At 39.1% G+C, this 1,144,981-nt stretch overlaps 2 protein-coding genes and 1 non-coding gene across 6 annotated transcripts; all 3 read left to right on the top strand.

Moving 5' to 3' along the window:
* The first annotated feature begins 219,522 nt into the window (after nt 1–219,522).
* Nucleotides 219,523–219,693, top strand: LOC149309713 (U1 spliceosomal RNA). The gene has a single exon (XR_016282008.1). It is a non-coding gene; the product is annotated as a U1 spliceosomal RNA (small nuclear RNA).
* Nucleotides 219,694–262,109: 42,416 nt separating this feature from the next.
* On the top strand, nt 262,110–837,198 carry LOC149309712 (RNA-binding motif, single-stranded-interacting protein 3). Of its 2 annotated transcripts, XM_089531314.1 has the most exons (14): nt 262,110–262,545; nt 413,314–413,486; nt 470,369–470,427; nt 544,595–544,686; nt 668,667–668,824; nt 686,791–686,870; nt 732,830–732,936; nt 742,014–742,060; nt 751,308–751,404; nt 763,377–763,427; nt 797,539–797,649; nt 833,561–833,641; nt 836,000–836,127; nt 837,032–837,198. In XM_089531314.1, exons 1-14 carry the CDS (start codon nt 262,471–262,473, stop codon nt 837,036–837,038), a joined length of 1,266 nt encoding a protein of 421 aa, XP_089387440.1. In that variant the 5' UTR covers nt 262,110–262,470; the 3' UTR covers nt 837,039–837,198. The 2 variants fall into 2 exon arrangements, with proteins under 2 accessions (XP_089387440.1, XP_089387442.1); XM_089531316.1 differs by lacking the exon at nt 837,032–837,198 and having other exon boundaries at nt 836,000–836,131.
* A 240,095-nt stretch (nt 837,199–1,077,293) lies between these two features.
* On the top strand, nt 1,077,294–1,143,504 carry TGFBR2 (transforming growth factor beta receptor 2). Of its 3 annotated transcripts, none has more exons than XM_089532893.1 (7): nt 1,077,294–1,077,600; nt 1,105,857–1,106,022; nt 1,108,485–1,108,675; nt 1,127,618–1,128,414; nt 1,129,354–1,129,495; nt 1,137,183–1,137,310; nt 1,139,923–1,143,504. In XM_089532893.1, the coding sequence occupies exons 1-7, from the start codon at nt 1,077,522–1,077,524 to the stop codon at nt 1,140,100–1,140,102; spliced, it is 1,683 nt and encodes a 560-aa protein (XP_089389019.1). In that variant the 5' UTR covers nt 1,077,294–1,077,521; the 3' UTR covers nt 1,140,103–1,143,504. The 3 variants fall into 3 exon arrangements, with proteins under 3 accessions (XP_089389019.1, XP_089389022.1, XP_089389021.1); XM_089532896.1 differs by lacking the exon at nt 1,077,294–1,077,600 and adding an exon at nt 1,100,282–1,100,349; XM_089532895.1 differs by lacking the exon at nt 1,077,294–1,077,600 and adding an exon at nt 1,105,706–1,105,755.
* Nucleotides 1,143,505–1,144,981: the final 1,477 nt, after the last annotated feature.

The following is a 1,144,981-nucleotide window of genomic DNA, read 5'->3' as shown; positions in this document are numbered from 1 at the left end:
CTCTGTTGCTCCACTTTTCCGGCATTCCAAATGTCCCAGTTTCCCTCTCTTCCTCCCTTACTCTTCAACTTATTTCAGTTACTGCAAATTGAACTCACTTAGCTCACCCGGAGGGAGAGAAGAGGAGAGGGATGAATCTTTTCATTCCTTATAGATTCTAACAAAAGCATCCTCTCCTAGCTTGCCTGTCTTTCCTCATTAACAACTTTAGCCATCTGTACCATAGACTGATGTTGATTGAACACATGTATTCCAGTTTTCACCTGTGAAAAGTTAAGTGGCATGAGGGCTGCACATGTGCATGGAATTTTTTGAAGGGAGGGAGGGTATTGTTAAATTAGGATGATATGGATTTTTCCTTCTTCTGCAGCTGCTTGTGCATTTGTGTATACGTCTGAAATTTTTTCATATTTTTCTTAGACTCACATTTACAAGTTTTTTTTTAATTTAAAATGTCCTTATTATGTTTAAATTTTCAAGCATTTTGAATTCAAGCATCCACCCATTTTTGAATGAGAGGACTACTATTTAGGGGTAGCCTTTACATGAAGTAAGGGGAAGTGTGTATGTATGTATGTGTTAAAGGAGCCTCTTTCAAAAGAACCCATTGCTCCAGCTAAGCCAGGCCTCCAGTTATTATTTCTTTTATTTATGTATATATTTACTTATTTTATTTAGATCCCACTTTTCTCCCAGTGCAGAATCCACATACATTGAAACAGATTATAACTAAATTAAATGATAACAGTAAGTAACAATTTGAAAAGACACTGGTATTAAAAACAGAATGAAGAATAGCATAAAGCCATTAAAAATTGTTTTAAATGTCTCCTTCCAATAACACTGTTTTTTTTTTTTAGATTGAGGAATTTAATCACTAGCAACGACAACAACAATAAAGCAACCTTTTGTGATATACATATTTGTTGTGTATGAAGATTAAGTTCTGTTAAGAATTGATGGGACTTTATTTCTGATTAAAGATGAGTCTGAGTAAATATGCACAAGATTTCACTGTTAATACCCAATGGTTCATATCTCTGAAGTACTGAGCTTCATTAAGCTTCTCCTAAACAAGTCCAGCAGCCTTAATAAAAATGCATTTTGATTGACCCCCCCCAACAGTGTGTAAACAAGTTGTTTACATATTGATAGAAGGAGCTTGGATTAAGTTTAAAAATTCCAGAATACTGTTGCAAATGAACAGAGGGTCTCACTGTAGGTGTGCTTGCTCATAAAGATAACAATGACTGAAGTTGGCTGTCTTCCTTTCTGCCACAATTGCCATTTCCCAATCACAATTTCATTGCATCCGATATACTTTTTAAAAGTTCACACATTAACATGTCTCCTAATATGTATTTTTGTGTACAATTTTGCTAAATGCATGCATTTTTCAAAGCAACTGTTCCTAATATAATGCATTCTTGTACATTATGTTCACAAATACTGCCATTTTTGTGTTCACTTTCCCCAACAATACATATTTTTGGACACATTTTCATAGAATATGCCACCAAAAAAATAATAAAATAAAATAGAGTAGTGTAAATACCGACAGATAATTGTGGTTAGTGCATTTATTTGTTTGGGAAGTGACTTATTTCGGATGAGCCAGTGGGGTTTCATGGTTTCATTGTTGTACTGAAACACCATGCTTTGGATCCCTGCTCAGCCATGGGAAGCCACTGAGTGACCTTGGGCAAACCAGACCAAGGCAATGGAAAATCTTGCCCAAAGGGCCATGCTATAGGTTCACCTTACTTGAATGCACACAAAAAATACAATGGTATTAGAAAACAAGTTAAAGAAATCCTCCCGCCCCCTGCTACTTAAAGATCATTGAAATTTGGTCAGATCTTTTTCTCTGATATGATGACATGTACTGGATTAATGCTATATGTTTTGTTTCTTAGTATTTTTGCATAAACTTTTTAGTCAAAGGATGAGATGGAAGGTATTTTGAAGACATGTAATTTGCTCAGACCTCATACTCGAACAAATTCTATCATAAATCAATTGTGATAATTCCTTCTCCTGGTTCTGTCTCATGGTGATTTTTCAACAGATTGAAAGTAAGCTAATGAACATTCCTGTCAAAGCTAAAGTGTGCCTTTCCCCATCCCCCATACTGGGCCTTGTTGAAAAGGAGATGATGATTTATGTATGGAAATGGAAGGGAATGTGCTATACTTGCCTACTTTCCTCCCAAATGCTGAAGTAAAGCTATTCTCATTTATGGTACTTGGTATATCCTCTAGTATAAGTAACTGGCTATGATCTCTCACTTTCTGCTGCTTGACACTAAGTAAGTGATAATGGTGACAAGAAACATTGTACTTGCTTTGTAAGTCAGCAATGTAACCTGCACTGTATACCTTTCTCTTTTAGAAATCATATTTAGAGAGGTCAAACCTATATAGTCTTAACTCAACGGTCAGTTAAATAACCCACACCAGCTAACATACCTAAGGAAGTGAAATGACACCTGAAATAGGAGAGAACCATTGGCACTGGTTGTTATTATCTGAGTTTGGAAATACAGATTGGTTCTCCCTTATTCAAATTTCCAAAATTCTCCAAAAATCAAAACTTTTTTCATAGGTGGTTGAGATAGTGACACCTTTGCTTTCTGATGGTTCAGTGTACACAAAATTTGTTTTCTGTATAAAATTATTAAAAATATCTTATAAAATTACCTTGAGTCTATGTGTATAGGTTATATGAAACATAAATGAGTTGTGTGTTCAGAAAGGTCCCATCACCAAGATCAGGGGTAGGCAACCTTTTTGAGCCGGGGGCTGGGTTGCTGTCTCTCAGACAACTGGGGGACCAAAGCCAAAAAATAAATAATTAAATATTTTTTTTAAAATTTAAATAAATAAATAAACCAGGAAAAATGTAGGGCAACATTTTCAAATGGTGGACACTTTTTTAAAAAAAGTGGAGGACACGCAAAAAAATTTGCTGATTAAAATTTTTTTTAATATAAATGCATGTTTCTGAGGTGTCTATAGACAATTGCCCCCCTTGCCCCTGCGCGCGAGAGGCCAAAGGCCCCGGTGGCAATCGGCGGCAGGGCCGGGCTGGGGCTGGTCCCAAGGCCTTGTCGGGCCACATCCGGCCCGCGGGCCACAGGTTGCCTACCCCTGACCAAGATCTCTCATTATGTATGTATATGCAAATATAAGTATTCTAAAATCAATCAATCCAAAATCCAAAACACCTCTGGTCCAAAGCATTTCAGATAAGAGAGACTCAACTGGTATTACCTTTTGAACTGCAGATCCCAGAACCCTGCAGCTGGCATGGCCAGCCAACCCCTATTTCACATACTGGCTACTGGCCATGCTGCCCAAGGGATTCTGAAAGTTGAAATCTAAAAAGTAGCAATTCTAAATTCTGCTTTTACGAACCATTGGTTCTTTTAACCCATTATTTCTACATAGTATAGTCTACACAGAATGACAGGTTTGTAATATATATAAACTGTGAAACAGGTTATATGCAGTGGTGTCACAAGGGGTGTGTGGTGGTGCACACTGCCCCGGGTGACACCCAGTTGGGCTCGCCCCTGCACCGTTCCTGCTTGCGCTGTCCCAGCACCTCCCGTGTGCAATCTCACCCCCTTCACCATCCCTGTGCTCCCCACATGTGCTCATCCTCATGCAGCCCCAGGCTTCCCCCGTGTGTTCCCACTGCCACACACAATCCCCCTATGCCATTTCTGCACCCCCCCCCCCCCGTGGTCTACCATCCTGTCTTTTTCCTCATCAGGAAAAGAACGGGGCAGCATGGGGGGAAGGAGCTTGTGTTGCCCCAGAAGTCCTGTCCCAGAGAAGCTTTGGCCCCCATACCAGATAACACCTGGTGCAGGGATGCCATTGCCTATATGAGTACATTTAAGGGGCACCAGTCACGTGCATTGGCTCCATTCTAGTGAAGCAGTCTCATGCACCTACACCTCACATACACTGGCAGGTAGTTTTGAAGGAGGCTTGAACTGATATGAGTGTACGTAGAGACAGTATTTTTGTTGTGATATGATATGTAACTGATATGAATTATCATTGCGATATGATATGTAACTGATTTGAATGTGAGTAGAGTATGAGAGCCATCGTGGCATAGTGGTTTGAGTGTTGGACTGTGACTCTGGAGACCAGGTTTCGATTCCCAGATCAGCCATGGAAATCCACTATGTGACCTTGGGCAAGTCACACTCTCTCAGCCTCAGGGGAAGGCAATGGCAAAGCTCCTCTGATCGACTCCTGCCAAGAAAACCCCATGATAGGTTTGCCTTAGGGCTGCCATAAATTGGAATCAATTTGAAGGCATATAACAAATAAAACAACAGAGGCAGTATGGTGTAGTAGTTTGAATGTTGGACTAGGAATCCATAAGACCAGGGTTTTAATCCATAAAAACCCACTGGGTGATCTTGGGCAAGCCACACTCTTTCAGTTTTAGAGGCTGGCAGTGGCAAACTGCCTCTGAATTAATCTTGCCAGGAAAGCATTATCAAAAGTGACCATAAGTCAGGGTTGATTTGAAGGCATGTCTCAACAAGAATCCTCAAGGATCTGTAGCTAAACAGGGTTCATAACTGTAAAACACAGGTTTTAAAATAATTACCCAAATGCAGCTGTATCATGAGTTCAACTATACTTTTGAAGTAAGATAAGAACAAAACACAATGAGACACTGTTCTCTATCATGTTTCCATTCCCTTAATCTCCTGAAGCAATTTTCTTCCATTACAGCAAAATGACAGTATGTAATTTTTAGCAATTTTTAACTTGAGTGACACCTTTCAACACTTAAGGAAATAAAAGGGTGGAGCCAGTTAGCCTCAAAATAATGTACATGTTCATTATCTTTCATGTGAAGGCTTTGAAAACTTTCAGTAGTAGAAAGGGAAACATTTCAACCCCCAACTTTTGTCTTAAAACTGTTTTGTGATATTTAACGTGAGGGTTTTAAAATGTCTCCAACCATTGCTCAGTGGCTCCTTAGGAAGTCATAAACCCAAGGCTGTAAAATTTGGAATCAGATGGCAGTGTCACTAAATCCTGTCCTGTACTTGTCAGGATCTTAGGCACCAGCAATCAAGGCTGACAAACTGGACTTTATTATTTCTTAATGTTGGAACCAGGTCGCTTTAAAGATGCAGTTTGTATCTAGCTGTCAACACCTTGAAAGCCTGTATTGGCCACAGGAGAAAAATACAGTAAAGTACTAGCTGCAATAAACAGTTTCACTATAGCTACAGGTATAACTCCATGAATGCATGGAATGAATGGGCTCAACTGTTAAATTAAAATGTTGATTTAAATTATAGCCTTTCCTAGTAGAAAGTGAAAAAGTCAGTGCTGTAAGTGACCTATGCACAACTTTGTATCCAGGCAACAAATGGGTCAAAAGATGTTAATTGAAATTTATAGATATAGAACTGCAAACAAGACTTTGCCCAGTTGACACAAGAAAAGTATGGATGCCTAAACACATATATTGTGTGTCAGTATTCATGGAGGATATGATCATGCATATATGTTAGTCATGACAGCTATACAGTGGGGTCCTTGGTATCCACTAAGGTCTGGTTCCAGGACTCTCTGTGGATATCAAAATCAGTGGATGCTTAAGTCCCATTAGATACAATGGCACAGAAAAATGGTGTTTGCTACATAAAATGGCAAAATCAAAATTTGCTTTTTGGAAGTTACATATTTTTAAATATTTTCAAGCCATGGATGGTTAAATCTGTGGATACGGAGGGCTGACTGTATATTACTTCCAATATTAGAAGCAGGCTATGAAAAACATATTTAGGACAGCACTATTACCCTCACATCCTGCTGGTGAAGTTTCCATGGACATTAGTTTGGCAATAGTGGTAAGAGAATGTTGGGCTCCATAGGTTTTTGGTCTAATGCAGCATAGCTTTTTTATGTTCTTACATTTTAATGGAAAAAAAGATGAAAACAGGTGTAATTCAGGTCTAAGGTAAAGAACTGCTGATGAGAATTTGTATGATATAGTGGGTGCAGTGCAAGATGACAACTAGGGTCTAATCCTCATTCAACTATAATTGTAGAGCATGATCTTTCACTCTCTCTGCCTAATTCATAAAAGGAACCAGCATGGTGTAGTGGTTTGAATGTTGGACTATGACTCTGGAGACCAGCTTGGCCATGTAAACTCACTTGGGCAAGTCACACTCCCTTAGCCTCAGAAGATGGCAATGGTTAATCCCCTCTGAAGAAACTTGACAAGAAAACGCTATGATAGATTCACCTTAGGGTCACCATAAGTTGGAAATTACTTGAAGACACACAACTATAACAACAACAAACAATAACAGCCTAACCTATGCCTCATTGCTGTGGAGAGTGCTTCATATACTACACTGAACTCCTCTGAGGAATGACAGTAAAATGAAGTATGCAAGTAAACACCCATTGCACTAAAAAGGCCAGGCCTAGTTATATGGTGTGTTAGCATGGCAATGATTAATGGCCCAGTTATTTTATCAATAGCACATATCATATCTGTTTGGGGCCTTTTTTGTTTTTGATTTTGATGTTGTTTTTTAGATCAATAACTTGCTGAGCAACTCAGTCATATACTGTATGGACATATATTGGGGGAATTAATGGCAATGTAATATACTATCCAAGCATGGAGCTGAGGCTGGGACAGTCACAATTTGATTTTCTAAACCAAGACTACTGCATTTGTTTCTGTGTATATAGCAAGAAGCAATAGCAAAATATTTCTATACCACTTATCAGTGCACTTCAGCACCCCCTAAGTGGTTTACCATGTGTAAGCTAATTGCCCCCGACAACTTGGGTACTCATTTTAGCGACCTCAGAAGTATGCCAGGCTGAGTCGACCCTTTTAATAAGAGTTAAGATACAGTACTTACCCATGGATAGGTCGACTCGGGTTTTTTGGGTCAATTTTTTGACCTAAATTTCTAGACTTATACATGAGTATATACAGTATGCTTTTTTGAAGTGTTTGGTGCTGCACTAATGGCATTAGGCAATGACAATGGTGGTGATAGTGGTCTCTAGTAGATGTTTTCTGTCTCTTTCACACTATACAAATATAGCTCTTTGATACCTCTTTACCTTCCATGGCTGTATCTGTGGAATTCTGAGATTTGTAGTATGGGGAGATATCAGAGCTATCTGGAAGAGATTTCTAAATCCCTTATGTGGTATCCAGCTGCTATGTTGTGTAGTGATTGTAGCCTCTCTGAGAGCAGGTTTATCCAATCTAGTAGCCTCTTGGATTACATGTCTCATCAGATCCAGCCAGTATGGTCATTTGCATGGACAGCACATCTGGAAGACACTAAGATGATGAGGGCCTTAGACATCTGTATAGAAAAAGAAAGCCAAATGGGCCTTAAGCAGCACTCACAGCTGACTCAGCTTCTCCTTCCTTTTTTCCAGAGGAAAGGCAACTTATAAAAACGTGTCATCAGAGCACATACTAAGTTTTGCACATTGATTTTTGATGGCACATAAGCAGCATCCACATTCTTATTCCCAGATTGGGATCCATGATTACAAGGGAGATTCCTTTAGAGGAGCATGCAGGGAGATACCCACTGTGCTCTGGTTCATTCCCAGGAAATAACAATAAGGATTATTTTCCCTGCTACCCACAAAGTGATGATTGTGGAAAGGGGAGATTCTGACATGGAAGACCTTGTAGGCTGGATTCAGTACCACCATGAATGCCTTTAGGCCTAGGACCCCTAGGTTTTGTAATCGTAGTTAGGTGATGCATCAGTGTGTAGTAACTCTCCTTGTCTATTTATTATATTTTGGTTTATGCTGGTTCCCCTGTACAAATAAAAAGTAATAATTATCTGGTGGGGTAAAAGAATCTTTAAAAAAAACCCGAAACCAAATTATATCACTGCCACAGAAATGAATATAAATAATGTGATATGCCTACAGCTAATTGGGGGACTTTTGAAATGTGTCAGCAGTCTGTTAATTAGTTAAACAAACACTAGAGCATCCTAGCTGTCCATTTGTCAGCCTTCTAGATTTTCCTTCTCATTAATAAAGTCATTTTCTGCCAGAATTGGAGCGATCTTACATGCTCTTGATCATTTATATATTTTAGGATTATTCAATAATCTCAGCAAGTTGAGGGAAGAAGCACAAGCTCAGTTTTTCAATAGGAATATAAGAATATTTTCAATTTTTCTCTTCCTCACCAAGAAAAGGTGTGCCAACACATTGTGTGTGACATGCTGGGCCTTTTCACATGACACAATTATAGTACTTCTAACTGCAATTATATTTCACTTCATCTACCATGAGAGCAACCATGAAATCCTGGGATTTGTAGTTGTGTGCAGCATTAGAGCCTCTGACTGAGAATTCTAAATAGTCCTTCCTAAACTACAAATTGAGAGCCAGCATAGTGCAGTGGTTTGAGCATTGGACTATGAATCCAATTTGGTTTATTATGGTTTGATTCCTCACTTAGTCATGGAAACCCACTGGGCGACTTTGGATGTGTCATATACTCTCAGCCCCAGAAAACCCTGTGATAGGTTTGCCTTTGAGTTGCCATAAGTCAGAAATGACTTGAAGGCACACAACAACAATAACAACAAACTACAAATCCCAGGATTTCATCAGATGTTGCCATGGTAGGTAAGGTGGAATGTAGCACTATAATCATGTGAAATAGCCTCTTTTCAACTGCCACAAGATATTTTGCCTTAAATGAGAACAAAAAGACCATCTTTTAAAAAAAGTCTTCAACAGAAATACCATTTTTGAGCTTTTACACTGGTCTTTTTGGCTCCTGTCACATGTCCTACCAATAATAATAGGCCAGGTTTTCTTACTGCCACTTCCAGTTTGCAAATGAGTAAGTGGATTTATTCAACACTTGTTCAAAAATATTTATTTAGGTATGAGTTTACTAGTTGTTATGAAGCTGTTCTTGGTAAGCATCCATTGTTAGCATACTATCCGCTAAGTTCAAATGAGGTACCCTTGTTTATATCAACTGTTTGAGCTGGAGCAACTTTACTTGGGTGAAGAAAGTGTGGATACATATTAGAACTAATGTATCTATAAAAAGTCACTTGGTTTGGTACATTTTACTTACTTTACTTAATTTTGGTAGTTGTATTGATATACTTTCTTTGCACCAATAGCCTCCACGTACCATATGCTGGGGGCTTCCAGTCTGTAGATGCGGTGTATCTTCTCTGATTTGTAGCCTGAACTATCCAAGGTTAGGAATCCTATCCAAAATAGTTTCATCACTTTGGATAGTTCAGATAAAGCAGATAGATTACCCCAGTGAAGGGAAGCCACCAGCCACCTCTGGTACATGGCCTTCTTCCTTCTCAACCTGTTGTTGTTATGTGCCTTTAACACATAATTGTAGATGTTTCATGGCAAGATTTATTCAGAGGAGGTTTGTCACTGCCTTCCTTTAACACTGAGAGGATCTGATGTGCCCAAGATCCCCGAGTGGGTTTCTGTGACTGGGTGTGGATTCAGATCCTATGCATGCTCTATGCTATCACTGTCATCCCACTTTACTTGCTATGGTTCATCCTATGGCTCATCCTATGGAATTCTGGGGGTTGTAGTTTGGTGAGGCAGTGGAGTGGTCTGGCTGAGAATTCAAAATATCCCCTAAAACAACAAATCCCATGACTCTATAGGACAGAACCATGGCAGTTAAAGTGGAAGAATAGCACTATAATTCTGTAGTGTGAATGGACCCCAAAAATGGGCTCTACTTCATTCAGCCATTTAAACCACCACATCACACTGACTCTATCCTTCCTGTTATCCTTCAGAATAAGTCAGGCTGAAAGATAGTAGCTGGCTGATGATAAACTAGTCATTTACATGTAGATGACTACATGTGGAGCCTTGAACATCAATCTCCCAAATCTTAGTCCAGTGCTCTAACCATTACATCACACTGGCATAATAATTACAGAAAGTATCCAGCTTTTCAGGACAAGACACATCTATGATATAGAGTGGAAGCAGCAGAGATATATTTTTGTTTCTCAGAAGCTTATTTTGCAAGTACTATATCATTTTAACAAGCAAATTGCAGGAACAGGTCTTGAGATTTAAACTATGCAGACCTTAAGTAATGACTTCTCTCTATTTTGTTACACCATGCATCTTAAAATGTTAAACACTTTCCTTTTTTCTTTTCACAACAATTTAATTTACTCTATTGATGGTACTATAAAAATCCCCCCACTTTAAGAGCGTAAACAATACAATTGTAGATTTCAGGCAAATGTGAAAGTGAAGTATAGAAACAATAATTCAAATGTCTGCAATAATTGTTTGGAAAAGCGCAATTAGAATGCCATTTACTCATCCACTCTATCACTCCAGTTTTGCATGAATTCCCTACAAATAGGGTTTATTAGGTGATTAGTGAGACGTTACTGTGAAGAACAGTGTAAGACATAGCTTTCTTGGGCTGGATAGATTTGCTGGAAACCATTAGAAGAGATTATTTGTGGTTATTAGAAGGGAAATAAGGGGCAAAACAGACAGTCAAAAAGAGCCAGCTTCCCGGTGAACTGGGGGCATGGTGTTCAGAGAGCAACACACCCCCAGCCCATCAGGAAGCTGCATATCCAACCACATGTGTGGCAGATCCACAGCGTTTCGGCAGTGCAGTGTCTCCACATGCTGCGCCAAAGGAACACTGAAAAAATGCTGCAGTGGGGCAAAGGTGCCCTTTTCCCAGTGCAAAAAGGAGCTGCTCCTTTTTGTGTCAGCAAAAGGCCGGGTGGGGTGTGTGACGTGCATTTGCTGCAGCCCCAACCTGGTAAGCAAAGGGACAGTGGCAAGCTGCTCCTTACCCACTGTCTCTTTTGCCTCTCAGTTTGATTTTAAAAAAAGTATCTATGCTAATTTTGGGATTTTCAGCCTTTCATATAAATAAAAGGTGGTCTAGTTTTTATTCAGAGTGTGTATTCATTTTGTAGGGTTAAGCAGAAGGTAAGAGCTCCTCTACTGTCAATACGGAGAAAGGGAGAGTGTGTGCGCACAGCACTAGTCAAACCCATGGATATACATGCAAGCAGTAGAAAAGCAAAAGAAAGCGGTGTGGGAGGAAAGAGATGTTAGGACTACTTGGCAGACCTATTGCAATAAATAGAATCTCAGTTCACTACAACCAACTTTGGCTCTGTTGAGCTGTGGGTCCACTTTGAATAAATTTAGATCCAGTTCCTTGCATTGTATCTTATTTGTAGGGACTGTAGATTTAAGCATGCATCTCAGCATTTGAAAGCTTGCACAAACACTATAAGAATGAGATGTGCCAGCAAATTATTCCCATCTATGAAAAATATTCTTCTGGGCAGGGGATTTTAATGACATCAACAAAAATTAGAGGAGGAGATTTCAAGGTTAAATGTGTATTCCCCACAATTCCCCTTCTCACTTTTGCATAACTGCTTGGTAACTGGCATGCAACTTGGCTTGGATTCTATTTTACTCTGTGTGTGTGTGTGGGGGGGGGGGGGAGTGCTGCCGCCAAGTGCCTTTGGCTGATTTTTTAAAAAGCTGTTGAACACGCACACCTCCCTGTTGCTTCCCTGGGTTCTGAAGAGAGATGCTGGGTGGCAGAAAAATCAGTGAACTGAGCTTCTTTAAAGTTCTTGGTAGCCTGGGAAATAAGAGCATCTGGCTTAACCTGCTCAGTGTGTGATGGTACCTGCTCTGAATTGTCCACTGGGGATGGAATGATAACATGATCTGTCTTGCTTTCTTGGGACTGTCTTTTAGCTAAGGTTGTTTTTCACTGAGCAGCTTTGTGCTTGGATAATATCTTTGGGTGCATATGGGTGGATGTAATTTGAGCAGGGAAGCCACCGTGGAAGTACAGCATTTTGGTTAGATGTACAATTTTATCTCCAGGATTGCACTCTGGGGAAGGCAATATAGTATGTTTATAGCAGAAACTGGAACAGTGGTGATTGGTGGAAAAGTAATGTCACCGCTTACCAGTTTTGCTCCCTTTTCTTCTGAAGCAGTTCCGTTCCCTGAGCAATATTTTAAAATTTCATTTGCAAAAAAACCCAACAACACACGGGAGGCAAGAACATGCGTATAACTGAATAAATGTACATGAAACTGTGGGCATGCTATTTATTTAAGATTTTAAAATTGCCTGATAGCTTGAGTTCTGTGGTCACTGTATAAATTAAATACATAAAATACAATGGAAAAACAAAACAATAAAAACAAGACAGAGAAAAGCCAGGTAAAATGAGCAGCAGCATATAATAAACCCAGAGGTAAACCCAGCAATGTTGTACTGGGGAAGAGTTCTATATGGATACTGTGGACTGCTAATGAGACAAATAGATGGGTCCTATTGCAAATCAAACCTGAACTTCTCCTAGAAGACATGGGCCTGTCACAGACTGCCAAAATAAAGCTGCTTCGGGTCTCTTTGGAGGTATGCTGTTTAAATGATGCATGCACCCTAAGAATCTGGAAGCTACACCAAAGCTGCACTCCAGTGTTTAGGAATGGAGTGTGGCTTTGGCGCAACCTCTGGACTCTTAGTACCCATGCATCATTTAAATAGCATACCTCCAAAGAGCCCCGAAGCAGCTTTATTTTGGCAGTCTGTAACAGGCCATGGTGACTAAAATGAGGCTGTTGTACTTTTGCTGTACTTTTCACATATCAGAAGACATGATTCACAAGAAAAGACAATAATGCTTGGCAAGGCTGAAGGCAATAGGAAAAGAGGAAGGCAGCATTCCATATGGATAAGAGTCAGTCAAGGAAGTCATGGCTCTTAGTCTGCAAGACCTGATCCGTGGGGTCGCTGTAAGTTGAAGTCAACTTGATGGCAGTTAATAACAACAAAACCAGCAACATGGGCACAACAATGTGAAGATCCCCAAAAAAGGGTTAGAAACATTTGGCACTCCACAAGGTACTGGGGCTGCAATTCCTATCATTGTCCATGTTGGCTGGAGCTAACAGGAGTTAGAATCTAACAGCATCTGGAAGACTACAGGTTCTTTTCCTGGTGTCCAAAAGATCACAGTTCAGGTGCCAGGTGAATTTCGTGTGTGTGTGTGTGTGTGTGTAGTGTATCCACAACTGAGGCCACCACTGAAAAGGCCCTTTCTCTGCTTCAGTTTATTGGCAGGGGTACCAAGAAAAGCCTACTGAGAAGGGCGTCAGATTATGACCTTAGTGTCCATATAGGTACAAATTAGAATGAATGCTTTTCCAGGTAACACGGGGATTTAAAGGTTTGAATTAGTCTAGAAAATGGACTGGCAGCCAGTGCAAAGTACTAGTGACATAATAGGATAGTATTGGCTAATCTTCATCTAGCTGCCCTGAAACATGAAGCAATTTAGATGAGCCCTTGTTTTGCAGATTAGAACATTTGTCAAGTACATTACAAAAGTGTAGAGAGCTAGGATCAAAAGGCAGGAGAATGAGGAGGAAGAAGAGGAGGGGAAAGGAAAGTGGGCCCCAATTTGCATGTACATTCACAAATCTGTTGTATCAAGAGTGGACAAAATGCAGTTCTCCATATGGACTGCAACTTCCATTAGCCCTTCCAGTGGGGCGGAATGCTGAGAGCTGCAGTACAACAACATTGGAGCTGCACCTTCCACACCTTACATTAGACACTTAGATTTACTGGAAGATACTAAATAGTGAGAGTGGTCTGACAACCCAGGAGGAGAACTGTCCACTCAGAAAACTACCATGCTCATATTTTGTTTCTATCACTGTTGCACTCCCTTTCCCAGAATCAACTCTGGGCTGCAGCTTAGCATAGCCCTACTCCTGAATTTAGGAGGCAGTGGCAAACAAAATGATATTTCTTTGGAAGATAATGTGTGACTATTGTTTAAAAGCAGAATTACACTTCTAGGAGGTAACAAGGAATATAACTATACTTTAAAACAGGGTGACCCATCCAGATTTGGTTGGACTGCAGCTTCCAGCACAACATGGGATATAGACTCAAGTTGTGGAACTCTCTCCCATGGGAAGCTCAGCTGGCTTCCTCTCTGCTCTCTTTCCAATATCAGGCAAATATCTTATTTAGAGACCTTTGGCTCTTAATTTGCTGGGGCAGAAGGGCCTTTTATGCTCCCCCCCTTTTTTTTTACAATGTTTTCATATGTTCATAAACTGTTTTAATTTAGTATTTAACAGAATTGTTTGTTTAGGATTCATAAAAACAACTTTTGTTTCAAATTTATTTTACTTTATCTTAATTTGTTGCCATGGGTCCTGTCCTTGAAGAAAGGCAGGATATAAAATATATACATACACACATACACACTGTACATACCTTTGCTATCTGGGTCCAATGGAGGTTGCAGTCCAATAACTGCTTGAGGGCCACACTTTCCCTATACCTGCTTTTTGAAAAAGGCACATATTCTCTTCATGCTTTACTTTCAAAGAAAACTGTAGGTTTTAATTGATTGATTTAATTGCTTCTATTGCACTGCCACAGTCTAGCAGATGGGAAAAGGACCTAAACTAGGGCCTTCTGCGTCATTGAGATGGTGATTCTGTTTTGGGTTTTTCTCTAGAGTTAGAAGGACCTATTCAAGGTAGAGAACCTATTTTGGAGATACCATTTTGCTCCTTGGATATCTCTTTAAAAGTTCAAGTTAAAGCCTAAAGTAGATTCACTGCTCCCACAGATGGGGAGGCCACACTTCACAGACAGTACTGAAAGAATGGATATGCCATGGAAAGTAACTTTGTTACTAAGATTTGTTAAGTAAGATTTGCTGTTCAAACTGCTGCCTGTAAATTGCTTGAAAAATACATCCAGCCCCATTTTGAAGGACTGAATGGCACTGCTAGATTATAGTGCTTAAACTGGTCTAGTTCAATTGATGTAAATTATGTAGTTAGCTACATTTATGTCAATTATGTCAACAAGAAATGTGTTTGCAAACCAAGCCTGGAAAGACTTTCCACTGGCAAGATGTCCATGCCAGCTTCTGCTGTGAGGTAGAAAACACCAATACATTCTTTGGGTACTATTTTGATTTCTTTAGAGGCCTTCTGAGAGAGGACAAATGAATTATTAATTACAGTTATAGTTTTTTGTGGGTTTAAAGTATGGATGCCGCCCATGAAAGCCTTTGCTTTCATTATGTTAAAAAGGCATTTGGTAAAATAGGATAGGATATCTTTGACTGCTGTACTTTAAACATTAAAAAAAAAATACTTCAGCACTTTATAATTTTATGCTAACAGTTCTTTCACTGGGCAGAAAGCCACTTATTTGAGACACAACTGTCTCATACTGTGAGGATTTTAAAGCATGCCTTTTCCCAATTACCTTTATGATTTTTAAATTTTATATGGATAATTGATAATTAATAATTGGTCCTGAACACATATGATATACTCTCCCAAACCTCAGTTTCTCTCCCCTCCCCCAAATACACCCAGTTGAAAGTAATGGAACTGACTCCCAAGATGGATAGGAGTAAAAACATCTGAACTGATCTACATCTCTGATATGTGAAAAGGTAGTTTATTAGCGGTTGAAGTGAGTAGAAGGATAGCAACTGGGCAAGGTCAGATTGTTTTGAATAAGTTTTCTCATCTGGGGTGCATAGCGTGCAGAATAAAATTAAATTCCTTGGACATAGAAATGTACACAGAAAGCTAAGGTTATGCTTCCTTGATATGGAAGTGCTTGTCTTCTACATGCAGATTTTTACAGAATGGGGAAATAAGCCAAACATCCTCACTGTCTGAAATGGTACAGTCCTGCCAAAACTTTGCTATGTAATTTGATTGATTATGTGCCTCCATTCTTTCAGCCCCAGGTGATGTAATCATGCTGACATCAGCATGTTTGCAATCCACTGAATGGTCCAAGATAATAAGAATTTCCTTCGTAAAATATGCAGGAATGGTAATATTAGGCCAATGACCCAGAGATAACCTCTGAATTTTGCTTGTGTATACACCCACGGAACCAAATCAGTGGAATTACAGCTGTATACTTCAGGGGTATCTGAAGCAACCCAGCTGTATCTGAACAGTATATGTATACAACAAAGAGTCTTGTGGCACCTGAAAGACTAACACATTTTATTTGACGTAAGCTTTTTTAGACTGCAGCCAGCTTTGAGATGCATCGAGTGTTGACAGCTTATTAAACTCTTTGTCATTGGCGGGATACAGACAGGCAAAAAGGGGTGTGTTCATGACGTCATGAAGGTATAGCCTTCAGACGGCCCTTACCTGAATGCCGCCATGAACACGCCGCCTGCACGCCCCAAGTGGGAAGAAGCGGCATTAAAAAGGTGCTGCTTTTCCCCGCTTCTTTTCTATATACTGCGCAGCTGCGCATCTCCGTCTGTAAGCTGCTGCACCGGTATGCCAGAATTGTTACGCCGCTAATTTAAGTTGCCCATTTAAAAGCTCCGAGTCAGCTGCGTCGCATAATGAGTCGGGGTCCTGGAACATGCACAGTTTGCACCGAGGCTCTAATTAGAGCGTCAGATGCCATGCAGATGTGGAAGCTGCAGCACAGCTGCACTCTATTTTAATGCTTGTAACCCTAACTCTAACCCTAACCCTAACCCTAGAGCAACATGTACGCATGCGCTGCTAGAATTGGGGAAAGTTTGGAATTTAAAGTGAACCCCTACACACATTACTGTGTCATTTTCACCTAACAATAAAAAACCCCTAAAACTTTAAATATTTACATATGTACAAGGGAGGTGATGGAGGATGGCAGGGGGACAGCGGTGGCAGCGGTGGCAGCTGTGGCTGTGCATTGCAGATTCAGCAAGAGCGTGGGGACCAAAGGAGAGGAGGCATCCATGATGCTGGTGACACTACCAACGTGCAAGCGGACAAGGATGCCAACACCAGCTGATCACCAGCTGGCAGGAGACCACCATTGTTCTTGGGCAGGGCGAGGGAAAAAGTTTAAAGGGGCCTGGGCCCTTTAAATGTGCACATAGGCTTTCTGCCGCCGGTGCTGAGCGCCGCAGCTGCGCAGCTGTGCATCCGCCAGCCGGCAAAAGAAAAAAAAAGCCCCGTTTTTGGCCGCCCGTGCAGAAGCTGCCTCTCTCTTTGCAGCGTCCTGCGAGGCGGTGGTATGGAAACTGCGGGTCAGAAACGGCCCCAGGTGAGGCATCTTCACTGCCCCCCATGTGGAAGCCCCATACACCTTAGCCACGCCCCCGGGGCGGGCGGTCTGGAGGCTCCGTATTCAGCAGAATACACCTCCAAGACGTCTTCCCCTGCCCGTCTGTAACCCGCCTTTGTTTTCACATATTGACACAGCTGCTCACTTGGACTATATATTATACAGACATAATGTTTTTCATTTATACATAGGTGTGAAGACTTAGTTGTTTTCCAAAATAACTGGTAATTTTGTTGTTGTGTGACTTCAAGTCATTTCTGACTTACAGTGACCCTATGGGGGAATATCACAGGGTTTTCTTGGCAAGATTTCTTCATAGGGTTGGTGGGGGCTTTCCTCTGAGAGAGTGCGATTTGTCTAAAGTCACCCAGTGGGTTTCTATGGCTGAACAGGGATTTGTACCTGGTGCCCAGACTTTTAGTCCAAACCCCAAACCATGCAGGCTCTTGGAACATTTTTCCTTTATTCATACGCATGTAATACATTTACAACAATTCAGTTTTAACCTAAACAGAAAAAGAGAGAATAATCTTCTTGCCTGATAATATCCCAAAACTATAGGGAAAAGGTGGGAATCATGCAGCTCTCCAGATATTCCTGTACTGCAACTCCCAACTTACCATTTGCTAGGGCTGCTGGAACTTGCGGTTTAAAATACCTGGAGAGCTATATGTTTCCCTCCTTTGCTATTCGGGCAAGAAGGAGATTCCTAATAATAATAAAATTATTTATATCCCGCCTCTCCAATTGGATCGAGGTGGCTTATGACTTAAACTGTATCTGAACTGCAGAAATAATCCAGCTTGACACCACTTTGACTGCCATGGCTCAGTGCTATGGAATTCTGGGAACTGTGGTTTTGTGAGATGTTTAGCTTTCTCTGACAGAGCACTCTGGTGCCACAACAAACTACAAATCCCAGAATCTCAGGCAGTTAAAATGGTGTCAAACTGGAGTATCTGCAGTGTCAATGCAGCACCAGAATGGCTCTTGTTGCTGCACTGCACCTCCCAGCAGACCTTGCCATCATAGTCAATGGGGAGGAATTTCAGTCAACAAGACCTGGAGGGCAGCACAGTTCTTACCCATGCTCTGAGTCTACACAGTGGGAGGATTCTATCATGATGCTGCTTAGAAGACACTTTTAGCAAAGAAGAGTTTGATCTTCTTAAACCTGGGAGTAATAAAGAGATAATTGTCCCCATAGACACAGATAAATGAAGATGTGGAGCAGAACTGAGGTGATAATATTTCAGATTTAGAGGAGGTGTCAAGGTACGCAGGGGCTTGGTTGACTGCCTGCTAGGAAAAAAGCTCAGCTCCAGAGATCTCTTTGGAGGTAGAAACACCTGAACTCTGGGTGTGGCTTAGAAACCCAGTCATAAGAGCCTCACAAACGGCTCATCTAAATTAAGGAGCACAACGGTTGTGTTTTGGATTATAGTGGGCAGGAGTTTTGACCTGGAATGGTTAGGTCCTGGGCTGTGATCTGACACTTAGGCTTCCCTGAGCCTCAGGCAAGACATTGTTTTGACTTTAGTCCATTTCATTGACTCTGATCCCTGCTTTTTGGTGACTTTCAGTCTTGAACCTGGATTATTATATCCTGCTACCATGTTGAATCTGGCCTGAAAACTGGATGTGTTTTTTTAACCTGGAAACAGGCTTTCATTGAATAAGGCTATTTGTCCATATAGTACTAGAGGGCTGGAGACTGACAATGGGAAAAGGCTCCTGTACTTTTAATGGTGGTATGCAACCAGGTAGCAAGCAACACCTGTTAAAATTTCCTCTTCACCATGACAAGTGAGAGGGTTGTGTCATTTGCAAATTTTATAAGTATGCCCTCTATTTCTTCATTCCAGTAATTGATAAAGACGTTGAATAGCACTGGGCCGAGGACACAACCCTGTAGTACCCCAGAAGTCATTTCTCTCCAACATAAAGAGGAGTCATTGCTGGGCATCCTTTGGGTTTGGCCATTTAGTCAGTTACAAATGAATCTAACAGCTGCATTATCTAGCCCACATTTTACTACCTTGTTTGCCAGAATATTGTAGGAGACATTTTTGAAGCCCTAACTATAATATTTGTTGAGGCACTAGAGTTCCCTGGCTCATGCTGCTGACACACTGCAGAATTAATGCAGTTTGAAAGCACTTTAACTGCCATGGATCCATCCTATGCAATCCTGGGATTTGTAGTTTGTTGATGCATCAGAGCTCTCTGACAGAGAAGGCTAAATATCTCAAAAAACTACAAATCCTATAATTTCATTGCATTGAGCCATGTCAGCCAAAGTGGTGTCAAACTGCATTAATTTTGCAGTGTAGATACATCCTCAGTTCTTAACATCCACTCTCCCAATTTCAAGCCCCAGGATTCCACAGTATGTTGCCAGGTTCAACAGAATCATAACAGTATTACTGCATGCTGTGAAAAGGCTCCAAATTTGAACAGCATGTAAACAAGTGGATGACCGTATCTCTCCATATTTCCATATGAAGGTACACCAAAGCATGTGGTAGATCTTTGTAGTTTATTAATTCTTTAGATTCTGGGAATGCTTTAGACTTGATGAATGCACAAGAGGCAAGGTAACAATTCACCCTGCATATAGTTTCTTTTTCCTTACATGTCTGGTTAATGTAGAAGTAAGCTTGGTAAAGAGTAACAGGCTCACAAACACTTTAAAATAATTGCTGATAGTCTCTGGAATCCACCTAATTGGCATCCTGATCGATGCTGTTCTGGCTTAATTGGGGTGATGGACAGTGAACCACTCTGTGCAATGCATCTCAATTGCAATATAGATCACACACTGTGTTCAAGGAGTTTTTATATTTAAATAGAGTGCCTGATATTGCTTGTCACAACCTATTCTTAAGAGCCGACAGGTGAGAACTGTAGTGTGTGGCATTCATTGCATCTTTGTTCTTCATCCTTTTTGTTTGCAAATAACGAAGGCTTATGCCCATGCTTTGCCCGTTCAATCTTGTTATGTTTGCTGGGAGAGCAATTGCAAGTAAGATCACACCAGAAAAGCACATCTAATGGTTGATTTGCTCTCAGTTTTGCAGTAGTTAGGCCATGTGCTAGCAGAGGTCACTCCGAGGTGCAGAGCTAATTAACAGGGCTAGATGCAGGCATAGAGAGATGTTGTCCAGCAACTACATAAGACCTAGAAGCTGCTCTCCAACTTCTAACTTTAAAGAAAGACTTAAAGTCTCTGTTCCATCAGATCTGTGTAGCAACAACTCTGTGTTTAATGTGTAATCATTACCCTAGGGATAGGCTTTCTAGCCAAGAACTCACATGTAGCTGCTGAATTTGTATTTTTTTTAAAGAAGTAACCACCTTTCATCTGACAACCTGCTAAAGATATTTTCAAGATAATGAAGTCCCTCCTCCCTTCCTTGCACAAATATTGTTAGTGACAAGGCATCGTTTTGCTAAGTTCTTACAATAACCAGGGTTCCCTTGATATATCTGAAGAGGAATGAGGAATTGGTTGGAAATGTAAAAGGAATAAAGAGCTTAGGTTTAGGAGCAGGAGGATATGTATGCAAAGGGAGGAAATAGGAGTGATGGATGCATTTTTCTTTCTTTCTCATCCAAATTGTAAATTAGCAACTGCACTTGAAATCTGAGAATCCAGAACTCATTTTTTTTTGGGGGGGGGAGGGGTTCTTTGTGGGAGACTATTGCAGAGGAAATGGCAGAGCATTGAATTAACACAGTGCAAGTAATACTGCACATATAATAACCACGAACATAGGGCTTTTTTGAAGTAATAGTGCAAGAGGATGATGGTCCATTGAAAGAAAATAGTGTACTAACAAAACCAGTGGGGTATTATTATTATTATTATTTTGATGTAACAAATAAAATGTTTACTTGTTAGTTTAGTTGGTGGGGTCATTTTAGGGAATTTGGGGCAATTTTTGTATCTTAAGTGATTTTTTTCTTTTAAAATAACTAATATTGCCGATTATTTGTAAGTAATGTATAACAAGCAATAGACTTCTGTTTCTAAAAACAAAGCAGAACATTACCTTTTGCAATAATACTTTAAAATACTGGGAAACAGCAGGATTGGCTGTACCATTAATGAGAAAGTTAGCTGCCTTGGGTGGCAGATGCCTGCTACATACCTTATTCAGGACTCCCATGTCAGTGGAATGGTGAATCCTCTCCACTTTTAAGCCAGGCTTTATTAAAGAAGGTCTCCAAGGTGCTGATCTCTATTCTTAAACGAGAGACAAACACACCAGATAGTTCCTATAAAGTCAGCCAAAATATGGCATGGCTACCAGCCATCACTGTAGCATCCTCTGGCCTGTTGTATTAGAAGTCTCACCTAGTTGTCTTCCTAACATAGAACACAGGATGTACATGTATGTGGGAGCCATTTGCTTCAGTCAGCAAAATTTCTTGGGTCATCTTTATTGTTCATTTATCACATCCTTTGAACAGTAACTTATATTTTCTATTTGGAACCATCAGTTTATGATTCAGAAACTAAAGCTAAGAACAGACATAAAATAGCACTGTCATTCCTGAAATGAAAGGACAGGGAAAGGAATGTTTTTAAGGGGCTTTTTTTTTTTTTGGGGGGGGGGGAGCAAAGATAAACGTTTCTAAGCAAATACAAATAACAGGCAATTTGCTAACAAATAGGTAATTGAAGTCTCAGTTGAAATTGTTTTGCTTTCATAATATACATTGCTCAACATTTTGATTGATTTTGTTATTAATGTGACCAGATGAGTCACATTGCAAAAGTTTATATGTGTCCTACATAAATTTTTGAAGTTCCACAATGCAGACATTATAGACATGAAGAAGTGAACAGGCTAAAAGAATATATGAAATCAGTGAGTGAGAAATTCATCAGTTGAATTAATGTCCCTCCTATTCTTATTAATTTATAATCATAATACAACAGATAAATCAGAGTTCTGAAAAAATAAGTGATGAAAAATATTCTACATACTTTGGAGTATAATATGTCTGGCACTATTTAGATCAGAGTGTTGAAGTACCTTGTAAATGTCTTGCATCCTGTAACTAGTTCTGCGAAGTACTTTTTTGGCAACTTCGGTATGCCTATGTTACTGTAACTGTAGTTACCTCTATAGTTATGTAGATGTGGTCTCACCCAAATGGTTGTGGAGGAGAATCTTTTGGCTCAAGTATCGGCTTGTGCTGTGCCTCATTATGTTGAATTTCTTAAGCGGGCTTACTAGTGGAGTTGCAATTTATAAGATGTACTTTTCAGACTTTCAAATTATAACTACAGCTGTTCCTTTTAAATACAAGGATATCCGTCTTGACCATTACGCAGATTCTAAAGTCCCAATTCTGCTATTAGAGCAACTACAGGGACAAAGACTAGCATGAAATTAACTTCATCTGACATGGATATTGTGGCAATCTGTAATTTCTGATAACCTAACAGTAGTTTGGTGTGACATTCCAACTGACAGGCCAACAGCAAACAATCTGGAAAGTACTGTTTGAACATTAGTAAAAGCATTGTTGATGTTTACTTTGGTTTACTGCTGTATCCAAATTGTCAGATTTTATCCAGAATTTATCTGTTGGCATATTCTTGTCTGGAATATCCTCCTGAGGTTCTGATCTCTATTCATCAGTGTCAGCCAGGCCACCAGCCTTAGACCAAGATGAATCAACTGATTAATCAATAGCTGCCCTTGTTCCCTATTAAATTAATTTCACTAGGATGTGCATTTGAAACTCAATCATCTTCCTTATCTTCCCACATCTCCTTCGAACTATGCAGGCCTAGACCTAGATCAGAGTGAAAGTCTCACTGCATAGCAGTGCCCATAACTGAAACTGCTAACAGAGTATGTACTGAAAGACTGAGAAGGTAAGATTTGTTGCCTTACCCATGGAAAGGGAAAGTGCTTTTTGTCCATTCTGTTTCAGAATTAAGTTAGTGCGCCATTTCCCTCCAGTGACATTGTCATGTATTGAGATCCCACTGCTATATAGCACCTGGGATCATCCACAGAAGGAACACTTTGATGAAACACACACATACCACTGAAGCAGCTGAAGGTCAACGAAACAACATTTTGTGTGTTTAATAATAAAAAGGATTCTTCCTTGTGAATGTTTTCACTTCTTTTCCAGTGGTTTTCACGTTGGCTTTTAATGTCCATGCAGCATGGTCCAGTGTGTAGTTGTGTTTTTTAGGGCAGAGGCAGGACTCATATGGTTCTCCAGATGTTGTTGGACTGCATCTCCCAGCAGCCCTAGGCAGTCTGGCCCATGGTGAGGAATGCTGGATGTTGTAATCCAACAAGATATGGAGGGCTTAATGATTCCTTCCACGGTTCAAAGAGAAAACATTAATGGTATAGTGAATGCTGTACCTAAAACATGAGTAGTAGTGATTTATTTGGAAGGAGAGGGAAAAGAAGGGAGACATGGCACTTCATAGGTCTTTTGGGAGGAAATTCTAGATAGCCTGGGGAGTTCTGGGGGTTGCAATCCACAGCAGTAGTTCTTCAGAAATGTGGAGTTCTAGTTTGATGAATCATGACTTGCCGGTAATGAAACCCCAAACTGAAGCCCTTGATCAACTTCCACAGTTACTGCATGCACGATAGTGAAACCACTTGTTACAAAATATGCTCCAGCAAAGAAAAAGAAAGGGACATGGGTAACAGATGTTGTGTTTCCAAGGCATTTGAACTGTCAATTTCTCTTTCCTCTTTTGATCTGTATTGTGTGGTGTCCCCTGTCATCAACCAGTTCACAAGGCAGGGAAATTACGAGCAAGTCAGTTGAGATTTTTTTAAACGATGTTCTAGTGCTTATTGCCTCTGCTGTTACACTTTCAAGAACTGTAATCTAAATCCCCTACAAAACTAATAGCCCTGGGAAAGAAGACTGTAACGGTGGAGCCAGTATCACATTATATAGCCATCTGCCACTGGGCCAGGACTAGGCAATCATGAATAATAATTTAAGGTGATTAAGGACACAATAATGACATCTGGCCCCTTGCTTGTCTGGCATCCATAATCTTGAGAAAGACTGAGCCTGCCATCTTCTTGAATATTCTTTAGAAGTCTGGTGTCACCAGTGCTAATTACTGCATTTGTTTCTTGCCATTCCTCCCAGTTGCCAGAGTGGCACACATGCGATAGCTTGCATGCTTTTATTCACAGCAATCACTGTGGACATATTTAAAGCTTCTGTGGGTGGGTGTGTCTGTCTCTCTAGAGACAGCTATGTATGTATATGAGGTCCTTTCAGCACTATTACTAATAGGATATTAATTGTGTACTATGCAGATGCCTATACTCTCCAAAATTTTGAGGACGAAACCCTAGATGGTCAAGCAACATCTGAGTGTGGCCAAAATGGCAAAAGTGATTAATGAGGAAGAACACATAAGCCAAGAGAGGCTGCAACTGTTTGCTTTTGCCCAAGTCTACTGGAAAGGGCAGAATTTTCTCCCTCCTATCCTCTCCCTTTCTGCTAGGTTAATGGAGTTGGAACTACTTTCGCACTTTGAACTCAGTTTGCACTACATGAAGTAAGCTGAGAGAAGCTGGAGGTGGAGAGAAAAACGGGGACAGTTTAAGAGCTTAAAAATGGGACAGCAAAGGATGAATCAGGATTGTCCCTGCCAAATTGTAACAGCTGGAGGATATGGATGCCTACTACTACTACTACTACTACTATGTGTGTACCTTCAAGTTGCCTGTGGACTAATGGCAACCCCTTTAATTTCATAGGATTTTCTTAGGCAATGGCTATATAAGAGGCTTTGTGAAATATAGCCTATTGCACATGGTATTCATTGCTGGTCTCCCACCCAAGTACTAACCATCACTGACCCTGCTTAGCTTCCAAGGTCAGGGCAGTATCTGGTACCTTAGGGTATTTATATACTGGGACTGAATAATTGCTTGAAAACAGAGATTAATCCTCCATATGAGTAATGACAGGGAAAGAAACATATTGTGAATATATCACAGACAGAGTTGCAACTGCATGAACAGCTGAGGTGATTAACATGAAACCAGTCCATAGCAATCTTTTGGATATTGTAATCTTCATGCTCTTTGAAAGCTTTTTGCTGATTACCACAATGTAATTTCATTTGATTTTATTAATTACAGCTTTCTTCTTTCTCTGTCAGGTTAATCTATAAATATTTCCATTGTATCAGATCTTTAACCTTTCTTCCTCAGATCTGTAGCAGATAATCAGCACAATTTGATTAAAATGGGATTCAAGCTTTTGATTCATGTTTTCTTTCAAAGATTAGGAGGGAGGGAGTCCTGTCCACCTCTCAATTGCTTAAAACATTAATTAGGATGCCATGCTGCTATTGTGATGGTAGGATATTCACTACCCTGCTGTACTTGTTTTGAACATTAAAGCATGCCTACAGTACTGAGAATCACTACATGTTAAAACCAATGTATTTTAAGTTTGACCATCATGCTCTTTAGATCCTCAAAACTACATTTGCCCAAGAGAAGGAAAGGAGTCACTAACCTAACTAGATTGGAAACTCTTCCTAGGAAATCCTAGACAATATAATACCAACACCCTTTTCTTAGCAGGATGTGAAAGATTCAGCTCAATAATTATGTGGATATGTCAACAGTGGATAAACAAGAAGCAGTTATAATATAGTTGGAGACTTTCAAAAGTGATTGGCAAAGTACAGTATCTCATGAAAGGAAATACTGCACAGGTGATTAAGAACCAGTTGGAGGAATATGAATCATAGTGAAAGAAACACACCATAACCTTCCATTTGGATGGATGGACTGACTAACATTTTATAAATTAATCTTTCAATTTATGAGTGCAAGTTTGCAGTTGGAAGTTATTTTAGACAGACATGGTTACTCTTTGGGAAATTTCTCCAAGAGAACAATGAAGAATGAGTAGCAATAGAAGTCACAAGAGCCCATGTGGTATAGTGGGGTGGAATATGCCACTGGAATATGTTTGGAGCCTTTTGAGGGCAAGGATTGTCTTTTCAGAATGTCCAGTGAGGTGTGAGTTTTCCTCCATGGTCTACTTAAGACTAATATCTTTGCTTACCCTCCAACAATCGCCTGCCCCTGACATAAAAAGACACAGGATGACTTTGGCCAGTCACACACTATGCCTGATGTACTTCACAAAGTTGTTGTGCGTTGTGAATCCATGAATGATGCTTGAAACTCACTGGATGAAAGATAAGATATCTGATATAAATGTTGCTGCTACTACTAGTATAATGTTGCTGTTGTTTATTATAGTTTGGGTAAAGTTGGAGAACAAAGGCCCCATAATGTTACAAGGAGCTGACACTGCAAGCTGAAACCTAGCTGGGAACAAAATTGCCTGAATTTATTTTGGGAATAACAGGACCAGATACCTCAATGTGAATAATTCACAAGTAGCCGTGCAGTGAGTTAATACCTTGTTCTTGGACTGTTTACACAGGAAAGAGTTGCTGTGCCTTTGGTTAATGCATTAAGTCCCATCCAAGAGCTCAGGAAGCACCCATATATCACCCTGAGAGTACCATTCCACCTGATTTGTGGTCTCATTCTAATCTAAAAGTATCTGCCAAAGATGTAAGAATTTTTTGGAAAGTTCGACATTAAAAAAAACAAAAAAACCCAGCAGCTTCTATAAGAGAAATTGATAGCATACTGATATTTGTGATTACTCAGAAGTACTGTAAGTCTTGTTCAATTCAATCATTAGGTTTACTACTTCCACATAAGTATACAGTTGAAGCTTAAGGGAGTAATTTTATATTCCCTGAAGGGCAGCTGAGTGACTGTAGAATGTACTGGGAGGGCTACTCAGTCAGTTACAAGGTAGTATGTTTACCACGCTTGCTCTTCTCCATGTCTGTGCAGCCTGACATTCAGCCACTGCTGTTGTACTTACTACCAGTGGTGGAAAACGATGAATATTGGGGGAAAAATTATGGGATGCCATATAGCTATATGATCTTTTGTTCTTGGGATGTGTCACCCATTGTCCCCTAAAACTATGTTAGCTTGGGGCTAGTACAATTAGTTTGCTCTTATTATAGCCAGTTAGGGTGGCATGGGGAAGGGATAAAATGGGAAATTTCAAAACAGGATAAGCATACATGTGCTAATGATTTTGCCGTTGGTTCTTCCTACTGTGGTATGATCATTTTGTCTTATTCTTCCCATTTTGCCATTTTAGTGTATGACAAAGAAGTAGTAAATGTGGGAAGAGACCATTGCTCAAGGGTAGAATGTGTGCTTGTGTGGCCAAGTTCACAAGGTTCATCCTCAGTGTCTTCAGTGACATACCATATCTCTGTCTAAGTTTTAGAGAACCATTATTAGAATAGAGGATACTGGTCCACATAGACAAAATGTTTGACCTAGTATTTAGGGCTAGCCCCACCAGTAGGTGAAAATGGGATCACAGGATCATAGAACTGAAAGAAACTATAAGGACCATCCAGTCCCAATGATGGCCTAAAGTGATAGGTGATAGTGTAAGTTTACAGTGGGGGCCGGCTCTCTTCTGAACTTTGTGCCTGTCTCACTTGGAGAATCCAAGATCTAGCTGAATGGGGAAGGGAAACCATCATGTCCTTTCCCCAAAGCAGCAAATTGTCTTGGGCTGACCCCACCAGCAGTAGTCTGCTTCCAAAGTTCCTTGTCCAATTCCAATTATGGCTACCTTCCATTTTTAATTGAAAGACATGGAGAGTCCTAAAACTTTATGGAACCAACAACACCTTGCCTAGCCTACTGTTCTAATTTGTGACATCAGCCGTCTCCCTGTAAAATCTGGCTGCAGCAACCTGGTACGTGCAAAACAGAAAACCAAAATCAGCCAGATGGGAGCCTGCCATAAATTAAGTGGTTCTGTTTCTCATTTTAGCTTGCTGGGTGGGAGGTTGCAGACAGTGTGCTTATGCCAGACCCAGCAGCCGTGTAACTCTCTCCTCCATTTGAAGAATTTACAAATTGAGGGATGTACTGCCACTGCTGCAGTTTGCCCAAGGTCCTGATTTCAGTCACAGTGGATTAATTTGGGACACCCTAAAACCACAAACTTGCTTAGACCTCTTCTTGTAATGTTTTTTAAAAGTGTAATTTGTGAATCGAAGCATTAAGGCTGCTTAAGAAGTTATGTCATGGCTTTGCTTTTAACAGTGGATGTTTATCTGACAAGGTGAGCTTAAAAGTGTGGCAATTTGCACTGATACAAAACAAGACCTGTGAACATCAACCTGTGGCAGCAAGAGTCTGGATTGTCAAGCATAATTGAACCACACATTGCCAGACAACAAACAGCTTTTGGACTCCAACTCTCAGGATTCCCTGGCCTGCCTAGTCAGTACAGTATTGGCTGAGGGATGCTGGCAATTGTAGTCTCAAACCATTAACTTTTCTGAGCTCTGTTGTGAAGTACTGGTTCACCAGATCGTTGCCACATGGATGCAAGACAAATTATGTAAATCTTTCCATGGAATAAAACCTGTTAGGAACCAGGAAATTACAGTTGGCCCTCCGTATCCATGGATTCTTTATTCATGGACTCAAGCATCATGGCTTGAATATACAAAAGAAAAAGAAAAGAAAAAGAAAAATAATAATACAGAAACCTTGATTTTGACATTTTATATAAGGGACTCCATTTTACTATTCGTTATATTTAATGGGACTTGAACATCCACAGATTTTGGCATCTGTGGGAGGTGGGTGGATCCTAGAACCAAATCCCAGCAGATACTAAGGGCTCACTATAATGGCAGTAGTTGGAAAAACCTCTAAAAACATAGTAAATAAGCCATGTGAGGAAATATTCTGTTCTTAAATACTATCCAATTACACCTTTTAATATAGTACCTAGTTTCTGTGGTGTACTACATTTATATCTAACACTTGCCACCTGTCACTACTTCTTAAGACAGAATATAATTTTATTTTTGCTTTTATTACATCTGACAATTTCACTAGCATCCCTTCTGAACTTCTGATTTACACATCAGACTGAAGGAGAAAAGATTATTGCATGATTTGAATGAAATGTATTCAGTAGCTACAGATTTGATGGTGATGGTTACAATTTCCCGTCCTTCTTTTCAGTAAGTAGAGGGTGGCAGTGAACCTTGATGTGAGTAGATATGTATAGGATTACATTGCTAACATGTGAATACATTTAGCATTTTTTGTTCTTTAAATTGCAGTTCTGTGATGAAGCTAACTGATCAAGAACCACAATGCACAGATGACGGAAGGAATATCAGTATGCAAAGGATGTAGGACCTTTGACACTGTGCGAAAGAAGTCATAGAATAAGCTTTTGTAGTTGGGGGGAGGCTTAACTTTTTGCCCTCCTCACAATAATTCCAAGTCTTTCCCCCTTCCCAAAGTTACAGTGTCCGCTAGAAATGAAGCTGCCATTGGTATGTTCCTCCAAAGAAATAAGAGCATTGCAGGTGACTTTTCCTTAGAGTGATGCTCAGAGTGTCTACGTCAATTAGTTACAAATTACTTCTAAACTGTTTTTGCTATAATCATGATTGCAGCTTGGTTACAATCATATGCTTTCTGTAACCATGGTTGTAACTTAAGGAAAGATAATTTCACTTCTTTTGCTGTGTAACTTGTTTTAGTTCCTTTTATCATTACAAGGTGTGTAGCTTCAGTACTTGTGTGCCACTGTGCCACCAGGAACATCCAGTTTCATCTGATTTTTAAGTCAAGCCTGGCTGGTACTTGGGAATACCAGGAAGAATTCTTGCAGAAACAATAATTCTTCCTGAAACTCTGGAGAAGACACTCTCAATCAGTGTTCACAATACTAAGTTAGATGGCCAATTGTCTGACTCAATTTAAGACATTTTCCTACATTCTGATATATTTTGATATATTTTGCATCACCCATCAGTGGCTGGTGCCTTTCTAGTTTTTAAAGAGAAGAAACAAAAAAGGCCAAAATGGTATAGTGGTTTGAGCATTGGACTCTGGAGACCAGGGTTAGAATCTATGTTTGACCATGGAGACCCACTGGGTGACCTTGAGCAAATAACTATCTTTCAATCTCATAGGAGGCCAGAAGAAAAATTCTGCCAAGAAAACCCCATGACAGGTTCCCCTTAAGGTTATCATAATTTGGAAATGACTTGAAGGCTCACAACAACAATGAATGAATATTGATCCACTCTATTGAATGCTGGTTTCTCTAACTTAGTACTATCTACCCTGAGAGGTGGTACTATTTCAGGCCAGAGATTTTTTTTTCATTTAGTCCTTCCCATTCAGTGCTGAAAATAAAAACAGGGACTGAGAAGCACATGCTATACCACTGAACTATACCTGTTCTGAGTGTAATTTTTTTATTACAATTGTACCAAAATGGTACCAAAGAAGGTGACCTTTTAGCAAGACTACTCCAAAATATTTTGTTGCCTGAAGTGAAAGACAACATGGTGCTCAACCCATTTCCTACACAAAAGCTGATGGGGCTAGCAGCTGAATCTTGATTTCAGTATTTATGGTGGTACTACATCTCCTCCACTTCACCTGAAGGTAGGAGGCTTGTAGAGAGCACAGATAAGTCTGTGTGGCACAACACAGGTCTGTCTAGTCCTCAAGATTTTAAATAGATGCTGACACATGGAAGCATTAGCCAAGTTATTTCACTCTCTTCTTTGTGACAGAAAGATTAAATGAGAAATGTGTAGAGTGGAAAGGTTTCTCCACCTGTGGTCCACTTCATGTGTTGCCTGAATATTGTGAAAGCTTTCCATAATGAGGAGAAACGTAATGTGATTGCTTCCTGAGCTTTGGCACACTATGGTCTGTGGCCAATCTATTAAACTCTAGTCTTAAATGAGGAAGAGAAGAATGTGACAGCATTCACTAATTAAAAGGAAACACAAATTAGAAGTTTAGGTAGTCTGGGCAACTTGAATGTGCATTACGCTGCACCCAAACAAAAGCGTTTGTAAATATAAATTGGGAATTTTAAAATCAATGTATTCTGGGCAATCAAAGGTTCCCTTATTACTACCCCCCTCTCTCAGTGACCTGCTAAAAAGAAAATTGAAGTGTTCTGACATTCGGATAGCTCTGTCATTCCGTTCACACACCCAGAGTGGTGATCACCTTTAAATTTAAGCACTTAATTTTAGAGCTTCAGTAATTTGAAATTGCTGTGTGCCACTCAGAGTGACAGACGGTGACTTGAGTGCTTCAGTAGTTTCAAAACACTTCAGTGCACACTTGAGAGGTATTTTTCTACAGAGATTTATGGAAAACTAGTTCAGATTTTTGTGATTAACACTGAAAAGTGAGAAATTGAACCATAACACACTTGTCAAAATACAAGAAAGCTCATCTCGCTGACTGCCTCAGCTCCTCTGGTTTGGAGAACGAATTTCTTGTTATAACTGATTGCCAACTTTTTTTTCCCAGGTAAGTGTTCTGTGCCTTCAGGGGCTCCATGATGAGCAAAATTCCAGTATATGAAAATTTTCTCCACTGTGTGATTTGCTTAACCCCACCCTTGACCTGTTAACTACTTCCATTTCAACTTTTAATGACAAGGAACATGGAGGCGAGAAGCATGGGGGAAGAGGGAGGATTGTCAATTATCACCATTGATGTCTACATATTTGAGATCCAATAGACCTCTACAGATATTATGCCTGAATAGGATACACGAGGAACAGAGCTGTGCACACCAGCCTTGACCCACAATTCACCAGTTTCACTCATAAGGGACATCAGCAAACCTATCATGGGGGTTTCTCGGCAAGATTTGTTCAGAGGCAGCTTGCCTATTGTCTACATTTGAGGCTGAGAGAGAGTGACGTGCCCAAGGTCATCCCATGGGTTTCCAACACGTGAGCCACTTCACCAGGGTTTTTCTTTTTCTTTTCTTATAATAATAAATTTTTCAGAGTGAGACAAGACAAAGACTAGGAGCAACAGCTGCAGCAGTCCTTGTTTATTCTCTTCTTTCACGTAGTCCATTCTTGAAAAGAAGTTAAATCAATGAGTTTTGCAGTGATGGTGAGGCTCAGTAGAGTTATCTTGTCCAAGTATAGTTTAAATGTAGAGACAGTACCACTGTCAGGAATATGTACTTTGAGAAGGAATTCGATTTCACAAAGATAATCCACAGAACTAATGCTAGTAGAGCATTTGCGTGCACAAACTGAAGTGGATTTATAAGAGGCAAGAGGACTTGTCTGTTGCCTATATTTCAGACTGAGAGAGTGTGACTTGAACATAGCTTCTTACCATAAGCCTCTCAGTACCACCACATAGGAAGTTTTGCTAGGAGATGAATTACTTCTAAAATAGGGGTTAGAATAATGCAACTCTTCAGATGTTGTTGGACTAGAACTCCTGGGGTTGCTTGTTAGTTATATTGGCTGGAGCTGCTGGGAGTTGCAGTCTGCCAACATGGAAGGCCATGTGATTTGCATTTTTGCTGTAGAGTAACCATTCTAGCCAGCATAGCCAATGTGAGGAATTCTAGGAGTTGGCAATCCAAAAACATCTGGAGGGCTTTATTTTCCATATCCATTTGAAATGTTATTATAGGTGTGGGGAGGCTATGGTCTTTCTGATACTGTTGGACTAAAATTCCCATTATCCCTCACTATTGACCACGCTACCCATTGCTGATGGAAGCTGAAGATCATCACTGCCAGGTTTCCTAGCCATGTTTTTTAAGTACAGTATCTTTCAAATTAACCAAAGTATATTTAAGACAACTGAGTTTTCCATGGATCTCATGTCATGATGATTATAAAAACATACTACATTGTGGGTAACTAGAATTAATCATCCAGCTTTTTGTTGTCAGATTCTAGTCAGGGATGATATTTTCAAGACAATCTGGGACTTTTAGTTTTCCATGCATGACAACATTTATGTGTCACTTTTATTCTACTTGTTTTCTTCTTGGGTAATAAATAAATGTCTTGTTCAGTCTGAGTTGAATCCTGTACACTGTTATGGTTCAGTTAGATTCACAATATCCCAAGGAACTGCTGGGGTTATAGGGCAGTTCCTGTATATTCATCTTTTTATCTAGAATTCATTTGCAAGCAGTGGCAGTGAACTCCTTTTACTTAAAAACTAAACTCCACAATTTTCTGTCCTAATGTCCTTTTGAGTGTTTGTGAGTTGCTTCTCTGCTGCCTCTTGAAGGAAGGTGCTTTGTTATCCAAATTGTTGAACATTGCAAAGAAGTCAAATTAATAAAGGGAAAACATTTAAATTCTAGCCAGTGGTCTAGCCCAATTATTATAATTTCTCTTAAAGTGGCAAGCAAAAAGGTCCTATAAGAGGAAGATGTTGCTTACTGAACTGCAGTGGATACTTCAGGACTAATCTGTCATAAGGCAAATTTCTTCTTCCCAGGTGCTGACAGCTAATGTGTCTTTTTGTCTGGAAATTTAATTTTCTAATAATTTATTTGTCCTTTCTGTGGCTGCATCTGCACTGCAGGAATGATTCAGGTTGACACCCCTTTAATTGTCTTGACTCGATGCTATGGAATTCTGGGAATTGTAGTTTTATGAGGCATTTAACCTTCTCTGTAAGAGAATTCTGGTGTTACAAGAAACTACAATTTCCAGAATCCCATAACATTGAACCATGGCAGTTAAAACGGTGTCAATCTGGTTTATTTCTGCAGTGCGGGTGCAGCCTAAAATAGCTATAATGGAGAGATTGGCAATCAGTCTTGTAGGTCCTTGACTAGAACCTGGGAAAGTTACTGTTGGGACTCCAGCTCCCAGGAGACTTTAAGCTAGCCAAGCTGACAGAAGAATTCATGCAACAGTAATGCAAATAACTTCTCCAAGCTCTGTTTTTCCCTGAAAATCAGATAGGACATGCATGCCCTACAACTGTCCTGATCTGGCAGGGACAGTCCATTTAATCCTCTGTTGTCCCACTTTTCATAGCTGCTCTTCAGCTGTCCCAGTTTCTTTCCTCCCACTTTTCCCCTGCTGCAAAGAGATTTCAAGGTACAAAAGTAGTTTCCACTCCATTAATGCAGCAGTGGGGAAAATATTGCCCTTCCCAGTAGAATCATGCAAAAGCAAACTTCTGCAGCCTCTCTTGTCCTGTGTACTCTTCCTCAGTAATAACTATTGCTATCTTGACCACATTCCAGTGTTGGATATATATGTTCTAATTTTCATCTATGAAATGCTGGATTGCATGAGGATGTTGATCCCAAAGGTAAAGGGCTTGACATCTTAAACTTCCTTTTATTTTTGCCAAACAAATCAAAATCAGAAAACGTTTACATATATTTTCATAAGCCTTGCCAGGTGGTTCTGTTTGAAATTATGCTTGCTACAACCCCCCTATCACCTTGTACCCCTCTTCTTAACAGAATGGCAATCTAGGGACCATACTATCTTTGAGACTGTGCACCCTGAACATTTGTCCTACTTTCTTTTCACACATGCATTTAAATTCATTTTGAAATATCTTCCACCTGAAATATATGTGCATAGAAGAGAAAAACGTGGTGGATTGAAGCCAAAATTGCATTAGAGGAAGTTAGTTAGCACAGTGAGATGTTCTCCTCCCACACAGCCCTCTTATCACACCCAGAAATCTTCCCTGGAAGATTTTGCAGCTGTCTAGAGCAGATGTTGAGGTTATAGGTGGATTTGAAGCAACCTCTGAATCAGAGTTTGAAGAGAGGTTAAATGCACATCTCCTCAGTTCTGAGGAAAGAAGTTGTTTCACTAGAATGATTCTATTCAGTCTGTACGGAACATTCATGTATATAATTATATGCACAGGTATCAAGAGTTGCTATATTCTGTGGAAGTGTTAAAGTGTTAGTAAAATACCTTAAGGTCTATCTTTATCCATCCAGGTTAGACACAGGGCATGGAAATCCTCCTTCAGAGCCATGGCCCTGTTGCTTTCCATTAAACTACTGCATATCACAAGCTATTCAATACTGCCTTGAAGATCCTGAGTGAAAGGTGGTGAAGCAACAATGTATTCTGTGTTCCAAGGCATTCTTGTGTTTTTATGCTCTTTATTGTTACTTTCCCTTTTTGTTTTGTTACCTTTTCATTTGTTCTTCCTTCTGACTTGCTTCGTGTTGACTTTGCTTTCTGTTGCTTTCTTTGGTCTGATCTACTCTTCAGTCCCAACTACTGTCTTTGTCACATAGTTCTTGATTTCCAACTCTGATTCACTTCAGACTGAGGCTCATGGACCAAGGCTGCCAAGGCTTTTCTGGTGACATGCACATTATAGTCTTAAGCTCTTTCAGAAATTATGCTGAAAATATGAAAGGACTTTTATAGGTCAGTGGGTGCAAAGAAGACTCCCTTACATGTGTTCCTTGTGTATTGTCATTTGCTGTTGTTGTGTGCCTTCAAATCATTTCTGACTTATAGCGACCCTAAGGAGAACCTATCATGCAGTTTTCTTGGCAAGATTTGTTCAGAGGGGGTTTGTCATTACCTTCACCTGAAGCTGAGAGCATTTGACTTGCCCAAGGTCAACCAGTGAGTTTCATGGCCAAGCAGGGAATCGAACCCTACTCTCCAGAGTCATAGTCCAACACTTAAACCCCTACACCACACTGGTTCTGATATATGCTACTTTATTGGCTGTAACAGAGGCATCAGTGGAGACCAGAATCTGAATCTCCACCAGTCCATGAAGCTTGGTGGCTATATCATCTTAGAATGATATAGCAGCTGGCCTCTTTTAACTCAGTGTTCTCCAGATAAACTGGGTGGGGGAAAATCCATGTATGCTCATTTGAAACCCTTAAAGAAATGATGGAGCAAAATTGTAGCAGTTCAACTGTTTATACATTTTTTTTTGGGGGGGGGGTATACTTTTCTTGCATTCCTGAAGACTGAAGTAATAAATAATATTTATTTATTAATATATAAATAAAAAGACAAAGTGAATTGAATGTGTTTTCAAAATGTTAATCAAAGCTTACCCGCTCCAATTCCCAAATGATTTAAACAGTTCCCTTTTCACCTAGTCAGTGTCAGCAGTGAACACCTGGTAGGTGGTTGTTATGACAAAATGGCACCTCCATGTGTGTGCCACACTTCTGTTCTATGAAGGAAGTGACTTCTCTTTAATACAACATGTCTTTTTCTCATGCATAGTATCCAAGTTATCAAGGATATCAGATCTGTTATTAAATTTCCTTATGGAAAAGGAAAAATCCAAAACATGTGCAGGGGGGGGGGGAACTTAACTTGTGACCTCTAGTTTCCTCTCCCTAGATGAATCTATAATTCTAGATAAAACATAACACAATGACATTATATAACAAGAGCACTTTCATAATTTAACTTTATGTGAAACCCTAAGCGTAGCAGCATGAGCACCCTTCTGTTTCTCTACAGGAAGAAATTGCCATACTCAGGGATGCTGATTGTGAAGAGCTGAAATGTCAGTATTTATTTAATCTCTTTGTTTTGGAGTGCAAACTGATTAAGTGAAACAATAGTATTACAGATAAAGGACTACATTTTAATTGTTATGAAACCATCACAGCAAATTTCAGTTTTGTGCCACAAAACCAACAAGAAAACATCTTGGCAAAAACATGATAGTAAGGATGGATAGTTGGGGTTACTGGCAAATATGATCGAATATGTACTTTTTGTTTTCTTTACTGTGCTTGATCTAGCTATAAAATATCTGTTGCTCTGAATTACACTTGTAAATAAAGGACTGAGCACCTCTAATACCTTCCTTCATAAACAAGCTCTGATGTTTTTCACCGAAGAGCAATGGTTGGCTATGTACAAATCCAACTTAGTCAATGAAGCAGATGTGTTCCTGGGCATTGCTTTAACCAAAAATTTTGTACCAGAGGAAAGAATACGGATAGGTTCCTGTATCACACAAAAGAAGAACAGTTCAACATGTTTGAGCAAATGTTTCTCACCATGCTAACAAATATGCACATGTGAAATAAAACAACTAGGTCAGGTAACTCTTGCCTATATGAACAAATACATGTGGAAACCCTAGAGACAATGTGAAGGCTTCTTCTCAAATTTATCCGGGGATAACTTTCTCTTTCACCAGCCTCCACTTTTTAAATAATTTCCATTTTGATGGCCAGATCTACAGTATTTTTAAAACTTACTGTGTGAAGAAAATCTATGTGCCTCTCTGTTTTGTTGTTCACATATACCCAGTAAGGGATTCTGGAGACAGCTGCTGTTTTCTTTGCCTGTTGTGCTCAGGCAGACACAGTTACACTAGGATCAGGTAGAGTACAATCCTATTATACCCCAGTTCAAAATTTATTGATTGTTTACTGCAGCTATGCCAATGCAACCCAAAACCAAAAGTTTCACCAGCCCTCCTTCACTATCCTTCCATTGTCAACACTGCTAAAAACTTCCAGCTAGACAGAGGACAAGAAAGAAAAGTGGATGTAAGGCAGATGTAAAAGGATTTTGCAGAAAGGAGCTTCTTTGCCTGAGAGTTTGCTGATTGAGGCATAGCTTCTGACTGAATGATGCGTTACAGACCGCCCATTTGGGGTGGCCTGTATCCGACCCTTTCCCTGCCGGATCGGGGCCTCAGCTGCCACAGCGGCAGCCTCTGAGGCCCCGATCTGCCACTTTCCGTGGCCTGGAAAGGGGTGTCCTTGGGGCTTCAAGCCCCAAGGATACCCGGCGGCGGTGGGGACGCAGAGAAAGGGGCTGCTTGGCCCCTTTCTCATTTGCGTCGCTGGCGCAGCCATGTAGAGGCTGCACCAGTGACGCAAATCATGGAAGGAGCTCCAAAATGGAGCTCCTTTCGGGGGCTGCCGAAAGTGTGCCCCAGGCACCCTCTCGCGGTGTGAGGACGTCACTTCCTCACTGCCCCTTTTGGAGGCGGCGCGGTGGTGACGTAGCCATGGCGGCCCCAGTGTGGAACGGGCGCCGCCATTTTGTACGGACCCAGTCCGTACTAGGGTTAGGGGTGTCAGGAAGTGACGCCCCTTTCTAACCCTAGTACGTCCTGGGGACGTACTATAGGCGCGTGTGTCACGCGCCACAGTATAGCGGCTTCATCTATTATGTTGCTTGGGTTTTTAAGCCTTGATGGAATGTAATTGTTCATCGTGTATCTCAATGAAAACTGCCCTCTTCACACATTCAGGATCCTGACTTTTTATGAAGGTCAGGGTGGTTCTAATAGAGAGATTGAGTGTGGTATAGTGTTTTGAGTGTTGGACTAGGACTCTGAATCCCAGCTTGGCTATGGGCAAATCACACTCAGCCTTGGAGGAAGGCAAATCTGCTCTGAAAAATGCCTTGCCAAGAAAACCCCAGGATAGGTGCCATAAATCAGAAATGAGTTAAAGGCACACAACAACAAAAGGCTAATGATGAATTTTAAGTTTAAGAGGGTTAGAGGGGGAGACATCAATAATCTTCAGTTCTAAAGAGACCTTTTCAATAATATTATTCAGCACTGAGTAACAGAAAGCATTACTACTCCGTAAGATTAGACTGAAAAATATGGCTTTGCTGACGGAGAGATTATGGGAGCTGTAGCCTTCTGAAAGTAACTATTTCAAGCTCTGCTTTTTATTCTTGAGTGTCCAGAAGCAGAGGCTGATGACATTCTTACCATGGAAGCAAATAACATGCATGTAGCATTTGAAAAATTATCCTTGGGGATGACATTCCTCACAATCTCTCACCCAGGAGTTCAAAACAATACAATATATATAATGTAAAAAACCCCACACATACTGTCTGGTAAAATTAGTCCGTGTTGAGTACTGGACATCTCAAGCTGCCCTTAAGAAGTCAGAGTTTAGAAAAACCTGGGCCATATGGTTGCTGGTCAAGCTAAGTTCTTACTATCAGTCTCCATGATAAGTGATTTTCTAGAGGCAGTCATTAGTGTTTTATAGACAGGAATTTACCTGGCATTAGTGTCCTTGGACGTTTTCTACAACCTTAGTACCTTAGCACAACCCTTTGCCAGCAATTGTCCATTTTTATCCCTTTCTCCAGACATGGGATCCAAGGTGGCTTGCAACAAGGTTAAGACAAGCTTGACTTGAAGCGCAATTAAACAAGCTGCGTATTAAAATACCATTAATTTTAAAAGTATAAAATCATTTAAAAACAATAAAAATGCAGCATATTTTCAGTTTTAATTGCCTACTGTGACCTTCTCGTGTGCCATTGCATTGAGGAATTATGCTAAAATGAAAGTATTGGGTGAGTCCTAGCTAGCTAATGTAAGCTTCCACCAGCCCAGTGAACTCAGTATGTGTGTTGTGTGTTGTTTGTCGTGTGAGGTATGTGTGCTAGGAATCTCAGATCTGGAGCCAGCCATGCCAGTGGCTGTGGAAGAAATAGGAAGCATTTAGTCAATTATTGAATTTGTTCTAATTATTGTAGCAATTTAATTCTATTTTATTATACTATTTTTGTATGCTTTTAATTGTATGGTGTTTTTTAATGTTGTAAGCTGCTCTGAGTCCCAGCCTTGGGAGAAGGGCGGGATAAAAATAAATATAATACTTATTGGGACAGGTATTAGTTCCTTGTTCAAGTGCAAGTGTAACTATATGGAGAATAGGTTTTTGGGTTTTTTTATTAATGGTTTTTTATATACTTGAGACAGGTCAATCATGTTTACCTGCACGCTTATTTCAAGCAGAGGTTTTTCACCTGGGCTCCATGGAGCCCCAAACTGCCTGTGGATAGATTTCAAGGGCTCTGTGAACTTGGATGGGGGAAAATGTTTATGCATCTTCACTTTCACTAATTTCTCAAATGGAAATTTAGCATTTCTCTGTATTATGAATGTAGGCAACAAAGCACAGTAGTGTTTGCAGCACCTGTGCCTTTGTCACTGATAGATACTGACATATCACATGACAGCTGTTACAGATATCCTACACTCCTCACTATTGCTCATCACTACTTTAAAATTACTGTAGTTATTTGAGAAGGGGTGAAGCCTATGAATCTGTCACTATTTTGAGAAGAGTCCATAGACTTCCTCAAACTGCCAAAAGGTGGCCCAAAAAAGGTTGAGAGCCTTTAGTTTAAATAGTTTACTGCCAGATAGGATAGCTCTATGTCTTAATTTTCAGGGGGCAGCTTTCCCTTTGAGGGTATTTGGTACTTGGAGAACAGTCCAATCCAAGTCCTGTTGAAAGATAACCTTTAGAAGTGAGAATCTGCACCTTGAGGTTGCCTATCATTATTTAACACAGGAAATCTTCTCCCTTAGGGATCCATTTGGTCCTTGAGGTGATCTGGTAGTGCCACATGTTTGTGACAGAGAAGGCTAAATGTCTCACAAAACTACAGTTCCCAGAATTCCATAGCATAGAGCCATAGCAGTGAAAGTGAGGTCAACCTGGACTATTTCTGCAGTGCAGATGCAGCCTTTGATGTGTTTATTGTATTTTAAAAAAAATATTGTGCAGTGCTTTGATTTATGCAGATCTAAGCAGCCTATAAATGTTCATAAATTGATATTAAACAAAGGATCTTCTCCTTGGGTGCATAACTGTCATGATGAAAACTACACTTCAGAATTTATCACTACTGGATCATGGTATAAATATTTCAAGGAAGTACACAAAATTTGGGATATGAAGCTGAGTCAAAAAGCAGCCCAAATAAGGAGATACTAAACAACTGGTTAAAAAAAAAGATTGAGTCAAGAATCAATATTCTTTCTAATCTTCCTTCTTTCATACTTGAGATCCCAAACTTATTTCCATCCAAGTGTCAATTTATCAGAAAGAATCTAAAAGTGTGGTTGTGGATGACATGGCTTCCTTTATTTGATTAATTGTTTCAATTATTTTTGGTACAGTTTAAGGCAAGCTAGATAGGGGATGTATACTTGATAGGCAGGGATGCTTGCTGTCACAGATTCTAATCAGATATACAGAATTGATTTCAGAGCAGCATACAGGGAAAGGAATATCTGTTTACCATCCCACTTTCTAACCTGAGAAGCAAGGCATGGAAAAAGTCATTTTGCTGGACTACTACTCCTAGAATCCTCTATGCAACATGGCCAACTCGGGGAGTTGTAGTCCAGGGAAGTAAACCATGCTGAAAAGTCCTGTGTCCCAACATAGAAATGATTACAGTTACCTTTTGATAATAGAACCAGTTCAGACAGAAAATAAAACATATCTTTAAAAGTAGGATATGCCACAAAATAATGGAATATAAAGTTCTCCTATTGAGGATAGTCCATTATATTTCCAGTTCTTTGCAGTCTTCTGTTCCTAACAGCAACCTGAAATGCATTTAATATTATTTTGCAGCTAGGTACAGTCAATCCTCATTTGAGCTGCTGAGATGTTTCTGTTTTCCCTTAGAGATTTTCCTCCCAGACAGACTGATATACTTATTTCTCATGAATGGATAGTACCATTTTGGCTGTATGGAATCGTACTCAGAGAACTGACTTCACTGTTAGTATCTATGATGACTAATGGTATTTTTACTTAAGTGTTTCATTTTAAAAAAAATATAAGTTCTGGACTTGAAATTTTATTTCCCCCTAAATAAACATGCCTTTAATGAATTTATATATCCTGAACACCATAACAGGGAATACAAAGACAAATCCCAGTATTGACTTTGGTGGTTTTAACTTTAATTTCATGATGGTTTTATGCATGTTTATATCTAGAAAGCACCTTACCACCACATTTTTTTGTCTTTGGTTTTCTTTTCCTTGGGTTGGTTTTCATGAGCCTTTCCTCCTTTCCTAACAACAACATTTATATGATCAACACAGCTGGATGCAGAGAGTAGAGAGAAATAGACAAGGGGAAAAAATAACCACATCAAAGTACTTTAAAATGCTATGGGCAAAGTTTTGAAGGAGGGCAGACACTATAATAACCTTCCTCAAACTAGTTCCCTATGGATGTATTGATCAATAAACCCCATCATCTGCAGCCAACATGGTCTATGTATTACTGTTCATTTTTTTACATGAGTTTAATTGCTGAAAAGGTACTGGTTAAAAACAAAATGCAATCTAGGGTTCTGTCTGTATTATTAGATATACAAGCACCTAAACAGTTTAAATATACATATGTCACCTACAAAAAAGGCAATGAAAACACAGCTGTAGACATATTATTTTGTGCTATATGCAAATCTGTTTTTGTTGGAATGAATGGAGCAGTGTTTGCCTATTGCAGAGCATAAAGGACTAGATGCTATTGAATGTTGTCTTTTAAAGAATATAGACCTAGTTAAACAGCATATGGTAAACAGTTGTAGCTCGTAGCTCCCATGTTCACGGAGCAGTGAAACCACTCTGGTATTTAATCTGAATTTTAAAGGGGCCATCCAAGGTGTTGATCCGGTTTCAGGGATAGGCTTCAGCACCTTGGATAACTCTTTTAAACTTTGGACTGAAACCTGTGGTGGATCTACTGCATCGATGATATGAAAGTCACAATCTGTCAGGGAAACTTATTATCAGTATAATACAGCAATATTTTTTTAAAATAGAAATCACAATGAACGTAACAATTGCTTCAGTAGTTTCCAGAGGAAAACATAATGCCTGTTAACAAAAGAAAATTACTGTGCTTATTCTACCCTGAAATCTATCATGATTTTTTTAAAACGTTGAGGCTTCATTCTACAAAAACATTTCTAGTAAAATACTATCCAGCCTATTCTGTTTTAATTAAGCTTCCATTTTCTATCACTGTTATGTGAAATGAAAGGTTACAATAAGCTTGTTAAGATGTGTTTGACATTAAAATATGTCCATTATTAGCACGACAATGTGCTACCAAATTTACTTTGCACAGAAATCTGTATTTAACATGGTTTCAACCACTAGATAAGTTGTGATAAATGGATGTTGGCAATCGATGATGATATAATGTGCCTAATAATATAATTGCCATATCAGATATTTTTTAAAAATGAAATAACTGTTTGTTTTTTAAAAACCTCAGAATGACAATTTGGTTTCAAAGAAATGAACTGATCGTACTTGTTATAAATTAAAATGTGATAAGAGCCAACTAATAAAAATCTTCATGATTGTTTGGAACACTTAGATGTATGACAGTTTTAAGTAAACTGAGACAACTCAATTAATTATAGTTCTGAACTCCACTGTATGGTTATAATAAAATAAAACAATAAAACTTTTATTTATATCCTGCTTTTCTGCTACAGGAGCAATCAAAGCAGCTTACATGATTAAAAGACAGTCAATATACACTACATACAATCTGTACAATACTATACCTACCCCCCCCCCCCCCGCTTAAAAAAGGATGAAATACATTACAATTTAAAAACAATTGTTAAAATACTGATAATAACAACAATCTACTGGGAAATAGTCGAATGATACTTAAGGTGGGGAGAAATCATTAGCCAATTGTTCTATTCAGGGAAGGCTTGATATATGTCCTATTGATACCCATGTTGAATGTTTAGAAGGAATGTAATCTAAGAGGCATCCTTCAATGAGTAATTACTAATTATTAATTATTAATACTGGTTAACATTTCCAGATTGCTTTCCCATGTTCAAAATAATTCCTAGGGATTATCTACTTGCATATATTACATGAAAAGTAATTCAATGAGGCTAAATCATGGTTGGCATTTATGTTGCATTCCAAATGTTGCTAAACTACAATTGCCAACATTCTTCATCATTGACCAATATCACTGTGATGGCTGCATGATTTCTATCCCAGGATTAAATTAAATCCAGTTGTTGGTCCCAATCACAGCAGACCCACTGAATCAGTAGAATTTACCAAGTTCTCATGAACTCAGTGGGTTTATTCTAGTTGTGATGAGCAATAAAATCTAGGCCACTATCTCCATTTTTCAGGTAGGGATAGCTGGGAAGCAGAGACTGGCTACCTTCAGTATTTAAGAAAGTGAAGTGGAATTTGCACTCAGGTCACTTGGGAGAAATAAATAATGAGGAAGAGATGGCATATCAATAGAGTTGCTTCAGTCTACAGAGACAAAATCTGCTCTACTTCTATGTACAATCTGTCAACAAATATGGAAAACAAAACACAGTTTGGAAATACACATTTCAATCCTCAAGAAAAGGGTCACCAGGGATTGAAGAAACCATAGGACCGTTCCTGTGCAGGAAAGTGATGCTCAAAATTCTACAACAAACACTTTTTCCATATATTGAGCAAGAAACACCAGATGTCCAAGCTGGATTAGAAAGAAAAGAGGGACTGGGGCTCATATTACAAACATACATTGGGTAATGGAGCTCATCAAAGAATTTCAAAAGAAAATTAGCCTGTTGTTTATAGCAACATTTTTGCTTGTGTAGATCATGAAAATCTATGGATCACTCTTAAAGAAATGGGTCTGTCACAACATTTGATTGCCATGATTGTCCTGTACTCAAGACAAGAGGTTACCCTCAGGACAGAGTATGGAGAAACAATGGTTTCCAAATGTCAAGGGGGGTCAGGCAAGGCTGCATCTTATCACCCTATCTATCTAACTTGTATATAGAACATGTCATACATAAAGCAGGATTAGATTTGGAGGAAAGAAATGTGAAAATTGGAGGAAGGAACATCAACAATTTAAGATATGCAGATGACACCATACTAATAGAAGAAAATAGCAAAGATTTGGAATGATTCTTGAAGAAAGTCAAGAAAGAAAGTGCAAAGGTAGGATGAGCAATAAGATAACAAAAATAATGACCACAGATTATTTATATTAACTTTAAATATAACTTTACTAATATAACTTTAAAATAGATAAAACAGATGAAAACTAACTAAATAGTTGGTTTTTCCATATCTTGGTTCAATCATGAATCAAAATGGAGACTGCAGTTAAGAATTTGGAAGTAGACTAGGACTTGGAAGAGCAGCTATGAAGGAATTAGACAAGATATTGAAGTCTAAAGATATATCATTGAATACTAAAGTTAGGATTGTCTATGCCATCGTATTTCGAATTTCTTTGTGGTAGTGAAACTGGACAGTGAAGAAAGCTGAAAGGAATAAAATCAGCTCATTTGAAATGTGGTTCTGGGTAAGAATTCTATAGATACCTTGGAGTTCTAAAAAGACAAATAAATGGGTCCTAGAGCAAATCAAGCCTGAACTCACTGTAGAAATCAAGATTACTAAACTGAGATCCTTGTACTTTTGGCCAAATCATGAGGAGACACGACTTTCAAGAAAAGGCAATAATGCTTGGTAAGGTGGAATGCATAGAAAAAGAGAAAGATGGTGTTTCACATGGATAGACTCAATCAAGGAAGCCATTGCTGCCCTGAGTCTGCAAGACCTGATGACAGGGATGTCTTGGAGGTCTCTCATTCATGGGGTCATGAATGGACGTTAACAACCATAATGTGCTCTTGGATGCATAAGTTAGGTAAATATGTCCAGAGGCATATTGAAATTTTTGGTTGAAGTAGATGTAAGTGTCGCTCTGGTAACACTGGGATTACAAACAGTGAGTATGAAATACAATATTTTCATAGTAATGCTTCTCCAACTCACAAAATGAATTTCAGCAGGGAGAAATGTAAGGTGCTACACTTAGGCAGAAAAAACAAAATGCAGAGATATAGAATGGGGGACACTTGGCTTGACAACAGTACATGTGAAAGGGATCTAGGAGTCCTAGTGGATGACACGTTAAACATTGTGATGTGGCAGCTAAAAAAGCCAATGTGATTCTAGGCTGCATCAATAGAAGTATAGTGTCTAGAACAAGGGAAGTAATAGTGCCACTCTATTCTGCTCTGGTCAGGCCTCACCTGGAATACTGTGTCTAGTTCTGGGCACCACAGTTAAAAAAGGATGTTGACAAGCTGGAGAGTGCCCAGAGGAGGGTGACCAAAATGGTGAAGGGTCTGGAAATTGCCTGTGAGTGTTGATTTAGGGAACTGGGTATGTTTAGCCAGAAGAAGAGAAGGTTAAGAAATGATGTGATAGCACTGTTCAAATATTGAAAGGATATCATGCCGAAAATGGAACAAGTTTATTTTCTCCAGTTCCAGCACATAGGGCCTGGAGCAATTGATTCAAACTAAAGTAAAAGAAATTCCATTTCAACATTAAGAATTTCCTGACAATAAGAGCTATTCAAGATGGAACACACTTCCTCAGAGTGTGGTGGAGTCTCTTTCTTTGAAGGTTTTTAAAAAAAGGTTGGATGGTCATCTGTCTGGAGAGCTTTGATTGTGTATTCCTGCATTGCAGGGATTTGAACATGATGGCCCTAGAGGTTTCTCCAAGCTCTATGATTCTATGAAATGTTTGTCAAGTGACACTTAGAGCCTTTTGGCAGCTTTCTTCTCAATTTCTGGCTGAAGAGGGCAGCCTTTCCTCATATACTTCCAGTGACAGTAATTTGAAATGGTTGCTGTGCATTTCTTTGCACTACATCATTCTTGCAGACTCTTTTTAAAATTACTGGTCACAAATATTGATAGAATTTCTGTACCCATGACTTTTGAATCTAAAAGACAATGGCAATATGAAACATTGCTGTTTTAACGTGAATGCATTTAGAACAGGAAACAGGGTCTCTGCTGCTGCAAATCCTCCTTATGTTTCATATCCCTTTAACCCCTAAACAGTTCCATCTCTTTTTCAAAATATTCATCTGGTCCAATACTGCTTCTGTTTTGAGTTGCATGCTATAATTTGCCTGGATTATTATTTTTTTACCCCCTCCCATCTCAAAGTTTTGAAAGCACAAAATATATCTGTTTTATGATACTTCTAGGACAAGAGAAATGGCTGATCAACTTTTTGCAATTAGCACAATAGATTTAAAGGGCTCTTAGTAGAATTTATTGCTCAGATGCATTTCTGTCATGCTGCAGGGAGGGGCTTTCAAAGTAGTAAGAATGATAGATTTTCACACTTATTGCTGCTGCAGTCTCTACATTGCATCTCTCCTCCTGCAGTGACAGACAAATTTGAATGCCTGTCTAACCTTTCTCCATGTCATGATTTAGATACTTTGATGGGCTTAGGAGAGAATAAGAATGAGCTTGAGAGGGAGTGAATGTATCAGGAAAGAAATCATGAGCGCAGAGCATCCACTGAGATACTTCCATTCATTTGAATGGAACCTGTGTTAAATCTGGAATTAGAGGTCAGTACTTTATGCCCAGTATCTCTGGCAGTGACCTGAAGCCTTTATTAATGAAATTAATAACCCTTCCCTTCCACAGGTTGCTGAGGTGGTTTACAAAATGTTAAAACTGCAATAAAAGCAATTAGATCTGTTGAGTATTCAAGTGTAACCACAAGCAGTATTTTCATTTTGACTTGAGGTGGCTGTGTCTAGTCTGTAAATGAGAACATTATGCTAGTAAGTATTATGCAGATTAGTAGGATGCCTGTGAAACAAAGTTTATTGTATTATGTATAATGCCTTAAGCTGTTCAGTGAAACTGGAGAGCTCAGGTATCTGGAAAAAGAGTCCCTTGGATTGTTGAGCACTATGTTGCTGTCTTGTTTTACACAAGCCTCTGCCAGTCTTTGCCATTTACCAAGGCAGGTGGGGAGAGCTGTAGCCACATAAGCATGTACTGCAGTTGAGAAGTTCTTTGGCATAATCAGCAAAACTAAGGAGTAAATTAAGCCCCCTAAAATCAAAAGGACTTAAGTTACTTGCAACAGATGATGCAAACCTATATATGTTTACTCAGAAGGATGTCATATTGAATTCAGGTAGGCTCACTTCCAAGTAAGTGGATAGAACAGCTGTCCATGATTTGCTGGCCTCCAGATAAATTGGTTTTTCTATCCCACTATCTCCAGGAAGCGTGACAAGTGGCCATGTAATCCAAGGTCCAAAACACACTGCAGAAATAATCCAGTTTGAGACCGCTTTAACTGCCCTGGCTCAATGTTAGGGAATTGTGGAAACTGTAGTTTTGAGAGACATTTAGTCTTCTCTGTCAGAGAGCTCTGATGGCTCAATAATCTACAATCCCCAGGATCCCCTAGCATTGAGCCAGGGCACTTAAAGTGGTCTCAAACTGGATTATTTCTGCAGTGTGTTTTGGATTCAAGAGATCTGGACAGTAAGGAAAGCTGATGTTTAATGCTGAAGCTTAAGACTTGAATTCTATTGGTGGTTGCAACTATATACTGAATATATGGAACTTACATATATGTTAGCTCACCATTCAACAGTTTATTAAGTGGGTTTGCTCTAGTATAGGATTCAGGCCCATATCTCCTTTCATTGCTTTCAGTGGGCCTTTTTCTAGATAATGTTGCCTTGGTTTTCATCTAGGCTTTTTGTAAGAATTTGACTTGGGTCCTAAGCAGATGGAAAGGATAGCACAGTCAGTCCCTGGGCTGGCAAGGTAACAGTTATGTGCTTATATGGCTTGCTGCCATGCCATAGAATACTATTGCCACTCACCCCATACCTGGTTCCACCATTGCATCTTCATTGAAGATTCCCATCATGGCCCATAAGGGCATAAACGGGACACCTGGCTACACGCATGTGGCCAGGTGCCCCCATCTAACGTCACAGGCCATGATGGGAGCCTTCAGTGAAGACATGACAGTGGAAGCAGGCACCGGGCGTGTGGAACACTGGGCATATGTTGCCACAGTGTTTCCATGCAAGTCTGTTTGACTTGTGCTAAGACCTCTTTGGGCCAGGAATCATCTGGAACTACCAGATCAGCATCCAGGCAGGATGTTGATGCAAGGCATGGGCCTTTGGGCCTGTGCATACAGGCCTTGAATTGTAGCCAGTGGTTTTCTTAAGTCTATTTTTCTGAAGAGAGACTAAAAACACTGCAACAAATATTGCTGATTCATGGAGAAAAAAATTAGGTTGTAATACTAAACACATTTACCTAGAAGTAAGCCCCATTGAATACAACTTAACATACTTCTGAATAATTATGCACACCATTTCTAGTCTGGAAATATATTTCAGAAGTTCATTCTTTAACTCTATGTTTTTCTCACTGCTTCTCCTGCTTATCTAGAAAAAGATATGTGACTGATGATAGCAATCTTACTTGAAGATTATCAGTTCCACTTTATAAATCAATGTTATCATTGACCACTAAATATTCTGGTTTTATATTCATAGGACTATGGAAAGCTGTTAGACAGTCTGGTTAGGTAATTAGACAAGTGGTTCTAAACCTTTCATTCTCCAGATGTTTGAAATTTCAGCTTTCAGAATTTCTGAGCATTGGCCATAATGGAACTTGTACACACTGAAGTCTAAAATACTCTGGAAGACTAAAGTTTGAGAGTCACTGGTCTGCACTGTCTACTCTAGAAGATGTGCTTCAGGGGAGGGAGTCTGGGTGGCACAGTGGTTAAATGTCAGCACTGCAGCCACAACGTTGTGACTTTGATCCTGCAGGGCTCCAAGTTGACTTAGCCTTCCATGCTTTCATGAGTCAGTAAGTTGAGTACCCAGATTGTTGGAACAATTGGCTAACACATTGTAAACCACTTAGAAAGTGCTTACACTAGTTCATTATGAAACTGTATAGAAATGTAAAGTGCTTCAAGCTTTAGATGGGGACCTTTTTCTCCCCACCTGAAAATTTCAGGGATTGAAACTGGATGTTTTAATTTACAAAGCATGTACAATGCCCCTTTCATCTTCATGCTAACAGCATTATTTTCCTTCATGAAATATGACCACCTTCTCAATGCTCTGGTCTTAGGTTCATTTTTACTCAAATATGTACCTGAATAAAATTAGTGGGCAAACACTTTTGTAGCTTCAAATAAAATGAAAGTGGATACAAACCATCTTACTTTCAAATAATTTAGAATTCCTCAAAAAACATTTTGGAATGAGTTTAGATTGTTTTAATTACAGCATTATATTCATTGTGGGTTGCTGAATTTTTGTTCTGACCGGTTTTGTATCTTACCAGCAGTGCATGAGAAGGTTTCTTGCTGGTGGAAAAAAATGGAAGAAGTTACAGAAAGTATTGGTTGCTATTCACTGCCAGTGTATGTCTGTATTAAAATGAAAATCCATTCATTATACTTATTCCATCAAAAACCACCCTCTCCTGAGTTCATAGAGATTCTGAAAGGATGTGTTTTGATGGAATAAAAACAGTGATATTCTGTTTATTGCCTATAACCCTTATCTTACCTTATACTTCATCCACATCTGATTTTGTAGGATTTGGGTTTATGTCACACATTTTGATTGCTATCACAGATTTATGTCTCTGAGAACTTTTGTTATGGGCTGGTATACCAATGTCATAAGAAAATTGGAAAAAAACTTGATTTCATGCCTCTCACAAACCTTGGCCTAATTGTCTCCTGATCTTAAGCAGTCAATCTCCCCAAAATTGGTCAAATGGCTTAAGTTGCAACATTCTCCCTTGTCTTCTGTGTATGGATAAATTGATGAAATGGAACAAGGGACTTCAGGGTGACACATTGCCCACAATGTGTATGAAAAGTACCAAGTCTTCAACAAAAGGGGTTTGAACTCTTATTTTCCTGGCTGGTGAGAATTGTAAGCTTCTTTCCCTTGACAAGTCTCAATGCCTTTCCTGGGAGGTCTGCTTCACTCTTTGAAACCCGTTGCATGCTCCTTGCCCCAGACAGCATCTGAAATAAGTATGAAATGTTATGTTGGTGTGTGGGGATCATGAAATTGAGGATCTAGCACACATTTTGTTTAGATGTAATTTGTACCAAGTAGAAAGGGATCAATATCTTCATCCCTATATTAAACGAACAATATTCTGGGATACCCACATCAGAACATCATACTTTATGAGTGGACAAGATTCAAAAATCTCTATTGCCACAGCTCGGTTCCTTCATAAAGCATCGCTGTTGAGATCTAGATATGTGGGAATGATTGGTGTTAATTGTAAGGGGGATGAACAGATTTGACGTATGTCAACGGTTATTTTATGTTACTTCTGCCTCCCATTTCAATTCCAATTTTAATTCTGTTTTACTTTCTATGGTAACTATCTTACAGATTACTGTTTAATTGTTAACTATTTTATTTTATCTGTTTATTAGTATATCTTTTAGCACATACTGTATATCTTTTAGATATATATAAGCTGTATACAAGTAGAGCATGTTCTGGTCCTGGTGCACGCTTAGGTTATGCATATGTATTTATATTGTATGGAGATTTATTGCACCTAGTGCACTACATTTACATTTTATATATAGCTGTGTGATACTGTTTTTTTATTATGTTACTAGCATTTTGAAACGGCCCTTGGGCTACTCAATTAACTGTTGTTGTTGTTGTTGTTGTTATGTTGGTGTGAATGTACTCCACAAGTAATTCTGGCAGTTGTGATTGGTTTGGGGATACATAACAAGACTGTGAATAGTTTGCTTATGTATGGAAAAGGATGATTCAGAAATCTGTAATGGTATAATGAAGAAATTGGGGTGAATTTATTGAGCTTCATGACAATGACCAGACTGAATATTTGAGTCAACTATGAATGTCACCATGTGAGGTGATTAATTCAGTTTAAATCCAAGTGCTTTGGCTTTAAAGGTCAGTAAACTGGGCCTTTGATTTCCCGCAGAGTTGTTCACAATAACAGTGATGCTTCTAACAGCACAGATGAGATAATATTTTAATTCATTTGCTAGAATTGTTGTGAGAAGTACTTCAGGATAATATACACCTCCAGATGTGTCGAACTGCACTCACACCAGCCTTAGCCAGCATACCAGTGATGAAGGATGATAAAGGACACATGATCTGATGATATCTAGATGGACACAAGATAGGGTTGCCAAGAGAAATAAGGGTCAGGGTTCCTGTCCCTTTAATGGTTGTGTAAAAGAGTGTTGAGAGAGCCAGTGTGGCATAGTGGTTTGAGTGTTGAACTATGACTCCAGAAACCAAGGTTCAATTCACAGCATACCCACTGGGTGACCATGGGCAAGTCGTGTGCAAAAATCGGATTCTTTCTGCATAACATATGATATGGAAAGGAGGAAGACTTGGGAGAAGCAGATATGAAAAGTGGAGGAAGGAGCATCAACAATTTAAAATTTGCAAATACCACCATAATTTACATACCTGTAAAGTGGGTAAGGAAGGTACTGAAACAGTTATATTTCCTATACCTTGGTTCAGAAAAAGTCAGAAGAAGAATAAGAAATTGGAAAGCCATCCACAACGGATCTAGATAAGTTTAAAGACATTATTAAATTTGAAAATCAATTTTTTTTTAAAGACAGTAGTATGGTTTCTATGTGTGGCTGTGAAAATTCGACAGTGAAGAAAGCTCTCAAGAAGAAAATCAGCTCATTAGAAATGTGGTACTGGAAAAGAGTTATAGGCATACTGTGGACTACCAAAAAGACAAATGGATGAGAGCAAATCAAGGCTGAATTTTCATCAAATGTGAAGATGACTACGCTAAGGCAGTCATATTTTTGAGAGATCACAATACAGTGTGACTCAGTGGAAAAGATAACAATACCTAGTAAAGTGGAAAGCAGTAGGAAAAGTAAGAAAGAAGACTTTACTACATGTGGATTGATTCAATCAAGGAAGTGACTGCTCAGGTATGCAGGACCTGAGCAGAGCAGTTGTAGAACAGGTGCTTCTTTTAGGTGTTCTTGGAGCAGATTAAGTTCTTGCCTTTCACCATTTTACTTAGAGAAGGAATGGTTTCTTTTTTGATGCGAGTTACAATACTTCCCCTGACTTATGGTTGAGCCAACCCAGGGTTTTGGGGTCAATTTTTTTGACTACAATATCTAACTTATACATAATTAAAAGTAATAACTGAATTTAGGACATAGTAGTAGACGCTGTAATTTCTTACAATTTTTTGCATGCATCTAAACTTTTAACTTTTCAGTTAAAGTTTTTGTGCACACTGCAGTATTTTGTTAAAACAATCTGTGAAGAGATCTACTTTTTCCCAACCCATCCAGCTCACTCTTTAAAATGCCTATTGTATTCTGATGGTTTTATTAGTAAGGAGCTGTCTTGAGCTTTTTAAAATTTTATCTTTTTAATTAAAACAATTTGGATTAAAGGGAGACAGTTGCCATATTAATAATTCTGTAATGCAGCAGTATTTTATCCTAACAGTCTCTTCAATGACTTTTGTGCTTTTAAAAGACTGTACATAATGGAACTGCAATATAAAGTGGAATGGAGTATATGGGCTCCATTTTACATATCTTTTTTTAAAAAACAGAGGGTGAGCTCTCCTTTCTAAGGAGAAAAAAACATAAAACAGGTAATTGTGGACTGATGTGCTCATTTACTTTACTGTGATGTATAGTAGTCATAGTACTGCTTGCTAGGATGCCACTTAGAGGTATGATTTCTCCCACCCCATCATGTGCATTTCAAACCAAGTGTAATGAGTTGGCTGCATCTGGAACACTGGTTCTAACCACCAGATCAGTAAAGCATTCAGTTTTAACCACTGCCTTCTGAAATATGTACTCCAGTAAGCAAGTTAAAAGACAATGTTGTGTACTGTTTTGAGTGTTGGATTAGGACTCTGGAAGACTGGGATTCAAATCCCCATTCACCCGTGATAACTCACTTGGGTGATTTTGTGCAAATCTCATTCATTCAGCTTAAGAGGAAGGAAATGCTACCCTCTTCTGAATAAATTTTGCTAAGAAAACCCTAGGAGAGGGTCACCATAAGTTGGAGTTGATGTGGGAGCACTTGAGAACAACAGCAGCAGCAGCAGCAACAACAAAAACTACAGCAATAACAAATCAAGTTCTCTGTCTTGCTTCCTGGTCTGATGTTGGTAGTTTTCACTATTTTTTTTTACTTTTAGGAATACATTTTCTCACAGCTTAATTTTCCCATTCTTCAGAGTGTCTTTCCTTTTCACATCATACTGTAGCCAGATGCCTCTGACTGTAGTGGCATTGGATAGTTTAGAATAGAAGACACAGATAGACAGAAAATTAAAAAAAAGGACAACATAAATTCCCTTCAAATAAAGATGCTGAATGCTGCATATAATGACACTATTCACAGCTATCATTTCAAAGCGGGGCAAAATTATGTTTTCTGTGTGTCCTAGGCTAATTCCGACTGTTAAAACATTCATATTGCCACTAGAGGCCATGATATTTGTGGCTTCTTGTTGTAGGAAGATGTGAAGCGCCTATACTTAGTCTTCCTATTTCCTGTTCTGCCTTCTCCCAATACATCAACTATCCTATCTCTACTCTACTATGATTGGGTGCATATATATGGAGCCCCCCTAAAAAATTCCCTGATATTTGGAGATGTTATTTTTGGATATTTGAGTTTAGTGCACATCACATGTGCTGTTTCCATCTTTTGGAGGGCTACACAAGCAGCTGGTGTAGGAATTCCTCAGACAAGACTCCCTTGACCTAATGGTGTGACTTGGTTCAACATTTACTGGCCTACAACAAAGGTGTCTTTCTTTGGAACAGAAACTAATTATATATATATGCATATATACAGTATTACATTTTGTATAGTAAAAGCTGGATGATAGTAATTGTAGCTTGCTTTATTTGATTTTTTAGAAGCCCACAACAAACAAGACTTTAGCTGCTCCTTCATACAGCAGATGGTCCAGTTCACAGCCCCATCAGGTAATAATTCTGTATGTTACCTTATGGCATACGTAAAGATAATGAAAAGAAACATGTATGTTGTATATTATACATGATTTGTTATTTTGTGCATGCTTTCTATCTCACTGACCAAGGTAAATCAAATATTGGTGCTGCCTGAGGACCAAAGAGCATGCATGAGCTCCTAGTTAGCGGTTGCTTAAATGATGAGGAATTTATGACCAGTGATTTGCCAAAGGGCCTGAATCCTTTTCTTTCTGCCTTCACAAACCTCCATACCAATTTAGTCTGAAAATATGATAATGCACTTTCAACAGTGGTTGAAAACAATGGTTCCCAAATTTGCTTCCTCAGATCTTGTTGCAGTACAACTCCCCAAATCCTTTGCTTTTGTGCACTGAAATCCTATGACACCTGGGGCAGTGGTGTCACTAGGGTTAGTGTCACCCCGTGGAGGAACTCATGGTGTCACCTCCCCCTGACCTTTTTCATTACATCATACAAAATCCTTAGTACTAATGTTACTCATAAATTGTAATTCCCATATATCCCAGAATGTAAGGGCAATTGTTGCGACATAAACAACTAGCAAAATTAAAATAATACCTTAAAATTACAATATCATATACACAGCCTAAATGTATTTCCGTATATATTGTTTCGTGTGGTTTAATTGAAAATTTGGTAAGATGTGATGTTTTTAAAGAAAATTTTAAAGAATTAAAAATACTTTTTTTAAAAAATGTAAATAATAATATTTTTTTTAAAAAATGCAATTTCATTTTTTAAAAAAAAACAACCCAACAACCTGGAGCCTCTCATTTCTCTTCCCACTGAGCCTCGTCCCACTCACACCATCTCATCAGAGTTTTAAAGGGCTGCAAGTGAATGATGCAGCCCATTTCTACCCAAAGGCAGATGCTTGGTGAGAAGTAGTGTCACCTCCACTTAGGGTATCCCCTGGTGTGGCCTGAATCCCCTGCACCCTCCTAGTGACACCCATGTCATGGGGACAAAACTTTGGAGAATTCTGCCATAGCAGAAGGGTCAAGCTGGATCTGGAGTTCTGGCTGGACTTGGCTTGTTTTTATTGACACAAAATGAGTGACACAAAGTAAAGAACTAAAATGCTTTAGAAATGCTACTCTTTGATATAAAGGAGTAAAACTAATTTTTGCAGGGCTTGGAAAAGGTACTTTCTTGTACTTCAACTACCCAGCCACCAAAGTGTAATATCTCCAGGTGCTGCTTTTATAGAGAATGAGAACAATGTTCTTTGTGCTGTATACCCAGCATAGTTATTTCTGTGGATCTATGTATTGTAATTCTTAGGGATGCAATTCTTAGGAGTTCCTGTTGGCTATGGTTTACATGTCTTGTTTCGAATTATTCTTACTTGTGTTTGGTGATAGATGGTGACCCCCACCCCATTAAATTTAGTTATGAATATTTCAAGCAGCAGAACAAGTTTGTTGCTAGAAATGTAAATCCTGTTCATTTCAACCACTGAAATTATCTGGAACAAGGTCATTGTCATTGCAGTCCTTGCATGCAATCACAGTGACCTTGTGATTCTCTCTGCAAGGGAGGAGCAGGACCCATTCCCCATAATATTCTGTCCCAGTAGAGTTAGACTGAACCTTGATCTATTTTATGTGGTTTTTCAGCATATTTTGTGAGGACTTCCAAAAACACCTTATAACAGGCATCCTATTGCATTAAATGACTATGATCACAACATTTCATAACAAGGCTTCATTCTGCTTTCTAATCAGAATTAGGTTGAGTGCTTAAATTGTCACTAGATTCCTACTGATATGCTTAGGGCATGGATGTAATTGAGTATTGTTCCTTCAGCCCATATATATGCAGCACATTCTCTCCAGTTAATAGCAGACACACACTCAAATTAAAATAATGCACCTTTAACACACCCAGTGGAATTCACTTTAGTGTCTATTGTTCAGACTTGGTTTCTTTTCCTGGGAGAAAAAGATAAGCGCATATTCAAGATTATTGTTTTGGTGTATTAGAATCCTGTTAGTGGTTGAATGGGGTTGAAAGATTAACTAGTAGGAACGTTGTTTGAAAATAAATCTGAAGACATTCTGCACCTGTTGGAAAAGCTTTGTCCTTTTATATTAAAACATGCCTGTGGTATTGCATCTTCACTTTCAATATTATACCTCCTGCATTGTAATCTTTTCCCTTCTTTATGCCATTTGCTTTATAATCTCTTTCCCTTTTTATCTTGTTATTGTGTATTTTTATCTTTGGTATCTTGCTTCTAATAAACATATAGACTTCCCTGGTGGATATTAAAATGCCAGTTCTACCAACAGAGTGGGTGTGGAGGGGAGGAGAATATTACAGCTTTATTCAGGAATCTCAGAACACTCTTTTCCTTTTTATACTCAGGGCTCAGCAAAACATTTATATTAGATCATAGATTCTGTTCCATGTGGTGTCCTGCAAGGGTCTGTGTTGTTTATTTACACATTTAGAAATTAGTTTTCCAAGAACAAACAAGATTATAGTGCCAATTTATATTGTCTGTATTTTCTTTGTCTCTTGCAAGGAACTTGGTGATGCCTTTTCTGTGTACATCTTTAAAATAATCCATAGACTAGAATGGAGCTACACACGTGTGACATTTGGTGCATCTAAAGACTATTAAAAGTTAAATTAACTTCCTCTTACTTTCTGCTAACTTTTATTTTATATATTCTAAATATACTTCATACTTGAGGTTCTTAGGCCTCTGTGGGCCAGGAGAAACACCTATTTGTTTTTCAGTAGTTCATAAGTAGTTCATTTTTTCCTTTGCTTACAGCTCACAGAATTCGGGGAGTTGGGGATCTGCAAATGGTAGTCCAAATTTCACACAGAGTGACTGCAATTAATATGGTACCATTCTATAAAACTGCATATAGATACAGCAAAGGGTATTTAATTACACACATTTGTCTTAATTAGCAAGCAGCAATGCACATGTGGCACCCATCCATATTCTGATAAGACTTTAGTATGGATCATGTCATTGCAAATGGGAAATAAGAGCATAGCCTCTTTCAAGACGTCTGGAGCATTTGCTTCTGATAGTACAGTGGAGGCTTGCTATCTGCTAGCGTTTGGTTCCAGGACCACTCCTACCTCCAGCCCCAGATACCAAAATCTGTGGATCCTCAATTTCCATTATGTACAATGGAGTAGTAAAATTGTGTCCCTTGTATAAAATGGCAAAGTCCAGGTTTGCTTTTTGGAATTATTTTTTAGGGAATATTTTCAAGCCACGGATCGTAGGGGCCATGGATGGAGAATATGTGGATACAGAGGGCTGACTGTAGTGATAAGACGAAGTTGCTGCTGCTGTTGTTGTTGTTTTATTTACTTATCTCCCATCTTTCTCCCAATATAGTGACTCAAGGCTGCTAACAGCAAATTTAAAACAGTACAGTTTTAAACAATACAAAAGCATTAAAAAGTATAAAGTTTTTTTTAAAAAAACGATTAAACAATTTAAAAATTAAAACAATTGCTCATTAATTTTGTTGTTTTTAATTGGACTCAAATCGACCTTGACTCATGAGGAACCTGCGGATGAGACATCTCCAAGACTGCCTCTATTCAACCTCTCTGCTCAGGGCCTGCAGGCACAGGCTTGTGTCCTCCTTGATTGAGTCTAACCATGTGGTCTTCCTCTCTTTCTACTGCTTTCTACCTACCTAGAATCATTGCTTTTTCTAATGATTCATTTTTTCCTCATGATGTGGCCAAAGTACAACAGCCTCAATTTAGTCATTTTGCTTTCCAGAGAGAATTCAGAACCCATTTTGTTTGTCTTTTTGGCTATCCATGATTTTGTGAGTACTTTTCCTCAGCACCATATCAAAAATGAGTTGATTTTCTTCCTACTGGCTTTTTTTTTCACTGTCCAGCTCTCACATCCATTCTTGGTGACAGGCAATACAATGGCCTGGACAATCCTCACTTTAGTGTTCAGAGTTATGCCTTTAAATTTTATGATCTTGTCTAGTGCTTTCACAGCAGCCCTTCCCACTCCAAGTCTTCTTCTGATTTCTCTTAAGAACTTGGGTTCAGTTCAGTCTTCCCATCTCTTGCTCTTTAACTGTGAAACATTCAAAATTTGAAAAAAAAATGAAAATTGAGGTTTTCTGTTGGGATTTTTGGGCAAGTAGAAACCTGCCCCATTGAAGAAAAGGGTGGACGTTAGATGCTAGATCTTCAGTTGTCTGAAAGCCATATATTTCAATGCTTTTGTTCTGAAAAATATTCCTGAGTGTCTCCTCTTCTAGCTTCTATTTCTTCAAATAGAGCAAATTTAATCTTTGATCCTAACAACTTTTTTCTTTATTAGTTAACTGGTTTCCGCATCCAGCATGCACTTCCTCAGATCCACTTGTTGGATATACTTTTGTCCTCCGAACCCACAAAATGTTCCCGATCTAGTATTCTAACAACATTAAATCTCCACCAAACTTTGCCCTCTATTCGTTGCACATTCTTGACTCTCCCATCTCCCCTATTTTTATTGTCTAGCACAGAAAGTTCACTGGGTAGTGATGGAGAAAGGCCAGAGGTTGCCCATAAGGCCAAAGGAAAATAGAATAAAGGTAAAGACAAGGTATCTTGAACCAGATACATTTTTTAGAAGGTGCAGAGTTATTAAGCTGTTAGGACTGTGAAGGAAAATCGGATTAAGTATTTCCAAAGTGTTTTGACCCATCTACTAGCTGACACTTTTTATTACAAGTAACAACAACCTAAGATATAAGGAAAGGGTTCAACATGAATAGATTTTACTTAGTACTTTCTCAGCAATTTTCTATTACGTACATCTTAAAGACTGCTATTTAATGTGTGGCTGAAAATATTTAATATACTCCTGTGATTTGCTATATGTTAAATGCTGTTCCCAAGGAGGTTTCCCAACGTTCGTATAAATGATAAGATACAGTATATATAGTGGCCCTTCGGATCTGTGGGGCTTTCATTCTGGCCTCCTGTGGATAGGAAAAATGTGGATGATTGTGCCCCATATTATTAAATGACAGCAAGAACTGAAGTGTGATTTAATAACATTGGCCTTATGGATTGCTGAGAGTCAACCTGAGCCAAGGAACTTATTTAACCTTAAGGATAATGTTATCTGCCCTTGAGTTCTTGGAGTTGTGAAACTTGTCATTTGCTCCGGTGAACTAGATGGTGCTGTTAGGCCAAGTGATAGGTTCCCCTTAGGGCCACCATAAATTAGAAATGACTAGAAGGTACACAATAACAACAATTTACATACAACAGTTTTAATCAGAGTTGGGTCTTGTTTCTGAGTATATTCTATATAGGATTGCATTGTTGTTCTGACACGAGGACATAGTTTATGTTTATTTGGAACTCAGTTCAGGGAGAGACTTCTTCATGAGTCACAAAACAAGGATTTCACCAACTCAGGTTATTAAGCAATGCCCTATATTGGCTCTGGGTTTCAGGCCCTTGGGAGATTTGTTGGACAGGCAAATTATAATGCCAAATTCAACAAATGAAAAGATGAATGGCATTACAAGTGAAATGGGCTTGAGATACCAAAGCAAATATATCTGCAAAAAGAAAAGGCAGACAATTCTGTGAGCTGTGTAGAGGGACAAAACAGAAAGGAGGAGAGATGCAGCGACTGCAAAGAAAAGAGTTTTATGTTCCATGGCATCAATTTTATTGGTGAAAGGAAAATAGAGGTCTGTGGTGAAGCAAATTATCCTGTCAGGAAGGGACTGTGGTGAAGGTGTAGAACTAAAATTAGGACTCTGCAAGCCATTTCTAATGTCAGCCACATTTAAGTCCCATTTTTCTCTGCCCTTCCATGCTGGGTTGGTTTTGCTACATGGCTACCAGTCCTAACCACACAGAGGTGATAGGTGATTTTGTCCAAGCAAATCATGCCAACAAATTTACTCAGGATTCTTTTTTTCATGCCAGAAATATATTAATATGGCTGTGCAAAAATTCATAAAATTGTACTGTAAAGCAGTTTCATTCCAGGATGGGCTGCATCTAAAAAGGTAAAGGTAGTGGTAAATGAATGTCAAGTCGTAACTGACTGTAGGGGGTGGTGCTCATCTCTTTTTCTAAGCCGAAGAGCCAGCGTTGTCTGAAGACTGCTCTGGTGGTCATGTGGCCAGCATAACTGCATCATATGCTGTTACCTTCCTGCTGAGAAGTAGTACCTACTTATCTACTTGCATTTGCATGCTTTTGAACTGGTAGGTAGGCATAAGCTGGGACTAGTGACAGGAGTTCCATCATGCAACACCTGGGCCTCGAACTGTCAACCTGCCGATCTTGCAATCACCAGAGTCAGCGTCTTAATCACTTGAGCCACTGCATCTCTGTATGTACACTGCAGAATTAATGCAGGTTGACACTGCTTTAATGGCCGTGGCTCAGTGCTATAGAATTCTGGGAGATACTTTGCTTTCTCTGTCAGAAAACTCTGGTACCACTATAAATTCCAGGATTCTATAGGATGGAGCCATGACAGTTAAAGCAATGTCAAACTGTATTAATTCTGCAGTGTGTCAGCAGCCATGGTGTAGTATGCTGGCATGAACAGCTGATGGAACCTGAGCCCACCAGATAAAGGCTCAGTGAAACAAGCTTCATTTAGATATAAAAGATGTGAAAATGCTGAACAGCATCTTTTTTATTATAAAATAAATTCTGTGTAAAAGAACCTTCTTTTGTTCCTTTCAGCTGGTGGACAACACTCTTGAGCTGAGGGGCCTGTGTTGGCACTCTGTGCATGCACCAAGGACAGTTAGCTAAGCCTGGCAATTGCACTAATGGTACTAGTTTCTTAAAAAACCCAAGGACACCTTAATCCTCATGTTATTTCTTTTCCTTTGGGTGTGACCATCTACCATCACTACATCCACCGTAGAACAATATTTAAATTATGCCCTGAATAGATGCAATTATTTCAGCATGAAATAAGGTACCAGACTTTATTTGGAGTATATGAATTATTTTTGGTGCACCTGCTGAGGTCTCTTCCTCCTCCTTTATCTTTGCATTGGCCTCCTCCCTTTTCTTCCTTTCCTGGTAGAATTGAAAAGCAGAATGGAAGCAGTATAGCTGTACCTGATTAGAAGCCACAGCCACATTGAGCAATGCTTCTAACTAAAGCCATCGCAAGACATTTCTGTATTTGAATAAACATGAGGAAGGCATTACCACAAACAACTTGCAACATCCACCATAAGTCCTACAGGAAAGAACCAAAGACTAGACAGATTACTAGTCACAGTGGAAATGAATGTGGGTCTGTTTACTGTAAAAATCACACAATGTGATGTGGGTGAAGGATAATAATCAGGTCTCTTCATGGGACTGAGAAGGATGTTCATTCATCCAGTCAACCTTGTATTTTACTTCATCAAAATGCAGATGTAAGAGAGAAGGATTTGTTGCTATGCACACCCCTTCCAAGTTGACAGGGAGAAATTTTAGGTTGAGTTGCACACATACGATGCATTTGATTCATTTGTCTCTTCTTTTCAGGAACAATTACTTTCTTCTATTCTTCCTTGCCTTCTGCAGCTGTGATGCATTATCTAAACTGAATTACATCTGCTCATTTAAGGCTATAAAGAAAATGAATGAAAATAGATTACACGCTATAGACAAAGGGCAGAGTTTCTGCACAGCAAAACAGCTCTGCTCATTCTTATTGCAAATGGTTTCTTAACAGAACAAAATATTGTGGTATGTAAAGAAGCTTATAATCAGTCAAGACATATTACATATCTGATCCAATAGTGTTTCTTCAGCCTCCTTATTATTTGTTGCATTGTCCTGCAAAAGGATCAAATTATATGAAAAACAAGAATGGCTGGACATCCAATGGCCACTTACTCTCTAATGTGAAAACAGCCCATTCTAGGCATAGGTTAGAAACAGTTTACCACCACTTCTTAGGTCAAAGTATATTCTCACTATAGTATCAGAAAGTGGTGGGGGGAGAGGGAAGTAATTGTGGGAAGGAGTAGTACCTTTCTAGAACATCTAGATATGCAAATTCCTTGACAGGGCAAAGGATTCTGTGCATTGTTTCACAAAAATGATAGCTGTTGTACTTCTGTATCAAATCTTGTGGTTATTCCAGGAAAGGAGGTAGCAAGCACCCTGTCATCTGCAACTGGGATTGTACTGCTGTAGTCTAAGCATTTGGGGGGATTCCCCTAATTCTGTGAGCACAGGTTTATTTCCATTTCATAGAACATGTGTGGTATAGTGGTTTGAGTATCAAACTAGGACTCTGGGAAACCAGGGTTCAAATCCCTACTCAGCCACAGAAACCCACTAGGTGACCTTGGACAAGTGACATTCTAAGATGAAGGCAATGGCAAACCCTGAATAAATCTTGCAAAGAAAAACCTATAAGGTCACCATAAGGCAGAGTTGGTGTGAATGTATGTAGTAACAACAGCTCTCTAGTTCATGGATCTCAGACAGGGTAGGACTGGAAAAGACCTTTAAGACCCTAGAGAAGAATTAGTACAGTTGACCTTCCATATCCATGGATTCTTTATCCATGGATTCAACCACTCAAAGCTTGAAAATATTCAAATAATATATAAATTCCAAAAAGCAAATCTTGATTTTGCCATTTTATATAAGGGTCAAATTTTTACTATGCCATTGCATTTAATTCCTTTTTAATGTTTTTAGTTGTACTGTTTTTAATGCTGTGAAGCTGCTCTGAGTCCCAGTTTTGGGGAAAGAGTGGGATACAAATAAATATAGTAAATATAGTAAGTAAGTAAGTAAATAAATAAATAGATAGATAGACTTGATCATCCATGGATTTTGATATCCAAGAGTGGTCCTGGAACCAAAACCCAGTGAATAGCAAAGGCCTACAATACAAATTTATTTTTTCAGACCACATCTCCCAAGAATTCCCCCAAACAGCATGCTGACTGGGAAATTCTGGGAGATGTGATATAGAAAAGTAACTTCTCCCAGATGTGCTCTGGAGACTCACTGACAGAGTCAACAATATCAGGCTAGATAAATGGTCTGACTCAATATAAAACAGCTCTGAATGCCTGCTTGATGCTTACGATAACCAGGTTTCCCTTGTAATTTAAAAAATAAATAAACTGTACCTGCATTAAAAACATAATACAAAATAGCTTCAGCAGAAATAAATCTAAAAATCCAATGCTAGAGAAGCATATAGGCTTTAGTTTTAGCAGGTATTGCATGCTGTGAGCCATATGGTGGATGTAGGAAGAACTCATTCTGTTTCATTGTAACCAATATCTACTCCCTCAACTATATGCGGCCTTTGTGGTGTGGCACATACGTAGCCTTTGGGGTATATGTGGCCCTAATCACTTTCTCTATCCCCCTCACTTAAAAAAAATACTGTAATGTAGAAATTCTCCCTCAAAGAATCAGTTATACTCCAGTCTTCCCAACCAAGAGAGAAGGCCCCTCCCAAATCTGGAAATGGAAACTGGATTTTTGTTAGATTTTCCCACTGATTTTGTGGCACTGGATCCCAAAAGAGGTCGATGGGGTGTGTATCCCCTGATCCACAGCATTGCAGTAATAAAAAAAGAAAGTCCACTAAACCCACTTTACTTGTTATTCTCTAGATTTTGCAATGTATATTGGGAGAACACATACATGAAGATGCATGCCGTGATGGAAATAATGCAGAATGTTAGAATAAATTGCATAGGTATACTTTTGTACATATAAGGACAAATGTGCCCAGACATGGATATGAGACTTTTTCTTCTTCTTTTTTAAATGTAAACATATACAGAAACAGGATGAAATAAATATGAGAAATAGAAAATTGAAAACTAGAGGAGGAAAGAAACCCACCAAATTGACAGGTTTGTGCAGTCTTCCACCCTAAACCCATGAGGACTATTGAACAGTGTTGTCATCTGCATCATATAATGTGTCTTTCAGCAAATTTAATCTACCTTCTTGGACAGCAAAGTGATCACTGAAAACAATGTTGCTTCTAAAACGCGGCAACAACTCTGTGCACAGCTGCCTTGTAATGTGTGTGACAGCAACAGATAATGGGAAGGGAAATTCAAAGTGAAGGCTGATATTTTGTCTTTAATTCAGCTTAGTTTGCTTAGGTTTTAGAGCACATATGGTGGAAAGGTCATTTAGTTATGTGAGAGCAATGAAAGAGTCTGCCCGCTTGGCATAATAGGAACTGTTAAGGACACTGTGTCATTCTTAATGTCAGATATCCTGGCTATTCTCATTTGTGTCTGAGCTTGAGCTTGGTTTTTTTTTTTTTTACTGAAGAAGTAGATTTGTATTCTTGTCAGCCTCAGCTTTTAGAGTCAGCATGTACTTGGTGAAGTCTTGCTGGTTTGTTTGTTTATATTAAAAATGTATATACCACCTCCCAGAGGTAAAAAAAAAAAACCCTATTAAGGCTGTTTAATGAAAAGTAGTGATAGCTCATAAGGAAATTATCCTGAACCCTTATGAGGAAGAGCAAGGCAAAGCATCACCATACAGGATTGTGTCATTGTTGATGTCTTTATCATAAAAATGTGGTAAAGCGACCAACAATCTTTAAAAGAGCAGGTTAAAAGTGTTATATCTTTTTTGTTGTTGTTTGAGGTCAGGAAGAAATTGACAACAAAGACTCTTCCTGCAGGTCCCAGCCCTGCAGCTCCTGGCCCATTACAGCTACTGTTGTGTAGAAACAGAGTGGTTTCCAATTGACAAAGAGGCCAGACAAGATTGTATTCTGTCACCCTACTTGTTCAACTTTTATGCAGAACATCATCATATACAGAGCAGGTTTATACTCAGAGGAAGGTGGAGTGAAGATTGGCAGAAGGATTATCAACAATTTAAGATATGCAGATGAGACCATACTACTAGAAGAAAACAACAAAGACTTGGAACGATTACTAAAGAAAGTTAAAGATGAAAGTACTAAGGCAGCCTTAATGTTGACCATTTTTAAAAAAAAATTATAATGACTATGGAAAATTTACATAAATTCAATTTAGATTATGAAGAAATAGAAACTGTAAAAGTGTTATCCTACCTTGGATAAATCATTAATAAGAATGCAGTCAAGAAATCAGAAGAAGCCTGGGACTGGGAAGGACAGCTATGAAGGAACTATACAAGATCCTTGAAGGCAGTTAACAACAACCACAACTATAGCCAAATCAGTTTTACTTATGGTGACCCTATAAAAGAGATTTCTAAGGGGCTTTACAGACCACCTGCAGCTGCCCCTTTTTGCACCGGATTGAGGCAGTGGCAACCGCATGCTGTGGCCCTGATCTGGCCTTTCTAGGGCGTGAAAAGTAGGCCTGTTACAGACTGCCAAAATAAAGCTGCTTCGGGTCTCTTTGGAGGTATGCTGTTTAAATGATGCATACATCCTAAGAATCCGGAAGCTGCACCAAAGCTTCACTCCAGTGCTTAGGAATGGAGTGTGGCTTTGGCGCGACCTCTGGACTCTTAGGACCCATCCATCATTTAAATAGCATACCTCCAAAGAGACCCGAAGCAGCTTTATTTTGGCAGTCTGTAACAGGCCGTAGCTGCAAAAAGTGGCTCTTTTTTGTGCCTTGGAAAGGGTGCCATAGCCATGTTGCTGTGGCTTGGCGGCGCTCCTTCAGCACTGCATTGTATGGACGCAGTGCTGAAGAAGCACTATAATGCCATGTGGAGCAGCGCATGGTGTCATGGTGCCCTGGGGCAGAGTTGGGGCCGGCCTCATCTGGACGCGACACCCTGACGCCGCCCCCTGGCTGGCCTTAATGGCCGCTCTGAAGAGGATCTTCAAGCCCTGCTCATCACCTACCCTGCTTAGGTCTTGCAGACTCAGGGCCTCGGCATTCTTGATTGAATCAGTCTACCTGTAATACTGTCTCCTTCTTTTCCTACTTCCCTCTATTCTACTGAGCATTATCATCTTTTAAAGTGAGTCACTTCATCACATTATACAGTGGACCCTTGTTATATGCTGAGGTTTGGTTCCAAGATCCCCTGTAGATAACAGAATCTATGTATGCTCAAGTCCCATTAAATACAATGACATAGTAAAATGGTGTCCCTTATAAAAAATGGAAAATCATGGTTTGATATTTGACAGTTATACTTTTTTGGAACATCTTCAAACCTTGAATCCGTTTATAAAAAATCTGTGTATAAGAAGGGCCGACTGTATGTTCAAAATATGACAGCCTCAGTTTAATCATATTGAAAGTTTAGACTTGATTTGCTCTAGGATCCATTCGTTTGCTTTTTATAAATCTGTGGTATCTGCAAAACTGTCCTACAGCACCACATTTCAAATAAGTTGATTTCATGTATATCCTTAGATGTCATTTCTTTAAATATTGTATCAGACATATTATATCTTAACATATCCAAACAATTAGTGAGAACAGGAAGACATAAAGCTCTGAATTTGAGACTGACAAGGCATCAAGTGAGACAAACAATGGGGAAAGAATTTTATACATGGAGCATAACTACAGATAAGTGATCTCCCAATATGCCACCTTCCTCAGTCAAGAGTATGGGGTTACTCAGTGAAGGGCAGATGGATATGAAACTTGATGGTCCTGTAGGTTTGCAGGAATCATTCCTCCTTGGCTCATTCATACATAATCAAGTGTTGCACTTTAAAAGGAAAAGTGAAAAACCGGTGTATTTGATTTGAAATTAACAGTTGCAAATCTCTGAAAAAATATTGGCTGGAATTTTGTATTGGAGTTACAGATGCATAACTTAGAGCTATGGATTCCTAACTGCTCCATATTCTGTAAGGCTACATAGTCTTACTGTAAGACTACATAAATCTCTGCCTGCCTGCCTTATAAAGGATGTCTGTTTAGCTGTCAATTGGGCACAAGAAGAATGTTCTTAGCTCATTCTCACCAGTGAGTAAGGCTGTCAAAGCAGAACCCCCCTATTGCAGTTCTTTATCTCAGCCTCACTCACAGCTGGGAGCAGGCTGGAAATGCCATCTTTTCACTCCTTTATTGATGAATGCTGGGTAGGGTTGGGCATATGAATATGTAACTAAGTAGATGATGTAGAATATCAGCAATTGTCTGAATGTATGGATCTGATCCCATTAACATTTAAGCCAGTTTACCTCTTCCAACATGAATTCAGGATCTGGGATGCCCCTGGATGTTATCATACCTAAATTGCCACCTGTCTAGTTGGGATGCCGATGCCTGGATGCATCCTAGGTCGAAGCCTCACTCAGCTGACCAATTTTTGAAGTTGGAAGCTCCCCAGATCCTGAATTCAAGCCAGAAGAGACAAGCTGTCTTATTTGTTAATGGGATAAGCTCCATAATTTGTATGTAGGTGACACTTAAGATATTTATTGCTGAATATGACAGCCTCTTTCAGTGGTAGTAAATCTGAGAAGGCACAGATCTGAATGAGAAGAGTGTTACAGTGTAGCCAAGTATCACACGGTCAAAGCTCCAGGTCTGTATGAATAACACAGATGAGAGTATTATTTGCCATGTACCCCAAGGATTTCCCGACCCCCGCCAAGCTTAGCTGCAGTAGCCTCAAAATACATAGGGGAAGTTGGATTTTCCTTAATAAAGCCTATCTCACTATAATTTGAGGTGGCTAGGAAAGTAATAGCAAAGCCCCTCTGAAGAAACTTCCCAAGAAAACCCCTTGATAGGTTTGCCTGAGGGTTGAACAACAACAAAGGTCTTGAATAGGAAATTATGACCTATTAGTTTTACAAAGCACATGTTCCTGGTGGAAATGAACAAAATTAAGTTGATGTGAATCAGAGCATCTGTCTGGTTTTTTAAGTCTCCTTGAAGGTGTGGCTATGGGGACCCTGGATGTGCAGCTGTATTTTATCTTTATATTTTAGTGGCTTTGAGGAGAACTAATACAGAACCAGAATACTATAACCAGTTGTAGCGATTTGTTTACCTTATGTACTATACACACAGCATGTGTGTATGCTGACAGTTTGACTTATTGCTATGAATTGAGCCCTTGTACATGATTTGATAGTTTAGGCTCTAATTGAGCTGGTGGCATGATGCTGCTGATAAAATGAGTTTTTAATGTTTTCCAAATCTGTTTAGTCATAATTATGCACCTCAGTGGCTTGCTTACTAATAGTTCTGTATGGGAGATTTTCCCCACCCCAGCCCTGGGAGTAGCATGGGAGGATCTGTATTTGGGCAGAGCTAATGCACTTTCACCAGGAAAAGTCGATGAAACCAAGTTCTAACATAAAATATGCATTATTGATACAGGAAGGCAATGGATTTTTATTGCCTCTTTAGTCACCTTAATCCATGTGTGAATATTAGTTGATAGTTTGCAGCAGTAATTCACATACCTAAGGCTGAAATTTGCTTTTTAGTTCTCTCTCTCTTCCTCCTTTTGTATATAAATCAACTAGAGGCATGGAAGGAAGCAATGAGACAGTCTAGCACTGCAAGCTATTTTATTATTGTTACTGTCATTATTGTAATGATTTAAATGCAAAAGCCTGCTGTGGATCGTGTACTCAATTCTAAATCCATCACAATTTCAAGAACTACCCTGCACAAACTGGAACAACCTGGTGTCCATTGGGTTTGGTATTGGGGCAAAATTCCCTTCTCCCCTCTAATATTTTAATATTTATAATATAGTTTTGTTCCATGATATTTACTTTAAACTAATCCCCCGCCCTCTGTGTGCAACTGCTTTTTCTTCTGAAGTTCCTGAAAGCCATTTCTGTAAAGAAGAAATTGCCTTCCTGGGTTTTTCCTTACCACATTTCTTTTCCTTTGGTGGTGCCTGTGGAGAGTGTTTAAACCTTTTGTGAAAATGTCCATTGTGAGCAATTCATGAACAGCTGAAGTTTTGCAAGCCCCTGATGGATCTTGTTAGGGATTAGAGGCATAACCCACAAGCAATGATGTGAAGAAAACAGCAATACATCTGTCAGCAAAACAGTTGATGAAATCTGCACTATGTGTGTTTTGGCTGGAATGAAAGGAAGCATGTTCCCACCCCAACCCACCTCTCCTCCCTAGTGGTTCTCCCTCCCCACCCCTCTATGTAACCTCTGGTATAAAGACTAGTCGTGTTGGTTGTCAGTTGGTTCTTTTAGCACTGGATTTCCTCTTAATAAAATAAATGGCAAGGACATCAGTGTGTTCAGTTACAACATGCAGAGAAACTGGCAGGTCAGGAATGGGATGAAATGACATCTCCACTGTCTTCTTTGAATTAAGCTTGTTTTACTAGCACACAGGTTTCCAAGAAATAGACCTGCTGAATGGAATATTATTTCATAGTGCAGACAGACAGAAACTCAGAACTACATGAAAGCGAGCAAAATGAAGCTGATTTTGTGTAGCAAGAACTGGCAAAGGATTAAAGGAAATTGCCAGCAACTGGAGGAAGATGAGAAAACATAAATGTCAAACAATGCAGCACAAGTTGGATAATCAAAATAGATGATACCTCATTCCTAAATAAAGACGGCACAGACCAGACAGTAATATATTTCGCTAACTATATAAAACAAGGGTGGAAATTATTTGGTGAACTGGTAACTTCCATCACCTGTTGTGGGGGTGGGGGGATGCTGGGAATTAAAATCTTAAAACATCTGGATTGTATATTGCAACCCCAATATAGAATCAAACTGGATCAAAGGCCACATAGTCCAGCCCTTTGTCCAAACACAAGGGTGTCCACCTATCAGTCTTAAACTGGTCAGTTTAAAGCTGGTTCGGTTTTCTCCCCAGCGTGCAATTGCTGGTGTCCAGACGTTTCACAGAAAAAATAGACATATGTAGAATAGACCAATTAGAATGAATAATAACCACTTTGAAAGGGATCTAATATCAAAGTAGTGGCTATGCTAGCTCAGGGATTCTGGGAGTTGTAGTCTACAGAAGTTTTACCAATCTTGGAGATACTAGGGCCTGTTACAGACTGCCAAAATAAAGCTGCTTCGGGTCTCTTTGGAGTTATGCTATTTAAATGATACATGGGTCCTAAGAGTCCGGAGATCGCGCCAAAGCCATACTCCATTCCTAAGCACTGCAGGGCAGCTTTGGTGCAGCTTCCGGATTCTTAGGACGCATGCATCATTTAAACAGCATACCTCCAAAGAGACCCCAAGCAGCTTTGTTTTGGCAGTCTGTAACAGGCCAAGATTAGTAAATGGAGGATCTCTACATTACTGTGGCCTGGAACTGAGTTGCCCACATGTCCAAAGCACTGCAGATGTAGCCACATCACTCCTAAAAGAAATCACCATACTTTCATGGGTATAAACTCACTTCAATTGCAGTACAGAGTTCTGATGAAGTACAGATGCACTCTGTACCTGCATCTGAAGAAGTTGGTTTATATCCATGAAAGCTCATGCTAAAATAAAAACCAGTTAGTCTTAAAGGTGTTTGCTACATCCCTTATATCCCTCTCATCCTTCCTTCCTCCTTTTTATTCTGCAAGAGACTAACACAGCTGCTTCTTTGAAAACTACCTAAATATCCAAGCACTGTTAGTATATAAGCAGTAATGCCACAAGATCCAGCTTCGGGGGCCAAAGCCCAGTGCCTTGCTAACCAGAACTAAAATAATGAACAGAGTAATGTGTGATCTGTCACACCATCAACCCTGGGATCTAAAATTACTTCATTATTTCACTACATTCTTGGATATAAGGATCAAAATATCTTTCACATTCTTGTGAAATATATCTTTAGCATTCTTGTGAAATATATCTGTGTGGAGGTTTTGTTTTGTTTTTAAAAACACCTCTTTTTTCCCTAGTGGAGAACATCACAGAGTCCACCAACTTCCTATTTATGCCTTAAATAAATTTGGGGTTTAATTAGTTTTCAATATTTTATTTTTATCCAGTATATTACAATTCCTTTATCAGACCTTTAAAACATCTGCATGCCAATTCTTCAGTACATTTTGGGACAGCAATGTATCCTAAGCACTCGACTAATCAGTAGATTACAGTCAGAATTTATATGTAGATATCTGTACTTGTTATCACTGGGTTTCTATACTGAAGGGATTAATGTTACAATGAAATTAGAATTTTTCAAGAATATGGTGTTAGAAATCATGAAAATGTTTTTCATTCTGCTCATGATATTCTAACATCTGTGGTGATTTTTTTGTTCATTTTTGGGGTGGAAAATGATCCTGTACTCATCCATCAAGCGTGAAATCTACAGCGGATGATGGGCATTTCCTCTGTCGAAAGAGAACGAAGTCATTGAAAGTTCTTCTGGCAGGAAATGAGTCTGAAATAAGTTGTGATTTGTAGCTTTGAAATATGAGAAAGAATCAGCCTGTTTTGACAGGCGTAATGTACTTTACAAAATGTTGTCAATAATGTCTAGACAGGTGACTTCATTTATGTGTGTTTATTAAATTACTAGGTTATGTGTGTGTGTTTTTAAAAGAAAAAACCAAATATTAGACAATTTATTCAGATTGGCTTAGTTCTTAGTTCGTAATTATTTGGCACCAGATTGGCTTAGTTCTTAGGCACCTAAGACCTATTTTTTTAGAACTTAAAAATCCTTTCTTGCCTTTTCCTTCATCACCACTAACTAGATTATGAAAATGGAATTGCAAAATATTGTGCTATTTTACATTTTATACAAAGTTCTTTTAAAATTCTCGCTTTTAATTAAAAGTTGCTGTCATTTTAAATATGATAGACTATGCTCATTAAGGTAACCGTGGAAAATATCTCAATTAGATACTCAAAATGGGATTATTTACTCCTGATTTGGTGTTACAGTGTTTTGCTGGATGTATAGCTCTCTAGTTAAGGTTACAGAAAAAAGTCCACAGTAAGGAATGCTCTTTGTCTTCAGGTCAGGTCATTTTGAATCTGATCTTGTCAAGTGTTAACCCTAAAATCTGGCTGGACAACCCTTACATTTATTTATTGACAAGTACACAGATTTTTGCAAGATTCCCAATTCCTAAACCTGTTAAGCTGTGTAAGCAAGTGGGTACTAAAGGAATATCTATTTTAGGTCTGTCAGTAGATAGTTCAGTGTGTATTTCCTAATGAAAGGATCTGCCTCAACTAGCTCAAGGATCTTGATGCTTCCTTGCCTTCCTACTTGCCTGTTTGTTTACATAAATGATCATATTCTGTATTGTGGAAGCTTTCTTCATGATTTAGAACTTCTGCTTTCCATGATTAAGAATGCTTGAATAGGACTTTCTTGTTCTGCCTCTGAAATCCATGCACAATGATCATTTATTTGTAGTGTTACCTTGTGGTGGAGCCTGCTAGTATCACTTCAGTGGTTTGCTGCCACCAAAGAGTAGCACCTTCCTCAAGGTTTCATGGTCCCACCAGAGGACTCCTCCAGTGAGGAGGGATTTGAGTCCTCAGAAGCAGTGACTGGTAAGGAGCTGACTGGCTCTAGAAATTTGGGGCCCTATTATTATTATTATTATTATTATTATTATTATTATTATTAACCTTTATTTATGAAGCGCTGTAAATTTACACAGCGCTGTACATGCAATCTTTTTAGTTAGACGGATCCCTGCCCTCGGGCTTACAATCTAAAAAGACATGACACAGAAGGAGAAGGGAATGGTGGAGGGAAAGGGTAAGAGGTCCAGCAGTTCCTCTCTACCTCCGAGGCCTGGACCAAGGCAGATGGACTGGAGGGAGGGCTTGGTTTCATAATGGATGGTTAATCTTCCAGGGAAAATACATACTTTCAAGTAGGATAATGCATATACAGTACATAGCAATACAGGCAATGGTTTGATAAACAGGCACCCTGACATCTGAAGTCATGAGCTCAGATAGCGGACATGCTTGGTCACAAGGAAAGACTTGTTGAGACTAGGAACTTCACTGTTGTGAGGTTTGAAACCTTACAATTTCAGCAGCTGAGCTCTGGATGTTTCCCCAGTAGCTCAGCAATATAAGCCGCACTCTTAGGGCAGTAAAGCTATTGAAAAACACAAACTTCAGTTGTTTCCTTGAGTTCTTGCCCCTGCCTGCTAGCTTTTGTGACTCGATACCTTATTTTGATTTATCTGCCAGTGTCTCACCTTGGATGGTGTTTGACTTTACCTGCTGGAATGTCCCTGATTGTATATTGATTAGACCTTGGAGCATTGTTTGGTTTTGTCTTCAGATTCTTCTCAGCTGTATTATATTTTTGGTTGGACTGTTTTAAAAGAAAACCAAAACCTGGTGCAGCTTTTGACTCTCCTTCTGCATGCTCCTTGCCTGCCTTGTCTACTTATGTTACCTGGCCTTAATTTGTGAGCCTTGTTGCTGGATCCTGTCTGCCCTGGCATATGACATAAATCAGTCCAGGAACAAAATAGTGAACAACCTCAAAGTGAAAGTCAGTTTTGGACATAAAATTTAGATGCAGCTTTTGATTGGAACTTGGGAATCATTTCTTAACCAGTTCAGAGTACTAGCAGCAGGAGAACTTCCTTATGCAAAAGTGTACCAGGAGGAAATCTATTGATGAGAATAAGCACTGAACAAAATCAATACTATTGTGATTTACTGCAGTCTTACAGAAACCCACCTTTGGGTCATTAATGATTTTATAAGGTGCTCCTCAGATATTACTGTCTTGTCTTGATGTGGCCTCTGTATGTGTGTGTGTTAGGATTATTTCCCTGATGTGTTTCTTATCACTCAGTGGCATTGAAGTTGACTGTATTTTGAGAAATACCTCAGTAAGTAATTGTTTTTGTTAGGTACATTTCTAAATAAATACATATATTTGATTCCGTTTTCTTAGAAAATATGCATTTCTAAATGTAACTCTCTAATGAAACATTTATTAATAAATGTTATCCATATACAGGTATTTATTTTGGTGTGTTTGAGAACCAAGGAGGGCAGTACAATATTCAGAAGTGCCAAAGCTGAATGTTAACTTTATTACAACCTGTTTATTCATCTGGAAAATGCAATTCAGGTTGGATCATTTTAGATGGAGAACAAGCTTCCCCCCTGGCACCACTATATGAAATAGAAGTGGATTTTCCAAAAACAGTTTGTAGAATACAAAAATTAGCCAAAAAGTTATTGAAAGAGGGTGAGTAGTTTGGACAAACGAAACAACTGACTGACTGAAAAACAAGGCAGGATTATGTACAAAAGGAGTATAAACATATTTTGTTACCTGCAATCCCAGTCAGAAGTGATTGCAGGATTTTAGTGGAAGAATCAACTGTGGCTTGTTGTTTTCTCATTTCAAGAGATGTTTATCGAGAAAAGGCCTACAGTCCCCTTTATTTAATTTCATCTTGATGTTTTCCTCAAAGGTCATTTCTGCCAATCACCATCTTTCATCAGGTAATCAGTACTGTAGCCAAAAACAAAACAAACAAAACAAGACAAAAAAAATGAGAAAAGAAGAGATGAATGAAACCAAGATGTTTGTCCTAAGCATCTTATTGTGAACAGTGCTATGCTATTAACAGTCATTCCTATAAATTTGTTAGTTTTCCTCTTTAGTCCATAAACTTAAAGTGCTGTATGTAAATACAAAATGAAAAATGCTAGTGAAGATGCTGCAGAGGGGCAGTTTGTCCATATAATTTACTGAAAGCGTGTAAACAAGGATGAATGGAAGGGATTGACTGCACGTCTGGGGACCAAGGAGAGAGCAATGTCAGAAATATACACCAGATGAAGCTGTGAAAACTTAATATAGCATCATCCAACAAGGTCTATTTCAGAGCAATGGGTGAAGCCAATTACTGTGGTGTAGCCAGAAGTCTACAATAAATTCAGCCACCTGTCAGCCAGATTCCCTTCTCTGGGATAGTAGAAAGAATTTTCAAGTAGTTAGGAAGTGGGAATTGTTTATTTATTTATTTATTTGAAAATAGTTATCAAATCAGAGGCTAACTGGTGCTGCATTTTGTTATGCTGCAATACTATTTTCCCCCTCAGGCTTTTTAAATCTGGCAAAACTGAGTTCCAAACATCCACAGAAGAAGTGCCACAAATAATCACTGTCCACTCACTAGAACTGTATTTGTAGGAGAGTTTCACAGGCTGCATTTCTAAAGCAGAGGCACAGCCATGTATATTAGCGAACATGTCAGTAAACACTAGCATGCAATAAAGGGCCACAGTTTCAACTAGTGTGCAGTAGGCATTTGGCAAAGCCTGTGCTAGGCTCGTACCCAAATCAGTTTCTAGAAATGCAGAAGTGGCAAGATCAGTTCTTTTCCTATCTTCATTTATGTACTGTGCACAATTTTCCATTTAGTGTTGTCAGATTTTCCAAATAGCAATAAGGGTCAGATGAAATTCATGGCATGCAGGATTGGCAATCAGCAAATAGCTATTCACCTACTAAAAAACCAAGTAAAAGTATTGGTTTCAATGAAACTAGCCATGTGTTTCTCTGTAAATTATATTCATAAATTATATTATGCACACATTTTTGTCTTTATCAATTATATTATGCACACATTTTTGTCTTTATGAAGGACCCTCACCCAAAATATGAGATTTTTTTGGCATCTCATTCTATCTGTATAAAATGAAACGTTTCCAGCCCTCAAAAATAAGGGATGCTTCACAACCCTACTTCCATTGCAACTATTTGTCATAATTCTAGCTAATGTTGTCCCTGTGCAAGAAGCTACTGAATTTGGCTTCTTGGACTTTTGACTCAGATCATATGTGTGTGAATTTGGAAATATCACCCAAGGTTATAGTTACTGTTTGATTTCCCCATTATAATCAATCCAGAGGCTTCCCACATCTGAGGCAGAGATGGTATTGCCAAAAGCAGCCTTCCCTGTGAAGCAGTAGCATCACTGTGTGTGTGTGTGGGGCTGCGGGCTGCATCGGGTGACACCCTAGAAGGGGGGCTGACACTTGGTCAGCCCCTGCATGCTCCTCACTTTGTCCACTGTGTGTCCCGCTCTGTCCCCTAGACGCGCATGTGCCTCTCTCTGTATTTGCCAGTGATTCCCTCCAGGAGTGCCTCTCTGTCCACACAATACTCCATTCCCAGACATGCACTCTGTCCCCCAAGCACCGTCCCATCCTTTTCTTCAACAGGAAAAGGATGGTCCGGCACGGGGACAGAGAGCACATGCTTTCCCCAGAGGCTCCCCAAACCCAACTGAAAGTCTCATCTTCAGAAGTTCCACTCCTTGTCCTGGGTGACACCTGGTGTGGGAACAGCACTGATGTAAAGCACTTCATGGCATCTCATGGCTGTAATGCTGGAATTGAAGTGAAGAGGCTTATCAAAGGTTTGGGGGGGTTCCAAGCAGTGCAGTTATGGGAAAGAAGAGAAAGGTGATAGCTAATGTTTTCAAAGTGGTATGTTCCTGTTTCCTTTCATAACATGACTGAAAAGAGAGATGAAGCTGGTAGTGTGATGATGTCCTCAAATCAGGAAGGATCAGGATGCTTGATCAGTGACAAAGGTGGGCTTCTGGCATTGGCAGACTAAAAGGAAAGAAACATGATGAAAGCAAAAAAAACCACACATATAACAGAGAGAGACAACAGCTGGGGGAGAGGGGCAGAATAAGAGATAGAAGGCCAACACATGCAATATATTATTTGCAGGGTTATGAGCCAGTGTAAAGTAGTGGTCTGAGTATTGGGTTAGGGTCCTGGAGATCAGGTTTGAATCCCTGCTCTGTCATGGAGGCCCACTGGATAACTTGGACAAGTCCTGCTCTCTATGCCTTAGAAGAAGGCAATGTCAAGCTCCCTCTGAATAAGTCTTGCCAAGGAACCCCTAGGATAGGTTTGCTGTAAGTCAGAGTCAACTTGAAGGCATGTAACAATGACAATACTCCTAAAAATAATTTGAGACAAGACAATGTTATGTCCCTGTGTAATCTCTCTCTCTCTCTTTCTCTGAAGAAATGCATTGGTGCAGTGCATAACTTTAACAGGCAGAAAGCTATTCTCAGTTGCTGTTTCCTATGGAGATTAAGCAGAACATCTACTTAGTCAGCAAAGCTGCCATGTTGCTGTAAAAAGGAAAATGTGATCCTTGTATCTGCTTGGTTGGAGGAATAGTGCTCTTCAGCAGCCTGATTGAGGGTTCCTTTTATTGCTGTTACTGTAAAGCAGCAGAGCATACTTGACACATATACCACTGTTTAATTTCTAAAAAGAAAGATACCGGAGTTCAAACCAGGCTGTTAGAGGAGTTAGATTGAGCTGTTAGTACTGAACTTGTATGTGTAGCAGGAGCATATACCAGGCCTCATGCAGAAAACAGGGCCCACGTGTGAGCTAAAAGGATCCAGAAATGATGTTGAACTGACATGAAGCCCTATGGGATGTCATTGAGGTTTTTCTATTCTTTTTAATTAAACCATGGAAATATTATGGAACTCTCAGTTGCAGAGCTTGGAACTAACACATTAATTTCAGAGATACCAAGGACCCAACGATATTCCTGTTGTAAACAAAACATCGTGACAACATTATAACTTTTTTCCATCAAATTAATACTAGTCGCTTTTCACTTCTGCTCACTACTTTTTGAGGAGGGCACAATAACACTTATTTTTCTTAGTGCACTTTGAAGAGATCCCTTCCCCTCCAGTTTTAACCAATGATATATGCAAGAAACTTTTGGTTATAGTTTTCCTTATGTGGGGTTTCCCATTCTTGCTTTTTCTGGTTGTTCATGTTCTTTGCAGTTTAACTTCAGTGTTTTTAAATATTAATATTGTAGGCTGGCTTCCATTCTTTTGGTTTACCTTTTTAATCAAATGAGCCTTTCTTACAGGTAAAATAAGTGTGTGTGTGTGTGTGTGTGTGTGTGTGAGAGAGAGAGAGAGAGAGAGAGAGAGACTCAAAACAGAGGTCATCTCTCTCTCTCTCTGTGTCTTTCTCTCCCTCTGCCCTTGGATGAAAGTTATTTCTGAGGGACTTTAGGTTGATAGAAGATTGTATTGTTGGTAATGTTAGAAGAAGTTTTCATGGTCCAGTAAGTTGAGCTGGTATGTTTTTAATAATTCTGCCTTGAATTCTGTTATCTTTTAATTCCCTTCCCTGTTTTTCAGTGGGGAAAAAATAAGAGTTTTATTGTATCTTATATCTTGTGTGATTAATATTAGCTTGTGTTATGGCTGGCTGGTGTTTTAGGGTATGTTCTATGCATAATAAGGATTTTTTTCTTTACTGTGGATTGTTTTGTTATAATTAATGCCTATGTTTATAACTCTTTGTATAACTTATGAGTGTTCTTTTGATGTGCCTCAAAAATAAAATTTTGGATGTTTCATTGTGCTATAGGTTATTTTCCTGCTTGATAACCTTTTAAAGGACCATTCTGAGTTTTTCTTCTTGTTTTGTTACATTTCCAGGAAGCTAGCCATCTCCTTTTCAGGGAAATGCCACTTCTTCATCCTTAGTTTCTGTGTGTCATGCCATGCTCTGCCTGGTCAGTTGATATTCTCCATTTATTGAATGAGGCTATCCTTCTTGGGCTTTTCCCCAAAGTTCTTCCTCAAGGTTATTTCTAAAAATGGTTGAACTTCCTCTGATAGTGGGAATTGTTTCCCAAAACTGCTGCTACACTCATGTTGTGTTGTGTTGTGTTCTGATGGTGCTAGTTTTTGACACATACTCATATTTGAAGAATGAGAAGTTTGCTCTTCATCTACAGCAGTGGTTCCCAACCTTCCTAATGCTGTGACCCTTTAATACAGTTCCTCATGTTGTGGTGACCCAAACCCATGAAATTATTTTCATTGCTACTTCATAACTGTAATTAAATAGATGTTTTCCAATGGTCTTAGGCGACCCCCATGAAAGGGTCATTCGACCCCCAAAGGGTCCCGACCCACAGGTTGGGAACCACTGATCTACAGGATGCTCCTTGAGGATGGCAATTGAGATGTCTTTGGTCTTCATGCACAACTTCTGAAACAACTCTTGTTTTTACTTACTTTGTAGCCCTCCTGAGTCCCTCTGCTTTTCCCTTCACTTGGAGCACAGAGATGTGTATGCTTCACAGCATGTCCTGTATGTCCTAAAGCTAGCTCATGGTAGGGTGGGATTTCAATCCATCTCCTCCCTGGTCCTAATCTGATATCCTAACCAATCGCACTAGATTGTACTAAAGACTTTGACAAATCTGGGAGTCATGTTTAAATCCACCTTCTTCACCTTCATTATGAAATAGCATAGTCCAGGAAGACTATGCATGAGCTTATTTTGAACATGTGCATTGGTCTAACATTGAGCTCAAATTTAACATTGAGATTGTGAGTACAGGTCTTTCCAGGAGAGTCATCTGTCTCAAATTAAAGATGGTACTTAAAATCATGTGCTAAGATGTTCCAGCCATCAGATATTTCAGAAGCCTTTCATATGTAAACTGAGGATATCATTTATCAACCCATAAGTAGCAAGCTGCATTGGACAGACGACACAGAAATGGCCTTGTCATCTGTCAGCAGGCTGTCCTGCTCTTTCTACTTAACCATTTCCTCAGTTGTGGACAGATAAATGGAAGCTGCGAGCTTTCAGAGCACACTGTATCATTAAGAACAAAACATAACTGATTACTCTAAAAGATTTACAATAAGCAGGTATTCTGAAGAAGGCATGGGTACCTTAAATTTTCCTCTCCACAAAATTAAGGTTGCGAATGCAGTTCACTGGCAATCTATATTACAGCTACACTGTACACTGAGCCCAAAAGTTTGAGTCTTAGCTGTCTAATAACACTGAAAACAGCATGTCACTTGGAAGTGCCCTATGGCATTAATGTATTGACACCTTCCATGTATGTGTCTGTATATGCATGTGCACACACACACACATACCACATGGGCTCAGAATGATTGAGGGCTTTAAAGTGACTTTGGCTACAAGCTCACTTTCATTTTAAGCAAATGAACGTGTAGACCCAATAATGTTTTGCTTATGAATTGAATTATTAAGTTTTGCTTTTTAAAATCATGTGTGTGTGTGTGTGTGTGTGAGTAACAAGTTTGTTCTGGAGATATATGTACGGTACTATTTGTTTGTTTTTAAATCACACATATTTATATCCTACCTGTTTTCCAAAACCAGAACTCATATTAAAACAAATGCAATATAATCAAAAATACAAAAAACTTACCCTTAAAATAGAATTAAATTGCAAACAACAGTAAAACAATAAAACTTAAAACAGTTTAAACAGTTAAAAAGTTTAAAATACTACAATTAAAATACTCTAGTATACTCTTAAAAGCCCTTCTTGTAAAAGCCTTCAGTTCTCAAATGCCTGTCAGAATAAGTCTTTGCCTGCTGACAGAAGGACAGCCCAGAGGGAGCTATTCTAGCTTCCCTAGGGAAGATATTTGCAAAATACTTGCCCATGTCAAGAGAATAAACCCTTCCAGAATACTGATGATGGTGGAAAATTCATTTTAGCACTGTTGGAACTCTTTCTTTCTGTGATTCTGTCAGAGTTGGCCCAGGAAAGCATAAGGAACGTAGGAACAGAAGAAGAATCATGTTGGATCAGACCATAGGTTTATCAAGTCTAACATTGCATTCTCATAGTGGCCAAACAGGTTCTCACAGAAAGCCTGCCAGAAAGACATGACTCCAGCTCCATTCTCTGTCTCATTTCCCCAACAGTCTAGGCTGCAAGCATCCTCATAAATTACTCATCAGGAAACAACAGAGTTTATGGGCCCATTCCCACTTGCATTTATACCACTTTACAAGTGGTATAAAGGCCAATGAGTAGTTCTCACTATGGAAGTGTATTATTTCATTATTCCATAAATTTGTGTCTTTTTTTTTACATAATTGTCAGTCCCACTTGATTTGTGCTCCTGTCAATCATATTTCATCATTGGTGGAGAGGAGGAGGTCTACATGACACAGAGTGCATGGGTGCGTCTGAGGGGCAATGCTGCCCCTCTCCTACTCCTTGGCAGCAGGGGCAGTAATGAGGCCAAAGTATCCCACAAGAAGAGCAGCCTCAGTTCCAACCTAGGCATGATTCCTCAGGAGAAGTGGAGGTGAAGAGAGGGTGAGTCTCCCAGTTTCCTTCCTGCCTCGAACCCTCCTCAGCCTGGATTTTCCCTAGCAGAAGCTTTCCAACACACATACTTTCTTTCCCCTGCCTTCTTTCTCTTTCTCTCCTGGTGGAGAAGGGTCTGGCTGGCTGCCACTATAGGAGAGGTGAACCTTTCTTTACAGGAATTGCCTCCAGATATCGGGAGAAGGGGGCTCCAGGGGAACCTGAAAGAGAAAGAGAGGGAGGGCAGGGCACTAACAGGAAGGAAGCTGGCCATGTCTTTCTCCTGTCCTTCCCATGCAGAGGGGTTCAGTGTGAGCTCCTAGAAAGCCCACTTCCTGAGGGGGTAATGCTGCCCCTCTCCTCCTCCTTGGCAATGGGAGCAGGTACAGTGGCGACAGGAGCAGCAGCTGAAGACCTTTGTCCTCCTCCTCCTCCGTCTTCACTGCCACCACCTAGCCACTCTTAGGAAGAAGAAGACCGAGACATGTTGAGAGAAGAGGGAGCCCTCAGTGCTGCCTGCCCTGGGAGATGCTCTGGGTGACTAAGGTGGTGGCGGTAGTGGTCCTCCTTGCCCAGAGCCATCCCATGTGGGCGATGGAGGGAAAGATGGCTCCCTAGGTGGGCAGCACTGAGGGCTCCCACTTCTCTGGACATGCCTCGGTCTTCTTGTGGCTGAGATTGTTTGGGTGGTGGCAGCAGCGGTGAAGACAACATAAACATCAGCAGAACCACAGAACATATAGTACACAACCACACCAAGGCAAGGCCCTCTGTCCTCTTGATAGAGAAGGCTCAGCATTGAAAAATGGCAGATTTCCAAAAACCAGGGACAAGATGGGATACACCCTGTGCCAACCCTCTGCCATTAGCCCTTCTCTCCAGTGTAATGTGATTCAAATCTGTTGTTCCCAATTGCTGAGACAGCTTTTTTTGCATTTGTCTCACTTCAAAGCGAGTCTGAACGATTGCAGTCGCATCTGAAACCATTTCCAGTGTGAATGAGGCACATATAAAGTGATCAGCAAATCTCTTCAAATCATAGTGGGAACGGGCCTTTGGTGTTTTAGGAAAGGAATGTTTCCTTGGGGGGAAAAAGCCTCTCTCACACACAAAGCAATAGATTAACTATTTAAAGCTGTCCACAGAAGAGAGCAGTAAAGGAAAATGAAAAGAAAGAGTGGCACCACAAAGGGTCCAAGTAGTTGGGTGTATGGGAAAAGAAATGGGTGGGTTGAAGCAGAGGAAGCTGGTTAGGCAACAACAGAGAAATAGGTATAATACTTGTCCTTCTTCATCAGTCTGAGAACACAGGAAAGGGAAGTAATTGTTTCCCCAAGTGTGAGATGAAGGTCACAAAACAGCCAGCTTCTCTCAGCCATCACAAGACACTATTAGGCAATAATTGCTGAATAGAGGAATATAGAGACTGCACACAGGGATGTGAAAAATACTCAGTTTTGTTATGTTTCTTTCCATCTCACTAATATTCCCATCCCATCATTTCTTCATATCAGGTGGTGAGACTTTGTGTTTTCTAGCTGCATGGAAGTTTGTCTGAATTTTTCATATGGCTTTTGTTTATTGCATGTGTTTATACGCTGCATTTTACACAAACAAACAACTATTCACTTATATCTGATCTCTCACCCAAAAGTGAGCCTCAAGGAAACTTACAAAAATTAAAACAAGTATAGATATAAACACATACGTAAAGGCATATACAAAATGAAAATGTAATTAAAGTATCTAAAATTAAAATATTTTAAAACGAATTAAAAAGGCAAGAATAAAAATTGCAAGATAAACTTATTTGAATGTATTTTATTTTCTGAAAAGTACTGTAAGCCTTGCTGTGGTATAAATTTCTGAGGTAACATGCACTTAATCTTACATTGAATTTTAGAAGATGCAAAAATGAATCATTTCTATGCCAACTCTGAAATCACACACAGATACAAAAATTCCAATGGTCTGGAGCCTTTTTGAACTACACAATTATAGCATTTTAACTGCCATCGCTCTAACTAATGGAATCCTGGGGCTGATGGCTTGTTTGATTTAGAGTATTTATACCCTGTCCTTCAGCCAAAAAGATTTCCAGCATGACTTTGTTGTTGTTGTTAACTGCCTTGAACTGACCTAAACTCATGGTGACTCTGTGGATGGGACTTCTCCAAGACTCCTTATCCTCAGCAATTCTGCTTAGGTCCTGCAGGCCCTGGCCCCTGACCTTCCTTAATGAGTTTATCCATCTAGCATGCAGTCTTCCACTATTTTTCCTGCCCTCCACCATACATAGCATCATTAACTTTTGTAATTATTCATTTTGCCTCATAATGGGGCCACAATATGAAAGCCTCAATGTAGTCATCTTGGCTTCCAGAAAGATTTCAGGCTTGATCTGTCCTAGAACCCATTTGTTTGTCTTCCTTTCCATGATCTCCTCAGCACTCATCTCCAGCGCCACATCTCAAATGAATTGATTTTCTTCCTATCATTTTTTTACCATCCTGCTCTCACATCCAGATATGGTTATAGGAAATACAGTGGGCTTGGATGATCCTCACAATGTCCAGAGTAATGTCTTTACATTATATGATCTTTTCCAGTTTTTCTATAGCAGCTCTTTCCAATCGTAGTCTTCTGATTTCTTGACTGCAGGCTCAGTTCTGATCAATATTTCAATCAAAGTATGGGAGCTCTTTGAGTATTTGAATTGTGTGAATTTTTGAAGATCTGTGGTCATTTTTAAAACTGTTCAGCATTAATCCAACCTTAGCACTTTTTTCCTTTACCTTCCTCAATAATTGCTCCAGGTCTTTGTTTCTGCTATTAGTATTATGTCATCTGCATATGTTAACTGTTTAATATTTCTTCTTCAATCTTCACTTCTCTTGCCTCTGAATCCAAGCCTGCTCTGCGTACAATATTTTCTGCATATAGATTGAATAAATAGATAGTATGCAGCCTTGCCTGACCCCATGGCTGGCTCTATTTCTCCATATTCTGTTCTGATGGCAGCCTCTTGTCTTAAGTATAGATTACACATAAAAAAACAACACCCAGATGTTGTGGCACTCTCATTCCTCTAAGTGCAAGCCATAGCTTTGCTGTAGTCAATAAAGCACATGCTGAGTGGCATACAAATAATTAATTTGACAGTTCCCTGCCCTCAGGCTTATAGTCTACATAAGACGCAAAACATAAAAAGGGAATTGTAGTGAGAGAGGGGATTACCTCCAGCAGATTTTAGCTGTTCTTCTCTCCCTCAGATGCCAAAGCAATAGCAGTTTGAATATGGAGAGAGGCCTCTCACCAGTTCCTGGGCCAAGGCACAATGCAGCTTTATCTGGCTGCTCACTCAGAGGCCTGAATGACAGATGTTAGAACATGGAGAGGGCCCTTCACCAGCTGCTGGGCCAAGACACTATGGAGCTATGCCTTGCTGCTTTTCTTCCCCTCAAAGGCCAGAGCAATGGCAGTGTAGGGAGGTGTAGATAGAATTCTTAGAGAGCTCTAGTGCCTCACCAAATCCTAGGGTTCCATAGGATGACGTCAGGGCTGTTAAAGTGGAATTGTTCTGCTATAATTGTCTAGTGTGAAAGAGTTCCTGATCTTTCATGTTCATAATTCTGCAATCTTTTCTCCCACTGTAAAATTGCAAAAGGAGTCCAAGTTTTGTCTGAACATGGTAGGAGATCACTGAGTCCCGGTGGTTTGAGCCATAAAAAACTCCTTCCGTTTCTGTTCTGAGTTTCATTTTTTTCTAGGTTTTTAAAACAGGAATAAAGGACAGTCAAAATTCGTGAGGCATGGGATTGACAATTAAAAAGTGCCTATCAACAAGTTTGTTTTCTACATAACTACCAAATACAAGTATTGATTTCAGTTAATTTTAGTTGATTTCAGTTAATTCCAGTTGGCTATGCAATTCTTTGTAAAATTAGAATATTTTTCACATTCGCCAAATAGAAGTTGCATGATGCACAAATCTCCTTCTTTATGAAAATTATTTTTTGGTTTCTTTTTTAAGCATACATCGAAAGTTTTGAATTTGACTCTGAGATGCTCTAAGCACCAACAGTTACACTCAAATCCACACTCAGTGTAACAGTCCAACTCGACCTCAGAGAGCTTTTGTGTGATTAAAGAAGCCCCACACACTTTAGTTTTTTCTTATAAATAAATTATTTCAATTCTATGGTAATTTTTGTTCACCTTTTCTACAACTTTTCTAGCTCTACCATAACCTATTTGAGTTGGATGGAACAAATCCACATTTGGATGGAACAAATCTAAGGAAAGGCTGGAACAAATCCACAAAATGTGGATTCTTGTGTTGTTTGGGAATTGGATGGACCTAGGGATCATTTCCAACTCTACAATTCTAGGATTCTATAAATTCTCATGATGCACTTAATCTTATCAGGTTAAAATTCCAGTTTTCTCATAAAGGCCATGTGGTTACTATGAGCTATTTGAAACTTCTCAGCTTAGTCTATTTCACAAGACCATTGTTAGGAGAAAAGTGAGGGCGGACAAAAACAACGTTCAACACTTCCAACTCAAAATGGAATGAAATTAATTTTTAAAAACCCATATAATTGTATTTATGATATCAAAAATAGGACCATTGGAAAGAGATGTTTCCAACAGCCTTTTAGTATGTCTCACTTAAGTGGCAATCTCATACACATTTTTCTGGAAGTAATTCCCTTTGAAGTCATCAGGGCTTATTTCTGGGTACATATATGAATTTAAACAGAATATTGCTATCTGAAGGCAGACTGTTATCTCATATATACATTTCTTCTTTCCTCGCTATCCATACACATAAAGCACACACTTCTTAAAAATCTAAGATATTCACCTCCTCACAAGTGGGTGGAGAAAGTATGACTTACTTGCCGCTTTGTCCTCAACTCTCTCTCTCTCTCTCTCTCTTTTCAGCTGCTCTCAGCTCTGTCCGGAATGTGCTGTATTTTGCCAAGAGCTACAGGAAAGAGTGAAGTAGTCTCTATGCTCTTGCCAAAGAGAAACTCTCTTCCCCCTCTTCCATTTTGATTGGTTGCTGGGATACTCAGGGGGAAATATTCATTAGCTTTAAGTGGTGGTGATGGTGGAGGGGAGGGTTGGTTAAGTCTGTATTGGCAGCTGCAACTTGGCTTCATCTTTTAAAGGACTCATGCATGGAAATATGGGATTTCTAGGTATTATTTTCTGTCTACATAAAAGACAAGCTTTTCAACCCTCTACCCGTACAATAAGAGATGTCTGTGTCCATCACTAACCACACTTCCCAGGGGCCTGAACTAATCTATAAATCAAGTAGCTCAAAAATCAGCAGGAGATGAAGAGCATCAGAAATATTAAAGCACTATGATCTCACCTAGTTGCCAAACCTTGACCAGGAGTCCCATATATCGCTGTCCTTTGAACCATCGAAAGCATACTGCATTGTAAGATCAGTCGTTTCTTGCAAGGTTGGTGTTTTCTGATGACATATAAATATGCAAGTGATGCCTGGACTGTGTTTTAAGTATTCTAATTGAGGAAGCAATTACAAAGGATCCTGGAAAAGATGAGGAGAAGAATCCAATAAATAATAAAATACTACATTTTTCCTTTGCCCCCTCTTTCATATTTGATGCATATCTTATGAGACCTTTAATTTATAATAAAGATCAAATGTATCATTAAAAAAACCCTTTCAGTTATAATACAAGTCTCCAGAGGAGATTCTAGAATGTTTATTTTCCTAGGAAATCTACAAGACCATATTCTCTTTTATCATGGTCTTGGGGGCTTCTTTTTTTATCATGCTCTTGGGACTCTAGTCCAACTATGGATCCCATGATACTAACATCTGGCCAGATCCCTTGGTTTTTATCATCTATGTTGATTCTGTTTCTCCTTCTATCCCACATTCTGTAATATGTGGCCTTATAAATAGCACAGGTGAAGGGTCAAAACAGCACCAGCTTATGTTATTTAAGTGATCCAATAAAGGTATTGCCCAGCCCTGATTTTTTAGTATGCATGTTGACCCATGGCTGCTATTCTTTTTAAAATATATTTATTCCAGTATATGATGCAATTGGTGCATTGGAAAATTGGCAGAGTTTGGGACAGTCACTAGGTGATTATTACTTCCGTAATCCCCTAGTCAGTGACCATGCTTGGTTGGGAGATTCTGGAGGTTATAGTCCAAAATAACTTCTAATTTCTGTCTCCTAAGGAATCTTTTTCAAAAGAAGTCTCTGGCTCAACCTGACCTCCAGGTTCTTAAACAGGAATTACATCCCACAAAACAGAAGTCTACTTGGCTTGTCTCCCAATCTAGGAAACATGGAAGATGACTCTAGTTGCTTCAAATCATTAAGAAATAAAGGGGAGCTCTACTTACATAACAATAAGAATTTAATGGTATTGTTATGTAAGTAGAGCTCCCCTTTATTGGTATCTGCTGGGGTTTGATTCCAGGACCACTCGTGGATACCAAAATCCATGGATGTTCAAGTCCCATTAAATACAATGGCATAGTAAAATGCTGTCCCTTATATAAAATGGCAAAAACAAGGTTTGCTTTTGGAATTTATATATTTTAAAAAATATTTTCAAGCTGTGGATGCTTGAATCCATGGATCAAAAACCTGCGGATACCAAGGACTAACTGTTCTATTGGTTTGGGGACTTACAAAGATTGCATTTTTTGTTTATAACCAATGTGAAACCATGGACACAAGCCTTGAAAGTGCTTGTCCTTCCTGAATGGCTTCGATCATGGTGATGCAAGATGAAGTACTAACTTATACAAGTGGATTCCCTACTTGTGTTTCACATGGTGGAAGCGTTTGACTACCACACATGAAAAATGCTCACATTACCATGTCGTCTCTTTTTTGCCTTGAAGCATTCTTAATTCCATTCGTTTCCACTTTTTTGCAGATGTTTGTTAAGCTAGGGTGATGCAGCAGTGAATCAAATGAGTGGGAAATGTTATAATGCCTAATTATACAACTCACTGAATGTCTGTAAGATGAACAATGGAAAGTACAAGGTCTGCTTTACCCATTTAACTTCATTTAAATGGTTCTTGGCATCTATGTTGCATTAATGTGATAACTTTTGTGTAGCAATTAACAAACGGGAGTATTTGGAAGTGTTCAGGCAGCTCATCAGGAAAAGGCTGTGAAGTGGATAGTTAGTCTTTGTTCATGTACTGGCTGCTTGGGACTTAAAGCCCCATTCTCTGCTTTCTTTAAGGACTAAAAAAACTGAGCTAATATTCCTAATAACAGACGCAGAGGAGCCACATGTCATTTAAGTCTTGGAATAGTTCTTGATAGCTCTGCAAATGTGGGCAGAGGTGTATTTCCTCCTCCCCACCCCCAAATTCTAGTAATTAGAAGTTAATTTAATTTGTAACAAAATGCCTAGCTAGCTGGTTTGTGATGTCTGGGAACTGGCTATTTCCTACTTGTCTCATTTGTTCAATCGTTTCTGGAAAAAGATATGTTTCTGAAAAAAACCCAGTCAAGATGGCACACTTGACATGAGAAGCCTCAAGCCTCATTCCATCCACAAATGTTCCTGTCGTTCCCTTGGCATTGACTGCCTTCCTAGTTTTCTTATATATATTGGCAATGTCTGTAAAAGATAAGACTGTTGTAAATGGGATGGTATTTGGCAGAAGGAACTAGCCAAAGAAGGAGATGAACACTGGCAAAATGTGAAGTGAAAGTGTAAAGTAGCTTTGTATGCTTTCAGTCATAGCTCAATCTTTCCTTTTTTCTCTAGATTTGTTCCTAGTTTATCATGGACCCACGCCATTAAAACAACCTGATATCCCTTTAGTGACTCTCTCTTTCAGATTTTTTATAAAGAGGCACATGTCCAAAATTGCACATAACGTATTCTAAATGTAGCTGTGCAACAGGAACGTATCAACATTAATTTTTAAAACCCATTTCCTAATAGTTCCTTCCCAGTCTTCTATTAGCTTCTGTCACCCTGTGCTGATGAATTCAGGCAGCTTTTCTGTTCATTTTTGTTTGTAGTTTGGATTCTTTTCTTTTCTATTTTTGGTATCCTAATCTGCATCTCTTGATTTCACACTTAGGTCATCTTATTATATGCTTACAATATTTGGACAGAACCTTCTGAGTTCTTTGCAATATAATTTGGATTTTGTACTTTTCTGTGTGATTAGTCACCAAATAGTTCTGCATCCAGATTATGAACATAATAAAGGAAACATCACAAAACACTTGTATGTAGTTATCTATGTCTGGTATAAAAACTGCACATGTGTTTCAATCCTTTCTTGCCTACAGATTTTATCTCATGGTCTCATTCTGCTGGCAGAAAGCTTCTGTTGGTAGTGGATCTCTTGTATGCCTTGTCTTTGCTAGTAGATCTCTTACATATCCATGAAACTAAGGTTGGATACATTCCTATATGTAATAATCTCGCCATAATTTGGTCTGATATGAATGCAGCGATGATTTATCTGTTTTCTGGTGAAGATCCTATAAGTTAATATTTATCTTTTTAAAAACTCCAACATCTTTGCCTATTGTTTTGTTCTGTATTATTTTTATGCGTAGCGGTGTATTGTAGGTTCTACATTGTTGCTTTAAGACTATGCTCCTTTCTTCTGGTATATTATGCTGTCAAGAAAAGCTGCGTATCGGTACCTTTTTCTATTACACTGGCATAATAGATTCGAACATATTAATGTCAAAGCACAAATTATGTCTTTGCTGTGATTAAAGTTAAACTGGCAATTGTCAAGAAATACTGTGTAACATTGTTCCTTTGTTTCCCCTTACTCTTCTTTTGTTTGATCTGGCTTAGACAAATCGTGACATGTTTTGGGATAGTTGGACATCCTCCTACATTTTCCTCCCTCCCTCTTTCTTTTTTTATTTTTTTGCTGTTTTAATTTTAAAAAAATTGAAAAAAGAAAAAGATATTGTCAAACCTAGATACTTTTTATAAAGCCGATCTGCAAGGAAATGCATAATATATCAAAGTGGGAATCTCTAGTTGTTAGACAGCAGCTTCCATCAGCTTGAGCCAGCATAGACGATGGTTAGGGATGACAGAAGTTACAGTCCAATATCATCTTGTGAGCCACAGGATTCTCACCCCTTTGATTAATAAATGGAAATGTTGTGCTATGGAATCATTGTAAAGAAAACTTGTGCAGTGCTCAGGCTAACACTACTACAGGAACACAGTCCTTCAGTAGGCTCAGAAAAGCTTTATTTGGGAAGCAGAGTAGATCACATAGTACATAGTTATTGTCAGGAGTGAAAAATTACTTTCAGTTACATTCTATACTTAAAAGTTCAACCAGTTCACCCATTACAAAAGCCTTCATTCTGTTTGTCAGCAACTGAAAACATACTGTCTTTCCAGGTCTTACTGCTCCTTCTTTTTTCCCATGTGAAGCTACAGTATTTCCACAAGAACAATCCCAGTAATTCCTCACCACACATCTGTTTATTATCCCAGGTTGTGACTAGTATACAATCTTTTCTTTTTCCAGTATCACTACTAGGATAACATACTGTAACCCATCAATTCCATATTAACAGACACATGTCCAATACAGCAGCTAAGCATGGCAGCAGTTAAGTATGGCACAATCATGTCTGGACCATGGTCCTGACAACCTATGATTAAAATTGACCATGTTGCCTTGGGAGGATGCTGGACAACAGCAGTTACAGAACACTGCTTTGTACCAGAGCGCAGCCTCCTTGATAATTCTGTATCCCACCCCTGTGAATTCTTCCTTCATAGATGTTCAGGAATAAATGACAGATATGGTAGCTTTTCTGTGTATAGGTATCTGTGCTGGGTGAGTTCTCAAATGAAATCTAACACTAGGAAGGGAAGTACCCCTTTATGTGCATATGCTGTATGGTGTGTTTAATCATTCATGGCTGAAAATGAGCTGCATGCCATTATTCACCAAGTTATATTAATAACAGCACATTTCACTCTCCTGCAGCAGAAATATTGGAACAAAGGCATGTTCAGGGATAATGTAGTCTGTTGGATAAATATATATTTCAAAGAGGACACACATCATTAGCAAATAGTAAAATCTTATCAGATGAACCTATTTGCTGAGTTGAAATCAGTTTCCTCATTTCCAAATAATGTGATATAGTAGGACTAATGGTCAGGCTGTGGCTGGTGCAAAGGTATTTGCGTAAGGAAATCACATTCCCCTGTCTCTTTGTTCTCACTGTGTGTGCATACACACATTCATTCTGCCTGTTTCTCTTTTTCACCCAGTTTGGCTTACTGTGATACTGAAGGACTATACAAAAAAGAAAAGACTGCTGGGAATTACATGCAGTCTATATCCCCTTTACCTGTAGGAACAAAAGTCATAACTAGGGTTCCTGGTGGCACAGTGGTTAAATGCTGGTACTGCAGCTACTCACAGCCAAAAGGTCATGAGTTCAATTCTAGGCAGGGCTCCAGGGTCAACTCAGCCTTGCATCCTTCCGTAAGTTGCTAAAATGTGTACCCAGCTTGTACAATTAGCTTACACATTGTAAACCGCTTAGGGGGTGCTTAAGTGCACTGATAAGCAGTATAGAAATGTACTTGCTGTTGCTATTGCTATAACTATCCGTGGTGCTGAACCTTATGCCAAAATAGATTCAACACCTTGGAGATCAATATAAGTTCAGCGTAAAACCAAAATAGATCCACCAGCTGCCAAGGCTACTTGGAGAAATGACAGATGTAGACAACACTTCTGTGATGAAGAAGATTCAGCTTACAGCTTATGATCATGATGTATCATGTGCTCTTCTGTACTGTTTTTCTGATGCTATATTTTTCTGTGGCAAATTTTACGCAACTCAAAGAGTGGATGAGTGAAGCTTGAGGTACTGCAATTATATGGTAAAGAAAGTTGAACTGTTGATATATCTAATACCTCAGTCTTTCAGCATTTTGTTCTAAAAATAGTGTGTGTTCAAATTTAGTCATTTTTAAAATTAAACATAATGGAAGTAAATTGCTATTTTCATTATATTGTTACAAATATTCCAGTAAAAATCATTTCACACAAATCTTTGAATATCTTCAAGCATAATATTAAGAACAAATCTGCTAAACTGGATGACATTATTTAGAGCACTGGAAAAATTTCTGGAAAACCCACAACACTGATTTCAGTTTTTTGTTTTGTTTTGTTTTGTTGCTGGAACATCAGAAATGTGGGCAAGATGCTGAGCTGTTTCAAGAGATAACCAACCATGCCCCCAACCTTGAAATGAATCTTTATATAGGTTTTTGTTTGTTGTTCAGGACAATAGGAATGGGAAGGTTGCTGGTTTTGAAAAAGGTTTTCAAAATGGTTTGTTAGGTTTCCATCTTTGCTTATTTTAACCCCTACTGCAGAGTATGTTTTGGCTTGATTTATGAGTCAACTTGATATATTTGCTATACAAAGGTCCTTTTTCCAGTTCATTTACTTTGTTTTGTCCTCCAGATTACAGGATTGCCCATGGACAGTCTTGTGAATAGAGAGATGGAAACAGATGGGGAGGGGAGAGAAATGAGAACTTTGTCCCCACCGTAAGAATTCTGCCTCCCTTGAAATTTGCTTGCATTTCCCAAATGTTTAGCATTGCAGAGGACAAGACACTGAAAATTATTCATACCTAGATTTTTGATATTATTTATTTATTTTATTTGTATGCCACCTTTCTTCCAGAAAGGGACCCAAGATGGTTCACAGTTAAATATTTGCTGTGTTTGCATTTCCCCTTTTCGTTGGATGCCTAAATTGTATTTCTAAATGCTTAACTGAAGTTTTAAATGCTTAACTAAAGTACTAGAAATTTATTTGGGGCTTCCATATTCTTATGGGAGGAAGAGCAATACCTGGGCATTTCTTGATGATGGTAGGCAACTGGACAACTAAGACCTTTGGTACTTACAGGACTATGGTTCTGTATATTACCAGTTTTCCACTGGAGAATGAAGGTGACGATTGAGGCAGTAGACATTTTGATGGAAAGCTGCTTGTTCTGTGCCTATAACCTGCACACATTCAGGGATACTTGGAGATGACCATAAACATTTTCATGACACAACATTCCATGGGAAGGCTGACAACATTTGCAATTCATTTATTTCATGGCCCAAATTGTGTAGAGAATTCCCATTTGTGAAAAGGCATCACAACTCAGCTTGATTAGGACCATTCACATAGTAAGTGATTACAAACCATGCATTTCCTTCCTAAAGCACTGCTAGGTTATGTAATACTTAGATTCATCTTTTTGTTGTTGTTTAACTTTCATTTTATGAGAGCTAGAAGTACTGTATTATGAGTTTAGGCTGTAATCAGTAAAGTGTTTGCTCCCCTACTGGTCTGAATGCTATTGTACATTTGGAGGCAATGTTCAGTTTCTTCTCATGATGATCGTCTCCACAAGACTCATCATTAATATGTTACCATAGAACCTCAAATCTAAAACACAACTATAGGAAAGAGATTGAGGAATGACAGGAAAAAAATGATAGCGAGCCAACACTATTGGGAAAGCAGTTGGGAAAAAGTTGTTTCAATTAGCATTAGAAATGTGACATCTCATGGTATCAATTGAATTTCTTGGCCTTTTGGACCTCACACTTGACAATTTGATCTTCTCTGCCCATGTGAGACAACTGTATCCCCAGAAGGATATTCACAAGAGCACATGAATACAACAATACCATCATGTTGTTCTCCATTAACTGGAATTGCCCAATACCACTTCTGATCCTGAATATAAAATATGGCCATCATGGATGGTAGCTTTTCCTTCATGAATATGTCTAATTACCTTTCAGTCATTGCTACATCATTTGGAAACAATTCTATTAAATATTCACGTGAACGTAGCTAGCTATTCTTTCTCAAATTTAGCTTTTTAACATAAATTAATCCAGGTCCAGAAAGTTCATTAAGCCTCAAACACACCTGTCAAATTATAAAAATGGCTGCAACCTTAAAATGTGTGTATTGTCAACAAATGATAAGCAGTCATTGGACTACACATCTTGTTTCATTCCTTACTGCACCCTTTTCTTCTAAGGAAGCATTGTCTTTTTCCTGCAGCCTCCTGACATGGAGACCAAATCCATATTATTTATGGATAGGCTTTGAAATTAGATAGACACCAGCAAACAATTGTTTATTGCTTCCAGGTTTTCATGCTTTGTGGTATCCTACTGGGAGCTTGAAAACATGTTTTTATTTCCTTATTTTGCCCTTTTCTCCTTGAGAAAACATTGATTCTCATTCTCCTCTAGAGTGGAACACAAGACAACATAAAAGACCTTTCTTTTCCTTGCTTGCCTCTACATCCACATTATTAATATCAGTGGATGGTTGGTTAACCTGGCCCTACTTATATCTGTGTTAAAGTTGTTGTGACACAGATGCCAAAGCCTGCTTACTGCACACAAATGCTGATCCCAACAGAGTCAACTGCAGTTGCAGTGGAATTACATGGCCTCAGCTTCTAGCTTGAAGCTAGAAATGAACATCTCATTAGACAGGGTAGAAAGGGGAAGCGGAAAGAACCCTTCTACTCTTTCCCTGCCTTTATCAGTGCTCCAATGAGTGAAATACAAGAAGGATATTCCTCTGGAACCCCCTGGGGCCCATTTTATCATGAAATGGAAGCACACATGATAGGCTTGCTAGCATACAAGGGAGTTAATTCTTATTATCATCAACTAAAGCCCATCTTCTGCAGGAATGTAAATGCTTTCTTGTGTTTATTTGTGTGAATGAGAAAGCATTTCTTGCAAACCAGCCTGTTGAAGGAAAGGTCAAATACCATGTTTTTCACATTTTGCAAAAATATTATTTGCAAAAGACATTGGTTTTGTATAAAAATAAAAAATGTTGGTACAGTTTTTGCAAAGATCCTGAAACGCAACGAAGAGGAGGTTGAGGAAGACGGTGAAAGGGAAAAGCACACAAACTTTTATAATCTCAGCCCACAGAGAGAAAACTTTTGCAATTCTTCATTCTTGAATGCAAAAATAACAATAGTTTTCAGTCTAAAGTAAGTTTAGTAAAGGAAACCAAATAGCTGGAAGAAAGAAAAGATAGGATGTGCTAATTATAGCAACATGAATAAAGAGACAGGAGAAGATATGTGTGTGTGTGTGTGGGGGGGGTAGGACTGGCCTGAAAATATCAGGCTGTACATAAAAAAATGCATTGCAGTCAATACAGAGAAGACTGAAGAGGCACTCATTGGAGATTATCACACCAGGCCAATTCCATTATAATCCTCCTATTATCCCACTATGATGCAGTCATTGGCTAATAATGGTGCAATTGCAATTTGACCACTGAACTTTTCATCCAGTAGTGCAATAACAAAGTGCTAATGATTTGAAAATGGAGAAATTGTCATTGTCACTTCCACACCTTGGTAGGCTGAAGTGTTAGCCTTCCGTGATTGCGATTGCTCACCCACACACAGATGGAATACGTATATTTATATATATAAACTATATATCTCCATCTATCTATCTATCTATCTATCTATCTATCTATCTATCTATCTATCATCATCTATCTATCTATCATGTTTATTATATATAAATTTATATTCATATACATATAAATATAAATACACGTGCACACACATGCATATATATATATATATATATATATACACACACACACACATATTTACTATATATATACATTTACATACATATATATTTATACATACACACATATACATTTACATGTGTATATACATATATATATTACATACATGTAGAAATGATACATAGAGAGCTCAAATATTCCTCGTAAACACTCCTGGAACAGGAAATTGATGCATAGAGGCAGGAGAGTCAAAGGTAGGGCCCTGCCTCTTTGGATCCCCAACAGGCACTTCTTCCATTGAAAATGTGAGAAATTTCCAGTGACTTGGACAGAACAAAGAAATAATCCTTTTTTTCCCTTTCTTTTTTTGAACAACAGCTCTCAGAATTCCCAGCCAGTTTGACTAAGGCTATGGTGGTTAAGTTGTAATCCAGAAAATAATTTATCTAAGTTCTGTTCTTCAATTAATGGCAAAGCCTCAACAACTGGCTGACCGTACCTGCTTGGTTCCAGCCATGCCCTCTGTCTCCTTTATGGGACTGGACAAGTAAGTCTGTTTTTTCTGTCAGTTTAGTTCTTGCTGAACAGAGCTGATTGAACACAGCATATCCCCTACTGGATGTAATAGAGTTACACTGATTTATGCTATCAAAAGATCTGGTCTTGGTTGTTTCATTTTAAATTCTGAGTGACTCACTGAGTGCTAGTGATAGAGAAGATAATACATGATATGTGAAATAGCAGTAGTACTGTTCTTTTCTTTTTCCTTATAAAAATATTATGTTAAGAGTCTGCTTCTTAATTCAGTGCTCCAGTTACCTTGGTATTTACTGCCTTGTTTATATCTTATGTTTTTAAAATACCTTTTGCTTTGAGCATGATTTAAGGTTTCTGCACAGAAGATATGTACATTTCTGATATTACATTTACCAAAAGTTCCCCCCAAAGTGTGGGCCTAGTGTCATGCAAGTGTGACAACTGTGTGCATGTGTGTTTTCCTCACACATCTCTGCCTCCTTCTTAAATAATGAATAATGGCCTTTGTATTTTTAAATGGCATTTCAGTGACTGCTAGACTGAGCTATATTTCTTCTCCACAAGTATATTCTCATGGTGATAAACTACTTACAGAGTTTGCCTTGGGGGGTCTCTTTAATATAATGTACTTTCATGCAGAAGAGCCACTGAAATTTGTCAGCCCTCCTTCAGAGCAGTTGTACCTTGCCTTTTTGTAATATTTTCATTTATTCATGCAAAGCATTAACTATATGGCAAATGAATGAAGCACATATTACTCCTGAGGGGCTCATTCATTTAGATCTCTCAAATCTGGTAGGTTAGGGACCAATATCAGTCCCCTCTCATGGAGTCGTTCCAAAATTGCCATCATGACATAGGAGCCACTGCAGTAGATGGTCTTTGCTGTTCCTGTAACAAGGATGATTTAAGCCTCAACCCACCTGCATCACCTCATCTGGGAACTGGAGATGCTGTCAAGGCTTTTCCTATACAGCTAAAAATTCAGTCATTATTAGGGTCATATAGAAGAGGAAAGATCTCATCTGATCTTGAAAGCTAAGCAGGCCAAGTTTAGTTAGTACTTGGATGGGAGGCCACCAATGAATAACAGGTGCTGTAGGCTATATTTCAGAGGAAGGAACTGGCCAAAGCACAAAACCCTATAAAATCTATGAAGTTACATACAATGACAGTGATTTGAAGGCACATATACATATACAGAAGAGGAACCTGTCACAGTGGCGGGGTGGAAAATGCTCGTTTTGCTTTCTTCTCTTCCACATTTCAGTGTTTAAAACCACAACTTTTTTTCAGCCTGCATTTTTAAAAAACGATAATGTTAAAATCATGTAAAAATGAATGACAACACCTTTCCCTACCTCCATTACCTCCAGGCTAGTGGAAAGCATAGGGTGCAAATGTGTACATTTTGTTCCCAGAGGCAAGCCATTTTCTCAACACTGAAAGAAAGAGTTGAAAACCGTACAGTTTTTGAAGACTATGCACAGTTCAGAACTCATTTTGTCCCCTCCCCCAAAAAAAGCTTGTGGGTATTTTATGGGGGGGGGGGGGGAACAGCATTTTTCTGTGTAAAAAACAAGTTGCCTGTGCAGAAAACAGAAGTTTCTAGAAAGAAAACAATGTTTCTGCATAGAAAAACAGTAATTTGTGTAGAAATATTATTTTCTGCACAGAAAATTCACTCCACAGACTGCTCATTGCCAGACAAAATGATGATCTGCCACTAGTTTGTTTGAAATTCTCAAATGCTCAGTGACTACATATTACAGTGCCTAGAAAACCCTTGATAGGTTCACTTTAGAGTTGCCATAAGCAGGGAAACTGCGTGAAGGCACACATCAACAATAATCATAGTGAATTTGAACCATAGCTTAGGGTTCACATGCATCCCTAAACTGCAGTTAATAAAAAAAATGATGTGAAACCTATTGATCCCTTACCCATGGGGGCAGAGAAGAGCATGAAAAATGAGAATGGGCACATGGGGTTTAGGATTCTGAGTCTCTCTGCAGTTCATGCCCATCAAAATTGCCCCTCCAGATATTTCCATTTTTAACTCCCATCAGTCTCATCCAGCATTGTTATCCAGCAAGGGCTGTGGGAGCAATAGTCCAAAACATCTAGAGGGTTCCTTCTGGTCTCACATGTCTAAACCAACTCATTGGTCTGAGTATGGGATTGTGTGTTAACAAGAAGTGGCAAAACAGGAAGGGAAAGAATTGTGTTTCGGAGTTAACATTTAAAAGGTGAAATGCATCCTATCGTAGGGTAGATAAATGGCCATCCCACTCTAAGTCACAATGGAAAATGTTAATACAACTGATTTCTGCCTTGCCATTTTCACCACCAGAAAACAAAGATTTTCAGGTCTTCCTCAGTCTTGAATATTACGTTCAGTTGCATTATAGTTTAATATGGATAACTGGTTGTGTAGCACTATGCAGATAGAATAAGCAGCATTTGGAAGTGCCTCTTTTTTTGTATACTGATAATGGTTCTCATATAGTTACTGGCTCTTAAACATCAAATGAAGCACTTCTTTTAACTGAATTGTATTTCTTCTTTTTAAAACTAAAAAGTTTGATTTTTGATTGATGTTTAGAACCATGCCACCAATAGAGGAAGTAAGATACAAATCTGAATGAGCAGATTATTTCTTACAGGTATTATTTACATAATATAATATGTTAAGCTAATTAAATGTCAGGCCATTTGTAAGACAAAACTCCGATGAATCAAACAGGTCAAAGAAAGCAGCAATTAGTTATGCATGTATAATTCAGTTAAATTCATATTTAGAATATGGAGATGTCACACCAGGTCAACATTTTATTGCTAATTACTTTTTCATACTAATTTGTCATACAAAATTGCTAAGAGTGAACCCATACATCTTACTACAAGTTTCCCTTATTATTTTTTGAAGGTTTATGTTGTAGGAGTTTCTTTGAATAAATCTGAATGCCAGTGAAGGAGATGTGTTCAATGGAAGGGCACAGATCATCTGAGGATCTGGTGGCCATTTTTGCGCCTTTGGGGTTGTTGGTGAGTCAAATGTCACTCACCTACTATTCTGGGGGGTGGGATTGCATACATAATGGTAAATGACAATGCAGATGGAGTTGGTTTTCCATTTAAATGTACATCTGACTCTCTGTTCCTCTTCTAGGTAACAGTTTTATTAATAATTTGGTGATGATATAATGTTGGAGAGCTTTGTAGGAAGTGATAGGGTTCTGGAGGAGATGCATTGTATGTATAATGTTTCACATATCTCTATGTCTGTAGCCCTTGTCTGATATTCCTAAATTGTGTAGTCTGTACCCAGAGATACTGAACACTGAAGCAGGGACTTTTGCATGCAAAACTACATCACTCAGCTCTTCTTTTTCTACATTGTAAAGTTGTATAGTTGTAAAGATAAGAGGGCATGCAAGAGGTACTCTCTCAGCTGAACTGTTTCAGATCCCTGAAATCTAGCCAATACCTTTCACCTGAGAGACACTATCCACCCATCTTTATAATTATGTAAAAAGAGGAGTGCCATAGTGTAATAGTAGACATTTTGACAGAGGGATTCTGGAAGCTGCAATACAAAAAAATAATGTTTTCAAGCTGTAGTGGTAGAGTACTTTGCATGCAGAAAGTTTCACAACAAAATCTCAGGGGCTGAATGCTGCCCAATGTTCCTGTGGACCACATTAAACAGGATGGCACAATGGTGTCTTGTGATATAAACCGATGATGATGTTCTGTATGTTCACTTAAAATTAATTATGGCATTCACTTAAAATTAATTATTGCACAACCCAGATGGCTATTAATTTTATATCCAACCAAGTAAACTCAGCAAGTAAGCGACTTAGGCTTCCCTAGGTGCTAGTCAGCTTTAAGGTTACTCCAAGGAGAATAGTATGAAGAAGCACACACAACAGTTGACTTACTATTTTTGAGAAATTAAATTCTTTCTCCAGTCTTTAGGGAATCAAACAGCTTCCTTGTTAGGTAAAAAAGAGAAACAGGTTGTTCTGATAGTGGCAAAGCTGGAGACTGATTTTTAGGTGGTGAATGTGATCAAATCAGAAGTAGTATTGCTTACTGTTTGGAGGGAATGCACTCTTCAGAAGCCTCCTTGGAAAACTGTATAATGATTGAGTAAAAATGAATGAGTTCTGCTTACAGACTATTAGAAAAAAAGCTCAGACCATAAGGAAGGCAGGAGATAGCCACAAGGAAAGACAGATGAAAATGGTGAGGTAGAAAGAAGAGGTCAAAAACTCTGGAGAAGAGACATTTTCAGATGCTGTTCAAACACTGCTATAAGAGAGGGGTGTTTGCTGGAGTGTTCCACATAAAGGAGACAGCAAGAAAGAGAACAAACAGGAAATAGAGAAACTAGCCTAAGGTTTAGATATACTGTCAGGACAAAGATGACAAACAAAAAAGAACCAAGAAAAGAGGTGGAGATTAGTGCTTCTATGTCACACTAAAGCCTAGCTTGCTTGCCCTCTAGTTGTGTCAGGAAGGATATGGCTGAGCAAGAAATACTTCTTTGTCTCTCTCCTTCCTACACACTCTGAGATACCTGAGAAGTATCCCAAAATTGCTGGATCAAGAGATTTAGCAGCTAACCTTGCCCACTCTTGCATCCACCAAAGGAAAAGGCATTTGAGTAAAATTCTTTAAGGTTCAAGGTGATCTCAGAGGGAATGGTGCTGACCTTTAGCTGTCCTTCTTCTTACGGTTTCATGTAATTCTTCCCTGTTTTGCATTTTTCCATCCACTTGGTGGAATGATAAAGTTGCAAGAGTGAGAGATCAAAGGGAGTGAAATAGACGAGGAGAAACAACCTCATCAGAGTGTCTAAACTTTTCTCCATGTCTGGTATGCATACCAAAAACCGGATATCCTTGCGTGTGGACAAGCAAAACCCACCACGACTACTGCTTGGGTATACAAATGAAGGTAGTACTGGAATGCTTGAGGAAGAAGAAAGACATTCACCAAACACCTCTCAAAGCCCAACCCATACACACGCAAAAGGAAGAGAAACAAGTTACACTATCTTTTCTGAACCATATGCCTGAACTCTCAGTACATTTAAGAGGAAGCATTGACAGTAAGGCATGCAAAGAGACTTATCTATGCTGTTTTAGGCCACTAGCAAAACTATTGGCAAGCACCAATAAGAGCTTCTGTCCATGTGATGCCATCAAACAATAATGTCCCTAATGTGCCAGAGTGAAAATGACAGGTGCTAGATATGAGGGTGCCACCACATGCTACTCCCCGTGTTTGGCAGCCTGGCTCTGGACAATGCAAAGCTCCTGGGTAATGGTTGAAATATAGCAACACTCTAAGCTAGTTTTATTCCTGGCTGTTTCTTTAGAATTATGGGAAGCACATCTCGATCTCAGAAAAGTGTTTGTATTTTTATTGTGAACTAAGGGGTCATGTAGCATCAGTCTGAGTGAAAAGTTGTTCTTGTCTTCCTCTTGGCAAGTCACTTTGCTTCTAATCACCTGCTTCTCAGTGTAAATTGAGAAATTTGGTACTTTACTAGCCAGGCTTGAAATAAACTTGGTGATAGACAGATAGACAGACAGACAGTCTCAAAGGTGCTGCAAGATCCGTTTGCAGACAGACAAAAAGACAGTCAGTTTTTTCTCTCATAACATAGACTGTGACTTGAAATCAATCCTGAAAATTTGATCTGGATTACTTATTGTTAGTTTTTTGGGAGTTCTTTGCTTCAGGCCACAGAAATATCTTGGGCTGCTTTGCCTACAGGGGAAGGCTTGCATTGCCATATATAATGTCCATGCACCCACAATCAGTGCTTTTGACTAGGGGTGTGTATGTGTGTGTGTGTGTATGTGTGCACACACATGTATGGATGCACAGATGAAAATGCATCAGATTACAATGTCTTCTGAATTAGGATTAATATTTTTCGGGTAATAACTACAATTTACTACACAAATCACAAATCCTTCTTTACGGATTAGAGGTTGCCCAGAATTGGAAACATGCTGAATATTTTTCAGTATCCAAATGGATACTGCTCTGTCATCTATAGATCTTTTAGACAGATTAACAGGCCAAGTGTATCACTCCGGTTTTGAGGTCCCTCCACTGGCTGCCTATTGGTTTCCGGGCCCAGTACAAGGTGTTGGTTATTACCTTTAAAGCCCTAAATGGCTTGGGTCCAAGCTATCTCAGAGACCGCCTCTTCCCATACAATCCTCCCCACGCTCTCCGGTCCTCTGGGAGGAACTTGTTGCAGCCTCAAAAATCGAGGCTTGCGACGACCTCCCGGAGGGCTTTCTCTGTTGTCGCCCCTAGGCTCTGGAACGGCCTGCCGGATGAGATCCGTCAATTAACATCTTTGGACAGCTTCAAAAAGGCTGTCAAGACGGATCTCTTCAGGCAGGCCTTCCCAGACTGAAATATCCCGGCCTCAGGATCTCAGGATTTCCCCCTCCTCAGTAATGTCTCCAAAGCCCCCTTTTCTTTAGAACTGAAGTTGTAGTGGTTTATTGGTTGGTATTATTTTGTTTAATTTATTGTTATTTTAACTAGTTATTGTGGTTTTAAATTAGATATGTTGTTTAATTACTTTTTAAGGGGGGAGGGAAATAAACTGTTTTTATGCTGTATGTTATTTTAATGTTGTAAACCGCCCGGATTGGTTCGCCACAGGGCGGTATATAAATAAAAATTTATTTATTTATATTATATTTATGTATGAGTTGAGAAAAGTAATTTCAAACAGATTTCTTTGATGCCTGTTTTTCTTATATTTCCCTAGTTAATACTAACAGATAAGACCATTCCCATCCTATGACATGTTTGGGGTTATGAAAATATCTAGCATAAAGGAAAACCTACTCTATTCAGTGTGGTACATGGGAACATTTGATGAGTCTTTGGATTGCAGTTTTCTTTTTCCTTGTTTTGAAAGATCCATTGTGAAATGTGTGTGGTTCTGTGTGGGTTTCTTTAAATATATATATATAATTCCTCTTCCCTCAAAACCAATGAAGATATGTCTCTGTCATGGGCTGAGCAAATTCTACCTCCATGTCTATGGATCCACTGACTCCATATCCAGGCTTCAGAGGGGCTCAGTTGGATCTGATACTTCATAGGTGGTAGCCAAAGCAAACATGGAAATGGCATACTGCTTAGCTCACTCTACAGCATATGGCCACCATGTTTTCCCCCCTTTATGATGCTGTATTTGAATATGATTGTAAAATGGTCATCATTTCTTTTAACAACAACAACGAAAACAATAAATTTCTTAACCGCCTCTCACATGAATTGAGGCAGGAAACAGCAACAGACCAACAAATATGTGTCAGTTAAAACTCAACTTCAATTAAAACATATATCAGTTAAAAATAACACACATATGTATTAAAATAATGTATGCTTAAAATTCATAATTCAAAATTTACAGTTTTAGAAATCACCTGAATAAACCTGCCAGAAAAGATCAGTCTCTAATGCTGTTTTAAATTCAGACAATGTATTCAGCTATTTGCAGGATCTAAATGATCCTCTTAAGCCTATAGCAATACTCACAAGTGAGTGTGTAACATGTGACCCTTTGGGTGATATTGGCCTCCAATGGCCATTCACTATTTGTCATGCTGGCAAAAGGTGATGGGAATCACTGTCCAAAAACTTCTGGGACTTTATCACATGGGAGGCAAGCGTCCTTCTCCCATCATTAAATGGACATTAAATCCTGTCAATATCCTGCTATAAAATTCCTGTGAATAAAAGGTGGCATGATTTTGTACTTTATTCAAGGGATAATGGCCTGATAATTGCAGCATCACGAAACGTCATGTGAAAATCATCCTGTCATTGTGGGATATTGATGGGATTTAATGTCCATTTAATGACGGGAGGAGGATGCTTGCCTCCTGTGTGATAAAGTCCCTGGATTTGCTGTTGCATACTCCTGTTTTAAATGAATAAGTAGTAGTAAATAAAAGTGATCTTCTCTTCTGCAATGGCTTTGATTTCCATTTATTCCTACATTTTGATAGGTTATTTTCCTATGCTCCAGTCAACAAATGCACCAGGAAGCATGGTTGGACTGCAAGAGCTGTTGGGTAATTAATCACAGGTTATCCAAACAAGATCAGGAAGAAACAAGAAGGTGGTTGCCAGCCAGTGCAGAAGTTGTTATAGCAGTGGTACTGAAACTTTTTACCTTTGTGATCCCCTTTACATCTAGATGCAGATGTTGCCCTCCTTCAGTGTAGTATATGAATAAAAATATTTTGTTTGTTTAGAGTGCATATTTTTGTTTGTAAATTCATGTATATTCACATCCGAATATAACAGTTTAATTTAAATAAATCCAATATTTAACACATGTGTAAATTTTACACATACAGTATCTCACACACAGCCACACTCACATAAACAAGTGTACACAGGTATATACACACTCATTCTCTTTAATTCTTTCTTCCACTCACACAGTACTCATTTACCCTCTCACACAAGTCACACAGAAACATTTATTTTCTTGAGTATATACAAGTATACACAAGTGCATATGTGAATATATTAGAAAGAGATGAAGAATATGAGTGTGTGAGAGAGTGGGAGAGAGAAAGGATTTGTGCAAGAAACTGTGTGAATGAATGTATCCTGAGGGAGAGACTTAGAAAAAGAGCATTACTGATTGTGTGTGGGAATTCATTTGTGACAGAAAGTCACTCACGGATGGAAAGAGTTACTGAAGATGTGTGAGAGAATGTGTTGAGGCTTCAGCAACATCTCAGCCAGAGGACTGGGGCACTGATGGGATGGATGGGAGAAGAAGAAGCTGGGCTCCCCCAGAAGCCACGCTCTAGTGAGCTTCCACACTCTCATCCTCCCTCTGGCAGAAGTGGCCACTCCAAATATGTTCCTTTTTCTTCCCCTCCAGGACAGAAAAGGTTTGGGAAGAGGAGGGGGGAAATCAGGGCCTCCAAGTCTCGCGTTCTCCCCAAGCAATTCTAGTGCCCCCCCGTTCGCATTCCACTGTTTGAGAACTACTGTATTATAGCAAGTCAGTAGTCCAGAAAAATGAACAAGGGGTAAGACAGCTGTCATCTGTAGCAAGTCCATGATCAAGAAAAATGAACACCAAATTATACTACCAGTCACCATGTTAGCTACAAGGGTACCTGGCAGCTCTGGTAGATATATAGGCAGCTGTCTCAAAACACCAGGCCCTTAATTAGTCACTGTCTCCTATTTAACAGCTGTTGGAATTGGCATAATCTTTCCCTATCCTTTCAACCACCTACAAAGGATGGCAGTGTGTCCTGTCACCTCCTTCTGGGGAGAAGGGTCCTCCACTGCTTCAATCCCCAGAAGTTCAGATTCCGTCCACTGTAAATTCTTGCTATAAATTCTGAGTCTGAAATCATCTGACTCCAGAGGTTGAGTTATGACAGATATGTCCAGATGCACCTGTAACACCAAATGGAATGATGCGTATGTGTGCATATGGACACAATCTATCAAGAGTGCAAGAAGCTGATCTCATTTTCCAAGTCTTCTTTGTGTTTGAGGTACAAAGTGAGGTTACAGAACTGAGAGCATAAGCAAAATCTAATTAATCCCTTTCCAATAATTATGCTGACTTTTGCAATAGATCAGTTTAATTAAATAAACCGTTTATGCTGTGTGTGCATGCTTCCATGTGTCTCTTCTTTCTTTCTCCTTGCCAGCATACAGCAAACATGCAAAGTAAAAGAACAAACTTACTCAGTTCAGGACATGCCCTCCCCTCCCCACACTATATTTATTAATAAAACCATAATTCCATAGAGATTACTAGTCATTATCCTGGCCTGTTTTTAGTTTCAAGAGAGGTTGCTACTGGGTCAACACTTTTACAGCTGAGTATACAACTTGCTGTTTCTAACACAATCTGATTTAGGAGCTAGCCTACATTTTAAATAGTCTTCACATTCTCTCAGTGTTTTTACTCCATTTCTTTTCAATTGTCTTCATTTGGCAGGAATAGCCCCAGTTAATCCTTAAACATTAAATATTAATAAAAATGTTCTGCTGCTTTTAAAATGTCTAGTTTTTCTTTTGTCCTCCCACCTGTTCCCTTATTCCTTTGCTCAGTACAGTTTTTGCAGACTGAGCTCAAAATGAAGAAATAGTCTACACTCTTTTAACTCAACTGGAGGGAGAGAAGGGCAGGGTCTTCAGTTCGCTAAATCAGAACATAAATTTAAAAGTGTCACAGCTTAAATAGTAGTTTTGTATGTCTTCACTTTGCCCTCTTATTGATTGGTCACATCCCTTTGACCACGGAAGGGTGATTTAAAATAGAGACCTCTAATGCTTCACTAAACTACAAATGGCAGGATTCCATAGGATGTGGCTGTGGCAGTTAAGGTGGAATCATGTTTATATAAACGTGTAGAGTGCAAGGGCCCATGCTTGAGAAGGGGAGAATTAAAGCCCTATATTTTGATCCAGGATGGTGTAGTGGTTTGAGTGCTGGACTATGAGACCAGTGTTTGAATCCTGGCTTGGCCATGTAAACCCACTGAGTTCCCTTGGGAAAGTCACTCTCTCTCAGCCTCAGCAGATGGCAGTGGAATACCCCCTTTGAAGAAACGTGCCAAGAAAATCTCATGATAGTTTTGCCTTACAGTTGCCATTAGTCAGAAATGACTTGAAGGCAAACAACAACATTTGTAGCTCTAGAAGGAAGGAATCAGCTATGTGCAGAAAACATATGAGGATGACATTTAAGTGTATGATACCCTCTAACTGTCCCAATTTAGTAGGGACAGTCCAATTAATCCTCTGACATCCCACTTTTTGAGCTGTTTTTAATGTGTCTCTTTCTTCCTTCATCCTAGGCTTACTTAAAGTGCTACAAACTGGGTTCAAAGTGCAAAAGTAGTTAGGGAGAGAGAGGGGGGAAAATAGGAGGGAATAGAATCATGTCCTTCTCAGTAGGCTCAGGCAAAAGCAAACTTGGTTAGCCTCTCCAGGTTGTATGTTCTTCCTCATTAATGGCTTTTACCATCTTGACCCACTCTAATGTTGCTTAGCCACACATGTTTGGTTGCCATCTGTGAAACGTTGGAAGGTATGCACTATGGAATTGCAATTTAATAGCTTGCATCCACATCAGAGGATGTGGGAGAGGAAGCTTTGGCTTTTCTCCTGTTTTGTACTACAACTGGAGAAGAGAAGGTTAAGAGGTGATATGATAGCCCTGTTTAAATATTTGAAAGGATGTCATATTGAGGAGGGAGCAAGCTTGTTTTCTGCTGCTCCAGAGAACAGGACCCGGAACAATGGATGCAAGCTCCAGGAAAAGAGATTCCACCTCAACATTAGGAAGAACTTCCTGACAGTAAGGGCTGTTTGACAGTGGAACACACTCCCCCGGAGTGTTGTGGAGTCTCCTACCTTAGAGGTCTTTAAGCAGAGGCTAGATGGCCATCTGTCGGTAATGCTTTGATTTGGATTTCCTGCATGGCAGGGGGTTGGACTGGATGGCCCGTGCGGTCTCTTCCAACTCTATGATTCTATGATTCTATGAACTCTTAATGGCCAATGGTAAGGGATGGAGGGGAGGGATGCATTCCAAAACTTTGGAAGGGGAGGAGGTGTTCTGCAGTATGAGAAAACTACTGTTCTTCTTCTCCCCAAAACAATTATTTTGTTTATAGATATGACAACTTATCATATGAACCTGCCTCTCAGTACAGGAAACTAACAAGAGTTCCTGTGGAACAGCCTATGTATTTTCAGGGTCTTTACCTTCTTGCAAAGTAGGTATGCTCCTTTAGGAAGACTATCATGACCTTTCGTATGAAAGACTCTGTTTTCTGAAGTTAAGTGGTGGCTCTGTTCAAAGTTGGTTGAATGTGTGTTCATTAGCATGCATGAAAATTCTGCAAATTAAGTTAAATAAAACTGGTAATTGCACTATTTGACTGCGTGATTCTGAAGCTGTGTGCTTTCATCAGTGGCCGTCGGGGAAACAGAGTGCAAATTTACTTGGCAGATTTGAGATGCAAAGTTCGGCCTGTTCTCCACGTTTAAGCATGCATTTGGAGCACAAAGTCACTCTTGTGTTTCCATAATTGCTAATGGAGACCCTGGCATGAATTAATGCATGTTTGTGTGAGAGTGTGGTCCAATGTAGCTTTTAGATGTATTGACGAACAGGAAAATATGGACTTTCTTATTATCAGAAGAATGCCAGGCCATAGAAATGGGAGATTTAAACAAAGAAAACAGCTTTCACAGTTGAATGAATTGCGGGAGACATCTTGTCCCCAGCCTTTTTTTAAACTGTGAAAGAAAAGAAAAAAAATGAAGCCTTTTACTGTTGAACATGGATGGGGAACCAGCACCCCTTGGTTGATGATGGACTACCATTCCCATCAGTCCCAATCTATACAAGTCAGTGGTCTATAGTACCTTCTGGAGGACCATATATTTCCTATCCCTGTTCTAGGATATTTCCACTCTTTTTTCCTGCTACTTAACTCTCTTTTACTTGAAGGTTTTTTGGGTCAATTTTTGACTAACATTTTTTAGACTTATACATGAGTATATACAGTACCTCCAAGAAAAAATGAGGAAGATTATATGGTGAAGGGAGGTCTGTGTCTTTTGTAACATCAGAAAATGTAATGGTATTAGCCCTGTAAGTATTAAAAAAAACCTCACAACATACTAAAGTATACTACAGTTAAAAGAAGAACAATAAATATCACATCTTTAATAAAGAATTATAACTTCCTCTAAGAACAAGTAAATTCGTGGAATGATCCACTAGTGAGAACTGTCACAGATTCTGGCAAGTCCTTAACAAATGGCTTGATGATTTTGATTTAAATTCAACCTTCTGCTGCTCAGTAATTTTGGAAAACTTTCTCAAAAGGATGAAAGAAGTGGAAGATTTTAAGTACTGAAGATATAATGGCGATGCTAACAGTCAGAAAGTGGAGTACTCTTTGTATCTTCAGACAGATAATTGTTCATGCGTACAACTCATATACTTGCCTTATTTGCAGTCCCTTGGTAACTTTGCCTGCCCCCTTTTCTATATAATTGTCTTTTTAAATGTTGAACTGAACTTTAAAGTTACTGCTTTGCTAGAAATTTGGGAACTGAGGGTTAGCAGAATTCTCATGGGGAGCAGTGCCCTCATTTTCCTGCTCTGTAGCTACACTTTGGCTTTACTTTTGAGTAAACATGGTTATGGTTGCAGAGGCAATATCATTACTAGAGGAAGATGAAGAGCTCATTCATTTCCACACAGGAAGCCTGTTATTTGTCTACTCATCAGAATTCTTTTTACAAACTGCTGCATCCAGAGGGACTTAGATAATCCTATGCAATTCCAAAAGAGAGGCAAGCTCTATGCTTAGTTGTCATCATACAAAAATAATTCTCCAACCATAACCTCAATCTTCTGCTCTCCTCTGAAGCCAGTTCACACATACAGTCAGGATTTACTGCCGCTAAAGTATTTCATTCCACCTGCTGATTTGTGTGTTCCTTCTGAATGAATAGAGAATCTAGGTGTTTCCTGTTTGGGGCTCCTTATTGCTAGATCGGTGCTTAAGAGGCAAATCCATATGGATCAGCAAGACTGAAGCTGAGGCACTAGTCCCAGTGGAAATGCAGTTTTCAGGAGAGCTCAGGCAGCTTTCGAAGCAATTCTCTTGCTCTGGAAACAGTAAAGTGTCCATTATTTCATAGATCCCATCTGTTAACAGCACATTAAAATAGAAAAGGCATAAAGGAAGAGACGCTAGTTTTCACTGGAGGATAAACTATTGAGTTGGCTTCCTGGCATGCTTCACAAATCTATAGGCAGGGTGGGGAAGGTGAAGGGAAACAGAAATATATCAGGATCTACTCCAGGATTGACATCTCTCCCCGCCCCCGCAAGTATTCTATGATTTTGATAGCTTCAAAAAAAATTGAACAAGTAACAATCTTTTCACCAGGGAGATAAAGGATTAAGGGCTAGGATGGGGTGTCTGCATGGGAATATCTCATGCTAAATTTTGGTAACGTGCAGCTGCACTAAGCATAGATGCTCTATCAAGCAACTCTGCAAGTTGGTACTGTTAGAAGGTGTACTCTGTATGAGCAGTTGGATGGAAGCATGTTGTGTGAAAAGAATATATATATATATATTTTCAGAAACAAAACTGTATCTGCTGGACATTAATTGTAGTGGTGGGTGAGCCTCCAATGCACCATGAGTGTTTTTCTACCAATTTGTTCAGAAATAATTGCTGGACGTTGATTGGGAATAGTACTGTCCATTTTATATTTTAGAGGTGTAAACAATACTCACAAATATTCCCATCCTTGAGGGGACACTTTTTTGGGGGGGAGAGGGGTAACCACAGTGAAACAAACTTTGTTTTATGCATTCTTTTGTGAATAAAAGAGCACCAAGTGAACTGCTTTCTATGCCAAGCCTTCTCCACAAGAGGAGCAAGCAAGGAGAATAAACTGATTGCTGTAAACATTTTCTCTACTTAGAAGACTCTTGGCTGAAATAGATATTATCTGGAAATCCATTGCATTGTATATGTTTGTGTATCTATATCTATATTTTTATCTATATTGAATGCATTATTCTATTCATATAATCCCTCTTTTTTGATTGTGACATCTCTAGTGCTTTTTTTAATTGTGACATCTTCATTTCAATCATATAGATAGCAAGAAATTATTTAGTGAGAATGGGCAAAGTTGTATGTGTTCCCGCCAACCAGATTTTTTTGCTCTTCTTTTTACTGTTTTAGAAGTAAAAATTTCAGGAAAATGTGGCGTCTTATGCTCATTTCCCATGAAACAATTATATTTTGCTGTAACACCACCACTAACAACAACATGTTCAGAAGTAAGCACCATGACATACTCTCCAACTTTCCTGATATGTCAGAGATGGTCTCAATTAATATTCAGTTGTTCTACTCTTTCAGCTGCTTTAAAAATATCCCAGTTTCTCTCTCCTCCTCCCAGTTTTCCCCTTCATCCTTGGCTTATTTAAATTCTGCAAACTGAGTTCAAAGGACAAAATAGTTTGCCTTCAGTTAACTCAGCAGATGGGAGAGGGAAGAGTCCTGTTCTTCCCAGTAGCCTCAGGCAAAATCAAACTACTTCAGCCTTGCCAGGTCTCCCTACCTAGAGGAAGGGGGGGAGGCTGTTTTATTTGGCCTGTTTACACAAAACTCTAGATTGTGCGTTCTTTCTCATTAATAACTTTTGCCTTCTTGACCACACTCTGATGTTGCTTGGCCACATGTGGAGGATATGCTACCAGAGTTTATGTCATCTCAGAAGAAGAATTAGCAGTGGACAAAAGAGACTGATAAGGATTAAGCATGGTTTAACAGGATCAGATGGTAGTGGAATAGAAACAGAAGCCTAAATCCTACTGCTAATCCCAAATGTGGAGTTTATCTCATTAACAAATAAGATGGTTTACCTCTTCTGGCTTGAATTCAGGATCCAGGATTCCCGTGGATGTTATCGTACCTAAATCGCTGCCTGTCTAGCCAGGATGCCGCTGCCTGGATGCATTCTAGATCGAAGCCTCGCTCAGCCAGCATTTTTTTGAAGTCGGGAAGCTTCCGACTTCAAAAATTGGCCGGCTGAGAGAGGCTTTGACCTGGGATGCATGTGGGCGGCAGCATCCCATCTAGATAAGCAGTGATTTAGGTATGATAACATCCAGGGGCATTCCGGATCCTGAATTCAACATGGAAGAGTTAAGACAGCTTATTTGTTAATGCACTTAGCTCCTAAGGTTACATGCACTGAATAAATTTCTGAATGGTAAATCAACATTTATGTAAACCCCATTCATTCTGTGAGTTTGCTGTAGTAGTGACTGTCAACTGGATTTATATTAGAGTTTTGTAAAGGAGAGTATGTCTGGCTGGAACAGTGGAAAAGAATGCTTCATACACCAGTATTATGCATTTATGCTTTCTATTACTAATGGGAATACACATGAAAAATTTTCATTTAATGGATTTGCAATCCAGTCTTGTGCAGAGCTTGACACATCTAAGCCCACTGAAATCATATTGCACATGTTACTGTTTGTCACATTCCAGCATGGAGCAATCCGCTTTTCTTAGAATTTACAGCAATATACTGAAGGATACATGAGGTATTTTCCTTGTAAAGTAAAACAGTTAACATGCTGTAAGCTACAAAGCACTTATGAAATATTTATGTTTTGTCACATGCTCCTGGCAGATATAAGCTCAATACATGGAATGTGACAAAGGTTCAATTTTTTTATTATAATAATAATAATAAACTTCATATATAGGCAAAGGGACTAAATTTGTTTGTGATTAGCAACATATGGAATTTGTGTCCTTTGTCTCTCCTTGTGTACCAGCTGTAATTCATGTGGCTCTCTAGATGTTTTTGGACTATATTGCTCAGCATTCTTCAACATTGCTGCCTGGGGTGGGACTGCAGTTCCACAGCATCGGGAGAGCTACATGATTCCTATCTGTGCTGTATATATATTCTTACTTGGCAATATGTCCACTGAACTTAATGGGTCCTATATGTTTTTATATAGATTCACTGCCATAATTTTGCAATGATATGGAGAATGTTGCATTGACTTGGTAGAGATAACTGTCACATGAAACGATGTAGTAATGTTACAGATCCCATTTGATCTTGGAAACTAACAAAGGTCAGGTCTAGTTAGTACTTTGATGTGGGACTTAAGGAATACCCAGTGATGTTGGCTACATTTCAGAGGAAGGCAATGGGAATTACTTCTGACTGTTCTTCCCTAAGAAAATCCTAAAGAATTCATGGTGATGCTTTAAGCCGTCAGGTGATATGAAGGCACACCTCTCCCCCCCCCCCCCCACATACACATACACTCATAGTAGGTACTATTTTGAAAACTGCACCATTGCTTTCCTAGGACACTTTGAAAAAGAATATCTAAAATAAATAATTGTAAAGGAACAGTTAGAAATGATGGCAACATTATAGCAGCAGGACAACAGAGAAGGAAAAAAACCTCTACAACTAATATGAGAACTGAAAGCTGCTGTTTTATTTTACGACTGGGAGAAAGTTTTCAGCTGGAAAGGCAAGGCTAAATGAGCTAGTTAAGAGACAACCTTCCCCAAGGATAGTATAATAACAGGAGAGGCACTACCATGGAGAGAGGGAGACCTCTTCATGTCCGGTAATATGTTGCACTTTCTCAATCAAGATCAATTCTTTTTTTTAAATGTTTTTGAGAGCCATCGAAACATACATGTTTGATACACATTCCTACCCTTCTTGTCTCTTACTTCTCTTAGTCCCTATCTAAATGGAGGCAGCCAAATAATTTTTCTCCCGATATGGGAAGAGATAATATGGCACTCTACACTACAGGAATAGATGTCAACTGAATGGACAAATGAATCTTATTGCAACATTAGTGGCCAGATAGTGTCCTACGCTATACCGGACAATTGTATTTAACTCAGCAAGGAGAAGAGAAGAGGGCAGAAAATTGCCCTTCCTAGTATGCTTAGGCAATTCCTTTCCTAGATTCTGTCTGCACTGGTGTGGGGCAGCCTGGAGTATTCTTGCTCTGGAGGTGCCCTGGACCTCCCTCATTGCAAAGACCCTCCATTCTGACACTGGAAGGATGATCACACCTGCATCCTGCTCACTGTCTGGTTGCTTTACCTTGAGGTCATAACAAAGCATCCAGGCTTAATCATATGGCTGGACACCTTGTTCTGAACTCAGAACTAGTGACTGGTGGCAGGGGTGGATGTGTTGGATGGCTGAACAGGATACTTTTTAAACAGCCACGCTGCATTAGAATGGAGAGCTCCAAATCTCCCAGGAAGATCTAGAGTAACTAGTGGATTATTTTAATTTATGTGAAAGGTGTTAGACCTCAGTTCTGGTGCTGAATGGGCCAGCTCTTGCCTGTTCTGTTTGTTCCCAAAACATTTTTGGGGTTGTTTTTTTTTTTTTTTTTGCCACAAAGGGAGCCCATTTTATTTGGCTTGTGCACATAGGTCCCTAGATTGTGTATTCTTCTTCATTAATAGTTTTGCTATCTTGACCATGCTCTGATGTTTCATGACTGCATGTTTCCAAGTTTTCACCTGTGAAATGTTGGAGAGGATGGTGTGCATGGTTTTTTTTTTTTTTGGGGGGGGGGGGCTCACATTTCCCATCCTTGGTTCAAGGATACATAGCAATTCATGTGACACAAACAGCACAGAATGGCTGTGGGTTGCACTTCTCCCTCCACTTCTTTCCCATGCCCCCACATCAGACACTTAAAGTTTTTGCTTGCTTCTGCCTAATAGAATGACTGACCCCTGTCTCTTAGCTTCATATGAAAGTAGCTTTTCACATTCCTGTATTTTTTGCATTTGAGTTTAAGCAAAGTAGCTTTTCACATCCTTGTATTTTTTGCATTTGACTTTAAGCAAACTTAGAACAATCTAGTCCAAGGTGACAACCAACCTCAATGTAAGACAGGCCTGTATTTTGGCTTTAAATTGTCTTAGACCAAAACTGATGCATAAGACATCTGATTGATATATTGCTTTTGGAAATATTGATGTGATGTGAGGCAAAGAGACTATGCTCCAGGCAGTTTGCCCTGTTTCTACCTTTCTTTTGCCTGTTGCTGTTTTTATATCAGGACTGTTTTTGTGACAGCAGCTGGTATTCTTTCCCCTGCCTGAGAGCCTGAGATAATGCAAGAGGTTAACAAGACATTAGGTTTGCAGTGGATTTGCTTCGGTCTGTGTAGTCCTATGGTGATCTCCAAAAATCCAGTGCAAATGAAACATATACAGAAAAAAATCTGTCCTCAAACAGAGGTGGTAAATGGAGGATCTCTTGGCTTCTTTCACCTTTTAATGATCCTCATCCTGGCATCTAAACTGCTTCTTCTGGGATTGGAGATTAGGACTATTGGAGATAAGGGGCTATTTAAAGCCTGGTAAATTGTTAACATAAAACTGAGCTCAGTTTGCAGGCCAGGAAACTTGCATTGAGGCAACAATGTTTTCCTGTAGGCATGTCTAGAAATAAACTGGGGTTTACATGCCTAAATTTATTAGCACTGAAGCTTACTCAGAGTAGATTTGCATAATTTGAGCTGGTTTGTTTTGTTTTGGTCCCACCCCATATCCTTGGCCCAGCCCTTTCTGGAATGCACCCACCCCAGAATATAGCCTGTGGCCTGCCCAGTGGCATATCTATAAGGTTGCCATATTCCACTTCTTAAAATCCGGGCACCTAATTTACATATGAAAATATTCTAATTATGCAAATCAGTCTAGTTTACATTCTATTTATGAAAATTCAGCTCGTTCATGTTTGCATTTTTTCTTCCACTGTGTTTAACCTTTGTACCATTTTAAAAGTTAAAACTGATCTGACAGAAAAACTGTACAGACCAATGTTTAAAATGCTGGATTTGGAACAGAGGAATCCAAATCCCTATGATAGCCGAACCTATCATTGAGTTTTCTTGGCAAGCTTTGGGCAGGGTGTCATTGCTATTTTCTGAGGCTAGTCCTCACAAACCAAATGAATTTTGCTTCTGAGTAGGCCTATTTAGGATTATGGTGTATTTATTAATTTGTCATTCTGGAGGAAGACAGACAGTATGAAAAGCCAGATGACAGACCAGACCCTGAAGCATCCCCCCTATTATTTAAAGCAATTTGCTGATTGGATTATATGTGTCTCGTTCACACTTGAAACAGTTTCAGAACCGACTGCGCTCAGTTTGAACCGCTGTTAAGTGAGGCAAAAGCAGAAAAATCACTTTTTTTAAAAGACGGATCAAAAAGTGGTTCTTTTGAAAAGAATTGACTAGCAAGCGTGTTCAGGAAGTGGGAACGACAGACCTGAATTGCATTGCATTGGGAGGGACTAATGGCAGAGGGTGTAACCCATCTAGCCCCTGATTTTTGGTAAATCCGCTATTCCCCCCCCCCCCCTTCCCCAGGACCAGTCCTTCAATCCAACCTTCTGTCTAGGAGGAATTCCAAAATGTCACTTCATGCTGCTTAGTTCTGCTCCAAATGGATGACCCTTTGTAATTCCTCCTGGACAGAAGGTGCAAATGGAAGATGACCTCTGGTCACCCTGACCTGGAGTCATTTCCCCAATCTTTCTGATTAAACTATGGTTGTGAGGAGGTGGGGGGAAACACTGACACGTGTGTGGAGGGGATGGAGCCCCAAACTTGGGTCCAATCCTGTAACCAGGGTGACCCAATGGCCTTACTGCCAAGGAGGACAAAGCCCCGCCTCTTCTCTGCCTCACTCTTCCTCTTGTTGAGAGTGGCTGGGCAGTGACAGCAGCAGTGAAGATGAAGGTGGAGGAAGAGGAGAAGACCTGTCGCCACTGCACCTGCTCCCGCTGCCTGCCATGGAGAGGAGAGGAACAGCATTGCCCCCTCAGAGGCACTGATGAGTGCCGCGGAAACCTCCTCCTCCCCACCAATGATGCAATTTGATTGACAGCAGCACAAATCAAGTGGGAATGACCACCATGTCAAAAAAGACACAAATTCCTGGAATAATGAAATAATACACTTCCATAGTGGGAACTATACATCGGCTTGAATTGATTCAGAGACCCAGTGTCAAGGTGACTTGCAAAGCAATTTAAATGCAAGTGGGAATGCCCCTAAGATTTAAAGCCATGACTACTGATGGTTATCCCTACGCGTTCCCTGGCTCTCTTTGCCTCTCTGATTTTAATAGGGCCATCATCACCTGCCTTTGATTTTAATTGTTTTGATCTGTTCAGAGAAGAATAAGAAGAGAGGGGAGTTTGAGTCTCTGACAAAATGCATCCTGGAACAAAGCATGAATCTGGGATTTGTGGCTTCAATCATGCCCAGCTGGCTGAGACATTTTTTAGACACTGCAATCCATGATTGTTCTGATTTCCCAGCACATATGGCAAGCCTAGATACCTAGTATATTTGATACCCAGTGCACATTATCTTTTAATACCACTCCTCTCTTCAACAGCCTTTTCAGGGTCTGGTGGGGCTGCTGGCTGGGTGGAGAGACTCTCTTTCCCACCTAGCCAGCAGAACTACCAGATCTTGAAATTTGGCACCCCTTCCCACTAGTGCACAGGTGACACCTTCCTCTATGGTGTCTCCTGGTGAGGTCCACATTCCCTGCACATGCACAACCCCAGTGATGCCCCTGGGGCTGACAAAGGTTGCTGACCTATGTACCTTTCTCTAGTGTGGCTAGAGTTTCACATATAGCAATAAGGGACAGTTGAAATTTATGACATGCCGAGTTAACACTCAAGATACAGCTATTAACAAGTTTGTCTTCTACCTATATACCAGAATAAATCAGTATTGATTTCAGTTCACCTAGCCATGTGTTTCTCGGTAAAATTAACATATTGTTCACATTCATAAATTATATGAAGCATACGTTTCTGTCTTTATGACAGAATACAGGATAGATGTCTTTGTGACAAATTAGATAATATTTTTTGGCATCTTGTTCAGTCTATATAAAAAGAACGGCTTCCAGCTCTCAAATAAAGAACATCCCTTCTGCTCCATCACCAAATATGCCATTTATTATCCAACACTTCACAGAGGGTATAAAGGGACATTATTGTGCCCTTCCATTGTAAGGTCCATCCATTCTGACACCTCTGTTTAAATGCCATGCTGAGTCCCCCAAATTCCTCCAACTTTTGTGTTTTTTGGGTCTCCTCCCATATTTTGGTTACAATTTGCAGAGGTGGGAAAAATTACCAAGTGAAGCAGTGGGAGCATGGGGGTTACCTTTGAAAGCAGCAGCTGGAGCTGTCTCCCTTTCTGGTCCTTTAAAAAACCCTAGTTATATTGTACCATCATTGAAAGAGATGCATCTGTGGGTGTAACCCATTGACTGGAATACCTTCCTGGTATCAGTAGCAAAGCTGGGTTAGAAACAGGAAGACCAAGAGGGAACCAAACCCCCCACGTTCCAAGGTAATTCTATCCCCCATCTCCCAATATTTTCCCCCACTGCTGAAGTTATGTGGCTTCTCCTTTCTGATTGTCACTGGAAAACATTATGCCAGAACTTTCAGGTCATATCCAGGCATGCCTACAACATTTATGGCACATTGACCAGAAGTGGTGGGGGTGGTATGTGTGTGAGAGAGAGCACTGCAACAAGTATCCATGAAGATGCAAGAGATCTGGTTAGCCCTGGGGCAGAGCTACAACAGGACACAGTGCACAAAACAGGGGTCCCCTGCTTTTCAGAGTCCTGGGTGACATGTTCCAAAATGCTCTATGCTTAGCCTGCCTTGTTCAGCTGCAGTATGGATGTTTGGCCACAAACCTTGCAGAAGATACCTCTCTAGTCTATTCTATATTCTGTTCTTGTTAAGTGTTTGCAGATCAGCTCTGGCTTATGGCAACCTTACTATAGGCCTTTCTTGCAAGATTTATTTGGAGGATGCTTGCCTTTGCCTTGCTCTTAAGCTGAGAGAGTGTGACTTGTCCAAGGTCACCCAGTGGTTTTTCTTGGCTGAGTAGTGATTGTAACCCTGATCTCCCAGAGCCCAGCACTCAAACCATACTGGCTCCTACTATATTCATTTAATAAACACTTTTAAAATACCGTATATGTGCACAGACTTGTGCAGCACACACTACTCTATCCTTCGAGAGAGAAATAACTGCAGAGCTGCTATCACTGCTTCCTGTACAAATGTTTAATCACAGTGGCTCTTGGTGTGTTTCTTGAATAAGACTGAAATTTGAATGTGTTTATGAATAAGCATAAATATCAGGGCAGCAGAAAGGAGGAAGTTTATTCCAGTGCACAAATGTATGCATTAAAAAAAAACCCAGCTTCCCCTCCAAAGGGAAATGAAAAAACAATGATCTAACAGACAGGGACCAGATTTTTGAGACTGTCCCAGTTAAATTTGGACTGAAGGCATGCCAGGGCAGCAGACTCTTTTCCCTGGTCCATAACAGGCCATTTCAGGTTACATGAAGGGGGGGGGGGGGGGTAGTGGTAACACAGTGGGAGTGTGCAGGCTTTGCATTCAGAAGGTGGGGAATTTAATATTTGGCATTCCTTTAAAGGCTAGAAACTATCTTTGTCTGATAATGCAAGAGTGCAACTTCCAGGCAATGTAGACAAAGCCTTGTCTAACCTCTTGATCTTCACATGTGTTGTCTGCGGATGTCTTGGTGGAGAGATTTTAGCACAATTTATCTGAAAGGCAAGAGGTTGGACTGATTGGTGTAGACCAGAGCAATAAGTTCCTGCTGAGAGTGTCTTCAAAAACTGCAGTTTTCAGAGACTATGCACAGTTCAGGACTTATTGTGGGTAAAATTCTCATATAGTGGTTTTGTGCAGAAATTTCTGTTTTCTCAGCAAAAATGAACGCCACACATTGAATTTTGCACAGAATAAATTCCAAATGGTGAAGATGGTCAGACCAAGCTTCTTCTTGCTGGGTTGTCTGACACCTGAGAAACACATTTTTTGGCTATATTTGAAATAGTTTGAAATAGCTTTCCCATATCTAGCTATGCCCTACTTCATATATCCTGGTGTCCTCATGTGTTGTGGAGGATGCCATCTCATTGCAAATGCTGGAGTAAAGTTCAGCTCCTTGTCCAGTGAGCTTATGTATGTGGACTGGAGAATTCTTTACCAACAAACTCTGTCTTGACAGACAGGTTGAACAATTGGGAGAGTGAGTGTGTAAGGTCTTCACAATTTTTCTCATTAAAATTACCTACAAAGCCAGATCCGGCCCTACTGAAGAAAAAATATAGGCATTCCAGGCTGCGTTTTCATTTGGGTTAATGGTATAAGGGAGCACGTCCTCCCTTAATATCATTTTCCCTTGGCAAGTGTCCCCTCCCAACAGTTGCTTTTAAATTTTCATACTCTCGGATGATTCAGTGAGATGACTGAAATAACAATAAAATTGATGTTACTGGTACAGATATTTAGTTACTCTATTTAGTTATTTAATTATCTAGATGTTATTTAGATATTTAGTTAGCCAGTTACTGTTATATTTAGTTCAAAACAATATTTTCAGAATTTGAACACAGAAAAAATTCTTACATGATTTCTCCCTCCATCTTGCCCATGGTTTTCTAAGCAGCCTTGAAATAGATATTAATTTTCACACACACACACACACACACACAAGCTAGGAGGGCCTCCATGTGACCCAATATGATGACAAATCAAGAGTTCAGTGCCTGGAAAGGTTTGACATATAGCAGAGGTCCACCTTTTCTAAGAGTGACAACAAGACAGTTGGAGCTAGCCTCTTTTTTATGTTGTTGCATCCTAGTTATCTCTATTTTAAACATCTGAATAGGGCTTAAAATTCCAGAAACAACCCCCCCCCCAAAAAAAAAAATTAAACACAAGTGTGTCTGGGAAAACTGCCTTGATGATTTAAGTCCACCTTTACTCATTTGCAATCTTGTTAGTTTATGAGAACCAATATATGCAAAAATTACACTGGTCCATAAGGAGCTTACACATTGTGTTATCATCATCCAAAAATTAATTTGTGAAGACAGTTACTTCATAAACAAAGGTTGCATAGAGTGCAGCCTTTGAGACTTCAGTGAGGTGTCTTGAAGCAGCTGAAGGTCCTTAAGGATCCATTTTAGGGCTTAGTTCACTCAATAGCTTCATTAGAGATGCTGAAAGTAGGAATGTATTGATGAAAAATGCTGGCAACTTTAATGCGGGAGCCTTACCTAATATCGAAAAAAAGGATCAGGAAGTTATGCAGAATTAATCAGATGACTTCATGAAAGGAAGTAACAGAAGTGTAATGAAATTCGGTAGGCAAAGTATATGATCATAATTCTGAGACTTAATAAGCAATTTTTGATTATACATGGGGATTTATCAGCAGGAAATGGCAGAGGAGGAGAGCAATCTGGGGATGCTGATCAATGTGGAGATAATATTCCTCTAAGTATTGAAGCTCACTGGGAGTTCCAAATATGAATACACAAGTCAGCTAGCTGTGGAGGTCATTTGGGGTCACAGTGATAAGAGAAACACAGAGTGCCCTGAATTTTAATCACATTTGATCTTTAAACAAAACCATTGTTTATGAAGTATCTGTCTTCACAAATTAATTCTTGGTTGATGATAATGCAATGTTTAAATTCCTTATAGACCACCAATACTGCATAGTTTCAGAAAGGACAAATACTGTACAATTCTTGGGCAATTCTTCAATAATGTGGAGAGCTAAATATTGAAAAATCCATCTAAACATGCTTTAACCAATGAAGAAAAGCATTAAAATGGATTTTGTAACACAGCAATCTACCTTACACTAAATTAGATCATGAGCTAATTTAGCCCATGATTTCCTAACTTTACCTGGAGATCTCTGATTTTCTCTGTTGGTTTCCCATTCAAGTACTAACAAGGCTCACCTTGCTTAGCTTTCAGAATGAAAGATGAGATCAACTGTGTGGCATGTTGTTCAATTATGTGTCAAAATTGTTAAAAACAGTTATACAAATATGTATTTGAGTGAATGCATACCAAAATATGCATTGATTCATGTGTGGGGATTTGGGAAAGGTCTTTCAACCCAATATGGTATTGGGACAGGACAAGAATGTTAATGGCATTTTGAGAAACAGAGCAAAACCTAAACTGACTGATTTTCACATCCCTAATATGGACTGTGCTGCAAAGTTTATGAAAGCTAACTTTATCAATCTCTGTGTTGTTGTAAACCAAACCTGTTGCTGGCCACAAAGCACAAAGCATGGTTGCCATGTTTAGAGTTCGACCAAATGTATGCCTTTGTTTACATGGCTGACTGTGTCTGAGTCTGACTCTCTTTTTTGTGCTAATGAATACAAATGTGCTCCTGAAGCTCCCCATCTGGTTTTGTGCATTAAATGTGCAAGCACAGATGTTTAAATCAAATATTGATAAATACCACATGGAATACAAAGCCTTCTCTTGTAAGCAAAACTTGTGTAGGTGCATAGCTTGTGATACATCCTTCAGTGTTCTGGCTTTTTCATCTGGTTGCCTCACCACTTGGATATCAGTAGGTTGTGGGATATAAACTCTTAGCTTAAATTGAACCAGAAATTAATTTTGCATCTTGCTTTCAGTGGACTACATTAAAGGCCATGAATATATTTCTTATGGTGCCTCTTTCCAGGAAATACTGTAGATTGATATAAAATATTACCTTTCTTTTTTTACAGATTTGTAGCCATCCAACAGGCACCTTACTGCTTTGGCACCTGGGACACCACACACAAACCACAACATGCTCAGGCAGCAAGCCAGTTGATAAAACCTTAGTTAAAATAATTCCACTTGCCTCTGTACTACCACACCTTCCTCTGCTTTTGGCCTCACCACTGCTTCTCTATTGCTGCTCTTTCAGACAACATCTACATATGCAAGGTAGCTTGCCCAAGCCATCCAGTATATTTCTGAGTTGTGACCAGATTGTCCTATGGAACAGGGCTCACATCAGCAATGATCAGTAAATCAGAAATCAGTAATAAAATAGCTAGAGCTGCCTTTTTATATACTTTCAGTTTGCCTAGACTTGCAGTGATGCTCAAACTCTAGTCCTCCAGGTGTTTTGGACTTCACCTCCCAGAAGCCCCAGCCAACCTGGCCAACAGTCAGGAAATCTGGGAGCTGAAGACCAGAATCTCAGGAGGACCAAGGTTTGGGAATCACTGGCCTAGAGATATGTGCCTGTGAGTCACAGATGGGCAAAAAGTGGCCCTCAACACCTTTAGCCTTCTTGGACCACTCTATTTCTACATCCTCCCCAAGGAAACGAACCAACTTTTCTACAAACCCTAGAAATGGCAATATGTTAAATAGGTTGCAGAGACTCACCACAGTTACTCAGTCCTGGCCAGATTCCATGTATGTAGGATTAGGAAACAGAGTTTATGATTCAGAAAGTCATAGTTTGTACACAAGGAGTGAGTAACCAAGGCCCTCCAGATGACATGGTTCTTGAACTCCCACAGTCTCTTATTATTCGATATGCTTGATAGGGCTGATGAGAGTTGTTGGCTAAAACACCTGGAAGGCCACAGTTGTTCACTCCCATTGTAGGCAAACTTGAGCCACAACCAAATTACATGATGTGCTTAAAGCTAGCTAAGACTTAATGCTTGGTAATTGCTCTTGAGCAATTAAACAACCTTGTTTTGTATTTGATATTGGAACTGATAGAGGGGCATTCTGTGACCCAGCATTTGGCTTCAATATGAATGATCAGCAGCTTTGTATGTACATGATCGTCATGGCATTGATAATATTGTTGTTTCAATAGTTACTGTAACATTACTGTAGTTATTACTGTAATAAAGTACATGAGGCAGTCACAAATTTCTATCAGGACTGGGCAACTATTCTCCTCTAGATTTGTTTACCTGCAGCTCACATCAGCCCTAGGTAAAACAAGGCTGTCTATGACTTCCCAGAGGACCTTTTCAGCTATTGCCCCCAGATTGTGGAATGGCCTGCTGGATGAGATCTGTCATATTACCACCCTAAATAGGTTTAAAAAAGCTACAAAGATGGATCTCTTTCGGCAGGCCTTTCCTGAATAATCCCCTGGCCATCACAGTTTATTGAACTGTTTTTAAAGTATGTTTTGTGTTTTAAATTCCACACTGCTTAATTGTATTTTAAGGGTGGGTGGGTGGGTTCGGGCTTTGTACTGTATATTTTAACCTTGTAAGCTGCCCCGATTGCATTTTGTAGAGATTGCATTTTGTAGAGGCAGGATATTTATTATTATTATTATTATTATTATTATTATTATGCAACATAGTCAATGGTGTGGCTGGAAAAGAGTCCAGGAACATGTGGAGAGACAGACTGAACCTATCCTGCTCTATTGAACTTAACTCTCAATTCTTTACCCCGACTGAAGTACCCTCAATGAATCACTATAGGCTTGGTAAGTCAAAATTTATGTGAGTTTGTTGATTCAACAGGCCTATTCAAGTTGGGTGTAAAGAATGAATGTAGGTATATAAACCTTTGTTTTAGACCAATGAATTCTCATTTTGGTACTTCTCTTGTTCTGTGGTTGCCATTCCAACCAGGTTCTTAGCCTGAGTCTTGGTAAACATAAGGTACAATATTATGTATATTATGCATTGTAAGAAAAATTCTCTGTGCAGCTTAAAATAATAAGCTTTTAAACCATTTAAATACAAAATAAAACATAAAGTCTATCAAGAGCAACCTAATGTGTTACAATATAACTTAAGTCTCTGCACTTGAAAATTGAACACATACATGTAACAAAGATGTTAAAACTGCTTTATCTAGGCTACATTCATTATTTTATGGGTCTGAATGAACAGAACTGTTGTCACCTAGCAATGAAAAGACCACAGAAGTGGTGTCAATAAAAGATTATTTGGGGAGGGCGACACTAATAATGCAAGGACCTAATCCTTCTATATGAAATGCTGTTCATTTTCATCTATCTTCTATGTTTGCAGTGTACATGGAGGTGGGAATCATGTGTTCCTCCAGATGATGTTGGACTGAATGTTCTAGCAGCCTGAACCAACATATCCAGTGGATACTGAGCATTGTAGTTCAGCAACATCAGGACATTTGACCTACATGATCTTGCATGTTCATAGATGGATTTTATGTAGAACAAATAATATTCAAAGGTAGTATTTGAACAGATAGAACTGCAACTAGTTTTGCTAAGAAAACATTTTACTGTTGCAATCTTCTATTGCCAATTTTGTCTGTCTTTCTGAAACCTTCATCTCACAGGCTCAGAAAAACAGAATTCTTTCCCTCACTCCTCCCATTTGAGCCTGTGTAGTGTTTGTTTGTAATAAGCTGGAGAAGCTCATGAACTGCTTGGGGCAAGAAGATGAAATTTGACATGGGTTTAGCCTTTATTTGGGCAGTCTTTCTGTGAAAATTGGTTAGGACTTAACTGATGGATTGAAAACAGCAGTCAGTGGAAGTGAGAAACAAAAGTTTTCTGCCCCAACAGTTGCTAAATTATTTTAATAAAATTACCTACCAGGAGATGTGTGTATGTTTGTATATGCATGTTTTGGGTGATAGTGAGTGGAGATCACTTATTTTCTTGGCTTGCTGATATATTCCCAAAATGAATGTCTTCAGTCACAATACTGTGCATACATATTTACTCAATACACTGATAAATCCAACTAACTATATGTACAAACTTGCATACTCAGACTTCTCCTAAAGTTTTTTTTTTTTAAAAGATTCAGTTCTCTATTTTGAAGCTAACTGTAGTGGCTCAAATTGTATTTGTCTTAGTTTTTGATAAGGTGTGAAGTTTCCTCACCCCACCTAATACTGTTGGCATTTTTTCTCCATACTGTGGACATGGTTCTAGTTGTTGGGATTCCAACTATGTCTCATGCCAGTCCTACACCTACCTGTGAGCCTTGGTTGAAACCCTAATGGTGCAGACCGCCATCCTAACAGCACCTATAAGCCTTTGTATGCAAGTGTGTCAGCTGTCTGGCCACAGATATAACTTTGCCAGTTGAGACAAATTTCTTGAAGGGGTAGAGTGCACCAAAATGCCAAATGTAGTTGGCCAGACAAAGGTAGAACACCATCATCTTAACATTTATACCTGTCTATTACAGATATGTTCTTCTTTACTTATGTTTCTGGTTGGACAATCAACAGCACCCTATTTCCTGAGATTTCAGGGCCAAAATCTGAAACCAGAAGATGAGTTTTTGTGATATCATGTCCTTCTGATGTCTCAGAAGTGAGGCAGGCAAGGATTGAGAGGAGGCAAAATTGTTTTGAAGCAGGTGATTGTAGAGCCAGAAGAATCTGGATAAATGGGCTGACTATGTGGGAAATCCTGAATAACTAAGTAATATGGGAATCCAGACATGGGGTAAAGACTCCATTTTGGTGACCCTCCAGGGGGGGAAATAAGCTGAGCAGCTGCAGTGTTTGCTGCAACTCACACTAGATCTTATATTCCACACAGCCTTACTGACAGCACACACAGAGAGATTTTCCAGGAGCCCATTCAGGCCACACAGTTATTGCAGTAGAGCTGAATGAGTGAGAATTCTAAGTGCTTCTCCCTAAATGACAATCCCAGGTTTCCCTAGGAAGGAACCCCAGGAAGGAATGACAGGTGAGAACGAAATATATATTTGAAATGCTAGGCATATCTAGGCGGAATTAAGTTAGATATGTATTGTTTTTGTTATTAAAATTAATAACACTAGTGAGTAATATAATAGGACTTATCCTTATATTATTGTTATGGTACACGTCTCTTCAAATGCACTGTCATTTTTATACTGTTACCTTTGGACAGCAGAGCCGAAGTGAATGGTACTCTGGTTTCTACTATCAGTTAGAAAACGTATTATCATGTGGAAGCTATATTACATCCCTCCCAGAAAATAGGTCACAGCAAGAGGGAGAGTGGCCAGATCCATCAGCCTGAGAAAGAGCTGCTGTTCCAAAGCTGCCTTGGGTCCCATACAAGGAGAAAGGTGGAAAATAAAATAAAATAAATGCCTGCTTTCCTTTCTCCTCACAATTATTTTTTGTTATCATTATAGTTATTAGATCATGAGCCTACAGAATGGAATTGTTCTATCTTAAAACACACACACACAAAACTATTGTTCTAAGCAGCTTTTGTACCGAGTTTAGGCTATTTTTGGCACACTACAAATATTAAAGTACTTTAAAATATTACTTAATATACTTTAGATGGGATATGAACATTCCATTCTGGACCTCAAAGCATCTTTTAAAATGTACTAGTTTTCCTATTGATTATATACACAACTAGAGGCCATTATTTCTGTATTCTGCAGCAATGCAATGAATAACAGATGTAATTATACATTTTAGAATCTGCAGCTCTAAGGGACAAGGGACTCATTGCAGGAACCCTGCTAAACTGGCTGAACCAGAGTATAGAGCCGTTACCCTTTTTGAGTACAGCTCCCTGAATCTCCCAGTCGATGTGACTACTTTCAGGAATCCAGGAGTTGTGGTTAAAAAAAAATATCCACCAGATAATATTTCCAAATGAGCCAATGTGGCATACTGGTTTGAGAGTTGGATATGACTTTCCACTCGGCCATGGACACCTCTCAGCCTTAGGAAACCCAACCCCATGATAGGATCACTTTAGTGTTACAATAAATAGAAAGTCATTTTCTATTTATGTTGTATGTTGTATGAAGGCATACAACAGCCACAACAACAATTATTTCCATGTTCTGGGCAGAACAGCAGCTAGCCCAATTCCATGACAGCTCTGCTAGTGGAAGACCCTAAGTACCCCAACATAACACAGTAGTGGCAAAGCTGTTCTCATCATAAAGATAGCCCAGGGCAACAGCCAAGATGGGGTGGAATTCTCTGTGAACATGGGAATAAAATCTACCTAATGCTTTTCTTTGGAAAATTTCCATTGTTGGCGTTTTATTAGCATTATTATGGTAAAAGAAGTTTTGGAGATCTAATATTTTATGCATTAAATGGCACTTCCTCTAACACTAGCTAATATGACATTTGGAATAGACAACCAAATGCTAGAAACAATATCAATATCTTGAATTCTCTGTGGCACATATTTTATATTTGCATGGAAAGACAACTGGAAAAGTATCAGTGAAATATATGCATAGACTGCAAAAAAGTAACATTATAAAACATCAGGCTTTAAACTGCTTGCAGCAAGTCCTCTATGGGATTACATTTCCTTCATAAAAATGCTGCAAGCATAAAGAGACTAATTCCAGCTTTAAATTAAGTGAGAGGGGGAGCATGTTCCAGTATTAAATGGCAAGAGCATGTGAGTCATGCCTAGGAAACTTTCCCTCGAAATGAAAAAATAGAATTATGTTGAGTGCACAAATTTAAAGTATAGAAGGATGTACGCTAGTGTCCCATAGTATGGATGAATGAAAAGTAGCCATTGTGAACACTATTTTATTTGTACAATAAAAGAATGGGAAGAGAGGAAAGTTGCTTTATTTTCTGAGCTTTGGTATGTTAATATTTTATCAGTTTTTTTCTTTCCATCTAGCAGTGGTATTACAGATTAATCATTGTTGTTGTTGTTGTTAACTGCCCTCAAGTTTTCTCTGATGTATGATGACCCTGTGGATGAGACATCTCATCCACTTTGTACTTTGTAGAAGCAGATTTTGAATTTTAAACTTTGCCAGCATTTATTGGCATGTACATTTTTTTGGATGAAAATGGGAACTACTAATGTTTAATTTTCTGTGATAAGGCCATACCTTATCACCTGACACTGGTCTGCAGTTCATCCATTGCTAAACCTGTCAGTGTTTACCAATCACACTGCTTTTCCATCACAGATGCACATGATAAGTTCCTTTCAAAGTGGTTCCGATATGCATTCTGTCGTGTGATATGGGTAGATGTGTGATAATGACTGTTTCCAACTCAATACATTTATGTTTCCTAGACTGTTGCAATTGTGGCACCTGATGAATTTGGTGTGATAAAGTCCTTAGTGGCTGCAATGGGTTGATTGTTTAGCACTAATCACTCTCTCTCTCTCTCTCTCTCTCACACACACATCTTTCTACCCATCATATTCCACCAGATCATTAAACAGTAATATAAAACTATTAAAGCATAGCTCAACAGTTAAAAAAACCCCCATAAACAAGAGTATTAATGCAGTATGCAAAGTTGCAATATAGTAATGCATTAACAGGTATCCCCTGTACCTCTTGAAACTAAATTCTTTTAATTTGACATCAAAACTTCAGGAATTAAAATCCAAATGAATCCTCTTAACTATTTCAGTCAAGATATTACCATCAGCAATACTTTTTGTTCTATTGCACAGAGACAACTCAGAGAGAGAAGGGCATCTTTGTGAGGTGAAAGGTAGCCTTTGGGATGGGTTTATGGGTTTTGTTTTACTTAAGAAATGGTTTTGTTACACCATCATCTAGTTTAAACTAGTTTAAACATTGTCTGATTGTCACCTGTTCATTCAAGTATTGCGAGATTTGAAATTTCCCAGAGGATGTAGAGATTTCTGTAAGTTATAAAGAACGCCATCATCACAGAACTACAACCAGGGTTGACTTGGTGAGAAGCCATACTACCAGTTAATGTTTATTATGCAGATGTGACAGAGGTCAACCAACTCTCCCTCTATGGAGATGCTTTCTGCCTTTGTTCTGATCATTATCACCTTTCCTGAAATTATCTTGGTAATTAAGGTTATTGTAACAGCTGAGCTTGCTAGATCAAAGTAAATCTCTGTGCAGCTCATGAGTAAATTATTAATTTGAAAAGCCATTTCCTAATTAGCTTTTTGGTTATCAGAACTGTCGGATAGGGGGAAGGCATCTAAAAGTGCGTGGAGCAATGTATCAAGCTCACCTCTTGGTCTTAGAGAACTTGAGCTGCTGGATGAAAGGAAAGCTCTTTATGAGGTCTCATCTGATGTGGGAAAAGATGTCATAAAACCATGATTTGGGTCAGAGCTTGAAGAATCCACCAGTACCTTTGCAACTACCGCTGAACAGGGAAGTGAGTACGGATGTGAAGAAATCTTTCTAATTTACTTGTCCTTGACAAGACAGACTGTCTTGACACGTTGAGACAGCCTGTCAAGAATTTGTTATCCTCCAAAAGGTTTCTTGCCTCCAGCTCAAGAATAAAACAATAAGCCCTTTTTTGTTGAGGTTTCTGCGCTTTGTGCATAATGTCTCTGAGCAAACCCATGAAATAAAGCCCCCATCCAGAGCAAATGCAGCCAGATTGTCTAATTGATAAAGCAACAAGCACTCTTCCAATTCGTTTCAATTGTCCATTTTATTTTATTTAGATACTGCTTTCGATCAATATGGGACCCAAGGTGTTTGACAATATGAGGAAAAACAAAATACAGTGAAAAGAAAGGATGATACAAAAATAAAAGAAATATTAAACAAACAACTGTATTAAAACATTCATTTAAAACAGTTTTACAAGACTGTTAAAATGATTAAAAAATCACAACACAGTCCAATTAAAAGACCTTCTTCTGCAACAGACATTTAACACGCAGAGGGTTGAGTAAACAGAAAGGTCTTTGCCTGCTGGTAGAAAGAGAAGAGAGAGGAGAGGTCAACCTAGCTTCCCATGGCAGGGAATTCCTCAGAGTAACAGTTGTTGTACTTTAACTACAAAAATTAAATCATTTCCAAAAAAAAAAAAAAAAAAAAAATGTTCTTGCAAATGTGAAAATCCACTTGAGACCAGCAGAAATTACATTATCATTTCTCAAGTAGGGAGCAAAAATGCACATGAGAATGAAACAAAGGGGGATTTATTTTCCTAGTTGAGGAAACCACAGATTTCACTATTCATTTTTATCCTTACTATGCCAGATCCTCTTGATTAATTGTTGTACATAGTTCTCTTAAGTGCATAGTCTGAGTGGCAAGAAACATATGATGGAAGAGTGTAATAAGAAGTGGATTTAAACTTGCCTCATCTACTCTAAGGTATAATGCAGCCAAGGTGGAATGTGTGGCCGATGATAGGACAAGCGTGGAAACAGGAGAATTTCAAGTTGTCTCTACTGTTGATTCAGAGCTATCTCTCGGATTCATAACACTTTCCTGAAAATTATGATCTGATGAAACATAAAATCTCATTTTCTATGCACCTGTTTGCAAAGCCATCTTCTGAAACCATCAGGGAATCATTAAATTCAGTACCTTTAATCCCCAAATGTGCACAGACCATTTGGTATAACTTTTCATTTTAAATAAGATGATTTATTTTGATACTCCTAGTGCAACATTAGATTTTATCATTCCTGGGTAAAAGCCCAACCTGTTTTGTAGAACTATCTGGGGACAGGTGAATAATCAGTCTTGATGCATTCCCTCTACACAATGCTCTGGGTTAATAGATGATTTTTTTCCCCAAATGAAAAGGAGTAAAATTTTATTTTTGCTCATACCAAATTGTAAAATGAATTGGGAAAGACTATTATTTTGGTTTCCATTCAAATGCAATTTGGCTAGGCTGCATTTGTATTAATCAGTTTGCTCTGGGAAATAAACACCTACATTTATGGTGTCATTGTAACTCTACTGACAACATTTGCACAGGAAAATAGATATTATGCAATATGATGCCAGTTAACTGGGTGTTCATGAGCTGTGATGGATTACTTTTAATGGCTGGTATTTACCTACTTCATTAAATGCTCCTTGATAGACTGCTATATTGGAAGGCGGAGAGAGAAAAGCTTCACTGTTTCTCATCCAAATAAGTAAAATACCGTGTGCTTGTGCCTGTCTTAGGTTTAGGCTATCTAAACCTAAAGATTTTTCTAAAGCCCCAGACTCTTTACCATTATAGTTCTGTCACTATCTCACTGGCCAAGTGCCACTTTTATGCCCGTCTCCATGGCAACATCTTTAAGGATAAAATAATAGAAATGTGAGGAAGCTGTTTGCCCGCAAAAAGGCTGCCACAGTCTTGGTGCCAGAATCCTGACTAGACAAAATCCTGGCATACTTTGCATTCCAAAAGAGCTAGGCAGGTTACTCCTAAAGGGTCCAAGTCTCCCTATGCTATAGCATATCTAGGGGAAAGGATTGCATCTTTTTGCCCCCCCCCCCCCTATTTAGCATAGTATCTCATTAAAGTCAATATACAGTACTTATCCCCCCCCCCCCCAAGTTCCCCAGTGGTTGCCTTATTGGGTTTTCCAGGTAGCTTTTTTAATGACTTCTCTGTTTAGACATGAAATGCCATAAAGAATTAACCAAAAATAATGTCTGAAAAGAACAAAATCACTTGCAGTGGTAGAAATTTCCCTTGAGCATCCCCAGATCTACAGGAGGACAACTTAAACATCATCTCCTTCTCGCCTTCCAAAAAGGAGAAAGGATACATAGATTTACACAACATTTAGGTATATTTATAATGTATAGCTATAATTTAAACAGAAAAAGATATTACATTTTGAGCCAGTGTCATGTATTGGTTTGAAGGCTCAACTAGGACTCTGGGAGATCAGGATTCAAATCTCAGCTCCTAAGAGGAAGGTAATAGCAGCCTTCCTCTGGACAAATCATGTCAAGAAAAATTCATCATATATGTGCCTTAGGATCATGATAAGTCAGAAATGACTTGAAGTCACACAACAATAACAACATTACATTTCTTCACAGTAAAGGCACTTGACCATGTCTCATCTCACAAACAAAGCAGGGTCAGGCCTGGTTAGTATTTGGAAGGAAAACCACAAAGGCACATAACTACAGCAACAGAGGAGAAACAATGGCTTTGTGACTTGTGTCCTTCCTCAATCTGCCACTGGATGTTCTGCTGATGATCAACAGTTCAGGTCCTCTGCTTTTCTTTCTTATAGTTCTTAATCTTTATGTAGCTGTGCCTGGTGGCCTCCAATTCAGTGTGGCAGATTTAGTCTGCTAAACTCCTGTAAACTCTGGCTAAAATCTGAAGTGAATTCATGGCCCCCATTGGCATGGAAACCATCAGATGCACTGGAGGAAATAATCCAATGCCAGAGAGGACAAAATCCAGGGTATGTCTGTCCTTTGTAAAGAAGTATGAATCACTGTCTTATGGTCTAACAAAAGTGTTCAAAGCTGCTTCATCTTTCAATTGCAAATTGCTTTAAATATCTGGCTACTACCCAAGGCTTCTGGGTGCTGACTGGTGGGCCTGACTTCTCTTGTGGTGCAGTTTGATCCATTACAAAGCTCTATCAACCCTTGAATGGAGTTTATAAGACAAGGGAATTTGGAAGTATAATCCAATGGCAATCTGAATGCAATCATGGGGTTTAACGTTATTGCGTGATAGACCACCACATGCAATTTTGGGCAATGGCAAGCTATTTTCGGGCAATGGGAAGTCAGTTCAAACGCAATTCTAATTCACATAAATTCGCTGAACTAGCAAATTCACGTGAATGTGTTCTGGCCCCACTTTCTTTTCATTCGAAATTAAGAGAAATTCTTCCCGTGTGATAAACTGCAATGTGACACTGGACTTACTTATTTGTTGGAGAGGGGGTTGTTTTAACTGCCCCTCCGTTTGTTTAAAGCATTTCTCTCCTGCCTTTCTTCAAAAAGAATTTGAGGCTGCTAATATTATCCCATTCATAAATTTACAGAACAGTACCATGAAGATGTAAAAGCTAAAGATAAAACATTAATATAAAATCATTAACATCAAGCCTTTTTAAAGGCTATTTTCTTACTTTAAAAAATACCTAAAAGAATTTTCAAATTAACACAAAAGCAAGAAGTAACATAACAAGTAAAATAATTGTTTTCCCTTGTGATAGTAATGGGAATGAACTGCTTTTGTGGAAGTGGGCTTTATAACAACCCCCATAACATAATTTTTCAAGGAACTTTTCTAGCTCTAGTCACTGGGGAGTAAACCTATTGAAACAGCTTCTAACAGCTTTAACACAGCTGTTGCAGGTAATGGCTTCCATGTCAGTGAGGAATTGTCAGTGGTGGACTGAATCCAGATTTTATATTTTTAAGTAGGGCTTAACACCCTAGATAGCACTTTTGAAGTTTGGATTAAAACCTGGAGCAGATTCACCACCACACTGATATGGCAGCTACCATCTTCCAGAAATTTAAAGCATTCCTAAAAGTGAAGATCTTCTCAGTGTTATGAAAGGCAGCGTTGTCGAGCTTCCTGTTAGGTCTTGTTCTAAAACTGGAAAATAGTTTGAAAAAATGTGCCCTCTGATTCCATTTCAGTTGTAATTTGAACATGCAGAAGGGCCACTATATGAGCATTATGCAGCCTCATATAGCAGAAGAGAATCTTTAAGATATCCAGGTTCTAAAACCTAATAGCTAGCTAGCTAGCTGTATATCATCCTAGCAATGTTTGTCACTCCATTCTTTAGCTAGAGCTCTGACTTGTTTCCCTTTTAGCCTTGTATAGGTGATTTCTCCTATTTTCAAAGGTTGTATTCGCCAAATATAGTAGACTTTCCCTGAGGCATTTTGGACTGCACAACAAGAGCATCTTCCATTTTAACTCCAGGCAAGTCAAAGACTTTCATTAAACAAACACAGGGGGCATGAATCTATGGCCCCCTACAGATAGGCCAAAATAAAGCTGCTTTGGGTCACTTTGGAGGTATGCTGTTTAAATGATGCATGCATACTAAAAGTCTGGAAGCCATGGCAAAGCCACAATCCAGGCCTAAGGACTGGAGCGCAGCTTTCATGCAACTTCCAGACTCTTAGTATGCATGCATCATTAAAACAGCATACCTCCAAAGTGACTCGAAGCAGCTTTATTTTGGCTTGTCTGTATGGTGCCTATGTTTGCTTATTTAGGAATAAGATTCTTTGATTTCAATGAGACACAGGAGATTATCGTATTGCATTTAATGTGTGATACAGTCATATTTATTTTAAAACTGGATGTTATCACACACAGCCATGGCCAGACGAGTATAAAACATATGCAGCCTGGATCCCAGCGGCGCTTATCCAGTGGCTTTTAAAAAACTGCAGCACGCCAATAAGCTAGACTGCATATGGGTTGCACTCGCCCGGCCGTGGCTGCATGTGATAACACCTGGTTTTAACATTAAACACAACTGTATCCCATTGGGGATAAGTCCCTTTAAATACAATGCGATAATCTCCTTATTTTTTCATAGCACTTAAATCAGTTTAAAGTACAGTAGAAACATCTTGATCTACAAGAGAATTGGAAAGAATACTGGAATGTTTCCTTGTCCATAAGGGGTCTAAATATCCTAAAGACCCTGACTAGATCATGTTTGATTTTGGATGGTAATCAGGCTCAGCCCTGGTTAGTACTTGGATAGGAGACTACCAATGAATACCAAGTGCTGTAGGCTATGGCGGGATACAGACCGCCGATTTGCGACGGTCTCCCGCCGGCGCCATTTGCTCCACGCGGGAGCTGCAGCAGCCAAACCGTGCGGCTCCCGCGCGGAGCAAAAAAGAAGCTCCATTTCGGAGCTTCTTTTTGCGGCGCCTTTATGACGTCGCGAGGCGCCGCTGGCGCATTCGCGATGTCATAGGCGCCGCGACACGTCCAGTACGTAAACATGGCGGCCCCCATGTGGAAGGGGCGCCGCCATGTTGTACGTATTCTATACATACTAGGGTTAGGGGGTGCGGAAGCACCGCCCCTTCCTAACCCTAGTACGTATAGAATACGTACTATATGGCGGTTTGTATCCTGCCTATATTTCAGAGGAAGGAACTGACAAAACCACCTTTGAATATTCCTTGCATAAGAAAATCCTATAAAATGCATGAGGTTATCATAAGTTGATAGGCAACTTGAAGGCACATATACATACACATAGAATGTACAAGCTACACCACTGGAACAATTGTCAAGTTTTTAAACTTCAGGATTATAAAGAAATATTTGGCAAAAAATTTATTTGTACAATAACATCTTTTTGTGTGTGTCAGACCAACATTTTTGTGCAGAAACTGTTGTGCACAAAGTGTTTTTACACGAGAACAATGTTGTTGTTTTTTTGTGGAGTTACAATTTTCAGAAAACAGTCCCAAAGTGCTTTGTCTGTGCAAAAAAATCTTAATCTTATTGGCAGGGAGAAAACAGGAAGATCTTGTTGCTGTAGAAAGGATCTGAGTGTACAGTTAGGTTGAACATTGAAACAGCAATATAATTGCTGTAAAATATACTATATATTTTGGGAAATATCTGAAGATATGTAAACTAGATGAAAGTAAAATGCCTATGTTTCCATAATATTTAGGGTGTGTTTTCCCCATAGGTGGTGGCTGTGTATAAATGCTATTCTGATTACTGTCTTATCATTGCAGATAAATATTTCTTGTTCAATGAAGCAGTTCAAAGTTAAAAACTGTGCATGATATTTTAAATGCTTGTATTATATTTTTGGGATCACCTCAGTCCCATTTCCTACAGTAAGGTAGTCGGAATGTCAAGAATAATTGGATATCTTTTCATCCTTGAAGAGAAAGGTTGTCTCAACCAGTTGAGACACCCTGTCAAAATTGTTTTCAACTACTATGAGAATTTTTTTGGACCCTGCCCAAGAGTGAAAAGACCAGTGGTGTTTTTTCATCATGAGCAGCAATAGCACAATTTAAAAAAAATTAAAGAATTTTAAAAAAACGCCATACATTGTGCAGCAAAAAATGTCCCAAGGGCAAAAAAAATCAAAACTGAGCAGAAACTCTTTTACTCTCACCAAGTATTGGGAAAACTTTTGCAATTTTTTTTTTCTGTATGAGGAAATAAAATAAGTGAAGATTTACTTCCAAACATAGTTTAACTCCTAAGAAGTTTTAAAAAACTTTTCTTAAATTGTAGCTGCTTGTTGTATTTTTTTTAAAAGGGCTGGTCATAGTTAGCTGCCTGTCTTTATCTAACAGTGGACAAAAGCACATAAAAGCACATATAAATAGGTTATCATAATTGTACTCTTCACAGAGTGCCCTTCACAGTACCTATTAGTGAAATGAGGAGAAGAGGCGGTGAAGTGATCCTTCACATACTCTTTCATGGGGATGCGGCCTTTCAGCAAATATAAGAAAGCCATATCCTTGAAGTCGCCCCTGTAAATGAGAATACTCCCTCTCATGTGAATTTATGGAACCTTTCTGATAACAGCCATCCTCCCATTTCAATTTATTGCTGCTGAATATTCAAGTGGCTGTCAGATCTGAATAGGCTTTTTGTGGCTGCACCTGCACAGATGGCCTACCTTCTCCTATTTCTAATTCAGTGGAAACATTCCTGCTTTCCCCCTTGTGCACAGAGATTGTGCACATATAGAAAAAATGTCCTCTGCTCCTTCTGAAATAAAACAATAATCATATACTATCTGCTGAAATAGATAGGGGTGGTTGATTATTTTGAAGCTTTTGAAATTCAATGGAAGTTAGTGGTTTCCATGTCAATGGGTTGGTGAATTCACTCTGGTTTTGTCTACCCTTCAAAGATGATGTCTAGGGTGTTCTCCCAAATAGGCAGCACCTTGGATATATCTTTTAAAGTTCAAAATAAAACAGTGTGGATTCACCAGTCCAGTGACATGGAATCTACCAGCTATTAGTGGGGAAACCCTAGAGTCATTTACATACATTTTCTTTTAAAAAGAAGACCTCTCTTCTTAATAATTAGTGCCAGGGGTTACAATTAAGGCACATTTAATGGTACCTTTAAAACAGTGTTTCTTGTCCATTGGTACTCCAGATGTTTTGGATCTCATCTTCCAGAGGTCCCATCAAGTATAGCCAGGGATTAGAAATTCTGTGAGCTGAAGTCGCAAACATCTGGAGAATCCTGCTTTAAAACAGTGTATGACTGATAGTTGGTTCTTGTACAAATCTGTGGCTAACAATTATGCACACAGAAATTCTGATCATGTTATAGATATCATGTACAATTTCTCTTTGAACTAGAAAGCAATATATGGAAGAAGACCAGTAAACCTTTTCATAAATTAGTTATTCTGATGCTACTTGACTTGTATGAGGAGTTGGCTGCCAACATACATACATTCCCTGCCCCTCCATTTTGCCAAATTAGTGGAGTGGGAGAGAGCTGTGTTCAGCCATGAGGAGGAAGAGGATAGATATGTAGGCTAGCATTGGGTCAGTGCAGTTGTGCCAGAGTGATATTTTAAGCATTGATGACCAATTTTCTCACCTTTGGCCAGATTAATTAAAAGATGAAGAACCAAAGCAGCACACTTTTACATCTTGCTTCATCTTCTTCCACAAATGTTTTCATTCTCAGAGGTGATGATAGGCTGACTCCAGGTTTCTGAAATCCAACTGGTTTGTGGGTTTACCACCTAACACAAGATGCAAAATTACTATGCAAAATTTGTCAGGGATGATGGGAGTTGTTGCTCTACACCTCAGGCTGTAACTCACCACCTTGTTAATGAAGCTGAGCTGACCAGCTTTGGTCAGTGGTTATTGCTTTCTCCCAAAGCAGCAGAGTTTTCTGAGAATAGGCTGAAGACCCTGACAATCTTCTCCAAGCCTTCTCACTCTTCTTCTTCAGATGTCTCCAAACACCATCAGGATTCTGCTGGTTCTTCTATCTTCACTCAAGACACCAACACAACTCAGTAGTCTTAGATAAAAGATCTACTTTATTCTACTATATACAGTTACTATCTCTATATGCCCAACAATCCACAATATCTCTACACTCTACCAATACTCCACAACTACCCACAAGTTACATTAGCAAAACTGGCAATTATTATAGCAAATGTTTGTTACCACCCACTAGACAATTACCACCCAGTGGGTGTGTACATTCACAATGATTGGTTGACTTTTGTTCATCCCATACTCAAGTCCAACCCATGAACATCATCTGATCACCTTGTACATGTAACAAGTCTCAGGTGTTACCAATGTACATTCCATAATTTTGTCCTTGGCTCCCAAGACTTCTAAATTATATCATCCTTTACACCTGTGTGATTTCTTAATTGTTCATGCTTAGTCATTCTGACTCTCACATACATATTTTATTTCTATAACTGCATGTCCCATGTTGCATTTCCTAGGCCATAGAGCCAATAATCCACTGTACCTTGTGTTCTAAACTGGAACTAGCTGTAATTCTTGGCCTCCTGAAGATTTGATCACTGTTGTAAGACAAGCTTTATTGGTGGTAATAATTGCAACTAACAGTCTGTAGTAGAGAGAAGCAATCCGATCCTCATGGGTTTCAGCATCCTGTCACAGTAAGTAGTAGACTTAACAATGAAGTCAACAGTCACAGTAAGTAGTAGACTAAACAATCAAGTCAACCTAGATTATTCCAGAGCCAACACTCTGTTTCCTCTGAGTGGGGAGCACCCCACTGGAAGATGAGATTATGTAAATGCACATACAGGATTCATGTCCTGTTCTAATAGTTATGGGAACAGTACAGTATAAGCAAATTATACTGTATATGGAAAATTTACTGTCCAATCCATATGCAGACAACAATTTTTTCTGACCATTCCACTAGGCTAAAGCAAAACTATCTACCAGGGCCTACTAATAAAAAAAAACCACCCTTTTTTAGGATTCTAGAAGCCATCTAGTAGTGGTTGAAGACATGGCAACTGCACTCTATGAGCCAGACATTGGAACGGCTGCCATATAGTAGTAGAAATCCTGATCAAGATTGTTAGAGAGCAGGGATATTATTATTCACTTCAGCACCTGCAACTGAACTCATATTCATACACACACACACACACACTTGTCTTGTTTAATTTCCTCAATCGTTTTTGAGTTCAGCTACCTCATATGAAGGATAAATAGTTGGGTGTCAAAAATACTTCCTAATTTATTGCAAATAACTGCAGTTTGTTGTTGTTGTTGTCCATTGTTTTTGTGGGTCTACTCTAGAGGCTCATCTCATGCATGTTAATTCAGCTTACCTCTACTGGTTTAAAATTTAATTCGGGTGGCATCCTTATGTTACCAGATGGTTTTTACCACCGGATTTGCCACCTGAATACAGTGCAGGTCCATCCCTGCTTCCAGAACTGCTCTAGTGGCCATTTTCTTAACCAGGAAAACTCCCCAATCTGAAAAGAGTCAGGAGGAGCCACTCTGGAAGCGGGGATGGACCCAAGTTGTATTTGGCGGCAAATTCGGTGGTAAAAACCATCTGGTAACATCAGGATGACACCAGAATTAAACTTTGAACCGGATAGAGGTAAGTTGAATTAACATGCATGTGATAAGCCTCCTATTGGATATAGACCTGATATGAAATTTATTGCAAATCACTCTATGATTTAGTAGTAGATCTCAGCACATCTTCTCCCTACCTCCGCTCTAAATTTCTGGGTCTTGGTCTATGTTTAACAAAAAACTAGAGCCAGTAACATGCAGGCTGCCAGCCATAACTCCAACCATGGCTGTGTCTGATTTCATTCGCTTCCCCTTAATTAAGCATACATTGCATTGCAATAAAAGCAATATCTGCAGTAGATGTTAGAATCTAATGGATGTAAACACAGCCAGTGCATGCAACTTTTGCAATAAATGGGTGATCTGGAGACTGGTAAATGTTAACTTCATATAGTTTGCATAACAAAACATTACAATATACTGTTGTCTCATAAAAAAGAGTGCTTGTTGTCTCATAAAAGAGAGTGCTTAAAATAGATAGTTGACCCTTTAATAGCTATCAGAATTGTTGTGACTTTGTAACCATTGGTGGTTCAGCATTTGTAACCTGACAAACATTCTCAGCTGGCCAGCCAACTCTACTCTTAGATTTGACTAGGACTGCAGGTTACACAATTCCCACTCCAGCTGCTGGTCCTGGCAGTGTGGTTTTATTCAATGAAGTACCAACATTCCCTTCTCTTGACTTATTCTATAGAAACTCAATATTTCAAGTTGGAAAAGATTTTGAATGCCATCATCCTCCCACCCCACCCCATGAGGAAACTGCACCAACAGTCATAGTACATATCAGATTTTTCTTTTAAAAATAGAAAACTAATGAGTCATTTCAAAATAATCACACACACACACACACAAATGTGTGGAAATTTACAAATATGATTCCTCTTGCAAATGTAAATGTTGTCTAAAGACACTTAAGACAACCACATCCATGCTTTCTGCATACTGTTCAACTATTTCCTTGAAGCTTCAGTACTTTGATCAAAACTTCCTGTTCCTTTAGCCACAAGAGAGTCCTATTTTGTTGGTTTTTACTTTGTGTCACAGCATCTATATGGTTTCCATGCACAAAATTTCATTTTTTGAAACTATGACACATGCTATTAGAAATGCCCTGCTACAACTCAAATACGCTTAGAGATAACAGTCACATTAGCATGTAACAAAGTCGAAACTCTATCTTAAAGAAATTCCTTAAATGTGCATTAGCAGCATGTGCTGTTTCCAACTCTTTCCTGCAAGCAGAATGGCTAGCAAGGAAACCACAATTAGCAACAGTGAACTGTGATTATTTCAGCTGTTCCCATATAAAACAGGGCTTGCTAAACAGCTTCAAGCCATGGTTTAAAACTGGCTTATAAATTTCCCTGGTTTGATAGCAATTAACCATACTTCTTTGTTCACATGTTATCAGGGAGCTATTCTTTATTGTGACTTCTTTGTTTGCTTCTTTCTTCGTACAGATTGGGGAGTAAAGTACGGGTGAGGCAGGGGTGTATCTACAAGTGTGTGTGTGTGTGTGTGGTGGGGGGGACATAATGAAGGCACCTTTCCAAGAATTCTGCTAATCCAAATGAAATTTTCCTTCCTTCCCTTAATTCCTTGCATAATAGTAATTTACAATTTTAGCCACACATTTAGAAATACAGTGCAGAAAATACTATCCAAAGAACAGGGACTGGCTCAGTTACAATTGCAAACGTAGCAAGTTTAAGAGTTTTAGTTGTGAATTATTTTCAGTGTTTTACTCTCTGCAAACCTAGAAGTTTGGAAAATGAAGGGAAATTTCATGGGGGGTGGATGAGCATAATTCTCAGTATGGGGGCACTATCCTCATTTTGTTCCCCTCCCGAAGTAGATACAACTCTGAGCCATTTAGTGGATGGATGAAAATAAGTGATTTGTTGTGTAATTTAAGTTTCCCAAGGCTTCAGCATTTCTAAAGGAAACAAAAATATCATAATATCAAAAATGTCAAAGCCAAGCCTGTTAGGGTCTAGCTTTAAAACAACAGAGTAGCAGAAATGTGTCTTTGTCTAACTGTGTTTTCCTAAGACCTGCGACTGACTCAAAAAACAACACAAATAGCTTGAAGTTCAAACAAAAGTTTACTAGTGGTTTTAATCTATATTTACATAGAAGCTATATCCTAATCCAGCTAGTGAATAGTTCAGGCAAAAAGAAATATTTACCTCACCGTCTTTCCAAAGCAAGTTGAGAGAGGAGGAAGATGGAAAAAAATGAAGCTCAATTGAAAATCTTTTTTAAAAATGTCTATTAGTCTTAAAGGGGGAGTGACTTAAATCACATGGTTAGTTTGAATGAGAGAATTTGCATGCAGGAATTTTTTCTAAGGAGGGACGGGAGAAGAGAATGCAAAAAAATGTTTCGACATTAGTGAGTGAATCAATTCATTTGTCTTGTTACTTTAACAAAAGGTACAATCTGCAAAGTCGCAGTCAATCCCTGTCAGACAATACAAAACAATATAAAGGTAAACTGGATAAAACTGGACTAACCTGCATTCTTATGATGCAGTGGACAATGTATCCTAATTACATACCCCCCATAGATTCAGTAATCAAATATTGTCTTTCAATAGAAAAAAAAATCTGTAGAGGGCTGTACAAGCAGTTTCATCAATGAATAAATTAGTTCTGTTCTCTTTAAAAAGTCCACATCTAGAACATATGCATTACTCAAGCATATCCTAGCTTATTAAGCCAGAATGTTTGGCTTAGCATTGTGTGCAAACAAGGCCAATGAGTTTGCATGCTGCTTCTCTCCCTTTATAACACCTTGATGTGTTTGAACTAGAGATGGAATATATACATAAACAGGAGCCATTGCTCACATCCATCATTATTCACCATCTTCTCTGTAACATACAAATGAGGAATCCCTGTTCCCCAGAGTTACTGCTAGAATAAAAAAATGAATCCAAGAGTTTCACACTGTATGTACATTTGAAATAAGTGGATGGTATGAGGGAGAAAGCAGGCATAACTTCTTTCACCTAGTCCTTTCCCTCTTTCTCTCTCACTTCTCTCACTCAGTACCTGCTATGTCACAAACATGTTTGAAGAAATTAAAGGGAAGGAAAGACAGACTCAGTTTGCTCATCAGATACCCCCTTTTCTTCCCAGGAAATGTTTGTGCATTGCATCCCACTGTGTTATCCAGAAAGAACAGTATAGCCATTCTCAATGTAAAAAAATGGAAGAGGGAGGCCTAAATATTAAGTTGTGAGATGACCTAAGACTGTTATGTTTTTCAAAAGGGAACAGTTCCTAGCTAATTAGTCTACCAGGTTTTATATTCTTTGAAGAGCTTATTTTCAGCAGGGGTTTGAATCAGACATATTTTCCATAGACAGGAAGAAGCATCTTATTCTATTGTGTATAAGTGAAAGGAATATCTTTGCTATGAGTTGTGATGCAATAGGGATAGCGGGGGAAACACAATGAAGAATGGACTGCTAGATCTAGAACTCCTTGGGTAAGGTACAGTGACTATTTTATGATAAGCCTCTGAACATACCCTAATATATTCATTAATCTAGCTATAGTTTGATATAACATTAGGTGCTAGCATGAGCGGATGTGGCTGTTGTGGCATATATTTCACCGGACTAGGTAGTGTGAATGACATATAGACCCAGCCATGTGGAAAGATGTGGGGATGGATGAGCCTGCTGGAAGAACGTTGCTACTCCCCACCAATGCTGCATTTCTGATGGAAACTGAAAGCCAAAATATGAGTTCTGCCAGATCAAACAAGACTGGAATCTCCTTTTCATCTCTTGTGTATTTCTAAACATCCATTCCTGCCCTCTCATTCTGGGGACTCCAGATCCTGTCCAGGTGTGGTAAAGTCCATTTAGCATCATCAGTCAAAGCCTTCTCATCTCCTGAGTATCAAAACAAACTCTACACCATGGAAACCTTCTCAGGTTCCATTGAGAGGCAATTAAGCTTTTGGTTTCCAATGGAACCTCTATGGGTTTGGGTTGGCTTGAAGGTATATATAGCACTCCAAAACTTTGCCTTTTTACTGCAATTGGCCTCTCTACTTCTCCAGTGACTATTGCCTTCAAACTTCAGTCTGAGTCTCTAGTTTTTTGTCTGATACTGTCTGCTTCTCTAAACCTGCAAACGCAAGCCTCGTGGTTTCAGCTGCTCCTGCTTTTCGTGGACCATCTGTTCAGGATTGGTAGATATACTACCTTATCCAACCCTCAAACTCCACAATCCCCTCTCACTTTTTTAGATTCAGTTAGTTCTGTATGCTGTATGAGTGAGTGAGATACTGTAGTATACGTATTCTATGGAGATTATCACATGGAGAAAAAGACGTAGATTTGGGATTGCAAACTCAAAGGTGGGTATTATCAAATGTAAAATTGCCACCGCTGTTGCCAGGTGACTATAACTGAGGTCCCAGCTGGGAGATTTTCATTTTTGTAAAGCAGCCAGCTAAGCATGGCTGGGACCTGAACTGTCATTTCCTGGTGGCAGCGGTGGTGATTTTATGTGTGATAATACCAGCTTTTCAGTTTGCAATCCTGAATCTATTTCAGGTCTTTTTTCCCATTCAATGATCTCCTATATTTCTCCCAATAAAAGTTCATGTATTGCCCATGCCTGGAGTCTTCATCTGTTATTACCAGTATAGCTGGTTCTTAGTCCATGCATATGTTACCGTCTCTTGCAAAGCCAAGTTAGATTTTCCCCAAATTAATTAAAGATAGATTACAGCTGTCAGTGGAAGCTCAACAAGCCCCACACATTTTGGGTAACAGCTAGATCTAGAACTCCTAGGATAAGGTACAGTGATATTTCTTAAAACATTAATGAAATACAAAAAGGAAAGTCTGCTCAGATAGTGAATATGACCACTTTTCCAAAAGAGCTGACTGGTCATATAAAATATAAAGAAAACACCGTGCTATTGCAGTTGCCTTTTTGAGGTGATTTCTGAATCGAATGTCAGTAAGCAAGCCAGAATTCTCAATTGAAATATAGTATACATTGAAAAAATATCAACACACAATTCATAATTCAAACAAATAATAAATGCTAGTAATAGCAAGTTGCCCAAACAGAAACACTCAAGTCATGCAATCAGCCCTCTGCATCCATGGGTTCAACCATCCACAGCTTGAAAATGTTTTTAAAAAAACAAATTCCAAAAAGCAAACATTGATTTTAACATTTTATATAAGGGGCACCATTTTACTATGCCATTGTATATAATGAGACTTGAGCATTCATGGATTTCAGTTTCCACAAGGGATCCTAGAACAATACTTCAGTCAATACCAAAGGCTCATTGTATATCAGGGGTGAGAATCCTGTAGCTTCTCTAGAGCAAAGCCATTGGATAAATCGAACTAGTTGATATACCAAATTTTCATTGGTTTGGTGGGTCTACTCTTGTCAAGTTTACCTATTGGATAGAGTCCCAATATGATATGGGATGGAAAGAAATTGACAGCTAGAGATGAACTGAAAGGTTATTATCCTTTGAAGGTTGTCATTCTCTGAATTTTGCAGTGTCATTTTCTAGTAAAACACACACACACACACACACACACACACACACACACACACACAAATGAAATTATGGAGAAGTGCACACACAAAGATGCTCATATTCATGAACATAATATTTAAAATGCCTTATGCTACTCAGAATATTCTGTTCAAAATTGTGTGTATTAGGGGAAAATATATGCACAGTATATATTTTTCAAAAATGCCCAGAGTTCAGCCCAACTGAGTTCATGCTGTGAAAATTTCTCAAAAGTTCAAGGAAATGGATGTTAAGATTAGGAAACAGAGGGAAACTCCTATTGCTATTTTGTTCATTCCTAAACTGAATTTAGGATTGTTTTGTTTTGTATTGTCTTCTTGCATGGCAATACATCTTTAGATGTGACATTGCAGTAGGGCCTGAATGTAGTTCAAGAGTCAGACATTGGTGTCTTTGATGTTTCACAGTTTGCTATTGTGTATATCATGTGGATCATGGTGCAGTCTAAGTGTTCTATGGTCTTGTGTAACAATTGTGTAAATATATTAGGTAGTTTAAGATTAACTGGTCTGTTGGGAAGGGGAGAGGCTACTCTGAATATTAGAGGTGGTTGGCAATTGGCTGAGAGTTTGGAAACTAGCGAGTGACAGTTGAGAATGAGCAGTTGGCGTTGGCTGCTGTAGGAGTGTGGATGTTAGAGAAAGAGAGTAGGATCAACATTGTTTATTGTTTCAGTTAGATGGTAAGGTTGGATTTCAGATCTGTAGACTCAAGCTTAGTAAGCTGTCTTGGGTCTCTTGTCAGGAGAAAGGCAAGATATAAATTAAGCAAAGAAACAGGTTGTTTACAGAAGGCACAGTAACATATAAGAAAATGCTTACCTGAAACAATATGCTCCTAAACACTGAATAATTAACTCCACTTCTAGTAATAATAAAGCTACTGTTTCACACATATTCATGCCTTTATTGGCTAGTGAGCAATGACTAATTTTCTCAGGGAGCCTTGATATGAGGGTGGGATGATAGTCTAGATTTAACTTTTGTATGTAAACATGGCAATATTTTAATAATAATAATAATAATTAATAATTTGTTTTATTTATATACCGCTATTCCAAAGATCATAGCGGTGAACAGCAAGTAAGCTAATTAGCAAGTAATGGTGTTTTAATTCTTTTTCTGTGTTTGTAGCCATTTTATTTTTTTGTGCACCTCCTTGGGCCCCAATACCAGAAGAAAGGCTGCTCATAAATGAAATAAACAAATACAGATAGGTAGATTTTTCAGGTACCAGTATATTTGTGGAGGCAGCCATACAATAGGGATATGCAAACTGGAGAGTAGAAGCCTACCTCACAGTTGTAAGTCAAAGCCCTTCTGATTGAAGCTGGGCATCTTGTTCTAAACTGAGAAGTGAGTGACTTGCCATGGTGGCAGCCATGCTGCGTGGAACTATGGGATGCCTGTGCGAACAGTTTCCTGGAACCAGAACAGAGGGCTAAGGTAAGGTAATGGGGGGAGGTCAGAGACATTCCAGGGCCAGGATAGTCCAGGCTGTCTCTGGAATAACCTGGCCAGTGCGGCAGAACCCCAAGTGAGAGAAAACAAATCCAAAAATGCTGAGTATAGTCCTGATGCTTGTGTCAGATCAGTATGGGGAAGAGGAGTTCTAGGGAAACAGAGGCATTCAGACTTATGCAAACAGTACCAATAAAATTGAGGGTTTTTTTTTCCTTTTTCAAAAGGTAAAAACATAAATGGAACACTTTACTTTCCCCCCTTTTTCATGCAACTCCTTTGTTGGCGAGGGGTGGGCGGGTAGTGTGGCAGTGTTGAGACTCTCTGTGTATCCGAGTGAGATCAAAATGTTTGGAGAAACAGAGATGACTTTGCATCGGCTAACCTAGCAAACTGTTTTTTTAATTGCCTTGGTTTTCCGGCAGAAGAACAAGCTGACACTGTGAAGGTTACATGGTATATTTTGTTCCCAATGATGCCAAGGGACTGGGGAATTGGTTATATAGCAAGGATTGGGTAATGGTTATTGATTTTACAGGAATCTGTATGTGATCAGCTGACACTAGCTAGCTTTGACTTCTCCTACATTTGTTAGCATCATGGAATTCTTCCAACACATGCACTTTGCAATAGTGACTGCAACCTTGGCAAACTATATTTGCAGTAGTGCACTAGTGACATGGCGACTTTGACAAACTATATTAGAATGTATGAGTTTGTGGCTCAGGGATCCTATGCCCTTTTTCTGGTCTGTCAGGGTAGAAGACAGAAATGCATTTCTTTTCCTAAGTAAAGTTGGATCCTTGATTCAACAGACATGGTCCCCTAATTTCTCCTAGAGTTGCTAGAGAGGGATAGTCCCTTCATTATTCTTTCCTTCTTTCTTCATGTACCTCCACTCCTGCTGACAGGAGTAAGACTGGAGGACCTGTAACAATAATAATAATAATAATAATAATAATAATAATAATTTTTATTTATATACCGCTATTCCAAAGATCATAGCGGTGAACAGCAAGTAAGCTAATTAGCAAGTAAGCTAATTTGCCCCCCACAGTCTGGGTACTCATTTTAGCGACCTCGGAAGGATGCAAGCCTGAGTCGAGCTTGGGCCCTTTTGCTGGTCTTGAACTCGCAACCTTGTGGTTTTGAGTGAAATGGCTGCAGTACAGGCATTTAACCACTGCGCCACCAGGGCTCCTATGCTATAGGTACTTTCTTTCACATGTGGTGGTACTGTCCAAAAGTCAGAAGATTTTGGTTGAAGGTTTTCCTTGGAATGGAAACAGTAACAACAACAACAAAAGGCCCCTTTGGCCCTTTTTTATCTGTTCATTTTCTTTGTTTATAGAAGAAAACAAAAATGTTATTTATTTTATTTTACAAATATTTTAATAATATTTTAAATATTTTATTTCATTTCATTTTGGTCTAGCAGCCTGTATGGCAACTACTCAAATGGAAAAGTCTACACAATTTATCTTTAGATTGGTGATATGAGAAATTATATTCTCTTACTGCCATGGCAAAACTGACGCAAGTTTGCAGATCAAGATATGGACTCTATGATGACTCCTCAGTATGTATCGGATTCCATTTATATATATTTTTCATTAACAGAAACAGAGGTAATCTTGATCTGTCTAGTTCTCATGTCAGTCTTTGGGATGACACCTTAACTGTAGATATAGATGTATACAGTGAGTCATTAAAAAAATTAAAAACTGCTTCTTTCTATTTATTTGTTTGTCAAAATGTGCACACGTGTCCCACCAGTTTCCCTGCACTTGGGGACATTTGCTACCTCCCCACGAGGATCTCAGGAGTTTGTGATGTTGCTTCCTGACCTCTGCATCTGGGTGGTGTTTGCTCCAGCCCCTTGGAGGATTCAACCCTTCCCTATTTTCTTGGCTCTCCATCTTCCTCAGCCACTCTGGTTTCTTCCTTCTCTTCCCTCTTTGTTATTTCTGGCTCCCCTTTTATTCTCCCCAGCCTCTGTGTCTTTTCACCAATTTAACAAATGGTTCGGGTGAACTGGCACAAACTGGCTAAATGACACCACTTGTTTTACATTTTGGTAAAGAATGCTCACAATGTGTCATTTTTATTTTCTTGAATTTTCTTGAGTTATATTACTTTCAATAAAAATATTAAAAAAGGAAAAAGTGCATAATTCTCACAGTATTTCAGCTTGCTTTGAGAATGAAATGCACATTTTATTTAGTGGCCTGAAGAGTTGAGGGCAAGTAATGGGAGCCTGAAACATTGCTCTGTTTGCCCGATATTGGATGCTATGCTAGCTACAGCAGTACAAGGTTTAGCCACAGGTGCTGTCCTGTATGCATAAGACTGGGTGCACAGAGATTGTATTTTAAGAGAGTAAATAGCAGCAGCTCTTTTATGCAAATCTACCTATTTGCATGTTGTCATAATCCAAAGTCCAAAGTGCTGTATTCTTAAACGTGTCTTTGCATTTTGGGGCGATATTAGCATAAATTATCACAGTATGTTGTTACAATCTTTGCATGCTACAGAGTCCATTAGTTGTGACTAATTATCATTTAAGACTATTTTTCTGTCATTAAGGGGAGAAGAAAAAAGCCCTTCTCCCATCTGGCCTCGTTGTTGTGATTCGTCTTGTGCTAAGGTAATGTGCAGGAGAGGGGAAATTTTTCACTTCAGCAAATGTGGAGGAGCAAAATTAAGTGTAAAATATGTTATCTTTTTCTAAATTAGCATAAAAATTCATTCAGTGGAAGGGAGGGAAATACCCCTTGAATTGAAAATATAATGGCTATCACTGGAACATAACCTGTTTGTAAATAGGATGCAATATTTAAATCAGGACACACATTTGAATATGTATTTTAGAGCTTGCCAGACAAAACTGTAAAAAAGAAGGTAAGCACTGTTTATAAGTTATGATCAGAACCTGAAAAAGTTACTTTCTTAGACTACAGTGACCACAGTCTTCCCCATACTGGGGAATTCTAGGAACTGTATCCAAAAAGTAGCTTTCCCATGGTCTTGTTCTTACTTGTGCACAATCCAATGTGGGAACAAGCCAACACTGAGTAACCCCATCCACAGTGTTCCATAACTACCCTGGCTTCCTGATGCCCATGCGTTATTTCATGCTGTCAAGAATGGTGTACAATCAGATTCTGGATTGCTCAGAACTGCACAGGCATATGTGTGTTTCTTCATGGTGGATATTCACTTGGACATTGGGTTCAGGGTTTATTGGTCCATCTTACATACATGTTGTTCGGGGCATGTGCAATAACATCTGAAGGCCTTTCACACTATACAGTTATAACACTGTGATTCCAGTTTAAGTGCCATGGCTTTATTCCTTCATACAAATTTGGTACCTCTGGAAATAGCAACCAGACTAGCAGAATCCTGTAAAGTTTATATGGAGTTTGCATTTGGCCTCAGTGGACACCTGTTCATCAAAGCTGTATTTGCAGTATCAAGAAATCAAAAGACTTGAGCTTGATCAAAACAAACAATTTATGCCATATAGGACTGGATATTGATTATATCGTTCTTTAAACCTGCAGACTTCAGGCACTTTAATCAGCTGTCCTTTGTTTGTACCTTTTTGCTGGTTTTGGTGTTATCTTCATTTGTAGTGCAGACACAATTTTAAAAAACACTGTGATGCTTCAGTTGAAATGCTAGGAAGGCTACACAATTTGCTTTAGGGCCAAAGGTCACTTAGTCTTCTGATGTTTTTCCTTTCCTTTCCTTCACGCATGGCACATTAAATTCTCTGAAAGGATGCTTTATATTGTGCACCTAAATGAAACAATAGTGTTAACAAAGTCTTGGCACTGAGTGCAGCAAACAGGTATTGGAAGCATAATTTGGAAAGAGAAAAGCAATAACTGCTAAGCTATATACACTGAATCAGCCATTTATAAAACAAGCCTTGGTATAGAACTGCTAAGTGCGCCTTGAACCATATTTTCCTTTCCGTTCTTTTCCTTTTGCTTTTTCTTTCCCTTCTTTCCTTCAGTCCTTTCTTCCTTCTGAGCAAAACAGTAGGTGCAGTACTGTGGAAGTTTTGGCGGGATACAGATGGGCAAAAAGGGGTGTATTCATGACGTCATGAAGGTAGAGCCTTCAGACGGGCCTTACCTGAATGCCGCCATGAACACCCCCCCCCCCGCACGCCCCAAGCGGGAAGAGGAGGCATTAAAAAGGTGCTGCTTTTCTCCGCTTCTTTTCCGTTTGATGCGCAGCTGCGCAGCTCCGTCTGTAAGCTGCTGCACCGGTACGCCAGAATTGCTACGCCGCTAATTTAAGTTGCCCATTTAAAAGCTCCGTGTCTGCTGCGTCGCATAATGAGTCGGGGTCCTGGAACATGCGCAGTTTGCAGTCAGGCTTTAATTGCAGCGTCAGCTGCCATGCAGGTGTGGAAGCTGCAGCACAGCTGCAGCGCATTTTAAGACTCGTAACCCTAACCCTAACCCTAACCCTAACCCTAACCCTAGAGCAACATGTACGCATGCGCTGCTTGGAAAGTTTGGACTTTAAAGTGAGCCCCTACACACATTCCTGTGCCATTTTCACCTTACAATAAAAACCGAGAAAACTGTAAATATTTACATATATACAAGGGAAGTGATGGGGGATGGCAGGGGGACAGCAGTGGCAGCGGAGACAGCTGTGGCTGTGCATTGCAGATTCAGCAGGAGCGCGGGGACCAAAGGAGAGGAGGCATCCATGATGCTGGTGACACTACCAACGTGCAAGCGGACAAGGATGCCAACACCAGCTGAGCACCAGCTGGCAGGAGACCCCCATTGTTCTTGGGCAGAGCGGGGGGAAAAGTTTTAAAGGGGCTTGGGCACTTTAAATGTGCCCATAGGCTTTCTGCCGCCGCTGCTTAGCGCTGCAGCTGTGCAGCTGCGCATCTGCCAGCCGGCAAAGGAAAAAAAAAGCCCCGTTTTTGGCCGCCCGTGAGGAAGCTGCCTCTCTCTTTGCAGCGTCCTCAGAGGCGGCAGTTTGGAAACTGCGGGTCCGAAACGGCCCCAGGTGAGGCGTCTTCATTCCCCCCCATGTGGAAGCCCCATCTCCTGAGCCACGTCCCCGGGGCGGGCGGTCTGGAGGCTCCGTATTCAGCAGAATACACCTCCAAGACGTCTTCCCCTGCCCGTCTGTATCCCGCCATTGTGTGCTTCATAGAACTCACCAGTTCATATTTTCACAAGCTGGCTGCCCCATGTTTTGAAGTTTTACAAATTCACCAACAGCACTGTAACTGTTCCATAGAGTACCACTTTGACTTTGACTAGGATGGTGACCAATATCTTGTATATTCATGTAAGACCCCTTAACTTCTTCCCCATAATCTAAACCTAATAGCTTAGAAATTACACATTATTAACTACTTATTATCAAATGTTATTTCCAGTGACAAACATAATTACATTACATTGTTACTATAATTTAGGTCTAATCTGCACTGCAGAATTAATGCAGTTTGACACTGCTTAAACTGCCATGGTTCAATGCTATAGCAATCTGGGATTTGTAGTTTTGTGAGATATTTAGCCTTTTCTGTCAAACAACTCTGGTGCCACAACAAACTACAAATCCGACGATTCCATAGCATTGAGCCATGGCAGTTAAAGCAGTATTAATCTGCATTATTTCTAGAGTGCATATTAGCCCCTAAAAGGGGATAACATGAAATAATTGGGTTTTTGAAGTTCTGCTTATAATTAGGAGAATATAATCATGAGACGTCTTCTCCAGGCTTTTTTCCTGATCTTTTCCAATGCTTTTCCAATTTTTTTTTCACACTTTGTTTTTTCCCTACTCTGTTTTTTGTATTGGGATATCACATCACCCTCCATAGCCTCCCCAAAACCTCCATAATAATAATTAATAATAATAATAATAATAATAATAATAATAATAATAGGAAATATGTAGCAGTTGTTTTTGATTTTGAATTTTTAAAAACCACTTCAAGCAGAGCTGATAATGGGTTCTGAAGTCACAAAATTTGCCCCCCTGCCCTGTCAGAGTATACCCAGTTGGATGCTGAATGTTGCAACCATGGTCATATGCAGATCCTTACACATTGGCTGTAATCCAACATTCCCTGAGCATAATGTAATCATCCGCATGTTTGCCAGCACTACACAACCCCATGAAGAAGAGCAACAGTGCGCTACACGTGTAAATGACTGGGTGTAATTGTACAACACAGCCATATTGTTATTATTATTATTATTAACCTTTATTTATGAAGCGCTGTAAATTTACACAGCGCTGTACATGCAATCTTTTTAGTTAGACAGTTCCCTGCCCTCGGGCTTACAATCTAAAAAGACATGACACAGAAGGAGAAGGGAGTGGTGGAAGGAAAGGGTAAGAGGTCCAGCAGTTCCTCTCTACCTCTGAGGCCTGGATCAAGGCAGATAGACTGGAGGGAGGGCTTGGCTTCATAATGGAAGGTTAATCTTCCATTATTGCACACTGTTCACTGCACAACCACAATGCACAATTTGAAACCTCAATGTATAATGTGCAAATGTACAAAACAATGTGCAATGTTGTTGTATATGCAACACTGCCATCAGTGGAATATGTCCATTGTGCACTTGATAAATAATTTACCCAGCATGTGTAGCACAACCTATGTATGTGTATATCATGAACAGGATGCCAACCACTGTGTGCATTCTTGGGCACAATAGAATTTTCTATTTATTGGGGCAAAGCAGCCAAAATGGGTGAATGCACAGTTCAAAGCAAAACTCTTGAGACCTATTTGCCCTCTGATATCGAGAATGCATATTAATAGTCCACAATCACCCTAGGTTGTGACCTTTATCTGCTTCTTAGCATATCAGAGGGAAAACCCCATTTAATTGTCTTTGCCCCTTCAGAGGTGGTTGATATGGGCCTATCTAACCCAGGATGCATTGGAAACAGCACTGCCAGAGTGTGATGCCACTCTAACTAGTGTTATCTGTTCCACTTGTACATTGATCAGTAAAGGATATACAAAGAGACTTTTCAAGAACTGTCATCTCCTTTATTCCTCTGAGGCTAAGGGAGCCAGGCAATATTTATGTATATTAGCTTGTCTCATTTAACACACATGACCTTCAATTTTATTTTTCTTTAAGACATTTTTAAAAAGTGGAAACATGCTATGTAAAGGGGGTTAAAAATATTTTAAAAGCAGGAGAGTTTGTTCTTGCTTTTTGAAACACCTCTCTCCATTGTTTTTCTCTTTCCTTTTATACTGAATTATTGTTTGAATTGTTTGCCTTTATAGGTATACTTAAAATAGTCTTTATGAACAAATAAGAATACATTTGAGTATTTCTTAGTCTTTTCAACCATGGTGAATGTAAGAGTTGGCATAGTATTGTTAATACTGCTACCCGAAATGTGTGGGGCTAGTAGAAGGTAGCATACATAATAAGATAACACATTCAAATCACAGCATACAGAGTTAACACCATACAGAGAACTGGAAGAAGACAGCAGAAACTGAAGGTTGGTTGAGCCAACAGATACTTTTGTCTTGAAGATAAAGGTCCACAGAAAGAATGAAGATTCAAGCCATGAGACGTGAGCATGTGGACTGCGGAGGGAGGATGGGAATAAAGCACTCAAACCAAAAGCCTGAGGATGACAGTTGTGCATGAAGGTGAAAACATGCTGCCACAAGTATAGTGCAAAAAAGTTTTCTTTGGGGGGCAGTATTTATACTCTTAATCCATGAGAGTTCCATGGGAAACCAAAAATCTAATTACCCCTGATGGAACCTGAGAAGATTTCTAAACTGTTTAAATACTTGAGCAACTAAAGAGGTTTACTTGTGATCAATGATGCTTCGTGGACTTTACAACACTTAGTTCCAAAACACACTGTAGAAATACTCCAGTTTGAGGCCTCATTTACTGTTCTGGCTGATTGCTAGGGAATCCTGGGAACTGTAGTTTATTGTGGCACCAGAGCTCTGACAGAGAAGGCTAAATGTCTCACAAAACTACAGTTCCCAGAATTCCGTAGCATTGAGCAAGGGCAGTTAAAGCAGTGTCAAACTGCATTATTTCTGCAGTGTGTTTTGGACCATAGACAAGATTCCCAAAACTAATAGGACAAGAGGGAACTATTGAGGAATATATGAATGATAAAATGGGTTTTTGGTGTTGTTTGATCTGGCAGAAGTCATCCTTTGGTTGTTGGCTTCCTTTCAGAAATGCAGAGGAAGGGATACGACTGCTCTTTTTCATAAGCTTTATCCCCATGCATTCCACATGGCTGTGACGTTCACACCCAGTATGTCCGGTGTCATTGTATACCACATCTACTCATGGTAGTGCTTTTAATGTTGTATCAAATAATATCTGAATTGATAAATGCATTAGAGGATATTTGGAGCATTACAATACCAATGTAGTCATTAAACCACAAGCATGTTTTCATGGAAATGTCTGTCTGTCTGTCTGTCTGTCTGTCTGTCTGTCTGTCTATCTTATCTATCTATCTATCTATCTATCTATCTATCTATCTATCGTTTTTGGTTTGAAATTGATGTTACCTTTGACCAATTGTATATGAATTACAGAAGCACACTACTTGATAACCTTGTGTCACAGTCTGAACATTTGTTTGGTGTTCACATAATCTGGTATAGTTTGTCCACATTTTTATAACTTTTAAGAGGGAAAAGATACACGAATTTAAAAAGCAGTCTGTACATTGAAAACTCATTGGGTGATTTGCCAGAGTACCTACTTGAATATTCCAGTCATCTTTTCCCAGAATATATATCATCCAACAACCTGACTATCTTTGTTATATATCCAGTTGGAAAGAACAACCAGTGAGCTACATGCCACTTTGATACTTATCCATGTGGAGAGCAGTAGCTTTAGATTTTTGTAAAATGTAGACAGTTCCAGACATATTGACTTACAGCTGCCTAGCTGTGAAAACTCAAGCTGTGGAAGGTTAACACTACCAATTGTTTTTCTCTCTGGCACCTCAACAAGATGGTTTTCCATCTCTGTTCCAGCTTTGTGACACTGGTGCCTGCTGAACCTGATCTTTTTCAGGCTAAATACTTCTTCCAAAGATACAAAAGATGTTTCAGGAAGCATGGTTTTTAGACGCAGCGGTTGTATTGGCATATTGTCACATCCCCTCCCAAATCTGAAGGTGCAATGCCTTAGGGTGAAACAGCGGTAATGTAGTAAATTTTAAGATGTGAGGATCTTGCTGTGAAAAACAGCACAGCTGTAGCCCCAAAAGACATTCTTCTTAAATATAATGCCAAAGCTGCCGACCTAAAACACCTTTATTCTGGATGTTGTTGTGTCTGTTGTTATTTGCTGTTAAGTCAACTTTGACTTGTGGCAACCCTATGAATGAGAGATCTCCAAGCCGCTTGCTCATCAACTGCCCTGCTCAGATCTTGCAAACTCAGGACCAGAACTTCCTGGATGGAATCAATACAGGCATAGTGTAGTCCCCACACTTTCCTACTGCCTTCTACTTTACCAAGTATTATAATCTTTTCCAATTAATACTGTAACTTTGTCCCATGATATGTCCAAAATATGATAGCCTCAGTTTAACTAATCGTTACTTCTAGTGATAGTTCAGGCCTGGTTTGTTCTAAAACCTATTCATTTGTCTTTTTAGAAGCCCATGATGTCTATAGAACTCTTCTCCAGCAACACATTTCAAACGAATTTATAGCAACTTTGAGACTAAATGACCAAAAGAAGTCGAGCAAAAGCTTTCATAGACTTGGTTTACGTTCTCAGATGGATCTGGGTAAGTAGACCAAGGCTGCTACCACACTGCAGAATTAATGCAGTTTGACACCCTATCAACTGTCGTGGCTCCATCCTATGGAATCCTACGATTTGTAGTTTTTTATGGCATCAGAGCTCTCTGACAGAAAAGGCTAAATATTTCACAAAATTACAAATCCCAGAATTCCATAGACTTTAGCTATGTCAGTTAAAGTGGTGTCAAACTGCATTAATTTTGCAGCGTAGATGCAGTCCAAGTTTATGAAACTTTTGCTACAACGTCTTTCACCCAATTAGTCTCACAGGTATGACAAGATTTCTCTGCATACTGATATTCTAACGTGGCTTTAATGGATAACTTTCCAGGTTGTAGTCTTTTTCTGATTTCTTGACTACCGGGCCTATACAGACCGGCACTTTGTGCCGGCCTGTTGGGTGGAGTCAGGGTGCAGCGTCCTCATGCTAGATGCACTAACTCCACCCTCAGGGAGCCATTTTGGCATGCGCCAGTCCACATGGCGTGCACCATCATGACACAACTCCGGCACTGCATCCACATGATGCATTACTGAAAAAGTGTCATAAAGCCGCGCCGCCGAAGCTATGGTGCCCCTTGGAGGTCACAAAAAGGAGCTGCAGGCCAGATTGGGACTGCAGCGTGTGGTTGCCATGGCCCTGATCCAGCCAGTAATGGGACGGCTGCATAGCCCCTACAGTCTTCATTTTGGTTAATGACTGAGCCAAAGAATGGGAAATCTTTAACTATTCTGAAGTTTTTATTACCCACTTTAAAGTTACGTAAATAATTATTTTTGTCTTCCTAATATTCATCTGTAACCCTGCTTTTGCACTCTCATCCTTTCATCAGTAGTTGTTCAAAGTCATTGCTGTTTTCTGCAAGTAATAAGGTGTCATCTATGTATCTTACATTGTTGATATCCTTCCCCCAGTTTCATGCATGCTTCCTCTGAGTCTAATCCTGTTCCATATGATCTGTTCTGCATATACGTTAAATGGATAGGGTGACAACATGCAGCCTTACATAACTGCCTTGGCAATGGGAAATCATTCTGTTTGTTCACATTGTGTCCTGATAGCGACCTCCTGTCGAGAGTATAGGTGGCACATCAGGACAATCAGATGTTGTGGCTCTCCCATTTTCATTAGCCATAATTTTGCATTATCTACACAGTCAGAGGCCTGGCTGTAAACCATTAATTTGAAGTTGATTTTCTTCTGAACTAATTTGGTACATTTTTTGGGACTTAACTAAAGATAATTAAATCTGAACTGTAAAGGTAGTAATTACAATAAGTTTTCTTTTCTCTACAGTGAGTGTGGGATGGGGTAATTGCTTTTGATATCTGGGGGTATTTTGTTAACCTTTCATTATGATGCACCCATTTGCCTGCATTAGATGATAGAACACCTTTTGTCAAGGAAAGGAGCCACAGTCTAAGATATTTCTGCTGAATGAAGTGAAGGATGGGGTGATCTTTTCTCCCTCAATGTACAGATGCTCACTGGATCTCCAGCTGAATGTTCAGTTGACACCTGAGAGGAAATGATGTTTCCAAATGACTTGGAGGCAGCAGGCCATCATTGGGGATGCAGGGCAAGTTGTGTGCCATATAATCACTGGCCCTCAGCATGTGCTGTCTGAGGCAGCTGTCTCACTCAAGCTAATATAGTACTGAGATTTAGCCTCTGTATGCTTAGAGTTTAGATCATTTAAAGAAAAAGAGGAGCATTGCATGCTAACACTATGGTTTACTTTTCATATTGGGATCCCCATCATCAATTTGAAAACAAGCTCTTGGGTCTGGAAAAGCCACAATGATTGATTATTTTTAGGCAGAATTCCTTATGAAACCACTCCATGGCATCTTAAACTCCTTCATTTAGGACCCACAGAAAGCTGAATGATTTCTTCCTTCAAAAGCCCCTACGACAAACAGATCTGATCCAATTGTGCTACTATAACTAGATAGCAGGGGGTGCACTAACAAGATTTGTTTCATACTCCAATTTGGTTTTTCACTAAACAAGGTTTGGCTCTGGCCTGTTTGGATACTATCTAATTCGACATGAGTTCAAATCTAAATTTCAGTTTAGAAATCCAAATTTTCATGCTTCCTACTAACTAGTCTTAGAAATGGCTCCTTTTTTTGTATCTGTCATAATTTGATGAAATTTGTAGTCCCCCGGAGAGGATTATGTCTGCCAAATTTCAGGCAACAAGGGCCAGTGGTGTTTGTACTGTGTGCCTTTAAATGTTTTTTTTAAAAACTATCATTATTGCAGTATTGTTTTAAAAATTTCTTGGAAGAATTGGATAGAACTTCCTAATTACTACTTTCTGTGAATGTCATTCTTTAGAAAGTTATGATGAATGAAAACCATGTTTAATCATTTTCACTTTATGCTCATTTGGGACTACTGTCGCAGAAGCGTCAAGAGAGATTGAGATGGAAGTGTGTGGAGCATACAGTGTCAGAGGCAAAAAGTCATGAATAGGGATGACAGTGAAATCCACCAGGCATTCCTCTGGGACTGAAGATCCCCTGTTCAGAAGGGGGAGGAACTGGCAAATTCCTTGCAGTGCTAGTCTGACTGGTTCCTGTGGCTGGACAAGAAGGATCACCAGGCCTTGAAATTTGCAGAGGTAGTTACATATATATCTGTGGAAAATATTGTGTTACTTTTTCAAATCCCCATACAGTGGGGAGGAATGCAGAGAGTGTGCTTGTGCTTCCTGCCAACAGTCAGTACTATGCAGCTATTTATCATTGTCAGTTCCATCAGCGCTCTCTCTCACTCTCTCTGTAAGGCAGACCTCTTTCTTTTCTTGAGGCATCATGTAGGCTGCACACACATGCACACATTATTTTGCATATTATTTGCAAACCAAATCTACTAGCAGGAAAAAAAAATCCCAAAAGATGGCTCTGTGAATGACAGAGTGTGGAGCAGAGCACATGAACTGCAAAAACACATGCAGGGCAGTTTTATATGGAATTCACATTCTTGACTGTACAGTGTTTTGCAAGCAAGCACATGATGCTGTCCTTTCCCAGATCCCACAGTCATCACCAAAACAATTTTAGTTTCCTTTTCTTTGGAAAAAAGAGCTAAGAAAAAGAAATGAACACTAGGTCAGGTCTGCAGAATAGCACTTTGACATCTATCTTCCAATAGCACTGGAACTGGAGAGCCCTATAAAACTTTGATTTGTAGCCACTACTGCCAGACACAAGACTGTACCCTTCCATTCTTCTTGTCCCTGTTCTGATGTTTTCTTATGTGCATAGCTTAGAGAGAAATGCGTATATATATTTTTCCAGACACATTGTCTACAAATTTTGTGTCCCTGTGTGTCCAAATAGCTAATGAATTTTTTAGGAGTGTTCAGATTCAGTCCATTTTGGAAGAAACCAGATTTGATTAATGAATTTCCCCTAAATATCTGAATCACCCTTATTCTGTTCTGAACCTGAAGTACATGCTTAACAGATAAAATTTTATGTACGGTATTTTTCTCATTTAATGAGAAAATAGGAAATTTGTCAAGATAAAAATCTTATTTACAGTAATTGTCAGAATCTGTCAACACTTCTATAAATCCTCAAATTTTAACTTCATCGTGTGGTATAGATCTTTTTTTTCCCCAAAAGGGATCAATGGATGGAAGAAATCTGCTGTATTCCACTGATAAAACAGTACCTAACTTCCAACTGCTTCCAACTACTTACTTCAATTACAAGACTGCAGTACCAGGAGTAAGTTTAGAGAAATCATGCTTACTGCTCTGCAGACATGCATTGATTCAGCTAGTAATCATTGACATTTGTGCAGTTTGGAAAATTTACTTTTCTGGACCACAGTTTCCAGAAACCCCAAGCCATCATGCACAATGCATGCTTGCTTACAAACCTGATTCCCAAGATATTGTTAGACAACAATTCCTAAAATCCCTGACTATTGGCCATGCTGGCTGGGACTTCTGGGAGATGAAATCCCACAACTCCTGTGGATGTAGATTGAGGTTCCTCCTGAAGTATTTTTTTTAAGAGGATTCGGTTTCTTCTCTCTCTCTCTCTCTCTCTCTCATTTCTTTATGGAAATCTTTAAATATTGTGTTTGCTTGTTTTTAGCTTTAAACCACACTTCTGTCCCTGCAGTTCATATGAGTAGTTTGAAATGTCAGAACTTAGGGACTGCAAAAAGTTTGAGGCAGATCAAACTCTAAATTTCACTGTTTGCAAGCTGAATTTTTTACTTACTCGTACTGTCTAGGTTCCAAAACACACTGCAGAAATAATCCAGTTTGAGACCACTTTAACTGCCCTGGCTCAATGCTAGGGAATCCTGGGAACTGTAGTTTTGTGAAACATTTAGCCATCTCAGTCAGGGAACTCTGATGCCACAATAAATGACAATTGCCAGGATTCTCTAGCACTAGGTCAGTTAAAATGGTTTCAAACTTGATTATTTCTGCAATGTGTTTGGACCTGATCAGTGATCACAGGTTACTGAAAGCTGGTTGTTCCAATGTCAGTGGAACAGGGAATCTATTCTAGTTATTATTCTGATGCTTAAAGGAGATAATCAAGGTTTTGAACTCAATCCTACAAATAGGTTCTGCGCCTTGGAGGGCTTCACTCCATCCCACTGACATTGGAGTTGCTGTCTGCCACTGGGAAAGATGAGACAAGTAAACAAGAACTCTTCTGCTACACAGAAGAACAGGTTCTGTTTCACACATCTTTTGAATTTGAACTTGATAGCAAATACAGTATATACAACCTCAATAGGTTCCAAAGACAGTAAACTGGGGTGGGCAACTTGTGGCCCTCCAGATTTTGTTATATTGCAAAATCTGCCCCACCTAGCATAGAAAAGGACTATGGGAGTTGAAGTGGAAAATACTGGGGGCCCTCCCCATACGTAAACAAGTATTACTCCTTTTCACACAGTGATAGTGCCTTTACAAAAAATAGTGCTGAGATTACACTCTCCTGCAACTATACCACCATATCAGGTTCTGTTAAATAATATCAAATAGGCATTGTGTGTATTTTGATGTCATCTACAACCAAATATAGGTTATGTTGTGTTCCCTTCAAATCATTTCCAACTTATTGTGACCCTAAAGTGAACCCCTCCAGGGATTTTCTTGGCAAGATTTGCTCAGAGTGGGCTTGCCTTTGATCTTGCTAGGAAAGATCATTTAAGCTAGAAATTTTCAAGTGAAAAGAAGCAACTTTATTAAATTTATCTTTTTAACTGGAAATACATTAATAATGAGATGCCACCTCAAGTTATTTAATAAATTACTAATTAAATAAGAAGCTGTCCTAAAGAACCCACAAAATTTACGTTTTCCAGCTGTCTATCCATCCCTAGTTCTCTTAGATTTTTTCAGAACTATTACTTCCCTTTTGTTTGTCCTTCCAGGGTTAGGAGTTACAAGATTTAGTTAAACCTATGCCAGGATATAGACTAAAGAAATTGGGATAAAGAGATCAAATGATAAGGGAAGTGAAATGGGAAAGCAAAATAAATATGTTGTTGAGGTAGATGAAACCTGTTTTTTTTAAAAAAGTCATGCAGCTCCCTCAAGTTCAAAAGAGGGACAAAGGGGTTATAATATGGATGGTATTTTTCAACTTCATTTTTCTAAGGCTTTCAGTGCAGGTATTTAACTTGAATGTAAATGACAATTTAAATGTAATTGTTCAAGGCTTCATCTTCTAACAAATATAATTAAATTAGATGTCTAAAAGCTTATTACTTTTTAACAAAACATGTCAACACTTTTCTATGAATGTTCTTATCTCCATTCATACTCTGGAGCATCCTATGAAATCTTGGAGTCTGCAATTTCCAAACAGCAAATCCTAGGATCCCATTGGAATCATAAGAGTTATAATTGCAAATTGCAAACTCCAAGGTTCTATAGGATGCAGCAACAGTTGAAGTGGAATCATAATGCTACAATGGCATTAAAAGGTTAGGAAGTGTTGAAACAATAAATCTGAAAAGAGAAGAAAAAAGTAATATAAATAATCTTTATTTCTTTTAAAAAGTAACAAACAATGTGTATTACAACATATTCATAATAAATACAGACAGAGGATACAAAATGAAGAAAAGCAACAATGGCAAGGAAAATAATAGAAAATAGCAAATATACCAAGCAATAAAAACTACACTGAAGCTAGGTAAGACAAAATATGGTGCAAAAAACAAAAAGGCTAAGAAAGAGGGGGAGACACACACAAAAGAGCTAGCCTTATAAAGGCTGAGCAGCTGAATAAGATAATGCATACAGCTGAAGGCTATTTGCATCCCAGCAGCTCACCATTAACCATAAAATAACCAAAGTCCCAGATCTTGGCCATATTCGAACAAGAACCACTGTTATTTCTCTGGCTCATTGAGATAGAGATAAGCCAGCATCTTGATGCAGAGAATACCTTTTTTTTAAAAGGGAAGATATATCGTAGGTTCATCTAACACAATGGATGCTGGCTCATCCACAACAATTCACACTAAGGGATGTCTGAATATGCTAAATGTAAATGAATTACCGATCCAGACTATACATTTTGTTTTGTTTAAAAAAAACTTTCCAGTTTTTAACTACTGTTGCTATTGTGTGCCTTCAAGTCAACTCTGACTTATGGTGACCCTATTCTAAGGTGTTCTTTCCAATATTTTATTCAGAGGAGGTTTGTCATTCCCCTTCTCTAAGGCTGAAAGTATGTGACTTGATTTTGCCATTTTATATAAGGGACACCATTTTACTATTTCATTTTATATATTGGGACTTGAGCATCCATGGATTTTGGTATGCATGGGGGAGGGGGGGTCCTGGAACTGAACCTCAGTGGATACGAAGGGCCTATTTTATAGTAAGAGTGAAAGATGTACTTAAGGTGGCAATATGTATACTTGTTAATTCAAGTGGTTTACATGCAAGATTCTGCTGTTAAAAAGTTGTTATAGACTCTATGTACAATATTTCCTTCCTGAATGGATACTTCTTCATATAAGTTTGGATCTTGACAGTGATACCACTCCTTCTGCCTTTGGTGGCATTCATGTTTGAAGAGGATTTGCTTGGCAAAGAAGCAGAGCATTTGGAGTTTGAACAGCTGCTTGTACCACTGTATCTCCCAGAATGGAATAAGTTTAGTTTACATAGGGATGTATACAATGGCAGTGTATATTGGCTTAGTCCTTTGCATGTTTATTGCTTGAACGCATCTTCATTTTACTGAATCTGTGCCAGTAAAGGTTGTTACTAAATTGTCTATAAGTCTCAAAATACTTGCTTGGGCCCCATGAAAATTAACTGCATTACAGCACAACCCTACTACAGCTTCAATCAACTTGACAGATCAAAATCTAAAACTGTTTTGCATTATCTCTCTTTGTTGGGGATGTTGGCTTTTTGAATTGCTAAACAATAAGATTTTGGTCTTCTGAACTGCTAAACAAAGGAAATGCAAAATGACAACAAAACTCACAGAAGGCGCTAAAGAATGCTTAGTTTCTGGCAAAAATATTTTCTGTACCGCATTACATATGCTCTATATAACTGGCTTCTAGCTAGGTTCATGTAACTTGTCTCCAAATTATTTCTAGAAAGGTTTCCCATTAATGTATAATGTAATCACTGAATCAAAACAAAAACAAAACACAGAGAGAACATAAATTATTTAAATATCAGGAACTATTGCACCTTAATAGCAAATGAACATCATTTCAAAAGACGATAAGTTATTTGGATTAAATTCTTCCATCTATTCATCCCAATTCTATTCTAAATGAGTTCTTTTAAAGACACAAATAACTAAAGGCCTTCTGAAGAACTGCACAGAAGCACATTATCAATTTAGAAGTCACTGGCAATTTCTTTGTGTTTTCCTAGCCTTTGAGTTGCATCCAGACTTCTGTCCATGAACAGAAAGGCTACTTTCATTGGTGAGTCATTCCTTCTCATGATGTATAACAGTCTCAATTTGGTTATCTTGGGCACTTTACAGAGCGCCCAAAAAGGGCACTCTGCCAGCACCTGTGTTTGCTGCACAAGGGAACCACAGCGGACAAACCGCGTGGTTCCCCGGTGCAGCAAAAAGAACCCGCAAAAAGCGGGTTCTTTTTGCGGTGCAGTTATGACGCCGCAAGGCACCAATGGTGCACATGCAGCGTCATAACCGTGCCGCGATGTGTGGACGCTAAGCGTCCGCCACGTCAAAATGGCGGCACCCATGTTTACTGGGCGCCGCCATTTTGACGTACCCAGTATGTACTAGGGGTGAGGCCTGATTGGACACTGCATCCTCGGCCAACCCCTAGTACGTACTGGGGGTGGGCCAAATGCCCGTCTGGAACACGCATTGGCTTCAGCCTTGACCTGTTATAGGACCCACCTGTTTATCTTTTCACCCATTTGCATTATCCTCTGCACTCTTATCCAGAATCACATCTCATATGAGTTGATTCTCCCTCTGTCAGCCTTCTTTACTGCCCTGCTCTCACATCTATACATGGTGATGGGGAATATAATGGGTTGGACTATCCTAACCTTAGTATTCAGTTTTATGTATTTAGTATTCATTGTTCAATTTTATGTTTTTATGTCTTTAGTATTTAGTTTTATGTCTTTGAATCTTGTATAGTTCCTTCATAGCTGCCCTTCCCAGGCCTAGTCTTCTCATGATTTTTGGCTAAAATTTCCATACTGATGGATTGTTCCAAAGTAGAAGAACTCTTTTACCATTTCTATTTCTTCATCATTTAAACTGAGTTTATATACATTTTCCATATTTCATGATTTTTGTTTTCTTAATGTTCATTAACCCTGCCTTAGCACTTTTGTCTTTGACTTTCTTTAGTAATTCTTCAAAGTCTTTGTTGTTTTCTGCTGGTAGTATAGTGTCACCAGCATAAGATTGTTGATATTCCTTCCTCTGATCTTCACTCTGTCTTCTCCTTAATCTAACCTTGCTCTCTGTATAATGTTTTCTGCATACATGTTTCTGTAGATATCATGAAGCATTTGTTAACGTTATGGTCACCAAAAGGCTGTAACGAAAAGATTAAATTTGCACCACAGAAGCTAGAGTCTGATCTTCTTGCTATCTAAATTTAAAAACAATGTTGAGTAGAAGCAATACTTGACAAAGGATGACACATGAGATTTAAGCCCTTGGCTAATTATAGGTAATTGACTTGACTTCACACTGATAGTTTCCAAATTACAAAACCAATCTACCACACTTAATTGCCTATGACCATGGCCAGTCAACAGCCAAAATCATGTTGGTACTCAAGCTAATCAAATAAGGCAGCAGCAACTAAGCAATACAAGTGCTAAAGAATATGCATGAGGACATCTCCAATTCATATATAATCCTGAACACAATACAGAGAAATCATGATTACCATCTCTTCTTTTCAGCTTTGTTGTTTCAGCACCACTTTGCCAAACACATCTATCTTGCAGTGACAAGAATAATTAATACATTCCTCATGCACAAAAGTACAGAACTTCACTGTTATCGCATAGGTTATTTGGGAAGGATTGATTTGCTTCTATTTGTATGTGGGAAAGAAGTAAGTTTTAGATGCTGTGGTTAGAAAAAAGTCATTTGTTCCCTTCCAAGAAAAACAACAACACAAGTGTGTGTGTGTGGGGGGGGGGGGGTAGCGCCAAAGGAACTAGAAACCAAGGCCAAGACCTATTGATATATTCACACTGTGCTCTGCTTCTTTTGCCAGAATTAGTAGTCCCCCACCCTCTTGCTGCTCAACGTGTATCTTGATGCCCTGTTCTAGAAGGTTAAGGAAACTTTGAAGCAACTGCTTGGTGCCACAGAGGGCTTCATAAGGAGGGGATGAAAGTCCCATTTCTTACAGTGCTGACTACCAAAATTTACTGTTGAATCTTGGTCCCCAAAGCATGATGGAATCACAGACTGAGAAGACTGAAGACGTTATAGGTATAATGCTGTTAACAAAGTAGATGTGCTCCTGAGCATTACTTTTGTAGCAGAAATATTGATGCCATAAAGAATTTGTTAAAAAAGAGCTTGGGGTCAGATGTTTGTGAAACAAGGTATACCTGTATTTCTATTCTACTTGTTATGGCCATTCATTTGAAAGATGTAGGGGCAGGATCCAGACTATGTTAGTGGCATATAATTTTAACAGAAGTCTATGAGATTTAGTGATTAAAACAATCTCAACCCAGCCAACTGGAGCAGACTAACAAATCCTACTCGTTTGAATGGGTTTATTCGAATTGGGAATAATACTGGATTTAGTCCTATCTCATTTTTTATTGACTTGTTCTTGATTTCAAAGGAAACTTTGTGCTATTGATCTAGTTCTATATTCAGCTGTTAGTCCCATCTAGAGGAAACACATGTAGTCCTGGCCTAGAACTTACTTAAATGTTAATTTATCAAGTTCCCATTGATTCAAAGGGTTACTCTACCTAGGACTAGCAATTCATTTTTTACCCTTGTCCGAATCCAACTTGAAATCTCAAAATAACATCAAATGAAGGATCAAAAAAAGTGGAATGGAAAGAAAGAAAAAAGTGTGCGTAAAAAGAGCACACTTTTCAAGCTGGCCTTGTTGCCATTTCAGAAGCGGCAGTAAAGTTTTCTTGCCTGACACTGGATGGTTTTGCACCTTTTCATCTCAGCACCCATGGCCATCTGAGCCCTCTTGTTGTATCATTGCCACCACCTATTCCAGTCCATCTATCCTGACCAACAGGATTGCCACGGCATTTGGATGTTCTGTACTAATCTTTTTAGATGTTTATACATAAACGACTTTTCTCCTCCTTTTTCATAACATGATTTTTGCATAATAAAAACAGATGCATTAAAACCCTAGCATACATCGATTTTCAGAAGGCTGATGGTGTATGATTTGTCTCCACTCCACTGATTTCTTAAAATTGTCATTCTTTTTGTAAGTTATTTAAACACAAAATAAATAAAGCTAGGTTTATAGAATTCTTTTTGACTTCACTATACTTGCACTTATTACAGGGAGAGTTGATTTTGAATGGGAATCACTGGTTAGCTGTGATTGCTACCTCTTTTAGGACTGTTCTGACTATGTTTACTAAGAAGTAAATCTTGATGTTCTATAAAAGATGCAGACACTGAATAGCATAGGGTAGTCTACCATGGTGTTCATTACAGTAGCCTAACCTCAAGGTCATGAAAGCATAGTTAATTTTAACTCAGTGGTTCTGTTCTGTTTAGAAAATGGTGTATACTGCAGATTTAAAACACTAGTTTTGTGCATGAAAAGTGGATAACTAGGAATGAGATTCTAATGCAGCTTCATCCAATTTTATAGTCTTTTAATGAATGCCTTGCATAATTTTTCTCCTCTGCAGGATACTGATGACTTAAAATATCCCAAGTCAGTATAGCCAATTGTTCTGAATACCTTTAATGTTGGAAACAAATTCAAGAAGAGCTTAGCATTTTTTTTTAACTCACTCATCTCTACAATCTCTCTAATCCCTTTATAAACAACTGAGATTAGTGAAGATACAGCAGACATTTCAATCTCTCTAAATAAGAATGGGTATAATTTGTGTAAACATTGATTATTATAGCCTGGGAAGAACATGTAAGTTCACATTACTGATATTTTCTCAAGCAGGAATACTTTTATGACAGTTTGGTCAATCCTTCCAGCAGACATTGCCCTCTAATGCCAAAAGACTGGCAATACAATGGTTAGGAAAATTAATAGGTATTATTATCAGAATAGGAATACAAAGAATTTCATTTCAGCATGCTAAAAGTCTGCCAGAATATGCAGATTTTTCCCTATTGAGAATGAACAGAACTTGGAGTTTTAACCAGCTGCAATGTGGAGAAATGGAAATTAGCAGATTCATCTATCCAGCCCCAGGAATTTGAGCAGTTAGGGGCTGTACAGATGGGTGCCATGTAGCTACTTGTTTACTGGCCAAATTGGGGCCATGGCAACTGCACACCGTGGCCCTGATCTCGCCTCCAGAGAGCACAAAAAGGAACCACAAAAAGCAACTCCTTTTTGCGCTCTCCAAGGGGTGCCACACAGCAGTAGGGCTTTATGATGCCCCTTTGGTGCTGCATCGTGTAGATGCAATGCCAGAGTTGCGCCATGATGGTGCATGCCATGTAGACCAGCATGCACCAAAATGGCATCCTGGGGGTGGGGTTAGGGCGTCCAGCATGCGGATGCTGCACCTCGGCTCCACCCACAAGCTGGCACAAAGTGCCAGTCTGTATAGGCCCTTAATTCATAAAAGTCTGGACTTGAATCTCTGTTGATTCAAATGTTATCACCTCTCTTTTTCCCCCTTTGTTTTCCCTTTTTCAGAGAGATTCCTCATTTTTGTTTTTAATCTTCCAGATAGATGCAACAAGTCCTCTCCATATTGAATAGCTCAGCCTAAGTCATTTATCTGGTGCAAATGGAGAAGAGTTTTGTTCCAGTCCATATTTGATACAAATTCACCAGAATTTGCAAATCACATATTCATAGTGAAAAGCACTTGAGCTGTAAATAATTCAGCAGTGAGAAAAAGCAAAACTGTCTTTTATTTATTATTTTATTTTACCTTGGACCTGTTTGTGAAATATATGGAACTGGGGGGGGGGGAGTGGAAGTGCAATATTTGCATTAAATTAAAATGCTTTTATCTTGAATTGCCCAGAGATATGTGTAGTGTAGTGGTTTGACCACTGGACTAGGACTCAGGAGACCAGGGTTCGAATCCCAGCTTGGCCATGGAAACCCACTGGGTGACCCTAGGCAAGTCACACACTCTCAGACTCAGAGGATGGCAATAGAAAACCCCCTTTGAAGAAACTTGCCAAGAAAACCCCATGCTAGGTTCACCTTAGGGTCCCCATAAATTAGAAATGACTTAAAGGCACACAATAACAATGAACAATATATTTACAGTGAATGGTGTTATGTTGAACAAACTTACTAAATGCCTGTATCACATATATGGCATTATAGATGCACTGATGATGAAAAAAGAGAATAGCAGTCCTTCTACTAAGAACTTTACCACTTGTGGATAGGTGAGTCACAACTACTTCCCTTCCCCATCCTGCTTAAGAATTCCCATACGTCAAAGGGCAAAAAGGATCGGGAAAGGAGCCATTGTTGTCCCCAGGCTTTTTGCTGCCTGGAGTAGAACTGAAAGGGCACCACGCTTCACTGCCAAAGCCAATGCCCTAATACCATTCAGACACTATTTATTGCATTCATTTATCCCCACTTCCTATCTGTCAAGCCATTTAAAAGTTTCACTCTGTTGTATGGCAGTGCTGACTTCAAAAGAGGTATTCTGATTCAGTCTATGTGTGTGTGTGTGTGCCTGCAGGCATGCACACTTGTATCTGACACTCTTATTTTTCTTCTCCTGTATGATTTTTAGCAAACCTGATGAAGAAGCCAGTGCACTTCAAATACTTGTGTAATATATTTTGCACTGTAATGTGTATTTTGGATTTTGTTGAATTCTGTTTTGAATGTACATACAGTCTTTCTTCTCTTTGACAAAATAACAGCAACAGCAATCAGAACAGGAGAGCTTATGTGACAGGGAAGAGCAATGGACTGGACCAGAAAGGATGTCAAAAGTTTTCCTTAACTCCCAAACTCTAACCTTGTGACTTGGTGGTGCATTGTGAATCAATGCAAAAAGAGGAAAACTCCTATCTCTGTCACCTCTGTCACCTTTCCTCATATGGAATGTGGCAAGGCTGAAAAGCAGTTCCTGTTTACATGGAACATGTGGACAATCTCCATGTGAACATGAAGTTGCCTCAAGACTTCTCATTTCTCATATGAAGGACAATGATGGAAAGGGCAAAGTTAAATAGTAACAAGGGCCATATTGAAGTGTTGATTCATATTTCAAAATAAAACCTTAGTGAGACTCATTTTCCCTTGTTCACTCTCTCTTCTTGGCCATATTAATTGAATCTCTTGAGTCTGAGCTCTTGGAAGGTTCATATTTTGATCAAACTATGTAACCCATGATATCTGCATGGGAAAAGTAGGTTGCCATACTAGGATAAAGTGGTGGTATTTTGGATATACTAATTTTGAAAGGCAAATAGTTACATATCCACTAATTTGTTCTTATACATTACTTGTTGAAATGAAGAGAGCTACTTGTTGGATTTTCAGCTTCATGTGCCAAGATAATATTACTAGTCATAGGTGCTTTGTTGTACCTTGACTTGGGTGAGTTTGCAGCGAGTTTTGTCTGCTTCCTCACTTGTCAGCAAAATGTCTGACTGAACCTATTCACCTGAACCCATTTTAGAGATAGTATCCAGCCCCATGAACAGATGCCTTATAGTCTGGACTAAAACCCAGAGTGGATTTACCACCCCTCTGACATAGTATCAACCAAAAGCCACTATATGTTTCTCAGTGCATGTGAAAGTTTCATGCAGAATATAGGCTACTCTTCTCCCCCAAAGCAACCACCCTTTGTACTCTTCTTGCTGCAGGTCCACACATGTGGAGGCTGCTGTGGCTTGGTTGATACATGAGAAATGTTTGAAAAGAGAAAGAAATTGGTTGATGAGACAGACAGCCAAATAAATTAAAATTTCTGAATGTATATATGTATACATCGAAAGGCAAAATAAATGCATAATGATGGCTCCACAAAGTACCCATAATTATGAATGAAGAAGAAGCACACAGAGAGATGAAATGTATGGGGCAATAGATGACAGGCTGCCTAGTGTCTACCTACCAACCATATGACCATTTTCACTACCACAGCAGTGTTCCATGTGAAAACATCTTGCTTTTCTTGCTGGAATAAATGACAGCCATTTCTTTTACATTAGGAATGACTCCAGTGTTTTGAGAGTGGGGTGGTGATAGCCACAGTGAAGGAAAAAAGCTTGTATTTACCCCATCTCTAGTTGCAGCTCATTCACTCTGCCAAATCCTCCCATAAAATTCAGTGCTTCAAGTTGCAGAGAGATTGCAAGAGACTGTAAGAAAATAGCTTGGAAAACGTTTTCAAGCATGTACTAGGTAAGGCATGAGTTTGATATACTAGTTTCACCATACAATTGTTAATAGCAAAGGAGCTGGAGGAGGAAATGAAGCAAGATGGGGAGAATCCTGTGACTTTAAGCACTGCAAGGCTGCAAGGATCAATTTTTTTTTTTCCTGTTGACATAAATCCTGTTTGGATTTGTGGATTTCCTCAGTTAAAGTGTTGTTAGTAGAAATATTATGAGAGTGAAAATTAATTCTCTGGGATTTAAAGTAATAAAATATATAGTATTAAAATTAAAGATGGCACTATGGTTAACTCTAGCTTTTCTAGTCCTTTGCAAAATCTGCAGTAGACATAACATCTGTTTTCTTCACCTCAGGCCAGGTTTTAGCATGTGAGGCCACAGTGAACCCATGGTAGAAATGAAAAAAGAGCATAGTAATCAGTGTGATGTGCACCCCCCCCCCCAGCACATCATTGGTGAGCTTCTGTACTAGCTGAACCATTTGAAGTATCATCTTCTAGGGCAGCCGTACATAGAAATCTAATACACACAAGACTGATGCTAGAACCAATTTCTATAGGTAGTTCGGCAGTGTTGCGTTAGCCTAAACTGATACATCAATCTAATGGTTAATGCCCACCATCTGTCTGTGTTTTCACAGGTAGTGATGTGTCTAAAACAAGCCCCAAATGCAATATTTGGTCCGTCAGGAAGAGTGCAACCTCAGATAGAACTGATTTCATTCTTTGGCCCAGATAATTAAGGTGTGAAACAAAGAGGCAGACGACCCCCCCCAGGCCACCCAGAAGCCAATTTCAAGTCCATTGCCTGGACATGGGCCAGCTTCCAGGCATTGTGGCAGCATGGTGTTTAAATGGCACATGCTGTTGGAGCACCTAGCTGCAACAAGGAGGAAAAGGTGGGTTTTTGCTAGTGCAAAAAGGGGTGGCTGTTTACCACTTTTTTTTTTCAACTGGCAAAAAGGTGGACTGGGGCTGCGGCATGCAGTTGCTGCAGCCCTAATTCACCTTTGGAAATAACAGCTTAAAGCCACCCCTTTGTGTCTGTTTTGCCCCTTCATGTTACATGCTACAGCATCTCTCTCTTGCTTTGATTAAGCTTCAGCCTGATTGACTGCATCCATCCCTCCAGACACTTGTTCAGATGTTTTATAGTCTCCCTGAAGATATATTGGTGAAAAACCAAGGCAAAGAATGTTGCTGACACTACCTGTGAATGTGTTCCTCCAGTGGTTTCATGTGGGTGTTAAGTAGGGCCCATTACAAGATCAAACTCTGCCATTTCTTGCTTGCCAAAGATCATAGGACAAAGTAGAACCCCCCCCCCCCGCACTGTCACGAGTGGCTACCCATTCATAAAGTACCAGAGACATTGCAATACTGGGTCTCCCAAGCCCAACCTTGACTGGTGCCCCAGAAGATACCATGGTTGATAGTATCAAAAGGCAAGGAGGGAATGAAATTAATACTGTTGCCAATCAAACATTTGCAGTTTGGGCCTTTTAAACAGTGTTGCTTAATCTAAAAAGCGTTTATTGTTTATTGCAGCCAAACAGGAAATCACTAAACATGGAAGTTATTATCAGTTTAGGCAATTGGCATAGAAGAATTTAGAACTCAGTCTTGCCTGAAAGTTAAATGTCAAATAAAACTAACAGAATGAAGAAACAGTTGGGGAAACATGGTATAATTTTCTTTGGCCTGTTACAGACAGCCAAAATAAAGCTGCTTCGAGTCACAGTGGAGGAATGGTGTTTCAATGATGCATGCATCTTAAGAGTCCAGAAGCCACACCAAAGCCATGATCCAGTCCTTAGGGCTGGAGCGTGGCTTTGGTGCGACTTCTGGACTCTTAGGACGCATGCATCATTGAAACACCATTCCTCCACTGTGACTCGAAGCAGCTTTATTTTGGCTGTCTGTAACAGGCCTTTCTTTCTTTCTTTTATCCCCACCCCCACCCCCACCCCATTGGTTTGGCAAAAAATGAAAAATACAACTAGTCAATGTCTTTTCTTCCCTACCATGTTTTGGCATTGGGGCCATCTATGGTACTGTTACTCCAATATCAGACCCCCAATCACCTGTTATATTTGATATCAAGTTAATATTAAAAGGGACTCTGGGGAGAGTGACCTAAGAATGGCCCTACTGTAGAAGCCTGGCTAATTTATACTTGGAAAATGGTTAGCACTAGCAAGGGAACAAGGAAAGCAACCACCATGATGAGATCTCCCAAGGTATAATCCCTTTTGTCTTTAGAGGGCTACAGTGGACTATGGCCTGAGAAGGTGAGTGCTTGTGCATACATAGAACAGGGACATTCCTGCAAGAAATGCAAATCCTTTTTCTGAGGTATTCACACCAACCACCCAACCATTTATTGCAGCTTCTGGTCACTCTTTTTGTCCTGGAAACCCATTTAACAAGAACCTAATCCTTTCATTCCTTGATTTCTTCCCCCCCCCCCCCCCCAGACAGGATTTTGTATATAAATGTTGGTGCTAGAATAGCAGTTCCCTGGGTCTGTTTACAAGCAGGCACCCATGCTGCCAGTTTATATGTTGATTTCCTCAGTAGCCAACTGCACCCCATGTTTCCAAGTGGCTGTGTGTGTGTGTGAGAGAGGGGGGGACTGTGTATGTTTTATGTGTTGAATATTTCCTTAATAAAAATACAATAACCTACTTGGATTTGCCTCTGGAGTTCTGTGTGATCTGGACCTGGCATAAATTGGGTTGGTCCCAAGTCCACTGTTGCCCCAGCCAAAATATAGTTTTATTTGAGCTACTGGAATCCCCCTAAAATATATTAATTTGGGGTGCCCTCCTGGGACCCACCATTTTGGTAAACAGTGCCATGGATATCTCAGGTAGAGAATTAATTCCTGGACTCACCAGCAAATTTGCCTGCTTTGTTTTGTATGCATTAACTCATTTGAAAACACTTTTGATATGCTTTGGGAAAACCAATTTGAACAACTTTCCATTTTTATCTGACCTTCAAAAATATGTTGCATTTCCAGTTTCTTTTCCTTTTTTCTTTTCTTCTTTTCCTTCTTTCTTTTTTTGTATCTTAATGCCCCCTTTAATGGTCTTCAGTTTCTACTTCTTTTGTTCTAGTTTTACCTAATGTCGTCCTGTTTTTATTACAAACCAGTCTGGAATATTTAGGATGAGAAGCACCACAGAAATCCTATAAAGAAGTAAACAGATTAAATTTGAGCTCATATAGAATTTGTGTTGTCACCTTGTGTGAGATGGCACGCAGTTATGAGGGATTTCCTACAGAAATGTTCTATGCGACAGATATTCTAGTTTGCTGCCTTTGTGTTTGTGTGTATACTTGTGCATGCCTGTTGGAACCTCTCAAGATAAAAGAGGCATAGAGTGAATACTTGGGAAATGGCACTCAAGTGAGCATTCAAGGAAATATCTTTAGCCTAGCTTATCTCAACTATTAAGACTGTCTGTTATATTGGATTCCCTAATTGCTTGTGTCACAGCTTTTCTGCCAAAGGCTTGGTAGTGCTGTCTGTAATTGAAAACTTTATTTTCAAATTCCCTTCACAGGGTATACCTGGCAAGAGCTCAAAATCTTCCACTCAGCAATCTTTCTGCTATCTGCACTGAACAACTGGTACAGCCTGCTGCTTATTTTTAAAAATCTGTCACCATGTGGTTTGACCCTTTTTTCCTCAGGGGTCTTGGGGGACATGTGAGTCTCAGGGCTTAAAGCTTGAGTGTGTGAAGAGAATCAGAGAAGAAAATACTGGAGATGGAGACGGAATACCAGTTGACCTTTCAACTGCTGGCAACCCTTAAACATCATCAACAACAACTACTACTACTATTCCAGGGGATTATAAAATGCAGTTTGGGAATTTTGTGCAAGGAATTTTTGAAAGATAGAGAAAGGATGTGTGCATAAACTGAGTGCATGCACTACTGGATTACATCTTTTTTTTGTCTGTGAATATTTGCAAACAAGAGTTATGGGTCTTTCTTGCCTATTTTAAAATGACTTGAGGAAGAACTTGCTCCCATTTGATGGAGGCCTGGGAAAGAAGAAACATCACATGCTGGGATATGTTGCATGATGTGCCCATCAGTTTTGCTTTCAGAAAAGTTACTTCACCTTTGTGTGATCGTTCATACCATGGTTCTGTGACCCTTCAGTTGTTTTGTTCCCGATCTCATCATTCTCACCCACCTTGGGTGGTGGTAGGATTTGTGGAAATTTTAGTCTAAAATATCCAGAGTCGTAATGTTTCCTCTGCCTTATTTTGGACATCTATAGTTCAGCAAACAAGAGGGTACTTCAAATTTGATATGAATCAGGAATAGTCATTTGCTTCCTAGAAACAATCTGTTTTATCTTACTGTTATGACCTTGCCAAAGTCTTGTAATTTTTTATACAAAAAAGGACATGAACAATAAGCTTATTTTCAAAGCATGACATTTTTAAAAATCTAATTTTTATTCCTATGTATAATCTATACACTGATAATAAAATACATCTGTGTAAAAAGAAATATATTCTATGTTTCTTTCTTTGTTTTCTTATCCGCTTGTTGGTCTTCTTATTCCTTTCAACTTGCCGAATTCCTGTTCTCCTTCTTCAAAAGTTGAATTACCTCCTTTCTTTTTTCTTTTCTTCACCTCTTTTTAGCATTATTTTTCAAATAAAGAATTTCCATATTTCAAATATTCAGTAATTATTAGTCATTTTTAGTTAAATGATTCCATAATAATATGAAAACAATGCTCCTAAACAAAAACCTTAAACTCTGCCTATTTTTCTTTCATTACCTTCTCTCTAAAGTTTCACTTCCCTTCCTTTTCTTCATTAATTTATTTTAGATAGAACGTTGTTTTTCCCAAAACTTTTTCTATTTTCTTTCTGTTTTTTCTATCAAAGATTTCCATTCTCCCCCCCCCCCCCCCTTTGTCCATATTCTTATTATTTAAGATTGTTGTTACTCTATGCAGTTCCTTCATTTCATAGATTTTCATTTTCTAGTCTTCTATTCTTGGGGCTTTATCCTTATTCCAGTTTTTTTGCTACCAAGATTCTTGCTGCCATTATTAATACAGAATAATTTTCCAATATTTGTTTTCTTCTGTCTTTTCCAGCACTGATATTATATTAAGTAAATACAATTCTGGGTTTAGCTCATAATCAGTCTTCGGTATTTCTTTTATATTCTTGTGTATTTTTAACTAATTAAAAATATTTTACAGTTTCACCAGATGTGTTTTAGGGAACCTTTTTCTTTTTTACATCTTCAACATCTGTTATTATTTAATTTGTACATTTTGTCTAATCTAAGTGGGGTAAGGTACCAGAAATTGGCTATTTTAAAATAAAATAGTTTTTTAAAAAAACTTTGTGAAGCTGTAAATTTATCAGTTTTTTTTCTTGCTGTTTCCCATTTTTCTGGCTCTATATTGTGCCCCAACAATATTGCCCATTGTAACATATTGTCTGTTGTCTTAAGATCTTCTTTAAAATTTTCATTAAATTACCTATAATTCATCCAATGAACTGTCCTGTTCTGCTTTTGTAAATCTTGTCTTGTTTTCATATCTATTTTATTTTCCTCTATATTACACAGTAGTTCTTTGTAAGTTATCCAATTTTGGTTTGTTTCTCAAACAAAAAAGGACATGAACAATGTGCTTATTTTCAAAGCATCACATTTTGATAAATTAAAACTTAGAGGAGATTTGAGCTTTAATGCACATTTCCTGTTATATTTTGGAGTCTAATCCTAACCTTGTTTATTTAAAAATAAATCCTTTGACGGGAATTACTTTCAATGAATGTGGGTTGGACTTCAGTGTTCATTGTTTTTGTAGAGATTACTGGTTCGTATTTTGTATTTTTTATATTTTATATTTTTAATTTGCTTTCCACTAAACCGATTCCCCCTCACATCTTGATGGCCTGCTCAGGTGACACTTTTATTATCAATAAAGCCATTCTGTAACGTAGAGCATGGTAAAATCAGTAGCACAGTAGCTTCTCCGAATAGTTTTCCTCCTGATAGTTTATCACTTGCAGCCCACCGCAATGGTTTAGGGTAGAAAAAATCCTGGTGTAACAAGACTAGGTAGTCTAGGACTTGCTCTAAATATCTGTTGTTCTCGTGGTGATTGTTAGTTGTTCTTCTGGTGGTGATTGTCAAGTCAACCTCTATTTGTGACAACCCTATGAATGAGAGATCTCCAAGTTACCTATCCTCAGCAATCCTGCTCAGATCTTGCAGACTCAGGACAGTGGATTCCTTGATTGAGTCTATCCATCTGGAATGTAGTATTCCTCTTTTCCTACTGCCTTCCATCTTACCAAGCATTACCATTTTTCCTAGTCAGCCATGTCTTCTTATGATATGGCCAAAGTACAACAGCCTCAATTTAATAATCTTGGTTTCCAGTGATAGTTCAGGCCTGATCCATTTATTTGCTTTGTAGGCCATCCATGGTATCCTCAGGACTCTTCTCCAACACCACATATCAAATGAATTGATTCTCCTTCTGTCAGCCTTCTTCACTGTCCAGGTCTCACAGCCATACTTGGTGATGGGGAATACGATGACATGGACCATCTTACTATTCAGTGATATATCTTTACACTTTAGGAACTTATCTAATTCCTTCATAGCTGCCCTTCAAAGTCTGAGGCGTGTTACAGACCACCCATTTGGGGCGGCCTGTAGGTGCTCCTTTCCCTGCTGGATTGGGGCCTCAGCTGCCAGAACGGCAGCCTCCGAGGTCCCAATCCATCACTTTCCAGGCTGCGGGGAAGGGGCAAAAGGCCGCTTCCCCGCGGCCTGGAAAGGGGTGTCCTTGGGGCTTCATGCCCCAAGGACACCCAACGGCAGCGGGGAGGAGGAGAAAGCGGCCACTCGGCCCCCTTCTCGTTTGCGTCGCTGGCGCAGCCATCTAAAGGCTACGCCAGCAACGCAAACCACGGAAGGAGCTCCGTTTTGGAGCTCCTTCGTGCGTTGCGGAAAGGGCGCTCTATGGACGCTCCCACGGCACAAAGACGTCATGTCCGCGCCACCCCGTTTGGAGGTGGCGCGTTCATGACATCGTAATGGCGGCCCCCGTGTGGAACGGGTGCTGCCATTTTGAATGTCCTGGGGACGTATTGGGGTTAGGTGCGTGTGTAAGGCACGCACTTTGCCTAACCCTAGTACGTCCGCAGGACGTACTTTACGCCCGTTTGTAATGGGCCTTAGTCTTCTTCTGATTTCTTAACTGTGGTCTCCATTTTGATTAATGACTCAGCCAAGGTATGGAAAAATCTCAAACTATCTCAGTGTCTTCATCGTCTCCTTTAAAGTTATTTAAGGCATATATGGTCATTATTTTTATTATTCTTTTAGTATGATTGTCAGTTCTATAGAACCCAAAGCTAGGAAATATGTCCCCAAAATAGTGCCTATGCTATTTATATGTGTAGTTGCTATAATTTACAGTGCATCATAATATAGTACTTGATTTGTGTGTCAGTTGAGACTGCTGTGCAGGTACCAACTGTTTATCAGGACTTCTGTTCTTCCTTATTTTTAATGCAGAGTTACATGCAAACAATGTAGTGCCATGGCCATCCCATCCTCTGGACCTAAGACTATTTAGGACTGTTTAGGCCCCTGGAAAGATAATAAAATACCAAGCACTTCCTAGAGGAAGTAAGACAAGATGAACTGACTTTGTAGCTCGATTTCATTTTAAACTTTTTGTTTTGCTGCCCTCTTTTTTATGGTTAGCAAAACTTCTGTTTCTGCTCATCAGCAAGTTCATCATGATATTCAGACTTTTTTGTCTGTTTAACCCTCCTCATCTTGCGGTTCAAGGAAGTCTCTAGTATCTCGGGGCTAATCTTACTTTATCATTCTAGTCATTTGTGGATTAGGTCTATAATCTCAGCTGTGGCATGTTTCAAGGTAGGGCATTTTATAACTCAGCCAGCGGCACCTAAAGGAATGGCATCCATTCTGGCAGTGGCTTTTGTCACATCCTGTATTCCTCTGGGACTCAAAAGAGAATATGCTGGTGGTTGAAGAGAAATATCCCTAATAAGAATCTCCAGGCACAATTCTCCTTTTTACAGAACTACAGAAGATGTAGCCAAAGGCAGAATGCTTTTAATAATAATAATCCAGGGATTGGAGAGTCTCAAATTGATGTCATTTCCCCAGCCCACTCATGCTTCTGAGAAGTTCATTTTAAAGGCTTAGAAGCCGAGACAGCATGGACTAAACTTTGGAAGTCATTTACGCAGCCCAAATGTCTTTTGAAGTCTGATGCAAGACTGGAACTTAGAACCAAGTTTTGACCTTTCTCATTAATATGTCAGCTGTAAAAAAAAAAAAGTGGAGGGAGCAATGAATCAAGTTTGAACAACTTGAAACTTTCTGGCAAGAAACATAATTATTTGGAGTAGTCAATTAAGGTTTTCAGCAGCTGCATCAAAAGAATACTGGATGATGGCAAGTTAATTTGATGGATCCTTTCCAGTTATTGTATAGTCAGTGATCAGTAATTTTTTGGGTATTGGAAAGGACAAGATTCTATTCAGAGCTTCTAAGTGACACTGCAGATACAGTAAATGTAAGACTGAAATCTGAAACCTCCTTGTCAACAAAATGTCTCATGGCTCCTTAAAGACTATCATGTTTTCTATGGCATCAGTGTTTGTGGATTCTAGCTCCCTTCACCAGATTCACTGGATAAAAAACGATGGCATCCAGAAAAGTGTATGCCAAATAAAACTGGTTACACTTTAAGGTGATACAAGTATTTTTGTTGTTTTTACTGAACAGACTAACTCGACTCTCCTTCTTCCCAAAAGTCTAGCTGTTTAAGTGTCTGTCAGCTTTGAAGCTCAAACTTGCTCTACAAATATTAGTGTTCAGTGGGTGGATAGGGCTGAGAAACAACTCAGTGAATTAACACTGAATTATAATAAGATTGAGGGTAAATGGTTTTCAGTCCTCTGATATATGTCCCTTTCATGGAATTATAGTATTTTGATGGCACTCAACTGCCATGGCTACGTGCTGCATCCCTGTAGAATCCTGGAATTTGTACTTTGGTGAGACACTATACCTCTCTCTTGCAAGAATCCTAAATACCTCATGCAACTAAAATTCCCATGATTTCACAGGACAGAGCCATGACAGTTATAGTGGTATAAAGTGCTGCAGTTCTGTAGTGTGAAAGAGTCATATATCAGAAAAAGTTGTATCATGCTTTTAAGAACCCAGGTAAAGTTAATCATGAGAGCCAGTGTGGTGTAGTGGTTTGAGCACTGGACTAAGACCCGGGAGACCAGGCATTGATTCCTTGCTCAGCCATGCATGGAAACCCACTGACATTCTCAGCCCCAGAAAACCCCATTGCTATAAGTTGGAAACAACTTGAAGGCACACAGCAGTACAATAAAATTTAGACTGCATCTGCACTGCAGACATAATCCAGTTTGATACCACTTTAACTGACATGGCTCAATGCTATGCAATTCTGGGAAATGAAGTTTGTTGTAGCACCACAGCTCTCTGACAGTGAAATGTCTCACAAAGCTATAGTTCCCAGAATTCCATAGCATTGAGCATTGACAGTTAAAGTGGTGTAAAAATAAAGTGGATTATTTTTGCAGTGTGGTTGCAGCCTTAAATAGTATAACTGATAACAAGAATGGTGAAAATGATTTATAGTAAATAATTTGATAGACACTGAACATAGTATTGAGATTAAAGGGCAAGATGAGGACCTGGGAAACCCATGTTCGTATCTTCACTCTGTCTTGAAGCTCAGTGACCGCTGCTGTTGTTTTTCCTGATGGCTGTGGTTGAAGAAGAATGAGGAATGTAAGGAAAGAAGCTAAAGGGTGCTGTGTAAGGATGTTTCCACATTTGAATGGAAAGAAAAGAGAAGTAGTGGTGATGGTACCTTGAAGCCATTCCATCTTAACACACTAGGCCTCACATGTAGACTTTATTGAACCATGGAGAAGTTTCAGCATGGAAGCAGAATAGATATGGAGTCACTAGTACAAGCCCTGACTGCGTCATGATTCTGTCCCTCACTCCTACCACAAATCATTTGTATATGTTTTTTAGTTTCAGGATTTTGTGATTTAGGCTCTTTTTCAATACATCAAAGCATAAACAGTTTTAAAAAGTTTTAAAATCCAAATATAGCCTGAAAACTTAACGATCTTTAATTTTTTCATAACTTGTATATGCTAATGAAATAAGGGTACATTTACATCCCTGCTTCTGATACTAACCCTTACAGTAAAACCCACTAAGAAGCCAGTGATGCAAATCCATTGGGAAAGATGAGATTTATTTTTTGAAGTGTGATGTGAAAGATAAATAATAGACCAAAGAAAAGAGAATTTGTTTTGCATTCCTTTGGGGGAAAGGAACCTTTTTTCAGTGAAGTTTTTCTAGCCACAACCTTTCCTTTGATTTGCCAAGATTCATAGTCCTATAAAAGGTTTATTTGAGGGGGGAAAGTCCCCTTTAAGTATGAGGGCAGCGTTCCCGCTTAAAAAAACCCTCTTCAAAATGAACAAAGTAACCACTTGTCATATATGGTAACTAATGAGACTTTAGTGTAGCCTTTAGTGTTCATTTGTATACTTTGTGTTTGAAGAGTTGTAAGTTAAATCTTTAGAAATCACACTGCAGGAATCGCTGACATGAGACAAAAGAGAGCAGCTCTCTTTGAGATAGTGGGAACGGCTTGGTAGGGAAAAAAACCCTCTGTTCCTCTGGGGAAGGCGTCTGAATCTGCAGGAAGTAAGCATGCTCATAGAGGTGTGAAAGCCTTTAACATTAACTGTACATTGTATTTGCTTGCTAGCACAGCTTTATCTCCTTAAACTTAAAAATATGATTGAGGCTAACCAAAACTTTTAGTTTATTCAAGCTGCTCTGAATGTTTGTTGGAAAAAAAGTGAGGTATAAATGTGGGAGGTTGTCTACGTTTACTTTATTCCTCTATACGTTTACAATCTGATCAGACAATGTAAATAGCAGTGGGAATCCATTGGGTTGCAGGATATATGGTTTCTTGTTGTTAATTGCAGTCAGGTTAGCTTTGGCTTATGGCAATTTTATGAATGAGAGACCTCCAAGATAACCGTTCATCAACAGCCTTTCTCAGGTCTGGTAGACTATCCACCTATAATGCAGTCTTCCTCTTTTCCTGCTGCCTTCCAATTTAATAACCATTATTGTCTTTTCTAATGAGTCATGTTGTTTCATGATGTGTCCAAAGTATGATGATGATAATAATAATAATAATAATAATAATAATAATAGGTTTTATTTATATACCGCCCAATCACTGGGAATCCGAGCGGTTTACAATAGAGGGGATAACAGACAGTTTCCTGCCCACAGGCTTACAATCTAAAAGACACGACACAAAAGGAGAAGGGAATGGTGAGGGGGGAGGGAATCAGGTCCAGCATTCTTCTCTCCCTCTGAGTCCTGGACCAAGGCAGATGGACCGGAGGGAGGGCTCTTCTTCTTCAGGCTAGCCCCTGATGGAACTGGGCCAGCCTACTCGCTCCCTCAGAGGCCGAAAGATGACAGTTAGGGAGGGAGGAGCCTCTTTCTTCGATAGCATTGGGTTTGCCATTTTGATTTCTAAGGAGAGTTACTGGTTTGCTCTGGAACCCATATATGGATCCACACCAAAAGCGCACTACTGAAATTGGGTAGAAAACTGTATTGTAGAATTCTAGTGGAAATAAGAAATGATGCATTTGAAAGCACATATTTTAAATGGCTTTTAATAGTTCTCCACCTTACCACCCAATATCACCTGAAATCCCAACTTATTGCTTCAGTTTGTAAAAAGAATGTAATTAGGTTGGCTGTTTTTGTTAGCAAATTTCTTTTATATATATATATATATATATATATATATATATATATATATATATATAATCTTTATTGAATTATTTACAACATAAAAAGGGCAGTACCAAAACATTTCCAAATTCTTATTCCAATATTTCTTACCCCTCCCCTCCCCCACCCCACCCCCTCACTTTCTATTTCACTTACTGCTTATTTATTAGCTATAAAATCTCTATTTCTCAAAGATCTATCATCCTTACTTCCTTATCTCATCGCCTTTCATTCTATTTTGCTTAAATCCTAAGTTTATACAATAATTAACTCTTTATCTGTAATACTACACAACAACAGTATCACGTATCTAACGTAATTTCCCTTCACGCCTTATTACCTTATTTAACCTTTCCCTTTTGAAACAATTCTCTTATTCTCGACCAAGTTAAATTATCTTCTCGCATTTCATCTTTTAATTTCAAGGTTATGGTATCCATTTCTATGATTTCTAAACACTTTCCTAACCAATCCTCCACTTTCGGCACTTCCTTATTTCTCCAGACTTTGGCAATTGTTATTCTGGCAGCGGTGATTAAATATAATAGTGGTTTCAATTTTGATCTTAAATCCTTGTTTTCTACTATGTTTAAATTTGTTAGCAAATTTCTGACCTAATTGATAATTTCATTGGTTATAATTTGCTCCTTTCACTGAGTGCTGGAGCTGGAGCATATCAGGTTGGGTAATGTTGCTTTCCAATCCTACTGAAAGAGAGTTATTGTCCAGGAATGTTGCCAACACCAACGCACACACACACTGATAGAGATGGCACAGTGGAGGAAATAAAGCCAAACAGCCAGCAGACAGTTTACACACCTATTCTCAGAGCTGGAGTCAGGATTATAGAAGTCCCGAAAGCCAATTCAGTCCAAGGTCGAGGAAGCCAGAAGGTTTGGGTAGTCAAGTCCATACCAGGGTTGTAGGTTCAAGAATAGTCTCAGGTCTAGGATGCCAAGGGTCCAGAAACACGAACAGAGGAGCTAGCCAACAGCATTCACAGCAAGGACTTCTGATAAACTCTGGCAAAGGGACAGCATTCTGCAGCTGCCTTAAATTACAGAAACACTCCCTTATCTTATCTGCAGCATGCTTCTTGGCAAGCCTTCTTGAACGCCGCAAGCCCGCCCTTTCAGCCCTCCTTTGGCTAAAGGGAGGAATCTCCAGGCTTTGCTGTTCTAAGTCTCCCAAGCTTGGTACTTCCACTGGGGCAAGACTAGGTTGCTGAATCTCAGACTCCTCTGCAGGAGACCACAGAGAACTAATCTCTGGCTGAGCCACAACCACTGGGGCTAGGAGAGCAGAGCTGGGATCTGGCAGGGCAGAACTGGGGCCTGGCATAGCCCCAGGTACCTCCTGCACCTGAGGAGCCATAGCTTCCTCCTCATCCTCCTCTTGGCTGGCCATGACAGTTATACAGTACAGTGTTCTTGGGTTCTTTATTTCTCTTGACTTTAAAATATTTGCTTTTTGTCCCTGATAGGCATTGCATGTTTTTACAAATGCAACCCGTGTGTTATATAGAGCCCAAATACTTGTATTTTACCTTATACTGTATTTTATTTCTTTCTTGATAGCCCAACTCCACAGTGAGAACATACCAAAACAGCAAATACCAAGTTACCATGAGCCCTGGGTTTAGTTCACAGTGGAACAACAGCCAACCTCTTTGGAACACATACACTTTCCCAAGGACAAGCTTGCACTACCAGTCCCACGCTAGCTACACCTACTGTGCTGGACATCCAGCGGTGAGTAACCATGCTAATTGAACTCTGTTAAGCAAGCTAGAGAAAAGCACCTCATTATGGTTTGAAAAATGGGTGTACTTTACTAGTGTTTGTTTTTTTCATTGTGTAATTGGAATAGATGGATTTGTGATCTCTTCATAGCAAATTACAGCTCTGGACTTAGTTATGTGAAGTTAAGACACTGTTTATGATGCAGAAGTAGTGCTGGTAGTGATGGTGGAGGTGATAGCAAAGTCTGGTTAATTGTTTTCTATTCTACTCTGTAAATTTTGAGACATGCAGTAGTTAAATGACTGTTCACTGAGCTTGAAAGTCTGGAGAGCCTTAGTTAATTATTATGCTTCTTCAACAGAACCTATTATCCTCTGTCATCAACTGTAGTCAATTTGCACAGCATACACTGTATAGAACACAATTACTTACCTCTGTACTGAGCTGCTTCTCGTATTTATACACAAACAAATGGTAATCAGTAGAAGAGTTGAGTACATAATGCTTCCTTCACTTTCTGGCTTTCTGTGAACAAACCATTGTCACTGCCATAAACACAGTTTGGACCATTTTCCAAAAGCTTAGTACAGTGCTAAAGAAATAGCTATTTTAATTTTGGTATGAATCTAAGAATGGGAGAAGATGTTATGCCAGCCTCAACAATGCAACAAGAAACTCCATCTCCAAGGTGAATTTTCTACCCTATCCACTTTTTAATGCTTAGGAACGCCCACCATATGATGTGCTATGATAATATTGTGCCCCCCCCCCCTTACATTATTGGCAGACATTGGCCAAAGTAAGTCTTCACCATGGAGGAGTTTTCAACAGCACCTTCATGGCAGCTGTAATATGATCTTCTGCTACAAGTGATGATTCCCATATGCAAGAACATCACTTTGATCACTTCATGTGAGATGACTTGGCTGATGAGTTTGTGAAAATAGTTTGAAAAATATTGTATATGCGGTGATGTCACTCAACATGCAAGGTCCTTTTGTGGTGTTTGATTTAGGAGTGTTGCTTTATACACACAAAATGAAACTGGATAAAGATATATATGTGAATTCCTCCTGGAGAAATCTGTGAGGTGTAGTTCTGATAATGTGTTGCTTTTGCAGCTCTTCCCATAGTTAATGTTTGTGAATTATTTCTGCAAATCAACATTTATCAATAATCATAGCCACTCTGTAGTGTGTTTCATAAAAAGCTTGTAGCCTCAGTTCCAAGTCCCTAGGAAAATGAATATATGGTGTACATTTTATATTGTTATAAGCAATCTGAAGTAACTTTTGGACAGTTTGTGAATTTGTGGACTGATTTAGAACTACTATCTTATTTTCCATGAAATGTTTTACTACAGGGTTTGCTTAATATCACACATGATGCATTAGAAAATTAATGTAAAAGAGATAGTTACTATGCAAATCTGAAAACACTTTTAAATATAGTATCACTGAATATAGCACATTTTTCCATTAGGAGTTGTTTTATGCTGCACTCGTTTAATTTTAGTTTATCACTGAGACTGTCGAGAGTTATAACTGAGGAGTATTTCTCCAGTATTTCTAAGAATGCTAAAAATAAAAAAGTAGCACTGTTGAAAAAACACATGCATCCTGAAATGTTAGAAATTGCAATGCCTTTGAAAAAATGTAGGCCTTGTAAATGTTAAGAAATACAACCTATTGGCCCAACTATGCATAACTGAGTGGTTCTGAAATAAATGAGAATGTGATCAGATAATGAAGAATGGCTGCTATTTTGTATCGTACAAACATCAGGGTGGTAGGTATTATTCTGTAACTAGTTCCTTTTCTAAATATGGCACATCTCTTTATATCGAATACTCCCCTCCAGTCTCAGAATGTATTGAGAGAGTGGGACTGGAAGGAACTGGGAATGTTGTTGGGACCTTCTAAATCACCAAAGTTTTGCGCATCCATCAGACTGACCTCTGCTTCAGAGTTTCTAGTCTTTATCCATAAAGTCCAATATTCCCTGTTTAGAATGTAAGGGGCTTTCCAGGGTTTCATGTTAGAGAGCTAGCTGGAGGAACAAAGGCATGAGCCAGCAAACTTCCATATGCAAAGCATGTGCTCTTTGAGGTATGATTGCCCCAGCCAATTTAGTGCCACAATACTGATTGGGAAATCCTGGAACCTGCTATCTAAATAGATGTGCATGTATAAGCACAGACACGCCCTATGTGAGGTAGACCTTTACCACTGTCAATGAACATTACAGAATCTAACCCAATATTTAGACCACGGATGGAAGAACAAGTGTTCTTCCAGATGTTGTTGGACTACAGTGGTCATAATCCCTTAACATTGATTATGCTAGCTAAGGCTGATGAGAATTGCAGCCTCATAACACCTGAAGAGCTACATGTTTTCCATCCTTACTTTTGATATTCTTTCAGTGTAAATTATATATATTCATTTTTCTAAGAACTTGGAAGTGAGGTTGAGAGAGCTGTATGATGTACATTACAGAGTGTCTTTTCATTACTGATGATTTTTAATTTTTCACAATTCATTCACAGAAATTAACTGAGATTATGGGAAGAGTTGTAAAAATGTTTTTGATATTCTTAGGGATCACTGTTTCATAGCTTTCCTTATGTGTTTGAAAGATGCTTATTTGAAAAACACAAGTTCAAATATGTGGTGCTGTAAGTCAACAGGAGGCATGTAGGCAGTGCTGAACAAAACCTGAGGCCTGAGCACTGCAGCTCCCTAAAATGCTAACTGATGACATTTTAAAAAAAGTGTATCTAGAAAAACAATCTTAGAGGAACAAAGGCTCAAAGACAAGCTTATTAGGCTGCTTTATCAAGAGAATAACCAGAGAGCCCACCTCTATTGTGTTGTGTTCCTTTAGGGGGGAAAATGTCAGACACAAACAAATGCATCTCTCAATTAGCTTCCCCAACCTTCCACACTTCTGTGCTTCTGAAGCAACCGTCCCAGTGCTTCTTCCAAGATTGCTTTTGCTGTTGCCTCTTTAGGCCAGCTTTTCAAAGCAGCAATCTCATGCAGTTAATTCAAATCAAATCAGCTTATCAGCTTGGTTCATTGTAAGCCTTTCATAACCGCTGGTGTGTGACAGCCCATTAAAACTTGGCCAGAGTCTTTAAAACATCTTGCGCACACACAAATCTGCAAATATATTTTACATTGAAGCTTCTGAACTAGCTGGGCACATTTGTTATGTACTATTAACCTCTGAAATTGAGCTTCTTTACAGAGGTTGTAGCAACAGGGCAATGGGTAATAACATCAGTTTAGCTGAGGTAATTTATCCAATTTTGCTTTGTATGGAATTACTATTTTTGTTTTTAAAAAAATCCAGCAGAAAAAAGTGTTGATTACATGGGGTTTGCACATTTCTTATATACTGCTCAGTGACACTTCATCTTTCTTATATAATTATACACAGATAATCTCAAGATATGGAAAGGTCAGTGCACCATCCCGTATGAAATGTAATTTGCATGTCCAAATTATCACAAATATGAGTAGCTGTTCGGCATGGAGAATGCCTCATAAGGAAAGTGTATTGTTTAGAAAATTGTCAACAGCCAATAGGTTTTTGTATTTTGGCACTTTTTTGTTAAAATATTACACAAAAAAACTTGGTTTTGGGTAAAAGACATTTTTGCTCAGAAAATAGTGTCCTTTGCACAACACTGTTTTCTGTGCAGAATGGTTTTCCACAGACAAGAAGTGTTTTGGCACAGATTTCTGTATGTGTGTGTGTTGAAAGATATGCAGAGATACATTTTTTTTGAAAATATGTCAGAATTTTAATAATCTCACTGAGCAAGAAGAAATTTTTTGAAATATTTCATTAATGCTTGTGAATATTTAAAACAAACTAAAATTACTGTATCATGTACTCTCCATGATATTAAAGTGTATAAATGGAGAGGACTCAGGTTTGGGGACAGGGACGTAGCCAAGGGGGGGGGGGTTCTTGGGGTCTGGACCTCCCCTTCTGTTAGATAAAATGAATGGTGCATGCTGCCGTGCCGCCGCACCCAAGCCCCATTATAATGGCGACACTTAGTCTGAACCCCCCTTCCCAAAATCCTGGCTACATCCCTGCTGGGAAGAAGGGAAAGTTAGAAATACTTTGCTTCTTTTCACAAAAGAATGGTTTTGTCATGGGGTTCTAAAACAATAAAAGCAGTGGGTTGAATATTTTACTTACACCTTGGAAGAAGACATCCTTCATACTGATTGTGTCTTTAATCACCAGTACAGAATTACTTGTTTTCCTCTGTCTATCATATCATCTACATGAAACTGACAGAGAAAGTCATTTGGGTATCAGGGATATGGTGCAGAGTTTAATAGGTTTAAATTGTTTTTCTTTTTGTTTTTTGATTCTACAATTCCCATAAACTATTCACCAGTTATCTAAAAGCAAATGACCATATCTTTAAACCTGGAACAAATAACTCACTGCAATCTATGATCTTTAAAGGAACTATCCAGGGTACAAACCTATTTTGGAGATAGGATTAAGCACCTTGAATAGTTCCTTTAAAATTCAAACTAAACACTGGATTCACAGCCCCAGTGGCATGGGAACTAATCAGCATGATTTTTGCAATCCCCAAACAGGTGGCAAGGTGAAATTTTGAGGTCATCTGACAGTTTCCTTCTTCAAGATGGGTGAAACTGAAACAGTTCACAAGCCAGAACAGAAGAGAATTAATTACAGTTTGTCTTAGTTAGAAATTTACCAAAGCCCTCACATTACTTCACATTGAGAATGAAAAGAATTTGAGATTTAACTGAAATCTGAATGTGTGAATCCCTATGTGTTCTGCCATGTTAGTTCTGGCTTGCAATTTTTTTTACCTAAGTGACATACAGATACAACATACTCTGCTCCATGTTGGAGAAGAAATAATTGCATTTACTGAATTTGGCTGGTGCAAACTAGGGATTATTTGATCTCCAGATTAATGAAAATCCACAATTTCTCTGTATTTGAGATAAAAAGTCAGAAAGAACACTAAAACTAATAGATTTTCCTATCCCTACCTACAGGTTTTTTTTTAAAGGAAACTAAGGACAACATGCAGCAGCAATGTGAATTTATATATCCACATTGTCAGGATCTGGACATGTATCTATGGATCTAGTCGGCTTTTAATATGTAGTTTTTAATATTATACTGTTTAATCTTGTTTTAAGGGGGGCACTATGTATATATGGATGTATTTTAACTTGTTGTACACTGCTTTGATTGCCTGGCAAAAAGCAGGATAGAAATAAAAAAATTATTTGTTTATTTATTATTACTAATAACCACAAATATGAAAAAAGCAAAATGGTTGTAAAACTGCTGTACATTAATGTTTGATGAGTATCCTATACTCAATAATATCCATCGTCAAAGGATTAAAAAAAAGTTTAGCTTCGTTCCCCTCCTCCCAGCAAAAATTAGAATAATTTCTCCCTTTTTTACAGCTTGGAATGAAGGTGTAGTTGGAGAAGGTTTTTTGCTACCTGACTTTGAAAGTTGTTTTTCTTTAAGTCTCCTTCCTATACAGCTACTACTTTGAGTCTCTTGTCTTACCAAGTAGGATAGGTGTAATTATTCACCTCTGAGCTTCTGAAAGAGAATGTAATTCAAGGAAGTCTTCTGTGAGGTAGTGCAATTCATTGCTACACTTAGTTGTTTTATGTGGGTCAGTTCAAAGAAATTGGACTGTGTTCGGTGAACCTCCCCGCTGCCAAGAAATACAGCAGCTCATCCCAAATCATAAAGGTTAAGGGCTGCTTGGAAGGATTTCATGTGCCCCCCAACAAGAAATTATTTCTGTTGCTTAATGTGAAAGGCATATAAACTTTGTGGCTTCCACAACCAGGGTGACCCCACAATGAGCTTGGAAATAACATGTTATGACCAACATAGTTACCAACAACATGTCTAGTAATGAGAGTGGAACAAGGTCACACTTCAAAAGTAGTGCAACTACTTGGAAAAAAAATATTCTGTCAGCATAACAAATAACATTTTCTAATTAATTTTGAAAGTTACATTTGAATGCATTTCAGAACATTTTTAGAGATATTCTGACAGCAATTTAGAGATTTTATGTTTTTCTCTTGTCAAGGTTGAGGCTTTTTTAAAGAAAAGTAATAGAAAAGCAATAAGTAATGCAAAATGTTCTTGTTTAAACATAATGACTAATGACAATGGATTATTTTCCACACACTGTCATGAATTACAGGAACAAGATACTTTTTTTTCTTTACATAGAGTGAGACAATTATGAACCAATATTTCTTAATGTCTAGGGAAAGCAAAAGCAAAAGAGTACATTATGTAAAGAGATTAGAGCACATGCACACACACTTCTGTTAAAAATCATATTTCCAAAGATGGTAGAGAATACAGTTTCCAACAGCAATGTGAAGGTTTTGAAATAACCAGCTGTCTTCCTGCTCTGTGGTTTCATATATTCAGGACATTTTTTCCTACTTCCTCCTTTATGTGGCAAGGTAGTCAGAAGGATCAAGTTACATGAACACTAGACAGGAAGCATGCTATAACTTCTGTAAGATGTCTACTCATAGCCAAATTTTATGAAATATGTATGTGAGTCTGCATGAAGGTCTGGCATCAGCATAAAAAACTTCCATTCAGAAAAATAATCATTTCCGCAAAGCTCCGCTAGCTTTTTGAAACTCTTTTTAAAAGTATGCAAGAGGTTCTCCATTAGGTGCTCCTTATTTCCATAGTGACTGGTGGCTTCCATGTCAGCGGGGTGCTGAATTGGTTCCAGATTTTAGTGCAAGAGCTATCCAAGGTGTTGAATATTCTTCAAATAGATAGTTCCTCTAGAGTGCAGACCAGAAGCTTCAATTGCTTTATCATGGCACTGACATGGGAGCCACCAACATCCACTGCTTAAGAACACAATCCTATACATATCTACTCAAAAATATGCCCCATTGATATCAACAAGGGTTACACAAGGACAAGTGGAGATAGGTTTGCAGCCGCTGAGAAGGTTTGATAGACTCACACACTTGACAGTGCAAACTTATCAGAGGACTGTTTGTGCCAGAAACTTGGAGGAAATATTTTTTTAAATTATTTTCCCGTTTAAAGGCTAGGTCGGTCTTTCTTTCTTTCTTTGAACAGCAACCCTTTATGAAGGCAAATATTAAATTGATGCTTTTTTGTGTTTGTCTCTGTTTTATTAGTATAAAACTGTTGAGTTATATAAAATGGTAGAAATGTTGCATTGGACACCAACTTACTCATACATAGAATACACCTATTGAAATCAATGACATTTAAGTTAATAGCCAATTGTTTATTAAATGGATATAATCTCCCCCAATGTGTTTTAGCAAACATACAGAAGATGGAACAATATATCTGTTTATTAATTCTACTTTCGTTACCCAAATGTTATGTGCTTTTGTTACCAAAATGAACAACTCAATGAAGATAAAGGAATGAAAATAATAAAAAGAGACAGCAAAACAATGTCATAAAGTAAATATTCCAGAAGAAAACAATATTCCAGTAAAAGGCTGGAATGCTTGTCCAAAACAAACTGTCTTCAGTGGCTTTCTAAATTAATGTTAATTAGATTTACTGATTTGATTTTTATCCCACTTACTTTCACAAGAGCTTTGGGCAGATAGCAGCTTATACTAAAAGGACATTTACAATCACAGTTCTGAAAGCTCAAGATGTAATGAAATTATATAAAACAAATGATAAAATAATAAATAGCAGCAAAACAATAAAATGCTTGCACTCTTCAAAAATAACTTTATTTTTAGCAAGCTTGAATGACACTAACAAAGGGATAAGTACCCAACATCTCCACTGGAACAGTGTCTTAAAGCTAGGGACCATGATTGGGAAGTCCCTACACACAAGGACACAGCAAACAGCTTAACATTGGATCCTGAATAACTAAGTACTGTAGAAGAATGTGCCCAAATATGTGGATTAGCTCATTGTTCCCAGGAGGAAAGCATCTTGAGCTGGGTGTTTTGTCTAGAAAGGAGCAACTCTTGGAACTCATTTAAAAAATGGTGGAATTCAGACCAGATATTTTTATTAGTGTTGTTTAAAATGTAGGGAAGACAACAAAGGAATTGGTAACTCACTTTAAAATGAAATTATACTATGGGAATTACAGTCGCTAGGTCTATGAAGTCCTTGCCGGGGTGTTTTCCTTTGTGTAAATCTTGTGATCTTATTGGTCTTTGAGCTAGTGTGCTCTTTACATGTCACTAAGATGTACATTTGTTCTTTAGTATACTAATGGTTGTACTTTACCAGGTGGATGTTGGTCGTTGTACCAAATAGCCACTCCAACCCTTCTATGTATCATATGGCAAGAGAGTTTTAATACCTTTTGACTTTGCTTAGCAGCTGGTTGTTTCTCATCTGTGGTTGGAAAAAAATCTCCTTATAAATTTATTCCATATAAGTCATTGGATGCAAAGTTTATTTTTCCATATTTTGGGATTATATTTTGTATATTTGAATAAGTATCAGTACATATGCAAAATGGCAATGTAATCAGTAATGTATTACCTATGCTTTCTTAGCATTCTATTTTCCCCTCCTGCATATGAATTTTGCTATCTTGTGAAAACTGGTCTGCATTATTTTCTGCTTTCCACATATACTCTAACACTGTTGTTGCAAATTAATGGTTCTGTATTATATAATTCATTCTATATATTCATCATCCACATTTTCTACAGAATGGAATGAAAGATGGGATCTGTCAAGAGTCAGATGCTTCTGTGGAAGTTTGGCCTTCACTTGTTCTGAATACATGGGGAGTGGGGAAGCCAAGATAAAATATGGGGATGAGTTCTCTCCACTGGAGAGAAGGTCTGCCAAAACAAAATCATTACCACATCCTGGCCTAAGGCATTTCTGGCAGTCAATAGAAATACTGGAGAAAACACACAAGTCTCAACAAGGAGTTTACAACAGGACATGTTGTCTCTGTTTTATTAGTATAAAAGCAGTTTGTACGAACACTGTGAACCCTTAATGTGTTTTTCAAAGATGAAATATAGTCTTTGGTGCTTAGACATAGCACATCTTTATTTTGATTTGTTTATGTGATTGTTTTCTACAAACATAATGAATATAATGCAAAATGATTTGTTGTTGCAATTTGTTCTTTACATTATATTAAAAAATGTTTAATTCTACAGATGTACAAACTATCCCCATTCCATTCCCTCATCCCTACTTCTGTCTACTTACCATTCCTTTCCCATTCCTGTTTTTACATATACCTATAAAAATACTCATACTACATAGAAAGGTAGTGAAAGAGATCACTTATATTCCATTTCTAATGCAAGGAGGGATAAAGTTGTTTCATCAATTTTAAGCAGCACACCCCCCCAAACAGAGTAAGATCAATGTTGGGCATGACTGCATATTCAAGATTTGAAGTTGTTTTCTTGGGTTACATGAACATGGACTTTGGGGGTCATGCCCTCTTGCTGGCTTTCTTGGGCCAATTGCATATCACTTTGCTGCTCCCAGGGAATGTAATTTCCAGAGGGAATCCTATTACTTACACACAGCAGTTCCTGTTGACTTGAGAAAGAACTAATAGCATCTGTAAAATCTGGAAATCTTGGCACATCTTTTTTTATCCAATGCTTTGTGGCAGTGCACACTGGCACTAGTAGCCAAAGACATACACTTGTTGATGTTTTGTCTCTTCAAGTCATTTCCAACTTATGGTGATCCTAAAGTGAATGTATCATGGGGTTTTCTTGGTAAGATTTGTTCAGAGGGGTTTCCCCTTTGCCTGCCTCTGAGGCTGAAACAGTATGACTGAAGCTATTGTCCCTGTTTTTAACAGCAAAAATATAACTCAAAGGTTATCTTTATGAACACAGAGTAAAGCATGGGGAACTTGAGAGAAAGGAGTATAGGTGTGTAGAAAAGAAACAGATGTTCTTCATATAATTGTAGAACTAATTCTGAACACTCTTGTTGTTTTTGAGGGCAGATTCTTAGCAATCCCTAAAAGGAAGCTGCTATTCTTGCTTACTTCCTCACATTTCAAAACTGACCCTGGGTTAGAATGATAGAGTGGAAAACAGCTGATATGCAGCAGCATTTATCATCAGCTATGGAAATGTTTGAGGCTGCCCTGGAGTCAGAAGGCGTAACATGAACTAGGAATATTAGTGTATGACTGTTTCGTATTTACAAGTGAGGGTAAATAATCCCCACAGCTTTCTGACTGCTCTAAAAAACCCCACAGATATTTCTGTCCAGTTCTTGTCTGATATTGACACATCACAAAGAATCTGGTGAACTTAATGTGCACAGAAATGTATGTGTGTACATTTTCCGTGAAGAGTTGTAGAGGTTTGTGCAAAAACAACAAATGAAGCCATGTGTGTGTGTTTTAATGTAAGTTTGCATCTCTTTTTTTCCTCCATAAAACCCAGGAATCTTGAACAATAAAAATCTTGCGGAGAAAATGGCAATTCTACACAACATAAAATCATACATAAAAACACATGCACAATGAAAATCTTGTGCAGAAAATCTCAAACAACAAAACTATCTGGCTCTTTTTAGTGCAAGATTTCTAGGGCCTGTTACAGACTGCCAAAATAAAGCTGCTTTGGGTCTCTTTGGAGGTATGCTGCTGTTTAAATGATGCATGCACCCTAAGAATCCGGAAGCTGCACCAAAGCTGGCCTCCAGTGCTTAGGAATGGAGTCTGGCTTTGGCGCGACCTCCCCACTCTTAGGACCCATGCATCATTTAAATAGCATGCCTCCAAAGAGACCCAAAGCAGCTTTATTTTGGCAGTCTGTAACAGGCCCAGGTTTTGTGTAAAACTTTTTGTGTAAAATATTTGTTGTGCAATCTTGCTGTTTTTCTATAGAAGATAAAACTCTTGCACAAAAACTACATTCCTGGCTACTTGGAAACAGTGCTTTGTGTTAACTCCCCACAATTCTCACACAAAAATTGTGTTGTTCTACATAGAATAATTTTCCACAGCATTTGAGGATGTGCTAATACTGGGGGGAAACTTTGCAGAATTCTCACCACTGTAATATTAGTCCTGCTTGGGTTTCCCAAGGACTGAACAGTCCATCTTTACAAAAGGGAAAGAATGATAGTCAATATTTTTTCCATTCCTAACATGAATCTGTTCTTTGGCTAGTTTCATACATTGTAAATGTACTACATGGAAGGAGATGTGCTCACTTGGGGCTCCTTCTGCTCTTGAGCTTATCTTTACCTATCAATCAATGAAAGGGAACATCTTGCAGTTCTTGCTACTTCCAAGAGCCCAAGTTTGTCATGCAGCTTTTTGGTAGTGTTATTGCAGTTTTCATGTTGGTCCATTTATTTAGAATATTTCATACTTCTGTTTTTCCATCTTTCCTATGTAGTCTCTATCTGTAGGGGGTTGGTAGAATGAGGCCTGTGATCATTTGTGAGTTGTGTGGCATCACATATGTTCACTGACAAAGATGTTTGGGCTTTAGCACCTATAGTTTGGAGTAGAGCCTGAGAAGTAATTTTTAAGAACAATTAATGCTGTAGTCATCATGCCATGACTTTCATGATATGACATCATCCATAACTGAGCCATGATAAGAGGCTCACCAACTTAGTTTTGAGTGGCTCCATTATGTTCCTACTGGATGACATATGTTCCTACTTCTTAAAACTACCTTTCCAAGCTCTGGTTTTGAAACATTTGTATTGGAATACTGCCATGTAAAGGAGGCTATTTGCCCATTGACATAGATGGAGTATTTGCTCATGTCATACTCCCTCTCTGCCTTTGTCTGCCACAAGTTGATTCACTCTGCCATTTTAATACAACAGTTACAGCAAGAAAATCACTATATAGAAACCTAGGGCACAATGACCAGGTCTGTAAATTCCTAGACATGTCAAAACCATTGTGGAAGGAGGAAGGTGTGGTGAAGAGAAATGGTTACAATGCTTAGGAATTCTAAAATAACTGAAATATATTTATATTCTTTGTTTTTTTTAAACAACCATGTATATTTTCTTAAATTTTAACAATGAAAATTCCTCAGAGTCCTTTTGGGATGGCCTTTCCAGTTGATTATTTTGTGAAAATACTTTGATGCCAATCATTTTTATTGTTCCCATTTGGAAGAAGCATTTTCTCTTAAGAAGTTGTTTTACCACACCTCCTGCCAGGGCTTGTCAGTAGCAATTGTAGAAAATAGTTCCCGACACTGTTTATCAAGTGAACGGCAGTTACCATTCCATTGACACAAGGGATGAACTCTCAGGAAAACAACAGTAGGCTGTTATTTCTACAAACACTGATACAGTATCTTTAACCTATCTAAAAACATGCAGGGGTAGCTATGTTGGCCATTTAACAAATACAAACAAAAATCCACCAGTGATGCCTTTATTGGCTGAGCGGAATGCACAATATACTTGTTGCAAGCTTTCGAAGCTCCATGGGCTTCTTCATCAGGCAAGATGTTACAAACCAAACAAGAGGGGGAATAAACCAATTGGAGATGTTAGTCAGATGCCTGCATGTTGTTTCAGACCTTAGTAAAGATGATATGCTGAGGAGGATATCTTTTGCAGTCAGGCTTCTCCTCCTTTTGGCCATGCAGCAATAGGGAAATTTTCAAAGTTAGGAGGTTTAAAGTCTATTTGCATCTCAACAGGGACCCATCTTTTGCAATCAATATGTCTCCATTCCAGTGAGGTCACAGGCCTCTTCCTCTGCCTACAGAGAGACTGTACATGCTGGACCTGCTCTCTCCATTGCCTTGACTACTGGGCTCTGCCCCCTCACTGCCAAATCTTGTTCTACTGTGTGGCACGGTCTGAATGTGAATAGAATGTATTCTTGTTTGGGGACTCTAGCAAATCCATTCACTACACTGAGTGGAATATTCTACTCAAATTCAACTGAATGCAAGTGGAGTGTCCTTTCAGATGTTGCTACTCAACACAGAAGGGGTGCATGCACTGGGATATATAGATTGGACCTTTCTTTCTATAATATCTTGTAGAACTTTAGTCATACTGTGACGTTATGACATTCTGCATTTCCTCAAGAGCGGTAGCATTTGGGTAGAGCACAAACCCCTAATGTATTGGACTGGAATCTTTGCAATTTTGTATTATAGAGGAAACTGGGAATTTTCAAGAAATTGGTTACAACAAACTATTAATTAATTATATATGAAGTATACAGCACAACACTTATTGTGTTGTTAATATATTTTAAAGGGTTTTTTAAATACTATTTTTGAGATGTGGCTTTGTAGATGATTGTGTAGCAATAAGACATAGTTTAAGTGCTGGATCACATTGACATCTTACACTCTGTTTTGAATGTTGACTTGAAAAGGAGATGGATGGGGGCAGAGTGTCTGTGTTGACCTGTAGCATTCAAAATGTTTTCTAGCCTGTAGCATTGATTCCCACCTTTCCAAGTAACTAAAATAAATGGTTGTTTATTTTGATAAACCAGCTAGTAAACAGACATTTTAAATAGGTTTTTTGTGGGTTTTTTTGGGCTATGTGGCCATGTTCTAGAAGAGTTTTTTCCTGACATTTCGCCAGCATCTGTGGCTGGCATCTTCAGAGAAGTTCTCTGAAGATGCCAGTCACAGATGCTGGCGAAACGTCAGGAAGAAACTCCTCTAGAACATGGCCACATAGCCTGAAAAAACTCTCAAAAAACTATGGATGCCGGCCATGAAAGCCTTAGATATTTTTAAAGTAGTAAATATGAGGACTACTGATTTTTTAAAAAAGTTTGCACACTCTTGCCTTTCTTTTCAACAGTTGTGTCGGTTGAAATTACTTAATTCTCATAGGATATGTTTAATAAAAGAATTCAATAAAATCAATAATGAGATTTTATTTTGCTTTGTGTGTTGATTACATTTATATTCTCTTTCTCTCCCAGGAGCTCAAAACAATGTACATGGCTGGTTTTTTCCAATTTTACCTGCACAACAAAACTGTGGGTAGGTTAGGCTAAGAAGTAGTGACTGCCCAAAGTTCATGGCTGAATGAACCCAGACTTGTTCAGACCTACTGTATTTAACACCACATTGTCCCTTAAATGAAAAGAGGTGGTAGGAAATGCTATAAACACAGATCTAATGTCAGCAAAGTTATTGATTGTATACATTAAATTTAAGAAGAAAAAAAATATTTGGCAGACATGATAAATTCAGTGAAACTTCATTGGTTGAGAATTTCACCAGTGGGGAAAGAATAATAAAAAAACTCTCAAATTTACTTTTAGAATTACTAAGAGAATTACTTTTTGAAATGTTACTTTTGGAAAAAAAATGTTTTCAGATAATACATTGTGTTGTAAAGAAACAATGAATACAGCAACTCGATGCAAATAGACTTTAAATTTCCTGCCAGAGTGAAAACTGATTGGGGCTCCTGTACCTTTAATGGTTGTGTGGAAAAGGAAATTTCATCAAGTGTTGCTTGTCGCACAACCACGTAACAAGTCACACTTGATGAAATTCCTCCTTGCATCCAATCATTAAAGAAACCATCTCAAACAAGAGGTGACCCACAAGTGACTTCTGCTTTTTTCGTCTTGTTGAAAAAGCCCTCTCTTGATCTTAAAATGGCCCATGGGATCCTAAAAACATGTCACCCTCCTCTATCTCTCATGCCCCCCAAAAGGAGGTTGTGGGGAATATGGCCCTACAAAGACTAATGCAGTCTCCTTGCCTTCCACAGTTGCTTACCCTCATCTCAAAGGCTTTTGAAAGAATTAAAAAGATACTTTCAGCTGCACATCAGTGAAGTGTTTGTGCGAGGGGAGAACTTAATATTTTCCTCACTTCTTTCTCTCAAAAAGATTCAAATATGTGTTTGCACTGAAATCTGAAATAACATGTAGTGCCTTACTCACCTGCTCTTAACCCCTGTGAAATATATTAGCTATTTTATATTTATGTATATAAACAAGAGGATTCTGATTCAGCCAATCTCTAAATTATTATGTCCATTTAATCATGTTTTACGTGGTTTTGTTCTTTTATCTTCTAGTTTTTTTCTCCTAATGAACAGAATGGTGTGTGTGTGGTGTTTGCCCGCTTCTCGGGTGCAGTCAATGTTAATCTAAAAGAACTGAAGAATATAATCTTTTTATATGAGAGTTCTGCTTGCTGTCAAAAGGGGTAAATAGAATTTTGATTTTCTCCCCCCTTCACAAAATGTCAAATGAAAAACTTAGTGAACAGAGATAAGTCTGTTTCTCAGCTTAGCTGTGTTTGAATAGCCTAATTAGACTTTGGATTTAAGGTGTTTTATGGGAAGAAAATTGTTTTTCAATAGTAATGTTGCAAAAACAGTGAAGGGGGTAAAAAGGCTGGGGCACTTTCCCATGTTCTTTAACTTGATTAAATGTAGCAAGGGGGCCCTTTTTCACAAAATAAATTACCTTTGTCCTTGTGGATGTTGATATAAACTTTAAACGCTAAATGCTGTACTTTGCTATTTCATTCCAATGGTCTCTCTCACAGGAAATCTGGTTTTGCAGATTTATAGTTTCCCAAGAGACAGAGAAAAAATGCCACCATCCTCAAAGGCTTATGTATTCAACAAGAAAAAAGAACCATGAAAAGTCTAATCAATGTACATGCATGTCATCACCTAGAGTTTAAACATTCCGAGCATACCTTCATGGCCACTGCGATGACAATTTAATATTTCCCCATTAGCAGAGTAGAGTAGAGATCTATCAGTGTTGTAGTTTGATTGCCTATTATTAGTCTGAACAAATTTCTGAAAAACAATGAACCCTTCACTGGGTGTAATGTTTAGTGACTCTTTTCATCAGGATTTGATTTGAGTTAACAAGTAGTACATAGAATTCTTTGGAATCCTGAGATAGACATTGATTTTAAATATTTCATTAATAGAGCAATCCTACATAGGCCTAATTGAAAGTAAGTCTCATGGAAATCAGTGGGATTTATTCCCTGTTGTATGACTTTGCAGCTTTACCTTCATCTTGCTTTCCCCATCTTGATTTCAAACATGCAATGCTTAAAGAATTCTGACTAAATGGCTGGTTAGGGCAACACTTGTGAATATATCCAACAGAACTTGATAGACCTTATTCTGAGCAGCCACGGGATGTAAATATTGCTGTTGGCTATTGTGTTGTATTCAGAGGTTTTAAAACAACCAGATGAAATTTCTATTGACTGGTGGCAATTCACAGTACCAACAGGAATATTTTCCTCACATTTTTAAAAGTCTAAGATAGAGCACAACCTTAAAAAGTCCCAAGAGACTGTATGGTTCTATATACTGTAGTTTGCACTGTGTTCTTTGCCCTTTCCTCCTCTTCACTGGGCCAGGGAAGGCAGGGCAGTATTCCTCACAATTTCATTAAACTTTTCAGAACACTGTTCCTTTAAAAAAAAGGAAATACTCATACTGGAGTACGGCATCCAGGGCAGTAAGCTGAAAAAGTATTGGCTAAGGTCCTTGGATGCCTATAACCTCTATCAGAACTAAAATTAGTTTTGATCTGGAACTAACATGAAGAGATTGTTGTTGTGTGCCTTCAAGTCATTTCTAACTTACTGTGACACAAAGGGGAACATATTACAGGGTTTGGGGGGGGGGGGGGGCGCTGAGAGTATGTGACTTGTCCAAGGTCACACAGTGGGTTTCCATGGCTGAGTAGAAAATTGAACCCTGGTCTCTAGAGTTGTAGTCCAACACTCAAACCACTATATCATCCAAATGGTAATAGGTTGGGCTTTTTTGTGTGACTGTTTTTTGCTTTTTTGTACTGGTCTGGGTGGGGAAAGTATGTCCAATTTGCCATGTGCAGCCCCAATTCATTTTTTGTGTGCCTTTGTACGATCCAAATGCATACTTTGGGGAGGGCAAACATGTCCCCAAAAGTCTTTCACTACTTCAAGAGGTCTTAGGATCAGGTTCTCCACCTCTAATTTCGACTTCTCTCCTCCAAAGATACAGAGAAATCTGTCACTTCTGGTTGCAATTTTTGGCTGATTCTCAACTGAAAATTATTATTATTATTATTATTATTATTATTATTAACCTTTATTTATAAAGCGCTGTAAATTTACACAGCGAATGCTGTGTTGCAGTCCACTGTGAGTATATGGGGATGGAACTTGATCTCTACCTTTACTGCAGTTGTCCACCTCCATTGTAGAGATTTGCATAGATTAACACTCAGGTAAATAAAAATGAACCACAGTGTGTACAGACATTATGAAAGTATATATTTTAAAATTCTAAGACCCTGTTAATTTTTCTAGATCCGTAAGCTGTTTGATAAATATGGATTTATTTTTCTACTTTTCTTTGAAATTTATTATGCTCATCGGAACACTTCAGCCCAAAATAATCCCCTGTAATTGTCTAAATTTTTATCTCCCATAATGCCTGGAAATATTGCATAGAATGTGTACTCAGGTACGCATTCTTGTTTAGAATGAAATCTTACAATTATAGGCTCACAGAGTTGGAAAAGACATTAGAAAGCAGTTTGTCCAATCTGATGCTGAACAGGTTTACTAAGAAAATTAGTGCTAGAAGAAATGGTGGGTCAAAAACAATCTAAGTATAAAATCTGGAACTAACATAAAGAAATTGTTGTTATGAGTCTTCAAGCCATTTCCAGCTTACAGTTCCAAGGGAAAAGGAAGGAATCTTGTGGCACGTTGAAGATTCCCTGATGTAGTATAGCATCAGCATTTGTGGATTTGGCATCAATCTCATTATATTTTAATTTCAATCACCACACTATGTAAGTATTTTTGAATACCCATGGCTTGAACATTTTATTCCATCTATGCATTTGAATAAGTGCAATAAATATAATCTATTTTAAAGATGACACCAGAATCATTCCATCCTTTTCCTTTTTACCCTTAAACAGAATTGCATAGCTATAGTTTTAAAAACATGTTTGTTTCTGGCTCTTTGCCTCCTCCTCCTCTTCATTGATAGCATTCCTCAAATGTCTGGACAGCCTGGTTTCAACATGGAAAGGGGGTGCAAAGGGGATCTGTAATAAAGTATTGGGAGAAAGGGTCAGCAATTCAAGAAGATAAAATAAACAGTAAAATCACTTGCCCACCACAGCAGTCTTACATTGAAATAGGAAGCAGATATCAAAAGTATATTTGATATTTTGGAAACATCCTTTAAGAAAAAGATAGCAACCATGAATGACAACATCTGCAACAGAAAAAGAGTTATTTTGCCACTTTACACATGCCTGACTTTTGTTAATTTGAAAATCCATATTGTTTTTTGAAAAAATAACCCACCCCAAAGACCTCCATATTTGGCCACCCCTTCTTTAAAGGCTGCTTAAAAAAATTAAAAAAGCTTCAGCACTAAGATTAAAATATTAAAATGTTAGAATGTTCATAAATGTTAGTGGTATAACATAGCAATATTAATATTTGGAAGGATCTTGACAAAATCTATAGGCTATATTTATACTTGTAGTAGCAGATTCTTTGAAATCAGTGAAAAATATGCTAGCCATGTCTTACTGGAGTTTCATTGATATCAATGGATCTCCCTGAAGTATAATGAAATCTGGGTGTTTGTTTGTTTGTTTATATGCTGCCTTTCTCCCAGAGTGGTACCCAATGTAGCTGCCACATCTTCTCTGTCTTCCTATTAAAAGCCTGATCAAACAAAAATGCCATTGTCTGCTGGGTAAAAGAAAGCAGGGTGGAGGCCAGCCTAACCTTTATTGGAAGAGCATTTCAAAGGATAGGATCAGCTGATGGTGGCAGGACTGAGAGAAAGCCTTCCCCTGTAGATCATAGAGTTCTTCCAGGGAAGTCCACACAGGCCAAATAAAGTGGCTTCCAGTTCCTCTGAGAATGTGATGTTTACATGATACATGCCTCCAAAGAGGCCATAACGTGTGAGAAGGCTGTGTGTTGGTCCAAAGGACTGGATTAAAAAGGAATTGATTAAATCCAACTCCTGGCCAACAAGGCTTGGGACCTGTGGCAGTAGTCCACTTTAGGAGCAGGTTGCACAGTCGCCCCAATTCTGGCCCAGTTGCAGCTGGAGGCCACCCTTTATAAAGCCCTTTATATGGGGTGAAGCAGATGGCTCCATCTGCTTCACCCCATATAAAGGGCTTTATAAGTCATGATAAGAATTTTGCATTATGCCTGGAAACAAACTGAAAGCCAGTGAAGCTGTTTTAACAAGGGAGTTATAAGCTCCCTATAAATTGCCCTGCTCAGCATTTTGGACCCACTGAAGTTTCCAAGCAGTTTCCAAAGGCAGCCTCATGCAGTGTGCATCACAGTAGTCCAAATGCGATATAATCAAGGCATGTATCACTGTAGCCCTAGTGGTGGGTGCACTAGCAATGGGTGCAGCTGGCAAGTGGTGAGTCAGCCCAGTAGGATGCCATGGCTGATGATATCAAAAGCCACCAAGGGATCCAGTGGAACCAACAGGGACACACTTCCAATTCCAGTTCCCTGTGTAGATCATGCACCAAGGTGACCAAAGCTGTGTGCTTCCCATAACCAGGCCTGAGGCCAGACTGAAACATATTTAGATAAACTGTCTCATCCAGAAACCTCTGGAGCTGGGAGGCCACCACACACTCCAGAACTTTGCTGAAAATGGAATGTTAGAGACTAGATTATAATGATTCAGAATGCTGGACCCAAGCCCTTTTTAGTGACACCCTCACAGCAGCCTCATTTAGGCAGGATGGGGACTTCTCTTGCTGCAGTGAAGCATTTGGCCAGTCCCCCAATAGTTGCTTTCAGAAGCCAGGAAGGGCAAGGATCCAGTATATATGTAATGTAATAAAGTTTATTTGGTCATTGACCAGCAAAACCAGTATATATGTGGTGGTTCTCACCTCTCCAGGTATCATGTCCACATCCTCAGGCTGCACAAATTGAAATGTATCCATTAATGCAGGTTACATCCACTGGACCTGTCTGAACTACAGCATCCAAGTCATAGAGAATCTGAGTAATTTTGTTTGCAATGTCTTGAAAATTCTTCACAGTGGAGCCAGAGTGTAAAAGGCCCCTGACCACTTGAGTCAGCTCCACTGGATGACACTATGCAGATTCAGCGGTGGCAGAGAAATATTTCTTTGCTATTACTGTCACCCTGGCATAGGCCTTCCAATGAGCTGAACCCCATGTTTGACCAGACTCATTTCAATTCTAGTCTCAGTCCCACATGTTTCATCACTGCCAGCGCCCTAATGAACCAGAGAGCTTGCATGGTTTCACATCATGGGAAGGGATGATTAGGGGTAATCATGTCCACTGTCCAATGAAATCAATGGGACTTATGATAGTGATGGACCCCCTTTTCGATTTCCTCCATGTTTTAGTTTGTTTTTATTCTATATTTTTGTATTTTATCAAACTTGTTTTTATTCAACTTTTATGTGTCTCAACCCTCTAGCTAATTTTATATGAGTTTTAGGAATGATCCAGTTTTATCTTTGTATTTTTATCTTTGTTATTATATTTGTGTTTTACCATTGATATGGTCAGTTGACAACTTGTTGTTGTTGTTGATAGTGATGGCAAATTAAGTCCCACTTAATATAGCTATATTTGGGTCCTATCCTCTGATTCCATATACTTTCTTATACACAGATTTTTTATACATGGATTCAAGGATCCACGGTTTGAAAATGTTCAAAAAAAGGATAAATGTCATATATTGATTTTCCATTTTTGATAAGGGACACCATTTTGCTATGTCATTATATTTAATGGGACTTGAGCATACATGGATTTTGTTATACATGGGGGATCTTGGAACCAAACCTCAGAGTTTAACAAGGGTCCACTGTAGAATTCTCTTCTTTTTACAAACTGATGTTTGTCTCCAGACTCCATAAACAATATGGCTGTGGAATAATCTGTACCCAACTGACCCAGGTACCAATATAGTTGGGTAAGCAACAATGCCAATGTAATTCAGTATAATAAATTGTATTATTTTATTTTATTTTATATTTGAGGATACCTCTTTAGTTCAATGTGAATTTTCTGCCCAGTGGATAGTTTACAGGTGGGAGGCTATTTGATTATTGCTTGTTCAGGTTACAGACTCAGTAGGCTGAAGATTAAAAATTTATTAGCTCTGCCTTTGGGAGTATTGTATGAGATCCCATGTAATTTCAGCAAGTTTATAGGGAAATATGTTAGGTCTTCTTGAATAAATGTGATGTTCTCAACAGTGGGGAGTTGTGGGGGATTGTTTTTATACTGTGCACTATAGTGTTCCGCTCTTTAGGACCTGGTTATTATTATTATTATCTGAAATATTATTTACTCCAGCATTTTTGGCACTGGACCTGTTGCTAAACATTCTTGCAGAGATAGGAGTTACAGTAAAATACTATATAACTGTGTTAATAAGGGAATTATGCCACTCGGGATACATGAGAACTATGCAATATGCCCAGAAAATGTGTTCCCTACTATCATTTCACACTCTACAGGGGGCCGTTTTCATGAGTGGATGGCAAGTTTCACCATTCAGGAAGGGTATTTTCTGCTTGAAAGAGAAGTGGATAACAAAGGATAAGTGGATTTTTCAAATTTATTTACTTCTGTATCAAGGCGACTGTTGGATTGCATTTTATAAGGATTCCATGAGGAATTTCTGAGCCACATCATTTCAAGACTGTAATCTTGTTTTACATCATGAATTCATCCTCTATGGACAACACACAATGTGGCAAGAAACTGGATAAGTATTCAAACTCAACAATGAACCTAACCCTATGGAACAGTATCCGGGAATGATCCTTTAGGGATGGATGGATACATCTATCAATTTTGGCTTCTCTCAGCAGCTTATTTTTCCAGCTTTTGTTCGTTGCCCTTTGTCTCATTTCTGCATCAGTCTTTAAATTTAAAAACTCTACATCAAAACTGAGACGCTCTTTCATATTCATTTCTCTGAGCCTATCAATTTTTGCATCCATTTTTACCATTGCACATATACTGCACATATACTTGCACAAACTATTTCCCTATAAATACAAGCAGGTTTTGCTTTATTCCCTCATGTTAGTATGTGTTTCCTGCTAATAACATAATTTTATGTGGACTTTTCCTAAATATACATTTTTTTATACATTTTTTGGTTGTGTAACTAGATATGTATGAATACTGAAGGACTGGAAGAAGGAAGACAAACAAGTATGTCTTTCCCCATCTTTTTACCTGTGCTTATTTAACCCTATCAGTGCCTCTTAGTTAAATTGTATTTATACAGACAGACAGCATGGCATAGTGGCTTGGAGACCATCAATTCCCATTCAGCCAGGAAGCCCACTGGTGACGTTGGACAAGTCACATGCTCTCATCCTCAGGAGAAGGCAAAGGCAAACCTCCTCTGAACAATTCTTCTCAAGAAACCCCAATGATAGGTTTGCTTTAGGGTCACCATAAGTCAGAAAAGGACTTGAAGGTGCATGCACATGAGCATGCATGCACATGCACGCACGCACACACGTATATACACAGGATGCAATTGGGCATAATTCAGGGCTGTTTATACAGAAATTTCTAGCCTAACCTTCCTCACAAGGAGCCCAGAACATCAAGACTATTGTTATGTACAGCACTCAAAGGGCACTACCAAAGAAACGTAATTGCTCTGCAATACTTTCAATTCCAGCATGGGGAAGCAGGAGAGAGAAATTTTAAGTGGCAATGGAAGAAAATGCAATTGGGTTTGATTTGGGGCAGCCTTGAGAATGAGACCTCCAAGTGCCATCAACAGCTCAGCTGACCTCTTACAAACTTAGGGCTGTGACTTCCTTGATTGACTCTCTCTATCTGGAATGTGGTCTTGCTCTTTTCCTACTGACCCACCATTTTCCAATTGACCCATCATTATCATTTGTTCTAATAAGTCATGTCATCACATGATCAAAGTGTGATAGCCTCAATTTAGTAATTTTGGTTTCTAGGAAAGTCAGGCTTGATTTGCTCTTGGGGCCAATTTATTCATCTTTTTGGAATTCCATGGTATCCATAGAATTCTGTTCCAGCACTGCATTTCAAATGTGCTGATTCTCTTCCTATAAGCTTTTCACATTGCCCATAGGATGTACATAGGTTTGTATAATGGCACTATATTATTGATATATGTTATTTTGATTCCTTTCATAACAGTGGCCAACATGCACTTTGCTTTGTTCACCACTGCTGGACAGTGGCAGCTGGTGGCTTACTTACACTGGGGGGAAGAGGAGACTACTCTGATTTTTAATCTGACCATTAAAGGAACTGTCCAAAGTATAAAACTCTGCCTCCAAAGTAAGTTCAGCACCATGGATAGGTCCTTTAAAGTTCAAACCAAAACCAAAAAAGGAGCTACTGCCCCTCTCACCTGGAAGTCATTAGCTGCAATTGCAACTGAGCTTAGTGCATAGTTTCCCTGGTGCATTAGTACTACAGGCTCATCTGAGCTTCTGGAAAAAGGGATGCTTGATTGGAAGCTAAATTCCATTTTTTACCTAGCAAAGACAGCAGCCTAAATATGACTTGTAGCATCAGAGGTACTTTTTAAATCTTTTTTATTTCCCATGATATTTTTAAAATATAGTCAATAAATAAAGTTGTGATGTAGCAATAGGAATCATGAATATATTGTATGATGATAAAATACAATTTTAGAAGGATGAAAAGAAAAAAAAAACATTACTCATTCCAACAAGCTGTCTGATAATACTTTGCTGCATTGCTTCCAGAATCCATAAGCAATATTAAAGAGGTTTGAAGACTCATTTTACTGCTACTTTCTGCATTGCTCATTAAAAAGGCAGTGAACTTGGTTGCTTTTGAAATGACTGTATTTCAGGATGCTGATGAACACACAAGCCATTTGGGGATGTTTCTCTCTCTTGCACAACTGCAATTACAGAGTCATACTTGCTTTCCTCATGCCTTCAATGTCATTCCCACTTTCTACACATTATTGGGGTGATCTAAATAGTAACAGGTGAATAATTTATTTCAGTATGTTTTTGATAAGAAATTACCAACATTTACAAATATCTCCATGTTGCAGATTGAAAGTGCTTGAGAAACAGAAACTGAAATGAAAAAAATTTGTGTATCCACAATCAAGGTTTGTATGTATGTTTAAAATTCTTCGGTTTAATACCTATGTATCCACCTGTATTAGTGTGGAATTAAGATCACCATTTCTAATGAGAGGTTTCTCATTTGTGATACCTATATGACAAGCCAGTGCAACACAGGCCCAAAACTGACAGGTCAAAAGAACCGCATTCAGGCCAATCCGGGGGCATGGCATTTTGAAGATGCATGCCCCTAGATTGGGCACCACAGGTGTTCCTAGAAGATGTTAGAGAGAATTGAAAGGAAGTACTCTTCTGTGATGGCATATGGTAAAGTCTAAAATTTAGGGCCATGTCTGCTTCTTTATACCTGTTGCTAGACAATAAGAGGTATGCCTCTTTACACCTGTTGCTAGGGTTCAATAGTGGGAGAGAGTGCCTGCTCACATTCCCTGCTTGTGTGCTTCCTACAGGTATTGGCTTGGCCACTATATAAGAGGTTTTGTCTGATTCAGTATGTCTCTTCTTATTAATTTATCAGAAGAAGCTGTTTTATACTAGGCCAAACTCTTTGTCTATCCTGCCCAAAACAAACATAGTGTAGGTATTCTGACTGGTAGCAGTTCTCCAGGGTCTCAGTTCGTAGTTCCACGGTGCCTGTTTTTGTGAAGCTGAAGGCTTTCATGGCTGGTGTCCATAGTTTTCTGTGGGTTTTCCAGGCTATGCAGCTGCATTCTAGAAGAATTTCTTCCTGACATTTCGTCTGAATCTGTGACCGGCATCTTCAGAGGGTGGTGGCATAGAAGTGTGGTGTGTGTATGTACACACACACACACACACACACACACACACACACACCTCTGTGTGACCCTTGGTTGGGAGGATATGATTCTGCCCCCCCCCCCAACTATATATACATATACCCCACACACTTTCATTTCACTGTTCTCTGAAGATGTCAGCTACAGATGCAGGCGAAATGTCAGGAAGAAATTCTTCTAGAATTTCATGGAAAACCTACAGGTAGCTAAGTACCTTTGTTGTTTGAGCCTTTTTTCAGGAGATGCAAAGGACTGAACCTGGGACTTTTCCTCCCCACTAAACTGTGGTCCCTGTCTTATATTCACTAGGCTCATGGTAGACATAGATGGATCACTACCATCATGATTAGCACAACAGGGGAACTTTGGGAAATCATTTTAACTTTTCATGGGAACATAAATTTGTTTCTGTCTAGTATAATGGTGCCATGAAAATATTTGGATACTGTAAGAATTACCCACTCTTGATAATGGGGAGTTTCCCTGATACATGATAGTGTTCCACCTCCCAAAATATGTTAAGTGTGAATTATCTCTGTTTTTGGTTCTCATAAACTTAAAGCTTGAAAAGCTCACACTATTAAAATCAGTGTCCAATGACCATGCTGGCTGTGAGAATTCTGGAAGTTGTCGTTCAAAAAAGTAACTTTCCCAGGCTCTGTATAAACATGGCATACAATGCTAATTTTAGCATGCAGTGTTCTAAAGTATTATCAGTGAAAACAACTGGGGCTATTATGGTTGGAAGCCTGTACTGTACCACAGTTTTATTTCAGTGCAGGAAAAGTGGTACAATATGACCTGATCAAGCAATACATGTTGGTAATAGGTTTTCAAAAACTTTTGAAAATTGGATCTCCAACTTGGAAAATTTAGGCTTTCCACAGATAGCAACTCTTGAAATATCAGAGGCGACATGAGGGCAAAAAGTTCACATAGAAAACCTCTGTTCTTCATTAATCTTCAGGAGTATTCTCTCTTTCTGTCTCGTAATAAAATAAGAAAGCAAATTTCATCAGACAACTTATTTGGACTTTGTTCATTTGCTGGAAAAAAAAAATGACCCAGCTGAAAGTCAAATGCAGTGGCATGGTCTATAGAGAACTAATAAAGTTTATTATGGATACAAACACATAGCCAAAGAGAAGAGTTGAATGTTGAATAGTATGAAATGAAAAATTAAAACAATTCAGAGGAAGTAATTTGTTGCAGTGCGGTAGTTCAGCACATTTGAATCTTGTTAAGATTCAATACTGCAAGTGAGATCTTTATGCTGATACGCAGTTTAAACTATTCCATAATCTCTGAGGTGGGAAAAACAGGATTTTCATTATAAAACTGAAATAATATTAAGAGCAGAATCCCTTGAGGATTTCTCCTGTGCTGTACAGAAATGTAGTAGCATGATAGGGTTGGTGTGCAGGTTTGCAGACTTCTGGCAAATATACATCCCTAAAGATAGTTGAAACAGAAGGATATACTTTATGGAACTGAAGAAATACTATTTTCAGCATTTGTCATTGAAGGACAAGTCTCTGTAGATAGCAATTCAGAGCATGACAAGCAGCCATCTTTTATCACACCAACCCAAGTCCAAGATATTCAGGAGAAAGATAGTAGTTACAATAGCTTCACATAAAATTCAATTATTTAGTAAAGGTGCATTCACCTGGCAGGCATGTCCAATTTCATAGCAGAGAACATTACTCAAAGAGTGAAGAATTTATCTGTGGACAAACATTGTGGGTATTTGTCAACTAAAAAGACTGCTGCCAGAGACCTGGATAGGTAGATAGCTCAGGTAGTTCTCAGGACCGTGATTCTGAACAAAGGAGGCTCCAGATGTTGTTGGTCTTGGACATCCCGAATCCTCCAGCACTGGTTATACAGACTGGATTCTGGGACTTGGTATAACAACACCTGGAACCCTTACCCTGCTTGAGAGCCTCTGGTTTAGAAATGCCACCCTCAGTTCAAACCAGTATAATCTGTTAAGAAGATTTATATATTTAGGAATGTGGCACAGATGGTTAATATGTTTAGTAACGTTGCTCAAAATGGCATCTTGGCACAATATTGCCATTGCCTCTTCCTACCATTGCTTGTTCTTCTCATTTTTTCTCTCACATGGATAGATCTATCCTCAATGGTACTTTTGACCTCTATTGCACAGTACACTAAGAACGACATGTTCAATGATGTGTTTGTATCAAGGCTATGGCCTAAAGAAACTATGTTCCTGAACACAATGCAGAAATAATCCAGTTTGAGACCACTTTAACTGCCCTAGCTCAATGCTAGGGAATCTTAGGAACTGTAGTTTATTGCGGTACCAGAACTCTCTGACAGAGAAGGATAAATATCTCACAAAACTACAGTTCCCAGAATTCCCTAGCATTGAGCCAGAGCAGTTAAAGCGGTCTCAAACCGGATTATTTATGTAGAATATTTTGGACCTATGTTAGAAGGAAGTATAACAATTTGTAGATAGTTCTGAGGTATGTTGATAATGATGTCGTGTGTGACTAGTGGACCAGTTTTTAAATAAACTATGTCTGTGAAGTTCACCTAGGACTGTTCTAATAAATGTCTTGATTTGAAGCACAATTGATTTTGGATAAATTCAAGCCTACCTTACACACTGATCATAGGAACAAATGCTATACAACTGAACGATATTTTCTTTACTCTGTGAAAGGAATACTTTGTTCTGCCTTTGCTTGCCCCTTTTCTACAGGTGCTTCACAGTTTCAGTGATAACATAACATTCAAAACTGGATTAGTAGCAAAAGTGATTGTCATGTATAGCTGTAGATGTTATGTAATTATATTAAGCAAAATATTCACAAGAATTTGTTTCAAAATCCTTGATACCATTTATATTATATGATGATATAATCTTATTTATATGATCACACACATACCTAAGCGCAATCTGTCATTTCAACTACTCCTCTGCTGAACTGTATGCTTTTTCAGGAAAAATAAAGTTATTTGATATTAGTTTGACCATGTTTGTCTGAAAGTATGGTTTTTGCAAACACTTTCTAGTAGTAGCCAATGTCCTTTATGGCTTAAGTTATTTTTCAAGTCTTGGCAAGATTTTACCCAGAACAAATACAGGGTTGTGTTAAATGGAGGTCATTCTAAATATGGTGAGACTGTTGACGCTACAGAAATATTACTCAGTTGCAACTTGTGCCAGAAGAAAACTGATTGCTTTTAGTTTCTTGGGAAAGCATGCAAACTTCATTACATCTCTGCACCCCTAGATGGCTAGCTTAAAGCTAGCTGTATGTTTCTCAGGAAACCTGTTAGTGATATAAATATAATGGAGAAAAGGTAATATAACAGAGGTGGAAGTTGAAGAATGCATTTGCTAAGCTTAAAACAAAGCAAACAAACAAAAAAGTAAAAACTGGCTGAAGGATTTTTCCCCCAAGTGAAGCAACCCTGTAGTTTTTTAAAATTGAGAGTGTGACCTAAATTATGCAACATGGTTGTGAAGGTTAGGAGAAAGTGTTGTCTGGAACTTATTGCTTTCCACAAACATATGCAAAGCACACTGGTGTTCACATACTGAAGATAGAGATAGGAAAAAAATAAGAATACATTTCTTTTGACAAAGAAGTGTGAATGTTTTTGGGTATAAACTAAGGGCTGGAGCAGACAGGCGGGAAAGAGCAACTCAAGTTCTTTCTGGTCAGAACTGGGTTGGGACCATGCCGACCACACAACCTGCTCTCAAAGCAAGTGGCGGCTGTTGGCCCCAACTCACACCACCAAGAGCCGGGTTATCCTGGCTCCTTTTTGCTCCGGTCCAAAGGACCGGAGCACAGTGTCAAAGCATCTTTGTTTGAATGCCACATGGCCAAAGGTTGCTTTTTCAGGGGGCAATCTGTTCCAGGCCTAAATTACTAGAACAATACCACTTAGGTTTGATAGATAGCCTCTCTAGTCCTTAAATTTTGTGTCACCACCAAATTCATTGCGTAATTTACTCAAACCAAGTAACCTTTCATGCAGCTAAGTCCCAACGTTTAATGAAAATTTTTAAGATGTTGGCATAAGTGTAAGCATCATGTTTGTTCAACATTAGTTAACAAATGTGCTTTGTAGAGCAAAAAATACATAAATACAGAAGTGTTTGTTTGGGAGGCACCTGACATTGATAGATATCATATGAAACCTTGCTACCATCCTTGTTTTGGTCCCCATTATATAACATGCCAAGTTTGATGACTGTGATCAACTATGTGAAATGTTTATAGATAACAGGTAGAGAAACAGAGAAACAGACAATTTAAATTAAAGTGTAGAGAATGGGAATTTGAGTCCAAAACAACTGAAAGTCCACAAACTGGAAATGTTTCTTTTGACTGGGATGCAACACATGTGTTTCTGTGAGTTATAACCTTACTGAGCCCCAATCCTAGCATTAATTAGATCTGTGTTGAAAGTTCATCCATTTTTCCCCAGAGAAAAAGCAAGGGACATGTTTTCAATTCCCCCATCTCTTCATTGACATTTTGCCTTTTGTTCATGGACTCCATATTATTCAAATACTGTAACTGTGTCCTCTTTAGTAACATCTCCTTCTCAGGACCACATAATGACTGCAATGATGTTATTGTGCTCTGCAGATAGTTGGGTTTATTTAATATAGTGTAGTCATGTCAAATAAATGAAAGTAAGGGTGAAACTTCTTGGATTTATTATTGCATCAAAGCAGGCTACTTGCTGAAAGCACTCGCAGTAAATATAGTTCAAGACGAATTGCTTTGATTTGCACAGAGAAATATTTTTGACCCTTTCAAATTAATTCTTCCTATTCCAGTTGTCAATTATGGGATTCTTTTTTGACAATGACAGTATGTCAGACCTACCTTCCTTTTTAAACATCTACAATAGTTTTTGGTGCTGAATGAGAAAGTGGCAGCAGGCATTTTAAATATATTTGATTTGTTGTTGTTTTAAAAGAAAATAAACTATAGAAAAGCATAAATGCCTTAACTGTATAATAAAGCTAAATTTGCTTTGAGACTTTTCATTGTATTTCTTGCAAGGCAATCACAAATGACTTGTCATTCCATTCCATGCATGTTATGCATGGTGCCAGTCAACATTTTAGAAATTTTCTAATTTTCATTCTCTCTCATTACTCCAGATTTTTATAGTTTGAATGGTAATTGATTTATAGTTTTTCCACGTCATCTGCTTCACATTTTGGAAAAGAAATTTTTTATTGCAATGGCTACCAATATAGTAAAACATTATTTCTATATAAAATATATTTCAATGCATTCAAATTTTTCAAAGTATGGTGCACTTCCAATCAAAAGCATCAGTTTCAAAATTAAAACTTAAATTCATCCAAGTGTGCTTCTATAACCTGTTACAAGTTAATCATTCAGCATATTTTTATTGGTGGCCAATGATTTTATGTTATTTGAACATGAGGAGTTTATTTCTTTTTTACTTCAGTGGAATTCTGATTATGACTGAGTCAGACAATATGATTGTGTGTTCGCCAAGGAAAGGTTCCACTGATAGAAGGAGATGGATCTCCTTTCATTCATAGAAGACATCAGTGAATGAAAGCTCCTTCCATGCATGGAATGGCATTACAACCTGTGAATTCTCCCAGCAAATAAGGTCTCCCCATTCAAGACAATATTGCCAAAGGAATGTCCTTGAAGTAGTGTGCCAGACGTTAAACCAGTGATGTAAATTTTGTTCTTTCTTGTGAGAACAAGAAACAGGAAATACATTCTCCTGTGAAATGGTGATTTTTTTTCAGTGTCAGAAAAAAATTCATGTTTCAGAGAATTCCCCCCCCCCCCAAAAAAAATTGTGCCAATTATGTAGCTAAACTACACTAGCTGTTGCCTTATTGGATAGACTATTAAAATGGTATACATTGGAGAGGTCATTTGAATCTTTTTAACCCTCAGCTAGTCTATGTTTGTTATGGGTGGTTTGCTTCACAAAAGGAAGAGGCATTGCTCTTGTGTAATGACACTTTGAGCAAACTGCAGAAACTACAATGGAAAAAAGGTGCTTGTTGTTTCCTTCTCTTGTTGTCAGTCTGCTTCAACACCCACAAAACAATACTGGGCACACAGTTCAAATGTGCACTAAAAAAAGCACAAACATACTTTCATCAAGGAGGAATGAAGCAATGTGTCTGTTCAAAAAATTAACACAAAAATCTCGACATTTGCAAACATTCACAAAAGATGATAGATTTAGGCCATTACCAGGAGGTAGGAACTGAACATGAACAGGCTGGTTGGAGATTGGGGTAAAGGAGGAAGTTTGAAGTTAAATGTTCATTTTTTGAGATTCCAAAGAACATTTTTGGAAACTTCAGATGAAATGAGGTTTCAGGTCAGTTCTCTCTCTCTCTCTCTCTTAACTTAAAAAAGAAGGAAAAAATATGAAACACAGGTATAATAAATATCTTGTGAACGATGAAATCTTTCTCTTGATCACTATTGGATTTTCTGAGTGATGAATATGCTGGGCTCAACAGATGGAAAGAAAGGTTTGAGCAAGTCAATTCTCGTGTTTTTCCCATTTAAGTTGTGCACTGAGTTTGTAATATCATTGACCACATAGAAATGTATGATTCTAGAATCATAGAATCATAGAGTTGAAAGAGACCATAAGGGCCATCCAGTCCAATCCCCTGCCATGCAGGAACTCTCAATCAAAGCATACCCGACAAATGGCCATCCAGTCTCTGTTTAAAAACTTCCAAGGAGGGAGACTCCACCACACTTCAAGGGAGTGTGTTCCACTGTCAAACAGCTCTTACTGTCAGGACATTCCTCCTAATGTTGAAGTGGAATTTCTTTTCCTGTAGCTTGCATCCATTGTTCTGGGTCCTGTTCTCTGGAGCAGCAGAAAACAAGCTTTTTCCTTCCTCAATATGACATCCCTTCAAATATTTAAACAGGGCTATCATATCACAGAAGAAAGGAGACTTCAAGGAAATTGTCATGCACTCTGTAATAATGGCTCCATTATTAAAATTAAAACATTTATTAATATTAAATATTAAAAAGTATTTTTTCAAATAAATAAATCAAATAAATAAATAAAAGATATTAAAAAAAACATCACCGCTTTGATCTAATTTGGAAAAGCGGTATATAAATAAACATCATCATCATCATTATCATTATTATTATTATTATTATTATCTTGGGCAATAGAGTTGAGAGGTGTTGGCTCACCTCCAGGTAAACAAAACGTTAATGACACTGGGGTTAGAATACATTTATTAGGGGCAGCGACAGTAAGAATGACCTGTTTGTGAGAGGTGTGAAAGCTTCCAGATGATATGATGATGGAAGGCACAATGGCACCATGAGGCACAAAGAGAGACTTTTGAGACTGATGGAAGGGTAGGGAAATTCTGCCTACCTATATCATCTATAGAGAAGCCTTATTGTAGGCTAAACAAGGGGGTCCAGACTCCTAGTTACTCCTTGAGAATCCAGCTTTTGGATAATACCAACAAAATAGGACTTTGTAACTAGTCACATTAAATCCTATGTTTCTTTCTAACTTCAGGTGAATATGATGCAAGAATGTTTTTAAACTTTATAACTACTCTGAAGTAACACCTGAAGGAAGGATGCCTTCATGTACAAGATTCTAATAGTGCTAATCTAATATTTGTTTGCTTAGAGTAAAAACTCCTAAAAAATCTCCTCTTTTCCAATTTTCTCTTAACATGCCTTTGTTCTGTGTGTGTGTGTGTGTATGTGTGTGTGTAGTATTCCCATCACCTGAGGGAGGAGAAAATAAAATATCTGTAAAGTAAGAGGTGGAAAATACTTACCTGGCAGGGGAGATACCATGATCACCAAGTAGGTTTCCCAGGATGAGGCTCATTCATTGCACTCCGGGTGTAAAGACCTCTGTGATTTCCCTAAATGTGGGAAACTCGTGTGCAAAAACTCGACTGCATAATTTGTGGTGTGTTGTACTATATAAATTATAATCGTTTGTATTTTTAACATGTTATATTTTCATTTAGAATTGTTTTAACTCTTAAAATCATTTAATTGGTTTTTAAATTTTATATTTATATATTTTAATATCGTTGTACTATTTTTAATTTGCATTGTTTTATACTTGTTATTCACTGCCTTGAATCCCTATATTGGGAGAATATAAGAAAATATATAAGAAAACAACAACAACAACAAATGGGCAAAGTGAACAATGTCCCTGAATTCTGGTATATCTATTTAGTAGGTATGTAGAGAGTTCTTGTAGCGCCTTTGAGACTAACTGAAATAAAGAAGTTGGCAGCATGAGCTTTTGTAGACTTCAGTTTCCTTCCTCAGATGCATATTTAGTAACAGCTGATAGATTTTTTTTGGTGGGGGATGGCAGTGTCTATACCTCAAGAACAGGAGGCTGGGATAAAACTCAAACACACTACATAAAAAGCAAAGTATGAATAGCACACACCCTAATTTCCCATTGGGCCTGCCTTTGTTTTAGCTGCTGGGAGCTGAAAGGGGAGGTTAGCAGAATAAAGGAGGAGATTGTCTGGGGTCCTCAACAAATTGTCTCATGGCATGTTAAATAAGTTTTTTTTAGAGTTTTTATGAGATACCAAGTCACTTCTTGGATTGCCTTCTCACACAAGGAACAAATAGTGACTGTACCAGGATACTGACATTCTGTGCACAAAGAAAACTCTCTCTCTCTGTGTGTGTCTGTGCATTTTTTTAAAAACACTATGTAAACCAATCATGGGGTTTTCTTGCCAAGATTTGTTCAAAGAGATCATAGATCATAGAATCATAGAGTTGGAAGAGACCTCAAGGACCATCCAGTCCAACCCCACTCTGGCATGCAGGAACTCACAATCAAAGCATCCTCGACAGATGGCCATCCAGCCTCTGTTTAAAAGCCCACAAAGAGAATTTGCCTTTGCCTTTCCTCTGACCTTGGGAAGGTGTGATTTTCCAAAGGTCATGCAGGGGATTTCCATGGCCAAATTGGGATTCAAACCCTGGTCTCCAGAGTCCTAGTATAATGCTCAAACTGTAAATTTATAGGAGTCTATAAAATGATTAAGAAAATGCATGTAATGTAAATCCATGGCTACCATTTCTCCTGCTACACATACATACAGTAAGACAATTGTTGAGCAAACAGGAAGTCTGACCACTGCAGAATTATTCTTTAATTTTTATAAAAAGAGCAAGGGATATTGCTTAATGATAAAGTGCATGCCTTGTGTGCAGAAACAGCCCAAATTCAATGCCCAGCATCTCTAAGTAAAGGAATCAGACAGCAGATGATTTGTCTTAGACCTCAAAGAGCTCCTGACAGTCAAAGTAGACAGTACTGAACCAGTCAGGGCAAGGGTTTGACTCTGTGGAAGGTAGTTTCTTATATTCATTCTGTTGAACTGCACTTTTTAAAGAGCTTTGTGAGCAGGCTTCTTTACTTTTCTTGTATCTGATTGGTTCTGAATATAAGCTATAATACACATTTACCTAGAAATAAAGAGTGGATACAATTGGCCTTTCTTCTGAGTAGACATGCATAGGCTTCTTCTGTGATGTCTCCCCCACCCTTTTGCTTTATTATTAACTCACTGTATGATGTATTCATGTGGAATTCATCAAAAGTGCTGATATCTTCCATGAAATATTGACAAGAGCCCTTGAGATGCCTACAGAAATGTGGAGGATCTCCAGAGCCAAGGCATCCAGACTCCAGTTCATTTGGAGACATGCCAAAATTCCTATCCTCTCTTACTTTTTTTTCATAGTCAGCTTGGAGAGGGAAGACTTAGGAATAGAATAAATAAATTGGCTACTTCTGTGTTGAAAAATAGCAACCACTAGATCCCTGATTTAAAAAGTATTCCTAATACAATGTGATCTTGTGCTGTTTCATTTTTAAAAATGCTCCCCTCCAGCTGCTCTTCGCACCTTACGGTGTTTTGGTGTTATATAGCCTTTTATTTTATTTATTTGTTACATTCATATGCTGGTTTTCCTCAGAGGAGCTCAGGGAGGAATGTACATGGTTCTCCTCCATAATTTTATCCTTATAAGAGACCTGGAAGGTTAGCCTGAAAGATAATGACTGGCCCAAGGCCCCTCAATTAACTATATGGTTGTATGTAGATCGTACATTTTGAACTTCCTTCCTTCCTTCCTTCCTTCCTTCCTTCCTTCCTTCCTTCCTTCCACAAGAAACCCGACACTGCATCTCTGTGTTTCATAGTCATTGATATTTCAATATCTGCTTTTCTTTTTTTAGTTAGAAAATTTGTTTTCTGATGAGTAAAAATAATTATATTTTCCTTCTTCTGCATTATGCAGAGGGACAGCAAGACATAGTTCCCCAACTTTTATTGTTAATGACTCCAATAGACACCTGGCATCGCTGGTGTACTTAGCAAAATGTGAACTACCCAAACACCCGAGAGCCTTTTCTTTGGCACGATGCCATTGCTCTTCCCTCAGCTGTCCTTGAAGGCTGATACAAGCAGATCCCCTTCTCAGACAGATTATGCCCCTGTGATTCTGGCCAAATAGAGACAACAGAGCACATATTATTGAAGTGCTCATACTTCAGGGACATCTGCTTCAGCCTTATTTCACCTTTATTGTATAAATATCAAGGACACACCAGTCAATTTTACACTGCTTTGTTGCTTTCAGACACCAGTGTTGCCAGATTCTGTGCAGCTGTGGTTAAAATCTGTCAGACAATGATCTTCTCTGTAGGCTAGTACCAATCTTGCCCTGCCACACTGGATTTTAAAAGGATATTTTAAATACTGTTTTTAATCTATGTTTTTAGCTTGTTTTTAACCTTATTTTATTCTGTATCCCCTTTTTACCTGTGCTGGTCTATGACTGTAATAAAGATGAACTGAACTGTTCTCTGACACATCCACCTGATTACTGAAATTTCATCCCTATTACTTCCTACTGTACTATGGAATTACTTTAACCAATATTAAAGGACAGAAGGAACTGAACAAACTGACACTTGGTGTCAATTTATAGCATTGATGTTCAGTTCTAAATGTTTCTACTAAAGCATTTAGAAGTGACACAGTATTGTAACCAGAATCACCTTTGTTTAACACTGTATTGACACAGATGTTGGTAGTCTCCATTCTAAACAGTTATAACTTATGTGCTTCTGCAGACAATCATAGCAGCTTGCCATGAGTCTAAAATTTAGATACTAAATGTCACATAAAATGCACTATACTAAAAATTGCATTTGGTACATCTGTCTGAAATGCTGCTGCTAGTCACCACTATTTGCATCATTACGACTGATCTCCTATTACTACAGTCATGTCTATTTCTGGAGTCTTCCTGTGTGTGATCTGGTTAACTGAAAGAGTAATAACCCCTTTCTCAGCCCTTTTTTGTTATTATAAATTGCTTTTTTAGAAAAATTCCTACAGCTATTTTTGTGACTTAGTGTTTCCTATGTAAGGCTGCTGTCCTTGGATCTTGGCAGTTCTTTCAGAGCCATTTCACATGGATCCATGAGAAATCCAGATGTGTGTATCACTTTACACTTCAGAAACTTTGTTAGTAATGCCACATTTTATTATTTGTTTTTAACAAGGCTGGGTAAAAATTTCATTTTGACTTATCCTTTTAAATAATTTACTTATTTCACAATAGTCTTCATATGGCTTGGGTCCTGACTACTTGCAGGAGCGTCTCCTTCCATATAATCCACCCTGTATACTTCGGTCCTCTGGGAAGAATATGCTACAACCTAAGAAGACTAGACTTTCAGCAGTGACCCATAGGTCTTTCTCATCAACCGCTCCCAAACTCTGGAACGACCTGCAGGATGAGATCCATCACATTACCACCTTGGAAGCCTTTAAGAAGGCTATTAAAATGGATCTCTTCCAGCCGGCCTTTCCAGACTAGACCACATCTACTGACTTTCTCCCTCCCTACCTTCACCTTTAAGCCATAGTTGTAACGCTGGAAGTGTCATTAATACCATTGCTTCTGATCCCCCCCTCCTCTAGAAGATGACACTTTTCCTGCCCAAATATGCCCAATTTTTTAAATACTTTATTGGTCCTGGAATGTTTTACATTTTTCCGGTTTAATTTCTCTTTAGGGATTGATTAATGATTTTATGTTTGGGAGGGGGTGGGGGTTTGGGGGTTTTAATTGTATTTAAAAATTGTATGTGATTTTATCTTGATATTCCTGTAATCTGCTTTGATTCTTTTGAGAAAAAGCGGAATATAAATAAATACTATTATTATTGTTGTTATTATTATTGTTGTTATATTCAGGATAGGGAGAATTTGAATTTGGGATTGTAAGGAAACCCAGAAAGTGGGAGAAACCAAAAGAGATTTTTCATCTAGGCCCAGGAGTTGAGTGCTTAAGAATGTAAAATTGATAGATTTCTCCATCTGTAATTTTGGATTAGCTCTGGTTTTATCCTGCTTCCAAGTAAAAATATATCATGAAAATAGACTATGGGGCTTTCTACATTGCCATTTGGGACGTCCTCCGGACGTCCCATTTTAAAAAAGGGGCGTCTCTTTTAGACGCCCCATGGCCTAGTACGGACTCCGTCCGTACAAGATGGCGGCGCCCCTTCTACATGGGCGCCGCCATCTTTACGTATCGGACGCACAGCGTCCAGACGCGTCGCGCCGCTGCTGACGTAGCGAGCGCGCCCCTGGCGCCTCGCTACGTCGCAAACGCGACGCAAAAAGAAGCTCCATTTTGGAGCTTCTTTTTTCGGTCCGCGCGGGAGTCGGGCCGTCTGAAGGCTCCGGCTCCCCCGCGGACCTTCTGGCGGCGGCGGCAGACCGCCGCAAAGCGGCGGTCTGTACCCCGCCTATAGCAGTAGTAAGGATCCCAAAAGCAACATTCTTAAAATTTAGTTCTTTTCGCCAAATTTCAAAACAGTTTTGAAACTTAGAGACTTTTCAAAAAAGAATTTGTGATATGATGTAAGGGAGTAGGGAGATCTCAGAAATCCCAGAAGGCATGTGTTATAGGTTGAACCCAGACTTAACTATGCTTGGACTAGGCTATCTTACCTCACTGATTTCTATGGGTTGATCTTAAATATAACTGCCTGGATCCAAGCCGGAGTCAGATTAACCAAAGGAATGGTTTTCTTGTCTCTGACATCTAAATTAAGCCTTTTATAAAGGCCCCAAAATGCCCAGTCAATTAAGGACTCATTTATTGACATCCTAAATTCCTCCTGATCTCATGCTGTAGGACAGAATTAATTATGTTAGGGAAGAGTCTAGCAAAAGAAATCATGCAGTCTTCTAATTGGTTTTTGACTTCCAAGTACCAGCAGCCATATCCAGTCCAGGCAGTGGTAAAGTTTAGATATGCAAAGGCCCCAAGGGGGGGGGGGGGCAGAAAGTTTAGGAAATCATGCCAGTTTTTCATCCCCCCCCCCCCCGGCCAGAAAAATAGGGAAAAAATAGATTGTAAAACATTTTCTTTAAGAACAATGAAAAAATGTTTAAGGCAAGGAGTTCACATATTTATTACCCAGAAATCATTTCTAAACACGATGTAAGAGAAAGATTTTTATGTAAAACTTTATCAAATTATTACAGTTCTTGGCCTTTTCTCAGTTCTTTTGATGTTCTGCTTGACATTATGGAGAGCTAATGGGAACAAAATTTGTTGGTTGATTGGTTCGTTTTTATATGGTTCATATTGTGCCTTTAATGTTCTTTTACTAATATGCACAGTTCTTTTGTCTGTTCCTCAAACTGGCAAACTAGCCAAGAGTTTCCTTACAGATTCCTTAGATCAGGACTTTGTAGCTTCATTTGTAACTAAATAGAAATGTTTTAAAGGTAACTTCAATTTGCAATTGTATGCTGAATATTTTTTGATATATATGAGACATGATAATTTTATGCCCAGCCAGGTTATGTATAATGCATTTAATTCCTAAAGTAGAAAAATTACTTCAATTTGTAAAGGGTGTTAATACTGTGTTTTTCAATTTTTCTGAAAATGTCTGTTTCTTTTGAAAAGCACCAGGGAAAAAACCTGTTGTTCCTCATGATTTTAACATTTCTGGAATTGTTATCTATCTAGTGAGGTCTGATGGGATTTGTAGTCTGGCAACAACTGGAGGGCCGCATGATTTCTACTACTGCTCTAGAGCATAGTTTACAGGGTGAGCTACTATATACTTTGCCCATCGTCTCATGCAATAACATCCGAAGCTCATTCAAACAATTGTGATTAGCTCAGGCTCCAGAAACCATGTCTGATCCCAATCCAGAGTCCAAGTCAGATAAGATAACTTTCTGAAGCTCATTTAGCAAACTGGCTGGACAGTACTGCTGGGAAATGTATTAAAAAGACACCCTTCTGGTGCCTAATAAAAAATTCACATACTTATCATGTCCAATTCAGAGTTGTATTTTAGTGACCTTTCTGGACTGAAGAGCTGACAGACATCACTTATACTCAGATATTGAGTTGTCATTCTAGGAGTCATTGAATTGCATTGGATAACCATGTAGAAAGACTTTGGAAACTACATTACTATTGGGATACTGAAGAGTGATGAATCTTGCATCTTTAATGATGGTTAACAATGTAATAGTGCAGTCACCCAGTACAGTAGTTCCACCAGCAGTGTTGTTAATTTAATCTCTTTGAGAGGAACTATTGGGTAATCTGAACCCCAAAAATGACAGCTGTTTAGAATAGTTGTGATTCCTAACTTCTAGAATATTTAAATGAACAAGGAGCTTTTGGAAGAGGCTTTCTGGATGACACCTTCCTTTTGATTAAACCAGGGAGTTGTACTCCACAGAACCTGAGAATGGAAGAGTACAGGGTTCAACAAAATAGATTAAAAAGTCAGGGAAGTGGGAATTTACAAATTAGTGAGGCACACTTCACTGCAACAGTTGGGAAGCATTTAGCCCCTAGGTAAATTTTTAAAAATTCTTTTTGAGATAAAGTGAATAATTCAAAGGGTGACAGAACTGAACTTAGTAAAGATTGAACTTAAAATACAAATTTGGTGCTGTCATAGGCCCGAACTTCATAGATTAATTCCAACTAGAATAGATGCACTGAATCAACTGTTAGTAACACATAGGTGAATACTTACCATTGCTTTAATGAGTTTACTCGTTTTCAATTAAGAATAGATTTCTGGTTCTAAGGCCTACCAATATTGTAAATTGAATCCTTTCTCCGTCTGAGGTCTTAGATTGCAAGCTGAGCTGCAAAACAGCTCACTGTCCCCTGACTCTTTCTTTTCCACCCACGCCCCTGGCAGTGATCCCTGATCCTCTATCCCATTCTCATTTCTGTTTCTCCCTGACAACTGGAATACTGCTATAACAGTATTCCTAGGAACAACTGGGCCATCTAAACTAGCCTACAAATTTAGGCCTGGTAGAAATTGGGCTCAGTTTTAGCCAAGACATTTGCCATTATTGTAAAGCTCTCAGTTTGCCAGTGAACATCTGTCTGCACCATTGGTGTCCCAGATATTTTCCAAGATCTGTCAACTTGACCATCAGAATTAGCTCTCTAGTTGGAGCAAAACATTGCACTGGCTGCAAGTACTATTCCTCTCCTGCCATGCCACATTGGAGAAAGTGATCTGCATTTTATACCATGACGCAGAAAACACTGTTGTCCTTGGTGCTGGTTTTGGACTGAAACCACTTGGAATGAGTATCAAAGATAATTTTGTGTGAATAGAAAGTATTAAGGAGACTACATGACTGATGTATAAAGGAGGATGGGGCCAGCTGGTTATAGCTACATCAGGGATGGGCAACCTTGGAAGCCATATTAGGTCCCCAAAAGACATTGGAATGCTGTACACCTCTGACCACATGGAAGGAACAAATACACACATAAACAAACATTGTTGCACATCAAACACCCTCTGGGGAGACATTATGCAATGATTTTAGGCTGAAGAGATGCCTTTCTGAATGACAGGAAGTAAGTGGAATACACCTTGTTCAATTCAAGCTCTCCAGGGCTTAAATTGGTCTATTGGTCAAAAGTGCAGTAAATATGCCTCCATGTCCCCTAGAGGGCATTGGGAGATGAAAATTGAGATAGTAATTTGTCTCGGTTTTGGGGGAGCAGGAGGGGACACAGTTGCAAACCACTCTTTGACTACCTCTGATCTATGTGATTACTGCAAAGTTTGCAGAAACAGATGCAGGCAGACAGGCAGAAAATGCAATCGTTTGCCTATAGAATGATATAGGCAAGGACTCAATAGAGAACACACAAGGCAAAAAATAAAATAGGAATCTGTTAGTACCTCTCTGTGTTTCTACTGCCCCCTGTAGCTGCATAGCTACCTGTGCAAGTACAGTTGTATTTCTCCATCTCCAATGACTCATTAGTTCGCATAGGGATTCTAACCAGGAATGTGTTACTTTACTGCTGCTGAATACACGCAAGACTGGGTAAAGAATATCACAGTTCTTAAAGAAACTTGACTCTTGCCATATGCAAATAAATTAAATTGGTATCAGAGCCCCCCATATATTATGATTGCTTAGTTTTTAAAATATGCCCTTTCTTTAGCAAAAAATAATAATTAATTCCTTACAACACATTAAATGGCCAAACCATTTAGAAGCACTGCTGATGGAAGTGGGGTGGGAGAGCAGGGGAGAGCACAGGAGTGATACAGTACAAAATAGTGAATGAAATATTTATACGTTCCGCTGAAGCTGAGCTTATGTTCTAGAGGGAGAAGCCTGTTGAGATGGGTCTTCCCCTTTGTTCTGAATCTATTTTTCCAATTGCTCTGACACAGCTGTTGGTTTCACAATCACTCTGACATTGATGAGATTAGAAAGGAGAGGTCTGCCTGCTCAGCATGACGAATGACAAACACAAAGTTTGTATGTATTCTAAGCATGTAGCCGGAGAGTAAGAGAGTTTTCAGCACAGTGCTTCAATATGCACAAATTGCTTCTTTTAAAATTTAGTAGTACAAGCTGAGCAGGGTTGGAATGCTCAGCAAAAAAGAGTAAGTGAATTTGCTGTTTAAAACACATATCACACAGGAGGCTTACTGTGAGTAAATCAGCATGAAATTGTCTGAAATCGTGAAAAAAGCTCAATTGGGGTTCATACCCCCACATGCTTCTCCCATGTAAATTGTCATGGAGCATCGGCACTCACTTGTCCCATGAGTAAGCATCTGTGGAGTTGCCATGGAGCTTCATGGATGCTTTATTCATGGGACAAGCAAGTGTTGATTCCTCCATGACAATTTATTGACCAGAGAAGCGTGTAGGGGTGTGAACCCTGATCGCGCTTTTTTCACAATTTTGGACGATTTCATGATGATTTCCTTATGGTAAGCCTCCCATGTGATATTCTCCATAGGCTTACAATGTAACTTTACATGTTATCCATTAAGAATATAGGTTCTGAGGATTCAGCCACAATGTTGCTGGTGACTTCCATGTCTATGTGGTGGTGAACCTGCCCTGGGTTTCTGTACTTTAAAGGAGCTAGACAAAGTGATGAACTCTGTCCCCCAAATAGATTCAACATCCATTCAGCTGCTGTAAATTAGGATGAGCACACATTATTTTCTTGCCAAGGTGTAAATCAGGTTTATGTGACACAGAGCAATATGTGTTATGAAAAAAGTGATATTGTTTACACACAGTGTGTGAGGTGGTGGTAGTAGTAGTGGTTAAGGATATAAAATTAGTACTAGACAGCTGGCTACTCAATACGCTGAACCAAATTGCACCAAAACATTAGGATTACAAGATGATGGTGTAATATTAATTTTGATTGCACCAATCTAATTTCAATCTGTATACTTGGATGTGAATGATGCTGCAACTTCCAGAAGACAGGTATCTCTACAATTTCAGTATTTGATGTGTCTTTATTTTATGGGACACAATCTAACAGGATGTCCTAGTGTGCAAGCCTTATTAAGAATAGGGGATTACCTTATACTGGATTAAACCATTGGTCTGCCCAGCGTTTGATTTTTTGAACTGAGTCTATGAGAGAACTGCACCAGGGACCTTTAGCATGCAGAACATATGCTCTTTTGAGTTATGATCGTTTCCCCTTGAAAATTGATGGGAGCTGCCCAAGAGCATGGCTTGCATTCATTTTATTAGTGAGCATTTATTTGCAGAGCAATGGAGGTGGGGGATAGTTTGGCAGGCAGAAAGGAGGATTGTGTCAGTTCCCTTATGCTTTGCACACAGAGGTTTCTGGGGTCAGTCTCTGTCATCTTGAATTTTAAAAAGGGATGGATAGTATATATCAATGAAAATGCTGGTCATAGACTGTAATAAAGACTGATTGATTGGTATTGTGGAACTAGTTTGTTTGAGAGATCATGGAGAGACCGTAGCAATCCAGAGTCTGGAGAATCTCTTTTGGACTACAATTCCAAGAATTCCCCTCCCAACATAGCTGCTGACCATCCTTGTGGTGGTGTTCTAGGAGTTGTAGTTCCTAGCCCCAAAAATATTTTTTCCAAGCTCTGCACCAGTCAGAGTACATGTGGTGGTCTACGTAGGAAAATTGTCTGATATCTTTTTATATCCTTTGTTCCAAGGTTTCTCTCCTTGAGTTGCATATTGCAAAGGTCCATGTCCATGTGGGATTCACATATGTTGTGAAGTAAAGAAGCACCTCTCAAAGAAAGGATTAAGTAGTTTCTCTCATCATGGCTTACCTGTTTCATATTGCACCTGCATAAAACACTGTTTAAACTCATTTTAAAACAAAATAAAACACCAGGATGTATTGCATAGGATCCTATCCATTAAGTAATTCAGAAAATGAAAATAATATTATAATAACCTATAAAGCTGTACTGAGTCCCAGTCTGGAGGAAAAGGCAGGATATAAATACAGTTAATAAAAAAATAATATAAACAATACATTTACAATATCGTTTCCATCCAAATTGAAGGCCTCAGTTTCACTTTACTGTCTGTAAAATGGGAACAGCATTTCTCTCCAGATATACTCAATTATGTATTAAGTGATTTCAAAGAAAAATTTAAAAGGTATTATTAAAATAAAATAAGCATTATTGAAGGAATAATATTATATTTTAACTATGGTTCATGGAAAGAAACTACAAAGGTATCCCATTTTTATTGTTTATTCATTAATGCAGCTTAACAAAGGGAGATCCATTAATCTCAAGTGCTCACTGAAAAATAATTAGCATTTTTCAGCAGGTTCTTGTTATGTTGCTACAAACAGACCAAGATTATTTGTTTCATGTATTTTCCTCTGTTGCTGTGCTTGGAGGTCTTGAATGTTAGAATTAATATACTATATTGTATGTGATATCTCTTCCAGTTTAAATGAATATTAAAGAGAAAGCAAGTGCTGAAAGCCTTATGGGCAGCTAAGTTGGCAACATGATGCATCACATCCTTTTCTTCATGTAAAGAAGTCTTGAGCAATTAATGAATGTTTTCTTTTGCGTTTTAGAAGCAAACTGTGAAATACAGTCTTTACAACTCTTTAACTATGGACTCTGATTAAGAAGATCTAATCTCAGAGACACTGATTTCCTAGAAAAAATAGTATTTAAGCAAATATTTCCTTGGAAAATATTGAAACAAAAATATTTAAGCAAATGATTGATCATTTAAAATAAATAAAGAAGGGGTGACTGGTTCATTTAAAACCACAGTGAAAGGAAAGGATAGAGGATGTTAATTTTAGAGCAGTATGGTACTGACGCATACCCATTTAAGAGATAAGGAAATCTAAAAATAACATGACTAAATATTTTCCTTTGAGACACAACACTTTTCCATGCCATTCCATTGTTGTCATGCAGATCTCTCCAACCTGGGCAAAGATCCAATAGTGTACTTCAGTAATCAGCATCAGCAAAATTGGGTCTTTCTCTTGTCTTCCTCCTGCTGCCTTCCCTCCGATCAATAAAACCATTTTGGAGTAGATCTTTAGGGATACAGATGTGATATTTATTTATGACTAACTTTTGACTGTATCATATAAAGGTTTCAAGTGATGAATCACAAGAATCCTGTAAAAATGTATACAAACATAGGCATGTGTGTGTATCTGTCTTTTGAAACAGAAGGGAACAAAGGAACCCCTGCTCATGGGGAGACTGTGTTCATGTGAGCATGAGCCTTCATAAATCCTAGGGGCATAAATCTGGGGTTTTATTTAATTTCTTGGTGAAATAGATGTAGGCATAATAGAGAATACATAGGATATACTAGTTATTTCAGTGGAGAGGAAATTATCAGCAATTTCCAAGGATGATATAAAATATGTTATGAGGAACCATTGTGTACAGCTGATTGTGGAATTACATCTTGGAACACCCAGTAAGCCGAATGGAAATTATCTGGAGTTATAGGAGGTCTCCATAACTCTGGTTTGATTGGTGTTGACTGCTGGTCAAGTCCACTTTGATATACATTGACCCTGTGAATGAGAGACCTCCAAGTCAGCATGGTATCAGCAACCTTGCTCAGGTCCTGCACACTAAGGGCTATGGCTTCCTTGGTTGAATCTATCCAGGTTTGCTACTAACACCCAATTATTTAGAGTAGCTAGAACAAAAAAGACAGCAAAGAGATAAAGAAGGGAATGGGCATTAAAATAGCAAATGTGGTTTATTTTGAGAAGGTGTGGCATGATACATATGACATGACATAGCAACTGAGCTAGCTGTGACTAACCAGGTTAGAGTTCTTGGGATTGTACTGGACAGTGCAATGAAAAAGTTGATCCAGAGTGACACTGAGGTGAAAAGATCAAATCAAAAATAAGAGATCATTAGGAAAGCAACAGAAAATAGCCATGATTATAATGCCTTTATACAGACCTGTGGTATTATAATCACACTTGGAATATTGGGTGCAGATTAGCCACCACAGTTTTAAGGATATTGTGGAGCTGGAGACGCTTCAGAGAAGGAGAACCATACTACAACAGTAGTATGGGGGAAGATGTCAATGCTGGGGGCCTTTTAGCTTAGGAGAAAGGATGACTAAGGGGGAAGATGTACAAAATTATGTGTGAACTTTATGAAATTATACATGCTGGACATGCTCATTGGTTGTATAATAGCTACTGCTGGAAAAGGGATACTCGAAATTGTAGATGGGAGGGGAGGGGAGGGGAGGGGAGGGGAGGGGAGGAAACAGAATGGAATATCCTGGAAGAGGATATGGCTGACTGACATCTTAAACAGCAACACATCATACTATAACATTTTGTTGCAGGTCCTATGCATTAATATCCCCGTATAGCAGTAGCTTTGTTTCTGAAATCATCCAGTATTCACAGCATTTATGAGTTGCGTTCATGATATTATACTGTAATATTATGATATAATTATATCCTTTCCACTGTGACTCCCTTAACACAGCTTTCTTGCCAAAATTAGTAACTTGTTGGTGCTGTCAAGATTGTTACGGCTCCACAGGACTCATTGCTACTGAGGCAAATTCCTGCCCGGGCGTTCGATTAATATTGGTCTCCCAAGGGAAGAAAGTCACTAGTTTTTCATCTTACTTCGGCTTTTCTCATTGCTCCTGAAAACTACTTCCTAATACCTCTCTGCTGTTAATTGCCACTGAAACTATTTCAGTGAGAGCATTAACACAATGAGTTGCCGCTGAACTGAGCTCAAGCTGCTGAGAGAATTCAGAGCACTTCAAAAATAATTCTGAGATTATATCTAAATATAACACTGGAATGAATACAGTAAGCACACAATTACTATAGCATGATAGCTGGCTTTTACTGTAAACTGTCGTCTCTGTCCCCTCCTTCCAGCCCAATTGTGTAGTTGTGGGAATTATTTCAAGGTTTTCTGGGAGGGCCACAAATGAGGACAAGGCCATCAATGAACCCAACAAAGGGGCTATACAGATGGGGGGCATGCAGGCACCCCTTTTCACCCTGGATTGGGGCTGTGGCAACTGCATGCTGCAGCCTCCAGAAGACATGAAAAGAAGTCATGAAAAGCAGCTTCTTTTCGGCATCCTGGAAGAGGCATGCGGGCGCACCATGGTTATGCCCTTTCTGCACTGCGCTGTTTGGATGCTGCGCCACAGTGGTGTCATTATGGCATGCACTGTGTAAATGGGAATGTGCCAAAATGGCACCATGGGGGTCGGGTCACATCCTCGATCATATGGATGCTACGCCATGACTCAGCCCACAGGCCGTCGCTTTTCACCGTCTGTACAGGGCCAAAGTCTAATTGACTTTCCCGTGAGGCATAGATTTCCTGCCCTCACTGTAGACTTTTTGAAAAATGAAAATGGCTGCCAGGAACCATTAGGTGGTGAAACATATGGCAGTGACAGCACAAGAATGTGAATGGGTGTGGGTGAGTTTTCCCTAAGAATCTTCCATGCAAGCAGACCAAAAAATACAATGAAGCCTCTATCAGAAATGTTCCAGTAAGAAAATCTGGTTCATGCTGTCAATGCTGTAGTCAATTTCTTTGCTTCCTTCTAAACGTTAGGTGATATATATCCAGGGATCCAACATTTTGCTGCCTGAGACAAGGCCAGCAAATAGTACCTTTCTCCTTGCCCAAGTCCTGTAACATAGTGCCAAAAGCCAACCAAATTTTACTGGCCCCTGAGGTGGAAAATTCCATGAATGCTTTCTCATCCTTGAATGTAAAACATGTTTAAATAATAGATGAATCAGTAACAATATGATCCCTTGTCATGATGCTTCAAATCTGCCACCCAAGCCTCTGTCTGGCCAATGGAAAAACCAACTCCAAGTGCCAGCAATACGATGTGAATAAATAAATCCTGTTGTGAAACCAGACACTGCCTACTAATTTTATCTTGATTGACTCTTGATGTACTGATTTTATACCTGGTGTATGCTAGGGTTAATAAAACCAACCAACCAACAAACAACCATGCAAGCAAGCAAGCAAGCAAGCAAGCTGTGGTAGACCATTTAACAAAATAGTTCCTATCTCTGGTATGAACTGACATATCCCCTGAAAAATTGTTTCTGCCACATGATTTTGTTGAACATCCAGCCCAGCTTTTAGAGAATGTGACAGGAGAATGAAGGGTCTAGTTCTTTAGGGTTGTTTTGTTATGTCTCTTCTATCACTCAAGAAAGAAGCGGGTGGCATAAAATTACAGGAGGAGAAGCTATATCATTTGATCCTCTTGAAGGATAAAACTCTGTCTTCATGTGATAAGGAGAACATTGCTATTATTAGAGGCCAAACGTACAGAGCCTAAAACAGAATTTGTGCGGGGTTAGGTATATTGTGTAGTTTCATGATTTTTTCATCCAAATTTGGGAGACTGTTTCTGCAGAAAAAACTGGGTATTCTTGCCCTTTTCTTGTAGCCAGGATTGATGAAAGATTGCACATATTTATGATCTGGGCTGAGGATATCCAAACAACTCAAATATCAGCAGTTTTGTGGCCACACTTTCCCTTAGTATCTAGGACCTGTTTCTATGGTGGTTCATTGACCAGGAAGCACACACTTTCCCTTCAGACATTCTAAGATTTAGTCCCTTGCCTTTCCAATTAGCTATATCATGGATACCAGGACTGGGATAAATCTTTGCCTGATATATTGGAAAGCTGCCACCAATTCAGAGTCAACAGCAGTGGTCTAAGTGGCCCAATAATCTGACATACGATAAAAAAAAAGATTCAAATGGTAATCTCTTTAGTACACTTTACTGAACACAGACTTTTGTACCTAGTATTAGACTGAGACTCCCATCATTCCTATGTAGCAAGTGTATCCATGCTCTCTACAGATGGAGAAATTGTATACCAACATACCTGGAGGACCTTGAGTTGGGATAGTCTGATCTGTCCTAGTCGAATAGCTTACCACCATGAACACACTTATCTTGACTGATTTTGGAAAATCAAGCCTTGATAATATCTACAAAGGAGAGGATCTGTCAGGGAACTCCAGGTAGGACTAGAAAAGAGTGATGCCTGAAACCCTGGAAAGTCCTTGTTGCCAGACACACTTAACAGTTCTGGGATACAGATACCAACAGTGTGACTCACTTATATCAATTTACTATATTCTACAGTTCCGCATGTGTTCTGCCAATGCATATATACACTTGCACTCTTGCAGACTGCAAATGGTTGGTCTTGATATGAGTATAAAGTAATTAAAAGGTTTAGGATATACTTGTGTAGACTGGATATTCTACAGGGAAAGAATACATTCATCCTTACTGACAAATTTGGGAAATATGTAGTGTAAATTGGAAGGAAAGAGCAAAACTGTGTCCATATTCTGAACTTTTTTTTAATGCCTCACCTTTTTACTATGTTACACATTGTAATTTATTTGTCATGGGCTACACTTTATTTAAAAATTTGACCTTAAGTCTTGAAGATGACTGCAATAACCTGAAGTACAAAGTCACTACTGACTGTGGGTCTCTCTCTCTCTCTCTCTCTCTCTCTCTCTCTCTCTGCAGCAATGAACTTGTAGACTGCATTAAAGCCGCCTCAAGCTGTGTGACTTCTTTATTGCAAATAGAATTTCTTTTTACCAAATGTCAAGAGATCAACATGCATATAAACATGCAGACAGCATAGCAAAGGTTGCTACACAGCACAAATTAGGATTCCAGTCAGGCTGACTACTGCAGAGGCTTAGGGACCTGCGGCAGCTTTTCTGGTGACCCTAGTAGCTAGAGTGACAAGGCATCCACGGACAAGTTGACATGCTCTGTAGAAATGTTGTGCTGGCTGGGGAGCAATGGCAAACTCAGATGTTTCCTTGCTTTCCTTTTTAGGCAAACTTTAATGATGAGGCTCGTCTCAGTCCTGAACGGAAAGCTCTTCAGTATTGTGCATAAATGGTGGGTTGTGATGATGGAGTTCCAATGGACATGTCACTTTTGGAAGTAGCTAACTTTGAAGATGCTCAGTGAGAAAGAGTCTGTACTTGCAAAGTAGCATCTTACTACCTCTGCTTCATAGCCACCAGTGAACCGTACAACAGGTTAAACAGTGTGAAACTATAAACTCAAAATGTCTATGTTTATATATCTTCATTTTGGAGCCTACCACCACATAACAACTTTCTGATTTAGACCTCCTCAACAACATAGCCACAATGAGGTTTGTACATTCCTTGACCGTGTACATTAGCCCCTATGCCACCTCCAGAATGTGTGCCAGCAAAAAAAAGGGAAAGGGGGAGAGCAGGTGAGCCTGCCTCACCAGCTGCCTCAGCACTTAATGTTTTCTGAGACCTGTTGAATCGCTATTCTTTTTGTGGTAGAAACCTATCCCTATTCTCTCCATGTTATTTCTGCCCTTGGTGCCAGATTTTCTGTTGAAGAAGCAATGTCCAGGAACATGGCCAAGGACTGCCAAATCACTATTGTGGAGGAAAGTGTGATAAGAAATGATGTCAAACTGATATGCTTCCATTCTTAAACTAGCATGATTGTTGTGGGACTGCAGGCTTGTGTGATAAAGTCCTTAATCTGGATCAACCCCCTTATGGTTGTAGGAAATACATGATAGAATCTGGATCTTTGACCATTTTACTAGCCAATAGTTTGCTGATGGATGTGAACATGGTATAAAAATTCTGGTTATCTGGTACTTCCTGAGTAAAACAAAAATGTTTGGGCGTATGTACTACAGATTTTAATCATTTGTACTCTAGCCTCGTTCCTTCTTTAATTACTTTGCTTTACCCCAGAGCAATTAATACATGTTTATGGGATGGTTTTCACTGAACATTTTCGTCTGTCTCCCCCCCATTCAATTAGCCAATGATCTTCCACATCATTGGGTATCATGATTATATTTATGCGTTTTTAAACAAAGACCATAAAAGAAGCTTTGCTCGATCAGTTGTCTAGTCTAATCTTCTCTCCCACCCCAATAAGCTGATAAACCACATGCCTATGGAAAGCTCACAGGTAGGCCGTGAGTACAACAGCAGCCCTCAGTAGCAACTTATCAGCTGCCTCTGAGATGCATGCTGGCTCCCATTCTTCAGGTAAGAGAATCATAGAGTTGGAAGGGGTCCTGTAGGCCATCATGTTTAATCCTCTGCTCAATGTAAGAATTCCAGCTAGAGCATCCTCATCAGGTAGCAATTGTGCCCATTGTGATTAGTGGCCTTTTTCGATTATCTCTATATAAATGCAGAAACCTAGCTGAGTATTTTATTCTCCAATAGAATTAGACACCGCCATGTCTGAAACGTCATGTCCCTGCATGCAGGGTTGGACTGGATGGCCCTTGTGGTCTCTTCCATCTCTATGATTCTATGAAGCAGAGAGGAAATCAAATAAAGCATCACTTCACTTGTACTTGAGGATGCTGTCCTCACAAGAAACATTTTGAAATGCTCTCTGTTCTCCAGATTTTGAAATGAAACTCTCACTGAAAACCAGCACTTTCTCCTTCCCCTCCCTTCCTCCCCATACACTCTTTCCCCTAATCAGACAGTCTCATATGGCTTTGCCTTCCAATCCCTTTTTGTCTCTAATTGCTCTGTATCAGGAGCAGAAAACTGTCTTACTAAATAGTTTGCTGAGCATTAGGTTAAATGGATACAAAGAACATTAAGCCCTTACATGTTCATTGCAACTTTTCCAGATACAATTGCCTCTGTCCTTAAATGGTTTATATCACTGTAAGTAAACTGGCAGCCTATTCACATCTTCCCATTATCTAAATGCATACAGCAATAAAATCCCCACATGCCAAATCTCCTCACATGTCTTGCTTTACAGTTAGAGCTATATTTCTTGGCATGCCAAGCTAGATCTTGGGAGGAATTTTCACTCTTATAAATGGAGCCTTGCAACACTTTGTCAGACCTCTCCTAATATGGGGATGTCACTTATTTCTTTCTCACATAGAAGGGAAAAAAATGGATTGCAAACATTTTCTTTTCCTGGGTGGGATTATATGAGATTTTGTACATTTCTAAAAATCTTTTTTTTTTTCATTTCAGGATTTTTGGAATTCATTTTATTTGTGCAAACATTTGCAGAATACCAAAGTTTTTAAACAGAAAAATGTGTTTTCCCCTAAATATATCAGTTTCCATGTGAAAACTATTCTTATTATTAAACTGATTTTTATTGTATGCTGTCCTGAGATCCTTGGATATAAACCAAAATATAACTATTTTAATGAATAAAATAACTAATAAATGACGCTTTCACACACATGCACACCATCTCATGGTGACTGACCATTTTTTTCCTGCAGCGTATCTCTCTGTGTTATAATACCCTTTCCTGCTGAGGACAAGAAACATTTGAAAATATTCATTACATCCTTATCTTAACACCTTCTGCCTTACTTTGAAGTATTGTTGTTAGGGCTTGCCATAGAGCAGCTTGGGGAAGATGTAATGTTGAGAATTCTGCTACAGTCTCTCTGTGTATATGTAGGCAGAGAATGGAACCACTAAGCAATGTAGCAAGCCCAAAGTAAAAGCCAATGATATGCAAGGATCTGATGCAGAGAGGAGTGGGATGGCTTACTCTGTATAAGCCCCTGGTAGGCCAGTGTCTAATTTCTTGTGGGCTACCTCACTGCCTGCTAGTTACAGAATTTTGGAAAGTCAACAGGCCACCTTGTACTTGCTAACTGTTAGAAAGAAAGCTTGATGAGTTGCTATTATTTGTGATCAATTAGTGGCACATCCAAGTTCAGAGACAGAATACTGCTGAAATCCATAGTAACAAATTAACCATCAGTCTTGGTTTGGGGGATTTCTCCCAAAGTATTTGGCTGATCACTGCTGGGAGCAGCAGGATACTGGATTAGTAAAGCAGTTCTGATGTTCTTATTCTTGCAAGTAAGGCTATGCCAAGGAGGAACAGATCTTAAGCAAGAAAATATGCAGGGGTAGCTGTGTTGGCCATTTAGCAAATTCAAACAAAATCCATCAAACAGTGATACCTTTATTGGCCAACCAAAATGCACACTATACTTGTTGCAAACTTTCAAAGGTCCACTGTCTTCTTCATAAGGTAAGATGTTACAAACCAAACAGGAGGGAAAATTGGAGATGTTAGTAAGATGCCTGCATGTTGTTGTTTCTGTCCATAGTTAAAATGGTATGAGGAGAGTAAATTTTAATTTTAAGATCTTAAGCAAGTGTGAATGTATGCAGACAATTCAAGAATTGCTTAATCAGATTACACATTACCGTTTGTGTACTCTAATTATTAATACATAGCCTGGGATCCTGTTGATGATTTACTTTTGACTGGGGTGTAGCAGAGCTGGGGTGATGGCCATGGTGAAAGCCACCTTTGTTCATGCAAATAAACTGTTCTGCTTCCAAGCAGCCCAGGACCTGACAAGGCAGATTAACTTCTTAACAGTATGCTTTAGGTGCTGTTTTTTCTTGCCCATATTGGTGTTATTGTAGTGCCCACATCCTCCTGTTGCTGCTACTGTTTCATGGCTTCTGCCAGTGTAATTACGTGAACAAATTGGATTGTAACTTCTACTATGCAGTAGATAACCTGAAACCTCATATATTTTTAAACACATCCGAAAACAGCCTCTCATCCACAGGTTTCATGACAATATTCCACATTGGTAACTTCTTTTAAACCTTTTCCTCATAGGTCCTCTTTCAGTTCCCTATAAGCAACATTTATTAATGAAGGATCTGACTGATACTAGGGAAAACCATGAGCATTACATTCTCACTTCATGTTCCCAAACTTCCTTAATCCCTTATTTCTTTTGAGGTTTGCTCCCTCCTCAATATGACATCCCCTCAAGTATTTAAACAGGGCTATTATATCACCTCTAAACCTTCTTTTCTCCAGGCTAAACATCCCCAGCTCCCTAAGTCGTTCATCACAGGGCATGGTTTCCAGACCCTTCACTATTTTAGTTGCCTTCCTTTGGACACGATCCAGTTTTTCAACATCCTTTTTAGATTGTGGTGCCCAGAACTGGACACAATATTCCAGGTGAGGCCTGACCAGAGCAGAATAGAGTGGAACTATTACTTCCCTTGATCTAGATACTATACCTCTATTGATGCAGCCTAAAATTGTATTGGCCTTGTTAGCTGCCGCATCACACTGTTGACTCATGTTCAACTTGTGGTCTACTTGGACTCCCAGATCCCTTTCACACCTACTTTCATTCAGCCAAGTGACACCCATCCTATATCTGTGCATTTCATTTTTCTGCCCTAAGTGCAGTACCTTACATTTCTCCGTGTCAAAATTCATTTTGTTAGTGTTGATCCAGCTTTCCAATCTATCAAGGTCATTTTGAATCTTGATCCTGTCCTCTGGGGTATTAGCTACTCCTCCTAATTTGGTGTTATCTGCAAATTTGATAAGTATGCTCCCAATTCTGTCATCCAAGTCATTGATAAAGATGTTGAAGAGCTGGGCCCAGGACAGAGCCCTGTGGGACCCCACTGGTCACTTCTCTCCAGGATGAAAAGGAGCCATTGTTGAGCACCCTTTGGGTTCAGCCAGTCAACCAATTACAAATCCATGTAACAGTTACATTGTCTAGCCCACATTTCACTAGCTAGTTGGCAAGAATCTCATGGGGAACCCTGTCAAAGACCTTACTGAAATCAAGATATGCTATATCCACAGCATTCCCTTCATCTAACAAGCTTTTAATTTTCTCAAAAAAGAGATCAGGTTTGTCTGGCATGACTTCTTTCTCTGAAACTCGTGTTGACTTTTTGTGATTATGGCATTGCTTTCTAGATGTTTACAGACTCTCTGTTTAATGATCTGCTCTAGAATCTTTCCTAGTATTGAAGTAAGACTAACTGGACAATAATTGTTGGGATCCTCTTTTTTTCCCTTTTTGAAGATGAGAACAACGTTTGCCCTCCTCCACTCTGCTGGGACTTCTGTTCTCCAGGAGTTCTCAAAGATTATTGCGAATGGTTCCGATAGTACATTAGCCAGCTTTTTTAATACCCTTGGATGTAGTTCATCAGCCTGAGAGGGAGTGATCAGGCAGACCCAGCTCCATCAGGGATAGCCTGAAGAAAGAGGCTCCTCCCTCCTTAACTGTCATCTTCCGGCCTCCTATTCCCCTCCAGCTATGCTCTGACTGTGTGGGGGAGAGGCTTGCATACCCTAATGAAGTTGTGAGCTATGATGGTGGTGGTATAATAGCCACCGGTAGGGCCTCCCTTGCCAGACAGGTCACAACCGAAGGATCTGACCAAGAGTGCCAAAGGGCAGGATGGGCTCTCTAGCCTTATGGCAACCATCCTAGGAGAAGGAAAACTCTAATCCCAAACCCGGGCAGATGGTGCTTGTCTAACCCTGTAAGGTCAACCATCTAAGAGAAGGAAACTAATCAAACCTACGACCCGAGGACCTCGCTGCCACTGTCCATGCTTGTCAAGGCCTCAGCAGTCGAACCTCTGGTTTAAAGGGTGAGGCCAGTTTTGTGCACGCTGCGCTCCACCAGAAAAATCCATTGCACAGGTTCGAAGGATACATCCAACGTCATCAATGCGCTTGTAGAAAGCACGGATGAATCCTTCCTGAATCTTCGTTGGTGAAGTAAAGCCAAGAAGAAGAAGAAGAAGAAGAAGAAGAAGTAGTAGTAGCAGTAGTAGTAGTTCATCAGGTCCTGGAGATTTATATTCATTTAGATTAACAAGGTATTCCTGTACTATCTCTTTACTTATTCTGTGCTGAAATTCCCCTGTTCTATCCTCTGCTCCATTATCCTCAGGTTAGGCACCCTTTGCCTTTTTTGAGAAGACTGAGGCAAAGAAGGTGTTGAGATAAAAATTTACCATTTTCTTCAGCCACAGAAGCAAATTTATCAGCAATGGCAGCAGGATCTGTGTGGCCTCTAAAGGATTCAGAGGTGTCAGCGTGGGTCCTCTGACTCTCAGAAATTGTCACCCAAGCCCATGATGTACAATGAGCTTTCAGTGTGAAGGCAGATCACACTGTCTCCAAACCTTTTTGCTGGAAGCAAACAGATGGTACAAACTACTTAAAAATACATTTATCACCTTTGGACAATCTGTTGGGAAGTACAAAGGAGGGTAATATTTCAGGATACACATAAGATTAAGAGTAGAATAAAAGGAAATAAATAAAACATAATGTAAATTAACACTCCATATAGAGGCCTCTTATCACCACTAAGATTTCCATTTGGCAATAAATGCTGCTGTCAATGATTCCCAAACTTTAGTCCTCAGATATTGTTGGACTATACCTCCCAGAATCCCTAAGCATTAGTCATGGTGGCTGAAGATTCTGGCAGCTGATGTCCAACATCTTCTGGTTTGAGAACCACTGTTATGCTCAAATGAGACAAACCTGAAGAATAGTGCTTGTACATTCATTTACTGTAGATTTGCAAGTTGCAGGAAGAAAGATAGTACCCTTAGAATCTCTGGATCGTTAGGACAGTGTGCAACAATAGACTCCTGTGGCTGAATGGCTCCTATGACTGCATTTCTCAGTTACTGCTTTAAGGCACAGTTGGACCCCTGTTTGATGCAACAGGCTGGCAAGTCAGCAGGAAGGGACAGTAAAATCAAAGCATCTAAGTGGGAGTTACTGTGCGTCAAGCATAGTTGTTGCATATTGCCCAAATCTCTTAACACAATAGGCATATTCTCCAATCTTGAATATGATAATTATTGTTCTGTTCCCAAGTAGGGTATTCTTTTAAATGAAGTGGTGTTTCTCAGCCTTTCTGTCCCTCTTCTAAACATACACTGCTTCTGCTCCCATCCAGTGAGCGCAGATGATGCTGTTCCACAGGAAAGAATGTGCAAAGATCCTTGCCTGTAGTCATGGCTGGGTAGTCTGGCACCATTGTCAAAGCTATCTGGACTGAGGTAGTAACCCCATGTCAGTATAAGAAGAGGAGTAGAGCAAGATTTTTATGATCCATTCCCAAAAGCATGCACAGTAAGGACAGAGCCAGAGCAATAGCAGCAGTAGAAAAGGTTTGCTGGTGGTACACAAAGTGTCTTTACATCAGCTAGCACCCAAAGTCCTGAGTGAGAGAAACTCAAGAGTTGCTGCTCATTTCTCACTCTCCAGACACTCTGAAAGATGGCTCCCATGATTCTTTGTCATTGGCCTAGTTAGGTGCAGATTTTCAGAGTTGAGATCCACAATATCTGGATGGCCAAAGATTCCCCAGCCTTGATATTTTTGGTCTGGAAAGGAACAATTAAGTAAAAGGGTGGGATGATGATGATGATGATGATGATGATGATGATGATGATGATGATGACAACGACCACCCTAAAGAAGTGAATCTAGGCTTTCCTTCCTATGAGCTTAAATTTATAAAGATTAGAGATCAAGGAAACAGGTAGTACAAAAAGAAACAACACTCCCCAAGGCTTTGTTATGGCTCATCTGAAAACCAGCATGTGCTTTTGAGGTTGCAGTGACCTGTAAATACCAAAAAGGTAGTACATGAATGATATACGTAGACCTTGAGACATGTGGATGGCTCAGGTGAGAAAAACACAAAGGATGAAAGGGGTTTTCTAACAAATGCAATCCTTTTCTTCACTCTCTGCATTTCCTACCAAAATGGAAAGCAAAGGATGATGTCTCACTGACAGATCAAAGCTTTGGTTGCAGTAGCGTCAGAGAGGAGCCCACTTTATCTTGAAAAGCAGCTTGAGAACCAGAATAAGAAGATGATGACTTGGATTTGGGCCTTTATCTTATAAAGCTCTATACTTAAGTATAGGGTTTAAGTCCAGACTACCCGAAAGTATATATCTCCCCATATGAACTTGCCAGAATTTTAGGATCTACAGGGGAAGAGTTTCTCTCAGCCTTGTCTACATCACAGCTTTGCTTGGTGAGGACAGTGGCTATTCCCATCCTCTGGAAATCCCTCCCACGGGAGGCTAAACTAGCTCCCTCGCTATTTTCCTTTCACCAGCAGGCAAAGACCTTTTCTTGTTGTTGTTGCTTAAATAGGCTTTCAATATATAAACAAGAAAGCCTTTTTATTGGGATGTTTTATCTTTCTTTTTAAAATTTGTATGTCTTTTAAATAATTTTATATCGTTTGATCGGATGTTTTTCATTGATTTTTAAAAATAATATTCTGGTTTCTTAGTGACTCTTTCTGGGTGTTGCCTTGGGTTCCACTTTGAGAGAAAGGTGGCATACAAATAAATAAATAAATAATCTTTCGTTGCTGAGTTTTATAAACTTTGCTCCTGTTATATCATACCATTGGGATTTTGGTCAAATTAATTAGTGGGACAGGCTCATAAATGGATGATGAGATCACTATAATATATTGGGATTACATCCAGATTTCAAAGTCTTTAAAATGAATACACTCACAAGACTAGAAAGAAGATCAGAATCTTCTTGTAACCCATTGTAAACAAGCTGTCAAGCATCACTATGGGTTCTTTAGAAAACACCTCTAAATAGAGGGGAAAAAAGAAGGCAGAAAGTGGTGTTGAAAATGTAAGATCAAGAGCATTGTTGCAGAGTACTAAATCTTTTACCTATTGTATTTCTGTAGTGAATCGCAAAGATCTTTCTGATGCTAAGCAAGAACATTTTTTTTAATAGCTTTAACTTTTCTTTAGACAGTTTTAGTGCAATTTTGATGCTGGTTAATGCATCTGGAATATTGCATCCCTGCTTTTAAAAACCAGGAGGGTTGGCTTGTTTTGAATGTCTTCTTGATTCAGGTGGGCGAGAATTGACAGTGTTTTCACAGATGTATGAGGTAAATGGCTACAATCATGATATGCAGACATTGTTTATGTTTTTCTAGTGTCTGATTTTTATAACTCCTATCATCAAGTAGGAAGCAGCTATTATATCAACTCCAGTTATATACAGTACATGTCTGATAAACTCCCCTGCTTTAAGCAGCCTGCTTGTAAGCAAATATGCATACATTTAAAATAAGAACGTAAAGTTCAATTGAAAGTTTTTTCTTTTTTTTATGCAAGTCTCATTTGCTTGTCTATGGTGCGGTACAGACTGCCAAAAAATGGCAGCCTGCCATTGCCTGTTTTTCCGCTGGAGGGAAGCCACAGCCGCCAAACTGGGCAGCTTCCTTCTGGTGGAAAAAGAACCCATGAAAAGCGGGTACTTTTTATGCTGCATGGGCAGCGTAACAAGTGTGACACTGGCACACTCATTGCGTAAGTGTTGTGCAGTGGCATGAGGAACAATGGCAGCACCCATGTATACAGGGCACCGCCATTATAATGCCCTCGTCATGTGCTAGGATTGAGGGGCATGTGGGTGCTCTGCCCCGAGGCAACCCTAGCACATGACAAGGGTGTCACTGAGGGCCTATAAGTCCTTGAAATATTCCAGGGAGTTCTAACACAGTTCCAATTCCGTTCAAAAAATATGCGGTACTTCTAACTTACTATACTGATTTCTCATTAGAATTATAAAAGGTTTCATGAGCCATCAAGCCCAACTCCCTGCCCAGTTCAGGCTATCCAGCTGAAGCATTTTCAGCAGGTAGCTGCCTAACCTTTTGGGGAAGATGTCCAGAGAAGGAGACCCCACCATCTCTCTAGACAATTGGTTCCTTTTCTGTCAAGAGATTCCTTCTAAAGTTCAATCAAAATTTACTCTCCTGAAATTTCATATCTGGTCCTGGGGCATCAGAAGACAAACCTGTCCATGGCCAGCTCTGCCATGCAGCTCCATTGATGATAGGTATAGGCATCACAGTACTACCAGTTATTGTATTCAAGATTTACTGGTGTGTGTAATCTGTCTGTCTGTCTGTCTGTCTGTCTGACTGTCTGTCTGTCAGTCTATCTATCTATCTATCTATCTATCTATCTATCTATCTATCTATCTAGAAGGCCCACTCTCACTGCCTTTACCACATCCGCCTGTCCCTATTGGAAAGCTGTAGCAGTTGATCAGAGATTATTATACTGGGCTAGGTAGAACAAGTGATTTGGCATAAGGCAGTTTTCTCTGTTCCATTAGTGACTTTCTCACCTGCCGTAAGGTTTGCAGGCAATACAGATGACCTCTAATAGCAAGTACCCAGAGGGTTATCTTGGGCCTGTTACAGACTGCCAAAATAAAGCTGCTTCGGGTCTCTTTGGAGGTATGCTATTTAAATGATGCATGGGCCCTAAGAGTCCGGAGATCACGCCAAAGCCACACTCCATTCCTAAGCACTGGAGTGCAGCTTTGGTGCAGCTTCCGGATTCTTAGGATGCATGCATCATTTACATAGCATACCTCCAAAGAGACCTGAAGCAGCTTAATTTTGGCAGTCTGTAACAGGCCTTGGAGAGGACAATAAGCAAAGATATCTACCAAGACACTTCTGGTGCTCCCCATGAGATCTTCCAATCTTGAATTGTCCTTTGTTAATACAGTCGGTCCTCCTTATACGCGGATTTGCCATGCGCGGATTTAAGCATACGCGCATGGCAAATCCGGGGATTTTGTCCCCAATGGTGGCACGCATGCACGCGCGCTGCCATTGGGGACAACTTTCCTCCCTCCCCTCTCCTCCCCCCAACTCTTTCCTTCCCTCCCTCCCTCCCTCCCTTTTCTCCCCGGTGCCGCGTCGCTGCTGCCGCCGCCGCCGCCGCCGCCGCCACCGCCTCAGCCGGAGCCGGGGGGAAGGCCGGGTGGGGGTTTTGGAGGCCAAGAAGCCTCCAGCCTGCCACCCGGCCCTTCTGCGGCGGCGGCAGCAGCGGAGCACCAGCGCAGAGGCCTCTTCGGCCCCCACTCCGCCGTCGCCACTGCCGCCAGCACCTCTGTGCAAGGGCCAGGATGGAGGCCTCTTGGTCTCCAGTCCGCCACTCGGCCCCTGCATTGAGGTGCAGGTGCCGGCGGCGGAGAGGGGGACGAAGAGGCCCCAGGCACTCGGCCTCCTCCTCCTCTCCGCGCCGCCGCCACCGCTGCCAGGAGAAAGGCCGGGTGCTGTTCCTGGAGGCCTCCAGGAGCAGCGCCCGGCCTTTCCCCCGTCAGCCGTGGCGACGGAGAGGAGGCCTCTGGCGCTGGTCCTCCAGCGCCAGAGGCCTTCCCTCCGCGGCTACAGCCAGGAGAAAGGCCGGGCGCTGCTCCTGGAGGCCTCCAGGAGCAGCGCCCGGCCTTTCCCCCGTCAGCCGTGGCGACGGAGAGGAGGCCTCTGGCGCTGGTCCTCCAGCGCCAGAGGCTTTCCCTCTGCGGCTACAGCCAGGAGAAAGGCCGGGCGCTGCTCCTGGAGGCCTCCAGAAACAGAACCCGGCCTTTCTCCTGGCAGCGGTGGCGGCGCAGCGGAGAGGAGGAGGAGGAGGCCAAGCGCCTGGGGCCTCTTCGGCCCCCTCTCCGCCGCTGGCGCCTGCACCTCGATGCAGGGGCCGAGTGGCGGACTGGAGACCAAGAGGCCTCCATCCCACCACCCGGCCCTTGCATAGATGTTCTGGTGGCGGCGGCGGCGGCGGAGGGGTGGGGGCCGAAGAGGCCTCTGACGCTGGTGCTCCGCTGCCACCGCTGCCGCTGCCGCAGAAGAGCCGGGTGGCAGGCTGGAGGCTTCTTGGCCTTCAAAACCCCCACCCGGCCTTCGCCCCGGCTCCGGCTGAGGTGGCGGCGGCGGCGGCAGCAGTGACGCGGCACCAGGGAGAAAAGGTAAGAAAGGAGGCAGGGAGGGAGGGAGGGAGGGAGGGAAGGAAAGAGTTGGGGGGAGGAGAGGGGATGGAGGGAAGTTGTCCCCAATGGCGGCACGCGTGCACGCACGCCGCCATTGGGGACAACGGGACTTGAGCATACGTGGATTTTGGTATATGCGGGGGGTCCGGAATGGATCCCCCGCGTATACCAAGGATGCACTGTATCACTAGATAGCTATACAGTGGGTCTGAGTCTCAGTATGTCAGTATTGAAATTAAAAGCTAACACCCCCTTTCCCATTTCAGCCATGGTCATGGGTTGAGCCAGGTCAGATACCATCAGGTCAGATGTACATTTTGGAAAAAATTAGAAATTGAAAGGAGAATTCAAGGAAGAATCTGAGGTTTGGACAAGTAACAGATCCTGAGAGATGAGGAGCCTGTCCAAACTTCATCTCTCTGGAGCGGATACACATTTGTAGCATAGGCATAGCTGTAGAGATGGGGATCAAAACAAAGGCATTGCCCTCCAATGAAAATTATGTCTGCTGGTGAAATTTTTCTTCAATCACCAAATTTCTACAATTGCAGAGAGTAAGACACTGAAAATCTTTCACATTAAAACTCTTACATTTTCTGTGTTTGCATTCCTTTACTTCAGACGCCTAAATTGTATTGCTAAAACTCAAATGAAGTTTTAAGTTACTTCAGTGACAGAAAGTTGGAGGAAAATTTCATCGATAGAATTGTTTCTGGGAGGATAATACTCTCATTCCTCACTCTCTGTAGCTGTGTACAGGCCATATATCTTTTGAAAAATGGCAGGATTGTTTGGAATCCTCTAGTTTCTTCAACTGGCTTTATGGTGATGACCTATAATGTCACATACAGCTTGGGTCCTAGGTATTTGAATGGTTGTATCCTCCCTTTGTGAACCCATTAGAGTTCTAAGACTGTCAGAAAGACCCTACTCTCTGTCTCAGGCTCATTTGGTGGGAACAAGGAGAAAGCCTTGTTGCCTCCCTCCAGCTCTCCTTCCATCAGCAAGTTAAAACATTTTTATGCCATCAGGTTTTTGGAAAAAGGCTAGGCTTTTAACATGGAGAGATTTAAAGGGACCAATGCTGTTCTCTCAGTGTACATATCCAATATGCAGTACACATTTAGTATGCAGAGTGACATAAGAATTGTGTTACTTACAACTTAAGTTGTGTGACTTACTGGTCTTGAACCTTGAGACTGACATTTTTAGGGAAGTTCATGCTTATGAGATCATGGCTCTGTAAAACACTGGCTTATCATTTCTTGTGGTGAATGTATGATGGATGTTGTTTACACAGGAGCAGTGGGTCTCATTCTTTTCTTTCAGGTGCATTGGAATTCTACTCACTTACTGCCTTTTGCTTTCTAAGCTGCTCCCGAGTGGCAGTATTCTTGAGTTGAGCATAACCATTCAAAGAAAAAAGAAAGTTCTTAAGTTAGCCAGCTGTTGCTTACTGAGACTAAACAGCGTGCCTTTTCTTTGGTGAAGTATTTACACTTAACACTCGGCAGGCAAACATCTAGTTGAGCTCACAATTTGATTCTGTTATTCAGATGCACAGGCCAGAAAATGAAAGGATTTCTATTTAAGCAGCATGCTCCCAAGTCACACATGATCTTTCTGATGTCTATATTTTACAAATGGTAATTCTATATTTTCTAGCACCAGTGGCCTTTGTGTTGCCTGTGTTGTCTGAATGTGCTTTTGTAATGGTTTATTTTCACACACGCGTGTGCGCACACACACACACACACACAATCATTTCCTTTATTCCTTCCCTTCCCCTTCCATATTTTCTTTGAGTCATGTTCTCATTTTGATTCCATTTGTCAATTCACCAAGGGCCTGAAATGACTTTTAGGGGCAGTGCAGAATTCATAATATGTTTTGGAATCAAACTCATTTTTGTGGTTCAGTAGTACAACACCATCTACAAAGTCTCTCTCTATATAACACTACAATTGGTATCATATGTAGTATGATCCTGACAATAGTATTGTATATATCCTTATTCTATAAATCATGCCCTGTGTTATTGGGAGACAAAAGTAGAAAGTTTAGTATTAAGGATAGACAGATATGTTAAGTATTCCATCAGGTCCAGTCTGTGCCAATTCAACACACTGAAAAAACAACCTGTGACTACTTTTATGTAGATTATAAAGGGGGACGGTAATAAACCCAAGCCCACATTGACTGATGTGTGCTTGTACACATTTAGAAATTTACATAGTGGGAAGTTTTTTTGTCTACATTTTACAAATGTGTGCATGTTGTCAAACACATTTTTTCCTCTTTCTTAGAGCATTGCAAGTCCAGAGATGCTATGGATTTCCTTCTAGAAATTGTATCAGGTTCCACATTTGGTCCAAGAGGTAAATTGGTAAATTGACTAAAACAAAAATCAAAAATCTCAAAAAAGCCAATTTCTCATACATTCTTATCTAGTTTCTTTAAATCATTTCCCTTAAGTAAGTAAGAATAATAGTGATTCTTGATTGCAGTCATTAGTTAATTTTATGTTGTTATTATTCTCAAGTATACACATATGAGATGGGGGTCAACCATGCATTTCCTGGGGATGCATAAGCTTTGTTGTAGGTTGTTATTTTCCTGTCAAGGTTTTGCTGTGGCTCATTTTTGTGATCAGAGGGCAGCTGCCTGGAGGTCTATTACATCCAGTATTCATCAGCACTTGGAAGCTTTTAATCTCTTTCCTGTGTAGAAGGCCTTGCAGACCTAGCCACAATTCTAGCAGGCGTTTACTTTGAATAATCTCTTTTAAAGAATACACTTTGCAAAACTTCACTTACTTGGACCATTGGTCATTCCTCTGAATGTTGGCATGACTAGCTAACTCTTGTAAATAAACTGCTCACAAAAGGTACTTCTCATAGCAGCAAGGAAACTAATTTTCTGTGATGTCCTTATTATTTATTGTATTTGTTAAAGAGTTGTAAATTCTAGGCAACAGGAGGCATATAGAGCTTTATCTTTTACAAAATGGCTGATTGCCTGGTTCCTTTGTCTGAACGGCTCTTATATATCCTCCAACATCTCACAAGACAGGTGTGACCAAGCAACATCAGAGCGTGGCTGAGATGGCTAAAATTATAAGGAGATGCTGCAGCAACTTGTTTTTGGCTGAGCTTACTAGGAAGGTCAAGATTCCATCCCTCTTCTCCATTTCCCCTTGGTAATTTAACTGTGTGCAAACAACTTTTGCATTTTGAATTCACATTACAGCAGCTGAAGTAAGCTGAGGACAAAGGGGGAAAGGAGGAGGAGGAAACTGGAAGAGCTGCTGAAAAAATGGAACAATAGAAGATTAATTGGGACCGTCTCTGCCAAATCAGGACAGTTGGAAGGTAGGCTTTCAGTCTGCCTGCTTGCTTTAGGGCTCAGCTTATACCTTGGTAACAGCTCGTTAGTCCCTCCCAAGAGTGCTGGGTTTCAAGAGTTGCATTGAGACAGAGCATCCTAGATTTTTGATAATTTATTTGGAACCCCAGAGAACCTGCCAAACTGTGTCAATACTTTATCAATCTCCTTGAAAGAATCAGGTACGTTTTTAATGTAAAGCATCACATCATCTGCATAAAGCCCAATTTTATGCATAATCTTATTGATTGTACTGTGCTTGGATACTGATAGGCAGCCAGTGAAGCGATCATAAGATTGGTGTTATATGATCTCTTCTAGTTTTACCTGAGACCAGCCTGGCTGCCATGTTCTGTACAGTGTGCCCTTGCCTTATGTGTTCCGGACCCCTCTGCGTAAGGCAAATAGCAAGTATGCTTGAGCCCCATTGAAAATAATGGGGCTTGTTCATGACACGTGACACGGTGTGCACGCCATAGGCGTGCGCAACATTGAAACTTCCATCATGCGGCTTTCAGAGTAAGCTGAACACCACATAATAGGCGCCAACATATGATCCAGGCGCACTCTACTAATTGAAGTTTCTGAACCAAGAGTAGAGTGCATTACAGAAACTGAGACGAGAGGTTACCAGCGCATGCACCACAGTTTCAAGGTCACTAACTTCCAGGAAAGGGCACAGCTGGCATGTGGGCTCTAGAGAAAGTGAGTACTGGTTTGTTGATAATGTGTCCTGTTTTGTCCTTGGGAGCCAACCAGAAAGCTCAGTGTCTCAGAGATTTTAAGGAAAGAGAGAGTGTGTCTGGGCTCACCCAAATGTCAGCTGAGAAATAGAGGTACTTCTGGTCCAAGTAATTTATAGGTGAGTCTTCTGTCTAGGGAGGCAGTCCAAAGGGCTGTCCAAAAGAGTAGTCAGAGTTCCAGGCAGAGTTCAAGGTAAACAAGCAATCAGTCACAGAACATGGCACCAGCATAGCTTTCTCCCAAGTTAAAGGCTGGTTGCTGGCCACACTTGTCAAGGGAAGGTGCTGGGTTATTTATAGCTTGCCTGGATCTCACAGGCACTCACTAGGTGCAGCATGCTTCCTGTATAAATGCAGCAAGCATCTGTGTCTTTCTTTGTACTGATGTCTCTTCATGGGGATAGGTATTGGTAAGTCTGGCTTTTCCTGTAAGGGTGCTGCTGAAAACCTTTGCTCTTGTGGCTGCTGGAAACTCTCCTCCTGTGGCTGCTGGAGCCTCTCCTCTTGTGACTGCACACCTGGCATGCTCTCTGGGCTGTCAGGCTCTATATCAGAACTTTCATTCTCACACTCAGTTCATCCCAGGGTCCTGGAGGCCAGGCATGACATCATGGTTACAAATTATATGAAGTTAAAGTAGAGGGAGTTAAGACTGCTTCTAAAAAGTGCATTTGAAATTAATCCTAATACAAAAAAGAAAGTATCAGCATGTTCAGGCAGTCAGTACGGTTTGAAGAAGTACCAAATATGTATTTAGAAAGAAACTACAGTGGTACCCCGGGTTACGAAAATGATCCGTTCCGCCGCCGCTTTCGTAACCCGAAAGGCTTCGTAAGCCGAAAAACCCATAGGCGCTAATGGGGAAAAGCCGCGATTTGGTGCGAAATAGCGCCGAAAAGCACCAAAAGTTTTTTCGTAACCCGAAAAAACTTTCGTAACGCGGAACAGTTTTTTTAAATATATTTTTTTCGTAACCCGGAAATTTCGTAAGGCGGCGCATTCGTATCCCGGGGTACCACTGTATAAGGAGGCAACCAACGATCCTGCTCCAAATAGTCCTGTGTGGGCTGAGCATGCTAACTAGATTTTTTAGAATGCTCCTTGGAATTTTTTTATTTTTATTTTTGGAGGTGGGAAATGATTTGAAGTAAGCTAGGAGGTAAAACCTCTTGGAAGGGGGCTGACTGGAAATCTGAGCAACAGGGCTCAAGGCACCAAACTGTATTGCTGGTTTTAGTTGATCCTTATGCACTCAGTCGGATGTATTCATTTTCCTTTAACACAATTGCATTTATATAGGAAACAAGATCCTTTCTAAATACGTGTACAGGTGCTTTCCCTGAGGGTAAACGTCTCTATGGAGACAACTGCTTGGGACATGTTGTGCCATATATTTTACTGCCTACGTAGCAAAACTGAAATCAGCAGCAGTAGGTTACCCCACACATGTAATGAGCACAGCCTTTAATTAGGTTCTTTTTGTCTTCTTAGCCTAGTTATAAGACAGAAGCTGCTGAAATCATAGAATATGAGCATATTATAAGGTTAGATGTGTGAGCAAAGCCACTGCAAGCTGATACACTTCAGGATCTATTAGTGAAATGTTGTTGGGGGGATGCCAAAGGGACTTGGGTTCTGCACGAAAGTAAACTCAAATTCCAGAATATTATGGGCATTTTTGTGGGAATGAAATTGCTCAGTTGATATTAAACCAGCTACAGACTATGATTACTTTCTAGTTTGATTGTTGATGGTGTCAGTTAGTGTAACATAGCATAACATCAAACTCCAGACACAAGAAAAATAACAGTGGTCAAAGTATCATATGAAAAAATATTGTGTGGGTTCTGGGATGATAAATATCTACAAGCAGGTCTACAAACATGTAGACCTATATTTTAAGAATTGCTCTTACTCCTCTTTCGTCATAGCACTCTCTCTTGCTGTGAGTTTTAATTTGGTTTCAGCAACTATAGTCATTTTTTTTTTAAAAATGCCCCCACCCCCAGTTTTATTAGGCCCTGTGTTCATCTGGATTTTCTCATTAGTGTTTTATACTTTTAATATATTGTACAGTACTCAGAAAGCATTGGTTATTAATAAAACAATAAATAAACTCCATTGGTCAGATCCCTTAGGTGTCCAAAATACCCAAACCGCACACAGCCAGGATAAATTATTTGATGGAATTCAAGAATTCCAGATATAGAGAAAGGAAAAAGGGTCCAAATCAGTCTTATGGGAAATGAATATGCTCAGTGGGGATGGAAAATAATCTGACTCTTAGGAAAAACAAAATTAGGGAGAGGACATAATGGAAGAGGCATGACTAACTGACCAGAGCATGTTCTGTTTGAAATATTGAATGAATATATTGACTATTGTTTAGCACTTATTTTAATTTGATTTGGAGCCATACTACTACTACTTCTAATACTACTATTGATACTACTACTAATAATAGTGGCAAACAGAAATATAAAGAAGGGAACAACAACAACTCCTCTCTCAATTTGCTATGCCCATGTTTGTTTTTGAAATGCTTTTTTTAAAAAAATAAATAGAAGCATTTGGGGACACCCTTTCAGTGGTTAAAAGCCCTTTTGAAATGACTTGTGTTTGTTGCAGGAGAACATTAAGAAGGATCGCTCTCTGTGTTTCTGAAATGTACAGCTGTGAGGAAAAGCTCGAAAATGCAGCTCAAGTGTGCCATAAAACTGTGCTTAAAGCTAATAAAAAGAATCCAAATGTTATTTATTTTAAGAATCTGATTCTCAATACTCTAAAGCTACAATCCTATATACACACCTGTATATACACTGCCTTTGAACTGAAGGGAGTCTACCTCCAAGTAGACATGTATATGACTGAACTGTAAAGTGAACAGAAACCCATTCTGATTAGGAGGGATAAGGTTATTTGTGTTAGAACTCAGGGGAAACCTTTCTTTTTAAAGCAGATGGCTGGCTAACCATCCAGGTTGGTCTGTTGCAGTTTCAGCAATGAAAGTGAATGGAAAGAGATGTTCTCCATTTTGGCTAGGAATTTCTCTCTGGCCTTGGAATGTAATGCCTATACAAGTTTGGTGTGAGTTTAGCAGAGGGTGGAAGAGAAGAATAGTTTGCAGCTTGGAAAAGGTTTCCCTATCCCCTCATCCTTGGTGTTCAATGCAGTTGCAGAAGAATCCAAAAACTGAGTTTTCATTCGAATGTCTTTTGTGTGTCATCATCACATATAGCACCTGTAGGCTTAATGGTGTCATATAAAAATACAGTGTAATGTAAGAAAATGTGAATGAGCAAACCAGGAATATTATCAAGGGCAACGGCTGCTAGGAGAATGTCCTCAGCCATGGAGTTAGTACAAATCACTGTCATTCAGAATCTGTAAATAAGGATCTGTGGGGAGAAATGAAGATGGTAAAATATATTATTATTATTATTATTATTATTATTATTATTAACCTTTATATATAAACATTTTATATCCTAGTCCCAAATACCCTGTCTTAAAGAAAGGTCATCACCCTATTATTACATCAGAGGTGGAGAAACTGTGATCCTCCAGATGTTGTTTAACTGAAACACCCCTCACTATTAGCAGTACTGGCTAGTGATAAAGGGAGTTGCAGACCCACATAATTGTGAGGCCTAAATATTGGCCACTTCTGGATTACAAGGGTTTGCTTTAAAAAAATTAATTGTAATAATATTTTATAACTTTTTACTTAATTAAACAATATTTTGTAAAGTTGTTCATCATTACAGGGTCATGTACAACTATAACTATGATTTTTTTAAAATAAAAAATACTAAAAATGCTAACAAGACATCATCATCTTAAGAACATAGGAAGCAATATGACCACAACTGAACAGGGAAAACCAAACAATGTCATTTTTGGGTAAATAGAAGATTTTTGAACTAGAACCAAAATAATTGCACTCTTGGTGTTAGTTCCTTGACGGTGCATGATATTTCATAATGTGTAACATTTCAGAAACATCATGCCAGAGCCAATTAAGGCTCTCTCCTTGCACCAGTGACCTGTGATCTGCGAAGAAAGAGATCTCACCCTGCAATGGTAGCATGGGGAGCAATATGTTTTCATTGGCACATAATAGCTGAGCTCCTACCTGACTTCCCTGACAGAATTACATGCCATGACCTTGACACCGAATGCCAGCGTAGCACAATGTATGTGGATTAGTGGTCGATGTGCATGACAACCCACGAATAGAGGCAATGCATGGAGGCAATGTGCATTAACATTCTATTCTGTGCTATGGCATGTACAATGGTTCCACATGTGCAACTATGCTTATGCCACCATCACATGGTTATGACTATTCATCACTGCCCCACCCAAAAAAAACCAAACCATTCTGCATGCACAGTGCTACTTATGCCTGTCCAGTATGCTACCTATTGTAGTGGCTATGCTCATACTCAGTGACATGACAGCAAATGGGGGAGGAATTTAGAGTGTTAATAATAGTTAGAGATAATCTGGGAATACTCTCTATATTTGCATTGTAGTAAGTCACACCTGACTGTCATACAGTTATCCTGTCTCTCAGCTTCTTGGAATAGGATGTGCTATGGGGATACAAAGAACCCTTGCACAAGTCAATACTGTAACAGCTGACTGACAATGTGGAGCAGAGTGTAATGCTTGCTTGCCCATGTCACGTGCAGGCATGTGCCCACAAACCAAAACACAGCTGGCAGGTCTAATTTTAGCCCTTACCCAGCCTTGAAAAGTGTCCCCTTCAAAAAGAAAGAGAGCGAGAGATTCCCCCACCCCAAAACAATTTGCTTGATAATATAGCAGCTGACAATAGTCCCACTGGGGCACTGCATGTGACTTAAGTAAAAACAAAGGAAAGCACGGCAGTATTGCGTGATTTTATTTTCATACAGAATTCATTGTGAGTAAGGTTGGAGACAGATCTGTAAAAGGAGCAGTACTGTAAAGGAGTCTGTATATACATAAGTTTTTGTATAAATAACAGCTTTCTCATGAATCTGAGATATAATATTGAGAAACTGGTTTTTTTTAAATGTGTCTATTAGCTACATTTTAAATCCTGCCTTCCTTGCATTTAGTTCAAGGACTCTTGTGGTTGCTGGCTTTGTACTTCACAACAGCTTGCCATGTAGGCCAGGATAGAGGTTTTGCTGCAATATGTATGTAATTAATGGATATCTAGCAATATTTTGTCCTGTGCACTTGATAAGTAACAGACTCTTGCCTCCTTCTTTGCTTTCCATACTGCTGCAGCTGATAAGACTAGAAATAAAACACTGGTCTACCATGTGCTGCCATCCCTATAAGAATCACTCCCATGTGGTGCAACACAGTAGGACCAATAGGGCTAGGAGAAGAAGAGGGGCTGGAGGGAAGGCCCACAGGCTAAAAGCAAAGCTCCACAAACTGGCAGATCCCCATCTCTGGCATAATTCCCCCTTTTAAAAAAGTAAACAATTATACACGGAAAGATGTGTTGGAACATATTTTCCTAAGAGGTCATGTAGTCTTTTTGGAAGGGAGAGATTTCTTTTCCAGAAGGTTTCCCCTGAGAGTGAAATTAGGTAAACCAGAAGTTCTGTGCATCTAACCTTTTTCACACAATATACTATATACTAACTTGTACAAAATGTAATGATGGCTAGAATTTTTAGTGGCTTGCATGTGTGTGTGTGTGTGTGTGTGTGTGAGACATTTGAAATTGAGAATTCTGGGCACTGTGTCCCTGCCCCCTGAAACGGCTTTCCCAGGCTCTGTTTTTATGTTTGTTGTTAGTGACAACAATTTAAGAGGAAATTCTCCTGTACAAGGCCATTCAAATATATGAAAACTGCCAAAGAACATAATTGGTTCCAAGTCTTCTAGTCACCCAAAGCTATCTATCTCTTAATCGGAAATAGATCCTGCTCAGTTTAATTTGAGTTGATATCTGAGCAGATACGTGAAAGTATTGGCTTGTAAAGCTCATGCCAAATGGTGATCTTGTGTAAAGAACCTAATTCACAACCTCAGTTTTCCAGAGGAGTTGGTCCAATTTGACATCTTCCAGGTGTGTTGAACTACAGCTCATATCCCATCCTCTAAATAAAATGAAATAAAATTTAAACTTTAAAAATGATGGAATTTGTGAATCTGGAACCAGCGTAGCGTAGCGGTTGAGTGCTGGAACAGGATTTTAGAAGACTAGGCTTTGAATCCCTATTCAACCATGGAAATCCACCTGGGCAAGTCTCTCTTCTCCTCCTCCTCCTCATATTCATTTATATCCTGCTTTGCCCCCCAAAATTGAGACTTCGAGCAGCTTACAATTTTTTTAAAAATTACAATTTTAAAAAGTATAATTAAAAAAATACAAAAGTGATGCAATTAATTAATTAATTGCCATATTAAAACAGGTTACTCTGTAAAAAAATAAAATACAGTTAAAAAAAAAGAGAAAAGTGTTTCATCCTAAGCCCTTCCTGAACAAATCTTGACAAGAAAATCCAGTGAGAGGGATCTTCCACTTGAAGATGCAGAACAGCAAACATCTGAAAGGCACCAGATTGGGAAAGGCTGGTCCCAATCTCATTTGTATGATAGGGAAAAAAAAGCAGACTCTTGGGAGGTTTTATAGGATGGGGATTTAGGAAGAAAAAAGGTGAGAAGGAATGCATACTTTCAGCTCATGATGCCTCCTTCTCTCAAGGAGAGAGCTCTTCAGAGAAGACTGTAGTGTGTGTCTCTTTGGCTTCTGAAAACTCTTCTCCTCAAGGATTCAAAGATATAGCCGTGGTAATCTGTACAATCAGTATGTAGAGAGATCTTGTAGCACTTTTGAGATGAAGGGGTCATTCACATTCATTTTTTTGTACTGAGGAGATGCAGATCTGTATAGCGATGTGATACTGAATCGACATTCACACTATATTTATTGTGACTGAATCTCGCCAACCCGGTCTGGCATTCACACCAGCACCTCTTTCGGATCAACATGATGGTGCCTCATGGCTGCGAAAGGATCCCAGTGATCCAGATCAATTCGGTACCACATTCGCACTACTGAAGGTGCAAATCGCTCTGTCCCCCCAAAAAAGATGTGGTTAGTTATTTGATGCTGAATGCAGCACGTAAAGTTGCTTTTTCACCAGCTCCCCCGCACACCGTGCTGGGCGCATTCGTGGCACAGTGTGAACAACACTGAAATAATCCAGTTTCTGCACCGAGTTATTTTGTAGTGTGAATGAGCCCTAACTGAAAGAAACATGTTGGCAGCATGAGCTTATATAGGCTTCACTCTACTTCCTCAGAAGCAAATGTTTTAAGCCACTTTGATTGTTTTCACAAAAAGCAGGATATAGATTAAAAAATTATTACTTTATTATTACAGTGCGCCCTGCGGGTGCACTATACACACCTTTCAGCATACGCAAGGAGTGTGCGGGGCGCAAGCGGCGGCACATCCCATTAAGCCACACCATGCACAAGCTCCATTACTTTCAATGGGTCTCGAGCATATGCGGGGGTTTTTATGTGGGGGGGGTGTCCAGAAAGGATCCCCCGCATATAAAAAGGGGGCACTGTATTTATTTAGCATCTGAGGAAGTAGACTGAAGCCTACTACAACATACCATACCATACCATACCATACCATACCATACCATACCATACCAATGAAGAGCGATCTTGCAGCACCTTTGAGACTAACTAGAAGAAAGAAGTCGGCAGCATGCGCCTTCCTAGGAGTTTATCAGACAAGGGAAATTGGAAGTATAATCCAATGGCAATCCAAACGCAATCATGGGGTTTAACGTTATTGCATTGATAGACTACCACATGCAATTTCAGGCAATGGCAAGCTATTTTCAGGCAATGAGAAGTCAGTTTGAATGCAATTCGAATTCATGTAAATTCACTAAAGTAGCGAATTCACGTGAATGCGTTCTGGCCCCACTTTCTTTTCATTCGAAATTAAGAGAGATTCCTCCTTGTGATAAACTCCCTAGACTTCACTCTACTGTATTGCTGTATGACCATGAGCTAGTTTTAATGTAATTAATTTTATTATATTTTATTGATGTGTTCTTGTACGTATTTTATGGGTTGCAATCCCGCCTCAGTTCATTCGGGAGAGGTGGGGAAATATAAATACATTATTATTATTGTTATTATTATTTCTTCAGAAGCATCTGAGGAAAAGTAGACCGAAGCCTTCTACAAAAGCTCGTGCTGCCAACTTTTCAGTGAGTCTCAAAGGTGGTACAAGGTCTCTCCTCAGGGATTCTTTTTTTGGAGAGTTGGTCATTTTGGTTATCATTATAAGGCGGGAAAGCCATGGCAGTCCCTGAGAAGAACAAGAAGAGAACCTTTGAGGACAAGGAAGGCGCCTTTTATGGCAAAATGCCTCCTGAAGAGGAGGAAATGTGTGTACAGAGACAAAAAAAACCCCACACACCACAAAAAGGAAAACACACCCCACAGGTCGAGGGGCAGGCAGGGGTTTTTCCCTTGAGCTCCAAAAGTGTGACAGACTCTGAGGCGGCATCCTCGGTGCAGAAATACTTCGTCTTGAACCCCCCCCCCTTTTTCTCTGCCCACGGCTCCATGCTATCCTTCCCAGAATTCCATAGCATGGAGCCGTGGGCAGAGAAAGAGGGGTTTCAAGACGAAGTATTTCTCTGTCGCTGCAGCTAAAAGAAAAACGCAAAGGCTGAACATACTTTATTTGCCCCCAATTCTTTCATTCGACTAAACCCCACTCTTCCAATAAAACAACCATTTTCTGCCTCAAAAGGCGTCTTTGGGGGAGCAACTTTTGAGGCGACTTTTGTCGGGCGGGAAGAGAAATATGTGTTGGGGGGAAAGAAAGAAAGAGAGAAAGAAAGAAAGAAAGAAAGAAAGAAAAGGCTGAGGAATGAATGGAGCCCCCCCCCCCCCCAAAGCTCGCCCCTCAACCCCGCTTTCTGGAGCACTGTGGCAACCACGCGTTGAGCCAGCAGAGGGAAAGCGGGGTTTGGCGAGCAGGAGAGAAAGCCAAGCCAAGCAGAAGAGAGAGAGAGAGAGGGAGAGAGCCAAAGCCAAGCAGCCAGGCGGGCGGGCGAGTTGTTCTGCTTCTTCTTCCCCTGCTGCTGCTTCTGGGAAGGAACACACTGCAGCTTTCTTGGGGGCTGCGTCTTGGCGGAGGAGGGAGAGGCTCAGCTTTTGAGGGGGGTGGGTTGGGGAAGGGGGAGTTCAAACCCACCCAGGATTTTGGGGTTTGCATGCCAACAAGGAAAGCGGCTGCCACAACTCCGGCGACAAGAGGAGGCTCTCACCCGCCCAGACGTTTCTCCCTCCCTTCCTTTTCTCCCCCTCATCATCCCTTTTCTTTTCTTTCCCTTCCCTCTCTTTTTCCTCCCCCCAACGTCGGCTGAGAGAGGGATTGCGATTTGCGAAGCTCCGGAGTTGCTTCCCCAGGACGCCCTTCATCCTTTCCTCCGAAAATAAAGCAAAATAATAAGAACCCGCCTCACGCCCCCCTCGAGAAAGGCGGGCCATTGACCTTCCTCCTCCTCCTCCTCCTCCTCCTTAGGCTTTGCTAAGAGAAAGGGGGAGAAGAGCACCTCAAGATTGCAAACACACACACACACACCTTATTATTATTATTATTATTATTATTATTATTATTATTCAGCATTGGTTTATTTCCCCTCCCCCCCAAAGAACCGAGGATTTTTTTCTTTTCTTTTTGGTGGTGGTTCGGCTGGACCTCGGGCGGGGAGAGGATCCAGAAGTCTGGCCAAGAAGCCTCTCTCTGTCTCGGTGTGTGTCTCCTTCTGAGTCCTGTCAGGAATAAAGGGGTTTCATCAGAGGAGGCGGAGGAGGCAAGGCTGCTGGGGGAGACACTGCAGCCCCTCGCTCCCTCGCTCTCTCCACGAGTTCCTCTGCCTCGGAGACCACGGGATTCCAGCTACATGGGCAAACGCTTGGAACAGCAACCAATGTACCCCCAGTACACTTACTACTACCCTCATTATCTCCAAACCAAGGTAAGGGTCAGCGGGGGTGGGGTGGGGGTAGTCTGCATCCACTCTGGAGCAATAATCTGGTTTGGCAGCGCTTTAAGTTGTCTGGCTCTTTGCTATGGAATTCTGGGAGTTGGAGTTAGTTGTGGGGCCCAGAGCGGAGCGGAGCTCCGCTCTGGGCCCCACAACAAACTCCAACTCCCAGAATTCCATAGCAAAGAGCCAGACAAAGAGTTAAAGCGCTGCCAAACCGGGTTATTTCTCCAAAGTGGATGCAGCCCCTGCAGCAGTGTCAAGAGGAGAGACCATTAGGCACTTAAGGGAGTGATGGATAGCTAGGCTGGCATACATTACAAGCTCTCTCTCTCTCTCTCTCTCTCTCTGTGGCTTCTCCTCTGTCATCATGAAGGAGGACAACTCATATTAGCAAGCCCAAGGGGAGGGGGAAATGAAAATGGGCAAGGTCAGGAGGGAGGCATTTGGTCTGGAGTCTCTGGGAAAAGAAAAAGGGGGGAGGCAGTGGTGTTTTGCCAAGCTCTTTCTCCTTTTTTGTGTCTTGGGGGAGGATTTCAGAAAGCATTTATAGAGAGGTTTGTGTGTGTATGCACACACACATGTATATACTGTATATTTTTGTGTGTTTGTGTGTGTATTATATGTCTGTATAGAGATGTGTGTGTTTTATATACACACACACACACACACAACAGTGTATGTGTGTGTGGGAAACTTTAGAAGGCATGTATAGATATGTGTGTATGCGTATGTGTATGCACACACACACATATATATATACACACGTGTGTGTGTATACCTATATATATATGTGTGTGTATGTATAGAGATGTGTGTACATATATACACACATACCTTTGTGGCATGTATAGAGATGTGTGTGTGTATACTTACATACACACATGTATATGTATATATATATATATATATATATACGCACACACACACACCTCTCTATACATGCCTTCTGAAGTTTCTCATACTCACACACACACACACACACACACACACACAAAGATGTATGGGTGTGCAATTAAATAAACTGAAGCAGGGGTGCCCCACATTGTGCGACAGGGAGGTGATCCATCTGGACAGTGTCGCCATGGGGCTGGCTGGGCTGGATGAGTTGAGTCTGGAGGTGATCTAGTCTGTGGCATTTCAGACAAGAGGGGGGGATCCTTTGGCCTCAGGGGGAGACACTGTGGGTACTCTCCAACTTTAATTTGACCCATATGCGAGAGCAGCCAGGGTCATAGGAGGGCAAGGAGATGACCTAATAAAAAATCCTTGGGAGTGCCTTTTTAACACATTCCATGAAATATTGATCGCAGCGGGATCACACACACTGTTGCACTGAAAAGCCCTGGAAATAGGTGTTCACTATTTTGGGGAGGAGGAGGGAGGGTGAGGAACATATGCACCAGGGCTTCCTTCTTGTATTGTATTAGATGGAGCATGTGTGTGTTTAAATAGCAAGCCAGGCCTTTATTTCCGAATAAGACTGAAGTGCAATGCACCACACAGTGAATTAAATAGCATCAGTCTTTTCCCTAAACAGTGGCTCTTTTCTTCAATTTACACTCCTGATGAACTTTCTAAAATCAAGCTTTGCTGCCCTGTCTTGTGAACATTGTTTTATTGTCCATGTAAAATCATTCTAAAAATTGACTTCAGAAATCTGAACTTCGGTGTACATGGCTATTCTTTGGCGGGAGAGAGCTAACTTTCCTATGTCTGAGGAATCGGTTAAGATTCATAGGTTGTGGTGCTTTATGGGGAGTGGGGCCACAACTGGGTAGTTGATACTTTAATTTTAGGTGTGGCAAGATTGTCACTGTTCTCTGTAGCTAAATTGACTTTCTTCACTTGGGAAATTACTGTCCACTTTGTATTTATCAGCAGCTCTCCAATAACATAGAAGAACTAGCTTTGATAAAACAGTAACGTTGGGAGTTGATCCTCAAGTCAAGGGGACACCAGGATTTCTCTGTGCAATGATTCTCCTTTCATTTATAATGTGGTTAGCACTAAGTTGTTTGGTATATTGTGGTGTGCAAGATTTCTTTGTGCAATATCAAAGCCTTTAGGCTTTTTGAACAATTGTTTTCACACACACACACACACTGCCTTCTTCTTCTCAAGGTCGATTCAAATTGCATTTTACCTCTGTGGCCATTTAGTACATATTGCTGCTGCTTCAGCAGGAGCAGCCTGTAGCTATCTGGACTGCTATATTGCTTATATAGCTTTTAACTATTTGAAGGAAGAGGGTATAGACACATGGCATTCCTCAAAACCTGGCAAGCCAAGGACATAAAGCAATTCATGGGGATTATGTTTTTTTAAAAGAAAGAACAATAGCCTGAAGTAGCGGATGAGACACACTGGACATTTCTTGTCTTTTACTCATGCGGTTTAAATGATGCTAGTCTTACAATTTGGAACTCCTTGTGTCTACTTAGCCAAATATGTTTTTGGGAAAACCTAACCTTGCAAATAGGTGGTTTTTTAAAAATCTTTTGCACAAGGACATGGTTTAGGTTTCTCTTAATATATTTTGGTGCTGTTCTTTTGAAAATCTTACTAAAATTGTGGTTTGTAAAGGTAGAGAGAGGCTTTATTTGTAGATGTCTATTAACACAAATAGGACTTTTCAGATGAGCAGCTGACATTATAAATACTATCTGTACAAATTAATTTTTATTTTACTTTTTCCTCCTGGATTTGGGTTAGAGAGGTGCATCCACTGTAAACACTTGCATTGCTATATGCTGCTTAATACTATATAATGCAAAGATTTTTACTTAGAGGTGTAAGTTTTTTTTCTTCATATTCGTGAGTGTGCTCTCTCTCTCTCTCTCTCTCTCTCTCTCTCTCACACACACACACACACACACACACACAGAGGCATGTGAAGAGAGATCTTCATGTCTCGTAGACGATATATTAATACAATCTGAGTGTGAGTACATGCACGTACATTCCCACCCAATTCTTCATTATATTGCTAAATAGTTTAAAACAGTGTAGATGGGCAGCATCTGGCTTTTGTTACCTTCAGGCTGTCTCTTAGCTTTTGTTGCTCACAATGAAATAGTTAGCATCATCATTTCTGTCAGACTCATATTTTGGGCAACTAATTAATTGTAAAGGCAATCACCTATTTCTGTCACAAATCTCTTCAATAATACATTATATAATGCCATTCCAGGATTATATTAACATCACAGTTAATATCAGGAAATGGAACAAAATGAGTCCAATGAATTAATGTGCACTGATATGAACTTCTGTTTACTAAATTCATAGTTTAGTAACAGTTTGGTTACTAGATATTACACTGGCTCATTACAGGTGTTAATGTGTAACACACAAAGCTCTCATGCTACAATAGATCTTTAATGTTTGTCTCCATATTGTTCTTTTGTCTACATATTTTTAATATAGTTAAGGTATCCCCCCCAATATGGTTATATGATCCTCATATGACATTTTAATTTCAGCATTTACTTAAATATATATATATATATATATATATATATATATATCCCATTGTGATATGATGGGTCACCTATACATCCTTGATCTAGTATTTAATATGAAATGCATGTTGTTTGGTTTGAGTATTCAGAATATAAAATTTTGTCTTTGAAATTGAAATATCTTTACTAGTTGTAAGGAAACTTAATTTACTCTGATGCAAAGATCATATTTTGCAAACTATCCCTCTGTTTTCTGTGTATTTTAAAGATGGTAATAAAACTATAATTCAAATGTGGCACTATCTGACTATACTAATTTACATTTAATTATGTTAATTTCATGGCCAAAGTTTTCCTAACAGGAATAAGTATTCTAGGCCTGTTGTGAATCAGAGACCAGATAAATATATTTTGTTGCCATTGTAAAATGGAATGCATGGCTTTAGACTGCAAAACTGTATTTTCAAAGGCATATCCGCTAGAGATGCAGAAAGAGGGTGATTTATTACATGGTCTGAACTCATGCTTAAAATACAATATTGTTACTATGTTTTTGTACTGTTCTCATAATTAATACAATTAAGGAATGATCTAGCTATGTTGTTGAACTCTAGTGCAAATCATTGCTCAGATGAGAAGGAAGTGATATCCTTTGAGTTGGTGACTGGTGGATAAGACCAAAGGAGTTGATACTTACCGTATATAGTGGAAATTATTTTGTCAAAGCAAGTTATTGGCAAGTAATTCTGGGTCTTAAAACTATTTTTGAGGGTGTTCCTAATCAGTGAGTGCTCCAGATCATAGTTCTTCATTAATAGATATTAGATTTAGTATTTCAATTGTGGAATTGTCTGAAGGAGCGCTGTACTTTAATTGCATATATGTTCAGATCAGCAGTGTTGGATTTTCAATTCTAATCCATTGCTTGCTTTTGCTGCTTTTGAATGTTGCCTTAAGTCACATGGTATTTTATTGCCTTTTTTGTTGTTCAGCTTTAAGCTTCAGAAATAAGATACATACAATATAAACAATGAATCACTACTGAATCGGCATCTTCCAACATATCTGTACAAAAATAAATGAAATAATCCCTGTAATACCAAAATCACATATTTCGGGAACTTAGAGAAAAAGTAGCTTTGTGACTTCGAAAGATGAGGTGGGCAATTGCTTATCAATGGAGGGATGTGTTTGTCTGTGTATATCTATACATGCGTATGCATATAATGTCTCTATGTATGTGTGTGTTTACCCGTTTGCTTATCCACAAATCAACCGGCGTGAATGTAATTTCATATGAAAAGAATTGAAAAAAATAAATACTCTATGATATATTGAAAGGTCTTTTTTGGGGGGTGTATTTTTTAATGTTTACTTTTTTAAACAAAATGTAAGTCACAATTTTAGATGACTTGTTTGACTTCTGTGAAATCAGCAATCCCCCCTTTTTATATCGTCATTATTTTTTAAAACAAAGAACCACCACAAGTCCATCCATCTCCTTCCTTCTTTTCCCTTTGACTAATCAAGTGCTTATTTACTTTGCTGCATTTCCCCACTTTTGGCCATCTGGCCCTACTGAATGCCTGGAGGAGAGAGTTCCAGATACCAAGATCCCTGACAAAGCTTTTTTTTTTTTTGACTGCTAGTGTTCAGCTTGTATTTGGCGCCTGGTGTGAAGTAGGGGTCAGGTGTAAGGAGTATTTCATCAACAGCACACTGATTTCAGGCTGCATTTCAAACCATCTGCAGCTTGGATTTTTGCCAGGGCTCAAAAAGTCTTGCTAGAGCTTCAAGTGCCAAAGCAGAGATAAATATGTGCAAATAGACTAAAAAACAAATTTCTAGGAATGTGGTTGGTATGCACTTAAATCCTTCTTTGGGTTGATAAACTGTAGTATTCCCCTCCGTTTTCACGTTGCCAGAGCAGCATCCTTTTATTGAAAGGCATGGATAATAATGGATTGACCTTTGATTGTAGTAAAGTATTTGGATTAATATATTCCCTTGGCTCAGTGCCATTTGTTTTGAAATGGAATATGGAAGCTTGAAATATGTTTCTCTTGAAAGCTGGGAGACACAAACTTGTTTCTCATTGACTTGTATAATCACTGCTTGCTCACCCTCACTAGAATGGGCACAACCCATTTAAACTATTGTGAATGTCCCAATGGACCATTTTCTTCAGATTGTTATTATGATAAAACATTTGGTTCACAAGGGGATAACATTTTGGTGTCAGGATGACTTCATCCTTCTGTATTTGCCATAGGGACATCTCTTACAAAACCACACAAAACAGTTTAAGTCACTGCAGAAAAGATACATGCACACACATTTCCATACCAGTCCCGGAGGTACAGAATATAAAGATCTTGCTACAGCAACTATCCATTATCAATACATTTGGCCCTCCATTCTTTATCCATGGATTCAACCATCTATGGCTTGAAAATATTTTTAAAAATAAATTCCAAAAAGCAAACTTTGATGTTGCCACTTTATGTAAGGGATTCCATTTTACTACACCACTATATATAATAGGACTTGATCATCCACTGATTTTGGTATCCATGAGGAGGGGTGTTACTCAAGCCAAGCATCAACAGATACCAAGGACCCAGTATAGTATCATTTTACTCATGGTGCATACTTTAGAGTCAACAGTAATATTTGTTCAGTGTACAAGAGGATTAGGCAGAATCTCCTTCTGTACATTTCATAACCAAATGGAGAAAGGAAGAGGAGTTGTGATACTTTTTTAATTCTTTGAGCTGGAGTGAATATCTCTCAGGAGAAATGTGCTTTGATTTGTATAAAGGCCAGATGAGGACAGCTGTCTAAAAAGAGCACCTTGAGGTCATATCAGGTGTTGTGGTAAGTGACACTGAACAACTAGGATGAATCTTAGTCTTACTTTGTGACACCCATGCATCCGGAAGGAAGTTGAAGCTGATATACAAACATGTTCAAAGGCATCTGAAGTCCATCAAGGGAGAAGAAAAGCATAGATTTAAAATGGATACACAGAACTGTGAATACACAGTGAGCTCTCTCTTTCCATGGCCTTCTGATAGGCTAGTTGCTTTCTTGCTGCCTCTTCCTTATGGGAAACAAGACGTCACATAGCAATTTACCCAGGATGGGATAATCTCATCTCTAAATATTGTTGTTGTTACCCTGCATTTTTCGCAGTCTCAGATTCAAGGCAGTGTGCAAAAGTTAGAAAAGATATAGTCAAAGCTTCACTTCGTACAAAAGTTTTTTCTTAGATCACACTAAGCTATCAATAGCATTACAATTAAAAGTATGGCCATTAGAAAGAAAAACAACATATTTACACAATATGCCATGTTATGACATATCCTTTCCCCCGTTGCAGTTGGGCAGTCAAGGGCCCGTTGAAACAAAAAGGTTTTTACTTGCCTATGGAATAACACTGAGGAAGGTGCCAGTCTCACCTCTGTAAGGAGGGTTTTTCAGAGCCTGGGAGCAGAAATGGAGAAGACTCTCTCCCGTGTCCCCACCAAATGTACTTGTGGTGGCAGTGAGACAAAAAGAAGGGCCTCCCCAGAATATTTCAAGACATGGGGAGGCTCATAGAAGGGAAATGGTCCTTCAGATAACCTGAATGGGGAATGTACAGTGCTTTAGGTCATAAACAACAGAATTGCTTCAGCCCAGAAACAGACTGATGGCCAGAGGAGTTGTTGCAACAGGGGTATTATGTGCTCCCTGTATCCATCCCCAGTTACCAATTTGTTAACTTTGATAACTGCATTATTTCCTGGTTGTAGGAATATAAGAAGTTGCTTATATCAGCCCTATCTGGCTTGGGTGCAGGCTATTTGAAGGAACGTATCTACCTGTATTGAGGCCATTGAGAGAGGCCCTTCTCTCTGTCCCACTACCCTCTCAGACATGTTTGGTGGGAACAAGAGAAACGACCTTTTCAGTGGTTGCTCTCAAGGTCTGGAATTCCCTCCAAGGGAGGCCAGGATGGCTCCATCTTTGCTGTCCTTCTGGCAGCAGGTAAAGATGTTTCTATGCCCCCAGGCTTTCACATGACAGGGATGCTGTTTTGTTTTTGTTTTAAAGAGTTTTAAACTTTAACTTTTAATAAGGACATGTTTTTAATTGTTTGTATTGGTTAATTGTTTTTTAAACTTGTATTTTGCATGTTTTATTGGCCTGTTACAGACAGCCAAAATAAAGCTGCTTCGAGTCACAGTGGAGATATGGTGTTTCAATGATGCATGCATCCTAAGAGTCCAGAAGTTGCACCAAAGCCACACTCTAGCCCTAAAGACTGGAGCGTGGCTTTGGTGTGACTTCTGGACTCTTAGGAGGCATGCATCATTGAAACACCATACCTCCACTGTGACTCGAAGCAGCTTTATTTTGGCTGTCTGTAAAAGGCCATAGTGTTTTAACTTGGACTGTTTTAGATTTGTAAGCCGCCGTGAGTCCCTGTACTGGGAGGAAGGCGGGATACAAATAAACATTGTCATCATCATGTCCTACAGTTTGTTATGGAGCCTACATGTGGCCCCATCCTTTTTTGTGGCTCTTGCTTGCCCTATAATTGCAATCCATATATATGAAAGCTAGGAGAATTGTGTTCCATAAAAGGACAGTTATGCTGTAAAACAATATATGTGGACTCCATGTGCCTTGTTCTGGCCAAAAAAAGCACTCCCCCAAGATGTCTGATTTTATTTTTGAAACCATAAATGACTTCTAGTCCCTTCCACTTTTGATATTTATTGATCCTGGCAGGGAGAAGTGTAGCCCATGGTTTATCCCACAGGAGCTTGGCATCTAGGTTGGTCCTAGTTGCCCATCCCAAATCTATGCTGACTGGCAGCACCATTTCAAAGTCATTCCAGAGATGTAGCCTTCATTACACTTTCTGCTTCAGATATTGTTGGCTGAATGTGGATCCAGTACGAAAGAGGCAGGTGGACAAGATGGAAAAGAGAGAACTGGGGTACAAGTCAACAAAGCTTCTGATGTGCTTCAGCCAAATATACATTAAAAAAAGAAAGTTCAACACTCATTCATAATATGCCTGTAGCTTCCTTTGTTTTGTCATAAGTAGCTCGATCAGCTTCTTAATTGTTCCTAATTTTGATCCTATGACAAAAAAATATAATACGGTGTGTGTGTGTGTGTGTGTGTGTGTGTGTGAGGGAGGGAGGGGGGGGAAAGAAGAAAATGTAAGAAAAGATTCCTGAGAATTTGCTCTGAGACTTTCATTAAGTTGTTTTGTAAGGGTTCTCATAAACTACAGCTGTGCATGATTAAATACGGTAATATCAAAAACATGTGTGAATAAGAGCTTTTGTAATATTCCCCTCAAGCACCAAGAGGATGCAGATGAGGTTATTTAATCCTATATTGTTAAAATACTTATTATGTACGTACATATTGGGAGAGGCTTTTTGTACTGTTACACTATGTTTTGCTCGTTGAAAGTTGAAATGTATACAATTTTGTTCACATTTCTGCTAAGGGAACAAGACACCATCTTGCTCTTCACCATACACAGCAAAATGTCTTGGGATGTCCATGTACACATGCTGCTACTTTTGGGCTCTTCCAAAAAGTTGTTATTGCCATTTTAGGCAACTGTGATCTGTTAAAGAAAGAAGTTGCCTGGAACTAGTCCAATCTTCTATACTTCTATGAAAAGGTGGTTTAGCTGTTAAAGTGAACAATGCAAACCACCTGTTTGAAGGGGCATATACAAAGTACAAATGTTGTGCTACTGTGTTTCCATTCAGTCTGGAATGTGTGATATATCTAACCCAATCCCCCACCTATGTATCATTCTACTGTGCACAGAGACTGGGGTGGGAATCATGCACTCCTCCAGATGTTGTTGAAGTGTGAATCCTAGCATTGTAACCAGTAGTAAGGGGTGCAGAGAGCTGAGGTTCAACAACAACATATGGGTGTGTGTATAATTCCCAACCTTGACATATACTGTTTTTGTAAGCTCAGCAAGGACATGGAAACCTCTTTCTTCAGGGGCACATTCTGGATCAGGAAAATTAATGGACTTGCAATTGTATGGTAAGGCTTAATTCTACTCTGAATAAAGTAGATGAAATCTGCACACAGTTCTCAGGTGACTTAAAACCTCCCTTCAGCTTCCAGATTTTATTCATTGACCAGATATGGGATATGATATAATTATTTTTTTTTAAACAAACTGATTCCTTTTGGACACCTGCCTAAAACCAGTACAGAAATTAAGATGCTTGTGACAGGCTTGGCTGTAGATGCTATCTTTGAATGAAAATATGTGACTGGGTCTTTTTTATGTGGTGATGCCATAACTCTGGATTACTCTTGTGGTCTTAATCTGGGGAAGCTGCTTCTTCATATCTCTTTATTTAGCAGTCAAAGTTGATTTTATTCCAATGTACTTTTAATTCCCAAGTGCTGGCAGTACTTCTGACCAATTTTGTTGTGAAAGTTTAGCCTTCTTGCTGCTAGGTTTGTTTTCTTAAAAGTGTTTTTTCCCCTCTTTCTTTTATAAATTGGTTATACTCATACTTTTTATAGATATGTTGCATTTATGTAGTATCTGGGTGAATTTAGCAGAAGAGTGAGATACAAACAAGTCATTATGAAAGAGTGAATTGCAAATAAATATTGGCCATTTTAGGCAACATGCTCTTTTAAGACGGTATACTATGTTAATATTAATCCTTTCCCCACACTGAATATATAAAAATGAATTATGCTATTAGCTTGTATTTTTCTAGCATTCACACTTGCTCTTTTAACTCTCACTGTCTCAGCTGAGTAAACTTGTTAGAAATGCAAAGTGAGCATTCAACCTTCACATAGCTCTTGACACAAAATGAGACTGAGTAAAAAGGTGATCTAAAGGCTTAAAAATAAAGAGAAGAACTATGGTAAGCAGCAAATGACTTTGATGGCTAGGTTAAATGATAGTGTAATCAGGAGAAAGGTTCTGTTGTCTCAGTACTGCTAGGCAATATTGTTAGACATTGCTCTGTCTCCTGTCTTATTTGATTTTTCACAGAGTTCACATAGGGCCAAACAATAAAATAGCAAGGCTGCAATCCTGTGCCCCAGGTTACTTGAGGGAATGCCTCTCCCTGCATAATCCACCCCACACTCTCAGAACAACAGGTACATTATTACTCAACCATCCTAAGATGAGATTGGCGGCTACCCATCAAAGGGCTTTTACAGCAGTAGCACCTTCTCTTTGGAATGCTCTGCCAGAAGAGATCCGCCTTAGTGGAAGGGTAGAGGCCTTTAAAAAGGCATTAAAAACCTACCTCTTCCTACAAGCTTATCCTCCCAATTCCTTGTAATAAAAGTCTTCCCCTATTTATTGATTACGATGTATATATACCTGGGATTTTAATATTTTGAATTGTATGTTTTTAGATAATTGACATTGGATTGTGACTTGTATTAATGTGTGTTAAATTGTCTTAATGTCCCATTTTATTTTATTGTACCTATTTTATATGCTGTACACCACTTTGATTGTAGGAAAAGTGGTCTATAAATAAACAATTTATTATATTATTATTTATTATGTGCCTGAAAGCCAGGCCCACTGAACTCTTTGGGGCTCACGTCTGAGCAGACAAGCCTCAAATGACATTGTAACATTTTTATATACAACCAAGAAAATAGTTTATATGTAAAACACATTACATGTAATGTAACTGCATGTTAGAACACCCTGGTTTTATTTTTGGGGCTTTTCTTTGCTGGGAAGAAGGGCCAACCTACCATTGGACAGTGAGATGGATACTTCAAGAAAGAGATGCTGTAAGAAGGCAGAGCTTGTACGCTATGCAACCTGCTCTGTGCCTCTTAGATGAGCTTCCTGCCTTCAACTTGTAATGTTACTTGTGGAATAAGAGCAGAACTTGGAAAGTTTCTTTTGTGAAGTAATCATTTATGCTTATAGCTCCAGGTTGTAACTAGTTAGTATTGTAATTGCTATTTTTAAATAGCAACACTTTATTCTCCTTGTCTCAAAAGTAACTAGATACTTCTACCTACTTTAAAAACATTTGATTACTTGCAAACCAGGAATAGCTTAAGTAAACAATATTATAAGCTGTGGGCCAATAGTACAAAACACTCTCTCTTTGTGTCCATGTTATTATTTCAGCACCCACAACAGTGCATGAGGCAACAGCACAAGGTACAGCATGAGCCAACATCTGAACAGTGTGGTATTTTCCTTCCATCATGTATTGAGTTCAATGCTCTGTAATAATAAAAGTAGTTTAAATCTTAGGATTATAGCTCCAAAGAAATTGTAATCATTATGTAATTTTGTCCTGTCTGCATGGGTCAAATAAGACACCATCTCTACCATTCCCATCACAATTGGTCAAGAGAACACAGAGCCCATTCCTTGGTTCTGGTGCAAATTGTCCAGATGATGTTCAGACAGTTCAGTACTGAACCTGAAATATACTATCCTTTCAGCAGTTTTAAATAAATCACCTTTTGCCCTGGACCTTCCCAAAAGATCTTAATCCCACCATTGCAACTCCAGGCAGCCTTTACGATATATCCTGTGTGCCTCCTGCTGCCACAGCTTCTGGTGCAAGTCACTCTCTTTGAGGTCAAACTGAAGTACTCAGCCATGTGATTGATGCTGGATGTCTTATTCTGACCTCAGAGTAAGCAACTCATTCCAAAGGGGGTGGTGGCAGGATGCACTTTGGGACACACATGCAAAGAGCTGTCCAGCTTTGCAATGGAATTCCCAAGTTAATGGGGGGGGGGGGGGGTGTTGAGGCAGCTTCACAGTCAGAATGCTCCAGACTTCTGCCAGAGTATTGTGACCCATGTAGACCCAGCCCTATTTGTGTCTGTTAGTGGAAAAGGTATTCATTACAAATGAATTCATTACTAGCCAGAATGTCCGTGAAACAATGAGGGCCATGCGATTGCTATGGTTCTAGTCTGACTGCAGCCAGAGGTTGCTCCTTTCGGGTGGTCTACTTCGACCGTCAGATAATTTAGTAATGGGCCTATGTCTGGAAAAAAGCTGGATTGAACATGCTATGCTGCATCAATATGAAATTTGAATGCAACAATTAAGTTTAATTTAAGTTTAATTTAAAATAGAATAAAAAAGATTCTATTAGGTGGGATTTACTTAAATGCTGCATCTGTTGAATAGTCCCATGGGAGAGGATGCCTATGCTTCACAAAAATATCACATTTCAGTACTTGTTCTCTTGTGGCATTATTGCATCATTTTTGCAGGAACAATAAATTTCTCTATGACATATACTATATTTTATCTGTGTTACTGCATGGTGATTGCTGATTTTTTTTTATGTTGCTGCACTGGGAAATGACCTCATTCCAGAATGATTAAAATTTATATAAGAAAACAGTTGTTCAACTTTTCTTTCCATTGGATACGAACCAAACATTTCTTTGTTCATAGCTCATTCTTTTCTATGTTGGCATCTTTATAACATTGTGAACCCAAACTGCATATGTAATTGAATCCATCATGTGACTATATTGCAAAGATGTTTTTCCCATGTGTATACCTAAATGGCATTGGTGAAATATTCAACAGGCATTTAATTAAGTGAAACAGAGATGCAGAACAGTTCTAAAAAAAGGGAAGCGAAGTAACCTTGCTGGCATTAAAATGGACGGTTGGGACTCTTTCACTATAATCTCAGTGTACAAGATCTTTTGAGTGGCATAGAGGTCATGTTTTGGGACATCCATTGGTTTAACAGCCTTTACATGCTTTAAGTACTTATGTACAGGTATAACATATATTAAAACAGAAATTACAACCACCCAAATGTTAAATTATACGCTAGTGTATGACTGAGAAATGTTATAATTTTATATATATGAAATTAGCCATGATGAAGTTAGTTTGATAATCACTGAAGAGTCAAGATAAGCCTTTACCAAGAGGGAAAAGTCACCACACTGTGACAGTTTCCTGCAGAGAACAGGAGAGTCACTGAAAGATTATTCCATATTTTTGACTGTATTATGCTGTGAACATTTACGCTGTGCTTTCAGGATGCAAAATGCTACTTCACAATTCATATTTTATTTATTATTTAAAATGATAAATGAAGCTGAGAGCTATAATTTCCATTTTGGTCAGAATATTTAATGTCTTTGTCTATTTCACCTAAAAAGCCAAATATGCAAAGCTTTTAAATATCTTTATTTCATTTCATTTCATTTCATCTACATCCAACTTTCTCTAAAAATGGAACCCAAGCTAGATCACAAAAAGAATAAACTAAAATGAAATAAAATCATAAACAATTTTTAACAATTACATTAAAATAGTATAAAATAATTAAAAAGTACACAAAAGTTAAAAAAATAAAATACCCCTTCTTGCAATAAAAGCCTCCTTCCAAGCAATTACATATTTAAATCCACTTTGAATAAAAAGGTCTATCCCTGTCAGTAAAAAGAAAGCAGGGAAGGGGCCAACCTAGACTCCTCTCGAAGGGAATTCCAGAGAGTGGGAGCAATCACTGAGAAGCCTCTTCAGTGTGTCCTCAACAAATGAGCCTATGATGGTGGCAGAGTCAAGAAGAAGCCCTCCCTGTGGATCTTAAAACTTTGGCATGTCCATATATGAAGAGAAAATAATTTTCTCACATAATGTGTAATGTAAATTTCTATTCCCAAATTGCTTAAGCAGTACATGTGAAACTGTGAAAGGTTTTGCTGTAATACTGTTGTATCCACAGATTCTTTATCCATGGATTCAAGCATCCACGGAAAATATTAAAAGGGGAAAAAAATCCCAAAAGCAAACCTTAATTTTGCCATTTTATATAGGGGAAACCATTTTACTATGCCACTGTATATAATGGGATTTGAACATTCATGGATTTTGGTATCCACAGGAGGGCTTAGAGCCTAACTCCAGGAGTTCTAAGGGCCTACTATATAAAGTCATACTGTTGAGCTAAATAAACTGGCAAGCAAAGTCAGAATATTTCATGCTTCTGAGCATTATTACTAAAAATGCAAGATGGACCTTTCTTAGGTGACGCTACAGTTACAAGGAGAGATCTTAGCTGCATAATTTCCAAAATTTCACAGATGAAAAGCAGGACACATGCAACATCAGAGTGTGGTCAGGATGGTAAGCAGACAAACTAGGAAAGGCTCCAGCAGCCTTCTTTTTCTGAGTGTATAAGGAAGATTCTGGCCTGTCCTCTCCCCATTCTGAATTGAGTGCAAGCTATTCTGCAATTTCAACTCAGTTTGCAGTAACTATAGTAAACTGAGGACAAAGGGGGAAAGTGAGAGAAGGAGAGAGAAACTGGGAAATTTTCAAAGCCTCCAAAATTGGGATGACAGAGGGTTAATTTGGACTGTCCCTTCCAAATTGAGACAGATGGAGGATCTGCTTTCAGGCTGCCAGCTGACTTTAGAGCTCAACTCAACTGTTTTTTGGCTTCCTCTGTTTTTCACCTGTGTATCTCTAGTAGGTCTGTATCCTGTAGAAATGCATAGTGGACCAAATAACACTTGTTGTTTGACTGCCTCTCATAGCATAGGAAGGATCGTTTTTTCCCCTTTGAGCTCTTTTCTTGAGACCATGAAACCACAAGGTCAGTTTATAAAGGTACTTCTCCCATTTCACATACAGTAGCTTTTATTGCAATAGTGTCAGACAAACCATTTTCTCCCTGATTTCATTTTAGTGTTCTTTTTAAACCTGTGAGGCACAGGCATTGGGGCTATACTGTTTGTTCTTTCTTTGTTTGTTTTTTGTTTTGTTTTAAGTCATGTGTAGAGGAATCTAAAGCATATTTACTCGGTGTTAAATGAGATCTACTAAGTATATTTAGGATTGCAGCTTTAGTGATGCTCATTGTTTGTCATGTACGTTACTATTCTGCTGAGAAACCTCACATAAGATGCTTCAATATGTTATAATCCACCCTCTCCCATGTAACCTGGTGGGAGGTAAAGACTAGAAATCACCTTTGTATCTTTGTATATGACAAAGTTATTTTCATGTATGTGCTTTGTAAGGATTTATAATCTCTTATTTGCTGTCTGTTGTCCCTGAATTTGATTTACATACTGATTCTCATTGCTATTGAAATTAATAAATTGAGTCCCATTGGAGTCCAATGGAATTACTCTCAAGTCAGGGTTATAACCAGAGGGGTAAAATGTGAGTGTCCAAATGTTCTGGACTACAAGTGCCAGTGGAGCTAGTGGAGAGGAAAGTTGGGAATTGGTGTTCAATAGTTTCTGGTGAGCAGGGTTTTCTGATCTTAGGGTTTGGCCCTCAGCCTCAAGCACCAAGGCCACATTTCTAGATCATAAGACAAAGGCAGAAATCTGAGAGTGCTTCTGGCCCACATTACTATAGGTTGCTCCAGAGTGGTGGCTGTAGACTCTGCAGAAGCCTCTTCAATTCCCTTCTTTCCTTCAATTCATTTGTTAGACTTTACGTTTGTTATTTGGATGACATCCTCTAAGTAACTGTGGCTGACGCTTAATGTATCTTGCTTAATGCCATCATCATGTCTTGTCACTATGACAGTGCCAGGTACCACCCCTGGTTTTCAGGCTCTGATGCTGAAATCTCATGTCCTGAGATGCTCCCGACCTGGCAACCCTGTCAGTGAGCCACATGGTTCCCTTGTTACAGGATTGTAGCTGAGAGCTGCAGTCGTTATTTCAAATCCATGCTGCTAAATTTTGAACATGCCTCATTTTTAATTTGAAAAAAACAACAACGCTGTGGAGGGCTTATGCTGCTTGGGAATTTCCAGACAGAAAGATGTTGTATAAAAGGAAGGAACAAAAGTAAGTACAGTTTCGTGACAGATAGCTGGTCTGTTGCCAGTGAAAGACTACATGTGACTTTTTCCTTTTGAGTCCTCATAGAAGATGCTTTGAGATTTTGCCATCTTTTGGTGATCTCTTTTGTTCCATCTTTTAACAAATAATGAAATATTTAAAATGATACAGGGGAGGGAGAGCTCTTCTAATCTGTCCACAATTCAAGAGCATGATTTCATATTTAATGAAGACTAATGCACACATTAAACTACAAATAGGAATGCTAGTGAATATGTCTTAGGGAATTCCACATGTGGGAATAGATTAGTATGCATTTTTAATAAACATTTTGGATTTTTAAATGAGTAATCCAGAAGAGTGGAGGGTGGGGTGAGAATAATAATCTACTAAAGAGGGAACTATTTGAAGCATTTAGATTCTTGTTAATTCCAGGATTTTCTTTTCCTGGTGTCCCATATATATTTTGAACCATGAACCTCACTTAAAACAAAACTAGAAGCTTACAATGAAAAGGATAGCATTGATTCATGACCCTTTCTTCTTCTTTTCTTTTTTTGAGAAATGAGCCAGTTGCCTGCCATGGCAATTTAGCTACATACACCTGTCAATTTATGGTGACCCCATGAATTTTACAGGGGTTTCTTTGGCAAGGAATCCTCAGAGATGGTTTTGCCAATTCCTTCTTCTGAAATATAACTTATGGTACCTCCTAACAACAATAAACATCTGGAGGACACCAGATTGGAGAAGACTGATCTCTTTCATTTGTATGAGACATATCGCTAACTGTATGGAGGTTTCATAACATGGGGTTTACAAATTTTTGTGTGTGACACCTCTGAAAAAGAAGTTCCCCTCATGATTCCTGCTTCTCTCGAGGAGTCATTTAGAGGACTGTAGTGTGATCTCCTCTGGGTTCTGTTGCTTTAACTCTCTTTCCTTTTTGTGAAGAATTCTCTTCAAAGAGACTTTTCTGATTCAGGTTGTAATTTTGGTTGTAATTGCACAGAAGGAACATCATGGAAGTTCCTTTGAAGAGAATCCTTGATGAAAAGGAACAGAGCTCCATGCTACAAAGCTGCATAATACAGTCCTCTAAAAATGACTCCTAAAGAGAAGGTGGTATCATGAGGGAAAGTATGCATTAACTTCCTCTGAATAAATTTTGTCAAGAAAACTCTGTGATAGGATTGCCATTTGTTAGATCCAACTTGAAAACATATAACAACAACAATGAAAACAAATGCACAATTTATTCTCCTGTGGAAATTACATTATAATTAGTTTCCAATTTGATACACCAATTATTTACTTGTTACAGTAATATTGTGGCCTTATTTGGAGTGGTTTTGTAGAACTCTTTATGGTATACAGATCCTGTATAGTGTGGAAACGTATCATCAAAAAGGAGGAAGAAGAGGACAACCACAACACTTCAAGGTTCTCTTTTGCTCTGCCTTTTTATATTTCAGCTGACCTTGGACTAGACAGCCCTTCATGTATACATTTTCAAAAAGAGGGTCAGACTAAAAAATGAAAGACTTTTACAACTAGAAGGCTCAGAGATAAAATTTGGGTGGCACACTTACTTAATATATGACAAGTTCAAGCCAAATAGTGAATTTAATAATGGTTATATAAGAAAATTGTTATTGAGAATTTGGCTAAAATACAAAGCGTGCCTTACTTAAAAAATAACAAAATGGGCTTCAATAAATGAAACATTGTATAGGAGAGAAAAAAATGAAAGAAGAAGACTGGATAATGTATGAAGAGCTTCTAGTTAGGGACAAAGGAAAATATAGAATGAAAGCAATAGAAGAATTATGAAAGAAGGTATAAAGTTCAATTGGTTCCTATATAAGCAAATTGCGGAAAGGTTTAAAATGGATGGAAAATTGAGTGAGACAGAAAAAGGAGAAATGGAATTAATATACAACAATCAACAATTGATTTCAAAACTTTATAAAATGTTATTAAATATGGAAATGGAGGAGGAAACAGTAAAGCAGTACATGATAAGTTGGGCTCAAGATGTAGGAAGACCTATAATGTTAGAAGACTGGGAGAGAACATGGAGAAAAAGACTAAAGTACAACTTAAGTTATGACCTAAAGGAAAACTATTTCAAAATACAATGCAGATGGTACCTAAAGCCTAAGAAAATGGCAAAAAATATACAAAAACACAACGGATAAATGTTGCAACTACTCAGAATAAAAAGGTGCCCTCTTTCACGTGTGTTGGGAATGTAAAAGAGCTACAAATATTGGAAATAAATACATTCTGAAATAGAAAAGATATTAAATATAAATTTAAAGTATGACCCCACAATTTATCTATTAGGAATGATTAATAAGGAGATAGAAAGAAAACATGGAAAAATATCTTTTATGTGATAATAGTGGCATTGTGAAAGAAAATGGAAGAGTAAAGAAGAACCAACCCTAAAGGAATGGTTAATCACATTATATGACATTATGGAAATAGATAAACTGACTTCTCTGTTAAGAGAGGAAACACAAAACAAATATAAGAAAGAATGGACAGCACTACACAAATACCTTATACAACAATGGGGAGAAAACAGTGTAATTGGCTTAACAGAATAAGGACATTATAGAGTAGAAGGAATTGGTTTGAAGGTGAGGGATAGATTGCATTTATAGAGAACTAGAGAAGAAAAAGAAATGTCAGGAAAAGAATCATTAATAACAGAGGGAAGGAGAAACAGAAATTGTATAAGTTTGTAATATTAGAGGAAACCAATTTGGTGAGAATAAGAACGTTGGAGAGAAAATAATTTGAAAGTATTCAAAGGTAGGGGAAAGGATGTCATTTTATTTGTTTAAATGCTTTATGTGTAGTTAGCAATTTAGAATGTAATGTTAGATGTTAGTCTATATGATAAGTGTCACTTTGTTCAGTGCTTTGTGTTTATGTGATGATGAAAACTTTTCCTAATAATAAAGAAGAGTCCTTCTTCTCCAGGATCAGTCAGGGTCCCACTTGCTCCTTCTACAAGACATGAGGTAGATTACATCTTTACATATTTTTGAAGATCACCTCCTTTATATTGGGTACTTACAGAGTCAGTTTAGGAAAGATGACCCAAATTAGACTCCTATAGGGAAGACAGTTTATAGTTCCCTTGGCAACAGAAGGAACATGTCAAGTTCCTCGTATCGCTGTATTTTCCTCTCTCGAAGGGTGAAGACTGCAAAAATCAGGGCTGTACCTGCTTCTTTTTCTCTTTTGTCAAGGGAAGAGTGGATCAGTTTTCATTTACTTGTGTGGACTGTATTTCTTGAGGTGATTGTTTTATCCATTTAAAGGAAAGCAGTCTTTAGTAGGGTGACAGCATGGTATAGTGGTTTGAATATTGTACTATGACTCTAGAGACAGGATTTCATTCTCTGCTTTGCCATGAAACCCATGGGGTGACCTTGGGCAAGTCACATGTTCTCAACCTCAGGGGAAGGCAATGATAAACCTCCTCTGAACAAATCTTGCCAAGAAAAGCCCCACGATAGGGTCACCATAAGTTGGAAATGACTTGAACACAACAACCTCAGGAGGGCTAGGAACATATATCATTTTTCCTTCCATTCATTTTTTTTTCTTACTGAGGTTTCAGATTTTGCAACTTCACATGTGCTGTTTCCAAATTTTCAATGTTTCCCCATTAAAGAGGTGAGAATCTTAATTCAACATCTAAAGGTTCAAAAGACAAGGATATATTCAGAGCTCTATCATCAGTCCTCTCTACTATTACACAGAATGAAGTGTCTGAGTGGGACAACAGATGCTGACTGGGGATATGGGGCAGCAGTAGTAACTTCCTGGTGGTTTTTCCTAAACTCACTCACTGTTCTCCTTTGGTGGAGGACAGAGCAGTTAGCGCACACAACCAGACCCAAAGCTATCTTGCACTCTCAGGTGTGGTAGAGAATGCTTTTCCATCAACCATTTCAACTATACCATTCCATTCTGGTAGCTGGAAATGTGTGCATATGTGGAGAGGCATCTTTCCCTTCATCTTTAGATTGAAAACATATTGGTGTCTCACTGACTATAATCTTAAACAGACTTGGGAGAAAGCCCCATTGAAACTGATGTGACTTACTGTGAAATAGAAATATATGGAATTTCATAGTTGAAGATGTAGGTCATATGTGAAGAATGGAGGTGTACCCTGGCCAGTGTTAGGGAAAATAGATGGCAAAAGACCCTGGATTCATAACCAGGGGTAATCTCCCCCTTCATCAAGAATCCTTGCTTATTTGGAGAAATGTTTAACGAGTCCCAAATAGAACTGTCAAATTCTCTAAAATGATACCTTCAGAACAAGTTATAAAACAGTGTTAGCTTTGAATAGTACCAGTCCATGGACCATTGACTGCTAGTCCATTATGCATTCTCAGGAAGACAGAAACAATTGTAGCCAATGAGTACAAACATGGTACCAGTCTTTGGCACATTAGGGAAAGATCAGTTCTGTTCCTCACTTCAAGAAACCTTGAAAAGCACTGCTATAAAATCTGAACCTCACATATATTTGATGAAGATGTAGTGTATTTTAAGGAAACTTGTTTTATACGATGAGATAAAGAAAATGGAGGTAGCTATAGTGCGTAATACAATCAGAGCTTGTACTGATAGAATCAGAGCTCTTCAGGAGTTTATATCTTAGCTATTCTTGGCTTCGATTCCCATACTCCATCTTCTTACTGTGACTGATTGTGCAGTAGGACCAAGTCAGAAGAATAAATGCCTATAACTTCACAAAAGTAGAAACATTTCATAAGCAGGATGATGGTGATGATGATGATGTTTGCTCTAGGATAATTGCCAGTGCCTGTGACACCTTGTTACATGAAGGAATAACACAGGATAGGAAAATAATTATTTACTGAGAGGTGCTAAATAAGCAACAGTAGATACATAAGATAATATTACAACCAGTTGCTTCTGTATATCACATGCAGGGCATCTTGCTAGGATTTGTCTCCCACCAGATTATTACTTCATAATATTTGGTTCATATATTTTACAATGGCTTTGAATGAAATTTGAAAAGAAATATTGTTTGGAGCAGATTCAGTAGGTGTTGCATGAAAACAAAGTTAATGGAATATGCATAATTTACATCATACAAAGCAGATCTAGATTTTCTCTAAATCAATAATGACAGCTCTTCTATTTTAACAGCTTCATGTTTAACATATAGGAAATAGCTGACCTAGTCAAAAGTGGTTATATAATAAATTTTGACATGTAAATTTCCAATTTAGGATTGAATGTTCCAAGTATAACTTTAAATGGTTATATAAAGAAACATGTAAATATCTGGAGTATAGATACATTTTGGAATAATGGCAAATCAGTAACCATTTTTTTGCACACTTAGACCTTGGAAGTTAGTTTTTAGATACTTATTTGATAATATGAGATTAGAACAAATAATTTCATTATAGCATCTGTAGATTAGGAATAACCCTGAACTCTTTGCCATTTGAGTTCTGAATAATTCTCCCTCCTTCTTTTGAAATCCTCTTTTTGAAACAACAGTAGATACATAAGATAATATTACAACCAGTTGTAGAGGAATACTGTTCCTTCACCCATTTTCAGTGGTGGCTTGTGGCTCCCATGTCAGTGATATGAGGAATCTGCCCTGGATTTTAGTTCAACTTTAAAAGAGGTATCTAAAGTGCTGAATTTACTTTGAAGGTTCAGGACATGGGATAAATCCTTTACAATTTGAACCAGAACTCAAAGAGAATTTAGATCCTCACAGATATGGAATCTGCACCTGCCCATCTAGACGAGTAGTAACAAAGAATAGATTCTTTTTCAACAGTTAGTGTTATATTTAGGCTAAATAAGACTTTTACCAAACAGTGGGTTTTTGCTGAAGCCAATTCTTGGCCAAAGATATAAATCATGCATTCTGCTGTTTACAGCCCACCATGTTGTGCCTCAAATGATGCTCTGTATGGAAAAGGCCTGTATCTCTACACTTTTCCCAAAGTGCCTTCACATGCTGGCAGAGTGTGTAAATGGAGATGGTGATGGAGTGCCTATAAAGTATGTGGCAGTGGTTGGGCCTGACCATATATCCTCATGACTACCTTGTGCATTCTTTCAACATATACAACAGGTGTGTGTGATACCCTTTCCATGTAGTTTGAGCATAAGAAGTGGCAGCATTAACCTTAAGCCAATATCTTAATGACAAATTACATTTAGACTGACTGTGTTTACTTACTGTTCAATCCCCTAAAGGGACTGGTACTATCTGGGTCTTTGATTATGTAAACTCAGTCTATTTGTTCATAAAATCCCGAACAGCAATCACACTGATAAATTATAGTAATCTAGTTTTTAGTAAGTATTTCTTTTTCACGCATTAGATCAAAAATCTCATTGCATTGGTATTATTATTTTTAGTTATTATTCCTCAGGAGCTCTTCATATCCTTCCTAAATGGGCTCTTTTCAGATTAGTTTTTCTACAACAGCCTTAATTGTAGTCCAAACTCTCTTTTATTCAATTCTAATATTTTGCAGATGCACAGCACATTCAGAAATATATTTATTCAGAAATATATTCCAATGCATTAATGATGACTTGCTCCCTGGTGAGTGGGTTTACAACCATTACCAGAGTTTCTGTCTGTTTTGCAACAGTGTGCTTAATTGATGTGTGCATGAGCTACCTTTGGCTGTCCTAATTCTGTTCCAGTTTTCCTGATTGTACAGGTATTTGTTTAACTAATGAATTCATTCCCTCTACTTGGCAGTGTTCAGACGCCGGATGGCATTCCTTCTGTGGCCCAAAATGGCATCAGTTATGCACAAGAGGGAGGTGTTAGCAGACCTGGGGGCAACACCAAGGGTTGCAAAAATACAATAAAACACAGACACATCAGGGGTGTCATTTCCTTGGAATAGTTCAGTGAGGACTGTGTGTGCTTAGTAGTTATGGGACACTAATACACAGTGGGAGGAGATAGGTGGATAATGGAAAGAAAGAATGTGTTCTGGAATGGAGTGGCCAGAATCTTGAACACTTTCCCCAGCAACATTATTTGTGCTAGCAGGTCATTTGATTTTATTGGAAGGGAGTACACATTTATCAATATTTTTTAAAAAATGTAAATCCTTATATAAAGATCTAAAGATACAGAAGGGTCTTTTAACTCTATTTACGCCTCCTATTGGATAACAATGATTCTACAGTATCCCATAAGGTGGCTAAATTTTGTTACATTGTTTGTAAACTGCGCCCTCAACTGACAAATGGTCATTTTATTACCATGTAGAAAGATCTGTTTGGATATTGTATATGTATAGTCTACTATCAGTTTATATTTTAACCTGTTACTGTTATACTGATACACTGTGTGGTTTTGTTTTTATACTGGTCAAAGACCGAATAAATTTTATTACATTACTGTATGCATGTGCTGTACTTTTAATCTTATTGTTATGTTTTAGAGGATTTTATACTCTTTTAATTTAGAGGCTGTACAAACAGCCCCAAAGGCACGGCCTCCAGCGGCCTCTTCCTCATCTGGATCGGGGCCACGGAAACCTCACACCATGGCCCCGATCCAGCCTTCCCAGGGCATGAAAAGGAGCCACCAAAAATGGGTCCTTTGTGCACCCTGGAAAGGGCACCATAGCCACATTGTCACAGCTATAAGGTGCTTCTTCGGCACTGCGATGTATGGATGCAGCACTGGACAAGCGCCATGATGCTGTGCACCATGTGGAGCGGCACAAAGTATCATGGTACCCTGTGGGCGGAGTCAGGGCTTGCATCATCTGGATATGATGCCCCTTCTCCACACCCAGGCCACCTTTTCAGGCTGGTTTGAACAGGGTCTTAGTGGTAAGATAAGAGGATAGATTTTAAAAATAGTAATTATTTTTAAGCTGTGCTTTTTTTAAAATCTATTTCATGAGCTACCATTTGCACTTTGTTGGGAAAAAGTGGGTATAAATTTTGTTAAAAATAAAAATAATAATGTTCTCATGTGCTTCATCTTTGCTCAGTAAATGAAACAAATTGAAGGCTCTTCACGTGAGCTATTGCAGATGGTGGGATTTAATTGGGGTGGGGGTGGTTAGGGGGGTAATCTTAGAGGAAATTTGTGCATTTTGGGTAGTGGTATTCACATTTTTGTAAAATATGTAGGATCAGAAATGTGATATGTAGTATGTTGCCTTGAAGTAAAAGAAGTAGTACTAGATGAGTTCCGTATTTTTGGTGATCAGCCTGACCTGTTGTGCTTCCTCTTTGTGTGTGCTTTAGCTTTATGGAAGGGAGAAAAAAGCACTGGTTTTGCACAGTTTTATATAAAGTATATTTTTCTACAAATTGTAAAAATTGAGACTTTTTAAAATTACCATGTTGTTCTTATGGTGGAGGAGAGATCTCTTGAGGATACGGGAGAGTCCTTTGCTGTCTTTCCATGCTGAGACAGAATTCAAAGAGATAGCTGTGTTAAATCAGTATGGAAAGAGATCATGTAGCACTGAGACTTAGGGGCAAAGCAGACCTATAAAAAACACTGGCTTCAGGGTGGTGTGGGGCTGTGGTATACACACACCACACGCCCTGATGCTGCCCCCAGTGGGCAGCGTCACAGCTTGTGCCGCACTGCAGAAATGCAGAAAAACCACGACCATGATGGAAAAGCTTTTTGCTGGCTCAAAAAGAAGTGGCAAAAAGGAGCCAGATTGGGGCTGTAGTGTGTGGTTGCTGTGGGCCTGATCCAGCACTCAAAGGGGTGGTCCGTTTCACCCCTTACTGAATGAAAGAAGTTGGGAGCATGAGCTTTTGTAAACTTGAGCCCGCTTCCTCAGATGGATTTGGTGGAGCGCACTCCACCAAATGCATCTGAGAAAGTAGGCTCAAGTCTATGAAAGCTCATTCTCCCAACTTCTTTCTTTCAGTTAGTCTCAAAGGTACTACAAGATGTCTTTCCATGTAGAGACAGATGGCCTTGACTAGAATTGAGCCAGTGGTGAATTTTCTTCCTATTCCTGTATCAAAACCTTCGAAGTACGACTTAGCTATGACCACATAGCTATAGTTAGGCAGATTTTATCATGCACAGAGTATTTGTGAAAGAAGAAACTGCATGGTGTGGTTAACATGTTGGGACACTCAACATACTTTGAGTTAGAACTAAAAAAATTCTATGTGATATTTATATTTAATGAAAATGCATGATTTAAAATTGATGTAAAATCAGCACTTCAACATGAAGTTTCATTTCATTTTGGAATAAAGTTACAATTATTGGCAACAGTATAGTTCATAAAGGAGACAATGGCACTCAGTGATCTTAGTCCTTAGTGTTTCACAGTAGCCTTCTACTGAGATTTGCCCTGATTCTGGTTTCCCTGGTTAGCAAATGCTTCAGGCTTACATTTCGACCATTTAATCAGTAGTCTCCTTCACTTTGCTTCTGCTATGGCCAATTAGTCTCAACTCAAATGGCTGGGTGAGTGACCCACAAATGCTCAGAGGCAGCACCCCACTGTAATTAGGGATCTGTTTTTCTTTGGGAATTACTTTGAATGCAAAAATACAGTTGAGAGGGTAGAGATTGCCAGAGACTTCTGTAGACTGGTTGATTTGTGAGGTGCAAGTGTCTGTAGTTGTTGGAAGGAAGATCAGAGATTCCTGCTGCCTAGCCCCCATGATGAAATTATTCAGAAAAGCAGTCCCATGTCTACTTCATTCAATTTTGTCTCGGTTTGCTTCTTTTCTGCCAGTCCTCTTGCAAAATTTAACACTTAGAGTACTATCCTTCTTTATATCATTTCCCCCTCTTCAAATTGTGGAGAGAAGGCAGAGCTTGGCAAGGGGAGAGAAGCTCTATCAACATGCAAAAGGGATGGGGCAGGTCAGATTCAGGTCAGGAGAGGATAAAAGAACAGTTGAGTTCAGTTGAGTTTGGTTGGAGTTAGGGTCTGTTTGTGAGGGACTGAGTGAAGAGCAGAACTCCAAGGTGAAGTTATGGTTACAAAGTATCCTGAGGGATATTAACCAGCCTTGGTGGCTGGTTAAGGAATCCTTGGTAAAAAGATACCCAAAGGAAGACAGAGAGGATTTTGGGTTAATTAAGAAGTGTTCTCTGAAGAGAAATGATCAGAGTAAAAAGTGACACAACCCATAAGCAAGTGCATGAAACCATATGAATCCAAAAAGTGGGTTTGGTTATGAAGTTGCTGTAACGACCAAGGTGAAGTATAAGAAATTGTAACTATAACCAAGTATAACAAGTGCAACAAGACCAAGAAGTATCATCTGTATTAACCATCTCATAATAGTGATACACTGTCCACCAATTCTTCCCTTAATTTTAACACTATTGTATTTTATTGTTTTAAAATGTTGATTATTTAATTGTAATTTTAGTATTGGGATGGGGGGTTGAGAAGGGACTAATTTTTAATTTTATTGTATTCTCTATATATTTTTATTGTTGTAACCCGCCCAAATTCCTTGTGATTGGGCAGGCTATAAATAAATCATTATTTATTTATTTATTTATTATAAGTTAACTTTCAAATACACTTTTAACCTTGTTGAAATAATGGCTTTTCTGGAATTGTCTTAAAGGAACACACTACTAATATTATAAAGGATAGTTTGAGTTAAGTCCCTGGTGGAAGTTAAGATAGTGAGTCTGATTCACCCATAGGGGCCATTGAGTGGAAAGAAGCCCAATGGTAAAGAGTGTCATCTTTGTGGTAAAGAAGCAGAAGTGGGGTTGAAAGACCCATCGTGCTGCCATTGAAGGAAAATAGATGAAAGAAAATAGGGATTTGTCACACATTGGTGGCAGTGGTGGGATAACAAAACCCATTGGGCTGCCATCTGAGGAAAATAATTAGATGACTGGGGACTTTATCATGTGGATAAAGAGCCATTATCCTGAGAATAAACAGGCAATATACAGCGTCAAATAATTCATGGGATTTCCCTGTTAATGATTTGTTGCTGTTTATTCCTGATAATGGCACTTTAATCGCAAGATTATGTGAAAATGTTAATTGTAATTACACGATTTTCATGCAATGTTCACTGTTTAAACCCCTGATTTTCCCATGTGATAAAGTCCTGAGTGTCATGATCACACAAATATCTGAAGGTTTCTCATGTGCAAGAGGGGAAAGAGGTTGACCTCTGGAGAGGGCAGGGTTATATCTGACAAACTGACTGATTATCCTTATTGGTCCTCAGATGTTTTGGATTTCAATTTACAATGCCGTATTAAACATCTGGAGAGGAGATGAATGTGGATTCAGTTATGTGAAGGGGTGGTAAAAAATCTCACTCAGAATTAACATCCAAGACAAAATCTAGGCATGTAACTCTGACACTGACACCTTTCCTGTATCATTTTTAATATTTTTGCCTGATGAAGAAACCAGTGAAACTTTGAAAGTTTGCATCATATATTTTGTACATTTTAGCTGGACCAGTAAAAGTATCACTGTTTTGTAGACCACAGAATGCTGCTCAAGAGGTCAGCGCAATCTCTATGTTCTGGCTTTGGAAGAAACAGGAACACTGGCATATACAGTATTCACTGTAGACATATATAGTTGACACACAAATATGTAATACCTTTTCTTTAAAGGTTCAACTTAAAATAATTGCAAAAGACCTTATTATTTATTGAAATAACAAATCAGACCAGCATGGAAAATACTGTACTACAAGCTGCAATAAGCAGAGTGATGCAAAATGAGGTCTTCACATTCTCAGTTTGCTGGAAATGGTTGAAATGTAGCAGTGTGGTACCTTAGACATTTTAATATTTTTCCTATGGCAACACACAGGTAATTTTTGGCTAACTAGCTTTTCGATTGTTTAAATCTTTGCATGTATTTGTTGCTCTCTTCACCAGAATGGTGATATCTGGGCTACAAGTGGATACCTGAAAATCAGTGACTGCCATACTTTGCAAGAACAGTCTTTCCCAAATCAAGAAACAACTGGTTTAAGTCTTGCAATTTTTTACTTAAAAAATAAAATAAACCAAGATGGATCAAATGCCAGCTTGCTCGCTTCCCAACATAATGCCTGATAGATCAGTAGAAAATGAAGGGTGAATGTATTTAATTCTGAAAGTCTGTCTGGTATTTTAAAATAATCTGTAACTGACATTTACAAAATGGTAAATACATATGCTAAATGTTTAGATAAAACAGTACAAAGATATACAGCCAAAGATATATACAACCAAGATGTCTATATTGCTATTGCAAGCATCTCTTTAATAATGATGCTATAGTGGCATATATTGAAAATATGCCTATCCAATTTACTTTCCATTTTGCAACTTCACTCATGTGAAAAAGTAGAAGCAGTTTTTCCCCACTTAAAGTTTTTCACAATTTGTTAGACTGCTTAGCTTTCAAATACTGCTGAGAAAAGCTTGCCTAAAATGAAACAAATATTGATAAAATACCTTCCTAATGTTTTGAATGTACTTTAATTTTGCACACTTTTTTTATACATAAATGGAGATGCTATTTAATACTCCTTGAGTTACTGTACTAATCCAAAGAGCTCTAAAAGAACTGTAGGTGTATAAACAGTTTGAGAATAAGATATAAATGATTGTTCTTTTCCTATAATAGATATTTGAAAAGTTTACAGAATAAATCAGATTATTCTCTGACATTCTAAACTATTTAAGATGTGAACCTAATCCTGTTGATTTCAGTAAAACCTCTATGATGCATAGTCACATTGTGGAATTCATACAACAAAATGTAGCAGTATCTACTGACATGAATGAATTTAAAAGGCAAACGGAGATGTAGATTAAGAGAATGAATGTCTGCTAGTTGTGAAGACTACATATTTATTCAGTATGTATTACCTTTCAGTACATATTACCGTCATGTAACATTTGGTAAGGAGCACCTGTGAGAGTTTGCTTTTGAGCTCATGACCCACTTCTAAGTTTTCTTCTCTTTGGAATCCAGTTACCCTTGGGGGAAACAGAATGATGGACTAGAGAGACCTTTGGTCTGATCCAGCATCACTCCTCTAATACTCTTTTAAGAAACCTCTAGGTTGTTTTCATTGGCCTTGGTCCAGTTATTTCTTGAGGACACACATTGTGATACATTCCTTCCCCTCTGCCCTGCTTCCCATTTGTTCTAAGGACTGGAGAGTCCTGCAGCTGTGGTCAGAATATAATGTAATGTAATATAATGGATGGCTTCCATCCATTCATTTTTTTTAAAAAAATTAGCCCACCAAGATCCAGAGCTACTCCTGAAATCAGTCCTTGTCAATGAGGGGAAAACATATAGGTACCGCATTGGTGTCTCCTATGTGTTTTCCATTTCGTTAGTTATGAAGGGGTGTTTTTGCGGGTGGGGGTGGTGGTCTAGTAAAGTAACCATGTGGGGGAAAATAAGTAACCAAAAACCCTAATGCAGATCCTGTCCCCTCTGTTAGTCTAACCAGTGAAAACAGTGTGAATAATCCAGCTACAGTAATTTGACATCATGTGTAGTTTGACCATCACTTCTAGCTAGGTACACACATGATTTTAGCCTAAAGCTGGAATCTTAATTATTACTTTATCTCCTTAAAATGTATGATGACAACATTGTGAGAAGAGCATGTATTCTATTTGTGAAACTCTGTATTCTACAAGTACATCCTGAGTGAAACCAGAATTGTGTACAAGTGTCAAAATCACACCGCCAATCTGTGGAGGAGAAATTGGTGGATCATTTTACTGAACATCTCCAGCTAGAAGAGATTTTTTTAAATTTTATTTCCTTCAGATGAGTCTTAGCTAGTGTGGGTATAGGTTTGCTTTTTTATATTATTTTATTCACAGCATTCAGAAGCCCACATTGTCCTGAAACATTTTGGTAGATGAGGGGGATGGTGGCCAATTACACCTCCCTAAAAATATTGTGAAGAATAATTAGAGAAAATGTTTCATAGTGGATTTCTTTGTGGATGCAGGGATTAAGGAAAATGATTATTATTATTATTATTATTATTATTATTATTTTCATTTATATTTCCCGCCTCTCCCTGCGGATCGAAGTAGGATTATAGCAGTAAAACAATTCCATATAAAATACATTTGTTTAAACAATAACATTACTATTAATTCACTAAAATAACAGATCATCAACTAACATTCACACTAACATTCATACAATCAGATTAGAAGCGGAGTATTTAAGATCTCTTATAAAAGTCAGGTGGGCAGGCCTGCTGGACGAGATCCGTCTTTAGTGCCTTCTTGAAAACATCTAAGGTGGTGATAAGATGGATCTCCTCCAGCAAGCTGTTCCACAATCTGGGGTTAAATGCCTGTACTGCGGTGAATGTTCTGTAAGAAGTTTTTAGCCTGGTTTTTGAGTACTCAAAACAAAACAAAAATCTCACTTCTGAAAAATTCCAGCTCACATTTAGTTGAAACAACCTAACTAAACACCAAGAAATCTAAAGGGACATGGTAGCTCAAGTGCTTAAGATGCTGACTCTGTTGATTGCAAGATCGACAGATTGCCAGTGTGAGGCCCAGGTGCCACATGATGGGGTGTGCTCTGGTGGCGAAGTGGTTAAATGCCTGTACTGCAGCCACTCACTCAAAGCCATAAGGTTACGAGTTCAATACCAGCAAAAGGGCTCAAGCTTGACTCAGGCTTGCATCCTTCTGAGGTCACTAAAATGAGTACCCAGATTGTTGGGGGCAAGTAGCTTACAGTTGTAAACCGCTTAGACACTGCTAGTTCAGTATGAAGCAGTATATAAATGAAGCTGTTTATTAGTCCCAGCTTCTGCCAACCTAGCAATTCGAAAGAATGCGATTGCAAGTAGATTAACAGGTACCATTTCGGTGGGATGGTAAACAGCGTTCTGTCCAATCATGCTGGCTACATGATCACAGAGTAGTCTCTGACAATGTTGGCTCTTCAGCTTAGTAATGGTGATGAGCACCGCCTGCTATGGTCGGACACAGCTTGACAGCCTTGTCAATGGGGAATACCTTTACATTTACTAATCTAAACAACCTTTTGTTGCTGTCTTCATGGTTCTTTATAGGCCTGTTACAGACAGCCAAAATAAAGCTGCTTCGAGTCACAGTGGAGGTATAGTGTTTCAATGATGCATGCGTCCTAAGAGTCTAGAAGCCACACCAAAGCCACGCTCCAGTCCTTAGGGCTGGAGTGTGGCTTTGGTGCAACTTCTGGACTCTTAGGATGCATGCATCATTGAAACACCATACCTCCACTGTGACTCGAAGCAGCTTTATTTTGGCTGTCTGTAACAGGCCATAGTTTCTTTACAACCATCACTGACAGGGAGAAGTCCTTCAAATGAACTTTAGCCAATATTTGAATAAACTCCCTAAAGATTTTCTGCCAATGGTATATCATCATATAGATATAAAGCCACAGGGGACAGGGGAACCTGGAAAATTGGGGGATGGGAATCCAACGACATATTCCTCTCAATTTTTTAATCAGAAAAATGTGAAACTTAGGGGGAAATGGAGGGGGGGAAGCCAAGATGAAATATTTTCTCTTTTAGAATGAGTGATTAAAAAAAAAGACTAGGTTTTACTCAAAATATGAGGAAATTCATAGCATGGAGGTTTGCATGTAAGACAGTCAATAGAAATTAGAGTGTGATAATGGCAGTATATGGTGTAGAGATATACATCTCTCAAATCCCAAATGCAATGTGATATTTAGTGGATGCAACCATCTTCCTGAGAGGAGCATACTGACCCACCTTAGTTGTTTTTTAAAATAATTTATTGAAGTACTGTATTCAGTATTTTCAGTGTGATTCAGATTTTATACCCCAAATGATCCTAGTTTAATCTTTACATCTGTGACTGTAAGGGACTAGTATCTCCTTCCAGATAATACATTTAGTTTGTTTATTCTTTATTAAAACCTATTTTCACCCCCCCCCCCCCCACTAATTTTTAGAAGGCAGAAAATCATATGTTTTCAGTTTTCTTGTACAAACCAAAGGCATTTCTATCTGTAAATTTCATCAATATGCCAATAGGTACAGTTGTTTATGAAGTTATGAATGAAGCAATTTAAATAGCTAAAACAGTAAGTTTAGGTTTGATATTTCATAGAAGTACTCCTTATGTGTCAGAATCCATGAACATGGTTCTGTCATGACTGGTATCGAATATTGGATGTATATATTGATTATGTATGGGTTGAGTGTATGAGAAACATATAGAAGCCTGGGCTGTCGGTCTGATAGCATGTCAAAAAATGGGGGTTAGACAAATGACAGACTGGCCAAATGTTATGTAAAGTGATGGGATTTATGACTTTATGATCTGGAGGGGACACTTGTTCTTCTTGTAGTGGTTCAGGTATGTGGGGGTGTTTATTTTTCTTTCCTTTATTACAGTAGAAAGGTAGAGCTAGGGATGCAGTGAAAGCAGACAAATGGGTAGGAAGGGGACTGTTAGAATTTGCTTTAAGAACAAAGTTGTGTAGCTCAAGGGTGGGGCTGGACAGTTTGAGTTTTAATATAACTGTAGGGTGAAGGGACCCATTAATTCTGACAGAGATGCTTTACTGGTAACTTCTGTCATGATGTCTTAAATAAAAGTCTTTTGTGTTCTATCACATAAGATGTTTTTCTGTCCATTGGGAACAGAGTTCACTAGTTCTGACAATATGTTTCAATTTCTCCCCAAGTTTCTTTTTCCCTCCTGAAAGGAAAACATATCCCACAAAGATTATGTATGTATGTATAACTCTACATTTCTATGTAGTGATCACCACACCTATTTCATTGCTTCTTGATCTCTTGAAAACCAGGGAGCTTGTTTGGCTTCACTCAAGCAGCAGAAGACACTCAAGAGTAACTGGGTCAACTACCCAGGCCATTTCCTGATTCAAAGGGTAAGCCAAGGCTTTAACAGAGCTGTCTATCAAAGTGACAGGAACTTTTTCTGTTTCTTTTTGCTATTTCATTCTCCTTACTTCTTTCTCCCCACACAGTTGGATTTCGAGGCAGGGATCAATTGCTATTGTCACTAGTCTGAACTGATTTGCACATAAAGGGCTTTTGAAATTAAATGTCGCCCACTCTTGTTTTAACAGGTACATCTTATGGCCCTGTAATGTGTGCCTAATAAAACTGTAGATTTTGAAACAAATGTGTACATTTGTTTGAAAAACAAACAGTCTATTTCTCTTCTTCGTTTCTGTTAATTGAACTTTATTTCCTGAAGTTATGGGATCTTACTTCTAAAAGGTATAGAATACATATTGAAATGGAGCCTATGGATGTATCCAGTATATATAGCAAGCGTCTGACAATATTGGTTGCTTCAAACTTTTCCCAGAGTTTGTTTCTTGGGATGAAGTCAAATGCTGATTTAAAATCAACAAAAGCAGTAAAGAGAGTGCCCCGGCTGAATTAACATATTTCTCAGTTAGATGTTGAAGAACCAGGGCGTGATTAACAGTAGAGCGGTTGTTTCTAAATCCGGCCTGTTCTTCTTTAATGATATCCTCTTCTGTGAGCCAATTTTGAAGTTTATCCAGTAGATGGAATAAGAGCTTACTTATGATGTTAAGAAGACTAATAGGTCTGTAATTTCCCGGGTCAGATTTATCACCATTCTTAGAGATAGACACAATAATAGCAAGGCCCCAGTTAACCTGGACGCAGGTTGTTCGGTCTATGGTGGTAAATAGAGCAGCAAGTACAGGAATCCACCAGTCAATATTAGTTATAAACACTTCAGCAGGAATATTATTGTTACCGGAAGCTTAACCTGCTTTAAGTCCGGAGATCAAGTTTTTAATTTCCAGGGCCAAAACTTGTGGCCATTCTGGGAGTTTTGCAGCATCAAATGGTGCTGGCTTTATTCCGTAATATACACTCATCCCTCTATATTTGTGGATTTGATATTTGCGGATTTCATTATTCACGGATTTGATTAATATGTTCTCTCTAGGAATATCTAGGTCCTCCAGCACAACTCTATGGTCAACTTTAACTAAAAGTTGCACTGAAAGACCTAGAGATTCCTAGAGAGGTGTCCTCTCAGGTAAAAACATAGGGTTTTTGTTATTTGCAGTTTTTCCATATTCTTGGGGGTCTTGTGCCCCTAACCCTAGTGAATATGGAGGGACAAGAGTGTGTGTGTGTGTGTGTGTGTGTGTGTGTGTGAGAGAGAGAGAGAGAGAGAGAGAGAGAGAGAATGGCTCTTGCATGTGGCCCTTGGGACTCTCACTGAACCCTAACACTGCCTAATTTTCATTATGGGCCCCTATTTTTCAGCCCTTGGTACACTTTAAATAATGTTTATTAGTCAAGTATGTTTGTTTCAAGGGTTTTTCTCACAAGAAATAGGGGTTTTCTCCAAGAAATAGCCCTCAGAAGACTGAGAGGGACACAACATCACTTCTGGTTACCCAAATGGCTCCAAGAGCATTTGTTGTGGTTTTTTTAGATGCCTTCAAGTTGACCCTAACTCATAGTGGCCCTGTGAATGAGATGTCTACAAGCCCCCCATCCTCCACTGCTCCTCTCAGGTGCTGTAGGCTCAGGACTGTGGTATTCCTTACTGAGTCTATCCATCTTGCAGGTGGTCTTCCTTATTTCTACTGCCCTCCACCTTCATCAGTATGACCGTCTTTTCTAATGTGGCCATAACCTAGTAGAATTCCATAGGAGTTAAGGTGCTTCTGGGCTCCAGAGAATGCCGATCCATAAGTATATAACTTCATTTTATGGATTTCTCTATCTGCAAACAGGGTTGGCAATTTAAGTGCTAGGCTTTTAAGTTTCCTTCCTTTTAGCTTCCTTCTCAGGAGGAGGAATTAAGTCTCAGGGTGGGGAGCTAGAATTCAAGGGGCCATATTCTTCATAAAAATATTTAAACTGGTTGTTGTTGTTGGAAAATGTTCATCTTGCATCAGTATTTTTTTCTCTCTAGCAAGACAGTGTGATTAAATGGTAGTCAGAAATGTAGGTACAATGAATTTATATTTAAAATATATGGGGGAAAGTCATAAATAAACCTGCATTGGAAGTCAGTAAAAAACAGAACCTTTGAATATTAGGTTTTAAAATTAATTATCTAATGTAATTCATTTGGAATTGATAGATTAATTTGTTGCTACTATCCCTAATAATTGAAATCATTTACTTAGTTAAATAATTGTAAATCAATTAGTACATTTTAATAATAATATTTAAAATAGACCATGGGTTTTAGAGGGAATGCCTTGGATGCTGCCAGTATTGACTGTAGAGGCAGATTTTGTTACTGGTACCTTTAAAAGATCTCTGTGTGAAAACACAAAGCCAATAATGTGATTTTTGTTAGGGAATAGTGTGAATCTAACATGCCTAGAGACTGTTAGGTAAGGACAAGCTGTCCAGAAGCCCAAGATTTCATCGTATGACCTGTTATGTTTTGCCATTTATCTGCATCTCTCTTTTCTTCTTTTTACCACATCCTCATAAATACATACACTTTTCACTTAGTATAAAAAACATTACCAAGGTATTTGAATGCTAACTTTCCTCATAAATAGTAATTCCCCTATATCACTGAATGTAATAGTGACATAAACAACTTGCAAAATTAAAATTATACCTTTAAATTACAATATCATATGCACAGCCAAAATGTGTTTGCATGAATAGAGTTTCATGTAGTTCAAGTGAAAATCTGGTAAAATGTGATTTTTAAAAGAAAATTTAAAATGAATAAATATATATTTTATTTTTAAAAATTAAAATTAAAAAAATATTTTTAAAAACTGGGGCCTCTGTTTTTTCCTCCCATATAGCCTTGGACCACTCATACTATCTCGTCAGTGTTTTAAAGGGACACAGGCAAACCCCACATCCCATTTCTGCCCAAAGGCAGATGCTTGGGGAGCAGTGGTGTCACTCCCCCTCAGGGTATCACCTGGTGTGGTCCACAGCCCTTGCACTCTCTAGTGAAGCCCCTAACTTCATCCATACTATTTTGAGTAGCTCTTAAGTAAGAGCCCTGGTGGCGCACTGGTTAAATGCCTGTACTTCAGCCACTCACTCAAAACCATAAGGTTACAAGTTCAATACCAGCAAAAGGGCTCAAGGTTGATTCAGACTTGCATCCTTCTGAGGTCGCTAAAATGAGTACCCAGCCTGTTGGGGGCAATTAGCTTACAGTTGTAAACCACTTAGACACTGTTAGTTCAGTATGAAGTGGTATATAAATGAAGCTGTTTGTTTTAAGTATATGTAGAACATTTTTCTGCAAAAGTAAATTACTGCATCCTTTCTTCCTTTCCAGTCCTAACGAAGAAATAGGTTGTGAAAAGATTAATGGCAAAGTCCATGTTTTACATGAAAGAGTAAAGGCATGGAATCTAACAAGGCCCACTATTCCATGCAATTTTTTGTCTGTGCATATTTCAAAAGACACATATGAAAAGTTTGCAGGAAAGATGAAATATAATGTATTTGTTTGTTGGAATTGAAGTAACTAAAGGAATAATATACATGACCCATAACACAGCCCAAAAGTCTACTTTGGCAGTTTGGTCCTGTATGGCCAAGAATTAAAACTCCTCCGTCACTCTTGTCATTTGAGAAAAATAGGCTTAAAAGCCCTGCCAGAATCCTCAATGTGTCTGATGCCCTTAAGAAAGGGAGTGAAAAACAGAATGGGTGGAGAGAAATAGAAAACCAAAGGGGAAGAGAATGGGCAGAGGGGATCTTTTCACTTAATTTTCTAAATGCAGTGTGATCAATAATAAACACATACATGCAACAACAATAACAACAGTAGTATACAATATTGTATCTTATACATTTATATACAACAGAAAGCAGGCAAAGTATAGCCTCATAATACATATCCCTCATTCCAGGAAAACTATATCCACTTTCCATACAGTCCAGTAGAAGAGTGACACCTGTCCTTTCTGCTTAAAATGGCCAGTGTTCTGAAAGAGCCATGGTGGCTTGACAGCTAAACCAATAAATATATGTCCCTGCCCCATCCCATTCTATGATACATTTCATATTTTGATTTCATTTCCATATTTTATTTGCTCCCCAGTCCCAGCTCTTCTACTGCTTCTTCTGTTTCTGGGCTCCAGACATTTTTCTCTTTCAGACTTCCTTTTCCTCACAAAACCAGGCAGATTTGCCTGCATAGAAAAAGAGACATGCAATGACTTTCCTCCAGTCTTAATCCTGCTTCTCTTGAGGCTTGTCGTACTGAATCTGGTAGAGGGAGAGCCACCCTCTCCAATGCATTCTAAACACTTAAAATCAGCTACCTCATTTGAATGTAGGATTATATTCATTGGTAATCAGTAAATCTAATAAAACAAGCTATAGTTTTTTTTGGGGGGGGGTGGGGAAATATAATTAACAATGTAATGAATAATTAACTACTTATTTCCACGCTCTAGTTAAAAATAAAATACTTTGAGATTACTCTCTTTTGCTTAGGCTCTTTGAAAGCATCAACTGGGTCTATCAAGTTCCATTCACTTCTGACCATTGTGGGCCATTGAGGGCCATGTGAGATATTTACCATGGGTTTTTACCCTAGTGTGCAAGGTTTTTCTTCAATAAAAGGTCAGAGTGAACCAGATCAGGATCAAGGGATGCAGTGGGGTTTTTTAAGGCTTTAAGCCTATGCTGTGATCTCAGTTGGAATATTCTCTGTTTGTCTGCCATTTACAGTGGGTGAAAATTTCCCATTGTTATTAACAGAGCATCATGTCTAGGTGTCCCAAGTTACAAAGAGAAAAGCTGCAAGGGATCTCCTGAAATTGTGGCTTAAAAAAAGTTATCGATCTCATTTTAAAAGGCAACTTTCTCCATGTTAGGGCTTAATTTAAACATGGAGCAGGAGAATATTGAGTGGAGAGATGTGATGCTGTGGGACCGCAATGGACCCCATTGTTCAAACTGTCTGTTTTGGAGGACAACTCCAACTACTGTCAAGTTAGCTATTGCAATGAAATTGAACCTCCAAGAATGAATATGTATCATTTGCCATAAAGTAACTTTTCAGAGTGTGGAGGTGATTTTTTAAAATTATTTTTAAAATTGTGAGTTTTCTCAGTTCCAAAGTGTCATTTGGGTGTTGGTAGTTCAGGGTAAATGATGGATGAAAGCAGAACTGATTCATCATCAAATGAAAGATTTTCACTGAATGAAAAGTGAAAGGTTTTCACTGAATGAAAAGTGAAGGAAAGAGCTGTGTGTGTGTGTGTGTAGTGTGTCTGATTGTGAAAACTCAAAAAGTAGCTTTCTGAGCTATATGGGAAGTAGATTGATTTTGTTAGCTTCCCCTGAATTCAACAACTGCTATTCCAACAATATATACTGTTCCCCTAGGGCAGAAACAAAATTCAAATTTTCTCATCTCCTTGGGAACCTCTCTATTGCTTTCCGTGATATCTGTGTGAAGATAGTTTGAAAGCCTGTTATGCTTAAGCTTCCTCTGTTGTTGTCTTTTTCAGTGGCAAGCAACAAGCATAATACTACATCTGTTTCTATACAATGAATCAATACTTTCCCCATGATGGTGTCCTGATGTGGCTCTTTTTTATTTACTTTGACTGAAAACTGGCATTTCTGACATTAGTAGTGATCTTATGCCACAGAGGCTTTCTGTGTTTGGCTCTAAAAAGCAATCTTTTATATTCATTAAGTGTGGAGTAGGGATGGATAAATGTCAGTTTCACTTTTTCTCACTTTTAATTTTTTTAACGTCTTATTTTTTCCTTACTGTTTACAAATAAATTTGTTCTTATCAAAAAGGAACTGAAAGGAAATCTTTATCACAAAATTCAACAGGCACAGCTATTCTGAGCATTGAGAAAACCATGTCTTGTTTGCCAGCTATAACAGAGACTGTCAGAAAAGGGGGGAAAGAAGGAAGGAAAGCAGGAAGGAAAAAAGAAAAGAAGAGAAGAGAAAGTGAGAAAGAATGCAATCAGTATATAACTTATCACTTACCACAACAAACATGACTGACTATCGGGGCATTTCACACAAAGAAACTGTTTGGACTGCCAATGGAATGAGTCTCTCCAGTACTAGGAATAAGACATGTCTTCTAGCACTTCTATGGGCAGCAGGCCAGATTAGGTGTTGTTTGATAGGCCATGTTGTACATACAGGAAAGAAAGAGCAATAGCCAGTGGGCTCTGGAGGTACACTCCGTAAATTGTCATTGTTGCCACACAATATCTTATCTCAACTTTCTTAATTGTAGGTCTAGCCCTGTTGAATACATCAGAATTTTACTGGATAGGCAAATCCCTCTGTTTTGTTTTCTCCTATATCAGTGGTTCTCAACCTTTGATCCTCTAGATTTTTGAGACTTCAACTCCCATAATTCCTGAACAATGAACATACTGATTGGGACTTCTGGGAATTGAAGTCCAAAACATCTGGAGGCCCAAAGGTTGAGAACCACTGTCCTATATCCAAATGTGTTTAATCTTAAATTCTTTCTGTCATATGTGTGATAAATTTTGAAAGGTTCTAATAAAAATAGGACCAAACAAAATCCTCACATCTCTAGTTTGGAGTCACTGCATTGAGGTCCCAGAATATCGGTAGACCCATAGTTTTGATTGTGCTGGGAAGCTAAAAAAAATAACCTATCACTAGGCAATCCTACTTGTATATTACTAAACAGTAGTATATCAGTGTTAAATCCTAAATCTGCAAGTTGTCAAAATGCAAAACAAGAAGATTCTATCATGTGGTCCTAGTGAAAGCTTTTGGAGTTTGGTGTTTGAATTGGAATTGAAAATATCTCCAATGAGCATGGAGTAAGTATCCCAGTACTTTTACTACAGATCAGAGCTTTAGAATTCTAGCAGTATATCATGATGCCACTTTTGTTGTCAAGAGAAGGAGAACTGTTCAAATAAAATGGAAAAAGTGGAAACATTTAAAGATGCCAGAGAAGCTTTACAGAGAGCTTGGTCTAGAGTTAGAACTTAAAAAGACAAGGAGGGAGATACAACCAAGAATGAGTATAATAGATGAATACCTCTAAAGATGGTGTACCTGTATTAGTGATGAACCTCTGAGGATGATGTCAGAAGGCTAAAGCTGTGAGTGAGTTGATGCTTGTAAGGGATGCTTAAAAGTAACTAACATCTTCTTTGGCTTCTTCTTCAGAAGAAGAAGAGCAGGGAAGGGGAAAGTCCTTGGCTTGGAGAAAATCATGATGTTTTAATGAGAGGTGGAGAGAAGGTTCCCTGGAGAAGAGCATGAGAAAAGGAGAACAAGCAGTATAAAGTAGGATTTGTAGCACAGAATAAATAAGAAAGAGACAGACAACACTCATCTACTTTAAAAGAGTTTCAGTTTAAAAGGTCAGCTCAATTACATGTCATTTGCTGAATCAGCTTGTCAACAGTATTTCACAGATACTTGGTTTGTGTCTTATCAAGAAAGTGGGAGGGTGAAACTCATCCTGAAGTAATATAGTGTGATACCCTTATGCTCAGACCACAGATCATCAGTGGGAGCCCTATATATAATATTTGAGAATGCTTGGAGAATAAATGAGGAAAGGAGACCGGAAACAGGGTCAACATTTCAAAAGTGGAAAAAAGTGGATGAAGAATATTCTAAACCTGATGCTGATTGTGCAAAATATTGGAACAGGCCATTGTCAGTTTGTGCATATATCTATATGATTGGTTGGTGAGCATCCACAAAATAATATATTGATTACTATGAACCATGGATTAATTAATAATAAGTCATATTGAGCCTATCTTATCCATTCTCCCACTTCCTACTCTATTGACCCCTTCCTTTCTTTCTTCTTTGCCTCTGTTTCTGACTTATATAACAAATTTGACAAACTGTTCTTTTTTAATGGGTATTTTCCTGGACTGCTTTAAACTTATTTTCATGCATCCTACATTAAATAAATTTTATCTGGATCCTTCCCTTTATGCTAAGTATTGTCCTGTGTCTCTTCTTCCATTTCTTTCCAAAATTTTGGAGAGCACTGTCCTTTCTCATTTGATGGCTTATCTGACTACATATGACTCACATCTACCAGTTTTACTCTGGGTTTCATATAGGTCACTCCACTGAAACAGCCTTGACTCATGTAGTAAATGATATTTACTGGTTAAGAGTCAGAATCAAACATGTTGCTGTGTTGATTCTGTTGGCAAATTGTGCAATCTTCGACACTTTGAGTCATTAGATTTTACGTTTAGAGTTGGCATCATTGGGAATAATAGGGAATGCTTTGCCTGATTTAAATCTTTTTTTGTTTGTTTGACCATTCCTCTTCTGTTTCATTTTAGGGGTCTACTTCAAAAGCTTTTCCTGTAACTGTAGGGGTGCTACAACAATCAGTTTAAAGTCCTCTTCTTTTTTAAATTATATATCCTCCCTCCTAAATTTTTTGTTTCAGATTTAGGTTTTTGGTATCATCTTTATGCAGATGACACACAGCTTTTCCACAGTTTTAAATCAGTTGATACCACTGTGTGGAGAACTGTGATGAACTGCTTGTTGAGTGTCTCTTTGTGAATGACCACCCGCTATCTTAAACTGAAGATGGAAAAAACCGAGATCTTGGTGTTTCAGCCTGTCCAGTAGCCCCTCTTTCATGCCCTCCACTGTGTTTGCAGCATTGCACAGTGGTTTCTGTTTCATTTGCCAGGAACTTTGGAGTCCTGCTGGATAACCTTTTTTCCTTGTGCTCCTTCAGTGGAGTGATAGCAAAGATGTTTAATTTCCATCTTTTGAATATCTGTAGGCTCCATAGTTTCTTGACCATCAAGACTGCCCATTTGCTTGTCCATACTTTGGTTATGTCATGCCTAGATTACTGTAATAGCCTCCTGGTGGATTTGCCTTCTTGCTCTCTTCTCCCTCTGCCATTAGTTCAGAGCAGTGCTGGGTTGTTTTAAATATTGATTAACATTCACATGTTTTGGCTATAGATCCCTCCACTGGCTCTCAGTTTGGACTAGGGTCCATTTGAAACTTTCGTTTTTTCTATTTAGGAGTCTGCACTCTTCTCTCTCTCAGTACCTGGCAGCTCAGCTAGCATGCACCACCTAGGAATTTAAGATCTATAAGCAAAGGATTCTGAGTTGTATCTGCACTGCAGAAATAATCCAATTTGACACCATTTTCAATTCCATGGCTCAGTGCTATGGAATTCTGGGAACTGTAGTTTGTTGTGGCACCAGAGCTCTCTGACAGAATAAAGCTAAATGTCTCACAAAATTACAACTCTGACTTAGCATGTCCAGTTGGAGGATGACCTCACCTATTTTTGCAAGGGATTAAAGACCTTCTTCTTTGGTTTGCCAGATTAAGCTGCTGAATAGTGCCTGAAATTGCTGGGATGACTGGTGGCTTGTGGGATGTTGGTAGGCTTTATATAATGTTATGTTTTATTGTCTTTCCTCTGAGTGTGTACACTTGATGTCCCACCCTTTGGTACAAAGATGGTTATAAAAACAAGAACATCAGCTTCTTGTTTTTTATCTTCTTCTTCTTTTAAAAAAAGTGACTCTCTGGGTTTACTGTGAACATATACAACTTAATTTTACTGAACTATGTAACAGCATCTGCCATGATGTCCTTGTAGACATGGTACTAAAATGATGGCTTGACCATAGCTTTGTTTGCTGATGCTGCAGCTAGTTGATCATCTTAATCACAGGGACAATGTGTAGTGGTTCAGAGGACATGGGCTAGTGATCTGAGTGTTGGATTAGGACTCCAGGAGATCAGAGAGATCAGAATTTGAATCCCAGCTCAGCCGTGAAAACCCACTGGACTGGTCTTGGGCAAGTCACACTCAGCCTTAGAGCAAAAACATAACAAATCTTCTCTAGATAAATCTTAATTTATGGCAAGATTTATAATAGCTTTTTCATAAGTAGAAATAGCCTTGAAGACATATAACAACAGAAATCACAGGGAGAAGTATAAAATAGGAGAGCAGCAGATGACTTTGCTGCAGTTGAATGCTTGCCAGAAGTATGACGCAGCTGCTAATTCAATTTTACGTTGAATTAAAGGAATATAGTTTACTCATTTCAGCAAAGGCCAGGCCACGCATGGAATATTATGGTCCATTTTGGTCACCACATATTAAGAAGAATTTGAAGAAACTGGAGTGTGTCCAGAGGATGGTGATCTCAATAGTGAGAAGTATGGTAAAAAAATCTTATGAGAAACAGTTAAAAGAGATTTACATGCTTAGCCTGGAAAAAAGAAAACATGAAAAGTCTCTTCAAATGTATGAAGGGCTACTATGCACAAAAAAGGAGGAGATTCAGGTCCCAAACACACAGACCAAATAAAGCAGCTTCTGGCCACTTTGGGGGCATGGTGTTTAGATGACGCATGCCTGAAAGCAGCCAGAAGTCACACTGAGGCTGCACTTATAAGGCAAGAGCTGGACCTTTCAGAAACAGATTAAATACACTTCTGCCGGCGGCCTATTTGGGAGTGTGACAGTGGCCCACTATGCTCCCAGTGGGATTGGGGCTGGAGCAGCCAGAGTCTGATCCTTCTGGGCTGCATGCTCTGGCCCTAAATTGTCCACCAAAAGACAAGGCTAAAACTAGGAAAGAGATTTCAGCTAAACAGTGCCTATGGAAATAACTGTTCATCAGTGTAGCAAATCACTTTTGGAGGTAGTAGAATCTCTTTCAGGCTCTACCATTTCAAGGCCCAGTGCTAGATTAAAGGTCCTCCTTCCATCTTAACTTCTACCACCCTGGTCTTTGAGAGAGAGAGAAGAACTGGCAGTATCTGCTGGACTTGATCACCTTCCCCAGGGCCATTGTTGTTTTCTTTTGATCTCATGTCTTTTTAGATTGTAATCCTGAGGGAAGAGAACTGACAAATTAATAATCTGTTAGCCACTCTGAAAACCTCTGTGGCTGAACAGTGGGGTATAAATAAATAAATTCATGGTGCGTGTTGCCACAAAGGCTGGATGGCCATCTCTCTGGAGTCCTTTAGTTGCATCCTGCACTACAAATTCTGTGCAGAGCAAGGGATTAGACGATCTCCAAGATATTTTCCGGGCTCCTGATTCTCCCATGTAGTTTTTTTTAATGAAGGTGTATAAAGTCCTTCCTAACGTTTTAAAGTTATACAGATTCTGCCCTGCATGACAAGGTAGATATCCTTCTGGATGTCACAGAATACTTAATCTTATACAGACAATTTCTGGTATGTATATTTTTCAAACCACTTAGGAGTCATGCAGATGGGGCAAAAGGAGTGGCCAGAGGCCACTTCCACCCTGATCAACATGGGATCACAGCGACAGCTTGGAGTCAGTCCTGATCCAGGTCACCACTGTGATCCCAAACAAGACAGCAGCAAAGATTGGACTTTCCCAGCTCCTTTTGTACCTTTTCTGGGCTGGGAGCACTCGCCACGTGGTTTCCAGCTGCATTCAGGGTGTGCATCGTCTAATCTCCATTCCCCTAATGTAGCCCGAAGCTGGCACCTTTGGTACATCTTCTTTGGGTCTTATTTAACTTATCAGGTTATGTTATTTGAGCCAAATCATTTTACATCTTTTGCTTCCAAATGTGTTACAAACAGGTAAGATGGAAGTGGAGGAGGCCATAGACATCCCTTACTGTTCATACCTGAACTTTCTCTCATGTTTCCAGGAGATGGCATTTTTGTTTGATTTTTGAAAATAAGGATTATATATTGCCTGAGTTTGCTGCATCTAGTGTTTTAAAAAGGTCTGGTTTCTGAGTATGATAAGAATTGGATGTTTAGTTGCTATCTCAAAGTCCTTTTAAAAACAAAACAAAACAATGCCATCAGTAACTTAAACCTGGAAACTTAGAAAAAGCCAAAAAAATCATATCTGCTCTGTTCTGTTGTGATGTATTTTGTAAAGACTAGGGGAAGTGGTATTTCAAAATTAGGCTAGCACCTGCTAGTGGGACATAGATTTTTTTTAAAAAAAAATAGGAGATAACCATTGAAATATTTATTTAGTTATATATATATTTATTCCACTTTTTCTCCTATTAGCTCCAGGTGGTATGCACCATGTCTTCTCTCATGCTCACTCTGTTCTTGCAATAAACCAGAAAGAGAATGACTGATTGTGTGTCACCCAGTAAATTTAATGGCTTTGAGAGGGACTAAAACCCAAATGCTCCAACTACCAGTTCAACACTTTAACCAGTACACCACAATGCTTGCCTTAGCCATTTGTATATTCCAAGTCTGAGCTCTTGCACTGAAGTGGTGCTAGTGCTTGCTATGCAAGTTTCTTGCTCCCATTAAGCCCTGGTGGTGCTCCTCAAAAGAAAGGGTTTAGAAATCCTTTCTAGTGGCGAGGGTTCCTATCAGACCCCCTTGTAGTAATAGCAGTTAAAAAATTGCTGAGATCCACTGGTAATGAAGCACATATTCTCCCCCTTCACACAATTAAGCTGAAACATAATTCTTGCTTCTGAGAACATATTTTCCTAAAGGACAGCGTATTAAGTTCAAGTGTGTTCCAACAAACAACGAAACAGTTCTTTTGCCCACTGGGAAAGAGGGACATGGCTCTTAAACAGAGAAGGATGTTTTTGTTCTCTCCCCCCCCCCCCACCCCAAAAAAAGGGCAAAATGTGCTTTTTGGATGATATGGTGGAATCATGTTGTCAGGCTGTATTAAGAAGAAGGGGTTCACAGAGGCACTGTACTGTGTGCTAGGCTAAGCCTGTTTTTCCTCTCAAGTCTTCCGCTGTTTGTGTGAGAGCCTGCAGCTTCAGCCATCTGGAAGACCCTTCCTGCAGCATTTGCAGGTTGGTTCTCCACCTTTCCCCAAGTGTGTTCATGATAAATGATCAGTCAAGAAAAAGCTATGGTAGTCTTATTATTTCCCTCGCCGATGCCACCACACACAAGCACATTAACCGTTTCATCTCTGCCTTACTATTATCGTCAGGTAGCTAATCACATATGCATCTGTTATCTGCCCTGTTATAGTGACCACACACTAACACACACACACAAATACAATCATGTGCACACACACATGCACACACATGGAAGCTGTGAATATGGAAACCCTCAGGTGATGGAGTATCATGCCTTAATGGATAAGCGAAATAGATCAATCTGGACACACTTATTTTATGTTGCGCAGAACACACAAACACATATGGATGAGTTATTGACATGGAGTGGAGTACAGTTTTGGACTTGGCTCCAGACATCTCAGCTCAGATCCTGCTAGCTTTAATTGTGTGATCAACTGCTTCATTTCAGGTTTATCAGATTTATACATTTCTTAGTATTGAGATAATATACTATGCAATTTAACACATACTTTAGTTGGGAGTAAGTCCATTGAAGTCATTGTGATTTAATTGTGACTAAACTTGTGAGAATTGGATGTGTGACAAAAGGGAAATGGAAGAGTAAAAACGGAATGGGTGAGAATTTAATCTCACTATATTTTTTGTTAAGTATTTACCAGATTTCTTTGTATTTGGTTTGGAACAAACTTGAGATTGGACCAATTAAACTGTGAGACAAACTAATACCAAATTAATCCTTCAGGTCTGAAGGCCTGAACAGTGTCTGTCTTTGAATCCCTGTTCATTCAGCCATGTGGGTACTGATTTAGGAGATTATCTCATTGCTTTTAAAGCGCCTTATCCCCAATGGGTTAAAGGCACATTTAATTTAAAAACCAGGTGTTATTGCACTCACTGGTGGTTAGGTGAATGCAACCTGTATGCAGCCCAGATCCCAGCCACACTTATCCAGCAGCTTTGAAAAAATGACAAAATCTGTCAGGTTTAAGCCTCAAGTTCTTTCTGGTGAATCATGCAAGTATGAACTGAATTAAACGTCTTCTTCATTTACACTTGCCAAATTGAATAGATAACAGCATTTACCATTTTGTACCTGCCTGTCATATTAGTGTTAAAAATGAGGAGCTGCTCAGAAAAAAAGAGGTGGCAACCTAAGGAGATTATAGCATTGCTTTTAAATCACCTTATCCCTGATGGGATAAAAGTGCATTTACTTTTAAAACCGGGTGTTAATGCACTTGCTGGTGGCTGGGCAAATGTGACCCGTATGCAAACTGGTTCCCAGCTGCAGTTATCCAGCAGCTTTTCAAAAATGAGATTTTTCTATCCCCTTTAAAAAGTAAAATGGTGGCTCCCTAACACTTTATCCTTAATCTTTTATTTCAGAAGTCATGTAGATGATCTTTCTTCTCTCACATCCACAAATAAGACAACCCCCCCCCCTTTACATTTTCATTTCTCTATTGGGAGAGAAACCATCCTGAACCTGTGTCTTGTTGTATGAGATAAAGCATCCACTAGGTAGACAATCTGTCTTCTTGCTATAGTCAAGCAATACCGCTTTATCAGCACAGCACAAAACCATTACAAAGCATAAAGATGTCCCTTTCAGGCATGTGTGACATGCATTTCCTTTAAACCTTTCATCTCTTGCATTGTCAGCCAAGCCCACATCCATGTTCTGATGTTTCCTCAGAAGACAGGTACTTAGGCAGGCATATATATCATTGTTCCATGCATGCAGGAAGAGCTTCAGTATCTCTAGCCGCATAGGATGCTGTCAAAGTCTGATATCTATGTCTAACTGTGAGTAACAGGTTTTGGATTTTCTAAAAAGCTTTAGCTTTGTGGTGACAGGTCTGGCAGAACATGATGGGCTCCAAGTCTGATAAGCTGAATCACCATTCCAAGATCTTAGAATAGAAATGGGAACATAGGGTGTTCAGCACATAGAAGAGTGGAGGAAATATATCTTTAGATGGGTTGCTGCACTTAAACAGATATCTGTGAGGCATGTAATCAAAATAATATACATATATTTGTTAGAACATGAGAGAGAACATCATCAATTTCATGGATTTTATCATACAGTATTATCCTGGTTTTGATATATTTCATATTTAATCCAGTTCAAGATTTAGGCTTAGCTATGTGCTAAGGCAGCCTGCCTATACTACTACCCTCTAAGTACTATGGATCCCAGACCACTTGCCATACTAGCTAGGGTTGATGAGAACTGAAATCCAAAACATCTTGAGAGTAGAAGGTTGGAGAAGGTAATGCAGTGGGCTTAACAAACTGAAGATGAATGTTAATAGCTTGCAAATTCAGCCTGGATTTGCTGATTAGGGTCTTTTTTACCTGTGGGAGCTGTGCTTGAGGCATATAGCTGTCAAAATTATAAGGCAGCTGGATATAGCTCTTTATTTTGAACAAGGTGAATAATTTATTTGATTCTGATCACTCAGAGGTCATAGAGGCTAAAACATTTTAAAAAGAAAGCTGAAAATCTCTAAAGCAAAAGTGGGCAAAAGCTTCTCCATGGGGTCATATATGGCCTTCTAAAGATGCTTTTGTTGCCCTCAGTACCTCCAGAATCCATACACTGACCTTTTTCTGGCCAAAAAAAGAGGGTAAGCTGCTGCTTCAGGAAGCATTAAGGTGCTACTTTTGAAATAGGGTTTGCAGCCTCTCTGAACTATTTAACATGAGGAATTATCAGTTTTTGTAGAAATAAGCTTCAAGTCACTTTATTTATTTAGAGCATTTAAACCATGCTTTCAGCCAGAAAGGCTCACAGAGCACCTTACAAATTGTTAATTTGACAACCTCCTGCTCTCAGGCTTATAATCTGTTTTCTTTTTTTGATAGCCAATGTGGCCCCTGCAGGGTCTCAATGCATGAAATTGACCTCCCCCCCCAAAAAAAACAACAACACTCTGTCACAGTTGTTCAACACCTGTTCTAGGGAGAGTAAGAATCAGGAGTCTTTGCAGGAATATCTTCACAAATGCTTGGGACCCCTCCATTGTGTTTTCTCCACTTCTTGCTTTCAGTCTATCGTGTGCAAGGAGATTTAGAATGCACTCTATCTCAGATGATGACTCCAAAAAGAAATTTCTGGCTTCTTTCCTCATGGCCATATTACAATGCCCCCCACCGCACCCCACATTTGCAGGTTACAGATTTGTTGTTTTGACTATTTGTGACTTTGTCACTGCTGCTTAACAAGGTCAACCTCTTCACCTTCCCTCCTCACACCTCCTCTCAGCCAGCCAAACCCAATACTGTACATTTCCCTGCTTTCCCAAACTTTACATTCTCCTCATTTCCAAAGGCATTCCCTTTGAATCCAATATTTGCAGCCACCCCCAAGGAGGATCCAACTTCTCTCCGCTCCTCCTCCTCCCCCGTGCTGTCTCACAGACAAAAACAACACGGTAACTTCCCTTTGTGGTGATGGCTGTAAACATCAGATTCAGAGTGGAAAGACTTTGGAAATGAAGAGGATGCAAAGTTTGTCAAAGAGAAGATGATACAGTGTTGCTTTTGTCTGACTGGGGAGGAGGAGGAGAGGGAGGAGAGAAAGTGGATTCTTTGCAGCCATGGCTGCTAACATCAGATTGAAAGTGGAAGCACTTTGGATATGTGAGGGGATATGTGAGGGTATGTGTTTTAAGGTTGCAAAAAGAGTTACGGGTAGTGCTCTTGATGGGAGAGAACTCTTTATCATTCATGTTGTGGAGAGCTAACATATTCATGGTTTTTCCACTTTCATTGGGTTCCTTGGTACCTAAGCCCCATCCCCTAAAGTGGGAGGGGTGACTGTACACATAGTCTTGATTAAGTGTTTATTGTGTATTAGGGTTCCCATCTCTCTCTCTCTCTCTTTTTACAGGGGACACTCAACTTTATGATGAGGTGTGAGAAGGCAGTCCTCTGTTTGAAGATGAACTTTGTTTGAAAGACTGTCTGGTGGGAGTTTGGTAGAAATATAAAGAACTGTAAGGAGAGAGAGCCAGGGCCCTTAAGGTTACCATCAGTTATTATTGGGACCAAACAGGAAGGCACTGAGATTGCCTGATCATGGTCTTATCCATTTCACTGAGTTGTACCACATGCTTTGTTTAAAGGATAGTAAATCAGTACTGATAAATTAACATTTACAAACATGCAAATCTGTACCCTTTTTGTCATGCATTCCTCTTTTGTTATTGCAGATTTGCCCACTCTAGCATAGTTGATATCTTTAATTTTGGCTTATGCCTGCTCAGGTGGCACAAGAAGTCAGTCATGATTCCACCCACCTCAATTTGTATGTAAGGGCTATTTTATAATCAGATGGTGGAAGCCTTTCTCTCTATTAAAAGGGCTCTTTACATGTTGTACAGTTGAATGTTACAGCTGGATTCTAAGAGGACAATTTGAGACTGGCAGAATAGTGAAATGAAACCCAGACATACTTCTTCTGATCCTCAAACCCAATTAAGTTTGCTGGTGTTTTTTAAAAAAATCCATTTCTCCTTAGTATAAGTCCAATACTAGATTGATACTATTTCCTGGAATGAAAGCCATTTCATTCCCGGAAGAGAATAATAATGATCTTGTGAAAAATGAATCCAGCTTCTAAAGTAAAGCAGACAGACGCAATTAAGTTTCACATTGGCTCTTCCTTTAATGCTCTTTAACTTTCCCAGTTTGAATGACTTCCTGTTTTCCTAAAAGATTGACTTTATTAGTGCTGTTGCTCTGACATGGTATTACAGTGCATTTGAGTTGACATAGCCAATGTTTTTCAAATTTTGCCACTCTCTTTGTGATGGGAGAAAAAGCCCATATACTGAATTAAATAGTGCATTTTTATTCATATCTTTCAGTAACCTGTGTGAAAAATGTTGTAGGAATAACATTTTAAGCTATGTTCATTGTTCTGGGTTAGGTCCAATGCCTACAAAATTGATTAGTGATTCTGTTGGCTTCAGGGGAAATTGGACCTGGCTTCTATAAGAATTTCTGTAAGAGGTTTTTGTTTTCTTTTTCTTTTTGCCATTCTTTAGGGGTTTCTGACATTGTATCACCAGGGAACCATTTAAGTATAAAAAGTTAATGGGGGTGCAAATGTTACTTAAAATGTATATGGGGAAACTGATGTGTTGGGCAAAGGGTTGTTGGCAAGGGCTAAGGCAAAGAACAAGGGATGAAATATTCTGCAAATCTAAGTTTACAGTAGATAAATGTGTGACAAGTTTATATAAATGGAAAAATATTTGCCATTATTTGGTTTCTGGCTGTATGTATTCCCAGGTGTTGGCAAACCCACTCAAGAAGAATGATATAGTGATGAGAATTTTGCAGTTTCCACCCAGTTTTATTCATTTTTTGTGACAGTTGTAGGGCTTTACACAAAAAAAGTTATTTCCAGAAAGCTACCTGTAATTCTTTTGTTGTTTTCTTTGCAAAACCCAGTCTGCAATCTGGGACAAAAAAAATCCTACACAAAAAATCCTACACAAAACCACAGACTTGCACACAATTTTATTGAGGAAAATCTCTCCTGCTTACCTCTGAGGGCAGCACAGCAGGGGAATATACAAAGGAATAGTCCAGAGTCCAGTCCAATTCAGCAAAAAACAGAGGCAAGAGCATAGTCACAAGGCAAGTCCAGAGATCAGATAACCAGAGTCATGACTCAAAGAACAACAAGGCTGCAAAACTAGTTGTTGGGTGCAAAGAATCTCTACAGCTGCAGGTCTTTTAAAAGGCCTCTGCTTCTATCAGCTGAAACCTATTAGCTCTCTTCTTGGCTTTTAGCCTGGAAGAACGCCTCAAAGACTCCTTGACTTGTCTTTGCTCCACAGGCCCTAGCACCTGCAGCCTAGAGTCCATAGAGTTTGTTTCTCCCTCTGCAGCTTCCTGAGCCTCCTCTGGGATTGCTGAACCTGGCAGCCCGAGATCTGCCCTGTCTCAACCTCCTCCATGTCTTCAGAGTCTGAGTCCTCTGACTGTGCCTCTAAGTCAGGACCAGGGCAGTCTGTGACAAAATCACTCTTTCCTGCATAGGATTATCATTGCACAAGATTTTTGTTGTGGAAAATTGCTGGGCTTTTTCCTTAGAAAACAGTAATCACACAAAAAAATCCTCCAATGCTTGGGAACAGTATATTTTGCACAGACCACCATAATTCTCAGAGAAAAAACCACATATGTATTTCTATGCAGAATAATTTCTGAGAACACTTCAGGATTTGAGAACAGTGGGCAATAAAGGCACAAAAATATTCATTTTCTCCAAAACAGTCAGAAAATTGTGGTAATCATTTTTACTAATCAATGAGCATGAAATAAACAGTAATATCCCTAAGGCTTATGCATGCAAATTGCAAGTCTGCTGTTTCTTACGCCTCCAAAGTGTCCAGATGCCGCTCTGAAGCTCCGGTCCGGTCCTTAGGACTGGAGCAAAAAAGAGTCAGGATAATTTGACTCCTGGCAGCGCCAGCCAGCCCCTGCATCCATGGCCCACCTTGGGAGTGGGCCATGTGGACAGTGGGATTCCAACCCATTTCCAGCTGGAGCAGTCTCAGGCTGCTCCCTTTGTGTGTGTCTGTTCTGGGCCCTAGACTTATTTATGGGATATTGGAGGAAGAGAGAGAATTAAAGAGATTGATATGAATGGATAGGGGTTGAGATGGGTCAAGAATTTCCATTAGATAAGTGCAAGGAATTTGTAAAGAACATGTCTATTAAAACAACATTTCAACATATTAAAACTGTTTTATACAAAGTTAATATAACTTAGTAGAACCATTTAATCAAAAGTGTTGATTTTCTTCCAAATGTGTATCATCAGTGAGACCCATCCTTACATCACTCTCTTGTACATTTCTGATTTTGTTAAAAATTAAAAAGCACCTCTCTGATTCATCAAACTCCCATGTAAGAACCCCTAAAGACTAATCAGATGTTTGTAGATTTGTGACATTTCTGAGCTAGTTTAGATGTACCACTTAAAGGAGCCACTAAGACTTGAGTGCAAAGGAAATTTGTAATTCCTGAGGTTGTCTGTTGATGCCTGGGGAAGGTTTCCAGTCTAGTGGAGCTAAAGCTTATATAAAGCCCCTTCAAAGGGCTGAAGCAGACTGGTGGCTTGGAGTGGCCTCTGGCTGCTCCAGTCCTAGTAGGCAACCAATCAGCCCTGGATTAAGAGGATGTTGTAAGGATAGAGTAGGAAGAATCATATACACCACTGAAGGAAAGGCAACAAAAATCTATCAAACTTTTCCTTCCATGTGACTGTATATAGGATTAGGGTTAGGGGTGGGTGAGGTATAATGTAATTACTCAGACCTGCAGTTCACTGAAATTGGTCTTGCAGAAGTGACTACTGTACACTGAGATGTTATTTGCTGCAAATAGCAGTTTTCTTGAGTGAGAGAAGGGTGTAATTTTTCAGAAGGAAAATCCTATGAAGAAAAATGCCTAAATTCCTTCAGCTACACCACAGGGAGTAACCTCTGTTTCTGTTAGGTTTTGGCTTGATTTGGTTTTTAAAAGAGGAGAATCCCTGGTTTTGGATTCAAATACATAAGAATTAAATGTCTATTTGGATTGCTAATTAACATTTCATCTGTAAACTAATCCTTGCTACAAATACAAAATTTAAAGCATACTCTTATCGCTGTATCTCCTGTCCCTGCATATGTATACCTGGATGTAAAGCTAATTTATTTCAGTGAGATTTCTGCCAAAATAAGAGTGAATTGGTTTCCCAATAATATACAAACACAATATTTTTAATGTTGGATATTATGAGCAGAAAATGTAGGGTGTAAATGCAGAAAGAATGAAATTACAGAAAGCATGGTGATGGAGGATGATAAAGACAGCTTGGCAGTTTCTTCTTCCTTACATTGTTATACCAACTTACATAGTAGAAGAACCTGTGGTCCTTCATATTTTGTTGGACTGTGACTCCTATCATCCAGAAGCAAACAGTACCAAGGATGATGAGCATTGTAGTTTATTAACATGTGGCCATCCCTGTTATAAAGGCTAGAGTAAAAGCCTATAGCCAATTATTTTGTTCGCAAATGGCAGGCATGCAATCAATACCCCATGAGATTTTGGTACTCTGTTACACTCTCTCCAACAATGTATTTCTTACTTACTTTTGTTTTCCATACTTTCTCCTCTTTCTCACTGACCTCCACTCATTCCTGACCCTTGTATTGTTGGGGCTTGATCATCACAAGCGTAATAGGATACAGACAAAATTTGTTGGTTAGTATTGCATACAGTACATTTGCACAATAGTTTGTATAGTTCAAAGACATAGTTATGTTCATCTGGAAAATCAATGTTCAAAGGGATTTTGAAACACCTTTGAGACTTACTGAAAGATAGATGTTGGTAGCATGAGCTTTCGTAGACTTGGTCTTACTTCCCTAGATGCATTTAATGGAGTGGGAAGCCCAGGGTCAGACCTATAAAGCAGTCTGCGTGTGAGAATGTCCATAGAAATGCAAAATTTGTGGGTCTGGTGATGAGGTGACAAGTTTAGTTTTTACTATGGTCATTGGGTTCAAGGCAGGGATGTTACCTAAGGCCATGGTTAATAGATAACCATATGAATGAATAATGGTATGCATTGTGGGAGCCAAAAAGAAGACATGATGAACTGGCTAAGAGAGACCCCATGAGGCAGGGATATTAGCTAGTGTTAGAATGTTTGTAGTGTGCCAGAAAACCATTGTCTCTGTTTAATCCATTGTGGACAGACTGCAGTTTATTGATATACTCTAGTTCTGCTGTTTCCCATTCCAATCTTCCTTTGTAGTTTTTTTGTTCAAGGACCACCACAGCTGCCGCCGCCGCCACTGTTGCTGCTGCTACTGCTAACAGCAGCAACAACAACAACCACAACAATTTCTTTTTTACCCACCTCTCCCCATGGAACAACAATTAACAGACAGATCACATCAGTTTAAAATAAACATCAATTTAAAAGGACATGCATGCATACAATTTAGAAGGACAAGATATACACATACTAAAACAATCCACATTTATAATTCACAATTTAAAAATCAACTGGGGAAGCCTACTGGAAGAGACTGGTCTTTAAAGCTGTTTTGAATTCAGACAGCATCTTAAGCTGTCAAATCTCTTCCGGTAGGTCATTCCACACTCTAGGGGTGGCTGAAGAAAAAGTTCTCTGGTTGACAGTTGCCAACCTAGCCCTGGCTGACTGGAGTAAATGTCTGTCAGAGTACCTGAGCATATGGGGTGGATTATATGGGAGAAGGCAGTTCTGTACGTAACCTGGACCCAAACCATGTAGGGTTTTGAAAGTAATAACCAACACTGTACCTTGCCCAGAAAGTAATTGGAAACCAGTAGAGTGATTTTAATACTGCTGTAATATTATCACTCCTAGATGTCACAGTAATCAGTCTGGCTGCCATGTTTTGAACTAGCTGAAGTTTCCAAACTTAGTACAGAGGTAGCTCAGTGTACAATGCATTGCAGAAGTCCAACCTTGAGGTTACCAGTGTGTGCACTACCATCTTTAGGTCCTCCAGTTTATATAAAGGTAATTCAATAGATGTCCAGTTGGTGATGAAGGTCTTTTACACACTGGCCCACAAGTCAGAATCCAGTCCACTCAAAACACCACTGTGAACAAATTGCCCATCATTTTGCAGATAAAATCACTTAGCTTTACTTTGACCTTGGCAGATAAAATCAGTTAGATCCCCTTGGATACTATAATGAATACAGATACAGTGGAGGTAACATTGTCTCTTGTTTGTTCAGTGATAACATTCAGTTGTTCACCTAGAGGAAGTGGGCAGAATTCCTGGAGAGGTGAGAGCTACTGCATTTATGTTTCCTGGCTAATTAAAAAATTAATTGTTACCACCATGGCTTCAGAGGGAGGAAGACGAAGCAGGTGCAGTTGCACTGTGCCTAGTCCCAGAAGCTGACAGAGAACCCTCCTTCAGTCCAACAGCCATCATCCTTGACTTAGAGAGAGAAAAGAACTAGCAGTATCTGCTGGACTTGGTCCCCTTCCCCACTGCCATTCCCTTCTCCTTTTGTGTCATGTCTTTTTAAATTGTAAGCCTGAGGACAGGGAACTGTCAAATTAACAATCTGTAAATCGCTATGAGAGCCTTACTGGCTGAAGAGCAGGGTATAAATACTCTAAATAAATAAATAATCCATAGGGCAAATAGAGGAGTGAATAGAGGAAGGGGTCAGTGCCTCACTAAAACAAGGCACTGTTCTAGCATGCATAAAAGAAGGCAGTTAAAGAATCACTGTTGTAAAAGCCCTTTCTAGATTGACCAGTACGTTTCCAACTTTCCATTTTTTGGTAAGGTACTAGAGGCCTGTAAATTCCAGGGATATCTGGATGAGATGAATTATCTGGATCTATTTCAGTCTGGTTTCAGGTTTGACTATGGGACAATGATTGTTTTGGTTACTATGGCTGATGCCAAGGAACTGGACATGATAAGTGTTTCTCTGCTGTTTCTGCAAGACCGCTCAACAGCTTTCAGTACCATTTACTATGGCTGCCTTGCTGATATAGCATTTGGAGACATTTGTACAGTAGTTACATTCCTTCCTTTCCAAAGAAAATGATTTTTGGGAACTCTTTTTGATTTCTTGGCTATTATAGTTGTTGTGTTCCTTCAGGGTTAATTTTTCTCTCTCTCTTCTATTTAACATACATATGAAACTTCTAGGGGGTGTGGGATCTAATACAGTCAGTATACAGGTGACAGCTAAATCTGTCACTCTTTTTCACCTCAATCAATGAAACTGTGTTGTGAGGGTGACAATTTTTGAAACTCAAAGCAGACAAAACAGATGTGCTGGTCAGGGAATAGGAGGAACTGTAGCCAGATTGTTAACTGAAGCAGGTCACAGGAAATACATAACTCCCTTGATGCAACAGGCTCACTGGCTACTTGTCTGATTTTGGTCATATTTCAAAGTGCTTTCTGTGACCTATAAAGCCCTGAATGGATTGAGTCTAGACTGTCTGAAATACTGTATTTCCCCATATTAGTCTGGTCATATTTTGAGATCTTCAGTGGGATACATCTCTCTCTCTCTCACCCCCTCAAAGTACATTTGGTGGGAAGTTGGGAGGGGGCCCTCTTGGTGGCTGCTTCTAGCTCTTGAACTCCCATTCTAAAAATGCTAGACTGGAGTCCTCTTCACTGTAAATCAGGTAAATACTTTTTTTACTTTATTTTGAGATGGTTTTGAGACCTGATTGATCACAGAGAAAGGCTCTTTAACCCTGTGATGTATTGTTTATATTTTTGTTTTTGTTACTTTTAAATCCTACTGGTAATTTAATTATACATCTGCCCTTCCATATTTGTGGCTTTAACTTTTGTGGATTTGATTATTTGTGGATTTGATTACTATGTTCCCTCTAGGTCCTCCAGCATGACCCTGCTAGATGTTTACCTGTTGAACTCCATAATCACACTAGAGGACTTCAAGATTCCTAGAGAAAACACTTCTCTAGGCATTTGTAGGTCCTTCAGTGTGGTTTTACAATCAACTTGTGGCAGATGTAGACCATAAAGTCAGGCCGGAGGACTTAGTATTTGTTGAATGCTCTAGAATTGAATGCAATACAGATGACCATCAAAAGGGGGCACCTGGAGGACCATTTAGTCCAGGGTCACCAATTATCTAGCTGTATTACTGGGGATTAAATTGGCATAATGAGTGTCCTTTAAACCATTTAGCTCCAAAGAACAGCTTGCTTTCCTCTCACCCTACTCTATTCCTTAAAAACTATTTGCTTTGCTTTAAGATTTTTATATTAATATTCTTACCATAACAGTCACAAGCTGTCATTCTATCTGCAGGTTCCTGCAGTGCATGAAGCCTTAACATACAATAGAGTCACTTCATGGTGGACTTTGCAAACACTTCATAAGTGCTACATTTAAATCAATATGAGTTGTTCCCTACCCCTTGGGTTAACAACCATTCTGTAGAGGGAAAATGGAATGAAATTTATTCTTTAGTTATGGCCTTCTGTTTCATCCTTTCACACTTGCTATTCCAAGCAAATCATTGCTCTTACCTGCCCTTCAGATTTTAAAAGTTAAAAGGGATTTTTATTCTTAAGAAACATTATGTGAAACTCTAATCCTAATCTCTTAGTAATATTTGGATCATAATAGAAGACATGTTTGTTTTAGCTATTCATGAAGGATCTTTGCTTAAAATATTAATATTGCTACATAGCGGTTTTCCTTTATTTGTGTGTGGAAAGATTTGCATTATATTAAATTCTCCTTCCCCTAAGATTTTATACTTATTTTAATTCAATGAAAACTGCTGACAAAATCTGTGTCCCCACTCCTCATCTTGCCGATGTTAAAACAAGGGAGGGCAAGACAGTATAATATAGAAAATATGGTGGTGGAGGCAATGACAGCTCTGGACTGGGAGAGGGGCTTAGGACAATGTTGGTGAGAGGCCTCTTCCTTTGGTTGCTCCATCCCCTCATTTCTATCATTTTCTCTAACCATCTATTTGCACCATATTTCTGGACCTAATCCACACAGTGTTCTGGAGAAGAATGGTAAGGCAAGTTGAAACAGGTACTAAAGTTTTTATTTCATTACATATTAAAATATTAATATTGTCCTGTATCACAAGATCTCATTTCAGTATTCAGAATTCATTTTTTAAAAATTGATTGGGAAAAGGAAATCTGTTTTACTTTTGTCTCCCCCCCTTTTTTTTAAGACTAAAGAAGAGTTTGAGTGAATTCAAAAGCTTGGCATGTTTGTGTTACTTTAGTGATCCATTATTCAATTCTGAATTTTGTTTTTACTCAGGGATCATATAGTTTGTTGTTGTTGTTTACGTTCAAGCTGATTCCAATTTAGGGAAAATCATAGGATTTTCTTGGCAACGGTTGTTCAGGGTTTGCCATTGCCTTCCTCTTATTCTGAGAGAGTGCAAATTCCTGAAAATCATCCAGTGGGGTTCTGTGGTTGAGCAAGGATTCAAATCCTGGTCTCCTGAAGATGTAGTGTGATAGCCAAACCACTCAAATACTTGCTTACCATAGAAATACATTTTTGTTTCTATTGCTTTTGGGAATGTCATAATTAGCCCCACGAGACAAGATCTACCTGCATAGGAATGTCTTTGTCCCATGGGCCTGTGATTCAATTAGGTTTATATTTGTGTCCAACCAATAGATATGACTACCATTTGACCTCAATTGACTTTTTCCATCTAGTGCAACATGAAGATTGCTGTGCTGCTTTTATACTTCTGTTCTAAGCCACTTCAGGGACCTGTGTATTTTGACTAAGGCAATGGACAGATCAGTAGAGGCTACACCCAGAGATTTGTCTGTAGAGATGAAAGAAATTGTACATCAATATTTTATCTTCTTCACTGAATCTCCATTCTCCATGCTACACACTATTCTACTCACAGAGATGGTAGCCACTATATTTGGCTACGTTTTTGGATGCTTTACTCCTTCCCCAATCCTCCATCTAAAATGGAAGAATTGTTCTGATGAGCTTGAAAGCACACTGCATTTGTGACATTTTCATGATTCAATAAAAGCATTACTGAGCCCTTAGTGAAGCAGAAAGCAGTAGGAAAAGAGGAAGACCACAGAATGGGTGGATTGGTTCAATCAAGGAAGCCATGGCCTGTTACAGACTGCCAAAATAAAGCTGCTTCGGGTCTCTTTGGAGGTATGCTATTTAAATGATGCATGGGTCCTAAGAATCCAGAAGCTACATCAAAGCTGCACTCCAGTGCTTAGGAATGGAGTATGGCTTTGGCGCGACCTCCGGACTCTTAGGACCCATGCATCATTTAAATAGCATACCTCCAAAGAGTCCCAAAGCAGCTTTATTTTGGCAGTCTGTAACAGGCCAAAGTCTGAGTTTGCAGGACTTTAGTGCAGTAGTTCATAAATGGGACTCTTGGGAGCTCTCTTATTCATAGAGTTGCCATAAGTTGAAATCAGTAGCAAATAAAAACAACAATTGAGTTATATTTCTGCTCATGAATCATGCAGCTTTCCCCTCCCTTCTTCCACATTTAAATTTTATAAACCTCAACCTCTTTGCATACTAGATATAAGTTTGTAAGTTCTGATAAATTCTTCCAAAATGATCTCAAACAAAATTGTTCCCCGCTTAAATCAGCCCAGTTCAATAAATATACCTGTTGCCAACATGGAACATACTGTGCCTGCTCTATATGTGTCTAATTCCAAATCAGTGTTTCAAGCACACAAATTCAAAACAGAATTAAGAGTGAAGCTCTCAAAATCCTGGTCTAGAATAGACAAATCTTTCTGTTTTATTTTCTCTCAGATTTGAGTTTTTCAAATTTGAAGTCCTCACCATCCTAAATGTGAAGAAATGTACAAATTTTGGAGAATTCCTATAAAAACAAACACAATTATCTCCCATCCGTATTGGCTGCCATATCTTCTTGCTCAAGTCACCACCCCTTTACCTGTAGAGAGCAAATGAATAGGCAATAGTGTCGAATATGAAAAAGTGAAGGAGTCAGCAGGCTCTGAGCTTTGACAATATGTCCCCTGGTGTACTTTGGTGTACCCTGTGATGTTAACCTCAATACTGGCCCTGAAATGAGTAATTAAAATGTATCCTGTATCCTGTTCTTTAATCTTTGGTTCTGTGATTTTGCCCATATTTTCTCTGCAGGAGATAGTTCAGAAATCATTCATTAAGTGTCTGAAAACAATTGTAGCAAATTAAGAAAACAATGTTTATGTTCCATTTACTCATGAAATTAATAGTGAAGTGACTGGAAGAAAGGCAACTATTTGCAGGGTTACTATGCAGTTTTATTGAGAGATGTCTATATTGTGGCTATGCATTGCAATGTCAGGTTAGTAGAAATGGGTATAATGTCTTCTCCGGGAACCTTGGTTGCCTTAACTTTTCTTCTCATTGTGGAAAACTCTTAAGCTCCTAAGAAGTCCAGAGGTGGAAAACCGCTTTCATATAACTTCTTTCAGACAAGTTTTAACTGTAGGCTAGCTATAGGCATCCCTGTGTAATGCCTCTGAAGACAATCAAGGTTGACATAGGCCCGAGACAGACGTGATGGTGTGGTGGCGGTGATACTAGGGGCATGGTGGTGGCTATACTAGGGTTTTGGACCACACAGCAACTGCATGGTCCGGAACCTAGTATGTAATGGTGGCAGCCTGATGGCAGCATCCCCATCTACATGTCTGCCACCATTTCCACATAATGGACACATAGCATCCATACATTGTGGAGTGTCTGTTGTGTCACAAGTGTGCCATCAGTGCACTCGCAATGTAACCTGGGCACCGGTAAAAGAACCTGGAAAAAAAAGGTTCTTTTAACTCTGGAGGGAAGTTGCGCGGTCTAGCGGCTGCTGCGTCCCTCCAGAGTTACAATGGGCACCTGCAGATTGCCGTTTTCAGGCGGTCTGTACTGTGCCATAATAATAATAATAATAATAATAATAATAATAATAATAGATTTATTTCTAGCCCGCCCAATCACGAAGAATCCGGGCAGGTTACAACAATAAAATACAACAAATTACAATAGAGTTAAAAAAATCAAACCCTAGACCTACCACCCTCCCATTCCCAGTACTAAAACAGAATTAAACAGTAATAATATTAAAACATTAAAAACATTAAAAACATTGAACAAACAAAAAATAGGCTGAAACATTGGTGGGGGAAAATAGACAGATGAGGGGACAAATATCTCTATATCTGGGGAGGGTAACTAAGTTGGAAAAGCCTGCCGGAAGAGATCCGTTTTGAGCGCTTTCTTGAAAGCTGCCAGAGTGGAAATGTGACGGATCTCCTCCGGCAGGTTGTTCCATAGTTTAGGAGCAGTAGTAGAGAAGACCCTCTGGGAGACAGATGTTAGCTTAGATTTTTTTGGCTGTAGTAGATTTCTTCCAGAGGACTTTAGTGTGTGGGACGGACAATAGGGAAGAAGGCGTTCCCTCAAGTACTCTGGGCCCAAGCCATGTAGGGCTTTAAAGGTAATCACCAACGCCATATTCAGTGAGGTTGTGTTTGAAGACTTCAGATAATATGAATTACTGTTGCTTGTCTTAAGATAGGAACAGCATGTTGCAAGTCACTGGTTTCAAATAGCTAATGTGTTGATGATGACCTTTCAAACCTTATATCAGGGTGTGGGAACCTGTGGTTTCCAGATGTTATCAAACTGCAACTGCTATCATGTTCACCTTTGGCTAGGCTGGCTTGAACTGATGGGAAATGGAGGCATGCAACAACTGGAGGCCACATCTTTCTCAGCCTCACTCCTTGTGGACTGGAGTCTGGATAATTTAGGCTTATGGTTGTTGCCATATAGAACTTCTCAGCACTCGCAGATATTTGGGTGATATTTTGTTTCCCATTTTTCCTGAACATAAGAACTGTATCTCTCCTGTTGTGGCTTACACAGTGTTGAAGAAGCTTGCATTGGCAGCATATCTGGCTACCACTCTATTGGCTGAAAAGGTTTCTTTTATAGTTCTAGTCCTATGTTAACATCTTTTTGGTTGTGAGTTAAATAGGCACACATTTACTTTAATACTGGATTTAAATACTGCTCATTTAAGTTTTTGAATTTATTTTATTGTGATTTGTGCTGTTATTAGTATTGTCATGCAATGTTTTATATGTCAATAAACTTGAAATAAATGGAAATATTTACAACATAAGTTAATGGAAAACATTCTGATTTGAAAACAGGCATAACAGAGGACGCTGCATACCAACAGCTATGTTAACATCATCATTTTAATAGTAATTACCACAAACTTTAGGCAGAAAAGCATGATATTAATTAAATAATTAAGTAAATAAGTGTGTTTGCAGAATGATACTAATACTACTACTAATAACATTTATTTATACCCCACTTCTCCAAACAGATCAATGTGGCTAACAATAAAAGCATAGGTAAAATACAAAAACAACTTATCATTGTTGTGTCCCAAACCTTGCCAATCCCTCCCATCCACAATAAAATACAATTAAATTCTTAAACAATTATTAAACAAATATTAAAAATAGGACAGAGGCAGTTAGAGCAGTTGTTGAACAATTAATTAAATTAATAGGAGATTGCTGGAATGTTAATCGGGAAAGGCCTGCCGGAATAGATATGCCTTGATGGTCTTTTTAAAGCAATAAAGACTGGTGATATATTGGATCTCTTCTGGCAGTGTATTCCATAACTTGGGAGCGGCAGAAGAGAAGGGCCTTTGGGTAACTGCAGGCAGCCTAGTTTTTGCTGGTTGCAGTAAGTTTTTACCAGAGGACCTCAATGTTCAGGGCGGATTGTATGGGTGAAGGCGATCCCATGAGTAAGCTGGACCCAAGCCATGAAGGGCTTTAAAGGTTATGCCCAACACCTTGTACCGTGCCCGGAAATTAATAGCCAGTGAAGAGACTTTAGTATGGTTGTAATATGGTCACCTCTAGATTTTCCAGTGACAACTCCGCTGCCATATTTTTAATTAGTTGAAGTTTCTGATCTAGGTGCAAGAGTAGCCCTAAGTAGAGTGCATTGCAGGAGTCAAGTTGTGATATTACCTGTGCGTGCACCATAGTTTTTAGGTCCTTGGGTTCCAGGAAGGGGCGCAGTTGGCATATCAACCAAAGCTGATAACAGGCACTTCTGGCTGTCGCATCTATCTGAAATGACATCTGGAGTGACAGAACCAGGAGCACCTCCATATGGTGAACACAATCCTTTAGGGGAAGTGTGACCCTGTCCAGGACCGGTTGACAAACCTCCATACTCGGATTAGGGCCTCCAACAACAGGCACCTCCGTCTTATCTGGATTCAGTTTTAATCTGTTTTTTCTGATCCAGCCCATTACAGTTTCAAGACATTCATTCAGAAGGGAGATGCTTTCCTTAGTTGAAACTGTGGTCCGGGGCATGGAGATGTATAGTTGGGTGTCATCAGTGTACTGATAACATCCTGTGCCATGCCTCAGGTTGATCTCCCCTAGCAGTTTCATGTAGATATTAAATAGCATTGGGGACAAGATGGCGCCCCGAGAGATGCCAAATTTAAGTTCCCTTTTAGAGGAGCAACTATCCCCAAACATCACCATCTGTAATCTGCTGGAGAGATAGGACCAGAACCATTGCAGTGCAGTGCTCCCAGTCCCCAATTCTCTCAGGCATTCCAGAAGGATACCATGGTCGATGGTATTGAAAACCACTGAGAGGTCCAAGAGCACCAATAGGATCATACTCCCCCTGTTGATGCTCAGGGGAAATATGGCAGGGGGTTGGACTGGATGGCCCTTGTGGTCTCTTCCAACTCTACAATTCTATGATCTACTAAGGTGACCATAGCAGTCTTGACTCCATATCCTGCCCAGAAGCCAGTTTGAAATGGGTCTAGATAACCTGTTTCATCCAAAACCGCTTGGAGTTGTGATAGGCTCAGTCACATACTTTATCTTCCATGGACCTTTTCATAATAAAACAGCTATAGTGCTGTAATTCCACTTTAAGAGCCAGCATGGTGTAGTGGTTTGACTGTTGGAATATGACCCTGGAGAACTGAGTTTGAATCCCTGTCTGGCCATGAAACCCACTGGGTGACCCTGACCCTGACCCTAACCTCTTACCCACTGGGATACAGGCGAGTTGCAAACATCACTGACGAATATTATTGCACTGCCCCATGCCTAGGCAGTTTTTCAAGATCTGGATTTTCCTATTCTTGAAAAGCTGCCAGAGAAGCCTGGGTTGGATATAGGCTGCCTACTGCCTGGGCACAGGGCAGTGTGATAAGATCCATTGGTGACGGTCATACCGCCTATGATTTGGCGTGTGATAATATCCTTATTCTTAATTCTGTTTCCAATGAATTTTTCATACTGGTGTACCCTTGAGATTCAACTTCTGTCCACCACAGGTACATCTGTTTGTTATCTGGGGAGCAGGTAGGAGCATGCAGGCTACACTGCAAAGACCTTGGCAGATTTGTGATTGTGAGCTTCAGCTATCTCTTCAGTTGGTCAGGTAACAGTCTGCATGGATGAAGAACAGGTTATGTCTCCAATGGATTCTCATATATATATATATATATATATGACCTTTCATGTCCTGAAATTGTATTTCACTTTGTTAAACAGCAAAGCATACCCTCTCGCCTTGGTTCCACAGAGGGAGTTAACAGACATGTGAAAGATTTGCTTGCAGAACAGCAAATGTAAGCCTAGATCAAAAACCAGATGCGGTTAATCCTCAGTGTTATTTTGCAACAAATTACTCTGGTGTTAATTTAGAGTCTATGGCTTGTGTTCAGTTTTAAGCATCATTGTCTAAGGTATCCTTGGTGTAAAAAGAACAAAACTGCACTGATCCATTCAATAAGGCAATTTGAAAACACAACACAGTAGTATCAACAATAATCCTTAATGTGAGCTGCCACGTTTTTTAAAACTTCAGTTGCTTATTATTTAGAACATGCATGGGATTCATGCAGTAACCTGCTGATGCTGTTGGATTTCTGTTATTATCACCTGTAGGCAATATGGACAGTGCTGAGGAGTGTTGGTGGTTACAGTACATTAACATTTATAAAGATAAAATGGCCAACTCCAGTTGTTGTTGCTACTGCTGTTGTTATTGTTGCATGCCTTCAAGTCAATTCTGACTTATGGCTACTCTAATGTGAACCTATGATAGGGTTTTCTTGGGAAGTTTCTTCAGAGAGGGGTTGCCATTGCCATCCTGTTAGGCTGAGAGAGTGGAACTTGCCCAAGGTCACCCAGTGGGTTTCCATGGTTGAGCCAGTATTCTCTCCAGAGTCCTAGTCCAATGCTGAAAGCACTACACTACACAAGTGTGGGCGGAGCTGGTGTGGCGGGCTGCATGATGGGAGTTAGAGTTTCTGCCTTCCCTCTAGCACGTGCGCAACAAACTTTCTTCAGCCAGTGTATGCTGCAACAATGGTGCCTTTATTGGCAACACTTAACAAAACAAGGTCTAACCGACCAACAACTCAGTCCCAAACAAACAGAATAAACTCTTCCAACTTCTTAAGCTGGGGATTAGGTCTCAGAGACCTTTGGGTCCAGGCTGGAGTCAGTGGCTCTTCCGCCAGAATGCTTCTCCAGGGGCTCCCGTTCTGCTTTCTCCCAGTCCTGGGGTTCGGGGCCCTGCTCCCACCGATTGCCTTTACTGTCCCACCATTCACTCACCAATCCTTTCACGTCTTTCTTCTGCCAGTTCCCCTCCTCCGGATAAGGGAAGTCCCCCTCTTCCCTGGGGTCTCTTAGTTTCAGAAACTCATGCGGGCCCGGAGGTCTCGGACTCAGCTTAGTCTGTAGGGACACCGGTCTCCCAACCTGCTGAGGGCTATGGGTTATCCTAGCTGTCCCTTACTCGACCGCTTCTCCACGCCCACTTCTTCCACACCTGCTCCCTCCCCCCACGCACATCTGCTCCTGCCTTTTTATATCTCCCAGTTGCTCCACCTCTCTCCCTTCTGGCTCCGCCCCTGGGCTCCTTCTCCTTAATTCCTCCACCTGATTGCTCCTTCCTCCCCCAACTCTCTCCTCATTCACCTCTACCTTGCTACAACAAGCTCTCAACTCCAGTCTGCAGAATCCAAATAAAGATCTCTCTCTAACATCAGTCCAACTAATACATTTGGCCTATTGTTAGGCCCAAGTAAAGCATATCCATTGAAACAATTTGCTAGACGTATGTGTTGACTCACCATGCAGCAACTGATCAAATGGATCTGTTGTAGTTGCAGTTAACTATCAGGATTCCAGCCTCTTTCTATGTAATTGCAACTTCTATTAAAACCCTATTTATTTACAAGGTATTGAATTCAGCCCTTTAAAATACCTTTTGTTCTATCTAACTTCAAGACATTAGTGCTTGGGTGCGCAATGGTAATGCAATTAGTTGGCCAAATTTGTCTTGACACAATTGTTCTTCGCATGCAAAGTTGTCAGATAGATTGACTATATAATTCTTCTTCTCATGAAATAATATGATAAAGATATTGGTAGCAAATTGAATGCTTTACTGGAACTAGCATTTGGAATCTTTCACGCATGGGCCAGAATTGTTTTACAATAAAAGTATTGTTGGATGACAAACACACTCGTTTTCTAACATCCATCAATTATGTTTTAATGGTATATGTTATATTGCATGCCATTGGTTTCCATCTCAGCTGTAATCCGCTGAAAAATAGAGTGTGTTTTCCAGTTATTCTTGACATTGTTAAAATGGGTAAATGTTCAAATTATGCTATCAGTAATGCAGCTGTTTTTCTTTCTCACTCTTGTGCAAAAATTGAACCTGCTCCATTTTGTATAGTATGAGATGCTACAAAAGTAGATTCTGCATCAACAACCTGAGCTATTGTAATACAGGATTTTTTTTTCATTTGTTGTGATTAACACTCCTAATAAAATTGTTTAGATCTCAGTTCACCAACATAAAAGTACATCTCTCCTTATGCTGAGGTCACTGATTTTGCCTGTGATGTCATGTGAATAAGATATGATGCAGTGAAATTATCACATTCAAATATTTCAGTAGTTTGCAAATACCTTGCCTTTGAGTCAGGGAGAAAATTAAAGTATTTTAAGAAACATGTTTTTTTAAAGTTATTGTGCCAGTTCTGTCTCGATCCATTAATAAGTGTGGATTTGTTGACTGATTTGTTATCTAGATCCAACTATATGGTCCTACAGTAATTAGCCCATAGAGAGCAAGTGTGGTGTAGTGATTTGAGGGTTGGACTACAACTCTAGAGGCTTGTGTTTGAATCCACACTTAGCCATTGAAACCCACTGGGTGGCCCTGGGCAAGTCATAGTTTCTCAGACTCAGAGGAAGGGAATGGTGGCAATTCCCCCCAAACAAATCTTGCCAAGAAAACCCTATGATAGGGTTGCCTTAGGGTCACCATAAGTAAACAATGAGTGGAACAACAACCACTGCAAGGTCTGAGCATGAGATCACCTTCAATTTGCTCTATCTTCTTCCTGCTATTGCCAGTCTTTCTTTACCAAACCACAACAATATGCTTGACAGATTGTTTGTATGGTGAATTTCTGTTATAAGGGGTGAGATAGTGGTTAAAGCCTTCATTCATACTGTTGTATGTAGCTTCCTTGGTTGTTAGGCCCTCACATTAATATTTACTGATTATCTTTTTGATTAAATTGCTCTAGCTAAACACCTGTCTCTGTTGACCTTTGCTCGACTTTGTATTTTTCAAGTATGTAGATAAGCATCTGAATTCCTTTGTGAGGGACAACTTTGTGGGAGTAACTTGCTGGAACCTTTTGAAGAGTGTTGACCTGGGTGTTAGGAAATATTTATATTGACCTAGTTGTTAGGAACTATTAAATAATGAAGAAAATGGAATTTTGAACGTTTACATGATGTGGCAGCAACCATGGCATTCACCCCGCAAACATTTTATAATCTCATAATGACCAGATTTCTGTCACTAGATTATATAAATTCTAAACCCATTTTCAGTCTTAAGTGTGAACATGTGAGAAGAAGCATGGGGTGATACATGCCGGCCTCACTTCCACATTCCAGTGTGCATTGTTTCATTGCTTCTGACTTTGCCACATAGAGCAGTAAGGTCTTAAGGTGAGTTCTACATATATTTGCTTGAACACAAACAGAATATTCTATACCTGTGATGGCGAACCCATGGCACATGTGCCCTCTCTGGCACCCAAAGCCATTTCTGAGGGCGCACGGAAAGATGGGAGGCAGGGGAAGAGTAGGAACAGTGCCTGTTTCTCTTCTCCTCCCCTACCCTACAGGGCCTTCAGCTGTCTCCAAAGAAGTCCCACCCCAGAAGTCTCACCCCTGGAAGGCAGAAGTCCTGTCCCCAGAAGGCAGAAATCCCACCCCCTGGGAGTCTTGTCTCCCCGGAAGTCCCTTCCCTTGGCACTGAGTAACACCCAGTGTGAGAAAGCCCTTGAGTTGGGCAATCGGTCTCTAAAAGGCTCGCCATCACTGCATACAACAGGAACCGTGTTTTATTATGGCCCTATTTGTGGGGAAGCTTCTATTCACTTTCAAGTGAATGTTCATGTAATCTCTTTACAAAAGTTCCAGTTCATCACAGGAAACTCAGGCATGCTGAAGTGAGGTGGGTCTTCCATGCACTCCTCATCATGCTTCCTTTCCAGTTCTAGCTTTTCTAAATAGAGGTTTCTAAATAGAGAATAGGTAAACTTTAGTAATCATAATTGTTTAGTGTAAAGGTTGATAGATACATTATTCCTTGGCAATAAATATATTGAAATGAATACATTAGCATTATAGCTTTATATCAGTCACCAAACATTGCAGGTAATGGCTGTGCTCAAAATACCAGACCACAGTGCTGGATCATGCCCTTGTGATTCTAGGTGCCACATCACATGTGTACATTTCAAGAACACAAGTCACTTTTAAGAACATGTTAACAGGGAGAACCTATTGTATTAAACAGTGTATCATCTTCCAGTCCTGCAGTCTTATGTGATTGAGTAAAAACATGCAGAATGCCATCTGTACTGTGTGTGTGTGGAGAAAACAATGATGAACCTACACACACATTTCAGGAAGCATAATTGTGCAATCCTGAACAAGACTCTGGAATAACCAGTGGCTAGACATATTAATTCAAAGCACTACTGCCTGTCTGATTTGTCACTGTTTGGAAATGAAGTGCCTCCTATTATAAGTACTTTGGAGGAAAGGGGAAATTTCTGGATTCCAGACAGACTGAAAATCTTAATGCCACTTGATAAGTGGTCACAGCTCTGAGGATAACATACAAGAAAATCATCCACTTTGGAACACTCACTTCTCTGTATTCTGAACTGCCACCTTGGATTCAGCTTGCTTTTCTTTTAAGCAGCTGAAGAAGATGGAAGCCAGAATATCTTACTACAGCTTTTAAGCAGTTATGCTGACTCTTAAGAACCAAATTAAAATGTAATATTTATGATATTTATTTTGCCCATTTCTGTGATACAAAATGCTGTTTTCCTTCTACTGGCCATCAATTCCTGTTCTTGGTATATAATAATTTGTAATTATTTAATGACAGAGATATGTAGAATTTTAACACATTTATTATGGTATGCATTTTTGTGAACTAGAGTCCATTTCATCAGATGCAGTTATCAACATTCCTCTTTCTTTCATTGCTGTTTCTGTTTAGATGACCTACGTGTGAGGAATATTCAAATGAAATAGGACACATTTTCTTCCATTGGGCTTTTGGATTATATTTATTTCAGTTTAAGAACTTGCCTTGGATATTACATTCCTTCAGGGTGGAAGTAGAGAACATTTCTATGTATAGTTCATAGCTCTGTACTATCTGCCAGCACTGTAACTGCAGTTGGAAAGGACTTTTTTTCTTGAACTGAGCTTTGTTGAAGATGCCAAGTTTGTATTTTCCCTCAATAAATGTGAAACTAGAAGACCTGAGTTACAAATTACTGCATCATAATGGATGTTATCCTCAACATTAGCAAATATAGTTTTTAATATTAAAAAGCTTAATTTATGAAAACCATCTTGTACTGAATGAACTGTTTAATGGTGCATAGATTTAATTGCCTTATTTCAGACTTGCCTTTTTGCACTGCAGTGTTCACCATTCTATACTCTTTAAGAGTGCCAAAACACTAAGAAGTGTAACAGGCAATAGCATTTTTTCCAGTTTTATGACATGTTCAAGCTGTGAAATAAAACAAAACTGTTCTTCTTAACCATATCAAGAACTATGTTAAGGAGTGAGAGTCAGAGTGGGGCATTATTGGGTGTTCAAAGTGTACATTAAGGTTTCATCTTCCACACCACAGTCTTTGATTCCACCCCTCTTGCCACCCATAAAGGCCCTGTAACTATTCAAAGTAGAAGTGAGTGAAAAAAGTTCCTGCTCTTTCTATCTTATCTAGTGGGACAAATTTGCAAAGTTTTCATCATTAGGTACCTGTCATTGAATCATAGAATTATATACTTGGAAGGAACCACAACGGCCATCCAGTCCAAACCCTTGCCATGCAGGAATACACAACAGATGTCTCCTCCCTTATTTTTTTTTAAAACAGCCTCTGCTTTGAATCCTACCAGGAAGGAGACTTCACCACACTGCAAGGCAGCATATTCCACTATCAAATAATTCTTACCATCAGGACATTTATCCTAATGTTAGTGCTGGATCCTCATCTAATGTTAAATGCAACCTTGAGTCCCTATGGTGGGAGAAAGGCAGTATATAAGAAAATAAAATGAATACTAATAATAATGTTTAGGTGGAGTCTCTTGTTTTGTAATTTGAATCCATTGCTCTTTGTGCTAGTCTCTGAGGCCTGTTACAGGCTGCCAAAATAAAGCTGCTTCGGGTCGCTTTGGAGGTATGCTGTTTAAATGATGCATGCATCCTAAGAATCAAGAAGCTGCACCAAAGCTGCACTCCAGTGCTTAGGAATGGAATATGGCTTTGGCGCGACCTCTGAACTCTTAGGACCCATGCATCATTTAAACAGCATACCTCCAAAGAGACCCGAAGCAGCTTTATTTTGGCAGTCTGTAACAGGCCTGAAACAGCAAAAGACAAGCTTGCTCCATATGACATTCAATATGGCATTCTTTCAAATATTTAAACATGGCCATCATGTCACCTCTTAACTTTCTCTTCTCCAGGCAAAACATACCCAACTCCCTAAGCCACTCCTTATAGTAAATTGCTTCCAGAGTGTTTACCATTTTTGTCATCCCTCCTCTACAAGGAATGTGGTGGCTCAACAGTTAAGATCTCCAGGTCGGCATTTCGAGACCCAAGTTCTGCATGACAGAGTGAGCTCCTATCCCAGCTTCTGCCAAGCTAGCAGTTTGAAAGCATGTAAGAGTGCAATAGGTACCACTTTGGTGGGAAGGTAACAGCATTCCATCAAGTCATGCTGGCTACGGAGTCATCTTTGGCAATGTCCCTTGGCTAAGTAATGGAGATAAGCCCTATAGTCAGACACAACTTGACAATCATGTCAAAGGAGGAACATATACCTTTTACACCCTCTTCTGGACACACTCCAGCTTGTCAATATCCTTCTTGAATTTTGGTGCCCAGAACTAGACACAGTATTCCAGATGAGATCAGATCAAATAAAGCAGAATAGAGTGAAAATATGATTTCCCTTAATCTAGGCAGTATTGATGCAGCCTAGATTTCTATTGGCTTTTTTAGCTGTCATATCATACTGTTGACTCGTGGTCAGCTTGTGGTCTAATGATTCCTAGATCCTTTTCACATGTAGTGTCTTCAAGCCAGTCTCACCCATTCTATATCTGTAAACCTTTTTTATACCTAAGTGTAGTATCTCAAATTTCTTTATGCTGAAATTAATTTTGTTAGTTTTGGCTTAGCTTTTTATTCTGATCAGGTAATTTTGAATTCTGATCCTGTCCTTTGGAGTATTAAACCCCCCTCCTAATTTGGTGTCATCAGCAAATTTGATGAGCATGTCCTCTATTCCATCATTCACATAATTTATAAAGATGTTAAACAGAGTCAGAATCCGGTGAAACCTCCCCAGTCACTTCTCTCCACGATGATGACGTGCTATTGTTGAATACCCTTTGTGTTCGGTCACTTAACAAATTACAAATGCAGTAATTTATAGTATTGTCTACCCTATGTTTTACTAGCTTGTTTGCAGTGCTGACAGTAGCAATGTCCAATCCTCATTTTACTAGCTTGTTTGCAAGAATATCAAGGGTGGGTCCCAGTTTGCTATCTTGCCCCAGATTTTTGCCATATAGTGCAATACTTTTTCCCAACAAGCTCTCCATTTGGCATTATTCTTATTTTGCAATTTAAAAGAAAGTAAATCCAATTCCATCATCTCATAAACCTTTTCTCGCCATTCATTGATCTCAATATTTTTATCTGATTTCCAGTGTCTTGCAAAAATCAGTCTAGCAGCTGTCAACATGTAAAATAAAATTTTACCGTATTTAGTTTCATCTTTCTCTTCAAACATACAAAGTAACATTGTTTCAGATTCGTTTAAGTTATATGAGAATAAAGGGTGGGAGGAAGGAAACAACATTTACTGCTAGTTTAGAAGTGTCACAAGAATAGACAATGTAACAATTATCGATAAGAAATCATTCTAGAAGTTTGGGGAAGGGAAGTAGAGCAATAGTCGGTAAAATTATGATTTTTGAATGAATCTCTATGTAATATGTGAAAATAAGGAAATTAGAAACTGTGATGTATTTGAATCTTTGTGTTATGAGTAAAAATTCAATAAAATGTATTAAAAAAAAGAATATCAAGGGTGGGTGGGGGGTGTTATCTAAGACTTTACACAATCATGGTCCACACCACATTAAAGTTGTAAACTGCAAATTACTAGATACTTCTTCTTTCTTTGCTGAGGTCATCCAAGAGGGAAAGACTAGGAGTGTGTGTGTGTGCAGTTATATGAAGAAGAAAACTATGGCTGGTTACAGACCGGCACTTTAATGCGTGACGAGCACGCACTAGGGTTACAAAAGGGCGGTGCTTCTGCACCGCCCTAACCCTAGTGCGTGCTCGTCACGCACTAAACGGCGGCGGCCCTTCCATACGGCCGCCGCCGTGAGGACGTCACGGCCGCACCGCCTCTAGACAGGGCGGCGCGGATGTGACGTCCTTGCTCCGCACCAGGGCGCTTAGTGCGCCCTGAACACGGAGCAGGAAGGAGCTCCGTTTCGGAGCTCCTTCCTGGTTTAGTCCGCTGGGCGCAGCCTTCAGACGGCTGCGCCCAGCGGACTAAAAGAGAAGCCCCAGGGACACCCCTTTTCAGGCTGCAGGGAAGCGGCGTTTTGCTGCTTCCCCGCAGCCTGAAAAGCGGCGGATCGGGGCCTCAGCGGCTGCCGCTCTGCACACTGAGGCCCCGATACTCCGGGGAAAGGGGCGGGTGCAGCCCGCCCCAAATGGGCGGTCTATAACCCGCCATTGTTTCCTCCTTGATCATCATACGGCAAGATATTTTCGGTTGGTCTTGAAGTAGCTTTAGTATTGGTTAGAACATTTGCACAAGCTTTGTGGCAAAAGCATGATAGCTGCTGTCTTTGTTGTATGGACTTTGGTCCAAAACACACTGCAGAAATAATCCAGTTCAAGACCACTTTAACTGCCCTGGCTCAATGCTAGGGAGTCCAGGGAACTGTAGTTTATTGTGGCACCAGAGCACTCTAACAGAGAAAGCTAAATGTCTCAAAAACTACAGTTCCCAGAATTCCCTAACTTTGAGCCAGGGCAGTTCAAACCATCTCAAACTGGATCACTTCTCCAATGTGTTTTGGACCTTTGAAAAGTTAGAAGCAATGGCGATTTTTTTCCAGGAGTGTAGTAAATGGGAATATGTGGGGCATTGTCCTTCAAATGAGAATTCTTCCCTGCTGAAATTTTCTTTCTTTCATCAAGTGAGAAACTGAAAATTGTTCACATCTAGAACTCTGCTAATTGGTGTGTTCACATTCCCTTGATGACTTTGCCTGCCACTTTTCATTGGTTGCTAAACAGTATTTGCAACTGCAAGTTTAAGTTATTGCAAAGGTAGAAATTTATGGAAAGAAGGAAACTTCATTTGGGGTGGCAGAATTATTCTTTCTTAAGATAGTGCCTCATTTCCCCCCCTCCCCTTGCAGCTACTCACCTGCATGTTTACATCTTTGTGATCAGTCAGCAAGTCTTTCAGTGCTTTGGTTGTGTTCTTTGCTTCACATTTACAATTAGAATTGTGTAGAGACATTTTGCGCAAACTCTGGAAACCTTCATATTTTAAAAAAAGCCAGTTATTCTTGCACTGGAGGTGGCAAATCTCACAGCAGTTAATGAACCCTCAGCAGCTTGTCCTAAAGTGTCAACACAACCTGTATCACTTAAACCAGGTAATTTAGCAAGCTTTCTCCAAATTCCCAGCAATAACTGAGAAGAGATGGGCCCAAGACACTCAAAATCTTTAACTAACGATCTTTAAGTAACTATCACTCTCTATAGAATGAAAAAAAATGTATTTGTATGTGTGACTTTGCAATCATTTTTTAAAATATGTGGAATGGTAGCAAAGTTGCTGTCCTAATCCAACGTGTGTTTTGCCAATCTCTTTGAGGGGAAAAAAACCTCCTGAAATAAGCAGGGGAAATCTCGAGTTAAAAGTGAGTGAGGAACAGAGGATGGTGTAAGGGATTGACTGAGGAGCTTTTTTGGCCTCTTAAGAATAGGAGATGGTTTGGATATAGCCAATTGCTATTCTAGCTTCTGGACAGCAAAAGTGAAAGAAGGCTGTTTCCCTTATCAACTGATTGAGGCTTTCCAGAGACATATGGTTTACCACTGTGGGAACCATGATGCTTGACTAGATAGGTCTTTGATCTGACAGGGAGGGAGGAAGTAATGTTGCCTGTGTTCTTTGTTACTGTAGATTATATCAACTGTTAAACCATTGTAGCTTATTTCATTCCCAAATTGTTCTTCCTGCTGTAATTATTGCAGTAGACACTATAAAGCTGTGTGACGTATTGCTAATTTTGACTCATTTCTTATGAATACATTGTTCTTCATTGTTCTGTGTCCACAAAATGTGAAATGGTAAGATACCACAAGAACAAAATCTATATGCAGAATTTAATATTGCTTTGCTGATAATTCTTTTATACAACAGATGTATTTATCATCAGCATTTTCATTTACATATAATTCATATGTTGTAAACAGCTTAGGCACTGTTAGTTCAGTATGAAGCAGTATATAAATAAAGCTGTTTGTTTATTTAGCCTATGTGGTGCTATATAAAAGAGATGTTTTATAGGATAGGACCTTGAGGACCTTAAGGTAAACAAGTCAACATGGGTTGATTCCAGTAACAAGGAGGTAAAATTTTAATATAAAAGCTTTTGTTGTCCCCATCAAAAACAGAGAAGGTAATAGTCTATCATTCAGCTTGATGGTTTGGTTAGACATTTGATTCAACCTCGCTATTATTTCCTCAAAAAACAAAAATTTCATTTGGATTTTGTAACCATATATGTTTCAGTGAAACCATGCCTTCATATCCTTCTAGAAACCTCTTGCAACATCTGCTCACCTCTGCGTGGGATCATTGGGGGGGGGGGATGTGGAGAGGTACAGTAAAAAACAAATTAAGTTTGAGAGGAGATCAAAGCATTCAAGTAGAAATTTTAGTGAGGCAGTAATAAGGGTCACAAATTTGATGCAGAGTGATAGAGCTTGTATTGACAATGTAAAGGTGATAGTCCTGGGACTTGATGAGATCACCTAGGGACAATGTATAGAGAAAAACAAGAACATAGGAAGCTGCCCTATGATGTGTCAGCCCTTCAGTCCATCTGGCCCACAATGATCAGAGTCTCCAGGGATTCAGCCAGAAGTCTTTCCTAGTCTTACATAAAGATCTATGGGATTCCCACGGGATCACCCTTTCAAGTATTTACCAGAACTGACTCTATTTAGCTTCTAAAATCAGAAGAGATCAGATATATTCAGGGTTTGAATGCTGCAAGAGGACCAAGAAGAGAAAGCCAAAGAGGGAGGGAAAGTAGAGAGGTAGCTCCTGTCTAAGGGAACAGTGAAATAATTATTAAACAGGCAAGAGAACTTGTTAACAACAGAACTGGAGACTTTAAAAAGATCAAGAAAATCAAGAACATGTTTTTGTATCGAACACACTGCTTTCTGTGCAGAATATAATATTTTGGTGCAGAAACATTATTTGGTACAGAAACATTATTTTTATTTGCTGTTTCCTGTGCAAAAATGCTGCAGTTGGAGGTCTTATTCTGTGCAAAATTTGCTTGTGGTGTTTTTGCTCAGGAAACAGTATTTTCTCTGCAAAAGATTATATTTCTTTCTGATCTGTATATGAAAAGAATAGACAGCAGTTTTGCAGAAAGACTTTTTTGTGCTAATTATAGGAATCTCTATGAAAAATATAATTCTCATTGTTTTCGTCTTGTTCTGAAGAGAAAAATTGCCTCAGAAGGCTGGCAATTGGTGGTGAGGTCTCTTGGCATTTTAAGATAGCTTTTCTTGTTAAGAATAAGACATTCTTATTCTTATTCTCAACAATAAAATGTTTCAGTGGCAGAGAAAGGGTTAAGAAGAGTGAGGACTGAGTAGATGCCATTACATTGAGGAGCTTGCTAGTCATTTTAAAAAAAATATGTTAGTTTCAATTATGTCCTGGAGACAGAAATCAAACTGGAAAGGGTCAGTATTTAATTTGAATTAGAGAAAGCTGAGACAATGGAAATAATAAGCATGCTCTGAGAATGTGGAAGCAAAGGACAGAAAAGCAAGGTGGTCTAGAAATATGACATGCTTTTCATCCACTGACTGGAATATGCTTGTGCACACTTTTCAGAGATATACATTTTTAGTCATGTGTTTCTTTGTATTGTATGCTTTTGTTGTTGGTGGTGGTGATGGTGATGTTATTCCTTCCTTCCGTCTGTGAATATGTGTATGCACACACTTTATATCATACACCTTTGGTAGGATCCATTGTTTTTGGTTGTTATACCTGTAAAATCCATGTAAATTTATGGTGCTGTATAACTAAACAACAATTATTATTACCACTTCTTCTTCTTCTTCTCCTTCTCCTCCTCCTCCTTCTTCTTTGCATATAAAATGAAATATTCTCCTGTACTTTGGAAGTTAACATACAAATATGCTTTAGTATTAGTGCATTGTGCCAGCAGTTTAAACTTTTTCCAATGTCACACAATGGTGGAAGAGGACATAATCTGCAATCCCTGAACAGCCCTATTTCTCCAATGTTTTTCTTCTTTTTCAGCCAGTTTATTTCTTGGTGCAACCAACACCAATACTAGCATAGTTACTCTGGTTTATCATACCAGCAGGAACCTGGCCTTTGAGTTTGCATATTGTTTTACACAGGTGCTATAATTAGATTATCAATAATGTTGATATTCTTGCTTTTACAACACTAAAAACAACTGCTTCATTATAAAAGATTCACCTGTGGGATATTTGAAGAAATTAAAACCCAAGTTCTAATTTCCCTGTCACTGACTGTTCTATTAATAGGGGGGGAAAAGCCTATGGATCTCCATAAATGTTACCACCATCCTGAGAATCACATCTAATTGCTTTTCCATTGCTTCTCTTTACTAGAGTGTTATTCAGCTGCTTACTTATTTTAAATAGACACTATAGTGCTCCCATGTGCAGTGGTGTGGTACATATTGTGTGAACTTTCTAAAGGGAGGAAAGCAGTAATTGCTTAAACACTATGTTTGCTTAAGGGGGGGAATGGAAGGGGGGAATAGGAGAATAGGTTTCAAAACCGTTCCCAGAAATGGCCTCCCTGGAGCACATTGGGAACACATTTGGAACGCCCGGCGGCGACGGCAGCGTTCCGCCGTGTGGTAAACTAGCATTCTGGTTCTCATCACGCTCCAGGCTCGCGCCCGTGAGAACGCATTGGGGAACACTTTTACCCTAGTGCGGTAATCTCTATAATAATTGAACATACTGATTAGGAAAACATCTTTGGTAAGTGAGGGCCAACTTGTTTTGTTAACTCCACAAATCATGCTACATAAAAATATATTTCAAAAACGTTGGTGTTAAACAAATTCTAGACTACAAACATTCTTTAAGAATTGATTAAATGATTATAGATGTACATAGCTAATTGTACATTGGTTGTCACACTTGTGATTTCTTTTTATTTACATTTTCTTTTTTTGCCTTTTTTATGTATACAAATAAATAAAATATTAAATGGGAAAAATATTAAATTTGAAAAGACTGATAATTTGTAGCTGTTATGTTCTTTCTTGTTATTACAATATCCTGAGCAACTGCACATCTATATAAATGGGGAGAATAATTTGTTAGTTTGGGTAATTTATGTCCCATCATCTTCTCAGCACAGGATTCAAGGCAGCTTACAACCATTTCTTTTTAAAAGTATACAAAACAGGCACGCACACGCACACGCACACATACACAGATTAACAGATGAGTTTAAAAAAAACCAACCAGCCACAATTCTGTTAAAAAAAATAGTTATAAACAGTTTTTATAAAACATTTGAAACATAATGAAACATGGACACAATGCACCCCGTTCAAAGCTCCATCTGTTACAACAAGATAAAATCTAAAGGTTTACCTAAATAAAAAGGTTTTTGCCTGCCAGCAGAAGGATAGCAGGAACAGTGCACACTGTGTCCCTCATGGAAGGGAATTCCTCAGAGTGTGAGCAGGTACCAAGACTCTCCAGTGTCATCATAAAATGTTCCCGTGACAATTGTTGGACTGAGACCATGCTCAAATATCTGATGGATTTGTTACATTTTGACTATAGGTAATGTTCAATTCAGGGTTGTTCAGTTTCTGAGAGTATTTATCCTTTTAGATGTTTATATTTACTGCAGCCTATAAAGACCAGACTGACTGCAACTTGCCAGAGGACCTTCTCTTCAACCGCTCCCAGATTGTGGAACGGCCTGCCGGAGGAGATCCATCAGATTACCAGCTTAGATAGCTTCAAAAAGGCTGTCAAGATGGATCTTTTCTGGCAGGCCTTTCCTGAATAGAAAAACCCGGCCATAAACTTAATCTACTCACCCCATTGTGTTCCTTGTAACCCCATCACCTAGTTTGATAATTTAATGGATTTTTTTAAAAAAAGATTATTTTAATTGTTGTTTTAATGGGGGGGAGGAAGATCTGGATATTATATATAGTATATTGTTTGGTATTTTAACTGTAAGCCGCTTCAGTTGTCTTTGTAACAGAGATGTGGGATATCAATAAAACTTTTATTTATATATTATTATTTATTATTTATATGTAAGTCTTTATTAGTAGTTCTTTAAACATGGAATTTACCCCCTTTTCTTATGAATCTGCCCATTTCATCTATTTCTTTCTTGATTCGGGTGCTAACCCAGGTTGGCCCCTAGGCCAGTGCAGGGACTGGGAAGTATTTACATACCTGTCCTTGTGCCAGCCTGGGGACCTGCTACTGGTATGTACTCCTTACCTTCCTCTTGCATCTGTGCTAGTGAGTGGACCCCCATGTTTGCATATGATGCACAAACAGGGCACCTGACCACATGAGTGTAGCCAAGGACCCTCTTTCCACATCAGGCATGGCAATGGGAGTCTACTCACTAGCAGAGATACAAGGGGATGATAGGAAGCACACAGGGCTTCTAAACAGTTTAGGGTTGCCACAGGGGGGCAAAACAGATGGTCAAATAGAGCCATCTTCCCGGCGAACTGGGGCCGTGGCATTCAGAAAGGAGCATGCCCCCAGTCTGCCGGGAATCCGTAAGGTCAACAACATGTTTGACAGATCCACGGTGTTTCAGTGGCACAACATTTACACATGCTACACCAAAGAAACACTGAAAAAATGCCACTATTGTGGCAAAGGCGCCCTTTCTCTGGAGCAAAAAAGAATTGACTTTCTATTGTGAAGGCTTTCATGGCTGGCATCCATAGTTTTTTGTGGGTTTTCCAGGCTATGTGGCAATGTTCTAGAAGAGTTTATTCCTGGCATTTCTGGCTTTTTGCCTCTCCTTTTCGTGCTGAGAAAAGGCCAGGTTGGGGGCATGGCATGTGGTTGCCATGGTCCCAACCCGGCGAGCAAAAGGGCGGTGGCAAGTTGCTCCTTACATGCTGTCTGTTTCACCCCAGAGTTTCCAGGAAACTTTGTGCTTGCTCTTGCCAAAATTATAGTCCCCATATAGTTCCTTCGCTTTCAGGTTTTTACTCTGTTCTGTTCAGAGCATGAAAATATAACTTTTTGGAACATCATATTGCCCAGCCATCATGTTGAGTAGCTATGTTGGTTAGATGACATGGAAGTTGTAGTAAAAAAAGTAACTCTTTTAGGCACTGATTTGAGCTCTAAAGTGTTATACAAACCCAACCTCAACTTATATCATGTTTTGTGCATGTGTGTTTGTGAGACATTTACCTGAAGTATCTTTGGGTTAGCAATTTGTAAAATATATACAGAAATCTTGAACAATAAACAAAAGTTAAATGGTAAGAGTTTTCACATAGTCATATTCAGTCAGAAAGCTAAGTACAGAATGGATTTTGCATTACTAAAAATGTGTTACAAACCTCAGAACAAAGTTAGCAAGAATGAAAACGTATTTTCCATGTTCCTTAGCAGTAAGCCACCCACTTACCTCTGTTCCCATGTTTACTTGTCCATATTTATTACAATAATGCTTGTAATGGTTCAGTATGTACTTCAATTTTTTTACCATGTCTTAATAGTATAAATTACAGGACATACTAAATATTTTGTATGCCATTGACCCTTTGCTAAATTTATGGTAGTGAGATATGGTATATTCCATATCATATAAAATACATATGCTGACAGGAAAGAGAGGTCATACTAGGCAAAACAATTTGGTCTCTGTATATTTTGACTTGCTTGGGACATTTACTGAAGGCATATGGAGTTCTGTAGTAACTTCCAGCCATGTGTAACATAGGCTTCTGTGAATAAATGGTGGGTTGTTTGCTTTTCAAGTTACTTTAAACCACCTTTTAAATTATTATTTTTCAGATGTGCTTCTAAGGCTGTAGAATTGTGAGTTGCACTTATGGGAACTTTTCATTAGGAAGACTGTTTTAAATTAAGCAGTGTGAAGATGGCATTCAGTTTTGTTTCAGGCCTCATGTTGCTAGAAGATTGGAGGGGAAAGGAGAAAGAAGTAGCTATAGATGTTAAGCAAAAGCCTTGAAGGATTTTGTAAATGAACTCATTTCAGTAAATTAAGGAAGGAATTGTGTGCCCATTTACTAGGAAGTAAGCTCTTTTGATCATCTGCTGGCTGATCTCAGCATGGTACTGTATAGTGTTTTGAGTGTTTGACTAGGACTGTGGGTCTATGAGGAGTGCAGAGTTTGAATTTTTGCTTAGCCATGGAAACCCACTAGGTGATTTTGGGCACACTCTCTAATTCTAAGAGGAAGACAATAACAGATCACCCTCCAAATAAATCTTGACAAGAATACCCTATGAGGGGGTTGTCATATATCAAAGTGGACTTGGATCTCAAGCATGGGGCAAAAGACTGCTCCCACCCCATTCGCTCCCTGTTCAGCATGGGACTGTGGTGACTAGATGCCATGGTCCCAGGGCTGGTCACCACCATGGTCCGCCACAGACCACTGGCAAAGAGCACTTTTTTGCCCTCCTTTTTGCATCAGATTTGGGCTGCCTTAGGTAGGTGTGGTGCAGCTTCTACCCAATCTGGGGGCATGTGTCATCTGAATGCCATGCCCCTGGATTAGCGTGAAAGCAGCGGTTTTGGCCCATCTGTTTCGGGCCTTGAAGTCACATAACAAAAAACATCTGAAAGGTATCAGATTGGGGATGGGTGATCCAGGATTTCTCATTTGTATGAGCTGTGACTATTTGGAAGTTTCATAGGATGGAGATTTTTAAATTTGAAAATGATAGGGTTATCATAAATCAGAAATGACTTGGAGGCACACTGCACATAGACACATGCTTATTTGACCTCAGTGCACTTACTTTTGAATAAACATGTAAATGATTATACAGTCAGGCTGCAGTTCTGTATGCAGTGCTAACTCACCAAAAAGGTTGAAGGCCACCTGAGCTGACACTAGTGTAACTAAAGCTGTTTTGGATCCAAACCCCTCTCAGCCTAGGAATGTTGGAAAGTACTTAGGACTGATCTGGCCTTGTCTGAACTTTATGCCAGCATAGTGACTATTTCCTTAGGCTAGAAGAGGCTTAGGCCTGGCATAACTAAATTCTTCTCTCACTGCACCCCTTCTCTGTTCCTTGTTTTGATAATCTGCTGGGTGATCTCAGCTGGCAGAGGTTTTATATTAGAAAGTACCACTACCAACTGATCTCTTGAGTTCAGATGGCAGAACAGGTTTATGTTAGCAGTAGGGCAGTTGAGTTGGCACAAGATGCAGGCACAAAAGATCTTTAGTGCAGATCAGAATGACACACTGCTGCTAAGTTTTGCAGAAACTTCACAGCAACCCACTGCCCTGTATCCCCCTAATCTTGCTCCACTGTTGCCACTACTAAGAGGACCCCATCACTGTATCTGATGTTGGAAGGGGACTCCTGGCCATGTGGGTGCAGCTAGGTGTCCTGTGCCACATCAGATGTGGCAATTGTGGTTCTCTCAGTACCTGCAATGGTGGAGGAAAGTAAGAGGTATGCAGTGGTAGCAGGTCCAAGGTTCAGGGATGGGTAGGCATGTAAGTTCATGCCTGTCACCACACCAGAGAGCAGTTCTAATCCTGACATGGCCATGCTAACCTACTGAGTCAGAAGAAGGCAAGGGCAAACCCCTCTGAACAAGTTCTGTCAAGAAAACCCTGTGATAGATTCGCCTTAGAGTCACCATAAGTAAGAAATGACTTGAATGCATACATCAACAAATATTGTTCAGGCATAGACTTCCAATATCCAGCCAACGCATACGCATCAGGGGAGAGGGAAGGCAAATTGTCATTGCAAGAGGGGATGGGGCTAGCTCTTGTGATCCTTTCAATGATCCTTTCAATGGGTGAAAGAAGGTTTCCACCACTGAATATAGTAGTTTAACATAGTTCTGTGTGTATATATCTGGTTACAATAGAATTACTCCCATTGACAGTTCTTGTGAAGCTTATGCTTTCTATTTTATGTTCTGCTCTGTTTCTCTTATGCATCCCAGGAAAGAATACACAGCATGTCTTAGGAGAAAATTCTCATGTATCCTTAACTAACAATTGTACAGCTGTAGTGTAGGAACCTAGAGACATGGCCTGGTTTGAAAAGGTGCTGAGCACCCGACAGCTACTAATGAGGGCAACAGGGACTCCTTTGCACTCAGCAGTTTACAAGATCAGCCCCCATGATTGGATGATTAACAATGAAACTGGCTCTGTGTTGGAAAAGGGAATGGTCCTTACCTTCCTCTTGGCTTTGCAGTGTTCCCTACAGTATTAGAACATTCACAGTTTAGCTCCAAAAATAATAAAAAATTATAAGGAATCTAGTGCCCGGTTGTTAGCTGGTGCTTTTGGTTTTTTAGTCCCGTAGGCTTTGCCATAACTACTAGGGCTTTATAATAAAAGGGACATCTACTGTGTATTTCAGTCCTCTCCTTCACCAAAAGACCAAACAAGAACAAGAAAGTCTGATAGTATTTCTCTTATAGGCTTAGGATTAGGTTTTCAGCCAATGGTGAGAATCATGCAACAACCAGCATTCCTCATGACCATACTGTCTAGGGTTGATGGAAACTGCAAGCCAACAACATCTAGAGGGCTGTATAATCCTCATCCCTATTTTAGGCCAAGGAGAAAGAGTAGGAACAGTCAGCCTCATATAGTTTGTTATCCGAACTGGACCAGTAAATATAAATATAAATATACATATTGCCTGGGCTGGTCCTTCCTTGTAAGTCAAGTTCTGTGTAGTATCCAAGGCAGATACCTAAAACAGAAGACCCTACATTTGCCCTGGTGGTGGTGGTGGTAGTGGTGGTGTGAAAACTCATTACTTATAAATTAAGTGACAGCTTACTGCAGTGACAGACATTTCATTTTGCTAATGGTGATGCTGGCCTTATGGTGAAGAGGCATTGAATAAAAAGGATATAAATTTTACTTTTAGAGATTGTGCAGAGAACATTGTTTATGTAAATAACTCCTTGTTATTTACCTGGAAAGAATACAGAAGTGGCTGGTTTGCTGTTGATATTCTGTTCTCTCAGTAATGCAGCACTGAGTTAACTTCCAAGGATGTTTGTCTTGGAGATTGAGTGGTTAGCTCTAGCAGAAGTCAGCTATTGACTTCAATGGTATCATTTATCTAGGCTTCTTTATTATTTGAAAAGTGCTTGAGAGGTAATAGGTGGCAATTTGCATCCTTTTGTTCTGTGATTTTTTTACCTTGCAATTGCCTTTTGTTGGGTGCTTTGTTAGGGTAAAAGAAACATCACAGGTGAATGGAAAGTGGAGCAGAATCATGATCCGATTATTGTCTGCTTTTGTTGCCTTGAAATTCTACCAATTTGGAGCTACTTTACTAAGGCAAACAGAAACAGGAAGCCATGGTTTTTCCCACCATGAAGAAAGCTGACTAAATTACTTTTGTAGGCCTGCATTCTGCAGGCTCATTCTTTCTCTCTTTTGCTGTCACTCAGAACTGTTTCTCTCCCTCCCTGTTAAACCATCTCCCAATGCACATCCAGCCTTCAGTACTTTTACAAGGACCCTGCTGTCAAGTTGTTAAAAGCTTAGCCTATAATGCACAAGTTCTAATAGTCTCTTTTCACCATCTGCTTATTTTTAATAGAAATGTGACAGCTGTATATACAAAATTTCAAATCCAACCATGTATGTTATTTTCTTTTATGCAGAAGTCTTTTTTTAAAATGTAATTAATAGTCTTATGTTGTTGTTGTTTTTTTTTTTTTTTTTTTAAAAACTGTGCCTATGTAATATATCTCCCAGCTTTCCTGGCTCCTTTTGTAAGCAGCCTTGGGTTTTCTATTAAATAGAAAGATGGATTATGAATTACAATGGATAAATATATAGAGAATGAATAAAAAGACACTACATGAACATTTCAGATGTCCTTTATTGTTCTTTATTTTCTTCCTAAAACAACAGCAAGTGTTGCTTTTATTTGAAAGGGTATGCATAAACATGTATGCTTACAGAATCTCATTAAAGAAACATATTTGATGTGAAGCCCTAATGCAGCTGTTGACAGCATAATTAGAATGATTAATTTGGGGCAGGAGGAATTCTGTCAATGATTTTTTTAAATAAAAAAATAGCTAGAGCAATGCATTTGATCAGGACAGAAAAGTTAAAAAGAGAAATTTTGTAGATGATGGGAAAGAGAATGTATCCAGAATTGCACTCCACCTCAAAGGATTGTACAGATTATATATATATTTATACAGTTGAAAGGGTTGACCCTAAGTCCACTGACCTATATGTGTGAGCGTGAGATACACTGACTTCTATGGGACTTATTTTGAAATGGACCTGAATAATCGCACAGTCTTACATTATATTAAACTGCTACTTATAAAAAAATGCCCCTCAATGAAACACATTAGCCCTCCATAGCTGATGTTGCATAGGATCCCAGGGGTAATAAGTGTATTTAGGTGGCTTTCATTAAGCATTTTTTACAAAACTGATTTGTTTCTTTGTTAGTGTTGATGCATTGTTTGCTAATGCCGCACGGTTAATAGATTTGTTCAAAATAGATTGCAGAGTATCCTGTTTCAAATGTCTTCTCAAGAGTTGGCTTACAATATCAAAATGGCAAAACATCAATAGAATAATAAGTTTTATTTTAAACAGATTGGCCATATACATGATAAAGATAGATATACAAAATGCCACAGAGGAAGATTTTTTTAAAAAAAAAATACTACAATTCAGGAGGAAAACGATGAAAATTAAGTGTCATGAAAAGTCTAGTATATTTTATTTCAATATTTATTGATGCACTAATGAACATAATTTATCCTTGTTGCAATTTTTTTCAAGGGAATTTTACAACCGCTTGGTTAAGATGGAACACATATTTATTTTACTGAACAAACTGGTTTTTAAATAATTTGTGGGATGTTGAATATAATTTTTAATAATATAAATTAGCTAGTGGCCTGGTGGCGCAGTGGGTAAATGCCTGTACTGTAGCCATTCACTCGAAACCACAAGGTTGCGAGTTCAAGACCAGCAAAAGGGCCCAAGCTTGACTCAGGCTTGCATCCTTCCGAGGTCGCTAAAATGAGTACCCAGACTGTTGGGGGCAAATGATCTTTGGAATAGCGGTATATAAATAAAACAAATTATTATTAATTATTATTATAAATAAAAGAGAAATGATAAAAATAGTAAAACTAGGTCAATTAAAATCTACTCAAAATTTACACTTCCTTGAAAGGCGGGGGGTAGCTAAGATTCAAAGCCAACTACTTCTTCTTCTGAAGCCTCCATGTTTGTGTGTGTGGTTGGAATTGCCTTGCATCTAATTATTTATTTACTATTTATATTATTTAAGACATTTGTCTACTGCCTCAACTCACCAGAGCCCACAAAGTGATGAACAAAGGTTAAAAAACTTGAAAACTCTAATTGCAAAAGAAAGGCATTTAAAGACAAAATTAAAAAAAAACTTTAAAAGTTTTAAAATCACAGACAAGTAAAACCAGCCCGATTTTAAGAACCAACAGATGTCCCCCTTCTTGTGATAGATACTTCAGAAATGTTTTTGTCTCTTTTCCATCCCAGTCTTTCTACTGTTCTCCCTCCCTCACCATATTCCAGCCCGTTCTTGTTTCTTTAATGCTTTCTTTATGCCCCCCTCTTTAAAAAAACAATCTCAATAACAGAATTAGATTCCCAATCAGAATTGTGCAATTATAGATGGTATAAAGATGGTTGTATTTCATCACTCCTAATGCTGTGGAATGGCATTGCATGGCACCAGCTTCAGTGGTTTTTCTGTATAATACATGCCATCTATACTAAGCCTTTCAAGCAGGGATATGTTTTTAGTAGACTGCTGTTGCAAGTTGTTAATTTTTATACCCAGGTGACTATTTCACTTTTCATTTTACAAGGGGTTGGAAGACAGAGACAGAGTGCACCAAGTGAGCTATATAACAGAGGCCTGAAACAAATGGGCCAAATGACATGGTTTCCTGCTGCGTTTGGGGCATAGCATTTAGATGGTCCATTTTCAAAAAAAGATTTCAGGACAAAAAGGAGTGGGAAGAATCTGCCCTTTCCCATGGCCTGGTTCAGATTGGGACTGTGCATGTGCAGTTGCTGCAGGCCTCCTTGGTCTTTTTTTTTTTTTTTAAATATATTGTATTTTTGCAAATTTTGGGGGTTTAACCACACTGTAAAATTAGAGTAGGATGATGCTATCATGGCTTCATTTTATGGAATCCAGGGATTCATAATTTGATGATGGATGAAGAAAGTCCTCCCTGGAAATTTAAGTAGAATGCTACCGCAGTTTCCTGTTTTGTTTTGTTTTGTAATAATGTGTATGCGTTGCTGTTGTTTTAATTTGTTGGTTTTAATTATAATTTATTTAATATCTTTTTAAGGGGGTGAGGGAAGTAGATTTTGATGTATTGTATTTTATTACTGTTAGCCACCCCAATTGACCTCAAAGGGGCGGGATATAAATATTTTTTTATTATTATTTATTATTATTATTCTCAAGTGCATTCTTCTGAACCACTTTAGCCAATCTAGTGGTGGTTTCTAAGTAGTGTACTTCATAAAACTAGGAATCCCAGAATTCCAAAGCTATGGCAGTTTAAGTGGTTTCAAAGTATGGTAATTGTGCAGTTTTGCTTTCCTTAAGCAAGCTGGGTTCATCCCTCTCATTCTCCAAGTCTGTTTTCCTTTTGCTGAAATCTTTGTGATGTTCATAACATGAGTTTCCTATTAAAAGGAGCACTGAAAAAACATGTAGTCGTATGAATCATTCACAGGTAAGTAAATGTTCTATGGTCCTATGACTGCTCGCAAGTTCTTGAACAACAGTGTAGTCAGACTTTGGCATGGTCTGAAGAAGGGATGGAAAAAATATTTGTAATAATTCATTTCCAGGTTTTGAAAAAGTGGGCATCTGGGAAACCCTGTCAAGGGAAGCCCTGTCATGAAGAATAATAGATCAGCAACAATTTTGGAGTTTTCTCTTGGTATTTGAATGGCCCAAGCTTTTGCAGGATTGTTGTGTGGTGGAAAATAGAGTTTTTGTTATGTATTTTGTTATATATAGTACTTACCAGATCAAATAAGGATGCTTGAACTAATGTAATTTCAAACTGCTGAACCTGAGCTGTTTCCCTGCTCCCTTCACGAAGGATTGATTTTCACACCGTTTTATTTGCAAACAGGTCTGCCAAGGATTGCACCCTCAGTTCCTGCACCAAACCTTAGTTGTTCTGTTGTTCTTAGAGATTGTAGGCAAAATCTCCTGCAAAAAGATCTGTTAACATTTTTGACTGACCTCTTTGGAATTAAAGCTTATGCACAATGTGTATAAATAGGAGGTAGCCAGATTCTCTTGGGAAAAAGGAAGTTTGATGAATTGCAGGAAGTAGTAAATTAGATGAATTCCAAGAAATTCCCAGGGTTGCCACAACCTTTCCCCCACCCCGACACAAGCACCATTTAGGGGTTTGAAAAATGTTGCTGGGTCATCTGAAACGTGAAATCAATTTACTGCTTGGAGCAGTGAGAAAAGTCTCACCATTTTGACCACCCAAGCCAGATAAATCCCCTCTCTCTCCATTCATTTCTAAAGAGGAACATCAATACTTTACATTTCCTTCTCCTTAAGAGCAAACTTGAGAATAGACCTGTTGCCTTACATGATGGAGATACAGGCCTGCCTATAGAACTAATATTATGCTGTAATCACCACCTCGTATTTTAAAAGCAATACAAGTTGCTAGTATTGAAGGCACGAAAGTTTAGATACATATATAGAGAAGATCAAAATCCACAGGTTTGGAGACATGTACTATAAACACTAAAAACTGTGATAATGTGGACCTGGCAAACTTGTTCCAGGAAAAAGGAAAGAGTGTACTATCTTTTCTATTGTTTGACTTCTCTGTCAGTTAAAATAATTGGTGTGGAAGCTATTTCCCAAAAGGAAAGGTCTATGCTATAGCATTGCAGTCAAAATCCTTTGCAGGAGACAAACTCATCAGAATATTTGTTTTTTTAAAAAATAAAGAACAAAGTGGCAGTCTGTATAGCTGGACAAACTACTTTGCATTTGTTATCACTGAAAAATAGAAACTTTAATTAATCCAGCTCATCTGTGTATTTTATTGGGGCCACAACAAAACAGCTTTAAGCAAGTGAACTTCTGAAGACTTCTTTTGACTTTTCATCAGCAAATCTAAGCTATTTATTCTAAAACTTGTCAGTCTTTTAAAAATAATAATTGTGTCCCTTCCTTACATGAGGGCTACATTCATATAATTGTTAGTATGTGTTAATTTTTCATTGATTTTTTGAGACTGTTGATTCTGTGTCCATTTTGGAAGCCCATTTCTCACAAGAAAATTACATCCTAAGACTTGGATCCAACATAATAAAGGTCATTGCTCAATAGCAAGCCACACATTTGCAAGCAGAAGAAATACCATGATGGGAAAGATCTCTGGCTGAAACTCTGAAGCACCACTGCTAGTTAGAACAGACAAGATTGAGAACAGACAAAATAGGCCAGTTGTTTGACATTATATAAGGAGGTTAACCCATCAGTCTGCCCTCCACCACCACCACCACCCCATCTTTCTGCAAATGCTACAAGTTGTCTGAAAATGTAACAGATTCTCTCAGAAATGGTTGAATGCTCTATTGTTTGATTTGTTGCATTTCCTTCATTGGTAGGTGATTGGATTAGATGGCCTCTGTCCTCTCTTGCAGCTCAAACTCCATGAAATGACCTTGCATCTACACTGTAGAGATAACATACTTTGGCATTACTTTATGTGTTGTACCTCCATAGTATAGAATCCTGAGATTTGTACTTTTTCCAAGGTCTTTAGCCTTCTCTGCCAGAATGCAGGAGCCTCCCAAAACTACAAATGCTAGAATTTCGTAAGATGGGGCCATAGCAGTTAAAATGGTATCAAACTGTATTATTTCTACAGTGCAAATTAACCCTTTTGTGCAAGAAAGGTGTTTCCACATATGTACATATGCATATCAAAAAGTTTCTGATCCTGTCCTTCACCAGTAATCACCTGCACATCATAACAGGGTATGCAACCCTCAGTAGTTATTTCTTGGAAAGTGTGAGTAGTTGAAGTTAGATGTGCCTGGGAAACCCCTGTTGTACATATGGAATGCTACCAGTGGCCTTAGAACCAAAGTTGTTTTTCAAACTCAAAATATAATCAGAAGTATATTTAGGGATGGATAAATCTGTCAGTTTTGCATTCTCATTCATCAAAAAGGTTTTTTTTTAAAAAAAAGTTTTAAAAATCAGTTTCTTTTTATCTTGTATATGAGATTTGCAAATTTTTATTTTTAAAAAACTTGAAATAATATTCATTTTCATTTGTATCAATGAAATTCAACAGGCACAGCTATTCCCAGCATAAGGAGATAACAACTCTAATTCAAAAATAACATAGAATCATAGAATCGTAGAGTTGGAAGAGACCACAAGGGCCATCCAGTCCAACTGACATGGTTAAATGTCAGTTTTTAAGAGTTATATGTACAAAGCCCTGTAGCTGGATTGGTGAAATTTTCCACATTCATTAAAACAAAACAAAACACACCTCAAGATCTTTCCATCCTAATTTTTTTGTAAATTCATTTTAAAAAGGAACCCAAAACAAAGTCCCCTAGTTTGTTTTTGAAATGTAAATATAGTGCTTGCCTCAAATGTTTATGCTTAGCTATATACTTCAAAGTCCATATAGACTATGATGTTGTTTTTAAAATGTGCCTTCTTTGAATGTTTTTTTAGTGCAGGCACAGACTCACATTTTGAAATGTCTCCTGAAGAAATACTTTGCTGAAATGATTACAAGCAAAATGGGCAGGAATGAGAACAGTTTGTTTTCTCTAATATCCATTTTTTTTGTTAGTGGCAGATAAAATTGCCTGCCCTAAAGAATTTACAAGGCAAGGAGACTGGTTTTGCAAATGCTTACCTTTGTGCATAGTATGCACAAGCATGAGTAATCCCACTGAAATTGTACTACTGCTGGCAACCAACCAACCAAGAGGCTGCCAGTTTTGCAGTTTTATTGCAAGTCTTTTTATTTGTAGGTGCTTTCTAGAGCTGTAACTGATACTTATTGTGAATCCACATGATAGGAATTCTCTGGATAAGAATTTGAATGTGATTATTTGACAGGGGAGTGATTATTTTAAAGACTTGTTTGGGAGTATTTGTTGAATCAAGGCATTTTATTCCTGAATAGGTCCATTTGCTTTGGTGGGTCAGGTTTGTGTGTGTACTGAATATGTAGGCACCCATATACACATATGTATGTGTGTCACTAACAAATATACATGTGCATGTATGGTCCCTTGTCCTTGAAGCTCTAGACCTCTAACAGCTAGCATTTCTAGAGATCAAAGGAACAAAAGAGACCAAACTGTCAGACAAGTGGCATTCATTCTAAGCTAAGTGCAATGTAGATGTATGCTAAGTCTCAGCTAATCACTCTCATATCAGCTGGAAGAATCCTCTTCAGGGAGTTCCCTGAGTCAGATGCCATAGACGAGTAGCTTGGATTATAAGTTTGAGGCATATTGGGTTGGAATGTATTGGGGTCCCTTAAAAACATAAGAGAAGCCATGCTGGAGCAGCCAAGAGCCTATCTAGTCCAAAAATTGCCAATGGCAAGTCCTCCAACAGGCCATGAATAAAATGACACTAGGGATGGAAAGAATGTGCATAACTATTTATTCCCAGGTTGGAAACTAGATTTCCTGACAGGAAACTCCATTGGGAACAATAATAAGACAGGTGAGAATCTCACATGATTTTCTCCTGGTTTTTGATTTCTTGAAGGGTTGCGAAGGGATTAGGCTGTGAAGAAAAACACATCTTTGTGTAGAAACCTGCTTTCTGAGGAGAAGATTTGTTTTCTGCACAGGAAACAGGTGGAGTTTTGTGTGTGTGTGCAAAAACACTGTGTGTTTATCTCAGCAGAATAACTCCCATTGCAGATGTTATCACTGCTGATCACACAAATTGATGAGGGGAACTGGCAGCCCCCTACCCCCAATATTTAGAAACCAGTACTTTATTTATGGTCTTTAGTGTCTTTCTTTCTTTACTGAAAATTTGCTAGAAACCAGGAGTTGATGGCTTATGAATGAGCAGAGGCCCATGGACCACCACTTGGTGTAATGCTGCTGCAAGTATAGGTACCCATAGTTTAAACTGTGGCACCAAGAGCAATCTTGTTCTTCAGCAACATTCTGTTTTGTCCAGATGTAAGCAGTGCATATGTGTGCTGGTGTTCATTTGGACAGAGGGAGACAATGCATGTGTCACTTTTGAAACTAATTTTTTGAAATTGTCAAAGTTATCCTCCAAGTTACCCTGAAAGTCTGGTAGATCAAAATACCAGGGGAAAGCAAATCTATGGATGAAAATTTCTCATTTCTGTCTAATTATATCTCCCATGCAATGTACACTATGTGAAGGAATGGATTTTTATTGACAAATATTAAAAGACTGAAAACTAATTAAATCTTTAGCTGTGTATACATATGAGAGCTCTTCTTCTTACAGAGAGAAGGAAGATTGTCAGGCTGTCATTGTCCTGATGCTACTTGCTCTCAATATTCCATTCCCACTCCCACCTCCTGAACTACTTCTGTTACAATTTTTTTCTCAGTAAATACAGTTCTTGTTGCCATAATTGTGTGTACCCCAGTCTAGTAGTATTATAACTATTGCCAATAATGTTGGCTTTAGAGCTGTCAAATTTATTTAGCAACATTTCCCCTCTCTTCTATATATTCTCTTCCCTTCCCTTCTTCTTTCCTTGCAGGAATTTTCATTGAATCTGTGGGCAAGGAATCAGTGTGTATGTTTGTTGGGTTTATTTGTATGTCTGCATTTGCACATGTGTGTGTATATGTGTTGGATGCGTATTGAAGATTTTTTTTTTTTTTTACTATGCATCTATAGAGCTGTGCAGCTATAAATAACCACAGGGATTAAAAAATAACCAGAAATGTCATCATGACCTTCCCACCTCTCTCCATTTTGTTCCTCAGCCGTTCTTGCATGAATTTTGATTGAGTTTTTGAACAGGAAATCCCTGAATCATCCCCACAGAGCTACACAGCTGAAAAATAACTACAGAATTTATTTTTAAACAAAGGTACGCCCCGAGTTGCTGGACAACCTTAAAGAGCAGTGTGACTTCCCGCTTCACCTTCAGTTGCAAAAGTCTGCATTGGTGTGTGTCATTATTTCATACACAAAACTGATACTGTACTATATTCATTAATGTTATCTCCCTAATGCAGACATAGGTTTTTTTGGGGTGGGGGAGATATGGAATAGGAATGCTTCACCAATGACAGGGTTCCAGTGTAACCATCACCTTAGTTTTTTTATGATTTAGAAGACTTTTCCCTCTTGTCTTTTCCCACTATCCACTATCTGTAATGTTTCAGTAGTCCACAAAATGCTTGGAGTTTTGTAGCAACAGGAAAAGTTTCAACTTATCATTTGTATATGAGGTGCTCATAATACTAATATGGAGAATATGAAAGGAAAGTTACAGATGTCATCTTTTTATACAAGAGAAGATGTGTCTGTTTTGTACTCATTTTTATCTCCTTACAAGGTCATTGTGTAGCTCTGAATGGGATGTATTAATCTTTTCTCCACTGACCATATCATATAATCTTTCTGTAAACATGTTGAAATCATTAGAAAATATAAACATTCATCTGTGGATGTTTCCTTAAATAAAAATGAAGTATGGTTGACTTGTAACACTGGTTAACCACTTTTGGTTGTAACCAATTAACTATCTTCCATCCTTCCTTGTAGACAGACAGAATGAAACTATAGGATTTCATCGTGCCCTTGAGGTGAGAAGTACCGGAATATCCTCTTCTAATTTCATGTGAAGCATCTATTATGCTATCTGTAGGTTGGAACAAGGCTCAAATACATTTAAATTTAACACATTGAAGTTAATAGCTGTTAGATTATTCATAACCCCCCAGTTTTTTAGAACCAGAAAAGTAGTTCTGGCTACTTACTTTCATTTTATTTTAAGGACTCCCCCCCCCTACACACACATTTTTAACAATCCATTGAGAGTCTCAAAGGTAGAAATCTGATACCTGGTCTTGCAGTACTGGGCTATCCCTGATTCTGTGTATGCCATGTTTTACAAAGAACAGGTATGACAGGTCCTATTCAGGGAGACTTGCAATCCAAAATAGACAGAGAAGCAAGAAATGGAAGGAGAAATACAGGCAAGGAAAAGCAATAGAACAATATATAATTATTTAATTACAAATACATTAGTTTACTTGTAGTCATAATAAGGAGATGATTGGGGAAAATGAGCCAAAGCCTTCCTAGAAACCATAAGTTTAGATACAAGACCAAAGGAAAACATAGGAAAGTGATTGTGCAAGGAAATAATAGAAGACAGTTCAAGGCATAAAAGACAAGAGAAAAAGTGCAGAGTTCTCTTAACAATAGAACTGCTTAAATAAAAGTCCCAGAAAAGAACGTATTGGGATGTAAATAAAGAAACATTAGGAATAGAAAGGTGGTTTCCATCAGGGGCCAGTGCATTCCAATACAGCAACATGCCTGAGGGCAAAAATATGTGTAACAGAAAAATATAAGATGGGTCACATAAGTTCTTTATAACTTATAAGGAAACCTTTCAGAGCTCTTTGAGAAAATGTACAGAGTTAGATCATGAGAAATATATGGTCACTATCATCTAAACCCTCGAGGTCACTGACTCAGTAGTAATGTGAACAATCATAAAGCTACTTTCTTTTTATTGCTTATCTCTGTGATCTAAATGGGAAAAGCATGGTTACTGGTAAGCCATTCCTTGGTATCAAATACACTACTATAACATGGTGTGAAAATTAACTATTTTCACAGAGGAGTACCTTTTGGCTCTCCTTCACATCTTGGAGTCGTTATGATAGTGGTCCCTTTCACACTATACCATTGTAGCATTTTTGCTGCCATTCTTACTGCTTGCTTCTATCCTGTGGATTCATGTAGGATTTAGAGTTCTGTACCTGAGGGCTCTTGTGCCTCACCCAACTACAAATTTCAGGGTTCCATAGGATGCAGCCATGCCAGTTAAAATGGAATCATAGTGTTATAATTGTGGAGAGTGTCCTTCATTCCTAAATAACACACTCACAAGGTTCCTTACCACACAAAATTAGAGTGATGTGAAGACAGAAACTCCCACACAATCTGATAGGTATTCATATGTGCCTGGCAGTTTCCTCTTAGCTAGCACTTATGAATAACAGTCTTTTTTACTGGTAAACTGACAAAATGTCTTTGACATCAGAAAGCCTCCGACATTTCTGATGAGGAAAGAATAGCAAGTGCCTGGTGTTTTAACACAATCTTTACTTTTGGGCATGTTTTGCAAAACTAATAATGTGCATTGAAGGGGAAAAGGAACACTCTTGAAAGATATCTGAAAGATACATATTATCTAGTCTCCTGACATGGTGTGAAAACAGCTTTGAGCCCAGCTTGTCTATTTACCAAGATAAAAATCAAATCAAGGTTACTCATAATTAGAGATGGGCCAAGGATATGGTGTTTGGATCTGAATACGGATTAGGCTGAGGCTGCAGTTCAGATCTGAGATTTTAATTATTATCTCTGGATTTGAGGATGCAGTTCCCAAAAGCTTTTGACTTTCAAATCTTCAGCAAGATTTTATATTTTAGAAATGGGCTGTCCCCCCCTCCCATGACAGAGGTTTCTATTGTATTTCCTGAAAATGTATACCCCCCCCCCCCCCAAGAACTGGAAAATTTCAGTCATCCTTCCTTTGAATATTTAGTAAAATGCTCACTCCAGTTGCACTGTTCATGGAAAAGAGTCGAGAATTTGGTATGCAGTTATGGATGGAATAATGTTTAATGCCTCTTTCTGTATTTTGATAATATCCTTGGTCAAGATTGGCACTCCTTCCAGTCCTTCTCTTTTGAACTATTTTGTTATGAGCAAACAATATATTTAGTTTAGCATTTATGGCTTTTGGAAAAAACTTTCTGAGAGTTATTTTTGTCCTATATCCAAATTGTTATTGAGTTGAGTCCTCCTGAATACCCCTCCCCATTTGTTCACATACATATTGGATGGTGAATTTGGGGAGTCTATTTTCTCTAATCTCCAATGCACACCTAGCCCCCCTTTTAGCCTTCCCTTCCTCCTCCTCCTCTTTCTAGCTTGATTTTTAGCAGCATTGGCATTGGGAGAATTGTGAAGGAAGTGTGGAGAAGTACAGACCTTCAGTGTTGGGTTCCAGCATCATGACTACAGTAAACAATGCACTAAATAGAGCTTGAAATGTGAATGTGATAGCACCCTCTAAAATCTGAAGAATTAGTCATAGAGGATTTGCAGGCTTTTGATAACAACAACCTCTGTGACTCTGAGGAGCTGGAGCTGGTAACAGTTGAGAGGCTCTCTCCTCAGCAGGACTTGGCAGACACTGAGAATGCAGCCCCATCCTTTGAAATCTGTCATAGACACAAGGGGAGGTTTCATAGATCCCAGTATTTGTTATATAGAAAACACTGACCCATTAAGCACCTGCCATCCAGAGGCAGCTACCTATAAATCTCCCAGCAACTCCCAGGTGTCTTTGGTGCTTACAACCATTCTGTCTCTACGACTGGCAGTGCTCCTGGCCTTTGTGTGATCTTGACCTTTGAATTGGCAACTTGGTGTCTTACCCCTCTTTGGTCTTCTTTATCTGTGCTACTGGCTTAATGTAACAACTCCCAGACCAGCTAAAGACCTTGCTCTTTCCTTCATCTTTCTGGAGTAGTTGTGAATGACTTGGACTGGATTGAGTATTCCACAACTCTTTGAAGTTTATCGCACCGGGGATAAAACGTTCCCTGATGTGTTACAATGGGCACGAGTGGGGCCACGCACGGGGAGTGATGGAAACCTGATGGGGCTCAGAATGCTAGTTTACTCCACAGGGAACGCCACCGCTGCTGCCGCGCATTCCCATCGAGTTCCAGAGGGTGCCATTTCTGGGAACTGTTTCATAAAGCGTTCCCAGAAATGATGTCCCCTGGAACTCGATGGGAATGTGATGGGAATGCGCGGCGGCAGCGGCAGCATTCCCTGTGCGGTAAACTAGCGTTCTGGGCCCCATCGGGTTCCCATCACGCTCCGTGCGCGGCCCCACTCGTGCCCGTTGTAACGCATCGGGGAACGTTTTATCCCCGGTGCTATAAACTTCATTGTTTTGTAATCATACGCCACTCAGGCCACTTGCTGATTGTAGCATAGGACAAGTGGTTAAGACACCAGTTCTGATGATTGGAAGATCAGAAAGTTGGCAGTTTGAGGTCCATGTGCTGCATGATGAGCTGAGCTTCTGTCACTAGTCCCAGCTTCTGTAAACCTAGCAGTTCGAAAGCAAGCAAATGCAAGTAGATAAATAGGTATCACTTTGGTGGGAAGGTAACAGCGTCCCCTACAGCTGGTTACAACTAGACATTCATGTCAAGGGACTACCTTTACCATTACCTTTACTGTAGTAGTATGTGTCTACAGCCAACAAGCAAGGTGGTTGTCCAGAATCCTTTCCGACCACATGTAAATAACAAAATAGTGAACAAAGGGGAGGGCAGATATGCCTGCCTAACTACTTCCCTCTAACATGTTTTTTTTTTTTAAATGTACATGTAGCAGTTTGGCCAACAAAGTGGAAATCATAAGAAATGTGGAGGATGGTAAAATCGGAAAAATTAATCTCTGGATACATTTTGGCAGAAACCTTCAAGTGGTCTCTACAAAGTTGAAAATGTTATTGCTTACTTATGCAAGACTTAGCAGACCTGTCCCCCCCCAAATGTGCATATTGTTTTCAATAATAAAAAAAAGTTTGTTTAAACATGTTGAACTGCTCTTCTAGTTTGTGGTTGAGAAACCCATCCCTATTTTTTCAGATTATTTCTGCCTCTGATATCAAATTTTCTATTAAAGTAATGCCCAGGAACGCATCTGCTTCATTAAATGTGGTATACATGTATTAGAACATTGAAATATATTCTGGGATTTGATTCATAAGGCTATGTTATGGCAAAGCAGGCCATTGGTCATAGATGGATGAAGACCTGAGTTCAAATCAATAACCTAACCAGAAGGCACTGTACTAATGTAATTTTAATGCATGGGTTTATCATTTTGATACTTTGGGTTAGATGTAATCCTGTTATTCCCCCAAAGGATACAGTTATTCTTGCTCTTTCTTTCTGTGTTGTTCTATTTATTTTGCTTTTTATTTTTGCCAGCTTTGAGTCAGGTAACAAGTAATTGTGTGAATGTGCTGCGGGGAGGGGGGTGTCTTTAAATGTTCGATTACAGAAGTGCATTACATGTCGCAAGTTCTGAGAACCAGAAATGAAGATAGACATTTAAAGTGGGGGTCAGAGTTTGGGTCCTTCATACTTTATTTGTTAGCTTTCAATAAACCACTGTCGGAAACAGAATGCTGTGGTCTGATTTGGCTGGGAAGATACATTTTTATGCAGGTTGATTGAGAATTTATTTTTCATGGTCAGTGAGACTTTTACATCTTAATATGTGAACACAGTTTGGATGTTAAAGCTGGTTCCTTTTCAGGTTTATAGATAATTGTAAGACAGAAGGGTTAACAGCCCAAGAGACAAGATGGTATCTATCTAAATGCCTTTTTACATAATTTATATGTTGCTTGCTATAAAAAGATGATTTGGAAATGATTCAGTATGCCCATCAGGAATCATCCCAATCTCTGCAGTCTTATTAAATGCATACAGCCATGTCTCCCTGTGAGACTCTCGTGCTGTGAAACTCATTAGAATAATAAATTAAGTTTCTATGTATACAGGCACATTTTTAAAAAACGGGTGAAAATTGCCACTATGTTCACTCTTCTTTTCAACTCTTTAGGTCCAGACAGATTTCATGAAGTACCAGTTAAGTACTTCAAGGGTTACATGGAAAAGCCACAGAATACATTGAGACAGATATTAGGGAAGAATTTTGTTTGGTCTTCACTTTTAAGCAGACAGACTTAATTTATACTTCCAGGGCTAATGTGCAGATTCGAATACATTTCTCCTCTGGATTGCAAATTTCTCTAATCATTACAATGTAGTTTGTATGCAATTTTTAGTCAGCTAAAGATTGCACATAAGCAAGTGTAAGCTCAGGAATGTGGACAAAATGTGCGTGTAACGGGAAACTGCATGCATAAATAAATATATATGTTTGAGTGCATATTTTTAATTTTAGTCTTTTGTCAAGATCAGTTACTGCTGGCTTATGACTGAATATGTGCAAAACCAGAACCAGACTGATTTGCTCTTCCCTAACTTGGATAAGCTCTCTTTCTTTCCCTCCCTCGCTCTTTGCTATCTTAGGAAATGATAACATTCCTGAGATCTCAGGAATCACAATGTGGAAAAGAGCCAAAAACTGGTATACGTTAGGGTTGTTGTTGTTGTTATTTACTATCATTGAACCATTAAGTATGATGACTGAGGGATTCTGGAAGTTATCTATAAAAGTATCTTTTTCAACCTCTGGAAAAAAGTAAATGATTATATCTGGCAACATAGTTAGAGAAAACACAGTGCACAGTGATATTGTGGGATCATTGAAGAAGGAAATTTCTGGCTGGGCATCCATTTGAAAGACACCCAAGATGGGTTTGTTTACACATATATGTATGCTTCTTTCCATTTTCTTTCCAGGGACATCCTCTTTTCTCCACCTCTATGCCTTGTCTGTATTGTTTCCATGTGGGCTTTTCTTATTGGTCTTGGTTGGATTATTGCATATTTAAACAGTTGTATCTTTCAAATGGTGTGCATTGTTTACATGCATCCATCCATTAACTAAATTATGTTTGTACAGATTTATTTTAATGTATGTGTTTCCTGAGCATGCTTTTCAGACATGTGCATTTTATCAGACTTACTTTTCAATGTCCTGAAATGTGCAGATTTCCAAATGCGGCACATCTGGTCTGCATCTATTCACAGGTGGCATAGACTGGGGAAATCTGCAGGAAATAAAAATTAAGAAACCATCCAGCAGATTCTCTCACGTCCCTGGAGCCACATGACTAGCAACACCTGGACAGCTCATGCCTTGGGCTGACTATGTAGCAGTCACTTCAGGCAACAGATTCTAGCTCTTTTTTCCTTTGCATTTAATCAGGAACTTCCATTTACAGTTTATATTTTTCCAGTAGTGTGGGGAGAGTTTCCTTCAGGCTGGATCTGGCTCCTCCCTCACTGCATACAGGCAGGGAAAATGACCTGTCAATCAAAATCCATCACCCCAAAGCATTGGGGGGGGGGGCAGTTCCGTCTCCCTGGTTCCATCCTGCCTCAAATGGAAACAGGATAGGGCTTAGTGCTCCAGCTAATCATGTTTCCCTGTAAATTACTTAGAAGGATCCAATCATCTGTGTGACATTTTTTGTAGGGGAGGCTATTCAAGGACATAATTTTTAATTTTGTTCCTAAGCGGTTAAAATGTCATGATAGCCAGAGTGATGCAGTGGTTTGAGCATTGGACATGCTTGGGAGGCTAAGTTTTGAATCACTGATTGGGTATGGAAATACACTTGGTGACCTTGGGCAAGTCACACTCTCTGTTTCAGAGGAAGGCAGAGGCAACTCCCCTCTGAACAAATCTTGCAAAGAAAACCCCCTGATTGGTTCTCCTTAGAGATGTCATAATTCAGAAATGACATGAATGAGCACAATAACAACTAAAATGTATTTTGATAGCATGGCTCTGGATTGAAGCTGAACCTGAAATTCTGTTAAGCTTTCATGTACTTTTAAAAAAAATCATTTGGATATACTTTCTCCAGTTTAGATTTAGAACAATGATGCAGAAGAAAACAACAGTCTGCATTTGCAAACTGTTAATCCTTGGCTGGCAATGGGATAATTATAATTGCGGAAAGTTATACAAATATGCACAAGGTGTTTAGTCAAGTGATAGCAAATTTTAATAGGCTATGACAGTCACTGGATTAATTCAGTTTAGTTAGTACTGTATGTTGTTTTCAGAATAATTTTATTTTTACTTAACGTATATGTACAAATAGTACAATTTTAAGAACCAGGGGATTACTTTTCCCTTATATTTTCCCATATTCAAATCTCAATCATTTAATGTTTTTGGGACAGTTATTCCAATGGCAATGTTATGGGGCTAGAAGCTGTATTACACTGGTGGGAGCTTTGCTGTGGGGAAAGGGGACTTTTTGCAACCTTTTCTAAAATTGTACTAAAAGTGCAATTATTTACCAATTAGGAAATGATGAGATCATACAACAGAGTTGGATACGAAAGGGCTACTTTATCAACTATTTTGAACTCTGACATTTATTGATCTGACAGGAAGAGCCTAATGTGGATTCCAGCTGTGCCAGGAGTGACTGACTGTCTCCTCAGCCACCCCAGAGCAAAGTAATCATTTTGGCTGGGCTCCTAACTAGACTGCAACAAAGGACAGTTTCTTGGGGAACTTCTCCCAACACCACTGAGTTGTGAGATAAAGGGAGAATGTGCCCCAGGCTGGCCCAAAGGGTAGTCTTCTTTTTTATGCCAGAGGCTCTGTGACCCACAGGAAGAAGTCTGGAGATATACCCTTTTCCAAATAGGCACCTGGGCTGCTCAGCATCACTGTACCTCCCACTGCCTACCTGCCTATTTATACTACCATTGGTGTGTGTATATATGTGCCTTCAAGACTTCAAGTAACCCCGTTACTTTCAAAGGATTTTCTTAGAAAGGAATATTCAGTGGTGGTTTTCCCAGTTCCCTCTTCTACCCAATGGCAATTATCCCAGAATTCCATAAAATTTCATATGAAGTGGGGGGGGGGGACTCCTGGAAATGGAGGAGAAAATCCCTACCCACCCACAAAAATCAACCAGCAATTGCCTGCACTACCTGAAGGGTATGTGAGTTGACTGTGAGATTTTGACAAGGGGAGAGTTTGTGGCAGAACAATTTATAAGTAGGCAGACTCTGCCTATCCCTCTCTGTGATTGACACTATGTGTGGTAGCACACCAATGCTTTTCCGTCCCACTATAGTATCTTTTCTCAGAGGTAAGCAAAGACAGCCCAGTGGAATACAAACAGTTTTTACTGGCCATCTGATCTTATTACTTGCTGGTCTAGTTACATTATTGGGATACTGCAGGCCTCTACATTACTGTGGGGCCCTTGGTTTTAGCCCCCACCCCAGTGTATACTAAAATCCATGGATGCAATACAATTGTTTAGTAAAATGCTGGATCACATAAAATGGCAAAATCAAGGTTTGCTTATTGGATTTTTTAAAAAGAATTTTTTCAAGCCATGGATGCAATATCTGTGGGTATGCAGGGCAGGCTCTAGATGTACTTTGTTGAGTGGGAGTGGAAATGGATTATGCCCACAGGCAGCTCTTAATGGTGGGGAGAGGATTAGTAAAATGAAAATTCTTTGGTGGAATTGTGCAAAAGGAGTATATGTTCATGGTGGGAGGAAGGCAGCAATTGGCTGACTCACCTGTATTCTAGACTTGTTTGCTGAGACATATACTTTGTGGCTCACAATAGCATTCTCGGAGTACAATGTAAACATAATTGTCCTTAGATTCTTCTCTACTTTGCATTTTTAAACATTTAGCCCAACCTTGGTTTCCATTTCTCTCATTCCCAGCTGATTCCAGGGCTCTTTTTCTTGATAAAAAGGCATTTCCATGTGTGTTTGACTTGGCCATTCTAAGTATGGTGAAAAGCCAGGAGCAAGGGGATTGGTAAAAGGAATGGTGGATGCATGCCCATTGTGCCATTAGGAGCAAGGCAGGGAGCAGAGTGCCAGAATTAGAACTCATGAGCTTTCTTGTTGTATGAATCCTAGGAGCACAGCAGTGGCACAGGGCTTGAAAAAAAATATTTTGAAGGCTGGCATTGATGACTAAACTTTTTTTTTTAATTAGAAAAGTTTATTTAGCAATTTAAAATTATAATATTACATTCATATCAAATACCATTATACATCATTCATCAATCCATCACTTCAGCACACCCATTAACATTTATCCCTATACCCACCCACTCACTTCTTTAACCCTAACTTCTTGTCTTTTTATCTTCTTAACATCATATCTTCTTGTTTTCAATTCCCAACCCAGCCGTGAAACCCACTGGGTGACCTTGGACAAGTCACATGCTCTCAGGGAAAGGCAACCACAAACCTCCTCTGAACAAAACTTTCCAAGAATATCCTGATACATTCATGTTAGGGTTTTCATAAGTCGAAAATGACTTGGAGACACTCAACAAAACAACATGAGATAGTGGCCTCCTGAGGGTAATAGGCTAGTTTAGGGCACAGAGCTTTAGTCTGTAATGTACAATATAGGTAGTGAAATTTTGGATATGCAAGAAATTGCTTGTCAGAGTAATTCCACTTAAGCTATTGAGTGTTCAGAAGAGGAAATCTGATAACACACATTAAGGCAAACTGTAGTTTGATTAGACTTTCTTTTAAGTATTTATATAGAGAATTGCAACTCAAGACAGAATTTGGGCTTTCTGGATTTTCTAGTATGGATAAATAGGTATGTAAAGAATACTCATGTCTTTATTGAAAAAGTGGTGTCACACACATGTAGACACATCTCTTCCAAAAATAAAATTTAAAAAAAATGGTTAGCTGCTGTGAGATTTTTTTAAAAAATTCTAGACTTTTTGGGAGGGTATTAGTTGGTGCAAAGGACTTGAGGATGAGGGTTTTTTGTACAAAATACAATGGTTTTGCACAGGGCAGTGTTTGTGCAAAAATGCTTTTATACAAAAAGCCAACCTTTTGTGCTAGTGAATTGTTTTTGCTAAAAAGTCCCAGACCATGAAAAAATGCCAGAAAAATTAAAAGAACATGAAACAGTCATGAAAAAAAGAACCCAGACCTATCCACCAGCTTAATTTCACCTGGTGTGAAGACAATTTCTTGAACTATTCATTCTTCAATGTAAAAATAAAATAGCTGAGGATTTACTTCCCTTTTGTGAAATATGAACAAAACCTAACTCCATCTTCATTTATTGCCTTGCATATAAATGGTAGACCACAGTTATTGGTCTACCAGGAAGGTGAGGTATGTGTTAAGCTGAATTTTCACATATACTTCTCCAAACCAAATGGCTCTGGGGTTGGTTAGTATGTGAGAGCTAGAGACTAATACCACAGAATGAGTGTGCGCCCACTGTGGTGTGCCATGCTTTAAAGACCATCCCACAGTTAATGAGAAAAGCCACATGCTGTTCCACATTGGTATTTTCTCCAGCACTGTGTGGGCAACAGCATTTCAGAGAGATGGTATCCTATGTCAAGGGTTATTACTATCACTGCGGTGAAAACTATATTTTTTTGGCTTGTGCAACTTCCTCTTTTTTTTCCTGTGTGAAATTTTTCCATCTTTGAAATAAACCACCTGTATATATAAGAAAGTGGGAGAGAACAGGCAAAAGGTAAACAAACCTTTAATAGTTTTAAGGAGAAAAACCAAACCATTAAACACTGTTAGGTGTAATCTTTGAATTCCTGGAATTGTTTGTTAGCTCATGTGAGGCAAATCACCATAAAGGAGAGCAACTCCCTTTACCCATTTCAGCAAAGGAGGCCAGGCTGGGTTTTTGACAGGTAGTAGGGAAAGTTTGATTAATTGACTTATCCAGTTGGGGGAGGAGGAGAGAGAAAGAGAGAGAAATGTAACAGTCAGCAGTCCGCTGGCTTCCTCTTCCCTGATATAGTTTTTTTTTCCTTAGAAGAGAGCAGTCAAATGACATTCATATTTTCTTCATGCTGCTATTTAATGAGTTTATGCTGAGGCTGTACATCTACCTTACAGCACATTGATAGTGTTATAACAGAAAAATAAAAAACTATCATTCAGTTACTAGTGTATAGAAGTTCAGATATCTGTATAATATTTTCATAAATACTACAACCCTATACTATAAATTTCTGGCTCTTTTTGTTGTCATTGTTCTTTCCTCTATCTGCATTCTTTTCAAAACAGTCTTGGTTTGAGCTTTTGACAATGAGCTTTTGCATCTGAAGATTGTTTTTTCAGGCGCATGCAAATATTGGCACAGAATGTCCAAAGCCTAAATGTTGTGGTCACATTTTTTAAAAAGAAAATTCACTCTTCCTCTTGTCTAGATGGATGAAGCATCTCAATATATAGCCCACTAAAAGCACAATTAAAAATGCCAGGGAAGAGGAAGTGTAAATCTTCAAGATGGAAGTGTAACTCATCTGAAATGGCTGTGTTTGGGTGCCTGGGTGGCCATAACTTATACTATTATAGCAAAATTGTTTTGGTTTTCTAAACATAACAAATGACACAGCAAATAGCATTTGGCCAGTGGCATACAAGAAGCAATCCATAGTGTATGGATTTGTTCAATGGCATTTAAAGGACCTTGATTAAAATTCAGTCCAGACTGGAATGATGAGAAGACTGTTTACTTGAAGGCTGTTTGAAGTCATAAGTTGCACTGCAGACAGAGACCATAGGGATACATAGATTGAAACATTTCTTACCTTGCAGGTCTGGAAACTAGCTGTCAGGAGCATCTGACATTTTAAAAGAGGAGCATAAAGATTCTTGAGCAGTATGACTGCTGTGGCGGCTGCGGCTTATGAGTTTTCGTTTGCATTGTTATGCACATTAATGGCTCCGCATCAAAGATCAGGGCAATAATAACCATCTTGTTTGCTGGCTCTGTGTTCCTTCTGGAATTATTTCAGATGTTACACAACAGATACTTTCTCCCCTTTTGGGGGTAAGTGGTGTGCATCTGAAAGCATATAATGTAAAGCAGACAGCTCTTTTGTTCATTTTTTCCGCACATACTACAACAAAATATCTTTACCTAGTAGTGGTGGAGGATAAAATAATTAGATCATAGTTCATTATAGCAGTAAGGCACCATTTTCTTTCAAAGCACGAGTAGGATTTCTGTTGTGAGCCCAAGATCTGGAACAAAGGAGATCCAACTATGCCAACTGCCATTGTTTTTCTTGCATCTTACAACCTGAGACATGTGTGACCAATTGGGAAAGAACATTATGAATATAGTACTGTAAAATAATTTGAAGAAAATATTTTATGTTTAGTCTAGATTGTAGGGCAGTTCCTTCTTTAATCAGATAAAGATTCCAATATTTTGCGAGTATGATTTTGGAGTTTTAACTTCCTCATCCTCTTTCTTTCTGAAAATAGGAAATCTGACAGCATATTAGTGCTTTAGATGTCACAAAGACTAACATGTTGATTTGGTGATCTCTTTGTTTTGCATTTAGCTGCTGGTGCCCCCCCCCCCCCAAAAAAAAAAAAAAGCTTGTGTTGTGTATGTATCTAAGAATTATCATTTGAGGGTTGAAGATTCTGGAATTGCCATGTGGAAATGTAAAACTCTTTGACAAAGGTAGACAGACATTTGACTTTGCAGTAAAAGTGCTTTGAAAATATATTTACTACATTCTGAAGCATCAATTTTCAGGACCAAGGTTGTGTGTTCTTCAAACTCTTGTACCACACTGAGGCTGTTGCCACAGTACAGTAACGAAGCAGTTTGACACCACTTTAATTTTCATGGGTCAGTGCTATGTAATTCTGTGATTTGTAGTTTGGTGGGGTCCAGAGCTCTTTGTCAGCTACATTTCTCACATAACTACAAATCTCAGAATTCCATAGCATTCAGTCAAGGCAGTTAAAGTAGTGTCAAACTGCTTTATTTCTGCAGTGTGGGAGCATCCTTAGACTGTCTTTCTGTTTTCACCCTATGTTTATTGGCAGATGAGTAAGTGCTGTTGATAGATATTAATAGGAGAATAAAGGAAGTCTTCTTACCAAAACATAGGGGGGATACAGACAGATGGCTCCATGCCACCCATTTTTGCCCCTCATCGGTGCTGCACCAGTGGCTAAACCAGTGCAACCTCACTAGCTGAATTTTTGATATACAAATGTCATGGTGGACCCAGGCCTTGTGGTGAGAGATAATGACTTGTTAAGTCCATTTATCAATTATCATAGTAGACCAGGGATTTGTACCTGTATCTCCCTAGTCTTAATAATGGCATTCAAATTACTAAACTACACTGACTTATCATGGTAGATAGGATCTAGCTGACATGGCCATTCCTTCACTTCTCTCCATTACCCAGTGGTTTTTGTATTGTTTCCATGCATTCACACCCGAGAAACAAGAGTGTCTGTTTCCTTGCCTTGCCTTTCTCCAACATGGAAGTATAACCAAATTCAGAAAAAAAGAATAGGAAAAGTCTGCCACAGTTGTGTTCATTTAGTACAATGGAATCTGAAAAATTCAGGATACATAGAATAATTTTGTCAGTAGCCAGCAGAGGCTCCTTCATAAGTAGTAAACATGCCCTTATTCTGGTCCACCTGGAGAAATACTTAAGGAACTTGTGGAAGGTGGGTTGTTCTTCAAAGATGAGTTCCTAGTATCTTTCCCTCTACTTTTACCTTTTTCAAGCTAGTTTTCCAACAGTCAAGCAATTGCATTATTTATTACTATTTCTACCACACACAATAGGATTGGAATGAGGGATAATGCTAGGTTTGACTGTAGAGTTAAATGTCAGAGAGTAACTTAGAGTTTTAACAGGGATTTCAATAAGGAGGTCGACAGGTATCTGAAATGTAATGTTCCCATGGTAAGAATAGACAGGGGAAATGGGTAGAGTCAGTGAATGAAGTGTGTAATCTTGCTTTTATTGAAGACAGTGTCACTGGAGAGAAAAGGGAGCACAGACAGAGAGTAGTTCAGAAAGATATAAAAGTTAACAGAAGAAATTTTGCCCATGTTACATTGAGCCTGTCCTCCCACATGTACTGTAAGTGTATACAGAAATTCTCTGACCTTGAGAGGGAATCTGTAAAAATCACCATAATGAAGGGTGCTAGACTTGATCAGAAATTTCATTGGGCTCAATGACAATAATGTTTTTTTTCACCCCAAGACTTGTTCTGAGAAAATGCACACCACATTTTGAGCTTTCAAAGATTTGAAAAGATCACAGGGTAGTACAAAAAAAGTATGCACAAACCTATTTTAAAACAAGAACAGAAAAAAAAATTACCTAATTTAAAATATAGAGAAATGCATATTACATTAATTGACATGTATAAATAAATTTTACAAATTAGTGAAAATACAATTTTTAAAAGTGTGAATTTCAAGGGGGGGAAGAAAACATACATTTTCTCAACCTGATACAAAACAAGAATGGGAAGAAAATGCAGGTAAGAGTTTACAAAATTCAACAAAATAAGACTGAAAGATTTTTACATCCCCAAAAAGAGGCTTGCTATTTGATTATATGGCTATATGGTCTTGGACTTTTTCTTTTCCATATGACTTTTGCCAAGGACAAGCTACTGCATCAAACATTTACCTTTTTGTTCACTGAACATCTTTTTAGGAATAGGGGTGGAAGACTGTGAGTGATTTTGTATGAAAGGTTGCTATTCCTGTGGACACCTAACCCTGAATTTGTCCCCCATCTTGAACTTTTCTCCTGTCCCTCAAATATCAACCTCCTATTTTTACTTTCTTTCCTGTGGGCCAAAGATCTCAAGGTTCTTCAGGTGTCTGTTTAGATGAGCCGAACTGGACAGATGGGAACAGCATATATTTGGTCATAAGAGTTATAAGCAAAACAAAAATAGTCAAGCTGTCAAATTTAAAACAGAGAAAGAAAAGTTGAGAGAAGAGGCAGAAAAACCAAGTAAAAGATTACTGAATTATCCAGTGCAAGGAATAATGAAAGAATGAACAGGGTTTTTTTTTTTTTTTTGCTGAATCATTCAAAAGAAATAAAAGGATGTTTTTTATTAGAAAGATAATCACAGAGTAGTTATGTGAGGAGAAAAAAAAAGAAAGGTGTCAACAACAATATTGAGCTCATGAGCTTCAGAGGGGAAAGAAACAATAAATTTATCTTCTAGAAAGAGAAGCAAGAAGAATGTGTTTGGATAGGCAAAGAGAGCTCAGTTTATCAGATTTCCATTTTATCAGATTTCAGAAGTCACATGTACAGAAATAGCAGAGGAATAATAAGAAATCCTAGTTAAGGAGTACTGAGATCAAGCAAAGAACATTAAAACGGAAGGTCATAAACAGATGATATTCAAGAACACCCCCCCCCCCCCCCACAAACATAACATAGGCAAGAGAAAGAAAGGAAAAGGACATAGGCAGGCCCTAGGGATGCATTAACAACTAGTAGTAAACTTGAGTGTGGAACAGTATATATAGCAATGAGGGCCAGTGATTCCTGAGCTAATCAAGACAACAAAAGAGAGTCATTCAATTTTCTACATTAGGGAAGATCAGAGTCACAAAAAACTAGAAAGTTCAGAGAAGACAATAGAAGGGCATGATTAATGATATCAAGTGAAGATTCAAGAGAAGGCTGTGTCATAAGACCTTGAGGCCCATCTTATGGAAGAGCATCAGGGAGATTTGGCCCTCATTGCTATATATACTAAAATATGATAAAATGGATTTCTCAGAGGTTTCTGCTGCATTGACATGTGGTATTACCATATGGTGACTTGTTTTACTTTCTGCTCCACATTCATGTGCATCATTTTAAATAGCAGACGGTCAGGTTAGCTGTCAGGTTAGAGAGCAACACTGTCTACTTACCCCTTTAAAAGGTGGCATGTCTACCACACACCCCAATTTTTGTCCACCCCATGTCCCCAGATTGCAGGGATAATTTTTGCCAGATTTTTTACCATCTCTGGCTAAGGGGTTTTATAGACAGCCCCAAAGGGGCGGCATGCAGCCATCCCTGTTTCAGCCAGATTGGGGCCGCAACAACTGCACGCTGTGGCTCTGATCTGGCCTTTGCAGAGTGCAAAAAGGAGCCGCAAAAAGTGGCTCATTTTTGCACCCTACAAAGGGTGTGGTTGCCATAACTTGGTGGTGCTCCTGCAGTACTGGAGGAGTGCTGTGATGCCACAGGCCGTGTTGTGCGGCACATGTTTTCATGCCACCCTGGGGGTGGAGCTGGGGTGTGCATCATGGAGACACTACACCCCCAAGCCAGGCAAAACTGCCGGTCTGAACAGCCCCTAATTTTAGGCCCAAGACAGACTTTTTTGTGCCATTAAGTGAAATAGAAGTCATTTATTTACCCTAACAGGACATGACCTGGAAGTAAGTCACACCCCATTGAAGACACTTGGGTGCATTTAGGGCCACCCTCTCCCCAATTTTCCCTATTTTTTAAAAATTCAGAGGGTGGGGAGGTCACAAAATGGCCATGGGATATATGTGGTCTGCTGACTGCCCCTTCCCCAACCCAGCAGTAAATTTCCTTATTTTCATTTCTAGAAATATACATTAGGAAGGGTAGGTTTCAGTAGTGTAAATAGTGATTAGGAATAGAATTTACCAGGCACCTATTTATAATCCTGTGAGTTCCCCTTCAATGAAAATAGATGCAGGAGCTACAGCAACCAAAAGATGATCCTATGCATTTTTATTTGTGTTCATTGGAGTTCAGTACCCAGTTATATAGGATTGTAGCTATAAACATTTTTTAAAATATTGGATCCATGTAAACATAACTTTCTACATGCAGGGTAAAACTAAGTCAAAATCCATGCAAAAGGGATTAAGCAGGTACTTATGATGGGTATGATTTCATCATCCATGTGGTCACTGAAGCAGTATCAGTGCTGGACAGCAGAGTTGAACAACTTTGCTTTGACAGAATTCAGTCAGGCAAGGAACAGAGATCCAAAATAGTTCAGTGTGATGGTTGTTGCTTTTTAAGCTGCAAGGAAGTGCTCAAATTTCTGCCTCACTCATCAAACAATCCTTCATGTAATTGGATAAGGTTAGCAGGAAATAAACTCAATGTGGGTGATGGGTTTGGGGCTGAGATGTGTAATCACAGAAGCACTGAGATACTGCTGTTTTGTATTTTGGTGTTTTTGTTAGAAATGTGCAGCTGAGGTGGTTTATCTTCCATGTATCTAAATTTGCAGGTAGACTTCATAACATTGACAGGCATGCTTTTACTGAAAGCATTCTTAGAGGCTTGGTTATCTAAAGAGCTTGGCTTCTGCTTTTCCTGCATGTTAGTTGTATTGCGAATGGGATCATGAGCTGCAATTAAAAATATGACTTATTTAGATATCTTATTGGAAGTTGTTTTTAAAATCTCTTCCCCCCCCTCCCACTCCTACCCTATAGTCTAGTTATTTCAGTGGGCTTTCAGTTGATAGAATGTGCAGAAAGTATAGTCAGAGAACTATCAGGAACTACATAGTTCTGCAAACATTTTAAAGATAGGGCATGTCTGCCAATGAAAGAGTTCTGATACTTGACTGCCTCACTGATTAATCAGTCAATTAAATCACTATAATCTTGAAGAGGTAAAATTCTAAGGGCAGTAATAAACAAAACTATAAATGTTTGAATTTGTGAGATTCACTTTATTCCACATTTACATTTCATAAAGTGCGGTGAATTATGATTTTAACAACAACAGCTACTGCACTACCTTGCAATCAAATCACCATCCAACTCCAAATAAAGCTTCTTTTAGATTCCAAATTATGGACAAAGTATTCAGAAATTCTGTTTAGAACTAAGGGTACATCTACACTGCAGAAATAATGCAGTTTGACACCACTTTAAACAATGTGGCTCAATGCTACAGAATGCCAGAATGTGTAGTCTTGTGAGGCACCAGCACTCATTGGCAAAGAAGACGAAAAAACTTATAAAACTATAAATCCCAGGATTTTATAGGATAGAGATACAGCAAAGTGGTGGCAAACTGCATTATTTCTATAATGTAGGTGCTCCCTGAGTTTAGGATTAAACTGTACAGTTTAGGTGCATTGCATGAATATAGATATGTAAATAACCTTTTTTCAACAATCAGCTAGCAATGCAGAATTTTGGTCAAAGGAACCTGTGAAACCAGTTCACAGTTTATCACCAATATGCTACACATGTTTTGGTATTTTTGACATCATTTGGATCATATAGATTGTACAGGTTTATTTAGGTGACATATCCCTGTATTCCTGGTTGACACACATTATATACCTTTGTGATAACTGGAGAAAATTGTCTCTCTGTGTTGCTCAATCCCTGTCAGCTACACTGATCAGCAAAGACAGACATGGGATGAATTTTTCTCTTGGGTCTGTGCTATGTGGTATTGAAAGGAGACATAGAAACTGCAGAATATGCACTCAGCTAAAGAACCTAGGCTGAATCTACACACAATAAATAATGCATCATTACCTAGATCCATTCCTGTTGGAACACACAGCTTTCCTCTCCTAATGTGAATACATTTCTTTTCAGTGCCTGAGGGTGATGTTAAAAAGCCCTCCAGTTTACTCCACTATTTTTGGAGAACTGGATTTATAAAATGTGTAGTTTGACCCTCAAACTGAGATTGTGGTGGAATCAGGGGGTGAGAAGTGCGGGAGGATGGGGCCAGGTTGGTGAGTGGTTACCTAGGACAGGTTGGTCATGTGATTTCCTAGATCATGTGATCATTCCTGCCACAGAAGGGTAGCTGCCTTACTTGTATTGGCACCTGGAAAAGGTGACCTTGCCTTTTTTTAAAACTGATGTTCATACAGTATGCACGTATTTGGCGCCCCCTTCTCCACAGGTTTCACTGCAGATGGGCAGTCCAAACAAAGGGGGGGGGGAAGGCTATTTGATTAAGCAAATATGTACGAGTTGCAGGAATCCCCCCCCCCGCCAAACTCGCAGCTGTTGCTGTTGTGTGACTAGCCATAAACTGATCCAGCAAACACATGTACACAGTTGAAACATCTCCTTGCATTAGTATGGTTACATAATGGAGGTCTTGTGTGGCTTTCCAAATTGATTTCAGTTTGTATTAAAACAGGTATGTGGGGGGCACTAAAGGGGTCAAACCAGGGCAAGGATACTACACAGTGTAGCTGGGATACAGCCCTTGGGTAGATTCAGTCCTAGATAGCTAAATTTCACTTTGATTCTCTTCTTGATATGATCACTTTACATCTTTTTATTGAGATGGTCACTCTCCACATCTTCATATCCTGGTTTGGTTAGGGTTGGAAACATTATGTTTTATTCACTGACACATTATATACTGAAATTTTTAGAAAGTAACTCACAATGTTTATCACATTGTGATCAACAATTTGTTGCATTGTCACTTCCATTCCTTGTTGTCTTACTTGTTAGTTGGTACAAAATTGGGGAGAGCGTTATAAAAATGCCAATTAAAAGTAGTATTTAAAGTAATTAGTAATTTACACTGAGCAGTGAAATCATTTTTTTTCTTTTTTGGCCAGTAAGATTGCTTTGGAAATGTAACATATCCCCTGCAAATACTCATCATAGATTACATTACTTGTAAATGCAGCTGACAAGGGATGTAGTTAATGTGTACTAACATTGTCTGATCCATGTGGTATTTCTGTGTTTTGTATCCTACTACTTAGTAGAATAATTGCCAGATCTGCTGACATAGAACAGTGCAAGAAAAACTCTGTCATTATAAAGGCAGTTACTAGTTAGAAAAATATTCTTCTGAACTTAAGTGTTATACACTAAGTCCTAAAAATTGGAGCAGTAGTAACAATACTCCATAGCACTGTTTATGCTGACATTACATGCAGTGTTTATGGTGGTGTCAGCTGTTCTGTCCATATTAAGTTTACTTGAAATGAAAATATTGCCTTTAGATTGTTTTTTAAAAAATATGAATAAGGTTTCTCCAAGGTGTTCATTATTTCTTGAAAATATCTGACTTGTAATATATTTTTGCTCACTCTGAATGTCATATTAAAGAAAATTTATTTCCCATCTTTTAAGTACTAATTGCACTAAGAATACAGAATGAAAAATCTGTCTTGCTAAAACTTGTGTCAAATGAGTGTGTGCTGTTATGATGTAGTGACAATTCCCCTTCCCCAGAGTAGAGTGTTTAAAGAATGTAGAATATCTTGTATCCGCACACCTTTTCAATGTCCTAGTTTGTCTTGTAGTGCAGTGCTCTTATATTTCTTGGTCTGAGTTTTGTTTTTATCTTCCTCACTGATTCTGTTTGTGTAAAATGAATGATAGCTCAACTGGACTTTTAGTTATTAAAAAATATAAAAATATTTGAATACTAGCAATAGTATTCCTAAAAATTTGTGGGGTTCATTCTATATGGACAGTATGCCATGATTCTTTTGCGATTCTTGTAAGTCCAAGAAGCTCAGTAACCAAGCCCAGTAGCTATCATGTAGCTAAAACCCCTGGAGAACAGCATCTGTTTGTGGAAGCATAATTTAAGTTTAAAAAAACCACCTTTCATGAGTGGATTGTGGTAAGAGAAGGTGGGTTTTCTGTGACAAAGAAAGTTGGATGTTTTGTTGTCTATCACCCTGTGAGTAAGATAAATAAGGTTTGTGGTCAGTGAATGGCTACAGGGCTTAGGCAATTTCAAACAATTATCAGAAGAACCCTTATGCTTTATGAGAGGATGACATGACATCACATTAGCAAGGGTATGTGTAGGTATAGTAGCCAAAGTGAAAACTAGAGAGGTCCCCTATACCTTTGATGGTTACGTAAAAGAAGGAATTTCAGCAGGGTGTTGATTGTTGCCTAATAATAATAATAATAATAATAATTGTATACCGCCCTTCTTAAAATCAGGGCGGTGCACAGCAGACACATAACAATACAATAGTACAATTTTACAAGATTAATTAAAACAATTCAATAAAAATAATAATAATAATAGCTGCATAACAAGTATTACTTGATAAAATTTTATGTTCTACACAACCATTAATGCTACAAAAGTCTTTTCAGTTTTCAATCTGGCAAATCTAGCAAGAAATCCTTTTAGCACCAGTGGACCACTTGTGTACCTCCATATATTGTGGGACTGCAACTCCTTTGAGTCCTACCCAGTATAAACAGTGGGTACCGATTTTGGTAGCTGCATCTGGAGGCTCATAGATGAGTTGAACTAGAAAGGGAGGCAGCGTCCAGTCAATAATAAATCCCTGAAAAGCTTTTGCACAGTCCTTGACACTGAATTGCTTGAAGGTGAAATGCTGATATGGGAGACTTCTAGGAAAAGCCACTCACCCTTTGGGGGAAGAAGAAGGGGAATTGGGAGTAAATTGTCACACAAGCAGCCTTGGGGACTGCTTACAGTACCAGAAACATATTCTGCCTACACTGTAGCTTTTCTGTGGATGCTCTTATTGTGATGATACTTACATAATGATTTGCAGAGGTGGATTCTGTATGAGCAGATTTGAAAACAAAAACAAACATTGATACAGTTTACAAGTTAAATGCACTGAGACTTAACCCTCAGAATCAAATGCACGAGAAGAGGATGGGGCAGGAAGCAGATGTGAGGAGGGCAATGCCACCATCAGAAATGTAGTAGGCGGGTGAGCTATTATGAGGAAATACTATCTGATAGAAAGGGAATTTTTCTAAAGCAAAGCCCTTTCATATCAAAAAGATTTACCAAAGGGGAAAGAGTTAGTTCAGAACCAGCAATACCTAGCGCTGTTGCTGGGAGACACCTTTGATGTATTCCCCTTCCAGCTGGATTTATTCACCATGCAGCTAATACTGCTCTTTATTATAGGAAAGTTACACCCCATTGCAAGCTGTGATAATAATACTACACTGACTGGCTGTATTAATATAGATGGTGAGATTCTATCTGTGAAAGCTGCGGTCAAAATGAAAATGTGTGATAAGATGCTCACATTCCAGCCAGTTAGAGTTGTGAAACGGCATGTCTGTCACTGCACACAGGGCCTCACTGAGAAAAGCTTATAGTCCCAAGTGCTGTCAGGAGTCTTCAGGGCTATGTAGCAGAGAAAGGGAGAGAATCTCTTTCTTGGTAGCTCAAATTTCCTTGTTTCTGGGCAAATGAAGTTTTCCCATATCCGGCTCTTCTCTGTTATCCTAGGTCTGTCTGTCTGTCTGTAAAACAGACTGCCTTGGCACTACTCTTCTCCAGGACAGATGCTGAGCTGCACAGCTGCTGCTTGGGTAACAGAGCACTTTTAGAATGGTCCTCAGACTTTGCCTTGTCAAACAATGAGGTGCCTATGCTAAAGGAAGGAGCTTTTGGAAGGCAGTACTGTCTACTGAGTTGTCATGTTTTCTCAGATTTTAAAGAAATGAACATAACTGAGTAGACTAAGCATGATGGAAACTTAGGTTCATTTTTTAAAAAAATGCACTACTAGTAGTTAACGCTAATAAAGCAGAAGGGTCCCCCCCCCATCAGAATCCATTAAAATATCGTGTGAAACAGGGCTCGACTGAGACATTTTGTTGCCTGAGGAACAGGGCAAGATGCTGCCTCCACTCAGTCCATGCACATAATCTCATTGAGACTGACAGTTAAATGTTATTAATGGGACAACATTCACTGAAGATGAAGAGAACAGTGTCAATTAGGGTGTGCAGAATGGTTGTAGCTGAGGATAGGACAGAGAAAATGGTGGTCCCACAGCATCTGCCACCTGAGGCATCTCTGTCATTCTGTGAAATTCATCCCCCCCCCCCAATTTATTTTACCTGCAAATGAACATAAATTACAGGGTACCGTAGTGGTTCTTAAGTTATCTGATGGGGTGAACTGGCAGTTTTTCCCCAATATGCCAGGGCCACCATCATATTTTTACTCATTGACTACAACTATTTCTTCTTTCTCCTGGAAACTCACTGTGTACTGCAGCCAATAGTTTGTGAAATGGAACCAATCCATGGACTACCAATATAAATAGCACTGGTCTCAAGGCAACTTTACAGTGACAAATCTGAATGAATGACAAACATAAACTAAAATATGATTTGAGAACATGTTTCCACTTTATCCTGCAAAGGCAGGGAAACTCTTTAGAAGCAATTTTCAGGTAGATCCATGGAGTTGGAAGAGGCCTCATGGACCATCTAATCCAATCTCCTGCTCAGTGTAGTTCCTCCAGATAAAGCATCCCCAGCATATAGCCCTTTTTGAAGACGTCAAGAGAAGAAGACCCCATCACCTCTATAGACAATTGGTTCTATTGCTGAACCACTCTTACTGTCAAGGAGTTCCTTCTAAAGTTAAATTGAAATCTACTCTCTTGTAACTGAAAACCATGGTGAAGTAGAGAACAACCCTACCACATCTTGCCTATGACAGCCCTTCAGCTATTTAAAGAATACAATCATGTCACCCCTCAGTCTTCTCTTCAAAAAGCTGAATATACCCAGCTCCTTCAGTCTTTCATTATATGTTTTTTCTCCATACCTCTTATCATCCTTCTTATCCTTCTCTGAACCTACTTCAACTTGTTGATATCATTCTTAAAATGAGGTGCCCAGAATTGAGTGCAGTACTCCAGATGAGGCTTGAATATCACAGAATATAGAAGGACTATTACTTCCCTTGACTTGGAAATTATGGTTTTATTAATGCGGGCTAAAATAGCATTCACCTTCTTTGCTGCTTCATTCCACTGCTGGCTCAGGTTCAACTAATGATCAACAATAATAGCAAGGTCCTTTTAGCATATACTGCTGAGCCATGTATCCCTCACCTTATACATGTGCATTTGATTTTTGTGGCCTAAATGTAGAAGTGTGCATTTGTCTCTACTGAATTTAATGTTATTAATTTCTGCCAATTTTCTTGTTTAACTAGATCCTTTCAAATTCTGTTCCTGTTTTCCAATATGTTAGCTACCTCTTCCAGTTGTGTGTCATCTGCAAACTTGATAAGGAGTCCATCCACCCATCACCTAAGACACTGATAAAGAGTAATAGCACTAGGATAGAACCCTGAGGCATTCCACTCAAGAACTCCTTCCAGTTTGAAGCACAGCCATTGATCCTGTCTCTTGAATGCTCTTGCTTTGGAGGTTCCCAAAGTCTGGGACTTCATCAAGTCACACTCTGGTTTTACAGTATTTTAAATTTGATTATTTCTAGTGTGTGTGTGTGTGTGTGTGTGTGTGTGTGTATTTCAGTGTAAGCCTCTCTAGGAGCTATTTGGCTGAGGAACTGGCTAATATGTATCTAAAATAAAATAAAAGGGACAAAGCTGTATTTTGGGTTGGAAGTATTCAAATAGCTCCTAAGTGTATGAAGTTGAAGAACCACAAATGATTAATATGACATGTATGGTTAGATGGCCCAGAAAAGAATTTGGACTATTAGCAGATGTAGACTTATTTGTATTGCAAGGACTTTTTTCCTTTAGTAAAAGCATATGATAAAGCAATTTCCTGTAGAAGGGCACTGCAGAGGAAGATGATATTTAAAATAAATTAAATAATAGGCTGGCTTTCATATGAGAACACTTAATCTTTTTCAAGTATTACAATTTCTAAGGGGCAAAATAATGTAATGGAAGCAGCAGGATTAGTTTGGCTCCATGCTCTAGGAAAAAATGATAGGCAAGAAAGAGGATTTTCCTTGGAGAAGATGCTTTAACAGCCTCTTGAACAAGATTAATTTTCAGGCTTTTATTTGTTATTAAGACACATTACAAATTTGTATTTGCTATGTATAGTGACACATAATGCAGAAAGCAAACATGAAACGGGGGGGGGGGCTCTTGTTTCTTTGTTTTCATCTGTTTCTCCATGTTATTAGTGAGGAAGACACAAACTATCGAGGGCTGTATCTGCACCGCAGAAACAATCCAATTTGATACTATGTTAACTGCCATGGCTCAAAGCTATGGAATTCTGGGAATTGTAGTTTTGTGAGACATTTATCTTTCTCTGTCAGAGGGCTCTGGTGTCACAACAAACTGCAGTTCCCAGAATTCCATAGAATTGACAAGTAACAGGTAATATTTGTTGTGGATATCAAGGAAGAGGTACATGCAAGGGGAAGATGAGATATGCAGGGTGGGAACAATGACTATGTCTGAGGAATTCTTTTCTATGGACTGTGGCATACTTGGGGATCTGGCTCTATACAGTATTTCCAAAGAATATCTATGTGGGAAAAGGCAGATGGTGAACTGCAGAACTCCTAGTATGCCACCACGTATAAGGCTATGTTCTTTCTAGCCCATGTTCAAGACATTTGTACCCAGAACCAGGTTACCTCATTCTGGGTTTAAAGCTTGAGCCTTTCCATTTATATTCATTTGTTTCTCCAGTAACTATGTTCCTAAATCCTAACAACCAGAAGTTTACAGTAACTTAAAACTCATATAAAATCAATCTATTTTAAAAAGTGTAATGGTTTTGTTATTTTTTTCACAGTTGCAATATAGCACTTGTCCAATGTGTTGCCACCTCCTTCTCATAGCTTCTTATTAATTTGCCACCGTGTTGTATCCACCAGTTAATAATAATGAAGAGCACATTACTAGATTTCTATCTTTTTTTCCTGTAGTTTCTGAAAAGAAAGGGAAGAAAGGACATGCCAGTATCCTTTCTCAAGCCTTAAATATGTATACCACCACTTTTGGATCCCTTTTTACCTTTCAGGAAGGCATAGATGAGTATTATTCTATTTTATAAAAATCATAACAACCCAATATAGTAGGACTGTTTGCAGGATAATAATTTTTCCAGGGCTATATAGGAAGTTTCATGACTGAACAGGGAATCTTCCAGTCTGTCTGGTGCATGTGGCTTCATGATGTGACATCTTCCTTCATGATGTGACAAACTTCCCTGATGTTTGTTGCACACTTTATTTTTGTATCTTTGAAGCATGAAGTTATTGACACCATAATGATACTGAATCACTATGGTCACTGCTGTGACTTTCCTGTAATTAATTGTTTGCATGACTATTAGCCAGGCAAGCTGGGGATTCTGGGGGTTGTAGTGCAAAGCTGTCCTTTACAAGCTCTGCTATAATCATCCTTTATCCTTGTCCATTAATGAAGAAAGGAGTAGATGGTTTCAGTTCTGAGAGTTCAAATGTGCAGCTTGATGTGATCTTTCCCAAGGCCCAAAAAGCTGTGGGCGTTTTGATCTAAGCATGTCACAAATAAAACCTTTGAGTCAAATTCCCTCTGCATGGCCACCGCTTCAAAAGAAGACAAACAATAACAAAAAAATCCCTTTTTTCCTCCCTCACAGTTCAGTCTAGTCAGGCCCTTTTCTTTGCTGCTTAAGGCTATAGTTACAGCAGTTAACTTTTTAAAACAGGAAAACAAGGAATTAATGTGCATTAAAGAAAGACTTCTTTGTACTAAGCACTGTACAATATAGTGTTTTTAAAAGTCGGAAAATATGTTAGCAGGAAAGCCTAGGCTGTAATTTAGATAACAACCCTGACAATGAGCTGGCTTGTTAATTGTAAAGACTTGTGGAGAGCTGCCAGCTACAGTACCCTTCTTTTTATAGCCCATGATGAATTCTTCTTGTAAGACAGTGAATGACGTGACACTCCGGTTTTATACGATATTCTGGAATCTTTCATTTACTTTCTCATCTCAGTGCTCTGATACTGGTTTGACAGGCACTTTTATAATGCTTTAAAAGGAGACCCAACTAGCATAATGGGTGGTCCTGAGAGCAAAGCAGACAAAAAAAAGTGTTGTGAATTGCATGTTGATGCTCTAGACCTCATTGTAAGAAAGCACTCTTCCAGCCAAGAATGCAGGATGCAAACCCGGCTTCCAAGCCAAATTACTCATCTCAAAACCATTCTAGAAATCGTGGTTGGTGAGCTATGCCTTTCAGCTTTGTACTTCAGAAAACCTCTGTTAGTACTGTGATGTACTAGAAATGTGGGGCTGTTTCCAATGCACGCACAGCAGCCCTTCCAGTAAAAGGAATCATGAAAGGAAAAAGTTCTATTTCTTTGATCTGCCTGAAGTATTTGTTTGCACAAGTGTGTGTGTGTTGGGGGGGAGTGTTGTTTCCTTCATTTGAATGACTGGTGGAATGTGTGTGTGTGTGTGTGTGTGTATAGATGTTATCAGTACTGGTTTCCTTGGTCTTATTTTCTTTTTACTGTGTTCTAGTAACATATGCTGTATGAACACTCCAGCCTGTGCCACACATGCATATATCAATTACTTACATTCATTTTCTCTCATTTCTGCATTAATCGCTGTTTTTTTTAAAAAAAATACAGAAAATTCATATTTAAATTTTCAATATCTATATCTCAGTATATTTTCTTTTGAAATGTTAAAACATTTTATCCCTTTTTTAAAAAATGGAAAACTGCACCTGAATGCTAGGAAGTGCTAAAATAACTGATGTTTTTATTTGTCTAGGATTGGATGATGAGAATGATGAGAATGATGATCATGATTTATTGATTGACCACATTGTGAATTGTCCTATCTCTTCCCTCTTTTCTAAGTAAGGCTTGGTAGTATTCAGAGAGACTCGTAATGCCTCTGGAAAATCTCTACATTTCTCATGGCGTTATAGGGACCTTCACATTCTGTTACCTCCTGTTGAATATTTTAGTCAAGTTTCATTGCTAGAAAAAACAACAGTGTGTTCTATTCTCATTGCATCTCCAGAAGCTGATTTGTTCTGCTTTGCTTTGAATTAATCAAACTGTACAAAAGAAACAAGACTGGAGCATGCTTTTGAGCTCTTCGTGATGTTGCTACTGTTTGCTGATTGTTTTTCCTTTAGATTTCAGGCAAGCATTTGGGGTTTTTTTTTTGCGGGGTGTGTGTGTGTGAATTGGATGAGAGGAAGAAAGAGATTGCCAAGTCTTCCAAGGAGAAACCAAGCCTGTCTGCCCATCTTCATATTTACTCTCCTCCTTTTCAATTTTTTTTTGTGCTGAATAACATGCATCCAGAGATGCTAAAATACTCCACCTGTCTGCTATTTTGCTTTATTTCTTTTAATCCACTTCTTCCATGGAACAAAGTAGATGGGCAAGAACACTGCCCAGTCCTTGGAGAGAAATGGACCACTTTGGGCAAGAAGTCTGCAAATTGCAAAAAATAACAAACTATTTCACTAGCTTTTTCTTCCCTGACTCTGAGAGCCTTAACACATGAGTAAAGAAAGCCCACATGGTGGAAGAGTAGCAGCTTCCATTCTCTTTCCAAGGGAGACAGTTGTAAAAGCATGCCTTTTGTCGTGATGGAAACATCATTTGACAAAAGGCACACTTTTATGATTGTGTCCCTTGGGAAGAGAAGAAAGTACAACAACAGCATGTGGAGAGGCACAGGGAAAGCTACTACTCTCCTGTTTTATTTCAGCTTTCTTTTCTCAGGCGGTAAGGCTCCAAGTAACAAGACGAGGAACTCATAGATCCCGTAGTAGCCAATTCCCAGGATCAATCAAGCATGTTTTTCTTTGTGCAGAGATTTAAACTGAAACTTAATGAAGGTTACTGTATAAAGGAAATTGGAAATTAGAATCTTTGGGAACAATTTTCAAGGTGGTGGAACTACCACTGGATTCCTTTTTATGAATAGACCATGTCTGGTTTAGTCATCAGAAAGCCTTTCTTGATTTAATGGGAATCACACCCTTGTGAGTGGTGTCTGTTGACTTGGATATAAATGGGATTATGAGTCCATTCCAGGTTTTAACCCAAAGTTTAATAGAGCTGTCCAGGGTGCTCAACCAGTTTTAGGGACAGGGATCAATGTCTTGGATAGCTATGGCAAAGTTCAGGCTGAATCAATGAACAAATTCACTGCTCCACTGACATGAAAATTACCAGTTTCCACAGTACCAAGTACAGGGCCACACAGGGATGCAGGCCTTCATTTATCAAGTGAACATTTTAAAGGATAAGAAGAGGGACAGTTGTGAGTGTGATATGAAGATGATCCTTTGTGTTTTATCCAGAAGTCAAAGTGCTTGGGCAGGGCTTGGCAGTGCAGCTTATAAAGAAAACAGCAAGGAATTATGTAGCTCACAACAACAACCAGTATGCAGCAATGGCTTGAGGGTAGCTAACAATAACAACAACAACAACCAGTATGTGATGCAGTAGTTGATTACAACTGGATCTTTCTTCTAGCTGCCATTCTAGGTTTGGCTCAAGGCAGTGGATCTTATGGTTCTTTACCAGGATGCAGGCTAGGTGAATATATCTCACAAGGAAACATCTGCTGAACTGTATTCACTGTCATGCCCAAATTGCAAATTTAGGTCATCATAACATCACAGAACAGAACATAGATAAACAGAATGGTTCCCAATTGGCAAAGGAGTCAAACAAAGTTGCATCCTTTCTCTCTATCTGTTCAACTTGTATGCAGAATATATTATAAGAAAAGCAGGCTTGGACACAGAAGGAGGAGTGAAAGTAGGAGGAATGAATATCAACAATCTAAGATATGCAGATGACACCATAGTACTAGCAGAAAACCTCTCAGACCTGAAACACCTACTAAGGAAGATCAAAGAAGAAAGTGCAAAGGCAGGCTTAATATTGAACATAAAAAAACCAAAAATAATGACCACCAAGGACCTTCACAAGTTCAGCCTAAACAATGAAGAAATACAAATAGTAAAAGAATTCCCATAAATGGGATCAAACATTGATAGAAATGGGGACTGCAGTCAGGAAATCAGAGGAAGATTAAGAATGGGGAGGGTGGCTATGAAAGAACTAGAAAAGATTCTAAAATGCAAAGATACACAACTGAGCACAAAAGTTAGAATCATACAAGCCATCGTATTCCCTAATACCATGTATGGATGTGAGAGCTGGACAATTAAGAAAGATGATAGGAAGAAAATCAGTTAATTTGAGATGTGATGCTGGAGAAGAGTGCTGAGGATCCCATGGGCAGCCAAAAGGACAAACAAATGGGTCCTAGAGCAGATCAAGCCGGAAACCTTCCTGCAAGCCAAGATGACTAAACTGAGCCTTCTGGTGGTAGCTGTAGTGGGAATGCTAGATATCTGTTTCGAAATTAAATTCCAGTTTTATAACAATGCCATTAATCCAATATAAAACTGGATTAATGTTTAATGTATCAATATTTGAAATAGTGTTACTCTGTATTTTAATTTCATGTATATACTACATGTTACCTTTTCATCTTCTCTGATGTATTGATATTGTTGGATTTAAACATGTTATAGAAACAAATTACTTTGATATCTCAAGCTTAGAATACATATATCCATCAAAAAATGGTGAACATTCCAATTTATGCTTTTGAAATTTATGTGTAATGTAGAAATGAAATTATTCCTAACTTTTTGCACTTTTTCCAGTTGTTTATGGCACTATTGGTTAAAAAAATACAAAACAGCAGTGCATGTGAACACACATTTAGGTTTGTTGGGGGTTGGGAAATGGTGAATACATGACATACATTTAGTGGAAACTGCTAGGGGAAAAAGCTCATGTTATGGAGAAAATATTTATGAGGGCATAATCTTTTTTGCAACTTGATAAAGCATTGATATGGAATTAACTTGTTCTTGAAAAAAAAATGCAAAAATTGTGGACTGGACACTAAGGGCCCAAACAGACAGGCTGAAAAAGCCAGGTTCTGAATGGCTTGGGGGGTACGGCTATTAGATGACATCCCCCCCCCAAGACACATAGAAGCCATGCTGAAGCTGCTTCCAGGCTGCCCAAACCTGTCCCAAAAAGGAGCAGATTTTTTCCACTCCTATTTGGGCCAGAAGTGGAGGAAGCCCTCGGGACCACAGTATGTGCTTGCTGTGATCCCACAGCGACTTAGGTGGGGGGGTGCTCAAGCCACCCTTTCACAGCCATCTGTTTTCGCCCTAAGAGAAAGAACATTTGGTTTGGTCAACCTTTGTCCCGTATCCCTTCCCGTAAGTACTTAACTCTGGTTATTCACCATCAAGGAATGTTCAAGTTCATACCAAAGTAACCTTTGAATATTTCTTTTCTTCACTCTTGCGGATAGGAACATTACAAGGGAATTGCTGAAGTGGCCATTTTGAGAGGACATATCAGGGTCACACTAGAGTTAAGGAGAAAGCATATTCCCTGCTATTTGTTCTTCTCTCCCCTAGACAACAATCTTTCCTCACTCAGAGCTGCATGCCTCAGCAATCAGACTTGCAAATTAAGCTTGTGTTTACCTTCCAATGACCTATCAGATAACAAAAACGTCTATCTTTGCAAGAAGTGGAGCTAAGCAAAAGCATTACTAAGGCAGGTGATTGTTACCACACCACACCAAAATATGAGCTGAGCATGTCGTCTGCATTTACCGTCTGAGAGGAAGACATTGTTGTGGCCTCTGTCTTACATTTCTTGTTACTTTCATGGGTATAAATAGCTCAGGCTATTTAAGAACTAGCTTCACAATACAATCCTACTTATGTCAATTCAGAAATATGCTCTAGTGGGTTCTGTGGGATTTGCTACCAAGTAAATATGTACAGAATTAACATGGCGTAGTTGTTTGAGTATTGCATTATGACTGGTGATCAGGGTTCAATTCCCCACTTGAGCATAAAAACCCACTAGGTGACCTTGGGCAAGTCACACTTTCTCAGCCTTAGAGGATGGCAGTGGCAAGCCCCTATGAAGAAACTTGCCAAAAAATCCCTATGATAGGTTCGCCTTAGGGTCACCATGAGTCAAAACTGACCTGGAGGCACAAAACAACAACAAAAACAACAACACGGTATAGGATTGCAATAGTAAGAAGTCAGTCCCTTTTAAGTAGTGCTTGACATGGTTAGGTGGCAATCCCTCCCCCTTCCAGAGTGTCCTTCCAAACAAACTAAAAATGGCCAGAAGTCCACTTCTGGTTTTGTAAAACCCATTGGGGACATGAAGGACTCCTGCTATCCCTGGGGTCTGTGGGACACATCTTGCCCACACTTACTGTAATTTCAAACTCTCCAAACAATTAGTGCCAATCTGTTTATAGAAGATTTCAAAGGACAAGCTGAACCGCACAGATGCAATTAATGTGCATTTTTGTGTGTGAAGGGGAGAGGTTAGGGGATGAAAATAACAGGAGGTTGCCCTTGAAACAGAAGTTCCTGAGAAACAATTTGTGGCAGACTTCTAGGTAGAGGTGTGATAGCCTGGTGGAGGGAGTGGAGAAACTCCCAAATTTTTCCATTTTTAAAATTCATTTAAACAATGGAAAAAATAGAATTTGTAAATTTGAATATTTATTGAAAAATTCAAAGTAAAAATATAAAAAATGGAATATTTTATTTTAGAATGAGGAATAAAATGTTTAAGACAATAACATTTAAATAAAATATTTGATGCTGCATATGCACTACAGAAATAATGCAGTTTGACACTGCTTTAACTGCGATGGCTCAATGCTATGGAATCCTGGGATTTGTACTTTGTTGTGGCATCAGAGTTCTTTGAGAGAGAAGGCAAAATATCTCACAAAACTACACATCCCAGAATTCTATAGCATTGACCCCTAGCAGTGAAAGCGGAGTCAAATTAGATTGTTTATGCAGTGTAGATTAGACCTTAGTTCTTATACATACTCCCTTCAAATTATTTCTAATAAACTGTATAACAGTACTGATTTTATGTGAGACAATGTACAATATCTGATCATAGATATTCCTGCTCTTGGCATCCCTTTTCCCCCCTATTCTTTTTATGAGGATGTGTGCTTTATGTGTGTTTAACACAGTGGAACCCTAGAGAAAAGAAAATGATGTCCTTTAAAAAAAGTTACGTGCATAGTTCCTTCTGTTTTTATTATTTGTCTGCTCCTAATAAAGAGCAAAAACTAAAGTCATTTATTAGGTTACAGAGACCATAAAGCTCCATTTGCATCATAAATATTTTTTTCCAAAAAAAAAAAAGTATTCAGTTTGTTTAAAAGTATTTTTGAAAGGAATTCTGACAATAGTCTAACTGAACTTTTATATATTCTGAACATAATACAGTTGGGCCTCCACATTCACAGGTTTTAAATTGGTGGTTTTGACTATTTGTGACTTTGTACCCTTTCTGTTCCTAAAGTGACAAAATAACTTCCTGTCTGGAAAAGATGATAATATTATATTTTCTCATCTTTTCTGAAAATTTTCATTTTTTTCAGGAAACAAACAGTCATTTCCCCCCAGGACTTCAAGTTTTTTGAAAATTTACTTTTTCCCTCCTCAGTTTCACAGTTCCAGAGCTGCTCAGGATTATACATATGAAATAAATCTACCTATAATTACATTGATACCATATTTGGATTGGCCCTTGATATGATTGATGTTTATAGAACACCACAATTAATTAACCGATTAATTAATTATGTTTAAAATTATTGTGTATATAGAACCACATGTATGGATCTGAATCCTCAGATGCTTGGCTATACAGCCTGTGTGTGCAATTCAGAGATTTAAAATCCTATTAAAATCAGTTGTCTGTAAACACAGTTAATTCTAAGAATGTAACCATTGTATGGAGTGAAATAGAATTTGATTATATTCTTATGGTTAATTTGATTAAAATGGACGCTAATATTTTAATGGTAATTATGTGCAGAGATCTGTTTAAAGAGAAATGGGAAAAGAGATGCCTCAGTGGAAACAGAATTTATTGAAATACATTTCTTGGTGTGCTCTGTGGCCCGATATGTCAAACCATTAAGTTACACATGGGCAGTAGCAATAAGTTTATTTTGCTCAAATTTGTTTTCTATAAAGAAACACAATGTAACCTCCCCCCCCCCCCCAAACTAGTTTGATCAAATGGAATATTCTCCTACATTATTCATTGACATTGATTGCTAGAGCTGTAGCTTTCCTTAGAGAATTTTTTGCATAGCTAATTTTCAGGCTGGTGTCTAATAAAACTTAAAAACAAACAAACAGATAATGCCATGTAGCCAGCAGATGTTTTACATTGGTGGTTTCCAAACGCTGGTCCTCAGATGGTGTTTGGCTTCAGCTCCCAGAAGTCCTAGAATGGCTGTTGTTCAGGGATTCTGGGAGCTGGAGTCCAACATTTAAGGACTCATGATTGGGAAGCTCTGTTGTGGATAAACTACAAAAAAAAAAGCTAATCTTCAGAAAGGGATGTAGCAAAGTAAGGCATCAGGGCAGGTTTCCAGGGGTTTCTGTTTAGTTAGTGTCATGCACACACTCACTCTCATACACCCCACCTGTATCTATCTATGTCACTCTGTAGCAATCTATGAAGAATTGGAGTTCTGGAATATTAAAAGCCCGCTTATAGAAGACAATAGATATAGCATTGTGCTTGTTTGAGAAAAATGGAGAGCAGAATCGCTGGATATGATTTTAATATTAATGAGGCAGCTAATTCAGTGTCCTGAACAGTCAGGTTTCCTTCTGAAGTGACTAGCAGTTAAGGGATGTTCAACAGATGTTCAAGAAATCTCACAGCTTGGCACTATTTAGTCACCAGGGCATTGTTTTAAAGTACTAGAAGGTAAAGGTCAGGTGCTGTCAGCATATTTTATGCTCTTTAGTGTTTTCCTTTGAACACTGTTTAAAAAAGAAATCACAATTCTTTACCAGAAAGAAGAAAAAATGCCAACCCCAAACTGAAAATTTAGAGGTCACCAGTAATCTTACTACTATCAGCACTACCACCAACAATACTACTATTTCCTGTTGTCCTTCTTCTCTTCCTTCTGAGAAGATGTAATTGAGATTTCTGGGCTGCAGTTAATCATCATTGCCATCATCATATCATCATTATCAATGATCGTATGGTACAATTTGGAATTACTGTAACTGTCAGAAAAATAAGTCTAGTGCCAGGATTTTGGGGGACCCTGCATAAACGAAAGCGGGTTCTGCTTTGGGAGAGTACAACTGTCATCCTCTGTATATTCTCCTTGCTCTCTCTACTACCTTTTTGTATGAAGCAGCTGAATGCTTGAGGGAGCCTGATGGGCCATAGAGAGACCCACTCCCACGTTCCTTATGCTTGGCATCATGACCTCTAAAGGCTCTAGTGGACCATCGGAAAACTCACTGTCCCCCACAACACATAAGCTTTGATTAAGGTTTCCAAATCATGATTTCTGATGTGACAACTGACTTAGGTTTTTACCTTTCTGACTAAATGGCATGGCAACCAGTAACAGCTTGACTTCTTATAATTTTACTTTCTTAGGATTCTGTGAAATACTGTTAATTGTGAGTACTTTAGGTATTCCCATAGCTCATGTCTCATGTGGCTATCTGCTAGTTACTCAGCAGTGAACTAGCTAATTGCTCGGATCCTGTGGATTTCGCCCCCTCAATGTCTCATCCATCAGGCACCTGTTTAAAGAGACAGACCTACTGTATCTACCTATCTTTGTGTTTTGTGTTAGCCAATGGATGGTAAAGAAAGGAAATAGATTTAAACAACAAAAGTGATAATAGTTTCTTCAATGACAGAGCCGAATGAGATGTTTTGCTTTATTCCAAGGAGGATAGATTTATGGCCGCAGTGTAGTCATCAAGTCAAACGTTCCTGTGTATTTCTTTTTCATTCCCTTCCCCTCCCCACCTAAAATATACAGCAAGCAGTAAGGAGTGATATTGTGTACAAGGCTATTACACTTTCACTTTGGCCTGCTTAATGTCCTTGACACATACCAATTTCATTCAGCGACAGGCAGTATGCAAATTGACGAAAAGCTCCATTAGGTTGTTCGAGGCTAGGGAAACCCATCTGTCAGTGTCTGTGACATTTTCTATCCTGGATTCTCATGTGGGAAGCTGTCCTTGAGATACCCAGACAGATGAGATTCCTCTAGTGTCTAATGTTCTCAGAATCTAAGGAAGGAGTCATACATTTTTACTGCTCTGACACTTTTGGTGATATCTGCCCCCCCCCCTTGTTCTCCGCACATGCAGAACCCTTGGTAGAGAGAATGGGTGGGAGGTTATTTCTTCTAATAGTGATCTTCCTGGACAATATTTTGTTGGAAATTCTAATACAGGCTGCCAACATAATAACGGCCAGGAAAATGAGCAGTATGTTAGTTTTATGAATTGCCTGTTCCCTTATTTCATTGCTATTAGCTGAAAGATTTAAAGAAGATTGGGAGAAGCTAAAATAGATTTGGATCTGCACAGAATCTGAATAAGACAGGTGCAGAGTGTGTATCAGTTTACTATGCTGGAAGAAAGTGTAGGCTTTTGTTTGGATAAAGAAAGTAATGTTAGGAGTTCACAAGAAATGGCAGTCTTGAAGATAGAAATCTTTGACAGAATGGCACAGTTCCCTGATGGCCACTAGTCTGAAAAGTGGAGTACCCTATGTGAGCCTATTCAGGCTTTGGGATTTTTGGAAGATGATCTTCTCTCTCTTCCAATGTCTTTCCAGCCACATTGGTGGGGACAAGAGAGAGGGTCTTCTTAGTGGCCGCTCCCAGATTTTGGAATTCTGTCCCTAAATAATCTAGAGTGGCTCCCTCATTGATCTCATTCCTCCAGCAAGTGAAATACTTTGTCTTCTATCAGACTGTTAGGAATTGACTATGATGGCCTGCTTTGTTGATTTTTGGTATTTTTTTTAAATATCCTGTCTTTCAATGAATTTTAAATGGATTCAATTCTATAGATTGGTTTTCAGATAACGTGTGTGTGTGTGTGTAAAGAGAGATTGAGAGTAATATAGATATAGATATAGATGGCTTTAATAATTTATAAGCTGCTATGACTGCCAGTGTCAGGGAAATTTATATAATTTACATATCCCAGTGGTATATAAATTAACATAATCATACATACCAACATCAACAAAATACCTGTCTTGGTGAAGCTAAGTGATTTTATTCTTCATTTACTGTTATGTGCTAGATACTAAAGGTCTATTTTGATCGTTTGTGTAGTGTTCATCATACTACTGTTGCACATAACAGTAATTTTTTTTTAAAAAAATGTTTTTCCATGTAGCTATCTAACCATGCTAGACAATGTCATCAAGAAATCATGGATAGAGGAGAGTTTTTTGGGTGCAAGTGCTGCAGAAGCATTGTTCTAGGTCACATATCAACTTTAACTGATCTCTCCAAAGATATAAAAGACCAGTATCACCTTGCCCTGCCCTTTGAAAATTTCAGGCAAGGGACATACATAAATTGCAGCTTTCTGGAGCCTATTACTTTCTGCTCCACTCCCATAACTGTATAAATACGCTTCATAACCTGAGGTTTTAATACCACTCTTTAGTGCATCTGAACTGGTGGGTTTATATGTACAAAAACTTATGCTAAAGTAAAAAACAGTTTGTCTTAAATATGCTGTCACATTCCACGAGAATAACATGGCTATCTCTTTGAAAGTTTCCTTCAGTGTGTAATAAGAGCTCCAGCTTTGAGAAGGGTATGGTTTTGGATAACAACTTCCAGAATACTCAGTCAGTATGGCCAAGTATGCTTACCAAACATTACCAGATTCTCAGAATGCCATATCTATTGACAAGTATCTGGTCTTTTGGGACCTTTCCCTTGGGTATCAAAAACTGTGCTGTGAAATACAATAACAGCCAAATTCCACAAAACAGCAATACCTTAATGAGGACAACTAAAATATACAAGAACATGTTCTTCTTCACCAGACAAAGGTGTTAAAAATCATATAGGAGAAAGAAAATTCTGCTGGTGGAATGTTGGTCACCATTGCTTATGTCTCATGCAGTCAGTGGTCTAGATACAGACTGAGCATGCCATAGCATGTGAGGCACACTAGGCAGTATTTTATATTCTTTGGAGAGTGGTTTGCAAAATCCTGAATTGAGGGATTATCCTTTTATTCCTTGCGACAGCAGGATGTGATGGGTTTCTTATATATCAGAATGCAACAGTTCTGTATAACTCTCTCTTTAAAAAGAAGAAATAGCAGTGGGGTCAGAAAGAATTGATTTGGCCACCCTTGTGACTGGCTAGCCAATGTGATTTTGAAGGTGTGCATTTAAGAAGACATTTGCCGGTGTTAACTTGATGATCCTCAAGCAGAAATAAGGCTTTAAGACAGCCCATGTGAAACAGGCCCAGTGCTGCTTCTCTGTCTTAAAAGCATGCCTGCTTTTCTTGCTGCACACACAGTAGAATCCCCAGAGGCAAATTACAGCAATAACAGCAATTCTGTACCTTTGCTACAAATCCACAGAGGCACAGAAGGAAAGGAGCCACTCATTTGGTTCTACTTTTTCTACCAGGTTAGGGGGTAAGATGATGCTTTTGTTATTTTCACAAAGGAAGGATGGAAACAAAGCTTCATTCAATAAGCTTCAAGAGACTATATAAAAACAGCAGAACAGAAGAAGCTGCAGCAAGTGATCTGGTAGAATTAGTAAGTGGAAAAAGTGAGATGTTAGTATTCTTCCCTTTCTTTTCTATGTGAAATTAAAAGAATAAAATGTTGCATGTTTGCTCATGTTAGACAGTGTTAGCAAAGTCTGCCCACATCAGCAAGTGCTGTATTCGTTGGGAGGTATATCTGAAATGTGGCTATATTAAGTGTCTCCTGGTGGCATGGAAGAAGCCTGAATATAATTGTGTGGCAAAGCAGTTACCATAGTTTAATGTTCATTATCAGTGGTGTTCCGATGCATGAGATAATTGCAGCATTGTTCCTGGGTGGATGCTCTGTTCATTTAATTTGGCAACTTTGTGATGCAGAAATGTTTTTTTAACCAAAGCAAGGAGTGGTTCTTATGCTTACAAATATTTCATGCCCATTAGAAATCATCCCTTTAAAACAATTTTTAGATAATTTGAAAGCTGAAAATCTTGTAGATTTTGCTTAAGACAACGTGGTTCCACATAGCTATAGGCCCTTTCCAGTGCTATGATTTTATGATTCTGCTCTTGCATTGAATAGTGGGTTGTACTTGGCCTATTGGTATTCTTCACTACTTGCTGTCTTTTTCAATAGTCTCTTCCAGTGCTATGATTTTATGATTTCTTGATGACCAGTGGATTGTCCTTGGTCTATAGCCTCCTTCCAGTTCTGTGGTTTTATGACTCTGTGATCAGAGGGGACTATTCCTTATATTGTGAAATCGAAGGCTTTCATGACCGGCATCCATAGTTTTTTGTGGGGTTTTTTTGGGCTATTTGGCCATGTTCTAGCATCCTGGCGAAATGTCAGGAAAAAAATCTTCTAGAACATGGCCACATAGCCTGAAAAACCCACAAAAATATATTCCTTATATTGGTAAAACTTGTGTGTCTTTAAAGTAGAGAGCAAGTAGTGAAGAAAATACCACATCACAGGAGACATAACAAGGGGGGGGGAGCATGTTTTAAGCTAGCTACTGGTGAGATGATAGCTATTAATTTCTGCCATGAATCACTGCACTGAGGACAGTTTTGAAGTGAATATTAAAAGGGTACTTTTTTTACATTAATGCAAATTATCAGTGTTAAATGCTTGCTAATAGGCTAATGACAACAAAAATGTGCATTTGGTATTTTGTTTCCATCTTCACTAAACGTGAATGAAGAAAATGAAGATGGCTTATTATAAAGAAGGTGAAACAATACATCATTGGAAGAAACAAATGTCCAAATGACAGTACATGTTTTCATTTCCACACTACCTTGCCATCTACACTGTCATGTGAACTGTTGTGGGAGACTGTGGTTTCCAAATTATAGACTATGTGGAGAAAAATACTGAAGAAGCCCTTTCTCCATTATTTTTGGTACTGTAAATCATTCAGTATGCATTTACCTAACTATTGGTTTACTGTTAGTGTTGTTGTTACTGTAGAGATGACACATTTCATGATTACATTCTCTCATTGTGAATGTGTTACTAATTCCAGGGGGGCACTTGCATTAGGGGTGAGACAGACCACCCCAAACTGGCAGGCTGAAGCCACCCCTTAGAATGTCAGATTGGGGCTGCAGCAAACACATGCTGCAACCTAAACCCACCTTTTTGCCAGCCCCAAAAGAAACAGCAAATACTCACTCCTTTTTGCACTGGCAAAAATCCAGCTTTTCCATCCCGCCGCGAACAGAAGCCAGCTTTCAGGTGCTCCAGAAATGTACAGAGTGTAAATCTACACTGCTGGTGAACCCGGAAGCCGGCCCACATGTGGGCAACTGGGTGGCATTAAGCCAGCTTCCAGGTGGCTTCAGAGCATGCAACATCAACATGTTGCACTCTGAGCCCCCCTCCCCCTCCCCCTGGTATGGTGGCAGTTCTGTCACTGTTGGAAAGTAAAATATTATTGTAGCAGTTCTAGAATTTCCATGTTTAGTGCTGTTGTTGTATGATAATTGTGAGACTTTAATGTGTTATGGGACTCTGAATATCATGATCAGTTAGAGTAAACCATCTTTTTTTCACTCTTTCTAGTTTTTGGAACCACTTCTTTGCTGATAAGGAATGTAATGCATATAATGTAAAAGATACTTCTTGGGGACATGAAAGTGGTCTAATAGAGTGTTTGTCATTCATTTAGGCCTTTAATATATAATGATTGTCAGGGAGGTTTATATAGTGTGTGTGTTTAATTTATGTATTTAAACTTTTGTGTGTTTGATGCAATTTTATATTGTTTTAATGAGATGATTTTAATTATTTACAGTGTTTGTTGTGAAGTTTGTAACTATTTTAATCTATTTTTATTGGGTCCCTTTCCTGGATAAAGGCAGCATATACTGCATATGAAATAACTAAATAACTAACTAAATAGGATTCATGAACTGGCAACACACTTTCTGTTTCCTGTCACCCTGGAACATTAGCACCATGTTAAACAAATGTCCTTTTGGTTGTTATTGTTATTCTGGATGTATACACATGCTTTATAACAATAAGACAATTGAGCCATCCACCCCACTGTGAAATACTCTAGCTTTCAGTAGCTCCCTTGGTTGAAGGACTTTCCCAGTCCTGTTTCAGAAATCCTTTGTGTCAAACAAATCATTGAAAATTATACACATTTTGAGACAAGCATCTGGGACCCTGAAAGAAATGCGCTCTCTCTCTCTCTCTCTCTCTCTCTCTCTCTTTAAAAAAAATGGGAAAAACCTATGACAATTTTATCTTATCCAACTTTTCATGCTTTTCTTTATATTTCTTAGGTAGTTCCTACACCTGTCAAACAAACTTTGAAAGTTGTGTTTCATTATGATTTAGATCAGAGGTAAAGAAATCTGTGACATGACCCAATCATTCCATTTTGGCAGGGGTAATCCTGATTAATCATTCTACTTTTTCCTACCTTTTCAGCTGCTTTTGAAATGGCCCAGATTTTCTCTTTTCCTCCCACTTTCTAATTTGTCTTCATCTTACTTCAGTTGCTGCAAACTGAGTGGAGAGTAAAAGTAGTTTTTACTCAACTCAGCAGGGAGGAGAGAAGAAGAGGCTGAATTCCCATTAGGCTAAGGCAGAAGCAAACTGCTGCAATCTCTCCTGGCTTGTGTGTAATTCCCCATTAATAACTTTTGCCATCTGGACCCACTGTCTGATGCTGCCTGGACACATGTATTCCGGTTTTCACCTGTGAAATATGGGAAGGCAGCTTGTGGCTTTCCAAATGCTGTTGGATTCTAACTCTCACCTGCCTCAACTACCATGGCTAAAAGGCAGGGATGATAGGAAGCAGTGCTTCTGTCCATGTTAATTGGCTTCTGCCACTGTATAGTTTTTTACTCTGTCATCTCAACCCACTTTATAGTACAGGTATGAGATGTTCTTGACTAAACCCTATAAAGCTTTCCAGATCTGAAGCAAAAGATTCACCTTCAATTGTCAAGGGCTTTGGCTTTCCTCTTTCTCTTTGATTATGTACATTATATCCACTGCTAGATCATTACACATGTTGGTGTTCCACCCTGCCAAAATAAAAACTTTCTTCTTCACTTTGCTGCCAGGACACGTCTTTTGCCTGCCTCATTCACCACAGCCAAAAGCCAGGAATGATAGGAATCAGTGCATCTTGAGAGCTACAAATTTGGCCCTGCTTAGTAGCATTCTTACTACTAGATTTTATCAAAATTGCCCACTATGTGAATTTCTTTAGCAGCCTTAAACAGCCAGTGTTAACATTAACTGCTACTGAGAGACACAATAACACAATTATTAAATACACTAATGTCTCTGGATCAGGCTGTCCCGGAAAGAAAGAAAGAAAGAAAGAAAGAAAGAAAGAAAGATAGATATTTCCTGAACAATTCTTATTAGTTCTAATTAAATTATTTTTGTTTCCTTTGAGGTTTCTTCCTGAAGAAGAATCCCCAAATTCACCTTAAATGCTACAATTACACTAATTATGCAGCAACATCAAATTCTCCTTGTTCTTTGGTAGCTGTTTAATAAGCAGCTAGTGTCTTCCTGAATCTTAGAGGCCATCTACACTGAAGAAATAATCCAGTTTGACTTTAACTGCCATGGATCAATGCTATGGAACTCTGGGAATTGTAGTTTGTTGTGGCACCAGAACTCTCTGACTAAATGCCTAAATATCTAAAAGTCTAAATGTCTTACAGAACTACAATTCCCAGAAGTCCATAGCACTGAGACATGGCAGTTAAAGTGGTTTAAAATTGGATTATTTCTGCAGTGCAGATACAGCCTTAGTGTCAGGAAATGAAAGCTCTTGAGAGAGGGGGAGGTTTTGGAGAGGTGCATGGGATACATTCACTCTGGTTTTCTGGATCTTCTCCAGAATGAATTTCTGAGCATGGAACAGTGGATGAACAAAGAACAGCTCTGCACTTGCACTTCTTCAGTGTTCCTTGCTATAGCTGCGGTTTCTTGCTTCACCTTCTGTTTCCAATCTTAGCCTTGTCTAGATCTTTGTCTGTGTTTTATCCCTGTATGTACTCTTCAGAAACTGCCTGTTTCTGTGTATTGCCTTTGCATCTAATTCTGTTTGTTATAAACTTAGCCAAGGTTCTTGACATGCCATGTTTTGTCTATGAACTCCAGTATGAACCCTTAGTGGAATTGTTCTGTGAATCACTGAGTCTGGCTTTGACAGATTGCTTTGTTCTTAACATCTGTCCGTGTTAATTGGCTTCTGGCATTGTATAATTTTTCACTCTCTCAACTCATTTTATTGTATGAGATGATCTTGACTAAACCTTCTAAAGCTTTCCATATCTGAAGCAAAAGATTCACCTTCAATTGTCATGGGTTTTGGCTTCCCTCCTTCTCTTTTATTACGTACATTATATCCATTGCTAGATCTTTACACAAGTTAGTGTTCAACCCTGCCAAAATAAAACCTTTCTTCTTCATTTTGCTGCCAGGGCACATGTCTTTTGCCTTATAATCCTGTACTCTCTTTTTCTTTAATATTTCTGACAGAACATTTTTCTTCCTAATCTATGGAATCCTCTCTCTTATCATTACTGGGAATATCTCTACCTGCAGTCTCTGATGAAAAGATCCTGAATCCATGCCCATTGATATAAGAATGCTGGTATAATTTAAGTGATTTTGCTTGTAAAGTCAACTAGTAGGAATGATATTGGGAAAGGGTGTGCATGCAGTTAAATGGACGTAGTGGCTACAATCCTTTAAATATCTATTCAGAAGCAAGTCTCATATCGTTAATGGGTTTACTTTGAGGTAAGTAGGTAGAGAGCTATTGTATTATGACTAAGTGAACATTGTGTGATAAGGTGAGCAGTGAAGAATGAACAAATTCTGCATCACTAAGATCATTGTTATGGAACAACGGGATGGGAATGTGTTTTTTTCTTTACATGAAAAGAAGCTTCACTATTCAAGTTTATTAATGTGCCGTACATTTTAAAAAATATGCCTGCCCAGATCTGTGATAATGGACTTTTTTAAAAAGTAGATGTCTCCATGATGCCCTATGACTCCAACAGTTCAACAAGTTTTCCTTGCTCAGTTAAAAATACTTGACAAATTTTAAAGAACTATTTAAAAATAGGGTGGACAGTAAGATTGGTAGCTACAGAGAAAAAAAATCACTTGGATAATAATAATAATAATAATTTGTTTTATTTATATACCGCTATTCCAAAGATCATAGCGGTGAACAGCAAGTAAGCTAATTTGCCCCCAACAGTCTGGGTACTCATTTTAGCGACCTCGGAAGGATGCAAGCCTGAGTCAAGCTTGGGCCCTTTTGCTGGTCTTGAACTCGCAACCTTGTGGTTTCGAGTGAATGGCTGCAGTACAGGCATTTAACCACTGCGCCACCAGGGCTCCAGTTGAATATGTGTTAAAAACAGAGATATGTGGTAGCAAGAAACATTAAGAAGTGTGATCCATATCCAGCTGAAATTGGCAGTAAACTTTAATTAGCACCAAGGTAGCTGGAGTGTACTTCAGACTTGTAGCTGGAGAAGAAAAGTGCATTCTAAGACAGGAAAACAATTCAGGAACAACAAGATATGTTAATTAAAAAGGGGATGCATTTATCTATTCTTTTTTATTTTAAATGTTTTTTTAGTTGTTCTGTGCAAAATATACTGAACTATAAAGAAACCTTTTAATTTCCCTGACAGTTAAAAATCATGGGCTATTCCTGATACCATGTTGGGGAAATAATTGCATTTTGTTGGTAACTGTGGTGAAAGACAGACACTCAAACCACTACACCATATTGGCCCTCATACAGATACGGGTATTTGTTCTGTTGATTTCTTTCCTGCAAGCTGTATTTGCTATTTGTGAGGTGCATTCACATCATAAACATAACATGCCAGTCAAAAGCTCATGCTTATTGTCACTGGCAAATTCCAGCATGCTGCAGGCTGAGAAATGTTCTTCTGAAATCGTGAGGTTTGATGCAGCCAGTATTCATGAACTTTTGGCCATGTGCTATTTATTCCACTTTCAAACACGCAATCTGCATGAGAACAGCTAGGGCTTTGCAAGAAATCGTAACCTCTGAGGCAGCTCTAGTGTTCAGTGAAATTAAAAGCAAAAAGATTTCACTTTCCTCCACAGAATTTTGACACCAAAAAACTCAGAAAGAAGGCCCCTAATGGACAATTGCATTCAGCATCATATATCATTGAGTGGAAGTGGGCAAAAGATTATGCCAAAGGGGATATTTGCAAACCACACATTTTTATGCTTATGCAGTTCATTCCCAAAGAGTCCTAATCAAAATTTTATACCTCACTGTACTAATGTAATCAAGGTAAGAAAAAAAGTAGCAGAGACAAGATTATATCTTCCAAATTCAAACCAGCCATTCTGCAGAAATGCAGCTTATTAAGGTTAACCGGCTGTGACATTAACAGCATGAATACAATTAATGTATAGTGACAGGGAAATAGAGGCAGTGCATCCCCAAGTGATAATTTTCCTATCCCACATGAACTTTTTTTCCAGCCTCAACTACCTAGCATTTCAGTAAGTTAAAACCTCAACTTAGAAATACAAGCTTAAGCATCCAAAGAGAGTAGACAGAGCAAAATTCACTTATCACACCAAAGACAGAGAGTGGCTATGGTTCTGGAAAGCAGTTTGAGCGACTATGGTTTTGTAGACCAATGTTCAATCCCAGCTTCATCACCACTGGGTGACCTTGGGCAAGTCATACTCTTTCAGCATCAGAGGACGACAATGACAAATTGCCTCTGATGAAGATATTTGCCAATAAAACCTCATGATAGGGTTGCCTTAGGGTTGCCATAAGTCAGAAATGACTTGAAGGCACACAACAACAACTACAACAACAACAAACCATATCTGTGCTCTGGGGTTGAACATGTGGCAGAAGATGTTCATGAGTGTTCTTTAGATCATTTCATAAACTGGACTAAAGGGCTTTAAGATGCAATGCTGGTGGATTACTCTCTATATATAGTTTCTCAATTTTGCTAAGGACATTAAAACCATTTTGAAATCTGTCTATAAGCAATGTAATCATTTTAGGATAAAGAAGAGCTCTACCACTTCCACACTGAACAAAGTCATATTTTGTTTGGAATTCAGAATTATAATGTCACAATCCATTGTTTTCTTTCATAGTAATTTTTCAGCAAACAACATTAACCATGTATAGGAAATGACTAAACAGGTGGTGGAAGAGAAGGCTTAACTTTTCTTCCCTGGTTCAGCAACTGTAACTGCAAAAACTCTTTGTCAGTGCAGGAAAGGGAGACTCCTGGCCAATGAGGCAATGCTCCTCAGTGATTCCCTTTTTCTTGTCCATTATTACTGTCATTTTTTAAATGCGAGAGGTAGCAAAAGTTCAAGGGTTCAGATCCTGTTGGTGGTCACCCTGCTGTTCAGTGAACTCTACTAGGCATATAATAATATAGGGCTGTTTATCCTCATGTGAATAATGTTTTAGTGGCAGCACATTGCAAAACAGCTTTCTCTCTCATTAGTGAAGTTCACTAAAACTAATTATTTATACATTGTAAATAATGAGATAGCATCCAGCTGGGTAATGTACTTTTAATGCTTATCGGAGACGGCCAGCAGTTTTGGCAACTGGAGAGACTGAAATGTATCATCTGATCACTGTTTCTTTTGTGGCAAATCTTTACGGTTCTTATCCATTTGGATGACAGTGGATGAATTTCACTGGCTCTGTTATAAAACACACTTACCTTGGCCTTGTGAAACCCTACCTGCTAGTGATCCTTCTACTGTGCCATAGCAATGAAAAGCAAATAGCTGCCCTTTGGGATGATCCCTCAGGTTGCGTGAAGAACCCACCATTATCACATATGTGGTTTTTTTTCCTTGAGGGAAAACCAATAACAATCTGCACAAAAAGGCATCTTCATTTATTTTCCTCAGAAATGCTTGCTGTGTAGCAAAATATAGATGTAGTAAAATGCTTGCAAGTGCTGAAAACTAGTTAATACTGTGCTTCTGAGAACATAGTGCATTCAGCGTTGTTTAAAAAAGAGTTACAACTCCTTACTCCCAAACATATACTACCTTGGTATACAAATCCTTGATCTCTGGGTACTTGTGCCCCTTACAGAGAAAACTCTTCAAGTCAGGGCTAAGGAACTTTGGGCTATTGTAATGTTAACCCTGGACATACTTAAGAGTATGTTCTTTACATAAAGTATTAACATGGCATTTTCTTGGATTCTTTCATTTAGAAAATCATGTGCCCTAAACCAGAGGTGGTTGAGTTAGCAAAAGATGATGCATACTGGACCGAACAGTGCTTATTATAGACAGTTCATAAGTTTATTATGATGAGACTCAAACTACAGTTTACAGACTTAGTGCACATGGCATGACTGTCTCCAGAACCAAGATGAATAAGCCCAAACTGGACAGTTAAGTGGAAGAGTACTTAGGAGGCACATTTGCCATGATGGATTGAAGCACAAGTTAAATAAATTACAAAAAGTTATTATGGTGTTGAGGTTTCAGTGTTAGACTAGGACACTGTGAGTCAAGGGTTTGAATCCCTGCTTGGCCATGGAAACCCACTGGGTAACTTTGGATAAGTCACAGTCTCTGAGCCTCAAGGCAAGGGCAAACTCCTTCTGAAGTAATTCTGCCAAGTAAATCCCATATGTTGTGAGCCACCTTGGGTCCCTTTCTGGAAGGTGGTATAAACAAACAAACAAACAAGCAAATAAATAAATAAATTCACCTTAACTTCAGAAGTTAGAAATTACTTGAAGACACACAACAATAACAAGTAAATTACCATTTGGAGACTCATATTATGATGGGCCTCTTTTTTGTGTGTGTTTCCATTAGCAGAGTATACATTTTTTGATATGCTGTGTAGTATACGTTTTTGATATGCTTTTAACTAGATATTTCTTAGAGCCTCAGAATTTTAAGGTGTCTAAATTTGTTCCCGCATCTTAAAATTCTGAATTATGTCTGCCAAACAAGTAGCTGATCATGAAGAAATGAAATTGATATCTTTGTAAATGAGTGATAACTGTAAGTGAAATAAGAACTCCAAAGTCTGGCCTTTTGTAGAAAGTATTTACATTTTTAACCACCAGAAGGCTGATATAAACAGGTAAAAGATGAATTACACAGAAGGTACTCTGAAATGCCACAATGCAGCAGTAACTTCTTATCAGAGGAAGTATTTATTTTAAAAAATAAAACTGGTTTGATTTCAGCACTGATGGATCATTAGTTATTGGATAACGGAAGGTAACATATCTCATTTCTTCTGCTTACTGGTCAGTTTATTTACCTAGACTGCACAAATAGAATAGATCTCCTTCAGTTTCACTGCCATCATATCATCTGGTTGGATGTCTGTAGGCAGATATAAATCCAACAGGATGCTTTTGCTCACTGCTTGTTATTTAAAAATTTTCATTCATTTTTTCCAAGAGATGAAAACAAATCCTATTAGCTAGGTGAACTGAATTAATGAGTCATTCAGAACAATCTGCAAGACGGTTCATTTTTATTTAACCTTTTTGAATGGTGAACTCCAAGAATTAAATACTTAATCTGTCTTGATTTTGGAGGGAGGAACTATCACATAAGCATGATTCTTCTATTGTTCTGGTAGTAATATATGCAGATAGTGTCAAATCCATTTGCTGTTGCCTTCAGAATAGATATTCTGGACCACAGTTCTCACACACAAGGCACTCCCCCCACCACCATGCAATGTCCTGTATCTAAGATTATGCCAGTGGACAGCTGCAAGGACAATGAGGCTTTCTCCCTAATCACTTTCTTTCCCTCATTCCTGCAGCCCTTCAAATGAAAGCAGTACCATCAGCAGAACTGACCCCTTTGGTTCCAGAATACTGTTTTAGAGTGAATCATGATAACAATCTCATTCGTTTGTGTTAAGGTTGCACTAACAGATGCCAAATGTGGCAATGTTAAGTCTCTTAATGTCCACTTGAATGGGCCACTGAACTAATAAATATATAGCCAGGATAGTGCATCTAGTATGCTTGCCATACAAAACCTCTGGATCGTAGGGGAATTACCATTGGATTCAGGGAGCCCTGCCAACATTCCAGTGTATCCCCATATGTCATGAATGGTGTGACAGCTATCAAAAGTTGTGCTAATGCACTACAATGCAAATATATGCAATAGGATACAAGGAGGGGACAGGGATAAAATATGTCTTATGCATGGACTTAAACCAAGGGTCAGGACACTCTACGACAATAAAAACAACATAATAGCATATAAATAAATCCTATTATTATTATTATTATAATTCAAGATCAGGAAGGTATAAAAAGATTCTGGATGCAGTACACAGAAGAGCTATTAAAAGGGATAGCAACATGAAGGAGACATGGATCAAAGAATCATATGAAGATGAACCTCAAATTCTAAAAACAGAGGTGGAAACTGCAATTAGAGAAATAGGAAAAAAATAAATCACCAGGAACAGATGATATTCCAGTTGAATTGCTTCAATCCACACTAACAGAATCAACGCCAGTGCTAACCAACATATGTCGACAGATATGGAAAACAAAATAATGGCCAAAATATTGGAAATGTTAAATATACATCCCCATCCACAAAAAAGGAGATACAAAAGATTGCAGCAACTATAGGACCATATCTCTAATCTTTCATGCAAGCAAAATCATGTTCAAAATTCTGCAACATGGGCTCCATACATACATGGAGAGAGAAATCCCAGAGGTACAAGCAGGATTCAGGAAAGTAAAGGCACTAAGGACCACATTACAAACATACAGTGGCTAATGGAGCTCACTAAGAAATTCCAAAAGAAAATCAGCAAGTGCTTTATAGACTGTAGCAAGGCTTTTGACTGCATAGATCACAAACTCCTTTAAAGACATGGAAGTGCCAACATATCTGATAGTCCTAAAGAGGAATCTTTGCTCAGGACAACAGGCTACTGTCAGAACAAACATGGAGAAACAGAATGGTTCCCAGTTGGTAAAGGGGTCAGACAAGGCTTCATCTTCTCACCCTATCTGTTCAATTCACAAACATAAAACAGTATAACAAATAAAATGTGCCAGTAACATATCAACTGTAAACAACATCCCACACAAGTGATGCTGTATTTAAGTTAACATACAAATAAACTTTTAACCTTGTTTCAGTACATGACTGTGTGAAGTGCTTTTAAGAATTCAGTTACATGCTACCAACAGTGAAGAAAGTACTTTATTATTAAGTCCCCTTGAGTGGTTTGGACAGAAAGTAAGTTGTTATCATTAATTGGGGGCAGTGGTGGGATAACAAAAGCCATTGTGCTGCTATCTGCAAAAAACAGTAAGGTGAATGTGTGTTACTGTCACACAGGCTTATTGTTGAACATAAAGAAAACAAAAATAATGACCACAGAGAATTTACATGAATTCAACCTAGACAATGAGGAAATAGAAATAGTAAAAGAATTCTCATACCTGGGACCAAACATTGACCAGAGCAGGGACTGCAGTCAAGAAATCATAAGAAGACTAAGAATGGGGAAGGGCAGCTATGAAAGAACTTGAAAATATCCTAAAAGGTAAAGACATACAACTGAGCACAAAAGTCAGAATCATACAAGCTATTGTGTTCCCTATCACCATGTATGGATATGAGAGCTGGACAGTTAAGAGTGTGGATAGGAAGAAAATCAATGCATTTGAGATGTGGTGCTGGGGAGCATGCTGAGGATCCCATGGATAGCCATGAGGTCAAACAAATGGGCCCTAGAACAGATCAGACCAGAAATCTCTCTGGAAGCCAAGAAGACAAGACTAAGGCTGTCCTACTTTGGCCACATCACAAGAAGGCATGACTCGTTGGGAAAAAAATAATGTTAGTAAAGGTGGAGGGAAGCAGAAAGAGAGGAGAGCCGCATGCTAGATGGATGGACTCTATTAAGGAGGTCATTGGTATAAATTTGCAGGACCTGAGCAGAACAGTGGAGGGTAGGGAGTCTTGGAGATGTCTCGTCTACAAGGTCGCCATGGGTCGAGATCGACTCGAGGGTGGATAACAACAACAAATGGACTTAAATGCAAATACCTCTCTTCCTTGTATTTGTTACTAAAGTATTTCTTCCACTTCTGGTTACACACACACACATACCCAACCAACACAAAAATGATCAAATTTAGGCAAAGTTGCATGTAATTCTCAATGCTTACTGAGTTGTTGCAAAGATTGTTGACATGGACAGATCAAGCCAAGATTACTGTTTTCTGTTACATCTGGTGATGATTAATGTGAGTGACATGAATCCTATATCTAAAGATGAGGCAAAAAGAAGGACTTTTGATGTGGATTGGGTAGCCCTAGATGGGGCCCCTTGCAGATTTGGGTAACTGCTTGAATTGGTATTTTATTCACTGGACCCTTCCAAGAGACCACAATTGGGCACAGGATCAACCTGTGTCAGGGCAAACAGGCTAGTCCAGAAGATTGACAATGTGGACGGAGGCATACCTGGCAGTGTTGGCATTCATCTCATCACTCTCATACATTTGATTCTATCATTATATTTCTGTTATACAAATAAAAGTTATGGGCAGTTCATAACTAATTCATTCTCAGTGCAGTGTTGTTGTTGTTGTTTACAGCTGGCCACTGTGCTAACTCCTTTTTCTTCCTAATTTGAGGAAAACATTCTTTCATAGAAAACATTTCCTTTGGCAAATTATCTACACTGCTCATATGTTCAAAACAAAGAATTCATATGGATTCAAAAACAACTGACCCATTTTTAATATGGATTCTATATATGTGTGTGTGTGTGTGTACGTGTTTGTGTGTGTATACTTACATAAAAATTGGTGGAATAAAAATGGAATTATATATTTTTTCCCTTGAACACTTAATTTTTGACACTTTTTTGCTTTATTCAGATTTGAGAATATCAAATAAATAAAGTTGTCTCTAATCAATGTTAAGTTATTGTGTTGTTTATCCTTAGAAAAAGAGCAGTATCTTCATAGTTTACAATTCCATAACTATTCCCTTTTTAAAATTGATTTTATTGAGATGTTTTATACTCCAGTTGTATGCCGCTTTGATCAAATTTTGGAAAAGCGGATTATAAATAAATAAACCCTTGCTGTTGCCATGCACAGGATAAAGGGGATCTGCATGCCACAACACATATAGTTAAGGGTGTCCAGACTCAGACATAAGGGCTATAAGATTATTTACAGTTTTGATGAGATGGAGGGGGAATAATATGCAGAAAATGGAAATTATGTTTTAGGCAGTTTATTAATTTATTTATTGAATTTATGCTTTGTCTTTCTCCATTGATCCAAGATGGTTTACAGAAATTTTAAATTAAATTAAATTGAATATCCTATTCTAAAAATGTTTAAAATAATTAAATAACATTATTAAAAATCATATTTAAAACAGTTAAAATGCATTCAAACATAATTATTAATAAAAGATAACTTTACACATACTACTGCTTCATAAATGCTCAGTGCCACACTTTGTTAGAATGTATTTTAAGATGTTTTTTATTTATTTATTAAAGAGTTCATACAACATGAAGTTGCAGCTCGTGCAGGGAACCGAGTTTGACAGGGAAAAGAATTTTGCTGAAGCTGATGTTCTTGATGAAACAGTCCATGTTTCATCTTCCAAGATACAACATAACACAAGTATGCACAGACTGTGAGGAATGTGTTGGAGAAATAAATATCAGATGTGCTCTCTTGCTGAGAGGACAAAGTAATATAAAATTTTATATTGATACCTGTATTACTTTTGCCATACGGTGAAAGCAACTTTGCTATGTTTGTCAGTTATACAAGGTGTATGAATGATAACAGGTGTTGGAAATCTTTGGAATAAATAATTCTCTGTTTTTAACATTATCCAAAGTTCCTTTTCTTGAATTCATAAGCTGGCTTTAGGGATCAAATGCAAACATTCTTTGTTTTACAGTCACCCTAAAACCACCTCAATACTGTGCGTATAAAATAGCTGGGGAAAGAAGCTAAGAGCACTTTCTAGAAGTATGGTCTAGAAAGAAAATTGAAGTTGATTTTGTAAAATGTATTAAACTGTTGGAAACAAGTGTGTATGCAAAGCATCAGCCATTTTGGCTTCTACCTTTCTCAATGATGTATCTTGGAATAAGAAAGAAAAACAATGGTTGGTGGCAGCTATAGAATTCCTAGGGTCTAAGAATGGAATTCAGAGGATGTTGCTGGAGGCAAACATGGTCTTGTCCTCTAAATTAAAGCCACATGGTTTCAAAGCATCAAGTCTGTCCATTCAGGAGTTTTCTCTTTTCTCAAGCTTGATTAGATCACAGGATTGCTCTATTGTAATTATAGCCATATTGGAAAGGCTGTGCTAAACAAATAAAATGTTTAGTAATATGTTGCTACAACTTTTGGGTGGTGATTACTGACTTAAGATTTCTGAATTATGAGCACAGGTTGTTAGTGGATTTTCCCACATATTACATCTTGCATCTAGGGTGCATTCATTCACACCCATGATGTTGGTAGAATCACATGTTCTGTTTTGTTGGATAGGTTTTATCCATGCTTTAAAAGAATAATAGAAGAGTGCTGCATAAATGATGTATCATAATTCCAGTGCTAACAAGATCATAATTAAATTTATGCATCATCACTTGTCCCAGCTGATGCTTCATTGCATCTCTTTTATAATTGCTACTGAATCTCTGCTACCCCATCCAAATGTCAAAAGCTTAAGAATATTGTGATCAAGGACAACTTAATCCTGTATTATTTTTCCCGTATTTAAATTATTAAACTTACTAGGTTGTATCTAAGGTGTTATTCCACTGGTGCAGGTGTGAACAACTTCCATAGGTCAGGGGATTGCACATACTGCCTGGACTTTGGAGGGCCACAATCTGTTTTAGGCTCATGAGGGACTTATTTTTCAAAATGATAAGTAACCCAAAATCACTTACTCCTGGTTCTGAAAAAAGCCCCAGGCCTTACATTAATGGGGGTGCATAGCAAAATGTCTTCACCACATCCCAAAGGGAGTGTGGGGGTCTTTTTCAGTAAAAAGTATAAATAAAAATAGAGTGTGGGAGGTTTAGTGGTGATGGGCTACATTGGCGGGAGATTAGTGTTTAATGGTTTTATGTGGCTTGTGAGCTACATTTTGCCCACTATTCCAGTTGTGCAGTTTCTACTGCTAGTGGAAACCCCATTTCATATTTGCACAAGTGTCATATTCTGTTTATCATCCATTCTGTGTGTCATTTAACAAGTTATTCCAGAAGGATTTCACAAAGTGATACACTTGATGTTTCCTAGATTTTTGAACAATTCATTATGATTTCATTAGACTGGACGTTTGATTGTGTTACTTGTGTAATACTTCCGTTAGTCTTTGTGTAACTATTAGTGAAATAATGATACCTCTTGTACTTGTCCTGTTAGTGTAGCATCCTCTTTGGATTTGAAATAAAGAAGAATCAGAAGCATACGATCTCACCAGATGAATCAGTGTCTGGGGTAGGAGGTGAAAGAGAAAAGGCAATATTCATTGATTCCTATCATTACAGGAACCTCTAATTCCTAACACTGCACTTGCTGAAATGTACTGTAAGCACTGACTATCTGATGCTTACCATTAGAAAGAATGATGCTTGCTTTCTTGATCTTCATAACTTCTATAGTGGTTGTTTTGGCAGGTCTAGTCCAGACAATAAACCTAATTGATTATTTTCACTCCCCATCTTCCACACTGAACTCTGAAAGTGGGAGGCTCTTGGTCTGTTAAAGAGTGTGGTTTGTTTTGAATGATTTTTTTCATTAGATGTTGCAACCTGGTTAACAGGGAAAGTATTCACAAATGTACAATGTCTTAACATGTAGAGGGATTTGAATTCATTTTTACACTTTCAGTTATTGAATAGTTCACATCATGTGCTATGTGACTCCTCTTTAACTGGAACTACCAAGTTTTGGGCATGCAACCTTCTGTATGAGCTACAGTCCCCTCTCATATAGATTTTTGATAACTTTCTGACATGCCTATTTTTTATATTGTTGGCATTGCATCCTCTTACTCCTAAGTGTATTACTTGATAGCTTTAATGAAAACATCGGATATTTTTGATGAACTGATCTGAAATATGTATATCCTGCCTCTGTTGCATATTGAAACTTTCAAGGCAGCTTGTTATATCCTGCAATATACTTTAGGGAGCTACTATGCCAGTTTCTGAAAGTGAAATTTAGCCAATTCTACAGCAACATTTTACTGACTGACTTTTTAAAAAGTTGCTGTAAAGTTGGCTAAATTTCACTTTCAGAAACTGGCGTAGTAGCTCCCTAAAGTATATTAATTGAAATCAGTTCCACTTCAAGGTGGAGATGTCTTTCACCTGGTTGATCATGGTAAAAACTTCTGTAACCAGGGAGCACTCAGGGGCTGTGCAGACCGGCCATTAAGGCCGGTCTCTCCATATGACGCATGCCCCAACTCTGCCCCATGATGGTGTGATACCACGCACCGCTCCACACGGCATGTGGGATCATGGTGCTCCTCTGGCTCTGCGTTTACATGACAATGCAGCTATAGTGCCCTGGAAAGGTGAGATCAGGGCCGCAGCATGTGGTGGCCACAGCCCTGATCCAGAGCAGCTGGAGGTGGCTACAGGCCACCCCTTGGGGGCAGTCTGCACAACCTTTCAATTACCAGTATGCCACTGGTGATATGTTTTTTCCAATAAACATCTTTCTTATTTTCAGCATTCCTATGCACCAGCTCCCCACCCCATGGCTCCGCCCAGCCCCAGCACTAATAGTAGCAACAACAACAACAGCAACAACAGCAGTGGTGAACAGCTGAGTAAAACCAACTTGTACATCCGAGGCCTTCCTCCCGGCACCACTGACCAGGACCTTATCAAGCTGTGCCAACCGTAAGTAAAATGGCTATGTTGTCCTTCTGACTGGAAATGCATGTGCTTGAGTATGACCTTTACAAGGACAAATTTTTCCAAACATCTTCTAACCTTAAACCAGCAGTCTTATTTATGTGCAAATGAAGTAGTTAGGTGCATGGTATGCTTGTCAGTGGAGAAAACCTGAAAAGGGATAACTTGCATCTTTAGCTCAAGTGTGATAAAAATCTTCCAGACAATCTGTGTTGAGGAAGAAGCATAATTTGACCTGCCGAATCTTTGGTGGGGTATGCATTAGTGGTTGCTACGGAAACTTGCCTTGGTAGAAAAGAAAATATATGGGAGGAAGACATGAGACAGAACTGTTTACTCCGTTCCTGTGGTGGTAACTTTCTAGGAGAGATTAAATGGTCCACTTGAAGACTTTAACACTGGCAGTTTAGCACATCACAGTCAAATTATTTATCTGAATTTTTCATATTTAGAATAAAACTGAGGTTGGAAGGCAGTGCTGGAATATGTAAGCTTTTTTTTTTTTTTTGCACACTTCTGTATGCATTGAACATAAGATAATATTAAAAATAATAATTAAACATTAGTGGTTTCTAGTGAAGTTATTAGCATTTTCATTATCAGGACTTTGGGGTTTGAATGGATGTTTTGTTATTGTCTTTGGCATTCCTTTCTTCCATGTTATCTCCTCCTCTGTTTCCCCATCTCAACCAAATATGAGTTACAAATAAATTCTGTTTGAGTCCTAATGTTAAAATGATTTTTCTCAGGAAAAATGGTAGTCAGAATATGTATGACTCCTATAGATTTGAAGAATATACATGTGTTTTCTTGACTTTGGTGAGAAAGGGTGTGTCTCAGCACATCAAGACAACCTTTGCTGGTGAAAGAATCGATTGTAGTAAGTTTTTCACATTTAAGAGCTTTTCCCAAAATTTTCATTTGATTTTTTTAAAATGAGTATTGCAGTAAAGATTTTATACAAGAAACAGTTTTTGACACAAATCTTTTGCCTTTTGAACAAAAATTAACCAGTTATTGCACAAAAATGTTGTATTGTATGAAGAAATATATGTAATGATTTTTTTTTTAAAAAAAGAATACCAATCAATCAATTAATCAATCAATCATAAAAAAGAATACACAAAAGCTCTTGTAATCTCATATAGTGATCAGGCAACTTTTGAAGTTGTTTGTTCTTATGTGAGAGAATCAAATAAACAAAGATTCATATCCCAGGTGTCTCCAAATATGGACTGGATATGTATCAGGACCAACTCCTCTCAGTATATATGCTCATTGTGTGTCCTCAGATTTTCAGAAATATTAGCATATTTATTTTTGCCACTCAACCAGGAATCGATAATAGCAAAGCATAAGAACTGATGTGTTGTACAAGACTATAGAGATCTGTAAACAGCTTTAAATGGAGGAAGGAAGGAGGAGAAAAAATAAAAAATTTAAATTATTTTTTTAAAAAATACCTTTAAAATTACCTGGTTTTTATTTTTGCATGAGCTTTTTCAGCTGTGGTACTGAGTAGCATTAAGACCTCAGGTATAAAGCATGCTTATATAGTTGTGGGAGTGAGATGTGTCGTAATAGGATCCAGAAAGATGCAAATCACATTCCTTGTGCTAAATGTTCAAAAAGATGGGTGAGGTGATATAGGTTTTTCAGATCAGAGTGTTGATGTGTGAAAACAATAAATCTGCTTCCGAAAACTAACCTCCCTGGACTTCAGAACTCTATCTGAAATAGTCGTTTTGTTATGTGTGCAGAAGCAAAGGTCCTTGTATTAATATGTGCAGTGTACCATGTCTTTGTTCATACCTTTGCTAATGGATGAAATTTGTGAATACAGTATAACTCAATTCAGTAGTTGTTGTTTTTTCCCTAGTCTTACTTTGTAAGTTCCTTCTTCAAAGACCACAACCTATAAATCCCTTATGGTATGTCCAGGCAGCCTGAAATATTGAGCAATTGGTTTAGGGGTATTACCATTGCTAATGTCAGATTGGCGTCCATTAATCTTCTTGCTTAGAGACTGTAGAGGAGCATTACTGGCATAGGATGGCATATATCACACTGGAAGAAGAACAAGTAAATGTACCTCTAATGTTTTAAATTATGTTATTAGCCCTTAAAATACTGGTCCTACAGTAGATTGGGGGGGGGGGGGCAGTTAGTATCTGAGTTTGTATTACCATTCATGTTATGCATCATATTAGAAGTAATGGTTTGAGATTTGGAGGCTATCTGTAGGCCAATAAAGGCCTGCCTCCAGAGCTTGTGAGAGGGCTGTGTTATTCTTCAGAATTGGTTGTAGCTCATTGATGATTCATTTGAATGGTCTCTGCTGGAAACTGCAGACGATGGCTTCATGGCACACTACTGCACATATATAAATACAAGATTTGTCCCTACTGCACATATACCAAAAGGAACATTTTTAGAAAAAGTTTTAAACCCAGGGAAACTGACTTTTGATAAGTGGATTTATTGCTTTTACACCTAAACACTCACTGACCACAGTAATGATCTGATAGACCTGCATTCCCTTATGCAGCCCTTAGAAAATGTAGAGCATGGGTCATGAATTGCATAATTCTGGATCCTGTTACATTCTGTCAAATTCCCACAACTATAAAAATGTGCTTTATACCTGAGGCTTCAATAGCACTCAGCACTGCAGCAGAAGCTCAAAGAAAAAAGAAAAAATCAGTCTGAAAGTTAGCACCGCATTTCCTTTTCTCTCTCTCTTCCTCTTTCCTTCCTCCTTTTTAGGCTGCACGAGACTAAGAACTTTATGACACGAAGCACCATTACAACATGATAATAGCATCTTTGGTTGGGACTAATCACATGATGTCATTTCTGTTCTGTTCTCCCAGTGGGAGACCATTTTGAAAGTACATCTGTTTATTAACACAAGAATCCTACGATTTCTAAGGTGATAGTTAAATTCTGCTTGAATGGCAATTTTGGATGGTCAGAGGTAGTCAGTGGGCATGCTTTGGGTGTGGCTTAGCTTCCCTAATGCTTAGGTGAGAAGGAGAAGGGCTGAAAATTTCAATTTGATTCCTTCATTTATTTATTATTTTCAATTTGAGATGAAAAAGTAATCAAGGGGCTGTATAGACTAGCAAGAAATACCAGTGCTGGGGTGGAGTGGGGGCATGGCAACCGCCTGCCACCTGCCCCAACTTCACCCCCAAAGCAGCATTATGCCACCTGCCAGCCCAGATGGTAGGTGATATCATGATGATTCTGTGGTGCAGTGTTTACACACACTGTGCCAAAGAAATGCAGAAGAGCCGCCGCTGTGGCAAGGGTGGCTGTTTACCACCCCAAAAAGGAACAGCATTTTGCCACTTCTTTCGGGGCTGAAAAAATGGGCAAAGGGGCGGCACAGAGCTGCTCCTTTCAGGCCATCTGATTTCAGCCTTTCGTTTATGGGAAAAACAGCAACAACACAGTGTCAGATGATCATCTCCCCTACAACCAGGGCTGGTCAGACACGCCAAGAAGGCATTATTTTGCTCACGAAACCCCACCTTGTCTCTTTTTGCAGCCAGAGTAGCTCAGTACTGCATCTCTCTCTCTCTCTCTCTCTCTCTCTCTCTCTCTCTCTCTCTCTCTCATCTACACATCACTGGGAATGTAGGTAGAAAAGAGCTTACTTTAAAAAAGCATTGATATTGTTAACATTTCCTTCTGCTTCTTCTTGTTATTTTGAGCTTCAGACTCAATTAGTTGCTAGCAGATGAGTGCCAGCAGCATCTTTAGTCTGATCTATCCTGAATCGGGAAGTTCCTCTGCCCCCCAAGGAAAAAAAGGCAGAAGGCTGGGAGGTTTCTGTACTTTTGATAAAAGCATTTTTAAAAGCAAGGCTCTTTTCATTTATATTCCTTTGTGTAAACATGATGTGTGTGTGATTTTCCATGGCTTACATGAAAAAGCGAAAAGATTCTAATCAGGGAGGGTGCAAGTGAGAGCGACCTTTAGGGAGATGAAGGCATATTAGGAAATGGGGCAGTGATAGGAAGTACTTGGTGGGCAACCTCAAGTTCTGTGTGTGATAAGCTTTTATTGGAAACAAAGGTTGCAATCCTAGAATGGTTCCTAAGATGTGAAAGGAAAGAGTGCAGTTCTAATTACATAGTATTTTTTTTTAGAAACAATGCTATTTTTTTAAACCAGGAGGAGAGCCTCCTGTGATAAAGTCCTAACAGGGCTACTTCTCTGAAAACTATAAACAGCTGTTAATATCATAAATAAAATTCCATATGCCTAACTTTAGGATATGATTACAAAACTCTTTGTTTGTTTTAGCTCTGTTTACAATAAAAAAAACCAACAAATTCTATACAAGTCCATAATCACCACATTATAGCTATTGTCCTGCAGTCTTTTGTCTACATACACCTACTTCTTCTGTCAACAGCTCACAAGTCATCCTTGTCTTAGGTTCTCTGATGTTTTCTCCACTGGGCCCTTCTGGATTAGTCCCTCCTTTATACAGTCCTTCTGTTGTTTGAATTTCTGTTTCTCTCAGGGCCTGTTCTTTGAAATTCCATTAAAAATGGTCTGGTAGTTGCTGGGTTCTTTCCTTCAGATGCCTTTAGCTACTGGCTTTTCCAAGCCTGTATTAGTAGATAAACTGATCTTTCCCTTTTCTAATACCATAGAAGCTACCTTGCACATTAACAAGGGATCCATATGTGGAATGCAAAGGCATAAGCCTACATGTAACTGCTTTCTTTGCCTTCATCTTCAGTAGCCCTGTTGAGGGATTCACCCTTGTACAATTGCAAATGCATGAAATAGGGAGAGCAGGTATATGCTTGTTTCTCCATCCTTTGTGTTCCATGGCCTGACCCAACCACTGTCCACACAAAGAAGTGAGATTTTCAAAATAGCAAGACTAGTGGGGAAGGTCTGAATCAGGCTTTAGGTCCTCTGTGTGATTTAAAGCTCTGCGTGTGAATGCACTAGTAGATGTAGTGTTTCGGCAGACCTTGAGTTTTGCAAAACTTTAAAAATAAACATTGTTACTTTGAAAATCCCCAAGTGAGCAAAACTAGTTTCTTTTCTAAGTTCAATCATTTGTGAGAGGAGAGTCCCTAAAGATCAATGTGCATACAGGCAACAAGAAATAGTTTATGAGGCTCTGAGCTGGAATCTTTGCCAATATGTTGTCATAGGCTGACAAAAAGCAACATGAGAGCTTGGTACCTATTTTTGTTGAGCTTTGCCCATGACATTGGTGGAAGCAAGGTGGCTCTCAGGGCAAGGATGAATCGCCGCTTACTGGACAGCAGCTTCTCAGATTAAAAGTCATGTGCTGGTTCTTCCACATGAAGGGTAGAAGTAAGGTTGAAGGGGAGGTTCAAAGACTGAAGGAGAAGTCAAGCATTTGATTCTGAAATGGGTGGCACAAATGGAGCACAGATGGTGTGAGTTAAAAACTAGTGAGGAACCAGAACTTGGAAAAGTTATTTTTATCTCAGCATTTCCCAGAATTTCCCTTCCAGTGGCTATGCTGGCTGAGAATTCTGGGAGTTGCAGTCCGAAACATAATTTTTCTGAGCTTTGAGGAGCAAGACTAGATTCGTAATGAATTTTGGAAATGTAGGTTCTCTTTCTTTTATGGGGAAGAGCAAAAAGAGAACAAACTGGTGATGACACTTCGGGTGGGACCTGAGCCACCCAGATGCTTCTCTAAAGCTTGCAACAAGCATGAAAGTGACAGCAGTGCCATTTCCCATGCCATCTGGCATTCAGAGGTCTGTTGCCTCCAGGCACTGGACACTCAGCTTAATTGTGACAGATCATAGCTGCTAATAGACATCTTTCATGAATTTGTAATCTTTTAAAGCGTCCACTGTTGCCACATGTGTTAATTATGTGTTGTGTGACGAAATTAGGCTGCTTTGTAAGGATTATTCTGTGACTACCCTCCAGTCAGCATGATCAGTGTCTCATGGCTGCTTGACTCTATGTTCCCTTTTATGAGTGAGAAAATGGGTGGTTGAAAGAGTGCTGTAGAATGTTGCATATAGTGACACTGCTGCAAATGTTGACCCATGAGTATTGCTCTTGGCAAGCAGGCTTTGGAGAATGGGAATTGAATGGAAAAATAGACTAGGTGTCTTGTGGTGGATTTGAACTTGCCTCAGTATGTCCTTGTGTTTGTCCAACATTTTTAATTGATACAACACATCTCTACATATCTTGCTTTACAGTGTATCAGTGGTGGCTGGTAGCTTCCATGCCAGTGGGATAGTGAACCTGTGGTGAGTTTTAAACTCTAAAGGAGACATGGGAGTGCTGAACCTGTTAGGGAGAGAGGAGTGAGAACCTCGGAGAGCATAGATGAAAGCCCAGCATGGATTTACCACCCCGCTCATATGTAAGGCCATCAGTTGCTACTGCAACAGAAACAATGGCGGGATACAGACAGGCAAAAAGGGGTGTGTTCATGACATCATGAAGGTAGAGCCTTCAGACGGCCCTTACCTGAATGCCGCCATGAACACACCGCCCGCACGCCCCAAGCGGGAAGAAGCAGCATTAAAAAGGTGCTGCTTTTCCCCGCTTCTTTTCTGTATGATGCGCAGCTGCACAGCTCCGTCTGTAAGCTGCTGCACCGGTACGCCAGAATTGTTACGCTGCTAATTTAAGTTGCCCATTTAAAAGCTCCGTGTCTGCTGCGTCACATAATGAGTCGGGGTCCTGGAACATGCGCAGTTTGCAGTCAGGCTTTAATTGCAGCGTCAGCTGCCATGCAGGTGTGGAAGCTGCAGCACAGCTGCAGCGCATTTTAAGACTCGTAACCCTAACCCTAACCCTAACCCTAACCCTAGAGCAACATGTACGCATGTGCTGCTAGAATCGGGGAAAGTTTGGAATTTAAAGTGAACCCCTACACACATTCCTGTGCCATTTTCACCTAACAATAAAAACCCCTAAAACTTTAAATATTTACTTATGTACAAGGGAGGTGATGGGGGATGGCAGGGGGACAGCGGTGGCAGCGGCGACAGCTGTGGCTTTGCATTGCAGATTCAGCAAGAGCGCGGGGACCAAAGGAGAGGAGGCGTCCATGATGCTGGTGACATTGGCAACGTGCAAGCGGACAAGGATGCCAACACCAGCTGATCACCAGCTGGCAGGAGACCACTATTGTTCTTGGGCAGGGCGAGGGAAAAAGTTTTAAAGGGGCTTGGGCACTTTAAATGTGCACATAAGCTTTCTGCTGCCGCTGCTGAGTGCCGCAGCTGCGCATCTGCCAGCCGGCAAAACAAAAAAAAAGCCCCGTTTTTGGCCGCCCGTGAGGAAGCTGCCTCTCTCTTTGCAGCGTCCTCCGAGGCGGCGGTATGGAAACTGCGGGTCAGAAACGGCCCCAGGTGAGGCGTCTTCACTGCCCCCCATGTGGAAGCCCCATCACCCGAGCCACGCCCCCGGGGCGGGCGGTCTGGAGGCTCCGTATTCAGCAGAATACACCTCCAAGACGTCTTCCCCTGCCCGTCTGTATCCCACCAATGGTTTCCTGGCACACTACACACATTATAACACTAGCTAAACCCCAGCCTTTTTGGGGTTCTCTTGGCCAGTTCATTACATCTTAGAATCTTAGAATAGTAGAGCTGGCAGAGACCACAAAGGCCATCCAGTCAACCCCCTGCCTTCTTTGTGACTCCCACACTACATCCCAATACTCATTTATATGGTTATCTACTAACCTTGGCTTTAAGCAACATCCTTGCCTTGTCCCCCGATGATTATTGTTAAAACTGAACTTGTCACCTCATGTCCACACTCACAAAGTTTTGCATTCCTATGGACATTCTTACACACAGACTGTTTTATAGGTCTATCCCTGGGCTTCCCACTCTACCAAATGCATTTGAGGATGTAGGCTCAGGTCTCTGAAAGCTTATGCTACCAACTTCTATCTTTCAGTTAGCCTCAAAGCTGCTGGAAGAGCCTTTTGCATGCTGAAACATATGCTACAACCTGCATAGTCCAGACAGGCACATATGCCTGTTCATAGGCACCTTGCCCTGACATGTGCCAGTAGTCTCTTCCCATGACTCAGGGCTGGTACAGACCAGCACAATATGCCAGCTTGCCAGCAGCATGGGGGTTTGGCGTATAAATGCCACATGGCCTGATGCCACCTTGAAACCGGCCTCACACTGCCCAACTGCCCCCACGGGGGCAGCATTTTGGCACTCTGATGGCATGGTGTTTAGATGCTGCATGCCAGTACACTGAAAACCCACGGTGGCGGCAGAAAGGGCAGTGTTTTTCTGGACCAAAAAATGTTGCACTTGCAACTGTGGCGTGTGGTTGCTGTGGCCCCACTTCGGCAATCAAAAGGGTGGTGTCAAGTTGTGTCTTTAGGGCCGTATGTTTTGGCACTGATACTAGACCGAGCAGTGAACAATTTGAACATTCTTGGGAGGTTGGGTTGAAACCACTTCCACTATTTCACATTTTAACTATGTATGGTGTTTAGAGTGTGAAACTCCCCCAAGTGCTGTTTTAATATTGTTAACAGTTTAATTCATTTTAATATCTATCTATCTATCTATCTATCTATCTATCTATCTATCTATCTATCTTTTAACTATTAAGACTGCTTGAGTCCCAGTGTTTTGGGAAAAAAAATATTTATTTATTTTATTGACTTTATGCCCCACCTTTCTCCCAAGATGGGATTTAAAGCAACTTGCAATAATTTAAAAACATCCAGCTAAAACATTAATGTACAGTAACTAAATATATATATTAAACAACAATATTATCTGAAAACAATATTAAAAAACAAAAGATATTTAAAACATAATAAAATATTTAAAAAATGCAGCACACCACCCCACACACATACTACTGCTCTATGATTAAATTATAATGGCCTGTCTGAATAAAATAATCTTCACCTATTGGCAGAGATAGCAAGATGTGGGGCAGATTTCCCATGGAAAGGATTCACAGCCTAGAAGCAGCCATGGAGAAAGCTTTCTCCAACGTCCTCATCAACCATAACAACGACAACAACAACAACAACAACAATAATAATAATATTTATTTCTATACTGCTTTTCCACATTGATCAAAGCAGTGTACAGAACAAAAGAATACAACAATACAACAGTATAAAATAAAATTACAATATATACACACGATAAAACTGTAAAAAATTTCAAGTACAATTTAAAAACTATTAAACCCAAATCAGAGCCAGCTGAGTTGATGATCCATGATGCAAAATACATATTGGGGGGGGGGGGGGAACCATGCCTTTGAAGGTGGTGGGGCTGATAGAAAGCCCTCCCCTGCAGATCCTAAAGCTTGTACTGACTTGTATAATAGTAATAATAATAATGATGATGATGATAATAGATGCCACATTTTATTTTGTTTTGATCAGTGTACCTTCAGTCCCAATGATGAAAGCAAATTGTACTTTTTCAGCTTTGTGCTTTTTTTTTTTTTGAAAAACTGCATGAAGGCTGAATCTGCACTGCAGAAATAATCTAGTTTGACACCACTTTAACTGCTACAGCTCAAGGCTATGGAATTCTGAGCCATGACAGTTAAAGCAGTGCCAAAGTGGATCATTTCTGCAGTGCTTATGCAGCCTAACAGGGGCATAGTACAGACTACTGAAAAACGGCGGCCTGCCGGCACTCGATTTTACTCCAGAGGGATGTCGCAGCCCCCGAACTGCACGCTATCACTCCAGAGCAAAAAGAACCTGTTATTTCCACATGTCACTTCCGTCAAAATGCCAGCGCCCATATGGACATGACGCTGCCATTATTGTGCTGCTGCGCCATACTAGAATTAGGGACCGTGTGGTTGGTGCGCGGTCCCTAACCCTAAAATCAGTGTGAGCATGGCGCTTCATGCCCGTTTGTATCGGGTCAGAGTTTCATGGCTATAGGAGTGAGCATGATCTTTGTGGATGACTATCATGTGCATTTAAACCTAGTGTTCTTCTGGTCTCTTTCAGCCTTGCAGTTTTATGATATGCTCCAAAACAATGCTTTCATAGTCTTTTTTCTGTGACAGTCATAGAAGGTTTTGGTGTGGATTATATGGTCTAATCCACAACAGGTGTGAAAACACAAATAGCTGTAGTCTAATTTATACCAGCTGGCACTTTAACATTGTAAGATCCAGAAAAACATGCTTCTGTTTATTTCTTCTATGAAAGCCATAGTCCAGAATGGTAGTGTCTAATGGCACATCATGTTTATGATTCTGAGGGTAACCTGCAGACCATAGGGGCCATGTGGCACCCAGCAAACTTCACCATAACTTGTGAGGAACTGTTGCAATTCTTAAAACACCTATTGCTATAATTTTAATTGATGTTGTGTCTTATGCATATGAACCTAGTGAGTTTAATGGGCTTTATTCCCAGCCATGTGTGCATAAAACTACAGTCTTAATGCCTTTTATCAGGATGAAGTAGCCATTTGTACAGACTCGTCTCTACACTTATGTTTTGCTTGATTTTTAGTGCAAAGAACACTTTTAATAGCAAACTCTGGTAATGAGTATCAGTGGCTATTTAGCCAAAAGACCACCACTAAGAAACAACAAAGAAATATATCCATGCTTTCATGCTTTCATATCTCTAGGGTGTGCAGATGGGCAAAGCAATTAAAAAATATGAATGGGAATCCTTTATAAAAGAAAGCAAAACCCAGTCCAATCAGGACTGGATATGATCAGTAGCAATCAAATAATTCATTTATTTATATTAATCATTTGACTGAATGCGATGCAAGGTAATACAGTTTTCACGGAAATCTCAAGAAGGAACTTTCTCCCTTAGGATGAGGAACCACTACAGAGAAAGCCCTGTCACATCTTTTCATGAGGCTAGCTTTTTCGGTGGGGACACATCACAAGACTGCTTTATGGAAAAGATACAAGTTTAAAGTCATAACTGTCTGACCAGAACATTGACAAAGACTGCTGTTGTTAGGAGGTGAGGATGATGTACAATGTTTTATTGCAGTTCCCACTTGTTTAGTTTACAACAGGTCTTGAGAAAATATCATCATCATCAACAACAACAACAACAAGAGACTACAAGTCTCAATATTCCCTCAGTCAGTATAGTTCTGGTCATGTCAGTTGGAGAAAACTCTTGGAGTTTTAGTTAAAGACAGTAACTTCCCCAATGTTTAGTTTATATTAATATAATTGAATTTATAATCCCAAATTATTTGGGAGCTCTCCCCCTCCCACATATACTGGATTATAAGAATAGGCATCACTGTGGCTCACTGAGAATCTGATAGAAATATGATTTTAAGGGCCGAGTTACCCGATTTCTTTGGAGCAGCCTCTTTTGAAAACTGTTTGTGTGAAAGCCAGACATTTCTCCTCCAGCTCTCCCTCTTCTTCCTTGCCAGTGTTGCTTCTTTGTCCCTGCTCACAACCTTTCCTACCTGCTGTGACACAGATCCAGAGCACTGAAAGCCAAGGCACAAGGCAGCGGGGAGAGAAAGTGGTGGGTGGAACACATCAGGCAGGACCAAGAGGCTTATTTGTCAGCTTGCGGCCACCTTTTTTGCCACTGCGCTCTGAAGGTCACACAGGCTTGTCTATGGGGAGAATTAGAACTCTATTATTATAACCAGCAAATGTAAAGGAAGACAGTAAGTAATGCAGAAGAAGTTTTCAACCAATTAAAGGGGTGGGGAAAGAGAGTCAACAGAATCTGTTTTTGAGCTTCTTCTATTGTAAAGACCATATTTGCAATCACCATTAACACCCTTTTAATTTGCCAGTGTGCAGTTTTAAAGAGCAGAGCAAATAGGATTTCCTGTTTGGCAAGTGCCATTGTTATGTAAGCCTCCTGCCACTTTTACATCCCAATGGTATGCCTTTTTTGTGATGTGCATTGCACACGGAATAGAAAATAGCCATCTGGAGTGCTAGTGACACTCACACAGCCTAGTCCATTACGCACAATGCCAGACGTTTCTGACAAATGGATCGACACCATCAAACCTTTTATCAATTTAAGGGTAACCTTGTCATAGTAATCTGTCAAACAGCACAAATATAACTATAAGAAAACAAGCCATCATGAACTCAGTAGTAACCAAGTAAATAAGAAAAATGTTGCTGGAAGAGTTCTCTTTGTTGCATACCTTTGATACTGCAAATGGTTTCAAAGAATTTTCAGCAAAAATATAGGGAGCCTTTTGGATTTGTGGCATTGGGTTTTCTGTTTTCTGTCACCAATACATTTGTGTCCTTATAAATGAGATTAAATGCTGCTCATCAAGTACTGTGTGATCCATAAATGTATCTGGTTCAGCACAGATAGTTTATAGCCCCATTTTCACAACTGAGTCATAAACAAACAGCTTCATTCATATACCACTTAATACTAAATGAACAGTGTCTAAGCAATTTACAACTGTAAGCTAATAAAGTATAATAATGTCTACGTTTTCCCAAGAATAATTTTCCAGAACCATTTTTCTCTCCAAATTTGATGAGGATCTGATGTGATCTTTACTATGCTTTTACTTAAAACCAAATGTGGAATAATAGGTACTCTTCCATTAAGAAAGACTCTGGCTGCATCCACACTGCAGAAATAATCCATTCTGGTGCCACAACAAACTGCTGTTCCCAGAATTCCATAGTATGGAGACATGGCAGTTAAAGTAGTGTCAAACTGGATTATTTCTGCAGTGCAAATGCAACCTATGACAGAAAAAAGCTCCTTTTTACAAAGTCTTTTTCTTCTCACCCAACCCCTCCTCTTTTCATCTTTGTCCTCTGTCTAGCTGGAAGTTATTTTTTTAACTTAATTTTTTTTAAATTTAACATTAGCATTGTAAGCATAGTGAAGGATTGGAGAAACATAGACATTCAATTGCCAGGTTGCAGCAGCATGTATACAGTAAACTGTGCAATATAGGGGCAAACCAGACTGCCCAGTTTCCCTCCGGAAGGATGCCGCAGCAGGCAAACTGTGTGGTGTCCCTCTGCATCAAAAAGAACCCAGAAAAAAATGAGTTCTTTTTGGCATGCCGGGATGACATCACCATTGCTCCATTGGCACACTGTGATGCATTCAAGACACAAGCATGGTACCCAGCAGTGCGCATGTGGCACTGTGCTTGCATCATGCATACGTGCCATGTATGAATGGTGCCACGTAAAGATGGCACCATCCATACATATTAAGATTCCAGAGCATGCAGTTAGGAACCCTAATTTTGGCACCAGCATGGTGCTTTTGGCCCATCTGTTTCAGGCCCAAACTTCAGCTGGGAAAGAGTCAAATACTTCTCAGCCAATCCTACATTAGCTATCTGTGGCAGCTTACAACAGGGAAAGTAACAGCAGCTGCCTCTAGAATCCCTTACTGAGCATGAGTAAACAGCAAAACAGAAAGAAAGGGGGAGAGTGAATTAATCTGCCTCACTAGCTACTCCCAGTGTGTTAAAAAAAAAAAAAAAAAAGCACAGATCTATGAAGCTGGCCACTAAAATGAAAATCGTAAGAAAGGTGGAGACTGGTGAAAGTATAGTCGCCCTGGAGGCATTTTGGAAGAAGCTTTCATGTGACAGTTGGAAATACACACACACACACACACACACACACACACACACACTCTTACTCACTAATGCTTACCTGTTCTTATTTCATTTCACATGTGTATACTGTTAGTTTTCAATGAAAACTTTTATGAAACATACGGAACTGCTCTTCATTTTGTGTCATGCAGGAACCTCTCCCTATCTTTTCCATGTTATTTCTACCTCCAGTACCAATATTTTTCTTAAAGAAATAATGTCCAGGAGCACATCTACTTTGGTAACATAGGTATACCTGTACATTGATGTAGCCAGGGGCTTGGATATAAATTTAGTGATAACATATTGAAATGTTATCATGTTGAAAAGGGAGCTAAATTATGATCTTATCTATTTGTAATAAAATCTGCATCTGACCCCATGTTAAACTATTAGTTTTGTTGACTTGACTGAGAGCATGCTAAAGAGATTTGGCAAAGATCACTTATATAGATAAATTCAAAATTAAATGTTATGGATACTACTAGCATTAAAAACATCTGTTTAATACTTTTGCATACTTTAGATGTCAGTCCCCTAAACCACTTATTTTCTTGTCCTATAAATGTGAATAAATTCTAGGTCAGAAAACTGAAAACCAGAATATACAGTATAGGACAGCTAAAAATCAAATAGCTTAATGACCACATCCATTCTAAAATTAAATTAGTACTGGTCTGAAACTTTATTTTCTGTCATTACCCACTTTGTTACCCTTATGGTGATTAGATGCTTGAGTCAAACTAGATGACTCAATTAAATGAATGGAAGAATGGAAGATAATCCCTCTCAGGTAGGCTTTTAAATTCAGTCCCCCTACACACATGTGCATGCACACAGAAAGAAAGAGAGAGAAAGAGAGAGAGAGAGAGAGAGAAAGGAGAACTAAAAGAAGAAAAGACGGTTTCCCCAAAGGGTCCCCCCTCTCATTTTAAACTTCTTGTGGTGAATTGGCTCACTTCAGATAAATTGGAAGTTTATTATCCCAGCTACACATTACAGGCTTGGTCCATATTGGACTCTCACAATGTACTTATGAAAAGAATATCAACTCTTCCACAGCTAGACTTTACAGATTCTCAAGCTATCAGATTTGGTTTCAGGGTAATGTGTGATGATCTCAAAGTTATTAAAGATCAACACAGTTAATTACATATGACGTCTGAGATATCTGAGAAAACACCTAGACAAAGTTACCTAGAAGAGAAAATAGAACTTGGCTTCCTAAACAGAAGACTATCTATGTTTGTCTTGGTATTACCTTGGGCAGGCTTATGTTATCAAACATGTGCCTGAGCATCTAGTTCTGCAACAACACTACCAGCATTGAATTCTTCTATGCTGAGAGGCTGTAGATTACTGCCACCATTGTTTTGGTCTGGTGCCACACTTGGTTCTTCAGAGGGATGTACTGACTCTTTATATAGTTTCACCCCCATGGCAGTTTATTGGACATTGCTCATTACTAGGTCCAGCCTGAGACATTTTATTGCTTGAGGCAGAGCAGCAAATGGCACCCCTCCCTTCCCCAATGTTAAGATAATGTATACCTAAACTTCTAGGGTAATTGCTTTAAAGGAACATTTTATTCAGTAGATAAAGCAAACAAGTCACACAACAGTGGTACTTTCCAATCCCATTAGGGCCAAATAAAAGTCACCTAAACCAAATAGCTGTGACAGGTCCATATCCATTTGTGCTCCTGCCACAATTATTTGGTTTCAGGTAAATATGTTCTGGTTATCTGCACACTTTAAAGATTAAGAAGGCAAGTTCCATTTGATCTGAGATGGTCAACAGTTTATTCATTTTTTTTTAAAAAAAAGCCCAATGCATTCAAATTGCATTGGGCTTTTTAAAAAATAAATAAATAAATAAATAGTTGACCATCTCAGAGCATGTGAGCTTTTCTTACACTTTTCTGGTTTTCATGTGCTTTTCAGTACTCTCTTCGCTACTACAGTATGTCTGCATGCTTTGGCCGTGATGATTAAGTTTACTCAGAGGTAAAGGCTGTAGAATTGTAATTGTGACTTGTCCTGTAATAGACACCAGAATATAACAGGACAAAGCCCAAGCCAGTTTAAAAAAAACAACAACAACCTTGCAAACCACTTTGAGTCAGAAGGAAGGATAGAAAAGAAATCTGTACTATCCAAATTGTTCAGAAATTTAAATATTTTGTGAGAGGTGAGACTATTAATGAAAGCATACACGTATTTCTTATTTTCTCATCAGGAAGAAATAAAAAAATGAAGATTCTTTTTCTTTTTCCTTTTCAAATTATACATCATTTATGTAATTAGATATGCAATTACATGTAAATAAATGTTCATGATTCAGACTTCTTTAAGGCACAAATATACTTTAGTCAGTGAGAAAAATTCATACATCAAGATGTATTCTCAGAAAAATGTATAGGAAACTGTGAACTTTAAGAAAAGTATATACCAAATTATGTATGAATTTCCATGCAAGGAAGAAACCCCCACCCCCCAAAAAAGTTACACAACCTTATATGATACAAGGATAAAAAGAGAATACTGATGGGATGTGGACATTGAAATGGGGAGATTTAAACATCCCTGGAAACAAAGAAAGCTAAATGTTGTGTGTATGTGTCTTCATATGTAAAAAAATATGAAAGGATAAATGACGTATGTGAAGAAGAAACATATGAAGATGAACCCCAAATTTTGGAAAATGAACTGAAAGCCACACCCAAAGCAATTGGGAAGAATCAGTCACCAGGAACAGATGACATACTAATAGAATTGATACAATCCACAGAGGCAGAATCAAATTCAGTACTAACTAAAATCTGCAAACAAATATGGAAAACAAAGCAGTGACCCACAGAGTGGAAGTGATCAATATATATTCCTATACACAAAAAAAGGAGACATGAAATATTGCAGTAACTACAGAACCATTGCACTAATCTCACATGCAAGCAAAGTCATGCTCAAAATTCTGGAGAATTCCTATGAGACATCTCAGAAGTATAAGCTGATTTCAGGAAAAGAAGAGGCACTAGGGATCACATTGTATACATATGATGGTTAATGGAGTGCACAAGGAAATTCTAAAAGAAAATTTTCAAGTGCTTTATTGACTACAGCAAAGCCTTTGAGTGCATAGTTCATGAAAAGCCATGGAATACTCTCAAAGAAATGGGAAACTGATTGTCCTGATGCATAACCTGTACTCAGGTCAAGAGACTACGGTCAGAATTGAGTACAGAGAAACAGAATGGTTCCCAATCAGCAAATGGGTCTGGCAGTCTGCATACTATCACCCTATTTATTCAGCATGTATGTAGAAAATATTGCACACAGAGCAGGCTTAGACTCAGAGGCAAGAGAAGTGAAGATCTGAAGCAGGAATAACCTATCATAGGCACCTGACACAATACTACTAGCAGAAACCAACAAAAATCTGAAGCAATTGCTGAATTCCTCAAGGAGGAGAAAGTATCAAAAAGGCTTGATGTTGAACATTAAGAAAACAAAAATAATGACCGTGGTAGATCTACAAAAAATCATCCTAGTTAATGAGAAAATTAAAATAGTCAAGGAGTTCTCATACCTTATCAGACATTGAGCAGAATGAAGACTACAGTCAAGACATTAAAAGAAGGTTATAATTGGGAAGGGCAGCTATTAAAGGACTGGACAAGATACTAGAGTGTAAACATATAAATCTCAACACCAAGTGAAGATTGTCCAAGTCATTGTATTCCGCATCACCAAGTATAATAAATAATAATAAAAATTTTATTTATATACCGCCCTTCCATCAGATCAGGGCGGTTTACAACAGTTAAAATACAATAATACAATAATAAGCATTAAAATTATACAAAATTACATAAGACATAAAAACAAAACAGAGCAGTATGGATGTTTAAGCTGGTCAGTGAAGAAAGCTGATAGAAAGACAATAATCTGAAATGTGGAGTAGAGTGCTGGGGATACTGTGGATGACCAAGAGGACAGACAAATAGATTCTAGAACAGATCAAGCCCACATTCCTCTTGGAAGCCAGGATGACTAAATTCAGGCTGTCATACTTTGGCCACACCATGAGAAGGCACAAATCATTAGAAAAGATGATAATACTAGGAATGGCAGAGAGCAGTAGAAAGAGAGGGAGACCACATGCCTGCAGGACCTGACCAGAGCAGTGGAGGGCAGGGGGTCTTGGAGAAGTCTCATCCATGGGGTCACCATGAGTCAAGAACAACTTGAGGGCATTTAACAGCAACAACAACAGCAATGTGTCTTCAAACCACCTATTGACTTATGGCAACCCCATGAATTTCATTATGATTTTCTTAGACAGGGAATACTCAGAGGTGGTTTTTCCAGTTCTTTTCTCTAAAATATAACCTACAGCACCTGGTCTTCATTGGTGATCTCCCACCCAAGTACTAATCAGGGTTGACCCTGCTTAGCTTCCAAATCAGGTGAGATCTGGTGCCTTAAGAGTACTTTAATACCTAAGCCAAACAGAGAAAGCAAAATCATGGTAGACATTTCAGTTTTTTACAACCATAAGTACTATTCTTTGTTTTATTTTTATTCTTTTATTTTTTAATTTAAGAGATTAACCTTAGTTCTCATAAATTGTCTGCTTCACAGCAGGCTACACTAACTTTTGGATGAAAGGAAGCTGGTAAACTGTTTAATACATGATTCCAGACAACAGTTCTTGCTGGCTTGTACATCTTCCCAGACATTTGAAGATAATAGTATTGACTCAACCACTTCAATAAATTCACCTGTTAGTTTTTTTAAAATAAAAAGAATACAAATGCTCGTTAATGATTAATTATTTTGACCTATTTTAATAATGTCTTGCTACTTTTTCCCAGTCCTTTTCTTTTATTCTAACCTAATGAAGTGTAGTAGCCAGGATCCCCTGGCTATAAACATATGATCTAGGATTTCTGGTAATTAACATATATTAGAATACTAATAATTATAATTCAGACTGGATCCCCCCCCCCCCCCCAGCATTATTTGGGTCATACTAGATTCCATGTGTTTCGCTGATTGTTTGATAACTGAATAATTACTCAAGGTTTGGCTTTTTGGTGTTTTAAACGAGCAGCAGTGGACCATGTGATCTGCTCTGCTTCCAAGCCCTTTTCCATGGTTTTGCTGAAGATTGAGATAATGAGTTGCCTGAGAAGCCTAATGAAGCAATCCAACTGAAACAGAGGCTATGTAACCCCTTTAATGATGCTTGTGAAAAACTGCCCTTGGCACTCAAGACTAGGAATGTAGAGAACATGTCCAGCTTGTGTTGCTGTTTGAAAGGAATTCTCAACAGCATTCTCTGAATGGTGTCCACTAGAAACAATATTGTAGTCTAGTAATTTGTCATTTTCTATCTGTCTATTTGGCACCTGCAGGTAGTTCTGCTGTGCTTTCATTTCAGTCTTTGAAATTAAAATTTATTAGAATTTTAAAGAATGATTTTAAATTAATTGTTTTAGTTCTTATTGTAGAACTAATATTGATGAATTGTTAACAATCACCATTCCATGTAATTTTAATTTGTTTGGTTGACAGAGTCATTTGATGATTTTGAGCCTTTTTTAGTATTTTGAATTGCTTTTTTTAAAAAAAAACTGATCAGTGCATAATGCATTGATAAAAATGAAGGTTAATTGCTGCTAAATTTATTTTTCAGTTGACATAAACTTTTTTCTAATTAAATTTTTATTGAGTTTTTACAATAAAACACATAAAGTCTGTAGAACAATGACGACAACAACAACAAACTACAAGGACCTAGGGTATGTATCTGATGAATAGTTATTCTGCAGCAGTATAAAAAATTAGTTCTCAGCAAGAGCCAGAGAGTTTTGGTTTGTGAAGGTGCAGAATGTCCATCCAAAAATCCATCTGTGAAGCAGGAGGTTGTATCTGGTGGGACTGATGATTAACATAATCAATAAAGATCATTCAGTCTTCTTGAAATGTGTCAGTTCTTTTGTGTCCAATGCAAAACCTCATCATAGCAGACAGTTTCTCCATCGACCACATACCCCAAATTCTAAACCACCAGTTCTCAATGGAGAAGTCACCTGACTTCTAACTTTTGGCTACTACTACTACTACTACTACTAATTTATTTATTTATATCCCGCCTCTTCCGTTTGGAGATTGAGGCGGGTAACAACAGAGTTTATGATACACAATATAAAAACGATAAAACCCACAAAACCCCGACTCAGCCCTCCCTCCCAAACTATAAAATTAACATAAAACATGATTACAATATGTAACAATACAACACTACAAGATTATTCTACTTCTGATCTGGCAGCAGTAATAAGAAAAATTATCAGTTTCCTATGTTTCAAGTTAGAATTACTTTTAATAAATATAGAAAGCATAAGCAAAATTGAACAGAAATTTATGGTTTGATCAGTGATACATGAAATTTGATAAAGAAATTTGATAAAAGAATTTTCTCACTTTAGGACATTCAATCTTATCCTCATATAAGAACCTCTAGATTTACAATCCCTCCAGCAATACGGAGAGAGTTTTTTAACCATTTGAGATAGTGTTACAGGCGTGACATATCACCTATGGATGGCTTTCAAAGTATTCTCCTTCACAGATGCTGAACGGGATTTGTGTGGGGGGGGTGAAGACCAGATATGAGATCATGTAGTGTCTGAAATTGTGGTTTTCAATTTTCCTTGCCAAAATGAGTGTATATATTGGCCTTTCCCATATGCGTATTCCAGGAAAGGTTTGTAGATAACTGCTCACGTTGCATTAGTATGAGATTCAGAGTTCAAAGAAAAGTTTTCCAAAAAAGGAGAACGGACGTGGCGATTTGCCTGCTGAGGCTAGGTGTGATGCAAAGGAAGCAATTTGGTATAGTCGAAGCCAGGTAATGTTAGTTTGTTGTAGGGGAGTTTTTATTGTGTTGGTGGGTTTTGGTAATCCACTAGAGAACAGGCGTAAAGTGGGGTAGAGTCCACATCTTCTCAATAACTTTATTAGTGAAAATTGATCATCTAAGTGAGAAAGAGGATGCAAAAAAAGAGGAGGGTTAATGGGAGAAGGGTCCAGAGTTAGTATGTGTTTCCATTTATGCCAGATGAATAGGGAGCTAGATAAAAACAGATTACATAACCTACCAAGTTTCTGTTTTGACATTTTGGTGTAGAGGCAAGTAAATTCAGTGGATGTCATATTATAAACTTCTAGATTTACCGTCTGGTAGCACTGTTGTCCTAATTAATTAAATAGTCTGACTGAGTTGGAAAGCCTGGAAATATAGTGCAATATCTGGGACTATCCACCACCATTATTGGAAGTGATGTGTCTAGTGAATTTGGGAAATCTAGCTCTTTTTATTTAAAATAAATTGATCAATTAATTTTTCAGTTGACATAAACTTTATTAGCTTTGTTGACATTCATATCAGCTTTAAGAGTGATGTTTCCAACGTCTGTTCCAAAGGCAGCATGTGGAGAAAAACTGTGATGATAGAGGGAAAAAGAGCTTGATATAAAGCCTTTCCTTCTAAAACAGAAGTGGACAACTGTGACCCTCCAGAAGTAGCACCTAGCTGTGTATGCAATTTTTGAAAATACCCCATAATACAGAGGGCCAAAATGATTTACAGAGTCTGAAAATAATGAATCACAAGTAAATGCATTACCATTTCCAATAACAGGGGCATAATGATGATATTTAATAAAATATTTGCTAATGCCATTACTGTTTCATCTACTGAGTCACAACTGCAACTTTGCTTGCATTCTAAAAACATTTTGTGAGGTTTCTTACATTTTACATTGTTCTTTCTCCCCAAAATAGGAACTAAAAATAACAAATAATGAAATGAAGTTTTAAAGAATGACTAAAATGTAGTTTCATAGCATTAACAGTAACATCTACTTTTAGGGGCTCTGAAATGAGATATGAATTGAGTTACTCTCAGAAGTAACTTCCCAAGTTCTGGTGGCATTCTATGAAAGTGCCAATCTAGCAGGTATCCAATAGATGCTGTATCAAAATAGGGAGTAAAGCCAGTTACAGCTGGCCCTCAGCGTCCGTGGAGGATATGTTCCAGACCACAGATGCTTGAATTCTGTTGTCCCCAAAATGGCAGTGTGTGTACGTGACTGCTTTGCCATTAGGGACAACAGGACTTCAGTGGTGGTGCATGCACATGGCCATGCCACCATTAGGAACAGCCCCTGTTTTCACCAGATTCGTTGTCCTTAATTGTGGTACCACCATGTACACACGCCACCATTGGGGACAACAGGGGCTTGCCGTTCACAGATGCTTGAATCCATGGATGGCAGTCCACAGATACTGAGTGCTGACTGTTCTAGGCAGTGAGGCAGGTGCTTGTGGTCAGCACCAGTTCTTGTCCTGTTCTTCCAGGGCCCCTTCAGTTATCATTGGAGTATGATAATCTGAAAGTTTTCTGCTATTGGAACATAGAATCTTGTCTGCCATATGGCTGCCATGAATTCCTCAAACTACTCTGCTGCCCTCAGCTGTAGTAGAAGTGGCTATCCATTTATTTATACTATTTATTAAAATATTTATATCCCACCTCATATAATAAGATCTCTGGAAAGCATACACAAAGGAAAGAAAATACAGGAACAATTTAAATAGTCTAAAGTGCAGAAAACTGAACTCCTGTTTCAGACTGGCATACTTAAATAGATGTCAGCCATAGCAGTGATTGGAGGCAGAGGCTTCCCAGTTGTCCCAGAATCTATTCTGAGAATGTTCCAGTGATCATTCTGATCTGGAACTGGGGCAGAGTTATGAACATATGCCATTGCACTGTGGACAAATAAGTGAATTGCTTGTGTAAGGGATTTTTTTTACCTTTGCATTGTGGACAAATAGAGAATCTCTTGTGTAAGGGATATTTTAATAATTTTCTTTGCAAGCACCGCAATAATGTAGCCCATATTGTAACTATACATATATAGGTTCAAGCAAGATCCTTAGGCTTGAAAGGCTATATTTTAATTCCATTTCACAATGAAGGGATTGTTGGTACAAATCAGGCCTCCAAGGGCAAATATTCCACTGTGCTGAACTGTGCTGCCATGTTGACCAAGGGTGAGTGTGTGTTGTCCTTCTCCTTTGGTAGCAAAACATCTTCAGCCTGCCGTGTTGTGGAAACATCATAGTTCAGTAAGAGAGTGCATACTTTGTATGCAGAATATCCTAGCATCTCTAGTTTAAACAATTAGGTAGTAGGTGATAAGTAAGGGGCTGTGCAGACCGGCGGGAAAAGGCTGGCCTGGGGGTGGAGTCGGAGTGTAGCATCTACATGATGCACACCCCAGTTCTGCCCCCAGGCCGGCATTATGCCACGTGCCACACCACACGGTGCACGGTGTCACAGCGCCCATCTGGCACTGCATCTAGATGATGCAGGGCCAAAGGAACACCATAAAGCAGTTACAGCACCATTTTCAGGGTGCAAAAAGGAACCACTTTTTGTGGCTCCTTTTTGTGCGGTGGAAAGGCCAGGTCAGAGCAGTGGCATGCGATTGCCACGGTACCGATCTGGTGAAGACAGAGGCGGCTGCAGGCCTCCCTTTCAGGGGCGGTCTGCACAGCACCTAAGTCTTTGGATGAGAAACATGGGTGGCCACTGCCAGTCAGATTGAGCAGTAACCGGGAAAATTTTGTCTGTGATGGTGTAAGCTAAATAAACAGAATAGCTTGTAGACACAAGGAAATAAACCTAGATATAGTGATGGTTGTGGTTTTGGTTGCTACTGTTGTTTATTTTTTTATTTTATTTTTATCCTTCCTTTTTCTCTGTCTTGGATTTAAGGCAGACCTGGATAACAAAACTTAAAACAGATACAGCTAAAAAAAATGACATTGTACAAACATATAAAATATAAATAAAATTAAAAGCAGTTAAAATGAAGCATTACAAAGAGCAACAAATTTAAACAGTCCAATACATAAATGCCTCTTTCCCCCTGATCAGGCAGGCCTCAAAGGCCTACTATTCACTCTTAATGGACTTTAAACAGAAAGCTTACTTTTTTGGACTACAACTCCCAGAATTCCCTAGCCAACATGGCCAGTGGAAAGTATAAATTCAAATGTAGCTCTTGACCATAACACAAATTCCTAAGTCCATATTGTGGTGCTATTAACAATAGTGTCCAAATTGTAGCCAAGCCACCAGCACCACTACAAAACTTTGTGCAAGGGATATTGATGGCATTCAATAATTTTTCAGCCATGATACTTTTTTGCAACAAAATGGTGTAGAGACATTCATAGTGACTAGCATTCCATTTCCCCCAGAAATCCACTTAGCTGGAAACCACCCTCAAGCTGAACCTTAAAAGGGAATCAGTCAGTCCTCCTTATACCTTCTCCCTTTCATAAAAGAGTGTGAAGCCCTAGGTCAGTGTATGCCTAAGGCACTGGGGGAAAATCTCATTTGGGACATGAAACTTTGCACCGTATAAAGAAGAAAAGAACAAAACCAATATAAACTAGATTTGAACACCTGCAACAGTTCCTGTTCAGAAACCTTTCCCGCACCCTCATGCTGGAATGTGACTGTTTCTGTTCTTTTTTGTTTCAGAAATTTTCTTTAATGTTGTGGATACATCTACATTTTTTACACACCCACAGTGTGTAAAGAGATCTTTTTCAGTTCAGTGTTTTTAAAATAAATTATTTGTCAAGATAAGATGCAAAATGAACAAATGTTCTCTCAGGACCCTTTCTTGCTGCCTGCTGTGATTAGTTAGGTAGCAAAGATGTGAAGCTCCCTTGATCCCATCTTTCTCCACTTTGGGTTGATAATGTCCTTTGACATTCGCAGAGACCAGTTGCAGTTGGTGGATTTCATGCCACTGGATTGATGATCCCACTCTAGATTTTAGAATGAGTTTTATGCACTCTGTACAGGGAGCAGAATCTTGGATATTCCAGCCACTTTCGGGACATGGTGTGCAGATGATGCATAATAATAATAATAATAATAATAATAATAATAATATAATAATAATAAATTTTTATTTATATACCGCCCTGTGGCGAACCAATCCGGGCGGTTTACAACATTAAAATAACATACAGCATAAAAACAATATATTTCCCTCCCCCCTTAAAAAGTTATTAAACAACATATCTAATTGAAAACCACAATAACTAGTTAAAATAACAATAAATTAAACAAAATAATACCAACCAATAAACCACTGCAACTTCAGTTCTAAAGAAAAGGGGGCTTTGGAGACATTACTGAGGAGGGGGGAATCCTGAGATCCTGAGGCCGGGATATTTCAGTCTGGGAAGGCCTGCCTGAAGAGATCCGTCTTGACAGCCTTTTTGAAGCTGTCCAAAGATGTTAATTGACGGATCTCATCCGGCAGGCCGTTCCAGAGCCTAGGGGCAACAACAGAGAAAGCCCTCCGGGAGGTCGCCACAAGCCTTGATTTTTGAGGCTGCAACAAGTTCCTCCCAGAGGACCGGAAGTAGCCAGAAGCCGCTCTGAGGCCTCCTAAGGCAGCCCAAAGCTCTCAAAAGGAGCAGTAAAAATGCTCCTGCCAGCAGCTCATTTGGACCATGGTGGTGGTGTGCCTTGGGAGTGGGCTGTCCAGTCACTGTAGTACCTGGCCCATTGCGGCCAGAATGGCCAGAGTGTCAGAGTACAGAGCACTCAGAGCATGTCAGAGATGTGGCTATAGCCTGGAACTGTGACAAAGGTGACAAGGTAACCTGAGTTCAGGTGGCAGACATGATGACTCAACATTTCGAGAATCCTGAGTCACAGGAAGCTGATGACAGAGGTGCAGGAGGTGAAACTAGCAGGCTTCGATTCTGCAGAGTCACAGCTGTCAGGTGACAGGAAACTGGGTGACGTACCAGGAGTGGAATGGACTCAAAACCCCAGGAGGGGAATGTGCACATAAGAGTGTGAGCTGAATGTTCAGTGTGATGTTTGTATATAGGAGTCTGGTGAAGCACTTTGATAGTCTATTGTAAATAGTGGAACCAAGATTAAAGTCCGTTTTGTGAGTACTTGGCAGTCTAGCAGTTATTTATCTGGCAAGCAGCTTCTGTGTGGGAGAATTTTTCCTTTGCAGCCTGCACAGAACTACACAGCAGAGACCTTCCAGTGGTGTCTCTGTTCCATGTGCATGTCTTCTGCATGTTTCATGTTTAATCCTGATTTTACATGCCCCAACAGAGAGGCCACTCTGAGCCGTTCCTCTGCTTCACCCTCTAGAAACCACTAGCTGCCATCACCACCCCCTGGGAAAGACCTAGGCACCTTTCCACTTTGGAGCTATGATAAGCTGCAGAGATTCTTTACAATTATATTCCATGACAAATTTCTAAGGCAATCTCCTGTTCTTTCTTTAGTTTCAATAGCTTACATGTATTAATATGTGGTTGACTGGTTAAAAGTCAATGAAATCTATATAATACAGTGTGAAAATGGCTGGCTCACTTATTGGCAGGCTTATAAAGTCTTTCAAGATATTACAAGAAAAAGGAATCTTGAAAGACTAGTGCTGAAATCTTGTAGGAACATATGGTCCTCCAAGATCTCTGGCAAGATGCCATGCTCCAGCGATCATAATGATCAGAAATACTGGACACCATGAAGATTTTCACCCAGCAGTGCCAGGGGTAATAGCAATAGTTCCAGTTATAGCTCCAGTGATCATGCAGGCAATCCCAACCCCAGGTCAGGGAAACAAATGTGTCCGTTTTTATTGTCTGATATGAGGCTGAACAATCCCACATGGCAAATCATTTAACACGGTAGAAATGTTTTCAAAGTCATAGCCATTTTAGGCCTAAATCTTATTGTTAGTTTCAGCCAGAGAAGATCTATATAATCAATGAGGTTTACTTATACGGTGACTCACCAGTCAACAATGGACTGAATGGATATACTTTAGTTAGGGCTAGGCAATGGGATTCCTGCTATCATCTGTTACATCATTGAAAAAGAGATATAACAGAATATAAAGAAATGTGGACCTTTGAGCCATAGGGTCTGCTTCTTTTCCTTTAAACGTAGCTGTGTTGAGTCTTACTGCGAGAAAAAGGTGGGATATAAATACCATAAAGTAATTGATTGACTGACTGTAGCATCTTCAAGACTGAGACAAATAAGTTTCTAGCATAAACGTTTGTGGACTCAAGTCCACTTCATTAGATACATGGAGTGAAGCCTCTGTGGACCGACATTTTTACAACGGGTGGCTGAGGGAAGAGGAGTGTGAATTGTAATAGAAACATAACAAAGGCATGTTACAGAGGGGCACAAAGTATGCGCTCTCCGCGTACTAGGGTTAGAAAGGGGTGTCACTTCCTGATGCCCCTAACCCTAATATGTGTGGAGCACGTAGAAAATGGCGGCGCCCTATACAGAAGTGATGTAGTCGCGCCGCACGAGAGCGCCTGGGGCGCTGTTTTGGCGGCGCAGGAAGGAGCTCCGTTTCAGAGCTCCTTCCAGGATTTGCGTTGCTGGCGCAGCCTCTACACGGCTGCATCAGTGATGCAAATGAGAAAGGGGCCGAGCAGCCCCGTCCTCTTGGTCCCCACCGTCGCCGGGTGTCCTTGGGACTTGAAGCCCCAAGGTCACCCCTTTCCAGGCCATGGGGAAGCGGCCTTTTTCTGCTTCCCCGCAGCCTGGAAAGCGGCGGATTGGGGCTTCAGAGGCTGCCGTCGTGGCAGCTGAGGCCCCGATCCAGCGGGGAAAGGGCCAGTTACAGGCCACCCCAAATGGGCGGTCTGTAACGCGCCAAAGTATCAACAATCAGTGTAAAGAGTAATTAAAGGGAACAAAATGGGACACAGGTTTTACATATAAGACAGGACAAGAAGGTGACCATAGATAGTGGAAGAATAGCTTGACATAAAGTGTTGCAATAAAGTGGTAATAAGAATTCTGCTTGGTTGCTGGGATGTCAACTAGTTTGTTATTATATGCACTGTCTTTTCACATCACTGCTAATGGCCTGGTATTTATAGATATAACCTATTTCAGTTTCCAATCTCCCTTTGAAAATTCTGGTTCAAGAACTCTTGTTCAAAGGTTCAAGAAAGAATGTCCAGGAAAGTTGAAGTATTATTTAACTGGGTTTGGGGTATTCCCATTTCTAATGTCCATTATGTATCCATTTATATTCTGATATAGGCAGAGGACAGTCTCTGTGCCAGAGGATAAATGGACATCTGATGAAATGAAATTAACTCCATAAAAGCTTATGCTAGTATTTTATTTTTCTCTATTAGAAATTGCTACAGTTTCTCTTTATATCTTTTTTACAATAGAAATGTGGTGAGAGCATTACAAACTTATATGTATTTTAGGCACTGTTGAGATGCAGTTGTTACATGTTTTAGTTTTGGCTTCTTGGAAGTTGAAATATTTTCCATGGTGGTCATAGCCATGTAGTACACAGACATAAGTTTATATTCTGTGACTTCAAAGCAAGACAAAAATGTCTGATAAAATTTAGTCATTCTCAAAGGTCTCCCTGGTGGAAACTGGTTCCTTGCCCAGTTTGATTGATAAACTTTAGGTCCAGCTGCTACACTTTCCTAAAATAATGGAAAATCCACATATTGAGACAAAATCAAGACTTATCTATTAGGATTATATTCATGGCTACCATTTATTAATTATCATATTTACAAATGAGTTTGGGTTCTTTTTAATGTGGGGCTTGTTAATATTTAATAACTAGTTGTGTGTTTTATTTTGGGGCAGGGGAGAGAAACATCAAGGAATGAGGAAGGCAAACATGTTTAATGAGTGTCTTCTGACCTCTTGGATACACTTGTGTTTCTATTCTTTCATTATCCCCTTCATTTCTGCTCTCCCTGAGCATGTTTTCTGCATCTGGTCACTCAACCGTAACTGCACTGCTGGATACGTCCATTAGGCCCTGAGCTGTTTGCTTATTATTAATGTAAATGTTTGAGAATCTGAAAGCACCCATGGTCTACCCAGGCCAAAGAACAAACAGCAGCTGCATATGTCTCCATCTGGAGCCCCGGTTGCTTCAACACACTCATAAAAAACTTTTTTTCCCCAGGATGAAACATGAAACTTTGAAACTTGTTGCTCCATAGAGTAGCACACATGGAAGATTCAGATAGTTAAGTGAAGAGTATTACCACCAGAGGCTCAGCAGTCCCCCCCATTTTGTCCTATAACTTGAAATAAACAAGCAGTAAAAATGGGAGGAAGGTATTTGTAAGTAATTCTAGTAAGAAGAAGAGATACAAACTGTATCCTGGAGAAAAGTGGGAATCTAGAACAGAAACAGTTTCTATGTTGTTGCAGACCTGATCCCCTTTCCAAGGTTACTGTATTCCAAAAACTGCATTGTTATATAATTGAAATGCCAATTTTATGTCAAGAGTGATGAACCTTTGTCTAGCCAGATGTTTTCATTTCTATTTCACAAAATCCGAAGCCAGCATGGTCCAAGTAATGTGAAAGTCATAGTCCAAAATATCTGGACAGCAAAAGGTTTCCCACTCCAGTTTTACATTTTTTTAAAGCAGGATGGTAAATCCTTTTTGGGTCCGTCCGTCCGTCCGTCCGTCCGTCCGTCCGTCCGTCCGTCCGTCCGTCCGTCCGTCCGTCCATCCATCCATCCATCCATCTATCTATCTATCTATCTATCTATCTATCTATCTAAAAAAACAAAACACTTTTGTGACTGTAGACTCAGGAATGATCTTTCAGGGAACACCAGTGTCCTGTGAGCTGTTCTTTGTATGCATGCTTTCACTTCAAACTGGAAAAAAATGTGATGAGAAGTTTCCAGTTGCATTGAAACAGATTGATATTGTATTCCAGGAGAGTATAATCAGAAGCTTCCAGTTACAGATTGATGGAGATTTAGTATAAGTTTTCCAGTTTCTTAGCTTACTCCTCATATATTGTCTCCTCCTGAACTGTTCTAGGGAACACAGTGGCTTGTATGATTCTAACTTTGTGCTCAGTTGTATACCTTTGCATTTTAGAATCTTTTCTAGTTCTTTCATGACTGCCCTCTCTATTCTTAATTTTCTTCTTATTTCCTGACTGCAATTCTCACTTCTATTATTATTATTATTAACCTTTATTTTTAAAGTGCTGTAAGTTTACACAGCGCTGTACATACAATCTTTTTAATTGGACGGTTCCCTGCCCTAAGCCTTACAATCTAAAAAGACACGACACAAAAGGAAAAGGGAGTGGTGGTGGGGAAGGGGATGGTCAATGTTTGATCTCAGGTATGAGAATTATTTTACTAATTCTGTTTCTTCATTGTCCAGGTTGAATTTGTGAAGGTCCTCGGTGGTCATTATTTTTGTTTTCTTTATGTTCAACATTAACCCTGCCTTTGCACTTTCTTATTTGGTCTTCCTTAGTAGGCATTCCAAATCTGTGAGGTTTTCTACTAGTACTAAGGTGCCATCTGCATATCTTATATTGTTGATATTCCTTATTCCTATTTTCACTCCTTTGTCTTCTGTATCCAAGCCTGCTTGTCTTATAATATGTTCTGCATACAAGTTGAACAGACAGGTTGAACGAATACAGCCTTGTCTGACCCCTTTGCCAATTGGCAAATACACACCATAAAATACATACCATCAAATACACACCATAAAACACACACCATAAATAAAATACACACCATAAAACAGCATCTACATGTTAAAATATGTAAAGGTAGAAAAATGATTTTTACCTGACACACAGCAGAAATCTTAGATAATGCCAGGTGACCTTCCTTGCAGAAAGAAATTTTACAGATGGGATGGTACTATCAAATAATTGTCTCTTTGGTCACCAACAACCTTTCTTCAGAAAGCAGAGGAAGCTGGAGCAAGGCCTCAGAGGCTCATTTTAATATCTGGGCAGAGATTCATGCAGCAAAAGGAAATGCTTTAGTTTCCTTGCTCCCAAGCTGTTAAGGGTTTTATAGGTCAAAATCAGCATTTTGAATTGTGCTCAGAAACAGAGCAGCTGTTTGAAAAGTGGTGAGAAAAATGTTCTCTGCATAGTCCACATTAATAAACATGCTGATAACTTTTCATTAGCTGAAGTTTCATGAGCGATTTGGAATTCCTATATTTTCTCCTAATTCTAATGGTTCGAAATGACACAAATTTAGTTAGTTAGTCCTAGATAGAGTAGGCCCATTCATTGAGTGGTGAATTAATCAAAGACCCATTGTTGAATGATACAGTTCTAACTATACTTCATTTTGACACAATTCCAATAAATACTAATGTACAGGCATTAGAAGCAGAATGTGATATTTCCCATTGACTCCATGATTGTCACAGAAGAGGAAGTTTTCTCTGTTGTCATTTTTTGCAGACAAGATGTGGACTGATTACCTGAATATTATAATGTAAACTAGAGATAATATTTAGAATAAGGCATCAGAAAAACCAAATATTCTGAGCATGTTCTTTGCTAACACTTGGAATTTAAACAGATGGCTTCCATTTTGCGATGGGGCAATGGACTAGGATGCCTGTGTACTACCACACATAACTGTACTATATTATCAGTAGTCAAACAATAACACTGTTATTCACCAGTGATGAAGTAGTAGAACAAGTACTTCATGAACACAGTAAAATGTAATATGCAATGTTTTTTATTCCAAGTATTTAGTAACTGCCTGAAATAAGATTTATATTTGGAAACATAGCCAGACATAATGTTATTTGAAAAGTATTTGTTGGCTTGAAAAGTTCTTTCTTACTCTAACAAAGTTTTTAGGTGATCAATTTTTTATCCTTGTATGTATTTGGATATTCTAACATATAGATTTTGGATTATGTATTTTGTATTTTGTCTTCTATTGATACGGTCAGCTGACAAATCAATAAAATTTGTTGTTGTTACTCTAACTATCAAACAAAGCAGGAATTATTTTAATATAAAGGGCTGAGTAAAAGCTGTATGTGAATTTAGCAAATCAGTGTTAATAGATGTTAAATCCAACTTTATTGAGCTCAAACATTCCTGCTTTAAAAATTACTGAGCAATAGATCAGCATATTTTTCTTTTGTGTAATTTACATTGTTGCAAAATGTTTATCTTTGCTATATTTGCTTTGTGGTTGAACTTTACCTTTAACCCACTCAGTCTGAAAAAATAATAGTAATAACAGTAACTTCTTATGAGCACATCAGTCTATATTGCTAACTCTTCACTACTTTCCTTGGTGGGTCTGCTACCTCTCTCTTTTTTAAAAAAAGCAACAACCAACAATTAAAACTGATTTTAAAAAAATGTTCCCTTGAATGTGATAGAAACAGAGCCCAAAGAAGCATACAATAACAGACATCTATAATTCTGTTATAATTCCATTATGTTTTACCTTCCTTTATTGACTTCACAATGTTCATCTTCATCATACATACATCTGTTTTACAAGTCAGAGGAAAAAATCACAGAATGCTGCTATAGAGGCTAAATCCAACGTTATTGAGTTCAAACATTTTAAAGAATCATTCTTCAAAAGGCGCATACTGAGTTGACAAAATACAGTGGTGCAGCCGTACTACTGCCTATTCTAATTAGGTCCATTTGGAGTGATAAGTAACTCATAAGTTCTCAGTCTCTGCTACAGTAGCAGAGACTGAGAACTTATGAGTTACTTATCACTCCAAATGGACCTAATTAGAATAGGTCTTTTTAGTCCTTCTGTGAATGTTGCCTTTGCATTAAGACCTTTACAATTAGCAGAGAATTCAGTGATCTTCATGCTTGTGGTCATCTTCAACAACATGGTTACCTTTCCTTGCTTTTGTTTTTCTTGAAGGATCAATTTCCTCCAAAGTGCTGCCCTCTAGATGTTTTAGATTACACCATCCATCATGACTGGGGATAATGGGAGTTGTAGAAGACTGCTTCAAATTGGAGCAGGATGATTTAGAAAGATTTTAGTTGAGAATTTCTACAGATCATATTGGGTCTGGATCAAAAAGACTATGTGACTAATTTCAAGAAAGAGCAAGTGATGATAGTTGATGCTGATCATTTTCTAATTAACCTGAGAGTCACTCCCACCCCTCACCCCAATTTGAATTTGTTCAGATTTGTTCAGGAGTATAAAGAACACTTGCATTTTTTCTTTTTCTCCCTGAGAAATAGCACATCAAGACATCCCATTAAGAACATGGTCAACTGCTGCAAGATTTTTCACACACTGGAGGAGGAAACATTTGAAATTATTCATTCTTGCATATGATGAAATAAGGCAAGATTTACATCTATATTCTTCTCTGAACTTGGACACAAAGGGGCTGTACAGATAGGCGGCATGCAGCTGCCCCTTTACTGGCCGGATCAGGGCTGAGGCAACCACATGCCGCAGCCCTGATCTGGTCTTTGCAGCTCATTTTTACACTCTTCAGCAGCTCCTTTTTACACTCTTCAAGGGGTGCTATAGCCGTGGCAGCACAGCTTTATAATGCCCCTTCAGCATCATGTAGATGCAGCATCATGTAGATGCAGCATCATGTAGATGCAGCGCTGGAGTCGCATCATGATGGCATGCTCTGTGTAGACTGGTGCATGCCAAAATGGTGCCCTAGGGATAGGGTTAAGGTGTCCAGCATGTGGATGCTGTATCCTGGCTCTGCCCACAGACTGGCACAAAGTAGTTGGGGCTACTAGTTAGTATTTGGATAAGAGACCAGATGCCATAAGGTTTTGAACCTGAAAGGAATGTCAACAGCAGTTTGTAATACAGTCGGACCTTCTTATACACGGATTTTTTATACACGGATTTAAGCATACACGGTTTGAAAATGTTCCAAAAAAGTATAAATTTACCTTGATGTTCCATTTTTTATTAGGGACACCATTTTGCTATGTCATTATACTTAATGGGACTTGAGCATACACAGATTTTGTTATACACAGGGGATCTTGGAACCAAACCCCAGCGTATAACAAGGATCCACTGTATAGTATGGGATTCAGTTTGTGTGAAAGTGGTGGTGGTGAGAGCCAGTCATTTCACAGGTCTAATATCAATCACAACATCTGTTTGTTTTCTTTTGTTCCATATCCAGCTTTTAAAAAATACCACAAGAGTGTTATGTACTGAATATGAGGAAATTTGCAATTAAAAGTGGAGGGAGTGCAGTTAATATTTCATTTTATGGGCCTTGGTGGGTTGAGAGGTGATAATAAATATATTCTCCAGAATGATACTGAAGCAAATCTTTCTCCCATTTGCATTAATGTAAACCAACAATTAAGTGCTATTCACAACATGGGGAGGATCATGTCTTCCATATAGCTAAGGTTAGGCTTCAAACAGATGACCCAAAAGGTCCATACTGGGACTGAGCCAACACTGCATGCGCCTGGTCTCAATCCAAGCGACTGCCAAAGTCTTGAACTGAGCCACTGGAAAGTAGCAGATTTTTTTTTTGGGGGGGGGGGTTCCACTCGGGTCTTCTGGGTTGGGACAGGCTTGGGGTCTATGTCTGGTAAATGCCACGTGTGCAATGTGGCCTGACATTGGCCCTTTTGGCCTGCCTGTTTAAGGCTATAGAGAAATTAGGAGGCAACCCAAATTCTGCACTAACATAATTGAATACAGATAAATTCAAACTAAATCTTTTACAACCTGGATGCTTCCACATTCAGATTTCTATTTTCTTTTAACAATCTTAAATTCTTTCTGTGTTGACTATAAAGAAATTAAGTGTATCATCTCTGGAGAACACTCATCCATATCTTATAAATAAAGTTTGACTCTAGATATGTGAGTTAGATGAAATATGTTGTGTACATTTTGAAATATTTGTTCCACAATATAATCAACCATTTGTACATGCAGTTTATTCCAGACATTAGGCAGTTTATAGAATGTCTAAGAATCCAGGTTTTACATTTACAAACAAAACTAAAGAAACAAAATGTGATGTCTCAGGGACTAATCACCTTCAGTTTTCCACTTTTGTTTCTCTTTTAAAGTGCACAAAGGCATAGTTCTTCCTAATAGAGGAAATAAGTACAGCTCAACTGTGGGAGCAATTAAAAGAAAGAAAAACAAGGGAAACAGAGTGTAACCCTTTTCATTACCTATTGTAGGACTTCTACAGAGGGTCACTTTTAAGATGTGACTACAATTCTTGCTAATAGAGGGAAAGGGCAGGTTGTAATTGTGCCACTGTAAAGTACTACCAGCACTGAAACAAATATTTAATTTAATTTAATTGTATGATTTCCCTTTTAACATTTCTGACAACCTGAAACAATGGCCTTGTAATGTGTAATAATAAGTAGATGAAGGCTTTGTAAATATTTTATAGCTCTCCCAAACATATTTGAAACATTGTCATCTTTATTACACTTTGCACAAAAGAAAAGGGGCTTCTTAATCATGAAGAAAGTCTCTGGCCCTTTTATGCTGTTCTAGCAGCACCTGAAGCAAAAACAAATGAACCAAATTGACTAATGATTGTTCCTGTTGTAGCCATATGCCCTTTGTGCCATCTGACACAGGTTAAGGATAATCAAAATCAGGTGTGTTGTTTGTAACATGGCCAAGAAGGTTATGTAGATTGTTTTTAGAAGTCCTAGTTTCAAATTGGTCTCACCAACGGGTAGAAGGTAATAGATGTCGTCAACAACAACAGCCACCATTGCTGCCACCGCCACTACCAACTATGCCAGTGATGGCGAACCTATGGCACGCGTGCTAGAAGTGGCACTCAGAGCCCTCTCTGTGGGCACATCTGCCATTGCACCAGCACAGAGTTTGCCAGAGTTTGTCACTAGAAAGCCAGAGGGACATGGCACTTTGCAATAAATAAGTGGGTTTTGGGTTGCAGTTTGGGCACTCGGCCTCTAAAAGGTTCACCATCACTGAACTATGCTAAATTGAGCCTATCCACTACCCCAGATAATACTTGATTTCCTTAATTTTGTTACTGATTGTCTTAGAATTCTTGAAGGAACAGATGTGCAGTCTGCAGACTAAATGTGGGCCATGAATATAATCTGTGTGTCCCGTAGACCCTCCCAAAAACCTACCTCGGAAACCAGGGGTTTTCAGCCAAAAACACACCTTTTCTGTGCAGCACTTCCTACACCGAAAATAATCTTTTTGTGCAGTATCTGCTTTTTTCTGAGCAACGACAAAAAAAGTCATATGCAAACTCTGCAAAAATAGTCTTTGACAATGGCATAGTTTTTGAAAGCTTTCTCATATCAAGAAGAATTTGGTTAACATTACTCATTGCTTCCTTCCAGAACAAAATTCTCAAAGAATCACACCCCTACTCTTGTTGGAGGCAAGAACAGTGACAGGATGAGACAGATTACTTTACTGTGTTGAGACAGCCTGTCCTGTCCATCCATCCATCCATCAACCTTTATTAGGCATCTCAATAGTCAATATACAACAAACAATACAATACAAAATTAAACTAAAATAGTTTACATGAGTACTTTAAAAATTTATCATCCTTAAAATCATCTAACACTAAACTCTAACCATTATTTAATTTGTGCCAGATTTTTGTTGCCTCCATTAGAAAATTGACCATCAATCGTGTAATCTGTACATTACAATCCTCCAATAAATGTACTAGAGTTATATCGGTTAAACAGTAGTTCATTTCCATTAGTTTCTTTAGCAATTTCTCTCTCGGTTTTTGATACAACGGGCAAAGAAATATGATATGTTGGAGAGTATCTGGAGATAGTTCACATATACATATTCGATTTGCAAAAGGAATCCTCAAATATCTACCCCTGGTGACACAGGAAGGGTGAATATTCAACCTTGCAAAGAGGAAAGCTTTCCTCGAAGCCTGAAGGGACAATGATTGAAAGTACTTTGGCATCTCACCACAATAAGGGGGAATGCCAAATACAGAAGGGGAGCACACTCTGGGAGGAGTGGAATAAGTCATCTTATAGTCCCAACTCAATAAACAATCCTTAATTGTCTTGAAGCACTCCTCCTCAGTTAGGAGGAGTAGAGAGTCCAGACTTAGGCCCTTTAATTTTAATTTATCTTCATAGATTTTTGACCAATTAGTATAATAATTATCAGATAAAAGAAACCAAATTAGACTAGATCTATTAGGTCTATAGTGGATTTTTAGCCATGATTTGTACGCCATCAACCAAGCTGTAGTCTCGAGTGTATCCAAACCAAGCTCAGCATATAATGTTAGGTGATGAACACATGGTGGGATAGATAACAATTTCCTACAGAGTTGTGTTTGTAAACTTTCAACCTCCTTGTTAAAAGCTGTTACCCAAACAGATATACTGTATAGTATTTGTGGTCTTATTTTGGTTTTGTAAATTTTCATAGCTGCAAGGAAATCTTGGTTTCCCTTCTTATAATAAAAGGATTGTAGAGTCGCCAGAGATCTTTTTCCAGATTGAACAACCTTTTCTCTCTGCTTTGCCCAAAGACCATTATAATGGAAAAGAACACCCAAATATGTATACATTTTTACCTGCTCTATAATTTGATTATTCACCTTCCATTTCCTTGGATTGAAACCTTTTGAAAATACCAAAACCTTTGATTTAGTAACATTTATCTGTAGATGGAACTTAACACAATACTCACTAAATCTATTCAGGGCTCTCGATAAGCCCACTTGAGTCAATGAAAGTAATACAGTGTCATCAGCATATTGCAACACAAAAAGTGGGCGATTTCCTATCATAGGAGGATGGGTATCAACCATTGACATAAAAGTTGGAAGATCTGCCACAAATAAATTAAATAAATGTGGGGCTAGAACACAGCCTTGTCTTACACCTATTCCTGCATAGATTGGGTCAGTTAGATGTCCACTTTCAGTAAACTTCACTCTACAGACATTGTTAGTATGAATTTGGCTCAACAAAAACAAGAGTCTTGAATCTATGTTTAACCTATCCAATTTGCTCCAAAGTGTAGGTCGATGAATAAGATCAAAAGCCGCTTTTAGATCGATAAAAGCAGCATATAATTTCCCTTTGGGTCAGGAAGTATATTTATTGATAAGGAATGAGATGACTGTGATATGATCTGTAGTAGACATATGGCCTCTAAAGCCCGCTTGTTCAGGCCCAAGAAGGGCTTGAGTGGTCATCCAGGTTTGCAATTTCGTTGCCAAATAACTGTCGTAAAGTTTACCCACAATGGAAAGCAGGCTTATCGGGCGATAGTTACCTGGATCTTGTTTATCACCTTTTTTAAAGATAGGAATTATAATTGAGTCTTTCCAACTTGTTGGAATCTCGCCTGTATTATTTACCAGAGTGAATAAATTGGCCAAAGCTTTGGTTCATATTTCTGGACAGTGTTTCAATACTTCAACCGGTATGGTGTCATAACCCGGAGATTTAGCAGGTTTTAGTTTAAGAATTAATTGATACACTTCTTCTGGCGAAACAGGACTCCAAATAGTAGAGGGGTTCGTAATTACGATAATGTTACCAGTTATTTGGGTTTGCTTCTTATTTGTAAAATATGTTACCCAAGTTTGGGGCGGAATGCAGGGACTCAATAAATTTATGTTGTTATTTAAATGCCTCCTAACTGCTAACCAAAATGTTTTAATGTCATTTGATTTCAGATCTCTGTCTAGATCGGCCCAGTTTTGTTGGTAAAAAAACTTTCTTTTTATCTTCGATGTACTTAAAATATTCTACCCGGGCCTTTAAGTAGGATCTGAAATTTTCCTCCGGATTGTCCAGAGCAAGTTGGAATGCTTGTCTAAGATTCCTTTTCCCTATAAGGCAATTCTTATCAAACCAGGTGCTCTTCCCTCTAGGTGGATTTATATAAGTGGATGTTTTGTTACTCAAAATAGATATTATATTCTTATAATTTACCAAGGCCCCGTCTATCGTAATACTATTTGCTAGATCGTTAATTTCCATTAGGACACTATCATCCTTATAAATTTCACTAATTGCCTCCTTTGTTCGAGAGCCTGTCCTGTCCAAAACAGAGACAACAATGATACTTTTCATATAAAAGCATTATTACTTTATCAGCATTCACTTCTGTTCAAGGATGTGAATAACATATCCACTCTCTGCATTATGATTAAATCATGAATTACAGATCTATATAAATAATAATAATAATAATAATAATAATAATAATAATAATAACAACAAATTAATAGTGGATCAAATGATTTCAATTATAGACAGCCTGTTATATCCATAGGCTACTTCAGACTGAATGGTTCCAAATGCTGTTAATTTCTACAGTATCCAGGGTTTGTTAAGTTCAGGAACACGCTCCCAAGTTCACTTCCAAGTGTCAGTCAAAACTCACACTTTTCTATTTTCTTCTGATTTCTTCTCCTCCTCTTTTAGGTCTGGGCAGTTCTCCCCTTGTGACAAGAGTAAGTGTTTGCGTTTGTAGAAAGTGCAACTATGAAAATATTAACAGAAGGTAGAGTTTTAACAAGTGCTTCTCGGTGATAAAGTAACAGAGTTGTTGTTTCCATGGCAGAGATTTCAAAATAAACGAAGATTGCTTCTGCTTCCAGCCCCAAGAATGTAACTCCTCTGAATGCTGAGGCAGGCTATCTTTATCATACTCCTTCGCTTTTCTCTTCAGTGTTAGCTAATATTAGCCAAGTTTATTTATTAATATGTAATTGTTATTTGCTTATTTTTTGGAACCTGCCTCGATCCAAAATATTATTATTATTATTATTATTATTATTATTATTAAAGTTCAGATTTCCCAGTGAGAAATATAAAGTTATGTGTTAGTTAGCAGTTAGCAATTTGTTGGAACAATTCCTCTTGTGGTATATGGAAGAAAGAAAAGAAGGTAACGAGAGAGTGAAGCAAACAGAGATCTGGCTACACCACCATCTTCACTCAGCATCCCATTAGTTTATTAAATGCATAAGCAATTGCTTAAAGGCAAAGATTTCCCCTTTGACTTGATAGTCTAGTTATGTCCAACTGTAGGGAGCAGTGCTGATCTCTGTTATTAAGCCGAGGGAGCCAGAGTTGTCAAAGATGACTCCGTGGTAAAGTGGACAGCACAACTAAATGCTGAGGCACACAGAACACTGTTACCTTCCCACCAAAGTGGTACCTATTTATATACTTGCACTTTTACATACTTTCAAACTTCTATGTTGGCAGAAGCTGGGACTAGTGATGGGAGCTCACTCTGTCATGGGGTCCTTGGGTCTTCAACTGCCAATCTGCCAACCTTGCAGTTAACAGAGTCTCCATCTTAACTGCCAAGTCACTGTGTCTAATAAGCAACTGCTTATGTGTATTCTCTATTCTTTCAGTAATTAAGATATTAAGTTCTTTTGCATTTACTGAAAAATATGTTCAACTGTATTCGTTGAGGATTATTCACAGGTAAGTCTACATTGGCAATGCAGCCTGAGTCCCAGCCTTGGCCTAGCATATTGAATACCTATTTATTGTAACCAAGCACTGTCCTTCCTCAGTTAGAGTCTTTCTATTAACAGAAGAGAATTTTGCTGCCTGATCTCAGAGATCTACTGACAAAGCAGTCTGCAAGCAGACCTATTCTGTTGATTGAGAGCCTAAAAACAGGGTTGGGGAAAGACTGGGTGGAGAAGAAGTTGAATTAACAACAGATCCAAAGTTTCTTCAGTCCAGGGACACAGATACAATTCTAGCATAAAATTAGGCCAGTGCAATGGAAATGTATAGATTGGTAGATTGAGGAGCTGAACAAACCACGTATTTGAGCCCACTTGGGGCTGGCTTGGAGGCATGGCATTTACATACGCCATGCCCCCAAGTGAGATAGAAGCCAGACTGGCAATTACACACCAGTGAGCTTCTCTCCCACTTGGGGGTGTGGCACTTTACCTTGGAAAAGCCAGCTCTTTGGGAGAAGGGGCGGTTTCTTCCTGCCCCCAAAAGGAGCAGATCTTATCTGCTCCTTTTGGGGGCAGAATCTGGCTGGATTGGGGCTTGGCATCTGTTTGCCCTGGGCCCAATCCAGCCTAAAAGGGGCAGCTGTAAAGTGCCCCTTTTGCACTGTCTATATCTCCCCCCCCCCCCCCGAGAAGGATAGGGCCTCAGCATCAGCTGATAATGACAGTTAAACTGGCCTTTGGCCATTTTGACCAGTGAGCATTGTGCTCTGATTTACTACTTATTCCAGCCTCTTACTGCCATTAAAGTTTGAAGAATAACTAAAATCCATTCAGGGGATAAAGAAAAATTGCAGCCAGACAGCCTGTCAATACACTATACTATGGATGTTGAGGATTTGCCATCAGTTGTGCTGCAGGCTATTCTGAAGAGGGCTTTCACTGACTTCAGTGGAAGCTTTTATATGCACTAGATTTGCCAGATCAAACCTGATGCCAACAGTGAAGTGTTCTTTGTCTCATAATGTAGCCATCTTCCACTGCTGCTGTCAGGCAGCATAGAGCTGATGTGTAATATTTGCTGCTAACTGCATGTGCCCAGACGTATGTGCTCTCATAAACCCCTTAGATCTTCTTAATGGTGTAGATAATTCAATCTTGCCCACAAAAATGACATTAATGCAACATTAGGGGCTGGGGCAGAGTAGCAAAAGATAGGAAATTATAGCATACAGGATTGAAATTCTATCCTTGGCTCGTCCTGCGGTACATAGGTGTTTTGAAAGCTCCTTGATGAAAGTTGTTTTACATACGTACAGCTGGATAGTTACAAGCATATAGACATCCACATATTAATGTGGAAGTAAAGCCAAACAGGATGAATAACTTTAAGTGGGTGGGTGTATTGTAGTCCAGCACAATGAATTAGCTGTGTATTATCCTCTTAAGCACAAACCAGCTTGATCACTCCCCTTCTCCCATTGCTCCAGGCTTCCTTGGCCAATGAAATAGTCTACTTTATGATCTCAGCCCTGGTTGAATATAATTCTATTTAATAAACCTGTTCTGTCACCAACACCCCTATGTCTGAATGAGTTATAAAGGTTCAACATTCAGCACAGAACTGGGATTTATTTTGGCTCAGGCTTTCTTTAGATGCAGGGATGAACTGTTTATTTGTAGTCTGTGTTGCTTTTTATGCATTATTTTCATTAATTCACATTTTAGCTACATTTTTCTTTTTTAAAAACTTATATCCATTTATTTGAATGGATACTTTCATACATTAACATGACCAAAAATTGTATCACAATACATGAACAAGTATGAATGCTGTTCCAATTTATAGCTAGTTTCCAATTTATACCGCAGCGATACAGGTGTAGATCAGGACATTTCGTAGGTGAATTTTTAGAAGAACAAATTCTTTAAGCAAATCTTCTCACTCATGCCAACATTTATAGCCCAGTTCTGAGTTGCCATATTGGAACATCAGCACTGTAACCTCCCTTAGTGCTATTTATGGTTTCCATCCCTAAATTCAACATGGGACAAGTTTTCCTTATCATGAGCTGCACAAAGTAGTCCAAACATATAGCAATGGATAGGGGCAGTTAATTTTACTGTAATTGATAGCATAGTTGTTTCCTTGTGAAGGAAACATACCTTATTGTCATAGGATCTTTAATAGAAGCAAGAGAAGTTGCTCCTTTTACCAAATATAGCTTAACCAATGGGCAGAACTGTATTTCTATAAACCTCTGTTGAAGCTCATTTTGTAACACTGAGGACAACTTACAGTGCAATTCTATGCCTCTCCTCTCAGAAGCAAAACAGAAAATAGCAGTACATTGAGCCCTTGGTATCCTCTAGGGTTTGGTTCCAGGCCCCTTGTGGGTGCCAAAATCCATGGCTGCTCAAGTCCCGTTATATACAGTAGCATAGTAGAATGGTATCCCTTTTATTAAATGGCAAAATCAAGGTTTGATTTTTGGATTTTTAATATTTTTTTTAATATTTTCATGCAGTGCATGGTAGAATCCATAGATACAGAATCAGTGGATATAGAAGACTGACTATACAAGGGTGCAGTCTAAAATTTGTTTCTGACCTTTTTGCTCTTGGAAATATTTTGCATTATAATGGCAGCACTGCATTCATATTTATTTTGCTGAATTTCAAGCTATTTTTTTCTTTTTTAAAAAAGTCTCAAACTGTTTCATTTCTTTGAATGAGAATAACTCTTACCGCAAAGGGATAAGAATAATATTCAATAGTTGTACAAACTATGGTAGTTATGTTTAGACAAGGAATGGGGAAAATGTGGCCTGTGGTCTGTATGCAGCTCCCCCAAAACCCTTTTTGAATACCCCAAATTCCCCTAAAACACCTAAAATACCCCCCATTTGTGATTTTTGTGGAAAAAATGTTAACACCTTGCCCCATGCCCCATACAAGGGCATGGGGCAAGGGGCAATTCTACCATAATCTCACACGCTCCTGGACTATTCTAGGCCTTGCAGAAGCTCTTTTGTAAACAGGAATTGAACAAGAATTTTACTTCAGTCCACGTCTAGTTTACAAAAAGATCTCTTCAGGAGAGGAGGTTGGGAAACATGTCCATATTTTCTCCTCTTTGATGAAGCATTACCAGGAAGAAGAAAAAAGTTCTTAAAATGGATATGAGGTATACGGGATGTCCCTCCAAGATCCCTGTTGGAGTGGGCAAGATGATCCACCAACCTTTGAGTGTTGCCTACCACAATTGAGCCCCACAATAATGAACACTGGCCAACCATAGTCTTTTCTGGATGCCTATGGCCTTGAACAATTTTTTGTGGCCATTGTATTTATAACCTTCCTTGCTTGTGGTGAGCTCAAATAGTATACTATTCTCTTTTCCTCTCCTTTCTCCTCTCCACTTACAAATATCCCTGTGAGGTAGAAAAGGCCAAAAGAAAGGGAGTGGCTCAAAATCATCCCATGAGTCACATGAATTGAACCTGGATCTTCCAAAAAGGCAATTTGAACACCACAATCACTATGTTATGTATTATGTATATTCTCAGCAGGAAAATCCTTTCACAGTTTTCAGTTACACCAAAGAAGGACTGGGAGACTCAGGGGCTTGACAGACAGGCAGCTCTGTGCCTCCTGTCTTTACCCCAAGTCAGTACTGCAGCAGCCACACACTGCAGCACCAACGCACTGCCAAAAAGAAGCTGCCTAGAGCGGCTTCTTTTTTGTGGCTCTGCAAACGGGAAAGGGCACTGCCATGATGCCACTTCCTGTCAGCGACATTGGATGCTGCACATCGCTTGCATCATAATTGCAGCCCCCGTGTAAACAGGAGGCTACCATGATGGTGCTGCCATTGCGTGCTAGGGTTCGGGAGTGTGCAGACCCTGTGTGCTCCTGAACCCTAGTTTCAGCCCTAGGACGGTGCTCCCCACAGGTCTGTGCTGGACCTCAGTTTATTTCTGGCCCATGATACTTTTGTATCATTTAAAATGAAAGCTGACATTTTAAATTCATATTTAATATATGTGAATCTCTCCCTCCCTCCCACCCACCCTCCCACCATGTAGTTTTAAATGCATTTTGGACATTATTGTGTTTATAAGAAGCAGCTTTCCAGACAATTCAAGGAATGGAAAAGCTAAGGAAAAATATTTAATATGTAATTATTGGGGGGGGGGGAGGCAAAAAGAAGGGTCAGACAAACTTAAGATGATCAAAGTGAGAGAAACTGAACATGACATTTGTCTACCCCAGTTGCAGGATTTTAATACTTTAAATTTACAGTCACATTATGGTGGCTTCATTTGCTTCCTTTTGAAAATTGCATCAGAGAAAAATGTATCTGTTTCATTTTGGACTTGTTCAATATACTCTTTGGAAATGCATAAAGCAGACATATCAGACTTGAAAATAAAGAGTTTATAGAAATATTTAATGAATTGAAGCCCTCCTGTGAAACAGTTGCTATAAATAATTTCTGAAAGAAACAAACTCATCTGGAAAGGCAGTAGTATTAGAAGCAGAACAATAATTATTACTACTACTAGAGAAAGTGGAGACACCTAGAAATTCATAATTTGTAAATAATGAAAAGAGGTTCTGTAGGCTCACATGTGATTCTTATGCACTCTACATGAACTCTATAAAATGCTTAACTTGCAATGATCTATTTGTTGACAGTCCCTGATGGTAGCTGGCTTTCATCTCTTCTGTCTCAAAGAATGGAACTTAGTGTTAGTTGTTATTTTTCTTTCCCACAGCAATATATGTTTAAAAAGTGAAGGAGATACTAATGAAACGGGTGGGAAAGCTGCATGGAATGCAGAACGAGCAGTTGTACCTTGAAGGGTGACAGCACAATCATATGCATGTTAGCTCAGAAATTCCATTGAGTTTGATTGTGTTTACTTCCAGTGATGTATAGGGTATAGAACTGTGACCTGAAGTTGTTAAATGAGTGACATTTTGGGCAATTAGTGGTAATAGACTCTGTTATCCAACTGTAAATCATGGTATAAATTATTTAGGGGTGTTTTAATGAATAAATATCTTGTTTCATAAAACTGAATTCAGGATGAAGTGTCAGACTACAACAATTAGATATTTATGACTATCAAGCATTTGTTGCACTCAGTTTGATGCAATGGTAGGGCGCCTACTTCTCACCAGTTCACCAGTAGCTTATCTAGGGGTGAAGCAGACAGCCAATGAAGAGCAGTCTCTGGCCACTCAGGCTGTGATCACAATGCCCATTCCCAAAGCGGGCCATCACTGCAGGTCCCAAGCCTGCAAGCACCAGCCAGGAGTGGGTTTTAATCAACTCCTTGTTAATAATAATAAAATTTATTTATATTCTGCCTCACTGTATAACACAACCGGGGCAGCTTACATGTTAAAATATTCAATCTCGTATCCCAATAACCCACCCCCCTAAAATACAATTAAACAATTGCAGATTAAAACATGCTTTAAAATAATAAACAAATCAAATCAACAATGACTGTAGGAGAGATCAGGGAGTAACAGGTTCAACTTACTTAGTGGAGGTTATCTATTCGAGAAAGGCTTGCCAGAAGAGATCTGTCTTAACAGTTTTTTTGATGCTGTTTAAGGTGGTATTGTGACAGATCTCATCGGGCAGGCCATTCCATAATCTGGGAGCGGTTGCCGAAAAGGTCCTCTGGGCGGTTGCAGCCAATCTAGTTTTTATAGGTTGCAACAGATTCCTCCCAAAGAACCTGAGTGCACGGGATTGTACGGAAGGAGGCGGTTCCAAAGATAGGTTTGACCCAAGACATTTAGAGCTTTAAAGGTGATAACTAACATCTTGTACTGTGCCTGGAAACTAATAGGCAGCCAGTGGAGAGATCTTAAGATTGGTGTAATATGGTCTCTCCTAGTTCTACCTGAGACCAGCCTGGCTGCCGTGTTCTGTACTAATTGAAGTTTCTGAGCTAAGCACAAGGGTAGCCCCATGTAAAGTGCATTACAGAAATTGAGATGGGAGGTTACCGGCGCATGCACCACATTTCATGGTCCCTGACTCAGGGTCCCTAATTCAGTCCTTTGGAATGGAGTGTGGCCTTTGCGCAGCTTCCAGCCACTTTGGGGGCATGCATCATGTAAATGCCATGACCCCAAAGTAGCTGGAAGCTGCTTTATTTGTCCTGTGTGTTTCGGGCCCTAGTCCTTCATAGTATATCCCACATAACACCAATATTCCCCTGTCTTTTGCGAATTGTTTCTTTTTTCTTCTTCCCTCTCGGGAGTGGCATGGAAGGCTGAAGCGAGGTGGGTATTAGAAAATCAGCAAATACCTGGTACCCAGATACCAGCACTGAACACAACCAATACTATATTTTCAGGCTTTCTAATACTTTATCTATTATCTGATATATTGCTTTTGTTAGCTTTGATGATACATTTTCCCAGAGCTGGTGCAGTTTGTGGAGCAGAGGTAGTGCCCTCAGCTTCTCTCTGCCCACCCACGGGAAAGCAAAAATTCATAAAGAATTCAAAGACCATTATATTAGGAGAGCATTATTAAGAAATTGGCTAAATCAAAAGAAGAAATTGATGAAGAATTCAAAGTGAATTATTAGTAGACAGCCCATCTCATTGCTAGGAAAAAATTTTTTCCTACCTCTTACATTTAAATATCATACTATGATAAGATTAGGTTGCAGTGTTAGTATTTGTAAGTATGGTGGACTATTTTTCTTTTTATATATATCCAGTGCATATTTCTGTGGCCATTTGCCAAGGCACTGGCCTTTTTATTTTTCAAATTACTTAATATGCTAGGGCCTTCAAAATCTAATTACTCTTATATTCCTAGCATAATGAGACTTTAAAAAAAACCTTTCCTCGTGACATTTCATGAACAAGACATCAATCAAACTTTCTTGGCTGAAGAATATCGCTTCAGTAAGCCATGTTCTGTTTATTAACTTTTAATGTGAAATACAAGAGGGAGTATGGAATGTTTTTGATACAGTTGTTGATAATTATTTTGAAGAATAATGTATCAACAGTAAGTCTATTGGTGATACATTATCTATTTCTACATAAGTACTTTTTAACTCCACACCCACAACATTAAAGCTGTATTTCTATGTTCATGTAGTATGCCCCATCAGATGAACTCCTTCTAAGGAACATGGTGCTGTAAAAGAAGAATAGGAGAATTAATTTAACAAGGCAAAAATGAATCCTATAAATAAATCTGGATGAACAGCAGTGTCTTTTCTGTTAAAGATGAATGCTTAAAGGAAATAAAAGAAGATAAAATTTTATGTAACTTGTAAACTATTGCAATGTACTTCAGATAACTCTTTTGTAATTCTGGTAGTGAATATCTAAGTCTTCAAAAAGGCTAATTTTCAGGATCAAAACTATTTAGTTAATTTTTTGTCCTTTCTCCCCAAAAGGGACCCAAGCCGGCTCACAAATAATATTACCAAACTTCTCTAAATAGTCTCAGTACCCCCACCCATATTGTGTTGCCTTTTTTGTACTTTATTTGATAGCTTGCAAGCCTATGTCATTGAGAATAATTGTTGGGCTTTTTTTGTTATGTTGTTTCATTTCATTTCACTTCATAGAATTATAGATTGATAGGGCCATCCCATCCAACTCCCTGACATGCAGGAATACACAAACAAAGTGTAGATGGCCATCTCTGTTTAAAAGCCTCCAAAGAAGTAGATTCCACCATACTCCAAGGCAACGTATTTCACTGTCAAATAGCTCTTAGTGTCAGGAAACTCTTCCTAAGCTTCCTGCTGGTGCTGTGGTTTAATTGCCGGTACTGTAGCCTCTCATAGCGACAAGGTTGTGAGTTCAATCCTGCAGGGCTCCAGGATTGACTCAGTCTTGCATCCTTCCTTAGGTTGCTAAAAATGAGTACCCAGCTTGTTGGGGGCAATTAGCTTACACATTGTAAACTGCTTAGGCAGTGCTTAAGTGCACTGATAAGTGGTACAGAAATGTACTTGCTATTGCTAATGTTTAGCTGGAATCTCTTTTCTTGTACTTTGAATCCATTGTTCCGTGTCCTAATATTTGCAGCAGCTGAAAACAAACTTGCTCCATCCTTAATATGACATCCCTTCCAATATTTAAAGATAGGTATCAGGCCACCTCTTACCCTTCTGTTCCCCAGGCTAAAACAGTATGTCACCTTTCTTCTAGAGTCAGACCAAAGGTGGCTTACAAAAAGAACCAATTAAAATCTGAATAACACAACCAGGAATGTCATGGATTGGAGAGATTAAAAATGTCCATGCTGACTGGACGTGTTTGAAACTACAAATCTTGGACTCCTGCTTTGTTCCAGGCCACATGTTGTCAGTCTCCAGTCTTTGCACTGAAACTCCTTTCTCCTCCTTTTATTTTTCTCTGCAGTTGCAGGGACAGAGAGCAATAATTAAAACAAAAGCTAGGTGATGATAATACTTTGGCAACTCTTGACATTTTTTCCTTTTCTCATAAGAAATGCCCTATTGGATCTCTCTGTCCAAATCCACCACTTTAAACATTGCTCTGTACTGTTTCTGTCAGATCATTTCTAACTTTTAAAATAGTATGAAAGTTAAACATAGTGGAAGAAAAAATGCAACCATTAATGTGCTGAATTTGCATAATTAGAATGTAATTCCAAATCTCTGCTTGGATGGACAGTGAGGTTGCCTTCTATCCCCCCTTTCCTGTTGGATTCTCTTTCTGTATCAGGGAGAGAGAAAGAGAGAAGGGATTGAAAAATAAATAAAGACATGTTTGGTTTTGTAGAGGGGTCAGGAGGGGGGTATGGGGGAGGAGGGGCAAAAAGGAAAAAAAGAAAGAGAAGGGAAAAAAGATTAAATATTAAATACATCTACTCCTCTGCGCAGTATAAGTAAATATGTTGTTTTGTCTCCAGTTCAGATGGCTTAATTTTTGGTATGGTAGTTTGGATTTCTGGATGAGGAATAGCAGCCTTAGGGATTTGGATCTCTATGTTCCAAGTCCAGCAATTTAAACATTGGTCTATAATGTTTCTGTCAAATCAGTTCTAATTTTTAAAATTGTATGAAGGTTAAACATAGTGGAAGAAAAAATGCAACCATTAATGTGCTGAATTTGCATAATTAGAATGTAAATTAGGGTGGTTTGCATAATTAGGATATTTTTATAATATGCAAATTAGGTGCCTGGATTTTAATAAGTAAAATATGGCAACCCTACTATGGCTGCATGTGGTGTGAAATCTGACTAGTGGTGGCGAAAAACTTTATTTGGTTGATGTTAAATAACAAACCTAATTTACACTTCCCAATCTAATGTATGAACAGGAATGCAATTATCTTCAATATACACACTTCTAATTTTACAGTAGAGTTCTCCCACTCAAAAAACATAAGTGCATGAATATATATATATATATATATATATATATGGAAAAGAATGCATAAAAAATGCATGAAAACTCCAACAACTGTATGAATATGATTTATAACCTGAAGCTTAAACTACTACATCTGAAGAAGTGAGTTTATATCCACAAAAGCTCATGCTAAAATAATAAAAAAAAAAAACAGTTAGCCTTAAAGATGTTGCCACAATTCATTTTTTTCTTCCCTGCCCTTCCTTCTTTTTATGCAGCAGGAGACTAGCATGGCTGCTTCTTTGAAAATGCTTTCCACATGTGATTCCCATTGTTGTTTTGCTCCTTGAACATTATACCCCAATAGTTTGGGCTTTTTTATTACAGTTATTGAACTGAAGACATGCAGGAATAAGATTTGATAAAGCAATACCCTATAGAATTAAACATAGTGGGATATATATATATATATATATATATATATATATATATATAGAGAGAGAGAGAGAGAGAGAGAGAGAGCATACATATTTATATTAAATATATTAATTGTATATAGTAGTTTATTTAAAATAAACTTTAAAAACTTAGAAAATTAGCAGACCAGCTCTTCAGTACCCTCATTCACGGCCTATTTGCCTAGATGCAGATTTCCTTGATATAATATATTTTAAGCCATCAACACAAACAGATTAAAAATTACCTAAAAACAGATTACCTATATAAATAATATAAATAATGAGCAAATTCAGTATTTTTAAAGACAAATCACAATAGCATACACTAAGCAGGAGTGGGAGTTATTAATGCCTGACAAAATTCACCTTTATGATCAATTATCAGTGTGAATACTCTCATAACTACAGATAGTAGTCTTTATTTTGGAAAAAATGTCTCAAGTAATTCCAATGATTTTGTTGTAAAGGCATTTTAAGTATTCTGCTGATAGAATAAAGAACAAAGTACTGCAACTAAAGCTTATCTGGTGGGAATCTTTTCTTGGATTACATTCTTACCACATTACTGTTCTTCTTTCCTTCAAACATACATTGCATTTTGCCCAACACTCTTTGCAAAACCTTCAGATTTGATGCCAGAGGTCATGGCTAAAATAGCTCAAACAAAAATTTTGTGGAAAAAGTTCTCTTAAGCCTACAGGCAGAATTAGAAAATGAAATGAGAACAGGACACACACAAAACAGTCATGCCACATTAAAACAGAACTTGGGATCTGTACTGAGATGTCAGTGGACCAAAGAGATTGTAGATGGCAAGATCCAGAGTAAGTGTGGAGAAAGGTTGACTATGAATTATATGGGTAAAGCAAGGTTATTTTAAGCTCTAGTCTTGGCCCCATCCTTGCAGATTTCCATTGAGCCTCTCATGTGGATAGTGACATTCTGAGGAGAAAAATCTCCTCTATGCTTTAAGGTTCTCTACATGATTCAGAATGATAGTTTTCAGTGTTCTGATTTGTGTGATGAACTTCCAGACATGGAAGATGATATGATAGCCCTCCTAAGCATTTGAAGGGGTGTCATTTTGAGAATGGAACAAACTTGTTTTGTGCTGGTCCAGAGAATAGTACATGGAATAATGGATGGAAGCTACAGGAAAAGAGATTCCACATTAGGAGGAACTTCCTGACAGTAAGAGCTGTTCCACACTGGAACACACTCCCTCGGAGTGTGGTGGAGTCTCCTTCTTTGGAGGTTTTTCATCATCATCATTTGTTATGATCAATAGATCTAATAGAAAACTCAAACATGAAATTAAAAACAACATCCAAAAGGAATAAATAGAACAGTAAAAACAATAAAATGATTGCTATCAGCTTTATCTAAAACACATAGAGAGTTCTAATCCTCTGCCTCTGAAAGAAATTTAGAAACTGCCAACATTACATTTGGGGATGTATCCTCCACCAAGAACATGGTAAGAAACTGGGCAGAATATCCAACAAATTTTCTCAGTAGTGAAATAATCAGATTCTGGTGTGCCTCCTTGTAAAAGCTGCAGGACAAAAAAATATGCTTCATTGACTCCACTTCCACAAGGGCACAATCTCTCTATGTAAGGGACCCTAGCAAATCTGCCTTGGAGCAGTTCATCGGAAAACATGTTGCATCTGGATGGAGAAAAATGTCTGCTGTTCTTTGGCACTGTCAGATTTAAAATGTACTTTGGCACTGTCAGATTTTAAATGGAAAGGCCCAGTGTAATGTACATACAATGAACTAGGTGAGCAGCTTACATAGGGGCAATAATGCAGATCGCAAAAAGTTATGTCCCACAATCTCTGCTTGAGAGATTTAAAGGCCATCTCCAATTCCAAGTTAGAAAGGAGTGAAGAAGAGAGACCAATCAAAGCTGCTTTTATGCAAGAAGTTTGTGCCAACTACTTACATAATTGTCTTGGGGTAGGTATACAAGCGAACCTGAACCAGCCCCAAAGACACCAATTTTCAGCCAGAGCTTTAAGGCATACCACCAGGCCCTTGTCAAGAGAGGGCTTTGGCCCATCTCCAATAATAACACTGAGTTTGGGACACAGTTGGGGAGTTGAAGAAGGTCCTTAGAAATTTTGTCTCTTGCCTATCAATTTTAGATGACAGTCCCCCAATCCAAATACTAAAAGCATATAAATGTGGTGCAACAGACTTAGCATTAAACAGTTTCAAGGTGGATGGAACATATAGGCTCACTTTAGTAAAAAAGAAATGTGTTACTGCAGCTGAGCTGGCTGATGCTTTCTGAATCGCAGTCGATCTGTGGGTATTCCATGACAAAGAGTGATGGAATGATAGCCCCAAGTATGAAAAAAGTTTTAACTGGTTCTAAAGTGTGTCCCTCAAAAGAGCAATGACATTGAGAAAATTTATTTTCAAAAACTATAATTTTTGATTTTCCAAAGTTGATACTTTGGAATGAAAATATATTTCGGGGGCTTTGCCTTCTTTAAGGAGATAAATTAGCTCAACCACTTCCTCCTTGGAAACAGGATTCCAAGGAGGGACGGAGAAAGAAGTTACATCCTGATGATTAATGGGGACTAATAGCATTGTATTTGGGTCTGTAAAAGTGGGTCTAAAGTGATTTTCCCAGACCTGGGCTGGAATGACACAACTCAGAGGTTGAGAATTGGAATATAAGACCCCCAACACAATCTACCAGAACATTTTTGAATCGTTATTCAAGGAGGCATTTAGCCACATAGACCAGGAATTATGTTCAAATTGACATCTTTTGTGGGCTAATAAGATCTTGTATTCCTTTTTAAACTGGAAATAGGCTGGAAGGAAATGTTTCAAGACAGATTTCCTATAGGTTAAGTAGGAATCCCTTATTGCTTTTTTGGAGGTTTTTAAACAGAGCCTTCTGTTAGGGGCACTTTGTCACTGTCCATACAGAGATGTGAAGACATCTCACAGCTGCTGAGATATTAAATGAAGCTGGTGGTATTAGCACAGTGAGGCAACGCCTTGAGTATTCTACAGCCCTGAAAAGATTTCCCCTCTGGTGTGAAACCAAAGTGCCAATCTCTATTTTGCAATGTGGTTTCTGCAGTTGTGTGCAAAATACATTATACAGAAATGGGGCAGAACTATTTTTTTTCTATTTTGCTTTTTTGAAATGAAGCACACACAAACCCCATCTGATCTTCAACTTTTGCTATGAGGCAGCAATTATTGAATTTTCCAATACAGTGGACCCTTGTTATACATTGGGATTTGGTTCTAAGATCCTCCCTGGATAACAAAATCCGTGCATGCTCAGGTCCCATTAAATATAATGACATAGCAAAATGGTGTCTCTTATAAAAAATGGAAAATCAAGGTTTGATATTTGAAATTTATACTTTTTTTTAAACATTTTCAAACCATGGATGCTTGAATCCATGAATAAAAAAATCCGTGTATAAGAAGGGCCGACTGTACTACACATTTCACAGAAATGTGCATAAATAGATTGAAAATAATTGCACAAACCACATCAAGACCAAACAACAAAGAAGGTCTTGTTCTCACTTGACTTCCATCAAGGAGACTGTCCTCCCACCTCATTTTTCTGACTCATCACAGAAAGATGAATCCAGTCAGGAGTTGCATCCCTATCTCCTTATTGGTAGATGATGAAAGTGGCCACTGACAGGTTGGCACATTTCCCCTTCTCTTGTGTTTATTTAACAACCATCAATAGAACCAGCATAGGATTGTAACCTCATAGAGATGGTACATTCTTTCTTTGTGAAATGTGAGGAAATCCAGTTTTGATAAATTCGAAAGGGAAGAAGCAAGGGAAATCTTTGCAAAGAGAGATTTCACCAAGTAACATTATCGTGATGGGGAAGAGAACATTTAGAAATGGAATAAGATAAAATTGAAACTTTTCAGACACACTGTTGGTTGCCATCTATTTTTGTGTGGAGAACAACACAGAGACCAGTTTTTCTAAAGGCATATTTAACCAAACACACTCATTCAACTTGCTCCCATGAATCTAGAGCAAGACACAAAGAGTTTAACACATGATTGATAGAAGGTTTTCCTGAATGTATCGAATGCCCTATTCTTTTCCCTTGGATGCTTTCTGATTACAAATGTATTTCTGTAGTTAGTTTTGGCAAGCAGTGGAGCTTATGGGGACATCAATTTACTGATTAGCTGCTTATTTTTTTCTGGACAGTTTGCTGAATAATATTTAGTACATACACATCTGTTTTATGTCATTTGAACCATCTTGTTAGTTGATAAAAGTTGAACTACAAGTGCTAACCAGCCCAACATCGAATCAAACTGAATAAAACACTCAGTCCTGTTTTGGTCTTCTTACAAGCTTTGATATTGAAGCTAATAAATATTTTGTTCTGTGAAAGATTCAACCCCCCCCCCCATTTTATAAAGGAAGAGATGTAAACAACATAATTTTAGAACAGAATGTTATAGCATGGTCAGCTCATAGTCCAAGTAAGGGACTCACCTCCCACTACTGCAGGGGTGCCTGACACAGAGGCTTCACTTTGCATATATACTTCTCCCTCCACATTCATGGACTGAACATTTGTGGTTTTGATTATTCACTAATGTTAAGCCCACTGGCGTGCACTCCTCCTCTTCCTCCCTCTCGAGCTTTTTTCTGTGAGGGGAAAACCCAGGAGGGATGGAGCAGCAAGGAAGAGTACGTGCTTCTGCTTCCCCCCCCCCCGACCCTTTAACTGGATTCTCAAAGCCAGTTAAAGACAGATGAAGGCAGGGGAAAGAGTGGAACTGTTGCATGCCTGTTCCTCCCCCACCCACCCATCCTCTGCCTTTAACTGGGTCCCAGAGCCAGTTAAAGGCACTGGTAGGGAAGGGAAAGACTAGAGCGGACCTGTTCCTTTACCTCCCCATCCCCTGACTTTCATTGGCTCTGAGAAAACTAACCCCCCTGCCTTCTCTCGATCCTCTTCAAATCCTGCAATTTTCCTTATTTAAAGATTTCGGTAAGAAATGTATCTATTTTTCCAGGTGCACAGGTCTCAGTGAATCCTAATTACCAATTAAGCTTAGATTCAGATTGATAAAGCTGGAAGCTATGGATATTTGCTATGGATGGAATGCTTACTTATGGTATAACAAGCTGGAAAAAATATATAAAGACTTTGACAATCATTTCATCAGAAAATGTGGATTAAATATAAGAACAATTTTTATTGGAAAATACCAGGTTGGGTCTCACTTTACAAGGCATTTATCAAGAATGATGTGATGAATCAAGACATATGGCTATCTTACAACAATCTTCTGATGATAGAAAACAATACACATGAATTGAAGATGAAACAATAACTCTTGATGGGAGGAATTGGCAGTCAGTGGTTCTCTCATAGACCATTATGTGAAAGAACAAAAATGAAACTTAAATCAGATGGCTTTGAGCATACATGTACAGAGTTGAATGAGGTCTTGTTTCCGAATGACTACCACGCAATAGCAAAAATGTATAGACTGGTGTGGACAAGAGACATGAAAGAAGAAACCGTAAAGATTGCACAATTCAGTAGATGGAAAACGTGTTGGACATACAATTCAAATCAGTAAGTGGATAAGGTCATGGAACAAAAACTTAAAATTTACTGTCTGAGGTTCACCTTAAGGTCACTATAAATTGGGAATGCCTGAAGTCACACAACAATGACTTAAAAGAAAACTATTATAAGATGCTGTACAGGTGGACACTAGCAAAAATTGCAAAGATAGCCAAAAGTGAAAAAGCTAAGTGATGGAAATGTGAAGAACAGAAGGGAACCCTATACCACATGTGGTGGACATGTTAAATATCAAAGAAATACTGGATACAAATTCATGATCTCATGACAAAGATATTAAAACCAAATTTGAATTCAAACCTGAAACCTATCTATTAAATATCATAGATGCAAAAATAGAAAAAAGGAACCAAAAAGCAATACATACTTTATTAATGCCAGAATTACATGTGTAAAAAACTGGAAGATGCATCCTATTCCCATGACAGTTGAATGATTAACAAGATTATATAATAGGATGCAAGGTGACCAGATATCATAACCGCATAGGAGGACAAGGCACCATAAAGTGCAGGATATTTGAGGAAAATGTAGGACATTACCAAATAAAAGCTAAAAACAGTGATGTAAATATAAATTCATGCTTCTTAGTCATGCTCAAAATGGAGGGCATTTTGGAATTCCTCCTGGATGGAAAGTTGAAATGTAGAACATGTCCTGGAAAAGGAGGATGTCTGGATATGATGGAAATTAATAAGTTAACTATTTTGATTGGAGAAAGCACTTTAAAGATTTACAAATCAGTGGAAGGATATGATTTTGTTTTTAAAAGGAAATTGGAGGAAGACAGCAGTTATAAATGTGGAAGAATGAGTTAAAAATAAGCAAATGCATAAATATACAAGATGAATAGATATATAATATATAGGACACATAAATTGATGGAGTATACTTCCTGGAAAATATATATATATATATATATATATATATGGAATAAGAAATTGTAAATTTGTAGAAATTGTTGTAGATTATAAAGGTAACCCATAGAAATTATCTCTTTCAGCCATTTAAATATCTGGAAAACATTAGTTTAATTTGATTTATTCAACATACCTTTTTTGGTGGGGAGGGGGAATGGTGGTTTCTTTTGACATCCTCAAAAGCTGAAACCATTATTGGTCTCCTTATTTTGATTAAAGAGTAAAAAGGGGAATAAATCACCTTCAAAAGTGAGACATCAGACCAGAACTGCAGAGACAGCATATGTAACATTAAGGTACAGATACACTGAATACTGTTTATGTTGTACTTTTCAAGACTATTGAAGTTGCATTGTGGCTCTTAGGGATGCTTGGCAAGTGAAGAAGGTATGAAAGCATTATGAAATGAACAGCCATACACAGACATGTATATCTGTTTTTTCTTCTGTTTTTCAGATATGGAAAAATTGTATCCACGAAAGCAATTCTAGACAAAAACACAAATCAGTGCAAAGGTAAGTGCCAGAAGCCCTTACTAGAAATCACACATCAGGTTAATTGACTGGCTTGTGCTGCAAAAGTTCAGGCTCTGATGGTACAATCAACACAATGTACATTATATTGGAAACATGTTTTAATAATGCCAGTGGTTGGAGTTGTACTTCCAGTAACATTGCTCATTAATTTTTTTTCATTAAGAAACAAAATGAATATCACAAATCAGGACAACTATCAAATTGCTTTCGCTGTAAAGTAAATTACCTTCTAACAACACAGTGTCATCTGATTTGAGGGATATTATTGAAGATGCAAATTGATTTCCTATGTACACATTTGAAACTCTTTAGAAAGCTTTTGCCAGCAAAGCCTCACTTTATTCTTCTTCCTTTGACATCTTCTACTTTATTCTTAGAAGGAGGGAAACATTAATTGTGTGATACAGCAAAATGTAAATGAATCCTTGCAACACTTGCAGTTTATTCTCATGCCATGGCCAGCACTTTAAAATATACTTGTTCTTTCAAAGGCAATTGCCTTAGTAAGTTCATCAGATACATATGTTGTCCCCAAAACTCATTTTTATAACTATGTGCAAAAGACTTCTAGAGTGTAATAATGTCATTTTTAACAAATGTACTGTCAACTCATTTATTTGGGTAGATTTTTTTTATTAAAGAGTTTGTTACATATAATGTGTTTATTGTACATATTTGTACATACAGTACACATGTTCACTTTTAATTTTCTTCCCAGAGAGTGTTAGAGGGATAAAAATGATAACTACCAATTGTGAGAATCCTACCTAGCGATGATGCCGGATATTGATAAATAAAAATTCAGAATACAGATTGCTGTATTTTGTTCTCTCACTATCCCATTTGAAATTAGATACCTTTGTGGGTCAGGTGTTGATTAGGATAGGCTTGATTCTGTGGCTACATTCTCTGGTGCTGTGTCTTCCTCTTCTCAGAGCTGACTCTGACCCTGGGGCAGTGAGAATGGAGAGAGCTTGCAGGCAACCATAAGTGAGGACTAGAATACCACTGGAATGCATTACTTTGTCTACTCAAATACAATAACGCAGGAAATGTCATTTCCATTATTTCTGGTGTCAAAAGTGATTGCTGATACCAATAGACTTGGAAGTGCATCTGAGAAATCTTTACTGATGTTGCTTTTACTTTTGTCATACACTGTATTTAGATTGAGCTAACTGGAAGGGTTTGGTGTGGAGTGTGATGACATGCTTATGAGATCATTAGGAGTACAATAGACTTCATGGTGGGGTTGAGTTTAGATGAATTCTTCTGATTCTGATCTAAAAGAAGCCCAAATATATTTGTTTGATGTGCTTCTGTTCTGAATGTAGCTGAAAGGGAGGGTCTTAACTCCCCAAATACTTGGCATACCAGGCCTGCAGCAATCTTATCTGAACTGGTAGGTAGTGCAAGTGAAAATGGTGAAGTGGCATTGACTCCTCCCTGCCCCTTTGTCCTCAGTTCTCATCCAGAACCTGGTTGGCTAAAGAGGATAAGGATGATGGTTAGGGAGGGTGTTTAATCACAAGCATTTTATTCTTTAAATTATATTAGACAAAGTTGTGGGAGGCCTGTGTCTGAGGATTCAGGTGTATCACCATCTTGCCCTTCATAAAACTATTTCTGCATATTCCCACGACAGCAATATTTTAGCTGGTTCAGGGCAGCTATATTGGCAGTTGATTGAGCTGGCTTTAAAACTGCTATGCACAGTGAAAAGTTTTTGAAAAATTTACTTTGTCGTTGCCCTATCATTTCTGATCAGAGCAATATTTCACATTAGTTTTATAGTTTTAGCTCCCCTTTTGATCTCATTATCCTACCTACACATATTCTTTTCCCACTGGATATCCTTCCAAATTATTTCATTTATCATGATGTAATTCTCTAGGGAAGATGTCAGAGTACTACATTCACAACTATGCTCTGCATAGGAGTATCTGAGGATTTGTTCAAGTGAGAGCAGGTATCTGGAGCACATATGCAAATACTCAGATACCTAGTCACCAAGAAGCTACCATAGGTAAGAGTTCTATCAAGGTTATTCTATCTGCTATTAATGCAGAGTTACAAACCAAAGGAGATACCCCTCTGTATTCCCCCATCTTTTACATAGTGATGGAGATATATGAGCCAACCTGATTATGTAGTTCTTTGTTAAACAACCAGACCCAGACGCTTTTATCTTTGGATGTCTGGCAGGTAGTGACTGCAGATAAGGATTTTTCTGTAGTGGTTGTGATCAAGATTTAGGAAATGTAGGTTTCCATAATATTCAATATATATATATATATATATATATATATATATAGCATAATGATGTTGGATGTTGACACTCTTATTAGTAAGGCTGGTTCAGGAGTCAGTGTCGCAGAAATACTGGTGTGGGGGGTAGGGGGAAGATTAAGTCTTTTGGAGATTTGTAATGTATTGCATGTTGTAAGTTACAGCTGTGCTCTGTGAGTAGCAACACAAATGACCTTGTTGCTGGGATCAGATTAATTAAAGGTGCTGATAAATTTGATCTTTTTTCCCCCTTGAAAGCTTGATGGGTAGTTTACAAGAAAAGAGGTAGTGTTGGCAGGTATGCATTAATATCAGCCTGCTTTAGACCTATCCTGTTTAACTGGGGAAAAAAATCTGATAAAGTAATTCGGGAGTGATCATTTTAAAACAGGTTGTTGTGGGTTCTACACAAGAATCTTCAAAATCCCCTCAGAACTGGAAGATTTTTTTGTCAGTATCTGAATTATATCTATTTCAAAATGACTGTCAAACATAATTTTATCATAATTTCTGGAAGCTCAGCTAGCAACAAAAGCAGTACAAAGAGCTGCATTTTTAATGTAAAGTCGAAGGCATTCATGGCCGGCATCCATAGTTTTTTGTGGGTTTTTCGGGCTATGTGGCCATGTTCCAGAAAAGTGTCTTGCTGTCGTTTCGCCAGCATCTGTGGCTGCATTTTTGTGCAAACGTGGAGATGTACTTCATTGAAAACAGTTCAAAATCAACCCCTCCCCTTTTTTTAAACAATCTTTTTTAGATTGTTCCAAAATATCTTCAACTGAGCCATCAAACCTCTGGAAATATTTCCATGAAAGAATTCACTAGGGATGCCACTTGAGGAAGCTGCTCATTTCAACTTGTTCAGCATGCTGCTTGACACATAACAGCAGCAAAGAAGAATTCTGTAATATAAGGATGGAGAAAGTATAACTCTTTGATATAGTCCTCCAATTCTGCCACCAAATCACCCTTACACACACACACACACACACACACACACACACACACACAGAGGGGGGGATTCAGGTGTAAATCTCCCACAGTTGTGCTAATCACTGTATGTGAGGGCTTTTAAGAGAAGGTGGTATTACTGGTAGCCTACCCAAACTCCAAATACTCAAAGAATTCTGATTAGTGGTAGACTTGTGGTCCCCTTGGATCAAAAAAATAATAATACATTTTTAACCAAGCATTGGTCAAAATTGGATAGTTTGCAGTCTTTCAATCCAGTGTAGTGTAAAGTGCCCCCATCCCCACTGCAGTCCTCCCAGCTCTAATAGGATTACGTAAAATAAAACAAGAGCTATCACCATGGAAGGGTCCCAAATTACTGAACAGATCAAGAGATGTGATGGTATGTGGTAAAGAGATAAAGAGAAAACATGGGGGGCAAGCTCAAGACGATGTGATGCTGAAAGTGTGTGTGAATGTTTTGTTTATTTTGCTGTTGGTTGTTTTTTTCATTTGCTTTTTAGTTTTGGTCACTTCTGTTTTTAAATTTTGCTTCCTGGGTTTAGAATTTGTTTGTTTTTCCAGAAAAAAAACATTAAAAAATTAAGATTACTCATTTCTTGATTAGAAGTTTCTTAGCTTTTTAATTTCTTCAAAAAATTGATAAATAAATAAATGTGACAAAGTAAAATTGCCATATTCTGAGTTATTTCACATCTGACATATAACTTTCAACCTTTGTCTATTAAACATGCACACCATGGTGTTGTCCAACATTGTGGTATTGAATTAGGATTGTCACCTCTTTTTTCTGACATGGAAGGCAGATACAATGGGCTTTCCTTATCTGCAGACCTGCCACGGATTTGAGCATCTGCGGATGGGAAGCACCTCCATTGGGGACAAAAGTTCCTTGCCCCATCTCCTTCCCTCCCCCCTCCTCCTTCGCTCCTCTTTCCTTCCACCCTCCCTCCTCCCTCTTTCCTTACCTTCTTTCGTCTTTGTCCCGGCTTGACATTGGGGGAAGAGTCTGCCACCCAGTCAGCCGGGGCTGGGACTTGTGTTTAGAAGCCCCTTTCCCAGGCCTAGCACCCAGGAGGGAGTTTCTGGGCTCCAACACCCAAGCTCTGGCTCCCTCTGGCCAATGGGGCTGTGGGGCTTGATTCAGAGCCCCATTGGCCAGAGGGGGCCAGTGTCAGGGGCTTGAGTTTCGGAGCCCAGAGGCTCCCTCCTAGCTGCTAGGCCTGGGAACAGAGCTCCTGAACACAAGTCCTGGCCCTGGCCCTGGCTGATTGGGTGGCAGACTCTGCCCCCAAAGTCAAGCTGGGGCAAAGAAGAAAGAAGGAAGAAGATAAGGAAGAAGGGAGGAGGGAGGTAGGGGGCATGAGAAACTTTTGTCCCATTCTCTCTAATAGTGGTGAGACCACAAGGCTGTGCTGCCAGTAAGGACAGTCGAGTGAGCATCCATGGATTTTGGTATCAGTGGGTGGGGATCAGTAACAGATCCCCCATGGATACCAAGGGCCCTCTGTATATTGCCATCTTCCCAATACTGGGAAAATTGAATTTAAACAATGTAGATTGTGGAACAGCGCAGATTCTCTTTGGATTTTTTTTTAAAAAATAAAAACTTATAAATTCAATGGGAAGGACTCAAGTTTAAAAGACATGTGGGGGAGAAATTAAAACTTACCCCTCCCTAATGTATACCCATCCCTATTTCTTGTGCTTTGCAGTCATGAAATTTGAGGGATCAGTTCTCTCCCCTGAAAATACTGCTGAGAAGAAAAGTTCATCTTAAATGCATAACATACGCTTAAGTGTAAGGTTTATTATAATGTATATATAACTTTCTTATTTATAGGCTTACCTTGGATATCTTAATGTTTAGAGCAGAGAGAATGAGTAATGGAGATTTTGCTGCAGTTTCCATCCCTCATAGCAATGAAATACAGGACTGTTCATCTGCCAGGTATAGGAGCCCATTTCTTACAGCATTAATTAATATCATCTGCATCTGGCTTCACAGTCCTTTAAAAAACGACAACACACACACATATATAATTGAGTGCATACCAGTTTTATCTCCTGATTTAATCAGGAACTCCTGCTGCCCTGCACATCTCATTATGAGCTGCAAAAGATGTGATGTGTGAAAAATGATAAGTCTTGAATGTCATCTGAGTTTGTGAACCCTAAAAGTGACCTTGCTTCCCCTAGTAGTAAAGGGGGACAGTGTATGAGAAGGCAGTGGTTGGAAGGAAATTGTGACAAATCTATTGGACTACAGTTGAAGAGTACTGGGATGACATGCTTCAAACAGACTCAAGCATTAGGCCAGTGAATTATGCTCCCACTCTCTTGACTGACTATACCAAAAAAGAAAAGAAAGGATATAAGGTGGTACATGAGTCTAAATCACAGTACAGTTCCTTTGCATCCAGGACTGTAGGCAGGCCCAACACCTTCAGAGATGGTGGCATCCCTATAAGCCTTCATCCTTAAAATAAAGGATGGCCTTAAGTATTGAAAAATTTATTTTAAAGATGGCCTTAAGCACTGAAAAATGGGTGCACAGGGTCCATTTGTACCCCCTCCCCCCATGGCCCAAACTCTCCATCCCAGTGCCTAAATCTCCCAATGAAAGTTGTGATAAGCAGTCATTTTAAAGACACCTAAGATCTGTGATGAACATCTCTCATCTGCCATGAAAATAAAGAAGCATACAGCTAAGAAAATATATTGAGTGAGGGGGCAGAAAGATGACCACTAGCAGACTGAGGTTTGGCATGGCTGGGGAATGGATCAGAAGGAGAGCTTTCTTCCATTAGCCTGGGACCAAAGCACCATCCTCTGGTCAAGCTGGCCATTGGGGAAACCCAGGTGAGGCCCATGTGAGCTTCGCCTCATCTCACATCGCACTGACACAACAAGGAAAGAGGAAAGCTCAGTTCTGAATCCCAGCCCAGATCTAACTGTGAACTCTATATCATGGCCTTGATTTCTTAACTTTAACCTGTGTGTGTTGTCATGTGTGCAAAACATTCATGATAAGAAAGTATCACCCACCCCAAGATTTTCAAAATAACTAAACTATTTTTGAAGAGGGTAAAACTTGAGAAGGGGAAACAACAACAAAATAATCCAATGATTATTATTATGATTATGATTATTATAATCCAATGAGAACTGTCAAACAATGGCAAATCACTCACACCCCAAATTTCTTACTTCTTGCATTTTCCCTAAAAATTGAATGCTTTTGAACAAACACTTGCTTTTTATATTTTCAAAAATTGCTTGCTTGTTTGTTTCTTCTTCCCAGCAACCCTTGGGAAGACATTATCTCAGTATTTGACGATTTTGAGCTTGATTTGGATGCCTATTGCCCTTCTCTTTGTTACTTTCTTTTTTAATGTTGTAACCAAATGCAGATTTTGTGGATCTAACACCTGTTTACTCCTATTTTTTAACACAGGGATGGGCAAATTGTGGCCCTCCTGATGCTGTTGGACTGCAGTTCCCATCAGCCCTGGCCATTATAGCTGTTACTGAGGGATAATGAGAGCTGCAGGCCCACAATATATGTAGAGCTACAGCCCTTCATTTACTATATCAAGAGTTCTGAAAACTGGAACGCTTGCACATTTTAGGGCTTTTCACTTGGTCTAATAATGGTATTATGTTGATGTAGATTTTAGTTTTTGTATTGTCCAACACAAAGGGGGAGACAATGGCAAACCTCCTCTGAACAAATCTTGCCAAGAAAACCTTGCGATAGGGTCACCATAAGATGGAAACAACTTGAAGGCACACAAGAACATTGCCCAACACAGTTCTTTTCCTTTTAGCATGAACTAGACATATGCATAACTTTTAAGCCAGAAGAAATAGTATCAGTAAAATAACAGCTTAAATAATGCTAATGTATGCATCACTAAAAGAACATAGATAGAGGCACAAACATTTCAGAATAGCACATAAAACAGACCCAGCATGTTCTGCTTCTCTTAGCTGTGTGAACAGATGGGCCTTATACTGATTCCAGGAAACTAACAACAATCCTTTTAGGAAGTCAGTTCTCGCCTTCTATTGAATTGCTATTCTTTCACTATCACTTTGACCCCACCCAGATAAACAAGTCCTCCATCGCAGAAAACTTCTAGATGTGTCAGTGCAGTGGTGCCCTTTGCAGACTTTCCTTTCTAAACCACTTCTTTTATGCTTTCATACTTCATGGTCTCGCTTGGAAAGCAAGAGTGCTGAAATAAGAAAATTGCTGAATTGTCAGAGTGCTAGGAAGCAAAGAACCATGCTTAGTTGTCATTCATCTTTTAAGTATGTTTTCCATGCCAAATTCCACTGCAAGGAATAGAAATCAATTTTATGTATATTTAGCTTAAAACTGAGCTGAAATACCCTCATTGTTATTCTGTTTGCAGGATATGAATTTAGAACATAATTTAGGGCTGGGAGGGATGGGTATAAACAAGTATAAGGTTATTTGTCAGAGTAGTGTAGAGCCATCATGGTGTAGTGGTCTAAATGTTGGACTAGGACTCTAGAGATCAGGGTTTGACTCCTGGCTTGGCCATGTAAACTCACTGGGTGACCTTGGGTAAGTCACACTCTCTCAGCCTCAGAGGATGGCAATGGTAAACCCAACTCAGAAGAAATTTGCCAAGACAATCCCCTGATAGTTTCAGACTTGAAGGTACACAACAGCAACAACATAAGGTGAACTTACCAGTGGTGCTGCAAATGCTCCTCATGCCCTGCACCCAAGAAGAATTCAGAGTAATGGTAATGTTTGAAGCCAAATCAGAAAAACTACAGTTTAGAATTATGTGAATCAAACCTTGGTTTTGGTACTCCCTTCCAATCTTCTCTAGTACAGTTGTGTGAGAATCTGAGCTTTCCCCTTCCATTTTCTGCTAACTGCAGCTTATCCTTATGTCCAAATCTTAAATTCTGTTGAGTATAAATGGTGAGCTGTTCTCTGGAACAGGTTCCTTTCATAAGTTTAAAGTTGGCTTGGTATGAACCTATACTTGTTATATTAGAGCCAGCATGGTGTGGAGGTGTGACTGTTGGTCTACAACTCTAGAAACCAAAGCTTGAATCCCACTTGGTCATGGAAACCCACTGGGTGACCTTGGCAGGACACACTCTTTAAGCCTTAGAGGAAGGCAAAAGTAAAGACCCTGTGAATAAATCCTGGTGAGAAAACCCCTTATGATTGCCATAAATAAAAAATGACTTGAAGGCACACCACCACCGTAATGTTACATTAAGTCTTTATAGTTGTCTTTATAGTTATCTTGGCTAAAATACTAAACTGCAGCTAGTGGGGGGGGGAGGGGGATTGAAGGAGAAGTTCACATATCTACATTGGTGTTCGTAACACATGTGGCCAAGGGCTTGTTCCTATATTACTAAACTATAGTTTAATGTTCTGTTCAAGCAAAGTAATATTGTTGAGAGGAGTGGAATTGAATGAAGTGATAAATGCTCACATTCCAAGCAAGATGGCCTGATCTTGAGAAGAATCTCAATATACAGTATAATAAGAAGCTTGGGTGTCTATTGGAATCTCTTTAACCAAACTCATTCCAAGAATTATACCTCTGGATGGGAAAGTGTGCCAACCAGGGATGTCAACATTTCTCATTTTGCATTTTTCTGCATACCACCTGCATTTCCTTTTCTTTCTTGTTTTATTTCAGCTTGGAAAGGTTTGGGGGGAGTTTCTTCCCAAGTCCAGTTCTGTGCACCTTAATTGCATATTTCCTAATTTGGCCAATTATTTATACATTTTTCCTAACATACACATTTTTCTCCACTGAATAAACTATCTTCCTGCTTATTGTCAGCTTATGTAGATTTTTAGCCATTTGCCTTTCAAAATGTGCACATTGTTTTGTGGGCACTTTATTTCACCAAAATACATATGGAGTATTCAAGGCAATGAATGTAGGAAGATGCAAAAATTTAAAACAGTTAAATGCAACCAACTTTTCCCCCATTCCTCATCAGTGGGATTTTGGAAGGTTTTAAAATAAGTGAAAATAGCATCTCAAAAACATTCAGGTTCACTAGAACAGAGCAGCAGCTAATATGGTCTGAGCCACTGCTGATATCTTTTTTCATTAGCACTCTTTTTTCATATAGCCCAGGTCCATCCCTGCTTCCAGGAGCGCTCCACATGGCTCTTTTCGGATCTGGGAGTTTTCTGACTTAAGAGAATGGCCGGTGGAGCACTCCTGAAAGAGGGGATGAACCCGGACTGTACTTGGGCAGCAGATTTGGCAACAAAAACCTTCTGATAAGATCAGAATATTGCCCGAATTAAGCTTCAAACCAGATAGAGGTAAGCTGGTTTTAATAGCCAAGCAATAAGCTCCATAGTTTGCACTAAGTTAACCCAGCAGAGGGAAGAGGAGGAGAGGGAGGAAATCTTACCCTTTCTAGTTGGCTCAGGTAAAATCAAAGTGCTGCAGCGTGTGTGTTCTTCCTCATCAATAATGTTTGCCATCTTGACAACATTCTGATGTTGCTTACCCATATATGTCCTGGTTTTCATCTGTGAAATGTTGGAGTGTATGTGGCAGTCTTTAGCTTTCACTAATTATCAACCTTAAGCTGAAATACTGCCAGGTAAGTTTTGATTTTGCATATAATTTGGATACTGGGATTTTTCTGATGCTGTCAGTGTTAAACTGATACCTTACTTTGCAAGACAAGTGAGGATCACATGGCAGCATCTGAAGAACCTTCTTGATACTTTGTTGTACTTAATGCTGAGGAGCTTGGCTAAGAATAGCAACACAGAACAGGCTGACGTGAAATCATAAAAATAGTGAGGAAAGAGGAAAAGTCTTGCAAAAACTTATGCAGCTAATAAATTTTATTTGTTGGTTACAGCAAAATTTGAAATGAATGTGCTATGTTATTTATGTTTCTCTGAGCTGACATTTTTGTGAGTGGGAAACATTGAATGAAATGTGTTCATACTCCATTTAATGACTAAATTCAACACATTGGGCAGGTGATCAGAGGTGCCTTTAGAAGGAAAAAAGGAACTCATGGAAAGTAAATAATTGACAAATCCCTTTGAAATATGATGCTAGGTAGTTTTTTGTTTGCTTGCTTGTTTTAAAAAGTCATACCATCTAGTATTCCAAATGTCTGGTGGAGATAGTAATTCTGTCCCAGTTATTTTCCTTCACCCAATATATTTCAGTTTTTCACATTAATATTGAAGAAATTAAAACTTATAGACTCACTTTAAAGTGTAGCCATACATTTTGTATACATATATTATAGCATGCTTAAAATTCATAGAGGTTGAAAGTATGGTCATTGATGCTACATCTAAAAATTGTACATGGCAGCCTTTTCCCACTGAGGGCTTCCAGTTAGCCTTACACCATGCAATCATGCTAATATTGGGCCTGTACTGAAAGGCCAAAATAAAGCTGCTTCAGGTCACTTCTTTAGAGGCCAGAAGCTGCACCAAAGGCATAACTTTGGTGTGGCTTCTGGCCTCTTAGGACACATGCATCATTTAAATAGCATACCTCTGAAGTGGCCTAAAGCAGCTTTTTTTGGTCCTGTCTGTACAGGCTCTTTGATTCCCAAAGACTTTTGTGCAAGGAGCCAAATTTATGAAGGAGCATGTATTCACTATTAGTAGAACAGTGCCTTAACTAGCTGTCTGGCAATGAGCTAGAATGGTGTAGAGCCAGACCATAGGGCCTAAGGGCAGTATCCAACACAGACATCTCCTTGCACAGCAGCGGAGTCCAGCGTACATTGTGCGCATTTCCCCTTCCATCTCCATATCTACAGGCATACCAAAAACCCCATCCAGAGGGCTGGAAAATAGGTTGAACTCTATCCCCCCCCCCCCCTTCTTTGTTTCAGTAATTCAAAATATGCTATAATTTGTTGTTTATCACTGGTGCTTTATTCTTTCACTCTTATTGTGCTTTCTTTTGTTTTAAAAATCATTGCAAATAAATCCTAATAAGTTTACTTTTCCCCTGCTGTGCTTTAAGTAATAATAACATTTCAAATGTAATATGTAGGAGCAGTATTGCCTTGCTTTCCAGGGCAACAGAGAATTTAAGATACTTTTCTTGGTTTAAAAGATTTCTCTCAAGGCATGATACATGATTAGTAAAAGCCTTTTTGATATAACAGATTATGTGTTTAGAGCTCAAAGAGTTCTGATTTTAAAATAGTGCTGACCATGTGCTGTGTACTAAACAGTTGTGAGCTCAGTTCTCAACTCATACAGTACCATCTTGATTTGGAGTCTTACTTTCTGCCTATGTGAACGTTAGCTAAACCATGTGTCCCTAGCTATGTGAATTAAGTATGGCCCTCTGGATTTTCATTTACTGTCATAATGGGCTTTGGAACATTCTTCTGAGTTAGTAGAAGTACCAGTAACTTTACCAGACTTCAGTCTTAAGCTTCCAAGCACTACTCAATAATATAACTTGCTTTGTATGTGGTTAGGCTTTGAAAGGTTAAATGATTATTGTGCCTGATACAGCTGGATTCTTAAGATACCTTCTTTTTCAGGTGACATAAAAAAAAGCTAGTGAGGCACATATAGGAAGAAGGAAGACAGGTAGAATGCTTTCCTTTGTGTTAGGACTTTGACATATGTCATGCTTGCCTGAAGGTGTGTTATATGCTAGTAGGCATTTTGGCAACAAGTGAGGTGCTTCACAAATGAGAGATGACTGAGAATCTCTTTGTTGGGTTAATTAACTTTGACTCTTCATGTTGTGTACATTTCCATATGCCTCCAAGGGCATATTTGCAATTAGAAGGGATTACAGGAGTATTTCTGTGTTTCTGACAGTTGGCAAGATTGGTGGGTTTGGTTTTCATATTACCTATTGAAAAGTCTCAGTTGACAACATGCGCACCCTTAAATTTATTGGCAAAATATTGCTTCACATTTGACGCAAGTGCCAGCTCTTGCCAAAGAAAATCCTTGATTTCATTTAAATTCAGTTCTTAAGCCATGTACAGTTTTCTCTCTGGGTTTAAGGTCAAGTCATTGGGAGAGGCAGTTCCATCCCTAATTAGTTCCCCAGGCCCTCCACTTTTTTCTCCTTGAAACATGACTTTTTGGAGCCTGTGTCCTGTAGCTTGCTCTTCGTCTTAATAGAAGCCCTCATGAGTTTAGAGATTTTAAACCTATAAAAATCTCAAAATGGTCAAGCAGTCCTGTTAGACACACAAATGTTCCTGATCTGTCTAAATATTAGAGGCTAAACATACTAAAGTGTCAAAATAGAGAAGTAAGAAATTATAACAATTTTGTCATCCTTAAGTTAACTCCCTTTGAAAAAAAGTTGTGTCTGTGAGATTTTTTTCACACTTTATAAGAGCAAAAAGGATTAGCACCTTTTTCTTCATTATTGAGAATAGCAAAAACGCTGGGTTTTGCACAAAAATGATTTTTACATTTAAAAAATTGGCTTGCAGGGGGTTACTTCTTTTACTTAAGAAGTCCTGAAATGCTGGAGGGGGAAGAGAACAACACTCAAACATTATTGTAATCTTTCATATTGAGGAGAAATGTTTTGATTTTTTTTAATGCAAAAAGATATATGCTCCTAGTCGAAACATATATTTGGTATAATCAGTATTTCTAGTGTTTATCTTTTCCAGTGAAACCAGTATTCACTAGCTCTGTTCAAGCATTATTCCCAACAGAATATGAATATTACAGAATATATCTGTATACCAGATATACCCATCTGGGACATAGTGCCTCAGCAGGGATTCTATGTTTTTCTATTGTTAGGAATTATGATCTATTAATGGTTAATCATTTTTTCAGAGTTTTTTAAGCCACAAACTACTGTTGTCTCCTTGCTCCAGTACTTATCGATCCCAGCTCTGTTTTTATAGCAGCAGTGATGCCTATTTGACTTAGTCCAAAATCCTCATACCATTCTATTCCAATGAAAAATGAAGCCAGTAGAGAGAGGCAGTGAAGGAGGATGTTAAAGAGACAGGAAAATGTGAAGAAAGGAACGAGGTATTATTCAAAACTGTTTTTCTAAGAAGATCCATATGTTTAGATCTGGGGTTCAGGTTTGCAAGTGAATCCTTCTGTAATCTTGGTTATTGTTTGTCACTGTACAAAACAATAGAAACTGTGGATTGAAAGACAACAATGTATGGCTGGAGAACTGCATTTGGCTTGCTGAATTATAAATTGTGTGTGTCTCCTAACCTTAAGCATATCAATGTTTGGGTAGTCTTCTAAAAAATTCACATCTACGTGTACAAACACAACTAGAAAAGTATTCTGTTTGAACCTTTGGAGAGCCAAAACACACTATTTGGAATGAAAAATCCCAGAATTTTTCAACCATTTTGAATTCTGAGAGTTGTGTACTGTAATGCTAAAAAGTTTCAGTTTTACTGCCAAAGAACAGAAATAATCCCTTGTAACTTCCACCTTCATTTCACCTTTGTTAGCAGGGAAGGGAAGTTCAGTTAACTTGTTTAATAAAAGCTGAAAAGGATTAATAAAAACTCACTTTATAAATAAAAACTCACTTTAGTGAAAAATACACTTGTTTTCCTATTTATAGTTACAAGAACTGTGTAAAGTATATTACTAGGGAAATACCCTGGGGTTTTGCAAGGTTGCCTACTGTGGGTGGTGAAATTTTATTTTGAATATGTATAGAATGGGGTTAAATGGGAAAATATCAGTTTCTCCCCTTCCTTTATCCCAAGATGCTGTGAAAATAATATATACTGTAGATGAATGAGGGGATAGTATGAAGACAGAAGAGGAAACTGACTGGGTTATTGAGTAAACTTGAGTTTAAACTGCAGTTTAAGCTAGCCCCTAGGAGTTGTCAGGTGTGTTTATGAGAGAGAGATTGAAAGCGAGAGAGAATTGGTTGGAGGGAGGGAAGAGAAGAAAGGGGTGATTTGGAAAATGATCTCTAGAGAGAGAATTTTGCTATAAGTTGAAAACACTTGTAGTAGTACAGCATACAATTTACTATGCTGAATGCTCATCAATGAATTTTAGTCTTCAGCCTTTGCTATGCCAGCAGGCAGAGACATACTAATCTTTTTGTTTCCCGCTGTGTCTTGACTTTTGCTTATGACTGTGGAGCTATTTTTGTCTAATGATGAAGGGAAATGTTTCTTTTCTCAGTGGGTAATTAACTAAAAATGAAGCATTAATAGACATACCAGACATGCCAGCATAATCTCTGTTCATGTTTTGAGATGACGTAGCCAGTTTTACATGCCATGCGTGTCTGCCAATAAGAGAATAAGGGGGTGAAGGCAATGAGGCAAAGCATTTGTGGCTTTGGGCCCAATTTGTACCATGATGGGGAGGGAGAGCAGCTAAAAGCAGCTGTCCAAATCTGTATTGTGAAGTGATTAACTGTCTGATTAGATAGGCAAAGTACCAAACACAGAAAGAGAATAGGCCTACTCAGGTGTCCTTTATATATACAGCCTTTTCACCCAACTGGAAACTCTGCTTTTTTCAGGCTTTTCTAGTAAGTGGGGAGCCTCATGCATTCCAGAGGTTCTCCCTGAAAAAAGTAATTTCCCTTCCTCGCATGTTGCATGTTGATTTTATGTCTTTTCTGTTAATACCTGAATAGGGCTTACCTGGGACTTTTATCAATGAATAAGGTGAATCAGATGAAAAATATAGAGGTGGAACTTCCAAGAAAATATGTGAATAACTGAAGAAAGAGATTTGTTTAAATTTCCAGCAACAGTAATAGCAAGAGATATATACATCTTCCTGGAACAAATAATTAAAATAATTCATATAAATGCATTAATTGGAAACTGGTATAAAATTATCCCATCTCAAATACTGATCGTGAAATCCACATTGGAAAGAAATAATAATAATAATAATAATAATAATAATAATAATAACAACAACAACAACAACAACAACAACATTTATTTATATACTGCCTTTCCAAGAAGATCAAAGCGGTTTCCACTTTGATGTGCATTACAAAATATCACATACTTTTATTGTTGTTGTTCTTAGGGTTACCATAGGGTTATCATAAGCGGTTTCCAAATTATGAGTTTTCTTAGCAAAATTTGCTCAGAGAAGTGTTCCCTTTACCTTTCTCTGGGACTCAGAAGGTGTGACCAGTGGGTTTCCAAGGCTGAATGGGAACTTGAACATTGGTCTCCAGGGTCAAACATTCAAACCACTGCCCTACACTGGCTCTCATTGCATCCATGCAATTTGGTTAATATGGGGAAGGGAACATGGGAGGCCATTGATCTCTTGATCTTAGGAAATGTGTGCCTCTCCTACTTTCTAGGCAAAATTTCTCAGATTAACCCCAACTCAAATTCTATTGCTGTGCCATGCCTTTTACAATGACTTAAGTTATGTCCAGATATATAATGTCTCAAACTACCAGTCAAAAAACATTGTTCACTACTTTGCCTTTTTTGCTTTATTAATATGTAAAAAGTACACACAGGAAAATTACAAGCTGTAGATGACATCTGCACCCTGGCCGTCCTCTGTAAAAAAATGAATTGTAACATAAACTCTTCAACTCAAAGCATCCTTGAAGTAGGGTCAGTATTTGGTTTGTGTGTAAGGCACAATTCTTATTCATTTTTAAATACCCAAAGCTATTTTATGTGTCAGAGTCACTACCATTGTGGTAGTGGTGCATGTGTGGAAAAACAGATGACCTACATTTAATTCTTGTTATATAGTTGTATATCATTGATACTGCTCTTGACCCACAAGAGCAGCCATTCTTGAATTACTTTGTTTGACCCACAGTGCAACCTTTCTGGGCTTTGGTTTGCATGTGAATTTGGATGTTAACTTCATCAAACACTTCTCTGGTATTTTATGGATAACTGTTTTTTAATTATAACTCAGAGCTGGCCCTACTGTTAGAGAGTGCGAGGCATGCACCTTAGGAGGTAGATACTGGAGGGAAGCAAAGACCATCCTTTGTCCTTTATTCTTGAGAACCTTCTCCATCCATTCCCTTTTGCTGAAGGAAAGAATTGTGTGTAGTCTAAACTGGTCTGTTGTCTTCACATGTGGTCAGGAATGCTATTCTGTTGCCAGCATTCATTTTGCAGGTTATCACTTTCCGAATGATGGAATAACCATTGCTGAATGCTATTGCTCTCTTCCAGCATATGCCAACTGAAGTAGTTGGTTCACTCTCCCTAATCACAGAGCCAATCCTGAGTAATATGGATTAAAACAGTATCTTTTCCTTTAGTTGGTCAGCCTTCTTCAGTGTTACCAAACTGCAGATCTAAATGTCCTGTAAGAAAATTGTACTAACAGAGAAACAATAAATTCTTTCCATCTCTTGTATTTTTCCCCTACAATAAATAACAAAAAGCCAAATTTAAAAAGAAACTTTAAATCTTACTTCCCTATACCCTCTCCTCAAAAGATTCCCACAAAGGCTTTATTTTTAAACTCCTGAAATTAAGTTTTGAGAGATCACTGACCAAAAGGACATGTTTCTTGAATGAGCTGAGAACCAAAGGAAATTACTGCATGGTTTAAAATCCCTTTATTTCCTCTGTGAATGATATCTGCACAGCTGAAACTAACCACTCCAGCTGGCACCCAGCCAAACTTTATGAGAACTAAGATTAGGAAGTCTGAATGGTCAAAACAGCCATTGAACAAATTGCTTCCAGTTTAAAGTTTCACATTTCCTGATATGTAACTGTGACTCTAAACCCTTCTTCTTCTTTGTTTTTTTCTCACATGGGTACCTGACCTCATTAAAGATGGTGTTCTTTATCCTTTCCCAATCTCTACAGGGATCTCAGGGCTTCTGTAATGCATTTGGTAATGTTTAGTCATGATGGAAGATAAAACAGGGGAGGGCATTACAAATGTTAGCAGAACAGAGCCTGTTTTCCTCTTAGAACAAACGGGGCTTTCCTAGTTTTTTTTAACTGCTCATTCTGCTGCATATACAAAAATTATTTTTGTCGTCTTACTGGAGACATTACATTTGGGGAAAAAATAAATATAGCTATATCTGTTTTGCTCTGGCATTTTAAAAGGTCGGGAAATTTGTTCAACAAAATACCTAATGATAACAGAGAATTTACAGATTCCATTTGAGTATTTGAAAAGAGTTCATCATAGGATTCTCAGGACCCTAGGACTACCCAGAAAGCATGTAGCAGGTTGGTTGCTTGAATGGACTGCATGCAGCCCACAGGTGATATATCCTTCAACATTTCACAGAGACACATGTGGCCAACCAACATTGGTGTGTGGTCAAGATTGCAACCAGGGACAACACAGAAGCTAGGAAATGCTTCAGCAGTTTGCTTTTGCCTGAATCGCAAAGGAAGGGCAATATTCCACCCTCTCATGTCCCCTCTGCTGAGTTAATTGAGTACAAAATACTTATGCACTTCAAACACAATTTACAGCAACTATAATAAACTGAGTACAAAGGGAGAAAGTGAGGGGAAGAAAGAGAAACTGGAATGCTTAAGAGCAGCTAAAAAGGTAGAACAACCAAGGGTTAATTGGGACTGTTCCTGCCAAAATAGAGACAGTTGGAGTGTATGAGATTATGTGCTTTCAACCTCTGCCATATACTTCCTCTAATACACATGCTTCTACTTCCTTTCTTTCTGGTCACCTGCAGTGGCTGCTTACTCTCTTTCACCTCACTGATTGGCAGATAGGCCAAGCACTGGTCCTGTTTTGTTCTTAATGTCAAAAGATGTATCATCAGAGACACCAGTGAAGTAGTGAAGCCAGGACTTGCAAGGTCTACGTCCTATAACCTTTTGATAAACAAAGATTATGGCATGATCTGCCATGTTCCACTCCTGCTTGAACTCCTTTGTTTCCTCTGAGTTCAACTGCTGTTCTGCTTTAACTGTATGTGCAAATAAAACTCAGGGTGCAACTACACTATAGAGGAAATACAGTTTGATACTGCTTTACGTGCTATAGCTCTATCTATGGAATCCTGGGAGTTCTAGTTTTACAAGCCTTCTCCACCAAGGAGTACTAGTACCCCACAAGACTAGAAATCCCAAGATTCTGAAGGATGGAGCCATTACTGTTAAAAGTGGTATTAGAAAGAGCCCTGGTGATGCAGTGGTTAAATGCCTGTACTGCAGCCACTCACTCACAAACCATAAGGTGGTGAGTTCAGTACCATCCAGGGCTCAGACCCAACTCACATTTGCATCCTTCCGAGGTTGCTAAAATGAGTACACAGTTTGTTGGGGGCAATTAGCTTACAGTTGTAAAGCACTTAAGAGATTGCTTAGGTGGTATATAAATGAAGCTATTGCTATTGTTAAACTGCATTATTTCTACAGTGTAGATTGCCCCTCAGTTATCTGGAGTCCATGAACTGCGGTCAAAAGAGAGCCCAATTTAGTATTAGAAATAAGCTGTCTTCAGGAACAAGAAATAAAACAGACATTGTGCAATCCAAGATTAAAAGCCATAAATCAATGCCAGAAATTCAAAGGTTATCCATAGCCAAGTCTTTAAGAGTCATGAATCCCTTCTTGAAATCAGACAAATCACTCTAACAGCCAGGAGTTGTGTTGCTCTCAATAAAGGGCTGGCATTTTCATCTGCCTTTCATTGGTAGACATCCAGCTGTGCCATTAAATGCAGTCAGACCTTCGTATCCACAAGGTATCCTTTCAAGACTCCCCCCAGCCCGCGGATATGAAAACACATGGGAACTTGAGTCCTGGTATCCCTAATGGCAGCATGACATGCACACAGCCATTAGTGCTGCCACATGTACACACCACCATTGGGAACAAGAGGGCTTCCTATCTCTCTAGCTGTATTTAATGATTGTGTTCTTCATCTGTGCTGTTCCTGAGGCCTTAACTGCAGCCTCATACCATGTCTGAGAAAAACAATCTGGGCCAGATGCTTGACCCTCCGCCTTTCCCTGGGACAAGCATGCCTTTCTTCCTCGCTATCTCTTCCTGCTATGATCCTGCTGAAGAAATTGTCATCAAGGATTTATTATGTCTCTTCTCCTTGACAAGGTACATCCGCTTTTTCTTGAGAAGAAGAACTTTCAGGTGTGATAATTGGGTGTGACATTTCCAGTCCCCACTGTAGCTGCAGGGGAAATGGATTTACCCCAAAACCGAGTGTTATTTAGAACTACAAATTGCATAGGTAAGAATCATCAGCTTTACAAAAGGTCTGCTCCTGACAGATGTTAAAGCCACAATAAATAGATCAACAGAGCAGCCTGCATTTTTAGAATCTCTTTCAAGATGTCACTGTAATAATAATAATAATAATAATAATAATAATAATAATAATTTTATGTATATTTTTCTGCCCCTCCCAGATGGATCGAGGCAGGATTACAACCCGATAAAATATACAAAACACAACAATAAAATACAATAACAATTTACAAATACAAATAAGTCCTTAAAAACAAATTCTATCAAAAAGCAAGGGAGGAGTAGAGATATTGAAATCTCAACAATGGGACAATGTTTCTTATATAAGGTCAGGTGGGTAAGCTCGCCGGAAGATGATGAGGACTTGCACTTCAAAATGTACAACTATGCCACTGAGGTACATTCATGATGAATCTATGTGGTAGAGAGACTAATGGATCACTCTTTTCAATTGCTATGATCTCCATTCAGTAGTGGAGAAGTGAATATGTATCAGCAAAAAAAGCTAGTCAATAAAAAGGTCAAACTACTCAAAATAAACACTTTATCATCGACTATGACAAAATTGTAGTCCAGGTAACCTATATTCCCTGCCAATTTGCTGCTGTTCCTTAGAGTATGATTTGTGCTTGTATCCTTTCTATAATATATTATAAATCCAGATTCATTTTGAATCTTTCCAGTGGCGGTGTTTTATTCATTTCATCTGGGAATCTATTTCTTGGTGTAATAAATCTCATTAACGGGAGTATTTTCTTTATAGCCCTTCTAAACTTTGCATTTTATAATTTAATCTCAATGTGGTTCCTTATTGCTACCTTATGTCCCCAAGCACCACTCTAATTAATTCTTTTTTTCTTCATTGCTTCTTTACTTCAGATATAATGAATTTAAATCTTCTCCTTGATATTTGCTTAGTCAAACATGCAAATGCTTTCAGGAATTGGTTTACTACCAATTTTTGTCCTATTATATTGTCTTATCTCTTATCTGCCGAAATTGGACCCATTTTCCCCTTTACTTTTCTTTATAAAATACACACTGAAAACGCTTGTTCTAATAGAGACTTGCGATGAATGTGAAAATGATTTAAAAGCTGGAAATGATTGCTATGTAGTTGTTCTCATATTTCTAATTTTGCAATAGCCATGCTATCTAAAAGGTGTAAAGATGTTATGGGAGTGTTTACTAATGAAAGTTCTCATCATCTGGACCTAGTCAGATTTGACCTTAACCATGTGCTGATATATAGGTTTATACATTCAAGCTGTCCTTCTTGTGTTATCACTCTCCCTTCAAATGGGCTAACTGCATTACAAAACTGGCAATGTGGTCTTCACTACTAGTTAGAACGATTGATCCTTCTTGATCCTTATGTTTCATCGCAGAACCCCTTTATGTTTTTGTGGTCTGTTTTCACTTTATTTTCTTTTTGTCTTTGTTCAAAATTTATCATCTTTCTTTATACTGCATTGATTGCAGCAATACTACAAACCTAAACAGCATTATAATAAAACATACATGTATAGTTTCTATGGAACTGGGTTATTATCCCATTGAGTTTCCCATTTCCACAATTAGTTTTCTTTAGCATCAGCATATGAAATTCAGGGCAGGGGAGTCATTCTGAAGAAAGTGAAACACAGATAACACCTCTCCAAATTTGCCATCAGCAATTTGTGCAGAACACAAGTTAAATTCCATCCTTTTTTATTTTCACTGTACATACAATAAACAGTAAGGTGTCATTATGCTGCCATGTAATAATAATAGAATTAGAGTTGGAAGGGTTCACAAGGATTATCTAGTCCATCCCACCTCCTGCCATGCAAGAATAAACCACTAAAGCACTCCCAAAATGCACATCCAAGTTCTGTTTAAAGATTTCAAAAGGAGTCTACCACCCTCCATGGCAGTCTCTTCCACTGTCAAACAGTTCTTATAATAAAGAAGTTCTTCCGGTGTCTGGATCAGCAGAAAACAAGCTTATCTTCTGTGTGGCATCCCTTCATATTTTATTTAGATGTGGCTATTTAAATATGACTAAAGTTATTTAAAAATGGCTGTCGTGTCACCTCTCAGTCTTCTCTTCTCTGAACTAAATATATATACAGCTCTCTAAGGTCCAAAAAACACTGCAGTAATAATCCAGTTTGAGACTGCTTTGTCTGCCTTGGCTCAGTGCTAGGGAATCTTGAGAATTGTAGTTTATGGTGACACTGACAGACAAGGCTAAATGTCGCACAAAACTACAGTTCCCAGAATTTTCTAGCATTGAGCCAGGGCAGTTAAAAGATGCCTCAAACTGGATTATTTCCACAGTGTGGTTTGGACTTCATTCAGCGGTACTCAGTGGAGCTCCCCTTACAGCTACATGCAGATGCTCACCTTGATATAGTATATGAATAAAAATATACTGTTTATTGAGTGTGCATATTTTCATTCACACATTTCTGCATATTAACATATTTACATTTTATAAGGATATAACATCATTCAATTAAGAAGAATATTATTTATTAAATTCAATATTTAACTAAATCCATATCTAAATTTTACACATTAAAAAAGTTTGGGGAAAGGAGGAGGAGGGATTAGAGCAGGGGTAGGCAACCTTTTTGAGCCGGGGGCCGGGTTGCTGTCCCTCAGACAACTGGGGGGCCAAACTCAAAATGGCACCCGGAGCGGCGCGGAAGCTGCAGTGGGGGCGGCAATCGGCGACAGGACCGGGCTGGGGCTGGTCCCAAGGCCTCGCCAGGCCAGATCCGGCCCGCGGGCCGTAGGTTGCCGACCCCTGGATTAGAGCCTCCAAGTTTCACCCACTCCTTGAACAACTCTCATGCCCCCCTCACAGAGGTCCTGCCCACTGTTTGAGAACCATTGCCCTAAGTTATTCCTCATAGGGCTTGGTTTCCAGACTTTGGGTCATCTTGGTCACTCTTCTCAGGACACATTCAAGCATGCCAGTATTCTCGAAATGATGATGCCCAAAACTGGACAGAATATCCCAGAAATGGTTTGGCACTGCTATTTCCTTTGATGATCCTGTTGATGCTGTTTTCCGTTTGTGCATAATTTGTGTTTCCCCCCAGAACGTAATCCTTGCCGGCAGCTCAATAGGTGCTAGGCTGCACTGAACTGTCTCAAGTATGTTATTATGGACTTAACTCCAGTTTGAATAGCAAACATAATTCAGTTTAAACTGAGTTGTTTTTTTTAAAGCAATCTTCATAGCACAAGATTAGGTATATCAGCTAAATGGTTGGTGGTTAGAACCAGATGTAAATAGGCTGAATAATGGTGTTAACTTTCAAACCTGTCACAGACGTCTGTCACAAGGAGCTCAGTGTAAAATGCACATCCAGTTTGACTGAGGGCTGAAACAGGAATACATTTTGCAGGATTCTGAGACAGTACTGCCAAAGACAGTTTTAGGTTACAGTAATGCTAAGTATACTTGGACAGGAAATTTGTTTTCCACCTATTTATCATGCAGGAAGTGATTTTTTGGAAGATAAGTTCAAGTCCAGGGAAATACTCAACTGAAAAACTTCCAAAGTGTATGTACACAAATTATGCAAAGATAAACATGATAAAGCAGTGGGGGCTGTTCTTGATTTTTACAGGCTTTTGTTGAATAAGAAAAACAAATAAAATTGGTGTTCTCTTAAAAATATTTTCAAATAATGAATCTAACTCTGGGAATCAGGTTTCACAAAGGATTATATTACCAGAGCAAATCGAAGTATGTCAGGTCAGTGTGCAACAGTATGTAGTCTCATATACATGGCTCACCAGCAAATAAATCTCTTGCATCTGCTTATCTGTCCGTCTGTTTAATGACCTCTATTTCTTTCTTTTCATTTATTCTTTACACCTTGATTCTATCCTATTTATATAAAAAGGTTATTACTCTGTGGAATTTAATTCTGCACAAGCATGGATTGGATAGGATATTAGTTTTAGTCTCTTAAATTCACAACAAACTGGCATGAATTTTTTCAGCCACAACTACATTGGAGTGATTTATCCAGTGCTATAGCGTTTAGCTACCTTGGAAGAGCACATGGAAAACAGCTGTACGATTTCATGCAAACTTTTTATTAAGCACTAGACACTGAAAGTTCCTCTTCCCACTACAAATGAATGGACATCTGGATCAAATCTACAATGTGCCTCACACTGTAGCATGCAGACATAGAAAATAGAAAACACATATTTGCTTAGAAGCCAGAAGAATTCTCACTATTTTGTAAGAAAGACCATGAAAAGAAGTACCATGCTTTGAAATCTTATCACTATACATGTACCTCAGTGTCATAACAGTCTAGGGCTGAATCTACACTACATAAATAATGCAGTTTGACACCAATTCAACTGTCGTGGCTCTATGCCTTGAAATTATGGGATTTGTTGTTTTGTAAGACATTTTAACCTTCTCTGTCAGAGAACTCTGGTGCCACAACAAACTATGAGTCTAGAATTCCATAGGATGGAGCCATGGCAGTAAAAGTGGTGTCAAACTGCATTATTTCTGCCGTGCAGATTCAGCCTAGAACAGGGATAGGGAAACTTTAATTTTACCAATGTTTAAGGCTAAAATTCACATAACCTGCTGCCATTGTCACGGCTAGTGGGGTTATTACAGTTATAGGCCAAAACATCTGAAAGTGGAAGGGTATTCTGTCCCTGGTCTAGTTAGGGGGGATTCACACTTACGTTTTTGTCCCGAGGAGATCCAGATCTCCACTGTGATACAATAACAGATAGATGTTTACACTATGGTTTATGTGCCTGAATATGTCAGTGGCATTTAAACCCTGGTCATCATTCACACACACACTGGATCGATTCAAAATGGAAGTGTTTCCATTTCCAGAAATGATTCTACACGATCTGGATTGATTCGGTAGCGTACTCACAGTACCAAAGATCTCAATCTCTCCAGACCTTTTCAAAAGATGTGGTAAGGGACCTGGTGTCAAATACACTGGTTAAGTGTGTTGTTCCATGCCCGTCCCCAAACAGCACCAGGTGCATTTGAGGCCAGTGTGAACGTTGCGGAATTAACCTGGTTTCACACTAGGTTATTTTCATAGTGTGAATGTGCCTTAGTACGTTAGTAAGGTTTATGCACATTGTTCATTTCCTTCCTTGGCGGAGAATCAATGAATGAATTTTCACATGAAATGATTCAACATAGTGAAATAACATTTTTAACACAGAAGTTAACAGTTTAGTATGGTTTAAAAGTGCAGTTAATTGGAACTAGCATTTAGGAGTTTATTTGTCATAGCAATAGCAAGCACATTTCTATATTGATTATCAGTGCACTTAAGCACTCCCCAAGTGGTTTACAGTGTGTGAGCCACTGGCCCCAACAAGCTGATCAGTTTGATTAGTTTATGTTGTTTTAAAACTTCCATTATCTGCAACTCTTTGTTTATTTAACCTGTTTATTGTTTGTTTTTTCTTTCTTTTTGGTCATGAATCATAAAAATAAGTTTTGCTGCAAATTTTGACTATATATTACACAATAATATACATATTGTATATGAATAATTAGATATTTTATTCTGTTGTAGATTGTCAGCTCTCAGGTTCCCAAAGATATATTTTGTTCTTGGGTATCTGTTTCTCGGAGAACAAACTAGCTGCAATATGCTTTCAAGGGACACCTTTAAATCAAAGTAATTTTCACACTTGTATGCTAAATTCTTATTGTTTCTATACAGCCTTTACACTGTCTAGTTATAGCAGCATTTTTTTTAAAGTTATCATTCATGTATAAGCCTAACTCGGACTTTCCCCTAGTGATCCATGTTATTCTGTTACCCAAGAAAAAAGGATCGCAGCCAAGTTCCAATCTCAGGAAAAGACAGATTTATATTGGTTTTATATTTCCATACTGATTAATATCTGTTAGTAGATAGGAAACTCCAAGTATTCTTCTGATATGAATGAGTTTGGGTTCATTCCTTTATGCTGTAGCTTATACTGACAGATTTGTGTTTGAAAAGTCAACATATTTTTGCTCGGAACGTTTTAAAGCAAGGACAGAGTAGTGAAAAATCTTTTGAAAATGGAGATGGAGTTTGGTAGTTCTTGAGGAACAGCCATGCATAGGCATTAAATGTGTTGAGCAGCTATGCATACTTTTATTTACAGTGGAAGAATGTGCACTTTGATTCCAGGGAAACAATTGTTTCCTGTCCACCTGTGATTTTCATAGCACCCTGAGTATTTAAACTCTGATAAGTATGTGAACATACTTTGTTCCTGAATTGCTCTACCTGTGTACAATTGCAATTAAATTGGCTATGGACAATTGCAAAGAACATTGTCTTTAAGTGAGCAAAATAGTGGGATTTTTTTTTTTCATTGAAGGAATTAAGAGGATATTTGAAAAACCTAGAAGGGTGGTTTATGATTTTCCATAAGCTCCTGTCTTTCCTAGTCCTGCTTTCTCACCAGTCCTGTTTTGTTATTAAACATTGTGGCTTTCTAAATGCAAAACCTCAAGTTAACCAAAGTAAGCTGCTTCTGTTGCTGCTGCTGGCTGTTCCTCAAGATCAGAATTTGACTACGCTTTAGACCAAAATAGGCTCCAGGGGGGAAAAAAAGCATTCCTAAACTTGGACCTTTTGTCCTAGCTTAGTTCCTGTTGACCGAGTAATGGCCTTTTCCCTCTGGCTTTCTGTCAGGTCATTCACACAGAATAGAGTTCAGTATTCTAGAGGGTACTAGAAACTTCAGTAATATTAAAAGTAGTATGTCAGTCTCTCAGAGCAAGAATATTCCTCCCTCCCTCCCTCCCTTCCTCTCTCTTTCCCCCTTTCTCTGAATATTATTGTATTCCGTAGTAGGAGTAAAGCTACCAACTAAATGAAACAAGCAACAACAAATTTTGCTTCACTTTCCTTTTAGATGTTAATTTTACTCTTACTTGGTCAGCTCAGATATCATATGGCATCTCAGACTCCACAGGTGTGTGAGTATGTGTCAAGTGTTCTGGTTCCTGTTTTTAGCCTACTCATGCTAATGAAACAAATCCCACACTATTAAGGAACACAACACTGTGAAGTCATAAGCAAAAATATCATTTTGTTGTAGTTACTGGAACTTATTTATTCATTATCAGCAGTATATTCCTAGTGTGAAAGAAACAGTCCTGTGACCTCTGTCCCTTGTAGTTCAGGGGCAGGAATCATGTTGCTCTCCAGATGACATTGGACTGCAGCTTCCAGTAACACTAGTTAGCATAGGTAAAGTCAAGAACGCAAGGTGATGCAACTGACCATCTTCTGGAGAGCCGCATGATTCCCACTCCTACTGCAGCCAGAACCATAGCTCAATAGTAGAGCACCTGATTTACATACAAAAGGTCCCTACTTCCCAGGCCAACTGTACCAATAATAAGACCATAGCATAATAGAGCCATTCTCTGCCATTTATATTGGCTATATGTATTATTCCAGACCCAGTTCAAGGTGATAGTTGTAACCTAAAGCCATTGCTTAAGTTGATCGCTTTATCCCAAAGTCCTTTGGGACCAGCTTATCCAAAGGACAACTCTGTCCTTGCCTTTCAATCACCTTATGGACCCTGCTTTCTAATCCTTCAAGAATTGAACAGAATTGCTATTGAGCAGGTAAATACCAGTGGTGGTCTGGAATTCTTCACAGCAAGTTATACATGAACCATTTGTTACTGCATCTTAGGGAGAAAAAATACTTTTAATTTCTTTGGATGTTCTCAGGACTCATTTTTAATGTGCGTTGAACTGTTGGAAATTAGTATTTTTAGGAGAGTTGTTTATTTAATGGTTTTTTTTAAAAGGCTTTTTTTGTGATTAGTTGTTTAGCTGCACTCTGTTTTAAATCTCTGTTGTAAGCATCTGGAGTCCCATGTTGGAAAAAAGCAGGTTGTAAATTGAATGAATGAATGAATGTTAAAAACTGCTAATAAAAGCACCTGGTTTTGAAAAATTACACTTAGTGTGATACAGCAAAGTCTCCAACCAAAATTATGCTAGTGATGGAGCTGGAGATATTGTGTCTTCACCATAAGAGTGAAATCATGTTGGCAGGCACCCCAGCATATTCCCTGTCTAATCACCACGATAATATTGTCCTTCAGATTACTCCACTGGGCTAAAAAAATTATTGAATGCAGATCTATACCCTGGTTAGAAAAGCCTGCTGCCTAATGGGCTTCAAATACAATGACCTATTTCAATTAATTAAAATTAATACATTTTAAAAATGAGATATCCCTAAGGTGCAGACCGCCAGAATCCACTTACTATGAACATCATTTCAGATACCTAGATTTCATGGTCCTATTGATGCTTGATTGGAGGACACACATCTTTTCCCACAAGAGTTATTATTGCAAATTTTATCTTCTTTCATTGTTTTTATTAATGTTTTACATTGATTCTTGTCATTGTTTTGGCATTCAGTTTGTAAAGCCACTGCAAGTCCCTCCTGAGGCTGGACACCTTAAAGGGGAGCAAGGCTACTAAATGAATAAGTAGATGTGTACACCATTCGAGAGAGAGAGGTGTGTATAAAAAAAATCAATCGAATTACACAATTAAATCAATACAAAAACAAAAACACCAAAATTGCAATATATTTCTTGGAAAATCTCTAGCAAGGTTTGGACAATAATTTGTCTACTTTTCCTTGAACTAGTATCTTTTCCATCTATCCATGATAATCAATTTCATCCATCTATTGGGCACATTACAGAGCAGCACCTACCAACATCCAGACATATCCAGGTGTGCCCTGCCTTGGTCTTTATGACCCAAACTCATGGTATATATAACACTCCTTGATATTTGGAAGCACTTGGCTTCTAATAAAAAAATCAAAATCTCAGATGAATAATATGGAGTGGGAAGATACACATAGCAGGGCATGGGAAAATATTAAAAAATACAGTAGCCTCTAGGATTAATTTGTGTACAAATGGAAGGAAATCAGTCTGTCTAGAGAAAACACTGCTTCAATGCTGGAAACAGGAATGACCGGATGTGACTGGAAGATAAGAATGCCATGGATGTGTTCCAAATTTAATCATTGCAGAACTTACTAAGACTGCCATTGATAAATGCTACAGAGGAACTGTAGCCATGTCTTCAACTGTGTGCCTTCACAGTAACTAAAAAGTTCCTATGTTGAACAGTTCAAATGAAGCCAAAGAGCTTAACATTTGAATTGCATTCATCCTTCACACACTCCAAAAGCTCTGTGCTCTGAATTCTGAGACAGATGAAAGAATAAACTTTTCCAACTGTATACAAAACTTTTTAAAATGGTTCTATTTATAAACCCCATGAGATAACACATGAGGAACATTCCTGATGCCTAAAAGGAAACAAATGTGCTCTTTAATTATTTGCTTGTTTATCTGCAGCCTTGAGTTTTCCATAGGGCACAATCTACCAGGAAGTTGTCTTTTACAAGCTCCACAGAAAGAGTAAGAGCAAGTAGCTCTACAGCACAAGAATGTCCTTGTTCACAATTTCAGTGGAAGGACAAAGGAGGCCTGACAAATGTGTGTATGGAAGACAGAGAGAGAATGTGAATGAGTTTTACAGCTGGGACACTTCACTTCCAAAGTCCAGACAAGTTACTCACACACTATTTGAAAGAAGTAGGCAAGCAAGCATGGGTGGTATGGTTTTTTTGGCCCAGGGAGCCAAGAGGTTCACATCCTAGCAGAGTTGTCTGTTTTTCAAGATTTGAATAGAAGCAGCATTTTGCCAGTGGTGGTTTCCATTGTCACCATAGCAGTGTTGTCACTTGGCATCCCCTCACTGGGCATCAGGAGCCAAGAAGCAAGGGATGGGGTGAATTTTGCATATTGATTTGAACTAACCAGCTAAGTCCTTGGCTACAGTCTTTTGGTTACAATAAAATGTCAACTTTTGGATGCCAACAGCAACAAAGCAAACCAAAATTGATACAGGCATGTAGAACTTTAGGGAAAAGATGTTACAGCTGCGAAAAGCTGGTGTAGCTGATTAGGAATTTGAACAAACTCACCAAGCATTTTCTGGCCTCGGTTTGGAATTTAGAAGATTGTGTATGTTTACGGCACATGAGAAATATTTCAAATATAGAGTCAGTCTTGGACCATTGTGGTGATTTTTTGTGTGATATATATATATATATATATATATATATATATATGAAAAACAAATATAAGATTTCTTTCCATACTCCCTCCCAAAATAAGAGACAGATCTTCCTGAATATGTTCCCTTCATGAAAATACTGTTTTTAAGTGATTGGAAGATACACTTCCTGATTTGTGCAGTTTTATGTGTGAAACATCTTGAAAATAAGCCTTTAGGTTTTTTTTGCTGCTTCTTTTTCCAGTGACTTTGGGCCACCTAAAGTGGCCTCGCAGCTGCTTTCGGAAGCTTGGGGGGGGGTGTCATCTGCATGCCATGCCCCCAAAGTGGCCAGAATCCCATCTGTTTCAGGCCTTAGTTTCCAGAGATTTACAGAATCAGTGTCAGATAGGAGGACGATTCTGTGATCTATTTTAAATTAGAGTTTTACTGCCCTTGAATAAGCTTGGGAAGAAAATGTTTGTAGTCAACAGGCAATCATTCTCATTTTTCTCTGTTCTCTTTCTCCACATTCCCAAGTGAATACTGATGATTCAAAATATTTATTTCATTCTTTGTTTTAGGCATTTACAAAAGGTTCCCTCTATCTATCTATCTATCTATCTATCTATCTATCTATCTATCTAATCTAATCTAATCTAATCTAATCTCAAACAGCTCTAAGAAGGTTTTTATGGTGCCATCAGAAAATTTGAAAACTGGATTGAGCCACTGCCCTTAGTGCAATAAAAGCTCCAGGGTACATTCAGAGAGCACTATATTGTTGATTGATATTTTAATGCTAAATTAAAAGTGTAACAAGCAGTAATGTCAAAGATGTTCAAATAGGAGCTCTGTTTTGTGCTTCTCCCACTGACCCTACTCATGTCCCATCTTTCTTCTGAGTTTAAAAAGCTATGTAATTTTCAAAAATGATAGTTCAGGGAACTGGTCTGATTAACTCTCAGTGGTCAGTGATGTTCCAAACAATACATTTCCCTTCTCCTAGTTTTTCCTCTGGTGGAGAAGAGACTTCACTGCTCTTGTTACTTAACCTGGCAGCAGGTGAAGCAGCATTAATAACTGAGGGAGTGAGAATGTTTGAGAGCCCATCTTGTATCTGGAACTTTAGCATCCCTGGTCCCAGAGTCTGGGGATGTTAATATTTGACTATTTCATCCTTACAAGTGAGGACAAATAGATTCATATTTGAATTTGTCTTATTTTATAAAATTTTCAAGGCCTAAATACTCTGAAGGCACTACATCCTGTTTGAACATGGAAGGTAAGTAACAACAACAACAACAACAACAATAATAATAAATTTTATTTATATACCGCTTTTCCAAAAGATCAAAGTGGTATACATAGAGTTTAAAACCAATTACAAAACACATCATAAAATAGATAAAACCAAGAGCACTAAATACAATATACAAATCTAAAAACAATCATTCAATCAATCAATAGGGTGAGGTAGAGAGTCAATGGGATCAGAGTACACGACTTCATTTTCCAGGGGGGAAGGCTTGACAGAAGAGGAAGGTTTTAAGCTTCTTTTTAAATGTTTCCAGGGGGGTGATAAGACGGAGCTTGTTGGGAAGACTATTCCAGATTTGCGGGGCTGCTACTGAGAAGGTCATCTGGAAAGTAATAACATATTTAGAAGGTGGAGTTTCCAGCATGTTCTTCCCAGTTGTTCTGAGTGCGCGGGGCGGATTATATGGGGAGATGCAGTTCCATGTAGGGCTTTATAGGTAATAACCAACACCTTGTATTGCACTCAGAAGTGAATAGGCAGCCAGTGCAGATCTTTCAGAATAGGTGTTATGTGGTCAAACCTGGAAGCACTGGTGACCAATCTGGCCGCCATATTTTGTACTAACTGAAGCTTCCGGGCTTGGTACAAGGATTGTCCCATGTAGAGCGCATTACAGAAATCCAAGCAAGAGGTTACCAGAGCATGTACCACCGTTTCAAGGTCCCTTTGGCCCAGGTAGGGTCGCAGTTGGCGTATCAACCGAAGTTGATAGCAAGCACTTCTGACCATCGCATCCACTTGAGATGTCAATTGCAGGGACGAGTCCAGAAGTACTCCTAAACTGTGAACTTGGTCCTTCAGAGGAAGTATGACCCCATTCAGGACAGGTGGACAAGTTTCCTTCCCCAGGCCTGGGGAACCTATCACCAGTACTTCCGTTTTCTCTGGATTCAAACTGAATTTGTTTCCCCTCATCCAGCGCATTACCGACTCCAGGCAGGCATTCAGAGGAGAGATGCCATCCTTAGTCACTGCATCAGTCGGGGACACAGAGAAACATATTTGGGTGTCATCAGCATATTGATAATACCGTGCCCCGTGACTCCGGATGATCTCTCCCAGCGGTTTCATATAAATGTTAAGGTCAGCCTTGGGTGGTACTTGGATCAGAGACTACCAGTGAATACCAAGTGATGTGGGCTGTATTTCAGAGGATGGAAGTGACAAAACCACCTCTGAGTATTCCTTCCCTAAGAAAACCTTATGAAATACATGGGGTCACCATATATCGACAGACAATTGTAAAACACATACAGGCACATACATTATATTTTTATGCACATTTGCTGATTCTGACTTTTGCTGCCATCTAGGTTTACCAGTGATCAGCCTGGCTGCCATGCACTGTAGTTTCCAGACTAGGTACAAAGGTAGCCCTATGTAGAGTGCATTGCAGAAATCGAGTCGTGAGGTTACCAGTGCATGCACTACAGTTTCTAGGTCCCTTACTTCCAGGAAAGGGTGCAACTGGTGTATCAGCTGGAGCTGATAACAGGTGCTCTTGACTGTCGCATTCACTTGAATTATCATGTGAAACGACGGATCTAGGAGCACCCTTAGACTGCGAACACAGTCCTTAAAGGAGAGTGTGACCCCATCCAGGACTGGAGGTAGCAACCCAATACCTATTTGGGGATCCCTACTGTAAGTACCTCCATTTTGTCTGGATTCAGCTTGAGTCGGTTTTTCCTCATCCAGTCCATTACCGCATTAAGACATTGACTGAAGGGAGAAATGCCATCTGTCGTCATGGCTGCTGACTGAGACATGGAGAAATATATTTGGGTGTTGTCAGCATACTGATAACACCCTGCCCCATGTTTATGGATGATTTCTCCTAGCGATTTCATAAAAATATTGAATAGCATCGGGAATAGGATGGCGCCCTGAGGGACACCACAATTAAGCTCCATTTTTGAGGAGCAACAGTTCCTGAGCATCACCTTCTAGAATCTGCCTGAGAGGAATGAATGGAACCACTGTAATGCAGTGCCTCCAATTCCTAACTCTCTCAGGTGTTCCAAGAGGATGTCATGATCTATTGTGTCAAATGCTGCTGAGAGATCTAAAAGCACCAACAGGGTCACGCTTCCTCTGTCGATGCCTAGCCAAAGGTCATCAGCCAGTGCAACCATGGCAGTCTCCACCCCATATCCCATATTAAAGCCAGTTTGAAATGGATCTAGATATATAAGAGTTGATCTGAGGCATGCTCTCTCATTGGGTTTCGGAGCAGTTTCAAGGATGATTGAAACTTTGGTGGAGAAGGAGCCGCAACTGTGGCAGCAATAGCAAAGCAGCAATGATAGAGCGGAAGTAGCCAAGCAGCAGTCACAACAACAGCAATGACAGGATGACAATATCAGCATCAATCCAGGCAGCCAGAAACATTAGGGAAGCAGCGTGAGCAGAAGGAACTGGAATGCATCTGAAGGAAGCTAGTGTACGGATCCAGTAAGGACTCACAAGCCACACACTTGGCAAGTACAACAGCCCCTATAAATGTACAAAGCATTGTTTTTGTGGGTTTTTCGGGCTATGTGGCCATGTTCTAGAAGAGTTTCTTCCTGACGTTTCACCAGCATCTGTGGCTGGCATCTTCAGAGAATACTTGCCTGGAAAGGAGTTGGGTATATATATTGTGTGACCTGGAAAGGCAGGAGTGATTTGCATGTGTATTGTTCTGTTGCTAATGGCAGGCCTCAGGGTGGGAGGGTCTGCAAAAGAGGATTAGTGCCTGCTTGATATTGCTCATTGTCTGCTGGGAGATTTCTCATTTGCATCTGCTGAGTCTTTTTTTCAGGACTGGTGGCCAAACCTTGTTTACTTTACGGGGTTTCCTTTTTTCCTGTAGAAATTGTCCAGGTGTTTGTGGATTTCAATGGCTTCCCTGTGCATCCTGACATGGTAGTGGTTGGCATGGCCCAGAATTTCAGTGTTTTCAAACAGTATTTTATGCCCAGGGTGGTTTTGGCATGTTCTGCTACTGCTGATTTTTCTGGCTGGCCCAGTCTGCAGTGTCTCTCGTGTTCCTTGATTCTTGTTTGCACAATGCATTTGGTGGTCCCTATGTAGACTTGTCTGCAGCTCCTATGGCTGTGAGAGGGTCTCTCTGGTCCTTGGCTGAGCGAAGCATTTGCTGGATTTTTTTTGTTGGTTTGTAAACCATTTGAAGGTTGTGATTCCTCACCACTTTGCCTATTCTATTTGTGACTCCTTTGATATATGGTAAAAATACCTTCCCTTTGGGTGGCTGCTTGTCTTCACTCCTCTGGGTTTTCCTGGGCCTGGCAGCCCTTCTGATGTCTGAGATGGAATAACCATTAGCCTGTAGAGCCCGGTCCAGGTGCTTAAGTTCATCTTCCAAGAAGTGGGGTTCGCAGATGTGTTTTGCCCGGTCTACCAGTGTTTTGATTGTCCTTCTTTTCTGTCCTGAGTGATGGTTGGAGTTCTTGTGCAGGTATCTGTATGTGTGGATTTTCTATATACTGTGTGACCCAAACGTTGGTTTGGTTTGCGGATAACCAGGACATCCAAGAATGCCAGTGTTCCTTCCTTTTCATTTTCCATATTGAATTGGATGCTATGGTGGATGTTGTTCAGATGGTTCAGGAACACAGCCAGGTCTTCTTCTCCATGGCTCCAAATGGTGAAAGTGACATCCACGTATCAGGACCAAGTTCTGGGCTTTCTCGGTGGTGTTTCCAGGGCTTGCTTTTCAAAGTGTTCCATGTAAAAGTTTGCTATCACAGGGCTTAGAGAGCTTCCCATTGCTACCCCATCTCTCTGTTTGTAGAATCCATTGTTCCACTGGATGCTGTGGACGCTGGCCATGAAAGCCTTCGACTTCACAGTACAAAGCATTGTTACAAAGTGTTGGTTATTACCTTTAAAGTCCTACATGGTTTGCATCCAGGTTACCAAAAGGATTGCCTCCTTCCATATAATCTGCTCTGTATGCTCAGATCCTCTGGTGGACATTTACTTCAGTCATCCAGGACTAGGTTGGCAACTGACAGCCAGATGATTTTTTCTTCAGCCGCCCCAGACTGTGGAATGACCTGCAGGAAGAAGTTCAACAGCTTAATATGCTGTCTGAATTCAAAGGAGAAAATAGACCAATGTCTTCAGGGAGGCTTGTTCAGATTATTTAAAATGCCCAGTTTAAAATCATTTTAAACTGTGCATTTTAAATAATGAATTTTAAATGTAGATTGTTTTAACGTGTATAGTTTGTTTGTTCTTTTAATTGATGTGTATTTTAACCAATGATTTTTTAAACTAATATTTGTCTGTTAATTGTTGTTGTTCCCCACCTCGATCCATGTGGAGAGGCCGGTAAGAATCATTATTATTATTATTATTATTATTATTATACAGTTATAGATTTTGTGCATTTTGCTTGATTGGATAAATGTATCACTGTTTTATGGACTTGGGATGTTATAGTATTTTGCTCTATGTCCAACATGGCTACCCCTGGATATGCTTTCAGTAAGACGGAATGAATGAAAAGGTGATGAATGGAAGGAGGGGCTACAGGGAGAGGGGCAGAAGTTGGGAAGTCTATTCTAGACAAACCTCTCCTCAGTCTCTCTTAGCCATAAGCAATAAAAATATTTACTCCAATTGGAGGTATCTGTGTTTTTACTGGTACACTTAGCCCTGTCTCACCACTGAGGGCTGCAATATTCCCTCCAATCAACCTTTGGTAAAGGAGGTTTAAGAGGGATTTGGCTGAAAAATAGTTTCCTTTTGCTTAGTTTTCCATTTAATCTCCAGATAAACATATTGTCAAATGCCATTGCAGCATCTATAGCTAATTTTCCATTAAAGTGATTCACACTTTTAGTTATTATAACCCAATATGAACATTTGATTGAGTACTTTTCATAAATAATTCTTTTAGGCCATGAGTATCTATGGCCAAATGATGTGTGTGAAAGTAAAAAGGCATGCTTCTCTGTTGTACAGGTTTCTTGGTTCTAATTAATGACCTACCAATTATCTTAAAAAGCATTTTAACAGGGTGAATATCAAATAAGAAATTGAGAAGAAAATTACTACTGTATTTGTGGGATTAATGAAAGCATTGCTGAAACAGGTGAATATCTTTTGTTCTCGTGGCCATGGAGTCAAAATCAGAAAGATGGCTTTGGAAAAGAACTGGAAGATCAAGCTTGATGTCCAAACTAAGTTTAGAGTGAGACAGTTAAACAACTCAATCTGTTTAGTTTCTCTGAGTGCCAGTTGGGAGATGATTTGAACAGTCTATAAATATATAGGTTCAGGATTCTTGATGGGAGACAGCTTTTTTAATATCACAGACAAAGACATAATGAGATCCAGTGGAGATGAGCTGGAGCTAGACAAATGCACTTGAAGCTTGACTTTATTGCTCCCAGTGTCACTGTCAAATTGTAAGGCATCTTTCTCCCCCAAACTCTGCAAGTAACCGCTCCTTGTCATTCCCAGACATGTGGCATGACACCCATTATGGGGTGGGCTCAATTTTTTTGGCTAGTCTTCTGTGATATATTTGCATTCCTGCATTCTTGGTGTAGGAAATGCCTCTATGTAACAAGAAGGCCCTGGAAGTCTGCTATTAATTTAGATTATCAACATCATCCAGCAATAGATTGTATTTGCCTTCCCTCACTTCTGCGGTACAACCCTTCAAAAAGTACAACTGCAAATTCAGTACACTAAAAGCAATTGAAGCATTGTGAAGGCTTTCATGGCCAGCATCCATAGGGGTTTTTTTTTTGTGTGTGTGTGTGGATTTTTCAGGCTATGTGGCCAAGTTCTAGAAGAGTTTATTCCTGACTTTTTGCCACCATTTGTGGCTGGCATCTTCAGAGAAGATGCCTGCCACAGATGCTGGCGAAACATCGGGAATAAACTCTTCAAGAACATGGCCACATAGCCTGAAAAACCCAGAAAAAAATTGAAACATTGTTGCACAACCTGATGCAAACAAAAGATGGGATAGGAATGTCAGCAAGATTTGGAGAAACTCAATAAAATTGAGACTAGAAGTTTATAGTATCAGTACCTGTGATATACTCCTATTTGCATAAAATAACTTTGCTGATGGTTTCACATACACACATACAGTTATGCTGCTGTAAATTTGGAAAGGGTGTTGAGTTTTAAGTGTTTGATGCAACTGCGAACTTGTGTTAACTGGGATCAGCATCTGGCTCCTATCCGGTAGTGGTATGTTATGATTTTGTCTTCAAATTGTCTGGGTGGTGACAAATTAATTACAACTAAGTAAGCCTTGATTACTCATCAAGCTTTGAGTGCTGTTCCACAGCTTTCACCACCAAGGCTGACATGCTCACTGACATTGCTTGTCATCATGCAGACTCAGTGAATAATTATATCAGGAATGGTGCATTAATTAAGGAGAAATGGTTGGTGATAGGGCTGAAGGATGAAATCAAGCAAACAACAAGAAAAACGAGAAGACAAGCATGATTGAGTTCAAATATTTGGCACTCAATATTAATAGGCACTAGTCTTCAAATTATCAAAATATAAGAAAATCTTCATAGAATTGTGTATGGACTAATCCTTGCAATTGGTATAGGGGCTTAGAAGCCTGGAATGTTAATAACAGATTGTCTCGTCCATGAAATAATAGATTGCGGAATACAGAAAGCATGAGAAGAGTGTCATGGCAGAATTGCTGTGGAAGGGTGAAATGGATGGCTAACATATGCTACATGCTGTAATTACTTTCCCAATGAACAGGGAAGGGGCCAAAGCATTTCTGAGGTGACATCCCAATCTTTTGATCTGAGCTCTTTGTAAAGTTCTGAGGGCAGGACATAATGAGGGGGTTGGGACACTATGTAAGGGGGAACAAAAATTGTTGAGAAAGTTACTCTGGTCTACCACAGACAGACTAGAGGACATGTTCAGTCCATGTTTGCATATGACATTCCTCTTTCTTATTTCCAATTGTTGTGGGGAGTAGAAAATCATGATTGGTGTCCTGGACTGCAGCCAGCACACACATACACACACCAATAAGGATGGCTTCAGCAAGGTAATTAGCTCTGCAGCTGGAAATAGTCCACAAACCTTGCAGGGAGTGAGAGAAAGAGCAAACCAAAAGCCAAAGCCGAGAACAGAGATCACGATAGTCAGTCCAGTCCAGAGTCAGGTCAGCCAGAAGGTAGCAATAGTCCAGTCTGTTCCAAAGTCAAGAGTCAAGGCAACAAGGAGTCAAGATACAAAGAGCCAGTGGCAGGCAGCAATCACACCAAAAGATCATGCAATAAACTCTGGCACCGAGTTAGCATCTCACAGGTGATTAAGTAGGAGATTCTCTCCTCGGTGCCAGTAAGGCTTGTTTGCCAATGGTCTCTCATCAATCCTCCTGGACCTGCGTCTGCTAGCACTCTCAGCCCTGCGTTGCCTAAAGGAGGGAACCTCCAGGCCTGGTTCCTCCCCAGAGTCACCACTAGGCTGCTGTACCACCAGAGGAATCCCATCAGCACTAGGACCTGGCTGAACCTCCTCCTCTGGGTCTGGGAGATCAGGGCTGGGCTCTGGCAGAGCAGGATTAGCACCTGGTGTAGCCTCAATTACCCCTTGCTCTGGAGTAGCCCCATCCTCCTCCTTGTCCTGCTCTTGGCTGGCCATGACAATTGGCTTCACACTACAGGGGAAGTATTAAAAACCATACTTTGGGGTGATATTCACTGGGGAAAAAGTCCATGCTCTTCCTCATATGGTGTGGTTCTGATCTATATTTAATGCTTCAAAAAAATCAAGGCAAAACAAAATGCCCCTCCCCCCCAGCAATGCCTAGGTTTATGACATCATGCATTCCAAATGTCTATTTTATTCCTAAGGAAATTTTTTCAGATGCATGTAAGTTTCAGTAGAATGGAAATTGGGAAGTAACAATATCTGAACATAAGTCATGTGTGAAAAAATAAACAAAATAAAGGCAATGCCTTCCCAGTGGCATCAGTAGGGGGACATTGGGGGGTGGGGTCAGACCCTAGGAGCCCTGGTGGCACAGTGGTTAAATGCCTGTACTGCAGCCACTCACTCAAAAACCACAAGGTTGTGAGTTCAAGACCAGCAAAAGGGCCCAAGCTTGACTCAGGCTTGCATCCTCCTGAGGTTGCTAAAATAAGTATCTAGATTGTTTGGGGCAAATTAGCTTACAGTTATAAACTGCTTAGACACTGCTTAGGCGGTATGAAGCGGTATATAAATGAAGCTTGTTTGTTTGTCTAAGCAGAGGTGACACGACTGGTTTTCAAACCCTACCTTTTGGCAGAAACGGGCTGTGGCATTCATCTGCTTCTCTTTAAAATGCTTTAAGAGATGGTGGGAGTGAGGTGAAACTAAGTGGGGGGAAATGGAGTGGTCCCAGAATTTTAAAAATTAAAATGTCAATTTTTTAAAGAAATAATATTTTTAAAATTGGAAATTTTTAAATGTTTAAATTCTTTTTACATTTTCTTTAAAAACATCACATATTAACAAAATCTTAACTATGTATATGTAAATACATTTGGGTATGATATTGTAATTTGAAGGTATAACTTTAATTTTGCTAGTTGTTTATGTCCCATTCAGTGGTATATGGGAATTATGATTTAAAAGTAACATTAGTAAAAAAAAACAAAAAACCCAAACCAAAAAACAAAACAAAACACCAAACCACTACTGCCCCTCCCCCCCCCCCCAAAAAAAAAAAAGAAAAATGAAGGGCATTTTTAAAAAATGGAGGACACAGTATTTCTTCTGTTCATACAATAACTAAAATGTGTCTTCATGTTTAGAAGGGAAACCTAACAACTTTTCATCCATGGCACTGCTTGTTATTACTAGATCTTTTTTGTACTATTAAGCTGCTCCTAAATCCATGTGTCACATCATAGTTTAGGCTGCACATCCTCACTTCCTATTCTATTTTGTCTTGTTTTTACAGGTGGAGAGGGTTATGGGTTTTTTTAAGTCTATCTTAATATGCTCTTCCCTAAACATTGCCCGTCTGAAGATATAGAATGTCAGAATCTGGAAAGTCAAAACATCTGGATAATCTGTCATTAGGAGTGATAGGTGGCTGAGGGAGTGGCCACTGTATATAAACATTAGTAGTTCCAGGTTGGATCCAGGACAGGTCTCTGATAATTAATCCTGAGCTGAGAGCAAAGCAAGAGAAGATACCATAAAGCTCCCTCCTATCAGGTGAAGTTACCTGTCCTCCTTCACTGTCTAAAACCTAACTTTTAGCTGGCACCATCCTTCCAAAAATGGGGTCTAGCAAGGAGGAGGTGTGGAAGGACATCCAGTTCTGTCCTTGTCACCAACATCTCTGCACCCTTAGAGGTCTTATGTTCAGATGTTCATATTATGTAATTTTTGTTTCACAGTATCATGCCTTACTGTAAAACAACGTGGGATATTTTGGGCTCAATATATTTGACTTTTTTTTTGGGTAGTCCCAGCCCTGGGGGACTTTGCATGACAAGAGGCTGGAAATTTGGGAAATCATTTAAAGCTGTTCAGAGAACAGGATGCCTACATTGTTGGTTTAGTTCTATGTGGACTCTGCAACAAAACAAGACATTGTTCTATCCTAATACATTAAATGCCAACTTGTGAAATCTTAGAACATGAATGCAGTTTTTTCATTTAAAAAACACCCACCACCCACCAGTGTTCAGCAGTTGAATATTAGTTGGTGAGGTGATTAATGGGGTGCTCCTGAAACTCAGTCAATAGCATATTAATATACTGCTTGTTGTTTTGCACCAGTTACCATCAATTCAATTCTGCCACCTTTATAAGAAGAAAATCATTACACTTCTATGAACACATGATTAAATTAAGAAATTAAATGCCGAATGAATTAACCAGTAAAGTTTCTAGTTTGAAAACATCAGTCTACATATTGGCTAAATGAAGGGGTACATAATAACAGTAATGGAATAACAACGCCTACAACAACTAGCAAGTCTAGTATGAGCAACACTTTGTGCTAACATGCATCCATGATTTACTAGCCAAAGATCAGTATTTTATATTTTTATTGATCCAGTATCTGAGAGGACATTTGTTAAAATTAGATATTGCTTCACATTGAAAATCAGACAGAAAAACATATTGCAAGTGGAGAATGAAATAAAAAGGTAAGATACCCTCAAACTAGGCCACATTTATTAATGCAAACTTGGTTCTTCAATGCAGTGTCAGTAGATACCGTTATAAACTTCCAACTTTTAAACTGGCAACTGGTGTACCATAATGGTGATTCAACCCTATTCTTGGGAGAATGGCTATCAAATGATCACTCCTTCCCACCAAGCTCCACCAGTTCAGATTTATGGAAACTTTGCTGTATCACCCCATAAAGAACTCCAAGTGCGTGAAATTGGTATCTCCCAAACATGCTCCCCATCAAAGCCATGGGTCCCATTGCCCTGAGCATGTTTGTTCGTATGAGTCCTCATCACTACTCTAAGCCCTGATTTTCCTGCATGTACCAATGAGACACATGTGGTCATATTAATCAGATTACATCAGATTTAACTGTCCAAGGCTCCCTATTCCCAGTACAGAGGAGATGAAAAGAACAAAAAGAAAAAAGGTTTGACTATTTCAAAATCCCTCCCTCCCAGCCACAAATAAAATAATTAAAACAAGCCTTGAAACAAGTAGTAAAGTTTAGAGAGTGTGAGTATGAATCACAAAGGGAAAGGGAAAGAGGTGGTTTCTTGCCAGTGGTCACAGACCATGTTCTCCTAATGTGATGTTTGTCTGCCAGTCTGGCAGGTCCAAGCATCCCACTATCTTTGCTCTCACCTTCACACTTCACCCTCCATGCACTGTGTGGTTAGCCTCAAGTCAGTTATAAGTTAAATTAGGGGAGTTCATAGGAAAGAAAATTTTCTTTCAGGGATTGGCATTTTAGGGAGGGACATTTAAAATTCTCAGCCAGAGAGGGCTCTAGTATCTCAGCAAACTACAAAACCCCAGGATTACATAGATAAACCCAAGGGAGTTATTATATATTTTATGTATCATTTATTTGTTGAAATATTTATATTCCACCCTGTCTCTAACAATCTCAGGGAGATTTACAATCAAATCAATGTGATCAGTGTAAAACCAAGAAACAATAAAATGATCTTAAAAGACTAAAAGCATATTATAAATTAACATATTAAAAGAACATGGGTTAAAACCAGTTAAAGTAATTTAAAACAATTCAATACCATGCACATTTGTGAATCTTTATAAAACCAATAGGACCCAAAAGCTTTCATAATCAACCATGGTTAAGTTGACAGCTTGTGTTAATAGGCTCAGCCTAATGGTTGGAGCTTTAGATGTGTTAGTAGTGCTATGAGGGGTGAGTGTGTGATTTTTTTTTTTTTTTTTAAAAAGAAAGATGCTGGTAGAACATCCATGGTCAACACCATGGTGCACAGAATTATGTGAAATATGTTCTTCCATAGTGCATTCTTTAGCAGTCTGAACATCAGGAAAATTCAGTATTGCGGTCATAGGGGCAAAGTGATGTTGTATCTATGATAAATCAATAGCAGATGGTAGCTTCCATGTCAGTAGGACAATGAATCTCTCTGAATTTTAGTCTGAATTTTAAGGGAGCTATCCAAGGTAAACTATTTTGTGGAACAAATCCAACCACCTATTAAAATGAAAGTCACTAGCCAACACTGTATTAAAATCAGATAGCACTGTCATTTCCAAGGACTAAGGGATTGTGACAAACCTAATTGTTGTTGTTAACTGCTCTCAAATCATCTTTGATTTATGGTGACTCTATGAATGAGGAATTTCCATGTTGGCAACAGCCCTGCTCAGGTCTTGCAGACTCAAGGCTGTGGCTTCCTTGGTTGAATCTATTCACCTGTAGTATGGTCTTCCTCTTTTCCTACTGCCTTCCACCTTATCAAGTATCATTGTATTTTCCAATGTGTCATGCTGTTTCAGGATATCAAATAGTGACCCTATCTAGACAGCCCTAGAATTTTCTTGTGGTCTTTCATCCAAGCATTTGCATCCAGGCCTAACACTGCTTAGGCTTTGTAATCAGATATATTCATGGTGGAATATTTGTCTTTATGACTTTGTGATATTTTGTCATACCCCCCCCCCCCAACTACATCTTGCTGCTTGTTGCTTGTTGACTTTTATTTGGTGTACCAGGGCTTTATGTTATGATACTTGGTGATATGCAACATACGACATTATGACTACTCCTAATTTTCTGTCATATCTTGCCACCATAGCTTTGCAAGTGATATAAGAGGCTCTTACACCTGTCAGAAAGGCTTATTTAACTCATATGTTAAAAGAGAGCAAAGCCCGCTTGCTGAAATGAGCTGCAAATTCAAAGCTGCATATTGGGCTTGGTGATTTATTTCTTCACAGCATGGGTCAATTAATTTATTCCACAGTGATGTAATATTTAATTCTTTTTAAAGAACGAATGGATACAGTATGGGTACTGTTCATCTCAGCCAAAAAGAGTAATTTGTCTCCAGGTACAAAGAGAAACATGAATAACTTTATCCAGTAAATAAGAAGGGATATATGTTGAAATGTTTTAAAGGATACTGTTTTGTCTTTTGAAAAGAGAGCCTATGTTAGAATCCCATGGAGAAACACTAATTTACAAGGGAAGAAAACTGCCAGAACGAAAGGGAACTTGAGCAGACATTGTTACTCTGATTTAATACGAACAGGCAGGTGTTATAACTTGGCCCATCACATGTATCACCATTACTCAGTACTAGTGGCATAGTGAGGCATGCTCAGCCTCTAAGATCAGGGATGGACAATATGGGTTACAAAATCTAGAGAAGTGCTAATACCAGTAGATTGCTCAGTTCAGATCTGTCTCTTGCTCTGAGAGGCATATTCGGGGCAGTTCATAGTGGAATTCACAATGTCCAAATTCATCAAGCTTCCCCAGATATAAATAAATGGTTGTGTGTTGATTATAAACATTGTCATAATGGTGAACTCCTCATAGTTCAGTTGTCTGTACACTTTGAGCTGTATCAAACTCACTTTCTGTCTCAGATAGCACATGTCTGAATTTGGAGTCTGAGATACTAGTTTTCTAAGAGGGTTTTGTTACATGCATCTCATTTTTTAAAAAAGTAAATTCCCATTTCCTTTCAATAAACAGGTGGCTTGGGACATTGACTGCTACTGATCAGTAACTTTTAATTTGTCCTAAATGGTGAATGTCTGTCAAAATGACCCTCAAAGCTTTAAGAATAAAAAGTGTATGTTACTCACTTCACGTCTATATGTTACTTCCTGTTACTTAGAGAGGGTAGAAAATTTGCATCCTCCACATCCCTGCGAGCTTTACAAAATGCTTTGAGGGCTGCATGCGGCCCATGGGCTATATGTTGTGCAGGCCTCGACTAAAGAAAAATGCCAAAAGCCAGATCCATGATAATATTGACTGGTTGAGATAATAATTGGAAGTGTTTTTCTGTATCTCTGACTCACACACAATAGAGCTCTTATATCGTCCCACCAAAGACACACAGAATTTCATAATAATAATAATAATAATAATAATAATAATAAAATTTATTTATATCCCGCCTCTCTACACAATGCAATCGGGACGGCTTACAAGGTTAAAATATACAGTCCCAAGCTCCAAACCCCCCCCCCCTTTTAAAATACAATTAAACAATGTGAAATTTAAAACATACTTTAATAACAATTCAATAAACTGTGGTGAAGTCAGAGGTTGGCATTTGATTTTCTATTTCTATCTCTTTAGAAGAGATGATATGGCTGTTCAATTATGTATAAAGGCAGGGCTATAAAGGAACAAGTGGTGCAAGAACCCTTATGTTTCCTGTCTTTCACATCACTACATCATGTTTGATGCCACTCTTGTTTGTATTAAATACATTAATCTGTGTTTATTTCTAGCTTAAAACCAAAAGGTGTTGAAATATTTGTTTCATTTCAGTAGAGTATCTGGAATATTTGTATACCTAACAACACTGAGTTATATGAAGTGGATGTAAATCATGAGCTACTTGAACTCTGTTATTCTTCTGGTAGTACCAAATTATTTTAATATCTTACTTATTCTTTTAAATTGTAAGTGGACAGTATAAAAATTACTGTATCTTAAGTCAACAGGTAGATGTATATCTTTAGTTATTATTTTTTATTAACCCTCCCCAGTAATGTAAGAACATGCCCATCAATTTGGCGTAATTATGCATTTCCTGAGCTATTTGCAAAAACATCCTGTTATCATTTTTTGAAATGAAAACATAGCACAGTGAGTTGTGTGTGCTTATCCTTCTTTGTTCTCTTCCTATTTCCTTCTGCTTTTAATATTTTTGATATGTTGCTACCAGACCTCAGGGGACAGTGAAACAAGTTCAGTTCTGAAATTTGTAATTTGGCTTTGCCAATTTATGAGCTAGGTGTCGTTGTTGTTGTGGGCCTCCAAGTCAACCCCCTGACAAGATTCATTCAGAAATGGTTTCCATTGCTTTCCTCTAACAGAGTGTGACTTGCTGGAGGTAACCCAGTCAGTTTCTATGGCTGAACAGTGATTCAGTGCCTGGAGACCTGGGTTCCTAGTCCAGCACTAAAATCACTATACCATGCTAGCTACATAAGGTAGCTATTTGATTTCAAAACTGTTGTTGTAATTCATGCCTGGATATTCAGTGTCTCCTAACAGCATGTGATCTCAGTTAACTGTTATTTTTACTCAGGTGAATACCTTAAATCCATGAGGACCAAATTATATCAAATAATAAAACAATAACGTTTTGTTAATTAGAAACTCAGCTCTTTTGGCCATTTAAAATGTCTCAATAACTAAAGTAGCAAAGCAACATAGCTTTCGTCCCCTTGTCTTTTACTATCCCTCAATATATATATATATATATATATATATATATATATATATATTTACCAAATGCCTCTTACCGAGTTGGCTGAGACTTTTAGAGTAGAGTTTTGGCATGATTATTATTATTATTATTAACCCTTATTTACAAAGCGCTGTAAATTTACACAGCGCTGTACATACAATCTTTTTAATTAGACGAATTGGAAAAGATAACCAAACATGAAGATAGCAGGTTGTTGGTTTTTTACAATTAACATGGATACATCACTGTGCTCTTTTTAAAATTGGTTTAAAATGGCTTTGTGATATTGGGTGAGATTATAGATATCTTCATAAGTAAATAAATACATAAATAAATATGAAGGAAAAATGCCCAGTCATTTCAATGCCTGAGGTGAAAAGGAAGATGGTACCCTTCTTCATACAAAAGCTGACTCTTGGAGTGCCCACCACCACCTCAAATAGTTGATAGCATCTTTCACCCAGCCTGAAAATGTAAAGGGCTAGCTTTTGGGGTGCATGGTAAGCCTCATGAGACATAGCTTACTCTTCCAGCACTTTGCTGCCACCACCACCATCTATCTAGAGGTAATCGTAGCCTTAGAAGGAAGACACCAGTACTTCAAAAATTTGCCCGAGGGTAGTTTCAACAAAATTCCAAGCAGGTCGGAAAAACCAGCTTTCAACAGTGGGGTGTAGCATTTATTTACAGCATCACCCTCTGGCTATACTTTCTGACATTTTGAGAAAGGTACTTACAAGGGAACAGTGATGTGTGAGTAGGTGGCTCATTGGTGTGCTGTCAGGGATGAAGACTCAAAGCTCTTACCTTAGAGCGCTTGCCTATTATTTTTCCTTCTGCACAGTTGCACACAGGCTGTCTTCTCAAATAGCTGTGGCATTGTCCAGGTGCTTTCACTGCAATTTCAATAGGGCTAATGGGCGCTGTTGTCTATAAATTCTGAAGGGCACTGAAATTCCTATCCTAGCTTCTACACGCATGGTGAATAAGGTTAGTACCTTGGAGCTTTCCGAAAAGTCTCATTCTTTGTCATTGTCTTGTGTGTCTGGATTCTGAGTTTTGACATTAAATTGAGGTGGCAATATCAAGGTGTTGATGGACCATAACTCCTAACAAAGCTGTATTGGTGATGGCTGCTGTTAGTTGCTGTCCAGCCCAGCACAACATGGTTAAATTGTCCTTTTATGCGGGCCGCAAACAACATACTGTACCCTAATGATTGCACTGGAAGATTAAAGTGGGAGTTGTTAAGATTAATTAAGAAAGTCTCCTTGATTTATTAATTTAGTTATTTATTTTTACTGAGGTAATACAGTGGTACTGTACCTCCACATTCACTCATGTTAAGGGTGAAAGACCCTTATGAATGGAGGAAAACTGTAAATTAAAAAAAAACTTAAGAGAACACCTCTCTAGGCATCTCCAGGTCCTCCAGTGCTTCTCTAAGGTCAACACCTGCCAGAAATTGATCATAGAATCATGCTGGAGAACCTATAAATGTCTAGGGAAGTTCTAGCTTCTCCAGCACAATTCCATGGTCAACTTCTGGCAGAGTTGCACTGGAGAACCTAGAGATTCCTAGGGGAGGGAGGAATTGGGACATTGTTGTTGTATTGTATGGGCTTTTTATTGTAAGCCGCCTCAATTGTCTTCTGACAGAGAGGCGAAGTAAAAATAAAGTATTATTATTATTATTATTATATGAATCAAAATCTCAAATAATCAAATCTGCAAAAGTCAAAGCTGCAAATGTGGAGGGTCAACTGTATACTTTTTCACATTGGTTTCCAGTCGTAAAGGGGTTCAGGCAAAGCTACATTCTGTTGCCGAATCTGTTCAATTTGCCTACTAAAAGGATTCAACACAGATGAAGGGGATGTGAAAACTGGAGGAAGTAGCATCAACAATTTGATGGCACCATACTATTAGCAGAAAATAGCAAAGACTTGGAATGATTACTGAGGAAAGTACTAAGGCAGGTTTAATGCTGAACATAAAGAAAACAAAAATAATGACCATGGATGATTTACACATTTAATATAGACGATGAAGAAATAGAAATAGTCAAAAGATTTTCCATACATTGGATCAGTCACTGATCAGAAGGGAGATTGCAATAAAGAAGTCAGAAGAAGACTGAGGTAGCATCCACAATGCAGAAATAATCCAGTGTGACACCATGTTAACCGCCATGGCTAGGTGCCATGGAATTCTGGGAATTGTAGTTTTGTGAGACATTTTGCTTTCCTTGTGAAACAGCTGCGGTGCCATAAAAAGCTACAGTTCCCATAATTCCTTGGTATTGAGTCATGGCAGTCAAAAGGGTGTCAAACTGGATTATTTCTGCAGTGCAGATGTAGCCTACGACTGGGAAGGACAGCTGTGAACTAGATAAGACACTGGACTGTAAAGATATTTCATTGAATGCTAAAGTTTGAATTGCCCATGCCACTGTATTTCTCATCACTGTGTATGGATGTGACAGCTGGATGGAGAGGAAAGCTGACAAAAAAAATCAACTCATTTTAAATGTGGTGCTTTAGAAGAGTTCTACAGATACTGTGGACTGCTGAAAAACTAATCAATGGGTTCTAGAGCAAATCTAGGGAAAGATGGCTAAACTCCAGCTGTCATAGTTTGGTCATATCATCAGATGGCATAACTCACTAGAAAAGACATTAAGGTAGTGGGCAGCAGGAAAAAAGGAAAGGAAAAAAGGAAAACAAATCATTACAAATGAATAGACTCAAGCAAGCAAGCCACAGCCATAAATCTGCAAGAACAGGCTGTTGAGGATAGGGTGCCTTGGAGATATCTCATTCATAGGGCTACTGTACATCGAGGCCACCTTGAAGGGAGTTAACAATCACAAATTCTTGTGCCCATTCCAGTAGATACTCTTAGGGGGGATTTGCATCCATAGTTGTCTGAATACCTGTCCCAATAATCCTAGATATATGATCTTGAGTATTTTTCCACCAGACGTTGTGATAATTTAATGTTTTGGATAGCTTTTGCTGGCCAAAAGTCAAGAGGACTAATTGCAATCCATAATTTTAATATTCTTATTTATCTTTCCGATTTCATCATGGGTTTGATGTTTGCGATTTGCCCCAACCCTTGGATAGGGAAGAACGGAAATTGAAATAAATGAAAATAAAGTATCAGTCTGCTGATACAAATTCTCATTCCCATTAGAGACCTTTAGTCCTTGCCACAGTCAGTTGATACATTATACATTTCCATTGGATATACAGGTGAACCAAGGCTTTCAAACCTATCAATGGCTAAAGCAGCACTTTGAGCTAATTAATATGCCATATGTTTTCTCTCTTTCTGAGCCATAAGAGTCAAACTTCAAAGGAATGAAAATTCCACTCACATTACCATTTCTCTACCTTCTTTCTTTCTTGTTTTTTTTATCCCACTCAGTACTCATTTTTGCTACCACCTGAAAGCGTGTTTTTCAGTTCTTTAATATGTCTGTTAAATATTTGAGGTTTGCAACCCATTTTATATTCTGATTTTTAAATGATGAAATAATTAAACAGTAGAAGACAGGAAGAGAAGAGAGATTTAGAACATTATTGGCAAGATACAGACAAGGAATTCTTTCCCCTCCAAGAGCCTCTGCAGACTGGCAGAAAGAGCAGGCCCATGAGAGAGGTAGACACAGTTTAATTCATTATTACTTTTATTGTAATATTTGTGGCATTTTAATCACTCTTATTCTCTGAAAAATCCCTGGTAAATCATATGGATACTATCTTTCACCCTTCGTTTCCAATCAAAATTTCCAGGTAAAGTGTCCATGTTCTATGAAACCACTCATGTCTGCTGGACACACAGGATAACTAAGGTGCGTTACAGACCGCTGAGAAGCAGCGGTCTGGCTCCGCCTCCGCTTGCAGCATCCGGGAACCGCAGCCTTTAAACGGCACGGCTCCCAGACACTGCAGAGAAGGAGTGCGGAAATCGTGCTCCTTCTCAGGCCCCGGAAGAAGCGCCGCGAGTGCCAAAGGACGTCCCTAATGGCGGTTTGTAACCCGCCTAAGTAATTATCAACCTTAACCAATGAACACTTGGAGGATATTTTGAAAACATCTGTTTCAAACATGATCTCAGTGTACGATAAACTGATTGCTGACAAGAAGTGTAATACATCCCATTAACTAAATGTTGCAAACAGCAAGAAACCCTTTCAAATGTATTAAAACTTGTACCGCATAGCAAGGTAATTTTAAAAAACATTAACGTGACTTCATGATAGGTAAAAATCTTAATAAGTATTAATATTATTGTATCAGCTGAAATTTCCCTTTTTTATAATATGGTTTATTTGCAAAATGGCTTAATCGTTAATTATAGCTATACTTGGAAAGTGAGCCGCTAAAAACCTATCTGTGGCCTGAAGAATTTTAGCCTATTTTAATTTTTACCCTTGCCTACTTCTGGAGTAAGAACACAATTCTAACTCGCCAGGATAGTCCAGATGAGCTAAAATTAGACCAAATGAAGCTATGCTGAATTTAATCCCTAGTAGTGTGTCACTCTAAGGGTGCTGAAGATTCCTTAGATTCTGCCTTCATCTAGGTCTGATTTTGTACCTTTAGTGACTGTGTCTCTGGGCCAGTGGAGACTAGGATGTAGTATAATTAAATTCCTGCTTCACTCTTTTCCTTCTCTACTCTTCTTCTGCCACTTGAGTCACCTGATCTCATTCCAAAGAACAGCTGTGCCAGCAGATTCTCTCTGCTGCCTGATCTCAGATCAAGTGGCAAAAATAAGGGCATTATAAGGGAAGTTCAGCCAGCAGTCATTTCAGCTGCCACGGGAAGCTTTCTTAACCCATGATAGCCAGTGCATCTTTGGGTCAGGATTGCACTGTATGTCACAGTGAACACAAGTGGGTTATGCTAGGTAAACAATTTGAATCCATGGATCTGGGTGTAAAGCACATTGAGACTTGCCACGAGGAATGTAATCTTCATGAATTCTTATGCAAACAGACCTCCCAGACTAATGTGCATATTAGAATGTAATTATTATTCCAATTTCACATTTCTCTGATTTTGCAGAGCATTTCTTCACACAAAACAATCCAAAATGCATTGCATGTGCATAATTTAGCAGAAAATAAATGAAGAAATGCACTTCTGTAGAAAAAAGAATTCTAGGAACATGTATTTTGTAAAATAAAAAGTACATTTAAAATAAGTAGTAAAATATGAATAAAATAAGAATTTTGTACAGACTTTTAAAATCTCACATTATTGTGGAAAAGGTGTGAAACAAACATATGAATAAATGTCTATAAAATGGCATAGAGTAGAAATAGATTGATCCATCTCTACTTTTATGTAGACACATATAGGATCTTGTTTGTAGAATTGTTCTGTGTTATTTATAGGTTTGCCTTATCTATATTGCAGGTTGCCTTGGATGACTTGTAAAAGGTGGCTAAGGAAAACATTACTTGATTTAATTTTTTAGTAAAAGCAGAATTCTGATGTGCATTGAGGTTGCTATTGACTTTACTATTGTTGATATTATTACTATTATTATTAAGTTTATTTGACATATTTTGTCTTTTTGTAGCAACAGGGATAGTGTCATAAATCAGAACAACAATAACAACAATAAAAATACACATGTCTGAAAAATGCAGTAAAACAATGTAAACAAATAGCCAGAAACAAAGAACACTTGCTTATTCTGCTGAAGCACATACTAATGTGTGTGTGTGTGTGTGTGTTTGTAACTGCTACCCTGAAACACAAGAGTGTGATGAACAGTATTTAACAGAACAACATTCCATAGCTAAAATGCCACCACCAAGAAGGCCCTACCATGGGCCACTGTACTCCGGGGCACCATAAAGAGCATCTGCCTGGCCAGTCCTACGCCCCAAATAAGTTGGTATCGTAGAAATTGATCTTTATGGGGCTTATCACACAGAGCTCCAATCGTTGTACTTCTGTCGCCCAAATGTAATCAAAATGGGGCAGAAGCATTGCCAGTGTGATCATGCCTGGAGCTTCTAAAGTGAAATGGAAGAGTTCGCCATGGAATTGTCAGCCGAGAATCACTTTTCTTATTATTAATGGATTAATCCATTAATGAGAAAAGGGCTGCTTCCCTGATGATTCGATGGTGATTCCATGATGATAACACTTCTGTTCCACTGTAGAATTACCTGTGGCATGATCACACTGGTGACGCTTCTGCCACATTTGATGACATTTGGGCAACGGAAGTGCCACATGTGATAAACTCCTTAAGCCAAACTTTCCCAAAAGCATTATGATGAAGGCACTATTTCTATGCTATTTTCCCCAGATAACTGAAAAGAAACCAAACCTTCAAGTTTATATATTGCCTATATAGCAATTTATCTTGGGAATCTGCTTGAAATGGAAGCATATATGTTAGGTTGTGATTCTGTATTATTTTGCAGACTGAGGATGATGTTTTCCACAATTTGACTGTGACTTGCTTTCTCATATGTGTTAGCAGAGAAAGCTGTCCAGTCGCTGCTTTCCTACTAACTTGAAATCATGTTTTATAATAATTTAAATTTTTTCATGGATAATGTGTTTATGCATTCAGGCTGTGTGAATGTTACACAATTTGCACTTAGTAATTTAGTTTTCAAGGGCAAATCAACCTCTCTGCTTGCTAACTCTAATTTTCTAAGGGACATAAGACTTTAATTTGATTCTTTATCCACTGTGGTTAAAACAATCACTGAAATTTGCATAATAAATTATTGGATAATCAGTTTTTATGCCTACTACCTGCATTTATGGAAGTATGTTACTGTTTAAGATATGACATAGAAAGATTAAAGATATAAAAGAATGAGGAGGGGAGAAATATTTTATATAGTAGTGCTCCTTAACCTACCTGACGTAGGCTATCTTTTTTTTTTTTCAGTGTTTGGCATGACCAGTACCATTTATGCCATATTATTATCTTCTGTGCCTAGCTTCAATACAAGTCAGCAGCTGATGGCTCATGGACTGGCACCAGTCTACAGACCATCACTTTGAGTAACATTGTCCTTCAGCACAGATAGTAGAGTATTCATGGAGTGAATGGATACATCTTGTAAATAAGAAGTGTTATCACTGTTGTATAGGCATAGAATGATGACTCCCATTATAAATATGCTCAAACATATACATGCCTTGCATATTTGCATTCTTCTGTACCCTTTAATAAACCTTTTAATGAACTATGTACTAGAGTTTTACCATGATCCAGCTAGGGTGATTTAACTGAAGAATCAGGCTCTCATGTTGATAGACCATACTGAGTTGGGAGCTGTAGCCAATATCCAATAGAAAGGCTGTGTCGTGGAAAGCTAAACCAATGCAGTTACAGCATTAGTGTTCCATGCTGCCTGTATACCGGATAGCAGTGCAGTGCATGTGCAAACATCTTAGATTAGTGTCAATAGGTTCTCAGTCAAAGTCATAGTATGTTGGGGATACTGGAGATTATCGCACAGGGACAGGAGCAAAGCAGATCACTCTCCATCCTTATCCTCTCCTTATTATGATTGCTCAAAAGTGTTTCAGAGACATTAATACAAACTCCCATTAATACAAAATGACAAGACAGTTCCACTTTAGTGATGGAACAATGACACGATTAGAGCGACGTCATATGAAAATCTTTTCACGATTGCGTGATAATGAGTAAAGAATGGAACAAGGACATCCTAAGAGAACACCTCTCTAGGCATCTCCAGGTTCTCCAGTGGTCAACTCTATGGTGAACATCTGCCAGAAGTTGATCATAGAATCATGCTGGAGGACCTATAAATGCCTAGGGAAGTGTTTTTTCTAGGAAGTTTTAGGTTCTCCATTGTCAACTTCTGGCACAGTTGCACTGGAGAACCTAGAGATTTGTAGAGAGAACATATGAATCAAAATCTCAAATAAACAAATCTGCAAAAATCAAAGTTGCAAATGTGGAGGGTATGAAAATCTTTTCGTAATTGTGCAATAAAGAGAAAAGGACAGAACAAGGATATCCTTTTCCCCATGTAATAATCTCCACAGTTATATAATGCCTTAAAAAATAGCTGCTTACACAGTGGTTATGCTGCCATAGCTCTTCTTGTGAAAACCTAGTCAGGATAACCCTGCGCATGGTCCTAAAAAACTTAGCCGCTGGGGATAGTGACATAATGTCCCCAACAAGATTCTATGAATTATCCAAAAATGACTTAGAAAAATCCACCCATTCTGAAACTAGATGAAAGGGCTTTTCCCATCCTGACCAATCCTATCAAGAGCCCCAGCCATGGGGTTGGCATGAACAGCTCTTGATAGGATTGGTCATGATGAGAGAAACTCTTTAATCTTGTTTCCAAATGGAGTGGATTTTTCTGAGTCGTTTTGGATAATTCATAAAAAAAAAGTCTAAGCTTTTATAATTCTTCAGAAATCCAGCCAGAACAAGCTTTCTCAGTCACCATTCAAATGGCACTTAAATCTGCTATCTCACCTCTTTTTCATACTTGGCGGTAGGGAGAGAAAGAAGGAAGGAAATTGGCAGCTGAGAAGGGTTGCAAATCTTTTCCCAGCTCTTGGCAGAAAGGGTTTTTTTTTTTGTTTTTTTTTAGTATACTCAAAATATACATTGTTCAGAGTTTTCTTTTTTATTCCTCTGGATAAAGACCACACAAACTTTCCAGAGTGCACCATTCTGCTTTTATTCTGGTGTGGAAAATCTTGGAAAACCCTCTTGTCTCTGAGAAGTGTATTTTGTATTTGTTCAGAGAATTAAGCAAACTAACAAAAACTATATTTCCCAGAGTCTGAATTGGTAAGATCATCCAAGGGTGCAAGAATGTTTACTGTTTCCTTCATAGTGACATTGCTCTATTACAAACAAAGATGAAATTGTGTCTGGTGTGCAGAACACAGCTTGTAATGGTTTAAGGAAGAGTCAAATTTCAGTCTTGTCCCAGTTGTAGAATTATTCTCTGTCTTTAGTTCTGTAGTCAAGGAATCCAGATTTTGCCTCAACAGATTGACTTCTTTTGTGTTGGTCAATTCAAATGGCTTCTAAAAAGACCAATCCCTGCTTCAGGAGCTCAAGGGGGGGGGGGGGGATACAGGGAAAAAACAACACACACAGTATTTTGACGTCACCTGTCTTTAGTTAGGAGGTCCAGCTGGAATAGTATTACCTTTCCTGGTTGCAGTGAAGTACTGTAACTGTGTTTTATTTGCTTTTTCTTTCTGCCCTTGCCAGTGTAAATACTTAGAATACAATGGGAACTGCTTTCCCTGAGATAGAAGCTCAACTTATACACTCCCTGGGAATAATTCTGTGCTTTCATGCCTCTTTTTCTTTTGAAATCACTTGCTATTCAGATGCTCTGGTTAGTTTTGTCCTGTCACAGTTCAGGCCAAGTTTCAGGCATATTGAAAGAACCCATGCAAATGAAATAAATGCAAATATTTATTTACTGTGTTGTTAATATCATGTCACGACACACAAGATGTTGAGTCTCATTCTTTTTGAATATACTGTCAAGGAGATTGTGGACATAAAGTCCAAAAAGAAACATTTCTCAGCTCTGAATTGATATAAGTAATACAATTCATTCAAGAGATGTATTGATGAAATGCTTGTGCAGATCCCAAATAAAATACAGAGGAGACTGCCCTTACTTTTTAAGAGTGTTTGCAAGAAATTCCTTTGGAATTCTGGGAGGTCTTGGTCTGGTAGGCACTATACTTTAAATTAAGTAAATAATATTGAGATATTTTTAAAATACAGAAAATGCTAGCAGAAATTAAGTGAATACACATGTTGTTATATCTTTTGTTTGTTTACTGTAACACATATGTAATTACATTACACATCTGAGTTCTTCCCACCATATATTTTAACATTCAACTATAGGCATGAAAATGTTATGGTTTCATTGTGACTGTGCCTTGGTAATATGGATTAGCAGTAGGTGTAAAGCATAATATTTAGCAAGTGTTTTTCAATGAAAAGGGAGAAAACACTTGAAAATCTCCAGGCGTCCCATCTGTGTTTAAAAGAACAATAATAACAAAACTTTAAATTAGCATAAGAGATTTAAGGCATTTCAGGAAAACATTGATTAAATCTGCCAATGAAATGAATGCGCTTGGTGAGTGACCTAATTAGTGTATACTTGGTTCTTTTTCACTGCTCTGCTTCCCACTAATTGCTGTTCTGCTGGTCTTCTCCTGACAAGCAGGAAAAACAAGGATGAGGGATTTGTTGCAAAAATAGTGACATTCAGTTTTAATTCATTTGAACCTGCTGCCAAGTTAATTACGACATTGAGAAACTGAGCCCAGTAGGCCCCCAGCCATTTAGGTTGTGGGAGACATCATTGTTTAGCATCAGACTGTGTGTTTAAGTAGCACTATTAGAGCCATATCAAATTCTCCTTGTTGCTTCTTTAAGTGGGTTCCCTCTTCTCCTCCTCCAGACAGGTAGAGAATCCTGTGCTTTCCTTCTTAAACTGCAATGGCATCAAGCCAAAGTAAAAATAGTAATTAGTAATTACAATGGACAGTCTTGACAAAGGCATCTGTTACAGGTCTGTTGGGAACGTTTTTTCCCAAGCTATGGGATTCAGAAATTGCACCCTCACTTCATTGTCACATGAGCAAATAATTATCTTCTTTAACTTCTCATTGACAAGAAAGGAAGAGCAGCAGGCATAGTGGTAGAACATAGTGTCTTGGGCCAGCTTATAAGGCTCCTGCCTACCATCATGGCATCTTGTTGGCATCTTCTCTGGGCTGCCAGGGCCTACCCACCATATACATTTCCCACAATGCCCTCCATGTAGCATTGCTCAGAACATTATGGTAAATATTAATGGCAGCTAGACACCAAGTGACAGTGTTGCTACTCCTATCTAATGCCATTTATAGATAGTCTCAACATGGCTCATCAGTGATAGAATGGCCCACAAACCTGGAGCTATCCCTGAAAGTTAGGGGCAAAGCAGACAGGTTGCTAGAGTGGCCTCTGGCCACTCCAGCTGCGATCGGCCCACAATCAGACTACAATCAGCCTAGGACCACAGTGACCAGACAGCCCACTCTCAAAGCAGGCCACAGTGGCAATCCCAAACAGGCACCAGCAGGACTGGACTGGTGGGTTAGGGCTACCTTAGATGGTCTCAGAGAAGCTTTCAGCTGCTTCAGGGGCATACGTCATATAAACGCCATGCCCCCAAAGCGTTGACTCTAGCTCTACATTTGTGTTTCCAGGTCAGGGTCATCTCAGGCTCTAAGGACTATGGATGACCTCTGCATTAAGCAGCAAAGACAGTTGCTCACAGCTTGTCATTCAAATGCATACTGCGACAAAACATATTCTCCTAGTCGGAAATTAAGTGTATTTGCAAATTGAAACATATGATTTAATTAACCTTTGTAGCACCGTCAGCTAGAAAGCTATCTGCCTGACTAGAGGTTTGTCTGCAGCTTTGTCTCTAGCCTGGAGGTGATCCCATGAAAACTGTAGAATTTGATGCCCCTGTCTATTGCCCCACCAAAAGTGGGGGCTCTGGGCAGCACCCTTATATCTGGCAGTCCTACGTATCAGTCAGTGATTTGATAATCTCCAACGCTACATCCTTAGTTACATGTTAAAGAAACACGTGTAAAAACCATAAATAAATAAATAACCAACCAACCAACCAACCAACCCACTATTCAGTAATAGTTAGCTAGGTTTCATTCAGATGAGATAGTGGACCTCATATCCATGTCTGCATTAGAAACACAAATGACAGTAAATAATTCCCAACAATCTATTTTTGATTTCTTTGTGTGTTTCACTTAAATTATACTTGAAAACTGCAGTTTCTCTAACAATCCATTGGCTGCATTTAACAATAGGAAACGAGGTCCCATCTGCTGTTGATGGTCCACAAACGTTATTATCTTATAAAGCCCAGCGTGTTTCAGTCTTGCTACAAATTGACCTTCTTCAGGGGCTAATTATAAAATAAATAAAAGTAAATGTATTATAGTAGTGGTATGTAAAAATGCAATGATTTATGTGTTAAAATAAATATAAACATATATATATATATATATATATATATATATATACACATAAATATAAAATTCAAAGAATAAGTGCTCGAGACAGATCTCACTGTTCTTCCCACAGAGAAATTCATTCCTGTAGTTTTGATAGAATTTCATCATTAGTAGTAATGTCATGTGGGCAAAAAGACAACCCATCTGCATCCCCATAACAGTTTACCAGCTTTATATTCAATTGTAAAATCATAAATTGGCAATGCTGTCAACCATTGGTGTATACATAACATCTAAATTTGCTGTAGTGAGAACTTACATGAGAGAATTGTTATCTGTTGTCACCTCAAATTTTGCTTCATATAAATTGTCATAGAATTTCTCTGATATGACTCATTTGAGAGCAAGAGATTCTGATTTATGTACTGGATAATGTCTCTCACTTTGACTTTGTCCATGGCTGGCATATACTATCACTTTGAGTTCTCCTTCCTGCTCTCAGCGGCCCTGACTAGCATCTTTATGCAGCATATAAGGGAGTATGCAATTAACAAACCTAACACAGGTGCAAAGATCGGTAAGTATTTTACAGTTTCAAAGGTCTTCTGACAAGACTGCCCTTTGTACTCTTAATTCTTGTGAATAACTTCTGATGTTGTGACATTTTTCTTCTATCTTTGTACTTTACCTGCCAAGAGTGCAGTCAGTGACAGTGATAGTAGAATAGCTTTACAGAAATCCTCAGTAATATCTTGCAAACCCCAGAAATGCTCTCAACTATTTTACTGTTTTTGGTCTAGGCAAATCCTTCAGAGCAAACAGCTTATTTGGATCAAGTTGTATGCCTCTTGGTGATATTAACATGTCCCAAATAATTCACTGATATCTGGAAAGTGCATTTGGAAGGTGACAGTTTTAACTCATGTTCTTTCAGTCGCTCAAGTACTTTCATTAGTGTTGCTTCGTGTTCTTCTAAGATTGCTGAGAATATTATTAAACTGTCCAGGAACATTAAAGCTTCAGTGAGATTGATGTGCTTCACGACACATTCCATCATTCTTTGAAATGTTGCTAGAGCATTGGTCAGTCCCTTTGGCATCATATGGAACTTCCAATTTCCCATTGGACTACTAAATGTAGTTTTAGGTCTGTCCTTTTGCTCCACCTCTGTTTGATAATAACAATTTTTCAAATCAAGGACAATGAACCACTTGGATTCAGCTAGCAAAGAAAAGGTCTTCTCATTGAGAAGTAAAGGGTAGACATCTTTTCTGTTTATGTTGTTTAGATGTCTTTAATTAACCATCATCCTCAGTGCGCCATTTTTCTTTCTAAGACAATAAGGGAAACATATGAACTGTCCAACTCTTCTACAGTACCACTCGCTTTAAGCTCATGAAGATGTTTAAAATCTTTATAATCAGCTGCTGAAACATGGCTTGTCTTTTCTTTGAAGGGCATGTCATCTGAAAGATGGATAACATCTTTCACATCCTTAACATGGTACACATCAACATCATGCTTTGAGAAGGCATTTCCCCCCCCTCAAACTGTTCTTCGTATTCAAGATTGATAGGTGATTCACCAAATCCAAAGAAAATGGAATAGCTTATCTTTCATGTATAAGTATGATGGGATTGACCTAATCTGTTACATCTTTCCTTGCAATATTATACTCTCTGGGTAATATGCTTCTGTGAGAACTTATAATTGTAGTGTCTTGACAATTTGAGACTTTAGTATCAGTCCCCCGTTGAATCTCCTGCTTTCTGCATTTTGCAGTAACATTTCAGTTTGCCCATACTATTCCTTCAACTTCTTTTTCTTCACCTGGAAAAAAAATCTACTGGTTGCCTTTCTACCAATCTCGCTATTCTTTTTATATTTCTCTTTGCATTTGTTCTTATGCTCTACATGCTCAATATATATTTGCTCATACAGCATCTATTTTTAGTTTTCACAGGAAATGGGAACTAGCCATTTGTTCACATTCCTTTTTGAAGTTCATAGAGCCTTGGTGCCAACAATAACAGGAGCAATAGTTGGATGATTCTGATTGGCACATATAATGGCAAAACTCATGTTTTTCTTTTTGACACCACATTTTCTTTAGGAGAACAGACAGAATCTATTAAATATCTCAAATAAGGGACCTCTTGTCCACTGTACCTCAAGTGGATGTAGTTCAATGTGAGACAATTAGTTGTCATAAAACTTTGAAGTTATGGCGGTTACTTGGGAGCCTGTATCTATCCAGGAGCTACATGCCACTCCTTCTGTATAAACTTCTAAGAATGAAAGGGCTTGCTCACTAATTCATCTTAGCACTATGTTTGCTTCTGTGGTCCTTGATGGAGCTTTCTGAAGCATGGCCACAGCTTTTCAGTTTTCATCTACAGACACCTTAGAAAATATTTCATCATATTTTGCTAACCCTTTTTCCTGTCTCAAGTTTAATTTTTCTTGTACTATATCAGTATTACATTCCCCAGTGCATTCTGTCTTAGAGTATCCTTCCATTCCACAATTGTAGCAATAGAATGAATGATTATTTAGGGTGGAGTGATTTCAAGGGAGAACTTTAAGATTGGCTTGCTTTGATCTGTCCATACATGAGTAGTTGGTCAGTTCATTGAATTAACTATTGCTCCCTACCAATGAATAGGTGGCCCATTCATTGGATTAACTATTGCTCCCTATTGCCTGCTGAACTTCAACTTCTCTTGAATTTTTTGAAGCACCATTTTCAATAATTCCTGATTCCATGTGCAATAATCTGATGGGCATACATGGAAACTTCCATAAATGCTAATGTCTCCTGTTGTCTTTCAATTCTTTTTCTTCTTCATATTGTCTGACATGATGTAACAACTGGTGAGATATCATTGTTGCAGCATTCATAACATTCAAATAGTCCCTTAACTGAAGCTGCATAATGAAGGTCTCATCCCAAACCCACAAATAAATTGTCTGATCAGCTGCACATCCAGATTTTCCAAAACCAGTCTTTTTCCTGATCATTTCTCCCCAGCAGCTATTTAATCTCATCAAATATTCAGATAATTTTTCTGTAGATCTCTGAAAAGTTTTTAGAAACTGAGCATAAAGTTCATTACTACTTGTAGTAGATCTGTATGTTTTTTTTTAATTACATCAAACACACCGCTTTAGTATTTGAGCTAGCATTTATTTTCATTCAAAGCCGGAGATGAATGACTTTCCAATAACTTGTTTTTCTTTCCTTTAGAAGATAGTTCTGGATCATCTAGTAGCTGTTGCACTTGTAACTTCCAGGTGTCAAAATCTACCACTTTTTTGGTGAAAGGCCAGAAAAGCACTTGAATTTGAAGAATGTATAATAATGACCATCTGTAGTAGTTTAGGATTTTACTACATGTTCCACCACCACTCCATCTTGAATAGAAAATAAGAGGGTGGAATGTGTTTGAATATCAAGGGAGGAAACTATCTCTAGATGGGACAGTATGCAAAGGATTAACTGCCAGTTTATCAGGCTCTTTATTCTTTGTAGAATGAGAGTAGTCAACATTGTGAACAAGGGTCTTTTCTGACCTCTTACCAAACACATGCCATTCACCTTTTAATTTACCTTGTTTACATTATCTTCCTATGATTTTGGCTGAATAAGCTTTGCTATAGTCACAGACTGAAACACTTTGCTGGCTGCCTTGTATACTTTTAAATCTAGTAATAGCCCCATACTCCCCCAGAGCATGCCTCAATTTCTCCTCAGTAATTATAGGATGAATTCCACTGTGTCTAATTGAATGGTTTGCATCAATATCACAGTTTCTCAGAATTAATATTAACAATATTAGTCTCAATTTATACAATACTGAAAGCAAAATAAAGTATTTAACAACTTCACCTTGCAACTGTGTGATGGCATTGTCCCTGTTTGTGTCATGGCCAGCCAAGAGGAGGACGAGGAGGAGGCCGTGGCTCCTCAGGTGCAAGAGGAACTTGAGGCTATACCAGATCCCAGTTCTGCCCTGCCAGACCCCAGCCCTGATCTTCCAGCCCCAGTGGTTGAGGCTCAGCCAGACCCTAGCTCTGTGGGGTCCCCTCCAGATGCTCAGCAGCTTAGTGTTGCCCCAGTGGAAGGACAAAGAGACTTGCAGAGAGGCAATCTGCAGATAAGCAATAGCTGGCACAAGGGAGGGCATCTCTCATTTAAGCAGCTGGAGAACACCGACCCTTTGCCAGAGTTTATTGCAGATCCATCATTGTGGTTGCTGTCGGCACTGGCTTCTTGAACTCTGCACTTCTTGTATCTTTGTCTGCCCCTGAACCTACGACCTTGGACTGAACTGGCTTCCATGACTTCTGGTATCCTGACCCTGGCTTTCATTTGTGGCTTGCTTCATTTGGACTATAGAAAGGTCTGTAGACGGTCTCTCAGCTGCCTAGTTTGTTTTCCTTGCTGAGCCATCACTATCAGCGTTTGTTTGTGTGGGTGCTGGCAGTAATCCAGGACAGTTGGGGTGCCTCAACCCCCCCCCCCCTTATAACCCACTATTAAGTAATAGTTAATCAGGGTCCATCCAAATGAGATAGTGAACTTCCCATGCATGACTGCATTAACATGCCATTTCCATGCAAACACAACAATGAAAAATTCCGAAGTAATTATTTTCTTTGTGTGTTTCACTTATACATTATATAAAAAGTACACTTTCTTTAACAATCCACTGGCTGCATTTAACAATACCATAATTTATTTGTCTACAAAAATATAAAACTGAAAGAATAAGTCCTTGAGACAGATCTCACAGTTCTCCCCACAGTATGTCATCTTTGGTCTTCTTGAGTGGAAGTAATATTTAAAAAGAGATCAGTTCTGTTTCCCTCAAGAACAGCTCTTGCCTGGTGACAAGACACCTGGGGGGGGGGATCTGTTGAACAGGGCAGCAGATACATCTAAGTTGGGAGCATGCAGGTAATAAGGAGCCTTTGTAGTGCAGTGGTTGAATGCCAGTTCTACAGCCCCAAGGTTGTGAGTTTGATCCCAGGCAGGGCTCCAGGTTGACTCAGCCTTCCTTTTCTAGGTGAGTAAAATGAGTAGCCAGCTTGTTGGGGGCAATTAGCTTACAGATTGTAAACAGTTTAGGGAGTTCTGAGTTCAATGATAAACAGCATAGAAATGTACATGCTATTGCTATATTGCTATTGATGTATTATTTTATAGCTTGCACGAGTCATACCTCACTCTTAATAGTGACTCAAATAACAATGTGAGTTACACATGCATCAGTCTGGAATATTGTTCAAGAAAGAAAACAAGAAGGATTTGACAAACTGCAGGCACACTTAGGCAGCATGCATCACATGGCTCTATTGCTAGATAGCAGAACACATAAGAAGAACTGGGAAACAATCCAAGAGTTTCAATTTCAAAGTAATTGAAAAAGAATGGAAAAGAAAAAATAATAATAATCCTGGTATGGAGTAGAATGGGGTGGAAGACTGATTTGTTGGCCTCAGTCTCATGTCCATTAAGCCTTTTTAATATGAAAGGCTAGTCTTTCATCCAATGTGACACATTGGCCTGTATATTTCTCAGAGGGTGGCATGCATTGGTCCAGAACACACTGCAGAAATAATCCGGTTTGAGACTGCTTTAACTGCCATGGATCCATGCTCGGGAATCCTAGGAATGGTAGTTTATTGTGGCACCAGAGCTCTCTGACAGAGAAGACTAAATGTCTCACAAAATTACAGTTCCCAGAAATCCCTAACATTGGAGTTTATCAGACAAGGGAAATTGGAAGTATAATCCAATAGCAATCCAAACTCAATCATGGTGCTTAACGTTATTGTGTGATAGACTACCATACTCAATTTCAGGCAATGGGAAGTCGGTCCGGACGCAATCATCACGTTATTGCGTGATAGACAACCACACGCATTTTCGGGCAATGGCAAGCTATTTTCGGGCAATGGGAAGTCAGTTTGAATGCAATTCGAATTCACGTAAATTCACTGAACTAGAGAATTCACGTGAATGCGTTCTGGCCCCACTTTCTTTTCATTCGAAATTAAGAGAAATTCCTCCCGTGTGATAAACTCCATTGGGCCAGGGCAGTTAAAGCAATCTCAAACTGGATTATTTCAGCAGTACATTTTGGACCAATGGGAATTTTTTCAATTATCTTTCTCTGTTTGTGGTAGTGTAGTATGTGTTGAGAGCCAGTGTGGTGTAATTGTTTGAGCAGTAGAGTACAACCCTGGAGATCAGGGTCTGAATCCTCTCTTAGCCATGGAAGTCCACTAGGTGACTTTGGGTGAATCACACACTCTCAGCCCCAGAAAACCCTGTGATAGTTCACCTTAGTGTCACCATAAGTCAGAAGTGACTTGAAGGCACACCACCACCACAACAACAATGACAACAATAACAACTCTTTCCATTGCATAATATTGCATGTTCTATAATAAATACAAAATTGTGTATTAGATTGTATACTAAACCCTAACTTGTCCCGAGTGACTGGCTTACACTGGTCTGGTTTTTGTTGTGGGAAGAGGAGCTGGAAAACTGCTCCCTGCATTGGCCTGGATACTCACTTCCTTGGGCTCCCAATTCTCCCTCCAGAGAGTTTTCACAGCCTGGGATTAGGACTGCAATGGAAGACTTGTGCTAAGGTTCTTACAACTCCCTGCCTAACTCTTCTTACATTCTTCCCCTATTCAGTTGCCTCTGAAGCTTTTCTCTCTCCTATGCTTTCTTCCCCTAAGTAACTCATTTAAGGCCCTGAAATGTTGCTACCTTCCAGCTTCACCACAGATTTCTCAACATCTGAAGTGGATGGAGCAGCTGCAGTGGTCTGTGTCACTATGCTGAAAGTTTCTTTCTGTGTAAGCTCAGAGGTACTTGGAACATTAAAAATTCTCCACCCTTGATTTCTTGACTGATCTTTGTAGCCACCAATTATTACTGCACTTGCAGTGGATTAGTATTATCTATCTGAAATTAACACAACATTGCTTACTACTCTTTAAAGCCACTCTTTATTAACCAATAATAAGACTATTGAAGAGCAAGGTGTTTATCACACTGAGGTTTTTGCAGCTTTTTGCAGCTCAGATCCGGGGTGACTGCGGGTCCAATGATGTGAATGTGTTATCAGACGCAATTCCTTTCTATGGGAGCTCCTTCCGTGGTGCTTCCGCAGTGAATACAAAGTGACAAAAACCTCCATGTGATAAACGCCCAAGTAAACCACGTGCAACATCATGTGAGGGTGGAATGGGGTAGAAGAGAGATGCAGATCAGTAACTTAATTGGATAGGCTAAACTTAATTGAAATTGAAATTTCAATTTGAAATTGAAAGTGTCCTCTACATAGGAGCCTGTGGCTTCGCAAAGGAAGGAGACATGTTGGATGCCAAGGAAACATCTTCTTTGAATTGCAATTGGACATTAAATTTCCTTTAATTTGAAAATCTACCAGGGTCCACATGGCGATCCTGCAGATAGCCCTCCCTACCATCTGAATTAAGACCAGAAACAGAAAATGAAGGCCTATGACTAACATCTTCAATTTCTTTCTCCTGTTTGCCTGATGACTTTGAAAGCTTGTAACATGCAATTGTGTATGGTTGGCCCAATAATTGTTTGGATGTTATTGGATTTGCTGTATGGTCAACACAGCTACCCTTAGATGTTAATTGAATTTAGTTGGACAGATTGCAAGAAAAAATCCCATCATTTAGGACAGTCATTCACAACTCGATTGTCTCCAGACATGCTGAAGTCCTCCAGTCTCCAAGGAAACACTGCATTGTGGGTTTTGTAGTTGGCAGACGTTAACTATAAAACAAGGGGAAAGTAGTTTAGAAGATGCCAATAATTGGCTCAGTAGTGATAACTCTCTGTAAATCTCAGAGCTTGCCGTTATTTCTTGCTTTTATATTTTTTGACACTAACTTAAGTCTTCCTAACCCATACATTTGTAAGTGAAGGAAAATGTGCTAGTGATTTCAGTGGGATTTGCATAGTACCTTTTAATCCCTTTATGTTACATAACCCATTTGATTTGTTATTGTTTTAATTTAAAAAAAAAAACAAGCTTAAAATCCTGGAAAAGAGAGAGAGAATGAAAAAGAAAGGAAGCCTTGATACATATGCTTTCCAAAAAAAAAAAAATTATACCCATTTCTATTTCCAAATACACACACACACATACTGTATATCCAAGTAAACAGAAGAAGAAGTTCAACTTAATGTGTTGTATTAATGGACTGATATTGTCAGTACAATCCCTATCAACTCATAATTCTGTGTGAATGATACTGGTTTCCAGGCTGTGGTCTTTTAACATGGAATGGAAGCTTCAGTTGTATGATAGATTCAGTTACATAGACTCCATGTGTGTATTCTAGTGAACTGTCAAATCTGCTATCCATGAATCTACCAGTGACTATGTGGCCAGGAAATTGCAAGTAAAACAGCATAGGATGTAATGTTATATTCATATTAGTTAAATATTGCCTCTGTTAAGGGCATGACTTTTAACAGCTGCAGTTTCCATTCATTTTTGAGCTTGAATGAAACATGCAAAGCTCTTAATGCAACATGAAAGGATTTTTGTTAATTGAATTTGATTACATTTTGAGAAGGCCGTGCCTACAACCTTCTGATCAAGAGAACTTGAAATTGCAAATGGGAAACTGAGTGGGAAAAATAAAGAAGAAATATTAATAAGAAATCACACACCACTTGGAACTGTATAAATTCACATACATTTTCAGGTACACCTGAAATTCAGCTGCAAAAAATGCAATACTAAAGAATAGGAGAATTTTCAAAGGATTGGATGTAAATATAGAATGGCTTCAAGTATTGTGAGCTGCTTATACCACAGATGGAAGAAGAGATGTGTCTCAAGATGTTCAAAAGATAGTTGCTTGCTGATTAAAAAAAATAGCCAATAATCATAGGCTTTTCTATCAATCTTTGCAGCATCTTAAGACATGTCTCTTGTTACTTCTGTGGATACAATCATATGTTCTCTAGATTTTGCTTGTTCAGCTGTTGCTTACACCAACAGTCATGTAACTGGATGTCTCTGAACTATCTTCTTTTTTGTTTGTTTGTTTAAAGGCCTCACTCAAATTCTAGTATCCTGGGCAAGGTTGGATGGGCATAAAGTCTGAGAGAACTTACCTAGACAGCATGGCAACTGCATCAGAATCACTCAGAAAGCATTGCAAACTGAAGAAAAGTAGCTACGATGGAATGCACATCCCTCTCTACAGCTGAAAGGAGAGAATTTATAGGAAGATCTCCCTTTAGTTATGGAATTTTAAAAGTAATTTAAGACAAAGAGAGGTTGTGACCATGCCAAACTTGCTAACAAATTTCATAGCAGTTCAAGTTGCTTCTAAGGGGGGAAATATTACACAGACTAAATATTCAAATAATCACAAATCATCTGCAGACCTACCTCTTGCCAAGTTGCAGATCAATCTATTGAGTTGCTTTCTGAACAGATCCTCCATATAAGCTTAAGATCCCTTTACCCTGGACTTATGGATATAATGACAGAATTAGATTCACCCTTAATATGCAGAACAATTTGCTTCTTGGCAGTGTCATTCTATCTTATGCTTGGCCAGTGCCTGAAGCAAAGAATTCCATCATGAATGATCATATGTATAGTTTATAAATCAACATTTTTTTCTAACAGCCTAGTCTTCTTAAAATTAGTCTTTAGCAAGTAACTCAACTTTGTAGTGAGTTCCAACTTTGCAGGTCTTTTAAGCATTTATGTCCACACAATTGTCTGAAATGGTAGAATAATGAAGACCCATAGCACTGTTGCAACCAAATAGCTCTTGGCGTTGTGATGTGGCAGTGTTTAATATTGATATGCAGGAAAGTGCTGTGCTTTAGGTTGGGATGTTACTGGTTCTGCTGATAATGTGTGAGCAGCTGAGAAATGTGGCAGGATGACATCATTTGAGAAAAATGAGCTGGAAAAAGAGAATGTTATGGGGAGAGAGGTTATTTATATAATATCTCCATAAGGGAGCAGATTTGCTATCTGGCGACTAATGTTTTATTTTGGAAGAGTTCATTGGTTTTAGAGATAATGTGTGGTTTAAACCCATATCTTCATATCCATGTGACCATTATATTACATGGATGAAATATATTTCCATGCCTGATACACAATTTGGGCATTTGATACAGGAAATCCAAATTCCCTCCTCCATGATAACCTTTTAAACATGGACAAATGTACAGTTATGTAAGACATTGCTGAGCAGTTGCAGTAAGGGAAGAGCTCCTAACAAATCCTTTGGTTGAAAATTCACCAAAAATGCAACATGGAAGCAACTAGAAGTTTACTTCTGGTTTGCGTTTATTGGATTTTGGGGGGCCATTTCAGCCACTTTTTGTTGTTTTAAAGAGAGGTGAGTGTTTTGGACTTTATTACAGCAGCAGACTGTAGCTGCAATTCTATGTCATGGTCTTCATTGCATATCTTTATGCCTACTTAGTTACATAGCAGAGGCTCTATATAAATGACATAAAGGGGTCATTTAGAGGTTGGGTTGTTTTTTTTAATCAGGAAGATGCGAATATGCCAACACAAACATTCCAGGTTTGTTATTCACACCATTTTTTCATCAGAACTGTATCTCTTCACATCTCTCCATGTTCTGTTGCTCAGACATGCTCACCAGCCCTATGTCACCCCCCACAAGGGTGCCTGTGACCCCTGGGAGAAATTGTCCCCAGCTAGGTCTCTCCTGGTAGCTGGAGCAACATCAGTATCTCCCACTATTCCTTGGAGCTGCTGGCTGCCAAGAGATGGTGGGGAGCAGGGGAAATGAGAGAGAGGGAGAGTCCTTATCTCCCCTCATCAGAGGGGAAAGACACAGCCAGGCATACAGAGTTAAATCCTGGATCTATTCAGATTGTTATTTAACTAACAACTATACAAATCTTTTTTAAAGACCCGGGGAGGGGGGAGGAATGGTACCAACTATCCTTGGTTAAGTGGGATTTTTGGCAGCCTCCCCCCAACTGAATCAAGCACATTTGGGATGTTCATGAACAACAAAGATTCAACATGGATTCATTCTGGATTGTTTTCACCCTCTAAATAACCCCTAGGAAACCTTTCTAGTGAATTGTGAATATTCATGCATATGAGGACACTGGTAAAAGTACTGGGGTGTGCATCTAGCTCTAGTGATGTGCATCAGCACTCCCTAGTTAGTCTCCCTGTGCACATCAGTCCTGTTGTGCATCAGTCCTGTTGATGCTCCTGATTTCATTAGCTCCACTATGGAGTAATGCCACAGCAGCTCCTTACTGAATACTGCAAAAGTGCTAAATACTTTTGGCCTGTAGAATATATTTTCTGGGTAAATCACACCCCCAAAAGATATGGGGAAATATGGGAGGTCTGAGGGCCTAAGAAGATTTAGGGAGTGGCAAAAAAAGTTGAGGTTTGTATGCCATAATTTTCCCACCCTTGACTTATTTGCTGGATGTATATCTTAATTTTTGTGAAGTATGATTACACTGGCTACAGTAGGATCTCTTCCACTGTTCCATACCATGCTAATCTTCAACATTTTAGAGATGAATTGAGATGCGTGTGGCACATCAATGTCAGGTTGTGTTGAAATGGGTGCCGCCAGGTAACAAGAAGAAAGAAGATATTAATAGGTATGGATATTCACAAATACGATTTTAAGCAAAGAAACCTTGGAGGTCCTGAGAAAAATAAATCAATTAATAAATCAATTAAGTAAGCCTAGCAGGAAGCACACAATTTTACTTCCTCCTCCTCCTTTACCCGAGTTAATTGAATATCTGTTACTTTTGCACTCTGAACTCAGTTTGTAGCAACTGAAGTAAGCTGAGGACAAAGGAGAAAAGAGTGAGGAGAGACCAAAACATTTTAAAAGCAGCTGAAAAACAGGACAGGGCTGTTCCTACTAATCTGGGACAGTTGGAGGGTAGGCAACCAGGTAAATGTGCCATAAAACTGAAAGTTGGATTCATTTTCTTTTTCTGTTCTTGTGTACAATAACCAGATGAAAGAGTGTGCCATTTCATTTTTGTTGTGATATTTCAGCTTCTTTAGTTTCCATAGAGAATACTAAATTAAGGCTACACTCCTTTGAAATGGCAGTAGGCCCCATTGAACGCTGTAGGAGTTACTTATTCGTAAACATACTAAGGACTATGCTGTATGATTCACTGATCTTGTTACTCAGCATTGGTGCAATTACTTATTCGATGATGAAAATAGTTCTAGTTCAAAACAAGTGTTTGGGGCATTGTGACTTTTGTTATTCAAACTACACAGTTTCTCTGCAGAATATTTTGAGGACTGCTGTGTATAACAAATTCCATTCTTTGTAACATGCTGTGAAAAGACAAAACATGAGGAATATAGTTGTGAGAATGGAAATGCTAATTAAAACATCGTATACTTAATGCTAATTGAATTTGCTTGTGTTATTTGTGTGGCAGCATTTATAGGGCTGCAGTATTTATTTCACTGGCCTTATTAGGTCATAATACATTAATATTCCTTCTCAAATAGTTCAAAGTAAACAAACGAAATCAAAATATAGAGGCTTTTTATGCTGTAAAATAAATAATATGATCTTGGGAGTATACCAGTTCTACTTCTCTGGTTGGCAAAATTCCACAATTAGAGTTTGTCAAGTATTATTCACTTTGTGTGTCTCTCTGTCTCTGTGTGTCATTTTATTGTTTTGTTTTTTTTAGGCAAGTAATACTCAGAGGTGGTTTTGACAGCTCTGAAATATAGCTGGTAGCACCTGTTCTTTGATAGTGGTGTCCCATTCAAGTGCTAGCCAGCGGTGACTTTGCTTAGCTTCCAAGATCAGATGCAATTTGCTGATTTTAGGGTATTTAGGCCCTCCTTATTCACTCTATGCATTTGTTTATTTTCCACATACTCTGATCAACCAGATGTTACCTTTTTCTTCTCTCGTTTTACTATTACAATGAAATTTCATTGCAATATTTATCCACCACTTCAAATATTCAACATGCTTGTACAGTCAACCCTTGACATTCACAGCAATTAGGGATACAAGACTGCCATGAAAGTCAAAATTTGTGAATAAAGCAGGAGCAGGTGAGTGCAGTGCATGCGTGTGCTCCCCCATCCCTCTTCTGAAGCTTCAAACAGCTTTAGCAAGCTCTCTGAGGTGCTGGAAGGGCATGAGAGCATGTGTTCGTGGCTGCCTCCTTCCTTTCCAAGCCTTCAGGGAGCTCCGGGGAGCTCTCTAAAGCCTTGGAACGGCAGGAAGGGGGGCACGTTCGCTTTCCCCCAAAGCCCCTTCTTAAGGCAAGAGAACTGTCTTTCCCCAGGCAGCTCTCCAACCTAGAAAAGGTTGGGGGATTATTTTCCCTAAACCCCTTTCCAAGGCACAGAGCTGCTTGGGGAAAGAGGAAGCTCTACGTCCTGGAAAGGGAAAGGATTAGCACACACACCCTTCCTGGCTTCTCGCTCCTGTCCATTTTCCCTCCCCAGGGGGAAAGCCTGGGAGGGATGATGAGGAGGAGTGTTTGCGCAGCGGCCTTGACAGCGAATAGTGAAACCACCAGTGTCAAAGCCGCAAATGTTGAGGGACAATTGTATTTTTCCCTTTACTGCTTTCCTCTTTGTGAAAATTTTGTATCATAGAATACCATTCTTCCCATTTTGCAGGTGTGGAAGTGAATCTGAATATCTTGGCCAAAGCAGTTCATTGACCCAGTTCAGATAAGCACTCAGATTAAGGGTGTAAAAAATGTGTCCTGGGTGCTGCATGAAGGCATTGCCCTCTTTTTTAATTTGAAAAAAATAAATCATTTTGGCACATTTAAAATTATTTTTTTTTAAATAACATTAGCAACCATGCTGTGACTAATCACAGTGTCATTGAAACAGTGCATTTAACCTCTGACCATCACCCTTTCCACCCCTCTCCACAAATGGACTGTGCTGATTGAAAATTTCATCATGTTAGAGCTCCATGCAGAAATTTAGGGACAATTTTTCCAGAACATACTATGTTCCATTGGTGAAAGATGCACTGGATGGCTTTTTATGCAAATATACTATTTAAAAAAATACACAACAAATCTATACAAACTTGTCTTCTTTGGAATGTCCTTTTGCAGCTTTTAATTTTTGTGTTATTTTTTCTGGACAAAGCAGAACAAATGCAGAGTTGCATCCCTAGTTTCAGCACATATTAATGTATTTTATTCAGCTATATATGAACATAACAAAATTTGTTGAAACTGTGCTGACTTTGTCATATCAAGAATATGTCTTTCTAGTCAGATAATGATAGAGAACCTGTGGGTCTCTACTGTTACTGAGAACATGTCTACACCAGCCAAAATACTTTAGGCTGTTCCCAGAATATTCTGGCCCCAAAGCTGCCCCACATTCCCCGTTATTTCCACATTCCAGAGCAATGCTGAGCAGCTGCCCACACACATGTGTGCCACCTGGTGCTGGTGCTACTGATACAAATTGCTCCCTTTGTAGTCATAAAGTAGTTGCCCAGTGTCGATCACATGGCTGGGCACCTCTTTGTGAACTTAAATGGAGTGACTTGCACCAGCAGAGCTGCTGCTAGGTGGCACGGCATGATGGGTGTATAGCACTGGCATTGCTCTGGAGTGTTCCAGGTTTTCCTGGAAAATTCAGAATAAAAGGTAAGTCATTTTAATCTGTTTTAAGACAGGGATGAGAGGGATTCTGCACAGAACTGGCCTTTGGCCATGAAGACAGTTCACACTCGAATTGGGGCTTTGATCCTCTGTTGTGAAGACAGGGCACCATGGCTGTACTGTACTGTACTGATTGGGTTTTATTTAGTGCTCAAAAGATATACCTCCTTCCTGAGTTCACTGCAGGTGACTTCCTTGGACCAGCTATGAATTTTTAAATCTAGAGCAGGTGATTTATTTTTCTGACTTCCCAGATTAATTTCCATTTCTGGCTCCATTGTCCCAGTTTTTCTGTGAAGTTTTACAGTGTGATGAGTGGGGGAATGCTCTTTCTCATGGAGGTTGTCCTCTGACCTCTGATCATATATCGTCAATATATGTTTGAGGAGGGAAGGAAACCTCACTAAGCCCCGAAATTTTCTATCAGTCTCAATAAGCCCTTTGACGGTTGACAGTTTTGTTGTTGGTGGTTCTTCTTTTACATTTTGTTTCTAGAAACTACCTTTTATTTTCCTCACCCACAAAACACAGAGTTGTAGTTTGATCATAGACATGTCTTTACAGAAGTAAATCTTTGTGGTTTAAATGACATTATTTCCTTATATTTTTTCAGACAGGTTGTTGCTATCTGTATGGATTGTGGCAAAGATTGCAAAGAAGTAAAGGTGATGCTGTGGTCTTTCTACAAAAGACACATCACATATATTCCAAAAATATTCACAAAATAGCTATTAAAAGCATTAGGGATCCAAAATATTCTTGAATGCAGTGATTCTGTTGAAGTCTTTTGAAATCAGTACCATGAATAAAGAAGAGAGAAAAAAGATGCTTGGTCAAAGGGAAATGACATGCCTGGTGGAATAACAAAGGTATTACTTGGAAGGATTGCTGTTACAGCAATCCAAGTAAAAATAAAAGCAGAGCTTGGGAAATGTAAGTTTGGATAACTCCCAGCCTGCAAGGCCAATGTCAGGGCTGGCTAGGGGATTCTGTGAATTGCCATTGCCGAAGGTGAACCTTTCAGTCAGTGCTTGAACAATGCTAGCTCCAGAAACCAGGATATTAGGAAATGACCATAGTTCTGAGGTGGGGCATGTGCTTTGTATGATGAACTGATCTCTGGTTGTCTTATCACTTAACAGGTAATATGAAAAACTTATCTCCAGGATCCAGTAGAGATGTTCCTAGTTACAGCAGACAATAAGGAATTAAATGCTATCTCTTGATAGGTGGCAGTTGCTTATGTTACTGGATCTAACTAAATGAGATTCTATTGAAGCACCTTCCAGTATCTCAAAGGATGCATTGTATGACTCATTATTGATTCTGGAGAGGTGAAGGTCAAAGAAACAGCTAACATATTAGCTGTAACAGATAGAGAGGTTATCTGAAAAACTGAAAAATATTTAACTTTTAAAAGTATTAATGAATTATTTTGTATTTTCTCCTGCACAGGCTATGGTTTTGTAGATTTTGACAGTCCAGCAGCAGCACAGAAAGCAGTAGCATCTCTTAAAGCAAATGGAGTTCAAGCCCAGATGGCAAAGGTAAGACTGAGCAGTGAACAACGTTTGATTCATCATCTACTAGTGAAATTTCTCTCTGTTGCTTTTGTAAGCTTTGATTTTTTGGAATTTTGTTTTTTACTTGATCAAATTTGGCTTTTGGATTTGCTGAGTTATTTGTTTCTTGGTTTGGTAGTGCCCTAAAAGCTGGCCACCTATATGTTGTCTCTCTGTATATTCTAGAGCAGCCTTCTTATTAGAATAAAATAAAATAAAATAAAGAAAAATAAATAATGTCTCCTTCAAGGAAATTCATATTTTTCAAAGACAGAATTAAGATATGCAAGCTGTAGTGAAAAGAAAAGAGTTTACTTGAATTTATCAAATGCTCCCTCAACACTAATAAGCAAGCATTAAAAGTGACACTGTGTAAGGGATGGTGGACAAGAAAAGTGAGTTACTTGTGTTGCAAAAGCCAAGCAAAGGGATATGAGAGCTGACTGTGGCCTAGACCTGAGGCCTTGCTGAAGACTTTTATCATTTGATAGCCTGGCAATGACATAGTAGACATAGAGGCTGAAGGAGGGAGGTTGCTTGTAATGATGCCTTTAAATAAAGCAGGATGGACCAACTGCAAAATAGATAAAGACATTAAAATGATGCATGGCTGCCCTTTGACTGTCCACCGAATACAGTACTTTGGAACTTTATAGTAGGCAAGGAAACATACAAATTTACCTACAGGATATCCCTGAAGTCACATAATAGATTTGCATTCATTGGACCTCATTTGTTGTAAAACAGGAAATGTATTTCTTCAAATCTAATTCATGTAGTGGGGATTTAGATCGCCTGGTATTTCCATTTGTGCAGAAATGTGGTTACCATGTTTCAGTTGTACAGTCCATTGCTTCTTCAACTCTTTTAAACAAATCAAGTTTCTGGGGGAAATCTATTAGTGTGGATGTGACTGCAGTCAAAAAAGAGAGTAAGACTAGCCTAATTAAATCTTTAGTATCATTATACATCATATTTGTGCTGCTAAGTATTCAGTCCACTGCCACACATCTGTTTTTCAAAAATTATATATTTATAAACAACCATCAAAGAAAGATTTCATCAGATATTTTGCCAAGGATTGTTCTGGTTTTGAATAAGAGATCATTGTATATAGCCATATTCCTTTCCTAAACTGGAGATATAATCATGGATTCAAATGTTGAAATTGGTATAAATACCTCTGCTTCATGATATGGAATATATATATTTTTGTAACCATGTTATTTGGCAGCAGCAGCAGCAGCAAAAAAATAAATAAATAAAAATAAGAGAGAAAAGTACCTGTACATTTGAACACAGAAGCTCAGCATGATAGATTGTGTTTTGTTTTGAATTTTGAGAGTATATTTTCAGAATATATTTTTAAATCTTATTTTCAGGAAACAGTCATCATCAAAGACATAATGGTGAAGTTAATGGGAAAGATTCTGTTATTAAAATTGTTACGATTATTATCGAGATTATTTCATATTACAGGTCCAGTGTCCATTATCTGGAATTCTGAATTTTGAAATCGTCCAGAATCTAAAATGGTCCACATGGTTGGCCTAGAAGGCAACACATTTGCTTTCTGATGATTTAGCGAATACAAACTTTATTTCATGCACAAAATTATTTAAAATATTGCACATAAAATTACCTTGAGCTACGTGTACAAGGTGCATATAAAGTATAAATGAAATGTATGCTTATGGGTCCTATCTCCAAGATAGATCATTGTGTATAAGCAAATACTTCAAATCCAAAACAACAGCAACAGCTACAAGTAACAACCCCCCAAATTCTGAAACACCTTTGATTTCAAGCATTTCAGATAAGGGAGAATTAACCTTTATAGAATATGCTGCAGCTTTTGAAAGTTGACTTTAATCTTTGGTGATCTAGTATGTGTATTTTTAATAAATATTCAAACTGACTGTATCAGAAATTGATAGCATATTTAATGAGGCAGCTTGCCCTGGTCCTCTAATACTTGGAGCTGACATTGCAATATGCCCTGTATACCTCTGTAACAACTAGTATGTAACTCCCCAAGAGTAATTTGTATAATGAAGGGGATGCCCATATGGAAGAGTACAGTGTACTGATACTACCTGTGAAAGCTGCCAATATCTGGACAAAGGCAACATATACTGTAAATAAATATTGAAAATTTCTGGGAAATGAATACAGAAAACAAATGTCATTGTGATTTCTATTGTAGCCACTTAAAGAAATGTAATCTTTAAAGAAAGAATCTATGCTTCCAGAGGATATATTCTCTGAGGTTAGATACAGTCGGCCCCCCTTACAGGCGGCTTGCCTTCTGTGGCTTTGAGCTTACATGGAAGGCAAGCCCCAGCAGAAATAATGGGGCACGTATTCGCACCGCGCACCCCGTGCACCACCGCGAGCACATGCCCCATTATTTTTATGGGGTTTGAGCATACGCTCTTTTCCATATATACGGGGGGGGGGGGTATGGGGAGGGAGGATTGTATTTATCTCGGAACAGTCAGTTCAGTGTCCAATAAATGTTTTGGACTACAAATTCCATATGACCAGTTGGCATGACCAATGATTAGAGTTATGGTAATTTTAAGATGAACTATTTGTAAAGCACTCGGATCCCTGCCCCTGTGCTAACTGATGAATGTAGGGAGGATACAGACAGCCCAAACAGATGCCCAGTCTCAACCCAGCCAGATTACACCCCCAAAAGGAGCGGATAATATCCATTCCTTTTTGGGGTATAAAAAAGCTGCTCCTTTTCCCAAACACCCAGTGTTTCCCCTGAAAAAGCTGGCTCTGGGGAAAATGTGTCTAAGCACCATGCCTCCAAGTGGGAAAGAAGCTGGCTGTCATGTAATCGCTGGCCCAGCTTCTGTATGGCTTGGGGGCATAGCACATATAAATACCACACCCCCAAACCAGGTCCAAGCGGGACTAAACGGGCCATCTGTTTTGGTCCCTGGTTGACAAACCTGTCCCTAAAACTGTTATCTCTTGCCTTTTTGAAATCTTTTAACCAGAAAACTAAACTTTTTCAAAGGTTGTCCATGGAAATGAGCCAAAAGGGGTGAATTAGCTGAATGATTATGCCAGCCAGGATCAGAATCTCAATGCAGAAAGCATTAAATATTGATGCAACTTGGAATTCTTGTAGTTTCTTCAATTGAGAATCTCACATTACATACTCCCAATATTAATTAGGTCTCAGAAGGTCACTGTGAACTAGGCTGCAGCAAGGATTATCTCCATTTCAAAAATGGTACCAAATTGAGAATGAGAGTGGATTAAAGTTGGATGTGCCCCTGAATAAAGGTAATGTGGCTTTGAGTTACTAAACACCAGTGAGTCTTGCTAAAGTGAACATGAGAATTCACACTCTTCAGCAATGCTGGACCTGTTTCTTCATTGCTCTTTGCTTACCTCATCTGTCATTCCTGCCAATGATCAAGTGATTATCATACATGCTTTAGCATTTGTAGAATATGGATTGGGGCTGGATAAACTTTGGTTGTTTCTTTTCACCAACATTAACTTTAATGGGCAAAGTCTTTTGTCCTGAATAAAATATTCTATGCATTAAAAAAAACCTCTTCTACCACATATTAAAAGTTTTGCTACTATGTACAGCAGAGAGGAGTCACTGGGAAAAGGCAAGTGGAAGTTTTTGTGAAGTAGGCACGGTGGCAGCTTGAAGGACCTGTGGAATTTTACTTTATATTAAGGATGGAAGGAATATTTGGGAATATTTTCACAAGGGTCAAACAATGTACTTCTTGAATGTTATTATTATTATTATTATTATTAACCTTTATTTATGAAGCGCTGTAAATGTACACAGCGCTGTACATGCAATCTTTTTAGCTAGACGGATCCCTGCCCTCGGGCTTACAATCTAAAAAGACATGACACAGAAGGAGAAGGGAGTGGTGGAGGGAAAGGGTAAGAGGTCCAGCAGTTCCTCTCTACCTCCGAGGCCTGGACCAAGGCAGATGGACTGGAGGGAGGGCTTGGTTTCATAATGGATGGTTAATCTTCCAGGGAAAATACATACTCTCAAGTAGGATAATGCATATACAGTACATAGCAATACAGGAAATGGTTTGATAAACAGGCACCAAAAGAACATCAAATAGTAAGCAACAATTATGCAATGCCTGGGAAGGCTTCTCTGAACAGGATGGTTTTCAACTCTGTTTTGAAGCTGGTTAAAGAAGTGATGGCTCTTGCTTGTGGGGGAAGAAGGTTCCAGTAGTGAGGGGCAGCAAGTGAAAAGGGGTGAATCCGGGATGGGGCAGAGGAAATCCTGGCCTGGGACAGCAGACCTTGACTACCAGAACGGAGGGCCCTGGTGGGAAGGTGAGGAGAAAGAAGGTCTGATAAGTAAGGAGGGGCCAGTTGGGAAATCCTGACAGGGCTAATACCAGAGTGACAAGAATCTTTGCAGTTCATGTCTTATTCTGTGCAGAATGTGCACATGATATTTTTTATCTGTGCAGAAAACAGAAATCTTTTCTAAGGAAAAAATCACAGTAGATTTACTTGCGGAATATATAGCCAACTGGAACATTTTCTGCTCAATAAACAGCATTTTCCACACAGAAAGTAATTTTTTGCGGGAAAATAACTCAACCCCAACCCCCACAGGTGAATTTGTACAGATTAAGTTTCAAACTGCAAATAGTCTTCAAACTGCAAATAGTCTTCAAAATCTACAGAGTTATTAAAGACTTTCTTACAGCAAGAAAAATTGTAGCAGGAAGAATTCTTGTTTCCTTCAAGAATTCAGTGAGTGGAGGATTTCATCTCGACTCTCACCATCTGTTTTGTGTTCTCCTCTAAATTCATCCATCTACCCACAAAGTAGATTTCTGGAAGAAGAAGAAAAAGCTAATGAACTTCATGAGAAAGTTGATGCTTTCAGTGCTGAGGACTCGATACCACATGACAAAATGATGGACCTGAAGCAATAACAGCTTTGTTTCTCTCCCTTCACAAGTTCAAGGGCCTTTTGTTTTTTGTTTTTTTTTGCATAACTCTGCAATCCTTGCTGCAGAAATGTAAAACTCAACACAGTATTGATTATGTCCCTCAAACAACTGCACTTGAACAACCATTGCCACAATAAACTAAAACAGATGGACTGAAGAACCCCAGTTGTTCTAAACTCTTATGTAAACTTTTTGATGATCAAACTACTACCAAAAAGTAGAAAATGGGACATTCAAATGTAAATAATAGAAATAAATAATAAATGTGAAGAACTACAATCTACTCAAATGACCTGGAGGGAAGCTGTAAAGCTTAGAGATACTTTTTGTTTTAGCAGCTCACCATAAGGACTCTAATAAAGAACTAGAATCAAATAAATAACTAGAACAAATCTAATAAACAACTAGACTCTAATGAACAACTAGAACAAAGGTAGAATCTGTTCAAAAGGGACTTGTAATTATAGGTGGACATTTAAATGAAGCAGTCTTTCTAAGAGAGTCTAATGCATTGCCAACTTCTGCTAGCAAGTTACAATTGATTTTTCAAGATTTCAATCTTGTTGATTGTTGGAGACACCCCTACCCATCAAAACAAAAGAAGAAGAAAAAAAGAAGGATTGTGCCTACTTCCAGGCACAAATCATATTCAAGGATAGATTATGTACTCATACAAACTAGAGACGTATGTTTATTTCAGGACAGCTCCATTGGGCTAATTGGTTGTCAGACCACTCTCCAGTTAACATCATGCTACAGCTTCAATACCTCAGACTCAAACCTTTCTCCTGGTCTTTAAGTCCATGCGTCTAACAAAAGAGGAAGTGAAAGACAAACTAAGAAAGAGTGTGATAAATTATTTTAAACACTACCAGTCTCCACATATCTTTATTTAAGGATATAATCCCTGTTGCATGATCTGTTTTAGTAAAAATAAAATAAAATAATGCACTTAATGTTTTTCATACAAAGCTGCTAGTTTTTGCACAAAACCAACTTTTTTCCACACCAAAACTGTGTCAGTCAGGAAACCATGTTTTTGGTACAAACAAAGGAGTGAATTGGCAATCACAGGTGTTGTGTTGTGGGATGGTAAATGACAATGGGGTGAATCTAGTAGACTATTGACTGTTGCAGTAAACTTCTGAGTCTGATGGATTCAAATGGGCCTACTCTAAGTATAATTAACGTGGCTCCAAGCCTACAGATATTCATTTATTCATTTTACAAAATAAGTAACCTGCATTTATTCTACAAAATGGCATACATATTTTTAAAACCATTAAAAATCAATTTAAAAGTTATAAGAGGCATGAAATAAGGTACTGTTAAATGCACAGTTGTCATCTGAAAGGAGTAAGGACAGCAAGTCAATTTATGACCTAGAAAGCCCCTTTGGTGACCTATTATTAGGATTCTGAAATCAAAGATTTCTTTTCTTTTCTTTCATAAAGGGGGAAAAAAACCAGTCTTCTAGGAAAGTACTGCAGAGTAAGGGGGGAAACTCACAGCAGTGTGTAATAGACCCATTTGAAGAGGTGGAAACTGAACAAGAGAGGTTAAACAAAGAGAGAGGAAAGCCTAAACTTAACTATGCTTTCAGATCTCAGGTGAGAAGTATTCATGGACTGAAGGTGGAAAGATAGCTGGGAAGATAGACACACACATCAAGCATCATAAATGACTTCTGGGTCACCGAGGAAAGTCTAATACGTTATCCCATTGATATTAAAAGTTGAAATTTCCAGCATGTCCAAAATATGTTGTGACATTAGGTTTCTTTCTTGACTGAATTTATTTTGGTTCCTTGGAAATATTTAGAAATTGATGTATGTGTCCTTATTTTAAAATCAGATGATTTGTGTCATGCTAGCTAAAAAATAAACCCTTATTTGAGATTATGGTGTGGTACAGACCACTCAAAAAGGGCGGCCTCCCGGCGCCTGTTTTTCCACCGGAAGAAAGCTGCAGCCACCAAACTGTGCGGCTTCTCACTGGCAGAAAAAGAACCTGCTAAAAGTGGGTTCTTCTGAAAATGCCATGGTGGCGTAACGAGTGGGCCACTGGCACACTGGTTACGTAAGTGCTGTGCGGCGCCATGCAGGTGCCGCGTGGTGCTTACGTAACAATGGTGGCACACATGTATACAGGGCGCCACCATTGTTACGTCCTCATCACGTGCTACGGTTGCAGGGCATGTTGCCGCTCTGCCCCTAGGCAATCCTAGCATGTGATGAGGGCCTCCCAAAGGGCTGGTATGTACAGGGCCTATAGTTCAGACCAATTGTCTCCATCCCCAGATACTTTGTAGATACCTACAAAAAGGTAAAAGCCAGCATATTGTAGTGGTTTGAGTGTTGGACTGTTACTGGAGATTTAATTCCCTGCTTTGTCATGGAAACCCACTGGGTGAGCTTGGATGAGTCACACACTCTCAACCCCAGAAAACCCCTGATAGCCTCACCTTAGGATCACCATACGTTAAAAATGACTTGAAGGCCTACAGGAAGAAGACAGAAAAAAGTATCAGGTTTTTAACATTTTAGAATTGGTGTAGTGCATTGTGTGATGCAGTTTTATACATGTGTATACAGAAGTAAGTATTAGGTTCAGAGAGCCTTTAGTTTGGGTAAATTTTTGGGAGAGCCAGTATGGTGTAGTGGTTTGAGCATTGCGTTACAGCCTTGAGTTCAGTTCCCATGGAAACTCACTGGGTGATCTTGGGTGAGTCACACACTCTGAGCCCCAGAAAACCCTGTAATAGGTTTGCTTTAGGGTAAGTCAGAAATAACTTGAAGGCACACAACAACAACAAACTGTGTTTAGGACTGTGCTCTCATGCACATGCTGATGAAGAGGTTTGTGGGTCTAGTGGTAATTGGTGGGTGTTGGTGTAGGGAGCAATACATACATGACACTGTAGGGAAAAACAGCATTGTAGCTTTATTATCTACAGCTTTATGTGCTTGATCTGCCATGGAACCAAGGGTCCTTTCACCATACACAATTATAGCAAAATGATTCAAGTTTGCATTGCTGGTGGAATCCTGGGATCTGTGGCTTGTTGAGGCACTAGGGATGTTTAATAGCTTAAATACCTAGGATCTTCTGAAGTGTTTAGGGAGAAGTCCTGTGAAGGTGTGCAGGGATGGTGGGAGGAACAGTAAAAAAAGAAAAGTACCCAGCAGCGCAGCTTCAAGCCATGTCATGTGGTCATGACATGCATACTCCAGCCACCTTGGGCTGTGCGGTTGGTGGGTTTCGATGAGATTCGGAAAAGGCAGCTTTAAGCTGTGTATAATTACAGCGCTCTAGAAATAAAGTTTAATAATAATAATAATAATAATAATAATAATAAGCTGCTTTTTCCTGCACATGTGTTTCACCCCTAAGTAAAACCATTACTCTCAATTATAAGCCATTTTTGTATTTAACAGAATAAAAAATGAATCAGTGGTGCGAACTAAGATTACATTGGCTTGTAAAGAATACCAGCGGCTAAAATGAAAAACCTTCCTATGTATTTTGGACCATATCTTGAAGGCTATCAGATTAACATTTACAATACTGGCAAAATTTTATAACAATTTTTATCAGTGAAGATCAATCAGATCTAGAGTTGCAAAATCATTCTCTACATCAAACAGGAATAAAGAGGACTGACGATCTCTCAATTACAGTACTTCTATTCTACTTGTGAAATCAGACAACTGATCCAGATGTTAAAGTGAAACTCAATAAAATCTTGGTCTCCAGTAGAAACCATCAATGCAGAATATAACGTATTCAAATGACTTTCTTGCCTCACTATTTCAAGATATGATATGTTAAAAATCCTTTCTTACAAATATTTTGATGATACAGCATAAACGCCAGAAAAATAATAATACTGGGCTCTTCCCCATTTACTCTTTTTTAAAACTCAACCCCTTTTTACATGTGCAGAAAAATTGGTATTTTATAAAGACTTGCAAAAATCTGGGTTTATTTACAATAACAAATGTATATAAAGGTTGTACTTTCGAATTGCAGCACAAAACTGAGGACAAATAAGGGAGAGTGTAAAAAAACTGTTTACAAATTTCGAGATAACAAACGTCTCTTCCGACTTGTAAATGAAAGATGACACACTAAATTTATTTATTTACTTATTTATTTGATACCATTTCTGTGCTGCCTTTCTCCCAGAAAGGGACCAAAGGTGGTTCACAAATAAAATAATAATATAAATACGCACACACAGTTTACAACAAAAAATTAAAATAATTACAATATCTAGCTAAAAAAAGTATGAAAGAGAGACACTAAAGAGACTTCTCTCTGTAGAATAACTGCTTATTAATATTTCTGAGTCAATTAAGAGTCTAATATTCAAATAGATAATATTTTAACAGTATTGTAAATGCTAAGTTAATATGGGGAAATGATTTTAACCTTTCTATTAAGATAGCAAATGGAATAAACTTTGATCACAAGGTCCATTTTGCTTATTTGCATCCTCAACAAAATAACACATGTTTAAATTAATAAACACATGGTACTATACTCCATTAAGACTAAGACAGATTACAAAAAATATGTCTCCTCTATCATAGGGATCAAACAGACTGGCAGCTTGGAGCTGCCTCTGGCTGCTCCAGCCCTGTTCAACTCCCATTCAGCGAGGTACCATGGAGAACAGATGCCATGGTGCCAAGGCTGGCCTCTGCTGCAGTCCAGAACAGACTGCCAGCAAGAACCCAGCTTTCCCTGTTCCATTTGTGGCTGGCTTTAGGCTGCATTAGCTGGCCTCAGCGTGATTTCCAGCTGATCCAGGGGCGTGCATCTTTTGCACACCATTCCCCTGGATCGGCCCGAAGGCGGTACTTTTTGCTTGTCTGTTTTGGGCCATTTTTACATATGATAGTTATGCCTCCATACCTGTCAGTTCTGGACACTAATATTTGAAGAAACCTCCAAGATAATGAGAAAAAGAGTAGCATTTCATCAGATTCTAGCACTACTACACATTTTGGCCCATGAAAATGAAGGACTTTCACACACAAAAAAATTAACAAGTCACTTTTGCTTAGCAGCAAGATCAGTGATAGCTAAACACTGGAAATACATTCTGGCCTCCATATCCACAGAAAGCAAGCCCCCATTTATTCTTAATGGTAGCATGTGCACGCAGCTCCAGTCCACCAACACACAATATTCTCTATATTCTCAGATGTACATGATAATTATTATTATTATTATTATTATTATTATTATTATTATTATTATTATGCTGCTCCTCTGCACTCAGGCAACAAGGGTAGCTTACAACATTAAAAGTACACATATGATATCCCCCCAACCCTCCCTCCCATTAAAATAGAATTAAACAATTTGCAGTATAAAACATATTAAAATAAATAACAATTTAAAACAATAATAAATAAACATACAAAGAATAATAAGCAAGAAAAACAGCAAGCATACACCACACCACCTTTCAGAAAAACAAGACCTGAGCATGCACTGATTTTGGTATCTGCAGGGGATCCCCTGCAGATACAGAGGTCTGACAGTATGCTAGGACTCTTAAATGTAAAATATGATAAATTAAATGTAATTGGAGTTAGCCCTTATGGAAAAACTGAATAATTATATTAAAGATATGAGTAATAATAAGCTCGACAATTCACTTTGTGACATTTTGTGACTTTTTATTGACTTAAATAAAGAGTGAAACCTCTAGTCCAACAACACACAATATTCTCTGGATAAAGCTTCTATCCAGATTTTTTACTCTAAAGTTTCCCCTGCATTAAACAATATCAGGTAGCTTTATACCAAGTGGAGGACTCTCAAATACTTTAGCTTTTCTTTTTTTTCTCTTCCTTTTTTTAAAGTTATTCCTCTCCCTCCCCGTGGCTAATGTTTATAATAGAAATTGTCAATATATATTCCCATCCAGAAAAAAAAGGAGACACAAAAGACTTCAGTGATTATAGAAACATAGCGTTAATCTCCCACACAAGCAAATTTCTGCTCAAAATTCTACATAGACTCCAAACATAGATGGAGAAAGAATTGCCAGATGCACAAGTGATGTTCAGGAACAGGAGAGGCACAAGGGGCCACATCACAAACATACCATGAATAATACAGTGAGACAAAGAATTTCAGAAAAAAATGAGCATGTGCTTTTTGACTGCAAAAATCATAAAAAGCTATAGAATGCTCTTAAAGAAGTGGAAGTGCCATTAATTCTGATAATTCTGATGAAGAATCTGTACTTAGGACAGGAGGATACTATAAGCACAGAATTTGGAGAAACAAAATGATTCCCACCTGGCAAAGGGGTCAGGGAAGGCTGGATTTTATTATCCTATTTGTTCAATGTGTTTGCAGAAAATATCATATGTAGAATAAGTTTAGACATGGAAGAAGGAGGAATGAAGATAGGAGGAAGGAACATCAACAATCTAAGATATGCGGATGGCACCGTATTGCTAGTGGAAAACACCACGAATTTGGAATAATCACTAAAGAAAATCAAAGAAGAAAGCACAAAGGCAATTAAGCATAAAGAAAACAAAAATAATCACCACGGAGGATTTACATAAATTCAGCCTATTGAGGAAATCAAAGCAGTAAAAACTTCCCATACGTTGGATCAAACATTGATCAGAATGGAGGCTACAGTCAAGCAATCAGAAGAAAATTAGGAATTGGTTTCTAGAACAAATCAAGTCTGAACTCTCCCTGGAAGCCAGGATGACTAAACTGAGGCTGTTGTATTTTGGCCACATCATGAGAAGGCATGACTCATTAGAAAAGACAATGATGCTGGAGAAGGAAAGGGCAGTAGAAAGAGAAGAAGACCACATGCCAGATGGATAGACTCAATCAGGGGCACCACAGGCCTGAGCCTACAGGATTTGAGCAGAAAAGTAGAGGATTGGGGGGCTTTGAGACGTCTCATTCATAGGGTCACCATGAGTTGAGGTCAACATGAAGGCAGCTAATAACAAGAACTATGGCTTGTAACAGATGGGCAAAAAAGAAGTTGCTTTCAGTCACTTTCTAGGCATGGTGTTCAAATGATGCATGTCTCTAATGCAGCCTGAAGCTAAAGCAATGCCATGTTCCAGTCCAATGGCCAGAGCAAAAAGAATCAGGATAATATGGTTTCTAGTGGTGTGTGATGGGGCCAGTGGCAGCAGCCTGCTTTCAGAGTGGGCCATGCGGTTGCTGTAGCCCCAGTCTGCTTGTGGTCAGAATTGAATGAGGCTGCACCTTCCCACCAATCTGTCTCAGGCCCATGATTCTTTGCTTTTATATTTTGTATAATGTTGTGTTTTCTTATGATTTCTATATGGAGTTTTGAGAAATTACCAAATCAAGTTTTTTTCAAAAGGGGAGAAAATCATAATATTAAGCAAAATCAACTCAGTTGACATTGTTACCCTTGCCCTCTTTTTTTTTCTTTCCATGATAGCACAGCAGAATAGTAAGAATATTTCAGCAGTGAAACTTCTGAAATGGTATTCTCATCTTCTTAATATGATCCCCCCCAAAGCAGTTATTTGACTCACTATTGGTACTTTAGTAAAATTACTGCCACCATTAACATCTCAAGGACTAAGTAAGATCTCTGTGGAAATGCTGAGATCCTACATAGCATGGAAATTATTCAGAAGGTTTTGTAATGAGGCCATCAACATTCCAAAGCATTTGAAGAGAGATTTGACATGTGTTAGGAGGGCTGGTTCTTTTCCAGTAGCATGCACACATGCAAAAAAATACCCCAAAGACCAGTAATTGGATCTATTTGTCTTTTAAAACAAAACAAAACAAAAAAAAAACTTCAGCAGTCTCATATTTGAATAATCCTGTGATAAACTGAATCAGTTCTTCTTAAACCGCTGGGTTTTGCCAGATGAGAAAGAAAAGCATATTCCACTTTGCAAAACGATTCTGACTTCTGTCGTTTGCTTATACTTTGTTGCTTCAAACTCTTTCGTTGGCCTCTGAAGCAGACCTCCCAAGAGTTAAGCAGTTGTATATGATGAAAAATTAGATTATTTTTTTAAAAAAGCATGGCTTAAATAATTAATGTTTCCAGCTGCTGTGTAAAGACGTCAGTGTTAGAGGGCATGAGAAAGTGGAGAGCCCTAATGTAACATTTTGGGGAGATTCATATCTCAGTAAGTATGTATTAAAGCTGCTATCAAAATAGACATATTAGGTGTGATACAAAAATACCTGGCTTAAGTTGTCAAGTATAAAACCGCAAGCCAGCCTGTAGTCACATAGACAGGAACTATGTTACTAACCAAAAATGCTTGGTACGAGACCAATAATTTCTCCAGGTATGAAAGCCCCCTATCCTATCACATCAGTCAAAATAATTCTTGGTAGAAATTGACTTGAATTATTTTCATTTACTTTCATTCACTCAGAATGTTTAGAAAAGAGTCACAACAGACTTGTGTCAACTTGTTCATATTACATTTTCATAGGCAGTTTAGAAAGTATTTATTGTTGGCTCAATATTGTTGCAATTGAAGTGACTGATAAGTTTTTGAGGAAGAAGTACAACCTAGAGCTTTGTTTTTAAAAAGCGATTAGTTACACTTATTGTTCCAAGGTGCTAAAAATAGTTAGCTACGATGATAGTTCCAGTTATTAAAATAATGTTTTGCTTTTGCAGATTCACGTTGGGTAGGCTTTGTTCCCTAAACATGAATTAGGTCCAAACCACACTGCAGAAATAATCCAGTTTGAGACTGCTTTAACTGCCCTAGCTCAGTGCTAGGAAGTTGGAGGGACTGAAGTTCTTTGAGACTATTTAGTCAGAGTGCTCTGATGCACAATAAATTACAGTCCCCAGGATTCCCTAGTACTCAGCCAGGGCAGTTAAAAGGGTCTGAAAATTGATTATTTCTACACCAGGCGACACCTCAGAAGAGGGATGGAACCCAATTGAACCATCTTTTTACTGCTGCAGAGTGAGAAGGGACTTTGCTGCAGTGGTGCCAATCTCCTCATGAGGATGCCAATGCTGGCACAGCAAAAGAGGGTGGATTGCTCCCTTTTGGCTGCCCCCTCCCCGCCGGTATCCATCTCACCACACCTGCTGACACCAGGCATGAGGGGGAGTGGCAATAAAATCAAAAGTAGATTGGTTGTTCCCTTGCCAATAAATCCTCAGGCTGCCTCTCCTTGTGCCTTTTTGTAGCCAAAAAGTAGGATAAATATTCTTAGATACACTATAGTGGTTTGTGTTAATGTTATAGGATTGCTAACTTTTGATTTAGCAGTAGTGTCTCTGTGAGTGTTGGAGTGAGCTAGAGGGCTAGACCAGAAAACAGCTAGAGGGCTAGACTGGGTAAAGTCAGGTCAGAATCTAGGTATTGAGCACAGACCTGGTATATCTTGTAGAGAATGAAAAGTGATAATCTGATGTTGAGATGGCTATTAAGTTTATGAAGTCAAAGGCTTTCATAGTTGGCATCCAAAGCTTTGTTTTGTTTTGTTTTTTGCTACACGGCCGTGTTCTGGAAGAGTTTATTCTTGACGTTTCACCAGCATCTGTGGCTGGCATCTTCAGAGAATGCTGGAATGGAAGTGTGTGGGGTATATATACTGTGTGACCCTTGGCTGGGAGGAAGTGATTTACATGTTAATCTGTGTATTGTTCTGTTGTTGAATGGCAAGGCCTCAGGGTGTCTATTTAACTAATGATCCATTGCCTGCTGGGAGACCTCCCTCATCTTGGGTGGTTTTCATTTGCACTTGCTGGGTCCTGATTTTGGTGTTTTTCAGGACTCGTAGCCAAACTTTGTTTATTTTAAGGGTTTCTTCTTTCCTGTTGAAGTTGTCTAAGTGTTCGTGGATTTCAGTGGCTTCCCTGTTCATTCTGACCTAGTAGTTTTTGACATGGTCCCGAATTTCAGTGTTTTCAAACAGCATTTTATGTCCTGGTTGGTTTATAACATGCTCTGGTACTGCTGATTTTTCTGGCTGTCCTAGTCTGCAGTGTCTCTTGTATTCTTTGATTTGTGTTTGAACACTGCATTTGGTGGTCCCTATGTAGACTTGTCGGCAGCTGCACGGTATGCGGTAAACTTCTGTGGCAGTAAGAGGGTCTCTCTGATCCTTCGCTGAGCACAGCATTTGCTGGATTTTCTTAGTAAGTTTGTGGATCATTTGGAGGCTGTGTTTCCTCATTGGTTTTCCTATTCTGTCTGTGACTTATTTGATATATTGGTAAAAATTCCTTCCCTTTGGGTGGTTGTTTGTCTTCATGACCAAGATAATCCAGCAAATGCTGCACTCAGCAAAGGACGAGAGTGACCCTCTCAAGGTTGCAGGAGTTTACTGCATACTGTGCAGCTGTGGATAAGTCTTCATAGGGACCACTACCTTGCCATTCAACAACAAACCAACACACAAATTAACATGTAAATCACTTCCTCCCAGCCAAGGATCACACAGTATATATACCCCTCTCACTTCCATGGCAGCATTCTCTGAAGATGCCAGCCACAGATGCTGGTGAAACGTCAGGAATAAACTCTTCCAGAACATGGCCACATAGACTGAAAAAAACCCACAAAAAGCTATTAAGATTATTTCCTTTTCAGCTCCCAGTGTTAGCTACCAGCCAGAATGCAATTTAAAGATTGGGAGAATAAAATAATAATGAATGGCTGAATTCATTATTTCAGGATTTCACTAGTTAACACAGAGAGAGAGAGAGAGAGAGAGAGAGAGAGAGAAATCAAGACATAAGGTATAATGAACAAAATCTGCATTAATGTATTCATATGAAATTGGTGCTATGCTACTTTAAACAGATGCTATGAATTCATCCTTGAGTTACCTATAGTTAACCTATAGTATGTATGGTAGGAGGATTAGGGTCACTTTATGTAATGCAATACTAGACAAAATGGCAGCCGGTGAAATCATAAATTATTATTCTTTACTGAATCTCTGTTCAGTTTCCCAGCTTCGAGTCAGGTGAAATAGGATACAACAGAAATGAGCAGTGCTTCAACAGGGCACTCTTTTGAGTGCTTAGAGAACTTTGTATTTTGGAAAACCTTATATACTGTTTTCAAACCTTTTATACATGGAAAACAAGAAATCTGAATATACCAAATAAGTTAAGCATTGGACTCAGATGGTTTCCCATTTCCCTTTTGTAGTACCGAAACTCCAAATAATTGTTCAGCCACAGCTATGAAGTGCACAAATCAGTGTTTACAAGGGAGTGTTTTCCAGCTTGGACAAGCATACTGTGATTGCCAAGAGTGCTTCAAAACCATTTTTTGCAACAGTTTAAATTGCACACACTGAATTTGTGTAGAACAGAAGGTAGCATTTTATTTCATGCTATATTATTGCATTTAGGCCTAAGCCTGTAATTTTTCAGTGGTATTTGTTGAAAACATTTCATTGCAAAATAATTTATCATTACCACTTGGGGTAAACATCAAACCACAAATAGTTTGTAGATTTAAAAAAAAGGTTATATGCCACTTCTATGGCTTTTTATCAGATGTACCAAGATTGAAAACAGCAATTCCCAGATCTGGGGCACTGGAAGTGATAGGCAGAGTATGAGGTTTGTCACTCAGTTCTGGCCAGGAGGTCCAGTACAGACTGGGGCATCACAGATTGTAGCTCATCCCTGTGCCCTATTTTAGGTAGCAAACAGTGAAGGAAAACCCACGACTACTGGAAAGGAGAACAATACCCTTGAATGGGAGAACATTTTAAGATTAGGCTGAGGGCTCACCCAGAAATGATCAGGCAACATTAGACTCAGCAGGACAAATTCTCAGGAGTTATCAATCAGAAATATTATAAATGGTCAAACACATGCCAAAAAGAGAAAAAAGATGAGCTGCCAATGGAAACCCATCAGCAGTACTTGAGTGCAACTGCATTTTGCATTTTACAGTTCTTAATAACTGATATAAATCTTGTATCAGGGTATTTTCTACACTTAACTGGGTCAAAGTGCTCAGCTGGTCCTTGGGAGCATTTTTGGGGAGTGATGTTAAAATGAACCCTCCAAAATTGATGTTTGGGAGGTACACTGACTTCTAACTTCTTTCATTTATGTGTGTTGATGTTTTACTTTTTTTAAAAAAGAAAAGACAGCCAAGAGTAGCTTTTTCTGCCCTTTCTTTTACTTAAAAGAAAAAAAGAAACGATTTTCTGCTACTTCAAGCAGCAGCTTTTCTAACCACAATCATGGGGACTGCTTCCCCCCTCTCAAGAATATTCCTGAGAACAATGCTAGGCCATAATACAGTGTCATTTGTGGGTGCATTTTTTATACAGAAATACATCAAGGTTTTGTTTTGTTTTTAAGAGAAAGAAAGAAAATATGAGAGAAAGCAAAGTCTCCAGGCTCATTGATCCCTGACAATTTTTCAAAGTATTTAACAAAGAAAACATAACCTTCTTCCATCATCATCTTACCAACCCAAATTGAATAATTCATAAACAAGTGGTCAGATCACTAGATCAACCAGAACTGAGAAGTTGTGAAGGTGGAAGAAAAGTGTTCTTCTTCACTACTGTAATTGGCTTAAATTGAAGCTTGAAGATGCACTTTATGTAGATTCTTGTTGACCTGATTATTTCAATAATAATAATAATAATAATAAACTTTATTTCTACCCCGCCCTTCCAAGAAATGATCAAGGCGGCTTACAAAATATGAAACATTACAATACAGAATAAAAGTTCAATATAAAAGTTAAAACATTACTAGAAAAAACAGGAACAGGAAATCAATAAAATCCACATGTCAAGGGCAAAGAGAAGGAAAAATTAAATTACAACGGTCCGGGATCAAAAGGGAAAAATGAGGGGCAGGAAAATAAACAATTTAACTAAGGTGGGAAGGCTAACCGAAATAAATACGTCTTCAAATTTTTCTTAAAAGAAACTAAAGAGGCGGCGGAGCGAAGCTCTACGGGGAGCTTGTTCCAAAGTAAAGGGGCAGCGATGGCAAAAGCCCTCTGTGAGGTCCGTGCAAGGTTGAACCTAGGGACCTCCAACAAATTTGTCCTGGATGTTCACAAGCACCCTTAGAAAACAAGGACCTATATCAGTTCTACTTGAACAGCAAGATACTAAGGAGCCATTGCATCTGCTTCTAGCTATCTCCATATTCCACAGCCTCATTATTGAGTCAGTTCTGGAAATACAACTTGACCACTCTAGCTGCTGGGACACCACAGCTATTTCCTATTCTAAGCATAGCAAATAACTGTGGTATCTCTGAAACGATTATGCAGAATTTTGGATGAGGTTGACACTTAATGCATACCACTACCTCATATTTTTTTAACTCCAGCTTTTTGTTGTTGTTAAGATGGTGTTCTTCAGTTGGTTATCACAGAGATCTTCAATTATTTCTGTAATGTAGAAATTAATTTTTGTCTGATCAGCTCAGTTTACTTATCTGGAACTGCACTTGGCAGGGTCCATATTCTCCATCATTTGTTACAATTTGCTTCATAACTTGATTCACTTGCAACAAGAATAATGTTTTCTCTCAAACTGAATCCTTTGTCTTTAATAACCAAACACAAGCCAGATCAAAACCATTAAGAAGACCTTATTTGGATTTCACATGCCACAATGTAGAGAACTGAGATTTAGTAAAGTAATAAAGCATATGCTTAATTCTGAGTGGCTTTAATTAAATGTACACATATAGTTAAATGTCACTATGCACTTAAATAATGTACCAAATTGAAAGCTTAAGGACCAGTATAATGGTTTCAAAAAGTAGCCTAATAGTAATCCAGGGCATTACTGGACTCATTTTTTAGATCCTTGTTACAGGATGAATAATTCTGCAGAATTTTGAAGCATAATGTAAAGCTTTAAATTAATATCTCCCAACAATAAAAACTTGCAATTGTTTCACCTTTTAACTCATAGATAATCATGATAGCTGGTTGTTGACAGCAAGAATGTGTTTTGATCCAAAGAAAGACAAAGGTAGTTTGTGAAAATGATGAGATGAAAGGCTTTGGCCAATCTGCAAGAGCATGCAATAGAATTGATAACATAACGTCTATTTAGACAGGCTTCTTCAGTAGTTAGTGACTGCATCCATGAAAAATTAAATTACTCCACATGGGTTTATGTAGAGAATGAAATCAAAAAAGTTCCCCTGTTCTTTCATCATGCATTTGACAATCAAAGTTATACTGTCTCTAGGCATTTGAGTTCCATTTAGAGTCGAAATAGATGCCCAGAAGGGGCGGCTTGAGGCCATTCCTTCTGAAGGCAGATTGTGGCTGTGACAACTTCACAGTGAGCCCCCAGTCCACCTTGAAGCTGTCTGAAGAAGGAGTGGCAAAGATCTGCTCCCTTGACCAGAAGCCCATGATTCTCTGGTGGCATGTGACATGTAAATGCCATGCTGTTGGAGCATCATGAAGCTGCCCTCGAGTAAATGGCTGTGTGTAAACACCACACTCTCAAGCCACCTGGAAGGTGACACAAAAAGGTCATCTGTTTTTGGCCCTTAGTTACTCTATTTGCTTCTCTGTCTCCCAGCAAAATTTTCTGGCCACATCCTTCCTTTGCACTTGCATAGCTACCCACAATTTAAAGCAGATCAAGGCTAAGATTAATTTGGAGGTGGCTGAAATGGCTGTTGTTTCATTGTTTGGAGGGGTTTTTGAGCCCAATATATGAAGTTCTAACAGCCGGGATGGCCAGTTATGCCTTCATACAATAATTTTAGAGGCCTTGACAGTTTTATTTTATTTCCACGTGAAGCTCAAGCTAGAGAAGGACTTGTGAAGAGAAGCTCTGTGCAAAGTCAAGTCCATATTGAATAAATGCAGAGACCACAGAGATTTCTTTGCCTTTGTGGCTGTGGGATCTGTATAAATGAAAATACTTCTTGTTTTGATGACTTCTGCCTGATGAAATAAATCACATGGCTCCTTGCATTTGGAGGTGGGAAGCAGGGGGAACAATAAAGTCAGTATCTTAATTATTCTCAAGCAGTCATTGAGATTTTTTAAAAAGAGGGTTGGGAAAGGTTGGCAATTTGCTGAGCCGTGGGTTCAATTAAAGAGTTTCTTTTATGAAAGAATGCTCATGACTGTGCTATCACAATTGAATGCACTCATTTTTGAGCACGTAGCAGATTGGTTTCTTTAGAGAACAGTGGAGAGTCTGAGTTCTCCATTCCACAGTTAGATTAACTACTGGGGCATCCATCTCTGAACTTGCTCTAAGGATTCTATTGAACCTCTCTTTGTGAATTGAAGCACTCGTACTTTCTTATCTGAAGCACCACTTGGGAAAGAGCCACGTTATCTTCTAAAATCCTACATGCTTTCCCCTCTCAATGCATCATCTAAGATCTGATATTTTCATTAAACCAGTAGATACTGAAGGTTTTAGCTTAGTTTGGGGAGGGAGGCTTAGAAAGAAAAAGTGGGATGAGGTACAGGAACAAGAAGCCTGGAAATTGGTAAGTGACTATAATGAAAGATAAGACCAGTGTTTTCTCATTTTGTGCAGTCTTCAGAGGTATACAGCATTTCTCTGATGCTTATCAATGTTGTTTTGTAACCATTTCTGTGCTGTGGGGGTTTACATAAATGGTTATGCTTGCCCAGGTTAGTGGAGCTATTCAAGGAAAGAGAGCAAACTTTGTATACAAATTAGAGATTGTACATGTTATGCTTCATGAACTGTTATTAAATTCTTACTTCAGATTAGAGGAAATTCATCTGTATCTCCCAATTTGAATCCAAGGTAGTGTGAAAGTATTGTTTGGGGCATGTTCATTTATTTTTTAACCTTGGTAGTTTTAACAAACCAGAAAGGATCAATAACAACAGTAACAGGCTATACAAGAAATGATCAAAGTAATTGCTCCTTCTGTTTCATCATGCCAGAAAATTTGGCTGATCTTTAAAAGAGGCCATGGAAATGGAACCCATGAATAATGTGTTGATTTTAAAAATACAGTACAGTGAGCTGTGTTTTCAACGCAGTCAAACAAAATCTCAGATCATATTTTTGCAAGTTTAGTTATATTTGATTAGGCTGTGGTACAGTCCAAGATGTTACTCCATTGTCCCCATTGGTGCTAGATACTGTTTTTTCCAAACTTCTGGAGATATATAAAGGCAGAACAAGAACATTTAGATCTGTATTTAAGGATACAAAGGAATCCCTTGAAACACCAAGCCTGTCTCTATCTGGTGCAAAACTACTGAACAGTGAGTCCTTATATTGCTCCTGTTTCCTTTATGACCTATCTTTTTTATTTGCTACTGATATTTATTAATGCTGTAGGTCTACCTCTTAGTCCAGCCACCATTTACAGTCTTTTCAGCCTTTTATCAAAGTAAACAAGATACAGAAACAGATATGGGGTAAAACTGTGGGTTACTAATCCTCTTCTCTCAAACAGGACTAACTTGTGATAGAACAATTCTGAACCAGAAATAAATTTTCCAAGGGAAAATTCTGAGTAGCTTACCAACACCATGTGAAAGATTCATATATTAGTGACACCTTGAGGAATAAAACTCATATATCTTTAAGAAGCAAACTTAAATGGTGACAGCAACTTCTTCTTTATGAGTAGATGTGCTTTCCTTAGAAATTGAGCCAGATTGGGGCTGTGGCATGCGGTTGCCATGGTCCCAACCGGCTCTCCTGGGGGTGACTTCACTCCTAAATTACTTGAGAATGGTAGCATTTGTAGGAATTTTATTATATTGCCTTCTAGGAATCTGTTTATTTTAAGCATGCATAGCTTTTTGGAAAGTCCTTTGTCATTAAGCAATAAAATTTGGATTGGCTGGCAAAGAGAGTTGCATCTTACCTCTGGTACCTTTTAACTGGAGATGACAGCAATTGAACCTGGAAATTTTTGCATGAAAACATGTGCATTGGCAACTAGCCATGGCCTCTTGAGTGGAGAATTGCAGACTTCATTTGAGCCAGGAAAAGATGACGATTTCCCCATAATGCTGCATTGTAACAGAACTGTCATAGCACACTGTACCATAAATGTTTTTAGTCTTCTGTGCTCTGTATAGTTTTCACTTGAGTTTACACAGAGTACACATTATTACTTATAGAAGGCATTTAGTCACAGCTCCAATTCTATACCCTCCGTCCCCTCAATAGCCATTATCAGTCATTATCAGTGATGTTGTGTGGAAAATTTTCTACTGAGAATTTTCCAAACCAGAAAATTTCCATTTTCTGGAAACCCCACTTCACTGGTATCATCCTATTTAGAATTCTTAAAAAGTAACAATTTACTTTCCCATTTCTCAAAAATAAATGAAATTGATAACTTGTAGTTAATTCAACCTTCCTCTAGATAGAGTTTAAAATAGGCATTGGGTGAATTCTGAAGTATGTTCTTCCCTCAAGGGAATTCCCTAATATTCTAGGAGATAAAAATTTTACACATTCACAGTGATGTTTGTGGGTGTAAAATGGTGAGTATTCCACAATACCCAATCACTCAGAACAAGAAAACACATGTTTACATAAAGAGGAATGTTTGTTTTGAAGAGCTAATAGGCCTCCTTTGCTAGGGAAAATATAATAAATTAATTTTCCTGTCCTCAAAACACTACGGCTATCATTTCCAAAGATGTGCAAAGAAAACTCGTTCAGAGAAACAAAAACAATGAGCAGTGATAGTAAACTATGAAGTTAAACAAGTGTTTTTATTTACCCATTGGTATCACAGGATGGTACGAGGGGTGCAGACTGCACCAGGTGAAACTCCAGAGGAGGAGTGACACTGGTTGGGGCCTCCTCCTCCTTCGGTGCAGGAGGGGCAAATGTGTGCCCTTTCCAGCTGCTCCATCATTATGCAGCCTCCCTGAGGAGGAAGCCTGAAAACAGAGCAACAGGAGCGGCCTGCACTCATGCTTTCCCACTACTCTGGCATTCGGCTTTATCCCCGGGGGGGGGGGGAGGGAGCCCACCAATGGAGCAGCAGGAGCAGTGAACACTCACCTTTCCTCGCTGCTCTGTCATCAGATTTTTTCCCCCTGGAGAAGGAGCCCAGCATTGGATGAACTCCATCAACATCATTTCTCCTTAGGGAGGAAGCCCAGTGACAGAGGAGCAGAAGGGGTTAACACTTACCCTTGCCAGTTTCTCCTTCTCTGTGGAAGGAGTCCACTGTTGCAGCAGCAGAAGGGGCAAATTCATGCTCTTCCCAGGTGACACCATTGTTAGTGACACTACTGGGAATACCTAGTGTTAATAGTATTGTGGGATTATTTTTTTACTGCAATAACAAAATAGTTTCATTGCACTGTAAACAAATGAGCTCCCCACTGTGTAATGGACTGCCTGTTCAGGTAGCACTCCCTTCAGAACATAAGATATTTCACCATGGTTTGAAGTCATATTTTCCTAGCTTACTTGGCTCATACATATACTACTGGAATGGCATTTGTTTCTGAACTCAGCCAGCAGTTAGAGTTATTACAGTTGTTCCTGGTGTTTACCACATTATAAACTGCTCAGTTAATATCTCTATGGCCCTGTCTGCAAATTATCTCCTCCCACCATCCCCTTCTGATGGGAAGTCCAGATGATATATGGCCCAAACCCCGACTCTGGCACAAACAGACCAAATGATATGTGGCCCATTCAGTGCCAAATTTGGGGTGTACACATCTTAAAATGAATTGAAACCTTCCTGTTTGTTCCATATGTTCCTGGAAGATCCATGCTCCTCACCACCACCTTTCTGATGTGAGGCAGCTCTTTCAAACCTGTGCAGCTGAGTCATCTGGTACATCTACTGCCATTGTAGGTTTCTTGCTCTGAGGTCAGAAGGAGGTGCTTAGCCATGTAATGATCATTGGGTGCCTCTTCTGACCTCATAGCGAAGCTATGTGCAGTGGTGGCAGACTCACCAGATGGCACAGAGGGACTTATGTGTGAAAAGCCATCTGGTGTCAGAACAGAGGGCTGAGGTAGTGAGGGAAGTCAGGGCAGTTCCTAGGCCAAGACTGCCCCTGGAGTCCCCTGGCCAGTGTAGATAGAACCTATGTCGGGAAAGGCAGCCAGTATATCACTGACTCTACTTACCACTTTTCCCCCTTTTGTTCAAGCCTTAAATTGCACATTTGTAACAAAAAAAATTTAAGCATCATTTCTACAATAATGGATTGGAGGGAGGAAAAACAATATTGTGAGACAGCCACCAAACAGTTAATTCACTTGGTACTTGCATAATTTATCTAAAGAAAAAGAAGCCTAAGAGGATAAAAATTTCATCTGTTTTAGATCCATATTGTGGGACTAAGCTATTCAAAATTGTCAGGTTTTTTGTTTTAACATCTGTAAATTGCTTGTGCAAATTCTCATGGCTAGTTGTAGCTGAAGCTGTACTAAAGCTTGATATCAAAGTAGATTTTTTTATGTGTTTGTATGTGATTTTTTTTTTTTTGGCTTAGTTTTCCATGTTAATAGCATGTCCTCCCCAACTGTGTCTTTGCTGAAAACAATATATTAGAAGCTGAGACATATAGAACATATATTTACTGATAGTTATTTACAACCATGTCGCTGACATTGTTGAAATATTCATTTTGATTCTACTATCTCTTTATGGAAAACTTTGAATTCAGCCTTTCCAGAAAGCAGCTAAATGATCATTTCACAATGCACACGACTGTAGAGCTGTATTCCATTTTTAACTGCCATGGCAACATTCTATAGAATCATGGGATTCATCGTTTAGGGGGGCATTTGAAATATTCATCCAGAGAACTCTAGTACATCACCAAATTGCAAATCCCAGGGTTACGGCAAGTTAATTAAATTGAAATTATAGGATAAATGGAACATATCATGATTTTAATGCATGTGAACTGAATTCAGGAGCTCAAACTATGTCACAGTTTCTATGTCAGTTCATACCAAGGGGAAATTAGTCATCAGAGGAAAATCATGGCTTTATTTGCTGACCTTAGGACAATGCAAACCTTTATAGCAGTTTACAGTTATCTTAAAGGAATCACTTATGTATCATGAAAAAGCAACACAAAAAAACCAGAAAACAATTTGATCATTACAACATGAGCCCTGTTCTAACCACAACTGAGCCAGTTAATGAACATGGAAACGTACTGGTTTTGGAGCAGCCGCTATTGCACCTCCCCACATAGCACAACAGGGGCTATTTCTGCCATCACTCCCTCTTAAATCCACCTCCCTGTCTTGTGTCTTACCCAGAGTGCCTTTTGGGTTTTTTTTAATTTAAATTTAATTTTTTAATTTTTAACTTAATTCCAGAGTTATGCTAATGTAATTTAAGTTTTTAAAGACAAGAGAGAGAGAAAGAGAGAGAGAGAGATTAAAGGATGGGAATTAAAGGGGGAAGGGGAGATGAGAAGACACTGGCATCATATGACTGCCAACATTGGAACTGCTGCAGCAGTGCTATTTCACATCCAAGGACTAATGGAACTTCTTCACTGTTGGGAGCTTATTGATGGGCTTTCCTTGTCAATTAAACGGGATGCTCTAACTACACTTCAGAGACATAGCATTACGGGTTGGAGGTGACATTGTAAGTATCACCTCCAACCCGTAGCTGCTATGTCTCTGAAGCTAAAGACCTTATTTTCCAACTATAGTTGCAATTTTAAAATTGTGCATAGTTATCTCCTCAAAGCAGAGATGGGCCCTCCTAGACCCCTGCAGACTGTATAACTGGAAGTGAGACTCCAGTTTGGAAAAGTTATGGTTTGGGCCTTTTTTAGGTGCCTGGGGCTTAGCATAGTGTTAAAGTGAAGAATTGTGCCTCTAGAAGTCTCTGGGAGTGTGATTTTAAACCCCCATGTTTGGTGATTGGGAATGGTTTTTTGATGTGATAGAGCTTAGAGTCAGAACAAAAGATCCCTGTCTCACATGTGCCCCATTCACCACACAATTCCCATCCCAGGGTTGAAGATATCATTTTGCATCAAACAGAAATTTTCTCCATAGCAAATACTAGCTTTAGAAATGACATCCTCTAAACCCCAACAAGAAAAAAAAGGTTTATATTCCCATTCTTCTCTGATTCTGTTTATTGTCATTTCTCCCAACTAGTGTAATTTGTTTTAGTTTTGTTTCCTTTCCCCAGAGATCTTGCAGAACCTAGAGAATAAGGGGTCTTGCTTTTCAAGAAGCCCAAGTCATTCCCACTGAAATGAATGACTTAAAACATGAGGAGGTGCAGTGCACTCCTCAAACAACAGAAGCTGTAAACCATTCCAATGAAGGTCCCCTTCCCTGTTATGATGTATCTTATTTTGATCTATGTTGTGACATGGCTTGCAAAAAAGATAGGTGAAGACCTTTCTGTTTAACCAGCCTTTGAATAATAAGTGTCTCTTGCAAAAGATGTTCCTTGTATTATATTTTTATCATTATATTTTCACTGACTTTTAAAAGCAGTTTTAAATTAATATTTTTAAATAATTGTTTAATTTTTAGAAAACTTTTTACTATCCATTTTTTTTTACTAATTGTGTTAATTTATTTTGTTTTAACTCCAATTGTGAGCTGCCTTGGGTCCATATTGGAAGAAAGATGGGATATAAATTAAATTATATTAAATTCTTATCCATCATCATCATCATCATCATCATCATCATCATCATTGTCATCTAATCAAGTTGGAAGGTTGATAGGTAATCTGTGGATCAAATTTGAGAAGGTTTGTGTCCTTAAAGAGGAACTTTTCATTAGCAAAGTCTTTCTGTCTTCTGATTCTGCTATGTATCTTGCTCTAGAGGAGCCTTTATACCACACTTTCTCTGTTTGACATCACAGGAAATGGTAGTTGAAGAAACTAGAAAGTAACTTGTTCAAGCTGGGTGTACAATGGCAAGACAGATGAGGAAGGATGAGAATAGAGCACATGGACACGCGGCTCCTACCCAGGCTGAGTGAAAGAGACACTTTATTGGAATGGAATCATGAATAGTTTATTATCAAAATCAAAGCAAAGAAAATGCCATGGAAATAAATATTATTTATTTAGGCCAGGGATGTTTTCCAGAAAGATTTTTAAAAGAATGGGAGTATACCTTCTGATGTGGGTCACTGATCACCAACTGAATCTGCAGTCAGTTTTCTCCTTGCTTTCCTCAAACTGGGAAAGATAATGGAGAAGTTCATGGATACTGCTAATTTTGTTTTTGAAGGAAGCAACAAGTAATGTAAGGGGTGAGTATACAGAGGAGAAAATCTAGTTTGACGCCATAGTTTCCTGAATTGGCGGGGAGCACCTGCTGTCTGAATGTCCCACTTCCATGATGGGCCAAACACCCATGGGCAATCCACACCATCTGGCATCAAGCCATGCTGCTCGACTATTTTTTCATCTCCCCCCCATGCACGTGCACCATAACACAAACACTGTGCCTCTGACTACCAATTACCTCCCTTGTCCAGCCCAACTGCCATCCCATTGGACAGCCCACATGACTGGCTACACAATTGCACAAGTGATACACCACTTGTACAGTGCATCGGTGTGCAGTGATCCCTTGGCAAAACACAATCATGGAGGAACCCCATATATGCTCCCTTTCCCCTGCCTTCACCCCATGACCCCATGCTGGAGTGTTTAGCTTGTGTATGTTTTTATTACATCCATTGCATTATTAGTGACCTGCTGTGTTTATTGTAATTCTGCATTATGGGCTGTGTGATGGCTCAGTGATGTGATGAGTCAATGGTGCAGCTGGCCACTTGTGCACATATATGCTCAACAAAAGAAAAAGGCTGTATAACAAGCTATGGTGCCAGTGGCTGCATCTCAGCAGGCCCAGAGTGCATGCTCTTACTGCTTCAGTAAGCCGCTCAGGCCTTCCTGCATTCCTGCACTCACACTGTTCTGTTTATATGCCGGTGCAGTAATGTGCACTTTCAGCATGAAAGTGGAGCAAATGGACATTATTTTGCTCCAGTTTTTCACCTTGAAGGATGGCTTTGTCCGAGTTGCTTCCTGTTTTGGCCTTGTGCATCGTACAAACAAGTTGGCCTCAAGTCAGGCTGAAGCCACTTCACACTAAAACCTCCACATACAATATAATACATAAAATTACAACATCCCCCCCCTTAAAAAAAGAATTAAATAAATTACAATTAAAAGAGTTTTAGAATCAATTTATAATAAAGATAACATAGGCAGGGTGGTAGTAAATACATGGTGTGAGGGGGTACTCCATCTGTGGTCGGGGAATTTATTCGGAAAAGGCCTGCCAGAAGAGATCTGTCTTGACAGCTTTTTTGAAGCTGTCTTAAGTTGGTAATTTGACGGATCTCCTGCGGCAGGTCATTCCATAGTCTGGGAGCAGTTGCAGAAAAGGTCCTCTGGGAGGTTGCAGTTAATCTGGTCTTAATCTGTGACTATCTTTTTGAATATGTTCACATATCCATTCCATCACTAATGGGCACACATGCACAAATGAATAAAAATACTTCACATAAGAAACAGGAAATATGTCTTTTGAGGGCAGGAAATCCATTCTTATTTTCAGCAATAGAAATTAAATTTGTTCGTTGAAAAGCCACCTATGTTTGAGTTCTCTGACTGATGAGTTACTTCCCTTTGTTGTATGCCATCTTGTTTTTCTTCTAAACAAACACTGCTAAGCCAAACATGAATTCATGTGTGTTTCCAAGGTCTCTGTGATCTGTTTTATAGAATATTAACTCAGCAGACAAATATTTTACTATTTGTGAACCTTAGCTTCTGTTAATATGATGGAAGCAAGTGGAAATGGAGATTGTCAGAGCAATTTAACAAAGAGGTCCTGTAAAACTCATTACAGCTCAGGTAGTAAAACTGCTTCAGAAAGCACATTTTTCAAATCTGAGTTTTATTCTGCTAAACCACATTGGTGCATGACCTTTCAGAAGCTTGATATTTCTTGGGAGAGGGGAAGGACAACCCAGGCAGGCTTAAGTAACATATAGATAGATTTAAATATCCTTTGCTCCAAAACACACAAGATGGAAGTCATTTGACACAGGAGGTTGAAGGTTCACTACTTAGATGTGTCATCACAGAACAATTTTATCATTTATTCCAAATTCATAGATTGTTTCTCACTTTTTCCCCTATGAACCTTTTTGAGACTGATATTTATTTATCTTTCAACTTTCTCCTTGCATAGGACCAAAATGGCCTATATCCAGTTTAGAGCAAGGTACAACTAAAATAACAAACAGAAACAAAAGCAGCCTATTAGTACCAAACTTAAACAAACTTAAACAATTCTATTAATGGTAAAATCTATGGGCCTCCTCCCAAGAAAGCATGCAGTCTTACAAGAAACAGAAAGTAAAATGAAGCCAATAATCATTTTTGTACCCCATTCACAGACTCCTATGAAGCCACAGGTTTGGAACCTCAGTCTCAGGTTTTCCATTTATCTGCCTTGTCCATTTTTACAGATTTCTTGAATTCTTGGAGGAAGATGGATAAATATTTAGGGGGCTGGGAACTAGAAGGAAAACTAATTATTTCTAAAAAGTAACTTTTCATGTTCTGACCTAAATATATTTTACTCAACTGTTCTGGTACGTGAAGAGATCTTGTAGCACCTTTGAAAGTATCTGAAAGAAAGAAATTGGCAGCATGAGCTTTCATAGACTTAAGTCTATTTCCTCAGATGCATTTGGATCTAAATGCATCTGAGGATGTAGACTTAAGTCTACAAAAGCTCTGAAATATGCAGGCCAAATAAGGCAGCTTCCAACCATTTTGTGGGCATGGTGTTCAAAGGATGCACACCCCCAAGGTGGCCAGAAGTCACTCTGGCACCACGATCCAGTTCTTTGGACTGGACAAAAAGGAGCAGATTAAATCCAACTCCTGGTGGCACTAGTTTGGTACCACAGCAGCGTCCTGCTTCAGGAGCTTCTGGCTACTCCTCTTGGGCCATCTGTTCTGGGTTTTAGTCTCAAAACTGCTACAAGATCTCTTCACATACTGATTTTACAGACCAACACAGCTATATCTTTGAATTCAACTGTTTTGGACATATCTGTGACCTGACACAACGTCAGAATGTAAATTTGATCCCCCACCCTCACAAAAACCTATACAGATTTCTGTGTGAGCACTGTGCCCATGGTGAATTTATAGAATTGTCTAATAAAATATTATAGCCATACTTTTGACCCCTGTTATGAAGGGCATCAGAAACATTCAATATCTTTATCTCATGCAAAGTCAATCACTAACTTAGTAGAATGCTATGCCTAATTCACATCCACCCGCTAGTGTCTAATGGCATTATAATAGCTTACATTATTTATGATATGCAGAACACATTCCATTTGTATCAGTATAGTATGCCAATAATTCTATTATGTATTATATATTGCCTGTGAGCTCCTGACTGCAGTGTAATTTCCGTATTATTGTTTAGTGATTTCCTTCCGTTCAGTGCCATTCATTTTTTATTTCTCCTGGACATGTCACTGCTTTATCTGAACACTTCGTGCTGTTGTTTTCTGGGAGTCTATTCTCTTAGCTGAAGGAAGGTTTAAGATCAGTGGCAAGAAAGCCAAGGCTATTAAATTCTATAGCAAGAGGATTAGCACAGAAGTGCAACTGCCTAATGTATATGTGAAAGTGCAAGGTCTAGAATGACCTTATTTTAGCATCAGATTGTTGAGTGCTTTCAAATTGTGTCTGACATATGATGACTCTAAGACAAACCTATTATGGAGTTTTCTTGGCAAGATTTGTTAAGAGGATGAGACTGAGAGAGTGTGACTTACTCAAGGTTACCCAGTGGGTTTCCATGACCAAGTGGAGATTTGAACACTGGTTTCTGGGAGTCCAAGTCCAACATTCAAACCACTACACCACACTGGCTCCTATTTTAGCAACTAGACCCATTCAGTATAATGGGGTGTGTACTTGTTTATTCACCTAGACCTATAACAGATTGCTGCAGGGCCCTGATACATTTAGAGAGATTCCCCATATCTGTTAGTCTCTATTGTGAATTTGGAGTATATTCCATTATTAAAAACAACAAGCAAATCTTTCTTCATATACTGTATAGTTCCACTGGGGATTACTTGAGCTCTGCATATAATAACTATCTTATGTCCTATAGATTTGAATAGAACTTAAATGCAGACATAACTCACTCTAGATTGCTCCCGTGGTGGAATCAGGATTTTTGTTCAATTGTACGAGCAACATAATATTGTCACCGCAAATTTTATATGAGTAAAAATGCACAGCCCAACCTTGTGCTATGAATGACTGTAGTATTTCCTAAAGAAAACACACCAATATAAGAAAGTACTTATTTAATCAGGATTGATTTGGCTCACCTTTAATGATTTAATTCATAGGTTAAATCATTAGTGAAGAAGATTCTATTTGATCATCTTTTCTCGGTAGAACTACATTATTGTTTAATATAACTTTAATATATATTCAGAGATGCAGATTTCATTAGAAGGAAAGTACACACTAAGCAATTATTCTGAATATTTTTTTACTCTGAATATTTTCAAATTAATTTAAATTTGTCAAAAATGGGATCCCTTGTAGCAATGTATTAAATGTGAATAGACTTTTTAAAGAAAAATGGCATTGATATCCTGACTTCCGCCTTCTCATTCTGATCTATTCCATCTCTCTATATGCTCTGTTCATTGGATTTTTATATTTTTGCACTGAGAAAATGGAAAGAGAGAGTGAAAAATCATATACTTCATGTATACCATCTGTAAAAAAGGACCAATCAGATTATCTCCAGTCTCCATAAACTGCTGAATATAATTTTCAAGTTAACGTTTATTGTACTATTGAAGAAAAAAAGTTGTGGACTTGTAAAATGTTCACCTAGGCTTTTTTTTAACTAATTGTTTTAAGAAATTTTTGGAATTGAGTTTAAATTAAAAACAACAATATATTTTATTTTTATTTTATTTTTTAAATGACATTAATTTGTATTTGATACAAACGGTGTGAAATACAGCTGGCACAAGAGTATGGTTCACAATCAGTGTCCATGGGAAGCTTTTTACTTTATGGTCTTCACTGGTGAATCAGTTTCTTTGCTGTCTTTTTACTAGTACCGAACACAACAGAGTATAAGACATTTATCATGGTATAAGTCTTTAGTGATTGCAGTCTACTTCTTCAGATTCATATAGTATTCCTTTGAGTTATGTTTAGCTAGATAGATGGCATATTGCATATTTGTGGGGTTTGCTGTGTTTTTAATTCCTCCCCACCATTTCTTTCCATATTTTTTGAGTTGCTAAATCTCCCTACTTATACTATGCATAAACACACCTCCCACAAACAGGAGTGTGAAATCTGTGACCTTCCCCAGAACCTCAGTCAGCATGGCTGAGAGTCAGGGAATAGCAAAACTTTGTATATGTCACAAACACTCCATATGATCTTACAGAAAAATTGTGTTTGAAACTCACATTTGTCAAGCATGGTGCAAATTCAAAATGACTTTAATGAATTAGAAAGCTTGGCAAAACTAACAAAATGAACTTCAGCAGTGTAGGCTACTACACTTGTGCAGTGGAAAGGGATCTGGGAGTCTTAGTGGACCATAAGCTGAAGACGTTAGCAATGTGATGCAGCAGCTAGAAAAGCTGAAGGAGCACCATGAAAGCCGTGACAGGTATTACACCTTGGAAAGGCTGGATCGAGGCTGCAGAGTGCGGTTGCCATGGCCCCGATCTGCTGTGTGCAGTGCCCCTCAGAAGTAGGCCTCCTTGTGTTTATTGGAATGTATTGGAATCATCATAAATGTGTATAAAATTGCAGCCCAGTTTTCCTAGTCAATAAAATTCAAATCACTTATAAATATAAATAGTTGTGGGTTTTTTTTAAAAAAATTGAACTATCTATATTGTTCACAAGTTGCACCAGCCTAGTGAGTTAATGGTTTCACTCCGTATCAATTGTTTTTCAGAAAGTTTAAGTTTCTATATAATCAATTTCGAACTTTATAGTCTTCTGGAGTAAATAATAATATTGAGTATGATTAGCCAGAAAACAGACATGAAACACTCTCAAAAGATGGTCATCAAAGACAAAAGGAGAGCCCAGTACCTTGAAGTCAGTCTATTTCTTTGCTGAACAACTCATTCAGACTTTTTTGTCCTATTTCTCTCTCCTCCTACTGTGTTCTAGCTTCAGCACATAGATCCCAGTTTGTATTAAATTGGAATTCCTTGTTATGCAGCACTGGCTTAGTGCAAGTCATTGCTTGCCAAAGCCAAGACATGATGGAAGGAAAAAGGAATGATGAGGGAGGAGCTGGACCATTGAATCACTGGCTCAGCAACACCTCTCAGCATCACATAAGAAGATGTTGGTCAAGCAGTTTTTAGTCGCTGTAGTTCTCTCTTTCTGTGCTCACACTCTCTGAGCCACAGTAGATGACAAAGGCAAACCTCTTCTGAATAAATCTTGACAAGAAAACCCTCAAATAAAAACACCACTAGTTGGAAATGACTTGAAGGAACACAGCAGAAACAACAAAGTACTGTACAATAAATAAATAAATAAATAAATATTGAGCATGAAAAATTACCTTGTGGGATATGAGACAGGTTTACTCATTGGTGATCACATCCAGTTTGTGGACAGATATATTCAACCCAATTATTTTATATTAGAAAACGTGTTGGTGTGTGTATACATGTATGTATTTATAACTGCATTTCTGTACCCTAGAGTAAGAATACTGTACTCCCTCTTGTGCCTGATTCCAAAGCAAACTTCCTTCTGTTAGAAAAAAAAATAAACATGTTTGTTACTCCCATTTAGAACAACTTTGTCACCACAATTTCACACTGAAAGCAATAAGACTTTGTTATCACAAATCATTTTGGCCATCAGTTTTAGTGGAAGTTGCTCCCTCAGTGACTGTAGCTGAATCAGGGGGTTTTGCACTGCATGAAAACTTATCAGGGAAAATGCTCTTTTAAATGTATAAAAGATTTTAGGTCCTTTTGTTTTGTTTTGTTCTGTTTTGTTTCGTTTTAGGTAAAGAAATTGTGGAGTTGGATCATTTATCACAACATTACTGGTCTTTTAATTCCTACTCTGACTGGACTTATGTTTTTGTGTGTGCATTTTTGCTTAACTCAGAGCATCGTTTACTATTAAAAGGATTATTTTGTAGTCCTGTATTGTTTATTTAAGGGCCCTCGTGTGACCCAGTTTTAGAGGGGAAACAAAATTTCCTTTGATCCTTCAGGAAAATGTTTGGGTTGTTGTTTTTTTAAGTAGACTTTTCATGGTGAGCTTTTGGAAATCTGGACAGATCATTGTCCCATCTGTTTCTGCAACTTTCTGTGATCGCCATCCAGCAAGCGCTCTTTAATCTGCAGAGAATAGAAGTTTCCAGAGATGAAAATGTGCTTCCCAGGTGCTGAGAAGGTCACAAAGCCATACCACTGACAGAAACTGGTGGGAAAAGCCAACCAGGGGAAGCAAACATCCATGCAGGCATTTGGTTAAAAAGGCTAGGTCTCTGTCCTTTCTCATGTGGTGCCTTGGAGTTAAGATACAAGAGGTACACAGCAGGATAAAAGATCATGCTGGCCAGACATCCTATGTTCTGACAAATAAATATACCAGGGAGCAGAGAAGGAACTAGAATTAGGAATTACTTCTTTTTGGAAGTGAGAGGAGCACAGGGCATATACTTAAACATTCCTGCAGAAGACTAATAAGCCCAAGTACTTCTCATTTCAAGCTGTCCTTTGTTGGTGAAGAATATTCCAATAGCTAGTTGTTAATGCTCTCCTAGTATTGAGCATAAAGTATCTCTTTACTGTTGTTGTCCTTCAAATCATTTCTGACTTATGGTGAGCATAGGACAAATCTATCATGGAGTTTTCTTGGCAAAACTGGTTCAGAGAGGGTTTGCTTTTGCCTTCCTCTAAAGCTAAGAGGGTGTGATTTGCCCAAGATACCCCAGTGAGTTTCCATGACTAATTGGGAATTTGAACCCTGGTCTCCTGCATCAGTCCAGTGCTCACTGCACCACACTGGCTCTTGTATATCTTTTTAGTATTGGGATAAAAAAATTATATGAACAAGCAAGGTGAGCTATTGCTACATTTACTTTTTTGTTGTTTTTAGCACAACAAGGTATAGAGCATATATTCTCAGAAAAACCTTGGATCATGCTTTGGCCATCTCTTCCCTTGACTATTGCAATCTGCCTTCTGAGCTATGGTCTCACTTGGATTCTCACATTTCTGTCTATAACTGTCAGACCCCTGACTGTGTGTTCCAGCCATATGACACATTTTCTTAAATCTATACAAGTTTCCTGACTATTCTCAGATCATGCACACATTTCTCATGTTTATTTGAAAAACTCCAACACCCTCAGAACTATTTCCATTGGTCTATGGTACAAAACACATTCATTGATTTCTTCATCACCTCAGGGCATAAGCCAGTCCTTTGAACTATGTGCTATTCCTCTTCCACCATTTAGTGAGACCACAGTCTTAATAATTTGTGAAAATTTTAAATTACAATTACACAGCAAAAGTGTTGTATTATCCTTTGGTAAATAACAATTTAATATAGTTATACCTTCATTATTAGAAAAATTATTTAAGACCAATTACTCCTAACTAGTTATATTTAAGCTCTTTTAACGCCAATCTTTACCTAAAGAAATAGATAATTTAAGCTCACTATCCTAGATTTAGGACTCCATGTATTTGCATTCCCCCCTGATACAGCATTTCCTATGACAGCAGATTTTAAGTCACATGTGATGCTGTTTGTAGAGTAATAAAGTTTGGACTATTTTTCTCTCACTTCAAGCTGGAGGCTGTTTATCTCCAATGAAACTTCTGATTTTTATAGTTTACAGACTATACATGGCATTAACTTGAGCAAAGCCACTGGTGAACTAAGATGTGAAGAATAGAGTACTGATGAACAAAATATTTTATTTTCCAGTCTTTCATTGGGATAGCCCTTTGAGGACAGACATCCTTGCATAAGAGAGATTTGGTTGGCTCCCATAAGGGTCAGAGGAAAATACTAGACAGTCTGATTTTTCCCCTTTTTGTATGTAACAAAACTGCTGCATTATTTTTAGCTGAATAAATACTGCATCAAATAATGCACATCATCACTTTCAGTGAATGCAGAATTATCTTTAACAGTTCTTAAATAATGGCGTGGTTAAATGACAGCAGGGTTTAAGGATTGTTTTGTAGTATTCACAGTCTCAAAAATGATACTAGGGTGCTTAACAGACCGCCTAGAAGGGGCAGTCTCGTGCCGCTGCCAGTTGCTCCGCGAGGGAGCCACAGCAGCCAAACTGCGCGACTCCCTCACGGAGCAAAAAGAAGCCCCAAGATGGCATTTCTTTCGCGGTGCGGATATGACAGCGCGTGGCAGCAATGGTGCACTTGCAGCGTCATGTGCCATGCGGATGCAGTGTGTCCGCTACGTAAAGATGGCGCCCCCGTGTGGAACGGGTGCTGCCATTTTGTGTGAGCTCCTCGCGTATTAGGGTTAGGGGCATCAGGAAGTGACGCCCCTTTCTAACCCTAGTATGCGCGGAGCGCGTACTTTATGCCCGTGTGTAACGGGCCTGAGTTTGTCTTTTTCATCATATGCTTCCACACTACAGAAATAAAGCAGTTTCCCAATGCTATGGAACTATGGGATTTGTAGTTTGGTGAGGCACCAGAACTCTCTAACAGATCAGGCTGTATAACTCATCAAATTAGAAGGCTTAAAATGACATTGAGATGTGGCAGTTAAAGTGGTGTCAAAATCCTGTGTTTCTGCAGTGTGGTTATATCTGTTGCGTTAGAACCTCAACTGCACTTAGGTTATGGTAGCTTTTAATTATTGTTTCTTAGGCTATTGGAGTAGCATGAGGTAGACCTATTACTCCATAGACTACAACAATGTCAGGATTGTGTAACAGTGGAAGGTCTTAAATATGCCTTTATTCAAATTTTCCCATTCTACTTGGATCCTTTATGTTTCTGATATGGTTCTTTTGCACTACTGTCAATGTAGCTTGCATGCATTTGCATATGAGCAAGATTATGCCCTGGACAGTGTAAATATTAAAAGGTACTGGTAAATATTTGTGCTTTTTTATTGTACTTTCTTGTGAATTACCTCTTTGGAATTGAGAGCCCTGCACAAAGAGTTGAAATTCACAGATTTGTGTGCAATGTTATGATTGATTTATGATTGTAATAAAGCTGAAGTTTAAGTGTACAATTTTGAAGCTCATCAAGCACTCTTGGGAAAATCCTAATGAGATGAGTGATCACTTGTTTGTTTGCATGCTTTTACAGTAAAAATTAATGAGAATTTGAACAAATAAGAATACCACAAGCTTCATTCTAAAGTGTTTTCCCTCCATGGGGGAAGATTATGAGAACTTTTTGCATTTTTATTTTATTTCATACTATTTACCTTTCATGATTATTTTATTTGCAGAGAACTGATTTTTTGTTGAATAACCAACGTTCTGCCCAAAAGAACCACCATTTGTGTACAAAATAAACTGTTTTCTTAACAACGATGTTGTGTTCTTTGCACAACTCCAAGCCTGTTTTTGTAAATAGGTTTTGCGCCAAAATTAGCCCTAAAATGTAATGCTCAGATCTCTTTCTGGCATCACTGCCAGGCTCCTACCCGGTCGGGACAAAGGCAAAATATCATACAATTAGCTATTTGGAAGGAAAGTGTTTGCAACTCCTTAGTTATATTTGCCCTATATGATTGTTGTTATAAAGTATAGAAGAAAACAAGTTGCCAGTTTTGCTGTAACGTGGTTGATCCCTTTGCTCCACAACCCCTGAACTAGATGATGTAAGGCCAGGGGGAACATTGGCCTTTTGGTCCATGTGGACAACCCCTTAGTGAGGCATTCAGGATACTAGGCAGTGAGAAGTTGTATCCCTATCACTCTTTCAACTGAGCCACTCTCATCTGCTCCAAGACAGGTACAGTGAAGCTGAAACATCATCTTATAATTTGATTTTAAAACCCACGGAGCCAATGAAGAAGAAGGCTTCAGATTCAAAGAATTAATTTTGATCATTTGCTCTGAGTTTCCATTGGTTGCTGTTCTAGGCCATATACACAGATATGATGGCTGGCAGTGGCTATTTTATGCTGGAAATATTTAAAATGTAATTATGTCTTCCTAGTCTGGGAAGCAATTTTGCACAACAGGGACCACATGCTTCAAATGAAGGTACAGCTAGTTACCTTGTTTCAGCCACTTCTCACTGCAGGATGCAATTTTCTGCTAAGGTACATAAGTGACTATTTTAATTAGTCTCTTTTACTGTCTTTGATTATTAGAAAAAAACACACGAAGAATACAGAATATAATGCACAATGCAGAAAGGTGGTCTTTTTTGCCTCTCCATATCAGATAATGTTGAACAAATGGGCGATTTATGTTGGTTGGACAAAAAGAAATTCAGTATGCAACTGTTTCTAATTTAAGAAAGACTTTATGGCTTACCTTAGTAGCAATACTGGATTTGCTTCATTGATACTTATGAGCTTTTAAAAAGCCACATAAAGTAACAGCATGGTGATGATGGCTAACTTATTTGTGTTCAAGTTTTTTCAAGGTGATTCACACAGCTCCCCACATTGCAGCATTTTCCCAGTCTTGGTCATATACTATTAATCAAGAAGAGTTTATGTTGCTGATTAACTGTTGATATTTTAATTGATGCTAAATTATGAAAAGACTGCCATTCAAAGTTTTAACCAGTTAATTAAAAATAAATGTGTCTGTTTCAAAATCCTCAGCATAGGTTTTTATATAATGCATAGTTTCTCTTAAACCTTTGTTCTATAATTTATCTTTGTTCTTTATTGGTTTTGATAATACAGATTATTGCTAGATCCAAAACCAACAAATCTAAAATCTAATCAACACTGTAGAAGATCCATTAAAAAAACTCCTCTGATACTAGATTCCAAAAATACACTGTTAGCTTCAGGTACCTGTGGATCTAATACATAGGAAAATCACAGTTTTATCTTCGTTGCAGATACCTGCTACTTTTGGATACAAACTGAAAGGACAATCTCTCTGGTTCTGTAGTCTATTAGATGGTCTGACCCAAATAGGACTATGTGTGGTTGCAAGCCATTATGTTTTATGTAGCCTGCTAAAAATGTATACCCTTCAATCTAATCTGCAGAAGTAATGCAGTCTGACACCACTTTAACTGTCATGGGTCAATGCTATTAAATTCTGGGATTTGTACTGTGATGTGATACTAGAGCTTTCTGTCAGAGAAAGATAAATAGCTCACAAAAATACAAATCCCAGAATTCCATGGCATTGCACCATGGAATGTAAAGCAGTGTCAAACATCATTATTTCTGCAGTGCAGATTGGACCTGAGAGAGAATGGCTGAAATATGTCCAGCTTTTGTTATTCCACCCGTACTCATTCAACCCATTAACTGGTCAAGGTTTCCAAATTATATCTTTCAACTTTATCGTATCAGAGATAATGAGATGAAAGATGTGGACAGTATTCTGCTAAGAATGTCATTTCCAAAGTAATTTTTCCAAGATCTCATCATAGCCAATGAAGGAGGTCAACGTTAGGATGTGTTATCAACAAGTATAGGTGAATAGAATCACATGTAGGGTTACTAAATACCAAGTGGCCAGCTGAAGTCTCTGGGAATTTCTTTGCTTCTTTGAATCTCTATGCAGGGGAGCAAATCTCACCTTAAGTGGTAGTGGAGAAGAGGAAGGTGTGATTGAATTATATGAAACATCTTTAATCATATTTAAATAAATGGGACCAAGGCTCACAGGCTCTATAGAATTAAACTCAGTAGTTTATGTGTACATCGTGCTTTCACAGTGTTGGCATGACAGCAGACAGGAGCAAGAGCAGGGCAGGGGAGTGAGGAGAGAGTCACCAAGTGCACTTTGGCCTATCACACCATTTGGAACAAGGAAGTGACCAAAGCGGCACCTTCATGACTCATGAGCTTCTTTGTTGCATGAGCTCTGCAAATGGGTTCCTAGTAATTGTTGTTGTTGTATGCCTTCAAGTAGTTTCAGACTTATGGTGACCTTAAGGTGTACCTATTACAGGGGTTTTCTTGGCAAGATTTGATCAGAGAGGGTTTTATTTTGCCTTCATCTGAGTCTGAGAGAGTGTAACATCTCAAGGTCATCCAGTAGGTTTCCATGGCCTAATCCCTATAGTAATAGCCCAATATTCAAACCACTGCACCACACTGACCCTTGTTCGTGGCAGTACAAATTTCCAAAAATGAAATATTTGGATGAATTAGTAATTTATAACTAACATTGCTGAAAGATTTGAAGAAGCTGAGGCTATCAGTCAGAATCCAGCGAAATATTTTTCTACGGCCTCATTCTCACTTACCTCTTGATTAGCTTCCAACACGATTCCTGAAACCGATTCAGCAAACAGTGTGGTTCCTACTATGTTTGTGCCAGTTTCAAGAATCAGTGCAGGAAGTGACAACCGCAGCTTCCCCACCATGTCTCCATTTTCCTGGCCATACCGGGGCGGAGGATAGGCTGGGGTGGAAGAAGAGAGGCAGGCCAGGAGGACTGAGGCACACCGAGGCAGAAGGAAAGAGGCAGGTAGGGAGGACGGAGGACAGAGCATGGAGGTATGGCCGGGAAAGCCGCTGCCAGTGGAAACCAGGGTGGATTCACATCCAAATCGACCCCACTTGGGCTGAATCAGTTTATTTCCAAATAAATCGATTCAGCCCCCCCAAAACACCCCATTTTACCAGCATCTTTTTGACATGGGATAAATGGGTAAAAATGGGTAAAACCATGCCCCCTTTCTGAATCGCTTCAGAGATTTGAATTAAGTGGGAACCATGGTGGTTTAAACAGGATTGAGATCCGGTTTAAACTGTAGTGGCAACAAGGCTTAGGTGTCAAGGTAATCAGAGTACTGTCTTAAAGCTGGCAAATGTAACTTCCCCTTCAGAGAAGCACCAGAGTTTCTTCCAGTACCCAAACTACATTTGGGGCTTGCCTTTTCTACTGACTGCTGGGTGAGGGTAGCTAGGATAACTTCAATGGAGTTATAGATGTCTTCAGTTTGTACTAATAATAATAATAGTTTTTTACTATTTTTTTACAATACTATGCTGTGCTGGTCCCAAACATTCACATATGTAGCAGATCTATGACAGCTTCTGTCTCCGAGGAACCTGTACCAATCGTCCAAAACACACTGCAGAAATAATCCAGGTTGAGACTGTTTTAACTGCCCTGGCTTAGTGCTAGGGAATCCTGGGAATTTTAGTTAATTGTGGCACCAGAGCTTTCTGCCAAAGAAGGCTCAATGTCTCACAAAACTACAGTTCACATAATTCCCTAGCATTAAGCCAGGGCAGTTAAAGCAGTCTCAAACTGAATTATTTCTGCAGTGTGTTTTGGAATGATCACACTCTGTTTCTTGCTCTCTCATCATGCATATTATTTTGCAAGCACATATATTATTTTGCAGTTATTATAGCAATCACAACACAAGGATTCCACCCAAGACATCACATGGACCCAGGCTTTGGTTCTAAGATGTTAGGGAATGAGAAACTATTGATCTGACAGTTTAGCTCCAGAAATCATGTGGTTATGTCAACCATAAGTTGACAGGTGACTCAAAGGTAAACACACATGATCAAATTCCTTCTTTTTAATTATCCCCCCACAACAAAAGAAGTGAATAAATCCAGAATATTATACCATTTATAATTGGGTAACATCTTTTCCTGTCATTGTTTAAAGTGTCATTCAGTCAAATACAGTCTGCCCTTCCTTTACAAAGGGGATCTGTTCCAGACTCCCCTGCGTAAAGGGAGTTCTGCCTATGCTCGAGCCCCATTTAAATGAATGGGGCTCATGCACACAGCGGCGCGATGGTGCAGTGGCACGGTGGCGCACATGCGCCACAGCCACACACCCCATTATTCCTTATGGGACATGCTGCCCCTTCTCCCAGCGCAGCTTTCAACATATGCTGAAAGCTGCGTAAAGCGCCCCCGCGTATGACACAGGTGCACTGTATAGATTTTTAATTCCTAGTAGCTGTTGAAATATAACTAAAAAGGGTCTGCAATATTACTCAGAATAGCCTGTTGCTTGCAAATCTGATCATACATGTTCCTACAAAGGGCTGTGTTTCAGTCAAAATTTAGCAGCAAAGGTAAATATTCATGCTTTAAGTTTCTAAGTTCTTTAATGTGAAAAAAAAGTTCTACCTCAAGATGGAGGCAAGTCAGTCCAGTGCTCAGTTAATGAATAAAAGGTATGCTCTATCAAAATCTAAGACATGAGATAAATGGTTAAATAGTCAAAAGCTTGCAACAAGTACTTTCTTTCAGCAAAACTAGAGGGACATTTGCTTTTAGCAATGATTTCTGTGTAATATGAAACTTCAGTTACCTATAATTGACAAATTGAAAGACACCCACATTATTGGGGAGGTACATATTTTAATCTATATTTAAAGATTTGAGTGAATAATCTACTAGCTCTTATTTTCATCTTTTCTGCTGTAGCCTCTCAAGTTCTACTAGATTTTTGTTTTGCTTCACACCTTAAACTAAACCTGAAGTTCCCTGTAAATCATTCATATATGCTAAGCGTGAAATGTAGGACATGCCTCAGTTAGGGGTCAAGGTGGCAAGCAGAATGACAATTACTTTTTCTTGAAGACCATTGGAGTTTCTTCCAAAGTGGTTCAAAACATATTTTTCTGGCAATGCATCACTTAACATATTAACAGGTACATAAAGAGAGAACATTGTGAACACACTTATAAAACATGTGCCTAATGCCAGGCACTCACTGTCTAGTACAACATTTATGTTGCATGCTGTTTGCTGTAGTAGGGGCTCCAAACATAAAGTGTCTTTAATCTTTTCCTCTGTGACACACACCGATCATTCTTAACTCCTGTATGAACATCCTATTTAATACACGGCTGGAGCATATATCTGCTTTATGTGGCCTCAAATGACCTTTCTCAGAGCCGAAAAAGGGTCTGAATAACACTCACTCCTACAAAGAGCTCTGTGTCAGTGGCACAGGACTAATTTTAGAAAGGGTAACGCTATAGTATGCATTCTCATGGGCATTTCCCAGCCTCGAGACTAAAGCACATGAAGTCCTTTGAAAGCCCTTTTGCTATGTTTCTTCTTTTAAATCAAAACAACCTGGGGGTTGCCTTTGACCGTATAAAAGCAAAGTTCAGAAGAAGAGGGTGGGCAAATATATTTCCATCACTGCTCTATGGGTCCACACACTTAAGCTCTGACTCCTAGTTATATTATATAACCCTGTACAAATAGCTTAATAAAAATTGCAGCTCCCTCTATACCTAATTAAAAAGACTGGCAGTATCATTCTCTGCATATTCTACCAGGAAGACAGCTGGATTGAATTTAATGGGACTTAAGCATGGTACAATGGGGAGCAGCACTGATCATATCAGAACTTAATTCTGAGCAGCTCTGCAGTGAAATGTGCTGTAAACCATTCTGAGTAAGAAAACAGGAAGAGTCTTCAAAATCAGTGCTGAAATATTTTATCTTCTAACTCAGAGATGGCCAACCAGCTACTGATGAAGACATGGTCAAAGGGTAGAGGAGAATTTATTGGTTCATCTATGGGCGATTTGCAGTAGATTTTGGATTTTTTTAAACTGTAGCAAAAACTTTCTTCACATTAGGTTGGAATGAAGAAGGCCTTGGAGAAAAGTTGTTGTGTGCTTCAAGCCATTTCTTACTTATGGTAACACTAAGGTGAGCCATATGAAAGGGTTTTCTTGACAAAATCTGTTCAGAGAGGGTTTACTTTTGCTTTCCTCTAGTGATGGAAGTCTCTCTCTCTCTCTCTCTCTCTCTCTCTCTCTGTGTGTGTGTGTGTGTGTGTGTGTGTGTGTGTGTGTAAGCAAAACTTTATTTCTTGCTTTGAAGTGAATTATGTAATTCCGTCCTGAGTAAATGAGCATGAGGCTGGGTATACAAGTATACAAAACCATGTGATTTCCATTTATCAATTCCGATGAAACATTTTTGATCAGGTCCTGATGAAGAAAAGGCAGTTGGATCCTTTGAACATTACAAAATAATAAGAAAAGAAATGCACTACCACCATCTCACTGTCTGTCAGTCCCTGTTTGTTATTGTAGAACATGACAGTTATCTGAAGAAAAACAGCAGGATTTAATCTGACAGCCCAGTCGGGGAAGAGTGCCACCAATCTAATTATCCAGTCAGTAATCTAGTCAGAATGGGAGTAATTCTAGGCTTTTCTAAGACTGCTAATCACATTTCCTGTGCATTAGGAGCCACACATGCTGAGCTTCTAGGGATGAGCTTTTAGACCAGAGTAGTCCAGGTAAACACAAAAGGAACAGCTTTTTCTCTCCCCCCCTCACTCCCCCGAGATGATAAAGTGTATTTGCTTGAACTTGTTTGTTTTTCCACTTATCCCTTTCATCAGCAATATCTTCCTAGTTCTCCTCTAGTCATTTACTATAAAGCCTTTTACTACTTTTTAAAGAAGATCTTGTAGCATCTTAACTGATCCTTCTGGCATGAAAAAAGTAGCCTTTTTTAAGGACTAGAAATGCCAATCCTGCTTCAGTGAGAAAAGTGAGAACGGGAATCATGTTGGCTTTAAAGATGAGACAATGCAGTTCAGTTACGGTTGTGTAAACCTGAATTAGTTTCTATTATTATTACATAATTAAGGAGGCCCTTGTGTGTTCATAAATATGTTAGCATTGCATTTCTTTGTAAAGGGATGCCTACTGATTTGGTGGTTCATGGGGAGATTGTAGTAGGAATTATTTCTCTTGATCACAAACAGATTTATCATCAAAGTATTAATAAAACAGTAAGCAATACAGTGAGACCTCGCTATCCATGTGAGATCCGTTCCGGACCCCCTCATGGATACCAAAATCCATGACCTCAAGTCCCATTGTCTGCAATGGCAGTGCATGCATATGGCCGTGCCACCATTAGGGGCAACAGGATTTCAGGTAAGCCTCCATTGTCCCCAGAGGTGGCACATGCATGCAGCCGCACCACCATTAGGGACAATGGGACTTCAGGTCAATTCCCTAATGGAGGTGCAGCTGTGTACACACACTGCCACTGGGGACAATGGGTGCTATCCCTAATGGCAGCACAGCCACATGCATGCGCAGCCATTGGGGACAAAGGGCAGCTTGCCATGGATGCTTAAATCTGCAGATGGCAAGGCCACAGATACTGAGGGCCCACTGTACTATAAAGAATATAGGGATATTTGTTCTTAATTTCCATTAAGTTGAATTTGGCTTATGGTGACCCATTGAATGAGAGACTTCTCAGTCACCCTGTTATCAACGGACTGGCTCTGGTCTTGCAAGCTCAGAGCTGTGGTTTCCCTAATTGATCATATCCACTTGAAATGCAGAATTCCTCTTTTCCTTCTGCCTTCCACCTTAACAAGTACTATTGTCTTTTGTAATGAGTTGTGCTTCTCGTTATATGTCCCAAGCAAAATAGTCTCAGTTTAGTTATTTTGGTTTCTAGGGAGAGTTAAGGATTAATTTGCCTTAAGGTCCACTCCTTAAGGATATGTCCTTAAGGAAATATCAAATAAAAAAAGCTAATAGGTAATAGAGTGTAAAACAACTTTTAAGGACATGTTCAAACAGATAAAAACTATGTAATAGGAGCAACTTCAGATTCTGACATGAGATTTCACGATTGGGCTTAGAACTTCACTAATATTGAAGTTCTTTCATATCCATATGATCTAGACATGCAAGCAAAATAGAAATATCCAAAAGGCTGTTTACCACAGAAGAAATAACTGAGACAACTACGCTTAGGATTATGGAGTTGTTTCAAATAATCTTCATCAGTGATACTATATAAACATAGTTTGCAGATGTAATTCCAGAAGCCACAGACCAAATGTACTGGTCTCCAATGGTTGGCTTGAAAACATAGCTACAAATGTAGATACTTGGAAGGCAGCCCCAAAATATGATCCAAAGAACAGGTTTTAAGTATAGTAGAGAGCTGCAAGGGAGGAAGGAATGGGCCCCTAGATTCCAACACTACCAAAGGATTCGATTTCAATGTTAAGATTTAGGCTTATGAATTAATATCTCCACAAGATTTTATCTCAGTTTGATACTGAAAATTGCTGGTACATATTTTAGGAAGGTTTTTTTTTTGTTAAAGGCAAATGGAGGAGTCTCGGTTCATTCGGAAAATGTAAGCCATACACGCAAACAGTTCCAGATTTATTTCTTAGCATCTCCAACCAAAAGATTTTCCAAATTACAAGGCAGGAAAAGATTGGAGCTTCTAACTTTGGAAAATCATAGCCAAACTTGTAAGGAGGTAAAGTAATGTCATGTTGAAAACAAGTACTCTAAGTGCAAAACTGCCATATTGTCTTCAGGCCAATTTTAAAGAAGTGTGACAGATTTATGATACAGTGCCAATGTTGGTGAGCTGGGCAAAAACATTTAGTGCTGCAATAAAACTCGGGTTTATTATTTTCTTTTTAAAAAAGTATTCAGGGCATGAGTCTACTATGGGCTGGCAGTGTGACAGCCGCATTTATACTGTCTTCCCCTCTTCTCCATTTTTTGTCAGGCTATGTGGGATATTATTTTATTATTCCATCCTTAAATATTTAAGTTGCTGAAATGATTTCATTCTGAAATACATATCTAGTTTATGTTATTGTGGGAGAAAAAAAATGCTGATCTTGGGTGTCTAACAGTATTTGTGCTGGAATAGCAACATTGACTGATTATTATTATTATTATTATTATTATTATTATTATTATTTTTAAAAAGAAGCCACCCTACCCACAATCTCACTGTTTTTAAAAAACACACCCTCAGCAGCTGCTGCCATTTTCACAGAAACAGTGATTTTGCTTTTTCTAATTCCACAACTAAAAGGAAAGTGTATTATAATATCATTGAGAAATTCTTTTTAAAAAATGTTTTAAAAGAAAGGGTTTTTCTATATGATTCATATTTATTGTGTTTATCTGTCATGGTAAATTGCAGCGTCATGTCTTAACAGAAAAATTACATTTCCTGTAGAAGAAACCAGTGCCAAAGGGTAATTTGGAATGTCTGATATTCCATAATATAGTTCCCTCTTTATCTCAAATTAAGTGAAATTTTCTGGCATATAAGACGACTGAGTGTATAAGACAACTCCCAACTTTCCCAGTTAAAATACAGAGTTTGGGATATACTCGCCGTATAAGACTATCTCTCTTCCAATATGGAGGCCTTGGAATCTTGGAGCAGGCTGGCTTCAGGGGGCCTCTGTGAAGGCCTGGAAGGTGGGAGGAGGCTGGATATATATGACTGGCCGTTGAATCAAAGATGGGAAGGAAGGGGAGACCAAGAGCCTATCCCTCCATCTCCTCTCTTGGCAGGGTTCCAAACTTTATGCTAGGCATAGTGCCTGCAGTGGCAATGGCGGAGGCCTCCTGGCAATGACTGCCCTGAGTGAGGGCATTAGATCTGGCAAAAGGTTCCTTGCCAGTTACATAGCAGGGGCCCCTGGTACTCACCCCTTATCCTGTGTCTTCTGCTTGGCTTCCCTCTCTGACCTTCACCCTGTTTCAGGCTGGGCAGAGGTGCTGCAAAGAAAATCTTCCCTATGGCCTTTCTCCCTGATCCCTGCCCCTAAACGGGCTGGGCGGAGATACTGAGAAAGGAAGTTTCCATATCTTCTGGCCAGCTGCCTCCCCAACCCCTGGACCATGAGGATGAAGTCAGATAGTGAAGTGTGTGTAGTGAGTGAGGAAACCATTGTCTTTGTTTAATCCATTGCTGAAGGAGTGTAATTTGTGGATGAATTCCAATTCTGCTGTTTCTCTTTCCAATCTACCTTTGTAGTTTTGTTGTTGTTGTTGTTGTTGTTGTTCAATGACTGCTGTTTGAGATGAATGCCCAGGGAATTGAAATATTCCGTCACCGGTTTTTGTGTACTCCCATTCCTAACATATGACTTATGTCCATTTATCCTCTGGTGCAGGGACTGGCCTGTTTGCCCAATATAGAGTGCTGAAGGGCATTGCTAACACAGTATGGCATAGATCACATTGGAGGATGAGCACACGAAGCCTCCCCCCAATATTTTGGGTAATAGTAGAATGTGCCAGGTCAGAGCTTCTGGGTGTATCAATAAGGTTTTGGTTTTGTACCTCCATGGGAAATTCTCTGAGCAGCCTGTGTAATTCCTTCCGGTATTCCTCTGAGATAGTATTCTGTAAAATGTGGTGTTGGACAGTTGCCTCTCAGCCTCCTATATGTAGGCAGATCTGTCCATGATGACTACTGCTACTCCTTTGTCAGCCTCTGATGATAATATTAGGGTTGTTCTTGAGACTGTGTATGGCACCTTGTCCTTGCGACTGAGATTCTGTTGTAAATTGTGTTTCTTATTGATTATTTCTGTCTGGGCACAGCGGTAGAAACTTTCTATGTAGGAATCTAATTATGTGCACCGGCCATACTGAACTGTTCTCAGACTGTGCATCTCCACAGAGATTCCTACTTGATTTGACTCTCAGGAACAGCCAAGAGGACTGCAGATGGAACTGTACTTCATCACTGGTGATAAGACTGCATCATTCATAGCAGGCTAGTTCTAGGAAGTGTCAAGCTGGCTGTGTGGCACAAACAGGTGGCGTCTCCAGCATAAGAAATTGGCTCAGGTACCTTGAGAACTCACAGTGTCTCCCACCTGAAATAGGTGACCAACTTTGCCTTGTGACAGGACTGGCACTGTTTCCAGACTCCCTCCTTACTGGCTTGAGTGCTTTCCTCCAGTCCAGACTTCCAGCTCAGGCAAAAACTGCTGCTAAAAACTTATCTCCTCTTTCCTATCAGGATTTTTTTCATCTTATTAATTCTTATGTGTTGGCCAGTTGTTAAAGACTGAGGGATACGGTCCTCTAAAAGTGTTGGCAATGCTAGTACATTTCTGAAGTCAGTGTGTCATCCCAAGAGCAGGGTAGCCTCACTTCTGTGGGAACTCTTCTTGAACAGGCAGTGACTGCCAAATGCATGCTTTTACATTCATAACACTCATTCCTTGGTTTGGACCAGTGCTTTTACATTTATTTATTTTTTGCAGTAATCTAGATATGTTAGGTTGCTGTGTGATTTGACTGTTAAAATTAATTTCTGTTGAATGAGCTGTGTTATTATAGATGCTAAGCTTCTACCTTACTTATTCTTTGCTAGTGATGGCAAAGAAATTCTCCTGGTGACAAGAGAGGCTTTGTAGAGGAAGTGGGATAAAGGGATTTAACTGGTTCATATGAATTATCAGATTCCCTCTCAATTCAAAGAAACAGCCATGTCTTTTGAACTTTGGGAAAAGATTATAATACAGTGTACACATAGAGGGCCTCCCCTTTTTTCCTTGTTATCACATGTTTCGTTTATTCTGAGTCCTTTTTAAAAATGGAATGTGAATGTGATATATTGTATTTCTTTGGAAAGTATTATCTGTCTATTTTCCTGGCAGGTACAAATGAATGTGCTTGGGTTCTAAAATATGTGTCTTTCATCAGATGTTAATTTCTACAAGCAGTTCTAGAGAGACACACTGGAAGTCTTCCGTTACCAAATGTAACTTTTAGGTCATCAATAGCAGCATTCTGAACTCAGTGTTCCATCTTTTAGCTATCCAAATATCATTTTAAGGGTACAGATTTTAGGTCTCAGCCCTATAACGTCTCATGCATATTTGTACTGTACATTTTAGGCATGAGTAGGGACCGGGGAGGTGGGTAAACAAAGGAACTGCCATATGAGACTGGATCATTTGTTCTGAGAAGCTGGGGGAAGTGTTCTCACAATTGGCTTTTTTCTTATAAAATTTATTTTGGATAGGGAGGGAAGTACTTTTGCAAATGGTTTTGGAGCCTAAAGAAGAGGATAAAAATGACAGGAACTGAAGCCTATAGCTTCATTAGAGCTTGTGTAGAACTAGGCCCGAAACAGATGGGCAGATATCAGCAGCTTCTGGCTGTTCCAGGGTGTGGCATTTAGATGATGCATGCCCTTGGAGTGCCCAGAAGTCACACTGCGGTTGCCTAAAGGAGCCCAAAACCACCCCCAAAAGGAGCAGAGTCAATTTGGGACCATGGCAGGAGGTACACCTGCCATGTGTTCATCGCGGCCCCAAGGCAATCAAGCCAGGAGTGGCTTCTGACCACTTTTTCCTGCCTGTCTGTTTTGCCTCTTAATTAGATCTCTGAATCACTATCACATTACAGGTACCAGTAAAAAAATTACTCCACATTACCTCCTATTTATATTTTTTAAATTTTAATTTGTATATTTTCTCAACTTTCTAGTTCTTTTTTTACTCCTTCTCATTCACATTTAGTGCCCTGGAGGGAGAACAGGACAAACATGTAACCAATAAACATTAGTATTGTTGAAGAACAGAAAAGCATAATCTCAAAATATTGTTATCACTGTCCAAAAGGGTATTGACAGATTTAGCTGTTGTTCAGTCAGCCTACTGTACCCACGGATTCTTTATCTGTGAATTCAACCATCCATGGCTTAAATACACGCACACCACCACCACCACCTCCGCCAAAGCGAACCTTGATTTTGTCATTTTATATAAGGGATACAATTTTAGTATGCCATTGCATTTAATGTAACTTGAATACCCATTGATCTTTGTATCCACAGGGCAGAAAAGGGTGCTGGAACCAAACCCTAGTAGATACCAAGGACCCACTGTATTTAGTCCTTTTTGAAAGCTTTCATTTTACATGGTGAAATTCTAATATATTTAGAAAATATTGTCAAATGTATCCTTTTATTTTTCCTCAGAGCAAGGATAACTGCCCCTTGATTTAGCCTCAGGGATGGGATGAGACTGCATCCTCAAGAATCTATCCAGACCCTATGTCTTGTTAACTGCTGGCTGCTAACTGCTTTCTCTTTAAAACTGCAATCTTTCAAGCTCTAGTGTAGCTTTCCCACGGGAAAAGTTGTTTGTGTGTTTGAACGTATATTCCTTGGAGAAAGACGGGAATTACAATCAAAGCATTTCCTCAGTTATTCAGAGGTTGAAACAAACAAAAATGCCAGTTTGAACTAGACTTTAGTAAAAATGAGAAGCACTTGTTCTAGCATTCAAATATATCTACATATCTATCTTGGCTTGGTATGCCATTCTTAGATCAAAAGCTAGTTCAGCAACATATCATGGCCTTTTGTGATATCCATGCCATCTTCTGAAGATGCAACTGTCAAGGCAATAGTCTATATTTAATCACAAATAGTATCTACCAACATTTGAAAGAACATAGTACTAAGAATTTTTTTTCTTGATAGTCCTGTTAAATCATTCCAGATATTATTTTCAGCAGGATTTTAGTAAAACTGTGTGATTATTCAGTGGTTATTATATATGATTTTCCTTAGTTTGTTCTGAAATATAATCTCAACCATGTAGATTAATTTATTGACTGAAATCCCTTCCTTATGATTTCCTTTTCTAAATATGACATTTCATTAGGGATAGAAAGAATATTAGAAAATATTAGAAAAATTGGAAGTTCACCTGTGTGTGTGTGGCTTTTTTCCTAGTGTTGAGAAGTTTTGATTAGAAGAATTTGTTGGCTGAATTTACTAAGCCAATTTAAAGTGAAGTCTGAAGACAATGCACCCAAATGCAGCCAAAAAAGTATCATAGCAGAGTATGGATAAAAAAACTCCCATTTGTTGGTATTGCCAGTGTACTGCCCACTTTTCACCCTTTAAAGAAGAACTCACGGACACAGTTGATTCATCCAAAGTCCTTGGAGACTTTATCTCCAGTTGCAATATGATACAAACTCTCCTCTCTGAGTTTTTGTGGTTTTTTCGGGCTATGTGGCCATGTTCTAGAAGAGTTTCTTCCTGACGTTTTGCCAGCATCTGTGGCTGGCTTCTTCAGAGAATGCTTGCCTGGAAAGGAGTTTGGTATATATATTGTGTGACCTGGAAAGGCAGGAGTGATTTGCATGTGTATTGTTCTGTTGCTAATGGCAGGCCTCAGGGTGGGAGAGTCTGCAAAAGAGGATTAGTGTCTCCTTGATTAGTGCTCATTGTCTGCTGGGAGATTTCTCATTTGCATTTGTTGAGTCTTTATCTTGCTGTTTTTCAGGACTGAGAGCCAAAACTTGACCCTCAACTGACGGGCCCTTTAGCACGTAAGGAATACTTGCTAGGGTTGCCTCGGGGCGTCCTTTACAGACGCTTCCTAACCCTAGCACGTATTCCATACATCAAAATGGTGGCAACCTGTACAGATGGGTGCCACCATTTTGACGTGACGGCCATGCTGAGTCCCTATTTGTGGTGCCGGAAGGAGCTCTGAAATGGAGCTCCTTCCTGGGGAGCGCTTCATTCCCGCAGCCACCAAATAGCTGCAGGAACAAAGCCGTGGGGAAAGGGGCCGAGTGGCCCCTTTCTCTCCTGGCAGCGGCTCCCTGGGGTGTCCTGGGGCATGAAGCCCTAAGGACACCCCTTTCCAGGCTGGGGGAAAAGCAGTGGCTGCTCGGGCCCCGATCCGGCAGGGATTGTGGCGCCTGCAGGCTGCCCCAAAGGGGCGGTCTGTATCCCGCCCTTGTTTACTTTAAAGGTTTCCTATTTACTGTTCAAATTATCCAGGTGTTTGTGGATTTCAGTGGCTTCCCTGTGCATCCTGACATGGTAGTGGTTGGCATGGTCCAGAATTTCAGTGTTTGCAAACAGTATTTTATGCTCAGGATGGTTTGTGGCATGTTCTGCTACTGCTGATTTTTCTCCTCTCTGACTTTTTATCAACTTCTCCATCTGCTTTGTACCAACTCACAACAATACACACAACCAGCTCACAAGTGACCTGTCTCCTGGTCTACATATACTGTATAGTATGCAAGCTATGAGTCATAGTCTGGTGCCACACAGCATGATGCAACCTTTGCAGTAATTTTGTATCATGCCAAGTGCTCTCACACAGCATTCTATGACTGTCCCATTATTCCCATAGAATGTATGTCACCTGTCACTCAAAATATTGTCTCAATTGGTTAAAGTCCTATTTCTCCAACAATCTGGGACTGTTGAGAATACCAGCAGTTTGGGAGTTTTTCTGTGCAAAGTTTTTGCATGGTTTTATTGCCCAGAAAACAGCATACTGTGTGGAAAATAAGGTTTCAATGTAGAAATATTAATCCTGTGCAGAAAATGTTTCCTTCTCAGAAAAAAAGCTGTAATTGGGGCTTTGTTCGGGATAAAGTTTACTCATGATTGATTTGCAGAGAAAGCAGCATTTCTGTGCAAGAATTAATATTTCTGTATTGATATATTTCAACAGCAAAAATACCATTTTCTACACAGAAAATTTTGTTGTCTGCACGAAACAGCTATGTGTTAGTTTTGCTGAATTGCTGAAATTATTCATAGTTACTTTTAAGAAGAAACTTGGGGAAGAATTCCATCCCTGCCTTTCATATTGCTTCACCCATTTTAAATTACTAATTGAAAATATACAGTGATAGTAAATTACTTGTAAGTATGTACACTGTGCTTTTGAATTGTTATAACTGATGCTGTAGTTCCATTTCTTCACATTTTCTCTATATAAGTTGGGTCCAGCATCACTGACTATTGTACGCTTAACACTAATATTAAGAACAATAACTCTAATACCTAAGCTCTATGTACTATGTGTAGTCAGGATAACAGCTATAAGATTGTATTCATTTCCAGGTTGACAAACAGTGTTACCGACAGTTGAGAAACCCTATCAGGTAGCATAATAGATCTGCATATTTTTCTCCTTATATTTGAATATCTAGAAGTGATGTGGATGAATTACTTTGCATTAAAAACACTTGCTTTCTGTCTTCTGTGCAGATTGAGCACGTGTGTGTGTGTTTTTTTTTTCTTTGAAGAATAATTCATCCATGATACTTTGGGATATTTGAAAATGGGGAGAATATTGTGGAGGAATATTTGTTTTCTCCAACAGTGGGGAGAAACCTAGAGTAAATTATTCATCCTGACATACAAAGCAAAATAGTTGAGGATTTGTATCCCTAGCCAGGTCAGTGTAGGTCACTGTAAAACTGGTGAATGAATGTAACTATAATAAAAAATCAATATAATATAAGAAAGGAACATATCATTAATGGTGGGTGCTTGCAGCTGGATCAGCAAAAATGGAGATGCATGAAAGCTTTTTACATTAAGTCTTCATTGCCCTAGAGCTACATTCCTCCCCCCTGAACTGCAAGTCACCTGGTCATAGACATCTGTGTTATAGTGAGAGAAGTATTGCATTTCTGAATTTTAAAATAAGTTGGCATCTCTAGATATAAATGAGAACATGCACATTTCTTTCTTCTCCTGTTCCCTTTATGGCAATGTATTTCTTCCTTTTGTTGGCAATGCACAAATGGCCACACTGATAAATATTAGCAAGCACAATGTAATAAAGAATTCACACTTTTCAAGTGAGTAAAACACAGAGTATTGCGGCTTCTTTAGTTACAGAAAGTGGCAAAAGGAAGAGGTTCTCTACAGAGTGTGTTTCACATCTTTAGAGAAAGAGTGAAAGATATAGAAAGAAAGAGCAATGGACACTTTCCACTTCACATGTTTTTATTTCTAAAACAATGGGCGCGAAAATAAATAAATAAATAAATAAATAAATAAATAAATAAATAAATAAAGGTCATGGACATCAATAAGAGTGATGTTTGGCAAGAACTCTCTACCTATCCGCTTATTAAAATTCAACAGTTGCCAGTCATTTGCCACTGAACTATAATGCCCTCTTCTCCTCTAGCAGGGGTATCCTCTGGCTCTGGATATGTCCTTCCTTATCCATCCAAATGAGTGTCGAATGGCAGCTTTACGACGAGGAGGAGAGTGGTGTTTCTTACGATGAATTTCTGCAGAATAAATTGATTTAATAAATACTGGAAATACCTAACTGTTGTGTGTGCGTTGGGGAAACATAATATTAGAAAATGTATAATTATAGTGGAGTGTATGCAAATATTTCATCTTCTCCCATTCTATTGCCAGGCTCATTCTCCAAACAGAAATGATTTCTTTATGCTTGTTAGGAATTTTAAGCCTTTTCTCTGTATTCCAGTTTCCCAGTGCAGAAACAAGGGACCACATGTTAAGTCTGAGTAGTATGCACAAAGTTAATGAACAGCAAAGTCTGGCTTTTGCAGGTTCAGCAACTGAAAAAAAATATTTTGATTCAAGCCTTGTCAGCTCTTCCAACTAATTAAAAACACACCTCTCTGGGTATAACACTTAAAACTGTTGGTTATTTTTTTCCAAGCTCTGTCAGCATTCAAATAGTAATTTACCGCCCAACTCTCCTAGCAGATGTCTCTTCCTGCAGATCTCGTTTAGGAAGATGTACCTGTGGAGGAGATCTAATGGGATGCACTTCTAGTACAAGTGTTTAATTACTCTCACTTTCAAAGTGATGATCTGGCTTATTTAGTTATGGAAGATGAGGTCAAAGTAACTAGAAACAGCCATGTTATGTACTCAAGAAATTTCCCTCCAGTGAGAGGAGATGGACTTTCACCTGAGGCAGTCTTTAATAGAAAGAAATGTGATTGCAAAGTATGTAATCTTGGATGAATGTGTCTCTTTCAGAGTCTCAGTGAGCATGGTCTTATTAAAGAAAAAATACTGAGGTGCTGAAAGAAGCCAGAAACTTAATTGTCTTCTTATCTATCATTTATTTTCAGCATTTTAAATGAAAATACAGTACAGGTTTATTAATCAATGCTAAGGAGAGGAAAATCAATCAGATATTCTTTCTCCCATGTTCCACTTTTTAAAGATCTCAAGTTTTTTTGTTTTTTTTTTGTCCAAACGTTCTCACTTGAACCAGCCTGATTCAAGTGGTAGTTATTCCTGTCCAAAACACACAAGACCATGCTGTTTCTGTAAAGAGGTTAAAAATGAGAAGTTTCTTGTGGGGGGGGAGAGGTTGTAACCCTAATTCATCTGCAATATGTTGAATACCCAGGGATTCAAACCCAGACCATTACAGGTTAAGCCTGTCCTTTTTGTTTTTCTATCACATTCAGACATTTTTAATCTCAGGTTCTTTCCATCACAATATATGAAAACTTGGCAAACTTAGTGAGTTCTCATCAAAATGAATGGAAACAAAATTCTCACCCATCCCTAGACACTGTGATTAGCTGTATTTTGCATTCAGGCCTTATTGTTTTTACAGAAGTATAATTTTTACCTAAACATTGAACTAATATTCCACCAAGGAATCTTCTAGTCCAATGTCACATAATTACTCTTCTGTGAACTTGAATTGCACCTCTGCCTAAACTCTCTTTGCAAAATAACTATGAAGATCCCCTGACAAGATAAGGGGATCCTGGTTCACTTCTGTTTTATTCCAGGATAAATGAACACTAGAAAAGTTACTTTGAGAAGGGCAGCTCTTGGTTCGAAGCATTTGACATATCACAGACAAATAATGTACAGTGTGTTATTAAATGCATGTATGTCTATACAGAAATATTGATGCCCTATTCTGAAACTCCACATACTGGACATGACTGTTTACCAGTATGCTTGGTTGAATCCAGTTGAAGAGGCAAACTTATTCACTGGGATAGAAAACCATACATCCCAAGATCAAATGTAGATATCTTAGGGTTGCAACCAAGCCGTCTAGGATATATCATCATCTTGAAACATTTGTTTGTTTTCTCATTACTGTATAAAAGTTTGAAAAGCTTAATCACTGGCAATGAGAGTTAGACTAGCTTTTTTGAAATCACTCTTTCACTTTTGGGATGAGGTTCTTTCCCCATGGATGTAAGGACCATTGTGCCTGATGTTAGTGGTACTCAAGACCCAGTGACAAGTTAGGCATGCCTAAGCCCCATGGTGAACCAAGGGAAGAAAATAAAACAATTTATAGCCACACAGACATCATGACATTCATGTGTGTATATGCATGATAACTGGCCTGTGAGAAGGAGAACCAAATCACTGTGGAGGAGATTATGCTCTTGCATAACCCTAGTTGAATCTGATTCCCCCTCTTCACCTGCAAGTTACTTGTGGGTACAAAACACATTTTACTTGAAAGTAAATGGGACAAACCAGCCTCTGCATTGTCAGGATGTGGTCCAGCACAGAAATGTTCAGCTTGTTTGGCATAATAGTTGTACGTACTGTCTGAGATGAATTTACTAGGGATGTGGCTTATTTCCTTCTATAGCCTGAGATTTTTGCAACATTTTTGCTATTGACCTTTGTCTCCAAAATTACTGCCAAGCACTCTTTGTATAACAAAGCAGGAAATGAGCAGGAAATTCTGTGCCTAGTTTGTGTGGTCCTCATTTTGTAAAACTGAGCGTTTTGTACAGGATGGGTATTTTAACAGTTGCTAAATCTAGACAGGAATGTTCAGCTACCTGGTGGTGATATCAGATGTATTCATTATAACTTAATATTCTACAACTACAAAAGAATTGCATTTATTCCTTTGGGTAAAGCAGACTTATATGGTTATTGTATGCCTTGGTTCTGATAACCATAGAAAGATAAAATTATACCAAGTTTTATTCAGCTCATCTATTTTGATTGAATAAATTATATGTATTGTTTTCTGTTTAAGCTTCTAGTGATCTGCAAGATGAAAGACTCAACTGGAATACAGTATGTCATGCAAGTCTCTGTATTGACATCTGTTTCATAAAACTTAATATCCACATATGAAAGTGGAATTATTTCAGAAATGTTCTTATGGTAATTGTGTTTCATACAAACAGATAAATCATGCAGATAGGTCACTGTCTACATTCAAGTTAAGTACAACTAGGAGCTTGTCAGTATAAATCATACACTATTTTCCCCAAGTGCTAATGGAAATATGCTCAATAACTGAGAATGCATAAGCAATTCTTGTAAATAAGCATTAGTTGTTTGTGCTTAGAGGTATTGGGAGAGATGCCGGGGGAGTGAATAATTTAAATGTCTTCAACAATTTCTTAGATCGTTGGCTAGTATTCTTGAGGCTTTAATAGCAAATGCATTCTAAATAGCTCAGAAATCAGTCTTATTTCTGTCTCTTTATAATGACTTATCTGTATTTTATTATGAGATGTATTTTCCAATTACAGCAATTCTGCTTCTTTCAACATTGCTGGTTTCTATACAGTTTAGTGACTCTGCATACAGCATAACTCCCAGCCTTGGTAGTTTGGAAATCAAGAATATACCAAAGTCTCTCCTCCCCACCCTGTGCCTCCCAGACCTTTTATTATTTAGTATCAGGTTTATCAGGTCAAATCTATTACAGGTCACGAGACTGCAGGGCCAAAACCCAAGACATAGGAATGCCTCCACTGACATTAAGGACGTAGGCCCTGATGATGTTATGGGGTGATGTTAGAAGGGGTAGCCCCAGTGATGTCATTAAGCATAATGCATTATGCATCAACTGCAGTTGCACAAAGTAAACCATTCAGATTAAAAACACCAAATCTAACAAATGAAGCACACACACACACACACACACACACACACACACACACACACACACCCTACCCCTTCCTTTCATGGGAGCACTCTTGCCTTGAGAGACTTCCTTCTTGCTCTGAGGACTAGAGAAGGTGGTCTAGGCCCTGTGACTCAAATCCAGGCCCTGAGAGCTCAATCAGTTTGATCTATTGATCTATCTACTAGAAAATATCCAAGGCAGTACTGACTACAAACTTTTCTTCTATTCAGTCAACTATAGAAATGCATTAAAAATATTCTATGACAACACTGTTGGGGGAATGTATTTTGTCACCAAGTCATATCATTGGTAATTCTTAACATTCAAAGGTAATCCCAAGAGGTTATGTTTGCTGGTTAAATTTAATTTCATTAAAGCTGCTACCAAGTTTGAAATAATTGATAAGCAACTTGAAAATGAAGCAAATGAATTTTTGAAATGGTCAAAGTTTGGTGCTGAAAAATATTGTGAGAGTGATAATTTTGATTATGTATTCTGTATGAAGTAAAAGTTGAGTAATTTAATTTCATATGTGCATATTGTTGGTTTTGTCCAAATGTTTGCTGAAACATATAGAACTCCTCATCTTTTTTGTGATGTATGAATCCATCCCTATTTTTTCCATGCCATTTCTGCCTCTGGTTCCACAATTTCTATTAGAAAAGTAATATTTAATGGACACATCTAGTTCACTAACTATGTTGTTATTTTTGTGTGCCTCCAAGTCATTTTTGACTTATGACGACCCTAAGGCAACCCTATCATAGCGTTTTATTGGTGTGTTTCTTCAGAGGGGTTTTGCCATTGCCTTCCTCTAAGGCTGAGAGAGTATGACTTGTCCAGTGTATTTTTATGCTCGAGCAGGAAGTCAAACCGTAAACTCCAGCGTCGTAGTCCAATGTTCAAACCACTATACCATGCCTGCAATGTCTTCTGGATCTCAGTTCTTTATGGCAGCTCATTAGATTTTGGTTAGGTGATGAGTTATTGTTTCTTGTTTGTACCCTCAGGCAAACCACATTCAGATGGGCTACTGTAGCCTGTCCTGTTACTGTAATGGAGGATGCTATTCATTGACTAGACGTGGGGAAGAGACCTTAACTTCCTCCACTGTCTGGATGGCTTTCCTTCAGAGTGTCACTAATCCAGCCTGGCATCTGACATGAGATGACAGGACAGGAATGCAGGAGCCAGGTGGGAGGGAGGGTAAATTCTTTTGTTATGCAGAAATAAACCCAAGTATTTCCTACTTTCTGGAAAAGACTAGAACGATCTTGGTTATACCCCTTCTTTTCCCCTAGTAGCTGGTAAAGTGGAAAACTGTGACTTGTTGGCACTTGAAGAGAAGTGTAAAAAATACTATGGATATGGTTTAGAAGTCCAAACAGAAGTCTCAAATGTTTAGATTTTTAATAAAATTGTATTTAAAGTGACAGTATTATTAAAAAATTTAATACATTTACATCAGTAAATATATAGCATCTGTTCAGCGCTGTTTAGGGAATGACTGGGAAGGAATAATATATAGCATCTGTTCAGCGCTGTTTAGGGAATGACTGGGAAGGAATAATGTGTTGGCTTGCATCATAATGATTTATTTATTTATTACACTGGCTCACACAGTCTGTCTCGTTTTTGTAATCTTTCTCCGTTTTGCTTCAGAGATGTTCAGTGTGATTTAGGGGTAGGTGCTGAATGGTGAAATGGTGGTGTTTGTGATAATGGAAAGGCAATAGTATGAGAGTTATCTGACCTTACCGAAACAAGATGTGAATAACGATGTTGGTTGAACAAGAGTGGCAAAGAACTTATATAAAATTACTGTCTGCCTTTCATATCCACGGATTCTTTATCCGCGGATTCAACTATGCACAGCTTGAGAACATTTAAAATATACATTCCAAAAAGGAAACCTTGATTTTTGCCATTTTATATAAAGGTCCATATTTTAGTATGACATTGTATTTAATCCTGCTGGAAAAGTGGGGTAAAAATAAAATTTCTATTCTATAATTTTTATTAATGGGACTTGAGCATCAGTTTTTGGTATCCACTGGAAGTCCTAGAACCAAATCCCAGCAGAAAGATACCCGGGGCACTGTGTGGACTATGAATTTTAAAAAAGAAGTCAATATAGTTTTGCCTTGAATCTCACTCTTAGGGAAAATATGGAAATATGAAGAAAGTTTAAAACAATAATAGTGGTTAGAGTACTGGACTAAGACTTGGGAGATCCAACTTAAAGTCCCCTCATCAGCCATGGAACTCTGGGTGATCCTTGGACCAGAGTTCTTTTAAGGATAAAGTGCCATGTTTACCACCTTGAAATCACTGAAGAGGAGATAGAATATAAGTGTAACTAATCAATTAAATAATGTGGCCATACAGTTAAATTTTGCTTGGACTAAGCATTTGTTAGGTAGTGTGCAGTTTAATGGTAGAGTCTGGTGAGCTTCCAAATGTTCAGTTTTAGATATCATTGGATGTGAACCATTAAAATTTTACAGTGGTCATAATGAAAATGAGCTCAGTTCACCCAAACAGCCTGCCTAAAACTCCCTTGAGAGGGAATGGGGGGATAGCTAGAATCCCATAACTAATAAGGTACATACTGTATATACTCATGTATAAGTCTAGAAATTTAGGTTAAAAAATTGACCCAAAAAACCTGAGTCAGGTCAATGTAAGTATTGTATTTTGTAATTTTGTAAGTTCTTTCATCCTTTACATCCTTCATTACATGGTCCTAAATTTTACACTCGATATATCAATGGGTCATATCAAAATCCATAATTTTGGCTCCAAAACGTGTCCTCAACTTATTGACATATAGTCGAGTATATACAGTAGTCAAATAAGGAGGGTTGAAATTGCCTCCTAAACAGGACAGAAAGAACTTGCAAGTTTAAAATAAGTCAGATGTGGGTGAAAGGACAGATGATAAAATTGTGTATCCAGATCCAAGGTTTTGAATGTTTAGTTCTCAAAATTCTGTTTTTGAATCCTGTGTTTGTCATGCATTATGGGTTTTGTCACTCTTTTTAATAACGATCTTTTCAACTTTAATAGATAGGCGGCATGCAGGTACAATGTGGTCCACTCCATAGTAGGTCTAGCTACATCTAGCTGGTGAGAATTCCATTTGGTTTTGTTCCCCCTTCCCCACTCCTCATTTGATGAGAAATATTTATTTACAGTTTGTTTAACCAGCACTACCAAAATTCTTCACAACTAGGATGAAAATAACTTGAACAAATTCAAGGGTGTGAAATGTTGAAGCAGGCACAGTCATTTTACCTACAGATAGAAAAGATGATACACCTCTGTAGCAAATAACAAGGACAGAGGGATATGTTGGCTTTGATCATAATGGTAGATCATATTGATCAGTGGAGGGCCATTTATTGACATGTGCCCTGACATGATGCTGTGACAACTTAGTGTCATTTAGAAACCTCTAGGCTATTTCTTCCCAGCAATTCAGTTCAGAGCAATATGACTGTGTTTACGTTTTTTAAAACATACAAAATCCCTGTTTCTTTCTTTATCGGCTAAAAAAGCTATGACTGGGTGGAACTACAAAGAGGTGACAATGAAGAACTACTAATACCCAAGTTCCCTAGGTAACATGATCATCATTTTATCTTATGCTCACCTACATGATACATGAGCCCTCCACCATCTGTTCAACCTATCTTTGCCAAAAATGGGCAGACTAGTCAAACACAAGCCTAGCAGTGTGTTTGAGAGGTCAATAGACTTTGACATTCCCAGGGCACACAGTAGAAACCCCAGCCAAATTCACCAGTTGTGCTTAGCCACTACCCCCTGTGTGATATTAAGGATGCTAATGGAATTTCAATGGATACTGTTTCAAACTGTGTGTCCAAAATATTGATCATAGACAAAGGGGAATGCAAACAAGAGTGATTTGAATTTATCTTCAGGATACAGATGGTTAGAGTAACCTGGGCTTTTCATGATCTTACACTAAAAAAAAAAAAAAAAAAAAAGCTAGGGATGGAGGTAAAGCTGGAATTGGAGAAATTTATCTGATTCAAAATTCCTAATGTGACCGTGAGGCAAGCTCAAAAATTTTACTGGGTTTGCCAGGAATTAAAGCCAGATATTTATCACCCCCATCCTTCTCCACCCTCCATTACCACCATATGGCCATGTACACAAGAATCCTGGAAAATGATATTTCCTAGGATTCCATGCACCTGGAATATTATTATTGCAGCATCTATGCACCCAGAAAAGGCAATAGAAGCATAGATTTCCACCACGCCAGGAATCAGCAAGAGATTTTGTTACTATATCTCCTTCTTCAAAATCACACCACAAAGGCAAGTCCAGTGAGAAGTCTAATACAGAACACCAATAGAGCATACTAATTCACTATAGCTGTTCATTGTTAATTGGCTAATGTTTATGGCTATCTTTGACTTGTGCATTCTGTAGTTCTGTCCCTCTTTTATCAAACCTTGCAAATGTTACATAGTAGCTGGGGAATTCTGGGAGTTGTAGTCCAGAAAAATCAGTTTTCCAATCCAATAATTCTGATCCTGCTAAAAGATTTTTAAAAGAATAACTATGTTTCTTTGCAAAAAAAAATCTAAATGATATCATTTAAATTTATTACTTGTTTAAAGAAAAGTGTGTTTTAAAAACTTTTTCAGGCCTAGCAAAAGAGAGAAAATCAGGGGAGGTGAACAGCTAAAACAAAACAAAAAATCTACTCATGAGAAAAGCTTTCCTGAAGAGATCAAAGGCTTATTTGGATTATAAAACTGGCCTTTGCAGCATCTTTCTGTCTTTCCGTTTGTGTTCGTCTGTGAGGTTACCTTCTAGCATTTATTAGAGCCTGTTTTCATATACAATAGATTGCCAGAATCATGATTAAGGAGCTTATTCAAATGCATTAAAAATGTTTAAATGAAAAAAAAAGAAAGAAAAAGAAAGACCCAAAGTAGTAATCACCAAAATTTAATCAAGGATTTAATTTGTACGACAGACCAGCCAAATGGATTTTGCCATTTTCACTGTACTGTTTGTACAAGGAAATTAAAAAGTATAAAGAGTCAAAGACTCAGCAGCGTAACCCTTGAAGAGCACTGCAGCATGCTCACTGATTCTCATTAGCTGTATTATATCAAACCTGCTCCTAAGGGCTTGCAGTTTGCAAAGCCAGACCACAGGCAAGTGGAAAAAGAGATGATAGCATTCCCCCCCCCCCACATCATAAATTATTGCCAGCACATATTAGATTATTTCTCCATGCATTGCTGTAAGCACTTCAATGGTGGGTTAAGTATCCCTTTTCTTAATGCCACTTAGTAATAAATGCCCTCCTCTCTACATGTCATCTTTAGCAAAACTGTAATAACTTTAGAGACTAAGGGGCTCTCCTCCTTTGAAAGGGGAAAAAATTCAATTCCATTTTCCATAGAGAAAATACATACATGGCTCATTATGCTGCATCTAAAGTATTATACTGAGATAAATGCCTATAAGAAATGTTAAATATTGGCTATGTAGCAATGTTGCTTGCCACCATACGTGTAATTTAAAGAAGGGAGGATGCATTAAAGATTCCGAAGTGAGAAAACTATCCCTATTGAATTAGTTTCTTTCTGAGCCTAAATTTCCTTCTTCCTATGGTGGCCACATTGCCCCCCCCCCCATCTCAAAAGAAGATACATCACCATAAATGAGTTCATATGTTTATATCCCATATTTTGTAGATCCAGTGTGGTGTAGTGCTTTAAGAGTTGGACTAGAATTCTTGGAGACCAGGCATGGAAATCCATTGGGTGACCTTGGGCAAGTCACTTTTTCTCAGGAGAACCTCCTCTGAATAAATAAAGAAAACCTGATAGGCTCAACATAGGGTGGCCATAAATCAGAAATTACTTTAAGCCATACAGCAACAGCAACAACATCCCATATTGCCTCCAGTGATCTCTGGATAGCATGTATGGCTCTCCTCTTTAACAGTTTACCCTTACCCTGGTGGTGCAGTGGTTAAATGCCTGTACTTCAGTCACTCACTCATAAACACAAGGTTGTGTGTTCAGTACCAGCCAGGAGCTCAGGGTTGACTCAGCCTGGCATCCTTCTAAGGTTGCTAAAATTATATCCAGTTTGCTGGGGGCAATTAGCTTACACATTGTATACTGCTTAGAGAGTGCAAATTTGGGGATGACGTACTTTAACTTAAGCAGAAAGACAATATATTTCACCATAGTGGGGAACCGTGAGCTGGGTCCCTTTCACACCGCAGAATTATAGAAACAAAAATAATGATGACAGAGAATCATCAAGAGTTTTCATACCTAGGATCAAACATTTATAGACATGGAACTGCAGTCAGGAAATCAGAAGAAGATTAAGAATGGGGAGGGTGGCTATGAAAGAACTAGAAAAGATTCTAAAATGCATAAAGCTGAACACAAAAGTTAGAATTGTACAAGCCATTGTTTTCCCCATAACCATGTATCAATGTGAGAGCTGGACAGTTAAGAAAGAAGATAGGAAGAAAATAAATGCATTTGAGACGTGGTGCTGAAGAAGAGTGCTGACTTTGCCATGGTCAGCCAAGAAGACAAACAAATAGGTCCTGGAGCAGATCAAGCCAAAAATCTCCCTGGAAGCCAAGTCTGAGGCTGATGTGTACTTTAGACACATCATGAGAAGGCACAACTCATTGGACAAAACAATAAGGAAATGTGGAGGGAACCAGAAAGAGATGAAGGCTGCATGCTAGATGGATAGATTCTATTAGGGAGGTCATGGGTATGAGTTTGCAAAACTAAACAGAACAATGGAGGACAGGGAGACTTCAAGATCCACAGGGTTGCAATGGGTCAAAATTGACTCAATGGCAGTTAACAACAAACAAAAAATGCTATAACTGCAATTTCCCATGGCATTTTATGGTCTGACAGTTTAGGGAGGGGTACTCAGAATTCTCAGCCAGTGAGTTGTAGTGCTTCACCCTACTACAAGCAATAAAATTGCAGGATGTTGCCATGGCAATTAAAGTGGAATATGGCCCCTGATGACATTGGGGTGAAGCACATGGACAATAAAGAGCAACTTCTGGCCACTCTGGGTGTGATCATGCTGGGACTGCAATGACTGCATGGCCTGCTCCAAAAGTGGGCTGCTGCTGTGGTCCCAATCTGGCCATCGCCAGGAGCTGGATTATTCCAAATCCTTTTTGATCTGGTCCAAAGGACCAGATTGTATCATTGGAGTGGCTTCTAGATGCTTTGGGGGCATGTGTCATTTGAATGCCATGCCCCCCCACAATGGCTGGAAGTTGCTTTATTTGGCCTGTGTGTTTCATTATTCCATATTCTCTCCAGGTGCTAAGTGTCAGTAGGCAATTTCAAGATTCCAGTTCTTTTTTGCATCGTTCCATTGGACTATATCATCTTTAAACAGAGTATGCCTTCAAATAGTAGTCTGTTCTCTGATACATCTTCAAATATTTATACAGTCGACCCTTCTTATATACAGATTTTTTATACACGGATTCAAGCATCCACGGTTTGAAAATGTTCAAAAAAAATATAAATTTCAAATATCAAACCTTGATTTTCCATTTTTTATAAGGGAGACCATTTTGCTATGTCATTATATTTAATGGGACATGAGCATCCACGGATTTTGTTATCCACGGGGGATCTTGGAACCAAACCCCAGCATATAACAAGGGTCCACTGTATTTATTATATTATATTAATCATACCTTTCTTCAGGAATGGGGGCTCATGTAGCTTAAAACAAATACAACCAACCACTCTCCCACAGTTGTAACGACAACAAAACAGTTACAAAACAAATAAATTATCTTGTGTAACACTAATTTAAAACAGTTTAAAAGCATTTAAAACATAATAATGAGAATAAAAGTATGGCAGTCTTCTTTACAATACTCTTCCATGGCAACTATTTAATGTCCAAAACCCTGTCTAGATAAATGTCTTTGCCTGTCAGCAGAAGGATAGAAGAGAGGGGCTAGCCTAGCATCCTGTGGGAGAGGGTTCCACAGCATGGAAACAACCACTGAAAGGACTCTCTCCTGTGCCCTTCATGTGATGATGGATGGACCAATATTCCTGCAGATCTTAAACTGTCCTCTATAAAGTTGGATACGTAGCCCTTATGAGTTTTACTTCTTCCTGTGTAAAAATATTTTAAAGCTTGAAATGTTTTAACCAAGAGATCCCCGGTCAGAGTCTAATTCATACAAGATGATTCCCTTTATTCAGACTGCTCATTTTAATTCTGGTTGCTTGTTTACGATTCCACATGAGTTGGGTGCCATGTCTCTTGAGTGGTATTTCAACTCATTTTCAGTTAAAGGGTGACTTCACCACTGAATAGGCCTGCATCCTTGTATTTAAATCTGTAATAGAATCCCATTCCTATTCCTGTGCCTTTCACTTCAGATACTTTGATGTATTCAGGTGAACAAATAAAATGATGGAAATTTTGGCTCCATTGCACTTTGGGAATTTAAGTTAATCTAGATGTTCAAGTTAGTGTTTCAGAAATAAGATGGGAGAGCACTGTGAGATAGAATTCATCTCAATTTTCTCTTGATAACATTTTGGGAAAGGAAAATTTATTCTTCTTATATCCCTTATATCTTCGTTTCATACACTATTTCCATACAGACTCTCTGCTGTTCCTCTAAGTCCTGTCTCCTACGATTTGGTTATAAAAAAATGAATAAAAGAATTTTCAGATTATGCTTCAATAGATTTGAACTGCATATACCTCTGGGCTCTTCCAGAAGAGGCAACGTAGATTAAGGCATTTGTTGCTGTCGTTACCTCTCCCTCTCTCTCTTTTTAAAGAAATACAAATGACCATCCTGTTGTCCTGGACTGTTTTCTGCCATTTATGGCACCAGCAGAAACATTTTGTTCTGATTGGTTTTTTCACTGGATTGTATATACATTTTAATTTAAACTGCTTAGAAGTTTGATAGGATAAATTGGCATATACAGTAATACTGTAAAATCAAGGTTGGGCCTGATCAGACAAGCATCAGGTGGTAATCTAGGATGTTAGGTTTGTTCTGAAGCATTGAACATGGAAGTATCAATGAAATATGAAACACTTAAGCAATACATGATGGTGGATTTGTGAATGTGTTGAAGGGTGATACTCTCTGACATTCAGCAGTTAGCCAACCATGCCCTTTAAGATAGCTTATTATTCAGTATTTAGTCACCAAATCCTCAAGTACCAAATATCAAAATGCTTGAGTAATTTGGAGATGTAGAGATGCACACCTTTCTGTTAAATAATCATGGCCTTATTGTTTGGCAAGTGACATGAAGGGTGGTATTTACACATTCAAGTTATAAAACATTTTAAATGTTTTATGCTTTTTGATTAGCTCGTTTTGTCATGGCCTTTGGCTAGTACAATAAACGTTAACTTGACTTGACATTCCTCTTTTATAGGGCAGTGACCCACAGCACTTTGGCAATTAATCAGAACCCAAATGGCTCCCAGACACCCAATTCCAATTTAATAATCTCCTGCAGGAGAGCTGGGAATAGTGGCATCACTAGGGGTGTGTGTGGTGGTGTGGTGGTGTGGACCACACTGGATGACACCAAAGAGAAAGTGTCACCTGATGGGGTAATACACTCAGGGGGGTGGGTGGCTGCTCCCTTCTGGGTCCCACACAGTCATGGCCACGTGGGACTCAGAAGGCTAGGGGTTGGGGTGGGCAGCTGTCTTATGAGTCCCGCATGGCAGTGGCCACATGGGACTCAGAAGGCCAGAAAGGCCTGCTGGGAGGACGAAGCACACACCCCACCATTCTATGTGCCGTGGCAGCAAGGTGGGGGGAGTGCCATTTCGGCCCCATCCCGAAATCCCCATCTCCCTGCACTGGGTGACACCATGGTCTCAAACACACCTGGCTGGGTATCTTGTGCTTTGTGGATGTTCATGGCCCTTAGGGCCTTCATTTGTGCCCCAACCTAGCACCGCCCCAAATTTTAGCTTGGGAAACATATTGAAAGGGTTTTTAGAAGTCTCCTGCAGGTCTGTTGCATGTTGTTTGGGAGGCAGCTGCTTGGAAATGGTGTTGCAGAGGAACAGGAAATTGATTTGGTTTCAGTTGACCTGCTTATGGATTTTATCAAGAATGCAATAATATCCAAAAAGGGGCTCATAACTGGTCTTGGAAATAAGTGAGGTTCCCCCCCCCCCCAACTTTTAAGAATTTAGCTACTTTCTATTTCAATTACAAATCAAGCTAAGATCTTGTGTCCGTCTGATCGATCTCTACTAATATCAGTTGGAAACAATGGCGGGATACAGACGGGCAAAAAGGGGTGTGTTCATGACGTCATGAAGGTATAGCCTTCAGACGGCCCTTACCTGAATGCCGCCATGAACACGCCGTCCGCACGCCCCAAGCGGGAAGAAGCGGCATTAAAAAGGTGCTGCTTTTCCCCGCTTCTTTTCTATATACTGCACAACTGCGCAGCTCCGTCTATAAGCTGCTGCACCGGTACGCCAGAATTGTTACGTCGCTAATTTAAGTTGCCCATTTAAAAGCTCCGTGTCTGCTGCGTTGCATAATGAGTCGGGGTCCTGGAACATGCGCAGTTTGCACCAAGGCTCTAATTAGAGCGTCAGATGCCATGCAGATGTAGAAGCTGCAGTACAGCTGCACTCTATTTTAATGCTCGTAACCCTAACCCTAACCCTAACCCTAACCCTAGAGCAACATGTACGCATGCGCTGCTTGGAAAGTTTGGACTTTAAAGTGAGCCCCTACACACATTCCTGTGCCATTTTCACCTAACAATAAAAACCCCTAAAACTTTAAATATTTACTTATGTACAAGGGAGGTGATGGGGGATGGCAGGGGGACAGCGGTGGCAGTGGCGACAGCTGTGGCTGTGCATTGCAGATTCAGCAAGAGCGTGGGGACCAAAGGAGAGGAGGCATCCATGATGCTGGTGACACTACCAACGTGCAAGCGGACAAGGATGCCAACACCAGCTGATCACCAACTGGCAGGAGACCACCATTGTTCTTGGGCAGGGCGAGGGAAAAAGTTTAAAGGGGCCTGGGCGCTTTAAATGTGCACATAGGCTTTCTGCCGCCAGTGCTGAGTGCCGCACCTGCGCATCCGCCAGCCGGCAAAAGAAAAAAAAAGCCCCGTTTTTGGCCACCCGTGCAGAAGCTGCCTCTCTCTTTGCAGCGTCCTCCGAGGCGGCGGTATGGAAACTGTGGGTCAGAAACGGCCCCAGGTGAGGCGTCTTCACTGCCCCCCATGTGGAAGCCCCATACACCTGAGCCACGCCCCCAGGGCGGGCGGTCTGGAGGCTCCGTATTCAGCAGAATACACCTCCAAGACGTCTTCCCCTGCCTGTCTGTACCCTGCCAGAGTCTCCATTTTGGGCTCCCACATAATTTAATCTGGTTCTGTTCATAGGGTGTTTTTGTTTGTTTGATATTGGTCTGTTTTAAGAGGGCAAAGCAAATACAATTAATCTTATCAATTCAAACATGCTGAGGGTATTAAAAAAGTGGGTAGGCTGTCTTTGTTCCCAGTGGCATTTGAAAATGCTGGGAAAACAGAAAAGACCTGGAATGGTTGGGTTAAAAAGCTTCCAGCAAATGTTTCTGGGAATTTCTTTCTGAATTTATTAACAGCCACATTTTGCCATAGTTGTCTGGTTCTATTCCTTATTGTGAAATTGGCAGCTGGAAAGTTTGTGTCCTTCAGAGCAGAATTAACATGTCACAATGTAGTTATGCAGCAGCAGACACTTTGGAGGTGTGCTAAGATAGGGAATGAATAACATAGGCATATGTGAGTGTATGAAAGTGTGGGTTATTTTTCTTTTTAAAATGAATATAACCAATAACACCTCAGTTGTGTTGGGGAATCAATCATAAGCTTGAGCTCATTCGTTCCACTACACTATACTCATATTAGAAGTGGGTGGCTTGTTCCAGGGAAAAAGAAGTATGAATAATGTGATAAAACAAAATGAACTGCAGAATATATTCTAGCCAGCAGCCAAGAAATTATTTACACTGACACACATTACAGGTACAGTGTGTTTGCTGTCTCAAAGATTGTCTTCTATTTTCTCCTCATGTATCTATTTGAGTGGGTATTTAATTGTCCTGCTAATCTTGTGTTTACACATTCATATGTACTTAGGTCTAATTCCTCTGCTTGTGTGAAAGAAGGAAGCTAGTAATCCCTTCCCCACAACAATTTTGGTATTGTTTTTCCATAGTAATCTGTTACATAACACTCTATTGATGATATTTCAGTATCAATGGTTAGACAGAGAGTCAGCAAGGTGTAAGAGTTATAGTGTTGGACTATGACTCTGGAAAACGGTTCAAATCCCTGCTTGGGCATGGAAATTTCCTGGGTGACGTTTGGGGCAAATCGCACTTGCTTAGCTTCAGAGAAAGGCAAAAGTAAGCCACCTCTGAACAAATCTTACCAAGAAATCCCAGTGATAGGGTCACCTCAGGGTTGCTATAAGTCAGAAATCACTTGAAGGCACACAACAACAAGCAATGGTTAGATAGGTATGGTAGCGCTCTTATAGAAAGGAATCCCATGAACAGTGTTGTTCCATTGTTCAAAGCTACCGAAGTCAATGAAAAAACACACACATTCTGGCTTGCAGAAACTTTGATATTCTGAGACAGAAAGGCTCTCTGGTCTTTACAATATCTTTTTAAAAAAATTAATATAATATGTTTCTGTTGTTTTGTTTTTTTCTTTGCCTTTATCAGCTGTGGGAATGAATAACACTAACAAAATGATTGAAATGATCAAACTAGAACAGTTAAAACACTGGAACAGCAAAGGGAATCAATTCTAGGGAAAGAGCTGAGCTGATGAATTCAGAAATTGATCAAACCATAATATAAACATTTTTAGCTGACATCAATATGCTGTGAGGGAAGTAGGCAGGCGAATTTCCCAGGATGTGGAGTTCCACAGCCAGGGCACAAGGAAGGTAGTTTTCCAAAGTTTATTCGTTTGGACTGTAACTCCCAGAATTCTCCAGTCAGCATAGACTGTGACACCTCAAATGATGAACCTGACCTATAGATTAGAGTGTCAAGGGAGGATTCTTGGATGTATAATTAAGATGACAAAGACGATGTGATATATTACTTAAACAAGAAGAACTATCTTGGAATCACATCAATGAGAGTTTGGTTTTACCCATGCGTGAAGACAGCTGTTCACAATGGAGATTCTACATACAGCTTTTAAGCCACAATTGCAGTTGGAAAATAGCACCTTTGGCGATACTTATTGTACAATGTTGCCTCTGACCCATAGCTGCTGTGTCTCTGAAGCATGGTTAGGGCATCCCTTTTCACTGATGAGGGAAATCCATTGTGACAGACTTTCACCTCCCTGATTCCGTTGAACTTTTCCTGTTCCCAACCACCTGGCCCTCCTCTCTCTGACTTCCTTTTGACCCCTTCTCGTGCTTTACCCCTTTCCTCCATGCCTAGCCCCTTTTCAACACTACCTCCTTCCTCCAGAGAGTCTGTCCTTAAGACCTCCCCTTTGAGCATGTTCCGTCATCCTCCCTTGATCTACATCAACTTTCACATAGACCTCTCTCTTGGGGGGGGGGGGGCTTCCTCCCTTTTAAGCCTGTCAAGCTCTGCTTACCTCACCCTTTCCTTTTCACTCTCCACCTTCTAGATGTCTCAGGGCATATTCCTCTGTCTCTCGGGGTTCTTGAAGAAATCCCCTGTTCATCTGCATCCCTGTAGAAATCTCCAGGGAGGCACAGAGAGTCAAGGGACCCCTGACCCCCTTGGGTCTGCCACACCCATCAATAAGCCCCCAATCACAGCATTAGTTCTCAGGTGCTAAACATAACTACTGGGATAGTTCTGGTATTGGGCAGTCACATTGTGTCAGTGTCTCCTGCTTTCCCCAGTCCCCCCTCCCTGTTGCTGTTGTCAACCAGGTTGATTTCCTTAATATTTCTTTGCTTTTTTTAAAAATGTAAACCACATTAACATTATCCCAGAATTGTATTAAGAAGCAAAAATAAAAATTAAAAACCAATCCCAAAAGACATGCTGGGTAATGGATAGGACAGAAAGGTGGGGTTAAAGGGGAATGGAGATGAGAGCACGATGGCAGAAACAGCCCTAGTGAGGTGCAGTAATGGTCAAAACTAGCATGTTTCCATTTTCATTAACTAACATGATTGCAGCGAGAATGGGGCTCATTTGGTAATGTTCAACAGCTCATGATTTTTCACAAGACAGTGTGTGGTGGTGTCAATGGACCAGCAACATTCTTGGGACACCAAGCTGAGGGGGTTATTGTATCAGCAGGAAATGGTGTTAGCAATCCTGGTTACCAAAATCCAATCTAATTTCAATTTTAAAAGTAAAGCTTTCCCTTTTGACAAGGTTGTCAAGTTGTGTTTAATTTTAGCAGTGGTGCTCATCTCCGTTACAAAGCCGAAGAGCCAGCATTGTAAAAGACAGCTCCAGGCTCTTGTGGCTAGCATGAACAGACAGAATGCTGTTACCTGAAGTGCTACCTATTTCTCTACTTGCACTTTTACATGCTTTCAAAGTGCTAGGTTTGCAGAAGCTGGGACTTGTGATGGGAGCTCACTCCATCATGTGGCACATGGGCCTTGAACTGCTGAATTGCTGATCTTGCAGTCATCATAGTCAGCCTCTTAACCACTGATCCACCACATCCCAGAATTTCAGTTTTATAAGACAATTATTTCCTGCGCGTTTTTTTTTTTAAAAAAAATCCTCATTGCGAATTCTAGACAAGGGGTGGGGTGGTTCATTACCCCATTCCTCATAAATTGTAACAAGCTATTATCTGTGGTATTTGCACTGTTGCCATTGTTCGCTAATGTTCTTTGTGTATTTCATCCCACAGCGTGTTTGCTTTGGTTTGGCTTTCTCTCTGGCTAGTAGTAAGAAAATGAGGTAATGGGTTTTTGAAAGAACATCACTGTGTGAGAATTTTCGTTCAGCATAGCTTTGCTTAGTCTGGCCTGATTAGTTCCTCATGGTGTCTCTTATAAACTGTGTCAAATGAGGACATGATGTGGGGCATGGAGAGGCTATAATGCAGCTACTATGAGCCAGCTTGGCCACATTTGTGGGCAGGGGGGAGCAGCGTCTTGCGTCTACATAGTGGCAGAAACCACTTCACTCTCTAGGGCAAGTCTCTCCCAAAGCCACTGGTTGTGGGAACATTACAAAAATGTAATGTTGCTAAGCACTCTAACTGTGGGAACATTACAAAAATGTAATGTTGCTAAGTTTTCAATCCTGTTTCTGCTAGAAAAACCATCAGTTCTGTAGCCAATCCTAGTGTTGCTGAGTGTTTTGAATTACGAAATATTTTTTCAGAGTTTGTCTTTCAAAATAAAATTTAAGATTAATGATGAGTTACATTCTAGACTCTGTCTAATGATACTGAATCCAAACCATCTGAAATACTATATATCCCCAGCAGATACTGGAAAATATAATATTTCAGTCCCATCAACTTTGCAGGCACCTTTGGTGAAATCACAAGAAAGAGCCTTCTCCGTAGCTGTTACCAGTCTACGGAACTCTCTGGCAGAGGAGACCAGGTTGGCCTGGCCCTGCTCTCTTTGGACCAAGAGTAAAAATATCTATTTGAATAAACATTTGATGGCTATGTTGAGAAGTCTTTAATGCGGACCTTGTAGTGAATTAGGTTTTTTTTAGTTATTGTTGTCATAATTTTAAACTATTCTATTTTTTTATAGTAATGGATGTTTAAATATGGTATCCTATTTAATCATGTTAATATATATCCAAGTATAAGTGCAATGATATGGGATATATTGTGTTTGAAATTATAACAACATTTATTTATAGCCCGCCCAATCACACGGAATCAGGGCGGGTTACAACAATAAAAAATGCATCAAAAGTTACAATAAAATTCAAAATTAAACCCGTACTCAACCCCCTATCCCAGTTCTAAACAACAATGTTAAAATAGTCATAATATATCAAAGTATAAAAACATTAAAATACAATTAGCTAAAAAAATGAGGAGAAATTGAGCCAAGATAAAGAGGTGCCAATGATAGTTATTGATATTCGTATTCCTACTCATCTTCATCTTCAGGAAGAGGAAACTAGATTGGGAAAGTGTGCTAGAAGAGATCCTTCTTAAGAGCCTTCTTAAAGGCCAAAAGAGTAGAAATATGGTGGATCTCCTCCAGCAGGTCTTTCTATAACTTCGGAGCAGCGGCGGAAAAGGCCCTTTTGGTGACAGAAGTTAGCCTGGATTTTTTTGGCTGAAGTAAATTCTTCCCAGAGGACCTTAATGTGCAGGACGGACAGTATGGAAGAAGGCGTTCCCTTAAGTATCCTGGAAATTATGACAAGTATCCAAGAAAAAATATCATAAAGGTCGTTTGAAATGAGAAATTGGATGTGAGGACATTTTAGGTTAATGTCAAGGTGAACATAAACAATGAAGTTTAATAAAATATTTTAAAAAAAACTTCCAGGCTTCCATAAAGAGCAATTCCTTGTAGTCTAGCAGATCAGTTTTGCACACTGGGATCCAGATCTTTGTTGGGAGGACTCTGGCTTCTCATTCAGTCTCAAGATGAAGGGCAAACCCTGGATTGCATAAGATTCTGGATCTTAAAGTCTCCCTCCTTCCTCCCCAGAGGCTTAGCTACAGCTGATGTCACTGCTTTTGAGTTATGTTTTTAACAAAGTTTTTGAGAAGGACTATTAGAAAGGAGATCATGTGGTAAGCATATGTGTTCTCTTCAAAGCTCAGAAAGTCACTTTAAAAAAAATAATTATGATTACAGTTCCAGCCTTTTAAAAGAAGTTTAAAATTTACTTTTAAAAATAATTATGATTACAGTTCCAGTCTTCCTAACATTGCAGAATTTGTAAATTGCAGGATGTGCTTTGAGCTCTGATGGCCACTGCCTTCATGAATATTTTTAAACAGAAGTAACAGATAGATGGTTTCCATCTTTTTAATCAATTGGCTGTTTCTTCTGTTGCATACTGTGCAACTGTCCCAGTGTGGCAAGAACTGTTTCATTTAATACTGTGTCATTCCACTTTTATACTTGTTTTTAAAATGTCTTTGACTTTTAACAGACAGACCAAATAAATTGTTTTCCGGCTGTTTTGGGGGCATGGTGTTTAGATGACGCATATCCCCAAAGTGGCCGGAAGCTTTGCTGAGGCCATGTCAAGCCAGCAAGAGCCAGCCCAGTTAGGAGCAGATTTAATCCGCTTCTGCCAGCTTGGGGCCACCATGATGGCCCACTTTGGGAGTGGGCCAATTGGAGCCAGAGCAGCTTCTGGGCTGTCTTTTTCAGCCCTCTGTTTTTCTCTTCTCCTTCTTCACTTCGCCTTTTTCTCTCACCTTGTTTCAATTGCTGCAGACGAAGGCCTGGTACAGACTGGCGCTTTGCACCAGCCTGGGGCCAATTTTGTGGCTCCATAGGCTGGGTGTCCATACGTGCCCAGCCCTACTTTTGATGCTTGTGCATCATCTTGCCACACCCCCATCAACACGGGGCACATGATGATGATGCACGGGCATCCGAGCACCCAAACGGTGCTCACCGGAAGCGGCATCATGATGGCGCACAAGCGCCATTATGACGTCCTTGAAAAGAAGAGGCCTAGAGCAGCTCCTTTTTAGGGAGCACATCGGTGTTGCACTGTACAGCTGATGTGGCACCAATAAGATGCAAAAACAGGCTGCATGGAGCCGCCCGTCTGTATCTCCCCTAAGTTCCAAGTGTAAAAGAAGTTTGGATTGAGTTAATTCAAAGGAAGGAAATGAGAGAAGAAGGTGGAATCTTCGACTTCTCTGTAGCCCCAGGCAAAAGCAAACTGCTGCAGCCTCTCCTGTGTGCTCTTCCATATCAATAACTATTGCTGTCTTCACCTCAGTCTGAGGTTACTTGCTGACATGTGTCCCAATTTTCATATGTGAGATGTTGGAAAGCATGTGTTTTGTGTGTGTGTGTGTGTGTGTGTGTGTGTGTGTATACTTTGTTTCATGACCAGGAAACTGTTGCAGAAATCCCAACAGGAGAAAAAAAAAATGTCTCATACTTCTGGATTTGAGCAGTCGCCTGAGGTTGAGTCCCCAGGAGGCTGAGTGTGTCTCTTAATATCCTGTCCCATTGAAATCAAGCAATTTGTTAGTTTTTCACATTCTACCTACAAGATGGTAGACCCAGTAGCCCACCATGGGTTGTCTTGGCTGGCAATAGATGCAGGAACTATCAGCCCATATGAATTGACTGTTAAATATGCTATACTTACTAAACATTCCTCATTATGATCTTGTAGTATCCCATTATTTCTCATGTAAATTAAATCACATTATCAATTGCCTTCTTCCATGAATCTTGAATATTTTTAGGCACTAGACTTAGTGTAAAAGACAAACCAAGGAACATTGGCCTGTTACAGACAGCCAAAATAAAGCTGCTTCAAGTCACAGTGGAGGTATGGTGTTTCGAAAATGCATGCGTCCTAAGAGTCCAGAAGCCACACCAAAGCCACGTTCCAGTCCTTAGGGATGGAGTGTGGCTTTGGTGCGACTTCTGGACTCTCAGGACACATGCATCATTGAAACACCATACCTCCACTGTGACTCAAAGCAGTTTTATTTTGGCTGTCTGTAACAGGCCATTATTTGTTTCTTATTCTCCATGTCTCTGTTTTTGTGCATTTGGTGGTGGAAATTAATACAGAATTATGCAGCATTATATGAATTGCTTTAGGCTTCTAAATGCTTTCATTTTAGCCCTAAGGCAGTGTTTTGGCTCTAACATACATTCCAATGAGCCCTCTTCAGATGGGATTATCTAAATCTTTTCCCATCATTATTATTGCTTCATTATTATTACTCTTTGATTCAGCATAGATATTGTTGAGTCTTTAAATTCTATTAAAAATTCACAAATGAACTTATGAGAAAACATTGCCCTAAGCATATTTTTATGACCCACACATTTTGAATATTTAAAACTATGCTACTAATAATAAAGCAATGTATTCTCTCGAGTTTAATTTTGCTTGTGTGTGTTGATCTGATGGTTTGTGAGTTTAACTGTATTCCATTAGGGAAATTTTTTTTACCAGAGAAGTAGAGTTAAATGCACAAAATGGTTTATCTTAAATTGGCAAAATAAACCCTCAATAGAGCTCGTTTACAAGTACTGATTCCCTTGAATATGCCCATTGTGAAATAGAATTGCACATATAGTTTATTGCTGATACGCTGAAGCAAGAGCAAAAACACAACATGACTTTTAGTAATCGCTTTCTCAGAATACCTGACTTTGAAATTGCTCTGAACATTCAGTACTTACTTGAAGTACATTTTCTGCATTCTTATTAAAGGCTGTAATTGAAGAGGGACTGTCAAAGTGAGTTTCACATTTGGCTCTGAGATCCAGGCAGAAAGTTGGGATTATAGCCTAATCATTCCGTAATAATGCAAGAACATCTACGTTTCAAATGATTTCATTTGAAAACAGCCAGTGTTTACATACAGGCTAGGGATGTGGTTTCATCTGAGATGAACAGAAAATAGAATTCAAGAATGGAAAACTGAACCAATTTGGGAAAGTTGTCCCAAAACAATAGTAGAAAGGGATAAATAGATAGACTTTTTCCCATTCATTTCATGGCAAGTAAGGCGATGGAGTAGCACAGAGTGGCAGCAGGGATTGTCTTTTATTTCCGCTGCCCCCCCCCCCCCAACCGGGAAGAAACAAACCTAAAGTTAGTGGTAGCAATGGTAGCAGGAAAAGTTGGCATCTGTGGCTATGCATCTGTTTTGCTACAGTCAGTGCTACATCTGAAAGCTTTTTTGAAGAAGCAAAATAGTGGTTACAGAAGTTAGTTCCTCAAAATAATAATAATAATAATAATAATAATAATAATAATAATAATATGTTTTATTTATAGACCGCTATTCCGCAATGATCATAGCGGTGTACAGTAAAAGAAAAAGAACAACCCAAAGATACTTATGAGAGTTCTATACCAAAATAATTACTATAAAATAAGTAGAACACAAATTGGATTTTGATGAATCCAATTTACTGAAATTTACTGTCCCAAGCCCTGGCATAAAAAATTAAAATATTTATTACATTCTAAATATTTGAAAATAATTCAATGGCCAATTCCACTCTTATGTATAATAACAGAACTCTTAACACTTTGGGAAGTTATTGGTCTCCTAATAGGCTCTTAAAACTGCTCCATACATTACACCAGAACAAAGAGTTATTTAAAATAATTAATTTGTAATGTTAAAAACATTAAATATTAAAGATATTAAAAACCATTAAAAGACTATATATAAACCTTAAAAAACAGTACCACACAGCATGAAATGCCCACCCCAGTCAGTTTCTAAAAGCCTGATAGCATAAAAATGTTTTAACTTGCTGAGGGAAGGAAAACAAGGACGGGCCATCTTGGCCGCATTATGGATGCCCACATGGCAGGAGGTTGGAGTAGATGGTCTTTGTGGCCCCTTCCAACTCTAAGGTTCTTGATTCTATGATTCTAAGAAAGGCATGCTTTTAGATCTTTGCCACAACAGGTCTTTGCAAAGCATTGCAGGTAAATGAGATATAAGATCAGGATTGGATGGAGTAGTTTGCCCAGGAAAGCCACCATGTATGGTTTAACACTGATAAACAGGAGTGTGATGTGGGGTAGAAATGAATTTATGACATCTTGTACTTAATCACACAGCTGCCAGTTTAAATTGCAGCATATCGTGCAGATTACCATGCTAATGTTTACAGAAAATGTAGGTGTTGAAATGAGACAGTTGACCTCTAACAAGTGCAATAAGGGTTGGTAACATCTGCTTAATGACTGTGGAACTCATCAAGCCCTCTTATATTTGAGTTCTGAGTTTTTCCTTAATACCCTTAGCGTACAACTCACCATTTTAGTCATAAGTGGTATCAAATGGCAGTCTAGCTGAATGAAAATTTTTCAAGTACTGTGGCCACAAATAATTTTGTGTAAGAAATCTTTATGAAACCCTAACATCATCACTGGGATGTTATTACTGAAACAGTAGCTCTTTACAACTACTGAGAATATAAACTGAAATGGAGCAATAATGTTTTAGAATGCTTCAAGCAATGAAAAAAATGAATCAGAAATAACTTTTGTAGCACTTAAAAGCATATCCCAGTTATAACAATAAGATCAGTGCATTTTAAACTGGGAATTCAGATTTCTCAGATTTCGACTGGGTATCAGGCAATGTTTACCTCTCTTCAATAAATGTAAAATTAATATTTTAATAATGATCTATATATTTTAAACTATTTTAAAATGGCAGTTCAGATTTTATCTTACACTGCTCTTTAAGCAGTTTCCTCAAAGATTCTTGGAGATTTTACCTGCAATGTTGAAATGTGAACTTGCTGGAGATTTTATTTGTTGGAGATTTAGTTTATAATCTTGTACAGATTGTGCTCAATGGTAACTTAAAAGTACGGAATACTAAGATTGTAGCCTGTAGCTCTAGCTTACTGCAGCTCTCTGAGATCAATGAGGCAGTACTGGAGACAGTGTTGGTTTGGAAATAACTACAATCATTTGACAACTCTGGATGAAAATACATAATGTCACTATGAATGAAGGCCTATCTAATCCAAAATTCTGTTCACGCAGTAGTAAATCGGTTTTCTATGGGAAATCCACAAGTTGGACATGACAAGGGTTTCCAGATGCCAGTACTGGTCCAGAATCTGAGGGCCATGTTCTTTTCCTTAAGGCTTCCGTGCAAAAGGATAAAACTTGGGGCAAGAGACAACAATTAAAAAGACAACAATTTCACTGTTTTTAAAAAATATTTTTAAAGGAAAGGTGTCCAATAGAGGACACTGGATAATGGGAAACTCCCATTAAAAGCAGAATTTAGAAGACTTTATTTTTGCTTGGAAAAGAATCTTTCCTTGAGAAGCAACTCACATGTGTTAAATACAGTGCTGACAAATGTGTTAAAAACAGTTGAAAAATTATTTATTTACTTATTTATTTTAGTCTGTTCAAAGCAGAGCTTTGAAATCTTTCTTTAGTTTAACTACAACTGGCATCTGTTGAGTATTTTGATAATGTTTTAAAAACAGGATGCAGACTTCTTTTCCCCTCAAAGCAAAATTTGGAAAATGTTCTTTGGTTGGATAGCACATCTATGTGTTTTCAAAAGTAGTAGTTGTGAAAATATAAAACATACAGCTGGAGTTTGGTTGCTTTTATTTTTTTCCTCTCACTCTCTCTCCTCCAAGTACAGCTTGGAAAATTGAGGAGGAAAAACAGAGAAATATTTGCTTATTTCTTAGACCTATTCCAAATAAGTGTGATTGGTTGTTAATATATCATGCAGTGAAATCTACAATTACCGGATTACAGGATCTGGCCTCTTCCTCTAGTTGTCAGGGTAAGTGAGGTCAGATCTAGTGAGGAAGGTTAGGCTTGCCATATCCCGCCTGGGGGCGGGACTTTCCCAGTTTGGGGTGGGGCCACACGGTCCCACCCCGGTTTAGCCCCTCCCCTGGGACCTCCCCCCCAGCAAGGCCCTGGAGGCAGCTCCACCCCTCCCCATGGCTGTGTGCCACCCTCCCCGCTTCTCTGCCTGGCTTAGCCTAGAGAGCAGGTCTTCAAGACATCTGCCACTCAGAGCTATTGCCAGCCCACTTGGTATATATACCCTGCAAGAGGCCTTACTTTCCAGGTTACAGTGAGCAAAGAAAAAAAGGCCATCAATCGTTCCTGTTTCACTGGGAGTCTAAATGCCTCATCTTTTAAATGTCTACCACTCAGTATTGTTGTAATTCTTTATCACAGGATCGTTTTTGAGGCCCTAAACACCTTTACTTGTAATATGCAAATTTCTCCCGAAGCTGACCAATGGGAAAGAAGCAACCAGCCCTCCACTTGGGCTGGTTTTCAGTGGCTTGGAAGGAAGAGATTTTGCCTTGCTTGTAAATAGGAAGGGCTTTGGGATAACAAAAGGCTGCAGAAATAGTTTGACCCCCCCCCTAAACATCCATGGCTCAGTGCTATGGGATTCTGGAAATTGTAGTTTCTTGTGGCACCAGAGCTCTTTTGACAAAAGGAAGCTGAATGGTCCACAGAGGAGGCGTTGCCTGGGGGCAGAGCCTCTTGCCAGCAGTCTCCGGTGGAAGAGAGGAGGCTGATGGTCCTGGCCACTTCCCTTGGCTCCCTCCCTCCTCCTCCTCCTCCTCCTCTCAGAGTAGTCACAGCCAAGATGAACTTCTCATTCACTCTCCCTGGCTTTTCTCTCCCTCCCCCTCTCTGCACTTTGAGACCCCTTTAACTGCCAAAGCTCAATGCCACAATAAACTACAATTCCCAGGATTCCATAGCACTGAGCCCTGGCAGTCCAAGCAGTGTGTTTTGGACACAGAGATCCTCCAAATGAATCCAGACCCTAGCTTTTATATCTCTCTCACACACTGCAGGAATAATAATAACCCACTTTGAGACTGCTTTAACTCAGGGCTAGGGAATCCTGGGAATGCTAGTGTTTGGGAGACATTGAGACTTCTCTGTCAGTGATGGCTCTGAGGCCACAATAGACTACAATTCCCAGGATTCCCCAGCACTGAGCAGTCTCAAACTGGACCATTTCCTCAGTGTGGATGCACCTGGGGAGGAATTCTGGGCACTGCAGTTCAACTACGTTTGGAGGGTTATGGGACTCCCTGTCAGAGATAGCTCTGGGGCCACAATGTACTACAATTCCCAGCATTCCCCAGCACTAACCCAGGGCAGTTAAGTCACTCTCAAACTGGATTATTTCCTCAGTGTGGATGCAGCTTTGGTGAGGAACTCTGGGCATTTCAGTCCAGCATTGTTTTATTTCTGCAGTGTATTTTGGACCAGAGACAAGGTGACCAGGCATCCTCCTCCTTTTCCAGGACATGTCCTCTTCTGTCAAATTTCAAAAGGTCCTCCATTTGGATCATGGCTAAGAAGCATGGATTTATAAGTACATGGGTGTTTTTAGCTGTTATCTTTGGCCATGTCCTACGGTTTTTTGCTTGGGTGCCCTACATTTTGGGGTGAGGGCATTGGTCACCTTGGTCAGAGAGCTTTCCAGGGGTTAACTGCCATTCTGCTGTGGTGCTGGAACAAACCACCATTCCCAGAATTCCATAGCATTCAGCCGAGGCAGTTAAAGTGGTCTCAAACCAGATTATTTCTCCAGTGTAGATGCAGCCCAAGCCTTTTGCCTCTCTTATGCCTGAGATTTCAAAGCCCAGCCTTGGCACCACAACAAACTACAAATCCCAGGATTCCATAGGATGGAGTGATGAGAGTGAAAGCAGTGTGGCAGCAGCCTAAGTGTGCTTAATGCAGTTCTTAACATGGTGCACCTCTTGCCTACAGAGTCTCACAAGACTTTTTTGTTTAACAACTTGTACCCATTAACTCCATTTCATGTCTCCTTTATTTAGTGGGGAGGAATACAGACAAAACAAGTCAAAATGAAGAAAAACCAAAGTCCCTTGACCAAAGGGTTTGGTTGTGGAATAAGCCTCTGCAATATGCAAGAGGCAATGTTAAAATAAAGCCATGTTCAATGCTCAAATGTGCTGTTTGGAATGGGGAGAGGGGGGTGGCCAGAAAGGGAAGTACATTTCCGTGATCTGTCTACGAATAATGTCAAAATGTCCTCCATTTTGATCATGCCTAAGAAACATGCATTTATATTAAGATTTCTAAAAAAGCCTCAATTTTTTTGCGTGTCCTCCATTTTTTAAAAGTGTGTCCTACATTTGAAAATGTTGTCCTGCATTTGTCCTACATTTGTCCCGGTTTGGAGGTCCTCACTTATGGCAACCCTAGGTAAGGTCTCAGGTCAAGAGTGCTGCCTTGGAAAGGGTGGGTGGGTCAGTGTGTTCCTTATTTGTTAGACTCAAATGTGTGTGGTTTTTTTCCTTTTTTCTTTTTACTTAATGTATTAATAGGAGCCACTCCTTGTGACATCACCTTTGTAACAACATCTTTAGGCCTGAGGTTTTGGCCCTGAAATCTCAGGATCTGTGATAATCCAAACTGGGCAACTCTCGTGTTAACAGCAGCACCCACCTCCATAACATTAGTGGGGATCTGTTCCCTGTGATAGCACCAGTGTTCAACCTGTGATATTGTCAGAAGCCATCTTGGCCCATGAAATCTCAGGACCTGAGCATGACTACAACAGCACCTTTTAAAAAGCATCTTTCTTTCCTCTGTGATTTCTAAGGTAGATGTGACTGTGATTTTGTTTGTTTTACAAATTTGCCTATCAACACTTAAAGAACTCCCTTAAAGGCTTTTTTTATGTAATTATTAATTGTAAAGGTAAAGGTAGTCTTTTGACATGAATGTCTAGTCATAACCAACTGTAGGAGGTGGGAATCAACTCCATTACTAAGCCAAAAAGCCAGTGTTATTTGAGGACTGCTCTGGTGATCATATAGTTAGCTTGACTGCACCAAACACTGTTACCTTCCCACCGAAGTGGTACCTATTCATCTACTTTCATTTGCACACTTTTAAACTACTAGGTTGTCAGAAGCTGGGACTAGTAATAGGAGCTCACCCCATCATGTGGCACTCGGGCCTCCATCTGCCAACCTTCTGATCTTTCAATCATCAGAACTGGCATCTTAACCACTAAGTAACCATATCATGTATTTATTATTCAAATATTTATATCCTGTTCTATATCCATAGTTCCCTGCAGTGATACAGCAGCAGAGCAAAATTGGGGAAATTAAACAAGTGTAAAGCAGAGAATGAAGACATTGTAATAGTGCAAGAATTTCTGTATCTTGATTCAGACATTAATCAGAATGGTGAATGCAATCAGAAATGAGAAAACAGTCAGGGCAGCTATGAAGGAATTAGGCAAGATCATGAAGTATCATGAAACATAACTGAATTATCAAATTAGGATTGTCTATGTCTGTGGTGGCGAACCTATGTAACATGTCCTCTCTGGCATGTGAAGCCATTTTGAGGGCACACAGAGAGACAGGAGGATGGGGGAAGAAGAGGAACAGGTGCGTACCTGTTCTTCCTCCTCCCCCAGCCTCCAGTGCATTTAGCTGCCTCTCCGGAGACAGCTAAAGGTTTGAGAGGGTGGGGAGGGAGAGGAACAGGCACGCACCTGTTCTTCCCTCCCTGTTTAGAATGATAATACCGCATGCATAAAGACCCTCTCCACCAGAAAGCACATATACACTCTGTATGTGTGTATGTGTATGCATGCACATGTGTCTTGAAGTCACCTGTTGATTTATGACACCCTTATGAATTTCATTGGGTTTGCTTATGCAAGGAATACTCATACCCCCCCCCCCCATTCCTTAATAGAAATAGAGCCTACCCTATGCCTAATAATGGCATACCTCAGTTTACAAAGCTTTGGGCAATGAAAATTATTTTTACAAAGGAAAATCCAGGCACACACTCCCCCAACCCCTCTCACTCCTCCACCCATCTCTAGCAAAGCATGCCCAATGGCGCATGCAGTGGAGGGGGGAGGGAAAAACCACAGCATCTCACCTCATGACTTCTTCACTTAATCTTTGTCTATTGTGCAGCTATAACATGCAAGAGTTCTGCAGCCCTTCCCCACTTAGGAAGCTGCCCCTCTCACTTTCCTGAGGTTTAAACTTTCCCAATCCACTGCTTCCTGCTGCTTGCCTGTTCTTGTTGTGGAGAGTTCCTTGACCATGCATTATCCTGGCGGCCTGGGCACCAGTAAAGCTCCATAGAAAGAGCTGCTGCTTTCTGAATGGCCAAACCACAAAGGGAACAGAGTCAAGAGTGTGCAACAGGTAAACAGATAAGATTTAGTTACCTACACCTGCCTGTATACAAGCTTTGCTTCTCCGCCCCCCCATATTTAAGCCTCTCACGCATGCCTGATTTCATTCAGGCCTCGCATACCCACCCAGCTGTAAGCTGCCATGAAAGTACAGTTGGCCCTCTTTATGCACGGATATTTTATACGCTGATTCAAGCATCCATGGTTTGAAAATATTCAAATAAGTATAAATTTCAAATATCAAACCTTGATTTTCATTTTTTAATGGGACACCATTTTGCTATGTCGTTATATTTAATGGGACTTGGCCATTCTTGGGTTTTGTTATCCATGGGGGATTGTGGAACCAAACCCCAGTGTATAAGAAGAGTCCACTGTATTGATTCTCTAACACACACCTTCACCAGCTGGACAAGAGCAATGTTCTCCCATTGCCATGTGTTCCACAGCCACCTCCAGCAGGCAATAGCAAATGAACAGGGAAATAGCAGCTCTCTGAAGAACAGCCAGAGAGAGCAAGGAACAGCCAGCAAGTTTGATTCATAAGTCCTTGATACCATATTAAAACAGCCGAGATCTTTACATTTGGCCACCAAAATGGAAATCATAAGAAGTGTAGAAGAATATAAAAGTGCACACTGGTGAAACAAACAGTAAAAAAAATGTGGATGCCTTTGGAGGAAGCCTTCAAAGTGGCTTCTAATAGGTTCTAATGTTTTTGTTTATTTTTGTGAGGCATTCCTCACCTGGTTGTTTCATTTCCCGTGTGGATAAAACCTGAGACATGTTGCTGCTCTTCCTTTTTGTGCTGTAGAAACATATCCTCATTCTTTCCATGATATTTCAACCTCTGGAACCAAAATTTCTGTTAAAGAAGTAATGTCCAGGAATACATCTACTGAGATATACCTGTAACTAAGAAAAATACTAAGCATTATCAACATTAGTGTTGTTCTTATTAAAACATACCAATATTAGCCCTTGCTACTAAAAAAAGTAGTTTGTCATGGGTAATATCATTCCTTTTGCACTCATTATTTTAATATGTTACTTTGGGATAGGAATCTTTGTGGTAATTTGTCATGTCAGATTTTTTTAAAAAAAGAATTGGCAGTGTCATATTAATAATGTTCTACTTTACACATTACTTGTGACTCATGAGTGACACTGCTGAATGAAATGTTAACTCAAAAAAAAAAATAATAAAATTCAGCAACAGACAACTAACATATTAATTCTTTGAGTAACATTTCCAAGCTGTGTGACAATGATTTTGTCAGCCAGCAGTTCTTTGGGCTACATGAAAACCTCAGATAAAAAGAAATTGCTTCTATTTCCAGAAGCTGGAGAAAATATTATTATTTTATGTGTAGGGTTTTGTATATGCACAAAGTGATTGTTTTGCATAAAAAGGGTATTTAGTGCAAAATATAGTTTTAATGGTTTGCAGAAGAATGTCCCCAGATGTGAAACAGGCATTTAAAATTGTAAAACTTCTCACAGTGTTACAAAGCAGAGAGAAACAAATATTGCAATTATTTTTCCTGGCATATAAGAATGAAATAATCAAATGTTCCCTCCATTGCAGTACCATGAGCTGAAAAACATCTTAATAAAGCTCTTAGAAATATAACAGTCTTTCCAGAGTATTGTCTTGGCAACCCTTACACTTGTACAGATATAAATCCTATCATTAATAGTGCAGTACTAATAATTAAGCCATTTTGATTTCATTAGAATATCAAAAATGAAAGACAGTTCAGAGATAAATGGAATCAAAACATTTGCCTCATCAGCTTATCTTGGCTTGAGAAGGAGACCTGGGTAGTCTGCCATCAGGAGGGAAACCATCTACTTTGTCTTGAGTTCATTGGAGGAAAGGCAGAATAAGTAAGTGCCAGCCAGCTGTTCAAAAGGAAGAGTAGAAAACGGTGTGATTTTCCAGTTTATATATTTTTATATATATATCCTTTCTTCTAATGAGCACCTCTAATGACAGTTCCTCTAAATATGAATTCACAACAGCATACCTGGCTCTCATCATCTCTATTTTTATCCTCACAATGTTAGAAAGTAGATTAGGCTGAGAAAGAATGCGTGCCCATGGACACTTAGCAAGTTCCATGGCTAAGTGGCGACTTGAACGGGGATCTCTCAAGTTCCAATCCAACATCCTAACCATTTACCCTGTATTGGTTTTCTATTAAACTCCACAGACACAGCAGTGTGGCTGATATTTGCAATCCACTACCTTTCTATAAAAAGGTGATGTTAAATTTCCTGTCATTGTAAACGGTGGTGGTCACGAATAGAATTTTACTTTTACAGATATTCTATAAGAAAGTTTGCTTCCCTGGGTTAATGCCCTTTATCAGATTTTATTGAAAGCACTCACTCTCCGTCGTTATAGAAAAAAGGTTTGAACATACCATAAGGTAAAGTGCTCCTGCTACATACATTTCTCCCCTATTTTCCTTTTCTTAGAAGACCTGCTAGAAAGTAGCAAAACATATAGTAACTGTGTTTTAAACAGTGTTGTGCAGTTTCCTTCTTTAATTTGTTGAGGCCTTTTAAATGTAACCATCACATCTATCTTTCTGCCTTTGTACTTACCTACCTACCTACCTTTGTACCTTTCTTTCCTTTCTTTTCCTTTTTTATCGAAGAAAGAGTTCTGTTAATGTAAGAGCTGATGGTCTTTGAGAGCCATATACTCCCAGAAAAAAAGTCATCATGTTACAGAAAGAAAAATGTAAACTGACAGGAGCATAAATCTAGATGTGGTGAATATGCATACATTTGTAAATAGCTCTTATATATGATGTCAATACAACTGGAGTGAATCTCCAATAATGCAATAGTGCATTGTAATACAGCTTGTAAGGGTATTTGCTTTCTGTTCAGATTATGAAAAGAATTTCAGCATGGCAGTTACAGTGATAGTTTTGTTGTTGTTGTTGTTTGTTCCTTCAAGTTATTTCTGAAATATGGTGACCTTAAGTCATTTATTTACATTTTAAAGTGAGAAATGTGTTGAGCCCACCAGTGGTTCTCAGGTGGAGTTTCGAACATTGATCCAATTTAACCTTCCAAATGCTAAAAAGCTGGAGTTAAAAGGTGTCATGTCCATTGATTTAAATTGTTTCCAGAAACTCGGTTTACACAGAGGAGCAGGCACCTAGTATGCTCTTGTACCGAACTCCTCTTGGAGGCCTTAGGTATTTTAGTTGGCAGACAATGGCACCTGATTGTGCACAGCTTAAACCACCTTTTGTTTATCTTGAAAAAATGTTCCAGGTGTATTTTTGTTTTTTTAAACTGGAGATTTACATGGATTACTTCTGTCTTCTCAAATTCTGTGTTACTTTGGGGTCTCTGCACATAAAACAAACAGCAATCTTACATTAGGTTTCTGCTATTTTTGTCTTATATTGTCCTTCCTGCTTTTTACTTTTACAAAGGCATATGTTCCTTATTTAGCCATGTTCCCATGTGAAGTTTTGCTTGATTGTCTGAGCAGAATGCTTTGAGCGGTTTTAGATGTATAGATGTTTCCTGTAAAATAAAGGCTGTGATATGTGGTTATTCTAGAGCAAAGAGATGGTGTTGAACTGGCAGATTTGGGCTGAGTATAACACTATTTTAAAAAATCTTTAAGCACGTTTATTTCTCAGTGGTATTTTGACTTATAGAATGACAAATTCGTATTTCTTTTTGGAGTTGAAATGTAAATCTTCTCCTTCCAGCACATCCTTTATTCTTCTGGAACAGTACTGTGTGGTTTGCGCCTTTTACTCAAGCAAGTAAAAAATTACTTGCTTGAGACTATGAATGCATGGTGCTTTGGGAGAGAGAAAAGATTCTCAGTAACACTTTTATGTTGAGTTGGCTTTCTGAAACAGACAGTACAAATCCCTTGATATGCAGCAATATATTTGACAGTTCGTATTGTCCTAGTACATTAAAGTACATGCCTAAAACTTAAACATTAGTGGCAGAACAAAATGCCTATGTATGATAAGGATAGATTATAGACTATTTTAAAACAGAAGATGACTCTGGTTGCATCTGAATGACTGCGGACTTAATGTCATCATACAGGGCAGTTAGGGAGATGAGGTTTAATGTTGTGCTGAACACTGGAAAATTATCTCATCTTTGTCTACATATAGCCATGCAAAGAAGAGAATTCTAAAGCCCTAAGGCATGTTTTACCAGCATTCTGATGTAGATGATGCATGAAGAAATATAGAATGGACATTTCTTTCGTGGGAAACAACTGGGACTCCTCCTGTGATCAGTTGTAACACAGGAAAATCTATAACCAGCCCTCTATGGAGGTTAAATACAATAACAACCACATTGACAAATGATAGAACCGGCCCTGGCAACCAATGCCAGATGAGGAACATGATCCCACTTTATAATTACCACAATTGGAATTTAAATTTGTACTAATCATTATGTATTAGTATATTACAATGTAGTGGTCATGTCTCCATTCTTGTCCCCCCCCCCAATCCTGCCCAAAAAACTGTGGCTTGATATATGAAAGGAAAAAAAACCCCAAAAGCTATTGCATATGTACATTCAGCACTAGACCGACCAGGCTCTTATGACTCTGCTGCTCTAGAAGCAGTCACAAAAAAATTACACAACTATAAATCACTTACCTCAATGGTGAGTGAACCAACCTAAGGTTTTCCTTAAATTGTATGACAATAAAGTGAAAAACATTTCATCCAAATTTGACTCAAATTGACCCCTAATATTCATAGAAATTTTCTTAATCACTCCCACCAGGAGCCAACCTTTCATTCCACCAACCATAAACTTCAGGCCTGCCTCAACACAATGGTGTTCCCACACCTGTTGTCACCTGGTGCAGGGAGTGAGACTTCCGGGGGAGACTTCCAGTGGGGTTTCTGGGGCCAGGGCTTCTGGGGAAGCTGTGCATTCCCTCTCCTCAAGCTGGCCCAAGCAGTGAATGGTGTGTGGGGACAAAGCATGCATGTGCAGGATGACTGGAGTGGTGTGTGCCCATGGAGGATGAAGCAGCACGCATGGGGGGAGATGGAGTGGCAGAGGGGGATGAATTACTTCCTCCTTTCCCTCATCCCTCTCTCTTTCACTCTCCACTTTTCAGTGTGGGGTTGAGCCCATCAAGTCTTGAGAGGGTGAAAGGAGGAGGGTTGTTCATCACAAACTCATGTGAGGATATTACGCCTCCCACCCCAGAGATCTATGGACCAAAGGTTAAGAACTGCTGCTCTATACCTTTTATCTCTTTAGAACCAGAATGTCATCTTCATGTTGCACATCCCTATACTCTCCAGTCAAAGTCCATTTCTAACTCCAGTTCCAGCTTCCACATCTGGTGGAGATTATGGTCAGAGGGCTGTCTTCCCCCTTCAACAGTACCTGACTTTACTAATTCTAAATGAGTAAAAGAAATGAGATTACAGATGGTTAGTGGTAGGAATGGGAAAAAACTATTAGATAATGAAGAGAAAAACAAGACTGGCCTGAAGGAAGAGACTAGATTGCAAAAATAAGATAAACAGATATAGATATAGAGATGTGTTAATTATGGTGCACATGTTTATATCTACATATGTGCATTGCCTTTCCATTTTTCCAATTTTCCTTGCATTTCTAAGCAGTTCTGAGTCATTGCTGGTACTGGGGAACTGCATTTCACAGGGGACAATATAATAAAGCACATGACACCAGCTAAGTTGCACAGTCAAAATATCACATATAAAGAACTACTCTTGAAAACCTTATGACTGTGTACATACAGACATTTACATACTTTCATAGATAGCTCATAATTATCAAACTGGTTTCAAATCAAGCTAAAGCAGGGTTTGAACATCATTCTTTCTCATAGAAAGCTTTACAAGAGAAGTCAAGAAACAAAGTAAAGCATGAGCTAGCGAGGGATATCATCCAGTTCCTGGCAGTAATCTTGGAGAAACTCATTAGAAGCCCTTCTGAACTTTCAGCATTGCTTTGACCCCTGAGTAGCAGGGCAAGAGCCACAACAATGATGGGGCCAACTGTAACAATGCAAACTACTTGCGACGTTTTCTTATTCTGGCAAGTTGGGGACAAATAACTGAATGGTTTTGATTTCTTTGCCAGGCTCAACTGGTATACACACCAGACTACCCAGCATATGGCACAAGCTCTGTAAATTTTTCCACTTCATTTTGGGAGTAACATTTACAAGCCACAACAAAATCTCTCATGCTGATAGACATGACTGGAAAGAAATGGTTTAAAATTTGGATGAATTTAAACTTTCTCAGAAAGCACGCTATTCCCAAGATGTGCAGTTATGAACTACAGATCCTCTCATCCCTCAGTGAGACAGGTCACAAGGATAATTGATTCTGTTTGAAATAAGTGATTCATATATGCTGTAGTTGTCATACTTTAAAAAAAACAACCCTCTGCACCCCTAGAAACCTAGTAAGGAACTGCGATGAGATCAATCAACGGTGACACATAATCAGGTTTGGGAAGCTTGAGCAGCTGTACTTAAGGGGCCTAATGTATCCCACTTCCTTGTTTGTTGATGTAATCATTTTGACAGTGGAAGACAGGTTAAGGAAATGTCACAAAAGACATCCTAGTGGGAAAAGGGGAATACAGCCATTTGCAGCTTTACTTCACAATGCTGTCAGTGTAACACAAAGATAAATGAGATAACCTGATACTCCCCAAGCACATGGGCACTGTGTTCATCATCCATTTTTCCCAAGATGTGTCCAAGGACATACAAGGAACAGGTGGAGCAGTCTTTCCTTCTTCATCGGTGAAGTCTTAATCAGACTCTATACATTCATTTCTTTTTCTCCCAAAATTTTTACATCACCTTTCTGAAGTGAATCACTCAAAACAGCTTGTGCTCAGTAACAAAGCATAACATACAAAAAAATAATTGTCTAACAACAAATTTCTCAAAGCCCACCATAATGCAACTGTCATAATAGTTTAATAATTTTGCATATGTGACATGCCCCTCTTGTCTTCAGTCTGCCTGTCTGTCTGTCTCTCTTTTTCTGTTATCTGCATGCATTCTCTGACACATTTGGCTCTCTCCACTCAATAATAATGTGTTGCCTTTCTAGATGAGAAAATACTGGGTTGCTTACACCCTGGATTCACAAATGATTACTGGATCAAGCCTATTGAATGGAGAGCAACTGTGTGTGTGATTATTTTCAAAATTAATTTTTAAAAATAGATAATAAATAAGGAGAACAAAGAGCTCAACAGTCCAGTTTTCAAAAGATCTTGATGATTTCTGAATACTTCCATTCCAGGTCATGGATAAATTTAGAATGAAGTGAAAGAGCAACAGCATGGGACATACATTGCTGGTTCAATTGTTGATAATATAGTTTGTGAATATACATCTGTTATATGTACAAGCCATGAAAAGTAAGCGAATCAAATTCTGACATTAACATCTGGAAAATGCAAGACTATCATTTGACTTCCCTTCATTGGGCAGATGGTTGTCAATAGTTTTCCCCTGTGCTGTGTCTATAAACATGTGTCTACTCATTTCTAGTGTTGGGAGGAAAATTAAGCAATAACATTTTTAAAAGCCTAGTATCAAATCTGCTTGGACTGAAAAAGGTATTGCTAATTGTTAATGTTCAGTTTTGTAGAAAATTAAATTAAATGATTTCCCTGATTCACCAATAAAAAGGAATGGTTTTGTGGGAGATTGTTGATGGTAGCTTTTTAGATTTTCCATACTCTCCAGCAATGCTGGGTCTTCCAAATGAATGAACAAATTTGTTTGTTTTGTGATATAAATTAATAGATGATATAGCTGATCTCCATCTATTGAGGTGTTCAGTTTGGCATATGAAAGTGTTATGTCTGGTTGCATCCTCCAGATTATTTAGAAAACCTCATTATTCCTGTTTTATTTATGTGTTGAGCAGAGAATGAAGTTATATAATGTGAAGGGAAATTATTTTGAGAGCTAAGACCTTTATAATTACCTGGCATAGGAAGATTAGAAGTTTTATCTTGAATTAGACCAAAGTCCTCTGTAGTTCAATATTATGTCCCTTCTATGGCCAACCAGATATATATGGGAAACCTAAATGGCTTAAGGATACTCACTGAGAAATTAATTTATCATTAAGGATGGAAAGAATATTTGGAAATGTTCAACAAATGGTTGAAAAACATGTTATTTGGCAGTTATGAAACCGTAATGAGAAGAACCCAGGACGGTTGAGAATCTTTGCAGCTCAGAACATTGTGTGAGAAAAAAATGGCATGGTTGCTGTGCACATGAAAAAGTATTTTCTATGTCGAAAATAGTATTTCTGCACTGTCCTTTGCACAGAAAATGTTGCAGTTGGGAATTTATCCTATGCCAAATTTTCATGTGGTGGAGTTGCACAGAAACCAGTATTTTCTGTGCAGAATATATATATATTCTAACACAAAAATATTATATTATGCAGAGAAAAAGCTGTCTCCTGTGCAGAAAATGATGTTTTCAGTGAAAAAACTAGGTGTGAATTTTGTGCAAAATAGGTCCCGAATTGTGAATGGGCTTCAAAAAAATGTGTTTTTTTAAAGACTTTCTCACAGGGAGAAAAAAATTGCTGTTTCTTCCTTCGAGAGGATAGAAAGTGGAACTTTCCTCAATAATTTCTACATTTGTAACACTTAAAATACAAACAAATAAATTCATGTTTTGGGGACTTAAATACATACAAAATATTACATTGTAACATGTGAGTGGTCAGTGATGCACACTTATAGACTTTTGTTGGTGGATGAAATGTGTACCAAAATGTGTTCATTGGGAAAGACAGGTAAATAAATACATGTAATCAATACAGAAAATGCATACTAATTCTTATGCAGGAATGAGAAGCAAAGGCTGTCACCCTGATCCATAGAAAGAATAGGTCAGGAACACAACAAAATGTGAAATAAGAGGTTTTCACATCCTTACTCTAAAAGCATTTAGTGTGCTCACTTTTTGATGTACATTTATAGCACTCAGATATGTTATCAAAAAGGACAAACTGTCACATAAAAATAAAGCAGAGGTTAGTGCCTTTGATGCATGTATTTGTCCAGGGTTATTAATTGTTTTCAACAGTAGTCAATCAGTGTATAGAAGTAATGAATTCTTTGAAAGAAATACAGCATGTCGGAACTGCCTCCTTAATGGCACCATTCATAACAGGTAGTGTTTGCTATGGGAAAGAGCAGATGAATGGTTTCCAATTAATTCATCAGGGATGGACCCATATAATATGTGGCTGTGAAGGAAACAATTAAATATCACATTTCTTAAGACAGATGTACTTGGTTAATTATTAAATGTGGATGGGTGGTATTTTGTTTTTTATTTCTTTGCCTTGCCTCACTTGGCAGCTAATATATGTAGGACTGCCTTTCAGAAAGCTTTAGAAAGGATAGCTGGTTTAGAGTGATGGTCTTGATTGGAACTTGTCAATGTGAGCAAATTGCCTCAGTGATCTTTATTGGCTTTGAATTTATTTCCTGGAGATTATTTCCTGAAACAGTTTGACTTTAAGGGGTATAACACCCTAACTGTGTGTATAGGTAAAGGTAAAGGTTTCCCAGCAACCATCCTGGGACACCAAGCTGAGGAAATTATTGTGTCAGTAGGAGATGGTGTTAGTTCAGCAGTCCTGGTAACCAAAATTCAATCTAATTAGTTTTTAAAAGGTAAAGGTTTCCCCTTTGACAAGTTTGTCTAGTCGTGTCTGACTGTAGGGATGGTGCTCATGTCCGTTACTAAACCAAAGAGCCAGCGTTGTCAAAGACGACTCTGAGATTATATGGCCAGCATGACTGCACAGAATGCTGTTACCTTCCCACTGAAGTGGTGCATATTTAGCTACTTGCACTTTTACATGCTTTTGAACAGCTATGTTGGCAGAAGCTGGACTAATGACTGGCACTCACTCCATCGGACAGCGCTTTTGTCTCGAATAGCCAATTGGCCAACCTTGCAATCGTCTGAGTCAGCATCTTAACCATTAAGTAGAGGCTGTTTAAAGGACCAAATTTTTCCATATCTCCTCATTGTTCAAAATCCACCATATGAGGTTATGTACATTAGGAAGGTGCCTTTTCATTACTGGCCCTCATACTTAGGAAGTTTCACATTGTTCCGTCACTTTAATGCCAAGTGTAAGCATTATTCAGGGAAACCTCTGGCGTATGTGCAAACCTATGTTTTACCTGAGTTGTTGTTCTTAGCTTTTTAGCTTTTCTTTTGTTTGCATTTTTCATTATTTGGATTTTAAATTATTTGTATTCTGTCTCTTAAAATGAGATGTTAGCCACTTTTGTTATCACAGAAGAATATGAAAAATAAATTATTTATTGATAGTAAAGTGTCTCAAAAAAGACTTATCCTGAATAAGCAAAACAACTATCATTGTTCATCTGCCAGAAATGGTGAATAATATTACAAACAATTAAGGGATGGCGGTTATTGGTGGTTGTGATCTGAATACCTTTTTCTGAACTATTTTACAGAATGAAGTTTATCCTTTGTATATTACTGCTAGTCAAACAGAAATAATAACTTGCCTCCATTGCTGTGCCCCTTCAAGACCTCTAATACTCAGCAACAGCAATACCATTCACCAGAACAATAGGGCATGCATAGATGCCTATTCCCCTGAAGAAATTTACTGTCCCAAACCCTGTCCAGATTATCTTTCAAAAGTGTTACAAGGTTATTTGATCTTTCTTTTTGTCTAGAAGAGAATTGGCATTTAGCTTCTTCTTTTTTTAATACTTCCATTTTATGGGCTTTTAACAGAATATATTAGATTTCTTTAAAAGCTTTTGAAACAAACTCCATATCTGAGACTGGGCCAACTATTAGTTTGCTGCATCTCCATAAATATGTTTTTCCAAAAGTGAGTCCTAATGACTCTAACAGGAATTACTGCCTGTGAAAGATGGGTGAGAATGTCATTTGATTGGATTCTTTAAATGCACTTTTTCAAAATGTTAGTTTTTTAAAATTAGCTCTTAGTATTGTTTTACATCTATTTATGAATAATATTGTTACTGCTGTTATTTTACAATGCTTTGAGAGTCCTGGTGTCTAGAACAGCAAAAATCAACCGGTCAATCCACAACTTTAGAAATTAGATCAGAAGATTTGAGATTAAAAAAAAAAATCTAAGGGCCTGAACAGACAGGCCAAAATAAAGCTGCTTCGGGTCACTTTGGAGGTATGCTGTTTAAATGGTGCATGCGTCCTAAGAGGCTGGAAGCCGCTCCAAAGCCACACTCCAGTCCTAAGGACTGGGGTGTAGCTTTGGTGCAGCTTCTGGCCTCTTACAATATTTGTGTCATTAAAACAGCATACTTCCAAAGTGACCTGAAGCAGCTTTATTTTGGCCTGTCTGTTTGGGCCCTAAGTGTGGGAGATGGCAAAACTGATTAAGTGCTTGGATCTTAGAAATCTGGCATTTAATCCCTGTGAATTCAATCGTGTTTGCAGTACTGAATCAGAGTTGCTGACAAGCTCCTCATTTGAATAGTTACACATTAGAAATGTACAGCATGTTCCTCTCCATTTTAGGAATAGCTGTACCTGTTGAATTTGACCCATGTAACTGACTGATAATGTTGCTTATTCTTTGGACAGGGATATACTAATTGGCAAATTTCTTCATAAAAAGGATGGGGAAAAAACTTGAGAATTTCTTTTTAAATAATTTGTGAGAAAAAAATTATTGGCAGTCTTACCTCCACTGTTTAGTAAGCATGCTTGAGATTTAAACACATTCTCATAATAGCATGTTCACATAGTTGTGAGACCCAGGGTGACTGGCAGGGGTGGGAATATATTTTTGTCATCTTGGGAAAGACTGTACAACTAGAGAAAGGAAGAGAATGGACAGTTTGTAAGAACAGCATGGTACATGCAACAGGTTTACTGCTTGCATATGTTTGTTTGGTTTGTCTTGAATGTTAAATTACATGTGTCTGAACTATCCGTCCCCAGAGCTGGCACTGTGGTGGTATTGTTCCTAACAGCAGATGTAATGTGGGGTGATTGATCCTGCATTTAGGAAGCAGAATGCCTTTTGAAGTCAAGAGCAGATGAAAGGGCTTAATGATTGACAGCAATTTATGCTGCTTTTGTTTTTAATTCTTTGACTTCTGACACTTTAAGACAGGGCTTGATAAAAGAAAGATGCTGTTTCCCAGGGATACCGCTGTATTCATAACCCAGAAATTTTCAAGTAACAGTACAGACTGACACCCAGATCTCAAATATATTAGGTTTTTATTTAAATGCGGGGTGCCGGGTTTGCGGGCATGCTGTTTCTGTTATTAAATCATTATGCACCAACCTCGGGGGCAGAAGGGAGGGGGAAGCTGGCAGTCTAACCAGAATAAACATTCTTCACTCACCCTTAGTGTGAGCTGCTATATTAAAAATTCTTCAAATAGATGACCCCAACAGGTGTTTTATTTGAGCAAAGAAAACAATAAATAGTAATATAATCCCTGTGGAGTTGGCATTGGGCTGTATGGGAAATGCGTAATTTCCCTTACTAAGTGTTAGAAGGTGCACAAATTTAATTCTCCCATCTTTGTCCTTAAATTCAAACAATTATTGTTCCCTGTGAGGTGTGCACAATTAAGTATAGTGTTTGGGTATGAGATTATAATAATAATAAATAATAAAAAAACTTTTATTTATATACCGCCCTTCCATTGATCAGGGCGGTTAACAACATAGTAAAAACAGTACATACATTACATAGTACATAGTAAAATCAGTACATACATTAAAGCAAATTAAAACAGTCATAAAACCCCCCCGGTCAGCCATCCGACTTGCCGTCAGCAAAGAGAGGGAGGCCATCCAGGTCTTCACTCGGGGAATGCAGTTTGAAATAGAAGGGTTTTTAAATCCCTTCTAAACTGAGCCAGGGAGGTGGCCGAGCGGAGCTCTGTGGGCAGCGTGTTCCAAAGGGTCGGGGCAACGATGGAATACGTCCTCCTCGTTGTAGAGGAGAGTTTGGCCCCAGGAACCCTAAGTAATTGCTGCCCAGAAGTTCTGAGGGTGCGGGGCGGAATGTATGGGGAGAGGCGGTCCTTCAGGTATCCTGGGCCCAAGCCATGTAGGGCTTTATAGGTAATCACCAACACCTTGTACTGTGCCCGGAAGCGAATAGGCAGCCAGTGCAGATCTTTAAGCACCGATGTAATATGGCTGGTCCTGGAAGTACCAGTGACCAGCCTGGCCGCCATATTCTGTACCAGCTGTAGCTTCCGAGTATGATACAAGGGTTGCCCCATGTAGAGCGCATTGCAGAAGTCCAATCTAGAGGTTACCAGAGCATGTACCACCGTTTCAAGGTCCCTCTGGGCCAGGTATGGGCGCAGCTGGCGAATAAGCCGAAGCTGATGACAGGTGTTCTTGACCGTCGCATTCACCTGAGATGTGAGGTGGAGCGACAAGTCAAGAAACACCCCCAGACTGCGCACGGAGTCCTTCACAGGAAGCGTGATCCCGTTCAGGACAGGTGGAACCACCGCCATTCCTGGACCAGGGGAACCTATCACGAGTACCTCCATTTTCTCTGGATTCAGGCTGAGTCGGTTTTTCCTCATCCAGCCCATTACTGACTCCAAGCATGTCACGAGAGGAGAGACGCCATCCTCGGTCACTGCATCAGTCGGAGACATAGAGAAGACTATCTGGGTGTCATCAGCGTACTGATAACCCCGCGCCCCATGTCTCCGGATGATCTCTCCCAGCGGTTTCATGTAAATGTTAAATAGCATGGGAGACAGAATGGCTCCTTGAGGGACCCCAGTTTTAAGGGCCCTCTCATCGGAGCACACGTCTCCCAGCTGCACCATCTGGGACCTCCCGGAGAGGTAGGACTGGAACCACTGGAGCGCAGTGCCCCCGATTCCCACCTCAGCCAGGCGCTCCAGAAGGATACTCTTTTCTCCTCCTCCTGCTTCATGTGTGATGTATTAGTAGCCTTATTTCCTTCATTTTCACACAGCATAATCCTAAACAATGCTAAATTGACAAGTAAATTCAATGTGTTCAGTCCAGCTCACAAGCCAAAGTGTATAAGGCTGGCACTGCATTGATGGCTATAAGGCAAGGACTCAACTACCTAAGAAAGGGGGTTGAACTTGCTATGTATGAGGGGAAAAAAGCTATATGCCTACATCCTTATGTAATTTCAGGGGTGTGTTGAGGTTGACAGTACTTTACTGAACATAGTCTATAAGAAGAATAAGGTTCCTCCTTCTCTTGTAGTCATCTTCACCTCTTAAGAATCCTCTCTGGAAAAATCTCATCTGAAATGGTGTGACACTGGACGAGGAGGAAAGTCACCTCAAAATGGACTTCTGTTCCTCCCCATCCCCTTCAACCAACAGTCTTTTGGTCCTTCAGAGGGTTGCAAATGGCTGTGTAGATCAGAGACTTTCCTTTCATATTTTTTCTCATTTCAGTTCTTCATATTCAAGCCAATGCCAGTAAAATATACTTCCTTGCTACAGTTCTTGATGCTGCAGAGATATGTTGACTGAAAAGCATTTTTATTATATATTTCAAACATATTTTATATCCAGTATTTCTTTCTGCAAATTTCCTTAGTTTAACATAGGATCCAAGCCATTATTTCTGTCAGTCATTGGACATTTAATATATGGAACATCATTAAATTAGCTGCTTTGTACTTTCTGTAGCTAATATGTCTGAAAGGTCATTTTTAGCTTGTGGTTGAGTGTATAGACTGCAAACTAATTCTTAGACATGAGAGTCAAATTGCTCTGTGCAAACATCCTGATTTTTTCAAGTGAGGAGATATTCTTTGTCTTTGCCTTCTCCAGGGCTGGTGATTTGAGAACAGTCTTTTGCTTCAATGATTCCTGGGATTACAGTATCATCATTCTCCTACATCATTTAATTTACCATATTGTGGGTTCCTCCCACACTCTTAAAATGTATTATAGAAAAATAAATAAGTCCCAGCCGCCATAGTCATTGTCAGGGATTATGTAGTCCAAGCTTGTACTCCAATATTGGCAGTCCAAAATTAGTTCAGTTACAATCAGTAAAGGTTACTATAGTGTTATGGTGTGCCTTCTTATTAAGTAATTCACATTTTTAAAATGTATGTGTCATTCATGTGTATGAAACCATAGCCAGGAAGATTAACAAAAAACTGTCCCTTTGGTACAGTGACACTAAAATAATTAAACAAAACAAAACAAAAATATTTTAATTACATTTGCTTTGCTTTTCGTTGATTCTAACCAGGTGTTTAATTTTATTTTAGGCTACAGCATTAAAAAGTTACTGAAGTGAAGGCGAAAATGCCACCCATCGCCTTTTTTCCCTGTTTTGAATTCGGAAAACAGCAAAAAAGTTGCCTGAAAAATTGAAAACTCAATTTCCCACCCATACACCTACTGAAGTAGTGTCAGATCACTTTAAAAAGATGCACTCATCATGGGAAGGATGCAGGAAACAAAAACCTCTACCTATAAATTCAAGCTTAAAACTAGACTCACTCATACAATACTCGCTCTTCCCCAAGCAAGCATCTTGTATTATGAGGGATTTCCCATATTTGAAGTCCAGAAAGCTTGTCCTGTATATACATTGAACAAGACACCCAAAATCTCATATTTTGGGATGTGAAAAGATGAGGCCAAATTGTAGGAGCATTATGAAAAGATGAGGCCAAGTTGTAGGAGCAAGTGAGTGTGGTCATTTGTTGGAGGGAACTAACACTTCAACTGGCAAAGTTGACATAGGCCTTTTTGTTGGCTGGAGAGCAAGACAGAAGGTGGAGTTATATCAATTTGTGTATTTTTTTCTGTGTGTACATGTGTATGCATATGTGTACATAGGCATACATGTGATCCAGTTTGGGTCAGAGTTGTATGTCTGTGTATATTATGTGTATGTATAAGAAAGAATGAGGTTGGGTATTCTGTGTGTCAGAGACAGAGGAAGGGGTGTATAGTCAGCATTCTGCCAATGGTTTACATGCATTTTGTATGTGTGCATGTCATTTTTGAATAGGCACAAGAGGCCTAGCCCAAAACAGCAAGTTATAGACAGGAGAGGAGGAGAAGCAACTGGAGAGCAGGGATTTCTTTCCATTTTACAGCGTGACAAAACAGAAAGAAAGAAAAAGAAATCCAAAGGGAGAATTGGAAGAAAAGCCCTTCATATATACAACACGTTTGCAATGCAAAAACTTCATTATTGCATAAAAATGAAAAGCAACCAGAGGAAGGGCTTGACAGCCTTAGCAAAGTTTACCTATAAAATATTGCTCCAGATTGGCTGAGGAGCTTATCTCTGCACAAATGAGCATTTATTTTGGGATGGGGAAAAAGTTGCACTTCACCAGCAGATCCCTCCCCCTCCTGGTCATTGCAGCTGTTTCATACTTGTACCATGGTACAAGTACCATTCTTTGCCTGATGTCTGAAGCAGCAGAGGCCACAACACCTGAAAGAAGATATAAGCCAGTTATTTTTCCCCACTTATTCCATAAAGATCAATTTATTTATGATGATAATAATAAAAATAAAAATCTACTAAATCATAATATACTAAAATAAGCAAAGATTCCTGTAGCCAGCTATACTCATTAAAAGGCTAAAATTAAAATTAATTTATTTTAATAATGAATTAATTAATAGTTAAGTCACACACTCTCATACCTATATATCTTCTTCCTCTGATCTCTCTCTTTCTTCTTTCATAATCCCTCTGTGCATGTCCACCACCTCCACTCTCACTCCTTTTACCTCTCATTGGACTTCATCACACGTGAGGAATATCTCTTAATTTCAAATGAAAAGAAAGTGGGGCCAGAATGCATTCACATGAATTTGCTAGTTCAGTGAATTGACGTGAATGCGAATTGCGTTCGAACTGGCTTCCCATTGCCCGAAAATAGCATGCCATTGCCCGAATTTGCGAGTGGTAGCCTATCACGCAATAACGCGAAACCCCATGATTGCTTTTGGACTGACTTCCCATTGCCCAAATTTGTGTGTAGTGGGTTATCACACAATAACGTGAAACCCCATGATTGTGTTCAGATTGCTATTGGATTATATTTCCAATTTCTCTTGTCTGATAAACTCCATTGTCTTTAAACCACTCTCTCTCGCTCCCTCCCTCCCTTCTGTGAGTAGTTTTCATTGGGGAAAAATTGCACTTTACCCTTTGGTAACTTTTTTTTAATACACACACACCTAATTAATTTAATTATTAGCAATGCATTGCTTCTAGTTGCTGCTTGGCTGTGCCCTTACTTTGCAACCCAACTTTTCTATTGGCTCATACAATTTCCATGTTGGATGCAGGTACAGATTTTGTCCATCAAGCCCAACACTGCATTGAGTACATTTCATTCTAGCAGTCACAGCTGGTTCACTCTTCAGTCACTTCAGCTGAACACCCGCGCAGCAAATGGGCGGCAAATCAATCAGTTATTCTCAGGATGAAGACATTCACTTATTAAAAACTCTTGAGAGTCAATGGTCTAAATAAACTGTAGTTCTTAGTTCTTTTAGCTGGTAATGGCTAGAAAAACTGCAGGGTTTTGGCATGTTTCAAATTAGAATTTTGTGTGGACATCATAATAGGACTATGGCGGGATACAGACGGGCAAAAAGGGGTGTATTCATGACGTCATGAAGGTAGAGCCTTCAGACGGGCCTTACCTGAATGCCGCCATGAACACGCCCCCCGCACGCCCCAAGCGGGAAGAGGCGGCATTAAAAAGGTGCTGCTTTTCTCCGCTTCTTTTCCGTTTGATGCGCAGCTGCGCAGCTCCGTCTGTAAGCTGCTGCACCGGTACGCCAGAATTGCTACGCTGCTAATTTAAGTTGCCCATTTAAAAGCTCCGTGTCTGCTGCGTCGCATAATGAGTCGGGGTCCTGGAACATGCGCAGTTTGCAGTCAGGCTTTAATTGCAGCGTCAGCTGCCATGCAGGTGTGGAAGCTGCAGCACAGCTGCAGCGCATTTTAAGACTCGTAACCCTAACCCTAACCCTAACCCTAACCCTAACCCTAGAGCAACATGTACGCATGCGCTGCTTGGAAAGTTTGGACTTTAAAGTGAGCCCCTACACACATTCCTGTGCCATTTTCACCTAACAATAAAAACCCCTAAAACTGTAAATATTTACATATGTACAAGGGAGGTGATAGGGGATGGCAGGGGGACAGCGGTGGCAGCGGCGACAGCTGTGGCTGTGCATTGCAGATTCAGCAGGAGCGCGGGGACCAAAGGAGAGGAGGCATCCATGATGCTGGTGACACTGGCAAAGTGCAAGCGGGCAAGGATGCCAACACCAGCTGATCACCAGCTGGCAGGAGACCACCATTGTTCTTGGGCAGAGCGGGGAAAAAAGTTTTAAAGGGGCTTGGGCACTTTAAATGTGCCCATAGGCTTTCTGCCGCCGCTGCTTAGCGCTGCAGCTGCGCAGCTGCGCATCCGCCAGCCGGCAAAGGAAAAAAAAAGCCCCGTTTTTGGCCGCCCGTGAGGAAGCTGCCTCTCTCTTTGCAGCGTCCTCCGAGGTGGCGGTTTGGAAACTGCGGGTCAGAAACGGCCCCAGGTGAGGCGTCTTCACTGCCCCCCATGTGGAAGCCCCATCTCCTGAGCCACGCCCCCGGGGTGGGCGGTCTGGAGGCTCCGTATTCAGCAGAATACACCTCCAAGATGTCTTCCCCTGCCCGTTTGTATCCCGCCTATATGTTTTTCCTCCACAAAATTTGAGGAAATGTCTTGCTCTGCCTTTAGCTTCCCATCGAAATCAACTCAGTGCATGGAAAGAGTAGAATCTGACAAAAGTTAGCAATGATCTGCAGTAAGCAATCTTATGACTAAAGGCAAAATATTTTTGTCTGAACTGTTCATTTCATTTTGAATGTGATTGTGCATTCAAAATAGCTTACCAAAGGCAATAATGCATACATATTCTGTCAGTTAGCCACATAAATAATCTAGTAATTGTGTGAGCACTTCAGATTTGGCAAGAAAACTGACCTAACCCCCCTCCCTTCCAAAATTGCCATTTTGACCTGAGGTTGCCCAAATTAAAAAGTAATACATAGTTCATACCTTTCTTTACATTTTCAGATGCTTTTGAAAGTTGCAACTAGACTTTCTGAAGCCATAGGAAAAAAGGGGTGTCCATTCTTTTTCTGGAGGGAGAGGAAATTTTCAGACAAATTGAGGGGGGGGGGGATCATTCTTTGTAGATTGAAAATCAATTTGTTATTTTAAGAACATAACATCTCTCATATACTTACAGTTATATAATGTAAATGTGAAATATATTTCATATAGCCATAAAGTGGATGTGTTATATGTATATTAAATGTGTATATTCCATTTTATATACATACATTTATCCAATTATACTTTTTGGTTTGGCTGAAAATTGCCACCTTTGTATTTTAAAAGATCAGTTCAGTCATGCAGTAGTTGCAAACAGTAATCCTAAGCAGTAAGAAACCTGTTTAATTTTGCCATTTTTTTAGGAACAGGAAAAAACCAATAAAAAGAGGAGAAATCAAAAAATTAATAAAGCATAGAAAATTATTTTATCCAATCAAGTCTTCCATAGTGACAGGCACACTCAAATGAATGTGTCTTTGTGCCCAAGTCACGTGTCAATTTATGGTGACCTGTGATTTTCATGGGCTTTTCTTAGGCAAACAATACTCAGAGGTGGTTCTGCCAGTTCATTCCTCTGAAATATAGCCCACTGCATCTGAAACTCATTGGCTGAGTCTCCCATCCAAGTAGTAGCCAGGGCTTACCCTGCTTGGCTTCCAAGATCAGATGAGATCTGGGACCTTTAAGGTGCTTAGGCCTTACACAAAGCATTTCATTCGATAAAAACAACCAAGAAAAGGTGTTCCTACAGTGGGTTAATGTACATTGTCTTATATAAATATAGTTACATAGATTTTAGAAATAATTTAGGTGGAGTAAACATATGAACACTTTGTCTGAAATATTTTATTCATTTTTCTAAAAGAATATTCCATATTCCAGTTACATTTTCCCCTATTTCACCCCCAATTTTAAAACTTCCATTTAGTAAGAAGGATTCAAAAATCGGAGCAGAGAATCTGTTGTTGTTGTTTTTTCCTTTACATTTTTCTACTTTTTCCTGGGCCTTCACATAGCTATTCCTGGAATTGTCATTTGTCGTAGTTATGCGTTTTTATGCTTAGAGGTTTATTTAAACTACAGTTTCAGGAAAAGAATAAAAGTTTAGAAGCATTCTCCTTCTTGCAAAAGTCCAGAGATAGTTATTGGATTCTCTCTCTCATGCTCTGATTGACCATTATGAGTAGTGGAGCTGCTGTACAAAAACAACAACAAAACATCAGTTCCTTCTGACTATTGTGTTTTATTTTATGAAAATAGATATATCTGACATGAAAGCTGTATCCCTTTTCTATAGGTCATTAAAAAGTTATTTTCTTCAGATTATTTAGTAGAGCTCATTAGAGTGATCCTTTGGCCTCTCTGTTGTCTGGGTCACCATTTCCTCAACTGGAAAGTGCAAGTTAAAAGATGCTAAAGGCCACTGACCAGATAATTGGAATACAATAGAGAAGCTTATACAGCTCACTCAAACCCCCAGGGATGAGATGGAAAATTAGAAAGCATCTGATTTTGACCTCTGCCTCATAAAGTATCTATTTCCCTGAGATGTCAGTGTTCCTATGCGTCTAGATTAGGGGTGGAAAGAATATTTACAATTACTTGTTCCCACATTTAAAAAAGCACAACAACAACAACACAAAACCAGGTTTCCCAATAATTCAGAAACTCTGTCAGGATAACTAATACACCAGTGATAAGGCTGTGCAATTTTCTCCTGGTATTTGGATGTTCGCAAGCATTGCTGAAAAATTATTCTGTAGAGAAAAATGTTATTTCTTGGCAATATCCCCCATGTTGGAAAATGGGTTTGCTAAACAGAGAACATTGTTTCTTGCTCAGAAAACTTGTTTTCAGCACAGGGTCCCCCCCCCCCCCCGGGGGGGGAAATGTGTTTTCCTTTGTAGAATAATTCCTCGGCAACATATTTGGACATTCAAAAATGGTAAAATACAGTGGAGGAGTATTCATTTTCTTCCACAGTAGGGAAAACTACTGTAATTGTTCATCATCACAGACAAAAATGAAATAGTCAAGGATTTCCTTCCATAGGCTAGAAGTAGTCCAGTAATTATTTGGTCCTTCTCTATTTTGGCTTTTTCCCAAAGAAACAAGATGGCATATATAATTTATTTCTTTAATATTTTTTCAATCTATCCTCACATGAAGATCAGATTAGGATGAAAGAGAGGACTGGCTCAAGGTCATCTTGCAAGTTCTGTAGCAAAGTAGTATGAGGAACCTCCTAGTACACAGCTCACACCACTCATACATCTAACTCCTATTTTACTTCAGCTCTACAGTTCATTTCTGGTGCAGCATCCACTCTCTCAAATAGATGTGTGAGTGCATACATGCACACTCACTACTCATCCTACCTTTTCTAAACCACCAAAACGTGAAGCTTAAGGTCTGATTTGGGGATGGAAGGGGAGTGTTGCAAATGACAGTATCACTCACTAAAGCAAATTTCTTTAAGTGTATCCAGGAGTAATTGTGTTGTCCATACAGCAAAGTACAATAGCATCCAAAATTCACAATACAGTGATGCTGTTATTGTGCCAACCTAAATGCACAAAATGCATGATGAAGCTGTTGAAGATCCACTGGCTATCAGGCAAAGGGGTTAAAAATCTATATGATTTTTATTGCACCAATCCAATTCCAAATTCTTAAAGACAACTTTCAGACTCATTTTCTCCTGGAATCCACATGACAAAAAAGTGTAATGGCCTCTGCCTACATGGATATCCAGCTTAACTGAGAACAACTATAACAACATCATAACAAAATGTAGCCCTATGACTCCAAAGCTGTTCTTTTCTTCTTCTTTTTCTCCTGTTTAATTTTTAACAACTTTGCCTGATGAAGACAGTGAAGCCTCAAAAGCTTGTGTCATGTTTTCTGTGTATGTGGATTGACGCAATAAAGGTGTCACCATTTTGTGGCTATTGGATGCTTGTGCCCCTTTAAATATAATAATTCATCAGTTCATCATTTGATTTGTGTCATGTTGTGTCCTTAACAAAGTAGGGTTTCATTTTTTGTGGGTTTTTTTGGGCTATGTGGCCATGTTCTAGAAGAGTTTCTTCCTGACATTTCGCCAGCATCTGTGGCTGGCATCTTCAGAGAATGCTTGCCTGGAAAAGAGTTGGGTATATATGTACTGTGTGACCCTGGGAAAGGAGGAGTAATTTGCATGTATATATGTATATAAAGTAGGGTTTGTTTATGTTTTTCCCCCTATGCACAAGTTCACGTTAGCAAAAAATATCTTGATATTAGGAAAGATAGACTTTTTGGGCCTTATAATAGCCGCATGCTGAAAACAACAAAACAAAACAGGAAACATTAACTATCCACCTGCTCCCAAGGCTCCAAAGAAACTATAGCCATGAGAGTACCAGAGGTTTTCACTTGGAGCCCACTGAAAGATGAAACACTCTTCGCATTAATGATAACAAGCACTGAAGCAACAGATTCCTTGCCCTTCACACCAAAGGATAACAGCAAAGGAAGCAGCCTCTCTTGGGGGTGTTGCATTTCAGCGCTCATCAAGCAGAACAGGTTGTTTTGTAACTTTGAAGGTGATTTACTTATTATTGGCAGAGGGAGAAAATTAAATTACACACTCTAACCAAGAGATCAATGTTAACTAAATTGTTGGGCTCTTTCAGTATGGCGGTGTTGCCAAATTTTGTTCATTCGGCCCTGGTATTAGCATTTTTTTTTCTTTTCAGATATTCTTTTCTTGTTACTGGAGACAGAAGTTGCCTGCAAAGGTTGGGTACAAGTTCTGCCTCGGTGATTCATTAAAACAGAGCTGAAGGAACGGAAGTCACTCTTTTCTTAGGTGTGGGGAGTGCTTTATTGTTCTAAATACTGCTGTGAATGCCAATGATTTGAAGGCTGTGGAAAAGGGTCTTAATGAGCTCCAGCATTTTAATGTACTGCAGGTTCCCAATTGTACAAATTTAAGAAGCTTAGCAATTCAGTATCTCCTGAATAATAGCATTTATTTTATACTCTGAATACACTCGGGGAAGCCTTGATAATATTGCAGCTTCTTCTCAGTGTAATAGCTTTACAGGGCCTAATTGACTTGAACAGTGGAATTGGTCCTTTAAAACACACACACCCGTTCCTGTTCGCTCTGTCTTCTTTGATTAATGAGCCTAGTAATAAATCATTAATCTTTTTGGCTCATAAATTATATGAATAGTGTTTTGGGGCGGGAAGGTTTGTTATGTTCCCCCGCCCCTCTAAGATTGCTGTGCAGGCCTGGGGTGAAATCTTGACTCAAGACAATAGCAGCAGTCCCATTGATTTCAGTGCACACAGACCTTCTCCCATGTAATGGTTCCATCTTGAAGTACTGAATTAATGGGGGAGGATCTGTTTTATTTTATTTTTTAAAAAAGAAATAAACCAACAAATACCTAGACTATGACCAAAGGAGATCCCCCGCCATATATATATATATATATATATATATATATATGTATGTATCTGAATGAGTACACATTTCTACCACATCAAAGCAGCAAGTGTCCTTCATGTTGAAGTGGCTTAAAATTTCTCTAAACTGAGGGTAGGTCATTTCTCCATTGCTTAAATGTTGTTAGTTGTCTCAGGGCAAAAGAGGAACCCATGTCATGCCAAAGTCAAGAATAAACTTTTGCAGCTGAAAAATTGCAAACAGTTACAGGGAGTAAGAAATCTACTCTATGGTTTTTTCTGGGTTGTGAATAATCTCTCTCTCTATTCCCACATACTTCTCTGCATGAAGTAGTCATTAGAACAGAAATGGAGGGAAATAGGGAAGGGTGCCAGTGTCAGTTCCCACAAAGCTTTGCTCTGTTTATACATTTACTACACCGTATAAGAATTGTGTTACCTTAATGATCCAGCACATCCTATTTCTTCTTTGCTGTTAATGGGAAATTGATTTTGTCTCGTCCAACATTTTTCAAACATATCTACCATTCTGGATTTGATATGAGCAGCTGCATCTTATGAGAAAGACTGTGACCCAAAGGAACCTGCTGGTGGCCTTCCTTGCACTATGGAGACTGTCTTGCATTTTCCTTTGCTAACTGAAGGGTGGTGGTTGGACATCAGGAGGGTCTTCCTTGTAATGATGCCTGAGCTCTAGAATAGTTTGCCTATTAATTTACGCCTACCCCCTTTCCACTAATGAAGACATTGCTCATTTATTCCATTCTACATTGTATTGTTCCCAACTGTCATATGACTATTTTAAGCTGTTGCTATTTATTATTTTATTGCTTTTATATATTTTATTTTATGTTTGCTTTGTATTCTTATTGTATCACATTTTAATGTGATGATTTTAATTATTTTAAAATGTTATTGTTTAGGTTATTAAATTGCTTCTTTATGACAACTCCCTGGTGTCCCACTCCAGGAGAATGGTGATATACAAATGAAATTTTAAAATAAAAATAAATTATTGTAGCCACTTTGAGTGTATGGGATGAATAGAAGTAGCATAGATTGTAATAAAGCAGAACAAGGAAGTAAAGTTGCCCTAGTGATGAGTTACTTTATTGTAGTAATAAGTCTGATCGGTATTGTTGTTGTTGTCGTTGTCTTAATGGCCATGGCTGTAAATTTGTACTTTTCAGTGGACTGAAGGTTGTCTGCCTGGCACTATTGTGTGTGTGTGTGTGTGTGTGTGTGTGTGTGTGTGGTGATCCAGCCTGGGCAATGGGAGGTGGAGGAGTAATACTCACATGCATGACTGACTTGTGCTGCAGCCAAGAGGGAGTGATTTACAATGCTTTGGACATTTTTCTCAGAATTTTCCAGGTGCAGTAACTGAATTGGCCACTTGGAAGAACCAGACAACATTTTCTTGTAGTTGCCAAAAGCAAAATAATAACAGTGGCAGAATACAGACCGCCCAAAAAGGGTGGTCTGTCACTGACCTGGTTTGCTGCACAAGGGAACTGCAGCAGACAAACTGCGCGGCTCCCTCGCACAGCAAAAAGAACCCGCAAAAAGCGGGTTCTTTCTGCGGCACTGTTATGACGCCGCAAGGTGGCCTGTATGTACAGGGCGCCACCATTTTGATGCCCTCATCACGTGCGTTTGGAAGCGCCGCCCCTCGCACGTCACCCATACGGCCCGTCTATCAAGCGCCAGTGATAACTTGCTAGTAGCAAATAATCTAGTGAGTTATATTTTTGAATTAAAATGACAATTACAAGTTGAACCAGTAGGGTTATCAAAATAATAAGTAATTAGTTTCCTTTAAAAAAACATATCAAATTACACAAAAGCCAATCCTATTTACTTGAAAGATTTTTCAATTCAAGACTCCTTTTCTTAATCTTAAGAATCCTTTTTTGAACCACCTTTGAAACTTAGGAGCATTCATAGTTTATTAGAATACATCATTACAACTTCATTAAATCCAGTTCTTGCATTATCTTTTACATACATACGGCTATAAATTTTTCACCATGCTGTGATTCATATAAAAATTAAAGCAATAACCTATGGGTGTGTTTTCCCAAGCAAGACAGTCACCGCCATTTTTCATTTTGTTTTGGGAGTATTTGTACAGATCCTCCCTTCCTGAGTTTTATTCTTAAAACCAAGTAAGATTTATGACATGATGATGCATCCCCAAAGGCTGGTAGGTCTCCATTTCAGGTTACTGCTCAAAAGTGAATAATACATTCACAGGTAAGCTATGCAATCTGGACTCTGGCTAAATTCACACAAGTTGTATTCCAATAGGAATTCCTAGGCACAAAGGCCTCAAAATTGTTTAAGACTTATAAGAACTTGAGTAAAACACAACAAAAGGAGACTTTCATCTGTCTTTGGAAGCAACACTAGGGCTATAGCTGTGGTTTGTATTTGTGCCTGGTCAAAAAGTCAAACAATAATACCGTGTCCTACAAAATCTCTCAAAGCTTCTGACACTTTCCCAACCATGGTATTTTTGTATCTTTGTTATTCACCTGCTCTGTAGTTAGAAATGGTTGCTTTTGTTGATTGAGAAGACCTAGAGTAATGGTAGTAGTGGAGGTAGTTTCAAGTAAATAGGATTGGCAGGATTCTGTGTGTGTGAAGACAGAAAACCTAATATATTTACTGTTATTTAATGTATGATTTATAAACAATTGAGTAGAATATTACCTGAATGCTTTTCCTGTAGGAGGACTAGAGGCTTAAGAAAACTAGCAGAAGTGCCCAACTGTACACGGCTTAGAAATCTCTTTAAAGCCAATTCCAGCCTATTGCTGTTCCACAACAAATCAAGAAACCACAAGGGCCAGCTAATTTTGACACCCTGTCATGCAGGAACACACAACAAAATTACTCCTGAAAGATGCCAATCCAGCTTCTTTTTAAAAACCTCCAAAATTGGCTGAATCCTTATTCCCCGATCTGCCTTCCAACTGACCAGAAGCACCTGAATTGTCTGGATTAATGTTCAAATTGTCTGCCCTTAATCCAGTCCATTATTGATTATGGCCCCAGCTACAGGAAGAAAATGGTTTCCTTGGCTTCTGGTGCAAAGGAGCAATAGAGTTTGGTGTCTTCTGTGTACTGGTGGCACAGAACCCCAAAACTCTGAACAACCTCTCCCAGCTGTTTCATGTATATGTTAAATAGCATGGGGACAGAACTGAGCCTTGTGGGATTCCATAGGCCAACAAGCCAAGCAGTCATCCAGAACCACCTTCAGGGTTTGCCAGGAAAGAAGTGAGTAAGACAACCCAAAATGATACTATATTCAAATAGTATTAAAAGCTGCTGAGAGGTCCAGCAGAATCAACAGAGTCTGTCTACCTCCCAGCATAAGTCAGCCGCTAAGGTGATCTAAGCTGTTTCTGTCCTATAACCAAGACTGAAAATAGATTGAAATGGATCTAGCTAATCTGTCTCATGCAGAACCCCTGGTCTACTACACCCTTGGGTGCCTTTTTTTCTTCCCTCATGCTTCTGCTCTTAGGTTTCGGCTGGTCTGAATGTTCTGATTTCTGCTCTTATTGCTCTGGTTGTAGATTTTCCCACTGTGATCTTACAGTTATCTTACAGTTAGCTGAGCTGCAGATTTAGCTGCTCTTTAATGGGAGTGTTTGTTTTGTGGCAAGCTGGCTTCTTATAGAATTCCTTATTTTAATAAGAGCCATTATCTGGCATATTAGCTATATTGTTGTTAGGGAAAATTGACATCTAATGACAGAAGATGGTATTGCAAGCTGCAGTCAGAATTAAGTATTCTCGTCCCTTCACATTCACTGGGGTTAGAGGCACAGGACCCCCATGAATGTGGAAAAACCGCAAATAACAAAAACATTGTTTTACCCAAGAGAACACCTCTCTAGGAATCTCTAGGCCCTCCAGTACAACTCAGTTGTCAACATCTGCCAGACATTGAACATAAAATTGCATTGGAGGAGCTACAAATGACTAGTGGAGTGTTCTTTCTAGGAATCTCTAGGTCCTTCGATGTGACTTTTGTTAATGTTAACCATAGAGTTGTGCTGGAGGACCTAGATATTCCTAGAGAGAACGTATTAATAAAATTCATGAATAATCAAATCCCCCAAAGTCAAAGCCGCAAATGTGGAGGGACGAGTGTAGACTATTTTTTTTTAAAAAAATATCCCCAAATGAGCCATGCCAGGCTAGAAATATCTAGCTTACACAGTGTTCAAGCTAATGTGACAACGGATACATACACACATTCCTTTAGTAGTATATATTAAACTATATGTTCAAGAACACTTTTCAGAAGCTTATTTGAACAGATATTCTTTCACTCAGTTACTTCAAATTTGTTCCCACTTGCCTTACTCTCACAAATAGAATGGAGTTGTTGTTACTCATGCCCTGAAGGCAGGCTTCCCATAGGCAGCTGGTTCCTGTGATGTGAACAGAATGCTGGCCTGGATGTGAATTTGGTCTTATATAGCACAGCATTTTTATCCATATCTTACTGAAACCACACTATGAGAAGGTAGGACTCTTCTGGGCATTATACAAAAGTCACAAGAGGGACGTAGGATCAAACTACTCAGTCTAAATTAACAGAACTGAACATCTGTGGTTGCAGCCCCAATTTTACCACAGCGACTTCTAAATGTAACCATATTAAGATATCTTTAATCCATCCCATCTCACATCTATTAGCATTTTTTAAAAAAAGAAATCAGACAAAACATATTTTTGAACGCACTGGCCTTCAAAATATATTATACTTAGTATTTCAAAATATACATTTTAAAATACATTTTGAGTAGTGTGTCACAACGTGTGAAGGCTACCCAATCTGCATATTAGATGATACAGATCAAGTCAGTTAATACTAGAATTCACAAAGTTCAAATTCCTTGAGAATCCCTAAATATGGCTAAGGGAATTTTGAGGCTTGGCTTATGCTACTTCAAGAACAATGTTCAGAATAGTTGAGGGGCGTGTGTGTGTGTGTGTGTGTGTATGTATCAAAAAATCATCCAAGCTATTTCTACACACTAAAAACAACCAGAGTTTTGGCTGATAAAAAAAGAGGCTTCCAGGTTGAATCTTTGCAAACAGAAATAAGTTATTTACGGTTGTAGAGGTAAGAACCGTCACCTACATTTGAGCTCAGAAACAAATGTAAAACAAATAGCAGCAGATTGGGAGGGTGTCATGAAAAAGTTAAAAACCTCAATTTGTTGATCTGCTACAGGTTAGTAATGGAACCACTTGTCATGTAGTGAAAATTTAGTCATTAGAGAAAGCCAGCATGCTATAACGTTTGGAGCACTAGGAGGCCAGGATTTAAGTCTCCACTTTGTCATGGAAACCCACTGAATTGACTTGAGACAAGCCATAGACTTTCAGCCTCAGTGGGAAGCAGTGGCACACTTTCTCTGAACGAAACTTGCCATGAAAGCCTTTTTTGTAATATTTTGTATATTTTGTGTATTTTAAATCTTTCGTGTTTGCATTGTAATTCTCTCCATAGCATAAACAACCTTGAGTCCCAGTTTGGGGAAGAGGTGGAGTGAAATAAAGGAATGGGTGGGTGGGTTAGTGTTGTTGCATGCCTTCAAGATGATTTCAGATTATGTTTGGTTTTGCTTGATAAGATTTATTCAGAGGAGATTTGCCGTTGTGTTTCTCTTAAACTGAAAGAATGTGACATCCCCACCGTCATCCAGTGAGTTTCCATGGCTGAGCAAAGATTCAGACAAAGGTCTACCAGAGTCCAAGCTCAGTATTTAAACCACTACACCACACATTTCCTATTTACCAGACCTTGTATCTTAGATATTCAGTTCAAAGTCCCAATATATGTGCATCCGTATATCCTAAAACTCTTCTTGGGATCTGTATTTATGATTTCTATAGTAAGGGTTGTCATCTCCTCTACTATTTCTCCATTAACAGAAGAAGCATGTTGTATTAAATATGCCCCAGGAGTTGAAAGAGTTTCTTAAAACATGTATTCAAGGTGTGAGTGCCCTATTTTATTTTCAGCAGTGTTGCTAATATACTGGAAATTAATGCTGTTAAGGACCACCTCAAATAAAGCAGATAACACTTCTTCAGCATGTGCTGAACTCATTTTTATCCTCCAACACGCAATATAGTTATGTGGATGTTAAAGTCTCTGTGCCCCTCCTCTTGTGTTTCAATGTGTCCTAGCCTCAGCCATGTGGAGTATTTCAGGCTGAATCAGTTTTGATTGCTCCCAGAAGAGTTCCTTGGCACAGCTCAGGAGGTTTGACTCAGATCTTCCCCACTGGCAGCAGTGACAGCATTTCTGGCTGCATCCCCTACACAAATGTTCCTAACAGTTTCTCAAGCTCAGCTCTCACAGCAAGGTGCTCGGTGCCAAGTGGTTAAAATGCTCTCATGTTGCAGTTAGTATAAATATTGTTTTTAACATACCATTAATTTGCTGGACTCTATTTTCAACCGGCCAAGCACAATCTGGCTTGGGATTTCTGCACACCTGTCTTGACATGTACTCATTCTTATGCATTCTCAGTTTCACTCATTGCCCCATCTCTCTTTCCTTCCCCTCTCCTCCCCACCCCCCTTCACAAAAGGGGAGAGAGTCAAATAACATGAGAAGGGCCCTTTTTCCTGAGTGTTATTCAAATAGCAGTTTAATTAAATGGTTGCCATCAGCTCTTTCACACTACAAAATTATAGTACTATGATTCCATTGCACTGCTATGGCTTTTCCCTGTATAATCATGGGGTATGTACTTTGGTGAGAGACTAGAGCTCTCAGGCTGACAGTTCCAAACACTCTTTCTAATCTACATATCCCAGGATTCCATAATATGTTGCCATGGCAGTTGAAATGGAATCAAAGCACAGTAATTGTGTATTGTGATTAGGCACAATATGGCCCACAAACATTACTGATCCCTAATTCGAAAGAAGGCCACTGGGTTTCAGTCCCTTATATCTGTTTATAGTCAAACCTTTGTATCCATGGAGGATCCGTTCTGGACCCTGCCCCCCGTGGATATGAAAATATGTGGGACTTCAAATCCCCTTGTCCCTAATGGTGGCACAGTGTGCATGCAGCTGCTAGTGCAGTTGTGTGCACGTGCCACCATTAAATCACTGGATGGCAAGCCTGCAGATAGTGAGGCCCCAATGGATATTGCCAGTTCTGATCCTTAGAGCATCTGAGCTATTTTTATAGATAATTAAACATAGCCGCTCAATATTTTCACTCTAGCTTCCAGACTGGGTTGTTCCCAGGCTGTAAAACTGCCTTCCAAAGGCAGGTAAGCTGCCTCTATATACCCTTTTCTATCAGGAGTCAGAAAAGGCCTTCATTATTCAGGCTGGTTTTCAGCAATTGACTAGCTGTTGAGAGAAGGAGTCTTTAACAAATGTATTCTGTATTTTTAATGCACTTTTAAATTGCCTGTAACTCACTAGTTTTTTCTATTGATAAATCTTTATTAATTTTAAAATAATTATACAAAACATTTCCATTACAAGCTTTACATACTTCCTTTGGTTAATTTTGTGTCTTAATGTTTGCCTTATTATTTCATTTGACTCTAGCTTGTTGTTATGCGCTTTCATGTCAACTGACTTGTGGAAACCCTATCCTAGGATTTTCTTGGCAAGATTTATTTGGAGGAGGTTTGCCATTGCCTTCCATCTAGTCTGACAGAGCATGACTTGCCCAAGGTCATTCAGTGACTATGGCTTCCATGGCTCAGAAGGGATTCAAACTTTGGTCTCCCAGAATCCAGATCATTACAGGATAGTAGCTATTTAATTAAAAAAATAAACAAAAAAACAAAAAAATTATACTTCCGATTTTGTTACAGTGTAAGAATAGGCTTAATATCTTGCTCTTTAGAGCCCTTTTCCAAATTTTCAGACTTTGTTCAGATTTATTTCCCATAATCAGATTAAGATAAATGCGTCACCTTGAGAACAGATTTATTTATTGTTGTAGCTCATTAAATTTAACATAAATATTCCAGTCCATTGTTTATGCCTGCACTAGTGATTAAACTGTTTTGTTTTAATCTATTTGGTAAGAACATCTTATTTCCATTATTCTAGCCAAATTATTGTGTTTATTCAAATATTTTAGTTATTCTCTGTAATGTAGTGTTCCTTTATCCTTTTCCTTTTTTAAAAAATAACTTATATTGTAATGATGTATTACTATAAGCAGTACATTAAAATGTGCCTATTTAAACATTTCTCTGTTTCTCTAGAAACGGCACACAAAGAGGGCCAGATTTGTGTAGTGGTTTGAGCATTGGACTATGACTCTGGAAACCAGGGTTTGAATCCCAGCTCAGCCAAGGAAACCTATTGAGTGATGCTGGGCAAATCACACACTCTCAGCCCCAGAGAATGCCAATGCCAAACCCCCTTGAAAGAAACTTGCCAAGAAAACCCCATGATAGTGTCTCAGGGTCGCCATTAGTCGGAAAGATTTAAATGCACACTAACAACAAAGCACACAGATAGCATTATACAGATATATTTCACAACTCATATTTTCCATCCCATTGGATCCATTCTAAAAATCACATGATTTGCACTATATGGCCCATTTATGGTCAACTAAATTCTGAACCCATGGGTTGTTTGAATAGAACCAACCATGTGTAACAAGCTCAGGGTGTGGCTTATAGGGAATAATTTGCTAGCAGTGGAAAGCCAGTTGTTGGACTCTAGTGCCCATTATCCTTGCTCATACTAGTTGGGGGCTAGTATGATTTGGAGTCTGAGAGCATCTGGAACTGTTTTTCCATGCCAGTGAAGGATTCTTTGCATAGTGGCTGTTCAGAATGCTTACAGTGTGGTTGATTTCGCCAAGAGGAACCTTATCTCAGATTTTGTCCCTGCTTCCATAAGGATTATTTCATGAACAGTGTTTTGCTTTAGAGCATGAGGTTCAAGAACTAATATGATTCCCTTTTCTGTTGTGGATACAAACATATTTGGTTTATTTCCTGGCAGCCCTATTCACAGCATTGATCTAATGCTGCTGCATTTACCAGCTGTTCTGAAGCATGAAGTGCTGGGAATTTTTTTTTAAATTGGCTAGATTAAGGATGTGAAAAGTATTCTATGTTTTCTCATGTTCAACAAGAACAGGTAAACGTAATGCATTTCTCCCCCATTAACTGCTATGATGTGTGCGCATTTGTGTTTGTATGTGTGTATTGTGATACATTTTTAACCATTATTTTTTGTGGTAGAATCATGTTTATGTTAAAAAAAATCATTTTCTTTGTGCAAAAAGAAAAAAAAATTGAGAAATTTTCACCTAAATGTCCGAAAATGTGGGGGAGAAATCAAAACGTTTGGAAAGACACTTACAACCTTGTCTGGATAAGAGAAAACTTTGATTTTGGAGGGGAGGAGGAGTTCTTGCGTTTGAGTATGAAATAAGTAAATACATGCTAGGAAAATCTATGGAAGAAGAGAGAGGAGGAACAAAGGAAGGATTGAGAGAGGCAGAGATTCTCAGTGAGTAATCCTTAACACTTACTCTACAATTAATAAAGTTTTGTATTTAAGTCTTGTTGCCATCCATTACATTTAAGTGACACAATAATCTGAAGTTTGATTTATATCCTTTGAATGTAAGAAAGTTAATTAAGTTTATAAACTCAAAATCTGTGAGGAGAAAAAAATCAACCATCTATTAAATGTAGCTGAAAATATTTATGAATGTTGAAAACATGAATAATTCGCAGCATATAAAAGAGGATTCTGACACAGTGGGCCCTTGATATATGCTGAGGTTTGCTCAAAGGACTCCCCATCTGTCCAAAATCTGTGGATGATCAAGTCCTGTTATATACAATGGCATAGTAAAGTAGTGTCCCTTTTACAGAATAGCAAAATCTAGAATAGCTTGTTTCTTTTTCTTCTTTTTGAAAAAATATTTTCAAACCATGGATAGTTGAATTTGTGGAGCAGGATTTATGGAAACAAAGGGCCAACTGTATTTATATTAAAAAAAAATGGGGGGGGGGGAATAACTGTACTGAATGACATCTACAGTTTGCTGGCAATTTTAAAGCAGATTTCCCCCCTAACAGTCAATCGAAATCAAGTTTATATTACAAAGAAACTGTATTCTGTCTGATTCTCATTCATTCCTTTAGTCTTCTTGTAATTAACTATGCTGTGTTCTTAGTTCTCTGCAGTGACTTTTTGTATTTATGGAGCATATCAACCCTTATGCTTTGATTGGCTGATTAATCAAAACTGCTAACTAATCAAAGCATCGAGCTTTGCATAATAGAATTATTGTTTTGAATTAATAGAGTTATGGAACTAGAATTAAGCTGTGCTCGTTTTTTTCTAATACTTCCTTCCTTCCATTGGCTTCAGCACTTTAAATTCTCACAGTGTTTACTAGTAAAGTCAATACATGACTAATACATGAACTACAGCCCACCCCCAAAATAAAATGGAAGATGGCGGGGGGGGAGAGGCAAGCTGCAACTATCCAAATGGTGCAAGATAAGAATGGTGAAATAATTGCTTTCAAAAGGCTTAAAACCTGAATCGCATATCTTTCTATTTCCTGTGCTTTATTTCAGTTCACTGTCCCATTTTTATATGTAATGCCTTTCAATAATCCCAACCTTCACTTGTGTAACTATTTTAATTTTTAGTATAAGAGGAAGGCATCCTGGTAACTGGAAAATGTAGGGTTGGTGGGTGTGGGGAAGATTTATAGGGTTAAAGAGATATGGAGATCATTTTTTTTTAGTCTGGACAAAACAAAGGCAGGAGATAAAAAGGTAATCTAGATTCTTTTTTAATTTTACCTTTTCAGTATCAGGGTTTATTCAGATTCTGCAAAATACTTTTACCGGTCTTTATTTTCCACATGTTCACATACCTAATGAAAATACTTATAAAGCTGGTGGGAAACCTACCAAATAGTATGAATTTATTTCTTACCTTGGTGTGGACAGAACAAAAAACTGGGAAGCACTTATTCACAGTGGAAGAATGAAAGGCCTTCCTTCCTTGTAATAATAGGCTTTCCTTCTAATACTCAGAAGGTCCGCTTTGATAGAGAGTGAAGACTGCAACTCCAGAAATTTCTGAGAATTGCCACTAAAGAAGGGCAATTGGTGATAAGACCGAAATGTGTTGAGCTTTTTAAGAATGTTTTTGAACCGTCACATAGCACATGGGACTTTGGCCAAAAACAGACAGTGGTAAAGAGGCAGCTGAACACTACCCCTTTGAGCACTGGGTTGGGGCTGCGGCAGCTGTACCTCACGCCCCCAACCCAGCATTTTCCCAGTGCAAAAAGAAGTGGTAAAAGGATGCCTTTGCTGCCATAGTAGCAGTTTTTCAGTGTTTTTGCAGTGCAGCATATGTAAATGCCACGAATCTGCCACATGTGCGGTCAGCCGTGCAGCTTCCTGGCAGCCTGGGGATGTACTGCTATCTGAACACCATACCCCCACACCATCGGGAAGCTGGCTTTATTTGCCCACCTGTTTTACCCCTTTGTCTCCTTTCATTCACCTTGATATGGGAGCTAGACTTCCAGATTAAGCCTGTTTTTACCTTCTAAGAACCAATCACAAAAACAAGGTACACTGAATGCAGAATCTATAGGTGGGGACAATCAGATGCTCTAACAAATAAATAGCTTTTACACTTGAGGGAGCACCTTTTCTTAAAACAAACGTACATTCAGCCCTTCTTATACACGATTTTTTTATACACTGATTCAAGCATCCACAGTTTGCAAATGTTAAAAAAAAAGTATACATTTCAAATATCAAACCTTGATTTTCCATTATTTATAAGGGACACCATTTTTCTATGTCATTATATTTAATAGGACTTGAGCATACATGGATTGTGTTATCCACGGGGGATCTTGGAACCAAACCCAGCGTATAACAAGGGTCCACTGTACATGCTAAATGTATTGTCTGTTTTTAGCCTCTTAATGTTAGCCATTAGGGTTACTAAGCATTCATAGGCCTCAGTTCAATTGTTAGTCTCAGCCAAAGTAGATACATTGAATTAATGGAATATACAGTATGTATATTGATTTCCCACTGGTTCAGTGGATCCACTTTTGGTGCTAAAATTTGGATTTATGCTATAAATCCAAGATATATTCATGCCATCTCTGAAAAGATGGTCAGGAAATAATGATTTTTTTTATTTTATTTTATTTTATTTTATTTTTGGTTAGGCCCCCAGAAGCAAAGAGGAAACAGCACTATCTCTTTTGCTGTACCTAAGGGAATGAAGCATTTGGAGGCTAAGTTCCTAATTTAAAAAAATAGAAATCATGGTTTCCTTAAATACCACCTGTTACCCTCTTTTCCAGCTCATTTTTTCAGATAGTACTTTTCCTTTCTGGGATAGTAGAAGCAAAACAAAACAAACAAAAATCCAAGAGAAAGCAGGCTGACCCACAGAGATGTGGAACACTATTACAGAAGATAATGCCTAAAATTGTTGTTGCTTTTATTATTTCCCCTCAAGTTAAGTGCCACAGTCATTTTTTGTGTGTGGTGTGCTTCTTTTATTGGTTCAAAGCCTAATCTGTAAGATATATTACCTGAGTTCAAGGGTGAATATGTTATAGCTTACAGTAACCATATCGATCATAAGCATACTTGTACAGTGCTCTTCTTAAATGTGTGAAAATGCCATCATAAGTCAACAATTGTCTATACTTCCCCTTATAAAAAAAGCACAAGCTATAGCTTTTTCACAACCATCAACACATTATATCTAACAAGAAACAATGTTATGAAATATTTCATTGTAACACAGAGAGATAAATCGTGTCTGCATGGTCCAAAATGCCCATTCCTCCCTCGCCCCAGGTTTTGTTTTGTCCTGTTCAGATGATGCACAACCCAAACCCTGGTTCTGGTGCAAGCACTCCAGACTATGTCTGTCACATTTTGCACCAGAGCCAAGGTATAACTATATTAAAATGAATTTTAAAAGTTACTTGCTGCTCTAGAACTTCCAGGAAAAGCCAGAGCCCTCCATTCTTGTGCTGTCTGCATGGTCATCCTGCTGGGCCACTTTGTGTATCCACTGCCACTGTAGGCCACTTGTTCTGACCTCAGAACAAGGTGCTTAGCATGTGACTATCAGAACATAGTAATGATATGGCAAGTAATGAGGGCAGGTTGAGGCAGTTGCAGTACTCTAGGCTGCCCCAATGTGCCCAGAGTATCTTGCCCAGTGCAGACAAGGCCAGAGGCTAAAATCCTACATAGTCTTAGTGTAGCATCAATTGTTGATGTTAAAATGCAGAATGGTTTTCACATATGCAACTCCATCTCTCCTCCATCAGCTGAATGAATAATTTTAAAATAACTGCTATGGATATGTAGTGCAAGGTACATTTTCAGGAATCACTAAGGGGATGCTGGCCATTGAGTTTACAATAGTTTTTGTCCCCTTTCAAAAACAAATCAAAAACTGCAGAATATTTGGAAATACAATATGCTCAAAGCATACTCTCTAACTGGGGTTCTAACTGAAGGAGGAGTATAGGTTGAGTCTCCCCTTTCCAGAATTCTGAAATCCAAAATACTCCAAAAACCAAAACTCTTTCCCTGGTTAGCTGAGATAGTGAACTTTTGCATACTGATGAGTCAATATACACAAACTGTGAATTGGAACAAACTAGCACAAAAAGACTGCTTACAGCCAGTTTGGAGCATGGCATACGCATAACGCATTCCCTCTAAGATGGCCAGAAGCCAGCTTCATGCTGCCCGGCTGCCCACTTGTGGGCTGGTTTCTAGGTGCTCTGGCGGTGCGACGTTTACACACCACATGCCACTCAAACATGTTAAAGCTGCGGCAGGCTGGAAAAGCCAGCTTTTTGCCAGCACAAAAAGGAGCAGCAATTTGCTGCTTCTTTTTCGGCTGGCAAAAAGGTAGATTTGGAGCTGTGATATGTGGTTGCCATAGTGCACAGCTCTACAGTGGCTCCAATCCACTGTTTTGGGGTAGTCTGTTTCACCTCTTCATTCCATACACAAAAGTTTTATAAGTACTATGTAAATTTTGTAAGGATTTTATTATTATTTTCAGGCTATGTGTATAAGGTGAATATGAAGCATGAATGAATGTTGTAGTTAGACTTGGGTTCCATCTCCAAGATATCTCATTATATATTGGGAAAAGTGGTTAATAAATAAACAATTTATTATTATTATTATTATTATTATTATTATATGTAAATACAAATACAAATATTCCGAAATCCAAACAAACCCCAAATCTCAAAAACTTTTAGTCAGAAGAATTTTTAGATAAGGGAGACTCATTTATAATATACTATTGGAAGAGAGTGCCAGAGTGAATTAGTGATGCTGGAGGTCTAAAAGATTCAGTGGTGCTCCTTCAGTTTGTGCATCCTAAACTGTCTGCAGAATGCTTTTGAAATGCATTTGAAAAAATGGACACAGTACTCAGCCTTTTGTTATTTGAGACATAATGTAGCTAAAGGATGTCCTGTTTCTGTTGAATCTAATAAGGTGATTTATTTTATTTTAGCAACAAGAACAAGACCCTACAAATCTTTACATCTCAAACCTACCCATTTCCATGGATGAGCAGGAGCTGGAGAATATGCTGAAACCCTTTGGACATGTCATTTCCACCAGAATATTAAGAGATGCAAATGGTGTCAGTAGAGGAGTCGGCTTTGCCAGGTGAAAATCTTGTTCTTTCTGCTTTGTGTGCTGGAATTGTTTCTCTCTTTCATATACAGTGCACTCTGAACTTTTTTCAAAAGCTATCTTTGCTATAGCTCTGGGGTCTTGTGGATGTGAAACATGCAGAATGTTCAAGAAAGAGGAGGCTTCCTCTGTTGGGGAACCATCTCTTGAAAAGTTAGATTATTTTATTTAGTGTGATGACAGTATTCCTAATCAGGAATAATTAGGAAGCAGCTGAGTTTCATCTTTCAACTTTGAAAATATACCCTTCTGTCAAAAAAACTGTGCAAATCTACAGCACTATATAAATAAAGCATAATAATAATAATAATAATAATAATAATAATGATGATGTGCCTATAAATGTTTGCATTGAATAACATTTCTTAATTCTGCCACTGGGAATAGCAGAAGTGAAGAGGAAAATAATAAGTTTGAAATATACAGAGTCCACAGTGTCTCTATAAGGCACTTAAAACTCTGTGTCTGAACTGAAGTGAGCAGACTATCTGCTGGACAAATACTACCTACAAAGGAGGGGAAATTACCTAATCCCTGTCAGTCCCTTTTCCCAAAATAACTGTTTTTCCCCTCTGCAGAAATGTACTGCTGTACTGTAGTTATGTTTCATCAAGGTATATTAACATAGTCTTTACTTGGCCCATTCCATAAGTACTTTGTTGGCTCAAGACCAAGAAGGTCCACCTTAAGAACCTAACAGGATAAATTACTGGTATCCTGACAGTTGACTGTTTTCACCCACATGCACACACCTTTGCATTTATTGTGCCAGTATTGCTGCCACTGCTGCTCTTATTGTAATGCTGGTGGTAGCAATTATATTGAGGATGATGATGATGATGATGATGATGATGATGATGATGATGATGATGACGACATTAGAGAAGCATCTAAGGAACTAGGCATTGTGTATTTGGAACTGGAATGCAGCCTTTGAACTGAATAGAAAGAACATATGATTTCGGATGGACTCCACAGACATGGTTTTCTGGTCACAATTCAAAGTGCTGGGTATGACCACAATGGAATACATTGTTCAGGTCCATGTTATCAGAAGGACCATAACTATCCATACAAACATGACCATGTTGAGGCCATCCTCACAGCTATTTCTGGTGGGAAGACAGGAGAGGGACTTCTTAGTGGCTGCTACCGGTTTCTGAAACAACGTTCTGGAAAGGTTACACTGGCATCTTCTTTGTTATTCTTTTACAGGCAGGCAAAGTTTTGGGAGGACTTTTTTGTTTTAGAAGGCCTTTGAAGTCTGCTAAGATGTGGGGAGGAGGTTTCTACGTCTTGTGTTGTTTACGTCTCCTGTTCTTTTTGATTGTTTTATTACTCAATGCTTTAAATTTTAATAATAATTGAATTCTATTTTTTACTTTTGTACAATGAAAATGTTTTATCTGCATCTGTTTTAACTTTGTAAGCCCTAGACTGGGAGTGGGGAGAGTACAATAAATAAATAAATAAATAAATAAATAAATAAATAAATAAATAAATAGTTTTTAGCATGTAGGAATACAACACGCTAGAACACAAAAGGCATCTTTTGCACAATGTGTGAAAAGAATAGCCTTAGGCTACAATCCTCACTATACTTGCTAAAAATAATCTTCTTGGAATACATAGGGATTTACAACTGAGTAAACATCTATGGGATTGTGCTGTTAGTATTATGGTGCATCAGGAAAGAAAATGCTTTTGTGTTTTTTATATTGAGTATTAAAAGCCAATATTAAGGTTAAAAAAACCTTGTCTTTTAAAAACCACAATGTAATTTTGTGGACGAGCAAATGAATACAAGACACTTGTGACCTTTGAATTATGAGACTTGTACAACAGGTCCTTGTTATCCACTGGGATTTGGTTTCTGAAGCCCCCATGGATACCAAAATCCGTGGAAGCTCAAGTCCCATTAGGGTCACCATGGGTCGAAATCGATGCACAGTTAACAACGACAGCAAAGTAAAATGATGTTCCTTATTTTAAAAATGGCAAAATCAAGATTTGGTTTTTTGAGTAGAATTGGTGGATATGGAGGAATGACTGTATGATACAAATTAGCAATATTCCAGTTTGCTATGCACACAAGTCTTGAATGCATAATGGAGTTAATGAGTGCTTCCAGAACTCCCCTCACCCATAAAATGAAGCAAATGCCTGTTTTATAGTGTGTGCAAGCTGTGACCATTATATAGCACAGTCAGAGAGCCTATAAAATACTAGGTTCCTGAAATGGATCAGAATGTCCTTCCCATTCATCTTGTATCATGTAGGAAGAATAGAGCATGCCTGTTTCTAGAAAAGATGCAAGTTGCTGTTCTTTTTTTCCAAAAATTCTTTCAACGAACAATGGTTTTGCAGTTAACAAAGTAAAAGCCAAACTCCTCTAATGAACTCTGCATGGCAAGGAACACATGAAACAATGAGAACATAAAATGATAACAGGTATTTCATATTTTCCTGTACAAAGTAACATGTTTGAGTTCACCATGAGTGATATGAGTTTCTTCTGTGCTAATAAGGTGGCATGAGTTAATAGGCATTGCAATTTCACCTTTTGTCCTTGATACAAAAGAACAATGCTCTCAAGAAAATGTTAAGAAGGAATGAAGGATGATGAAACACTGTTGCTTCTTCTTAGTGAATTCATTAATTTTGCCTTATTATAAATTTGATAACAGGAAAGACATATCTGAAATATTAACTTATATTTGGAAGACTGGTATTTTTACTGACATACTTAGTTGAAATTTGAAAAGAACAAAAATGACAAGGTGGAATACAGACTTATAAAAGAATCTAGTAATGTAAGTGGCTCTCTTCTGAGGAATAAAGACAGGCAACGTAGAGGCTTGCTGACCAACCATGGAATAAGGGGACCATACACAGAATGTGCTTCAACCGAAGAGTACTAAATGTTCTGCAGTGACCCAGCAATCCTTTTCACAATCACTCCTAGACTCTGGAACGACTTGCCAGACGAGATCCATCAGATTACCACCTTGGAAACCTTTAAGAAGGCTATTAAGATGGATCTCGTCCAGCAGGCCTTTACTGACTAGAGCATCCGCCACCAAGAACAATTTGGATTTTTGGATCATGGTCTGAAGTTCCATGAGGAGGGAGTTCTCGCAAGGGATGGGTTGCATCTCATGCCAGTTAGAAGAAACGTGTTGGCCAATAGTCTCAAGAATTTGATCAGGAGGGCTTTAAACTGAGTTGTGGGGGAGGGAGACAGTATTCTGGAAGGCAAAAGGACTGGAGAAAATAGTCAAACTGTCATAGAGGGAACAAGACAACCAGTGCAAGGACCCAAAAGTGGGAGGCAAAAAAACTTGCACAGGCAGCAAGTAGGGGGGACCCATGGTCTAAGATGTCTCTACACTAATGCACAGAGCATGGGGAATAAGCAAGATGAACTTCAACTCCTAGCACAACAAAGCAAGTATGATATAATAGGCATCACGGAAACCTGGTGGGATGAGTCTTATGATTGGAATGTAGGAATACAAGAGAAATAGGCCAAACAAGAAAGGAGGATGAATGGCACTATATGTCAGGGACATTTACACCAGTGAAGAGATCCAGGACATTGAGCCATATCAGCATCCAGGCACAATTGCACCTGACATAAAACTACTTGGCCCCTCTTCATTGGAGGCTGGAAAAGGTGGCTGCTCCTCTGCACTGTGTTGGTCTGGGGTTACATTACTTCAGTAAAAGTATCTTTTTTCTGGGGTTCCCACAGAATTCACTAAGAGTAGGAGAACCTGGCAAGCTTAATTTCACTCTAGTGAATTTTTATCTGGACTGAATGAAAATCTGTATGTGTTTTTTTTGTGTGCCTTTTCAAAATAATTTTGTACACATTTGAAAATGTACAATTGTTTACGTTCTCAAACATGGTGTTTTCCTTAAAGCTTTTTTTAATTGAATAAAATGCCTTTGGGTGGATATCCCTCCTTCCCCCCCCCCCCAAAAAAATCTACATGCTGGGGATTGAATTTACTGCAATTCTTGGAAAGGGGGATGTGTTTTAATGGTAATACTGCTTTACGCACAGTTTTCCTGTCCATTATTTTCAAAAAAGAAGCCACCAAAGAGACATCTCGTATATACTTGTGTACAAGTCGACCTCATTTATAAATTGGGGAAAGGCTTCAGGGTCAAAATCTTGGATTTTGATATGACCTGTGGATAAGTGAAGGATAAAACTTAGGGAACTATAACAAAAGATGGAAAAGGGAAAACACCACTTCTGTCCCTTCTTCTCCATCTCTGGACCTCTCCCGACCACCAGACTTCTCAGGTGCTGGAGGATAGGTTTGAAAATTGGATTGGAGAGGAAGTAGAGTTAAATAGGGTGTTTCTTTGGTGGATTGAGAAGGCTTTAAAATCAGATGGGGAGAGAAAGACGTGGAGTTAAATGGGGTGTTTCTTTGATGCAAAGAGACTCTTTCACACACACACAAAACTCCTGTCTCGAGGCACGAAGAGTGGGTCATCACAACAGTGCTTGTTTCAGGACCTTTCTAAGCAGTATTAGTGTATTGACCTGTATATAAGTTGACCCAAAATTTTAGGGTCAATTTTGGGGCATACATTTCTTGACATATAATAGAGTACATACGATAATAGGCTCTATTCTGGTAATGATGACATAGGCTAATATTGTGCAAAGAGAGGATTAGAAAAACAAAACAAAATATAGCAAAATTCAGATACCATTTCATTGTATCCCATTTTTTTCAGAACCATTTTGTACTTTATGCAATAAGCTATCCTGGATCCCTGGCATGTGTTGTGTAAAGAAGGAAATAGGTGTTGCTTTATGATATGGGATATGCAAAATTTCTTTGTTTTACCTCAGTAGATACTGCCTCTTTACAGAATGAAGAGAAAATTATTTTCGGTTCACATTTTAATGTAAACCCACCTCATTCACACTTCCCAAATGAATATGCAAGCATATGCAAATATCTTTTGTTTTTCACACTTCTGTGAATTTTGTGATGAAGTTCAAAAATATACATAAAATGCATACACTAGGGTGGAAGTGTATTTAATGGCATAAATTAAGGAATAACATTTTAAAAGTATATGAATTTTCACACAGAGCTTTAAAAATTGTAAACTGATACAGTGGTGGAATAGGGGGTGAAGCATTATACAAAGTAACACAGATAAATGAATCTACCCTAGGAATGTATAATCTCTGGTTAGTTCATATCATTCTTATATGGAAGAATTAATAATTTAAGAACTTTTATCCATTTCCTCTGAGAACACGGACATTTGCACAATTTTCAAGCAATGTTCATATTTCAGGACTCCATTGGGGAAAACTGATTTGGAAATATTACACAATGTTTTCCTGTGCAGAAAACTTATTTGGGGGCAGAAAGAATGTATTTTCTGCAAAAACCTCAAAAACAAAACACTAGTTCCTGTCAAGAAATACTGGGGTTTCTTCTAGAACTCTTTTAGAACATAGCCACATAGCCCAAAAAACCTACAAAAAACTATGGATGCCGGCCATGAAAGCCTTCGACTTCATATTGGTTTGTTTTTTCCCTCAGAAAGTGCATGCAGGAAATCTACAAATTCATGATTTATTTTGAAATGTGGAGAATCTCAAAGCAGGTCTTCTTTTCCTTCTTATGATGTCCCTGCTTTTTGTGGAGGATGCAAATATTAAGGAGTACTCATAGCATCCATAATCTTTCCCTATATCCAGCTCACCAATCCCAAGTGTTGGTGGTGGTGTGATGGTTCCTCTAGACTGGGGATCAAAGTGGCTTACAAAAATTGAACTGATACAGATGAAAGCACTGATAGGTTAAAAACTTACAAAGCTATTTTTTAAAAAAATTAATTAAACTATGTATAGTATTTTTTTAAATTTAAAATATAAAACATCCACTAAAAAGGCATGAAAGTAAAAAAAAGTAAGATACTATAAGAAGCATTTTCTTTATATACTGGTCCTTCAAGCCCTTTGAAAGTAAAGTATTTGCCTACCAGCAAAAGGAAAACAGGGAGGGACAAGTCCAGTTTCCCTAGGAAGAATGTTCTAGAGCCAGGGAGCAGCTGCCATGAAGACTCTCCCCAAATCTTGCCACATGTGACTGTGAAGGTGGCACAACTGAAAAAATAATCTCCCCCAGGCAGGGTGGGTGCTCATATGGGAAAATATAGTCCTCCATATAGCCTGGACCCAAGTCACACAGGTTTCTATAGGAATATCTAGCACTTTGAACTATGCCTGTAGATAAGGTAGTAGCCAGTGGAGCTGTTGTAGCAAGGGAGTCAAGTAATTCATTTTGAACAGTTCCAGTCTGAATGCAGTTCCTTGTGACAGCTGAGGTATTTGAGCACTTTTTAAGGGGTGCCCTACATACAACATGTTACAGTAATCCAAATGGGATATAACTAAGACATGTATCGCCACATGGCCATACAGTCAGCTCTCTATATCCCCAGATTTTTATCCACTGATTCAAGCATCTATGGCTTGAAAATATTCCAAAAAATATATAAATTCCAAATAGCCAAGCTTGTTTTTTTTGTTTTATATAAGGGGCACAATTTCACTATGCCATTGTATTTTATGGGACTTAAACGTCAGTGGATTTTGATATCCATGGGGTGGTGCTGCTGAAATCAAACCCCAGTGGATACCATGTGTGCACTGCATTAGACATATCCAGGAATGGCTGGTGCAGTTGGTTTAACTGTGCAAACACACATTTGGCCACCACAGAAACTTGAGAAAGTATGTTGAGTTCTAAATCCAAGCGTACAGTGAAATTGCAAGCCTGTGTCTTCAAGAAGTGTGTACAGGCTGAATGCCTATTTCCTGTATGCAAAGATTATTGTAGCACCTTTGAGACTGTGTGAAAGAAATGTAGAATTCAGCCTGAAACAGATGGGCCAAATGACGCACTTTCTAGCCATGTCCGGGACGTAGCATTTAGATGATGCACATCCTGAACATGGCCAGAAGCCATGCCAAAGCTGTGTCTTTGTGGAAGAAGTGGGCCAAAAAGTATCAGACAAGATCCTCTCCTTCTGATGGCTCTGTTTAGGACCACGGTGGCAGCCTGAATCGGGGCTGAGTATGTGCAGTCATCATGGTCCCACAGCGATCAGGGCAGGAATGGCCTCTGGTTGCTCCATTTGTCCCATCTGCTTAAGATCTTGGTCTCCTTCCACAGATGCATCTTCTTCTGGCATCTGAGGAAGTAGACCAAGTCTATGAAAGCTTATGCCAGGGTAGGCAACCTGCGGCCCGCGGGCCGGATGTGGCCCGGCAATGCCTTGGGACCGGCCCCAGCCCGGTCCTGCCGCCGATTGCCACTGGGGCCTTTGGGGGGCAATTGTCTATAGAAGCCTCAGAAACATGCATTTATATTAACATTTTTTAAAAAATCAGCAAATTTTTCTGCGTGTCCTCCATTTTTTTTAAAAAAGTGTCTTCCATTTGAAAATGTTGCCCTACATTTGTCCTGGTTTATTTATATATTTAATTTTTTTAAAAAAATTATTTAATTATTTATTTTTTGGCTTCGGCCCCCCAGTTGTCTGAGGGACAGCAACCTGGCCCCCGGCTCAAAAAGGTTGCCTACCCCTGGCTTATGCTACAACTTCTTTCTCCAGTTAGTCTCAAAAGTGTTACAAGACCCCTTTGCATAATGATATTCCAGACTAACATGGCTATGACTCTGAATACCTGTTCCCTGATTTGCCTTTTAGTTGCCTAGGAAAACATCTGTCTTGCCTGGATTAAGCTTCAGTCTATTTACCCTTATTCAGTGACAGTCCATTCCTGATGACTTGTTTAGAACTGAAGCAGCTTCCCCAGAGAATTAGAAATCTGATTACAATCTGTCTGCCTCAAAGTTTGTGTGTTTGTCTGTGGGAGAAAGAATTAATGAATGAATGAATGACAGAATGACTGGATGATAGATTAATGAAGGAGAAAAGGCAAAAAGAAGAAAAAGGAAGCAGGACTCTGCCCAATTTTTTACTTTATCCCTGCTTCCTATTGTGTGTGTCCCCAATCACTTTCCCTCAAGATACTGTAGCCCTTCATTCAAAAAAGTTTACCTACTCGTGGTTTATATGGGCAGTTTTTAAAATCCATTTAGGGATTTCACAGGCCTATGCCTGCTGGCTTTTTTTCAAAAATAAAGATCCACTGGTAACTTTGACGTAGTTATGTGAGCAATAAAGCCATATTCTTCTAAGGCAATTGATGTCGAACAAATTTACTGGCATCTCCAGAACAGGAAAATAGATAGCATAAAGCATAGCGAGGCACTGATTGATTTATCCTCACTTTCACATTAAGTATTATATACCCACTAGCACTGCAATGGTTTAATGCCTGACTGTCAGCATTTCCTTCTTCTTCCTTTTTTTTCTTGTTTTCAGAGTTTTATGAGTCTTCTATAAAATGTCACTTCAGGGTGAATCTTCGAAGGTCAATTTAAGATACAAGACATCAGGCAAAGAAAAAAAACTGATGGTATCTACTATTTCAGTGAACTTCTATCATTAAGAAACATCTTCAGAAAATGAAAGTTAGTTTTCTGTAACTGACATTTATCAGGAAACATGGTTCATTCTGTAATAGCAGAATAACGTGCATCCACGTCCTGTAATGGAGTGTATACTGCTTAGGGATGTTTTTCCCAGTGGAGAACATGATACAGCTTTCAAACAATTTCTGATCAAAAGACTACACACTCTTGTCTTCTAATGGGATTTACTCTTCTATGCATTTTCCAATGAAGGATCATGGTGTGGCTTTTAAGCCAGTGGATACTTGCACAAGTATTTGTGCATCCATGTGCCTCTACACATAGGCACACACACATTACCTAAGTCTACATAGGTAGATATATTTTTCAAATTGTACAGAACGAGGATGCAAACAGGATCTGTAGTGAAGTCAAAACCACCATGTCTTTTTTTAGATCCTTGCCCTTCCTGACACACAGAAGTGACTGGCCAAGTTGGTATAGGAAAGAGCCAGTGCTTTTTCCCCCAGCAACAAAGGGTTTCAATATTCCTGGAGGAGGGCAATTGTAATCCTTTGGCTGAAAGAAATCCCTCTGTGCTTCCCATCCTATTGGATAATTACTGGCTAGTTTCCAGTGTTCCAATTTTGAGCACTAGAGTGCTAGAGTGTATAGTGGTGTCTCAACTGGGTTGCCAATTTTCATTAATTTTGTCCTTCCATTTAAGAACAATTCACTGTAACATTCTGAATTAATTAAAATGGTTTAGGCTTTGTTAGAATATGGTGGGTTTTGTTTTCACTTCAGGATCCCCCTCTCCCAAAATTGATTTGTGCAAAAATGTGCTTTTTGCAGAGAGCCTTTTAAATAATTTTTTGTGCAAACAGCAAAAAACCCTCTGTTTTCTGCACAAAAGTAATATTTTCCTTTGCAAAAAAGGAACATTTGTAAGTGTAGAGGAATTTTCTAGGTAACAAGCCCCAAAGTGCAAAGAGCACCATGGATAGTTTTTTTGTGGGTTTTTACAGCTAAGTGTCTGTGTTCTGGAAGAGTTTATTATTGACATTAAGCCATCATCTGTGGCTGGCTTCTTCAGAGGATGCTGGCATGCAAGTGAGTGGGATATGTGTGACCCTTGGTTGAGAGGAAGTGATTTACATGTTAATCTCTGTGTTGGATTATTGTTGAATGGCAAATTTTCAAGGTGTCTAATTAGTGATCCACTGTCTGCTGGAAAACCACTGGTCCTGGCTGGTTGTCATTTGTATTTGCTGGGTCTTGAGTTTTTCAGGACTGGTAGCAAAATTGTGTTTACTTTAAGGGTTTCTTCTTTCCTGTTGAAAATGTCTAGGTGTTTGTAGATTTCAGTGGCTTCCCTGTGTATTCTGACCTGATAGTTGTTGGTATGGTCCAGAATTTCAGTGTTTTCAAACAGCAGTTTATGCCCAGGATAGTTCATAACATGTTCTGCTACTGCTGATTTTTCTGGCTGACCCAATCTGCAGTGTCTTTCATGTGCTTTGATTCCTATTTTCCCAGCAGACAATGGATCACTAATTAAATAGACACCCTGAGGCCTTGTCATTCAGCAACAAACCAACACGCAGATTAACATGTAAATCACTTCCTCACACAGTATATATACTGTATACTCCATTCACTTCCATGGCAGTATTGTCGTAAGATGCCAGCCACAAGATGCTGGTGAAACATCAGGAATAAACTCTTACAGAACATGGTCACATAGCCCCAAAAATCCACAAAAAACCCTATGGATGCCAGCTGTGAAAGCCTTTGACTTCACAGCATCATGGATGTTTTTTATTTCTCAGTGTGGTGTCTCAGTGTGTCAAGATATGCACTGTTCTTCTCTCCTTACTCCCCCCTCTTTTTTATTTGGGACTGAAAAAAATCTGAAAGTATTATTTATTTAATTATTTAAAATATTTATATCCTCTCCTATATTCAAAGATCTCAGGACATCTTACAGTACAAATCAGTTAACAAAAATATCGTTTCTCTGCATTTTGGCTAAGATCAAGTGTAATGTTTTTGAAGACTAAAAACATTATATCATTCATCAAAGATTTATTTCAATTCTAGTCTCACCTCCAAGACTCTTTGGACAAAATAGATTCAGTCCAACTACAGGCCTAATGATTGGAGAGAGACGGCTTTCTTGTTTACCTTGTAGATGATCTGTGCTAAGAAGTGGACAAGTGGGAGTTTGTTCCTGTTGGTTCTGCTGGATTTCTCACTGTAATGGGATTTGAAGGCACTGTTTTACTATGTCCTCATCCCTTCCTGAAGGGTGAACCTAGAAGGTGGCTCTTGTAAAATTTTGTCTGATGCCTTGGCTGTTGACATAGAATAGGTTGTTGTTGCTGTGTGTCCTCAAGCTGTTTCTGACTTATGGTGACCCTAATGTGAACATATCACAGGTTTTTCTTAGTGAGATTTGTTTAGATGAGGTTTGCCTTTGCCTTCCTCTAAGGCTGAGAATGTGTGATGTGCCTAAGGTCACCCAGCGAGTTTGTATAACCAAGTGTGGATTTCAACCTAGTCTCCAATCCAGATCTTGTCCAGTTCTTTCATAGCTGCCCTTCCCAGTTCTAGTCTTCTTCTGATTTGATTATAATTTACATTCTGATCCAAGGTATGGTAAATCTTTAACTATTTTAACTTCCTCTTCATCAGTTTTGAAGTCATTCTTTTTGTTTTCTTAATGTTCAATTGCAAGCCAGCCTTAAACACTTTCTTGTATTAATTTCCTTATTAATTGTTCCAGGTCACTGGGTTTTCTGCTAGTAGTATGGTGCCATCTGTGTATCTTACGTTGTTGATATTCCTTCCACTTATCTCTTCTCTGCTAAAAAAAAAAGGGGGGGGGGACAATCACTGACCTTTCAGGATTGATTTCCACTCAATATCTCCCAATTATCACTGATAAAAGGATGCCCCTTGATAACTAATTTCCATGCCTTGCTAATGCTACTAATAAGCCTCCTATTATTACTTTCCAACAACATACACTAAAGAAGCTGCTAGTAAATGCTACAAAAAGTTGTTGTTGTTGTGTGCTTCTAAATTGTTTCCAGCTTATGATGACCCTAAGGCAAACTTTTAATAGGGTTTTCTTGGCAAGATTTTTTCAGAGTGGATTTGCCATTGCCTTTCTCTAAGGCTGAGTGGGTTTCTATTGCCAAATGGGGGTTCAACCCCTGGTCTCAGAGTTGTAGTTCAGTAGTCAAACCACTACACCATGCTGCTATACAATAAAAATACCAACTGAAAATCCTGGGTCACATCACTATGCATCTAGGTGTTGCATCACTTGTGCTCATCTGTATGAAAGTACTTTTAACAGAAGAAAATGGGCAAAATCTATCACAGTACACCAAAAAATGATTTGGTAATACTATAAAACATGATTTGAAGTTCCACTGATGTCATATATGTGCTTGAATATCAGCAGCCCAAATACAACTTTCAGTATTTGGGGATAAAACACCACTGAACTGTGTACAAGTCAGCAATCATTTAAAACAATAACTACCTATTGCTAAATATTTTAATTCTGAGTGACACAGCCTTTCCAATATGGCTGTATTTACAATAGAGCAATCCCATGTTCCAAACATGTGCGAGAAGAAAGAAAAGTTTTTGATCTACAGACATGACACCTTAACACTGTGTGGCTTAAATTAAGAGGACAAAACCATTCGTGCCTTCAATACTACCTAATGAATTTCATTTGTACAGCCTGGGAATTTTTAAACTATTATTATTATTAACATTTATTTATAGAATGCTTTAAAGTTTGCACAGCACTTTACATAGTAAAGTACTACTGGATGTTGTTTATCTCTTCCATTAAATGGCTACCACTGAGGAATGTGGAAGCCAAAACATTTGACATTTCAATAATTTGATTTAATTTTTTTCCGTTCAGTTTTATCAACATCAGTTTCATAGGGCCCAGACAGACAGGCCAGAATAAAGCTGCTTCGGGTCTCTTTGGAGGTATGCTGTTTAAATAGGACTGGATCGTGGCTTTGGTGCAGCTTCCAGCATCTTAGGACACATTCATCATTTAAACAGCATACCTCCAAAGTGACCCGAAGCAGCTTTATTTTGGCCTGTTTGTTCAGGCCCATACTATCCTTTTGAGAGTCAGGTTCTACCTAAAAACAGTGCTGCTAGTTTCTTTTTTCAGGGGTGGAGGTCCTTCATTGAAATTATATTTCACAAGCCATATAAAGCAAGGATTAGGAACCTGTGGTCCTCCAGATGTTATTTGACTGTAACTCTCATTGTCAATTTATGAGAATGAAACCACATATTCAGTATAGCACTAAAGGAAAATTACAGTGTTGTGCTACTAACCTATTATTTTATGCTGCCAGAGTTTAGCTAGGAACTGTCAGCTAATCATCTTGTTACTCATTCTAATACATATTTTGTCTTTTTCATATGTGGTTGTATTAATTGGCTTAATGAGCATGTACTATTGACTTAGTTCCGTAAGGTCTCTGCATGCAGTATTTATTTTTGTTATCATTGTGAAGGCTCCCCATTACTTTTGAAATTCTAATAACTATGTGGGACAATTATGGTTTACAGAGGAAACAATATTCACTCTAAAATAATATAAATATATGTCTACTGGAAAGATGAACTTGGGTTGCTTTGGTTGTGACTGACATTTGGCTTAAATTATCAGCTCGGGTTTCTAATTCTTGATGCGCATGTTTTAGAAACACCATGGGTATACAGAATGGATATATAAAATGAAAAGTTTTGCCAAAATAATAAATAGTTCTGTGCAAATTCTTGTCCTTTCCTTGATTCTGTCAAGCTAGAAATTATGTGAGACTGCTACCCCAGTATTCCATATATAAAGAGATATGCAATCTACTGTAGAGACAGGAAAGCTCTGGCCTTCCAGATGTTGCTGGAATTCATCTTCCATCATTCCTAGCCATCCCAGTGAGAGCTGACAGAAGCTGGTATCCAAAAACATCTGGAGGAGCACATGATTTGTTCTCTTCTTGCTTGGCAGCAAATTCCCTAAGGTTTATAAAAAAAAAAAAAAAAAAAATCCACTCTGGCTCCAGGCTTGTATCCTCCTATGATCAGACTTTGGGAAATTACTTTTAAAAAGCGATATAAGTTGTAAAGGGGAAAAAAAAGGACATGGATACAGAAAGAGAGAGAGAGAGGATGTGTGTGTGTGAGAGAGTAACTCATTCATGTTAATATTATAAGAGAACTGAGTAAGATTTTATATTTTGGCCAAAAAAATTCTTACAAGATAAGAAATTGGCCTTTAAAAAATCCCTTTAAAATTATTTAAGAAAGCTGTCCAAAAGCAAGTAAAAATGTAATGAATAAACATTATCCATTACACAAAAAGTAATGATGTTACCGTCATTTCATAATGGTTGTTATGTCTTTCTTACGTCCAATAGAAATGTTTTACTCATAGCATTCTTATTTGTAGTGTGTTTTTGCCAAGCTCTCATATGCTTATATAGATGAAAGATGGGAAACCTTATGAATACATTAACTGTATGTGTTCAGATATTTTCCCACTATACACTGCTCATTGTAAAGATCAGTTGAGTCTATTGCAGATGGAACATTTTTTTACATTTATTGTTTGTTCGAATGAACATGAAGTATGCCAGCAAACTGTATTCCACAGGAGGCAACTGCATTGCTGCTGCACCTCTGATAAATAGTTGAACCTTCAGAAGTGTGACCTTTCATGCTCTAATGTGAGGGCCAGTAAATACACTGTAGACTGCCTACTGTACATTAAACTAGATGGCTCTAAAGGATTCAGGGAATAGAGATGAAGAGTGGGCACAATGAGAATTGTTCAGAAGTGCATTTAAAAAGAGCACATTGCTACTGCTTTGTCTCTTATCCTTCATTTTTAGATGGAATTCGTAACACTAGTGTCTGTTTCAAGTGAAGTGTGCAAGCCACATTACAGATAGCTAGCTCCTCCATTTAAGAGTGGTTAGTTGTAAAACGTGAGAAGCAAATGGACTATGGAGGCTCTTTCTAAAGAGGCTGGCAATTCAAGTGGTGCCCCCCTTTTAGTTATTGCCAAGCACTGTGGATTTCACTTTTGTTCTCTTCCCACATAAAATGTACCAAGTGTACAGAAGCTCCTTCCCTTGGCAGCCTCTCTGTTGCATTGGGGAATGGAACTGGGAATACTTTGAGTTCTGAAGAGTTGCCCCCATATTTAAAAATGAAATTGTCACTGCTGTGTGGTGCAGGGTAACATGGTTTGACATTCCACGCCTGCAGCTACTATTCTTTTGGAGACAAGAGTCTTTAAAGACTCACTGCCGACATACGCTCAGTTAAATCTGAATGATCCCAATTTCGGTCTTTTTGTTTATAGGAATTGCCCATTCCACATGTTCCTAGCAGTCTGTGTGTGTTGGGGAGGGTGGTCAGGTCAACAAAAGAGTGCCATGATTGCAAGCCAAAATGGACAGTTTTAGTGCCTCCTCCTCAAACAAAGTAACATAAATTTTGATCCTGTTAATCATCTCCTATTCAGATTTTCCAAAACTAGCTCTGCAAACTTCAGTGAGCCCATGCAAATCGGCCTACATACCCCTGTGTTTAGACTCTGGAGAAAAGCTTTGCACTCCCTAAGAATACATTATCACTTCTTCTGAGTAAAAACTAAAGAGGATTTGCAGAGATGGGGTTAGCTTTGTATTAATCCACTGTGAAAGGAAGTTGAGCTAGGAGTGCGAAACAAGGTTGCAGTTTTTTCAGTATCCTTGCTGGAGGGACATCAAGCTAGAAACCAAAAATACAAGTGGTCGTAAAGTGAGGACATGTTGCCAGGGCAGACCTTTCCATTCTGAATCTTTAAGATCAGTTCTGCTTTGAGGGGGCACTTATCGCATCACAGAAAAAGACGAAATACATACAAAGAAGGCAAACAAAGGCAAGCATTCACATTGTAATGCATATACTGATCTATTTTTATGTGGATCCAACTCGTCGTTATGTGTCTTCAAGTAAATTCTGAGTCATCGTGACCTAAGGTGAATCTATCACAGGGTTTTCTTGGCAAGATTTGTTCATAGGGGGTTTGCCTTTGCCTTCCTCTGAGGCTGAGAGTATGTGATGTGCCTAAGGCAATGTGCTGGTTTTCCATGGCAGAGCAGGGATTTGAATACTGGTCTCCAGAATCATAGACACTCGGAGCACTACACCATGCTGGCTCTAATGTAACTCATATCCACCAGCATCTCACAGATAAATACTAGAAGATATGTGTCTAAGCAATATCAGAGTGTGGGTCAAGATGGCAAATGTTATCAATGAGGAAAAACAGTCATGCTGCAGAAGCTGCAGCGTTTTGTTTTTGTCTTTGTCTACTGGTAAGGGCAAAATTCTGCTCAGTCCCTCTCCTCTCCCCTCTACTGAGTTAAGTGAATGCAAACAACTTTTTTTACTTTGAACTCTGCAGCAATTGAAGTAAGCTGCAGACAAAGGAGTAAAGTGGGAGAAGGAGAGAGAAAATAGCATATATGAAGAGTAGTTGAAGAAGTGGGACAAAAGACAGTTAATTGAGACTGCCCCTGCCAAATCAGGATAGTTGGAGAGGATGGCAACTACTCATCCTAATTCTTGTGTGAGATTCTGTTAGAACTTCTGTTTTCTGAGATGAGTTTTTGATGTTCACTGCTTGAAGTGGTAGCAGTCCAATGGCAATATTAGTTATGAGTCAAATGAGCCTATATAAACTCCCTTGTGTGAATGTATGATGGACCTTCAGAGCTCAAGTCAATTTAAGGTTGAGTGAGGCTGCATCTATACAGAAGAATTAATGTAGTTTGATTCCACTTTAACTGCCATGGCTGAATGCTACAGAATTCTGGGATTTGTAGTTTTGTGAGCTATTCAGCTTTCTCTGTTGAAACGCTTTGGTGACACAACAAACTACAAATCCCAGGATTCCATAGGATGGCGCCAAGGCAGTTAAAGTGTTGTCAAACTGCATTAATTCTGCAATGTGGGAGCAGCCTAACATGATTTATTGAACTGGATTTTAAAACCTTTAAAATGTGTATACCTCAATTTATAGTTTTGTTAATGTCATTTGCTTTTGTTTTGACATTTTCCCATGCACAAAATGCTTCAGCCTTGTAATTTATTCCCCCATCTTTGCCCACAAAAACGTAGCCAGTGTCACAAAGTGAATTTTTTGGGTGGGTACGAATTGGAATCAGGGCCTTCCAGTATTCAGACCCAAACATTCTGTTCAGCCCCCCACATTATGCATTGTTGAGGTTTGGTATGAAGATTATATTATCTTCTGGAGGCCAGAGAATTATGAATCTTATTAGAAGTAGTAAATCTTAAAAAGAATAACTTTTTAGAAGCTATCATTTATGTTCTATGGCTGCAAGAAAAAATTGAAATGGTAACAATATTTAGTTTCTCATGTTTCTACTGGGTATCTATTTAACCATGATAATTTTTTTTTAAATCTTGGTCAGTCTTAATTAAACTGTTTGTAGGAATTGGGATTTTATAGGTGTCTGCAGTTTTTGCTATGAAAAGAACAGAAGCAAGACTATGTGATGATAAATATACTCTGCTGAATAGTATCTATACCTCCATTTTAGTGAAGCAATAGTATTTGGGTTAGTGACTGCTACAGTTTTATATATTCAACTTCAGAGAGCTATCTGTGAACATTGACCCTGGAGGGTTAAACCTTTTAAATGAACTTTGCTATCATATTCATACTATTATAGTCATTTTGATCTCAGAATATTAAAAATGTACAATAGGTATGTTGTTAACTTTCCCTCAACTGGTCAATTAATGGTCTTTCAATCTCTTAGAAAAGAATTCTAGGTGAGAAAGGTGCTTCTCTCAAGAGAAGCATGTTAAAATAACAGGTGCTAGGCTTTTACAGTATTATATTGAATGCTTGTGTTTATAGTCTATAATGTGCATATTTCTTTTTATGCCTTACTTGTTTCTAAACCAAAAAATGCATAGTATTTAGAATGCTTCCCTCATTTTATCTCTAATGATTTTGCTTTCTTTTGCATTTTTATTGTATTTGAGGAAGTTCTACACTTCCATGAAATCATCAAACACATGTGAAACATTAGATCAGTAGCAAATTTGAATTAAACTGTATATTACTGCTGTCATGTAAATACATTGAGAAAGAGAACAGAACCATGCCAGCTAATTCAATATGGTAATATACAATGTTCTCTCTGCTTCTGTTATGAAGTTCTGCAAGGATTGTTTTTGAGGGTTTTCTTCCCCAATCAAATAGCTTTTTCCTAATCATTGTGAAGTGACAGAAGTTCAGTAACAATCATTTTCTTTATTCTCCCCCAGGATGGAATCTACTGAAAAATGTGAAGTAGTTATTCAGCATTTTAATGGAAAGTACCTGAAAATGCCCCCTGGTGTGCCAGGTAAGTGAAGCCCTTCATTGTTCATCCAGTTAAAGATCAACAAAGCCGAGAAGTATTAATTGAGAGGAAATGTAGAGTGTAAACACTTTGAAATGTATTTGTGTCTCCACACTGAAACTAGCAGTGACATGTTTAATATAATTCATTGCAAGGTTTGGATGTTGAATGTTTGTCAGTTTATTAGTGTGGGTCGTCTATCCATTGGTGCAAGTTGCAACTATTTTATACCATAATTGAAGTTGATGTTGCCAGTTTGTTAGCTGGTGGTTATTTTTCTGGTAAGGAGCCTCTCATTAGGTAGCTGGGCTTGTTCTTGAATGACAGACATGCAATCTGCCATTGAAGTTGTTCTTGAAATCTCACTAGCTTGGTAGAACTTGCCAGCATATGTACTTCACTGGCACACTGGTATTTCACTTGAAGAGTGCTTGGTCAAATTCATTCCATCATGAGGTAGCAGAACAGAACATTGTATCATGTTATTTCTTTAGCATAATTTGAGAAAAATCACATCTGCAAGAGCTCCTAAAGTATTTCTCCTCCAAGATCATGGCCAAAGAACAAAATAGTCTCACAACCTTTATTTTTATGGTACAAAGACCTTCAAAAGGGGAGGGGGAAAATTATTGTCATCTGAGAAGCCACTGATCATTTGAACAGGGGCAGGGAGTGTGGAGGAAAAGGTGAAACCATGAAACTGCATGGATGGCCTTGAATTCTCTCGCAATTTGACCTACCACACTGGATTTATAAGGATAATGTAGGAATGAAGAGTTTTGCATGCTGATTTGAAATCACTGGTCCAAAACACACTGCAGAAATAATCTGGCTTGAGACTGCTTTAACTGCCCAGTGTATTTGGTTCAAAACACACTGCAGAAATAATCCAGGTTGAAACTGCTTTAAATGCTAGGGAATTCTGGGAACTGTAGTTCTGTGAGACATTTCTCTGACAGAGTGCTCTGGTGCTACAATAAACTAAAATTGCAAGGATTCCCTAGCACTGAGGCAGGGCAGTTAAAGTGGTTTCAAACTGGATTATTTCTGCAGCATGTTTTGGACCTATGTAATTATGACCCAATAATCACTTCTCAGAGATGAAAAATATACAGGGTTGGCTGGACTTTTACTCTAAATGCTTCTTGTGATTTAATGGGAGAGGAAAATGGTGTGCCTACATGATTCTGTGCTGTGGGGATTGTGACTGAGCAGGGGGTTTGGATAAACCAGGGGAATTCTGTTTGGACCATGTCCACATGGCCAAATACCACATCCTTCCCATGTCCTCATGGTAGGTAATCCAGATGTTGCAGGGCCACATTCCTGATTCTGGTGTGGACTGTTTACTGAATCTACCATATACCCCTCATATACCATTTTAAAAAGAGTTACCTTTGGCTCCAAATCTTCCAGAGACCTCCATCAGTTTATAGTGCACCCCACTTTGCAATCCACTGCCTCCAGTCACGCCTCTGAGGTCAGAGCAAGGCACCTATACATGACATTGATGCTGGCTGCCTTGTTTTCAGCCACAGAGGGAGCAAACCATGTTGGCAGCAGTGGGGGCAGGCAGGACAATGGGCCACCTACTCTCATTCTGGAATGGCAGGTAACATGAGGACATTAAGGCAGCTTCAGGGCCAGAATACTCTGGGCCCATGTGGATCTGATCAGGGACATTTACAGTTACAAAGCCTCGTTGACTTTGAGCTGAGGATATAGATATCTAAAACTGCACTGATAAATAAAATGATGTTTCAAACCTATGATATATAGGAGAGCTCACTGAAAACTACTCATGTACATGACAAACTGAAATTCAAACATCAACTGACCACTCTCTGTAATAATGTTAAAATTTATAGCATTTTCTGTTTTGAATAGATGTTCATATTATTTAAACTAGAACATACCCTTCACATAATGATTCACTACTGCCTGGATTATTGTGGAGCCTTCCTTGGCCATAAATTGGTGGCCAAACACACAAAAAATTATCCTAAATACCTCTCAGTCCCTCTTTTGGGAAGTAACAAATGTGCACTGCTCATTACTTTCCTCTCCCACAGATGTTATGTTATTGCATTGTCTGATAAAAATAACACAACCATGCCTCATTATCCCCCCTCCATAGTATTTTATGGGTAAAGCTGCTTGTGACATATTGTTTCCAAACTTTCTACCAATTAATTAAAAGATGGTGAGTGATCATTTACTGTTAATCCTGACTTTGTGAAACTGTGCTTGTGTCCAGTTATCTTTGTCTCTGCTGTCTTATCTCACTCTACTATTTAGTACACTTTGTCAAAATTTAAATGGCAAATTTCTTGAGAGTTGTAAGCTCAAGACTTTTTACTCATATTAATTGTCATGTGCTTCTAATCCCATACTTAACAAATGATGGCACTGCAGTCCAAGACAAGCTAAAAGAGTTCTTTGCTGGAACAAAGGAAAAGAGAAATAGTTTCTTAGCAGGAGAGAATTTGAGAAAGCACCTATAATTATTAGATACTTATATGTTTGACCAACCTTCAAAGTAACAGTCTCTTTGGGGTTTGTACTAGTTGGTTCTACACAGCCTAAATATCTTGAAGGCACCAGCTCCTCTTGGATCTTGGGAGCTAAGCAGGGTCAGACCTGGCTAGTACTTGAGTAGGAACACCAGGTGTTGTAGCCTATATACAACACCTGGTGTTCCTGTTTAATGGAAGGTAATGGCAAACTACCTCTGAGTGTTCCTTATGTAAGTAAAACCTGTGGAATTCATGGCATTGCCATAAGCTAGTAGGTGACATGAGGGCACATACACACAGAGAGAGAGAGATCATTCTGTCTAGCTATGTAATCCCAAGATGGAGTGTGTATAATCTGCCCACCTCTCTGGTTCATCCCCACCTCTAGGATGGGATTTGTGCTAGACCTTCCTTCATGAAAATCAAAAATGATTAGAAGCAGTCCTCTCAGTTACTTGACTTTTCAGACACTGGTGTTCCCTTCCAGAATTTACTGACTCTGTTCTGTTGTATATCAGATCTTTGTCATCCCCACCTCAAATCTAAATATATTAAGAAACAAACCAAATATGATCAGTGGATATGGGGATGGGGACAAGGAAGAAAATAAAGGAAAAACAGATTTAACTCAGCCTGTTGAATCCTATTACACAGAAAGGTCACTGAACCTATTTCCCATTCTCATAAGTTCTTACTTCCCACTGATGTATTTACTGTCCTTTATGCGACAGCGTTTCAGATTGGATTGGATTGGATTTGCTGCAGCATTTTCTCTTTGTCTACCACAATTATTGCTCCATGCATTTTAATTTGTTTTTTAAAAAACAAAACAAAACAAACACAATATGCTACTGAAATGGAGGATAATAAGTAAATGCATATAATGTATTTCTATGCAATATGGATCACATAAAAGTGTAACCAGTACTTACACATTATTGTCTTACTGTAGACTGAAAATAGAAAAGGCTTGAGAACTTCAGCTGACAGGAAATGCTATGTTGTATGGATGAATGGATGAAATGAAATATTAAGTCTTCTCACTAATTCCAAAACTCTCCCTCAAAACCTGTCACCTGATAACATTCATTGTCAGAGAACAGTAAATGGGATTTGAGTTAGTACTTCAATGCTAACAATAGTGACAAGCAATGGTACTAGCCATGTTTTCTTGTGTGCCCTTGAACAAAACACATCGGGGGGTTTCCTTTCCTAATTTAGTTTAAATGTAAACCACTATCTCAATATATACTTTCTGCTCAGTGATTTTTTTCCCAGCTCAAGTTCAATTAAAATATATTTTCTTTTTCTTTTGAGACTAGGGATAGTATCAGTGATTATTGTAATATCCAGCTCACATGCTCACTTACCCACTATAAAAACAAACAAACAAAAACCAGCTGTCCTGAAAATGTTTGTTTTGCTAGGATTCACCTTGGTGCTTTCAAACAATAATCCACATTTTCTAAAAATTATCCAGCCAAAAATTATGCATCTTTCTTTTTTCAGTTGTCTTGCAACTTGCCTGATGTAGTGATTTGATCTCTAAAATGTGTGTAAAAATCCTAAATACCCTAAAGGCACCTGATTCTGACTGATCTTAGAAGCTAAGCAGGGTCAGCCCTGGTTAGTACTTTGATGGGAAACCATCAATGAATACCAGGTACTATAGGTTGTATTTCAGAGGAAGGAACAGGCAAAACTACCTCTTTTAGTACTCCTTGCCAAAGAAAACCCTATGAAATTCATGGGGTCACCATAAATCATCATCACCTGAAGCTTGCAGAAGACACCATCATCAATGAACATTCAAATGAATTTTGAATTTCACTATTGTCATACATGTAATAAATACATATTGTGATGATGACGACAATGATGATTTCCCTGTGGGCTTCCAAATCCAGTTAGATATCACTTAGTGAGAGATTGTGTTTGAAAACCCTATGGAAAATAACTCAGCTTACTCCAGCCTTGCAGAACAGAACTGCAGACCTGTAAACAAGATAGATTGGGAATTATCACCATTTCATTGATCTGTATAGATTGATGTAATTATCTAAGCAGGCTGCTGCCAAAATGCATATTTGAGACAGTTGTGTTGGATTGGTTATTATATTCTTTAAGAGCTCACACAGCAAAAATGATATTTTAGATATAGTAGAAACTATAAATTTCTCCCTTCACTACTGGTGGGATTAGCTTGTCCTTTACTTACTCCAAAATGGGGAGGGGGGAGAGATTAAGTGGAAGTTTCTTTATATTCGTGTAGTTTCCCCTCACAGCTTCTACTCAATTTATACATCTCTGTAATAAACCTGGATTTATGCTTCTCAGCAAAGATAGAAGCATTATGCTTTATCCACCTCCAGGCAATTACTGATCTTCCTGCATGGCGAGGCAAAGAGAATCAAGTCTCCCAGTGTATTTGGAAAGGCACAATCAGAGTCTGAAAATTATCCTCCCAGTGCCTCAATAATTGGCATGAAAGGGGAAATGGGCTGTAGTTATTGCTGTGACCTCTTTATGAATTTAAGTTGGAAATTTGGAAACCTGAGAGCATGAGGCAAAGGGGTAGACACCACAGTGTTTTTATATTAAATGAAAGACTGATCAGTTGCCTGGCTGTTAGAAAAGATTTATTGATCAATCAAAGGTTAAACTCAATTGTTTCACACTTCCCACCTAATCCTAGCAGATTCTTAGCAGAGGCAGCCGGTGATGTAGAGTAGTGAGAGCTCACAAGGTTGGAGCATCAGGACTTTTTGATTAGTAGAGACATGAATGATCCACCACCCAGCTTCTCTGTTTTCTCTCCACATAACTACAATCCTCACAGCAGGGGTTTCTTGTCTTTTTCCAAAGAGAAATGTTGTGTGAGCTATCACTGTTGTAGTACGAAACATTATGGAGTGGCTGGTCTTGAATGGGCAAGTAAGATTTACTAGCTTTACAAGTGATACCCCCCCCCCCCCGGCAAATCAGAAAACACGTAAAACTGTTGATATGACATGGATCCACACAGCAGCCTCCATTTTTCCAGTGTCCTTCAGAGTATGACTGTGGCAACTGTTGTAATGAGTGTTTGGACTTCAAAATGTGTCACTGTACTACTGGAGTCAGTATGGAATGCAGTGAATATCATGTGATATACCTAATTTATGTCTCATAGTTCACAATGAAGTTTTTTTGTGAAAGCACAGAAGCTTCCCAGAAGCACATTGAACTTACTTCTCCTGAGACAGACTGCTACCCCAGGTTGTTGCTTCTGGACTTTTGATTGCTTTCAAAATGAAAAATGGGAAGGAGGGCAGATTGATATTTTTTTAATTTGTATCCTACTTTTCTCCTGAGATGGGAAAATAGCCCTGGTATTGCTGTAGTGATACAGTTGCCAATGATGGTGTGAATTTAGGAGCAGTTTGACAAATTAATTCTAACCAGTCTTAAAATCCTGCTGCCAATGAATGATTTTGGTGACAAGAAATATTGTAATTATTAAATAATATATCATAAACAAACTATTGCAAATATTGTAACACTTCTGCTAGCTACTGATCTGTTTGCCTGCACAGTTAGAAATGTTTAGGCTTTGGTCCAAGTCATCTGATAGGCAATATCTCTCCACATGAGCCTGCCAGGTGCTGAGATCCTCAGGAAAGGTCCTTTTCTCAGTCCCTCCACCTTCACAGAGATGCTTGATGGGGATGCAAGACAGGACTTTCTCTGTGGCTGCCTCTAGGCTCTGGAACTGCATTTTTAGGGAGGCTAGATGGTCTGTTGCCCTTCCACTGTCAGAAAAAAACCTTTAAAAAAAAAATTCTGAAAGTCATTTTTGAAATGTTTTTTAAAAGGGTTTTTTTAAAAAAGAAGGTGCTAGGTTTTTTAAATTGTTATTTATATTTTGAACTGTTTGAATTGTTTTTAATGGATTTTTCAGGCTATATGGCCATGTTCTAGAAGATTTTATTCCTGGTGTTTCACCTGCATCTGTGGCTGGCATCTTCAGAGAATGCTGGCATGGAAGAAAATTGGTGACCCTGGGTAGGGAGGAGTGATTTCCATGTTAATCTGTGTATTGTTTTGTTGTTGATGGCAAGGCCTCAGGGTGAGAGGATATGCACAGAGGATTGGTGTCTGCTTAATTAATAATTAAAACCCCTGGGAAAACCCCTGTCCCTGGGTAGTTTTTCATTTGTATTTGCTGAGTTCTGATTTTGCTGTTTTTCAGGACTGGTAGCCAAATTTTGTCTTTCAAGGAATTTTTTCTTTCCTGCTGAAGTTTGTGTTTGTGGATTTCTATGGCCTCCCTGTGCATTCTGACCTGATAGTTGTTGGCATGGTTCAGAATTTCAGTGCTTTCAAACAGCATTTTGTGCCCAGGATGGTTTACAGTGGACTGTTGCTCCATTGATCGCCAGGGTTGATTTGGCTGGCTAGGCAGGTATCTCCTTCCTCCCTCACTGCTCCATGTGCATCCTTCTCAAAGCTGCATTCTCAGTGGAAGAGGACGACCATCCCAGATAGAAAGAGTGTACCGTTCTTCGGTCAAGGATATACTATAGGATATCTTCCAAGAAGTGGGGTTCACAGATCCTTTTTGTCCAGTTTACCAGCATTTTTATTGTGCTGTTTGAATTGTATTAATAGTTTAGTTCTATTTCAATACTGACCTTTTGTAAGTTTTAAACTATAATGTACTTATTTTAATTTATGGAGACCTTGAATTGGGAAAGACCTTGAATTTAAATTTATGGAGAACTTGGATTTGCGAAAAGGCAGAGCATAAAGTTCATCATCATCTAAACCACCACTACCATCACCACCGAACAACATCTATTGCTGGCAATATTAATAAGCATCACAAACTATTCCTGCTTTCTTACCTGCATTTAAAGTCAAAGGAAATTCCTATGGACTTTCTCTATCATGCCATATTCCCCTTTGCTACTGATACTGAAGATTCATTTTATCTCTTTTTGGACATTTAATTTTGCTTCACATTCTTTCATTAGGTGGAATATTTCTCTTAGGCCTCTTAATACCTTCTACTCCTTTAATTATTGTTCCTAAGAAATGGTGTCAAAACAAGAAAGCACACGCTTAAGAGCAATATTTTCCCTCAGCTTGAGTTACTGAAATAAAACTTAATGTCTTACCAGACTATTTACCAGGAAGTTGTATACTAGTAATATGTTCATTTCTCCTTCTTCTTCTTCCACTTAGAAACAAGAGACTAACATGCTCTTTCATAAAGGAAGTTTTATGCCTTTCCAGCCATACACCCCATTTTTAGAATGGTAGATGACATTACAATCATAGATTTGAGAGGGACTGTCATGACAAGACTTATTCTTACAGAATATCACCTGGGCCAGAATCCAGTTGGGTCTTTCCACTGGATTCTCTTGTTTACACAAGAACTGATATCCACTCCTTCCATTCTAAAATCCAGTTCCACAGGGCTGAGGAAATCTCTGGAGGAGATGCTGCTGTGAATTGTGGTAGAGGCTTCTTGTCTGGTGTTTTTTAAATAGATGGCCATCTATTGGGGGTGCACTGATTTTGTGTTCCTGCATGCCAGGGGGTTGGATTCTATGGCCCCTGTGGTCATCTTCCAACTCTGTGATTCTTTGTTTTCACAGCACCATGAACCACTCCTACTGCTGCAGGATACCAAAAAGACCTTAATGTGTAACCAAAACTCTGAAGTTTTGACCCATTAGTTCTATTTAGCTTTCTGGAGCAGGACAGAACAAGCCTGCCCAGTCTGCTACATGGCATCTTTTCAGACATGTGAAAAAGAATGTTATCTTTAATCTTTTCTTTTTAATCTAAACATTCACAGCCTTTTTTACTGTTCTCCATGAGATTTGGTTCCTAACTCACTCACCTGTGTGAAGTAGAGAAGGAACATAAGTAAGGGTTGTCCCATGTCCCCCCAGACAGACCTGGCGACACTCTGCTTTAATATGAGTGTTATTTATGGCCCCTTCTTGGTCAGGAAAGTGTATCAAGTATAATTTCACATTTGCTTTCAAGGAGCCCTGGTGGCACAGTTGTTAAATGCCAGTACTGCAGCCACAACATTGTAAATTCAATCCTGGATGGCTCCAAGGTCCACTCAGCCTTCCATCCTTTCATAGGTCAGTAAAGTGAGTACCCAACTTGTTGAGGGAAAGTCGCTTACACACTGTTAACCACTTATGGAGTGTTAGTTCACTGATAAGCAGTATAGAAATGTACTTACTATTGCTATTGCTATTTTTAAACTATGGAAAGTTTGCATAGAGAATGGATTCCCCTCCCCCCAATAGCTAATACATTCTTATGAATAATCTGTACTATAATCCAATGTATTTTAGGATAGCTTGGTCTTAAATGTAACTTTATCTTTCCAAAGAAAACTGATAGAGCTTATTTGTTGACATGGAGCAACACAACTCCTGTACTGTTTATTTCTGTGATTTTGGAGACTGTTACAATAGGCACCTGCACTTCAAAACTTACCACTATCGCACTGAAATCCAAACACGAAAAATGAAAATATATAAGCTGTTTGTCCTTCTTGGTCACTGCAACAAGTAGGACTTCAGCAGTGGTGGTTGTTGTGTGCCTTCAAGTCATTTCCAACTTATGGTGACACTATGGCAAATCTATCATGGGATTGTCTTGGCAAGTTTTGTTCAGAGGAGGTTGGCTATTGACTTACAAATATGTATATGCAGATAACTCCAAATGGGAAAAAATTGTACTATGTGTCAGTATCGTATCAGTAGAAGAAAAGGTGGGCAATCTCTTTCAGCCTGTGGGCTGAGTTCAATTTCTGAGATGTTTCAAGGGTCACAGTGCTAGGTAGAGCTACAGGTACCAAAACTGGGAAATTATCAAATGGGAAGATGGGAACATCTACTAGGGAAGGGCTCGATCTGGCCCTAGGGCTTCTGTTGTCCTTATATCAGGTTGGTCTATTTATTTATGTATCTCAGTGTACTTTCTACTCTGCTTTCAGTGAGCCAGCAGCTCTAATTTTTCTGCAGAGATCTTTCCCACCAAGGATTGAGCTCAGGGCCTTTGCCAAGCAAAAGATAGGCTCTATTACTGACCGAGAAACCCCCTCCCCCCCATACACACACAGTTTAGGAGCACTCTTGTGAGTCTCTACTTTAGCTGACTGACATGTACAGCAGTGTGATATTTACAGAAGTGGAGGACAAGCAGTTAATGGCTGCTATCCCAGTGTTGGCAGGGAATGATTCCACATCAAAACCATACAAATGGATTCAATAGTTGTTTCCATATTTAAACATCACTTGTAGTTAACCAGATTTAGCTGTTTGGCTTGATATTTCATGAATAATTGGAAAGATTATATATGGCAACTGTAACTATAGACAGCATCACAAACAAAAAGAAAGTCTTGAATTATTTTTAGCCAAGCTACAGAATATATATGCAGTTCTTTTGTATTTAACGTTATACTTAGCATGGGGAGAGAAGACAGCACTATTAGTGGCTGCCACAGGTGTCTGATGGCACTGACTGCAGTGTGATTGTGAATGCCTTTTGAGTTTTAACCCGAACTTGAAAGGACTTGAGCTAAAATCCAAAGCAAAGTCACTGCTCTAATAATGTCAGAACCATTGGCTGCCACTGATGGCTACTAATCACAGTGGTAAATGATTATGTCCAGGTGAGAGCAGATGTGGCTCTGCACTTGCTGGAATACATGAATGGCAGGGTTCATTGATGGTAGAGAACATGAGTGGCAGGATACTCCCAGAAGTAGCAGTTGTCCACTGCGGGAAGAGAATGCTAGATTAAGTAAATCTTTGGTCTAATCCAGCCATGTTTTCCATATTTTCTTATGTTTCTGAAAGTGGATGGAGCTATGTAAGGCCTCTTACAGACTGCCAAAATAAAGCTGTTTCGGGTCACTTTGGAGGTATGCCACTTAAATGATGCATGCATCCTAAGGCCTGTTACAGACTGCCAAAATAAAGCTGCTTCGGATCTCTTTGGAGGTATGCTATTTAAATGATGCATGGGTCCTAAGAGTCCGGAGGTTGCGTCAAAGCCACACTCCATTCCTAAGCACTGGAGTGCAGCTTTGGTGCAGCTTTCGGATTCTTAGGATGCATGCATCATTTAAACAACATACCTCCAAAGAGACCCAAAGCAGCTGCGCCAAAGCTGTGCTCCAGTCCCTAGGACTGGATCGTGGCTTTGGTACGGCTTCCAGACTCTTAGGACGCATGCAACATTTAAACAGCATACCTCCAAAGTGACCAGAAGCAGCTTTATTTTGGCCTGTCTGTATGGGGCCTAAGTCTTACTTGGTTAGTGACACATTTAGCAATAGGCCCTGGCACTGTTGAATGATATAGTAGCAACACAGGCAAGTATCAAAAGGGTTATAGCCACCAGGATGAGCAACCTTCCTGGGATGGCCGAGTGCAGGAAGTTGGGTAGATACCATATTAATACTCCCCCACTCATTGTTGACCCGATTAAAAGGTGTCAGAGTTTGCTGTTGATGTACAGCAATTTGACAATAGGTTATAGAATCATAGAGTTGGATGGGTCATCCAATTCAACCCCCTGCCATACAGGAATACATAATGAAAGCACCCCCAACAGAAGGCCATCCATCCTATTTTAAAAAAAAAACTCCAAATAAGGATCCTCTACCACACTCTGAGGCAGTGTATTCTGCAGGTGTATCTGCATTGCACAGTAACAGCAATCTGTTATGTGACTCTGTCCTACAGAATCTTGGGATTTGTTATTTAGTATGGTGCTTGGAACAGAGTGCTACTGTTGTTATTTCTGTGGACTGGAGCTCTCTGTCTGAGGATTCAAATTACTTCACTAGCCCCAGGATTCCATAGGATGGACACATGACACAAAATGGTATCAACGTGGCTTACCTGTGCTGTGTAGATATAACAAATATTTCTTATATTTGAAAACAATTACTTGATTTTTAACATGAAGCTTCTGTTATCTCTTTCTCTTTAATTTTTTTTTTAAATCCCTCCTTTTCTCCCTTATCTTTTCCTCAGGCTTTCATGTCATTTTAAAACATTTTAGAATTTAAAGTACTGAGAAGTTAATAGAGCTTTAGTCATAAAATATTTACAATCAGAAACTGGATGATATTTCCCAGATTGCATGATCTTTGAAGTTCAGACATGACTTACATTTTCTTTTCAAAGAGCTCCTAATGGCTCCTAGTGAATGTCCCTGGACACTGTAAATCAGCCACATCATATTGAGTCATCTTCTTTTTCGTTATTATTAATTCTCCTTCCTCACCCACCCCGTCTGCATATTAGGATATTGTTTAAATTATAACATTAGCCCAGGACTCTTGGCAGATTAAAATGAAACTTTTACAGAAGGTTCAAAAGAATGTGAATAATTAAAATTAAGAAGAGGCACAACACTTTACCCCCCCCCCGCCCCAATACTGTCCATTTTAATTGTCTTTCCTTTGCAATAAGAGTGTCTTCTATCTCCAAAGGGAAGAGGGAGAGTACTCACCTGTCATGTGAGTAGCATGAGTTAGAAATATTTCTTTTCAATATTCATTTTAACCACCCTTAAAATTCCACCTTTGAGAACAACAAAAGGGAAAAAAAATCTATAAAGGCATATTTTTCTGCTTATTTATCTATTTATATTCTGACTGTTTCTGAGTATGGGATCCAAGGCAGCTCACAACACAGAATAAAACAAAATACAACTAATAATTTATCATCAGAGTAAAAAACTGAAAAGTTTTTAAAAACATGAAATAAATTATCCTGTTAAAAGCAATACAAATTTAAAACAGGCTTGGGGAAGTGTATCACCTCCATTTAAATGTGTTAGTGAAAAGAAGAGCTGGTTTCTTAAATGTAAGACAAAACGTTCTGTTTTATTATGCATGACATGACCTAAAGGTCCTACAACACACTACAGATCCCATACATTAGATACATACTGGACAGTGCATTTGTTCTTGCTAGAAGCCATCAGAAATGATAGGTATAAAAATACAGGCCTTGCTGTAAAATTACTTATTTATCAAGTCTGTCATAACTTTAATCCCTTGAGAGCAGTGCAAAAGATTTTTGTTACATCAATTGATTTGTTAAAAGGGGGAAAAACATAGTTTGTTTCTTTATTAAGCTATCAACAACAGTCTCATTTTTATGCTTAGAAACATCTGCCAAATGTTTCAGTGCCCCTTTGGTAAGCACCTGTGATCTTCTTCCACATTTTTTTTTACCAGCTTTTGATATCTAGATAATAGTTCTCTTGGCCACTATCAGATACATTTACAAGAATGTTACACATTGTTTCATTACTGGAGCCTCTGACTCAATGATATTCTGCAACCTTATTCCAGAGATGTATTTGAGAGCCTTCATGGATGAGAGCAAGAATGTGTGAAATAATGAATCCATTATTTCAAAATACACCTTCCAACATTATATCCATTTATAATGAATAAGGATCAGCTGAGATCCTCAGACCTCTAGGTTTTGATGGGAATATTCAACAGATTTTAATAACGAAGTGCTTATCATTGTTGCTACCATCCTGCCATTGAAACTTTGCAGTAAATGAGGAAAGTCTGAGAATTCTGGTTTTAAATTAAGGTTTAGTTAAAAGGAGTTGCATTTTCTTGCATGCTTTATGTGTCTGCTCCTCTGTTTCCGGTGATTACTGAGAGTCACAAAGGCACTGTGGCATTAACATGTTGTGAAGGGGAAGAAGCTCCTTCATTTTGTCAAGTCAGACAAAAGGCTGCCACTTGTCTAGCTGCAATGAAACTGAAGACAGTAGCAACCCTATTGTCAAGGTAGTTTATTGGCTCGGATCACTTAGTGAAGCTCCTCTCTGCCTTTAGCCGAGCAGCAGACAGAAGAAGCAAAGTGGCTGCAAACACTTATAAACAAATGCAAAATCTCCAAAAGCATATCTTAGAGGGATTTTTCCCCCCAGAGGACATATCCTACTAAGCTGTTTATCAGTTTAATATTTGTAGATGTTGAGACCTAGTTGACTGGGCACCTGTTCATTTGGTTGTACAACTGCAGGAAATGGCCAGCTAGAAATGTAATTCTTACCATTCCTAGCACTGGAAACCCCAGCAACGTGCAACAAAACTCATATCATGTCATGGGAGACCCTAATTCCAACATAGCTGGGTTTTGCTGCCCTGAATTAGAAAGTAGCATTTTTTAAAAAAATAGAAGAAATAAAGATTACCTTAGCTGAACAATGTTACCAGTAAAAGAAAACAAGTCCTCTTCAGATGTTGTATTTTAAAACAGAATAGTGGGAATTGGGAACATTAGCTTCAGTTTCATGTGTCCTGCTCTCAATTTCACCATCTTAACAGAGAGATGTGACCAGGTTCAAATGAACATGTTTACAAAGCTTCACACTCTTGGAAAACCTGCCTCATCGGTGTTTCCAGTTGAAGAGGGTTTTGTAACCGTAATCATTTGAAGGTGTTACGGTATATCTCCATTTGAAATCTTCCATCATAGACACACAATGATGAGGTTGGGAGTGAAGGAAATGAGGGATGAGCATTTGTTCCCAGTGCTCCCTACAGGACTGTGAAAGAGACTGCCCAAATAAAGTGCTTGTTTCCCTCTGTGAACCTGTACATTTCACCTACATAAGTAACCTTGTACTTGTTGGCATGGTCACTTATTCTAAAATGAAAATGTCATAGAAAATTTAGAGGGCACAGCAATCCAGGACCTAAAGATATTACATTATTGCCCTTTTAAAAATGAAAGAGAGGGGCAACAGAAAACAGATCAATAAACTCCGCTATAGCAGAGTCTAGTGCCGCCAAATGTCTAAACTATAGAGTATCCACAAAAGAAGCAAGTCAAGATGCAGCCTGTTTTAGGAATTACCAATAGTCTTCCAAATCATTTCCACACCTGATACAAATGCATGCAAATAAACCAAAGTTGGAAATGATATGCGAATAAGGTTATATACCTTGGCTTATCTCATTCTTGAAAGCAAGATAAGTGTCTTTGGTGACTTTCTAAAGAAGGCAGTGGAGCTTCGGAAGTTTGCAATATGTATTTTGTGCATTTTGGCTGTCCCAATAAAGGTATCCTTGTTTTGCAGATTTTGGATCTTATTGTACTATAGTAACATTAGAACAGAATTTCTAATTTTACACAATATGTAATTTTATGCAAGAAGAGATTATTAAATCAACATTGATACAACAACGTCAACATCACTTAAATCCAAAACACGCTACAGAAATAATCCACTCTGAGACCACTTTAACTGCTCCAGCTCAGTGCTAGGGAATTCTGGGAACTGTAGTTTTGTGAGACATTTAGCCTTCTCTGTCAGAAGCTCTGTCACAATAAACTGCAATTCTCAGGATTCCCTAGCACTGAGCCAGGGCAGTTGAAGCATTCTCAAACTGGATTATTTCTGCAGTGTGTTTTGGACCTTAGTGACTAAACTGTATGCAAGCATGAATTATTTCAAACGTTTTCTTCCTGCTGAATGAGATTACAAGGGCTTTGACATGTATTTTATTTGAATTTAAGGACTTGAAAAACCTCATTTTGTGCATAGTTAATAATGCATCTTGTACAAATGTTAGTGCTTCTTGTGCAATCTCCCCTCCCCCAAAGATAGTAGTTGGCCCTTTTAAAAAATAGATGTCTCTCTGAGTTGAGATACCTGTTCTTACTGAAGTTAAGAAGTTTTTTTTTTACATACCCATTTCAGATTGACATGAAATCACAATCACAACATAATTGCATGTGAACAAACCATGTGGTGGTTTTTGGCTCCTTGGAATTCCATTTCACATTAAAGTGGTGCCTGCTGGCCAAACTACAGGAAAAATAGCTTTGCTTTTCATGTCTTCAGAAAGGCTTTCCAAATTCCTCCTTGTCTGTAAGTTAATGGCTACATTAAATACTGACTGCAGTGCACTTTGTGGAGGAAATGTTTATGATATTGGAGAGGACTGGGGGGGGGGGAGAAACTGGTTAAATCAGTTCTACTATCAGATCCTGTACCCTGTCATCAGTTTTATAATTACCGATATTTTGCTCTCATTTGAATTTTCTTAGATGCCCTCCGTATTTTAGTATACTTTTTTAAAATGCAGAAATATTAAGATATTTTGGGCCTGTACAGACAGGCCAAAATAAAGCTGCTTGGGGTCACTTTGGAGATATGCTGTTTAAATGATGCATGCGTCCTAAGAGTCTGGAAGCCACGCGAAAGTCACGCTCCAGTCCTTAGGAATGGAGCCTTTGAGGAGTTTAAGGGTTCAAATTAATACATTTTGACTCACTAGTGATATGACTTAATCTCAGAAGTCATCTTGTTCTTCAGATGTGTTGCTTGGGTAGCATCTGTTCTGAAGAGTTACAAACATTCTGAACAAAATAATTGGTTTTTCTTTCTTTTTCTTTTTAAAAAAAGCACATTAATTTTTTTTCATTTCCCAGAGTTCGTGTTTTAAAGCTTGGGCATCAAGCTGTTCTGTTCTTACTATTCTTGGTATGTGTCCCATCTTCCCATGTAAAGTCTACTTCATTACTTGAAGAGTAAAATGGATGCATTTAGCTGGAAATAGTTTCTCTCTTATTGAATGATATTTTGTTGTCTTACAAGTATCTGCTTCAGTTCTGTATAATTGTTTGTTTTTTATTTTTCTATATCATTGACAAACCTTGCTGGCCATGAACACGGATTTTCTACAAAACCTAGATACATTTTCAGGAAATGCCCTGGAAAAATAGCTAGAAAAGCATACAGTATGCTGTGGAAATGTGAGATGTTGGGTGTATCTACACTGTAGAAACAATACAGTTTGCACCATTTTTAACTGCCATTCTACAGAATCCTGACATTTCTAGTTTTGCAAGGTCTTGAACCTTTTCTGGCAAAGAGTGCTGGTGCCTTCTAGAACTACAAATTCCAGGATTGTGCAGGAAGGAGCCATGCTAGTGAAAGTGGTGCCAAACTGCATTAATTCTACAGTATAGATGCACCCATTGTTGCAAAAAAAAAAAAAAAAAAAACAGCGTATCTCCCACTGTTCCAATTTGGCAGGGACAATCCCAGTTAATCCTCTGCTATCCCATTTTTTTCAGCTGGCTTTTTAAAAAATGTTTTGGTTTCTCTCTCCTCCTCTCACTTTCCCCTTTCCTCCTCCATTTACTTCCATTTCTGGAAACTGACTCCAAAGTGCAAAAGTAAATGCCAGTCAGTTAAGTCAGCAAGAGAGAAAGGAGAGGATGAGACAAAATCTTGCCCTTCCCAAGAGGCTCAGGCAAAAGCAAACTCCAGTTGCTTGCTTCTTCTTCCTGATTAATAACTGTCGCCATATTGACCACACTGCTATGGAATTTGGGGATTTGTAGTTTTGTGAGCTGTTTATCCTTCTCTGACACAGCTCTCTGGTGTCACAACAAACTACAAATCCCCCTAATTTCAGTCATAGCAGTGTCAAACTACATTATTTCTACAGTGGAAACATAGCTGTGTCTCCATAGATGTATGTTTAGGTTTACATTTTGCAGTGCCCTTCATCTTGAAGTTTGCATTGCAGACAGTGAGGGTACATGGAAATAGCTGTTCCTATTGAATGTGGTCAGGACAGTTCTGTTTCAGTAAGAATTTAGCTAAATTTGTCACTTACTTCATAGTTTTGAAAGAAAGCACAAGAGACCTTTTTTAAAAAAACACAAAATAATGTAAAAGAAAGAGAAACTGACATATTCAGAACTCAGACATTATAGTTGATTCTAGCTGCACATTTCTTTTATTTGGAGTCTGGCATTTTATTTTCTTAAGATACAGCTCCACATTTTTCCTGCCAACATGTGTCTGTAAAAAAGAAACACCTTTCAATTCCATAAACCAACTGGTCTGCCTAATAGAATGCATTAGGGAATCTTATCACCTGCTGACCTCTTGTGTCCCATTTGGCCTAATCTCCCAGTCCACTGTGCCTTTTTCTCATGTTATATTGCATAAATATGAATACGTTGTTGGCTACACAATATTGTCAGCTTCCAAGAATAAGTACTACCTTAATTTTTTGGTACATCAGAGTAAGCTTTCTTTCTTTCTTTCTTTGCTCTCCAAAGGGAGCAATTTAAATTTTGGCAGTGACTATTATTACCAAATCATGTTTATATTTTCTAGTTCTTTTGCCAGTATATACATTTATACACACAAGTACATAAATTATTTAAATTCAGCGGTTGATTGTAGATTTTGTTTTGTATGTTATATACTGAAACCACTAACTTTTTAAAGATTTAGCCTCCTGCGACAAATTTTTTAAAGTTGAAAAAGCAGCATGAAAGGTCTACTGAAAAGGTTTGCTATGACATCTAAAGGGCTCAGTGTTTAGTGATTCTGGAGGACTCTTATGCCATAATTTATCAGTTAGGCTGTTTTAATCAAAGTTGCAAATAATTTCTAGGGTGGCTGGGTGGAATAAAGTAATAAAGAAGAATAAAACCCAGCTCTTCAAATTAACATTTATAAGATTGGAAACAGAATCTATTGTTAGTCTCAACTAATGGAAACCCACTGAGGATTCCATTAGTTGACTCAAATATCGATTCTGTGGGTTTACTTTACAGTAGCTTGGATTGTATGGTAGAATTCAGGCTGATGTATCAATGTATCCATTGACATTCCAACGTCTTGGATGAATAGGAATTAAAGCCAAGAATTCCTGGTTGAATTCCAGCACACTCTCCCACTGTCAGTACTACCAAAAAATGTGGCTGAACAAGACTTGAAGCTGCATCTCTCCAGTTAAGACCCAACACACATACACAACAGATTTGCTCTAATTTTTGATATACTTCCAGCGATTACTTTAAAATTCCAATTACTTTAAAAATGTTCATGATACATATTTAATATATATGGAGATTAGCCCAGAAAAAAACTAATAAACCAAGTGGCTAATTATAATGATTGATTGCATTTCTGCAAAATAAGAATGTGTACACATTCCGCTTTCTACTCTCAGTACCTTGCTAAAACTAAAAATGACAACAGTGCCACCAAACCTTTGAATCGCTGTCTGACAGTACTGTAATGTTGCAATAAAACAATGGATAGTTCAAGACCAGCCAGCCCCCACCCCTACCTATAATTTACATGCAGCTGACATATTTATTTATTTTTAAGTGCTCTTGGAAGAAAGGAATCCATCCCAAGTCAATTTAAACTTTGCTTGTTCTCTTTAAATATTTAATTACATTAATTTTTCAGAACAACAAAACAAACATTCATCAAGTGAAACTAAGCATGTCACCCTCAGATCTCTACATCTGTTGCTATCCTGCTGTTTTCCTGCATAATTCAGTTTAATACATTTAAAGTGTACACTTCATTAAAATTCTTAACATTCACTTACATGGAGAGTTTACATTCTAGACAAGGGCAGGAAGGCAGACAAGGAGACTTGTTAACTGCAGAAAGGTATGACTTTTCCTTCCTTCCCTGTCTTATGTATGTATGGTGTCGTCTATCTTGGGATTACTGTCTCAGCATGTACTGTCTTATCTATATATCTAAATCCATCAGGCTCTAGAATGACTCATCTTTGCAGTGCCATCAGACATCTCCTTCCGGATGTTGTCTTTTCCTTGAAGTCATTGTTCTTTGTAGAAAATACTCCCCCTCCCTCATCCTTTTCTTTGTAATTCACTTGCAGCCACTACTCCACTCTTATACTATATGGTTGTAATATAGCCTCCAAACCAATCCATAAATCTAACAGAAGAATATTAATCATCTTGTTCTCTTTCTGCTTAAGAACAGACTGAGTTGATGGGCTGTAGCTGTGCTCTTTACTTCAGTGTTCGAGTGATTTTTGGCCATGTAGATTTTAGAAGTATATACACTAATATTTTTACAAAGTAGGCATTTTTGGTGTGGGAAGAGTAAAAATGATTTTTGTTGTTGGGTTCACATATATCTCCCTAAATAGCCACATTGCACATACTAAGATTGGTGGTTGAACAAAATGCATCTTACTTATGCAGTCCATAGATTTGCAATGCTTACAATGCATTTTGGAGAAAATGTGCATGCAAAAACTATACGTTTGAAAAAAATGTACCTTACAACAAATGAATTCATTCAAAAAAAAATACACACAAACATGACTTAATCAGTAGGAAAAAAATACAAATTAGAACGATAGATAAAAATGCATTCCTTTTGGGGATATGCCCTCAATATTCATACACATTTCTGTGCAGGAAATTATTAGACTTATTATTTATTCCCTTCTAGAATGTAGGCAGTGTAGAATACAAGATGGAGCCCAGAGCCTAGACAATTTACTTTTTGGGACTACAACTTCCAGAATCTTACAACCAGCATGACCACTGGCTGGGGGATTCTGAAAGTTATAGTTTAACATTTTCCACTTTGGAAGATCCAGCATAATTATCTGCACAACCTGATCAGTATCCACCCCAAATCCAAAAGAAGAATTCTGATGAATGTCTGATCCAGTGAATTGTTTGCTTTAAGTTGGCCTTTGGTCATTTTACACCAGGTATCTAAAGGTAATAGATCCTGTCTGCTTTTGGATAAGTAAGGTAAGCCCTGGTTAGTACTTGGATAAGAAACTTCCAAAAAGTACCAGGTGCTGTAGGCTATATTTCAGAGGAAGAAACTGGCAAAACCACCTCTCAGTAATCTTTGCTTGAGAAAACCCTATGAAATTCATGGGGTCACCATAATTTGACAGGCAGTTTGAAGGCACATATACACATCTGTTTCAGAGCCAGTGTGGTGTAGTGGCTTGAGCCCAGAGTTCAGATCTCCACTCTGCCATAGACTCCCACTGGCTGCTTTTGGACAAATCAGGCTTGGAGGAAGGCCATGGCAAACCACTTCTGAATAAATCTTGCCACAAAAATCCTAAGACAGGGTCACCATAAGTCAAAGTTGAGTTGGAATCACATATCAACAAGTGTCTGTTTCACTGGACTTGGTACAAGACCTTCTTAAGGAAATGCAGGCATTTGCCTGGGCTCTTTTCAGGCTTTGCTCTTACTGGGGAAACTACCAGCCAGAAATGCATGCGAGTCCTCAGTCCCTGCTGTTATAGGTCTTTGGAACATTTGAAGAGAAATTTGTACATCGGACAAGTGAAGGTAGAAGGCACATTTGCAACCTGCCTTTTTTCTGCAAAACTTCTGCAGATGTTACAGAGTCAACACAGTTATACATTTAATGTGCCCCGCTTTTCTGCTATGCCTGACCAGTTGGCCCATGAAGGGCACAAAATCCTCCTATCCATGGTTCTTGTTCTTCAGATCCTCAAACAACCACAGAAGTTGCTGTAATAGTCATGATGACCAATAATCCATGTTTGCCATCAGTTGCCCTTAGTGCTAATTTGGAAATCATTCCTGTTGGTGGCAGCTATTGATCATGGAGGTCTGTTATGTTAATCCTATTATTTCTAGTGGAAAATTCTTCATTAGTACCCTAAGGACTTTCTTGACCCTCAGAGAATAATGAAAGCTTCTCCTTTGCAGAGGCTTAACAGTACAAATTGGAAACTCTAATTTATTTTTCTCTAATTGAGGATAATCAACTTGCCCCTGCAGGATATGAACCTATACATATATATAGTTGCATGTACTTGTTAATTTATATTTACATTAGAAGAAGGAGATGGAAAAGACGGCCTAGCTGTTTGTGTCATGGACATATCATAACCTGGGGCCACCAGCTACATCAAGAATTTGCAGGAGAAACAAGGAAATAAATGAGAATCTTTCCTTATCAAATAGAAAGACTTGGGTAGTTAGTTAGCAGGAAATTGAAGACAAAAACACTGCTTAAATATGCCTTGTCTGGCAGATTTAACCACAAGAAAGGCCATTTTCCTGTAGAATGCAGATGCATGTTGGGTTAACATTCACCATTTTTCTGCCTGTTTCTATAGATCAAACATCCCAAATATTTCACTAATATCTGCAACCCAAGGATCAGAGAACCAACATTTGGGACATTTGTAAGTGGTCATCTGCTTTCACTTTGCGACAGAAAAAGAGACAAAAAGAGGAGGCATGCTTATGTTAAGCTGAACTGGCAAAAAAGTAAAAATTGAAGACCAGGACCAAGATCCTGTTCCAATGGAGCAGAATTCTGGACCTCCCAACTCCCATCAGAGATCAGCTATATAAAGGTTCTTGTTGCTTTCATGTGTGGCTCTAAGAGGTTCCCCCAGAGTCAAAGCACTCTGGAGAGAATGGCACTGTGGAGATAATCACCTGTGCCTTTTCAACTGGATATGTGCCAGACTACTTTGGATCTATGCCCACTTCAAAGCCGAGTGTTTTACATACAATCGGCTTCAGTCAGAAGGCATTTCCCAGTAAGTGAGGTAGCAAGTGAGTGCAGCAGGTAGTTGGGTCTTTCCATAACCATTTGCCTCTACTGTTGTTTTTGAACTTGCTGGGAGGCAGTGCCTTAGATACCTTCCTGTGTGTGCAATCAAATTGTCTCCTCACTTGCCCAATGTTCCCTTGTATGTGTGGTTTAAACTTAAAGAATTTTGGCACTGATTCACTCCTGAGATGTGCAAATTCTTTAATCTTGAGTTGACACCCCTCTGATGGGACTGCCTTGTGTGAATCAGTGCTTGTGTTGACCAATATCTTAATTAGTCCTCAACAATAATCTGAATATTTCAAGGACAGGATCATGTCCAAGAAGCTGTGGTGGTTGTGTCCAGTCCTTGGTAGAGCATGCCATGTTATTTGGATTAGTGTACCTACCAGTATATTTTAATAATATCAACCCCACACATGCTGTAATTCACAAAGTTTACTACAATATTTCTATGTGTCAGAATGTCTAGGACTTGTGCCCAGATCAGGCTGTGGATCAGGATTGCTTCTATTGGTATATTCTCTGCCTCTCCTGCAGAATTTGTCACTGGGAGTATCTAAGCAGTTATTTGGATGAATTATATCAAAGATGCTCACTACCATTCTGAAGTGTATCCCCATTTAATTCCACCAAGTAACGTCAATTCTATGATGATTTCAACCAATAAGTTTGGGCTAATGGCCCTGTACTGATAGCAGCATGGTGTAGTTTTTTGAGCATTGGACTAAGACTCTAGAGACAAGGCCTAAAATCCCTCCTCAGCCATGGAAACCCATTAGGTCACCTTGGGCCATGAACATTCTCTCATCCTTAGAGGAAGCCAAAAGCAGACAAACCTCTGAATAAATTTTGCCAAGAAAATTCAATGATCCACCTCCCTTAGAGTCACCATAAGTCTGAAATGACTGAGGGTACACAACAACAATGCCTAATACACATTTCAATTTTTTTGCAATAACACTACGATTCCTGCCCCTCCCTCTGAGTCACCAGATAGGCCAATGTCATTTGAGTTGATCAACTAATTGTATTTAGGTTGTTGCTTCTATGCATCTGTTTATTTTTGTGCTAATGCACATGGACTGTAGGCAATTTACCAGTAGATTACATGGGATAAATAACTACCAATAAGATCTTAACAATATTTCAAATAGACTTTAATGAAACAGAAAATCTCTCCCCATTATAATCCTCTAGCATGACAGCAAACAAAAGCTTGCCTCAAGGTAAAATGGGAAGATGAAAATGTAAAGTTGCCCTGACAAATGTTTTCTATTAATGATCGCAGAACAAATGTTTTAAAAAGAGACTTGTGTATAAATATGTTTGGTTGTATTTAGGAGCAACATGAGAGATCACCAGAAATCATGACAGCTACATGGTTTTTGCAGCCCATACTATGAATGCAAATATAGGAGTGACAGATTGCTGTTAGTGTCTTCCTTACATGCAATAAATCATATAGGCTTTCTCCCTCAGTGCACCTGCTCAGTGACCTTAAATAAGTTCAATTATGTATAGCCAGTTTTGTATTTATATTAATGCATCAAATGTAGACTTGCATATTACCGTATACATTGTGTCATATACTCTACGCAAGCTTCCCGTGTACCAGAAAGCTGATACAGATCTTAAAATGGATACTAGGTTTTAACATACTGTGGGCCAAAAAGTAAATTTATTCATATCCTATGATGTGATATATGACCAACACTTATGTTTGATGACTCTTTGAAAGAACCTATTGCAAAGATTGGGATCCTGCAGCCTGTCGCCACATTCATACCCCACAGACAATTTGGTGGTCCTTGGTCCATTCTAGCTCACTCTCGGGAAAATAAAATTCACACCAAAAATATGAAATGTCATGCCTAGAACCTCCAGGAGCAATTATTCTTCTTTAAAATAACACACAAGCCCTCTGCCACTTGTTTTGCCCCCCTTCCAAGAGGTTTTACAAAAGTGGAAGTAGACTTCTGGCATGGTCCAACATGAGTCTCAGGGGCCAGACACTGGGTCCAAGGACCATGGAATTTGCCTACCACCCCAGTCTAGAAGTGACACTAGGAACTATATCAAGCATTCCTTCCTTGATTACCTAATTTTTAACCTTCTCTTCCTAAGCCAGTGTCTCCTAAGCAGTGACTATGAATTTCTGTTAGTTTATTTTTACGTTAGCTAAAATTTGTGGCTAACCTAGTTCCCTTTTTCAGACATAATTGCAAGTTAATCAATAATGTAAGCTTTGAGGAAGGAAAGTGGGGGCAATTGGATATGTGTGTATGGTCCTGTTACTAATTTTATGATGCTGGACCACTTTTTGGCTTAAATTGGGTCTTCAAGGAAAACATTAGCTCTTATGACCTTCCTCCAGCTTTATTTCAAAATGCGGGCTGCCTGACACTAAGGACATTACTTCCGTTAGGACATTGCATTGGTTCAAACCATTCATCCATAACTTCTAGAATATTTGATAAGGGTGTAAAAAGCAAGAGTGAAATAGATTATGCAATGCTGCCTGAATTTTGTAAATGCAAATTCATTCTGTATAGCAGTCTCAACATATATAAATTGTTACTAAAACAAAACTTTCCAATGTAGTCCTGGTGAGAAATTACATTTTGCTATAGAACTAACACTGTGAAAGACTAGGTTGTGAGGTGACGATGGTGAACTGAAGTTTCTACTTACACTCAATTTATAGTATAATGGGAGGATTTTGATACTTGTAAGGTGGACATTTAAAACACCTGTACTTGCAAGCGTAGCTGTCATTCAGAAGCAAGAGGCTCTTCTGCACCTTGGTCTGCAGAAATGTAATCCCCATGGCCTGACAAAGGTAGTTTTGTCTAGATATTGAGAGACTGCATGCTTTCTCGGTCATTCATGCTAACATTTTGATTATAGTGATGAGTTACAGAGGATAAGCTGGAGAGGCTTACAAGTCTGTGATGTTACAATGGAATGCGTTATGTTAGATGGAGAAAAGAGCTTTTATCTCAGAACCTTTGAAGCAAAAAAATGAATTGCATAAACAGATGCCTCTTAAAGCAAACATTCAGCCGCCTCCAGTCTTCTTCTCATGCCTCTCTCATATCCTTATTGGCTTTCAAAGTTTCTTTTAGATTTAACTGCCATGCAAATAGACATTTGTCTAAACGTTTGAATACCTTTCTTGTTAAATGTTCTTGGTTAACCTATATATGGAAATCAGGGAATCTCCACTGATGAATCAATCATACACCATTCATATATGTATAGATCATTTAAAAAAATTAAAAACTCAGTAATATGCAGTCATGTATAATGCATATATTCCTTGATGAGAAACAAAACTTAATAGACAGTAGCATACATGTGGTAGTGTCGGGGGAGTTTGACAACTGTATTTTGTGCCTGTTCATCTCTATAACATAAATATTTCTTGTATTGAGACATAAAACCAAACTATAGTCTGGCTTTCAAAATATGGTGTTACATATATGAACCCACAAGCCCAGATAAGGTATACAGTCATAGCAGTTAGATACCACTTTAACTGTCATGTCACCATCTTATGGAATCCAGGGATTTTTAGTTCTGTGAGATATTTAGTATTCTCAGCTGGAGATTCCAAGTCCTGCAGTTCAAGGGAGTATACTAGAGCTCTCCTGCAGAAAATTTTAAGTGTCTTGCCAAATTACAAATCCCAAAAATCTGTAGGATGTATTTATGAGATTTAAGTGGTATTGAAAACTCTTAACTGTATATTATAGCTACACTTTGTCAAAGCCTGAAAACCATGGTCTGCGAAGGATTGCAAATGTAGGGTTTCTTCCACACTATGCATGTTGTGTGGTGTCACCAAGCTTCTTCCATTCATTTGTATCTGCATGAGGCTGTCAAATGGTCATTGGTGCCCTGTATTTTGTTCCATGAGAACACCAAAATGCACAATATATTATAGTATTATAATTCTGTGGCACAGTGGGGATTATGCGGTCCTCCAGATGTTTCTGTTTGGAGTGTAACTCCCAGAATGCTTCACCATTGGATGTTATGGCTAGAGTTTCTGGGATGTACAGTCCAAAATAAATGTAGAAAGGCACATGGTTTCACTAAATCCCATTTTGTTTTTTTTCTTTGGGGGAGAGTCCTTTTATTTTTGTTCAAGAAGTTGCTTGTCCCAATAAAACTCATTGCTTATTATATTTTCTATTATTAAATAAATAAATAAAACAGCAGACTTGTTAAGATTAACAGTATTTATACATGTAATGACTAATACGCAAGGATGTAATTCTTATTATGTCAGTTTTGTACATTTTTCAATGTTTTTGAATATTTTAGAAATTTGGGGGTGAAAGTTTCATGAAGGTTTTTGCTTTAAAAATTGTGCAAGGCGTTTGTGTGAAATCCAACACTTCCCTGCAATCCCTTCCTAAAAGAAAGGGCAATAAACGGTACTGCTCTTTCAACTCTCACAGCAGGGCAAGAAATCTCAGAAAAGTGAACAAAAGTTTTGATGGGGAATTCTGATATGTGAAAACACCCTTCCTTGTTGAAAATATCATAAAAATTATCTACTCCCCTGCTTAAAAAGTTCAAGACAGTATTAAAAGACGGGAAGAAGAAGAAGAAAAGTAGCAGTGGGCTGATGCAAGGGTTTGTCCTCAAAGTGTGATCAGCTTGAAATGATCCCACCTGTAACAGCTATGTAGTTGTTGTGGTTGTATCCAACCAATCTCAACCCTAAGGTAAACCTATAATCTGTGGCATTGTTGCAGTTGGTGTCACCTGGTGTGAGGGGGGACTGGTCTACCCTCCTTCCCTTTCCCCCAGGCTGGCCACCTGCCCAGATCACTCCTTAGCAGGGCAGCACTGTGGCCTCTGGTGTGCTCATTCATGGTCCAGCATGGCATATGATCCCGCATATCCTGGTTCATGGTCCAGCATGTTTTATTCTACCATCATCGGACTAGAATCCCTAGGATAATTTGGGAGCAAATTTGACAAACTGGAACAAAACTGACATGTTTGTCATGAAAATGAGCCACAGTCTTTTCACTGATGTGTACAACATCAGTCATTGTAAAGTAAACAATATACATTATATTGGTTGTTGCGTCCCAAATTTTACTGCAAGAGCTTCTAATGCGTCTATTTGCCATACTTTTTAGGTTATGATTACTACATCCCAGTTATTCAGATGAGACAGTAGGAGCAAAACAGACCAACGTTCATGTCTTTTGATGACAATGAAAAATGACAAATGAAAAAGTAACAAATGAAATTGACAAAATAACACATCGTTATTCCATATGTGGTGGTCCTGTAAAAAGAACAGTAAATTTTGGTACAAAAGCCATTCAGAAATGCAAATAATTTTCGGCTGCAAAATAAATCTATCACCAGAACTGTATTTATTAAATATATTAATGGATATTGACAAAAATATGGGAAAAAAACACTGGAGAGTGCTTTTATATCTGATAACGGCAGCGAGATTAGTTATTGCTCAAAACTGGAAGAATAACAGATCCCTAAGTTTAGAAGATTGGAGGTTAAAAACACAAGAAATGAAACAAATGGATAGGCTTACAAGATTATTAAATAATAGATCAGAAGAAGAATGGAAACAAGAATAGAAGCATGTGATAAAATATTGGGAAAAATCTTTCGATATCAAGGAAGACTTGTTGATATGTTAATAGCAAAAGAGAAAGAGAGAAGACATAGTGTAACGACTATATTGAAAACAAACTGTAAACAGAAGATATTTCAGTTGGTAAAACTACTTTGTAGTAATGTTGATATGCGCTTGCTAAGATATGACTCCTTCTTGTATATTTCCTTTATATAATTTTTTTGTTTTTTTTCTTCTTTTTTGTTTGTATTGATTTTTCTTTTATATGTCTAATAATTAATAAAAGTATTTTTAAAAAAGAAATATATTTCATTTATTTTATATATAGTGCCCAATATCTTACTTGAAAATATAGACAGCGTATTTTACATCTGCCTCCTATTTAACTTCTTAACTGTACAGTCTTTCCACTTTTGTTTAATAATTTATTGTTATATATAATTTGTTTGTGAGCTAATGTTTGCTGCAAATCAATCAGCTAAGTCATCCTTAATAATAAAGGATCTTCCATGGAACTCCAAGACAGATGTCTCCATCTCTTCCTCTTATTAAAAAGTTCCCTGATGTGAGAAAGATGCTAACTAGAAACTAATATGAATTGTAATATCTCATATATTTTCTTGTTCAGACAAGTGAAGGTTAGCAAATGTTTTGCTCAAAGGATTTACCTGCTGTTATGATAAAATAAAAACATGTTATCCCAATTCTTGCTTTATCTGACAGGTCTTTGGAGGATTTTGTATTTCTTCCTTTTTCTGGAGCTGTTTTTAACAAAATGCTAGATCTGATTTATTATATCTTGCTGACATGTTTTGTATTTGTTTTATCCCTCTCATAAGTCAGCTTCCAAAAATTGATGTGTCAGAAGGACTAGTAGAGTGTACAGAAATACTGAGGAAATTTATTTAACAATATACTAAGTTTTGCCAGTGTGCCATGTGATGGAAGTATGATTACACCACTCAATAAAATCCCAACATCTGCTAGCACTGCAATTTTGAGGATATGTTACATTATGATCCCTAGGCATGTCTATGCAGAAGTGTACCTAGCAATGCACTCCAGCTACTGGATCCTAAATCATATGGCCGAGACTACATATACAAGGCTAGGTTCCACCCCATGATCATTTAGTATCTCCATTTAAAAAAATGAAATTTACATAAGGAAAAGGTAACTTTCCATTACTAGAAACAATTTGAAGTGCATATTTATCCATTTTTACCTTTGTGCTTTCAAATGTGATGCATGCAATGCAGAACCAATTGAATCCCCCTCATTTTCTTATTTTTCTTATTTGTGGTTTGTTTATTAATTTTGTTGTACTGTTGTGCATTTTTAACCATGTTTTATTGTTTAATTTTATACTTGGGAGGGAGGGTTGGGCCAGGGTTTTGTGGGGCTTGTTGTTTTTATTGTTGTATATTGTATAAACTTTGCTGTTACCCGCCTCAATCCTCAAAACGGAAGAGGCGGAATATAAATAAATATATTATTATTGTTATTATTGTTGTTGTTATTACTATTATTATTATGGAATACAAGAGGAACTAAGGGGAGGTATACAACATCTGTTACTGAGGGTTTAGCAATAACCAAGCTGTTAGTTATTTGGTACAAAGGTAAGGCTCTTTTATTTACTTTCTTGAGGGAGCAAGCTTGCTAGAAAATATGTTCAGCACAGTCTAGAACCAGAGATAATGAAAAATCAAAGAATTGCTTAATTCAAAAGATTTCAGTCATAAACTTTAGTTGCCTTGCATTGAACATACAAACATTTCTCTGGAAGATAGTAGGGGAGATAGTAAATGCAATTAGTTTCTTATTGCAGCTACTGTTATTCCTTTTTCTGGAACCACCTATATTAAGTACCATTCTAGTATGGGGATACTGCCTGCCTATGTTTTGTCATGTCTGTACACAAAACAGAAATAGAAGAACTCTCAAAATCATCAATTTGGTTATTGCAGTGCATTATGGCACTGGGATATTGAATGAAATTTGCATCATGGAAAGTGGTTGAATTGATTTTCAACGTTTTGCCTGTGATTAGAATATGAATTTCCCAGCCCTGGAAAAGAACAGAAAAAAATGGAAGTAATAAGGAAACATATATTTGTAACTATCTTTATTTAAAAAATAGTTCAATATAGTACATTTTGCTCTCCCAAATAATAATTGCAGGATTCTTTCTTTCTGCTGCCTTTGGGCAACATTCAGTCCTACCAAACCTTGGAACCTTGCCTGCCACTTTGGCACATTAGCCCTGCCATGCAGAGCCTGTCTGGAAACTTAGTCATATGAAGGCAAATTAAAGAACTGCAAATTGAATGCATCTTCAAATCTCCTGCTGTCTAAGGAGTTTATCACAAGGGAGGAATTTCTCTTAATTTCAAATGTTCAGCGAATTTACGTGAATTTGAATTGCATTCAAACTGACTTCCCATTGCCCAAAATTGCATGTGGTAGTCTATCATGCAATAACGTTAAACCCCATGATTGCATTCGGATTGCCATTAGATTATCCTTCCAATTTCCCTTGTCTGATAACGTCCTAATTAGAAAAGAAGTATAAAAAGAACCCGCAGAATCTCTTAAAGAGTATAGGCTTATTTCTTGACACAATTAGTCCTAATTCTGAATATTGTAAACATTTTGGTTTAATGTATCCTACCAAAGGATCTCTGATTGTGTGTGTGTGTGTGTTCAAACTGCTAAAGTGATATCTTAATGTACTGGACCATTTTGATGGTCTTTTATAGTCATGGATTTCATGCATTGGTGTTGATTTTATAGTCTCTTCTGTGGTGATGTAATTCAGTACATTTTGTGATAACTGAATTTCCCCAGCAACAATAAATTCTAGTTAGAGGACTGGGAAACTGCAATTTGCCCCTGAGAAATCTGGAGAAAAATACTCAGGATCTCCTGCAGTAAATGAGAAATATGTTGTTAACAGTCAATAGTCAGTTGCAACCCAACTAGTGGTACCACTCAGTGCATACTAGGAAGGACATTCCTTTCATGCTGCCACAAAATGATGTAGTATATAGATCATTACCCTAGCGATTTTTGATCAGTCTTCAAATAGCACCACACTGCTATTAACTTTCTCTTCTATAGCTGTCTGTCTGTGGAGGCTCCAGATTTTCACCGAAAGGGGCAAAATAACAAAACAAGGGGCAAAAGGACAGTAGAAAGAGCATATTGTTAACAGTGAAGTTCAACCGTGTACATGATGATTGTGCATTATTCTCAGCACATAGCTTGAGCTGCATGTTTATGAAATAGCCAAGGCAGGCACACCAATCGAGTTAAAGCCATTAACAGTGAATCTCACATGAATCCCTACAGCTTCTCATCATTCAATATTAGGCTTCAAGACTTAATGCAGCATCACCATACAAGATTACAGTCTCTGTAGAACTTGCAATCTCTCCTCCTGGGGACCAGAAATGGGCAACTCATCATCAAGCATAGAATTCTCCAAATAATTGCCTATTTGCTCTCCATTCCTACCTCATTCTTTATGCTTAGATCTTCCTGCACATCTAGTTAGAACTTGCAGAATTAATATTGGGTTTCTTGTCACCTCTCTCATTACTTGTGTCAGGGGAATTCAAGGAAGGAAGTCAAAAACATGTTTTTAAGAGGCTATTTCTTAGTCTCCCCCCCTTCTTTTTGTTTAAATAGAAATCTGTCTGTTAACATGTCAAGTTATTTCTTTCTGCTACAGTGGGAATGACATCTGAATAAATTGCAATTCCACAGTTCTGGCATTGCTGATAGATCACTATAAGTTCTTCAGTTAAGCCACACCTTTCCGGAAATGAGAAAGATTTGAGAAAAGAAGGGAATACCATGTTAAATGAAGCAATGTGTTCTGTGCCTAGTTGAACCTGTCCATCAGTGATTGAATTGCATTGAGGTGGGAGGCAATGTGTTGACTACAGAATCAAAACTTTATTATAGTTACAGACCTGTATGAACACAAACTTTTCTCCAGTCTTAATCTCTGTGGCATAAATCCAGTGTTACTGGAAAAACAGAGCACTAACTGAATTCCATTTCTTTTTCCAGTTGCACAAATGGACACTGCACTTGTTCTTCTGTTCTCTGGGCATTTATTCAACCTTTGTGCAACTGGAATGTATAAATTCAAAACGGAGGGGGTTAGAAGCAAAAACTGGGAGCCTATTATAACTCATCTAGTCATCGTGGCAGATAGTTCAAAATTTGGCAGTATTTTAAGGTGACACTCAAGTTTCAAATTAAAATTCCTAGAAGTAAAAAAGAATATCTGCCATAACTCATTAAGATTTTTTTAAAAAATAAATACAATGCACCAGCGTCATACGCGGCTTTCAGCATACGCTGAAAGCCACATGGGGAGAAGGGGCGGCACATCCCATAGGGACGAATGCGGCGCACACCCGTGGTGAGTGCACGCCGCTGCGCTGCAGCGTGCATGAGCCCCATTCATTTAAATGGGGCTCAAGCATAGACGGTATTTGCTTTACACGGGGGAGTCCGGAACGGATCCCCCGCATAAAGCAAGGACACACTGTAAATAAATTAGAAAACAGGGGAGAGCTCTTTGAAGCATTACTGCTAAGATTTCTCAGGCAGAAAAAAGGCAAATAAAAAGATTGCCACATGGTGACAAGTGCTCAGAACAATTCCTCTCTAGTTCAAGATGCAAACAGTGAAAACCAGTCCAGGGTCATCCCCAGACGATCTATGCAGATGAAAGCAGTCTGGGGTCTGGCCATAAAAAGCAGTCCAAGATCGCTCAAATGGCATCAAGGACATACCAGAGAAAACAAGCCAAAGTTCATAAATTAGAGAGTAGAGAAGGCAACAATGTTAAAGATATTGCTATGTCATTTTGCAGTACAGAAACCATCTTAGATTTGCTGATTTATGGCCAGCTCTAATTCAGTAGTTGACCCAATTGTCCCATATTTTACCCTTTAAGATAGGCAACACCCTTTCCTATGGCACCATTTTGGTCCATAGAATGAAATAGGTTAGTTTCCAACTCCCTTTCTTCAAGGTCAGCTAGTAATGCTTTGGACTCTGCTTCCAGGGTAGGGCTACTGGTCCCAATATGGGATACCAAGAACAGACAAAAGGAAGGTTATCTATATAGCCTACATAGATAAGCCTCCATTTCTAATCCAGGTTAACATCTCTAATCAGTAACTGGGTAACAATGTTGCAGTTTTTAAAAAGTGCTGAGAATACATGAGAAATATTTTTAGAGGGATGTCAAAAAGCTGAGTTCCTTATCACAGTTTTCACCCAATCTTCCTTTTCTTTTGTACGGACAGGTCAAAGGATTTAATATCCAAATACATTTAGCTTTAGATTTGCCTAATCCAATTTGTATTGGCCATACAAATACATCCATGTTTGGAAGAAATCATAATCTTAAGTGGTGCTAATGTTGGTTTTATCATTATATTTCTTCCAAATGTGTTACCCAAGCCAGCTAATTAACACATTAATTTCATTTTTGACATTTTTTTAACCAATTTATCTTAATGACATGGCATAAATGAATGAATTTCCCTCAAAAATTGAACAGAAACATGCCAGTGCTTGTAGACATATTTCTAAAGCTTTGAATAGGTCTTCTTTCAGAAACTGAGAAGATAGATTTTTATGGAATTGTATTTTAGAAGTAATGGAAGCTAACCCAAACGCTCAGAGATAAACAAACTGGCTTTGTTTGTCTCTGACAAACAATTCAGATGTAAATCATGTTCCCCATCTACAAAAAAAAGTATTTGTATCCTAAGGGTTTTCCTTCTTTGTGCAAATCTGCTTCAGATTTAGGTGGCCCAAGGTATTAATTGTGGATAACATAGGAAGCGCTGGCTATTGTTTTTGATCAGAAAGCTGTATTGTCACCCCAAAATGAAGGTATGTATGGAAAGGTTTTAAATAAATGCATGTTTTAATTACTCCAAGATTTCTTTTTTATTATTCAATATTTATTAAATTCTAACAAAAAAGATAATAAAATCTACAGAGACAAACAACTTAAACATAAAATCACTAACTTAATACTTCCTTTCCTGGCTTGTTTAATCTATTTTTACCAATAAATTCCTCCTTTTATAGGTCTCCAAACATTGCACTTCTAAACATTTCATTATCTTAGCTTTGAATTTCAAATTATATTTAAGTAAATCTGTTATATAAAGCTTTCCACTTCTGTATAGGCTGCCAGAGTTAAAAATTCTCTGTAGCTTAAGTATGGATTTGCGTTCCTAATTTAATTACCCCAAACTTTAATGATTTATTTTACCCTTTTAAGGTCTCAGAATTGAATTTGCCATTTAAAAAAAATAAAATTCAGATGAGAATATCAACTGACAGCTTTTGTACTGGTGTATTAGTATTTTTTATTATTATTCCCATATATACAAATATATTTTTCTTTGTTCTTTGTAACTAAATGTTTATAGCTTTTGATTTAGGATTACTTGATGATATATCCAAAACTATATCAATTCAGTGTCAGGGTTTGGGGGTGGGACTAAGGGGGAGTTGCCACTATTTAGAGGCTGTATTGACAGAGCTTGTGTTATTTAACTTCATTTTATTTCACAATTCACCAAATCTGTAGCTGTAACAAATGACTATATAACAGTGACTGTGTGGGATATATAGTGATAGTGATGGTTGCACAAATTCTGTCCAATATGTCTGGATTTGTGTTGCTTAAAAAACTGTGTAAGTATTACAAATGGAGAGTGAATATCACTGTAGCTGGTGAGTGTAATAAAGTGTCAAGGAAGGGAGGATTCTGGAAAAATCAATTACATGATTCTACCTTTAATGCTCAAGTTCTAATGGATCTTTATTGAATAGGAAGACATTTCAGCCAGTCAGACTGAATGGTAATCTTGAAAGGGATACTATTTTTTTGTCTTTATTGGTGGCATGTTTCTTCAGATTATGTTTTGATTCAAGGACAAATGTTCTTCAAAAGAGATGGGTTGTCATTCTGGTCTTTGTGGAGTACTCCATATTATCTGCTCTCTGTCTATCTATAATACATACCTGGTTATAATTCATTTATGCAGACTATTTCACTGTTTCTGGAGTGTGTGGTGTAAACATTTCACAAGGCAAACTAGTCCCATCCTCTACACCATTGATTTTCTCACCTGAAAATAAACAACAGAGGCCTTGATACTTGCAGAGGCATTCCACATGAGAAAGAATGAAGAGAAATCTGGTTTCTTCCTTGCATGGAGAATCTCCATGGGCAGAAATGGTTCTCCTCTTCAAACACAATGCAAAGGGATGGTGGACGGGACAGAGAAGATTATTGCATGGGAAAACAGGTGTGTTTACATGTAGTTTCCACCCATCTCCGATGGATCTTACCACATTGCCCCATGCCCAGGCAGTAGGCAGTCCGTATGCAACCCAGGCTTCTCCAGCAGCTTTTCAAGAATGGGATGTTCCATTCTTGGCTGGGCTGCCTACTGCCCAGGCACATGGCAGTGCGGTAAGATCTGTCGAAAAAGATACAAATAGCATGTAACTGGTGCCAGTTTTCCCATGCGATAATCTCCACAGTTGTCCCAGCTTCAGGCATGCCTAAATAGGGCTTTTATCTTACACATGAATCTATCCATTCATGCTGCCTGCTTGGCATTAAACCCCAGAAACACAACATTCTGTCACTGTCTGCTACTAAAGATGAAAACTTCACATGAGCTAGCTATCACATGAAGAGCATAATCATGTCACACAACCCCATACCTGTAGACTAAAGTAGATTTCTACCTAGTACTTTCTAAGTCCTTTTTGTTGTTAGTATACCTAGTGCTTTAACTTTGAACTGTTCTAAAAAAAATTATCATGTAATTGCCACACATAAATAATTGGTGTGTAGCAGCTTAGTAATGTATAATTTTCTTCATATTTTTACTTAATTTAAACCAGTTCCATTTTTCACAGTCATTTTTCATTAACTGTATTTTATCCATCAGTACTGTCCTGTCTCAATTTCACATACATACTCCCTGGGGGCTTTCCCCCTCTGTCTATATTTCACTTGTAGTGATCTTATCTTTACTAGGTACCTTAATGCTGGCTTTTTATTTTCTGCCTGTTTCATCAAACAAGATTTGGCAGCTCTCTGTACCACCCACCAAATGAAACTGCTTCTTTGTTGATTAGTAGGTTCATTTCTTAACTGTTAGAATAATTCTCTAGATTTATTCATTTAATTCCTTTCCGTTAACAGCATGGAAGGCCAAATAGATGGGTGTTGATTGCTTTCAGTGACAAAGCTGAGCAGGCATATGAATTGTTCCTAATTTGGCCAAACTAGACAGCTCCACTCCCCGGACAAGGAGAATTTTTTAAAACAACAACAACAACAGCTATCAGCAAGAGTTATATCTAACATCTCTAGATAAAATGTGTTTGGAGAAAATGAGATAAAATATCTTCCTCTCTCTCAGGTGAAAATATAGTTGCTCATTTCCATCGAATTTCATAGCTAGAACTACATTGCTCCCTCATTCATTGATCATTTTATATTAGGTTTCATAAGCTTGTTTTTATAAAAGCAGATTTACAGCTGAATAGTAAGAAAACAGAGATAATAACTGCAGAAAATTTACATAACTTTAAAGCAGATAACCAAGACATCAGAATTGAAGATGTTCTATATCTTGGCTTAGTCATTAATTAAAATGAAGACCATAAGAAATCAGAAGAAAGTTAGGACACAGAAGAACAAGTATGAAGGAGCTAGATAAGATTCTCAAGTATAAAAATATACAATTGATTACCAAAGGCAGGATGATCCATGCCATAGTATTTCTGATTTCCATGCATGTTTATGAAAGATGGACTGTGAAAAAAGCTAATAGGAAGAGAATGAACCCATGTTAAATGTGGTGCAGAAGGAGAGTTGTACTGATACACTGGGAGTAAATCAGGGGTTCACAACCTGGGGTGCCTGCAACACCTGTGGGTAAGAGACAGAATTTCAGGGGTTAAAACAAAGATACAGTTTACAATTTTTTGTGAATAAATAAGAATCTAATTGCTCAATTTAGCTTTTCATTTTATGCACTGAGGTAAAAGTATTTTTAAGTTTAATTTGTTCACTCATGTTAATGTATGTGGTTCAATTTGTGGCTCAGAAATTAAAAATTAGACTACTTGATCTTTAAATGTGATACTACTTTTGTGGAGGGGAAAGCAAACGTTAATCAAACACTTCCTACATGTGTGGGTCAAACAAAAGGTTGGGAATCAATGGAGTAAATTAAGTGTACAGTGTTGCAGCAGATGGAGATTTTGATGGGTTTGTGTATTGTGTTTCTAGTTTGTTATGTTTTAAAGCTGTTTTTAAAATTCTGTTTTAACTTTTGTATTAGTCTTCTTATTTTTTTTTAAGGAACACTTTGAATCTCATGCTGGAAAAAAACTGGGATATTAAATAAATAATATTTATTTAATACTCTCCCAAGAAGCAAAAATACTCAGATTGAGGCTGTATGTCGCACATATCACGACACAACATAAATCATTAGAAAAAACATAAAGCTCGGTAAAATAGAAGACAACAGGAAAAGAAGTCATCTGCACTCCAGGTGGATAGACTCAGTCAAAGAAGTCTGGAGAAGGGCTACAGTAGTTCTGTCATCCATAGGTTGAACATGAGTCAACGCCTCGGAACTTTGTGTACCCTTTGAATAAAACTATATGAAATTGTCCCCTTTACATACAAATAATGAAATACTGGAGCCTTAGGCCCGAAACTGTCTTGGGCCTGAAACAGATGGACCAAAAGGAGCAGCTTTGGGCACTTTGGGGACATGGCTTTCAGAAGATCCATGCCCCCAAAGTGGCTGGAAGCTTCTCTGAGGCTGCCGATGGCGACCCGAAGCTGATAGAAAAAGGAGTGGCAAAAATTGCTCTTGCTGGTGGTCTGTTTGGGGCTATAGTGGTAGCCAGCTTTGAGAGTGGGCCATGCGGTCACCATGGTCCTGGGCCAATTGTGGCCCAACCACAACTGGAGTGGCCAGAGGCCACTCCTAGCCACCCATCTGCTTCACATTTTAGGCTCTGAACACACTTGCAGAATATGATGGGTCAACACTGTTGTATCCTGCTTGCAGATCTGCTCTGTTCCTGTCCATGGCACTTACCTGGTTCAATGTGGCAATTGGCCGGTATTCAGATTGCCTGCAATGCCATGAAGTTGCTGCTGCCATTGAGTTGCTACCACTGTTCTCCATGAAGGCCTCTCTGCAGCCCTTAAGGGTAGAAACAGGGCATTGGGCTTCACCCATGTGGCCAGGCCATTCCCTTTTGACAGCACAGGCTGCAAATGGGGCCTAAATGGAGAATGGTGGCAATGGTGATAGATAAGGGGTTGTATGGCCATTGGCAATATTGGCTGTTGCAGTGGAATTTCTGGGAAACTCTGCTGTAAACATCCAGGTTTTTTACACCTGGCTAAGGACTGGTTGGGGCAGACCCAGGCCAGATATGTTGAAATGGCATCCAGTCTACCCATTTCTGGCCTGGGAGTGTTGGTCTGTGCTGTCTAAATAGGACAACACCAGGCAAGGGGGAAATCGGCCTTTTTGCCCATACATACAGCCCCCGAGTTAACTCCCTTTTGCTTCCTATGAGTCTGGAAGAGTCACTGGATGCTGTTTTTCTTCCTCTCTGCTGGTACTAGAAGTCTTTCTTCAAATTTCAGCCTCTTGCTATGGCAACAAATGGATGGAGCAAAAAACAATCAGGATATTTGGGAGTATTGGGGTCATTTCTGGATGGTCAAAGTTCTGCATTGATTGGGTTTTCCTTATCACACTGGCATGATTCCTCAATAGAGCCAGATCAGACGAAGATCCCATGTATTTACTTCCCTTTCACTGGATACAATGTGAGGGACATGAAAACAAATAAGCTATCTGCCTCCCTCCACTTCCTACTGTAGCTGGTGCAGACTGGCAGTGAAATTTGGGAAAGGGTCCTCCGTGTGATAAACTCCATAGGCTCTCTTGCCATACTCACACATACACACACAGAAGAAACCTCCAAGTTTTACCTTCGACCTATCCATAATTTTGGCCCCAAAACCTAACCTCAGCTTTTATGAGGTTGACTTATAGTTGGATATATACAGTAGAACAGAAGAACAGGTTTTGTACAAATCGATCATATTTTGTGATTACAACAGATTTCTAGTCTTTGAAGATCCCACCCAATAATAGAGCGCTTTAGATATTATTGTGGAAAAGTCTTGCTGACTGAATTCAGTGCAACATATGCCTAAGAAAGTGGATGAGGTTGCAGACTTAAAGTGATCTGAAGACTGTTCGCAAAAATATTTGGCTGACTTTGCTGAATCAAACAGAGTACTTTTTGAAAACAGTAATTCCTATGCATACATACATGTGGTGTTTAAGCAGGGCTTAATTTAGTTCATTTTCATAACCCTACTTCTTAAAAAAAATTCAAGTTACAAAAGCATTCAACCTCCTCTTTGTAGCACCTGCAAATCTTTGAATTTAAGACTATCTCAACTTCTGTTCAAAGGAAAAGAATTTTCTTTATTCACTCAGCTTTTATTTTAAATACTCTTAAGAAGAAAAGATTAACTTGTTTTAGATAATTGTTTTATGATCTGTACTGCTTAACATATTCAATATTGCTTCTTCCTTTTTAATTGTGTATTTCATGAAAATGTTGCTGAATTCTGGCCATACAATTTAATGTAAAATACCCTTGTGATAATTGACCAGGGAACTGCTCTTCTTTGTATTGTGCAGAGACAGGCTACCTGGTGTCCCAGTTTTTAAAGACATAATTTCATGAAGTTTTAATAAGTAAGGCCAATGGTCACAAATTTGATGAGCTGTAGTAGTAGACATGCCAAGACTAACGTAATGTCTACTGTAATGCAAAGCAGAGCTTGGAGAAGAGATTACTTACCTTCAACATCTCAGGAGAGGGGGAGGTATTTGCAGCTCGTCTGTGCGGAGGCTTATGCCAGGGTCTACTGACAGCTCCAAGTGGTTGCTCAGAACATGTGGTAAAGTCTCGTGATGGTATTCAACCAGTGGAGTGAAACTTCAGGAAAGGTTTCACTCTGAATCCTCTCAAATCTCGTGGGACTCTCTGATCTCATGAGTTTTGGCATAGGATTTTAGGGGGATATTTAGACTGGCCCATGTGACCACTGGCCATTCTGCATCAGGCACTCCACTTGACCCACCCACCCAATATTGCATGCTTGTGTTTGCACCACATCCCCAGGGTTCAGCTGGTCATCCTTTGGGGGCTAGAAGGGAATTTTCCCATGTTATTGGAGCAGAGTTGTGATTTATGTTTGTTTGTTTGTTTTTTGCCCTCCCTAGGGATATTGGATTTTGGACATGGAATTGTTTATTGTGCTTTTTCTATTTGTTTATTTTGCATCTATTTGGTGATTGTGGATGGTTAGCTAGTTGGTATTAATGCTTCCTTAATGTCTCCTGCTTTTTAATATGTCCTTTCATGTGCTAGCAGAACATATATGCACTGAATTGTATTTATTGCACACTGCTTTCTCACAACTGGTGGTTATTCAAAGGAAGAGGGAACATTGGGCATAATGTAAAGCAGAGAGTGGGGGACCTATAGGGGAATAGCAGAGCTGATGGAAAGCGGGGGTAGCCTGCAGTTGGGACAAATGTAGGGCACCCCTCCATGTGTCCAGTTGGGCTAAATCACACTGATTGCATGGGATATGACCCCCTACCCAGGGATTTAACAGGTGTGGAACGAAGCTCTGCCCAACAATTGGCTAAGTATGGAATCTTTGGGCTCCATGTCCCCTCAACCTTGTCATAAGTGATTATTTATCTTTGACAGTGATGTATTTATGATGGCTTTATGTTTAATTTATGGTAGCATTAAGACAGATTTTTGGTAATATTATGATGATTTATTTACAACTGGATTATGATTGATTTATGACTAAAATTATAATTGATTATTGACATTTGTGTTATTCAATAAAGTTGTGGCTATCTTTGTTAACTCATGAAATGGTGCCCAACCCCCATTATTCCAGTGGAAGAGGCAAATGGAGAGGGGGCAGAGACAGAAAGCAGCAGGGTTATGTTATTTGCTGCTAGGTGTGCTGCTAGGAGTGGAGAAGGGAGTAACAGGTAGAAAGAAAACAGAGAAACGGAGACTTGCCAAGGTGGAGAAAAAAAGGTGGCTTGCAGAGTGTGGATGACAGGGAGGAAGAGGGGGAAAAAACATAGAGGTACCCTGGCAGAGAGGTGGACAGGAGAAGGAGAAGAAACAGGAAGCTGAATGGCAGTAGCAAGCTGCCTTTACTGCTACAATGATGCTTGGGTCCCATATGTGAACAGTTTGCTCGGGGGGGGGGGGGGCTGAGGCCACTCAAAAAGATCCAAGCAACCCAGATGGGCCCCACATGCTACACTTTGTCCATCTCTTCTATAGTAGTCTACTCTTGGGGGGTATGTTCTTATTGGGTAGATATCTGTGGTCAATAATGACAGCCAATTAATAATAAACCACACAACAAAGGTATTCTGGAATCAAGTGAATTTAGATTTCACAAGCATAAGCAATGCATGCAAACTATATATGACAGCAACCCCATTGCAAGACATAAATTATATTAAATTAAGGCAGCAGGAAAACAATAACTGATAAAAGGTAAACTCCAGAAGGTATACCTTATCAAGTACCATTTAAATGATCATTTAAATTATTTATGCATTATGCTCACAAGAAAGCCTTTTAATAGCATACCTCTCTCCTGGAATTGAAGATATGCTGCTTTCTGGGAAATGATTTTCCTAATATCCAAACTTTACACATAATGCTAAATGCATTCTGCAGAAAGTGTGCAAATTTGGGAAATAAATTGCCTTGCCAAAAGTGTGTGAGTGTGTGCACAGTGATTTCTGGGATCAAAGTAAACATGGAGGGGGATTTAAAACCTACCATTGATGGATTATGAAAACATATCTTCTCAAGATGTTCATGTCTAATTTAGCTACGGGTTCCCCTATTTTTGATCTTCTAATGTCTTTGAGAGGACAAAGTATTTTCCTGCCAGTGTGACCTCCGTGGAATTACTCATATTTTTAAAAAATCAGTACTAGAAAAGTCATAACTCTTCATCCTAACCTCCACATCAGCATACCGTATATACTCAACTATTAGTCGAGAAATGCCCCAAAATTGTCCCTAAAATCTTGGGTAGACTTATAGAAGGGTCAGTGCACCAGTAGTGCTTAGAAAAGTCCTATAGCAGCAAGCCTGATGCCCCAATCTCCATTGAATTCCTTCCCCCTCCAGTCCATTTGCAAGCCTTTGCTTCCTATGGGGAAAACTCCCCTTTGAAAAGCACTTGCCTGCTCTGTTTGCAAGCCTTTGGCGCGTTACAGACTGCCTAAAAGCAGTGGTCTGCCGGCGGTGCCGGTTGCTGCGTCCAGGAACCGCAGCGGCCAAACCGCATGATTCCTGGGCGCAGCCGAAAAGAAGCGCCAAAATGGCGCTTCTTTTTGTGCCCCGGAAGTGGTGCCACGAGGCACTAGTCGCACACTCACGCCGTCACTTCCGGGTTGTGACGTCCAGATGCTATTTGTCCGCGTCATCAACATGGTGGCCCCATGTGGACATGCGCCGCCATTTTGTACAGACCCAGTCCGTACTAGGGTTGAGGGGCGTCTATTCTAGATGCCCCTTTCTAACCCTAGCATGCCCCTTCATAACCCTAACACGTACTTTCGGCGCGTGTGTAACGCACTTTTGCTTCCTATGGGGAAAACTCCCTATTGAAAAGCACTTCCCTGGTCCGTTTGCAAGCCCTTGCTTCCTATGGGGAAAACCTCCTTTGAAAAGCACTTCCTTGGTCTGTTTGCCAGCCTTTGCTTCCTATGGAGAAAACTCCCCATTGAAAAGCACTTGCCTGGTCCGTTTGTAAACCTTTGCTTCCCTGGTCTGTTTGCAAGCCTTTGCTTCCTATGGGGAAAACTCCTCATTGAAAAGCACTTGCCTGGTCCATTTGTAAGCCTTTGCTTTCCTGGTATGTTTGCAAGCCTTTGCTTCCTATGGGGAAAACTCCCCTTTGAAAACACTTACTGGCTCTGTTTGCAAGCCTTTGCTTCCTATGGGGAAAACTCCCCATTGAAAAGCACTTGCCTGGTCCGTTTGTAAGCCTTTGCTTCCTATGGAAACAATTCTCCATTTAAATTCACTTGCTTCCTAGAAGTCCAGAAAAGGAGACGGAGGGACAGAAGTGGTATTTCCCCCTTTCCATCCTTCCTTATGGCCCCTAAGTTTTACTCTCGACTTATCCACGGGTCATATCAAAATCCAGGATTTTTACCCTGAAACCTTCCCTCGACTTATACATAAAGTCAACAAATATATATGGTAATACAGTTGTTGTATTGCCACCTAGCCATATCTGTGAGGAACCTTTTCTTTTGCGTTACTATAACTCAGGGTTGATAAGCAAATCAGTAATGAAAGAGTATTATCTCATTACCTTAACCACTACAATAAATCCATTGAATAGCAATTTAAAATTTCAGTTTTTTTATATGGAGTCTCACAGGACACCTTAGCTACATATCTCACCAAGTCTAGCAGGTGCGAAAAGGAAAAATAAATACTGAATAATTGAACCTCCTTATGTTTATTTTCAGTAATAAAGAAGCTATTGTGCTAATTTATGTGTTTGGGCTTATTTCTTGTGTCTTGGATATAATAGTGTCGAGATGATATTGAAGATGTCCAACCAATATTTTAAAACATGCTTTTGTTGCTTTCCCCCTAACATTTATTAGGATATTCATTGTTCATATACCCAATATTCTTTTATTTATTGGTAAACAACTTTTTAAAGGATATGAATTCTTTTGAATTCCTTCATACAAAATATGATGGCAGTTATTAGTGGGGGTTTCTTTTTCCTTTTCTTTCTCCTGGGTGTGTGTGTGTGCACTCCTATGTTGCGCTTTGAACATTCATTGAACAGTTGTGAGGTTGCTGTGCTGAATCTTTTATGATGAAAGACTGGGCTCTCAGCTGGGGAGCATAAGGAAGGTCATCTGCCAGCTGTCTTAAACTATGAGGATTTAATGGGGGGAACTAAGCTAATTTGATTGTTTGGCAAAAGCCTCCTTTGATCTTCTTGTATTTATTTCAGTTACTCGGTATGTAAGCATGGGGTGCTGAGAAACACATGAAGAGTGAAAACATATTACTCAAAACCAGCTTGCCTCTTTACTCCCTCCCTAAAAGAGCAGCAGTGTTTATCCTTTCACAAATGTCAGTCATGAATGTGTGACAGAACTTAATAATAAAATGTCTAACTCTAGAACTCCATTTCAGATATTTAATTCTGAACACAAAAGGAGCTTTGCTGGATCAGACTGAACAGCTAATCCTATGTCCCTTTGTGTCCTCCAGATTTCCTAGGAAGACCACAAACAGGGCATAAAGGGAACAAGCTTTCCCCTTGCTTGTTTGTCCCTTACACTTTTGGCAATGAACATGGAGATTCCATAGAGGCACCACCAAGAGGGTTAAACTGATAAATTAGATTTTTTTTTTCAGTGTTAGAAAAACCCCCAGCATTATTTCCCTCCAGCAGAATGGTCAATACAATCCAGGATCTGAGCACAAAAAGTAATCCCAGACAAGACCAAAGCCATGCAGAAAGCATCTGAAAACAATAGTTCAAGAAAAGAAATAACCCCAAACCAGGAGACTATAGAGCAGGCTTGCAACAAAGGGACCACCTTGGCTGTGCTAATTTATAGCCAGCTGAAAATCAGCACAACTGGCCTAATTAACCCAGTAATTCTTTTAAAACCAGTCCAAGCAGATCATGCATTTTTGTATCTCTGAGTCTAGTCTTTGGTGTTTATGCATGGTAGTTCAGAGTCTGCTTCCCAGGCAGATTTGCCAGCATCCTTTATCTCCAAGGCAGGGCTACCAGCTGTCTCTGACTAGAACTTCTGGACTAATCTCTTCCTCATCAAACGAAGCCTTCTTTGGGTAAAGGGAGGATTTAGGTTAGCCACTTTTGACTTTGTCTTTCACAGTGGCTGGGTGACTGTTCCTTATCCTGACCCTGAGCTGTCTTGTACAACAGAAGAGGGGTCAGGCTGGTTTTCACCTGTCTGAATAGATGACTGCTAGGTCTCCTCCCTTTCATGCTAGAAGTGTAAGGCTTGTTTCTTGTTTGAGGGAGAAACATGATGTCCTGTTTGTATTCAATTCACTATTCTCCCAGAACAAGTGAAATGGGCTTACATGTTTTGTGATTCTATACATTATTATTATGTAATATTATAATGTAAGTAATATTCCTACATTCATGCATCTTGTGTTTATGATTGTTGTTCATCGTAAGGAGACCCTTGGTTTGTTCATACAGTCAGTCTTCTGTATCCATGAATTCCGAATCCATAGATTCCACCATCCACAGCTTGATAATACTCCCCCCCCCCCAAAAAAAAAAATGATTCCAAAAAGCAAACCTTTAGCTATTTTATATAAGGGATGCTATTTTACCACCCCATTGTATACAATGGGACATGAGCATCCATGGATTTTTGCCCTAGAACCAAATTCTAGTGGATATCAAGGGCCTATTGTGTTTCTCTTTGGATCCACACTTGGGCATAAACAGAGTTGACTTCCTAAAATTAATGGGCCCATAGACCATGATGACATAACCCATTGATGCAGAGAGCTTACTCAGTACGACTGATTCTAGACACAGGCCAGTATTAATATTAGCCACTGGTAGGTTCTTCATATCAGTTTGTCATAGAACTGGGTAAGGCATTGCATTAAAATACTCTGTAAATTAATGTTGTGTTCCATAAAGAAAAAGTGCTTACTGGTGTCTGTCTTGAAACTACGCATAGTCAGTTTCAACAGATCTGCCAAAACTGAAAACAGTATGAGAGAAAGAAAAGAAACCACTCAATTTACTTTTACTGTGCCATACATATTTATATAAATTTCTGTCATGCTTCTCCTTACTTATCTAATTTCCTCCAAAAAGGTTCTAATTCTGCATATCTTCCTTTTTAAAGAAATAATATTTTTCAATCTTCCAGATTTGTTTGTATTTTCTAATAAATATAGTAAGAACAGCTGTCAGTAGAACTGTAGACAGAACACAACCAAACAAATGCAAAAAGCAAGATGTAACATTTTAAAGAAATCAGTGTTTTAAAAAAAAAAACCATTACATTTGGTGGATTAATTGCTTCCTTCAGGGAGTTGCTAATACAGACTGGGTTTTTATGTCTCCACAGCCCCAACGGAACCTTTGCTGTGCAAATTTGCTGATGGAGGGCAAAAGAAACGACAGAATCAAAGCAAGTACACACAGAATGGGAGGCCATGGCCAAGAGAAGGAGAGGTGAGTCATAGTTCTCTGTGGTAGCTTTTAGGTACTTGAACAGAAACACTTATGGGTCTGATATGAGAAATGTTACAATTAGAGCCAAGAACCTTTAATAAGAATAAAGCCATAGTATGTGAGTGCAATGCAACAAAATGCATCAAACCAGGGTGGAGACATTATTAATTTATGTATAAAAATTAAACAGGAACTAAGTGCAACTAAGTGTACCAAGTATGTACAAACCAGTGAGAACCTGTTACAAATTTCTGCTCCATGATACCTTGCAAGACTGTGATTCCATATAATTTAAGGAGACCATGTAGAATCTTTATGGGCTGGGGGCTACAAGTAGGACTGCCATGGGGGAAGAGTCTTGTTGCATGTTATACTTCTAGAGTTACCCAAAGCAGGAGACAAGAAGCTATTGTGAGGGCATACCTGTAAAATAAGAGGGAAGACCTAATAATGTCAATCCGGTAATTTGAAAAGGCATCTGGCCTTCTGTTCTATTGCAGCACTTTTCCCTGGAGGAATGGTATTCCATATTAGTATTCTTGATTTTATGGTATCAAGGAAGGAAAGATGTATTTAGGTCCAAATATAACCCCAGGGATGCCCATGAGGCCTATTCATTCTAACAACTTTTGTTCTGACTCTATACAAAGAGTTAAGATACAAAGCAAAATTTATTGCCATGTACTGATTATTTCCCGCTATGCACTTAGAACAGATTAGTTTTAATTTGGTTCTACTCATTTCATTTCTTCCAAATGCTAAGGTTGGTCCTTCACCTGTGGCAGGTGTCTAGGCTTAAAGTAACTTCATATGCCCTTTGCATGATAGAGCGATGAGGTAGCAGGCAGACCTGGCCTTTATATTTTTCTTTTTGAATATTAGTAAAAACCTGTCATTAGTCCCAGCTTCTGCCAAACTAGCAGTTCAAAAGCATGCAAATGCAAGTAGATAAATAGGTACCACTTCTCAGTGGGAAGGTAACAGAGTTCAGTGCTGTCATGGTGGCCACATGACCACCAGAGTTATCCTTGGATAACACTGGCTCTTTGGCTTAGTAACGGCGATGAGCACTGCCCCCTACAGTCGTTACAACTAGACATTCATGTCAAGGAACTACCTTTACATTTACCTTCTAAGAAACTAATCTATTACTATAGTAAATTCATATCAATCTATTACTATAGTAAATCCATATCAGTAGAGAAAATCTGGTTTTTCAAACACCCTTTTATACAAGGAAAATCTAATTGAGACAGCCCTAAAGATACTTACTGAACTGAAATCATCCTCCCACAAGAAAGTGGGGCCCTGGGGGCTTTGAAAGGCATCACAACGTTGGACTTTGAGATCACAAAGGTAGCATGATGCCTATGGGTCAAATTTTGATCACCTCTGTTTAATAGGAATGTGCACATGGAACTGTTGGTGCATCCTGAAGCTTGACTAAGCACAAATGCCCAGCCAGGGAGGAAATGAGTATTTGCCCACCCCTTTTGCAAAAATTCTGCTAGTCCTTTTATGTTGCTACCCCTTTTATTGATTATAGTGGGAAGGGAAGCCTATGCCATCAGTTGGCATAGGCTGGTGATGTGAGTCCAGAGCTGAGGACTTTGGATTCAGTAACATCACACCTGCTTCCACTGTGTCCCTTAGCTTCTTTATTTTGGAGCTTTCTGTCCACTAGCATTGATGGGACACACCATTAGCACAAGCCCTCAATCTCTGATGTTATTTGTTCATATAACTGAGGCATCAGGGCCAGATCTCAGAAATATTTATTTGACTACAATTCCCAGAATCCAGGCTACATGCCCAGTGGTCAAGGCTCCCCCTTCCTGTTTAACAGAGCTCTTCACTACCAGGACCTCATCCTGTGTCCCAGCGTACATAGACAAAGACTCCCCCCTCATCTATCTCATCTGGTTTTGACAAGTATTTTTAAATCGGATGAGATAAATAAGGAGGCAGAAAAGGCTTAAGTGCAATGTGATGCTTAGACTAATGTTGGGGTTTTTTTTGGCTTCTCCCTCTCTCAGCTCTCTTTACTGCTAAAACATCTACTGAGAAGAGCTCCCCCAAACTCCAGAGCTGGTTTTTAGAATGGGATGAAGTCTGCAAGAGAGGGAAGATTGTTCCCCACCACATGTGCTCATAGGGACTGTTTCCATGAGTGCAATGACCACATTGGATATCATATCCTCCAATTTTTCATAGATGAAAACTGGGATAGATGTGGATAAGTAACATCAACATGTGGTCAAGATGGCAGACATTATTAATGAGGAAGAACACCAAAGTTTATTTAATGATGCAATTCACTTTGGATGGACTTGAGTAATTCCTAGAGATAGATAGATAGATAGATATGTTTGTGTTAATAAGACCATGAGTAATGTGGTGGTTATACCAAATTTAATAATTCTGATCTGTTTTCTAAACATGCATTCATCTGTGTTAAGTCCAGGCTGCAATCAAGTAATTTACAACAGAGAAAGAGTCATGGATAATTCCCTTGCCTTTTGCAGTTTGCTAGTACATGTATCTAAAATTATTATTTCCTCTGTGAAGAATCAGTAGATAAAACTATATTTAAAAATACACAATTAATTCCCTAAAAATGCTCAACCATGAGAGGAAACATGTCATTTAATGATTCCCTCCCCCCAAAGAAGAGTCTGTCCTGCAACTGTTCCTTTAACTTCTATTTTTTGACCTGCTGTTCATTACTATTCTGCTCTGTACCCTCCAGCAATTTAGAGAGAAAAATATACAAAGGTCATTTGGGAGACTGGGATTTCCCCACTTGGTTGTAAAGTCAATAGCTACAGGAAAGTCAAAGTCGTTGATCCTGGTGCCAATCCTCTTCTCTCTATCAGCGACAGAGATTTAGAAACGCTTAGTAGCTCTCTGCTGTGCACATTTTAGTTTTTAGACACAGGCTTTTTTATGCTTTCAAACAGACAGGTAATACTGGCTTGAGCTCCATAGCCCTCTATGGAAATGAATGATTCAATCTGAATGGCTAGCTGAGTTTTCTTTCACAAGGCTATTAAGAGAACTGGGAACTCTCAATATTGAACCCAGTTGAAAAGGCTCCACATGACTCTGATCCAAAATTATATGATCTCGTAAAATATATGTCTGGATTGCTTCTAAGTCCTTACCTGCAGTGCAGATAGAACAATTGTGATATTCTGAATATACCAAATAACCATGCTTCTCATGGTGTGGGAACATCCTATCCCTTCACAACTGGGGATGCCAATCTTTCTTTATTTTGAATGAGTAACATCAAAAGATTTCTTCCCTCCCCTCTCCCTGGGTTCATGTGAGAATTACTACACATTTTTTTTTTAAAAAATTGCATTACAGGACTTACTTTGTAAGAAGAAAAATATTTTGTGCAAAAAAGCCTTTGTTTTTTGTGTAACCCCCCCCCCCCCCCAAAAGAAAACATACTATTTTCTGTGCAAACTTGTACAGGGGTTTTTTTTTTGCAAAGGAAAAATCCAGGAATGTGAAAAAATCTCATGACAGTTGACAACTTTGTTGTTGAAGCTGAGAAATTTGTGAGTATTGTTTACATTCCTATTCACAATTATTATCTCACTAAATTTTGAACATTTTGAACTCAGCTCTTCTTCAGTATCATCTTTACTATTATCTGAGATTGTCCATCATGCCGTAGCCAGATATGGCTTGAAGCTCATATGTACAACCTCAAGGTAAAAATGTCAATGATGTTTTCATCTTATTGGCTGAATTAATTTTAAAATCTTAATTTACTAAGTGAAAATCAATTTCTGTTGAACGGGAGGGATTTGTTATAGTTAAGCATGATTGTTTTTTTAAAGATAGCTTTGCAGATCTGAAAGAGGCAGTATGAAGGAGCCCTGGTGCAGTGGTTAAATGCTTGTACTGCAGCCACTGACTCAAAACCACAAGGTTGCAAGTTCAAGACCAGCAAAAGGGCTCAAGCTTGACTCAGGCTTGCATCCTTCCGAGGTCGCTAAAAGGAGTACCCAGATTGTTGGGGGCAAATTAGTTTACAGTTGTAAACTGCTTAGGTGATATGAAGTGGTATATAAATGAAGCTTGTTTGTTTGTTTTTGTTTTGATGTTGCATAGAAGCCTGTATGCATGGGCCCAAAGACCCATGTTCCCTCTGGCTTTGCATCATCCTATCCAGATTATGCAGGCCATTAAAGACAAAGCCCCTGGTATCCTGCCCTAGCTCTGACTTGGGTGAATCCCCAGGGAATATGCAACTGGCATATTAAACCAATCCGTATGCCGATCCAGTGGTCCTGGAGTGATCCTGGCCAAAGGGGCCTTTATTCAGTCCAAAACCAAACATGATGCTGACAGCCAGCAGACTGGACAGCCACATGTACCCCATGCTTGCCACCACTGTTGCATCCATCCCAAAGGCCTCTATGTCTGACATCAGAAGGGGGCACCTGGCCACATTTATTACCTTATGGGCTTTTGGGATGGATGCAACAGCAATGATAAGTACAGGGTTCACAGCAGCAGCAGGTCCATGGCATGGCAGCAGACAGGCATGTAGACACCTGCCCACCGTCATGTCAGTCCCCAGATGGGCATGAGTAAGGTCACAATACCAGGGGCTTGGGCTGTGGCATCCTGCCCATCTGCTCAGGCCCAGGGTGATGTAAGTCTTAGAACTGTTATCGTTCACCTTTACGATTATAGACTATCCATCCATAAACAGAATCTAGAAAGTAAAATGAATAAGACACAAAGCAATTCATTGATATCACCCTACAATGGTTTTGTGTCCACATCGTTTTAATTGTCCTACAGTGTATTAGTAGATATGTTTAATAAAAAGTATGTTTGTCTAAGCTGAACGGGACTTACTTATAGATAAAGATATATAGGACTGTAGCCTTAATAACCAAATAAGTTCAGAAAATAAGTGAATGTTAAAATACATTCTCAGAGGTTTCTCATTTACCCATGGAAATATCCATTTTGTTTCTCCTGAGAATAGCAATGCAACAAAGCACACTTTACCCTGAAAACCTGCATATTTCTGAAGTGAAGAAATATTTCATGTGGTTTTTTGTTTGTTTGTTTGTTTGTTTGTTTGGGGTTTTTTTAGCTTTCTATCTGAAAAAGGCAGGAAAAGGCAGAATATAAATACATTATTATTATTATTATTATTATTATTATTATTATTATTTAGAGCATATGCATTTATAGTAAATCAAAATGGCCATTGTATTGAAGACAACAATATTGCCCCCATAGCTGTCGTATTTTTCAGCCATTGTATCACATCCTATAGCAGGTATCTCCAACAAAAGTAAGTCTGATGATAGCTAGCAAGAGACAACAAACAGTGCTTGGATATAATGGCTAGAAGTAGCTGGGAAGAATCTGAATTCCCAAACAAGCTAAGAAAAAATATTTGTGGATCTGGATAACACATTTTACTCACGAGAAGACAGGACTCACTAGAAAATACTATTATGCTTGGTAAGGTGGAAGGCAGTAGGAAAGTCGACTGGAAGGCGATTAATGGCAACAGAAGAAATGGTTTGGTCCAGCTCAATACACGTCTTAGAGTAAATGATGTCTTTATTACACCTCAGGAATCACAAGGAGAACATATATATTAAAACATGCATCTATCACACCAAATTAATGTGTCTTAATATGCCCCATATTAGCAGCAAATGAACTGGCAAAAGATGATTAATCTTCAATTGGAGCCTTCAGGCTTTCATAGCATTACAATCATCAAAAATTTTAACTAACTTATTCCTAGAAATTATAACAACATTATTAAATTGATGAAATTTAAAATTATGACATGGAAAACCTTAAAGTTGTCTTTGTTAGATATAATTGCTCTCGTAAAAACATTTCTTACTCCCCGCTTTTTTGTTCATTTCTTTCAAGCTATTCCTCCCTATCTTCCTTCTGCAGTTTCAAATCTAGCAAGAGTTAATAAATCAATTTCTTTTCAACTGTATGAAACCTAGTTTGGGAAATCTATTAGGCCTGGTACAGACTGCTGATTTGTGGCGGCCTGGGGCCAAAATTAGGGCTCAGGAGTGTGGAGTATCTGCAAGCTTTCGAGCCCTAGCGTGCGGCGGCGGCTCCATCATGGCACCCTCCTGTCCACGTGGCACCGCCATGATGATGGAAGCGCAGTACTGTGTCCACACATCGCAGCGCTGCACTTGCATCATCAACACGCAACAGTGTGCTAATGGTGCACTCATGGTGGTGACTTTTAGCAGGTTCTTTTCGGTGCGGAGGGAGCCTACACAGTTTGATTGCTGTGGGCTCCCTCAGGGGCAAAAACGGGCAGCTCCAGCCCACCCTTTCGGGGCAGTCTGTTGAGTCCCATTGACATCCCTTCAGGACTTGCAGTGCCAGATGTAGAGTTGTATTTTTCAACTTTCCAATTATCTCAGGTACCCCATCACATTAGGCAAGTACGTAACAGGCTGAGAATGAAAATACAGGGTTTTCTTAACTAAAATTAACCTTTTATTTTAAAAGATATTTTAAAATCTCTTAAATATTTAAAATAAAAGCAATGGATGCAAGCTACAGGAAAAGAGATTCCACCTCAACATTAGGAGGATCTTCCTGACAGTAAGGGCTGTTCAAGAGTGGAACAAACTCCCTCGGAGTGTAGTGGAGTCTCCTTCCTTGGAGGTCTTCAAACATAGGCTGGATGGCCATCTGTCAAGGATTCTTTGATTTAGATTTCCTGCATGGCAGGGGGTTGGACTGGATGGCCCTTGTGGTCTCATCCAACTCTATGATTTTATGAAAAGAATTAAGGATATTCATAATTCTAGTAACAAACATCAATCACCACATGGAATGAGTGGAAACATGTTATATCACCTGATCCTTTGTCTATATGTCTCCCCTCTCCCCTCTCAGCAGAACTGTAATGCTAGCTGGTGTTATTTGTACTGTGTATTTGTGATTTTATTTTGATGTTTTTTCGTGTATGATATTGTTGTTGCATTTTAACATGTTGTTACCCACCTAGATCACTGGAAAGGTGGGCTACAAATATATTATTATTATTATTATTATTATTATTATTATTATATGTCCCTTACCACTGCATCTGCTCTTTCAGTACTCAGATAAAGTCCAACAGTTCCCAAAATGGAAAGATAAAGGCTTATATGCAATTAAAGATTTATTTTGACAAAAACCCAAGAAAACGTGTTAATTACGGAATTAGAGCTGTTGACAGTCAGCTGGCTTCATCTTTACTCTTCATTTTAGTTCTTGACCAAAGGAGAGGTTTCAAGACTCCAGCTATGTTAGAGAAGATATGCAAAAATTCTAAACAAAAAACTAAAGGCTTAGCTTCAACTATTTTTAATTGTTTAATTGTGCACATTTATGGAGGTGCATAAAGTTTTAAAATGGCCTGGATATCAGAACTGGGAATAATATGTGGTCATCACCTCTTTTAAATCCTTGTTTATGTTAATTAGAAAGAATGCTTTAAAACCCATCCATGAATGGGACCTTATTCCTCCCCCTCCAAGGCTGTTGGAGAGAGTGTGAGGTTATTGGCACATACATCCATATATGCTTAGATTTCCCTAAAGTAAACTCAGGTCTGTTACAAACGGGCACCCTAGCACGGACTCAGTCCGTACTAGGGTTAGAAAGGGGCATCTCTTCCAGACGCCCCAACCCTAGTACGGACTGAGTCCGTACGAAATGGCGGCGGCCGTTCCACATGGCCGCCGCCATCTTGATGCAGCGGACACACTGCGTCTGCACGTCGCGCCCCAGAAATGATGCTGTGAATGCATGCTTCGGCACTTGCGGCATCTCTTCCGGGGTGCAGGAAGGAGTGCTCCTTCTTTGCAGCGTCCGGGAACCGCACCATTTGGCTGCTGCGGTTCCCGGATGCTGCAACCGGCAGCGGCAGCAGACCACCGCTTTTCAGCGGTCTGTAACCCGCCTCAGTTTGGTTGAATGCTTTGAAACAAATTACAATAATTACTAGATAAGATATTAAATATTATCCTGGATTTATATTGTTATCTATCTATTCTTTTTTAAAAAATAGCAATTTGAAACATAAAAATTTGATTGTGTTCCCTATTACTGTTGCTTAAATGGAAATTGCTAGTTGTTGTAAAATTGGAAATGTTTCCTTAGCTGCCCAGTGGTAGATGTATGGCTTTTAGAGAACTTATCAGATAATATGAAAGTAAATAAAGAACTATGAAGTCATGATATATTTGTTGAAAAAATGGTTTCCATTTATTGAATTCATAAATACAACATCATAAACTTTAAGACTACCTCAATTCCATCTTAAAGTATGGTCAGATATTATGATAACAAACTCTTGTGTAATGGAGACATATCTTTTGGAATCAGCTCAGATCCCTAAGATAATGGTCATCATAATTTTTATTTTATTTTATTGTACCCTTATATGTTCATCTTTTTATGTTATTAAACTATTAAAATTTATTTTTAAAATAATAATAATAAAGTCAGCAATTTCTTAAGGAAACAGCTGCAAGTTTGGGAAATATCACATCAAAAGACTGATCTATTGTTTAAATCTTATAAGAATTATAAGCCTTTTAAACACCAGAATATTATTTTCAGCTACAACTGTTACCAAGTAAAGATCACTGTCAACAGTACCAAGTTAATTTTCCCATTGAGTAAAGTTTGTTTTATTAAAGAAGTGTTCAAAACCTAGTTCAGCTGTGCTATTGACTCCCTTAATTTTTTCTTTAGAGACCTTTTTAGTTTGGAATATCTGATACAAATGAGTTTTCTTTTCTTCCTACTTAGTTCTTCTGACCCCGTTTTTCACACAATTTATCCTTGGAGAACAAAAAGTCTGTATTTATTTGCAGTACCTAAATTACATGCCCAATGTGAGTTTGAAAACGTACTAAGAAATTATTTAATACAAAAAGAAATGGGATAAGACAAATACCCCTAATGTCCTTTTTTATAGTGTTATGTGTGTTCATTTGATAAAAAATGAGTTAAACTTTGTTTCTCTCTGTCTCTCTCATGCAATATAGGCTGGCATGGCCTTGACATATGACCCCACAGCTGCTATACAGAATGGGTAAGTAGCATATTCTCCCCCCCCCTTTTTTTTTTTTAAAAGTGTCAGCATCTTTTCCAAAATGGCTTTTAGTGCTGAAACACATGTTAGAAGTGCCCATTGGAGTAATAGTTTTGGAAATCAAATTTAAGTTAGAATGTCTAATAATTTCCTTTTTATTTTTACATCCTTTTGCTTACGACAACTAACTGACTGTGTAGCCCCTCTCTATATATACATCACCACATTGTGCATATTGCCATATTGCCAAAATGCATTTTTCACAAAGCTGGTAAAGATCTAATAAGAGAAAGATGCCTCCTTCCTCCCACCAGGACCCTCATATCAATGGAGATTATTGCACCCAGAAATCCTGCCGGGATAGATGTGGGATTTGAAAATCAAAAACGGGTGTTATCATACTTACCCGTTCCTAGGCTGTATGCAGCCCATACCCATCCCAGGCAGCCCATCTGTAACCCAGACATATTTCAGGAATGAAAAACCCCAGCTGCAGCAAAAATCCAGGTTACAGATGGGCTGCCCAAGATGGGTGTAGGCTGCATACAACCTGGGAATGGGTAAGTGCGATAACACCCATTTTTTACTTTCAAATCCCACGTCTATCCTGGTGGGATTTCAGGGTGTGATAACCTCCAACATCAATACATCAGTGTTTGCTGGTGCTTTTCTATAGTTTAAAAATTTTGGATGGGTGAACAGGCTGTCTGTTAGTGAAAAGGCCAGTCATTTTGGAGGCAGTTGGTTTAAGCCCGAAGCAGATATTTGTAACAGTGCTGATCAAGTGACCCTAAGAGCCTTAAACATGGTTCTTCTTAAAGCTTTAGAGATACAAATCCAGGATTCTGTGTCTGAAACTGAAGCCAAAGGTTTTTTTTGTAAGTAATTCAAAGCATTACATTTCTCTCAGACATACCATATTGTTGACAGTGATTCTTACTGGAATGGGAAATACAAAAGGATGAGTGCAGTAAGGGCATAGATGACAAAGTGGCTGTGTTTCTGGCAGTTCCAGCCATCCATGGCAAGATTTGCTGGGTTAGCCTTTAGGTGGGCATATGGAAATGAGATGCCAACAGGAAATCATTGGTATACTGTATTAGATCTGTCACATAATGTTACTGAGTTAATCTACCTGCATGATGTAACAGGATTATTAGTGGTTCAGTCAAAGCTGTGAGCCTTTTCAGGACCTGGCTCTGTTTTTGTGGAAGACTCTTCTTTTGTACCTATGATTGGAGGAAGATTTTACCCATTTTAGTAAAGACCTTTCTCATTGACTCTCCAGATTAAGCTGCTGAATGTGCCTAAGGTTGCTTAGATGGGTAGCAACTGGTAGGGTGGTGAGGATTTTATATTTAGTATATTACAGTGTTGTGTTTTTTGTTTCTTTCTTGATTATATATGTCTGATGTTGTGACCTTTGGTGAAAAGGACATTTTAAATGAACATCATCATCATTATTATGTGTGTATGTTTTTATGTCCCGTGGAGCCTGACTGCAGGCAAAACTCTGACAATGGACAGTTGTCTCATACAGTCAATATGAGAAGACATGTTCAAAAAAAGGAAGATGGGGGGAAAAGCAGGATATAAAAATGATTGAATTGATTAATTTGGCCAAACAGCAGAGGACTTGTTGAATTTTATTTTGTGTTTTGTAGAGCAAATGCTTAGTTCGATTGAAGTAAGTTACTTAGATGGCATTTAAAGGGTGTCTTTTCATCTCATTATGGCTTTGCCATGTATTTCAAGGATGTCTAAAGGTTGTCTACCCACCCTCCTTCACTTGTTCACCAACCCATTTCTTCATCATGTATTCTGAAATTCAGCTCTGAAAATCACATTGTTTTGTGAGATCATAGAATCATAGAGTTGGAAGAGACCGCAAGGGCCATCCAGTCCAACCCCCTGCCATGCAGAAAATCTAAATCAAAGCATCCCTGACAGATGGCCATCCAGCCTCTATTTAAAGGCCTCCAAGGAAGGAGACTCCACTACACTCTGAGGGAGTTTGTTCCACTGTTGAACAACCCTTACTGTCAGGAAGTTCCTCCTAATGTTGAGGTGGAATCTCTTTTCCTGTAGCTTGCATCCATTGCTCCGGGTCCTAGTCTCTGGAGCAGCAGAAAACAAGCTAGCTCCCTCCTCAATATGACATCCCTTCAAGTATTTAAACAGGGCTATCATATCACCTCTTAACCTTCTCTTCTCCAGTCTAAACATCCCCAGCTCCCTAAGTCATTCCTCATAGGATATGGTTTCCAGACCCTTCACCATTTTGGTCACTCTCCTTTGGACACGCTTTTAAATTAAAGATATTTAGAATTCTCTGGCAGAAAACTCCAATGCTCCACCAAAGACAAATCCAAGGATTCCATAGAGCATAGTTATTGCAATTAATAGAATTATAGAGTTGATAGGAACCTATGGTTCATCAGGTCCAAATCTTTTGTTCAATGCAGGATCTCAAACTATACTATTCCTAGCAGAGAAGGAGATCCCATCACCCCCTTTTTAAATTAAAGTGGTAGCAAAATGTTAGGCTTGTGTAATGTGAAATAGATTTAAGTCTCCTTCCTGTGTGGACAATCTCAATGTCCACTGCAGCCATATTAACCTCTATTTTAGTCATAGAGAGATGTTTCCATTCATCTACCAATGCGCGCGCGCGCACACACACACACACACACACATGTACACACACTTTCTTTTCATATTTTCACATTGTCATTGAACTTATTTCTTAAGAGCAGTTAAGAAAATCAAATGTTTTGTAAAATTATTTTTTCATGAACTTCCTTCTCTCATGTGAGCTAAACTGGACTATGTAGATATAAATGGGCCTGATCCAGAAAATGGTGGAGAAATATGTCCTTTAAGCAAGTGCCATAGTGTCAAAATATCAGAATCAGGCCATTGGTTGTATAGTGGTTCCTTGGTATCTGTTGGTTGGTTCTAGGACTGATGTCGATACCAAACTCTATGGATGTTCTATTCCTATAATAGAATAGTAAAATGGTGTCTCCTATATAAAATGGCAAAATCAAACTTTGTTTTCTGGAATTATTTTTAAAAATATTTTCAAGCCATGAATGGTTGAATGGATGGATGCAGAATCATGGATACAAAGGGCCTGACTGTACTAGTAACAATCTTCACTAGTAACAGGTAACAGTATTAAAATATTTTCCTAATACCCTGTGGGAAGTCAGTCTAGAACTAGAACCTTATTATTTATCACACTCCCTATTCTTTTTCTTCACTTGATTTTCATCAATTCTTCTTCATCTTCATTTGTTATTACTATAATTCCCAGCACAATTTTCTTATGCTGACAATATAGCAATAATCAAGTTTCCATGGATATATGTTATCAAATGGTCTGAGAGGTTGTTTGTGTGGTATAATGGCATACTGTTTTTGAGCCCTGTTCAAAACTGGCCTGCAAAAACTATTGCAACATTCCTATAAACAGCTGGTGAAAAAGATTTTGTTAGGGAGGCTTCCTCAGACTTTTCCTGTTCTTAGGAGGAGCAATCCTATCTTTCATTTATGTCATCCAGTGGAATGATTTTCCACCAACACAGTGACAATCACATTTGTTACCCCGATGTTTCATTGCTGCCAAGCTGTGAGGTGAGAAGAGGGTTCGCCCCTTCCCTTCCACTGAGAGGAAATAACTCCAGAAGTCCCAGTGGTTGTGTCATTTTTCTGAGTGGATCTACCACCTCTGAAATGGCCAGTATCTCTCACATGAGCAGCAAAACCTCACTAGTGGAATATATACAGCAGCACAGCATTCTGCTAGTGTATGTAGTGGTTTCCAGTGATATGAGTACTCTGCTATTGGACAAATGCTTACACCATTTGCTAAGGTCTTTGAGCTGGCTTAGTATGATGTTTAGAACTGCAATCACAGTTTATATATGCATATATTTTATTTAGTTTTAGAATAATAGCATCATAGAGTCGGAAGAGACCACAAGGGTCATCCAGTCCAACCACCTGCCATGCAGGAAATCTCAATCAAAGCATACCCAACAGCTGGCCATCCAGCCTCTGTTTAGAAACCTCCTAAGAAGGAAACTTCACCACTCTCCAGGGGAGTATGTTCCACTGTGAGACAGCTCTTACTGTCAGGATGTTTTTCTTAATGTTGAGGTGGACTCTTTTTTCCTGCAGTTTTATTTGTATTATTCTCTGCATTTTTTTAAAATGGTGAGTGACAACAGTGTTGAAGCAACCAATAATAAAAATTACCAGTCCTAACTAAAGTAGACCCATTAAATCAATGGGTTTTACAAAAAAGTTAACTTACAATTCAGGAATTGTTTTATAGTTTTGTTTTCGTTTGGACTACCAATTAACTTTAGGCTATTAAATAAAGTCTGTTAAAGCCAATAAACAACCAGCAAAAAGAGCAAATAATTAGCAGTAAATCTAATCATTTTAATTACAGCAGCAATTAATCACTCATAAATGCAGTATAAAGTCAGCAGCAAATTGTCAGTTAAATTGGTTCCAGTCATGCTCCTCATGGGAGTTCATTGATTAAAGTTGGAGCATGACCACAGAGAACCCCCCCCCCCCGACACACACACACAGATATATTATCCCCTGCTGTCCTTTCTCTTGTGATGGGACCAAACTGGTGTGTCTCCCTGTCCTAAGATCTAAGAATTTATAATTCCTTATGTATTTATTATTTTATCAAAATGACCCCCCTTTTAAAAAAATACAGCTGACATGTCATAGTGAATATATCATTTTATCAGAACATGAACATGGTCAGCATTTTCTGATGTGCTTATTTTGACTAGTCTTTTTTTAAGAACAAAAGAAGGATGCTACTCAACAAGACCATAGCATTTTGTTCTCACGGTGGTGGGACAGATGCCTGCTGGAAACCCAGAAACAGAACATGTGCAATAGATTTACTAACAGTGTAACAACAATAAAAACCTGTAAGGGAGCATGTGTTTTGATTGTTTCAAAAGAAAGTTTGGTATCTTTCTCTTGCACTGGAATGTTTCCATTCAGCCCAAGATGACAATTTTGTAAACTTTTCATAAGTGAATAATCTACACCATTTGAATTATTTGTTTGAAAAAAGTTTTGATCAAAAGAGCATGGGAATGCCATTAAAATTACATATATCTCAATAATAATAATAATAATAATGGGACGTGGATGAGGAGGAGGAAGAGGAGAAGGAGAAGGAAAGTGAACTTTGGTTTTGCTTCTTAATGGAAAAGTAACTTCATTTAAATATAATTTAATTTAATATTTTTTTTTCCATAGATACATTTACATAATCTATATTCAGACTCTTTCTGCCCCCTGAAAAAACTGAAAAAAGAAAAGAAAACCTTCCTCCCACTTCTGTCAATGGTAGTGTTTTCCAAAACAGTATGGAAATTGTCAAATAGTTGACACATTTTGGCACTGAAGGTGTGACATATGTTTCCTTTGACTTAGTGCATCTGCATACTACCTATTTTAATATGAATTTAATATGAAGATAATATCAACCTATTTCTTTTTCAGTAGTCTAGTAGTTTCTCATCTTTCCAGAGATGAATTCAGTCCATTGATGTTCACAGAAGAAGCCATTTTTCTTATTATGTATAACTACAGCATAACTTTAAAAAAATGAAGAAAAGGACAAAAGCAAAGAAAATGGGGAAATAAAAATGTATCAATGGACAAAGACTAATCAAAAGCTTGTTTCTTCTTACTGGGACGTTTCTCCTTTCAGCTAGAAACAAAGGTAGAGAGGAAGGAGCCTGTTTTAGCAATTTATTCAAATTCATCAAAACTTTTGGGCCTTGTCAATTGTTTAACATGAACCTATTGTTTAATAAAAGCTTGTGCTTTAAAAATATTTAATTTAAATGGAATGCCCTATTTTTCTTCTCAAAAACAATGTCAGAAATGTAAGTTCTTTCACTTCTTCAACATTTCTGAATGTAGATCTACTAGGACCTCAATACCTTTCCATTCCATTTTGAAGGGTTATCCTTTCATATTTTTGTAAAAGAGTCGTCTTTGTACATTTGGTAATGTTAATCCTGTGACTGCATACAGTAACAGTAGCGCATCTGAATATCAAATCCAGTAACTTTGATAACGGTGCTTCCAAATGCCCTGGTAGATTTCACTTCAGAAAAACCTCTGAGCCTCATACTTCATTTTTTCAGCTGAGGGCCTACAATTCTTGCTTTGTCCTTGGTGACAGTAAATCAAATACCTGAATAAACCATAAATAGTTCATAAATTCATGTTTAGTAAGCATATCTGTTTAATATATATAGTTCAGTGTTAAAGCACATGTTTTGTTTTTAAAACAGTCTGTGGTTTTGTTTTGTTTTTGTTTAAAGATTGAATGCCAGTTGATGGGAATGACTTGAAATCCTGAAGTGTTGACTAAGAACGGCTACATGTATGTTAAATTGTAATCATAGGATGCAACCATTTATAGGTTACAGTCATGGCAAAGTGGAATCATAGCGCTATAGTTGTGGAGTGCGAATGGCCCCTGGTCAAAAAAGAGATTTCCCAATGCTGGGAGAAAAATTCAGCCAGTCTTGATGCAGTTTCAAGATGGTTTTTGTTTTGGTACATATTTGTCTGCACAGAAATACATGTAGTTTTTCTGGGCAGAAATATGATTTCTTCCAAGAAAAGAATATTATAAATTACTTTTCCAAAAGTACCTTATCCACGCAGAAAATATAATTTTTGGAAAAGAAGAAAGTGAGCATTTTTGAACAAACAAATATAGTGGGTCCTGATAGCCACTGGGATTTGTTTTGATTCCAGGACACACACACACCCACACCCACACCCACACACACACACACACACACACACACCCGTACATGCCAAAATCCATGGATGCTCAAGTCACACTAAATACAAGGCTGTAGTGAAATGTTGTCCCTTATATAAAATAGCAAAATCAAGGTTTTCAAAATCAAATCAGTGGATATGGTGGGCCGATTGTCATTCTTGAGAGAATTAAATACCCTTCCAGTGAGAATATTTCAGGAATTATTTGTTCTTGCTTGCATGTACAAAGATGGAGAACATGTAGATTGCATTGTAAGGCTGTTTTTATCAGGAGTGTAGTTTTCTCAAAATTTCCTCAAAACTTACATGGTGTATATCTTCATAATTAGTTGTTCAGTAGTCACAAGGAATTACTACTTCATTTACTGAAATACTTTAATAGTTAATAAGTCAGGATCCCTCTTGATTAATATATGATACTTATAGTTAATCAGTGCCTGACCTCATTGGAAAACCTAGTTCTGTATTCAATATACCAGTTCCAAGTGGAATTCAACCATGATTTTTTAAAATTTTAAATCCAAAAGCATTTGTTCAGAAGCAAGATTCATATTAAGTCAGTAAGACTAGATTGTTTTGCACCACAACCCTAGTTCTAATATCTTTCAAATGTTTTAGTCCTTCTCTCTTCCACATATGTCAGTCTTTCCTGTGTGATTTCATAGAATCATACAATCATAGAGTTGGAAGAGACCACAAGGGCCATCCAATCCAACTCCCTGCCATGCAGGAAATCACAATCAAAGCATACCCAACAGATGGCCATCCAGCCTCTGTTTGAAGACCTCCAAAGGAGGAGATTCCACCACACTCCGAGGGAGTGTGTTCCACTGTCGAACAGACCTTACTGTCAGGAAGTTCTTCCTAATGTTGAGGTGGAATCTCTTTTCCTGTAACTTGCATCCATTGTTCCAGGTCCTATTCTCTGGAGCAGCTGCCTTGGGGGCATGACATGTAGATCATGCATGCCCCCAAGACACCCGAAGCTGGCTTCAAGCCGTCCAGCCATTTACATATGGGGGGGTGGCTTCTGAGTGCTCCAGTGCACAGCATTTATACACCGCATGCTGTCAGAGTGCCTTAAAGACAGCTTCTCACCATGGTGGGGCAGAAAAGCCAGTTTTTTGCAGGAGGAAAAGGGAGTGGCTGTTTGCTGCTCGTTTTTTGGCCAGCGAAAAGGCAGATTGGGGCTGCGGCATGCGGTTGCTGCAGCCCCAATCCAGCTTCAGAAGGGCCAGCTTGAAGCTGCTCCTTTGGGGTGGTCTGTTTCATCCCTTACTTAACCTCCCTACTTAACTGGAGTGGAAAGAGGGGGGGTCTTTAAAATTACAAATGAGTGGTTTGGGAAGGAATGACTTTATCAATAAGGATAGAAATAATATTCAAATATATTTAAAATGGGCTTAAAAAACAGACTTCTCAAGTGTCAGGAAGCCCTGATGAGGAGAATCCAAGATTGGTAAGATGCTTCACAGTTCAGAACATCCTTGGCGCAACAAAAAAAGTGTATGTGTGTACTGTTTTTGTGTAGAAAATGGCATTCTCACTGATAACAGATCCTCCAAAACATTGTTTCTGCACAGAATTGAGGCTTGAACTACAGATATACTTCAAAAACTACAGTTTCTTACAACTTTCTCACAATTTCCACTCTTCAGCCTCTCTCAGAACATTATTTTTCTTTTTAATAGGGTCATTTCTCTCTTTTTTTCCAACAGTGGACAGTTGGTATCAGAAGCAGCAGGGTAGAAAAGCACAGTCTAATTTTTCCTCTTATATAAGGACTGATGTAATGGACCTTTGCTGGTATTGGGTTCTTTCTGATGAGGATTCTCAGTCTGTCAAGCTAGGATATCCTTTACACTCTTCTCCTCCTGTTTCAAGCATCCTTCCCTGTCCCTTTTATACAAAAGAACAGTAGGCTTTCTGAATCCAGAATAGTGAAGCATAGGCTAAAGTGAAATATTGTGACAAACATGAAAAACCAAATTCAAAGGCTAGAGTATTGAAGTATCTCAAGGCTGAACTGTATGAATTCATGAATTCGAGACTATATAGATTTTAGTTTTTACTGTATTTGGAAGCTTATAGATTTTGGTAGACATCTAACATTGGGGTCAGAAGGAGCCTGAGTAAAACCAAACTTTTTAATAGGATAAATGTTTTGGTCAAAGCCTGAAGAAACACATGTAGTCATATTGGACCACTGCACTAATGTTAATCTCATTGCTACCAGTGGGCTTAGTTTGTATGCTTAAATCTGAATTCTGCCTCCTTCTTTGCCAATGCAGAAACATGATCCCTACTTTCCCCAGTTGCTAATAGTTATGAAACAGCTGCCTCTCAGTCCATTACTTTAAGAATCGTTCTTTTTCTTTTTGTTTATTTGCAGATTTTATTCCTCACCGTACAGTATTGCTACAAACCGCATGATTCCACAGACATCTATCACACCATTCATTGCTGCTTCCCCTGTCTCCACATATCAGGTATGTTTGAATTGCATGAGCCTCATGTATCCCTGTGTCAATGCTTGTGATTTGCATGTCAGTGAAGCAAATGTATATAGAGAAAAATCAGGTACATAGCTATTCTTCCTAGTCTAGAATTTGAAAAGTTAATTTTTAGAGTAATTACTTATAACACCCCTTCTTTGTAAAACCCCAATAGCTTATTGTTAAAAATTCATAAGCATGAGAATTGCTCTTTCCATTTCCTCTAAAACAGCTACTTTAGTTTACTTAAACACATCTTGATGGCTACAAGTTTTTTGTTACAAAACAAACTCTCATTCCATTCCCCTCTTACTGTCACAAGTCACTGGCCTGTGACACGAAACACAGTGTCATCTTGTCTACCTCTTAACAGCATTTTAACACCCACAAAGAGCACATGATACAAAACAAGCCCATACTTGAACTTTATGATCCTCCTCCTCTACCATTTAGTGATGCCATCTCTATGTTATGAGAGAAGTGACAGAAAAGTTACACTTATGCTGCAAAAAGAGAAAGCCATCTCTCACTAAATTACAATTCTAATGTAATGTAACTTTTGTTATTGAAAAATATGGACAAATTGCTAGTACCTAGCTTTTCATTAAACGCAAATCTGTTGCCGAAGGCTGCTGCCTCAGTTTTTCTGATAGCAGGGCCTGTCTGTTTTGATTTAGCATTTAGCAAGAGGATTTGCTTAAGGTTTCCAGAGTGTTCTATATTTGAGTCTACTCTAAAAAGAGTTAGCATCCATTTATATTATTTCAACCAGTTTTTTTTTTTTCAAGGTTCAAATTTCAGACAGTACTAATGGAAATTTTTCTTATTTAAAAAGGTTTTATCAGGTAGAACGTACTTTGTCTCCATCATTTTTACACTGTTTGCTCTTAATTTATTATAGCATGCCAGTAAGAAGCACTTTTAAACTTATCCTTAAAAGAACTTTGCATGTTAAAAGCTCCATTATACTCACTTTGCATCTCCAGTGGTTAACTTTTTTAAAAAGAAGTATGTGCATCAGTAAATAATTAGGGCCAAATTCAATTTAGTCCCAACTAGAGTAGACATGTTAAATCAATGGGAACTTGGTAAGTCAACATTTATATAAGTTCTATCGATTGAATATATCTACTTCAGAAGAAACTAACAATTGATTTAACGCTAAGAAACCACATTTTGCTTTAGGATCCATAGCTATCGTGGCAAGACGTTTTTATGAAAATAAAATATTTGCTGTGAAATACTCTCTTTGCTTAAGTTAAGTAATCTGAGCATCTTCACTAGAGAACTTCAGTTTTCCTGGCACAAAAAGTTAAGGCTCTTTCCCATAAATTGCAATTTTAATTATTAACACAGTTCATGGTTTTTTTTTTAATATATGCTCTGTTAACATTATTCTAAAATAATTTTTCCAGTCACTCTTCTGATGACACTTTTCTTTACTGTTTTACATATCTGACTAGTATGAACAACATGCTCTGTCCATCATATTCCTTCATAATTAATAACAGCATATTATAAAATACATGCTCTTCATCATGTTTTATCATATAAGAAATTAGAATGATAATTCTTGTAAGACAGTAAATACAGTTAAGTTTTAATATGCTTGAATCATACTGATTACAGTTTAGACGCCATAAGGAAGCACATCTGAACAGATGGAAATAGCAACTTTTGACTGATTTTTTTTGGATCTCTAATGTGCATGTTATGCATTCTTCCTACCCATCTATAAAGCTAAATCAAATAACCTGACTTTAATTTACTTTAACCAGGCATATAACCATGGAGTACAGTGGCTCAAGCAAAGAAAGATGTTCTTAGCTGCTCATGCTTTGTGGTTTACCTTTAAAGAATCTTATTGAGGGGGAAATCATAGAGTGAAGTAGGCTACTTCATTCTGCTGTCTTTTGATCCCTGATCAGGGAGAGGAAAGACTTCCCTGACAGAAAAGGGAAATCATGGAGACCATTGATCTTATATCTTGCCATAACATCCTGATGATAATTTCCCTTAAGGGAAACCTTAGTAGGAACATGAGAGCAATCTTAATCTAGATTTCTTCCAGGGAAATAAATAGTGAATAAGTGGATAGGGGGTCATTTGTGGCAGAGTGAGTGTATTTGTGTGTTTCTGTTTATAAAATATCCACCCAAGAATTTATGTAAGATAACTCATTATTAGTGAGCCACTTTTAGGGCAAATTGAGCCCAGTTCAACTGTCACTAGCAAAACTAATAATTTGAATTGTATCTAGGAATGGGCTTGAGTCTATAGAGCTAAGGTGTGTTCTGATTAATCATGATAGTAGTTTAGGTTATATACTCAAGATAGTAGTTTAGGTTATATACTCAAGATAGTAGTCTAGGTTATATATTCTGAACCAACTCCAGTTTGGAAGAGTCTTCAAAGTGAGGTTCATGCACTCCACATTGCTGCAGTCTACCTTAAATATTTAGATCATAGAGATGGGAGCTATCTTGTGTTTTCTAAAGAATGTTTTTTGTTTTTTTTACTTTAACTTTGTTTTAATTTAAGAATGTGCTGTTATTTTAACACCAGAAAGTTCTGTAGAGATCACTTTTTTCTAGAAATAATAAATAATACAAAAAAAAAATATCAGATGCACCATGTATTCTTGATAGCCTGGAAAGCAGAGGTAATAATGAAGAAAATGAAAAGATAAAGAGGGAGACCAGGAGAGTTCTTATAAACAAAGTTGTCAGCTCTAGAGACCGTTAACCACAGTAATGAAGGGGGAAATAAGTTCATTCCAGTTTGGTAGGAGAAGTGATCGTACATGAGTCTAAGCAAATTATGCAGCTTTGATGGTTACTGAAATCCAAGAATTATATAAAGGCAGTGAATGGAGTATGGCTTTTAAAAGAACATTTGGGCATTTGTGGATTTGGAGCAAGATGTGATAAATGTACATGTGTATCTACCTCTGTTTCTTTGTATCAGCTGAATCAGGCAAGGTTGTGGCAGCACTGAACACTGTTTTGATTAAGTAATGAGATGGATGAGACACAAATGGCTTTGGTAGCTTTTACCAGTTTCAGCCAGTTCACTTCTTATATAAGGATAGACTTGCTACATGCTTTTATAAAACTCCAAGTTCAAGTTATTGTTACAAATTATCCATGGTGCTATACTTTAATACAGTTAAGAAGCTTCAATACGTACAGAATGTGACACTTAGGATTTTGACCAGTTTAAGTAACATGAAATGATACTATCCCCATTCTTAAATATGTTATGCATTTCTAAAAAGAATACATTCCTTGCTTTGGTGATGCTTTGGAAAACACTTTTAAGGAAGATAATAATGGACACCAGCCTTGCCTTCTCTTCAGTGCCGAGTCAACAATGTTTCTTTTTGCAAAAGCATTTAATTATTTTTTTTTGGTTTGTTTAATAAGTTTGTAGTCTGGTTGAAGAGATTTTATGCGTGTTCACTGTAGCCTCTATGAACCACACAAATGGGTTTCCTGCACCTGCGCAGAGACATGCAGAACCTTCAGGAATCTCTAGGGAAGACTTTTTGGCAGTAGCTCCGCTCACCTTATATATACCCCTAGCGTTCCCGCTCTTTTCCATTAGTTCCTTTTTGTCCGTTGTGCTAGCACCATCGAAACAACTGATTCTTAGAATCCCTTTCAATATGGAATTTGAAAATAGCGGTTTGATCTCGATTTTGGCCTCTCTCTCTCATTTGGGCTTTGGCATAGTGATATATTGGTTTGTCCTCAACTACTCTGTCTTGGGATTTCCATGTCGTTTGATTCTTGGATTGGCTTTGGACTGGTAAAATGGCTTCTTAGTCCATGTCTTTCAAGAGGTGTAATGAGTAAGGCACGAAGATCCTCTGGCAAGACAAACACTCTCGTGAAGTGCACAACATACAGGCCTGCATCCACTGCAGAGCCTTTACCCTGCAGGCCAGGAAAAATAATCTCTCCTGACTGCAGTCATTGTTGGATGAGAGGGCCCTAAAGCCTCATGTGGTTCCAACTGCTACGGTCCCTGTCCTTCCACCATCTCTGTCTTGTAAAAGGCCTTCTACTATGGAGTCTGGCCATCAGGACATAGCTAGCCCAAGTTTTTCAAGGTCAAGTCATGGGACATCGTCAGCTGCATGTTAGATTGAATCCAACCATCAGTGTTCAATGGAGACCACCAAATCCAAGGATGCCCCCACAAAAAAGTGGCTGCTACCAAGTCCATCTCTAAGCCTAAGAAGGCTAGTGAAAAGGGGGAGAAGGCTGACAAAAAGATGCACAAGCATTCTTCCTCTCATTCCTCCTCTAAAAAGGTAGCCAGGTCTGAAAACCAGCCAATGGATAAGCCTACTTCATCCACACCTTCACTCCAATTGGTTGAGGCCCAGGCTGTATTAATCTCCGAGGGTGAATTGGTGGACTTGCCTACGAGACCTTCGTCACCAGATTCCTTTCTCTATGTGCTCATGTCTGGGGTTGTCTATCTGCTTTGCAGGTCATTATTCTGAAGCTGACTTCTGTCTCGAGATTTTCCATCAATGCGAATTTGACCTTTGGGTTTTTGTCACTGCGGACATCAGTCAACCTTGAACCCAAAGTCTGGACAGAATCCAGCATGACTTGCTCTTTAACCAAGAGACCAGTCCTTATTATATGCTGTTTGACCCAGATTATCACCTCAAAGACTATGTCTATGAGGTTCCTACAGGTCTCCAAGGCTCTCCACATGGATCTGTTATCCTCCAGTTGTTGTCATCTTTGAGGCCTCTTCCGGTGCCTCAGGGCACTCTGGACATAAACCACTACCAGTGCTGTGAAGCCTTAGCAGACAGACCCTTGCTACCAACCTCTCCCTCTGTGAGACTTACATCTCTTGACTCAGATTCATCTTCAACACGAATCTGTGCACGGTCTCCTTCAGACACAATCGTGGTCCATGAGTTAAATTCCCTGATGCATGATGTCCATTCCTTTTCTGAACAGGTCATTCACATGGCGAATGCTTTGGCTCTCAAGGTGGTTCACCATAATGCGGAACCCTTAGATTCGATATATGAAAGAATTCAATCCAAGGATCCTACTGCGATCTCCATTGGGCTCTCACCATCCATGTCCCACATTGCTAAGCATTCTTAGGCTATCCCAGCCACAATTCTATCTACCTCCAGGAAGATCACTACAGATTGACCCCCTCAGATGCTACCTGGCTAGTTGAGCATTCATGCCTGAATTTTTCAATTGTTCAGGCCTCCCAACTGAAGCCAACTGCTCTAACATCCTCAACACCTGTTAATAAGGAGGGTATGAAGTTGGATGGTATGGCATTGAAGCTGTATTCCGTGGCTGCCTTTGGCTTTCATGTCACAAACTATTCCGCTTGCATGGTGGCTTATCAACATCTCTGGAAGAGGATGTTTTCCATCCTTGACAAGCTTCCTGATGAAGATGGTTGGTGCAAGCATTGCAGTCTGAAGCCCATTCACTTGGTGCCCAACGAATCAATTCTGCCTGTCACTCTGCAGACAGTGTTTCAAAGGTAATCTCCAGTTTGATTGCCCTTCACCGCTATGCCTGGCTTTGAGCATCAGATCTTCTTCACCAAGCTCAAGCCATGATAGAGGACATGCCCTTCGACGACTTCAGGGCTGGCCGCAGACATCTTACAGCCAGTCAAGGTCATACAGCCCATCTGGCTCATGGAGACAAAGGTTACCTTCTCAGTTCTCTTCCTCCTCAGGCAGATGTCTCACCACCCTCCCTCAGTACCGTCAATCCTTTAAAAGGAAGGAAGTCCAAGGTAAAAAGCATCTGTGATTTTCCCCTTGTGTGCACTTTCCTTCCCAAGACAGTTTTGGCTGTAGACTTTCTCAACATATCAAGGTTTGGTCTTCCATAACCTCTAATTCATGGGTATTTACCATCATTGACGAAGGCTATTCACAGTTTTGCTCAAAAGGCCGAATCTTTTTTAATTTTTATTTATAACACACAGAATAACATGATCGATCTCACCATGCACAGTGGTCAGGTTTGACACCCAGACCTCAAGACGCTTCACCTTCTCGTTTGACAGACTTGGCCATGACCTCGTTGCCTGAACCCTTACAAGCTGTCATACAAACAGCCTGCAAGCCATCAACACAGAAGTCCTGCCACTTGAAATGGACTAAATTTCTGACATTTTTGACTGACAAGGATTTGTCCCCATCTCGAGTTCGAGTTCTTCAAGTTCTGGACTTTCTCATGTCCCTAGCAGAAACTGTACTTTCTAGTTCTTCTTTGAAATGTTATGTGGCAGCCATCTGTGCTCACTACCAATTCAATGGTTGCCCATCCTTCTTTCAAAGTCCTCTAAAAAAAAAAGTTCCTTGAAGGATTTGTTATCCTCCATTCTTCAGCTTCGATACCAACTACGGCTTGGAGTCTTGAGTTGGTCCTCACACAGTTTTCCAAGCAGCCCTCCGAACTCATGGCCACAGCTGATGTTAGGCTTCTTACATGGAAGACTGCCTTTCCTGTTGCCATTACCTCAGTTTGCTGCACTGGAGAACTTTGTGCACTTTGAGTGGACTAACCTTAACTTCGATTCCATAAAGACAAAGTTTTTCTATGCCCAGACATCACCTTTTTGCCTAAGATAGTCTTTTCCTTCCTTCGGAGCCAGGACATTGTTCTGTCTACCTTAGCTCCAAATCTGACCATTAGTATGAGTGATTTTATATTTGATTTTTATATATAGATGTTTTAATTGTTTGGATTCTATTGCAGTTTTAAAGGTTTTATCTGTAAGCCACCTTGGGTCCCTCTGGGGAGAAAGGTGGGATATAAATGAAATAAATAAATACTGAGAGCTTTCTGCATTTGCTCAGTATTCGAAGAGCGCTCACATTCTATGTCGAACGCACTTTGGATTCGAGACAATCCAAGAGATGGTTTGTTTGCTACTCGGATTCGAAGCTTGGACTTCAAGTCACTCTTCAACGTTTCTCAAAATGAGTGACTGCTATCATTCATCTAGCCTACAAAATCTCAGGGAAAACTCCTCTTGGTCAAATTTGAGTTCATGCTACCAGGGCAGTAGCAATGTCCTCTGCTTTTCTCAGTGGAGTGCTGCTAGAAGATGTCTGTAAAGCTGAAGTCTGGTCCCAGTCATTGACTTTCATCTCATATTATAGGCTGGATACCAGGGCAAGGAATGATGCACCTTTTGGGAGGGCAGTGATGCTTTCTGGTTTATTATTATTATTATTATTATTATTATTATTATTAGTATTATTATTATTTATTTTATAGAGTGCCATAGGCTACACACTGCTTTATAAAGCAAAACAATCAAAAAACAGATACAAGCTTGCCTACGGCTTACAATCCAACCAACAATGGGAAGATACACAATTAATAACATAACATTATACTAAAATTACACAGTATGATAAAATAGTGCAAATTAATACAAATAATTGAGGATACAGTCATGAAATTGTGATGTTAAGACGAGAGTTGATAGGCTTCCCTGAACAGAGTTTGGACTGAGGGATGTTGCATTGCATGTTTTCTACTTGTGTTTAATAAAACATTTTCTTGGTACACTATACATAGTGCTTGGTGTCACGACACCCCTTTCTCCTGTGACTTTAGCTTGTTAGTCTAACCCATTTGTGTGATTCACAGAGACCACAATGAAGAAGGACAGGCTGCTTACCTGTAACTGTAGTTTGAGTGGTCATCTTTGAATTCACACAAACCTGCCCATCCTTCCCTCTGGGTCATGTCAGGCTCTTGTACACATTCCCTCTTTCTGCTATTATGTTGTGTCCAATTGGAACTGAGGGAAAAGAGTGGGAATGCTAGGGGTAGATATATATGCATAGGGTGGGCAGAGCTACTGGCAAAAAGTCTTCCCTAGCAATTCTAGAAGGTTCCGAATGTCTCTGCGCAGGTGCAAGAAACCCATTTGTGTGAATTCACAGATGAACTCTTGAAGAACTACAGTTACAGGTAAGTAGCCTGTCCTCCTTCTGTTTCCTTCTTGCTATGTTGTGCGTATCGCTTTATAATGTTATCTATACCTCTCTGAGAGCTATTATGGATGAAGCATGGTTTATAATACAGATAGTTTATTCTGAATGTTAGGTTGCCTAGGGACATCAAGGCAGTGCATAGCACAGCGGAGCTTGGTATGAAATACCTCAATCCTGCACACTTACGACTTACTTCTGAGTAGGAATGCATGGAATTGCACTGCAGGTATGTAATGAATATAAAACAGTGGGACATCATTTATTTCAGAACTCTCTATGGAATTAGATTTTCTGAAATTAGAATCAGGAAGAAGAAATTTATTATGGAGGGGGGAAGGTGGAAGCACAGATGTTAGAATATGGTACGAAAGAGACTGGTGATACCTATCTTTAAAAAGATTTCCCTGTTTTTCAATAAAAGATCTATTTTGAGTCAGAGGTAGATGTTAGCCAGAGGAATAGGTTTGATTGAAGAAGTGGGAAATGCTTTTGAATAGATAGAAATCCAGAGAGAGAGAGAGAGAGAAGAGGAAAAATTGATGTTTGCTCTGCAGAAGACTTTTGCAGACATAGCACAAGACAGAGGAATAACTTGAAAAGGAAAATGTGGTTTTTAATAGCTACAGCTACATCATGATCATGAGATCATGTTTTCTAGCAAAGCTCAAAATCCACTTGGTGGCATGTGCCAATTGTTTTAAAAGTATCATTTTTACCTTGGGATATTTCTAACTGAAAATTATCATTGCTTTATTATGTATGAATACTGAGGATGCATATCAACAGGTGCCAAATGACGTTAAAAACACTTCCAACAAGAAGAGAAAAATAAAAATCTTTCTGGGAAAACAATTTACATCTAAACTGAGATGAACCCTCTTTATTCACTGTGCATCTTATGACCAAAATAGTAATTGTGCTCACTTATTCTAGATTATTTCATTTGCAGTAAATTATTAATATTCTATTATTGCATATAAATTGCAAGGTTAAGAGTTCTTTGAAAAGTTTAAGACTATTTTAACAGGAACTTGTCAGAGTAAACTCTCACATGTCCTGATCCAGAGAACATAACACTATCTCTACCTTGACTTCTGATTGGCCCCAACTAAACACATGTGAGCTGCCATGTTATATTCTTCTGTGTATGATCACTCTTGTCAGTCTTGGAACATAACACTATCTCCACTTTACTTCTGATTGGCTCCAACTTAATACATGTGAGCTGACATGTTATATTCTTCTGTGTACAATTACTCTTGTCAATCTTGGAACATAATTACTTTCAGCGTCCTAGCCCTATGTCCTTCCATTAGATGCTGCTTTTATTTTTGAGGTCTGTCGGGTGAGCAACAGAGGAAAAAACTGGTGGGTCCAGTGTTAGTTTAAAGTTAGAAGATCTTAGCTTTACTGATGTGAAAATGAAAAGTGGCATCATGCTAACTAGTTGGTATTATATGTGGAAGAAGGAATGTGCTAAACAGGTAGAATCCTACCATAATGTGATTATGTAGAGTAGAATGTCCCATATTCAAATACTGACATTTCTCATTCAAAGGGTCATATATCTACTAATAGGAAAGATCACTGCCAGAGACCTGGGAAAGTCATTGTCTGTCAGATGAGACAATATCTGTTTAGAAGCACAAATTATCCAATGTTGTATTAGACAGCTTCATATTTTTCTATATGTGGGATTCCCAACTGCACTGCCTGTAGTGCCATTGTCAGCAAATCAAGGTGAGGGAGTTTTATGAGGGCATTTCCTCCTAATCTTCAAAGGAATTGGGTTCTCCATTTAGACTCATTAGAGGGAGTCCACACCTTCCCAAAATTCATGGTTCAAAGAACTCCATTAACTGCAAGGATGTTATCACATGGGGCAAATTTGGAAGATTAAAGTAGGGCCAATGCAGGGTCATCCAGGACTTAGGGACAGATTCACAGCTGCTTATCACATGACACTGCAGGCAATCAGAAGAGAATCCAGGGAGAATGTGAGGTCAATCAGGAAATAAATAAATTCGCAAAACTACTGGATTTACATTTCCATTTTGCTTGTGATTTGACTCCTCTTGTGCTCTGTGTGTGATAACCAAAAGCAAGTGGCCTTGCATTTCTGGGATGCCACCACTTTAACAATTTTTGAGATAAGCACATAAGACCTACATGTGATAACGTCCTAAGAGGAGGTGGTATTCTTGCCACAGAATGACTGGATAGGAGCAGGAGTTCAATATGAGTACCTTTAGGACAAGAAACTGATGGGTGGAGAGGAGGAGAGGAAACTATAGTGAGAGAAGAACTATACACATATTCATTAGCAATCAGAGACAACCTGCTCCCCTGCATCCATTCACACACAGCAGGCAATTTCTAATGATGCTCCTTCACTTTTTCAATGTTCTGAATATGTATATAGGCTCAGAAAGAATTTGGCTTCCTCTTCTTTCAGAATTAGGAAGCATAATCTGTAGGTAGAATAACAAGATTAGTCAAATTACACTCTAAGGATGTATCCACATTGTAGAAATAAAGCTGTTTGACACCACTTTAACTGCCATGACGCTATCCTACAGAATCCAGAGATTTGTAGTTTGGCAAGGCACCAAACCACTCTGACAGAACCAGGCTGAATAACTCACCAAGCTACAAACTCCAGGATTCCACAGAATGGAGCCACGGCAGTTCAGCTGGTGTGTCAGACTGCTTTATTTCTGCAGTGTAGAAGAGCTGTAAAAATTGGGACATTTCTTGGACTTTTGAAGGATATCATCATTTGTGTTATTTGCAATTATTTTGTCAACACAGAATGTGTTCATTGTTTACTCAAAAGCATGCTAGTGATTCAAAAATATATGCTAATAAACTTTCTATGTGTTGAGTGAACATTTTGTGGAAGTTTATTGGTGTAACTGTACTGAGAAACTAGACTCTCAATTGTCTTCCTTCACATTATGCTTCTTTTATTAAAGCCCATTACGTTTTATCATAGAACAAAGAGCCTGTCTGCAACATCAGAACCATCGATACAATCCCTTCAGCTTAATAATTAATTGAGCCTTGTAGACTCAATGGGACTCTCCATGGGAGTCACAATAAGCAGCATTCCTTGTTAATACTAGGCTGTGCACGAATTGTCTACAAACTGCAACTTGCAACAACCCTAAACCTGCTGTTTTCTGTAGGTGGATTTGTGTGAATCTGCATGATGCTAGAGTATCAGTACACTCCTTCACTGTCTCTACATTAACTTTAGTGTAGGGAAAGGTTTTGAGCAAGCACATGCTCAGTACACAATGGCAGCTTCAGTGCTATGTGCAGGATGCCCTGATGCAGCATAGCAGCCAGACCTTAATGGGAGAGGGAAAGACAAAAAGGAACACAAAATTGCAGACTGGGTGGCATTCATAGTTGCCAAAGCAAGCAGTCATCCTCACTCTGAAAGAAATCTAATAAATGTTACTCCCCAATATCTCGACTTTATTAGCACATGAGAGTATGAGGGCCAGCATGGCGTAGTGGTTGAGTGTTGGACTGCTACTCTGAAGGCCAGGGTTTGATTCCCAGCTTGGCCATGAAACCCACTGGGTGATGTTGGGCAAGATACATTCTCTCAGCCTCAGGAGAAGGCAATGGCAAACCTCCTCTGAACAAATCTTTCCAAGAAAATGCCCTGATAGGTTGCCATACGTTAGAAGTGAGTTGAAGGCACACCACACACACATGCTCAACACACAGAAAGAGACACACACATATGAGTATGAGAGAGTATCATTTTCCAAACTGGAGGACCAATTTCTTTATCTGCTACTTTTAGAAACTTGAGCACCATGTTCTCAATGTGCCTGAGTTATTCAAATTGAGGTTGTGGATGCATCCTCCCCCCTCCAACAACAGAAAAATCACTATTATGCTAATACTACTTTTTGATCCACAGGTTCAGAGTACTTCATGGATGCCTCATCCGTCATATGTTATGCAACCAACTGTAAGTGAGAATACACACACAGTTTTTTTTATTTCATTGGGAGTTTGTTAAATTTGTTTTCCCCTAATTATAACAGTTTGTTACCTTTAAAATACCTCCACAGATATTTTACTGAAGTTCACTGATATTTTACTGAAATAATATCAGTAACAAAACAGTCTTTACTTCAGTACATGGAATAATTATGAGTTTAGGGCAGCAGTGGACAAAGTGCTACCAAGAGATTGCATGCAGCCACTTCAAGCCCATTTTAAGACTTCCCCAGATGATTTTTTTGGTGAAATGGCATTCATAGGAACTTACAGAAGCAGGATTTTTGCTATAAAATGGGATGTAAGGCCCCAAAGCCCTGCAAAAAGCCTCCCAATCAAAACCAAGATACAAAAAGAAGTATAATTCTTGAAACCTTAAGTACATTTTTGGTACAAGTGCAGCTCATAATGGTCTTGGAGGCAGAAAATTCCCTCCCTCTACCAGTCCAGAGTTTAGATTTAGTTTAGATTATACTAATGCACTTTAATTTAGATTATACTGATTGTATGCATCTCTGTCAGAGCAGAATGTAATGTCGCAGCAAACTAAGTGCAAGATTTGTTCAGGCATAGCTTGGTATTCCATATCATGCTGTTAAATGGCCGGAAGGCTTTTACCATATAGATGCAGGCATATAACCAGTTTAATCTTTAGCCACCATAAATTTATATTTAAACTTTATTCCTGGGAGGTTTCTGGAGTGCTAGTTGAATACTTTCATGAGCAATGAAGTAGCAAATGATCATACTTTTATTAACTCCTTCCTTCATTAAAATAAAGAGAGACAACTGACTGGCAATTGTGCTTTGGGCTCTACGCATATGTATACAAATACACACACACACGTATCCATGCATTCAGAGATTGTACAATAAAGCACTTATTTTTTTACAATAAAACCTAAGAAAACAGAAAAATCCTGCCAAGTTACCATCAAAATACCAGAATACGTAGAGCCATCTGTAACATTTATGTAGTAATAACAAAGATAAAAATGAAAATCAAGCACTGAACACCTAGCAAAAGATAGCACTTGCTTCAGGGAAGGGGGGAGTTACTTAGCCATTGGTATTTGCTGGAGTTCCTCATGGATGCCAAAATCCATGGATGTTCATGTGCCATTAAATACAATGAATAATAAAAAGTTGTCCCTTATGTAAAATATCAAAATTAAGGTTTGCTTTTGGGATTTTATATATTTTTGAATATTTTTAAGCCATGGATGTTTGAGTCTATAGCTAAAGAATCTGTGGATACGAAAGGCTTACTATATTGGGGAAAGGCTTTCTATGGCACACACCCACATCATCATTATGGGTGAAATCACCCATAGACAAACCACTGAGGTTTGCTGTAATAATGGTGTAGGGACATACAGAAGCACAAACTCTTTCAGGTAAACTAGGTCTAGGCCATTTAGAGTTTTAAAGTTTAATATCAAAATGTTGAACTGAGCCTGTAGTTGAGTCTGGTAACCAGTTGAAGGCCCAAAACAGACAGGCCAAATGTTGTGGTTTCCCACTGCATTTGGACTGTAGCATTTTGGTGACTGCTGCTAATATGTGCTGGTAACACTTTGCGTTGTTTGTGTGTGTGTGTGTGCTTGTGTTTTTAAGAGCCTTTATAAACAGTAGAGAAAGAAACCTTACAGAATTTTAAGATATTCAATAGGGATGCAAGAACTGAATCAGAGCTGGCATTTGGATTAGCCTCCAATTGAGATTTACTGCAATTTGATTGGCCTACACTGATATGGGCTTAAGAGTATTTGTCTCTTGGCAAATTAATATATATATATATATATATATATATATATATATATATATATTCCATTTATTTTAGTGGTAAATCTTGGTTGCATTGTGGTGTTAGATACTGGACTTGAAACCAAATTAAGTGTTTTCCGGTGAGGGAAGCTTCTCTGGATTCAACCAATAAAGTGTGAATGTATGCATTTATGCCATATTCAGCATTCTGTTCTCTTTTATAGCTTCTAAAATTCACTTCTGTTAATGAATCTTGAGCCACTAGTACTTTACCTTTGTTTCTGGCATGCCTTGATGACCAAACATGACACTTTATAAAACACTAGTTTACCAAAAGGCTATTAAGTGCCAGATGCCATCTTTTCTATTGTGCCTCTTGATCCTCAGCCTTGATTGTTTCTCTGCTTTAGATTCAACAGAAGTAGCTTGGCTCTAATCTATTGAGTATGCAAAGTCACATACTTATTCCACTGGACAATTTTTGTCTGCTTGATTTGGAGAGACAGGAGAGACTAACAGGATAGTGCAAAATGTGGGGGTTTTGAAGCATCAGCTATTCTCTCAGCTTGAGTATTCAGCATTGTCATAATCATTTTATTTTTTAAGATGCCCATCTGCTAACATGTTATATTTTTCTGGTGACTTTTGCTGTGCATGAAATTGAGGGAACAGCATTTACTGGCTAGAGGTAAATATGCGTAGAATAGACATAATTTCCTCACCTACATGTGGTAATACTCTTATCCTGATATGTAACATCTTGGCTCATCCACCAATGTTGCTTCCTGAGTTCGATTTTTAAGTCCTGTTTGTTCTCTCCCCCTCCAAAGCCTGTACTACTTTCATCATGGTCCAGAGAACTCAACTGAAATTACCAATATAAATTTCTGCTACTAAATCTGTATACAAGATTCATTTATTTCCTTAAGACGTAGGAGAGGAGATCATCACTTTAAACCATGCATTTTCCCACCTACATGGATTCCCTGCAGGTAGAAATGGCATTTCATACACTGTAGAATTATGACTTGCATAAAAAAAAAAATCCCACGAAGTAGTGAGTGCAGTTTCTGAAGCGAAGAAATTTCTTTTGAATCTAAGCAGTCAGCAGTCTTGCAAAGGGCACAGGATTTTACAGGTCAATCTCAATAATTTCTTGATCAATCTTACAGACCTTTTGACTGTAGCTTATAGTCATTGGCAAGGCTCATATGATTGTACTTGTCACCCATTCCACAGAGTGGCATAAAGAAAACAGCAATGGTCCCCCCACCCTTGTCTTTTTATGGAGGGAATGAAGGATTGTTGCTCTTTGTCAATTAACCAGTATCTAGGTAGAGTTCCCTCTTGTCTACTGGTTTGATCACCTGTGCTTCCCAGGGGTGTAATCTGAAGCATTGTCCAATAAGCAAACTAACTTTAACATTCTCATTAACAATCTCTTAAGTTTCAGGTTATTTTAGAATGCAAGTGTCTCTGTAATCATTCTCAATGTTTATTAAGGAACATTTTTACATACAATGAGCCCTCCCCATAGGCGGGCTTGCCTTCCGTGGCTTTGAGCTTACACAGAAGGAAAGCCCCAGCATAAGTAATGGGGAACGTACCTGCGCTGTGCACCCACACGTCACTAATGTTTATCACACTATACTCTTAAAGTGCTACTATTCCACTTTGACTCCTCTAGCTGCCTCTTGTTGCATTCTGGGATTGGCAGTTTTAAGGAGGAGTATTTAGAATTCTCAGGCAGAGAAGAGAATTCTAAATACCCCTCCTTAAAACTGCAAATCCCAGAATGCAACAGGAGGCAGCTAGAGGAGTCAAAGTGGAATAGTAGCACTTTAAGAATATAGTGTGATAAACATCACTATGAGCACACACCCCATTATTTTCTATGGGGCTTGAGCATAAGCTGTTTTCCCCATATGTGGGGGGAACCAGTATATACACTCCAAGAATGGGATAATTAATTCTCATAGATCTTACAGACATATCTCTACTTCCCCTGGGAGGGATATGTGCATTACACAGAATCTCAGTCTAGGCATATTTTTAAAATGGTAAAAGACAGGCTTTATAGTGTCTAGGCTCATATTTGATTTGCTGAGAAAAGTGTACATCTCAGATAGTCAGTTACATATAGAGTGACCCCTTGTTATCTGCTGGATAAAATGCGCGGATGCTCAAATCCCATCAACTACAATGGCATAGTAAAATGGTGTCCATTGTATAAAATGGAAACTCATGGGCCTCATTCCTACTATCTTTTAAACCAGATCGCAAATCTATTTGAACAGATTTAAATGACCCTGGTTCACACTTGAACCAAATTGGTGAAGCGATTCAGAGAGGGGGGCCATTTAACCCGTGTCTTTTTGATGCCGATTTTTTTCCTTTTTTTTTTTTTTTGGATAACTCAATTCCTCGCAAGTATGAACCAGATACAGATCAGAATCAATTTAAATTTACCCTTTGGCTGACTGGAGTGGGTCCATTTTTAATAAATTCATTTGTGAATGTGAATCACAAGTGGGTTATTTTATTTTAATTTGGAGCAAGAAAATGTGATTGGGGCAAATGTGATGTGAACCATGCTCTGCTGCTGAACCAATCCATCGATTTGGTTTGCAAAGTGATTTATTTGTAAGTGGGAATGCAGCCAAAGTTTGCTATTTGGAATTTATACTTTTTTGGAATATTTTCAAGCCATAGATGCTTGAATCCATGGATTTAAAAAAATCCATGGATAAGGAGGGCTGACCGTATTTACCTCAGTCAGAATTCTTTGCATTTTACCTTCTCTCAATACTTTCTTATCTAAGCATTGCATTACAGGAACACATTCTAAGTCACCTAAATATTGATCCATAATGGAGTATTCCTCTCTCTTTTACCAGTTGAATGAGATATGGTTCACAGCTTGCTGGACAGCCATGAGGCAGCACTAAGCTGTTGGAAGCAGTAATGGGCCTGCTTGATTTCTATCTGTCTTGTGGTAAATTAACGGGGCTGGTACTTGCCCACCTGCTTATCAGCTAAACAGTTTAGTGAACCTTTATTATCATCTAATCTTGTGAACTCAGATTTAGAGGTTACTAATCTCTCTCTATCTCTCTATCTCTCTCCTCATGCATTATTCTCATGATGCTAATGGGTTGTACATGGTTTGCCTCTTGCTTTTTTATGATTAGAAATAGAATATTTTAATTTTGTGTGTATTAACATCAAATGTTACTAGTTTATGATTAATTTTAATTCAGAATACTTTGTACTACAAATTATTATGCAATTTGTTTGGTATTGTAAGTCTATTGCAGTTTCAAACATTTTCTAGTCCAGTTAGTCTCAACTGGAATAGATTCTTGAATCAATGGGTATTCAGCAAATCAACAGTCATTCACTGAATCTAGTTGAGACTAGCACTGGATTTAGACCCATATTTGAAACTGAAATAGATTTGGTATCAAAAATATTATGTACTATTTCCAGCTATTAGTTCCAAATGGAGTACATCAATCAAATCAATGGACTTTACACAAGAGTTGACTTTTGAGGTTCCCACTGATTGCATGGGTCTACTTTCCTTGAGACTAGCAACTATATCTAGGTCAGTATCTTTGAATCTATAAGAAATAGACAAAAGCAAGAACAAGAACACAAGAAAAATATTATTTGTTTTAAGATTGTGAAATCTAATAGAGAAACGTGTATATGTGGTATGAATTTGTTGGTTGAAAGTGTATGAATCTTTGCATGGTTGGAAAGTATTGTTTTGTTTCTAAAACCATATTTTAATACAGGTTAATGATTCCAGATTTAGATAATGCATGCAATTCATATTTTTACAGCTGCATATTCTTTCAGTGTTTCAGCCTTTTATACCTCTGCATGAAACTAATTCCCACTGAAGCTGGTGAGAACGACTTCTGAGTAAACCTCAGTCAGACTGCACTGTCAGAATGAAAGGAATTGGTTTTATTTCCACTCTAACTGCTTTGGTTTTCATGTTAGTATTCAAAGACCTCCATATTTCCTGAGTTGGTGTGCAAACACATCATTACTTTCTTGCACTCCAAATATTGCACTGTAGTTTTCCCTTTAAAAATGGGCATACAAAATGTAGGTAGGGAAAACTGCATGGAAAAAAGCATATATTAATATAACATAAAAAGCATTGATTGGTTGCAAAATCATTAACTGAAATGTAAACAAAAATATTTTTAATTGCTAATATGTAGACCCAAGATAGAATTAATTTCTGTTGAAAAACTGTCAACATATGGAAAGAAAAAATAAATCCATCTTTAGTCAGTACACCTTTGTCTAAACACTGACAATTGTCTGACTCTTCCTTACAGTCAAGATGTCATATTGTTCTTCTTACACCATCTTAGAGAATTCTCACCATGGAACATTATTCTCCCAAATGTTCCTTCCATTGGGACTACAGTTTTCATTTCTTTTGTAAAATTCAGGATGTCATTGAATGATTTTCTGAGGTTCTTCTGATATGTTTCCTAACTTGTCACTAACCAGAGTTAAACTCTATTAACTAATCATTGCCCTCAGAGGTGACATTTCCTTTTTTGAATTGTTAAAACATTTTTATTTTTTAATTTATATGCTTTTTAATTTAAATTTTCCCAATTTACTATCAGTTTCTAGTCTCTATAGCTCACACATACAGGTTATTTGTGCCTGCAGCCAGAAACGTCTAGGGTTCAGTGGTCATTTTGATGGTAGCCTCACCCTCTCAAAAAGAACGTGTCCTTAGGTGCTTGCTACAGTTTTTTTTTCCTGCCACTGCAATATTAGTGTCATCAGAGAGTATTGCTGCTTGGGGAATATTTCTGTTATTGTCTGTTCAGATCTTGACTTTAGATGACCATGACTTATTTTTTGGGTAGTGGACAATGGTTAGATACCAGGGGCTTATGGTTTTTGAAAGGGGGCTTTAAACAGTGTTCCTGGTGGTGTGGGATAATTCTACAGATGAATGCCCACTTCTTTTACATCCTTGATGAGATGCAGTAACACTTCTTGTTATGTTTGTAAGCATTGACAGTACAGGCTGGGAAAAATAAAGCCTTCAGTATAAAAATCCTACTGGGGGAGAAAGAAAACAAGACTGCTTATTTTGAAAACCAAAAACCTGACACTGTTCAAGCTGTCGTTGGTGCCTTCAAGTCAGTACTGACTTACAAACCTAAGTCATGACCCAAGGTGAGGCTATAATGGGGCTTTCTTGGCAAGATTAGTTCAGAGGAGATTTGCCATTGCATTCCTCTTAGGCTGAAAGACTGCAGCTTGCCCAAGGTAGGTTTCATGGCTGTGCTGGGAGTAGAACCCTGGATGGCTCCAAAGTCATAGTTCAACACTCAAACCACTGCGCCATGCTGGTGGTACTGTTGGGTAAGATTGGTCAATCTGCTTTCATGATAGAAACTGATAGCTGCTCAATATCTTTTTGGTACGCATGTAAACACAAAAATGCCAACAGAAAATTTAGACAACTCCAGTGGTGCTTTACAAATGGATCTCCTAGGTAAAAGATGAAAAACCTTGGCAAAACTGTCTATGGTACTGCAGTATGAAAAGAAAATAAGAAACAAGGATAACCACTGTCCTTCTACTAAAATATACTAAAATGGACAGGCCATGGAATCATCCCTCAACAAGTTTTGAAGCTTTGCCACCAAAGAATACTAGCTCAGCCCACTATTTGTCCTGCTGTTAACAATTCAGCAAAGACCACATAGCAGAAGAACTGATTACTTATAGGTAACTGTAGTTCTTCAGTTGGTCATTTGTGCACTCAGTTGGTCATTTGTGCACAACCAGATACTGCACTGCACAGGTACAAATAACCCATATGACTACTCACAGACCCACACTTACATGTAAGCAGTCTGTTCTTATTTTAATAATTTGGATAATATAAAAATTGTACGTATTTCAATCCTTTGGATCCAGCATTCTTAAATAAATTGTTTAATTTTCCTGTATGTGCAAGGATTATTGTATATATGTACAAAATCTTCTGGTATTTATAACTTAAATATGAGTTAAATGAGAATCCATTTGCAACTGAATAACAATCTGTAGTAAGCCAAAGTATGGATTCTTTAAACAGTTGTGTTTAGTATCTAAAATGAAATATGATAGGCTCACCAACAAAAGAAACAAACTGAAAATATAGGTTTAAAATTGACATCTTTCTTGTCAACTAGTCTCTTTATAAAGCTATGCATATTTAGTCCTTTGAAAATGAGCTTGATATAATGTAGACTGAAAGAGTTTAGCCAGTTTAATTTCTGCAGTATTTCTTAACGCAGAAAAATCAAGGGCTGCCGCTTTAATAATTCTGATAATCAAAAAGTAATTGGTGATGCCCCTTTGTGTCAGACTGAGGTCACAGCAGCTTCTGCTCTTTGTTAAATCAACATCATGCAGTTCAAGTCAGAATCAGAAACTGTCCAGAATGTGTGCAGCACAGAATTAACCCAAGGATGGTATCAGATGGTTGCCTTGATTTCCACTACCAATTTCTCCGTAAGAATGTGGCTGTGTACTACTGTTTATGGGGTGGGTGGGTGGGAGGGGGAGCAGTAACATTTTCTTTGCCCACAGTCTTTTTCAAGGAACTGCAATCACAAAGATGTCTTCTGTGCATAGAATTTGATTCATGTGGATGTAGCCACAGCTTATAAGATATGGCATGTGTTTTGGATGCAGAACATTTTTGGCTCATTCTCTGAAGTAACTTGTTCAAAAAGAATAAAGAAGCATGAGATGTGCAAAATCTTTGCTAGATAAAATTAAGACCCAACTGCCAGTCTGAGGAAAATATTCTGAACTAGGTTTCAAATAGTGTCACCTTTTGAAGTGCAGTTTTATTGTAGTTTCTCAGTGCAAAATGTCATTCAGAACTAGTTACCATATCGGTATTGGTTAAATTCAGTCATAGTTCTATGGATACAATGAACTCCCCCCTCCCCCCAAAAAAGGACAAATGAATGAGTCTGAGATCTAATCAAACTCTCTTGAAACAAAATGTCTAAATTGAGACTGTTTCACACTATGGACATATGAGACAAAATGTCTAATTGTAAAAGATTCTAATGGCCCAAAACAGATGGGCCAAAAGCACCCGGACTGATCTGGGGGAATGGTGTTCAGATTATGCACACCACTGGATGAGGTTGAAAGTGTGCTGTGACTGCCTAAGGCACCCCAAACCCAACACAAAAGGGAGCTCAAAGAAAATGCTCCTTGCCAGCGGTCCATTGTGGACCACAGTGGCTGGCCTCAGGATGGCCCTGTGCCGAAGGGGGAGCAGTTGAGGTGAGGAACCAACATAATAGCACATGACAAGTTCTGCTTAGTTCAGACCCATCACAATGAATCAGATTTGTTAAAACTAACTTAAATGCCATTGATTTAAAGAGGCCTAGGTTGGACTGGTATTGGATTTCACCCTATTTTTTTACTTGAGCTTTACATACAGTATTATGGTTCATTAAACCTAACTTTGGTTTCAAGCGCTGACTTCAGCTTATGAAAAGATGGAGTGGGAATGTAAAAATATTAAACAAACTATCAGATCCTATTGAGACTTAACCCACTTCTACTTCAATAAGAAATATTAGGTAAGTCCAGTTATGTGACAAGGAAAGTAGTTCAGCCAAATCAAAATATTAGCATAACTATACTTCAAATATTATTTACCTATCAGTTTCTTGTTCTTCAAGTTTACTTGTTTGTACATAATACAAATACATTTATTTAGATTATCAGCGTTGTGGGTTTGCACTGTTTCCGCAAGCCGTTGGATACTTCTCAAGTCTTGCTGTCCCTCATTATAGAAACAAGTGGTTAAGTGAAAAACAAGTATGTGTTAGACATCTTGAAAGCATGATGAAATGCCCAGAACCCATTTGCACTTTCCCAAATACAGGCTTTAGTTTAGGGAATTTAATGCCACATTCACACCTATTCAATGTTATATACCAATATTTCAGGTTTTAAGGTTTCTAATATTTTCATACAATGTTGGGTTACCCAGAAGGACTATATGACAGTGAGCATGCTCTGAATGCAGAAGGTCTGACTCAATCCCTGGCATGTTCAGATAAAAAGATAGGTAGTATGTACTAACAAAATCTTCTACCATAGACCCTGGTAGAATAAAAGGTAATCAAAGTAGATGATAGTGGAGTAGATGTCCCAAGTCTGAAGGGGAAGAAAGCAGATTCGCATATGCAGTATATCATACTGTAAATACTGCAATGTCATCTGTTCAGAAGTCTCAAAAGAATCATCTGAGAAACTGTATTTTAAAGCCTTGGTGTTTGACGAGTCCTTTCTGGTTCCCAGCGAACATCACACTACATTGCCACAGCCAAATCAGGAAGAATGCCTGCCTGGTGCCAGGACCTTGCCGCCACAGCCTCAGCTACTGCCCTGTCACCTTTTCTCAGGCTGGATGTAGTTAATCACTGGTAATTTTAAATTTTAGATACTGACTTGAGCATCCACAATTTTTGGTATCCATGGGTGGTTCTGGAACCAAATTCCTGCATATACCAAAGGCCGACTGTACTTGTCCTTAACTAGAGTACTCAGTATTAAGTTCAAAGATAGGTTGATGTTTTTAGTTTCACAATTGCACTTCAGTATACAGATGTGGATGGTGTAGAGACGGATTATTTTCTAACAGCCTTTTCTCTGAAATGGTGTCAGTATCACTTAAGAGCATCATAGTGGAACTGTGTAAAGGGATTTACTCTACCATTTAGCCTCCTCCCTAAATCAGAATATATAATTTCTTTTTGTTTCATTTGTGTGAGGAAATTAATAAGGTAGTTGATATAGTTTCCCAGACCAATTTAAACCTGTGATGGAATAATCCCAGCTGACATTAAAATATCTCCAGGCACTCTGATCCTCATTACCTTTAGATGTTTCATTTGGTCACTTAATATTAAAAAAAAAAAAATAAATCACTGGCATCTTCAGAGACAAAGAACATTGTTTTTTTCTACTAATACATTTTAGTGTGGTTGCACTGCCATTAACATGCTATAGATTCATGAGCGAACAATTCAAATTGATTTTGTTTCCACCTCAGAAATATATTAAAGTGACTTCCCAGTATAGGAGAGAGCTTACAGGGTGCACTGAACTTTGATCAAGGTTTATGCTTCTTCTAATCGGAATCAGTACTTTTTAGTAAGAAAGTATGATTGATTGAATGGACCTATGGACATCTGATTAATCAGGTGCTCTTAGTTGCAGTGTAGTCCATACAGTTCCAATGCTTTTTAAATATGAAACAGCTCATTTTTGTGTCAGAAGCACCACCACTAGGAGATCAGTATATCTGCCTCCAGCCTTGGCTACATTCCTTTCAGAAACGCTTCCTGCTTGAAGTAAAATTACTCCCACGCTGGAAATATATATATATATATTAAGGATGTGGATGTTCTCAATTTTCTTTCTTTCTCTCTTTCTTTTGGACTTGGATGTGGTCACTGAGTTCCTATGAGATCAGAAGAATGGAATGAAAGTGTCCGCAAATGACACTTGAGCTATTTTCACAGCTGGGTGCACACCAGCCAGAGTGGGCGATCCCTTGCAGATGAATTAGCTCGTTCAAGTATGTGATACAAAACATCTGTTACAAACAGGACAAACACACACAAAAATGTGCCTTTGAAGAGAGCAGTCAAATGGAAGCTGTTTCTAATGATACTGGGTAAAATGCTCAGCAGTGAGGCTGCGTTTTCATTCTTGCAAAATGGGAAAACTTGTACATGTGAAATATTTGTTGTTTAATCAAGCGAAGAAACCAAAGTTGCTGCATAATCACAATTTGATTCCTGACATTTTCAGCAAGAACAAATCACAGCTGCTCACAAATAATCTTTGTTCCTTGGGCACCTTTAATATAGCAATGAAGTTAGATGAATAGCTTTAAAAGCCAACAAGTAGACTTGTACAATAACTGTTATTCAAACTCTTTTTTTTTGCTAGTGCTGCTTTAATACCAGTTGTTTTGAACAAAGTGCAAAAGAAATTCATTTCTGTCCGTGCAACTCAGTAACTGAAAATGCCCTGAAAATGTGTTCATTTACAGTATGAACAGTTCAATACTAAGCCAAATCTGGAGACTTCCCTTCATCTTAAATAACCATATAAATCATAGGCTATCCCACCATATTTTGTTGAGGGCTCTTGCATTCAGAAGCCTGCTCTTCTTTTTCTGTTACTGGGAGATAATAATAATAAAAAAATATCAATAGTATGTGTCTCAGAACTAAGCAAACATACTGAACACAAAAATAGGATGAGATTGCCTAAAACAGATCGATCTAATATAAAGGTGTGTTAGTTATTATAGATCAATCAATCACAGCATTTCTGACAGTTTCTGAGTGGCACAATACTGTTTGCAATAAAGTGTAGCCTATGCAAGCTCAGCTGTAGCAAACAAGCAATAGAGTTATTGAAAGGTGGGTGTTGTAATTTGCTAACAAAAATGAAGTTAAAATGATTTCAGTGAAAACTGATGGATTATATAATAGTACACAGCAACCATGTAGATAATTTGTTTGTTTGTTGTTTATTATTTTAAGTTATGTTTTAATCTGTAAACTGTTTAATTGTATTTTAGGGGGGTGTTATTGGGATACGGGATTGTATATTTTAACATGTACTGTATATACTCATGTATAAGTCTAGAAATTTTAGTCAAAAAATTGACCTCAAAAACTTAGGTCGACTTATCCATGGGTCAATGTAAATACTGTACTTTAACTCTTATTAAAAAGGGAACAATCCTCTGGTGAAAGGCAAGAGTACAATCTGTCCTGGAAGCACTGACCTCCCTCTACTATCTCTTCCATCCAGCCCTGGTGGCGCAGTGGTTAAATGCCTGTACTGCAGCCATTCACTCGAAACCACAAAGTTGCGAGTTCAAGACCAGCAAAAGGGCCTAAGCTCGACTCAGGCTTGCATCCTTCCGAGGTCGCTAAAATGAGTACCCAGACTGTTGGGGGCAAATTAGCTTACTTGCTAATTAGCTTACTTGCTGTTCACCGCTATGATCTTTGGAATAGCAGTATATAAATAAAACAAATTATTATTATTTAATGTGAGCCAAAACAGTTATGCCTGCCATTATATTGTAGGTTCTTTGGCAATGTTTTCCTTTGCTTCATCATTTAGACCCTTTGTTGCATGTCCGTAAGTCTTAACCGCGACTTATCCAAGGGTCATATCAATATACATAATTTTGCCCCCAAAACCTGCCCTCGATTTATAGTTGAGTATATATGGTAAGCTGTCCCGGTTGTGTTGTACAGAGGCAGGATAATAATAATAATAATAATAATAATAATAATAATAATAATAATAATAATACAATTGTTGCCAACCAGCACCATGAATGAAAACCATCTCAGGAGAATTGTTGTTGTTGATGCATGCCCTTCAAATTAACTCCAGTTTATGGTGAGCCCAGTGTAGGATTTATTTATTTATTTATTTGACAAGATTTGTTCAGAAGGGGTTTGCCATTGGCATCCTCTGAGGCTAAAGAGAATATGACTTGCTAGTACAAATACTCAAACCATTATAAAATGCTGACTCCTCCAAGTAAAAAGTTATCATCAAGGGATCATAAACCTACACTCCTACCTAGCCTGAAAATCAAAAATAAAAACTAGAAATGAAAACAATAAGCCAGTTGAAACAGAGTACAATTTTATTAAAATTAAACAGTGAGGAATATGGGGTAAGCTTTACAAAGTCCCCTGAAGGGTCAGTGTACTCCCTATCCTCAACAGTTGCCCATCCCTGGTATGATGAGTGAAAGTACCTTGGCTTCACCAAAAATTAGGCTTGTGCCTTGCGCAAGCCAGCATCCCCCTGCAAAAGTGCACTATGTTGATAGTTAAACCACACTGCTCCTGTTCAGCCCCCAGATGTTGTATAAGTGGCAAAATGCAAATAGACCTTCAATTTCCCTGACAATTTGTGCTTGGAGAATGTGAGGAGAGCACCAGAAGAGCTCCTGCTTACCAAAGATTCTTTGCTTTGTAGCCTGGTTGCCCTAGGTTCCAATGGAAATGATGCCAGAAGTGCAAGATTAAGAAACACCCACCAGGGGCAGAAAAAATGACCTATTATTATTATTATTATTTTCTGCCTTTTCAGAAGATTTAGGTGGGTCACAACAGTAAAACATACAACACAATAAAATACATCCCATTATCCTCCCTCCCCACCAATTCCACAAAATTATAATATAGTAAAACTACCATTACTGTTAAATTCATTAAACCATTAAAACAATCATAACAGTATAGAATGAACTCACTCTCTATACCCACTAATCTTAAATATCCCTCATAACAAGAACCCACATTGACACAGAATAAGAGAATGGGCTGTTGCTTAAAGGTGATCTGGTACTACATGCAAAATCACCCTGGTAGAAAGAAACGTAGATGAATGTGTAGCTGGTCCAGATTTTCCCCTTTTCCTGCACTGCTCCATTTCCATCCAGCCCTGAAAAGTGGAGGATTGGGGCAAATTTCCTCACCCTTAGCTAAAAAATAATATAATACTCACTCTAAAGAAAAGTTTATTTTTTTTCTTTTGTGTCTCAACAGCCAAACACAACTGTGCCCCCTTGACATGTAGTGTGCAAAGGTGGTTAATGGTCTAAGCAGAGGAGGTGCACCCTCACTCATAATAGTAGAGGGTTACAGTACCCTGCTTGCACTTTGAGCTGCTGGTGCAACTGTTGGTATTAATGCAAATATAGATGCTGTGACAAATATTACTAATTCTTCAATTGAATGTGTTTTTACAAAATGATTTTTTTCTTGAACCTATAATGAGATTTTTTTTAGTTTTGTGTTTGTTTGTTTGTTTGTTTGTTTTTAAGGAAGAAGGATTATTACGGGATGGAGAACATATTATTACCTCTTGTCCTTTCAATGCTCTGCAAACAGCATTTGGGTCAGAAACAACATAAAAACAATTACTAGCTTATTGGACCCTGTAGCTATTTATCAAACTCCTCTTTAAGGGAAAAAAATGACAGATAAAAATCATAGTGACCTTCAAATAATTGTTGTCAGAGGTTACTCAGGCTCACTTCTAGTGCCGGAAGACTAAAAAAGAAGTCCGTGTATTCTGAAAATGTATTCTACCTAAATAACTTTTATAGAAATTCTGAGGGGAGGGAATAAAAAATTTATCATTTTGATTTTTTTTCTATTTTATGTTTTAGAAAGAAATAGGCAGAATATGTGCCAACACATCCACAATAAACCACCAAATTTGTCAGGGTTGGAAGGAGCTCTTCTAAGTCTTTAGAAAACCCCTTTGCGTTAGAATAGACAGTAGTGGTTTGGCGCAATGGTTAAATGCCTGTACTGCAGCCACTCATTCAAAACCACAAGGTTGTGAGTTCAAGACCAGCAAAAGGGCTCAAACTTGACTCAGGTTTGCATCTTTCCAAGGAGGTCGCTAAAATGAGTACCCAGATTGTTGGGGGCAAAATAGCTTACAGTTGTAAACCACTTAAACACTGCTTAGGCAGTATGAAGCAGTACATAACTGAAGCTTGTTTTTTGTATGCCTCATGCATTTGTTAAATTACAATTCATCAGTTCTGGGATGATAAAGTCTTCATAAGGGGACTTTATCACCTAATTTTTATGTAAGGAGATATTTATTTGAAATTGTCCAAATTGAAGAAAGTCTGCACTGTCACAACAGTTATTAGAACAATTCTTATTTACCCGAAGACTTATTAATCTTGATTATATTTCTTAATTTTTGAAAAGGGATTCACTAGCCCCACACCAACTATATGGTCCTTCCGTAACAAGAGAAAGCTCTGACATGATGAAAGAAATATTGATAGTGTATTATCTCATATGCATATTTCAATATATTGGTATTCTTTTAGAGGATTTGAATGGGTATGTATGTTTGTATGTATGCATGCGTACAATATATATCAGAGCTCTTTCTGCTTCACTATATGAGTCCTAACCTTTTGGTACCAGGAGGTGGCAGCTGAGGTTAGGGCTGTGAAAATATCTCTGTCTCTGAACCCCACTTACATTTTCTTCTTATCCTTGTTTTGAATCAGAGTGCAAAACTTTTTCTCCTCTCCACATTAAAGCCTATACTCATTTCAAAGCCCTTTTCCCAATTTGTGCATCTATGTACAAATTACATAACTTCCATATGTTTCTCTATATGTGCCTTTTTTAATTACACACTTTTTTACTGTTCACATTGTACCAATGCGTGCATTTCTTGCATGAGCCATAGTTCTCATAAATGCCCTGCAAGCCTCACAAATTTGCAGATCTTTAAGGCAAGGTGCATTTCTTCTTACTATATACCTCAGGTGATGTGAAAAGACTCTTGAAACCCAATGTGATTCTTTTCCTTACCTTGTTGAGGTGTGAATTTCTCAGCCAATACTATACAAATGTGCACTTGCAGGTTGAATGGTTTCCCCTGCTTATATCAGCAACCTTGCAAATGCCCAGTCATGGTCACAACTAGGGTTGCCATAATTCTCTTCCACAAAACCGGGACAAAATTTAGGACATTCAAAAAATGGAGAACAAAACCAACTAAAAGCCAAAAATATTGATAATATTTTTAAAAAAATAATATAAATTCATGGTTCTTAGTCATGCTTACAATGGAGGAGACATTCTTCCTGGACAGAAGGCTGAAATGTAGCTCCTCCTCACTGGCCAACTCCCCCCCCCCCAAAAAAAAAAATCCCAGGTTTGTCATAGGTTGGAAATGACTTGAAGGTACACAACACACACTAGTACAACACAGACTAGGACTGTGGAGACCAGGGTTCAATTTCCTGCTAGGCTATGGAAACCTATTGGGTAGCCTTAAGCAAGTCACACTCTCTTAGCCTTCTCATCAGAAGGCCATGGTAAACCACCTCTGAACAAATCTTGCCAAGAAAACCCCATCATAGGTTTGCTTTAGGGTTGCCATAAGTCGGAAACGACTTAAAGGCACACAACAGCAAACATAATAAAATACATCTGAGGAAGTAGACTTTAGTCTAGGAAAACTCATGCTGCAAACATCTTTCTTTCAGCTAATAATAATAACAGAATTCAAAGATAAAGAGATCTTGTAGCACCTCTGAACAATGGCACTTTGCCACCCCAGCTGCCTCCTACTCCTCCTCTTCCCTGACTGTACCTCATCGTCCTCTTCCTCCTTCTCCGTCCTCTGTCCTCCTTTTCTTCCCTGCTGGCACCTCAGTCACCACCCCTTCCTCCTCCCGCTCCTCTTTTCCCCCACTGGTACCTCTATCCTCCTCTACAGTTCCCAGAATTCCATAGCACAGAGCAGAGCAGTTAAAGTGGGTTCAAACCAGATTTTTTTCTGCAGTGTGGATGCAGCCTTTATTTTCATCTTTTCCACCTCCTGAAGGAGAAAGGCAACCAAGTGCTAGCCCCCTTTTATTTATTTTTTATTTCTCAGTGGCAGACGGAAGGGATTTCATCCCAAGCTCCAGCTTCGCAGTCCTCTTTGTTTCTTCCCAGGAGGAGGCACTGGGTATCATGAACTGCCAGAAAGACTAGTGAATGGGTCCATGAGCAAGTCAAGCCTGAATTCTCACCAGAAGTTGAAAAGCTTTTGTACTTTGGACAAATCATGAAATGACATATGACTCATTGGAAAATACAATAATGCTTGGTAAAGTAGAAAGCAGTAGGAAAAGATTAAAATCACTTTGATGATTCAGTCAAGGAAGCCAACACCCTGAATCTGCAAAAACAAGAAGACAGTTTGCTCCTAATTTAATTTAAAATATAATGCAGCTAAAAGATGCAACCATCTGTGAGAAAATCACATTTCTTTCTATAAAATTTCTTCCAATGAGAATTAGTTTCAGTATCTGAAGGCATATACAACAGAAAAGGCTCTAAGAAATTGTTGCGCAGCACAGTAGCTCATCATCACACTTTGTGTGTCAGAATTATGAATGAAGAAACATTTCCTGCAAATGTTTTTTTAAATTTGCAGGCAAACCACTTATAGAACAGAAAGAACTTTGAACATTAGCACAGAGTCTTTATGTGAAGCCCTTAAAGGTGTTTAGGGTTGTCATTTGTGTCCTAGCCTGTATGCTTACATATGTTGCCTATGAGATAACCATTCTGCATATATGAATTGTTTAGCATATTTAGTCTACTTTTCAATTAAAGCATCATTGAATATAGAAGATATTCTCCCTCAAAGACCTTCCTTTAAGGGGGGGGGGGATTTATGTTCTTAGCCATTCATATGATTAATCGTGAGCTTCTCGGTAACAGCATAGTATAGTGAGAGACCATTGCTACTTAAATAAGTAAGTATTTAAATGCAAATTTCCATGAGTTTTCTCCCCTTTGGTATAACAGATTACAGTGAAAATGGAAGAGAATGAACTCAAGAGTGAACTCCTTTGGAAATGACAAAGACAAAAACTAGGTTGATTCGCTCATTCGTACAAGTAGTATCCCTCTGTGTATGTGTGTGCATGTGTGCATGCACATAACACTAAAGCAATAATCCATTCATTAAAGGAACACATTGCCTTATGTGGGTGTGATGAATACATTTCTTGTCATTCCCCATAACATTTTTATTTTTCAAGTACAAGTTAGTTGCATCCCATGTCTGCCTTAGTTAGAAGTGCATATTTTTATATAATTTTACCAGACACATATTTCCAAGCATCTCCCCCCCCCCCCCCCCGCCGCCATCACCACAAATATCCCTTTTGATACACAGTTTTTCCTGACGAATGGTTTTTAATCAGGAAATTGTGTCATGAAATTCAGAGAAGTGTGGAGACCAAAGGGGAAATTGCATTCTGGTCCATGTATTACTTTGGGAAATATGAATTAGGTCAATTTATATTAAAAGATTGAGTCTTATTAAAATGTAAACCAAATTAATTTATTCACTACCACTAACTGCCTATTACTGCAGTTACTAGAGTTGGCAGCTTCCATATAATATCGTGTATGATATGAAAACTGTCAGTTTTATTATTCTGGAGTATAGGCAGATTTGAACGTTGTGTATACTATAGAACAATGTACTGTAGACTTCACTCCCAGTTTTTGGGAAGAAAGCAGGGTGCTAATAACAATAGTGACGATGATGATGATGATGAAGGACCGCAAGTAATTCCATCATAGTAGTGATTTATAAGTAGTAAAAACAGATCAAAACATGTGTCTCCAGTCAAAAGTTAATAATACAGCTTGAACTTGAACAAGTCATGAAGCTGAACCAGAAATGGGACCACAGGCTAATAGATTCTTTAAATAATCTGTAGAAATGTTGGTACCTTTTTCTTTATCTAGGTCAAAAGAACATTAACATAATCCATCATAAAAATGCTATTAGTTGCATGGGAGGGGTAGCTGGTTGGGGGGGAAATCAAATTAATCAAGGAATGTCTTTCATTTTATGTATTCAATTAACTGTGTGCACTAAAGCAACAATGGCCAACTATTTTGCATACAGATCTATTGCTTTCTTAAATTTACATTCCTTTGAAATCAGGGGATGAGCTCTGCAGGGACCACAGCTCAGCAGGTGAGCTCTATGGAGGCAACTACTCAGCAGTTAAGCCATCTTTTAAATAAACAAACACCCTTTACTTTGGTAGTCCTGATTAATGAGCACAGTCAGCAAGACTATTCTCACAGTGAATAATCCTACTCACCTCCCATCAATGTACGCCATTCCTGATCCAAATAAACTTCATAGTGATTAGAAGAATTCAGGCCTTACAATTGTTTATAAGACAACACAGGATGGTATGCAAATATAATTCCTTTCTGCTGTTTCTTAAGAGTATGCTTCATTTAATTCATTGTGACATCCCTATAAGGAAACATATGGCATTGTGGGTTATTACTGCAGCTCTATGTCTGAAATGACATTTCATTTGGCACATATAGGCGACAGTTATGATCCACAATTGGAATATTTCCTCCCAGTCTTGGAATTATCAATTTTAGCTTCTTCTACATGATTGTACAATAATCCTCTTTACAATAAGTGCCATCCTGAAGGCATTATGAATGATGGATAATTAGGACCATTTCCCATATACAGGGCACACATTCAGGATTAGCCATGTTAACCAGGCACCAAATATGACAAAATTCAAAATTCAATTCTTTACTGATTTTTAACATCTTACCTGATGAAGAAGGCAGTGAAGTCTGGAAAGCTTGCATGATGTACAGTCGACCCTTGACATCTGCAGGGGATCTGTTCAGGATACCAAAATCTGTACATGGTCAAATTCTGTTGTTTCCATGGCACTGTGTGCACATGGTCACCCCACCATTAGGGACAACAATACTTCAGTGGCAGCATGTGCATGTGCCTGTGCCACGCTGCCATTAGGGACAGCCCCTGTTGTCTCCAGTGGTGATGCATGCAAGTAGTTCAGCTGCCATTGGGGACAACGAAATTTCTGCTGTCCCTATTGGTGGCGTGCCCACATGCACATTCATGTGCCACCATTAGGGCAACGTGGGCTTGCCCTCTATGGATGCCTGAATCTGTGGATGGCAAGTCTGCGGAAACCCAGGACAAACTGTATTTTCTATATATTGGTTGGCCAATAAAAGCATTGCCTTTTTAGAGTTTGTGTTTTGTTGTGTTTTCTTATACACAGTTATAGTGGGCACAGATTTATTGTATACATTTGTACCTTATGATGTGTGGTGCATTGATTTCACTATGGACATATGCAAGATATTGTGGAGATATCATTGATAAGGTTCCGTTTTAGTAATAATAATAATAATAATAATAAAATTTTATTTATATACCGCTTTTCCATTGATCAAAGCGGTTTAACAACATATACAGCTCACAACAAGTAGGAGGCTGTAGTCTGTGGTTTGATTCATTTCCTGAGATGATCTTTTGGATTAGTTTTTTAAAAATCTTTTTAAATGTCTGCTTGATTTGCAGGGTGCTAATAATGTGTGAAGAATGAAAGGGCTATCTTCAGCTCTAGTTCCCCACTTCTTTAGGATCTATGAAAATAGCAAGGGACTATTTTTTATTCCTTTCTGGGCCCATGTAATAAAACATGAAGATAATTTAAAACAGGTACAATGTGGATTGAATAAATGGCCAAAGCTACAGGCTTGGTGTAAAAATACAGAAATTATGATACAGTATATGTGGTGTGTCTTTGACAATTCAGTTTTCACAAGGATCATGCTGAGAGGAGGCTTGGGCTAGCAACATAGGTTTTACTACACGCTGAATCACTCATGTACAAGCTGACATAAGTACATAAGGTGCGGACTAATGTACATAGGATGTTGGACATCATTCCACAACACTAACTGGGAACCTCCTTGGAATTATCAATTGCCTGTTCCTAGTAAATGGAATTCATTGTTTAGTTTTGAAGATAAAGCGTCATTTTTGTTTGCAGAATAACTGTACATAATAGCTGCCAGTAGTTGTATGTTTATGTGGCCATTTCTCCAGCACAAAAAGTCCTGTAAAGTTATCTCATTGCTTTTTCTTGAATACTTAAAGCCTAGAAAACCTACAAATTCATATTTGATGGTTAATGCTAAAAAGATGAGGAGTGGAATCAGGTGCTTTATAGCTGGCAAAACATCTCTTAAAATATACTGTATCCTTCAGTGTTTCTTTTATAGAGTTAGTTTGGTTATTTTATATCAGAATACATTAAGAATTTTGATTGTGCTGTGTTCCAGTACTTTGACAAATGTTTTAGTAGCTATGGAGCTTAATGGTGTAACTGAATAGATTTATCCAGTAATAAGGTGAATATTCATTCATAGTGCATTTATTATGTGCATAATTATGGAAGAGACTACACAACCCCTGGCAGTAAAGTTACAAAACATTTTCAACAAGTGGTACGTTTAAAAAAGCTTGAGCAAAAATGCAAAGGAAACTGGATTTGCCTGCACAGAATTATTTCCATTTGAATTAAAATATACTTATCATCCTATTTTCAACATATTCTTTGTTTATAACTATGAAATATCTAAAGATTTCAGACCAAACATTGCACATCATGTAAAATAGAAATAAATTCATAACCACAATTAACTTTTCTCTTGTTAGATTACTGCACTACATTCTTATAGTGCTTCTATTCCACTTTGACTACTCTGACTGCCTTCTGTTGTATTCTGGGATTTGCAGTTCAGGGAGGGGAAATAAGAATTCTCAGCCAGAGAGCTCTTAGGCCTCACTAAACTACAAGCTTCAGAATGAAACAGGAGGTAGCTAGAGCAGTAAAAGAGGAATAGCAGCACTATAAGAGGGTAGTGCAGAAATGTGGCTTGTCTCTCTCGTCTTTCTCTCTTGATCAGACAGAGAGAGCTGACAAAATCTAAGATTATTATGGCACAGGCAGACAGTGGCCTTGTTTAGATGTAACACTAAACTATAGATTTCCAGGCATGCACAACTTCTGGAAGTTGATGCCACATTGTTCCTCCAAACTCACAAACCCACTGAATGAGCTATTGCATCACTGAATTTTAGCAGTGTGGTTAAGCCAAAGGATTTCAGTTCAGAACATGGAATGCAGAACCATCTTGCAGTACAATTTGGATTTAAAACAAGATGCTTTAAAGGTGTGTTTTCAAAGGAAAATAAGGATTGTTTTGCTGCTATCATCCCATCAACAGTTAATGGTAAGGGAAGTGGCGAAGACTATCAGAAAAAGGGGATACATACATGTGGCTCTCAGCCTGTATATTGCCTACACCTGGTATGCTGTCCCATGAACAAACATGTTGCCTTTCCCTTCTTCTTTTGTCTTTCATTCTAATCACAAAGAGTTTGAAAGACTTTGTTTCAGTTTTAAACTAGTCTTCACTGACCATTAGTTCTGAATACAAACAAACTATGGTCTGTCTTAACTATAGCTTATGGGAAAAGCCCCCTTCAACCTGCAACTTATGATCTGCTTATTTCCCTAAACTGTAATCAAGATTCACCACATTTTGTGTTTCAAACATAGTGATGTAATACTTTAAAGAATTTACCACAAAGACCTGTCAACTGGGAATCACAACATAAGTAATTTTAATTTTAATTAATAATAATTTGTTTTATTTATATACCGCTATTCCAAAGATCATAGCGGTGAACAGCAAGTAAGCTAATTTGCAAGTAAGCTAATTTGCCCCCCACAGTCTGGGTACTCATTTTAGCGACCTCGGAAGGATGCAAGCCTGAGTCGAGCTTGGGCCCTTTTGCTGGTCTTGAACTCGCAACCTTGTGGTTTTGAGTAAATGGCTGCAGTACAGGCATTTAACCACTGCGCCACCAGGGCTCCATGATCCACTAATAAGTGATCCACTAATAATAATAATAATAATAATAATAATAATAATAATAATTATTATTATTATTATTAATAGCCCGCCCAATCACAAGGAATCCAGGCGGGTTACAACAGTAAAAATAAAGATAATAAAATAAAATACAATAAATAAATAAAATACAATAAAATTAAAGAGAGCAAAGTGAGTACATTTAAAGTTAGGCCTGATGGAAGTTGGACCTCTCTTTTTAATTTCCTCCCAGGTCTGATGGTGATGTCATGGAGGGAGGGCTCTTCTTCTTGAGGCAAGGATTTTATTTTAATTAATTTTAATTTAATTCTTCTCATTAAATTTAAGAGAAGAATTGGTGGACAGAGTGACATAAGTCACAGTAAATGGGGAGTAGAACTAGGTAGGGAAGGCCTGCCGGAAGAGATCCATCTTAAGAGCCTTCTTAAAGGCTGTAAGAGTAGAAATGTCACGGATCTCCTTCGGCAGGTCATTCCATAGCTTCGGAGCTGCAATGGAAAAGGCCCTCTGGGTGACTGAAGTTAGCCTAGATTTTATTGGCTGAAGTAGATTCTTCCCCGAGGACCTTAGAGTGCGTGACGGACAGTATGGAAGGAGGCGATCTCTTAAGTATTCTGGACCCAAACCATGTAGGGCTTTGAAGGTAATCACCAACACCTTGTACCTTGCCCGGAAACTAATTGGCAGCCAGTGAAGGGATTTCAAAACCGGTGTTATGTGATCGGTACGATGAGTACCTGTAATTAACCTGGCTGCCATATTTTGTACAAGTTGAAGTTTCTGAACTTGGCACAAGGGTAGCCCCATGTAGAGCGCATTACAGAAGTCCAGTCGAGAGGTGACCAGCGCATGTACAACTAAGTCTAGACAACAGCAATATTTCTATCCTATATTAGTACTGTATAAAAATATGTTCAGCCATGTCAAAGCTGTTTCAGAGTTGCACAGAATATTGGTTTGAAGGCAGTTTCACAATGTACAGTTAAAGCACTATGGTTCCATTTTACCTGCCATAGTTGTATCCTGTGGAATCACGGGATTTTTAGCCTGAAGAGACACTAGAGATCTGTGAATTTCAGATATCCCTCCCTTAACTGCATGCTCCCTAAATTGCATTAGCTTACACATTGTAAACTGCTTAGGGAATGTTTAAGTGCAGTGATAACTGGTATAGAAATGTACTTGCTATTGCTAGTACTGTGTCCCAGGATTCCACAGGATGTAGCCATGGCAGTTAAAATGGAGTAATAGCAGTATAATTGCTGAAGTGTAAAAGGCCCTGAATTTCTCTGTTTTAAAGAACACGGTTTATTAAACTTAAATAGATATAACATAGGTTTTCACGAACTGGAGCAAAGAAATATACAAAAAGCCATTATTTTACTTCTTTCTGTAAGACAGCAGACAAATCTATTTACTTTTTATGCCAAGGATTTGTTAAAGCACCACAGAAAGCTATGTGAAGAAATAGGGGTCTGATCAGGCTTTTCTTTCAAAGTAAGGAAAATCACTCCAAGAGTGAATGCCTTGCCAAGTATGCTTTGGGACTGAATGGGGATTTCAATCATAGGCCTGTTACAGACAGCCAAAATAAAGCTGCTTCGAGTCACAGTGGAGGTATGGTGTTTCAATGATGCATGCGTCCTTAAGAGTCCAGAAGCCACACCAAAGCCACGCTCCAGTCCTTAGGGCTGGAGTGTGGCTTTGGCGCGACTTCTGGACTCTTAGGACAGCATGCATCATTGAAACACCATACCTCCACTGTGACTCGAAGCAGCTTTATTTTGGCTGTCTGTAACAGGCCATAGTTTCCCACAGCTAAGTCCAACATTCTAAACACACTACAGCACAGTGCTGTTCAAGTAAAGGGAAAACAGGTTAAGATACAGTGTATCACCCCCCAAAACAGAATTTGGAAACTTCAATTTTAAAACTAACACACTGACATCAGAATTAATTCATTAATGCTAAGTAGGGAGTGAAGGTGGGTTTTACAGTGAATGATGAAATCATCAGGTTGAGTTAATTGTTAATAAAGTGGGATAATGTGTTATTTTAGATTGTTAAAAATCAATTGAAATTTCTAATCATTGGCTAGCTTGCCACCAATTACCCCCCTCAAATATATTAAAATAATATGAACCTGTAATGGTTGCTTGATCCATGAATGTAATTGTCTATTCAGTCTATTAATGTCATTGTTATTTAAAGATTAAAATAACCACTTTTAAAATGTTGGCCCAAAATAACAATTTGGGGACAACAAATCATTTTTAATAAAGTATTTTCAGGCTGAAGAATGCAACTTTGTGTTTTCTCTTCTGTGAACAGTAACTGTAAATGTATCATATATTTTCATTTTAAAAGGCATGCCCCGGTACATTTTTTAAGCAATTAGCAGGAATGGGAATTGAGGGCTCTTTTTGCATCAAGGTAGGTTGAGGCCCTTCAGTTCATGCTTGCCCCTGAAACTGCCAATGTTTCATTATTTTTGACACATTAATTTGTTCTGCGTGTAAGAATTTTGATGTGTGCATTTTCCTAGCATGATTGTGTAGCATGTTGCATGCCCAGCATGTGCTCTTAGTTTGAAAGGACACAATAGAAAAAGATGTGATTAGAATTCTGTAAGCATATAAAATGCCATTCCCTATGTTTTCCGCATTATTATAGAAATTCATATTCAAATTCATATACTGCTAATGTTGATTCCATGTTTTATGGTGCTTCTTGTGAAAGCCATGTCATCAACATGAGTTCAACAGTGCATAACCCCTTGCAAAGATTAGAAGAGTTGTTGTTTTTTTCATTTACAGCTCTCAGAATTCCCCAGCCAGCAGGTGCTTCCCCTCTCCCCACAGAAATACACACACACATAGGGTCTTATACACGGCTTTTTAAAAAACCTTCAGGATTTACCATATATATGCAACTATAAGTTGATCTCATATATAAGACGAGGACAGATTTTGAGGGCAAAATTAAGGATTTTGATTTGATCCATTGTAAGCTGAGGGTAAAACATAGGGGTCTGTAACAAAGGAAGTCAAAGATGAAGCAAAGAAAAACAGTGCCAAAGAACTTACAAATCCTGGCACACATAACTGTTTGTGCTCAACCTAAAGGCTGAATGGATAAGGAGTGTAGTATGGTAAATAGTGGCTGTGTGATGTGCAGGGGAGTGACCAGGCACTGCTGGGGCTAGGAAAATGCACACATCAAAAAAGGATGAAAATGGACCTAAGCAATAGAGGGCTATAAGTATGCCTCATAATAAGGCTTGACTACTTAAACAATAATGCAAAGGCTTCGATTTTCAGGAAAAGAGACCTTTTTTATTTTGTTAGCCTTGAAAAAGGCTAAGACCTTACAAAAATACTAACTGAAAATATCAGGTTTTGGTTTAGTTTTTATGCTATAAATTTCTTTTCATTCATTCTCTCTGTCTCCCCACATATTTGTGGACTGAATAGCTCTGACATGTCAGAAAACACATGTGAAAAAGGTAAGCCCTAACCTTCACAAAGGAAAAACTTATCTCAAAGAGTTGCTTATCAGGAGTTCATCATTCTCCTGAATGTTGGGGCTCACTTTGAAAGACTATTACTGTGTTAGTACAGTATAACATGCACAACCTGTCTTTCTTGGATATACAAGGTCTTCAGTGAAATTGAAAGAATGATGAAACATTTCTCTATATATTTTGCAAACTGAGTAAACTCTAGCATCAAGACAAGGAGGTGAAAAATGTGCTTCTTTTGTTTTTGCAACTGGCCCAGAATATCCTTAGGGAGCCCATATAATCACTGTTTCATACAAATGCTATAAAACCACTGATGTGATAGCAAACTGTTTCAAACAAATGGTAGAAAACTATTGATGTGATGACAATCTCACCATATCTGAAGCTTTTACAACTAAATCTGTGACAGGGATGAAACTAGACAACTATGTTTTGAGAAATACATTTGAGTCATCATGTTGTCCTAACAGACAATATTTCCTTAATTAGTCCACAACTGTTTACTTACTTAGTAGATATGGAGATATTACAGACTATTAATAGTGGAGTATAGCAAAACAGTATTTCTGCCATTACCGGAAGCATTCTTTCAGTTCCTTTTTCTCCCAGTCATGTGCTCATTTTATGAGGAAGTAGTTATTTCGTGGTTATTCCATAGCAAAGCACAACCTCTCGTTCTTCAATATGCAAAAAAAATCCAGAGCCTGGGAATGAATATGAGCATCAGTTCCTCATATGAAGAATTAGAAGCTACCTTGAGAGTGTTTTACCCAAGACAATGTGCCATTTTTAATAAATAAATAAAATATTTGGATTGAGGATGCTGCAGATTTACAAAGTTTAAACATCTCAGTAGCCTGTTTTAGTAAGGGAGAACAACTTTTTTATTCCAAAAAGCTGGCCATTTACTAAGTAATCATAAATGTTGAACTAACTTTGAGAAGCTGGTTGTTAGAATGGATAATATGCCATAGAAGCCCAGTTTTCATGTCTTTTTCTGTGTCTAAAGGATTGAATTTCTAATTCTCATTATGGTGGAAAGATTTATATTCTAAAGAGAAGGAATGTCTTTTTAAAACTATGAGAATTGAGGACTGAAAAGAGCAAGAATGATGGTCAAAAAGTCTTTTCACCAAGCTGCGCTACTTCCTAATTCTTCACATCAATCTTAGTTCAGTCTTTAACTACTAATCATTCGTTAGCCTTATTACTTCTGCTGTAGTATGTTATCCTTTCCTTAGTTTATCAGTTAGGCAAACCAAAGCTTTAAAAGGTTTGACTTTGACTTAGAAAGATGTTTCCTTTGACATTAACTCTTAATTTTGTAGCCAGAATGGCATATACTGTCTGGCGACTTCTATCTCTTGTAAGTGATTCAAAATTCCGGGACAAACGTCTGGGACAAATAAATTAGAAACATAGGCGGGTTACAGACCGCCCGTTTGGGGCGGCGTGCACCCACCCCTTTCCCCGCTGTATCGGGGCCTCAGCTGCCAGACTGGCAGCCTCCGAGGGTCCGATCCGCCGCTTTCCAGGCTGCGGGGAAGCTGCAAAAGGCCGCTTCCCTGCGGCCTGGAAAGGGTTGTCCTTGGGGCTTCAAGCCCCAAGGACACCTGGCCGCTTGGCCCCTTTCTCCTCTGCGTCACTGGCGCAGCCGTCTGAAGGCTGCGCCCAGCGACGCAAACCCAGAAGGAGCTCCGAAATGGAGCTCCTTCCAGGGTCGCAAAAAGGGTGCCCTAGGCGCCCTGGTGCGGCCCCAATATGTCACAACCGCACCAGCTCATTTGGAGGCGGCGCGGTCATGACGTAGTGATGGCGGCGACCGTGTGGAACGGCCGCCACCATTTTCTACGCGCAGAGCGCATACTAGGGTTAGGGGGTGCGGAAGCGTACTTTCTGGCGGTCTGTAACCAGCCGTAGTCTTCAAGAAACTGTTACCAATTGAATGGATGAATTAAGTTTGTACCTGCAAAATATCAGACCAAATATTATATCTTTAACTTATATATTATACTGTTCACAGTGTAAATTCAAGGTGAACAGAGAGTGGAGGAAAACACGTAGAGAGAAATAGAATCAGAGAATCAAGGGGGAAAGCAAAAAAGAATGGGGGAGGTAAGAAGGAAAGGCAAGTGGAAAGAAGGTGAAGGTTGCAGAAGGTGCCTACAGGCAAACAGAAAGAAGGCGAAAGACCCACAAGCAGAGATCAGAAAGTGGGGAGAAGAGAATTTGCTGGAGGATTCCACTTTGTCATGGCTCCATCCTATGGAATCCTGGGATTTTCATTTTCATTGTTTGCTTGTTTGTTTTAAGGAATGGGTCTTTAAAATTCTCAGCCAGATTGTCATCATGCCTCACTAACTATGGCATTTAAAGCGGAATCATGTTACTACAATTGTGTAATGTGGAGGACCTCTAGTAAGAAAGAGAGAGAGCAGCGGTTCTCAGACTTTTTACCCAGAGTTCAGGGGCCACAAAAATGAATCTTGCAGGATATTTATGACCCACAGACCTCACAATTCCCACCCCTGAATTACACCATATTTGACTCTGTAGATTATAGAATTTGGAGAATTGTCAGTGCAATCCTGTGTCTGTCTACTCAAAAGTAAGTTCCATGGAATTCAATTAAACTTAATAAAATACATACTTAGGACTGTAGGCAAAATTGGAATAAATGGTGATTTATGGCTTTTGGGTTTTATTGTAAATGAATGACATACTTTCTATGACCTGCTTAAGTTGATCATCTGCCTTCTGACATCATACTTACCTATAAGTTTCATATGATGCATAACAAAGATGAAGAAGTCATAGCAATCCTTGGGCACACAGTGTATTCCCATCTCCTCTTCCACTGTGGCTAACATCTTATGCTTCCATTTCTTTAAAACTGTGGTTTGCTGTTGCATTTGGACACGTATTGAAGCTGGTTTGCTTTAAACTAACTATAGGATTGGATAGGTTGTCAGAGAAGGGACGGGGCCATTGCTTGGATAGACTATAAGTGTAGCTTTGGCTGCTTGTAACATCCGAGCAATCCTCCTATTTCTTCTCAAACTTTTATAGGTGCTGTGTATAAAACACAGTCTATGCCCAAATGCTTATAAAAGACGGCCGCCTGACTGAGTGGGCAGGCCGTGTTGCCATCGGAGCGGCGACGCAGGCTCGGTGGAGTGCCCCAGCATGCTTTGCTGGGGCGTGCTCGCTGGCGATTGGTTGCTGGGGAGGGAAAGGAAGGTACTTCCGCCTCTGAAAGGCCGCTATAGGGGGCGGATAGTCCCTCTCTATGGTTGCCTCGGTCCTCCAGGGCGACCGATTGGTTCGGCTGCTCTGGGGGCGTGGCGACTCCCTTCCCAACAACCCCCTGGGCATGGCCTATTTAGGCCCAGTTGCCCAGTGCACGGTGCCATTTGCTTGGCTCTCCCACCCGCCCTCCGCCAGGGTGTTGGTGTTTGTCACAACTTTGGGGCGGCAGCAGAGGGTCTGGATCTGGTGGTCATGGTCTATAAGGTTGCATAGCACTGTATCGGGAGTCCCTATGGGACACGGGAGCGATGAGGACATGCGTTGTGGCCCTTGCGGGGGCCATAACATGACACCGCTTCCCGGTGACTAGGGGATTTAATTTGAATGCAATCACTAGGTTGCATGGATATGAGAGGGCGTTCCATCAGCCCCTAGCTCATCCCGATATCTTGCTGATATATGACTGGCCAGTATCTTACAACAGCGGGTTGTACGATGATCCAGACCTCATGCTTTTGGCCAACCCTACCTTTTGACTGTTGGTTTTGCGTGAATAAAGTTGTGGCCTTTCCTCCACATATGGCTCATGTCTTATTGTGGCGCCGCCCTCCCAGGCAATGTAATACGACAGTTCGGAAGGAAAGCTGATAAGGAAAGGAAAGGAAAATGGTCACATTCAGACATTGCTTCTTCCATTCATGAACATGGTAGGATTTCTTAAAAGTAATAGTGGATGTTAAATACTGTGGCAATGAGCGGAGTACGATATGTAATTTCTATGCATTGTGCCTTATATATTCCTGCTGTTCTTGTGACTATTCCAGCGGCCTCTCCTGAAAAGTTTCATGGTGGCAAAGGGAAGAATACACTGTAAAGTTGAAAGTTTGCATAGAAGCTATTTGGCCCTGATGCACCAGGTAATAAACAGTGTATTCTTCCATAGTTTTTTTGTGGGTTTTTCTGGCTATGTGGCCATGTTCTAGAAGAGTTTCTTCATTCAGAGAATGAAGATGCCAGCCACAGATGCAGGCAAAATGTCAGGAATAAACTCTTCTAGAACATGACCACATAGCCTGAAAAATCCACAAAAAATCAATGGAAGAAGACACTGTTTAGGGTCAAATAGCTTCTATGCAAGGTTGTTAGAAGGCAAAACATTTTCTTATTGTCTTATTTCCCCGCTTTTCAATTGTGCAGATGTACAGTGCCCATATGCAAAGTAATTTGGTATCTTCACAGTTGAAATAATTAAAAGAATTTTATCAGTAGTTGTAATAAAAAATGAGGCTGTATATAATGGTGGTGAAGCACTTGTTATTTAAGACATACCGGTACCACCACATCCATTGTTTAGTTTCAAAGTATTCAATCACACAGCCTTCCTTGCTGCTGCTGCTGTTTCCTTCCCTTGATGAGCTGTCTCTAGAATTTATGCTCTGTTGTAGCTGTCCATCTGCCACATCTCTAATCAAACCAGGTTTCCAGCCATTCCTTTTGCAAACAGAAATATCATAAAAGCAAGACATCTTGCTATCAACAAGGACCTCTGGAATTAAGTGTTGCTGCCATCATTGGCAGCCAGATATTTCTTGGAACAGCAGAGACCTTTAATTAATAAACCACATATGTGAAACCAAGACAAAAATGAAGATTCTGTCACTAACATTTTTTTTAAAGAGAAGAAATGACTATTAGAGGCAAAGGGGGGAGTCTCATTCTAAAAAGTGTGTGTGTATGTGTGTTCATAAAGGCACACATAAATCTTTATTTATTTCATACTTTCATGTATGAAATGGATGAAAAATCTGATTTTTTTTTCAAAAGACAAGATTCTGTACAGTTCTTGCAAAGTACTTTTTATTTCAAAAATGACTATTATATACAAAGAAGAATATTCTTTTTGAGAAGTGTGTGTATATAAAACTGGAGATATAAATCTTTGGCTCTTTCATTGTTGCATATAAGAACAAAAACCTTTCAAAACTTTTCTCATTCTAGGTAGGCTTCTGAGAGTTTTTATCCTTTTTTCAAGAGTTTTTCACACAGGAGTTGTGAATTCTTTTTGTTTGTACAAAGCATTGTTTCTTTTTTTTTGGGGGGGGGGGTTACACAAATGATTTTTTTTCCCTCTCACTGAAAAATCTAGGAGCATTTCACTTTTTGTGACACATTGTCTTGTAGATGAGAAAATGTCTAAATATTGTTTATATTTCTAATAAAACCAAACAAATTGGTGATAGCTTCAAGAAGTATGACTGATTCTACATCAAAATTCTACATCAAGATTTGTCTGATTGCAGCTTAGCAGAATCATTTTTTAAAAATTGGGTAAAATACAATTTTTGCAACCTGCAGGTAGCCAGAATCATGGTGCTTTCTCTGTTGGCCAGTTTATGGGGATGTGAATCTTAGTCTAATTGTATCTTTAAGTATAAGGCTTCACTACTGTCAAAAGGCATGGTTTGTGCATAGCAAAGACATATGTGACAGGATATCTATACTTATGCTTTGAGTAAGGTTGACACAAAGATGATTTACCCAATATATGTACTGCTGCAAAGAGCACTAAGGATTACTTTTTCACAAACATGATTAAATGCTATTTCTCTAGCAAGAAATGCAAGGGTGTGTTTGTCTAACGTGATGACAGTGGTATAACACTGTCTAGCATGATAACAGTGGGACAACTTCCTAATGGCATGAGAATTCAGTGCTGAGTTACATGCTAAATGCATACTCCCATTTCAGATAGGACTAAGGGGAAATCCTCCTATAACAAATGGGTGTATTAGTTGACAGATCGGAATTGATAAATTGTGTTTCAAGCAGATAGGTTGGCTTTGGAATAGTGTTCTATACTGTGTGCAATATACATTTGGAAATATATTTGGTTCGAATGAGAATTCCCCTTTTTCAGATTATATTGTATCTTATTTTATTCTATTTATTATTTTATATTTTATTTTGTAATTTGAAAGTATACAATACTCACAAAATATTGCAAAGTCTGTATGATGGCTATTTCCTCAAATATCACAAAGTGAGGATTGAATTGTTTGAGATATTTTAGAGGCTTAAAAGAGAAGCATTTTTTTTTTGCTTTGTTCATCTGTCTACATGGATTTGTTTGTCTGGAATAGGCAGCCAAATATGATATGCATTAGGAAATGGCATGTTAAAAATCTTGGAAAAATTGTAGTGTCATCAATCTCAAGCATAAAAAATGTTCCACTTTGCACTCTACAAAGGCAGTTTGCCTTCTCACTTTATTTGTGACAATATCTACAGCTGACTCTGAAGATAAGTTTAGGCATTGGCCAGAGATATTTTATTAGACGTTTTGCCAAATCAGTTCCCAAACTTCAAAGATCAGAAAATGATATTCTTAATATTATTTGTGAAATATTTTAAATAATGTTACTAGTTAATAATTAGGAACTAGTTACTAATTAATAATTAGAAAATTAATATTATTACAGTCCATTTTTATTGTGTTGTTGTTGTGTCCTTTCAGGGTGACCTAAAGGCAAACCTATCACAGGGGTTTTTTGGCAAGAATTGTTCAGTGGGGGGTTGCCATTATCTTCCTCTGAGGTTGAGATAGAGTGACTTAACCAAAATCACTTAGTAAGTTTCCACAGTTGAACAGGGATTTGAAGGCTGGTCTCCTAGAGTACTAGTCCTACACTCAAACCAGTATACTACACTGACTGAGTTGTCCATTTATTGCCCTTTAGTGGTGCTTTCAAATGTGTCAGATGAGGTAGCTGATTCACTTTGCTGTTATCCTGACACTGGCAAGTTATGCAAATAAAATCTATTTGCAGATTTTGGTGGGGATTTTGACTACAGATCCCAGAATCCTCTAGCTAAAGTTTCCAGAATTCCAGACCTACCCCCCCCCCCCCACAAACACACACACATACACTGGCCTTACTGGCTGAATGCCTCTGGAAGTGGGAATCCAAAAAAGGAACCTTTCCAAAGTCTGTGTAGTTTGTAAACCATCTTTGCCCTAGCGTGCTCCTTTTATTAAAAAATAATGTAATTCAAATAAACCTTGTGATGTAAGTTATATGTATTTATAGGGTGCTGTGTTAACGCCAACAATGGATCACACAATGTCCATGCAGCCAGCAAGTATGATGGGCCCCTTGACACAACAGATGAACCACCTTTCTTTGGGCACAACAGGAACGGTAAGCTTGAATAATGTACTTCACATTCTGTTTTTATTATTACAGTGTTTCCATAGCTTGTATATTTCGGTATCGTTTTTTCCTATCAATTTTAAATAACAGTATCCAAGGAAGTAAAGTACAAAAATGTTTATGAAAAAGAGCAACTCGATGATACTTAGGATATCTATTTTCACAACCATAAAAATGGGTTTCTCCAAATAGATATGGAGCATGAAAATGGAGAAGGCTTGGCTATTTTTCAGATGTTAACAGGCTTCCAAGACAAGTCATGTCTCTCTTATTCAGAATTTCAGAGCTTATCATATTTTGGAATATTTGCATATACATAATGAGAAATCTTGGAGATGGGACTCAATTTAAACATGAAATTCATTTATGAATTTATAAAGTTTATTAAGCGTATCACATCTTATACACATACCCTGAACATAATTTTATATGCAGTACAATATTATTTATTATTTTGTTCATGAAACAAGGTTTGTGTACACTGAACCATCAGAAAGCAAAGGTATCACTGTCTCAGCCACCCATATGGACAGTTTTCGATTTTGGAATATTTTGGATTTTGGGATTCTGGATAAGGGAGACTCAACCTGTATAGGAGACTCCAAGATAATGTTAAATTCTTTCTGTTTATAAAGGGCTAAAAGTAGTGGCTCTAACATCTGGAAAGGGCAAATGAAGCCCCTTGGCACACAAAGTGCTATTTGTATCAGGTTTGCTTTTATACCAAGCTTTAACTCTGTGTCCAGCAAAAAGATCTCAGCTTCACAATTAATTCTGTCATGTACACATGGATAGAATGTCACACATTTTAACTGGTTTTAACACACAGCTTTCTGTTGTGTAAAGAAAATATGAACCAACCAATCAATTAAACATTAAATCAATGAAAAAATAGCACACAGAGCACAAAGTAATTAATAATTCACATACACACACACCATTATCATTAATCATCATTAATAGATTTCTAAGTTGGTCATGAACAGCCACAACTCATAAAATGGCAGTTGCAACAATAATTGTTTATTATATAAAATAAAAATTATGTTATGGATATCCTGGTATTTGTATATCCTGACTGTAATTGCATGTTTTTCACTTGATTCAGACTCTAGCTGCTTTTGAATTATATGGTGTATATCAGTAATATTTTTATATTGTGCATTTATTATTTTATATTTGCTATACATATTGTTGGGCTTTTTAGTGGATAGATTATCTACCTCCTTTATTTTATTTCTCCAACCTTTTCATTTTCTTCAAATTAACAGCATTTTTAGTCAAGATTTTTGTTTGACCAAAAAAGAAGGCAAAACTAAAATATTTGTTGCCATCCTTCATTCTCTAGCAGGGATGGGTAACTTGTTGCCTTTCAAAAAATGTTGTACTGCAACTCTGGCCCAAAACACACAGGCAAAATAACGCTGCTTCAGGCCGCATTGGGGACATGCTGTTTACACAGTGCACACCCCAAACACTGCCTGAAGTCATGCCAAGGCTGTGTCATCTGCAAAGAACTGGGACAAGAAGGAATGGACAGAATCCACTCCTTCTAGCAGCCTACTTCAGGACCATGTCAGCAGCCCGGATTGGGACTGGGCACATGCGATTGCCAAGGTTCCAGCACTAACAGCACTGGCACTGTCTCCTGCTGCTTTATTTGGCCCATCTGTTTCTGGCCTCTGATGAGTCACAGCCAGTCAAGCTAGTGGGAATTACTGAGAGACAGTGGGAGTTGCAGTATAAAAACATCTGGAGGACCATAACCCCCTCTTATAATGCTGTAAGTTATAGAGGCTGTTAATTCATGTATCTATTGTTTAGGCATATAGACCAGAGGCGTGACACTGCAGTGGGTGGCAGGCCAGTTTCACTCCCATGGCAGGTGGCATTGTCACATTTGAGCAGAAATAACTTCTATATCCCATTTCCTGGGTTTCTCTGCTGTTTAAGGGCTGTTTTTCCTGCTGTTGGAGTTATGGTGAATAGTCAGGAAAGGGGTTACAAGCTGAACTGCGACATTGGATTGGCATTTGGTGTGCTTGAAGGACTTGAGGGCTAAAAAGGAAAAGGTGGGGATCACATGCATCTCCCAGACCTAACATAGGAGTAAAGCAGACAGGGCAAAAGGAGCGGCCAGAGGCTGCTCTGGCCCTGATTGCTCCAGAAGCATGGCAACCAGACATCGTAATGCTGAAGCTGGAAGCTGCTGCCATGTCAAATGGTCCACTGGCAGGAGAGCCTTTTTGCCACTCCTTCTTGGGCCACCTTCAGGCTGCCTTAGGCAGTCTCGGAACAACTTCCAGGCAGTTTGGGGACATGCATCATTTGTATTTTATTTGGCCTGTGGCCAGGACACAGATGATGATGATGATGATGATGATGATGATGATGATGATATTTATTTATATCCCATCCTTTCCTCAAGTCCGCATAAAGCTAGCCCGTATAAGGGGCGGACCAGCTGTACTTCCTTGGATGTCTGCTCAGATAGGCATTTAATGATTTATTGGTTGCAGGGAGTCATTTTAGAGGTAGTGTATTTTAAACTTTAATGAGATGGATCTAAGAAAGGGCAATTACTCCCTTATGCACCATGGTCCCAGCCAGATTGCTTACCCCCACTGTATGTTTGTGACCGATAGTTATTATATAATTATATAGCTGAAATATTTCAAATATTTCAGCTACATGATCCTTTCTATAATAGTGCAAATTTTATTTTTGGAAATTTTGTTTTTAAAGTAGCTTTATTTTATGTTTTGGCAAGTGGATCAAATCTATGATTCCTTGCTTTTCAATCCATTCATTATTCCTACACACATCCAGACTTAACTATGCCACATGGTTGTATTTGTGCTGAGCACACCAGAATTATTTGTTGATCCAGTGTAACATCCATAAACCTGAAACAAGGGTGAAGATGTAGAAATGCCCCCAATTTTGCCCAAAGAACAATCTTGTAGTACATTTTGTGATGGCAACATGGGCCAAATAGCCAAAGAATTCTGAGGGGAATGAAAACTAAATTTTGATAAGACTAGCAATATTACTCTAGTAGTCTCTCAGGTGAAGAGAAAATTGCTAAGACATCAGTACTGTAGATTGTAAACTTGACAGAATACAAATAACCACAACTTTGAGCAGGTTTAGGGCAGAGCTGTCCAAACCCATAGATTTGTTTTATTTGTACTTATGTCTGAGTCTTTACAAACCATTCTGAGCAGTGCAACTATATGTGATAATCTATTTCCAGTGTAAACTGCTACTGTTCAATTAAAGTAAACTCAAGGAGAAGCTACTTGAAAGTAACTCTGATTAGAATCATAGCTTTTACCTCCAAGTGTTCTTGAACTAGGGAAAGTTATGGTACAGGACATATACCTTTAATACTGTTTATTGATTTATGTGCATTTACAGTATATGCACATAAAGCTGGTTCTGAATGAAGATGATAGATGTACTTATTGCTTAACATGGGTCGTACAGTATATGCTCATTTTCTGTCTTTTAAGCATACAGTATTAGGTTATCAACATATTTATGTGCACATCTCGTCACTTGACTTGGCTTTTTGTTTCCTACTGCAGGTATTTAACATCAGAATAGCATTAGGTTTCGATAAACCTGTTTTTTATTTTCTTAAAGAGGAAGTGTTTTGAGATATTGCTTTGTATAATCTCACATTGGTTCTTACAAATCATTGTTGCTGATCATTTTCACAGTTCTATGTACAGTGGAATGTAGAGTTAAGGGGAAAAGAAGCTAAAATACATTGATTTACATCTTTATACAGACTGAAATAACATAAGCTGTTCTTCTAGTAATTTGTGATATTTCTGGGGTACATTATGAGCTTTCAAATGTGCCAAAGTCTTGATGATTCTATTGTGTATTAGCTACATTCTTGAGTCTGTTTAAATTTGAAGAGAAAAATCCTCAACATTTTGAGAAGATTTATTCCTTTGACTAATACGTAATTATGTATATTTTTACGATTATCCAAAGCTTGGAATGCAGCTTTTTTAAACTGTAACTTTGTGCTGAGGGAGTTTTAGAGCTGTATCTCAAAAAACTAATTCTTGCACGTTCTTCAAATATCTACAAACAGGAATGGATTTAGGGATTGGCATAGGAATGAACATGCCAAGTGACATATATCTGCAAGGTGCCCACTGCCAATGCCTGGAGCCTCTTGGTTCTGTTCCCCCATTGTCTTGTTCGTGTGCCCTTAGTGAAGGAAGAACAAGAAATAATTTCCCATTTCTCTTTTCTGGGATGGGAATCACATGGGCCAGGAAGAAGGGTCAAGAGAATGGGCCATGGCAACAGCAAAGAAAAACACCCATATAGAGATGGGACCATGGCGACAAACTTGACAAGGGGAACTTGCACTGTTGCAAATATTGTCAAAAGCCTATTTTAAGCCAACTATACAACATAAGGCTGAAACAGACAGGCGGAAAAAAATGGCTCCATCCTGGGTTTTCTGAAAGTGGCTCAAAACTCCACTGTCTGCACTGCCCACTGCCAAGGTGGCCTAAACACCCACAGGCTATCCACGCCACATAGCATCAAGCCATGCTGGTGATTTTTCTTTTGGTTCCCTTCCCACCATGCATGTGCAACATCACACAAACACATTGCCTGTGACCTCTAGTTACCTCCCTCTTTCTGCCCACATGCCAACGGCCACACAAATGCATCAGTGCATGTGTGCCCAGTGACAGACTGGCAAAGCAAAATCATGGAGGGCCCCCATATATGTCCCCTTCACCCCCCCTTAACCCCATGCCCCCTGTTGGACTGTCTGGTTTGTGTATGTTGTAATTACATTCTTTGCATTATTGGCGATCATGCTTTTGCTATGCTGCATTCCCGCACTGGTGCCAGGCTGTTTATGTGCCAGTGCAACAATGCACACTTTCTGCCTTGCATCAGAGTATCATAGCTTCTTTTTGCTATGTTAATTAGCCCCAGAGAACAGCTTCGTTTCACTTTCCTCCTGGTGTTGCCTTGTGCATCATTCAAATAAATAAATAATAGGCTTCAAAGCAGTTTAAAGCTGCTTTATTTGGCCAGTGAATATGACCTCATAATTGTGTTTTTACATACACAGAAATTTGAGAGATTATATTGTACATAGTTGATAACCTCTATCAGGGGTTCCATTTAGAGATCATAAACCACACTTCTAGAAATACTTTGAGTTGTAGATTTTGTCATATTTTACTTTTTCCCAATGTTTATAGATGCTTTGAATTTCATCTGGTGTAACCACATGAAGTCATATCATAAACCTGACCTCTGGCATTTATAACAATGAAAATAATATATAAATACTTTAGCTTAAAGCTCTCGTGTTGCTGTTGGTTCACTCCTCTCTATATCAGATATAGTTTTTTGAGAATCTGTTTTTCAATTTAGTCTGGATTTCTTTGTTTCTGTGCCAGTGGCTCTAGATTCACTTAGACTGAGTGCTCCTAACCAATAAAAAAAAACATGAAATTATGTTCAATGTCATAACATGACCAAAATTCTCATAATGTTTAATTGACTTTAACACACACACACACACACACACACACACACACAAATGTTCAGGATTTCAATGTAGGGGAGCTTTCCAAGTTAAGCCACACTCTATCTTAATACATAAACCAAAGTAATTCTTTCTTCAGGATGCTTATCTCAGCAGGCTATAGTTCTCATCAATGTAGTAGGATTAATTATTTGAACCAGTTTCTATATAATTCATGAAAAGTATAAAATGTAATTCATAAAAAGTACAAAAGCATGAATCTGCCCTGGGCAATGCAATCCATATGACTCCAGGCAGATGAGGGGAAAAGACCATGAGAGCAATTTTCTAAACAGGATCAAATTTTAAAGGAAATACAAGGCATGAACAATACATTTCTATTGTGCTCATTCTTCCAATGTTGTCCTTTAAAAATCTACAAGAGGGTGCTATAAAAGACCATTGGCTACCTTTCAACAATCTGTTTTCTGCAAACAAGCTAGAAAGTAATGAACTATTCTGCATCATTAGTATCTGCTGCATTCTGTCCCAAATTAATTTAAAAGCTTGCAATATGCAAAGTGCTTTTATTAAAATGCTTTCATACATTCTCTTCCTTTGACAAGCCATTTTGTTAATCAGCATAGCATATGTTTCAGCCAAAACTGCCCTCCTCAGGGTTTCATAGCTAACAGTTTGCCTGGAAGTGTAGTATCAAACATGTAGTAAACTACTGATGCAATACTGAAGTGTGCTTATCTAAAATGCAGGCTTGCAAACTGCTTTTATAGTCAAACTCTAAAAGACACATTTCTTGCATTGCCATCCTCCCCTGAGCTTATTTTAGTTTCTTTGTCACAGGTAAAACCTAACACTCATGGGTAGGAAACTCGAACCTCTACAAAGAAATGGGGGTTTGATTTTTCTAATCCAAGTATTGGCTGCAGTTCAGGCAGACTGTTGTAAGCATTGTGAGAATATGTTCTTTTTCTGGCAGTTTGCTAGATTTCCAGTTGCCATTATTCCATTCAGTTCCAGCATCAATTTGTAAAAAAAAAAAAAAAAATGTGTAGGGGTAGCTGTGTTGGCCATTTAGTAAATTCAAACAAAAATCCACCAAACAGTGATACCTTTATTGGTCAACTGAAAAGCACAATACACTTGTTGCAAGCTTTCGAAGCTCCACTGGCTTCTTCATCAGGCCAGATGTTACATTCCAAACAGGAGAAAAGTTAGAGATGTTAGCAAGATGCCTGCATTTCGTTGTTTCTGTCCTTAGTTAAGATGGTATTGGGGGGGGGGGGGATCTTTAGCAAGTTGGCCCCTCCTCCTCTGGCCATGCAACAATTGGGCAAAGTCCAGGAAATTTAAAGTCCATTTACATATCAACAAGGACTCCTCTTTTGCAATCCACTATTGGTTCCCAATTGGCAAAGGAGTCAGGAAAACCTGCATATTATTCATCATATTGTTCAACTTGTATGCGGAAAGCATCATAGCAGGACTAGACTTAGAACAAGGAAGAGTAAGATTTGAGGAAGGAACATCAACAATCTAAGATATGCAGACGACACAATTAATACTAGCAGAAAACATCACAGACTAAGATAGGTCAAGGAAGAAAATGCAAAGGTGGGCATGCTGCTGAACATAAAGAAAACAAAAATAATGACCATGGAGGGCCTACATAAATTAAAATTAGACAATGAGGAAATGGAAATAGTTAAAAAGATTTATCATCTAATTTCTTGGCTCTAAGAATGGAGACTGCAGTTAAGAGATAAAAAGGCTAGGAATGGCAGCAGCCATGATAGAGCTAGCGAAGATCCTAACAAGTAAAGAAATACAACTAAGCACTAAAGTTAGAATCATCCAAGCCATGGTATTCCCCATCACTGTGTGTGGATGTGAGCACAACAACAATCTTGGACAGCTCCTTTAAAGCTAGCCCAGACCTGGAATAGATTCACCACTGGAAGGAAACCACATGAAATGGGAGGAACTGCTATTCTGGTGAAACAATGTCATATGACTTCTGTGTATCATATATATTTTTATATGGGTTGAGTATCCCTAATCCAGAATTATGAAATCTGAAATAGGTTAAAATCACAAATTGTTCACATGGGTGGCTAAGATAGTGGCACAGTTGTATTCTGCAGATTCATTGTGCACAAACCTTGTTTCATGCACAAAATGGTTAAATGTATAACGCATAACATTATCTTCAGGCTGTTTATAAAGTGTATATGAAACATAAAAGAATTTCATGTTTAGAATTGGGTCCCATCTCTAAGATATTCCATTATGTATGTGGAAATATCCTCAAATCTGAAAGAATCCAAAATCCACAACACTTCTGGTCCAAAGCACTTTGGATAAGGGGGACTCAACCTATATGTTGGTGATGTTGTGTGCCTTCAACTCGTTTCTGACATATTGTGACCTAAATTGAACCTATCATAGAGTTTTCTTAGCAAGATTTGTTCAAACAAGGTTTGCCATTGCCTTCCCCCAAGGCTGAAAGCATGTCACTTTCCCAAGGTCATGGCTGTGTTTCATGGCCGGGTGGGAAATCGAATCCTGGTGGCCATATCATAGTCCATCATTCAAACCACTGCACCACACTAGCTCTCCCAACCTGTGTGTGTGTGTGTGTGTGTGTGTGTGTGTGTGTGTGTGTATAACATTCAGGCATTTCTGATATTGTGTGTAAATATCAGCAATTAATATAATACACAGCTTTCAGAACTGTGATCTGTTTCTGTTCTCAGCATCATTTTAGTTTCCCTTTTCAAACTGTTCTAATAGTTTTACTGTTTTAAATTTAAAGTCTTCAAAGTCTGTATCCAGTGACGTCACTGCACTATTTCACAGTCCTTTCCTCTGACAACTGCATATCTTTGGGGTCAGTACAAAGGCACTAAACAAAGCAGTTAAACAAGTGATTGTGTAACAAATTGCACAATGATGTAACACAGTCCAGCTAGAGCAACATTTTATAATGTTGTTCAAATATGTTTAGAATATAATATTTTTGTAAGTGTTAATTAATACATAAAATAAAATATGTATTATTTTACATCAGTCAGTGGCATCAGATATCCTCTGAAGATGCTGGGAAAGCAAGAAATGAAATGTGTGAGTCTGTGTTTTACAATTCTGTTCTTTAGGTATTTTCCAATTCTAACTCTAATAAAAAGTAAATGTTTTTATTTTTACAGCTTTGGAGGGTCAATTCAGCCCCTAAAGGAATGGCAGGGAATGGCCCAAAACCACAAACATAATATGCTGGAGTCAAAGTGACCCTACAGAATACTGTTGACATCTATTAAATAGTTTTTATCACTACAGCTGTTGGGTGCAGAAACTCTTCTTCCATTGTTTTTTGAGAAAGAAGCCTCCTTTCTTCTGTGCATAAGGATACAACAGTTCTAAGCCTGACATCCTTCTTTATTATAACATTACAAGGCTAGCTGTTGTTGCCAACATGCTCATCACATTGCTGGTCAGTTGTGTTCCTCACCACACACCTGGCAGTCAATTGGTTTGTGTTTTTTTCTTCCCAATTGTAGGATTCCAGCTTCAAGCATCTACAAGCCAACATGGTCAATACCCATGATAGCTAGGGGGTTCTGAGAGCTGTAGTCAAAAGAAATAACTTTCCTGTGCTCACAACCTGATGATCATGACACTAAGAAATTGATATGATTGTGAAATATGCTGGTTGTGCATTGGCTACCCAAGTATTGGCTTCCAGCTTATGATAACACTCAGGATTTTCTTGGCAAGATTTCTTGAAAAGGAGTTTGCCGTTGCCTTGGGAGAGTGTGTCTCACCAGAGATCACCCAGTGGGTTTCCTTTCTGAAGTCCTAGTCCAACACATTGCTGTTCTGAACTCAGTTACTTTACCAAAAATATGACACAATCATCTTCTTTTAAAAGTAAAACAATATAGCTGTGAATGTAATTACTTTGCAGGTGTAGTGTTTTACTAAAAAGAGGAGGTTCTCAATGAAGGCATGCTTTGTCAGGCCTATTATTGGGTTTCTTGGTGTATATTTGATCCTGCCTCACATACCAGACTAATGTTATATAGTCTTCTATTGACAGCAGATTAAGTGTTGCCTAGCTTGAATTGTCTGTAGGTATGTGTTAGTAACCCCAATATGTTCTCTCTCTCTCTCTCTCTCTCTCTCTCTCTCTCTCTCTCTCTCTCTCTGACTTTTGGGGGAAGTGGATGTATTAGTCTGTGTTTAATAATAAATGGAAACTTGAAATTGCTCCATCATCAGACTGTCACTCATGATGTGTCTTAAATCACAATTGATCTGACATCATTTTTTTTTTTTTTGGTTTAATAAAAGTTCTGATTGATGGTTTGAATTGGATACAATATAAAGCCTCCTTTGAAAAATAAAACCAAATAGCCATATCACAGTTCTTTAGAATATGTTACTTACCTTCTTTTAGTTCAGTGACAGCATTTTTTAAATAAGTTTAAAAAAATGGACATCAAGAGCAGTACTCTGGCATCTGAGCAGACGGGTTTATTTGCTGTATAATATTTTCCCTTTTGTAAGATTTACTCCTAAAGGAAGCTTTATTGTCAACTTGCTGTCACTTCTATTTCCAGTGAGTATTTGAGATAACCCCTTCCCCTGCCCCTGCTCACATCTTCCCATGCTATCTCTGCTTTCTTTTGAAAGATATAGTTTTGCTGATGATTATCCTCTTTTCAAAAATTCTGTCACTGTAACCTCATTTCCGTTAAGGGAAAGAAGCACCCAGATTCAAGGCTACAAAAATGTATTTGCAATGGTAATATAAATCCACGAGTCCCACTTTGGATGTTTACAAGCCTTGCAGCTAAACAAACCTCTCAAGCAGCACTCACTTGCAGTGTAACCTGGGCTTTCTAATCCAATAAAAAGTGAGTAAGTATGCTAAAGGCATGAAATCCCATCTGATTTCGGAAGCTAAGCAGGGTCAGCCCTTGTTAGTGCTTTGATGGGGGGCCAGCAATGAATGCCAGGTGCCGTAGGCTATATTTCAGAAGAAGGAACTGGCAAAACCACCTCTGGGTGTTTCATGCCTATGAAAAGCCTATTAAATCCATGGGGTCACCATAAGTTGAAAGGCAACTTGAAGGCACATACACAGAAACTTAAAGCAGGGTATTCCCATCCAGACCCCAAGCCTAGTGGGAAACCATTACTTTTATGCAAAATCTAAAAGAAAAATTACAGACATACATTTTCCCCAGCTCTGATTTCTGTAAAATTTATGGAGTTAAGTGACACAGTGCTGAATTTTGCCAAAATGGGAAACTCATGTGATAAATAATATGAAGAGTATAGTTGGTTATGAAAATGAATAACCCTAGGCCTGTCTTAATGCATGAGACCACTGACCTGCCATGTATAAAATCTCCATCTCCAACATGTGCAGAAAGGTTTACCTTCTGGCAAAGAAATATGCTGCTGAACTGGGTCAAGGGTTTCTGTGAAGCTTCTGTCTGAGATGACAAGTTTGATCCTGTGTTGCCAAGATAAAATACTTTGCTGTCTGTTTGTTTGTGTATATTTTAAAAATCAGTCCATTTTTGCTCCAGACATTTTGGTGACTGTACAAAAGTAGTGATAGCAATAGCAAGTACATTTCTATACCGTTTATCAGTGAACTAGCACTCCCTAAGCAGTTTACAATGTGTAAGTAGTAGAAGTAGAGAGTATGCTACCTCATCAGAAGTTTTTCTCTATTGCATATAGTTACTAGTCTACTTGTTGTGATCCCACTTCGATCCATCGGGAGAGGCAGGAAGATAGAAATAAAAACTATTATTATTATTATTGTTGTTGTTGTTGTTGTTATTTCTAATTGCCGCCAGTATATATCCAATATGTAATGTCTGCTTCCTGCAAGTGGTTTCTATATAGAATGGTGGAATAACAAGTCAGGGAAGGTCGGGGTTACTGTTGTTCTTTTGGCTGCTGATACTGCTGCTATTAACTCTATTTATACCCTACCCTTTCTTGAAAATTGAGACTCATAAGTAATAGAGGTATAACAGTGGAGGTTGGACTTGCCAGTAGAGATGAGGATGAAGTACTTTTCATTTTGGCGTTCATTTGGCATTTTAATAAGAGCCAACTTGATTTGTACTTCCTGTACTAAAATATAAACTGGAATGCAATTATCCTTCCACTTTTGCACTTCTTCAAATTTAATGATGCAGTTCTCTCTTTTAAAAGCTGTACAAAATGCATATACTGTACAAAGATTGCAAAAATGCAATATTGTACAAAAAAGAACATATTGAGAGAGGTGCGTCCAGTATATTAATTTATGGTATTTATTGACAGAAGTGCTTCCATAAAATTAGTAGATTTGGAGATATGGTGTACAAAGTGTGTACAAAGGTAAGAAAATTGCATCTCAATTTTTTTGGGGGGAGGGACTTTCAGACTGTGCAAAATTTTGCAGAAAACATTACAGAACAAGCTTGTGTTTTTAAAATGTAGATTTGCCCATCCCTACTTGCCACACACAAACACACCAAAGAAGATTATCTGGTAGTACCTAAAGATGGGACTTGATGGTGATAAGGTTACATGCCTTTCAAGCTCTAGATAATGCTACCCAATCTGATCTTGCTGGCTCTTTATCTAGTGCACTACATATAATCAGTTTTCAGCTTTGTTGTTATCGATTCTACCCTCTTAGGGTAAATGGACTTTAAACTATTGCTTGTTACACTTGTTATGTTTTTATATGCAAGACTATTGATGCCCCCCACTTTTCCCCCCTTTCCTCGCACAGAGCCAAGGAGAAGGGAATCTGAGTTTTCCACATGTAATATTGCAGAGCTATGATTTATTACTGAACCACTGGCGAGTGAAATATAATCCTTGGGTTCAATTCAGGATCATTTCTTTCTCCTTTGGCTTCTGAAGAACTTTGAAATGAGAATCCCCAGGACAAGTTTGGTTCCCCATCTTTCTAATATAATAGCTGAGTTTTCTTGGAAATGTAACACTCAGAAATGGCACAACCTCTCTACAGTTGAAGAAAAAGGACACAATCATTCTGACTGTTGGCATGAAGACCTGTAAGGCTGTCATGTCATGAATATTCAGTTCTCTTGATATCTGATATCTATGAAAAGACAAATTTGCAACATAATTTCCATGTGTTAAGTATTTTGCCCAAATTCTTGAGTTAATGGACTTTGTACATTAACCCATCCCCACTTGTTGTGGATAAGCAGGTTAATAAAACAACTTTCATATATTCTTCCTGACATTTTTTTTTCATTTGCAAAGGAAAGTGGCTAGTGACTTCTGTGTCAAGAGGCACTGAATCCACTCTTTGTTTTATGTTCCATCCACATTGCAGAAATAATCAGGTTTGAAACCACTTTAATTGTCATGGCTGAATGCTAAGGAATTCTGGGAATTCTAGTTTGTTGTGACACTAGAGCTCTCTAACAGAGAAGGCTAAATGTCTCACAAAACTGCAAATCCCAGAATTCCATTTGGCGTTCATCCACAGCAGTTAAAATGATGTCAAGTTGGATTGTTTCTGCAGTGTGGATGCAGCCCAAGTCTACATTTTAAAGGAACTTCCTGTGAAGGTACTGTTTGGGGGAAAGGGTACAGCACATTAAACAGCTCCTTTAAAGATCAGAGTAAACCCCAAAGCAGATTCACCATCCCACTGGCATGGAATGCCACTGCTTCCACCCCAGTGAGTGCTTGTGGCAATTGAAAATAAAGTTAGGAACACCTCTTTCTCTTTTCCTACTGCCTTTTGCCTCGTCTTGTCATGACATGTTCAAAGTACAGCAGTCTTAGTTTAGTCATCTTGGCTTCTAGAGGGAGTTCAATATTGATTTGCTATTGGACCGTTTGGTGGGGGAGGTTATTAGCAGTCTAAAGTCCAACTACCAATGATTTTCTTCCTCCTTCCCTTCCTTTCTTTCTTTCAGTATTGTGTTAAGACATTCATAATTGTAAATAGTTGGATTGCCCCCAATTCCTCCCCCCTGGCATAAATCTAGTGCAAATGAGAGAGAAAATACACTTAAAAGTCATCTGCATATCAAACATATATATCTATCTATTCCATTTCCAGATCTGGAATTATATCCTCAGCTGACTTCATTCAAGGATAGCTCTATCAAAGATGAAAAATGGCACATGCTATCAAAGCATGTCAGCTTAAAATGGCAAAAATAGCAGCCCTTGAGGAAGAGGCATGGAAAGAATATTTTAAAAAATGTTTCTCCAGTGTTGGGAAACCCTGACAAGAATAATCCAGGGCCAATGAGAATATTTGCAGTTTGGGATTTACTCTGTGTAAAAAGTACACAATTTTGTGCATAAAAAGATATTTGATGCAGAAAACAGCAAAATTTTGTGCAGAAACATTTTGTGCATAATAAGTCCTGCAAGCACGGGATTTTCTACACATAAAATAATGTTTCTTTGCATTTTTCCCTAGAAGATCCTATTTCCTGCACAGAAATCTTGCTCCCAAATAAACAAGTGTGATTTTTGTGCAGAATGAGTCTAGAACAGCAAATAAAGTGTGTAAAATTTGAAGACTTTCTAACAGCAGAAAGAAAATTATTAAAATTACTTGTTGCTTCATTTACTTCCCTATAAGTCATATCGGCACTGGGGATAAAACCTGGTGACACCCAATCCCTACATTTAGATGAATTGTTCCATTTTAAATGAACATTTTAAAATGTTTTTAAAAATACTTCTATTTTAATGAACCGATCAAGTGTCGAAATATGTGTTTTTTGTCATGGCTAAATAATCTATTTTCTTTGCTTTCCTGACTTGTTTCTCAAATATCCCTCCATGGAATAACAAATTAGTTATTCCTGGATACAATTCCTTATCTTTTTGTTGGCTATCCCTGTTACCTCAGACATCTCATGTGGGATTGAGCTTGTTACACATTCCTTATCTCATATTTTCTTTGGCTTACCCATGGCCACTGGTGGCTTAAAACGTCACTAAAGGCCCTCAGTAGATTAGCTACATTGCTGGGTCTGTTTCTTATCTGCAGTGGAATATGTGCATACATAGTTTATGACATCAACACAATCCCTTCATATTTTCTAAAGTCTTTTTATGAAAAGATTGCTTCCATTATTCTAAGTGCACACAATGTAGTCCCTCGAGATGTTATAGCAACACATTTCTTTTCTGTCTTACAGCTTTGTCATTAGCAGGTATAAATCTGGAAGATCTTTTTCTTTCTTTATTGACCCTCTGTGTGTGACAAAATGAAAACCCTAGTTTCTCTTCCTAACCTCCTACTTCTATAGGCCAATGTTATGATTCCAGTAGCTGAAGTTCCTTGAGAATCTAAGCATAAAAAGCTATTATAACAATAGGAAATTAGATGTGATGAAAGGATTGTTAAAGGTAGCATTCAGATGTTTCCTATATTGAATGATAGCAATTGGTCATAATTATTAAGGGGGGGGGGAGACTTATAGCCAAAGGAGTCTTGCAGCATCACCTTAGAAAGATGCATAATATCGATATTTTTATGGCATGGCAGTGGAAGATGTTCCTCATGATGATCCTGAAATTTGTACTTATCTGGTTTGGAATATAAACTTGTACAGTTTGTTATTCCCAGATATTATTTTTTAAAATGATTCCCACAAAACATTTTTATCTCCTCAGAGTGAAAAATGAAGTAAGGCCACTGATGTTTCAATTACCCCTCAAAACATTATATATTTTCTCAGTATGCTGGACAGCCTAGGCACTCCATATGCTTTGATCAGCATCTCCTACAATTGGTTACCTTAGGCTATGTTTTTCTGGAGTTGAAGTCCAAAACATCTGATGATCAAAGATGCTCCACACTTGGTCTAAGATGTCCTTGAGATACAGGCATCTAAGGGATCTGATCAGGAAACAGTGGATATTGAACATAAGGCTAATGTACTGGAGAGCCAATGTGAAGAAATAGTATCTTCAACCAGGAAAAAAATTAAAAGGTATACTTATTAAAGTTGTAGGAATCCCAAGGAAAAGTTGATTAAGCATTTCCAGAATATTTTGATTCAACTAACTGTTGCTTTCTACTAATAACAATAACAATCTGAAATGAAAGGGGCAAGTTCAACATGAATACTTTTCACCTGGTGTTTATTTTTTTTCATTATAGGTTAATAACTACTTTTTAATGATTGGCTAAAATCTATCCTGGACACATCTGTGATATGCTATATGTTACCATATGCTGTTTCCAAAGGTGGTATAAATGATAAGGTGTGTGTTTGTTTTACTAACAAATTGTTCTGCCTGATTAATGGAAATATGAACCAGCATGTTGCTAAAAAAGTCTGTCTTCATTTCACTAATGCTACCACTCTTTAACTCAAAAGGTAAAGAAAACATGTTTTCCCAATATAAGCTACATCAATGAGGCACAGGGTACCTCAGTCTATCATCCTCAAAGTGGTGCAAAAATGGTAGCATGGCATTAGTAGGTCATAAAAAACAGAACTTGCTTTGTCCTTTTTAAAAGGTTGTTTTTCAAACATAACTTGTCACAGTTACATTTCTAAGGCCCAACTGCTGCTGTTATTTATTTAAAATGTTATTTAAGGCCTGGAACAGACAGGCCTTTGCAGCGCCCTCATCACGTGCAAGGCTTGTCTGGTGGGTGGAGCGGCCACATGGCTGGCAACTCTCACATGAGATGAGGGCGCCGCAGGTGTGGCTCACCCACCAGACAGGGCACGTAATGGTGACTTCACAGCTGCGCTGCTTCCAGATGGGGCAGCGCAGCTGTGATGCCACTGCGCCGGCTCTGAAGCTTTGAGTGTTGCAGGTCCACCGCAAAAAGGAGCCGCTTCTGGGCACTCTTTTTGCTGCGCAGTAGTGCCGCATAATTTGGTTGCTGCAGTGCTGCTGCGCAGCAAAGAGAGGCACCTCCCCGGCGCCTCTTTCTGGCGGTCTGTACCCTGCTATATATTACAAAAAGTAACTCTTTGTGTTCCCATTGCCCAAAAGAACCTGAATTTTTTTTCTAAAAAGCCAACCGATATTGTTATGCATGGAAAGAGTTGAAACTGCACCACAAAATTGTATCCCTGCTTAGAATAATAAAATAACAGTTATTTATTTTATTATTTATTTCTTGCATTTATACCTCCCCTCCCCTTCAGAAATGTTCTCAGAGTGGCTTACTTATGCCTTCGGTGTTATAAAATGTCCTGGGAGAGACAAGCTCCAGGATGGACCGCTGTTGTTGCATCTTACAAGAAGGAAAAGAAAGGAGGGGCGAGGCAATTCAGATCATGAAGAGACAGCTGCTCTGCACTCCTGGGGGAAGGAGACATCCTCATTTCCTCACTTCCCCAGACCAAGCTGAGACCAAGCTTCTGTATGGTCTGAGTTTCCTCTTCCTTCTTCCCCCACCTTTCCCACTGGTAATGGAAAGCAGCAGGGACCCTTCCCAGGATTTGACAGCTGCTGGGCAGTGGGAGGATATGGGACTGCACATGCTGAACAATGTACACATGTAGGATCTCAAACATAGTGCCAAAGCTTTGGAGAAAATAAATAGTGACATAATCTGAAATGCCAAGGGGAAATTTTGACAGAAGCAAAAGAGGATAATTTGTATGCAAGGGCATAGCACGCCATTACAAATTAAGGGGAATGAGGACTAACTAATGCACTGAAAGAATAAAACAGTCAGGTCTCACACTGGCACTAAGAGTAAGAAGTTTATTGGAAGAGAATGAAAAAGTCAATTGCATTTTGATTTCAAGGCTCCCACAGAATTGTTCGAAGAAAGAACTAAAACTGATGCCTTGTTCTCTCCCCAGTCTTACTTTTCTTTTTCTTTTTTTGCAGTTCTTCTTCTGTTGCTTTTCAAATATATAATGCTGAGCGACACTTGTTTCATGTAAACAGGTAGCTCTGTCCTTTTTAATGAGCATTCAACATGGCAAATTTAAAATAGTTGTCTTTTAAAAAGCCTTTCTATATGCAACATTGAGAAAGGCATAATGCTTGGAAAAGTGAACCAGTTAGGCTGAAATGGGTATTAATAGAATTTGTGACTAATGATTCTAACAAGTAGTATACAATTTTACAATAGGGAATAATTTGTAATGCATTACAACACAGATTGTCAATCTTCCATAGTTGAAGTGATTGGACACCTTTGATGAGAGCAGAGTAAATAGTTCATTCCATTATGTACATCTTTTTTTATCCTCTCTTTAAGAATATTGAATTTATTAAGGCATTTCTGAAACTGGACGAGACAAAACCAATTGAAAACCATAGGCAAAGTTTCTGGAAACCGTGAGCATAACCTCTGCTCCCTCTCCATTAGACATGGATCTGAGTAAGTCAAGACTGAGAGTTGCACATTTCTGCTGTTTTGCATGATTTATTCTATTCATGCTTTTCATGGAAATGTGATAAAGATTGATGGAGAGCACTGGAGCACTGCCCTTCAACACTTAAACCAAAAACTGTAGTAAACTGTATCTTGTCTCACTAGGAACATCGCACCAAATCAAGTTGCTAGTGCAAATATTTGATTTTACAAGCTCCAAATTTTCCATGCAAAGAGTATTCTGTAATATTTGCCTCAGCTGAGCACTTATATGCACAACTGGGACTTCCAGCAAATCCATTAGCAAGACTAGTTTGAAAAATGGCACATAAAAGGAAGGCACTAGCAAAGAAGGAGAAGAACTGATTTTTCATCCCATAAAAAGCGGTTGCCCGACTCGGCGGGCTGACCGCTTTGCCGCTAGACGCAGCGAACGACTACAAGCCCCAGAGTGCTCTGGGGCTTGCCCCAGCTCCCTATTGGTGCGCGGGGCGAAAGGGAGGCCCTTCCGCCCCGCGACGCTCTGGGAGCTGGGCTCGGTGATCGGGAGTTCCGGTCCTCCAGGGCAGATGATTGGTTCAGCTGCCCTGGAGGAGGAGTCTCCTGGTCAGGTGGTACTGAGGGCAGGGCTTAGGCCTATATAGGCCATGCTGCCAGCCCCGGCCCTCAGTCGGCGCTTGGCTCCGGATGGTTAGGAGCCAAGCAGGAAGGGAGGAGGAGCTGAGCCTTCTCCCACCCACCCACCGCTTGGGTTTGGGTTTTTTGTCACAACTTTGGGGCGGCAGCATAGGCCAGGATCTGCACGGTGTGGTACCAGGGCTACGGAGCTCTGGTTTGGGAGTCAGTCGGGACCCGGGGGCGAATAGGGCAGGCGTATGGCCATTGCGGGGGCCATAACGCGAGAGCGCCTCCCGGTGACTAGGGGCTTAGCAAATATGTGAACGCATGGCAGAGATGCGGTCATACGGTGTTCATTAGCCCCTAGGTCATCCCAATGCCTGGTGGGTGCCAGGTTGTGGTTAATCAGACAAACGTGGGGTTGTTTGATTTCGCAGATCCTGAACTCATGCTTTGTGCCAACCCTACCAATGGTTTGCTTAATAAAGTTGTGGCCTTTCCTCCAACACGGTCTCCTGTGGTTATTCGGCAGCAGCATCTGAGGCAAACATGATAGCCATTCATGTTTAGATTTCAACCTGTACCTAGCTTTTCACAAGTGCTGCTGAGCAACCATTCCTGTGCTCCATGTTTGAAACCAACAGTCCACTGGATCAGGGATGATTTTAAGGGATAGTGTGGAGTAGATGGCACTCCCTCAAAATATTTTTGGCAACTCCAGATTTCATTCTCAATCTATTTGTATTTAATATGCACAGAAAAAGCCTTGATGTACTAATACTGGTCTTTGCAGGAGGAAGGGGTTCTGTGGTTGTTCTCAGGCAGATAGAAGTGCCCATCTCAGGTAGAAGAGTGTGAGGAGTGAGGAATCTTACACACACATATCATCAGGAGCTCTCTGTTGCTGTCTGGAAAGACACACTAGCCACTCCCTGTGTGTGGTAAATGTTGCAGCCCGAAGGAAGCTAACCTGGCTTTCTAGGGTGGAACACCACAGAGCCTTGAAGAATTTGGAAAGCAGTGCTAATGCAGAGGAAACAGGTAGCATGGCGGCTAGCTGGGTGTATAGAAAGAAGTGCCTGCCATTTTATAGATGGGAAGGTTTGAGGAAGAATAATGAGGATGAAGGTAGGATCTGTAAAACATTTAAAAATCAATAAGGGTTTTTAAATATAGCAATTGGGCTGAAAATATAGATCTGTTGGCATTTTAAAAAAATTAATGATGGACATTGGGGCACTGGTAGCATCTGCCTCTGTTTTTTCCCTTTGTTTTCCAGTAGTCTTATTTTTTCTAGCCTCCTTTCTCATGATCTTTTTACTGTAACAAAAAGTTACAGTCCTTAGGCCAGGATGAGTGAAAAGCAGCTGCTCTCTCAGTTTGTACAATTATAATTCCTTCAAGGCTGGAGTGGGAATGTTACTGATGTACGGATTGGCTGACTCATGCCTCCAGAGGCAAAATTCATCACCCTCAGTAACAGAGAGAACCGCAGAGTCTCCTTTTCATCTCAGAAAATACCTTATCCTCATACGTTTAAAACATTAGCTTTATTGATTTTGTAGTTTAACACAGTGGTTTAAGTATATATGACATAATAAGCATAGAATAATGAAAGCTGGTCTTTGTAATATGAATTTTTGAAGTAAAGTGGAGGATTATTTTTCTAAAGCATATTGGGGAAAACAATGTGGCATGTGGTGTGACTGACAAATGTTGGACTCACATTGGCAAAACGACTTGCCAGTGATGCAGTGTTGCAAAGAATTTAGCTGCTCTTTTTTTAAAAAAAAATGTTTTTCATATAGAAAAGGAAGGTTTATCCGATAAATACTGGTTGAGATTTAAAGCAGAGCTCGGGGAAAAAAAATAGTGGCAGTGACAACTTTGCAAAATTGCAGATTTACTACAAAAATGCCAGCTACAGCACTCTGACAACGCCCAAATGGTAGTCCAAACATGCTTCCATGTTCTGGAAGATGGCTAAACTTTTCTGTCTAGTAAGAGTGTCATATGAGAACCATAACAAAGGGATGTATGCCTGTTAACAAAGCTGTGCTGTGATTTTGAGACTACAACATCATGCAGCATGCTATCCTGGGTGCTTGAATGTACTTGGAAAAGTACCAGCTTATTGTGTCCCATGGGAATAGAGTGAAGAATCCTCTATTGACTGGATTTTTGTAAGACTACCACATTTTAAAATTATGTAGCAGAAAAGAAACTTTCTGCCTGTGTCTTTGTCTATGTGTGTATGTGCACACCTGTCTGTGTGTACATTATGAATGCTACTTCATTGTCCCATCATTATGTCTATTTACATGATTGTATATACTCCCTGCATTTCCTGTCAAAATCTGTGAATGCAGCTTTGACTGTTTCTGTTATTTCAAATAGCTTATTCTACTCTTGCTTATTATAGGTAGGGAATAGATTGCTGAAGCTCTGCATCATAACCACTGAATATCTTGTCCAGTCTCCCTTCCAGCAATAATTAGTGCTAAATGCCCCCCTTTTGAAAGGAACAACATTAGTATGCAGGATTTGGGGCAGATACCAAATTCTTTACTTAAGTGGCATCACTAAGGTTGGTGCCACCCTAGTGTGATAACTCATGCTGTCACCCCCAGCTACCCTTCTCCATCAACCAGGCCACCGCTGCCATGATGGGGGTGAGGGTGGGGTGGTATTGCTACCTGGCAGTCCTTTCCAGGTCTGACAGATCTGCTGCCCAAGTGAAAAGGAGGCAACTGTCTTTGCTACTCAGTCAGGAGCTCCGCCAGACGTGGAAGGCAGCCTCTTCCCACCAGTGGCCACTCTTGGACTGAGCTCCCACTGCCACCCAACACCCCTTTGTGAGTCTGGGTGGGTGCTCGCCAGCAGTCCTGCCAGACCCACAAATGGGTCCACAAATGATGGTTGGCAGAGGCACCCTGGCTGGTGGAGCGGGGTGACCAGGGAGGTCTTGGAACAGTGGAGCAGCCATCCCACCAGGAGTTCATTTCTTCTGAGACATCTTCCAGTGCAGTCTGTTTATTTGTGAACTCCATCACAGACAGATGAAATACACACAGCCCAATATATTTTTAAACAACTATATTTAGAAACAATCCATCAGTATTTGTTTGCTAGGGGGAGAGAATGCAATAATATAGATATGCACGAGTACCCAGATAACTATAAATCAGTCTCTCTTAATTTCTGATAGCTCTTTTTTTCTGAATTAAAATATTTCACATTTGCACACAGAAAATTTCACATTAAAGTTACTGTCAAATTAAGTTACTGAAGACACTGCCCTAAAATTCCTGTGTGATATTGGTATAGATAGGTGATTTTAAAATGTAAGAATAGAAGAAAAGGCATGATAATTAAAATCAATTTCCTCCAGTATTATTATTATTATTCTTTATTTATATAGCGCTGTAGATTTGTATTCAGTTTCTACAGTGAACAATCAGACACCTGTGAGAAGTCCAAAAGGAGGAAATAAACATAGTAGTAATACTTCTCTGGTCATATTCTTTAGCAACTAGAGTTCAGAGGCATACTGAAGGTAGAATACTTTATTATTAATAATAATATTTATTATATTATACTACAGTCAGCCCTTCTTATACACAGATTTTTTATACATGGATTCAAACATCCACAGTTTGAAAATATTCAAAAAAAGTATAAATTTCAAATATCAAACCTTGATTTTCCATTTTTAATAAGGGACACCATTTTTCTATGTCATTACAGTGCGTCCTCGCCTTACGCGGGGGATCTGTTCCGGATCCCTCCGCGTAAGGCGAATTCCACCTATGCTCGAGCCCCATTGGAAACAATGGGGCTCGTGCGTGGTGGCGTGGCGGAGCGAGCGCGCACGGGGCACAACGGGCGCGCGCGCCCATTCAATTGAATGGGACGCGCCACCCCTTCTGCCCCCCGCGCACGCCGCGGCTTGAGCGCGTACACTCAAGTCCGCGTATGGCGCGCCCGCGTATAGCGCGGGCGCACTGTATATTTAATGGGACTTGAGCATCCACAGGTTTTGTTATCCACGTATAACAAGGGTCCACTGTATGATAGAAGCAGTTGATAGCCTTCTTGTAGTTGTTATATACTATTGACTTGAATTTTTATTGGTTCTATGAATGAGAGACTTCCAGAAGATCCTGTTAAGATCCCTGATCATATCTTGCAAACTCCAAGTGATACCTTCTTTTATTGAATCAATTTCTAATGGGGTCTTACATTTTCAATTTTTCCCAGCATTCTTATCTTTTCCAGAAATTATATTTTCTCATGTTATATCCAAAGTACAATAGGATAAGTATATTCTCATGAATGTCCTATTCTAGAACTATATTGGCTGACTGAGTTTTAGGATTCTATGAGAGAAGGAAACGATCTTCCCATCTGCTTTCTTTTTAAATATATATATATATATATTAAGATTTTATTCAATATATAAAAAAGTACAAATTTACAACACATCAAAGAGATAGAAGTAAAAGGAAAAGAGAGAAAGAAAGAAAAGAGAAAAAACAGTGAAAAGAAAACAGAAGACATAATATTGAATTACAAACATCTGCTTTCTGACTGTTTTTTTCCTTACTTTTCTTAGATCAGTAACCCTGCCAAAATGCAATAAGCAACCTCTACTGAATGGTCCCTGTAGGGGATGGACTTCTCCCCACTACCAACCATTCTATGGGTGCAGTCTTTATTTTCCTCCTTCCAAGTAGTTGAAACCATTTATGCCATGAGTATCCTGCAGTTCATATCCTATGGTAGGTTCAAGCTGTGCCTTCTAAATGGGAACAAATTCAGATACAGTGGACCCTTGATATCTCCTGAGGTTTGGTTCCAGGAAGCACCCAACCCTGTGGATACCAAAATTTGTGAATGCTCAAGGCAAATTATGTACAGTGACATAGTAAAATAGTGTCCCTTATATAAAATGGCAAAATCAAGATTTGCTTTTTGGAATTGTTTGAATATTTTCAGTCTGTCGATGGCTGATTCCATAGGGACAGATTCCATGGATAATAAGAACCAGCTGTAGTTTATAAGTTTAAACAATTTTTAAAACCTTAAATGCTATTTTTTACTCATCCAGAGATCCTGCTATGTTGCAAAGATTAAAGTCATAGATGAGAGAAATGGAAAAATATAGCTGGGTCATCCATATAACTGTCTCACTGTATGGCCTGACATTTTCTTAGTTATGTTCTATGATTAACCGATCAGTGAGCAACATAATCTAGTCCACCCATAACTTTTAAAGCAGATTCAGAAACAAATAAACAAACAAACAAAATTCTCATTAATCTGATATAATAGATTGTTTTTTGAGCTGTTACATATTTACATTTTCCCCTCACTAGGGTTTGGTCAAGCCTTTTAATTTTACAGTGAATTTTGGAATGGAAGCTATAACCCCATTTTCTTCCTAGTTTTGGAAACAATGTTATCAATAGATCCACCCTCAATTATACAGAATTTCCTGCACAAATTACTGTGCTATGTATTTTGAATGAAAAGTGTCACTGTCCTTAGAAATATAACATCTTTACTTCCCATTAGAAAATTTTCATTTGGATAGCAACTTCGGTCATTGAGCATCATACCAACATAATGTCAACTGATGCCCACAGTTCACCTTTCAAAGACATCTGCCACCATTTTTCACTTGTACTGTTCTTAGGATAGAAGTTTGGTATTTTCCTATTGTCAGCCTTTCATCTGATTGATTGGGCATCTTGTGCATTTCTTTTACATACATTCCTGTAATGTACACATCACATTTCTTCCTGCAGGGATCTTAATCAGAAAAAGTAATGGCCTTTAGCTTTTCTCATTAGCAAAATGGAAAAGAACCATACCCAATCCATTAAAACTAGACCTTTATAATAAGAACACAAACACACACACACACACTCTCTCTCTCTCTCACACACACACACACAAAATAGTATTCCAGACACCATAGAGGCAGTTTACCTTAAAGGGTATCCAACCAAAATGAAAAGAAAACACATGTGTGTGTGAGAGAGAGCACACACGCGCGCACGCACACACACACAAACACACACAGAGTTTCTACATAATGAGCCAGTATGTTCTGTCTTATGTCATATTTGTTTGACAAATGCTAATTTATGTTTTCAGGCTGTAGTCCTATCCATACTTACCCAGAAGTAAATTCCATTCAAACTAGCCTGCTAGGCCTTGCTTCTGAGTAAACATAGAATGCTTTCTAAGTCCTTTGAAAGATAAACTGTGTTCAGAAAGAAAGATAAATGCATGTGTCAAAATAGTGATACCTTACTCTTTTTGCAGCTTCTCCACACACACATACCCCCCTTTATTTGCTTAAAATAAAGATAAACTGAATGAAACTTTAACCAGAACAGCCACTGCCAACTTATTTCTTTATCAAGCATTTACCAGAAGCATTATTCTGATACTTGTATGTCTCTTTCAGTCCTGTCTCAAATTATTTACTATCAGTACACTGAAATTTCAATGTGGAGACAAGACTTGATTAATTCCTTTCCCATAGAAGTGGATTGCTTTCTTTTCCCCAGCCCTGATTTCATTAAATGTTTCTTTGCATTAACATTCCAAGCATTGACATTTGCCTTTAGATTGAGGAGGGCAGCAAAGGCCTCTGATGCATTTAGCTGCATAAATTTGGAAGTGTTAGTGCTGGCTGGCTGGCTGGCTGGCTGGCCAAAATGGTGCTAGAACTATTTTCTAGAGAATTAATTATGTAGCGAAATATTTCAATGCCATATATTTGAGCAGTAACCAAACAAGAACAAAAAGAACAGGCATTCAGTCATGAAGATGGCGGACTGGATCTTACTAGAATAGACTCACTATGTTAATTGGATTTAGTTATAGGTTGACTGATCATTTAGCCATTTATTCAGTGGGAGTAACCAATAGGCATACAAAACAAGTTCCTTCTCCCTGTCTATGCAAATCTGTGCAAGTCTTGGTGAAAACAGATGTACAGCAATATTAACGTATAAAGAAATCAAACCAATTTATAAATACTTAGTTACTGCATGTGTGTGCATCTGCTTCAGAAATACTGAATATTGAATTAAAGCAGGCCTCTTTGGATGTATTTAGAACCCTTGTGATGTGAAACAGGTCTGTGCCAAAATGGCTGATAGAAAATGGGCTGCTTCCAAAGCTTAGCACCTTATTTGGAGTTTTACAGGGCATCAATTCCATTTTCCTTGTTTGGGGTGGCAGACATCCACATGTCTGTATCAAAAATGTAACTTGCATGAAGTGAAATTGTATTTGTACAAAAACATGTTTTGTGCAAAGCACAATGCTATTTTGTTGTTGTTATCCATCCTCGAGTTGATCTCAACCTATGGAGACCCTGTAGATGAGACATCTCCAAGACTCCCTCTCCTCCACTGCTCTGCTCAGTTCCTGCAAATTTATACCTGCAACCTCTTTTATAGAGTCCATTCATCTAGCATGCAGCTTTCCTCTCTTTCTACTTCCCTCCACCTTTCCTAGCATTATTGCTTTTTCCAATGAGCCGTGCCTTCTCATGATGTGGTAAAAGTATGGCAGTCTTCGTTTAATCATCTTGGCTTCCAGAGAGATTTCTGGTTTGATTTGTTCTAGGACACATTTGTTTGGCTGTCCATGGTATCCTCAGCACACTTGTCCACTCTTTAGACTGAATTTATTTTCTTCCTATCTGCTTTCTTAACTTTCCAGCCCTCACATCCATACATGGTAATAGGGAACACAATGGCTTGTATGATTCTAACTTTAATGCACAATTGTATATCTTTACATTTTAAGATCTCTTCTAGTTCTCTTGTAGCTGCCCTCTCCAGTCTTAGTCTTTATATGATTTCTTGACTACAGTCCCTGCTCTGATCAGTGTTTGATCCTAGCTTTGAGAACTCTTTCATTATTTCTATTTCCTTATTGTCTGGGTTGAATTTGTGTAAATTCTCAGTGGTCATTATCTTTGTTTTCTTTATGTTCAACAATAAGCCTACCTTTGCACTTTCTTCTTTGATCTTCCTTAGTAGTTGCACTAGGTCTGTGATGTTTTCTGCTAGTAGTATTTTGTTGTCTGCATATCTTAAATTGTTGATATTCATTACCCCTATTTTCACTCCTCCTTCTTCTGTGTTCAGACCTGCTTTTCATATAATATGTTTTGATATTGCATGAATGAAATTTTTGAGAAAAGGTCCCAAAATGCAAAAATCATTAAAAACTACACAGGAAAGAAGACTTGTAGTCCTGCCCAATTCAGAGAAAGCTTATGATTTGTTTTTAATTCTCTTGTGCAAGCATGAAATGTACATTCCTACAAGGAATCCCCAAAAAGCTTTAATGGATAAGCTGATCTGGCTAAGGGGTGGCTATGTTGAAAACTGCTTATTGGTTAGACCTTTAATCAATTTATTTCTATTAAGTGGTATCCAGCAGAAAGGCAGCAGAAGCCAAGAGTGGCCCAGCAGAGCAGTTTACAAAAGGGAACTGCCAGCTGATGGCACAGAGAAGTCAAGATGGGAATCAAATTCAGTTTATTTATTTCTAAGCTTGCATAGCAGTGAGCTGTTAGGTTGGTTCAAATGCAGGATTCCTTGGCTCTTATTAAGCTTCTGCAAGCCTACTGAATTGCCCAGTAGGGATTCATGGGATGAACTGAGATTTTACAATTCACAGGAAGAATGGAGGAGAAATTATGGTGCCAAATCCTGTTCAATATTTTCAGTGTTTGGGGCCTACTTGCAGTCCTGCCAGCAGTGAAATACTCTGTTGCTGGGACATAGCCTTTGATTTAGTGGGTTGGAGCAAAGAGATGGAGAACATCTGTACTCCTACAAGCACTACTGCTCTTTTACTTTCTTCCTGAGTTCAAATTTATTCAATCTAATTAACATTATTAATTTCCAGTGTTGGTAAAGCACCGTTCTGGAGTTTAGGCAGCCCATAGACTATTATTGTGATCACACTCACCCCCATGTTTTCCAGAATGCTCCTTTTCTGATAGAAATAGATGATAAGTGGTCTCTTTTGAAGAGGTCTGATTTTTAATACTATATTTTATTGTCAGGGATGCAATTCAAGCTCATCATACCTGTATCTCACCATCATTTGTGGGGTGGAGGAATAATACAAGGACTTCAGTAGTCTTATGTGCCTCTGGGAGAAAGCCTATGCTGAAAAATGTCTGCTGTAATTACTTTCTAAACAGCTTCTCCCCAATTCAAAGAGATGCATAGCACCAGTGGTGCACAAACTGGCTAATGCTGATGTAGCTACAGTGGCACCCTGTGGAATTCAAGTGGAGCAACTTCATTTAGTAGTCTTCCTGACAATTGTATTTTGCTAAGCAAGCAAAGATATATTTGGCATCAAAACACATGGAATAACTTTGGCTATCCTAAATTCTATAACCATCACTATACCCAGCTTCCACAGAATTCTTTATTTTCCAACAGCCTTCCATAATGTTTCACTGTATCTAGTAATATAGACATCAGATCCACCACTATGCATCAACAAAGTTAGAAGTGTCAAATTAGGATGCTGAACTAGTTCAGTAGTGCTTAATCTTTCATATGTTTTCAAGTTCATTGTCTCTAGAAGTAAATATGTTGTATTAATGTTTCCTTCCTGCATCTTTTCCACCTGGCCAACTTGTTAATAAATGTATGCATATTAATATTATACATAAATATAAATATATAGGTTAATAAATGTATACATAAAAGTAAAATATATTTGCCTTGAAAATCTACAAAATTAAATGGGCACAAATACATGTGTGTGATGACTGATTTCAATAATATGGTCAGTCTGTGATTATTTATCAACAATCTCATAAAAGGAAGATACTTTGTGGGAAAGCACAATATTTTTTATTTAAAAATATATTTGGCCTCTTTAGAAACACACTTTTAACACCTGGTTCTTTATAACAACACCCAGCATATATTTGAGACTGAACTGTGCTATTGTGTCACAAATCATATCACAATTTTTCCTTGTTCAAACTATTGTGTGGTATTCCTGAGTCTGCATTTCTAAAGCCAGAGCGCAGCATAATTCTATATCATTTCAATAGTAAAACTGGCAGTTTTTATTCTCAATTTCCACTGTTTATAATTTGATTCCTGGAAGTTAAAATGGCAAAAAACTCACAAATCTATATGGATTGCTTAAGAGAAGAGCTCCAAAACAGTGATGTAAAAACATGGAAATTATCTGGTCATACAAGGAAAAGGAAAAGAAAAAAGAAAGCCTTTCTTCTGTATTTTTGGTAGTAAGTTTAATGGGAGATATGGAAAGTCATCTCTAAGGAAGAGAATGGCACAAAAACTGTAGTGATGTAGTAAAAGCTTCAGAACTAAAATGTAGTCAGCAACAATGTGGATTACACAACCACCTCCAGCAATCCAGGCACCCTCACACAGATTATTGATGCAGTATCTAGACTTGCATTTCAAGGACTGTTATTAATATTACAGAACCAGAAATCCAAATTTGTTAACTGTGATGCAGTACAGACTGCACAAATGCACCATGCTGGCGCCAATTTTAGGGTTAGGGACCGTGTGGCAGCCACACAGTCCCTAACCCTAGCAAGGTGCGGTGCCGTAACAATGTCAGCGTCCCGTGTACACAGGCACCACCATTGTTATGTAAGCATTGTGTGGTTTACACACATTGCCATGCATCGCTTATGCAATGAGTGCACCAGTGGCATACTTGTTAAAACAGCCCTGCAGCGCAAAAAGAACCCAGTTTTTCCAGGTTCTTTTTCTTCTGGAGGGAAGCCGCACGGTTTGGCGGCTGCGGCTTCCCTCTGGAGAAAATTTGACCACCATCAGGCTGCCCTTTTCGGGTGGTCTGTCTCACGCCTGTGACATGCAGGTTTCGTAATGACCATGAATAACTATGACACATGGCCATAGCAAAGTCAATGTTAGTTTTCAACTGTTGGCTGTATTTACTAAGAAATTGTTTGTGCACTTCCATCAGCATAATACAGAGCGGGAGAGATTCGGATGTCAACAGGAATGTAGTTAATGTGGGCTTTTTTGAAGTTTTGTGAAAGATCTGAAGATGTAATTATTTTGCTTATATATAAAGGACTGGCTTATTGAGCAAATACTGAAAACACCAAATCCCATCTGATCTTGGAAGCTAAGCAGGGTCAGGCCTGGTTAGCACTTGTGTGGGGGATCACCAAGGAATGGCAGATGCTTTAAGTTCTATTTCAGAAGAGGGTGTAGCAAACCACCCTGTGGTTCTCCCTTTTACCAGAGTAATAGGGCTTCCCCTCCCATGCCCTCCTTATAACACATATTCTATTGCTAGCAGGCTGGTTGTTGCACGATTAGAGGCTGAAGTAGTCTCCAGGTGAGGCTAATAACAGCAAGCAGAAAGTAAGATGATAAACTATCCTGGGATGATGTGGCCTGGTTTTTTTCTCTCCCATGTGGTACCTCCCCTCAGTCTTAGCAGGTACCCAGCTTTTATCCCCTTGCAAGGGGCAGGTGATCCTAGCTAGTTAGCTGGATGCCTAGAACTTGGTTCTGAAGAGAGACGTTCTTACAGACAGCAGTCCTCCAGGAGAGCAATAGCAGCAGCAAGCACACAAGCAAGCCCAGTAGGATGGTTAAATCTATCCTGGGATGGTGGTGGTGGCCTATTTCATCTTCCCACATGCTGGTAGCAATTCTCATCCCTCCATAGCCTAATTGATTCTGTTAGTAGCATTAGGTGCTGCTAGGATAAAAATGGACAGATGTTTTCATAAACTGGAGTCCAGAAAAGGTTTATGCTATAAAAGTTATAATACTGTATAGTAAATGCAATGATTATGCCGTAATATGGTTATGTCAGAATAAATGTGTCATGTCTGTATAATATATACCTATTGATAAAGACCCAACTTTCATCAATTGACCATGATTTACTTTCAGCCATCATGCAAATTTGGACAACATCACAATTCGTCTCTTTTCCAAGGGTCATTTGAGAAAGAGATACAAGATGCATATCAATGGCAGCTAGCTATGCCTCTCATAATGTTAATTGGTTTTCTTCTGCTTCTTTTCTTTCAATCACCCTTTAACAAGGCTGAAAGCTAGAAGCATCTTCAAGGGTATCTTATGTTTCATCCGTGTGAAGTATCTTGCAAGTAAAACTCAGCATCTGGATGCTGTACTGATTCTCTTTCCCACAAATGTATTTTACCTTACCCTTAAGCAATAGAAAAAAAAACAGCCTGATTTCATTGTGGACAAAACAAAAGAAAATTGTTCCTTGACATTTTGAGCTGCCACTGGCTGTGGGGCTGGATCTGCATTTAGTTGCATTTCCAGGTGTGCATGAGAACATGGATGTTAGCATCCAACGATTGAGTGTCAGAAGTGGGACACAATCTGTGCTGCATTGATTTCACTCAAAGAAGACTGAGCTGGCATCAGTCGTCATGATTTGGTTACTCCCAGGCATTTTTTATTATTATAATGCATTCTATGTAGGTTTGCCTTCAAAAGAATTGGAGAAACTTGAACTGGTCAAAAATGTGATGGCAGATTTCTGGTTGGTCTTTGTTTGGCAGAGTGCAGAATCTGTCAGATTCCTTCATTTCCTATTTGCTTGCAGTTTCTATTTCAAGTGCTTGTTGTTTCATGCCCTAAGTGTCTTAGGAGGGCCAGATTACCAGGGAAGTGCTTCATCCCAAACAGGTGTTCTTGGAAACAGACCCGTGTCAGAAACAGCAGCAGTAGCCTCCATCTGTCTTGACATCATCTCAGCAAATTCAGTGATGATACTACAGTTCTAGAATATCTCCTCATTGAAACTGTATCTCTCTCTAATAACTGCAAATATATTTATGTCAACTTACTTTTAATATGTTATCACTTTGGTTTATTATGGAACTCCCATCTCTAGGAAGTCCAGTTGGCCCTTTCCCTACTGGTTTTTTTCTTTGCCAGCAGGTAAAGAACTTTTTATTTAAGATAGCTTTTGGTTTTTAGTAGAAGTGGCAGATAACATTTTTAACAGGGGTTGTAGTGTTTTTATTTTAATATGTTTTAAGTATCTTTGAATGCTGTTTCTAACTTGTTTTTAATGCTGTTTATGACTGTTTGTAACTTGTGTTTTTAAAGGCAAATTTAGTTTGTGTTTTAACTTTTGTATTAACAGTTTTTAAAATTATATTGCACTTTTAAAATGGTGTATTTGATTATACTTATCCTTTTCATTATACTCATACTTTTTATTATATATTAGGTTTGGATTATTACTATTATAATTCAATACAGCTCTGATACTATTAGTTCAGGGAGAGATGGGAACCGATGAAGATAGTGATCTACATTTCTAATTAGACATCACTCAGTCAAATTGTATAGGAGTGTCAAGTCATAAACCACAGCGCAGTGCAGCAAAACAAGGAGCATTGCCTAAGGAATAGTGGGTAAAAATGTATGCCTCCCTTCAACTGTGGGTAACTTGTCTTTGCCCATAGAAACATTGTCACACATATCAATCTGGTGGCTTAATAATTACCTTGTTCATTACCAAATCCTTAACTGTCCAGGATTTTGCAGTAGATAAGTTCATCCCTTCTCTTTCCCTGTGTGTATTATTGCTAGGCAGCAGAAGATGCAAGACTCCCTTTGTAAAATGTATGTGTTGCAATAAAAATTGCATGCCATATATAGTCAAAGAGCACTAGAACTGGGATTTTGGTATAGGGCCATTTTGCACTGTTCACCTGTCATGCTTAGTAAGAGAATGAGGCCCACACTGCTACTTCTCATTTCAGTTCTTGTGACAATTATAGCTAATGCTGAGTAATTATGAGACTTTACCTGACCTTTCTAGATCAGGAATGGGCAATGTGGACACCACTGGCTTTATTTGTTGCCTCCTGCCATCACTGTTACATTTGTATTGTAGTTAAAACCCCCAAGGTCCTCCCACCCTTGAGAGCCTCCCACCAGAAACAATTTCAGCCATTTCGTAGCTGGAAAAAAACCTCTTGGGGGAGGGCACACTAAAATAGTCTTTTTCTCCACTTTCAAACACAGTTCAAAGAGATGAAGCATTACTTCCATCACAACAAAATAATAGCTGCAATAAGATTCTAGGGGCTTTCAGAGTTCCAGAAGAGCTTTAAAAAGGTGGTACGTGGCCCTCTGAGCTCTGGAAACCCATCCTTGGTTTGAAAGAAAGGTGATTCTTGAAAATGGCTTCAATACGAAGTGTGCTTTCCACGTGTCTTGTGTTAAAGGAAAATTTAACACTGCTATACTAATGGATTTTGCAAAGTAACAGGGTAGGGGGCAATGTTCAATGTGGTATCCCACCAAATTGCCCATTTTCCTTACTCACTTATCTGTGCTGCAGCATTACTTTGTTTTGCAGACAACTTTCAGCAAATTCTCAGGTTATTGGTATGTGAACCAGTGTAGCCTTTTGTGCATCCAAATATTGATGTTGCTTTCTCCTCATCATCTTTGTCACCGTGCTGTTGGGTAGTAGTTGCATCAAGCAAAACAATTCAAGGTTCATTTAGGAGAGGTAATAGAAGGAATATTTAAAATGAACAATAAAATATCCGTACTGCTTCCTGTTTCAGATGAACAGTGTGCTCTCTATTTTAAAAGGTCTAAAAATTATCAAGTAAATCCTGGGAAAATATAGATCTTTTCCATATCTTTGAAGCTAAGAGGACTTGAAGGTGTCATGCTGACAAAGGATTATTTTATTTTATTTTTTAGCAAATACAGCTCAAGCTTGGTGGTGGGAAAACAAAGTAATGTCTAGATATGACAGCTTAATACTGATAGGACATTGAAGGATTTGAGTAATTTGTTGCCTTCAGCCACATTTCTCTGTAAAGCAGTGCAGGAAAGGAATAATGCTGTAACACTGTCAGAAAAACACTTGTAATTAAGGACATTTCTATAGCACTTGAGGGCAAGAGCTTTTCAGAAGGATTTCTAATGTTGATAGCTAAGAAGACTTCCTGGAAATTAAAAACAATTCATGCGTAGAAGAAAATCAAGTTAGCAGTCCTAGCTGCAAGAGAGGAAGCTCTGACACATCTGTTCCATTTCTTCTTTTTTCTCTGTTCCTGCTATTTTCCCCCCTCCAGGTCTGTAGAGACCTAATTGCTCTCATTTTAAATAGCTATAAGGTAGAATGAAGACTGTTATCCTATGAACATCAGTTCACTCAGAATCAGTGAGAACTAAAGTTGAGTGCATTCGGAAAATTTGGGATTTAGCTGTAATCTTCAAACCATTCATTCACTGAGGAGGAATCATATTGGCTACAATTATGTTATTCCTGGAGATGGGTTAGAATTTTGTTTCACTTTAGTTTTGAACATTATTTAGCAAAATTCACATTTGCATATGGAAAAAAAGCAAAAGTCATGGGTTTGCTCATCCCTAAATATCTGCTGAATTTTAAAAAATCATATGCAGGTACCAGTTAGGAAAAGTCCTTCCACTTCAGTGACTGAATAGCTATTGTACTGGACCTAGTACTTTTATAAACACAAATGTTTACCTACCTGAGGACCCAAGTAGATATGACAATGCATTCCTTTATTGTGCTTTCTTTCTTTCTTTCTTTCTGTTGCTGTCTATGTCACCAAGACATAGACAGCAACAGACATGGGGAGTATTGTGCATGGGGGGGGGGGTAATAGCTCTTTTCTTCCATATTATGCACCCAATGAAAATTGTCTCTGTACTTTTCACAGCTGCTGTTAAGTCTAGGAGTAAAGGAGAATTTCAGTAGAGTTTCCTTTATGAGCCTAATAGATGGGGGGAGGTGTTTTTTCTGGATTTGGCAGTTAGGACTAGTTAACGCCTCCAAATACACTGTGACCCTGATTTAAAAAATTTCCCATGCCCATAGGTAATTGTGTGTGTGTGTGTGTGTATTCTATAGTGAATGATTTGCTCAACATCACATCTACTGTATTTTGGTCCAAAGTCTAAATAATAGTAATAATTTTTATCTAGAGCAGCATGTGCTTAACATTCCCGATAGATTCACTGGAACCTGAAAGAGCTTAAGTGAATTTTGTTCATGATTTAATAAATATTTTTTAATATTCATGTGGCTCACAGGACATTTGTCCTAATAAGCTGGCCATGTCAGGCTGAATGTGTTTAGCACGCCAAGGCAGCTGCAGAGTGTATGTGAGTGTGATACATTTATTGGCTGGAATCCTATTGGTGTATGCACTAGCAATTGCACTTTCTCCAGAGTTGGGAAATGGTGGTGATCGAATACAAACTATAGTTTGCATCCTTTTGGTGACATAGACAGTAAGTTGTGCTACATATGCAGAGTGACTTTTTAAATATATCCAACTGATAGCAGAGTTTCACATCCAGAACTATTTCTAATGCACAATAATGCACCTAGAGTAAGGTACCAGTGTGCATTAAGACTTGTGTATTGCATGTGTGCATTGCACATTGTGTAATGAGGTACCAGCTATGTGCACTCACTCTTTTTCATACATTGCACTCATACAGTGGTGTTGAGTATTAAAAAGAGCCCTGGTGGCACAGTGGTTAAATGCCTGTACTGCAGCCACTCACTCAAAAACACAAGGTTGCGAGTTCAAGACCAGCAAAAGGGCTCAAGCTCAACTCAGGCTTGCATCCTTCTGAGGTTGCTTAAATGAGTACCCAGATTGTTGGGGGCAAATTAGCTTACAGTTGTAAACCACTTAGACACTGCTTAGGCGGTATGAAGCAGTATATAAATGAAGCTTGTTTGTTTGTATCAGGATGGGTTAATGGTAGTGTAGCACAATTCCGTCAGTGATATTTATGCTATGCTGAGGCAATGTAGGATCTTAGGCAAAAATTGCTTGCTCTGGGCAGCCTATATTTCCAATACTTTACTTCTTTTACAGCCACAGTGCCATGGTCTTTTTCCTCCTGCTACCATCACTTATGCTAGTGCGGTAATGCTGATCAAATGCATCAACAAAGTTCCAGACATCAAGCAATATATGGATTAAGCCACCATTTCATAAGCAACTATCCCTTCAACTGGCATATTGGACTTTTTTTAGTAAACCGCAGCAGTGGCTTGTTGGCTCAGCCAATTGTAGAGGGAAGTACTGCTCTCCCTCCACCAGCCCATGAGCCACCATGGTAGATTGAAAACCCTGTTGTTATATTGCTTGCTGAAATTAACTGAATACATTACATTGGCTATTTCAGTAGTCAAGCAAGATTATAGATTTTCCTTTCTTTGTGTATTTTTTTATGTGTAGAGTCCTAAAATTTGCATTTGTCTTCTTCTAGTATATGACAGCTGCTGCACCTATGCAAGGGACCTACATTCCCCAGTACACTCCTGTGCCTCCAACAGCTGTCCCTCTTGAAGTAAGTCTGCTTCATCTGTATTTGTACATTTTGTTTTACTCCCCTATGGGAACAAAGATGAGATCACCTACTTGTTTGATTTTTAAAAAAATCTCACTTCTGAAATATATGCTGGTTTTATTGTTGTTTGGGGTTTCACCATGTGATAAAATGGAATATTCTATTGGATAATTCATTCTTTCTGAAGTTGGTGGGAGAGGGGAGCAGCAAGGGAATAAAAGCCAACCATCAGATTGCAAGCAAAAAGAGGTTCAAGAAAAGAAGACTTAGAAAATGGGTTTCTTGATGCTATCCTTAGCATAAGGTTTATGTCTTATGTGATTGCTGAAAGTCAAGAGCCAGCAGAAATCATGACTGAGAAAAGGACACCTTCCTCTTGTATATGCAGACCTGGAGGATGCTGCACTGACTGAGTGCTTTTTCATCCTCGATGAAGGATTTGCTCCCTCCCTCCTTGGGTTGAGTCCTGTTGATGACAGCCTGCTGAGTAAGTATGTCCTCAGCCCTGTAGTCTGCAAGCTACTCGGAGAACTACAGTTTGACTTCTCCTGCTGTTCATCTTCATAAGGCCTTCTGGACAAATAAAAAAGAAAAAAAGAGGGACCCTTGAGGGGAAAAGAAAGGTGGTGTTCATTATTAAGCTCATATATTTATTTTTGGTTCCACACAATTTCGTCTTAGCCTATTTTTCGTCCAATTATTATGTGATGGACACAGCATGGACTTGTTGGTTATGTTTTGAACGATCCCTCCTTTAGAATAGATTTCTTTGTCATTCTGGGAACACTTTTCTCTAAAAGCTGGGTTGGCACACCTCCACTATAACTATTGAGGTTCCACAGAAAAGTTTTTTCTGCACTGTTGCCTGCAAATATTGGTTGTTTTCAATGATCACCCTGTGTATTTGGATGCATCACTTCTCTTTTATCCATCTTTTGAAATCTTCACAGTACAGTGGTTTTTCACTCTCTATCATGTTTTGCTGTTCATGTTAACGAAAACACCTCTTTTGAACATTCTTCATTAATTTTTATAAAAGAACACTATGCTACAGTTTTTAAAAAGGTTTGCTGAGTTTGGTTTCTAAGCACTTCTTAAAAGTAATTGGCTTCCTCATCAGCAGAAAAAAATAGAATGATCTATTTCTGCTTAGTTATATAGGATTCTAACGAGAACATATCTGAGTTCTTAAAGCCATTGCTTCAATTCTTCTACACAGAGAACAGAAACTACAAAGATGTGTTTAACCCACAGGGCCCATAAACCCTTACTGAGGAACACATAAAAATAAAATAAATAAATAAGCACAAGAATATATTTTCAGGGATTATTGCATAAACAAATTAATTTGGTTTCAAAAATAGCAAAAATCTACCATTGCAAAAAAAAGTCATTTTTTAAGTAGCATATGTATAGTTTTAAAAACAGCAAATCACTACATGCTACTGAGAGGTAGGAATTACATAGTCCTCTCAATTACATTGTAGTGCAAGTCCCAGCATGACCCATCAAAGTTGACTATGCTAGCTAGCACTGTTGTCTCTTGCAATTCTACCACATCTGGAGGGCTGCATGAATCTCATCCTCATACTTCAGCCTTGTTAAGCTACTTTGTTAAATAATCAAAAATGCCTTTCCATCATTGTTCAAAGCATGATACAGTGCACCTGCGTTATACGCAGGCACAACCTACACAGCTTTCAGCATACATTGAAAGCCGTGCTGGCTTGGTGCACCCTGAAAGGGGTAATGGCACAAGCGCCCATGACGTGCACACTGCACAGCGCCGCAAGCATGAGTCCCATTCTTTTGAATGGGGCTCAAGCATACTCCGGAATTCCCCTTATGTGGGGGATCTGGAATGGATCCCCCGCGTAAGGGAAGGGCCAACTGTAATAGACATTGCACTGAGTGTCACAGTTCCAACAAAAGTCTTTAAAAAAGGCTTGGATATGATCTTACCACAGTGAGTAAGGAAACAACCCTGTCATATCAATATTGAATCCTTCTCCGAGATCCAAATCAGACCAGCCATGCATAATATGTGACAAAATGCAGTGGCCTAATCTACAATATGTAGATTTCAACATGGCATTATAAGGCTTACAACACTGCTTTATAAGGCTGCAGGCCTCCTATGCAAAGCTGTGATCAAAGCATGCCTCTTTTTTAAATGTGTAGCATTTCTATCATATCAGCATGTGATGTCTGATGTACCTGACATTCAATAGTATAAAGCTGTAGTGAAGTTGCACGGAAATAATGAGATTGGTGGGACCATGCTGACTTTCTCCTCATGGAAGTTGCTGCAATTATTAAAAGCAGTAAAGCCCTTTGTGTTCCTGTTTGTTTCTTCAGGGTGTTGTTGCTGATACCTCTCCGCAGACTGTAGCACCTTCATCACAGGAAGCCAGTGGTCAACAGCAACAAATGGCAGTGGAAACATCCAATGAACATGCATCTGCATATTCCTACCAACAGTCAAAGTAAGTTGATGGCGTTCAGTGGCCTGATCAATAGGTACACTTTTTTTTCTTGAATAAGAGGCTGCACAGACCGGCATAAAGAGCTGGCATTTGGGATGGAGTGGGAGCATGGCGACCACATGTTGCACACCCCAACTCTACCCCAAAGCTGCCATCAAGTCACATGCCTCACCAGATGGCGGGTGGCTTCATGCCATTTCAGTGGTGCAGCATTTAGACACGTTGTGCCAAAGAAATGGGGAAAACCACTGCTACGGCAGCAAGGGCAGCTTTTTGCTGGCTCCAAAAGGAGCGGCTTTCTGCCACTTCTTTTGGATCCAGCAGATCGCCAGATTGGGCCCATGGCATGTGATTGCTTTACTCCTGACTTTTATTGATGGATTTCATGATTCTAGGTGTTTTTGTTTGATTTTAAAGAATTTAGTCAACTTTCATCTTTGGTATTTCGAAACAAAAAAACAGATATAGATATAGACGCAGATATAGGGAATGTGGAGGGGGGGTTGCCCTCCAGATTCTCCTGGGCCTCCCACAGTCACTCCCACGTCTACTGTAGGCAAACTTCAGGTTTTCAAAATCTGCTTTCTCTCTTTTAAGCTCTGATAAGAAAACCTGAAGTCTGACATCAATGTCATCTGCACTGCCAGGAGTGCTTTCAAGCTCCCATTTGTTCTCTTACTGAGCTAGAGGGACCAACGGGCTTTACAACCCATGATGTAAAGCAACCCATGAGCACTATGCCTGTGTCCATTCAAAGGAAGACAGATAATTATGTGTCTGTAACAGTCTTCCCTAGGTTAAATATACTTAGCTGGGATACATTTTAAAAGGAAGTGGATTTTGAAAAGTAAATGTCTATTTCTATATTATTTTGACTTAGTGATCTCTTTGATTGTTTTCACAGACAATAAACAGGACTGAAAAAATGTTGTTCTGAAAAGTTTGCCTTGAATGGAGAAACTTCATTGAACAAGAAGTTGGCTTCCAGTTTGCACAGGCGTCAACAGATTTTTCTTTTTCATTTTCTACCTTACCCAACAAAAATGAAACAGTGTTTCTATGTGCTGTGCAAATTTTCAGTCATGTAGTCTGATAGTTTTATTTTTGCTATTTTTTTATTAAAGAAAAAAGACCCATGGTGAAACACTGGGTTGATATTTCATCTGAATGAACATTTGAAATTCAGAAGTTACTTGCAAGTGTAGATAATTCGTTTTTGTTTTCCAAACAACATAGAATTGATGATGTCAAGAGGGAGGAAGCTGAGATGAAAACTAATGGTCTTCCTCAAGAATCCAGCTATTCTTTCCCCCTTTCTTGTTGAATTCAAATGTGTCTTTGCTTTGGGGGTTTTGTTTATGGTTTTTTTTAAAAAAGAAATGTTTAGGTAAGGTTTATCTTGAATCTTAATTGCCTTAATTTTAAGGACGTCAAAGGCTCTCAAGGCAAGCTGTCAACGTCTTGGTGAAAGAAAGGAACATTAATTCAAACTTAGACCAGTATCAACTGGGGCTGAAGCTCAAAAGACTGAATTTTTAGATGAACAACAACAACGAATTGATAAACTATACAGTTTAGCAGAAAATGATTTTTTCTTCTTTTGAAGAAAACCGGTCGATAAAGGAACTGTGGCAACTTCAAGAATAGAAAAAAATGAGACTTTTATGAACTTTCTTCATGTTGACAGAGAAGAATATAGAAAGCTAAAGTGTTTTACAATAAAATTATTGAATGGGGTGGGGGGTGCAAAACTTGCATTTTAAGGAATGCAGGGGGGTTCTTGCAGAATGGAGTTTTTTTAATTTACAAAGCGTGATCGCTGGCAAAAGCATTAGTGCTTTTTATCTGCAGTCTTTTTTATGAGCTTTAAAAAGTTTTTAGTCCGCTTTGCTTGTCACATTGCAAACACCTAGCTTAAAAGCATTTTGGGGGGAGGGGGACTTAAGTACATAGGAGCTTATGGTCAAAAAAGTGCAAAAAAAGCAATAGCTAGAAGAAATTGTTGACAATTTCTGTAGTCTTTCCTAGTTGTGATCAAAATGCAGCCTATGGATGGCCTATTTTATACCAAAGATGAAATGACACCCTACCGAAGTCCAGAAGATAGAGGTTTTTTCTTTTCTTATTTTTTCCTTTTTTTTTAAAAAAAAAAGAACTCTTTATTTGACCTACATGGCCGGACCAGTTCGTATCTCTGTGTTTGTTTAAACTATCTTCCACTGGTATTTTACGTCCTACATACTTAAGCTTCTAATGGAAAGTTCTGAGTAGTTGGCATTTAGCAGCGCTTTGCAGAATTTCACAGCATGAAGGAAAATTTGGGTGCCAGCTCTTCTACCCAGGTGTGTTTTAACTTTGTTGCGCTTTTCTGTTGCATCGTCCAATTTCCTTTGTACTGCAACTACTGTCTTCCTTTCTCATAGCATCCCAGGTTCATTTCTTCTTTTCCCGCTGTGTCATCTTCCAGTATTCAGAGAAAGTGGTCATCAGTTGGCATTTGGGTGGTGCGTTTAAGTCATTTAGAAGATGTCACTGAAAGTACATGATCAGTGTTTTCATTTAACTCTCCCAGGCAAGAAGAAAATTTTAAAGTGACTCACATTAGTTCTTTCATGCGAGCATGAAGTTAACAATCACTTTATACTAACTGGCTTTCTGTGGTCTTAATATGTTTGCTGACAATCACAAATTAGTCTGATTAGGCAAAAGACAATAGCAAGTGAATTGAATCAGTGCAAACCTATTTTTAAAAGATAAAAGATTATATGAAATCTTTATATGGAAGAATTAAGAACTATCACCTTGTATCCCTCTCTTTCTCCCCAAACAGGGAGGGATATCATGCAGTGACTATTTAGGCTGGCTGTGGAGAAAGGACTTTCAGATCTTGCCAGCAATGTATGTGGAAATTTTTTCAAGTGTGCATTCCATTCATTTTCAACTTCCTTGTTCTCCACTACTTTCCCCAAATGTAAAAGTGGCACAACGAACTAGGAATCTCTTCCTTGCAAGCACTAGTTAAAGAAAAGGGAGTGATGTATGAGCATGACAACTGTGATTCAAGAAGGGAGGGTGCCTTATGCCAGAGTGATGGGATAAGTTTCTCCATACGCTGGAAGCTGGATCAGGGGCTGCCCCTCAGCATATTCATGGAATGTGGATGTGGAACTCCCAGAGACTTCTGCCCCCAAATTAGACCTACTATTTTTAATGAGGCAATGTTCTTTTCTCTCTAAGAGACAAGAAGATCGAGCAAAAGGAGCACTTAAAAAACTAAACCAAAAGATTGAAATGATCCTGCATTAGGAAAGAAAAATGAACTGGTCACTTAAGTGGCTGAGGTATATTCAGAACAGGGTAACCATAAACTATAAACAAATATTTTAAGAGCTTTCTTTTGGATCAGCCCGATTCAATGAAAGCTGCAACCCATTAAACTTGATTGCCACGCGAACTCCGTTGTAATGAAACAAGGTTTGGGCAGGAGCACTGTCAGGGGGGTTGCGCACAGAATCTGTGGTTACTTTAAATGACTTTTAAAAGAATCAAGTATTTTTTTAAGAATTATTTTTAATGTAGTTATCCTGGGTTTGGTGGGGATGGGGTTGGGTTACCAAAACAAATGGCTGCTACATATGCAACATTAAAAAGGAAACTGAAATGGAAATAGAAATGAGGGGGGGATAGGATGCCATCTAGTGAACCAGCAAAGACAAGAGTTGCCTGGTTATCTCAAAGGGTGGGGGATCTAAAAGTAGATGTGACTACGTGTTGACTTTTCTGATGAAATGGACCACAGCACAGAGGGGGGAAGTGTCAATATTATGTACAGAGACCTCTAGCTTCTTTCCTCTGTTTGTGCGGTTTACCATTGCTGTTTCCTTTCTGCGAGTATCACTTTTCTTTTCTCCTTCAGAAGATGATGTGCCCTTGGGAATGGATTTATTAAAAAAAATAAGCAAGCCTTATTTTCTTCCTTTTTACAGTCTATCTTTTTCTGGCTTATCCTGGGTTTTCTGGGTTATCCTCCTGTGGCACACTTCTGTAGAATATGAAAGAAGCATGTGTTTGTTTGCTTTTAATTGTTTCTGTATAAATTCTAGTTTGGCGCAAAGAAAAGTCTCATTGCTATTGACAATGAGGCTGCAAGGTAGCTACCGTGTGGCTGATGGAAATGCTGGGTACCTTCCTGTTTCTATTTGGAACTCTGCTGCTTTATTTATAAATTCTGATCATTTTGTTCAGGTTTGTTCAGCAGATAAAGTTAAGCTATCACAATGGGATTGTTCTTTAAAGTCAAGCATTATCCTCACCCTCTTCATGATCATGAAAAACTAACAAATAGATTGTATCCATTAGTTCAGGTGTTCGACCATTTTGGTTTTTTATTTTTATTTTTTTAACAAAATCATTTTCTATATATCCTACAAACTCTGCCATTTAATAAAAAGTAAGAATGAACTATCCTCTGTCCCAGCAAGTTGCCTCACTTTGAGAAGGGATTTAGCCAAGTTACTTTAGGAGTTACCTGCCATCGTAGTTGGCAGATTCGAGGAACTGTAATCCAAAAAGTAACTCTTCTTTTATAGATCTACTTTGATGTACAAAACAGTTGTTTAAAAGCCTGACGACAGTTAATGTAAATGTGTTTGGATCTGCAGTCTTGCATGCTACCACTGAATGTGAACATGCTTCCTCCACTCCAAAAAACGACAACCCCAAAGTGGAATTCAATTTTAAACTTGGTTTTATTAACTGTTGTATTCATTTCAGACTTATAAGTCTTCCTGTTCATTCGGGGGTATGGGGGTGTGAAGATTGTTCACAGAATCTTTGTTTAATGTTTTCAAGATTGGATGCCTGATACATTGGCATTGTACTTCCTTGATTATAGGAACAGTGCTGGACAAAATGTTTTTCATTCTCTTGACAAAAATCTTCACAAATCAACATTTCCCAGCATAGCAATATTTACATTTTAGATGGAAATGTGTTTTTCATCAACACAGATTGGTATCTCATGGGCTCTTTGACACTACAGAATTATTTTGCTTCAACTGCCATGACACTATCCTATGGAATCCTGAGAGTTGCCATTTAGGGAGGGGTATTTGGAATTCTTGGCCAGACTGGCCAAACTACAAACCATGAAATTCTATATTTTATTGCCACCGCTGTTAAAGTGGAATAAAGTGCTATAAAATGTGAAAGGCCCCACATGACAAACTGTCTAGGTTTTAAACATCCTAGAATTCAAGAAGTAGGATGTTAATACAGCACGGTTGGCCTGCCATTAGAAGACAAAATAAAAGGGCTCATCTAGGCAGTGGTTACAAGGATGCTTGCCTATGCACCTGACAGTGCTTGCTGGTTTTCAGCCCTAATGTGAAATATATATTTCAAAATGTTGGCATTGGTCTACCTAATCATGAAGGTTTTTGTGGACCCAGTGAAAGTTCTTATTCAATTTTCTTTTACTTAGGGATGTAATTTGTCACTAATACTTTTCTCAAAGGAAGTTTAGAAATTTTCTTCCAGCTGCAAGAAAGTATTTAAAAGCTGCAGTTTTCAAAGCCTATTTGCAATTCAGGATGTAACCTGTGCAAAATTTGTATATGGTTGTTTTGTGCAGGAAACATCATTTTCTGGGCAGGAAACAGCTTTTTCTGTGCACAGTATTTTCTGCCAACTTTGTCCAGAATTAAGACTCAGGCTGTGAAGATTACAATGAGTTTGGTATTCTTCTCATCAGGGTCTTTTAACTTTTAAGAAAAAAACTGACAATTATTTGAACATTTTCTTTCCATCTCTGCTTTTTAAACCCAACAATACAAGGTTATCTTGCAACAGAAAATTCATAGAGTGAAAGTTATTGGGATCAAACATTTTTCTTAGCACCTTTCAGTACTTACTGGGAATGTATAAATGAGAATCAGTGGGGGCTGAAGCATGCCAATGGAGCAGGTAATCCAGTTTGGGTCATAGTCTGAATTTAAAAGGAGCTATCTGAAGTTCTGAACCTTATTCTGATACCTATTTGCGAGTTAGGGTTCAGCTTTTTGGGTTAGCTCCATTAAGGTTCAATCTAAAACCCAGAGTGGAGTTACTGTCCTACTAACAGGGAAACCATTGATCACCATGTATTTGTAGGAGTGAAAGGGAATAATTGACATCTGCATAACATGCAATTTGCAAGAAAACAAGGTCGCTTATGAATCCGTGTTTCTGTGCCATTCTGCTGCATGTGTTTCTTTACTTAAACTCACCAGAGGGGCTGTTACACCAATACATGTCAGCTCTTTCATGATTTTACTCATCCTGTACCTTAATATACTTTTGTTGGTCAGGAAACATTGCAGGGGAATTATGTAATAACATAGCATATGCCTTCCTTTTGATCACAGCCCACACATCCATCCACTGGTCATTCGAGCATCAGCAGAATATTGAAAAGGTTTGCCAGTATGGAAGCAACCAGTTTAGACACTGCTAAATATTGAAGTGCAGGTATTTGTTTTAGGGGTAATCCTCACTGGAAACCAAAAATGCAGGTAGTTATATTGATCCATACCAACAAACCAGTTTTACAGTTTTCATCTCAACAAGATCAAGTCTTTGGCAAACATATCTTAATTGTCCCTTCTAAGAGTCATCCAAAAGACTTTGCATGATGATTGAGATAACTTGCAACAATATACTGTTGCAGGCAAAGTCCAGTGTCATATTTCTTTTCCTTTGGTAGTAAGAGAATAGTTGCTAAATTCACAGAGAAAAATTAAGCCGAGGGGGTGATATGAGTGTTCCTTCACATCAAAAGGCCATGGTACTTTAACTCTGAGAACCTTGGCTCCACTACATCACTCAAAACTAGTTAAGGCTGCCTATGACTTTCAAGGCACCACAGAAGCAGATTACTAAGAAGCAATTTTTGATGGCTATTCCATCCAATGTGCTAACATCTGAGTTGAGCCTTGGCTAAGCAGAAGGCTCAGTGTTTGTGTGCCCTTTCAGCTTCTCCTTATTTGCAGAAATATTTTTGAATTGAGCTGATGTATTCTAAATTGATTTAAGACAAGTATCTGATTATGATTATGAATCTGATGTGTTAGGTGAAAGGGGTAGGACTAACATACTAAAAAGAAGCATTTAAAAATTAGCCAGGTTATCTTATAAGATTGCATTTGAGAAGGTTCTGGTGATATGTAAGGACTGGGCTCCTCAAGGTGTTCCTAACGGGAGGTTCCTATCTGCATGACTTTGGATTAACTAGATGCTTCAACAATCCCAGGTGAGGGTGGGAGACGTGAAATTTCTAGATGACCCACCACTGCCAAAGCCCCAGCCAAGGTAAGAGTTGGGGGGGAGCAACTTTCTTCCCTTCATTGCAGTGACTGATTTGTCCAGTTATTTTAACAGCTCCAGAATGGTGTGACTGAGAGAACATGGATCCTTTTATAGGAAATATGGATTTTTGCAGCTTCTACCTTACCTGGGAATAAGCTTATTTGAGGGACTAGCACTAGAAGGGAAACACCTGGAGCTTGCTGCATTACACATGTATAATGCTATGATTTCACTTTATCTGCCGTGGTTCCTTGGTTCTGAGAGCTAACATGGAGTAGTGGTTTGAGCATTGGATTAGGACTCTGCAGACCTGGGTTCAAATCCTGACTCAGCCCTGTAAACCTACTGGCTGACCTTGGACAAGTCACACTTTCACAGCCTCAGAGGATGGCAATGGCAAACCCCCTTTGAAGAAATTTGCCAAGAAAACCCCATGATAGTTTTCCTTAGGGTAGCCATAGATAAAAAAATGTCTTGAAGACACACAATAAAAACAGCCACAGTTCCATCATATGAGATCCTATGATTTGAAATTTAAGGAGAGAGATTTAGAATTCTCATTCAGAAAGGCCCAGTGCCTCACCAAATCACAAATTCCAGGATTCCATAGGACGTTGCAATGCCAGTTAAAGTGGAATCATAGTGCTATCATTAGATAATATGATAGAGGTCCGGAAAAGCTATGACCAGGGTCTTCTGGAGCCTTCATTGGCAGATGTCCCTCTCTGCTGACAGAGCTCCTTTCTGCTGGTAGAGGGATTCTCCCCCTTAGTGGATCTTATAGTCTAGATTGTTCTGTTGTATTGCTATGTTGCAATAAGCCAAAATTCCAACAGAACTAGGACAGGTTTGGAAATAGTTTCATCATGCTATGTTCTAACTGTGTTCATATCTTTGGGGTGGGGTGGGAAATCTGGTGATCAGGCAAACAAGGGATCCTGCAGTGAGTTTCATGTTGCATTAGTCATTTTATATCAACACTGTGAAGGAAGGATGTCGATGACTACAAAACTCAGCAAATTGGAGAATGCTTACAGTATAATAAAGTTTATTTTTTAATATGTCACAGTATTTTGATCTAAATTATGATGTTCATAGTATTGAAGAAATGATGTGAAAGAAAAAAATTGCCTTCGTTCATAACTTTAAGCCTGAAAGTGGTTTTATCAGCGATCCTCCTTTCTTCATGTTAATGCTGAGACGTAATTGACTGAAACAGGTTATATGTCATCTCTTGGATTATTACCTATTTAGTCAGTCATTTGAAAGATATGATAACAGGCTTAACATCATATGGTCAATCGATATCATGAGGAAGCAAAATGTGGGATTTGGAGATAGTTGTGAATAAGTCATACATGGTCCAAATTTGGTTTCAAGGCTTTATTTAACATGTAATTGGTTGTTGTGTAGGAAGGGGTAAAGATTTTTCAGATCTTCTGCAGAAACCAAGGATATTCTATTGGTGTGGTGGAGATGAAAAGAGAGGCACACTGCATGTTTCAAAGAACGTCCTTTTTAATGCTATCTTGTTCCTCTACAGTGCTGGGTGATTTATTTCATTTCAGATAAAGCATACCATAATCATGCATGGAAACAGCCATGTACATACATGGCAAAAAAAGAAGACCGGGAATGGAGCATATCTTTTTTCCCCTTTGTGGAGAAAGGATGTAAATCTTCTGTTATTTTGTCCTTGCATGCAAAGATACATTACATTACTGTAGTTTTCTTCCTGCTGTAGAAGAAAACCAATTTATCTCTGCAGTATTCTTCCTATATTCAAGTGTACCAAAGTGTTCCAAGGGAGTTATTCTGTGAAGTACACTTTCGTGTGCAAAAAAAAAAAAAAAAAAATTTTTTTTTTTTTTTGTACAAAATGATATATTTCCACAGAATGATTTCCAAGGAATATGTCAGGACATTCCAATACTAGAAGAAAACTGTGCAAAATTCTTCCCAATTACATTTTCTATCTGTCAGAGAACCTGTTTTAAAACCAGAAAACAAACAATTGAGAATATTTATTCCATCTTTATTGTTCAGCAGGTTAAAAGAATCCTCAAACAGCAGAAAGAAAGTTATTTCTTTTTCAGAAAAATCCTTCCTCATTCTTGTATCACCTAAAGTGGATTCCAGTCTCAAATCCCTCTTCATACCTCAAATTACAGAAAAGAAACAGCATTTTCACTTTTACTGCCATGTTCTTTGTTTAGAAAGTAAATGGAAATGTATGACAAATGCTGTAAAGTGAATGTCAGGTTTGCTTCTGTGGGGATTAAAATTCTTGTGTTTACATAAATGAGTTTATGTTTTGACAGCTATTCCATTTGAGGTTCTTCCAACCTAATGACTATTTTTTAGAAGCTGTGAACAATCAGCTGTTAGTCCTGAATACGTTTATATTGACTCCAGTCACACTGCATCTTTGCCAATGGAGAAATGGAGAGGTTAATGCTTCCCCAAATATGCTGCAATGCACATGGTGCATGTACTGCCCCTTTTGATGCTTACGCACTCTCCTGTTGAAACAAGAAATCATTTGACATGTGTTGAAATATTGTTAGAAAGAAAGAGTGCCAATTTAGCATGCTAGGGCAAGAATTCAGTTGGGACCACAGAGAAGACACTTTCTCTTATCTTCATTAGCTACAGCTCCATCATGGTTGGAACACAGGGAAGGTTTACTGGATGTTAGGGTGCAAGAAACATATCTTGAACTGAAGTCATAAAAGGATACCACAAGGTATCCTGAAGTGAAGTCATACAAGGCTTTACTACTTTGACTTGTCCCTTGAAACAAACAGGTATCTACACAGCCCTTGCAGGACAGGTGCAATTCTTCCTTGTAAGTGAACACCCACCAGCATCCTCACTACTGTATTCTGAAACAAACTGCCATTTCTGAAAACTTCTTAAAGTTAGCCTATATGAGGCACATTACCATAATCCAGACTAGATGTAAACTAAAGCACCTGTCCATGAGTGGATGCAGTTGCTACCTGAGAATCCAGGTGGAAAGCCAGAGCCTAAAAACTCATGCTTCAAGGGGAAGAAAACATTTTTACAATAGAAAAGGAAAAGTCAATTACATTCATCTGATATCCTAACTAATGAAAAAGAAAACAGAGCTCCTTCTGGATGCAGGCGTCTGTCTGATTGCTTCTTGTAGTAAGGTATACCATAACTTCACGTTAAGCAGTGAGTGGAAGTATGTCATAGTGATAGAATTGTTCTGGTTATCACAACCAGGAAAGTATTTTGAGATTCCCTCATTATGAGCATGGTAGTTATAGCCTGGCTTTGATGACTCCCTAACTTGGACTCCCCAGTAATCTAGGCCAGTGTTTCCCAAACTTTGGTCTTCCAGATGTTTTGGACTTCATCTCCTAAAATTCCTGATTGTTGGTCAAACTGGCTGTGGCTTCTGGGAGATGAAGTACAAAGCATTTGGAGAATCAAAGTTTGGGAAACATTGATCTAGACAAACACTCAGGTGGCTACTTGGGCAAAGGCACAACATGAGTCTAATCTAATCATGGTGTCTTTCATGAGAAAGTTTTGTGTAACACATGGTCCTAGAGAGTAAGCAAAATGTTACATTATTTGTGTTCTTGGATTTATATCTGGCAGAACTGGATTGGGCTAAAGAGTCACTCTAGAACAGCTCCTCCTCCCAAATAATAGAAAGATCAATAGTTTCATGTATATACCACCTAAGGACATATATGTTTGTGTAATAAAATCCAGTTTCTAAGCCTTCATACATCAAACTTGAAATTGTTTTTTTTCCCCAATTTTGAATGAACAGGCTTCTGTGTGATCAGAATAAAATCATGTTAAAAATAAACCAGGGCTGTGAGATGAGATAACTTTCCATCACGTAAATGTGGGGGAGGAACCTAGTTTACACCACCCTGTTTCCAAACTGTACATTCCCCCTCTCCAACAACAACAACAGCAACAACAAAAAATCTCTGAAAGAAATTAAAATCATGGTTCTGACTTGTAAGGGCAAATTTGTGTTAATGTTTCAAAATGTCATGAAATGTTCTGTATTGCTGGAGATCTTCCCCCTCTTGCATTTCTTTTTTTCATTTGTATCACAGTTCTAATAGCTGCCATTTCCCCACTCCTGGGGCTTTCTGTAGATCAGTGGATGTTAGGTTTAAACCCTCTTTTCTTTGATGAAGCTTTCAATAAAAAAAAATAAAAATAAAAAACTTCAGAGTTTTGTGTTTCTTGTTTTAACAGGGCTGGACTGGAACTAGGGAAGGATGGTACAGTATGGAGCAGTACGAATAACCATTGTATGTGTATATATGTATGTATGAGTAAGGCTGGATTATATGGTTCAGTCAATTGGTTCAAACAATCAAGCCCCCAGTGATGGAAGGGGGAGGGCTTGAAGTACAAGACAATAAATGGGTGCTCACTAACCAAGAACAACTCATGTGTGTCAAATGGCTTGGGCCCAACCTATCTTTGGGACCGCCTCCTCCCATATAATCCGCCTGGTACACTTAGGTCTGTTACAGCCTTTAAAAACGAGATTGTCTACGACCGCCCAGAGGACCATTTCGGCTATCACTCCCAGATTATGGAATGGCCTGCCGGATGAGATCCATCATATTACTACTCTAAACAGCTTTAAGAAAGCTGTGAAGACGGATCTCTTCTGGCAGGCCTTTCCTGAGTAATTCCCTGGCCACTAAAATAAGGATTCCATTTTAGATTCGACCTCGTCACAGCCACTGTTCTTTGCTATTATAATTTCTTTTAAGTGTAGTTTAACTTTAATATTGTTCAGTTGTGTTTTAAGGGGGTGGGAATGGATGATCATGGGAATGTATAATTTTAATGTTGTAGGCTGCCACGATTACATTTCATAGAAGGGTGGGATGTAAATAAAATTATTATTATTATTATTATTATTATTATTATTATTATCATTAAAGCCAAGACTTTCTTCTTTTCCCACCTGCCAATCAAGCAAACTCCTGAAATCTTTTTTAACATTTATTTATCATATATCATATATCATATCATATATCAAACATATCCAACAATCAAGCCTTAACATATCACACATATAAGACTTTACATCCCTACCCCTATATATTTCAAACTAAACATATCAACCCCTCCCATCAAAACCCTTCCCATCATCTTCCCTTCCCATCTCCCCCTAGTTCATTCCCATCTATTCTTATTTTGTCCTCTTTTCCTACTACCATTCCATTCCTTTCCTTTCTCTTCCTTCATACTCTCTCCATCCACATCCCTCTCCACCTCTTTCATCCTTCAAATCCCATTCATTATTATACACCTCCTCTCTTATCCTCTTCACTTATCCCTTCTCGTATTCTTACCTTTCATCAACTTTCCTTAAACCATCAATATTTTTCATCATTTCCTTACCTGTCTACCAGTAGGTAGAGTAAGACAGAAGGTGAAGGGAGGAGGAAGGACAAACTCCTGAATTCTTAAAGGGACAATGGGAAAAGCTTAACCTCCTGGGTACTCAAAAAGGAACTGGAACCAGGCAAGGACAACTCTTTCAAGATTCAACGGGTAGGAAGCAAAGTTTTGCATCGGATTTCTACAGTTCTTGCCCCACCTTTGGGTCCTGCCGCACCTTCTCACTCCAGTTTATTCTGCAAGGAAGAACTGTGGCAACCAGTGTGTGTGTGTTGGAGAAAAATCCAAAGAGAAAGGCCTCTTCCATGAACATTGTGATCCATCAGTCATTTGCAGGAGAAGGTGAGGCATCACAGGAAATAAAACCCAGGTGCCCAATTGGCAGGAAAGGCAACAACTTTATTGAATACAGCTGATACGTAGGGCTGCCCCGAATACATGGGCATGGATCTGTCATTGACCACTCTGTAAATGTGGCATCTGTCTTTCTGTATATTAGTGGTTTATACCAAGGTTCAATCCAGTTTTGAAAATCCAAGTATCATCATTCCTCTACTAGATCTAGGGCAAGTCATAAAAGTGCTCAGCGGTTGACCTTATATCCAATAATATATTTTTATACCTGGATACAGAATAATTTTTGAGTGGCATGCTTCCTCTTGCTACCTGTTTGGTATTTTTAAAAAAGATTTAGCTCACCAAGTGAAAGCGACTATGGTATTTTGGACCATAAGAAAAGAGGAAGGCAGAACCTCTGCTTCACATCTGAGTTACTCTGGGAATATCCAACAATGTACACACGTCCTCCTAATAAGCTCTCTTAGCAGTTTGACCTTTTGTCTGATCTGCCAATTCCTTAGGTTCCCCAAGGAGCTATCATCTTCTTTTCCCTTTCAAGGTAGTTTCTATTCCTCGAGTTAAATTTGTCTGTTACCAATAAGGAACAGACTTTATATATTGTTGTAGACATGTGTTGGTTATATATTTTTTTTCCTGGGGGACTCAGGGAACTTAATGCATGGTCATTTGGGGCAACCTCTTGGATAGAAATTGATCCCAAGTGGGACTTATGAAGGAGTCATGTCCTAAGCTGTTAGCTAGTGACAGGAAAATATAGATGGTTCCATTGATTCAAACTGCCTGTTCTAGTTGAATATAACAATAGAATCCACACCAATAACTAATTCAGCTGTTAAAAATCAATGGATGAGATCTGAAGCAGATTTCAACCTATTTCATCCACACATTCAGACCCTACAAATCATCTGGTATAATTTATTTGCATTGCCATAGAAGCAATAGAGAGCATCCCAGCCAGAATGTATCAATACGTACATATTTCTGCCACAGCACTATTTAGGCATACATGCTTTCACAACAGCACTACAAAGCTGGATCATGTAGCACCTCCATGAGATATAATGCTGACATACATTATACTTCAGAACCTCCAGAAGACCCCTTGAGGTTCTGGAAGATGTCTTCTTCATCATATGTTCAGCTGTAAGAACATAGCTTGAATGTTGCCTGACTGCCCCTTTGTTTTCCTGGTCGCCAAATAACCTTACCAATGTGCCCCAGCAGGAGATAGGTTCGGTGAGCACAGTGAGCACCGTTTCATACCAACCTGCTGGGGCACACTGGCAAATAAACTTGACTGCGTGATTTGTAGGGTCTGAATGCGAGGTTGAAATAGTGTTGTCATGAAGAGAAGTTTAGATTTTCTAAATGCTAAAGAACCTGGGCCACAATGGGATCAGACTAGTGCCTTTCTACACAGAATAAATGGGGAGGCTGAATGGGCTTCAGAGATGGGGCTTTAGGGCAGCTTCATGGGGTGGCTCACTTCGCCCTCATAAAGAGAAGGATGGGACTGGGCAGGCCAGCATCAATGAGGCCACGCATGCTCCCCCAGTTGTTGCCCCATGCCATCCTTCTCATGCGTAGAAGCATGGGACAAGGTGGCACCAATGGAGGCCATGCACACTCCCTCCCCCCCATGTTGCGCCATCCCAGCCTTCTCCTCATTGAGAGAAGCATGGGGTGGAGCAGCATGGGGTGGAGAGAGTGAGCACCACCTCCCCTGAAAACATGACTTGACAGCACTGGGAGGGGGCAATTGGGTTTCAACCCTCTTCTGGGGTATCACCTGGTGTAGACCACACCACTGCACCCCCCCTAGTGATGCCACTGTCTAGACAACTAAACATATGCCATAATAAATGTCTTGTTCTTTAAGCTGTTGTAAGGCCGTGATAGTGAAGTAGAACCTCTAAGTTCAGGAACAACATATCATTAAACACACGTTAGTTGTGGAGGTATTTGTAAGAAAGAAGATTTAATTGCCTGCCTGTGAACCTTACAGAAGTATCTCAGTCACCACTGTGTGAAATTGGAAATCAAACCATATAGATCTCATGTTCTTTATAATTCCCAGAATTATCAAAACCAATTTATTGGCTATGGTAGATAGGAGACATGAGAGTTATAGTTCCAAACAAGAACTTTTCCATGCTCTGATTCTTAGGCCCGTTATAGATGGGCATAAAGTACGGACTGGGTCTATATTAAGGTTAGAAAGGCGCGTCACTTCCGGACCCTAATACGGACAGAGTCCGTACAAAATGGCGGCGCCTGTTCCACATGGTTCTGATTTGTCATATCCACGCCACAAAGAGAAGCGCCATTTTGGTGCTTCTTATTTGCAGCACGGAGGATGCTGGGGCTCCTCCGTGCTGCAACCGGCAGGGGCACGAGACCGCTCCTTCTGGGCAGTCTGTAACGCGCCTTTGATTCTTCAGTCATTTATGGTTTAAAAAGAAAACTGTAAGTGATCTTTGCAGCTGATTTCACTCTTGCTTCCACCTCATAATTTAGAACACTTGGAATGCAATGGTATCATGTGTAAGTCTCAAAATAATTCCACTTCCACCATCATTGGCTGATAGGAAATAGCCTTATTTCTTCACCAAGTTTGTTAGCCTGGAGTAAACAATGTTTCATTTTACCACATAACGTCACTCATAGATGTAACAAACAGATTGTCTTGGTTTCATTTTAAAGAGTTGTGGCTGCACTGAGAAACTTAGCAAGTGCCAATAACAGTTTCACTGGATCTGGCAATAGTGCTGTCTGGATAGATTTATAAAAGTCAGTTTTTCATACACTCCTGCATTTCCAAGAGGAAAACCAGGACATATGGCCAAGCATCATCAGAGTATGGTCAAGATGACAAAAGCTAGAAGAGGCAGCAACATTTTGCTTTTGCCTGAATCTAGAAAAAGGACAAGATCCCTGCCCCTTCCTTTTCTCTCTTCCCCTCTGAGTTATTTAAATGAAAACTACTTTTGCCCTTTGAACTCAGTTTGCAGCAATTTAAATAAACTAAGGACAAAGGGTGAAAGTGAGAGGAGGAGAGACAAACTGGGACCTTTTAAAAGCAACTGGAAAAAAAGTGGATGACATAGGATTGATTGGGACTCTCCCTGCAAACCAGAGGATATGCATTTTTTCACAAAAAAGTGTGTTTTGAAAGTTATAGAAGAATAAAAACTGGAATTGGGAAAAGATCAAGCGCAGCCTTGAATCTGAAGAAATGGTGGATGTACTGTCCTTTCTGTCCCATTCGAAATGTTTCCTTAAAGTCCACAGGTTTTATAGAATGACTTTTAAATGCCCTGTATTCACTTTAAATTGCCTTAATTTTGAACTCATGAGATTTCTATCTCTATTATTCTTTTTAGATATAAGTAGTAGCACCACAGGCATTTCCCCACTTCCTCCCTTTCTCAGATTTGAAGATGGTTAGGGGGTGGTATTGCAGAGAAGCTTCTAGCAATGATGTGTCCCAATTTCAGGGTTTAGAAGACTCTGCTGCTCAAATTGGCTTCTAGGAAATGTTAGTCCACATGGGTGAGGCCAGCAGTTATACTTGGCATCTGACACACTACAATGCACAGGAACTGTATTACCCATGTTCCCTGGATAATAGGATTTCCAGATCAGTAATATCCCAGGCCAAAGATTTCAGGGCTGAAACCTGAGACACTGGTGCAACCTAAGATGTCACAGGAGGTGGGTCCTAGTGATGTTACAAGGGTGAGGCCCTGGTGAAATTATTAAATTATTAAACATGATATCTTAAGCATCAACCACTGCTCAATTAAAAAATCCCACAGAGTTTAACCAATGAGGAAAATATGCACACACCTTTCAAGGTAGCACTCTTAAGATATCTCCTCCTTGCTCTCATGACCAGAGAAGAGGGTGCCAGGCTCTGAGATCCAGCAGGCCTGCTAAAAACTCTCATGAGAACCTCACCAGCAACATGGTGGACAAATTCATAATACCACTGATGTCTCAAATTTAAACCCACTGATATCTAAACCCCCCTCCACAGTCCCCCTTGTGTCTAGCAGTTTCAGAAAAGGGAGCTCCATGGAGGGTTTGCATGGGTCAAAATGAATCTGTCCAGAGGATGTCTAGATTTAATCCTAAAGTAGTCTGCAGGCTGGATCCACCAATCATGCCTCTCCCCTTATTTGGGAATTTCAAAGCGATGTTAACAGCAACATTTTTGTGCTGGATCAACTTAATTCAGCAACATAACAAAACATAACAGACTAAAAAGAAAAGAAAGAATCCCTTTTTTTTCTTGTAAAGTTCTCTTCCATCTGATCAAAAAAGCATGGATTCTAATGCTGTTTTCCTATCATTTAGCACACAGTATGCAATCATTCTCCCTCCTTCCCTCCCTCTTACTTGTCACATGCCATCTATCATGAACGTCTGCTATCCTGAAGAGAAGGACTATCATCTGTGACTGTGGTCTCTGCACTTATGGCTTGATTGAGATATTCCTGAACATCATCATGAATATAAATGTAGGAATTTCAAGCTCATGTATAGATATGCAGATTTTCATACTGTTTAATATGCTCATTTAAAAAAAAACAGAAAAAATACATAAGTTTAGTGGTCATATGTCTTACCTTTAAATAGTTTTTCCTAAAAGAGGTTTGGGTCTTGTTTTCTTGAAAATTTGTAGAGGCTTTTGTGTGCATTTCTTCTTAATATATTTATTTTTGTACAGTATTTCATTTTGTCTGATTCCACCCCCCCCCCCCCCCAATTCTACTATAGAATGCATTACTGAACATCACTTTCAATAATATATATTTTTAATTTGTGTGCAATTTTCCTTAATATACACAATTTTAGAATATATATATATATATATATATATTAAAAGCTGTGTTAAAAATTTGGAGAAGGCTGAACTTTGCAAGATAAGCATATTTTGATTTGCACATTGGTTGAATGGTGGAAAAGCATTAATAACAGCAGCAGCAGCAATAACAACAACAACAACAACAACAACAACAGTCCTCCACTTTCCCCCAAAATTGGCACTCACATCTGCTCAGAAATTAAAGAGATTTAAACAAATGTTGTTAAAACATTCAACAGACCAACATTAAAATAGAATTAAATTATTAGTGACACTAAAATTAAATTAAATACACCACACAAATTAAAAGTTTCAAAGCTGTTTTAAATTAAGTTTTTTTAAAATGCAGCATATCTTTGAAAACATTTTCTGTCTTTGCCTACCTCCTCCCTTCTGACTTTTTAACAAATCCTTTACATTTAAAATGATTTCTTCCTCTAATAATGGTTGGGGGAGGCTAATTTTTTCCCATGGTAAATTCCAAATAAAAATTCTACACACTCCAAGCATCTTTAATCCATGGTTGCCAGCCACCTGGATTAAAAAATAAATAAGGTGCCGCTTTAGGGGACTGATTTAGATTGAGAAAATGATATGGAAGACAAGCTTTAGCCTTTCCCCCCAACATCTATACTGCAATCAAAATTGGAGCAGTCCACACACAGACCGCTTGTTGCCTCTGCTGTTTTTATATCCAACCACAGATCTCCAATGTTACATCTGTTTTGCTCCTCAGTCCCTGCTCTGAAATATTCTGTTAATGACCATAGAAATATGACAATCCTTCCTCCAGACTATTCATAAGGACCTGAATTTTGCATTCTCATTTGCATTCTCATTTGCATTTATTTCATTGAGTGAAATAAAGAAAATGACTCTCATTGATTATGGCTGAAATTTCAGCCCTGAAGAAATAGTGTGTGGCATCTGTTCAGGAGTAAATGGCAGCAATGTCATATAGCGGTTAGATAAATGTTGGGCCATCTTCAGCTTCAAGCCAAAAACAGCCCTTGTATATCTCACTGGCACATCTCAGAATGAACAGAATCATTTCCTTTTTATTTAAATAAACAAAGCAGCCAGGCAATCTGTTCAACAAGTGGCTTTGTCCACTACATTTTAAGTCCTTTATAAAATAATCTCTTAATATTTGAGCTGTTCTTTCGAGTTCCAAAAACAATGTGATTCTCATTGAAAGCAAGAAAACCAAAGTGTCCCAATAGATGGCATATGACAGAAAGAGATGCAACCTGTGGAAAAAATAAATAAATGAGAGACTATTGGAAACAGGTTTTGAATTTCTTCCAGACAGATTTATGGAAGATTACTAGTCAGGATGCAACTTCCCAGCTCAGAGGTAATCTGTCACAGAAAACTTACTGCTGGAATGCAACAACAGGAAAAAACAATTGCGACTGTACCCTCCCATAGATGTGTGGTTGACAAAGCGTAATGGATTAGGTAAACTCTGGCTCAGAATCAGTATGATTCTTCTTATTTTCTTAATATGATGTCTTTTCTCTATTAATAAAAATACTGGCCTATATCCAATCATTAGTCCCAAATGGGTTAGACAGATTCAGTTAATTTGTAAATGACATTCAACATTATGTAAATCCCATTGATTCATTGGATCTGCCCTAGGTGGGACTCGCTGTTGGATTTAGGCCAAAAATATTCTCACACTCACACCTGTTCTATGATATTTTCAAGGAACACTGAGAGATTGCTTGTAAGTTGCTTTGAGCTTGATGCAAGGAAGGTTGAGATATTATGCAGTTGGACACTGGAGCTTAAGAAAGTTACCTTTTTGGACTACATCTCATAGAATCACCCAGCCAGCAGTAAAAAAAAATGTTGACATTTATACTGCCAGGCAAAGTGTAATGAGCTAGTACTGTGAACAGGAGTAACTATTCCAGATGCTCATGGTAAGCTGTGCGTATTTGTGTATGTGTTTGTGTGGGGTGTGTATATTGCTTCAAGACTGGCCTTCCCTCAGCCGAGCTACTCTTGGGACAAATCAATTGCTGGACAGTAGGACGATATTGATAAGCACATGAAGAGCTATGTTCAGATGTAGGATTTTGTGATAATTGCTTTTCAGATAGGTTAATGGGCTCAAATGTAAGACTTGTAATCTCAGCACTGCCTGTTCTTAAAGCTCATTCAAATAATTTGTCCAAGTTAACCCTCTCTTTACAGAACAGCTTTGCAACTAATGGAGAGACAACAGTTTCACACCCAATTTGTATATTGTAGAGAAGTAGTGGAAGCAAGTTGGACCTCTGCCATCATACAAATGGTTTTTGGAGTCCTTGTTAGCATCATGGCCAAATGTTAGAAGCTGTCCAGTGTAGAGAAAGAATCCATTTGCTTTAGTGACCTTGTATTATATGTTTTGCATTAGTTTGGCAGTTTCAGGCTGGGAAAAATTTAAAGGCTGAAAATGGGCTGGGAGAATGAGATTTTGTCTGTTGTTAATCTGTTTATATGGCTTTCATAGCTATGGAGGGAAGTGAGATGGATCATGCCTGCACACTTTGTTTGCTTTCATTGGCTTCAACCTAGATGGAGTATGCACCAGTCCAGGGGCCCCATTTAGCCAGCAGAAGGGAATTTGAGCACTGGCCAGGACAGTTACAGTAGAATTTGTTATTTAACCAATACAGCCATTGACTGCAAGAAGATGCAGGTCCCCATCAGAAAAATCCCTGGAATTCTTCTCTTGAATAAAACGTCTGCTGCATCATTCATCACCAATTATGCTACAACAGTAATCTGTATTATTGTTCAGCACTTAAACTCTTGGGGAGGTCTGGAACCATACCAAGTTGCAGAACATGACAAGAAGTGAAACTGTGGGAGATCTACTCAGGGGAGATGTACATTTTAGCATATGGAAGTGTGTTAAATATCATGCTGGGAGAACAAAAGCTTCATAAATGGCAGCAGCTAAACTGCATTCATATGCATTCCATCAGAGGTGTCAAACAATTTAATGAAATAATGTTAATAATAGTAATTTAATTATTTTTTCAAAAAATACTCAGACGCATATAGTATGGCATTAGGAGTGGGCATATTGTATAATGCTTCAGTTATTACTCTGTAGGATATATTTTGCCACCTCTATTTATATTGGGAGGATGACAGGAGAAAAATAAAATATTTTCAAAGCACTTCCAATTACAATAGATAAAATATCTGTGGGTAGGTGGCCATCAAATCAGCAGCAAAATCTGGATCATGGGGAAAGTTGATGTCCTAACAGCAAAGGTATTTTAAGCAGAAATGGCTAATATAATTTTCCTGCTTCTGGTCACCTTCTGTATATGCAAACTCCATTCCACAGAAGTCTAAAATACAGTTTTAAGGTGTGAAGCACAGTAACGTGAGGAAGAACGTTACTGCAGTTTTTCCATTGGGCACATTTATACAACTTCCACATAAGCTACAATTTGTTTTGCATTTGTTGCTATGTGACAGGTCAACTTTGACTTGTGGTGAAAAGAGGGACTTTCAAGAGACCCTTTTAATAACTCTGCATAGGTCTTGCAAACTCAGAAGCATAGCTTCTTTGACTGAATTGTTGTTTTTCCTTTTCCTACTGACTTGAGGTTTACTGAGCACTTTCCCTCTTTCCCAGTTTGTCACACCATCTCATTATATGTCCAAAGTACAAAAGCCTCGCTGTCATTTTGGCTTCTAGTGACAGTTTAGGTCTGATGTGATCTTGGACACATTTCCACAGTGTCCCAGAAGGTATATTTGTAACCAGCAGAATTCCAGCTCCTGACAGCTGCAATACTTCTAGTTCTTGCCTTTTAACCAGGGATAAGATGCCTGATTATCTATTGAAATATCATGGAGGTTCTACCTATAGAGCAGCCTCCAAATAAGTAACACAGAATGGAAGAAGGAACTCCCTGGAAGAAATACATCTCTCCCCTCTACTCACATGGATCCCCAGGTAAGCACATTGTTGACCGAGGTATACACTGATCTACTATCTTCTTCCCCTACTACCTGCCCATGGAAACATATTTATCTACACCACCACATACCAATGATCCAAGTCCTGACAAATATAGTATGGGGTAGGCCAAAAAAAAGTCCCTAGTAAAATGGGGGGTGGGGTAGGGTCCTACCCAGCCCTGTGGCAACCAAACTGCACTGCACTAAGGGCAGGTATGTGGGTTACCTAAAAAGATCAGGAAGAACATGTTGGGGGGCTGGCAACATTTAAGTAGGCTCAGCCCCGACCCCCTACATGTGATACTGCTTGGCTCCATAGGCCAAGTGCAAAGCATCCTAGTTTTCATCATAGAGACCAACAAAGAGCCTCCTCACTTGTAGCGGTGGCTGCCATACATTGGGGAGTGAATCATAGCAGAACCAGCCAACCAACTTGCCAAAGTCTCTCCCGCAGCTCTTTTATCCATTGCTGCCATCCAGTTTCTCTCCAGTTCTACAGTGTGAGGGCAAGAAGCATTCAAGTCGGAGCTTGTGGAGGAATGAGCTCGTGAATGACAGTTAGATATGAGAAGTCTTGTCTAAAATGAGCAGGCTATAAAGCAGCTAGTGGGAAAGAACTACATGTCTACAGCGATCCCCTTTACAATTCAAAGGATCCATTTTGTGCCCTTACAGTGTAGCTTTACTACCCATGTGTCAGGTGTGATGTCCTGACTTACAAGTTCCCTTGATGATAAATCCCATAAATCAATTGCCTTTTAATACAGGCTTTCAGGAACGAACTGGTCACTGAGGAAGTATCATTTCATAGAGGGCTGCTGTACCTTTTATGGGTGCTATTTTAAAATTTCTTTCAATTTAGTTGTGTTTAATACTATAATTTTAGGTGAACATTATTGCCTTGTATATGGAGGAATCCAATACTTTATGCTCTGCTACCATTAAATGGGATCTTAACCATTGTGCCTTTGCTTGTATCTAAATTGTCTTTTCTTTATTAAAAGATCTTATTTTGTAAGCTGCTGTGAATCCCAGTTTTGGAAGCGTGGTGGGATATTAATCAACTTAATAAGTAAAATAATAAGCAGACTTTCAAAAATAACAAAACAAAACCCCACAACATCCTGTGGAACCTCTTCCCTTTGAAAATCAGCACTGACCATGATAGCTGACAGAACTTTGCCTCTGTGGGAGAGAGTATCTATTCAATATTTAATAGGCTGTTGAGAGTGACAGAATGTGACACCTTGTCATTTATTATTAGTGTTTACCATTCCTCAGCCAGGTTTTCAGCCTGAACTAAATTCCAACAGATTTCAGATGGATTTATGAAGAACTCTGCAAGTTCCCTCATTAAATCACAATTGTGTGCCATGTGTTGTTTTCCCATCACTCTTAAAGAGTTTGACCTTTCTCTTATACTACTGAATGGCAGCAGTCTCAGTGCCTATAATGTTTATGCATGGAGCAGAGATGTCTTTTAATGGGGAAAATGCTCTTAGTATATTTGAATATATTTGCCTATCATCTTAGCTTGTACTAGATGGCTATTTGGGCAGTCGTTTTATATTAACAAGACACATTGGTTAATTCTTCTTTTATTTCTCATTTGTTTTGAGGCAATACGTATTCAGAAAGTATTGACTTCCTTCCAGCAGGTGGCACTATTAATCTGTGGACATAAACATATTAATTTGAAGCCAGGGTTCAGCAACTCAGGTTGAGTCAGCCAATGCATTGCTGATATTCCTTTTAAATATTTTCCAACTTCTTTACACAAAGCACAGATTAAATGTTCAATCAATATTGGCCATTCTACATATGCTTGAATATCTTGATCTCAAACATAATTCAAGATAAAGACAAATCAAGAGGCAACATGTTTCTATTATTCTGCTATATGGACACCATCCAAGCTTCATCTTCAGTTTCTGAAGTATAGCAGTACTGTATCACAGGATGACTAGACTTCAGAATTGGTCGTGAAATAGTGTCTGCTCTCCATTCCCATATTCCATCCTAACTACCCTACCTTTAAATGTTAGGAAGGATCTGTTGCTGACGGAGTGTAATAAAATTGTAGGCACTAATAAATGTTATTAAACAGGCCATTATACGGGCTCTATTTTGCTGCAATTCCATGAGGGAGAATCTGTAACTATTATTGTGCCTGTATTTTGACTTATCTACATCTGATTTTCTCCTTTCCCCATTCCTGCTAAAATTACTGTGATAGTAACTTAAGTGAGAATAGGCCAGTGGCTGTCAGAGAAACATTGATGAGTTAGAACTGGATCAATGGGAAACTCACACTTATTATTATTATTATTATTATTATTATTATTATTATTATCTCACCTCTCCCTATGGATCGAGGTGGGTTACAACAGCACAAGTACATCAATAAAATACACCAATAAAACACATAATGCATACAAACCAACACTACGTAATCCCCTATCCCCCTACTTTAAAACAAAAACAACAACATTATAAAATACAGATTAAAATTAGTTAAAATTGACATAGTTGAAGCAAGACATCTTGGGGCAAACTGAGGCTATCCATATCAGCGTAGCGAGAGGTCAGCCTGGAAAGGCCAGCATTTTTAGCAATAGCTGAACACATTACAACAGGTGTGTGCAGAGACCTCCAGTGGTGTTTGGGAGGTCCCTGCAGATGATGTCCTTGCAGCGTGTCCAGTTACCAAAAAATAGTTGCATCATCTCCACCGATATCCCGCTCTCCAGTGAAATGGAAATGGCCATGTAGGGAGAGGACCTATACTGCTTAAAAATTGGATTTGGAAGGGAAAGGTTTTGGTCATTGCTGGGTTGCTAAAGAATTCCAACCTCTGCAATGATCAAAGAATAGGTTATGATAGCATCAATTGGGCTTAGACTCTTCTAATTAACTGACAGGATGCAAGGCCTCATTTCAGTTGTCTATTTTTTTCAAACAAGTTGTCATAGGCCAGGTCAACATAGGCCAGAATATCTTGGGATCAGCACAGAATAGTCTGGCCTCAGAGCTGCTCTGATATCCCCTCATTACTTAGGGCTCTCTGTTGCAATGCAATGTTCCTGTGTGCCCCTTGGCATGGCCATCGCCACATGTCATTCCCCCTGAGACTGAAAGTGAGACACCCATTCTCACCTGTCTGGACTCCTCATTCTGACCTCAGAGGTAGCAGTGTGTGGCAGCGTCATGGCACGTACCCAGCATCACAATGGAAGATTCTGGATCTTCTAGGGAAATCTGGAGCAAAATGTGAGTGTATAATTTTTTTTAAGGGGGGGTACATAGTGGATTTGGTGCCAAACTGGTTTGATATCATCCCGACTGTTCGCACCAGAACTGAGGATTAGGCTTGTGTTGTGTGGTCTTCTTACTGAAGAGATGAGAGAGGGAGGATGTTTTATTTGGCCTATGCAGCAACCCCATAGTACATCAAGTTTTCTCACTAACAACAGGAAAACATCTGAATTCTTTACATCATTGTTGTTGTGTGCCCACAAGTTTTTCTGATTTATGGTGACCTTAAGGTGAACCTACTCTGGTTCTCCTTACGTACTCCTAATTTGCCTACTTTCATCAGTCCAGAAAATGGTGCCCAATACAGAAGCAGTCCTAAACAGCCTGAGGCAGAAATGGCCAGCAATGGGTTTAGCGTGGGGGATTTGACACTTACCTGGGTAGGTTCTTAAACACCTTAATGGAAAGTCATTCCTTGCAGATTTCCATACTGGGAAACATGATACCACTTCAAAGCTTATAAAGGAGACAAAAGTCCATTCTCATATGAAAAATGGCAATCTAAAGGAAATCAAAAATGGCACAACACTGTAGGAGAGAAAACGCCTGTGTGTGTTAAAACAATAATTTTAAGAAGTAAAATCTGGACAGCATCCAATGGAATCCAGAGACAAAACAAGGGATGCATCTTAAGTTGCTCAAAAGATAGTTGTTTATTGACAGAAAAGCCCAATGCATGCGTGCATGTATTCTTAAGGTCTTTCTCAGAGGGCTACTTAGAATTTCCTTAGAATAAAATTTTAGATATTTCTGCCCCAGAAATTCTCAGACTAGTATTCAATAACCAACTTCTGAGCATCTTGAGATGCATCTCTTGTATCTTGTATGTGGCATTTAATTAGCTGTGCCTGTAACAGGGTGCATTTCTTGTACCAAGGGAAGAGGAAGATGGTTAAAGATCCAGTAGATGGAGGCAACAGCCTCAGGACCATGCTGTGTACATTAGTGCTTGTGGAGACTATATAATGCAGTCTGGCAAACTGAGAAGCCACATGAATGGTACTTTTTGTACCCACAGCAGCTGCCTCAATGTAACAGCAAGCTAGTTTTAGTAATCTACCATACAGGGAAAAGTCTGTCATTGTAGACACATAGGTCTGTCATCACACACAATTATGACATGAAAGAGCTGTCAAGAAAAACTCCAAGATAGCTCTTTTTCTTTTGGTTTGTTAATTCCCTTTGAAATGACATTAACTAATGGCTAGACTGTGAATGAATCATCTCCAAGACCCCCTATTCTCTACATATCTGCTCAGGTCCTGCAGATTCTGGCCCATGCCCTCTTGATTCAGTCTAGCCATCTAGCATGTGGTCCTTCTCTCTTTTTATCACTTTCTATGGCACGGAACAGACCACCCAAAAAGGGTGGCCCGCTGGCAGCCTAATTTCCTCCAGAGGGAAACCGCAGCCGCCAAACTGCATGGCTTCACTACGGAGGGAAAAGAACCTAGAAAAAAACAGGTTCTTTTTGAGCCAGAGGGGTGGCATAACAAGTGTGCCACTGGCGCACTTGTTACATAAACACCACACGGCAATGTGCGGATGCAGCACGGTGCTTACATAACAATGGCAGTGCCCATTGTTACGCCACCCGCATGTACTAGGGTTAGGGACCATGTGGTTGCCACACGGTCTCTAACCCTAGAATCGGCGCCGGTACTCCGCTTGTTGACAGTATGTACCGTGCCTATCTTTCTTGGCATTATTGACTTTTCTAATGAGTCATCCCTTCTCATAATATTGTCAAAGTACAATAGCTTCAATTTAGTCATCTTGGCTTCCAGGGAGCGTTGAGGCTTGATCTTTTCTGGGCCCCATTGGTTTGTCTTTTTGGCCATCTCAGTATCCTTTGCACTCTTCTCCAGCACCACACTGCAAATTATTTTTTTTTCCTATCAGCTTTTTTCACTGTCCAGCTCTTGCAGCCAGACATGGTGATGGGGAATACCACGGCTTGGATGATTCTGACTTTAGTCCTCAGTTGTATATCTTTGCACTTTAGAATCCTGTCTACTTCTTTCACAGCTGCTCTTTCCATACCTAGTCTTCTTCTGATTTCATGACTACAGTCTCCATTCTGATCAGTGTTTGATCCAAATTATGGAGAAATCTTTGACTATTTCGATTTCTTTGTTATTTTTTTCTTACCTACTAGAAAGTGTCACCTGGCAATTTTTTCTTTGGACATTTTGTTGTTAATTGTTGCCAAGTCAGCTTCCATATATGGCTGCCTTATGAATGAGAGGCCCCCAACACACCTTGTCATAAACAAAACCTGGGGGGGGGGGGAGAAGTTATGTTACAGCCACTGCTAATTGTGAGGCCCTCTCTACAAGAAACTGTCAGACTATTGAATGGTGACTCAACACATAGATAAACACAATGGGTCTAATGGGTCTACTCTAGGTATGACTAAAATAGGCTTTGGGCCTTTTTAATCATTTGCTACCAGCTAAAATCACCCCTCCATTTTCTCTGTTGATAAATAAAATATTGCAATAAAGAGTTGGACAAAGATAGCTTGTATTATTTACTCTTCTAGAAATCAATGCCATTTCTGTAAAAGTATTTTGATATATTTCCAATCATATAATTTGGGTTTCACGCCCCTGCAAATGAGTCTCCTTTGCAGATTTGATTGCACCAAATGTGTCCTTTTGGGGGCCTTAATTTGATGAGCTGTAAGTGCACTTGCAGCCCACTGTGAGCATTCAATAATCTAATGGAGCTGTGAAGTACATATGCCTCGTTGGATGGAGCCTGATTATTGCAGAAATAGTGCATTAAGAAATCAGATTCACATGCCTTTAATGGATCATCCTTAGTGCTCATAATTCACTTGAAAAAATATAGTTCCCTTCTTATCAGCCTGGTAGCTTCACATGAAGCCACTCTGTTAAATGGTGCTGCCATAGTGATCGTGCAATTAAGTCAGTAGGCTATGCTTTTTCATAACTCTTGCATCCCCTTTGAGGTTTTGTTTTATTTTTATTTATTTATTTTTTGCTTCTGGAAAACAACTTTTGAAAATTTATTACAACTTCTGATGCCATTTTACAAGCAAAGCATAGGATCAACCTATTGTCCTTTTACATGCCTTGAGCCGGGAATATGCAATCAACCCTCTGTGTATACAGATCTTTTATTCACAGGTTCAACCATCAGTGGCTTGAATATATTGTAAAAAATATAAATTCCAAATAGCAAACCTTGATTTTGCCATTTTATATTAGGGACACCATTTTACTACTCTACTGTATATAATGGGACTTAAGCATCCACAGATTTTGGTATCCATGAGGGGTTTTGGAACCAAACCCCAGCGGATACCAAGAGCCTGCCATAATAAGCCACTGTTATAACTGATAGTTGCTCCAAGTAGTTGACACTGGTTGGGCAATAGAAATTATATATCTCCTTATTAAAATATTAAATAAATCAGGCTAAAACATCAGAAAAAATCCAAAACAATTATAATTATGTACTTTGGCTGCTGCCACACTGCAGAATTAATGTAGTTTGACATTATTTTAACTGTCATGGCTCCAGCCTATGGAATCCTGGGATTTGAAGTTTGTTGTGGGACCAGAGCTCTCTGACAGAGAAGGCCAAATGTCCCACAAAGTTACAAAACCCAGAATTCCATCACATTGAGCCATGGCAGTTAAACCAATGTCAAACTGCAGTAGTTCTACAGTGTAGATGTAGCCCTAAAACTGTTTTAAAAATAAGATTATTCCCCAAAGGTTTTAATACAATTTAAATCTGCTGCTTAAAAGGAACCAATTTAGGTGCCAGCTGGGATGAAAGGGGAAGGTATTCTATAAACAGTGCCAATGAAGGTAAGATATTCTCTCATGTCCCTGCAAAATATATCACTTTTGCTGGTAGTACCAAGAAGACGGCCCTATCAGAAGATATCAGTTCTCAGGCAGATATATATAGAGGGAAACACTCCTTCAAGTAAGGGCAGTAACTGATGCAATATTTAGCTTCATGAAATGCACTGCTTGCATTTCTTTTTCCTTTGGTATTTCTTCTTTATTAGGCCTTTGTGTGAATTATTAGTGTGTTATTTAATGTTAGTGTACATTTATTATTGTGGTATATTTAGCCTATTATGTGGACTTTCCCCCCTTTTGTTCATGTTTTGCAATGTATTTTTGTTAAAAACATTTTTATTTTTGTACACATTTTTCTCATGGCCATATTTTTGGATGTGTTTCACCCCATAAACATAAGTGTGTTCATGTGCACTTTCAAGACACTTTTCAAATGTCTGCATGGTTTTGTATGCTTCCACCCCTACCCCCACCCTGAAATGCTTCCTCCCCTTCAGAAATATATAAATTTCTATGGCAAGGTGTGTTCCATCTCAGTGGCAGTCTTGGGAGATGGAAAATGGTATTTTGAGGGGGAAATGCAAAACAAACAAATGTAACTTCTCTCCGTACTCACATCTCAATTATTTCTTATGTGAGCATGATTTAAATCCCTCAATTTTGAATACTTCCCACTTCATGTATGGTCCTGGAATGCAAAAAGCACAATATAAGAGGACATGAATATGCATTGCCTATGGGTATGTAGGTAATTTATGTGGAAGAGGAAATAATATTGTGGACGCTAATATTCTCTTAAAATGGGATTACGATAACAAGAGTGCCTGTGTATGTGACTTAAGGAACATCCTCTTTGAAACAATGCTCTGCTTCTCAAAGGTGTCCTTTATTGAGCGAATTCTCTTAACCTCCTTGTATTAAGAAGTTAAACTGCAGCCAGAAAGCTCCAGACCAGTGTTTTGTGTCACTGACCTCCTCTCCAGGCTGCGTTCCATAATTTCTCCTGCTGTGCTGAATTGATACTTCAGATAATACCTCATCTAAGGGTATGAAATAAGCAGCCGCTGCCTATGAGGATCCACACAGCCTTCTGAAGTGCTCATTCAGCACAGCAGAGGACAAACCAATAGGCAACGGGAGTATGATTTGGGAAGTATAATGCCTCTAAAGGGATGTTGCAGCTGAGAGGGCTTTGAGGTTGAATGAGAAATGGAAGCAAGGAGCACAAGACAAGATAGGCATGGAAGTGGGAATTAATACAAACAGAGGTGATATAAATGGGAGAAAGAAGGGCGTTATTTGCAGTTATCATAAGATGTGGTGATTCTGGTGCCCAGAATCTGGCTGGGGGTTGCCATGTAAGTTTTAATCATTTAATTTTTTAAAACTAAGATGTTTGAATAGATTTGTAATTTGTAATATTTGAATGCTAACATTCAAATCTGTGAAACAGGCTTGGAATTTGACCTCTGCATGGGCATGATTCACAGTTTATAGGTAAAATAATTAGATATAAAATAAAAATTCACTTAAAATTAACTCTTTTTGCAAAGGGAAAAATTGAGTTATTCCACTATTATGTAGAGGATCACTTCAGTTCAGAAATCCAAGTTCCAGTAGCAAAACAAATCTTTTGTTCAGAAACAAAAGATGTTCATAGAAGACTCAGTTCATCTACACTGTAGTTTGACTCCTTATTAACCGTCATGGCTCCATCCTACATAATCCTAGTATTTCTAGTTTTGTGAGGCACCACCACTCTTTGGCAGAGATGGCTAAATACCTTATAAAAGTACAAATTTTAGGATCACATCAGATGGTGATATAGCACTTAAAGTGGTGTCAAACTGCATTATATCTACAGTGTAGATGTACCTCCATTTAGGACTAAAGGTACTGCATGTTCATATATTAATAAAAGTGCATAGTGATGAAGACTTTGAGTGGACTTGCACTCTCATAAAACAAAACACCCTGACATATTCCCTTTCGCAGAGTCATCTCTCCATCCAACCCTGGACCTTTCATTCTCATGGGACTGGCCTTGAAACTTCTGGTACGCCATACACATCTGCTTGTTAACCACTCCAAAAAATGTTAGCAGCCATCATTATCATTATTACAACACAATATGTCCCATCATCCAGTATTAAAATACTATAAACACACAAAGCTTATCTCTAGCACCTCTGATAGGCAATCTGGGGGACTCTGATCCTGACAGCCTCAAATGTACTTTAATACAGCATAACTTCATTTCTTTTGCAGTTTAACTGTAACTTTTTAGTTACTGTCCAGATTACTGTCCAGAGTCACACCCTCTCAGCCCTAGAAAACCCTGTCATGGGGTTGCCTTAGGGCACCATAATTCAGAGATGACTTGAAGGCACACAAAAACAACAACAACAGCCCTATCTTGAAGCAATAAATTTCATTAGTTAACTGTACCAGCATATGGAAACATTACTTTTCCACAATTACAACTGCCAGAATGCATTAGCCAGAATAATCAGTTTATATTTTGCTTATTCACTCGGAATCCGAGCAGATTACAACAATCTATAACCAGCATGGCTAAAAATTGGGGATGTTGGAAACTGCATCCCAAATTTAGTTGTTTTTTTCTCTGTACCTTTGCAGCTCTACAATGACTTAAATACAGTATTAAGTGGAAAAACCTCTCTCATTCCATGTATACTTCCACCATCCCTATAGCCACACATATTGACACATCATGGCCTTACATATTGACAGCTCCTATTTGGCAGGTGAGTAGAAAGTGCAGGATATGTATCTGCCAAAGCTGTACATTCAACCTCACTGTTTCGATCAATTATTTACACTCTCTTTTAGAATTCTCTGCTTGTTAATTGATATAGAACATGTCTTTTTCCTGATTCACAGTTCATGGCTCCCACAAGTACCTGAGATCAATGAAAAATGAAGAAGCATGATTATCTCAGCAGTCAATGAGTGATCCATGTTCAGAACTTTCATTTTGGTTCCAATGCATTGTGTGTTCAAACAATAGTTTGTTTCAGGATGCACAGCAACTACGTAGAAGAAGAAGGGGAAATATGGCTTTGATGTCTCTTCGTTTTTCATCAGTCTTGGCTATATTATCCTCCTTGAAGCTGGAACGATTTTTTGCAGCTAGCCTAAAAAGTAAAAGCTTAAATGATGTCTCTTCTGCCTTTGAACTGTTGGAAAAGAAGGCTGTATTTCCAACATACAAGGAAGTACTTCAAGGGCAAAATCTTTAGTGTGATTGTTAAAAAGTACTTTGAGAAAGATGTGCCTTTCCCGCTCCCTCAAAAAAAAAAAGTCTATCCATAAGCCAAGAATCCAAGGAGTTGTAAAGTCTATATTCAATACATTTATGGTTCTTGTGCTGTGAAAGACAAAATAAAACAAAGCCCCAATCCAATTCTGAAGTTCAAATGGCGTTGCTTAGGAGGGGACACTGGAGCTGGTGTCAAGGGCTGGTGTCGAAGGCTACAATGATTGGCCAGCAGTGAGGGCAAGACAGGAGTCCACTGACATGAGTTTCCTTCTGTCTTTCATGATTCACACCTGCTTGTTCACTAGTGTCTCTTTCGGATGCAGTCAGCAAGGAAACAACGGTGGCAGTGAGATGGAGAAACAATGGCTGCCCTTGCCATTGTCGACTTATCCATGGGTTGCCCCCCCCCCACATTCTCTCATCCATCCAGAATAGGATAAGCAGAAACAGCTATGTTTGCTGGAATTTTTAAAGTTTTTTGGCATTGTCTTTCTTTGCTTAATCCTTTAGATCCTTTGTTTCATGCTTCTAAATTTTACCCTTGACTTATCCATGGCTCATATCAAAATCCATAATTATGGCCTCCAAATTTGCCCTCCACTTATCCATTATATCGACTTATAGTCAAACATATGCTGTATTTGTCTGGTCTTGGCTCCTAGAACAAGCTTTTTGAGCATGCAGGAGATTCATGTACTAACCTGTGTCAGCATGTTTTCTCCTACTGGTTGGCAATGGTGTCAGTACAGTATAGCAAACCTATCCTATGACAGTAACTGAGATTCTGCTTCAGTTTGGTATAGCATAAAGCTCAGACAAATGTACCTCCACCTCCTCCATTCCATAAGGACAAAATCTACCTGGTTTCATAACCTTAGAGCTTTTATACGGGATGTGTGCTCATTTAATGTTTTCAACTTTTGCATGTTTTATATGATTTTATAGTGTTTTAGCAAAATGTTTTAAATTGTTTTGAATTTTTTATTGTAAAGTGTTTAAAACTGTTTTATCTGTAAGCCACCTTGGATCCCTTTCTGAGAGAAAGGCAGCATATAAAATAAATGAATAAATACTTGCAACATGTCTCTCATTCTCATTTCTAATGTCTGTATTCCAGATCTTTTAAAACAATCTTTTACTTAACTGATTTTCTATTTATTTGTTATAAGCAGCTGCCTAAGATCACAAGTCCATTTAACTCAGAACAGTCACTGACAGGCAGCAGTTCTCCGCTCCTTCCAGAGGGAATCATTTTCTCAGGGATGTCAGGGATTGAATATGGAACCTTTTGTATGAAAAGCATGGGCTCTGCTACTGAATGGCACCCCTTTCCTTCTTTTGATTTAACAGCTCTTGTATTACATTGTAGGCTGCAATTTGGAACAATATCCTACAGTTTTTATTGTCGGGTACTTCATGGTTTTTTATAGCTGAGAGAGAGACTGATCATTTCATTACAACTCCCTTATCTTTTGTCTTTTCATGTTGCATTTGTAAACCTTGCCGACTTGTATGGCATCTACCTACAACTATCTGTATGGTATCCACCTACTACATCCTCTGGGCCACTGTGCTTAAAGGGATGCTCTCACATATGCTGCAAGAAGAGCAAATGTACCTTTTGATCATGTAGTCTATTGGCCTCTCCTTGAACAGCTGAAAATCCTGCCTTTGATTTGATCAGTGAAGCAACAGGTCACCGGAGAGACAAAACAGTTTGAAGCCCTCTCCACATAGAAGGCTTGTTGTTCTTTTGTTTTTGTTTCAAGTAGTTAGAGTTTCAGAGAAAAGGGGGAGAAAATACAGCTTCATGAAATGGATAAACACTTAGCCTGGTAGTGGACAATGATGAGTGTGAAACTATATATGGGGCTGCAGCCTGATTTAGTGATCTAAGTTTCCTTTGCTCATTTAGCAAGCCAATCCCCCTGTGGTTTGTTTCCATCTTAACGTCAAGCTGTGTGTAAGGAAGACTTTGAAGCTTTTGTTTTTATTAAAAACCAACTTTTAAAGCACAAGAGAATGAGACATCAATTGCCAAAATAAACAAATGTACAAAAAGACCACCGCCGCCCCCCCTCCCAAAAAATATGGAAAAAGTAGTACTCTGAGCCAACTGTGCAAAAAATGAGCTTTGATTTTATCTGATGTAATAATATTAGGGAGGATTGAATGAATGGAAACTGTACTTTGATAGGTGATAATGAAGTAAAAGACAATACAGCAAGGAGCTTGTTTTTTTTTTTTAAGATCCTGGATGAAGAAAGAGGGGAATGGAGGAAAGGGATATTTAGTTAAATCAAAACCAAATCTTGCATTGCACACATATGCACCACTTTGGTGTGTGACTTGTGGGAATACTTTATGTAGCTAAAGTAATATGTGGCTCACTTTTTCTCATAATAGTTTGACCAGGCAGGAAATGAAATCACATTTGAGGAGCATATATAAAAATAATCTGAACCCTATAAATGGCACCCTGAGGGATTCTAAAAGCCCAACAAGGAACTTAAAAGAAAATAAAACCAAAATTGGATACATTGGTACACTGATAATATAAAGCAGTTATCAATCATACATGGTCACCCTATAGTTTATTTTTAAAAAATATTCACATTTCTGTTTTAGAATTGGAACAGAACTGAAGCAAAGCCAACTAGAGGTCAGATAATTTTATTGCAGTTCAATGCATCTCCTGTCCCTCAGTAATCAAGGCTGAATGAAACCTTCACTGCAAACCCATGTTTATTAAAATATTGGAAATGTGATGACAAGTCCAGTTCTAGGCAGGAAGCTGAAGTGATTTAACCACTCCCAAGATTGCAAATGTTATGCATTTATGTTTTCCCTGGTCATTTTCTCCACAAACCGGACCTACTTCTGTTTTTGAAGCTAGTATTTTTTTTTTTAATACTCACTTCTTCTACATTCACAAGTAGGAATCAGTGGGCATGACAAGGACCTAAGTACAGTGCACCCTTCTTTTACATGGGGGATCCATTCCGGACACACACCCCCGCATAAAAGAAAAAGCATGTATGCTCAAGCCCCATTACAAATAATGGGGCTTGTGCTCGCAGCGACATGGGGCAGCGGTGACGTGCGAGTGCCATGGGCGTGCACACCATTGTTTTTCCAGCATGCACTACCATTTCTAATGCTGCTGCTTTCAGCATACGCATACGCTGAAAGCAGCGGCAGAAGACGCGGGCGCACTGTACTACTGACCTCCCCAGCATAGCACTAAGGAAATATATGAGATGAGGAAACTGTAGGGTTGCCAGTTCTCAGGGCCTGGGCCTTCTTTTCTAATCCACAGGACAACAGGGAGGAATTTCAAGACAAGAACACTGCCTTGGAAATCATGACCTTAATGATATTTCTTGTTTTTGTTGTTGTTGTTGTTGTTGTGTCTTCAAGTTGTTTCTGACTTATGATGACCCTAAAGCAAACTTATCATGGGGTTTTCCTAACATTACCAGCATCCAAATCCCTGCTGTTCATTTTGGCCCTGAACTGTCAGGGCCTGGGATTGCAATTCTAGTTGGAACGGTAGAGAGAAGAAAGAAAGAGGAGAAAGAGGGAAAGAAAAGCAAGTTGTGAAGCATCTGCTAAGTCTGCAAAAGGGAGCTTCCCCAGAACTTTGTGGGAACAGGCATATTGGAAAATATTGAACTTCTTGTCCAGTAATGGCTGAAAGATATAGCTCTTTGACATCCTATAGAGAAATGGTTTTTTTAAAAAAAAATAAAAAAAAAATAAACAGCCATCTCACCAGAATATCTATTCATATCAGAGCCTGAGTCCTGTGCAGCATTTCTTGTACCATTGTTGCAGTTTCTTTAACCTAGATTCAGCACAATTGTACCAAATTTCACCAGAGAAAAGCAAGATCCTGAACAGAGTATTCAGTTCATTTGGCAGACCGAGTTTTGTGAAAGAGATTGATGTGGCAGCCTGCTATAATTGTTTAAGGGTGCTTGGTCTAGCGAAATCAGTCTGGAGAAATTAGTTGTTGCTTTTTAATAATAATAATAATAATAATAATAATAATAATATGATTTATTTATATGCCGCCCAATCACTGAGAATTTGGGCGGCTTACAACAAAGGGGATAATAGATGGTTTCCTGCCCTCAGGCTTACAATGGGGTGATGAACATGTTGTTTAACTTCACATCCCAACAGCCTTAGCCAGCACTGGGGGGGGGGGGGCGTGAGGGGGAGTCAGGGATGATCAAACTGCAGTACAACCAGGGCTAGCTCATCCATATAGGTGAACTAAAATGCAATTCACTATCTTATCATGCAGCAGCTGGTACCCTTCAATAGTGGACATTCATTTTTTTCTTAACATTATCCTTGAAATGCTGCTATATCATGGAATAAACCTGGATCCTGTTGATTACTCCAAGTTAAAGTAGACCCATTGGATCAACTGTTGACTACTGAGTTAAACTGTAGAAAAATCTCATTAATTCAATAGGTCTACTCATCTAGGGGCAAACAAAAGGATACAGGCCACAGAATGTATCTGTACTACACAGTTAGGGCTATTTGATACACTGTAACTATGATGACTCCATCCTATAAAATCCTGTACTTCAGATTTGCTGAGATATTTAGAAATCTTCTCTGGAAAGCTCTACTGCATACTCTTGAAACATAGCACCACAGCATTCTGTGTAGCCCTATATGGCTTTGGTCGAGGCTTTTTGAAGGACCATATTTCTCTGTATGAGCCCATTAGGGTTTTAAGATCATCTGGAGAGATCCTTCTCTCTGTCCACCATCTTCTCAGGCTCATTTGGTGGGAAAAAGGGAAAGGCCCTTCTCAGTGACTACTACCAGATGTTGAAACTCCCTCTTCAGAGAGGCCAGGGTAGCCTCTTCTTTGATCTCCTTTTGGTGGCAGGTTAAAATATTTTTCTATCAACAGACCTTTACAAACTGCTGATGTTGGGCCCTTGATGCTTTATGTGCTGGTTTTGAGTTTTTTTAAGTGGCAGCTTCACATGAGCAACTAGGGATCTCATCCAAGGGTGTTCCTTTGCCAAAACAGAATTTACAATGAGTTGAGGTAGATCCCAGCCCAAATCTGCAAGCCCTGCATTGTCTATGAAACACCATCGGATTAAAAGACTTGTTCTTGCAAGGAAAATAGGGTTTGTTGTTACTGTTACCTTCCATCTTCAATTTATGGCAACCTTATGAATGAGAGACCTCCAAGTCGCCCTATCATTAACAGCCCTGCTCAGGTCTTGCAAACTCAGAGCCATGGCTTCCTTGATTGAGTCTATCCATCTGGAATATAGTCTTTTTCCTTTCCTACTGCCCTCACTTTATCAAGGATTGATCAGAATGGAGACTCCAAATAATAATAATAATAATAATAATAATAATAATAATAATAATAATAGAAGGAATGGGATGGACAGTGATGAAAGACCAAATCTTCCATTAATTTCTTGACTGCACTTTCCATTCTAATCAATGACTGAGCCAAGGTATGGAAAATCTTGAATTATTTCAATGTCTTCATCATTTACTTTAGAGTAAATCATCTGTGGTCATTATTTTTGTTTTCTTAATATTCACTTGTAAATCTGCCCTTCCACTGTCTTCCATGACTTTCTTTAGTAACATCTGCTGACTATTTTCTGCTAATAATACGGTTTTATCTGCATAGCTTAAATTGTTGATGTTCCTTAATTTTTACAGCTCCTTCCTCCAAGTCTAATCCTGCTTCACATATGATATGTTTAGTATACGAGTTAGACAGAGTGATAAAATGCATATCTCATTATGTTTATGCAAATACTCCACAATCCAAAAAATAAAAATAAAAAATAAATCTGTAATCCAAAATACCTCTGGTCCTAAGCCTTTTGGATAAGGGATACTCAACTTGTACCAAGTGTTAGCTGTAGTGCCACTACTTTCATCTCTGAGAGATCCCCGCCAGTGTCACCTTCCAGTACCCATAGTGCCCAGTAGCTTTTGGGCACATATAGTCTGGCTCCTAAGCAAAACTCCATCTGATATGGGAAACCCTACTAGCAGCACTACTGCCATCAGAATAACCTACTGCCTTTCAGAAGCACGTGATCCCACCACTGTGGGAAGGTAGTGCTATTGGTGGTGGGAAACAGGATAGTGAGGGCTTAATAGGTAATGCTTTGCCTCTCTCATGTGCTTCTGCCAGCTGAAGCATTAGAGGGAGTTAGAAGAATCTGAGAGTTACGTACAGCAGTAAACTCCTGTTCTTTGTAGCCCTTCTCCCATAAGAGACAAAGTGGAAGCTTAAGATGAATCTGTGATTTCCTGAAAGTACACAGACATCTGGAGATGTTTATGTATTTGTAGCTCTGGTCAGCTGCATATAAATTGAAGTCTTCTATCAGTGCAGTCCATTTCTCAGCCATCTTGATATTTCAATCCCAGTCTCCTATTGATTTCTATTTCCAGTCCCCTTGAATAGATAAATGGAATTTGTATTAGAGATAACTAGCAAAGAGATTAACCAAAGAGGGGTTTTGAGATTCCTACTATGGCCTCTGATGGGGTAAAATAGGGCATTTAACCTAACAATAATATAAATTGTTGGAAAGCATTTGGTTTAGTATTAGCCTTCATTGGAGACTTGTAGTAAGACTTCAGTAAAGCTAGATAGGAGGAAAAATAACCTCATTCAAGCACATTTTATCCATGTTAGGAAAATATTCTGTAGAATTTATGGTTTTTAATTCTTTAGAAAGTTTTTAAAAACACATGTTCTTATTTTATCAGGCTGCAAGCAGTGACTGAGGAGCTTAGTTTTTAAACATATTCAGTCAGTATAATGTTCTGAATAAAGTTTAATTATTTGTATTTAATAGGCAAAAAGCTAGGACAGCGCTTAGTGTTTTAAACCTCTGACCTCCATTCTGGTACAGGCTGACATAAGTATCTGATATTCTTGTCTGTATAATTATAGTGCCTAACAAATATGTGACATGGAACCTCACTCACATTTTAAAAGAAATATGTTTTAATATTTGTACTTTTCGTCTTACAGACAAATATTATCTTCATCAAGAGAATGTTTCTTGTGATGACTATAAGTTTTGTCATATTAGACAACATTAAATGTAATATACAGGGACCAAATAACAACAACAACAACAAATCCTAGGGAAATTCACTACGTAATATGGCAGCTTCAGTATCACAAAATAAATATATGTGTAAGTAGCTCACCAGAAAATAATATACATTCTCAGGTATCCCTGAAAAATAATTTCATACCCATCACTGACCTAATGACATCCGACACTAACGGCTCCTAGACAAACTCACAGATGTCTTGGTTATGTGTGCAAATTGATATGATATGGGGCAAAAACATTATCATGGTCATGGTCCTGTGTCTATTTCATGAATGAGTTATAATTGGAAACTTAGGTATTTGTTCTGTGTATGTTCCTTCCCTAAGTTGAGTCCCTCCAGGTATTTTGGCCTACAACTTCCATTGGCCTCAGGCCGCATGGCCAATGGTCAGTAATGGTGGGACCATGCTCTCCAACATTTCTCATCGGAAAACCAGGACATATGCAGCCAAGCAACACCAGAGTGTAACCTAGGCATAAGTTACAGCAAAAGTTATCAGTGAGGAAGAACACGCAGTCTAGAAGAAGCTGCAGAAGTTTGCTTTTGCCTGAGCCTACAGGGATGGGCATGTTTTCACTCTCTCCTTACTCGCACTGAGTTAACTGAGTGTAAACTACTGCAGTCTGAACTCAGTTTGCAGCAACTGAAGTAAACTGAGGACAAAAGAGAACAGTGAGAGAAGGAGAGAGAAATTGGGACATTTTAAAAGCTGCTGGGAACGGAGGGAAAGCTGCGAAAAATGTATTAATTTGGACTGTTCGTGCCAAGTCAGGACAGTTGGAGGGTATGGGGACAAGCAGACAAGGATGCATTGCTTGTGAATTAAAAGAGAGGAGAGGAGAGGAGAGGGGCTAGACTGGGCTGGACTATTTTACTGTGATTCAGACTAGGGCCACTTGAAAAGCCACTTCCCATGACAGCATGGCATAAGTAACTACTGCCACACTAGGGATGCAAAGAATATTCACAGATTTTTTTTTCATCTCCAGTTTTAAAAGGAGAGTGTTTGGATGCATTCAGACACCCAAGAAAATGGTCAACTGCTGTGAGATTTTTGACACTATTGAAGTGATGGGTTTTGATTTTGTTTTTGAAGAATACATTTGTACAGAAGACAAGAGTATTTTTGGTACAAAAATGTTCATTTCACAAAAGGTTTATGCCAAAAAAAAAAAAAAGCAAGTAAAAATATGTTTGGGGGGGGGAATTGGAAAAGGCACAAAATCTCATAATCTCAGCTGTGAGGGGAGGAGTGTGGACACCTTTGAAATTATTCTTTCGTTGATGCAAGAAAAAAGAAATGAAGGTTTTCATCCCTATTCCACATAGTTGTGCTGTGGTCATCTGCAATGGCTGTTTTTAAAAACCTGCACATGCAGCAAGCAGAATCTTTGGCCAGATCCATCTTTTGAACACCTCTTGCAGGATTTAGTTTCCAATTTTTATTTAGTTATTCATTTATTTAGGCAAACACTAGCATGTTAATATTTATGGTGATGCACCTAAACCAGATGCTGGTTCATAGTGCATGACATAACCAGCCAACCCATTCACAATGTTCCTGTGTTTTTCCTCTTATCTCCCAGGCCCTCGATGGTCACACGAACCACTATGGAATCATTCATGGGCTAGCTCAAATCATATTCTTCAAGAATTGTTGTTCTGAATTGTGAAAGCCGCTATATTAACATGATCCCTCCCTTTAATCCCATAATATTAGCAGTAAAGTATTAATGAAAGCTTAAATAACTATTTCAAAAGAAGTTATTTCTTCCAATAAAATGGCACATTAAAATAGATTTCATGTGTTTTCTCTCCACTTTTTGTTTGGTTTTGGGGTTTTTTTTAATCCTCATTTTTACTTTAACACACAAGTGATTTTATTATGATTGAGCCACTAGATGGAGAAAGCAGGCCTTCCTCCAAACAAATAGAGAACATTTATAAAAAAATGCCACTCTCACCTAGAAGATACAATGCTTTCAGAGGAAAGAGTATGTCTTTGTGACCTTCAGTAACACAATACAGAGAAAATAGGACCTTGCAAGAGCAATTTAAAAAAAAACACCAAAATGACAGTTCTCAGGTCATATTGACGTCAAGAGAGCACACATGAATACATCCTTCAGTGAATGGATACAAATTGCATTTCAGTGGAGATTATTTCCATAATACTAGGATCTTAGCAGAGCCACTTCACAAGAGTATGCAGAAGAGTAGGGCAAATGCTTGTTCTTTGTGGAGATGCACTCCAAATGTTGGCTTCTATTTCATACGCCATGAACAGCTCATTGGCACAAACTCCATGAAGGACAAATGAAACTTCACAGTAATTGTACTTGTGTTCAATGCAGAGCCTGCACTTAAAGGGTTCCAGCAACATTCAACATTTCCTTTATTTTAAATAAAAAAAGTAAACAGAAATGGCAGAACTGTTAGGCAAATCACAGTTAAAAGATGTTGGACCTTAGGGGGCTTTTAGCAAAGGTAATGCAGGACTAGAACAAAAGGCTAGCAACAATGAGATGTGGTCTTTGGACTTTTGGACTAGTTAGAAAAGCACTGCTATAATATTCAATAAATGGTAATCTTAATTTTTTTCTTCTTTAAATCTAATCTAATTGTAGTCTAATTATTAGAATGACACTAATCCCTTCTTTTGATGAATTTTTCCATACTTTTTTTTTTCACAGAGAGTTATTTTCCCCAGTCAAGAAAATTCATATTGTGGAAATCATAGAATAATAGCATCATAAAGTTGGAAGAGACCACAAAGGCCATCCAGTCCAACTCCCTGCTATGCAGGATCTCACAATCAAAACATCCCTGACAGATGGCCATCCAGCCTCTGTTTAAAGACTTCCAAAGAAGGAGACTCCATCACATACCGAGGGAGTGTGTTCTACTCTTGGATAGCTCTTACTGTCTGGAAATTCCTCCTAATGCTGAGGTGAAAACTCTTTTCCTGTAGCTTGCATCCTTTGTTCTGGGTCCTATTCTCTGAAGCAGCAGAAAACAAGCTTGCTCCATCCTCAATATGAGGATGAAGAGCTATACCATGTCTTTTGCATATTGTATCCAATGGGCAACCTTGCTGACAAATGTGTTGCAAATTTGGTCCAAAGTGTAAGACTGCACATGCAGGCATTCACACTCATTTTTTTGTCCTGAGTAGATGCAGATCATTGTGCTGATGCATATCAGGTTTGTTATTGTTCCCATTTGGGGGGATTAGTGAATCTCTTCTAGTTATTGTAACCCCTTTGTTATTCACATATGCCATCATTTTGGGATAAAATGGAGCTGCCTCCATTCACTTGAATGATACAGAGCAATTCAAATTAATTTGGAAGCTTGTTCACACTGCAGAAGATGCAGATGGATGCAGATCTTTCAGGAAAACCCAGAAAAACCCCGGCATCGAATATTACAGGTTAAGTGGGTTTTTTGCCAACCCTCTCCCAAAGTGCATCAAGTGTTTTCAGGACATGTGTGAACAACAAGAATTCAACCTGGATTCATCCAGTATTATTTTCATAGAGTGAATGGGGCCTACAAGAATTATGTAGGTTCATTGGGATGCCTATAGTTAGTGAAGCAATAAGCAGACAATAATGCAATACAGAAGAAGGTTTCAGAAATATAGGCCTTGATCCCTTTCATATTACAGAATTAAATCACTTGATACCACTTCAACTGTATTTAGAATTCTCTACCACTGAACTTGAAACCCTCATGAACTATAGATCTTAAGATTCTGTAGAATGGAGCCATGGCACTTAAAGTGGTATCAGATTACTATATTTGTACAGTGTGAAGCCAGATTATTTATCATAGCCAATCTAAAATGGGCCTTACTCCTCCTGTCCATACATATATCAACTTGGTGTTTGCTATTTGAGGCACCTGTGTTGTAGTGCGATTGTCTGCATTTTGTATCATGAAGCTCTTCCAACAGGTTTTATCTGGGAGAAATTTAGTCCTGGTAGCATGCCTTCTGTGAAGATCAATGCTTTCATCTAGCCCAGATTGGATATTCAGAGTTCTTTGGAATGAGCACTGAATGTGTTATGCACAGCAATTATAAATAGTGGAAGAAGTGACATAATTTCAGGGAGATATAGATTGCCCCCTGAATAAGTTGTCCAGTTTAATGGAATGACTCATGTAAATGCATATTTGCATAATCAAAGGCTGTAGAACTGCTCAAAAGAAAAAGCATGACAGATGTGTCAGCATGATGAATGGTGAAGGAATGCAATATGATACAGCTTTCTTTCACTGTTCATTATACAAACACATCTGTCATCTTTTCCTCTTTATTCTGTTGTTGATGCTTTCCTTCCCAACTTGTTCACCTCAGAAGATGAAGGCAGACATATGTGAACAATGAATTGTGTGGAAGGTTTTAGCACACCCTGCATTCCCTGGGCTGGACTTGGGGTCCCCATATTTCATATTTCATATCTGGAGCCAGAACATTTTTGAGAGGTCACAATGACCTCTAGGTCAGGTTCCCAGAAGAAAAGGAGTGAGACTTGAAGCATGTGGATGATCCTGGTAATAATGTGATCAAAAATAAATGGGTGTATTAATTGCTCCTTCCTTCCTGCAAGTCATCTGCATTTCCTCTTGTACCCTGAGGCAAAAAATCTCCTTGCACCCAAATCTGTAATTCAACTTCTCTGCCAGTCTGCTGTCATATTCCCAGCCACCATATCCTGTCCAGTCACCCTGTGGTTGTCCTGATCAAATTATTGGTTTTTGTAACTCCAAAGTTAAAGCTATTAACGAGCCCAGAATCGCAATGTTAACTCCAGGAAAACTATCAGGTCTTTGTTACAGCACTAGAGATCATCAAGCACATTCCCAGAGCCTAGTTATCATGTATAAATATTGGTCTCAAAGCCTAGCCTCTTCACAGACAACCGGCATACACCTCTGCACCCACAGTATACATATAGTTGTCCCAACCTGCACTCTGTCGATGTTCAATGTTGCTCTTGGACTTCGGTCTGAGCCACTCCTGCTATCCATGCTTTGTTCTTTGGACAGGCAATTATCACCCTCTTCAAATTAATCAAACTCTGCTATCCAGTTTCCATATTTCCTTTTCAGTTAGCTCTGGATACTGTGTCAGTGTGTACTGGTATTGTATGTGCGATTGCAGTCTGCATTTTTCTAACTAAAACCCTCTCAATTCAGCCAAACCTGGAGTTCTCCTCAATTATTACTGGTATATACAAGTACAAACTATCCTAAATGTTTGTAAAAGACCCTTCAGTTCCCACACCTTCCTTTGGGTAACAAAGTGGGGGATGGTTTGGACAAGCAGAAACATTGGATACTTCAGTTATATTCTATACAAGTAGGAAATAGATTATTATTATTATTATTATTATTATTATTATTATTAATTTTTATTTATAAAGCACTGTAAATTTACACAGCACTGTACATACAATCTTTTTAATTAGATCTCTAGTAAATTCTCATGGCTCCCAAAACATTTGTGTTTGAGAGACTTTTGGGGAGAATTCCAGGTTTCCATTTTCTCTTTCCTTTTGCCTTTACAGACTCGGGAACCTGAGGGCTTTTGCCCAAATAATGCAAAACAGGTCAGATTAGATTAGAAAAGGCATTTTAGTCACTATCTCTCATGCTTAGATAGTTCCTTGACACCTAGTATGGGCTCTATGCCCCCCACTAGGTATTTTACCATAATATTGAAAATACTCTAAGCTTAGGTATTATATGCAAATTGTAGATATGGGATAGAATTCACTTGATGACATAGTCATAGGTAATTTGAGATTATATGGACAGGTCTCTCTTTTTGTATGTTGTATAAGAAGGTAGTCAATACAACCTGGGCAGCATCCAACACCCTTACTTTCAAGTAGTGTTATGCACTCTTGCATACCCCATGCTGCATTTTGGGGTCCTCATATTTTGATATCTCATATTAGAAGATAGCATGTTTTTGAGAGACAAATGACCTTTCCGGAACAATAAAGAGTCATGTGGACATCCAAATAAACAAAACTATCAAATCTACAGTGCTTCATTCTTCATTCTTCCCCCACATATTCTGTATTTCTTCTCCAAATCTGAGACCAAGGGGCTCTTTCCACCTAAAGCAGTAAGCCAACCTCTCCGCCAACCCCTTGTTGGGATCCAAGCCACCTGCACCATCTACCATTCTAAGGGCCTTGTGTCACCCTCAGATCCCAACCCCAGTCTGAGTCACTCCAGCCATCAGATAGATAAATATTGCAACCCGTGAAAACTCCACTATCCCCTTTCACTTTTCTATATCAGTTAGCTCTGTTTGCTATGTGTTTTTGAATTGCTGTCTTGTGTGTGTGTTTGCACTCTGCATATCTTCTAAACAAAGGTTCCTTCCTTTACCAAGCATCTGGAGTCCTCCCAGTTAGTACTGGTATATATTAGTGCTTCCTAGTCTAAAGGTTACCCAAGCTTCTCACAAAGCTAATTTCCCCAACAATTGAAGTATCACTATAAATTGGTAGGGACCCCTAGGGACCCCCCCCCCCCACCTGTTCTTTGCACAACAGTAGCTTTCAAACTCTGGGGGCTCTGTTGTGCGTGTTTATTGGCCAGTGAAAAGGAAGGCAAACTAGCAGCACCCAGTCCAGCCTCTCAGTTCTGCAGCCAGGAACTGTGGTGGCTCAGATGTCCAGCAAGTAAATGGAAATATAGGAAGCAAGTAAATGGAAATATGGGTGATCTAAGAAGCAGAACTCTCTCCTTGAGAAGCAGAACAGCAGCCAGGTTCCTTGGTTTGCCGCCTCCCTCTCCACTTTCCCCTCAAGCAGGAAAAGGCTGTGGCAGAGCTCCCCCCCCACCTTAAAAGTTACTTTCCAGAGGTGGGAGAATCACAGAGCTGCACCTGTGTAGCGCTATGTTCTGCATGCCCTGATGTAGGATTGCAGCAATGATGTTTTGAGCAAGAATTATAATTGAAGGCCAGTTTTTTAGAATTTTTCTCTTTAGGGCAGGGATGGGGAAAGTGTGGCTTCTGGACTGCACGCAACCCCTGGACCCCACTTTTGCCATCCTTGAAGCCCCACAATAACAAACACCCCAAGGACTTCTTTTCCTTCAGTTTCACCTTCAAAAAGCAACAGGAAATCAGTTGCTATTTTGAAGGAGAAACAGAAAGAAAATGAAGTACTTTGTTGTGCTCAGTGTCTATATGCGTGTGGCCTGCAGGAGAAATTGGCACCTGACACCCACATAGTTGCCCACCTCCACCTTAGGATATGGGTGCTAATCATGTGACTTGCAGATGTTACAAATCCTGGCATCCCTCACAAGTGGCTGTACTAGCTAGGACTGCTGAGATCTGCAGTTCAACAATGTTGGAGGACCATATGATTCCTATCCCTTCTTTAAAGACTGACATAAAACAGTGGCGGAAGTTATTTTCTCTTTTACTAATTGCTTTTCACATCAAATCCTAAAATGCTGCAACTGCAGAGTCAAGCTGCAGACAAATTACAGATGAATTTCTACAACCAAACTACTCATTAAAGTAAGCATGCTTAAACTGCAATCTGATGTAGAGGGACCCAGAAGTGAACCTCAATGAATGTAATGAGATTTATTCCAGGTAACTTTTTATAGGATTTCAGCCTAACTTTGTTGTCCAACAACAAGAAGAAAATCAAGTTTGATGGGCCCTTAAATGGGATGTATTTAATGTGCTATAAAGCTTACATTGCCCAGAACTAATTTTGTCAAATGAATAAAATAATCACCAAACTAACACTTAATTCTGAGATAACAATTGAGATAACAGTGTGGAAATCGATAGTTAAAGTTAACAAATGGCACGTTAATTAATTACCTCTTCTCCCATGTGTTGAAGTGTGGTGTACATGGAATTTCCTCCCCTCCCTGGAAATGTAAGGATAGAAGGAAAATCAGAAGAAAAGCTCCATGGGAAAGGTCAAACCCACCTTTCAATACACACTAGGAAATATAGGAGGAACGAAGACAATGGCAACAGAAGTGGGACCTTACCCCTGCCTGTATCAAAAAGTGTAAGAGGTATGGTTTGTAGACGTTTATCACTTAACAACCCTCTGCTTTTCCATTGGAGGGAGGCTCTGCCTAACCTCCACTGTCTCCAAATGTGAAGAGTTCCACAATACCAAAATCCATGAATACTCAAGTCCTATTAAATACGATAGACTAGTAAAACTGTTTCCTTAATATAAAGTGGAAAAACCAAGGTTTACTATTTAGAATTTATATTTTTAAAAATATTTTCAAGATGTGGATGGCTGAATCCATGGATAAGGAAAGCCAACTGTATATTGTGTTCCCAGAGACCAAAAGCATGTAAATACCAAATACAATACTTTATTAGAAGAATTAGAAAATAACCAAATAGACTAATTATTTACTACAGATCACACTCTCTCACACACTCCACCCTTAGCTACAATCTGCACTGCAAAATAATGCAGTTTGACACCACTTTAACTGCATGGCTCAATGAGATGGAATCTCGGGTTTTGTAGTTTATTGTGGCACCAGAGCTCCTGAAAGGGGGCTAAATGCCCACACAAAACTACAAATCCCATGATTCCATTGCATTGTGCCATGGCTGTTAAAATGGTGTCAAATTGCATTATTTCTGTAGTGCAGATTAGACCTCAGACTCTTAAACACAACTCATGAAACCTGATTGACTCTCTTAACCCTAATCCACTCACTCCTCTACCTCCTTCTAACCACTCAAACTACCTATCTAGAGCAACTGTCATTTGTCAGCTGTCATTCACCAATCTTATTCATATCGTCTCAGGCATTCATCCCCTCTCTCACCCCCTCCCAACATCTCATACACACACACACACACACACACACACACACACACGTGCATACACACACAGCCAAGGTTCCTTTGCCTCCTAAACCAAGCCAAACTCAAACTGTCCTGCTCCTACAATTTTTTTAACACTCTGAGAAGTGGTGAAGTATGCAATGCTTCATTTCTTACTGGAAAATGTCAAATTTGTACAGGTGTAGGAGTATATGTGCAACCAAGGGATATCATAGAGTTCCTGGAAAGTTGCAACATAGCCTCAACAGTACTTTTTCTATGTCTACTCCTCCCAATCCTAGCAAGGTTCAGGAAAAGGCCTTTACTGGATCTGGATCAAAGCTGGGAAATACTATCCCCCCCCTTTTTTTTTTTTTTTTTTTTTTTTTTTTGAGTGGGAAGCTGGCTGAGGGATTTTGGAAGCTGTAGTCCAAAAAAAAAGCCACTTTGTTCATAATAGGCAAGAAAAGGAATTGGGTCAATCTGGACGGTCTAGAGGTTCCAAAGCACAAACAAGTGTCCTAAAAAACCCCAAATACTTTTGAATCCCTCTCCCAAAATTCTTGCCAGTAAGTTCAAAGCACCCTCTCCTTCTTGCTTCTTAATGATCCATACAGTGGCTCTCAGCTAACCTTTGTGGATGATCAATTTAGTTATGCTCACTTTTGATTTTGAGAGGCCCACTGTTAAGAAAGCCTGAAAACTCTTGGACTTAGGGCAAGTCATGAATGCTGGAGGGAGGGGGAACAGCTCAAGAGTAGTTGCTATCCATTGAAGGCTGTTGATCCACAATTTATATTTGCTGTGGATAGAATTCCAAACCAAACCCTGCACTGCATTAAGCATGAAAAGCTTCACAAACAAATATAGCTGCATATTCCCATATGATCCCATGCTAACCTCAGACAATCAGGCAGTGTTTCAGCCTTGCTGGCAGTCGCCAGTCAGAATTTAGATTATGAAAGATGCTCACTGTCTCTCTCTCTCTCTCTCTCTTTCCCTCTGCCTCCACACCAGCTCAGTTCCAAGTTCTTTCATGATCCCTTCTGTGTCCCCACCTCCCAACAGGGCAACATTATGGACACATACACAGAAATATTCTTCAACAGTGGCACCAGTGTGATCAGCTGAATCCAAAGTAGTCCCAGAGGAATGATCTAGTAATGGGAGTCTGCACACCACAATCACTTTTAATTAAATAACTGAAGCATACTTCTCATTTAGCCTGGGCAGTGGCAAAACATCCAGGCTCTTCAAAAGAACCTTGCACATGCCAGGCAGATTAAGTTGCTCTTGAAAGCATTTCTCCCTCCTGTCCTAGCCAATTGAGAAAGGGGAAAGACAGTATTGGCCACAAAAGACTCTCAGATTCCATCGGTAATTATGGAAATGCCAGTGCAGAGTGATGAAATGACAGCTTTTGGCTTTGCACCATAAAGCTTTAGTTGGGTATTTTAATGTCTTTCCCTCCAGTTAGCAGCTAATCGCTGGACAAAGAGCCTAATCCAAAGCTAAGGCAAATCAGTGCAGAATCTATGAACATTTTTGTTTTTGAAGTTCGGGTCATATTACAAATAGTTCCTGAACAATAATTGTCAAGGCAGAAGCATATTTACAGAAGTGAAGTCAAATTATAGAGTGTATGGGGGGGTGTCCCCCTCTGAATAAATTTTTTCCCCCCAAAGGAAATTTCCCTTCAGTCCCCAAATTCCTAGCACTGCAGTAACATAAAACTCCACTTAAGCATTTGGAAATGCAATTTAGGCACCCAGAGGAATGGGGCAGGCAAAGTTCCCTACAACATCAGATTCAGAAAACAGCAAATATTTGAGTTCTAGGGGCGAATGATTTTCAGTATCTCATCTCTGCAATGAAAGAAATTTGCCAACTGAAGGAAAAAAATAACTGGAGGAGTGAATTCCTATTTGCTGGTGCAATTTCTTCATTTGCCCCAGCCCCCTAGAACTACCCTCCTGTCATACAGGATTTTATAAAATGATCATTGTACTATTTTAATACCATATGAACAAGTGGCCATTCTAGGAAGAAAGGTGTGGAGAAGGGAACCATTCTCTGTTCCCTGCTGCTTATACTACACTCCACATTGGCAGGATCTGAGTTCTCAAATTTGCTGCCATAGCTGCTTAGTGAATTAATGGGCTTACAGTATGATTAATGATGGATGATGGGATGTGTTGTGCTGTGTTTCTGATGATGTTGGCTACTTGCATTCCTGAGGATGGTTAAAGATCAAATGGATGGGGGGGGGGGGTAGAGATCACATTGAGAACCTCAAGGCCTGTCTCATGAGAATGACTTGGTATGAGTATGGAAGGAGGGGCAACCCTTGGCAAAGGGGTAATGTAAGTGTGTTTTACCCTATGGGTGATTAAGGTCCAAGCCCACCAAAAGTGTTAATTCATATGTGCTTTTATTATGCTATGTATCAGCCATTACTTTAGTCTTGACCACATAAGTATGTTCTGAACGTCTTTGGTTTCTGAATAAAGTTTTCTCATTTAACTGCTGGAGATTTGACTTCTGAACCGAAGTGGTCCTGTATATGACAACATCTCTTCTCCACTATCCTATATTTTATAAGATACAGCCTAGGTCTGAAAGCCAGATCTTTCACTATCTAGATTGGGATACTGTGTTCTTACTCATGAGTGAAAACAAAGAGAGGTCAGCTTTGTGAGATGCATTCATATGAAGATGGGCATAAAAGCATTAGCTATAACTAGATAAAAATTTAAATATTATTGAATATTATAGCAAATAGATACCATGTGTGGGCCTATTTTCTTGGGGACAGTGCAATTCATACTATAAGTATCCTGCATTTTCTTTTGATATGTTTTTCCAAGATAACAGTGGATACCAGTTTGCCTTTTGTTTTCTTTTTAATGAAACAGATCTATTCCTGGGCATTAATCACTTCTTTAACAGAAAATTTGGTACTCGTGGCAAAAACAACATGGGCAGGTCTTCCAACTCATGAAAGAAGTGCTTTATTCAGTGTTGAATCTTGGATATATTATTTAGGATGCAAAGGTGATTCAAATTTCCTTTCACTGAAATATGGCCTCTCAGTGAAACATTCCAGTTTGGGTGCAGTAACAAAACATCATTCTGAAAATTGCCTTCCACAGTAACGATATTTTTGTCTTAAACCAGTTTGGTAGTTGATATATAAAAATACTGGAATGCCCTAGAATCTTTTAAAAACTGCATTATTTTTTTAGACCTGTGGTGTTTTGTCTATTACCGATATAAATTTAGTTCATATTTTCATTTCTAATTGCTACATAGCATAGCTGACATTGTTTTTTTATAGAAAACTTAGGGGAAGTATATGTATTTGCCATTCCATGTGAAATCACCAGATGGCAGTGTGGAATTCAGTTAATGCATTTGTCTCTGAACTTGTTTGTATAGGTCTTTCACAATCTGTCATCAAATTGTTAGGGTCAGGCTGGTCATTCCATGAATAGCATTGTACTACCACTTTCTCCTTTTAATTACAGGTTATTCAGTGTCCAACATGCTGCTTATCAGAAGCTTACTGGCTGCCATTCAAGCTGGTTTGTATGCTATACCGTTCATTACATTACAACTTCTTGTAACTGTGACAAACGTCTTAGGTACCAGTGGCCCTGACACTGGGCATTCATACTTAATCCATCTTTGTAACTTCACTATTACATAGCTATTTTTGGAGTGTCTGTGTGAGGGGGGGGGGGGACAAATGATCATGATTATATTTGACTTTAATCTGGATGACTGCATTGCACTGATAATGAATAATAGCATTTAGTTAAATACAAATGAATGTTTAAATTTTTAGCCTTGAGCATGTGTGTTTTTTATGTATTTATGTCTTAATTTTATTAGGGTAAGACACAAGCAGTGGCATCACTAGGGTTGGTGTCATCCAATTGTGGTAACCTATGCTGTCATCTCCACGCTTGGAGCTGCCAAGCCAATTGTGTCTTAGGAGTAGATAGGGACTTTATGGAAGAGAAAGGCTTTGGTCTACTTGCCACAGACAACTGGTGGACCAGGGCAGCCAAAAGGATTATTGTGCCTTGTATGCAATTCCTGAAGGGGTCCAGGTGTCATTAGGTGACAGGAGAGTCTTCCAGCAGTTTGCTGTGACATACTGACAGCATCCTGGCTGGCTTCCTTGCCAGTTACTGGCTGGTGGACTAAGTTGTTCCCAGGACCTTCAGTTTCTAGGAGTCCCAGTCTATCCATGGAGAAGAGTGGCAGTACACTTCAAACTGGAAGGCAGACACACACACACACCCCTCTCATGTCTCCCTTTATGTGGTCTTATGGCCCTGGACATATGAAAACACAAATAAAATCAAAACTCATTAATGGTCCATGAGAAGGTCAAGTAGGAGCTAACCTGACTATATCAGATAGATCTCCCCTTTCCTCTCAACTCAGACCAAAAGCCATCTTATCACTCAACTTATGGCTAGAGAGGCTAAATTATGCACTACAAGGAGATCTAAAAATATAATGGAAATAGTACATTTCATTTATTCTAGTAAATAGCCAGCATATAATGGAAATAAAATTACTGAAATTACTATGCAGCAACAGAAATATGTGGAGGAACTCTGCTATAAAAAATATTAAGGCTAGAATCCTGTTGGGGGGTGGTTAATGAATGGGGAGTTACAATCATAATTGTTTGGTATTCATGATCCCTACATATTCCCCAGTTGAGGGAACACATAGGGACCATGAAAATCCTCCCTGCCAGCATTTACCAAGCAGTAGCTGCTGTGATTTAATTTCATATTATATTATAGGGAATAGATTGCCAGAATAGCAATAGAATTATATGTGTGTGTTTTTGTCATTATATTATATATAATGTTCATTCCACTGTTGCTCAGAAGCAGCAGACTGACATTCCCAGAGCAAACTTTGGAGCAAGGGGGAATTCTGTCACAAGAGGGATCACTCATGGGAAATGGTAGGAACATCAGTCCGCTGCATCCTGACAGAGCAATGGACCCCACTGATTGCAGTGGCAGTTTCCCAACAAGCAGGAATTGGAGGGCGAGCAAGATTCACTGCGTAGTTGCGTAAGTAAGGTGGTTATATACTGAGAACTCCACAACAGGATTCCAGCCCAATTTATTGTTTATTACTATAACCATTGTCACTACTCCCGCACAAGGCAGCTTCTTTCACCTAGTTCTTGTCATACTGATGTCTGGAAAGGCTGTGACCACTTGACCTGACTAGCATAGCACAGGCTTGTGAATGGTAATAATGAAACTGTGAAGTCGAAGGCTTTCATGGCCGGCATCCATAGTTTTTTGTGGGTTTTTCGGGCTATGCGGCCATTTTCTATAAGAGTTTATTCCTGACGTTTCACCAGCTTCTGGCGAAGATGCCAGCCACAGATGTTTGCAAAATGTCAGGAAAAAACTCTTATAGAACATGGCCACATAGCCCAAAAAACCCACAAAAAACTAATAATGGCCTGTTACAGACTGCCAAAATAAAGCTGCTTCGGGTCTCTTTGGAGGTATGCTGTTTAAATGATGCATGCATTCTAAGAATCCGGAAGCTGCACCAAAGCTGCGCTCCAGTGCTTAGGAATGGAGTGTGGCTTTGGTGCAACCTCTGGACTCTTAGGACCCATGCATCATTAAAAGAGCATACCTCCAAAGAGACCCGAAGCAGCTTTATTTTGGCAGTCTGTAACAGGCCAATGAAACTGTTGCTATATGTGTTTTTGAGTTGTTGACCTTGGGCCTACAAAGGCTGAATTGTCATTTTATTAAAAGTTCAAAGCATTTTACACTATTCCTCACAAGCATGTAAGACCAACAGGATTCTTGTCTCCTCTTAATTTCTTAAGGAGATTAATTTCTTAAGATCCTGGAAACCCTGCCACCAAAGTATTTAATTTTGATTGTGTCCATTTCCTTTAGAGCTTGATTACTGTATTATTCAGGTATCTCAATGACCCTGATTCCTTCTCCCTGGTAAATTGTTTGGGAGAGGGGAGATTCTGGAAGGAGAAATGCATTTTTAAATTGCATTAGTAGGAATTACTAAATAAAGTTATAGCTCTTTAGTATTCTTCCTCGCTATCTGTCTTTCTGATCGTTTAATCCCATGGTAATGTTATGCAATGTATCTTTAGTTTAGTGCACGTACTTGCAACTATTCAATGTGCCACTCTTTCATCTTTTCAGTAACTGCCTATTGAGAGAAGATTTTTTTCTGAGCATGTTTGTGTTGCAGAGTAAACAGTTCTGATGAAGAGGGTAATTCATTATTTTTAGATTATAACCTTAATGGACTGGTGTGTGTGTGTGTGTGTGTGTGTGTGTGCAAGCGCACGCACACAGAGGGGGTATTAGATGTTAGTATATGTTTCTTCATACCAGTTTCTTCACTCATTCTCCTGCCAGAGGGAGATATTTCGATTTGTACCCCCAAATAGTGACATGATAGCTGCAGTCAGAGGAGCAATGACAGATCAAACAGCTTTGGAAAGTTACTTTTTTTGGATTGGCTGAAAGAGTAGACATTAGTACCCCCCCCCCCCCCCCACACACACACACACACACAACCTAATGCTATCAAGTAGTGGTAGTAGGAGAATGAGGGCTCAGTTTGGCTGTGGTGAAAAGTCAGAGCTTCGAAAAGCTACTTTTTAATAAGATTCCAAACCATGTGGGCTGGAACATTCAGGGAGTTGTCATCCAAAAAGGGTAACAGCTCTAAAGCACTGGAAAAAATACATGTTTTAACTACAAACTCAAAGTTGTTTGAAGTGTGTCTAAGTTATGGAAATACCCAATTTACAGAGAAGGTGAACCAAAGAAATGAAACTTCATGAAAAGGAATTCTAGAAACTGAGTATCCATGGAGTTAAACAAGGTGTTTGAGCTCACCACTATGAGGGAATTTAATTAGGAGTGCAGCAAATTTTTACATGGAATGAAGCCCTTTTGGTGAAATAGAGCTTTTTTTATCAGAAGAGCAGGAAGTCTACACAGCAGTCACCCCAAACCTTCCATTCTATTTGAGGAGGAGCAATAGTATCTCATCCATCGTGCTGTGAAATCCTTCAGTGAGCTCTGAGGATGAGCCCAAAGCTTCCTTTGACCCACAACTATGGATTCTTTCTTTCAGACTCCTATTGTCACATACTAGCGGATATGAAAGCAGTCATGTGAGAAAGCAATGAGGAAAAATACTGTGTTAGGATCAAGGCTTTGCAATACACATTCTGCCGAGTCTCTGATATTGGGATGCTGAGAGCTTTTTCAAATTCTTGAACAACAGCATCTCTCTGTTAGAATTGGGTGGAATTTTAGTAAATCTCCTGAGAATAAGAGCTGTGATACAAAGAAACTGAAGTAGGCTAGTGGAACATGAGAAGGTGGTGATGGGCAGAAATAGCTCAGAGAAGAACAAGATGCTACAAAGCAATATGATATTGTGAACCATGAAATTTCATTGAGGTCTCCTCATCTATATCTCTGGGTACATACCGTTGTTCACCTATGCTTCTGGATTGCTAAGCAGATAAATGGACTGTGTAGGTGAATGCTGTGTTGATCACGTCAGCCCTAAATAAGAGTACTGTACAATATATTGAGATTTGCAATATATCCATCTGAATGATGATAATAGCTGACACATAAGCTTTGACAGGTTAGTTTCAAGATAAGTTAGTTGTGTTTAATTTTCCCTGGAAAATTTAGTCATGGGTAACATGACTGTAAACATCTTAATCCCCAAATACATCATTGGTCTCAGTTAAAAAAGAGCCACTTTGAGTTCCACTGCAGCAGCACAAAAACAAAACAAAACACCCATTGAATCAATAGGAACTTAATATACATCCTTGCTTATAGGTATACTCTAGCTGGATATGAAAATAGGATTTAGTCTGGCTCCAATTCACCTGATAGACTACATAATATATACATATATTTATTGTATCAGAACATCTGTATAATTTGCTCATAATATTGAACATTGTGCCAGTGATGCATTTGGAAGAAATATTAACATGATTAAAATGGGCTTAGAACACAGAAGATATGTGTTGATCCAGAGCAATGTTCTCAACCTTTGGTCTGCTAGATGTTTTGGACATGGACTTCTAGAAACCCTATGTTGGTTTGGGCTTCTGAGAGTTGAAGTCCAAAACATTTGGAAGTCCAAAGGTTGAGAGCCACTGGTCCAAAGGATAACAGAGAAGAAGCATGGACATGTGTAGAAAATGAAAGTCAGCAAGCATATTTCTATAACTTCATTTCTAGATGGAAAGTATGGGAGAAATACAGAAGGAATTCTGTTGGACAATAATATTTGACAAATTATTGTGTAACTAAGTCTGCTCCAATGACTTGCTTTTTTTTCTTCAAATGTACCCGGGTCAGGCTGGCCTTTGTTGGCCACAGTCTGTTTTGATATGGGTTGAAAGAGCACTTGCATCTTCCAAACAATATTTTGGATGATAGAAATGCATACTTTGCATGCAAGGATAGGGTTTTGTGCTTCTCCCAAATATGTGAAGGAAAAACAAAACAGTCATACCATCAAATGAATTTCAATGGCTGGGTTCCTTTAACAGCTTATATTCTTTGGCAAGCCTTCCTTGCAATTATTCCATCTGGAGATAATTGTGTGATATCATCCATAAAGCCAAAGCACAAATCAGCCCAGCTACTGAGCAGCTCAGAGTGCTGCTGTTTAAAGGCATGCCTTCGAAAAAGTGGTGTCCTATTTGCAACCATATGTCAATGAGGGCAGGCGGAGGAAAGTAAGCGATAGGAAGGGAAACATCCATGCTTACTAACCCAATTAAAAATGTTCCTAGTAATTTAGTGATTGGTAATCATTATGTGCAAATTATTAGAGACACTGAAAATAAAATGTGTGTGAGAGAAGAGGAAATCCTGCTGGGGAGTTACAAATGCTTATAATTAACCTAGAGTTAACATTCATAACTGTTGGCATTCACGATCCCTACATACAGTGGTACCCCGGGTTACGAAATTAATTTGTTCCGCCGCTGCTTTCGTAACCCGGAAACTTTCGCTAGCCGAATAGCCCATAGGCGCTAATAGCGAAAGCCGCGATTTCGTGTGAAATCGCGCCGAAAAGCACCAAAAAATTTTTTCGTAAGCCGAAAAAAAAAAACGTAACCCGAAACAGTTTTTTTCTTTGGAATTTTTTCGTATCCCGGGAATTTCGTAAGGCGGTGCTTTCGTATCCCAGGGTACCACTGTATTACCTAGTTTAGTGGGCACATAGGAGCTATGAAAGCCCCCCAGTCCCTAGTTACTGGGCAATAGCCACTGTGATTGCTGGGAGTCCATTTGACTGTCTCGAGAAGCAGCTGACTGATGTTCCCACTCACCTGACATGCGAGCAAGCTCCAGTCCAAGTGGGAATTCCAAAAGGCTTAGGGCCAGGCTGTCTGAAGGACTGTATCTCCGTATACAAGCCAGCCCAAGTGCTAAGATCAACAGAGGAAGACTTTCTCTCGGGAGAGAGCCTTCTACATGGGTGATCCCAGTCTGTGGAACTCTCTTCCATGGAAGGTCAGGTTGTCTATAGTCTTTTTGTGGGCAGCCGAACAGATTTGGCTCTCCATATCCATGGATTCAAGGATCCATGGCTTGGAAATATATATATATTTAACATATAAATTCCCAAAAGCAAACCGGATTTTGCTATTTTATACAAGAGACACCATTTTAGTATACCATTGTATTTAATGGGACTTGAGCATCCATGGATTTTGGTATCCATGGGGAGTCCTGGAACCAAACTCCAGTGGATACGAAAAGGGATATAAATGCCATTCAGAAATGCTCTCATTCTTCATGAGTAAGGCCCGTTACAGATGGGTACGAAAGTACGTGCAGAGCGCGTACTAGGGTTAGAAAGGGGCAGTGCTTCTGCACCCCCCTAACCCAAGTGCGCGCTCTGCGCTCACAAAATGGCAGTGGCCGTTCCACACGGCCGCCACCATGAGGACATCACGGCCGCGCTGCCTCTATACAGGGCAGCGCAGACGTGACATCCTCGCTCCGCGCCAGGGCGCCTAGTGCGCCCTTAGCGTGGAGCAGGAAGGAGCTCCGTTTCGGAGCTCCTTCCTGGTTTGGTCCGCTGGGCGCAGCCTTCAGACGGCTGCGCCCAGAGGACCAAAGGAGAAAGGAGCCAAGCGGCCCCTTTCTCCTCCTCCCCGCAGCCGCAGGGTGTCCTTGGGGTTTGAAGCCCCAGGGACACCCCTTTTCAGGCTGCGGGTAAGCGGCCTTTTGCCGCTTCCCTGCAGCCTGAAAAGCCGCCGCTGAGGCCCCGATACACCGGGAAAGGGGCGGGTGCAGCCCGCCCCAAATGGGCGGTTTGTAACCCACCCAAGAGTCAAGACACCTCACTGTAAAAAAAGTCTACTGATGCCAATTTCCTCCTTCTGCAATGAGAATGAAAAGTCCAATATCCAACTCATTCCCATTTTTGGTTATCTTTGTGTAACTATATATATATATATATATATATATATATATATATATATATTCATTCTTTTATTAAATTAAAGAAGCAAATTGATAAACAATAAGAAAAACACACACATATAATTGTATTGCTATTCTGGCAATCTATTCCCTATAATATAAAATTAAATATATCTTTAAATTTTAATTCACATCCATCTTGGCATATTTGAGATTTCTCTTTATGGCCATTAGTTTTGTATTTTGAATATACATAAGTAATATTTCATATCTTATCTATTGTATTGTATTTTTGCTAGATATGTATTATTTACTTCTCCTAAGTCTTCTTTTTTATTTTTACAGTTTCTCAGTTTATCTATGTCTTTGTTTCATCACAACAATACTACTTTTTGAACAAAGGTAACTATCCTCACAAAATGTGTATTACAGACAAATAAAAATGTTTGACAGGAAAATCCGGGGGGAGGGTTTAAGTGAAACCTTTACAATCCCCTGAAGCACAAAACAAAGAAACAAAAGAAAACAAACAACAACAACAGAAAGTTCAAAAACTTTGCAGTCTTGCCCAACAGAGAGAAAACATTTGAAATGTTTCATTGGGAGTATATCACACCGGGTTTTTTGGAGCTCAGATCCGGGGTGACTCCTGGTTCAGCTATGCGAATTCACGCTGTAACGTGAATGTTTTATCACATCTGGTTGCCCTTCCATTGCCCTTCCAAATCGAGGGGGAATCGAATCCAAGGCAAGTCACGTGATGCAGATTCATGCAAAGCAAAGTGAGTGCAAATTGTATTACCACACCGGTGCATACCATGCAGATTCAACAATTTGAATTGGGACCCTTGCACATGCTCAGTGGGGCTCTGGACGCTGTCCTCCTTCCCTGCCCCCTCCTTAGCTGTCAACCTTCATCGGGCTGAAGGAGCAGTCAAGGGATGATGGAATAGGTCACAGGGGGTCACTGGGGCCAGCGTTCAGATACAGGAGTAGACAGGGGATGATGGAATAGGTCGCAGGGGGTCACTGGGGCCTTGATTGTATCCTGTTTTAGTTATTGTAACGCACTGTACATAGGGCCTTGGGAACATAACAGCCTTTGGAAACTGTTCAGAATCTTCAGTGAATCCAGAATGCTGCAACCAAACTACTGAGTGGGGCTGCTTACAGAGAACACTCAACTCCCTTGTGACAACAGGTTCACACTTTACCAGTCTGTTTTGAGGCAGAATTCAAAGTACTGGTTATGAGTGATAAAGCCCTATATGAGTTGAGTCCTGACTATCTGAAACACCATATCTCAATATGAACCTGTCCAGGTTTTAAGATGCAAGTGTGGCGGATATGTTCCCATGACCGCCACAGGCACATTTTGTGAGGACACAAGAGACACCCTTCTCAGTGGGTGCTCTCAGACTGTAGAATTCTTTCTTATGGGAGACTCAGTTGGTTCCCTCTCTGCTCTCTTTTCTATTTTTATTTAGACAGGCTTTTGGCTGTTAAATGGCTTTGAAAGAAACATCTTTTAATGGGACGTGCTGTACTTTTATCTTCCTTATTATATTTTAAATGTGTTTTAATCTGCTTTAAATTAATGTTTTAATAGGAGTACTTAATGGTTTTTAAAACTTTTATTGTTAGATTTTTTTTAGCTGCACTTTATTTTAATATATATTGTAACCTTGACACCATATTGCTTGACACCAAGCAGAAAACATCACAGAATGGAAACAATCACAAAGGAAGGTCAAAAAAGGAAGGCTTAATGCTGAACATAAAGAAAACAAAAGTAATGACAACAGAGGATCTACATATGCTCAACATAGATAATGACAAAATCGATAACAGAGTTCCTGTATCTTGGACCAAAAGGGTGAGTGCAGTCAAGAAATAAGAAGATGACTAGGAATGGGAAGGGCAGCCATGAAAGAACTAGACAAGGTATACAATTGAACACTAAAGTTAGAACCACGAGAAGGCACAACTCTCTAGAAAAGACAATAATGCTTGGGAAGGAAGGTAAAAGGCAGCAGAAAGAGAGGAATACCACGCAGCAGACAGACTCAATTAGGGAGGTCACGATCCAAAATTTGCAGGACCTGAGCAGAGCAATTGCGGACAGGGGGTCTTGGAGATGCTTCATCCACAGGTTCACCATGAGTGGTGGTTGGCTCAGGAGTAGTTAGCAACAACAACAACAATCATATTGTAAGCCACTTACAATCTAAATTGAATATCAATTGCAAATAAAATAAAATAATGAAGTAAATGAATTTAAAAGCTAGTGCAGGAACAATAGATGGAAGAGGACTTCCATAATGTGTGATGGGAATCTTGAATCTTACAGATTATTGAACTACAACTTTGATAATTTGTTGTGGTTGGCCATGTTGGGTGGGCCTGGTGAGAGCTACATACCTCCAACTGTCCTCATCTGTGCCACTTTTTGGGCTGTTTTTAAAATGTTCCAGTTTCTCTTTCTACTCCCACTTCCTCCCTTTGTCCTCAGTGTACTTCCACTGGTAAAACTTCAAAGCTCAGAGTGAAAAAAATACTTTACACTCATTTAATTCAGTAAGGAGATGATGAGAGGAAGAGGCAAAATCTTTCCCTTTCCCAGTCAGCTTAGGCAAAAGCAAACTGCTGTACTGTCTGGTATCATGTGTGTTTCCTCATTAGTAACTTATGCCATCTTGACTACACTCTGATATGGTTTGACTATACACATCTTGGTTTTCATCTCTGAAATATTGGAGTGTACAGAACTACAAGCCAAACCTTATTTTCCACAACCCAGGCATAGTATGTGTGCATGTGTTAGGGTGGGTAAATGCTCAGATTTTCAGCTTGATGTGAAGTGTAATCAGGGAGACCAACAGAGTTTTGTGGGCAACGATACCACATTTGGGCATCATTCATCAGGGTTTAATTGTGTGTCTCATGTCACAGTCTTAAGGTTAAAGTTACTGCAGTCCCTACTGAAAGAAGTACTCCTTTTTGCATATGTTTGATTTCTGGCATTTCATCTCACTCTCAATGAAAACACTGTTAGAAAACAAACCAAAAGGTTGAAGGCTTAAATAAAACAAAAGTAAGCAAAGGTTTTTTTGGGAGGGTAGAAATGATACATCGGGTATTTATGGAAGAGAAGAGATGTGCCTGATCATATATCTGCTGTGGTCTGTTGCCTTGCCCTGTGTATGTGTATGTGTATTTGTAAATGGCACATGATCTAGTTGTTCACTTACTCCATTGTCTGACAATCAGTTATGAGTCATAGTAGCTGTTTGAATTTAAGGAAGGAAAACAAACTTGCTGATTTGTTACAAGTTTAGTTGGAGAATAAAATCTGTACTCGAATGTCGAAAAAAGGTGGCAGAGTTATCTGTTTCTCCAGTGAATTCCTCTTGGAGTCTGATCATCAGCACACAAGACTGAGTGTATCCAGGAGAAGAAAAACTTGTATATCCATTTTGTAGCAATACTACTACTTCCCTAGATACACAAGCCAGTGTTTACCTGGAAGACAATGATTTGAGAGAGCCCTCAGCAAAGTGGACACTCCATACCTCCATGAACCCTGGCAGAATTATTTAATGGTGGGAAGTATGGTACTGGAGGGTAGAATCAGTGTTCTGAATCAGTGCCTAGGAGGTGCCACTTAAATTTCCCAGGAAGAGCTTAATGCAGAATCACTTGTGCAAGCAAAGCTATGTTTTTATGTATCTTCTTAACTCCTCACAGCCATCTGATTTGCTATTAATCCAATACACAAATAAAAATAAACGTGAGACATAACGCAGCATATGTATATGGAAGAATATTTCAAGGTCAGAAAAAATTGGGAGTGGGTTGAGATATGCTGTCATGGTATGATTAGATTTGTGTGGATCTGTCTTGATGTATGTGAATGAATAACAGAGGACAATGTTTGGTAATGAATCATGTATATGAACAAAATCAACAAGACACGGGGAGGAGAGCCTTCCGGGATTTATACCTTTCTTTGATTCAAATCTCTTTCATTTACAGAAATTTCCTCCAGAATAAATTCCAATTGAAAATCCAATCTAGTATCCCATTTAATCAGACTGTGATATCTGTAGCTCCTATCTAGAGAAGCTTGCTGAAGATGTTTCTCTTCTGCATGGTTCAGTGCTTTCTTGTTTTTAATTAATTTACAGATATAACCTTAATAGCACCAAGGCACTCCAGGGTGTAGGAGAAAATGGGCTCCTGGTGAGCTTCTTAAGGGGAGAAAGTAATTGGTCTATGGTCTGCTGCCTGGCTATGTGCCTTATGGAAGTGCTGATGGACTTGCTGTGCCTAGCTGTGTTGCAATTAAAATCCTTCAGCCTGAACAAGGAAAAAGTGGACAAATACCTTTCTGTCTATGGAAAGCACAGGGTGAGTGGAGAGATGCTAGGTAGTTAACCATTGATGGGCTGTATTTAGTCTTAAAAGAGACAGGCAGATTGTCAGACTTTGACAACAAAACCCTGTTTTCAGATCCCGTTAGCTCAAGACGTAGAGTGGTCCATAGTACCCCATTCCCTAAGTCAAAGTATAAGGACCTGGAGCAATGGATGCAAGCTACAGGAAAAGAGATTCCACCTCAACATTAGGAGGAACTTCCTGACAGTAAAGGCTGTTCAACAGTGAAACAAACTCCCTCTGAGTGTAGAGGAGTCTCCTTCCTTAGAGGTCTTTAAACAGAGGCTGGATGGCCATCTGTTGGGTATGCTTCGATTGAGATTTCCTGCATGGCAGGGGGTTGGACTGGATAGCCCTTGCAGTCTCTTCCAACTCTATGATTCTATGATTCTAAGCCAGTCATGTTATTTTGGCATCTGTGGCAGATAATACCTTGTTATTTTAAGGTATGTTTTAACCTGTAAACTGTTTAATTGTATTGGGGGGGGTGTTATTGGGATACGGGATTGAATATTTTAACGTGTAGGCCGCCCCAGTTGTGTTCCACATAGAGGCGGGATATAAATAAATGTTATTATTATTTATTATAAAACCAGAGAAGAGTATAACAGGCATCATTCAAATAACTAGCAATTTACTGTCATTTTTAAATGTCACCCAAAATCAATGCCTGAGGCAGCTGATTCCCTTTGCCTAATGATAAGGCTGATGCTCATAGGCTGACAAGGCTGAAGGCACTAACATCAGACACAGCATATTTTGCAGAGTATTGAAGCAATGTCTTACAAGTGACAGTATTACCTGCAACACATAACTGCTTGGGGAAAAGAAGGCATAATGATGATACCTTTGAGAAATAACATAACAACTGGTAGCATCATTTGTGTGTGTTTATAATGAGTAACATTTACTCATTCCTTCTAAAACAATGTAGGAGGAAGTCACGAAGGGGAACAATTTGGGGCCATGTTCCCATTTTCAAGGAAATACAAAATAATAATCTAAAAATATTTGAAATACAATTGTTTCAATATTATTATTATTATTATTATTATTATTATTATTATTATTATTATTTCTTACTCATCTGTCCCCCAAGGTTTGACAGAGGGGACAATATAGATCAAAACACATAAAACCATTTTATCCCATTAAGTTTAAACACAGAAACTTAAGACACATTAAGATGCATTAAAAACATCCAACATAAAATTAAAATATACCAATTTAAATGCTAATTTAAAATGCATAGTTTAAAATTGACTGGATTGGCCTGCCAGAAGAGATAGGTCTTTAATACTGTTTTAAATTCAGATAGCTTATTCAGCTGTTGCATCTCTCCCATCAGGTCATTCCACAGTCTAGGGGCAGCAGATGAAAATATCCTCTGGGTGACAGTGCCCAGTCTAGTTCTGGTTGGTTGAAGGAAATGTCACCCAGAGAACTTGAGTGTAAGGGGCAAATTACATGGGACAAGACGATCCCATAGGTAACCTGGATCTAAACCATGTAGGGCTTTAAAAATAATATTAAACATTCCTGACCATTGCATCTATCGGGGCTGGCATTTGGAGATACAGATCCAGGAGCACTCCCAAGCTGTGAATACAGTTTTTCAGGGGTAGTGTAACCCCATCCAGAACTGATTGACACACCTCCAACTTCAGATTAGTACCCTTAATAGTAAGCTCCCTCTGTCTTGTTTGGATTCAGTGTCAATTTTTTGGGGTTTCTTTTTTCATTCAGATCATTATCTCCTCCAGGAACACTAGCCTTAGCTGAGGCTGCTTTTGAAAGCAAACAAGGCATTCAAAGGAGTGCAATGCATTACTTTCAAAGAAACGAGCAATGGCTAAAGCATTACCTTAAAAAGGGAATTAAAAAGAAAAATAATATGTTTGCTTTATAAAATAGCATTCTATTGGTTTGTCCTTTCTTTGTTTCTATACAGTAGGTTTGTCTGTTCATAATCTGGAGAACCTATCTGCTGCAAAATCCTACCTTGTTTCTTGCTACTGCCCTCACTACTCCCATGTGTCATCACCCTTCTTCTTATTCCACTTTCTAAACTGAGCTGCATTTGAATTGATCTCACAGGAAGTGGGTGACAGAAGCAAAGGGATCAGTAAGAAGCAGGTTAAAAGAAACTACAGGTGTGCAGTGGTTAAAGAAATAAGAGAAGGTGTCTCTCTCTGGTGGGAAAATAGCAAGCGTATTGGAGTGTGTGCTCTAGTTTCTGTTGCTGTACCTTTGTGGTTTGCCCTCACACCCCCACCAATGCCTGTATAGTAAATGACAGCACCTTGAAATGCAACTTTAATCTCCTTTGGCTGTTTCTCTGTGTGTTCAGAGACAACAGAAACAGATGAGCTAAGAAGTCAGGGGGCAGAGAAGCCACAATATACAGCTGCACACCTGTCAAATCCCCTCAATCATCCATTTGATCACATTGCTTTCAAGGCCTGTAAAGATCAAAACCGTTCACATGGCAAGCCTCTGAGGAGGCAACCATTGAACTCTGTTTGAGAGAAGCAAAAGGAAATTGATGAGCTGGCCATCTCCTGGAAATAAGTAGCTGTTTTGGAGCTGGTAACTAAAGTTAATACGGGAAATGGACAGGCTTTGTGTTGGGACTTGGCTGAACATGTATATTTGCAGACATAGATAGAAAAGGCATGGGATATATATATATACACACACACACACACACACACACACATCTATACACACACACACACACACACACTTAGAATGAGAATGAGAATGAGAGAGAGAAGGAGATTGAATGAGAGATATGGCTTTTTATTTCACAATTTCTTACTAGGCAGAATAGGGCTTGCCCAATATTTAGGTGCTTTGCTTGTGGGGAAATGCCATGAAGTTCCAAACATAAATTGTCATCATCAGTTTACATGGATCAGGGATGGAAAAATCTTTTATTAAACTCAAGGCACACCTTTCTTCTTTATAATTTTGGGGGGAAGGATTTGCTGACATTGGGAAGAGCTAGAACTCAAAGTGAGCAGGCCTATCAATCTTTCCATCCTAGGGGTACAATTCTTCATTGATTTTATTCCTGAAGGAAGCAACAAGTAATTTTAGCAGTTTTCTTCCAAAGTCTTTGAAAATTATGCATTCATCCAAAAATGGATGAACTTTGTGCAGAATGTCTTCTCAACTGCAGGATTTTGCGTGCTGAAATATTATTTTTGGCATAGGAAAAGCTGTTTCCTGTGCAGAAAATGCTATGGCTGAAGACTTATTCTGTGCAAAATTTGTTGCTGCTGTTGCTGTTTTAAACAGAAATCACAGTTTTCTGTGTAAGAAACAACATATTATTTTCTCTGCAGAAAATGCTTGTGAATTTTGTGCACAATAGGCCCCAAACTGTGAAGATCCTCATCAGGGCAAGATTCCCTATACCCCAAAACATGTTTTTGACAATTTCTTAATATTTTCGAATGTTCTTTCTCTCCTTCTGTTCCTCAAGCACACATTTCGCTATTGTTATTGAGCACACTGAAGTACTGGTGAAGAAAAGACTGCTGTTACCAGAGGTCTGAAGAGATTGCTTGCCTAGGTCCTTTAAAAGTGGAGCTAACAGCCACCCTAGGGCTGTTGCACCCAAGATTAAAATAAACAACCTAAAAGCCAATATAATAAACTGGAAGGCCTTATACATTTTATTTAGTCTATTTGGGGACAGGTACCATCGATGATGCATTTTAATGTAATTTTCTTTATAATTTTGACATAATGTAAAAGAGTTTGTGTCACGCCAAGATTTTTCCCACAAATCCATGTCAATTGTTATTCCGGTATCTTGTGACCACTTAACCATACATTCTTTTACTGTTTCTGATTCCAGATCTCTTTGCTTTAATATTTTGTAATATTTGGATATGTGCCCGTAGGCTGGGAGTGGTACGTGTTGGAAATGTAAAAAACAAAGAGGCACCTTTTACCATCTATGGTGGGAATGTGAAAAAAACATAGAAATTTTGGGAAAAAATACAGAAATCTATGTCAAAAATATTAGAAATTAATATACCAAAAATCCTCTATTATTTTTACTAAATATGACTGGTATTCTAGAAGAAAAAAAGGTAGAAATAAAACAGACGATTAATCTTATATATGATCACGATTGCCAGAATTATATTTGCTAAATATTGGAGATCACAAGTGACACCCACATTAGAGGAATGGTTAGAAAAATTAATAGAGGCAATGCAAATGGATATACTTACAGCACGAATGTGTGATTCGAAGTTGGAAGAAAGGAAAGAAGAATGGGAATGTTTGGAAAAATACAAGAAATTGTATCCGGGACCAGACACATGAAAAGAAATTTTCTTTTTTGAAATAAAGATAAGAAGTTTATAATTTATACCAAGGAGTAGTTGGATTTAAAGTATAATAAAGTTTATTGTTTATATTAAAAAGGCAAGGTAAATACAAAACTTCATGGAAGCCTATGTTAACAGATCAATGAGAAATCATAAAACAAGGTTTTCTGTTTGTATTGGAAAATTTTGTATTGTATTGTATTGTATTGTATTGTTTGTTCTGTGTGATTGATTTATGTGATTGTATTGATGTATATTTGTATATATTTATTATAATAAAAAAAATAATAAACTGGAAGGGCATTCATGACCAAAATGATTTATTTGAATAACGGCATTACCTACAGATATACATTTCTATTTTTCCCATTCTCATGGGCAGAAGAAGACATTGCAACACTTCCCCCCTTGCCTGCAAGACATTAGGACATTTTATGCCAGTGTCCATGAAAGGTCTCACATTTTTGTACAATGTTTGTAAAACTACTGTAGTTGGTGCTTTGTTGCATGGATTTTTACAAATTAGAAACACTGGGTTTAGGGTAGGGGGTTGCATCTTTTCCATCAATTTACTAATGCTTCCATACTTTATGGGCATGCAAAGGGGAATGACAACAATGTTGCACAGAGACTTGTTGGGCAGATAATAGAAGCCTTGAGGACCGCGATGTAAGAATTCTTGTGGAGGCTGGCAGTTTCTTGACAGATTGTATCACTGCATCAAGGCAGCCCTGAGAATGAAAAATATTATGAATCATTTTCTTATCCCTAGTTTTGCCTGGTTTGTCAGACTTGTTATGCCTCTTCAGTTTTGATTTATGTCAAACCTATCATAGAGTTTTCTTGGCAAAGATTTATTCAGAGGAGTTTGCCACATCTTCCTCCAAGGATGAGAAAATCTGACTCGCAAAGAGGTCACACAGTGGATTTCTGTACCTGAGCACAGATTTGAACCCTATTCTTGTGGAGTTGTAGTCCTGGCACTCAAACTACTACACCATTCTTGCTCATTTTCCCCCAGACAATGGAAAGTCTATCAGCATAGTCTCACTATACAAGAGTGAGGCATCCTATGTCATACCATATCATAATAGTGAGCACAGCATAACTGTGGATTCATTCTCTGAATGTGGACCCTTATGTAACTACATCAGCAATAGACACACACAATTGAGAAGTATATGTTGGTTTGGGGGGGGAGAACCTCAAATCTGCAAAAATGCAAACAAATCTTTAAAGAGTGGGACCAAAAAGAGGGAAATCCTCCAAAAAGCTCAATGTGCATATTCAGCAAGCACAAAATGCTGGAGAGAGACAGTGAACACAGAAAGGTTGACAGAGTATTCTGTACACAGATCTGGATGAATGGCAGCAACCTGAATGGGAGCACCTCAGATTGTAACCTTTCATTGCTAGTTGCAGTTATCACTTGAAATGCCACCTTCTTTCCTTAGTAACTAACAGCTGTGCAACAGAAAATAATTTAATACTTCCCCACTTTTGTTGGCAATTGCAAATTAACTGTCACCAGTAGAACTGTCTAAGTGAAAGTATTCTTTGTTCCTAAAGCCAAACTTACATGTAAATTGACCTTGGTTTGGATAGATGAGAGGATCAGTTGGCCACAATAGTAATACAGATCTGCTACCAGCTCTTGAGTCACAGTATAAATGTGGAGATCCATGATCATTGTCAGTCAGTATCCATGATTCTCTTGGGGCCAAGTAACTGGATATGAAATGTTTCAGTAGACAATTCATTACCTGCCTCTTTTTGTTTTGCTTTTTATCCTACTAGTCTCAGGTTACATCCTTGCAGCTCTGAAACTCACAATGGTTCTTTGAAACTCCTGCTAATAGAGGAGATAAGGATGCCCCATGAGACCTTTTCATATATCTATAATCTCTCAATCCTCAACTCCATACAAGGAAGGGTGAGGTTTTAATTTCATTTTGGGTCTTTTTTAATACAAATTTTCCAGTATTTGAACATTTTTCCATATTGGCAATAGAATAGAGATTTATTTATTTATTTATCTATTTAAAAGGTAGTTGCTGGAATTGACACATTTATCTGTACAAGTACACCATTTCAATTATGCATTCTAACTCTTAAAGCTGCATCTGAATTCCTGTGTATTCAGTCATCTTAGCACTGAGTTGCTATTGTCCTCTTTTTTGACAGTCTCCCCAGCTTTAATGTCTATATGGCAAGGAAGTACTACATGGTTCTCTGGTGAGGATTTCATTTTAGTTCAGTTTTTAAGAACTGACCAGCATCCCCAAACATCTTCATCTTTGGTCTGGACAGAATTGTTGCCCTGTGCATTCTAGTCAGCTCCAGTTTATGACAACACTATTTATTTGTTTATTTGTTTCACTTCTATGCTGCCTTTCTCCCAGAAAGGTGTCGGGTAATTTAAGTTTCCTAAGGCTTCCGCCTTTGGTAAGGAAACAAAAATATTAAATATCAAAAATGGCAAAGCCAAGCCTGTTAGAGTCTAGCTTTAAATCAGCAGAGGAGAAGAAATGTGCCTTTGTCTAACTATACTTTGGCCCATTACAGACGGGCTCTTCTGGTGCCCCCGTCACGTGCTAGGGCTTGGCTGAGGCCCTAGCGCCCACACTGGCCTCACCCCTAGCACGTGACGAGGGCATAAAGATGGCGGTGCCCTATACACACGGGCGCCGCCATCTTTACATGCTGGATGCATAGCATCCGCACGTCGCGCACCAGATGTGACACCACGAGTGCGCGAGTAGTGCCTCGCGGCATCTCATCCAGGGCAGAAGAATAAGCGCCATTTTGGCGCTTCTTTGCTGCATCCTGGAACTGCGCAGTTTGGATGCTGCAGTTCCCGGACGCGGCAACCATCAGTGGCACGAGACTGCCCCTTCTGGGCGGTCTGTAACGCGCCTTCCTTAAGAAGTGAGACTGACTCAAAAATGACACAAGTAGCTTGTAATTTAAAACAAAAGTTTACTAATGGCTTTAGTCCATGTATACATAAAAGATATATTCTAATCTAGTTAGTGAATAGTTCAGTAAAATGAAATCTTTATCTCATCATCTTTCCAAAAAAAGTTGAAAAGAAGAAGATGGAAAACCAACAGTTCCACTGAAAATCCTGAGAGAGAATGTTAGCTTCCCTAAAAGGGGGAGTAACCTAAGCCACATGGGCCTGGGACAGACCACCCAAAAAGGGCAGCCTGTCGGTGGCCTACTTTCCTCTGGAGGGAAGCTGCAGCCACCAAACCATGTGGCTTCCCTCCAGAGGAAAAGGAACCTGGGAAAAATGGGTTCTTTTTCCCCCACAGGGCGGATGTAACGAGTGTGCCAATGGCCCACTTGTTACATAAGCAATGTGAGGTGACATGCAGATGCCATGCATCACTTATGTCACAATGGTGGCGCCCATGTACACAGGGTGCCACCATTGTATTCCACCACAACATATTAGGCTTAGGGGCCATGTGGTTGCCATGTGGTCCCTAAGCCTAAAATCGGCACCAGCATGGCGCAAAAAGGCATTCTGTACCACACCATGGTTAGTTTAAATGAGAAAGAGAAGCAGAGGAAATCCCTTTCTATCTAAGGAGAGGGAAAGAGTATGCAAAAACATTCTCAACAAAAAAAGACCCAAGGCAGCTCACAAATAAAACCATTAAAAGTGTTTACAATAAAAAATTAAAAGACAAACAAATCAGCTAACTAAAAACAGTATAAAATGACATCAACATACCAAAGTTAAAAACAAAACTAAAAGATGCACCCTGTACAAAAGCCTCTGTGACATGATTATACATTAAAAGCCTGCTTGAAACCTATTCTAGGGTTTTCTTGGCAAGATATATTCAGAGAAGGTTTGGCACTGCATTCCTCTGGTGCTGAACAAGCATGACTTGCCCAAGGGCACCCAGTGGGTGTCTATGGCTAAGTGTGAATTCCATCCCTACTCTCCTTCAGCCCTACAGCTCAAACCACTACAGATGACTCTGAAATGTACAAAATATGAAATCAAGAAAAAGTGAAAGTGACAGATTTCTCTACCCCTTCTCCCAAAATACCTGATTAGGAGGTAAAACAGCAACATGTCTTTTGTATATGTATTGTTTTGCCTCTTCCCATACTCCCTGAATTATAATTTAATTTCCTAGTTACATTCTGAATGTTCTCTTTCATGCTTGTGTGGTTTGTTTGTTTGTTTGCCTTTACAATGAAAGCACATGATACTGCATGTGGACAGCGAAGGAATATATTGGGATATGTTTTCAGCTTGGATGATTAGATGTGCATTTTTCATTAACAGTAAGAGGACCAACACTGAAATTTTCCTTTAATAAATCTACTAGCAGAAAGCCTATCCCCTGATGAGCAACAGATGGGGTTTCCATAATGGCTCATTACCTCCTTTCTTTGTCATGCTGCTAGAATGAAATGTAAAGTTATTTATGGTCAGAAAAAAATGCAGTAGTCACTGTAGATAACTTTGCCCCATCTTTTTTTGACTTAGCCAGTTAGTCTTCTGAGTGAAACAAATCTGAAGAGATGGCAAAGGCCCTACTAGAAATAAGAAAAGTTTACCTTGTGCTGTGTGTATGTGTGTTAGAGAGGGAGAGAAATCTCTCCAAAGTGAAGACATAATTCTTGCAAAGGTACATAATTTGCACATTTCAACAGAAAAGCTGCTAGAAATTGAGTAGCTGCACAGAGCATTAACCACAAATGAAGAATTCCAAAGAAAAAGAGTAATTGGAAAGGAGGGTGGAAAACTACCAAGTTCTTGTGAGTCACAATGAATACTGTGTTATATGTATAATGAACTTGAGAGCTGCAGCTAAAATAATTTGCATATTTGTTCCTGCTTCTCATCTGCATATTTTGAGAGGCATTTTCATATACTGAATTTCATGTCAACTCACAGTTTGTCTTTTAGTCTGAAAATATGCACACCATTTTTATTCGTATGCTACATTGAGTGAAGGTTGTGTGACATTCCATGTAGACCCAAGGGCAAAATGTTTGCATAACACTGCTGTAAATCAAGGTGCATAGGATCCTAGGCAAGTCAGATAATTTTGGCACACAAGGGAGAAAATCCTATGACAACATCTCTTTCTCCCTGAGTGTAAAAACCACAACAATAAATAAATATCTAGCAATTTACTGACCTTCCATGAAATTCAAAATCAACTTTCACTCTGTCTAACAGTAGGGCTGGTCCTATGAAGCAGAACCTCTTGCCTCTGGACCCAAATTGCTCTCAGGCACAAGGAAGTCCACAATCACACTGAGAAATCTCATTGTGGACAGAAGGCTGGTAATAATTTCTGGAATCATCAAATCATTCTCTCAAGCATGGAACCATAATAGAAATTGCTGCTAGCCATATCTGTGTCTTGCCTAGTCATACATTGACATTTCCACATGTGTATGTATGCCAGAGGGTGGCTCAGACTCTGTGTAAGCAAAGAGTCCTAGATAAACTGACCCTCAGAAACTTTGCAGTGTTTCATCTTTCTCCTTAAACCTTGCTCTCAGGAAGCTCTTATTTTTAAAATCTTCTTTGGTTTCTGTCTGCTTTTATTTTCTTTCACAGTTGAGAAAGTAGGACCATGTGTTTATGAGGGGAAGCCTGCTGGAAAAGAAAAAGATGGAAAGAAGATTTCCTTCTATCCCCAACAGAAGACAGAACAGTGACCCAGAATTCAGAAACACAAAGACAGGCACTGATCAAATCATGGGAACACCCAATGAATACTCACGAATGTGATTCCACGATACTGTAGCAAAATTATGGCTCCAGCTCCAGGGATTGAAAATCTTACATTTTGTATTATAGCTGCCAGAATCATCTTGCCAATATGGCCACGATGACCAGGAGATTCGGCTACTGTTGCACAAAATATAAGATTTTTTTCTAACTTCTGCTATAGCTTGTAGAATTGTGCCATGGCAGTTAAAGTGGTGTCAAACTGGATTATTTCTGTAGTGCAGATGCAGTCAAAGAGGCACCAGAGAGCACAGACAGTAGGCAAAGGGAAATGTTCAGTCCTGCTGTTATACGAAATGTGACTGTTTCACTCAGTACTCTGAATCAAACTGATTCATCCCTATTGGAGTCTTATCTCAAATAGTGTATTTAGCCCTGTTCTAAATTGCTCCCATCTCTTGAAAATGCTCACAGGTTCTGTTTATTTTTTCAGCCACTAAACTAGATGTTATCTCTTTTTCTACTAGTTTATTTTAAAAGTTGCAGTGCAGCCATGCAACATAATCTATTTATTGTGCACATTTCTGTTGAAATTTCCTAGTCACTAGAGCCTAGTGCCACAGCATGCAGGTCTGTGGGAAAATGTGTTTTGTTTAGCATATAATGCACAGGTGATCACCGGATATTCAGTATGTTTCCTCCTGGTCCTGATTAGAAAGAGACATAATAAAAGGACAGAGAGTTGGCAGTGGGGGATTTGCTTTTGCTACATATGTTCAAATGGTGTTCCTTCCTGTGAGTTAGTCACATGTTTTCCGGGGTTTCAAATTCTGCCAGAAGAATGAGCTTTGGCTGAGCATACGCCTGTAAAACAAAGATTAAACTAAAGATAATCTTTACATGGTGCTCTTTGTTCTAAATTGGTTTCCAGGAACAGTCTCCGGAGGGATTGATCAAAGATGACAGCTTAGTAAATCTCAGGTATTCCTGGTATTTGAAGTCAAGGACATAACACAATAGCACCTCTCATAATCCAGGTAGTTAGAGAATAAATTCAGTGAAGCAGTCTCGTCATATAACTACCATTCCTTTGCTGGAAAATTGTACACGAGGGAATGAAAACAATGAAATATTTCATTTCCAATTTAGTTTAGAATTTTGACAGAGTTCTTGTTAGCAGGGTAAGAAGGTTAAGTAAGTAGAAGAGGGTGAGAGTAAGTAGATAAGAGTGAGAGGAGGATGTCTAAGGAGGGAAAGTTATGTAAGAAGGCCGGCTCAGGATTGAAGAGATGATGAAAAGAAGGAAGGAAGGAACTGAGAAGGGAGACAGGGAAAGGATGAAGATGAATGAGAGAGGAGAGATTGGAATGATTTGGGAAGGAGAAAGAAACTTAGAAGGAAGGTATTAAAACAGGGAAGTGTAGGAATGATGTTAACAAGAAAAATGGAAATAATGGGTGCAAAGTTGCATATACAAAATTAGCTTTGCTTTCTTTCTCTTTACTGTTATATGTAAAAATTAATAGAATTAGTGTATATTACAAAATAAGTGGATTTAATGCCTAACTGATGTCACTGTATTTGTAATGGAGGTGATTTGATGAAGGAATGTATATGCTTTCAGTGTATGCTTTTAATATTCAATAAAATTTATTTTTTAAAAAAAGAATTTTGGCTTCAATTGACTTTTAGTTTGACATTACAATCAACAGCTTGCCTTTGAATGGAATTTCTATGCAAAGCCAAGGAAAGAATACCACAGTATCACTGTCGCCCAAGTGTCCTATTTACTGTGACCGTGATTATATGTCAGTGTAGAATGAGGTGCCCAGGATCCGACATCACCAGCTTTTCTTTGGTGGGTGCAGAAACCCATTCTCCTAAAATTGCTGCATCTCCACTTCTATTGTGTGAACCTTTAAATTTTGAAAACAAACCAGTGAAAACAATTTTGAACTAGCTGAAAATGATTGCCAAATGAATGTCCTTGTTTCTCCATCTTCCTCATGTTCTTTAAGGTGGTTTGGTGGTTTGTTGTCAAAACTGGGAAGCATAACTTGCTACTGAATTTTGGTGGTTTGGTTAGGTGCAATTTGGTCTACCCACTTCATGCAGAGATAGTACAAGGACTTCCTCAGTGATGCTGAAGATTACCAGAAACATCTCAATTTTCATCTATTTTACACATCATCTGATTTAATGCCAGCTTTTTCTCTTGGTGGACAAGCATGCAGCAGTGCAAATGGGAACATTGAAAAGAACAGGACAAGGTCCTGAGGTTTTTTTGCTATCCATGTCGGGGGGGGGGGGGGGGGTTCCAGAATGGATCTCCTGCGGCTAGCAAGGGCGCACTATAATGTGTTTTAACTTGATGTTGTGAATAGTTCATTTGTTGTTGTTCTCTGTCTTGATCCATGAGGAAAAGCAGATAACAAATAATACTAACAATATTATTATTATTATTATTATTATTATTATTAAACATAGCCTAATATAACATGGGTATAGCTAAAGTATGATATGCATATTTATTTTAGAAGTGTGGATCAAGTCTCTTCATTCCACAATCCACAAAGATTTAATTTCTCAGGCAGCCCTATTTAGTCATTTTTTAAAGAATGTGCCTGAATAACTGCATATAGAAACAGAAACAGTGTTTCGTTTTGTTTTTATTTCTCTATCAAGTAATGTATCAGATGTGGCTCATATCTGGTAATGTAGAAATAGCCAGTAGCTTTGGAATTCTGTACCGCAAAGGCAAAGGCAAATGCTACCAAGACCACAAGTTTTCATACCCTCCATTTAAATTATATAAAGGCTTTTTAGTCTATCACATTAAATATCCAGTCTACGTATAGGAGTGTGAGTGTTCTCTCTCTCTCTCTCTGTGATTTTAAAATTAATATATTCCTCTTCTGCCCCATGGAATTATACTGATCTAGATGATGCCAAGTTCCTACCTGTTTAATATTCCAGGCACACTTCAGTCCATTAAAAAGTGTGTGTGCATGCCTGCTCTGGCACAGAGACCATCCCCAAAGAAGTCTTTGCTTTTTCAGCTTTATTTCCAAGTTTCTGCTTATTAGCCACATGGTGAGCATTATTATGCTGCAGCTTGGCTTAATAAATCATTGGCCATTTGGTGCTGATGAGGCTGCTAACCCCTGGGTGTCCAAAATGCTGCCTGCAAGTGAAAAACAAATAGGGAGGAGATTTTTGGAGAAGGTGTGTGTAGTGGTGCTGCTGGTGCATGGCATTTTAAATTCGGGGAGGGGGATGAGAGACATCAAAACTGAGGCAGTGGCATATTCTGCAATCTTCACTTTTGCTGTTTCAGCTGCAGTTTTAGCATTAGATTGTAATCAGAGACTGATTCAGGCTGATGTAATGAATGAGGGCCCAGGTGATGCAGGGACTCAAGAAGAATGAATACAAACAGATAGTTAATCTAAAAGCAGTGATGACAGATCAAAGCAATGCTGGAAGAGTCCATTAGGTGGCACAACTCAATTAGTTGTTTTTATAGTACTATTTAGGACAATTAAGTAGACTTTCTTATTGACACGTTGTAGGGAGTCTGGTGAGAGCCAGCAGGGTTTAATAGTTTTAGCATTGGGCAAATCCCCTCTCAGCCATGGAAACTCACTGAGTGACTTTCAGCAAATCATACTCTCTCATCCTCAAAGGAGGACAAAGGCAAACCTCCCCTGAATTTGCCTTAAAGTCACTGTAAGTTGGAAATGACTTGAGTGTACACAACAACTAGGGAGGATGGTGTTCGGGACTGAGTATCAGAGATCATTCAAGGAAACAGAAAAAGGAATTTACCAGAGAAAGATAGAATGATGTTGTCTATAGCTACACTGTTCAGAAGGACACATTTTAGGAGAGGTAAGCAAAAATGATTATGTATCTTAGTGAATCAGTTTCATTATGAAGAAACTAAGGCCCGTTATAAACGGGCACCCTAGGACAGACTCAGCCCGTGCTAGGGTTAGAAAGGGGCGTCTCTTCCAGATGCCCCTAACCCTAGCACGGACTGAGTCCGTAACAAATGGCGGCGGCCGTTCCACACGGCCGCCACCATCTTGACATAACGGACGCTCTCCGTCCGCACGTCGCGCCCCGGAAATGACGCCGTGAGTGTGCAACTAGTGCCTCATGGCGTCTCTTCCGGGGAGCAAGAAGGAGCGCAATTTTTGCGCTCCTTCTTGGCAGCGTCACGAACCGCGCCATTTGGCTGCTGCGGTTCCCAGATGCTGCAACCGGTGGCGGTGCAAGACAGCCCCTTCTGGGCCGTCTGTAACGCACCTAAGACAGTAATCAGCATAGAAAAGGAACACACCAGAGAAGATAAACTAGGTCTACCTCTGCTTCTCCCTGTGGGCACCTAGTTGCACTCTTCTGCATTTCCATGACAGCCACTGTTAAAAGTCAGATGTGTTATTTCACCACAGAGTCCATCAGATAGTCTGGAAATAAGACTGTACTATCTACAGGAATCATTTTCTGAAGAGGGATAAGGAAAAGAAAGTTGATAAATTGCTTTCTTGGGAATCATAAGTCAACATACAAGACAGCACAGAATCCCTCCCTACCTTATGCTTATCACTCCACTCCACCCTGTTGAAGAACTTCATTACTTTAACTCCACTAGCCAGGAGTCCCCAGAACTGTGGGACATGCCAGTAGTCAGGAATCAAGGACAGTCAAGGAATATGCCTGAGATAAGGAAGGCCTTGTTGCAGGGACATAGCTAGGATTTTGGGAAGTGGGGGTCCATTTTACTCATTGGTCAGTTTCCTGGTCAGCCCCTCAAAAAGCAGATCAATGTAATAATCCATTACTCTTAGCTGTACCTTAATTATCTAGATGACATCATGTTAAACGTGGAAGGACCTGTAGATAAACCTTAAGAACCTTTAGTTAAGAATGAATAAATCATCCCATTAGATCAGATCAAGGCCTTTCTGTTAATTGCTTCCACAGAACTGATTTGTTTGTTACATGTGTATGTTGTCTGTCTAAAGCTCTCCAATAAGGCTGGCAAGAATATTTTAAAATATCTGAAAAATTGTTTTTTAAAATGGTTTCTCAAAAGCCAGAAAACCCTGACAAGGAAAATCCAAGATCAGTGAGAATATCTGCAGTTTGAGACTTCACAAGAAAAAAAAGAAGAAAGCACATGAGTCTTTTTTGGGTAGAACCAGGATTTTTTCCCCTCACATCAAATGCTGTTTTCTGTACAAGAAACATTTTATTCATAATAACAACGTTTTCTGTGTGGAAAAGACAGTCCTGCATTTTTATTTTATTTTATTTTATTATTTATTTATTTATTGAATAACTCCTGAACTGTAAATAGTTTTCAAAAATTGCAGAGTTTTCATTGGCATTCTTGCAGCAAGGAAGAAAATGGTAAAATTATTTGTCCTTACTTGTGAGAATGAAATTTATATTACAGAATGACATCCATGCCTCCAGATCCCCAACCTTATCCATGTAACAACCCCATGAGATAGGTTGGGCTGAAAAAGAGCATGACTGACTGGACCAGGGTCACTCAAAGAGTTTCATATACTAATGGTCATTGGGAGCTCAAAGCAGAGCATGATGATGGCCCTTCACTATTGTTTATCCAAACATCTGCTACTTAGAGCTATCCTCCATCTGAAACTCAATCTGAACTGGTTTATTTTCATAACAAAACTGTAAGATGAATTAGTATGGATTTATTTCAACAGCATGTCTGTGCTTATGCTTTGAATGTTAAAATGCAAAAAGCAGATGTGTCTATAAAAAGTCCTGATCCCCTTTCTTTCTTTCTTTCTTTCTTAGAAAATTTACCAGTTCAGGAATCAAATCTAGAGGGATTCTTTATCTCATTTGTAGAGCCTAATGATACTATTCACACTGTTTAAATCCTGGGACCAAATAAAAGCTGCTTGGTTCTTTTAAATACAGAAAACTGTATAGTTTCAGCTTTCTAGGAATGTCTCACATATATGGCTTAAATCCAAATGTTACTTTTGGTGTATTGTACTAAACTGATACAATCATCTTCCTTTTAGTACAGTAGATCACTTATGTATGAAGAGCAACATTGTTAACTATTCTGGCTGATCCCCTTACCTTTTGAAATGCTTGCAACTTTTTGTTCAGTACAGTGAAGGTGCATGCCTTACCCTTTCAAGGAAAGTATCATGAGCAAAATTTAGGATAATAGTTAAAGTACCATATATACTCAACTATAAGTTGATCTCATGTATAAGTCAAGAGCAGGTTTTGGGGCCAAAATAATGGACCAATGGATAAGTCAGGGGTAAATTTTTGGAGTATGTAACAAAAGATCTAAAGGATGAAGCAAAGGAAAACGATGCCAAAGAACTTACAAAATTCTAGCAGGCATAACTATTTGTGTTCACACTAAAGGCTGGATGGATAAGAAAGTAGAGGGGATATCAGTGCTTCCAGGACAGATTATACTCTTGCCTTTAACTAGGCAATGATTCTTTTTTATAAGAGTCAAAGTGCAGTATGTACATTGACTCATGGATAAGTCGACTCAGATTTTTTGGATCAATTTTGTTGACTAAAGTTTCTAGACTTATATGTGAGTATATACAGTAATATGTATATAATGCTAAATATCACACTGTTGGTCTCATTTGTTTCTGAAAGTGCAACATTTCCCAATTGCTCAGACTGGCAACCTTTCCCCCACAGAGATTATATCATGATGTCAACAAGGACCAATGGCACAACTTTGCTTCTTCCAACTTTCTCACTCTTGTTGGGAAACATGAGAGATTGTACTGAACCCTTCAAGCACAATAATCAGATTTGCAAGGCAGAAGGTGGAGAACAACTAGCCCCACTTCCAGTGTCATCCATCCATCCATCCATGCCTCGGGTGTCACCCACTGCAGAGACTGGGCTTCTGGGGGGCAAGGTAGAAAGGAACACATCCCAGCTCACTGCCATGGTACCATTCTACTCATGAGTAGAATGGTGCAGCATGGCAAGATGGGGGCAAGCTTGGCCCTCTAAGAATTTAGTCACCACCATCATCAAAAACATGGTCCTATACAGGACAGTGAGAAGAAATAAAATGGCTGCTAATAATAATAATAATAATAATAATAATAATAATAATAATAATATTTATTATCTTCCACCTCTCCCTGCAGATCGAGGCGGGATTACAAGAATAAAAACAATATTACAGCAATAAAAACTACAATACCATATAAATTAGGTTCAGTAAAACAGTGACATTACTATTAATACATTACATTAACTAAATCATCATCTAAAATGTATACAATTACAAACAGAGGTGGAGCATTTTTTGAATCTCTTATAACAGATTGGGAGGGTAGGCCTGCCGGAAGAGATCCGTCTTAAGTGCCTTCTTAAAGGCATCTAAGGTGGTGATAAGACAGATCTCCTCTGGCAAACTATTCCACAGTTTAGGGGCTATGGCAGTGAATGCTCTGTGGGAAGTTGTTATTAATCTAGTCTTTGCATGCTCTAATAAATTCTTCCCAGATGTTCTGAAAGTGCGGGTCAGATTGTGTAGGCAGAGGCTTTCCCTCAAGTAACTCGGGCCCAAGCCATGTGGGGCTTTAAAGGTAATAACCAACACTTTGTATTGCGCCCATACAAGTAGAAGGGAGCAAGCAAGTGGGTAGGGTAGGGTAAAGCAAGCAAACAGGATGCCACCATCATGCAAACTTGCAATTAGTGAGTATAGGCATGCAAATAGTGCTAGCTCCATCTCTGGAGGATGCTGTGAAAATGACAAAGTGCTCTTCAAACCCTCTAACATTGGTGAAAGGTAAACAGTGTGACCCACAGCTTAATCTGAAATTTTTACTCTATTAATGAAAGCTCAAGGCAATACCAAAAAATATCACAAAACATAATTTTTCTCCTGAACTTAATTCCAACATTCTGAAACACTGTTCCATGTCCTCCCCCGTGCCCTCATTGGGTGGAAAAGCTCCTACCACTCACAAGCTAATTGGTCAAACTCCTCTCCAACCCCTAGCAGAAGTCTCTGAGCAGACCTCTCAACCCACTTTTACAGTCAGATGAGTAGAGATGGAAAATCCCTCAGCAGTGATTTCACTGCATTTTTCTAGAGCCCCACCTGCAATTTCTTCCCATCCTTGTCTTGTGTTCTTTGTTTTCTCCCCCTGATGTTGTTCTTGTTAGCTGCCCTCAAGTCAGCTTCAACTCATGGTAAACCTGTGGATGAAACATTTCCAGGATTCCCTGTCCTCGACTGCCCTGCTCAGGTCCTGTAGCCTCAAGTCTGTGGCCTTTCTGATTGAATCTAACCATTTGGAATGTGGTCTTCCTCTTTTTCCATTGGCCTCTACCTTTCCAAGCATCATTCTCTTTTTCTAATTATTCATGCCTTCACATGATGTGGCTAAAGTATGGCATTCTAAAATTGGTCATCTTGGCTTCCAGAAGAATTCTGTCTTGATCTGTTCTAGGCCCAGTTTGTTCGTCTTCTTGGCTGCCCACTGCACAATGGTGCAACCTTCCCCAGGTTTGTGTCCTCTTGACATATTGCACTATAATGCCCACAATCCCACAGTCAACTGATTTCCTTGCTCACTTACTGGCATTCTGCAGTTATAATGTCATACGTTGGGCATGTTGTTGTATTGTTGTTGTATGCCTTCAAGTCATTTTCAATTTATGGCAAACCTAAAGTGAACCTATCACGGGATTTTCACTACCGTTGCCTTCTTCATTTGTTATATACACATAACAAAATGCCGTGCCATCAAGTCTTTGAGATAGGCTTGTGATACTATGATATAAGCAGGCTCATCCACATTAAAGAATGCCAGAGATGGAAGTACTGTATATACTCGTGTATAAGTCTAGAAATTTAGGTCAAAAAACTGACCCCAAAAAACTGACTTGACTTATCCACGGGTCAATGTAAGTATTGTATCTTAACTCTTACTTAAATGTAGAAACCATCTCCTGGGGAAAAGCAAGAGTATAATATGTGAAGCACCGACCCCCTTTACTCTCTCATCCATCCAATCTTAAGAGTGAGCACAAAGAGTTATGTCTGCTGGAATTGTATAAATTCTTTGACATTGTTTTACTTTGCTTCATCCTTTAGATCCTTTGCTATATGCCCCTATGTTTTACCCTCGACTTATCCACGGGTCATAGCAAAATCCATAATTTTGGCCCCCAAACTTGCCCTCAACTTATTCATGAGGTCGACATAGTCGAGTATATACGGTAGTTGTCTGTCTCCACCTTTTGCAGGATTTTGTTATAGCTGTATCTCTCTACCTCACTCTGGATGAGGAATCCCTTTCCACTACAAAAAGTGACCTCATCCCAAATCATGTTTCTGTTTAAACTATTGAAGGCACCAAAAATGCAAAATATGATTGACAAAATCTTTGCAACATCAGTGTACCATTTGGTGACTGCTCACATCATTAAGCAAAAATACTTTATGAGAAATAGATAGATGGCAACAGCAAATGATTAGTAATTGAATTTGGAAGAAATATGGGCTGGTTTCCAGTGCTGCACTTGCAGTAATTAACCCTGCAGAAGTTCAGTGAAATTGGCCATTTATCTATTCAAGTTTGTTTGTTTATTACATGTGCATGCTGTTCTTCCTCCAAGGAGCTCAGAGAAATGGCATAGATTGGATTTCCCACTCGTGCTGCTGCTTCCAGTGATGCTGAGAGGCAAGTGAAGCTGTGAGATGCCAATGGGCCCAAGGTCATCCAATGAGCGTTGCCAACACCATTTGACCCTCAAAAGGGACTCCAAGTCAGATTATACCCATTAAAATACATGGATATATATTATCAATAAAATATAGTCATCAAAAGCAAAAAAAAAAAAATTAAAACTGAGATATTAATCATCAAACAGTAAAGAGACATTCAAATAACACTATTTGTTTCAATATATCTCCCTACCTCCACCCATGACTGGTAATCAAGATGGCTATACCACTAGAGTAAAAGATTAAATACAGAAATACAACAAGATATAAAGGAAAATGAATATATAATATAATGGCTGGCATCCCATTCAGCAGTTACGATTGTATAAGCTTGGCATGATGTTGTGCTATTATTGTGTGCCTTCAAGTCATTTCTGACATATGGAGTTTTCCTGGCAAGATTTGTTCAGATGAGGTTTGCCATTGCCTTTCTCTGAGGCTGAGAACATGTGATTTGCCCAATGTCACCCAGTGAGTTTCTTTGACTAATCAGGGACTCAAACCATGATCTCCAGAGTCATAGTTTAACACTCAAACCACTACATCATTCTGGCTCTCAAGTTGAGCATATGATATCCTAATTGCTAGGAATTCATGTTTATGATCATGACTGACTGTCTATGATTTCCAAACCTTACTCTTTCCAGCTGCCTGTTCACAAGGCACTCCCATACTTGCGACAGTGCTGTTAATATCTCTAGCACCTCAGAAATATTTCAGACATGATGCTGCCAGGCTGCAAAGACAGGTTTGGGAGCTGGAGTTCATAATATGTTGCATTTATAATACAAGAACATATTACAGAACATGGAATAAAATGTAAACGAATCCATTAAGAGGCTCTTCAGACTGGTCATTAAGGCCGGCCTGGGGATGGAGTCAAGGTATTCTGTCCACATGGCGCACACCTCGACTCTGCCCCCTAGGGCTCTGTGGCACCGCACACCATTCCACATGGTGTGTGGTGTCACAGCGCTCCTCTGGCGCTGTGTCCACACGCTGCAGGGCCAAAGGAGCACCGTATAGCCGTGGCTATCATGCCCTTTCCAGGGTGCAAAAAAGAGCCAGCCCTGATCTGGCTGAAGAAGGGAAGGCTGGAAGCCACTCCTTTGGGGCTGTTTGTACAGCCATTAAATCAGTTATTCAGTATAATTATTTAGAGTATTCCCAAGACAATTAGGAGCAGATTGTATCTGGTAACCAAGAGGGTGGAGACAGTAATTGCAGCCCTGTGCCTTTATCCAATTATGGACTGCACACATTCAGCAAATGTTTGGGCAGGACTATGGATTATCTCTTCTATCTGTCTCCTATTGATGAGGTTAGCTTGGTCATTGGAGGGGATTTCACCCAGTGGTGTCACTCCATGCAATAACTCATGAGGTTCATCCCTTCTCTTTCCCCCTCAGCAGTGGGGGCTGAGGTAATGAGCAAGATGTGTGTCCCATAGAGCAGAGATGTTTTTTTTAAAAAGGAGTACAAGAAAAGAGATTGTACAAGGGAGACAATGTGAAACATTTCTGATGTGCATGTGCATCAAGACCATAATGGTCTTTTCTTTTGTTGCACAACCAACCCCCAAAGGCAGTTCAATGCTTTTATCATTTGGCCACACTAAAGTATTCAAGGTACACAGTTTTTGGCAAATCTCTTACTTAGGTGTAATTATCCAAATCTAAATATGGTTACAGAAGCATACTTCAACAGAACAATTTTAATTCTTCACTTGATTATGGCCACCATATTTTGAGGACTGTCTCCGAAAGGGTTGGCTAGTATTAGTGTTTTTAATGACTGGCCAGACACATTTACACATTTGCACACTTTCAATAAGTTAAATAGAATCTGAGCTCACCAACTCTCAAAATCAAGCTATTAGCCTGAACTTTTACAATCTTTGGCAGTGATCCTGTGAATACTCTATCAATTGAAATTCCATTTTACAGGGCAGAAATTCCTATAAGCATTGCTATAACTTTTTCATATTTGGGGGAAATCATATTAATGCAGTTATGCTCTCCAGAAGACCAAGGTCTGAGATAGAAACATTTTATAGAACCTTATTTCCTATGAAAGTACATAATAACCATATATTATGTTCTAGGTTAATGTGGCAAGTAGGCATATTTTCTTAAAAAGCACATTTGGGAGGCAAAAACAACACCCGCTTGATACAGCTGACCTAATTACATCTTTAAATCCATCAAGCTAGTTTGATTTGCACTATGTCAGACTCTGGGGACAAAACTCTATGGGAGAAAATATGCCATGCAAGCAGAGAGCTTCCGGTTCAATCCTCAGTGTCTCCAATTAAATTGACATTTGATAATATAAGCTTAGCATTGGGGAAAACTTTGTTCATTTCATAGTCAAGGTAATTTTGCATCTTGGAACCAATATGTGAAACAAAATTCAGTTACATTTTGAAATTTTTACTCTGATTTTTGCAATGAAGTTCATCCATCAAACTTGGATATGAAATGTGAACATTAGGGAAAGAGCCATTAAAATACTTTGAGTAAGAGCTTAATGCATTATAATACATAGATTAATATAAAAATGGTAAAAATTCATTATAGAATGGTAAAAAATCATTAAAGAATAGTAAAAATTCATTATACTGGGAAAACCAATGAGGGGAAATGTATACAGTGGAGTCTTGCCTTACGTGGGGATCCTTCTGGACCCCCCCCCCCCCCCACGTAAGGCAAATATTGCATAAATTCGAGCCCCATTGAATAGAATGAGGCTTATGTTTGCGGTGGCACGTGCACTACATGCGCATGCACCATTCAATGTATTGCGGCACGGCTTCCATGTAAAGTGGAAGCCACGTATGGAGCAGGTGCACTGTATTAGGTAAAACTGCATGCAAAAAAATGTAGTAAGAGAAATATGTACACAGATATATAGCTGTGAAGAAAAAGAAAACCCTGAGGATTTAGGATGAATTGAGCATCATTTTGGAAAAAAAGTAAAAAGTGGTGGTTCAGAGACCATTGTTGGGTTGCACAGCTGTGCAAAGAGTGAGATAGCTTTGTGCAGGGCAAGTTAAATGAACTGGTGGAGAACGATGCAAATGTTTTCACAGGCAATGATGAAGTAAGGGACTTTTGGAACTACCAAAATATTTCAAGTATTTTTAAGGCTAGCAGCAGGTGCTGGCATAACTGGAAACTTGGCAAAGGCCACCCAACCCAGGGCTAACCTTGGGAGACCCTCCTGCTTCCCTTTCTCAACCTATCCCACCTGAAGCAAGTAAGCAGCTCAAAAAAAATAGAATTCTCTGCTTGTTTTATCTTCTTTTTCTCTGTGTCACTCTGAACCAGAAAGAGCAAATAAATGTTCAGCAATGACAGAGGGAGGGAGGGGGTTCAGTTAGGACAATGGCCATTTATAGCATCTTATGCAAAGATTCTCCAAAATATGAAGCTGATATTGAATGAGTTTTGCTTCTGACCTAATCTATGGTCTGGATGATTACTTATTACTGAAGCATGAGCTATGCCAGTCTCAGAGTAGCTACCAAAAAATTGCAATCTAGGGGTGGGGAAGTTCAGGGTCTCCAGTTGTTTTGGACTTCAACATTCAGTAGCACTAGTATGACCAATTGGTAAGTGATTGTGGGATTCGCAGCCAAAGCTTCTCCATCCCTGCTAGCTCAAAGTAGGTCCTGTTAATCCCAATAAGGTTTACTTATGTATAGGTCAGCATTGTGACATGCTACAAATGCTTACTAGGAACTAAGCTCCACTTGAATCAGTAGGAATTATTCCTATTTAATATATTTCAGATTACAGCATTCTTGCATTCCTCTGCTTTCTGACTTCCCCTGTTCCAGCTTCCACACACCTTTTTATTTCTACACACAGCTGTGATTTACAAACACAGCTAGTTGAGAAAAAACTTGGACAAGAACAGCTGGTGGAACACCTGCTGCAAGACCTTTAATCTATTGCAGTGCAAGAACAGCTCCTAATGCTTGGAAAGCTTGCCTGGGGCAGGAAGCAGGTACAGAGAAAAACTGCAAGTACCACTGTTTCTCTTAATCTGCTGGTTTGGCATAACATCTACACTGCTCGATAGATATTTTGTCCTGATATGTCTTGGACTCACTTCACCTGATATCCCATTTAAGGTTATCCCTAAATATATTTGCTGAAATAAAAGCAGACCAAACATGTATCCATTCGTTTGTATGCCTTTCAGTATTGCAGTAAGTAATGCAGTCTGATCTTCACAAATATACTTGACAAGCGTGTCACCTCCATTTTAAAAAAAAATGACAGATACAAACATTCTGTCACATTGAGGCACAATAAAACTGCAAAAGTATCATTGTTTGTCATTACATTAACAGGGAATGATCTAAAAATAGAGTGGAATATTCTACTTTTCCCACTTCATCCTTAATACATATCCATATTAACATTACTGTATATGGTGCCATCTTGCTCATAAGACTCAGGTTAAAGGTAGTTCCTCCAGTTATACCTATTTATTCTTAGTAAGTACTGAAAATCTCATCTGCTCCCTGACTTGTCTCTACGGTCCATATGTCAGTCAGCATTATAAGCTGCTTCATGTTAATGGTTGGTTAGATTTATGTAGACAGAAGAAATAATATGTTATAGTTAAGTGTAGTAACCCCTGTAAATAATTCTATGCCAAATTAAGATAAGAGAAAATGTTTTCTCATATTGGCTTTCCTCATGGCTAAATTCCTGGATATTTCAGCAGATTGCAATTTTCCAGAATTGCAAGAGTGCTACCCCATGCAGAATCAGCATGCAAAATCACATCCATTCTATAAGTGGGGTACAACGTAGATTAAAATATAATATATAACTATTAAACACATAAATCAAAATGCATATACATATGACTAAGACAACCATTACAAATTAAAATTATCCAGATTAAAATATACCAATGTATAATTCATAGTTTAAAATTAAATGGGTAGGCATGCCAGAAGAGACAGGCCTTTAATATTGTTTTAAATTAAGACAGCATGTTTAGCTGCCAAATGTTTCCTGGCAGGTCATTCTACAATTTAAGGGCAATTCATGAGATGTCCTCTGGGTGACTGTTGCCATTCTAGTTCTGGCCAGCTGAAATAAATGTCCACTTTTAAAGAAAATATGCCTACTTGCCAAGTACATTTGCCTGAGTGTATGGGTGGATTGTATGGAAGGAGGCAATCCTATAGGTGACCTGGACCCAATGATATCCAGAAGGCAGGGACTTTGGGTCCCACCAACAATGACAGCATCTCCTTGACATTTGGGGGAATTTTACTAGCTCAATAAGTGGCCTGTGGAAGGCTGAGTAACTTAAGGGATCTACTAAACCTATGTGTACACCAGTAATAACTTCACAGAGGCTCCAGTGTTGGGGGATAAGAAAAGTTTTATTTAGATATGTGCAAATGTGTACCCAAACACACAAAACCAATGTAACCTCAAGAAACATACAAAGGTACAGTCGGTCTTCCTTATAAATGGGCTTGCCTTCCGCACCTTTGAGCTTACACTGAAGGCAAGGCCCAGTAGAAATAATGGGGTGTGTACTCACACCATGCACCCCATGTGCCACTGCGAACACACGGCCCATTATTTTCTATGGGGCTTGAGCATATGCTCTTTTCCCCATACACATGGGAGTCCGGAACAGTCTTTAACTACTTTGTGATGGGACTCACTCAGTTCCTACTGTGAGAGAATATGCAGAAAGCCTGAGGGGAGGATGGAATAATCAGCAAACCCATTTAACCTTTATTTAGTGCTGTCTGGGTCTTTCACATGCCTTTGAATCAGTGTGCTTTTCAAATGTGAAACTTCCTAGTTTTGATCACCTTACTCCCCAAAAATGAAGATTAGGTACTGCATTGTACAAATCATATTGCTACCCCAATTTCCCTGTTCATTCTGTTTTTAAAAACAACACAACTCTACCAATTAATGGGTGTGGTTTCCAAGCAAGGAGCTGATTAGTTGGTTAATCCAGCAGAGCCCTACTTGCATTTGGGTGATGCCTTGTACCCAACCAAATGGTTTTGGTTTGACCTCTCACTACTACCCAATCTTCTAGCCGCCACTCTCATTACCAGCTGCCATCAGTCCCGTAACAGTTGGTATCTATCCAAATGAGCCATTTTTTTTAAAAGAAACACAAACCTAACCATATTCCCATACAACAATTAAGTAAAATAAAGTAAAAATAAACTCTCCTCCTACGGCCTCCAGTTTTGGTGTTAACTATTCAAATCAATAAATCCTTCAAATTCTTATCAGTTAAAAGAAAATAAAGGAGCGCTTCCTATCCGTTCTCACACAGGGTGACTGGCCCTTGCACCACTCCCAAAGGGATAACCCCCTTTGATGTCACTCCTTTCGCAGCAACCCTGTCAACAGCAGACCCACCACTCAGGGAATCCCTTATATCCCCGGTAAAGGCAGGGGAGCAGGTGGAGACTATCCCCATTAATCCAGTACGTGGAGCTGGGACCTGGTCCTGCATGTGGATAACTATTTCTCTTTCCCAGCTTCCTATTTACTTGTTTGGGGCTTTTTTCCATCCTCAGCTACTGTCTTTCCACATCACATACTTTTCCTTTGTTCTCTGAGGTCTTATCTGCTCTCACCACTCTTTCTCCCTTCCTGTCCTCCATGTGTGATAACAACCTCTCCATGTAAGATGCTCCTACTTTCCTGATACCATGTAGCACTCTTTTTTTTCCCCTTACCATTCTTCATGAAGATGAACCTGTGTTGTTTAAGCACAAGTATTCGTGAATAAAATCTATTTTTACACACTTTACAAAGATGACTAATTTGTGATTTCTTTCTTTGCTTGAACTTGGGTGTGGGCAAGGAGTGGGCTGGTGAACTGTTCAATATCTGCCTTAGGGCATTACGTACTTTGCTCGAGATATCCACTACAGACTCTCATATTTCCCACCTCCAATGGCCAAGACAAGACATATACAGGCATAAGGTACACTTAGGCCTGTGTGTGTCACCAATAGAATGCCAACCCATGTCTGTCAGGCAGATGTTTAGGTCCTAGGCACTCTAGTCTTGAGAAAATAATAACACCATCCTCAGTTGGCAGAACCACTTCTTGGATGCCCTCCTTCCAGTTTAATTCCAAGGGTTGTCATGGTTTGTGCTTTCCAACATCAGATACTGGAAGTGGTGAAGAGGCAGCACAGATGCCCTTTTCCTGTTCATGCTATTTAAATAACGTTTAATTTCTCCCACCCTTGTTTCAGATATTAATTAAGAGATAAAGTCTGATGACATTCAAGCAGGGGTCTCTAGTGCCTTTCTCTTTCCTGTTGCCCTTTTAGGGGATACTCCATGCTTGTCATGTTGTGGAAAATGCAAACATACACAATATAATCTAAATAACCAGGTTCCCACTTTTCTGATGTAAACTATGAGATGTTTCATTTGTTATTTCATCTGATGAAAGGATCTTATTGAGCCTTAAGAAATATTAGCATTGAGTACAATAATGTTTTCCCCCCATAGGAAATTCATTAGCATCGCTACCAAGGGTCCCTTCATAATTACTGATGAAGCTGACCACCTGGAATCAATTCAGAGAGGCAGCCAACTGTGATATTTTCCAATTTCTAAATTCTCTGGCAGGCATCTGTCACCATTATTCTAACATTATCTCGAATCTGACATCAGCGCTGTGTTTTGTAATGTCTTGTGTAGTATCATTTCTCTAGGGTGCTATCATTGTCCCTCTCAAAGCATGCTTTTATAATAAGGTGCAAAGTGGTGAATAATGAATGTGTGTGGTGATTGAAAGTGAGCCTTGAAGTATGTGATTAAGTATACACCCCACATGCAAATATTGGCCCAAAATAAAGCAAAGAAAGATGAAATGCTGATGTGGTTCTTCTCACGGGTTGGTATTGATGAAAGAATAGAAATGCGAGGAATAAAAAAAATAGGTTAAAGCTACTTTTTATGCTCAATGTAAAGCCTAAAGCTTATAAATACTTACTCTGACTGTGGGTTAGGGACATTTTGAGGAGCAGGCTTTGGGCAGGTTTATGGGGAGTTTCAATGTTTCTCAAGATTGTGCTACTTTTACTCTTAAATTTATCTTTGATTGGGCTCATCAGGCAGAAAGAGTGAGCGGATTTTCAGTATCATAAAAGGCCAGCAAATAGTTAGTTACTTTCATGACGGGCATTCAGTATTGAAGTTACAGATCTGTAGCCTAGAGTTATGGAAGCGCAACCACTCCATATTCAGCAAGACTGCGCAGTCTTACTGTAAGATTACATAAATGCCACCCCAGACCACCTTAACAGCCAGCACTGGGTGAAGGAAGTCTATTCAGCTGCAAGTCAGGAAACAAGGAAGATGATGTTTATAGCTTTCTATCACTAGCTAGAGAGAGTGTGACCATCAGAAACAAGACTCCTGTCACAATTACTTGCTGCAGCCATGCTCACTAATGGGAACAAATATCATTGTCCTTGCAACCCAATCAGCAGTTGAACAGATCTCCTTCCCCTGATGCAGCTGCTGGCTGTTATGGTAGGCTGAGGGCCAGGAGATGTTACTTACCTAACTAAATAGCCAAAGTAGACTCTTTGACCTCATTGTAACTATACTTTTACTAAGGTACACTATATTTTTATTTGGGACGTGTAATAAAATCATCGGAATTCAGCTGAAACCACCCTGCTTTGGACCAATTTGGACTGGGTCCACATTGGTTCAGGTTGGGATGATTTGGTTCCAGAACAGATCACACTGGTCTCAAGCAATCCAAAGCTTTGGACACTAAAACTTTTAATGTTTTTAAGAGTGGAGCAACCCACACATATTGTCTCCAACATTACCATTTCGAGGAAATAAGGTGGTACAATTGGGAATGATGAGCAGATGCTGTAGATTACTAATGGACAACTTAACTTCCAGTCTGAGCCAAGAATCTCATTAGCAATTTCCAACTGCAGTGCTTCCAGGGAGGAATTGTGTGAGGCCACTGAAGTAATATATTCCATTTTCTTCTCCTCTTCCTTATTGTTTGTTTGGGGTCAGCTGTTAAAGTAGCAGCCAGCAACTGATCTCCAGAGCTGTTAAGCTGTTAGGTTTGTTGTGAAGTATGGTGAGAACTGAGTTGTGTGTCTCTCAGAACCAGAGGCTCCTGGCTTATTTTAGTTATTATCTTTGTTTAAATGCTATCCTTTTTTATTGCCTTTATTTCCTTTTGGTTTGTAAATTCATGCAGAATTGCTGACCATTTTATCTTTAATTCCCCCCCCCCATCCATTAGCTTATCTCTGTTTTTCAACAGAGATATTAAAATGAATCTTGTATTATTATTATTATTATTATTATTATTATTATTATTATGTATTTGATTTTAGCTTTTACTGTTGATCCTCCCCCTTCCCCTATCACTTTCTTCACTAGTTTGTCATGTTAAGTCTCTCACTATTGTTTTTAAGAAACCCAGGTTTTGTTCCTTTCTTTCATTTTTCTTTATTGTATGGTTCTCTGTATGTATAGAAATAAATGTTGGCATTATATATTCCAAATACCAATTAGCTGAAAGTATTGGATTCTGTCTATATGTGCATTAATTTTGGTAGGAGAGATGACTATTGATTTTAGAATTTAAATTAACCTCTCCTTTCTCTCTCTCTTTTTCGCACTGTGCAATGCCAACAAGCAGTGCCATCAATTCACATTTTTGGTTAGCAAAGCAGTAGATATTTATACTACTGTAGTTATTCTTGCACATTCGTGGTGAATTAAAATGCTATTTCTTGTTGCCAATGTGATTCACAAGTGTGATTGAGAAATCATATTTATTTCACTTATGCCTGCCCTGCTTATGAGTTGCTGATCTGACATTAACAAGCAATTAATATTTTCTTAATTATGGATCTTATCACACTAGTGAGAAACAGGATTTAAAGTAGATTTAAATTAGAAAAAAAACTGCAACTGCGGGAAGTTTTTCACACAATGTTTCGCCAGAACAGCAATAATGTGAAAATAAAGCAAACGTAAAAGGGACAAAAATGGCAGCTTTTTATTTTTGGGAAAGTAAAAAGCTGCCATTTTTGTTCCCTTTACAATTGCTTTATTTTCGCATTATTTTGGGTCTGGCGAAATGTCATGTGATAAACTTCCCACATTTGCAGGGTTTTTTCTAATTTAAATCTAATTTAAAACTCATTTCTCAGCGGGATTTCGCTAGTGTGATAAGGTCCTATGATTTAACTTAATCATGATGTAGCTCCACAGCAACACAAGTAAGTCTTCCTACTATGACTAGTAGGCCCCAATAGAGTACTTCTAATGGTATTGAGCAGGCTTATCATTATGGAATAGAAATGATATAATTTTCCCCAGGGTTTACAGAGATAAGCTGGTGAAATCTAGAACTTTCTAACCCAGCCATTTGTACTTTACTTGAGGAAAGGCAGATATGGAGCTCTCATTTACAAGACTTCATGATGACAAATAGCCATGACAAAAAATGCACCAATTTACAAGCAGGGCATATAAAATTATACAGTCCTCTCTCCGTTCTTGCAGTCTTTGGACTTGTGTCCCTCACTTATGCGCACGGGACGAATGGAGCGAGGATGAATGGGGCAAACACCTGTGCTCCTGCATCTATATTCAAATCAATGGGGCTTTAATATAAGCCAACCTCTGTTTTCGCAAGAGGGTCTGGAATGGATCCCCTGTGAAAAAGGAGGGGCAACTGTATCTATAATAACTACCTGTTAGTATCACTTCCATCTCCCACCATTTTGTAACCAGCTCTGCTCCTATAATTTTCAGTGAATGAATCTTAGTCATTTTCAGCTCTCTCAATGAGGCTTGATTATACAGTTGGCCCTTCTTAGACACAGATGTTTTATACATGCATTCAAGCATCCACATTTTGAAAAATGTTTTTTAAAAGTATAAATTTCAAATATCAAACCTTGATTTTCCATTTTTATAAGGGACACCATTTTGCTATGTCATTATATTTAATGGGACTTGAGCATCCACATATTTTGTTATCCATGGAGGATCTTGGAACCAAACCCCAGCGTATAACAAGCGTCCACTGTACAATGTCTGAGGATCCCTGGTTTAAAATGTGGTGCTAATAACACCAAGGTAACGTGTTTGATCCCTATAAATGTCAAGAGGTTTGTTTTGTAACTTTATTTTTACTCCTCCCTCTGTCCCCTGTCCTGTGCTGTGAATAATAATCTCCCTCCCTTTCATCTCTAAAGCACCTCTTTTTAATAGCCTGAAAGTTATCAGTGTGTTTTAAGTAGAGGAAAGTAGCCAAGAGAGAAACAAGAGGAAAGCCAGCTACATTCATTGTTAAGAGGTACTATCAAAAGAGAGAAGCCACCCAGGTTACCATTGTATGATTATCTATCTATCTATCTATCTATCTATCTATCTATCTATCTATCTAGAACAGTTTGCGGAAAGGTGGACAGTACCATGAGTGGCAGTAGACTGAAATGATCTATTTTAGTATTGAAAGGAAAATGTTAAAGATGAGAGGGAAGGAATTGTGTTTAATTATTGTGATATTTCATAAATGAGATTGCTGGAGGGAGAGAGAGAGAGAGACGTTAAAAAATTCCAGGCAGCTTAAATCCTTCCTAATGATCTGGAAAATCCCAGCTCAAATATCCTACAATAAAGAGGCAATTTACTCTTTCCACTAAACAGATGCCTGTGGTTATATAATGGATGAATTTCAGAGCTCTACAGGTTCAAAGGGTTAATGGTCTGGATGAGGGCAAACAAATTGAAGCTTAATCCAGACAAGACAGAGGTGTTTCTGGTCACTCAAAAGGAAGATCAGGGAATAAGGATTCAGCCTGTGCTGAATCAGATTAAGCTATGCCTGAAATATCCTTTTGTAGTCTTGTCATATTGCTGGATTCAACCCTGAGTTAAGATGCTCAGGTTTCAGAGATGGCTGGGAGTGTGTTTGTATAGTTAAAGCTACTGCACATGTAAAAGTAATCTGGTGGGAACATATGTTACCACATTGATTTCTGGAGTTGATTTGGCTGGCTAGATGTCCACTTCTCTCACTTCTCCATGAGTGTCTCTCTTGAACCTGCATGCTTGGTGGAAGAAGACAACTATCCCAAATAGAAGAGGTTAAAGCTAATCCATGAGCAGCAACTGCTCCTTGAGATGTCAGATCTGTTGATAGTGACATATGACTTGATTATATTCTGTTTGGATTATTGTTAAGCTTTCTACCCCGGGCTGTCTTTGGAAATTGTTTGGAAACTTCAGCAAGTCCAAGATGCTGCAGCCAGACAGCTAACTAAGATTCAAAACACACTGAAGAAATAATCCAATTTGTGACAGCTTTAACTGCCCTGGCTCAGTGCTAGGGAGTCTTGGGAATTGGAGTTTATTGTGGCACCAGAGCTCTCTGACAGAGAAAGCTAAATGTCTCACAAAACTAGAGTTCCCAGAATTCCCTAGCACTGAGCAAGAGCAGTTAAAGTGGTTGCAGACTGGATAATTTCTGCAGTGTTTTTTGGACCTAAATTTGATTACAGTGAAAAAACAACTTCTGTTGCAAAAGCTGTGGCTACTGGTCTGTTTCCAGATGTAATTCTGTCTCCAGACATAATTCCTATACCCAGAGTCCCTATTTCCTGAAAGACTATTTCTGTCTCTATGATCCTGACCAAGTTTTAGGATCCTCAGGGAAGCACTTTCTTTCAGTCCCGTTTCTCCATTTCTGTAACAACTATGTTTATGAGGACATGGGAGAGGGTCTTCCCAAGGGTTGTTCCCAAGCTGTGGAATTATTCTAATGGTAAGCCATATTAGCCCTCTTTTTGTTCTCTATCTACCAACAAGCAACCCCCCTTTCTTTTAGAGCCAGCAAAATGTCAGATCAGGGCCGCAGCATACAATTGGCATGGTGCCGATTCAGCGCCGAAAGGAGCAGTGAGACACCATTCTATCAGGGCCATCTGTTTTGCCCAAAATTCACCAATCTCTCCATATATACAAGGAAAGAACCTGAAATGTTAAGAATTCAGAAGAAACTAAAATATTTCCCATCCCAAATAGGATTTTCTCATCCTAATCATTATACTTGCAATGACCAGCCATCCAGGTAACATCCTCCAGCCTTGGGGGAATGAACATATAGACTAAATTTAATGACCCCATCCCAAATAATAGGCAGCTCTCAATGGCTAAGGCCAAATGGTGCATTTATGCTGCAGCTTCTGCCAGAATTAGGAAGCCTCACCACAACCTCTGGCCCCTATTCACCCTAAAAATCTGTTTCAGAAGTCTGGGAGACTATCTGGAGCAGGATTTTGGAATCATGAAGGTCTGTAGCAAGGCATTAAATATTGAAATGCAGCACTGGATATGAATATATATCATTGCATCATGGGCTATGTGTGTGCTTTTAATGTTTTACTCCAGAGTTGCAGATATAAACATGGCTAGTGTGTTCTTTGCTTTGTTTTACCTTTTCTATATGAATGAATGAATGAGTCTTTATTTATATATCGCCGTTCCTTCGATCACGGTGGTTTACAATATAATAAAATACAAATTATACCAGCAACAATCCCCCATATTAAAACAGTACAATACATCATATTAAAATCCATCATTCAATCATAATAATTAAAACCAATATAAAAGCAATAAAACAATTCCAATCAAAACAGTTCACATGATACACAGGAGAAAAATGTCAATTAGGACATGTGGGGGAAAGCTTGGCGGAAGAGGTAAGTCTTAAGATTTTTCTTAAAAGACTCGAGGAAGGGGGCCAAGCGGAGCTCGTCAGGGAGAGAGTTCCAAGTCCAGGGGGCCGAAACGGAAAAAGCCCTATGCGCGGACACTGTATACCTAACCTTAGGAACCCTCAAAAGTTGTCTCCCACCTGACCTGAGAGTGCGGGGCGGATTATATGGGGAGAGGCGGTCCTCCAAGTACTCTGGTCCCAAGCCATTTAGGGCTTTATAGGTAATAACCAACACCTTGTATTGCACCCGGAAGCGAATTGGCAGCCAGTGCAGATCTTTCAATATAGGTGTTATATGGCTGGTCCTGGAACCACCAGTGACCAGCCTTGCTACCATATTCTGGACCAACTGTAGCTTCTGAGTATGGTACAAGGGTTGCCCCATGTAGAGCGCATTACAGAAATCAAGTCGAGAGGTTACCAGTGCATGTACCACTGTTTCAAGGTCCCCCCGGCCCAGGTAGGGTCGCAGCTGGCGTATCAGCCGAAGCTGATAACAGACGCCTCTAACTGTCGCATCCACCTGAGAAGTCAGGTGAAGCGACGAGTCCAGAAGCACCCCCAGACTGCGAACTGTTTCCTTCACGGGGAGCGTGACCCCGTTCAGGACAGGTGGACAAATTTCCTTCCTGGGACCGAGGGAGCCTATCACAAGTTCTTCCGTTTTCTCTGGATTCAGGCTGAGTCTGTTTTCCCTCATCCAGCCCATTACCGACTCCAGACAGGCACTGAGCGGAGAGATGCCATCCTTAGACACTGCATCAGTCGGGGACACAGAGAAGACTATGCAATTCCTGCCGAGCATCATCCACATTGCAAAGGTCACCGATGTGATATACAGATAAAGTATAAACAACAAAAAGTGGAGAATGTATCAATACAAATGAATTTTGTGGCTATCAAAATGAGCTAGAGCCATTTGTGGCCTGATTGACTCCTAACCATATTTTCCATAAGAATGCTTTTGCTTGACTGCTAAAGTTGTGTGCAGTTAAGCTGTGCAGTTTAAAAAATGGGGGGAGGGGCACAGAAAATGCAAAGTTTTAGTAGAACTCCCTGCCTTCTCAAAGCATGATCATCATTTTGCAGCTATTAGCAGTCAAGCAAAAATATTCTTATGGAAGATATGGTTAGGAGTCAATCAAGCCACAAATGGATCTAGATCATTTTTATAGCCACAAAGTGCTTAGTTTAATATACTGTGACAAAGACTATAGGGACATTTTCATTTCCAGGCTTCCCAGTGAGAATGAAAACCACTTAGCCACTGCAATGACATTCTATGCAGTCATCTAAAGATCATTTCGAGTGATACTGAATTGAGCCAGTTGTCACCTGAACTTTATCTCTGCTGCATCAGCACTGAAGAAGTAATCCAGGTTGACACCACTTCAACCGCCATGTTTCAATGCTATGGAATTATGGGAATTGTAATTTTGTGAGACAATTAGCCTTGGTGCTACAACAGGCTACAGTGCAAATGCAGCCTCTGTTTTTATATTAATATGTAACTGATTTGATGGGAATAGGTATTACTGCATAGCATTACAACCCTTTCCTGGCAATATCACTACCATTATATTCATGAGATATGTACTCCCCTATGGGCGCTTTTACTTGAAATCTCATGTTCGTGATAGCATGATACCACAGTTAGTATCAGCTTTCCACATCAGTTTTCTAATAAATATACAGTACAACCTCCATATCCTCAGGGATACATTCCTGGACTCATCATGGAGATGTGAAATTGCTGATAATAGCAAATTCTGTTGAGATGAGTTGCACTGGAGAACGTGGAGATTTCTAGAGAGAACACCTCTCTAGGCATTTCTAGGTACTTCAGTATGACTCTGTGGTCAACATCTACTGGAAGCATACCATAGAAACACATTGGTGGACCCAGAAAATGCCTAGACATATTTTTGGATATGGATAAATGATATCACAGGTATTGGTCTCACAGATATGGGGGTTGTAATGTATGTGCATTTGTCAATCAAGTTCAACACCTATCATTAGGCAGACTGAACCAGCTGACTCAAGCAGCAGATAATGGAACAGATGGATGGCAGGTAGTAGAACCCATCCATTCTTCCTGAGTGTCCTGGCCATTTTCTCTGTTTCAAGTCAATTCTGCACTCTTCAAGTAGCCTGCTTCACTCAGAGACAGTGGAACACAGTGTTCCGTTGTGAGTGGGGAAATAATATTTAACTGCAAGTTCATTTTTCTTCCATACATAGAACTGAGGATGGTATCTTTTGTTTTGCACAGAAAAATGTCTTGGGCCATCCCTGACAGCTCCCTCAGAATTTGCACACAATTAATGCAGACTCTTACATGTGGAAACAACTGCCATGTAGAATCTTTCATTTATATTGCTTGAAGTGACTAATAATGTGTGAAATCCCTCTGGCTTTCCTCTTAATTGCTTGGTTTCTCCTTCCTGTTGAACTTTCATGCAGGAGTCTGTCTAAGATTGTTCCAGGAAAATTAGGAAACAGCAAGAAAAATGTGGTCACTTATTCTGATGGGACAGCAGGGGAACGGTCTCTCGAGGAACAGCTGTTTTGAAAGGCTTTTAATGATAGCCAAGCCTCATCTTTATGAAATGTCTAACTGAAAAGCTAGACATTTCTGGCTTCTTCTCAACCAATGGCCACAAGGGAACATAGGAAATAAGAGTTCACAGATGCAAGACACTGCCTGGCAATAATGTAAGGGTGCTTAGAAGAAAACGGACAAGTAGGCCTGTTAGAAGTACTCTTCCATTATTTCTTTGATTAATATCCTACCTTTCTCCCAGCATGAGACACAAGACTGCTTATAGCACAGATTAAAACATTGTATAGGCTAAAACCTAATGATGAAAACAAAAACCTAATGATGAACACAAAACAAAACAAAACACCATTTTCACTTCTGTGAAAGCAATCTCTCTAGATACAACTCAGTATTCAGATACCAGAACATATTTATCCCTTCTTTCATCTTTAAATATGCAATAAATGGTTCTCAGTCCTTCAGATATTACAGGACATTCATCGCCTTTGTGTTATGAAGACTGCTGATGCTGCTGGGGACTTTTGGGGAACAGATATGACAAGTAACCAGGGCACCCAATGGTCTCATATGTTTTCTTTGTTTAAAATATTGATGGAGCACTGCAGAATCTCACTATATGGGAAACAGCAAGCACACAGCAGGTGTAACATAACAATCACTCTCAATGTGGGTCTACACCAAACAGAATACTCTGTGATGCTGCTCTGAATTCCACCACCACCACCCCACTGCCTCTGCCTTCCAGAGTGATGCCAGGGAGCTGTCTATACATGCATCTCACTGTGCTACCCAATGGTAGTGCCACTGGTACAAATTGCTCTCTCTGCTGTTGGACATATGGCTGGCTGCCTTGTTGTTATCCCAGAGGGAGCAACTTGAATCAGCAGCAGCACCACCAGGCAGCACAGTTGAACATGTGTGTAAACAGCTGCTTGGCATCACTCCGGAGTGCTCTGGATTAAATCTGGAGTAAAAGGTAAATCTTTTAAATCTGATTTAAGGGAAGGATGGATTGGATTCAGTACAGAACTGCATCACATCCACACATGGATCTGGGCTTTGGCCCTGGGTGGAGAAGACAGGACATTATGAGGACAAGGGGTAAATGGTTCATTTAGGCCATGTAGACATGCCCTCAGTTGTCCCTCACTAAGATATTCTTCCCTTCTTTCCAAAGTTCAGAAGCAGAGTTGTGTGAGCATGCTAACTAAAGTAATGCATACTTTTGGGGGGAAATTATCACCTTCATTGTTTCATATCCAAAACCAAAAACTGATGCCTAAGGAGTCAAGAGACAACATATTTTACAGCTGAAAACAATTCTTAACATCTGAATGCTAAATGTTCTGGTGCCGGATGTAATATAGCAGAAATGTACTAATAGATGTCTGTTAGAAAGTGATGAGAACAAGAATGTAATTAAATTAGCACATTTGGTTGATTTTATGTGATATCTGGGATCACAATGCAAACATTTGTGCAGCATTTTTATATTAAAAATGCAGCCCTTTGTTAATTCATCTGGTATTCATTTTATTACTACCAATCCTAATGGATTCATTTTTTTAATCATGTGGCTGTCATATGCTGTTTCCCTAGACATTATGTTGTAAGGAAGCATTGATTACTGGACACTATGAACTGAAACATTTCCTTTGATTAGATGCATGCTTTTCTAAGTTGTCATTGTAAAACTTTTCCTGAGATATCAAACAACTGTATATCAAAGCCATTGTATCAGCACTATTGTAGCAACTTCTAAGGGGATGGAATCCAGTTTGGCTGTTAAAATATTCTGTTATTGTAACAATATTTTGCACATTGCAAGACCAACCTGGGATGTAGGAACAAATTTGAAGTTATTTTTAGGGACAACAGAGCTACCAAAACAATTTTCAGACAAGCATAGAAATAAGAGCGATTCAAGAGAACAACAAAGTGAATCATTTTAGATTGATTTAGGCCAATTGTACCAGATCCAAAAGATAGTGACTAGTCCAGTTTAGTTCCAGAATGGAAGGGCATAATGCATAGTGCCTCAGACCAGTCTGGAGACCCAGATGTCAAATATGAGTAGGAAGAGGCTAGAATAGTCTGTCTCCAACATGGCCATAAAAGTAGGACACCAAAGTGTTGTGGTGCAGAGGAAAAGAGGCAAAATAGACTCTGCTCATTGACTCTTCTGATATGTAATCTGTTACATGAATCTCACCAGCATGTTCTAATCACAATGCTTATGGGGAGAAATTACATGAGACTATTCAAATTATATAGCTAATTTCCTCATCCATTTCATCTTCATTCTATGTTAGTAACAGACCACACAAACACTGTGGTAAGGGACATCTGCTTTTTGGTGTAGCTGAATCATTAATTTCCATTTATCTTGTTGAATAGCCTAGTTTAATCTTGTCTTTTTTGTTAATTTGGTTTTTTAATGAGTCTCTGTGTATTTTAGATAGCAAAACATATTCTTCCCCCCTGGCCCAATTAACTGTTGTTGTTGTTGTTGCTGTTGTTGTTGTTGCTTTTACGTGTTAGATGGAAGGTAAGTGGTTTAAGTAGCTACAAACAAGGCAGAACATTGTCTGGGAACATTTTGCAGTGGGAAAAGATACAGAATTGCTATCTACCTTCACTATAGGTAGCAGATAAATTGGGATAAAAATACTACAACATCGGAAAGCTTCTGGATTCAGCACTGACCCTGGATGTTTAGGTTTTTGTGATTTGCACAGTTAAAGCTAATGTGCCAGCTGTTTGGGTTCCTTGGGATGTCTGACTTTGCTGTGGTGACACATACCTTAGTTACAACCTGATTGGATTACTACAATGTACTCTGCATTGTGTCTCTCAACTTCTCCAAAGAACTGCAGCTAGATTACTAACTGGGGCTGGCTACTGGAAGCACAGAACTCCCTTGCTGCAACAGCTCCATTTGATGCTGATCTGTTTATGGGCAAAATTCAGAGGTGCTGGTTGAGCTATAAAACCCTAAATGGCTTAAGAGAGCAAAGGCTATTTGAAGGATTGTGTCAACCTATATGATGTTGCCCAATTTTAAGATCTGCAGGTAAGGCATTTTTTTCCCTAACGCATGGCCTTCATAGTCACAATTGGGATATGGATGGATGGACGGATAGCTAGCTGCTGCAGCACCAAGCATTTTTGTTAAGGTCAGGAGAAGCAAAGTCAAAGTAACCAGTCAGCAAGGACACCACTATAGGACATGAATAAAAGGTGATGGCAGTAGCATATCTTAGGCCTCACGTTCACAAGTGGCATAGGCAAACAATTTCAAACAATATTTGGTGTAAAGAGTATGGAGCCATGGGTTTCCACCACTAGCTTATAACACCAAATGCTTTAAAGGAAAACAGGATTATAATCCATCTACTGGATTATTGGTAATGGTAAACAAAGCATGCTCTCATCACTCTCCCATATCTTTGCACTGCATTGCTTTTGTCCCAACAAGTCGCCCATCTGTAGAGGCCCAAACTCTTTCCCCCCTCTTTTCCTGAAAGCCTCTTCATTAATAACATGTATACTTCAGGTACAGCATGGTTCTCCCTGTTGAATTTGGCAGATCATATGGGTTACTAAGGGGCAGATCATATGGATGAAAAGCTAGAGCCCATACATACAGGCCAAAATAAAGCTGCTTCGCATCACTTTAGAGATATGCTGTTTAAATGATGTATGCATCCTAAGGGCTGGAACGCAGTTTCTGGCCTCTTAAGATGTGTATGTCATTTAAACAGCATATCTCCAAAGTGAACCGAAGCAGCTTTATTTTGGCCTGTCTGTACAGGCCCTGTGTTTCAGATTCCTTTTCAAGAAAGGACAAAATCTACAACTAACATATTGGCGGGGGGGGGGGGGGGAACTAGGGCTGCAACCTGTTCAACATTTGCAATGGCATGCCAGACTTACAACATTGTAAATATTGCAATTCATATTTATAATCATGGCATCATTGAATGACCTTAGAAGCCAAACAGCTGCATGAGGTGAAGGTGTTTAAATCTGCGGGAGAGCAGAATGCTTCCAGTTCTCTCCTGTCAGCAAGGCAAGGTATAAAATGAAGTTGCAACAGGACCCTTTGCTGCTTTGCATACCATGCCTTACTGGCAAGATAATTGTTCAACACCCCACTCTCAAGTGCCACGAAATGCCTTCTATAGTGGGTTGGGGCAGTTGGATCATGGGGCATAGTTAAAATTGCAGAGCTCCATCACTGTAGCTATATTTGTCAATGCAGGATATCAGCCTAGAGGTTTTAAAAATTCAGAGGCAAAAGAAAATGAAACTGAGAAAATTTCCTATCCCCATACAGCACTCCAAGATGGAAACCGACGTTTGATACGAAATATCTAACAAAGTCAGGGACTTTCCCCCAGCAGGAATGATTTACACCTTCAATTTTCTGCTGAGGATCCTAGAATTGGTCATCTAACCCCCTTCTTCAAGAATGTGTACACTTTCTCCCCTTGCCCCCCGCCTTAATCCAGTTCCTAGTCCCAGCTAGAGTATAACCATTGAATCAGGGGGGCTTTTACAGAAATTGACTTGCTAACTTTCTGTTAAATCCGTGGATGTATGTACTCATTAGCTTGCTCATTTCTTTTTGCAGCAATATCTGCTAAGCAAAAATTATTTTTCATTTTTATTTGAGAAAAAGAATGGGAGACAAGAGAATGTGAAAGAGGAAGAGAGTTTTTGGCTACAATGTCTTCTTTTCACACACTCATTCACACTCTCTCTCTCTCTCTCTCTCTCTCACACACACACACACACACACACACACACGTATTTCAGAAATATAAAATAGTGGATATTATATTACATTCCCATGTGCCTGTGAAGTTCAGCATGCACAGCTCTGCATTTTATTACTTGTAACACTGAAATAATGAGATCTTATTGCCTACTGGGACAAGGCAACTAGATTTTTGCCCTAGGCCACTTTTCACCCTCTCACGCCCTTTGAGAACATTTGAGATTAAGCTCAGTTTTGCATAGTTTAAATGGATTACAGGCCAGTGAGGGAGGAGAGAGAAAGTTCTGAAATTGAATATTTATACTTCCCTATCTATATTCTACTGATTTTTCATATTTATATGAGCAATCTGTTAACATGCCTTGGGCTAAATTACATTTTAGCAAAAAAAAAAAAAAAAAAAAAAAAAGGGGGGGGGAAGAAAAGTGTAATGACAATGCATCCATCTAGCTAACAATCAGCAGAATGGTAATGAGGGTATTTGGAATTAAAACCTAATTCTGGAACAGCTTTCTTCAACTTGGTATCATATAAATGTACTGAACTACAACTTCAGTCATTCATAGCTAGTACAGTCATTGGCAGTGTTGGTGGGGATGATGAGAGTTTTAGTGCTATGCATTTGTGTCATATTAATTTGGGGAAGGCTGTTATAAAAGATACAGTTTGAGCATCTGTGACTCTTGTATGTCAAGATTTTCATCAAGTTGTCAGATCCACCACCTAATTCAAAATTGCCTTATTCGAAATTCTAGACATTACTTAACAAACAGGATTTAATTCTGTTGCTCTCTTTGGTATCATGAGTCAGTCTATCCTTGACCTATACTATATATCACTTGCCTCCTTTTTTCTCCCATGAGTTCCAAACATCTAGGGCTGGAGACTCAGTTATACTACTAGCATGGCTATTACCACTGTGTTAGCTGATATAACTGTGCTGAAGCCCTTTCACACTAGGCAATTAGTGTGCTATATTCCACTTTAACTGCAAGGGCAACAAGCTATGGAATCCTGGGATTTGCAGTATAAAGAGGGAGATTTTGAATTCTCAGCCAGAGAATTTTAATGTCTCCCTAAACTATAACCCTTGGATTCTGTAGAATGCTGCCATGTCAGTTAAAGTGGAATCATGGTGCTATAATTGTGTGTTGTGAAAGGGCCTTGGTTGGAAAAGGAGGAGAAGGTGCTGCAGCAGAGAAAAAAGTTACAGATACTGTGATAACAGACCTATCTCTGCAGGCCCTCCTCCCCAAATTCTTTGTGGCCATATGGGGCTAGGGGAGACAAGAAGCACACGGCAACTTCTTTGCCTGAAAATGTTCATACAGATGGCCTCTAGGAATACATGGAGCCAGTAGACTGTGAGTTTCCTGAGTGTCATTTAAAAATAATCATATTAATCCCACCAAGAAGGTCCTCAAAATGCTCTCCTCACTTCATTATCTTTCAGCCAGATTGAGACTGAAGAGCCCTTCAGATAAAGGTTGCTTTGAACCAGAGGATCATCTTCTCCAGAGTAGAACATGTGGCTATACTAATTAGAATATATTAAAAGTTGAATTCATATTATTGCTTTTAGGCTGCAATTATGTCTTTCCTTCCTCCTCCTCCTCCCCCCCCCCCCCCCAACACACGAGAAACTTTAACACTGTTGAAATTTGGCCTGAATGAAAGCTGTTTATTTTGATAAGTTTGTTTTTCCAGGTTTCACCGGACATGCATTTGCATCATTACACTCTGAGAAGATCTATTCATAATTATTAGAGAGACTGGGAGCAGGGGATTTAATGCCACTTTTATTTCATAGTTTTATTTTTAGCTTCTTGTTTTTTTTAAAATCTGTATGTTTATCATGTTTTTGTACTGCTGTGATTTTAGATCTTTATTTGTATTAGATTAGGATACCGTGTGTGTGTGTGTGTTGGTGTGTGCACCTTCAAGTTCTACTGCTTTATATTTGTCTATTAAATACAAATCATAAATACACAGACATTTCTACACAGGGAGGAAAACCAAAAGATGTAATATTTATCAGAATAGATTTTTGGTGATGGAGAAGGTGTGTCAGTTGACTTTCTGCCTCGCATACATATTCCCCCACACCATCATGTTGTGGATGTATATTGGGAGGGGGGATCTGAACTGGTTGGTGCCCAGGAAACATAGCTAACCCCAACACTGCAAGCTAACTTTCCCAACTTTTGTGTTGTAACATAATGCCTACAGACGTTGAATCACTCAGATGAACATTACTGTTCATTGTAATAGTTACAAGTCTTCTCCATGTCTTCCTGATAGTTCTCATGGACTTGTACTTAAGGCTGTAGCTATCCCCAGGGCTTTTTAGAGTTGGTTTGGTCTCAGACTTGGAGATGAGACTGGTAGCTTGCTGGATTTCTCAAAATACTTCATGTTTTTGCATGGAGGGGGAAAAATCATACAGTTTAGTCCTATCTCCAAACATCTCCCTCACACCAAGACTATCTGCCTTACTTTACTGTTTGACCCACACAAAGAAGCAGCCCCATTTCAATATTATGTGCTCTTTGGTGGCCAATCCAGACCAGCCAGGAGATCTCCAGAAGCTGATCTTGGAGGCAGAGAACTGTCTTCATCGTTCTCCACAGAGCTGAGGCCCCAGTGGGCTGATCACCTCTGGATCTATTTCCTGACATTGTGACTGTCATTGGAGGTCTTGCATTTTACAAGTGGTTTACTTTGATGCGACTCACCTGTCCACTCCTTTTCTTCCTCCTATTTTGCTCACTTGTGACTCTCTTTCTCTCACTTGGATTTCAGTCCCACTTTCTCTCACAGCAAGGGACTTACTAAACATGTGTGTGTGTTCCTAAAATAGAATTTTGTGTATCTTTATTATATTATTTGATATTCAATTTTTAAATGGATGTAAAAAACAATTGACAAATAATGTTATTACAGAGAAAGAAAGAAAAAAGGTAAGCCAGTTGAGCCCCCTGACATCAGCCCTGGCTATCTCTGGAAGCTGGCCAGACAGCCATGAGAGTTTATGGTAGGTATCAGTTGAAATATTCGTTTGATTCAAATGGTGTTGCAGTATAATCTTATTCTGCTTAGATCCCTTCTTTGCATTTTTATGAGCCCCTGAAGAATCTTCCACCAAATCCTCTCACTAAATTCAACCATATTTCTGCCTCATCATTAAGCCTGCTAGTTCTTTTTAGCCCTTGGAAATATTAAGATGAAAATTCATGACTTCATGTTACAAAAAATGAGAAGAACAGCATTGTAAAATCATCAAGGCTATTCACTTCTCATATAGCCTTGTGTGTGGGGGACTCTAGCAAAGGGAAGTGCTCACCTCATTGTATTCTGAACCCATCTGTAAGAAGGCCTTCTTTTTCAAGTATTACTCTGTAAACTCAGTGTTGAATGCTAAGATTAGTAGTCCTTATCCTTCCTGATGTCTTGGATTACAGCAGATCCCACAGTCCTTTACTGTTGGCCATACTTTGTGGGATTCATGGGAACTGGAGTCCTGGGTATGCAGAAGACAAAAGTTTCCTCATGCATATTTTACATTATATGGGTTTCCCAAATGTTCATGCTAGATGGGTGGCAGCTGTTTGACTGGGTTTGATCAGGCACCTAGTCCCAGGAAGAAGCAGCAAACAGCTCAATTTCTTGGGGCCAACCTCATTCAGTCAGGAATCTTGGATGGTGGTGGTAGTGTATTATTTATTACACTTCATTATTTAATTTATATCTCATATTTCTCCTGATATAGGATATTGCAGCAAGGTTAAAATGAAATACAACCAAAAATCTGATAATAAAGTTTTTTTTAAAAAATTAAATAAACTCTCATATTGAAACATCACCAGTTTAGAACAGTATTCAATCATTGATAGACATAACAAACAGCTTCATTTATATACCACTTCATACTGAACTAACAGTGTCTAAGCGGTTTACAACTGTAAGCTAATTGCCTCCAACAATCTGGGTACTCATTTTAGCGACCTCGGAAGGATGCAAGCCTGAGTCAAACTTGAGCCCTTTCGCTGGTATTGAACTCGCAACCTTATGGTTTGTGAGTGAATGGCTGCAGTACAGGCCTTTAACCACTGTGCCACCAGGGCTTTTATAAAGATAAAAGATACAGTGCACATTAACAAGACCAAACCACTCAATACTCAGAATTTCAGTTAGAGATACATAAATCTGTATGCATGCACTGAGATCGTCAGGGTATTCCAGGGATCTCACCATTGCTGTAATAATTGTGCATCTGGCTACAGGGCACATAACCAAATACTCTTCTAGTCTTGCCTGCTTGCCATGAAGCCTGGAATGGCAATATGGGACAGCCTTAGGGCCTTCAGAGTACGTCAGGTGGGAGAATATATGGCTCTATCTGCATCCAGATATTTACACTACATGAAGGGTATGCTGAATTAAGACTACTGCCTTGTTTTTGTTTGTTTCAATTTAAAATCTTTACTTGCTGGCAGAAGTAGCACCTTGAATGTTGGACTAGGACTCTGGGAGACCAGAGTTTGAACCCCATTCAGCCATGGAAACCCACTAGGTGACCTTGGGCAAGTCATGCCCTTTCAGCCTTAGAGAAGAGCAATCCTCTTTTAACAAATCTCACCAAAAAAACCTTGTGAAAGGGTCACCATATGCCAGGAATGACTTGAAGACACACAACAACGAACAACACAAGGAGGGCAGAGAAGGATAGGAAGAAGTTCCATGGAGAGGCCACTGAGAAGGCCTTCCAGGGTATGATCATGGAAACTTCAGAATGATAGTGATGCCACTACTGAAAAGAAATGAAGTTGCCCTCAGGAAAAATTGCTATAACTCTCTTAACACACACCTTTTAATTGCAATGGCAGAACACTTGCCAAAAATACGTTGGTTTTTTTCCCCTTCTTCATAAAAAACGTGTACATAAAAACTCATATCCATGCGGTTTACATTCCCAGACTTACAGCGGATAGCAAGAACTGTGGATAATGGCAAACATTATATTTCTGCTGGATGTTTACCATAGAGTCGCCCTGAAACACTTCCCAATGCCCAGAGAGAACTTTGTTCCCCTGACAACGAGAAGTGAAACTTTGGTTACCGATCCCATGGCTATGAGGATCAAGCTATACTTGGCTCATTGCTGGTCAAAGAGTGCACCTGTTTTGTATACACTGAAAATTCATCATTTGGTGTTTTAACATGTGCATGATGCATCACAGCACAGGATGCCTAATTGGCTGCTTGGTGTACTTGAGAGAGAAACATGGCTTTTGAAAGATAACGTGTGAAGGAGCCCCAAGGCTACTGGTCTGGTGTCCTAACCGTATATTCCATTGTGTACTTCAGACATCTGTCTATTCAGAGTTCTGTTTCTGCTGTTAGGGGAAATAGCTATTACTTAACCATAGGGTTTTGAAGTGGGGAGGTGGAATTTGCCCAACATATTCATTTCTAAAAGCTTGGAAGTAAGAAACCATTTCAGTACTAAGACTGGTGTCTAATGCTTTCAAAGGAGTTGCTCTAGTTTCAAATGGCTCATCTGGGAAATCTAAGGAAATGAATCACTACAAACAGCTGGGTTATAAAATAATATATTTTTTTAAAAACACGATACTGGCAGATGTCCATCATATGCCAGTAAAAGTCCAGTGGAATCAGCAAGTACAGTCCATTACTTGTTGTAGATTTGCTGATCTTTCAAAATCTGGCTTTGTTTCCATTTTACTTGTCCTAGAATATGTGTGCTATATATAGCTAATATGTTCCAATGACAGGAAGAACACATGGATCAATGTGCCAGCACTCTGAATGTTTAAAATGAACAGATCTTGATTCACTTCTTGCATCTTTTATTGGAAGTGACTAGAGAGGATTTCAAAAATGTTCTTCTCTTTCTCTCTCCCCCCCCCCCCCCATGGAATTAAGGCAGGGAATCTGGTAATGGAGATTTGGTAAAAAATCTATCTGATGTAATATTGACTGCCCAGTTTGGAGAAACTGAATTCATTGACTGTTGTTTGTTGTTGCTTAATGCAGAGATGGGCAAACTGTGGCTCCGGGGCTAAATGCAACTTCCAGGATTCTTTCTGTGGCCCTCCAGCTCTCCAGATTCCCCTATATGGCTTGGGCTTGAGTTACTTGCGGGAACGCCTCTCCCTATACAATTCGCCCCGCACTCTCAGAACCTCAGGGAAAAATTTACTGGAAATACAAACTACCAGATTGCACACGACTTTCAAAAAAACTTTTACTGCCGTTGCCCCTAAACTGTGGAACAGCCTGCTGGAAGAGACCCATCTTATTACCACCTTCAAGAAGGCAGTCAAGACGGAGCTCTTCCGGTGGGCTTATCCCTCTGAACCTGATTAAGATACTACCTCTATTTGCGATGACGATTCTCTGTAAATAACCACTGATGTATTTATTGAATTGATTGTTTGATTTTATGATTGTACTGTATATTGTACTGTATGTTTTTATCAGGTTGTAACCTCGCTTTGATCTGAAGGGAGAGGCGGGGCAATATAAATAAAAATTTTATTATTATTTATTAAACCACTATTTTTCTGGCTACAAAAAGGTATAATTTCTCCTTTAGCAATTTTTTAAAATTAAATTGCAGAGCCCTCTGTACTGTTCACCATTAAAACTGTGAGTGTACCCATGTGTATCTGTATGCCTTCAAGTCATCTGTCAACTTATAGTGACCCCATAAATCTCAAAGGATTTTCTTAGGCAAGCAATCCTCAGAGGTTGCTTTGCCATCCCTTCCTCTGAAATATAGCCTGCAGCACCTGGTATTCATTGGTGGTCACCCATCCAAGTACTAACCAGAGCTGAAACTGCTTAGTTTTTGAGATCAGATGGAATCAGGTGCCTTTAGGGTATCTATGCCATCATTAATTTTTAAAAATCCAAAACTGAACTTCCAGGTACCTTCAGTTATTGTTATTTGTTGCTATTATTGTTTCTATTTCAGCCCGTGTGTGTGTGTGTGTGTGTGTGTGTGTGTGTGTGTGTGTGTGTGTTCCCCTCCAAGGCCCAATATTTGGCCCTTGGACCCACTGCAATTTCTCACCCAGCTTAAAACATTCAGGCCAGAGATATTCCCAAATAAATTGACTTGGTTTAGGCTAAAACCCTATGGCTTCTTATCTGCAAGTAAGCCCCTAACAACTATGTGGAACTTAAATTTGAGGCATGGATAGAGTTAAACGTTTACTGGGAAAATCAAAAAGAATTTGTAGCCCTGTTATTTTGAAGATGAAGTAGTGATTCTGGACCATTCATTATTGATCTGTGAGACCATGTTTTACAAATAACGAAATAACCTGTAAAACCTGTGGTGGGGTGGGTGTTAATGATGATGCTTTTTCAGGGATTGTTGGATTGGTTTTCTCTCTAGCTCACTGTAGATTATATGATACAACATATTATATATATATATATATATATATATATATATATATATATATATATATAAATGATCACCAAACACTGAATCACCAAGTGATGGTCTCAGTGCCCTCTTCATCCTGAGGTCCATGGCAACTCCCCACTTCATCCACCTCTAAGGTTGTCCTGATTGTCCCAATGCTCCTAAACTGCTGTCTGTGTAATCCTTTTACTCCTGCAACAGGAGGCATTCACTAGACCCGTTGAAATTTTTTATTTTATTTTTAAATTTGTGATAGAATATGCAAATTTTTAGCACTACCACATTTTTTGTTCCTTTTTCTTTCTTCTGCCACTGCAGCCAAAAGTTCATATATGCACTATTTGCTCGGATGTTGCTGGGACCAGCATTTGGGGTTTTGATTTTTTTTTGAAAATAGATTATGCAAATGTTTGGTATAGGGTGGCCATTTGGGTGACATATATTTATTAATGTTTTCACTGACAGAATATGCGAAGTCTGGGATTTGTGTGTTGACTCTTTCAGGATGTCAATCTCCATTGCATCCTCAGACAGTGCTTTCCATATATCTGCAATATTACTAGACGCCGCTAATTTGAGGGGCCATTGGTACTTCATGTTCCTTAATCGACTGGATGTGCATATTCTGTCAGATATTTTTTAAAAACGGGAGTGATCTAATGTGATCGATAAAGCACCCATGCAGTCGACAAAAAAATGACTGCAGTGGATACTTTTGACATCTCACCATTGACAACAGCGGATGCACATCAATTGATTGACAGGGAAAAAACGGGAATGATAAAAAGCAATTGATAAAGAGGTTCCATCTTTAATCCACTGGATTAAACTGCACTGGGGTAAAGATAGTGGGAATTTCCATTCTGGATATATTTGATCTTGGAGGATCAGGTCTGCCCGTTTCTATCCAGGGCAAAAGCATAAGTGTGAAAGGGGCTTTGGTTTCCAGGGAGATTTCAGACTTGATCTGTTCTAGGACCCATTTGTTTGTCTTTTTGGATGTGTATGGTATCCTCAGCACTCTTCCCCAGCACCTCATCCCAAATGAATTGATTTTCTTCCTATCTGCTTTTCTCACTGTCCAGCTCTTGCAACTGTACCTGGTAATAGAGAAAACAATGGCATGTACAATTCTAATTTTGATGCCCAGGATCCACTTGTATCCAGGCAGATATATAAAATGAATGAGAACTATTAACTGCAGACTGGTTTTCCTTCAGTTTAAATTACCCTGCAGTGGAATCTCTTGTATATGAAAATGTACACTGCAAAAATTCTAGCTGCTGTCCAAAATATCTTCCAGAAAGTCAGAAAATAAAAATCTTGATGTCCATTAAGTGTAATGATGTAACCTGCAAAAATTTGACCTATGGGCATTTTATAGGATTCTTTCAAGAAGCACTTTCCCCAAGACTCAGCTAGTAGGAAGGGGCATGCTTTCAATTTATCCTTTATACATATTCACACATTCTATTGCTTTTGTGTTTCATTGGCTCTTCTATATATTTGGTATAGAATGTACATATTAAGTTGAGATTCTCATTTAAGAAACCAGATTGCTTTTGAAAAATACAATGTCTGGTGAAGGTGAAATTGTTAGCCTGCTGAATACATTTTACAATGTCTTTTCTCTAGGAAAAGTGGTTTCTTCCTTATTGAAGGCTTCTGCATGAAGCAAACAGTCCTTTAAAAGCTAAGGCAAGTTCTTTGATTTCTGGGAATGTAGGAGGTTTACTAACATTTACAGTCCTGATTATTTTCAGTGCCTCCTATTACACGTTTCTTGCCATATATAGCATATTATACAAACAAACATAGCCACACTCTGCAAAATTGGGTAGTTTCCTTCAGTTTCAGTGAAAGCTGTTTTTACCCCTCTCCTCTGAATTTTATGACCTGATATTCAAGGTTTAGGAACTCACTTGTTATTTTTCCTTATTATTTGACGTAGGCAGAAAGAATGTTATTCTTCCTAGGGGAGGTATTTGACGTTGGGTATGCTGGAATTCTAACAGCGTATTGAAAATAAACTAAACTCACATTGCCTTGCCTGAATCATTTCTCCTCTAACTCACCAGTAACAAAGGTTGTCTCTTAGGCTGATTGCCTTCAAGGGTTATCAGAATGCAACTGATAATTATTGATTATGCTTTTTTTTTGTCAGCAGAATTTAGAGTATATAATGGCCATACAAAGAAATCCCATGGGGTGTTTGAGTTTTTTTAAAAATAGAATTAGAGAGCTGGAAGAGACCACAAAGGCCATCCAGCCTAACCTTCTACCATGCAGGAATACACAGAGAACTCCTGACAGATGACCATCCACAGTAGCATCACTGGGAGGTGTGGGGTGTGTGGACCACACTGGTTGACACCCCAGAAGAAGGGTGACACCTGGCTGAGTGCCCCTCCACAGCTCCCTGCCATGCGCCACAGCACATGGCAGGGAGGGAGAGGCCCAGGGTACCCCTTCCTGCCACACTAGGCAGTGAGAAAGAAGTGTTTTGGGCCTCTCCTTCCCTCTTTGCTCGGCATGGCTTTACATGCGTGTGAAGCCACACTGGGCAGGAAGGTGAGGGTGAGTCCTTTTGTCCCTGGCCCCCAAAGCCTGCCCCTGAAGCCACCCCCCCCCCCAAGTGGGTGATCTGTTTCAAAACATCCAAAGAAGGAGATTCCACTACACTGCAAGGCAGCATATTAGCATTCCACTGCTGAACAGCTCTTGCCATCTTCATAACGTTTAAGTCGAATTTCTTTTCCTCTGGTTTGAATCTACTGCTCCATGTCCTAGTCTCTGGAGGAATATTTGTCAAAACAGCATCTTCTAATCTATCAACACAGGGTCATTCACTAGCTTTGATACCAGAGACATGACACCTACTTTGGTTTTTATGGGGTGGGTTGTTGTTGTTTTGGTAGAATCAAAGACTGTATAGTCTACTCATAGTCCAGGAAGAGCATGTGTGTTGATTACAAATTCTCAGCAAAGCCAAGAATTCACCAGACCAGCAACAGGTAAAAAAGAGTAGATGGAGTCAAAAAAGCCAGACCTGGGTTGGTACATATAGTCTATAGCAGCATAATACTTAGCAGGATCAAACAAATGTAGCAGCCAGAAAATAAGCCAAAGTCACCTGAACAGAGAAGGATCCCACCAGGTCACAAATAACAGCAAGTAGTAGTCAGAAGTGTTGTCAGTGGAGTATGCCAAGATGGGTAACTAGGGTGGCTGCCACACTGAAAAATGAATGCAGTTTGACACTGCTTTAACTGTCATGACTCCAACCGATGGAGTCATGAGACTTGTAGTTTGTTGTGGCACTGAAGCCTAAAAATACATGGTAAGGAAGGTAAAGTTTCAGTACTTTCTTAATTGTGTTCATAATATTCTTGACACTTACATGGATGCTTGCTGTGATCAAGACAATACAGGCTTACCAAAGTTAACAAGGTCTATGACAAAGAAGCTCATTTTTATCAATATTTTTTATGCCGAGCAACCCAGTTACAAGGTTTGTAGCAGCATCAACATTGAGAATATGGTGAAGAAGGACTGGAGGAAACACATATTTTCAGTATCAGGGTGCAGTAGAATGTTTGCAGGAAACTGCAATGACACTTGTGGGGGAAAGCAGGATTTTATTCTAACCAATACTACTGTAGTTGTGTGTGCCTGTCTACAATAGGAAAGGTAAAGAGCAGCTGCCCCCAGAATCCCTTACTGAGCATGTATGAAATGCAAAAGGGGGAGAACAGATAATCCTGTATTACCAGCATCCCCAGTATGTTTAAAGGGGCAGATTTATAAGCTTGGCCACCAAAACAGAAATCATCAGAGACTGGCTGTATTCAGGAAGAAGCTTTTAAAGCATCTCTAAAAGGAGCAAAATGTGTTTTGCTTACAGTTGCCCCTCCTTTTTCGTGAGGGATCCATTCCAGACCCCCTCATGAAAATGAAGTTTTGCTTATATTCTAGCTCCATTGGCTTGAATATGGGCCCGGGCACATGGGTGGGCACCACAGGTGCACCCCCATTCTTTTCCCCTCCGTTTGTCCCATGCACATAAGCATGGTATGCGAATCAGAAGACTGTGAGAATGGAGGGAGGACTGTGCTTATGTATAGCTTACTTGACCTGGTTGTTTCATTTCACATGTGCATTCTGTTAATTTTGGATTAAAGGTTTGGCAAAACTAATTGAATTGTTATTTCTGTGGTATAGGAATCTATCTCTATTCTTTCCATGTTATTTCTGCCACTGTTACCAATGTTTCTGTTAAAGACATAACGCCTAGGAACACTTTACTTGGTTTAATGAGGTATACCTGTATATGTATTTCAGATATTAATTCTTTTATTACAATGTCTGTTACTTTCTGGGGAGTTTTATGTTCTCTTTCTTGTCTTGAGCCTTGCCAAAGAAGCTTGTACTTTTGCCTTTTCATCCAATGCCAGGCTTTGTTGACTACTCTGCCTTTCCTGATAGCTTTCAAGGTGCCTTATAACGGTTTGTCTTACATTCCCCTTAGTGTCATTCATTTGATAAACATTTTTTAATCTCATCTACCAATGTCTTGCAAATCACCAGGGCTTTCAGTAGCTCATTATTACTTTCTGGAGGTTCCAGAATATCCTCCCCTTGTGCAAAATAAAGCTGTTACCTTCTGACCAGAAACAAAAAATAGCTTACTTGTGGATGAAGAGAACTTTTATCCTAGTCATCAATCAAAGCATGCCCTTAAACACATTTTATTCTGTAAAGGTTGCCCCCTGTGCCAGCAATATGAATATGATGTCCTGTCAGTTCAAAATAAGCTCAGGAAAAGAGATGGCCAATGTGTAATGTAAAAATTAACGTTTCTATTGTAACTCTCAGAATCTGTGGCCATTGAGGCCACTGATCTTGCTGGGTGGGAGTTTCTAGGAGATATAGTTCAAAATGGTAACTTTACTAAGCAGAGGAATGGGCCTGGAAGAGCTATGACAGCATTATTTTCTCCTTTTTAAAATATACACTGATTGGGTTTGCACTCTAGAATAGAAAAGGCCCAGGATCTCTGGGTATCTAATGCCTCTGGGGGTCTGGACCACAGACTATTTTAGGCATCCCCACAATGGGGAAAGCATAGAAGAGTTTATGGTCAGAGATGCTTTCATCTCATTTTAGGATTGCATAAAGCAGTATAAAACCAAAAAGCCACTTCTCCAGATGTGCATTCTTTCTCTTCTGAACCATTTCTACTTGGCCCAGTGCAGCTGCCCACCCCAAATATCCCACTTCTGTTACTCCAATTATGTAGTGGTTTGTTTCCAACTTTACTATGGCTGTTATAGTAATATATCTAGGAGCATTCAAGTTCTTATTTAAGCTTAGGTTACCATCTGACAAAATAATATTTTAAAAAGGTATGCTAACAAAGAACAAAGCAAGGAAGCATAACAGAAGGATAGTTGTCAACAGAAAATTCTGAAAACATTTAAAACAGGCCTAGGAAAAGTAAACAACAAAGTGCTCTCTCTCTCTCTCTTTTCTTTTTTACTCTGAGCAACTCTTGAACCTGAAATTTGGTACATGATAAAAATTTGAGAAAGGAGGACAAGAATGCCCTCCATTCAGAAAGGAAGCTGGGGTGGGGGAATTATTCTGGTGTTGTGATTACTTCTACTATTACTTCTACTATGGACTTTTCATAGGTGCTGGCAACACAAAACAGGAGATAAAACCAAATTGTAGAGATGTATAGGACTCTCAAATACCTCTTTTAAGAATGTGCTTTTTGCATTTTGGAAGATTCTCCACATGAGACTTTTGAAAAAGAAGATACTTTAAATTGTGAAGAGCCTTTGTAAATTTGCTTTGCAGAATATGCATGCTTGAATTGAACAGTGGGGCAATGTTTGTTTTGTTCAGTTAACCACAGAAAGCAAATAAACCTCAGCAACAATAAAACAGCTAAATAAAGTAACCTCTTGCCATCCAGATATGTGGTTCTCCCCCATTCTGTTTCTCTTTCTTCATTTCAAAGAAATAGTGCTACTAGTAAATTTTTCTGTTCCTTTGATGTTTCAAATGTTGTGGTGTTGACAGAGAGTAGTTCAATGTTTGCCCTGGAACTCTTGTTATTTTCATAATTTAAGATAAAGAACATTTGGCCCTTCAGAAAGCTTGGACTTTGAGCCCAAAACAGCCTGGCTCATGGTAAGAGATTGTGGAAACTGTAGTGAAAAACATTTGGAGGGCCAAATATTCCTAACCTATGTAGAATGGCCAGTCTGTGAATACAATCACTAACAAGATTATGCCACCATTGTAAGTCTCTCAGGCACATCCCAATGTGTATGCTTGGGGACCATTCTCATAATAATAATAATAATAATAATAATAATAATAATAATAATAGTTTATTTAATAATAATACTTTTATTTATATCCCGCTTAGTTGTAAGAAACAATCAAAGCGGCTTCCAACAATTAAAATAATACATATGTACAGAGATAACAATAATACAAATATATACAACCCCCTCTTAAAAAAGAATTAAACTGTTCTAAGATTAAAATTCAAACATTAAAATCACACATTTATATTAAAATCACACGATATCTTAGCGCACAAGCAGTGGGCAAACTCATCATGACCGGGATTGTTCAAATACAGAATACTTCGAGTATGGGGAATCTATATGTAGCTGGGGGCTATTCTGGGAAGGCCAGATGGATCGAGGTGGGATTACAGTCCGCTAAAATACATACATCAATACTTAAAATACATATAAAAACACATCAATAAAATTAATAGCAATTAATTTTAAAAACTAATTTTCATCAACTAGCGATGCAGCATGCAAATCTAGAACTATAATTGCATTTTAACTGCCATAGCAACATCCTGTGGAATCCTAGTGATGATAGTTTGGAAAGGCACAGAGCTTTCTCTTTGAGACTTCTAAATCATTGTTTTGTGTCTTTGAATTGACTCTGACTTATGACAATCCTATCACAGGGGTTTCTTGGCAAGTTGTGTTCAGAGGAGGTTTGCAATTGTCTTCTTCTGAGAATGAAACTTGCCTAAGGTCACCCAGTGTGTTTCCACATTTGAGTGTGAATTCAAACTCCAGTCTCCCAGAGTCCTAGTCCAAAACCCAAACTCTTACACTACACTGGTTCTTCTAGATATTCTTCTTTAAATTTTAAACCCCAGAATTCCATGGGACAGAATCATGGCAGATAAAGTAGAATCACAACTGTGTAGTGTGAAAGGATCCCTAGTAGTGACAAAAATTAACGCTTAAAAGGCATTTATTCAAAGGCTATAATTTTATTATAATAATGAAAACAAATGGTAAATTGAGCATTGCATTCAAAATGGTTGTTCATTGTTTTCAGCAAACAAGGCCTAATCAGCGTTCAGATATAAGGAGTTATTTAAAGCCTGGGAATGTTATATTGTGAAATAACTCTTGAAGGTTTTGTATGGAATGGGAACTCTGGTTTGCAGAATGAGAATGTTCTGCATGGTACATAGCAGATCTATGGATTCTTTTAAAAGTAACAATCCAACACATTAAAGATTTTCACTAATGGTACTAACAATGAGAAACTGGCTTTGTGATTGTATTGAAGATTAAGAAAATAATCCAGACTCTGAGAACAAAAATGCCCTGGCCTTAAATTTCCTGGTCAGGCTTGCTTGCTGATAAAAACCAAGGGATTTCTTCTTAATTGTGTAGTTTTTCAAGAGCCACTAACTATATAGGATCGAGGTCTAACACGAGATCAAATAAACAGGTCTAAATTCAAGTATTAGTCCTGAGTAATTTCTGATTAGTCCACACTTATATAGATTCCATTGATGCAGTAGGTTTGCTCTGGTGAAGATTAGCAGCTAGATTTAGGACAGAAACAACTAGAGCAGAGTAGCTCCCAATACCACTGCCATTCCCCTGTCTATCAGAGCAAAGCCCTTTCACAATTAAATCCCAAACTTAGGTGTATATGATTACCGAGAGAATAGAACCAAGACAGTTTTAGCTTTCTAATTTCCTGTTTTGTCCATGTTTCATTTTATAACCCTGTTTCTTTTACCTTTGATGTGGCTGATTAATTTAATATGCAATAAAGCTATCTAGCTGTCAGATCATCAATGCAGAGAGAGATGATGGGAAAGGGTTATTTTTTTGGGGGGGGGGCACTGGGGAAATGTTTGTAGTAGAGGGTTTTCTTTCTGTTGTGACCTCAACATAGCGTTTCAAGACTGCAATGTGAACTGGTAGGCTGCCTTGTTGCATCCCAATGATCTCTGAAGTCATTCTTGGCAGGAACCCTTTTAAACAAATTGTTTAGCTTAGGTGAAAATGTGGCAGTTACATTTCAGAAGAGGCCAGGAGAGTCACTGAGGGGAGTTAACCAGGAAAATAGCATGTAAAACGTAAATAGATGTTGTTTGGACTCATATACAAAGTCCGTAGGATTGAAGCCATGCTGGGAAATGACAAAGAAGAAATCTGAGCTCTAGATATAAATAGAATATGCCACTGTGGAATCTGACTTATTTCTTCCCTCAGGCCAAAAAAGAGCCTTAAAAGAATGCACAGCTATTGTGACAATATAATTCAACTGAGGTGTTATCTCATACACACACACACACACATGTTTGCCTGTCCATCACGCATGTTAAATTAATCCAGCTGGATGCTTCCTAATTATGAGAGACACCTCCTGGTTTGTTTGGGGGCTTTTTGTCACCTTTTCTTAATAAATCATTGCTATGTCAACTCTTTTAACCTGTTGGCAAAGTCTTGTCAAAATGTAGTTTGTGAGAGTTGCTGACCTGCTATTTTCAGGATTCTGCTAACTCCCCAGGGTGTCTAAAAGATACATATCTGAAGAAAGGTCTGAATGCACCTGGCCAGTAGTGCAGATATAAATGCACATGAATTCTACAATATGAAATAGTGTGCAAACTCACATTTAAAACACTGTAACTGCCAGGGAGGAGGAAGAGGAGGAGGACAAGTTGTTGTTTATTTATCTGATCAACAGACCTTTATAAAACAAAAACAGTTAAATTACACAAATAGATTCCATAAATACACAATAATGATCAATGGAAAATCCTTTCATTACTTTAACTAGACAAAACATTTAGAATATAGCATCATTGCTGTCAGCAAAAAATATAAAGGACCAGTAAAATGTATCAGCTAGTTAGTTAAGTATATGTTATACTTAACTAGTTAGTTAAGTATACTCTGTTAAGAAATGAAAAAAGAAAAGAAAACAAGACATGTGACCTACCTTCCTAGATATGAGATAGGCAGTGTGTCAGTGGCCTCATTACAGAGATCTCAAGAAAAGGTACATAGAGATAAAATATTGTTTTCAGAATATTTTTAGCAAAGGGAATACACATCATCTTGGCATTTAAATAGGTGGGACTGGATTGTAGTAAAATAAAGTAGTACAGCATACAAGCAAACAGGATGTCTAGAATTCCATTGGCTAGTCTCAACGACAGTAGATCTCCCAAATCAGTTGTTGAATGGTAAGGTAACATAAAGATAACATCCCACTGATTCAACGGACCTACTCTAGTCAAACATGATTTAGGTCAATGAGTAGAATCTTCAGTACAGTTCATAACGAAGCAGAGCATGTTCCAGATTTTAAGATTACTTTCATATGTGTTCAATCATCATTCCATACTGTTTTTTTTCCTGCAGAACCAACAAAAACACACATTTCTTCCCAGATTCACAGTTGTTATGATTTTCCCCAAGTTGTGTGTTTCTGCATGCATTTCCTGTGCTAGATGGGGTTACACTCCCCTGTAATTTGGGTGGACTCCCGAAATTAGCCTTGAGTGTGAAGGTTCATTTTCTGCAGTGGCCTAGAATGTTTTCTCATATTTAGAGCTTGTGTGCCAGTGGTGCCTATTTCTAATGCCATCCAATCTGGCATGCCCTACATGCATCCTGTTGGGATTACTATAACATGCTCTACCTGGGGCTGCCTGTGAAGAGCATTTTGGAAACTCCCAGTTCAGCCAATGTTTTAAGAAGTGTGGGGTACAAAGCTCATATAAGTCCCCTGTTACAACAGCTCCACCAGCTGCCAGTCTGTTTCCGGGCAAAATTCAGAATACTGATTATGACCTATAAAGCCCTACATGGCTTAGGTCCAACCTATTTTAAATATTATTCCAATATATTCTAGTCATGTAAGCCACCTTGATTGTTGCAGCAGAAAGGCGGGGTATAACAATAAAGTTTATATTATTATTATTATCTGACAGATTGCATATCCCTGTATGAGCCTGTGCCCAGGTTTTAAAATCCTCTAAAGAGGTTTCCTCTCAGTCCCATAACCTTCACAGGCATGGCCACTGGAGATGCAAAATAGGGTCTTCTTGGTGACTGCTCCCAGACTCTGGAACTCTCTTCCCAGGGAAACCAGAATGCCAACCCCCTTGCTGTTCTTCTGTTGACAGTCAAAGTCTCTCTTATTTTGACATGATTTTAGGGCTCAAGGTTTTTTGTAAGAAAAGAGTTTTTGAAAGAGCTGCACTGTGTTTGTCTCTTCTTTAAACACTTGTTAGCCTTTTTAAGTATATGCTTTAAATCGCCTTAATATTTTGCAGAGTTTTTGTTGTTAACTGCCCTCAAGCCTACTTCAGCTTCTGGCAAACCTGTGAACGAGACATCCTCAAGGCCCCCTATCCTCAATAGCCTTTCTCAGTTCCTGCAGATTTAGGACCATGTCCTCTTTAATTGATTCAGTCTATCCATCTGGTGTGTGGTCTTCCACTCTCCCTACTCCCTTCTGGTCTCAAACTTCATTTGGCCTGGGGTGGATTTACCTCAGGGGTAAGCAGCTGTAATGCTCCAGATGTTATTTACAACTCCCATTAGCTATGTTGGCTGCAGTGGAGGGGAGCTGAAGCACAACAGCACTGATAGAGTCACAGGGTTGAAACAGACCAGCCCAAAGGGGCAACATGAAAGCACTGGGCAGGTGCAGCAGCAACCGCACACTGCCACCCCACTCTGGCATTTTGCCACCACAAAAAAGAAGCAAATTGCCACTCCTTTTTGTGGCAGCTTTTCCTGCCCCATCGAGGCTTTGCAGCAGCGCAGTGGCGTACAGCATCTAAATGCCACACCGCTGCAGTGCTGTGAAGCCAGTGCACATGAGGGCAGCCATATGGCTTCCTGGAGGCATGGCGATGTGTGCCATCTGAACTCCATGCCTCCATGCTGCCATGAAGCTGCCATATTGTGCTAGTCTGTACCGGCCCATAGTTGCTCACCTTGATTTTCATTAATATTCCATCCCCACAGTATATTGTCATGGTTTTCTATCACATGTAAGATAGCAAGCAGTTATTTCTCTTAAAGAAAGGTTGTGCAGAACTATGGAAACAGGATTTCAGATGCAAGTAGCTGGACCTAGAGCATGGCACAGATTTGGGAAGCAATGGTTGAATTTTACCAACCTTGCTCCTTTTTGAACTCCATCCCCAGTCATAGCTTCTTTCACAGGACAGCAATTCTTCCTTTTTCCTTCAGAAGTAAAGTAAATTTCTGCCTAACTGTCTGCCTCACTCTGCCATTCTAGGTGTCTAATCCAGTTCATCCTATGCTGTGCAACAGAAATAAAGTCGATAACCTTGAAGATGAATTCAGGCAATTAATAAGGCCAAATCTATTTTTCAGAATTTGGAAGAGGAAATGAAGCAACAACTCTTCATGCTCTGCTGAGTAGGCAAAATTATTTCCACAACAAATTATCATTTAATAACAAGGAAAGCTGCAACTTAATTAAAAGATGTGGATATGTTTAAGTGTGGAATCTGAACCCTAAGGATAAAACCAATCTCTACAAGTTTAAATGTCATGTGTATATTTGCTCATGAGTACAAAGAAGGAATCAGTTTCAAGTACAGTTGCCCCCTCCATTTTCATGGACTTAGAGTCCGCGTCCCTTGCCCATATGCAGGCAGCAAACAGTGAGAGACAAAATGGGGTGTGCACCACCATTCAAGCCAATGGTGTTTGAATATTGGCAATTTTGTTTTCGTGGGGGGGGCCTGTCCGGAATGGATCCCCCACAAAAACAGAGGGGCAAGTGTACTACTGAATGAATTGTGACTTAACAAAAAGAAAGCTTTCTCTAGACATACCCGCATACCATGTAGAAATAATCTGGAACATAAAGATTAATTTTCTGAATGTCTACTAAATGTCTGCAAATTAATCTTAACTCTGGATTGGGACCACAACATCTTGGGAGGTTGCACCAGCAACCAGCTATCATAATGAGGTGAATATTGGCCATAATCCTGCATCAAACATGTAACTATGGTGTGTGTTTTTGTCAAAAAATGGTGGGTTCCCCCTTCCAAAAAAAACCCCATGTGTGCTTTGCAAAACCCCCAAAAACGATCCACAGAGGTTCCAGAAATGAACAAAACTGTGGTTTACACAAAAAGCACAATAATTGCATTAAGGTGTTTCTTTTTGGAAACAGTATGAAGTTTTTGTACAAAGTATGTTTTTTTGAAACAAGACAACCATTTTCTACACCATTTCCTCCACACATTATACATTTCTGTATACAATAATTTCCTTAAATGCTTTAGCAGGTGGCAATACCGGGCAAACTCTAAATGAAAAAAATTACTTTCCTCCCTGTAGCAGGCAACAAACTACAAAAAATTCTTCATTTCTGCATGTGAGGAAGAAATACTTGAAGAATTCCATCCCTCCATTAGGGGAAATGATGAGGACCTGAGGAACTGCCTCTCTGTATTCAAAGATAGGGCCAGTTGAGGTCAGAGATGTGGTGGGGGGGGGGGGGGAGGGCAAAATGAGGCTTTCTGGGGGGGGAAATTCCTTTAGTCCTTGAATTTCTAGCATTGCAATAACTTAAAACTGTCATCAAGCATTAAGAAATACAGTTTAAGCATCCAAAGAAAAGACACAGGCACAGTTACCAAGCAAATATAAAAGTTCTAAATTTGAGTGATTTTCAACATCTCAAGGTGTATCTTCACTATAGAATTAAAGCAGTTTGACACCTCTATTATGTGGAAACCTGGAATTTGTACTTTGGTGAGGCACCAGAGCTCTCTGACAGACCAGGGTGAAAATCTCATCAAACTACAAATCCCAGGATAGGCATGCAAGCTAAAGAGCCGTCAAACTGTTTTTATTCTTCAGGGTGGATACATCCCCCCTCTCTACAATGCTAGAAATTTGTGTACTGAAAGAAAATTTTAATTTGGGATGCAGAATTCTTATTTGGAGAAGCAATGCAGTCATTCCCCCTTCCCCCCTGGCTTGTAACCAGGGTTGTTTGGTTTAAACCAAATGACTTTAAAAAAAACACATCTAGTTTTTTTAAAAATATTCTTTTTTTTTTTTTTAAAAAATCTAACTATTATTATTATTTTCCAACCCCTTACTGGAACAATAATGACTGTTCACAACAGTCAGTGACAAAAGTACCAGTAAAAACAACACTTTGTTGGCAGTTGTTAGACCAGGATCTTTTGAATAACTTTATTTTATAGTGCTAAAAAGGTTATTCAGAAACAAATGCTTCAGTTAACATAAGTTCAACCAAACCCACTTGCTTTAAAGGGGCCCTTTTTAAAGAACTATTATTTATTTAAGCTAGTGATCTCAACTGCATTTTGCTACTTATTTTACTTTAGTCCTATATTGGTGTATTCCTATATTCCCATATATAGGCGACCATCTTGTCAATATAATTCTCAGAGTTTTATTGATGTAAATCACATCACAGCCTAGCAACTTTGGGTTGTTAATGTTAGAAAACATTAAAACATGGCTGATTACGCTTTCTAATACATAAAATAATGTTTCACAGTATTAATATAATAAGTAGGATTCAATTTCTTTCATCAAAATATTAATGCAAAAAAACACACACCCACAACCCTGCTTTAAACCCAAAAAAAAAAAAACCAATTATGGTTTTGTTTTGTTTTCCCAGTCCTTCTTGTAGCTCAGGCTGTCATTCTTTCTCTACAGGTCGCCCCCTGAACCCTGACGCAAGATTAAGTCATGAGGATGGATCTTTATTATCTGCTCTTTTGCTACAAGAATCTTAAGAAAAAGGTTTTTCTAAACAACAAACAAAAAGATCTTGTCCTGAGTCAAAATATCTTATGAAACTATTATTGACTGATTTAAGATAAAACTTGCACAAGAGAGCATGAAAGCCAGAAGCATTGCCAAAGAATCCAATCATTTTTCAGCTTAATCACTTTGGAAAGCTTAAGGGATTAAGCAATTGGAAGTGATCATTTTCACAGACACGAATCAAAGCCTTGTTTTTTCTGGGAAGGCAACAAAGACTGAAGGGTCCCTGACAGCTGTAGAGTGCATTGCAGTTGTTTGAATTCTCTGACTCACAATGAGGTGGATGCAGTAAAAGCTTTTTAAATACTTGGCAACTTTGCAACAGGGTATGACTCAAGGGTTCATCAGCAGGAGCCTCATTACTAATCAACAGGGGAAATGTTCTCTCTCTCTCTCTTTTTTAAGTCCAATTAAAAATAAAAACGAAAAACAAAATTCTTAGCAATCACACTATAACATATGTTGCAGCTTTCAAAGATATTTTCACTCTTCCCCTGTATATCTTGTATTAGAAAAAGTTAGATGGGGAGAAAAATGCTAGAGACAGAGTTTACAGACTTCCCCAAATCCACAATTTCCATACTAGATACAGATCAAATATAGTCTGTATACTGGGATTCACATATTACTAAACCATTGTGGATACGTCTGCTAAAATACACAAATTTGTGAAGTACGGAGAATAATATGCACTTTTTGAAGCATGCATTTATCCATTTGGGGATGCATGCAAACTATGTGTATGATACATTTTGAGTCCCAATCTGAGAAAAAGGCAGAATATAAAGAAGAAGGGGAAAGAGGAGGAGCAGGGAAAAATGCTTACAAAAAAGTGCATCTAAACACATCTACCTTGAAGGTACCAGAACCTGTCCAATGTCAAAAGCTAAGCAGGGTCAGGCCTGCTTAATACTTGGAAGAGAGATAGCTATGTGCTTAAACTGTATTCAGTGGTGTATTCAGAGGAAGGCAGTGGCAAACCTGCCCTGAGTATTCCTTGGTTAAGAACACTATGAAATTCATGTGGTTGCTGAAAGTCTACAGGTGACTTGAAAGCAGATACATTACATTAGCTAGAGAGAGAGCGAGAGAGAACATAAATGTATGGAAAAAAGGCATTGCCCAGGCATTGATGTGGGAAAAGAGGAAAGTTTGCAGATATGGACTTGAAAATTGCTTACATCCTTACAGGAGATTTGCTGTGTAAACTTGGAAATAATCAAATAATCACTGAGCAGGTCAGGCACAAATCTATAGGTAGCCCTATATTGTCCAGAAATGCTGCAATTATTTTCAGCTTTGATAGAGAACCAATAGTGCAAAATGAAGAATTATCTGCAAAGATTAGGGTGCACCCATCACACCTGAAACCAAGGTATTATCAGATTCCACAGAAGGAATAAGATAGGATAAAGTGCTGAGTGTAGGTTGGCCATACATTCTACTTTAAAGAAGGTAGTCTGTTCATTGTCATGCTGAAAAAATCTATTGGCAAAACGTACAATTTTACAACCATCTCCCTCAGGAAGGAGAAAGGAAGTATTATGATAACATGTGGAGAGGCAGAGGGGAGAGGAAAGGGGAAAGCTGTTTCTCTGCCACTCTGTCTCGGCTTTTGTTGTGCAATAAGAGAGCACCCGATGCATCATTTCAAGGGTGCTGTGTTTCAAAGTGGATCTCTTCATGGAAAATACCTCTCAACTGGCAGGGTTACTCCCTTCCTCTGCTTTGTACAAAGTTTGTTTATCCCCTTTGCTTAGCTCAAGCAGCAACGTAGAATCACACAGTACAGGATATTCTATTCTAGAGCTCAGAAAGGCTGAAGCAGTTTGCTTTTGCTTGAGCCTCCTGGGGAGGACAAGAACCCACCCCTTCTTTGCTCTCCCTCTCTCTGAGTTAATTGGGTGCAAACTATTTTTGCACTTCAAATTCTGTTTGCTGCAACTGAAGTACACCAAAGACGAAGGGGGATAGTGGGAGGATGAGACAGAAACTGGGGTATTTATAAAAGGAGGTAAGCAAGTGGAACTAAAGAAGATTACATGGGGCCTAGGACAGTCAGAGAGTATGCAATCTGTATCCAAATAAGGTGTGTGTGTGTGTGTGTGTGTTTTCCCCTTAGTGCTTCCTTCTCTTTGGATACTAGTAGTAACCCCACAGGCACAAGCATTTATACTCAGCTGGGGCAGCGAGAAGCATGTCCTTTCAAACCCATGAAGTTTTAAACTTTGCTTTCTTAAGGTTTTTAATATTGTACAACTTCTGTACACTAGGCTGGGGTGAGGGTGGGGTGCATAATTATTCTGTGAAAAATGTAGGTTCAGGCCAGCATGTCTAACTAGATGATCCTGTCATGAATGAGAAGGCACTTTCCCATCATTCATGCCTCTGACTGACAATAATACAATCCTGACAAATATATGTGTTTGAATGCACAAGCTGATATCCATGTTGATGAGTACACATGTTTTTCACTTGGCTGGAACAAGAATGTGCACATTCACAGCTAATCAGTCCCATCGCACCCCATCCCTGGATATGGGGAAGAAATCAGTATAAGATCATTGTTTGCACAATAATATCTATGCCAGAAATCCAGTTTAGCACATTCAACTAGCAGCCCTGTTCTAAAAGCAACAATAGTCAGATCATGGCTTTTTTCCTCTAGCACTGGCAGAACCTTAGGAAAGAACACCCCTTTAACTACAACTCCACACACATCTATCCTGTTTTGGAGACAGTGTGCGATGGAACTGATTATGGCCTGTGGCCATAATGGGCACCAAGCCTTCATGGACCCCAGCCTAACCTGTCTAATAGTAAAGGACTGTGGGATTTGTAGGCTGAAATATCCTAGTATCACCAGTCATAAAACAATTTAGAGTAATAGTGGAATCCATAGAGCCAAAGGTTCCTCACCATTGATATGAGCTTATTCTTATTTAGCACATCTCCTGCTCCATGCATGGAGGTTCCCTGTTCACTACAGTATAGGAGTGAGTTAAGCCCTTCTTGCAGACAATTGATGCGAAAATGGTATATCTGACACCCAAATACCATGTGTCCTTCCACAGAGATAAAAGATGACAACAGTACCAGTGTGATTGTCAGAAATCATGAGTATGAGAAAGGAGAGAAGAGGGATAAAAATACACTAAAATATTTTGCATACAAAATGCATATCCCAGAGAAGCAGTGGGGTATATTGTGTTGCACTAATACTTGCAAGACCCAGGGTCAAATGTCCACACAGCCATGAAGCAAACTAACTGATCTTGGGGTAGGTATTTCTCCACCCTGCCTATATAAGGATAAAATATATGCCACCTCTGAACACCCTGGTGAAGAAAGATGCATTAATGCATAAATGAATGTAATTTAAGGTTCCATAAGAACCTTGATTATTATTTTTCTGTGATAATGAATGCTCATATACACATCATGCTGTTTTGCTCAAATTACAAAGATGTTTGCGCTGTCATTTCATACACACATACCAGGGGACTGTTTAATACTGTGATGCAAATTAAGTAAATGTATTAAGAAAGAATATGGAAATGTGATATAGAATAAAACCTGTGGACTCCATCACACATCTTATATTTTAGAACACACAAGATAACTGTTAAAACATGGAGTTAATTTTTAATGCTATCTGAATTTTATTTGCTTAGGTTGAACAAAATCAGGTTCACCAATGTCCTCTGATAACTTTGACAAATGAAGTGTTATCTTTACTGTGTTTCCTACTGATGACTCAATTTCTCTGCTTCCTCATTGTATTTCACAGCACGTCAGGAATGATCATCATATTTTCAGGTGAAGGTGACAGCAGAAGAGTTTCAAAAAGACCCATCATTCTCTGCAAATAAAATGCCTTTAATATTACAGTTCATTCCTCCACAGCTGCACATTTTACATCCTGCAAGAACAGATAGTGTAGGCTATTATGATCCTGCTCTAGTTAACAGCTATATTTTAATGCCTGCTGCCAGCACTGTTTCCAAATTCAGCAGCATCATTTTCCAAAAAGAGATTGAGACTGCATTCCCCCAACCTAGAAACAAGACACACTGATTCATTAGATTTATGTGTACATGTGTGGGGCTTGTACTCTTAAGGCCCTACTGAGGCCTCTATCAAGGAGTACTATTACCAAACATACATTCAGCGGCTTATCACAGTAACAGTTACTGTTTATATGAAATAGATAAAGCATTGGTTTCGTTGTACACGTAAGAGGGAATGGGCTGTTATCTGACTAACGTGAGACATGGCTAGCTCACGCCCTGAGATGAAGGACAATGCAGTGTGTCTCCTATTCCATGCACAAATGCAGATGAGGCTGACAGCTGACTCCTCCTTCAACACTGGTGAAATAACACAACCTCTTCCAATGCACCTGAGGGTAGCAGGGCAATTTAGACGGGCACAGAGTAGTTCATATTGGACACTGAGCTCTATCCAGGCTCTTCAGGCTCTCCTGCCTGAAATGACTACCTCTCCCTACCTCATGATAGGGGTGGCCCTGAAGTGATGGCACTAATAACATTCATGAACACCAGGGATCAATCTAAGATTACCATTTAGGGATGAAATGCATTTATTTCTTATTTATTATGTGTTGATTTAAAAAATATGTCCTGTACTATATCAAAAGAACTCAGATGTAGCTTTTACTTATGTCAACTTTGACTTAAAGTGGTTTCTTGGCAGAATTTATTGCCATTATCTTCCTCAGTGGCAGAAAGAGTGTAGTTTGCTAAGGTCAAATCATGATCCTTGGACACTAAAAACTTTGATTAAGACCAAATTTTTATTTGGTCAGTGTCTGGGCCTTCAAGGGGAGAGTATTCTACATCCAGGGCAACCAAGTAAAGATGGTCCTCTTCTGCATCTCCACGTACCATATTTCTTCCACTGGTATGACACAGAAAGTTTGAATCTTGACCTAGAGTAGCTCCCTCCAGCTGGTGGAGTAGCAGCTGGTGGCTTCCATGTCAGGCAGTGCAATGAATGCACTCCAAAGTTGTGGATCAACCTGCTGGAAGAGATCCGCCATATCTCCACTCATACAGCCTTTAAAAGGGCTCTTAAGACGGATCTCTTCCAGAAGGCCTTCCCAACCTAGCTAATAAATTCTAGCTTCCTCCATCTATGTATGTTTAGGAATATGATCTCAATTTTGTGATGTATGTCTCTCTGCCCAGCAAATTGTTTTTAATTTTAACCTAATGCTGTATTGCATTTTACTGTTATAACTTTGATTGTCTAATTGTAGTTTTAATATTGGGGAGGGGGTTGGGAAGGGATCAATTAGTATTTTATTGTATTTCTAATGCATTTCTACTGTTGTAACCCACCTGGAATCCTTGTGATTGTGTGGGCTATAAATAAATCTATTATTATTATTATTATCATCATCATCATTATTAAAGTAGCTATCCAAGATGCTAATCTAATCTCCAAAATAGGTCCAGCATCTTGGACTATTCCTTTAAAAAAACCAAGAACTCTGTCACTGCCCCTCACTAGTCTGGTGGCTACTATATTGGAATATAACTCCCACAATCCCCACCTAGCATTGTCATTATGTTGACAGGAGATAAAGAAAGATGTACCCCAATATATCTGGAGAGCACCACGTTAGGGAATGATAAACATGAATCTGGTGCACCTTCTGGGCTGTCATTAGTAAACACTTCAGCTCCAGCAGTTGCCTGAAAGTGTGCTCCAGAACATGTCAAAACCACTGCAGAAAAAACTTCCTTCCCTAGAAAATTAAGTGGACTTTGTTAACCCTGACAAATTGGTTTTACAGTAACTGGGCAACCTTTCATTGTTAAAGAAACTTCTTGTTAACAACTGAGAATGACTGGTAGATGTTTCCTTAATGAGAGCTAATGGTTGGGAGATATACAAGATGTAATAGGAAAGTTTGGAAAGGAAATTTCTTTCCACTCTCACCAGCTATGGGGAGTGGAGATGGTACAAGTTGTGTATGTGAGGAAACAAAACAGCAATTTGAGGATGAAAGCAGAAAGAACTGAGGATCCATGATACACATTATAGGTTACTGCTGCTGTAATTTTGCCTTTTTCTGACTTTGCTTTCCTTTGATTCATCCCTTTATCTGGCCCCTAGTTATCCCCCCCCCCTCCCCTCAGCCTTTCCCTGTCTTCTGATTTATGTCTTCTTCTCCTATAATAGTTCTGTTAAACAGACTCCCATCATTCAGCTTCCACTATAAAGGCACCAGATCATGTCTGATCTTGGATGCTAAGCAAGGTCAGCTTTGGTTAGTACTTGGCTAGGAGACTGCCAACAAATGCTACAGTCTATATTTCAGAGGAAGGAGCTAGCAGAACCATACCTGATTATTCCTTGCCTAAGAAAACCCTATGAAATTCATGGCATTGCCATAGGTTGACAGACAGTTTGAAGGCATTTATACACACAACACACACACACAAGTCACTTCCAAAACACTCTGCACTGCTTTTTGTCATTGTTTTTCTAGCAGTGTTATTACTTTATATACAGATTACCCAGCATCCTTTGGAATTGTACCTAACTTACTACATTGACCCTTGCCCATAATTCAGCTAAGATATATCTGTGTAATCTTTGGATTGGCAATAGCACTCACAGGCTTCATTCTACAGTAATTTAGCTGCAAGCCCTAACCACAAATTGCTGGGTATCATGGTGGTCCTTATCCCCATATCCATCACTCGACTAGCTCCTTTTTGTGTAGAGGGAAGGAAAAGGGTGGATGTGGTTGGATATGTACAAAAGAACTTGAAAATGTTATTTTGGACTACTATTCTCAGAATCTTCCAGCCCGTATGGTCAGTAGCCAAGCTGGCTGGGAGAATTCTGGGTTACAGTCCAAAAAGAAACTTCTTCAAGCTCTGAGATTAAGGTAAGAGAGTGGAGGAATTGGAGGAGAAAATCCCATTTTTATTTGTTCATTCTTCATTAATCTTTCCAGGTCACCTTTCTTTCAAATTGCCTGTTGTTTTTTGGCATGAAAATCCACGAACTTCATAGGATTTTTTTAGGCAAGGAATATTCGGTGTGGCTTTGCCAGTTCCTTCCTCTGAAATATAGCCTATAGCATCTGTTGCTGGGCTCCCATCCAAGTACTAACCAGGATTGGCCCTGCATAGATTCCAAAATCAGACAGGATCTGGTGCCTACAAACCTTTTACCTAAAGGCGTTTTCAAAGGTGATGTTCAAAGCCCTTTCCAAGTTTAAGGCTGTTAATATCCCCCATTCGTTGGTTTAGAAGAGGGGGCGAATTGCAATGTCTGTAGGACTTAGCTAGCATGTTGTAGCCCGACATCTGGGAAGCCACCCATTCCCTCCTCCTGATATAAAGTCAGTGTGATCTGTTATGTGGAAGAAGAATACCTAATTCAGATTATAGATCCTATGAAAGCCTCTGTAATTCAAATGGTGAGGTAGATGAATGATTTTCCATTCCTTGGAGCAGATGTCAGAAAGATATTTGCTATCTGTCTCTTGTCATCAGGGAAAAAAAGATAGCACCCATGCATACTACCTGTATTTAAAAGAAATAGTTTCTTCCCATAATAATAATAGCAGATTAGTTTTGTTTCTTTTTTTTCCTAATGAATTTTTTATTGAGTTTTTACAGTAAAACACATAAAGTCTGTAGAACAATGACGACAACAACAACAACTTTTGAAAATGAAATTGGTCATACTCATAACTGCTGTATTCTGTAAGACTGTAGTTAGGGCATCTGTTGGGACTAGAGCAACAAGGAATGAGGGTTGTGTTTTGAACCAGTGGGTAGGAGAATAAGTTGATGCAAAGGGGATTTGGGGAAATGCAGGAAAACTATTACCTGACCCTATTAACAGGAGATGCCAAAGATTGAACCCGTTGCTTTCTGTCTTCAAAGCATCTCATCAACCATTGGATGATAGTCCTTCTCCTATCTAGATATTTATAGGCAAGAGTTTTTAAGCAAGCTGATGAAGATCCTGCATGACCTAGTTACAATGTAGCTATGCCTCCATAGCTATATCTCCCAATACTGCTCCCGCCAAACCCCAAAATTTGAAACTATGCAGTTTCCCAACAGAGGAATTTCTGAGATGCTGGAGAGCGGGGTGGCAAACAAAGATATGTCCAGCTGTCTCCTAATAGTGTGATGCATTGCAACAGGCTGTAGTAGCTGCTTGTTGCAGTGTATTCTGTTACCAGGAGAGGGCTAGACCTCAAAACTCAGTGTCCCACTCTCCAGAGCCTTGGAAATTTCTCAAATTAATCAAAATTGGAAATAATAAAATCCATAAAAGTCAAAGCTGCAAATGTGGAGGGCCAACTGTAGTGTAAATACAGCTGCATATGCCCTGCAGAAATAATGCAGTTTGACCCAGCTTTAACTGCATTAAATGGCTCAATGTTATGGAATTCTGGGATGTGTAGCCTTTTCTGTCAGCTCTAGTTCAAGGGTTTCCAACTTGGGGTGCCTGCACCCCCAGAGGGTGTAAGATGGAATTTCAGAGGATGCAACAAAGGAGCTCAGCACACAGCAAAATAAAGCAACTTATTGCTCCCAAATTCAAGCCAAATTTCAAAGTCGAGAACTTTTTGATTTTGAAAAATGGCCACTGAAGCGAATTCAGGGACCAGTATTGGAGCTGGGCTGTACCCAGAAGGTGGTTTTGGGTGCAAAAGCCATGCGATAAAACCAAGGGGCACCCCAAATTTGGCTTGTAGTTGGTTGAATGGTAGAACCCAAAGGGTGCTCAACAATGGCTCCTTTTCATCCTGGAGAGAAGTGACCAGTGGAGTCCCACAGGGGTCTGTCCTGGGCCCAGTGTTATTCAACATCTTTATCAATGATTTGGATGACAGATTTGGGGGAATACTTATCAAATTTGCAGATGACACCAAAATAGGAGGAGTGGCTAATACCCCAGAGGACAGGATCAAAATTCAAAATGACCTTAATAGATTAGAAAGTTGGGCCAAAACTAACAAAATTAATTTCAACATGGAGAAAAGGTACTGCACTTAAGGCAGAAAAATGAAATGCACAGATATAGAATGGGAAACAGCTGGCTGAACGAGACTACATGGGAAAGGGATCTGGGTGTCCAAGTAGACAACGAGTTGAACATGAGTCAACAGTGCGATGCGACAGCTAACAAGGCCAATGCGATTTTAGGCTGCATCAATAGAAGTATAGTGTGTAGATCAAGGGAAGTCATAGTGCCACTATATTCTGCTCTGGTCAGGCCCCACCTGGAATATTGTGTCCTGTTCTGGGCACTACAATTTAAAAAGGATGTTGAAAAACTGGAGTGTGTTCAAAGGAGGGCGACTAAAATGGTGAAGGGTCAGGAAACCATGCCCTATGAGGAACAACTTATGGAGCTGGGGGTGTTTAGCCTGGAGAAGAGAAGGTTAAGAGGTGATATGATAGCCCTGTTTAAATATCTGAAGGGATGTCATGTTGAGGAGGGAGCAAGCTTGTTTTCTGCTGCTCCAGAGACTAGGACCCAGAACAATGGATGCAAGCTAAAGGAAAAGAGATTCCACCTCAACATTAGAAGGAACTTCCTGACAGTGAAACACACTCCCTCGGAATGTTGTGAAGTCTCCTTCCTTGGAAGTCTTTAAACAGAGGCTGGATGGCCATCTGTCGGGGATGCCTTGATTGAGAGTTCCTGCATGGCAGGAGGTTGGACTGGATGGCCTTTGTGGTCTCTTCCAATTCTATGATTCTATGAATTCGGGAGTGGTAAGTCACTTTATTATGCTGTGTGCTAAGCTCCAAAGAGTAGCTTGTGTCCTTCAGTGACACACATTGTTTTTCTGGATAAATTAGAATCCAATTCAGATTTGCATTTTATGCACTGAGTCAAAAGCTTATTTTTTTAAAAAAATCAGTTTGTTCAACTGCAGTATTTTATGTGGTTCAATTTGTGGTTCAAAAATGAGAAATTAGGCTTCTTCAGATGTGATATTACTTTTCTAGGGGGTGTGAACTTTGGTCAAACATTTCTTAGGGGTGTGAGGCATAGAAAAGGCTGGGAACCATTGCTCTCGTGCCACAGCACACTATATATCCCAGGATTCCATAACACTGAGCCATGGCAGTTAAAGCAGTGTCAAATGGCATTATTTATGCAGTGCAGGAATACAGTGTCACAACTTAGGCAGGATGCCAGCCTCTGTTGGTCTTTCAAAAGAGAGCAAATGGAAGCTTGAACAGGAACTTAGTGGGAAAAGTTCACACCACTCTTCCTGTGCATCTCAATAAAATCAATAAGAATAAGAGAAGGGGGAAGTTTATTGTCTTCAGTGTTCATAGGAGGGAATTCTCAGGGAGGGAGAAATTCTGAATATCCAATCTTAATGGACTGTTTTCTGTGCTGAAAGGACAGCAATGGCTCTGAAGGCAGTGCTCTAGGTTAATTTCATTTAATTTCACACAATGGAATCATACCTCGTAGAAAGGATTATTGTGGCTTTTGAACAAAGGCCTATTATAGCTCTTTTGAGCTGGATTCTTGCTGCTGAGATCTATACTGATATTTGTTTCAAGTCCATCATTATTCAGTTTGAGAGGCTGAAACTCCTGAAGGGAGTGGAATTGTTAGTTGGAAAGAACTGGGAAGAAAAACACCCTTGCTAGTGCTCTCTAATTATTTTCAAGTCAATGGTAGGGTTGCATTACCCCAGCAGAGAATGGAAATGCAGTGTTGGAGACACACGCCATAACAAACCCCTTAATTTTGGCAGGAAGTGTGGTTGCTTGTTAAGGCATGTTTGTTTCTTACACTTGAAGAGATCAAGACAGACACAAAAGTTTCCATGAGGCCTTCAGAATGGCTGCAGAAAAACATACAGTAAGAAAAAAAGCAGCATCAGCAGAGCCAACTTCTCATCGAAATGAAAAAGAAAAAAGAAAAAATAGGTTGCAACCTGGGGGTTCCAAGAGAGCAAAAAGCACACTGTTATATTTGTATATGAACTTATTTAATTTTTATATTTGGTTGATATTAAAATATCTTTATCCTGCCCTTCTATAATGAAATCTCAGGATGGCAACCAGGTAAAACCATTTTAACAATCCCAAGTTAAAAAATCAATGAATAATTTAAAGAACTGAACACATTAAAACAGCTTTCAAAAAGCTAAAGAGCTTTTTTAAAAATGCATGCTTAGAAGTATATTAAGCCCCAAAGGCTTCAATAAAAAGCCACATCTTGACATGGCACCAACAAGAAACCAATTTCAGTACTAGTCAGGCCTCCATTTAGCACCTCTTCAATAGAAAGACTATTGATAAAGAAACAAATAATCAAATTAGGACAGGTATATACAAACCCAATAAACTCTGGCCCATACCTACAGATAAAACCCAGAACTTTAAAATATTTTTATGAGTAATTAGTTATTTGTAATTAGTTATCACCCAAGGTATAACTCAGTTACATCATGACTAATGAGAGATAACTTGATTCTTTTTGCACCGTAACTGTGACTTTTTAGTTATTTTTTTATAGTTATGTAGGTATGGACTCATCAAATGTTGAAGAAATAATATTTAAGAACTGACTCATGCTGTGTCTCGTGTTCCTGCACTCAGAGTTTTAATGAGGAAATAATAGATCATTATTTTAAGTAAGCTTGAGAAATAGGCAACTAGACTGTGACTTTTAAAAACTGTAAGTGAATGTAATTGTGACTAACAACTTCTTGGAATCCTGAAGCCCTATCTGTAACAAAGTACTTTTACAAGATGTGTTAAAAACCTCCTTTTTTTGGAAAAAAAGAAAGTATTTGCTAATGTTGGTTTCTGATCGTGTGAATAAATGCATAATTTACAATAAATAGGGGGTTGCAACTAATTGCAAAGAGATATCTTCCCAAATTTACTTCTTTCTAGTTCTGGGATAGGTAGTTGATTACAACTCCCATCAGGCCTAGCCAGCATAACCAATGATGAGGGATGATGGATACTGCTATCCAACATCATCTGGAAGACCATACGCTCCCAATCCCTGCTCTAGCTTTTGATCCAGAAGTCAGCTGGAGAACCATGTTCAAAACATGTGTATTATCACTGAGATATACACTGCTGAGACAGCCAATGGCTCTGCCAAATGTAAGTTGTTTTGGAGAAGAGCCTGCCTCAAGCACTGTTTCATTTCTCCCACAACCACTTTCTACTTGCTGGTGTCCCACTCCTGCAGCATCAGTGGTACATGTTGGTGTACATGGCCCTTTCTGCCTGATCCAAATAAAAAGGTTTCCCTGTGTCCTCTCCCATGTTCTGTCCATGGAGAGTTTGGACAATGCATGGCCCAAACCCTGGTTCTGGTGTGAATAGACAGACAATATCTGGCACATTTGGCAAAGAAACCAGGCTTCACTCCCCACCCCTTAAATACATTTTTAAAAATTACCTCCCCCCCCCCCCCCAGATATTCTGGGAAGATCTGGAAGCCTCTGTTGCAATACCAGACAGCTGTTGGAAATGCATGCAGCTGACCTGCCTAGCACATCTGCTGCTAGTTACTCACTCTGAGGTCAGAACAAGGTGCCCAGATTTGTAACTGGGCACCTTGTTCTGACCTCAGAGCAAAGCAACCTATGGCCAGGCAACTCAGCACATATAAACAGCTGTCTGCAGTCAGACTAGGTAACAGGGAGGTCAAGGTAGACTAGGATGCTGCAAGCTGCCCCTGGAGCATCCTGGCTGGTGTATGTAGGGCCCATGTCTATTGTGTGGGAAATCTGCCTTGGGTTTTCATCAAAAGTTCAAAGAAGCAGTCAAGATGCCATCCCCTGTCTCCAAAATAGGTTGAACAACTTAGATAGCTCCTTTAACATTCATAAACATTCTCAGAGTATATCCATCACACACCCTGGACTGGTGTCTCTCCATGGATTTTCTTCCTTCTTTATTCCTTCTATTCTCTTTCTTGGCCTTTTTCTCTGTTTCTCTCTGTGAAAATGAGGATGATGGGTGCAATGGAAGCCCCAGCAACAGTGAACTTTGTGCCAAAATACCAATCTCACTTAAATTTAAAAGAGGAGAAGGATATGGTATGGTGACAGTTTTCAAAGGCAGTTTCCAAAAGCAACTGAGGAAGTAGACTAAAGTCTATGAAAGCTCATGTTGCCAACTTCTTTCTTTCAGTTAGTCTCAAAGGTGCTACAAGATCTCTCTACAGACTAAGGCCCGTTACAGACCACCCAAAAGGGGCGGTCTTGGGCCGCTGCCGGTTGCAGCGCAGAGGAGCCGCAGCAGCCAAACCGCACAACTCCTCCGCGCTGCAAAAAAGGAGTGCAGAAATCGCACTCCTTCTGGCAACCTGGAAGAGCCACCACAAGTGCCAAAGCGTGCACTCGCGATGACTCTTCCGGGTTTAGAAGTCCGGACGTTGCGCGTCCGTTACGTCAAGATGGCTGCGCCCGTCTGTATAGGGCGCCGCCATCTTGCCGTACGGAATACGCGTGAGGGGCAAGGCAAGTCCGGAAGCGCCGCCCCTCGCGCGTATTCCTGGCGCAACGACGGTGCCGCTTAGGCCCATCTGTAAGGCGCCTAACACAGCTATATCTTTGAGTTTTCAAAGGCAAAACTGTGTTAGTCTCTTGCAGAGACAAGGAAGGAAGAGGACAATAACAAGAAAAAGAAATGTGACAGCACCTTTAAGAATGACTTTTATTTTTGCATGAGATTTCATTATATAACCCCACTTTATATCTTCTGTATCCAAAGAAGTGGGTTTATATGCACATACTGTAAGTTCATGCAATTTTTTAAAATATTAAAAACCAAACAGTCTTAATGGTGCTGCCAAATTTTCTTTTTCTTTGCCTCCCCCTTCCTTCCACCTTTTTATGTGTGTTGACGGTTATGCAGTTGTCCACACTGGATACTGCAGCTGTTTTTCACTACTAATGCCTATATCATCATACAAGCCTCTTTTTCTCTTTCTTGCTTGGGATGCAGAACTTTGGACAAAGTCCAGACCATTGTAGAGAGCTGTCAAGATAAAAAGTAACCTTGCAAAGATAAAGTATCAATGTCCTTCAGGTATTTGTGATTTTCCTGCAGGTTTCTGGGTGCTTATTTGTACAATATAGCAAGAGTCAAACCTTGCTATGCTACTAATTTTAAGCATGGTGGTGATATGTACAGAGCTTGTAAAAGTGAAGACGCATATAGTTAACTTGGAAATTAACTTTGGAAAAATTACTGACAGAGATTCTGAGAACTGTATTCCAGAAAAAGCATCTCTAGAACATGGGTTCAGAAGGGCTGGTTCAAGAGAAGTCAATACACCCTATGTTTCTTGAAATAAAGAACTCAGGAATACAAAATAAATACAAAAATAAATGTTTCATTAAATCACCATAATAAATTGAACATGGTCCCATTGCATGGCCGCCTCTTTGATCAGCCACACATTTGCACATGCAATGCTCCACTAGTACAGGAAATTGGTGCATTGGTTTGCAAGCGATACATTGGCAAAGCACAATCATAGAGGCTCCCCATGCCACTTTCACTCCCATGTTTTTTACCCCATGCCCTCCCACCACAGCCAACATGAGCAACATATCCATCTTTTTCCCTATTTCCGGCTATATAAGATATGAATCCCAACTTTGGTTCAGCTATTGTATTTTATGGTATATCATATTATATTGCATTGTGTTGTATTATGAGGTTAATTTTATGGGAATTTTAGAGTTGTAAACATTTGTATACTCTGTGTGTATGTATTTTATCTGTTGTGATCCCTCCTTGATCCATAGGGAGAGGCGGGAAATAGAAATAAATTATTATTATTATTATTATTATTATTATTATTATTATTATTATTGGACTGTCTAGTTTGTGTATATTGTGATTACATCCATTGGTATTGTCACACTTTCATTTCTTTTCTTTGTTGCAGCCTCACGCTTGCACTGGTGCATTTATATATTGGAATGAAGATGTCGAACTATCTTGGGTTCTGTTTGCTCTGGTTTTTAGCCCCTGAGTACAGCTTCAACTGGTTTCCACCCACTTTGGAAATGTATATCATCTAAATGCCCTACCTTCAAAGTGGTTGGAAACTGCTTCATTTTGCCCATCTGTTCCACCCCTAGATAGCCAGCATAGAATATTAGCACTTGCCACCACTTTGGATGGCTTAATGTTCTAGAGAATGGCCTTAGTTAATGAACCCAGAGTGAGGGAGGGAAACTAATGGAAGAAAGCAGTCTCTAGCAGTTGTACTTTTTTCAGTCACAGATAATAACAGAGAAGGTGACAAATAGTATTTTATTTTCATGTGTATGTTTCTGTGCATATATGTGTGTTTGAATACTACAGAACTTATTAAGGACTAAGTGAAAAAACAGGGATTGGACTTAGGTCTGTTTGACTTATGCACTGTTTTCTTAGCTGTTTCAGTTCTATAGAATTTATAACAATACAACAATCTAAAGACAAATACAACAATCTGAAGAAAAAGTAAATGATGAAAAATATGCTGAAGAGGAGAATCCAATAATACACGACTGACAGGGGAAAAGAGAGAGAAGAGGGGAAAATGTAAAACAATCTTCTTCCCACCTACATAGCCATTTCCAAACTGGGTGAAAGCACATTAATTTGAGAGCAAAATGTAATTCTTTCAGATAACTATGATATTGAAATATATTATCATTTTAATGCAACAAGACAGTTTAATCAGTCACTGTAGAAAGAAAGATACATTTTTCCCTCTTTCATCTCACACATCGATTATTCATCAGCTACCTAAAAGACAGTCATTTTTCTTAGCATTAATATGAATACTGTAGTATGCATGGACCTCACTCCTTGGCTATATAAAAAGCTCTTCTGGGTGTCTTTTAAAACAGACTATTGAGGCAAAGGCAATCTTGTTGTGTCTAAGCCAAATATATTCTTCAGTGTTATTTATGTATCACAATCCATGCTGTAAACTACTGAAGTGTTAAGACAATCAGTTTTTGTTTTGAAACAAACTAAAATATGTACTTTCAATAAAAACCAAAGGGAGCTGCCCAGACTTGACTGCATCCTAGAACATTCACTCAAAGCTTACATTTAAATAGAGCTTAGTTCAGAATTCATTCATTATCCAGTATGAACATGCCGTACCAGTTGAGACATGGGTTTCTTCTAGAGTTGGCTATGCCATTAAGGTATTGTGAGATGGTCACTGTTATGAGCTGGTTCTGAGCATCATGAAAAGGCAGATCCTGTTGTTGTTGTTGTTGGTGGTGGTGGTATATCTCCGCTAATGAAGTAGATATATTCCTGGACTTTACTTCCTTAACAGAAAGTATTGTAACACTCTTATGGCGACACTACATGTGTGAAGCACAGGGCTGGAATTCACTATCATAGTTATGGACACATAACCTAGCATTATGCATCCATAACTGATGGTCCCTATGTATTAACAATCATGGCAATATTGTCACAATTGTAAAAGTCCCTTCATCCTGCTTTACCAGGCAGCAGTCTCTGTGAACAGAGGAAGTTTATTATATCAAGTGGGCTACAGCAATACCAATGTTTCACCACCCACCCTCCAGTGATCTCCAATGCAACAACCAGAAGAGGATCACTATTGCAATTGCTTCTCACACTGGAAATTGCAGGAATGAGGGGGTACCAATTAAGAGAATGGACCTCTATCATTCACAGTTGCTGCCGCTGCCCAGTAAACCAGAATTGGGGGAAAAGGTGCTGTCAGACCAGAAGACACCACATGAACTACCATGCCTCAATGCTATAGTATTCTGGGAACTGTTGTTTGCTGTGACACCAGAGCTCTCTGATAGAGAAGACTAAATGTCTTACAAAACTACAATCCCCCGAATTCCATAGCATTGAGCCATGGCAGTTAAAGTGGTGTGAAACTGGATTATTTCTGCAGTGTGTATGCAGCCTTAAAAGCTTATCACTCACCTTTTTAAACTGGTTCAAGCCTCTCGAGATGGATGGAGGTGGGGATTATTGCTCCCTAAATTGCCACTGACCTGCCATCTACCATCAGCCCGGGTCCATGCCAGGTCCCAGCCATGCTCCAACAGCACTTTTTAGAAGCCAGAAACTTTCTGACTTTTTCTGAGGCTAGGGTGACTATAAATCAAAGTCAACTTCAAGGCATCTAACAAGAACTATGTAGCAGAGTTTGGCAAACTAACTTCTCCAGACTACAGCTCCAAGAATTTGTGAGTTTTAGTTTTGAAAAGGTAATGATTCCAAGCTCTTATATGTGGAAGGAATGTTTGTTGAATGGGTGTACCTCCATTCCTATTTGCAAATATTCTCATTCCTGTTCCATTACATGAAAATTTGTGCTATTTCCTAGTTATGGTCACCTTACATTAATATCATTCTTCTGTTATTGAAATGCAAGATTTTCTCTTTGTCTTCTTTGCAAAAGTCAGCAGGGATTCAGTTTCCCATTTCCTGAAGATGACGTGTTTTGCAACTGAGATTGATATCAAAACACATAACGGCATGTTTGACTAGTATTTTATCCAGAATGGGGGAAACGTGCAAGATGAACAAGGAAGTGACCCATAAGCAACTGTAAGTAATTATTTGGTTACTACTATCATACTGAAATGTTTATGCATACTTTACATAGTGTACTATGTAAAACTATAATGCAACATCTGTGTACTATGATATGAACAAAGACACTGGCTTCATGGCACACTACATGTATTAATACAAGAGTCTTCACTACTGTACATGTAACAAAATGAATCTTTTCAGAGAGAGTTTTGAAATCAGTGAATCAGACCTTTGGCAAGCAGATTTATTGCTTTCACACATTAACACTAGCTGACCTCTGTAAAGATCTGAAAGACTTGTATCACCTTATGCAGCCCTTTGAAAATTCAGGACAAGGTTTGCATCTTTCTGGATCGTATTACATTTCATTCCACTCCCTGTCTAAATATGCTTTATATCTTGAGGCTCTGATATCACTGTATTGCATCGGAAGAAGTGGCTTTATATTCATGAAACCTCATACTAAAATAAAAACCAGTTATTCTTACAGGTGCTGCTACATTCCTCCTCCTCCTTCCCCTGCCCTTGCCCTCTTCCTTTTTATACTGCCAGGCACTAACACAGCTACATCTTTGAAAAGTACTGTGTAAGTATTATAACATTATAGGATCAAGATTCAGGAGGTACTTCTATTTTGCTGAGGTCTACAGAAACAGAAATTGATTCCCTGTGGAAATGTGAGAAAGAAGTTGTCAGAAGACCAAGCAGAGAAGAGACCACACAACATCAGTTCTGATTTAAAGGCAGCATACTTGGCTTGTTTCCTACATAAGTCAGCTCAAGGTGACTTTTTAGAATGGCCTAAAATTACAGACTTAAATCAGAAAGTAGGAGCCACACAGAAGCCCTTCACACATTATGCAGAGCAGGGCAGTCATTTCAGAATCAAAATAGGTGTTAAGAGGAATTCATATACCTCCCCAAACAGGATTTACTCAGAGTTAATACACCTCAGACGTATAAATTAAGCTCATATTGACCTTCCAATAGCTAATCTCAAACAAAACATGCTAAATGTAAGACACATAGGTGAGGAAAATTCTGTGAAATGACAAATAGATTTCTTCAGGGGGCACTTCTGCAAAAAACCAAAAACATAACAACTGTATCATTTAGTCTGCTGCTCAGATGACAGAATGTAAAAGGCATTAGTAAGATGTTGAAGGAAAGGTCCATATGCTAAGCAACCTGCACTATATTCCCTAAATTAGCTTGCTGCCTTCAAGTATAGCAAAGGATGCTCTCCCATCACTATTGCTAAATTTTGTACATGGAATGGGAAAGGTGTCATTTTGTTCTTTCTGTCCAGTAGCAAGATGTCTTGGATTGGCCTTGCCTTGACCTGTGAGAAATGCATGCGAGGTAGTTGCAGGGACATTCTGGATAGTCCCACACTCTGTTGACAACATGCATGCTGGTTCTGCATCCACCTACCAAATATTTGGCAGTTATGTGAAGGGACTAAATGTACATATTGCTGTTGATATTTTGGATTACTCCTGCATGGTCCCTTCACACCAGCAACAGAGGATGGAAGGCTTAGTTGGCAGTGGGTAGAGCTAGCCTGTGCAGCTCTCCCAGCCCACTTCAATATATCCTGGAGCAGTTCTATTCAGTTCTAGTCTGATTTAACAGTTCTAATGCCATACCAAATGACAAGCGCCAGGATTGCATAAGATGTTGCTATGGGAGTTAAAGTGGAATCATAGTGCTATAACTGTATTGTGTGAAAGGCCCCTGAGAGAGAACTGGGATCTCATAGAGAGAAACAACAACAGTGCTGTCAATTCACTGTCCTCCTGCACACCCCACCCCTCTTCCTCACATGTAGATGCAGCACAACAGACAACCATTCCTAGACCATTTCTAGACCTTTGAGTCGAAATACATAAACATATGTATATATTTATATACATCATGCCTCCTTTTTAATTAGGTTGGCTCATTATAGGAAAAGATTTTAATCAGGAAAGTTAGTGAACTGAGTAATCTGTCATTATTCTGCTTTTCATTACCCTCCAAGATCATTCCTATGCTGCTCCAGTATATTCAAACTAAATGAGGATTTAGCATTCAAAAGCACCCGCTTGTAATGATTCATTATTTCTAATATATTCAATTCGTACCAGATAATTTCAGTGTAAATCCTGTTAACTAGTTCCCCCCAGTGGTCCTTGTTTTGCTGTTATTCTCTAAAGAACACACACAATTCTTGTAAAGTCTATGCTGTAGGAAATTAACCACTGTGCCTGTTGTTGTTGTGATTGTTAACATGAATTTGTGATTGTTCTTTCTCCATTACTGTCTCATATTGTAAATTCATTGACTTAACTAAGTTTACATCAATTGACAAAATCATAATAAAGCTCCACTCATCCTGTTGCTAATCATAAGGAACTATGGATCTCAGCTGTGCTTCACCCGCATAAAGAGAAATGTTATACACACGCACACAGACACACTAGGGATGTAATTGGTTACTTTGGGACTGTACAGGCTACCCCTTTTAGTGCCAGATTGGGGTCATAGCAACTGCACACCATGGCTTCGATCTTGCCTTTTTGCAGTGCCAAAAGAAGCCGCAGAAAGGGCACCGTAGCCACCGGTGCCATGGCTTTTCAGTGCCAGAGGAGCACTGTGATTCTGTGTGCCATATGGTGCAGCGCACGGCATCATGCCAGCCTGGGGGTGGAGTCGGGGCATGCATTGTATGGATGCCACGCCCCGACTCTTCTCCCAGGCCAGATTCAATGGCTGGTCTGTACAGCTCCTAAGTTTCTTCTCAAATATAGCAACAAGTAATTTCAGCAACTTTCTTCCCACTGCAAGAAAATCTTTGAAAGCCACACAGTTTTCCATGGCTATTCAGAATTCTGTGCAAAATTCATTATGTTGGCTGTTTTGCACAGAGAACATCAGTTTATGCACAGGAAGCAGTAGGAAAACAATATTCCAACATAGAAATATTAACTTCTGTGCAGGCAACACACATACACAATGAGGAAACAATTCATTACCAGTAATGACTTTACCTCTTTTTACATTACATCTGAGCTAGTAAAAGATATAACAATATATTTTTAAGAAATACTCCTTTAAAACTATGTAATTTAAAAGAATTTATGACCATTTTTGCATTCTTAAGTGTGCATATATATATGTAAATGCTGGTAACAAAAAATGTCAGGAAAATAATAGGTTAGTACAGTGTGCCCACATCATACGTGGGCACACCTTACATGGCTTCCAGCATACACTGAAAGCCATGCCGGAAAAAGCCCTCGTGTGCCCGGGAAGAAGTAATAGGGTGCCGGGCATGAGCCCCATTATTTCTAATGGGGCTCCAGCATGCGCTGTATTTCCCTTATGTGGTGGAGTTCGGAACAGATCCCCCACGTAAGGGAAGGGCCCATTATAACACATTATGGGTCACAAATATGAGTTTGCAGGAACTGAACAAATGTTATTTCTTCTTGTGTTTGAAAAGTACATTAGTCCCTTGCTGTCCATGGAGATCCATTCCGGACCCCCTCCCCATGGATAGCAAAAGACATGGATGCTCAAATCCCATTGTTTTCAATGGGCACATACACACATTTAAAAAGCCAGGGCTTGCCATCTGCAGAAGCTCAAAGTCTACAGTTGGCATGGGTCCACTGTAACCAACTTTCTTTATTCATTGTGATTGTGAAAAAAGTAACTTTGTCGGGGAGGGACTTCAGAATATCTCTAAAATATAAATGCCCTTTAAACAGTACTCATTGCCCGGTGAAGTAACTTCTCTCTTACTTGTCACATTACATGTGAAATGTTCTTCCATAGCATCATAATTATTCCCAAAATAACTAGTTTTGCATAGCCGCATTTCTTGTAAGCTTCTACCTTTGAATTCTAGCTGGCATATGCATTTTAAAAATAAACATTTTCACAGTTCTTCTACGCTTTCTCTACACAGAATGCAGCAAAATCTTTGACTGTGTCAACCATGGAAAGCTATGGATAGCTCTAAAACATGGGCATACCTGAGGTGTAACGTATACTCTGGACAAGAGCATAACAGCTTCACAAAAGTGTGACTGTAACAAAGAAGTCAACTTGAACTCTGGACATAACACAGAGAAATAATATTCTCTATAGTAAGAATGGGAAACACGTGGTCCTCCAGATATTGTTGAACTGCAGCTCCAGAAGCTCTTACCAGCATAGCCAATGCATAGTATGGTGAGGAAGGTTGGAAGAAGTAGTAAAATATCTGGAGGACTGCATCATTTTCAACTATTCTAGAGTCAAAGTAGATCTAACAGGGCCTCACATGTCTCTTTTATCTAACATGTTTAATGTAATGAAAAGTGGCATTAAAAGCTGTAGTCAAGAGAAGATGAAAGGTCAACATCCAAAATCATCCTTCCATCCATTTCCAGATGCCTTTCCAGATGCTTATTGGGAAAAACATACAGGCTTCCCCAGAATACCTCCTTAGTAGAGGATGAAATCAGATAAATGTTGCTACAGGGAAAAGTCTTAGTCCAAAATCTTCCCCTTCCAGCTCTCTTCTTATTTATCACAGCCTGTAAGACGTAGGGGCTAAAAAGGGCAGAGTCGGGGCAGAGTGGGGGAATGGCATCCACAAACCACATGCCCCAACTCCACCCTGACACCAGCATCATGCTGTGCACCTGGCCACATGGCATGAGCATCTTGGCACTCCTTTGGTGCAATGTTTAGACACGCTATGCCAAAAGAAACATCGAAAAGCCAACGCCACCGTGGCAAGGATGCCTTTTGCTGGTTTTTTTAGCTCCAGCAAAGTGCCAGATCGGGGCCATAGCGTGCACACCGTGGCCCCAATCCAGTAAGGAAGGGGGCAGCGGGATGCCACTCTATCGGGGAGGTCTCTCAAGCCTCTTAGTTTCAAAAGAAAAACAAATTAGAAGAATGGGACATGTGATAGGGTGTCACATCAAGATTGGCACTTAGACACACAAACAAATACTGTTGTCAACACAGGATGGGTTTTCCAAAGAGCAAGTCTCTATCCATACTTATCTCTCTGTGTCTCTCACTCACACATGTTTTTGACTCAGATTAGCAAAGGGGAGGAAGGAAATTTGTGACGTTTTCATGGAACTCAACTTTGTCGGTTTCCATGGAGTGAAGTAAAAGATTCAACAATCAATGCAGTACTCATCTCAGCTAGCACTCTATCCCTGATAATGGTGGATGCTTTTCTTCTTTTGCAGTATGCATGTGAATATTTAGTATTGTTTACTTTCCTTCCACTTTTTTAAGGTCCATGTAGAATCTATTTTAACAGGGCTTGCTTTGACCCCGTCTCTCTCCTATGTTGTTAACTTCCTCCTCTGCAATAAAAGGGTCAACATCCTGTGTTTTGAGTTTAATACAATGGTGGCAATGATCTGTGTCCTCTCTGGCTCTGTTGTGAAATATTGCAGGAACTGGTCTGGTACACTCTCATGCAAAAGCACTGTGGTTATTACGGTAAACTGTAGTGTGGAGGGTTTGAGCACTGTTTACTGCAGGTCATATTGAATGAATCCATGATATGAGCATCATTACTGGTATTATCTATGTTGCATATTTCCAGAAGGACAGGTGCAGCTGCACTACAGAAATAATCCAGTCTTACACTGCTTTAACTGTCGTGGCTTGGTGCTCTGGAATTCTGGGAGTTGTAGTTTTTGTGGCATTAGAGCTCTCTGACAGAGAAGGCTAAATGTCATACAAGATTACAGCTCCCAGAATTTCATATCATTGAGCCATGCCAAGTTAAAGTGGTGTCAAACTGGATGATCTGAGAAATGAATTTTCTGTATCACTGGTTACTATTTCATTGGTGAGAGTATCCTGATAGGTTTCTATTCCTATTTGTATCAGTGATACCATTTGGAAGAAATTGCTGAGCTTCCATAATGAACGTAAGGCAGAGGTGAGCATAATGTAGCCTGGAGCCTACATTTGTGGCTCCTGAAGGCTCCCACATCTCCCAATTTTTTTTAAAGAGTTCATTGCATGCACTTTCTTCCCCCAAATAACACAGAAAAGCCCCTATGCATGAAACATACAACTCCCACAACACCCACATAAGCACTCCAGAACTGCAAGCTACCATGTAAATACTTCCTTTTTCTATTGCAGCCCTCTCAAAATGGTGATAGGAAGTGATGCAGTGTCATTTCCAGTCACCATTTTGAGACTAGAGGAAATCAGAGATATTGGGGCTTCCTGCAGGGTGTGTGTGTGTGCGTGCATGTGTGTGGCATAGACTTGTTGTGGGGGAATTGGTGAAACATAAAACTAAAACAACAACCAAGTTGTTTGCTAGCCCTGAAGAGAGATGGCAAGAGAAGACCACAGTATTATTCTGTCCTGTCCTCTACTTCTCAATACCACTACAGCTAATCATATTTTAATTGTTTTCTATTCTTTCATTATGGTGAGAAGGAAAATGTGGGTGATTTCCTAGATAACATGCCTTGGAACAGAAAAATAAACCGTACATTGATAAGTATATGTTCATAATTCAGCAATTTATTTGTTTGGATTACAAATCCCAGTAGTCACACTGACTGAGCTATTCTGGTACCTGGTATTATAGTATAAAAAATAACTTGCCCAGGCTCTATGCAATCATCAGTACAATATTTTCAGACTATATTGTAGTCTCACTTCTTCCTCTGAGTTTCTCATAGCAAGCACTATGAAAGTGGCTGAATGAAAAGATATTCCCCTTTGTTATAATAAATTTGTCATAATGTCTAATTAATTTTACAGCTTTATTGCTTCAGTGAATCTGACCTGAGTTGACAATAATTTTTAAAAGTTTGGTCAGCTTGACATTTCAAAGGCCAAAGGTCCATGTTTGCAGCCAGAACAGTGGGGTCCTAAAAATTATAGTGTTTCTGCATCATGGAGACTACTGACCCTTGCTCAGGTTAATGGCCACCCAGTCACTCTTTAGTTACTATAAATATTCTAGAGAGAACTGGCAAATTTATGTCAAGGACATGTATATTAGACAGTCTCTTCTTTCCTGGAGTAACTAATGGAGATGAACAACACAGGGCCCATGAGTTATATGGAATCCCCAGATGTTTTTACAATCCCTAGGGATCTCTATGGCCATAACACCAAAATACACTGCATTCCATTTTATTTTCCAGCTACATTGCAGAATTTCAGCATCACCGTAGCCCTGACCTTCCTTTAAATAAAGCAAAAGCCTCTTAACAAAGAAAACTGTGAAGCCATACATCCTGCTTGATAGGGGATACATTGCCATCCTCAATTATTTTACAGATGGGCAGAAAGATGTATGAAAGCCGAAAGGTGGTCTATAGATAACATTGTAAGTAAGTCTGGCTGCCCATAACACCCTCCTGGATTCTCATAGTAATCCAAAGGTGCACACTGTACAATCACACCCATTTTACACTTGGGGATATTACAACAGGAGGAGGCAGTATGACCAATGACTCCAAAGCTGTAATTTCATAACACTTAAGAGTCCTTCCATTGAGCTGCACTGGCCTGATTCACTTATACTGTACTCACCCACTCATCACATGAATAACTGAAGTAGCAAGGTATGTCTTACATGTATGAATCACAGCTCATTCAGAGCTTAGAAAATTAGTGAATTGGTGAAATAAACTTTAAAAATCTAGTTCATTTGCATCAGAAGGTGGAAGAGTTTATGTTAAATTGTCATTTCAATGTACGTGCTTGCTTTGAAAGCTTTACCAGAATGAAGCTGACAAATTGCTATTTACAATTGCTGATAATTTATTATTTTATTACAGTTTCCCATATGCATCCAAGCAAAAGTTTTAAGGTTACAACGAGCTCCAAAATTCAGTTTTCTGGGACAAATGAAAAGCCTCTATGCAATGTCTAGTGCAGCTCACAGGAAGATCATCTGAATGCAAGAAAGATCATTCTTCTTTCCAGCTGGCCTTCTTGGTGGTTTCTAATTGTTTAACTTTGGGATATCATATCATTTGTGGGCTGAAATTAATTCTGGAGTTAAAGTAATGCTGAAATTCCAACTTCACTCAATCACATAAATTAAAGAACATGAATGTAATTAATTTTTTTCCTTTTGATAGAAATTTTCCAACTTAATTGATAATTTAATGGGTTTTTAACATGTTAGTTTCTATCTCTCACAGATCCAATGGAAAGGAAAGAACTTGCAAAATAACCTCATATGACTTCAGCTGTGCTGCTTTGGGGAGGAATCGGTGCACAGAAGGATCCAGCTGCAAGTTAATGAGCACTGAACCAAACAAGTGAAAACAAACCAACCCATTGTCTCCCTTTACAGCTGATCACTGCATTTTGCATTGAACCAATTGACTGTGAGCTTGTTTGAGTCACTTCTGGAACTCCTACATGCATTTTGAGTAAATAAATTACTAATTTGAATCAGTTAAGATTTTATTGCTAGTAAAGCAAACAGATTTTAAAAAAAATAAGTTTAAAAATGAAAAATGACTCCTGTAGCTTGAAGAGGACTCTTCTTTAAGCATCATATATATTTAGTTGTGATGCTGCAAAACAATTCCTGGAACAAGAAGCACCAATTTTCTTCTTATTTCATTAAAAGAGTACTTTCTCATAAGCATTCATGCTGATGTATGAATACCTATTGTTCCTAATTTAAGCACACATTTAATCTTGCACAATGGGAGATATATACAATGTGGCCTTGAGGCATAAGATTGTTTTATATTTATAAATCCTTAGTCCACGATTCTTTAAATATCAGTGTTTGTGTTCCATATTCCCAAACAGACCTTTAACTTTAACCTAACTTTATCAAAAACTAGCAGAGATTTAAATCTTCACTTGTCTCGGCTTCACAACAAGGATGAAAAACAGAGAAATTATACTCCTGAGAAGTTGAGGTATTTTGTAGCACTCTTGAGAAGAGAACTACGTTTCCCCACAAGCAAAATTGTGCAATTGCACAACATGACAATAGTTACTGCTTTGTTGTGTGGATGTTTGGATTAGACAGAGCAAAAAGGGTTTGCTGCATATTTGTCTTTGGCTTCTCAAAAGGAAAGACTCAAGCTTTGTGCAGAGAACCTTCACAAATTACAGAGCCATAAGTGAGAGAAAAAATAGCATTGTGTCATGTTCTCATATAGAGGTGAGGAATCTCTAGAGGCTTGAAAATTTGTCATCAGAATGTCTTGTTGACTAGAAATAGTCTAAACTAATAAGAACAAAATAAAAAATAAAATAAAGTGGGAAATCCCCAAATATTAAACAGAAAGGAGGGGAGAGAAGGAGAAAGCTTGACATTTGCAAAGTTGGCAGACTCTAAGAAATATGACTTGCAACATATCCTAATAAATACATGCTTGCCCATAAGATCTGTAGAACCATGCTGGCCTGTGTGTGAGAGACCTCTATGTAAGTCACAGAAGGTACCTCAGAGAGTAAGAATACATTTGCACTAACAGTTATAGCAATTTGATGCCACTTTATCTGTCATAGCTCCATTTTATGGGGTTTGGTGAGACACTTAGGCCCTGTGCAGACTGGTAGTTTGGGCCAGGTTGGGGGTGGAGTCGAAGCATAGTGTCTACATGATGCGTGCCCCGGCTTTGCCTCCAGGGCGTTGTGATCCCACACACCACACTGCATAGTGCATGGTTTCACGCCGCTCCTCTGGCACTACATCCACATGACACAGTGCCAAAGGAATGCTGTAAAGCTGTGGTGCCATGGCCATTATGCCCTTTACAGGGCACAAAAAGGAACCCGTTTGTGCAGCTCCTTTTTGTGCCCTGCAAAGGACAGATCAGGGCCGTGGTGTGCAGTTGCTGCAGCCCCGATCTGGCTGTAAAAGGGATGGCTGGAGACCACCCCTTCAGGGCTGTCCAGAAAACCTTCCTTGAATCCCATTGTGGAGAAAGGCAAGATATAAATCCTGGAAATAAATAAAATAAATTGAAGAGAATATATCCTCAAAAGAAATTCCAGGATTCCATAGGACATAGCCATGACAATTAAAGTGGCATCCAATCGCTATACTCTTGTCAGGTGGAGAATGGTCTTAATATAAGTGTCTGGGGTATAAATCAATCATTCCTCTTACTAAGATAATTTATGATCACATGGGGTACCAACACAAGGAGCCAATGAACTCTTAAGAAAGAGTGATAAAAATCAATATCCTTTAAAAAAAAGTCTCATTATTGCTGCTGTTGGATTTGATTAAATGCACTTTGCATTATTAACAGTTTCATAATCTACCCTGAAGGTGAGATCCATCCAAATAGTTGGGCAATGGAGAAAAAAAGGCATGCCATAGCTTGGATAAGTGCTGAACAAGAGTTCTGTGAATACCCTGGGCTACAAAAAAGACAAATAAATGAGTCCTCAAGCAAATTGAGACTGAGCTATCCCTGGAAGCCAAGCTGACAAAACTGAGACTGTCATAATGTGGGCATATCATAAGAAGACTTGGCTCACTAGCAATGGCAGTAATGCTTGGCAAGGTGGAAAGCAGAGGGAAAAGAGAAAGAACACATTGCAGATGGATAGACTCAATCAAGGAAGTCATAGCCCTGAATTTGCATGGCTTAAAGGGGGCTGTTAATGACAGGGTATCTTTAATGTTTCTCATAGGGTTGCCATAAGTTGAAGTCAACTTGACAGTAGCAAACAACAACGAACATAGGTTCTTTAAAATGTGCAGAACAGATACCTTTGATTGGTAAAGCATATTACCTGAGGTTCAAATGTGATGATCAAGCTCAAACTGTCTAGTAGGCATATTGACACATAAATGAATTTCTTGGCAACAAGTCCCTTGGCTTTGGTTATTGTTCCATGTTGTGTGTTCAGGGTTCGGTGTAAGTTTCCATTACTTTGCTTCCATTGGCAGAAGATTCTACAGGTCCATTTTAGGCGTATGTTTTTCATGCAGTCAAAAAGTCCAGCTCTTACGAAAGGTCTCCTTGTGCCAATGAGAGTGATAATTTGTATTTTTGGAAAGGCACAGCAGGCTGAATATACAGCTGGAAACAAGTAATAAAAATAATACTGGAAAGAGCAAACACCAGAGCAAATAAATATTAGAGGGAAACATCTCTAAAATACAGTATTTTATAATGCCTTTGATGCTTTGTACATTGCATGCTGTGGGTAAAATCTCTGTGGCTGCTATCATTCATGATTATTTACTGTTGCATGTGGTGAATTAGAATATGGGCCAAATCTCACTTCAGCCACAGATCCACTGGGTGGCCCAAGTAAGTTCCAATCACTTAACCTCAACCTCCTACTAGTTCTCTACTGGCATAGGAAAGTACAACGTTCTTTGACCTGTCTTTGTCCAGATCCGAGCTTCGGGAATTTTTTTTAAAAAAAGAAATCTGTTAGAATTAAAGGTCTAAGAATGCTCAGCAAATGTCCACCTACATGATTTTTAACACCTTTTGCCTGGTGAAGAAGCCAGTGGAGCTTTGAAGGCTAGTAATATATGCTTTAACATTTTGGCTGGCCTAATAAAAGTGAATTTGTTTGGTGAATTTTGAATGTTATTGTAATCTGCTATATGGCCAACATGGTTACCCTGGATATGTTTTCTAGATGTGAAGATACTGCATTTTAGCCACAATAGAGGGATTCCAAAGAGAGTGCCAATGGATTGGGACTTTACCACAAAGGTAAAACTTTTTTTTTCCTTTTAAATTTGGAGTGCATTGGCATGTTTTACCTTAACAGTACCTAAAAGGTTTTCTGATGCAAAAGCAAGGAGGCTTCCAAAGAAATTCAGTGTTCTCTTCCTAAAAATGGAACTAGTAACCTCACAAAGGGTCTGAACAGACAGACCAACATAAAGCTGCTTTGGGTCACTTTGGAGGTATGCTGTTTAAATGCTACATGCGTCCTAAGAGGCCAGAAGCCATGCCAAAGCCATGTTCCAGTTCTAAGGACTGGAGTGCAGCTTTTGGCCTCTTAAGATGCATGTGGCATTTAAACAGCATACCTCCAAAGTGACCTGAAGCAGCTTTATTTTGGCCTGTCTGTTTGGGCCCAAAGGACTGGAAACAAACTGGATCTCAGAGTTAGTAGCTTTTGTTTTGATAATGGAATTTAAAGTTTATTTCCTAGACTTTAAGAATCTTCCAGTACCCGTGTGGCCAGAAGGAAGAGGGTCCTCCCTGTTGAATACTCTTCCATGCCATCTGAACAGCGGACAACAGCCATAATATCTTGACCAAATGCAGGTCTATGACTGACATCATCATGTTTTTCTTTCTCCTGTATGATTTTTAACATAGTTTGTGGAATGAAGAAGCTTCTGGAACTTCATAAGCTTGCAATATGTTTATTAGCATTTTGATTGGTCCAATAAAGGTATCACTGTTTGTTGGATTTTGCATGTAACTGTATCTTGGTCTGCAAATTGTTAGTTACTGTTTCAGTTACAGTTTTTTAAAAAGTAATTCTCTGCTTTCCCATTTCATCCCTTCTCCCAGAAACTGAAATGCAGTGCTGGATTTATGCACAATTTAAGTGAGAGTTTAGGGTCCTGAAAACAGAAAAAATACTAAATTTCAAGTCTTACAGAATTTCAGAAATAGTATGCGGCCTCTTAAATTTGATTTCTTTCAGGGCCATGGTTTATCCTAATCTGGCCCTACTAAAATGTTACTTTTTAGTTGCTACACATTTCTGGCCTGTGTTACTTCAAAGCTCTGTTCCACATGTATTGACCCACAACTCCCATTGTTCCTAGTCAGCATGCCTAGTGACACTGCTGGGTGAGATCTTTTCAACTAATGCATCCACAGAATGGCAGGAAAAAGGGGTACACTGATTATTCTCTCCCTAGCATATATTTTGACCCTGTAGTCTAGATGGCATAATCCTGTACATGTCAAATAGAAAGTAGTTCCATTAAGTTCAATTGGGATTCCTCTCAGGTAAGATGTTCCACGATTGCACTGTGAGATATTTGAATAACTTCATTTTGAGATGAGCAATAACTTTTAGGGAAATGCAACTCAGTCCTTTTTTAAATAAAATATGACTGAGAGATATTTGAATTCCAAACCAAGCACTTACAAACTTCAGTTATATTATGAAAGAGCCACACTGCAGGGACACAGCAGATGAAGAAGCAGGACAAGTGCCAAAGTAGGATAAATTGTAATCCTATGTTCCAGTCACAGAGAAAGAGAAAATCTGTTTTGCAACCTGGTAATCCTAAGGATGTACAGCAGAAGATCCAAAAGTTTCAAGTTATGTTTGCTCTTAGATTCTGGGAAATGACATGAGCATATTTTATAACCTATGTTCTATTTTAGTGCAAATGGATTTCTGAAAATGGCCAAATGTTTATATGGTGCTGCACCTGCAAGTCATATAGTTAAGTCACTAAATACTCTATTTGCATAAGCAAAGATACAAAATTACACCTCAATTATCTCCTTTATGGAAAATTGACTGTGCTTGCTTTTCCAATTTGGAATAGACAAAGTTGACTGCAGAGTTCTGTAAAATTCCCTTTTGGTACACCACAAAGTAGTCATGACTCCCAGGGGAATCCTAGGAATGCAATAGAATGTTATGATTGATTGATTGATTGATTGATTGATTGTATTTCCATTTAAGGCAATAGAAGCTCACCTTTCATAGTAGATCCTGCTAATTTTTTAAAAAAACATGCCAATAAAAGTGTTTATGGCTGCAGGCATAATGGTGCATATCACTTCCATGAAAGTATGGAAGTGCCTTAAGGATATTGCTTCATTGGGACCATCTACAAGTCTGATATACCTGCAACTTGTTTGCATCATGAAGTTAAGATTCTTACAGACAATGTGAAGCTCTCCTTGATCTCTTGCAGGATACTGTTGAGGTCCTCACTGCAGTGGGGTTAAGCTGTCAAGAATGTATCTTGGTGATGGACAGCAGTGGAAAGGGCCAGACAGAAAAATGGGTGAGGACACCTGCTTTTGGTCACCTGCTTTTCCTCCCCAACCCATGGGATGCTGAGGGGACAGATGACACACACACACAAAACGGAAAAGCAGGTGACACAAAATAGCACCATATATTCATTCATTCTTTCACCGCTATGATCTATTTGGAATAGTGGTTTATAAATAAAACGTATTATTATTATTATTATTATTATTATTGATCTGTCATTTAAAAAAATGTATTAAACCATTGGTATATTTGCTTTAAATAGACCACGTGGAAACAGATTGCAAAACAGGAGAGAATATGGTGGTGAAAAGCAGGAGTTTCAAAATCTCTAGTTTTTTAAAAAAATATTTTTATTAGCATTCAAAAATCCCACATATCTAAATAACACACATCAACTCTCTGCAAATACAGAACATAAACATACACATCAAGTTTATTTTAGTGTATTTCTCTGAATCCTACCTGTCTTTCCCTCCCAACCTTCTTTCATATCATGTTGCAAGACACTGTTTTTAATTTTTTTGCATGGAAATTAGTATATGATCTGATGCACACTGTCCTTAATGTATGCACATCTCAACAGATTTTATTTTTGTACATACTTTTATACATAATTCCCATTCTCTGAAGTGTGTTAATGTGCATTTTTCAAAGACACATTTTCTGAGTTTTGTGCATGTACTTACATGAAATTCAGGCAAGAATTATGCAGATTTTTAAAAAAGTTCCTTTAACTTATTTGAATCATTTAATACGTTGTTATATTGTTTAAATTATATATTGGTTTTAATTTAGAAGTGTTTTAAGTGTATTATTTAATTGTTTAAAGAAAGAAAGAGGGTAAATGTAGCAGTAATTCGTCTTGCTGACAGGAAAGCAAAATATAAGTGCATGTTTCAATGACTGTAGCATATTGGACAAATTTGTGAACCACTCCCATTAATATGAATTTCTTTCCCAGCCGTAATGAAAAGGTAGACTTGCTTTGTATCAGACTAACTGGAAAAGCCTAACAGGGATCATTCTCAGAATCCACTGAATATACTATTTGTTTACCCTATAAGTTATCAAAAAAGAAAACCTTTGTTGACATAAAGCTGGAAGACTACATTTTTCCAATCATTTGGGTGATACCACTTACGTTAGAAATACAAGAGATTTGCTTCCACACTTTTCCACTGGGAAAAATGTCATTTGGGTGCTGCCACCATTTCTCCAGCCAAACATGCTGCTAATATGACACTTTTTAGTGGCATTTTGGATAGACAGATGTAGATGTCAGCTTCTCATTTTGGCCACTAAGCAAAGATTCACTGCTGCTAAATGTGCTAAAGTAGAAAAAGAAGAAATTGTGTGTGTGTGTGTGGGGGGGGGGGCTGCCATGTTAGAAAGCTAGTAAAAAATATAAGGACTTCATCTTATTGTAGGAGGATTCTGCTAGCTCTGAAAACTTCTCACCTGATAACAGACTAGCAGAAGCAATATTTCCCCTACCCTTACATCTGCAAGCTAGGTATGGCTGTCCCATCCCTATTTTGAAGGGAACAACATTTAATTTTTGCAGAATTTTTCCCACTATAAGAAAGTATTAAACATGTGTGCAGTGTTCATAGACAATTTACAGTTCAAGGCTTATTATGTGCAATATTTGGCATGTGGTTATTTTGCATAGAAAATATTTTCTCCTCAATAAAACCATTTTATGGTTTGTATGGAAATGTTTTCTCTGTCTGCATACGCATGCGTGCACACGCGCACACAGTGTGCATCAGATTATATACTAATTTCCATGCAAACCCCCCACATGCAATTATGTTGCCCAATATGTCCTAAACTTCGAAGATTTATGGTGATAATCCAAAGACTCTGAAGTTTATACATAAAGCATTTCATGGTGGCTAAAGAATACTTCTTTTAATCAGAAAATTTCTGCTGTTCTCAGCTCTTTGGTGTTGTTTAAAGCAATTGTCCACCACAACTCTCATTTGGGATTTATCTCATCCTTCCTGGGCATGTTGGCATTTCCTGGCTGAATCTGCCATGCAAGATAACTGCTGTTTCCTGTGTTAGCACATCCCACAAAAATATCTATATTCTCTCCATCCTAGTAGCCACGCTTCAGCTCAATGTGTTTCACATTTTGCCCATAAACGTTTCTTTGAGGTATGAAAATTTTCAGATCCCAAGTCAAATCAAGACAAAGCTTGGAAAATAATCTTTTTTGAAGCTAAAATTCCCTGAATCACCTGGCTAGCAGCTGTGCAGTCTGGTGATTCTGGCAGTTATAGTCTCAAAATCACATGTGTAAGTTCCGTGTGGATGTATTGTGCCACTCTATTCTGCTCTGGTCAGGCCCCACCTGGAATATTGTTTCCAGTTCTGGGCACCACAGTTTAAAAAGGATGTTGAGAAACTGGAGCGTGTCCAAAGGTGGGTGACTAAAATTGTGAAGGATCTGGAAACCATGCCCTATGAAGAACGACTTAGAGAGCTGGGGATGTTTAGCCTGGAGAAGAGAAGGTTAAAAGGTGATATGATAGCCCTGTTTAAATACTTGAAGGGATGTCATATTGAGGAGGGAGCTAACTTGCTTTCTGCTGCTCCAGAGAATAGAACCTGGAACAATGGATGCAAGCTACACAAAAAGAGATTCCACCTCAGCATTAGGAGGAACCTCCTGACAGTAAGGGCTGTTCGACAGTGGAACACACTTCCTCGGAGTGTAGTGGAGTCTCCTTCCTAGAGGTCTTTAAACAGAAGCTGGATGGCCATCTGTCGGGGATGCTTTGATTGAGAGTTCCTGCATGGCAGGGGTTTGGACTGGATGGCCCTTGCAGTCTCTTCCAACTATGATTCTGTGAAATAAAAATTAGGACAATTTGTAGATTGATTTCCATAGTTGCTACTTGCCACTTTTATTCTTAACACCTGTACATTGTCTTTAACAACTTTGTAACAGACAGAAGGTAAAGAAGTTAAGCTTTCATACTCCTTTTTCATATTAATCCCCCCCCCCCCCCCACTGGATCTTTGCTTGATTTGAGATGGGTGAGCTATCCAAAGGTTAACTTAATTCAGAAATTATCTGGAAGAACAATTAATTTGGGTTGGTTTTTTTTTGTTTGTTTTATTTATATTCCAAAGATCATAGCGGTGAACAGCAAGTAAGCTAATTAGCAAGTAGAAAAATAACTTGTTTTGAGAGAGAGAGAGAAAACCATGCTCTACTTTAAATCAAAAATTCTATCTATCTATTCCGATAAACTCCAGCCAGGGTAACCGATTGTGATGGAAACTGCAGTTCAACAACAATAGGGATGGCAGGCTGCCCACTCTTGCTTTACACATTTATTTGCAACGGGGAAGAGTATATTCTTTGTTAACAATGATGTCACCCTGTGGACAGATCAGCAACCGACTGAAAAAAACTACATGGTTACAAACATGTAGGAACCTCTCATAGTTGAGAATCTTCTTGTGGTTTGTTTTTAAGGAAGTAATTTTGCTTTCATGCATTTTGTCCACAATTAAAAACCAAGTTTTTCATTAAGCTTTTGTAAAGTAGGACTCATTAATGCATGAACTTACTTAAACAGGCCTCATGCCGTGCAATGCATAATATTGCCATATCCCCTGAGATAGCCTCTGACATAAGCCAGACTGAAGTATCTTTGTTCTGCCTTCTATTTGCATACAGTATGTTCTATATAGCTGTGCCCCTACCTCATTTATATCTAACTCCTTTAGTCTGAGCTTGGAAATTGTGTTGACATGGGGCAGAGTGGGAGAGCTTCCAATCCCTTTAATTCATTCCTTGCTTCAGCAGAAGTATTTGTTCAAGCTTACTACAGAGAAATTCAAATTTACATAAAACCTACATTATCGGACTGATTTATCTTGAAATCATAAGTGTGTATGGAGGTGGTTGTTTTGTTTGTTAATTTGCACTCACTTTATAATATTCAAGGCCTACAGCTCCTGCTTCAGTACCAATAAATAAGGAACAAGTAGCAATAAATAAGTAGCAAGGCAGACAACTCAGTCAATGAATTTTAGATGCAATGAACAAATGTTAATCATTTAATTGGTAACAGCAGAATGAATTAAGTGTGGACTTCAATTAATCTTGACTGTCTTAAATCCAATGGATTGTAATGGGTCTAGTGCAGAGGCAGTTAGTATTAGTGAGTCCAATCGAGGCTGGCAGCTTCCTCCACCTCCATTTTGTGCCCCTCTTTGCCTTCAAATTCAGTGCTGAGTGGTAGAAAAATAAAGCAGATTTCTAGATTAAAGTAGGGGAGCACATACCTTGTTGGTTCCTAGGATCTCTTGGTATTCTGATTCTTCTTTAAAGCAAGGCACACACACTCCACACACCTTGTTTTAGCTGGAAAATATGCTTCATTTTGCTGTTGCCTTTGGCTTACTAGTTCATTCCAGTGGTCCAGCAATAAATTCAGCTTCAGGAGTGTGTACACGGGTCCCATCTCCCCTCTGTTCTATTCAAAATTTAGGCTGCAGCCACACTGCAGAAATAATCCAGTTTGGTACCACTTTAACTACTGTGGTTCAATGCTATGGAATTCTGAGAATTGTAGTTTGTTGTGGCACTAGAGCTCTCTGGCAGAGAAGCCTGAATGTCACAGAATTCCATAACATTGAGCCATGGCAGTTAAAGTGGTGTCCAACTGGATTATTTCTGCAGTGCAGATGCAGCCTTATCCTCATTCCAACCACTTGTATACAGCCAAGTGATGGGAAGTAGTACTTATGGATTTTTCTGACTCCAGTGCCAAATGACTTGATCAGCCTTCAGCACTAAGAATTTCTGTTTTGAGTAAGAAGGCATTATTTGCTGATTTGTGTCACTGGGCACAATATAGAGGAGTAAATGGACTGGGGGGAGGACCCTCAAATCTCAACACAACTCAATGTCAAGGTGTCTTGCATGTTAGGAATTCCCATGACCATGCTCTAGTGGAAAGAGGGTACTGTTTATGGGACACATTGAATGGTGTTATCCCACTAGTGTAAATATCTGCTATTTGTGGAATCCCCATTTTCATCCTTGCACATGTGCGAAACCTAGTACTTTGATTTTGCTTGCGCAAGACACATCATGTGGAAGGTTTCGCTTCTTTTAACTGTACTGCTTGTCATATTACAGCACAACTAGGCAATATAGGGCTGACGATCTGCATATAGCCCCCCAAAATGATAAACTGTTGCTTCCAGAAGCTTCTGCAGGTGCAATTTGTCATTTTTAATGTAATTTCTCCCTGGAACAGTTTTAGCCCACAAATGTCTTGTGTGTGTGTGTGTGTGTGTGTGTGTGTGATGTAGTCTTGGATGGCAGAGAAAATAGCTGATCAAGATCCAGGTGAGGAAAAAAAATGTTCCTAGATCCACTCCTTTATTGCTAGTTGTGAAAGCCACCTCTTACACCTACTGCAATAATTTAGGATTGGATACACTTCCATATTAATTGGATATAGTATACTGATCTTTCAGTTTAATAACATTCATTCCAGTTCTGTGTGGACATGCATGTGTGTGGGAAGAACAATGGAATCATTGCATCGTAGATGGCTTAGCTATTTATTTATTTAAAAAACCTCTAAGAAATGAGATTGTTGTCTCCTGAATGGGATCATGTCCTCATATGAATTTATGCTGGTGTTCACAAATACAGTACAACAGTGTCTGCTTTGTCCTTATAGCTTTGAATGAACTCTCTTAGAAGCAATTAATATCAGACTTTACAACTGACTGACCATCTGCTAAATCAAACACATTGCATACAATTAGCACTTTATTCAAACACTGAGTCAAACTGCAAGCTTAATTGAAAGAAAAAACAGAGAGAAAGAGATATCTTTGAATGCAAAGTTCACTACTGGTTGAATTTTACAACATATCTTTGAACTGGATCAGAAGAGAGCTAGATTGTCTTTGTAAAGTCCAGTGTCAGAATGAATGTTCTAAGACTGTACTATCTTATTGAATCTATGATGGCTTTCAAAGTTACTCGTTCGACATTTTTGCCCTAGTAAGCAACATCCATTGTGGCTGATACTCCCACTTGCTGGAGCAACTTTCCTAGTGACTTACCCCTGCCTTCAACTACCTAAGAAGTGATCCTACATAATTATATGGGATGTCTCTAATGAGAACTTATTTTGGGGCAGAGGGTGGTTCCAAACCATCATTATTTTTCCCCAAATAGGAACCAGAAAGGTAGTATCATTGCCATAACTGATGCTCCCAAAAAACTTGTGAAGAAGTTGAAGAAAAGGCAGCTACAAATAGGGACTGATGAGAATTTGTCTTTGAAAAGAATGTGCCAAAAATGTCAAATTCCTAGGTGTTTGTTTCTTGACTTTTGCTTCTTGCCTTTGCAGACATTCCTCTGCAGATCGATTACATTTTCATTTCAGTTCATTCTTAATAAGAATTTACCAAAAGTTCACAAATATCCTCATATTCAAGGTGGAAATATCATGAGACACAAATAAATCAGATGTGGAGGAAATTAAAACTGATGTGTTGATCCAAGGCTTTGAGTACTTGGTTGTTAATAATCTGGAATTGAATGACTTTGTATTTATTTATCCATATTAGTGCTGAATTTCTGTTTCCACCTTTCTTTCTTTTTCTGACAGCTTCCTCATCTTTAACATCTGTATGGCAGGATAATATAGTGTCTCCCTCTTTCTGCTAAGGATAGATATACGGCTTGAACTGGGCAGGTGAGTATTTTGTTTCAAGCTTAACTAAAAAAATAATAAGATTTTTAAAAATTCAAATAAAGAGAAAATGTGACTCACATATTTGTCCATCTCTAGCTGATAGGTGATAAGGATGAAAAGAATATTCAAAAATATTGGGGAAACTGTTTGTCTGTGTGTGTGTGTTTAAAAAAAACACCACATGTCAAGTGTCAGGAAACCTGACAAGGAGAATCTTGGACTGATGAGAATCTTTGCAATACAGGACTTATTGTGTGCAAAATTCTTTGTGGGCTTTTTGTGTGGAAAACAGCAGAAAATAATATATCTGTGCAGTGCTGTTTCCTGTGCAGGAAATGTTATTTTCTAAACAAAAAAATTACATGGGAATTTTGTGCACAGTAAATCCTAACATGTAAATAGTCTTGGAAAACTGTTCAGTTTTCCAAGATTATCTCACAGATGGAGGAAAATTGTTAAATTTACTCCTTGCTTCATTCATTATGAAATGTAATGAAGAATTATGTTCCCACTCAAAACAGTAAGCTCTGTGAATAACTCTGACAGTTGGCAATGATGATTTTTAGTCACAAATGGAAGGGGATTATTTTGCTTCAGGGATTCCAGTGCATCCTTAAAGGGAGTGGATATCAAGACATATAGAGTGCCCAATCCATCTAATATGTAACTTGATTATTTGAGACTACATTTAGATGCTGCAGGGCAAAATTTAAAATTACGGTCCTAGGGACAGAACTCTTGAGTAAAGAGTTTTACAGCCAAACAGTGTGACCAAATAGTTAACATCCTTGCTGAAACCTGCCATGTTTTCATTGACTCTGCTACATGGGCATTCATAATGGAAAGAACAGCATTTTTCAGCGCTGCATGAGTAGTGTCACTTCTCAAAAACCTGTTGATGGGCTGTCAAGCTATGTCATAAGTCAAGTGTGAGGTCAGAGGGTCATAGCTCTACTGAAGTAAGACTACCACACTGCAAAATATAAGCTGGTTCTTTATATTTGTTATAGAGCTGATGCTTCATTCTTGAAAAATTCTTGAAAATGGAGCTGGACCTAGATATTATGATACATGTTTAGCTACTATGGGGGCTAAAGCCAACAGCCACTTGTTTAGTTCCCTCTCCTGTTCTGTAACATGCATTTCAACATTCCCGTGTTCTGGTGTTACACCATCATAAATTTCAAAGATCAGAAAGAAGCCAAGCATATTGGTCAGATCCAAAGGTGCTTTTCTGTAGATACAGGGTGGTTACTGAACACTCCACTAAGAAGCTTATCGCACTCACTTTCGTCCCCGATCTGGGCACAGGCAGGGGACACTCATGACCAAGGGAGAATGCATTTTATAGCATGCCACACTGTCCTCAAGGCGGCCCCATACCATTGCCCAGCCCCAAGTCATCCCCAGTCAGGGCTCAGGCCTGTGATTTTACTCCACCGGAAAGCTTCCATTGGAGCAAAATTACGTGGCTGAGCCCTGATTGGGGATGGCTTGGTGCCAGGCGATGGCATGGGGCCTGCTTGAGGACAGTGCGACATGCAATAAAATGCATCCTCCCTCGGCCGTGTGCATCCCCTGCCCGTGCCCATATTGGGGACAAAAGTGAGTGTGATAAGCTTCTAAATCTAAATGGGAGTAAAATACTATTCATCACTTGCCCCTGTAGCCTCTCTCCTCTCATGATGATATGGAAATACCACCAATCCTCTAGCACAGTGCTACTCAGAGTGGTGGTCCATAGATCAATGCCAGTCCATCAGCTGTCAGACTCTGGAGAGTTTCCAGCAAGGTGGGGGGAGAATAACTGTAAGCAATGGAATCAAATATGTTCCAGTTTCCTGTCTATACTTCATGCATTACTTACCATGCTTTCTTGAATATGGGAGCAAGGAAGTACTTAGCACAAGTTTTCTTATCTCCTTCATCACATGGAAAGTGACACATCTGAAGGGTAGGGTTACTGTTCCTGTTTATGAGGAGACCCCCCACTCCCTTTCAGACATAGTACTTTCCATTTCACAAAAGCAATGGTGGAGGAAGGCAGGGCTAAGCACTCCCCTGCTCCTGTATTCAAACAGGCATGGGAACATCAGAATAGAACAGATATCTATTGACATCTAAAGAAGTGTTATTGTTTTATTAATAGTTTTAAGAGATCTTCTTGAAATGGTGTCAGGTTCATAATATGCTTTCTAGCCTAGTTGTTGTTAGGTTGTTGAATAACCTATGTCTTACACTGTTGTTTTTTTTAGCAAATCTCTTGCTGGAAAAAACCCCACCCTTTCCCACATTTCAGATGTAATGGATTTTCACTCCTACCTCTTAAAATGCTTCCAAGGTCAAGTGTTGAAACAGCACAGAATTTGCTTCACGTAATTGGCCAAAATGAGGCAGCTGCCAGCTCTGAGCTCAGTGCTCAAATAACCAGGCACAGCACAAACTGAGATTCCAGATTTTCCACAGTTGCCCCAACTCAGGGATTAATTATTCCACTTTCTCTCAGCTCCAGTGCTAAAGTTTCACCAAACCAGACCTCAGTGATTATATTCCCTTTCCCTCACACCACTGTCTTCTTCCCCATTGCAGGATGCCTCCTGTTTCATAATCCAGAGGGGGGAAATTCTGCATTGGCTACAGTCCCAGGAAGGTTATCTGTTACTTTATTATACTCTGCAATTCATTTGATTGATAGGCTTGGAAGCAGATTTTCCATCATGCAACATTAACGGCAAGCATAGAGTTCTGCCCTGAGATTTTCATGACCCTACCACTTGGTTATTGGCTAAGGTGATCAGAGACAGAGTCAGCTGGGACTAGTACTTGTCTTTGGAGGTGAGGGCAGTGCAGATGGCAGAACACAGGGCTTCTGATGCAAGGCCTGTTGGTTCCTGGCTCTTATCGTAAGTGGGCAATACACTGCATTGTGCCTCTGATATTCAGCCCACCACTGCTACAAAATTGGCAGTATCAATAACCACAGCAGTTGCTATCCATACTGTCAAAATTATGGAGGCTTTCCTCTCCCCTATTCTTTCATATTGTCATTTCAGAAAAGAAAGTGGATTGTCTACCCTACAATCTTACAAGATTTTATGATGCAGGAGGATGGTCTAGCATGCTGTACCAGCTTTCAAGTTCACTTCAGTAAAGCAGCATCGAATTGAATGATGGTGCAGTCCCTCATGGATTCCAGAGAATCCAGTGTGTATCAAACCCACATCTTTGGAAAGTTTCTCATCTCTTCTCAATATGATGAACACTTGGACTGAGTATTTAAGCATGGACTCTCTTATTTTATATGAATCTTTCTTAGCTGGTGATTGAACCCACCCTGCTACCCTCAGAATGCACGATAAAAGTGATAGCTAAGAGGTCAGTTTAAGAAGTAACTGTGCAACAGTTTTTTAGATCCTTGTGGCCTGGAATATTCAATCCTACAGTAAACCACACATGGAAAAAATGCAATCCAGTCCTGTGACAATCTGTTATGTACCTAGGGATCTGATGATCTCTTGAAATAGACTATTAATGAAGGGAATGTGGTATTGCAACATTCATTATAGTCAAGAAACTATATCCATTGCCACATCTGTTATATTTGTAAATTAGCAAAGCATGCAAGAACTGACTACACGTATCTTCTGTTTATTTTCTCATAATTTGATGTATAGTTATATCTGTCAATTTTGTTTTCTCATTTAACCTGAGTCATCTAAAGCTCATCTCCTAAAAATGGAGGGGGCGGTAAAGTTGTGGCAAGAGCCAGCATGGTGTAATGATTTGAATGCTAGAGTATGACACTGGAGACCAGGATTCAATTTCCCTCTTGGTCATGGACACTCATGATCGGTTTCATGGAAACTTAGAGTGTGTGACCTTGTTTAAAAACCAACAAAGTTAAAACAATCTAAAAATACATTTAAAACATAATAAAAAAGATAAAAGTACATCCCCATTTAAAAAAAAACCCTTTTTACTATGTCATATTAAAATGTTTATGAATATATGCTCCACTGATGAACATCAATGTGTAAAAATGTGTAAAAAAAAGTCTTGAAGCTGCTTTCAAATGATCACCATCATTATGTGGAAAGCAAGTTCACCTTTATATAAAGCAGTGAAGCTGGTGTAATAACAATACTACTGCATTTATTTTCAGATGTAAAGATGATTTCCCCCTTATTTTCTCCCCTAAAAGAACAACTAGGAACTACATATTTTATCCAATCATCTCTTGATAACAGTCACACATTAGCAAACTGAACCCACAATAAACAAAACTGATTAAACATAAACATGGGGTCCAAAATCCTGACAAGGAAGGGAATTTTAAGGGTAAAAGAGCAAGATCAGTGACAGGAGCCCAAGGTTTGGAACTATGGGGCCAGCCTAGAAAGGGAATCTGTCACAGCTTGTTGTTCCAACATGGGAGATTATCACACAGTTTAAAAAACGATTTACTGCTGCCGAATTCAATTAAAATTTGGTATAATCTGGATTTTATTGCACTCATTTTTTCCACCAACACTGCCAAGCGGCTGGATCCCAAGGAACATTGGCTAGGATCCGAGATTTGCAAAGCTGGGAAGCTCCCAGCTTTGAAAAGAGGCCAGCTGAACTTGGATTCTAGCCAGATGATACCCGGGATGCACCTGCTTGGTGGCAGCAGTGACAAAAACATGTAAAATAAAATCTGGGTGTATCCCAAATTCAAATTTAATCTATAAATGGTAAATCGGTTTTTTAAACTGTGTGATAATCTCCATGGCTGACCAACTAAGTACATCTATGTCTGATGCAGAATATTGTTTGGTTGTTCTAAATGCTTTTGTCCATTGTCTATATAGGTTTGCAAATCCCTTAAAATGCAGAATGGCCTTTTTTTTTCAAATTCAGAAGGCCGAGTTCTTTGCACAAAATTTGTCATTTTGATATGGCATGAACTCATTCAGGAAAAAAAAAAACCCAACCATTCTGTAAAGGTGGTAGAAAGACTGTTGATCAAATTACAGATTTGAACATGTTAAGTTGTCTGTACTGTTGTGATTTTTGTCTGATTTCTATTAGCAATTAAGATTATTTTAAAAGCTCCAACTAGGCAAATGTGTGACAGACCGAGGTAGCTCATATGTTAAAAGAGGCCTCTGTGAGAAATTAGCATCTTTACTTGACAGCTGTTTTGAGCCTTTGTGATACAGTTCCAAAATATTTCAAGTTGTAAATTTGGCTTCACCATTTTAATTGCAAAAAAGAGCCTTTTCTAATCTACCGTGATTCTCAACCCAGAGGAATTTGCTCAGTTCTTTGGCAAAATATTCCGTCTTTGTCAGCCTGAAGAATTGCTTTATTGCTCTGTGGGCAGAGGAAAATCCTCATGAAACAAAGCTACAGTTACATTTCTATAGAGCTGCACGTGCACCAAGTTAAAAAAAAAGCTGATGTATGATAAAAATCTGTTGCCTTTTGCCATTGCGCTAACCCCTAAGGAATGCACTATAAAATGGGGGAGGGGGATACATTTGTTCAATTACTTTTCAAACTATACTATTCAACCAAACAAAAACTTAGTTTTTCAACTTGATGAATACATCATTAAGAGTTTCTATGCAGCCTCAGAGATGCCTTGATCAGTATTGTTGATGACAACAATACTACTATTGTTTGTACATTTGAAAAGTTTTTTCCACTTAGGGAGAATGCATATTAAATATCATACACAGAGAGAGAGAGACAAATGTTCACATTGTATTGTTTTCACAGCTCTTATTTCTCTCTCTCTCTCTCTTTCCCTCTCTCCCCCACCCTTCTGAAACACAATGATCAGATAACTGTACATCACAAATATAAAAGTAAGAGTTTTTTCCCTTGTCTCAAATTCACTGAATTCATCAGCTCAGTGAATCAAACACAATATCGGGTACACCACCACATTATCCTGTATATTGTTCATCCTGTAAATAGTCTAAAGCACAGCCACATTAGTCATTAGGTGTGTGAGAGACAGCTGTTGCCTGGCACAGATTATAGATCTTCACTGATTCAAAATATGTGGCAACAACAGTGATATTATCAAATACTGAGATGAGAAAACAGCTCTTTCCATTTGTAGGAAACTGTGACAGAGTAATTTAAGGATGGTGTGTGTGTGTGTGTGTGTGAGTGAGTGAGAGAGAGAGAGAGAGAGAGAGAGAGAGAGAGAGAGAGAGAGATTTCATATCTACTCTGGTTCATCTCCCTCTGGTGGGCCATGTACCTTAAGAAATGCCAAATGGTGGTCAACACAGCCTCTTTGTCTCTGCTTGCTGAACAAGTGCAGTGCTGAGAATGGAAGAACATTATTGATACTGGCATTGTTCTATGTTCCTGGTTTTAGAGCAGAGTTGCCCAACAGTTACAGGTTCAGGGATCAATTTTACCCATTGCTGTCACATGCCTTCAACTTGTTTCCAACTTAAGGTGACCTCAAGGTGAAACTAGCACAGAGTTTTCTTGGCAAGATTTATTCTGAGGGTGTTTCCTTTGCCTTCCCTTGAGTTGAGAAATGGTGACTTCACCCAGTGGACTTCCATGACCAAGAGGGGATTCAAACCCTAGTCTTCATAGTACTAATCCACCATGCAAATCACTATACCATGCTGGCTCAATTTTCTGCACAGTGTAGCAAAAATGCCCCTGAAAAGGCACAAAAATGAAGGGGAGAAAAAGCTGCAGAGGGTCCCAGGAGAGAGAATTCACAATTTTTCACCACAAAATGTGCTGGTTGGGGAATCTAGTTGGGTTGAAAATGGCTTGAATATGGCTACCAGCAATGTCATTGGATGTGGCTCCAGGGCCACACATTTTTCACAGTTATTTTGGTACACCCAAAGGGATTGGCATAGCTACTGGGCAAGCAAGGAAGAGCAAAGCAACCCCTGCACTGGGTGACACCCACCTTAGGGACACCACTGCTTCACTAGCTGAACACAGAGAAAGACATGCCCAGACACACATGCCCACCCCACCGACCTTGGTCAGTCACATATAGGAAGAGGTCCTCACTCAGGAGATTACTGTATAACTAATAAATCTGATTTAACTCTTCTAAGTTACATTCAAATTCGGGGTGCAACCAGGTATTATTGCATGGATTTTGCTGCCGTTGCTACCTCCTGGCTGCATCCAGGTAAAAATCCGGCTAAAATCTGCCCTCAGCTGGCCTATTTGCAAAACTGGGAAGCTCCCAAAAGTGAAAAGTGGCTGGCTGAGGGTGGATTTTTATCAGATTTTTGCCTGGATGTAGCCTGGAGGTGGTAACGGCAGCAAAATCCATGTGATAATACCCAGCTGCATCCCAAATTCAAATGTAACTCGGAAGAGGTAAATCAGGTTTACTGGTAATGTGATAATCTCCTTAGTTATCAAGGTCTCAAACTATTTAGGGCTTTAAATGTTATTACAAGCACTTTGAATTCAGACTAGAAACATACTGCCAGTTTGTGCTGTCCTTTAGTACTAGCATTCTACAATGTCTAGATGATATTCCAGTGAGCAAGCAAGCCACTGCATTTTGCACTAGTTGCAGTTTCTGAATTATACTGGACCTTATAATCTGTTTTAACATTGGATAAAAATGTTATTTTTTATTCACATCAGAACAAATTCACAGTTTAAGAAGCAGATGAGTTTATCTTTTGTCTTACACAAAAGTCTCACACTATACCACTGTAGCACTATGATTTCATTAACTTCCCTGGCAACATCCTATGGAATCCTGGGACTTCAGTGGCTCACCAAACTATGAACTCAAGGATTCCACAGAATGTTGCCATTATAGTGAAAGTAAAATCATATTTCTATAATTGTGTTGTGTAAAATGGTTCTTGTAAACACCCTTATATTTGAAAGGGAAGCCCTTGACCACATAATGTCGCACAGCCAAGGAGGCAATGGCAGCTCCTCGGGATATGACCTCTATATTTTTTATAGGTGCTGCTCTTTCAAAAATAATATACCTCTTCTACCTCAGCCATTAGTCACTAATCCATATTTTTATAGACCATATTTTGAAATGTAAAGGCAGTACATAGCTTCTGGAGAATATTCATGCTCAGCAAATGTCATATGAAAAATGGCAATTCATAAGAAGGCATAATTTTTCATAAGACACACTTCCATAACTGCTGTTGAGGCTGCCTGTTATTTTAAAGAAAAATGTGTCTCTACTCTTACCTTAATATGATTTTTTTTTAAATTTGCAGCTGTAATTGATACAGTTCCAGATGACATAGTATATTTTAATATCACCAGCTGGCAAATGGATAATGAAGAAATGCAAGGAAACTATAGACATCAAGCTAGAAATGGTCTGGCCAGACCCCAAAGCTGGAGCAAAATAAAATGCTGTATGAGCAGATCTGTTTGGAAGTAGGATTTAGACTGATGTTTGCAGCTATTGTAATATTGTAAAATCCCTTGAGAATAAGGACTTGGTGCCTTGCTCCTTCTCTTCACTCCAAAACATTCCAGCAGTAATGGAAAGAGCTTGTGGGATTTGTGAATATTTGTTGTTTTAAAGCATGCAACAGGACTCAATGACTTTTGGGTTGCATGTGTCCAGATGTACATTTGCAAGATTCTCACAAGTATTTTGTTGCTTGAAGGAAAAGGCAAGATGGCATCCTTCCCTCTACTATTAATTCCATTCACACTGGTAGTTGAATCTAATTTTACTACTGATAGGACAACATCTTCTGATGCATCTGAAGACAGCAGAATAGCTTAGAAATAGCTTAGGAAGTAGAGACAGACCAGACACAATTTCCCAGCACCATGCCATTCCTTGCCTCTGTCACCTATGGAAGCTCCAGCTAATCCTAAAGCCTAAGGGGAAAAGCCAGGTGGCACCTCCTCCCATTCCATGTACAAAAGCTGGCTAGACAAGTAGCTGAATCTTTCTTCAGCAATGGTCATGGAAGAGTACCAGTGGTATTACTGTGGTTGGTGTCACCTAGTGCAGGGGGAAGGGGGTGACCCACCACCCAACCAGACCACTGCTGAGGAGGAAAGCACTGAGGCCTCTGGAACATGGTGAACAGCCATGACAGACCCTAAACCAAAGTCTTATCCCCCAGCAATGGCCTCTGCTGGGGTGGATGTGCTGGGTCTCTGTTCAGGGTGTGGAATGACAATTAGGTTGCCCAGCAGCTGTGCTAGTCCCACTTGGTGTACCGCCCCATTGCATGTACTCTCTGTTCTGGTGATCACCTAGTGTGTCCGCACTCATGCATCCCCCTTATGACATCCATGGAAAGTACCACACCTGAGTGCAGCCAGCTAGCTTATGAGGCACATAAATGCTTTCTTAGAACACCTTCCTGTTGACCCCCAGCACCTGCTGTTGTTGCTGCCTCACTCTGTTTAATGGTAGGGCTGGCCTTGTGTATTCATCTGCATTTACCAGCCCAAGATGTGCCAGCAGAGGTGGAAAGAGTGGGAAGCTGAAAGGCTCAAAGCAAAAGAACTTCAATAGAATCTTTCTTGACAGAACAAGGCACACAGCATGGTCTTTATCTGTGCAGAAGTACAAGCTCACATAAAGATTAGCATCTGAAACTAAGGGACTTGATGGAAAGAACAATACAAAAGTGGAACTATGGAGCTATTTGGGGCACTAGGCTCCAATGCTGATCTATCTACATCTATAAGGTTGTTGGAACTTTGTTTACAACTGTAAAGAGCCTGTCTAGACGAGATGCTAAATACTCAACATAGAAGCATTTTAGCTTTAATAAAGAAAAGGATTAATGGCAGGTATGTGTGTAATTTCATTGGGACTGCAGCACTAGAGAGAGGAGATTTAAACTCCTCTTTCACCTATGCCATAGGCCCGAGACAGACGGGACGAAAGGGGAGTGGTGGCGATGATACTAGGGTTCTGGACTGTGCAGCAACCACATGGTCCGGAACATTAGTATGTAATGGTGGCAGCCTGATGGCAGAGTCCCATCCTCACAGGCACCGCCATCTTGATGTAAGGGATGCACAGTGTCCGCAAGTCGTTGTACATCTGTTACGTCATGATTGGACCAATGGTAACCCAGGCACCACTAAAAGAACACAGAAGAACCAGGTTGTTTTTTGTTTTTTTTACTCTGGAGGGATGTCATGCGGTCTGGCAGCTGTGGCGTCCCTCCGGAATTAAAATGGGTGCCCGCAGACCGCCACTTTCGGGCCATCTGTACTGCGCCATACTTGCCATTTTGCAGAGTCGTTCAGGCCTGCCTTGAAACTATCCTCCTTGATCTTAACCAATAAGCCTCAATTGGTGGGTGGTGAGGTCCTCTCTCTGTATTCAGCAATTAAGGCAGCAGGAGTGTAGCTACCATTCCCTATAACATTTCAAAGAAGAAAACTGGAACACGAGTGACCAAGCAACATCAGGGTGTAGTCAAGTTGGCAAAAATAATGAGGAAAAATACACAGACTAGGAGAATCCACAGCAGTTTGCTTTTGCCTGAGCCTACAGGGATAGGCAAGATTGTGCTTCTCCTCTGCTTTCCCTCCTGGCTGAGCTGACTGCAAGCTACTTTTGCACTTTGTACTATGGACTTTATCACATGGGAGGCAAAGCACCCATAGCCCATGAGTAAATAATGATTAAATCCTGTGAATATCCCACAACAATGGGATTGTTTTCAGATGACATCAAGCAATGTCACCATTATCCTGGCATTATCCTGTGAATAAAGTGGCAAAATCGCACTGCTTTTCACTCACAGGAAAATCCCATGAATGAAAAGTAGTGCAATTTTGCCACTTTATTCATAGGATAATGCCAGGATAATGGCAACATTGTCTGAAAACAATCCCATTGTTGCAGGATATTCACAGATTTAATTACTATTTATTCAGGGGATGTGGGTGCTTGCCTCCCATGTGATAAAGTCCTATGTTTGTAGCAATTGAAGTAAGCTGAAAACAAATTAGGAAAGTGGGAAGAGAAGAGAGAAATTGGGACATTTTTTAAAATACCTGAAAAGTAGGGACAATAGAGGATTGATCAGGACTGTCCCTGTCAGATCAGGACAGTTGAAGGGTATGAGCAATGAAGGAGACAAATAAATAATACAGGGGGCAGGCATTGTTGAAAATGCCTACACATGGTACTGGTCCCTCCAAATAAGAATTATGACTCCAATGAAATTTTCCTTCAGCCCCCAAATTTCTAGCACTGCACAGAGTGAATGAAAACCTTCTATAACACTTACATTTTCTGTTTTCACATTCGCATGGCAACTTTGCCTGCCCCTTTTCTTTTGGTATCCAAAACATATTTCTAAATGTTCAACTTAATTTTAAGTTACTGCTATGCCAGAAACTTAGGGACTGAAGGAAAATTTCCTTGGGGCTAGAATTTGTGTTTGAGGACAGAATGCTCTCATTTTGCTTCCACCTGTAAATAGACTTTCTCAGAGGTGGCTCTACTTCAGGATGTATTGCAAAAGGTTAGAGAGACCTAAAGGGTTGCCTTTAATGCAGAGCATACCAAAGTCACCTTTGTGGACTGCAACTCCCATAATTCCACTGGGAGTTATAGTGCACATAAATAGCTTTTCCAAGCTCTGCCTTAGGGTTGGAGTGCAGGGCACAAAATCCAAGCTCTACTTCAGGCAGTATTATATCTCAAACCAGCACTGTCAGGGGGCAACATTTTATTATTCCAATTCATGTGCTTGAGGTACTCATTTCAGAACAAAATATTAGTGCCAGCTTTTCCCTGCCAGGTGCCTCTATAATATTTTTAAAGATCCAGATAGTCTTCACATCAGTGTGTCTCGCAGTGTATTTGATACATTGAAAAGCCAGAGGAAGCAAGTACATACACACACTGCAGGTGTTGTAAAGTTCCCCCATTCTGAAGTATTGCTTATGTGTGCTGTGCTTGTTTGATTTTATCTGACTGTGCTCTTTTATACACCGTGAATATTTATGGTTCATTGCAAGACCCAAAATGGGGAACTTTAAAATGCATCATTGCCCATGACTTCCTGCTGGCAGTGGAGGGGTGAGCTATATCAACAGCCTTGTAGAAAGGGCAGGGTATTTTTTTTTCCAGTCAAATATCTCTTATCCAAATAAAACCATGGAGGTCTGTGTGTAAACAGCTGTGCAAAGTAGTTGACAGTACTCAGCATATTTTGGATTTGATGGCAGATTCCTTGACTGAAAATGCTAAAAAGTGAAGATTCTAGTGCCAATCTGGACCTGCTGTCTTAGCTTCTTGGTCTGCTTTTTAACCTCTCCAAAAGATAGGAGGAGAGGGGAAGGGAATCGTAGCTGAATAAACCTACAGAGAGAGGTTGTAAGTTAAGAGTCTGGTTATATTAAAGATAACAGTGCTTTTAATCTGTAACATATAAAAGATGAAGGCCTAGTTGTAGTCAGAGAGACTGAGGCAGCCACCTAAGGCAGCAGATGTTATGCAGCAAAGGGAGGGAAGGGGGGATGATGGCCTAATTGTGGAAAATAAATTCAGATGGTGGCCTAATTGTGGAGAACAATGTGGGTCATGTAACTTGCCATGTGACACACAGAGACACAAACAGGAGGATGTTGTGCCAGTTTCAGTGTCAAAACACAACTGAACTAGCCATTCAACCAGTTTCTGTATGCAGATTGAGGAAGAGTGTCATGTAGTCCTTTGCCTGGGCAGAAAAATATCTTTGGCCATCCCTGAAAAGATGATCATTGTCTTCTATCTCAAGCAGAAGGAGAAGCAGCAGCAGCAGAAAAAGTAGCAATAGGTTTACAAGAAAATCTTTGAACTGATTGAGGAATTGTAGCTAAATCTACAGGGAGAGGTGGCCATCTGTGGTTGTAGGGCCTCCAGGAAAGCAAAAGTCTTGCTGTGTGTCCTCCCTTGGTGCCTGAACTATTGTATAGATCATATAGAGGAGCTTCTTCAAACCAGCCAACCAGATGGTTTCACTGGTGCAAGGGGTGAGCCCAATGCATTGAGGCTGTAGGCATAAGTCAAATCCATCACTTATGCATAGAATTGTTGTTGTTGTTATTGTTGTTATTTCTTACCCACATGTCCCCACAGATCAAGGTGTGGGGGACAACAACTAGCAAACAACCATCAGTTTAAAAGAATAAATAAAATGTACACATATTAAAACAATCTACATCTAGAATTCATCATTTAAAATTCACAATTTAAAAATCGGAAGAGACTGGTCTTTAATGCTCTTTTAAATTCAGACAGCGTATTCAGCATATTCAGACTGCAACAGAGATTATTGCACTAGCTGCCTTTTCCCATTCTGGGCACAGGCTGAGATTGGGCTGGGACCATGTCTAATTGCACAGCTCCGTGCCCAGATCTTTACCATCCTGTCCTTCTACTGTCCTTGGGTAAAAATGCTTCTTTTTTGTAGTGGGAGACGTTCCCACTGGGGACAGGATGGTAATGATCTGGGCACAGAGCTGTGTTATAACATATGTTCCCAGCCCAGTGTCATCCCTTGCCCAGACTGGGAAAAAGGCAATGCCATAATCTCCAATGTGCACTTAGCACAATCCATTTTGGACTTTTCCACCCACTCTTCCCTTGAAAGGAAAGTACTTTGTCACATTGCAGACCTAAGGAGATGTTGCCATAGTTGTAGGCAGCCACCAATGAATAGGGCTGGGTAGAAGTTTTTGCCTCTTTTGTGATAGCATTTGCCTTCTTTAATCATTGTTAATGCTCTGATCCATCTGCCACCACTTTACTGAAGCCAAGTTTATGCATTTTGAGCACTGTTCTAAATCTGGTTTCAGGAACAGGTAGGCTGTGCAAAAGGGACCTTGGGGTGAGGCCTGGAGACACTGGCTCAGCCTGAGAGCCCCTGCAGGCTGTCTCAGGTAGCAAAAAGAGTGCCACCCAGCAGTTTACACTGCAATGAAACTTATTACCTCAGCTTTACCTATGGTTTTCCTAGAAAGCAGTTTCGGTATGTCACTGCTTCACAAGTGGGCCAACTGATTTCCAGGTCTGGCCCCTATGGAGAGCCCCATCTCACCAGATCTATAACTAATAAAGTTATGATCTGGAAAACTTATTCATCACATTTGCGCATACAGACTTCTCACACTGGAACCTAAGTTTCATTGCAAGGAGTGCAATGCATATGCTTACTGCGAAAGTCCTAGTTTAACAGAACAAGGCTTGTTTCTGAATGGATATGGACAGAAAGATATGTCCATTGAATGGGCATGCACTCCAAGCCGAAGCACGCTTTAGTTAGTCCAGCAGAAGTATGCATAGACCTAGATTACAAAGTCAATTTTACTGAAATCCTGTGTGTTCTCTAAAGCTTCCAGTGTGTTTTCCAATTATTATTTTCCCTGCCTTCTCATCTATTCTTCCTGAGGTTTCATTTCAGCCAGGAAATATGGAACTCCTTCCTGAAGATCAGATTGGATCAATCGCTTGTGAGTTTCCAGCAGCTATTTCACTTGGCCATGGGATTTTAAAAGTAGGGGTGTCTACACTGCTTGGTGTTTTTTATTTAACTGTTTGTCCCGTTTAGAACTATTTTTAAACAGAAGTCCAGAGTGCTTTAATTGATTTTTAGTTATTTATTTGATGTTTTTCAAGTGTTGGTCAACCCATTGCATATGGCCTTGGGTGGATGGTGGATCACGAGGTGATAAATAAATGCCTACATAAATATTTAACATAACACAGGCTCTTCTACTGAGCTAGTCCTTTGAGTGTCCTGATCAGAAACTCACAGATCATTACATCAATGCTGAATTCAGTACACACACAAGCTCCCTTCAAGGATATTGTGATATTCTCCAACATGAAAATAATTACTGTACAGGGGACTGGAGGTCTTGTCTCTCTTTTCCCAGGGTTTTGATTTTATCCCTGTCTGCTCATCTTATTCACTGTGTGCAAACCTTTTCAGCTGCATGATTTTGTGGAGGGGAGGAAGCACATTACTTGCCATCTTTTTCTTATATGCTGATCAGGGAGATGAAATTCAAAGTAGTTAGGGTTTTCCTTCCTGTGTAATTTAAAAAAATAAATAAATTGGCAATTGGCAAAGGAGTATTCATAAAAATAATTGCAAGTACTATAAAGGTAGCTGGAGCAGCCTTGAATAGTTCCTGCACTAAATTACATTCAGACCTACTGTTTCATCTTAGATGGTCTCAGCAGGGATAACTGAAAATGCAAATTTAAATTGCTGTTAAGCGCTCATGTATTTTCCCTTGCAATCAGAAAGATACTCAGAGATCCTGAAATAGTTTCCTTCTCTTTTACCACTTAGAGATTTAAACATTCTGCCCTTCCAACTAGTTGAAGTGAGTCAAGGCTCTTTAAAAATCTTCATTGGAGGCTCCTTATACATGATGGGGGGGTATCTGTAGGGGGTGGGCAGGGAGGGAGAGATGAAAAAAGAGGAGGAAAGGGATACGATTGGGAGATATTTTATTTTCAATACACTTAGCTATGTAAGTTTTAATATGACCAAACAAAGTAATGGACAGATTTTCATTGTTCTCAAAATAAAAAAGTTCTGCAGACAAAATAAATCTGTGTATTTTTACAACAAAAAATAAAGTTGAATATTGTACACCCACCATAAACTTCAAGTTTCATGTCATGCTTATTTTTAATCATTAAAGAAAATGAAGTAAATGTCCATTTCATTAATGGACAAAGGACAAAGTCAAAATCCAGCTGTAAACCCATCGAATGATTGGGAATTCCATATGTTTCACTGAATTAATGGGTGTACTGTAGTTGGGGCTATCAATTGGATTTAGGCTTACATGTGCTGCTGAACATAATACGACGAGTGAAATCCATGGACCTAGACTCTTTCACACTACATATATAGGATCATAGTTCCACTTAAACCACCATGGCAACAACCTATGGAATCCTTGGGTTTGTAATTTTTTGAGGCATTAGAGCTCTCTTACTGGGAATTCTAAGTATCCCTCCCTGAACTGCAGATCCCAGAATTCCATTCCAGTTATAGTGGAATCATAGCCTAATAATTGTGTAGTGTTTGAAGGCCCAAGGTAGACTTGTAGTTCATAGGAGATAACAACAAAATGGCAGCTACACTGCCGTTGAAAATATCATAGAAATTTGCAAGTTTTAAGATACATATTCTTGCAATCCAAAGTTATGTAGCTCAAAATGGGTTGGGACATCTCCCTCTGTACACCTTCCTAAGTGTTAAGGTTTTTTTTTTAAAGATCTGTCTTTTGTGTCCAAATATTGATAGCAGTACCTCATGAAAGAAATCATTTTTGATTATGTGAACCCAGTTATGAAATGCCCTCTCCCTGGGAGCGTGCATTCTGGGTTCCTTTTATCACCAAGCTAAAACCTGGTTATTTGCCATGGTTTTAATGACCATAGCACAATTTTTTTTTACTTTTCGCATTTTGAAGAGATGGAATGAGATGCACAGTAGTAGGAATGATTTTGTCCTCCATAGTTTATCCATATTTTGTCCAATTTTCATGTAAAGGGATTTTTGTTCATTCAGATTCCCCCTATTAATGCAAATAGTTCTTTTCTAACAGGCAGTGAATAAGCATATTTCTTTATCGTTATCATATGACAAGGGAAGAAAGGTTTTTAAAAAATATCTCTCAATTGAGATTATTATGTTCTGTTCCACCCTGTTTGGCACAACTGGGAAGAGGATTACACTGATTTTATTTTGGCTGCTCTACCAGTGGTCCGTAGGTGCCATCAATGATGGGATGGAGCCAAAAGCTGGGAGGTTACATACACCAGTCTTTCAATGATTTAGAAATAGGGCCAGTGTGGCCAATCACTTCTGCTATCAAGTGAGCCAAGATAGCATGGATCATGGACACAATCCCTCTAAACTTGAGCAATTTTAAGCACCACTAGTTCGGTGGCTATTATGTTTTGTGGAAATCATTAGCATGAGGAAGTGATTAATGTTTGCTCATTACCCCAGAAGTGGTTGAGATCTTATATGCACTGATTATTATTCCTAGAAGGATAGAGCAAAGACAATGAAAGAGTTTATAAGAGGCAATAATAGATTCACTGAGGAAAGGACACAAGGCCCACATGACTAAGCAGTCTGTATAGAGAACCGAATTGGAGAGGATGAGACAAGAGCTGGGAGGAACCACAATCTATTCAATGATGTCATTTCATATTCATAACAGTGAAAAAGAATAAGTGCATGAAGAAATTAATAACAAGTCTGCAATCTTGCATAAGCCTTACTTGTAATGTATGGGAAATGGAGAATTGCCTAGATTGCATCAAAGGTGAGCATTTTGAAGGCAGACACATTATAGTTGCACTTTTTAATACATTTTAAAAAGTATTACAGACATCATTGATATAAGCAGTCCAGTCCCAAAGGGCAACAGAGGTAATAATTTTAGAATGTTTTATCACTCATTTCAGTAAGCAATATAGAGGTAAACAGGAACCTATCATCTGTCACACATCAACACAAGGATATAGCTGCCATTGGGAGGGGCATTGCCCTTCAGCCTCCTGCCAGTGGAAGCCACTGCCTGTTTCTTCCCCTAGCTGATGCCCTGACAGACAAGGTGGCTGTGCTTGGGCACCCAGCCACTAAACTATGGCCCCCATCAAAGTCTGTAACAAAGTGATAATAATATGTATATCTTTGACTACAAAATGCTGTGAAGAAATATGAAGAACATTGTCAGGAGATCATAGACAAGTCTTTCTTTTATGGCTCCAAAAACCTCTGATCAAACTATTCTTAAGAGTTTAAAATCCACAGCAGAAGGAACAAGAAGTTGATTTTAAAAGGGGGACAAAATGTTCTTTCTGTAATCTTAGATTGCCACAAATAATACTTTTGTGAGAGACTTTAGGCAGATAGTGCAATCTTGTAGGTAGGGATGGGAGAGGATTTTGGTTCAGTTTTCAAAGACAAATGTATAACAGTTCATAAATACCTGAAGCATTATCAGCAGCAGCAGCAGCATCACCATCGTGCCTTTTTCCCAGTTCAGCACTGGCCCCAGATTGAACTTGATGGTGACCACATGCTTTGAGTTGAATCTGGTGTGACACAACATCATTGTGTACATGCGCCAACTGGGCCAGCTCTGTATTGGCATTCCTGGCCCATTCCCTGTTTTTGGAGCTGAGGCTGCTGCTTCCTCACAAGCAAGAGTGCTATGTAAAGCCCCCTTGCCACTTCTGCTGAGGACAAAAATTGGCACCCAGACATGTGATCAACAAGGAGTCCAGGCAATCACTTCTGTCCTCAGCAGAAGTGGCAGTGCACTGGACAGGCTTTACACAGAGTTCACACCTGCGAAGAAGCAGAGGCGGCAGATCTGAAAACAGGGTATCCCTTTTCATGGTGTTGCTCAGCATGGGAAAGAGGGATGTCATGGCTCTTGGCAAATGGTCAACTACATCAGACAGAATCAAACCAAATCCAACTGTCCACACACCAGAATAGTTAGTGTGAAGGTGACAAGGTACATAGTTCTTTCCTTCAGCAACCTGCTCTCAGCATCTCCCCCATCTCTCAGCATTTGCTGCCTGTGGCATCTGAGGCAATTTTTCCTAATGGTAGGGCTGGTTCTGGCTGAGAGCCTAGAAATAAATCCATCAAAGAAAAACATGGATTTGGATAACGGAATGTTGTCTGGAGCATAAGAGTTTGTTGGGAAGAATGCACCTGTGGCTCCTCCATGTTAAAATGCAGATTTGTAAACTAAACCATCATGATTTATAGCTATGTTTGGTGTAATGCAGATTCTAAGGAACAGGAGATGCTGGTGTCATGTATGATGAGAGTATCAATATTCTCAGAATTCATGTTTTGGAGTTTGTATGGCCCTTTAAAAAGCCAAGGCTGCTTTGACCTTTCCTGGCGTCTCCACAGTCCTCGGTGCCTTTCTTTCTACACTATTGCAGTGTTGTGATATATTTAGCAATGATTTTGGCACACAATAAGTTTGAGCTTCAGATTTTTTTACAGAAATTACATGTGCCTGCAATAATGTGTACATTTCAGCTGCTTGGCTATGAATCCACAAGTACCAACCAGAATTAGGATTTATGATTTATGAGCCATTCACAAAACTGGTAAGAGACAAGTAAAGAAAATGGATACACATTCCAATTACTGCAAACTCTCCCACTAACAGATATCTCAGAGCATGTTCCCCCCCCCCCCAAAAAAAAACCTAAAATATAAAATCCTTCATAAGCAAATGGAAGTCAATTTTCAATCTACATCTGAAGCATCATTTATCATTAGGATTTGTGAGCATATGAATATTAATTTCTTTCCAATTCGTTCAGATCCCCTTTAAAGCACTACTTCATATTACATTTTTGAATGAGAGTGTTCAATTCATTCACATCCAAATAATATGAAGGCCCAGGCTTAGAATACATCTTTTTTAAAATTGTGAGGTAGAGTTTTCTATCTTTCTCTATTATTTATCTTCATATGTCATGTTGGTGTTTTTGTATGCTGTAGGGCAGAACTCCTTGAGTTGGATCCCTTCTCCTTTATTTCTGAGGTATAAATTGTCTGGCAAAAGGTTTCCATTTGTCTGACTGCTGGCATTTGGGTGTTATTGCTGGAAATAATTATACACACTGCATCTTCACTGCAGAAATAATCCACTTTGACAAATAATCCAAATGAGATGTAATCAAGGAAGGAGTCATTGTGATTAGATCTGACATATCAAGAAACAAACACTAGCTTTAACTGTGCAAACACACTCCTGGCCAATGCCAAGCCCGAATGTCCAGTTTCAGATTTGAGTTCAGGAGTACTCTGAAACTGTGAACATGACATTTCAGGGGGAGTATATTCCCATTCACCATTGTTTAATCATTATTTCTCAGTCTGCCTTGCAAGTGAACAAGAGCACCTCTGTCTTGTATAGATTAAGTTGCAGTTGGTTCACCCTCTCCCATTCCATAACTTCATAGCCATTGCATTTTATCCAGTGCTGTGCACCAATGAGAAGGGAAAGAAAACAATACCTGCTGGCTCCATGCAGCCTATTTCTCCATTACCTTCTTTTCTCCATGGCTGCTGCACCCATGACCTTTTCCCTTTTGCTGTCACTGCCACTGCCTATGCTGGTGTAGTTCTGCTAGTGTGTTGCACTTGAGGAGTTTAACTTTAGGTCCCTCTGCCAAGTAAAACTAGGAGAGCTGGTCCAATATATTTTGCTGAGTGAAGGGAAGTCAACCTCCACTTACACAAACAGAGGATGACTGGACTGAAAGATTAAAATTAGCGCAACAATGTCATTGCAAGATGTCACATCATTTGAGGCTGGAGAAGACGTACTGGTGTCCATAGTTCTTCACTCTGAAGGAAGTGCTCCCACTTCTTCAGAGCAAAGCACTGAAGGCGGCTGGTAGACAGCTTATACCACCATAACACCAGTGGTCTCCAGGGTCACCTTGTGTACAGAGCTTCACTTTGAGAAATGGCACCTGTAGAGTGAGACATTTGAGCCTCAATGAGTCCCCAGAGATCCTTCACACACAGTGGCTAACTATTTGAGGTGCTCAGCGTAAAACTTCAGGTGGAGAGCTGTTCTAGAGAGCCATGATGACTTTTTTTCCTGAGTAAATAACAGTAGAGAATTAGGATGCAAGGGACTGAACTGTAGAAAAGGATTGATCTTGATCAGAAGAATGTAATACAGGCAGCATGACTCTTTCAGTTTTGCTAGGACAGCCACTTGAACACTGAAAACACTGGGATGGCCTATGATATGTAACATCGCTCCCCAAATCGCCACGAAGAACAATATTCTGATAAAGTTACAGCCTGAAATATTCACATAAAGCTACAGTTTACAGGGCAAAATAGAAAGATGCATACAATGTATTTGAATGTATATATGCTGGACATGTAAAATGTGAATGGACTGTCTAAGTGGCAAAACTATTATTATTATTATTATTATTATTATTATTATTATTATTATTATTATTATTATGTTACAGCTGTCATTCACAAAACTGTACCACTCTCTCCTCCTTTCTCTCTGCCCATGCCTGACATTTTTTTAGCATGACAAACTTGTGGGTGATTCAGAAATGTATCCATTAGCCATGATCACAGGCAACCATGGTCTTCCTGTGTGAAGTAAAACAATATTCCAATGCCAAAGGGATCGTGCTGTTTTCTGCAGATGAGTACAGCTCTATTTTTTTTATTATTTTGACTGAAGTCAAGACAAATTAGCGTTGAGCTCTGTTGCAAAGTTCTCTCTCAATGCCTTTATTAGACAGAAGAGAATTTAAAAAAAACTGATTCATAAATAAATCAGTTCCTGAATAATATTTATTTTTATTTGTTAGTTATTTCTCTATATTTATTTGTTAATTATATTTGTAGTCCAGTGTTCCTCTAACTAATTCAAAACTCCAGTTAACTCAATATATGTATTTCACCATCTCTTCATCCTCATAACAAGCCTGTGAAGTAGGTCAGGTTGAGAAGGGGTGAGTGCTGCAAGGTCATCCAATGAGTTTCACAGCTCTCCTAAGTCCCAGTCTAATACACTAGACACTTTATCTGGAATATGTGTCGTCTTCAGCATACTATTTCTATTGCTATGTTTGATGATGATTTTTGTTTTCTGATGTGCCTGTAGATGTATTTACATTACTTGTCAGACACTAAAGGCATCTTTGAAGCATTTACAGACTTTTCCCAGTGTGCAACTGGAGTTGCATCATGTCAATCGCCTCCTCACCTAATGTATAGCAGGCAGTGCAAGTGAACCATAAATATTGCATTATTAAAAGTAATTTATAAAACAATATGAGCAATTGTGTATACTAGTCCTGTGTGTAGCACAAGTCTGTACATGTGTGTGGTTTGCTTGTTTTTTACTTTCTCCACTAAGCTTTGTAAAACTAAGATAGGTGCATGACATCCAGATGAGTGTCAACTTTGGGAAATGAAAACTCTGGCAAAGAATATAAATTGTTAATAAAGCAAACAAAAATGTGGAGAACATATTCCTAAACATATTAAAAGAAAACAAAAAATCCATGTCTTACTGTGCATGTCTACAGAGAAATAAGTCCCATGAAGGGGACTTCTATCCAGATCAGAGCTGGCATAAGCTGTTTTGGAGACTATTGGAGAAAATCCTTCAGCTTGCATGGTTAATAGCTCTAGGTAGGGTGGGAGACTCTGGGAGTAGTAGTCAAAAACATGACTTTGCCAAGCTGTCACCCAGATAAATGTGTGAAGGGCTGAACTATTAATAAATATTTTGATGTTATCATAGGTGTACATGCAAAACTTGCTGAAGAGCTGTAAAAGACAAAACAAGTTCTCTTCAGACATGGTACATTCTATTTGCTTCTATGACAAAAAGAAGCACACATTCTAACAAACAAATGTAAAATCATGAGAAGATCTCTTCTCATTCTTCTCATATTGCTAAACATGTTAAGGCTCCCCCATTAGGGCTTGACCAGACAGCTGACACATAATTTCATGGAGCCATTTGTCTCCCACAAAACTGATGGTTGAGGGGGGGAACCAATATGGTGAGAGGGTGTAACTTTTTAAATACAAACTCCCTAGGATACTTATTTTATTTTGTTTGATGGGGGGGGGGGATACCTTATCCAAATACCTTATCCACCCATCCAAATACAGTAGACCCTTGTTATGCGCTGGGGTTTGGTTCCAAGATCCCCCATGGTTAACAAAATCCGTGGATGCTCAAGTCCCATTAAATATAATGACATAGCAAAATGGTGTCCTTTATAAAAAATGGAAAATCAAGGATTGATATTTGAAATTTATACTTTTTTTTAAACATTTTCAAACCGTGGATGCTTGAATCCGTGTATAAAAAATCAGTGTATAAGAAAGGCCAACTGTACTAACTAGGGCTGATTCTGCTTAGTGTCCAAGATCAGATGGGATCTGGAGCCTTCTTATTTAGGCCCTCACCAGCACCTCTACTAGCTCAGCAAAAGCCTGGTAGCATTCCTCTAAATCAGGGTTCTGCAACCATGATGCATATGGGGATATTTTTCCACCCCTGCAGTCCTCCAGGGCCACGCAGACTGTGAAAATTCCTCTGAAACAGCAACAACAAAAAGATAGAAGTGGCTAGAAATTTACTTATGGGTTTGAAAAATGGGATTGGGGGGGGGGGGGGGTCCTAAGGTTCAACAGTGCAAGGAAGGTATGCAATATATTTAAAAGGTCAATTGCATCTCCTGGGGGCTTGTAAGAGATACATTTCACCACTCTTGTTGTGTCAAAGAAAGGCCAACCCCCACAGAGTCAAGGGCCACAAACCAATCTTTGATAATGCATTCAGCCCAGGCTGCCATTTGTCCACACCTACTCCAGTTTGAATACCTGATGAGAATGCAATGCTAGTCATGACATCTCCCCTGATCACTGTAAGAAACCATCAGGATAGCTTATTACTAGTAGGGGGTTTCATGAAGGATGTTATGAACATCTTACCAAGGGTAACAGAAAAGTAAGACCCCCATTGCTTGCCTACACGAATAGGGAGAGTACAGCCCTACCAACATCCTTCTTCATGCATGGTCCATCTGATTTTCATCCTTCTCTTGTTCCTAAACCTAAGAATCTAAGCACCAGAGTTTGGGAATGTTATTTTTGAGGATTAGACCTTCTAGTATCCTCTGACCAACAGCTATGGAGAAGCTGTGATTCTAAAAAGTAAAGTGAGATTAAAATAACTGCTTGGGATCTACTTTTGGAGGTCACAGGCTAATCAACATTCTGGTAACGAAGATATTTCACTGGTCTCTGTGGGCATTGAGCATTGTCTCATTGCTTCTATTGCTGCATAGTGGCATCACTAGGAGTCGGGGTGGGGGTGCAGCCCGCAATGGGTGACACCCCAGAAGAGGGGTGACATTCAGTTGGGCCCTCCTCCCACTATGTCCCTCCTGGCTCCACCACTGCAGTGAAGGAGAGCCCGAGTGCACCCTTCCTGGCTTAGCCATGGCATGACAAGGCCTCCACCACCACACCAAATGAGAGGTCCAAGTGCACTCTTTTGGGTGCTGCCCCCACCCAAATGAAACCAGGTGTGGGGACACCACTGCTTCTGCATCCTTCCCTTGTTTCACAGGTTGGTTCTTGAATATAGAGACTCCTTCAGACCTTGTGCATATATTTAAACTGAGTACTTGCAAAAGGATCACTTGGAATATTTGCAAACATATACACTCTTTTGGGGTAAACAGACGTAAGAGCCATGCACCGTAAAGGTTGCCCTTCTCAAACAGCTGCCAGTGTCTTCATGCCACAGTTACAGAACTATATCCAACACTACATGACAGGGATATTATTTGAACTCACCTAAGCACTGTATGACAGAAGGGATTGTGCAGGTGATTTTATCCCCAATGGCAATAGGATAGCTTGAAGTAGCTTGAAGATGGTAAAATGATCTTTCTCCCTTTGAACATAATAAGCTATAAAATAAGATTCCACCATATCAGTTCTTCCAGAATCAAATAGTGAATAACTGCTGTGTTTATTGGAGACTGACCTGGCATTTAACATTACCAGATTTTACAAGAATCATAAGTTAGGAAATTTCTCCTTTTGGTACAATAACTGGAGATCTGGAATTTATCCAAGGACTGTAGCAGTGGGAAGACCTGAGGTCAAAATCTATACAGTCAGTCTTGGATGACACACACTTCTTTGACCCATTTCAAACCAGCTTCAGGGCAGGATATGGAATTGAGACTGCTATGGTCACCTTAGTGGATGATCTTTGTCTCAACACTGCCAGGGGGACTGTATCCCTGTTGGTGATTTTAGACCTCTCAGTAGCTTTCAATACCATTGACCATGGTATCCTTCTAGAATTCCGGGGGGTGGAATGGGATGGGGTGGGAATTGGAGGCACTGTGCTGTAGTGGTTCCAGTCATACCTATCAGGCAGGTCCCAGATGATGGTGCTTGGGGATAGTAGCTCCTCACTGCCAGCCAAACAGGATGATCCTCTCATTTTATCCATGCCTTTTTTCCACTTCAAGCCTTCTTTCAAACTTCACAAAGTTTTCATCCTATGGATCAAAATATATTTTAAAAAATAATAGAAAAGATTTAAGTTTAGTTTGGACCTCCTGGCTTTAAAGCACAGTTCAAGTTTAATAGGCTGTGCTACCTCCTGTTTCCGCAGCAGCTGCTAGAAACTCTCTATCTCATCATTATTCAGTCCAGTGGAGGTACAAGATTTTCATTTTTTAATATGGTACCATCTCACATCACCTCTTTCCAAAGACATCAGTGTTACAGCCTACATGTGGTTACTTGACTTTCACAGTACATCCTTTTCTTGTTTCTGTAAAGAAGCCAAGGGATGTAGGGATCTGTTTTTAAAAGAAATGTACAGGAAATAAAACTCATCAGGGAAAAGACCCAAGTACAACAGTTTCCATCTGCAACTGCAGCATAGAACACAGACGCAAAGAAGGAGAAAGACACTTTGAAAATAGTAACAGATTCCCAATTGTGCCACTTGCCAATAGACATGTCATGAGGATGAGTGATTTGTGGGTGATTGTGGCAAGCTTCTCCCAGGGAAATCTGGGAAATAGGCAAGACAGTAATTTGTATCCAGATTTATACATGTACTGACAGCAATAAGCGATAGTTTAATTGTGACTAAACCAGGACCACTGATTTCAACATGTCTATTGTAAATATAACTAAGAGGCTCAACAGACCACCTCTTTGGAATGGCCTGCAGCCACCCCTTTCCTCACTAGATCAGGGCCATGGCAACTACATGCCACAGCACCAATCTGGCCTTTCTGTGGCACAAAAGAAAGCCGTAAAAAGCAGCTCCTTTTTGCGCCATGGAAAGGGTGCCCTAGCTGCCGCAGCTGCAGCTTTTTGCTGCTTCTTCAGCGCAGCACATGTAAGTGCTGTGCCAAAGATGCAGCATGATGCCACCCATCATCTGGTCAGGCGCAGAGCATGGGAGTGGAGGTGGGGCAGCCTGCATGTGGATGCCATGCCCCCACTCTGCCCTGAGGCTAGCATATAATGCCAGTCTGTACAGCCTGTATGTCTAGATCTGACTGAGGGTTGTCCTCAGATGTTGTTAAACTGAAACTCCCAGTATTCCTCACTATTGCCTTATCCATGTAGGATTAACCAGAATTGTAGTCTGACAGTAATAGGAGGGACCCCTTTTGCCACTTCCCTTCTACTGGACCATCTTCCATTATCAAAGTCATGCCTTAACTAGAGAACTTCTCCTCTGATACGGAAGGGGAAGAGGAGAGCACAGAAAACTGGCTTCAGTCAGAATCAGAGGTGTTGAAGCTCTGCCTTGGAACCAGGGAGGTTGGCAGCACTGCCTTGCAAGCAGAACCTGAACAGTAGGAGTCAGTGATACTGTTGACTAAAGTGACAGGAAGAAAACACTATGACTTTCCTTGGTCTGGCTTAAAAAGGAAGCATTTGTGCTATTTAGGCCAGCTGGGCTGATTTGCAGACATGTGGTGTAGTGGTTTCAATGTTGAACTACACAACTCTGAAGAACAGGGTTCAAATTCCTGCTCAGCCATGGAACTGACTGGGTGACCTTGGCAAATCACACTCTCACAGCTTCAGAGGAAAGAAAAGGCAAAGCCCCTCTGAACAAATTTTGCCTCATTATAGGTTTGCCTTAGGGTTGTCATGAGCCAGAAATGACTTGAAGGCATACAACAATGATAAATTAACACAGCTATGGTCGTTTCTCTGCTTGTTATTGTGTTATATCCCCTGTACTCTCACTTCCTAGCCTTCACCTTGTTCCTTGGGCTATTCTCTTTGGTTATTCCTTGCTTGTCTTTAGACCCTCCTCAAACTTCTTAAGCTTCTTTTTTTACTCAGACCCTGAATTATATTGACCACAGTTATGCTCTTATAGGTCCTTGGTTTGAACTTGTCCTGACTTGGTTTCTCTCTTGCTTATTCTTTTGAAGCATGGGTACATTCTTCAGGCCACTTGCCACTCTGAACGTTTAGTTGGGGGGGGGGGGGAATACAATCACTGCTTTAGGTTTGGAAGTCACTATTTTATTTATTGAATGTTTATTTGTATTTGTATTGTCAACTTCGTTATGTCAATATTTTGTTAAATTGTTTATGTAATTTTTGTATTTTAAGATGAAATCTCAATCAAAATTATTTTTTAAAAAAGGATATAGGTTTGTTCTGCACATATAGGGGACAGCAGGAGCAGATGAAAGATCATGGATGATTATAACTAAAACATTTAGCACTTCAAACACAAAATCGTAATAATATGAAGAACAGATTATTTGGTTATCTTGTAATCAATGTGTTCCAGATCACTATTTAATACTTTGACATTCTCTTGTAACAGGGTTCTACATCTAAAGTGAGTCTTACAAGTGCAGGTGTTACTTAAGGGCACATTTTACGCAGTTAGAGAGGAAGCTGTCATATAGGGAGACCTTACATGATAAAGTACTTCTCTGTGCACCACATAAAACATCAGCATTTTTTAGTCTCAACTGTGCAACAGCCGCAGAAGCATTGTAGAAAACACTACATAAATCGTTGATGCAAGCTTCTAACCTAAATGCAAAACACATGACCTCGGCAGGAAAAGTAGTTCCTTCACTCTTGCTTTATATGCAAATAGGTAGATAAAGATGTGTGTGTGTGTACCCATCCTGTCACATCTAATTTGGCCCAGAAGAGAGTGTTCATTTTCTTTTGTTCCAGGGTGGGAAAATTCCCATATTTCTTTGTAATAGATTGATCTGGAAAAATCCCAATATTTCTTTGTAGAATACTGATTGCAAATTACTACACCAGTGTGGTGTAGTAATTTGAGCATTGGTCTACAACTCTGGAGCCCATGATTCAAAACCCCACTTGGACATGGAAACCCACTGGATGACCTTGGGCAAATCACATTCTTTCTTCCATAGAGGATGGCAAAAGCAAACCTCGTCTTTACAAATCTTGCCAAGGGAGGGGTCACCTTGATAGGGTCACCATAAGGTGGAAACAACTTGAAGGCACACAAGAACAACAGCAAAAATTAATCTGGATTTTTTTTAAAAAAAATATGTATTCCCAATTACCATGTATGTATGTGAGAGCTGGACAGTGAAGGAAGCAGACAGAAAGAAAGTCAACTCATGTGAAATGTGGTGCTGGAGAAGAGTACTTAGGATACCATGGACAGCCAAGAAAACAAACAAATGGGTTCTTGAACAGATCAGACCAGGGCTCTCCTTGGAAGCTAAGATGATCAAGTTGAGACTATCGTCCTTCAACCACAAATGAGAAGACACGGATCACTAGAAAAAGCAATCATGCTAGGAAAGATAGAGGGTAGAAAAAAGAGAGGAAGACCGCAAACCAGATGGATAGACTCATTCAGGGGGGTTATGGGCAGGGGCTTGCAGGATCTGGGCAAGGCAGTGGAGGACAGGGATTCTTGGAGATGTCTCAACCACAGGGTCACCATGAGCCGGAACCAACTTGAGGGCAGCTAACAACAACAACAAAGTCTATCTACAGCATAAACATATAGAGAAAGCTGTACTAGAGCAGACTAAAGATCTACCTAGTCTTATGTTTGTTTCCAGAGGGCAGACCAGCTAAATGCCTCTGAGTAACCCATAAACAGGACATGAGTGCAATAGCTCCCTTTGATCATGTTCCTCAGCAACTGCTATTCAGAAGCTACTTCTTCCAGAACATTAACCCACCCATTATGCCTCCTTCAACATTAATCATACATTCCTTCCCTTCACACTCTATTCGCATCTCTCTCTCCATAACTCTCCTAATCTTCTCCACTCTTCTTATCTTCAACCTCATTCTTCCTTCTACTTTTTCTTCTCCATCTTCCCTCTTTCCATTAATCTACAAATTCTGCAAATAATCCCTTTTCTCACATCTTTTCACTTACTCCAACCTTCTCAACACTTCCTTAAACATTCTGGTCCTTTCATTCATCTAAACTGACTTCTTCCCTTGCCTTCTCCAGTCCTAAAAAGACTGTACTATAAATTGATGCTCAGTCTGTATATCCATTGTTTTCTCCAATTCTTTATATTTGGTTTGTGTATCTATTATGTCTATCCTACAGTCTTTGTTGAGAAGCTTATGATTGCTAATGGTTCCCAATTCTTTTCCCAAAATGTTATTACCAAATTCCATTTTTCATGAAATATGTCTACCATTTTGTTATTTGATGACTGAGTTATCTTATCCGCTTCTATTGCCTCATATAATATAAAAATCAAATCTCTTCCTTAGGAATATCCTGAGCTTTCAGTTTTTGAGCAAATGCCATTCTAGCTATTGTAACTAAATAATGCAATATTTTTACTGATTTTTTTTTCTATTCCTTCTTTGAATATACCTAAAAGGTAACATTCTGGTGCCATTTTGGAACATAGGGGTTTATCACATGGGGGGGAGTGCCCAAATCCCATGCATAAATGAGGTTTAAGCCCAGGAAAATCCCGCAAGAGTGGGATTGTTTTCAGATGACATCACTCAAATTAAGCATTAATGTGACATTAATCCTTCCAAAAAGCAGCAAAATCACGCCACTTTTTAACTTTGGAAAAATCCTGAAGTTAAAAAACAGTACAATTTTGCTGCTTTGTATGGGTTAATGTCATGTTAATGCTTTGATTGAGATTTCCTGCATGGCAGGGGGTTGGACTCGATAGTCCTTGCGGTCTCTTCCAACTCTATGATTCTATGATTCTAATGCTTAATTTGTGTGGTGTCTGAAAACAATTCCACTCTTGCGGGATTTAGACCCCGTTTATGCATGGGATTTGGTTGCTTTGCCTCCCATGTAAAAAAAAAAAAAACTCCTTAGTGTCCAAGTTATTACTTACCACATCATTGACTCTTTTCCAGTAAAAAAAAAATGACTGAAAATTTCTTAGGTGTGAGTAGCTCTGGAGGCTTTGTTAGGTGATGTTATTGTATTGCCTCCACTGGGGTGTTCTGAAGATTTGGCAGAATTTCTCATTTTTTGTGAAATAAGCTAAAATTTCCAGGGAAGTGTTTTCATCATTATAGTCACTTGCAATATTTATCAACCCAGAAATACCACCCAAGCCACCTTGAGCTGAAATTTTAGGGGGAAAGTGGGGTATAAATAAAGTGATTAATTGATACCACATTTTCCTTTTATAGGATATAGGATAAGTGGCTATGAGTCCCTCCTGAGAAGGTAGGCTTGAAAGTGCTTAAGACACCAAAGCCAACTAGTGAGAGATTCTCGCTCTTCCAGGAGTAACCTGGGTTCAGGAGTTTTCCATAGGTCTCACTTCTTGCATTCCAAGCGCTGAGGGACAATTGGCTTCAACATGAAGATAATCTATTCTTCTTTTACATCATTCATGATGACACTAAAGGAAAACAAGTGGATATCATAGCAACAGTTACAGTATATTCTATCCTTTCCCCTGGATTTATCCTGATGTAGGAAAGAGGAGTGGATTATCAATGGATTAATAGGCCCAACTACTCCAGGTCCCTCACTAGCTAGGAATTTAGTGTTGAAGGGAAACTGTGTAGCTGGCTTCCCCTTCTTTTCCACTCATTTCCCGAATTTCTAAATCATTGACTTTTTTGTGTTACTTGAGTAAATGAGAAAAACCTATGTGGGATCAGGCTATTAGTCTGACCAAAGCTGTAGGGTTGGAAATATGTTCAGATATGAAGATTTTTGTTATGCACAATAGATATATTCAGCACAAGAAGGATGGTGTGCATGCAAGGAGCTGCAACTTCAAAAAGCCATGGCATTTTGCAACTGCTGGAATGTTAGTTTATGGCTGCTTAAGTCCTTGGGGCCTCAGAAGCCCTCACCTATCCATCAAATTAAAATCAGAAGCAACTGCCAAGGCATTGACAGTTTTCTTGCTATATGGTGATTACTGTATTTACTTGTTTGTAATTTTTTTTTTTTTTTTTTTTTTTTTTTTTTTTTGCCATGGTGTGCCCCACAATGAATGCTAGGGTCAAAAATTTAGCCCCCAGCCCTGCCAACATTCCTTGCCTGAGTCATTTGATTTTGTTCTTAGAGGGAACAGTGATGGCAAGATAATGAAATCTGTTTCAAATGCCAAATCGCAAAGCCTCTATCCCACGCTATCTATGAACCACAGCACAATCAAGACTTTTGTTTTCTTCTTCCGTGTGATATAAAATGAGTACCCTACAGATATGAATACTTATCTTACTCTTCCCTCTTGCTTATTTGTTTTAGGGCTGGGAGATTTAAACTACATGAGTGAGAAAGCAGTTTCTTGATATATGCCAAAAACAGCCTCCTCCAACATAGCACATACAAACGTGTTGGACTACAACTCCCATTGTTCCCTACCAGCATAACCAGTGTTTATGCTGGCAGGGGACAATGAGCCCAGAGGTATTGGGATGTGTAAGCCAGCATCTCTGGAAGGGACCAACTTGGGGCAAGCCACTCTACCCCTTAAGCAGCCCAGGTTTTAGAGAAGGGGGGGGAATGTTTTATTTTATAAAATCAGCCAAATAAACTAATGCCCTGCTTCAGCAATTAAGCAAAGAAGGATGCCTATGTTGAAGCATGCAGTCCTCAGTTCACTTATTTTAGATCATTGAAAAAACAGCCCCTCCATTATCCACTTAGAAAATCAGCCTTAGTCTATACCAAAGGTGGTTAACCATAGAAGATGTGGGGGCTGCATTACCCCTCCAGGAGGCCTTGGATGGTCACATGGCCTATTGCACCTGGTCCTACAAAAAATCTAATTTTGCCCTCAAAAGCCCCCAGATCTAGGGGACATGGGGGCATTTGGGGAGCATCCTGGGCCCTTAGAGGGCATTTTGAGGTTTTGAAAAATAGGGGAAATGTATTTTGATATGGAGTCCATCTTAAAGTCACTTCCTATGGTCATTTTGGGAGGAACTACAGAGAAAAATTAAGGTATCTGGAGGTAAATGAGGCTGTAAAAATCATTAAGGAATCAGTTCCCATCCAATCATGGATGCTAAGTAGGGTCAGCTATTGTATTACTTGGATGGGAAACTGCCAATAAACACCAGATGCTCTAGACTACATTTCAGAGGAAGGAACTGGCAAAACCATCACTGAGTCTTTTCTTCCTTGCCTAACAATATCCTATAAAATTCATGGGGTTGCTATAAGTCAACAGGTCATTTGAAGGTGTGAGCACATGTGCACAGATACAAACACACATATGGGGTTCTCAGGTGCCTTATGGGGGTATTTGCACACATTGAAGGGCTTTCTGTTAGGTTTTGGAGCAAAAATTGCACCAACCCTTTTTTAAAAATTGTGGATTAAGGAGCTTTGGGGACTGGCAGGGGGCTTCGGGGCATTCTTTCCATATTTAGTCCATTCAGCCCTTGGGATATCCTGGGTTCAAAGTGTGGATCATCAGATCCACTGCAGATGTCATCTCCTGTCCTACTGGATAAATTAGGCTCCAAAGCCAGACCAAAATCCAAAATTTTCCAGTGATCTCATGTCAGGTTGCCTAATATTGTCAAGAAACGCCTTGATAGGGTCTGGGTAGCCATAAATCAGAAACAACCTAAAGGCACACAACAATAACAACAATATTACACCAAGAAGCAGCAAAAGAGGTAGCTAAACAAGCCAGTTCTTTGGTTAAAGTAACTTCCGTCCCAACTGATACTACATTTTAATTATAAATCCAAGTGTTTCACTGCACACATCCTCAAAGAATCACAAATTAATCAGACCAAACAAAGGAGTTTATCACATGCACAAATAAGCCATGTTACTTCTTCCAGCTTCAAATCAGGATCTGGGATGCCCCCGGATGTTATCAGACCTAAATCGCCACCAATATAGCCGTGATACTGCCACCCGGATGCATCTGGATTGAATCCTCACTTAGCCAGCACCTTTTTGAAGTCGGGGAGTTTCTGACTTCAATTAATGGCCAGCCAAGCAAGGCTTCAACCTGGGATGCATCTGGGCAGTGGCATCACGGCTAGATCGGCAGCAATTTAGGTCGGATAACATCCAGGGGCATCCCAGATCCTGATTTGAAGCCAGAAGAGGTAAGCCAGTTTATTTGTGCACGTGATAAACTCCAAAGTTTGTTGGAAGGCTTTGGACCCAATCCATCAACTGCCTTGTGTTTCTCCCTAAGAAATACTTCCCATATCTGCAATTTTTTTGTGTTCTAGAATGCATGTGGATGATCCAAATTTAACCAGACTTGGTATTTACACATAGGATGACATCCCAAACATTTTCACACAAGTTCAAGACCAAAAAAACAAATCTTTTGACCTCTGAGGATCTGTAGAGTTTGACCTACTTTACATGGAACTCAGTATAAAACAGATTTTATGACTTATACATGCCAGTGCTCAGGGTTGTTGTTTTTTCATTCACATCTTAAACAAAAAATGCCATCACCTTGGTCAATGGTAGGTAAATTTCCTAGTATTTAGTAAGACAGGCATTGTGGAGATAAATGAGGGCAATATTTTGAAGGCGCTGACCACTTCAACAGTATTTATACTGTTAACATCCCAAACCATAATTATCCTTAGCAACAGTGTGTTGGTGTGATTGTTTTGTGTGTATTTGCCAGGATTTGCTCCCTGCTTCCCCCCCCCCCCCCCCCCACACACACATACCCTTCTGCCTTCAGAGAAAAGATCATGGAAAGAGGAAGTGGTCTACACTATAAAGTGGTCCAAATTTTAAAACTGCACAAAAAGGTCTGAAGAATTTGTTTGATTTGGATGCTGCTTTTGGGCTAGACCCAGTTAAATTGCCCACACACATTGTTTTGAAGCTGAGCTAGGTATAAATGTCTAAAGCATGCTCAAAAAGGAGAATATTTAAGTGGCATGCACGTTTACATCCATTTGTTGCATTAGAAGGAGAAGCAAAAGTCTAATTAAAATACAAAGAGAATTGAACAGATCTACTAAGAGGGAGAGATAATTCTTAAAATGCCACCTCCAAAAAAGAAAGTTCAGTGCCTTCAATACCTTGGGTACCTTGGCCCAAAGTCATTTAGGGTTTTGTCTGTCCAACCTGACAACCAACAGGCAAACAATGCAGCCCACTCTGTAGCAGGCTACAAGGGTGACAAGAATTATCATATTAGGGGGGAAAATACACAGCCTACAAATGGCAAAACTTCTCTTTGTTTTTCCCACTCTCTTTCTGATAATTGCCTGTTAAAAGTCATTTCACAGAACCAGCCTGCCATAAGGTAGTTGTGATCAGTTTATTTGAATCTATGGGTTCATCTACTTTGTAGAAATAATGCAGCTGTGAAATCCTGGGATTTGTAGTTTTACAAGGTCTTTAGTCTTCTTTACCAAAAAGAGTGTTGGTGTCTCACAAAACTACACATTCCAAGATCCTGTAGGATTACACCATGGCAGTTAAAGTGGTATCAAGCTGAATTAATTTCTACAGTGTAGATGTGCCATATATTTTATTTAGTACTTGTCAGAGACTGAAAATAATCAGTAAAAATAAGACAGTTGTTTGCTATTGCAAGTATAATTTTCATTATTATTTTGAAACTAACGCTGTTTCCACGCTGCAGAAACAATCCAGTTTGACACCACTTTCACCGCCACGGCTCCATGCTATGGAATTCTGAGGACTGTAGTTTTGGGAGATATTTACCCTTCTCTGTCAGAGAACATTGGTGCCACAACAAACTACAAATCCCAGAATCCCATAGCATGGAGCTGTGGCAGAAAAGCAGTGTCAAACTGGATTATCTCTGCAGTGTGCATGCAGTCTAAGTAATCTTTTAAAAATACTTACGAAATCATGCTTAATATTGCAGTGTATGAACACAGGCAGGACTATTTTGTAAAGAGTTACATTTGGTGGAGTAAATGAAAGTATAACAGAGTCATATTATATTTCAAAAGGAATGTAGCAAGTGGAAATGATTTTATTCCCTTAACACAATCCTTTTTTAAAGTTATTTCAAAGGACAATACAGGCATTATTAGACAGGAACTTGGCAAATTTTATGCCAACCTCTTGTAGATAATTCATACTATTTGAAAGATGAATGAACAGAAATACATGTTGCTGGGTTGGGTCAAGGTAGAAAGAAAAGGTGCATCAAATCAGTGGGAAAACATAACTGCACAAGTTGTTAGATACCATACTTTAGGACAGCATTCCCCAATCTGGCACTTTTCAGACTACAAATCCCACTTTATTCAGACAGCAATTGTATGATGGGATTTGTAGGTATCTAAAAAGTGCCAGGTTGCAGAAAGCACCTTAAGCTCTCAAAGAGCACTTCTGAAGAAACCAACAGCAAAATGGTGACTTGTAAGCAATAGCTTCAACCAGAGCATTATATGAGATTTTCTCTGCTAATCCTGCAGTTTTTAATACTCATGTGTTAAAACATAACAGCAACTTCATTTATATTAATGTAAATGGATTAGGTTTTTGAGCTTAATTAATGAGAAACATTAAGCCTTTTCTACTACATCCCAATTGCTGTTGCTTTAGGAATAGTGTGTAGCACCTTTAAATTTCTGCTTTAGATTTCAGAATAAAACCCAGAGGACAGCAGAATCAAAGACAAAGAGAGGAATTATGAAATACTGTGGTACAAATTTAGATTCTGCAACTCTGGAAAAAGAAAACGGTGCTTTCAGTAGTGATAGGTGCCCTGGGAGCAATTCCAAATGGACTGACAAAACACTTGAAAAGAAAGAAAGCCTTATTTTTCCTCTATCACAGTTATGTCTGGTAAATCATGTTCTAATTGTTACCGGTTTGAATCCTAAGTCCCATATGATTATTGCATCAGCATTTTTGATATCCTATTCAGGGTTATTTTCCCATCAGTTCTTTGCAGATGGTAAATCATATTTTTGTTACAGATTCTAAAGTGTCAGTGCAGCCACTTTGTCATAGCATTTCTTTTATAGTTATCATTTGCAATCTTGCTGTATGAAGGGTAAAGTTTCATCTTTTTCTTTACATAGAAGACTTTACTGTCTGTATTATTTTTAAATATATATATATATATATTTGCCTTGTGGCTATTTGAGCAGGTTTGAAAGGCCTGTTCTTGAGCAGCAAATATAAATCCTTCAGTTTCTTTTTCTGTGTCCTATTTGTAACCATTTCTAAAGCTCCCCCTTCTCAGCTTTTCCTTCTATGCAATTACTGTACTGCATTAACCATGCAGAGTTTGCTTTGGCAGATTGTTGTTGTTGTTACCATCCTGTGTTTTATCCAGTTTGGGACTCATCGCAACTTACAAAAGTTAAAAATTCACATCATGCAAAAGTTTAAAATCTATTGGACTATTAATTAATTTTTTAAAAAACAGCTAAAAACATAATCATTAAAAATAAAACAATGAATATTATTCAAGGGCCTTTCCCCTTCAATTTTTTGACTTTTTACATTATGTTTTGAAAATCGGTATGAAGTACATATTGTCATGCTTTCTGTGTTGTTGTGTTCCTTCAGTTCATTTCTGACATGACAACCCTAAGGCAAAGCTATCACAGGGTTTTGTTCAGAGACAGTTTGACATTGCCTTCCTTTGAGGCTGAGAGAGTTTGCCTTGCCCAAGGTCATCCAGCAAGTTGTTTGTTACTGCAAGTATAATTTTCATTATTATTTTGAAACTAACGCTGTTTCCACACTGCAGAAACAATCCAGTTTGACACCATTTCACCACCATGGCTCCATGCTGTGGAATTCTGAGGACTGTAGTTTTGGGAGATATTTACCTTTCTCTGTCAGAGAGCACTGGTACCACAACAAACTAGAAATCCCAGAATCCCATAGCTTGGAGCTGTGGCAGAAAAGCAGTGTCAAACTGGATTGTTTCTGCAGTGCGGATGCAGTCTAAGTAATCTTTTAAAAGTACTTATGAAATCACGCTTAATATTGCAGTGTATGAACACAGGCAGGACTATTTTAAAGAGTAGGAAATGATAACAAAATGGAGAGGATCATTACGAAGAGAACAAAGCAAAGGAGGAAGAAGAGGACAAAATCCGCCCTCTTGGGGCTGTCATGCCCCAGTAGATATACCCCTTACAGGGATTTGATGAATGACCTTTCTGCTTTTGCAGAATCAAAGGGACAGATCAGTTTCCAGCGTGAATGAAGCAGAGAGAATCACATGATCTCTTGTGAGCTTTGGAATGTTTCGCAAATGAAGTCATCCAGACAGCCTGAAACAGAGTTATGTCTCTGTTGCCCAGTCGTGTTTATGGAAAAATGAGTTTGGGGGATTAGTATTTTTGCTTAAGCACATAGTGTTCCTTGCTACCTAGTCACACACGGATTGCTTCAATAAAGTAGTCCTTGTCCTTGAAGTGGTGTCCTTCCAGCCCTCTGTGATTTCCCAGAGGCCTAAAGTCCCTTCAGTATGTGACTCCGCGTACCCTTTTAAAAAGAAAAGAAAACAGCAGATCAGAGGCCTGTTAAATCCATATGTTTCATCCAGATGAGCGAGCCAAGAAAGACACGGAGTATATTGACAGAGATTTTTTTAAAACGGTTTATGAAGGTATATTGGAGCAATAATATCCCCATTAAAATTCAGCAAGATCCACTCTTTTTTTCCCAGCCTGTGAAAAGGTCCGAGAGATCAGCCATTACTTTTGACTGTTTTTCTCACTGCTGATTTCAACCATAGTTAAAAATAACCAATTAGTTAAAGGCAATAATGTCTGTGGATAATCTACTACAGATTGAGGATGCAAGAATAATTCAGTTTGACACACTTTAACTGCAATGGCTCAAAGCTATAGAATTCTGGGAATAGTAGTTTGTTATGGCACCAGAGCATTTTGACAGAGAAGGCTAAATATCCCATAAAGGTACAGTTCCCAGAATTCGATAGCACTGAGCCATGGCAGTTAAAGTGGTGTCAAACTGAATTATTTCTGCAGTGCAGATGCAATCTGAGTCTCCCTAATCTGAAATTCCAAAATCCAAAATACTCCAAAATTGTCCACAAGGGTGGCTGAGAGTGACACCTTTGTTTTCTGATGATTCAGTGTACACAAACTTTGTTACATGCACAAAATTATTAACAATATTGTGTATAAAATTACCTCCAGGATTTGGGTATAAGCTGTATACAAAATATAAATGAATTTCATGTTTAGACTTGGCTGCCATCTCCAAGATATCTCATTATGTATATACAAATACAGTGGACCCTCCCCTTACATGGGGATCCATTCCGGATCCCTCTGTGTAAAGGGAAATCCGCATGTGCTGGAGCCCCATTAGTAGTAATGGGGCTTGCGCCTGTGGAGCATAGCGGCATAGCGGCGTGTGCCCCATTACTTCTTCTAGGGCAAACAAGGAGATTTTCTGGCACAGCTTTCAGAGTATGCCGCGCCCACATAAAACACAGGCACACTGTATTCCAAAATTTGGGGGGAATCCCAAATCCAAAACAATTCTGGTTCCAAGCATTTTGGACAAGGGAGACTCAACTTGTATATATTGTTTTAGAAGAAGAAGAGTATTAGACTATGACTCCAGGAGATCAGGGTTTGAATGTCTGCTCAGCATGGAAATCCAGTAGGTGACCTTAGGCAATACAAACTTTCTGTCTCCAAAGAAAGCAATGTGAAATATTTAGATAAATGTTGCCAAGAAAACCCTATGACAAAATTGACTTGAAGACATATAAGAACAAGAAATTTCAAACACTAACTAGTATTGTGTCCCTTGTGTGTTTTGTCTCACAAAAGTAGACCTGGGTGGATGTTTATTTATTTATTTTAATATCTGGCAACATGAAGAAAGAATGGAGTAAAACGATGGATGGTAAGCAAAGTTTCTGGCAATCTTAGCAGCTGCGGTGTTAGCTTTTCTTACATAAACTTAATGATGTAAATGAGCCTCACTCCCATGCACACATTTGTTCCAAAATTCTTACTATTAAATAAAACTTTGTCTCTACTCCTCGGAATCCAGTAGAGGTAGTCTTAGCAGCCTCCTGGGCTTGTTGCATTTCCTGGAGTGCTTTCATGAAAATACAGCTAAAATATATATGTAACTACATATTTCAGGAAATCTGACAGGTGTGCAAGCTGCCAAAACAGAGTTTAACTACACTGTTATAGCAGTTGGATACCTGTTTCATTGTCATGGTGCCTTCCTATAGATTGTAGTTTTGCGAGATCGGGATTTACAGAATATTCATAAATATTCAAATCTCAGATGAAAAGGGGGTTTCCTAAGTGCTGGGAAGCCTGTCAAGAAGAATCCCAGATGAATGAATGTTTTCACAGTCTGGGACATATACTGATGAAAAATATACCTGAGATTTTATTTTATTTTTTAACAGAAAGTGGCAATTGCCTCACAAAAGCTAAGAAAACTACATGTCTGAATAGAAATTCTGTGGTTGTTTAGAGGGGCACATGTGGATTTTCCTCAGAGTAATTCCTAAAATGCAAACAGTCCTTGAAAACTGCACATTCAAAGATGCTCTCGCAGTTTGGAGGAAAATGGTCAAATTATCCATTCTTGAGTATAAGAACAAAATTTATGAAGTTTTACATCCCTGTGATGAAGTATCTTAAATTCCCTGCTAGACTGGACTAGACTTCATTCCTCTGAATTATAGCACTAAAGCTCTCAAGCAGAAATTCTAAGTAGCTCACCAAATTGTAAGTACCAGAGAAATGAGCCATGCCAAGTACAGTGGAACCTCGCCATACGCGGGGATCCGTTCCGGATCCCGCCGCGTATGGCAATTTCCGCCTATGTTCGAGCCCCATTGTAAACAATGGGGCTCGTGCACGGCGGCGCGGAAGTGCGCGGGGCGCAACAGGTGCATGCGGCGCAACGGGGACGCGTGCGGCGCAATGGGCGCAAGCGCCCATTCAACTGAATGGAACGCGCCGCCCCTTCCGCCCCGCGCGCGCCGCGGCTTAAGCGCATATGCTCAAGGCCGTGTATGGCGTGCCCGCCTATGGCGAGGTTCCACTGTAGTACCAAAGTGACATAACTGTGTGGTGCAAATGTGGTACTCTTTGGGTGCCTCTACACTGTAGAAATAATGAGGCCTTTCAGGTCTGTAACTCCATCCTATGGAATCCTGTGATTTATAGTTGAAGGCCTTTAGCCTTCTCTGTCAAAGAGTACTGGTGCCTCACAAAAGTACAAATCCCACAATTCTGTAGGATGGAGCTGTGGCAATTAAAGTGATGTCAAACTGCATTATTTCTACAGTATAGGTGTACTGTTAATATCTGAAATGCTTTGAATGACTTACCTAAAGATCTCTCTCTCTCCCTCCCTCCCTCCCTCCCTCCCTCTCTCTCTCTCTCTCTCATTTACACACACATTCACACACACACACTAGCTAAGATCTAACAGTACCTCCTTTCTCAAAGACTCTTACAGGTGTAAGGCACTGCAAGCATCAGCCATGAGATGTTTCAACGGCTACATAAAATGTTGCAGGAGTGTGTTTCCTAGTAAAGTTCATGGAACTTAAACGAAGCATTACTGAAGACTGCTTGAAAACCAACTGGAGAGCTCCTCACAATCTTCGTGGAAGCAAACGGTCCCATGAAAGCTTGTACATGCTCACATACATGAGTATGGGTATATAGAAAAAATTAATGGGGAGCAACAGAGATAAATCTATTGGTAAAAGTAATCCAAAATCAGGGTGCCAATATATCTATATAGGCACCCATCTTACATATCACATTCATTTATACACTTGAGATCCATCCTGAGCCTTGAGTTCCCATATTGGGAAAAAGGCAAGATATAAGAAAAGAAAATAATAAAAATAAAAATAATCCATGAGATCTTGAGTGGGTTGCTGAGAGGAAAACATAACTATCTCTTAACACTTTCTACTCAAGGAATATTAACTGTTGTTCAATAAGCAAATTACACTGCAGTTCTCTGAGATAAGAAGTGTAAATATTATGAATTTCTATATAGGCAGCCAGCCAATTGAATAAAAGCTCAATATCCTTGCCAAGATTTTGCAAGCATCCTATCTCTATCCAAAGGAGTACATATTGGATTAGATAAAGTACCCACATATTAGCATATCAAGACCTTTGAGCTTCAGTAGTGCTTAGCAGATGTTTATTCTTTAGTAACAGCAGCTTTACAAATATTACCAGTAATATTACTCATGACGATACATACAGCTTATGCAGACTCGGTCCATACTAAAAGACTACTATCAGAGCAATCTTGAGTTTGTTGTGAAAAGTGAGCGACAGGAGTAGACCACTCAAATTGGCAAGGCAAAAGCTGAACAACAACAAGATCCCATACAAATCCCACTCCTATAAGGATCTGGCAGAGAAAGAAATCAGACCAGTGTTTTTTGTAAAAAATATATATGCAAAAGTAGCTTTACTTACAAATTACTTGTGCATAGTCAAATACATGGCCTAATGGCTGAGAGCCAGAGGAGAGAAAATGACTGTAGGTCAGAGTGATGTAAGAAGAGAGATAGTAAAACAAGTGATCAGGAAGTCAGCAAACAAGTAAGCTGGCACTTGGTGAGTAAATGCATGCAAAGGTTGCCAACTCTAACAGAGAACTTTAGCGAACAGAACCACTCTCAGAACAGAACGAAACAAGTGAGGGACGAGTGGGGGACACATTTTACTGCACACACAAGTCCCTCACTCGTTCTGTTCCGTTCCCCATCCATTCCAGAGGGGGCAGTTTTTGAGAACTGTTCAGAAGGGAAGAGAATAGAACGAGTGAGGGACTTATGTGTGTGGTAAAATGCGTCCCCTACTCGTTCCATCCCCTGCCAGGCTCTTTTTGGACCATTCTCAGTCCGTGCTGGAGCCCTGTGTAATAAAGTTCAGAGTTCAGTCAATGGAGGGGTAGTAAGGTTTCCAAAGAGCCCTGCTACACTGGAAAAACTGTGATATGCTGTCCCCTTGACAGCTGCTGTAGTAAAACACTCCAGAAGTATAACTATTCTGGTAAAGATACCTAGGAGAATGACTAAAATAAGATGGAGTCACAGGTGAGTGGGAATGGGAGTCCCATAATGGAGTGGGAGTTGCAGTTTTCCTGTATCTCTCCCGAGCATGGCCATGGCTTTACACCAGCCCAGGAGATGGAGCAAATACCTGGGGGGTGTAGCAATGCTTCTATCAAACCTTGGCCCGAGACAGACGGGCAGAGAAACGCCACCTCTGCAGCAACCAAATGGTGCGGTACCGCTGCGCTGTCATAAGGGCTGGGACACAGCCCTATGGCGGCGCTTACTCCAGAAGATGTGTGGGCATTCAGACGCCCACATGTCATAGACATGCCCCACTGTCTGCATGTAGTAGGGCTTAGGAGCGTGTGGTTGGTGCGCACTCCCAAGTGCTACTATCACCGCCAGCACATTGCTTCCTGGCGGTTTGTACCATGCCTCAATTGCCCCTCCATTGACTGAACTCTATTAGAGTTAGCAGCAACCTTTGCATTCATTTACTCACCATGTGCTAGGTTTGCACTTTTCATTAACTGCTTGTCTGCAGTACACCTCAAGAAATGGGAAAACTCAGTATGTTTTTTAACCATCTTTGCATGATGAAGAAGCAGGGATTTGACCCTGTTCTCCTACCGTTCAAGTCCAACACTCAAACTACTTTGCCATGCTGGCTGTTTTAACTCCATTACATCTTGTATAAAATGCAGTTTGTTTGAAAAACTGGGCTTCAGTATCACTGATGTGATGATATAATATGGTGACCACATAGTAATAATAGTTTATTTATATCCCTCCCCTTGAGGTCAATCGGGGCGGCTAACAGCAATAAAATACCATACAATTATACATCAAAATTCCCTCCCCCCTTAAAAAATTATTAAATCAATTATAATTAAAACCAACTAATTAAACAACATTAAAACATACACATTATTACAAGACAAAAACAAAACAGAACAAAACAAATAAAACAGTAAACTACGGTAGCATTTCCAAGGAGGACCTGGGGGACTCTCATAAGAACAGGGCTCCTGAGGCCAGGGTTATCTATTCCGGAAAGGCCTGCTGGAAGAGATCCGTCTTGACAGCCTTTTTAAAGCTGTCTAAAGATGTCAATTGATGGATCTCCCCCGGCAGGTCGTTCCACAATCTGGGGGTGACAACAGAAAAAGCCCTCTGGGAGGTAGCCAAAAGCCTAGCTCTTTGAGGCTGCAGCAAATTCCTCCCAGAGGACCGGAGTGTGCGGGGAGGATTATATGGGAGGAGGCAGTCCCTGAGATAGTTTGGACCCAAGCCATTTAGGGCTTTAAAGGTGATAACCAACACCTTATACTGGGCCCGGAAACTAATAGGCAGCCAGTGGAGGGACTTCAATACCGGAGTAATATGGTCCCTCCTCGATGTTCCTGACACTACTCTGGCCGCCATGTTCTGCACTAATTGCAGTTTCTGAATCAAGTACAAGGGTAGCCCCATGTAGAGCGCATTATAGAAATCTAGACGTGAGGTTACCAGCGCGTGTACAACTGTCTCGAGATCCCTTACTTCCAGAAAAGGGCGCAGTTGGTGTATCAGCCGAAGCTGATAACAGGTGCTCTTGACTGTCGCATTTACCTGATTTATCATCTGGAGCGCGAGTCAAGGAGCACCCCCAGACTGCGAACACAGTCACTAGAGGAGAGTGTGACCCCATCCAGGACTGGAGGTTGCAACCAATTATTGGTTTTGGGGCCAATATTACTGTGTATGACATATGTGAGAATTCTGCTACCATATGGGTGGGAAAATTGCGGCCCAAACACTGCATGCAAAACCTGGACTCCACTTTTGTGGCCCCTGAAGCCCCCCAAAGTGCCCTCTTCCCCCAATCTGCAAATTAAGAACTGAGCATAGTAATCTATAGAAGAGAAGACATCAGAGCAGACAATATAGAGAGGGAAGCACCAGAGAACCTAATGGCCCCGGATACACATAATTATTTGTGCAAGAATGGTGACATATTTCTCCATTTACAACATATGGAACCAGGACCAAATTATAATCCATCCACATCAGCTCAAAAGCAATAAAAATAGTCTTACCTATTGAATTTGTACATCTATTTCATTGATTCTATTGGACCTGTAAGAAGCATTACCTAAACTGGTGATGAATATTATCATTTGAGACCATAAGATCAGTTCAATAATGATGCCATTAGTTGCGTATTTTACAGAGGAAGGGCAAAGAAATAAATACCCAATAATTTTTCATGATAAATAATGTTGCATTCGTGCTGGGACACAGTATTACTGTGAGTAAATCTTAGGAGCCTGTAGCATTTTAGCTGGTGACTTTGGAGATTAATTTTGCTTGTGCAGAAGTCAACAGGCAATACTCCTATTGATTTTACTTGGACAGGATAGGACAGAACTAAACATTTCCAGATGAAATTACATACTTGCAAAAAGCCATGGGGGTCTTTCTTTTCATTCTATGTATGCAGCTCAATTCGTCTTCATTGTGTACTAGAGCTAGTGAATAACATATTTTAAAACTCAATTTAATGGCAAATGGTGGTGATGAGGGAACTATTCAAAACTGCTGAAGGGCAGGAAAGAAGCCATCTCAGAAACAATTAGGACAGGAAAAACCTTTCCCTCAGCTGGGTTATCTAATACACAATACAGCAAAGGGTAAAGAACAATTCTTACGACATAGATTTAATCAACTCAGTTCATTTCCAAGGAATACACACTAACAGCAAAATATTGCTGAGGAGCGTGTGAGTAACATAGGATCACACCTATTGTGTTCTTAGGGCCAGAACATACTGGCAAAATATGCCCCCTTCCTGGTGGCTTGACAGCATGGCATATGCACAATGCATGCCCCTAAACTGGCAGGAAGCTGCCATGAAGCCACCTGGCTATTTACATAGCGGCATCTTCTTAGCACTCTGGTGGCGCAGTGTTTAGATGGTGCACACCACAGAAGCATCACCTGCGCATCACTTCCCCAATCTAGGCTTTCTGTCGCGCAAAAAGAAGTGGCAAAAAGCGGCTCCTTTTCGTGCTGCTCCTTTTCAGCACTCCTTTGGTGCAGCACCTTTAAACACTGCACCAATGAAGCACCATGACCCCCCCCCCTTGCTGGGGTGGCGGTGGCCAGCTTATGTATGCCACATCCTCACACTGGCATCTAACACTGGTCTGTACAGGCTCTCAGTTTTACCCATTCATTCACTCGGTTGATTTCAATTGGAAAAAGGGGGCACATATCAACTTAGCTGGACACAATTGGATGCAGGGGTTTTTTCTTTTCTTTTCTTTTCTTTTCTTTTCTTTTCTTTTCTTTTCTTTTCTTTTCTTTTCTTTTGTTATATAACAAACTTATATGACATATATGTAGATTCTAGGCCAGGGTTGGAGGGCAACCCCTTTCTTTGCTACATGCTACACATCCCTCCTGCATCCCTCCAAAAATTGCAAGTTTTGCCCCCAAATATTCTGTTGGGATATGGGAAGAAATTTCACCCTGTTTTGGACCCCCAGAACATTTTAGGGCCCCGAAAAGACTTTTTTTACAACAGGAAGTGCCCTGAAAGTCAACTTCATATTCACTTCCTGTAAGAAAAAAAGACTTCCTCTATGCCTAGACCATCCAAGTGGCATAAGTACCCTCGTGCCCTTTGGAGGCATGGGGGCATGGAAAACTCTTTTTAAAAAAATGTTTTGGACACTAGGGAGCCTTTGGGGCCACATGCAACACATGGGCTATGCTTTGTCCACCCCTATTCTAGATCATTATGACCAAGACTTTTGTTCTAGATCATAGAACAATCCAGGAGAGCAATTCCAGATATGGAAGGAAGGGATCCAGAGATGTTGAGCCAAGGACAAATTCAGGAATACTTGGTTCTGCTAGAGACAGAAAGATTTGACAGGGCTGAGGACAATTTTCACTGGAAGGCCTAGTGTGACCCAAGCAGCTTCTGCATTCAAGCTAGTCTCTAACCAGGCAGACAAGTCACAGTCTGATGTGGTAAACGTAATAACACTAGTTTAGTTAGATGGTGGTGGGGGGGGGGGGAGGAATCAATGTATCTGAACTAAGATAAACCCCATTAAAGTCAATAGGTCTACTCAAGCATTTTATGTGTCATTCATTTAGCAAAAAATAACTTCCAATTTCTTTGCTACATGAATAGCACATCAAATTGCACCATGATGATGACTGAGCTGGATCCAGCTTTAGCCATGCTTGAGTATTAAACAAATATTGCCAATAAAACTCCATGATAGGGTCACCTTGGAGTCACCAATCACCATAAGTCAGAAATGACTTGAAGGTAAACAGCAGCAAGAACAACTTCCAATTGTAGACTCTTAAGACTTTCCTATGAGCCTATGCAGGTGCTGAACTTTGTTGTCTAATTGTAGTGAACATTTGTTTGCCCAAACATGTGCTTAAATAAATTGACTGGAGATGGATCCCATTGCATTTTTTGTCAGTTCAGAGAATATTTTATTTTTCTGAGCTGCATCCTTTTAAAAAAATGCACAAAGGGACTAAGACACTATGAATCATAAATCTATCTTCATTTCACAATCCCATTAAACAGAATAGCAGTTCTGTGCTGCTTTGTTTAAACTTATAAAACATTCCAATCCAGTTCTGTTGAATTTGATGTTATATATTGGATGTATTTTTTAAAAGTGACATATTCATAACCAAATTATGCATTTGCATTGCTCAGTGTCTCATGAACTAAATTAAATGGATACTTTGCCTCTTCTCCTTTTTAGAATCCTCCTAGAGATGTCCCATATATTTGGACAATGGAAAGTAATATTGATTTTATATAGATATATACATCTGAAGTGGTATTAAGCTGCCTAGCACTTTTGAAGAAGTAATTTCAAATCACTGAGTTGTTGCTGGTGTGTGTCTTCAAGCTTATGGTGACCCTAAGGCAAAACTATCATGGGGTTTTCTTTATGAGATTTGTTCAGAAGAGTTTTTGCCATTGCCTTCCCCTGAAGCTGAGAGCATATGACTTGTCCAAGGTCACCCAATAGGTTTCATGTCCAAGCAAGGTGTCAAAACCTGTTCCTCAGAATCATAGTCCAACACTCAAACCACTATGTCACGTTGGTGACACCAGTGTATTTACACCACAATGGTCAGTGAGTATGGAACAATATTATATAGTACTCCTTTGGGAAGAATATGAATATGAATAATGACTGGTAACAATATTTATAAGACAGCCTCCTAGAGTGAACCACATTTTCTCTTTGGCCTAGCATTTCTCTCAAGGGGACTGTATCTACATAAGAAAAATCTAGGCAGAGCCCTATTACGTATTTTAATATATGTATGCTAGATATTTCTGTATGCCATATTTCTGGAGATGATTTTAAACAAGATCTGAAACCCATTCTGTGCCTCATCTATAGGCCCATTTACTGTTATCTATCATGTCTGGTTTAAAATAATTCAATTTTCGTTGGCAGGGACAAAGTGATAGCACTGGAAAGTTGGCAGATAGGTTTGTTTAAACAACATTTCCCAACAGTCTGCTGGCAGGTGTTTCCAGAATACTTTTGAGCAGTTTTTGGACAGAGCATGAGCTTGCCAATGAACATAGCAACAAGTGTGGGGAGGAGAGTGTTTTCCTTTAGCACAGTCGGGACAGCACTACGTGTTTTCAATGTGGTATTAACAAGTACTGTTTTGGGCAGTGGGTCAGCAAGAGTAAAGTGATAAGGCACGGTGTATATTTATGTGACTGTTTGGTGCTACTGAGTGTGAAACCCTTTTGTTTGCTTGTTCTAATAATTAAATTTATTCTCTTTTTTAAAATAAATAAAAGAAAAATAAATGTCCATTTTTTTATCCTGCTGAGAGATGGTAACCACAGCCTGCATTTAAAAACAGCAAACATTAAAAGAGCACAAAATGTGTATTTTTCATACAATGAAAATAAATATTCCAATATGTGTGTAACCCATTAGTACTTCAGTATTTATAGGAAAAGAGGGTGGATTCAAACTGTGTTGACAGTGGAATTTTCCCCTGTAGTAGAATGAAACCAATCTTGATTATGAGGGCAAAGAAAATGAAGGGGGTAAAGAAGTGCCAAGAGATATCAACGCCTTAAAAAAGTAGATTTAATACATACACTACTGAGTCATGCACAGGTAAACAAAAATATGTTAAGTCTTTTTGCAGACCACTTAAAGGCATCTTTTGAAATGCAAGGGTATCTGCTTTGCCTTTTTTTCTCTTTTATCATGTTTGTAGCATCTCACTGTAGCAATCTAAATGAACACAGTTATCTAAGGCTTCTGTTGAAGGAGGCACACTAGATCACTGAGAACACAAAAGGAAGGGGCTTTGGGATTTTTTTGCAGCCACAGCCTGTCTTTGTGTTTCTCTCAGTGGACTGAGGAGATTATCACATGGACAAAAGTGACTGGAGAGAGGCAGGATGCTCCCATCACTACCGTGCAATTGGAGGAAGATTATCACATGACGTTCTGTGACATCTCGCTCATCCCGTTCTTCTTCCATCAGCGAAATTGAATGGTCCCTTCATTTTTGTATTAACAGAAACTCCCATTAATACAAAAGTGACAGGACCATTCCATTTCATTTCCAGGAGAAGGATGGGATGAGAACACATGTGATAATCGTCCTCTAATTGTGCAATAGCGACAGGAGCATCCCACTTGTCTCCCATCACTTTTCTGTAACTTTTGCTCATGTGATAATCTCCAGAGTTAATATATTTTATGATCTCTCTCCATTAGTTCTAGTAAACTGTGTTAGAAACTTGCATAATTTACCTCCTGTCCCTTGATATAGATAGAGATCTGTTTCATGACTAGAGTTTCATGCCTAGTGTGTGGGCTGGCACCAATGACAGGTTTTTCTCTTCCACTGAAGTGGGAATAGAGGAAAGGAGCCTAGTTCAAGCCATGCCTTTCAGAAGCCTTTGTAAAAAGAAGCTTCGGTCTCAGAGACTTCATCAATGGTGGTATGCCTGTATAACCAGAATAACTCCCAGCCTTTAGACTAGAAACTGAAATTGTCCTTTAAAGGAAGCTAGGTCATCATCTTCATCCCTGTAAAAGGTCTTTAGGCATTTCTGGAAAAGAGTCTCCTTTCCCAGCCTACAGTGCCATCACTAGAGGGGTACGGACCACACTAGGTGACACTATAAGGGGTGACACCACTGCTTCTCAAAAAACTACCTTTTGGCAGAAATGGGCTGTGATATTGATCTGCTCCCTTTAAAATACTTTAAGAGATGGTGGAAGCAGGCTCAGTGGGAGGAGAAAGGAGAGGACCAATTTTTTTTAAATTAAAATTTTGAATTGCAACATTAAATTTTTTTTGTTTTTTTAAAAAAATGAATTCTTTTTGGTTTTTATTCTTTTTAATTTTTCTTTGAAAACATCACATTTTAACCAAATCTTCACCATGTCTATGTAAATACATTTAGGTTGTGTATATGATATTGTAATTTGAAGGTATAGTTTTAATTTTGTTAGTTGTTTATGTCACAACTATTAGCATTGCATTCAGTGGTATATGGGAATTACGATTTACAAGTAATGTTAGTGCAAAAAACCCCAAAACCCCATTACTAAGGATTCTTTATGGTGTGAAATGGGAGGAGATCAATGGAAGTGGTGATACCATGAGTTACCACACCGGGTGACACCAACCCTAGGGACACTACTGTCTCTTTGTAATATTAATTTCACAAATTGCATAACATGAAACAAGGTTTATTCAATTCTCTTAACCAAGAAGTAGAACTGAACTGCTCAAACAAAGGGAGCTTCAATAATAAGCGTGTTTGGCTTATATTTTCTTGGAATCAATTCCTGAGCAAATGTGTGACATTTCAAGGTGGCTACAATACAGCAAAGGTAAAGAGCATTAATAATATGAGCCGAGCAGTGTTTGAACACTTTGATGGTATACATCACTGAAATGCAAACTAGAAGTGACCCCATTCTATTTCCTCTGTCCTTTCTGTGACACACACTGGTAGTAACTCAAAATAACTGGAAATTACAGTATATTACTATTGCTCTTGTGAGACTTGGGTGAACAGCTACACTATATCAAGGGGCAACCTGTTGACGGAAGGCATTTGCTATCTAAGAAAGAAGCAGCCAGGATTTTTCTGAAACAAATTGTTTGGGGAATTATGAAACAAGATTGGTGATCCACCTCCAGCTGCGCCACTCCGCCTATGTCTCACTTTCTCAAGATATTTTCACCTTTTCCTGGGTAGTATTTCTCCCAAAATATGTGAAGGGAGAACTAGACACAGACAAACACACACCAGAAAGAATACTTCTGTTGTGCTAAATCCTTTCCTGGTGGATGTTACCTCAGTCCATGTACTCCTTTTTATGTCTCTGAATTCATTTTCCTGCCTCTTTTCCCAACACTTACTGATCTTTCACACTACACAATATAGTAGTTTGATACCCCTTTGCCATAGATCCTTATGGAATCCTGAGATCTGTAGTTACATGGGGAATTTAGAAATATCCAACAGAGATACACTCAACTACAAATTCCAAGAGTCTGCAGGATAAAGCCATGACAAAGTGCTATCAAACTGCTACATCTGTGCAGTGTTCATCTACACTTGTTGGGCAACTGTGAAAAGCTAGGAGATGCATTAAATCCCCAGGAGACCTTGGAGGGCTACTCCCACTCCTGTACCTGCTCCTACAAAAAAAAGTAAAAATTTCCCCCAAAGGCTCTCTAAAGGAAATGGGGAACGTTTTTATCATGTTTTGGGGCCTTTAGACCCCCAAAGAGGCATTTTTTTAACAACAGGAAATGAGTGAAAGCCACTTTCTGTTCAAAAATGGTCTCTCCTGGGCCTAAATTCATTCAGAGAGACGTTAAACATGCTGGAAATGGATCCCACACCTGCTAGAGGGCATTTAGCCCCCCCCCCCCCAAATATTCATTTGTTTATTTATTGTAAAATGTCGCAAAAAATTGTTTGACCCCAGGGTTGTCCAGGGGGCCTCCAAATGTGGTAGAAATGCCTAGAGGGCATGGGGAAGAGATCCATCTTGACAGCCTTTTTAAAGCTGCCTAAGCTGATAATATGACGGATCTCCTCCAACAGGCCATTGCACAATCTGGGAGCACTTGAAGAAAAAGCCCTCTGGGTAGTTGCAGTCACACTGAAAAAAAGTAAACACAATCTGTCTTGCCTGTGATCATGCCACATTACAGTACACAGTGTCAGTGATTCCATTTTAATAGCCATAACAACATCCTAACACCCCTCTACACACACATATACACGTGTCATGTGTTACTTTGGTTTGCAATCCTAAACACATTGACTAGGGGATAAACCTCAAGTACATTGTAGTGCATATTTCATTAGCACTACTAGTGGTTAATGGATTTCTTGTGACATTAAGACCTGAGCACTAGGACTCAAATGTCTTGTAGAAAATAGACTATTTAAATAAATGGGTGCAGAAATGCCACAAGGGTGCTGCACTGGGGAGGGGGGTGATTTAAATGATCTTTTTGAATAAAAACATCACAGTTTTTACAGTGTGGGATGAAAAACATTCCAAGCACCAGAGCCATGTTTTGTTGTGTGGGCATTCACATTTCTGAACTGCAATTGGTTTGCTATGCCAGCTAGTTATGTACAGTTTGGGTTTGTTCTGCCAGCCGACCCTTTGGGGAAATCCAAGTGTTCTTTCTCTTGTTCATCTGAGACTTTCTTGCACTGTTTCCCCACTTTTCTAAGAATGCTGTGAGGCAGTAAGAGCTAATAAAAATAAAAGAGAAGCCAGCATTTATTTGCTGCCAACAGAAAGACACAGAATGTAAAGGAGCTTTGTGGAGTTCGTTGCATCTCAATGATATGTGGGCGGTGAAAATGCAGAAAGAAATCTGAAAGAAGGCATTTGTTGGAGATCTACATTCCAGGGAAACACATCTGTTTCCTTAAGCAGTGCTTCACATGCAGGAGGGGGATCCTAGCACACTCACCCCACCCCCAAATTCTCATTAATATAAGGGGAAATAGTGGTTAGTTTCACCATGGCTATGATGATGTCCTTCAAGCTCTGTTTTGTGAACCACCTAGAAAGCTTCAGCTATAAGTCCAGATATAGAAGTGGGGCAAATAAATAAAGTTCCACAGCTCAGTACTAACTGGCCAAGATGACCAGTAGGGCCAACACTAGGCCAGCAGAAACGGTGTTGAATCATAGCACCAGTCTAGGGGGTTGGAAATTTCTTAGGACTATCCTTAACCTAGCTTGAATTTGGGTTGGTATTGGGGCTTTTTCCCTGTATTGGAGGAGGTTTCCATTTCACGTAACCGGACTCTTCCATTCCATTCCTTTCCCACTCACTTTTTGGTTCTTTTGGTGGCAGTCGTTAGCCAGCAAAACAGTTCTGCCAGGAAATAGCTCTGTCAGGAGATCTGCGAGATCAGGTGGCAGAAGATCATTTCTGCCAGCAGAAGAGGTTTGAGTTAAGAATGCCTTGTCCATCTGAAATTATTTGCATCTTCTTTTATGCTGCTCCTTCCTTCATCCTTTTTTGTTTATTTGTTTTGTTTTGTTTGCTTTTCATATATCTTGAAAGTCATTTCTAAGTACAGTATGGAGAAAAAAATTAAAAAGCAAAAACAAAAGACTTTGGGATTCAAACAGTATTTGGGATCTGAAAGTGTGCCTTGGTCTTAAATAGGTTGGACAGATTTTAACACTTGGAACCATCCCAGCTTTAGCACTATGTTAATCTGCCCAAACTCAATCGGTTCATCATGCCATTTGAATTAAATGCTGTCTATAACTGGATCCAACAATCCATGCCAAAGGAATGAAACGAAGAACAAAACAATTGTAACATTGAGAAGCCCTATTGTTCACAACAGCATCCAGTCCATTCCAACCTCCACTCAGCCTCCAGCTCCAGCTGGAACGCATTGTGCATGCCTTCCAGTGCCTGCTGCATAGAAAAAAGTTGCCCTTACATGGATTGTTATAATCCATTGTACTGTATCATAAGCTTCTTATTCTGGACCATTGTTTTCACTAGGAACATGTCAAATGTTGCTACATTCAACAGCAGCAGGCCCTAGGAGTGCTTTCGAGGCATTTGTCATAGTAGCAAAGCTGGCTGGGAATTCTGTGAGTTGAAGCCGTAAAAAGTAATGTTTCCAAGTTCCCCGCTTAAGTGTGTATGTAATTAACTGTGTATCGTTAAGGGCTTAAAAAGCCCATTGCCATACTTTGCCCTCCTGGTCCAGTATTGCTTAGTCAGACTGGAAGCAGTACTCCAGAGTAAGACATCTGTCCCAGCCCTTTAAGCTGGAGATGTTGGAACTTAAACTAGAAGCCTTCCATATGCAAAACATGTAGTGTCGCTGAATTGTGCTCCCCACCCTCCACCCCCCCACACACACACTATTACAGCTCACTACTTCCCAGACACAACAGGTGGTCCATTTTTTTTTAACTGTTGTAAATACTGCATTAGTTTCAGGGCCTAAATAACCCAAATGCACCTTATCCCATCTGATCTTGGAAACTAAGCAGGTTCAGTTGTAGCTGAATGAGAGTAGCTGAATGAGAGACCACCTATGAATACCAGGTATTGTAGGTTATACTGTATTTCAGAAAAGGAACTGGCAAAACTACTTCTGAGTATTCTTTGCCTTAAAAAACCATATGAAATGCATATACTCACCATATATCATCAAGTAATTTGAAGATGAACACACACACACCACTTGTAGTCTTGCTGCACAATATGAGCATTACTAGTCTAAGGGGAAGAAGGATATAATAGGAGTATTAGAGCTGGACCAATATATTTTGCTGCCTGAAGCACAGCAATCTATTGTGCCCCTACTCAAAAATCAAGCTTTATAGTACCCAAGGGCAGTCAAATTATGATAAAAGGGGGAAAACTCACAAATGTCCACCTTCCTGGTAATAAAAATACAATTATTTTATTATATTTATATTCCATCTTTGTCCCAACATGGAACCGACAATGGTTTCCTACAAACTGAAATAAAGTAGCAGGCCATAATAAAGTAAATCATGGACAATTTGCTGCCCTTTCATGACACATCCCAAATGTACTGCCTGAGGCACCTGCTCTTTGCAGCAGATGAAATGATCAGGGAAATGGGTTGATGAACTCATTCCATAGAGGGTTTCTATGCCCTTTAAAACCTAAAGTTCACAACCTAAAGATTATTTCATATATGACTGAAATGAAAAAGCCTCCTAGCATACAGTCTCCTAGCATAACCTTGTATCATCATGCAGGTATCCAGGCAGAGTGGCAGACGACACAAACATTCATCTCACATTGGGATTTTTGCATTAGAGAGTACCATAAACAAAACTGTAACATGACAAGAAACTTCCATTCTTGACTTATCCCCTTGCTTGGATAACTGACCCTGACTGCCTTTGGTATAAGGCTCAGTAACCTTTTTCTCAAGTTTCTAGCCATATCTCTGAGATTACAACATCCTTGTAGTTCTTACAGTCTTGATTTCTTTCTTCAGTGATTTCCCTTCAGTCTCAATGAAATGCCCACTCAAGTTTCTAGTTCCTCTTCCTGTTTGCTAAAGAAGCAAAAATGTCAAACATTAACTTGCACTTCCTTGAAGGTCACCACAGGCTGATGTCATAGTGTATAAAATCAGTTAAGTGTAAGGCAAGAGACCCATCACTGAGGAAAAGTTGTTATATTGACTCTATTTTTCCTGCAGTGAACTACAGTCAACCCTCAATACCCACAGATTCAAGCATCCAGGGCTTGAAAATATTTTTAAAATATATAAATTCCAAAATGCAAACCTTGATCTTTCCATTTTATATAAGGTGCACCATTTTACTATGCCACTGAATTTAATGGGACTTGAGTATCTATAGATTTTGGTATCCACAGGGGTCCTGGAACCAAGCCCCAGCAGGAAACAAGGGCCCACTGTATTTCCATCTCTGTAAGATAAGAAAACCCCAGACTAGCATTTCTAACCATATTGAAAGAATATGTTTAAATTCCATGCTGGACAAAATGTTACAACAGGTGCAAAACATCTGCACAATTTGGAACCTGATATTTTATTTTTATGTCCAATAATAAATGGGTCCAATAATATTTTTAGTTTCATTTTAACCCAATCTGTGCCTCCCCACTAACTTTTTAAAAATCCTCAAAATGAATCCATCCACCACGAGTAGCAGTTTGACCAAGACTGTTAAAATAGATGCTTATTTAATGCATTTCTTTTTCACAGGCTATATTTCGTTAACCACTAGAAGCCAAAATAGGGATTCATGCTATGGCAAGTAGTTGTGGCAGAAGTGGTCCAAATACCCTGAAAGTACTAGATCCTAACTGATCATGGAAACTAAGCACAGTTAGGGCTTGGATGGAGGGCTAAGGAACACCAGGTGTTGTGGGCTGTTTTTCAGAGAAAGCCAATGACAGACAACCACTAAATATTTCTTGTCTAAGAAAACCCTGACAAAATTGTGGGGTTATCATAAATCAGCAGTCCATTTAAAGGCACATGCACAGACAAACACATACGTTGTGGCAGGACCAAAATAGAAAGGAAAAGGTAGAAAAGTGTTAGAAAGTTAGAAACGTGCGACAGTGGTGACCGTCTAACGGCAGCCCCACAATTCTGTGCTGCAACACTGTCAACAAAAGAGATCAGACATGCTTCACAGCATGGAGAACCTGGACCAGGAATCTTATTTTCCCTCCTTTGCAAGTGATATGTTTTTTACTTTCCTTTTTGGGGTCAAGAGAACAGTAGAAAATATCTAGGCAATATATGCTGCAGCCAGGACAAGGATGAAGAGCTTCTGCATTGCCTTTTTACAGTCCCAGGTTCCTTTTGAGATCTTGGAAATATTACTTGTTTGGACTACCAGGGACTGTAGTCCAAAACCATACTGTTTTCAAATTTGAGCCTCATTCCCACTATGTTTTAAAGCGGTGTGCCGTGATGCCTCCCACTGTGCAGTGGGGTGGGCGGCATCACACCAGCATGGGGCCAGAGTTGGAGCACGAGGCATGCGGACGCCATGCCCCACTCCACCCCAATGCTGGTGTTTAGTGCCAGTCTGTCGAGGCCCTTGGTTTTTTTAACTGAACCTTAAACTTCAAGCTAAGAACCTATTTCTTCATTGGATTGGATAATATCTGGGAGCTGCATCCACAGTGCAGAAATAATCATGTTTGACACCACTTTTTTTTCATTTTATTTAATTAAAACACGAATAATAAATAATGACACATAATAACAAACTAACAAACATTTTACAAATAGACATTACGTACATATACCTATACATATTATACATATTATCAGTAATTCTCTAAAGCTAAACACTTTCATTGCTTCCAGGAAGCCAATTGGTATCCCTCTTGTTTAGTTTATAGCAAATACTACCAAGAAAAAAAAAAACTGTATTAGTACATATATCCTTTACAGTATCCATATGGGGAAAAGGAAATAAGAGTAAAGGGAAAAATTCATATAAAATTACAAAAATATATTTTCCTTTCAGTTATATCCATTCAATCGTTTAAGCCAGAGAAAAGGAAAAAGATCCTGTATTTTAATCTCTTCATTGAATGTTAATTATTATATATATGCTATATTTCTTCTAACTCCCTAATTACACTGCTTTCATTCCATCATATATATTTAGACAATTCCATTCTTCCTTAACCCTATAAACATTTTTATTTCTCAGGTTGGCAGTAAGTATATCTAGACTTTTAGCCTCCCTGATTTTGACCAACCATGCCTCAGCTGTTGGCGTTTGCGGGTTTCTCCAAAATTGGGCATACAAAATTCTGGCCGTGGTGATCATATACAAAATTAGACGTGAGGCTTCCTTTGCCTTTTTGTTTTCCAAAATTCCAGTCATATTTAACAAAAACAGTCAAGGGTCAAGTGGGATATCGAATTGTAAAAAATTAATCATCAATAATCGTGTAGATCTCCAATATTTCCTGGCTTTGATTGCAGGACCACCATAGATGGAGATAATCTCCTTCATGCTTATCACATTTCCAGCATGTTTTCTTCACAGTTTTATATATCCTATTCAATTTAACAGGAGTCATATGCCACTGATACATCATCTTAATATAGTTCTCCTTAAAGTTTTGACATAAAGTAAATTTTCTAGTCACTCTCCATGATCTTTCCCATAATTCCAAGTCTATATTTTTTCCTAAATCTTGCGACCATTTCACCATGCAGTTCTTTACTATTTCATCCTCAAGATCTCTACCTTTCAGAATTCTATAATATTTTGAAAGTTGTCCTTTCTCTTTATTTTCTATAATCTTATCCAATTCATTAGATTCCATGGTAATTCCAAAATTAACACAATCTGATTTAAATCTTTCCGCTATTTGAAAGTAACTAAACCAATCTATTATAATATTCTCAAATTCCAATTGTTCCCTTATTTTTAAGGAGATCATTCTATCACTTTAACTGTCACAGCTTAACTACAATACAGAGCTCTGGTGCCACAACAAACTACAATTCCCAGAATTCCATTGCATTGAGCTGTGACATTTAAAGTGATCTAAAACAAGATTATTTCTACAGTACAAATGCAGCCAAGATCTACTGAGAGTGAAACCAACTCATGTCTGCCTTATAAATAATTGCATTGCCTCATATCCCTCTACAGCAGAACTAACATCATTTACTTAATAAGTAGAGTAAATATTATCACTGGTTGTTCTTTTCTGCCAAGTTGTTGATTGAAAATACTACATTAAACTATAAACACTAATAGGAAAAGAGGATTTAGGCTCTTTTTCTATATCTACATATCAGATTACTTTTTGAGGTTGGTGAGAACCAAGGTCTTTTAGTGGCATACCCTCCAACTGTCCTGACTGAGTGGGTCAGTCCCAATTATTCCTCTGTTGTTTCACTCTTTCAGCTGTATTTAAAATGTCCTAGTTTCTCTCTCCTCCCACCATTTCCTCCTTACTCCTTTCACACACTACACAGTTATAAAACTATGGCCCATTACAAACGGGCCTTTGCGGCACCCCCGTCACATGCTAGGGGTTGGCCGAGGACCTAGCGTCCACACCGGCCTCATCTCTAGCACGTGACGGGGGCGTAAAAATGGCAGCGCCCTATACACACGGGCGCCGCCATTTTTACGTGCCATACGCATAGCGTCCGCACGTCGTGCCCCGGATATGACGCCATGAGTGCGCAAGTAGGGGGCTTCTTTTTGCTCCGTGAGGGAGCCGCACGGTTTGGCTGCTGCAACTCCCTCACGGAGCAACCGGCAGCGGCACGAGACCACCCATTTTGGGTGGTCTGTAATGCACCTATGTGTCCATTTTAAGTGCCGTGGCAAGATCCTATGGGATTTATAGTGTGGTGAGGCATTAGAGCTACCTGGCTGAAAATTCGAAATGCCTCTCCCTAAATTGCAAATCCCATAATTCCATAGGATCTTGCCATGGAAGTTAAAGTGGAATAGAGCACAAGTGTGAAATGGCTCTAGATCTCACAAGGAAATTATTGTTAGTGAAGGGAGTCATTTTTTTAGACCTGCCTTTTCGCTGGAAAGAGCAGTCACAAAGATGACCTGAGTACATTTTGTTGTTGTTTTTTGTAGATGAATACTACCTCTGATTTGCAACCCACTCCCACAGAGAAATGAAGATAAGTTTGTTCTCAGTTGCCGACCATGGCAACTAACAATCCAGTGTTCCAATACATTGGGTGTAACAAGTGACTCATGGTTGTGGTTCTGTGATATGTTCCTGGAAGTAAACCTGTACAAACATGGATTGGATTGCATTACACACCACCAATACTTTGTTTAGCACCTAACAAAATAGCGTAATCCAAATTTTAGACATCAAAGAAGGAATTCTTCTAGCACAGAGACATCTCACCAATGCTAGTTACAATTTAACAGTGTATGCTAGTGTGCAGAAAACAAATTGTTGCTTAAGAAAAAATATTCTTCTAGATCACTTGCCTTCAGCAAGTGGAGGCTTATGGTCTGTTCGTTTCTTGGATGAAGAGGGATTTGTTGAAACAAACTCATGTTTGCCCATATAATATCATAAGTATAAATATGGCAAAGAGAATATTTTTCACCAACTTAGAGTTTCTCCAGAAAATGTGTAAGGCATAAAAGTGTGAGGAGGTTGCAGTATTTGTTGCTGTGGTTCTCAGGATTGTTCTTGCTGTTTTTAAAAATCCAAATAACATTTCTGTTGTCCCAGACCATTTTCTGTCAATACCTGGCATCCACTGCAACATTTTATTCTTCAAGTGGGATATTTTAAATTCCAAGACATGTTACAACAAATGTTCTTTCTCCTCACCTCCTTTCTTATTTAATTATATTTTTAGAGTTATAGTGCCATAGTGTATCAGTGAAATGATACTTTTGCACTGTAACATTATAATGTGAAAAAAAAGTTTTACAAATATAAAAAAGGGGGAGGGGCGGGGAATTCCCTTCAAACCATCATGTCCTGATCATCATGTCCTGGTTTTTTAAACTAATATTTGATACTTTATTTTACTGCCTTTGGAAGAGCCCTAGGGAAGAGCCCTAGAATTTCTATAAACCATCCTTCCAAATGAATTGCAATAAACGTGTATGGAGGAGACAACATCCAGCTAAACTTGTCAAAAAACAAGAAGCTATATTGTGAGAACTCATGCTTATTTCAACCAGTTTGGAAGTGTTCACATGCAAAGCGGAGCATCCACTTATAGTTGCACATTTTAAAATAATGTATTGCCTGTATTGCGTTGTTCTGCAACAACGCAGAAAGAATCACAACCTGGAAACATCACCCAAGGAGACTTTCTGCTGTGCTTTCTGCAACCGGACTTGTTTATCTCGGATTGGCCTTTTTAGTCATCAACGTGCTTGTAGAAAACGCAGGATGAGTCCTTCCTGAATCTTTGTTCATGAAGAAAAGCCAGAGAGATTGCCTGTATTATATTTCTCTGGCATGTGTCTCCATACTTATTTAGATGCTCTTAGAAATGTGGTGCTTTTATAGCACTATGACTGTACTTTAATGGCTATGCCTGGATCTTACGGAATCCTGAGGTTTGTAAGAGTTCTAACCACAATCACACTAGTAAGGGGAACCTGATACATACTGGTTGCACCACAACATTTGGAAGCATTTCCTTTTGCACATCTTCGCAATAACACGACTGGGGTCTCACACTCTCTTCCGCACTCCTCCCTAAGCCTGCCTCTCTACCCTATGGCCTTTCAAGATTTGTTTATTTTGGGGGTTTTTTAAATGTAATGCAATGCTGGAGATATGCTAATGCGATTTTTAAGTAAAAAGAGAATAAAAGATTTATATTTAAAGATGAAAGCCTTCTTGGAAATAGCAAAGGGATTAGCATGTTTTGGGAATTATTGATGGGGTTTCACATGATGATAAGATGCACTCTAACCATACTTGGAGGACAAGGCAGCAATTAGATGGAGATGGCGTCTTGCAATAAGTATCACCATAGGTGCTATTTTCAAACGTTAATGATGGTTTAATAAGCTGCATGTGATAAAGTTTGTAGTCTGGTGAGGCACTACAGCACTCTGGCTGAGAATTCAACATATCCCTCCCTAATTTCATACCCTGAAAGTGTCTCACTTTAAGCCACACTTACTTATCTGCCCTCCCACTTTTTAAGTTGGTTTTTACCCACCAGCTATGGGGCAAAATGTTAATTATTAATTATTAATTAATTAATTAATATTTACCCCTTTCCCTGTGGATCGAGGCGGGATTACAACCAGATAAAAGGTCCTTATAAAATAGACCTTATAATAAAATAAATCTTAATGACACTAAAATTCCCACCAAATAAACCCCCATAATACAATATTAAATACATAATACGAATTACAAAGCTAAAACTTAAAAATTCTTATCTTTATAGCACCACCCATACAGACAGCTCCTCCTGAGTTCAGGCACTATCCTTTGCTATGGCCAACACCAACGTCCAGGTGGAGGAAGCAGAAGTGAAGAAGAAAAGGAGGGTGGTGACTCAACCCTTAACAACCTTGCCTAGTGGAAGAACCAGAAGCAGCAAAGACTAGGAGATGGGCAGCTGCTCAGCCCTTTGCAACATGTTGATGCTCAAGAGAGCAGCCATGATTATAGATGTCACTGCTTTCTCTTCCGCCTTCTGAGGTGTAGATGAGGTGGAGGAGCCTAGGTCCAGCTTCTGGCAGGGCTGCTGCCAATGCTGCCACCATCACATACCCCCTTGGTTCAGTACTGGCTCTATGGCTGCTCCCACTCATATGGAAGTAGTGCTGAACTGGTGGGGATTGTGATACCAGCAGTGCTGTTATCAGCAGGTGTCAAGACACTCCTGTCTTGCCTTGTACCCCACAAGAAAAGGAGGAGGAAGAAACGGTGGCCTCCACCATCATGGTTACTGCTGTGTACCAAAAACAACATGTTGCTAAGGGCTGAGTCACTGCTCTTTTCCTTGTCCTTGCCACTGCTTCCTTCACCCAGAAAGTTCTGCCCTAGCTAAAGGCTAAGAAGACACCTCCTGCTATTTCCTCCCCCTGGCCTAGTTGGTCAACCATGCTGAATGTCAGCCCCTCATTGTCAACTCAAGAGGAGCAGCCTGATTTGGTGGTGCTCTTTCTCCAGCCAGTTCCAAGCCCACATCACTACCCAAGCCAAGAAATTGTGTGATTGAAGAACAATAGCAGGTGTTTGTGCAGCATTTGGAAGCTGGGAGATGAGAAATGGCACCACTGGTGGTGGCAGACACAGGCCCATGACATAAATAGCAACTGTGGTGGCAGCTGATTCAAAAACAGCTACCACTCCTGGGAGAGGAAGAAAGATGGTGGTCCTGGTTTCCAGCTGTGAAATGTTGGTGGCTATGTAATCAACAAATCCCAGAATTCCATAAAATGTTCCCATGGCAGTTAAAATGGAATCACTGTGCTATAGTTCCATAGTGTGTAAGGCATCTAGGAGTGAGTAGTTGTAGGAGGTCTGGAAACCAAATTTTCCTCCTCAGGTTCTCTGAGATCCACATGGATTGCCAACCATGCCAAAAAACCTGGAAGTGTCTGGGTGTCCATTTTTAGTTTGGGTGTTGGAAGTTCTGTTAAACTGAGCAGGAGGGCCTTGCAAACTATTTAAAAGGTGAATTGGTGCTAACAGATGCTTCCAGAAGAGATATTTCATGTCTTTGAGGAGGAAGTAAATGGGTGGTGTGAGCTGTCTAGAAAGGTTGCAGTTCACAAAAATAGCCTAGGGAAGCTGCAGGCATCCCCTGGGTTTTACCGTGTCTCAGACCATTTGCTGTTGTTGTTAACTGCCCTCAAGTCAACCGTGACTCATGGCGACCCTGTAGATGAGACATCTCCAAGACCCCCAATCATCCACTGCTCTGCTTAGATCCTGTAAATTCAGGCCTGTGATCTCCTTGACTGAGTCTAACCATCTGGCATACAGTCTTCCTCTCTTTTTGCTATCCTCTACTTTTCCTACTGTTTTTTCTAATGAGTCATGGCTTCTCATGATGTAGCCAAAGTACAACAGCCTCAGTTTGATCATCTTGTCTTCCAGGGATATATCAAGCCTGATCTGTTCAAGGACCCATTTGTTTGTATTTTGGGGTGTCCATGGTATCTTCAGCATCCCTCTCCAGCACCACATGTCAAATTGATTGATTTTATTCACAAAGATGCCACAAATTCAAATTCAGTTACAAACTTGTGGATAAAAGGTTGCCAGAAATATGTCATGACTTTGCCATGTGAGGAGGTAAGAAGCCACAAATACTCAATTTCTCAAATCCTGTGTGATTTTCCTCTGCAGCTCATATCTCTATGGCCAGCTCACTGGTTTAATACTCCAATTATTGTCGTAAGCAATGAAATAGGTATGTATGCCAAAGTTGCAAATCCTTTTACTTGGGGGGAGGGAGAGAGCAGTATGTCTGTTCTATGTTGATAAGATTATTATAGTTTTATAGGTATTTAAAAAGATGTGCTTTGGTTCTATTAACATAGACACACACACAGTTTTATGAAGCAATTTAACCTTGAAAGTTTCTAAAACAAATCTTTGGATTTTGCTGACTCTCTCATTCTATAGCTACCACCCCCCCCCCCACCTCTAAATCTAAAACAATACCCTGATCCATGTTACTATAAGCAACCATTATGTTAAAATGGTATCTTTGGATCCCTTCGTCAGCCTTGAAACGACATCATTAATCCTAGCTACATGAGTCAGGATAGCATCACCACTTTGCTACATTCAGCAGTGAGTGCAGAGTGAAAGCAACAATAGTTCTGAGATGTCAGGAGAGTTCTAATTAAAATACTAAAACAGCATTATACTAGAATTTAGTAGACACCATTTCAAATCCATCTCTGTTTCAGCTTCCATTAATTGAAAAAAAGGTAAAAAGAAACACCACCACATATGTTAGAACAATATTTTAATGACTGTGCAATTCTGGCTTGCTTAATGTTCTATTTACCGCAAGAGCGATGAACACAAAACAGGGGCAACCATGCTATTTAGGATGAAACTGTATTGTTGTAAGTCATAGTGGACATCATGCAGTCCTGATGTTGGACTGCATGTTCCAGCAGTCCTAGCCATCGTCAACATAGTGAGGGACACAGGGAGTTCCAGTTCAGTAACATTTGGAGCCACATGACCCCCACTCCTGTTGTAAGCAGTGTTGTCATGGTAAGCCAATTTTATGAGCATAAGATGACTTAGGAGTTTTTCACACGGTGACCTATGTGCTTCCATCCTGAAAAGGGGTTAAAGTGTTGCCATCCCAGAAAAGCAAGCAAATTCACTAATGCTTATCACACACAGGGCACAACAAGGGGTTAAAAGCATATTACTTAGGCAAGAAAGTGGGTTGAACATGAATTTTGGGTTTCAGACAGATGAGGACAAATTCTGTTGCTAGCCTGGATATAACTTTTTTGCGCATGCTCCAAACTGTCATTTCCACAAGTGCATAGACACACATGCTCCAAAGAAGGGAGGAAAATGGGGAGGAAAATCCTCTTTGTCCCAGAAGCTGTTTCAGAGGAAGGGAGGCTGAAGCTCCATTAGAGGAGGAGACCAGCCACACGAAGGAAAGAGGTGTGTGCGTTGTGTGTATTTCCCTTTAAGAACAAGTCTGCCTCCCTCTCCATGGCACAGCAAGAAACCCTGAGAAATCTGGGAACAGGGAGAATCGGGGACTTGGTTTTCAGACTGCTGCGATTACATGAAGAAAGCAAATTTGTGAATGAATTGGAAATGAAAACAGTATTTTTGCAAAAATGCTTATTCCCTGATTTGCCGCTCTTTCTGTCTGGATTTTGACCAGTTTGTTCACAGTGTTGTCTGAAAAGCAATTGTGAAATTGTCCCCAATGCCCTGGAAGACCCTACATTGTGACCAGGTTCACCTTCCAATTTTCCCCATCTGAAAAAGCCCTTAGAGTGCATCTACACTGTAGAAATAATTTAGTTTGCCACCACTTTAAATGCTGTAGTGCCATCCTATGGAATCCTGGAGTTTGTAGTTTAGCCTTCTCTGACAAAGAGTGTCACTGTGTCACAAAACTATAAATCCCAGGATTCTGTAAGATGGACCCATGTCAGTTAAAGCGGTATCAAATAGCCTTGGCCTTGGAGGGAGAGATGAACCAGTATATCTGCTGGACCTGATCCTCTTCTGCACTGGCATTCCCTTCTCCTTTTGGGTCATGTCTTTTTAGATGGTAAACCTGAGGGCAAGGGAATGTCAAATTCCCAATTGCAAACTGCTCTGAGAGCCTTTGTGGCTGGAGAGTGGGATCTAAAATAATAAACAAACAAACAAACCCTACAGTATAGATGAAAAATTACTCTTTTGAAATACAGCTCTTGGAATCTCTCAGCCAACATGCCCCCAAACTAATTTTTCCCATACTCTGTACCCTGGACACTGTTGGGATATGAGGTTGTTATGGAGATATCAAATGAAAATCATTACCAATGCTGATAGAAATGGAGCTCAAAATGAGTTTTGACCTAAGAGGTTTGTAGAAAATAGTGAATAGAAGCAATTTAGAGCATGTTGGCGCTATAACTTGGACATTTTAGAGACGGCCTGGAAAGTCACTGTGTCACAGTAATAATTAGACTGATGGATTTGAAAGATAGAAATTCAAGTTACTAGTGAACTAAGTGGATGACTGTGGACCAACAACTCTCTCTCTACCTGACCTACCTCACACGGGGATTGATGGAGAGAAGATCCAACCTTTGATTTGGAGCAAAACTCCATTTGAGGAAAGGTGGAACATTAGATGCCAATTAAAAAGAACCCTCCAAACTGGAAATCTGAGTATAAAGTGAACTAAAGTTTCTGTGAATAGGTCTAGAAATACTTGCCTGTCTTTGAGTGCTACAGTATTCATACAGTGCCCATTTTGCCTGTATATTATTGGTTCAGGGATTCAAATAGACCATATGTTTTGTGAATATTCTCCATTATCAGTAAATATATAATACCAATTTTGAAAGCCCAGTGTCTGCTTTGAACTGTCTACTGCCTGAGTAAAAGAGATAAGCAAAAGAAGCAAGAGAGGCAGTGTGGTGTAGTAGCGTGGGCATTGGACTATGTCTCTAAAGACCAGGGTTCAAATTCTTGCTTGGCCATAGACCTTGGAAAAGCCACACTCTCTCAGCCTCAGAGGAAGGTAAAGGAAAACCCTCTCTGAACAAATCTTACCAAGAAAACCCTGAGATACAGTCATTTTAGAGTTGCCAAGAGTTGGAAATGATTCAAAGGCACACAACAACAAGAGCAACAACAAAATAAGCAAAAACTGACAACGTACAAATTCACATGTAGGGCTAGCACACACAACTAAAGCCCTCTCCCCTAAAGTGTGATTTCATGAGACCCTCGGGTTTTCCTTAGACTCTCACATTCTCAGCATCTTAGACTTACGGTTATGCTGATATGTAATTTCCCATAGGAGTTCTAGTGGTCCTCTCCTCTTTCCATCAACATGCAAAGGCTTCTTTATTTAGGCAGGCCTTTGGCATTTAAGTTATTGTGGCGAAATGATATTTTAAATGAGCTATATTATTTTTTATTATATTTTAATGTGCTTTTGATTGTTGTAATTTAGCATATTTAATGGAACTGGTTATGTGATGACTTTTAAACATTTGTATCAAACAGGTTTTTAGCATACTTTGTTCTTAACTTGATGTGAGCCATCTTGGGCCTCATCTAGTGAGAAGGCAGGATATTAAAAAAGAAACAAAAAACATATTATTATTATTATTATTTAAAAAAAAAACCTCAGTCTCCTAAATAAACTAAAAAATAAAGGACAAAGAAATATGCTCACTTACAGACTGCTTAAAGAACAAGACATAAGAATAAATGGACAGTGGAAATAAATGAAATATGAAGTGAGATCACACAAGGAAATCTGTTGTAACTTATGCTTTTCAACTTGTCTATAAATGGTCTGGACTATGGATGAGCACTGAAGCACCAAATAATTCAGGAAGGTGAAAACCATAGTAAACTGTGAAGGCCTCTTAAAGGCTCACTCCAAACTGGCTGATGGACAGAAGAGCCAGAGGGCCTGTTCAACATGTGGTATCAACCAATAATAGACATCAGAATGTCACGAAGTGGGGCTAGGGAAATACAGAAGGAATGCTTTGGTAGTTTAAGTAACACAATTGAATTTAGGAGTTAAAGATTGGTCAGAGTTGTGGTTGGAGTGTGTGTGAGGAAGTGGGAGTCCAGAGAGAACTGGAAACTGATGCAAACTGTAAGACTGATAGAAGTAGTAAGCCACTATTTATGCTTGTTCTTGTAAAGAAGCCTTTTGTTGAAGAAACTGTTCTTGATCTTTTACATCTGCCTAAGTTGTTCATTCAGGGGACTTTAAAAGTCTTAGGACCCTTTCACATTCCATGAGTATAGCACTGGAGATTATTGCATGGACCACTGTTGTTATTATTAACTATCCTTGAGCTGAACCTGACTCATGGAGACCGTGTGGATGAAGCATCTCCAAGACCCTCTATATTGCTTTGCTTAGGTCCTGTAAATGCATACTTGTAACCTCTTTAATTGAGTCTATCAGTCTAGCTTACAGTTTTCCTCTTTTTCTGCTTCTCTCCACCTTTCCTAGCAATATTGTATTTTCTAATGATTCTTGCCTTCTCATGATGTGGCCAAAGTATGACAACTTCAGTTTGATCATCTTGGCTTCCAGGGAGATTTCAGGCTTGATCTGTTCAAAGACCCACTTGTTTGTCCATGGTATCCTTAGCACTTTTCTCCAGCACCACATATGAAATGAGTTGATCTTCTTCTCACATACTTTTTTCACTGTGCAGCTCTCACATCCATACATGGTGCTGGTTGGAGGATACAGTGGCGTGGATGATTCTAACTTTGGTGTTCAGCTGTAAATTTTTACTCTTTAGGATTCTTTCTAGTTCTTTTATAACTGCCCTTCCCATCCTTAGTCTTCTTCTGATTTCTTGACTGAAGTCTCCATTCTGATTAATGTATGACGCAAGACACAATTGTGTTGCCTGCAACAGTATGCAATCAAGATTGCTATCTTACCTCCAGCATCTTCAGACCCAATCTGAGATTAGAGCACCTGTTAGCACCACAATCTCATCGCACATAATACTGCCTTCACCACTTCTAGTCTCCCTCCCCTCCATTCCCCAAGAAAACCATATGGATGAGAAAGGTTTGTATGACTTGTGTGAGGGGAGGGCAAAGGGGGAGAAGCTTTGGGAAGGAGCTGGGGGAGGAGAGAGTGGGCTTGCTCAACCTTCATCTACAATCAAATAATCAAATACAGTAAGTGAGAACTTTAAGGAAAATGCGTAGCTCTGGTACTTCTGGGAAAGGGAGACATGTATATGTGTGTGTGTGAGAGAGAGAAAGAGTGAGAGAGTATATCATAGTAGCACTGATGTGACAGAAGAGCTACAAACAGACTCTAGGAATTGACTGGATCTCCCCTGATCACTAACATTTCCTCACCCAAAACATGCCCACTGATCACCCAGAAATCAGCAGAAAAGCACTACTGTACTGTTTCTTTTACTGCAAATCATGCATGGCAAGCTGTAAAGGAGGGTCTTACTGGATTTTTCCTGTAAGTAAAAAGACTCACTTTTAATATGGTCTCCCACAGTACAACAGAAAATTGGCAACGTCATGCGAAAAGGTGGGAATCGAACATGCGGTTATCCTGGTACTTTACTGGCCTCATGCAATAATCCCCACTTTAACTCTCATGGTTCCAAGTTGTAGAATCCTGGGGCTTGTAGTTTGGCCAGGCACTAGAGCTCACTAGATGTTACCATGGAAGTTGAAGTTGAACCAAAGCACTAATATTTATACAGCATGAAAGGACTTTTAAGTCAGAGAGAAACAAGAACCCATAAACATATACAGTTGTCTAACATGGGGGCCTCTATATACTAAACCTAAGAAAAGCTTAGGAGAGAAGGTAAGGACAGGAAACCATGCTTACATTCTGAGTGAGGATCCTCAAAGTGTATACTGTCATAGAACCATTTTCCCTATAAGAAAGGCTGCTCCTTTTGGGGATTTTTGATTACAATCGAAGACAGCTAAGGAAATGCATGAGAAAGGTCCTATAAAATTACATATATTGTGTGGCCAAAGGGGGTAGAAAATAGCTTTTCCCCTCAGACCTCAGTATTATTCATGAAAACTAACTGGCAAGAGATTCAGAATAAACAAAAGGATCTTCTTCATACAATAGCAAGACAAGTAATGTACGGAATTTGCTGCCACAAGATGTAGTGACGGCCACTCCTTTAAACAGCTTTGAAAGAGGATTAGACAAAGTAATGAAGGAAAAGAGCTGTCACTGGCTATCAACCATGATAGCTAGTCCATCCCCAGGTTCAAAAGCAGTATGTTGGTGGCAACAGCAACAAAAGGAGAGAGTTATTTCCCTCACGCATTACTTGAGGTTTTTCCAAAGGCATTTGGTTGACTGCTGTAGAAAACAAGATGCTGAATTAGATGAATTTAGAGCTGGGCAGTAACTAGTTATAAATACCTAGTGTCAAAGTTGAAAGAGGTTTTGATTACAAGTAGATTCCCTGTAACAAGTTAAGTACAAGTTAATTCCTTTTTTACAGTAACAAATATATAACTACATTACATTATTATTGCAAGATGTTGGGAATCTGTTTTTCTCTTTTTGTGATTTAACTGAAACTTTTAGTTACTTTTATGAACTACTTTTTAGAGGTGAGGTCTCACTAAATGAAGAAGGAATACCACATTTTGAAGCACTATCTCACAATTCATTTTGCTGCCTCTTGTGCTATTGTGGGTGTTGCAACAAGATGAACAGGAGGAGCCCAGTGGTGTGCAGGATTCAGATGTTTTTAAATCTAACTACATAAAATAAATAATGAGTAAAGGGAATAAAGTTATTTTTTCAGTTATGTTATAATCTTAACTAATAGATTTGGAGAATGGACCTTTAATTGAGAATCATTACTTTTACAAAGTAACTTTTCAAGCTCTGGACAGACCTTTTCGCTAATCTAGTAACTTTTCTTCTCAGTGTATAATTACAGAGTGTTTCGAAAGACAGATGACACACCAAAAGTGGTTTTCAAGTCATATGAAAATAAATCACATGTTTTCCATATGAGGACTTACCATGTTAAAATAAGTATGCAAGTATGATTGCCAGATTTGATAGCAGACTAGGCTCTTAAACTCATGAAATTCTACCATTTGCTTATTAAACCATATTTTTCTTCAATGACTCTCAAATATGAGAAGAGAGGGAAAATACATGCATACAAATTATCCTTAGAGTCTCATAAATATTCAGGAGACTTTGAATACCATCCATGTATTTATAATATTAGCTATTTTACTCATTATGCATCTGCCTACCATATAGGAAGAAACAAAGTAAATATTTTTATCATTTCTGCCACCAGATTTTGGAGAGGAAAGGAGAATAAGAGTGGAAAGGCAAACCAACATTGAACAATTAATGCAAAGGCAACATAAATTTTATTTACTAGTGGAAATGAGATCTAAATCATTTGTATAATAGTATTTCAGCTGCAATAGTGCAACTAGGTCATACCCTCCAGCTGTCCCAAATTGTTAGAGACAGTACTGATTCCTCTTCTATCACCCTACTTTTTTCAGCTGCTTTTTAAAAAAAACAGTTTATGTCTCTTCGTTCCACTTTCCCCCTTTGCCCTCATTTTACATCAGTTACTGCAAACTAAGTTCAAACTGCAAAAGTTTGCACTGATTTAACTCTGCAATGGAAAGAAGAAACGAAGGGGTAAAATCTTGCCTTTGCTTGTAGACCCTGGCAAAAACAAACTGCTGCAGCCTCCCCTAGCATGTGTGTTCCTTATCAATGGAGTTTACCACATGAGAGACAGGATAGGGACAGGATTGCTTCCCTGTCCTTATCTCATTCATGATCATCTGTAATCCTAGTGAAAGTGATCATGTGAATCACTTTCACATGAAAGCAGGCTGAAAAATGTTTTTAGCCATCAGCTGAAAGTGCTTTCAGCCATCATGGTATTAACGGGTTCTTCCAGTAATACAAAAGACAATGAGAGACAGGAGAAAGCCCTTTCAGCTGATGGCTGAAAGCACTTTTCAGAGCATTTATATGTGAAAGTGATTCACATAATCAGTTTCACTGGCGCCTTTTTGCCCGGCTGATGATGGATCATGTGTGAAAATCCTTCCCGCGACTGGGCGGGAAGGATGGGACAATGATGCCCCATCCCTCATGTGATAAACTCCAATCAACACTTTTGCCATCTTGTCCATACTCTGATGTTGCTTGGCCACATGTGTTCCAGCTTTCATCTGTGAAATGTTGGAGGGTATGTTAGGTATTTTAGTATTTGGACCAATTGTCTGATAGAGGTCCACTTCAGTTGGTTATATGGTATTACCTCTGTTAACATGTACAGTCTCCTTATAGGTGGGCTTGATTCCGCGGCTTTGAGCTCATGTGGAAGGCAAGCCCAGGCAGAAATGATGGGGTGCGTATTCGGCCGCGCGCCCTGTGCACCACCACAAGCACACGCCCCATTATTTCCTATGGGGCTTGAGCATACGCTCTTTTCCTCATACCTGGGGGGGGGGTCCGAAATGGATTCCCCCACATATGGAGAGGGCAGACTGTATACAGTTAACATTTCTCTCATCCCTATCCCCTCTTCTGTGCTTTACAGCTGCTTCTTTTTTGTTGTGTGCCTTCAAGTTGTTTCCAACTTATTGAGACCCTATGGTGATATCAGGGGTTTTTCTTGGCACGTTACTTCAGAGAGGGTTTACCATTGCCATGCTCTGAAGCTGAAAGAAGGTGACTTGCCCTAGCTCTATTTTCATTATACTGTATGTGGAGGTGAGGCAGGAGGCACAAAGCCAATACTGTTTACAACAAAAACAAGAATCAAGAATAAAAAAATAACTCAGAATAACTGATATAGGAATAAAGCAAATGCAAAAACTGAATCATGTTTGTAATATCTTGTTTGGTTGGCAGGCAGCGGCCCAACAAGCACCAACATGATGAATCAGACCACCCTATTTTGAATTAGCTGCTTCCTCTGAATAACTTTCAAAGACAAATTCATACAAAGATCATTATAGTGTAATGTGGTGAAGAAATATAATCATGATCAGGCTGAAATGAAGAAGAAAAAGCATTTTGGTTAACATTTTTTGTTCCTGGTCACCATGACAATTTGGAGATCCAAATATGCCCTAGTGGTACAAATCACGAGATGACCAGAGAATGAGCAAACATAATGTAAGTATGAATGAGATTCGAACCCTTTTTTTAGCTTTTTCTTTCCCGACATCCAATGGTTGTGTAGTATTCATAAATTATTGTTTCACACTGCATGTTGAAATGTTTGTCTACATTGCAGTATGCATCCATGCATACGAGTATACATGTGTAGGCAGGGCTCTGTGCAACTGTGAATCCTGATAAAACAGGTTTTCTGACCATACGGGGCCCTGCCATCACATTTTAAGCTTACACGCACAGATGTAAGCCATTCATTTCATTGTTTGGAGTGTGAGGGTTAGGCCGATTCCATTCCCACTTGCTTGCTGCACATTCATTATGTATTTAATCCCTAAAATATGAAGGGGATTAAGTGCTTTTCAGGAATTCAGCTCTAGCACAAATGCATCATTAAACTAATCATGAAGATAACAAAATTTGATTTATATATTTGGAGAAACTGAAAACTATGCCATAGTTGTCTCTATGTGAAGGATGATTATGAGCAACAGATGTTCTAATTTAATGATGACTAGGAAACAAGCATAATGCAGTGCACACTGCTGACAATTTGAATGTAGGCTTTTACAAAACCTTCTAGCATATAACTTTCTGTAAAGGCCCTTGCTTGAGACTGAACATTTTTACACCAATGTAAACTGATGAATGAATTCTTCAAAAAACAACTATGAACTAGCAGAAGTGATAATACAAACAGAAAAAATAATAATATTCCAAATTCAAAATAGTAGTACAGTTTATTGATATTTAAAACCATGCACAAATGTTTAATTGCATTTCAGAGATAGAGGGCACTGTTAGACTGCAACTCCCATCATTCTTTATGATTTACCATGCTGGCTAGTGCTAATGGAAATCATAGTCCAATAATGTTTATAGACAGCAAGTTTCTCACTCCTGATATATATTTATTTTACTTCTATATTTGCACCAGTAGGCATAAAACATGTCATGTGTAATAAATTTTGCAGACATAATTGTGTGCTGATCATACCTAAGCAGGCATGGCAAAATTGGGAACTGGGTTAATTTAAGACACCTTAAATTTGTAGATAAACTGCAGCTTTTATGGGTGAACTGTGTATGGCTAAAAATTGCACTAAGATGAAGTTGCAGTTATAAGATGGTGTGTATTTGAAAGCTGAGTTTAAGATAACAAATTACCTCCAGGAGTGAGTTCCCAAAGAGTGAGTTCCCAAAAATTTCTGCTGCTTAATATTAAAACATCAAAATTTCTGTATAATGAGGCTAAATATTTGGATTGGTGTGTGCATACATGCATTGTGATACGTGAATATGTGAAACAAATAATGCCTTAATACCGTACTCTGTTTCCTCCCTTCTTCCATAAAACCCATTGTGTGACTTTGGGCAAGTCACATGCTTGTGGTAAATGGGTTAATATAGTTTCAGTGTTTTAAAATTATTGCCATTGTTTTAAATTGATTTTATTGTATCCAGATTTTAGATATTCAGATATAGGATATAGACGTTGCAGTATTACAGGGACGGCAAAATGAGGGCACATGAATTCTGCCCATCATGGATTTTCTTTCAGTCCCTATATTTCCAGCATGGTAGTAACTTTAAAGAAGCCAGTATGATGTAGCGGATTGAGGGTTGATTTATGACTCTGGAGATCAGGGTTTGAATCCTGCTGGGTGACCTTGGGAAAGTCACACTCTCTCAGCCTCTGATTCAGGCCATGACAAACTTCCTCTGAAGAAATCTTGCCAAGAAAACCCTGTCAACCCTGCCATAAGTCACAGTAACTTAAAAACTTCAGTTGAGCAATCAGAAATATACCTTAGAAATCCAAGGAAAAGTGGCAGGGAAAGTTGCCAAGGAAATGCAAACAAAGCAAATATAAGATTACTTGGTGTGAATGGTTTTTAATGTATTACTCTCTGCAATGCTAGAAATTTAGGGACTGAAGGAAAAATTCATTTGGGGCAGAATTCTTACATCAGGGGGTATTACCCTCATTTCTCTCCTACTGTAGCTATACCCCTGACGCATAGGCTTTGTGCAGACAGAAAGTCCCTACATGAATAGCAGATGCTGAACAAGTGCACAGACACTCCAGATATCAGGCCAGACTATGTAGAATCATTTTCCAAAGTAGCCCATTGGGAATTTATTAGTCCAAAGCTTATTTTTGTTGCTCTTTGCAATATTGTTTGACCTCTTAGTGCATAAAAATGAAAAGGCTTGCTTGCATGTTTGAACCAGATAAGAAAAGATGGATGTACTCTGTGGGACAGAGAAGTATATACATTGATGGAGAGAGATAGACATGTGGCTCAGTCATAGAGAAATTACTGTAATTTGGGTTGAGCACAGGGATCAGAAATGTACTTTTGTACCCAAGGCTGCATTAGCCAAGGATGGTGGAGTTCATGGCCTTCCAGATGTTGTGTTGCTGCCACCATCTCTATCTTGAACAGCCAATAGCAAAGGATTATGGATGCTTGGCCCAATAACACCCAGAGGGCCACACCTTCTCCCTCTCTAGCAAAAGCCCCATTGAGTTCTTTAAACCTCAAGTCATGTATGTAGTTTGGCTTGACTCATTTCCAGTGTGGTTATTGAGTGTTGGACTGGAGTTTATCACACGGGAGGAATTTCTCTTAATTTCAAATGAAAAGAAAGTGGGGCCAGAACGCCTTCACGTGAATTTGCTAGTTCAGCGAATTTACGTGAATTTGAATTGCGTTCGAACTGACTTCCCATTGCCTGAAAATAGCTTGCCATTGCCCAAAATTGCTTGTGGTAGTTTATCACGCAATAACGTGAAACCCCATGATTGCGTTCAGACTGACTTCCCATTGCCCAAAATTGTGTGTGGTAGTCTATAACCCAATAACATTAAACCCCATGACTGTGTTCGGATTGCCATTGGATTATACTTCCAGTTTCCCTTGGCTGATAAACTTCACAGCTGAGCCATGTAAAACCACTGGTTGACTTTGGGCAAGTCACACTCTCTGCCTCAGAGGATGGCAATGGTACCCCCCCCCCTTCTGAAAAAACTGGCCCAGAAAACCCCACAACAGGTTTGCGGCACTTCCCAGAATTATGGTTGCCCTAAATAAGAAACTAGGAATGCGGAGGCTCAAGTGGTTAAGATGCTGACTCTGTTTATTGCAAGACTAGCAGATTGGCAGTTCGAGGCCTGGGTGCCACATGATGGGGTGAGCTCCCATTACTAGTCCCAGCTTCTGCCAACCTAGCAGTTTGAAAGCATGCAAATGCAACTAGATAAATAGGTACCACTTCAGTGGGAAGGTAACAGTATTCCATGCAGCCATGCTGGCCACATGATCACAGAGTAGTCTCTGACAATGCTGGCTCTTTGGCTTAGTAACAGAGATGAGCACCGACTCCTATGGTCAAACATGACTTGACAATCTTGTCAATGGGGAATACCTTTACCAGTACCTTAAGTCAGAAACTGCTTGAAGGCACACAACAATAACAACTATGGATTAACAACTACTGGGTCCTCTGTGTGTGTGTGTGTGTGTGTGTATTGGGGGGAGCCCTGAGCCCTCAGACTGATATGAAGCAACTTCATGTTGTAGCCTGGCCAGAAAAGAAGAGGAGCCAGTGACCAAAAGCCTTCCGTTTCCAGACCATGTCTGCCATTTCAACCTATGGTCCAGGAGGAATGCCAAAATGTCCTCCATTTTGAGCAGGACTAAGAAGCACGAGTTTGCATGTCTATTAGTGTTATTAGCTTTTCTTTTGGTTGTGGCCTCCATTTTGGTTGAACTTCCTCCATTCCCCAGTGCCTCATCCTCCTTTACAGTTATGACATCTGGTCACCCTGTGTAGGACAGGGTGACCCGATGTCCTCCGTTCCCAGGACATGTCCTCCATTTCAGCCGTCCTCCGTTTTAAGCATGGCTAAGAAGCAGGAATTCACATTTTTATTAATGTTTTTAGCTTTGACTTGGGAATGCCCTATATGTTTTGGGAATGCCCTCCATTTCTTAGTGCCTTGTCCTCTTTGGCAGTTGTGATATCTGGTCGCCCTGTCCCACACAGGGTGACTGGAGGTCCTCCTTTCCCAGGACATGTCCTCAATTTCAGCCTTCTGTCCAGGAGGGATGCCAAGGGTCCTACATTTTGAGCATGACCAAGAAGCATGACTTTACATTGTGTGTGGGGGTTTTAAAGCCTTCCTTTGGTCATGCCCTCCATTTTTCGTGAACGCCCTCCATTTCCCAGGGCCTTGTCCTCTTTTGCAGTTAGGACATCTGTGGGGAAGAGGGCAGCCAAGCGTCCTCCTTTCCCAGGACCTGTCCTCCACTCCAGCCTTCTCTCTAGGAGGCATTCCAAAACATCCTCCATTTTGAGCCTTATCATGAAGAGTGTTTCTAACTTTCCTTTGGTCACCTCCTTATCCTCCATGGCAGCTAGGAGGACACCTGACCAGACTGCCCCACAATGCCCTCCTTTGCCAGGACCTGTCCTCCATTCCAGCCTTCTCTCTAGGAGCCATTCCAAAAAACGTCCTCCATCTTGAGCCCAACAAGCCTGCATTATTTGCCTTTCTAAAACTTTTCCTTTGGCCATGCCCTCCATTTCCCTGAAGGAAGAGGGGGGGGGGGGGTTCTTGTCCTGCTTTGCAGTCACCCCTGAAGGAGGGAAAGAAGGAAGGAAGGGAAGAAAGAAAAAGGAAGGAAAGGAGAAGGGCGGGAGAAGGCACTCCTCTGGAAGAGTGTAGCAAGTCCAGCCCAGCTGTTTGCGAACTTTGGGAGGTTTCCTGTTTCCCCTCCAGGCAGCAAGCAAGGCTGAAGCGCAGGGGAGTGACTCACACAACAGACCCACAAACACACACACACACACTCAGCACAGCAGCAGCCCAGCCTCGAAAGCTGCCTCTGGCGGGGCCTCGCTTTCTCCTTCTCCTCCTTCCCAGCTTCAGAGAGCCCCCTTGGGCCGCCTCAGAGCCCCCCAAAAGGCCACCACAATGGGCTGGATCAGCCCCACACATGTCCTGCTGTGGGCTCTCCTCCAAGGCGCTGCGCCTCAGCTGGCTGGGGCCACAGGTAAGCCTTGCCTTGGACCTCTGGAGGGAGGCATGGGGCTAAGAGGGTCCCCCAGGGGCTTTTCTCTCCAACTTCTTATTCCTTTCCCTGGCTTAGCTTGGAAACAGCCACCATTTCCCAAAGGAGTGATTCTGGAGCTGTTGTGAAAAGTTTTTTTGGGTTGCCATCTGCACTGCAGAAATAAAGGGGTTTGACACCACTTCAAGTGCCTTGGCTCCAGGCTCTGGGATTCTGGGAAGTGTTGTTTGTTGCAGCACCTTTGGTAGATGATTTGATATTGTTCTGAATTTTTGGCATATTTTTATGCGATTTTGTATTGCGGGTCGACGATCAGAAGTTGTTTTGAATTGTATATCCCACCTTGAATCCCACTACACTTGAATCCCACTTGGCAACAAATAAATAAATAAATAAATAAATTTAGCAAGATTTTAATAATAATAATAATAATAATAAATGTTTTGTAGTGGGTCCCTTTCCCCAGTGTGGAGAAAGGCGGCGTGTGAAGGAAATGAAGGAAGAATATCTATAAATGTCAGATAAGCTGTGGGAGCTGGATTTTGTCCCAGCAATGGAGAGAAGCTTGAATCCTGGCCCCCTGAGGCAACCCTGTCAAGTGGAGTCCATCGCAGGAAGGAGATCGGGAGTTTATCCCGTGAATGTCCTGGGGAAAAAAGTCATGTAATTACATGAAATGATTTTGCACGTCTTCACATTAAAGTGGCCACAAAGAAGCATCAACGCACATCTTTTTATTTTTAAGAGTTGAACGACAATGCGTTTCCGATCTTGCTTTATTTGTTCAACTGCATGTGATAATCATTTGCTCAGTTACTCGCCATGTTCACTTTATTTGCAGGATGCTTTAAATGCGCTTTGATTTCTCTTCAGTGTTAAAATTAGCCCCAGTGTGATAAACTCCGAGGAGGAGGAGGATGCTTTGTCTTCAGATGCCAAGAGTGGCTGGCTGTGTGGGACTGGAGGAGGAATTGGGTTGCATTACTATATTTGGGGGGTTACTATAGTTGGGTTGGCATGGTCGTCCATTGGGAAATGGGTTGGGGGTACAGTGCCCTAAGATTTGTTGTTGTTGTTGTTGTTGTTGTTGTGTGCCTTCATTGCCAATTTAGTCAGGCCTTAAGGCAACCCTATCATGGCGTTTTCTTTATGTAGAGAGTTCGTGTAGATCTTGGATCTGAAGACAAGGCATCAAATGCATCTGAGGAAGTAGATTTACTGAATATATAAGTCAACCTTATGTGTAAGTTGAGGGCAGGTTTTGGCGCCAAAATTATGGATTTTAATATGACTCGTGAATAAGTCAGTAAAATTTAGGGGCATGTAACAAAGGAAAGGAAAACTATGCCAAATAACTTATTAAAATTCCAGGAGGCATAATTGTTTGTACTCACATTATAGGCTAGATGGATGAGAATGCAGAGGGGGCTCAGTGCTTTCAAGTCAGATTATATTCTTGGCTTTCACTAGAAGATGGTTCCTTTTTAATTCTTGACTAAAATTTCTAGACTTATACATGAGTATATACAGTAAGTCTTCAAAATCTCATACTGCCAACTTCTTTCTTTAGCTAGTCTCAAAGGTGCTACAAGATCTATGTGCTGATTCTACACGGCTATATCTTTGAATTCCACCAATGGGGTTTTCTTGGCAGGTTTGTTCAGAGAGGTTTGCCATTGCCATCCTCTGAGGTTGACAGAGTGTGACTTCCCCGGGTTCACCCAGTGGGGTTTACATGGCTGAGCCGGGATCCGAACCCTGGTCTCCAGAGTCATTGTCTAGTGCTCAAACCGTTACACTGCACTGGCTTTCATGCCCTAAGATAGGGGAACTATATCATGTGCTCATGTGTTTTTCCCCTTGTTGTTCAAGTCATTTCTTACGGTGACCCAAAGGCAAACCATTATGGGGTTTTCTTGGCACATTTGCCATTGCCATCCTCTGAGGCTGAGAGAGTTAAAATTCCTGTTGAGTCAAAAATAAATGGGGGGGGGGGGAGGTTTCAACATTTTAAAACGTTAGTTCCCTTCATTTTTTTCAAGTCAGAACATTTTAAAAAAACCTTTTCTGTCGCAAAGTGTGGTTAAAGAAGTTGCCTTGCTCTGTCATTAGCGTGCTTTTTAAAATTACAGGAAATTATCTGGGAAAGCCAAGGAGCACTGTGTGTGTATGGTGACAGGTTTGTTGAAAACCGTAGGGTGGTAAATTCTTTTTCTTTTTTCCTTTTAAACTGTGATGGTAAGCACAGGTCGACTGATGTGTGAGTTGCTTCCTGTCACTGTTCACGTGTGAATTTAAAAGATCTCATGACTTCCCATCTTCTTCTTTTTGCTTTTTGTCTTGCTCATGTGTGGATTCCTTCACTGCCCTCATTGAACACGCTTTCATGCAAGCATGTTTCAAAAAGAAGAGTGATGCACCAATGCAAACCTTTTTACTGCATTAAAAATGTCTCGATCGGGAGAAACCAATGCTGAGAATTGGTGATATGTTTACAGTCTTTAAACTACCCTAAAATAAACACGCTACTTAAGAACTTCCACTGTGCTGGTATTTTCATATTATCATTCTTGCTTACTGAACATCCGTGGTGGTAACTTGAACCTAAAGTCTGGTTAATTGATAGAGGCAAGATTGTACTAGCGGTGATAAGCACAATTTGCAAAATATGAGATTAGATAAAATGCAGGGGTGGAAATTCTGCCAACATAGTCAATGGTGAGGAATGCTGAGAGATACAACCCAACAACATCTACAGGGCCACAGAGTTCCCATCCCAAATCTACAATAAGCATAGATAATGTGTGAGTATCAGAATGTTGAACTACAATTCCCTTTTCATCCCTCATTATTGGCTATGCAGGCTGTTGTTCCTAGGGTTTTGTGATTGGAGGGCCAGACAATCCCCAACCCTCGACACTAAAAGTTTAATCTGAAATGGTACCAGATGCCCAGAAACTTTGCAGTCCCTCACAAGTTGATGCTTTTTACTGTCTGTTGCTTCCTTTTATATTGGAGTCTCCTTCCTAGAACACAAATAATGCACTCCACTTCTCTCCTCAAAATCAACTTGAAAAGTATTTAAGAGCAGGTATGTCAATTTCATAACTCTTAAATTCTCCTTCCCCTTGATAGGTTTAGACTGTAAGATCTATGGAAGAGGGGCTTTTCATCTTTCTGGTGATTTAGCAAAATACATGGAGAATACTGTACTGACATGTGTGCTGACAGCAAAATGGTATTGTAAGAATAATACTATTAACTGACAGATTTAGTGGAGCTACCACCCTGTGTAAGCACAGTGTTGGAAAATACCTTTGTGCACTATACAATTTGTTGTTGTTGTATACCTCCAAGTCATTTTTGACATATGGTGACCCTAAGGCAAACCTACTGTAGCATAGGTTTTTCTTGGCAGGTTTCTTCAGAGAGGGTTTGGCATTGCCATCTTCTGAGGTTGAGAGAGTGTCACTTTCTCAAGATGGTTTTTGTGCTCAAGCAGGGAATTGAATCCTAATCTCCAGAGTCGTAGTCCAGCGCTCAAGCGACTACACCACACTGGCTCTCCATGGCGGGATACAGACGGGCAGGGGAAGACGTCTTGGAGGTGTATTCTGCTGAATATGGAGCCTCCAGACCGCCCGCCCTGGGGGCGTGGCTCAGGTGATGGGGCTTCCACATGGGGGGTAGTGAAGACGCCTCACCTGGGGCCGTTTCTGACCCGCAGTTTCCAAACCGCCACCTCGGAGGACGCTGCAAATAGAGAGGCAGCTTCTGCACGGGCGGCCAAAAACGGGGCTTTTTTTTCTTTTGCCGGCTGGCGGATGCGCAGCTGCGCAGCTGCACAGCTGCGGTGCTCAGCAGCGGCGACAGAAAGCTTATGTGCACATTTAAAGCGCCCAAGCCCCTTTAAAACTTTTTCCCTCGCCCTGCCCAAGAACAATAGTGGTCTCCTGCCAGCTGGTGATCAGCTGGTGTTGGCATCCTTGTCCGCTTGCACGTTGCCAATGTCACCAGCATCATGGATGCCTCCTCTCCTTTGGTCCCCGCTCTCTTGCTGAATCTGCAATGCACAGCCACAGCTGTCGCCGCTGCCACCGCTGTCCCCCTGCCATCCCCCATCACCTCCCTTGTACATATGTAAATATTTAAAGTTTTAGGGGTTTTTATTGTTAGGTGAAAATGGCACAGGAATGTGTGTAGGGGTTCACTTTAAATTCCAAACTTTCCCCGATTCTAGCAGCGCATGCGTACATGTTGCTCTAGGGTTAGTGTTAGGGTTAGGGTTAGGGTTAGGGTTAGGGTTACGAGTCTTAAAATGCGCTGCAGCTGTGCTGCAGCTTCCACACCTGCATGGCAGCTGACGCTGCAATTAAAGCCTGACTGCAAACTGCGCATGTTCCAGGACCCCGACTCATTATGCGACGCAGCAGACACGGAGCTTTTAAATGGGCAACTTAAATTAGCAGCGTAACAATTCTGGCGTACCGGTGCAGCAGCTTACAGACGGAGCTGCGCAGCTGCACATCATACAGAAAAGAAGCGGGGAAAAGCAGCACCTTTTTAATGCCGCTTCTTCCCGCTTGGGGCGTGCGGGCGGCATGTTCATGGCGGCATTCAGGTAAGGGCCATCTGAAGGCTCTACCTTCATGACGTCATGAACACACCCCTTTTTGCCCATCTGTATCCTGCCCATGTTACATATATTATCATACAATTAACTACCCTTATCTGTGTTAAACCTATATACTGAGATGCATTTTAAAACTCAAATAACAATATTAAGCAATCTATCAAGTGTTAAAATTGTTTTTAATGTCATTATTATTTTATGTGGTTTATAGTAGGAAACAGATTGGACCTAGATCATAGTTGTACAGTGCTGGTTTAAGTGAAAACTTGATCCTGCCATTATTCCATACGTGAATACCTACAACATTTTAGTGAAGGGAATGAAACTGTGATTATTTTGGTTACTTGGAAGTATTGATAAGATGGTCAAAGATAGGAAAGAATGCACACATGTGTCTTTGTATATGTCTTCTAGTGTATGTTACGTATTTGTCAAATAACATGCTATCTGCGTCTTAGAAGTTAGCAGAAACAAGGCAAAGCCAAACCCAAAGTAATAGTCAGGGTTTGGGGCTGTGGGTTTTTTTTTTTTTGTTGTTGTTGTTGTTGTTTGCATGCATCCAAAAATAGTTTTTTGTGGGTTTTTCAGGCTACGAGGCCGTGTTCTAGAAGTTTTCCCCTGACATTTCGCCAGCAGTTGTGCCTGGCATCTTCAGAGAATGCTGGCATGGAAGAGAGTTGGACCCCACTCTTTTCCATGCCAGCATTCTTTGAAGATGCCGGCCACAGATGCTGATGAAATGCCAGGAAAAAAACTCTTCTAGAACATGGCCTCATAGCCTAAAAAACCCCACAAAAAACCATGGATGCTGGCTGTGAAAGCCTTGAACTTCATATACCCAAAATGTTCTCACATCCTGTTTCACCTTCGATGCCTCTTAAAAAATATGGTCAATAAGGTCAGAGGATGTTCTAGAGTAGGACTCAAGCCAGCAGTAGCTGCTTGGGCCCTGGTATGAAAGCTATCAATAAGTATAGTGACCCAATAATAATAAAATTCCTATACTTTGTCTCTTGGCTTTTTATCTGTTAGACTGAATAAGTGACATCTAAAAGCTTTCAGCATGACTTGGAACATGCGAAAAGAAAAGTTTGATTCACATGCCATTTGAACATATATTTTCCTCTTCTTCAGTCATTCTCCCTGCTTTCTTTCTTTATATCTTAAAGTAAATTGTACCTACACAAAACAAGGCAGGTGAAAAGCAACCAATAATTCATAGGTTTTTTTTTTTTTTTGGGGGGGGGGGGGTTGCATGCTATGTGGCCAGGTTCTAGAGGAATTTATTCCTGACATTTTGCCTGCCTATGTGCCTGGTGTCTTCAGAGAGCCAGCCACAGATGCAGGCGAAATGTCAGGAATAAATTCATAAAAAACTATGAATGCTGACTGTGAAAGCCTTTGGCTTCACAAACCAGTAATTCAATCATTTTAAGAAGTGGTGTGGGGGTAGGCTTGCCATAATTCACTACCACCAAACTGGGACAAAATTTAGCCCAAAATGGAGGACATTCAAAAAAAATGGAGGACACAACCAACTAAAAGCTGAAAGCATTAATATATATATATTTTTAAAAAACACATTAATATAAATCCTTATAGAGATCTCATTGCACCTCTGAGACTAAATGCATCTGAGGAAGCAGACTCTTTCAGTTAATAATAGTAATAATAATAATAATAATAATAATGGAATTAAGGGACAGAGATTTTGGAACACCTCTGAGACTAAATGCATCTGAGGAAGTGCGGCAGGAGGCAGTGGTGGAGGAGGACCAGGGTTCGATCTCTTGCTTGGCCATAAAAAAACCCACTCAACCTCAGAGGATGGCTAAGGCAAACTCCCTCTGAAGAAACTTTGCAAAACCCTGGGGAAAGTCTCTCTCTCTCAGCTTCAGAGGATAGCAATGTTAACTTTTCCATGAAGAAACTTTGCAAAACTCTGGGGAAACCCTTCTTTCCCCCGCCCCCCACGAGAGTCCTACCAGGCCTTATAAAAACCACTGCCTCCTGCTTGCCTCCTCCACAGCTCTCTCTGTAGTCTCCGCTCGACTGCATGGAAAAGCTCCTCCTCCCTGCCTGGACAATGGGGATGGAAGAGCTGGGACCCTGGCTGCAGCCTCTCCAACACAAACGGAGGCTGCTTTGGGAAGACAGAGAGGCAAGGACCAGGAGTCCACCTGTCCCCGGGACATAACACAAAGGCAGGACGAGACCTTCCCCAAGGTCAAAAAAGCATGATTGTCCCACCAGAATCCATGAAATGGCAACCCTATGTGGGGGTGTGGGTAGGTGTGTGTACACACATGAATGCAACTGCATTGAAAAATGTTTTGAAAGCTGCTTTATTATATCTCATAGGATTGTTTTTATAAGGTGTACACTTATCTATAGACACGTAGCTTATAGAGTGCTATCAGAGATCTCAGCTAACTTCATCTGTTTGGGGTGATCTGTACACAGAAACCTCCTAATACTGTAATCTTACATGGAATATTAAATGGACAGTGTCTAAGGAAAATAAATTAATCAGGTAATACCACCACCCATGCCATAATTGTTCATATTGCGATGGGGATGTTTTTTAAGTGTCCTAGTATAAAAACAACACATTCATTCATAAAAGTTGTTTTAATATATTTATATGTGTATGTGAACATTCTTCAGTATGCAGCAAAATGGGTGCACTTATTTTTATATGTGTGTGTGTGTGTGTGGAAATTTTGGAGTAAAATCCATCAGTGAAACAAAAATTTAGCATAATCTACACAGAGATAAATCTGCAGTAGAATCCCTTGTTTTCCTATGATCACCACTGTTTTCATAGTTAGACAAAGGCCCCATACAGACAGGCCAAAATAAAGTTGCTTTGGGTCACTTTGGAGGTATGCTGTTTAAAAGATGCATGCGTACTAAGAGTCCAGAAGCTGCACAAAAACCACAATCCAGTCCTAAGGACTGGAGCGCAGCTTTGGCACAGCTTCTGGACTTTTAGGACGCATGCATCATTTAAACAGCTACCTCCAAAGTGACCCGAAACAGCCTTACTTTGGCCTATCTGTATGGGGCTTTAGTTACCCAGTAAGCCTCATAGTCGCACAGCTTTTCTTCAAGAGAAGAATAACAATCACAATCAGCAGAAGAGAAGGAGGGACCCGGTGAATCTGGAACTTGTACAAGCCTTAACCTGTTTGTGTGCCTTTGCATTTTTCCTTTTCTTATCATCCTTTCCTCTTCTTCCCAGACCTCAAAGTGGCAAGTAAACAAGGTAAGGCCTGAAAGCATGGGACAGTGCATTAGGGCCAGAAAATCCTATATATTTGGCCCTGTAAAAGATTCCAATTGCGTCTTCATACTCTATGCCCTAGCACATACACATGCTTATCCTCTCTTTGCTTTTCTTAATAATTAAGGGGCTCAACAGACCACTCCGAAAGGGTGGGCTGCAGCTGCCCATTTTTACTCCTGGCAGAGGCTGGAGCAAACAAATGGTGAAGCCTCTGTCAGGACTAAAATGAACCCACTGAAATGGCACACTCACATGCAATGATGATGCATATGCTGTGCGGTGACGTTTAGACACCACACCGTGCTTGCGTAATCATGGCTGCTCCCATATAGATGGGGCCAAGCCATGAAGGCACTGCTGGCACACAGTAGGGCTTGGGGGTATGAGGTTGCTCCACACTCCCGAGCCCTACAATGGGCCCCAGACCACCGCTTTCCAGCAGTCTGTACCGGGCCTAAATGTCATAGCTTTTACTTCTGTAACCACATTCACACACACTAAACTACTGTATAACAAGGGCTACAGTGGAAGAAAGGAGCAGCAACATAGTTTTGTTAACTATGGTTTGCTGTGTTGTCTCGATTGGTAAACTGTAGTTTGTCAACTAATAAAAGTTTAAAGCAGGAGTTTAAAGCAGGGCAAGAGTTAGCCTTGATCTTAGTTGATTTTTAAAACCAAGGTGCCATTTTAACAATGAAATACATGTTCACTTTCTTCGAAAGACTCAGACATTTCCAGTTACTTATTATAAATGTTTTTACTGCAATATAGAACTAGAGAATACAGGCAAAAGGTTACACTGATATATATGTTTACACTATAACAATTTTATTATTCTGGGCAGTGGAATATTAGAGTTTTATGTGCGGATGGTATTAATGACTTCATACTACCATGGATACTTTGATATAGTTACTTGGGTCAATTTGGAATACAGTTTCTGGGTTAATATGTTTGCTTCTTGTTATATTTACCTTTTCTCATTTAAGCTGTAATGAACATACTCACATGTAAGATGACATGTGTTACCAAAAAGGACACTCCAAATACATTTGGGGAATCACGCATGCACACCAATTGCACCCCTTCCAGGAAGCTGCTTTCAGGCAGCTTCTTTTTGCTACTGGGAGGGAGTGCATTGTTGCCATGCTGTTTGGTTACTGCGGCAACAATGTGGGGCAAAGAGGGGTGGCACGGAACTACTCGTCTGTTGAGCCCCTTAGTCAGGGGATCAATCCCTATGTATACCAAGGCCAAAAGCACATAGAATTCCAGAGGCAGGTTTCCAATAGTAATAGGTTTTATTTAAAACACGCACACATAAAACAAACAACCATGCACACACACAAGGACTAGAGAAATCAAGGTGTTACACTGGAATAGAAGACATGATACTGTGATACTGCACCTGAACAGATATTGTCTTCAATTGCTAGTGGTCCTGGATAAAATGGAGGACTCAAACAGCTCCCGCTGCATGGGAGATTGGTGAGCTGTTGAGGTACTAGTCTGGCAAACCAACAGATTCTGCCTGCCTGCTGGACTAACCCATAGACTGGCTAAAAAGTCCTGATATTTATACCAAAATGATGCTTTGGGGGCAGACTCCGAGGGTCAAAAAGACCAAATGGTCTTGAAGTTCTTTGAAATGGGTTTTTAAGTACTCAAGAAATACTTTGAAGCAGTTTTCCAAGATGGTGTGAATGGGTATTGATGGACCAGCATTTCCAGGCAGAGGGAATTAGGGGGCAAGATAGCCGGAGCTTTGTTTATATTAAATCTGCAGCCCATTCCTCCAGAATGTCCAGAATTGATCAATCAAAGCTAGGGCCTTCATGCAACTCTTTTTGCTAGCTTACATGCTTGAGCTGCTTTCTAGTAATGGTGTCAGCATCAGGGTCATGGAAGGATCACACAACCTATGCTTTATTGGGTTTCTGATGTCAGAAGAGGAGGGATAACCAGAGATCTCCACCCCCATAGGCCTAACACATGTAAGGCCAAACACTTTCGTAGAAGGGAAGGGGAGACTTTCTTGTTCAAAGATGGTAGATGTGACATAAGGGGTCTCAGTCAGTCACTTCATTTATATTCTGCCTTTCCCCCAAAAGTGGGGCTCAAGTCAGCTATATCTGCCAAGTTTACTTCTTCAACAAGTCTTGTCTGAACCCATACAACTATAGAAAATATATCACGTTCTCCATGTTTAAAAAGAACTGTGACAAGGATGCAGTTTGCATTAAATAATATTAGTGTAATACAGTAGAGTCAGTTCAGAAGGCTGAGATACTGATGTTGATATTGCCAAGAAAATACGAACACAGAAACATATATTTCTTCCTGTGTTCTACAATTATAATTATATCAGCTCTTAATAATATCTTCTCTATGGCTGTAGTCTGACACAAACCACTTAGGGAGTAAGCTCCATTGAGTAAACTCATAAGAATTAGATCTGAGCATGTATAGGAGCGCACTGCAAGCACAGAACCATATTGTGCTTCCACTGGCTTAGAGGAGAGGGTGGGACAAAACAACAAAACTGGAAAGCACATATTTACAGCGGTAAAATGAAAGGAGGCAACATCCCACATGCTAAGCGATAGTCAAAAATTATTATTTTTTAAAAAATTCCAATGTGTTTAGCCTCCTTTGGGTCTATTCAGTCCACAGCAATTTCTGTAGAAATTGCAGTCTGCACATTCTATATAAGTAGACATTTTTTAGAAGATAAGTAAGAAGAAGGCCTTTCTTCTAATAATCGAATGTCCACTTGCAGCTCCAGAAATTTCTGAAGATTGAATAGCTTCTCAAGAAGACCAATTGGTGATAAGGCCAAAATGTTTTAAGGTTTTTTTTAAAAAAAATAAAAGTTTTTGATCATAGTGTAGCATATAGGACTTTGTCTTCTTTCATTCCTCCATGTAGAAGAGAGGATGAGATATGATGGTTTGCTAGGCAAGACAGCTGGCAGCATCAGCTTTTTCCTTGCTTGTATCCCTGGGTAACCCCAGTGGAAACAGATAAAAACAAAGCACTTTTTCCTGTTAGTGGAAATCTACTGGCAATAACATGTCTAGTATATGTAATATACAATGTACATCACCTTATGGACTAACACACTTGGTGTGTGTGTGTGTGTGTGTGTGTGTGTGTGTGTGTGTATGTTTGATGTGGGTGAAGATTATCTGTATGTATTGTAAAGATCCTTACTTGGGCTGAGCAAAGGAAGTGAAAGTATGCTATGTATATTTTTGGTGAAAAACAGAAGCCTGAATTTGGAATGGGCAAAAAAGGGCCTGAGTGTTTCTAGCTGCGGCTTGAAACTGGAGATGTGTCCTCAATTCCAGTCATGGGATTGTGCTATCTCTAATAGGAGGCAGTTCTTTGTGTCACATGCTCTATTTATATACTTATAAAATAAACAGGCCTTAAAAACTGTAATGGGTCTGCAGCATGGTCTCATCAAAAGGAGATGATGTGTGGTAGGACTACCTATGGAACTTCTCATTGTTCAAAAGTGTGGAGCAGGTAATGATATCCAACAATTCGTCTTTGTTTGCTCTGTGACATGGTGGCAAGTAGTTTGTAGTTAGCTGGCTTCAAACATCAACTGGCTTTCTCCAGTCTCCCTTCTTGTACTACCAGTCTGAATAATTATTAGGATTTGTCAGGCTATAAGTCTCCATCTCCACCAAAATAAATCTAAGGCCAAAGTAGACATAACATTAGATGCATTGTTGGTATTTATATAAGTTGGGATTTTAAACAACAACAACAACAACAATAACTAGCAACATCTATGGCCATGGATAGAGGACAAAAATGCCTTCCCATGAAGCTGCTATTTGGCTTTTGGTGCAAAGATCTCCAACATTGTCACTATGAACAACTTTTAGGTTTTTTTTGTCAGGACTATGTCACAAAAAGAAAGATTTAAATTTTCCTGTTGCAGTATGATTCTGATCAGTCTCCCAGTACATATGGGGGACACACAGCTCCAAATAACGTGTTTCATTATAATATGTGTAGTTTGGTCTTTAATTAACCACCTGAGATGTTGCTACAGGTTTTTGTGATGGTCCTTAATATTTTGCTTACAAAACCTAAAGATAGTTTAGTTTTGTCATTGAACTGTAGGTCCAGTTTCTCGAGTAAACATGTAAAATGATCGGGATAGGTATTTTGGGAAAGTTTATACACAGGTAAATGTACATCTCAATACTAGTGAGACTATTGGGATGAGTGGAGAGGTGATGATGATGATGATGATGATGATGATGATGATGATGATGATTTGTGGGAGAATGGCAAACACTACACAAGGCAGGATTATAGGCTACAATACTAAGGTGGGTCTGGCTGATTTCATTCTGTCATTATAACTACAAATTTGACGACAGAGTAGTTTTGGAAAATGGCTCAGGTGATTGTTTCAAAGCCTGGTAGTATAGTATAAACAAGGTAGGTAGGTCTGAGGATAGACAGTGTCGGTTCTGAGGTAGAAGGGGTAAGAACTGGGATATTTTGATAGTTGGACAAATAATTGCAGCAAATTGGCAGTTGGCTTTACAGTATAAATGTTGTCGAGGCAGGACTTTTTTGATAGACTCCTCTGTTTGTGCTATGCCTTTTGGGAGTGAAGGCACATGTTGGGACAAGGGTAGTGTGTGCTCTGTTTTTGAGTGCTATGTTTGTAGAATTTTGATTGTACGCTTATAGTTGGCATTAAGATTAATCATGATATAAAGGTAAAGGTAAAGGTAGTTCCTTGACATAAATGTCTGGTCGTAACTGACTGTAGGGAGTGGTGCTCATCTCCATTTCAAACCCAAAGAGCCAGCGTTGTCCAAAGACAACTTTGGTGGTCATGTGGCCAATATAACTGCATCAAATGCTGTTACTTTCCCACCGAAGTGGTACCTATTTATCTACTTGTATTTGTGTGTTTTTGAACAGGTAGGTTGGCAGAAGCTGGGACTAGTGACAGGGGCTCACCCCATCATGCAGCACTTGGGCCTCAAACTGCCAGTCTTCTGATCTTATAATCTTCAGAATTGGCATCTTAAACACTAAGTCACCACATCCCATGAGATACTCAGTTGCAATCTGTGTTACATAGCAACAGAGTCAGTACTCTGACAGAATGTGGAGCCTTGGGAGTTCAATGTCAGGCCCAGTTCAGTAGCTCAGTTGAGTACGGTGTGGTGCTAATAATGTCTAGATCACAAATTCAATCTCGTACAGGTCAAGGGTATTTTATCTTTGTTTTTGCCCTATTCATTTACCACAGTATTGAAAGAATGTTTTTAAAAAACTTTGAGTCTGCTAGAAGTGAGTAGGGCTGTTGATGACAGGGTAACCTGGAAGTCTCTCATTCATAGTGTTACAATATGTTGAAGTTAACAATAGTTAACAATAACAAAATAAATGCTTATGAATATTTTTTAAAAGGTATGGAGCATATTTTTAATATAATAATAATAAATTATTTATCTATAGCCTGCCCAATCACAAAGAATCCGGGCGGGTTACAGCAGTAACAAAAATAACATAACAAATTACTATAATAATAAATATCAAGTAGAATGCATAGCAAATAACAACAATAATAGCAATAAAAACTGCATAACAATTAACATATCAAATCAATACAATTTAAAATCAATCCCCAGAATACATAGCAAATAACAATAACAAAAATAACAACAAATCATAATAGCAATAAATAGCAAAAACTGACAATGTCCAACTCTCTCCTGATAGCAGGAATACAATACAGTGCAAAATGGAAGATGACAATAACAAGGAAGTTAGGGAAATTAAAAAAAAAACATGGACAAAGACATACAGGTGGAATAGAGCTGTGAAAGCCGGTTTTTGGGGCCACGGCAACCACATGCTGTAGCCCCAATCCAGCTTTTTGCCAGCCCGAAAAGAAACATCAAATAGCTGCCCCTTTTTGCGTGGGCAAAAAGCTGACTTTTCCCACGCTGCCTTGGCTTTATGGTGCTCCTGCAACATGTAAACACCACACTACCGGGAGTGCCTTGAAGTCGGCTCACATGTGGGGAGGCAGATGGTGTTGAATGCTGGCTTCTGGGTGTCTTCAAAGCATGTAGCGTCAAAATGCTGCGGTCTGAAGCTGGCTGGAAGCCCATGCAAAGGGGCAGTCTGTTTCGCCCCATAGTTAATCTAGTGAACTAATAAAAGAGAAGAGTTGATCAAATCATGTGCTGGGCATCTGTCTATTATTATAGAGATCTTTCTTACTTGTCTCCCTCAGCGGAAGGACTTCAGATAAAATTTATGCATCATCTTTTGAGGGGAAGAATATTATGCTTTCTCTCATAAGTTCTCAGGGGTAAACCTCAGGATATCTCATATAGGGACTGTTTACAATGATTGCTAATTGGAAATTTATTGCCTGCATTGGTAGTTTTACTGATATGATAGCTTCAATTGCTTAAATTCCATGTGTCTGTTTCAGCGAGCAGACAAAGTTATGGCTTGAGTCCACCACTTTCCTACTGAGCTCCAAAGCAGAGGCATTTTATGAAACTAATGACAGTATAGAATATCACACCATACCCATATTGACTAAATAACATTTCTTTTAAGGATGTGGCCTTTATCAGCTACACAGCTACAAGTGCTTTTAATAAAAAAAGCTCGTTGGAGCTTAAATTAACATGAAAAGCCCTTAGCACAACAGGTTAAGTTAAATGATTTTTTTTCCTAACTAAATAGCACTCTAAATTGATATTCAGCTTACCTTCCCACCACCAGTGTGCATGACTTTTCTACTCACAGTGCTGGGAGTACATCTTGCATATAATCTTGCAGGTATTCTTGTGCTTTCAGGTGTAGGTATATGGTGCTACTTCTTTGCATTAGAAAATTGTCATAGCTTTTGTCTAAAGATAAGAGGGAAGACAATTTCCTTTAATTTTCTTCAGAATGGCAGATTGAATAACTAAGCATAGTAGCACTGAGTACAATAAAGCAAATGAATGAAAGTAAGCCATGACTGACCAAAATGTGCAGTTCATCCAATTTAATGTCTGGTCATTGCTTCACTAAACTATATACAGTAATACTGTTATTGTGTTACTACTGATGAAGTCACCATGAGACAATACTGCTACCTCATTTTAGTTAAATGATTTGTGTAAACAGACATTAATTCCATGCAAATAGATAGTTTAGCCCATTTATTTAACACTCGAAAGAAGTTCTCTGGTATGATAAGTAATCTGTTCACATCATTTAGATGGTACATCAAAGGGAATGTTCACCACATAAATACCGTATGTTGTACAGTATTAAAATCGCTGCATGGTTTTAATTTAAAAAATTACACGAGAACCTGCAGCTATAAAGTCCATTTCCAGGCACTAGAAATTTATATAGTATCTCTCTGTTTAATCTGTATCCCCTCATGAAATCAAATTAAATGTGTCCACCATTTCTAGAATTCCTCTGTGATTACTTAGCTATGTAAGAGTAAAGGAGTAAAGAATGAGAAACATATCTAGATTCTTCCACTGTATTCTTTGCCAAGATTTGTACCATTCTTATTTTTCTTGAATCTACCTTATCCAGAATTCTGAAATCCACAGTATTCCAAAATCCAAATTTTCCACATGGGTGGTTGAGATAGTAACATCTTTACTTTGTTTTATCCCCACCAATTATTAAAAATATGGTGTATAAATTACCATCAGGCTATGTGTGTATAAGGTGCATATGAAACATACATGAATTTCAAGTTTTATATTTGGGTCCCATCTCCAGGATATCTAATTATGTATGCAGATATTCAAAACTCCAAAACATACTTCTCATCCCAAGCATTTCAGATAAGGGAAATTCAACCTGTCTTTAATTTCCTAGTAGAATAAATCAGATTAAAGTATTATACTCTCTCAACCTCAGAGGAAGGCAAGGATATCCTTTCTCAGAACTAATTTTGCCAAGAAGGTCCCTTGATAGATTCGCCTTAGGGTCGCCAAAAATAAAAAAAACAATGACTTGAAGGAACACACCACCACCAACAACAATTTCACAAATAAATCATCTTCTGAATTTTTAAAAACAGGCAGGGCAACAGAAATCAGTCATATATTGACTGACTGACTGGCATGTCACAATTGTGGTGATATTTCTTTTAAAGGGGGTGAGGGAAATCTTTGCCTCTTTTTGGCCAGGGACGTAGCCAAGGGGGGGGGGGTTCTTGGGGTCCAGACCCCCCCTTCCATTAGAAAAATGAATGGTGTGTGCTGCTGCGCCGCTGCACCCAAGCCTCATTATAATGGTGGCACTTAGTCTGGACCCCCCCCCCTCCTTCCTAAAATCCTGGCTACGTCCCTGTTTTGGCAAAGGCTCTTCTAAAAAGATTGGTCACTCTCTGAAAATCAGACTTTATAAAAAACGCAAAAATATGTACCCAGAATTACTGGTGCAAAATGAAATGGGTGATGATTTGGGAAACACTGACTATGAACAGTTCTTGAGCTGCTGTTGCCTTGCCTGTTTTTAAAAATTCAGGAGATAATTTATCTTTCTACGTTTTGGCATAACTTGTAGGGGAAAAAACTCTTACTGTATTTATGCAGCAATTTGGTGTGATTTGAGATACCTAAAAATATGACTGGCTGCATTTTGGTTTGGGTTTTTAAAAAAAAGAAATAGAAAAGTATGACATTCTATAGGCATGTTTTACCTTGTCTAGTGATTTAAGTATGTGTTGTTAGGAAAAAATTGCCCTAACTTTGCACATTTCAAAGTATTATTATAGTTTCTAAGCTTAGTAACATGCCTTTGCCTGTGATAGAGATATTAATTAACACGTGATAGCTAATTAAATAGCTAATTAAATTGAATGTCTTATAATATTACATGAACAAATGAAAATTTAAAATCTAATAACAGTTGTACAGCTATTGTGAGAATATACCACTTCTTCCAGAATAACCGCATATGCTTGGAAATTGAAATATATGTGTGTGTGTGTGTGTGTAAATTGTAATTTAGAGCCAGCATGGTGTAGTGGTTTGAGTGTTGGTCTATGACTGGAGATCAAGGTTTAATTCCCCAGTTAGCTTTGGAAACCTACTGAGTGACCTTGGGCAAACCATACACTCAGCCCTAGAAAACACTGTGATGGGTTTGCCTTAAGAATTGCCATAAGTCAGACGTCTTGAAGGCACACAACAACAAAAATTGTAATTGCCTTTCGTATAGCAGGCAGTCTGATGTTAAAACATACCTTTCCAAAAAGGGTGATGAACCAGTCTTCATCCAGATGTTTTGGACTACAGCTCTCACAATCTCTTACTTCCTGATGTTTCTGAGAGTTGTAGCTCAAACATCTGGAGAGCCAAATATTGCCCTTTTTTATTTCATAATATATGGCTGAGAAGCCTGCATGTAGTGCTCTGTCTTCTCGTCCATTAAATGCTCTATAAATCCAGAGCATGGACATAACATGTTAATATCATCTGATGTAAAAATGATTCAATGTGTATGTAATGTAAAATGACGTTATTTGACAGAGGGATATAAGGAGATGCATTTGCTCACTGGTTCAAAAATGTTATTGGAAGGGATGTTTCAGGCAATCTTTGGCTTTTCTGGAATGTTGTAAGTGTGTGTGTGTGTGTGTGTGTGTGTGTGTGTGTGTGTGTGTGTATACAATGCAAAAATGACAAGCCTCAAGTCTGTCTCCGTGCTTGAGAAGAGTGCTGAGGCACGTTCTTGTCCTCTGCTCTGAGGTCCACCAGTTGCATCTACAGTTAATTAATTTAAAATATAAATGAAAAGGTCTTGCAAAACCTAAGAGGAAAAGCTGAGTTTCCTGTATTGGGTAATACCTTCATTCATGCCAAAAGCAAGAATTCCACAGGAAGATGGACATTTTTAAAATTTCTGAGATGCAGAGCCTTATAGCCCACAAACATCTGAAATATCCTTTCAGTGGCTTCTTAACAGCATGATTTAGCTATTTGTTACTCTATAGAAGAAGGTTTAAATCTGAGTTGCAGTTACAACTGAGACTAGCATGCAAGTTGACAGCATGTGCTTAGTCATTTCAAAGCAATGCTTGGCCTTTCCTATTTAGCACCAGACTCTAGTCTGGTATAGAATAGATGTATGTGGTCTTAGATGTCAGGTTCGTGAGCACAGAAGTGCAAGGACTTAAAGTACAGATGTAAAAGTACACATTCTAGTCGTAAGGAATTTTATTTACATTGGCTGCCAGCTGATAGATGCCGTTCATGCCAGGCTAGAATCCAGTGATCTCCATTGTTCCTATTTGTTTTTTAATGTCTTTCCTTGACAACCATAGTTGTTCTTGATATCAGGCTCCAGGAAACATTTATAATAGTTTCCTTAGAGCACTTGTATACTGTGCTGACACCAGCCAGGAGACAGGCACTGCATCTGTGACATTCCAGTTTTATGCATCCGGCAGATATATGTCTGATAAAACAAAACTGTTGCTCAACAAGCCACATTAAAAAGGAAATAAAATGCAGCCATGCAGCACTACCATATATATCAAAGTGATAGGATTAGATCAATAGGGACCATAGACAAGTACTGTACTGCCTTTCCTTATAACATATTGCAGAAAGTGGGGGGAGAGAGAAAGACAGGATTTTTTTTAAAAAATGAATGTTTTCAACTAGAAATGTTGACAAACTTAATGTAACCGTGACTCATTGTTTCCCTCTGCACGCTGCTTTAAACCATACGTTAGAATTTGTTTAACCACATGTAATAACCCATCCTAATTACAGTTGGCCCTTTGTATTCACAGATTCTACATCTGCAGATTCAGCCATAAGTGGTTTGTAAATATTCAAAAAGAAATTCCAAAAAGCAAACCTTGATTATGCCATTTTATATAAGGAACACCATTTTATTGTGTTGTTACGGTAAATATAATAGGACTTGAGCTTCTACAGATTTTGGTATCCACTGGGGTTCCTGAAACCAAATCCCAGCAGATACCAGGGGCCCACTGTACAACTAGAATTCTGTTTGGATTCAGCTTTAGGAATGAAGATCTACTAATATCCATCATTCCATTAGTCACAGCAAGACAGCTGCCTTAGATATTGGATGCCATCAATGGGCTGCACAGTGTGGTTTCTGTTTTTATTATGATTTGTGTTTTTCTGCCAGGGAATGGAAGAGTTGCTTTCAGAATTTCTTCCCTCTGATGCCAATGCACCTTGCTTTGAAGTACTGTTTGGTACAAGATACCACCTGCAGCTCTGCCTCAGGCAGCAAAATATCATGGGTTAATCTTTCTATCTACATTTTGTTTTCAACATTTTATTCTAAATAAAAACCAGGTTGCAGTACATTGATCCTTTGAAGTCACATAGGAGAATTAGGCCTGTTACAGACGGCCAAAATAAAGCTGCTTCGGGTCTCTTTGGAGGTATGCTATTTAAATGATGCATGGGTCCTAAGAGTCCGGAGGTCGCACCAAAGCCACACTCCATTCCTAAGCACTGGAGTGTGCAGTTTTGGTGCAGCTTCTGGATTCTTAGGATGCATGCATCATTTAAATAGCATACCTCCAAAGAGACCCAAAGCAGCTTTATTTTGGCAGTCTGTAACAGGCCATAGTGTGGTTTATATAGTACTTTAAGTTATTCGAAGAATTTCACATATCTTCTACCAGTCCTTCCAGCAGCTCTGTAAGTGGCAACTATACCGTTAAATAACAGCTGATAACCTCTGCAGCCATAGATGCAGGGGCATATATGATCACAGAAGGAAAATACCACTCTTCTTTGCTAACAAGAGTGGCAAAGTAGTGAAGCAAAGACCTCCTCAGCAGAGACCTAAACATCTGGACCCCATGTTTTCCAGAGATTGCCCATGTTTTTAGCAGTAAGTGTATGGGTTGTTAAAGTAATGCTTGCTTGTAATCTTAGAACATAATGAGAATCAAGTGTCTGGAGGCCCAGATGTCAAGAATTTGCTGCGTCCCTCTCCCCCCAAAACAAGTGGTGAATATGAAATAGCTTCAGAAGCATATTTAGTTTCCTTTTTCTTTCTTATATAACAGTTTAAATACCTAGGGGTTTTCCCCACCTAGTGGCTATGGACAAAAGGCTATTTCATGTTGGCTGCACATGATAATTTCCTGTTAGGAGCCAAAATCCAAATAAGATTCATTTACTGAAAGTTACTTTCTCTCTGGATGTCGGACATGCATTCACTCTAAAGGAAGCTTATTAGACACATTCTAGCTCTGGTTTTTCAGAAACTGATATGCAAGTAGCATCTGAGACTGGAGACAATATACTAGGGATGCTCAACTTTGATAATGTGATATAGAAGAAAATTCAACAATGTTGATGGCTGTTAGGGGCACTCCATGGGTTCCCATGTATTTGTGTGTGCTATCAAGTCATCTGTTGACTTATGGCAACCCCATGAACTTCATAGGGATTTCTTAGGCAAAGAATTTTGGGAGGTGGTTTTGCCAGTTCCTTCATCTGAAATATAGCCTACATCACCTGGCATTCATTGCCAAGTACTAGCGAGAGCTGATCCTGCTTAGCTTCCAAGATTAGATGGGATCTAGTGCCTTTAAGTAATTCCTAAAATCAGTGAAAGAAAAAGAGCCTGTGGCGGGGTACAGACGGGCAGGGGAAGACGTCTTGGAGGTGTATTCTGCTGAATACGGAGCCTCCAGACCGCCTGCCCCGGGGGCGTGGCTCAGGTGATGGGGCTTCCACATGGGGGGCAGTGAAGACGCCTCACCTGGGGCCGTTTCTGACCCGCAGTTTCCAAACCACCGCCTCGGAGGACGCTGCAAAGAGAGAGGCAGCTTCCTCACGGGCGGCCAAAAACGGGGCTTTTTTTTCTTTTGCCGGCTGGCGGATGCGCAGCTGCGCAGCTGCGGTGCTCAGCAGCGGCGGCAGAAAGCCTATGTGCACATTTAAAGCGCCCAAGCCCCTTTAAAACTTTTTCCCTCGCCCTGGCCAAGAACAAAGGTGGTCTCCTGCCAGCTGGTGATCAGCTGGTGTTGGCATCCTTGTCCGCTTGCACGTTGCCAATGTCACCAGCATCATGGATGCCTCCTCTCCTTTGGTCCCCGCGCTCTTGCTGAATTTGCAATGCACAGCCACAGCTGTTGCCGCTGCCACCGCTGTCCCCCTGCCATCCCCCATCACCTCCCTTGTACATATGTAAATATTTAAAGTTTTAGAGGTTTTTATTGTTAGGTGAAAATGGCACAGGAATGTGTGTAGGGGTTCACTTTAAATTCCAAACTTTCCCCAATTCTAGCAGCACATGCATACATGTTGCTCTAGGGTTAGGGTTAGGGTTAGGGTTAGGGTTAGGGTTACGAGTCTTAAAATGCGCTGCAGCTGTGCTGCAGCTTCCACACCTGCATGGCAGCTGACGCTGCAATTAAAGCCTGACTGCAAACTGTGCATGTTCCAGGACCCCGACTCATTATGTGACGCAGCAGACACGGAGCTTTTAAATGGGCAACTTACAATTAGCAGCGTAACAATTCTGGCGTACCGGTGCAGCAGCTTACATACGGAGCTGCGCAGCTGCGCATCATACAGAAAAGAAGCGGGGAAAAGCAGCACCTTTTTAATGCCGCTTCTTCCCGCTTGGGGCGTGCGGGCGGCGTGTTCATGGCGGCATTCAGGTAAGGGCCGTCTGAAGGCTCTACCTTCATGACGTCATGAATACACCCCTTTTTGCTCGTCTGTATCCCGCCTATGAGAGTTATTAGAGGCAAAACTGAGGTTTCTGCTTTACTTCTGTTTAACAATTATATACTGTGTAGTGTTGGTTCAGTTTGGTCAGATTGCTCAGAAGGCAAGCTTTTAAGCAACAGGAAAAGGAAGTTTCTGATGTGACCAATGAGGTATAAAATAGGTTTGCTAGTAACCAAACAAGTGGTAGATAAAAGTGGTATCTCCACATAAATTTCTTTCTCATGAAATCTGACACATTATGGCATCATATTTATAAGTCTCTAAGGAACAATAACACTTCCCAAGTAAGAATGTTTTGTTGAATATTTCCCTGGGAATAACACAAGTCATATTAAAAGCTAGTTTATGTAAGGTATATGCTTTTTATTGCCTATGTAGACTATTTCATTAATTTCAGATGGCAACATCTGTCAAGGAAGCAAATACCCAAGACTTAAAAAATTGTTTGCTTTTGCCTCTGGCAGGAAGTACTTGGCAAACATAGGATACTTCAAGTTTTTAATCCTTAAGATTTTCTGATAGATCACTTGTCCTAAAAAATTAAGTTGTATTTTTAAAGGTTTTCTAACAAGATAAGGGAGAGTGTATTATTTGAACTGCCAGGAAAAGTATCCAGTTTTTATAATCTCTCTTGCAGTCTCTGGCTATGTAGATGCATAGTGCAAAGTAACTTGCATAGTCAAAAGATGTGTGAAGGAAAAAAATGCATTTAAATGTGCTGATTCTGCTGTGGTTAAAATTGTTCATTTTATTTCTCTGTTAGAAACACACTAGGTACACATTTAAGTATACATACCAATATTTGTTTAGGACATGCTTATTCTCTATCAAAAATGCAAATTACAGTCTGTATAAAAGTATTTTTTCTAAACCAACAATCCTATACATGTTTTCCTAGGAGGAGAATTTGCTGAACTCAGTCCTGATTACATCTGAATGAACATGCAGAGGATTGTACTGTAACTTAATTAATGGGGAAACAGACCATTCTCAAATATATTACAAAAAGGCTCTATAGTTCTAAATATGCTTACCTGGAAGTAAGTATGTTGAATATGTATGTAGAGTATGTATCTTTGAATTTTACCTGACAGTAAGTAAATCAAAAACCCACAGAAGAGCAATACCTTTATTGTTCAACCAAAATGTAGAAAATATATTGTGCAAAGTTTCAAAGCACCACTGACTTCTTCATCAAACAAAGATGAAGTATCATACAGGAGAAGAAAAGTGATGATGTTAGAATCACAGGCCCACATTTTGTATCACATGCTGTAGTTTTGAGGAATCTCAGTGCATACTGAGGCCACTCCTCTCTTGGCCATGAAGGGACTGAGACAAAAGACAGTAAAATTCTCTGCTAGCAGCAGTAAAGTAACTCCTCTTCGGATCTCAAATGTTTGTCTTTTGTGAAGCCACAGGCCCTTTCTTAGGTAGAGAACACTGAATTTTCTTGGGAAGTCTCTGAACTGCCAAATCTTGGGGGGGGGGGGGTGCTTTTAGATGCTGTGTAGGTAAAACTTGCCAATTATAAGTCCAAATAAAAATGTTTTATCTTTCATGCAGGCAGAAATCTCAGTTAAGTCCCAGTCTTAGCTTCCTCTTGTTTAGGATCCCTAGAGAACTACAAATTACATGCAATGTATGGCATTCCTTTCATTATCTTTTTTTTTTAAAGTAAAACATGCCAACAGGAAATGAAACAAACATGCATACATTTGACTTAATAGTGTGACAAAACAAAGAAATTCCAAGTTAAGTTTTGTCACCCCATCTTCAGTGGAGCTGGTTTAGTGTTTTAAGACAGGAAAAATAAGCATTTTCTTACCATTTTTTTTTTTTTTGCCAATCTTAAATGTCCCTTAAGGCTGTGTAAATGTTGGAGACATAGGATGGTATCAGCATCGTATAACATTACCTGTTAAGTATTTGGGGGAAAGGCATAGTGTTCCCATCCTAATACTGTACATCCTGAATCTTATTTATTTCATTTATACCCAACCTTTCTCTCATGAATGGAATCTGGTGTACCCTGACTGGGTTTGTCCTTGGACAGTAAATGAGACAATATGACTTTTTCCCCCTGTCCTCAGCACCAGTTGGGGTGGGTTCAGGGATTTTGCACTGATTTCTGTGCAGTTCGATGAATGTAAAATAATTAGAAACAGTGTTACCTATAACTTTGTTGCATGGACTGTTAAAAAGTGGTGCCATTGGATAGATTGTAGTTCTGTGATCAGTAACCCTGTCCTTTTGTGTTCACTCTCTGTATGTGCCTACTTTCCCAAAAGTTGAGACAGCCTGTTCCATCCAAAATTGTGAAAAGATTTTTTCCACATCACTATTTACAGTTAAACATCAGCAACAACTAAGCAGTTAAAACATAAAGACCTAAATCCTATTATTAGTGTCAAATGGGATGGACCCATTGAGTGAATGTGACTTTCAACAATTCCCAATGAATCAGTGGGTCTGCTCTAGTCCAGCAACATTTGGTGGGTCTCATGATTCCCATCCAGGATTTAGGCCTAAAACAAGCTTAAAACACAATCTAAAACAAATCAATAGAAGAAAATACATCAAGTGAAAAGCTTCATTGGAGAAAGCAAGGTCAGTAAATTCCAGCTAAAAGGATCAAACTTTGTAGATACCGTTGAATGGGTCATCAGCTATTTATCTGGTTCCTACCTAATTTCCTTAAAACATGTGTATTATTTCTACATTTGGATAAACATCTAGGGCTGAGAGAATGTGACTTGCCCAAGGTCACCCAGCAGGTTTCCATGCTTTGCTCAGGAATACTTCTTACAGTAGTCATAATCTCAGCTCAGTTCTTCACCCTTAGAGAAAATGTATGCTATCTGTCAATTTGTATTTCCCAAATAGGATTGAACCTTAGCAACAAATAGTCTCAATGGGAGATAGGCTGTTTGAGTGTATTGCTGATAACAGAGATTTATAAGGCTACTAGATAGATTCATTTAGCTTTTTTTAAGTGCAGGGTTAACATATGCTTAGTGCAAAAGAGAGCAAGTAACCATTAAAAATATTTCTGCATTATTCAAGGCACTCATCTTTAGCATATTCCAAGTTAAGGAGTGTTTGTGTTATCAAGAGAATGTACCAGGGTGTTCATACTTAAGCCTTTAAATGCCACTGCTGCTTTGATATGGTGTTGCAATTTCCAGGGAAGTTACCTGCCACTTTCCAAACAGATTATTACTTTTCCTCTGAATACTGTTTTCTGTGGTTGCTTGATGGTCCCCTCCCCCAGTTCTGCAGAATAATTTGTACTTCCTGCAGTGAAATCAAGCTTGACATCTTTAAAGAAGATCTTTAAAGATCTTTTAGAATTTTAGGACAACTTTCTACTTGTGCTATATTTAAAGAATTCCATTACTGTTATTGGCATAAGACAAAATTTATTATGCTTGCCCACTTCAATGCTAATTCAGTTCACACTAATGTTTGTCTTGTAATTACAACAACACAGCTGTTAAAAAGATACTGTGCCTAGAGCTATGAATGTCTTGTGTGCACAAAATTACATGCAAAAATTGCAGTTCAAAAGGGGTTCTGGTCATCACATTTCCCTCTACAGAAGTGCTGTTGGAGCATATGCAGGAAAGAATGGAGGGTTATGTCCCTCACGTCTCCCACTACATATACAAGTTAAATACTGCAAACATCTTCAGCCCCTGTTTTAGCATTACAAGATATACACATATTGACCTACTAATTTAATTCCTTTACCCTCAGCATAAGCATATTTGACACAAATTGTTTTCATGTGGACAGGTACTCAAAACCATAAGGATTTCCTGAATTATTTAAAAGGATTTTTTTCCAGTAATCATTTCAAAATGAAATAAAATAGAATATTGCTGGTTGATACTAAAAACGGCCAGCAGATAATAGTTTCAATTCAGCTGTACCATGCTCTATAATTTATTAAATAATGATAAGATTAGTTAAGTATCTCCCACAGGTTTCTGGTTAAGTGATAAACATGAATGACAGTGTTTTGCTTCCCATGACATTGTTTCATAGGAACGTTGAACTCAACCTCTTCACCCCTCCATCTATACTTGGGGATTTGACCGTACATTCACTGCCCTTACAATAAATATTCACTGCTTTCCAAAGTGTATGTTCTTCAGATAGTTTCTTCATACTTTAGATTAGAGGTGGGCAAAGTGTGCCTTGCAGACCATATGCAGTTGGAGATTTGCATAGGATTAAAAAGCTGCTCCACAATTTTATTTTTTTATGTTCTTTTATGTATTTTATTGTTTGTATGTACAGTGCTGTGTTAATCTACAGCACTATATAAATAAAGCAATAATAATAATAATAATAATAATAATAATAATTCTTAGTGATGAAGGTGTCTCCTTCTGGCTAGAATTATATCAACTTAATGGATTCTGTAGCAAGGAAAAAAAGAGTTACATAAAATGCTACTCTGTCTACTTAGCATGTTCCATAGCTATGTGTATAAGATTATTTTTATATATATATATATATATATATATATATATATATATATATATGAGAGAAGAATAAGTACATGGGGGGAAAGGTTAACTCTCATATTAATAATAGTTGTTGTTGTGTGCCTTCAAGTCATTTCCAACTTGTGGTGACCCTAAGGTCTATCATGGGTTTTCTTGGCAAGATTTGTTCAGAGGAGGTTTGCCATTGCCTTCCTCTGAGGCTTAGAGAGTATGACTTGCCCAGATATGACCTAGTGACATAAGGCACTGGCTGTTGGATATCATGGCATAATACCTTGCCCCTCAGTGACTCCCCTGAAAAATGAAATTGAAATTACACAGATTTGTATTTATCTAATTATATTTATAATATAAATTATAAATAGTTTTTTTTTCACTTTCAGAGTGGCTGTTTTGTTTTAGTTACATTTCCTGAACAAGATGAAATTCTTTGAGGAAGAGCCAAGTGACACCATTTTGTTGTTCCTCATAATGTCCTGTTCTGAGGTTTGGGGAAAAATTTAAATGACTGCTGCATAAAAATGGTTGCTACCTCTACTGTTTGCAGGAAACTGCCATGATAGTGGATAGCAGTTTGATATCTGCACAGAAAAGGGGGGGAAAGTACTTTTTACAAATTGAGAGGACTGTTCCTAAGCATTTTATTTGGAAATTAAAATACCCTATCAGATACAGAGCAAAGTTTGAGTTTATTGTATTTATTTTATTACTTAGGGGGGACAAAAAAATAAAAAAAGACATTGTAGAAACCATAAATACAGTATTCTTTCTTTGAAAGTGGACCAAAAGGTTAGAAAATCATTTTGTTTCCTGCAGTTTGGAGTGGCATGAGGATTAATAGTACAATCATAAGAATGTCTAATTACAGGTAAACCTCACCAAATTGAGCATATTTTCCAACTGTTACAATTTGGCAGAGTCAGTTCTGGTTAATACTCATGATATCTACTTTTTCAGCTGCTTTTAAAATGTACCACTTTCCCTTTTCATCCTTGGTTTACTTCAGTTGCTACAAACCAAGATCAAAGTGTAAAAGTAGTTTGCACTCAATTAGGTCAGTAGGGGGAAGAGGCGGAAGGGGGCAGAGTCTAGCCCTTCCCACTAAACCTAGACAAAAGCCAGCTTCTCCTAGCTTGTATCTCTTAGTAATATTTTTTGTCATCTTGACCACACTTTCATGTTGCTTGGCTATACATGTCCCATTTTCCATCTTTAAAATGTTGGTGTGTGTGGTTTAGGTTCCGTGGGACATATTCTTAGTTAGATGTGGTGAATAATCAGCAAATGATTCAGAAATTCAAAATTGTGGGAGCAGACATTTCATAAAGCTATGATCCAGATTACTGCATCAGCTTTGCACATTTTTAAAAATCAAATATTTTTCGCCCCAGCCTTTGTTCATAGATCTTTGAATTGACTTAACAATTCAATTGTCTTTATTGGACATCTTGTGTGAATATCTTGTGTGAGATTCATCTGCTTACATCCTTAGACAGCTTTAAAAAGGCTGTTAAGACGAATCTCTTCCAACAGGCCTTCCCAGAATAGAGAACCCAGCCTCAGAAAAATGTCTGGGAATAAGATACTGCCGCTCCCATTCATGGTTGGCTGATGTGATGTTGTTGACCTTCTGGTCAGTTTTTAACTTGTATGTTTTTTGTTTGTTTGTTTGTTTTTAATTCTGCATTGGATTTAAGACTTTTTTAAGGAGGGGAGGGCACCAGGAATTTTATATGTGCTGTATTTTTAACTTGGTTAGCCGCCCCGATTGTTCTCAGAGGAGCGGAATACAATTATTATTATTATTAATTTGTCAAGATGTTTCTAACTAGTTTCTATCAGTTCCTTTCAGCATATACAATGATTAGAGTAATTAGAGTTTAATCAAAAGCCATTTGGATGACATACAGTTGGTGTGTCCTGAAAGAGGTAATCCCATTTACAACTTGCTTCCACACAGTGTACACAAACGGGAGTGAGACATGAGTTTGATCACATCACGTTTCATCATATTTCTTTCTCATTTGCAGCTGAAGATCATTTGTCCAAAATGTTGGATGGGAAAATGAAAGTCCGGGCACTTTGCAAGTTTTGTGATGTAAAATTAACAAGCTGCAAAAATGAAGGCCATTGCAAGAGTCACTGCAATCTCACATCTATCTGTGCTGATGAGAATGAAGTATGTGCAGCTGTTTGGTAAGTTCATTCTGGCTATGTATATGGATTTACTTTGGTTCATAATTCCCTTACCTATCAATGAAGTATATTTTTATTAACAAAACTGCCATTCATACTAATTCCATTATTTTGTTTATCACACTTTAATTAACTACACAATCCATTATGATAAAAATGTAATGTTCTTATTTTTTTAAAAAAAAAAAAAAGAAAATTGAATATGAAATGTGCTGTGGTGTTCACATTGTGTTTTTTGATACACCTCATTTCTTATGACTGCAGCAACCCTCACAAAGTTTAGAATGCAAATAGATTTGAGATTGCAGGGCATGGATTATTTTAATAATTGGAAAAAAAAGATTAATCTCAAATCAATGTAAAGAGATCGTAGGGATAACATGTATAATTTGTAATCTTAATCTGAATGGCAGTAATTATCTGGCAAAATGAAAGAAGAGGGCCCCAGTTGTGAGAGCCTCATAGGTATATGCTGCTGTGTAAGAGGACACGGACACACACTGATATACATGATGTACAGTACATCAATTACTAAACTGGATGGTTGGGCCTTAGCATTTGGGATGTCTACAGAAGGATCTGGATCCAGTCTCCCTCTTCAACTAGCCAAATGTTCTAGCCAAATGTTAAGCTATTATGGTACCTATCATCTGTTCAGGATGATAGGTACCATAATAGCTTAACATTTGGCTAGAAACATATAATAGGGTACTCTGCCTGGATTTATATGGCTAAGACTCACTATGTACACAATCATGGTTTCTGCATTCAGGATTTTTATCCATCGAGCTTCACTTTGTGTGCACTGATCACCTCCTGCAGAAACTAATCTGAACAAGGAAATTGTTTTTCTTGAACAAGTGCAGCTATTTGTTCCTGCCTTTCTACAGTAAATGCTCTTTAAAAATCCAGACACCTCAGTGTGCATGGCAGAAGCACATAGGGACATATCCACAAAATATACCCATGCAGATTGTTCAAGGAGATGCTGAATTCAATTTAGTTTAAAAGGCAATCCACACTTGGTTCCATTTGACCCAAGGATATTCTCTAGTTCAAAAGTATGCATATTGGTTAATTTTTATCACTTGGGGCATTTGTCTAGCATATGTAATCTTGTATGCCCACTTTGAATGGAGCATTTCAGAAAGTAGATTTGTTGTGAGAATTCAAATGGAAATTTTTATAACATTATATTATACTGCATTGCATTACGCTGTTGCTCTTGTTATATTTACATCCTGCCATTTCCCAAAATTAGAACTCAAGGTGGCTTACAATTAAAAAAACCCCAATGATTTCAATCTCATGACAATATTAAAAATGGTGACTATTAATAAATTCATATAAAAATAAATTTAAATACTACTATTGATTTAAATTTGTCCTATTCTAGAAATTAATTTGGCCAAGATCTGTCAGTGTACTTTGATATCCAACGCTATTGTACTTTTTCTTCTACCCCCTCCCACCACAACTCTTCTATGCCAACCAAAACCAGCTCCAGATGGTTTTCCACCTTCCTGGGACCAGGTTTTTGGAGTATTCAGGGGATGACCAGGGGGAGGGGGTTGACCAGTTCTGGCAAAAGCACTCGGCTCCTAAAGAGGTACACCATGGGATTCTTTGTGTATAAAAACATTTAATGGCATACACAACAAAAGTTTTCTCTGGTTTCATTCAAGCTTATCTCAGTTTAGCAAGCCAAGATGTGAATGAGCCTGTTGGCCTTTTTGCTTTTTCTTCTGTGGGGAGAGCAATGAAACCAGAAATCATTTAAACAATAGTTTACTATTGCATTCAAAGCAGGAAACTAGTAGTTATCAGTTTAGGAACAAAGTGAGATATTAAAGCATTGTTAAACTAATATTAAAAATTAACTTTTAAACTCTTTTTGCCAGACCTTGAATTATTCTCTAATTAACTGGATCAGTTACTAATTCACTGGACTGTACTTGCAGTTGCTTGCTATTTTACAAGCTATTTGTAGCTACTTCCCGTATTTCTGATACATGACTAGACAAGTGACAATTGTTTATATTTATAAATGATATCATGTTCTTGTATTCCAAAGCATTTAATCTTGAATGTGATACTTCTGCATTAGAGTCAGTGTAGTGTAGTAGTTTGCATATTGAACCAGGGTTTGGATCTCTGCTCAGCCAAGTCACAATTCTCAGCCTCAGAGGAAGGCAAACCCCCTCTGAACTAATCTTGCCAAGAAGCCCCTGTGATAGGTTTGCTTTATAGACACCATAAGTCAGAAACAACTTGAAGGTTCACCATCACAACAACAGCATGCATGCATTCTAGAGAGATCTGGAGCCATAATATTTCAGTGTCTAAATGAAATATACAATTTTACTCTTGAGTCTTCACCAGCAGCAACCCAGCTCAATACCTATTTCATACTGCCTTACTGTGTTATTCTGATCTTTTTTTTAATGCCAATTTCTTTTTAGGAGAAAGAATGATAAAAACATAACATTGGAAACAGTATGTCATGACCCTTCACAAAAGCTCCATGGACATAAATTGACAGATTACGGTTCCGATAAATGCACAATGTCAGAGAAGAGGGAAGCAGGAGGGTTGCTGTATATATGCTCCTGCAGTGCGGAAGAATGCAACGATGAGCTTATTTTTTCTCCAGGTATGTTGAGGTTTCACACTGTATATTTACTTTTATTTCATTTTCTTTTCTCCTTTGGCCCTTGCTGCTGGAGTGGTGGGGGGTGGGTGGGGGTGGGTGGGTGGGGAGCTGTGTGTGTGTGTGTGCATGTTTTGGGGTTTTGTTTTGTTTAGGATTTCCACTGTTTTAGGATTTCCCGTTTTGAAAAAAAAGAAGACCTTTCTCAGAAAGGGGAAGTGGTAGAGGAATTCTAGGGAGAATCATGTCACAAGGTCTTGCTGCTTACATTTACTGCTAGTTTATCTCATATAGGGGTGACAACTGTGAAAGACTTGGGGTTGTGTTAGGCCCCCAGCAAACCTTGGAAGCCTAATGCCTCATGGCACTGCACTTCCCCAAATTTTCCCCCAAATGCCCCCATTTAGTCATGTTTTAGGCCATCCTGGGCCATTTTATGCCCCGATAGGCCTGCTTTAACAACAGGATGTGAGGAGAATTCACTTGGGGGGCATAAAAATGCTTTTTTAAAACCTTGGGAGACTTGAGGCAGCCACAGAAATGACCCTGGGTGGTGAATCTAACCCACATTTTGTCTAGTCCTTCTCTAACAGGAGATCTTTATTCTTTGGCATGACTAATCAAATACAGGTTGAGACTCCCTTATTCAAAATGCTTGGAACCAGATTTGTTCTCGATTTTGGATTTCCCCCCCCCAGATTTTTGAATATATACATAATGAGATACCTTGGAGATGAGAACAATCTAAACATGAAATTCATTTATATTTCATATACACCTTTTTATAGACATAAGTATATACTATATTTTAAATAATTGTGTGCATTAATCAAAGTTTGTGTACAATGAATAATCAGAAAGCAAAGATATCACTATCTCAGCTGCCCATGTGGAAAATTTTGGATTTTGGAGTATTTTGTATTTCATAATTCCAGATAAGGGAGAATATAGGGGAAGATGGTTCCTTCTTGTCATGGAATTCATTACGTTTTATTTTTGAACAGTAAATATTTTCTGCTTTATGTATCTCTAAGGCAGATGGCAAGGAATTCTTTCCTCTCACAAATTTTGATTACATTCTCAAGAACATGGGGCTTTTTAAAATGCATTGAATATGGTGCATGAACACAATGTGCTGAATCCTCTTAGTTAGTCTTCACTACAGTAGACCCACTGAATCAATTGTTCAGTGATGGGTCAACATGGGGAGGGGGGAATACAATTGCTTCAATGGGCCTACTCTAGTCAGAACTAAAAGAAGATTTAGGTTGTTGCCTCTCCACCACCTAACAAATTCTGAGCTGAATTGCTCTTATTTGCCATTAATTCGGCTTCAATTGATGCTACAATAATTTTTCTTGGTGAGTTTTCATGGTAACTGTTCCTTATGTATAATTTTTTTGTGGGGTTTTCAGGCAATGTGGCCGTGTTCTAGATGAATTTATTCCTGATGTTTCACCAGCATCTGTGGTTGGCATCTTCATTCTCTGAAGATGCAAGCTTCAGATGCTGGTGAAATATCAGGAATAAATTCATCTAGAACATGGCCACATAGCCCGAAAAACCCACAAAAAACTATGGATGCCGGGCATGAAAGCCTTCAACTTCCCACTGTTCCTGAGGTGTTTCTTTTCCGTTATAAAATGGTTGTTTTCTGTTTATCAACTGCTCTTACTGGGTGTGTTGAAACACTATACAAGGTACAATAGATCTTCCCAGGAAAGAGAAATTTGAGAGAAAAAGTGTATTTATTTTATTTTGATTTTTAAAATACTTTGGGGGGAAAAACTATATTGACATATTTACTCCCTGCAGCTAATAAATAATTAAAACACCTGTTTGAAACAAAGGCCTTTGGTTGCTAGTAAAAAAGAGAACTGAAAGAGGGGCAAGTTGGCTTCCTAAGGGAGTACTTACCATAAAGGCACTTCCCACCCTATGGGCCTGTGACAACAGGACTAAGAGAAAGTCCTGCTGTAAGGATCTTAACACTCTGACAGGTTCATATAAGGAGATAATGATAAAACTAACAAGAGTCTACTGCCCTTCTGTTTAGCAGAAATGTTAAGTAACAGAGTAGGAATACTTCATACAAATTATGCTGGTAAACAGGACAGGAGGACTGCTGGAGAGGACCTAGACTCCAGAAAGAAAAGAAACTGAGATGATAGTAAGGAGCCTGGAAACTGCACAATCCAGAGCTTAGATTGTCAATATAGTCCCCCCCCCCCCCAAGTATTTGAGTTGTGGTAAGTTTGCAACATATTGTACATATTAAATAAAGAAATAAAATTCACTGAAAATAGCTGATCCATCCTCAGTCACCCCAGATAGCAAATTGAAGTAACATGAAACATTAATTAACACTCAACCAGTTAACATAATTGATATTTAAGCTTTAAAATACAATTTTTAAAATCACTGTTATTTAAAAACAAAAACAAATGGGAGTAATGAACATTTTAACATATGTTGAAATCTTGTAGCAAAGTAAGACAAAGTGAAAAAAAATTGCTGCATTGACAGATTCTGGCTCAAACTGAGTAGTAGTCTAGACAAAAGTCTACATGGGTGCATTTTTCCAAATTTTTCTTATGGTTAATTGCTAAAATTGTTTTGAAATCTTTTCTCCAAAGCCCTAGAAGTGTCATTATAGCAGCGACTTGCTGTACAGTACAACTAACTGTATTATTAATTTAATCTTGATCTGATTCCTTGATTTCTGCAATGGACCTGATTATCCTGGCACACTATCCAGTTGAGTAAACAGCCATACAAAGTAGGTTTAGCCAGAAAGGTAAATACATTCATAGTGGTGGGGGTCCAAAGGATGGTATTGCAAGTAGAGGGCTGGGGCTGAGATCATGCTGTTGGAATGGAAATGTCCACCAGTGTGCTTATAGGAAGCTGTAGAGACAGCAGAGACTACCCCCTTTGCTATGCCTGCTTCCTCCAGCACGCAGCAAACGCCAGAGGCCTGCTGGGAACAATGCTATTTCCCCAGCCACTGATCAGCTCCAGGAGTGTATCCAGACTTGTTATGACTGATTTTGAGTACAGAGGAAAGAAGGACTAGTCTTATAAAGAGGTCTTCCTCAAAGACCCAAAAAGTACATATGCATTTGGAACCCCCAGTGACACTTGTGTGTCTCATCAGTTGGCTGTTGGCCAATATCACCTAGTTTGCTAGTTTTCTGTTTCTTATACAGTATCAGTTAGAGCATGTGCTCTCTGAATGGTCCATGCTGAGATGTTCTGAGACAAAGGAGCTGTCTAGCCAGATCGGGGCCATGGCAACCTCACACCTTGGCCCTGATCCGGCCTTTGAAGGGCACAAAAAGGAGATGCAAAAAGCGGCTCCTTTTTGCACCCTCAAAAGGGCGCCACAGCCGTGTTGCGACGGCTATATTGCACTCCTTTGGCGCTGCATCATATGGACGCAGCACCAGAGGAGTGCCATGACACTGCATGCCGTGTGGAGTGGTGTGCAGTGTCAGAGCACCTTAGGGGGTGGATTCGGGCATGTGTCATGAGGACACTACGCCCCAACTCCACCCTCATGCTGACCTTAATGGCTGGTGTGTAGAGGGCCAAAGTTCCAGGTGTATAGGTCAAAAAGGAGGAAAGAATGAACTCTTTTGAGGGACTAAGAGACATTTGGGTGGTGGAATTTAAGAAGCAAAGATCATGGGCAGGAATGTAATATATCCAGAATAAGAGGGGTGGTGAGTTAAGGTCACAAATAGCTTTGAAGGTAAAGCCAAAGAACTCAGGTCAAATCCCGGAGCAGACAGAGAGCCAGTGTAGGGATCTAAGCTGGGTTATCACATGGTCAGGGCAAGAAGAGAGGTAAATTATTTTGGCTGCAGATAATTTCGGGAGCAAAAGGGGGCAGAAACCTTTGGGGAGCAAAGGGGGTAACAAAAGTCAGACAGGAGAGGATTGTAGTTGTCTAGGTAAGAGACGACCAACCCATATCCAGGAGGAAAATCTGTGTGTTTGCTGTGTTGTAAAAGAAGAACTAAAACAACAACATATTGATGGGTTGAATGTGGAAGAGTCAAAGATATAGTCAACGCTGTATGTCTGTTTAGAAGGGTGACTATAACAGTGTTAATATTTAAGCATATAAGGAGCCTTAGAGTTTTTTTTTTTGGGGGGGGGGGTGAGAAATTCAGTCTTGGGCACAGAGAAGATGAGGAAGCACCCAAGCCAATGTTTTCAGGAGAAATACAAATAAAAAATTAAGAATGTATATCTAATAAAGTTATGAATACCTTTACTAGATGTGTGCATATTGGGTTGATTATAAGCTCTTTAGAATTTAGCTATTTAACAAAGCATTGCACTCCAAATAAAAGGAAAAACAGAAGTTACTGTATGGTATGCTTTTTCTTCTAAGTAAAAATCAGCACAGGTTTCTTGGTCATCCAACTCTGCCAGGAAGTGGGCCATGTATATTCCAATTGCATCTTCCAACAGTATGAAGGAACACAAATCTTGCATTTTCTAATGGGCTTAAGGGAAGATTGCCAGGTTTACATGGCTTTGTGTAAGCTCTCTCTCCTTCAGATGTGTAAACCCCATATCTTTCCATAGCCAATAAAGACACTTTATGAGTCTGCCTTAGGGAGGCTTTTGCTTTGATCTTTTCTGTAATTTTTAAAACGTCCATTTTTATCTTGTCTGCCTACTTAATGATGTCCATTATCTCAATGCTGGCAGGGCAGTCAAGCACATAATGGGCTAGTAACTGACTCTAATGATTTCATTCATGTGTTGTTTATCCACCTCTGTGGGAAAAAAATAAGCAGAAAGGTGCTTACAAAAACTAATGAGAATTAAAATTAATGACAGTTTAGACTTAAGGCAACACATTTTTGTGGGACATACTGTATCACTGTGTTGGCTGTACAGACATGCTAGTAACACATTGGCTAATAGTGTTATTCAGACTGAATTATTTAAAAAAAATGAAATTATAAAATCCGTAGTTTGTTGGAAGCAAAGAGGTATCAAGACTTGAATAGAATAATTAGTGAGAGAGTCTAGAGAGCCTGACTTCCCTTTTGTAAGTATTCAAGGCTTGTTGATGCCTTCCTTGCCTGCAGACATCAGTTTCCTCATTTCCCAAAAGTTAGTTACGGTAGGTCTTTATTTACCTTTATCTTGGAACGGGAGGTCCGTGAGTCTCTCACCTCAGGATGGATGCTAGCCAAACTTCCACACATGAGAGCCAGGCCTCAAGGCTCTTGAATCAAAATTTAGGTAATAATAATAATAAAAGTAATACATTTTATTTATATGCCGCCTCTCCCACGGGATTGAGGTGGTTTACAACATCAATTAAAACACAATATAAAATACAGCATACAGTTAAAATATTTCTCATTAATTCCCTCCACCCTTCCCCATCCTTTCTTATCCCAAGATGGATTTCCTGAAATAATGAATGTACATTTCTCCTTCTTACCTTACAAGAGCATCTACATGGGGCAACCCTTGTATCATACCCGGAAGCTACAGCTGGTACAGAACATGGCGGCCAGGCTGGTCACTGGTACTTCCAGGACCAGCCACATAACACCGGTGCTCAAAGACCTGCACTGGCTGCCTATTCGCTTCCGGGCACAGTACAAGGTGTTGGTGATTACCTATAAAGCCCTACATGGCTTGGGCCCAGGATACCTGAAGGACTGCCTCTCCCCATACATTCCGCCCCGCACCCTCAGAACTTCTGGGCAGCAATTACTTAGGGTACCTGGGGCTAAACTCTCCTCGACATCGAGGAGGACGTATTCCATCGTTGCCCCGACCCTTTGGAACACGCTGCCCACAGAGCTCCGCTCGGCCACCTCCCTGGCTCAGTTTAGGAGGGAGTTAAAGACCCTCCTATTTCGAACTGCATTCCCCGAATGAAGTCCTAGATGGCCTCTCTCTCTTGCTGACGGCAATTTGGAGAGCTGACCTGGGGTTTTATGATTGTTTTTAAAATGTTTTACTGTATGTATTATTTGTATTATGTTGTTCACCGCCCTGATCAATGGAAGGGCGGTATATAAATAAAAGTTTTATTTATTATTATTATTTATTATCCTGAGTACTTTCTCCTGTTTCTACCACAAGCTTTACTGCACTCTGTTTGATATAGATACCAGATGCTTTGCAGTGGCCACATTCTAGTCAAGAGGTTGCTATCTACTCTAGGTTGTTTGGGAAGGAACCAAACAAAAAAATTGAAGGAACTTAAAAAACCTGTAAGGCATTCATTGTCCCATATAAACACCCACAAAAGTTTATATTAAGGGTGGAGAATGTGTTTCATACTGAGAGCTGAATTCATTTTGAGAGATATTTGTGTGTGTGTGTGTGTGTGGGGTCACATTCACATAGTGACAGGGCCAAAGAGAAAAGGGTGGAATCCAAAATACCAGCATATTTATCTGAAAGCTCCTATCGCCAGCCCAATATTAGCCCTTCTGAGAGGCATTTCAACATTTTAGAAGAGGACAGACAATTGCTGGAAAGCCACCAGTGATGATCTCATGGGGAAAGTGTGTGTGATCATCTAGGGAAAACTAGAGGATTAGGATCTCAGAAGGGTTGAACTTAACCCCAGGGCTTGCAGTTCCCCACCCCAGGTTTAGATCATTTGGAAACTGCTTCCAGTTTTGCCTGTGCAAAAAGTGTAGATAAACAGGAATTTGAGTCAGACCTTCTTGCTAGAATGTTCTAGCACTCTAGCAAAAGTACAGAATAAGTAAAGCTTATTCTGTGCTAATACTTACTTTTGGAATACCACAGATGGTTGTGGTCTCAGGAATTATTACTGCTGCTATTTTATGTCATTATGCTGCTATAGTGGCACAAACCCCACATGTTTTGAATTTGATTATGTTGACTTTAATGTTGTACTGACTGGTGGATTTATAGTAGCGTGGTGTTGTTTTCTGCACTGTTTCAAGCATTGTTTAGAGTTTATTCTCTGAGGCCAAGCAATTCATAAACAACTGAAATGAATAAATGGTTATACATAGAAAAGCCAGAGAGCAACTCTCTGCTGGTGGTACTCCAAGGGTTATACCATTTTCCCCATTAACATGATAGTGGTAATAATTTTCTCACAAGTGCTTTCCTATTTTCTCACAAGTGCTTTCCCTTCTCCTTGGCTTAATTTTTTGTGTTCTTTGTGGACTGAGCTTGTTAATGAAAGGCATACTCTCTGCTTTGGTTTGCTTTGCTTACCATATGCAGACCATACCACATGCTCACACTTCTTCTTCATATGTATATGAGAAAGTGATCAAATTTCTTGATCTGTTATGCATTAGAAACACAGTTGAGTAATGCTCATTACCGCAAGTGGTCTCTGTTTCATTTGACTAATAATGATTTTAATCATCTGTTAGTGCTCAAGGATCTGCGTTCCAAAGCAACCAACGCACCCTTGTAGATTTTGGCTGACTTTTGATATTAGTCACATTGTACTTGTGTCTCCTTAAACAGCTGAGTACCATTGGCATGTTGGAGTTATTTCCAGCTTCGGTCCTTAAAATTTGACACAGGAATGTACCCAAACCCATGTGTTCATTTCTAGTAAGGATGGTTGGTTCTGTAGAGTAAACACCGCTACTCTAGAGCAGGAGTGCATATATCATAAGAGTACAGATATCATAAGAAGCCACTTAGTACCAAAAAGAGGACCAAAAGTCCAGTGCTAGCATCAAGATTACCAACCAGCACTTGTATCTGAAGATAGGTTGGCCAGTCTACATTGTCATGGGAACTTGGATTTACATAGGTTTATAGGATAAGCATCTAAAAATGGCCTAAACTGAACTGCAGTTAACAATCTTGTCCAACAATGTGGACAGCTTTCATCATGGACATGCATATTTGCACTCAACACACATATGCACAGAGTCAGTAGGAAATAGTACAATTTGGTTAGCAATTCCAGAAGATCTCCAGGATCATGGTGTTTTTCAAAAGATTCCCCCAAATTGTGGTCTGCTGTGTGCTGCTGCTGTCATTCTGTTTTCCCTTTAGCTTTACCCCTCTGAAAAACAACAACAAAAAGCAAGGAAACATACAGTGATCTGTTACCTCCTCATAATCTCCAGCTCAGTGTTATTAGCTTTACTGCTATTTTTACTGACTATTGTTTAGGATATCCAGAAAATCTTCTAAGAAAACTGAAGATCACATTTGTAATGAAGTGTTTGACTATGCATTCAAAGCAGAGTACATCTTGTTAGAGCATGTTCCAGTGAAATCCAAAACTTCCTTTTGTAACACTAACTCTTAATCCATACAAACCTAGGGTTGTCATTGCATTTTTATCATTGTGGATTAGTGTTCCTTTTAAATGAAAACAGCCCCTTTGGGTTGCTTGCCTGGTTAGCCATGGCAGGAAGACAAACGATTTTTACAGTATCAGACATGTGGTTTCCTGTCTGTGTTTAACTCAGAGGAGAACATCATGTCCAGCTGGTCCACTGTTCTTCCAGACAACTAGATAATAGCCTGTAATAATTTTGTCTTTTGGACTGTCATCCAGATGCACCATTCATGTGGCACTCGTCCCATGCATAGCGACTGCTGCTGTTTGTTTAGTGGAGTGTGGAGTTTCCTGTATGTTTATGTAAATGTTATTTCTGCCCTATTTAATTCAGGTAAGAGTGGTCCATTCACAGATATCTGCAGAAGGGTTGTACTGATGTGAATGAAGTTTGAATCAAGGTGCTAGTTCACTTGATTTCCCCCATCTGTTAATTTAATTATATTTTAATTTTATTTAACGTCAGTTGCAAATGCCAAACAGTTGAAGATGTATTCAGACACACTGATTTATGTCTAAATAACAGAAAGGCATTTATGTTTTGGACTCAAAGACAAAATATTATGAATGCTACAGCAGGTTCTAATTTCCTGAGGAGGCTAGACACTAAGTTTTAATAATAATAAAAAAAACTTAGCTACAGGCTAGTTACTTTAAGGAACTGTCATCCTTAATCTTGCAAAAGCAGAGATTGCTAACCTTAGTACCTAAAGGCACGTTTCTCCTTCTTTAAATAGGATTGGTCAGTAATGGTACTTCTTGAGAGCCCCAAAGAAGCCTAGAGTTGACACTATTTGTACTAGGTGAAAGTAACCTAAGGCCAGCTTTTCTTGTGGATTTTTGTTTTTGAATTTATTTTATTTGGGTGGGAAGTGCATTACATGCCTTACAGAATACATGATTCATTTTGATAACTAAACCATTGAATCATGATCAGAGTTAGAGAGAGATGATCATTTAACTTCTACAATTACTATTAAATGTTGAAAGGGTGGTAGGAGGGTGTGTGCATACACACACACACACACACACACACCAATGGGAAAACAGACTTCAGAATGACTGGCATATGGTAGTTAGGTTATGGTCCTTCTTTGCCAAACAAAATTGGGGAAAGTTGGCAAGCAGACTCCAGAAAATAGAACTTGGAATGTTGTGTATTTCATTACAAGCAAAGTCTTATTCCAACATTAGCACTAGTTGCTCTTGATGCAACTAGTACTAGAAAATAATCCAAATTTTGCACAAGGAGAACACTGCTGCCCAAAATAGGGAGCGGGAGAAGGGTAGGAAATGAAATGTGAAATCCTGCCCATGATGATTTAAAGAGAACATTCTGGGGTGGATTGTTAATCTTATGTTGATTAGTAATAGTGGTGATGCATTAGTGCAAGTAGTAGATTACTTAACAAATGTCTGTGCATACATCTGTAAACAATTACAGTTGCTTAGAAAAACCAAGTTTCCCCAGAACTTTACCTACGATAATTTCTGGATGAAAGTAGAAGCAATGTGGATGTTTGCGTCAAAATAACAACTTATTTATGAAAAATGAGAGATGCTTTTCCTTCTTTCTAATCTCTCCACTCATTTTTTAAAGGCCTCCCCCACCATCAACAGTTGGATGGTTGGTTTTACTTTCTGTAATGTTCATATGCGTGATAGAGAGACAAAGAAAGAGATATTGGGGGGGGGGGGGGGGGAAGCAAACAGTAAAATCTAGATGATTGTGACTTGATACAGAAGAATTTTTATCTTCTGCTGGTTTTCCTGTTCCGGATCAGCGCCTCTGACAAAGGACAAAAGAAGTCAAACCTTTGTTTTCTGCTGCCACACTAGATCAAATTACTTTAAATTATAGGAGGATAGCTTTTCATTGAACATTAGGAGAAAGCTCTTGACAATAAGAACAATTGAACAATGGACCTATTTCTCTAAAGGAGTGGTAGGATGTTTCTTGCAGTGATCTTCATGTAGAAGCTGGATGGTTCTGCACTATAGATGCCCTAGTTGTGGATTTCTGCATCCAGCCATCACTTATACTGCCCCCCCCCCCCCCGCCGGCAATCATCCCATGCTGTGAGTCACTTTCCTCTTTACAGTCTTCACCTCTGTCAGCAGGCATGTAGACAGACATGAAACTAGAGATGAAAATATTAAATCTCATTACAGCGTGTGCTGTGGTCCTGATCCAGACTGGTGGGTGCATATTAATTTCAGAGTAACCCCCTCCCCACAAAAATAGGAAGCTGCTTGCTGTGTAGGCGGAGTTCAACCTTGTATGAAGAGCACTAGCAGATGTTTGGGGGAGTTCAAACATGTGATTGCAAATCTACTATCTGAATTGGTACAGTCTGAGGAAGGCATGCTTTTCTTGATGTGTAGATGTGTTCTAATCCAGTAGGCAATGTAGTTTAGAAACTGGATTTTTACAAATGAACCAGGTGAAAAATTATTTAAAAAACCACTAGTGTTGGATGGGTGTGCAAACCACCAACATATGAAAGATAATGGGCCCAAATGGGTTAACCATTAGTATTTGTTGAGCCATGCAGTTAAACAAATTGCTACTTGAATATTGATTTGCTGTAATCCTGCAGAGTGCAGTCTGTCCTGCATGTGGAGTGCCCTTTTTTCTTCATTGGATAATGTACATTTAAGAAACAACAAACAGCTTGCTAAATCTTAGAAGTGCAAAAGGGCAGGGAAAGGTGAAAGGCAGGCAAAACACTTCACAAACAAGGGGCAACAGGAAAGGAAATAACTTCAACTTCCTGTGTACTTTCTCAACATTATAGTTAGAGACCACACTTGCATTTTAGTTTAGTTGTTGTTCTTAATAACTGCCTTTGAATCTACTTTGACTGATTGCAATGCCATGAATGAGACATCTTCAAGATCCCCTGTCCTCAGCCACTCTGCTCAGGTCTTGCAGCCACAGGGCCATGGCCTCCTTGATTGAGTCTCTCCATCTGGCATATGGTCTTCCTCTCTTCCTCCTGCCATTATTTGTCTTTTCTAGTGTCCTGTCTTCTCATGATGTGGCTAAAATACAGCATCCTCAATTTAGTCATCTTGACTTCTGAGGAGAGTTCTGTCTTGATCTGTTCTAGAACCCATTTGTTTTAGTTGAACAGGACTACATAACCACAGTGAAAGGAAGGGAATAAAAAAATAACAATGCATGTGTGTGCAACAGTTTTAGAAAGAGCCAGTTCTAGAATGATACAAATATTGGAGAGGCATGGGAAATTGTTGCAAAAAGTTAATAACAACATGAGACTGAAAGACAATAAGAAATAAGAAGACACGGTCATTAGCTGATCTGAGACCCTGTTAACCTGTGGAAAATAGACTTTACATATCAGCACTAGCTTTACCTGCTGTGCACTATGGATTTATAGATGGCCTTACTCGCAGTTAATAAAAAAGATACTTTGCTGAATGCCACAGATCCTCAACTTGTAGTCCTCACTTCAACTTCGTGGTATGGAAATAAAATACATTTTATACGTTCTGAAAACCAGCATGTGGAGCAAAGCAAAACAAAAAACCTTGTGTTCCTGAGGATAGTTGTTTGTTTGTTTGTTTGTTTATTCATTAATTCCCTCATTTATTCAATGTATATCCTGTGATTCTCCCAGCATGGGATCCACTATTAAAAACTCATAGAACACCTTCACAAAAGGCTGCTCAGAGCATCCTCCCAGCACTTGAGCCCTTTTAATTATTGTTTCCAATACAATACATATTCATTCTCTTAATTGAGCAAGCTGGTAATATCTGACCTATGCACCAGGGATGTTGGAAGGAATGAATTAAAGGCTAGCTCTAAACCCATAGCTCTTATATACCCAGAAAAGGCCAGCTGCATTGTGCCTACGTGATTCATTGCTCTGCCTTTGTCTCTTTATAAGTCAGCAGAGACAAAAAGTACTACTTCACACAATTCATAGTTAAAACTGGTGGAATCATTTTGTAAAGGTGTAGAAGGAGCTCACACAAATTCATGGAAGGTGAAGTTATTGATGATTTCTAGTCATGACAGCTTTTTGCTACTTCTAGTTTCAGAAGGAGTAAACTCAGAAACAACATAAGGCATGGGTTGTTTTTCTTATTTCTTCCTCAACACTTCCAGAGACATTCTGGTTGTTACTGTGGGGAGGGAGCAGGGTCTAATGCCATTTAGTCTGATCAAGTGGGGCTGGATTATTTGATAATTTACATTGCTAGGGTGACCAGATGCCATAACTTTAAAGGAAGACAGGACACCACAGTATGTAGGACATTTAAGAAAATGTAGGATATTAGCAAACACTAATATAAATATAAATTCATTTCATATGGTTTATTTACAGCTACATTACATATACTGTATTTTATTAGATACTCAACCATATTTTTCTGACCAACGTATCTTTGTTAAAATGCCTTGTTGTCTTGCAATATCCTTAGAGAACTATGAGCAAAACAAATGCTTAAAATTGTACTTGACTAGAAACAAACCCTTGACTGAATCTACATTTAAATTACTGTATAACTTTCCCATTTGCTCTTTCATCAGTCCTGCATCTTCCTCAACCCAAATCGCACACTTTTGTCCCCCCCCCACCTTCCCCTTGGTGCCACTGATCTGTTTCAACAACCCAGATCCTCCTTTCCTTTCCACACCTTGTCAGAAAAAAAAATGAAATTTGTTTATGTTTTGTGTGCATGTTACACACATAGCCTGGTGGTAATTTTATACACAATGTTTTTAATAATTTTGTGCATGAAACAATGTTTGTGTACGCTGAAACATGAGAAAACAAAGTTATCACTATTTTAGCCACCCATGTGATTTTTGGATTTTGGAATGTTTTGGAATTTGTAATTCTGGGTATGGGAGACTCAACATGTATTCTTCCCAGGAAATAAAATTCAAAAATAAAATCCTTATATTTTATATAAGGGACATTATTTTACTATGCCGGTGTATAAAATGGCACTTTTAGCATCCATGGATTTTTGTATCCACAGGCTGTGTGTGTGTATGTGTGTATGTATGTATGTATGTATGTCTTGGAACCAAATCCCAAGGGGCTGTATAAGTAAATATTTTCTACTGTGAAATATGCTTCTAGCTATCAGGAACTTGGTAACCTCCACTCTGGTTATGTTAAAGGAAGAGTCAAGAGTATGGAGCAGTGGTTCCCAACCTTCCTAATGCCGTGGCCCTTTAATACAGTTCCTCATGTTGCAGTGACCCAAAACCATGAAATTATCTTCGTTCCTACTTCATAATTGTAATTAAATAGGTGTTTTCCAATGGTCTTAGGTGACCCCCATGAAAGGGTCATTCGACCCCCAAAGGGGTCCCGACCCACAGGTTGGGAACCACTGGTATAGAGCCATTTCTTTAGAACTTCACTCTTTCAAACTTCACTCATTTAATGGTTCAGCCTGTACATATGAGACATGCCTGCTGTATATTTTGGATTTTTTCCCCCCAGTCATGCTGTCAGACTTTTCTTCACTGATGGCTTATATGTGTGTAATCAGAAGTAATCCTCTGCTGTATGTAATCAAACACAGACCAAATTGGGGAAACTCTTGCTGGACTAGTAAGCAAGATGACTTTCATTTGGTTCATTTACAGTGGTGATTTTTGTCCCCCATGAAAAGCAGACTTGCAGATTTTGATGACTGAATTACATAAAATGGGAAGCACTCTTTCCCTTACTGCAGGGGTCGGAAACCTCCGGCCCGCGGGCCGGATGCGGCCTGCGGAGGCCTGCCGCCTGGCCCCTGGCTGCTGTTGCCGCCGCTGCCGCCCATCACGGCTTTTCGCCGCTCTGGGCGCCGCCATTTTGGGCAAAAAAATGGCGGCGCCCATAGCCCCAGGGCTCCGACGGCGGCAGGGGGCCTCTGGGAGGCCCGGTGCCGTTGCTGGGGCCCTCCAGGGGGCCCTCCAGCGCTGGCGGCCCCCACCAGCTTTTTTGCCGATCTCTGACGGGGCCTGGGGCCCCGTCAGGGGCCAGCAAAGATGGGGAGGCCTGGCCCCCGGAGGGTGGAAGCTCCGCCCCCGGCATGCGGCCCTGCCCCGGAGGGTAGAAGCTCCACCCCCGGCACACGGCCCCGCCCCATAGGGTGGAAGCTCCACCCCCCGCATGTGGCCCCGCCCCATAGGGTTGAAGCTCCACCCCCGGGTTCGGCCCCCCAGTCGCCTGAGGGACACCAACCCGGTCCCCGGCTCAAAAAGGTTGCCTACCCCTGCCTTACTGCAATATCAGTGAGAATTTTCAGAGCAACTTTACACTGAGTAGAGGCAGATTTTTATCAAGCTGTCATGGAAGATATTTCAAAAGTTGCAGATAGGTATAAATGTTCCATACGTGTAATGAGAAGTGGGCTGTTATATTTATTATGTCTTTAAAATGGAGTGGACTCTACTCTGTAACATTAAGAATTTGTGCAAGATCAAACTAATACTGAACATAATAGTGGTAGCTAATGTGTGTTGACTGGAGTATTGTAGCCAGTGCAGACTGATTGATTTCTTCCAGAAAATTACCAGCAAGCAGCAACAGATATGGTAAATGTAGAAGTTAAAACGATACATTTTATATTAATGTCTTGGTTCTGAATAATTTATGAGCACCTACAAAGTGGCTTTGGATGCCTTTTAATAAATAATACATTGCAATTAGGTGTATCCATGTCCAACAGTTGCGGTTTTGGCTAGAACTACATGGTTGTATGATATCATAGTCCATGGGAGTATAATTTTCAGTTCTATGAAATCCAGTGAGATTTAAGAAACCTAGCTGCGTGCAGGATTGTACCCTGAAAAGGTAGACAAGGAACCAGTCATCTCTTTAAAACATTATCAGAGTATAAGTCTGTCTATATTTGATTCACTAGCTTGCAGTTTTTATTTGGTTTGCCCCTCACCCCCTCAAAAAAACCCAGGCAAGCAAGTGAATTAGTTGTGTGAAACTTTTCTTTGCTGACACTGTGGCTGCAGTTTCTAAATATACTTTCCTGGGGAGTTTTTAAACTGCATTTGAGTTTTCAGCATGTTGAGAATTGTGACAGGCAAATACGACGGTGGGCATCTTTTATGTGCATTTGAGTATTTATTTAAGGCAAGCAGCTCTGTATTCTAAGTGAACTTGAACCCATCTGTACTTGTTAAAAGAGAGTTTTATTGTTTAAAACAAACACATGTATAGTGGAATAGTTCAGGCTTTAATGAAGGGGACATGTAGGAAAGTTCTTAATGTGATCTAATGATTGCTTGTTTAAAGGTTCCAATGGGTTTCTGTGCTTGGGAAATGGTTGGCATCACCACCTTTTTTGCAAGGGAAAAACTTCCTTTGCCTTTTGGTGCTGTGCCAGGACAACATAGATATGTTAACTAAAGTAACACAAAGTATAAATTTAAAATATCAAACCTTGATTTTCCATTTTTTATAAGGGACACCATTTTGCTATGCCATTATATTTAATGGGACTTGAGCATATGTGGATTTTGTTATCCACGGGGAATCTTGGAACCAAACCCCAGCGTATAACAAGGGCCCACTGTATTGCCTTTTTGACTCAGCAAGGCCCACAGTACCAATTAAAATACGATTGTACAAAATGATAAATAAACCAATGTCGTGACTCAATCTGTGACAAAGTAAACAACCAGCATAGAACCAATATACCACAATCCACCCCCAACCATTAATAAGCCATAAAACCCTATGTAAAATGAGTCATTAATCAGCTCATTCAAACAACCTTTGAAACAGAACAGTGGGCTGATACACGCTTGCTCATGAAACCACTCAGACACTTTCAGTTGTTTCAAATGCTAACTCCACAGTTCTCTGTCCTTGCTTGCAGCTCCCTGTTGCCTTCTCATTTCCTGTATGAGAGCTTCCTTCTCTTAAAGTGACAGACATGCCTTCTAAAACACATCACTCTCTATGACAGACCAGAGAGAGAAACGTGTTCTCTGTATATAGATGGGTGAAAAAAATTCACTGTGATTTGTGTGTAGCAGACCCATTTCAGCCTTGGAGTCAGGGGAATTCCCCACTGTTTGCAATGGATTCCCTTCCGTGTGTTTGTGTGTGTTTAATCCTGTTTGATTTTGACTGTATGTTTGTCAGAGACTGCATGTTTATCATGTCTGGACAGCAAGCAATTTCTAAGCCATATGCGGCAGGCAAAGTATTGTGATCCATCTGCTGCTTGGCAAATGCCATGGAGACAGTTCATAAAAACCAGAGTGGAGAACTATCAAGCAGCTGGCATGCTGGAATTTCATGCAGCCCAGTTGAAGCTTTCCATTAAGGGAGCCCATGCAAAACAAATGAATATTTTCAGTAATCTACTAAATGTTTACTACTTGCTCTTATCAGCTGGCATTAAAATTGTTGCAAAATATTCCACTAAAGGTTTGATAGGCCATATTACTACTGAACCCCAAAGACTGTAGATCTTCCTTTAGAATCCTTTCAAATAAATCCTTTCAAAGATCACCCCCTGCCCATTTCTGAGCCCCACAAATATCCTAGTCTTATATTATTTGCTCCTAACCCTGTTATACGCTTTCTTTTTATGTTCTTTATGATTTAAAATTTCTCACCTCTTTTGGTAATTTTGGTAGTTTCCAGGAAACAAGAATTTGGAAACACTTGGTGTGGGGGGGGGGGGGGGTAGGCCATATCTCCCAAGAATATTTCAGTTATGGCCAGTGGCCTTTCTGGAAGCTGCAGCCCAAAATTCTGAGAGATTTTGTGACTTGTAATGCAATACCTAAATCCTATTGTCAGTCTCAACTAGAACAGAATGTCTGAATCAATTGTAACTTGATAAGTCAACACCTACTATGTTCTAGTTGCTCTGTTTTAGGTGGGACAAATAACAGAATTTAAAGTCCCCAAAGTAAGTCTTCCAACCTCTGCTAGGTAAAGGATCACCTCTAAGAATTTTTCCATTCTACAATTTTAGCTATCAATTAGTTCCTAGTTATTCCAACATTGTGTTGGATGATCATTCCTCCATACTTGTATTCTGGCTATTGGGGAAATGACCCCCACCTCTGTATCAGGTAGCAGTATGGAGGGATCTTGTTCAAGTTTCGGCCACACTCAGCTGACTCTGACTTAGGGCAGCCATATCATAGGGCTTTTTTTTTGGGGGGGGGGGTGGCAGAAGACATTTGCCATTGACTTGTCCAAGCTCACCCATTGAGTTTCCAGGACTGAGCAAGGATTTGAAACCTCATCTCACAAAGTCCTAGTTAAACAATAAAAACAGTATACTGTACTATGGGGGCTCTCTTTTGAGGGCAACCTGTTGTATCCCATTCCTAGTCTTCTATTTCCTCCCGAAACTAACCCAGTACACTTGTCCCTCATGGCTTTGGAACTCCCAGTTTTGTTTATTTGTGAGGTTGCTGCCTCTCCCTCCTTCCCTCGCACTCCTTTCCATCCCCTCCCTCCTTACCTCCTTCTTTTGACCCCCCCCCCCGGGCCTAGCTTTGCCTCGGGGGTTGGGATGGGGCCTTCCCTCAGTCTGTGGGGAGTGAGCCAGGTTGTGGGAGCCATGGGCGCCATGGCCAATGCTGCCCACTTGCTTCCCCTTTTGGCCTCATCGCCCTGAGGCTGGATCAGCTGAGCCAACTCCAAGGCAATGGAGCTAAGAGAGGAAGCAGAGGGTTCCCCGCTTGCTCCTTATCTCGGCCCCATCACCACTCATTCCGTTGTGACTATGAGCAGCATTGTGTCTTTTGCTCAGTTATTGAAGGAGAACATCTTGCTCAACTGAACTGACTAGATGATAAAAGAAAATAATGATGGAACATCCTACAGGCCTACGCTAAATGTTTCTTAGGGTTTCTTTTACAAAAGAAACTGCCTCAAAAGAAAGATAATCCCATTGTGCCAACTTCCTCTTTTACTAGGTATTGTCTGAGGCCTATATTTGAAACAGGAAGAAACAGTCATCAACATATAGCCTAAAAGTATGTTGCTGTGCTATACAGTATTTCATTCATATGGCTATATTTTATTTGTTTGTTTGCTTGACTTATATCTCATCTTTTTATTTAACTTACAACCCATATAGCTTTTAAGCTATATGTTGATGACTGTTCAGCAGTCTAGCTAAAATGAGAAATTGGGCTTTATGCAGAATTATAAATGCTTTCTCATGAACATTGGTAACCAACAAGTAAGCAACAATTCATTTTCTCCCCCAGTTTCAACTAGAAAGAATAAAATGTAATGCAGCATTGCCTAAACTGTGAGGTAATTTTGCTGCTCTAGATGTTTTCAATTATAGTAATCACCGACCATTGGCCATGGTAGCTGAGACATGCAGAAATTCTAGTCCAAAAAAATCTGGACGACACCAGATGCCTACCTATCCCAGGGTATTCAGATACTCTCTCACTGGTAAATATCAAGTTCCAAATAATTTGAGTTACCATGGTTTGAAAAACAGATGTTCAAAGCCCCTCTTGGTTATGCAGTATTGTATAGTTCTTTACATCCTATTTGTTTATAAAAGTGAATTTATTTGCATATGCTTATTTCAAGCCATGCTTTATCCTTTCCTTCCAGAAGTCCCACCTGTAGAAGTGAATGATGTGATATCTAAAGTTGCACTAATAAGCCTTGTCCCATTGCTTGTGATTGCCAAGGCTGTGATCTTTATCTTTTACTGCTACCGTATTCAGAGGAGAAGGAAGCTGAACAAAGCATGGGAGAAAAACGTGAAATCTAGGAAACATAAAGACTGCAGTGATGTCTGTGCCATTATGTTAGATGATGACCGCTCTGATATCAGTTCCACTTGTGCCAATAACATTAACCATAATACAGAACTGTTGCCCATTGAGCTGGACACCCTGGTGGGCAAAGGACGTTTTGCTGAAGTCTATAAGGCTAAATTGAAACAAAACACATCAGAACAATTTGAAACAGTGGCTGTCAAGATTTTCTCCTATGAAGAATATGCCTCCTGGAAGACTGAGAAGGATATATTCTCTGATATAAATCTGAAACACGAGAATATTCTCCAGTTTCTCACAGCAGAGGAGCGCAAGACAGATCTAGGGAAGCAGTACTGGTTGATCACTGCCTTCCACTCGAGGGGAAACTTGCAAGAATACCTCATAAAACACATCATTAGCTGGGAAGACCTCTGGAAATTGGGTGGATCTTTGGCACGAGGAATTGCCCATCTTCACAGTGACCATACACCTTGTGGCCGACCCAAAACACCTATTGTACACAGGGACCTAAAGAGCTCAAATATTCTGGTGAAAAATGACTTAACCTGCTGCCTCTGTGATTTTGGACTTTCACTGAGGCTGGATCCTACTCTTTCTGTAGATGACCTGGCCAACAGTGGGCAGGTGAGTCATGGCATGGGAGAGAGGTAGAAAAGTTTGAAAGTTTAAAACAAGACTGGACAAAATGCCCACTGTTATAGTGGTGTCTGGAGGGAAGGACTTGCATAAAGGCTGGAGGTACACGTCATCCCTGTACAAGATCCTTGTTGGTAAACGCTGGCCTGACGTGTGTGAGAGTGGTGGGAAGGTTTTAGCCCAAAGTAATAGTGTCCTCAAGTGCTGCTCTCTACTTCTCATTTATGAATTGCAACTTTTCATAACTTTTCTTCTGTCAAAGGAAGAGGGTGTACTTCAGAAGGCGATAGTTAAACTTTCTCCCTAGTGAGTGCACCATTGAGAAATGAGCCTTCTTCTGTCTAGTACAGTCGGCCCTTTTTACACAAGGATTTTTTATACACAGATTAAAGCATACATGTTTGAAAATGTTAAACAAAAAGTATAAATTTCAACTATCAAACCTTGATTTTCCATTTTTTATAAGGGACACCATTTTGCTATATCATTATATTTAATGGGACTTGAGCATACACGGATTTTGTTATCCACGGGAGATCTTGGAACCAAACCCCAGCGTATAACAAGGCTCCACTGTATTTTCATCTAGATTTTGCTTTTGCTTTTAATATTTCTGTGTGTGGGAGGGAGGGAGAGAAATCATATACAATGTGCAGAAATGTAATTATATATGTATCCAACCTTGCTTCCAGTGAGTTCAAAACAGTGTACATGGCTGTACACTCTACTAGGTAGGTCAGGCTCTGAGAGAAATTGACCCAAGGCTGCCCAGTGAATGCCATGGCTCATTGCATAATTGAACCTGGATCTCCCAATTCAATACCACATCACACTGTCTCTTATATAATCATATATATTATTTAATCAGTTTACATGCATAGATTGGTATTTCAAAATCATTATTAAGTGTTTTCTAAATGCTCACAGGTCGGCACAGCAAGGTACATGGCTCCTGAAGTCCTGGAATCCCGAATGAACTTGGATAATGTTGAATCCTTCAAGCAGACTGATGTGTATTCCATGGCTTTGGTTCTGTGGGAAATGACATCCCGTTGCAATGGTGTTGGAGGTATGTGTAATAGACCATTTTAGACACCATGGAGGTTTTTAAATATATATATATATATGTGTGTGAGTGTGTGTGTGTCATTAAATAGAACTTAGTCATACAGGTTGCAGAATGCTTTCTGCTCCTTTACAACATTTGAACATTGTTCCCTTCTCCAAAGAGCTATGTTTGCAATTTGATTTACAGATGGTATTCTGTCTGACCAGCTTCCAAGGACAACTAAAACTGTGTAGCTTAAGGAATAGAATTGTGCCAACATGCAATGTAGATCAGTGCTTGAAAAAAAAAAACTTTTTTACATCAAAATTAACCATACTAGCTAGCAAACCCTGGGAATTGTTGTCCAAAAATAACTTTTCCAAGCTTTTTTAGATCATAAACCAGGCTTGCCCAATTTGTTACACTCCCAGTGTGTTAGACTATAATGTGCATCATCTTCCACTAGCATGGACTATAACACCATTGAAACATTTATTTTTCTTCAGTTAGACACTAGGTATGATACAAAAGTGTCCACATTGCCACAACCGATTAGATGTAGCTCTTCACTGGAATGTTCTCCTGCAGCTATCCTTACTGAGAGATGTGAGAAGGCCTTTCTAGTTGTAGAAGTGTTCTCCCTGGTAAGCTGAGGGAGACAGTTAAACGTCTGTCATTTTGGCAATAGTAAGACCTCTCTCCTCTGTGGCCTTTATATGTTTTTGTATAAAAGCATTTTTTTAAAAATAAGTTTTGGCTTGATTTTTATATCACCATTGTTTTTTCATCTGCTATAGGGCAAGCAATGCTATTTGGGAGAATCTTAAGAGTCTTTGTAAAACCAACATTTTGTAGCTGTGTATAGAAGTTACCTACCCAAGCCAGTCTACCTCTAGCAGAGGAAAAACCAGATCCCAGTCAGATGAGGCTTCATAAACTATGACCTGAGAAACCAAAAACAAACATGAGGCAGAGCATTTGATCCCTGTGTTGATTCCAGGTTTACTGGTTTCCAGTTGGCTGTAATGGAAAACTGCCTTAAAACAAGCCAGGATATATATGCTGAAGCTGATACATGACAGGAGGGCAGGGAGTTGAGGGAGAAACCTTTGGCTCTAATTATCTTTCCTAGCTATGGACCTGTGGACACTGGCAGTTTGGCCAGCTTGGGGGTGGAGTCGGCGCAGAGCATGTGGCTTTATGCCGCTCCTCCAGTGCTGGGTCTACACAACACAATGCCGAACAAACACCATAAAACTGTGATGGTGCAGCTATCGGCCCTTTCCAGGGTGTAAAAAGGAGCCACTTTTTGCAGCTCCTTTTTGCACCCTGGAAAGGCCAGGATGGGGGTGCAGCATGTGGTTGCCACACCTCTGATCTAGCTGTAAAAGGGGTGGCTGGAGACTGCTCATTCGAAGCTGTGTGTACAGCCCCTATGTTAACCAATGGTTTTTTTCTTAGTAGGCATGTATTTCAGTGCTTCAGTGGCAGATAATCTGGTAAACAGTCTGGAACACTGGAATGTAATTTCAAATGAGTTGCCTTGAGTTTTATGATTTTCATCATTTTTAATTTTTTAGCCTGAAAGGCTGATCGGATTTTTTTTTTTTAAGTTGGCTTGTTTTGTTTTTCTGAAATTCTGACTGATTGCATTCCACAGCTTGCCTTTTTAAGGCACAGATGAACTGTTTGCTCAGGAAGACTCTCATCCTGGCTGATGCCTGATCTCTCTTCCTGTTTCTGTTTGAGCACATTAGAATTATGCCCAGGGAAAGCATCACAGCAGGAAGTGACAGAGCTGCCTACAGTTAATATTATCAACAAAGAAAAATCATGTATTACTTTGGGTTAAAAAAAAGGTGGAGTTTTTTGTAAATCCCTCTTGAAAATAACATAATAAAACATCCATAGTAGAAGTCCAAACACCTTGCACAATCAAAGTATATGATACATTTGCAAAACATAAGAATGCTAGAAAAACAACAGAGCTAAATCTAGAATTCCACACAAAAGAATCATCTATTGTATCCCATAAATTGTTATAATAGTTTATGTGAAAGCATTAGGGATAGTGTTAATTAGTGAACACGTTAATATAATCAGAATGACTGAAAACAATGCAGATCATAACTATTGTCTAATATTAACCATTTTAATAGACTTGGCAGAATTTTATAACACCTGGAACATGTTATGCAATACAGTTTCTTTTTAGAAAGCTCCAGAGGTATGATTGGCTGATGTGTGTGAGTGGAACAAGTGATGTAGGGCAAACCTCTAGGAGTGTGTTCTTCTGTGTCGTGTGGTCTTCCAAGTGTAGTCTTCCATCCCTAGAACACTGTAAATGGAACCTTTATAGCAGGGCTGTGCGGCCTTTTCAGTCCCAAGGGCAAAATCCAATATCTGTGAGAGTGCAGTTTGTATTAACCCTCCCATCCCCAATGAAACGAAGAGGAACCTTCACAAGAGTTTCCATAAACAAAATTGTGGGATGATAGGATTTGCTGTCCCACAACATCTGAGGAGTCACACATTGGCCAATCATAGAATCATAGATTTGGAAGAGACCACAAGGGCCATCAAGTCTTGACATACAGGAATACACAATCCACCATTCTCTGAGGCAGCATGTTTCACTGTCAAACAGCTCTTACTGTCCTGCTCTCTATACTATAGTTTTGCAGTGAACGTGCCATCCCAGTGAGGAGTGAAGATTCTTTGCTTCCCAAAATGGCTTCCTGTCCACACAGCTGAGTCGTCCATCTTTTGTTGGCCTCCATATTATAAGTATAGCTGCTGAACTATGCGCATCGATTGACAATAGTTTTAAACATTATGCATCAAACCCTTGTTGCTGGTAAACTCTATCCCTTCATCCTAAATGCAATATGCACAAATCTATGACCCAGGCGGACACAGGCTTGCCTTTTCAGGGTCTCATAACCTAACCATATTTCCACCACCACAGGATCACTGGAATGAGGGTGAAGTTAAAGTTTTTCCCAGCTCAGTTATCCTGAGGTTCTTCTTCAATGCGGGTGGGAGGGTGGATAGAATCTGCACCCTTCCAGACATTTCATTTTGCCCTTGGGACTGAGAAGGCTGCACATTCCTTTTGTAAAGGCTCAGTTTACAGCATTTCAGGGATGGGAGACTGTACAGAGTTTTCTGAGGAAAAGAAGGGCATACAGCAATGGTATAAAACGTGCTTGGTCAGTGAAACTATCATAATGTTGCTTGTAAGACTGCAGTTTAAATGTAGTGCATAATGCTATAACAAAGGGGCTCTGTATGTTGTTCAGAACTGAAACTGTGATAAGTGCAGATGTTCTTCTATCCATACCTTGTGAGGCAGAGGTGAAGTGAAGATTTGCTGAATGCATTGTTCATAGTATCTTAATCCTTTCTAGCCAGCATTTTCTTTGACATGGAGCTTAGTCGGTCCGTGGAAGCTATAAATAGCAATGTACTTGCAGGTGAATAGACGACCTTAAAAACAGGCCGTTTGATGGGTTAAATGCTAAGAATCTTATGTGGGGGAAGGAGGTTATAGTTTGGTTGATGTTTCGCTGGAGTATAATTTAGAAGTCATATTTAGAAACCCAGCAATGCTGCTTTTGGGAAATCTTGAACTGCTTCACTACACTGTTAGCTTGGTATTTTAGTCAGCACAACAGCTGTGTGCCAGATGTTATGCTTTGTAAGAAAGATAATTTCCATCCAGGCATTTTGCCTTTGTGCTCGGCATGGATACTGTGAGAAAGAAAAGCACAGAGTGCGTAAGGTGATCTGACAGCCCTCTAAGAGCCGCTTATTTTCAAGACCTTTGTTGCCAGTGCATGACATCACTCAGAATCAGCAAGGTTACCAGGGAATGATTTGGAAAACACCTATCAAAATGGCTTCTATTCTTTGAGCTATGTTAAGCAGCACTGCATTGCCAGGAAGATTTTCTGGTCTCACTGAAATGGTGCCTCTGATTTAAGTATAAAAATATGGGTAAAAATTGTTACACAGAGAGGGTACAAAAGTTGTGACATTTTAGGAAGCAGTGGGGAGAACAGGCTCAGGATTTCTCAAGAACAGTATTTATATCATATGCTTCATTTTGCAAGTGTTCAAAAGCTTGTAGTGTGTGCGCATAAATCCATGGCCAACTTGTTATTGCCTCCAGTACGCACTGGATCAGAGTCAGTGAGAAAGAAGAAGATATTTGTATTTTTATTTCACCGTATTTTGAAAGCATGTGTTTTACGTTAGGAAGTTAACCAACCAAACTTTTTTGATGGGAGAACTCTAGCACATGCAAATCTTTGCTCAATTTTAAATATCCACACTTACCTAACAGTATGGAAAAGTGAAAGAAGGTATTGTTGTTGCAGTTATTGTGTGTCTTCAGGTTGTTTCTGACTTAAAGTGACCCTAAGGTAACTTTATCACAGGAGGGGGAGGTTGGCCAAAATGTTTTTAGGAGGCGCTGCCATTCCCTTCCTCTAAGGCTTGGAGAAAATGGCTTGTCGAAGGTCACCCAGAAAGTTTCCACTGTTGAGCAGGGATTCAAACCCTTGTCTTCCACCACCACAGTAGCACTATTTTTTTTCCTCCACAAAGGTATATTTCCAAAATGTGGTGGTACTACCTTTTAAATGAACTCCCTTTCACCAAAATAACATTAAATATATGTGCTGTAGTCATGCCCCTAGCTACCTATATGCAAGACACATGATGTGTAAAAGGAGTTATAGAGGGGAAAAAGTCTGTGTGCAGGTTTACAGAGGGTTTTTTTTAAAGAGCGTTATTAGCGTCTTTCTTTTTTCTTTTTTTCTTCAGAAGAAAGCTTGGCACTTCTTAAATTGCCCTTTATTGTGCTTCAAGTCACATTTGTTTCCTTAGACTGGCTCCAGGAAATATAGTTTGTGTCTGTTTTTGTGCCTGTGTTTCAGCATTGTCACACATCCTTTCATGTCAAAAATAGATAATAAAGAATTATCTCATACAGCCTATCTGATATATAGATTGTCAGAGTTTAGTAGTAAGTTGTGCAGGGCCCGTTAGATTTCAACTTAAGTAGGACAAAAAGAGTGCAATCATTAAAAGTAAGCATAGGATTGTCAAATCCACATTGAAATGCAGTAAACACAAAGTATGTCAGGACATTGCCTATAGGCCACTTTTGGTGAACCAAAATGCTTTAACTGCTTATAAAAACAAATATTGAAACCAACTCAAAATAGGCTTGTAATCTAAACAGGCTGCTGTTGCAATCATTTCCTGCATTTTCAGGGTGTTACTGATATGCTACATTAATCTTGCTAGTGCTACTGAAATGATATAGACCTTACTGAAATGTCTATGGCTACTTACAGTGTGTTGCTTGGGGCATAGCGGATCAGCAGATTTAAAGCATAATAGAATAGAAATCTTAAAGTTATAGTTTTGCATGTGATACTTGTATGAACTATTAAGGATATACTGTAGCTCACACTCTACCCTTTGCATGTATAAGGTCCCAGGTTCAATCTTTGCTGTGTCCAGATAGGGCTAAAAAGATCCGAGTTTGAAACTTTGTAGAGCCATTTCCAGCCAGTGTAAATAATACTGAGATAGAGAGCCTGATGGTCTGGCTTGGTATAAGGCAATTTCACATATTCCTTGGATGACAATCATACATGGATCCAAACCTTAGCCATGAAAGATGTTTCAGATTTGGTAAGATTTTGTCAGTTCAAAGCACTTCAGGACTGCCACTTTAGTTGCCATTATGGTTTAACTGCATTCCTAAAGGTACCTTTCATCTTTTCTTTTCTTTTCTGAACTGCCAACTTCCTTCAGTTCTTTCCGAGAGAGGAAAAAAATAATAATGAGCCACAGAAAAAGCCAAGCGTTAAATTCTCTTACCACTGCCAAAGATTCATTAGGTGTGTGAATAAATTCTACATGCATTTTCAAAGACAGTACAATCATTTCTGTGTTATATGGAAATCTACATTAATAACAGCTTTCTTTTTGCTGCACAGAGTTGGGGAAATATTTCTGTTGGTTTTTTTTCTTTACATTTATTTGAGGTCTCATATTATTTTTTCTATGTGAAGCTAATAACATAGGTCCAAAACACACTGAAGAAATAATCAAGTTTGATTTTGCCCTGGCTCAGTGCTAGGGAGTCCTGGTGATTGTAGTTTATTGTGGCACCATGCTCTCTGACAGAAAAGGGTAAATGTCTCACAAAACTGCAGTCCCCAGAATTCCCTAGCATTGAGCCAGGGCAATTAAAGTGGTCTCAAACTAGATTATTTCTCCAATATGTTTTGGACCATAGTAAAAACCAAAACTGAAGTCTATGAATGTGGGCAGACATGGATGCGTACCCCCTTTATTTCATTGGACTTAATTTCTTTTTAATGGCTGTTCCAGAGCTGAGGCAAGATTTCAGAACAAAGAAATCCCTTTTCAGCATTTGCTTGAAGTACTGTGAGCCCTCCCAGTTTGGGCCTGGGTTCAGTGATTTACAGGTGAGAAATGCATGGAGATTTTTATCTCCTTGGGATCCTCTACAAGATTTGTGTTGGGTTCTTCTATTTTAGAGTTTCGTTTTATTAATTGATTACAATTATGTCCTACCCTTCCTTCAGTGAACTCAAGACAGTATACATGGATCCCTTCCTCCTTAAATTTTCTTTTAAACAATCTTTTGAGGTAGGTCAAATTGAGGAAGACCTTTCCTAGTAGGTTTCATAGCTCAGCAGAGATATGAACCCATATCTCCCAAATTCTTACCACTACACAACTGATTCTCTCTGGTATTGTTTCAAAATATGGCATAATAGTATCTCATTCATCTGCAAAAAGAAGTAAGATTTCAAAGTAAGGCCTTAGAGGTAAGTGAGTGGGGCATTCATTCTGGATGCCAAGATAATGAGTTTTAGAGGTGATCTTAGTGACTCAGTATTGATTGATGCATTGTCAGCAGGGACAAGAAAAGTGTGAATGAATAACAACAAATATCCTTTTACCTTCCCTTCCCTTTAAGTTTCTACAGGTTTTTTGGATGTGATCTACAAAAATGAGGTTCCTGCCAAAATGTCTACTAATGAACTTTGGATGCATGTTTGCATGCATGGGAGAAGGACAGGATATAAAATATGAATGCATTTCTTTTTCAGTTCCCAGTTTGATGTCATTTGTTCTCTGTAAAAAGAATCTGGATAGGGCTTTATTTACCAAGTGGTATGAGTACTGTAGGGACACCATGGGTAGGCTGAAAAACAGATGTGTGTATGTACTGGTGGTGGTGAGTGACTGAAAGTATTCCTTTTTCAAGGCACTGTTTGCTTTAGGACCAACCCTGTGTAGAGAATTTGGTGCCCACTCCTCAGATACAACCTTCTTGCAGACCTATAGACTTTTGGTTAGGCCAGGCTCAGCTGTACATCCCGCCCTTTGCCCCCTTCCCCAGTAGAGAGTGTCCAAAAGTGGATCCCTGGTCTACCTTTATCATTGTGACTATACCACTTATTCAAGCAGATAAGCATCTAGATAATCTTATATTTGGATAAAATGCTAGAAAAAGTGAGCTGTGGTGCTTAGTACTTGTTGCTTGGTCCAGGTTCAAGAATGACCATAACATTCTAAAGAGAAAAGAGCAGCTCTTTGTGATCTTGGCCTCCAAGCTGAACTGAACCTTCTTGTTTGCTCATTCTTTCGGCAGAAGTTAAAGATTACGAGCCCCCATTTGGTTCTAAAGTGAGAGAACATCCTTGTGTTGAAAGCATGAAGGACAATGTTTTGAGAGACAGAGGGAGACCAGAGATTCCTAGCTCATGGCTCAACCATCAGGTAAGAGGATCATCCTGTGATCGTGAACTACTGGTAATTATTAAGCACACCAATATTAGCAAAGATGACAAGATTGCCACTCTCTATCTCCTCTCTGAGCTATGACTAGCAGAATCTTGCAGACAGGGTTCCAGGGGTTGTAATTCCAAAAAGAAACTTTACCAAGTTCTATAATCTCCTTGTGCTTAATCATTAAGATGTGCCATGTCAAAGTGCTTATAACTGCACAAACACTGATTGTTTAGAATTTCATTTTCATTTTGCTTTACATATGAATCTTCCTTGTGGGGAAAACCTGGGCAACTCAGGATGAACTGCTGTATGGGCATCTGGTCAGTTTAGCAATATATGAATCAAATGTCATTGGAAATTCACTGGAAATCAATCCTTTGATATTTGCTAGTTGCCTTTTAAGCTCTTTACCATTCTTGCTGAAAACCACCAACAGTTGGTGCAATACTAGCCTTACTATAATATATGCATGTTCTTCCTATTTGTTTGTATTTTCATAAAGTAACCATTATTCATAATACAAACCTTTGAAATGGATTGTACACAGCACTCTTTGCCCTCCCCTTCTTAATGAGATTTGTTGTACTACTGAATTTCAAGTTAATGTTTAATATTTAATTTAACTTCAGAGTCAGTAATTCCAATGTGAAGAAAATTTAAAATGTATTTGTATATTTCCCAATATCATTGTACCATTGACATATGTGTTATGAGGTAATTACATTACAGTGGGCCCTTGGTATCCACTGGGCTTTGGTTCCAGTAGATACCAAAATCTATGGATGCTCAAGTCTCGTTATATACAATGACTTAGTAAAACTTGCACCCCTATAAAAACGATGTCTGTTGGGCTGAGAAACTCTCTTGTTTTGTGTGGGGGGAGTAAAGATGGTGAGATTACCCATAGTCTAGTGGGGCTACCTTTCATGAGCACCATCCAACTGGAGACAAACCCATCCCCCCATCCCTTGCTGAATTTATGTTTCTTCTCATGCCCTGTAGGCTATCTAAAAGCTTTTAGAAGTACAAGAGGTTGGAGGGGTGAGCTTCCATTCATACTATTTAGGATTTGAGCCAATGTGCACTCCGTACTTCCTGAGCTATTTCCTTAGTAGATGGCTGGGATTCAAAAATTCTATTTCCCAGATATGCCTTGTTCCTGACAGTGAGAAAGATCCAATATTTCAGTGTCATGGAAAGTAGAACCATTTTTTAAACTAATGAGTAGGAAGGGTTTTCTTTTCCCCCAGAAGAACTGAATGTTCACATGTCTTGTAGTTCCCTTGATCTTTCCAGATTTGGAAAGTCCTTCCCAAATATAGTGCCTGAACAGCCAGTTCAGCATGCACCCTTTAATTTGAGCCTTCCCAGTACCATTAATATGCAAAGCAGCTCTTGCAAAAGGCCAGTCTGTACTCTTATATACACCAACCCACAGATCTGTCATTGCAAAAAATAGCCACAATGTTGAGTGGTGATGATGTACAGTGGGAATTGCAGAACTTGGAAACATTATTCTTATCTTTTGATTGAGTAGCCATGTGTATGGGGATTCAAGATGTTGTAGTTCGAAGCCTTGATCGTATTGGGGCATAGCACTAATGTACTGTAATGGTCCTTTACTCTAACAGTTTAATGATCTTTGTGCAGGTAAAGGGCCATGTATTTCTTGGGTAATTGGCATCTGTGCAGAGGGGTTTCTACAGAACCAAATCAGTCTGGGAAAGAATGGATTGGATAATAATCTGTGCCATGGGACAGGTGAATGCCTGAGCCAACCTTATCATACTCTCTCAGTTCTGTGGATCCCTTGGAAGCCATGCTTTCAAGAAACTGGCACTGTGGGAACTGACATTGTTGCTGCATACCTTCAATACCTTTTCCCTTTCTCCTTGGCTGTTGCCTTCTCTCCAGCAGCATAGTTATGCTATCAGCTGATCCAGAATTATTTTGACCCCCAAAGTACTAGGAAGATTATGTTTTTGTTTTTGTTGCTGTGTTCCTTCAATTAGTTTCTGACTTCTGGCAACCTTAAGGCAAACTAATCATGGGGTTTTCTGGGGCTGAGAGTGTATGACTCGCTTAAAGTCAACCAGTGGGTTTCCATGGAGAAACAAGACATTAAACCCTGATCTCCTGAGTCATAGACCAACACTCAAATCACTACACCATGCTGGCTCTCAAGTAATTCATACTACCACAAAAAAGAAGAGAAAACTTTAAATCGGCATTTGTTCCAAGCTGTTGTCTATCCACAGCCTCTCTGTGTAAAATGTATATCTTAATCCTGGAACCCTTTGGTTCAAACTTATTTCCTCTTGACTGAAACGGTGGATGATATAAGTAACAACAGTGGTTACTACCATTTGTATTTTCCATTTTCCCTTAAGCATGTATGGTTTCAATTTAGCAAGCTGTGTTTTCTTACATATTATTAGCATCCTTTCAGTGTAGTGACACTAATACCATGTAAGTAGATTCTGTGTGAATTTACACACCTTGCAGACATTAATACCCTGCCTTGTGTGTGTTGACCTTGCAGTGTTGTATCTTTCCTGTTTTTGAAGTGTGTTCAATTGCTTTTTATTGGCATATTTCAGGGCATCCAAAAAGTGTGTGAGACTCTTGTCGAGTGCTGGGACCATGACCCCGAAGCGCGGCTCACTGCTCAGTGTGTAGTTGAACGGTTCAATGATTTTGAGTACCAGGACAGTCTCTCTGGAAGAAGCAGCTCTGAAGAGAAGATCCCCGAGGAGGGCTCAGTGAACAGTGCCAACTAACAACCAACAGAGCAAAACTTGCACAGAAGAGAAAAGCTGCTCTTGTGTTCTTGTGTACACAGTCCTGGAACAGGAAGATGTCTTGGGTGTACTTTCTGTGGCACTGAAAATCTCACCTCTCCTTCAACACTGCAGTTCCCATGGAAAAGAAGCCATGAGGAAGCCATGATGGGCAAACCATCATGCCAGAGCAACAGTTCCCTTGACTGTGTCATAGGAAGAGCTACTTTGGTGCTTCCCTGAGCAAAGGAGATCATATAAAATGCCAATTGTGTTTGCACTTTATCAATGCCTGCATATGTCTATGGAAGAGCAATTTTATGTATGTATGTATATATCTATATCTATATATACACACAGCAAACCTCTGCAGAGAATCTGCCAGGACACTGGATAGGAAAGGATTGCTAGGATATTCTTTGCAATACTGGCAGCAGAAGTGCCTTACTCACCACAGCCTGAATCAGGAAAACAGTAGTAACACACTACACTGTATAAATAGTATACATTGCTGCATTCAGTTTTTGCTATTGAGGAACAGAAAAGTTCACAAATGCTGAGAGTTTGGCCCATATTTAGAGCTTGGACAAAGCTGCTTTCTTGGACCACAACTGCCAAAATCTTCCAGACAGCATAGCCATGGAAAAGTAATTTTTTCAAGCTCAGATCATGTTAAAGCTCTCTCTCACACACACGCACACAACTATGCAATGACTGTTCAGCTGATTCCTGAATATATTACAGGTTTGCAGATTCAGGGAACCATTTCTGGACTGACATCTATTTTTTCCTTTCCAGACCTTCATGGAATTTGGAAAACCGTATTTTTCTTTTTCTTCCATGTCTGTACAAAGGATCATTAGTTCCCCCCTCCTCCCTTTCTTTGAACTTGCACTTCTTGTGAATAGCCTGCATATGGGAAGAGAGAAAGAAAGGAGGTTTCCCAGCCCCTTGCTTTATAAAATCAGGCAGAGCCAACTATAATTGAAACAGATGTTTTACATTTGCTGTGCATTCTGACAAAAAAGTAGACTTTTCTCCTCTCCCACCCTCCCTTTCTGGGATTTAGTAACATCATGTCTAGTTTCTTGAGCCCTTAAGTTCACACTTGATTTCATGCCCAGTATGAAAGGAGAGAACAGCACACCAATACCTTCCGGAGTGTCTGGATTTCTGTGATGCTCTGGAAAAGGTTTGCCCCTGTGCTACAGGCAAGCATTGTCTTTGGTCTTCCTTTTTGTGCGCATTGTAGCCAACCTCTGACCGCTGCTCTTCAGAGCTGCTGGCGATATTAGCACATTCCTAAACTGATCCCCACAGGCATGGCTTACATTCTTTGAGTCTTCCAAAATATTTAGATTTGGAGCTGGCCTCTTGTGGAATTTTAAATGATGGGATTTCAAACAGTACTTTTTTGCTAGACCATCAGGGTGCTGAGTTTGTCTCAGTCTTGAGCAGGGCTTGGAAAAAGTCTCTTTTGGGGAGTACCATTCCAGAATTCACCAGTCAGCATAGCCACATACCATGTTGACTGGAAGATTCTGAGAGTTACCAAAAATGTAACTTTTCCACACTCTAAATTGGGGGGGAGGGGGGAGGGGAATCTCCAGATCTGGTTTCAGGTGCCTTCTGTTTGCTTCTGAATAGAGACCAAGAATTTGTTGCCAGTACACGGTTTAAATCAATCTGCGGAAGACACCACCCTCCAAAGTACACGAAAAAGTCTCTCATGTGCAATTCTCCCCCAGAGAAACTCTTGCTTTGTGTATCCAATAGGGAAGAAGACGTATATTCACATAGGAGTTAAAATTTTATGGTGGAAATATTTATTTTTTAAAAGAAAGCTTTTTGTGTCTGTTTTTATATTGAAAAAATTCTAGAAATATTTAAGCATTAAGTGGGCAAAGCCCCAGAAAATGGAATCCAGACTTAATAGCAACGGGCTATGTACTGAACTGTGGAGCTACTGGTAAGACGGGTATATACGGGATTGAAATGTTGCTAAAGTGAGGTGAGTTCTACTGACCTCTAGTGGTGGTTTCCCAGGGTAGCATCCTGGAAATCAGCTGCATTTATGGAAGAAACAAACAAACAAACAAAAACAGGGAGCTTCAATCCAAACTGGAACATATAGTGTGCTTTTCCACTTCAAATCTAAACCATTGTTTTCAGAACAGATGGCCTAAATGCAAAAGCTAGTTCTAGTACGTCAATGGGATTTACGTAAGTTTTAACGTAGTGTTCCGGAATTGATTCCAGAGATCTTCTCTAGCTGAGACTAGCACTTTGAATTGGGTCATGTCCCCCTCACCCACACCCATTCACATCTCCCTGCCACAACAGCGAGAAGGGAAAAGTTCCAGGATTCCTAGATAGCCATGAAAACATAGTTCAGGCAGATTTTGAAGGTGGATTGGACAAATTCATGGAGGAAAATTCGGTGTTTAGACAAATTACATTTTTTTAAGACTACAGGTGCCACACACTTCCTAGTCAGCATGACTATGCTGCCTTGGAGCATCCGGGCACTAAAATCTAAAAAAGTCCACCTTCCCCCATGTCCTAGAAAGGTCCATTTATGCCTACTCATCTTTACCATCATATTTTACTTCCTAGCTCAGAAGCAGTCTACCGGTGAATACCATTTGGTGGAGAGCTTTAGCACAAGAAAACTGTTGTCTTCATGACATATTTGTAGATTTCTCAGAGGAATCAGCTCCGAGAAGCAAGATGTTGTATTAAGTGGACATTGGTAAAGGTCAATTGGACTTTGGCCCATGCATTTTTCTGCCTGAGGCAAAGGCCAAGGTACCCTTCCCCAATTCTATGAACACTGGGATGGTGGTGAAAGCTTACAGGGTAAACTCCTCCACCATGGTTTAAGGCAGCAGGCCAGTGTAGAGGCAGAGAACCATCCTACAATGTTCTGTACTTCAGGAGTGGGGAATGTGTAGAGGGTCAAGGGAACACCTATGGGGGCTGTCACTGCCCCTCCTCAGCAGTTGTCACCTGAGTCAGTTGTCATTCTGCCCAAGGTTAGAGCTTGTCCTCAACTTTTGGCCTGATCGATCAGGGCTCGTTTTGTTCTTATGATAGCCAGACTGGCTTGACATTGGTTTATGTTTGCAGTGTAGATGCACTGTGGGTCTCCACTCCAAAACAGTGTTGTGCTTGATATTTCTCATGCAATGCCAAAGATGAAGAGGGAGAACATCCAGTAGCTCCTGACAACTCTTTAACTTTTTGTACTATTCCATGTAAAGGGAATTTTTTTTACTTCTTCCATGGAACACTTCCATTGTACAACATGTATGAAAATAGGAATGTGAACATATATAATCACGTTTATCAAATGTTTCAAGCACTTACCATATTTTTGTATAAATAAAATGTTTTAGATTATATGAGGCTATGATTTTGTTTGGAGGTCTTATCCATCCCTACCAAAATGTCTTAAGAATGTTTACAAAGAGTAACTCTCGGGCTGATGACAACAATCATTTCCCTCCAGCAAGCAGAGCAAGAGGTTCATCATGGCTGTTGTAGGAAAATGTAAGCCCACCAGATGTTTTTGTCTTACAACCCACACAATTCCTTACTGCATGCCAAGGTCTCTGAGGTATCTGAGGAAAGAAGTCCAAAATGAAGGTTAAGGTTATCAGCTTCTGTCCTGTGTTCCAGTATGCCTCCCTAACTGTGCTCTTCTGCTTTAAAAACGAGGGACAGACTGTGGCCAAGATAATCATAGGCTGCATCCACACTGTAGAAATAATCTTACAGGGTAAACTCCTCCACCATACCTTAAGACAGCGGGCCAGTATAGGGGCAGAGAATCAGCATACAATATTCTGTCCTTCAGGAGTGGAGAATGCCTGGGGGAGTCAAGGGAACAGCTATGGAGCTGTCACCATTGTTGACACCAGTTTAATTGCAATGGCTCAGAGCTATGGAATTCTGGGAACTGTAGTTTTGTGAGCCATTTAAGCCTCTGTCCAAGAGCTCTGGTGTCACAATAAACTACAGTTCCCAGAATTCCATATCATTGAGCCATAGGCAGTGAAAGTGGTATCGACCTGGATTATTTCTGCAGTATGGATGCAGTCCATGTCTTTGTAGCTACATCTCCCACTGCTATCATATCCCATTTAGGGAGAAAGGCAGGATATAAAGCTAAATAAATAAATAAATGCACTACCCCCTCCCCCCCCCAAAAAAAAAACAGATGGGAATTTTTAAGGCACTGAAGAGGAGTGCTGAGCCTTCTCCTGCTAGCAGGGTGTGTTGTGACACGTTCTTGTGAGTTGGGAGGCAATATAGAAATAAAGAGAGCCACTGTGGTGTCCTGTATTGAGCAGTGGACTACGACTGAAGACAAGGGTTTGAATCTTCACCCAGCCATGGAAATCCACTGGATGACCTTGCCCAAGTCACATGCTCTCATCCTCAGAGGAAGGCAACGGTAAATCCCCTCTCTACAAATCTTGCCAAGAAAACTTGGGGTGGCTTTTGGGTAAGTTGGAAATGATTTGAAGGTGCATAACAACAATACACACATATATAAGAAATTAATTTAAATAAATAAATAGAGGTGAAGAAGACTAGGACTTGAAAGGGCAGCTATGAAGAAATCTAGACAGTATTATCAAGTGTAAAGTTATATCTTTGAATACTAAAGTTAAGATTATCCATGTCATTGCATTTCCAATTTCTATGTATGGTTGTAAAAGCTGGACAGTGAAGAAAACTGATAGGAAGAAAATCAACTAATTTGAAATGTGCCAGAGAAGAATTTTACAGATACTGTGGACTGCTAAAAAAGACAAATAAATGGAGTAAAGTAAATCAAGGCTGAACTCTCCCTAGAAGCCAAAATCACTAA

Source organism: Sceloporus occidentalis, unplaced genomic scaffold (genome assembly GCF_023333645.1).
Source record: "Sceloporus occidentalis isolate IW3139 unplaced genomic scaffold, rSceOcc1.0.p SCAF_7, whole genome shotgun sequence".
NCBI classification, from domain to species: domain Eukaryota; kingdom Metazoa; phylum Chordata; class Lepidosauria; order Squamata; family Phrynosomatidae; genus Sceloporus; species Sceloporus occidentalis.
Note: the sequence above shows the minus strand (reverse complement) of the source record. Positions and strands in the feature narration are given on the sequence as shown.

Coding starts and splice junctions, on each gene's coding strand:
- LOC149309712 (XM_089531314.1), top strand. CDS start 262,471: ATGGGCAAACGCTTGGAACAGCAACCAATGTACCCCCAGTACACTTAC. Junction 262,546..413,313: donor CTCATTATCTCCAAACCAAG/GTAAGGGTCAGC, acceptor TCTTATTTTCAG/CATTCCTATGCACCAGCTCC. Junction 763,428..797,538: donor CATATGTTATGCAACCAACT/GTAAGTGAGAAT, acceptor ATGTATTTATAG/GGTGCTGTGTTAACGCCAAC.
- TGFBR2 (XM_089532893.1), top strand. CDS start 1,077,522: ATGGGCTGGATCAGCCCCACACATGTCCTGCTGTGGGCTCTCCTCCAA. Junction 1,108,676..1,127,617: donor TGAGCTTATTTTTTCTCCAG/GTATGTTGAGGT, acceptor CTTTCCTTCCAG/AAGTCCCACCTGTAGAAGTG. Junction 1,137,311..1,139,922: donor GCTCATGGCTCAACCATCAG/GTAAGAGGATCA, acceptor GGCATATTTCAG/GGCATCCAAAAAGTGTGTGA.